This window comes from Hemiscyllium ocellatum, chromosome 14 (assembly GCF_020745735.1).
Source record: "Hemiscyllium ocellatum isolate sHemOce1 chromosome 14, sHemOce1.pat.X.cur, whole genome shotgun sequence".
Classification (NCBI taxonomy): Eukaryota; Metazoa; Chordata; class Chondrichthyes; order Orectolobiformes; family Hemiscylliidae; genus Hemiscyllium; species Hemiscyllium ocellatum.
The window spans coordinates 6,324,568-7,358,426 of NC_083414.1; the positions used below are offsets into that span (position 1 = coordinate 6,324,568).

Genomic DNA, 1,033,859 nt, shown 5'->3' on the forward strand with positions numbered 1-1,033,859 from the left:
ATCAGGTGGTTGTGATGAAGGAGCAGTCACTCCAAAAGCTAGTGCTTCCAATTAAACCTGTTAGACTATAACCTGGTGTTGTGTGATTTTTAACTTTGTACACCCCAGTCTAACACCGGCATTTCCAAATCAGGTTAAATTAAAAAAAATTGGGAGAAAATACGTGATACATTTGTCCCCTTTGAGATCCAGAGCATAATTGCCTGATTCCCACAGTTAACTGGTGCGTTCTGTGAAACCTTATCAAAGCTGTAATAATCTCCTTGTACATCATGTTAACTGCACCAGCCTTATCAACAATCTATGTGGCTTCCTTAAAAAAAACACAACCAAGTTAGTCAGATATGATCATCTCATAACAAATCCATGATGCTTACCCTTCAGAAATCTCAATCTGTGCTTTTATAAATGGCAAGTTATCCTACCTCTCAGAACTGATTTTACTAATTTGCTCACTCCTGAAGTTGGACTGACTAACCTGTAATTATTCAGTGTATCCCTCGCTCAATTTTTAAACGAAGCTATGACCTCAGCAGTGTTCCGATTCTTCAGCTCCGCTTTTTAATTCACTGAGGATTGGAAAATGATTGTCTCACATTTATGATACATTTAATTGTGTTTGCATTACATCAGTCCCTGTGCAGCCCTGAATATATCTGTAGCATGGGAATGATACCTAACTACAGGATGTACCGTGGATCAATATCCGTGCTGCAGCATGTGGTGGATTCTGCTGACACCATTGCCCCTCATCCTAAAACATCCTTATACATTCCCCGGTCTCTGTGTCCAAAGGTAATTATGGGAATGAAGTGGTCAGCAATATCTAGGGCAAGAAGGTGCGCAGCAAGCAGAGAGCCAATGAATTAGGATGGCCAGGGATCTGGGAACCAGCAGGATGCTAATCTTACTAATATTCCTTCCCTCCCTAATATTGTTACCTTTACTGGTCAGTGCTTTGAGTATAAGAGTTGGGATTTCATGTCGTGTTTGTACAGAACATTGGTTAGGCCACTTTTGGAATACTGTCAATTCTGGTCTCACTGTTAAATGAAAGATGTTGTTAAACTTACGAGGATGTTGCCAAGGTTGGAGGGTTTAAGCAAGAGGGAGAGGCTGAATAGGCTGGGTCTGTTTTAGCTGGAGCATCGCTGGTTGAGAGAGTGACCTCATAGAGGTTTATAAAATCGTGAGGGGCATGGATAGGGTGAATAGCCAGGTTAGGGGAGTCAAAACCAGAAGGCATAGGGTTAAGCTGAGAGGGGAAAGATATAAAAGTGACCTACGAAGCAACTTTTTCACGCCGAGGGTGGTACGTGTATGGAATGAGCTGCCAGAGGAAATGATGGAGGCTGGTACAATTACAACACTTAAAAGTGTTCTGACTGGGTACATGAATAGGAAGGGTTTGGAGGGATATGGACCAAATTTTGCCAAATGGGATTAGATCACTTTTGGAGATCTGGTTGGCACGGTTGAGTTGGACTGAAGGGTTTGTTTCTCTGCTTTACGTCATGTGACTCTGTTTACTATTTCACACTTAACATAAATATCTGTGCTGTTCCCTTCTGTTTGAAGACAATCACAAAGTACTTTATGAACCATACCAACATCATTTATACCTATATTTGTAACCTTTTCAGGCCTGCTTTAGTGTTGGTTTCCTTTAGTTATCCTCCATTGCTTAGTGTATTGATAAAACATCCTGGGGATCATCTTAATTTTGCTCGCAAACATCCTTTCATGAATTCTCTTCTTAATTTCTTTTTTATTTCACTCCTCCACTTTCTATATTCCTTTTGGTTTTCTGTAGTAGAGTTCTCAATGTGAGATATAGACTCTGCTTTATTTTGCCCTGGAATTTTACTAACAGCCAGGGTGCTCAAGATTTACGGATCCCACTCATTTTCTTTTTGGGAATATGTTTACCTTGAATCTCTGGAATCTCCCTTTCAATGTTTCTGCTTTGACCATAAGCAGTGCAGACCAAAAGCATGGTGAGAGCAAAAGCATGCAGGTACAGCAGGTAGTGAAGAAGGCTAATAGCCCACTGGCCTTCATAACAAGAGGGATTGAGTATAGAAGCAAAGAGATTCTTCGGCAGCTGTGCAGGGCCCTGGTGAGACCACACCTGGAGTAGTGTCTCCAAATTTGAGAAAAGACATTCTGGCTATTGAGGGAGTGCAGCGTAGGTTCACAAGGTCAATTCCTGGAATGGCGGGATTACCTTACACTGAAAGACTGGAGCGACTGGGCTTGTATACCCTTGAGCTTAGAAGACTGAAAGGGGATCTGTTTGAGACATATAACATTATTAAAGGATTGGACACTCTGGGAGGCAGGAAACATGTTTCCGCTGATGGGTGAGTGCCGAACCAGGGGACACAGCTTAAAAATATGGGGTAGACCATTTAGGACAGAGATGAGGAGAAACTTCTTCACCCAAAGAGTGGTGGCTGTGTGGAATGCTCTGCCCAGAGGGCAGTGGAGGCCCAGTCTCTGGATTCATTTAAGGAAGAGTTGGATAGAGCTCTCAAGGATTGTGGAATCAAGAGTTATGGAAATAAGGCAGGAACAGGATACTGATTGAGGATGATCAGCCATGATCATATTGAATGATAGTGCAGGCTCGAAGGGCAGAATGGCCTACTCCTGCACCTATTGTCTATTACCTATTGCCTATTGACACTGATTTATCTTTGAGTAGTTGTTTCCTGTCCACTTCAGAGTCTAGATTAGAGTGGTGTTGGAAAAGCACAGCAGGTCAGGCAGCATCCGAGGAGCAGGAAAATCAACGTTTCGGGCAAAAGCCTTTCATCGGGAATGAGGCAGGGAGCCTCTGAGGTGGAGAGATAAATGGGAGGGAGAGTGGGGCTGGGGAGAACATAGCCAAGAGTACAATAGGTGGATGGAGGTAGGGATGAAGGTGATAGGTTGGAAAAGAGCTTCAGGGCAGAGGAGATGACCTGGGGGTTGCAGTGAGAGAGAGAGACTGACTGCGATTCTTGTAGAGAGCGGAGGAGAACTTCTTCAAGGTAGGCATCCTTGCAAGAGGATTCGCAGTAAGATTAAAATCAACTAGGCGAAAGTGAGGACTGCAGATGCTGGAAACCAGAGTCTAGAGTCTGGTTTCCAGCATCTGCAGTCCTCACTTTCGCCTAGTTGATTTTAACCTTACTGCGAATCCTCTTGCAAGGATGCCTACCTTGAAGAAGTTCTCCTCCGCTCTCTACAAGAATCTCAGTCAGTCTCTCTCTCACTGCAACCCCCAGGTCGTCTCCTCTGCCCTGAAGCTCTTCTCTGACCTATCAACTACATCCCCACCTCCATCCACCTATTGTACTCTTGGCTATCTTCTCTCCAGCCTCACCCCCTTCCCTTTATCTCTGCACCCCAGAGGCTCCCTGCCTCATTCCTGATGAAGGACTTTTGCCTGAAACATCGATTTTCCTGCTTCTCGGATGCTGCCTGACCTGCTGTGCTTTTCCAGCAACATACTTGCTGACTCTGATCTCCAGCAACTGCAGTCCTCACTTTTGCCTTGCCCTGTCCACTTCAACTGAGTCACTCCTCTGGTTCCCAAAATTGGCTTATCCTAATTTAGAATTCTGACTCCTATTCCGAATTTGTCCTTTTGGATAATCACATTAAAAATAAGTGATTAAGATTGCTACTGTCAAAATGCTCTCCCACTGCCATTCCTTGCATCTGCCCAGCTTCACCTCCTAAAACTAAGTCAAAACCGCACCCCCCCCCCTTTGTTGGACATATTGACAGGGTGCTGTAGTTCTGAAGGAGCTTCCTTTGGGATGACACATTAAATAGGGCCACTATCTGACCTAAAACCAGAAACCTGCTGGAAACCATCTACATCAATGGAGCTGAGGTGGCAAGGGTCGAGAGCGTCAAGTTTCTAGGAGTAACAATAACCGACAACCTGTCCTGGATTCCCATGTAGATGTGACGGTCAAGAAGGCACAACACCTCTTCTTCCTCAGGCGGCTAAGGAAATTCAGCATGTCCATAAGATCCCTCACCAACTTTTACAGATGCACCGTAGAAATATCTGAATGCCTAACAGTCTTGTACAACAATTGCTCTGCCCAGGAGCTTAAGAAACTACAGAAAGTTGTGTGCATAGCCCAGACCATCAAGGGAAACAATCTCCCTTATACTTCTCATTGCCATGGAAGGGCTGCCAACATCATCAAACATCCCTCCCACTCCAGTCATGCTCTCCTCCAACCTCTTCTGTCAGGCAGAAAATACAGAAATTTGAAAACACACACACACACACACACACACAAACCACCACCACCACCACCCAAGAACAACCTTTTCCCTGCTATTATTAGATTGCTGAATGAATCTCTCTAACATCAAATAACATTGATCTAGCTTTGTACTCCTCCTGTGCAGTCGTAACCTCTATCTAAGCACCCTATGATCTGAATGTCCTTGTTTGCGAGGAGCTACCTATTATGCTTGCAAAGCAAAACTTTCCAGTGTCCTTAGGTATATGTGACTGCAAAAAAAGTCAAATCAAATCAAATCAAAACTGAGCAGGTCTGATGGCATCTGTGGAGAGAGAAAAACACCGTTAACACTTTGAGTCTGATATGACTCTTCTTCAGTTGAAAATGTGTTGCTGGTTAAAGCACAGCAGGTTAGGCAGCATCCAAGGAACAGGAAATTCGATGTTTCGGGCCAGAGCCCTTCTTCAGCACTGGTGACTGTAAAAGAGACCATTGCACCATTTGAAGAAAAGCAGGGATTTGCTCTTCAGTGCCAGTTAATCAATCAGCATCATTTGGGAGTGCTCGCTGTGTGTAGTTTGCTGCATTTCCAACATTACAACTGTTTCAGAAAGACTTCATCGTGAAGCACTTTGAAATGACACAAGGGTCATGAAAGATGCAAAATAAAAATAAGTCTTTGCTTCTTTGAATCTTTACTCGTCCCCTTGACATCCAATTGTTTGTTTTGATGGGATTACGTTTGTCTTTGAATCATTACATTCAATACAAGGTTGTTTCTGTGTTGCTTGAAAATATACATAAAAGAGAATGACATGATTTCTGACTTATTTCGATGTTTCACATTACTCTGATGTATTGTGGGTGTGAAGCATCTCAATTACAGTATTGCTGTTCTTTTTCTTTTGTGTTGGATCCGTGGGAGGTAGCATTACCTCTGAGTCACTCTGAGATTGAGTTCAAGTTCGCCCACCCTAGGAACCTGATCACAACTAGACGGTGATTCCCACTGTGATTCTGAGGCATTGCTGCATTGTTGGAGGTAATGTTCTGTGAATGTGATACTAAGTGAAGTATGGACACTTTCTCTAGTATTCTTGTTCAGAGACAAAAGAAATTGCAGATTCTGGAATCCAAGATAGATAGGCAGGAAGCTGAAAGAACACAGCAAGTCAGGCAGCATCAGGAGGTGGAGAAATCGACGTTTCAGGTGTAACCCTCCTTCAGAACCTTCAGAAGAAAGGTTACAGCCGAAACGTCAATTTCTCCATTTTGTGATGCTGCCTGGCTTGCTGTGTTCTCCCAGCCTTCTAGGTAAAAACAAGGACTGCAGATGCTGGAAATCAGAGTTTAGATTAGAGTGGTGCTGGAAAAGCACAGCAAGTCAAGCAGCATCCGAAGAGCAGGAAAATTGACGTTTCAGGCAAAAGTCCCTCATCAGGAATAAAGCCTTTGCCTGAAATGTCGATTTTACTGCTCCTCAGATGTTGCCTGAACTGCTGTACTCTTCCAGCACCACTAGTCCAGAATCTGGTTTCCAGCATCTGCAGTCATTGTTTTTACCTCGTTAATTTTAACCCTACTGCGAATCCTCTTGCAAGGATGCCTGCCTTGAAGAAGTTTTCCTCCTCTCTCTATAAGAATCTCAGTGAGTCTCTCTCTCTCTCTCTCTCTCTCTCCCACTGCAACCCCCAAGTCATCTCCTCTGCCCTGAAGCTCTTCAACCATGTCCTCTCCCAGTCTCCTGCCCTGTCCACTTCTCTAGCATTCTGGCCAACATTTATCTGTCAATTAGCATCACTGAAAAAAATAGATTAGATTACTTACAGTGTGGAAACAGGCCCTTTGGCCCAACAAGTCCACACCAACCCACAACCCACCCAGACTCATTCCCCTACATTTACTCCTTCACCTGACACTACGGTGTAATTTAGCATGGCCCATTCACCTAACTGCACATTTTTGGACTGTGGGAGGAAACCCACACAGGCATGGGGAGAATGTGCAAACTCCACACAGAGAGTCGCCTGAGGCAGGAATTGAACCTGGGTCTCTGGCACTGTGAGGCAGCAGTGCTGACCACCATGCCGCCCACCAAATCAACATTATCTGTTAACATGTCATAGAATCAATACCATGCAGGAGGCAGGCCATTTAGCCCATCGGGTTCATGCTGATCCTCTGAAGAGCACCCCACCCATTGTGCAAATTCCACACAGATGGTCACGCAAGGCTGGAATTGAACCTGGTTCCTTGAGGCAGCAGTACTAACCACTGAGCCACTGTGCCACCCTTTGAAGGACCTTCCTGGGTGCAATTTGGCTGCAGCATTTCCTCCAATGCAATGGTGATGCAATACCTGTGAAATGTCTGTGGGATATTCTGAGATCATGAGCAAAGCGTGAAATCTTCGTAAATGTTCTGTTTTACCAACTGCAATGATTCCTTCATGGGGCATTGGTGTGACTGGCAAGGTGAGCGTTAGTTATCCATCTTTAACTGCCCTTGAACTGAGTGTGATTTCGGAGGATAGTTAAGATTAAACCTCATTGTTGGAGGTCTCACATTGACAAACACTACACACTCACAGATTATCAAGTAAACAGGTAGCTACCCGTGTAAAGGTTATGTATGTTCATTTCTTTCTTGTGGACTGAAGTGGAATTTTACTAAAATTATTTAGAAACGAGGGATTGCTGGTGCATTTCTTTTAAGGCAGGTAACCTGAGTCATTGAAGCCGCTGCTTATGCAGATGTTGATTCAAGTAGAATTGAAGAAGTTAGTTCTGTACCAATAGAGATTTGCTTCTGGATTCTACACATTGCCTCTGAGGACATAGCAAAAGGAATCATGGAACAGACAGTGTGTGTCAAAGTAGGTAATTCGTGTAATTGTAAACAATCACACAACACCAGGTTATAATCCAACTGCTCCTTCATCAGTGGTTGTGCAGTATAAGGTCGTAAGACACAGAATCTGTAGCAAAAATGTACAGTGTGGTGTAACTGAAATTATATATTGCAAAAGATTTGGATTGTTTGTTAAGTCTCTCATCTTTTAGAATGAACATGTTGGTTTCAGTTCTTTCATATGTAAATTGCAGAACTTTTTAAAAGTTACATTCTCACTTTGTACACCCCAATCCAACACCTGCATCTCCAAATCATGTAATTGTTGTTGAGGTTGGAGGACAATGTTTTCCTGTCTAGTTGTTTATATATTGCAAAATGACTTACGCTAATAATTAGATTAGATTAGATTAGATTACTTACAGTGTGGAAACAAGCCCTTCGGCCCAACAAGTCCACACCGACCTGCCGAAGCGCAACCCACCCATACCTCTACATTTACCCCTTACCTAACACTACGGGCAATTTAGCATGGCCAATTCACCTGACCCGCACATCTTTGGATTGTGGGAGGAAACCGGAGCACCCGGAGGAAACCCACGCAGACACGGGGAGAACGTGCAAACTCCACACAGTCAGTCGCCTGAGTCGAGAATTGAACCCGGGTCTCAGGCACTGTGAGACAGCAGTGCTAACCACTGTGCCACCGTGCTGCCCACTGATATGCTAGCTCCTGACAGTTTGGACTCTGGTATTCATTACGACCCCTTGCAAAAATGCCATACCGTATTCCCAATTCCTCCGCCTCCGCCGTAACTGCTGCCAGGAGGACCACTTTCACCATAGAACACATCAGATGGCCTCCTTCTTTAGAGACCGCAATTTCCCTTCCCACGTGGTTAAAGATGCCCTCCAACGCATCTTGTTCACATCCCGCACCTCCGCCCTCAGACCCCACCCCTCCAACCGTAACAAGGACAGAACGCCCCTGGTGCTCACCTTCCACCCTACCAACCTCCGCATAAACCAAATCATCCGCCGACATTTCCGCCACCTCCAAAAAGACCCCACCACCAGGGATATATTTCCCTCCCCACCCCTTCTGCCTTCCGCAAAGACTATTCCCTCCGTGACTACCTGGTCAGGTCCACATCCCCCTACAACCCACCCTCCCATCCTGGCACTTTCCCCTGCCACTGCAGGAACTGTAAAACCTGCGCCCACACCTCCTCCCTCACTTCTATCCAAGGCCCTAAAGGAGCCTTCCACATCCATCAAAGGTTTACCTGCACATCCACTAATATCATTTATTGTATCCGTTGCTCCTAATGCGGTCTCCTCTACATTGGGGAAACCGGACGCCTCCTAGCAGAGCGCTTTGGGGAACATCTCTCGGACACCCGCACCAATCAACCACATCGCCCCGTGGCCCAACGTTTCAACTCCCCCTCCCACTCTGCCGAGGATATGGAGGTCCTGGGCCTCCTTCACCGCCGCTCCCTCACCACCAGGCGCCTGGAGGAAGAACGCCTCATCTTCTGCCTCGGAACACTTCAACCCCAGGGCATCAATGTGGACTTCAACAGTTTCCTCATTTCCCCTTCCCCCACCTCACCCTAGTTCCAAACTTCCAGCTCAGCACTGTCCCCATGACTTGTCCAGACTTGTCCGACCTGCCTAGCTCCTTTTCCACCTATCCACTTCACCCTCTCCTCCCTGACCTATCACCTTCATCCCCTCCCCCATTCACCCATTGTACTCTATGCTACTTTCTCCCCACCCCCACCCTCCTCTAGTTTATCTCTCCGCGCTTCAGGCTCTCTACCTTTATTCCTGATGAAGGGCTTTTGCCCAAAACGACGATTTCGCTGCACTTTGGATGCTGCCTGAACTGCTGTGCTCTTCCAGCACCACTGATCCAGAATATTCATTAAGGTTGGTTGCTGTGAAACATTGTTCAAAATGGGTTGTGTAATGCAAAGCATGATACTTGTGAGTGAGGAGTCAGAGTCAATAGTTTGGGTGTTGTTGAAAATATCAAAACATCTGTTATTGCCCAGAATATGACATTGGCATTCAGTTCAGTGCATTAATGTAAATGTGAGCTTACAGCAATTATGTTTTAGTGCACAATGACATATCCAACTGACAGCTTTAATAACTTTATTTTTTTCTGAAGTAAACAGTGAAAAATATTTTTTATGCTTGTCTTCTTGCTCTCTTCTATTCTTTTTAGTATTTTCACTCTTTAAAAATCCATTTACTGTTTTCCCTTTATCTATTCAATCAGTCAGATTTTCCAAAGTTCAAATGTTCCAGCACAGCTGCACTTTTATAAGTATTGAATTCTAAGTATTTTCTAGAACTGATATTGGGCTAGAGTTACTGACATATAGTTGTGCGATTTGTCCTTTTTTGCCTTTGTAACATCATTACAAATGATATTTGTAATGGGAAACAAAATATTTGTTTTGTACTTTATAAATCTTTCTGGAAGACTTGCCACAAATCTGCTAACTTGTTTTCTAAACTTTATTTCCATTTAATTTTTGTCAGGTGCTTTTGTATCTTACTGAACTCTTCCCTTGATCAGCACTTTGCCAGTCCTGCTCCTTATTTTAAACTAATTACCTTGGAAATTAACTTTATTAGTTATTTACCAGATTTATGTAATTTAATTTCTGAAAGTAATGCTTCTTTCCTCAATGGATGAGAAATATAGATTGTGCTTTGAAAAACAATTCCCATTTTGACGACAATATTGGGATTGTTAAAGTAGCCAAATATTATAAGGTTCCCACATATCTGCCGAATGTTCAGAAATATATTTACCTGTCTTAATTTGTACAGATTCCCTTCATTGTTCTTAACTCTTTCCAGGTAGAATCTGTCAATCCAATGCACTGGAGCATACTCTAGCAGCTTAATAGAATCTACTATACAAACTGTATATATGGAGTCAGCTATTACGAGGGGGCATAGCTTTTTTTTTAAAGATATTTTTATTAGAAATTTAATATTTTGACAGATTTACAAAAATAAACAGAACTTTCAAGCACAAACATTAATATAAAAATAGATCTTAAATATATAATCATCAAAATTCAAAGGAATGATACTAAAGAAGAAAGAAAAACAATGAAACTCAGTTAACTACTAATCTAATCCACAATTATCCAGAGTGTATAGTTGAGTCACTTACATCCTTCAAACAAGAGAAAATGTTCTCTAATACACTCATAACAGTATAATAAAAAGGAAACTATTTCCAAACAATAAGAACAAAAAAAAAACATGTTTGAATGGAGATCCTCCCCCTTGTTCTCAGGGGGCCTTACTTCCTTTCTAAAGGTCCACCATATCCTCTCCCAAACAGTGTCCCACCCTTGACCCGGGCGCTCCTTAATAGGATTTAGATATAATACCGAGCTAGAGTTAACAGTGAGCGCCCCACCCCCACCCCTCCCCACCCATACCTGAGTATATCTGATAGCATCAATGCCACGTACAAACACACATAACTATAAAATTACAACTCCAACAAATTACAGTTAAGTATAATAACATAGCAATGGAAGACAACCCTGCTCCCAGAAGCAAAAGTAAAGTAGAGTAAAGTATCCATTTCTCCCCACGGAGTGTGGGAGAGGCAAGCCAACATAAATTGTCTCTTACGATTTATTTAAACGAGTCTAAAAGTTCCTTAGCCTCTTCTGGTGATCTAAAATTATACTCGGATCCTTCGTGGTTAAAGCATAACGTCGCTGGGTAGCGTAAGGTGTATTGAATATTTAAGTTCCTTAGACATTTCTTCACCTCATCAAATGCCTTCCTCCTTCGTGCCAAAGCCGGGGAGAAGTCCTGAAATAACATAATCTTGGATCCTTCATGAATCATAGCTTTAGGATCCTTTCCAAGCTTTCTGGAGGCATCCAGGAGTATCTGCCTCTCCCTATAACTCTGCAGCCGGAACAGGACCAGGCGTGGGCGCTGGTTTGGGCCAGATCCGCGTACTGCGACCCGGTAGGCCCACTCCACCCTTACCCGGTCAGTTTCAGCCCCCAGGTTTAAAAGCTGGGGCAGCCATTGCTCCAGAAATACTGCTAACTGTCCCTTCTCTTCTTGTTCAGGGAGGCCCAGAAGACGGATATTCTTTCTCCGATTTCTATTATCCAGGTCATCCATGTAGATTTCAAAGGCCCGGACTCTCTGCTCCAGAGCTGGCACCTGTTCTGCAGCTGTTTGTGCTGCAGCCTCGGAGGTCGTGGCCTTTAGCTCCGCCCCCTCCACTCGGCCCTGTAATTCCTCGAGAGCCTGGCTGTGCTTTTGTAACTTTTCTTCGAATGCATTCCATCTCTGTCTGGATTCTGCGATGAAATTGACGAGTGTCGTTTCCAGCCTGGCAATCATCTCTTCAAGGCCTGTTTTTACATCAGCTGCAGCCGGAGGAGGAGAGGAGGGTGGGGGAGGGGTCTTTGTTTTCTGAGAGCTGCGGGGTCCCTTTGGTTTACTCATTATCCACTTAATATTAAACTGCTTAAATATAATAGTAAGCAGCTAATTAAGGTTAGAAAATTTTTTTGGGTGGTTTGGTAAGTGTGGTGGGGGTGAGTAACTCACTTTACCCAGGTTTTGGGAAGAGCACTGTAAACTCAGACTTGCTGAGTCGCCGCCATCTTGGATCTCCCCGGGGGGCATAGCTTTAAATTAAGGGGTGGTAGGTATAGGACAGATGTTAGGGGTAGATTCTTTACTCAGCAAATGCCCTGCCAGTAACAGTGGTGGACTCTCCATTTTTATGGACATTTAAACGGGCATTGGATAGACATATGGAGGATAGTGGGCTAGTGTAGGTTAGGTGGGCTTGGATCGGCGCAACATCGAGGGCCAAAGGGCCTGTACTGCGCTGTATTTTTCTATGTTCTATATTCTATGTTCTGTACGTCCCTGTTGAGCTGTCCTTAATTTAAGTTCCCAGTCTAATCTAACCTTAAGCCAGAAATATGTCCCCTTGGCTCAGTTGGTCACATTTACTTCTAAGTAAGGAGGGTGTGGGTTCAAGTCTAATTCTGACATTTGAACACAAAAATCAAACCTGGTATTCAGTTCATTCCTGAAAGGGACACTGCACTGTCAAAAGGTGCTTGTCTTTTGAATGACACATTAAACTGAAAGCCTGTGTGTCCACTCAGGTGAGCGTAAATTACCGTTGAAAATGTGTTGCTGGTTAAAGCACAGCAGGTTAAGCAGCATCCAAGGAACAGGAAATTCGACGTTTCGGGCATAAGCCCTTCATCAGGAATGAGGAAAATGCGTCCAGCAGGCTAAGATAAAAGGTAGGGAGGAGGGACTTAGGGGAGGGGCGATGGAGATGTGATAGGTGGTGCCGGAGTGGGGTGGGGGCGGAGAGGTTAGGAAGAAGATTGTAGGTTAGGAGGGCGGTGCTGAGTTGAGGGAACCGACTGAGACAAGGTGGGGGGAGGGGAAATGAGGAAACTGGAGAAATCTGAGTTCATCCCTTGTGGTTGGAGGTGCCGGAGTGGGGTGGGGGCGGAGAGGTGCCGGAGTGGGGTGGGGGCGGAGAGGTGCCGGAGTGGGGTGGGGGCGGAGAGGTTGCCGGAGTGGGGTGGGGGTGGAGAGGTTGCTGGAGTGGGGTGGGGGCGGAGAGGTTGCTGGAGTGGGGTGGGGGTGTAAATTACCCCTTGGCATCCCATCTTCACATTAGGAATACCCTCTATTGTGTTGTATAGCACTACCATCATGCTAAATGCAACAGACTTCAAACAGGTCTAGCAACTCAAGACTGGCATTCATGGGGCGCTGTGAGCCATCGATAGCAGAATTGTACTCCAGCACAATCTGTAACCTCATGGCCTGACACATCCGCTGCTCAAATATTACTATCAAGCCAGGGATCAATGGACAGTGCAGGAAAGCATGCCAGTAGCAGCACCAAGAACACCTAAAAATGAGGTGTCAACCTAGTGAAGCCACCAAACAGGACTACTTGTGTGCCAAGTAGCATAAGCAGCAAGTGATATTCTGGATTAATGGTGCTGGAAGAGCACAGCAGTTCAGGCAGCATCCAAAGTGCAGTGAAATCGACGTTGATTTTGCCCGAAATGTTGATTTTGCTGCTCCTCGGATGCTGCCTGAACTGCTGTGCTCTTCCAGCACCACTAATCTAGAATCTGGTTTCCAGCATCTGCAGTCATTGTTTTTACCTAAGTGATATTCAGAGCTATGTGATCCCACATCTAACAGATCAGACCTAAGTTCTGCAGTTCTGCCACACCCAGTCATGGATGGTGGTGGACATTTAAGCAACTTAGCGGAGGCGGAGACTGCACATATATTTCAATCATCAATGATTGAAGAGCCCAATACTTCATGGCAAAAGATAAAGCTGTAACATTCTCCACAATCTTCAGCCAGAGGTGCCAATTGGACCATCCATCTGGGCCTCCTGCATCACAGATACTAGTCTTCAGCTAATTCGAGTCAGTGTATGTGATATCAAGAAACAGTTGGGGGTACTAGAGATAGGGAAGATTATTGGCCCTGACAATATTCTGGCAATAATATTGAAAATGTGTGTGCTCCAGAACTTGCCGCTCCCCTAGCCAAGCTGTTCCAGTGCAGTTACAACACTGGCATCTACCTGACAATGTGGAAAATTGCCCAGATATGTCCTCGATACAAAAAGCAGGACAAATCCAACCCAGCCAATTACTGTCCCATCATACTGCTCCCAATCGTCAATAAAGTAATGGGAGGTGTCATCAACAGTGCAAACAAGCAGCAATTGCTCAGCAATAACCTGCTCAGAGACACTCAGTTTGGGTTCAACCAAGGTCACTCAACTCCTGACCTCATTACAACCTTGGTTCAAAAATGGACAAAAGAACTGAATTCCAGAGGTGAGGTCAGAGCGACAGCCCTTGACATTTGACTGGATGCAGCATGAAAGAGCCATAGCAAAACTGGAATCAATGGTTATCAGGGGAAAACTCTGCACTGGTTGGACTCAAGCCCAACACATTGGGTGGAACAGTGGCTCAGTGGTTAGCATTGTTACCTCACAATGCCAAAGACCTAGGTTTGATTCCAGTGTTGGGCAACTGTCTGTGTGGAGTTTGTACGTTCTCGCCGTGTCTGTGTGGGTTTCCTCCGGGTGCTCCGGTGTTCTCCCACATTGCAAAGATTGTGCAGGTTAGGGTGGATTTTCCATAGTGCTCAGGGATGTGTCCGTTAGGTGCATTATTCAAGGAAATGGGTCTGGGGTGGCTTACTCTTCAGAGGGTCAGTTTGGACTTGTTGGGCCAAATAGCCTTTATCCACACTGTGGGGATTCTGTAATTCTAAGTAGCTGATTGGTTTATGGAGTAGAGTCACAGACAGCTCAGACACAGCCCCTTCAGTCTAAATAGTCCATGCCAACCAAGTTTCCCAAATTAAACTAATCCCATTTGCCTGCATTTTTCCTACATCCCTCTAAGCCTTTCCTATTCATGTACCTATCTAAATGTTATTTAAATATTATAACTGTACTACAGACCCCTCTGTGTGAAAAGGTTGCCCCTCAGGTCTCTTTTATATCTTTCCCCTCTTGCCTTAAACCTATGTCCTCTCGTTTTAGACCCCCTTCCTACCTTGAAAATACCTTAGCTATTCACCTTATCTATACCCCACATGATTTATAAACCTCTCTAAGGTCACCTTTAAGAATCTTATGCTCCACTGAAAAAAAAAGACCCAGCCTATCCTTTATGACTCAAAACCTCCAACCCTAAACATCCTGGTAAATCTTTTCTGAATCCTCTCCAGTTTAAAAGGTGACCACTATTCTCTCTTCATTTTTCTCAGGGTACAGTGTCAGCTTTCAAAACTGGACGTAAATGCATCAGCACACCGACTGGAAAGCAAGGATCCTTGAAGCTACATGGTCACACAGCTGACCAGTTAGTGATGACAAAACTGAACCACTTGGGGCTGTGAACAAGATATAAACAAGCCTTCAGACCTCATCAGTTCAGGAGATCTCTCTGCCCTCTGTAAGCCTGAATTCCGCAATTATTGTAATCCAAGACTTTGCTGATGATTCCCTTTCCTGAACAACATTAGTGAACCTGATGGTTTTGAACAGCAATCACTGATGGTTGCCATCAGTTAAACTAACTTTTAATTTCAGATTTTATTCATTGAATTCACATCCCACCACCAGTTTCAGAACCTGAACCTCCTGAGAATTAGCCTGAGTTTCTGGATTACTCATCTGGTGACCTACCACTTGTCTGCCATCACCCCCTAAATAAGCGAGGGAGGGGAAAAGGTGTGAGGGAAGAGGACATAAGAGAGGGGGAGAGGGACTGAGGGAGGGAGGCAAGGGGGGAAATGAAAGAGAGGATGAGTGAGACAGTGGGGAAATGAGGGAGTCAGAAGGTGAAGGAGATAAACAGTGAGGAAGAGAGAAAGAGAGTGGGAGGGTGAAGGAAAGACACAGAGTGTTGGGGAAGTGAAGGAGAGCAAGAGACAAAAGGGCTGGGATGGGAAGGAGAGGGATAGGAGTTAGGACAGTAAGGATGAGAGATAGAGAGAGTGGGTACTGTAGTGACAATCAGACAAAGGAGTTTGAATGATAAAGGAGAAGGTGGTGAAGGAGCGAAGCAGTGTGAAGGAACGTCTGGAACAGTCACAGTGAGATGTGATAGAAAGAGTGAGAGGAAGACAGACGGAGGGAGAGAGTGGACTCAAGTGAGAAAGAGAATGAGGGAGGTAGGATGAGGATGTGCGGATTTGAGGGAGTGTTTGAGTATGTGTGAACACTGACACTGAGTGAGACAGATCTTCAGCCACTGTCCCATAAAACCTATCCAGGAAGCAGCTTTAGAAAGTGGAGGAAACCCTGGTTAAAACACATTTGCATGAGTTTTTTTATTTGATTTATTTTATTTGATTAAGTACAGTGAAAAGTTTTCTTTTGCAAGTGTTACAGGTAGATCATAGCAAACGAGGACATACACATCATAGGGTGCTTAGACAGAATGTGGCACACAAGGGTCATACTGCACAGGAGGCTCATGAAGCAAGATCAACATTATTTGAATTTGAGAGGTCCATTCATTGGTCTATGAACAGCGGAGAACAAGCTGTTCTTGAATCTGTTGGTGCGTGCATTCAAGCTTCTGTACCTTCTGCCTGACAGAAGAGATTGGAAAAGAGCATTACTGGGATGGGAGGGGTCTTCGATGATGTTGGCAATGAGATGTGTAAATGGAGTCCGTGGATGGGAGGTTGGTTTCCATGAAGGTCTGGGCTGTGCACACCATCTTTTGTAGTTTCTAACAGTCCTGGGCAGAGCGGTTGCTTACCAAGACATTATGTATGTAGCTAGAATGCTTTCTGTGGTGTATCTGTAAAAATTGATGAAGGTCCTGATGGACATGTGAATTTCCTTAGCCTCCTGAGAAAGAAGAGGTGTTGTTCTGCCTTCTTGGCCATCGCATCTGTGTGGGAGATCCCGGACAGATTGTTATCGTCACTCCAGGAACTTGAGGCTGTCGACCCTCTCACCTCAGTTCCAATGATGTAGAATTCTGCTGAGACCAGCTCAGAATCTGTCTCAAAGGTTAACGCAAGGTCAGTGTTACTTCAACCCAATTCAGTTGGCTCAGTGGTTAGCACTGCTGCCTCACAGCACCAGGAACCTGGGTTCTGATTCCACCCTGGGTGACTGTCTGTGTGGAGTTTACATTCTCCCTGAATCTGCATGTGTTTCCTCCACGTGTTCCAGTTTCCTCCCACAGTCCAAAAATGTGCAATTTAGGTGAAGTGACCATGCTAAATTGCCTATAGTACTCAGGGATATGTAGGTTAGGTGCATTAGTCAGGGGTAAGTATAGGATAGGAGAATGGGTCTGGGTGGGATACTGTTCAGAGGGTTGGTGTGGACTTGTTGGGCCAAATGGCCGGTTTCCACATCTAGGGATTCTTTAAACTTTTTCCAGGACAGTGTGGTGTACAGCTGGACTCAATGGGAAAAGGGGCAGCAATGTGGCTCAGTGGTTAGCACTGCTGCCTCACAGCACCAGGTTCAATTCCAGCCTTGGGCAACTGTCTGTGTGGAGTTTACACGTTCTCCCTGTGTCTGCATGGTGCTCTGGTTTTCTCCCACAGTCCAAAGATGTTCTTGTCAGGTGAATTGGCCATGCTAAATTGCCCATAGTGTTAGGTGTATTAATCAGAGGGAATGGGTCTGGGTGGGTTACTCTTCGGAGGGTCAGTATGGACCTGTTAGGCCCAAGGGCCTGTTTCTGCACTGTAGGAGAATCTAATCTAATTTAATTCCTCAGGGCCCTCCTCTTGTATTATGATTAGGACTGGAGCTGAGTCTGTCTGTTTATTCCTCTAAAAGTAAAGTCACCATAGTCCTAATCTCTCACTATTAGAGGGACAACTGGTGGTGGTTTTATTTGAGAGTCACCCTGCCTCAGGTGAGGGAAGAGGTTGAGAAGGAGAGTCCTTCATGGTAACCTCAGCCAGTGCAGGAATTGAACTCATGCTATTGGCATCAATCTGGATCGCAAACTCAGCAGAGGGTGGTGGTGGGTCCACTACTTTTCATCATTTATATAAATGATTTGGATGCGAGCATAAGAGGTACAGTTAATAAGTTTGCAGATGACACCAAAATTGGAGGTGTAGTGGACAGCGAAGAAGGTTACCTCAAATTACAACAGGCTCTTGATCAGATGGGCCAGTGGGCTGAGAAGTGACAGATGGAGTTTAATTTAGATAAATGTGAGGTGCTGCATTTTGGGAAAGCAAATCTTAGCAGGACTTATACACTTAATGGTAAGGATCTGGGGCATTTTGCTGAACAAAGAGACCTGGGATTGCAGGTTCATAGCTCCTTGAAAGTGGAGTCACCGGTAGATAGGATAGTGAAGAAGGCGTTTGGAATGCTTTCTTTTATTGATCAGAGTACTGAGTACAGGAGTTGGGAGGTTGTGTTATGGCTGTACAAGACATTGGTTAGGCCACTTTTGGAATATTGCGTGCAATTCTGGTCTCCCTCCTATCGGAAAGATGTTGTGAAACTTGAAAGGGTTCAGAAAGGATTTACAAGGATGTTGTTAGGTTTGGAGGATTTGAGCAATAGGGAGAGGTTAAATAGGCCGGGGCTGTTTTCCCTGGAGCGTCAGAGGCTGAGGGTAACCTTATAGAGGTTTATAAAATCATGAGAGGCATGGATAGGATAAATGGACAAAGTCTCTTCCCTGGGATTGAGGAGTCCAGAACTAGAGGACATAGGTTTAGAGTGAGTGGGGAAAGATGTATAAGAGACCTGAGGGGTGACCTTTTCACGCAGAGGGTGATGTGTGTATGGAATGAGCTGCCAGAGGAAGTGGTGGAGACTAGTCCAATTGCAACATTTAAAAGGCATCTGGATGGGTGTATGAATAGGAAGGGTTTGGAGGGATATGGGTTGGTTGCTGGTAGGTGGGACTAGATTGGGTTGGGATATCTGGACGAGTTGGACTGAAGGGTCTGTTTCCATGCTGTACATTTGTATGACTCTACAACCAACCCCTTGATTGGTTTACTTAATGAAAGAGCAAAAAGAATGGCTTCATTAGTAGAAAAAAGAAAACAAAGAACTGGATGCTGGAAATCAACAATAAAATGAGAAATTGCTGGAAAAACTCAGCAGTTTGGCAGCATCTGTAGATAAAAACCAGAGTTTAACATTTTTGGTCCTTCCTCGGAACCCTTGGCTTCATCAGTAGGTTCTGTTCTCATAATGGTCATTTTTATTCATTATTCTTTTATTTAAACATATACATTATATAAATTAAATTTGCATATAAATGTATTGCTTTGCAGTTTGTTTAAAATTCACATTTAATGTTGTAACAAACTTAACCTTTTTGAAACTTCTTCTGAGTAACATAGAACATAGAACATAGAAAAATACAGCGCAGTACAGGCCCTTCGGCCCTCAATGTTGCGCCGACCGAATCCTACCTAACCTACACTAGCCCAATAACTTCCAAATGCCTATCCAATGCCCGCTTAAATGACCATAAAGAGGGAGAGTTCACCACTGCTACTGGCAGGGCATTCCATGAACTCACAACCCGCTGTGTAAAGAATCTACCCCTAACATCTGTCCTATACCTTCCACCCCTTAATTTAAAGCTGTGTCCCCTTGTAACAGCTGACTCCATTAGCGGTAAAAGGTTCTCAGTCCTTATCCTATCTAAACCCCTAATCATCTTGTACACCTCTATCAAATCTCCCCTAAACCTTCTTTTCTCCAATGAGAACAGCCCCAAGCGCCTCAGTCTTTCCTCATACGATTTTCCTACCAATACAGGCAACATCCTGGTAAACCTCCTCTGCACTCGTTCCAATGCCTCCACATCCTTCCTATAGTATGGCGACCAAAACTGCACACAATACTCCAGATGAGGCCGCACCAGAGTCTTATACAACTGCAACATGACCTCAGGACTCCGGAACTCAATTCCTCTGCCAATAAAGCCCAGTACACCATATTCCTTCCTCACAGCACTATTTACCTGGGTGGCAACTTTCAGAGATCTGTGTACATGGACACCAAGATCCCTCTGCTCATCCACACTACCAAGTAGCCTACCATTAGCCCAGTAATCCATCTTCTTGTTACTCCTACCAAAGTGAATGACTTCACACTTAGCTACATTGAATTCCATTTGCCACCTTTCTGCCCAGCTTTGCAACTTGTCTATATCCCGCTGTAACCTGCCACATCCTTCCTCACTATCCACAACTCCACCGACTTTTGTGTCATCCGCAAACTTACTCACCCAGCTTTCAAGCCCCTCCTCTAGATCATTTATAAAGATAACAAAAAGCAATGGTCCCAAAACAGATCCTTGAGGTACACCGCTAGTAACTGCACTCCAAGATGAACCTATACCATCAACTACTACCCTCTGTCTCCTTCCAGCCAGCCAATTTCTAATCCAAACCTCTAATGCACCCTCAATGCCATACCTCCGTAGTTTTTGCATTAGCCTACCATGGGGTACCTTATCGAACGCCTTACTAAAATCCATATACACAACATCTACTGCTTTACCCTCGTCCACCTCCTTAGTCACCTGCTCAAAGAACTCAATAAGGTTTGTGAGGCACGATCTGTCCTTCACAAAACCATGCTGACTATCCTTGATCACGTTATTCCTATCCAGATGTTCATAAATCTTATCCCTTACAATTCTCTCTAAGACTTTGCCCACCACAGAAGTCAGACTCACTGGCCTATAGTTATTCGGGCTATCCCTACTCCCCTTCTTGAACAAGGGGACCACATTCGCCATCCTCCAGTCTTCTGGTACTATTCCCGTTGACAATGACAACATAAAAATCCAGGCCAATGGCTCTGCTATCTCCTCCCTAGCTTCCCAAAGGATCCTAGGATAAATGCCATCAGGCCCAGGAGACTTATCTATTTTCATCCTTTCCAGTATTCCCAAAACTTCTTCCCTACATACTTCAATGCCATCCATCCACAGCAAAGTTAAAAAGTGGCCTGCTCCCTGTGAGAAAATTAGGCAAGCCTAATGTATTTTTTTAAAAAACATGAAGAGAAAAAAGAGAAATCTCCTCATCTCAGTCCCAAGACAGGAAACTTGCTATCTTTATATTGTGTCCTCTAGCTCTGGTCTCCCCACAAGTCGAACACCCCTCCCTCCTCCACCCCACATCCACCATACAAAATCCTCTGAGGATCAAATATGTTTCAGTCAAGGTTGTGTCTCAACATTTAAACTCCCATGGGATCCCACACACAATAACCAAAATATCGACCAGATAAACTGTGAACAGATCTTCTCAGATACTGTTCCACCTCAGACAGTGAGAAAAGGAGTATATTTGAGATGGCACGGTGAATCAGTAGTTAAAATGGCTGCCTCACAGTGCCTTGGACATGGGTTCAATTCCATTTTCTGGTGACTCTGTGGAGTTTGCACATTCTCCCCAAGTCTGCGTGGGTTTGCTTTGGGTGTCCTAGTTGCCTCCTACAATCCAAAGATGTGCAGGTTAGGTGAATTGCCCAGGAATGTGCAGTCTAGGTGTATTAGCTGTGGAAAAATGGAGGGTTACAGGGATAGGATAGGGGGTTGGAGCTAGGTCTGGGTGGGATGCTGTTTTGGTTTAACGGGTGGCCCGGTGGTGCAGTGGTTAGCACTGCTGTCTCACAGCGCCAGAGACCTGGGTTCAATTCCCACCTCAGACAACTGTCTGTGTGGAGTTTGCACATTCTCCCTGTGTCTGGGTGCTCCAGTTTCCTCCCACAGTCCAAAGATGTGGAGGTCAGGTGAATTGGTCATGCTAAATTGCCCATAGTATTAAATGCATTAGTTAGGGGAATGGATCTGGGTGGGTTGCTCTTTGGAGGGTCGGTGTGGATTTGTTGGGCCAAAGGACCTGTTTCCACACTGCAGGAATCTAATCAGAGAAGGCTTGATTGACCAAATGGCCTGCTTCTACACTGTAGGGATTCAATGATTATTGCAATGAAATGAGGTAAATATTCGTAGATCACCAATGTTAGCCTAAGTGTGGATTTTAGCTTACAGTAAAAATTTACCAAAGGAAAAAGTTATTTTGCAGCTCTGCCTTAGCTTCCTGATGCTCTAACTCCTGATATTTACCCAAGCCTTTGGATTTCTACCATGTAAAGGGTTTATATACTGTGAAACCTGGCATTCACATTATGTCTGAACCCAATTTACAAAAGCCTTGGATTTAATGACTATGAAGTTCTTGGGTTTAAAACATTTTGTGTTAAACCCTGTTAGGTGCACAACCGTTCAGTGTGCTGTACGTTTCTTGGCTTTATATCATGTCAGAGGTAAAAACAATGACTGCAGATGCTGGAAACCAGATTCTGGATCAATGGTGCTGGAAGAGCACAGCAGTTCAGGCAGTATCCAAAGTGCAGCAAAATCGACGTTTCGGGCAAAAGCCCTGGGCTTTTCGATTTCGCTGCACTTTGGACGCTGCCTGAACTGCTGTGCTCTTCCAGCACCACTGATCCAGAATTTATATCATGTCAACTGACTGCTTATTGAGTTGCTGATTGTGATATCACCATCATTCATAATGATCAATATTCATCGAGCAGAGCGTAGATTGGATGGTGTAGGCTCCGAGGCAGTAACACATTTCCGGCTGACCATGATGAATGGGGACATTGGCAGTAGAAGCTTGATCAGTTTATCAATGTCATTGCATTCTTACAATTGATGGCTGCCCTGAAACTGATTTTATCAAAGGAGCAGATTGTGGGAAGTATTTCCTTTCCCCTGAGAACCATGTTGGATGCCAGTGGAAAGTGATTTCCTGTGATTCGATTGCAAAATTTTACATGAGGCAATATTAATGAGGTGCAATGACATTATTTATTGATTAGGATGATGAAAGGGCTAGTGTGCCCTGTGTGCTTCAGGAGTGTGTTATCAGTTTTTAGCACCTTAACACTTTGAGATGAATAGAGTGGGATGCAATTGTTCATGGTGGACGGTGATTATTCACCTGCTGGGTGCTTTCAGGACCATGTGCAAGAGTCCATTCATCATGGGTTAGGATAGGTGACAACTGTTTCTAAGCCATTAAGTTCATCAAACCCAATGGGCATGCTCTAGCGGGGAGACAGCACGGCAACCCAGAGCAAGAGCCAGTATTACAACAGCATTGTCCATAACAAAGCTGACCCAAAGTACTTTATGTCCAATGAAAAATCACATAACACCAGGTTATAGTCCAACAGATTTAATTGGAAGCACTAGCTTTTGGAGCTCTGCTCCTTCATTAGGTGATTGTGGAGTACACAGTTGTAAGACATAGAATTTATAGCAAAAGTTTACAGTGCGAAGTAACTGAAAGTATCAAAAACTGCATGAATCCATGTAAGATTCTGTTAATTCATTTTTTAGATTAGAATCAGTCTCAACATTATGGCACAGACAGCAGCACACAGATGTGCTAATACCCAATACATTATCTGGGCTGACACCAATTGTTCAAGTTCACTTGAGAACGTAAGTTTTTAAAAAAGTTTTGCGATTTATATATGAAAGAAGTGAAACTAACATGGTCATTCTAACAGATGAGAGACTTAACCAACAATCAAGGTATTTTTCAGTGTATAACTTCAGTTACATCACACTGTAAACTTTAGCTATAAATTCTGTTTTACAGTCGTGTACTCCACAACCACCTGATGAAGCAGCAATGCTCCGAAAGCTACTGCTTCCAATTAAACCTGTGGGACTATAACTGGTCATAGAGATGTACACCATGGAAGCAGACCCTTCGGTCCAACCTGTCCATGCTGACCAGATAGCCCAACTCAATCTAGTCCCACCTGCCAGAACCCAGCCCATATCCCTCCAAACCCTTCCTATTCAGAAACTCATCCAAATGCCTCTTAAATGTTGCAATTGTACCAGCCTCCACCACATCCTCTGACAGCTCATTCCATACACGTACCACCCTCTGCGTGAAAAAGTTGCCCCTGAGGTTCCTTTTATATCTTTCCCCTCTCACCCTAAACCTATGCCCTCTCGTTCTGGACTTCCCAACCCCAGGGAAAAGACTTTGTCTATTTATCCTATCCATGCCCCTCATAATTTTGTAAACCTCTATAAGGTCACCCCTCAGCCTCCGCCGTTCCAGGGAAAACAGCCCCAGCCTGTTCAGCCTCTCCCTGTAGCTCAGATCCTCCAATTCTGGCAACATCCTTGCAAATCTTTTCTGAACCCTTTCAAGTTTCACAACATCCTTCTGTTAGGAAGGAGATCAGAATTGCACGTAATATTCCAAAAGTGGCCTAACCAATGTCCTGTACAGCCACAACATGACCTCCCAACTCCTGTACTCAATACTCTGACCAATAAAGGAAAGCATACCAAACGCCTTCTTCACTATCCTATCTACCTGCGACTCCACTTTCAAGGAGCTGTGAACCTGCACTCCAAGGTCTCTTTGTTCAGCAACACACTCCCTAGGACCTTACCATTAAGTGTATAAGTCCTGCTAAGATTTGCTTTCCCAAAAGGAAGCACCTCGCATTTATCTGAATTAAACTCCATCTGCCAGTTCTCAGCCCATTGGCCCATCTGGTCCAGATCCTGTTGTAACCTGAGGTAACCCTCTTTGATGTCCACTACACATCCAATTTTGCAAACTTACTAACTGTACCTCTTATGCTTGCATCCAAATCATTTAGGTAAATGACAAAACGTAGAGGGCCCAGCACCGATCCTTGTGGCACTCCACTGGTCATAAGCCTTCAGTCTGAAAAACAACCCTGCACCACCTTTCTGTCTTCTACCTTTGAGCCAGTTCTGTATCCAAATGGCTAGTTCTCCCTGTATTCCATGAGATCTAACCTTGTTAATCAGTCTCCCATGGGGAACCTTGTCAAACGCCTTACTGAAGTCCATATAGATCACATCTACTGCTCTGCCCTCATCAATCTTCTTTGTTACTTCTTCAAAAAACTCAATCAAGTTTGTGGTGTAATGTGATTTTAACTTTGTACATCCCAGTCCATCGGCATCTCCAAATCATGATCGCCAAATCATAGCAGCAGTGTATACTCTCTACAGGATGAACTGCAGAAACTCACCAACAATCCTCAGTCAGCACCTTCCAAACCCATGTCCACTTCTATCTAGAAGGATAAGGGCAGCAGATACATTGGAACACCACCCCCTGTAAGTTCTCCTCCAAGCCACTCACCATCCTGACTTGGAAATATATCGTTGTTTCTTCACTGTCGCTGGGTCAAAATCCTGGAATTCCTTTCCTAACAGCATTTAGGTGTTTCTACATCAAATGAACTGCAGCCATTCAGGCAGTTAGCTCAGTAGCACCTTGTCAAGGGGCAACGAGGGATGAGCCATAAATACCAGCCAAGTTTGCAACATTCAAGTCCCACGAATGAATAAAAATAACAGATATGAACCATGGCACTGCAGTGGTTCAAGAAGATTCCTGCTCTAATGCAATTAGAGGTGGGTCACAAATACCAGCCTAACTATTGACCTCCCTACCCAAAGATGATCAGAGCTTTGACCTCACTAAAATATGAGTCCTGAGAGATTTGACAGGGTGGGTGCTGAAAGTATGTTTCCCTTTGTAAGGGAGAACAGAGAGATGCAGTTTAAAGGTAAGCATTTCCTGTCTAAGGCAGAAGAGAAAGTCTTTCTCTTCAAGGATCTTGAGCCTTTAGGGCTCTCTCTCCCAGACTGTGGTAAAATCAGGGTCATTGTATATTGTTCAGGCAGTGGTAGATGGATTCTTGACTAACAATTTTGGTCCACTTACCTGAAGAGGGATGTAGTTATACTGGAGGCAGTTCAATAGATTGTTTCCAGAGGTGAGAGTTTTGTCTTTTGATTGAGCAGTTCAGGCCTATATACTCTGGAGTTTAGAAGATTGAGAGGAGATCCAATTGAGATTTATAAGATGCTAAAGGGAATTGACAAAGTAGACATAGAGAGATGTTTACTCATGTGGGGCAATTAGAATGAGAGGCCATAGTTTCAGGATAAGGGCTGGTGAATTTAAAACAGAAATTAAGAGAAACCTATTCTCTCTAAACATCATGCATCTGTGGAATTCACTATCCGAGAATGTGGTGGATACTGGGACATTGAGCACATTTAAGGAGAGGGGACTCCAAAACTAGAGGGCATAGGTTTAAGGTGAGAGGGGAAAGATATAAAGGGACCTAAGGAGCAACATTTTCATACAGACGGTGGTGTGTGTATGGAATAAGCTGCCAGAGGAAGTGGCGGAGGCTGGTACAATTACAACATTTAAAAGGCATCTGGATGAATAAGAAGGGTTTAGAGGGATATGGGCCAAATGCTGGCAAATGAGACTAGATTAATGTGGATGAGTAGGACCGAAGGGTCTATTTCCGTGCTGTAATACTCTATGACCTTATGAAATAGATTTTTAATTAGTAATGGGTGGGAATGTTAGAGGGAGCAATCAGGGAAGTGGAGTTGAGGCCAAAATGAGATCAGCCATGATCATATCAAATGGTGGAGTAGGTTCAAGTGGCCGAACTGTCTATTCCTGCCCTTACGTGGCAGGAAAGTGGAATAAAGCCCACAATCAGAATAGTCATGACCTTACTGAACAGCACAGCAGACTCAAAGTGCCTACTCTCACTTCTAACCCATATGCCTGTGTGAAAGATTTTGAGGCTGCAATTAATGCTGTAACTGCTGAGTGGACAGTCCAATAAATCTTTGAGATTTATCTTTGTTCTGAGCATTAACATCATCCACACAATTTTCTTTTGTCCCTCCTACAATGAGTTGCCGAAAACAAATCCTATATAAGGACAAGGAAAGTATTCTTGCAGTTATAATCATCTCTGTGTCACATCGGAAGCTGCCCTTAGTTACTTTTCTCTTGCATAACCTCCGCAAGATTCATTTTCAGTGTATGAAACTGTAAGGGCATATATTTAAACTATGATAAATTTACTTTTTTTTGTTGTATCCATATTATCTGTATAAGAATCAGTTGTGAATTGTAACATTTAGGGAACAGACAGTTTGAAGGGGTAACTAAGTTTAATAGTTGTGTTGCTAAACTCAATGCTGCAGAGCAATAATGGTAGAGCTTAGATTAGATTCCCTACAGTGTGGAAACAGGCCCTTCAGCCCAACAAGTCCACACTGACCCTCTGAAGATTAACCCATCTAGGCCCATTTCCCTCTGACTAATGCACCTAACACTATGGGCAAATTAGCATGGCCAACTCACCTAACCTGCACATCTTTGGACTGTGGGAGGAAACCGGAGCATCTGGAGAAAACCCACATAGACGCGGGAAGAATGTGCAAACTCCACACAGACAGTCACCCAAGGTATAGAATCGGACCTGGGTCCCTGGTGCTGTGAGGTAGCAGTGCTAACCATTGAGCCACCGTCCCACCCCATTTTGTTTTACCTGCTTGACCGTTAGTCTGCTGCTAAATAGCAACAACTGAATTGTCAGTTAGAAAGATTCCCAAACTTCCTGGTAATTCAGTTGCTTTTACATTGGCTTCTTCTGTGTTTCTTGCTAATCCCTGTGCCAAAAGGTATGAGAGTAAGCAGACGAAGAAATCTCCTATGCTTATTTCCCTCTGAAGGCCACTGGTGGACAAAACATTCTTTTAAAGGAGCAACATATACAGAACAACCTCAATTATCCAAATATCAATTTTGGATTATCCGAACAAGATCTCAAGGTCCCATAAAAACGCTATCCATTATCCGAACAAACTGTTATCCAAACTGTCTGTTATCCGAACAAAATACTCCCCACCTGTCTCGTTCAGATGATTGAAGTTGTTCTGTATATAAATCACATCAGACAGTCCAATGTTATTTTGAGCCTTTTGTACAATTAACATCTTTAAAGTACTCTTCTGCAAAATATAAAGTTGAGAGAAGATTAAAAGCAAAAGCTTACGAGCATCATAGATCAATTAGATTCTTCTGTCAAATGAGACAAGTGGTGTCCCAAGTGTATTACTTCTGCTAAACTTTTTTTATGAACTTGTTGTAAGGTTTCCAATAGGTCATTTCGGGAGTCACCAAAGTTCAAACGTGACATTCAGCTGTGGTCAGAAACAGTAAGGCATTCCGTGTGCGAGACAGATAAAAACATGACTCCATGTTAAGTATTGCTGTTGTTTAGCTGGGCAGCTGAGAAAGCAGCTAAACCACACAGTGGTTTGTGTACTTTGGGCTGATGGAAATGTCCCAAAAGTATTTGGATAGCTCTGTGTAACTCTAGGAGCCAGTTGTGCAGCTGAAGTAGAGTGTACAAAACAGGACAGCACTGGATAAGTGAAGTTAGTTGTATGGGGAAAGCTGGAGTGTCTGAATGCAGTCTCTAGTATCCAGGAACAATCCAGAACAAAGGGTAGAATTTTGGAATGTGAGCAATCGCTGAGGCATTTCATGATAGTCTGGCATTTCTGGGAGTTTCAAGGCCAGATCATCAAATATTAGAGTTATAGAGATGTAGAGCACAGAAACAGACTCTTCAGTCCAACTGCTCCGTGCCGACCAGATATCCTAAATTAATCTAGTCCCATTTTCCAGTATTTGGCCCATATCCCTCTAAATCTTTCCTATTCATATACCCATCTAGATGTCTTTTAAATGTAATTGCAATTGTACCAGCCTCCACCACTTCTTCATACACGCATCACCCTCTGTGTGAAAAAGTTACCCCTTAGGTCCCTTTTCAATCTTTTCCCTCACATCTTAAACCTAAGCCCCCTAGTTTTGGACTCCCTCACCCTGGGGAAAACATCTTGTCTATTCACCCTATCCATGCCCCCATGATTTTAAAAATCTCTATAAGGTCACTCCCTAACCTCTGACATCCTAGGGGAAACAGCCCAAGCCTATTCAGCCTCTTCCTATAGCTCAAACACTCCAACCCTGACAACATCCTTGTAAACCTTTTCTGAACCTTTCAAGTTTCACAACATTCTTCCAATTGCAGGGAGACCAGAACTGAACACAGTATTCCAAAAGTGGCTTAACCAATGTCCTGTATGGTGTTACGAAACGGAGTAAACCCTCCTGCTTAATTTAAAGCCAGCAACACAGAAAAGATTTATCCCATGCAGTAATCTGTAAAGATTTGAGTGGCCAGGAACTATTCAAAGTAGAAATTAACAATTTTTTTCGTCAAGTATAACAAAGAATAACTAACTAACAACAATGTACAACTCCTTCCTCTAGCCTATTTTTTACCTTCCCTTCTATAATACTAGTCCAATAAAACTCCCAATTAAGATTTACAAAACGACATTTCTTATCTCAAAACCACACAGCTTTCAATTTTTCTTCTTCTTCGGAATTTCTGTGTCACAGATTACTGATTGAAAAGGTACTTTTTAAGAGAGCTATTTTTCAAGCAGTCAGTTACATGCTGGGGCTTGGCAGTTCTCTTCCCACCTGTTCAATTTTCCCTGGTCTTGTACGTCCAAAGCATCAGATAATGTCATTGTCAATTTAAGATTGTCAATATACTCAATTCAAATGGGCGGCACAGTGGCACATTGGGTGGCACGGTGGCACAATGGTTAGCACTGCTGCTTCACAGCGTCAAGACCTGGGTTCAATTCCCGCCTCAGGCAACTGTCTGTGTGGAGTTTGCATATTCTCCCCGTGTCTGCGTGGGTTTCCTCCGGGTGCTTCGGTTTCCTCCCACAGTCCAAAAATGTGCAGGTCAGGTGAATTGGCCATGCTAAATTGCCCGTAGTGTTAGGTGAAGGGGGAAATGGGTTTGGGTGAGTTGCTCTTCAGAGGGTCGGTGTGGACTTGTTGGGCCGAAGGGCCTGTTTCCGCACTGTAAGTAATCTAATCTACTCAAACTGGATTGGAGTATAATTTAACTGATTGGCTGAATTCAAATTTGTTTTTGTCTCCAGGCAATGAGGTAACTGAATTGTTCAACCAAGTGTTACATTAATACCTTATTGAGAATATTTGGTGCTGTGTCCGGAAGTCCTGCTGCTTTTAACTCTCTTGAAGTCCACCCACATCTTCATAACACCTCCCCACTGAAGAAAAAATGAACCATCATAATGAAAAGATGGCTTCATTTTTTTTCTATTTTTAAACACATTACCCTGACATACATATAACTTTAATATAAGTTCATCTTAACTTCTTCATTAAACTAAACTTAAATAAAAACAAATCTCATCTAAACTCTATCAGTTAAATCCGCGATAACACATCTGTGATTACATTCTTCCGACCCACAACATGTATGAATTTTAAATTAAAAGTCTGTAACATAAGATTCCAACAAAATAGTCTCATATTCTTATCATGAAAACGTTCTGTGGTCAGCGTACACAACCATCTCCCACACATTGTTTGTGAATACACATTAAAATATTGTAAGGCCAGTACCAAACTCAATTATTCCTTTTTGATCGTGGAGTATTTCCTTTGGTAGATGTTGATCTTTTTCGAATAGTAACCAATGGCAGTTCAATCCCATCTTCATCCTCCTGTAGGAGTACAGCTCCAACTCCTATGTCACTAGCATCGATGGTGACTTTAAAAGGTTTTGAAAAGTTTGGTGGAATTAAAACTGGTTTGGTGGTTAATATTGATTTCAAATGGTCGAATGCCTCCTGGCATTGTTCTGTTCACCGAACCTTTGTGTTCTTCTTCAGCAAATCGGGTAACGGTGACACTACACCGCTGAGGTTTGGAACAAACCTCCGATAAAATCTGCTGAGTCCTAAGAATCGAAGCACCTCTTTCTTCGAGGTTGGTCATGGAAATTCCTCAATGGCCTTCGTCTTTGTGTTCCATGGGGTCAACCTTCCATGACCGATGTTATGTCCCAAGAACGTCACCTCTGCTTTCACAGATTCCGTTTTATTTAAGTTTATCGCCAGTTTTGCTTCTCATAGTCATTCAAAGAGCTCTGCCAACTGTACCATGTGATCTTTCTAGGACTTACTAAAGATCACTACATCATCCAAATAGGCTGCACAGTTTGTTAACCCAGCCACAACTCTGTTCACGAGTCTTTGGAATGTGGCAGGTGCGTTCTTTATTCCAATGGGCGTCACTTTAAACTAATATAACCCATTTGGGGTTATAAACGCAGAAATTTCTTTCGCTGTCTCTGATAAAAGGTACCTGCCACTAACCATGCATTAAGTCCAACTTGGTGATGTAACTGGCTTGTCTGATTTTCTTGATACAGTCCTCCAATCTAGGAATTGGGTATGAGTCCGATTTATAACTGTGTTGACCTTGCGATAATCCACGCAGAATCATTGAGTCCCATCCGGTTTGGGAACTAAGATGATCGGCAATCTCCACTCGCTTTGGCTTGGTTCAATGATATCCTTGCTGAGCATGGCCTCCATCTCTTTCTGGACCTGTCTGGCTTTGAAAATAATAAGCTGATAGGGGTGTTGTTTTATCGGAGCAGTATTCCCTACGTCTGGAGTCATAGTCTTAGAGATGGACAGCATGGAAACAGACCCATCGGTCCAACCCGTCCATGCCAACCAAATATCCCAACCCAATCTAGTCCCACCTACCAGCACCCGGCCCATATCCCTCCAAACCCTTCCTATTCATATACCCATCCAAATGCCTCTTAAATGTTGCGATTGTACCAGCCTCCACCACATCCTCTGGCAGCTCATTACATACATATACCATCCTCTGCGTGAAAAAATTGCCCCTTAGGACTCTTTTATAACTTTCCTCTCTCACCCTAAACTTATGCCCTCTAGTTCTGGACTCCCCAACCCCAGGGAAAAGGTTTTGTCTATTTATCCTATCCATGCCCCTCATAATTTTGTAAACCTCTATTAGGTCACCCCTCAGCCTCTAACGCTCCAGGGAAAACAGCCCCAGCCTGTTCAGCCTCTCCCAGTAGCTCAGATCCTCCAATCCTGGCAACATCCTTGTAAATCTTTTCTGAACCCTTTCAAGTTTCACAACTACTTCATGTACAATAGCATTAGTCCTCCCCATCTGATTCTTACATATAAAGAACAAAGAAAATTTACAGCCCAGGAACAGGCCCTTCAGCCCTCCAAATGTACTGTCTAAACCTGTTGCCCATTTCCTAAGCATCTATATCCCTCTGCTCCCCACCTACTCATGCATCTGTCCAGACACACCTTAAATGAATCTACTGTGCCTGCTTTGATTAGATTAGATTACTTACAGTGTGGAAACAGGCACTTCGGCCCAACAAGTCCACACCGACCCGCCGAAGCGCAACCCACCCATACCCCTACATTTACCCCTTACCTAACACTACGGGCAATTTAGCATGGCCAATTCACCTGACCCGCACATCTTTGGACTGTGGGAGGAAACCGGAGCACCCGGAGGAAACCCACGCAGACACGGGGAGAACGTGCAAACTCCACACAGTCAGTCGCCTGAGTCAGGAATCAAACCCAGGTCTCAGGCGCTGTGAGGCAGCAGTGCTAACCACTGTGCCACCATGCCGCCCACCGTGCTGTACCACCTCTGCTGGCAACGCGCTCCAGACACCCACCAGCTTCTATGTAAAGTTCTTGCCACGTGTATCCCCCTTAAACTTTTCACCTCTCACCTTGAAAGCGTGACCTCTCGTTACTGAATCCTTCACCCTGGGAAAAACCTTGTCTTTATTTGTCTATATCCTTCATGATTTTGTAAACCTCAAGCAGGTCCCCCCCTCAATCTCCTTTTTTCTAATGAAAACAGTCTTAACCTACTCAACCTCTCTTCATAGCTAGCACCTTCCATACCAGGCAACATCCTCATGAACCCTCTCTGCACCCTCTCCAAAGAGTCCACATCCTTTTGATAATTTGGCGACCAGAACCGTATATAGTATTCCAAATGCTGCCATACCAATGTCTTGTACAATTTTGACATGACCTGCCAGCTCTTACACTCAATACCCTGTCCAATGAAGGCAAGCATACCGTATTCCTTCTTGACCATTCTATCCACCTCTGGAGCATCCTTCAGGGTACAATGGACCTGAACTCCCAGATCTCTCTGCTCATCAACTTTTCCCAAGGCTCTTCCGTTTACTGTATAATTCGCTCGAGAATTAGACTTCTTAAAATGCATAACCTCACATTTCCTGGATTGAACTCCATCTGCCACTTCTCTGCCCAACTCTCCAATCTATCTTTATTCTCCTGTATTCTCTGACAGTCCCTTATGCTTTCTGCTACTCCACCAATCTTCATGTCATCAGCAAACTTACTGATCAGACCAACAGTGCCCTCTTCCAGATCATTTATGTATATTACAAACAACAATGGCCCCAGCACTGACCCCTGTAGAACACCACTGGTCACCTTTCTCCATTTTGAGAAACTCCGTTCAACTATGCTCCTGAGACAGGTACCTTCTAACCTATCCCACTCCTAAAGGACTTCTTCACTTTTTAATCTATTTTGAGGCACCTCAAAATCCACATCATCTGGATTTGATTCCTCACTCTACAGGGCAGTAACTTACACCTGGTTCTCCAGTTTTTTTCTCTCTAGTATAATATGGTTTCAAAATGTTCACATGACATACCTTTTTCTTTCTATCTGGCATCTTTACTAAATAGTTCACCTATCTCAGCTTTTTCTCAATTTGATAGGGACCACTAAACCTGGCTTTGAATGGATCTATTACTGGTAACAGTACTAGCACATTATCCCTTTGGGAAAACATCCGAGTCTCAGAGCTTTTATCTGCCACCTGCTTCATTCTATACTGTGCCCTCTTTAGGTGCTGTTTAGCTCACTCACCTACTCAATTTAATCCCTCCCTTACCTTTGATACATAATTAAGTGTGAGATCTCCGACTTTGGTCCTGTCAATTTTTTCTTTAATTAATTTCAAAGGGCTTCTCACTTTATGACCGAATATTAACTCAAAGGGAGTAAACTGAGTAGATTCATTTGGGACATCACTAATGGCAAATAATATGAATGGGATACCTTTATCCCAATCAGTTGGGTAATCCTGACAGGATGCTCTCAGCATGGTCTTCAAGGTCTGATGCCACCTTTCTAAAGCTCCCTGGGATTCAGGATGATACGCACTGGATTTAAAGTGCTGTATACCTAAGCTATCCATAACTTCTTTAAACAGCCTGGCAGTAATATTTGACCCTTGGTCCGACTGAATCTTTCTGGGTAGCCCGTACTTTGCGAAGAAAGTTACTAACTCTTCTACTACCTTTTTTGCCTTGGTACTCCGTAACAGAATTGCCTCCGGAAATCTGGTAGACGCATCCATTATGGTTAGCAAGTACTAGTTCCCAATTTTAGTTCTCGGGGGGAGGGGACCTACACAATCAATTACAACACACGTGAAAAGTTCTTCAAATGTGGGAATTGGCAACAAAGGAGCTAGTTTTATTACTGCCTGTGGCTGATCTACTATTTGGCATATAAGACACGTTCAGCAAAAGTTAATCACATCCTTGTACATTCCAGGCCAACAAAAATGTTTTTGTACCTTAGCCTGTGCCTTTTGTACCCCTAGGTAACCTCCTACAGGTAGTTCATGTGTTACCTGTAACACGTCCTGTCTGTATGCTACCGGTAACACAATCTGCTACATTTCGGCCCATTTCTCCTCTGCACTAACCTGCTGTTGTCTACATTTCCATCTTAGGATTCTATCTTTCACATAATAACCCTCAGCAATATTCTCTGCCTCCTTTTCAGAGTACGCATCCACATATATATCATTCATCGTCTTGACTTGCTATTGCAAGTCTCTTAGCCTTTCAGGTCTAAACACTTCTGTCTGACCCTCTGCCTGTTCAGGTGTTTCCTACACCATCACATCAAACAGGGTATCTGCTAACTGAACCTCAACTCCTCCATCTTTCTCTTTACTTTTCACTTCTTGCAGTGACTTATGTCAGTGAGATCTGGTTACCACACAGTCTGGGAAAATACCAGGATATTTCTGCTTTAACTCCTCAGTTTCTTGGTCTTCCTCAGGCTTCTCCACAACAAGGAGTGTCCCTCCCACCTTGGATAAATCATTCTCAAGAACAAACTGAATTCCTGGAACTGACGCTCTGTCAATCACTCCCACTGTAACTTCCCCAGTGTTAAGGTGGCACTCCAACCTGATCTTACAGAGGGGGACGCTAAATTTCTGTCTATCTGTCCCACAAATTACCGCACTCTCAGTTAACTCTCAGAAAGAGTGCATATTTGCTCATCCCTTACTATCAGCGAGTGGTTAGATCCTGTATCTCTCAAAATTATAACTTCTTGTCCTTCTCCCCCTGTTCTTTATGAGTAAACTTTACCCACAGAGGCAAATTATTTGTGGAGATCAGGTACTAACCCCATACCCAGCCCCTGTCTAGGCTGTGCACTCTCCTGCAGCTCCTCAGCTCTTCTTGGGGTTTCCTTTACTACCTTCACTGCCACTGGCTTAGCTTCTTTTACCACATCTTTTCCCATAGTGCCTTTCTTTAACGGTCAGTACTGCGACATTATGTGCCCCAACTTCTGGCAGTGAAAACACTTTTTCCGAATGCCCTTCTGAAACCACCGACACTGTAATTTTCTATGTCCCACTTGATTACAGTGAAAACATCCGAGGCCTTTCACCTCCTGTCCACCCTCGTGGGCTTCTTTTTTATCCTGTGGTAACTTATTACCAGTGCTCTTTACTCTTGGTTTTTTCGTGTAGGATCTTCCCTTCTCCCAACTTCTATCCCTCACAGGATGAAATTCTAGCCGGAAGCTTGTCTTATGCACCAACATGTACTCATCTGCTAATTCTGCTGCCCTTCTTACTTCCTAAACTTTCTGTTCCTCCATGTGAATTCTTACCATCTCTGAGTTTTTCAACTCCTCCACCAGAATAATTTCTCTTAGAGCCTCAAATGTCCTATCTATTTTCAAAGCAAGCACCCATCAATCAAAATGACTATGTTTAATTCTTTCAAACTCAACAGAACTCTGTCCTGGTTGCTTCTTTGTGTTTCTGAACTGCAGTCAATATGCTTCTGGTACCAATTCATAAGCACTTAAAATAGCTGGTTTAACCTCTTCATAATCTCTTGACACCTCATCTGACAGTGCGACAAATACCTCACTAGCTCTGCCTTCTAATTTAGTCTGAATTAGCATTACCCATAACTCCTCAGATGACTCCATCCACCTAACCAATTTTTCAAATGAAATAAAGAAGGTTTCAACATTTTTCTCATCAAAATGTGGCAGAGTTTTGACATATTTATATATAACACTACCTTCTCTTTTAATTTCTATCCTGTTGACTTTGCTGACTAAGTCACAACTTCTCAAGTTCAAATTCTTTCTTTCTTTCTTTCTCTTCTCTCTTTCTCTTTGCTCAGCCAAGAAGCTTCTCTCTCTCTTTTTCCTCCCTCTCTCTTTGTGTATCTTCTAACTCCATTTTCCTCAATTTTAATTTAAGCTTTTTACCTGTATTATACTGGTTTGTTTCTTGGACACACCTAAATGTTTGAGTAACTCCTTTACAATTTCAGCTTTACTTTTGTCCTTGGTTAGACCCAAACCTAACTTATTTGCTAATTCTAAAAGTATGACCTTTGCTTTCCTTCTAAACTTTCTTGGCAAATTTGAGAAACATCTTCAAATCCCAGAACCTCTTTAGCAATTTTAAGAGCCATTTCTCTCACTTTTAATTTAATCAACCACGAGTCACCGAAACTAAACAAATTATCTCACCTGTGTTTTATTTAAAGATCTAGGACACTAACCTGCAAGTGTTTAAATCTGCTGGTATTTTTGATATCCCCAGATCTATTCAAATTTGTCTAAACCAAATCAAATCATGGACCCAAGCCCCCAAACTGTTACGAAACAGGGTAAACCCTCCTGCTTAATTTAAAACCAGCAACACAAAAAGATTTATTCCATGTAGTAATCATTTTCAGCTCTGATCTCCAGCATCTGCAGACCTCACTTTTTACTCCATGTAGTAATCTGTAAACATTCGAGTTGCCAAGAACTACTTAAAGAAAAATTAACAACTTTATTTCTTCAAGTATACAGAGAATAATTAACTAACAACTATGTACAACTCCTTATTCTAGCCTATCTTTTACCTTACCTTCTATAATACTAGTCCAATAAAACTCCCAATTAAGATTTACAAAACAATACTTCTTATCTCAAAACCAGGCAGCTTTCGGTTCTTCTATTTGGATCTTCCTGTGTCTTCTTCTTCACAGGTTACTGATTGAAAAGGTACCTTTTACAAGAGCTATTTTTCAAGCAGTCTGTTACATGATAGGGCTTCTCAGTTCTCCTCCCAACTGTTCAATTTTCCCTGATCTTATACCCCCAAAGCATCAGATTATGTCATTGGTTTTTAAGATTGTCAATATACTCAATTTAAGCTGAATTGATATTTTTGTGGGTATAATTTAAACTGATTAGCCAAATTCAAATTTGTTTTTGTCTCCAGACAATGAACTAATCGAGTTGTTCGACCAAGTGTTACCTTATTGAGAACACTTGGTACTGCGTCTAGTAGCTCTGCTGCTTAAAGTACACTGATATCTTTATAACAACAACCACAACATGGCCTTCCAGCTCCTGTACTTTGCACTGACCAATAAAGGAAAGCATACCAAACACCTTCTTCACTATCCTGTCTACCTACTATTCCACTTTCAAGGAATTAGGATACAAATGCTACAGGATAGAAAGGGAGGCAAGAGAGGAGAGGGAGTAGCGTTTTTGAAAAGGGATAGTATTACAACTGTACTGAGAGAGGATATTCCTGGAAATACATCCAGGGAGGTTATTTGGGTGGAAAGCAGAAATATGAAAGGGATGATCACCTTATTGGGATTGTATTCTGTACCCTCTAATAGTCAGAGGGAAATTGAGAAACAAACTTGTAAGGAGATCTCAGCTATCTGTAATTATTATTTGTAAGAATAATAGGGTAGTTATGGTAGGGGATTTTAACTTTCCAAACATAGACTGGGACTGCCATAGTGTTAAGGGTTTAGATGGAGGGGAATTTCTTAAGAGTGTACAAGAAAATTTTCTGATTCAGTATGTGGATGTACTGACTAGAAAAGGTGCAAAACTTGACCTACTCTTGGGAAATAAGGCAGGACAGGTGACTGAGGTGTCAGTGGGGGAGCACTTTGGGGCCAGCGACCATAATTCTGTTTGTTTTAAAATAGTGATGGAAAAGGATAGACCAGATCAAAAAATTGAAGTTCTAAATTGGAGAAAGGCCAATTTTGACGGTATTAGGCAAGAACTTTCAAAAGCTGATTGGAGGCAGATGTTCGCAGGTAAAGGAATGGCTGGAAAATGGGAAGCCTTCAGAAATGAGATAACGAGAATCCAAAGAAAGTATATTCCTGTTAGGGTGAAAGGTTGGTAGGTATGCTGGATGAGGGTTTGGTTAAGGAAAATAAGGAAGCATATGTCAGGTATAGACAGGAGAGATCGAGTGAATCCTTAGAAGAGTATAAAGGCAGTAGGAGTATATTTAAGAGGGAAATCAGGAGGGCAAAAAGGGGACATGAGATAGATTTGGAAAATAGGGCTAAGGAGAATCCAAAGGGTTTTTACAAATACATTAAGGACAAAAGGGTAACTAGGGAGAGAATAGGGCCCGTCAAAGATCAGCAAGGCGACCTTTGTCTGGAGCTGCAGAAAATGGGGGAGATACTGAATGAGTACTTGCATCAGTATTTACTGTGGAAAAGGATATGGAAGATATAGACTATAGGGAAATGGATGATGACACCTTGGAAAATGTCCATATTACAGAGGAGAAGTGCTGGATGTCTTAAAATGCATAAAGGTGGATAAATCCCCAGGACCTGATCAGGTGTATCCTAGAACTCTGTGGGAAGCTAGGGAAGTGATTGCTGGGCCCCTTGCTGAGATATTTTTATCATCGATAGCCACAGGTGAGGTGCTGGGAGACTGGAAGTTCGCTAATGTTTAAGAAAGATGGTAAGGAAAAGCTAGGGAACTGTAGAGCCATGAGCCTGACATCAATGGTAGGTAAATTGTTGGAAGGGATTCTGAGAGACAGGATTCACATCTATTTGGAAAGGCAAGGACTGATTAGGATCAGTCAACATGGCTTTGTGCATGGAAAATCATGTCTCACTAACTTGATTGTGTTTTTTGAAGAACTGACAAAGAGGATTGTCAGTTGAAGACAAGGATGAAGGCAGAGCCATGGATGTGATCTATGTGCTCTTCAGTAAGGCATTCGACATGGTTCTTCACGTAGACTGGGTTAATAAGGTTAGATCACATGGAATACAGGGAGAACTAGCCATTTGGGGATACATAACTGGCTCAAAGATAGGAGGTGGGGGTGATGGTAGAGAAGTACTTTTCAGACTGGAGGCCTGTGAACAGTGGAGTGCCACAAGGGTCAATGCTAGGCCCACTGCTTTTTGTCATTTATATAAATGATTTGGATGTGAACAAAGGAGAAAAAGTTGGTAAGTTTGTAGATGACACCAAAACTGGTGGTGTCGTAGACAGCCAAAAAGGTCACTTCAGAATACAACGGGATCTTGATCAGCTGGGCTGAGGAATTAGGTAAATGTGAGGTGCTACATTTGGGAAATGCAAATCAGGGCAGGGCTTATATACTTAATGGAAGGTCCTGGGGAACGTTGCCAACAACTAACTTCACTGAGCCAATGCTGCCCGAGATGTTGGAGTGCAGGTTCATAGAGTCATAGAGATGTACAGCACGGAAACAGACGCTTCGATCCAACCCATCCATGCCAACAGATATCCCAACCCAATCTAGTCCCATCTGCCAGCACCCGGCCCATATCCCTTCAAACCCTTCCTGTTCATATACCCCTCCAAATGCCTTTTAAATGTTGCAATTGTACCAGCCTCCACCACATCCTCTGGCAGCTCATTCCACACCCTGTGTGAAAAAGTTGCCCCTTAGGTATCTTTTATATCTTTCCCCTCTCACCTTAAACCTATGCCCTCTAGTTCTGGACTTCCTGACCCCAGGGAAAAGACTTTGCCTATTTATCCTGTCCATGTCTCTCATAATTTTGTAAACGTCTATAAAGTCACCCCTCCGCCTCAGACACTTGGGGAAAAACAGCCTCAGTCTGTTCAGCCTCTCCCTATAGCTCAAATCCTCCAACCCTGGCAACATCCTACCAACCTTCGCATTAACTGCATCATCCGCCGACATTTCCGCCACCTCCAAACAGACCCCACCACCAGAGATACATTTCCCTCCCCACCCCTTTCCACCTTCTGCAAAGACCATTCCCTCCGTGACCACCTGGTCAGGTCCACGCCCCCCCAACAACCCACCCTCCCATCCTGGCACCTTCCCCTGCCACTGCAGGAATTGCAAAGCCTGCACCCACACCTCCTCTCTCACTTCCATCCAAGGCCCCAAACAAGCCTTCCACATCCATCAAAGTTTTACCTGCACATCCACCAATATCATTTATTGTATCCGTTGCTCCCGATGCGGTCTCCTCTACATTGGGGAGACCGGACGCCGCCTCACAGAGCGCTTTAGGGAACATCTCCAGGACACCCGCACCAATCAACTCCACCACCCTGTGGCCCAACATTTCAACTCCACCTTCCACTCTGCCAAGGACATGCAGGTCCTGGGCCTCCTCCACCATCGTTCCATCACCACCCAACGCCTGAAAGAAGAATGCCTCATCTTCCGCCTCAGAACACTTCAACCCCAGGGCATCAATGTGGACTTCACCAGTTTCCTCATTCCCCTCACCCCACCTTACCCCAGTTCCAACCTTCCACCATCCCCATGACCTGTCCTACCTGCCTATCTTCCTTTCCGCCTATCCGCTCCACCCTCCTCTCTGACCTATCACCTTCATTCCCACCCCCATTCACCCATTGTACTCTTTGCTACCTTCCCCCACCCTCCTCCCTGACCTATTACCTCCATCCCCACCTCCATTCATCTATTGTACTCTATGCTATTTTCTCCCCCACCCCCTAATTTATCTCTCCACCTTGCAGGCATCCTGCCTCTATTCCTGATGAAGGGCTTTTGCCCGAAATGTTGATTTTCCTGCTCCTCGGATGCTGCCTGACCTGCTGTGCTTTTCCAGCAGCACTCTAATCCAGACTTGGGTTTCCAGCATCTGCAATCCTTGTTTTTACCTTACCATTAAGTGTATAAGTCCTGCTAAGATTTGCTTTCCCAAAATGTAGCACCTCACATTTATCTAAATTAAACTCCATCTGTCACTTTTCAGCCCACTGGCCCATCTGGTCAAGATCCTGTTGTAATCTGAGGTGACCCTCTTCGCTATCCACTCCACCTCCAATTTTGGTGTCATCTGCAAACTTATTAACTGTACCTCTTATGCTCGCATCCAAATCATTTATATAAATGACAAAAAGTAGGAGGACCCAGCACCGATCCTTGTGGCACTCCACTGGTCACAGGCCTCCAGTCTGAAAAACAACCCTCCACCACCACCCTCTGTCTTCTACCTTTGAGCCAGTTGTGTATCCAAGTGGCTAGTTCGCCCTGTATTCCGTGAGATCTAACCTTGCTAATCAGTCTCCCATGGGGAACCTTGTCGAACACCTTACTGCAGTCCATATAGATCACATCTACCGCTCTGCCCTCATCAATCTTCTTTGTTATGACTTCAAAAAACTCAATAAAGTTTGTGAGACATGATTTCCCACGCACAAAGCCATGTCGACTATCCCTAATCAGTCCTTGCCTTTTCAAATACATGTCCCTCCAACAACATGCCCACCACCGATATCAGGCTCACTGGTCTATAGTTACCTGGCTTGTCCTTACCCCCCTTTTTAAACAGTGGTATATGGACACTTTTCATTATGTCACTATATATTTCCCCAAGTTTTGTAACTTCGATAGACCTTCTCCACAGTAAACACTAATACTCGTTTGGTATTTTTTTTTGTTCATTTGTGGGACTTGGGTGTCGTTGGCTGGCCAGCCTTGATAGCCCATCCCTAGTTGCCCTTGTGAAGATGGTGGTGAGCTGCCCTCTTGAACTGCTGCACTTGCTGTGGATTGACCACAATGCTGGTAGGGAGGGAATTGCAGGATTTTGACCCAACGACTGTGAAGGAACGGCGGTATATTTCCAAATCAGGATGGTTTGTGGCTTGGAGGGAAACTTGCAGATGGTGGTGTTCCCAAGTACCTGTTGCCCTTGTCCTTCTAGGTGGAAATGGTCATGGGTTTGGAAGGTGTTGTCTAAGGATCTTTGGTGAATTTCTCCCCCATTTCCTGCGACTCCACACATAGGCAGCCTTGCTGATCTTTAAGGGACCCTATTGTCTCCCTAACTACTCTTTTGTACATAATGTATTTGTAGAGTCCCTTGAGATTTGTCGACCCATTGTGTCACTATTGTCCGGTGGTGGGGAGGGCAGAGTTTACTGAGAAATACAAGGGATCTGTCTTGAGTGCATTTGCAGTGTTCTGTCAGCTGTTGAACCAGTTTGTCTGTTGCCTACATTTGCCTCTGGTTAATTCTGGATGTTCTAATGTTACATTGAAAAGTTGAATTTTATTTGAAACCATAGAACTTTGTGGCTTTATTCTTTTAGTAAGTATTTGGGATCTTATATTTTTGTTATTCCTTCACGGAATCCAAATCCTAAAACCACCTTCCAAGCAACACAGAGGGTGTTGCTATACCTGAAGGGCTTCATGAAGGTACCACCTTCATCAAGATTAATCAGGGATGGACAATAAATGCTGTTCCAACCAGTGACACCCACATCTCATATATGAATAATGAAAAAAATTGTTTACTTAAAACATTTACCAGTCCCTAGCCAGATTGCGGCATAAGTTCTTACAAGGTCATAACTAACTTTATGACTCTAATACCATTGCATAGAGTCATACACCATGGAAACACCCCTTCGTTCTAACTTATCCATGCCGACCAAGTTTGCCAAACTAGTCTCACTTTGCTGAGGTTGACCCATATCCCTCTAAACCCTTCCTAAAAAGTGTACCTCCCCAAATGTCTTTTAAATGTTGTAACTGTAACAGCATCTACCACTTCCTTTGGTAGTTTATTCCACGTACAAACCAGCCTCTGTGTGAAAATGTTGCCTCTCAGGTCCCTTTTAAATATTTCTCCTCTCACCTTAAAAATTGAACTCCATCTCCCACTCTTCGCCCCATTGGGTCAATTGATCAAGATCCCTTTATAATCTTAGATAACCTTCTTCACTGTCCACTACAACGCCAATTTTGGTGTCATCCACAAATTTACTAACCATTCCCTCTAAATTCTCATCCGAATTGTTTATATAAAAGATGAACAACAGTGGACCCAGCACTGATCCGTGCAGAACACCACTGGTCGCAGGTCCCCACTCGGAAAAACAATCCTCCACCACCACCCTCTGTCTCCTGCCATCAAGTCAACTTTGTGTCCAATTGGCAATCTCTCCCTAAATCCCCGATTATCAAACTTTATAAATGAATCTACCACATAGAACCTTGTCAAAGGTTTTACTAAAGTCCATGTAGACAATAACTACCATCCTGCCCTCATCAATCTTTTCGGTTCCATCCTCAAAAAACCCATATTAGTTGAGAGCAGAGTAGGATTATTGCAGGTTGTTGTTTCACTGGGATAAATTTCTTTTGATAATGTTTTTTTTTAATATAAAAACATAAGCCCTAGATGCAAGATTGGGCAATTTAGCTCCTTGAGCAGTTAATACAATCTTGGCCTCAACTTCATTTTCCTTCCTGTTATGGAAAACATTACTAATTAAAAATCTATCTCCTCCTTAAATTTACTCATTGTCCCAGTATCCATTGTACTCTGGGGTAATGAGATTCCACAGATTCACAATCCTTTGAGAGAAGTAATTCCTCCTTATCTCTGTTATAAATCTGCTACCCCTTATCCTAAAGCTATGGCATCTCAATCTACAGCCCCACATGAGGAAACTTCCTCTTTATATCTATTTTGTCAATCCCCGTTTTTATGGGTCGCGGAGTCACTAGGTGGTCCTGCATTTATTGCCATTCCCAGTTGTCCTTGAGGTGGTGGTGGTGAATTGCTTTCTGGAACCACTGCAGCCCGTGTGCGAGAATATTGCTTCCATCTCTCGATTACTAATCAAGCAAACATTGCACCACCACTTCCTTTACAATGTATTTCAAATGATCCACAGCAGAGCAACTCACTGTCCACTCTGCAAGCCTGACCAAACATTAGTTACAAAATCTATTTGTGACATCTAGTAAATGGCACCACTCTGATCTCAGTTTGGCACAAAGTTTAATTTGTTTGAAATGGTCAGCTCCAACAGGACCATCACTTGACAATAAAAGATCAAGGTTTATCTAGTTCACTCTCAGGCATCTGTGTGGTCACATAATACAACTATAATGGATTTGTTGACTAATCACATTCACCTGTCTATGGTCCCGATTTCAACTCTGGGAAAATGGATGGGATTTGAATGGGTTAAAATCAGGCCCAATTCATCTACCACAAAGCCAGATATGGTACAAGGGCTATTGCAGAGATGCAGAGCTTTGGAGAATTGTTGACCATGTCTGTTCTGAACATTAATTTTGATAACCGGCCAAGTCCATGTTGCTAGTGAGTTTCCACCAGCCAAAATTATTCATTCTCGGTCCAGAACAATCCAATAAATATGAGTGACATAAACACAGCAAAGTGACTGGAATATGGTCCAAAAGATTGATTCATTGATAACCGGTCCAACAAACCTTGATATAGACTTCAGACCCATGAAGATAATTGCTCTGCATTCTCTATAGAATACTCTGATTACAATTACTTCTCTTAAGATACAGCAAACATGCACCATTTCATAAGTCAACATCCATTTAGCAAGCAATAGGACTGTTCATAGTGGTATCTGATTAATGGTTATATGTAGTTGCTCAATAAGACCATAAGACAAAGGAGCAGAGGAGGCCATTCAGCCCATCAAGTCCATTCGATGAGATCATGGCTGATCTGATAACTCTCAGCATTACTTTCCTGCCTTTTCCCTTGATTCCCTCACTGATAAAAATTTTTTTAGCTCAGCCTCGAATATAATTAACAACCCACCCTCGACAGCCATTTGTGGTCAAGAATTCTACAACTTTAGTACCCCAAAGCGAAGAAATTCCTTCTAATCTCTGTCTTCAACGTGTGACCCTGCATTCTGAGATTACCCCGACTGGTCCTCGACTCTCCCATTGTTCTGCATCTACCCTGTCAAGTCCCCTGAGAACCTTGTCGGTTTCAATAAGGTCACCTTTCATTCTTCTGAACTCCAGTGAATACAGGCCCAATTGACTCAGCCTCTCCTCATAAGATAGTCTTGGTATCAGCATTGTGAAGCTTCTTTGGACTGCCTAAGAAGAAAGGCCTGAAACTGTCCACAGTATTCCAGTTGTAATCAGACCAGTGTCTTGTGTAGTTTTAACAAAACTTCCCTACTTTTATACTCCTTTCTTTTTGAAATAAAGACCAACTTTCCATTTGCTTTCCCAATTACCTGCTGAACATGGATGCTAGTTTTTGTGATTCAGGATGAGGTCTCCCTTGGTCTCTATTTCAGTTTCTCTCTGGACAGGATAATACTGTTACTGTTAAATCATTCATTGGATGTGGGTGTCTCAAGAGAAGGCCACCACTTATTGATCATCGCTAATTTCCTTTAAACTGAATGACCTCCTAGGTCACGTCAAAAGACAATTAAGAGTTTGCTGTGGGTCAGGAGTCACATGTAGTTGAGAGTGTGTTGCTGGAAAAGCACAACAGGTCAGACAGCATCCAAGGAGCAGGAAAATTGATGTTTTGGGCAAAAGCCCTTTATCAGAAGGCAATAGACATGTAGGCAAGACTGAGTAAGGCCTCATTCCTGACAAAGGGCTTTTGACTGAAACGTTGATTTTTGGGCTTCTTGGATGTTGCCTGACCTGCTGTGCTTTTCCAGCACCACTCTAATCTTGACTCTAATCTCCAGCATCTGCAGTACCCACTTCTGCCTCAGTAAGGACAGCAGATTTCCTTTCCTTTAGCTGCAACCAAGTGGGTTTCTACAAGCACTCTCAAATTTTTTCTTTCTTTATTAACTTGTGGGACATTGACATTAGCTGGGCCAGAATTTGTTGAGAAGATTATAGTGAAAATGGGTGTCATTGCTGACACTAGCCTTTAACTCTAGATTTTTATTAAAATCTTTTAATAATTATTTAAAAAGAGCCATCCAAGAGCAGACATGTGATGAAATTGCCTCAAATCCTCTCTGAAATGGAATATTTGGCCTTGGCTCTGAATTTATCCCACTGTGAAGCGTATTGCTGGAAGATGATGCATTTTGTTAAATCTTTCATCCTCATGAAGCTATTTGATAAGTTCGATATTAAGGATTATTGCTCAAGGTGTAAGAGGTAATATACTAGTGTAGACAGAAGACTGGCTGGTTGGCAGAAAACAGACTGTATGCAGAAATGGGTCTTTTTCAAACTGACAGGATGTGACAAATGGAGTAGCACAGGGTCCCATGCTGAGGCCACAACCTTATACAATTTACATTAATGACTTTGATGAGTGAAAACTTGGTAGTTAAATCCACAAATGAGAGACGTGCAGGAAAACATGTTGTGAAAAAGACCTAAGGAAGTTGCAGACAGATATAGACAGGTTGAGTGAGGAGGTAAAAATGGAAGTAATATGTGGGAAAATGTGAAGTTGTTCTCTTTGGCATGCAGAATAAGGAAGAATAAAACATAAATGGAGGCCAAAATTAAAGCAAATTACTGCGGATGCTGAAATCTGAAACCAAAAGAGAAAATGCTGGAAAATCTCAGCAGGTCTGACAGCATCTGTAAGGAGAGAAAAGAGCTGACATTTCGAGTCTAACTGACCCTTCGTCAAAGCAAAAAAAAAGGGAGAAATAGGGAGTATTTATACTAAACTGAGAGAAGGTGAGTCATGGCTCCAGAAGCAAAGGTAGCAATAAAGAGGTGATTAATGACAGTGCAGAGAGAGATTATAGGGAGGTTAGGAGCTGTGAATGACCAAGACTGAAGCCAGTGCTATGTGACAAAATAGGCAGGGGAAGGGTGAAGCAGAGGCAAAATGGGAAACAGGGTAGAAGGGTAGCAAAGGGGGAAAGAGGAGAGAAAAAAGGTGATGAGAGAGTGGAGAGTGAGAGAAAAAGAGACAATCAAGAAATAAGAGGTACAGAACAGTGACAGAAATATTAAAAAATAAATAAAATAAATAAAATAAAATTATGGAGCAAAATGAAAACAGAGGGATCGAGATGGGAAAATCACCTGAAGTTGTTGAATTCAGTGTTGAGACCGGCAGGCTGTAACGTGCCTAGTCGGAAGATGAGATGCTGTTCCTCCAGTTTGCGTTGAGCTTCACTGGAACATTGCAGCAGGTCAAGGACAGACATGTGGCCATGGGAGCAGGATTGGGTGTTGAAGTGGCAAGCCACGGGAAGGTCCAGGACCTGATTGTGTACAAACCGAAGGTGCTCAGCAAAGCGATCACCCAGTCGGCGTTTTGTCCCTCCAATATCGAGGAGACCACATTGGGAGCAACGAATGCAATAGACCAAATTGAAAGAGGTACAAGTGAAACGCTGTTTAATCTGAAATGAGTGTTTGGGGCCTTGGATGGTGAGCATGGAAGAGGTAAAGGGGCAGGTGTTGCACCTTCTGCGATTTAATGGGAAGGTGCCGTGTGTGATGGGAGAGGTGTTAGGTGTGATGGGAAGGTGTCGTGTGTGATGGGAGAGGTGTTAGGTGTGATGGGAAGGTGTCGTGTGTGATGGGAGAGGTGTTAGGTGTGATGGGAAGGTGCCGTGTGTGATGGGAGAGGTGTGAGGTGTGATGGGAAGGTGCCACGTGTGATGGGAGAGGTGTTAGGTGTGATGGGAAGGTGCCGTGTGTGATGGGAGAGGTGTGAGGTGTGATGGGAAGGTGCCGTGTGTGATGGGAGAGGTGTTAGGTGTGATGGAGGAGGGGATTAGGTTGATCCAGAGGGAACGATCTCTGCGGAATGCAGACAGGGGGAGGGAAGGGAAGATGTGTTCTCTCTGCTTCACCCTTCCCCCCCATCCCTCACATATTTTGTCACATAGCACTGGCTTCAGCCTTGGTCATTCACAGCTCCTAATCTCCCTATAATCTCTCTATGCACTGTCATTATCACCCCTCTATTGCTACCTTTGCTTTTGGAGCCATGACTCAGCCTAGTATAAATACCTCTCCCTTCTTTTAGCTTTGACAAAGGGTCAGTTAGACTCGAAACGTCAGCTCTTTTCTCTCCTCTCAGATGCTGCCAGACCTGCTGAGATTTTCCAGCAGTTTCTCTTTTGGTTTCAGATTCCAGCATCCGCAGTAAGTTGCTTTTATATGGAAAGGATGTTTCCCTTGTGGGCTCTATTTTTAAAAATTGGCATCACCCTGTTAGGACAGAGATGGTGAGATTTGCTTTTCTGTCAGAGATTTGAGTGATTTTGGAACCTTCTGCCTCAGAATGCAGTGAGGCAGATAACTGAATATTTGTAAGGCAGAAGTGGATAGATTCCTGTTAGGTCGGGGGATGAAGGGTTACTGGTTGATAGATGTGAACGCGGAATTTGTAACACAAACAGACCAGCCATGAAGGTATTGAATGACACAGCAGGCTTAGGGGGCCAAGTGATCTCCACCTGCTCCTGTTTTGTATATTGCACTCATCAGGACAATTTGCAAGAAATACCAAAGTAGAGGGTGAACAAAATAAAAACTGAAAGAATTGCAGATGCTGGAAATCAGAAATGAAAACAGAAATTTCTGGAAAAGCTCAGCAGGTCTAACAGCAGCTGTGGAGAGAAATCACATTTAACCACATTCATACTGTATGAGAGGACAGTGCTAATTGGTTAGTAAGTGGACTTTGATAGATACAGGCATTGCCATGGAGTATGCACCAGTTAATGTTGCTGACAGTTAACAGCTAAGTTTTGTTTAAATTTTAAACCAGACAGATTAACTCTGATTGTTCAGGGCATTGCCTGGAGAAATGGACCAGGGAATGGCTGTCACCCATTGTCACCACATTCCACTTGCTATCCAATTAGCACTCTCCTCTTATAAATACAAATATTGTTTTCCATTCATTTTAGGATTGTCCTGATGAATGCAAGATGAAAAGCTTTAACAGAACATGTCTTTTCTCAGCAGCATTCAAGTTCTACATAACAAATGAACAAGAACGATTTGTCCAAATTTGGGATGAAAAAGTGAGCTGGTGCATGAAGCCCATGTCCAATCATTCTAATGTGCCTTGCACTCCAACTCCATCCATCATACCATTTTAGTTAAAAGCTAAATCAGACAGATTGAGAATTCCAATGACCTAAGACAGCTACTTACATCATAAAAGCTGAAGTTTAATGGACTTTAGAAACTATGGCTTTTTTTAAAAGACCACTACTGCTTACTGTGTATACTTTTCATGTGTATTCTATCACATCATTGCTACAAGTCTTATGGTTAGGTGACCTCTGTTAAAAGGCAATTAAGGAGGGACATTGAATCATCTCACACTGCCTTCCAAATAAGCTGCTACTATGACAGCACACCTTTCTTGTTGTTCCTCTGCAGTGAATGTTGTGTTTTGCCAAGGATGAGGATAGAGGGAGTTGGAAGATTTTGCATTCTCAGATGCACTGTAAACTACAAACTCTTTCACTCCACCAAGCAGCAGAATAAACCTCTCCGAACACTTGCTAAAAATGACCAAAATGTCCCAATTGCCATGTCAATGGTAATCCATTCACTTTGAGAGATTACAATGACAAAACCCAGGCCTATATATTTTAACCTCAACATTAATAAAGTGTCCTCAGCCCTAACGCTGATTCACCAATGTTAGCTGTCCCAGCCATCCCTGTAGACTCTTAATGAACCTGTGCTAAATGCCGCCAGTGATTCTGCACTGTGCTCTAGGAAAGAACTATCTATATGTTATGCTTAGGAGCTCTAAGTACATTCAATGGATTGGACACAAATGTGGGGCACGAAAGGGAATAAATGATGTCTGTGAAATACTCTGCTATTCCCATGTATAAAGTGATCAGTCACTTTCATTTTCAGATGGTTCCACTCAAGATATGCACTGAACAAATTCCACTGGCTCACTATTAGTGCTTTCTTTTTGTTGAACCATGGACTCATGGTGTGATAGAGCGAAGGAATATTGTAGGATTAGAATGCAGCATTAGGTCAGTCCTTATGAAGCAATGATGCCTCTGTGCAAAGTACAGGGGTCCATCAAAAAAAATATATCCTCTATGCTAATTCAGAAATGGTGAAGGCTCCTAAAGGTGGGTGTCTTCTTCAAGACTGTCCGGCTCATCTTTTGACCCTTTGGTGATAAGTGTGCTCCAGCCTCCGGAACATTCTACTGCATCGCCATTCACACTGGGCTTCTTCTCCTGCATCTCTGAAGTGCTGTCTATGGTTATGTCCAAAGTTGGGTTGTCGTGGCAACCATTCTCAACAAAATGGAGTTCCTCGCCATGAGACTGAGGGGAGATGAAATTAAATAACTGAGTAAAAATAATAACTGAGTAATTCAGAACTAATATTAAAATAATTCTAAATGTTAGTCCAGAACATGAGTATTGCTGCAAAATGACAGATCGACAAACAGGTGACAACCAGTCGCTGGTCCATTTCTTGGGGCAATGCCCTGACCAATCAGACTTAATCTGCCTGGTTTAAATGTAAATAATGCTTGGCAGTTAACTGTCCATCAGCATTAGTACGTGCATTCTACACACAATCCCTTGAATAATCAGAGATCACTGGCAAACCAATCAGCACTCTCGTCTCATAAAACATTTGTTTTCTCTGTGAATAGGCATTCTTGCAAACTGTCCTGATGATTGCAAGATGGAAAGCTTAAGTAAAAGTGTGTAATTTTTCCAGCAATACTCATATGCATATTTTATGTTTTTGATTCTGTTCTCTCCTAATCTTTACACCTCCTCAATTCCTGAAGCTTTGGGTAAGAGTTCTGTTTGGACTGGCTAGCTTCTAGCATTTCAATTCATATGGCCACGCTTTACCAGTGAATCAAAAGGTAGGACAGAGTTCCATTTGTTATTCTATGTTAAAGCCACTATATTAATATAAGTAGCTGTGTTGGAAATGCACTTTCAGACTTTTTTCAGGATTTCCTGTCACTGATTTCTTAACATTTTGCAATGTTGTTAGCGCCTCTTACTATTCCGTAGCCAATCCTGCAATTCAGGCCTCCCACCACAGCAGTGCTGTGGGGTCAAACGTTTTCCATCAGTTAAATAAATTCTAATAAATAAATAACATTTCTTTCGATGACCTGACAGCAAAACTAAGGGAGAGATGCTAATTTATAGAAGGAACCATCTCAACAGTTTGGAAAGCGAGGGGTAGGGTCATGTGCCATATTGTAGGACAAGGCCAAAGCTATAAAACAAGTGAGAGGGTAGGTTAAACAGACTGACATACAACAAAGAGCTGCAGATGCTGGAGATGTGAAACAAACAGAAATTGCTGGTGAAAATCAGCAGATCTCGCATCATCTCTGTGAAAAAAAGCAGAGTTAAAGTTTTGACTCCAGTGACTCTTCAAAAATCTGACTGATTAAGTGAAAAAAAATCTTGTCTTTTCACAATGTCTTTCAACAACTTAAAGTCTCTTCCCCAAACAAGAGAGGGTCAAATTTCCCCTAACCTTTCCTTACAACCTTGGCTCATGACATCTGTACCCATGAGGTTCCGGCAAATCACTAACCATGTTCTTTAACTTTGGAAGCCTTCGTTGCCAGCAGATGTAGACGAGGCCTGAAACGATGATCACTGCGCAGATTGAGCCAATGATAACGAGCACAACAAAGAGTTTCCCATAATCTCCACGGGGATGGCTGGGTCTCCCTTGGCAACCTGTAGCAGATGTGACATTGTGGATCCCAATCTGCAAATGAAACCACAATTAGGAACATAGGAGCAGAACTAACAGGCCATTCAGCACCTTGAGCCTGTTCCACCGTCACAGAGAATTACATAGAATGGCCATTTGACTGAACTGGTGCATATGCACCTACAGAGGCCACATCTCATTCCTTCTCTATTCCTATCAATCTAATCCTTTTGTCTCTTTCACCTTTATTTGTTTACCAAGATGTACTACTTTACCTATGCTACAGGTGGTAGCTAGGGAGACAATGGTCTGGTGATACTATCATTAGACTATTAATCCAGAGACTCAGGTAATATTCAGGGGACAAGGGTTTGAAGCCCACCATAGCAAATGGTGAATTAAGCATCCAATATTGACTGCAAAATTATTATCGCAAAATTCTTTCTGGTTCACTTCAGGAAAGGACACTCCCATCCTTACTTGTTGTGGCCTACATGTGACTCCAGACCCACAGTGATGTGGTTGACTCTTAACTACTCTCTGGGCAATTAGGAATGGGCAATAAATGCTGGGCCCAGCCAGCAACACACATACCCCATGAATGAATTTTAAAAATTAGAATAACACAGTAGTTATATTCCTGAAAATTGGAAATACATTATTCCCATATTCCCATGAATCACAACAAGTTGGTTTGTAGGTGCAGCAGGTAATTAAAAAGGCAAATGGAATATTGTCCTTCGTTGCTAGAAGGATGGGGTTTAAAAGCAGGGAGGTTATGCTGCAGCTGTATAGGGTGCTGGTGAGGCCTCACCTGGAGTATTCCTTGGAGTTTGGTCTCCTTACCTGAGAAAGGATGTACTGGCACTAAAGGGGGTGCAGTGGAGGTTCACTAGGTTGATTCTAGAGTGGAGAGGGTTGGCTTATGGGGAGAGATTAAGTAGACTGGGACTATACTCATTGGAAATTAGAAGAATGAGCAGGGACCTTATAAAATTATGAAGGGAGTAGATAAGATAGAAGCAGGGAGATTTTTTCCACTGGTGGGTGAAACTAGAACTAGAGGACAACTAGTTTCAAAATAAGGGGGAGCAGATTTAGGACTGAGTTTAGGAAGAACTTTTTCACCCAAAGGCTTGTGATTCTGTGGAATTCACTGCCCAGTAAAACAGTTGATACTCCCTCACAAAGGTTTTTTAAGTCAAAGATATATTTTTGAACAATAAAGGGATTAGGGGATATGGTGAGCATGTGGGTAAGTGGAACCGAGCCCATGCGAAGATCAGCCATGATTATATTGAATGGCGGAGCAGCCCCGAGGCGCCAGAGGGTCTATTCCTGCTCCTAGTTCTTACGTTCATTTGGAAATCCATGTAAACAATGTTCACGTTATGTGCTCAGAGGTAATCGAAGTCGAGTTTAATTTTTTAAAAAAAGAGTGACTCTTCCTTCTGCTGTACATCTCTCATGATAAGAGTGAATAATCCCACCTCCATTCTCACTCCATGGGGATGGAACTGATCATTGCTATTAGTGCACAATCCACAATCTTTTCTTGGATATTTGAAATAAGGATCATGTCCACTTCCTGCGAGGTTTGCCACCCCAACATGAAACTGCATGTGATGTGGAGAAAATCATGAGTTCCCCAACATAGCTGAATGGTTTGGAACAGCGAGTAGAGAGATTTAAAGAAGCAACACCGGTCCTGTGAGGTAGGAACAAGCATCAGTCATCCACTATAGCCAGCATTGCTAATGTCAGTGATCAATAATAATTGTGTTATTGAGCTAATGGGTAGTAAATGCAATCAGTGTTTGTGGTGAAACTGCATTAATCAAAGACTCTGCAGCAGAGAGTTCCATATTCTAACCACGTTCTGGAGTTGAAGAAACGTCCCTCTGGAAAAAGATAAAAAAGCCTCACCTCTTTCAGGTTTTCCTTCACCTCTCCCAGCATCATGAGCACCTCCTTTGCTGGTATTGTGCCTGGATTACAAAAATAAGAATGCATTGTTTAGGACTTGAATATTAAATAGAATTTTACAACACAGAAACAGGCCATTCAGCCCAACAGGCACAGACAGGTGATTACAGCCAACTTAAGCCTTGTATTTGCCTTCCTTTTACAGCATCAGTATATTCTTCCTTTCTTCCTCATATTCAGTTCTTGTCTCCCTGCTGTAGGAAAGATGTTGTGAAACTTGAAAGGGTGCAGAAAAGATTGACAAGGACGTTGCCAGGGTTGGAGGATTTGAGCTATAGGGAGAGGCTGAATAGGCTGGGGAATTTTTCCGTGCAGTATCAGAGACTGAGGGGTGACCTTATAGAGGTTTATAAAATCATGAGGGGCATGGATAGGGTGAATAGGCAAGATCTTTTCCCCAGGGCAGAGTTGTCCAAAACTAAAGTGCACAGGTTTCAGAGAGAAGTGGAATGAGTTAAAAGGGATGTAAGGGCCAATGTTTTCATGTAGAAGATGGTGTGTGTATGGAATGAGCTGCCAGAGGAAGTGGAGGAAGCTAGTACAGTCAGAACATTTAAAAGGCAAGTGGATGGGTACATGAATAGGAAGGGTTTAGAGGGATATGGGCCAACACTAGCAAATGGCTCGAGGTTAATTTAGGTTATCTGGTCGGCATGGATGAGTTTGTTTCTGTGCTGTACATCTCTATGATTCTGTGTTTATCCAGCTTCCTCTTAAAGGTATCTATATTCTATTTGCTTCAACTTCTCCATTCAACGTCCATTTTTGCCAATCTTAGTCAGCACGTTCCTTTGTTGGATTTATAGTGACCAATTTATATGTAATACCCACTGGTTTTTACTCTATCACAAGTAAAGTTATTATGGAGGTCCTGCCTTCTCACCCTCTACCCCCACCTGAAGTATGGTAACTCCATGGGTTAAACTCCCCATAGGTCATCTCTGTCTAATGAGAGAGCAGCCCTATGATTGTCTGGAACTATGGTGATTATACCTCAACCCAAAGTGAAATCTCTGCCTCTGCACTGATGCTATCAAATCACTTCATCAAATAAAGACCTCTATCAGGTCATCCCTCAGCCTCCTCTTTTTTGAGAGAAAGGTGTAGCTACCCAAACAACCTTTTCTGATAGTTACTTCCTGTTAGTTACATCACTTCTTGATATGGGTCAAATGCTGGCAAATGGGACTGGGTCAGATTGGGATGTCTGGTCAGCGTGGATGAGTTAGATTAAAGGGTCTGTTTCCGTTCTACATGACTCTATCACTCTATGTCTCTGTGTCAGCCTTGTAGATCGTTTTAGCAGTTACTCAAGTGTCTGTATATCTTTTCTGGAAGAGATAATCATGTGCGGTTCACTAAGTGGAGACATGGTCTGTTGAATAAAACACCAGGCCTGATAAGCCGAATTTGGAAGATTTAAAATACCCCCAGCCCCTGAGATATAAATAATTGTCTCTGGGTGGAGTTAGTCATTTCTAAGTCTGTCTGAAGTAGTTGTTCAGTTTGTTGTTTGTTAGTTCTACAGTCTACATCCACGTAGCGTAGACCCAGATACTATTTCATAAAAGAGAATATCTCTTATGTAGTGTTTATGCAGTTAACTAGTTTTAAGTGAATATAAGCTGTTAACCTATTATTATGTAATAAACTACTTCTTGTTAGTTGTGTCTTCTGCCAGAGACTTATTCATGCTTAATCCTTCCCCACTTAATATGAGTAAGCCTCATAGACCAGTCTTATAGGAAAGCTTGATGGCAGTAAATCTACCTAAACAAGATCCTGTATAACCAAGTGCTATCTCTAATAATATGACTGACAGAGAGAACATTGTGGGCGGCACGGTGGTTAGCACTGCTGCCTCACAGCGCCTGAGACCCGGGTTCAATTCTCGCCTCAGGCGACTGTGTGGAGTTTGCACGTTCTCCCCGTGTCTGCGTGGGTTTACTCCGGGTGCTCCGGTTTCCTCCCACAGTCCAAAGATGTGCGGGTCAGGTGAATTGGCCATGCTAAATTGCCCGTAGTATTAGGTAAGGGGTAAATGTAGGGGTATGGGTGGGTTGCGCTTCGGTGGGTCGGTGTGGACTTGTTGGGCCGAAGGGCCTGTTTCCACACTGAAAGTAATCTAATCTAATAGAACTCATACAGTGTGGAAGCAGGCCTTTCAGCCCACCTAGTCCACACCAATCCTCCAAACAGCATCCTACCCCAACCCCGTAACCCTGTTACCATGGCCAATCCACCTTACCCACACATTTTTGGGCGGTGGGGGGAAACAGGAACACCCGGAGGAAACCCGCACAGACATGGACAGAACGTGCAGACAATTACCCGAGGGTGGAATCGAACCCATGGTGCTGAGAGGCAGCGGAGCTAACCACTGAGCTACCCCAAACATTTTGTACTTTCTCCATCTTCACTGTGAGGGGTGAAGGGGGTCAGTTTTAATCAATCACAGGGAGTGTGAGGAAGGCGTTTAGACTGTATGCTTGGAACCAGTTGCCTCTCCCAGAGACACAGACAGTCAGTCATATATCAGTTGGGCCTGTTGACTGGGGAAAGAGTTTCTGACAGGTTCAGTCGGTTGCTGACCAGCCTACAAATCCTTCCAAGTGTTTCCCAAACAGGAAAATGGTGAGATGTATTTCATGGTCCCTCTTCTGGTGGCCTGGAGGTGGGAAGGACATTTAATTAGGCAGGAAACAGCAACATAGCCGAACCCTGCCATTCTCACACCTCCAACATGAATTGTCTGGGATAGGAAAGCCTATGGCCATTCAGTTCAAGGACAATTAAGAATGGATGACAAATGCTGGCTTCACCAGTGCTACCCATTTCCTACTTTATTTCTTGGGATGTGGGCGTCGCTGGCAAGGCCATCTCTCATTGGTTGAACTGGCCTTAGTTGGCCAGGTCAGCAGGCATTTAAGAGTCAACCACATTGTTGTGGGCCTGGAGTCACATGTAGGCCAGACTGGGTAGGGATGGCAGATTTCCCTCCTGAAAAGGAAATAACGATGATTGGCTGGGGGTCTCCCAGAAAAATGAGAAAGGTTGGGAACCTCGTGGTTCCCGCAGTAAGGGGATTCCAGAAACAGGGATAGAAGGGAGTTCTCCTTAGAAGATGGAAGGCTAAGAGGAGACTTAATGGAGAAACTCAAAATGGTGAAGAACTTAAATATGAAGAAAACAGAGACTGTTCCCATTGGCTGAATGGACAATACCTGGAAGGTGCAGATTGACAAAAGAATCAGAGGTGATGCCCTTATAAGCGCTAAGTGGTTAGAATTGAGAATGAGAACGTAGTGGACACAGATTCAACAGTTGCATGCAATAAGGGAGTTTGATGAATACTTGAAAGGGTTAAAATTTCAGGTATTATGGGGAAAGGGTCAGACAGTTGGTCTAACTGAACTGCTGCTAAAAGGGTTGGCGCTGATTCTGTGGACCTGAGCTGCACTATTCTGCAATTTTACTGCTCCATCCATAGATGGTGTTCACTGCGTCACTGGACAATCACCTCGATCGCTGGCCAGCATCATCAGGAGGTGCTTCTCGTCCTCACTGGGTTTGCTCAGCGATATCAGCCACGAGTCAGCAGGGGAACTCAGTTTCCTGGAGAACGACTGTGCCACCAGCTTCAGCAGCTTTAATCCTTCCCGAGTCCGAAACACTTCCTGAAACACACAGCTTTCTTTACACAACAGAGAAAATCACTTTAGGTCAGACAACCCCTTGTACAGAGGGGTCCAATGATCAGGTGGATTTATGTAGCGCCTTTAACATGGAAAGCATGCAAACAGGCATCACAACCAGGACAAAGTGGATGCCAACATTAAAAAAAGGTAGACTTGTATTTATATTGCATTTTTCACAACGGTTGGATGTCTCGAATCACTTTACACTTTTCACATTGTGTAGTTACAGCTGTAACATCAGAAATGCAGCAGCAAGCTCCCACAAACAGAAACATGATAATAAGCAGAAAACAAACATCACAACAACCGATGGGGTGATAGATGTGAACAACAGGACATCAGTTGGCAAATCCCCTGCCTTCTTTAATATTGTATCATGCCATCTTTTATACCTACCACATTGGCAGATGGAACATCAGCTGAACGCCTTATCCAAAGAGGCAACATGGACAGTGTATGCCTCAGTGTTGCACTGGAGTACCTACCTTGATATCGGTGTTGAAATTTTAGAAAGAGAGACAGAACCTCAAGCCTCAGGGACAAGGATGGAATCAGCTGAGCCACAGGAGAAAGATTTGGATGACACACCAAAACTCCTGGTGAAGGAAGTGAACCTTAAACAAGGGGGATGAAGCTGGAGAAATGGAGCGGCTTTGGGAATTCATGCGCTAGGTTTAGAAACTTGAAGGAGTCGCCAATGGAGGGAGATAAGTGCAAGAGGGTGGAGAAATCAGAAGGACATAGGACATGGTTGACCAGAGAAGATTCCAATGATGGGGTGCTGAGAGGCCATACAGGGATTTAAACGCAAGGAATTTTACATGGGGGGTGCTTGAGAATGAGCTGATAAGGGTAAAGGCACTATAGTCTTGCCAGATCATCAGCTGCCCTGTCAGAGAGAGAAAGACAACCAGTGGTGGCTTAACCTGAGGTTGACCATGCCTCAGGTGAGGGGAGAGGTTGAGAAGGAGAGTCTTATTTTTATTTATTCACTTAGAGTCATTGAGATGTACAGCACAGAAACAGATCATTCAGTCCAACCTGTCCATGCTGACCAGATATTCTAAATTAATCTAGTCCCATATCCCTCTAAAACCTTATCATCCAGATGCCTTTTAAATGTTGTTATTGTACCAGCCTCCACCACCTCATTCCATGCACCACCCTCTGTGTGGAAGAGTTGCCCCAGTCCCTTGTGGGTGTGGGCATCACTGGCTTGCTCCATTAATTGCCCGTCCCTAGGTGCACTTGAGCTGCCTTCTTGAACTGCTGCAGGTTGATCCCCAATGCCATTGGGAGGGAATTTCAGGAATTTGATACAATGACATGGTAACCTCAGCTGTTGCGGGAATTGAACCCATGCAGCCAGTATCACTCTGTATCACAAACCAGCCATTCAGCCAATTGAGCTAACTAATGCCCTTAAATGCAGAGGTAGTATACAATAGAAAGACGGGGGAGGGTATTGATATGGGATGTTAAAAAATTTCATAAGTGTCCAATTTTGATTGACAATATTTTATTCCATTTAAAGCTCTCTATCAGGATTTCCCAAGGTATGGGTCAGGACTCCAAGTTGGGTCGTGTGTTGACATTTTGGGGGTTGTGGCCTCTGAGGAAGGAATGGTCACAATGGAACTCTGATCAAGTTATAGTTCTACAGGAGCTGTCTCACCTCCTCCATGCCACAGCTCTCAAACCTCACTGAGGAATTATTCTCATTCCCTGAAATGGAACCCACAGTGGGAAAAGATTTGGGAAGCACTTCTGGTTTCAATGGAAATTGTCGCTGTTTCCCCAGGTTACAATACTAATATTGACCTGCAGGTGGTGCTGCACATCAACATGGCTGCCTGTGACAACAGCACCCCCATGAGTGATTAATGGGACTGCAATTCATTGTAACAAGAACAACTTATATTTATATGGCACCTTTTTTAACATAGTGAACTATCCCAAGAGAGTATATAAGAGCTACATAAAAATAACACGCTAAGGAGATATCAGGTGACCAAAAGTTAAGACAAGTCCAACAGATTTTTGGGTGATCTCAAGTTTTTAGATTACATTGGATTCCCTACAGTGTGGAAACAGGCCCTTCGGCCCAACCAGTCCACACCGACCCTCCGAAGAGTAACCCACCCAGACCTATTTCCCTCTGACTAACGCACCTAACACTATGCGCAATTTAGCATGGCCGATTCAGCTGACCTGCACATCTTTGGACTGGATGAGAGGGAAGAACATGAGACACCAACTATTGGAATGATGATGGCTGGAATTAAAGGAACAAATGAGAATTTGACCAGCAGATGAGCTAAGGTAAGGGAGAAGACGGGTAATGTCACCAGGATGGAAACAATAGTTTTACTGATGGTTTCAATATGTGGTCAAAAGCTTATCTCAGAGTAAAATACAACATCCAGATTGTGAACAGAATGGTTTGACCTCAGACTGTTGCCACAGAGAGATATCGAATTGGTAGCTATGGACCAGTGTTTGGCACAGGTGCCAAAGCAATGGCTTCAGTCTTCGTAACATTTCCGTGGGAGCACTTTCTGCTTATCCAGAGCAATAGGAGCCAAGAGAGGTGGCAGTGAGGTGGCATTGACTTGTGTAGGAACTAGGCCACTTGTGGCACAGTGGGGTGTCCCTACCTTTGGGTCAGGAGGTCTGGACTGAAGTCCTACATGCTCCAGAGGTGTGGCATAGCACATCATAGAACATAGAACATTACAGCGCAGTACAGGCCCTTCAGCCCTCGACCTGTGAAACCAATCTGAAGCCAATCTAACCTACACTATTCCATTATCATCCATAAGTTTATCCAATGACCATTTAAATGCCCTTAAAGGTGATGAGTCTACTACTGTTGCAGGCAGTGCATTCCACACCCCTTCTACTCTCTGAGTAAAGAACCTACCTCTGACATCTGTCCTATATCTATCACCAATACCGAACAACCTAGATGGCCTCCTTCTTCAAAGACCGCAATTTCCCCTCAGACGTGGTTGACGATGCTCTCCACCACATCTCCTCCACTTCCCGCCCCTCCGCCCTTCCAATTGCCACCAGGACAGAACCCCACTGGTCCTCACCTACTAGCCCACCAACCTCCAGATACGTTGTATCATCCTTCATCATTTCTGCCACCTCCAAACAGACCCCACCACCAAGGATATATTTCCCTCCCCTCCCCTATCAGCGTTCCAGAAAGGCCACTCCCTCCGTGACTCCCTCGTCAGGTCCACACCCCCCACCAACCCAACTTCCACTCCAGGCACCTTCCCCTGCAACCGCAAGAAATGCAAAACTTGCACCCACACCTCCCCCCTCACTTCCCTCCAAGGCCCCAAGGGATCCTTCCATATCCGTCACAAATTCATCTGCACCTCCACACACATCATTTACTGCATCCGCTGCACCCGATGTGGTCTCCTCTACATTGGGGAGACAGGCCGCCTACTTGTGGAACGTTTCAGAGAACACCTCTGGGACACCCGTACCAACCAACCCAACCGCCCCGTGGCTGAACACTTTAGCTCCCCCTTCCACTCCGCCAAGGACATGCAGGTCCTTGGCCTCCTCCATTGCCAGACCATGGCAACATGATGCCTGGAGGAAGAGCGCCTCATCTTCCGGTTAGGAACCCTCCAACCACTACGGATGAATGCAGATTTCTCCAGCTTTCTCATTTCCCCACCCCCCACCTTATCTCAGTCCCAACCCTTGGACTCAGCACCGCCTTCTTGACCTGCAATCTTCTTCCCGACCTCTCCGCCCCCACCCCCTCTCCAGCCTATTACCCTCACCTTAATCTCCTTCCACCTATCACATTCCCAATGCGTCTCCCCCAAATCCCTCTTCCCTACCTTTTATCTTAGCCTGCTTGGCTCACCCTCCTCATTCCTGAAGAAGGGCTTATGCCCGAAACATCGATTATCTCCTGCTCCTTGGATGCTGCCTGACCTGCTGCACATTTCCAGCAACACATTTTTCAGCTCTGATCTCCAGCATCTGCAGTCCTCACTTTCTCCTATATCTATCACGCCTCAATTTAAAGCTATGTCCCCACATCCTAGCCATCACCATCCGAGGAAAAGACTCTCACTGTCCACCCTATCTAATCCTCTCATCATCTTGTATGTCTATTAAGTTACCTCTCAACCTTCTTCTCTCCAATGAAAACAGCCTCGAGTCCCTCAGCTTTTCTTAATAAGACTTTCCTGCCATACCAGGAAACATCCTAGTAAATCTCCTCTGAACCCTTTCCAAAGATTCCACATCCTTCCTATAATGCGGCGGCCAGAACTGTATACAATACTCCGAGTGCGGCCACACCAGAGTTTTGTACAGCTGTAACATGACTTTATTGCTCCAAAATTCAATCCCTCTACCAATAAAACCTAAAATACCGTATGCCTAACAACTCTATCAACCTGGCTTGCAACTTTCAGGGATCTATGCACATGGACACCGAGATCTCTCTGTTCATCTACACTACCAAGAATCTTACCATTCACCCAGTACTCTGCATTCCTGTTACTCCTTCCAAAGTGAATCACCTTACACTTTTCTACATTAAACTCCATTTGCCACCTCTCAGCCCAGCTCTGCAGCTTATCTATGTCTCTCTGTAACCTGGAACATTGTTCAGCACTATTCACAACTCCACCAACCGTAGTGTCGTCCGCAAATTTGCTAACCCTTCTACGCCCTCATCCAGATCATTTATAAAAATGACAAACAACAGTGGCCCCAAAACTGATCCTTGCGGTACCCCACTAGTAACTCAACTCCAGCATGAACATTTCTCATCAACCACCATCCTCTGTCTTCTTACAGCTAGCCAATTTCTGATCCAAACCACTAAAGCACCCTCATTTCCATGCTTCTGTATTTTCTGCAATAGCCTACTGTGGGGAATCTTATCAAATGGCTTTACTGTAATCCATAGACACCACATCAACCGCTTTACCCTCATCTACCTGTTCGGTCAACTTCTCAAAGGACTCAGAAAGGTTTATGAGGCACGACCTACCCTTCACAAAACCGTATTGACTATCCCTAATGAAATAATTCCTTTTTAGACGATTATAAATCCTATCTCTTATTATCCTTTCCAACACTTTACCCATAACCAAAGTAAGGCTCACTGGTCTATAACTACCAGGATTGTCTCTACTCCCCTTCTTGAACAAAGGGACATTTGCTATCCTCCAGTCTTTTGGCACTATTCCTGTAGACAATGATGACATAAAGGTCAAAGCCAAAGACCCTGCAATCTCCTCCCTGGCTTTCCAGAGAATCCTAGGATAAATGCCATCTGGCCCAGGGAACTTATCTATTTTCACACATTCCAGAATTGCTAACACCTCCTCCTTGTGAACCTCAATCCCATCTAGTCTAATAACCTGTATCTCAGTATTTTCAACAACATTATCTTTTTCCAGTGTGAATACTGACAAAAAATATTCATTTAGCGCCTCTCCCATCTCTTCGGACTCCATGCACAACTTCACACTGGCCTTGACTGGCCCTAACCTTACCCTAGTCATTCTTTTATTCCTGTCATACCTATAGAAAGCTTTAGGTTTTTCCTCAATCCTACCTGCCAAAGACTTCTCATGTGCTCCCCAGGCTCTTCTTAACTCTTTCTTTAGGTCCTTCCTGGCTAACTTTTAACTCTCACGTGCCCTAACTGAGCCTTCACCGCCCATCTTCACATAAACTTTCTTCTTTCTATTGAGATTCAACTTCTTTGTTAAACCACTGTTCCCTCGCTCAACCACTTCCTCCCTGCCTGACAGGTACATACGTATCAAGGACCCGCAGTAGCTGTTCTTTGAACAAGCTCCACATTTCAATTGTGCCCATCCCCTGCAGTTTCCTTCCCTATCCTATGCATCCTATATCTTGCCTAATCACAACATAATTGCCTTTCCCTCAGCAATAACTCTTGCCCTGTGGTATATATCCATCCCTTTCCATCGCTAAAGTAAACATAACTGAATTGTGGTCACTATCAAAGTGCTCACCTACCTCCAAATCTATATTTGCCCTGGTTCATTACCCAGTACCAAATCCAATGTAGCTTTGCCTCTTGTTGGCCTATCTACATACTGTGTCAGGAAATCCTCCTGTACACATTGGACTAAAACTGAACATCTAAAGTACCTGGGCTATAGAGTATCCAGTTAATATTTGGTAAGTTAAAGTCCCCCACAACAATTACCGTGTTACTCCTGTTCCTATCCAGAATCATCTTTGCAATCCTTTTCTCTATACCTCTGGAACTTTTTTGGAGGTCTATAGAGAACTTCCAACAGGTGACTTCTTTCCTATTTCTAACTTCAGCCAATAATACCTCAGTAGATTTGCCCTCAAACATCCTTTCTGCCACTGTAATACTATCCTTGACTAACAATGCCACACCACCCCCTTTTTAACCACCTTCCCTGTTCTTACTGAAACATCTAAATCCCGGAGCCTGCAACAACCATTCCTGTCCCTGCTCTATCCATGCCTCCGAAATGGCCACAACATCGAAGTCCCAGGTACCAACCCGTGCTGCAAGTTATTCTGGATGCTCCTGGTGTTGAAGTAGACATATTTCAAACCACCTTCCTGATTGCTGGTACACTACTGCGACCTTGAAACCTTACTGATGACCTCACTACTCTCAATGTCTTGCACACTGGAGCGACAATTCAGGTTCCCATCTCCCTGCTGAATTAATTTAAACCCTCCCAAAGAGCATTAACAAATTTTCCCTCCCAGGATATTGGTACCCCTCTGGTTCAGGTGTAGACCATCCCTTTTGTAGAAGTCTCACCTTCTACAGAAGAGCTCAAATTGAGCTCCAAATATCCAGGTATCTGAATCCCTCTTTTCTGCACCAACCCTGTAGTCACATGTTCAACTGATCTCTCTCCTTATTCCTCACCTTACTAGCATATGGCACGGGTAACAAACCAGAGAAAACAACTCTATGTTCTAGCTCTAAGCTTCCACCCTAGCTCCTTGAATTTCAGACTTAAATCTCCATCTCTCTTCCTACCAATGTTGTGGGTGCCTGTGTGGACCACGACTTGGGGCTGCTCCCCCTTCCCCTTAAGAATCCCAAAACCACAATCTGAGACATCATGGACCCAGGCACCTGGGAGACAACACACCAACCACGAGTCTCTCTCGTTCCACAGAACCTCCTATCTGACCCCCTAACAATGGAGTCCCCAAAGACTAATGCTCTACTCCTCTCCCCTCTTCCCTTCTGAGCAATAGGAACAGACTCGATGACAGAGGCTTGTAAGCCAAGATTCACTCCTGATAAGTACCCCCCCCCAACAGTATCCCCTTGTTATTGAGGGGAACGGCACCAGGGGATCCTGCACTGTCTGCCTGCTCCCTTTCCATCCCCTGACAGTAACCCATCTACCATTCTCCTGTACTTGAGGTGTGACTGCCTCCCTGCAACTCCTCTCAATTACCCCCTTAGCCTCCTGAATGATTGGAAGTTCATCCAGCACCAGTTCCAATTCCCTAATGCGGTTTCCAAGGAGCTGGAGTTGGAGGCAGTTCCCACAGATGCAGTCAGCAGGGACACGAGCAGTGACCCTTACCTCCCACATTCTACAGGAGGAGCATTCAACTGCCCTAACGTTCATTCCCACTGTTATGAATTCCCAATGAGACCATTGGAAAAAATAACTAGTACTGGCGCACAGAACCATTTGTTTGGTTAGAGGAGGAGGAGGACGAGTGGGAGACAGTGCCTGAGTAGTGTTTCGGGTAAATCAACTGGCCAAATATATTACCCCACTTACTCAGCCATCCCGTGTCCACTCTTGTTCAGCATGTGTTCCACCTATTCATGAGGTAAGTTGTTAACGGATTAATTTACCTTCCTGGCAGCCCCCGGGTCCTCGCTCTCACTCCTCCCAGTGCTGCTGAAAATGCAGGCCGCTGACTCTTGAGGTAATCCCTTTTGTATGATCTGCCTGTACTGCTTGCAAAACAAAACTTTTCACTGTACTCAGGTACACGTGAACAGGTTGAATAAAAATATTTAAATGTAGAAGCTAATGTTGGTGCTGTTTGATGGTATCACCGAGAGGCAGCCCCTAGATGAGAAGCTGGTGGGGGCCAATACAATGATCAGAGTAATGACTCTACATTGTTCAAGGAATTCAAGGCATCTATACAGAAATCTCAGCACTACATACACAGACGATGAAATGGGAACACTGCTTCAGGCTGCTGAGAAACACGGGCCTATGAATGAGCCATCAGTATGTCCACTGGTTACCGTAGCAACCATGGAGCCAGTCATCAGGCAACTTTCCATCAACCACTTTCAAAAATCTCCCCGAGCCCTTTGCTTTGACCGTGTTGTCTTTCGCAGGGTCAATGTTCATCCTTCAAAAGCACCGCAAAAATAAACTTTTCACAGCCATATGTCATCCCCAAGTGCTTCCACTGCCAATCAGGTCAGGCCTGTTTTATCTTCAGATTACTGTCACAGGGCAAACTCCCACAATGTCAATGAGGTGATGATGAGATGGTCAGTTTTAATGTTGTGAAACTGATTTGATTTGCTTTATTGTTGTCCCATGTACCTGAGTAAGTGAAAAGTTGTATTTGCGAGCAGTGCAAGCAGATCATAACATACAAGGACATACAGATCATAGGGTCCTTAGAGCGAGGTATACAAGGTTATGGCTACAAGGGAGTGCACAAAGCAAGATCAGCATTAACCTTGAAATTAGAGGTCCATTCAGCAGTCTAATAACAGTAGGGAAGCAGCTGTTCTAGAAACAAAAACAGAAGTTGCCAGAAAAGCTCAGCAGGTCTGGTAGTATCTATGCAGAGAAGCTGTTCTTCAACCTGTTAGTGCATGTGTTCAATCTTAAGACCATAAAACCATAAGACATAGGAGTGGAAGTAAGGCCATTCGGCCCATCGAGTCCACTCCACCATTCAATCACGCCTGATGGGCATTTCAACTCCACTTACCCGCATTCTCCCCGTAGCCCTTAATTCCTCGAGACATCAAGAATCTATCAGTCTCTGCCTTGAAGACATTTAGCGTCCCGGCCTCCACTGCACTCTGCGGCAATGAATTCCACAGGCCCACCACTCCCTGGCTGAAGAAATGTCTCCACATTTCTGTTCTGAATTGACCCCCTCTAATTTTAAGGCTGTGTCCAAGGGTCCTAGCCACCTCGCCTAACAGAAAAAATTTCCTAGCGTCCACCCTTTCCAAGCCATGTTTACAAATGTCTAACAAGTTTACAAAAGAAACAAACGCGACATGAGACAAGATTTATTCCTGTAGCCAGTTTTGATCTCAAATGCATTTGCCAATAGTGTCAACAAGTCAGAGATCTACAGTACAGAAAAGGGCCTTTTGGACTATCCAACTGCACTGGTCAAAAGTGAACACCTGCCTACTGTGATCCCATCTCCCAACCTTTAGCCTTGTATGCGTTAGCATCACAAATGCACATCAGAATACTTATAATGAGAGTTTCTGCCTTTACCATCCTTCCAGGCAGCATGATGGAAACCGTTTCAATCAAAGTATTTGAAAAGGAATTAAGATGGTTATTGGGAAAGGATCAGTGCACAGGGAGAAGGCAGGAAAATGGCACGAAATGAACTGCTCATTCTGATAGGGTTGCAGACATGATGGGCTGAATGGCCTCCTTCTGCACTGTAACAATTCTGTGATTCTGAATCGAGGGAGGGAGATTGACCAGGATTCTGTTGGAAACTGCACTCCCATTTTATCCACCTGAGACAGGAGACAGGCACCCTCCTCCTAAAGCTGGCACCTCTGACAGAGAAAGTTCAAAGGAGATGTGAGGAGTAAGTTTTTTTTACACAGAGTGTGGTCGGAGTCTGGGGGATGCTGCCGGGGTGATGGTGGAAACAGATACAATAGGGGTGTTTAAGGGACTGTGGTATTAGATAATCACATGAATATGCATGGAATGGAGGGGTATGGACCAAGGGCAGGCAAATGGGATTAGATTAATTTGGTGTCACATTCAGCACAACAGCATGCTGTACAGTCCTATGTTCTACCACTACCCCAGCACCATCTCCTCCCCACATGTTCAATACTCACACATTCAGTGTTTTCAGTCATGTTCAGGATAACGTAATTCCTTCCAGCTAATTTGCTCCAGTCTCTGCAAGTAACCTGTTGAAGACAAGTGCAAGAAATAGGTCAGTCACAGCAGAGCCAGACGTGGACAATATGCAACGGCTCGTATTACCAGAGTGGCACAGCTTTAAAACTATTGCACACTGCGGCCAAAGCAGGTTGAGATACAGCTTTAAGAAACCTTTCAGAAACAATCGAGGTCATACCAGGAGCGACGCTCATCTGGAAGGCGGGTGACCATTTGTGAAGTGAAAATAGAAACTGCTACATTATTCAGCAGATCAGGCAACAGCTGAGAGCACATAAACAGAATAAGGGGAAGCAATAGCCCAATAATATAATTGCTAGATTCTTAATTCTGATTCTGAGTGAAGACATTTCTCCTTATCTCAGTCACAGAGTGGCTCAGTGGTTAGCACTGCTGCCTCACAGTATCTGGGACCCTGGTTCAATCCCAGCCTTGGGCAACTGTCCGTATGAAGTCTCTTTTTGTATCTATCTTTGGGTGCTCGGATTTCCTCCCACAGTCCAAAGATATGCAGGTTAAATGGATTGGCTATGGTAAATGCAGGGTTACAGGAATAGGGGGTGGGCCCGGGTGGGATGCTCTTGGAGGGGGTCAGTGTGTACTCCATGGGCTGGATGGCCTGCTTCCACACTTCTATGGAATGGTCTACCCCATATCCCGAGACTGTGGCTCATGGTTCTGAACTCCATGGTTTTAGGAAACATCCTTCCTGCATTTCTCCTGTTAGAATTTTATAGTGAGACCTCCCCCACACCCCCCAACCCTCACTTATTCTAATCTCCAGTGAATATAGTCCTAACTGATTCAGTCTGTCGTCTGCCAATCCTGTCATCTCAGGAATCAGTCTGATAAACCTTTGTTGTACTTCCTTTATAGCCAAAACATCCTTCCTCAAATAAGGAGACCAAAACTACACACTATACCACTACAGTCTAGATTGTACAGAGAACAGCCAGGGAATTCCTAGAGGCATGGCATTCATCCACAAACTCCATCAACAAACACATCGACCTGGACCCAATATACCAACCACAACAGCGGACAGCTGAAACTGACACCCAGAAGCGGTACGGACAGACCACTATAAATACCGGAAGAAACGTCAAAGAAGCGCTTCGCAGGAGGCTCCAGAGCACTGATGATGTCTCCTAGCCAGGGGACGAAACGTTTGCAACAAAAACTTCCAGCTCGGCGAACAGAACCACAACAACAGTCTAGAAGCATAAGGGCAACAGATACATGTGAACACCACCTCCTGCAGGTTCCCCTGACTTGAAAATACATCACCATTCCTTCACTGTCACCCAGACAAAATCCTGGAACTCCCTCCCTAAAGGCATTGAGGTATCCTGCATACAATGCGGGTATACAAGAAGGCAGCTCACCACCACCTCCTCATGGGGGGGCGATTAAGTATGGGTGACAAATACTGGGCTACCAACAATGTCTACATCCCATGAACAAACGAAGGCATGTGAGATGCAAGAGTTTAAATTTATTGCGCCCAGTGATATACCTGAAAAGTGTGTAGGTTGATGGTGGCAGGGTACAGCTGTAGGAGTGGGACTGATGACTGATTTGAAAAGGCAAGCACACGGAGCTAGGAGCTGAATGGCCTCCTTCTGCTGCTTCAACCCAGTGGCCAGGCAGCTACGAGTGGACTGCCAGCCAACAGCAGGAGAACAGCCGGGCACCAAATTAACTACCCCATCAACACAGCAGAGCTGACGATGGTAACCATGACAACAGTCTCGGCCTACATTTCCCTGGAGGACGTACTGCAGGTGGGATCTGAATGAGGGTATGATTAAAATAAACCCAAGTAATTAAATAACGGGTCAGCAGTATACAAGCAGACCTCATCGTGACAGGAATAAATAAAATAATACCAGCCTGTCCCTGACAAGTCAAGCTTAGAAAACTGTCCATCTCCGATAGGCGTTATTCCCAGCTGTGATCTGTGTGTAGCAGCTGATTTTGAATCATTGTGACAGCCTGCAAGATAGTGGGGGAAAAGATATCTACAGAACCCAACGCTGATAGATCAGAAGGATATTCATCATGGTCTAACTATACGGGTGGCACAGTGGTTAGCACTGCTGCCTCACAGCGCCTGAGAGCCGGGTTCAATTCCCGACTCAGGTGACTGACTGTGTGGAGTTTGCACGTTCTCCCCGTGTCTGCTTGGGTTTCCTCCGGGTGCTCCGGTTTCCTCCCACAGTCCAAAGATGTGCGGGTCAGGTGAATTGGCCATGCTAAATTGCCCGTAGTGTTAAGTAAAGGGTAAGTGTAGGGGTATGGGTGGGTTGCGCTTCGGCGGGTCGGTGTGGACTTGTTGGGCCGAAGGGCCTGTTTCCACACTGTAAGTCTAATCTAATCTAATCTATACGTAGATTTATCAGGAAATGAAGGCCCTGTTCATTTTTTTAAAAATTCATTCACAGGATGTGGGTGCCATTGGCTAGGCCAGAATTTATTGCCCACACGTATTGCCCAGGGGGGCAATTAAGAATTAAACCACATTGCTGTGGGTCTGGACTCACATGTAGGCCAGACCACATAAGGATGACAGTTTCCTTCCCTAAAGGATGTTAGTGAACCAGATGGATTCCCCCAACAATCGACAATGGATTCATGGTCATCATTAGACTCCTAATTTCAGATTTTCTTTTGAATTCAAATCCCACCATCTGCTGTAGCAGGATTCAAACCCGAATCCCCAGAACATTATCTGCGTCTCTGGATTAACAGTGTTGAAAATTGTCGCGCTGGAAAAGTACAGCAAGTCAGGAAACATCCGAGGAGCAGATGAATCAAACTTTCACGCATTCCTGATGGAGGGGTTATGCCCGAAATGACGATTCCCCTGCTCCTCGGATGCTGCCTGACCTGCTGCGCTTTTCCAGTGGCACAATTTTTGACTCTGATCTCTAGCATCTGCAATCCTCACTTTCTCTGGATTAACAATCCAGCGATAATGCCATAAGGCTATCGCCTCTCCATAACACAACTCAGATGGAGATAAGGGGTAGTGTTGCCTCCAGGATTGTCCAGAGAATTTTATTTTTAAATCATTTACAAGCTTCAGCCAGCATTTACTGTCGATCAAGGTTTGTGCGAAGATTTGTAGCTCGGGTGCTCGTTGTTGTGGTTCTGTTCGCCGAGCTGGAAGTTTTTGTTGCAAACGTTTCATCCCCTGGCTAGGAGACATCATCAGTGCTCTGGAGCCTCCTGCGAAGCGCTTCTTTGATGTTTCTTCCGGTATTTATAGTGGTCTGTCCTTGCCGCTTCCGAGTGTCAGTTTCAGCTGTCCGCTGTAGTGGTTGGTATATTGGGTCCAGGTCGATGTGTTTGTTGATGGCATTCCTCCACAAACTCCATCAACAAACACATCGACCTGGACCCAATATACCAACCACTACAGCGGACAGCTGAAACTGACACTCGGAAGCGGCAAGGACAGACCACTATAAATACCGGAAGAAACATCAAAGAAGCGCTTCGCAGGAGGCTCCAGAGCACTGATGATGTCTCCTAGCCAGGGGACGAAACGTTTGCAACAAAAACTTCCAGCTCGGCGAACAGAACCACAACAATTTACTGTCGATCTCTAATGGCCCATGAGACAGTTAAAAGCTGCTCACAGACCAGCCCAGGTGAGGATACCTGATGCCTTTCGGGAACCAGAATAGGTTTTAGTAACAATCAACTATAGGTACATGGTCACCACCATCCCAGTTTTTACACTGAATTTGCAACGGTGGGATCCAAACTCATGCTCCCAGAGTATTAGACTGGAATTGGAAGTTTACTAAACCAGTGACAATACCTTTACACCATCAATCTCACAATGCAAAAACCCAAAATTACAATCTGGGGAAGAATGCCTGAAAATAATGATTCATTCTTTATAAAACCTGTGTAGTAATAACTGCAGGTTTGGATGGAAAGGCTGTTCAGCTGATCATCCTTAGATCAGAGACAGTTGATGGAAATTTACTAGGAACAGCTGTACAGTTGGTGCACATCCATTATACAGAGTGGCTGGGGCTATTCTAGATGTGAAGATGTGAACTTGAAGCAGGTAGGCCATTCGACCTGACAACTTGTGGGTGGCACGGTGGCACAGCGGTTAGCACTGCTGCCTCACAGCGCCAGAGACCCGGGTTCAATTCCCGCCTCAGGCAACTGACTGTCTGGAGTTTGCACGTTCTCCCCGTGTCTGCGTGGGTTTCCTCCGGGTGCTCCGGTTTCCTCCCACAGTCCAAAGATGTGCGGGTCAGGTGAATTGGCCATGCTAAATTGCCCGTAGTGTTAGGTAAGAGGTAAATGTAGGGGTATGGGTGGGTTGCGCTTTGGCGGTCGGTATGGACTTGTTGGGCCGAAGGGCCTGTTTCCACACTGTAAGTCTAATCTAAACTCTGTAGGTTTAAAGCAGTAACTTTTGAAAGAGAATCAATTTGGTAGGTCCTCGAAAGTAAAGACAATTATAGAGCTGTGGAGAAAGGTTACATAGTAAATGGAGTTTCATGCAGAAAAGTGTGAGGTGATTCATCTTGGAAGGAGTAACAGGAATACAGAGTAGTGGGCTAATGGTAAGATTCTTGGTCATGTGGATGAGTAGAGATCTTGGTGTCCATGTACATAGATCCCTGAAAGTTGCATCCTAGGTTATTAAGAAGGCGTACAGTCTGTTAGCTTTCATTGGTAGAGGAATTGCATTTCGGAGCCACGAGATCATGCTGCAGCTGTACAAAACTCTGGTGTACACACTTGGAGTATTGCATACAGTTCTGGTTACTGCATTATAGGACGGACTTGGAAAGGGTGCAGAGAAGATTTACCAGGATCTTGCCTGGTATGGAGAGAAGGTCTTATGAAGAAAAGCTGAGGGATTGAGGCTGTTTTTGTTAAGAGGTGACTTAATAGAAACATACAAGATCATCAGAGATTAGATAGGGTGGACAGTGACAACTTTCTTTGTTGGATAGTGATGGCTAGCACGAGGGAAATAGGTTTAAATTGAGGGGTGATAGATATAGGACAGATGTCAGAGGTAGTTTCTTTACTCAGAGTAGTAGGGGCGTGCCTATGTTAAGGGCCTTTAAATGGTCATTGGATAAACATACAGATGAGAATGGAATAGTGTAGGTTAGATGGGCTTTAGATTGGTTTCACAGGTCGGCGCAACATCGAGGGCCAACTACAGTCAGTAACTACAGTCTGTTGCAATATAATGCAATAGTTCCATTCCCATGTGACATTGTCTAGTAAGCAGATTGTGTAATAGCAGCACCATTTAAACCAATGGAACCAGAATCAGCATATAGTCAATCCAGGTAAGGGAAGTTTGCATTCGACAAATTATGGTTTAAATTCTTCAATCTTGAAGAAACACATGTTATAGCAGAACAGACTGTAATCTCTTCCAAAAAGCTAGTACATGCACTATGGGCCAAACAGCCTCTCACTGTGCTATAATATTTACAGTCCTCACCTGTTTGGGGCCCAGAGGTTCCTCCCTGGCTGTGGTGGGTCTGGTACCAATGGCATCCTTGGGAGCGGACCCTGGCTCCGCTGATGGACCTTCTAGCCCAGGCGGATGCTCAGGGTCCATCCCGATGGAACCTGCCCCCTCCCAGTCAGTGACTGTGGCAACCGATCCGCTGAGCGCCGTGCTGCTGGGTGGGTGCGGGGGTGATGGCAGCAAGGGGTAGGAGGTAGCAACAGTTGTGGGAAAGTCCGAGGCAGCAGTTGGCAGGTCTGGTGCGCTCGTTGCAGATGTCAGAGCCTCAGTGCTGTCCCGTCGATCAGCGGGATCAGATTCCGTCGTCGTGGTGCTGTCATCTGGGGAGTCCCCATCAGGGCTGTCTGCTGCCAGGCTGGGTCTAGTGAACAGGGCACCAGTTGGTGAGCTGGAGGTCACTGCCTGCTCCCCAGTCTGGCCTGATGGTCTGGACCTGGTGCTTGGAGATACCCAGGCCTGTGCTAAGGAAACAAATGCACCGATTTCACCCGATTCAATAGTTTCAGCGATGGGCAGAGGGTCAGGTGTACTGGAGTCTGAAACGAGAGGTTAGCCAACAAATGCATTAATTCACATTGAACAGAAGGCCAGTCAGCCCATCTTGCTTATGCCAGCTAGTTGAAAGAGCTATCCAATTTGTTCCACAGTCCAAGATTTTAGTCATTACCCTGCAATTTTCTCCTCCGCTTATTGAAATGGAGGGTAGCTAAAGTAATCCCACCTTTTAAAAGAGGAGGGAGAGAAAAAAACGGGGAATGTGTGGGTTAGGTGGATTAACTGTGGAAAATGCAGGGTTACAGGGATAGCGTATGGGGGTCAGGGTGGGATGCTCTTTGGAGGGTTGGAGTGGACTCATGGGCCAAATGGCCTGCTTGCACACTGTAGGGATTCTATGATTCTAAGTTTCTTTGTTAGTCCAGAAGGTATTCAGTATTGCATTAACACAGAAGAAAAGAACATTTATGGCACGTAAGGAGGCCGTTTGGTCTATCATGTCTGGTAAAGATAAAGCCACTTGTTTGGGACCCAGAGGTTCCTCCCTGGCTGTGGTGGGTCTGGTACTAATGGCATCCTTGGGAGCAGACCCTGGCTCCGCTGATGGACCTTCTAGCTCTGGGACAAAGTATTTGTCCCAGAGGGTTACTCCTTCGTTAGAGGGAGAGAGAGAGAAGACTACTGGTGGTTTAACCTGAGGGTCACCAGACCTCAGGTGAGGGGCAAGATTGAGAAAGAGGGCCCTTTACAGTAACCACAGCCAGTATGGAGATCGAATCCATGGTGTTGGCATTACAACATATGACAAACCAGTCATCCAACCAACTGAGCTAACTGACCCCCACATCTGTGCTAGCCAAGCAAAAACAAAAGCAGCCTGATTACAACTCCCAGCTTTTGGTCAAACATAAGTATGGCATTTTTTAATATTTCAAATTTGTGATGAACACTTTAGCCCTTCCCACCATTTCAAGCATTAAACTCTAAATTTTCACTATCTTGAAAACGTTCTTCAACGTTCCTCTAAATTCTCCTTTGATTATTTAAAATCTGTGCACGTTAGTTACTGACCTCTCTGCTGTGTGTGTCATTGATCTCCTTATCCATTCTACCCTTCCAGAAAATTGTGGCATTTAACAGCATTTACATAAGACATAGGAGCAGAGAAAGGCCATTCAGCCCATCAAGTCCGCTCCACCTGCATTGATATCATGGCTGATCTGATAATCCTCAGAAGCTGCACAGTGGCCCAGCAGTCAGCACTGCTGCCTCTCAGCGCCAGGGACCTGGGTTTGATTCCAGCCTCGGGCGACCGTCTGTGTGCACATTCTCCCCGTGTCTGCGTGGGTTTCCTCTGGGCGCTCCAGTTTTCTCCCACAGTCCAATGGTGTGCAGTTTAGGTGGATTGGCCATGATAAATTGCCCGTCATGTCCAGAGATATGTAGGTTAGGCGGAATTAACCATGGGAAATGTAGGGTTACAGGGATTGGGCCTGGGTGGATTGCTCTTCAGAGGATTGGTGTTGACCCAAGAGCCGAATGGCCTGCTCCTACACTGTAGGGATTCTATGATTCCACTTTCCTGACTCTGGCCCATAACTCTTGATTCTCTGACTGATTACACACTGAGCAATAAACGTCTACACTGAGCTTTAGTATAGTGAAACATTTTAATACACTCTACAGAAGCACTAATTTGAAGTAATTTCTACGATCCACTCAATCTGACCTGAACCAGCTAGATCAATCCTGTAGAACATAGAACATTACAGCGCAGTACAGGCCCTTCGGCCCTCGATGTTGCGCCGCCCTGTTATACTAATCTGAAGCCCATCCCATCTACACTATTCCATGTACGTCCATATGCCTGTCCAATGACAACTTAAATGCACTTAATCTTGGCGAACCTACTACCATTGCAGGCAAAGCATTCCATACTCTTACTACTCTCTGAGTAAAGAAACTACCTCTGACATCTGTCTTATACCAACCTCCCCTCACTTTAAAGTTGTGTCCCCTCATGTTTGCCGTCCCCATACTTGGAAAAAGGCTCTCACTGTCCACCCTATCTAACCCTCTGATTATCTTGTATGTCTCTATTAAGTCACCTCTCAACCTTCTTCTCTCTAACGAGAACAGCCTCAAGGCCCTCAGCCTTTCTTCGTAAGACATTCAAGAACAGTAAGTGACTCATCTTCTGATTTCCCATTGCCTGTCTACAAACCACAAATCAGAGGTCAGACAGAATACAACAACATTCAGGATGCTTGATACTATTCAGGAACTGAAGCAGCCTCCTTGATTGGCATTCCATTCACCACCTTCAAATATTTACTCCTATCACTAACGCACATTAGCAGCAGAGTCTACCATTGCACTGCAACAACTCACCAAGGTTCTTGTGACAGCACCTTCTAAACCCACAACTCATCCACCTAGAAGGACAAAGGCAGCAGATACAAGGGAACGATCACCCCCACAAATTCCCCAACAAGCCACTCACCATCCTGACTTGGAAATCTATCACCATTCCTTCTCTGACACTGGGGTCAAAATTCCAGAATTCATTCCCTAACCCAGCACTGTGGGTGGCCGAACACCACACAGACTGTAGCGGTTCAGAAAGGCTGTTTACCATCATCATTCATAAGAGCAACTTGGGATGGGCAGTAAATGCTGGCCCAAATACAGATGCCCACATTTGCAAGAACAAAGAAAAGTCACCAAAAAAGTATTTGCAGGGCACTTTCTGAGGATTGAGGGCAGAGTCCTTGTGCATTTTTTTTAAGATTGTGGAAACAGGCCCTTCGGCCCAACAAGTCCACACCGACCCGCAAAGCGCAACCCACCCAGACCCATTCCCCTACATTTACCCCTAGCACTACGGGCAATTTAGCATGGCTAATTCACCTAGCTGCACATTTTTGGACTGTGGGAGGAAACTGGAGCACCCGAAGGAAACCCACGCAGACACAGGGAGAATGTGCAAACTCCACACGGAGAGTCGCCTGAGGCAGGAATTGAACCCGGGTCTCTGGTGCTCTGAGGCAGCAGTGCTAACCAGTATGCCACCATGCCGCCCATATTTATGGCTGAGATGGATAGATTCTTGATCAGTCGGAGAATCGAGGATGAAGGGGAAAGGGCAGGAAAGTGGGTGTGAGGAATGTTGGATCAGCCTCAGAGTCATAGAGTCACAGAGTCATACAGCACAGAAACAGACCCATCGGTCCAACTCGTCCATGCCAACCAGATATCATTACCTAATCTAGTCCACTTGCCAGCACCTGGCTCATATCCTTCCAAACTCTTCTTATTCATATACCCATCCAGATGCCTTTTGAATGTTGCAATTGTATCAGCCTCCACCATTTCCTCTGGCAGCTCATTCCAGATTTATACCAACTTCTGCTTGAAGAAGTTGCCCTTTAGGTCCCTTTTATATCCTTCCCCTCTCACACTAAACCTATGCCCCTATAGTTCTGGACACCCCCCACCGCAGGGAAAAGACTTTGCCTATTTATCCTATCCATGCCCCTCATAATTTTATAAACCTCTATAACATCACCCCCTCAGCCTCCGACACTCCAGGGAAAACAGCCCCAGCCTGTTCAGCTGAAAATGTGTTGCTGGTTAAAGCACAGCAGGTCAGGCAGCATCCAAGGAATAGGAAATTCGACGTTTCGGGCATAAGCCCTTCATCAGGAATGAGGAGAGGGTGCCAGGCAGGCTAAGATAAAAGGTAGGGAGGAGGGACTTGGGGGAGGGGCGATGGAGATGTGATAGGTGGAAGGAGGTTTCTGTGCAGAGGAGATGACCTGGGGGGTGCAGTGAGAGAGAGACTCACTGAAATCCTTGTAGAGGGAGGAAGAGAGTTTCTTCAAGGAAGGCATCCTTGCGATAGGGATTTGCCTGGCACCCTCTCCTCATTCCTGATGAAGGGCTCATGCCCGAAACGTCGAATTTCCTATTCCTTGGATGCTGCCTAACCTGCTGTGCTTTAACCAGCAACACATTTTCAACTGTGATCTCCAGCATCTGCAGACATCACTTTTTACCCTGCCTGTTCAGCCTCTCCCTATAGCTCAAATCCTCCAACCCTGGCAACATCTTTGTAAATCTTTTCTGAACCCTTTCAAGTTTCAAAATATCCTTTTGATAGGAAGGAGACCAGAATGGACGAGTTGGACTGATGGGTCTATAGAACATAGAACATAGAACAATACAGCACGGAACAGGCCCTTCGGCCCACGATGTTGTGCCGAACATCTATCCTAGATTGAGCACCCATCCATGTACCTATCCAATTGCTGCTTAAAGGTCGTCTGTTTCTGTGCTGTATGACTCTGTGACTCTATGACTCTGAGGCTGATCCAACATTCCTCACACCCACTTTCCTGCCCTTTCCCCTTTCCCCTTGATTCTCCGACTGATCAAGAATCTATCCATCTCAGCCATAAATATGGGCAGTACGGTGGCACACTGGGTGGCATAGTGGCACAGAATTGAATGCAATATTGCAAGAGTAGCCTAACCAAAGTCCTGTACAGCCGCAAAATGACCTCCCAACTCCTATACTCAATGCTCTGACCAATAAAGGAAAGAATACTAAATGCCTTCTTCACTATCCTATCTACCTGAGACTCCACTTTCAAGGAGCTATGAACCTGCACTCCAAGGTCTCTTTGTTCAGCAACATTCCCTAGGACCTTATCATTAAGCGTATAAGTCCTGCTAAGACTGCTTTCCCAAAATGCAGCACCCCGCATTTATCTAAATTAAACTCCATCTGTCACTCCTCAGCCCGTTGGCCAATCTGATCAAGATCCCATTGTAATCTGAGGTAACCTTCTTCACTGTCCACTACACCTCCAATTTTGGTGTCATCCGCAAACTTACTAACTATACCTCCTATGTTCACATCCAAATTGTTTATATAAATGACAAAAAGTAGTGAACCCAGCACCGATCCTTGTGGCACTCCACTGGTCACAGGCCTCCAGTCTGAAAAACAACCCTCCAACACCACCCTCTGACTTCTACCTTTGAGCCAGTTGTGTATCGAAATGGCTAGTTCTCCCTGTATTCCATGAGATCTAACCTTGCTCACCAGTCTCCCATCGGGAACTTTATCGAACACTGTACTGAAGTCCATATAGATCACATCTACTGCTCTGCCCTCATCAATCTTCTTTGTTACTTCTTCAAAAAACTCAATCAAGTCTGTGAGACATGATTTCCCACGCACAAAGCCATGCTGACTATCCCTAATCAATCCTTGCCTTTCCAAATACACGTACATCCTGTCCTTCAGGATTCCCTCCAACAACTTACCACCAACGTCAGGCTCACCGGTTGATAACCTGGCTTGTCCTTACTATCTTTCTTAAGTAGTGGCACCACGTTTGCCAACCTCCAGTCTTCCGGCACCTCACCTGTGACTATCGATGATACAAATATCTCAGCAAGGGCCCATCAATCACTTCGCTAGCTTCCCACAGAGTTCTAGGATACACCTGATCAAGTCCTGGGGATTTCTCCACTTTTATGTGTTTCAAGACATCCAGCACTTGCTCTTTGAAAACATGGACATTTTTCAAGATGTCACCATCTATTTCCCCACATTGTATATATTCCATGTTCTTCTCCACAGTAAACACTGATGCAAAATACTTGTTTAGTATCTCCCCCATCTCCTGCGGCTCCACACAAAGGCCGCCTTGCTGATCTTTGAGGGGCACCCTCCGCTCCCTAGTTACCCTTTTGGCCTTAATGAATTTGTAAAAACCCTTTGGAGTATCCTTAACCCTATTTGCCAAAGCTATCTCATGTCCCCTGCTTGCCCTCCTGATTTCCCTCTTAAGTATAATTCTAAGGATCCACTTGATCTATCCTGTCTATACCTGACATATGCTTCCTTCTTTTTCTGAATCAAACCCTCAATTTCTCTTGTCATCCAGCACTTCCTACACTTACCAGCCTTTCCTTCACCCTGACAGGAATATACTGTCTCTGGACTCTTGTTATCTCATTTCTGAAGGCTTCCCATTTTCCAGCCGTCCTTTTACCTGGGAACATTTGCCCCCAGTCAGCTTTTGAAAGTTCTTGCCTAATACTGTCAAAATTAGCCTTCCTCCAATTTAGAACTTCAACTGTTAGATCTGGTTTATTCTTTTCCATTAAACTAATAGAATTATGTTCGCTGGCCCGAAAGTGCTCACTCACTGACACCTCAGTCACCTGTCCTGCCTCATTTCCCAAGAGTAGGTCAAGTTTTGCATCTTCTCTAGTAGGTACATCTATGTACTGAATCAGAAAACTTTCTTGTACACTCTTAAAAAATTCCTCTCCATCTAAACCCATAACACTATGACCGTCCCAGTCTATGTTTGGAAAGTTAAAATTTCTGACCATAACCACTCTATTATTCTTTCAGATAACTGAAATCTCCTTACAAATTTGTTTCTCAATTTCTCGCTGACTATTTGGGGGGGGGGGGGGGGGGCTCTATAATACAATCCCAATAAGATGACCATCCCTTTCTTATTTCTCAGTTCCACCCAAATAACTTCCCTGGATGTATGTATTTCCAGGAATATCCTCTCTGCATACATCTGTAATGCTATACCCCTCCTCTCTTGCCTCCCTTTCTGTCCTTACTGTAGCATTTTGTATCCTGGAACATTAAGCTGCCATCCCTGAGCCTCGTTTCTGTAATTGCTATAATATCCCAGTCCCATGTTCCTAACCATGGTCTCTTGCATTATAATAAATGCAGTTTAATTTATCAGTCCTACCTTGTTCTCTGCTTTGTTCTTGCCTGTCCTGATTGTTTGACTTACTTCTTTTCTCAACTGTACCAGTTTCAGATTGATCTCTTTCCACACTATCTCCCTGGGTGCCAAACCCCACTGCCCGCTCGCACCCCCACCCCCCCCCATTCTTTTACATCCACCCGAGCAGCCCTACCAAATCTCCTTGCCAGTATGTTAGTCCCCTTCCGATTCAGGTCTGATTCAGCATACTTGTTGGAAGTGGGGATAGCCACAGAAGACTCCTGTATTACCTGCCTACCTTTCTTGGAGTTAACCCATCTACCTGACTGTATCTGTGGCATTTCTCCCTTCCAAGAACTGCCATCCATCACACCCCCAGCTCTTGCAAATTCTCTATTGCCTTTGTCACTCTAATCGATCCATTCAATCTGACAGGATTCACAACCAACGACATTTATTGCAGATATATTCCACAGTAACCTGTAAACCCTCTTGAAACTACCACATCCAACTCCCATATCACTCTACTATAGGCCATTTTTCTTCTTCCAATCTACAGATCCAAAAAATAACACCGTCTTATTGCTTGACAAAACACTGCTCCAGGCTAACTTAATACTTATGGCTTATATTTTTAAAATTTAATTAAGAGACAGATCCCAATAAAAACATATAATCAAGAAAGAACCCACTCTACTCACTATTGTAAATTTACAGCAAGACTTGACTTAAAATTATTTACTTATCTGTTTCTATGCTGTGATCCTCTAAGATTAGTTGTGAATTTCACTGTTTGTGAATTTTTCCCAGACACATTCCAATGTCCTGCGATACATGAATTCAAACAGCAAAGGCAGTAACTGTGCAGATTTGCTGCTGTGTCAGTTAGCAGTGTAGGTTTCTTTCTCTCTCCCCCTTACAGACCATGTTCTCACTGCCTTTGTCTGTCTTTCTCCCTTTTAAAAGGTACCATTGTTCTGACAATTTTTTCTCCAAAGTTCCAAAACAGCGTATGAAACAATAATTGCTGTTCCTGGAATTCGAGGAAATCACCTCCAACACCTAAAATACCTCAAAAAGGAGCAGCTGTTACAGCTACAATTTTTTCCCATCCTCCATCTTGGATTACCCAGAATCCTTGATCCAAATGAATGGAGGAGCAGGCTCAGAGGCCCAAATGGCCTAGTCCTATTTGTATTCCTTATAGTCTTATAGCTATAGCAACCAAGTCCTTAAGCTCCAATTGGTCACACAGAGGTCCCAGTGTATAAATGTAGGTCAATTGTTCTTCGTTGTGACTGGGCAGTTCAATGCTTTTCTTTGTTTACAGCATCTGCTTGTTGCACTAAAGATGGGGATTGAGTAAGGATTAGATGCCAGTAGGCCTTATTTTCCTAAGAAGCTTATCTAAGTATCACACAATGAGAAACCAGAATAATGCGATGGGGTTGTTTTCGATAGAGACAATTTCTCAGAACAATTCAATCGAGATACTCGGGAGGCCCCGAAGCAAGCAAAACTGAAATAGTGCTTTTGCGTACACGAAGGCAGTCACAAGGTGCAGAGTCCTGAAGGACAAATCCACCCCCCAGCCTTTGCATAGGAGCTAGGGCTCTGCATATTGCCCTGTCCACCATCTACAAGACACGCGTCAGGCGTGTGATAAAATCTTCCCCATTTGCCTGGGGCTGAGTGCAGCTCCAACAACACTCAAGAGGCTTGACAAATTCCAAGCAATGAACATCTCCAACATTTCAGAGTCTAACCACCTCTTGTTGACATCCAATGGCAACAACAGTACTGAATGCCCTCTGTCAACATCCTGGAGGCAGGCTTACCATTCATCAAAAGCTGAACTGGACTAGCCATACAAAAAGAGTGGATACGAGAACAGGCCAGAAACTAGGAATCCTGCGGCGAGTAACTCACCTCCTGACTCCCCAAAGCTTGTACACCAACTACAAGGCACAAGTCAGGAGTTGATGGAATATTCCCCACTTGCCTGGATGGGTGCAGCCCCATCCAAACTCAGGAGAGTCGGTACCATTCAGATCCGAAACATCGATTTTCCTGCTCCTCAGATGCTGCCTGACCTGCTGTGCTTTTCCAGCACCACTCTAATGTAGACTCTGGTTTCCAGCACCTGCAGTCCTTATTTTTACCATTCAGAATTAAGTGATTGAGTGACACTTTCCCCACCACCCCCCCCCCCCCAACACTCAATAACTTGTACTTAGAGTAACTCATGAAAGCTTCTTAGCAACTTCCAAACCAATGACCATTTCTAACTAGAAGGGGAGGGGCAGCAAATGCATGGGAACACCACCCCCTCTAAGCAACTCATGTGTCAGCATTCCTACAGTGTCCTTGGGTCAAAATCCTAGAATTCCCTTCCTAAGGCCATTGTGAGCTACCTACAGCACAAGGACTGCAGTGGTTCATGATGGCAGCACACCACCACCTTCTCAAGGGGCAATTAGGGATAGACAATAAATACTGACCCAGCCAGCAACACCCATTTCCAAAGGAGCAAATATCAGATTTGGATGTTGTTTCATTCACCAAACTATTCTCCTGGTGAACGTGAATGCCAAGCAGGTAAGAGCCATGACACCTGCACACTCTGTAACATAGACCTTTACAGGAAATCTCACCTGAGGAAAGCTTTGGCTCTTCATGGACTCCACCATTCCAGGCAGGTGAGCTGCTAAATTCTTCATGGAAGCCTTCCCCTGCTGGTGATATTTCGGCCACTGATCCGCCCACCCTGCCATCCTTGGTCCACAACGCAACTGTTTCCACATCCGCTGACGTGAGGTCCAAAAAATAAGACATGGTGGTGAGCTCCTTCCCTGGAGCAGCCATGAGTAGGCCAGTGACTGCCTCTCCAGCCATTGCAAACACAGAGCTTAACGTACCTACACAAAAAACTGAGGAGAAGATCCAACAAAATTAGCAGCTGTTTGAGGAAAAAAATACAACCCCATGCAGCCTACAATGTCCTTCTACAGACCAATATGCTACTTCCTTTACAATCTCCCCGAATCAATCCATCAACCCTCGTGTGGAACCATTCCCTTTTGCACCTGTCTGTCTTCCTCCATCCATAACTGATAGCTCACAGAGATTAACCAAACAATCTTTATCTTAGAGGGTTTTTAGATTAGATTACTTACAGTGTGGAAACAGGTCCTTCGGCCCAACAAGTCCACACCGACCCGCCGAAGCGCAACCCACCCATACCCCTACATTAACCCCTTACCTAACACTACGGGCAATTTAGCATGGCCAATTCACCTGACCCGCACATCTTTGGACTGTGGGAGGAAACCGGAGCACCCGGAGGAAACCCACGCAGACACGGGGAGAACGTGCAAACTCCACACAGTCAGTCGCCTGAGTCGGGAATTGAACCCAGGTCTCAGGCGCTGTGAGGCAGCAGTGCTAACCACCGTGCCACCGTGCCGCCCACAAATCTTTGTGAATCTTTGGAACTGTCTTCCTGGAAAGGTGGTGGAAGTAGAGTCTTTGAATATTTTTAAGGTGGAGGTAAATAAATTCTTCTTAATGGGTGACAGATTATTAAGAGTAGAATAAAGGATCAGCACAACATCAAGGGCCAAAGGGCTGTATTGTTCTATATTCTATATGTGCAATAGGAGTGTAGATCTGAGGTTGCAATCAGCCATGGGAAGGGATAGATAGGGAAAAGCTGTTACCACTCACTAAAAAAAGAAAAATGAGAGGGCATGGATTTAAAGTGATATGCAAATGAGCCAAGGTTGATGTAAGTAAAAACACTTTATTATGCAGAGCGTAGCTTGGGTCTGGAATGTACCGCCTGGAAACGTGGGGGCAGGTTCAACTGAGCTATTCAAGAGGGGAATTGGATCATTATCTGGATAGATATGACGTGTCAATAAAGCTAATTCAATTCAATTCAATAAAGGGGTGTGAGGAGAAGACAGGAGATTGGCCCACCCAAAACATTGACCCTCCTGCTCTTCTGATGCTACTTTACCTGCCCTGCTTTTTCCAGTCCACATTTTATCGACACTGGGTAATAGAACATGATGGGCCAAAGGGTCTCCTTCTGTGCCATAACAATTCTGTCACCTCCTTTCCCTCTTCTGTAGCTAATGTACGGCATTGATATCTACAGATGAAAAGGTTCCAATCTTGTGTTGTGTTGGTGGCTGCAGCTGTTTGAAAAGGAGGGAGCTATAATTGGCCTGACAACTCATGTCTATGGAAGTGGAGTGTGTCAGGTCTGGGGGAGTTATTGGGCATTGCAACTCTTTGCACGTTCTGCTGAAAAACCAGGCTTGGGTGGTAATCAGGAGGGGGGCCTACGTGGGCTCAAGTGTGACAGCATCCAACAGGAATGCTGGGGGAGTGTGCTTGTTATTTTCTTGAGATGGATTCCAAGGGGGAGATGTCAAGTCTGGCTCGTGCACTTGGGAAAACCATCTCAGTGCCACCCGGTGTCACACACCGAACACTAAGGCATAACCTGGTTGTTTCAGACTCGGAACCGAACATCGAGAGGATTCTCAGACTGATTAATTCCAGACTGATTCCTGAGATGGCAGGACTGACCAGTGCAGACAGACTGGATCAATTAGTACCGTAACCAGTGAGGTTTTGAAGAATGGAGGGGAGAGTCTCACAGAAACCTAGAAAATTCTAACAGGGTGAGACAGGGTAAACACAGGAAGGATGATTGGGGAGTTCAGAAGCAAACTTCACAATTTAAGGATATGGGGAAGCGATGGCCTAATAGTATTATTGCTGGAGCATTATCCCAGAAACACAGAGTAATGTTCTGGGGACACAGGTTCAAATCCTACCATGGTAGGTGGTGGAACTTGAGTTCAACAAACATCTGGAAGTAAGTGTCTAATAATGACCATTTGCCGATTATCAGGAAAAACCCATCTGGTTCACTAATCCCCTTCGGGTAAGGAAATCTGCCGTCGTCACCTGGTCTGGACTACATGGGACTCCACGGCAATCAAAGAACTCCTACAGTATGGAAGCAGACCATTCAGCTCATCAGGTCCACGCCAACCCTCCAAAGAGAATACCATCCACCTACCCGTGTATTTCCAAAGTTAATCCACCTAACCTGCACATCTTTTGATTATGGGAGGAAACCGGAGCACCCAGAGGAAACCCACACAGGCACAGGAGAACATGCTAACTCCACAAGTGCAGTCACCTGAGGCAATCCAACACCGGAACCTCCACATCACGGTTTTTAGATTAGATAAAATACTTTAGATTACTTACTGTGTGGAAATAGGCCCTCCGGCCCAACAAGTCCATACCGACCCGCCGAACAGCAACGCACCCAGACCCATTCCCCTACATTTACCCCTTTACCTAACACTACGGGCAATTTAGCATGGCCAATTCACCTGACCTGCACATTTTTGGACTTTGGGAGGAAACCAGAGCACCCGGAAGAAACCCACACAGACACGGGGAGAATGTGCAAACTCCACACAAACAGTTGCCTGAGGCAGGAATTGGACCGGGGTCTCTGGCGCTGTGAGGCAGCAGTGCTAACCACTGTGCCACCGTGCCACCCACATTTCACACAGAATCTCACACCTCGCCCTGAACAGAACAGACTGGGCCTCAAACTAACTTCTCATCTGAAAGGTGGTGCCTCTGACAGGGCAGCACTCCCTCAGCCGGGTGTGTCGGGTGTGATTTCTGCGCTCAGGTCTTTGGGAGGTGAAATCCACACTTTCTGACTCGGAGGTAAGAGTGCCACCCTCTGGACTGACAGCAAACTGTCAAGAGAAGAATCTGATCCTATCTAAGAGGCATTGACGGGTGGTGGAGCTGTAGCGTGTGGGCAGATCGTCATAATGTGGGCAAGCTGAAAGGTCAACACAGTTTGACAGCCTCTTTTGTTTTGCCAGCACATGAGTGTGGGTGGTGAGCATCACCCAGAAAGACAGAGCACAAGGTTTAATGTTAACAAGCAACTCCTCTGCAAAGCAGCTGCTGGGAGGACACTTCACTCTATTTCCTCAAATTAGTCCTCATGTGACCAACGTTAATCAACAAAGACAGAGCTTGAAAAAAACTGACAACCTGGAAGATTGAGAATGTTAAACAAAAAGACTACATATGTCTTTCTGCCTGCACTTTGATCTGCCTCAGCAATTAAAGGCACATTCCCACACAGCTCAGAGTTAATTCAAGGCACGGTACCACACAGGTCAGGGTTAATTAAAGGGACAGTTCCACACAGCCCGGGGTTAATTAAAAGGAACTGTACCACACAGCTCAGAATTAATTAAAGGCACAGTCCCACACAGCTCAAGGTTAATGAAACGGACAGTACCACATCTCATGGTTAATTAAAAGGTCAGTACCAAATGGTTCAGGGTTACTTAAAGGGACAATACTGCACAGCTCAGGGTTAATTAAAGGGACTGTCCCACACAGCTCAGGGTTAATTAAAGGGACCATAACACACAGCTCAGGGTTAATTAAAGAGACTGTCCCACACAATTCAGGGTTAATTAAAGGAACTGTCCCACACAGGCCAGTTTTAAAGTGACTCTACCACACAACTAGGGTGAATTAAACAGACCATCCCACACAGTTCAGGGTTAATTAAAGGGACAATTCCACACAGCTCAGGATTAATTAAATGGACAGTCCCACACAACTCAGGGTTAATGAAAAGGACAGTTCCACACAGCTCAGGGTTAATTCAAGGCACGGTACCACACAGGTCAGGGTTAATTAAAGGGACAGTTCCACACAGCCCGGGGTTAATTAAAAGGAACTGTACCACACAGCTCAGGGTTAATTAAAGGGACTGTGCCACACAGCTCAGAGTTAATTAAAGGGACAGTTCCACAGAGCTCAGGGTTAATTAAAGGGACAGTTCCACACAGCTCAGGGTTAATTAAAAGGAACTGTACCACACAGCTCAGAATTAATTAAAGGCACAGTCGCACACAGCTCAGGGTTAATTAAAGGCACAGTCGCACATAGCTCAGGGTTAATTAAAAGGACAATACCACACAGCGTAGGGTTAATTAAAAGGACTGTGCCAAACAGCACAGGGTGAATTAAAAGGAACTGTACCACACAGCTCAGGATTAATTAAAAGGATTGTGCCAAACAGCGTAGGGTTAATTAAAAGGAACTGTACCACACAGCTCAGGGTTAATTAAAGGGACAGTTCCACACAGCTCAGGGTTAATTAAAGGGACTGTGCCACACAGCTTACAGGATAGCGCCACCATGTTCATAGGATAATTAAAGGGTCAGCATATAGTTCGGAGAGTAATTAAAGAGCCAGCACCAACTCCACCTTCTCAAGGGCAACTGGCGATGGACATTTATCGCTGGCCAGCAGCGATAGTTACATCCCATGTGTGGATTAAAAAACACTGCTCCCAACTAAAAAAGGGACAGCGCTACAGTGTTTACAGTTAATTAAAGGGACAGTGGCACACTGCGAACAGGATAATTACAGGGGCAACACCTCAAGTGTTATTCAGCACTAGCACCATTAAGTCAAAAAGACAATCTGGCTATCACGCAGATGTGTGACCCATACAGGTATGATGCTCGGTATGTAAGCTGTATGTCACAAAGACTAGTAGAAAGTATCAACAGCTTGTTGATTTGGCTGGTCACAACAAGCAAAGTTCTCACTGTATCCAACTACACATACAAAATACACAATACTAGAATCTGACATCTGATGTGATCCCTTGACTGGATAGCATTTGCAAAATAGTCCTGAGTGTGTGAAGAATTGCACTGCCAACCTTAGAATCTTACCACATGGAAACAGACCATTCAGATCCAACCAGTCCATGCCAACCAGCTTTCCAAACTAACCCAGTCCCATCTGCGTGCATCTGACCTATATCTTTCCAAATCCTTCCTATTTATGTGTCTATCCAAATGTCTTTTAAATGTTGTTAGAATTGTCAGGTGGATTCTCAGTGTGATGCACTTGCACGTACTAAAAGCTACTTATTTTTATTGGAATAGAGGAACATTGGAACAAGAGTAAGGCATTTATTCCATTGAGCTAGCTCCATAACATTTTACACCATTGGTGATGAGAAACCTCCCAACCTCCACTTTAAAACTGAGCTTCCCTAACACATAGGATTCTGTTCTTTACAGACAGAAGGAACATGTACACACACTGAGCCTGTTTCACATGTACACACACTGCACCTGTTTCACACGTACACACACTGCGCCTGTTTCACACGTACACACACTGCGCCTGTTTCACACGTACACACACTGCGCCTGTTTCACACGTACACACACTGCGCCTGTTTCACACGTACACACACTGCGTCTGTTTCAACTCAACAAAATGGCTGGAAGCCATTCACTGGTTCATTTCTCAGACAAATCAGAGTCAACCTGCCTGGTTCAAAATATCAACAGAGCTTGGCAGTTAATTGTCAGTCATTGCTAACTGGTGTATTCTCTATAGCCACACTTCCACAAATCAATGTCTACTTCCAGTCAATCAGTGTTCTCCACCTATACAGTATAAATGTTGCTTGCCCTTTACTTTGATAATCCTTGCAAGCTATCCTGATGAGAGCAAGACAAATAGCTTTGACAAAATGTGCCTTTTTCAATGTATTAGTTCACTCAACAGGAATGTTCAGAGCAACATTTACTGCCTCACTGTAATCGCTCTTGAAGGTAGTGGTGACCTGCCAGAAGCTACAATCCAGGTGATGTCCGTACACCCATGGCAAAGGGGGGGGGGGGGGGGGGGTACATCCAGGATTTGGGCCCAGCAACACTGAAGGATCATTTATACATTCCCAAATCAGGATAGTGTGTGGATTGAAAGGGATCTTGCAGGCAGTGATGTTCCCATGGATCTGCTGCCCTTGCCCTTCTGGGTAGAAATGGTGGAGAATTTGGAAGGTGCTGTTGAAAGGGACTCAGCAAATTTACCACAGTGGTAGGGTTCAGACACAAACTGGTCCAAACTCCGAGTTTCCACAAAGTAGTGCTCAGGAGAATCCCACCCAAAGCAGGATGGTTGGGAGGGTTGGCAAATCATTTGGATATCAAACAATGCTAATGGTATGAGCATCTGACGAAGAGTTCTTGGCTCACACTAAAAGAAGGACTGAGCTACGAAGACAGTGATCAAAAGAAGCGAAGAAGAATTATAGGGGAATTAAAAGAAATTGTGCATTTTTCTGTTCACTTTTTACTTGAGCAGGATAGTGAGAAAAAGGGGGTATAAGCAGCAAATGTAACTTTCAGGATTACTGACAGCAAGGGTTGGCAGCTGCTATGATCAGAGAGGAGGAAGGGGAAGGAAATACAGGCAACAATGAGGATCAATTCAAGAGAAAACTGGTTCACATTCTCAAGCGGAGAGGAACAAAGCTGTCTGAGCCACTGTTTATAATAGATGACATGGGTCAGGTCCCATCAGCTGCCTCTTTGCTAGACCTCCTGAGAGTCTAAACTGGAACTGTTGCCCTGGGTATTAAATTAAGCAGCTTGTTGTATTTGTCTGCTGGTCATGGACTGGTTTTGTGCTGGCTAGGAATTTCATTCACATTAAACCAATTAAGAATGCACTTTCTGATATTGTCCAAGGACAATTGCCAGTTACACGGCACTCTGGATTTGATCCTCTGTTCAAGAAGGCCAGCATCATTTATTTTTTTCCAACTACAGAGGAGGCCCTCTTGGTGATGGCCTGGATCTATGGTCAGAAAGTCGTCTTGGGGTCAGATAGAGAGCCAAAGTCTGATTCAACGGTGGTCAGAGGGGGTGTGGGGGTCGCAGGTGGGGATTGGCTAGCTCAGTCGGCTGGATGGCTGGTTTGCAATGCAGTGCAACACTAACAGCACAGGTTCAATCCTGAACTGGCTAAAGTTACCATAAAGGTAACAAGTGGGTGCAAGGGAACACTCTTTCACAGTGATGCCCCAATGCCCATAAGCATTCTAAACCTGAGATGGAGGAAGGGTTCAGCGAGGAGGTGAGGCGTTTGAGCTGGGCACCATCATGGCTGCACAGCTGGTTTGAGATGCAGAGAGACGCCAACAGCAAGGGCTCAACTCCCACCACGGCTAAAGGTGGCCATGAAGGATCTGTCATTCACAACTTACCTCACACGCTCAGGTTAAAACCACCACCAGTCATCCCTCTCTCTCTCTAAGCATAGAACTGCCTATGGAGCTCTGGAACTAAAGAGCCACATTCATTTCTCACTGTCACCATGGAGTTGACATTTTGACTTTGGGATAGACACATTTTTAACAATAAAATTGCTAATATTTAATCCAATAAATCGGTTAAAGAAAAGAAACAAATGATCTATTTGTTCACAGAAGCTTGCTACATGCGAAAGAGCTGCTGTGATACTCAGACAAAAACAGTGACGGTAAGTTGTTTTGGGCCATGTACCACCCTCTGCGTGAAAAAGTTGCCCTTAGGCCCCTTTTAAATCTTTTCCCTCACACCTTAAACCTATCCCCTCTAGTTTTGGACTCCCCTACCCTGAGAAAAAGGCCTTAGCTATTCACCCTTTCCATGCCCCTCATGATTTTATAAACCTCTATAAGGTCACCCCTCAACCTCCGATGCTCCAGGGAAAACAACCCCAGCCTATTCAGCCTCTCCCTATAGCTCAAACCCTCCAGTCCTGGCAACATCCTTGTAAAGCATTTCTGAACCCTTTCAAGTTTCACAACATCTTTCCTTATAGCAGGGAGACCAGAACAAATGCAGTATTCATAAAGTGGCCTAATTAATATCCTGTACAGCTGCCCTGTTCCAAGTTCTAACTGAATTCCAAAAATACTCATGATATATTTTGGCACTTACCTAATACCACAAAAAGGGTTAACTTCATACAAGTCTATTCTTTAGGAGCTAAGAACCACAGAATAAGGTAGCATGTAAGAAAGCCATTTTGCCCATCAAGGTAAAAGCAATCTGAAAAGCAATCTACTTAGCCTGCTCTGTCCCTAAATCCCAGCAATTATTTCCCCTTCGGATGCTGATCCAATTCCCTTTTGCAGACTCCTATTAAATCTGTGTTCTCTTCTCAGCACAATCCAAATACTAACCACTCACTGCACAACAAAAGCTTCCACCAAATAGGTTCAAACTGTATCTCTGGTCACTGATCTTTTAACCATTGGAAACCATTTCTGCTTCTTTATTCTGTTCAAATCTTGCATGACTTCTTGAGCACAAATTGAAACAGGCTTATCAGAGTGTTGGCATTCAGTTATAGAGTCACTGTGGTACCAAAGTAGGCCATTCAGCCCATCTAGTCCATGTTGACTCTCTGGAAAATGATCCAATCAATCACATTCCACCCTTCTGTCCATGTGGCACTGTAAGTTTATTCTTGTGAAGTGTTCATCCAAACCCCTGCACAGACAATGAGTTCCAGGTCATTACCACTTACTATGTAAAAATGTTCTTCCTTACCACTTACTCCCAACCACCCATTGTATCTTCAACCCAACTCTGAGGCCTGTTATGGGCTGGAAAGATCAAAGGCCCTGGTCCTTGTACCACTCAGTTGTTTTTCTTTGACCACATCATCAAAAGCTTTCATAATTGGTCACACTTTGATCAAATTTCTCCAGCTTCTCTGACCTTGCCTTGTCTGGGATTATGGTGAGATCATACCTACAACAGCTCCACCAGTGAGCGGCTGAAACCCTCATTCTTGCTTTTCTTTACTTTGGACTTAATTCTCCTCCACTCTCTTGGTCAGTCATCCACTCTCAGTAAACTAAGTCCTAACTTGGACCAAAATTCCATGCACCAATCAACTTTTTAAAAAATTCACTCATAGGATGTGGGTATTGCTGGCTGATCAACATTTATCGCCGGTCCCTAGTTGCCCTTGAGGTGAGCTGCAGTCCATGTGTTGTAGGTAGACCGAATGCCCTTAGGTAAGGAATTCCAGGATTTTGACTCAACAAGAGTGAAGGAACAACGATATATTTCCAAGTCAGGGTGGTGAGTGGCTTGGAGGAGATTTTGTAGGTTGTTACCATGTATCTGTTGCATGTATCTGTTTGGAAGGTGCAGTCACCTTCAGTGAATTTCTGCAGTGCATCTTGTAGATGGTACACACTGCTGTGACTGAGTGTCAGTGGTGGAGGGACTGGATAGTTGTGGAGGTGATACCAGACAACTGGCTGCTTTGTCCTGGATGGTGTCAAGCTTTTGGAGTGTTGTTGGAGCTGCACCTGAAGGGCGTGTGCCTGAACGGTCGATTTTCCTGCTCCTCAGATGCTGCCTGACCTGCTGTGCTTTTCCAGTACCACACTCTTGACTCTGATCTCCAGCATCTGTGGTCCTCACTTTCTCCTGCATCCATCCAGGCAAGTAAGGAGTATCCCATCACACTCTTAATTTGTGCCTAGGGGTGTCAGGAGATGTCACTGCACATTCCTAGCCTCTGACCTACTCTTGTAGCCACTCTGTTTATGTTACAAGTCTAGTTGAGTTTCTGGTGAATGGTAACCCCCACGATGTTGATAGTGGGGGGTTCAGTGATGGAATGTCAGGGGGCAGTGTTAAGACCAACACCTTGATTTTAAAAAAAAACTCCTCCTTGTTTTCAAATCCTTCTCAGGCCCTCTCTACCTGTGTCATTACCTCTTGCCTCCGCACCCTTTTCAGTTTCTGGCTGCAGGTGCATCTCTGATTTCAATCCCTTTAACATTAATAGCTGTGCTTTCTGCTACCCTAACCTCTGGAATTCCTTACCTCAAGTTCATTGCTTCCTAACCTCTTCCTATTTCTGAGTCCTAACCCTTTAGCCTAATGTTTGGGTCACTTACCCTAATGCTCTCCAAATGTTTCTATGAAACATTTTGATACATCTTATTACTTAAATGGTGCTATATAAATACAAACTGTTAAAGAAGAGAGAACAATCAAAGCTTCAGTAGTCCATCCAAGTAACTAAAGTCCCTCATCCCTGATTTAATTTAGCTACAATAGACGTAGATTTATAATTGGACAGTGATGTGGTCAGAATAGACAGAGCCTAAAATGGATGGTAGGAGAAATTGAGGACTATAGACATTGGAAAGTCAGAGTGGAAAAGTGTGGCGATGGAAAAGTACTGCAGGTCAGGCAGCATCCGAGGAGCAGGAGAGTCGATATTTTGGGTGCTGACTGACCTGCTGTGCTTTTCCAGCACCACACATTTCAACTCTGAAGTAGATGGTGTAATGTGATAACAACAAAGCTTCCTTTGATACATTTAGTGTCTCCCATCATTTTAAAAGGTACACACAATGTCCTGTTATCACACAAAGCCTATGCTTGCTCACCAAGTGCCATTCCCCTGCCTTCTCCCTGTAACCCCAACATGCTCTTTGTTTTCACTGAATACACCAATTTACTTTTCAAAGCCTCAGTTGAATCTGCCTCTGTCACACTCTCAGGCTGCGTATTTCAGATCCTGACCACTTGCTGAGTCAATTAGTTTCTCAGATCTCCATTGCTTCTTAATTCTGTGCCCTTTGGCTCTTCCATCAAAGGGAACAGCTTCTTGCTATCTGCTCTGTCTAGACCCATCATTGTACTGAACATCTCAATCAAATCTCCTCTTCAGCTGGTCTTCTCAGAGGGAAATAGTCCCCAGTGTCCTCAATCTATCCACAGAACTGAAATTCCTTGAATCGCAGAGTTGTTATGAAATAGGAGGCCGCCATTTGGCCCATTATGTATGCAACAGTTCTCTGAGCCTTTATATTTACTGCTAATCTCTGCCTTTTCCCTGCATTTTCATATTGTGAAGGAAAATCAAAACTAAAACAGAGATAAGAGCTGAAAATGTGTTGCTGGTTAAAGCACAGCAGGTTAGGCAGCATCCAAGGAACAGGAAATTCGACGTTTCGGGCCAGAGCCCTTCATCAGAAAGATTCGTAGCCTGAAGGGCAGTGAGAGCTGATGAAGGGCTCTGGCCCGAAACATCGAATTTCCTGTTCCTTGGATGCTGCCTAACCTGCTGTGCTTTAACCAGCAACACATTTTCAGCTCTGATCTCCAGCATCTGCAGACCTCACTTTTTACTAAAACAGAGATAAATCAGGCAAATGGGACTACAATAATGTAGGATATCTGGTCAACATGGATGAGTTGAATTGAATTGAATTGAATTTATTGTCACGTGTACCGAGGCACAGTGAAAAGCTTTGTCTTGCGAGTAATACAGGCAGCTCACAGAGTTAAGTAGCATAGATAAGTAAATAATAGGGAAAATCAAAAACACAGGTACAGGCGATTGTTAAGTGTTTGAGAGTCCATTCAGGATTCTAACAGCAGTAAAGTTGGACCGAAGGGTCTGTTTCTGTGCTGTAGCTGTCTAGGAATCATTAGTATTGGTACCTGGCTATCCTTGTTTGTCAGGCTTTGATGTAAATTCCAGGGACAACACTCACTGCCCTTCAGGCTATGAATCTTTCAGCAACCCACGTCATCAGAGCTTATTACTTCAGAGGTTTAGTTTAAAATTAATTCACAGGATGTGGATGTGGCTCGGCCAGCATTTATTGCCCGTCCCTGAATGCCCAGAGGGCAATTAACTGCCAAACACAGTCACCTTCTGCTGCCATTAACCAAGTGATTGATAACTCTGAGAGAAGGGAATGGTCCACCAGGTTTGTGAAAGGTAAAGGCATAAAAGGAATGAGGTGAATTAGCTTGTGTTGCCAACAATGTAGATTTTGTTCTATTTGTTCAAGAGATATCACTGGCTATAACAGCATTTCCTGCCCAGAGTGCAGTTAACAGCCAATCACATTGCTGCGGGTCTGGACTCACATGTAGGCCAGCAGTTTCCTTTGCTAAAGGACATGAGTGAATCAGGTAAACTGTCAGACAATCAACAATTTAGTCATCATTAGATTAACAGTGAAATGATAATACCTCCCCCTTCATCCCTCCAAGCTCCCAGATAAATGAGTTTGACACACATTGCGACATCGAACATGTTTTCTGACACCTCCGCCTCTGGGCTCACTTTTTCAATCAAGAATCTCGCCCACCCACTGAGGACCCCTTCTCCCACCTCCAGCACACCCTATCCACCTGGACAGCCCGTGCTGGTCTGTAACCCGCCCTTGACTTCTTCTTTTCGAACTGCTGCTGTGAGATAGACCTCCTCAACCTGTCCACCCCTCCCCCCCAACCCACTTCAACCTCCCTTCCTCATAAAGCGCAGTGCTCCACTCCCTCTGCTCCAACCCCAAGTTGGAGACAAGGTGGGGTGGGGGCACTGCTAGTTTGGCACACCGACCTTTAACCACTGAAGCCAGGCACGAACTCGCAGACACCTCCTCCTACTGCCCCCTCGTTCACGACCTCACCTCCCATCACCAAACCATCATCTCCCAGACCATCTACAACCTCATCACCTCTGGTGATCTCCCACCCATAGCCTCCAACCTCATTGTCCGTGAACCCCACACCACCCGATTCTACCTCCTTCCTAAGATTCACAAACCTGACTGCCCCAGTTGACCCAATGTCTCAGTCTGCTCCTGCCCCACCGAACCTATCTCTGCGTACCTTTACGCCATTCTGTCCCCTTAGTCCAGGAACTCCCCACCTAGGTCTGGGACAACACTCACATCCGTCACCATGTCCAAGTCTCTCGTTTCCCCAGCCCCCAGCTTATCTTCACCATGGATATCCAGTTGGTGTGCACATCCATCTGCCACGACGAAGGTCTCCAAGCCCTCCGTTTCTTCCTCTCACACCAATCAGTACCCTTCCACTGACACCCTCATCCGCCTGGCTGAACTGGTCCTCACCCTCAACAATGTCTGCTTCCAATCCTCCCACTTCCTCCAAACCAAAGGGGTAGCCATGCGCACCCACATGGGATCCAGCTATGCCTGCCACTTCGTTGGGTACATGGAATAGTCCATCTTCCGTAGCTACACCACCACCATCCCCCACCTTTTTCTCTGCTACATTGATGACTATATCAGTGTTATCTCATGCTCCCACGAGAAGGCTGAACAGTTCATCAACTTCACGAACACCTTTCACCCTGACCTCAAATTCACCTGAACCATCTCAGACACCTCCCTCCCCTTCCTGGACCTCTCTATCTCCATCTCCAATGACTGACTAACCATCTACTACAAACCCACAGACTCCCATAGCTACCTGGACTACACCTCCTCCCATCCTGCCTCCTGTAAAAATGCCATCCCTTATTCCCAATTCCTCTGCCTCCACCGCAAATGTTCCTAGGATGACCAATTCCAATTTAGAAAATTCCAGGTGGCCTCCTTCTTCAAAGACCACAATTTCTCCTTGCTCGTGGTCAACGATGCCCTCCAGCATATCTTCTTCACTTCGTGCATCTCCGCCTGTGAACCACACCCCTCCAACAACAAGGACAGATCCCCCTGGTCTTCACCTTCCACCCCATCAACCTCCGTATACATCGCACCATCCTCTGCCACTTCCGCCAACTATAAACAGACCCCACCACGAGGGACAGATTTCCCTCCCTACCGTATCAGCATTCCGGAGAGACCATTCTCTTTCAGACCCACACTCTCCCCACCTCCCCCCCCCCACCCCCCCACCCCCCCACCCCCACCTACCCCTCCCCACCACCACCAGCTCTCACCCCTCTCCCGGCACCTTCCCCTGCCACCACAGCAAGTGCAAAATCTGCTCCCACACCACCCCTCTCACACCCGTCCAAGGCCCCAAAGGATCCTTCCACATCCAACAGAAATTTACCTATACCTCCACCAATGTCATCTCCTCCCTGATAATATCACTAGTCTATCACCTCCCCTCTTGCCAGTATTGGGAATGGTCAGTATTTTTATTGAATTCATTTCCATCACCTAACTTGGTGGGATTCATCCCAGGTCTTTGGACCATTAGCTGGATTAATAGTCTAGTAGTAATACCATGAAGTTATTGCCTCCTGACCCTTGTAGGTGGATGGAACACCCAAGAGAGATAAGCAGGGGTTCAAGGTCCTTGGGAAAGAACAGTGGTACAATACACCTTGACAGCAACACAGCAGATATATCTTCCTCTTTGTCTGTGATGTGATTGCTGGACAATCAACAACAGCATCATCAAGTGAAACATGAGAAAGACCAAGATCATCATCTTCAGGCAACTTGCTACTGAGACCCTCCTCAATCTGGGATCAATTCCATCAATGCTTCTGAAAACATCCTCTGGCCTCCAGAAACCTTGGCTCAACAAAACTTCCATTCCCAAATAATTTTCTACACTATATCACATGCGTCCAGCCGCTCTGAACCACACTGTCCTATTCCCCACCTCTTCCAATTGCTCCACAGTCTCCACTTTCCCTCATGCTGAGACCTCCTCCAGTCCTACAAGCACTCTCCCAACACCCTAGTCCCTATTCCTCTGATCCCAGCCTCCCATGTATATCCTCCCAGTATAATTGGTAGTGGTGCCTTCAGCCAAGTGGATCCTACTATTGAAAAAAAACTAGCCACCAGGATATGTGAACATCGACTAGCCACAAAACGACATGACCCACTTTCACAAGTAGCCTTACAAATGGACAAGGAAGGACACCACTTCGACTGGGACAATACATCCATCCTAGGACAAGCTAAACAAAGACACGCACGAGAATTCCTAAAAGCACGGCATTCCAACCGGAACTCTATCAACAAACATATTGACTTGGAACCCATTTACCACCCCTTGAGAAAAAGTACAGGAAATGACATCACCACATGAAATGATGTCACCACAGGAAACCAACTCAAGGAAACTCAAACATATAAATAGAAAGCGGGCTACACCACCAGTGCTTCATTCGGAGGCTCACTGAAGATGGTGACGAGAAATCTGAAAACGAACCTTGCAGCTCAGCGAGCAAACCTACATCCAGAACTTCAACCTGAGCTACAAATCTTCTCAAAACTTTCTGGATCCTACTCTTTTAAGTCCCCTCCTCAGAATCACAGAATGGTCACTGCATAGAAGGGGGACCATCACTGAATGAGCAATTCACTCGTGCATTTCCCTGCCTTACCCTGTGAACCTGCACATTCTTCCTTTTTCACACAGCACGGTCATTCCTTTTGGAATGTCTTGACTGAAGCTGTTTTCTCTTTGATCTCAGGTAATATACTCCAGACCCTAACCACTCGCACCTATCATGTTGCCTTTGTTTCTTTTGCCAATCACTTTAACTCTGTGTCCTTCAGTGGCAACATTTTCTCCACATCTATTCTGTCCAAACCCTTCTTAATCCTATCTCCCTCCACCTTTTGCCAGCCCTTTGATCCCTCAATAAACTCCATCGATTTGAGCAAGTGGGCAGCACGGTGGCACAGTGGTTGAGGGCAGAAGGGTGGCACAGTGGTTGAGGGCAGAAGGGTGGCACAGTGGTTGTGAGCGGCATGGTGGCACTGCTGCCTCATAGCGCCAGAAACCCGGGTTCAATTCCCGCCTCAGGCAACTCTCTGTGTGGAGTTTGCACATTCTCCCCGTGTCTGCGCGGGTTTCCTCTGGCTGCTCCGGTTTCCTCCCACAATCCAAAATAAAAAGTGCAGGTTAGGAGAATTGGCAAGGCTAAATTGCCCATAGTGTTAGGTGAAGGGGTAAATGTAGGGGAATGGGTCTGGGTGGGTTGCACTTCGGCGGGTCGGTGTGGACTTGTTGGACCAAAGGGCCTGTTTCCACACTAAGTAATCTAAAAAAAATCTAAAAGAAAAAGTGGTGGTCACTCCTTCTCGATCTTCCTTTCTCGGTCATGAGTCCATTCTCCTCACGCCTTATTGCATCAAAGAAATTATACATAAATATGAGTATTAACCAGAAAAACACATTCTGTCAAACCTTTTCATCTTGCTCTAAGCAGCACAATTTGCAAGAATACCAACGTAAGGGGAAAGCAACATTTATATCATATGAGGGGAAAATGCTGCTTGGTGACCAAGTGGACTCTGATTGGTAGAAGTGTTTCCATGGAGATCAGAGGAGAGAGTGTGGTGCTGGAAAAGCACAGCAGGTCAGGCAGCATCCGAGGAGCAGGAGAATCGACATTTCGGGCATAAACCCTTCATCAGGAATACAAAACGTCGATTCTCCTGCTCCTCAGATGTTGCCTGAACTGCTGCGCTTTTCCAGTGCCACCCTCTCAACTCTGATCTCCAGCATTTGCAGTCCTCACTTTCTCCTGCCATGGAGATCTCACTGGTTAATGATAGCTGACAGTTAACTGCAGGGCTTTATTTAAAATTTTAAACTAGGGCATATTCACTGACTGGTGAAGGTGTTGCCCTGAGAAATGAACCAATGAACAGTGATCACTTATTCTGAGCTGAAACTGAGTGTGTTCATCTTGCTGTCTGCAAGGATTGGGGCTCTGAGGAATCTGGGGAAGAGAATTCTAAAGAAGCTAACAGTACACAGTGAAGAAATTCGGACTAAACTCTGTCTTAAATGGGAAATCTTTTTTAAAAAATGACTCTTCTTGCCTCTGAATACCCTCACAGAAGAAGACATCCCATCAGCATTTAGCCCCCTCACAGTCTTATACATTTCAATAAGATCTCAACTCCAAAGAAACAAGTCCAACTTGCCAACCTTTCTTGATGAGACAAACCCTCCAATGCAAGATCAGCCAAGTGAACCTTCTGTAAACTGCTACTAATGAAGTCCATCACTCCTTAAAAAAGTAAAGCAAAATTGTACCCACCAGTGGGCGGTCATTTAGCTCTGTTGGGTTGATGGCTGGTTTGAAATTTGGAATAATGCCAACAGTGCAGGTTTGATTCCTGCACTTGCTGAGGTCTCCACCAAGGACTCTAAACCTTGCATGAGCCATGCTGTCCCTCAGATTAAACCATTGCCAGTTGTTGCTCCCCTCTTGAGAGCAGCCCTACAAACGCCTTTACTTTTACCCACACTATTGGAGGTGTGATCTCACAGAAGGTCCTATCCAGCTGGATCAAGACTTTGCTATTTTCAGTCATACCACAAGGTTTGTTATAGCTCAGACCTGGTTATACAGCAAGGCAAAAGTGAGGACTGGAAACCAGAGTTTAGATCAGAGTGGTGCTGGAAAAGCACAGCAGGGCCGGCAACATCCGAGGAGCAGGAAAATCGATGTTTCGGGCAAAAGCCCTTCATCAGAAATAAGACAAAGGGTCAGTTAGACTCGAAACGTCAGCTCTTTTCTCTCCTTACAGATGCTGCCAGACCTGCTGAGATTTTCCAGCATTTTCTCTTCTGATTAATGAATTATTAGATTCCCTACAGTATGGAAATAGACCCTTCGGCCCAACAAGTCCACACTAACCCTCCAAAGAGTAACCCACCCAGACCCATTTCCCACATTTACCCCTGACTAATGTACCTAACACTATGGGCAATTTAGCATGGCCAATTCACCTGACCTGCACATCTTTGGACTGTGGGAGGAAACCGGAGCACCCGGAGGAATCCCACACAGACACAGGGAGAATGTGCAAACTCCACACAGACAGTCGCCCAACGCTGGAACCTGAGCCACCAGCCATTCATTATCCCAGACAGCATCTGCTGCACACAAGAAAACTAATAGCATATTGTCCAGGTACATTCAGGCAGGAGATAAATTCCAGGATTCCGGAAGTCCCCATCCCTGGCAGTATTCACCTCTCCAAGGCCTTCCTGAAGTTTGGTGCTCAGTGTTGGGCTCAATACTCCATCTGAGGCCTAACCAGTGTTTCAAAAGGGTTAAGGATAAATTATTCAGTTCTGTTCTCTACTCCTTAATGAATAAAATCCTTGGATCGGAGCAGATTTTTTTTAAACAGTGTCCTCAATTTGTACAGATCCTCCAAAAGTATGTGCACGCACAGCGCAACGTCTCTCTGTTCCTGCAACTCTGTCAAAATTATACCAGTTATCTTCGTTACAAAGCTAACTCTTGAATGCGCTGCCAGAGAAGATGGTGGAAGCAGACATTAGTAGCAACATTCAACAAGCAACTGGACGAACACGTGAATAGGAAGGAAATAGAGGGATATATAACTGTAAGTGAAGACAGTGTTAGTATGTAAGGGCAAAATGTGTTGGTGCAGACTTGCAGGACCGAAGGACCTGCGCCTGTGTTGTATTGTTCCTTGCCCTTCACATTTCTCTGAACTAAATGTCATCTGGCAAGATTGAGCTATAAATATCCCACATTTTTTCTTTTAATAATTACATTTGTTGCATCTACCTGAAAGGGTGGAGTCTGATATTTTTTCCAAACTTATTTAGCTATACTTGGGAATGTCAGGTTGGATTATTGGTTCAAATCCGGGGGAGAGGAATTTTTTTTAAAAATTCTATCCTGGGGGTTTTTCTGGTGAGTCCAGCATTTGTTGCACCTTACTAATCACCCTTCAATTAAGTGGCTTGTTGGCCATTTCAGAGATTAGTTAAGAATCACGCACATTGCTGTAAATCTGGAGTCACATGCAGTCCCGGAAGGAAGTGCAAGTTTCCTTCCCTAAAGGACATAAGTGAACCAGATAGCTTTTTCCCAAATGACAACAATTTCATTACTGTTAGCTAGCTTTCAATTCCAGGACAGCTGGAATTGAAAGCTAGCCATCAAAAGCTGGGTGGCACGGTGGCTCAGTGGTTAGTCCTGCTGCCTCACAGCGCCAGGGACCCGGGTTTGATTCCAATAGACAATAGGTGCAGGAGTAGGCCATTCTGCCCTTTGAGCCTGCACCACCATTCAATATGATCATGGCTGATCATCCTTAATCAGTATCCTGTTCCTGCCTTATCTCCATAACCCTTGATTACACTATTCTTGAGAGCTCTGTCCAACTCTTTCTTAAATGAATCCAGAGACTGGGCCTCCACTGCCCTCTGTGGCAGAGCATTCAACACAGCCACCACTCTCTGGGTGAAGAAGTTTCTCCTCATCTCTGTCCTAAATGGTCTACCCCGTATTTTTAAGCTGTGACCTCTGGTTCGGCACTCACCCATCAGCGGAAACATGTTTCCTGTTTCCAGAGTGTCTAATCCTTTAATAATCGTATATGTCTCAATCAGATCCCCTCTCAGTCTTCGAAACTCAAGGGTATTACAAGCCCAGTCGCTCCAGTCTTGCAGTGTAAGGTACTCCCTCCATTCCAGGAATTGATCTCGTGAACCTACGCTGCACTCCCTCAATAGCCAGAATGTCTTTCCTCAAATTTGGAGGCCAGAACTGCACACAATACTCCAAGTGTGCTCTCACCAGGGCTCTGTACAGCTGCAGAAGAACCTCTTTGCTTCTATACTCAATTCCTCTTGTTATGAAGGCCAGCATGCTATTAGCCTTCTTCACTACCTGCTGTAACTGCATGCTTGCCTTCATTGACTGGTGTACAAGAACACCCAGATCTCTCTGTACTGCCCCTTTACCTAAATTAATTCCATTTAGGTAGTAATCTGCCTTCCTGTTCTTGCCACCAAAGTGGATAACCATACATTTATTCACATTAAACTGCATCTGACCACTCACCTAACTTGTCCAGGTCACCCTGTAATCTCCTAACATCCTCATCACATTTCAGCCTGCCACCCAGCTTAGTATCATCAGCAAATTTGCTAATGTTATTACTAATACCATCTTCTATATCATTAACATATATTGTAAAAAGCTGCGGTCCCAGTACTGATCCCTGCGGTACCCCACCTGCCATTCCGAAATGGAGCCGTTTATCACTAGTCTTTGTTTCCTGTCAGCCAACCAACTTTCAATCCAAATTAGTACTTTGTCCCCAATACCATGTGCCCTAATTTTGCTCACTAACCTATGTGGGACTTTATCAAAAGCTTTCTGAAAGTCCAGGTACACTACATCTACTAGATCACCCTCGTCCATCTTCAGAGTTACATCCTCAAAAAATTCCAGAAGATTAGTCAAGCATGATTTCCCCTTCATAAATCTATGCTGACTGTGACCTATCCTGTTACTGCTATCCAGATGTGTCGTAATTTCATCCTTTATAATAGACTCCAGCATCTTTCCCACCACTGAGGTCAGACTAACTGGTGACAGACTGTGTGGGACTTGCACATTCTCCCCGTGTCTGTGTGTGTTTCCTCTGGGTGCTCCAGTTTCCTTTCACAATTCAAAGATGGTGAATTGGCCATTGGGAAATTCCCAAAGTGTTCAGGGATGTGTAGGTTAGGTGCATGAGTCAGGGGAAATGTAGAGTAACGGGTCTGGGTGGTATACTCTACAGAGGGTCAGTGTGGACATGTTGGGTCGAATGGCCTGTTTCCACACTGTAGGGATTCTATGATAACTTTGATTTTTTTAACTCAAATTCCACAAGCTGCCCTGATGGGATTTGAACCCATGACCACATGGCATTAGGTTGGGTCTCCGGCATTACTAGTCCAGTGATTCGTGGATGTATCCATAGGGCAACTTGTTGGGTATGGTGCTAATTGGAGCCATAGGATAAACTAGTCTGCATAATGTGGGACAAAAACAGAAAATGCTAGAAACACTCAGCAAGTCAGGCGTCATCTGTGGGCAGAAGCAGAGATAATGGGCACAATATTCTATAGGTTACAGCAATGTGGGCGATGGAGAAATGTGTGGCAGAATCATGTGAGAAGCCTGGCAAGCTCCATCTCAGCATCAGGAGCATTGCACCAACTTTTGTGCTTTTCACAAACATTCAAGCTAATGAGCGTCTTGTTAGGCATTGGTGAGTTGCTAATTCAGGGGGATTATTGCTCATTAAACACCTTGTTAATGGGTCAACTCACCTCATCAATATTCTGCTTCCTATCTGAGTAAATGTCACAAACAAGCTGAACATCAAGAATTCCCAAAATTGAAGTCAGAGCGGTTACCTGGCAATGTCAGCTCACCACTTGTTCCAGAGGACCTCTATGTTGGACACCAGGCACCAACATCTCAGCGCACACCCCACACCCACCAACAGTGGGATTCAAGATGTGTCAGCTTCTAAGAATCCTCATTGTCCATCTCCCATCCACTTACAGGATGCTATGGCCCTTCAATGCTGACCCTCGGAATGCCCCGGTAACTCTCAGAGTAACACTGCAGCAAGCACACAGTGTGTACAGGGACACACACCCAGCTCAGGACTGTACCTCCAAGATCTTCACTCACTCTGTGATCACAGCACCCCTGCTTTTCTCTGCCTTTCTTTGTATGCTTGGCTTCCTGAGATACCAGACTCAGATGACTTCTGTCTCACTGAGTGTTTTTTTTAGCACTGACACAAAGGCAGGAAGTTTGTCAGTGATGCCAGCGATGCCTCAGTCAAGGAGGGAAAGCCTTGCCTCCTGGCACAGTGAAGCGAAAGTGGGTACTGCAGATGCTAGAGATTATAGTCAAGATTAGAGTGGTGCTAGAAAAGCACAGCAGGTCAGGCAGTATCCTAGGAGCAGGAAAATCGACTTTTCGGACATAGGCCCTACATCGTGAGCCTTTCCTGATGAAAGGCTCCTGCCCAAAACGTCAATTTTCCTGCTCCTCGGATGCTGCCTGACCTGCTGTGCTTTTCCAGCACCACTCCTGGCACAGTGAGTCAAGGACAGCCTCTGACCCTAGTCCAGGGGTTTGGACAAATTCAGTCAGTCACTCGGGGTGGGCGGAGTCAGGATCCTCTCCACCTCCGGGGTGAGGAGCTGAATAACAAACTGACCAGCACCTAGCTTGACTCTTTATTCCTGAAAGAGGGGGTGCTGTTTTCCTCCTGGAATGGGAGACAGGCGGGTACTGAAAGTGGGTGGCACAACTGTCACTGTTGGTGCAGGAGGGGAGGTGTCCCTGAGTGAGTGGGCATCGTAGAGGGCACATGGGGTCAGTGAATGTGACTGAGGGAAGAAATTGCAGGCAATAATCAGAGTGATAGAGGAGGAGCCTTGGCGGGAGGTGAGTAGAGCAGCAGAAAGAGAGAGAAAATGGGGCATTTCATTGTAGAGGAGAGAAGGACATTGACCTTTCTCCTACTGTGCTGGGCGTCCTCCAGACGGCACTGACCTGGTTGGAAACCTCAGACCAGCCTGCACCTGGTATCAAGACCTCCACTGTTGGCCCTAGGATTGAAGAGGTCCTGCCTCTGCCCAACTCTATCCAGGTCCCTGCCCACAAAGCAGAGCATCAACTTCCCCTTATCTGCCATGTCCATGTCAAATATCAAGAACCGTGTGGGACAGCTCTGCACTCACACGGGGGTTTCCGAGCTACACAACACATGAGCATGAGCACAAGGGACACTGGATAATACTGGGATATCCCAGCAACAACAAGTTATTATGGCACAGTGGCTCAGTGGTTAGCACTGCTATCTCACAGTGCCCGGGACCCAGGTTTGATTCCACCCTCAGGAGTTTGCAGATTCTCCCTGAGTCTGCATGGGTTTCCTCCGGGTGCTCCAGTTTCCTCCCACAATCCAAAGATGTGCAGTTAGGTGAACTGGCCATGCTAAATTGCCCACAGTGTTCAGTGATGTGTAGGCTAGGTGCATTAGTCAGGGGTAAACATAGGGCAATGGGTCTGGGTGGGTTACTGTTTGGGCTTATTGAACTGAAGGGCCTATTTCAACACTGTAGGGATTCTGTGACAGGAACAGCACCTGGTGGGATAGTTATTTAATTAGATGATTAATTAATTACCTCGCAGAGAGAGAAAGAAATCCTCCAAAAAGCTCAATTCAACTCGTCCTAAAGCACTGTAAGATTTAGCCCAAAACTTCAGGTTAACAACTTTCTATGGGACTAAAGGTGCCATACTGTTAATGTCGCTGGTCTAGGCATGTTGAGGCCTAGACAAATGGTTCAAAACCCAGTGCAGCTGGTTAAACTACATCCAAAGAGTATAATCTGCAGGACTGTGCGAGGTGTTGTATTTTCACATAAAATGGCCAACTGAGGCCTTTGCCCGTCAGGCCGAGGTAAAAAAATCCCACTCTACCATTGAGTCAGGACACTGGCCAATCAACATCACAACAGATGGGCCCTCCTGTGTCACAGTGGTAGTGTCCCTAATCCTAGACTGGAGGCCTAGGTTCAAGTCCCATCTAGTCCAAAGGTTTGCAATAACATCTCTGAACTGGTCAATTAGAAAAATAGATTAAATTTTAAAAATTCCAACATTACAAGAAGGAAAAAAGAGAGTTTAAAACAAATGATCAAACTGGCTATCTGTTTATAACTAGGTGTGCACAAAACGCTTCTCACTTCTCTATGTGTAAATAGTGACAGCAATTCAAATGTACTTCATCGCTGGAAAGCACTTTGAGATTCCCAATGGTTGCAAAAAGGTGCTGTATAAATGCAAGTGTTCCTTCTTCTCCCCAAAGTCTGGCGTGGTTATTGCAGGATGTTTCAGAGGTGTAAGTGAGGGCTGCAGATGCTAGCGATCAGAGCTAAAAATGTGTTGCTGGAAAAGAGAAGGAGAATCGACGTTTCGGGCATGAGCCCTTCTTCAGGGATGAGGAAAGTGTGTCCAGCAGGCTAAGATAAAAGGTAGGGAGGAGGGACTTGGGGGAGGGGCGTTGGAAATGCGATTGGTGGAAGGAGGTCAAGGTGAGGTTGATAGGAAGAGCTTCTGGGCAGAAGAGATGACCTGGGGTGTGCAGTGAGAGAGGGACTCACTGAAATCCTTGTAGAGGGAGGAAGAGAGCTTCTTCAAGGAAGGCATCCTTGCAAGAGGATTCGCAGTAGGTTAAAATCTTCAAGGAGAAAGTGAGGACTGCAGATGCTGGAGTATCAGAGCTGAAAATGTATTGCTGGAAAAGCGCAGCAGGTCAGGCAGCATCTAAAGAGCAGGAGAATCGACGTTTCAGGCATGAGCTTGCTGGACACACTTTCCTCATTCCTGAAGAAGGGCTCATGCCCGAAACATCGATTCTCCTGCTCTTTGGATGCTGCCTGACCTGCTGCGCTTTTCCAGCAACACATTTTCAGCTCGGTTTCCGAGGTGTTTCCTCTCCCCATGTGTTTGGAAGGTGCACTCTCTTTCATCGGGGAGAGAGCTCACTATTTAACCAGGAGATGTGGCGATCAACTCCATGAGGGGGCTTTTCGTTAATCTACTGGGGTCATGGCTGTGGCTCACAACAGCAGGGCAGGCCGGAGAGTTCCCCACTTGAGATACCAGGGAAACACACCCTAAAGCTTAGCAAGTAAGATTCTTTTTTTTCTCTCTTTTTTAAAGTGGACGAATCTTTATTCAATTTCCACCACCAGGAAGATAGGAAAACACCCGGGTGGCCAGTGACAAGCAGTGCCCTTTACATCAAAGGGCAATGCTGTGTGATCAGACAGTGAAGGGGAGGGCAGGGACTAAATCAAAATAGAGTTGGAAGTAAGATTCTTCATGCTGTGTTCACCCCCTAATACTCATTACGGATCAATAGGTTCAGACAAATGTGGCGCAAATAAACTGACCCCCCCAATAGATATTAATTATCTCCATTGTAACTTTATTTAACCTCCTGGTTCAGATTTCTCTGTAAAAGGGACCGAAGCTGTGTCTGAGTGGGTCAGTCTCCTGCCCCTGGATCTGAGCGCCCTCTCCTTGCTATTTGTGAAGGTAATCATCTGGAGGTCAGCCCTGAGGGCACACATTGATGTCTTGTGGTAGGCCCTGTCATGTAGAAAGATCTCAGCTCACTGCTTCGAGGAGGAAAGCCTTTCCCCAAATCCCTCCAAAGCTAGGCCAATAATTTATCCCCCCTCCAGCATTATGTAGGGTCAGTGCTTCCGTCCGGACAACAGGGACTGCACCTCTCGAGAACACAGGTTATAAATCAGTTTGGGGTCTCCTGAACCAGCATTGTATACGTCTTTCCATTCATAAATCAGCGAATCAAGTCCAGGCCACATCACCTCCTGGTTTTGGGAGCAGGTACATCACTTAGGATTGGATATTCGGGCAATAATATCACACAGACACAGGAACAATTCTTTGTCCCAGACCTGCAAACTTTTTCTCTCTTTTAAAAGCCCCCCACCCCGGTAAAAGGAAGACAGAGACACAGAGAAAATGCAATATTTTCACTTACCAAGTGCACAAAGGAGAGATTGTCTCAGGCTCATGGTTGGGATGCAGAGAGCGACACAGAGAGTGTGATTTGTTTCTTCTCTCCCACCCTCCTTCCTCTGCCTTCCCCTTCCTGCGGTGGAATAGAAGGTTTCTTGATGAGGTTCCTTTATCCTTTCGGGATAAATCGCAGCCCTCCCCTCGCCCTTACTGCGCTCGCCTGAGACAGACACAACGATTGCAGCTAGGCTGTCTGAGCAGGTCCATCACAGGCAACAGAAAAATCGCAGCCTTTTGCAGACACGATCAATGAAACTTACGTGTAATTAATTTCACAAAATGCAGCTCTTTCCTTACCCAGCCCCCGTCTTTCCCCTTCCCCCCGTTCACTGCTGAAATATATATTTTTACAAAACTATTGCAAATAAGTTGCCCTGTTCTGTGCTCCCCTCCGCGGTGAGTTTGCAAGCTCCTATCAAATTGCTCTTCTCAGGGAGACAGACTGAAAAGCTGAATAATTTCACTGATTATTGCGCAGTGTCTGTTATCCAGGTCGAATTCTTCCCTCTTCTGGGTCCTACCTTCCGTCTGCGACATCCACAGAGATGCATGACACTGCCTCATACAGAAGCGAGCAATGAATGAAAGAAATAAAAACAGTGTTGGAGAAACTCAGCCGATCTGGCAGAAAGCAAAGTTAATGTTTCGACCTTGATATGGCTCTTCTTCAGAATTCAACAACTTTCCAAAGTTAACACATTGGTGCCTGATTGTTCCAACTCACTCTCTCTCTCCCTCCCTCTCTCTCTGTCTCCTCCAAGCCCTCCTCACTCACACTCTCCACCCAGCCCTCACTCTCCAATCTCCTCCCCAACTCTCACTTTATCCGCCTTTCTTACCCCCACATTCTCTCCTCCTCCACCCTGTGTGGAGTTTGCACATTCTCTGCGTGACTTTCCTCCGGGTGCTCCGGTTTCCTCCCACAGTCCAAAGTTGTGCAGGTCAGGGTGAATTGGCCATGCTAAATTGCCCATAGTGTTAGGTGCATTAGTTAGAGAGAAATGGGTCGGTGTGGACTTGTTGGGCCGAAGGGCCTGTTTCCACACTGTAGGGAACCTAATCTCATCTCACTCTCTCCATAACCCCCACTGCCTCTCCCCACCCACAACCGCCCACTGTCATCCCTTCAACCCTGCTCTCTTTCTCCTCCAACCCCTCTTTCACACCCCACACTCTCTCCTCATTTACACACACTCTCCTCCACCGTCTCGCTCCCTCCCTTTCACCCCCTCACTCTCGCCCATCCTTCACACCCCACTTGCCCTCCTCAATCACCTCCCACCCTACTATTTGGTTTCCATTTAGAAAGTCCCAAATGTCCCAAAGTTAAAACCTTCCCCGTTTCTAAATTACTGCTTCAACAAGCAGAAAACTGGAATATACACAGAATGAGGCCATTCAACCCCTCCTGCTCATGCTGGTTCATTTAAAAGGCTCTCCAATGTGCTGTTTCTTAAAATATACTTTTCAGCATCTCCCTTTTCTCTGGCTTTGTACAAAGAGATATTTTAGAACTCTGCACTCTGGCTTCTGAGCTCCTCACAGCCTTCAGCAACATTTTCTCTTGATGTATTCTCTCAACAGTTCAAACACTTCTATTCAATCTCACTTTAGCCCTTACTGCCAGTGATGGAGAAAAAGACAAGTATTTTCATCTCTTCCTTTCCCGTAATCATGAAATATTAATTCCAAACTCTGACTGGTGTCCATCAGTGACCGATAGGACTCATCCCTTGGGACTGATGTGTTGTGTATCTTTCCCCATCAGCTGAGGCACAGTGGGTAGCACAGTGAGTGTTTGAATTAGGAGCTTGTAGGTTCAAACTCACTCTGCAGTCTTGACCACATCATTGAGACTCACTCCCATGCTGTTCTGGAGGAGTGCTGTACCGTTTTAAAGGATATCTTCTGTAGTGCGAGCACCGCCATCCCCTTTTCTGCTTAGGCAGATATTTTTAAAAATCACACATGATTTCAAACATGAGTAGAGACGTTCTCCCCAGTGATCTAGCCAATCATCTAAATCAGACAGTCAGCTCATTAACTCAGTGCTGATTGTGAGAGCTTGCTGTGCTCAAATTGGCTGCAGTCTTTCCGATAACTGTACTTTGAAAAATTGTGAAGCACCTTTGGACATCCTGAGGTCGTAAATGCCATCTGCAAATGTGTTGCTGGTCAAAGCACAGCAGGCCAGGCAGCATCTCAGGAACAGAGAATTCGACGTTTCGAGCATGAGCCCTTCATCAGGAATGATGTTTTGGTCAAAAGATATTAGTTTATAAAGGTGGTGTGCATGGGAAAGTGTCTACAGTCTAATCTCTCTCACAATCCTTTCTCATCTCTCCCTGCTTTGAGGAAACCACCAGGCTCAGTTCTCCTCTCTCGATCCTCCTTCTCTGTAAATATAACATCCTACACATTCCCTCCTCTCTCACTGCACTGACTCATCCCACCACCTCCTGCTCTAACTCACACTTTCCCAGAGCTCGTTTAAAACTAAGATATTCCGTAAATATATCAGACACCCCTTTTCTAAAACCCCAGGCTTGGTGCCAACTAATCTTTAAACCCTTCCTGAAGAAGGGCGCATGCCCGAAACGTCGATTCTCCTGCTCCTTGGATGCTGCCTGACCTGCTGCGCTTTTCCAGCAACACATTTTCAGCTCTGATCTCCAGCATCTGCAGTCCTCACTTTCTTCTAGAAGATTTATACCCTGGATATCCCACCCAGAGTAGCAGAATATTCTGCTCTCAACATTGCGTTGTTTTGTGTAGGGGCTGCAGTACTGAAGGAGTGCCACGCTGTCAGAGATTTTTTTTTGCATTCAGCATTAAACCAAGGTCCTATTTGCTCCCTCCAATGCAACATGGGACTAATCTGAAAAAAAAATGGGATGTGAAAACAAGTGCCAGGGTCCTGAGTTCAATTCCAGCCTCAGGTGACTGTCTGTGTGGATTTTCTTTGGGTGCTCTGATTTCCTCCCATAGTCAAAAGATGTGTTGGTTAGGTGGATTGGTGCTAGATTGCTTGTGGTGTCCAGGGAAGTGTACGCTAGGTGGATTAGCCTGGGAAAGGCAGGGATAGTGGGTGGGATTCCCTTTAGAGGGTTGGTGTGGACTCAATGGGCTGCTTCCACACTGTTAGAGTCTTCATTGAAGAGAAGACCAATATTTAACGTTTCTTGAACTAGTTCTATCATGGAGACCAAGGCTGACTGTACCAATCTGTGGCTGGTCTTACTTCATTTTACCAAGACCACTGAGTAAATCATCAGTCACAATTAGATTACTTACAGTGTGGAAACAGGCCATTCAGCCCAACAAGTCCACACTGACCCGCCGAAGCACACCCACCCATACCCATTCCCCTACACCTAACACTACGGCCAATTTAGCATGGTCAATTCACCTAATCTGCACATTTCTGGACTGTGGGAGGAAACCGGAGCACCTGGAGGAAACCCACGCAGACATGGGGAGAATGTGCAAACTTCACACAGTCAATCGCCTGAGGCAGGAATTGAACCCAGGTCTCTGGCGCTGTGAGGCAGCAGTGCTAACCACTGTGCCACCCACAATCTGAGTGATTGCAAGAACTAAAAGTAATGGTGTGGGGGTGGAATGCACTGTCTGCAACAGTAGTAGACACACCAACTTTAAGGGCATGTAAATGGTCATTGGATAGGCATATGGACAAGAATGGAATAGTGTTGGTTAAATGAGCTTCAGATTGGTTTCACAGGTCGGTGCAACATCGAGGACCGAAGGGCCTGTACTGCGCAATAATGTTTTATGTCTACGTCTAACAACATAGTAGAGGTCATTCAATCTCTTGAGTCTGTTATGAAAGGTTTGGATAATTCTTTCCTGTGATGTCCATTACAATGAGTGCATCTCCTGTTTATGCAGTATAATGAGGGCCCAATTATTCCTTTCACTTGGAAAAACATACCAACATTGGTGGTCACTGGCCAGATAATCTGTATTTAGCTGAACTCATGAAAGGATAGCCATCATTAGGACACCAAGAAAAATCCCCCCGTTCTTCAAAAAGCTGCGTGATCTGTTATATCCATATTCAAAATATGACATGCCTCAGGAGTGTCAGCCTAGGTTTTACTCACAACTCTCAAGAGTGGTACAATGGATGCATGACCTTCTGCTACAGAGGGAGGACAGCTCGCCCCAACTGAGGCAGAAACCAGTGCCTATTCAATATAGGTACGAATGGGCCTGAGCTGGGTGTTGCAGTGTGGGCACATCAATCCTTTGATCTGCCAAGTTCATGGAAAAACAAATGTCCAACACTTTGATACTCTCCTGGGCAGTTGGACCTCTTGGAAGAATCAATTGGCAGACTCAGCCAGGATCAAGGTCTTGGCAGAGGCTTTGAGCTCCAACAAAGAGTTCCATTGAAGGAGCCTATTGCTGGCTAGCAGCCTGCAATGCAGGAATTCTCCCCACTGACGTGTGTGTGCACACACACACATACACACTCATATGCTTTGACTGAAATGCTAGCAAACATAGAGCCACCCTTGTTTTAGGCCAACCTTGACATAATTTGTGAGACTCTTAAGCCTTAACAATGTCACTTCTTGCTGATTGCAATTTACATTCTCAAGCTTCACTGTGCAAAGCACAGATTTCTCACATGTCCTGTGGAATTTACATCAACCCTCCATTCACTGGCCCATAGCCCTTTGCCAAGCCTCCCAATAAACAGTTTTGGCTGCTTTATAAGCTAAAGATTGATGGAATGTTTCGGGTGGAATGGACTGCCAGGATGGTCAGTCCAGTGTGGAATAAATAAAAGGCATCAACAGGAGGACATTTACCTTCTAACTTGTAAAAACTGTGATTCACATCTCAAATATCTGGGGTTGTTCAGGGGTAATTTGTCCCTCACTTTTTTTTTCTCAGGTTGAAAGAAGAAGAGAAAGGGTCTTTGCAGAAAGTCAATGTCTGGTGGATTGGCCAGCTGGCTGGTGGTCAGCCCTGGCTCATTGTGTACAGTATGATGTGATGCCTGGGTGCCACTCACTGGTGGCTTGAGGTTTGGGCAGTGCGCTGCCACCAGTTCTCCTTCCCCTGCCAGTCTAAGGGCTGTCAGTGGTGGAGAATGGACCACAGATAAGTTTTAGCAGGGAAGGCCTTGTCTTTCTTAATAAGGTGTAGTTTGTTACATTTTGTTAACTATATACAATTGATATTAACTCTTTGGGACATTAACTCTAAAGAAGTAGAGAAGACGTGTGTCTACACCAGGAGACGGTGTCAGATTCCAACTGAGTCTCAACCCAGAGCCTCTGTAACATTATTGTGGAGTTCAGCAAAGCTCAACCATTAACTCTTTCAGAGCCATTATCTGATTCAATAAATGAGATCCATTGTCATCTCTGAGTCAGAGGATTATGGGATTTAGATCACAGACTTGAATATAAAAATCCACACTGACTTTGGTGTCAGTACTGAGGAGTGCTGCACAGTTGGAGGCACAGCTTTTAGATGGACATTAACCCTAAGACTAAAAGACAAGGAGACCTTGGAGAGCAGGTTCATAGCTCCTTGAAAGTGGAGTCACAGGTAGATAGGATAGTGAAGAAGGCATTTGATATGCTTTCCTTTATTGGACAGAGCATTGAGTATGGGAGTTGGGAGGTCATGTAGCAGCTCTAAAGGACATTGGTTAGGCTACTTTTGGAATATTGTGTGCAATTCTGGTCTCCCTCCTATAGGAAGGATGTTGTGAACTTGAACGGGTTCAGAAAAGATCTACAAGGATGTGGCCAGGGTTGGAGGGTTTGAACTATAGGGAGAAAATTCACAAACCAGGAACCCCCCTCAGACCCATAGTCTCACTACCTGGAACACCAAGTTACAGATTAGCCAGGGAGCTACACCAAAGACTGAAACACTTAGTAGAAGACTCACACCACTCCATCCACTCCACCCAAGAATTTCTGAAGACCATCTAAGACACTGAGATAGAAGAGGATGAAATAATGGTCTCCTTTGATGTAACAGCCCTGTTTACATCAATCAACATTAACCTGGCCAAGGAAACACTGACTACACTATTAGAAGACCCAAAGACACATATTCCAAACACCACTAACTTCATCAGCAAGGCAATATCGTCAAGCTACTGAACCTATGCCTTACCACACACTTCACCTTCAACAAGAAAACCTACAGTCAAACCAACGGAATACCCATAAGATCTCCAATATCAGGGTTCTTAGCAGAGAAAGTAATGCAGAAACTCGAACAAACAGCTCTGCGAGGCATCCAACCCAAGCTTTGAGTCCACTACGTGGATGACACCTTTGTCATCACTAAACAAAATAAATTAGAGGAAACCTTCAAGACCATCAATAATACTCTTACTGGCATGGAATTCACTAAAGAGGAGGAAAACAACAACAAACTGCCATTCTTAGATGTCACAGTAGAGTGAACAGCCAATGGGGAACTTCAAATCAGCATCTACAGGAAAACAACGTGTACGGACTAAATATTGAACTGCAGAAGCAATCACCCCAACACCCACAAACAAAGCTACATCAGAGCATTATTTCAACAAGCCAACACACACTGCAGCACAGAGGGGCTATGCAGAGCAGAGGAAAATCACCTATACCGTGTATTCAAAAAGGATTGGTACTCAATGAATACAGTCCACCAATTTCTCAGCAACAAACCCAGCAAACTCAGCAACAAGCAGACAAAACACGTCCAGAAACGCTATCCACTCTCCCCTACATCAAAGACATCTCAGAAATGACTGCCAGACCACTCAGACCCCTTGGCATCATGGTAGCCCACAAATCCACCAAAACACTAAAACAGCAGCTAATGACCTTGAAAGACCCTATGTAGACAACAAGCAAAACTAATGTCATTTACAAAATATCATGCAAGAACTGTAACAAACACTACATTGGACAAACAGGCAGAAAACTCGCCACCAGGATACATGAACACTAACTACCCACAAAACGACAGAACCCTCTCTTATTTCGACTGGGACAACACATCCATCCTAGGACAAGCCAAACAGAGACACGCACAAAAATTCCTAGAAGCATGGCATTCCAGCTGGAAGTCTAACAATAAACACATCGAGTTAGACCCCATCTACCACCTCTGAGAAAAAGAACAGGAAATGACATAACCAACCAAAAGAAACCTAAACATATATATATATATTTATATATATATATAGAAAGCAGGAATCATGTACAGTGCTTCACCTGGATGCCCACTGAAGATGTTACCTAGTAGAGTGAGGAAATGTCTGGGAATTAACCTTCCAGGTCAGCAAGCAAACCTACACCCAGAACCTCAGCCTGAGCTACAAATCTTCTCAAAACTTGCTATAGGGAGAAGCTGAATAGGCTGGGGCTGTGTTTCCTGGAGCGTTGGAGGCTGAGGGGTGACCTTATACAGGTTTATAAAATTATGAGGGGCATGGATAGGATGACTAGACAAGGTTTTTTCTCTGGGGTGTGGGAGTCAGAACTAGAGGGCATAGGTTTAGGGTGTGAGGGGAAAGATATAAAAGGGACCTAAGGGGGAACCTTTTCATGCAGAGGGGTGGTGAGTGTATGGAATGAGCTGCCAGAGGAAGTGGTGGAGGCTGGTAAAATTACATTTAAAAGGCACCTGGATGCGTACATGAATAGGAGGCATTTAGAGTTATATGGATCAAGTACTGGCAAATGGGACTAGATTAGGTTGGTATGGACGAGTTGGACCAAAGGGTCTGTTTCCGTGCTGCGCATCTCTTTGACATAGGAGCAGAAGTCTGATTTTCAGCCCATCGAGTCTACTCCACCATTCAACAAAATCATGACTGACCTGATCATTTTTAACTCCATTTTCTTGCCTTTTCCCCACAACCCTTGATTCCTTGACTGATTGAAAATGTCTCTCTCAGTCTTAAATATTCTAATGACCCTGGTTTGACAGCCCTCTAATGCTTGCCTATCCTCTCAAACAGGCATAATTGATCTGGTGATACTATTCTAAGAAAGGTGTCCAGCTCAATGTTAAAAGAGATATAAGATCCTGAAGTTATTTAACACAGTATGTGCTGGAAGGATATTTCCTCTTACAAAGACACCAGGGACACTGTTTGAACAAAGAAAGTCTCTTTTAAAATGGAGATGAGATTTTGTTTCTCTCAGATAGTTGTCTTCTCCTCCCAGAAAGTCTTCTCTCATTTTTATTCTCACTTCTGAAGGTAATGAAACAATTCATACCTACATCAAGATATGGTCAACCATCAGGGTTTGGGCTGATTAGTGGCAAGAAAGAAAGAGAAATAACAAGTATTGGGCAAAGATTATCTCCAATGAGACAGCCTGAAAGAACCTCACCATGACATTGCCATTGTGAGATTCTCCAGCATTAACATCCATGGCGTCACTCTTGTTGAGAAACTCCACCAGTCATCTTCACACAGCGGCAACAGGAGATGATTAGAGGTTCGTTATTTTCACTCATCTACCATGTGTGTAATGCAAATTGGGAGTATGATGGAATTCTCTCCATTTACCAGGATGAATGGAGTTCCAATAACATTGGGCAGACTTGACACCACCCAGGACAAAGCAGTCTGCTTGCTTGGCACCCAGCTACAACCATAAACATCCACACCCTCAATAAACAGTGCACAGTGGTGAATGCACGATCAATAGAGAATGCAAAATCAAGAAGAGAAAAAAAGCCAGAATTGGAGGAAAGCAGAGTGTCTGTAGGCCTGGTGGAAGTAACAAAGATAAATAATGGAGAAAAATAGGATGTTATCCACTACAGACCATTCACTAACTCAGACTAGAGCATTCTCAAAGCCTCATAGTTACGTTTGTTTTAAGAAAGAAATTAGCTACTGTTTTTATAAGAGTGTTGTTGTGCAGCAGCTTTGTTCACCTACATTTTTGATTATGAGCTTAACTTCCCCTGAGGCACCGGACACTAAAAACTTTCAACAGTTGACGGATTTAGTTAAGGAATATTAAAGACTGGGTGCATTGTCCATAATGGGCTTTGCTTGTAAATGTTTAATTGGTCACAAGGTTAATTACTGGTTGCTGACAGTGGTTAAAAAAGGAAAAAAACAGAAAAAAAGTCATAGTGATGGAAAAGTCGCTCAGTTGCCTGTGATAGCACTTGAAGGTATAGAACAAAGAACAAAGAAAGTTTACAGCCCAGGAACAGGCCCTTCGGCCCTCCAAGCCTGAGCCAATCCAAATGTACTGTTAAACCTGTCGGTCAATTCCTAAGCATTTGTACCCCTCTGCTCCCCACCTACTCATGCATAAAATGAATGGTGGTCAGGACATGAGGGGTGGACAGAAATGGTGCTGCATTTCCCAAGTGTTGTTGGATTTTAAGATGCAGAACTGGGCTGAGAAGTGGCAAATGGAGTTTAATGTGGAAAACTGTGAGGTAGTTCACTTCAGAAGAAGTAACAGGAATGCAGAATACTACGCTCATGGTAAAATTCTTGGCAGTGAAGACAAACAGATAGATCTTGGTGTCTTGGTGCATAAATCCCTGAAAATTGCCACCAGGTTGATAGGGTTGTTAAGAAGGCAGATGGTGTATTGTAGTTTATTGGTAGGGGGATTGAGTTTTAGAGGAGAAAGTGAGGACTGCAAATGCTGGAGATCAGATCTGAAAATGTGTTGCTGGAAAAGCGCAGGTCAGGCAGCATCCAAGGAGCAGGAGAATCGACGTTTCGGGCATGAGCCCTTCTTCAGGAAAGGCTCCTGAAGAAGGGCTCATGCCCGAAACATCGATTCTCCTGCTCCTTGGATCTTGCCTGACCTGCTGCGTTTTTCCAGCAGCATTGAGTTTTGGAGCCAAGAGGTCATGCTTCAGCTGTGTAAGACATTGGTAAAGCCATACTTGGAGTACTGTGTACAGTTCTGCTCATTGCATTATAAAATGTGGAAGCTTTGGAAAGGGTTTAGAGGAGATTTACTAGAATGTGGCCTGGTATGGAAGGAAGGTCTTACGAGAAAAGGCTGAGGAAACTGAGGCTGTTTTTTGGAGAAGGTTGAGATGTGACTTAATCGAGATGTATAAGATAATCAGAGGGTTAGATAGGGTAGACAGTGAGAGCCTTTTTCCTCGGATGATAAGGCTAACATGAGGGGCATAGCTTTAAATTAAGGGGTGATAGATTTAGGATAGATATAAGGGGTCATTTCCACATTCAGAATAATGTGGAACAGCCCACCTGCAACAGTAGTAGACTCACCGACATTAAGAGCATGGACAACTATCTGGATAATAATGGAACAGTGTAGGTTAGATGGGCATCAGATTAATTTCACAGGTTGGCACAACATCAAGGGCTGAAGGGCCTGAACTGTGCTGTAACATTCTATGTTCATTCATTCAGCAAAAAATTCAATCACACTTCTGATTTGTATTGTTGGCTGTTCAGGGGGCCTTACGCAAGTCAATACACAGCCTTTGATCCTGCCTTGCAGCCATACGATGTATTCAGTCTACTCTGTCATTCAGTGAGATCGCAGTCAATCTGATAATCCTCAATTCTCTTTTCCTTCCCATAACCCTGTATTCTGTTACAGATCAAAAGTTGGTCAGTCTTGGGTATACTTAACAATCCAACCTCAACAGCCCTCTGTGGTACTGAATTTTAGATTTATTGCTATTGAAAGAAATTCCTCATTTGTTTTAAATGGGCTACCTTTCACTCAGATTATACTTGCTTCTGCAAGGGGAGAAAAAAAACCCTCACTACATCTACCATGTTCAGTCTCCCTAAGAATCTGATGTTTCAACATGGTGACTTTCTGATTCTTCTAACTCCAATGAATACAAGCCCAATCCCTCATCAGAAAATCCCTCCATTCCCAACGTCAACCTAGTGAACCTTCTCTGGACTACCTTCAATAAATCTTTTCTTGAACATGTGGACCAATATTATTTACCGTAGTCAAGACATGATGCAACTAATTCCTTGAACAGTTTTAACAAAACATCCCTATTATGATAGCCATTTCTTTTAATGTAAACACCAACATTCCATTTGCCTTCATCACTACTTGCTGAACTCATATTTTCAGATCAGTTGGTTCAGAGATGTTATTACACATCTCTGGAGCAGATGGAACTTTAAACTAGGGTCTCCTGGCTCAGAGATAGGGCCTCAACAGTGCACCACAGGAGTCCTCCTGAATGTATATGCGAGATTTTCCCTCCCACTGTATATGTGGATATCTGGTCAACAGCAACTCCAGGCAGTTGATGGACAATTCAGCAATGGTAACTCAGCATGAGCATGCCTTATAATTAATGATCACAGCAGTATCCTACACCATTACTACCATCAGTTACTATAAGCTTAGTGAATTTAGCTGCATAAAGTCATTCACCACCAGGGACAGCAAATGCTGACGGCACATCAAACCCAGCTCCTCCGCAACTGAGAAATGCCAGAACCTGTTATTTTTCCCTGCAGTATTTCTGGAGAAACTGACAAGAAAGAATCTGTATGAAATACTGGATGACAGCAGCATTTTTAACTTTTGTACAATAATGATGGACACCCAGTTAAGCTCACAAGTTTATTTTTTGAAACCAAAATAGATTTTTGGCTAGTGTCAGGGCCAGCACAGGGTTATGGAATTTAGCTTCTCTTTCAAGAAACAAAAGTAGTTAATTATTCACCAGATTACATTGGGCCAAGCACAATGCTAATTGCACAGACTACTTTATGTATCAGGCTCTCACACTCCAATTAATTGGAGCAGAAAATCAATAACAGTGCAGAAAAGGCACATAGCCAATATAGCCGAAGGTTAAAGTTGTGGGTTCAGGTTTACTTGCACTGACTACAGTTTTACCTTGCTGATCTCATTGCAATGATGCAGCTTGAAATACTATCAACAACAGCACTATCTCAAGAAGCACCACTGACCATCAACCAACTTGCATTTATATAATGCCTTTACTTCGTAAATCTGAACACAGGTTTCACAGGAGCATCTCAAAGCGAACAAATAAAGAGAGTGTTTTGGGAGGGAATTGCAGCATTTAGGAAACCAAACGCTCAGTTGCAGCAATAGAGCCTTTAAAAGGAATGTTCCACCCTTGCGTGACCATCTGCGTGGAGTTTACACTTTCTCCCCATGCCTGCATGGGTTTCCTCCCCTTTTTTTGTCATGGTTTGAAATGAAACAAGATTTTGGAAACATCTTTATTGATCATTGCAGAAACACAAGTTGGAGAATGTACACCTAGTTTTACTTATACACAGAAAACAGCACAGTTGGGGCCAGTAATTATGCGAAATATAATAGCTTCAGAAAGGAAGTGTGACAATTTCATTACAAAAAGATACTACTTCATTATAAAAATGCACAAGTTCTATACAAACATTAATTGGTAAAGTTGACAGCCAAGTGGAGAAACAAAATCCGATGCAGACAATCAAAATGCAACTGGATCAGAAAGTGCTCAAGTACTGCAAGTCTTTCATGAGTCTCCAAGACTTCAGCTTAATTCATCCAAATCCAAGTATGCACTTCAACATTGCAATCATCTAAAAATGCTCATCCATGCCAGGGACATGATGTCAGTTTTTGTATTAAGCCAGCCTCCACATAGATTTCTTCTCTTCTCTTGTTTAAAACTAATTAGAATTGCTGTACAATTAATTTCCTTCGCACGTCGTGAGTGAATTTGTTAATTTTGAAGAGATCACTTTCATAGAATGAAGTCATGTTGTGAATATTGATTTGCCGAGCCTATGAAAAGAAGCAGAACCTTAAACACAAATAAATCAGTGCAAAACAGAAACCTCTCAATAGTTTTATTAAACAAAAAAAAAAGTGACTAAAGAATAGAATTCGATAAAGTTTATCACGAGCAAATGCGTACACCACAAAATTTTACATCAAGTGATAACTGGATCTTGGAACAAGAAGAAATAATTTAGGCTACCGTTTTAAAGGTTCCATATACTGTTATTGTTGTCTTGCCCACAATTGTACCAGCTAACCTCTCACTGCATTTACGCCTGCCAGTTAGGCTTTCACAGAGAGGCGGGGACAGAACAACTAAAAAACAAATGTCCTGAAGAGGCACAAAATCTTGGAATCCAGTGTAACCAAAATATAACTGGCTTCATTCATTAAAATTACACCTGCCAGAAATTGCTCTATTTTCAGTTCCTTAAAATGCTCAGAATCTCTACAGTGTGGATGCAGGCCAGTTGGCCCATTGAGTCCACATCAACCCTAAAAAGAGCACTCCACCCTATCCTTACAACCCTGCATTTCGTATGGCTAATCCACATAGCCTGCACATCCCTGGACACTATGGACAATTTGGCATGTCCAATCTATCTAACCTGCACCTCTTTGGACTGTGGTAGGAAACCAGAGCACTTTTCAGCCTTTCCTCACAAGACAGACAGTCCATATGTGGTATCAGCCTAATGAACCATCTATGGACTGTCTCCAATGCCAATGGGAATACAGCAGGGAGAATTTCCCTCCATTCCCCAAAACTGGCGTGCAATTTTAAAATCTGCCTTCTTAGATGCCCAGGGAGATGATATGGTTTCTGAGTGAGGTGGTGACACATACCACAATTGTGTTGGGTAAGCTGATGGACCAGAGAGTTTTCTTTCCTGTCCATTATTATTATTATCTTAAATAACAATATTTAAGATAATAAATATTTAAATTTGGTTCTAAAACCCAAAGGAAAAGGACAGAATCTAATTATTTTAAGTAGAACAGCATTCTGTTCTACGTCAAAGCCCAAAAGTCCAGAAACTGGTCCCACACAATCTTATCCCTTGTGTACATAGTTGAGAGCACAGGTGCATACAACTGTTCCTTTAACCTCCCTTGTTCAGACCATTGCAACTTTTCAGATGACATACTCACACTATGATTTGGTTTCACAGGTACAGTGACATTAGTCACACTTTCCTTTAATCGGTCCCAAGGTTTGCATGCCTTTTCAGTGCTCACAAGTTACTTGCCGATAGGGGATATATCCAATTGTGCATCCACTTACTACTATAGAATACTAAGATACCAGAGTTAATTTTATCCCCCTTTCCTCCTTACTCAAGGACAGTCAATTCTAATTGCTGCCTTTCCCAAATTACCAAGTGAAACTGGAGCTTCTTTGTTTGAAATACACAGGGCACAGCATGCATCTACAGAACAACGGGAGAGTTAGGGGAGACGGTGGGGTGTTCTGTGGACAGTTTCAAATCCTACCATATAGCTGGTGGTATTTAAATACTTTTAGTTTGGAATTGAAAGCTAGTCTCAGTAATGGTGACTACGACAACAATGGTTAATTATTATAGAAACCCAAAAGTGGTTCACTAATGTCCGTTGGGAACTGAAATGTCATCCTTACCTGGCGTAGCCTTCGTGCGACTCTGACCCACAGAAGTACAGTCAACTCACAACTGCCCTCTAAATGGTCTGAACAAGCCATTCAGTTCAGTAAATGGGCAACAAATGCTGGCCTTGCCAGCAACACCTATATCCCGTGAAAGAATGCAGAAAAAATTGCTGCTCTGCATTGTTTATTTTCAGTAAATTAGAACAGATCTTAAAAGTGATCTTGAAGTGCTCAGTTGCAATAAAATTGACCAGAGAACACAGATTTCACCATTAACCAGAACTACCAAATATATTTTTTCATTACCTTTTCCACCAAATCTTTTTCTGGGATTTCAATGGTGTCCTGTTGTGCCCCATATCTATTACGTTGGTAGGTAGCCTGTTCCGCCACTAACTGCTTCAGAACGAAGAGCAGGAGCTCATTATTGTCTCGCTTGAATGTCAAGTACCTTGAAAATGTCTGAGGGGTGTGGGTGAAGAAAAAGCAAGAAAACATAATTGCAGTGGTTAGAAATAATTGTTTTTCTCTAACAGATCCCATGAGTTTAGTTTTTAAAAACCAAAATGAAATTTGAACAACAGGAAAGCCTTTTGTTTCAGCATCCATTTTAATCCTGCCCAACATAACAGAATTCCCTAATAGATCCTCATGTGTAATGAATTTGGATAGTTAGAATCCAGCTTTTATAGTGTGTAGACCCAACAATGCAAACAAATATCCCCAGTGAGATACCATTAATTACAGGATCAGTGAATCATAGTTGCATAAGTACTGCCTACTGTTACTTAGGCAGATGGGTTCAGCAGAAAATAGACATTTGTCTATTTAATTTATTTAAAAAAATCAAAACTGGAAGCATTAACCAAAAGAAATATTTCTCTAGGGGAACAGGAAACTCATGAGCCAGCTGATGCCAAATGAAATGTCTGCAACTGCAGGAAAAACTTTAAAATCAAACTAGACTACCACTGGCACACTCAATTTAACATTGCAGTGTGGCACAATTGTGCAACAATGGCATAGAGGCATAGATTAAATCACGTGTTACAGACTAGGGCAGACTCCCTCAAAACATTATAAGAAGGTATTCTCGATCCTAACTTTTTCTTATTTTAAAGGCAGATGTGGGGTAGGTATTCTCGGTGTGATGCAACTGGTCAAACCACTCGGCTTTTAGCAAAACAGTATTTATTTAAACACTATGGTTGAAACACAAACAAAAGAAAATGGAATTTTGAATGACTTAACTATTTGGAAACTCAACTGACTTGACATAGCAACTTAACTAAGGAGCTGCTCTAATTCCCATAACATCTCATTGGCAAAAACACCCCTTGGCAAAAGGTAAATTCTAACCCAGGTTCTTACAGCAGGAGAGATTTCAGAGACAGAAACCAGTCAAGAATCATTTGAAGCATAGAATCTTTTTCACTGTAGCAACTTCTGCGACTGCTATTAGAAGCTTCTCTGCTACAACTAAAAGAACTAGAAAAAACTTAAACTGGGAGAACTGGATGTTTAAGAAGGAAATTGAAGGGAAAGTTAGAACAAGGGAAGTCAAGACAGACAACTGTATCAATGAAGCAGAAAACTCAAAAAGGGACCATGCTGTAAGGTTGAGTGAAATAGGAGTTGATGGGAAGGGTGAGGGCAGTAACAAATTAAAAATACTATATATGAATGCACGAAACATTAGAAATAAGATGGATGAACTTGAGGCTCTTTTGGAAATTGACAGATACAATATTGTGGGGGTAACCGAGACGTGGCTTCAAGTGGACAGGGCCTGGGAAATGAATATTCAAGGCTACACGTGCCATTGTAAGGACAGACTGACAGGCAGAGGAGGTGGGGTGGCCATGTTGGTAAGGGATGATATTCAGTCCCTTGCACAGGCGGGACTTAGAATCAGGGGATGTAGAGGCAGTGTGGATAGAACTGAAAAAATTCTAAGGATAAAAAGACCCTCTTGGGAGTTATCTACAGGCCCCCAAACAGTAGTCCGAATGTCGGATGTAAGTTGAATCAGGAGCTGAAATTGGCCGGTCGCAAAGATGTTACTACAGTTGTTATGGGGAATTTCAACATGAAGGTAAATTGGGAGAATCAGGATGGTATTGGACCTCAAGAAAGAGACTTTGTGGAGTGCTTCTGAGATGGATTCTTAGAACGGCTGGTGCTGGAGCCTACCAGGGAGAAGGCAATTCTGGATCTGGTATAGTGCAACTAACCAGAATTGATCAGGGACCTCGAAGTGAAGGAGCCATTGGGAAGTAGTAACCATAATACAATAAAGCTTCAATCTGCAATTTGAGAGGGAGAGGGTACAATCGGTAGTGACAATATTTCAGCTGAATAAAGGGAACTATGGAGCTATGAGGGAGGAGCTGTCCAAAGTTCAATGGTGCAATACCTTAGCAGGGATGACAGTGGAGGAACAATGGCAGATATTTCTGGGTAGAATGCAGAAGATGCAGGATCAGTTCATTCCAAAAAAGGAAGAAAGATCCTAGGAGGAGGCATGGGTGGCCGTGGCTGAGGGAAGTTAAGAAACATATAAAGTTAAAAGGGAAAAAGTATAACATAGCAAAGCTAAGTGGGAAAATGGAGGACTGGGTAGCTTTTAAAGAACAACAGAGGATTACTAAGAAGGAAATATGCAGAGAAAAAAAATGAGGTATGAAGGTAAACTGGCCAAAAATATAAAAGAGAATAGTAAAAGTTTTTTTAGGTATGTGAAAGGCAAAAAAAAGGTTAAGACTAAAATTGGGCCCTTGAAGACAGAAACAGGGGAATGTATTACGGGGATGGCAGAAGAATTGAATTGGTACTTCAGATCTGTGTTCACTGGGGAAGACACAAGCAATCTCCCTGAGGTAACAGTGGCTGAAGGACCTGAACTGAAGGGAATTTATATTTATCAGGAATTGGTGTTAGAGAGACCATTAGGTCTGAAGGTTGATAAGTCCCCGGTGCCTGATGGTCTACATCCCAGGGTACTGAAGGTGGCAAGAACAGGAAAGTAGATTGTACCTAATGGCTCAAGAAATCGTGAATGCGTTGGTGATTATTTTCCAGAGTTTGATAGATTCGGGATTGGTTCCTGTGGATTGGAGGGTGGTTAATGTTGTACCACTTTTTAAGAAAGGTGAGAGACAGAAAGCAGGAAATTATAGACCAGTTAGTCTGACCTCAGTGGTAGGAAAAATGCTGGAGTCTATTATAAAGGATGAAATTACGACACATCCGGATAGTAGTAACAGGATAGGTCAGAGTCAGCATGGATTTAGGAAGGGGAAATCATGCTTGACTAATCTTGTGGAATTTTTTGAGGATGTAACTCTGAAGATGGATGAGGGAGATTCAGTAGATGTAGTGTACCTGGACTTTCAGAAAGCTTTTGATAAAGTCCCACATAGGAGGTTAGTGAGCAAAATTAGAGTGCATGGTATTGGGGGCAAAGTACTAATTTGGATTGAAAGTTGGTTGGCTGACAGGAAACAAAGAGTAGTGATAAACGGCTCCATTTCGGAATGGCAGGCAGTGACCAGTGGGGTACCGCAGGGATCAGTGCTTTTTACAATATATATTAATAATATAGATGATGATATTAGTAATAACATTAGCAAATTTGCTGATGATACTAAGCTGGGTGGCAGGGTGAAATGTGAGGAGGATGTTAGGAGATTACAGGGTGACCTGGACAGTTCGGTGAGTGGTCAGATGCATGGCAGATGCAGTTTAATGTGGATAACTATACGGTTATCCACTTTGGTGGCAAGAACAGGAAAGTAGATTGTACCTAATGGAATCAATTTAGGTAAAGGGGCAGTACAAAGAGATCTGGGCGCTCTTGTACACCAGTCAATGAAGGTAAGCACGCAGGTACAGCAGGTCGTGAAGAAGACTAATAGCATGCTGGCCTTCATAACAAGAAGGATTGAGTATAGAGGCAAAGAGGTTCTTCTGCAGCTGTACAGGGCCCTGGTGAGACCACACCTGGAGTACTGTGCGCAGTTTGAGGAAAGACATTCTGGCTATTTTTTTAATAGACAAAAAAAAACAAAACTCTCAAGCACAAATATTGATATACAATTAAATCTTAAATAAATAATAACCAAAATTTAACAAAAGAAAAATACCGAGAAAGAAAAAAACTCAACTAACCAGAGTGTATAATTAAATCTCTTACATTATTCAATTAAGACAAAGAGAAAAAAAAACAACGGATAACACAGAAATTGGGCAGTGAGATACATGCTCGGAATGTGTTAACATCAAATGTAACAAAACCCGTATTCATGCGGGATTCCTCTCCCAAGGGGCCCCGGACCAACCAGGTGCGTAATCTCAATTAAATAAAAGCCCTTGTTAGGATAGCCGAAATATCTGTATTTATATAATTCAAGAAGGGCTGCCATATTTTATGAAATAATTTGGTCTTTCAGTGCACCATATTTGTAAGGAAGGGGAATACATTCCATAATTAGTCTGTGCCAATTTGAAAGTCCAGGGGGGGCCCTCAACCACCCGATTTACCAAAATATTTTTCCTTGCACAGAAAGAGAGAATAGAAAATAATATCTTCCTGTGCGTATCCAGGGAGGGAAAGTTTGAAAAGCCCAAAAGGAGAGATACAGGTTCCACTTTAATTTCTGTTCCTAAAATTTCTGTCAGGGTACTTGCTACTTTAGTCCAGTATCTATGGATCTTATGACAGGTCCATAGGCTATGTACAAGAGGGACACATTGGAGATGCTCCTGCCTTAAATTTTGCTAATCGATCCGGTGCTATATGGGCCCTATGAAGTATCTTCAGCTGGGTAGCCTGAGTTCTGTTACAGTTGGTGATTCTTCTGGCGTTTTCCCCAATCTCATTCCATGTTTCTATCGGGATTTCTTGTCCCAATTCCTGATTCCATGTTTTAAGCAGATTGTCCCTATCGCCCGATACTTCATCATGTAGTAAATGATAAATAGTACTGACGGAAGAAAGCCCCAATGGGCGTAGTACTCTACATTCTCTATCCCCGGTTGAAATCCCCATGCTCCCATTATTGGCGCATAGGGGGATGTTTTATGTGAGTTGCACTCATTTTGCTGCATTATATTCCAAGCTTTAATTGTGTTTAGTATTATAGGGCTTTTACAGTGATCCGTAATGATTTTCCTCTTGCCTGAAAATAAAAGGTTAATAAGTGGGCATTTTACTTGAGAAGCCTCGATATCCAGCCAGATTGATTGTGGATCAGACAAGACCTGATCAGCTATGTAACTTAATAGAGAACTTAACTGATATTTCCTAAAATCTGGGAAGTCCAATCCTCCCCTTGCCTGTGGAAACTGTAGCTTCTTCAGCTTAATGAGGGGCCGTCTATGATTCCAGATAAAGGAACCCAACCAGCCACATAATTTATGTAGTGTCAGCCTCGGCAGCATCACCAGAAGCATTCACATAGGGTATAGAAGACTGGGAAGGACATTCATTTTAATTAGTGCTATTCTACCCAGCCAAGAAATCCGAAGGTCTCCCCATTGCTGGAGGTCGTGCCATATCCTTTCCAGTAAATGCACAAAGTTAGCTTTGTAATAACTGACCAAATACTGGGATAATAAAAATGCCTAAATATAAGAAACCCTTCAGGGACCACCGAAAGGGAAAGTGGGATGCGTCCCATAAGTAGGGTATCATAGCAAGGCCACCCATTGGCATAGCCTCTGATTTTGAGAAATTAATTTTATAGCCTGAGAATGCGCTAAATGTATTAATAACTTGGATTGAGTGAGGTACAGACCAGAGGATTACTGAGGAATAGAAGAACATCATCTGCATAAAGGGTAATTTTATGTTTACCTGTACCAATCCTCGGGGCCGTTATATTAGGATCAGCCCGTATAGCTTCTGCTAGTGGTTGAATTATTAGCGTAAATAACAATGGCGAGAGAGGACATCCCTGACGGCAGCCCCTATCAACACTGAAGCTATCTGAACCTAATCCATTGGTAACCACAGATGCTTTGGGATTACTATACAATGTTGAGACCCATTTGGGAAACACCTTTCCAATGCCAAACCTTTCCAATGGGTAAAACAAGTGTGACCATTCAACCCTATCGAATGCCTTTTCCATGTCTAAAGAGACTACTACTCCTGGTATCTTTCCCTGATGGCAGGCTTGAATCATATTCAAAATCCTTCTAATATTATTGGATGATCTATGGCCCTTAATAAAGCCCGTCTGATCCTCCTTTATGATATGTGGCAATACCCTTTCTAGTCTCAATGCTAACGTTTTAGAAAGGATTTTAAAATCTACATTTAGTAAGGATATTGGTTTGTATGACACACAATCTTCTGGATCCTTTCCTTTTTTAAGGGTAAGAGAGATATTTGCCTCTTTCAACGAAGGCGGGAGACAGCCCTGACTGTATGTGTAGTTATACATGTCCATAAGTGGACCAGATCGAAAAATTCCTTAGCCTTTTCCAACGATCCAAAGTTATATACGGATCCTTCATGGTTGAAGCGCAGCGTCGCTGTGTAGCGTAAAGAGTACTGAATATTTAAGTCCCTTAAACACTTCTTTGCCTCATCGAATGCCTTCCTCTTTCAGACCAGAGCTGGGGAAAAGTCCTGATCTTGGAGCCTTTATAGATCATGGCTTGGAAATCTTTTCCAAGATTTCTAGAGATTTCTAAGAGTATCTGCCTCTCCTTATAGCTCTGCAGTCAGATCAGGACCGGGCGGGGGCGCTGGTCCGAGCCAGATCCGCGTATTGCAACCCAGTAGGCCCATTCCACCCTGACCTGTCCTGATCCAGCCTCCAGATTTAAAAGTTGTGGAAGCCACCGTTTGAGGAACGCTGTAAGCTGGCCTTCCTCTTCCCCTTCGGGAAGGCCCAGCAAACAAATATTTTTTCGACGATCTCAATTCTCGAGGTAGTCAATGTGATTTTCTAAGGTCTGGACTGGTTGTTCGAGTCCGGACCCGATCCACAGCCGATTACGCTGTAATTTTGGAGGTCGCGGCCTTTAGCTCCGCCCCCTGACTCGGCGCTCGATTTCCTTAATGTCTCGGTCATGCTTTTGCAGCGCAGCCGAGAGTGAGTCCTATCGGCTTCGGGACTCTTCAATAAAAGCGTCGATCTTCGCATCCAGTTTGGAGATGATTTCCACGAGGCTCGTCACCGTAGATAAGTCCCCCTGGGGCGTCTGCGGACGCCTCTGCTGCAGCTGGAGAGGGTGGGGGAGGGGCTCCTGGTTGCTCAGAGCTGCGGACTCCCTTACTTTTAGTCATTTTTACTGAAGATTAGATTGTTTAAATTTTATACTAAGCAGCTAATTAAATTAAACAGCTATTTTAAATGTTTTGGTGAGTGTGGTGGGGGTGGGTGACCCACTTTGCCCAAGTCCTGGGAGGACCACTGTAGACTCAGACTTGCTGGGTCGCCACCATCTTGGATCCCCAACATTCTTGCTATTGAGGGAGTTCAGCGTAGGTTCACGAGGTCAATTCCTGGAATGGCAGGACTACCTTACGCTGAAAGACTGGAGTGACTGGGCTTGTATACCCTTGAGTTTAGAAGACTGAGAGAGGATCTGATTGAGACATAAGATTATTAAAGGATTAGACACTCTGGAGGCAGAAAACATGTTTCCGCTGATGGGTGAGTGCCGAACCAGAGGACACAGCTTAGAATTTGTGTTGGACTAGGACTCATAACAGCACACAAACCAACAGCCACTCTCAGACAACAACTCACCAAAACGAAGGACCTGATACCCTGCATGAGCAAAACCAATGTAGTGTACAAAATCCCACGCAAGGACTGCACAAAACAATATATAGGACTAACAGGAAGACAGCTAACGATCCGCATCCATGAACACCAACTAGCCACGAAATGACACGACCAACTATCCTTAGTAGCCACACACGCAGATGACAAGCAACATGAATTCGACTGGGACAACACTACTATTATAGGACAAGCCAAACAGAAAACAGCCAGGGTATTCCTAGATTCTGGATCAGTGGTGCTGGAAGAGCACAGCAGTTCAGGCAGCATCCAACGAGCTGCTCGTTGGATGCTGCCTGAACTGCTGTGCTCTGCCAGCACCACTGATCCAGAATCTGGTTTCCAGCATCTGCAGTCATTGTTTTTACCTAGGGAATTCCTAGAGGCATGGCACTCATCCACAGATTCAATCAATAAGCACATCGACCTTGACCCAATATACTGGCCACTGCGATGGACAGCTGGAACTGACAACTGGAAGCGGCAGATTCAAACCACTACAAATGCCAGAGGAAAGATCACAGAAGCGCTTCACAGAAGGCTCCCTAGCACTGAGGATGTCACCTAGACAGGGGATGAAATGTCTACAACACAAATTCCCAACTCGGCAAACACAACCACAACAACGAGCACCAGAGCTACAAATCTTCTCACAAACTTTGAACACAGCTCAAAAATACGGGGTAGACCATTTAGGACAGAGATGAGGAGAAACTTCTTCATGAAGAGAGTGGTGGCTGTGTGGAATGCTCTGCCCTAGAGGGCAGTGGAGGTCCAGTCTCTGGATTCATTTAAGAAAAAGTTGGACAGAGCTCTCGAGGATAGTGGAATCAAGGGTTATGGAGATAAGGCAGGAACAGGATACTGATTAAGGATGATCAGCCATGATCACATTGAATGGTGGTGTAGGCTCAAAGGGCAGAATGGCCTACTCCTGCACCTATTGTCATAACTGGCCATTCTCCCCCGCCATTGTAAACTAGACTTTTTCCCAGACATTTTGGTATCTCTGCCTTTATGACCACACTGAAGAAAAAAACACCCAAGGATAAAATAACATTGTTAAAAGGGCAGCAGTGTCACATGTATATTTGAAAGTGTGTATACTGGGAGACTCCAGAGGATCCACAAGGTCTGCACTCTAAACATGCAAAATTAGGTAAGAATTCGTCACTTATAATCATAGGCCTACCAACCCTATTTAAGACAAAGACACAAGATGTAAGAGCAGAAGTAGGTCATTCAGTTTCAGCCTGTTCTGTTGTTCAATGAGATCATGGCTGATCTGGTAATCCTCAACACCACTTTCCTGCCTTTTTGCTATTATACTTTTGTTTTGTGCAGTACACAAAGAAACATTTATGCCACACTATTCCTTCATGTATCTGATATGATCTTAAACTTTCTGGAGTAATCATGTCCAGGATTCCTTGTCAGAGGATTGAAAAGAACAGGGTTAAAATTTCCAGTCAGCCTTACAGAGCTGGGAGCATTCTTTTATTTACACCCCGGTACTGAAGAAAGATCAGGATAGTTTGACTTGACATAATCAGATTACAAATAACAAAGGGGAAAAGAGTAATCCATATCCATGTATTTTATTGGTAAGGAAATCTAATCACTAGTAAAATGAAGCATTTTCAATTAGTGCTGAAAAATACAGCCATTTTCCATTTTACCACACAACAGTAGGAGTAACAAAAAAGCAGTGAAACAACTCTCCCACAGGCTCACCTTCCTCATGCTCCTCATTACACTGAACTTCTGTGTGTCAATAAAGCTTTCCAGCATGACCCGAATGGCCATGTTGACATCATCCTCCATCACATAATCTCGGAGGTGGATGCGAGCGTGTGCCTCAGCCATACGAATCATGGATTCAATGTGTCGCACTGTGATAGGAATACTGCCAGTAGCCTGTAGGAGAGAGAAAGGGTATTTTCTGTAAACCTGTATGGAACTGGCCACATTAAGAGAATGCTTAAACCTCAGTACAGATTTTGTAATTGGAAAGGCGGAGTTCAGTCTCCAACTTATTGTACATTTATCAAGTGGCAGTGTAGTGCTCATGTCGCAGACTAATAATCCAGGGGCCTAGGCTGGAGGTATGGATTTGAATCTCACCACGGCAGATGGTCAAAATTAGAGGTCGATTTAAAAAAAAATCTGGTATTTAAAGCTGGTCTAATGGCAATCACCTAATCATGTTCAATTGATGTAAAAAGCCCTTCGGGTTTTTACACGGCCTTTTGGGAAGGAAATCTGCCATCCTGATCTGGTCTAGCCATGTGAGCCCAGACTCACAGCAATGCAGTTGTCCCTTAACTGTCTTCTGAAAGGCCTAGCAAGCCACTCAATTTGTATCACATCAGTTTCAGCAATGAAAATGGTATTGACAAACAACACAGCTCTGCTTCTCCGACTTACCAATATCTGGAGGTTTGTACCAAGATTGGGAGATCTGCCCCATAGACTCGGAAAGCAGAAGGCTGACTTAGTCATATTCATGGAATTATGCCTTACAGACAATGTCTCAAACCAACACCATCATAAACCCTTTCCAACCAACAGATCTACTGAAAGGGATGGTGTAATGATACACAGTTGGGAGTAACCATCATTGACTCTGAACCCCACCACAAAGTCTCACATTAATCTAAAGCATCAGATTAAACATGGGAGGGAGTCCTCTTGCTGACTAATATCTTGCATCCCTCTTCATCTGAGGAACAACAGGTCCGACACATTGAATATAACTTGTAGCAAGCTTGGAAGGTAGCAAAGGCATTGAATGTACTTTGGGTGAAGGATTTCTGTGCCCAACACCAAAAGTAGCTCAGTAGCAACTCTACTGACCGAGTCCTAAAGGGCACAGATGCTATACTTAGTCTGCAGCAAGCGATAAGGGAACCAACAAGAGGGAAAAATTGATATGACCTCATCCTCACCAAGTTAGCTGCTCTTGTTGCATTTTGAACTTCTCTACCCTAGGGAAAACATCATTGCTATTCACCCTATCTATGCCGCTCAGCGTTTTATAAACTTCTATAAGGTTACCCCATAACCTCTCGTGCTCCAGTGAAAAAATTCCCAGCCAATCTGCCTTTCCCTATAACTCAAACCTTCCAGCCCTGGCAACATCCTGGTGAATCTTTTCTTAACTCTCTGCAATTTAGTAATATCTTTCCTATCGCAGGGCAATCAGAACTATACACAGTACTTCAAAAGTGGCCTGACTAAGGTCCTGTACAACCTCAACATGATGTCTCATTTACAGTTCCTCATTCCGCCCATAGGACTCGAGAGTGCTTGCCTCCTCATTACATCCTCCCTCAGCACAGATGTGATTGTTTCCAATCAGTAATGCTATTCCACCCTCTCTGCAGTTTGTTCCAGCCTCCTTGTAAACCTTATAACCTGCTGGGTTTAGTCTCTGGCCCTGACCATCCCACAGCCATGTTTCCATAATGGCTACTAGATCACAGTTTCTAATTTGAAACGGTGCCTGCAGTTTATTTACTTCGTTCCTTAGACTCAGCGTATTTGTATAAAGAACTCTAATTTTGGCTGAACTGTCTAAATCTTACCTTCAGCATCTTTTATTATTTCTCCCTCCTGGCTTACTCTTGATATAGAAGCAGGACATTCAGCCCATTGACTCCACACCACCCCTCTGAACAACATCCCACCCAGAACCACCCTCCTACCATATCCCTGCATTTCCCACAGCTAATTCATCTAGCCTACACATCCCTAGATACTATGGGCAATTTAGCATGACTAATCCAAATAAAATGCACATCCTTGGACTGTGAGAGAAAACCAGAGCACCCAGAGGATATCCACACAGACAATGGGAGATTGTACAAACTCCACGCAGATAGTCGCCTCAGAGTGGATTCAAACCCAGGTCCCTGACATTGTGAGGCTAACCAGTGCTAAACCAGTGAGCCGCCTTAATACACTCAATACACTTTTTAAAAGTCCCGCCTTGTTCATTAAACTTGCCCAGCTTGCACACTCCAGAAGACTCTACCTTCTCCTTACATCCTGACCTGCTGCACTGAATCTCACCCCTCATACAAGTTCTCCACTCAGCCTCTGATCCAAAGAAAATCTTCATGTATCTAACCTTGCTTCATAATTGATGTTTTCCAATCCAATCAACATCCTCAAACACCTTCATGGTATTCTCTAGTCTAATTACCCTTTCCTATACTGACAGTACTGTATCCAGTCCATGTAGTTGGATTACTTTATAGATTTCCAGTGTAATGTCCCCATTCTTATATCTCAGCAAATAAGTGTCCCACGTGACTTCTCAACTGTCTTTTCTTCCTGTCCAGTCACCTTCAGGAATCTGTGGACATTTCTCCAAATGTCAGGTTCCTACCATTTATTGTACGTTTCTTTGCCTTGTTACACATAAAAACAGAAATTGCTGGAAAAGCTCAGCAGGTCTGCAGCATCTACGAAGAGAAATCAGAGTTAACGTTTCAGGTCCAGTCACCCTCCCACAGAACTTGACTTGTTAGTTTAGTTGACTTTCCTCAAAAGCATTATATCACTTTTCATTACACTGAATTCTATTTGCCTCACTTTTCCATCCACCTGACCTGTCCATTGTTCTATTTAGTCCAAAGTTTTCTTCTCATCTACCACATAATTTATTTATCATCTGCAAGCTTCCTAATATTGCTTCTATGTTTACATCTAGACCATTGATATATACTACAAATAGCAAGACACCTTTTATAGAAACCTGCAGAACCATGCAAATGTATTTACGTCAGTGATGACAATTATTTTTTGCTTCCTGTCTTCAATTTTAACTTCAGATTCAACTTGCCCCGTGCCTTGGACCCCACAGGCTTTTACTTTCATGACAAGTCGGCAATGTGGGATCTTGTCTAAAGCCTTGCTACGAGAAAGTGAGGACTGCAGATGCTGGAGACCAGAGCTAAAAAATGTGTTGCTGGAAAAGCGCAGCAGGTCAGGCGGCATCAAAGGAGCAGGAGAATCGACGTTGCGGGCTGAATCCTGAAGGGCTTATGCCCGAAACGTCGATTCTCCTGCTCCTTTGATGCTGCCTGACCTGCTGCGCTTTTCCAGCAACACATTTTTCAGCTAAAGCCTTGCTACAGCAAACAGACTCCCTGCCCTAACTGAGTCCTATTTGTTACCTCGCCAACAGCATTTGTTTAGCAGCTATTATGAAGAATATTTGAGGAGTTTTGAAGTGAAATCATTATTTATCTAGAATACTAAACTGCCATAGTTGCACCCAGAGGGCTGCTCTTAGAAACAAATATCTGGTGGTGGTTTAATCTAAGGAATGGAAGAGGGTGAAAACGATCTCAACTGGAGCAGGAATGAAACCACACTATTGGCATCATTCTGCATTGCAAACTAGTCATTCAGCCAACCAAGCTAACCAACTCGATTTAAATAAATTACAAACAGTTAACCGTGGATTACCAAGAGAAAGCGATGTTCAATAAATCTTAAGGGAGTTCTATGTGTGAGGGTTACAGATATAAGTGCACAATCTCAAAGAATCCAATGTTAATGCACAGGTGAACCATATGGAATTAGGAGGGTATCAACTTAGATATAAAACTGAAGAGTTGTCATTCAGATTTTAAAGTAGGTGGCAGTTCACTACTTTGTTCAATGTGTACACTAAATTATACACACTAATATTTACACAGCACAGAAACAGGCCGGAGAGGTACTTGCTGGCATTTGTGGTTCACACAGTGTGCTCCCAGTGTACTTCATTCAAAACCATTACCACATTCAATTCTGTTCTCCTTATCTACTTCTTTTAATGCCTCTACGCGCTTTACCTTAACAACTCTACAATGTAACAGGCTCTATGTGCTTAATATCAGACAGCGTTTTGCTTATTTCAAACTGACTGAAAATAATTTCTTGCTCGTTGAACAGTTTTTGAGATTCTTGATGCTCTGATATAGTATCTTGAAACACAGCAACATCAGGAGGTGGATTTCCTATTTATGCATTGAGTGGCTAGAAATTGGATTGCACTGCTCAGGTGTGTGGTGGAGACAGTTCAAATGCAGCTTTGAAAGAGAATGGAATCATAATCTGATGAGAGAGGATTTTCAAAAATCCAAGTGGACTAGGATGGAGTTACTTTTACAGAGGACTACCATGGACACGAAAATCTGAAGGGTCACCACCTGAACTGGAACCATTCTAAGATGTAAAACTAGAAATTGAAAGAAAAAGGTATTACATTTTATTAACATATTCAGAAATTTTTAAAACAATGTTTGAAATGTTAATTTCATTGTTACTGAGTTTTCAAAAACAAAGTCACACATGTGAATGGTGAAGCAAAGAAAATTGCTCTATAATAACAATTCTCTATAGTCCCAGTTCCTCTTCAGAATTATTAAGAGGAAGCAATGGTACAGGGGCTCAGAATACAGGACCCTGATATCTTGAAGACGTAAAATCAATAACACGGACAGACAGCGCGAAAAAGGGTGTCTAAATTTGCGGATATACAAACAGCAGGAAAGAGAAGAAAGAAAGCAGCACATTGACTCTGTTCAGATAGTTATTGAGACGATAAAGGAACTATGAGGAAATCTTCAAACAAGCACAAGTGAGGGTCAGAGTGGAAAACGAATAGCTTTCTTACCATCGACTCTTTACGGAGGTCACTGTACATCTTGGCCACTTTGTCCTGGTCCATCTGGTTCAATTTGGGATGAACCTTCTCTTTGCCATAGATTATGTATTTTTTCAGCAGTTCCTGTGGAATGGGATCCACCCCATATGTGTTTGGCAAGTAAGCTTCTTCTGCATCTCCATTCATACAGTCTTTATTGCTTGGGTGGTTTTTGATATGACTGGCCACAACAAAGCGAGCCAGTAATTCATCCTATACAAGACAAGATGGTGAAAATCTACAGCTGTCATTCGGTGATATGTAGCATTAAAAAATTCTCAAAATAATCGGGAATAAGGAAGGATGGCAGTGTCCCAGTAGTACAAGGCACTAGGTTTTCAATTGGTTGAAAATTTACAACACGGGAAGCCATTCAGACCATTCTTGTATCTGATAAAATTTATCCAGCCGAATCCAATTGTTAGCTCTCGGTCTGCAGCTCTCTGAATAAGAGCACCATGAGTGCATATTGCAAATGAAAAATAAAGTTCTGAGGGTTTCTCCCTCATCACCCTCAATGGGGCGGCACATTGGCTCAGTGGTTAGCACTGTTGCCTCACAGTGGCAGGGACCCAGGTTCGATTCCTGCTTTGGGTGACTGTCCACATTCTCCCCATGTCTGTGTAGGTTGCCTCCAGGTGCTCTGGTTTCCTCTCACAAGATGTGCAGGTTAGGTGAATTGGCTATGCTAAATTGCCCATAGCGCTCAGGGATATATAGGTTAGGTACATGAGTCAGGGGTAAATGTAGGGGAATGGGTCTGGGTGGGATGCTCTTCAGAGGGTTGGTGTGGTGTGGACTTGTTGGGCCAAATGGCCTGTTTTCACACAGTAGGAATCCTAATTCTAAAATCCTTTAAGAAAGTGAAACCCAGGTTCCCATCATCAATCACCTGGGTGAAGAAATTCTCAAATTCCTTCTTGCCTTTCTACCAATAACTTAATTTAAAACCCATGGAATGTTGGCCTTATTTCAAGTAGGTTGGACACCTTACTGAAACTGTATAAAGTACTGGTGAGACCACATCTGGAGTACTGAGAGCAATTTTGGTTCCATTATTTAAATAAAGAGGAGTAGTGATTTTACTGCTCCTTGGATGCTGCCTGAACTGCTGTGCTTTTCCAGCACCACTAATCCAGTTATCTCAGTAATGGGCATAGCCAATTTATTTGGCTCTAAGTAGGTGGTGTAATATGACATTTATATCAAAAATACTATGCGAATGAGGAGCAATTTTAAATCATACCTGAACAGGGTCAATGGTGTCTCTAACAACACAAAGAATGTCAAATCTGGACACAATAGGCTCTGATAGATCCACATTTTCCGCAAAGGTCAAAGAAGGATCATACCGGCCACCTGAACAGAGCAAAGGTACATTAAAAACTTTAAACATAGTCTCTCAGATGATCCTGAAAAAGTTATTTCACTATTCATCGATAATACCATAACATGCAACGGCAAAATAATGATTCAGCCCATCAAATCTACTCCACCATTTAATGAGATCATGGCTAATCTGACAATCCTCAACTCCACTTTCCTACCTGATCCCCATAGCCTCAGATTCCCCAACTGATTAAAAAATTGTCTATCTCAGCATGGAATATATTTAATAACTCAGCCCTGTCAAATGATCTCATCACATACCAAATATGGTAAAGATCGGCTTGGAACATTTCTGCCCATTCCAACACAGGATCTAAAGCAATAATACAAGAATGTTAGATTCTGTGTGTCAATGTTCCCAATACTGAAAGCCTGTAGCTTGCTTTAATTTTTCAAGTAAACTATAAAAATAATTCAATGGCATTCAGAAGTTAAGCTTTACCTTCACATTCAGGTCCTGGCCAAGATTTTTTCCTACCCTCCCACCCACAAAAATGTAGATCATTCATCATGTAGACTCTTGCCTTGCAGAATTAGAGTGCATGAAATTCATGACAGCAATGGATTTTCCTAAATTTGACATTTGATAAGGTGCTACAGAAATTTCAAGACTCTTTGTATATACAATAACTAGACAAAACCTTGTACTGGACAAGAGAGGGACTTTGCTCCAACTGAAACAGTTAAAATGCACTTTAAAAGAATCATGATTTCTCCAGTCTTTTTACCTTTTAAGATACAATAGACCAGCTGTATTTTTCCAGTAAAAAATGAGGTCTACAGATGCTGGAGATCACAGCTGAAAATGTGTTGCTGGTTAAAGCACAGCAGGTTAGGCAGCATCCAAGGAATAGGAAATTCGACATTTCGGGCATAAGCTCTTCATCAGGAATGAGGAGCGTGTGCCAAGCAGGCTAAGATAAAAGGTAGGGAGGAGGGACTTAGGGGAGGGGCGATGGACATGCGATAGGTGGAAGGAGGTCAAGGTGAGGGTGATAGGCCGGAGTGGGGTGGGGGCGGAGAGGTCAGGAAGAAGATTGCAGGTTAGGAGGGCGGTGCTGAGTTGAGGGAACCGACTGAGACAAGGTGGGGGGAGGGGAAATGAGGAAACTGGAGAAATCTGAGTTCATTCCTTGTGGTTGGAGGGTTCCCAGGCGGAAGATGAGGCGCTCCTCCTCCAGCCGTCGTGTTGTTATGTTCTGCCGGTGGAGGAGTCCAAGGACCTGCATGTCCTCGGTGGAGTGGGAGGGAGAGTTAAAGTGTTGAGCCACGGGGTGGTTGGGTTGGTTGGTCCGGGCGTCCCTGAGGTGTTCTCTGAAGCGTTCCGCAAGTAAGTGGCCCGTCTCCCCAATATAGAGGAGGCCACATCGGGTGCAGCGGATGCAATAGATGATGTGTGTGGAGGTACAGGTGAACTTGTGGCGGATATGGAAGGATCCCTTGGGGCCTTGGAGGGAAGTGAGGGAGGAGGTGTGGGCGCAAGTTTTACATTTCCTGCGGTTGCAGGGGAAGGTGCCGGGAGTGGAGGTTGGGTTGGTGGGGGGTGTGGACCTGACGAGGGAGTCACGAAGGGAGTGGTCTTTGTGGAACGCTGATAGGGGAGGGGAGGGAAATATATCCCTGGTGGTGGGGTCCGTTTGGAGGTGGCGGAAATGACGGTAGATGATACGTTGTATACGGAGGTTGGTGGGGTAGTAGGTGAGAACCAGTGGGGTTCTGTCTTGGTGGCGGTTGGAGGAGCGGGGCTCAAGGGCGGAGGAGCGGGAAGTGGAGGAGATGCGGTGGAGGGCATCGTCGATCACGTCTGGGGGGAATCTGCGGTCCTTGAAGAAGGAGGCCATCTGGGCTGTGCGGTGTTGGAACTGGTCCTCCTGGGAGCAGATGCGGCGGAGACGAAGGAATTGGGAATATGGGATGGAGTTTTTACAGGGGGCGGGGTGGGAAGAGGTGTAAATGAGGAGAGTGTGCCAAGCAGGCTAAGATAAAAGGTAGGGAATGAGGAGAGTGTGCCAAGCATACTCTCGATGACAACATCGATGACTGTATCGGCGCTGCCTCGTGCTCCCACGAGGAGGTTGAACAGTTCATCAACTTTACTAACACCTTCCATCCCGACCTCAAATTCACCTGGACTGTCTCAGACTCCTCCCTCCCCTTCCTAGACCTTTCCATTTCTATCTCAGGCGACCGACTCAACACAGACATCTACTATAAACCGACTGACTCCCACAGCTATCTGGACTACACCTCCTCCCACCCTGCCCCCTGTAAAAACTCCATCCCATATTCCCAATTCCTTCGTCTCCGCCGCATCTGCTCCCAGGAGGACCAGTTCCAACACCGCACAGCCCAGATGGCCTCCTTCTTCAAGGACCGCAGATTCCCCCCAGACGTGATCGACGATGCCCTCCACCGCATCTCCTCCACTTCCCGCTCCTCCGCCCTTGAGCCCCGCTCCTCCAACCGCCACCAAGACAGAACCCCACTGGTTCTCACCTACCACCCCACCAACCTCCGTATACAACGTATCATCCGCCGTCATTTCCGCCACCTCCAAACGGACCCCACCACCAGGGATATATTTCCCTCCCCTCCCCTATCAGCGTTCCGCAAAGACCACTCCCTTCGTGACTCCCTCGTCAGGTCCACACCCCCCACCAACCCAACCTCCACTCCCTGCACCTTCCCCTGCAACCGCAGGAAATGTAAAACTTGCGCCCACACCTCCTCCCTCACTTCCCTCCAAGGCCCCAAGGGATCCTTCCATATCCACCATAAGTTCATCTGTACCTCCACACACATCATCTATTGCATCCGCTGCACCCGATGTGGCCTCCTCTACATTGGGGAGACGGGCCACTTACTTGCGGAACGCTTCAGAGAACACCTCAGGGACGCCCGGACCAACCAACCCAACCACCCCGTGGCTCAACACTTTAACTCTCCCTCCCACTCCACCGAGGACATGCAGGTCCTTGGACTCCTCCACCGGCAGAACATAACAACACGACGGCTGGAGGAGGAGCGCCTCATCTTCCGCCTGGGAACCCTCCAACCACAAGGAATGAACTCAGATTTCTCCAGTTTCCTCATTTCCCCTCCCCCCACCTTGTCTCAGTCGGTTCCCTCAACTCAGCACCGCCCTCCTAACCTGCAATCTTCTTCCTGACCTCTCCGCCCCCACCCCACTCCGGCCTATCACCCTCACCTTGACCTCCTTCCACCTATCGCATCTCCATCGCCCCTCCCCCAAGTCCCTCCTCCCTACCTTTTATCTTAGCCTGCTTGGCACACGCTCCTCATTCCTGATGAAGGGCTTATGCCCGAAACGTCGAATTTCCTATTCCTTGGATGCTGCCTAACCTGCTGTGCTTTAACCAGCAACACATTTTCAGCTGTATTTTTCCAGTGTCTATTTTTAATTCAGAATTTTGAAATTTGAGATTTCCTTTTTATTAACTTGGAATATAAATAAAAAGCTAAACAAATCCATCCATTTTCAACACTTAAATCAGTAAATTTTGCTAAGCATCTCATTTGTTGACGCTCAATGCCAAACATCTTTTTTTAAAAAGGTCCCTAAACAATAGCAGCTCACTCAAAGACTTGCAGAGATTATATTGTAAGCATCAATTGAATGTTCATAAACATTCTACGAGCAAAGTTTGTGCGAAGATTTGTAGCTCGGGTGCTTGTTGTAGTGGTTCTGTTCGCCGAGCTGGAAGTTTTTGTTGCAAACGTTTCGTCCCCTGGCTAGGAGACATCATCAGTGCTCTGAAGCCTCATGCGAAGCGCTTCTTTGATGTTTCTTCCGGTATTTATAGTGGTCTGTCCTTGCCGCTTCCGGGTGTCAGTTTCAGCTGTCCGATGTAGTGGTTGGTACATTGGGTCCAGGTCGATGTGTTTGTTGATGGAGTTTGTGGATGAATGCCATGCCTCTAGGAATTCCCTGGTTGTTCTCTGTCTGGCTTGCCCTATGATAGTAGTGTTTTCCCAGACGAATTCATGTTGCTTGTTGTCTGAGTGTGTGGCTACTAGGGGTAGCTGGTCGTGTCGTTTCGTGGCTAGTTGGTGTTCATGTATGCGGATTGTTAGCTGTCTTCCTGTTTGTCCTATACAGTGTTTTGTGCAGTCCTTGCATGGTATTTTATATACTACATTAGTTTTGCTCATGTTGGGTATTGGCTCCTTTGTTCTAGTAAGTTGTTGTCTGAGCGTGGCTGTTGGTTTGTGTGCCGTTATGAGTCCTAAGGGTCGCAGTAGTCTGGCTGTCAGTTCTGAAACGCTCCTGATGTATGGAAGTGTGGCTAGTCCTTTGGGTTGTGGCATGTCCTCGTTCCGTGGTCCATCTCTTAGGCATCTGTTGATAAAGTTGCGCGGGTATCCGTTTTTGGTGAATATCTTGTATAGGTGTTCCTCTTCCTCTTTTCGCAGTTCTGGTGTACTGCAGTGTGTTGTAGCTCTTTTGAATAGTGTCCTGATGCAGCTTCGTTTGTGTGTGTTGGGGTGGTTACTTTCATAGTTTAGGACTTGGTGTGTTGTTTTCCTGTGTACCCTTGTGGTGAATTCTCCGTTCGGTGTTCTCTGTACTATCACGTCTAGGAATGGGAGTTGGCTGTCCTTTTCTACTTCTCTCGTGAATCGAATTCCTGTGAGTGTGGCGTTGATGATCCAGTGTGTTTTTTCTATTTCCGTGTTTTTGATGATTACGAACGTATCATCGACATATTTGACCCAGAGTTTGGGTTGAATTTGTGGTAGGGCTGTTTGTTCTAACCTTTGCATAACTGCCTCTGCTATGAGTCCCGAGATTGGTGATCCCATGGGTGTTCCGTTGATTTGTTCGTATATCTGATTGTTGAATGTAAAGTGTGTAGTGAGGCACAAGTCCAGTAGTTTAAGTATGCCGTCTTTGTTGATAGGTTCCGCCTCCTGTTTTCTGTTCTGTATGTCCAGTAGGTTGGCTATTGTTTCTCTGGCTAGGGTTTTGTCAATCGAAGTGAACAGTGCCGTCACGTCGAATGAGATCATGGTTTCTTCTTTGTCTAGGTGTGTATTCCTGATGGCGTCCAAGAATTCCTGTGTTGATTGTATGGAGTGTTTGGATCCGCTGACCAGGTGTTTCAGTTTCTGTTGTAGTTCTTTGGCCAGTTTGTATGCTGGTGTCCCTGGTAGTGATACTATGGGTCTGAGTCGGATGTCTGGAAGCGGCAAGGACAGACCACTATAAATACCGGAAGAAACATCAAAGAAGCGCTTCGCAGGAGGCTCCAGAGCACTGATGATGTCTCCTAGCCAGGGGACGAAACGTTTGCAACAAAAACTTCCAGCTCGGCAAACAGAACCACTACATTCTACGAGCAGCAATATAAATGACAAGATACCATGCAAGAACTGAAAAAAAACACATCGGACAGACAAGTAGGTAACACGAACACCAACTGGCCACCAAAAGTCATGACCTACTATCACTAGTTTCCCTACACACAGACAAAGAAGGACATCACTTTGACTGGGACTACACACACATCCTAGCACAGGCAAAACAAAGACACACACACACACACACACACACACACACACACACACACACACACACACACACACACACACACACACACACGTTCTTAGAGGCATGGCAGTCGAACCAGAACTCCATCAATAAACACCAACTTAGATCCTATCTAACTTCCCTTGAAAAGAAAACCTGAAATGACATCACCCACTTAAGAAACCAAGACCTATAAATAAAGAGGTGGGACATACCTGCAGTGCTTCACCAGAGACTCTCACTGATTATGTTACCTAGTGTGCTGACAAAACGTCTCAAAACAAACTTTCAAGCTCAGCAAGCTAACTTACAGACATATCATCAACCTGAGCTACAAATCTTCTCAAAAGTCGATCAATAACCAAAATTTGAGTTATCTAATAAAGGAGAAATGGTTGCTAAATCACGAGGCATACTTCCTACTCTATAATGAATAATACAAAGAAACCTAACCCCAAGCAAACATGGTCTTGATCTTCATTTCTAAGATGTTGAACCAAGAACACCTTAGCCTTTCAGCACGGTGTAAGACTTGAATTTGAATTCAAGACCACAGACTTGCATTTCGTGATAACTCTACCCAACTCGGACTGCTGGAAAAGCAGGCTTCAGGCAATAACTGAACCTGCAGAACACTGCCTTAAATAAAGTTTTTATTTTGAGTAGTATTACAGAATATCCTATAGTACTTCACAGCCAATTCAGCACTTTTAAGTGTCGTCACAACCAAAATGTAGAAAATACTGAAGAAAATTTAGCAACAGCTAACTCACAAAAACAGCAGAGAGAGATAAATGCCCAGGCATTTTCATATAAAAATGATTGTGAGATGAATATCATCTTGGATTAAGAGTAGTCTTTCCCTGCTCCTCTTTGAAGTCGTGTTTTGGGAATCACTTGCGTTTAAGGGCATGCAGACCAAGCGGTGGTTTACGGATTCATCTCAGAGGCATCACAGTGCTCTGTCAGTACTACATCGAGTGTGTCAGCCTAAAATCGATGTTTAAGTTTGAAGATTGGGACTTCTCAGTCTTCACACTTAAGAAGACACAACTACTACCCACAAAATAAATTCAATACTATAGATGAGATATTGGTAAAATTTCATCAATTAAAGTCAGTGGATTATCTGTCATTTCAATTGCAAAGGTAGATTTAGCTTCACTATATCTGGGGCTAATGAGTACACTATTCCTCGAGGAGACCAGAACCATTGGTAATTGATTTTGTTTTATTTTCAATCTGTACAAGTCAGTTGTAATTAATTCGAATAAGGGGGATTTGTTTTTGCTGAATGCTTTCCAAAAACTGGAAATATAGAGGCACTTATTAGATCAAACACATCCTTCTACTTCAACTAGCATCATTCTCATAGACACTTATCACAAAAATGGAGTTGCTGACTAATCAGTCATCAATCCTTCAACAAGTTAGCATTGGCTGCAGACAAGGTACAATGAAAACCTCAGGCCAACAAAAGTCTTTTCATGCTCAAGTGCTCTCTGATATACTGAGCAAGCCACTCAGTTATATTAAAAGGTGTGCAAATGTTGCATGGACAGTAAAGTGCCCAAGGATATCCTGTGTTTGTGAAATATGCTACAAGGATAAAAGTTCTTGTGCACTGCATATCTCAATGTTTTTGTAGCTTTTCCTCCAAGTCTCACTGATCAACAATACATTCTGATCAGTGCAACCTGAAGCCAGTTTGGGTCCTAGATTCTACAATACTTTGGAAGTGTTGATTGATTTATTTTTACCTATGGGATTGGCAGCAGCAATTATTGTGCATCTGGCCTGCAGAGAAGTCACAATACCAGCCTTAGAGATGGAAATGCTCTGCTGTTCCATAGCCTCATGAATACTGGTCCTGTCTTGTTCATTCATCTGAAAGTTAAAAAGCAGTGTCATTACACATGTTTATTCTTCCATCAGCACCACCAAAATAATTTCTTATTATTATAATTCCTGCTTGTGAGATTTCGCGGAGTAAATTGACAGCCATGCCTGTTATGTTATTACATTTCAAGATTACTTAAAAGCCCGTAAAACACTGGGAAGGTCAGGAGTCATGAAAGACACCATATAAATGCAATCTATTGTTTTAGTAAATTTTTAAATAGTGTCTACAGGAAGCTGGTTTGATTCTCAGTCTGTACAATGTGATGTGGCTGTGGGAGAATAATACGGAGAAAGTGCGGACTGCAGATGCTGGAGATCAGAGTCAGAAAGTGTGATGCTGGAAAAGCACAGGCAGTCAGGCTCCATTTGAGGAGCAGGAGAGTTGTCGTATCGATCATAAGCTCTTCATCAGGAATGGATCAGCTGAGACTTTATTCCCTCGAGTATAGCAAGTTGAAGGGTGATCTTGTAGAGGTTTATAAAATCATGAGGGGCATATACAAGGTGAACAGCAAAAGGTCTTTTCCCTAGGATAGGGGAGTTACAAACTGGGAAGCATTTCTTTTAAGGTGAGAGGAGCAAGATTTCAAAGGAAGTGGAGGGGCACTTTTCATGCAGAGTTTGGTGTGTGTATGGAACAAGCTGTCAGAGAAAGTGATTGAGTCATGTACAATTACAACATTGAAAACACATATCGACAGGTACACATATAGGAAAGGTTTAGAGGGATATGGGCCAAACAGAGGCAAGTAGGACTAATTCAGTTTATGCAAGCTGGTTGGCATGAATAGGTTGGGCTGAAGGACCTATTTCCATGCTTTATGACTCCATTCTCTGTGCAAGGAGAGAGATGGGTGAAGGGAAGGAGTAGCTACAGTTCCAAGTATAGGTGCCTCTTTCTTGATTTTTCTTCATTCTATCACGTGATGTGGATATTGCTGGCAGGGTCAACATTTATTACCCATCCTTAGTTTCTCAAAAAAGTCAGGAGTCAGTTGAATTGCTCAAAGTCGAGAGTCACATGTAGGCCAGACCAGTAAGGCAGATTTCCTTCCCTAAAGGACAGTGACCAAATGTTTCTCCGTGCAAAATAAAATGGCAATGCATTGCTAGCACTGTTGCCATCAAGGAAGCTATTTTTAATTACAGAATTTTATTGAATTCAAATTCCATCAAGATGGGATTCAAACCCATGACTCCAGAACATTTATCTGGGGCTCTAGATTCCTAGTTGAAAATGTGTTGCTGGTTAAAGCACAGCAGGTCAGGCAGCATCCAAGGAATAGGAAATTCGACGTTTCGGGCATAAGCCCTCTAGATTCCTAGTCCAGTTACCACAACACCTCTGCCTTCAATTACTTCCTAGGTGTATTTCTCCCCCTTCAATTCTCAGGAAAGGTATTTATGGACAACACCTTGTCACCTTTTAAGAAGGTAACATTTTGTCTGAAACAAGTTCTGATGCAACAGAGTGTGTTGCTACAAAACTCGGAAAGCAATGCGTGGAATCACAGAATTCCTACAGTGTGGAAGCAGTCCATTTAGCCATCGAGTTCACATTGAATCTCTGAAGAGCATCCTTCACACCCTATCTCTCTAACCTTGCATTTCCCATGGCAAATCCACCTGGCCGGCACAACCAGGGGCAATTCAGCATGGGCAATTCATCCAACCTACACATTTTTGGACTGTGGGAGGAAATCAGAGGAAACCCATGCAGACACAGGGAGAATGTGCAAATTCCACACACTCGTCCAAGCGTAGAATAGAACCAGTGTCCCAGGTGCTGTGGGACAGTAGTGCTAACCACTGAACCACGATGCAGTACAGTTGAGTCAACTAAACTGACGTCAGACTGGATCTACAGGCTGCTTGCGCTCGGATCATGTTTTCCTCCCAGATAAGATTTAGTGAACCAATTAGCTTTATGTAACAAGCTGGTAGCTTTACTTTCTTGGCCTTTTCATTTCAGATGTGTTTTCAACCAGAATTCAAATTATCAGTTTATGATGGTGTCATTATTATGGTCCAATAACAAGCACTAAGTTATGAACTTGGGCAAGTAACAAATGAAGATCAGGTTAAGTTCAGGAGTGGATTACTACTTCAAAACCTAAAAGAAAACTGCAAAAATGGTAACTGGGAGCTCAACATCACACTTGGCAAAAAACCTACCCTTTACAAGTGGCGGCACAGTGGCTAGCACTGCTGCCTAACAGCGCCTGAGACCCGGGTTCAATTCCTGACTCAGGCGACAGACTGTGTGGAGTTTGCACGTTCTCCCAGTGTCTGTGTGGGTTTCCTCCGGGTGCTCCGGTTTCCTCCCACAGTCCAAAGATGTGCGGGTCAGGTGAATTGGCCATGCTAAATTGCCCATAGTGTTAGGTAAGGGGTAAATGGAGGGGTATGGGTGGGTTGTGCTTCGGCGGGTCGGTGTGGACTTGTTGGGCCGAAGGGCCTGTTTCCACACTGTAAGTAATCTAATCTAATCAAAAAAGTGGAAAGGAGCATGATGGTGGCACAGGCTGAAAAAGGAGAAACTAAAATATTTCAAATGCAGTTTTCTTACCTTGTCAAACTCATCTATTAGACAGACACCCCTATCTGCTAACACCAGAGCACCAGCCTCCAGAGTCCACTCCCTGCTTACTGGGTTCCTCTGCACATAGGCAGTTAGACCAACGGCAGAAGCACCTTGACCAGTGGTGAAAACTGCTCGACTGGAGACCTTCTCAGCATACTTCAGGAACTGCGATTTGGCTGTGCCTGGGTCACCGCATAAGAGAACATTGATGTCTCCACGGACTTTGTGCTTCCCACCTGAAAAACCAAACAACCAGGAAGAAAACTATTGCTTAAAATCCATAAGAATTAAGTAGAAATAAGGGAAAATCGAAGACCTTCATAATGTTAACTCGGTTCTTTTGGTTGTTGTGATGATATCATGTGTTGACTACATCAATCCTCAATTTAGCAATTCACTTGAATCTAAGTGTTGACTGGAGTTACAAATGTTTACCTTTACAGAGACTTTTCAGTGATTTTTTTTCTAGATAGAGAGAGAGAGAGAGAGAGAAAGAAAGAAAAAGAGAGAGAAAGAAAGAAAGAAAGAGAGAGGAGAGAGAGAGAGCTGTAGCATTTTTTGCAGGCTTTTGCAGATCTCTTGCACGTTGTTTTCTCTCCTCTCAGTTGTGGCAAACAATCACTTAACCAATCTGAAAGCTGTTGCTACACAGTTTCTTTTTATTCAACTCAAAAGACATCTGGTGTCAGCTACTCTACTAAAAGTATCAAATCCAGTTTCTTCTGTGTTACATTTTATTTTTAAAAATTCTCTGCAGCACAACAGCCCTTCTACTCATATTTCAAATGAAATGTATGTAGTTCTGATGATGAACGTGCATACAAAAATAATGCCACAGAACTTTTAAGGGAAGAAAAAAGGATGAAAAAGCATGGTTAATGATAAAAATTACATATCACACAGAAGGGGGTTAAAAATGCAGATTATGCAGTGTATCAAACCATAGTAATTAGGTGACACTACAGTTGTGTTTTAGAAGATTGGAGAATTAAGCAAAACCTTAAAATAATGTTTTACAAAAAACACTGAAGAGTTTAAAAAATACAATCACAATCTGGCTGATGAAGGCATGGGCAATGCGAAGAGGTACGGCTTATTTCTCAAGACATAATCCTACCTGGGTTTTTCGGTTCACCTCCAAACAGTGCCAATGCAAGACCCCTTTTTATGTCCTCATGACCATATATAGAAGGTGCAATGCTAGCAAATATCTAGGAGTGAGGTGAAACAGATGTTACAATCTACTCGCCCAATCATCAAATCAGTTATAACAGAATGTTTAGACAGTTCAATCCTCTCAAATACAATCAGAGTCTTTCTGGTAGACTCCAGTGGTGTAAAAACATTGTACACTCCATCAATATTGATGGGACAAGAATCCACTTCACACAGTGCATACAAAAGAAATAAAAACAAAATCAACTTTGAATTTTTTTCATAAACTTGACATGTGTGAATTATTTCAAAGGCATTCCATGAGTACTGCTGCTCGATCACAAATGTAACAATCTCATGATTATGTTGAACTGTCACAATCATCGTCTTTTTATGCATCATGCAAATGCTGCTGCAGCCCAATTTGCTTAGTTGCTAGATTGACAAATTTAATTTTACATACAGGACAAGGCATTTCAGTTGGGGCGAGAAAGGTGGAATGGAACTATTTTGCGACTCCTGTGGATGGTCATCATGTCTCAGGTGAGGCCGGAGGGTGAGTAGAGTCTTTCAGGGTAACACCAACTGGTATAGGAATTGAACATGCTGTTGGCATCACACTGGAAAACAAAACAGTCATCCAACTCCTCCAATCTCCATCCCATCAAATATATTCAAATGTCCTGGGCACCTGTCTAAGAGAGATGTTTGTTCCTTGAACATGCCCAGTTTGGCATAAACAGAACATTTTTTTCATGGGTCCCAGGGAAGGATAATTAATACCTCTTAGGAAACAACTGTTTTTGACTTGCATTGACTTTGACTCCTGGACACAATGCTCAAAGAATATAAACATATGGAATGTATGTGTATACACAAACAGATATGCACAAAGGAAGAGATTTACTTTGGGCTTTTCTATTTTGCACCCATGAGTCAACTTTAATTGCTTCTTAAGCTTCACTGTCTCAAGATACGCACCCTCTCTCCAATACGTTCATCTTTAGAAAGACCAACGATTGCCTTAATATCTTCATCTGTAAGCTCACCAACTGCCACTTTATTGTCCTTTTTTGTGATGTGATTTGCCATGATCACTGTAGCAAAGACTGGGAATCCATTGGCAGTATTCAGTGAACCATCATAGTTATTATGATATATGCCAGTAAGTTCCTGCAATAACAAACAAGACAAGAATACAAATCAATAACCCATTAGGTGGCAGCAAATAAAAACACAAAATTATACTGTTTTAGAACGGTCAAACTAAATATTTAACAAATCTAAAGTGTATTTGGAGATATCCAGACGGGGCAAGAGTTGACGTTATCAGTCCTTGTCTTTCCAAACAGCTTTCCAGGGGGCTACTCCTATGTACCCAATTCCATCCTTGCTAAAAAAAACCTTTACTCTTCCCCCACCACCAACCACACCATCCCCATCAACAAATAGGGTTTCATCCCCCGACTCAAAAAAAATATATTTCACAGCGAACACTCCAATTGGCTAATGCATCTATTGACGCTTTACTGAATTTCAGCACAGTACTGTTGATTATTCCATGTAGTTCTTTCATTTTTGTGCACATCCACAAAACTACTAACAATACTAACCAGGCCTAGATCAGTTCAACTGCTGATCTGACAGTTTAGATAAAGTTATTTGGCAGTGAACACAGCTACACCAGGATCTCAGTTTACCTAAAATGAACTTGGAAAACCCTTGTATAAAATGAATGCTACAAAGTTGGCAAAAAAGCAGAAGATACTTTACACAGTCAGAAAATGCGCAATGCAACTGATGTACAAAGCAGCGTGGACTGTTGAAGAAAAGTCCCATATACATTCAGTCACAACTTACAATTTCATCACCCGGTTTACAGCTGTCCACCAGATCTGCAAGAAGGATTGCATCTTTTGAGCGAGGTAGCCTTCCGGCTGCAACCTTGCCTGGACTTTCCTGAATGGTGATCCTTTGGTAATTCTGGTACACGGTCTGAAGGGAAAGAATAGATTGATCCATAAACAGGACACTGCCACAAGATTTCTTTTGCACTAAGCATTCACATTTAAAATAGAAGAGCATATATGGTTTAGAAGTCAAACCAAACAATAGTAATTAGCATTTCAATCCCTTGAAGCCATCCTGTGACAAATAAATATTTTTATGGTCTTTCACCGTAATTTTATCATGATCAGTGAACTGACTTTATTCGCGTTTTGATATAAATAATTGCTGCTTACATGAGCCACATACATGTGGATTTTAAAGGTTTAAGAGTCAAAACAATTGTTAATTGCAGAAGTTAAATGACTGTTTCTCAGACATTGCCAAGATAAGGATGTTGCCAGGGTAGGAGAATTTGACCTTTGGGGAGAGGCTGAATAGGCCAGGGCTATTTTCCCTGGAGTGTCAAAGGCTGAGGGGTGACCTTATAGAAGTTTATAAAATCATGAAGGACATGGACGGAGTGAATAGCCAAGATCTTTTCCCCAAGATAGCGGAGTCCAAAATTAGTGAGCATAGGTTCAAGGAGAGAGGGGAAAGGGGAAATGATTTAAAAGGGACCTAAAGGGCAATGGCTTCACATGGTGGTGGTGCGTGTATGGAATGAGTTGCCAAAGGAAGCAGTGGAGGTTGGCACTGAAAGACTGGAGCGATTGTGCCTGTATACCCTTGAGTGTAGAAGACTGAGAGGGTATCTGATTGAGACATATATGATTATTAAAGGATTGGACACTGTGGAGGCAGGAAACATGTTTCCGCTGATGGGTAAGTGCCTAACCAGAGGACATAGCTTAAAAATATGGGGTAGACCATTTAGGACAGAGATGAGGAGAAACTTCTTCACCCAGAGAGTGGTGGCTGTGTGGAATGCTCTGCCACAGAGGGCAGTGGAGGCCCAGTCTCTGGATTCATCTGCACCTATTGTCTATTGAAGAGAATGGTGTTGAATTTACAATACAAAAGCAAACGGTGTGTTTAGAATTTAAATAAGCCTCCTCCCATTGCATTTCATCTCATGTTATCCAAATAACCTGTTGCTTTCACCCTTTGTTTAACATCAAACAATCTATTGAGCCAAAGGTTATTAACATGAAATGTTATCTTTTTCTTTTATGTTGAACCTGCTGAGTGTTTCTAGTATTTTCTGTTTTTGTTTAATTTTATTAAACGTTCCGCTGACAATGCAGACTCACGAGAAGTGGCCCACAATGAGTAGTCGAGGTGACAAGCATGCATGTGTCTAAGGGACAACAAGATAAACACGAGGTGGGGTGTGTGTGTGGAATGAATAGATACTTTTGGGATGGGGGTAGGAGAAGATGGACCTGATGAGCTTCTCAAAAGCTGAGTCACAGAGCTGTACACATGGAAACAGACCCTTCCGTCCAACTTGTCCATGCTGACCAACTATATTAAAGTAATGCCATTTGCCAGCATTTGGTCCATATCCGCTTAAATTTTTGTATTTAAAAACCCATCCAGATATTTTAAATGTTGAGCCTGCACCACATCATTCAATAAGATCATGACTGATCATCCTTAATCAATATCCTGTTCCTGCCTTATCTCCATTACCCTTGATTCCACAATCCTCGAGAGCTCTATCCAACTCTTTCTTAAATGAATCCAGAGACTGAGCCTAGGGCAGAGCATTCCACACAGCCACCACTCTCTGGGTGAAGACGTTTCTCCTCATCTCTGTCCTAAATGGTCTACCCAGTATTTTTAAGCTGTGTCCACTGGTTAGGCACTCACCCATCAGCGGAAACATGTTTCCTGCCTCCACAGGGTCCTTCCTTTAATAATCTTATATGTTTCAATCAGATCCCCTCTCAGTCTTCTAAACTCAAGGGTATTACAAGCCCAGTTGCTCCAGTCTTTCAGTGTAAGGTAATCCCGCCATTCCAGGAATTGACCTCGTGAACCTACGCTGCACTCCCTCAATAGCCAGAATGTCTTTCCTCAAATTTGGAGACCAGAACTGCACATAGTACTCCAGGTGTGGTCTCAACAGGGCCCTGTACAGCTGCAGAAGAATTTCTTTGCTTCTATACTCAATCCCTCTTGTTATGAAGGCCAGCATGCTATTAGCCTTCTTCACTACCTGCTGTACCTGCATGCTTACCTTCATTGACTGGTGTACAAGAACTGAAAATGCGTTGCTGGTTAAAGCATAGCAGGTTAGGCAGCATCCAAGGAACAGGAAATTCGACGTTTCGGGCCAGAGCCCTTCATCAGGAATGAGGAGAGGGAATTGACTGAGACAAGGTGGGGGGAGGGGAAATGAGGAAACTGGAGAAATCTGAGTTCATCCCTTGTGGCTGGAGGGTTCCCAGGCGGAAGATGAGCCGCTCTTCCTCCATCCCTTGAACTCAGCACCGCCCTCCTAACCTCCAATCCTCTTCCTGACCTCTCCGCCCCCACCCCACTCCGGCCTATCACCCTCACCTTGACCTCCTTCCACCTATCACATCTCCATCGCCTCTCCCCCAAGTCCCTCCTCCCTACCTTTTATCTTAGCCTGTCTGGCACCCTCTCCTCATTCCTGATCAAGGGCTCTGGCCCGAAACGTCAAATTTCCTGTTCCTTGGATGCTGCCTAACCTGCTGTGCTTTAACCAGCAACACATTTTCAGCTCTGATCTCCAGCATCTGCAGACCTCACTTTTTACTCGAAGATTTTAACCTACTACGAATCCTCTTGCAAGGATGCCTTCCTTGAAGAAGCTGTCTTCCTCCCTCTACAAGGATTTCAGTGAGCCTCTCTCTCACTGCACCCCCCAGGTCATCTCCTCTGCACAGAAGCTCTTCAGCCACGTTCTCAAACAGACTCGTTACCACAGCCACATCTCCTTCCTCAGCACCTGCCTACGGAACCGATTGATCCCACACGGACTCCGGACTACATTCCAACCAACAAAATTTGGACCCAACCAGGACAATCTGTACCTACAACAAATCCGAAGCCTCCAGCAACAGACCTCCTTCCGGATCCTCCGCTCCACCCTTGCAGCCATGCGTCGCTACCTACATTCCCTGCAGTCAGCCCTACCCCAGCTCAGGACAACACTCTCACAGACCTGCAAAGGACCTCTACTGTTCTCAACACTTTAACTCTCCCTCCCACTCCACCGAAGACATGCAGGTCCTTGGACTCCTCCATCGCCAGAACATAACAACACGACAGTTGGAGGAAGAGCGCCTCATCTTCCGCCTGGGAACCCTCCAGCCACAAGGGATGAACTCAGATTTTTCCAGTTTCCTCATTTCCCCTCCCCCCACCTTGTCTCAGTCGATTCCCTTGAACTCAGCACCGCCCTCCTAACCTCCAATCCTCTTCCTGACCTCTCCGCCCCCACCCCACTCCGGCCTATCACCCTCACCTTGACCTCCTTCCACCTATCACATCTTCATCGGCCCTCCCCCAAGTCCCTCCTCCCTACCTTTTATCTTAGCCTGTCTGGCACCCTCTCCTCATTCCTGATGAAGGGCTCTGGCCCGAAACGTCAAATTTCCTGTTCCTTGGATGCTGCCTAACCTGCTGTGCTTTAACCAGCAACACATTTTCAGCTCTGATCTCCAGCATCTGCAGACCTCACTTTTTACTGGTGTACAAGAACACCCAGTTCTCTCTGTACTGCCCCTTTACCTAATTTGATTCCATTTAGGTAGTAATCTGCCTTCCTGTTCTTGCCATCAAAGTGGATAATCATACATTTATCCACATTAAACTGCAACTGCCATACATCTGACAACTCACCTAACTTGTCCAGGTCACCCTGTAATCTCCTAACATCCTCAACACATTTCACCCGGGCACCCAGCTTAGTATCATCAGCAAATTTGCTAATGTTATTGCTAATACCATCTTCTATTATCATTAACATATATTGTAAAAAGCTGCAGTCCCAGTACTGATCCCTGCGGTACCCCACTTTAAAAGCACTTCATTTTAAAAGCAAATTTTACCCCACTTAATTTTAAAAGCAAATAGTGGTACAGGATAACATCATACCAGCTGTGCATGCTACCCGGTAGAGTAAATTACAAGAGACACTGTATGCAGTACAAGTCTGAATTTTCCAAAGAACCACATCTACATACTTCCTCCATGTTGATTTCAAATGGCCCTGCAGATTGACACTCAGGACAAGAGCCTGGCTTCACTTCCTGGTTCTGGGATTGGAAGAATGGACCCAGGATGAAGTTGCACTTGTTACAGTTGTACTTGATCATGCTAAGCTGCGGCAGGACTCCTGTAGAACTGGTAACCACGCCACTTGTCCTGATCAGCTGATTCAAATGAAGTTGCCTGTAATAAAAAGAATGAAGTACACCTCTGAACGTGTTGCTTAAAAAAAAAGGCTACATTAAAAAAAATCAAGTTAGGGGCTCGTGTAGGACAGTGGACTTTGGAGTCAGGGGCCTGGATTAAAGTACCTCCTCCTGCAGTAATAACATCTTTGAACATTAGGTTCGTGTTCATTAGAAAAATACCTAAGAAGAGTTAAATGGGATTTTGAAAGTAGTAGGACATTTTGGCAAGGCTGTCTCAAAACAAAAACACTAAATGACCGAGCACAATAGATTTATGCTAAACTTCCAAATAATTGGTTAGTCCTCAGTTAGAGTGCTTAACAGAAACAACATAACCTTCTCTTTAGCAATCCTAGGTTAAACAAAGAGATACTGTCATAGGTTTTCAAGGTTATGAAGACATTTAACAGTGTAGTTAGTGAGACACTGTTTCCACTGGCAGACAAGTCACATATTTAAGGTAACTGGCTAAAGAACCAAGTCATGATTAGAGAGTTTTAATTCAACAAATTACAATCTGCTTAAAGATTGTGGACACAAATTTAGTGGTAACTTTTGAAATAAAAATGGAGCGGAGTTGTTGTCCTTCGAGGAAAGATTGGAGTTAAACTCTCTGAAGTTCAGAAGAATGATATGTTATCTTAGTGAAACTCGAAGATTCTGAGATGGCTTCGCAGAGAAGATATGGAGAGGATACTTTCCTGATTTGGAGGGTCTAGAACTAGGGGTCATAGTTTTAGGCCAATGTGGAAACCACTTTTGATTGAGATGAGGAGACTCTTCAGATAGTATCACGGTCATACAGCATGGAAACAGACCCTCCAGTCCTACCAGTCCATGCCGACCATAATCCCAACTAATCTACTCCTGCCTGTGCTCAGCCCAGATCCCTCAAAATATTTCTTATTCATGTACTTACCTAAATGCCCTTACGGGCGGCACGGTGGCTCAGGGGTGAGCACTGCTGCCTCACGGAGCCAGGGACCCAGGTTCAATTCCAACCTCAGGTGATTGCCTGTGTGGAGTTTGCACATTCTCCCCATGTCTGCGTGGGTTTCCTCCCACAGCCCAAAGATGCGCAGTTCAGGTGTCCTGACCATGCTAAATTGTTCATAGTGTTAGATGCATTAGTTAGAGGGAAATCGGTCGGGGTGGGTTATTTTTGGAGGGTCGGTGTGGACCGGTTGGGCCGAAGGGCCTGCTTATACACTGTAGGGAATCTAATCTCATCTAAACCTTGTAATTACACCCGTATCCACCACTTCTTCTGAAAGTTCATTCCACCAATGAAACAATGTAAAAAAAACTGCCCCAATGTTCTTTTTAAATCTTTTTCCTCGCACCTTAAAAAAAATTGCCCCCAATCTTGAAAAACCCTCACCCTAGGGAAAAAGACACCTGCCATTCACCTTATCTAAACACCTCATGATAATATAAACTTCTGTACGGTCACATCCCAACCTCCTAGGCTCCAGTCAAAAACATCCTCCTAGGCTGGGATGTTTAATTATTTCCAGAATTCTCCAATCCAAGGAGCTGCGGTTGCTGAATCATTAAATACATTGAGGGCAGAAATTGATAGACTTCTGGACTCCAAGAGCTGTGGAACCAGAAGGGAAGTGGAGTCACGTATCAACCACAGACTGATTATGATTAAAAGGTACAGCCAGGTTCGAAGTGTCAATGGATCACCACACCTTTTTGTTGCAGGGCTTTGGGGAAAGAACTGCATTAGAGGGATTAATTTGATAGCTCAATCAGAAATGTTTCTAGAGCCAGCATCCCTACAAATCTAGAACCACCTTCAATCTAGATGAGACCAATGCAGGAGGAGGTCACTTGTTCCGTTGAACCTGCTCGACCATTCAACTAAATCATAGCTTATATTTACCTCAACATTACTTTCCCCACACCTGCCCCATAATCCTTGATATCATTAGTATCCAGAAACTACTGATTGTGTTCTTAAACAGACTTGAAGATTAAGCTTCCATAGGGTAAAGAATGCCAAAGATTCACAATTAGAAGTGAAGAACTTTCTTTTTCTCTTTTTAAACAATCTACTCCATATTCTGAAAGAGCATACCTGCTGGTGCTAAACTCATCAGCTAGGGGAAACATCCTATTTTCACCAGGGCTCACGGACGTCCCTCTGTCAGCTATCAAGGGACTGTGACAACACATATTAACTGAAATAAGTTGTGGACCTAGTCAAGCATGGAGTGAGGTGGCGAGAAAAAAGAATTGACAGGAAGGAGATGAAAGAAATATCAAAATGATGCTGAATGATGTTGCGATAAAAAAATCATACTTTTCTTACTTAAAACTGAAAATACACTGATGAATTCTAAATCAAATGACTAAAGTACACATCCTTGATTGAAACAAGTGCATCTTAAGTCTTGTAACGAACCCAAATGGAATCAGATAAATAAATAAAGTTCCTTAGAATATGAGAAATTTGAGTTGAAGTTTTACATCAATATATAAAAAAATCAAAATATGTACGTAAAAGACTACAACTCCTGCTCTTCTGACTCCCCACTTATTGAAAGTGGAGGTCACCACCAAAAATACAGCACATAATAAATCTGATGGGGTGAGGTTTAACTTTGACATGCGGCAACATTATACTTGACCTCGCAGAGCTTGACATTGACAGTCATACTGAAACTTTTGTTTTTGGAACAATATAGCATGTGAGGAGACCACTTGACTCATCATTTGTGTACCTGCTTTTAGAAAAAGTCACAAAATTCAGTATCTACTGCTGCATCAATCCAGGGAACTGTGGTTGCTAAGTCATTAAATATTTAAACAACATAATAAAAAACAAATTCAAAACACGAAATAAACAAGATCTTTAAAGAACAATAGTGCAAATTTACTGCAAAGTAATACCTGAGTGATCGGAGCTCCTCAACAAGAGGCAGGCTGGAAATTCTGATGTGAATCTCCTTCGCAATCCGATCATACTTTGGGTACATGGAGAGGACCACCTCTTTGGCTGCTTCGTCAAATATCTTCAACATTTCTGCTGGGGCCTCAGGCAGAAAGTAGGCCAATACGTGCTCCCTAGCAGCCAAGTCTTCATAATTAACCACCAGACTCTCTCTGTTCTCTGCAAGTACACAGCCATATTATGACTAGAATCACAGAATCTCTATAGTGCAGAAAGAGGCAGTTAGCCCACAGAATCTGCAACGATCTTCAGTAAAGCATCCCAGCCCTCCTCCATCCCTGGAACACCGCATGGGGTTTTTACCATTCACATCCCTGGACTGTGGGAAGAAGCCTAGGCTGATGGAGAATGTGCAAACTCACAATCACCCAAGGCTGGAATCGAACCCAGGTCCCTGTGATGTAGGAGTGCTAAAGATAGCATAAGCTGAAGATCTGTCACACATTGGGATTGTCGTTTTAGAACGCCATTATATACTCTGCTCCAAAACTTGACATTTTGTTAACATTGAGAACTTGGTTCTATGATGCACAACTTTAAGTTTGTGTTGTGTTTCTACATAGTGTATTTCATAAAGGGTGCAAACTGCGATAAATTATATCTACTTAAGTAGAGTCTCTATTCCATGTGTGATTCTTAGATACATGTCCAAATGGACCAAAACCTGATAATATCCAGGTTTGGGCTGACAAGTGGTAAGTAACATTCATGCCAGACAAGAGTCAGGCAATGGCTATCATTAGCAAGAGAGAATCTAATCCTGCCCCATTGACATCCAATCAATTATCCATTCAGAATTTGCAGTTAGGGGAAGATAGTTACATAATACAAACAGCATACGTTCCCCTGATGTGGACAGTTAATTCTATTGTTCAATTTTGGTTTCATGAGCATTGCTCCAGGTGCTTCAAAGCTTTGACAGATTTGATCTAGACTGGTTCATGTAAATGCTAATGTTCCTGTCCCACCAATGCTTCTACTAACCTTTGCACATGTCACTAATTTTCTCCTTAAAAACATTGTGCCCATGCTCATTGACATGGGTCCTCAGGAAATTCTTGAAACGGTGGTAGATTTCCAGCCTGGGCGCTGCCATGGAGACCCATTCCCTGACAGAGTGACCTTTCATATCTTCTAGATTCTCAATACTTTCAATCATCTGCACCAGAAGGAATAGCAGCAGAAAGAAAAAGTGAAACATATTAAAAAATTGGCTACATATGTACAATATGAGCAAAATATTGCTGATGCCGGAAATCTGAAATAAAGACAGAATGCTGGAAAAACGCAGCTGATCTCACAGTCAGTGTAGAGAGGACGCATTTAACGGAACAGCGTAAGAACAGACTCTTTGAACTACTGTGTGTGGCAAACATGATGCCAATCTAAACTAATCCTATTTGCATTCACATGATCTGTATCCACTATTCCCTGCCTTTTCACGTGTCCATTCAATGCCTTCCTAAACTTTGCTATTGTATCTGCTTCCATCATTTTCTCTGGCTGCATGTTTCAAGCACCTATCACTGTTTGCATAAAAGCATGTGTCATACATCCCCCGTTAAATAGTCCCTCCACTTCTTAAAACTATGCACCAGTCAAGATCAGAAACTGCCACATGTCCCACTGCAACTATATAACTGGTAGCTCCAAATGACAATCAATTTTCCTTCCTGCAGTGTGTACATACACCAGTGCACTGCAGCATTGTAGAGATGGCACAAAACCAAGCACTGAGTTATAAGAAAGCAATAAACCTAACACAAACTTGCTAGCTTCCCTGGTGCTGAGACTTGCAAATCAATTTCTGCTTTCTGCTGTGGAGTCTGCGAAACATCAGTGACTCATACTACCACTGGATTTTAACAATACATTCTTAGTCGATTAATCTTACTTGTCTTAGCAGGGTTAATGTAATTCATCAAAATACTCAGTTGCTTGGGTCATAGTTTAAAACTAAATCTGCTTTTCTTTTTCCTATCCTAGGAGATTACACAGTGGGTAAAGGTGTGCAGGTAATATGATGAAAGAAACACCAAATCAGAAGGAGTAGATCCTTCCTACTTTGTCATTTTCCTATAATAGAACAGCATCAAACTCACCTCCTCATCATCCTCAGCTGCCCCATCTGCTGCTCGCTCTGCAAGCCGGCGCTTTCTTGCTGGCCGTTCTTCATCCTCATCATCACTCTCTGAAACAAGAGAGGTATATCTACTATATGTTTCCCCAGGCCATATCTCCCTTTCACGTGCAATTTTTGACAGATCTCTGTGCTTGAAAATTTATTGGAGCTCTCCAGAACCACATTTACCCTAGACCAAATAAGGATCTTCCATGTGGTAATGATTTTACCACTGCTGGTTAAATCCAAAGAAATTAAATATTGAAATTAAACTGATACTCTAGTGCAATATTCCACCATCAGTCGTGTCATCTCTCAGATAGATGTTAATCTAAGGTCCCTTCTGCCCTCTCAATCAATAGCAGTATGCAAAAAAAGAATGGAGTAGTTCTTCTGCTCATTTTGTGGTTATTCTCATACTGCTGTTTATAGGAACGTGCTGTGCACAAATTGTTTTTCACATTTCCCTACATTGTAACAGCAACTACATGTTGAAAATATTTCAGTGGCTGTGAAGTGCTTTGAGGCAAGTCAAGATTCTGAGAGAGATGAAGTAAATACAAATTCTCACTTTCATAAACCTATTACACATTAACAGCACCATTGTTATACCAAAAAATTCCAAACCAGAAGTTCTGGTTCTGCAAAAACTCAAGCTTGCATATCAAGAACTTCCCATTTTGCAGAGGGGTAAGGCTACCCGCCGCAGAATCGACCAATGATGTTCCTCATGATTTTGCCATCATCACTGGCCCTTAAATATCTTAGGCAGTAAACTTTAGTTGACAAAATTATGTTGTTATGTGGCATTTTGTTAAGTGCGTTTTGAAAGGAAACATACACTGCATCAACAGCATTACCCTCAATAACCCCGTAACTTTGTCAAAACACTCAGATACGTCAGTTAAATGTATAACTTATCACGTGTGCTGGCTTTCTTTAATTAATCCACATTAGCCAAAATGACTTAATTCTGTTCAAATTATTGTTCTGAGATGGTCTTCTCCTCCTTGAACCTGGTGAGTGATGAATAGTTTCTGAAAGCTGTAAAGTGCCATTAAATGCCTTTTTCTGGTTGGTAAGCACAGCCTAATGGACTACTTCTAGGCCTAAGTATGTAAAAATAACATTTCTGCAAGGGTTTTGTTTTTTGGGGAAAGAAGTCCAGCCATTTCATCAACCGCACTAAATCCTCGAGAGTGAAAAATAGAAGAACAAAAATACAATGAGAACAAGTAGATAGACTTGAAGAATTAACCAGTTGCCGTCAATCTCACCTAACAGTTGTTTTATGCACAATTCAGAGGACTGGCACTCACCATACAGGAGATCTATTCTCATACGGCCTTGGCGTAAACCCTCAGCATGGTCTCTCCTTCGCATTTCCCTCTCAGCTTCTGCTCGTTGGCTAGCAGTCATCTCCTCCAGGTCCTCCTCATCATCTATACCTTCCCGCTCATAGACATCTAGTTCCGGAATGGCAAGGTAGTCTCTGAAAATGGGAATGCACAGTATAGTATTCAGTCATCAATATGGGGAAATAAAACACGCAAAAGAAGACATTGCTTGTAAAGGTAGGCAGTTTTTGAAGGCAGAAGAGAAAGAGAAAAATGAATTCAACATGGGCTTTTCACTTCTGCAATCTGGTTTCAAAGACAAGTTAAAAATCTGGACAAAAAATTGATTAAAAACATGCTTCAACATCACTGGCTGCACATAAAATGATGTGTAACATTAGCCAGATTAAATGCAAGACCTTTGCTCAAAACTGACTGTAGCAAAGTAGGAGACACATGTGGGCCTTTGAGAAATCCTCAATGGTACAAGTAAGCAATGAGCCCCCAAGTTTTAAGACCTAACACCATGTTATAACCCTATTTTAGGTGAAGTTTCCAGTTCTCTTAACACTGATAATTTCTTAACCAGATTCAATTAGACAGATTTTGTATGTCCACTTTCCTTTAAAAGACAGACTTAAAAAGAAACCTTCACTGTATGCTTTTGAGAGACTAACATTTTCAGCTGCCAACAACATATGGAGTGCTTAGTCACTGTTGTTGATGCATGACAACAAATAACAATTTTCCACAATTACACTGAGGCATGAAACACAAATTTGTTCTCTTTCTCATCAAATCAATTGACAGCCACAGCTGAACAAAGTTGCTTCACATTTCTAAATCCACAATCAGAGCAGGGTTCAAGTGATGTCGTCATTTTGAAGCTACAACTCTTTCCGATAAATTTTTCCTGATGGACACTTATATTTGCTGGCAACCCATCTTCTAGAAATACGGAACAAAAGCCAGGTGGAAGAGTATTTGTCATGCTGTGATCATTACTGACCGTTCCAGATCATCTCCCATCAGATCCTCTCCATCCTCTTCCTCCTCTGCCAGCACATCAGTACCCAGCAATCCTTCTGACTCATCTTCAAAAGGGGGGAGGTCTCTTCCTGGGCTGGACGTTAAAGCATCTCCACGCCGAGGGGTTCGATTGGGGCTAGTTGCCATGGTGAATGACTCAGAAGAATCCTAAATTGGAGATGGTAAGGGAGGAAAAAGAGGAGACAAAATAGGAAAATCATAAAACTCAGAGCACTTAATTTTCTAATAATTTATCCACTAGGCTATGTAAAGTATCTCGGTTGGAGAGGCAGTTAGAGGCAATGAGGAATTTACAAGAGCAAGGGGATGTGATGGATAGCAGTTATAGAAAGAGGGGAAAATCTCAGGTACAGTCACATAGATGGGTTAACTCCAGGAAAGGTAAGAGAGGTAGGCAGGTATCTTCTGTGGCTATCCCCGTTTCAAACAAGTATGCTGTTTTGGAAAAAGTAGAGAGTGATGGACACTCAGGGGTACATAGCACGAACAGCGAAGTTTCTGGTATTGAGACTGGCTCTAATGTAATAAAAGGTATGCTGGGTTCCAAACGATCGATTGTATTAGGAGACTCTCTAGTTCGAGATACAGACAGACGTTCGAGGCCAGCAGCAAAAAATCAGAATGGTGTGTTGCTTCCCTGGTGCCAGGATCAAGGATGTCTCAGTGAGGGTGCATCATGTTCTCAAGGGAGAGACAGAGCAGCAGGTCATTGTACATATTGGAACCAACGACATAGTAATATCAGGATTATTCCTGGTGCTAGGAGCTGGTGAGGGCAGGGATAGGAGGATAGAGCAGATGAATGTATGGCTGAGGAGCTGGTGTACCGCAGAAGGATCATTGGAATCTCTTTTCAGATAGAAGTGACATGTACAAGAAGGACCGATTGCACCTAAATTGGAAGGGGACTAATATACTGGCAGGGAAATTTGCTGGAGCTGCTTGGGAGGATTTAAAACAATCCGAGACTGGTACAGTTGAGAACAAAGGCGAGTCAAACAGTCAGGGACAAAGCAGAGAACAAGGTCGGACTGATAAATTAACCTGCACTTATTTCAATGCAAGAGGCCTAACAGGGAAGGCTGATGAACTCAGGGCATGGTTAAGAACAAGGGACTGGATAGCACAGCAATTACAGAAACATGGCTCAGGGATGGACAGGACTGGCAGCTTAATGTTCCAGGATACAAATGCTAGAGGAAGGCCAGTAAGGGAGACAAGAGAGAAGGGGGAATGGCTTTTTTTGATAAGGGATAGCATTACAGCTGTACTTAGGGAGGATATTCCCAGAAATATATCCAGGAAAGTTATCTGCGTGGAACTGAGAAATAAGAAAGGTATGATCACCTTATTTGGATTGTATTATAGACCCAATAGTCAGAGGGAAATTGAGAAACAAATTTAGAAGGAGATCTCAGTTATCTGCAAGAATAATTGGATGGTTATGGTAGGGGATTTTGACTTTCCAAACATAGACTGGGATGCCATTGTTATAAGGGTCTAGATGGAGAGGAATGTATAAAGTGTGTACAAGAAAATTTTCTGATCCAGTATGTGGTTGTACCTACTAGAGAAGGTACAAAACCTGACCTACTCTTGGGAAATAAGGCAGGACAGGTTCTGAGGTGCCAGATGGGGAGCACTTAGGGGCCAGAGACGGAATTCTGTTAAAGTTTTAAAATAATGATGGAAAATGATAGACCAGATCTAAAAGTTGAAGCTCTGAATTGGAGGAAAGGCAATTTTGACAAGAACTTTCAAAAGCTGATTGGGGACAGATGTTCCCAGGTGAAGGGATGACTGGAAAATGGGAAGCTTTCGGAAATGAGACGAGTCCAGAGAAAGTACATTTCATTTAGGATGAAAGGAAAGGCTGGTAGGTATAGGGAATGCTGGACGACTAAAGAAGTTGAGGGTTTGGTTAAGAGAAAGAAGGGAGCCTATGTAAGGTGTAGACAGAATAGATCGAATGTATCCTAAGTAGAGTATAAAGACAGTAGGAGAGTACTGAAGAGGGAAATCAGGAGGGCAAAAAGGGGACATGAGATAGCTTTGGCAAATAGAGTTAAGGAGAATCCAAAGGGATTTTACAAATACGAGGGAGAGAATAGGGCCCCACAAAGATCTACAAGGTGGCCTTTGTGTGGAGCCACAAAAGATGGGGCAGATACTAACCGAGCATTTTGCATCAGTATTTACTGTGGAAAAGGATATGGAAGACATACAATGATGGGATATAGATGGTGACATATTGAAAAATGTCCATATTACAGAGGAGGAAGTGCTGAATGTCTTCAAACACATAAAAGTGAATAAATCCCCAGGGCCTAATCAGGTGTGCCCTATAACTCTGTGGGAAGCTAGGGGGTGAAGTGATTGCTGGGTCTCTTACTAAGATATTTGGATCATCATTAGTCACAGGTGGAGGTGCGCAAGATGGGAGGTTGGGTAACCTGGTGCCACTGTTTAAGAAAGGTGGTAAGGACAAGCCGGGGAACGAGAGACCAGCGAGCCTGACATCTGTGGTGGGCAGGTTGTTGGAGGGAATCCTGAGGGACAGGATGTACATGTATTTGGAAAGGCATGGACTGATGAGGAATAGTCAACATGGCTTTGTGCATGGGAAATCATATCTCACAAACTTGATTGAGTTTTTTGAAGAAGTAACAAAGAGGATTGATGAGGGTAAAGCGGTAGATGTGATCTATATTGACTTCAGTGAGGCATTTGACAAGGTTCCCCATGGGAGACTGGTAAGCAAGGTCAGATCTCATGGAAGAAGAAGGGCTTATGCCCGAAATGTTGATTCTCCTGCTCCCTGGATGCTGCCTGACCTTTCCCAGCAACACATTTTTCAGCCTAGATCTCATGGAATACAGGGAGAACTCGCCATTTGGATACAGAACTGGCTCAAAGCTATAACACAGACTATTGTGGTTGAGGGTTGTTTTTTAGACTGGAGGCCTGTGACCAATGGAGTGCCACAAGGATCGGTGTCCTGTGAAAATAAAGGACAAGGATGGCAAGATTTGGGAATCTTGGATGACAAGAGAAATTGAAAGCTCAGTCAAAGACCAAAAAAAAGGCATATGTAAGGTTTAAGAAACTGAAGACAGACACAGCCCAACAAGAATATATACAGCAGAAAATAAATCAAAGAAGAAATTAGGAGGGCTAAAAGGTGCCTCTGGCAAACAGGATGAAGGAAAATCTCAAGATGTTTTACACACATATATCAGGAGCAAGAGGGTAGGTAGGGAAAGGGTGGGTCCACTTAAGGATAAAGAGAAAATTTACATGTGGAGTCAGAAGTAGGTGAAGTCCTTAATGAATTGATACTCACAAAGGACACGAACATTGTGAATGTTGAGTCTCAGGAGGGATATGTTGATATGCTGGGGCAAATCAATATTAAAAGGGAATTGGAGTTGGGTGCTTTAAAAAAAAACATTTAAGGTCGACAAGTCCTCAGGACCTGAATGCTGAGGAAGGCAGGTAAAGAAATTACTAGAGTCTTGTACAAAATCTCTATCCTCTACAGTCACAGGAAAGTTCCCAGAGGACTGGAGAACAGCCAGTATTTGTCCTTTGCTTACAAGGGCAACAGGGATAATCTGGAAAATTACAGACTAATCAGCCTTATGTCAGTGATAGGGAAATCATGGAAGAAAATTCTTAGGGATAGGATTTACTCAAATTTGGAAAAAATATGGATTGACGAGCGAGCAATAGGCAACATGGGTTGAGCAGTGAAGTTTGTGTCTTAAAAACTTAATTGACTTTGTTGAGGAATGGATGAAGTTGATCCTACGTTAGCAAGGTCCTTGACAAAGTCCTTCGTGTTAAGTTGACAAAATGTGTAGTCACACAGGATCCATGGTGGACTGATAAGACAGATACAGTAAACATAGGAGGAAGAGGCCATTCGGAACATCGAGTCTGTACTGACACTCGAAGAATGTCTCACACAGACCCTTATCTCCACATTTACCACAACTAATCCACCTAGCCTGCAATCTCTAGTCACTACAGACAATTAAGCGTGGCTAATCCAACTAAACTGAACATCTCTGGATTGGGGGGGGGGGGGGGGGGGGGGGGGGGGGGGGGGGGGGAAGAGTGCCGGAGCAGTTGGCAGAATCTGCGCAGACACTAGCAGAATATGCAAACTCTACACATTAGTACCCAAACCTGGGTCCCCAATGCTCTATAGTAACAGCGCTAATCACCTTGCCACTCTAGTTTTTTCTGACTGAAGATCCGAACAGTGGTCAGATCCATGGAGATCACTGCTGGGACTCATGTTTTTGTAATACGTATATATAAGGAGTATATCATGAGTCAGATTACTACATTTCCAGATGACAAAGATGAATCGGTGAACTGCGGTACTGAGGAGGATTGCAAAAGGATACAGCAGATATAGACTGGTTGGAGACTTGGGCTGAGAAATGACAGATGGATTTAATCCTAACAAATAAGAGGGATGCAGTTTGGAAGGTCTAATATAGGAAGGAAGTATACAGTAAATGACAGAACCCTTGGAAGCATTAACATACAGAGGGATTTAGACGTACAGGTCCAGTTCCCTGAAAGTGGCAACACTAGTGGATAGAATGGTAAAGGAGGAGTATGGCATGCCTGCGTACATTGGATGGGCATAGATGATCAAAACTGGCAAGTCATGTTGCAGCAATATAGAACTTTCGTTGGGCCACATTTTGAACTTTTGTATAGTGCTAGTCATTGCATTACAAGAAGGATGTAAAGGTTTTTGGAGAGTACAGAAGTAGTTGCCTATTTTCAGTAGTATTAGCTAAGAAGAGAGATTAGACAAGCTTGATTTGTTTTCACCTGAACCTCAAAGGATGACAGGTAACCTTAAAATTATGAAAGGCATGGATAGAATTGACAGTCATTTTCCCCAGGGTAAAAATGGTCAATTACTCGGGGATGTGTATTTAAGGTAAAAATTTTAAGTCAAATGGAGATGTAAAAGGCAAGAAGTAGGAAGTGCCTGAAGAATGCTGCCAGAGGTGGTGATGGAGGCAGATACAGGAACAAAGTTTAAGAGGCATCTTGACAAATATATAAGAACAAGCAGGGAAGAGGGATATGGACTGTGCAGAGGTAAAAGTTTATTAAGTTTAGAACGGCATCATGCATCAGCATAGCCTTGGTCAACTGGGGAAGGGGGCTGATCCTATGCTGTACAGTTCTCTCTGTTCTAGAAGGACTGGGCAGATGATAAGTTGAGTCTCCCCTCCCCTGACCAAGAGCTACTACAGTAACTGACTCGAAAAGGCATTGTTTTTCATTTAGTGTCACTGGCTCAAAATCCTGGAATTCCCTGGCATTGCAGGCGTACCTACACCACATGGACATGCAGCAGCTCACCACAACTGCCTTCATAAAAGGCAACCAGGGATGGCAATAAACGCTGGCCCAGCCATCGAAGCTCACAATAAGTTCCGTGAAAAAGGGTGGCTCAAAGTGAATAAATAATCTGCTTTGAGTTTGGCAGAGTTCTGGTCACACTTTATTGTGATACTGAAAATTTGACAATGAGCAAGACCACTGGAACTCAGTTAACACAGGGGTAGGGGTGGGGATGGAAAAATAATAAAATTAGAAATTGCTCTAAAAACTCAACAGGCCTGGCAACATCTGTGGAGAGAAAGCAAAACTAACATTTCCGATCCAGTGATCCTCCTTCAGAACTTTTTAGGGATATTGTTACAGCAATTCCTGGCTTTGTTTCTGAATGCCAGCACCTGCAACTCTTTTGATTTTTAAAATGACTGAATAACAACTGCTTTCCTCTAAGATGAATTACAATATTCATAGCTGGCATTTAAATTGCTTGAATGTTCTGTCCTGGGCTCAGTGACAAGGTGAACAGCTGCATGCCTCACAGCACTGCAGCAACAAGGCAGAATGGGGTCTAAGTCACAATTTGAGCAAGTAGGTGACCGCAGGACCAGGCTCCCCATCTTCCATAGTATCATACAGTACAGAAGCAAACCCATAGCCCATTGAGGCTGTACCAACAAAAACTGCTCAACCTACACTATCCCATTTTCCAGCACTAGGCCCATAGATCGTGGTCCACGTTGGCACCAACGATATAGGTAGGAAGAGGGGTGAGGATGTCAGGCAGGCTTTCAGGGAGCTAGGTTGGAAGCTCAGAGTTAGAACAAACAGAGTTGTTGTCTCTGGTTTGTTACCCGTGCCACGTGATAGAGAGTCGAGGAACAGGGAGAGAGAGCAGTTAAACGCGTGGCTACAGGGATGGTGCAGGAGGGAGGGATTCCGGTTTCTGGACAACTGGGGTTCTTTCTGGGGAAGGTGGGACCTCTATAAAAAGGATGGTCTACACCTGAACCTGAGGGGCACCAGTATCCTTGAGGGGAGGTTTGCTAGTGCTCTTTGGGAGGGTTTAAACTAACTCCGCCGGGGCATGGGAACCTGGACTGTAGCTTTAGGGTACAGGACCTTGAGTGTAGGGAGGTTATAAACAAGGCAGCAATCTCGAAGGAGGGTGCCTGTAAACAGAAGGGTGGCTTGAAGTGTGTATACTTCAATGCCAGAAGTATAAGAAATAAGGTAGGTGAACTTGCAGCGTGGGTTGGTACCTGGGACTTCGATGTTGTGGCCATTACAGAGACGTGGGTAGAACAGGGGCAAGAATGGCTGTTGCAGGTTCCAGGGTTTAAATGTTTTAGTAGGGTCAGACATGGGGGTAAAAGAGGGGGAGGTGTGGCATTACTTGTCAAGGATAGTATTACAGCGGTGGAAAGGAGGATGGAGGAAGACTTGCCATCTGAGGTAGTTTGGGCTGAGGTTAGAAATAGGAAAGGTGAGGTCACCCTGTTAGGTGTTTTCTACAGGCCTCCTAATAGTCCGAGAGAAGTAGAGGATAGTATTGCGAGGATGATTCAGGAGAAGAGTGAAAGTAGCAGGGTGGTTGTTATGGGGGACTTTAACTTCCCAGATATTGACTGGGAAAGCTATAGCTCGAGGTCGTTAGATGGGTTGGTGTTTGTCCAATGTGTGCAGGAGGGTTTCCTGACACAATATGTAGACAGGCCAACAAGAGGTGAGGCTATACTGGATTTGGTTCTAGGTAATGAACCAGGCCAGGTGTTAGACTTGGAGGTAGGTGAGCACTTCGGGGACAGTGACCACAACTCGGTGACTTTTACTTTAGTGATGGAGAGGGATAAGTGTGCACTGCAGGGCAAGAGTTATAGCTGGGGGCAGGGAAATTATGATGCGGTGAGACATGACTTAGGATGTGTGGATTGGAAAAACAGGCTTCGAGAGAAGAATACTAATGATATGTGGAGATTGTTCAAGAAACAGCTACTGAGTGTCCTTGATAAGTATGTACCAGTCAGGCATGGAGTTAAGGGTCTTGTGAGGGAGCCGTGGTTTAATAAGGAATTGGAATCCCTTGTGAAAGGGAAGAAGGCGGCATATGTAAAGATGAGGCGTGAAGTTTCAGTTGGGGCGATTGAGAGTTATAAGGTAGCCAGGAAGGATCTAAAGAGAGAGCTAAGAGCAGCGAGAAGGGGACATGAAAAGTCCTTAGCTGGTAGGATTAGGGAAAATCCAAAGGCTTTCTATAGGTATGTCAGGAATAAAAGGATGACTAGGGTAGGTATCGGTCCAGTCAAGGATAGTAGTGGGAAGTTGTGCGTGGAGGCGGAGGAGATTGGAGAGACACTAAATCAATACTTTTCGTCAGTATTCACTCAGGAACAGGACACTGTTGCTGGTGTGAATATTGAGTCACAAGTGATTAGAATGGATGGCATTGAAGTATGTAGGGAAGAGGTTTTGGGAATACTGGAAAGGATGAAAATAGATAAGTCTCCTGGGCCTGATGGCATTTATCCTAGGATCCTCTGGGAAGCTAGGGAGGAGATAGCAGAGCCATTGGCCTGGATTTTTATGTTGTCATTGTCAACGGGAATAGTACCAGAAGACTGGAGGATAGCGAATGTGGTCCCCTTGTTCAAGAAGGGGAGTAGGGATAGCCCGAGTAACTATAGGCCAGTGAGTCTGACTTCTGTGGTGGGCAAAGTCTTAGAGAGAATTGTAAGGGATAAGATTTATGAACATCTGGATAGGAATAACGTGATCAAGGATAGTCAGCATGGTTTTGTGAAGGGCAGGTCGTGCCTCACAAACCTTATTGAGTTCTTTGAGCAGGTGACTAAGGAGGTGGACAAGGGTAAAGCAGTAGATGTTGTGTATATGGATTTTAGTAAGGCGTTCGATAAGGTACCCCATGGTAGGCTAATGCAAAAACTACGGAGGTATGGCATTGAGGGTGCATTAGAGGTTTGGATTAGAAATTGGCTGGCTGGAAGGAGACAGAGGGTAGTAGTTGATGGTATAGGTTCATCTTGGAGTGCAGTTACTAGCGGTGTACCTCAAGGATCTGTTTTGGGACCATTGCTTTTTGTTATCTTTATAAATGATCTAGAGGAGGGGCTTGAAAGCTGGGTGAGTAAGTTTGCGGATGACACAAAAGTCGGTGGAATTGTGGATAGTGAGGAAGGATGCGGCAGGTTACAGCGGGATATAGACAAGTTGCAAAGCTGGGCAGAAAGGTGGCAAATGGAATTCAATGTAGCTAAGTGTGAAGTCATTCACTTTGGTAGGAGTAACAAGAAGATGGATTACTGGGCTAATGGTAGGCTACTTGGTAGTGTGGATGAGCAGAGGGATCTTGGTGTCCATGCACACAGATCTCTGAAAGTTGCCACCCAGGTAAATAGTGCTGTGAGGAAGGCATATGGTGTACTGGGCTTTATTGGCAGAAGAATTGAGTTCCGGAGTCCTGAGGTCATGTTGCAGTTGTATAAGACTCTGATGCGGCCTCATCTGGAGTATTGTGTGCAGTTTTGGTCGCCATACTATAGGAAGGATGTGGAGGCATTGGAACGAGTGCAGAGGAGGTTTACCAGGATGTTGCCTGGTATGGTAGGAAAATCGTATGAGGCAAGACTGAGGCACTTGGGGCTGTTCTCATTGGAGAAAAGAAGGTTTAGGGGAGATTTGATAGAGGTGTACAAGATGATTAGGGGTTTAGATAGGGTAGACACTGAGAACCTTTTACCGCTAATGGAGTCAGCTGTTACAAGGGGACACAGCTTTAAATTAAGGGGTGGAAGGTATAGGACAGATGTTAGGGGTAGATTCTTTACACAGCGGGTTGTGCGTTCATGGAATGCCCTGCCAGTAGCAGTGGTGAACTCTCCCTCTTTATGGTCATTTAAGCGGGCATTGGATAGGCATTTGGAAGTTATTGGGCTAGTGTAGGTTAGGTAGGATTCGGTCGGCGCAACATCGAGGGCCGAAGGGCCTGTACTGCGCTGTATTTTTCTATGTTCTATGTTCTTTGAATGTTATGGAATTACAAATGCTCACCCAAGTACTTTCTAAAAGATTGAGAGATTTCCCACCTCAACTACCCTCCCTGGCAGTGCATACCAGACCCATGAGGATTTGGGTTCATGTCACACTACAGGTGACCCCATTGCACTATATACACACACACTCTCTCCTACTGACACACCCACATTCACATAGACCATCTCTCATACACTCACACATACACTCTCACAGACTTATACCCCTTTACATTCACACACTCTCCCAGACACTCAAACAACTCTCTCCCCACCCCCCCCCTCCACACCCAGACAAGTTTGCAGGTGAATTTGTATTCGCAGAATTACATTTTACTTTGTTCAAAAACCACATGAATCCATGTAAGATTCTGTAAATCAGTTCAGAATAGAATCAGTCTGAATATTTGGGCACAGACAGCCTCACACAGGGTACCTTACACCTTCAAAGCATTATCTGGGCCAACATACCACCTACTGTTAAAGTTCACTTGAGAATGTAACTTTTTAAAAAAGTTTTGCAGTTTACATATGAAAGAAACATGGTCATTCAAAATATGAGAGACTTAAACAATCCATGTCTTTTTCAACATATAATTTCAGGTATATCACACCATAAACTTTTGCTATAAATTCTGTGTCTTATACTCCATAACCACCTGATGAAGGAGCTGTGCTTCCTAGTGCTTCCAATTAAACCTATTGGACTATAACCTGGTGTTGTATGATTTTTAACTTTGTACACCCTGCTCTTGTTCTTGAAGTCTTGACTAATAAAGTGCCCCATGCGCTTTCTGAACTACCCGACCTACCGGCCCTGCTACCTTCGGGCATTTGTGGACCTTGCCTGATCTGGCCTACATGTAACTCCAGACCCACAGCAACCGGGCTGACTCTTAACAACCCTCTGGGCAATAAATGTTAGCCTGGCCAGCGACACCCCATCCTGTACATGAACTGAAAACAAAATAACCTCTCAGCATCCCTGAGCCTCCTAATGTCCTGCCATGTATCACCATCGGGTCGGGATATGAGGAACAGGCACAGACCCTCACCAGCCCCCTTTTCCAGTCAGGAATTTATCGGCCGTGTTCCTGTCTGTAACCCCATCCTCACAGAACCATGCTCCCCTCTGGAAACACCACACACATACACTACACTTCTCTCTCTCTCCCTCCTTCACTCCATCTTTTTTTTCTCTCTCTCTCCTTCACTCCATTTTTTTTTCTCTCTCTCTCCTTCACTCCATCCTGCTCTTTCTGTCTCTCTCTCCCCCTTTCATTGTCTTTTTTTTCTCTCTCTATCACTCACCGCCATTGTGATCTCGCTCCAGCTCCTCACCGACAAATGGACTAAACCCCTTTCGCGCCAAAACCACCCACCTGACCCCGATTCGCGCCAAAACAGTCGTGGGTGACGTCACCGCGCTCCTCGCACGTCCATCCGCGCTACGTCATCGCGTTGTGATGTCAGACGTCGCCGGCGGTAACGGATTATGGAGCGATTGAAGATGGGCCGTATGTATGGTGACCTAAACGTCGTGCTTCGCGGCCTGGAGCTTGTAGGGGATAGCGGTTATTAATTGTTTCCCGATAAAGCGCTGCTCATTCTCCCGTTGGAAACAGACGCTGAGTCCGCGAATGGATGGGAAGATGACATCCCGCCCCTTGGTTCTGTGATTGGAAGTTAGCGGTGACAGTTAGAACCCGCCCCCTCTCCGATTGGTCACTCTACACGTCAATCAGCCCCACTTTAAGGGACTGTCTCCAAATGGCAGAGTAGACGAGAAGAAGTACTGGGTTGGGATAATACATTGGATGAGGGCTTCATTGTTAGGCTAATATACCAGAGACCCAAGTAATGTTTTGGGCACCTCAGTCCAGATCTTGCCATGCATGATGGTGCAACTTAGAGTCATAGAGATGTACAGCACGGAAACAGACCCTTTAGTCAACTCGTCCGTGCTGACCAGATATCCTAAATTAATCCAGTCCCATTTGCCAGCACCTGGCCTATATCCCTGTAAATCTTTCCTATTTATATACCCATTCAGATGCCTTTCAAATGCTGTAACTTTAGTAGCCTCCACCACTTCCTCTAGCAAGTTAGAATTGCAAATGCTGGAGATTAGAGTCGAAAATGTGGTGCTGGAAAAACAGAGCAAGTCAGGCAGCATCCGAGGAGCAGGAAAATCGATGTTTTGGACAAAACCCCATTTCCTCTGGCAGCTCATCCCACACACACGTCACCCTTTGTTTGAAGAAGTTGCTCCTTAGGTTCCTTTTAAGTCTTCCCCCTCAAACCTATGCCCCCTAGTTCTGGACTCTGCCAAACCAGGGGGAAAACCTTGTCTATTTACACTATCCATGCCCCTCATGATTTTATAAACCTCTATAAGCTCAGCCCCAACCTATTCAGCTTGTCCCTACAGCTCAAATCCTCCAACCCTGGCAACATCCTTGTAAATCTTTTCTGAGCCCTTTTACGTTTCACAATATCCTTCCATAAGGAGGGAGACCAGAATTGCACACAATATTCTTGAATTCAGTTTTAAAGAATTTGGAATTAAGATTTTATGGATGACCATTGCCTATTGCTGAGAGAACCCATCTGGTCCACTAATGTCCTTGAGAGAAGATCATCAGATACAGGAGGCCCCTAGACTCTGCTCACCATTTCATCAGAACTAATATGTTTCTCAACCCCATTTTCCTTCCTTGTCTCTGTAAGTCTTGATCTCCTTCCTAATCAAGAACTGATCGACATTTGTCTTAAAAGCACTCAATGACCTGGCCTCCACAGCCCTGTGAGAATCAGTTCCTTAGATTCACCACCCTCTGGCTGAAGAAATTCCTCCTTTTATGCAAGCCTCATTATTCTATAAGTTTAAATGAGATTCCACCCCCCCACCCAGCTCAACCACTCCTCATTTGGCAAGTCCTTCATCCTGGGATCATTCTGTAAACCTCCTCTGGACCCCCTCCAATGCCAGCACATCCTTCCTTTAATACTGGCCCCAAATTCCTCATAATGTGGTTTCACGAGGGTCTGATACAGCCTCAGCAGTACATCTCTGCAGTTGTATTCCAGCCCACTTCAAATGAACAGAACCATTGTACTTGACTTCCTAATTGCCAACTTAACTTGCGTGTTAACCTTTAGAGAATCATACAGCATGTAAACAGACCCTTTGGCCCAATTCATTTGTGCCAACCAGATTTCCTAAACTGAACTGATTTTCCTTCATTTGACCCGTATTGCATTCGACCTTTCCTTTCCATGTACCTGTCAAATATCTTTGAAATGTTATATTTGTATTCACGTCTACCACTTCCTCTTGCAGCTCATTCCATATACGCACCACCCTCTGTGTAAAAAAGCTGCCTGTCAGCCCCCTTTTAAATCTTTCCCCTGTCACTTTTTGCCCACTGGTTCTGGATTCCCCTACTCTTGGGAAAAGTCCTTGGCTTTTCCACTAATCTATGTTCCTTGTAATTTTATAAATCTCTATAAGGTCACCCCTCAGTCTCCTATGCTCTAAGGAAAAAGGACCCAGCCTATCCAGCTTCTGGTTATAACTGAAACCTTCAAGCCTTGGTAAATCGTTTTTGCACCCAGATTAATAACATCTTACCTATAGCAGGGTGACCAGAATTGTATGCAGTACTCCAATTTCAGTGGTCTTATCAATGTCTTGCACAGCCAATGACGTGACATCCTAATCTCAATACTCAATGTTGTGACTGATGAAGCCAATTGCCAACTTCACTACCCTGTCTACCTCTAGGTCTCTGTGATCAACAACACTCCCCAGGGTGCAACCATTAACTGTGTAAGTCCTGCCCTGGTTTGTCTTACCAAAATGCAACACCTTCCATTTCTCTGCATTAAACTCTATCTGCCATTTTTCGGCCCATAGGCCCAATTAGAGTTATAGAGTCACACAGCAAGGAAACACACTCATCGGTACAACCAGTCCATGCTGACCGTGTTCCCAAACTAAACTAGTCCCACCTGCCTGCTCCTGGCCCATATTCCTCCGAACCTTTCCTATTCATGACTTTATCCAAATTCTTTTAAACGTTGTAACTGTATCTTCATCCACCACTTTCTCTGCCAGTTCAGTCCATACACACAAACCACTGTCTGTGTAAAAAAATTTGACCCTCATGTCCTTTTTAAATCTTTCTCCTCTCACCTTAAAAATATTCTCCTTAGTTTTGAACTGCACCACCCAAGGGAAAAGACCTGTGACATTCACTTTATGTATGGCCCTCATGTTTTTATAAACTTCAATATGGTTACTCCTCAACTTCCAATGCTCCAGTGAAAAAAGGCCCAACCTTTCCAGTTTATTTTTATAGCTGAAACATTCCATTTGAGGCAACATCCTCGTAAATCTTTTCTGAACTGTCTCCAGTTTAATGATATCCTTTCTATAACAGGGCAACCAGAACTCCAGATGAGGACTCACCATCGTCCTGGACAACCTCAACATGACATCCCAACTCCTATTATCTGAGGACTGAGCAATGAAAGCAAGCATGCTAAAAGCCTTCTCAACCATCCTGTCTACCTTTGATGTAAATTTCAAAGAATTATGTACCTGAATCCCTAAGTCTCTTTGTTTGACAACACTATCCAACGGTCCTTGTTTGTATTTCCAAAATGCAATACCTCACATTTATCCAAATTAAACTCCATCTGCCACTGCTCAGCCCATTGACCCCATTGATCAAGATCTTTTTGTAACCTGAGATAACCTTCTTCACTGTTCACTCTACCACCAAAATTGGTGTCATCCACAAACTCACGAACCATTCCTCCTATATTCCCATCCAAATCATTTATATAAATGAAAAACAACAGTGGACCCAGCACCGATTCCAATAGAACACTGCTGGTCAGGTCTCCGATCTGAACAACTACTTCCTGTCTCCTACCATTAAGCTGATTTTGTATCCAATTGGCTTGCTCAACCTGGGTCCCATATGATCTAACCCTACTAACCAAGTCTACACGTAGAACCCTGTTGAAGGTATTGCTCGAGTCCATGTTGACAATGTCTATCGTTCTGCCTTCATCTACCACGCTGCCTTCATCTATCATCTTGGTCAACTCTTAAAAAAACTCAATCAAGTTTATGGGACACAATTTCCTTTGAACAAAGCCATCCCTAATCAGTCCTTGCCTTTCCAAGTGAATATGGACATTGTCTCTCAGAATCCCCTCCAACAACTTACCCACCACTGACATCAAGCTCACTGGCTTTTCTTTGCAGCCTTTCTGAAATAATGGTGTAATGTTAGCAATTCCTGTGTTCCGGAATCTCACCCGTGGCTGTCAAATGAGCCCTGCAATCTTTTCCCTAGCTTCCCACGATGTTCTGGATCAGGTCTTAGGGATTTCGTTAGAAAGGATTCTCAAGTCTCTTTATGCTTCAGATATTGGAACCTTGTTTAGAAAATAATCTGCATCTCTATTCTTCCTATTAAAGTGCATAACCTGATACTTTCCCACACTGTATTTCATCTGCCACTTCTTTGCTTACTTGCCTAACATGTCCAAGTCCTTCTGCAGCCTCCCCACTTCCTCATCATTACATGTCTTTTGTATTATCTGCAAACTTAGCAACAATGGCCTCAGTTCCTTCATCCAGATGTTAATGTATAGTTGTGTTCCCAACACGCACTTGTGGAACTCTACTAGCCACCAGCTGTTAACTTGAAAAAGATCCCTCTATCCCTACTCTATGATTTCTGCCAGTCAGTCAATCAGGAAGAAAACTATCATCTTTACATATGACTCCTGACCCACAGGTTGACTTGTTCTCTGAGGGATAGGGATGGGCAGTAAATGCTGGCCTAGCCAGTGATGCCCACATCCCTTGAATGAATAAAATGAAAGTTCCCAGCCAGGTTCAATGCAAACTAGAGGAACAACATCTTATGGGGTCATACAGTAAGGAAACAGACCCTTTGGTCCAACCAGTCCATGCGAAACATAATCCTAAACTAAATTAGTCCCAGCTGCCTGCTCTTGACCCATATTCCTCCAAACCATTCCTATTCATGTACTTACTTAAGTGTCTTTTAAATGTTGTAACTGTTCCTGCATCCACCACTTCTTCAGGAAGTTCATTCCAAACATAAACTACCCTCTGTGTAAAAAATTTGCCCCTCCTGTCTTTTTTAATTATGTCTCCTGTCACCTTAAAAATATGGCGCCTAGTCTTGAAATCCTTCATCCCAGAGTAAAGACACCTACCGTTAACCCTACCTTTATATACCCCTCATGATTTTATAAACCTCTGTAAGGTCACCTCTCAACCTCTTACACTCCAGTGAACAAAGTCCCAGCTTATCCAGCCTTTCTTTACTATTATCTTCCACTTGGAGACTGTACAGTCTTTGGGAGAGCATGAACTCCTCTTTTCGTGTCTATCATCCACCCATGTACAGCCCAGGTTCTGTCATCACAAGGGTTGTTTTCAGTACAACTAATCCATTTTCACCTTCTTATAGTCCTCATTATCAACTATCTAGCTCTTATCTGTGGAGAGAAAACAGTTAATCTTCTTCAGAATTCTTCATAATTCTTCAGAAACACACAGAAACAGAAATTGCTGGAGAAAATCAGATCTGGCAACATCTGTGAAGAGATCCTAAATAATAGTAGGCTGTTCGACCCCTCAAATGGTTCCTGCCATTCAATAGGATCATGACTGATGTGACATTCCTAACATACATGTTCCTGCCTTTTCCCCATAATTCTTGATTCCATTATCAGATTCTATCTATCTCGGCCTTAAATGTAGTAAAGGAATCTGCCCCACAATTTTCTGTGGCAAAGAGTTCAGAAGACTCAATCCTCTGAGAAAAGAAATTACTCGTATATCAGTCTTAAATTGGTGCCCTTTATTATCTGAGATTATGCCTCTGATCTTAGACTCTCCAATGAGGAGAAGCATCCTCCCAGCATTTACCCTGTCAAGCCCCTTAATAATATCTATCAATGATATTACTTCTCGTTCTTTGAAACTTCAATGAGTAGAGTTCCAAACCATCCACCTTTACTTATAAGATAATCCTTCTGTATCTGTCTTCAGAATCAGATTGGCTTACTAGACTCGAAATATTAATTCTTGTTTTCACAGGTATTGCCAGACCTGATGAATTCTTCAGCAATTTCTATTTATGTTTGTTTCAGATCTCCAGCATTTACAGTTCTTTGTTTTATTTTCTCTTCTCTCCCTTGGCTTACGATCAACCATCCCTTCATCTGCCTATGCTTTCTCTCTGTTGGCTCCCTCTCTATCTATGTGCTCACTCATTTCCTTCCAATCACCACACCTCACCATCATCAGCATAATTACCACCCTTTCCTAGCTACTACCAATTCTGAAGAAGGGTCACAGGATTCAAAACTTTAACTCTGTTTCCTCTTCACACTTGTGACCCTCAAAGAGAAAAAATGTCCCTCTGAAGTAGAAAACTCCTGTATTTCTAGTCTCTCCTACGAGGGGAAACTTCATCTTAACATTCACCTTTTGAAGTACCCTAAGGATCCAGTATGCTTCAATAAGTCACTCCTCATGCTTTTGAATACTAATGAATACTGGTCAAGCCTGATCAATCTTTCTTTATGAAAGAACTACCTCACCCCAAAAATCAGACAAGGGAACCTTCTCTAATCTGCTTCAAATGCAGTTTATGTCCTTTCTTAAATTAGGAAACAATACTGTCAATATGGCCTCACCAATTTTATCTTCCTTGTCACTTACTGTAACTGCATTATTAATGATTTGAGATTCATGTATCAGAATGCCCAGATTCCAGATTTTGGAAGGGTTTTTGCCATGAGTCTTAGTGGGTTTTACAAATCTTACCAAATTTGTCTCATTAATTACCCACCTTCCCCCGGCATCCCCCTTATCTGATTATAATCCCAACTTGCCGCATGCCATTCCTCAAACAACTTGCTACTGCCATGATACTGGAATTGACTGGCATCCTTGGTGGCTGCGCCACCTTTAAGAGGCCATTGGGCACATGGAGAAGTGCTGTCAATCCAGAGCTGTCCTGCATCATTCCTGATAGGAGGAAATTGGCATCTCACTACATTTGGACCTCACCTAGAGGTCCTGTAGGATGGCACAGCGCAGAGTGGGACTTCCTCTGACCAGGACCAGCAGTCGTGATCATGACAGCAGACTATTCCAGCCAAGTCTGAGGTTGCCAACTGCGTCAGAACAGACTGGAGGAATGCCCAGCAATGTAGGAAAAAGGCCAATGTCCTTCTCCACTCTGCTACATAAATTCCAGTATCTCTTTGATATCTCAAACTCACTTTATCTCTCCTACCAACCTCAACCTCTGACAACCTCTAAATAAAAACCGAAGGAATTGCTGTTGCTGTAAATCAGAAACAAAAATAGAAGTTGCTCGAAAAGCTCAGCAGGTCTGGCAGCATTTGTGAAGAGGAATCAAAGTTAAAGTTCCGGGTCTAGTGACCCTTCCCCAGAGCTGTGGTTCAGTTCTGCCAGACCTGCTGAGCTTTTCCAGCAACTTCTGTTTTTGTCCCTGACACCACTAGCCTTGTATGCCCTTTCTGCTGTCTGCTGACTAAATCGAGTCACCTCCCAGCCTGCTCTGACAATATCATTTTCATCTCTCTAATATTGCCTCTCTCTTATTCTGCAAGGAAAATAGCCCACACTGGGGAAGAAAGAGTCAGACAAGTCTGACCTCCCCAAGGAGGGACCGGAATGGTATCGATGGCTTCCCTTGACTTACTGTGCAGTCACCTCCCTGACCAAAGGTTATCTTCCTTGGTTTGAGTGAGGACCACGAACCAACTGGGCTTTGTGTTTGCATTAAATGGAATGGCGATGCAGCAGTATTGTGAGCCTGGTGTTTCTGGCTAAGGAAGCAAAGCACAAAAAGGCAAGACAATGCAAAACAGGGATGCTGTGACCATCCAATAGACTCAGAATGAGTGAGTGCAATGCGGGCAAGTGAACAGGTTGGAGTTGCAATCTGATCCAGTCCATAAGCTAGGTGCGCCCCTGACCGTAGTGTCCCTGATGCAGCATTACAGTGATAGTTACTGGTGCAGCACAAAGGTACAGAAGTGACTTATAAGTGACTCAGAGATGTGCCATGAGGAATCTTAGAGGCAGACATATATCAGATGCCAATCTTTGAATATCGGTATATGTTGCCAAAGCCCATGGAGCGTTGTCTGAGATGTCAGTACCCAGTGTTCAACATGAGGTCCTTTGGAGCAATCCGTTCCGACTTCTCTATTGGGATTTCTCAATGCCTGGCCTGTTTGGTATGATAGAAAGCTGAATGTTAATGAGTTGAGTTGAGGTGTGAATGAGGCAATAAACAATGAATCAGCAACTTGATGCTGCCGAGTAGGAAATTCCCTTCATCCCTCAGCAAATTCATTAAAGATGTAGTGAGTGGCTTCTGGTGTCATGATAGGCATCGCTAGAACTCTCTGCATTCTGGTACAAACCTCATGGTAGCCCATGTCGCTCAGGCCCTCAAATGATTTTGCCCAAAAATTTCCTTTTGAAAAACTGCAACTGTTATTTTGTGAATGTTCAGGTAATTTCTAATCCACCTTTTCAGAGATGTTAGAAGACCATAAGACATAGGAGTGGAAGTAAGGCTATTCGGCCCATCGAGTCCACTCCGCCATTTAATCATGGCTGATGGGTATTTCAACTCCACTTACCAGCATTCTCCCCGTAGCCCTTAATTCCTAGTGACATCAAGAATTTATCAATCTCGGCCTTGAAGCCATTTAGCGTCCCGGCCTCCACTGCACTCCGCGGCAATGAATTCCACAGGCTTTCCACTCTCTGGCTGAAGAAATGTCTCCACATTTCTGTTCTGAATTTACCCCCTCTAATTCCAAGGTTGTGCCCACGGGTCCTAGTCTCCTCGCCTAACGGAAACAATTTCTTAGCGTCCACCCTTTCCAAGCCATGTATTATCTTGTAAGTTTCTATTAGATCTACCCTTAACCTTCTAAACTCCAATGAATACAATCCCAGGATCCTCATCCGTTCCTCGTATGTTAGACCTGCCATTCCAGGGATCATCCGTGTGACTCTCTGCTGGACATGCTCCAGTGCCAGTATGTCCCTCCTGAGGTGTGCGATCCAAAGCTGGACACAGTACTCCAAATGGGGCCTTACCAGAGCTTTATAAAGGCTCAGTAGCACTTTGCTGCTTTTATATTCCAGCCTTATGACACACCTCTGGAACAGGTGGGACTTGAACCCGGGCTTCCTGGCTCATAGATAGCGATAGATTCATGTGCCACATGAACCCTTTATTGTAAACCTTTTAAAAAATGTAACCTATTTTCCTAATCAACCTGTTCAGAGATGTTATGACACACCTCTGGAGTGGGTGGGACTTGAAACTAGGTCTCTTGGTCTAGGGGTAGGGACATTGTGCCACAAGAACCCGTTTTTATAAATGTTAACACATAGAAGCAATGAGCAATTAATGGATAATTAATTTATGGTTATTGGTAAGAAAACGAAAATAATCAGAAAAGGTTTTCTTTAAACACAGTAAGTGATTTGAAATGCACTGCTTGAGAGGGTGAGAGAGGCAGATTTAATTGTGCCTTTCAATTTCAATTTCTGGAATTCTCTGTGAATGTCAGTCAATTAGTATATTTAAGGTTGTGAGTGACAGGTTTTTGGATACAGACAGAATCAAAGTAGATGAGGACAGGATGGCAAAGTGGAGTATGGGGAGAGATCAGCCATAACCTTAATGAATGGTGGATGATGAGTTAATAAGTTCAATCAGTGGAAGATTAAAAACTGATCAGGTGAGAGGCGTAGCAGGGTTTGACTCAAAGGAGACAAATCAAAATAAACAGTGTAATGGAAAATTTTGATGAAATTGTTTGATGTATATCTGGATTCAATTTCTTTGTAAATTCTAGATTGTATACCTAAAAACAAAAAACTGTAGAAACAAAAACAGAAACTGCAGGAGAATCTTATCAGATCAGGCAACATCAGCCTTCCACATCCATCAAAGTTTCACCTGCACTTCCACCAATGTCATTTATTGGATCCGTTGCTCCCGATGTGATCTCCTCTGCATTGGGGAGACTGGACACCTTCTCGCAGAGCGCTTTAGAGAACATCTGCGGGAAACTCGCACCAACCAACCCCACCGCCCCATGGCTGAACATTTCAACACCCCCTCCTACTCTGCCGAGGACATGCAGGTCCTGGGCCTTTTCCATTGCCATTCCCTCACCACCCGACGCCTGGAGGAAGAACGTCTTATCTTCCGCCTTAGAATCCTTCAACCCCAGAGCATCGATATAGACTTCACCATTTCCCCTCCCCCCCACCTTACCCTAGTTCCAACCTTCCAGCTCAGCACTGCCCTCATGACCTGTCCCACCTGTCAATCTCCCTTCCCACCTATCCGCTCCACTCTCCTCTCCGACCTATCACCTTTACCCGGACCTCTGTCCACATATAGCACTCTCAGCTACCTTCTCCACAGCCCCACCCCCCCTCCTATTTATCTCTCAATCCCCGAAGGCTCCCAACCTCAGTCCTGACGAAGGGCTCTGGCCTGAAACGACAATTTTCCTGCTCCTTGTGTGCTGCCAGATTTTTCTCCTGATTTAAAGCATCCACAGTTCTTTTGATTTTTAATGTTTTGAGTCCAGTGAGTTTTCTTCAGAACTGACAGTAGCTAGGAAAAGTTGGTATTTATGCTGATGATGGGGTGAGAGGGAAAGGATTGAGTGGATAGGTGGAGATAGAGCCCACAGAAAGAGAAAGTTAGAGCAACAAAGGGATGGTTGATATTAATCCAGGGAAGAAGACAGGCTGGTAATTGGGACAGTAAGTATATAAAAAATGAGTTGACTGTGCTGAAATCAGCCTGTGTCATGACAGAACCTGGTGGAAGTGGGTAATGGCCATGAAAGAAAGTTTTAAGGTTTAAAATATTAAACTCGCTATTGAGTCCTGAAAGCTACATAGTTCCCATTTGGAAGATGAGATGCTACTTTTCCAGCTTGCACTGAGCAATGCTATCACCTATATGTGAATAATATGTACTTTTTAAAATTGCTGCATTATTTTATGAGCTATTTTATTGTTTAATAACAGTTGGTGTTGCTGTTCAACGATGTTGTTGGATAATTAAAATGTTATTTGTTCCTTTTAAGTTTTTATGGAGATTGAAAAACATATTACAGACTTTAGTACCTATTTGATGTAGAGAAGAACGCAAGAATGTGTATTTTTTAAAACCCTAGTTTTAAAATAGACATAACAATTTATGAAATATTTTGGAATGTAGATTCCATAGGCTTCAAGAGAAGATTTGGTATCTAGTTTGTATTGAAGTTGCCCTACATTAAGACAACCTAAATAACATAAATCAAAAGAATATTTTGTTAGCTACATGCAGAAATCTGGCAGGAAAGTGGTTATTACTTGATTGAATAGCAAGGTAGTTTTGAATGGCTGGCTGACCTGCTCTTAATACTGTATAAAAGTGCAATGATTATTAAACTCCACTGAATCTGCCACTTACTTACAGTTGAGTAAATGAATGAAAATGTAAAATTATACCTGTACCACAATTTCACTTTCTTAACTCAGTAGCAACTTGAACTAGATTACAAAGTCTTGTAGATTTCCTTACAGTGGAACATTTGTGAATTTTATAAAAGGAAGATAGAAAAACAGGAAAGACTAAACTACATACCCATGAAAATGGTGAGAGCTACACAATGAGATTATAAAGGGAGACATTGTGAACAAACACTGAATCACTGACAAGTGAAGGATAACATGCTTGTGATTGGAGGTGAAGTTAATTTAATAGAAAGCCTTACAAAGTTGATTGTTACCCATAAATTACTTGCAGATATTTTCTAATCAACTTGTTAGAGATGATTTTGCATACCTTTGGAGCAAGTAGGACTTCAACCTGGGCCTCCCAATCCAGAGATAGGCACACTACCATGAGACCTCTACAAATTATGTGCATAAAATCACTTCTGATTGTTTACAGTAGTGTGGTCACCAAGTGCAATTGATGGGAATATTACCCAATCACCTCCATCGAGGCTGGGACTTCTATGTCTGTCTATTGTTTGCTGCCAGAATTGCTACAAGTTTTGAAATGTCCCCAGCTTCTTGCCTGACACACACTGGTGTCAACGAATACTTTGAAGTTGCAATAGACTTCACAAACCCAACTAATTCTTTGATGAGGATGAACACTAAGACCAGCTCTCTTTATCGATTAGAACGTGTGGCTTGTGTGCCTATCTTCTCCAGCAGGATAATATCTATTACAGTATAACAATTACATCACCCTTCATCCTTAACAGAAGCAATTGAGAAATACCCTATATTATCCCAACATCTGATAATCTGTAGTTGGACAATGTTTAGCTTCAAAGACAGACAGCTCTTGATTCTTAAACACTATTCCATGGCAGCCAGTAATATAGCAGTTTATTTCAGGGGTACAGAGACATGAACAGATGTTGTGAATATTTGGAATCCTAGAATCAACAAGGCTGAAGCTATTGCTGTGTAGTGGTGGTGTCCCTGGATCAGAAAGTCCAGGTTCAAGTTTCACCTACCTCAGGTGAAACTGTATGAAAAGGATGATTAAAAACATCCAATCTCGTGGGCTGGGCTATTGTGGCGCAATTCTAATATCTCCCCCTCCACAAGTCAGCCTGTGTTCAAGTCCCACCTGATCCAGTTGTGTCATAATATATCTGAATAGGTTGAGTAAAAAAAAATCCTGAGGGCTGCAGATAATCATTGACATATTCTCGTCTGAGGTGAAAATTAGAAATAAGATAGAAAGTCAGTCATATTCTTACAGAGACTGTGTGGCCTATTCTAGTTCATTTTTAAAAATGCTCTTTTAAATTAAAGGCATGAGGTGCTAAATATGTTATATCTCCAGTCTGAGAAAGATGAGCAAGATAACATTAAGAATCCCTGATGAACATTTATATGATAGTATGCTATGTTTTCCCTTTGGAATACTTCACATACCTGAGAGAAGTTGGTCATGGTAGTAATGACACTGGATGAGTAATCCAGAGATCTGGCTAATTCTCTGAGGACACCCTGACAGCTAGTAGAATTAAAATTCAATTCATAAATCTGTAAGAGAAAGCTGGTCTTTTACAAACATATGAAATAGGAACAAAAGTAGACCATTTGGTCCCTCGAACCTGCTCTGCCATTCAGTCAGATAATGGCTGATCCATTTATGTTTTGAATTACACATTCACCATCAACCCCCAATAACCTTTGATTCCATTATCTAACAAGAATCTGTCCAACTCCATCCTAAAATATTCAATGATCCCACCTCCATCGTCTTCTGAGATAAGGGGGTTCCAAAGTTGCATAACCTTCCAAGAGAAAAATAAACTCCTGAAAGAGGGACCCCCAATTTTGGGACTGTAGCCTCTTGCTCTGGACAACAAGAGGAAACATCCTTTCCACTGTCACCTTGTCAAGACCATTCTGGATCTTATGCACTTCAATCAAGTCAACTCCTGTCAGTTTTCTAAACTCCAATGGAAACGAATCTATCCATTCTATCATCATGACACAACTCTTTCCAGGACATCAATCTAGTAAACTTCCTCTGAAATAACTCCAACATGTTTTATATGTTTCCTTAAATAAGGAGACCAAAACTGGACACTATACTTGGTCTCCGCAATGTCCTGTATATGAGTCTTACTTCTTTGTTCAATTGCTCTTTTAGTAAAGATTGGCATCCTATTAGCATTCTTGATTATGTAGCATACTTGCATGCTAATCTTTTGTGATTCATGTCCTGGAAGATCTAAATCCTTTTGCATTTCATAATTCCTGTTCTCCATGTCAGCCATGCTGGCCACGAGTCTATTGCCCACTTTGTAAAATCCCATCTGTTTCAGTAATTGTATTTGTGAATAAAACCTGCCTGAACTTTACTTGATTTGGCCTCTTTGTGACTCCAGACCCACAGCTGACTCTTAATTGCCCTCTGACATGGTCCAACAAGTCATTTAGTTCAAGGGCAATTAGGGATGGGCAATAAATGTGGGTGTTTATCATCCCGTTAAAAAAAAATGCAGTTTTGAACATTAGGGATGTCAAACAAAATGGAGAAGATAAAAAAACTTTTAAATTCCCCATATTTGAATATGTCGATTGCTAAAAAAGTTGACAGGTGCTGTTATTGTCCTCACTGTTACAAATTAAATGGTTTCATTATCAGGCGTAAACAGTATAGGTAGAAAACTACAAGAAAATCAATGTTAATTTTGATGATTTGAACTTATAAATATGACAACAATGCATTCTATTGCCAAAGTGTGAGCTCATGGTTATATCCACATTACTTCCCTTTCCAAACTGCTCTTTTTAAAGTATATTTTTATTTACACTGTCCATGAGTCACCCAAATTTATTCAAATTCAGTTACAAGCCACTCTTCAAAACATTGACTAAATGGTGATGTTTAACCCTTAGACTGCTGACATTCTTATGCATATATTTATCTTAAAAAAAACAGGTCATCTGCTCTTTTTATCTGTGTCTAATGCTCCACATGCGCCTCTTTCCACCCCTTTACTTCCTGTTCATTTTTCTTCGATGGAGGTTAAGATGTCTTTTGCATGAGGTGTTAAATTTATATTCCAGGACCTGTCTGGCCTCTCACGAGTGGGCACATGATGTTTCTTTGAAGAAGAACAGGGGTATTCTCCCTGGGCCACGAGATCCAACATCACATAACTAGTTGTAATTTCGTGGAGTTTGCTGTGCTCAGTTGGTTGCTGGTTTTACTATGACTTGTCAAGGTATAATTTAATTTACTGCCAAGCTGTTCAGATACTTTGACATAGTAAAAAGTGCTTTATGTACATTTCATTAATATTGAAGGATAAAAGCACCATAGTTTAAGTCTAAGATCACCAGGGTTGAAGAGAGTCGTTCATGGTAACAAGATAGTGCAGGGATTGAACCCACATTATTGGTGTTAAACTGCATTACAGATCAGTCAACCAATAAATTGAGCGAACGATCCCGTTTGTTTTTAACATACATTTATTTAGAAAGGAATAAAATCAAAGCCATGTGTGAATGGGAGGCAGCGGGGCAAATGAAACTAAGTCGCTCATCGAAAGAACTAATATTAGCAATGATGGGCCGAACGACTTCCTTTTGTGTTGAATAATTCACCGAGTCATTTTAGTTTATTGCATTGACCGTTTCGTCGGCAATATAGCTGTGCATTTTGGAGACAGTGCCAAAAGTTTGGTCTGGGGAGGGAAGGAAGGGCCCGTCCAGCAGGAAACTGCTCCTGTGCTGAGTCTGTGTGAAAGGAGCCTGCAGTCAGGTGATTTGCTGACCCCGTCCGAATCCATAAAGCTCCCGAGCGAGAAAGAGACAGGCAGGCAAGAGATATGTTCGGCTTGAGGCGTGCAAGCGAGCTGCTAAACCCATTTTAATACCCTCTGGAAAACGTTGCGATCTGTAAGTAGTGATTAGTCTCATGTACGTTGCTTTATATTGAAATGGATACATTGTTTAGTCGCTACAGTGTGTCTGTTACATTGTATCTATTCTGACTGGGATTCCCCTTTCCCGTGGACAGATCATGTTAAGTGGATCCTATTTTAACAGTGATAAGTGAATGTTTTTCCTCTCCCCTTAAGTTCTGGAAGCTTTTTTGTTTTTGAAAGGAAGTACCGACATTTAGGTTGAGAAAGGGGACTTTGGCCTAGACGCTAAATTGAAAGCAAAACAGAAACGAGCGCATCAAATCCAGCAGCTCTCGAAGAAGATTAATGTTCGACAACAAAGCAGGGGGAGGGATGCACTTTGTGTTTAATCTTGCCTTAAAATAAACGCCGACTGATCAAGGTGAGTAATGTGAGATTGTGCGGTGCAGTCCGATATTACTGATAACTTTGTGACCATTAAGAACTGACGTGTGGGGAAATCGCTTTGGGTTCCAGTGTAGTCTGGATAGTATTTAGTGGTAGGTTAATGGGGTCAAAATCACAAGGTTTGGTTTTGGTGATCTGAGCACGGATTTGTGCTTTAAGTAATACCTCGTGTATTTAAAGGTTTGCTCTTGGAGATTCAAAAATTACATGTGTATGTGTTTTTTTAAATTTTCCAAATACATTTGTCTATTTAATCACTGGTGTTTTGAGGTAGAAACCTTCAGCTCGTTTAAAGTGAAACCGCAGAGGTAATGGATAATCTTGATCTCAATGATTTAAATATTCAATGATTAGGTTAGGACATGGATGAGTTGGACTGAAAAAAAGACTAGAGTAAGATTAGGGCCAGTCAAGGACAGTAGTGGGAAGTTTTGCGTGGAATCAGAGGAGATAGGGGAAGTGCTAAATTAAGATTCACACTGGAAAAAGACAATTTTGTCGAGGAGAATTCTGAGAAACAGGCTACCAGACTAGATGGGATTGAGGTTCACAAGGAGGAGGTGTTACAAATTCTGGAATATGTGAAAATAACTAAGTCCCCTGGGCTGGATGGGATTTAGGGTAAAAAATGAGGTCTGCAGATGCTGGAGATCACAGTTGAAAATGTGTTGCTGGTTAAAGCACAGCAGGTCAGGCAGCATCCAAGGAATAGGAAATTCGACGTTTCGGGCATAAGCCCTTCAACAGGAATTATCCTAGGTTTCTCTGGGAAGGTAGGGAGGAGATTGCTGAGCCTTTGGCTTTGGTGGTCGTTGTTATCTACAAGAATAGTACCAGAAGACTGGAGGATAGCAAATGTTCTCTTAAACAAGAAGGGGAGTAGCGACAACCCTGGTAATTATGGATCAGTGAGCCTTACTTCCGTTGTGGGCAAAGTTTTGGAAAAGATTATAAGAGATTGGATTTATAATCATCACCAAAAGGAATAAGTTGATTAGGGATAGTCAATGTGGTTTTGTGAAGGGTAGGTTGTGCCTCCCAAATGTTAGTCAATTCTTTGAGAAGGTGACCAAACAGGTGGATGAGGGTAAAGCAGTTGATGTGTATATGAATTTCAGTAAGGTGCTTGGTAGGCTATTGCACAAAATATGGAGGCATGGGATTGAGGCTGATTTAGCTGTTTGGATCAGAAATTGGCTAGCTGAAAGAAGACAAGGGTGGTGGTTGATGGGAAATTTTCATCCTGGAATTCATGTACTCTATACTGCAAGGATCTGTTTTGGATCCACTGCTGATTTTGTCATTTTTATAAATGGCCTGGATGAGGATCTAGAGGAATGGGTTTGTAAATTTGTAAATAACAGTAAGGTTGGTACAGTTGTGGATACTGCTGAAGGATGTTGTAGGTTACAGAGGGACTTGGATAAGCTGCAGAGCTGGGCTAAGAGGTGGCAAATGGAGTTTAATGCAGAAAAGTGTGAGGTGATTGACTTTGGAAGGAGTAACAGGAATGCAGAGTACTGGATGAGTGGTATGCTTCTTGGTAGTGTAGATGAGCAGAGAAATCTGTGTCCCTGAAAGTTGCCACCCACGTTGATGGGGTTGTTAAGAAGACATATGGTGTGTTAGCTTTTTTTAATAAAGGGATCGAGTTTCGGAACCATGAGGTCATGCTGCAGCTGTACAAAACTCTGGTGTGGCTGCACCTGGAGTATTGCTTGCAGTTCTGGTCACCGCATTTATACGATGGATGTAGAAGCTTTGGAAAGGGTTCAGAGGAGATTTACTGGGATGTTGCCTAGTATGGAAGGAAGGTCTTATGAGGAAAAGGTGAGGGACTTGAGGCTGTTTTTGTTAGAGGAATGTTGAGAGGTGAGTTAATCGAGACATATCAGATAATCAGAGGGTTAGATCGGGTTGATGGTTAAGGCCTTTTTGTTAATGGTGATGGCTAGCATGAGGGGGCATAGCTTCAAATTGAGGGATGATAGATATAGGACAGATGTCAGAGGTAATTCCTTTACTCAGTATTAGGGGTGTGGAATGCATTGAGTGCAACAGTTGTAGGCTTGCCAACTTTACGGACATTTAAATGGTTATTGGACAGGCATATGGATGAGAATGTAATAGTGTAGATTAGATGGGTTTCAGATTGGTTTCACAGGACAATGCAACATTGAGGGCCGAAGGGCCTGTACTGCGCTGTCATGTTCTGTGCTTTATATTCTATGTGATATTTTACTTCTAGGAGATAGCAAATGTGTGTAGCTTTGAGAGCTGAAATAGTGAAGATTGGTCTAGAGGCAAAAAAGATCAGAGAGGACAGGGACTAAGAAAGTCAGGTGAAGTTTGAAGGTCAGCGCTTGATTGAGATTTTCAAGCATTTGTTAGGATTTGAACTTTGGTATGCTCTCGGAGGAAGAGAAGACTCCAGAGGGAGAGAGCTGGCAAAGCAGTGATATTCCCTGTTTTAGTTCAGGCAGAGAAGGCAGTGGAGACCTAACCAGATGAGTGAGCTTTGGTAAACAGTTTGGAGTTGCTGCACGAGCCAAGTGGCTAATTGGATAGTTCATCCAAAGATTAGAGTGGTGCTGGAAAAGCACAGCAGTTCAGGCAGCACCAGCTCTTTCAAAGACCACACACATGCACTATGTGCTGAATTTTGTCATGTACGTCTATAGAGTTTGCGTTGAGACAGAATTTCCATTTCTGATCACAGCCTAATGACTCCTGGCTGGTATGCAAGAATATACTGACACGGTGTGGGTGTAATGAAGCATAGCTGTGATAATATCCATGAGTGCTAGGTGACACTCATTTTGTTGCCACCCTATTGTACGTGGCCATTCATGAAGTGATTCTGAGAAGAGTACCATAGAATTGGTGCTTGGTTCAGAAGGAAGTAGCCATCAGGGAGTGTTTCTTTGTATGGCGAGTTAAGTCAAATATTTTTTTTTGTCTATCTTCTATAGTTTGCATCTCAGTGCCTGCTAGAAGCTGGAAACTCTTTTATTTCATGGATGGTTATATCACCATCATTACCTGATACCCACAGACCAGTGACTGTTCGCTTTAATGGAATGTGATGCTGTTCACTGTGGCCCAAGGTGTTTTGGGCAACTTTGGTTCTTCATTATCGGTGGCCACATTCTTACCTGGGCCCTAAGCTCTAGGGTTCCTTCCCTACACCTCTCCCCTCTGTCTACCGTGCTTTTGTTATTTTGGCCACATTACCTAATATTTCCTTCTGTCTGTTCCTTCTCCCTAAATGATCCTGTAAAGCATCTTGAGATGTATTATTACATTAAAATGCTGCATAAATATAAATTCAATTTTTAAAAATATTCTTCATGGGATGTGAGCATCACTGGCTGGGCCAACCTTTATTGTTCATCCCTAATTATCCAGTGGGTGGTTGAGTGAATGGAGTCACATGTAGGCCATTCAATGTAAGAATGTTAGTGAACCAGATGACCGTTCAGCAATGATTGGTCACCATTAGGTGAGCCTTTTATTCCAGATTATTTTCAAATGTTGTCATCTACCATTGTGGGATATAAACCTATGTTTCTGAGACATTGGCTTGGGGTTTTGGATTACTAATCTGTTAACTGATATTACCATTACACCATCATCTCCCCTTGAGTTTTCACTATCACCAATTTGTAGTTTAAAATTGGTTTTTTCCTGATTATAGCTGTTCAATGCTTGTGAGGAAGACCAAAGTTAGGGACCACAGGGGAATCCGAACACCCAAATTTACTCAGTCGGTGATTAGCATATGGAACTTGTTGCCATTAGATCTAATGAGGTGCTCAGTGTAAATTTCAGCGACAACTTCATAAACTCAGGTGGGAGAAAGGAATAAGAGGAGCATTCCGGTAGGGTTGCATGAAAAAGAGGGAGGTGATTCATGTGGAGCATAAACATGGGCAGGGTCAATTTTGTTGAATTATGTTGTTCTGTGCTGTATGTTTTATGTACAAGGCCAGCATTTGCTGTTTAGCCAAGTTGTCCTTGGGTGGAGGTCAGTCTTCTCCTTGACTGCTAAAGTCATAGGACAGTACAGCACAATACAGGCCCTTTGGCCAATAACGTTGTTGTGCTGAGCATTTATCTTAATCTAAGATCAACCTAACATACACGTCCCTCATGCCCATGTGCTTGTCCAGCAGTTGCTTAAATGTTCCCAGCGTCTTTGACTCCGCTACCACAGCTGGCGGTGCATTCCACACCCACCACACTCTCTGCAAAAAGAACCTACTTCTGACATCTCTCCTATATCTTCCTGCAATCACCTTAAAATTATGACCCCTTGTGACAGCTACTTCTGCCCTGGGGACATGTGTCTGGCCATCTAATCTATCTATGCCTAACATATGAAGAACAGCTGAGGATCCTGGGATTATATTCATTAGAGTTTAGAAGGTTGAGGGGAGATCTGATAGAAACTTACAAGATAATTCATGGTTGATAAAGGGTGGATGCTGGGAAATTGTTTCCGTGAGGTGGGGATACTAGGACTCGTGGGCACAGCCTTAGAATTAGAAGGGGTTCAATGTAGAACGGAACTGAGGAGTCACTTCTTCAGCCAGAGAGTGGTGGGCCTGTGGAATTCATTGCCATGGAGTGCAGTGAAGGCTGGGATGTTAAATGAATTCAAGGCAGAGATTGATAAATTCTTAATCTTGCAAGCAATTAAGTGATATGGGGAGAGTGCAGGTAAATGGCATTGAAATGCCCATCAGCCATGATTGAATTTCCTATCTCCAATGGTCTTATGCTTCTCATTATCTTGTACACTTCTATCAGGTACCTCTCTTCTCCTCTCCAGTTGAAAAGCCCAAGCTCACTCAAACTCTCTTCATAAGACGAGCTCTCCAATCCATGCAGCATCCTGGCAAATCTCCTCTGTACCCTCTCTGAGGTATCTACATCCTTCCTATAATGAGGCGACCAGAACTGGACACAATATTCCAAGTGTGGTCTAACCAGGGCTTTATAGAGCTGCAGCAAAACCTCACGACTCTTAAACTCAATCCCCCATTAATGAAGGCCAAAACACCATACACCTTCTTGCCACCCAAATTGATAATGTTGTTAAGTTTGAGGGATCTATGTATGTGGACCCTAAGATCCTGCTGTTCCTCCACACTGCCAAGAATCCTGTATTCAACATTCAAATTTGACCTTCCAAAATCAATCACTTTGCATTTATCCAGGTTTAACTCAATGTGCCACTTGTCAGCCCAGCTCTGCATCCAGTCAATGTCTTAATGTAGCCTGCAACAGGGCTTGACATTACCCACAATTTTTGTCATTGGCAAACTTACTAACCCACCTTCCACTTCTTTCAATCCAAATCATTTATAAAAACTCTAAAGAGCAGAGGCCCAAGAACAGATCCCTGCAGGGCACCACTAGTCACTGATATCCAGGTCGAATACTTTCCATCCAGTACTGCTCGCTGTTGTCTTTCGACCAGCCAATTCTGTATCCAGACAGCCAAATTTTCCTGTATCCCATACCTCCAAACTTTCTGAATGACCCTACCTTGGGCAACCTTATCAAATGCCTTACTGAAATCCATTAACACCCCATCCACTGTGCGACCTTTGTCAACTTGTCTCATCGCATCCTCAAAGCACTCAACAAGGCTTGTGACGCATGACCAGCCATTCACAAAGCCATGCTGACTAACTTTAATCAAACTGTTTTTCCAAATAGTCATAAATCCTGTCTCTCCGAATCCTTTCCAGTATCTTGCTTACCACAGATGTAAGACTGACTGAGTGGTCTGTAATTTCCAGGGATTTCCTTATTCCCTTTCTTGAACAGAGAAACAATATTTGCCTCTCCCTAATCATCTGGCACTACTCTCATGGAGAGTGAGGATGCAAAGATCATTGCCAGAGGTGCAGCAATCTCATTCCTTGCTTCCCATAGCAACCTTGGATACTAGTTGTTTGTAGAAATTAGATGCGACCAAATGGCTTGAAGCCACTTCAAACACATGGGTTTGTGACTGCATCACGTATATGCCCAGACCAGGTAAAGAGAGAGAGATTCTGTTTTTGATTGTAGAAGCAAAGACTCTATCCCAAAAGTTGAATTTTTTTTGAATGCATGTGGAAACAAATAAACAATCTGCTAATCTCTGTAAAGTAGATTGACCTTCAAACTTGAGTGTTGGGCATTCTTTGGCAGGAAGTCATGAGGGCAAAAGGGGGATATGAGATAAACTTAGCAGAAATGTTTAAGGATAAGTTAGAGATTCTACAAGTACATTAAGAGCAACTAGAGTGAGAATAGGGCCCCTTAAAGATCAATGAGGTCACCTATGTGTTGTACCTTAGGAGATTTTGCTTCAGTTTGTGGAGGAAGAAATGGAGGATAAAGAATTCTGAAGTAAATACTAATGTTTTTTGTAAACAGTTCACATTACAGAAGTAATAGTGCTGGAGGTCTTAGAAAACATAAATGTGTATATATCCGGGTCTGATCGAGTTATCTCAGGATGTCTTTCACGCTGGGGAAAAAAAATTGCAGGACCTCTAGCAGAGATATTTATATCATTTATAACCACGGGTGAGGTGCTGGAGGACTGAAGGCTAATGTTGTGCCTTAATTAGGCTGTAAGGAGAAGCCTAGAAACTATAGACCTCGGAGTCTGGCATCAGTGGTGGATAAGTTGCTGGAGGTGGTTCTGAAAGATAGGATTTATTTGCGTTGGGGAGGCAAGGGCTAGTTAAGGATTGTCAGCATGGCTGTGTGTGAGAGAAATCGTGTCTCATAAACCTGTCTGAGGTTTTTGAGGAGGTAACCAAAAAGATTGAGGGCAGAATGATAGACATTGACGTTAGTAAAGCCTTTGATAAAGCATGGTAGACTAATTAGTAAAGTTAGATCACGTGGGCTTAAGGGAGAGTTTGTCAACTTGGTACAAAATTGGTTTGATGTTAGGAGACAGAGGCTGGCGATGGAGGGTTGTTTTTAGGAGGCTTGTGACCAGCAGTGTTCTACAGAGATTAGTACTGGATCCTCTTCTGTTTGACACTTTGTGTTAACGATTTCGATGAGAATTATTAAATTGGAGAGGGTTCCGAAATGATTTACCAGAATGTTGCCTCAAATGGAAGGTTTGAGTTATAAAGATAGCCTAGGACTTTTACGCTGGAGTGTAGGAGGTTGAGAGGTGACCTTTTATCGAGGTTTATAAAATCTTGAGGGGCGTAGACAGGATGAATAGCAAGGATCTTTTCTCTTGGTTGGGGGAGTTCAAAACTAGGGGGCCATATCTTTTAAGGTGAGAGGAGAAGGATTTTAAAAAGTATACGAGAGGCAACTTTTTTTATACAGTGGTTTGTGTGTGGAATGAACTGCCAGAGGAAGTGATGGATGTAGGTACAGTTACAACATTTAGAAGACATTTGGAATTTGGATAAGTTAATGAACAGGAAAGGTTTGGAGGGATATGGGCCAAATGCAGGCAAGTGGGACTAGTTTGGCTTGGGAATGTGGTCATCATGGACTAGTAGGACTAAAGGATCTGCTTCCATGCGGTGGGACTCTGCAACATTGATAGGCCCTATTCTTGTTTGAGAATACGGAAGCAACCATTAACTTCCAAATATTACTGGATCATCCATCTCTGCCTTCTGTACTGGTCCTCAACATTATAAATACCACTCTTCAGCCAATTTGATTCGCATGGTATCAAGAAAAAGTTGGAGACACTTTGATGCTGCAAAGGCCCTGACAAGATACCAAAAACAGCACTGAAGATTTGTGCTATAGAACTTGCCGCTCCACTAGCCAAGTTCTTCCAGTATAGCTACAACACTGGCATCTATCTGACAATGTGGAAAATTGCCTAGTTATGTCCCATGCATAAAAAGCAGGACAAATCCAACCCTGTCACTTACTGCCTCAGTTTACTTTCGATCATCAGTAAAGTGAGGAAGGTTATCATCAATAGTGATATCAAGCAGCACCTGCTCAGCAATAACCTGTTCAGTGCTGCCCAGCTTGGGTTCCACCAGGGCCACTCAGCTCCTAATCACATTTAAACCAAGGCTGTAATGAGGACAAAGGAGCTGAATTCCAGAGGGAAGGTGAGAGTGACAGCCTTTTACATCAAGCCTGCATTCGACTGAGTGTGGCATCATGGAGCTTGAGCAAAACTGGAATCGATGGGCAAATACTCTGCTTGTTAGAATCATACATAGCACATTGATCGTGTTTGTTGGAGGTCAGCCATCTCAGCTCCAGGACAACTCTGCAGGAGTTCCTCAGCTTAGTGTCCTGGACCCAACCGTCTACAACTGCTGCTTCAATGATCTTCCTCCATCATAAGGTCAGATGTGGGGATGTTTTACTGATGATTGTATAATGTTCAGCACCATTTGTGACTCCTCAGAAACTGAAGTCTGTGTTCAAATGCAACAAGATCTGGACATTATTCAGGCTTGGGCAAGTGGCAAGCAATGTTCGCACCACACGTGCCAGACTCTGACTGTCCCTAATCAGAGATGATCTAACCATCACCCCATAAGATTCAATGGCTTTACCATCACTGAGTCCCCCATGATTAATATTCTGTGGGTTACCATTAACCAGAAATTCGACTGGACTCACCACATGAACACTGGCTAGAAGAGCGGTCAAAGGCTAGGAATATGCAGCAAGTAACTCCCCAAAGACTAACATCTGCAAGGCATACATCAGGTGTATGATGAAATACTCCCCACTGGCCTGGGTGGATGTTGTTCCAACAACACTCCAGAAGTTCCACCATCCAGGACAAAGCAACCCCCTCGATTGGCACCACACCGACAAACATCTATTCCCTCTACCATTGATGCACAGTAACAGCACTGGTGCAAGATGCACTACAGAAATTCATCCGAAATCATCAGACTGCACCTTCCAAACCCACGACCACTTCCATCTAGAAGGGCAAGGGCAGCAGATATATGGGCATACCACCACCTTCAAGTTCCTCTCCAAAATACTCACCGTCCTGACTTGGAAATATATTGCCTTTCCTTCATTTGGGTCAAAATCCTTGAATTCCCTCCCTCAGGGCACTGTGGGTCAACCCACTGCAGGTGGGCTGCAGCAATTTGAGAAGACAGTGCTGCAGCACCTTCTCAAGGGCAGCTAGAGACTGATGATAATAAGTATTTTTGAAGTATCCTTGCAGTTGTAATCTTGGAAATTGCAACACCCTCTATCTGTGCACAAATCAATAATGATCTGTTTTAATTTTAGAAGTGATTTTTGGTTTGCAGGCTTTATGGTGATAAAGTCACTATGGATAGATATCTCCCCTGTTCCTACTCCAATAGTGCTGTAGGATCATTTGTCTCATCTTGAGAGATAGACAGGCCCTTGGTTCAAAATCTCCTGCAAAAGGATGGTTCTATTCTAATGCAGCAATTTTTTTGATCCAGAATCCTGAGAGATACCATCATTACCTCTACATTACAACCATGACTAAACTGCATAGTAGGTTGTGACTGCACATCACTTTGGGATGTTTTTGAAAGGTTGTGTACAAATAGAAGTTCATTCTTTTTTAAAATTTTGTAAATCTGTGTGGTGGGGCCCTATAGCACATTATTTACTTTTTTCCATGGGCACATCAGTCAGTGGAATGGTTAAGTATGGAGCAAGTGTCTTTGAAGACTAGCTAATGAGTGGAGTGGTGTGCTGAGTGAGTCTGTTGCTATTTACCTTGTCAATATGTGTTGAAGCTGTGCTGAAATAACTGTTGTGGGATGATACACCTGACCTGCATTAAAACTCCAAATCCCCTTCAACAGTCCTTTTAATGTTTACTGTATCAATGACGGTTTAGAATATCATGAGCTTTTCTTTGCAGTAGATTAATGGGACCTGAACCATAAGATGAGGGACCTATTTCTGAAATATTGCATTGCAAATTTTAGCATTTGATGCTGAGATTTCAGTAGATAATGGTGTAGGTGCTTGAAGCTGAATTAATCAGCTATCAGTAAAACCATCCAGCAGATTTTCAACCAAGTTCAATATCCTGGATTAAAACCACTACCACAGGCTTATGATTACTTCCATTTCACCATTGACCATGCTGCATCATATTTCCTGGCTTGTCATGGGTCTGATTTATATGAACTAAATCTGGAATAACATTCAATGAATGTGTATGTTTTATTTTCATCTGTGCAAGTTTGATATCTAAGCTTTTTATTACAAATTTATTATGGCCACTTTCATGATGAAAATTGCTAATGTTAAATGATTGCACCGTAATTCTGTTCTCCAACCAATAATGATGCTGTACCACGCCAGCTTTATTTCTGAGCTTCTCTAAAGAAGCATCTGTAATTCCAACAATTTCTTGGTCAAATTGCTGTAAATCTTGAAGTTTTCTTTTTGTCTTGTGCTCGTCAGAACAAATGCAAGAATGTCAAGTTTCAAATGATTGCAACAATTTATGATGTAGGACAAAAGAGGCATGATTGACCAGGTGATTCTAGCTGAGGCATTGCCTTAGGAAAAGCCATGGGGAACTATAGACTTGCCTCTGAATAATTCAAGAAGACACAAGACCAAAACACACTGCTTTTGCTTTTAAACCTGGGTCCTTGCACATAAGCGTACCTTGTGTCTAACAAGGGTAAATGACTTAGAATTCTAATGAACGCTACCTTTTTTCTTCCCGAGATGCAAGTTTTTTTTGATGAACTAAATATATATTTGTTTAAAAAGATGCATTGTGCAACTTTGAAACAACTGAATTACGTCTCTATATCCCGAGGCGATTTACTGAATGACTTTAGCCTCTCCGATGAAGATGATGCTAAAGTTTCATTGTGTCACAAATGACTGCCTTTATTTAAGAGCTTGCATGGCATGTTGTGGAAAGCAATCATTCTGAAAGTTGTTGTGTAGAGCTTTGTGAAACCTCCAGCAATCTCCTGATTTGTACAGTCTTGGGAAACGATGGAACAATGTCATAACTTAGGAATGTAGCCTGTACTTAATTGGTTCCATGCAATAAGTTTTATATCTTTAAGACTAGAGCCTCTTGTTTAGACTGGGATACTAGGCTAGCTTATGGATAAGTAGGAAATGAGTGGCTGACATTTAAGGGGATATTTCAAGAGTACTCTGAATAAGTACATTCCTACTATAAGATATAATTGAAAGGGAAAGACCCACCATCTATAGTTATCTAGAGGTTAAGGAAAATCCATGTAATTGTGTGTGTGAGTGAGTGGAAGGTCATGTGATTGATCCAAACACTTAAAAGGAGGGAGGAGTTAAGAGTATGAGGAGAAGCTTGCTAGAAATGTAAAAATCAGATAGTAAGAGTTTCTCCAAATATCTGAAAGCTGGGCAGAAGCTAGCTTGCAGTTTCTGGAATGATACCCCAAGCATATCCTTAACCTATATGAGTTCAAGTGCTGGAGTGGGTCTCAAGCCCACATTGACTTAGAGGCAAAAGCATTTTCAACTGAGCCAAGCTGCCATAAAGATGTTTTTATGAAGCTGATTTTGGTTTAACATTTGGCAATACATTTTACCATAGAAGTTGCAAGGCATGAAAATCTATGGTCCACTTCACCTTCTGCCAGCCTTGTGGTTGCATCATACAAAGGTTGACAAACTATAGCAATCATACTAGAACATAGAACATAGAAAAATACAGCGCAATACAGGCCCTTCGGCCCTCGATGTTGCGCCGACCGAAGCCTACCTAACCTACACTAGCCCAATAACCTCCGTATACTCTAGCAACAAATCTAATACAGACCTAAACACAATGAGGAAAATTTCCCAGTGCTGGATAACTTTGGGACTTGGGTGTAAAGTCACCTTTTTCTTCCTCCTAAATGTGCTGAACTTTTTGTATGTTCTAACTTCTCATAGTGTTGACTTCTCCTTTTAATCATTCTCTTCTATTAGTGATCTTTGAGAAGATTTGTAGCTCCGGTTGATAAGTCTGTAAGTTAGCTCGCTGAACTTGAAGGTTTGTTTTCAAACGTTTTGTCACCACACTAGGTAACTTAATCACTGAGAGTCTCTGGTGCAGCACTGGTGGTATGTCTCAACTCTTTATTCATAGGTCTTGGTTTCTTAAGGTGGGTGATATCATTTTTCCAAAGACAGATAGGATCTAAGCTGATGTATTTATTGATGGAGTCTGGTTGGAATGCCATGTCTCCAAGAATTCTTGTGTGTCTTTGTTTCGCCTCTCCTAGGATGTGTTTATTGTCCCAGTCAAAGTGATGTACTCCTTTTGTCTGTATGTAGGGAAACTAGTGATAGTGGGTCATGTCATTTGGTGGTCAGTTGGTGTTCGTGTATCCTGGTGGCATGTTTCCTAGTAACTTGTCCAATTGTAGTTTTTTTAAACAGTTCCTGCATGGTATCTTGTAAATGGTATTAGTTTTGCTGGTGGTATCTAATGGATCCTTTAGGTTCCTTAGTCGCTATTTAAGTGTGTTGCTAGATTTGTGGCATGCCAAGGTGTCTTAAGTATTCTGGAAGTAATTTCTGTTATGTCTTTGTTAAGATAATGTAGCAATAACTTTTGGTTGCATTGTCTGCTTGTTTGGGTTTGTTTCTGAGGAATCGACGGATTGTGTTTATTGGGTGCCCATTTTTCTTGAAAATGTAAAGATATTTTTCTTCAAAGAAATATCAAAAATGTCTTCCAGACTACTCAGACCCCTCTGCATCATGGTAGCCCACGAACCTACCAACACCTTTTAAACAGCAACTAAGGAACCTAAAGGATCCATTAGATATCACCACCAAAGCTAAAGTCATTTACACGATACCATGCAAGAACTGTAAAAATCACCACATTGCAGGAAACTTGCCACCAGGATACATGACCACCAACTGGCCACCAAAAGACTCCCTCTCTCTAGTTTCATACATTACAGACAAAGAAAGACACCACTTTAACTGGGACAGCACACGCATCCACGGACAGGTGAAACAAGGACACACATGAGAATTCTTAGTGGAGTGGCATTCTAACCAGAACTCCGTCAATAAGCACATCGATTTAGATCTTATCTGCCTTCTCTTGAAGGAAAAAAACATAGAACCGGAAATGACATCGCCCACCTTAAGAAACCAAGCCCTATAAATAGAGAGGCGGGACATGCCACCAGTGTTTCACCAGAGACTCTCACTGATGATGTTACCTAGTATGGTGAAACATTGAAAACAAACCTTTAAGCTCAGCGAACTGAGTTACAGACTTATTCTTTGTTCAAATTATAAAGAATAACAATCATCATCACCAATGCACAATTATGTGATTTCATGTTTCGATGTACATACTGCACTCCAAAATACTTTAGCAGAATAGTAGCACTCTAGTTGTCTGTTGCATTCCTGATGACTGCTGTCTTCATTGCTATAGGTAACTAGAATGAACTCCCTTTCCCACTCAACCAGTGAATGCCTATTGCCATGTTGTTCAGTGCATTGTATGCTCACAAAGCTTAGGAGATTATGTAATGTGTGCTCTTTTTATCTTAAATACTTGCTGAGAGCATTGTCATAGGCTGGATGCATATCCCAGGATCCACCAGGCTTTAATATCACTTTACTCCTCATGCCACCTCCCCTATCCCAACTCTCGCCACTGAGACCAGGTCTAAATTTGCCATTGATTGTTGCTCTGGACTGGTACACGTTGCACACTGTAAATTGCATTCTGATGTGCATAGTTCACCGACTTCACGAAGTGCCTTGACCATCAAGGCCAAACATTTGAGTTGGAGGAATGAATTCAAAGAAGGCCAAGACCTGTGATTTGTGTGTATATGTATGTGTTCCTATGTTTCAATTTTGTTTTCACAGGGGTCCTTGAACTGTGTGAAAAATTATGGACTCTTTCAATTTGAAATCCTGTTGAAGGGAACAGTCAAGTAGTATTTACGGTCACCAGCCAATCACTTAACTGTTTACCAACGTGAACTGTTGGTCATGCCACTATGATGTGTTTACATCCAGTGATTTCATCACAAGGTAGAACAGCAAGAGGAGTCCAGTAAAACATGTTCTTGATGCTTTTTTTTGAAAAGGAAAAAGATTTCCATTTACAGTGCTCCAAAACACATTGTTCTGTGCTTTAAGTAATGAGTGTAGCTGGCAAGGCCGAACCATCTTCAACTGCTTCATTAATTACCTTCTCTCCACCATAAGGTTAGAAGTCTGGATGTTTGCTGATTGCACCATCTTCAGCATCATTTGTGATTTCTCAGGCACTGAGGCAGTCAATGTTCAAATGCTGCAAGATCTGGACAATATCCAGACTCAGACTGACAAGTGGCAAGTAGCATTTTGCCACAAACATGACCATCTTACCACTGCCTCTTGACATTCAGCGGTGTTACTATCACTAAATCCCCCACTGTCAACATCCTGGGGGTTACCATTTGACCAGAAACTCAATTGGGACTTAGCAATTAACCATGGCTACAAGAGGAGGTGAGAGGCTGGGCATACTGTGATGAGTAACTCGCCATCTAACTCCCTAAAGCCTGTCCACCATTTACAACGCACAAGTCAGGAGTGTGATGGAATGTTCTCCACTTGCCTGGATGAATGCAGTTCCAAAAACATTTGAAGCTTGACACCGTCCAGGACAAATCAGCATGCTTGTTTGGCATCACATCCACAAGCATTCACTCCCTCCTGCACTGATGATCAGTACCAGCAGTGTGTACCATATGCAAAATGCACAGCAAGAATTTCACCAAAGAAGTTTAGACAGCATCTTCCAAACCCATAACCATTTATGTCTGAAAGGCTAAGGGTAGTAGATGCATGGAGACACCACCACCTGCAAGTTCATTTTTCAAAGTGTTGTTAATTTTGCGTCAGCAAACTTGACAAATAATTTGAAAGAGAAGACCCCACAAACAACAAATATCTAATTTGGTGGTGGTGTTGTTTGCTGCATGTTGTTTCAGACAGAGGAAATCTGTGAATTTTGCCCTAGGATTTTTTTTTTGCATTTGACAATGAATGGAGCTTTGGTTTAGGATAGTGCTTTCAACAATGCAGCATGTTTTCAATATGATCTTAACATTAGGGGTCTGGAGTGAGGCTTAAGCTCACTTGATGCAATTTGTATTCAATCGAGGGTGCAATAAAGCTTATTACACTTGTTATTGATGCAACTTACAAATGCTATATTATCCTGTGATAACTGTGTGTGTGCTGGATGGAATCCTAATTTGCTTCTCAGTTGGAACTGGTGTAGAGGTTTTCTTTTTGATTGTATCCAGGAACCAGCCAATCCACGTTTGTCCATGTAGGTGTTTGTGCTTCACACAAACCTTGTCCCTACATCATATATACCCAGCAGTGTACCTTTTTCTGTTCTTCCTCATTTGTTTCTCTAACTTCCCTTAATTATGTCAGCGTGATTCACCATAATTATTTTTTGTGCTTGCAAGTTCCACATTACATCAGCCACTGTCTGGGTGCAGGTCTCTCCTGTATTCAATATAGGATTTATTCGTGACCACATTCACAAGCGTGTGCGCGCGCACACACACACCTTGATTAGATTTCTCTTCTTTCTCTCTCCCCCACCCCACCTTCATCTCCAGCTTCTCTGTTTCACTTAGAATCATAAAGATGTACAGCATGGAGACAGACCCTTTGGTCCAACCTGTCCATGCCGACCAGTCATAAATACTATTTTAAGTGAACGTATGCCTGCATTATAATTCGGTGCTCTCTTTCCACCTGATTTCTTTTTTGGAATGGGGTGAGGTGTGAGTGATAGGTAGAAAATGAATTTATTGCCATGCTCTCAGTTCCTCCATTCCTACCTCTCTATAAAATTGGTTTCCTGCCCATAACTGTCTTGGAGTTGCCATGAGGGTCTGAATGCCTTGGCTAACTCCAGTCAAATCTGTGTGCTTACAAGGGTTGGCTTCCCCCTTCCTTAATGCGTATTGTTATTTTCTTTTTTTTTAGCTATAAAGTTTTGATGGAACCATTGGAAAATATGACAAAGGTCGCATTAGCAATGTCTACCTAAGAAAGAAAGTAAATTCTTGTCCCTAAATAGCATCCACTTGTTGCTTAACAATATCTGAAAAGTACTGTTCAGACTTTAAGAAGATCAGTATGTAGATAAGCAGAGAAACCCTTTTTGCGTGCACAGAGATGAGATGAATATCCATTTAGTGGTTGAGGGAAGAATGTTGGACAGAGTTTTATTTTTTGGAACAAGCAAATCAGGCTCGAACATCTTGTCTGCAGGGCAACAATGCTACATTGCAGTGACAGCCTGGATTATACACTTGAATCAGGGACTGTGATTTTAACCCACAACCTTCTGACTCTTGGGTAACTGAGCAGCCACCAAAGCAAACTGTTGGCTAGACTGTCAATTTGGTTGCACATACATGATCTATAAGCTGCTTGGTGTGTTTCGATCTCCAAGTTATAACTTTGGAATTCTACCACCTGTCTATGTCTTCTATCAATAACTATATCAAACCATTGTCAATAATATTCAGGGACATTGAATGATGCCAGGTCTGTAAAGGGTATAATTATTAGAGGTCACATAAGCTTAGCTTCTATATCCCTGAGTGTAGTGGATTGAAGAGTGATCAGATTGTGGTGTTTAATGTTTTAATAAGATTCAAAAAAATTAATATTGTGAAATAATTCTCTCTGGAAAATCAAGAAGAGGAAACACACAATTTAAACTTAGAATTGGGTTATTTAGAAGTAAAATCAGAGACCCTTTTTGAAGCTCCTCCAAAAGACAAGACATCCTGGAGAGTTGATTGGATATGTTCAAAACATGATACTGTTTGTTATGTAATGGTATCGAGGAATATCCATCAAGTATGATTAAATGGAGTTTAAATGCATGGTTTTATTGAATAGTAAAATAGGCTTAGGGATGAATCATCCACTCCTATTCTGATATGTGAAATGCTTTTGAGGCTTTTCAACATCCTGCGCTTAGTACGTTGAGCCTATAAATCTAAAAGGGTAAAAAAATTGTATATCTGGATATGAGTGATCAGCAAATGCGTTAACCCCAAAAGATCACTGTTTGCCTTTTGCTGAATTTGCTATGTTCCATGCTCTGCTGCCAAGGTGTCACAGCAGTCTGGTCTTCATTTGCAGCTGACGGCCAATGGTGACCTAGAGATGGGCCCAGCATATCATGATGAAATTTAATTGAGTATTTGGCATGGATTCAGTTTTAAATTTGAAGAGAGTCAACTATACTTCTGTTTGCCTAACTCTGTGTATGGATTGAAACCAGATCCTGCATCAGACTCTACATGACGTTAACATTTTAGTATTTAAGTTGTTTTGCCAGTGTTTCGAATTTTTCACTTTTTTGCTTTGTCATCTTATCTTTTGTTCTCTTTGGTCATTCTCTCAGTTGTTTGTTCTTGCGTTTGCTCGTGCTCTCTTTCCATTACGCAAATAATCCACTCCATCTGCACTTTCCTACCAATATAATCAAAGACCTCTCCCACCCAGGTTATACTCTCTTCTCCTCTCTTCCATCAGGCAGACTGTACAAAAATTTGGAAACACATGTCAACAGATTTAAGAACAGCTTCTTCCCTGCTGTTATCAGACTTTTGAACAGACCGCGTGTATATTAGAGTTGATCTTTCTGTGCACCTTCTCTGTACCTGTAACACTTTTTAAAAAATTCTGCATTCTGTTTTATCACCCTCAGTACTTCTGATTTGCCTGGATAGCACCCAAAACAATGTTTTTCACCCTATCTCATACATGTGACTCTCTAAAGTCAGATCAAATCAAAAAGCTGCTAACTCTGAATACAAACAATTCTACAAAAACTAGGGACAGCAATAGGAGTTTTCATTGACATAGCCAATCTAGGAAAACATCCTGAGTTACTTCCTTGGAGAATCTCTGACAACATTTGAATTGTGAGCCACATTTTAAAAATAAAAGGTATTTAGGTGACCGAAACCTTGGGCAAGGAGGTAGGTGGTGATGGGAATGTGGAAGTCTGGTAGGTAATGAAAGGAAATGATCAGACTATTGATCTTGGTCTTTTTCAGAATCCAGGCATAGATAATTCCCAAATCTTTTCTCATTTTCCCAAAGTGAGTACTGAAAAAGTTTATCTCTACCCTGAGTCAACTCTGCACAGTTCAGGTAGTGAAGGCAAATCTCTCCTGAACTATTTAAGTTGACATGATTGATGTGATAATATAGTACAACAGGAATCTATTCAGTGGCTTATCAGGTCTGCTTCAGCTCTTTCAAAGTGCAGTATGTTCATCAGTTAGTCTTTTGTCCATATCCATGCAATATTTTCATTCTAATATATTTAAAATTCCACTGACTATTGAACCATCATTGGACAAATTCCTTCCAAATCTTAGCCACTTGTATAAAAATGTTTTCAGCTACTGGAAACCATTTCTCTTTATTCACAGCATCTAAACACTTATGTCAAATCTTCCTTTAGCTTTCTCTAGTCTTTCCATGTAATTATAATTCCTCATCTGTAGAACTATTCTTCCAAATCCTGAGTCATAAAGATGTACAGCACAGAAACTGACCCTGCAGTCCGACTCGTCCATGCCGACCAGATATCCCACCCCAATCTAGTCCCACCTGTGTCTCAACATCCAAATCATTTATATAAATGATGAAAAGTAGTGGACCCAGTACCAATCCTTGTGGCACTCCACTGGTCGCAGGCCTTCAGTTTGAATAACAACTTTTCACCACTACCCTCTGTCTTGTACCTTTTTGAGCTAGTTCTGTATCCAAATGGCTAATTCTCCCTGAATTCCATGACCACCTTGCTCACCAGTGTCCCAGTGAACCTTGTCGAACGCCTTTCTGAAGTCCATATAGATCGCGTCATGCTCTGCCTTCATCAATCCTCTTTGCAATTTCTTCAAAAACTCAGTCAAGTTTGTGAGACGTGATTTCCCACGCACAAAGCCATGTTGACTAGCAAGATGCCCGAAACGTCGATTCTCCTGCTCCTCGGATGCTGCCTGACCTACTGTGTTTTTTCCAGCACCACATTTTTCATATCTCTAATCAGTCCTTGCCTTTCCAAATACATGTACATCCTGTCCCTCAGGATTCCCTCCAGCAACTTGCCCACCACCGAGATCAGGCTCACTGGTCTATAGTTACCTGGCTTGTCCTGACCACTCTTCTTAAACAGTGGCACCACGTTAGCCAACCTCCAATGTTTCAGCACCTCCTCTTTGAATATGGAGACAGACATATCTCAGTAAGGGGCCAAGCAATCACTTCCCTAGCTTCCCACAGAGTTCTAGGGTATACCTGATGAGGTCCTGGGGATTTATCCACATTTTGTATTTCAGACATCTAGCACTTCCTCCTCTGTGATATAGACATTTTCAAGATGTCCCCATTCTATTTCCCTATAGTCTATATCTTCCATGTCCTTTTCCACAGTAAATGCTGATGCATAATATTCGTTTAGTATCTGCCTCCTCTCTTGTGGCTCCACACAAAGGTGGCCTTGCTGATCTTTGTGGGGCCCTATTCTCTCCCTAGTTACCCTTTTGTCCATTGATGTATTTGTGAAAACCCTTTGGATTCTCTTTAACTCCATTTGCCAACTTGACCCTGCCCTCCGGACCCATCCGTCACTGCGCCCTCTGAACTATCACCTTCTCCCTCACCTTCATCCACCCATTGCTTTCCCAGCTACCTCCCCCATCCCCACTCCCTTCCCAATTATCTCTCAGCCCCGACCCACTAGCCTCATTCCTGATGAAGGGCTTATGTCCAAAACATCAATTCTTCTGCTTCTCGGATGCTGCCTGATCAGCTGTGCTTTCCCAGCACTGCACTCTTGACTCTGATCTCCAGCATCTGCACTCCTCATCTTCGCCTATTATTCTTACAGATAACTGCAATCTCCTCATAAATTTATTTCTCAATTTCCCTTTGACTATTAGGGGGTCTATAATATAATCCAATAAGGTTGATCATCCCTTTCTTATTTCTCAGTTCAACCCACATAACTTTCCCAGAATTATTTCTGGGAATATCCTCCCTCAGCACAGCTGTAATGCTATCCCTTATCAAAAACGCCACTCCCTCTCCTCTCTTGCCTCCCTTTCTAGCCTTCCTGGAGCATTTGTACCCTGAAACTTTAAGCTGCCAGTCTTGTCCATCCCTGAGCCATGTTTCTGTAACTGCTATGATATCCCAGTCCCATGTTCCTAATCATGCCTTGAGTTCATCTGCCTTCCCTGTTAGGCCCCTTGCATTGAAATAAATGCAATTTAATTTATTACCTTGTCCCTGTCTGTCCTGACTTTGTTTGTTTGACTGGCTACTATTGTCAACTGTACCAGTCATAGAGATGTACAGCATGGAAGCAGACCCTTCGGTCCAACCTGTCCATGCCAATCTAGTCCCACCTGCCAGCACCCGGCCCATATCCCTCCCAACCCTTCCTATTCATATACCCATCCAAATGCCTCTTAAATGTTGCAATTGTACCAGCCTCCACCATTTCCTCTGGCAGCTCATTCCATACACATACCACCCTCCTGCGTGAAAAAGTTGCCCCTTAGGTCTCATTTATATCTTTCCCCTCTCACCCTAAACCTATGCCCCTCATAATTTTGTAAACCTCAATAAGGTCATCCCTCAGCCTCTCCCTGTAGCTCAGATCCTCCAACCCTGGCGACATCCTTGTAATTCTTTTCTGAACCCTTTCAAGTTTCACAACATCTTTCCAATAGGAAGGAGATCAGAATTGCATGCGATTGATCTCATTCCTCACTATCTCCCTGGTTTCCCCCCCCCCCCCCCCCCCCGCAACTCCACCTTATTAGGTTAAATCTTCCTAAGCAGCTCTAGCAAGTCCCCCTGCCAGTATATTAGTCCCCTTTTTAATTCAGTTGCAATCCATCCTTTTAGTACAGGTCACTTCTACCCGAAATGAGATTCCAATAATGTGAATCCTTCTGCCATACACCAGCTCCTCAGCAATGCATTCATATGCTCTATCCTCCTATTCCTGCCGTCACTAGCTCGCAGCACTGGGAGCAATCCAGATATTACTACTCTTGAGGATCTCCTTTTTATAAATTCCTGCCTAACTCTCTATTCTCCCTTCGGAATCTCATCCTTTTCCCTTCCTATGTTGTTGGGTCCAAAGTGTGCAATGACCTGCTGGACCCTTGAGAATATTCTGTACCCTCTGAGACATCCTTGATTCTGGCACCTGGTAGGTAACATCCCTTTCTGATTTTTTTTTTGCTGCTGGCCACAAATGTCTGTTTGTGTGCTTCAGACTCGAGTGCCCTGACACAATCAATGTCTTGGAACCTGATGTGACCTCGTTGCATTAGAGCTAGTCTCAATACCAGAAACATGGCTGTTCATGCTACATACCCCTGAAAGTCCATCACCTCCTATGTTTTCCAAAACAGCATACTTATTTGAAAATGGGGATAGCCACAGAGGACCCCTGCACTAGCTGCCTACCTCTCTTACCTTTCCTGGAGATAACCCATCAATGTGACTGTATCTGCGGTTTTCTCCCTTCCTATAACTGCTATCCATCACATCCCCTTGCTCTTGTAAATTCCTCATTGCCTCTAACTGCCTCTCCAACTGATCCATTCGATCTGATAGGATTCACAACCAATGGTATCTATTACAGATATAATCCTCAGTAATCTGTAAACTCTCCCTAAATTCCCACATCTAATGAGAGCATCTCACTCTCTACTAAGGGCCATTTTTTGTTTCTTTCAATGTACAGACCCAGAAAAGAGCACTGTCTTATTCCTCTGCAAAACACTGCTCCAGGTTAACTTAATACTTATGGCTTATACTTTTAAGTTTAATCAATAGACCTATCTCAATTAAACATATAATCAAGAAAGAACCCACTCTACTCACTACTGTATGGCTTCACTTAAGACTATTTACTTATGTGCTGTGACCTCCCAAACAACAGGTTCGTCCAAGATTAGTTGTGAATTTCACTGTTAATTTTTCCCAGATGCACTGCAGTGCCTAGCAATACATGTATTCAAACAGCAAAGGCTGTAACTGCACAGGTTCGGTGTTGTTCTCTCTCTCTCTCTCTCTGTCTCGCACTGACCTCACCATGTGCTGCCTTTCTCTGTTCCTCTCCCTTTTTTAAAGAGCTGCTTGAAGTTTCTGAAATGTTCTTGGAATTGAACCTACTACACCACCTCTAGCTGCACGAATTTAATTGTTCATTTAGCTTTAGCATAGTTTCCTGACTTCTGTCGTTTATGCTTCTGTGTGTAAAGCCAACGTTGCTTCTTTAACTGCTCTGTTAGCTCATTTGGCCACTCTCTCAAATTTATGCACCAAAACCCCCAGATTTGTTTTTTAACAATGATGTTTAGTTTATCTTCTTTCTCCTACCAAAATGAATACTCTTTTTTTTTCTATATTGAATTTCAACTGCCCAATATCTGATCATTTCACCAGCCTATCTCTGTCTGCTTAAAGTCTATTATCATTTTCCTTGTTATACTGAAAGCATTTTGCATTATTCCCTACACTGTGAAAAGAATTATTTTCTCTAAAGGTAGACTTTGGCTAGGATAACTGGCTAACTGTTAATCTTTGTCAAACCAATTTGTTTTTGGACAGGAATGAGTCAAGATGACATATGTTTCATCCGTGGTACGATTTGTGGATTACAGTAATTCAAGCACCACGCTGCATGAGAATTCAACTGTGCCCATAGGCACCAGCACCACAGCTCCAATGCCATGGTGGACCTCCACAGCAACTGCTGGCACAGCAACCAATGTTACCCAACCAAACCAATGCCTCGTTGTGCTGTATGAGGATATTGGTAGATCACGGTAAAGTATTTTTATTTATCTACCAGTCTTCCCTTTTATATCTTGACTGGAGTGTTGCAAGTGGTTGAAGCTTGTGTGGAAATGTCAAGGATGGGGACTGGAGTGAGAATAACTGGGAAGCTCTTGCCTCCTGTGCTGTTAAGAAATATGGGGTTAGGGTGAGAAAATGGACTTTAATATTGAATATCCCAGAGAAGAGTAGACTCTGAGCCACATAATGTATTCCTGTACCCTTTTAAGTTCTTATTGTTTTGGCTAGCAAGTTAGTCATGGGGAAATTTCACCAGGTTTCCTCTTGATAAGCACTATGCAGTGACCCTTAGGTTTCATGCATATGGTTACCATCTAGTTACAGGAGTGGGACGGACTCTGCTATGGAAGGATCCATATGTATAGTTTATTAAATTAAGCTTTTTAAATACACAACTCTTAATTTGCCTAGAACCTTGTTTGAGCACAGGACTTTACCAAATCTTTAAAGCTGCTGAATTACTTCTGAAGTTTTGTTTTAATCATTCATGGGATAAGGGCTAGATCAGCATTTATTGCTCTTGTGGTTCTAGAGTCACATGTAGGCTCCCTAACGAACATCTGTGAACAAGGTTAGTTTTTCTGACAATCAATAATGGATTCACAATCATTATTAGAGTCTTAGTACCATATTTTGTTTTTGTGTATTCAGTTCAAGTTCCACTATCTGCCATGGTGGGAATTGGACCTGGATGTCTGGTTTAACAGTCCAGATGGTATGCCACTAGGCCATCGCCTCCCCTCTTTACTGCTGTTATTTGTGAAACATGGCATCCAAGTTTTAGTTCTGCAAAACAAGCTTCCACAAACAAATTATGACCACAATAGCATTTTTTTTCTCTCGTGCTGTTGGTTAATGGCTAAATTCTGTTGAAACACAAAGGGGAACTTCTCTGCTTTTCACATCTCACTCCTCTCTCACTCCTCTCTCACTCCCATTACTGTACATTTATCCCTGACTACTGCGTCGAGCATACACCTCCCTGAACACAGTGGGCAATTTAGCATGGCCAAATCACTTGCCCTGCACATCTTTGGACTGTGGGAGGAAACCCACACAGACAAGGGGAGAATATCTGTGGAATTTGCATAGTCACCTGAGGCTAGAATCGAATCCAGGTCCCTGGCACTGTGAAGCAGCAGTGCTACCACTGGGCCACCTGTGCAGCCCTATGAAATGGTTATAGCATGGGAGGAGTTCATTTGGCCTGATGTCTGTGCTGTTCCTCTGAAGGAGCAATTCACCTGGTATCACTGAACCACAGAGTGCAGAAGAGGACCTTTTGACCCATCAAGTTTGCAAAAACGAATGTGGATCTGCACTAATCCCACTTTCCAGCACTAGACCCACAGCCTTGAATATTATGATGTTTCAAAGTTTAAAAGGCTGAGGTTTCCTGACTTGACTACCTTCCCAAGCAACATATTGCAGATTTCCATCACAAGTTTAAAAAAAAACTTTTCCCCTCATTCCCTCCAAACCTCCTGCCTTGCACTTTAAAATTATAACCCCATTCTAAGGAGAACAGCTGCTCTACCAATCTGTCATGGCTGATAAAGGCAAGTATCCTGTGTCCTTTCTAACTCCCCTATTTACCTGTCCCACCATCTTCTGGGATCTACAGACAATCACTTCCAAGATTGCCATGTTCCTCTGACCTTCCTAGTGCCTGTCATTCATTTGAGTATGTCCTTGCCTTGTTATTTCAAAGTGCACCACCTTACACTTAACAGGATTAATTTTCATCCACCATTCGTCTGTCCGTCTGACCAATCCATCTACATCGTCCTGTAACCTAAGAACTGCTTCCTTGCTGTCAACCAACTGGCCAAGCATCACGGCATCCACAACCATACTTATCATATTCCCCACCCACACTCTCCCCTTATTCTACATCTACATTCTACATATCTATCTCACACAAGAATGGAATCAACTCCTGTGATATACCATTCGATGCCAGCCTGCACCCCACAAAGAGCCTCTACTACCACTTGTGTCTCGTACGTTTAAACTGATTTTGACTTCAATTTCACAAGTTACCCTGAATCTCATTGCCCTTCATTTTCCAAGTGATCCTGCAAATGTTTCCCACTAGATAAAGATTCAAATCCTTATGAAGGCCTCAATTCACCCTGTTTCACTTTCTCAGGGAGTTCAGTTGAGATTTGCTATGTGACAAAAATATTTTCCTCGTGCCATCACTGTTTTATTGCCATGTACCTAAAATTTGGTACCCTCTGGTTCTCAATGCTTCTAGCAATAGGCATAATTTCTTCCTTTTTACTCTGTTCACATCCCTCTTGATTTTGAATACTTCTAGCAAATCTCTCCATCACCTCTTCGAAAGTGAAATAGTTCCAAGTTCTCCCTTTTTTCTTTTACATTCATTGCTCAGTCCTTGGAGTACAGGAGTTGGGAAGGCATGTTGAAGTTGTCTAGGACCATGGTGAGGGCTCTTACCAGGATGTTGTTGGGTATGGAAGGTTTGAGTTATGTAGAGAGGCTGGATAGGCTAAGAATTTTTTCACTGGAGTGTAAGAGGTAGAGAGATGACCTTTCGTAGAAGTTCATAATATCATGAGTACAGATAGAGTTAATGGTAGGTGTCTTTCTCCTTGGATAAATGATTTCAAGACTAGGGATCACCTTTTTAAGGTGAGAGGAGAGAGATTAAAAAAAAAGACATGAACAAATTTTTTACACCAGGTGGTTCATGTGTGGAATTAATTTCCTGAGGAAGTGGTGGATGTGGGCAAAATTACAACGTGAAGTACATGATTAGGAAATGTTTGGAGAGATTTGGGCCAGGAGCAGGCAGGTGGGGCTAGAATAGTTTGGGATTCAGTTTGACATGGACTAGTTGGACTGAAGGGTTGGTTTCCGTGATGTATGACTCTAACAGGAGCTCCTGATCTCTTGTACCCTGTTGCTATTCCCATGAATCTGCTTTATGTCCTCTCTCATACCTTCACAATCTTCCTTAAATGTGTTGCCCAGAATTGGGGGCAATACTCTAGTTTAGTCTCAATGTTTGATAAAGATTTGCTATAACTTTATTGCTTTTGTACTGTCTTTGCCCCATCAATAAAATCTTCAATCCTGTATCATTATTTACTGTTCCTCAACTTGTTCAGCCATCTTAATGATTAATGGAAATATATATTTTATTTTATACATACATGTGCCAATTCAGGTCCCTCTGCTCTTCTTCTCTGTTTAGAATTATATTATTTTTGATATTATCTGTCCCTTTTCTTCCTGACAGAATGAATCACTTCATACGTTTCCGCACTCCAATTTGCCTTTCATTTGTCCATCCCTTCTATAAGTAACTTGGCAGTTTTTTTAAATCCCCAGTTCTGTTTTCTAAACTTTTTTTCTGCTACTGAGGTTAAATTGATTGATCTGTGGTTGCTAGACTAAGCTTTGTCATTTTTTTTGCATGAGAGTGTAACATTTCAATTCTCCAGTCCTCTGGCACCATTCCTGAGTTTAAGGGTTTCAGTATTGTCTTTGGTATTAATTTCTGGTTCCCAAAACTCTGCCAATTTAGGGTTTTGTTTTTACTGGTAAGAAAACTTAATGTGGATCAGCTTGGATCATGGTATGAGTTGGAAAAAGGGCAAAGACTTGATGCTTTGTGTTGTCGAATTAGGAAGACAAACTAGTAAAGTTAAATCTGCTTTCACTTAACATGGAAATGTAGACATTAGCAAAAATCTGTCACGGACTTTCCTGAACAGCATCACTAAAATTTCGAGAGAATTTTCTTTTGTGAGTCTTTCTGTCCATCCCTTTATTTGAGGAATTGACTATGTGTTAATTAGTTGGGTGATGGGAGGGCGAGAATTGTTTTGGGGAACTTCTTCACCCAGAGAGTTAATCTGTGGAATTCCTTGCCTAGTGAAGTAGTTGATGCTATCTCAGTAATCTCTTTTAAAGCTCAGATAGATGCTTTCTTGAAAAATAAAGGAATTAAGGATATGGTGAAAACATGATGCAGCTGAGTCCATGAAAAGATCAGCCATGATCTTATTGAATGGCAGAGCAGGCTCAAAGGGCTGGATGATTTACTCCTGCTCCTAGTTCTTATGTTCTTATGGGAGTAGGATTGGAAGATCAAAGCCTAAAGAACTACTTGATGAGTTTGCTCACTCATCAAGCCAGCCCATGGAACTGAGTGGTCAAACATTATTAAAATGCTGTCAATAATGACTTTAATTCGTAATCCGCTATATGGAAAGTTGTCTTCTACCAGAAACCGACACCAATCCATAAGTCAAATTTATTGGTATACTATCAGTGTTGTTTGGGCATGTGAAAATCCAACAACGATGGATGTTATTACCTTGAATCTCTTTCTCTGAGCGAATAAGAAGACTGGTTTTTGAGTGCATTGTTCCGAGCAGGATGCAGATCATTCAATTAGTTCGTGGAAGTTAGCTTCCCCAACTCCTACCAGAAATGCTTAGGCAGCACTTATCAATCCAAGCAAGATTTGTTTTCACTGTATAATGTCATGGTTTTAGTTACATGTTGTCATGAGCTGGGTCTGTAATTCATTATGTAGGGACTGTTGAAATTGTTATGGCTGAGTGAGACTATTTTATAATTGTTGTGTACAGTCAATTATAATGGTTGATCATCCAATGTAATATTTTTCTGTATTTAACAAAGAAAGCTAGGCTTCAAAATTTAACAGGGCGAAAGTGAGGACTGCAGATGCTGGAAATCAGAGTCAAGATTGGAGTGGTGCTGGAAAAGCATAGCAGATCAGGCAGCATCTGAGGAGCAGGAAAGCCCTTCCTGATGAAGGGCTTTTGCCCAAAACATCGCTTTTTTTTTCCCCTGCTCCTCAGATGCTGCCTGACCTGCTGTGCTTTTCCAGCACCACTCTTAATTTTTTTTTTTGAAAATTTACAGCCCAGGAACAGGTCCTTTTGGCCCTCCAATCCTGAACCGATTCAAATGTACTGTCTAAACCTGTGGGTCAATTCCTAAGCATCTGTACCTCTCTGCTCCCCACCTATCATGCATCTGTCCAGATGCATTTAAATGAATCTACTGTGCCTGCCTCTACCATCTCTGCTGGCAATGCGTTCCAAATGCCCACCACCCTCTGTGTGAAGTACTTGCCGCGTGTATCCCCCTTAAACTTTCCACCTCTCACCTTGAAAGCGTGACCTCTCATTATGGAATCCTTCACCCTGGGAAAAAGCTTGTCTCCACCCACCCTGTCTGTATACTTCATGATTTTGTAAACCTCAATCAGGTCCCCCCCCTCAATCTCCTTTTCTCGAATGAAAACAATCCTAACCTACTCAACCTCTCTTCATAGCTAGCACCTTCCATACCAGGCAACATCCTTGTAAACCTTCACTGCATCCTCTAAAACGTCCACATCCTTTCGGTAATGTGGCGACCAGAACTGTGTACAGTATTCTAAATGTGGCTGAACCAATGTCTTGTACAATTTTAACATGACCTGCCAGCTCTTATACTCAATACCCTGTCCGATGAAGGCAAGTATACTATATGCCGCCTTGACCACACTGTCCACCTATGCAGCAGCAGTTTCAGGGTACAACGGACCTGCACTCCCAGATCTCTCTGCTCATCAACTTTTCCGAAGGCTCTTCTATTCAAAGTTTCCTTATTCTCCGACTTTGGAAGTTAATGCCTGTGTTATGCTTTTATTTCCTTTTTTTCTTGTGAATGTTGACAATTGTTATTTTATTGAGTAGTTAAACTTGGTAAAGAATAGCTAGTGACCATTCAATATTTATTGCCCATCCCATTCTAATTACACTTGAGTGGACTCCAAGATGTTGGGGAAAAAGGATTGAGGAAATAAAGGGTTGTAGGTTACAGAGCATCAAAGGGAGTACTTCATGGAGTGCATCCTGAGTGTAATATACCTAAAGAACACATTGGTGTAGCTAATACCATTTTATTTTTGAAGCTTTTATGCTAGACTGTGCATGTGCTCCCTAGAAATATAAAAACTAAGGGCAAGAGTAAGTAAGCTATTTGACCCTGCATACCTGCTCCATCATTCATTCTGATTGTGGTTGATCATCCAAATCCATAACCTGTTCCTACTTTTTCTTCCATTTCCTGAGGTCTTCAGTGCTATATCCAACTCTTTGAAATAATACAATTTGTTGGCCTTGACTATTTTCAATGATAGGGAATTTCATGTGTTCAGCTCTGTGTCTCTTTCTGTTCTGTGCCTGTGTGAGCAAGCTTGATCTCACAGGTGCTGCATGGGTTTTATTATGGATATTCAATTATTGGATGTTTTCAAATTAGTATGCAAAAGTCGGTGCCTTTCTCAGGGAATCAGGGATATGCTGAAAGGTGTAGCTGGGGTAATTAACTGACTGAGATCTGACTTGAATGATCTTCTCCTGCTCCTATTTCTTCTGTTCTCAAGTTTTTATTAATCAAACATCTGAATTCAGGTTCAAAAACCAGGAAAGACATGAAAGATAGGTTTTTAGGTTGCTCGCTATTGTGATGCCCTTCCAGATTAAGGTGGTACACTCTGGTGAAATAGGGTGCGCTGCATTTACTCTTAAGGCTAGAAAGCAGCATCGTAAGAGAAAAGGGCACCGATGATTCGACAGAGCGAATATGAACAAAGAACTTCGGGCTGTTGCATTTTAATTTATATATTGTTTGACTGGTGCTGATAGGGCTGTTTCCCCTTGAACTAGGGACGGTATAGGCTTGGATTAGATTAGGCTCAGGATAAGGGATGGTGTTCAGAGTAGAGGTGGAGAACCATTCTTAACTCAAAGCACTGTGAATCTTTGGAATTCTGTACCCCAGGGACTGAAATGCTCATTTCTTAATTATATATTTGATAGATTTTGTGAACTCCAAGTGAAACAAGAGATGTTGGTTAGGGACATACAGGTAGATTTGATGTAAAAGTTGCCTTATTGAATAGCAAGGATACCACATAGCATGTTGTTATATACACCATAATTTTTGAAAATTTGTACATAAGAAAATGCATGAACGAACCAGTCATAGAATCATACCGGGCAGAAGAGGCTCATTAGCCCATTGAGTCATTAAAGTTCACACACTCCCTACTTGGAGAAAGTGAGGACTGCAAATGCTGGAGATTAGAGTCAAGGATGTGGTGCTGGAAAAGCATAGCCTTTCATCAGGAAAGGCTTATGCTCAAAACATCGATTCTCCTGCTCCTCGGATACTGCCTGACCTGTGCTTTTCCAGCACCATATTCTCTCAATTCCTCCATACTTGGAATTGCTTCTGCTTGGAGTATCGAGGATGTTGATAAAGGGTGTTTGAGGCCATTTGTGTAAATTTGAATGCCATGCCTTCTCATCTGAGACTCTTTTGATCTTTAGGATTGTGTCCTGTGCCCTGGCAACATGTTCCTCGCTGGACTGATCTGAGTGGTGGTGCCAGCTGGAATGCCAATACATTCATCTCAGTGACCAACCATTTAATAAACAAGCCTTTGTGAATGCCTGATGAGCTATTTGAAATGCTCCTTTTCCAAACTCAGTTTCCTTTTAATGAATACTAGAATTGACGTGTGATATAACAGCTGAATAGACTCATGGAGAGACCAATCTCTCTGCACCTTCTCTCAGGTTGTTTCCACTTCTTCCAGAGTCTAAGACTAGAGGGCATATTCTCAGAATAAGATGCACATTTAAGGCAGATGAGGAGGATTTTTTTTGAGGTTTGGAATTCTTTACCATCGTGTTGTCAAAGCTGAGTCATTAAGTATATTCAAGGCTCAGACAGATAGTTTAGTCAGTAAGGGTATCGAGGGCTAAAGAGAAGAAAGAAGGAGTTGAGGATTTTTGATTCACCATGATTTCATTGTCAGAGTCATACAGCACAGAAACAGACCTGTTGGGTGAACTTGTCTATGCTGACCAAGTTTCCCAAGCTAAACCAGTCCCATTTGCCTGCATTTGGCCTATATCCCTCTAACCACATTTCCTATTCCAGTACCGGTCTAAATGTCTTTTCTAAATGTTGGAATGGTACCTGCATCTACTGCTTCTTCTGGCAGTTCATTCCAACATGTGAGTCACCCTCTGAAAACGTTGCTCCTCGGGTCCTTTTTCACATCTTTTCTCTCCCACCTTTAAATGTATGGCCTCTAGTTTTGAACTCCCTGACCCTAAGGAATAGAACTTTGCCATTCACCTTATCTGTGTCCCTCATGATTTTATAAACCTCTGTTAGATCACCCCTCAATCTCCCAAGCTCCAGTGAAATAAATCCTAGCCTATCCAACCTCTTTATAACTCATACTCTCCAGTTCTAGCAACATCCTTGTAAATCTCTTCTAAACGTCTCCAGTTTAATAATATCCTTGCTACAGTAGGGCAATCTAAACTCTACACAGTACTCCAAAAGTGGCCTGACTAGCATCTTGTACAATCTCAACATGTCTCAACTCCTATTCTGAGCATAGAAGGCAAGCATGTTAAATGCTGCCTTAACACTCTTGTCTACCTGTCAATCTCATTGACTGGTGAAGCAGACTGGCCTATTTCTCTATCTTATGGATCGCGTGGAGCTCATGACTCATGCTGCTGTCTGTTGTCTTTATGGCTCACTTATTAGAAACCGAATCTAGAAACTTAGCCATTATTAACCTGGGGAAAACCAGTTTGTTTTCTGGTGAATATACATTTGTTTTCTCGATTTTTAACTCTTCACCCTGTCTACGTTTCTTTTCGAGTGCACATTCCTCTTGCTACCTCACCACGTTTCCCACTGACACTAATTTATGGTGTTGTGTGATTCTATAGTTGTTAGCACCTCCCTACCAAATGTCATATGAGAGTTCAAATAGTCAGTTTCACCAGCTGTTCAATCTCACACAGCATCCTATTCCTGCTTCCTGCCTTTTCATTAAGACTCTCTTGACTTTGAGTGTGGTGCATAATAATTAGCAGTGAATCCTAAACTGAACCAATCTGCTCTGTGTCTGTGTGCATATGTTAAGAATCAGTTTTCCTAACTGAAGGGTACTGATGTGCACATGTACCAGGTAACTGCTATAGTGTTGAAGGACATCTTTTTGGTTGAAATATAGGGTCTCAGTTTTATCTGCCATCTAGGGTGAATGTAAACAACTTGCACATTTCAAAGTTCAGATGAGTCCTCTTCCATTTGGGTAAGGTTACCATAGTCTCAAAGAATGATAATGCTGCTTAGTCAGTAGAAAGGGGTGAGCTAGCTCAGTTGGCTGGAAGGCTGGTTTATGATGCAGCTCAATGCCAACACTGAGGTCAGTTCTTGCACTGACTGAGACTATCATGAAGGACTCTCCTCAACCTTGCGCTTGCCTGATAAGTGTTGACTCTCTGGTTAAACTCGCCACCATTTTTCTGTAATGAGAGAGCTGACCTATGGTACTCTGAGGCCGTGGCAACTTTTTTTATTTATCCTCAATCAATATCTTTTTTAATAAAAGCTTATATACCACATATCTGATTGCTGTTTGTGGGAGCTGCTTGTGTTGCAAATTTGGTTCCTGTATTTCATACATTATGTGAGCTTTGTCACTGAACATATATTCTGATGATCATAAAGCACTGTGATATCCTGAGGTTGTGATAGACACTATGTAAATGCTAGATTTTTCTTTAATATGGTGGAATTTGGCACTGATAAATTACTGGAACCAGCACAGAAGATGTGTGCCAGACCTCTGAAAGAGCATCTTTGCTACTTCTGGTCCCAACAATCTCTTAAACCTTCTCTTCAAATAATTATCCAATTCCCTTTTAAAAGTCCTGAATTGATCTGACTCCTGCTCAGTGCATTCCAAAACCACTCCTGTTTTTTGTAAATCTGTTCTTCATATACCATTTTATTATTTTGCTATTCACCTTAAATCTGCTCTCGCGCGCTCTCTCTCGCTCTCGCGCTCTCTCTCTCGCTCTCCCCCTCGCTCCCTGGTTCTCAACACTTTAGTTTTTTAAATTTTATCTCATTTGTCCAGAACCTCTTCCATTTTGATTGTCTTTCAAATCTCCTCTCAACTTTCTCCTAAGAAGACCATGTCCAGCTGCTTTTTGGCAACTTTTTAATGCCTTTTAAATTTATCCTAAAGTGTGTGTGGGACAGAATTGGGCACAGTACTCCAGTTGAGGTGAAAAACTGTTTTATTTTTCTGCATTTGCCTACATCTGTAAAGGTCCGTATCCTGTATATATTTTCAATCACACTCTGAACATGAGTTGTACACGTATATCCCTATGTCTCTCTGCTCTAGCAATCTCTTATGGAATTGTACTTTTATTTTGTCTTTCTTCATCCTTCATGGCAATTAAATTTAATCTGCCACATGTCTTTTCAGTTCACCAACCTGTCTGGCCTCTTAAACTCTGTCACTACTGTCCTTTGTAAATGGCAATACTTCCAAATTTGGTGTCATTTTAAAAAGGTGAAATTGTGCCCAAGTATATCAAGAAATCAAACAAATCTGCTGTCCTAGTGGCAGCCCCAGGGGAACCCCGCTGTATACTTTGAGAAATAACCCTTCACCAATATTGTATTTCCCCTCCAGTCAACTTGGTCTCCATGCTGCCTCTGATGCTGTTACTCCATCGACTTTTAATTTGTTGACAAGCCTGTTATGTCGCACTTTCTCAACTGCTTTTTGGAAGTCTATGTATATTACATCAACTGTGTCACCCTCATCAACCTTATTTGTTAAGCTTCACTAAAAGAAGTTTGTGTGTTGGCAGGATATAGTAAGAGGATGCTTCTTCATGGGAATATAGTATTCAGCCCCTCAAAGCCATTCTGCTACTTGATCAGATAATAACAGTCTGCAATACATTTAGTTTGGTCAAAATTTAGTCAAAGTATAAAGATGCTGGGTCACTCTTTTTCTCTTGCTTTCACTTTTTTCTGCTCCCTTTATATCTTGCTCTGTTTATCTTTCTTTTCCTTGCATAATTTTTTTTTCTTCTCCTATACACCCACTCCTTTTTTTTTCTCTTAAAATCTATCTGAGATCAATGTCTCCTTATGTGGCTCAGTGTCACATTTTGTGTTAATGTTCCTGTGCTGTACCTTGCGGTTGGTATGTAAATAGAACATGAATGTTGCAGTGCAGTACAGGCCCTTGGCCCTCAATGTTGTCAACCTGTGAAATCAATCTGAAGCCCATCTAACCTACAACATTCTCATCCATATGTCTGTCCAATGACCACGTAAATGCCCATAAAGTTGGCGTGTCAACTACTGTTGCAGGCAGTGCGTTCCATACCCCTATTAGTCTCTGAGTACACGACTTCTGATATCTGTCCTATGTCTATCACCCCTCTGTTTAAAGCTAGAACATAGAACAATACAGCACAGAACAGGCCCTTCGGCCCACAATGTTGCGCCGAACATCTATTCTAGATTAAGCACCCATCCATGTACCTATCCAATTGCCGCTTAAAGGTCGCCAATGATTCTGACTCTACCACTCCCACGGGCAGCGCATTCCATGCCCCCACCACTCTCTGGGTAAAGAACCCACCCCTGACATCTCCCCTTTTCCTTCCACCCTTCACCTTAAATTTATGTCCCCTTGTAACAGTCTGTTGTACCCGGGGAAAAGGTTTCTGACTGTCTACTCTATCTATTCCTCTGATCATCTTATAAACCTCTATCAAGTCACCCCTCATCCTTCGCCGTTCCAACGAGAAAAGGCCGAGAACTCTCAACCTATCCTCGTACGACCTATTCTCCATTCCAGGCAACATCCTGGTAAATCTTCTCTGCACCCTCTCCAAAGCTTCCACATCTTTCCTGAAGTGAGGCGACCAGAACTGCACACAGTACTCCAAATGTGGCCTAACCAAAGTCCTGTACAGCTGCAACATCACTTCACGACTCTTGAATTCAATCCCTCTGCTAATGAACGCTAATACACCATAGGCCTTCTTACAAGCTCTATCCACCTGAGTGGCAACTTTCAAAGATCTATGTACATAGACCCCAAGATCCCTCTGTTCCTCCACCTGACTAAGAACCCTACCGTTAACCCTGTATTCCGCATTCTTATTTGTTCTTCCAAAATGGACAACCTCCCACTTGGCAGGGTTGAACTCCATCTGGCACTCCTCAGCCCAGCTCTGCATCATATCTAAGTCCCTTTGCAGCCGACAACAGCCCTCCTCACTGTCCACAACTCCACCAATCTTCGTATCATCTGCAAATTTACTGACCCACCCTTCGACTCCCTCATCCAAGTCATTAATAAAAATTACAAACAGCAGAGGACCCAGAACTGATCCCTGCAGAACTCCACTTGTAACTGGGCTCCAGGCTGAATATTTACCATCTACCACCACTCTCTGACTTCGACCGGTTAGCCAGTTTTCTATCCAATTGGCCAAATTTCCCTCTATCCCATGCCCCCTGACTTTCCGCATAAGCCTACCATGGGGAACCTTATCAAATGCCTTACTAAAATCCATGTACACTACATCCACTGCTCTACCCTCATCCACATGCTTGGTCACCTCCTCAAAGAATTCAATAAGACTTGTAAGGCAAGACCTACCCTTCACAAATCCGTGCTGGCTGTCCCTAATCAAGCAGTGTCTTTCCAGATACTCATAAATCCTATCACTCAGTATCCCTCGTGTTAGGAATCTCACTGTCCACTCGATCTAACCCTCTGATTATCTGATATATCTCAATTAAGTCGTCTCTCAACCTTCTCTCTAACGAAAATAGCCTCAAGTACCTCAGCTTTTCCTTGAAGATCCCTCCCTCCATACCAGGCAACATCCTCGTAATTCTCCTCTGAACCCTTTTCAAAGCTTCCACATCTTTTCTATAATGCGGTGACCAGAACTGTATGTAATACTCCAAGTGTGGCCATACCAGAGTTTTGTACATCTGCAGCATGACCTCATAGCTCTGAAACCCAATCCCTCTACCAGTAAAAACTAACACACTGTATGCCTTCTTAACAACCCTATTAACCCTGGGTGGCAACTTTCAAGGATAAGTATATGTAACAAATATAAATTGTTGTTGCAAAATTGTGTGCCTGCCAACCTTTCCTATCATTTCTAACGCACTTTTAATTGCCTCATTTCCTCACAGAGTGCGATTCTGGGATGTCTTCCTCCTAATCCCCAATGTGCTTTTCTTCACATTCTTGCTCTGGAAACTTCCATCGGCAAGAGCAAAAATTCGGGCTACATCGAGTCCCATCTTCACTACATTCTACATACTGGTAAGTCTTCTACAACGCAACAGCAATTTGGTGTGAAAACGCAGAATGTCTGCAAGATATCCGAGCAATCTAATGTAACTGGAAAGTCTTGAGCTGCTGCACAATGACTCTCAGATCATCTCACCTTGAATCATCTCGTCCTCCGATACATCACCTCATTCCCCACATCTATCCACTGGACTGACAGTATTGATACTCCAAATCTGGCCCACTGTGCATCCCCCATTTATTTGACCCTCCATTCTGGAGTAAAAAATGAGGTCTGCAGATGCTGGAGATCACAGCTGAAAATGTGTTGCTGGCCTTCCTGATGAAGGGCTTATGCTCGAAACGTCGAATTCCTTATTCCTGAGATGCTGCCTAACCTGCTGTGCTTTAACGAGCAACACATTTTCACCTCCATTCTGGAGATCTACTTTGTGAGTTAACACATGCATGTAGGCTGACGTGTGCAGTACTGTGGATGGGCTGCACTGTCATGTTTACCATTTCTTTGTGATGAGACATACCTCACTATATACTCTGAGCAGATGTAAAAGATAGCAGGGTTCAATTTCAACAAAGGACAGGGGAGTTCTGCTGGTATCTTGGTCAACAGTTATTCCTCAATCATTACATGACAATACCACAGCTTTAAGAGGTATATTTTGTCCTGGATTTTTATTTTGTGAAGTGGTTGAGACAGAGATGCCGAGTGGTACGTCCAAACCAAGGGAAGAAAAGAACCGGAAATGACATCACCAACCTTAAGAAACCAAGACCTATAAACAGAGGTGGGACATACCACCAGCACTTCACCAGAGACTCTCGCTGATGACGTTACCTAGTATGGTGATGAAATGTCTGAAAACAAACCTTCAAGCTCATTGAGCTAACTTACATACTTAGAATTACAGTATTTAAAAGGCATCTGGATGGTTGCACGAACTGAGGGTTTAGAGGAAATGGGTTGAAATGTGGTGCTGGAAAAGCATAGCAGGTCAGGCAGCATTTCGAGAATCAACATTTCGAGCAGAAGCCATTCTTCAGGAATGTAGGAGGGGGAGGGGTAAAGGGGGCTGAGAGAGGAATAGGAGGGTCTCATCTTAATCCTGATGAAGGGCTCCTCGGATGCTGCGTGACTTGATGTGCTTTTTCAGCCCCACAATTTTTGATTCTGATCTCCAGCATCTGTAGTTCTCACTTTCTCCTCCGAGGGATATGGGTCAAGCACTTGCAAATGGGACTAGATTAATTTAGGATATCTGGTCGGCATGGACGAATTGGACTGAAGGGTCTATTTCCATGCTGTACATCTGTGACTCTAAATTGACTACCCATCTCTACATTACAATAGTGACGGCACTTAAATTTTCGTTTTATAGCTTGTACTTTAGGTCATTCACAGAATCGCAGAATTTTTACACCACACGGAGACCATTCAGTCTATCGTAATCTGTGCCATTATCCAAATGTGCAGTTCACTTGGTACCATACACCTGTCTTCTCCCTGTAACCTTGCACACAGTTTCCCCTTGCCACTAACCATCTCATTCTCTTTTGAAGGAACATGTAACCTGACATACTGGCAGTACTAGACACTTTGATGCAAGAAAAGATTTTTACTTCTTTCACCTTTTTGCTTTAAATCTGTGCCCTGTCGTTTTTCAATATTTTCACAAATGGGAACATTTTTCTCCCAATTTACTCTGTCTTTGGAAACCTCTGTGTGATCTCCCTGCAATCTTCACCTCGAAGAAAAGCTTTCCGGCATGTCCAACTTGCTAAAGTTCTGCATGCCTGGAACCATTTTTATAAACCTCTTCTGACTCCACCCAGTGTTGGGATGTCAAATTGTGGCTGTACAGGATGTTGAAGGGGCCTTTTGAAGTACTGTGTACAATTCTGGTCACCCTGCTGTAGGAAGAATATTATTAAACTGGAAAGGATGCAGAAAAGACTTACAAGGATGTTTCTGGAGGGCTTGATTGTAAGGAGAGTCTGCAGGCTAGGATTTTTGTTTCCCCTGGAGTGTCGGAGGCTGACCTTTTATAGAAGTTTATAAAATCGTGGGCACAGATGGGGTGATGTAGCAAACATCTTTTACCATGAACAGGGGAATCCAAAACTAGAGGGCATAGGTTTAAGGTGAGAGGGGAAAGGGACCTGAGGGGCAACCTTCTCTCTCTCGTGGTTCATAGATGTAACAGCCTGCCAGAGGAAATGGTAGATGTAGGTGCAGTACAGTTACAGCATTCCAAAAACATTGAGGCCGGTCCATGAATATGAAAGATTTAGAGGGATATTGGCCAAATGCAGGTAAATGGGGGCTAGCTTAGTTTGGGAAACCTGGTTAGCATGGATGAGTTGGACCAAATGGTCTGTTTCTGTGCAGTATGGTTCTATGACTCTATCCTCTAAAGTGTAAACCTCAGTTTACTATCTTGTCAAGAGTCTAGAACTCAACTCTTATCTCCTCATTGGTCTTAAAAGGACTATGTATTCACTCAGTCTGTTGTGACAGTTTGCAACCTCTTTCCCAGAGGGCATTGGATGCTCAATCATTGTTTATATTAAATCCTGATTGCAGCACTGCCTCAATACTGCACTCTGAGCATCAGCCTGGAAAATGAGCTCAAGATTAGGATGATGTTTACACTCTCTCAGCTTCTGAGGTGAGAGTCCTATTCAATGAGACATGCTTCACATTGTTAAAGATTTGAACTGGCTGTTCTGAAACTCTGAGTTGTCTGAAATCGGTTATTCAAACTGTTAATTATAATGCAGCATATGGCGCAGGTCAAGAAAGAAATGGGAATGATCTAGTTTCTCACAACCTCCTCTACTGAGTTACAAAAGCACACCACTGTGGATACTGGAAATAAAAACTGGAAGCAAGCCTGGTAGCATGTGTAAAGACAGAAAGAGTTGATGATTCAGGTCAATAATGTTTCATCAAACTTTCACTTCGCTTTCTAATTTAACAAGGGTTGTTCAAGAGCTAACGATGATGGACATTGGAAATCTGAAATTAGAGCAAAAGATGGAAAACCCCAGAAGGTCAGGATGCACCTTTGGAGAGGAACAGAATAATGGTTTGGATCAATCAACTGAAGAACTAAAAATCAAAAACCGATTGCTAGGAAAACTTAGCAAGTCTGGCAGTGTCTTTGGAGAGAAAGCAGAACTGAAGAAATAAGCTAGTTTCTTTTCATTTATCCTTCTTTTCTGTGTGTTTATTTCCTGGCTGTTCTTGGTTAACTTGACATTGGCTTTGAAGAGGTTGGGCTGTTGCTTTGTGCTGCCTGGCTCTACCATACTTGCTAGTTTTGACATGTGCCTGTCCGATCTCGAAGGCTGGTGATCAGTGAGTTCAACATAGTTGTCAATGGCAGTCGAACCCTGCAGAACTACAGATGCTGGAAATCTTGAAATTTAAACAGAAACTTTGGGAAACACTCAAAAAGTCATCAACATCTATGGAGATAGAAACAAGACTTAACATTTCAGATTTTCCTTTTTCAGCAGAACCAGAAGAAATGAGAGATTGGACAGTTTAGAGACAAAGAGCAAAGTGGAGAGCATTTCAAGAGTGTAATGGAATGCTCTCCCCTTGTCTACATGAGTCAAACAACACTTAACAGCTTGACTGTTTCCAGGACAAACAGGACATTCACCAGAATGTTGCCTGCATTGAAGCATTTCAGCCGGACAAGTTAAACTTCATCAGGATGAAGGGCTCTGGCCTGAAACGTTGATTTTCCTGCTTCTCGGATGCTGCCTGACCTGCTGTACTTTTTCTAGCAGCACGCTCAACTTCAACACACCATCCTGTTCCATGGCGAACATCTCTGTCTCAGTGTGGAAGTTGGAAGAACAGCACCTAGTGTTCTGCTGGAGGTCCCTGTAGCGAATTCAATAACTTTAGAGCTTGAGCTTTCCCATAGAGTCGTAGTGATGTACAGCATGGAAACAGACCTTTCGGTCAACGCGTCCATGCCGACCAGCTATCCCAACCCAATCTAGCCCCACTTCCAGCATCTGGCCCAATTCCTCCCAACCCTCCCTATTCTTATACCCATCCTTTCCCCAAACCCACACACCAGGCCTTGTAATCTCACAGTCTGCTATTACACAACCCATTCTTGGCCATTAACAGCCATTCACCCTCCTAGCCAGATTGTTATCTAATCCTTTGCCTGTCCAAGTGTCCTTGTCTCTCTTTGGGCTGTATCCCCACCCCATCATCTGCATATAAACAGACATTTTACTAGCTACTAACAGTTCTGAGGAAAGGTCACTCGACCCCAAACATTAACTCTGATCTCTCTCCACAGATTCTGCCAGACATGCTGAGATTTTCCAACCGTTTTTGTTTGTCTTTGGAACTAGTGTATTTTAACATAATTAGAAGGCAGGAGATTAAAGTCTGTGGCCACTTAACCAAATGAAATTCAACTTGTATATGTTAGGCATTTTGTGGCATATATGAGGGGCATGGATAGGGTGAATAGACAAGGTCTTTTCCCTGGGGTGGGGGGAGTTCAGAACTAGACGGCATAGGTTTAAGGTGAGAGGGAAACATTTAAAAGGGACCTAAGGGGCAACTTTTCACACACAGGGTGGTGCGTGTATGGAATGAGGTGCCAGAAGAAGGGGTGGAGGCTGGTACAATTACAACATTTGAAAAGGCATCTAGATAGGTACATGCATGGGAAGGGTTTAGAGGGATGTGGGCCAAGTGCTGGCAAATGGGACTAGATTAGGTTAAGGATTTGTCATCCGCATGGACAAGTAGGTCCAAAGGATCTGTTTCCGTGCTTACTTCTCGATGACTCCATAAGTCACCCTTTATTGACACAAGGAGAATCCTTGACATTATCCAACTCCCTCCGAGCCAGTTCCCAGAGTGAACGGGATGTCTGACACTTCTGTTCCTATCTGTTACCCTGGCCTGTTAAGAGTCCAATCGGCAAACTCCTATGAGGTCCATCTGGCTGACTTCCTTATCAGTACAACTGGGACACATTGTATATAAGATGTTGTTTTATTCAAATGTGGGAGGTGGAGGCTCGACATTTCTGCCCTGTGGGTGTGACTGCAGGGGCACTCTCTTGATTTGGCTTTTCAACCAGGACCAGTTGTGTGTGTTTAAGAGTAACGACCTCTCGATTGCTTCCTGAGCAAGCGCCTACAGCTTTGTGTTGGGGCAGTGTGGCAGAAATGAGGGATTTAAAAAAAGGGATAACCACCTTCAGAGACTGAAAGGGCAAATCCTCAACCAGTGAATAAAATGTTGAGGATTGATATGTCCGCATTCTCCTGTCCTCCTCGGTGTTAAAAGGAACCAGAAGGGAACTGAGAGAAAACCTCTCATTAATGCCTGCAATCTGGACTGGTGCCAGAACTGTGCTTCACTAATGACTTTTTGTTCCTTCCCACCAGTAATATTTGTGTCTTGTCTCTTTGGGTGTCTGTTTGTAGGTAAATGGGATTCTTTTTAAAAGGGAGAGTTTAAATTACAGAGTTGTAAGTTAGCAATTTGTTTGTTTTTAATAGGTGATTAATAACAATCTGTTTGCAATAAATGGCTGTTTCTTCACTTAAAGTGCAGAAACCTGGTGAATGTTTTATTTTAACCTGGGCCTGGTGGCTAGGTAAATTAGGGTGGTTTAATTAAACCTTTTCACATTTGTGATGGCTCTGGCAGCTGGGGTTTGACTTTGAGCATGCTGCCTCAATGAATTTTGATAAAACCACAATTCAATAATAATCAGTAAGTCTGCATTTCGATAAGTACTGGACAGGACACTTGGAGGAGCATCCTCCAAAATGGTAGAAAAACTATTGCCTCTGAATATGAAGGTTATGGATTCAAGGGGAATTGAGTATAGCAGTAAAGATGCTGCAGCTGCCTGAGAGTTTTGGTGAGATCTCTTTTTTTTGTGTTGTATACTGTTGTGGTCCACTTAAATAAGATAACAGGTTTACTTGCCACAAGGAGTGAAACAGAAGTTCACAAACTAATGCCTGGGATTTTAAGATTGCTTTGTGTAGAGGGGTCATGGAGACTTGTCTGTCTGTGTACCGTCAATTTTTGAAAATTTGAGGGGTAGCTGCTGTGTTGTATTTTATGCAATTCCTAGAGGGTGTGACAAGGTGGGTGTAGATGAGCTGTTCCCCCTGGCTGATGAGTCTTATGTCAAATGGCATAATTTCAGTGTAAGGGCTAGGCCATTTAAATGCTCAGCTGAGAGAGAATTTCTTCATTGAGTGGGTGAATTTCTGGAATTCCCTAACCCAGAGTTGCGGGTGCTCAGTTATTAAGCAGGTTTGTGATAGAAATCAGTAGATTTCAGTAGAATAATTGTAACGTCAAGGGTGTATGACTATTCCTGTTTGTCATGATTTGGAAATGCCGATGTTGGACTGGGGTGTACAAAGTTTAAAAATCTCACACCACCAGGTTATAGTCCAACAGGTTTAATTGGAAGCACTAGCTTTCGGAGCGCCGCTCCTTCATCAGGTGGTTGTGGACCTGATGAGGGAGCGGTGTTCCGAAAGCTAGTGCTTCCAATTAAACCTGTTGGACTATAACCTGGTGGTGTGATTTTTAACTCCCGTTTGTGTATTTCTATATTGAAGGTCCACTCATGCCAAATTTAATTTTAAAAATTTAAACGTTTATTGCCAATGTTTTACTGAAAGTGCACTGAGATTGTTTTGCCAACAATTAGCTCTTCTCTGTAATGGCAACCAAACCTGCTGCCAAAGAATTGGCTAACTGCTTTATGAAACAACTCTGAGCATGCAAATGAGTTCATTTGAGGAGTCTGCCTGCTAACTCTATAGGGCATAGCTGGAAGTTTCTATTTATTGTCTTCAATTTAATTTTACAAAGAGCGAAATATTTCCCACTTAGAGCATAGAGCTATGCAGCATGGAAACAGACCCTTCAGTCCAACTCGTCCATGCTGACCAGATATCCTAATCTAATCCCATTTGCCAACACTTAGCCCATATCCATCTAAACCCTTCCTAATCCTATACCCATCCAGCCTTTTAAATGTTGTAGGGAGTTTAGAGAATGTTGTAATTGGACCAGCTTCCACCACTTCCTCTGGCAGCTCATTCCATACACATGCCACCCTCTGCTTGAAAAACGTTGCCCTTTATGTCTCTTTTTAAATTTTTTTTTCCTCTTCTCTCCCTAAACCTATGCCCTCTAGTTCTGTATTCCCCCACCCTAGGGAAAATCTGGAAGTAAGAAGTTCACTTAAGTGCAAGAAATGCATGGTCCATCCTGTGGGGAAAGAAAAACTCCCCAGCATTAGAGCTATGTGTGGTATGTGTGTGTGTAAAAGTATTTGTATCTATTACAACATCTTACTGCCTTGCAGAATATAATGCAACAACTTTAGAAAGGCATCTTCAGCAGGACCTTCCAAATCCACTATCTCCACCTGGAATGCCAAGTGCTGCAAATATATAAAAATGTATTTGGCCATTCTTTGGTCGTGTCTGGGTCAAATTAGTTCCCTCCCTTTTTGAACCGAAAGCACATTTGTTTCAAAGGGTGGTGAACTTTGAAGTATCATCATCATCGTCGTCGTCGTCGTCGTCGTCGTCGTCGTCATCATGGATGTGGCAGCTGTTTTGCACAATATAGGATTTAACAATGATGAGGATAATAACCAGTGAACCTATTGAGTGGAGTGCTAGTGGATAAAGTAGTGAAGAGCAAGCTTGCTGCCTTCAGAGAAATGTTGGATTTTTTTTTTGTATGGTCCACCTGGACAAGCAGGCAGTCTTGGTTTCATGTCTTTTATGACACTTCCACTGCAGTACTGCTGGTGGTATCTGCTGAAATTGTTGGCTTGTGTGGTTAAGGGGAGCTTTTGATTTGTTGCAGGGGAGAGGTTCTGTCTGCCATTGGTGACTAGCCAGGTTCTAGAACTGGAAAATGACCATCACCTCAAAGATCCACTGTCACATAAACTGATTTGGTTTGCAGGTTAGATTACTAACTAACTCCCTCATCGTAAGATGACAAAATGTTTGTCACTGTAAAAGCCTGAAATTTTCATGAGAGCTTTTATAGCTTCAGGGAAACATGTTCGTGGAGACTGTGTGTATCTTTTTCACCCTTAACATCTTTTCCAGATTCTTCTCTCCCTCATTTTCTTAGGCATGATCTCTATTGATGGCTCAGTGGTGGAGACATTGAGATGTGGAAGGTCCAAAAGCATACATGTTGCTTGTGATAAAGTACTGACCCTTATTTTGACTTATGGTGAACTTTAGTTTTGGAGTACTCCATTTATGTGCCTTGGTTTCATATCCCTTTAATTGCTTTGACTGGGGAAAACATGATAATCTGTGTGAAAGTTTTTTCCAACCTTAGCAGTTTTTTGCTTTGGAGTGTTGAGGGGGAAAAGAATTCTAGCTTTCCACTGTCCTTAGTGTGAAGAAATGCTTCCTAAAATCACCCTCCACTCCTCAAATTTTCAGGTTCTGCCTCTTTTGTCTTTGACTTTCCCACCAGAGAAACTGTTTCTATTGATCATAGGAATGTTTTGTAGTCATCTTAAACTCTGTGCCTTAGGTGACCTCTTAACTTTGTGTTCTTGAGGAAATATATGTCTAGTCCATAAAAAGTGGACCCAGAAGGAGATATCACATCACATGCAAATGTATGGGAGTGCTGTCACCTGCATGTCCCCTCCAAGCTACTCATCATCCTGATTTAGAAATCTATTACTCTTTGTTTAGTGTCATTGGCCCAAAATCCTTATCTAACAGCAAGTGTGCCCTCACAAGGTAGATCACAGCAGTTCAACAAGATGGACAACCACCATCTTTCGAAGATATTTAGGGATGGACAACAGTATTGGCTGAGCTAGCAACATCCACATCCTGTGAAGAAATGCCTTTTCCAAAAAGCTTATCCTGATGATTTTTCTTTTGCAGGTGTTTGTCGTTGCAACAGTGGGCATCACACGTGCTATTGTTTCCATGACAGTCAGTGCATCCACAGTAGCTATAGTAACAGACAAGGTAAGTTCGGGATAATGCACAACCTGCCCCCCCCCCCAACCTGTTCGCCCTTAGATTTATATGTCACAGAATCCTCATTGCTGTTATCTAGGGTCTGTAGCCATCAGTATAAACAGACCAGATGCTTTCTTATACAACATTTTGCATTCAGTTTGGTGTATCTCACTGTTGTCAGAAAATTGAGATTTATTCTTTAATCTAGAAAGAAGCGTACTCGAAGAAAAGAGAAGGAACTTCCTTGATTTAAATCCATTTTCTTTCAGTCCAGCATTCAGAAGATTTTGAGCCTTTCTTTCCCCTCCAGTATTTCTTGTCTTATTTTCCTGAGAACATTGGTGACCCCATCAGGGTACAGTCCCAGCAGTAGCACTTTGCCTTGGCACTAGCCCTAAAATATCCTTTTACTTTCGGGTGTGACAAGCAGAGCTGTTTGGCTGCCTGAACCTGAAAGGCCTCACATTGGAGCTCAGTCCTGTTTCTCACTTCCCCCATCCACAGATTTACACTTCCATGAAGGCATCATTTGGATGGCACTAGGAACAGAAACCCCGGTAAAAGGGACTTAGTGTGAGGTAGGATTTGGGTAGTAGAGCTTTGAATGATTTTATGGAGTATGGGAGGCTGGGCCAGAAAAGCCTTAAAAAAGTATACGTACAACGTAAAAGGGTGACAAAGGTGTGACTGGTTTCAGCAGCAGATAAACTGAGGTAGAGTTGGCTCTGTCCCCGCAATGGAAGTAGGCAGTTTTAGTGATAGAGTGAAAAAATGTCAGAAACTTGGCTCCAATTTGCTCAGACAATGACCAGGAAAAGGGACAGAAATGATGGCCAAGGAACAAGTTTGTTGTGATTCTGGAAGTCCACAATTGAAATTTCTTTTGCTTGGCTAATCCGCCATACTGCAGATCTGTGCCAAGCCCTAAAATCTGTCCTATTTAATTCCTGAAAACCCTCTTTGCCTGAAGTCCTGAGTTGCAGGTTCAACTGCTTTCCTCACCTCTGATAATTCTGTGAGAGTTTCGATAAATGAGACCTGGAAACAATGGCATGTCCACAGCTTGGCCCAGTATTTGAAATGAGTAGTAAAATGTTCTGAGCATTTCGTCCAATTGTGATTGATAGATTTGCTATTTCTTTTTTAGATTCTTTGGGAGATCTCACGATTTTTTCTGTTGGCGACTGAGCTGAGTGTAATAATATTAGGTTTGGCTTTTGGTAAGTTGTTGAGTTCTGTCAATTTGATGACTTTGGCTCTCAGTTGAGCAAGCTTTTGATCTTGAGGTTCCTGCCCTTGTTTTTGAAACCCTTGATGGTTTTACACCTCCCTACTTCTGTCAAGTCTTCCAACCCTAAATCCATCTGCTATCTTAGTGAGTTTGAGAAGATTTGTAGCTCAGGTTGAGTTCTGGATGTAGGTTTACTCGTTGAGCTGGAAGGTTCATTTTCAGACGTTTCGTCACTGTACTAGGTGATTGAAAAGTCTGAAAATGAACCCTGCAGCTCAGTGTGCAAACCTAAATCCATCTGATATCTCTGTGGTCTTCTAATTCTGAATTTCATGGAAGCCTGATTTTATTCGCTCTACCATTGTTGGCTCCAACTGCCTGGACACAAACTGTGGAAGTCCCTCCCTGAACATCCCTGTCCCTCTACCTCTCAATTGTCCTTAAGACATTCCTTGAAACCTATCTCTTTGACCAAGCTTTTGGTCATCTGCATTCATGAATCCTAGGGTAGATCAGTGTCAAAGTTATCTTGGCAATGCTCCTGTGAAGCATTCTACTATGTTAAAGGTGCGGTAGAAATGATAGCTCCTACTAGTGTAATTAGAAAATAGTACTTTTATATTCACTACATGAAAATCAACTGATTATAATGTACCTTTTTTGTTTTCTCGTTCTTCTGGACATAGGACACCTCGAAAGTAAATCAAGCATCAAGCGTGTCTTGACCATAACTACAGTACTTGCTCTGGCCTACTCGATTACACAGGTCTGTCTGAAAGTTCTAATGCTTTGTTTTCGCATTTCTCTTTTCCAGCTCAGCTGGTGCACCCTTATCTCAGAGGCAAGACATTGTGGGTCCAAGCTGCAGAGACAGGTGTACAAAATCCAAGTTGACATTCCTGATGATACAAATCTGAGGGAGAGTTGCTGTGCTGTATGAGTTGACAGCTTTTGATTCAGTATCATTCGATATTAGATAAAACAAGCCTGCTCCCTCCAGTTGACTAAAAACGTCCCAACGATAAAACCAAGAGCTGTGAAGTTCTGAAATAAAACCAGAAATTGCTGGAGAAACTTAGTAGGACTGACAGCATCTGGCAGGAAAATAAAGTTAACGTTTTGAGTCCAGAAGGGTCACTGGTTTTGAAGCATTAACTATGTGCTTTCTCTCTAGAGATGCTGTCAGACCTGCTGAGTTTCTCCAGCAATTTTTGTTTTTTTTTAATTAAAGCTGCCAATGTCAAATTGAAGATGAGCTGGGGAACTCTGGTAGGTATTTATCCCTTAACCAGTGTTACTTTAGAACAAAAAAAAATGATCTGAGCACTATCACATGGCTTTTCTTTTGGAATTTTGTGGTATGCAGGTTGATTGGTGTGTTTCCTACATTACAACAGTGATCACACACAAAGTATTTAATGGCATCTGGATGTCCTGAGATTGTGAAAGACACTATATAAATGAACATTATTTATTTTTATGGAAGAGAAATGTTATCGTAATTGGGGATAGTGTAGTTAGTGGCATAGACACTTCTCTGTGACCATGATCAAGAGTCCTGAAGGTTGTGTTGCCTTTCTGGTGCTCTGGTACGGGATATCTCATCTGGGCTGCAGAGGAATTTGGAGTGGGAGGGTAAAGATCCAGTAGTCGTGATCCACATATGTACCAATGACATAGATAAAACTAGGGCAGAGGTTATTCTAAGGGAATATTAACAACTAGCAAAATTTAAAAAAACAGAACCAAAATGGCGATAATCTCTGGATTACTACCTGAGCCATGAGCTAAGTGGCACAAGTTCAAATAAGACTAAGCAGGTAAATGCATTGCTCAAAGATTGATGTGGGAGAAATGGGTTTGAATTTATGGGTCATTGGCACCAGTACTGTGAAAGAAGGGACCTGTTCTGATGAGATGGTCTTCATCTGAACCATACTGGGGCTAGAGTCCTCGCAAAGCTGTATACATGGCTTGAAACTGCATTTGGGTGGGGGGTGGAGGAGAGGGGGAGAGAGAGAGAGCGAGAGAGAGGAGTGCTCAGTTATAGGGGACATTACAAAACTCAAAGTTATGGCTGTGCAGGACATTGGTTTAAGCAATATTATCTGCAATTCTGGTCTCTCTCTTATTGGATGTTGTGAAACTTGAAAGAGTTCAGAAAAGATTTACAAGGATGTTGCCAGGGGTGGGAGGAATTGAGCTATAGGTAGAGGGTGAATAGGCTGGGTTTGCTTTCCCTGGAGCAAAGGAGGCTGAGGGGTGACCTTTATAAAGGTTTATAAAATCATGAGGGGAATGGATAGGGTGGTTAGACAAGGTCTTTTCCATGGGTTGGGGGGGAGTCCAGAACTAGAGGGCACAGGTTTGGGGTGAGAGGAGAAGGATTGGAAAGGGACCTAAAGGGCAACTTTTTCAGAGTATGGAGTGTGTATGGAATGAGCTGCCAGAGGAAGTGGTAAAGACCAGTACAATTAGAGCATTTAAAAGGCATCAGGATGGGTATATAAATATGAATGGTTTACATGGATATGGGCCGAGTGCTGGCAAATAGGACTAGATTAGGTTAGGATATCTGGTCGGCATGGACAAGTTGGACTGAAGGATCTGTTTCAGTGCTGTACGCCTCATTGATTCTGACTCTGACTCTAAAGGAGAAAGTGAGAATGTAGAACTCCAGATAGGTTATTAAAATCTCCAGCACAGACCCAAATAGGACAGAGTGTATGGAAACTGATAGCAATCAAACTTGAAGCATACTGGACACATGAATGGCAATGAGAAGATGGACGGTTAATACAGGACTGACTGGTTTCTATCTGAATGCATGCAGTATAAGGAATAAGGTAAATGAGCTTGTGGCACAGATCAAAATTGGCAGGTATGATGTGGTGGGCATCACGGAGATCTAGCTGCAAGGTGATAATGATTGGGAGCTGAATGTTCAAGGACATACATCCTATCAAAAAGATGGGTGGAGGGGTTGAGGTTGCCTTGTTAGTAAGAAATGAAATTAAATCAACAGTAAGAAATGAAATAGGGTCAGATGGTATAGAATGTGTGTGGGTAGAATTGAGGAACTGCAAATTTAAAAAAAAAAGATTTGGAGTTCTGTAAAGGGCTCCAAATGTGCAACATACACCAGGAGATAGAAAAGGCAAAGTTATGGTGGCCATGGGGGATTTCAATGTGCAGTTTGACTGGGAAAATCAGGTTGGTGGTGGCTTGCAAGAAAAGGAATTTGTGGAATGCTTACAAGATGTATTTTTTTGGTGCAGCTTGTGGTGGAGCCCACAAGGGATCAGACAATACTGGATTTAGTGTTGTGCAGTAAGGCAGACTTGATCAGGGAGCTAAAGTGAAGGAACCTGTAGGAGACAGTGATCATAATGTGATTTGAATTTACTGTGCGATATGAGAGGGAGAGGATAGAATCAGATGTGACTGTATTACAGCTGAATAAAGGCAACTCCAGAGGCATGAGGGAGGAGCTGATTAGAATTGACTGAGAGAGGAGCCTAGCAGGAAACAGTAGAACAGAATGACAGGAGTTTCTGGGAGTAATTCAGGAGACACAGCAGAGACACAAGAAGAACCATTCCAAAGGGAGGATGAGACAACCATGGCTGACTAGGGAAGTCGGGCTCAACATAAAAGCGAAAGAGAAAGCATGTAATGTGGTGAAGGGCAGTGGGACAGCAGAGGATTGGGAAACTCAAAGACCAATGGAGGGCAACAAAAAAAGAAATCAGGAAGGAGAAGATGTAACTATGAGGATAAGCTAGCCAGGAATGTAAAGGAAGACTGTAAGAGTTTCTTTTGATATATAAAGAGATGCAAAGGGCAAAAGAGATGCAAAGGTGGACATTAGGCTGTTAGAAAATGACATTGGAGCATTGTAGTGGGGATCAAGGAAATAGCTGAGGAACTGAATAATTACTTTGCATCAGCCTTCTTGGCAAAGGACATGAGTAATATCCCAAAAATTCAAGAGAGTGAGGGGGCAAACCTGAGTATGTTGGCTATCATCAAGGAGAAGATGGATAAATTATCTGGACCAGATGGACTACACAGAGTTCCAAGGGAGAAAACCGAAGAGATAGTGGAGACATTATTGGTGAACTTTCAGGAATCGCACAAATCGGGGAGAGTCCCAGAGGACTGGAAAATCATGAATGTTGCATCCCTTTTTTAAAATGGGAGCAAGGTGAAATATGGAAAATTATAAACCAATTGTGTGTAAGATCCTGGAATCCATTGTGAAAGATGAGATTTCTGAATGTTTGGAAGCATACAGTAAAATAGGTCAAAGTCAGCATGGTTTCATCAAGGAGCAGTCATGCCTGACAAATCTGCTTGAATTCTTTGAAGTAATGAGCAGGTTAGACCAAGGAGAACCAATGAATGTTATCTACCGGGACGTCAAGAAGGCCTCTGACAAGGTGCTGCACAGGAGGTTGCTGAGTAAGATAAGGGCCCATGATGGCAGCCTGACAGAAGCTTAGCTTGGATAGAAATCAGAGAATGGGGACAAAATGGTCCTTCCCTTAGATGGCAGCCGGTGACCAGTGGTGTTCCACAAAGGTCAGTGTTGGGACCGCAACTTTTCACTTTATACATGAACAATCTGGTGAAGGAACTGAAGACATTATGACTAAGTTTGCAGACAATACAAAGATAGGTAGAGGGACTGGTAGCATTGAAGAGGCAGAGAGGCTGCAGAAGGATTTGGACAGGTTAGGAGAGTGAGCAAAGAAGTGGCAGATGGAGTATAACCTGGGAAAGTATGAGGTCATGTACTTTGGTAGGAAGAATAGAGGCATGGACTATTTTCTAAATGGGGAACAGTTTCAGAATTCTGAAGTGCAAAGAGACTTGGAAGAAGAATCCATTTTGAGAAAATGAATCCTACATTTGGGATGTAGAATCTTGCTTCTTTGATCAACTTTAAATAGCTGAGAATCTGTTCCTTCAAATTGCAACGTAATCAGATAATGATAATGTTGGTGTGCCTACACATTGCCTTTCATACTTTCCCTCAGTACATGATATGTAGGAGGTGTGGTTAGTAAGTTTGTGGATGACATCAAAATTGATGGTATAGTGGACAGTAAAGAAGGTTGTCTAAGATTGCGCAGAGATCTTGGATCAATTGGATGCATGAGCTGAAGAGTGGCAGATGGAGTTTAATTTGGATAAATGTGAGGTATTGCATTTTGGTAAAACAAACAGGGGCAAGACTCATCCAATTAAAAGAAGGGCCTTGGGTAGTTTTGCAGGACAAAGTCTTGGAATTCAGGTTCATAATTATCGAAGCTTGCATCATATGTAGACAGGGTGGTTAAGAAGGCATTTAGCACGTTTCCCTTCGTTGCTCAGACCTTTTGAGTATAGGAGTTGGGATGTCATGCTGAGGTTGTACAGGATGTTGGTGAGGCCTTATCTGGAGTACTCTACAGTTCTGGCCACCCTGTTACTGGAAGAATATTATTAAATTGGCGGGGTTCAGAAAATATTTGTCAGGATGCCGCCAGGAATGGAGGGTTTGAGTTATAAAAATGGGCTGGATAGGATGGGACTTCAGTAGCGTGTAGGACGTTGAGGGGTGACCTTCTGGAGGTTTATAATATCATGAGGGGCATGGATAAGATTAATAAGTGTCTTTTCCCTCTGGATGGGGTGAGGGGGAGGTGGAGTTCAAAACTAAGTGGCATATTTTTAAGGTGAAAGGAGAAAAAATTTTAAAAAGGACCTGAGGGGCAACTTCTTTACGTAGAGAGTGGGCGTTTGTGTGTGGAACGAACTACCAGAGGAAGTGGTGGATGCAGGTACAGTTTTGACATTTAAAAGACATTTGGATAAAGAGAGTTTTGGGGGATATGGGCCAAATGTCGCCAAGTGAGACTAATTAATTTTTAGGAACATGGCCAGCATGGACCAAAGGGTCTATTTCCACACTGTATGAATGTATGACTACATGCATGTTGCACCTACATATTTTGTGTGGGTTTATGATCTAGATTGTGAAGCCTCTATTGGTAATATTTGTGAAATCTGAGGCTGCGTAAGAATCTTTTCCACTCTGTTTTGCTGTTGAGATACTTTTAAAAATCAAAGTATTTGACCAAATTTTGAGCACTTGTTCTAATCTCCTTTATGGAGATTGGTGTCAAATTTTGTTCCAAAATTGTCCTGTAACTGTGAAGTTTTGGGGCATTTTATTTTACTTACTGTACAAATGCAAATTGCAGTCATTCTTTGTGGCACCACACTCCCTCCCTCAGCCCACGGAATGTTTTTATTGTGGAACACGACAAACCAAGGGCAAATATTCTGGATTGTCGCAAGATAAAGCATGGCATAAGTTACCTTTTTTCACTCTGCTTCCAGTGGATAAGTAAAAAGAATTAGTGATTTTTGATGTCATGCCTTTCATAACTTCAAGATAACGTTGAGTACTTACAGCGAACAAAATACTTCTGTAACGTTATCATTGTTGGAAACACTACAGCCAGTTTCGAGCCACAGACTGCCATGTTATACTGACCAGATAATCTGTTTTTTGTGATGTTTTTAAAGAGCCAAAAACAAGTTAGGACATCAGAGAGAACCCTTCTGTCATACTGACCATGGGATCAGAAGACCATAATACGTAACAGAAGTAGGCCATTTGGCCCATTTGAATCCGCTCTGCTATTCTTTTGAGATTGTGGCCGAACTGTTAATTCTCAACTCTACCTTCCTATCTTAACCACAACCCTTGATTCCCTTACTGATTAAAAGTCTGTCCATCGCAGTCTTGAATAAATTTTATGACCCCAGCCTCTGTGGTAAGAAATTTCACAGATCCATCACAGAGAAGAAGCTCCATATCTTCTCTGTATCCAACTTGCTTGCATCCAACTGAGGGGAAGGATGGGAACTTGCTGTAATGTCCTAAATAAATGACAAGACCTCCAACAGTGCAGCACACCTGCAGTACTTCATTGCAAGTGTCAGCTTAGATTTTGGGCTCAAGGCTCTCATATTCTGAGGCAAGACTGATATCAGAGAGATGAGGCTAACTTATTTTGTCTATTTGTATAGTGACTGTCACAGACTGTGTAGATTAGGTTAGATTACCTACAGTATGGAAACAGGCCCTCCGGCCCAACAAGTCCATGCCGACCCTCCGAAGAGCAACCCACACAGACCCATTCCCCTACGTTTATCCCTTCACCTAATACTACGGGCAATTTAGCATGGCCAATCCACCTAACCTGCACATCTTCGGACTGTGGGAGGAAACCGGAGCACCCGGAGGAATCCCACACAGACACGGGGAGAATGTGCAAACTCCACGCAGGCAGTTGCCCGAGGCTGGAATCAAACCTGGGACTCTGATGCTGTGCCGTGAGGCAGCAGTGCTAACCACTGTGCCGCTCAAGATGTCCCCAGAGAGTTTCGAGTCCTATGAAGAGCATTTAAAGTATTTTTTAAAAAGAGAACCCAAAGAACTGCAGATGCTAGAAATCGGAAACAAAAAAACAAATTGCTAGAACAACTCAGCAGGTCTGGCAGATGTGTGGAGAGAAAAAAAAAATTCAGTGACCCTTCAGAAGCTCTCTTATCTCTCCACAGATGTTGCCAGACCTCCTGAGTTCTTTCCGCAATTTCTGGTTTTTTATTTGGTTTTGAAGTATATTCCCTGTTGCCGAGCAGCTTAAGTGTACAGCAAGATTCCAGAATCGCCGAATGTGATGAAACTTGCTGGATGAGGGATATGCATTGGCTGGGACACCTGCACGCATTTCCTTCTTTCAGGTTTCATGTTTGATGCAGAGATTCTATTGTAGTTTCCTCACTACCCACCCCCAAAATCTCCCACACCTCTTCCCACCTGTCGGAGGCTCAGAGGTGCTTCATGTTAGATTGTCAAATGTGGGTCTGGCATCCTGTGAAGTCACAAATCCTAACCCCCTCCAACCAGTGCTTTAACTTTGAGGTATTTTGATCTTGGGTGTGATTTCTAACAGTGCCTTTTCCACAACTTAATCAAATTTATTTTAATATTGTCAATGCAATGTGTCAGTCAGGAGCAGGATGATGTGACGAGGAAGAAATCTCCTTTGGCTTGTCTGATTGGCACTTCCAATGTTTCCTTTTTCCAGGGAACCTTGGAGATCTTGTATCCTGATGAACACCTGTCTCCCGAGGACTTCAATGTTTATGGACATGGGGGCCGCCATTTCTGGCTTGCCAGTTCTTGTTTCTTCTTTCTGGTAAGCAATGCTGAAGTACCTCGTGTTTAGTATTTGCTTCAAGGCATGTGTTCCCATGAAAAGGTTCAAGATGATGATTTCGTCTCCCATCCCATACATTGCTATGACCACTTTGTTAACGCATCGAAACCTTGCAACATTTCCAACTTTATTCAAACTAACCATTATTTTGTTCCTGTCCTAGATTGGTGAGTGCAACGTTCACATACTGTATCTGTGTCTGCTCTAGTCATACCTGTAGAGTTGAAACCTTGATAGTTTCTTCCCTAACCTCTTCAAGCCCAGCTACTCGACTTTCCTCCATTCTTTGTTTTCCTTCCCACTGTTCTTCATGTATGTCTGGTCTTCCTCCTTTCTGACTCACTTACCTCATTCCTCCCTGTCAACCTGTGCACACTTGTCACCACTAAGATCTGTGAAGCAGTGACCTTTCCTGACCCACCCTTCCTTCCTAAAATGTTTCACTCTTTCCTAAGATTTATTCACCACCATCACCACCACCAAATATTCCACTATCTTGTTGTCCCTACTAACTCCTCATCGTTTGTCCCACATAACAGTTGTGTAGCAAATTTCACACCTACTCCTCCTCTTTGAAAACAATAGATCTGTCACTTAACTAATAATTCCCAGTTCCAGTCTTTGACACACTCCTGTACAACATCGCCCCCAAAATAATCTTCTGTCCTGCATTGAAACTTATACTTGTGTGCATGCTTCTGTTCAATATGTTTATGTAAAAAGTATTGAATACAATTTAAGCAAATACACAACAAAAGTAAACTTTCTACAAATGTTGCCAAGTCTTACATTGTTTTACTTCCATTCCTTTTATTCTTACACACTTCAGTCACTATGGAAGAAGTTTAGAAGCAATCTACAGGAATGGTTCCAGGGTTGAGAAACTTCATAAGTCATAGAGATGTACAACATGGAAACAGACCCTTCGGTCCAACCCGTCCATGCTGACCAGCTATCCCAACCCAATCTAGTCCCACCTGCCAGCACCCGGCCCATATTCCTCCAAACCCTTCCTATTCATATACCCATCCAAATGCCCCTTAAATGTTGCAATTATACCAGCCTCCACTTCCACTGGCAGCTCATTCCACACACGCACCACCCTCTGTGTGAAAAAGTTGCCCCGTAGGTCTCTTTTAAATCATTCAGAATTGGGACTGTTCTTCATAGAACCGCAAAAATGTCTACAATGTGGAAGCAGCTCATTCTGCTCATTGAGTCCACACCAACTTTTTGAAGAGTATCCCACCAGGAATTATCTCCCTTACCCTAGCCTTGAATTTCCTATGGCTAGTCCCCATGACCTACACACCCCTGGAGACTATGGGACAATCTACCTAACCTGTACATCTTCAGACTGTGTGCGGAAATCAGAGTACCTGGAGGAAACCCACACGTATATGGGAAAAATGTGCAAATTCAATACAGCCACCCGAGGGGGGATTGAACCCGGGTCCTTGGTGTGAGAGGCAGCAGTGGTAACCACTGAGCCACCATGCCACATCCCTCTCCTCTCCTTGGAGCAAAGAATGCTGAGAGGAAACTTTTATTGAGGTTTTCAAAGTTGTGAGCAACAAGAACAAGAATGAGTGGGCATAGACTGACTCCCACAGCTACCTGGACTACACCTCCTCCCACCCTGCCCCCTGTAAAAACGCCATCCCATATTCCCAATTCCTTCGTTTCCGCTGCATCTGCTCCCAGGAGGACCAGTTCCAATACCGTACAGCCCAGATGGCCTCCTTCTTCAAAGATCGCAAATTCCCCCCAGACGTGATCGACGATGCCCTCCACCGCATCTCCTCCACTTCCCGCTCCTCCGCCCTTGAGCCCTGCCCCCCCAACCGCCACCAGGACAGAACCCCACTGGTTCTCACCAACCACCCCACCAACTTCCGTATACAGCGTATCATCCGCCGTCATTTCCGCCACCTCCAAATGGACCCCACCACCAGGGATATATTTCCCTTCCCTCCCCTCCCCTATCAGCGTTCCGCAAAGACCACTCCCTTCGTGACTCCCTCGGCAGGTCCACACTCCCCACCAACCCAACCTCCACTCCCGGCTCCTTCCCCTGCAACCGCAGGAAATGTAAAACTTGCGCCCACACCTTCTCCCTTACCTCTCCCACTCCAGCCTATCACCCTCACCTTGACCTCCTTCCACCTATCACATCTCCACCGCCCCTCCCCCAAGTCCCTCCTCCCTACCTTTTATCTTAGCCTGCTGGACGCATTTTCCTCATTCCTGATGAAGGGCTTTTGCCCGAAACGTCGAATTTCCTGTTCCTTGGATGCTGCCTGACCTGCTGCGCTTTAACCAGCAACACATTTTCAGCTCTGATCTCCAGCATCTGCAGACCTCACTTTTTACTCTATAATCGCATTCATTTCATTTTGTACATAATTTCAGTCTACCATTTAAACTTTTAGTTTTACAATAACATTAGTCCAGATCTTCCAATAGGAAGCTAGTGCTTGGGACCATGTGGAAGACCTGCTGCAACTCCGATGTCCCTGCTGTAGCTAACTCCTTGGGATGATGGTATCTGGAACCCTCCAAAAATGTCTCCGACTCTGAAAGAGAGAGTAAGATATTTCAAGCGGTTCTGGCATTCTTCGTTACCCAGGAAGAGTTAGAGGAAAGAAAGCTGACACCAATGTCTGTAACTATTAAAGTGCACCCTGCCCCCTTCCAATCTCCCAGGTCTGACTGTCGCCCTCCATCAGTTCCATCTTAACAACCTGCCACCTACTTTATCCCCTCGTTAATATAATATTTGTAAAAATGTAATTGCCACTGCTGTCTAGTGTAATCCTTATCGTTTTATTTTTGCTGCTGTCTGAGGTGCTCACTGGTCTTCTGGTGCTGTGTGTGGTAAGGGAGATTGGAGGGTGGTGGTGGGTGAAGGTTTCACCTATGTTGATGCCTAGATAGCAGCTTGTGATGATAGCAGCATCCTATCGCAGTCAGACTAGAGGCTGACTGCTAAGAGCAGAAAGGTGAGTGGACCGATCTGCTCTGATGGATTTGGAAGTTCTGGACTATTATTTATTTACAACTAAAATACACCACCCAGTGGTGCATTCTGTGTAATGCATTAATAAAAGTCTTCAATTTTCTGTTTGTAGCTCCCTAACAGAGATACTAGCTATAATATATATTCTTGTATTTTATCTGCATTTCATTTTCATTCATTGTTGAGAATCTCCAAAAGACCTACAAGGAGTTTAGCTTTTTCAAAACCGTCTTTTTCATCCTGATATTTGACATGTAACCACTTAACCTTAACTTTGTCTCATCGGTTTATTGGAAGGAGGTCAGTGGCATTTGTGTGTTTTGAGGCAGTACTGACTTGCTACATTCCGAATGTAGCTATTCCTGCTCTTGCCCCTTTCCTTCAGCTTTGTAAATTGTTTTTCTTCTTTCTTTGATCCAATTGTTGAAAGCCATAACTGCGATCAGCCCCCACCATGCTATCAAGCAGTGCATTCTGGATCTTAACCATCACTGCATGACAAACCTTTTTACTCTTCTCCACATCAGCAAACTGTGCAGTGCCCTTAAAAAGGTGTTATCTGCTTCTCGATACTTTTGTTAATGTGATGAGCTTCTCTGTGTCCTATGTTTGTTAGGATCTTTTAAATTAAAAAAAATCCAATCAGAAGTCATGTGACACCAGTTTATACTCCAATAGATTTATTTAAAATGGCAAGCTTTCGGAATGCTGCTCCTTTGTCAGGACTTCACCCGATAAAGGAGCACGTGTCTGAAAGCTTGTGATTTTTAAATGAACCTATTGGGACTATAACCTGGTGTCATGTAGGGGTTTAGGGTGAGGGGGGAAAGATATAAAAGGGATCTAAGGGACAACTTTTTTACGCAGAGGGTGGTGCATGTATGGAATGAGCTGCCAGAGGCAGTGATGGCGGCTGGTGCAATTACAACATTTAAAAGCATCTAGATGGGTATATGAATAGGAAGGGTTTAGAGGGATATGGGCCAAGTGCCAGCAAATGGGACTAGATTAGATTGTGATATCTGGTCAGCATGAACTAGTTGAACCAAAGGGTCTGTTTCTGTGCTGTACATTGCTATGACTTCTGACTTTGTCCACCCCAGTCCAACAATGGAATCTCCACATCATTTCTCCCTTTTTTTAAAAAAAACCCTGACCCCTTTTGACTTTAAATCAGTGCATAGCTGAGAAGTTTTTTTTTTCAGTATAAGGAGTGGTCATCTGGAGAAATTAGCAAACTTTCTGCTTCCCTTCAAACAGAGAGGGCTATGATTTGATAGGAGTGTCCAACTCAAATGTTTTGATTGAATATGTAGGGAGAACGTGCTTTCACTGGCAGGTGGGTCAGTAGCCAGAGGAACAGATCTCATGTAAATTGCAAAGTGTACCAGAGGAGATTTGTTTTTTTTAACCCAGTAAATTATAATCTGGAATGTTCTGCCTGGAAGGGTAGTGGGGCAGATTCTGTACTAACTTTCAAACTTTTATTTTTGTGTCAAAAACATTCCACTTTACCCATTTGTCTTGCAGACTCCTACGGTACACTCTGATCTGGCTTGAACACTGCTTGAGTAGATCCCACTAGACCCCATTTGAATTTCATGAGCATCTGTGCAATATTAATCCCCCTTCCCTACTCTCCGGCTCCTTCTGTCCAGGAATGTTAAAAAGAACAAATTAGACACCAGAAATATTTTGGCAAAGAATTCATGATTTTCATAAGTTGTGCAAAATTGATGTGTATCTTGACTGTGCTGTTTTTTTAACTATCAGTACAGCTCCTGCTGCTAGACAGCAATGGAAAGACTGCTGTTCATGCATTGATGTGAGCCTTAAGTCACGGGTTAGTGCTCACTTCATCCAGAGGCATGTGCTACTAGCAGCAGTAGGTCCATGGGACACTTGCCATATTTGCATTGGGCAGTTTGATCGGTGCCACAGTCTACTCCTTGCTCTGTTCAGTACTCTATTTCCTTTCTAGTCACTGATCTGTTCAGAGAATGGTAAACAGCAATGGAACAGGGGGTTGAGCTGGAACGAAGTAGTAAGGGGTTAAAGTGCTGGAGTTGGGGCTGAATGAATATTGTGGTTACAGACTTCTAATTAAATTGATTTAAACAGCTTTGAAAATAAGCCCTTTCAATTGCTTCTTTTGTTTGGCAAACAGTTATCTGCAGGCAGCGTGCCTGAGTGGGTGGTATGTCTCCCTGCAGTTTCCACGTGGTCTTTTAATGTCTTTTTCACTGGGTAAGGGTGTTGCTGACAAGACCATCTCCAATTGTGTTTGGGAAGATGGTGAGTAGTGTTGAATTGCTGTAGTCTGTGGGGTGTATGGACACCAATAGACAGGGAAGGAACACCAGAACTTTGACCCAGTGACTTTAAAGAACCAACAATTGCTGTTTCATGTCAAGATGTTGTGTAGTTTGCAGGGGAGCTTGGTTCCTTGCTGTCCTTTTCCAGGGTGATGGGAGTCCTGCTGCTGTTTTTGGTCTCTCAAAAAAGGCAATCTTCTCTTTTTTTTTGAGGCTTCTTGCTTTGTGCCTTTTTGGGTCTGGTCTTGACTTATTCAATTATCATAAAATCCCTACAGTGTGTAGTCAGGCCATTCAGCCCATCAAGTCCAAACCAACCCTTTAAAGAACATCCCACCCAGACCCACACCCCTCAAAAAATCCCTGAATGTCCCTTGGTTAACCCACCTAATTTTCATATCCCTGAACACTATGTCCACCTCACATGGACATCTTTGATCTGCGAGAGGAAACTGGTGCACTCTGAGGAAAGCCACACACAGGGAGAATGTGCAAAATCCACACACAGTCACCCAAGGCTGGAATACAAAAAGGGTCCCTGGTGGCTGTGAGGCAGCAGTGCTAACACTGAGCCACCATGGATCTGTCAATCCTTTTTTATAAAGTTAATTTAAAGAGGCTTTGAAATGCATGGTGATATAATGACTATTGTCCAGAAACCCCAGACTCGCTGAATTGGGGAAAGTTGCTCCATTGTATTCAAGCCTGCTCTGCAAATGCCATCACCATTCAATGCCTGCCGTTCACTGCAATTCAAGAACTTTGTGCTGTGTCCAAAAGCGAGAACAAATAGAAGTTGACAGGGCTGCTCCATTCTCTCCGTTCAAATAGGATGCATTCACAGGCATCATTGAGCACCCTGCACCCTCTCAGAAAAGCAAATTTAGGACTAAGGCTCTCAACTTTTCCTTAAGATAAGGGAGGAAAGGTCCATTTGTGCCTGCAGTGTCACAGGTTCAAAGTCCTGAAATTCCCTTCCTGTGGACTGCAGCTGTTCAAGCAAGTGACTCATCATTACCTTCTCCTGGGTACTAGGGATGTACCCAGGAGAAGGCTCTAAATGCTGGTTTCACCGTTGACATAAACATCCTGAGAATTACCTTTTTAATAGATTTTGTTAAATTGATATCCACTGCATGATTTCTGTACACTTCAAAAGGTTTGTATCTTTCACTTTCGTTGCTTTATGTCAGCAGAGTCCAACTGTGCCCTTGGTTGTGTTTTGTATAAGTGGGGCTGGGTTAATGGATAGTGTGTTTTTGATGCAGTAATCTTACTTATCCTGTTTCTGACCTTAATTTGTTTCAGCACTGTCATTGTTTAAGACTGTAATGTAGGTTTAAATTCTTTTTTTCAGAGGACAGATATTCCCCCATCTGAAACTGTTGACTGTATCTTTCACCGGATCCTATTTGCTCATCAGCACTCTCTCACATGCAGACACACAGACACAGTCCTGCATTGCTGAATTTTTAATTTGCAGGTTTTTCATTTCTGTATCCTTATCTGGCCTTGTGCCCTCCCCATCTCTGTAACCTCCTTCAGTTTGGAAACAGCAATTTGGATTGTAAACTTGGCTGCTAGACTTCAATTAATTCTGAAGTTGGCTGTGGCTGAGCTCCCTGCACCTGTAGCTGGGAGATTTGTTGTGAGTGTTGATGCATTGAAAGTGACTTGAGTTTGTTGCTCATCTGCTGCCCTCTGCTTGCTAATCTGCCACTCACTGCTGCCTGTTCCCTGTGAAAGAGCTGTGACTTACAGCACACAGTCCGGCAGAGATGAAAAAGAGCTGGAGGAAAACTAAGTGCAGTCTGGGCCTAATGCTCTCCATATTCTGAATTCTCACCGAGCCTTGTGTACTCTTCACTCCTCTGCTCGCTGACCTCCATTGGCTCCAGCGTACTAGTGCCTCAAATTTACAAACTCCTATTTCGCCTCCACTATCCACCCATCTTTGCAACCTCTTCCAGCCCTGCAACCTTTGCTCCAATTCTGTACTCTTGATCACCCTGATTTTTAAAAATTTGCTTGTGGGATGTGGGCATCTTTGGCCAGGCCATCACTTATTGCCCAGAGAGCAGTTAAGAAACAAACCTATTGCTATGGGTCTGGAGTCACATGTAAGCTAGACCAGGTAAGGATGACAGATTTTCCTCCCTAAAGGACATTAGCGAACAGATGGGTTGTTCCAACAATCAACAATGGATTCGTGGTTGTCATTAGACTCTTAATACCAGATTCTTTATTGAATTCAAATTCCACCATCTGCCATGGTGGGATTTGAATTTGAGTCCCCAGAACATGAGTTGAGTTTCTAGATTAATAGGCCTAGTGGTATGATCACTAGACATTGCCACCTACAATTGGCAGTATTCAGTCACCTCTGCTCTGGAATTCCATCAGTAAACCCCTCTCTCATTCTGGGCCGTTTTAAGTTGTACTTTTAAAACCTCTGATCAAACTTTTGGCCATCTGTTTGATCTCTCCAATTTCCAAATAATGTTGATCTTTGTGTGCCTCCTGTACAACCCTAACTTTGCATGCCTTGCTCTGTCTAAGCACCCTGTGATCTGTATGTCCTTGTTTGCTATGATCTGCATGTACTGCTGGCAAAACAAATCCTTTCACTGTGCTTAGGTACATGTGACGACCCATAAATCAAATCTGATCTCCTCTTCTGAATGTGTCACAATTTCTTGATTGTAAATGTGATGCATAAGAATGCCATATTAAAGGGGCTAGCTAATCGCAGTTGGTTGTTGAATCATCATTCTCAAATGAGCCCATCTAGCAGAATTTGTGATGTGACACTAACAAAGTCTCTCTTAAAATTCTGCCTGGCTTTGTTTCATTATTTAGTCAAGGAAGATGACAGTTGCAGGTGAGGTCAGTATTTTATTTGCTCATCCCTCATTGCCCTTGAGCCTTGAACCATTACAGTCCACAGGTGCACCCTCACTGGTCCTTTTTCTTTAGCAGTTTGGTATAAATGAGTGATTTCAGAGGGCAGTTAAGAGTCAAACACAGTGCTGAGTGTCTGCAATCACATGTTGGCCAAAACGGATAAGGAGAGCAGATTTCCTTCCCTAAAGGACATTAGTGAACCAGAGGATTTCTTTATTAAGAATTACAATCTGGTGATTTTCATGGTCCCTATTTACTGAGAATAGCACTTTTTCGAGATTTATTCATAATTGAATTGAAATTTCTTCCCAACTGCAATGATGGAATTTATTGGGAGTTGGGGGAGGCAATGGGTGACATTGCTGTAATGCCACTGCAGTTATAGTCTCATAGAGATGTACAACATGGAAACGGACCCTTCGGTCCAACCCGCCCATGCCGACCAGATATCCCAACCCAATCTAGTCCCACCTTTTTTCTAGATTAGGGTGGTGCTGGAAAAGCACAGCAGTTCAGGCAGGAAAATCGATATTTCAGGCAAAAGCCCTTCGTCAGGAATAGAGGTATTCCTGAAGAACTGCTTTTGCCTGAAACGTCGATTTTCCTGCTCCTCGGATGCGGCCTGAACTGCTGTGCTTTTCCAGCAACACTCTAATCTAGAATCTGGTTTCCAGCATCTGCCGTTTTTTTTTTTACCTAATCTAGTTCCTTCTAATAGAAGGAAGCACTCGGCCCAGATCCCTCCAAACCTTTCCTATTCACATACCCATCCAAATGCCTCTCAAATGTTGCAACTGTACCAGCCTCCACCACTTCCTCTGGCAGCTCATTCCATACATGTACCACCCTCTGTGAAAAAGTTGCCCCTTAGGTCTCTTTTCTATCTTTTCCCTCTCATCCTAAACCTATGCCCTCTAGTTCTGGACTTGCGGACCCCAGGGAAAAGACTTTGTCTACATACCTTATCCATGCCCCTCATAATTTTGTAAACCTCTATAAGGTCATCCCTCAGCCTCCAATGCTCAAGGGAAAACAGCCCCAGTCTGTTCTGCTTCTCCCTTTAGCTCAAATCCTCCAACCCTGGCAACATCCTTTGTAGATCTTTTCTGAACCCTTTCAAGTTTCACAACATCTTTCCGATGGGAAGGAGATCAGAATTGCGTGCAATGATCGGGTTCAATTCCCACTCCAGCTATGGAATTTAAACTAAATGAATTAAAGCTTTAATTGAAAGCTTGTCTTGGTGATGGTGACCAATGAAACCATCACTGTCATTGTTTAAAAATCCATCTGGTTCACTAATGTCCTTTTTTTAGGGGAGAAAATCTGTCATCCTTATCTGGTCTTGCTTACATATGACTCCAGATCCATAATAATTGGTTAACTCTTGACTGTCCTCTGAAATGGCTTAGCAAGTCACTCAGTTCAAATGCTTATCTTGTCAGAGACCCCTACATTTCGGAAGAATACAGGAAAAATAAAGTCATATCTCTACAGTCCTCTGGATCACTCGACACTATCACTGTGCTACCATCTCCCTAAACGTTTAAGAAATGCTCCGCTGTGGGATCAAAATGGGAAGGGAGGAAATAACAGTCAAATTGTTTGCTCTAGTTTCTGTTTATTCACCTCAAATATTTATGTGGATGTTGGGTGATAGCCTCACAGTTGAACATTTAATGCTGAGGTTGGATTACCAGTGACCAAAGGTACAAGGAAGCCCCTATGCAACTCGCAAGGAGAGAAAATTTAGAGATGGTTTTGGTGTGTATGGATGAAGTATGAAATTGTAATCCCTTTCTATATACATTGTTGTGTACTATAACAGTAGTTTAGATTAATGTCTACATTTTGCATTTTTCATTTAAAAGCCTTCTCATGTTGTTGTTCTATTTTTTTCTCCAGGTTTATTCAATGATTGTTGTTCTCCCAAAGACCCCTTTACGAGAGCGAATATCTCTGCCATGTGAGTCATTTCATGCTCTCTTCTATTTCACCAACTGGTATTCTGGTCATTTAATGTGGCTCTCTTCAAATGTGTACTCCCTGAAGTTGGGAGCTCTGCTGATGGGTTTGGGTCTAACCAGGGCCTGCAAGACCCTTCCCCCCACCACGCTTTTGTGTTGCAGAGTGATGCCATTAACACAACTGAGATCAGTGTGAAAACCCAGACTATTTGACCTTGCCCCTTGACTTTGTGCCATTGTGGCCCTCGGGATAAATTCCTCACCAAGCGCCCCTCTGCAATGAGAGAGTAGGTTTTGGTTCCCTGAGACTACGGCAACTTTTCACTTTCACTCTCACGGGTCTCTCTGAACTCAACTATCTGAGTCAGGAATGTCCTCAGATTCTGGCTGTTCTTCATTTTCTCAGACTCCCCACTCTCTCTAAACGGGTGATTAGATTAAAATTGGTCACTGCTACCCTGCTTCATTCACATGGGGAAATCCAGGAGAGTATGAAGAGGAAGAGATCCCGGAGTCTCCCCTATTGTTGTTTTTACCTTTTTGCTTTTGGGGCAGCATGGTGGTTCAGTGGTTGGTACTGCCTTATAGGGACCCAGATTAATTCCAGTCTTGGGTGACTGTGCAAACACCACACAGACATTCTCCTTGAGTCTGCGTGGGTTTCCATTGGGTGCTCTTGATTCCTCTCTCAAAGTAAAGATATGTAGGTTAGGTGGATTGGCCATGCAAAATTGCCCATGGTGTCCAGGGATGGACAGGCTAGTTGGAGTAATGATAAGACAGAGAAGATTGAGAACCCATGTCTCTGTGCACATGGGCAATCGTTCTCTCTCCCTTCAGGGCCGGGAATAAAGATGGAGGAGGTAAAACTAATCTGTCTCTGAGCATTTTGCTTCAAGTTAGGGGGGAATGGGCCGACAGGATAGTGAAGAAGGCATTTGGTATGTTTTCTTTTATTGGACAGAGCATTGAGTAAAGGAGTTGGGAGATAATGTCTTGTACAGCTGCAACTTTGGTGAGGCCACTTCTCGGATATTGTGTGCAATTCTGGTTTCCCTCCTTTCAGAAGGATGTTGTGAAATTTAAAAGGATTCAGAAAATATTTACAAGGATGTTGCCAGGGGTTGGAGGTTTTGAGCTACAGGGAGAGGTTGAATAGGCTGGAGCTGTTTTCCCTCTAGTGTCAGAGGCTGAGGGGTGACCTTATAGGGGTTCATAAAAACATGAGGGGCATGGATAGGCTGAATAGACGAGGTCTTTTCCCTGGAGTGGGGGAGTATGGAACTATAGACATAGGTGAGAGGGGAAAGATATAAAAGAGACCTAATGGGCAACTTTTTACTCAGAGGATGGTGTGTTTATGGAATGAGCTGCCAGAGGAAGTGGTGGAGGCTGGTACAATTACAACATTTAAAAGACATCTGGATGGGTATATGAGTAGGAAGGGTTTAGAGGGGTGTGGGCCAAGTGCTGGCAGGTGGGACGAAATTAGGTTAGGATATCTGGTCAGCGTGGTAGAGTTGGACCGATTGGGTCTGTTTCTGTGCTCTGTATCTCTATGACTATTACTGTGACTAAATATGAATTTATGGAGACAGGGTGGAAGACTGTGTTTTGGATGCGATGCTCATCAGAGTGTTGGTGCACACCTGATGATCCAAGTCCCAATAGTGATTCTATGATTATGTGCCTGGGAACTAAATCTTTCCTGAATCCATGGCTTCAATTATTTTCTGTTATGTGCCCCCAGGAAACAGCAATAACGAAAGAGCTTGCGTTTCTTTTGCAACTTCAGGATGTCCCAAGAGTCACTTTGCAGCCAGAGGAGTATTTTTGAAGCAAAGTTCCGATTATAATGTAGGGGACTGCAGCAGCCAATTTGTGCACAGTAAAATCCCACAAAGGGCAGGGTGACCCATTAATTATATGCCAGGCAATTCACCCTCCAGTAGAAGGAAGCTTTTAGAGATGTTATTGTGGGAGCAGTCACTTGGACAAGTGTGGATTAACAAGGAGATACCAGTGGTTTTTCAAAGACAAATCACCTTTAAATATTGTTGTTCTAATTTTTTTTGACGAGGAACAGAAATGATTGAGGCTAGTTTGGTTGATGTGGTGTATAAGGACTCTTAAAAAGGCATTGGAAAAGATGTCATATAATTGATTTGCCAACAAAGTTGAAGCCGATGGTAAAGGAACTGCCACATGGATAAGAAATCTGCTACTTAACAAAATGATAGTGAGAAGTTATCTTTCAGATTGGATGAAGTTATGTAGTGAGGATTGCCAGGGGTTTGTGGTAGAACCATGACAACTCTTGATACATATTAGTGGTCTAGACTTGTTTGTGGAGCACTTTTGTGCCAGTTGTAAAACTTTTTGAAAGTGCGAAAATGATGGATTTCAAAAGGACATTGACAGGCTGGTCGAAGACATAAGTGAAATTTACCCAGAGAAGCATGAAACAATGCACTTTGGTTGTGCATTGTTTAGAAGCTTGTGTAGAAGCTGTATAAAACAAAAGGATACAATATTAGAGGATGCAGAGAGACCTGCACATAAATAATTGAAGGTGGTAAGACAGGTTTAGAATGTGACTAATGAAGTCGACAGGATCCTGGACTTTGATTTTGCACTCTGTATATTTTTGTAGTTTGCTTTTTCAATCCTGGAATATTACTTCAAAATCTATGCTCTGTACTTCATGAAGGATGTGAAAACTTTAGAGAGGATGAAGAAAGATTCACAGGAATGGATCCAGGGATGGAGTCTTTATTTACATGGATAGATAGATTGCAGAAATGTAATTGTTTCATGTTAACTGCTTTAGTTCGCACGTATAAGTTAATGTGACAGTGAATATACACTTTAAAATATGGCCTCGAGTCTTTGTGGAGTGTGCCAGAGCCATTCACAAAGTGAAACCAGATGTTTTCATGTCCCTGTCCTTGAGAGTACCAGAGGGGCTCCCACTATGACAGAAACTTTCAAAGTAGGAGTGGACTGACCTGGTATAAACTCCAGAACTGTGACTGACCCATCTAGTCATGTGCGTTAGCTGCAGATCGGGCACCAGGTCAGGGTCAGTGTGAAAAGCTACTAACTCATTCTGTCCTAGAGTCTGCAAGAGATAAAAGCCAGTCTCCACCATCCAGGACACTGATGTGAGCGAAAGGAAAACCGAGAGAGAAATAATCAAAAAGGAGACATTACAAAAATTGTGAAAAATTTAGGTTTTTATTTGGTAAAACTATTGGTGAAGGGATTTTTGTTTTGTAAGATAAAGGTATTTAATAAGATTGGGGTAGAGGGTTGGTTGCAGACTGGAAGTCATGTGATCTGACTTGCAAGAATGTGTCCAAGAATATGTTTGTTGGCCAGCCCAGGGTCAGGTCAGATCCTGAGTAGAAATGAAGACCATGTTCTCACAAATGTAGTGCTCAGGTGAACCTGCTTTCTTTTGCACTTATTTCTAAAAAGAATCTGGCTTTGTCATGACTTGTTTTATTTTCCAAACCCTTACAGCCAAGAAAAGCTTTTACATCTATGCTGCGATCCTGTCATTGTTGAACTTGATCCAAGGGGTTGGCAGTGCACTTCTGTGTGCTAATGTTGCAGTGGGATTATGGTAGGTGTGAGTTAATATTACATCATGAGAGCTATCTACGAAGCACACTACAGCTTGTCTTCCACGTGTTCGAGGCTTGACTGGAAAGTCATGAACCTGGGTTCATAGTCTTTGGGTTTAGACTGAAATTAAGAAATGTCTTCACTTGACCATGTTCTGAATCTTTGCAATTCTTTATAAGGTTGCAAGGAATGGGAACAGGAGTAGACCGCTTGTCCCCAAAGCTGCTGCCAACGCCATTCATGTGATCATGGCTGATCTTCAACCTCAGCTCCCCATATTACTTAATTCCAAGGGATCAAAAGTCTAGTTGTCGAGTGTCAACAACAAATAAACATCTCTAACTTTCTGAATAGACTATTCCAAAGACTCTGATCCCTTTGAGTGAAGAAATCTCTACTGTGTTCAAATGATCAACCACTCATTCTGATGCTGTGCCCTGTGTTTGTTTTTTAAACTCCCCAGCCTTGAGAACCACCTTCTCCAGTGTCTCCCTTATTAAAGAGCCTTGTATGTTTCGATGAGGTCATTCTTCTAAACTCCAGAGCATGTAGATCCGGTTTACCCGGCCTCTCCTCTACCTCAGACAGCTGGGCATGCTCTGTCATTAAATATATTCAAAGCTGTGGGAGATGGTTTTAGACATTAAGGAACATTTACATTTAGGGCAGAAAATTGGAGTTGAGGTCACAAACACGGAAATTTAAAAGCAGGAGTAGACCATTTAGCTCTTGAGCCCTTCAGTAAGGTCATGGCTAATTTGTTTGTGGCTTCAACTCCACATTACGAGCAATAAGGCGGGAAGTTTCATTCTGTATAAAAATGTATATTATGCATTCCTGTAGAAACCTGTATGGATTAGACTAGTCAGGAAGCCTGTTACAGGATGGTGATGGTATGGGTGAATTAAAATGGTAAGGGGCTTAGGAGATTGCTCCAAATTGAATAGAAAGACAAAGAAGTACTTGGATTTATCTGACAATGAGGTAATAGTGCTCTGAACTATTCTTTCCAAATCCAGCATGAAATGTTACACCACAATTATCTGTTCTGCCTCACTAGCTCATGGTGGTGTTGATGGGTCTCGCAAACTTTGTACTATTCTTCTTCAAACACCATATCATCTCCTTCAATTCCTTCTCTCTATTGTGTTTGTCATGCTTCCCCTTAAATTCCTGTGTCAGTTAGTCTCTGGAGTGAGTTGTAAATTCTAAATTGCTCTCTGGGCACAAGTACCATTCCTGTTGGAATTAGTAGTGACTGTCTCATACTAATAGTTCTTGCTCTAGTCTCCCCACGAATGGCAACATCATCTTCACATCTAACCTATCTGACTTTATACGTTTCCTTTCTCTATAGCAATCTGTTTACAATTTCTTGATGGTTGTAACCTCTCAGTCCTGCTATCATTTTTTGTAAATGCTTTTTGTTGTTTTTCCAGAAGCTATCTGCCCTTTCTATAATATGGGAACTAGAATGATGAATAGTCCACCCAGGCATTTCTATTTTTGTTTCAGATTCTGAGCATTGGTCGGGTTTTTTTTTGTGTAGTAGCCTAACCAAAGTTCAATACAGATTTAATGTGACTTCTCCACGTGATCTGTAATACTGTGTTAAGATGCTGTTGGTTGTAACTTGTGTATAATACACTTCATTTTTCTCCTTTTATAGCTGTGTGGATGTCACTACGTTCCTTTATTTCAGTCTGTTTGCTCCACTGATGTATGTTACATTCCTGAAGGGTTTCTTTGGGTAAGTTACCAATATTTTGTAACTCTACCTCAGTCAGCACCATGTATTTTTCAAAACAAAATGACTTGGTTTCTATTTTGTGAGCCAACAATTGAAAGGGGGAGAAAAGCGATAAGATTTACAATGACGTGGCACCTTTCACAGCGTCCAGATTTCTGTATCTTTGGAGCACTGCACCCAGCTTAGAGGCTCAGTGCAAGATGATTACTGTTTGCCATTGCTCATTGCAGTATTGATGTCTGGTTCGTGAAGTTGCTGCAGCGTATACATCTTGGAGACCCACAGCTAGCTAGAAAAGTAGAGGGAATGCTGCTTGAGTCATCCTAAAACATCTTTATAGCCAATAAATTACTTTTTGAAGCACAGTCACTGTTGTAATGTAGGAAATGGGGCAGCCAATTTGCACAGCAAAATCCCACAAACTGCAATGAGATCATGATCAGGTAAATATTTAAATTTTTATAAGGGATAAATATTGGTCGGGATGGTCTTTAAAATATTACTGTGGAAGTTCTTTTCATTTATTCATGGGATATGTGCACTGCAAGCAAGGCTATTATTTATTGTCCATTCCTTGAAGGTGGTAGGGGAGTTGTTTTCTTGAACTGCTACAGACCCTGTGTCGTAGGTAGACCCATAATGCTGTTGGGGAGAAAATTCCAGGATTTTGACCCAGCGGCACTGAAGGAACAGTGATATTTTTTCAAGGCAGGATGGTGAGTGGCTTTGGGAGGAATTTGATGGTGATGGTGTTTCTATGCATTTGCTGCCCTTATTCTCTAGGTTGTAGAAGTTATAGGTTTGGAACTGTCCTGTTGAAAAGGTTTTGGTGAATCTCTGTTTAAGTCTTATTTCTACTTGAGATAGCAACTGTGTCAGTGCAGCGCGCACTCAGTACTGCAGCATTGGTCTACAGCTGTATATTTGAGTATTTGGAGTGAGAATTCAATCCATATCAAGAAAGTGCTCCTCGCTGATCCATAGCTAACCGAGCTTCCCCAAGAATTGCATTGATCATAAATAGTCTTTTTTGAATCCTCCTTTTGAATTCTTTCATGGACAAGAATTTTGTTCAAGGTTGTGACACTGCTGTCATGTAAGGAAATTGCTTTTCGTTTGGAGGCTTTGACATCCTGTTCACATTTTCCCATCCCTGCAGGTCTGAGCCCAAGATTCTCTTTTCCTACAAGTCGCAGATTGACGAGCCGGAAGACACCGATGTGCACCTGCCCCAGACCCACACTGTGGCCAAGAAGGAGGCGTTGGAGCCTTGCCCCTACTCTAATACACAGATTGACAGCTCAGCTGCTTACCTCGATGATCTGACTGTTGGTAGCATCAACAGTTTTGACAGTGACCGGTGGAAAATTATGAATGCTTGAGAAAGTGGTGGTGGTGGATCGGTGGAATTTAGCGGTAAACCTGCCCCATCTCTCTTTGCGCTGCCTCATCCAATGTCTTGAGATTTCAGTATTGGAATATTCTGATTGAGATTTTATAAATCCTCCAGTTTTCGTTACTTGCCAACCTGTGGACATAAGAGCCCTGAACCTCCCACACTTTCTTTTGGGGGTTTTAAAAACCTTTGTCTTCATGCCAGCATACCGAACCAACCCAAGCCCTCCCCTCCATCCAAATCTCAAGGGAGGGGTGTAAAGCTTCCACACTTCTGCTCTGAGCCACAGTGGTTGTGTTACTTTGTCTTTTAAACATTCTTCCTAAATGTAGAAGCTGTAGGCTAATTTCTTTTCCACCTCTTTCCTTTCAAATTATTTTGGAACAACCGAATTAGAAATAGATTAAAAGAACGCAAAGTGTGAAGCTGTGGCCTGTCCAGTTTACTCCCTATCCATTGCCCCACTGCCTTTTCTCATTGAAGTTGTTAATTCTTTAGGGTGTTCACAGAGAGGGGTAGAGGAGAAGACATCTGTCTGCCTCAGTATTAATTAAGATGGTTCCCTTCACTGTGAATGGCTGCTGCTTGGTGATGGTATGATGGTTGGGGAATTTCACAGCCTTTAGATGACTCTGGCTCTGCTAGGCTCTCTGACCTTTAACTGCCTGTCGATATTGAGGACTCCAACCTCCGGGTGCTGTTTATTGAAGGATCAAGAGAGTTTAATAAAAAAAAATTTATTTTTAAAATGTTTTGATCGTTTGACTTTCTGGACTTTAAAATTACTACAGTTGTCAAATTGATTTTCTTTGAGTCTGAAATGATTACTGAATGTTTGTTTGTTTTCAATTGCCACTTTGGCAACACAGTGGCTCAGTGGTTAGCACTACTGCCCAACAGCATCAAGGTCCCAGGTTCAATTCCACCCCGGGTAACTGTCTGTGCAGAGTTTTCACATTCACCCCGTGTCTGCATGGGTTTCCTCCCACAGTCCAAAGATGTGAAAGTTAGATGGATTAGCTGTGCTAAATTGTCCAGGTGTCCAGGGGTTTGCAGGTTAGGTGAGTTAGCCATGGGAAATACAGGGAAGGGGTAGGTCTGAGTGGGATGCCCTTTTGAGGGGTGGTGTGAACTTGATGGGCTGAATGGCCTGCTTCCACACTAGGGATTCTATGATTCACTTTGACTGAGGAATAACCTAATTAGGTGCAAACAAACTCTGTTGACTTGGTCTGGAATGGAGGTCAAAATAACAGTGATGAGTGACTGTCAGATAGAATTATTAACGAAAATTGAAAAAGGATTGTTTAAATCAAAAACTAGCCTCTTAAATATAGGGAACCAGGAAGATATGAGGGGCATGTTGGTGTGATACATGGGAAACTATGTGCAGTAAATGTAGATTCCTTTCAAGTTCAAAAACCCAATGGAAAGCTGATCCAAGAGAAATATAATGTAATACAATATTTGAGGAGGCTTTTAAAGTTATAAATATTGTGTGTGTGTGTAAAAGCTACATCAAAAGAAAGATGAGTCCATAATGGCAGAAACAGGGGAAATTTTCCTGGGCAATAAGTGTACTACGCCAAACCACCTTCAGCTGCTTCAGCCATGATCTTTCCCACATGAGGTTAGGAGTGGGCACGTTCAGCAATGATTGCTAATCGAGTCATAAGAGTTGTACAGCACGTCCATGCCAACCAGCTATCCTAACCTAATCTAGTCCCATTTGCCAGCATTTGGTCCATATCCTTCTAAACCATTCCTATTCATGTACCCATCCAGATGCCTGTTATATGTTGTAATTGTACCAGCCTCCTCCACTTCCTCTGGCAATTCATTCCATAAAGACACCACGCTCTGTGAAAACATTTAGGTCTTTATATATCTTTTATATCTTTCCCCTCTCACCCTAAACCTATGCCTCTAGTTCAGAACTCCCCTACCCCAGGGAAAAGACATTGTCTATTTATTATATCCATGCCCCTCATGATTTTACAAACCTCTATCAGGTCACTCCTTAGCCTCTGACACTGCAGGGAAAACAGCCCCAGCCTATTTAATCTCTCCCTACAGTTCAAATCCTTCAACACTGGCAACATCCTTTTAAATCTTTCCTGAACCTTTTCAAGTTTTACAACATCCTTCTGAAAGAATGGAGACCAGAATTGCATGTAATATTTCAACAGTGGCCTAACCAATGATAGCATCTGAGTTATTGTGCAATATTTACTAAGGCAGTCCATACTCAAATGCAGCAAGACATGGACCAATATCCAGACTTAGACTGAAAAGTGGCAAGTAACATTCGTGCCACACAAATGCAAAGCAAGGGCCATCTCCAATAAGTCTAACTCTCATCCCTTTACATTCAATGGTGTTACCATCACTGAATCCCCCACTATCAACATCCTTGAAGTTACCATTCACCAGAAGCTAAATTGGACTAGCCATGTAAAATACAGTGGTTACAAGAGCAGGTCTGAGGCTAGGAATCCTGTCATTAGTAACTCACCCTCGACTCGCCCAGAGCCAGTCCACCATCTAGAAGGCACAAGTCAGGAGAGAGATGGAATATTGCTCACTTGCATGGATGCGACTTCAACAACACTCAAGAAGTACGTTACCTTCCAGAACAAAGCAGCCTACTTGATTGACACCATATCCATAAACATCCACTCCCTCCTGCATAGATGCTCAGTTGCAGCAGTGTGTGCTATCTATGTGATGCACTATTCAGAGTGAGGCTCCTTGGACAGCTTTTTCCAAACCTACAATCACTTATCTAGGGGGTCAGGGCAGTGGATACATGGGGGACCCCAATACAGCAAGTATTCTTCCAAACCACTTACCCTGACTGGGAAATATATCGCTGTCCCATAAGTGTTGCTGGGTCAAACTGTGGAATCCCTTCCCTCCAAGACATTGTGGGTCCACTTACACCATGTGGACTGTAGCAGTTGAAGGAGGCAACTCCTCACTACTTTAACCAAAATGCTAGCCTAGACAGTGGTTACATCCTGGAATGGTATGCACATCCAGAAATACATCAGAAACGAGAAGAGTCAAATCTGCTCTGCCATTTTATAAACCCAAGTTGATTGTATTGTGGCTTACCCTAGATAACATTTGACAAAAATTTATGCCTACCCTAAAAATGTTTAAATGATTCTGCCTCTTTGTGGCAGAGTCCCAAAGACTCGACCACCAGAGGAGAGAAAAAAAAATGCCCTTGTCTGTTTAAAAGTTGACAATTTTTAAACTGTCTCTGCAGTTCTAGTCTCTCTCACAAAGAGAAATTTCCTTTCCGTATCCACCCTGTCCAGTCCCCTCTGGTTGCCACTTATCAATCGAGTTACTTCTGAATCCTGATGGATGTGGACCTAACCTTTCCTCACTAGGTAACCTCCCATTCCAGGAATTAGTTGAAATAAATCTATCCAAATTGCTCCTTAAGGATATCAATGCTTTATTAAGTAAGGAGACCATAACTATACAAAATATTCCAGATTTGTTCTTTCCGGAGCCCTGTGCAACTGCAGCAAAACAGCCCAATTTCCATATGCCATTTTCTCTTGTAGTAAACAAAAACATTCCATTGCCTTCCTAATCATTTGTTGTACCTGTATACTAAGTTTGTGATCGTGGACTGGGTCACCCAGATTCTCTGTTTGTCTATCCATGTATTTTGTTAAAAAAATACAGTGAAAACTATTGTACAGTGTAACTACTCTCTCATGCCATTGTAAAACACATAGAATACAAAGGCAGAAGAATAACAAGTGTTCACCTCTATACTTCCTCTTTTTAGTGCTCTGGCATGGGCCTGGTGGCCAGTCACAAGTCCCATTCGCTGCGCCATACCCTCTCCCCTATGATTTCTTGCTGGACCTCGCCATTGCAGCCGCCATCAATGTCTCGAGGCACCACACCAGCCCAAACTGGACTCCACCGCTGCCATGATTCTGTTTCACAGCTACCTTGCCAGCTGCTGCTGGGTCTTGTACTGGGCCCAACCTCAGGGCTACCAAGCCAGCTGCTGCTGGGTCTTGTACTGGGCCCAACCTCACCTCCGCTTCAGTGAATCTGCACTGGATGCAAATGCTGCTGGGAGCCCAAACTTGCCTTTGCTGCAGCAGGCCTGAGTTGGTGCTTAGACTGCCTCAGATACAGAAATGCTGGGCCCACTCACTACTGCCAGTACTTCGCTGTGACTGAGCTCTTCAACAAGTAGTGAGTAAAAGAAGGAAAGAGAAAAGAGGACAAAATGAAATGGAAGTGGATGGAGTAGACGAGTCCCAGGTTCAGGAGCACTACTCCATCGCCGTTTACACCTCGGATCTCACTGTACCTCTGAGTTCTGCAATCTCAGACCTATAAAACAATATACTGTTTTTCCATTGAAAATAAGAAATGGGCCCAGCTCAAAACTTAGTGTGGTGCAGGATTTAGCATCTGAACACAAAGCAGGAAGCAGTTGGCTACTGCGTCTGTTGGAGAAATCTGGGGGAGGAAACCCACAGTAGGTGCTACTGCCAAGCAAAAGGAAAAGGCTGTTTTTTTTAAGATTAACCACTGAGCAGAATGCTGGTGCAGACAAATTACCATTTGTAAAGGTTGGAGTCATATCTGGCCCAAAAGATGATGGTTGTGGTAATTGGAGGTCAATCATTTCTTAGCATGGCATTACCACTGGAGTTCCTCAGGTCCTTGGATCCTTGGTCCAACCATCTTCAGCTGCTTCATTACTGACTTTCCCTCCATTATAAGGTCAGAAATAGAAATGCTTATTGTGCAATCATCAATGCTCGTAACACTCACAACTCCAGTCCTGGGTCTGCTTCAATGTTTCAATGAAACTCAATGCAAGTTGGAGAACTCAATATTGTGTTCCACAACCTCAGAACATAACCTCCATTGTTCTCCCATTCTTTCCTCCTCCCCTAGCTCTGTGTCGAGTTGACTTTGCCCTTCACAAAGTGCTCTTCAATTTCTCCTTTTCACGCCCAATGTCTACATTCATATTAATTTCTATCCCTTTTTCTCCACAAAATTCCCTTTGTCTTTTACTCTGAGGAGGTTCATCAGACTGGTCTCAGGAATGAAAAGCTTAGCTTATGAGGACTGGTTGAGGACTCTGGGTTTATACTTCATGGAGTTTAGAAGGACTGGGGGGGTGGGGGAGGGATCTAATTGAAACTTGCACAATACTGATTGGCCTGGAAAATGTTTCCATTGGTAGGAGAGACTAGGACCTGAGGCATAGCCTGAGTGTAAAGATTTGACTTTTTAGAATAGAGATAAGGAGAAACTTCTTTAGCCAGAGAGTGGTGAATCTATGGAATTCACTGCCACAGAAGGCTCTGGAGGCCAGATCATTGAGTATATTTAAGATGGAGATAGATAATTTCTCAATTGTCAAGGGGATCAAGGGTTACAAGAAGATAGTGAGAGACTGGGGTTGAGAAAGCTACCAGGCATGATTGAATGGCAGAGCATGTTTCAAAATAAACCTGTTGGACCATAACCTATTGTGACTACCCCAGTCCAACACTGGTTACTCCAAATCACAGTTTAATGACTTGTTTAGCTTGCATCTACCCACTCCCCTCAACTCGATTAGAAAACCCAGCCCCACTCAGTTCTGGGGAAGAGTCATGTTTAGATGCTGCTGAGGGGCCTGTTAGCCTTGCAGCGCCTCCTGTGGTCAGAGATGGGAGAGGTACAGCAGCGCCTCCTGTGGCTGGAGGTGGGAGAGGTACAGCAATACACATAGCTAAAACTACAACTCGGACAAAGTGAGGACTGCAGATGTTGGAGATCAGAGTGGAGATTGTGATGCTAGAAAAGCACAGCTGGTCAGGCAGCATCTGAGGAGCAGGGGAATCGACACATCCGACTAAACCCCTTTGTCATGAATGAGGCTTGTGGGCCAAGGGGGCTGAGAGATAAATGGGAGGGGGATGAGTGGACCGGGGGGGGAGGAAGAGAGAGGAGATGGAAGATAGTTGATACTGTGATAGGTGGATGAAAATGAAAGTGATAGGTCAAAGTGGAGGGTGGAATGGGTAGATGGGAAGGAAGGTGGACAGGTAGGACAGGTCAAGAGGGTGGTGCTGAGTTGGAAGGTTGGATATGGGATAAGGTGGGGGGGGGAGGGGAGATGAGGAAACTGGGAAAGGTGCCATGGGGTTGGAGGGTCACAAGTCAGAAGATGAGGCATTCTTCCTCCAAGCGTTGGGTGGTCAGCTTTGGCAATGGAGGAGGCCCGGGACCTGCATGTATTTGGGGGAGAATGCTTCAGAGACCATCTCTGGGACAACTGCATGAAGCAACCCCACTGCCCCGTGCCTGAACACTTTAACTCCCCCTCCCACTTCCCCAAGGCCATGTAAATCCTGGGTCGCTTCCATTGCCAAACCCTTACTACGTGCTGCCTGGAGGCACAACGCCTCATCTTCCACCTTCAGACACTCCAACCAATGGGCAGCTTGGTAGCTCACAGTGCCAGGGACCCAGGTTCGATTCCAGCCTTGGGTGACTGTGTGGAGTTGCACATTCTCCCCATGTCTGAGTGCATGTGCTACGGTTTCCTCCCATAGTCCAAAGATGTGCAGCTTCGGTGAATTGGCCGTGCTAAATTGCCCCCAGTGTTAGGTGCATTAGTTGAAGGGAAATGGGATTGGGTGGGTTACTCTTTGGAGGGTCAGTGTGGACCTTTGGGCTGAAGGGTCTGTTTCCACACTGTAAATAATCTAATCTAACCATAGGGCATCAACATGGATTTCACCAGTTTCCTCATTTCCTCCCCCCCAACCTTCCAAATCAGTACCACCCTCTTGAACTGTCCTCCTTTCCCGTCTATCTGCTCCACCCTCCTCTTCGACCTATCACATTTCCCAGCTTCCACCCCCCCCCATTTTATCTCTCAGCCCACAAGCCTCATGCGTGATGCAGGGCTTCAGCAGGAAATGTCGACTCTCCTGCTCCTTGGATGCTGCCTGACCCACTGCTCTCCTTCAGCAACACACTCGACTCTAAAACTACAACTCCCGGCGTGCCCCGCGATTGCGCATGCGCTCTAGTCGGTTGTTGGCGGCGGCCCCGCCCGACGAACAGCAAGATCCGCTATGATTGGTTTAGCGCCGCCGTGATGTCAGGCCCCGCCTACTGGTCCAATCGCGTGGGAGGTTATTGGGGCTGGCGCTCGGTCTTCAATGAACGTTTAACCGTTAGCTCGAGCTGCGAGAGTCCGTCGATGGGGGCCAGCGGCAGCACCAGGCGTGTGTCCTTCGGTAAAGACGATCAGGAGCGAGTGACAGTTTTACAGGGAATGAGGGTGAGTGAGGGCGGTGGGGTGGTGAATGGGGAAGGATGATGGATGGTAGTAGGTAGAGGATGGAGTGATGATGGATGGGAGGGTTGTGGGGATGGGGAGGAATAATGGATGTGAGGGATGGAGGGATAATGGATGGAAAGAGCAAGGATGGATGGAGTGATGATGGATGGGAGGGTAGTGGGAGGAAGGGTGGGATGATGGAGGGATAACGGATGGAAAGAGCAAGGATGGATGGAGTGATGATGGATGGGAGGGTAGTGGGAGGAGGGGTGGGATGATGGAGGGATAACGGATGGAAAGAGTAAGCGAGGATGGGGTGAGGATGGATGGGAGGGTAGTGGGAGGGAGGTGTGGGATGATGGAGGGATAATGGATGGAAAGAGTAAGCGAGGATGGGGTGAGGATGGATGGGAGGGTAGTGGGAGGAGGGGTGGGATGATGGGGTGGGATAAAGTGGAATATGGATGGGAGGGATTAGCGAGAGGGAAACTGCTTGGAAAGAGGTGGAGAAGATGGTGTGATGATGGATGGGGTGAAGGAGTGGATGAGATGGGTGGCAGTAGGGGAAGGGGAGGAATGATGGATGGAAAGGCATTGGGGAGGTGTGTGGGATGACAGATGGGAGTGCATGGGGAGGGTTGAGGGATTATGGATGGAGGTAGGTAGAGGATGGCCTGATGAACATGGAAGGGTAGTGGGGGAAGGGGAGGGATAATGGATTAGGGAGGAGGGACGGATGATGAATGGGAGAGAGTGGGGAGGGTGGTAGGATAATGGATGGAAGGCGGTAGAGAGGATGGAGTGATGATGGGTGGAGTGACCAGAGTTGAAGGGATGATAGGTGGCAGTAGGAGAAGGGGAGTGATGATGGGAGGATAGCGGGTGGGCAGCAAGAGGGGTGATGGATGGGTTAGTGTGGGATGATGCATGGGAGAGAGTGGGGAGGATAGAGTGATGGATGGGAGGGTTTATGGATGCATGGGATTAGGGAAGAGGGAGGAAAAATGGATGGAAACAGGCAGAGAGGATGGAGTAATGATGGTTGGAGTGAAGGTGTAGATGTGATGATGGATGGGTGGCAGGAGCGGAAGGGGAAGAATGATGGATGGAGAGGGGTGGGGAGGAGGGAGGACTGATCGATGGGAAAAAGAGGGATGTTGGATTCAAGAGAGTGGGGAGGGGGGAGGCATTATGGATAGGAGGAGAGTGGAATGATGCTGAATGGAAGGGTTGTGGGGTTAAGGGTGAGATTATGGATGGGGTAAGGTGGGAGGTGGATGGGAGACACTGGAGGAGGGAGAGATAATGGAAGGAATAGAGAGGATAAAGTGATGATGGATGGGTTGAAGGAGTGGAGGGGATAATGGATTGATTGGGGAAGAGGAAGGATGATGGATATGAAGAGGGTGGAGAGGAGGTTGTAGGGAAAGGGAGTGAAAATGGATGTGAAGGGCTGGTGCTGAGATGGGAATGATGGCTGGATAGACGTGAGGAGGAAGGTGGTGTGATAAGTGGGAGGATGCTTGGGAGGGGGTATGAAGAGAGGGATGATGGATGGGCTGTGATGGATAGGAGGAAAGGGAGAGGGTGGGATAGTAGATAAGAGGGGGTGAGGAAGAGATAGGGATGGGATGGTTGGGTGGGTGTGAGGAGAAAGGTGGAATGGTAAATGGAAGGATAGTGCAGAGGAGGATGGGGGTGGTATGGATTTGGGGTGATGGTTGTGTGGGGATGGGTAGAAGGGAGGGATGATTGGGAGAGGGTAAGGATGGTGGTTTTGGAGTGTGGCAGGTTGATGGATGGGAGAAAGCTGGTGTCATGGGAAGGGATGATGGATGGGATTGGGGTCATGCAAGAAATGAGATGAGGAGAGATGAGTGAAGGCAGGTAGGGGGTTGTAGATGTGGAGGGGGAATTGGGGATGTGGGTGAAATGAAGGAAGGATGCATGCAGTGCAAGATGAGATGGATGTGGAAATAGGAAAGGTGTAGGGGAGAGAATCATGCAGGGAATGAGGGGAGATGGGAGGCCAGGGGATTGAGTGGTGGTTGAAAGAGGGTAGGCGTGATGGAGGCAAAGTGATTATGAGAGGTGAATGGGGGTAGAGATGGGGTGGGGGGAGCTGACCAGAAACTAAAGGGTTGGGAGAAGTTATGACTCGTACACCGCCCTATCAAGTGGGGAGTGCTCTGGTTGTTATTAGATCTGAATCTTATTTGGTATATTAGGAGAATTTAACCTAACTCAATTTCTTGTGTGTGTTGTGATTCACCACTTTCCCTGACTCTCAAAAAAAAGTCTTGCTTATAACAACAAGGGTAAACACAGGGCTTCCATTCCTCTCCTTTGTTTTTATTTGATTTATTGTTGTCAAGTACACCAAGATAGAGTGAAAAATCTTGTTTTGCGTGCTGTACAGGCAGATCATACAAGGTGCATCAGGGTAGCAGCACAGAATGCGTAAAACAGCGTTACAGGTGCAGAGAGATCAATTTCAATCTTTCCTTGGATAATTAGTGGCCAGAGTTGTCTTTTGGTACTTTCTCATTTCAAGTTGACCTGTTCTCTTGACTGGTCAATTTTCTTAACACCCTACTATTTAAATGTAGCAAACTCTCTCTGTCTTTTTTCCACTACCTCCACAGCCTCCTCAATCTGGGCTCCTAGTAGACATTGGAAATCTGATCTGATTTGGAATTGAAAAGGAAAGTCAACTTTTTTTCTTGGTCAGTAACCAGCAGTAAGAGCTGGGGAAACTAATGAGGCTAAAGATAGATAAGTCCTCTGACCTGGTGGGATACATCTATTCATCAATGGAACCAAGGTGGTGATGGTCGAGAGCGTCAAGTTCCAAGGAGTGACAATCACGAACAATCTATCTTATACCACCCACATTGATGTGATTGTCAAGAAGGCACAACAACACCTGTTCTCCCTCAGGAGGCTAAGGAAATTCAGCATGTCCATAAGGACCCTCACCAACTTTTAAAGATTTATCTCAGAGAGCATTCTATCTGGATGCATCGAGGCTTAGTATGGCAATTGCTTTGCTCAGGATCACAGGAAGTTAGAGTTGTGAACACAGCCCAGTCATGACGCAACCAACCTCCGATCTACTGACTCGATTTATATTTCTTGTTGCCGCAGAAAGGCAGCCAACATCAACAAAGACTTCTTAGCTGTATTGTCCTCCAATGTCTTCCACCAGACAGAAGATACAACTGCTTAAACACACGTAGCAACAGATTCAAGAACAGCTACTTTCCTGCTGTTATTAGACTTCTGGATGGACCTGTCAAATTTCAAATCGAACGTTGACTTTACTTTTTTGTGCACCTTCTTTGTAGCTGTAACTTTGTATTCCTTGCTTTGTTCAATCGCCCTGTGATCTTTGTATGTTATGATCTGCTTGTACTGCATGCTAAACAAACCTTTTCACTGTAGTTCGGTACATGTGACAATAATAAATCAAATATTAAGGGAAGTAGGTACAGGGATAGTGGATGCACTGGTCGTAATCATTTGGAAACAGAACAAATTTAAAGGTTTGGTATCTGAATGCACAAAACATTTGGAATAAAATTAATGAGTTAATGTCAGATCAGTCATGACCTATTGAATGACAAAGCAAGCTCAAGAAACTGAACTGCCTACCCCTGGTCCTATTGCTTATGATCAGGAGGGTGAGAATGCCTTGGATGGGAATATACACCTGCTGGCTTTGTCCTTCTGTGATGAGGAGGTCATGTCTTGTTTTTGAGGGGGGGTTGGCAGGTTCCTGCAGTGCATTGTGGCTTTCTTCACTACCACCAAGGCAATATACAGACCCAATAGTTAAATAAAGAACCAAAAGAACTGTGCCGGAAATCAAAAACAAAAACAGAAATTGTTGGAAAAATTCAACTGAGGAATCTCCAACACTGGGAAGATCATCACCCAAATCCTTGCTTAGGCATCTTCTCTTCTCCTCAGAGGAAACCCTTTTGGAAAGCCTGTGTGGCTTTGACCCAGCTCTAAAACTATGGGCATGATTTTCAATGCTTGGCAACTCCAAGAGAAATACCAGAAACAACACCAGCAACTCTAAATGGCAACCTGAGCAAGGCTTTTGACTCAGTCAGTTGGGAAGTGCAATGTAAGATCCTGTCAAAGGCTAGCTGTCTCATGAAACTCATCAACATCCTCTGCTCCATGACGCAATGTTGGTGACGGTCCTCACTGATAATATTCAGATTCCTCTGGGGTCAAATAGGGATGTGTCATTCCTCCACCGTTTGCTCTACCTTCATTACCCCTAACAGTGGTAATGTAATAGCATGGATAGAGGATTGCTTTCTGTTAGTTAACCAAAGAGGAGGGATAAATGGGTGTTTTTCTGGTTGGTGATCAGAGGCTAGTGCTGTGCCTCAGGAATCAGTGTTGAATGTGCAATTGATTACAATTCACATAAATGATTTGGAGTTGGGGACCAAGTGTAGTGAGTCATATTTCTCAGATGACAGTAGGATGAATGGTTGTGCAAAGTGTGCACAGGATACTGTAAGTTTGCGGGGATGGAGAATTATGGACCGATTAACTTTACGACTGTAGTGGGGAAAATGCTTGAGTCTATTAATGAAGAAATTGAAAGGCATCTAGATAGAAATTGTGATTAAAAAAAACTTTGCAAGAACTGTAACAAACACTACATTGGACAAACAGGTAGAAAACTAGCTACGAGGGTACATGAACATCAACTAGCCACAAAAAGACATGACCCACTCTCACTCGTATCTTTACATATAGATGAGAAAGGACACCACTTCGACTGGGACAACGCATCCATCCTCTGACAAGCCAAACGGAGACATCCACGAGAATTCCTAGAAGCATGGCATTCCAACCAGAACTCTATCAACAAACACGTTGATTTGGATCCCATTTACTACCTCCTGAGAAAAATAACAGAAAATGACATCACCACAGGAAATGACATCACCACAGGAAATGACATCACCAAGCCAAGGAATCCCAATCACATAAATAGAAAGTGTGCCATACCACCAGTGCTTCATCCAGAAGCTCACTGATGATGTTACCTAGTATGGTGACGAAACGTATTAAAACGAACCTTCCAGCTCAACAAGCAAACGTACATCCAAAAGTTGTCAGGTTAGGCAGATGCAGCATCGGTTGATGAAAGGCAGGTCATGGTTGACTAATCTTTTGGAATTCTATGAAGACATTACAAACACAGTAGACAAAGGGAAGCTAGTAGATGTGGTGTATCTAGATTTCCAAAAGGCATTTAACAAGGTGTTGCTTAAAAGGCTGCAGCATAAGATAAAGATGCACAGCATTAGGGGTAAAAGTATTAGTGTGGATAGAAGATTGGTTAACCAACAAGAAGCAAAGAGTGGAAACAAATGAGCCCTATTCTGGTTGGCAATCGGGGACTCGTGGTGTGCCTAAGGAATTAGTGTTGGGACCGCAATTATTCACAATTAGCATAAGTGATTTTGAGTTGGGGACCATGTGTAGCGTCAAAGTTTGTGGGTGATACTAGGATGAATGATAGAGTGAAGTGGGGGGAGGACTCTGAAACTTTGCAAAGGGACATGGATAATTTGAGTGGGCAAATGTCTGGCAGATGGAATACAACGTTAATAAATGTGAAGTCATTCATTTTCATAGGAATTACATTAAAAAGGACTATTACTTGAATGGTAAGAAATTGGAGTACACAGCTGTGCAGATGACCTGAGTGTCCTTCTGCATGAATCATAGGTTGGTTTGCAGGTACAACAAGTAATTAAGAAGGCAAATGGTATATTCATTGCTAAAGAGGTTAAGTTTATAAACAGAGAGGTTATGTTGCTGCTGTACAGGGTGCTGGTGAGGCCACACCTGGCATACTGTGTGCAGTTTTGGTCATCTTGATTTGAGAAAGGATGTACTGGCACTGGAGGGAGTGCAGATGGAGGTTCAAGAGGTTGATTCTGGAGTTGAGGGTTTTGGCTGATGAGAGACAGAGTAGACTGGGATTATGTCCATTGGAATTTAGAAGAATGAGGTGAGAAATTATAGAAACATATAAAATTATGAAGGGAATAGGTAAAACAGAAGTAGAGAGAATGTTTCTACTGGTGGGTGAAACTAGGACAAGAGGGCATAGCCTCAAAATTAGGAGGAGCAGATTTATGACTGAATTGAGGATGAAGTTCTTCACCCAGAAGGGAGTGAATCTGTGGAATTCCCTGCTCAGTGAAGTGTTTGAGACTTCCTCAGTAAATGTTTTTAAAACTGAGGTTTTTTGAATGGTAAAGGAATTAAGGGTTATGGTGAGAGGGCTGGTAAGTGGAGCTGAGTCCATGAAAAGATCAGTCATGATCTTATTGAATGGCAGAGCAGGCACGAAGGGTCAGATGGCCTACTCTTGCTCTTGGGTCTTACTTTCTTATGATATAGATAGGTTAAGTGAACGGTCAAGGATCTGGCAGATGGAGTACAATGTTGGTAAATATAGGTCATCTATTTTGATCAGTAATAGCAGCAAATCGACTATTATTTGAATGGTGAAACATTGCATAATGCTGCAGTGCAGAGGGACCTGGGTGCCCGTGTGCATGGATCTCAAAAAGTTGGTTTGCTGGTGCAGCAGATAATTAAAAAGACAAATGGTATATTGTCCTTCATTGCTAGAGGGATGGAATTTAAAACTGGGAGGTTCTGCTGCAGCTGTTTAGGATGCTGGTGAGGCCTCACCTGGAGTAATGTGTACAGTTTTGGTTTCCTTACTTCAGAAAGGATATATTGGCACTAGAGAGGGTGCAGAGGAGATTTACCAGGCTGATTCCAGAGTTGAGAGTGTTGGCTTCGGAGGAGAGACTGAATAGACTAGGACTACACTCATTGGAAATAAGAAAATTGGGGAGGAGAATCTTATAGAAACATCAAAAATTATGAAGATAATAGATAATATAGAAGCAGGGAGGTTGTTTCCACTGGTGGGTCAAACTAGAACTAGGGGCCATAGTCCTAAATCTGCTGCCCCTTATTTTGAGGCTGAGTTGAGTAGGAACCTCTTCACTCAAAGATTTGTGAATCTGTCGAATTCCCTGCCCAGTGAAGCAATTGAGGCTACCTCACTGAATATCTTTAAGGCAAAGATGGAGTTTAGAACAATAAAGGAATTAGGAGTTAAGATAAATGGACAGGTGAGTGGAGCTGAGTCCACAGAAAGGTTTTGTTGAATGACTGAGCAGGCTTGAAGGCCAAATGGAGAAAGTGAGGTCTGCAGATGCTGGAGATCAGAGCTGAAAATGTGTTGCTGGAAAAGCGCAGCAGGTCAGGCAGCATCCAAGGAACAGGAAATTTGACGTTTCAGGCATAAGCCCTTCATCAGGCCTTTTGAAGGCCAAATGGCCTACTCCTGCTCCTATTTCCTGTGTTCTTCATCTTTTCAAGACTGGCTTCCTAGTCGTGTGGACATTATCGAAAACTTTTTATCTCAAGCAATTTAAATTCAAGAAGAAAGTGACACTGACCTTGCATGTGGAAACTCAGTCTGCGGATGACAATATCATTTCTGCTCTCTTAAAGAGAATCTTCTACCAACACTTAATGCCTTTGTAGAAGCTACTGAAATATTGGTGTCAGCTTTAATTTTCTGAAGACTGAATTCCTTTACCAACCTGCCCCAAGTTTAGTTCTACTACATCCATCCATTAAGATCAATGAAGGAATCCTCCCAAATGTGGAGCATTTTCCCCTACCTGGGAAGCTACCTCTCTTCGAAGGCTGACATTGATGTGGAGATTCAGCATTGCCTTTGAATGTCTAAGGATGAGACAATTCGATGACCGTGACAACAGTGCTCATACCAGGATCCTTGTGGATAAGGCAGTCATCCTTCTGACTCTCCTGCATGGCTGTGAAATTTGGACTACATATAGACACCGACGCAGGGCCCTTGCAAAGTACCGTCGATGCTGTTTGAGATGGATTCTCTGCATCAGCGGGAGGACAGGTATACTAACATCAGTGTCCTTCTAGCAGCTAACAGCAGCAGCAGCATCAAGGCCACAATCATTCAAAACCAATTCAGCTGGGCCGGACACCTGTTTAAGGTGCCTGAGTTCTGATGGTCAAAGCAACTCTTCAGCTGTTCAAGGAAGGCACTTGAACAAGAGGAGAACAAAGCAAGTGTTTCTAAGACTCTGTGATGGCTTCCCTCAAGAAATGCATCATAGACATTAATGCACAGGATCCCCTCATTCAGAAGAGACTGACTTGGAGGAAACTCCTGTATGAAGGAATGCCATTCTTTGAGAATACCCGTTGGCAAGAGGAAATACGGAAATGGAATTGGAGAAAAGCATGCCATTGGCCTCGAGGGAAAAGACTAACTTCTCCTCCTGCAAACACCTGCCAATTTTGTGTTTGGAATTGCAGTCCTAGGATTGGGCTTATTCAACACCCAACCTTCAAATCCCATGACCAGTGATATGGAATATCATAGGTGAATAGTCATACTTGTTAGTGAGTGATTGCCAGTGGTGGTGATAATATATAGTTTGCAGCCAGTGTGTCAGTGGTGGAATAGGATGCTGATTTCAATCTTGTATCTGTTGACAAGAATATCCAGTTGTATGCTCACTAACGTGGCACTATTTTGGCACCTAAGGAAATATATGCCGTGTTTTTAAAAGACCCAACAGCTCAATATGTGAGTTTTTTTGTGATAATTTCCCTCTGCAGCTCCTGCCTATCCAGTGGCACTCGTTTAGTGCATGAAAGTTCAGGGCAGCTGTGATCCCTGCCCCATTTCTCCGATGTCAATGAAATCAATTTGCTCAGTATCACATTTTACAATTCAACAGGAGAGTGCTCTTGGAGTGCTGTGGTAGTGTTCCTACCTCTGAGCCAGGAGGCCCAGATCCCATCAAGTCCCATCTGCTCCAGCGGTGTGTATGAAGAGGTTGATTATAAAATGTCTACAGTTTGACAGGCTACTCTCTAGCATCAGTTGTCACCTGCAGAAGAGCAAATAAGGGTTCATGCTGAAGATGAGAACTCTTGGAAGGTGTTCTCCAACGGTACTGAATTAACTTTGTAGGTCGGATGAGCAAAGAGTTGTATATCCTACGTGATGGTGTTTTAGAATAATGAATGAGAAATTCAATTTAAAAAACCAACAGAATGTTTTAATACTTTCACAATTACTCTCATCTGATTATCCTATGTGAAGTTAATACTATTTAAACTCATTGTTTTCGACAGTTGACTGGGAAAATTTACACTCCACTGCTAGAAGTGAAAATTGAACTGATTTGTGCAGAGTTTTATTTTAGGATCTCAAGTTGAAAACTACAAAATTTAGATATGAATAAATGTCATTGTCTGCTGATTGTGTCTGTAATTGTTTTAAATTTTCCTTTCTCCCTTTTATCCTTGACTTGTTCCATCATGACTATGCTGACATTATAAAGCTCTCTTTCTGTGGTGGTTGCTGTCAAGTTCACGTGGATATTATTGGTGATCTGATGCAGCTCATGTCTCTGATCAAATTAATTGGAACCCTGGATAGCAATTAAGAAGGAGAGCATACCTATGTTTTTATTATCAGGAAGAGCTCTTACACATAACTGAACATTCGTTTTCCTAACACTAATCACCGATGGTATTTTTCGTCAGTTAACCACCACCGTGTTTTCATTATCTGTGTTTTCCAGTTGATTAATTTACACATAAAGCCCAGGTAATTTTCACCTCAAAGGTGAGAGAGGGGCAGGGAGTGGAGACAAAAGCTCTATCCACTGTGGTCCTTATATCTCTAAAGACATCAGGACTATTGCTGGACACCCATCACAAAAGTAGCCACAGAAGAGGGCTGGACAGATGGCAGCTATTATCCCCTCTACTGCCCACTGTCTGGACATTAGCCTTGCCAAGTTGGCCATGAACAGGAGAAGTCCTCCAATTTGCCCACAGCACTCTGCACCCGATGCCCAAAGATCAGTAGCATGTGTCGAGAATTTTTTTTATAAACCTGGAGAAATTTGCAGCACCCGCCTTCTGATTTTTTTTTCCACATCTCCCAACTCTACTGGTGACCCATGAACATTCAAGACGGAGTCATAGAGATGTACGGAAACAGACCCTTCCACGCCGACCAGATATCCCCAATCCAAGCTAGTCCCACCTGCCAGCACCTGGCCCATACCCCTCCAATCCCTTCCTATTCATATACCCATCTAGATGCCTTCTAAATGTTACAATTGCACTAGCCTCCACCACTTCCTCTGGCAGCTCATTCCATACACGTACCACTCTCTGACTGAAAAAGTTACCTCTTAGGTCTCTCATATCTTTCCCCTCTCACTCTAAACCTATGCCCTCTAGTTCTGGACTCCCCCACCCCAGAGAAAAGACTTTGTCTATTTATCCTATCCATGCCTCTCATGATTTTATAAAGTTTTATAAGGTCACCCCTCAGCCTCTGACGCTCCAGGGAAAACAGCCCTAACCTATTCAACATCTCCCTATAGCTCAAATCCTCCAACCCTGGCAACATCCTTGTAAATCTTTTCTGCACTCTTTCAAGTTTCACATCTTTCCGTTAGGAAGGAGACCAGAATTGAACGCAATATTCCAGTAGTGGCCTAACCAATGTCTTGCACAGCTGCAACATGCCCTCCCAACTCCTGTACTCAATACTCTGGCCAATAAAGAAAAGCATACCAAACCTTCTTCACTATCCTATCTACCTGGAACTCCACTTTCAAGGAGCTATGAACCTGCATTCCAAGCAGGTTCAGCAACACTCCCTAGGACCTTACCATTAAATTTGCTTTCCCAAAATGTACTTCACATTTATCTAAATTAAACTCCACATGCCACTTAGTCTATTGGCCCATCTGATCAAGGTCCCGTTGTAATCTGAGGTAACCTTCTTCGCTGTCCACTGCACCTCCAATTGTAGTGACAACAGCAAGCCTACTAACTATATTTCTTACGCTCACATCCAAATTATTTTCATAAATTATGAAAAATAGTGGACCCAGCACCTTGTGGCACTCCACTGGTCACAGACCTCCAGTCTGAAAAACAACCCTCCACCACCACCCTCTGTCTTCTACCTTTGAGCCAGTTCTGTATCCAAATGGCGAGTTCTCCCTGTAATTCATGAGATCTAACCTTGCTCTCAGTCTCCCATGGGGAACCTTATCGAACGCCTTACTGAAGTCCATCTAGATCACATCTGCCGCTCTGCCTTCATCAATCCTCTTTGTTACTTCTTCAGAAAACTCGGTCAAGTTTGTGAGACATGATTTCCCATGCACAAAGCCATTTGACTATCCCTAATCAGTCCTTACCTTTCCAAATGCACGTATATCTTGTCCCTCAGGATTCCCTCCAACAACTTGCCCACCACTGACATCAGGCTCACCGGTCTACAGTTCCCTGGCTTAGGCTTACCACCTTTCTTAAACAGTGGCATCACGTTAGCCAACCTCCAGTCTTCCGGCACCTCCCCGTGACAATCGATGATACAAATATCTTAGCAAGGGGCCTAGCAATCACTTAACTAGCTTCCCACAGAGTTTTAGGGTACACCTGATCAGGTCCTGGGGATTTATCCACTTTTATGCGTTTCAAGACATCCAGCACTTCCTCCTCTGTAATATGGACATTTTCAAGATATCACCATCTATTTCTGTACATTCTATATCTTCCATATCCTTTTCTACAGTACAACCTGGTGCAACATTCTCGTTTAGTATCTCACTCATCTCCTACGGCTCCACACAAAGGCAGCCTTGCTATCTTTGAGGGGTCCAATTCTCTCTCTAGTTACCATTTTGTCCTTGATGTACTTGTAAAAACCCTTTGGATTCTCCTTAATTCTGTTTGTCAAAGTAATCTCCTGTTCCCTTTTTGCCCTCCTGATTTCCCTCTTAAGCATACTCTTACTGCCTTTATACTCTTCCAAGGATTCACTCGATCTATCTTGTCTATACTTGACATATGCTTCCTTCTTTTTCTTAACCAAACCCTCAATTTCTTTAGTCATCCAGCATTCTCTATACCTACCAGCCTTTCCTTTCAACCTAACAGGAATATACTGTCTCTGGCTTCCCATTTTCTAGCCGTCCCTTTACCTGCAAACATCTGTGTCCAATCAGCTTTTGAAAGTTCTTGTCTAATACCGTCAAAATTGGCCTTCCTCCAATTAGAACTTCAACTTTTAGATCTGGTCTATCCTTTTCCATCACTATTTTAAAACTAATAGAATTATGGTCGTTGGCCCCAAAATGTTTCCCCCACTGACACCTCAGTCACCTGCCGTGCCTTACTTCCCAAGAGTTGGTCAAGTTTTGCACCTGCTCTAGTAGTTACATCTATGTACTGAATCAGAAAATTTTCTTGTACACACGTAACAAATTCCTCTCTATCTAAACCCTTAACACTATGGCAGTCCCAGTCTATGTTTGGAAAGTTAAAATCCCCTACCATAACCACCCTATTAATCTTACAGATAACTGAGATCTCCTTACAAATTTGTTTCTCAATTTCCTCTGACTATTTGGGGGTCTATAACACAATCCCAATGAGGTGATCATCCCTTTCTTATTTTTCAGTTCAACCCAAATAACTTCCCTGGATGTATTTCTGGGAATATCCTCCCTCAGTACAGCTGTAATGCTATCCCTTATCAAAAATGCCACTCCCCCTCCTCTCTTGCCTCCCTTTCTGTCCTTCCTTTAGCATTTGTATCCTGGAACATTAAGTTGTCAGTCCTGTCCATTCCTGAGCCACGTTTCTGTAATTGCTATGATATCCCAGTCCCATGTTCCTAACCATGCCTTGAGTTCATCTGCCTTCCCTGTCAGGCCTCTTGTATTGAAATAAGTGCAGTTTAATTTATCAGTCCTACCTTGTTCTCTGCTTTGTCCCTGCCTGCCCTGACTGTTTGACTCACCTGTGTTCTCAACTGTACCAGTCTCAGATTGATCTCTTTTTTCACTATCTCCCTGGGTCCCACCCACTCCTCACCCCTCAACCCTCACCACCCCCCCCCCCCCAACTTACTAGCTTAAATCCTCCCGAGCAACTCTCACTAGTCTCCCTGCCAGTATATTAGTCCCCTTCCAATTTATGTGCAATCCGTCCTTTTACAGGTCACTTCCACCCCAAAACAGCTTCCAATGATTCAAAAAGTGAATCCTTCTCCTGTACACCAGCGTCTTAGCCATGCGTTCAACTGCTCTATCCTCCTATTCCTCCCCACACTAGCTCGTAGCACTGGGAATAATCCAGATATTACTACTCTCGAGGACCTCCTTTATAAATTCCTGCCTAACTCTCTGTAATCTCCCTTCAGAATCTCAACTTTTTCCCTTCCTATGTTGTTGGTTCCAGTGTTTACAATGACCTTCTGCTGGCCCCTCTCCCTCTTGAGAACATTCTGCACCCTCTGAGACATCCTTGATCCTGGCACCAGGGAAACAACACACCATTCTGATTTTTTGCTGCTGGCCACAGAAACATCTGTCTGTACCTCAGACTAGAGAGTCCCCTTACACAATCGATCGCTTGGAACCCGACTTACCTCTCATTACATTAGAGCCAGTCTCAATACCAGAAACTTGGCAGTTTGAGTTACATTCCCCTGAGAATCCATCACCCTCTACATTTTCCAAAACAGCATCCTTGTTTGAAATGGGGAAAGCCACAGAAGACTCCTGCACTAGCTGCCTACCTCTTACCTTTCCTGGAGTTAACCCATCAATGTGACTGTACCTGCGCGTTTCCCCCCTTCCTATAACTGCCATCCATCACATTCCCTTGCTCTTGTAAATTCCTCATTGCCTCTAACCGTCTTTCCAACCGATCCATTTGATCTGATAGGATTCGCAACTAACAGCATTTATTGCAGATATAATCCTCAGTAACCCATAAACTCTCCCTAAACTCCCACATCTGACAAGAAGAGCATATCTCTCTACTAAGAGCCATTTTTGCTTCTTTCAGTCTACAGACCCAGAAAATAATACTGTCTTATTCTTCTGCAAAACATTGCTTTATATTTGAAGTTTTATCAAGAGAAATAACTCAATAAAACATATAATCAAGAAAGAACCCACTCTACTCACTGCAAACTTACTTTAAGGCCGCGCTTAAAATCCACGGATCTGCTTCTGTGCTGTGACCGCTCCCAGACAGGTTCCTCTAAGATCAGTTGTGAAGTTCACTGTTTTTTAATTTTCTCAGACGCACTGCGATGTCCAGCGATACATGAATTCAACAGCAAAGGCAGTAACTGCTAACTCTGTCAGTTAGCAATGTGCGTCTCTCTCTCTCTCTCCTGCACTGACCTCACCATGTGCTTCCTTTGTCTGTTCTTTTCCATTTTAAAAGTGCGGTTGTTTTGATTTCTTTTTCCTCCAAAGTTCCAAAACAATGCAACAGCTTATAAAACAGTAATAGCTTCTTCTGGAATTTGAGGAAATCACCTTCAACACCTAAAATACCTCAAAAAAGCAGCACCTGTTACAGCCAGAAATTTTTCCCGTCGTCTATCTTGGATTACCCAGAATCAAAAACTTTCACAACTTTCAGTCACTATAAACATTGGAGTCCTTTATGAAGTATCATTGCTGTTGTGGTGCAGGAAACACAGTGGCCAATTTGCAGACAAGATTCCACAAACAATGATGGGCTGAAGGGACTTTTCTCCGTGCTGTAGATCTCCATGATTCTATTAAGGGGCAGCATTTATGCAAGAGTTGGGGAAGGGTGGTGGAATGATGGGGGAGAAAGGCTGCTGATAGTTCAGATTAAGTGATTGGATTATGAGAATGGTAGAACAATGGTGTATCTAACTGCCAAACTGGAAAGAACAGATAGTCCCACTTGAGTGGGGGAAGGGAAGTGAGGACATGGTGAAAGAGAATGCAACAAGTAAAGCTAACTGACAGGGAGGAAAGGGGAGTGAGTTCACAATCTGAAGGTGTTGAACTCAATATTAAGACCAGAAGGTTGTAAAGTACTGAGTCTGAAGATGAGATGTTTTCCCTCCAGTTTGTGTTGTGATTCACGGAAGCACTGCAGGATGCTGAGGACAGACAAGTAGGCATGCAAGCAGAATGCTGTGTTAAAATGACGAGCTATGGGAAGGTCGGGTTCATGCTTGAGCACGGACTGGAGGTGCTCTGCAAATTGGTCACCCAGTCTGTGTTTAGTTTTACCAGCGTAGAGTAGGCCACTTTGGATGCAGTTTATGCATTAGACCAGAGTGGAGGAGGTACAGATGAAATGCTGCTTCACCTGGAAAGACTGTTTAGGCCCTTGGATGGTGAGCAGGGGATGAATGAAGGGGTCGGCGTTGCACCCTCAGATTGTGAATTCACTCCTATTTCTTCCCTTTCTGTTAGCTTTGCATGCTGTCTCTCCCCTCCTTCCACTCCAGTGGGATTATCTATTCTTTACAGTTTGGCAGTTAATCACACCAGTGTTCTGCCATTCTCACATCCTGATCGCTTAATCTGCACTATTAGCTGCATTTTTCCCCCAGCACTCCACTCCCTCACTATTGCATAAATGCTGCCCCCACCACACTTCATGTTTGAAGAAGAGTCATCTAGACTCAAAGTGTTAGCTTGATTTTTCTCTATGGATGCTACTCCAGCATTTTTTGTTTTGTACAAATTCCAGCATCTACAATAATTTACTCCTACTCTGTTTTGTCCACTTTGTACTGGACTAGCATTTGCACTCATGGCTGACAGAAAAAGAAAGGACACTTCGGTGACATTCCTGAGGGCTGCCGATGCCTGTGCTGCTGCTGCTGCTGCTGCTGCTGTTCTGTGTTAGCAAAGTACTGCTACATTGCCAGAAATGCCAACTTGCAACTGCAGTGTTCACTGGAGGCCTGACCTGAAAGCTCTGATGTATCTGCTTAATGGCATCTTGTGAAAATGAGCAGTGAGTTATTCCTGCCTGAAACGTCTTCCTGAACCATCACAATCACCATCAAAACAGATCACCTGGCATTCAGCTCATGGCTATTTGTAAGATGTTGTTTTGTGCATATTGGCTTGAGAGTAATATGATGTCTCTTTTGCTTTGAGACTCTTGGAAGACACATTTATTGGAAGCAATAAAAGTGCACCTGCCACTTACTTTCTATAGCCAATAACAAATGAAGTCATTGTTAGTGTCTTCACTGGGAGCCTCATTGCTGAATTAACATGAACCAGTGATGGAACCTGTATTCTTATAGGTCGAGAATGGCACAGATATGCAAAATATGCACTCACTCACTGAACTATTCGGAATAGGCACTGATTTTAATTTTGCAAAGTTGCTAATTTTTGACTCTCAGCCATACTGGTTCTATTCCTGTTGCAATAACATTAGTAATGATTATGGTGAAGGCTCCTTATAAAGAATGTCACTGCCTAACAAAACACATTTCTTTGCAGCTATCTGACAACCTTGTCTCAAGGATGAAGGATCTGTCCCAATCAACGTCAAAACCATCAAACTCCATCCCTGGAGGTATGTGAAAGATTGACATTAGGATTTCAACAAGAGCTGATGATATTGAAGTGAAACATTCATATTCTTTCTAAGAGTTAGTATGAATGCTATGTAGCTTCTTTGGAAAATTGGAAGACTCTCATGCATGCTTTGGGCGGGTGGAGACAAAGAGATTATAGTAGATGCAGAACAGTATGATTATGAACCAATATCTTGACACTGGCATTCCTCCACTCCTTTAACACCATCACCACCACCACCAACGATGCTCTGTTAATTGATTACTGAGTTCAAAAGTGTCATTTCTATTCATGGTATTTTGCATTACGGAAAATAACTACTGTTTGCCTCAAAGATTCCAGAGTATTTGGTTAAAATATGCTTTGAAAAATAAGGAAGAAAGGTTTCATTCATCTGCCATGACCTTAGGATGTTGCAAAACTCTTTGATGTCACTTTCTGAGATATACTTATTATAGGAAATACTGTAGTCAATTTATGCATGACAAAGCCCCAAAAACAGCAATTGGTACTGACCAAATCATTTACCTTGAGTAAGATGCAGGAACATAAATAGGCTATTCGATCCATTGAGTCTATTCTGCCAATAAAGGCATGGCTGACATAATCTTCAACTCCACTTTCCTGCCTCATTCTCATATCCTTTGACTTTGCTGATTAAAAATCTCTCTGTCTCAACTTTGAATATATTTTAATGATCCTGCCTTGACAGTCCTCTGTGGTAAACAAGTCCACAGATTCAGGAGACATTGAGAGAATAAATTCCTCCTCATCTCAGTTTTAAATGTGTGAATCCTTATTCTGAGATCTTTCCCCCGGTCCTACACTTTCCCACAAAGGGACACAATCTTGCTGCATCTTCCTGTCAAGCCCCTTAAGAATTCTCTGTGTTTCAATAAGGTTGCCCCTCATTTTTCTAAATGCCAACGTCCAGAGGCCCAAGCTACTCAACCTCTCCTCATAGGAAAATCCCTCTCTACCCGCGAACTATCCAGGGTACCAGATGAACTCCCCTGTTTTTTTGACTAGTCTGGAGAACAAATAGAGCTTCACGTAATTTGAATGGAAGGACCTCTGATACTGCTGCAGTCCCTTGGTCCTGTACTGGAATGTCAACCTAACTTCTGTGGTCAAGTATCTGGAATGGGACTTGAACCGACAGTCTTCTGACTCAGAGATTGCAGAGCCATAATTGACCTTTTATGAAAAGGCACTATGTGAATGTTAAGTTTTTAACACATACGGTAATAATTGCAACAATATTAGAAGTATCAAGGTCAGCAATTGTGGGCCAGATGATAGAGAAATCAAAGGATAAAGCAAACGGGAAGCACTAACATAGATTGCTAGCTGCACATTATTACTTTTTTGAATAGAACATTCTGGGTAAAGGAAAGTAAAGCTTTCTGTGAGCAGGAAATGAAATGTTTCTCAGGCTCCCAAATTACATCTACAATCTTTTTATATCCTACATTATGAGTAAACCCATCAGATACCAAACTGAATAGATTCCTTGCAATTTCTGCAATATTGTGACATGAAACATTTTTTCATACAGGAAGTTGTTGTGATATAGAATACATTATCTGAATTTGAAGCCAGTAACTGGAAGTACTTGAAGGAGTTACAGGGCTGTGGGGGCAGAACAGGGCTGTAGAATTATTTAGCTAGGTCTACCAAAGATCTAGCACAAATGGTCTTGCCTGCACTAAATTATTTTATGACGTCCTCCTTTCACCTGGATCATTAGAGAGTGAGTACGACAGAGCACCAGTTTTTTTTAATACAGTTTGTCTCATCTATCACAGATAATTACAGTGCAGAAGAAAGTCATTTGGCCCTGTTGTGATTGTAATAAGGTTAGCCAGGTGGATCTCCTAGACAATAAGTTCCCTGATTGGAGCTGTTAATCTGGTCCAATAAGAGAATCCTATCTGACAGATAAGAACAGGAGTGTCCTGCCTGCCCCTTTTTCGCGGTTACGTTAGGGCCCGGGTGTCCTTGGAGAAGGAGCACGCGGTGTCCACCAACACCCTGGAGTTGTTCAGGGAGAGGTGGGCGCCGCAGGGAGTAGAGTGCATCATTTCCCCCTCCAACTCTATTTTGATTTAGTCCCTGCCCTCCTCTTCACTGTTTGTTCACACAGCATTGCCCTTTGATGTGACGGGCACTGCTTGTCACAGGCCACTCGGGTGTTTTCCTACTTTTCCTGGTGGTGGAAATTGAATAAAGATTTGTACACCTTGTCTCTAGCAGAAGAAAAAAGAACAGGAGTGTCCTGCCTGCCCCTTTTTCGCGGTTACGTTAGGGCCTGGGTGTACTTGGAGAAGGAGCACGCGGTGTCCACCAACATCCTGGAGTGGTCCAAGGAGAGGTGGGCGCCGCAGGGAGTGGAGTGCATCATTTCCCCCTCCAACTCTATTTTGATTTAGTCCCTGCCTTCCCCTTCACTGTTTGATCACACAGCATTGCCTTTTGATGTGACGGGCACTGCTTGTCACAGGCCACTCGGGTGTGGAAATTGAATAAAGATTTGTGCACTTTTTGTCTCTCACTGTGTCTCATACCTGCACACACACACCATGGTGCCGGGGAAAAAAATAAGCACTAAAAAAAAGAAAAAAACGGAAAAAAAAAGAACGGGAGTGTCAGACATCTTGTTCGCTCTTGAGAGCTGGCTCTGAGGGAGTTGGCTCAGTGTCAAGGACTCTCCACATGTAAGTAAAGGGTGAAGTGGTATTGGGATACCAACCTCTGTGGAGTTATTTCAGTGGTGACGAGAAAAGCCTGCTCCTGGAGAAATTCACTCACCACAGTTGACTTTGAGTGGGGTAAGCATTTCTGGCATCCTGTTGTCATTTGAGAAGCTTGACTCATTTGATCCTGCCAGTCAATACTGTGTCCAGTATGTGTGACGAATATATTTTATTTGGGCAAATAACATTGTGGGCAGATGAAAAGCAATGAATAATTCTCCTGACAGCTTGGGATCTACAGATTTTTCTGTTATCAGGAGCCCAATATTTCCTAAAGCATTAGATACAAAAACCTTTCAAGAGTTGATGGATTTAGTTAAGGAATACTACAACCCCAAACCACCTCTAATTCTGAAGCTCTGTTGGTTTCCCTTGACAATTTGAGAACCAGGGAAAATCCATATTGGGATGTTTGATGAGGTTATGACAACTGGCAGAGGCATGTGATTTTGGTTTACTTTTTCATGAGATGCTGAGAGACCATTTGGTATGTGGGATTAATGATGTAACCATACAAAAGTGCCTACAAGCTGAAGTCCAACTGGACTTCAAACAGGCATTACAACTGGCTTTGTCATTGGAAAATACAGCAAGTGGAGCATATGAGTAGCAGGGTATTCTGATAGAAGTGGACACCCTTATCAGACTGACTGAGCTTGCGAAATACCACTTGAGTGAAGGCAATTGCATATCCTCACTCAGGACATATCCTGAATAAAGAGACTCTAGGTCAGCCTACAGCAAAACCCCAAACAAAGGCAAACCTTGGCCAAATACTTAACATTTTCTTCAGGATCTGGGCTGGTAAGCCATTGTCATTACAGTTGGTATGTGGATTCGAGACATCAAAAGAGTCCCACTAGACGTAAGTTGAGTAAGAGAACTCATAGGCCGATATTCAGGAGAGTGCACGCCTTGGAAAGTCCACCTATATCTGGCTTGGAAAAATTACATTTCCTAGCAATATCCAAATCAGAACCAATCAAAATAAAAGCCTGGTGAAATGGTCACCTGGTTCTCATGGAGTTCAATACTGGCACAGCCATTTCAGTAGTTGTTGAATCAGTCTTTAACAAAATTCACTCTGGATTCTAACCCTTATGTTTGTGCAAGACCTCCACTGAACTGAGAAAGACTGGGAACCTTTACAGATTAAGTGTACAACTTCAGTCCCAGTTTCTTAGAAGATGCAGCTGGTTTAGTTACCACTGACTATAGTAAAAGGCTTGGGCCCAACCCTGATGGGGCAAAATTGATTGAGAAAGATTGACCTAGATTGACAATTAGAAAATGGCTGCCTGAGTGAAGTCCTAATTAAATACCCAGACGTTTTTCAAGAAGGTTTGAGGACTATCAAAGGATTTAAGGTTACCTTTCCTGTTGACCAGGGAAACAACTTTACAAATCTGTGAGCCCCCTCACCCAGTGCCATTTGCCTTATGGGCAAAAGTAGAGGCGGAAACTAAATGGCTGTAAAGTGACGGAATTGCCGAACCGGTCCAGTGTGAGGAATGGGCAGCACTGGTTGTACCGATTGTGAAACCCATTGGGTCAGTTGGCCTTTGTGGGAATTTAAGCAAATGGTAAACTGCTTTTTGCAGCTGTCCAGAACGAAGTTGGACAAGCAATTAAAGATTCCCAGAAATATGCTACAGTCAATACCCATAAGGGTTTGTACCAATGTACAAGATTGCCATTTGGGGTGTCATCAGCCTGTGCAATATTTCAGCTGACGATGGTGAACATTTTACAAGATCTATCTCAGGCTGCCATTCATTTAGATTGTATCATATGCCATCCATCATGGGGGATTGGGGGGGTGGGGTGGTAGTTTGGGGGTGGGGGAGAGGGTGAAACGGCATCAGCAATGCCAATACTAAGCAAGAGAGACAATTTATTTCAAGGGATGTAGTTTGGTATAATGGCCCTTCATGGGTAAGAGGCATTATCGTTGTGGGGTCAGGTCCAGTGACATATAAAGTTTAGGTAGGTGCGGCAGTCCTGAACAAGCTTGTGGACCATATGAAAGCTGCAAACAGTCAAATGGTGCGGGAGCAAAACGTGCCAGACTCCTTTACTGCATTTCCAACTGTTCAGGAACCTGTGGGTCCTCTCTTACTGTCAAATGTTGAAGATTCCTTGGAACTTGAGTTGGTCATGGTGGACATTGTTGCCTTGACACCTTTGTTGCCTGAAGAGGATAATGAATGTTTGCTGAGACACTCCAGGCACAAGAGGCGAGCTACACGCTGCCCATATCAGAGGCAGAATTGGCAGAACTTAACCTGGGGCGAAAACACCCCCACAGGAACTACCAGAAAAGGGACTAGTCTATGGCCTTGGACTCAGTGGGATAGGAATCTAGTGATTGTCATGAGGTGAGCCAGGTGGATCTTCTGGAGTATGAGTTCCCTGATTGGGGTTGTTAATCTGGCCCAATCAGGGATCCCTGACTGACAGATATAAACAGAAATTTGAGGCGCGCCTCCGAGGTGAGGGTGGGTGTGTTGCATGCGCGTGCGGTGTCTACTTCAAAAGTGCCTGTACACATCTGCTGGGGTTCACTGGAGCTTTCCCGGTCACTTTCCCAGAAGTTGGTGCAAAGCAGTAGTCCATTTCTAGAGAATGCAAAGCAAAGTTGTCAGGAAAGGAAGAGATTATCCACAGCCGCGCCAAAAGAAGTGAGGCAAACGTCAAGAACGAAAATCCGCCTTTTTAACATGGTACAGATTTGGATAAAAGGAGGTGGGAATGGTTTTCCGAATGAATTTTTCTCCTGTACGAGTAAACACGTATTACACTAGCAGCAATTCCTAAGCAGAGAGAAGTCTCAATGCCTTTGCTTCGCTCTCACTCAGCCTGGAACATTCACGTCGCTCGAATACCTATGGAAGTCGAAATAGTGTGTAATGTTTGGAAAGGTATCTTCAGCCTGTTTGCACATTAAATAATGCTGAAGTTAAAAAAAAACAAACAGAAGGGGCAGAGGTTCTGCTCACTTTGAGAGCTGGCTGTGAGGGAGCTGGTTCAGTGTCAATGACTCTCCACGTGTATATAAAGGATGTTGTGATGATGGGATACTGGCTTCTGTGGAGTTATTTCAGGCCCATCATGTCTGCACTGACTCTGAGTATTTTATCTTAGTGCCAGTCTCTTGCCTGTTCTCCATAGCCCTGCACATTGTTTCTTTTTAAATAATTATCCTCATGAATGCCTCATTCAACTCTGTCTCCATACTTCCAAGCAGTGCATTCCAAGTCCTAACAACCTGCTGTATGAAAATAGTTTTCTTTATCATCTCACATTTGTAAGGTTTGGAAATAGTTAAATTTAAAACACAGTCTTGCACAGTTTTAAATTGGAGGCTTGAGGACAAATTGCCTATGGGATCTGGCCAAATTTATTCCTCAGCAGACAGAGGCATTGTTCTTGGTACTGAATAAATTGTATTTGATCAAGCACTATCTGGAACTTGGAAACCAGACATCACAGTCCTCTCTTGCTCATGAACATTCAATGTAATAATTTGCAAAATTGTGACTTTTTAATTAGGAATCATTAACAAGTTTGAATTCAATGTAGTTTGGAGTGGTTCAATACTAGGGAATTCTAAATAGACTTCAGTTTTGGCAGGGAACCTGAACTTTGTGGATTGAACTGGGATTTGTCAAGGCTATGTTCAGTTTCTCATTTGGAAGATCTACAGGGGCAAATTATAAGCTCTGCTGAGAAATCTTGTTGGTATTTGATACCTTGAGCAATATATTCTAAAAATGAGATTAACACTTTCTGACCCAATTCCAATTTTATTGTCTTTATGGACTATGTTTATTTAGTAAATAGTTAAAACAATTTGGATAACTGAAACCATTGTTTTAACCTTTTCATGAGCTAAATAGTCTTGCCACTGAATACGTTGTCTTCCTGTCCCTTCCAGTCCTGTTATTCCTCTCCCTTGTTCCTCCTCTCCCACGTTCCTCCTCTCCCATGGCATTGCCAAAGGTTGAACACTCCACATCTATTTTGACCGAGAGATGAACTCCAGACTCCATTGGCAGTATTTAATCCAGGTAACAGACGTCTTGACTGCCGGGTGAAGAGTCAGCAGAAGCCCAGTCATCTCCTTTGGTCAAGGCATGCTGCACTCAATTCCAGTCTAGCCAGTTGCATGTCCTTCCTGGGACCTTTGACCCTACAGACTGTAGAAATATTTTAGGGCTTATTGAATGATGAGTCCATCTCCCCTGCTGGTTGAATATCCACTTAGAGGCCTCAACTGGCAGCAGGGTGAGAGGGCTATTTATGAGCTGCACTTAACTGGGGGAGAGGCAAGAAGGTGATCAACATGGTCCCATCTGATTAACTACCCCCTGGTATCCAAATGTTTTTTGGGAGGCCAAGAAATTGCATCTTATTTATTTCATTACACCTCAGTAGCATTTCTGTTCCTGCCTCAGTTCAATTCCTCCAAAATCTTCCTACAGACATTACTCTCCAGATCCTTGTCTAGACAACTATCCTCTACCAACTATAACTCATCTATCCAGTACTAAGTCTGGCTCACTTCATACTTGTTGACCTATGAACTTGCCTGATCTCCCAACAACTTAATTTTAAAATTTGCATCTGCGGGTTGAAAACCCTTCATAGCCTTTAGATTAGATTAGATTACTTACAGTGTGGAAACAGGCCCTTCGGCCCAACAAGTCCACACCAACCCGCCGAAGCGCAACCCACTCATACCCCTACATTTACCCCTTACCTAACACTACGGGCAATTTAGCATGGCCAATTCACCTGACCCACACATCTTTGGACTGTGGGAGGAAACCAGAGCACCCGGAGGAAACCCACGCAGACACGGGGAGAACGTGCAAACTCCACACAGTCAGTCACCTTAGCCCTCCTTATCTCTGTAACCTCATCCAGCTTTATAACCTTTCAAAACTATCTGTGTTCATCCAGGTATTTCTTTGTGTAGCTCACACTCCAGATGCCCCCTTATGTCTTCACCTAGCTTTACTGTAAACTTTGGCATTTGTTTCATAAATTTCTTTACCTCATCTTCACTTAAATCTCTCATTTGAAAACTCCTTAAAACCAGTTATTTCATCAAGCTTTGAACAACATTATAATAATAAATGACAGCAAGCTAAAGATTAGTATTGGTTTATACTTTTATATGGGATGTTTTACAGTATTAAAGATGCTACATAAATATATTTTTGAGGAAGTTAGATATGGTTCGGTCTAGTCTTGTAGTTTGTAAAAAGGCTAGCTCTGGGATGCTTGGGGAAGCTACTTCAACTCTTCTTGGTCCACAAGCTCTTCTGTAAATGCACTTAACTCCTGGATCTGCTCCTTCTCACTCCCTTTTTAAATTTCAGGATTCTTGAGCCCTGGGATACCTGGAATGTTAAAAGTAAAATTTCCCTACATTTTAATGTTATTACAGTGGGAAGGAAGGGAAAAGTGAGATTAACAGGGGAGCATTTCTTGAAACAGACTACAGTAGTGTTGTACCTGGAATGTGTGTTTTCTACCTGAAATTATGAAACTGGCCCAAGGCAACAGTTTCCCGAGTACAGAATGGTTCCTGAGTTGCATTGGAACTGTTATTACTGTTTGCAAACTAGGAACATTATAACTCTGATCATTTACTGGTTTTCCACATTCATAGGGCCTGATTTCCAAGGGGGTGATAACATGACACTGAAGCATTCTGGAACTGAAGAGGAGATGTACAAGAGGTAAGACATGCTTGCTCAAGCAATCTTTTTTAAAATAGTCCCCTGCCAAAACTTTTCCGATATAATTTTTATGTCAGAAAAGTACTATCCTGTTGTGTTGTTTGTGGACCTTATGGTAGCTTTTCTAATAATAATTCTGTAGTTTCATTTCCAAAATTTATACTCTCGCAGTCCTCTTCAGCCATTTGTCCCTTAGTCCATCTTAATAAAAGATGTTATCTATTATTTATGTAATGATTGCTTGTGGCAACTTGGTATGCATGAATGGCTTCTTATTTATGGCATTGGAAAATGACAGCACATAAAAAAGACCAAGTAGTTATTTGACTGAGATGATTTGCAACAATTAAGGCTTTGGAAATAAAAATTTCTGTTATTTGTGTGATCTCTGTATTTTTGTTAAGAAAATGTAACAAAGATAGTAATATAATTGTCAAATAATTTAACTCACTAAAGAAAATAGTGCAGTGAATGGATTCATTTATTTACTTATTCACTGGGTGTAGCATGTTATCATCTAGTATATTCTGAAAGATTGACTGAGACCTATTGGTATGAAGGGACAGATGTTGGATATATTAATTAAAATTAATTGAGTTTGAATTGGTTGTATAATATGGTGTGCTAGTAATCAGTGGGTGTGAGTTTTACGGAGTGTGGCTAACAGAAATAAAGCTCTAACGCAAAAATGTGGACTTGAATTTTCTTTAAATACAGTTATCTTTTGGAGTATAACATAGCAATGCCACAATTAATATCTGATTGCCTTCGAGATACAGCTGAATGTGCCACAAAATCCAATCAATGTTAATGGCCTGATCACCAGGGCGGAAAGCCTAGGTTCAATTTCACCTGCCCCAAGGTGTGTCAAAATGGGTCTAAACAGGTTGATTCAAAATCCTCCCAACAAAATGATTTTCAGTTAAGAGCTGGCCATGTTTTCCAAGTATCTCTTGTCAAGATGAAGAAGAAGGCTTATGTTAGGATAAAATGTGAAGGCTCAGTTAGGCAGTTGAGAGTTACAAGGTAGCCAGGAAAGACCGAAAGAGAGAGGTACAACAAGCAAGTAGGGGACATGAGAAGTTGCTGGCGAATAGGATCAGGGGAAACCCTAAAGCTTTCTATAGGTATATAAGGGATAAAAGAATGATTAGAGTACGATTAGGGCTAATTAAGGACAGCAGTGGGAAGTTGTGTGTGGAGTCAGAGGAGATAGGGTAAGCACTAAATGAATATTTTTATTCAATATTCGTACTGGAAAAAGACAACGTTGTCACGGAGAATTCTGAGAAACAGGCTACTAGACTAGATGGGATTGAGGTTGACAAGGAGGACGTCTGGAAATCTGGAAAGTGTGAAAATAGATAAATCCCTTGGGCCAGATGGGATTTATTCTAGGAATCCAGGGAGGAGATTGCTGAGCCTTTGGCTTTAATCTTTATGTCATCGTTGACTACAGGAATAGTACCAGAAGACTGGAGGTCAGCACATGTTGTTCCTTTGTTCAAGGAGAGTAGAGACAACCCTAGAAATTATAGAGCAGTGAGCCTTACTTCGGTTGTGTGTAAAGTATTGGAAAAGGTTATGAGAGATTGGATTTATAATCATCTTGAAAGGAATATGTTGATTAGGGATAGTCAACATACTTTTGTGAAGGGTAGGTTGTGTTTCACAAACCTGATTGAGTTCTTTGAGAAAGTGGCTAAAAAGGTGGATGAGGGTAAAGCTGTTGATGTGGTGCATATGGATTTCAATGAGGTGTTTGATAAGGTTCCCCATAGTAGGCTACTGCACAAAATATGGAACCATGGGATTGAGGGTGATTTAGTGGTTTGGATCAGAAATTGGCTAGCTGAAAGAAGACAGAGTAGTGCTTGATGGGAAATGTTCATTCTGGAGTTCACTTACTAGTGGTGTACTGCAAGGATCTCTTTTAGGTCCACTGCTGATGGTCATTTTTATAAATGACCTGGATGAGGGCATAGAAGGATGGGTTAGTAAATTTGCGGATGACACTAAGTTGTGTCAGTTGTGGATAGTGCCAAAGGATGTTGTAGGTTTCAGAGGGACATAGATAAGCTGCAGAGCTGGGCTGAGAGGTGGAAAATGGAGTTTAATGCAGAAAAGTGTGAGGTGATTCACTTTGGAAGGAGTAACTTGAATGCAGAGTATTGAATGCAAATGGTATGATTCTTGGTAGTGTAGATGAGCAGAGAGATCTCAGTGTCCGTGTACATAGATCCCTGAAAGTTGCCACCCAGGTTGAGAGGGTTGTTTAGAAGGCATATTAATAGAAGGATTGCGTTTCGGAGCCATGAGGTCATGCTGCAGCTGTACAAAGTTCTAGTGTGGCCGTGCTTATATTGAGTGCAGTTCTGATCACCGCATTATAGGACGATGTGGAAGCTTTGGTAAGTGTTCAGAGGAGATTTACTAGCATGTTGCCTGGTATGGAGGGGAGGTCTTACGAGGATAGGTTGAGGGACTTGAGGCTGTTTTTGTTAGAAGGAGATTGAGAGGTGACTGAATTGAAACATACAAGATAATCATAGAGTTAAATTGGATTGACAGTGAGAACCTTTTTCTTGGGATGGTGATGGCTAGCCTGAGGGGGCATGGCTTCAAAATGAGGGGTGATAGATATAGGGCTGACGTCAGAGGTAGTTTCTTTACTCAGGGAGTAGTAGGGGCGTGGAATGCACTGCCTGCAGCACTTGAAGACTTGCCAACTTTACGGGCATTTAAATGGTCACTGGATAGCCATATGGACGAGAATGGGATAGTGTAGGTTCGATGGGCTTCAAATTGGTTTCACTGAGCAGCGCAACACAGAGGGCCAAGGGCCTGTACTGCGCTGTAATGTTCTGTGTTGTATGTTCTATTTGTTAAGCTAAAACAAAAGGACACATGAGGTAAAGATGTCCTTCCTTAGCTTAGAATCATAGAATTCCTACAGTGTAGAAAAAAGCCATTCAACCCAACAAATCTACATCGACCCTCTGAAGAGTAACCCACCCAGACCTATTCCCCTACTACTCTACATTCTTGATAAAGGTTTTATACCTGAAACAATGATTCTCCTGCTCCTTGGATGCTGCCTGACTGGTTGTGCTTTCCCAGCACCACCCTCTTCGATTCTACATTTCCCCCTAACTAATGCACCTAATGTACACATCCCTGAACACTGTGGGCAATGTTAGCATGACCAATCTTTCGATTCTGGGACGAAACCGTGTTAAGTTCCTTTCTCTTGAGATTCTTACACACTTGATGCAATTGCAAAACGCTAACATCTATGAACAACAATCAAATTTTATGAAACGAATACAGTACAAGCTGTGGAGAAACTATGTTTGGATCAATGTCAACTGGACCTCGAGCTTATCAGTCCAGTGAAATAATCACGACGTTATAGTATCCTGAAATGAAGTTAACCTAAACCCTAAAATTAATCTTTGGAACACTTGGAAAATTTTCATTGGCGAGAGTGTTGTTGACACTTGTCTGGAATCATGAGCCACAACCCTGGGATGACATGATGGCTCAGTGGTTAACCCTGCTGTCTCTCAGCACCAGGCACCTGGATTCAATTCCACTCTGAGGCAACTATCTGTGTGGAGTTTGCACATTCTCCTGGTGTCTGTGTGGGTTTCATTCAGGTGCTTCTATTTCCTCTCGCAGTCACAAAGATATACAAGTTAGGTAGATTGACCATGCTAAACTGTTTATAGTGTCTAGGGATGTGCAGGCCAGGTGGATTACCGACGGGAAATATGGGGACACAGGGATAGTGGAGGGGTGGTTATCAGTGGAGTACCGGTATTGACTCGATGGGCTGAATGGCCTGCTTCTGCACTGTCGAGATTCTATTCTATCATTTGATTATCTGGCACTTTCAGCCTTTATTCAAAAATAATGCTTTCAAGGTGAGTTAGAGGTTGTAGAGAAAGTTTTAGAAGGAGTGTTAAAAGCACAAGTAGACATACTCATCTTGTGAATCATTGAGGGAGAAAGAATTAATTGGTCTGGTTGTTACTGAGAGCAAAATTTGACACACACATCCTGTTGGGAAAAGCATTACTGAGGGCTAGTCAATGAATAAGGTCATGCTAAATTTGCAATTTTCCTTTGAGATGCTGCAGGCTGTTGTAAAATGTTGCCACAACACTATGGATGCTGCTCATCCATGGCTAAGGCTGAGGTTTGAACAGTGTGTAGGAGCTTTATGCGGTACCTCAGTGCATTACATCCCAGCAGCTCTCATTTCTAATATGTTGTGCCTGAAATGGAAACCAATACATTTCTGCACATTAGAGTCCTCTAATGTCAAAAACTATAACAAGACTGTCATTCTTTGGAATTTGCAGCTAATGCTAAAGATGGGGGAGGGTGTTTTATTGCTTTGCGCTGAGTTTGCTAATGCACCAAGAGCTAGGATGACACCAGATGACCAGCAGTCATGGCAAGTCCAAGCAGCAACACGTGAGACTAAGCATGTGTACATAGGTTTGTCCATAATAGTAAGATATCACTTTGTCTGTTAAATAAACCTGTTTGAGATTTTCGAGCAAATTAAACCTGAGCTACTACTTCATAGAGTCATTGAGGTGTACAGCATGGAAACAGACCCTTCAGTCCAACCCGTCCATGCCGACCAGATATCCCAACCCAATCTGGTCCTACCTGGCCCATATCCCTTCAAACCCTTCCTATTCATATACCCATCCAAATACCTCTTATATGTTGCAATTGTACCAGCCTCCACCACATCCTCTGGCAGCTCATTCCATACACATACCACCCTCTGAGTGAAAACATTGCCCCTGAGGTCTATTTTATATCTTTCCCCTCTCACCCTAAACCTATGCCTTCTAGTTCTGGACTCCCCAACCCCAGGGAAAAGACTTTGCCTATTTGCCCTATCCATGCCCTCTCATGATTTTATAAATCTCTATAAGGTCACCCCTCAGCCTCCGATGCTTGAGGGAAAACAGTCCCAGCCTGTTCAGCCTCTCCCTATAGCTCAAATCCTCCAGCCCTGGCAACATCCTTGTCAATCTTTTCTGAACCCTTTCAAGTTTCACAACATCTTTCCGATAGGAAGGAGACCAGAATTACACGCAATATTCCAAAAGTGGCCTAAGCAATGTCCTGTACAGCCGCAACATGACCTCCCAACTCCTGTACTCAATACTCTTGACCAATGAAACAAGGAACTGCAAAGGTTGAAAGTCTGAAGTAAAAATAGAAATTGCTAGAGAAACCAAACAGTTCTGTTGGCATGAAGAAGGGCCACTGAACTTTGTTGGATGTGAACTCTGGCAGCAACTGTGAGAGAAGACAGACCTGCTGAGTTGCTCTAGCAATTTGTTTTTACTAATCCATTATGAGAGTGGTAATAATGTGCTAAGAAACACAACAAGAATATATCAGAGGGTGCAATTTGGCTATTTGCAACATGTGGTCCTATCAAGGCTGTTAATATTTCCACAGCATTTTACACTGGAAAGTGAATATGGCTGAAGTATTACAGTTTATGCAATATAGTGAAAACGTGTAAGTTAATTGCACAATAGTTGCACATGAACTACCTATTACATTAGCATTTACATTCTTTTGAGACTGTGAAGGGAGGATGGAACAGAGGTACTAGGGAACTGGAATATAAGGATTGGTGTTTTGTGTGTTAGAACGTAAATAAAAGTTTATTTGCATTCCTGAGAGAGAGAGAGAGAGACAAAAGCCACTCATGGATTAAGCAGAGACAAAAATGCAGCTGATTTAGAACAGGGAAAGCTTTAGAGAGCAGCGTCCGCAGTGCAGGCCAGCACCCTGACATCCAGAATTCGGGTTAAGTTAAATCCACATGGACTCAGCAACATAGGTTTTTATCCAAAGTGTTAGAACAAACCAGGAAGGCAATTTGAACCATGATGTAGCTACTATATTGTGATCCTGACGACTGCTAACTTGGAGATTTCAAGCTTGCAAAGATCCTTTTGAGTCAATCTTTTTTAATCTTTGATTGTTGGCATGTGTACAGTTGAGGTACTGCAATTTACTTTGGCACTTCTGAATTGGAGAGCGTCAGTCAGGAGCGTCAGCAAGGGTTCCCACTCCTGATTGTTGTCATCATGAGATTGCTGTTATGAATTGCCCCTGTTACTCCGGGAGAAAGGTATATCTATTTGGTCTGTGAGGATGGGAACAGGCTTGTTCAGACTGTTTATTAGAATTTGATAGCATACCAACAATTGTTGCCAAATATTATATGAACAGTGGATGCTTGGTAAAAGAACAACAGGTCCTTCCAAAAGAAACTGAAAGGGTGTGTGGAGAGACGAGACAGAATTCTATTTTTAACACTTTTTTAAAAAATAAAAAACTTTAGAATCTAGTAATGAGACCTACGAGTGACTGCCTGAGTTTAGTTGTATGTAATTATTTAATTTCACTGCTGAGTGCCCATGACTTTGATTTTTTCAACACTCCCTGTTTGTTTCTACGTTCTGCTTTCTCCCCTTGAGGGCTGCAACAATTGCTCATGAGAAGAAACAAAGTAAAAATTCTGTTCCTGTGCATGCTTTTGTTTTAATGTATTTGTTATTCCTTAATGCATACCTCAAAGCAATTTAATTTCCAAGTCTCATTGTTGTAATAATGTGCAAAGAACAAAGGTTTTGCCAGAGAAGTAGGATCCAAGCACTTTATTCCCTCCAAGGAGATACAACTCTGTTCTTCTCATGCACATTCTATTACTATTCTAACCTCCAGAAACAAAGAAGGAATCTGCGAGTCAGGACATCTGAAATGAAAATACAAAAGGCTAGAAATACACAACAGGTTTGTTAGCATCTGAAAGAGCAATTTATGTTTTATGAATTTTATAAATATCAAGTTAAGGGTCATTTGGACAACCCCACCCTGAACTTCAAATTGGTCTTCTCTTTCAAGTGCTGGCTTAATTTGTTTTGTTCATTTCAACATTTTATGTTTATAATTTTTTAGGATGTAAACCTGGTATTGCTAAGTTGGGTGATATACTGTTCTGTAACAATGAGAATAGTATACCCTGCACCACATGAAATGTATTTTGCTGCAACTTTCAATCTGTGGTTATGATGACTGCTGTCTGGAACTTAAGCTCACTGTTTACCTAGCTGAAAACATGTATACACCAGAACAGAATTTAACCTCTTCATTAATTTTGAAGATCTCATCAAATGAAACCTCAAACAAATGAAAATTCCAGTTTAGAAAGCACGTGTTAATGGTTTAAATAGTTTTAACTATTAAGCTATGTTCAATCAAGTTTCCCTCTTTTAAACCTTTTTCAGGGCTTCCATGTATTCCTCACCATGTGTGAAGAACAGAAATGGGCTTGGATCAAAGCTTTGTCCAAAGAAAGGATTGTGCTTCTTGTTTTTGTCTTTGCTACAGCCCCTGTTCACTTCGTAAGATTTCCCTGGTCTGTATCAAATCCCTAAGCTTTTCCCTGCTCAGGCAGTTGTAAACTATGTTGTAAGACCTGAAAGAGTTAACTGACATGATGAGCAAAATTTTGTCCACCAGGATATAAAGGACTGTTTAACAGGGCTCTTGTGATGCAGAGGTAGTGTCCCTATCTCTGAACCAAGAGATCTGGATTCAAGTTCCATCTGTTCTAGAGGTATTCCAGAATAACATCTCTGAACAGGTCGAATAAAATATTCGTATGTTTACAGAGAAGTGAACTGGTTTCCAAGCTTTTGTTCTAAGTTTCAACAGCAAACTTATATACTTGGTATTATATACTTAGTCTTAAGTTTAGCCTGTTGTGTCACAGGAGACAATCATGTATCTTAAATATAATGTGAATAGCTATTAAGTAAAATGAAATAAACCCTATTTACTGTTCATAAATTGAGCCAATGTCCTGTATATAATGTTGCGTGGACATCCTTCCCCAAACAGTGTAGGTAGCTTAATCTAATAACAACAAGAAGTGTTGGTGGTGGTGGTGGTGAATATACCCAAGGCATCTCAGATGATTTCAGTCGGATGCAATATTAGAATAAATTAGTTTAAAGATTAGCAATATTTTTATATGGCTTAATTTTGTGTGTACTTGAAAGAGCTTCAGATTGGAAACACAGATCTATAGGAAAATTCAGGAAACAGTCTGCAGCCCGAGCCTAAAACATGGGGTTAATGTTTCGGGTCAGTGACATTTAATCAGAAATAGTAAATCTTTCGCCGATACTGCCTCGCCTGAATGTTGCAGCATTTTCCAATATGCAATGCATTTGCTTTTTATATTTATGAAATGGAAGTAACTGTCTTTTTGGTAAGTAGGCTTTTTAATATTACGAATTGTAGCATTGATCTCCCAAACAGGCTTACTTTGAACTGATTGAGCATTTTTTGATTTTGTTGTCTCTCCCGAAGTTGCCAAAAATGAGGAAAATCAGGCAGATGCACTTTGGAAATAATAGGACAGAGAACTTTGTTGATAATATTAGATGTAGCTTTTCAGTTATTAACAAAAGCACCTTGCATTTAAATTGACCCGGTGATGTAGAAGAACTTCGCAATTTGCTCCACTGACCACTGGGACACAAGTGGAGGTATTGGGGCACATGACCAAAAGAATGCTGAAGAGGTGAGTGGTAAAAGACAAGAAAGGTGGAAAGGTTTTGTGGAAGGAATTCCAAAGTTTAAGACCTACATAACTGAAGGCATGGCCACTAGTGGTAGATAAGTGAAAATCCTGGAGTTGGAGGACATTTATTTTGAATTACCATTTACCATTTGTCTTCATTTTAGCACCTGTCCAGGCAATATGTTGTATTATGGGTAAATTGCCTCAATACCTCCACTTGTGTGGTATCAATGTCAAGTAAATGCTATCTTTTATGTATGAACTTAGTTTCTGACTGTCAGCAGGTTATTTGTCTGGGTGTGCCATTTGATCAATTGCAGGCAAACATGGGACTCTTCTGGCATATAAGACTGATGCTATGTAGCATATTGATGAACTGAATCATTGAGAGAGTTACTGATAGACTGGGGTTTAATCAATTCCAAATTGAGCTATCTGATGAACTCTACTTTGGAAGCAAAGGTAATAAGAAAGATCCATCCAAAAGAAAGAAAGGATTCTGCTGATAAGAGTTCTGCTGATAAGAGTTGTGTCTGGCATGCCAACTTCTACCTTTGCAGAATCTGAGTGCCAACTCTAAAACTTTTATCTCCCTCTGGACCAGTTGTCCCAATGCCAAACATTAAGCAGTTGCTTCTAGGACTGTCACTGGCCTCATCTCCTGCAGTGATCTACCCACCATTAGCTTCTTCACCTCATAGTCCCCCAACCCTGAACAGCTTGCTTCTATAGCAGTTCTGAGGAAGTGTCATACTGGACTCTGTTTCTCTGTCCACAGATTGTGCCAAACCTACTGTGTTTCTCCAACACTTTCAGTTTTAAGTCAGTAAGATCTATTGTTGGCTTGCCTAATTTGAATGCCTCTTGCTGTCTGGTTGCGCTGTAGGATGATGGGAAAAAATATTTTTGGCTTTAAGAACTGTGAGGGAGAAGGGATTTGAAGCAAATAAAGTCAAAGAGGAACTGCAGTTCACCACCTTGAACTCCATCTCATTGCTGCAGGTATGAAAAAGAGGCACTGGTGAAAGAAGAGATGTCCAAGCTTGCTCCACAAGAACAAGCGGTTGCCAATGCTGACCTCAAAGAGCAAGTGATCTCAACTGAGGAGCAAAAGAACATCAAACAGCTTGTAAGTCAGTTATGGGGAAATTACAATTTGAAGGACTTGGTTAATAATATCAATTATGCCTTTCCAGTTTTTCCATGCTATTTTTCTCCATGACATGGCCTGAGGCTGTACACTGGTGCTCAGCCGTGACACCTTAACAGAGAGTGATGAAGCATTTGTCAGGCATCTTACCACTGGCTGAACAATTTGGAAATACAGTCATTCTGTGCTGCTGTGTACACCTCTCAGTTGCCAGATTATTGCGAAAATGTTGATGAGAGATGAATACCAGCACCCAGGGACTCTGGTTTGTGGAGTGTCTTATTAGAAAAAAATGACGGACTGTCTAATTCCCAGACTGGATTAAGTTACCTTAATCAGATGCTGGAGATCAGAGTTGAAAGTGTGGTGCTGGAAAAACACAGCAGGTCAGGCAGCATCCGAGGAGCAGGAGAATCAATGTTTCAGGCATAATCTCTTCATCAGCCTTATTCCTGATAAAGGGCTTTTTCTTGAAACTCTCCTGATCCTTGGATGCTGCCTGACCTGCTGTGCATTTTCAGCACCACACTCTCGACTAAGTTATCTTAATCTGTTAAGGGTAGCAACTGGACCATTGTGAATAGCCTCAATATGCAAGATGTTATGAAATTAACTGGATCATTGCCTTCATTGGTGTCCATTAACCTGGGCTGCAAAGTCTGTCTGTGGACATCAGGTAAAACGAGGCTTGCTTGCAGTTTTGGTTCAGTACCCTTCCTACACTCATAATGTGGGCTTACAGATGAACAGTGGATGCTTGAATAAGGAATAAGGGACTACTGTATTTGTACCTCAATAAGAGTCCATGCTTTCCTGGCCCTTTCATCAAAAATCTATGTGTTAATTAGGGTCAGTAGGAACTGTAGTATTGATCAAATGGTGCAATGTTTTCAGTTTCTAGATGGCTTGAAAACTGTGGTTATTGGAACTCTGATACTTATGCAAAGAACAAGGAACAATACAACACAGGAAATGCTGTTCAGCCCTCCAAGCCTGCACCGATCCATATCCTTTATCTAAACCTGTCACCTATTTTCTAAGGATCTATATCCCTCTGCTCCCTGCCCATTCATGTATCTGTCTAGATACATCTTAAATGATGCCATCGTTCACGCCCCTACCACCTCTGCTGGCAGCGCATTCCAGGCACCCACCACCCTCTGCGTGAAGAACTTTCCACATATATCTCCCCTAAATGTTTCTTCTTTCACGTTGAACTTGTGACCCCTACTAATTGAGTCCTCCACTCTGGGGAAAAAGCTTCTTCCTATCCACCCTGTCCACACCTCTTACGGTTTTGTAGGCCGCAATCAGGTATCTCCTCAACCTCCTTCTTTCCAATTAAAATAATCTTAATCTACTCAACCTCTCCTTCTAGCTAGCACTCTCTCGACCAGGCAACATCCTGGTGAACCTCCTTTGCACCCTTTCTAAAGCATCCACATCCTTTTAGTAATGCCGTGATCAGAACTGTACATAGTATTCCAAAAGTGGCCGAACCAAAGTCTTTTATACAACTGTAAGATGACCTGCCAACTCTTGTATTTAATATCACCCCGCGCTGGCCTATTACCTGCCCTCGACCTCTTAATTTCCAACTGCCACCGGGACCTGTCTACCCCCCTTCCCCACTCTAACTTCTCACCCTCACAGCGCACAGCCCTCCAATCCCTCTGCTCCAATCCCAACCTCACCATTAAGCCAGCGGATAAAGGGGGTGCAGTGGTAGTCTGGCGCACTGACCTTTACACCGCTGAAGCTAAACGCCAACTCGTGGACACCTCTTCCTACTGCCTCCTAGACCATGACCCCACCCCCCCATCACCAAACCATCATCTCCCAGACCATACAGAACCTCATCACCTCAGGAGATCTCCCACCCACAGCTTCCAACCTCATAGTCCGGGAACCCCGCACTGTCCGGTTCTACCTCCTTCCCAAGATCCACAAGCCTGACCACCCTGGCCGACCCATTGTCTCAGCATGCTCCTGCCCCACTGAACTCATCTCTTGTCCTCAACACTGTCCTATCCCCCCTCATCCAGGAACTCCCCACATATATTCGAGACACCACCCACGCCCTCCACCTCCTCCAAGACTTCTGTTTCCCCGGCCCACAACGCCTCATCTTCACCATGGATATCCAATCCCTCTACACCTCCATCCGCCATGACCAGGGCCTTCACGCCCTCCATTTTTTCCTCTCCAGACTTCCCCAACAGTACCCTTCCACCGACACTCTCATTCGTTTGGCCAAACTGGTCCTTACCCTTAACAATTTCTCCTTTGAACCCTCCCACTTCCTCCAGACCAAAGGGGTAGCCATGGGCACACGTATGGGCCCCAGCTATGCTTGTCTCTTTGTTGGCTACGTACAACAGTTGATCTTCCGTAATTACACTGGCACCATTCCCCACCTCTTCCTCCGCTATGCTGATGACTGCATTGGCGCCACCTCGTGCTCCCGCGAGGAGGTTTAGCAATTCATCAACTTCACCAACACATTCCACCCTGACCTCAAATTTACCTGGACCATCTCTGACACCTCCCTCCCCTTCCTGGACCTCTCCATCTCCATTAATGATGACCGACTTTACACGGACATTTTTTACAAACCCACTGACTCCCACAGCTACCTGGATTACACCTCTTCCCACCCTATCTCTTGCAAAAATGCCATCCCGTATTCCCAATTCCTCAGCCTCCGCCGTATCTGCTCCCAGGAGGACCAGTTCCACCATAGAACACACCAGATGGCCTCCTTCTTTAGAGACCACAATTTCCCTTCCCACGTGGTTAAAGATGCCCTCCAGCGCATCTCGTCCACATCCCGCACCTCTGCCCTCAGACCTCACCCCTCCAACCGTAACAAGGACAGAACGCCACTGGTGCTCACCTTCCACCCTACCAACCTTCGCATAAACCAAATCATCCGCTGACATTTCTGGTACCTCCAAAAAGACCCCACCACCAGGGATATATTTCCCTCCCCACCCCTTTCCGCCTTCCGCAAAGACTGTTCCCTCCGTGACTACCTGGTCAGGTCCACGCCCCCCCTACGACCCACCCTCCCATCCTGGCACTTTCCCCTGCCACCGCAGGAACTGTAAAACCTGTGTTCATACCTCCTTCCTCACCTCTATCCAAGGCCCTAAAGGAGCTTTCCACATCCATCAAAGTTTTACCTGCACATCTACTAATATCATTTATTGTATCCGTTGCTACCGATGCGGTCTCCTCTGCATTGGGGAGATAGGCGCCTCCTAGCAGAGCGCTTTAGGAAGAATCTCCGAGATACCCGCACCAATCAACCACACAGCCCCGTGGCCCAACATTTCAACTCCCCCTCCCACTCTGCCGAGGACATGGAGGTCCTGGGCCTCCTTCACCGCCGGTCCCTCACCACCAGACGCCTGGAGGAAGAACGCCTCATCTTCCGCCTCAGAACACTTCAACCCCAGGGCGTCAATGTGGACTTCAACAGCTTCCTCATTTCCCCTTCCCCCACCTCATCCTAGTTTCAAACTTTCAGTTCCCCCCATGGCTTGTCCGGACTTGTCCAACCGGCGTATCTTCTTTTCCACCTATCCACTCCATCCCCTCCTCCCTGACCTATCACCTTCATCCCTTCCCCCACTCACCCATTGTACTCTATGCTACTTTCTCCCCACCCCCACCCTCCTCTAGCTTATCTCTCCATGCTTCCAGCTCACTGCCTTTATTCCTGATGAAGGGCTTTTGCCCGAAACGTCGATTTCGCTGCTCGTTGGATGCTGCCTGAACTGCTATGCTCTTCCAGCACCACTGATCCAGAATCTGGTTTCCAGCATCTGCAGTCATTGTTTTTACCTACTTAATACCCTGTCTGATGAAGGGAAACATGCCATATCTGTTCTTGACCACTCTACTTACCTGCATTGCCACCTTCAGGGAACAATGGACCTGAGTACCCAGATCTCTCTGTACATCAATTTCCCCAGAGCTTTTCCATTTACTGTATAATTCGCTCTAGAATTGCATCTTCCAAAATGCATCACCTCGCATTTGTTTGGATTGAACTCCATCTGCCATTTTGCTGCCCAACTCTCCAATCTATCTATAATTTGCTGTATTATGCCACAGGTAATTAGAGCCAATTAAGATTTCAACAGTGACTTTCTTCTCAGCTCTTAACAACATTGTTCTATTTTAGGTCACATTATTGTGGCTTGGTTGCTTATAATTGAACTCTTACCCAGTTATTCCCTTGCCTAATACTGTCTCTTGTGGTTCGTCTGTGTGGTTCCTTGTTGTTGTAACTGAATTCAGTGAAGATGGAAGCAAAAGTTAAATGTCTGTACTTTAAGTATGAAAGTTCAATACTGTTGCCTTTGGGATTATATTTGTATTGCAAAACAAAATGTCTTGTTTGTGAAATTCGGTACACAAATTTCTCTGTATTTAATGTTTTTTGATCACGCTATTCCCTTGTAACTCTACTTTTATTGAAGTCAAAATCACAAAGGACATCAGAACTTCAATATAAGTCATGGGAAGGTGATCACAAAGACTTGCTGATCTGCAGGTGGTTAAAAATTATTCTCAAATAAGCCTTGCATTGTCTGCAAATTTTCAAATCAATTTGTCCTGAGGTGATATTTTGCACCTCTAGAGCAGGTAGGATTTAAATTTGCAACTCCTGGCTCGGAGGTAGGGATGTTATCTCCCAGCCTTAAGAGCCCAGTTATTTTGCATTGTCTATGTTTTCTGATCCTTGCTTTCTGCTCTTATATGTTGAATTTTACATGCATGCTTGCCTTCATACTGATGTGCTGTGACATGATATGCGGATGATATTCCATGACATATTTATGATGATACTATGGCTTTAAGAGATGTATTTTGTCCTTTTTTTTGGAAAGTGGTTTTGTGACAGAGGTGCTGAGTTGTCTCTTCCAAGCCAATAAAATAAACAGTTTGTGAGGCTTTGGGTTCCTTTTAAAGTTAGAACAATAGAAGCAGTATGAATGGGTGGAGTTAGGCTCCTACACAAACAGGGTTCATTTGTTGGAGGTTTGAAGTTGGCCGTGGAAGCTAGTATACGTCCTTGTTGGCCACAGCAAAAAGCTGGAGTTTTCTCTTTCTGCAAGAATTTTCTGTTGGTGCTCCTTTCTCTTAGACTGGAGAAACATCACATGTGGGACTATCTATTTTGCTGAATTTGCCTTTGCCAAGGTTGTGCTAATGGGATATTACTATATTGGAACATTTACTGTTTAGTAATTAAATAGTCATTCTGTTATGTTTTCTAATTGAGTTAAATTTATACCTATTATTCTTTCTTTTGTTTGTATTTTAACTGCGTGTAAGAATAAAATGTTTTTTGCTTAAAGCTGAGTAGCATGATCAATTAAATTACATCTGAAATACAGCACCTTACACTTGCCTTTAAATAAGATAAAACTTAGGATCTAGGCTATTTCCTTGATGTATTTGAAAGGGGTTTCGTCTGGTCCATAGCATGCTGTGATAAATGTGGGTCATGTCATGTTGAAGAATTGAATAAACTTTCATTACAGCACTTGATATCAACATATTTACATTACAATCACAGATACTTGTGTGTCTGAGTCAAGCAAAGCAATTCAAATATACAGTGGCAGGCTTCTCTCAGTGTGTCATGCTGCAAGAGAACAGAGTTCAGTAGTTCATCCAGAAAAAGAGAGCCCAGAAATTCGCGAGGCTTCTTCAATGGCAACTTCCAAGCCTGTGGTCATGAACATCAGGAAAGGAAGTTTTCAACCCATGTTTGCCACACAGAGGCAAGAGGCTGGCTAGGGAAAGGGTAGCTGCACTCAAGGACAAAGGAGAGAATTTCTATCTGGACAGAAGGTGAAGTCACATGGGATCTGTAGTGAGCTGGTAAGATTGATACAGAACTGGCTTAGTGAAAGAAGACAGAGAGCAGTGATGGAAAGGTGTTATTTCTGACTGGAGATCTCTGATGGTGTTCCAATGAACATAAATGATTTTGAGAAGAATGTAGATAATTTGTTTAGTAAGTTTACTGACACAACGATTGTGGGAGCTATGGATAGTGAGGAGGATTGCCAGAAGATATTGCAGGAATTAGATAGGCTGGGAACTTGGGTGGAGAAATGACAGATTAAATCTATGTCATGCATTTTGAAAGGTCTAATGCAGGACGGAAGTACAGAAAATGGTAGAAACCATTGAAGCATTACCATAGAGAGAGAGATCGAAACTGATCCAAAGTTTCCTGAAAGTGGCAACACAAGTGGATAAGGTGGTCAACAAGGTATATGTTATTGTTGCCTTCATTGGTTGAGGCATGAGGCATTGGTAAGTCATGTTGCAGCTGTATAGAACTTTGATTAGGCCACATTTTGAATATTGTGTGCAGTTCCAATTGAAAATGCGTTGCTGGTTAAAGCACAGCAGGTCAGGCAGCATCCAAGGAATAGGAAATTCGATGTTTCGGGCATAAGCCCTTCATCAGGAATGAAGAGAGGGTGGCAGGCAGGTTAAGATAAAAGGTAGGGAGGAGGGACTTGGGGGTCATCTCATTCCCAGGTCATCTCCTCTGCACAGAAACTCTATCTCCAGCATCTGCAGACCTCATTTTTTACCCGAAGATTTTAACCTTCTGCGAATCCTCTGGCAACGATGCCTTCCTTGAAGAAGCTCTCTTCCTCCCTCTACAAGGATTTCAGTGAGTCTCTCTCTCACTGCACCCCCCAGGTCATCTCCTCTGCACAGAAACTCTCCCCAAGTCCCTCCTCCCTACCTTTTATCTTAACCTGCCTGCCACCCTCTCCTCATTCCTGATGAAGGGCTTATGCCCGAAACGTCAAATTTCCTATTCCTTGGATGCTGCCTGACCTGCTGTGCTTTAACCAGCAATGCATTTTCAACTGTGATCTCCAGCATCTGCAGACCTCATTTTTAACCTGCAGTTCCAATTGCCAGACTATCAGAAGGATGTGGAGGCTTTGGAGAAGGTGCAGAAACAGTTTACCAGGACTTTGCCTGGTTTGGAGGCCATTAGTGATGTGGAGAGATTGGACAAACTTGGTTTGTTTTCATTTGAATGGTGGAGACTGAGAAAAGTTTGCTTGATGGAAGTTTACAAAGTTCCGACAGAAATGGATAGAATGGATAGTTGGAATCTTTTTTTCTCAAGGTAGAAATGTTAATAAATCATATTACAGGTTTAATCTAAGAGGGGTAAGGTTTAAAAAAGATGAGAGGGGCAAGAGTTTTACACAGAAAGTGGTAAGTGCCTGGAATGTGCTGCCAGAGGAGGTGGTAGAACCAGATACAATAAAATGTTCAAGAGGCATCTTGACAGATACATGAATAAGCAGGGAACAGAGAGATATAGACCTCATAGAGACAAAGGGCTTTTAGTTTAGTAAGGTGTCGTGTATTGGCAGTCTTGGTGGGCCAAAAGGCCTATTCCTGCACTGTGCTGTTCTGTTCTGTGAAGTTCTCGGGATTAATGCCATTTTGTGTAGTAGTCTGATACTATGCATACATGGAGATTTGTCATTTGCACATGCAGGACCAGATATTTGTTATGAGAAGAAACTGTACATTTGTAGTAAAGCATTTGAAATAACTGTCAAACTGGCCTGCCTGCCTGTCTATCTGGATGTATTTTCACATTTGGATGGATTTTACAATGAATATTTTTGAAAGTTTTTTCCTTTGTACTATTTATCTATCTCGGATTCAAGGCACAAATGGATAAATTTCTTGTCAAAAGAGGGATTTTTCTGCTAATTCAGTCGATGAAACATCTGAACCTAAAGGAAAAAAGAGCATGAACTGTTCAGTGATAGTATAATGAGAGCATGAGAGCTATCTGGCCTTTGGATTTTCATGGACAGGAAGTACGACTTGCCCCTTATCTCATTTGCAGAGAGAAGTTGGCAAACACTGTGGTGGTACCATGTAAGTTAAGACGCCATTTACAGTTGAAACATCATGTCTTCCAAACAAGCATATTTAGTACTTCAAAAGATTGAGAAGACAAAATATCAAGCTGAACCAATGTCTGATGGAGTATGTATGGGTATCAGATTACACTGCAGAGTTAAGTACCTTGACAAAATTCTACTCTCTGATTTTACAGTTAAATGGCGAATTGATGACATGACTGTTGATATTGAAGAGGTGCTGCAAAAGAAGTTAGTCATTACTGGGAAGTTTTGTAGGAACTTTTTTGAAGCTACCAAACAGGACTACTTGCATGCCAAACAGCACAGATAGCAAGTTGGAGGCAGAGCTACACAACCCCACGACTAACAAATCAGATCTAAGCTGTCCAGTCCAACCACATCCAGTCGTGAGTGGTGGTGAGCAATTAAACTACTCACTGGAGGAGGAAGCTGCACAGATATCCCCATCCTCAATAATGAGGGAACCCGACACATCAGTGCAAAAGATAAGGCTGAAGCATTCAAAACAATCTTGTGCCAGAAGGGCCAAGTGGATGATTCATCTCAGCCACCTCCAGTAGTCCCCCAGCATTACAGATACCAATCTTCAGTCAATTCAATTCAGTCCACTTGATATCAAGAAATGGCTGAAAGCACTGGATGCTGCGAAAGCAGTGGGCCTGACAACATTTTGGCAATAGTACTGAAGACTTGTGTTCTGGAACTTGCACTTCCCTGGTTGAGCTTTTCCAGTACTGTTACAACACTGACATCTAATCGACAATGTGGAATACTGCCCAGATATGTCCTGTATACAAAGAATGACAAATCCACCTGTCCAGACACAGCCCTATCAGTCTGCTCTCGGTCATGAGTGATGTGATGGAAGGTGTCATATCAACAATACCATCAAACAGCACCTGCTCAGCAATAACCTGCTAAGAGATTCTCGCTTAACATCAAAGACGCATTTGACTTGAATGTGATGTCAACTGGAAAACTGGAATTACTGGGAATAAAACTCCTGCTGGTTGGAGTCATACCTGACCCAAAGAAAAAGATGATTGTGGATTTTGGAAGTCAGTCATCTAAGCTCAGTGATTTCTCTGCAGGAGTTCCTGAGGGTAGCAGCTCAGCCCAACCATCTTCAGCTGCTTCAACAGTGATTTTCCCTCTAGAAATGGGATGAACACCGTTTACAGCTCCTTAGATACTGAAGCAGTCCATGTTCAAATGCAATAAGATCTGGTATATATCCAGGCTTTGATCTTTCTTGTGTCCCATGAACACCATCAGATTGCTCGCTGACTGTCCACAAGATGAATGAGATCTGTTGGCCACACTTGAAGTTTTGCATGCTGACTCTTGTTTTCCAAACTGCTTGCTGTCCCTATTCATATGGTGCTCCCAGAGATGACCGGTTAGCTAGGTCCTATTGTAGAATGAAAGCAGACAGTGTGCTGCTGCTTTGAAACGGATTGTGATCCGACCTTGATTCCTATTTCCAGAAATGTTCAAATTTGGAAGGATTCAGCTCATGTAGTATAATATGAGGCAGGTGGAGGGATAAGAAAAATTGTAGTAAGTTGCCTCTCATAAAAATATTATCAGGGTCTCGCAAGAAGGGAGCAATGCTCTAAGAGAGTTCTCAAAGCTTTTTAAAATTGTCCTTCTGGCTGTCACTATTTCCTGATTCACCTTGTCTTCTCTCTCTTAATTTTTCAACTTTGAAGTTTTGCATGATGGACTTGGGATTTATACTGATATTCTTATCCATTTAGTAACCTTGAGGTGTTGCTCTCCCTTCCCATAGTGGAGTAGATTATGGCATGAAATGGAAAACAGGGAATGGAAATATAAGAAGAGTGGGTTAGAAGCCACATCAAATGAACACCGATTACTGTACCAGCAATCGGAATTAGCTTTATATGTGTGGCATCTCGATTAATTGGAACTGCTCTTATCTTGGATTAGATTTGAGTGCGACTCCAGGACGTAATTACTTAATCTAGACAGACATTAAACTGAGTGCTGCATTTTCTGAGATGCAATCAATTGGATGAGTTACAAGTTCCTGACTGCATCTTCTAGTCATTCAGATAGTTCTGAATGTTCCCTTGGCACAAATAGTTCTTCTGATTTACTCTTTTTTTCAACTGATAAGATAAATCATCAGTTATCAATTTTTTTTTAGTGGAATGTAGAGTTGCAAATGGATGCTTTGTTTCCTTACGTAATGCGAAAATTGCATTCCAAAAAATTAATCCATCCTGTTGGTAAAGGAGGGACCATATGAATGCAATTTTTCTTTTTAAAGGTACATTGTGTGTAACACAGTCTGCTTAATAAATGCCTCCTGTGCTGCAAAGTTCTCTGGTTGAAGCACAGTCTTCTGATAGAGTTTTGGAAATGATTTCATGCATGTGGAATTTTCATAACATGATGTACCCATTCTCTGTTGTGGGCAGAAATTTTCATGAAGTGATGTACCCGTTTTAACTGTAAAAAGGAATCCAGCAGAATACATCTTCATTCTGTTCTTGCATTCTGGCAGGGTAATGAAGTGCTAGTAGTTACAAGTTTTCAATAAAGGTGAAAATGATTTGAATTGATGAATGATGGAAAAATCAAGAATATTATGTATATTGTTATTTATGAATGCCATTCATGGCCTAAGGATATCAAAAAGTGCTTTACAGCAATGGAGAAATTTCAAAATGGAATCACTGCTGTATTGGGAACTTAGCAGCCAACTTACACTCAGCACGCTCTCACAACCCAATCATCTGTTTTGACTAAAAGGGTGTGTTGTTTTCTTCTTACAGTATATTTGCACCAAATGAATTTGACACAATTGACCAGCTGGTAACCCTGCTTTGTGTATAGTAAGCTTGTGAACTTCATTTCGAGATTTTACGTTTGCTGGTCTATGTTGTCAGTGAACCTTTCTTCCCTTCTTTATGAGACCCTTTGCAGTTGTGTGGTTTATTGTTCATTGAATATTAATGTGGTTTACATGTAGATTGCTGCTTACATTTCTAATAATCAAGACTGCACTCAGACTATAGATACGATTTTCCAATTCAAAGCAATTTGAATTTAATGTGAGTAAAACTGAAGGAGTATTCCAAGATAAAGCTTTGTCAAATGTGTTTCCTTAACCAAGCCTTAGAAGTTATAACTACATTCCCACTTTATACTTTTTGATTTATCATTATTGCATGTACTTAGGTGCAGTGAAAAGTTTTGTTTTGCATGCTGTACAGGCAGATCAAACCATACAAAATGTAGGGTAATAGAACAGAGCAAGGAAGAAAATGTTACGGCTGCAGAGAAGATGCACACAGAGCGAGATCACATTTAAATTTAATATTTGAGAGATCCATTCAGAAGTCTAATAATAGCGGGGAAGAAGCTGTTCTTGAAACGTTGGTATGTGTGTTTAAACTTTTGTATCTTCTGCCTGATAGAAGAAGTTGGAAGACATTATAACCGGGGTGGGTAGGAGGGGTCTTTGATGATGTTGGCTCCCTTTCTGCAATAATGAGAAATGTAGATAGTGTCAATAGATGGAAGGTTGGCTCATATGATGTATTGGTCTGTGATCACAACTCTCTGAAGTTTCTTATGGTCTTGGGCAGAGCAGTTGCTGTACCAAACCATGATGTGTCCAGATAGAATGCTTTCTGTGATGCATCAGTAAAAATTGGTCAGAGTCTTGTGATTGGGGCAATCTCCTGCAGATTGAAAGCTATAACTTGTTTGCTGTTGGCTTCAGTAGACCTCTTCATATTCTGTTTATTTCACAATGTAGCAACAGTGAATGGCTGAACCTTATAATACATTGCTGTTGGGTATTTTCAAGGTCTGTGGGAGCAAACGCCATTGCATGAGAAGTTTAGGTCAATGTATAATTATCATTGGTCAGTTGATAAATATGGTCATTTTTATATATTAACTGCTTAATTAAATATTGCTCAGTAAGTGCACTTTATACTGATTATTTTGAAAGTTGCACATGTGGACGACCTTCTGCCTGTTTTGTGTGGATTTCATAATACAAAGGTTTTGCTGGTCAGACTTGGTTTTCTCTGTTTAAGTGTTTGTCTCCCCATTGCATAACTCCTGGGTGAAATTGCTGATGATTATGTTGCAGTGGCTGCCAGCCATCCCTTAACTTGTTCTTCTGATGTTTGCAATCTGTTTGTCCATGGAAACTGACATGGCCAAGCTAGGTCTCTTCTTCTGATATCCACACACTCAAAACTATGCAGCAGGACTTGCTCCTGGATAGTAACCAAAAGCAGGGAGTCTAGTTGATGTTTCGTCTGAAATCAGTTAACTGAAAGATATTCTTGTGAGATTATTAGATGAGCTGTTTGAAAGTCCCTTCCAAATCTGTACTGTGCTAAAGCTGTACTGTGACAAGAGATTGAAGACAAATTAAACAATTGATAGAATCTAACCTGAAGGGAAAATCTTCAGCTTCTTGGTATTAATGTGATGAAGGGAATCTTCCTGCCCTGAATACTGGCCAGTTATATAAAACAAACTTATGCTGTTACTGGAGGCACCTCTTTAATGTTATCAGTTGCTGATTTGTCACCATTTGTCCTCTGCTTCCTTGTCCAGTCCATCTAAGCTGTATTGATAGAACTATATCCAGTGGAATTTAATCAAAGGTTTAATTCAAATCGGTTATCTGCAAAAGCCAATTGGGCTTGGTGTATATCCATCCGTGTTGAAAAGTGTGACATTGGAAAAGCACAGCAGGTCAGGCATCATCCGAGGAGCAGGAGAATTGACGTTTCGGATATAAGCCCTCCATCAAGAATATTTGGGGGGGGGGTGGCATTTGAGGGAATGGGGCTGAGAGATAAATAGGATGGAGGGGTGGGGCTGGGGTGAGAGGTAGCTGGGAAGACAATAGATAGTTGCAGTGGAGGTGATGCTGATAGGTCAGAGTGGAGGGTGGAGTGGATAGGTGGGAAGGAAGATGGACAGGTGGAACAGTTCTAGAGGGCGGTGCCAATTTGGAGGATTGGATATGGCATGAGGTGAGGCAGAGGAGATGAGGAAACTGGTGAAATCAACGTTGATGCTGAATGGTTGGAGGCTCCCAAGGCGAACAATGAGGCGTTCTTCCTCCAGGCGTCGGGTGCTAGGATTTGGTGGTGGAAGATGCCCAGGAATTGCATGTTCTTGACGGAGTGGTAGGAGGAGTTGAAGTGGTTGGCCACAGGGTGCTGGTGTTGTTTGCACATGTCTCAGAGATGTTCCCTGAAACATTCCGCGAGTTGGCATCCTGTCTTCCCAATGTAGAGCAGATCACGTTGAGAGCAATGGACAGAATAGATTAGGTGTTTGGATGTGCTGGAAAATCTCTGCTAGATGTGGAAGGATCATGGGGGTCTTGGATGGAGGTGAGGGGAGAGGTGTGGGCGCAGGTTTTGCAGGTCCATGCTCCCCACCAAACTACCTCCCGGCACCTACCCTTGCTGCTGCAAGAGATGCAAAACCTGCACCCACACCTCCTCACTCACATCTGCCAAGGCCCCTCAAGATCCTTCCACATGCGGCAGAGATTTTCCTGCACATCCAAACACCTCTGTTCCTCTCAATGTGGTCATCTGTACTTTGAGGAGACAGGACGTTTCAGAGAACATCTCTGGAACGCAGCCACCTACCAACCCCACCACCCTGTGGCCAACCACTTCAATTCCCCCTCCCATTCCGCCAAGAACATGCAGGTCCTAGGCCTCCACCACCAAATCCAAGCCACCTGAAGCCTGGAGGAAGAACACATCAACTTCTGCCTTGGGACCGTCCAACCACACGGCATCAATGTCGATTTCACCAGTTTCCTTGCCTCCCCTCCCCCCACCTCACCCCAGATCGAACCCTCTAACTTGGAACCGCCCTCTTGAGCTGTCCCACATATCCATTTTCCTTCCCACCTATCAGCTCCATCTTCCCCTCTAACTTATCACCATCACCCCACCCTTAGCTGCATCTACTTATCACCTTCCCAGCTACCTCACACCCCACCATCACCCTCCTATTTCTCTCTCAGCCCCCGTTCACCCCCCCCCACCCCAACATTGTTCATGATGGGCTTATGCCCGAAACATTGAGTCTCCTGCTCCTTGGATGCTTCCTGACCTGCTGTGCTTTTCCAGCGCCACATGTTTTAACTCTGATCTTCAGCATCTGCAATCCTCACTTTCTCCTGGTCGTATATCCACCTCTGGTGTTCTGCCTGTTTTGCCCACTACTCAAATGAAATTGTGAGCGCCAGTAATTCAAAGAGCAATTGATTCACAAACCAGCAGTTAAAACTGTAAGGACAAGGAGAATTGATTGATCTATACGTGAGAGTCCCTTACTTTCATGAACTGAACAAATAGGTTATGTCACTTAAGCGGTTGCACTTTTTAATATTGTGCAATACTATGCTTCTTTTGATGCCTCCGTTTGGATTATTCACAGCATTGTTACCAGTATCATAATCCATTTGTGGCTTCTCAGATTTGTAAGGAGGAATCATAGAAACCCTATATTGTGGAAACAGGCCATTTGGCCCATTGAGTTCACACTGATCCTCCAAAGTGCATCCCATCCAGACTCAACCCCTACCCTATTCCTGTAACTCTGCAATTTCCAAGGCCAATCATAGGAACCATAGGAGCAGACATTAGGCCATTCATCCCATCAAGTCTACTCTGCAATTCAATCATGACTGATAGGTTTTCCAACTCTATTCTTTCCACTTTCTCCTCAAAATCTTTGATCCCCTTCGTAATCAAGAGCTTGGCTATCTCTGCCTTAAATATACTCAATGGCCTAGCCTCCACAGTCCTCTGTGGAAATGAATTGTACAGATTCACCACACTTTGGCTAAAGAAGTTTCTCCTTATCTCTGTTCTAAAGGTTTTTACCTTTACTCTAAGGCTGTATCCTTGAGTTGCCATCTCTCCTGCCAATGGAAACATCTTCTCAATGTCCACTCTGTCCAGACTGTTCAGCATTCTTAAGTGTTAATCAGACCCACCTCCCAAATCCTTCTAAATTCCATCGAATATAGTCCCCAAGTCCTCAAACATGCCTCATTGTTAAGCCTTTCACTCCTGGGATCATTCTCATGAAAGTCCTCTGGACCCGCTCAAGGGCCAATACATCCTGAGGTATGGGGCCCAAAATACTTTAAATGTGGTCTGACCAGAGCCTTTTAGAACCTCAGAAGTACATCCCTACTTTTATATTTTAGTGCTCTCGAGATGACTGATAACACTGTATTGCCTTCCTAATTACTGACTCAACCTGCAAGTTTACCTTAAGAGAATCTTAGACTAGGACTCCAAAGTTCCTTTGTACTCCAGATTTCTAAATTGTTTTCCTCATTTACAAAATAATCCATGCCTCTATTCTTCCTACCAAAGCACATGACCTCATACTTTCCTACATTGTAATTTTATCTGCGACTTCTTAGCCCACTCTCCTAACCTGTCTAAATCTTGCTGTAGCCTCCCTGCCTCCTCAATGTTACCTGCCCTTCTACCTATCTTTGTTTCATCTGCAAACTTAGCCAGAATGCCCTCAGTTCCTTCATCCAGATCATTAACGTATAAAGTGAAAAGTTGTGGTCTCAACACTAATCCCCTGTGGAACACCGCTAGTTACTGGCTTCCATCCTGAGAAGGAGCCTTTTATCCCTATTCTCTGCCTTCTGCCAGACAGCCAATCTTCTATCCATGCTAGTACCTTGCCTCTAACACCATGGGCCGTTATCTTACTCAGCAGCCTCATGTGTGGCAACTTATGAAAGATTTTCTGGAAGTTCAGATTGAAAACATCCATTAGCTCTCCTTTGTCTAACTTGCTTGTTACCTCCTCAAAGAATTCTAACAGATTTGTTAGGCATGTCCTCCCCTTGATGAAATCATGCTGATTTTGCCTTATTTTACTATGCGCATCCAAGAATTCAGAAATCTCATCCTTCATAATGGACTCCAAAACCTTACCGATGACTGAGGTCAGGCTAATAAGCCCATCTTTTGCCTCACTCCCTTCTTAAGGAGGGCGGTTGCATTAGTAATTTTCCAATCCTCTGGGACCCTCCCTGATACTAGAAAGATCACTACTAAAGGCTCTACCATCTCTTCAGCTATCTTCTTCAAAACTGTAGGGTATAGACCGTCTGGTCCAGGTGATATATCCATGTTCAGACCTGTCAGTTTTTCTAGCACCTTTTACTTGGTGATAGCTACCATACTCATTTCTACCCCCCAACTCCTGAATTTTTGGGATATTACTCATGTCTTCCACTTTGAAGACTTACTCAAAGTACTCTTTCAGTTCCTCAGCCATTTCTTTGCTCCCCATCACCAGTTCTCTAGCATCATTTTCCAGCGGCCCAATGTCCATTTCTGCCTCTTTTTTTGCCCTTTATATATCTAAAGAAGCACTTGCAATCTTCCCCAACATTACTGTCTAACGTACCCTCATATTTAATCTTCTCTCTCCTACATAGAACCCCTATAATGTGGAAACAGGCCATTTGGCCCACAATGACCCTCTGAAGAGTAATCCACTCAGACCCGTTACCTTATCCTGTTACTCTACATTTCCCAGACTAATGCACCTAACCTACACATTCCTGAATACTTTGAGCAATTTAGCATGGTCAGTTCACCTAAACTGCACATCTTTGGATCTTACTTTATTGTCGTCTGTTGCTCTTCAAAGGCTTCCCAATCCTTTGGCTTCCCACTGCTCTAGGCCACATTATATCCTTTCTCTTTTGATTTTATGCTATCCCTGACTTCCCTGGTCAGCCATGGTTGCCTCATCCTCCCTTTAGTATGGTTCTTCTTCCTTGGGATGAATTTTTGCTGTGTCTCCCAAATTACTCCCAGAAACTCCACCTAACCTGCACATCCTGGCCACTATGAGCAATTTAGCATGGCCAATCCACCTAGTCTGCACATCTTTGGACTGTGGGAGGAAACTAGAGCACTCAGAGGAACCTCGTGCAAACACTGGAGAATGTGCAAGCTCCACACAGACAGTTACTCGAGGGTGGAATTGAACCTGGGTTCCTGGGATAACGACTGAGCCACTGTGCTGCCCTTAAACATGTAATGTCTTTACTCGAACCTTTTCATAGTTGAAGGGCATGCGATTTCTAGGCCACTAATGATGTTTTTCGAGAATAAGAATATCACAAACGCTTGAAAAAGAAAGTGGATGCTGTGCATAAATAAGATTTTAAGAGGGATTGAAAGCTTTGTTAAAAGAATAGGATTTAAGCAAGATGTCAGAGGAGGACAAATCCAAGGTTGAGAATATTTTGTAGCAGGCTTTGTCGAAAGAAGTTCCTTATGCAGTGTTAGGGGAATATTGCCAGGGAGGTCAAAATCCATTAAATGGATAGCTCAGCAGGGTGGAAAAGGGGCTGAGGTGGCATTGGAGAAAGTTAGTGAAAAAAAAGCTCTGAAGGGATTTAAAATCAGGATAAGAGCTTCAAGTTAGATGCAATGGCAAACTGGGAGTTTGTTGATCAGCAAGCAATGAGGTGAAAGGTAAGTGGAACTTAAATGGGAATAGGATACAGAGAGTACTGTTTTTGAATCAGCTTAAGTATTCTCTCTCATTGGAGAGAAGAAGGTTAACTTAATCAAACCACATAAGATAATCAGAGGGTTAGATAGGATGAACAGTGAGAGCTGTTTTGCTCGGATGCTGAAAGCTATTACGGGGGACATAGCTTTAAACTGAGGAATGATAGACTTAGGACACATAACAGGGTAGTTTCTTTACTCAGAGAGTAGTAGGGGCATGAAACAGCCTGCCTGCAACAGTAGTAGACTCACATTACAGGCATTTACATGTGCAATGAACGTACATATGGATTATAATGGAATTGTGTAGGTTAGATGGGCATCAGATTAATTTCACAGGTTGGCGAAACATTGAGAGCCGAAGGGCCTGTACTGCGCTGTAATGTCATATGTTCTGTTTGAAAGGTGGTTGATGAAGATCGGGATACAAGCCATTAAAGCATTAAGGATGGTTGAATCTGGAGATGGCAGAGACAGGAATGAGAATTTTGGCAGCAGAGCAGATTATTTAAGAGACAGTAGATAGAACACCAAGTTTATGCGCAGTCTGCTTCAGTCTGAGGCCGCGGTTGGTGGAAAGATGGAATCAATGGCAAAGGCACTCAGTTTGTGACGGATTTCAAAGACCATTGTCTTCCCAATGGCTACTATATTTTGCTGAAACCCTGCTGACAGCACAAATCTTAACAGTAAACCTGTGATCATTCCATATTTCACATGGTTAGCTTTTTTTGAACAATTAATGTAACTGACATTGCAAACTCAGAGAATAGTTACAGCATAGAAAGAGGCCATTTGGCCTGTCTCATTTGCACTGACATTCTTCAAGAGCAAGTTAGCTCATCAAACTCACTCAGTCTTTCCCTGCGACTTTGAAATTTTTAGCTTTATGTTCTAATGCAGTTCTCTTCTGAAGGTCATTATTGACTTTGGCTTGACCATATCCTAAGGCTGTGCTTTCTGAATCTGAATCTGTTGGCATTGGTTCTTTTGCCATTCACCTTTGAGTTTTTTTTTTATCTGGTTCTTACTCCTCTGCCAAGGAAAATGGTTGTTTCCTGTCTGCTCTTTCTTGACCTGTCATGATTTTAAACACTTCTATCAGGTCTCTCCTTGACCTTCTCTCAAATGGATAACAACCACAGGTTCTCTAATCTTTCCACATTGCTGAAGTCCTGTATGCCTGGAACCATTCTTGTAAATCTTCTCTGCATTTTCCGTCTCAATCCTTCACATCCTTCCTCAAGTGTTATCGAAAGCAATACAATATGCCTTCGAGGTTTGGCTAGTATTTTATAAAAGTTCTCCATCACTTTCTTTTATTCTCTTGGGAACATTGACTACTGTACCAGGGACACACTCACTGTTGACTGTGAAATATGGAGATACTTCCTATGGGCTGCTGTGTACTATCTAAGTAGCTTGGCAGTAGGTGCCAGTACTGAAAGCCACAACCCACATTGACCCATGGAAGGTTTATGTTTGGCATTTCTGGCAGACCCTGTTTCGAGGATCAACTCCTACAGCCACTGGTAAAGATGTGCCTGGATGTAGATATCCCATCAGAAATGGATTATTTGCCACATGTCCAATCTTCTTTCATACTTGAAGATACGTTGATGGTCATTTTTTACTCTGAAGTTTTAGGTCAGTATGGAACAAGATGTACCAAACAGAAATACAGAAACTCAAAACTTAATTTAATTGTTTAAAAAAAGGAATCTCTAGCCTGTTCAAGCTTTTAAGTTTTATGCAATTCTTTGGGCATATCAAAATCCTGTTAAAACTGGTGACTTCCGCTCATGTGTTATGCAGATACTCGTGCAGCAAAATACCAATTTATTCTATTTGTTGGTTAGCTAGCTCTAATTTATTTATCCTGGCTTCTAGTAATTTTTTATAAATTTCTGGTTCCATAGCTCTTACTGATTGATATCTGGATGTTTACAGGGAAAAATAAGGTAAAATAATGTTGAGGGTTTACATGGATTGCAGAAGCAAGTGATGTTTTACACTATGTGGCATTCTGTGGCTGACTGGCAGAACATATGTTGCTGTCTTATCTCCACCCTAACACATGCTGAACGTTAAATGGAAATTCATTGGTGGCGACGTGTGTGAGGAATCTGAATTACCTCGGACAGCTGCAGCCCAGAAATAATCTATTACAGAGGACACATTGGAGTTTAACTGTTGCTTATTTTGTGTCGCTGACTTCTTTGTTGAATGGCAATCTTAGCTCATTTCCTTTCCGAACAAGCAATGAGAGGCTGTCGTTGTAGTCATTTCTCCCTATCTCCACCCCCACTCCCACCCCTCTGACTTCCCACATCCCCGAACAATAATTTTTCCTCCACCAATCATGGAGGTGTCAGATTGTATTGAGATATAATGTCACAGTATCTTGAGTTGAAGTCCACTCAGTTGGAAAGCTACTTGTCTAAATTGGGTAATGTAACCAAGGCCAGTTTTGTTCTCAACTGACAAATATGCATAGCATTCGCTAGCAGAATTCCTAGCTAATTATCCTCCCAACTCCCCTCACAAATCTGAAGAACATAGAGATTGTATAATGTCATTGGTTTCCTGGTTAAGATCATGCTGATTTTGAATTCAAGATCTTCTGGTTTGTATTCATCTTGTTCTCATTGTATATCTGCACAAGATTATGCATCTTCCATGTAATGATAATATCATTATGTTACAGGACAAATAGTACAGAGACCTAGGTTAATAATCCAGTCGACCTGAGTTCATATCATACCATAGCAGTTTGAAAAATTGCCTTCAATTTTTAAATATCTGTAGTTTAAAATGTAGCTCATTCACTAATGTCCTTTCAGGCTTAATCCACATGTGATTCTAATTTCACATCAGTGTGAATGACATTTAATTATCCTTACTGAATGAAAAGAATAGTATAGAGACATGGGAGAAAAATATGAACTTAATGAACACTTAAAAAAGAAATGAATGCTAAAATGAAAATAAAAAATCTGGCAGTGTGAAATACAAACAGAAAGTGCTGAAAAACTCAGCAGGCATGGCAGCATCTGTAGAAAAAAAGACAGTTAATGTTTTGAGTGCAGTGACCCTTTGTCAGAATCGACAAAGCTGGGAAAGAGTGATATTTATATTGATGGTAGGATGAGATAGGATATCATCTAAGGAGGGTTTCTGAACTCGAAATGTTCATTCTGTTCTCTCTCCACAGATACAGCCAGGCCTGCTGAGATCCACAACATTTCTGCTTTTGTTTAAGCCAGGAATCAGTTGTGGTTCTTCGAAAATTGTAGGCAGGCATGCCCGAAATAGCACAAGGCATATTTAAAAATGAGGTGTCAACCTGCTGAGGCTCAACACAGTGTCTACAGCATATTGTGCGTCTACAGCATAAGCAGCAAGTGATAGACAGAACTAAGTGAGTCCACGACCAACATCAGGGCTAAGCTCTGCAGTCCTGCTACGTCAGTTGTAAATGCTGTTTAACAATTAAACAACTCACTGGAGATAGAAGCTCCATTAATACCTTCTCATTAATGATGGGGAGCCCAGTTTATTGACTTAAAAGGCTGAAGCATTTTCAACAATCTTCAGCCAGAGGTATTGAGTGAATGTTTCATCCCTGCCTCCCCCCAGCATCACAGATGCCAACTTACTGCAAATTCAATTGACTACACATGACATCAAGATATGGCTGGAGGTACCAGACACTGCAAATGTTATGTGTCCTGACAACATTATGGCACTAGTACTGAAGTGTGCTTCAGAACTTGATGCATCTCTAGCCATTTTCCTGGACAGCTAAAATGTTGGCATCTACCTGGCAATATGGAAAATTGCCCAAGCATGTCCTGTACACAAAATGCAGGAGAAATCCACCCAGCCAATTTCAACCCCATCTGTCTACTGTCAATCTTCAGCAAACTGATAGAAGGCCGACATCAGGTACAATGCTGTCAGTGTTAGCAATATGCAGTTCATTGAGGGTTCATTTGGCTAGAGCCTTTCAGCTTTAAACCTCATTTTAGGCTTAGTTTAAACATGGACAAAGCAGCTAAACTCTAGAGGTGAGGTAAAAGCGATTGCCCATTTGATTGAGTGTGGTAACAAGGAACATTAGCCCTCGAAGTCAATGAAATCGGGCACGCTCTCTACTGGTTGGAGTTTTACCTATTGAAAAGAAAGATAATTGTGATTGTTGGAGGTCAGTCATTTGTGACATCCAGGACTTCTCTGCAGGCGTTCCACAAGGAATCTTTAAATTAGCCTGCTCAGATATGTTATAATGTACATATGGAGCCGTGAGACTTGAACCCAGGCCAGAGGCAGAGACACTATTGTTGCACCACAAAAGCCAGTTCCTCAATTTTTTTTAATACAGTCCCTCAAGTATTCTGGACACAACTATCTTCACCTACTTCATGAACAACTTTCTTTCAGTCAGAAGACATTCAGTGATGTTTATGCCATGTTCTACACCATTCATGACTCATTGAACCATAGAAAACAGATGCACAGATAGGCCATCCTGCACCACCATTCAATATGATCATGGCTGATCACACAATTTCAATATCCTACTCCAGCTCCCTCTTGAATATACCAAACAAAGTAGCTGTCTGTGGGAGAGAATTCCACAGGCCCTCAGATACTGAAGCAGTCTATCTTCAAATGCAGCAAGACATGAACCATGTCCAAACTAATCCTGACAAGTGGCAAGTTACATTGACACCATGTAACTGCATGGCAGTGGCCATATGCAATAAGAGGACATTCAGTGATGCAATAAGCGAGAATCTAACCATTGCCTCTTGATAGTTAATGGCTTTACCATCTTCGGATCCCCCACTATCAATATCCTGGGATATTACCAGGATCTAATTGGACTAGCCATATAAATACAGTGGCTACAAGAGCAGATTAGAGGCAATGAGTAGCTCACTTCCAGCTCCCCAAATCCTGTCCACAATCTACAGGATTCAAGTCAAGAAAACCTCTCACTTACCTGGGTGAGTGCAGTTCCAACAGCAGTTGAGAAGCTTGACATCATCCAGGAATGAGCAGCTTATTAGATTGGCAGCTTATTTGCAAACATTCCCTCCCTCCACCACCGATGTTCAGTAACACCAGTATGTACCATCTACAAGGTGCATTGCAGAAATTTGCCAGAACTCCTTCGATAGCATTTTCCAAAGCTATAATCACTACCATTGGGAAGAACAAGTGCAGCAAACAGATGAAAACACTCCCATCTGCAGGTTCTCCTCTAAACAACTCATTATCCACACTTGGAAATATATTACCATTCCTTCAGTGTTGCTGTGTCAAATTCCTGAAACTGTTTAGATTAGGTTACTTACAGTGTGGAAACAGGCCCTTCGGCCCAACAAGTCCACACCGACCCGCCGAAGCGCAACCCACCTATACCCCTTACCTAACACTATGGGCAATTTAGCATGGCCAATTCACCTGACCCGCACATCTTTGGACTGTGGGAGGAAACCGGAGCACCCGGAGGAAACCCAAGCAGACACGGGGAGAACGTGCAAACTCCACACAGTCAGTCGCCTGAGGTGGGAATTGAACCCAGGTCCCTGGCGCTGTGAGGCAGCAGTGCTAACCACTGTGCCACCGTGCCGCCCGTGTTTCCCTAATGGTGTTGAGTATACTCACCAAATAAATTACTGCAGTTCAAGAAAGGAGCTCAGCAACACCTTCTCAATGACAACATGAGATGGACACGAATGATGCCCACAGTGACAGAATCCTGTGAATGAATTTTTAAAAAAATTTAATTATTATTCTGTCGTGTAATGTATGCTTGGGTAGTTCTACATTGCCTTGGACTGGTTATCGATATATGTGGTTTTTTAAAGAATTAGTACTGTACCGCATGAGGTGATTCCTTTACCTGTCAGGCTACTGGGGAGCTTGAACGGATGTTTATTGTTTAGTTTTATTTTGGTCTTTCCTTTTAGGGTGTTTTGGGATTGGCAGTTAGAGCTCTGTCTTTTCAGTAATTTGCAAGTATTTCCATCAAAATATAGTAATAGTCCCTTGTGAAGCAAGTAATGTTCCCATTTAAAATTGTTTTTCTTAGAGACTTGGCATTCAGAAATAATTTTTGTTTGTATTCCCAATTTCATTATTTCTTAATTTTATTGCCAGCCTGAGGGTCTCAAATACAACTGACATTTAATGATGGAATGACTTATTTTAGGATTAATGGTCACTTATTATTTGACCTCTGTGACTGAATTAAAGTGGGAAGAAAATGAAAGTGATCTACAGCTCTCCCTCACCAGAGGTTTAGATTTAAGCTATGCTCAAAGCTTGGTTGTTAAATGTTCTGCGTGATGTGATATCAAACTGTATAACTTCAGATGATTACAGGTTTGATTCCAGGTCTGTGTTCAGATAACCGTGCTCAGTCCAAATAGCATTCAGGGTTCAACAAATATCTGCCATGTCTGGAGGCTGGCTGGGAAAGAGAGAAGTTGCATTTATATTGTACCTTTCATGACCTCAGTGTGTCCCAAGGCACTTCACAGTCAATCAAATACTTTTTGAAGTACAATCACTTGTGTAATGTAGGAAATTGTGGCTGCCATTTTGTAGACTGCAAGCTCTCAAAAAGCTTTGCAATAAATAACCAAAGGCTTGGCATCAGGAGCAAAATTAATTTAGTGACCTGTGTCTGACTCCTGTCCAGTGACTCCTGCAAAAAATCTGATGAAAAATAAAGGAGAACTGGATTGGGCTTTGTGATTGAACTGTAGCTTGGGTCAGGTTGGCTTACTCGTTCTGTTGCTTGTGGGACTTTGTCAGACACTATTGGTGCTGTGTCCACCTTCATCAGAGGCATTCAACTTGTGTCTTTAAAGCTATGTGCATTTCTGAAGAACTGACATGGATGCTTCCAAAACCCAGACTGTACGTTCATCTTTGTGTCTGCACCTTTTCCATTTGCTGCTGTGACCTATTTAAATGCTGAATGGGATGAAGGTTTGGGAAGGGCCATTCTTAATACTCTTGAATCATCAGTAGATAAATTCTAAGTCCAAATGCCAAGATCTCTTAGTTTTAGTAACTTGAAGTATCTGCATGTTCTTGGAAACAGGGATTTCAATTTGAGCCTCAGTGGTAAACATCTTCAGCTAGCGTCCACTTGTTTGACATAAATAGTAATTCGTTTTAAGTGCAAAAATCCAGTCTGTGCTTTCTGTCAGTCTGAGTCTAAAAGGAGAGATAAATTGTGGAATTTTGTGTGCTTTTATAAAATCTTTAACTTTTTGATGACTTTGGGAATAGCAAGAGTTGACTTCCAGCGAGCTGTCCCAGTGAAGCAAGACATGCCCTCAATCATTTCAGAAGGCATCACATTGCTGAAAGTCTGGAGTCCCGCGAAGGTTAGCCTGGGTAAGGAATAGCAGGTTTTCTTCCCTGGAATCGGAGATTTTTGTAACCATTTACAGTTGTCATGGTTACCAGTACTAAAATTAGCTTTATGTTCCAGGTTTATTAATTCAGTTTAAATTCCACCCACTAATATGTTGGAGTTTGAATCTGTGTCCCCAGAGCGTTGACTTTGATCTATAGGCTACCAGTGTAGTGAAGTTATCACTGCTTTTCATCACTCCAAACTGATGTGTTATATAGGACTTATAGTACAAAAATAGGCCCAACTTGAGTATATCGATATTTATACTCCAGAAGAAGCTCTTCCAAGCTTACTTAATCTAAACCTGTCGACATATCCTTCTATTTCTTCTTCTTCTATAATTTCCTTAAATGCATGTATGCTATTCATCGACCTCATGTGATAGAGTCAAAATAATTCATTTAATTCACAAGCACTCTGTGAGATATTCTCAAGGGCTACCTTTCTGATTTTAGGGTGTCCTTTTTGTTTTCAGGAGTTCCGTTTTCGTTATCACAAAATCCTTGATTAGGTGTTGCAGTCAAACGGTAACACTGTCAAATTGCCTTAGGTAGCCACAAGGTTGAATTCATAGAATGTTCATGGTCAATTCATGAAGAGAATTCAGAACAGTTTTTTGCAGCAACATATTGTGGACCAAACCAGAAATAAAGCTTTTTTGGATCTGGTAATGTGTAATGACCCATGTTTAATAAGTGATTACTTAGTTAAAGAGCCCCTTAAAACCAATGAGCATGGTAGAATTTGATATTATGTCTGAGAGAGAGAAACTTAGGTCAGAAGCAACTCTACTAAAGTTAAGTAGTTAATTACAAATGGAAGAAGACCAAGTTTTCTGGGGTGGACTGGGAAAGAAGTTAAAAAGCAAAAACAGTTGAGGAACAACGGCGAACATTTAAGAAAATCGTTCAATGGCTCACAACAAAGATATATTCCAGTGAGAGAGAAATATTCTAGGAAAGGGATAAGCCAACATGGTTAATTAATGAGGTTACGTCAAATTGAAAGCATACAGTGTGGCGAAGATTAGTGGTAAATCGGAAGATTGGGAAAGTTTTAAAGACCAACAAAAACTGACCAAAAAAATGCGAGAAGTCAAACTTTGAGGATAAACCAACAAATAATATCAAGATGAGCAGCAAGAGAGCTTCTTTAAATGTATATATAAAAAAAGAGAGAGGCCACTGTTCTATGTTCTCTGTTTAGATTAGATTAGATTAGATTACTTACAGTGTGGAAACAGGTCCTTCGGCCCAACAAGTCCACACCGACCCGCCGAAGTGCAATCCACCCATACCCCTAACCTAACACTACGGGCAATTTAGCATTGCCAATTCACCTGACCCGCACATCTTTGGACTGTGGGAGGAAACCGGAGCACCCGGAGGAAACCCAAGCAGACATGGGGAGAATGTGCAAACTCCACACAGTCAGTTGCCTGAGGTTGGGTTGGTGAGGGGTGTGGACCTGACGAGGGAGTCGCGGAGAGAGTGGTCTTTCCTGAATGCTGATAGGGGTGGAGAGGGAAATATATCCCTGGTGGTGGAGTCTGTCTGGCGGTGGTGGAAATGATAGAGGATGCTACGATGTATCCGGAGATTGGTGGGGTGATAGGTAAGGACCAGTGGGGTTCTGTCCTGGTGGTGATTGGAGGGGCGGGGTTCAAGGGCGGAGGTGTGGGAAGTGGAGGAGATGTGGTGGAGAACGTATTCGACCACGTCGGAGGGGAAATTGCAGTCTTTGAAGAAGAAGGCCATTCGAGTTGTTCGGTAGTGGAATTGGTCCTCCTGGGAATAGATGTGGCGGAGGAATTGGGAATATGGGATGGCGTTTTTACAGGGGACAGGGTGGGAGGAGGTGTAATCTAGGTAGCTGTGGGAGTCGGTCGGTTTGTAGTAAATGTCTGTGTTGAGTCGGTCGCCTGAGATAGGAATGGAGAGGTCTAAGAATCTGAAAAAAAATGCTTTTCATTTGAAGTCATTGTAATTTTACTTGTTTCACTTATTTTACTTAATTTCACATGCATTGCTCATTTTCACAACTCAGCAATTTGGATTACCTGAAGTTTACAGAGTAGGTAGGGAGGATAAAGATGGCAGATTGAACAGGAATGTATGTAAGTAGTAGGTAAACAAAAAATGAGACCAATGTGGAAAAGAAAGCCATTTAAAGAGTAAAGCTGATGATGTAATAGGGAACCAGGAGTTGGATAAATAAAGAACAGTGGATGCTGGAAATCTGAAACAGGAGCAGATCTGACATCATCTGAATAAGTTCTGAAGTGTTACTGAACTCCAAATGTTAATTCTGATTTCTTTCTACACATGTTGCTAGATCTGCTGAGTTTCAGAAACAATTTCTGTTGGAATTGAATAAATACTTTTCTTGGTCTTCATGCAGAAGACACTATTTAGTATTTTTAAAATACTAAAGTGTAAATAAGGGAGAGGAAAAATGCAGTAGCCATTGTTACAGGAAAAGTGCTAGGGAAACTCACGGGGCAAAAGACAGATATGTCACTGATAGATATATTAAAAGAAGTAATGACAGAGATAATGGTAATAATCTTCCAAGACTCCTTAGATTTTGGTAAAAACCTGGAAGATTGGAAACTGCCAATGTAACACCTTTATTTGAAGAGGAAAGGACACAAAGAAAAGGTAACGGTAGGCATGTTAGCTTAACATCTGTTATTAGGAAAAGGTTAGAATCTATTAGAAAGTGTGTAATAACAGAGCATTTAGATATACATGGTTAAATCATCACACCACACCAGGTTATAGTCCAACAGTTTTATTTAGAAGCACTAGCTTTTGGAGTGCTGCTCCTTCATCAGGTGGTTGAGGAGATTTAGAAATTTAAAAATACATGAGCAGAGTCAGTATAGTTTCATGAAGAGGAAATCATCCCTGACAAATTTATTAGAATTCTTTGAGAAGGTAATAGGCAGGCAAGATTAAGGGGAAGCAGAGGATGTAAGGCATTTGATAAGTCGCCACATCCTAGACTACTTCATAAGAGCAGAACCCATGGTGTTGGGGCTAGTGCATTAGTAGGGATAGAAGATTGGCCAACTAACAGAGCATTGGGATAAGAGGGGCATTTTCAGGATAGCAACCTGAAACTATTGAAGTGCCGCACAAATCATTGCTGGGGCCACAATTATTCACAATATGAATAACTCACTTGAATGAGGGAAACAAATGTACTATCACTTAGTAGATAACACATCAAATAGTTGGGAAGCTAAATGGTGAGGATGCCACAAAGAGTTTAGAGATTTAGATTGTGAGTGGGTAACAATAATTATATGCAGGGAAATGTAAGGTTATGCACTTTGGCAGGCAGAATTGAGTAGCTGAATATTAATTAAATGCCGAAAGACTGTGGAAAGCTGCAGCACAGATCGATTTGTGACTCCTTGTGACATCACGAAAAATCACGAAAAGCTGGCATCCAAGTCGAGCATATAGTGGGGAAGGCAAATGTAATGTGGTCTTAATTTCAAAGTAAATTGAGTATAAAAATAGGGAAGTCTTGCTAAACCTAGAAAAATAATTAGTATTAGACAACACCTAGAATATTGTGAACAATTTGATTCTCATATCTAAGGAAAGATATGCAGTAAAGGCATTGGAGGCAATCTAGAGAAGGTTCAGCAGATTGATCCCAGGAATAGAAGGTTTTTTTTTGAGGAGACATTGAGTAAGTTGTACTTATACTCATTAGATTTGAGAAGAATGTGAGGAAATCTTATTGAAACATAAAAGATTCTTGGGGGTGTTGACAGGGTAGAGATTGTTTCCCCTTGTGGAAGAGTCCTTGACCAGAGGTGTCATTTCAGGATAGAATTATTTTACTGCAGAGGGCTGTAGATCGAGTCACAGAGATGTACAGCACAGAAACTGACCCTTCAGTCCAACTCGTCCATGCCGACCAGATATCCCAACCCAATCTAGTCCCACCTGCCAGCACCTGGCCCATTTCCCTCCAAACCCTTCCTATGGCTGATGAGTGTATTCAAGGTCGGAATAGACTTTTGTACTCAGTCAGAGAATCAAAGCTTTTGGAGAAAAGGCAGGAAAGTGGAATTGAAGGCTATGAGCTAAGCCATGGTCTCAGTGAATGGTGTTGTTTGAATGACATAGTTCTGCTCCTATATCTTATAGTCCATGTCCCTTATTAATAGGTGGAACTAAATGTAGCAGCTGTTGGAACTCCCTGTTCCCTGAATGTTACAGCACTCCGATTTCTGCCTCAGTCGAAATGGATACAGCAATAAATACGCGACATTTGTTAAATTCATACCTTAGGTAAAGATTAGTACTGGCATGCCAAGAATAATACTTTGTATGATTAAGTAAAATATAATTTGTAAATAGACTCCTGAAAACGTTTGTAAAATTTGTATGGAGAAATCTGATGACATCTGTGTGAATAATTTGCAGATCATCTTAGCTGTTTGTATTGTGTCCTATATGCAGGAGGTATTTAAGTTTCGATTGCTTCTCCTTTTATAGAATTTTCTCCTGTGTGCCTTCTTCTCTTAGCACATTCACAGTATGTGGGCTTTTCTGGCTGAGCATCATTTATTGCCTTGAGGAGATTTAAGAGTTAATTACATTGTTGTGGGAATGGAGTTACATGTAGGTCAGGTCAGGAAAGGACAACTGTCTTCTTCCCTAAAGGAATTAGTGAACCAGATGGGTCTTTTCAATAGCTGGCAATGGTTTCATGGCCATTATTAGACTCTGAATTGCTGGGTGATTTTGTTGAATTCAAATTTCACCATCTGCCATGGCAAGTGACTCTAGGTCCCCAAAACATATTTGTAATTCTGTTTGTTATCATTAATCCCTTTCTTACATCTTACCAATTTTTTTTTCTCACTGATATGGTTTTCTGTTTTAATCCCTAACGCAGAGCTTCCCAAATGTTTTCCCACTGTGGTTCGATTACGGGTATTGCTGAGAGTTGAGGGAAGTTATGTTATTTTGAAAGTTCTGAACTTTGCAATTCTTCCATTGCGACCGTTCACTTCCCTCCCCACCCTGCCATTGGCCACCTACTTCCTGATCCTAGAAATCACTTTTTTTTGCCTGAACAAGTGCAGTGCAGTGAATATCACTGGAACAATCAGCAGAATGGAGGCCTACAGCAGCAGCTCTCTGGATATTAAGACTTTTGACACAGAGCACATTGGGGAGCTATAGTTCTGTAAAAGTGGCCTATTACAAAAGTTTTCTTAGGCTGCTTCACTGCTGCCATTATGGCATCAAATCTTGCAACCCCAAGATGATGGTCTGCAAACCCATTGGGATTATGAGTTAGTTTGGGAATCCCTGCCTAACTCCAGGAATGATTCCAGAGTCTCTAAAGCCTCTATGCATAAATTAAAGACAAGATTCCTCTGATTGTCTCTTGGTAGTAACATGTGTAGTACTCTAATGTAATGAAACATCCTAAGATGCTTCATAGGAGAATTGTTATACTGAGCCACAGGAGGAGATATTAGACCAAAAGCTTTGTCAAAGAGAGAGGTTTTAAGAAACTTCAAAGAGGGAAGTAAGGGAACTTGGTGTAGAGAAGGTATTCCAGATCATAGGGCAAAGGCAGCTGAAGGCATATACACCTTCAGGTGGAACAATTAAAATCGGGTGCACAAGAATAGCAGCCATTAGAGGAATGCAAATATTTCATAGGATTGTGGGCTTTAGGGAACTTACAAATAGGAAGGGGCAGTCATTTAGTAATAAAATCTTTTATACATGGAATGGAGAGAAACAGGGCATTGAATAAAGAATTCAGAACATGAAGTGTTTGAGTTCTGATTCTCTCCACAAATGCTGCCTGACCTGCTGAACTTATCCAGCAATTTCTATTTTTTTTTCAGAACATGAAGCACTTGTTTACTTTGTTCACAGATTTGGGGTCGCTGGCTGGCCCAGCATTTATTGCTGATCCTTAATTGTTGAGAGGGCAGTTAGGAGTCAGCCACATTGCTGTGGGCCTGGATTCAGGTGAGCCTGAGCAGTTAAGAATGGCAGATTCCCTTCTCTAAAGGATATTAATGCACAAGATGAGTTTTTACAACAATCAGCTGTGACTATAAAGTTATCATTTGGCTAGCTTTTTCTAGATTTTTATTGAATTCACATGTTAGGTCTGTCATTGCTAGATTCAACCCCATGACTCCAAAACATTAACCAGAAGTTCTGGATTGCATGTCCATTGACATATTACCACTGTGCCATCACCTCACTGAAAGGACAAATGTAGTGGGCATTAGATGTACCTGAATCCGATCTAATCGGAACAATGTGAATGCATTTGAGAGAATGAAAGAGAGAGATTTGGAAGAATGCTACCAGTGATGAAAGTCATTAAGTTAGATTAGTGAAATTATTTCTACTTAAACAATCATCCAATGTGCAAGGGTTTTGGGAAAATGCGGGTGCTAAGTCACAGTGCTCATTTAGAGAGTTGGAGCAAATAAGATGGGCTGAATGGCTTGTTTCTGCACTGCATCACCTCTATGAATCTTTGATGATATCCAGCTTATTTGAAATAAACTGTTGGGATCGGGGGCGGGTGGTGGTGGTGGGGGGTTAATGTCATTGGTTTAGTAATTCAGAACCCCAGGTTAATGATTTGGGGGATATGGGTCTGAATCTCACCATGGCAGATGGTGAAATTTGAATTCACTGTAATTTTAGAATGATAGCTAATCTAACGGTGACTATGTAATTGCTGTCAGTTGTCATAATAACCCATCTGGTTCACCAGTGATCTTTAAATTTGAAATCTGTTGCTCTTATTCGGTGTGCCCAATATTGATTCTAGACCCACAGCAGTGGTTGACTCTTAATTGCTATCAGGTCAATTAGAGATATGTAATAAATTCGCTGGCCCAACCAATAATGCCTTCATTACATGAATTAATTTTTAAACTAAGTATTATGATTTAATTTCCTTTGGTTTGTAGCTCTTGTAGATAAATGGCATGAATTATGGAATGCTGCCCCACAAATGTTGATAGAATTTCCATACAATAAAAATGAAATTTGTTTTATTTTGCCACATGAACCATGAAAATTATTCCTAACTTTGGCAAATGTTACTGAGAGTCCTGTAGATGGCACTGCAGTCATTTAAGTGAATCCTTTAGATTCCCAATGTGTAACTCGACTTTGTCTTAATGACTTTGATTGGTATTTTCTTCTATATATGTCTCACCAAAATTTGGTATATATTTACAACTATGTACATAAATAATTCAGTTGTAAAAAGAACAAAAAAAAGTGTAAAACAAAATATAAATGAGAAATCTACTGAACTGATTTTTTTTTCCCCAGGTCCTTGTTGGCAGGTTCTCAATAATATGTCTATCCTCATTTATAAAATTATATTTTAAGCCTATTTGGGCAATGCTGGATGATTGTCCTCCTGGACTATTTGAAAGAAATGTTAGAATTTCAAATGGTTTTGAATATTCAAAGAAAAAAAATCCTTTTAAGATGTCCTTTTATGTACTGTCCTTCCATCTCCCTTTATAACAGCTTTATTTATAAAGAAATATTGGTATTGAGCAGAGTGTAGAAATGGGATGTATTAAGTGGAATTACATTGAAATTGCAGCACAGAAACAGGCCATTTGAGCCACTAAGCCTGTGCTACCTTTACACACAAAGCTTCCTACACCCCTTTTCATTTCACTGTATTACCATGTACTTCTATTCCTTTCTCACTCTTGCATACTTATCTAGCCTCCTGTACTTGATCCATTTTGTTTGCCACAATTCGTCCCAGCACTATTGAGTTACACATTCGAAGTACTCTCAGAGTAAAGAATTTTCTGTTGAAGTACCTATAATTTATTAGTGATCACCATCACTGGTTTTGGTCCCCAGCAAGTAAAAATAATTGGGTGGAATCTTACTGAGGTAATCAGTGTCTCGGTTGCTACCTCTCATAATGAAGGTATGTTGCACCTTGTGTGGATCAGACTGTTAATATGCAAATAGGCCTTTGGCAAACCCTCCCCCGAATAGGGGATCTGGGAACGGGAAGGGGGTCAGAGTGCAGAGAACTCACAGCACCTCTTTGCCCTGACCGCTGGGAGCTACTGGTCAATCAGTACTCTTTTGTATTGAGTCGTGCCTTTGGACAGGTGGCGGCTGCTGTCACTACTATACACAACTGAGTCTTCAAACTGAGGAAGGTCCTGAGCACAGGGGAATGGTGTGGGGAAGTGGGGTGGACGGAAGTTGGAGAAGGTTCGAGAGGTTGGGTGTTTTCCACTGGACTCTCCTGCAACCCTAGCTTTTCTTGATGGCACATTCCTTGAATAGGAACTGAGTGCCTTTGAATAAGGGTTCTTCAGCCAACCTTATGAACCTGCAAGTGAACACTCTGGAGTTTTCACATACTTCTGAGAAGGCAAGTTCCTTGTTCGCTATTATAGTTAATATCCATATCGACAAGATCAAGCCCTTTAGTGGGCGTTAGTTGCCTAACTGCCTACTTAGGATTTCAATTTGGTGGCAGGACAGAAGCTTAATAAAGGGCTTTCTGTCTCCCCTTCACTGTTTGATCACTCAGCATTGCCCTCTGAGAAGGGCACTGCTTGTCACTGGCCACTTGGTGTTTCCCTTTTTCCTGGTGGTGGAAATTGAATAAAGATTTGTACACCTGTTGTCTTTCACGGTGTCTCAAATCTGCACACACAATATAAGTGCTGGGGAAAATATAAGCACTGAAAAAAATAAATAAAGGGGTTTCTCAGTGCTGAGTTAATCAGGGTGGATATGGAAACATGGCTGGGTTCCAAATGGCCACTCTCCTTCCCAGTTAAATGTCCTCTGTCACCAAACCTTCCACATCAGAGGGCATAAAACTCTGCCAATTATCTTTTATACTTACTGTTTCAAATCCTTATCTTTTATACTTACCATTTCAAAAATAAATAAATAACTCTACCAGGAGATCCTTAGTCTTCTCTTTTCTAACTGTCTTTTAGAATTCCTGATCAACTACCCTCTTACCTTTTGAGGAGAAAAATAAAACGCACTGTAAATTCTCTGGTCTGGAATGCTTGGGATCAAGTCAATTCTGAATTTTGAAATTTTCTTGATTATAGAGTGGTGTTGAAATGTCTAACCACAAGTGTGAGCACTCAAAAAGAGCCATAGATATAATTTATTTTTGAAGCTTCAGATAGTAATGAAACATTACAAGAAAGTCATAAAATTGTTTCACTTGTCGAAATACTGTAACTTCCATGTTTATGCTTCCAAGTACTGAACTAAAATGGTGCCACAAGTTGTTTGGATCTGCACAAAGACTTCAGACCACCGGCAACTCTAAACAAATTCTGTCTGGATTGGAGGGCTACAGAGTAACCCTTTATTAGGCTATCAGAATGCCTCAGAACAGTGCAGTGTATTACTTTTTGAGGACCAAGTATATGGCACCTGTTTAATGCCAGCAATGTTCTGCAAATAGCCAGAGAATGACTTCAGGAGAAAGTGAGGACTGCAGATGCTGGAGATCAGAGCTGAAAAATGAGTTGCTGAAAAAGCACAGCAGGTCAGGCAGCATCAAAGGAGCAGGAGAATCGACGTTTCGGGCATAAACTCTTCTTCAGGAATGAGGAGGGTGTACCAAGCAGGCTAAGATAAAAGGTAGGGAGGAGGGACTTGCGGGAGGGGCATTGGGAATGCGATAGGTGGAAGGAGGTTAAGGTGAGGGTGATAGGCCGGAGAGGGGGTAGGGGGCGGAGAGGTCGGGAAGAAGATTGCAGGTCAAGAAGGCGGTGCTGAGTCCGAGGGTTGGGACTGAGAAAAGGTGGGGAGCTTCCTCATTTCCCCTCCCCCACCTTTTCAGTGATTTGGTGGTAGGAAAGTTGTTTGGTTGTGTGCAGTAGCGCCTCTGAATATGATAAAGCAGACCCAGCTTCAGCGAGAGAGTTGGACACTGCAGCAGTCACAGTACTTTATTTCCCCTTCCTGCTTTCCCTACCCCAGCCTCTCACTTTTGATGGTTCACGTTGTCCATAATGGGTTTTGCGTGTAAACCTCTAATTCAGGTGATTGCTGGTGGTGGTTAATAGTTAAAAATATAAAAATATCACGGTGATTTGGTGGTGGTAAAATCATATGGTTGTGTGTGATAACATTTCTGAATATAGGGCCGAAGGGCCTGTTTCCACACTGTAAGTAATCTAACATAAAAAAAGGAAATAAAAAGCAGAGTCAAGGATTGATCTGCAGAACTGGGTCTGCAAAATTAAATGTTCCGGTCTGGAACTAGCCTATGTACACCACAGGTGGTTCCTCTATTTTGGTGTTCAACAATAAATTATGTTCCTTTCTTTTCAGTTTCCTGAGTTATTACAGCAATATGTAATGACCCCAGGAGGCAAATACCATTTGAATATTAGCACCTGGCGTTGCTTTAAGGAGAAAAAGACGACTCCTCAGAGCTTTTCCACCTCCCTTAGTCTCAGTGTGGAAGTATGGTGGAGTATACTGCCTGGATGACGGCAGCTTCGACAAGACATAAAGAGCTCAGTACAATCCAAGACCAAGCAGGCCACTGGATTGGCACCGTATCTAGCCCTTAAGGCATTCATTCTCTGCACCATTGATGTATCATGGATGGAGTATGTGTTCATTGCAGAATGCATTCTGACAGCATCTTCCAAACCTGCAACATTCACCACAAGTAACAGTCAAATGCTACATAATTACTTGCAAGTTCCCCTCCAAGGTGCATACCATCTTCATTTGGAAATATGTTGCAAGAAAAAAAGTCGTCTCCACTGATTAGAAGATCAGTAACCAGAAGTCTCTGGTTTAGGTTAATTGGCAAAAGAACCATCAGAAGATGAAAGGTTCTTTTCAATGCAGCAAGGTGTTATGATCTGACATGCTTTCATGAAAGGGTGGAAGCATATTGAATAGTAACTCTCAAATGGAAAACTGGATACGTTCTTGAAAAAGAGAAATTTACAGGGCTTTGGAGAAAGAGTAAGGGAGCAGGACCAATTAAGCTTTTTTTCAAAGAGCAGGCACAATGACCAAACAGCCATGGTCTGTGCTGCTTGATTCTAAACAAACTGGTAGCTGTGAACACCTTGCTTGATTGTTTAGTTAATGAGATGTTGATTCAAGGTAACTGGTTAGCTGGGCAGCTTTTTTTTGCATGCTAGCTGTGTTGCTGCCCAAGGCAAACATGTTAAAACATGTAGAAATCAAAGAAGCTACAGAACAACACTAAGGTTCTGTAGCTAACGACAAATAATAAAATTATAAAATCGTTGCTGTTAACAAGGTTGTATTGATTGATTTTTTAAAAAAAAAACAAAAATGTGCTAGAATTCAATACTGCCAGCGGCACTTCTTCTCCGAGAACGATGGCTTGGTCAACTGTGCATACCAGAGATCGTGTCTGAAGTTAGTATGTGAGATAAATTTTTAATTAAGGTTGAGGGAAGGAGGATTTTTTTTATTACGCTGTAGAGAAAGACACTGCTAGAAATTTGTCAGTGTTTGGAAATGCACAACAGATCAGTCAGTATCTGAAATTGAAAATATACATTCCTTCTTCAGTAGGAGCTATCATCAGTTTGCTAACTTTGAAAATTTTTTGGGTCTTTTTTATGTTTGCATGCACGACATTTCACATTATCTAGCTTTGTACTGTAAAGACTATATCCGTTTATTTTTCTGTATTTTTGGTTGTGAACTGAAATGGAAAATGACTGTTTTAAAAACCAAGAACTGTTAAAAGTACTGCTGAACTTTTAAAGGTATGTTGCCTTACATTCAATCCCAGTGTTGCTTTGTGCTACTGTTGGTTCAAGCATTGGAGAAAGGACTGCACATTTGGCCGGAACCAGGAAGTGTGCACAAAGGGAGATTTGGCTGGCAATAAGAAGCTGATTGGTCTGTGGAGTGGTGATCAGTTGTCAGTACCAAAGTCTTTCTTTGTGCCAACAACTATGGATTATCTCCCAAGTAACTGAACAACCTGTGGATGTGAATATTTGGGGCAGTAGTCATTGGACCTCCAGAAAGGAAAGTGCTGTTTTTCTCCCTGCAGTAAAAAAAACACTTTAGGCTTAAAGAAAGCCAATTTATTTCCCCCAACATTTTGCTGTAAACTGTAGCTTTTAATTAATCAGTCCGAGCTTTAAGTGCCTCCTGCAAGGAAGTGAAAGTACCCTAAGAAGGAAGATTCAAAAGTGGCAAGTCCTGACAAGCCAAAATAAAATGAGCTCAGTGAACCCAGTGGACAGCGACTAGTGTTTCCCTCCTCCCATAACAGCCATTTTGTTTTATGTCTGCCTGTGTATGTGTGTTAGGGGATGCGTAAGGAGGTTAGGGTTATATGTCAATGGTTCATGAATGTTTACCTTGTCATAGATAGTCATTCATGTTAAGTACAGAAATCTGGTCCATGCTTTCTGTCAACCTGGGTCTAAAATGACAGGTTAATTGGGGAATTTTATGTAGTTTTACAAAATCTTTAAATCTTTAAACTCTAAAAATTATAAAATTGAACTCACTAAACATTAAAGTCAGTGAGATTATTGTGTCACCTGAGCATTTACACTAATTTCTGTCCCCACGAAACCAGGTAGCCAGGACAGAACAAGTCACATCCCAGGCCCATCCAATCATGGGTTTGTCCAGTGCTGGCTGCTCTAATTCAGAGGATGAGAAACACATTGGACCAGAGCTGACCTATGGAGTTACTTCTAAGATAAAAACAATGGGAAAAAAAACCTTATTTTTCCAGCAATATAACTGGAACTCTTAAATGCTAATAGTGTTGATAGTTTTCTTTTTATTATGTTGAATTCTCAGCAGCATTTGAGAGATCTAATTCTGTCATGGTTTTCTGTTTTCTGTTTTCTGGATTCTGTTAATCAGCAATTCTGTTAATCAGCAACACTTATTCCCATGCTGGATAATGTGAAATTTACTGTGGTTGTTTATTCTCATATCTCCTTCTTTGGTTAGTTTTTATTACTGCTTTGCAAAATGCCTTGAGATGTTTCACAATGTTAAAAGTGCTGTATAAATGCAAGTTGCTGAAGTGTGTCAGTATCAAGGAATGATTGTATATAAGATTCTAAGAGGGCTGGATGGGAAAGCTGCTGAGAGGATATTTCCTGTTGTGGAGGAATCTAGAACTCGGGCACAATTTCGTGGGCGGCACGGTGGCACAGTGGTTAGCACTGCTGCCTCACAGCGCCTGAAGACCCGGGTTCAATTCCCGACTCAGGCGACTGACTGTGTGGAGTTTGCACGTTCTCCCCGTGTCTGCGTGGGTTTCCTCCGGGTGCTCCGGTTTCCTCCCACAGTCCAAAGATGTGCGGGTCAGGTGAATTGGCCATGCTAAAATTGCCCGTAGTGTTAGGTAAGGGGTAATGTAGGGGTATGGGTGGGTTTCGCTTCGGCGGGTCGGTGTGGACTTGTTGGGCCGAAGGGCCTGTTTCCACACTGTAAGTCTAATCTAAGTCTAATCTAAATCTAAATTTCAAAATAAGTGATCTCCCATTTAAGATGGAGATGAGGAATTTTCTTCTCCCAAGTTTCATTAATGCTTGTATTCAAACACACAGTGGAGACCGTGTCATTGAATGCATTCAAGTGTTAGATTTTTAATTGACAGTGGAATCAACAGTTGTGGAACTAAGGTCACAACCAAATCTCTGTGATCTTATTGAATAGTTGTACAGACATTTCCAAGGCAGATCACTTCCAAATTAGTCATAGCCTGGTAAGATACAGAGTGGGGCTCTCTTAACAATATTGCCCTCCATGGACTCATGGCAGTGTGAGTGACATTATCCTTCCTGTACCAGATTTTTCTGCATGACAGTGTCCAGTAGGGACAGGACAGAGACTGCCCAATTTATTTCACACACAGTCAACTGTTGCAGCTAGTACTGAGGCAGGCTGTTTATCTTGATAAGACCATAAGATTATTACCCCATTTGGCCCACTGAGTCTACTGTGCCATTCCATTGTGTTTGATATGTTTCTTAATTCCATTGTCCTGCATTCTGCCCATAAACTTTGATCCCCTTACTAATTAAAAACCTATTTATCTTTCAATCTGAACAAGATTTAAACCTGAATCGCTACAAGTTGAAATCATCTAATGTGTTTCTATTTCTTTTAAAAAAAAAGCATTGTGATCCCACTGAATTGTGGAGGCAGGCTATTATCAAGTATAAACATTACATACCAGAAATTCGTGTAAAAACTGCAAACAATTTGTTCAGAGCTTTAATTATTATTGGTGTTCTATTATGCAACAGGAAAATAATAAATGTGCCAAGTGTGGAGGCAGTTTAAAACACTTAAAATTTGTAATTTTCTTATACAAATGGAGATGTTTGAGTGCAAAGTGAGTTGCATGGTGTTACTTCTGGTTGAAGTACTCCCTGATGTCTAATTTTAAAAAAACGCAAAACTTTCCTTGATAATTAAAAAAAGTCCCTTGCCTGCAGGCTACTGTTGTTCCTTGGTTGCAGGTCCATTCATTTTAATAGTGTTTGGGACTTTGCACTACTCTGGGAACCAAAGTGAATATATCTATAAAGCATGAAGGATTGATTTTTTTTCTGAGATCAAGGTTACTAAATTTGCTGTTCAGTGGGATGAAGCTACCACTCTTTGATATTGTGTTGAGAATAATGATGAGACTATTAGCACTTCCTGTTTTTAAGAAGTAACTTACACAGCAACTCTTGGAATCTGTACATGACAGTTAAATGTGGAAATGAAGAAATGGCTGTTGGAGTTGCCTATCTCCCTCCAGCATATGCTGCATGGATACTGTGGCAGTGACTCAGCATCCATACCCATGCAAGGGTATGATTCTTTCTCACTGAAAAGGGTGACACAGTACCTCAATGGTTAGCACAGCTGCCTCACAGCGCCAAGGACCTGGATTCAATTCCATCCTTGGGTGACTGTCTGTGTGGAGTTTGCACATTCTCCCTGTGTTTATGTGGGTTTCCTCTGGGTTCTATGGTTTCCTCCCACCGCCCAAAGATGTGCAGGTTGGTGGATTGGCCAAGCTAAGTTGCCCCATAGTGTCCAGGGATATGTAGGTTAGGTTAGTCATGGGACAAGAAGGGCTACAGGATAGGGTAGGGGGTGGGTGTGGGTGGACTTGATGGGCCAAATGGCCTGCTTCCACGTTGCTGGGATTTCTATGAAACATCAGAAAAGGTTATGACTATGCATTCGGTCTACATGATTTTTAAATCGTATGGAAAGTCACAAAACAATCTTCCTGGTTCTAAAATTCTAATTTTATCATGTGGAGTTTCATACCTTCAGAGCTACATTAGTGTTTGTGATCTGAAAAAAAATCTTTTTGCCTCATTTATCACATTTTGCCTCTTAATCACATTTTTCTTTGGTTCCTTTCATTTTACTTTATGTTTATGTTTATGATTCTGTAATGAATTGAATCTAGTTTATGTTCCCAGTTTAGACTCTGTATGTCTCAGTGAGACCTGATTGATGGAAAAGCCTCAGCTTTCCTGTAGATGCCATTGGGCTCCAAGCCACTGCACAGAAAACTGTGGTCAGCTGTAAGAGTGGTCAATATTGCAGCCTGCTCTTTTGCTGCTAGCCTCAAATTTGGGCCATAGTCTTTTCTGTACCTGTCTATTCTTAACTTCTGTTGGTTCCCTTCTCATCAAGCTTTCAAAGGTCTCACTTATCTTTCCTAGTAGCGCAAACATCTGACGCCAGGTGCTGGTGAAATGTCATCTTCTCATCTTCGAACCAGAACAAGACAATACATTGAAAGTGTAGTCTGTGTCAGAGTTAGAAATGCAGGCAACTTTAGGACTCAAACAGAAGATATTTTCTAATCAAGTTGCTCAGAGATATTCTAAAATATCTCTAAAAATGGTGGGCCTTGAATCTGGGCCCCCTGGCTCAGAGATAGCAACATAACTACTGCATCGCATAACCCATGAGGGTGAAACAGGAGGTATATTTAATCTGTGTTATGTGGCTGGGTTATGACACACTTTGGAGCAGGTAGGACTTGAACTCGGGTCTCCTGGTCAAAGGTAGGGACACTACCATTGTATCACAAGAACCCCAAGGCTCAAACAGAACTGGAGATGATTGGGAGCAACTATGTAGCACCACAAGTACTGTTGGACAGTTCTTGTTACTTGTTCATTCCATGAGTGAAGCTGGTTTGGGAAAAAGAGCCCCTTGCTGCCTGAAGTACTTGAACTGACATACAGAAAGAACAATCTGACCAAATGCTATTGGATATTTTGGGACAACGCACAGTACTGAACATTTTTACACATTTTAAATTTAAATTAAAATGGTGCCGTAAAATGGCAAATCCCATGTATTTACCTTGAACTTGCGCAGAACTTCATTGGATTGTTAAGTTTTCATTATTTCAGGGATTATTGTGTTTTTTAAAAAAAAGCCCCTCATCAAAGGCTCTATGGCACAGTACATCTGAACAGGTTGATTAAAAATATTTTTCAAAAGCTGAGTTTTTGAGGGCGCTCATGGTACAGTAGTAGTGTCCCTATTTCTGAGCTGGAAGAACTGGGTTCAACTCCCAATTGTTCCACATGCGTGTAATAACATTTCAGAAATTTGGTCATAGAAGTCTACATAAGTGTAATAACACAACAGATTGACAAAAACCTGAATTCTTTCTCCAACTCACTTATAATTTTTCCCCCTCCCTTTCTCCCTTCACTTTTGTTGTTGCACTACCCCTGGTGGGCAGTGCTTGTTAATAAGGCGAAAGTGAGTACTGCAGATGCTGGAGATTAGAGTCAAGATTAGAGTAGTGCTGGAAAGGCACAACAGGTTAAGTAGCATCCAAGGAGCTGAAAATTTGATGTTTCAGGCAAAAGCTCTTCATCAGAGTGCTTGTTAATAGTTAATTCTGTAGTTTTAATTGGGTGATTTGGTAATGAGTTAACAAAAAAAGCTGTGTTCTAGAGGATCTTTCAAAAAATAGACACAGATGCACGTGCAGGGACATACTTTAAATGCTAATGCAACATGGGATGTGGGAGTCACTGGCTGGCCATTTATTGTCCATTCCTAATTGCTTTGAACTGAGTAGTTTGCTGTGCCATTTCAGAATCAGCCACACTGGTGTAGGTCAGGAATCATGTGGGCCAGACCAGGTAAAGATGGCAGATTTCCTTCCCTAAAAGACATTGGTGAAGCAGATGGATACGATGACAATGGACAGCGGTTACCTCGTCATCATTCGGATACCTTTTTTAAAAAAATGTTTTCAATCAACTCGGTCAGAAATGTTTTGGCACATCTCTGGAGCAGGGAAGATTTAAACCCAGGCCTCCTGGCATACAGGTAGAGACACTACCTCTGTGTCACACAAGGACTTAGATTACATTTTTCATACCAGATTTCTATTGATTTCAAATCTTACGATTTGTCATAGTGAGTCATGAACCCATACCCCAGAACGTTAATTTTGGACCCTGGATTACTAGCCAAATAAAATTACCACTGTATCATCCTTCCTATATTTTACTTTCTATCATGAAAGGGTCCAGATTTCTGTCCTTCCTCTTTAAGCATCATAGTGATAAAGCACAGATCTTGCCTGCATTCGAGAGGAACGCTACATGTCTGTCAGCAATATTCACAAAATGTTGCATTTTCAGAATTAACCTAGCTGCACAATTATTCACATTGGAGAGGGCAAGTTAGTTGGTTGATGCAGGGCAGTCCCTAAGAGTCTGCTGCCTTGTAATAAACTGCAGCTACTGCAAAAACATTAATTGCCTTTTCCAGAACTCTGCCTCACTTTACTGACACCTTCCCTGGATACAAGTGACTTAAAAGCAGCCTTATACTCTGCTGTGGGTTAGAGCACAGCTTCCACATCTCCAAAGATACAGTGAGTTTGAAAAAATGATATTTTAAACTTACATCCTAGAATTTATTTTTGTTAAGGTGTGAAATGTGTGTTACCATTTTTGTGGTGTTCTGCCTGCCAGCCAGTGACACCCACATCCCACAAGTGAATAATAAAAGTACGAAAATCTCACAAATATAGAACATCTAGCAACTAGAGTAGTTGGATCAAGTTATTCTGGAAATGAAAGATTATTGTTTCTTCATTGTCATCAGAGAGAGGGAAGCATTCTGTCTCCCTTCTCAGTTGAAGTTATTTGTAGTAAATTCATTTGTGTGTGTGATGCACTTTCCAATCTTACTAGAGTTTGAAAGAAAGGGAATATTTTTTATTCTGCCATCTCACATCATTGACGTACCTCTAAATGTTTCGTGTGCGATAATTGCCTTTCTTTTAATTTTCAGAGTGAGAACCTTTAGCTTAGCTTCAGCATTCAAAGTGTCCTGGTTAATGAAGACTAGAAGATGGTCTCCAAGTACTAGTTTGATATTTGGTGTAATATTCTTATCTGTACAGAGGGTTCACTGATCCAGAGGTAGTATTCACGGTTCTGAGTCAAAAGGTTTGGGCTCAGATTCAGCAAACAGGAACAGTTGTGTCATCTCTGAACATTGTATTGCCAACTGCAAGTGTTCTTGTGAGGCATCCACACTGATAGGTGTGGATGCCTCACACTGAAAGGATAGGTGGAACTTCTTAGTTTTATAGTTGCAGACTACCTTGGAGAAGGTATTTCAAATAATAAAAAACCAGAAGGAAACCAACTCAGCTACTGTTCAGAATCTTGTGTGAAACTTGGGCTAGGACCTGCCTTCAAGCTGGAGATAAGAGTGAAGCTATATCAGAAATTATGGTCAACATGCTATTCTGGCAATGTCTGATAATGAATAATTAGTTAATTTGTTTTGTGGTAGTTTTGGTTGGGGAAATAACTTTGGCCAGAACAATTTTCTGTTCACCTTTATATTACACCTTCATATAATAACATAGCAGCTAAACCACTAGATGAAACAAAGTATTGCACTGATGATGCATCCATGCTACTGAACAGGAATGGCAATAGATAACAGCTCAAAAAGCTTCTCAAAAAATTTGATCATAATCAAAGACCAATTCAGAACCAGATTAAACCTCTATTTCCATCAATTTGAATTCATGTAATTCAGGCAGAAGCCTACAGAATCGTTGACTAAGTGAGTAGATACACAGAAAACGATTCATTGTGTCCTTCTTCAGGTGCCGTTAGCAAACAGAATTGAGTTGGAGATCTCATCCAACACCACAGAAACTTTCTAAAAAGACTTGCTGCACAAGCCAAAAACTCATAGTCTCAAAGAACTGAAGGATGGATGCAAGTATGTAGCAATTCTTACAGGTTAATGAATCTCACAGGTCATAAGTATAAACTGTACCATTGACGCAATCACTCGAACAGCCAAACGTGGCAAATTTTAGAAGGTGTGGCTTTCTACATGCTCTAATGATTATCAGTGAATCTAAAGGTAATGAGGATGTTAAGGGTATTGAAGTTTCCATCAGCCATGATAGTATTAAATGGCACAGAAGTTTGACAGACTAAATGGCTTACTCCTATTCCAAAGTTCCCATGTTGCATGTTCCAAGGAAATATTCAAATTTCAATCAACTTTCCAAGGCATGTGGCAGAAAGGGCCATTGGCTGATGCAGCAACAAAAAGCTGTGCACTGACACAAACAGACCATGCACAAATGAATACCTTCAAGCTGCAGTAAAGACCATCTGGTATTCTGACATACATCTACATGAAGTGATCGACAAACCAGAATCTGTTGATGTGTATGATCTGACTAAGAGTCGTGAACACCTGTTTCACACTGTCAATCTCATGGAAAACATCAGTGTCATCACACTGACCAAAGTGTTTGCAAAAATTCAAATTACCTGTCCTCAGAAAATGGTGATTATTTGTTATTGACTAAGAATGACACAGAGACATGTGCTGATATGCTGACCCTGCAAATTGTAAAAAAAAGTACGCAGATATGGGAAGTCACTAAAAGCCTACAAAGTAAAACTTTCAGCATATGTTGGTTCACTAATTCCATTTGCAATCTCAGTTACGTAGGAGTACAAGCACAATCTACCTATAGGTTGCGATGTTCTACGTTGTAAACACTGCTGGTCCAGCAGTTACCAATATATTGGCATGTCATGATTTCACACTAGTCACAATCCATTTAATCACTCAATCATCAGAGACAAACAGAAATGGTGACATTGTTCAAGAAACCTTTGCAGAACTGAATGAGAAAGAAGAATAGAATACTCTGCTTCCTTCTTAATTTGCAGAGCTAAAATCTTAGCTATCTGCTGTGGAGAAGAAAATGAAAGTTCATGCGGAAAAGCCCAGGATAAATTTAGTTTTGAGAATACCACTCTGAGATGAGAAAGTCTTCAGGGGATGCTTCTGCTCAGCTCAGAAAGATGACTGAAGGGAAAGAAAGAAAGAAAGCAATGGTGACTACAGGTTCTATATCATCAGTTCAATGAAAAGAAAACTGGTTTGCAGGAAGACTAGGATTTTAGAGTAGGATTTGAAAGAGGTATACTAGACCAACAAAAGGCTAAAATTTTGATAGCATTAGAAGAATTCTGAGTGTGAATTCATAAGTTTCAAAATGAATTAGAAATTCTTGATGCACAACACAAACACGGAGATTTGAACCACCAGAAATAGCTTGAGAAATTGGCCATGTTGAAGTGTAGGTTGGCTGTATTGCATCAGCAAAAACCAAATTTTGGAACTGCAACTACAGTGCATGAAGTAAAAACTTAACATGAACAGAAATCACAGACAGTGTCACTGACTGTGGAAATCAACATCATCACCATACAAAGTCATCATTATGAGATATGGACCTATCAGCATATTACTATATGTTATAGAAACTTTGGCTCACTTGTCCTTGGAAATAGTTAGACTTTGTTTGGAAAGGAGAGTGTTGTATGCGTTTAAGAGAATTCGCAATTAAGGACTCCGTATGATGTATGCAAACAATGTTGCAATCTGCCTGGCAAGTTAGTCTATATGAGTTCAAAAGCTGCAAGCTCACAATTGAATTCATCGTTGTATTATCTATTTGATTAGGTGTTTTAAATAAACTATCCCAGCGAGTTAATCAATTTCTGACAATCAGTTGACTGTTATTATTAATATGACATTTCAAAACCAAAGCTTAAATTCACACCCTTAAATTAGAAGGGTTAGCAATTTTGTTTAGGTCAGGTTGATGCCATATTTATTGTATAATGAAGGTAAGGAATGTTTGAAGTGATTACTCTGATATTACTCAGCGGATTGTTTAGCTAATAGCAAGCAATTATTTGTCATTTTGGGTTGACAAGCTATTGTAAATGGAATGCCACGTGGGTCAGTGCTGAGGCCTCAATTATTTACAAATCATATTTAATATAGATAAGCCCAGATCTTATCCTGTGGTGAAGCAAGTTTGTGGGGCCAAATAGCCTACTCCTGATCCAGATTTATTTATTCACACTAAAAATGGTGAAAATGCACAACTCACTACTGCAGGGGCAATTGAGATTAAAAGCACAGATATGTTCATTGGGAGCTGGTGAAGTACAAAGGAGAAAGGGATGGAAAGTATGCTAGCTTGGCTGAGGGTTGGAGGCATTTTACATAGAGTGTAAACGTGGGCACTGACCTTTTTAGTTGAATGGCCTGTATCTATGCATAAAATTGAATGTAATAATTTTACAAGAACAGATGCAAGAGAAGCAGAAAAGAAGATTTTCAGACCTTCAAGGTATTGTAGTCAGAAAATTGTTTTTCAAAATGTATGTGGAAGAAAGGTTGATAAAACTATGAGTGAAACCTTGATGAGGGCATTGGCTAGAATGTTGGGAAAATTGCTTGAGATCAATAGTAATTAGATTCTCAATGTCAAAAACAAAAACTCCCTTCTTCAACCAACTCCTGAACAGTGAGATGAGAATCTCACTAGTAAGTGGTGTAAGGCCTTTTGGCAACTGTTAGCATATATTATTATCTCATTCTTAGTTAATCTCGTCTTGAATAAATGTAGTTTTCAGTTCTCCCAAGCGTTGAGTAGAAGCTAGATGGAAACTGTGCCCAACTTGAGTATGTTAGCTCACTTCTTGCTCCTCTAGACTTCCACATTGGACAGCAGTCACTGACATCTTAGAGAACACTCCGCTGGCAGTGACTAGTGGCACACACCCAGCCACAGAAGTTGGCATTGAGCACATATCAGCCTCACAATTGATTTGTCGACTAACGATGAGGTTCTGATGTTTGGATTGGTTTAAGGGAGCCTTGCTATATTCTCCGGACAGAGTGTGCTATGTAATCCTTGCATTCGAGCAGGCAACGAGAAGATGTGATAGACTTTGAAGAACTGGAAATTGACAGTAGTATTCTGAGGAGGGATATGAGGACATTGAACAGGACAAACATCAGCATCAAGTGCAACATACTTAACAGACTTAATTAACATCCATTCCAGCAGATGAGAGCTGGGTGCTGTGATCATTCATTAATTTTAAAGTTGTTGTTGGTTGAAAGGTAAGCAGGCCCCATTTGTTCCAAGAGGCAAATACAGCTTCATTTTCTTGTACTCTTCTGCTGTTCCTGAATAAATGTGAATGTCTTCACTCATCTGAAAGCTTACCAATAAGTAATAACTCACATTGAACAACATGGAGAGGTTGGGCTGCACTGGGCATTGAGGAAAAGAGTAGAATTCCCATAGACTGGCTTCTAAGTTGTGCTGACAGTAAAGATGGTCTAGCCATGTAGCATTTTTGGAAATAACAATCGAATTATGAATATGCACAGTGTCAGCTGTGCCACCTAGATGCCTGGGAAGGATTTCTTTTTTCAGATCTCCTCCTTTTACATGCTTAGTGAAGTGCCACTCTTACCTGGCAGCATGTGGTGTGTGATTGGGCTTTAAAGAAAGTGTCGGCACCAGGTATCCTGGGAGGGCCCGACAGTGGCGAGTACTTCTGCCTATGGTGAGTGGGAAAATACAATGAGTAGGGTGCTTAGCTAATGAGGCAGTTCCAGAAAATTGTGTTAGAAATCTCGCTAGGGCTCATAGAAAGAAGTCCTCCATGAAGCACAACACAGCGGATTTCTAGTAAAATTCAGCCCCATTTTGCATGCCTGTGTTTCAACAACTTTTATGATATTGCCTCAGTTCAATTTTAAGGCGCTGATCACTTTTCACAAGTTTGCCACAGTATGGTACTGTTTATACAGCTGAATAAAACCACAGAATGCATGTCTGAAGTAACTGGTATGCTTATTGGATTCTTCCATGATAGACTCACAGAAATGACTGAATGGATTGAGACCATTTTCTTGCTTTGGATGTGCCAGTGCCAAGTGGAGCTTTCAGTTGGTTTAGCTCAGTTGGCTGGATGGTTGGTTTGTGAAGCAGTGTGATGCCAACAGCATGGGTTCAATTCCCACACTGACTGAGGTTACCATGAAGGATTCTCCTTCTCAACCTCTCCCCTTGTCTGAGGTATGTTGGCCCTCACGTTAAATCACTCCCAGTCATCTCTCTCTAATGAGACAGCAACCCTATCGTCTAGTATGACTGTGGCAATTTGACTTGACTTTGTTAATATTCTGAATAAGACCATGTTTCCTGGATCTGTTTGAAAAGTGTGAACCTGCACATTTTTGAAATAATTATATTTGTGGTGCAGATGTAGTTTGAGCAGTGAAAGCTTCTCTCTTTCATTTCTGTCTTTTGTTCCTCTTTCAGCGCTGAGTTGAGCTAACTCAGCAGAGATGGAGCATCAAACTTGGGACCACTCTGACCTGCATTGCTGAATGTAAACTCCATGGGAATACCCATTTCAAACATTTATTAGGGCTACTTTAAAATGATTATCAATCGGTGCACTGCTGTTTTATTTCTGCTTTTACTAAATGACTGATTGTGTTTCAGCTCAGACCAAAAATAAAATGTGATCCTCTGAAACTTGAAGAGGAATCCTGCAGGCAAGCTGGCAGGCAGAGATTGCCTGATACAATAGCAGCTCCTTGCATTGCTGTCATTCACAACAGCTTACAGAAGCTTGAAAGGTGGACAGTGTTTAGAGGAAGGGGAATTGAAGAGAAGGCACATTAAAGAGAACAGGATTTGTTGTGTCCTAGAAGAAGATGGTATAGCAAAGGGGTTCCAAAGGACATGGTGCACACACATGGGGTACAGTGACTTAAGAAAAGTACTCATTATAATCTCAGAGATAGTTTATGACATTTTAGACTAGATCAGTTCTCTTTGGATATAAATCTCATATTTTTCACATGCATGTGCAGCAAAACCTATTGCACAGAATTTATAGAAACAGGGTATTTGGTACAACTCTGTGCCTATCTCAGAGCCATTTGCTATCAACTGTCTCTGTTGCCATAGATTTGGACTCATTTTAACTATACTTCTTCACAAGCCTCCTCCCACCTTATTTTATCACATTCTATTAGAATATTCTTTTTCCCCCCTGATATCATATTTTGGTTTCCCCTTAGCCCAACTGTGCTGTGGTAGCAAGTTCCACATACTAACTGCACACTGGGTGAGGACTTCTTCTGAATACTTATTGGATTTATTCATGAGTGTCATATTTATGAGCCTGAATTTTGGACTTTGCTGCAAATGAAAACATCTCTATCCATTAAAGCTTTTCATAATTTTAAAGATCTCCACTAGATTACTCCTCACCTTTACTTAGAAACTGCACGGAGCAGAAAAATCATACTACCGAGAAATCGAGCATTTGAATTCCAAATGCCTAAAAACATTTCTTTAAATTTGAGTTCTCCTTTCTTCCATATTCCTGCCCTCCTCGGGGGGTGGGTGGGGGGGAGCTCTAAACTTATTGCTTCTTTTCCCATCCTGGAGGTGCACTTGGAAAATTTAGTCTAGACTGTGCAGGCATTGAGGAGCAATTAGTTGTGGCAAACTTCTCTGACTTTTTTTAAAAATGCTGAAAATATGAAAATGCCCAAAAGATTCCACTGTTGCAGTCAGAAAAAAAAACAGGTGAATATCTCAGTATGGACTGTTCAGAGTTCTCAGGAATTGCCTGTGAACAGAAGACCTGCTGTGTATTTTCTGCTGCTCCAGATTCCACTGTTTGCATTTTGTTCAAAATTGTCCTGATTCCCCAGCTGAGCAGAGAAGCTGGCTAACAGTTATCACTGACCACAGACCCAGAAGAATAGGCTACTTCAGCATCTACCATGGGTCAAACTTGTTGAGTACATATCAGTTAAATTGGAGCCACCTGATGTAAAAAGTTTAGGCTCTCATCAATGTAGATGTGAATAATCACAGACATAACAAGAGTGCACATTACCAGCAGAAGAAGTTTGGTTGACATTCAGTCGTGTAGTTTGTACACTGAAGCTGCAATTACCCTGTAAATCCAAAATAAACTTCCCTGGAATTTACTGTAATAAGTTGGTGCTTGGGAGTGTGAAAGTCATTTTATTCTGCTCAGTATGGAGTTATTAGCATCCACTTTCTGCAAAAATTGACTGGACTCAGACAAGACTTTCTAATAATTGCAAGGAGGAAAAAAGCCAATTTAGCAGAGTTTAGATTTTATCTCTAACAGTGCAGACTAAAAATGTGATTTTTTAAATGATTTTATTCTGGATTTACTTCTTATGGTTAGTGCTATTGAATTTTATGTAGTGCAGTTTTGATTTTTTTGGGAAATTTGCAGTTTTAAAAATAATTCTTTTAGATGTGGAGTGATAAAGAAAAATGTTTGCTCTATTGAGTGTCAGAAACAGTTACTATTCAAGAACTAGGCTAAGCAGCGATCTCCGGAGACAGAGTTGCTACACAATTTTAATCTGGAGGAGAAAGTGAGGACTGCAGTCGCTGGAGATCAGAGCTCAGCATGTGGTGCTGCAAAAGCAAGTCGGGCAGCATTCGAGGAGCAGGAGAATCGATGTTTTGGGCATAAGCCCTTCATCAGGAATGAGGCTTGTAGGTCGGGGCTGAGAGATAAATGGGACGAGGTGGAGATGTTCTCTGAAACGATCCGTAAGAAGGCACGGTGGCACAGTGGTTAGCACTGCTGCCTCACAAGGTCAGAGACCTGGGTTCAATTCCTACCTCAGGCAATTGTCTGTGTGGAGTTTGCACATTCTCCCCATGTCTGCGTGGGTTTCCTCCGGGTGCTCCGGTTTCCTTCCATACTCCAAAAATGTGCAGGTTAGGTGAATTGGCCATGTTAAATTGCCCATAGTGTTAGGTGAAGGGGTAAATGTAGGGGAATAAGTCTGGGTGGGCTCCTCTTCGGAGGATCGGTGTGGACTTGTTGGGCCAAAGGGCTTGTTTTCACATTGTAAATAATCTAATCTTAACCAGGCATCCTGTCTCCCTGATGTGGAGGAGACCACATCAGGTGCAGTGGATGTAGTAGATGACATTGGGAGAGGTGCAGATAAATTTCTGACGAATGTGGAAGGATCCCATGGGGCCTTGGACAGAGGTGAGGGGAGTGGTGTGGGCACATTTCTTGCAGAGAAAGATGCCAGGAGTGGGGTGTGGGCTGGTGGGAGGGTGTGGACCTGATGAGTGAGTCGTTGAGGGAATGGTCTTTTCAGAACGCTGATAGGGTGGGGAGGGAAATATATCTCTGGTGGTGGGGCCCGTTTGGAGATGGTGCAAGTTGTGGAGGATGATGCGTTGTATGTAGATGTTGGTGGGTGGAAGGTGAGGACCAGGGGGGTTCTGTCTATGTTGTGTTGTGAGGGGCGGGGTTCAAGGGTGGTGGTGCATGAAGTGGAGGAAATGCACTAGAGGGCATCGTCAACCGTGTGGGAGGAGAAGTTGCGATCGTGGAAGAAGCAGGCCATCTGGGACTTTCTGAGGTGGAATTGGTCATCCTGTTAACAGATGTGGCAGAAGCGGAGGAATTGGGAATAAGGGATCGTGTTTTTACAGGAGGTAGGGTGGCAGGAGGTGTAGTTTAGGTGTGAAAGTCAGTGGGCTTGTAGTGCATGTCTGTGGTTAGTTGGTCGCCAGAGACGGTGATGGGGGGGTCCAGGAAGTGGAGGCATATTGCCGAGATGGTCCAGGGGAATTTGAGGTTGGGATGGAAGGCATTGGTAAAGTTGATGAACTGTTCAACCTCCTCATGGGAGCACGAGGTGGTGCCAACACAGTCATCGATGTCGCTGAGGAACAGGTGGAGGGTGGTGCCGGTGTAACTGCAGAAGATGGACTGTTTCACATATTCGACAAACAGACAGGCATAGCTGGGTCCCATGTGGGTGCCCACAGCAACCCCTTTGGTTTGGAGGATATGGGAGGATTGGAAGGAGAAGTTGTTGAGGGTGAGGAACAGTTCAGCCAGGCGGATTTAAATAGAGTCATAGAGTCATCGAGATGTACAGCATGGAAACAGACTCTTCGGTCCAACCTGTCCATGCCAACCAGATATCCTAACCCAATCTAGTCCCACCTGCCAGCACCTGGCCTATATTCCTCCAAACCATTCCTATTCATATACCCATCCAAATGCCTCTTAAATGTTGCAATTGTACCAGCCTCCACCATATCCTCTGGCAGCTCATTCCATACACATACCACTCTCTGTGTGAAAAGGTTGCCCCTTAGATCTCTTTTATATCTTTCCCCTCTCACCCTAAACCTATACCCTCTAGTTCTGGACTCCCCGACCCCAGGGAAAAGACTTTGTCTATTTATCCTATCCATGCCACTCATAATTTTGTAAACCTCTATGAGGTCACCCTTCAGCCTCTGACACTCCAGGGAAAACAGTCCCAGCCTGTTCAGCCTCTCCCTGTAGTTCAAATTCTCCAACCCGGGCAACATCCTTGTAAATCTTTTCTGAACCCTTTCAAGTGTCACAACATCTTTCCGATAGGAAGGAGACAGAATTGCACGCAATATTCTAACAGTGGCCTAACCAATGTCCTGTACAGCCGCAACATGACCTCCCAACTCCTGTACTCAATACTCTGACCAATAAAGGAAAGCATACCAAACACCTTCTTCACTATCCTATCTACCTGTGACTCCACTTTCTTGGAGCTATGAACCTGCACTCCAAGGTCTCTTTGTTCAGCAACACTCCCTAGGACCTTACCATTAAGTGTATAGGTCCTGCTAAGATTTGCTTTCCCAAAATGCAGCACCTCACATTTATCTGAATTAAACTCCATCTGCCACTTCTCAGCCCATTGGCCGATCTGGTCCAGAACCTGTTGTAATCTGAGGTAACCCTCTTCGCTGTCCACTACATCTCCAATTTTGGTGTCATCTGCAAACTTACTAACTGTATCTCTTATGCTCGCATCCAAATCATTTATATAAATGACAAAATGAAGAGGACCAAGCACCGATCCTTGTGGCACTCGACTGGTCACAGGCCTCCAGTCTGAAAAACAACCTTCCACCATCACCCTCTGTCTTCTACCTTTGAGCCAGCTCTGTATCCAAATGGCTAGTTCTCCCTGTATTCCATGAGATCTAACCTTGCTCATCAGTCTCCCATGGGGAATGCCTTACTGAAGTCCACATAGATCACACCTACTGCTCTGCCCTCATCAATCTTCTTTATTACTTCTTCAAAAAACCCAATCATGTTTGTGAGACATGATTTCCTACGCACAAAGCCATGTTGACTACCCTTAATCAGTCCTTGCCTTTCCAAATACATGTACATCCTGTCCCTCAGGATTCCCTCCAACAACTTGCCCTCCACTGAGGTCAGGCTCACCGGTCTATAGTTCCCTGGCTTGTCTTTACTGCCCTTCTTAAACAGTGACACCACATTTGCCAACCTCCAGTCTTCTGGCACCTCACCTGTGACTATTGATGATACAAATATCTCAGTAAGAGGCCCAGCAATCACTTCTCTAGTTTCCCACAGAGTTCTCGGGTACACCTGATCAGGTCCTGGGGATTTATCCACCTTCAACCGTTTGAAGACATCCAGCACTTCCTCCTCTGTAATCTGGACGTTTTGCAAGATGTCACCATCTATTTCGCTACAGTGTATATCTTCCATATCCTTTTCCACAGTAAATACTGATGCAAAATATTCATTTAGTATCTCACCCATTTTCTGTGGCTCCATACAAAGGCTGCCTTGCTGATCTTTGAAGGGCCCTATTCTCTCCCTAGTTACCCTTTTGTCAATCCTTATGAATGAGCTATCGGAAGACCCTGATTCATCCCAAGGCTCTTGAATCAGCTCTTGAACTCGTAAGGACAATGGTGGAGTCAGTCCAATTGATTGTCCTTAGTTTGAAGAGAGGAGAGCAGCTTGAAGTTTTATTGTCAAATTTTAAAACATTGGCTTGGTGTTTCCTCATCTGTACTCCACTTTACTTGTATTCCTGTAACGTTATGGTCTCTCACACCCTTGTCATTGACCTCTCAACTAGGATTCTCAGTTCAAAAAGAAATTAGCCTCTCTTCATTTTAATTTTCTCTGTTATATTCTTGAAGAGATGCACGCAAAGACCTTTTACTATTCTGTTATTTGATTCTGAAAATCTCTTTGAGATTCTGATAAACTTTTTCAAATGCTTGAGTGGTATACACACATGCATACACACACAATTAGATAGTAGATCTTTAATTTCATTTTGGTAAAGTTGATGAACTGGCATATTGGAGTTATTTGAGAAATATTTTGGGAAAGAGCCATTCTTTGTTTTGATCAGTGTTTATTTCCATTTCTCAATGATACTTGTCAACCTTCCCCAATATTTATTTCAGGAATATTCTTCCCATTCTTTCCCCATACCACACAGTGATTCATGATGATGAACATGGGCAAATGACCTGGATCAGCAGATAACAAGCTGGAGGATAATGGTAAAGGTTGCAATCTTCTGTCAAGCTGGATTGGTCCTTGTGCTGAAACAGAGGACCAAGCTTTAGAAAGTAGACATCTTTGGAAAGGAGCGATATCAGAAAAAACATTTTTATTAGAAGATGACATTACAGTACAGTGTAAGAAAATCTTGAGTGAAATAGTCTTTTAGCCCTTTTTTTTAAGCAAGGAAAATGGAATATAAAAGAATAGAGTTTTGCTCCAGTTGTTCAGGATGCAGGTAAGACTATATCTGGTTGATTGCATGCTGTATTAGTTTTTTATTTAAGAAAGTATATAAATATGTCCAGCTGAAAAGATTCACTCAACTGATACCTGGGATAGAGGCGTTTATCTTATGATGAAGGTTGAACAGGCTAGCCTGTATCCATTGAAGTTCAGATGATTAAGAGAGCACCTTATTGAGACTTAGAGGATTCTGAGAGGACTTTGCAGGTTCAATGCTGAAAGGATGCTTCTCTTTGTGGGGTGATCTAGAACAAGAGAAAAAATAAAGGATTAACACTTAAGATAGAAATTAGGATTTTTATCTCAGAAGGTCATGAATCTTTGGAATTATCTTCCGTAGAGAGGAGCAGATGAGGGTCTTGAAATCATACAGTAAAGGAAAGTCTTCTGAGTCTGTACTGCCAAAAATTCATTACAGGGGGTCCCCAATTTACAAATGTCCTGCTAATGAATGCTTGTATTTACCCATGCAGGATTTTAAAAATCTGACCCATGAACATTTCCTACTATATATTATCTTCATTGTGCTCCAAATTGCATAAAAGTCGACTTGGAATTGGACTCAGGAATTGAAGCTGTTTGCAATTCATAACTGCCTGTACATCTACCCTAGCCCCACTTTCCAACAAAGTACATTACCTACACTAGTTCTACTCTCCCACAATAGACCCATAGCCTTAAAAGTTATGCCATTTCAAGTGGTCATCCCTGTACTTTTTAAAGGTTGTCAGGTTTCCCACCTCAATTTTCCTCTCAGGCAGTGCATTCCAGACCTCCACCAACCTCTGGGGGAAAATAATTTCCACAAATCCCAGCTAAAACTCTTGCCTTTCACTGTAAAATTGTGTCCCCTTGTTATTGACCCTTTAACTAAGGGGAATAACTGCTTTCTGTCCACCCGTGCATACCTCTCATAATCTTATACAGCTCGGACAGCTCTCCGCCTCAACTTTCTCTGCTGTGAAGAAAACACCCTAAGCTTATCCAGCCTTTCTTCATAGCCACAGTGCCTTATCATTGAATATTTTTAAGATAGAGGCAGATGGATTCTGGAGTAACAAGGGAGTCAGTGGTTGTTAGCGGATGAGCAGAAGTGTGGAGTTGGCCACAATTAGATAACCATGATCACTACTGAATGGCAGAGCAAGCTCAAAGGGCTAAATGACTTCTCTTGCTCCTAAGTTTTGTATTTGTATCAAGACCAGCCCATTGAAAGTCTATTTGTGAAGTAGACTCCCTCTACTTCATTCCTAACACCACTTTTAAAAATAAGACGATTAAAAAAAAGTCTTTCATGGGACTACGTCCGGATTAGTTGCGTATCCCCGACTGACAGCAGTGAAGAGTGAACAATATTTCTGTGGATCTGGAGTCACATATAGGCCAGACAAGAAAAGGTTGGGAGATTTCATTCCCTAAAGGACATTAGTGAAACTACACAAGTCTTTACAACAGTCACTGATAGTCTAGTGGTCACCATTATTGAAAATAGGTGTCAATTCCACATTTCTTTGATTAAATTCCACCAGCTGCTAAGTTTGGTGACAGTGACCACAATTGCCTCACATTTACCATAGCCTTGGAGAGGGAAAGGAGCAGTTACCAAGGGAAGATATTTAATGGGGAAAAGAAAATTATGACACTATCAGACAGGATTTGGGACGTACAGACTGGGAGTAATTGTTCCAGAGAAAGGGCACAGTAGACATGTGGAGACTATTTAAGGAGCAGTTGTTGTGAGTGATGCCACTCACAACAAATTTGTTCTTGAGACTGGTAAGAAGGGGTAAAATTAAGGAGCCTTGGATGATGAGAACAGAGGAGCTTTTTGTCAAAAGGAAGAAGGCAGCTTACGTAAGGTGGAGGAAACAAGGATCTAGCATGGCTTTAGAGGATTACAGACTTGCTAGAAAGGAGCTCAGAAATGGATTGAGGAGAGCCAGGATAGGCCATGAAAAAGGCTTGGCAAGAAGGATTAGGGAGAACCCAAAGGCATTTTACTCATACGTGAGGAATAAGAGAATGACCAGGGAGAAGGTAGGGCTGATCAGGGAAAGCGGAGGTAACTTGTGCACGGAGTCTGAGCAAATAAGAGAAGCCCTAAATGAGTTTTTTGCTTTAGTTTTCACTAAGGAAAGGGACCTTGTTGTGAATGAGAACTCTGAGGAGGTAGATTACAAGCTTGAACAGATCAAGGTTAATGAAGTTGATGTGCTGGAAATTTTGGCAAACATTAAGATTGTTAAGTCACCAGGGCCAGACCAGATTTATCCTAGGCTGCTCCAGGAAGTGAGAAAGGAGGTTGCTAAGCCGCTGGCGAAGATCTTTGCCTCCTCACTCCCCACGGGATTCATACTTGGGGATTGGAAGGAGGCGAATGTTGTTCCTCTTTTCAAGAAGGGTAATAGGGAAATCCCTGGCAATTACAGACCAGTCAGTCTTAAGTCTGTGGTCAGCAAAGGTTTGGAAAGAATTCTGAGGGATAGGATTTTTGGTTATTTGGAAAAGCACAGCGTGATTAAAGGCAGTCAGCATGGCTTTGTGAAGGCAGGTCATGCCTCACAAATCTTATTGAGTTCTTTGAGGAGGTGACAAGACAGGTTGACGAAGGTTGAGCAGTTGATGTGATGTACATAGACTTCAGCAAGGCATTTGATAAGGTTCCCCATGGTAGGCTCATTCATAAAATCAGGAAGAATGAGATACAGGGAGATTTGGTTGGCTGACAGAAGGCAGAGAGTTGTTGTAGATGGAAAGTATTCTGCCTGGAGGTCAGTGGTGAGTGGGGTCCTGTTCTTGGGCCTCTGCTCTTGTAGTTTTAATAAATGACTTGGATGAGGAGGTTGAGGGGTGGGTTAGTAAATTTGCAGATGAAGACACAAAGGTTGGAGGTGCTGTTGATAGTATCGAGGGCTATTGCAGGCTGCAGTGTGACATAGACAGGATGAGAAATGGCAGATGGAGTTCAACGTGGATAAATGCGAAGTGATGCATTTTGAAAGGTCGAACTCGAATGCTGAATATAGGATTAAAAACAAGATTCTTGGCAGTGTGGAGGAACAGAGGGATCATGGTGTTCAAGTGCACAGATCCCTCAAAGTTGCCAACCAAGTGGTTGGGTTGTTAAGAAAGCATATGGTGTTTTGACTTTCATGAACAACGGGATTGAGTTTAAGAGCCATGAGGCTTTGCTGCAGCTCTACAAGTCCCTGGTGAGACCACACTTGGAATATTGTGTCCAGTTCTGGTCGCCCTACTATAGGAAAGGTACAGAGGCTTTGGAGAGGGTGCAAAGGATGCTGCCTGGACTCGAAGGGCTTGTCTTATGAAGAGAGGTTGACTAAGCTCGGACTTTTCTCTCTGAAGAGGAGAAGGAAGAGAGGTGACCGGATCGAGGTGTACAAGATAATGAGAGGCATGGATAGAATCAATAGCCAGAGACTTTTCCCCAGGGCGGGATTGACTGGCACGAGGGGTTATAGTTTTAAGATAGTAAGAGAAAGGTATAGAGGGGACGTCAGGTTCTTCACACAGAGTGTTATAGATCCAGCCTCAATAGCCCTCTGCAGTAAAAAAAAGTCCACATCTTCACTACCGACTGAGAGAAAACATTCCTCATCTCTGTCCTAACTGGGCGACCCCTTACTCTGAGACTCTGTCCCAGCGTCACCTGCAAGGAGAAATGTTTTGCAGAGAGCTGCTGGAGACATGAAGGATCAAATGGCTCTTTCTATGCAATAACAATTCTGTGATACTTTTGCGTAATTTATTATTTTGAAGACATGTATCATGTCTTCCTTCAGGTGGTAGAGTTGTCAGCAAAGGCCATTGATGTAAACAGGAAATGGCTTTAAGAAGGAACAAGACATGTTTTTAGGGAGGGAGAAAATTATAGGGTTGCTAGATTCATAGCAGGAATTGAGTCAATGGAGCTAAACCATCCTTTTCTATTTCTAAATGCTTGTGATCTATACTTTCCCCTCTCAATATTGCACTGCAGTATTGGGACGGTTTCAAAAAATAATTGCTTAAATAGAAGAGAAAATTGATTTACATTAATGTTTTAAAACCTTACTTCTACCTTCTGAATGTCAAATTAAGATGAATGTTACAAAAACTACGTTTTCCAATCAAAATCCCAATATGTTTATAGATGCATTGTTTACTAATTTTCCTTCTTTTAAATTACAATTACCAAATCCGTTAGGGTTTATAGAAATCAACTTGTAATTTAATGCATGATTTAATAACCATTTCTATCTTCTGAAAATCAAAAACAATCTGTATTGATGTTTGTTTGAAGCAGTTATCTAAATGAAGTGTTTCTAATAAATAAATATTTGAGGCTAGCAATTTTGTACATGTCCAGGTTTGCTTTTTTAAAGATAAGTAACTCACCGAGTATCCATTTTAAAAAATAATTATAATCAACATCCCATTGTTCTATTTGCTTCACTTCTAATCTTCTAAATTTTTTTGAACAGCAAGTATTAGTCGTCTAGAATATAGAGTGAATAAATTGTCAAGTTTGACAATATCAGAGTTCTGAATATCAATAATTTTTCAGTTGTAAAAGGAACATCATTTTCATCAACTGAATCTGTTCATTTTTTCCACCTATAATTTTCTTCTTTCCTTTGTTTCATAGATTTACATGAACACATTTCTGTGTTGTAAATTCTATGTTGATATTTATGCTCTGTGCGAGTCAATAACCACTAGACACCATCTTGTCAGCAAAATCTTCTATTTCTTTTTCTCTCATGAGGATCTTTTAAAATCAATCTATGCCATCTACCACAACCACTCTTTGTAATAGTGAGTTTCTCATCCTACAGTTTTGGAATTTCTCCTATTTTCTTATTTCATTTATTCATGACTCTCTTAAATTTAGAGTCATGGATTTGAACAGCAGACTTTTTTCTGATGCCTGCCCTATCAGACCTCTTCAAATTCTTACGGCTTTAATGTCAGTGTCATTCCTCTGCCTTCTCTTTCTGAAATAAGAATAAACTGTTCTGTAGGTGCTGGCCGTTCATGAAACCTAGACAGTAAACAGTAACAAAAACAGAAATTGCTGGAAAAGCTCAGCAGATCTGGCAGCTTCTCTGGAGAGAAATCAGAGTTATTGTTTTGTGTTGAGTGACCCTTACTCAGTGAGAAAGTAATGGCTTTTCTGATACTGTGTGTTTAATTGAATCCCTTTTACTCTTGCTGTGTACCTGTGAGAGTGTATCCTTTCCAAGAAGTCTACACTTTAGTAATCAGGGCAATGAGACTCAACTTATTTTCTTCACCTCCAGGATTAAGACTGACTTTTGCACCTCTACCATCAACATAGTAGAGACAAGCACAGCCAGCATAACCATATGTAGCTTCCTTCTATTCCACTTAAATATTCAAAGTTTCATCTTGGTTCTATTATTTCGTTTACATTCCCTCAGTGAAAAAGTAATCAGTCATTCATGATTGAGCCTGGGAACTTTTCATTCATAATCTGAGTTTGTACAGAGTCTGGGGCATTGAGGTGTAATGAATTGCAGGAAGGTTTACAAACTAGTGTCACAGAACTACTTGTAATCTTTTTATTTAAAACATCTTGACTTTCACTGTATAGAGGGCTGAAATGTTAAGGGTAGGTTTAATATTGTAGCGCTTCTTAGCTATTGAGTAGATCAGCAAAGAAATGGTGAAATTGTTTCTATTCCCATGGAGTGTTTTTCTCGTTGTTTTATCAGTTGGAAGCATTAGTAATTGCAGCATAGTTAAACATAGATCAAGTCAAAAGCTTTAAATGAGCCTTCCTTTTGCTGCTGTTCTGATTACCATCGACTCCCTTCACTTACAGCAACCAGAGATGCTCCACTTGGCTTCAATCCAAGAGTTGCTATCTTGGCTCCTGAAAATCTCTTTGGATGAAGCAATGGACCAAAAAAACTATGCTGAGAGTTAATTGGAAGGCAGTTGGATGTTCCAAAAATAGTTGTAGCTTACCAGAATTATTCTTTGGGGTATTTCACTCCTCTGCTGCTGATGATACAACCCAGTCACCATGTAAATTACTGGTAAGTGATAGCTGCTTTGGGACTGAATAGGACAAGATTAACCCTGACTTCTTTTGTCTTTATCACTTACATATGAACTTTGTCCAGGCTGTTGAGCTGGAAGGTTGTATCTTTTTGGTCACTGTAATGCAGTGCCAAATAATTTAGTAGGGCTTTCCTTGTTGGCAGGACAGGTGTGGTATTGTTTATCCATGTGTAAGGATCCACTTGACTGTTAATCTGAAGATCAAGGCTAATAACTGAGAGAGTACTACTTGAATTCAATTTTTAAAAATCTAGAAATACATGTTCTTAATAAAAATGCCTATCATGCTATTTTTCCTTCGGAAAAACCCAACTGACAATGTTTGTCAAAAGAGCTCGAGGTGAATTTGAAAAATAGCCTTTCAAAGCTACAAGTGTTTAGGATATACTTAGTGAGAGTATGGTGGTGGCAGATTCACTTATGGAAAGAGAACTGAATAATTTTATGGAGAAGGGAATGAAAGGTGCAGTGAAACTGGCTAAATTGCTTTGACAGAGGGCCACAACAGATATGATAAGCTGAATGTCCTCCTTTATCCTGCAACTATTTTATGAGTCATTTGTTATTTTAATTGTTGCAACTATACAAGACATTGGTGAGACTGCACCTGGAGTATTGTGCACAGTTTTGGTCCCCTTATTTGAGGAAATATGTAGATGCATTGGAGGCAATTCAAAGGAGGTCCACTAGATTGATCACAGAGATGAGGGATTTGTCATATGAAGAGAGATTAAATAGTTCAGGCCAATAATCTCTGGAATTACAAAGAATGGGGGGTGATCAAATTGAGATATTCAAGATAATAAAAGATGTGGATAAAATAAATGGGGAGCAGATCCTTCCTCTTGTGGGGCATTCTAAAGGTGAGAGGTTATAGTCTTAGGATAAGGGGAAACAAATTTAAAACAGAGTTGAGGAGAAACTATTTCTCCCAAAGGGTTGTGAATCTGTGGAATTCCCTACCCCAAAGTGTGGTGGATGCTGGGATAGTGAGTAAATTTAAAGAGGAGTTAGACAGATGTTTAATTGATAATGGGTTGAAGGGATATGGAGAGAAGGCAGGAAAATGGGGTGAGGAGCATATCAGCCATGATCGAATGGTGGGGTAGACTCGATGAGCCAAATGGCCTAATTCTGCTCCTATATCTTATGATTGTCAGTAACACACTAATGTCCTTTAGAAAAAGATATTTCCCATCCCAAACAAGCTTGATATGCAACTCCATTATCATAACCACATGTTTTGACACTTAACAAAATTTAACTCTTTCCAGTGGTTTGGAAAACCACTTAACTGTATCAAACAGCTTACCAGTGTTGAAGGAGAGCCTTCACTGTACATACTGCAATGATACAAGAGTGTGACTAGCACCACCTTCTCAGCACCATACAGGCCAACTTTGCCAATCATGCTCACATCTTCAGAACTTTATTTATAAGTAAATGGTAATGAGGTGGAAGAGCTCAACATTTGCCTACAAAATGGTGCACTCAATTTGTGGACATATGGCTGGGCTTAGAGATAGAAATTTAAGACTGCTGCGGTGGTAGTTAAGCTGGGGATAAAGTAAGTAAAATGTCACTTGACATTTGACCTGTTGTATGCTTAACCCAGGAGCTCTGACCACCCAACCAGCTTCCTGATTCACAGTAAGGGTACAACATCCTTGGTCTGTGTACAGGCTCATCTGATCACACCCTCCTTTACCATCATAGATATAAAATGTGCAAGCAGCATAAACAAAAGGCAATTACAGAACATTAGCGAAAGGTTAAAGACCTACCAAGCAAAGTTGCACATGCATACAGATCTGATTATTTCTGCTGTTAAATGGAGTAGACTGTGTGATTTTAGGAAGGTCAATGAATATTATTTATCTTGAGCAATTTTCTAAATATAAATGTATAGTTAACGATAAAGAAAATCAGCATTTTTTAGGGTGGTGAGGAAAAGTGAGTGATGCTGTTTGGAAAACAGTTCTCTTAAAGGAATAGACATCATGCAGAATGGAGTCAAGCTATTTTCTTGATTTTGGTTAACAAATTTAGAATTTTGGGAAATAATGAGGTAGATTAGTTCATTTGGTTGGATGGCTGGCGTGTGATGCAGAAAAATGCCAACAGCATGGGCTTAATTCCTGCAATAGCTGAGATTACCACGAAGAACTCCCCTTGCCTTAGGTGTGGTGACCGTCAGATTAAATAATCATCAGTCATCTCTGTCTAATGAGTGAACAGCCTTATGGTCTGGTAAGACTATACCTTGTACTTTCACTGAATGTTACAGCACATTACAGTATCAGGCCATTTAACATAATCCTTCAATTCCTTCCTTCTTTGTGTGTTTATCCACTTTTTTCCTTAAATACACTATGTTGTTTTCTGTAGGCAGTCCACGTGATGGCAAGTTCCACATTGTCACTGTTTTCACATAAAAACGTTGTTCCTGAACTCTTAGCCTACCTGATACACCATGGCACTACCTGTCATGTGCTCAACTGGTATTTTTTTTCTGAGTTGGTAAGATGAGAGTTTGAGTTCAGCACCCAGATTTACATATAGTTAAGTTGTCACAGCAGTGCCATATTGAGGGTTGCATTGGAATGTAGTCCTTTGACTGATATAGTGGTTTGCTTAGATGTTAAAGACAGTGAATATCACAAAGGAGAACAGCACCTGATCTGACCACTATTCTTTTCTCAATAAGCACTACCACAAAACAGACTAATTATTCATTATTTGTGGGACATTTCTGGTCCACTTTTCTACCACATAAGGGTGGCACAGTGGTTAGCACTGCTGCCTCACAGCGCCAGAGACCTGGGTTCAGTTCCCGCCTCAGGCAACTGCTGCCTGGAGTTTGCACATTCTCCCCGTGTCTGAGTGGGTTTCCTCCGGGTGCTCTGGTTTCCTCCCACAGTCCAAAGGTTTGCGGGTTCGGTGAAATGGCCATGCTAAATTGCCCGTAGTGTTAGGTGAAGAGGTAAATGTAGGGGAACAGCTCTGGGTGGGTTCTCTTCGGAGGGTTGGTGTGGACGTGTTGGGCTGAAGGGCCTGTTTCCACACTGTAAGTAATCTAATCTAATCTGTTTGTTTGTCTTGAGGGCACATCCCTTTCCAAAGTCTCACGTGAAGTTCTGGAGATTAGCTAAACGGTCCCTGTTATTTTCCTTGCAGCGTATATTTAGTGCCCTTTCTCTGAGTGAGTTTCAAATGAAGCTGTGAAGTCCCATTTATTATTTATAAAGGAAGGCATCTACACCCATCAGAAGCAAGTACCTTTGTTAGATGGCTATCTAGTACTCAAGAGGAGCCATTCTCCACTTGTCAAGGCTGAGCTCAAACTTTCTGACTCAGAACTGTGAATACTACCCTGAGCCAATGATGGAATGGATACAAGAACACCAGAGGATGTTACCCCATTTTCCTGCAACTTCTAGTTGAGGTCATTTTCTAGTTTGCACCTGCAGAGACTGTCTGAAGCAGCTTTAAATTCTTCACTTTCTGATTCAGGAATTGAGAAATGATAAATACTACATTCAGGGCAATGCTTACTCCTCTTTATCACCTTAAAGCTGAGGTTCCTCTTATATACATATGTGTGCATATTAGTGAGACATCAGCCTGTGTCATGACCTCCTGCCTGTCATGATGCCAAGTGCTGCCTTCAGAGTATTGATATTGCACAGGCTTTCAGAAATTACATTTTCAAAAAGGGAATGTCAGTAAAAACAAGGTTAGTTAAAATGCAGAAAATGCAATAAATATAATTTTTCAGTGAATAGATTGTTTTCAGTAGGATTTATTATTTAAAATGAAGTAGCATGTATTATGTTAACATGATTGGTTATTAAATTACTAACTCTATCTAGTTGCTTATCCTGGATAGTTTCCATTATCTTTGACTCTTCCCTTGCATTAATTATGCCAAATTAATTAGAATTAGTATCTTCTGACAACTTTATTTTGATTAAAATACTTAATTAATTAAAACTGTGATTGGAATATTTTTCTATCCCTTTCATAATACTAATTGGGTTTTCTCATCCTATTTTTGAATGGATTGTTCCTTCATTGTGTACAATCATTGCTTGGTAGTTCGGATAAAACTTTAAAACTATATTTCAGCCATTGTTCTGGCTTTAATTCTCCTTATCTTTCAAACCTTGTGCATGCACAGCAAAAGGCAGATTATAGTTCAAAGAGAGAGGAGCTGTAGCATGCAGGACTATAATTCAGCACAGGAAATACTGTGAGTAATTTATAACAATGTCATGAAGGCTCATTGTTTAGTATATGGATGTGTCAGCACATGCTAATCCGTGGGGAGTTGTTGATGATTTATTCAATGTTTTGGGTGTCAGAAATATCTGTGTGTAAGATTGTAAGGTACTCACTTTTCGTCCACACCTATGATTTTCAATACTGACGAGTCCTACTGTCACACATTTATAAAGGAAATCCATCTGTGTCTTCTTTGAGAAATATTGCTCTCCCTATGCCTGTCTGCTACTCCACTCCTTTCGCCTTTCTCTTCCCTTCATACTTTTGGTGCAATTACAATAACAACTTGGATTTATAGTGCACTTTTACAATGAAACTATCAGACATGTACCATAAGCCCATTTGTAGCTATTTAGTCAGGCTTCTGAGCGCAATATTAGGCAGGGAGGAGAATAAAATATCTGGAAGATCCATAGTCTTCATCATCCATATACCAGTGTGTAATCTCAAACTTCCTCATCACCAGTTTGCAAATGTTCCCTGATTCTCGCCCTCTCTCCAGAAGTACAACATTGCAAGGCCACTTCCTAATGAAAAATCTGCTGTATTATAGCATCTCATTAAGTTAAAAACAATATAATTAGATAGCCTTTAGAGCCTACTGTGTCATTTGTAACTGATCCATGTTTCAACTTCACTCACCTGCCTGATCATCTATTAAAGAAAATTTTGATTCAAGTACGGGGAAGGCAGAAACATTGATGGAAACAGTCCATGATGGGCACTTGCTGCTGTCATTTTCTTAGAGTTCAGATATCATAAAAGCCATGTTAACTGCAAGATCATAGTCCCTTCCTTGTTTATGGGACCATTTCGAAGTAAATTAAGTCCATCTGAACTATTTCTGGAAATTCTGTATCAGTTTTTTAAAATGCAAATTGAATTAATTACTAGTTTAATTTGCTGATAGCAGATTTGTATCTGTATCAGAAAGTCCAATGTTACTTATAAATGTAGGTTAATATTATATTGTAATGTTGGGAAGATGCCTCATTGTTAGAGGTATGATCCTTAGGACGAGATGCTAAATCTAGGCAGAACCTGCTTTCCAGGATCTTGGGGTCGTATTTAATGAAATGCAGACAGTACTTCCAATATCCAATATTTGTTTTTTGTGAACATATTTTACTAAACATTTGTTTTTCTTGTACCAATAAACATCTTGATTGGTTGTTTGCTTCATTAGTCAGAAGTCACACAACACCACATTATAGTCCAACAGTTTATTTGAAATCCTGACACTTCACTTAATGAAGGAACAGTGCTCTGAAAGCTTGTGATCTCAAATAAACCTGTTGAACTATAACCTGGTGTTGTGTGACTTATGGCTTTGTCCACCCCAGTCCAACACCAGCACCTTCATATCATTGCTTCATCAGGACTCAGGAATTCTTGCTATGTTTAAAATGACCAAAATAACAACAGTGACTGACAGTATTGTTATCAATGAGTCAGTAGATGTTCTGAGTTTGCTTGTAGGGTGCATTATAAATGCTTTACTGTCTTTCCTTTTACATCACCTACTATTTAGTATGTACTTACAGGTAGTTTTGGGATAACGCACATTTTGGAAGTGCGATTTGACTATAACGTTGCTGAACAATTAGGATACGGTATTTTTGAAGACACTTACCTCCGTTGGCGATGGTGTGATTACAGTCGGAATCGGTTCGTACGCTTCGTTTTATATATGCTCCAGTGTCTGTACTGTTCTGCGCATACGCCGGTATTTGCGCTTGCACGACGTTGGTGTAGGTCTTCATGCCACTCTGTACATGCTCAATGCCACGCCAAAGTCACTGCACCTGTGCCAATGTCAGCTGCCAACAGAGCTTTCTGAGAGAGGTACTGTAGACAGAGCAGTTTTCTTACATTTTTTAAATGTACTGTATTAAATTTACTTTTGTTTCATTAATAAATTGATTCCAACCTTCATTCAGGCTGTGCCACTCTTTGCATTAGACTTTTGGGTGATTTTTGAGTGATCATGAGCAATATTCTTTGCTGGTCTGCCCCTAACCCCACTTTTCTCATTGGCCCCATTATTTCTATTAAGCAATTTTCTTTAAATGAGGTTTTGCTGGAATGCAACCACATCATTATTGGAGAACTACCTGTACTCTAATTAATATTTTTGTTTTTTATTTCGCCGGTATCTCTCAAACCCTTTAAATCATAATGGACACAAACATCTTTGTTTGCAATCTGTGTTTGATGTTTTCCATTTAGAGGTCATTACAAGACACCAGTATTTCAGAATTGTCCACCAACTTTCTCAATTTCTCAGTGTTTTTCGCACTTTGCACATTTGAAGGTTATTACTCAATGTTGATTTTAGGTATTATTCTCATGAGAGATTAAGTAATAGTATCTTTGTAGTCCTGTTGTCAAACCAAGTAAGTATCAAATCGCCCTTCTACCTTGACATTCTGGAGCCAGAATCCTGAATTGAGAAATATTATCTGTGCAGAGCAGTACACTGCTGATTTGAAGGAAGTTTTAATTTATTTATTTTGGGTTCAAGTAATATTAATTTTGCCAGCTGGTCTGCTTCAGTGACTTCACTGAGAGAAATGCCGCAGTATGGCTCCAATGAAACAATGGGACTACTTTCAATCAGCTAAATAAGCTCAAGAAGCTGTGTTGCAAGCTTACAATGCAGATTGCCGTGCCAGTTTACTGAAGCTCCTTGGTTCTTGCACTTATCCGAAACATTGCTTACTGCTGTTTAATAACCTTTGAGAAGCACTCTAGAATCCCGCTCCAAGGGTCTCCACACTGGGGGAACCATTGATCCACTTAATCCATTAGCTTTCCTTTCCTTTTAACATGCCAACTTTCATTGAGTGGATGGCGCTCTTGTTATAGAGTCAGATTGTTGTGGTTCAAACGTACTTGAGAAAAATGATTGTCGGCATCAGTTAAACACATTACAGTTTCACAAGACCTTCAGTTCTCTTGAGGACTAATCCATCCCGTTTTATTTCACTGATATGTCCCAGTGTCAAGGCACTTGTTTTCGGACTCCAAGCATTTGATAATGTAATCTAGCATGATGCTAGAATCACTTCTGAGAGCACAGTGCCCTGTTGCATCCACTGCCTTTCACATGAAGTGTTTGCCAAAGGGACTGTTGCCTTCTCAGTGGGAATAAAAAACTTGCTGGCACTACTTCAGAAAAGGCAAGGGAGATCTCCCTGGTGTCATGGACGATATTTAATTCTCAATCAATATCACTAAAAGAACAAATTATCTGGGTAAGTATCTGTTTGCACCAATCCTACACTAATCCTGCTTTCCAGCACTTTTTCTGTAATCTTGAATATACTTTTTAAAGTTAAAAATCACACAACACCAGGTTATAGCCCAGCAGGTTTATTTGGAAGCACTAGCTTTCAGAGCACATCTCCTATACCATGTGGTTGTGGAGATTATTGACCATAAAACACAGAACTTATAACAAAAAATTATAGTGTCATGCAACTAAAATGATATACTAAACAAACCTAGACTGTTGTTAAGTTTTTCATCTTTTAGAATGGGTTGCAGGTTTCGGTTCATTACTATGTAAATCCCAGAACTTCTTTTAAGTCACCTTCTTAAGATAACTTAAGGTTTTATAAAAAAGGTGACATCTCAGCTCAGACAATACATTAAAGGTATGAGGTTAGTCTGTCTGTATCCCAGTCTTAAGTCAGACTGGTTCTATTTCCAAAGCAGAATTGACAAAATATTACATGGATTGACTGCCTGCTTTGACTGCCTGCAGATTGTGCATTTTTTGAGCAAACTAGAATGTATCTGCAAATACAAGTTCACCCCATTGACTTATATGTGTGCGTGTGCATGAGAGTGAGAGTGTGTGCACATGAATGTGCACGTGTGAGTGTGAGCTCATGTGAGAATGTGTTTGTGTGTGTGAAAGCTTGGTAAAATGTGCATGTGGGTGTGATGGAGTACAAGCCTGTGAAAGGGTGTGTACATAGGTGTGAATGTGGGAGTGTATGTGTGTGCATGAGAGAGAATGTGTGTATGAGAGAGGGTCTGTGTAACTGTGTGTGTGTGTGTGTGTGTGTGTGTGTGTGTGTGTGTGTGTGTGTGTGTGTGTGTGAGAGAGAGAGAGAGAGTGTGAGAGTGTGTGTGTGTGTGTGTGTGTGTGTGTGTGTGTGAGAGAGAGAGTGAGAGAGAGAGTGAGAGTATAATGCAGTTGGGTCACTTGAAGTGAACCCAAGGTCCCGGTTGAGGCCATCCTCATGGGTACTGAACTTGGCGATCAGCCTCTCTTCGGCCACTTTGCATTGTTGCCTATCCTGAAGTCCACCTTGAAGGATGGCCCCCCAAGATCTGAGGCTGAATGTCCCTGACTGCTGAATTTTTCCTCCACTAGGAGGGAACACACCTGTCTGGTAATTGTTGCACGGTGTCCATTCATCTGTTGTCTGCTTGGTCTCACCAGTGTACCATGCCTTGGGGCATCCTTGCCTGCAGCATATGAGATAGACAATGTTGGCCAAGTCATATGAGTGTACACTGTCATGTACATGGTAGGTAGTGTCCCCACAGGTAATGGCAGTAGTTGACATGACAGAGTTGTAAGATGCTGTGTCAATGTTGTCCTAAAGGCAGGGAAGTTTGCTGTGAACAATCGCCTGTTTAAGGTTTGGCAGTTGTTTAAACGTGAGAACTGGAGGCGTAGGGAAGGTATTGGTGAGATGCTCATCTTCATCGATAACATATTGCAGGCTGCAAAGAACAAAATGTAGTTTTTTGGCTACAGGGAAGTACTGGAAAACAAAGGTACCCTATCAATTGCAAAACGTGTCTGTCTCTTGAGGAGGTCATTATGATTTCTTGCTGTGGCTTGTCAGAACTGGCGATCGATGAGTTGAGCATCGTGCCCTGTTCTTATGAAGGCATTCTTGAGCACCTTCAGGTATCTGTGTATGTGTAGGGCTTGCCTATCGGGGATAGCTGTTTTAATATATTTAGGGCGGAAGCTAGAGAAGTGCAGCATTGTGAGGTTATCCGTGGGTTTGCAATAGGCGTCCATCCTTGATAGAGATGCATGTGTCTAAAAAGAGACAGATACTAAAGAGTAGTTCATGGCATGTCTGATGGTGGGATGAAATGAAAGTCGTTGATATCATTGTAGTTCTGTCGCCTTGTCTGCTTGACAGTGTTGCAAAACTGTTGCATACAGTACTGGTGTATCTTGAGTACAAGCTGAGAATGTCGTCTCTATCTTGATTTCAAGGTTATGGTGCCTGCTGTAGAGTTGATGCACGAGATGATTGAGGAGCTTGCGAGAGGTGTGGTGGCAAAGTCTCTCAGCATAGTCTATGTTGTGGGTTGACTTGAGTGGGTTCATGATCCGTAATCCTTTTGGGATCTTTCTTGCTATCTTGATGTATGTGTACTTATGCACGATATATCTTCTCTGAGATCCACTCCACTTTAAGCCAGCAGTTAGTGGTGTCGATGGTAGCCATGATGTGGAGGAGCTCTCTCTTTTATGAATGGGGTGAATTTGTATTTGCAGAATTATATTTGCAGATGCATTCTATTTTGCTTAAAAATGCACAACTTGCACGCAGTCAATCCATGTAATATTTTGTAAATTCCACTTTGGAAATAGAACCAGTCTGACTCAAGATTGGTATACAGACAGACTAACCTCACACCTTTAATGAATTGTCTGAGCTGAGATGTCACTTTTTGTTAATAAACCTTAAGTTATCTTGAGAAGGTCATAGAGAGTCAGAGAGATATACAGCATTGAAACAGTCCCTTCAGTCCAACTCGTCTATGCCGACCAGATATTCGACCTGATCTAGTCCCTTTTGCCAGCACTTAGCCCATATCCCTCTAAACCCTTCCTATTCATATACCCATCCAGAAGCTTCTTAAATGCTACAATTGTACCAGCCTCTGCTGGCAGCTCATTCCATATATGCACCATCCTTTGTGTGAAAAAATTGCCCATTAGACCCCTTTTATATCTTTCACCTCTCACTATAAATCTATGCCCTTGAGTTCTGGACTCCCCCACCCCAGGCGAAAAGACTTTGTCTCTTTATCCTATCCATGCCCCTCATGATTTTATAAACCTCTGTAAGGTCACCCCTCAGCCTCTGACGCTCCAGGGAAAACAGCCCCAGCCTATTCAGTGTCTGCCTATAGCTCAAATCCTCCAATGCTGGCAACATCCTTGTAAATCTTCTTTGAATCCTTTAAAGTTTCACAACATCCAATAGGAAGGAGACCAGAATTGCATGCAATAACCCAAAAGTGGCCTAACCAATGCCCTGTACAGCCACAACATGACCTTCCAACTCCTATACTCAATACTCTGATCAATAAAAGAAAGCATAGCAAACACCTTCTTCACATCCTATCTATCTGCATCTCTACTTTAAAGGAACAATGATCTACACTCCAAAATCACTTTGTTCAGCAACCCTCCACAGGACCTTACCATTAAGTGTATAAGTCCTGCTATGATTTTTCCAAAATGCAGCACCTTGCATTTATCTGAATTAAACTCGATCTGCCAATTCTCAGTCTATTGGCCAATCTGATCTAGATCCCGTTGTACTCTGAGGTAACCTTTTTCACTGTCCACTACACCTCCAATTTTGGTGTCATCTGCAAACTTACTAACAATACATTCTGTGTTCACATCCAAATCATTTGTGTAAATGACGAAAAAGTAGTGGACCCAGCACTGATCCTTGTGGCACTCCGCTGGTCACAGGCCTCCAGTCTGAAAAGCAATCCTCCGCCAACACCCTTTGTCTTCTACCTTTGAGCCAGTTCAGTATCCAAAAGGCTGGTTCTCCCTGAATTCCATGAGATCTAACCTTGCTAACCAGCCTACCATGGGGAACCTTGTCAAGCGCCCTACTGAAGTCCACATAGATCAGGTCCACCGCACTGCCCTCATCAATCCTCTTCGTTACTTCTTCAAAAAACTCAATCAAGTTTGTGAGACATGATTTCTCACGCACAAAGCCATGCTGACTATCCCTAATCATTCCTTGCCTTTCCAAATACATGTACATCCTGCCCCTCAGGATTCTCTCCAACAACTTGCCCACCACCGATGTCAGGTTCACTGGTCTATAGTTCCCTGGCTTGTCCTTACCACCTTTCTTAAATAGTGATACCACGTTAGCCAACCTTCAGTCTTCCAGAACCTCACCTGTGACTATCGATGATACAAATATTTCAGCAAGGGGCCAGCAATAATTTCTTTTAGCTTCCCACAGAGTTCTAGTGTACACCCGATCAGGTCCTGGGGATTTATCCACTTTTATGCATTTCAAGACATCCAGCCCTTGCTCCTCTGCAACATGGGCATTTTTCAAGGTCTCACCATTTATTTCCCTACATTCTATATCTTCCTTGTTCTTCTCCACAGTAAATACTGATGCAAAATACTCATTTAGTAACTCCCCATCTCCTGCGGTTCCACATGTAGGCTGCCTTGCTGATCTTTGAGGGGGCCCTATTCTCTCCCTAGTTACCCTTTTGTCCTTAACGTACTTATCAAAACCATTTGGAGTATCCTTAATCCCATTTGCCAAAGCTGTCTCATGTCCCCTTTCTGTCCTTCTGACTTCCCTCTTAAGTATACTCCTACTGCCTTTACACTCTTCTAAGGATGTCCTCGATCTCTTGTCTATATTTGACATATGCTTCCTTCTTTTTCTTAACCAAGCCTCAAATTCTCTAGTCAGCTCGCATTCCCTACACTTACCAGTCTTTCCTTTCACCCGCACAGGAATGTGCTGTGTCTGGACTCTCGTTACCTCATTTTTTGAAGGCTTCCCATTTTCCAGCTGTCCCTTTACCTGTGAGCATCTGCTCTCAATCAGCCTTTGAAAGTTCTTGCCTAATACCATCAAAATTAGCCTTCCTCCAATTTCGAACTTCAACTTTTAGATCTGGTCTATCCTTTGCCATCACTATTTTTGAACTCATAGAATTATGGTCGCTGGCCCAAAGTGCTACCCCACTGACACCTCAGTCACCTGCTCTGCCTTATTTCCCAAGAGTAGGTCATGTTTTGCACTTTCCCAGTAGGTACATTCACATACTGAATCAGAATTTTTTTTGTATACACTTAACAAATTCCTCTCCATCTAAACCATTGACACTATATGGCAGTCCCAGTCTATGTTTGGAAAGTTAAAATCCTCTCCCATAACAGCCCTATTATTCTTAGAGATAACTAAAATCTCCATACAAATTTGTTTCTCAATTTTCTGATAACTATTAAGGGGTTCTATAATACAGCTGCAGCATGAATGCATGGCTCCGAAACTTAATCCCTCTGCCAATAAAAGCTAATACATTGTATGCCTTCTTAACAATCCTATCAACCTGGGTGGGAACTTTCAGGGATCTATGTACATGGACACCAAGGTATCTCTGCTCATCTACTCTACCAAGAATCTTACCATTAGCCCAGTACTCTTTGTTCCTGTTACTCCTTCCAAAGTGAATCACCTCACACTTTTCCACATTAAACTCTATTTGCCACCTCTTAAATCAGCTCTGCAGCTTATCTATTTCCCCTGTAACGTACAACATCCTTCGGCACTATCTACAACTTGATCGACCTTAGTGTCACCACAAATTTATTAACCTATCCTTCTACACCCTCATCCAGGTCATTTATAAAAATGACAAACAGCAGTGGCCCCAAAACCGATCCTTGCAGTTCATGACTAGGAACTGAACTCCAGGATGAACATATCCTATCAAGCACCACCCTCTGTCTTCTTTCAACAAGCCAATTTCTGATCCAAACTGCTAAGTCATCCTCAATCCCATGTCTCCGTATTTGGTGCAGTAGCCTGCCCCGGGGGAAACCTTATCAAACGCCTTACTGAAATCCATAGGCACTACATCAACCACTTTACCTTCATCCACCTGTTTGGTCTCCTCCTGAAATAACTCGATAAAGTTTGTGAGGCACGACCTACCCTTCACAAAACCTTGTTGATTATCCCTAATCGATCTATCCTTGTCTAGATGATTATAAATCCTATCACTTACATTCTTTTCCAACACTTTACCCACAACTGAAGTAAGGCTCACTGGTCTATAATTACCAGGGTTGTCTTTACTCCTCTTCTTAAACAAGGGGACAAAAAATAAATAAACAGTTTGAGTTATGACTAAAAGTAGAAGAGAGGGAAAAAGAGAGAGCAGCAGAAGAGAGCGAAAAAGAGAGAGCTTTTAAACTTCAAAAACTGACAATTACAAAGGAAAGTCAGCTTAAAAGGCTGGAGATAAAGGCTGAAGGTAGGCTTAGTGAGGAAGAAAATTAAGATGAGCAAGCCCCTGGTAATCAGAAGTCTAGTGAGAAACTGTTTAAGTATGTTCAAGCATTGCCTAAATTTGATGAGAAGGATGTGCAACGGAAAATGTGTTGCTGGTTAAAGCACAGAAGGCCAGGCAGCATCCAAGGAACAGGAAACTCGACGCTCTGGGCATAAGCCCTTCATTTTCCTGTTCCTTGGATGCTGCCTGGCCTGCTGTGCTTTAACCAGCAACACATTTTCAGCTGTGATCTCCAGCATCTGCAGACCTCACTTTTTTACGAGAAGGATGTGCAAGCCTTATTCATCTCATTTGAAAAGGTGGCTAAATAAATGTGGTGGCCAGTGGCAATATGGGGTTTGTGGATCTATAGGAAACTTAGAGGTAAGGTTAGTGAGGTATTTGCATCACTATCAGAGGAGGTATCTGGGGAGTATGAGGTGGTGAAAAAAGCCATTTTAAATGCATATGAGCTTGTACCGGAAGCCTATAGACAATGTTTCAGGAATCTAAGGATGGACCCAGGTCAAACCTACATTGAGTTTAAAAGTAATTTCGATAGGTGGATAAGCGCTTTAAAAATCAAGCAAACCTTTGATACCCTTAAAGAGGTAATTATTTTGGAGGAATTCGAAAATTCACTGCCTGAAGTATACAAACTCATATGGAAGAGCAGAGAGTTAAAAAAGCAAGGTTAGCAGCTGAAGTGGCTGATGATTATGAGCTAGTCCATAGAACGTGGTTTGGCTTCCAGGATCAATTTCAATCCATGAGGGATAGAAATTGGGGCAAAGAGAAATCCTCACGTGGAAAGGGAAAAGTAGATCTTTGGATAACTTAACGCAGGGTAAAAAAGCATCCCTTGAGGGGGACAAAGAAGTTAAAAAGCCCCGGTATTTTCATTGTATTGAAGTGGGCCACATGAAATCACAGCGTTGGTGGGCTAGGAGAAAGCCAGGTGTAGGAAAATCCGACAAACCTGGAAGTTTTGCTGGACTAGTAACAAAAAGCACAAGGGAAGTTAGACAACTGCCTCAGAGTGTACAAGATGATCAGAGGTTGATTAAGGAAGAAGTGCCAGATCTGCTTAAAAAATATACACGCAAGAGTAAACTTTATTCACATAGGCCAGGAGTAGCAGGTAACGAGGTTACAGTATTAAGGGACACAAGATCTTTTCAGTCTGTAATGCTGAAGGATGAGGAAATGTGTATTTCTGAGGGACTATTGCCAGAAAAGCCACTGGTAACAGGAAATCATGGTGAGACAAAAAGCGCTCTGTTATGTAAAGTGAGGCTAGAGAGTCCAGAGAAGAGTGGAGAATTTGTGGTAGGAGTACTACACAAACTCTCTGCTTCAGGAATATAACTTGTCCTTGCAAATTATATTGCTGATTCACTGGTAGGTGTGCTGCCTACTCTAGTTGAAAAGCCAGTGGAAACTCAGGCAACTGAAGAAACAAAGCAGCTGAAAAATTACACCATGTTCTTCGTGACCTACAACACATTATCAATGAGGATGAGCACCTCACCAAGACCTTTCCCACACTTCCACTACTTGCCTTTAAGCAACCGCCAAACCTCAAACAGTTCGTTGTTCGTAGCAAGCTGCCCGGCTCTCAGGACAACTCCATACAACCCTGTCACGGTAGGCGCTGCAAGACGTGTCAGAGTGTGGACATAGATACCACCATTACACGTGGCGACACTCCCACCATGTACGTGGCAGGTACTCATGTGACTTAGCCAAAGTTGTCTATCTTATACGTTGCAGGCAAGGATACCCAGAGGCATGGTACATTGGGGAAACTGAGCAAAGGCTACGACAATGGATGAATGGGCACCGCACAACAATCAACAGACAGGAGGGTTCCCTCCCAGTTGGGGAACACTTCAGTGGTCCAGGACATTCGATCTCGGACCTTCGGGTAACCATCCTCCAAGGCGAACTTCGGGACAGGCAGCAGCGAAAAGTGGCTGAGCAGAGGCTGATAGCTAAGTTACCCATAGGGAGGGCCTCAACTGGGACCTTGGGTTCATGTCACATTACAGGTGATCACCATTGCACTATACACATACACAGATACTCCTACACACACACACATTCTCACACACACACAGGCACTCCTATACACATATACACACGGACACACATATACACAGACACATACACAGACATCCGCACACACCCTTAAAGACACACACACTCCCACACTCACACATGCATCCCTTCACCTACTTAAGACACTCTGCACTCACTACACACACACACACTTTCTCACACTCACAACCCCCAACCCAGAAGGCACACACACAGACAAAGACCCACATGCACGCATATATTTTGGGTGAATTTGTACTTGCAGGGTTACATTGTACTTTGCTCAAAAAGTGCATGCATTCATGTAGAACTCCGTTATCTCACTTTTTAGATTAGAATCAATCTAAACATCATAGCATAGACAGAGAACACAGGGGGCTAACACCTTCAACATATTGTCTAGCTATCACCATTGTTAACAGTTAACCTGAGAATGCAACTTTTTAAAAAAAGGTTTTGTGATTTACACATGAAAGAAGTGAAACTATCACGGTATTCCACAAGAAAATCAAAATGACCTGAAAGAGTTATTACTATCACATGGGGAGATATGCAGAAATAAACCTGGAACTGCATGATGTAGAGATAGGAGATGCTGTTCCGATGAAGCAACATCCTTATAGGCATGACCCTCTAAAGTTGGCACAGGTTCAGAAGGAGCTAGAGCACATGCTCCAAGATGGCATAATTGAAATGAGTCACAGTGACTGGAGTTCATTCATGGTGCCAAAGCCAGATGGTACTCAACGGCTATGTGTGGACTATTGCAAAATCAACACTGTTACAAAGACTGATGCATTTGCAATTCCACGGTTGGAGGACTGTGTCGAAAAAGTGGGACAAGCAACTTACATTTCTAAGTTAGACTTGCTCAGAGGCTACTGGCAAGTAACTATATCAGAGAGAGCAAAGGCAATTTCAGCTTTTGTAAAGCCAAATGGACCATATCAGTTCAAAATCATGCCACTTGGGATGAAAAACGCTCCAGCCAAATTTCAGAGATTAAGGTCATTGTAAGGTTTTCAAATTGTTTGTTTACATTGCCGACCTGGTGATGTTTTGTCACTTATGGAAGGAACAGTTACAGTGTTTATCGGACTTGTTCGATCGACTTCAGAAGGCAAGCTTGTTGGTAAATCTAGCTATAAGTGAATTTGCCAAAACCCAAGTCACCTTCCTGGTCCATGTTATTGGACATGGATAAATGGCACCACGGGATGCGAAAACGGAAGTATTTGGGGAATTTCCCACACTGTCAACAAAAAAGTGGACTTTATTGAAAGTGTGTGTCGAACTTTAGCAGTGTGGCTGCTCCACTCACCGAATTGTGAATAAAGGTCAAGAAGTTTCAGTGGACAGTAGATTGTCAAAAGGCATTTGACAGCCTGAAGACTGTGTTAACCACTGCCCCCATATTAACCAAACCGGATTGCATGAAGCCTTTCAAAGTGGCTATCGATGTCATTGATGTGGGTGTCTGTGCAGTGTTCCTGCAGGAGGATGGTGAGGGGATAGAAAACCCATTGGGTATTTTCCAGGAAGTTGAATGTTCATCAACAGAAATTTTCAGCGGTGGAGAAAGAGACTTTAAGTTTGGTGTTGGCATTACAATATTTCAGTGTTTATATTACTAGCAATGCATCTAAGACAATTGTATACATTGATCATAACCCATTTTCATTGGTGGAAAACTTTAAGGACAAAAATGCCAGACTGTTTAGATGGAGCTTGTTGTTGTAACCATTTAATTTGACAGTTGTGCAGGTGGCAGATCACGAAAACATGATTGCCGATGTGTTACTGAAACTTGAATGAGATACGGAGGCGTTGAGTGACAGGTGTGCCAAGGCCTGAATTCGCGTATGATTGTGCATGTTTGCATGGCTATATTTAGTATTGTGTATATGTGTGTTGTGGACTACTAACCAATTTGTTTTTAAAGGGTTTTAAAAATGAAGCCATCTTTTGATATTGATGGGTTTTTTTTTTAAAAGTGGGAGGTGTCACAAAGCTGGTCCCTTATTTCTAAAAGCTGTTCTTTTTCTCAAGGACACTGTGCCCTTAGTTTTTTTCAGAGGGGTCGTAAACAGCTCCTGCTTCTGATTAGACTGATTTGATACAGAGATTAAAGGGTATTGAGAGGCCTTTTGTCTATATGTGAACAGATGAGGTTTCAGGCCATAGTGGTCATGTTTTAGAAGTGACCTGTATAATGAAAGAAGAGTGGTCAGCTCTGGAGGCAAAAGTTAAGTTTGAGAAGTTCAGTCCAGAACTCGTTAGGAGTTCAGCTGTGAGTTGTGTGGAAACAGGTTAAGAAACTCGCTCTCTTCTTCTGCTCTTATAACTTCAACCTGTAAGCATTTCTTCCATTTTTACTGTTTTTTAAGGGGGTTTGCTTATTGGGACTATTGCGTATATTCAGAACAGCATAATTAAGTCTAGTTTGGATAGACTGGGTTCTGTCTGGTTCTTTATTCTGTTCTTTGTGTTTTATTGTGTAAATTTTTGTCTGTTTTAAAACCCGGTAGTCAACCTAACTAATTTACTCCGGATAATTTTCACTTTATACTTACCGAACCAAATTGCAAAGTTATGGTCTGGGCTTCCTGCTTAAGAATGTTTTGAGTGGTCTGGCCTAGTCCATAACAGTAATCTCAGAATGACGAGGTGCCAATTTAAAACTGAGAGGAATTTCTTCTCTCAGATGGATATGAGTCTTTGAAAGTATTTGCCCCAGAGAGCAGTGCGGACAGAATTCTTGTGTATATTTAAAGCTGAGATTGAATGGACAGGTGGGTTGGCAAAAACCTGGTAGTTGGAGTACAATATGGATAAAACATGAAGTATTACAGAAGAGGTGATTATTACTTAAATTGAGAAAGACTGCAGAACAGAGTGATTAGGATGTCCTCATCTCTGAATCACAAAAAGCTTGTGTCCAAATTCACTGGATAATAAGGAGGGCAAATGGAATGTTAATCTTCATTTCAAATGCATAAAAATAGGAGGCTTTGCTCAAACAAAAGAAAGCACAAGTCAGATCACGCTGGAGTTCTGTGAAACATTTTGCGTCCCTTATCTGAGGAAAGGTATACTGACAGGGACATTGGGTTAACATCAGGTATGGAGGAACTCTCCTACAAGGAGAAGTTGAATAGGTTGATCCTGTCCTGATTGGATATTAGAAGAATGAGAGTCAACCTTATTGAAACATAACATAGTTTTTAAGGGACTTGACAGAGAAGATATGTAAATGTTTGGTTCCCGGCGTGGCAGAGTCTAGCACCAGAGTCATAGAGATGTACAGCATGGAAACAGATCCTTCTGCCCAACTCGTCCATGCCGACCGGTTATCCTAATCTAGTTCCATATATCAGCACCTGGCCCATATCTCTCTAAACCCTTCCTATCCATATACCCATTCAGATGCTTTTTAAATATTGTAACTGTATTGCCTCCACCACTTCCTCTGGCAGTTCATTCCATACATGCACCACCCTCTGTGTGAAAAAGTTGCCCCTTTGCTCCCTTTTATATCTCTCCCCTCTCACCCTAAACCTATGCCCTCTAGTTCTGGACTGCCCCACCCGAGGGAAAAGACTTTGTCTACCTTATCCATGCCCCTCATGATTTTATAAACCTCTATAAGGTCACCCCACAGCCTCTGCGCTCCATGGAAAATAGCCCCAGCCTATTCAGCCTCTCCCTCCAACTTAAATCTTCCAACCCTGGCAACATCCTTGTAAATCTTTTCACAACATCCTTATGATAGGAAGGAGACCAGAATTGCACGCAGTATTCCAAAAGTGGCCTAATCAATGACCTGAACAGTCGAAACATGACTTCCCAACTCCAATAGTCAATTCTCTGATCAATAAAGGAAAGCATACAAAATGCCTCCTTCACTATCCTAACTACCTGCGACTCTACTTTCAAGGAACCTGCATTCCTTATCTGAGATTAAGTAGTCTCACTGTTAAGATAAGAAGGAATTTCTTCTCTTAGACCGTTTTTCTTTGCAGAATTCCCTACGATAGCATGGGGCAGCACAGTGACGCAGTGGTTATCACTGCTGCCTCACAGCACCAGGGTCCCAGGTTCAATTCCAGCCTCAGGCGACCGTATGGAGTTTGCACATTATCTCCGTGTCTGCGTGGGTTTCCTCCAGGTGCTCCGGTTTCCTCCCACAGTCACAAAGATGTGCAGGTTAGGTGAATTGGCCATGTTAAATTGCCCATAGTGTTAGGTGCATTAGTCAGAGGGAGGTGGGTCAGGTTGGGTTGCTGTTCGGAGGGTCGGTGTGGACTTGTTGGGCGAAAGGCCTGTTTCCACACTGTAGGGGATATAATCTAATCTACAGAGGAATTCTTTACTAGCTGTTGAGGCTAGATCATGCCCACTTGATTGGCACAATATTCACAAATATCCACTCTCTGCATCTTTGGCATTCAATAGCAGAGTGTGTACAATGCATTCCAGAACGTCACCAAAGATCCATAATCAGCACCTTTCAGACCCATGACTACATCTGTCTCGAAGGACAAGCAGCAGATAAATGGGAATACCACCGGTACCTGCAAGTTCCCTCCAAGCCACACACCATCCTGACTTGGAAATACTTCACAGTTGCTGGGTCAAAGGTCTGGAATTTCCTCCCTAAGGGCATTGTGAGTCAATCTATAACATGCAGTCTGCAGTAGTTTAAGAAAGCAGCTCACCATCACACTCTGAAGGGAAACTAGGGAGAGGCAATAAAATGCTGGCCAGGCAGCGATGCCCACATCCAAGGAGTAAACAAGAAAACATTAAGGTTGCGACAGACTGATTTGTAATCATTAACAGAACAGAATCAAGAGTTGTGGGAATAAGGCACGATAGTGGGGTTGAGGATTATGAGACCAGCCATGATCCAACTGAGCGGCAAAGTAGACTTCTAGATGAAGTAGTAGTTTACCTGCACTTAACTCAGTCCAGTCTACTGTTCTGAAGAAGGGTCACTGGGCCTGAAACATTAACTCTGATTTCTGTCCACAAATGTTGCCAGGCCTGCTAAATTTTTCCAGCAATTTCTGTTTTTGTTTCTGATTTCCCGCATCCGCGGTTCTTACAGTTTTTTGTTTAGTGTTTATCTTGTTGCCACATCTCTTCCAGGTACGCCCATCTTCAAGTGCTCTACTATATTTGCTGCTCATAATGTGGTTTCCTCTACATTGGTTGAAGAAACATGGACCGGGTAATTACTTTGCAGAGCACCAATGTCTGTAAAATTACTCTGTTTGCTCATACCTGTCACACAGGAAGATGGTTGTGGTTGTTGCAGGTCAGTCATCCCAGCTCCAGGACATTTCTGCGGGGGTTCCTCAGAGTCGTGTCCTAGGCTCAACCATCTTCAGCTTCTTCTTCATTGATCTTCCATCCATCAGAAGATCAAAAGAGGGGATATTTGCTAATAATTGCAAATGTTCAGCACCATTCGTGACTCCTCAGACACTGAAGCCTACCATGCTCAAATGCAGCAAGATCTGGACAATATCCAGGTTTGAATTGACAAGTGCCCCAAACAAGTGCCAGGCAATGACCATCTCCAATAAGAGATATCTAACCACTGTTCCTTGACATTCTGTGGTGTTGCTATATCTGAAACCTCCACTTTCAAATCCTTAAATATACCATTGATCAGAAACTCAGCTGGACTTGCCACATAAACTGGGTGGCTGTAAGAGCAGCTCCGAGGTTAGGAATACTGCGATGGGTAACTCACCTCCTGATTCCCCCAAGCCTGTTCACAATCTCCAAGTCTTAAGTCAGGAGTGTAATGGAATACTGCCCACTTTCGTGGATAAGTGCAGTTCCAACAACACTCGAAACATGACGTATCCAGGACAAAGCAGACCACCTGATTGGTACTACATCCGCAAGTAGCAGCAGTGTGTTCTTTCTACAAGATGCACTGCAGAAATTCACCAAAGATCCTTAGACAGCAAACCTACGACCACTTCCGTTGAGAAGGAGAAGCACAGCAGATATACGGGAACAGCACCACCTACAAGTTCCCCTCCAAGCCACTCACCATCCTGATTTGGAAATTTGTTGACATTCCTTTACTGTTGCTGGTCCAAATCCTGGAATTCCCTTCCAACTGCATTGTAGTTCAACCCACAGAAGGTGGACTGCAGCAGTTCAGGAATGTAGCTCAACCACTACCTTCTCAAGGGCAACTAGGAACAGGCAATAAATGCTGGCCTGGCCAGCAATGCCCACATCTCACAAATTAAAAAGTGCATTCTCTAGATGTAGGAATCATACTACTGGATTGGAAAATTGCATGTCAGTCTGGTTTTTAAGAGTGATGGAAGAAGAAAGTAGGGAAATACAGAGCCGTTAGCCTAATGTCATAATGGGGTAACCTTATTGGCAAGAATAGGATATCGGAACACCTTGAAAACTTTCAATTAACCAGGGAGAGCCACATGGACTCATAACAGGTAGGTCATGCTTGACAAACCTCATTGTATTTTTTTTAAGAAGTGGCTTAAGATAGTGGACAGAGGAATGTTTATGGATGTTGTTTATGTGGACTTCCAGAACATAAGATAGAAGTACACACAACTAAGAGCAAATTTCTAACATGGCTGGGAAATCGGTTGAGTGGCAGGTGGCAGAAAGTCGGGATAATGAGTCAGACTTCAAATTAGCAGGATGTGAGCAGTGGTTTCCCACAAGGATCTGTGTTAGGGCTACAGTTATTCATCATTTATTAATGACTTAGATAATGGCATAGAAAGCCTTATATCCAAATTTGATAATGAAACAAAGTGGCACTGTAGACACTAGAGATGACAGCATAAAATTACAAAAGGATATTGACAGATGAAGTGAATGGGCAAAACCATGGCAGATGATGTTCGATGTAAACAAGTGTGAGGTTATCCGTTTTGGAGAGAAAGAATAAAACAAGGTACTTTGCAGATAATATTAAATTAAAGACACTGGATATCTAAAGACACTTAAGAGTTCTGGTGCATTGGTCTTTAAAATACCATGAACAAGTGCAGAAAATAATGAAGAAGGCTAGTAGAGTGCTGGCCTTCATATCGAGAGGACTGGAGTACAAGGATGCAGAAGTTATGCTGCAGTTATACAAGACCTTGATTAGGCCCTATTTGGAGTACTGTGAGCAGATCTGGGTTGCACACCCTAGGAAGGGTAGATTGGCCTTAGTGGGAGTACAATGTAGCTTTACAAGAATTTCAGGAATTTAGTTATGAGAAGAGGTTATACAAATTAGGCCTGCTTTCTCTACAGTTTAGAAGATTAAGGGGTGTCCTGATCAAAGTCTTAAGATATGAACAGAAAAAGACAGGGTAGATAATGATAAACGATTTCCACTGGTTGGAGATTGTAGTACAAGGGGCCATAGTCCGAGAATTAGGACCAGAGAGTCCAGGAGAGATGTTAGGCAACACTTCTATATACAAAGGGTGGGAGATGTTTGGAACTCTCTTTCACAAATGGCAATGGATGCCAGATCAGTTGTTAGCTTTAAATCTGAGGTAGATGATTTTTTGTGGAGCATAAGTGTTAAGGGATATGGGCCAAAGGTAGGTCTATGGAGTTAGGCCACAGATCAGTCATGACTTTGTTGAATGGTGGAAAACTGGTGGGGGAGCTGAATGGCCTACTCCTGTTCCTATGTTCCTAGAGTTTAATATTTCAAGTCTGATATCTCTTAACTCCAAAGTTAAGAATTTAATTCAAAATTAAAGCTTAGGTGGGGGTGAGGTTGGTGCCTGGGGAGAGGAGGGGACTGGAAAAGTTATGAAGTTTAATGCTGTGGAAAAGGCTGGGGTGTAACAAGTGGACCAAAAAGGAAAGAAAGGGAAAAGTGTCATGGAACAAAAGGCAAAGCGAGAGGTAATAGTTGTTGAGTAGGTGTTAACAATATGTGTTAATAGCAAGGTATATGTCAGCTCTGCAGAAAGCAAACTATGCAAACAAGACATTGACATGGGTGGGGTAATCAGAACTGAGGACAAAATTCATAATCTAAAGTTGCCGAACTCAGTTTAAGTGCAAAAGACTGTAAAATTTGCACCTGTTCTTCCAGCTTGTGTTGGCATTTCTTCGATCTACGTTTCTTTTTTCTTGTATTATAATGCTTTGTATACCTGGTTGCCACAGTAGGATATCATTTGAACCACATTATATACTTTTCTCATGGCAGCACGGAGGCACAGTGTTTGGCAGCTCAGTTCCATAGTGCAGTTGGAATTTGGGCACATGCAGTCATTTGGCACTCTGCTATGCTGCTGAGGAACAGCATTGAGAAGGTACTGCATATTTTATCTGTGAGAGAGAAATTTCAGGGATAAAATTATCAATGGTTTGCTTATTTGCCAATGGCCAACTCAAATGGTTTGGGGGAGGCATGGTGAGAGGTCAGAACCTTCATTATCTTTGGTGTACGTGAAGAAACACGAATCCAGAAAAGACCAAACAATATAAAGGCACTGTTCACAAGGCTGTATAAGTTGACAATTTGTAATGGGTGAAGATGGGACAGTTTGCATATGTGAATATTATAAAATTAATTAATTTCTCTTGCACCTTGCATGACTTCAGGATGTCCCAAAGCACTTCTCAGCCAATCAAGTGTAGGCATAGATACAATTTGGGGAATGTGGTGGTGAATTTGAATGCAGCCAGGCTCCATAAACAGCAGTGAAATATTGACCAAATAATTTACCAAAGCATCAAGGGTAATGGGGCAGACAGTGTCTCAATTTAACAGTACATCTGAACAACGCTTCTGATAGGACAGCATCCTCTTTGTACTGCAGTGAGGTTTCAACTTAGGTTATATATCGAAGCCTCTGGAATGGGACTTGAACTCACAAATTTCTGACTCAGCTGAGAATGCTACCCACTGAGTTGCTGTTGATATATGTAGATCTGTTGTTGCTTGTAATAATGTTGTAATGTTTCAATAAATCTTTAACATCAGTCTATCCTCTAGTGTTCAAGCCTGTTTGTATTCAAAGCTCTGTTGAAAGTCTCAACATGTGTGCCGTGCTTCCACTCTCTTAATTAATTCCTTTTGATTCAGCCACATTAGGGAGATTTAAACAATCCTTGGATAAACATATAGATGATGATGGGGTAGTGTAGGGGGACAAACTGAGAGTAGTTCACGGGTCGGCACAACATCAAGGGCCTTAAGGGCCTGTTCTGCGCTGTACTGTTCAATGTTCTATTCTACCTTTTGCTCCAGTTGTGATGTGCTTCCTGTTTTCTCTGTGCTTTACATTACGATCATTTTCCCTCTTGATGGGAAGATGAGACTTAGGGGAGGCAGAAGGTGGATTGATCTCTACCTTCTCTTTTCAGTCTAACTTGTTTTATACATTTGGCATAGACTCTTGAGAAGGGGTTTTCAAAGGATGGGAGAAGGACAATGGAACATAAAGCCACACATTCAGAGAGCTAAAGATAAGAAGGTTGGGTGACTGAGGAGCACTCATTTATTTTATTTTTTAGTTGTCTTTTAGGAAATTTTCATTGAGCTAACAGACATTGTTTTAGCAATCTGTCAACAAAATTATATATGTCCAATAAGGAGCGAAGCCAATCATGTTCATGTAATTAACAGTAAACAATTGCATCTGCAGAATTATATAAACCGGAAAGTATTGGGAGTATTCGGTAAATGTCTGAAAGATAAAGCAAGATTGGGATTTTGGATGACATCGCTCTTCAGACCTGCATCATTGGTGATGGCTTAACCAGAAAAAAACCATCGGGACGGTACTTCAGTATATAAGAATGTTATATTGCCGCTAAATATACTTTTAACTTTCAAAAATGAATGGTTCAGAATGCTTTGTTCTGAAACAAGCACCATTACGGTTGTGCTCATTACCATAGTCAGAGGCAGAGGAAAGCCTGAAGCTGCTGAAGTCAACATTCAGATCAAGGGATTCTGAGTGCTAAGGAGAATCGTGAGATGCAGTAAATTCTTAGTCCAAAATTGCTTTGATTCAATTTTGACTGAAGTTTGAGCTGAACTTGACTGGAACAAAGGAAAGGTTAGGAGTAAGAGTTGGAAAAGGAGGAATTTGAAGTGACAAAATTTAAGCTGCTGAACAAACCAATCATCCAGTCTATCTTTCATCTGAATATAGAGGAAACTGCCCCATCCACCATGAATACGATACACAGGATGGTGAATGGAATAAATCAGTGTTTCAAAAATCTCATCATAAATGTGACTTTTAAACTAAAATATTGATTAACCTGCTTTGCAATTCTGGAATTTTCTGTTTTTATTTCAGATGTTCAGAATGCATATCCCTTGTCTAATAACATCACTATGCCTGAAATGTACAAATAAAGTGCTAATTAGATTTTCAGTGCTGTGTATAGCTGAAGGTGGCAGTTTTCTGTGCTGATATCATTGTGCATAATTCCCAAGTTGAAATTCAGAAGCTCTGATTGCTCGCTGCTTGATTTAAGTTGGACAGTGAATTGCTTTAAGAACCATTGTTTCATCTTGGGGTCTTGGCTTTGAGTCTACTAGATTGATAAAAGCCTCCTTTGTCTGATGTCTCCCAAAGACTTACTTAAAGTCAGCCTTAATGTAGTTTCTAGTGGACTTGGACCTACAAACACAAGGCACTTCTGCACAGCGTAACTGAAGTATAAATTTTTGGAATAGTGTGTATACTGAGGTCGGGCCTTGATAGAGAGAGGATACCTCCTTTGAGCTTCGAGTGAAATCTGAGATGGGAATATTTGCGGCGTTGCAGTGGAAGCTTTAAGATATTTTCCTAATCAACCTCTGGAGGAACTGGGACCTGAGTCATGCCTTATGGCCACAAAGGCCTCAGCAGAAGCCTTAAGCTACATTTGAACTGCTTGGAAACAACTGAGACTATTTGCTAGGATAGAAGAAGATTTTCATTTATCCAAACCCTGTTGTACCTATCTGGAAATGCTTAATAGTGCAAGGCACAGGAAGTTTTGCACTCCATTTTAATGCTGCATTGATTGCTGTTCCTTCAGTGTCTAGGCCTAGTGCTCCAGATTTCCTCCATAAGCCTCGTGGCTCCTCTACCTCTCTTGTCTTCTATGTTGTTCCTTAAAACCTAATACTTTGATCACCTATGTAATTCTGTGAGTTGGTTCAAATTTTGTGTAGTTTAATGAGGAGAAATGTGAACTGATACATGGGGAAACTAGGAAAGGTAATGTAGAACAAAGGAGTTCTGAGGAAGGGTCACTAGACCTGAAACGTAAACTCTGATTTCTCTCTACTGATGCTGCCTGACCTGCTGAGCTTCTTCAACAATTTCTGCTTACAGTATCTGCAGTTCTTTTGCTTTCTATAAAATAAAGGATCTAGTTTCAAAGCGGGTGCAGGAAGAAAGGGACTTGAGGCTATACATGTGGTTCAGGGTAGCAGAGTAGTTTGAGAAAAAAAATCCTGACAGCGTGGAAGGAGGCTATTCACCCCATCAAGTCCACACCAACCCTCCAAACAGCATCCATCCCATTCCTGCATTTTTCATGGCTAATCCAGCTAACCTGCACATCCCTGGAGACTGTGAGAAATTTAACATGGCAAATCCATCTAACTTGCATCTTTGGACTATGGAAGGGAACCAGAGCACCCTGATGAAACACAGAAGAAGAATGTACCAACTCCACACAGACACTCGCCTGAGGGTGGAATCGAACCCGGATCCCTGGCACTGTGAGGCAGTAATGCTAACTACTGAACCGCTGTGCTGCCCTCAGGTGCACAGCATTTAAAAGCTATCAAGTTAAGGTTTATCCTGAACTGAAGAATTGGGCTCAATTTTGGACACCTTTCTTTCAGAAGGATCTAAAGGCTGCTGAAAAGGTTCATAGGGTTAATTCTATGGAAAAGGGACTTCGCTCATGAGGATGGATCAAAGAAGCCGGATATGTTCTCCTCTGAGAAGTGAAGGCTGAAAAGTGAATGGACGAATCAAAATTATGAGAGGTTTCGATATAGATAAAGAGAAATTTGTCTCATTAGCAGAGGAATCGAGAACCTGAAGACACCTTTTTAAGGTGATTGGTAAAAGCATGAAGTGTTGTGATCTGAAATGAACTGCCTGGGAATGTGGTGGAGACATGGGAATAGTTGGTACAGACATTGGATGACAAATTGGAAGGTCCCCATCTTTTACCATTACAACTACAACATTAATTCATAAAATGTTTTTGGAAAAATAGACAGTAGCTATTCTCCTGTTCCTGTTTCTCATTTAATACAGGAACCCACCTGGGATACGGAAAGCTTGTGAAATTTGTTCTATAATGGTCAGATGGTTGAGGCGTATCATGTTTTGTGGAGCAAAGCTTTTGTATGTCTTTAGCTGACGCTGCATTACCAGGCAAGGCAATTTAGTGAAATGAAAAATTTTAAGTGAAAATGCGATCTTAGGGATGTAATTACAGATGTTTTTAGGAAGGTGCTTTAACATTTTCTGAAGTTTATAGTATATTAAAATTCAGGAATAATAGCTATGTGCAGTATTGGTTATGTGAACAAGGTCAGATGAACATGTATTTCTGTATTGAGCACAGCAAAAGGCCCTCTGTGATCACCCAAATTTTTCAAAATGTTATTGGATCAAGAAGGTCGAATGCACACTTCAATGACAAAAGTAATTAGGTCCCTCCGTGAGATCTTCAAATCCCAAAGCACTCTCCAAGGCTACAGAAAGGTTTTTACGACCAGTACTGTTTTGTAGATCAAGGATGTGCCTTACTGTGAAAACTTCAATAAAAGGTAAAAAGAGATGTCATTAAAATTACTACAGACTTTCCTTTTTTATCCCCTCCCCTTCCCCAATGCCTGCCTCTGTCCTTGCTTAAAATCTGTCATATCTCTGATGTTAATTAGACTTGACAGTGAGTCATAGAGTCATAGAGATATTCAGCATGGAAACAGACCCTTCGGTCCAACCCGTCCATGCCGACCAGATATCCCAACCCAATCTAGTCCCACCTGCCAGCACTCGGCCCATATCCCTCCAAACCCTTCCTATTCATATGCCCAACCAAATGCCTCAATGGTTTTAGTTATTTTTCTGTCTTCTTACATAATGCCTGATTGGCAGTAGTCCCAGTATTTTGTGTTTTCCTTGTTTGGGAAGATTTGTTGTGGATGTACTTTGCCTAATATGTGTTCTGCATTTTCTGTCTTCTTCTCTCTCCTTGTTAAGGGTTTGTTAGTGTAGTTGGGAACTTGGTCTCATGAGTATCCACTGTATGTATCTACCCCTTCTAAAGAATATCATGCACACATAAGCCAATACAGAGAAAGTTGGCAAGTTGGTGTATAGCTGGAAGTATTCTAAGTTGTCTCTTCCCATTCACCCATTACCCTGAGCCTGGTACTGCCTCCAGTCAAGCAACATGTATTTCAGTTTTGAAATTCTCACTGTTAATTTCAAGTGGGCGGCACGGTGGCACAGTGGTTAGCACTGCTGCCTCACAGCGCCTGTAGACCCGGGTTCAATTCCCGACTCAGGCGACTGACTGTGTGGAGTTTGCACGTTCTCCCCGTGTCTGCGTGGGTTTCCTCCGGGTGCTCCGGTTTCCTCCCACAGTCCAAAGATGTGCGGGTTAGGTGAATTGGCCAAGCTAAATTGCCCGTAGTGTTAGGTAAATGTAGGGGTATGGGTGGGTTGCGCTTCGGCGGGTCGGTGTGGACTTGTTGGGCCGAAGGGCCTGTTTCCACACTGTAAGTCTAATCAAAGATTCTCACTAATCTCTCTATGACCTCCCTATCTCTGTTTCTTCCTGAAATCATATGAGTCTCTGAGATCCAATTTATCACTATTCATTCATAAACCTTTGGTCTAACTTGTCCAAGCTGACCAGATATCTTAAATCAATCTATCAGCTGTGCCTTGAGCTATCAAGTGATTCAACTCTATACTTTCATTCCTAAACCTCCACATCTTTTTTTTCTCTTTCTCTCATTTTACAAGTTGGTCCAGAAGTCAACTTTTTGAACAAGCCTTTTGTCATGCGTCTGAATATTGCATTATGTGGATAGAAGTCACATTTTGGTGGATAATACTCCTGTGAGTACATTGGGAAGTTTTCCCACATTAGATAACATTTAAAATAGGGGCAGGAGTAGGCCATTCAGCCCTCCAGCTTACTATGTCAACGTGAGCTGAGGCAGAAGGTTGTCCAGCTGCTTCTGCCTTCCTCCTATTTTGTGGAGCAAGAACTGACATATGCTTTCCGGGAGCAATCTTTTTTTTGTTTTCTTCCCTTCCCCTATGTCAATTAGATCACTTTTAGTTCCCCTGCACTCAGTCTGGCCAAGATCTACGGATTCCACTCAGGCAGGAGTTGAAATTTGAGACCTTTCTGATTCACATGGTTTAGTTCCACACAGGGAAATGAATTTACCAGTGAACCATTGGAATGTATAAATAGTTGTTTATTTTCACTCACACTGAGACTGTGGCTGTGCAGGTAGTAATTCTGATTCTTTGCTTACTGCACTCCCATTGTTTGTCGTGGAGAGTGCATTAAAAAGACGGTTTGCTGTCTCTTCAAATTCATTAATTTTCTGGGATCTACACTTCATTTACTGTACCCCAAATTGTATTTAAGTTTCAGAAGAATACTGTATGTGACTAATGCACATTTGATTTGGAATTGTTTATTTCTGAGCAGCTCTCATTTCATGCCTCACCGAACTGAATGTGATATTAGTGTAAAATTTTAGCGCAAGCTGCCTCATCATCAGTAGAAATTCACCCAATGAAGCATGAAGCTGTAAAACTTTATGTGAAAAGAATGACAACATGACTGGTGTGCAAATTAAGATAAACTCCTATATCTGAAAAATATACAGGTGTATATTATGTGAAAATCTTGCAGTTTGCTTTATAATTTATCAATCCAATTGTAATACCAGCCTTGAGGCAGTGGGTAGCACCCTTACTCCCCACTGGAAGGTTGTAGGTTCAAGTCCCACTCCACTTTGTGACCCAGCAAAATTAGAATGCAAATCACAAATGCTTTAAGTTTCTCTTTTCCAGTCAGTGCTGAACTTAATGCTGGCCATTGAGCCACATGTGAAATTTAAATCAATCATACCACCAACTTGCACATGTCTCAATCTGTTAAAACTTAAAGACTTGGTATTGCCATTTAGAGTTTGTCTACAGCTTCTAATAAATCTCCAGCCTTGTGCAATTTAAATAGGTCATCCAGCAAATGTGGCCTCTAAGTAGAAGTAGAATTGAGTTGTTGGCATCTTTAGAGAGGTGAGAATAGCTCAATAGCTGCAGTTTTCCATAAAACTACCCCAGTAAGCCAGAAAGAGTCAAGGTGGGTAGCTGGCTGCTCAGCATTTAACTCTTCATTACTTATGTGGAGGGCATCCTAACTTTAACTATCTTGAGTGGCTGATTGACAATGTCCAAGCCCGAAATGGATATTGAAAGCTGCTATTGACCTACCATGCTAGGACCTTCTGAGCTCTTTCCTTCGATTTGATTGAGGCTGCTGGCAACCACGACAAGCTTCCTGTCTTTGTGTCTGCACAAAATGGCATGGCAAGGCGGGAGTGATATCAACTTGGTAGCTCTGGCTAAGGGGGCATATTGACCAAAGGCAAAGCAATGCAAGATAGGGATGCTATGAACATCCGGACAGACTCAGAGCCTCATGACAGCGAGCTGAGAGCCCAGAGATGAAGTCAGTGAACTGAATGCAGTCCCTGAGTGCACAGTTTCCTTGCAGCAGCATTACAGTGATAGTTGCTGGTGCAACATTGAAATGCAAAAGCATCCTGTAAGTAGATTGGACACATACCACGTGGGTTATTAGAGGCTGATACATATCAGTTGCCAATGTCTGTGAATGAGGGTATGTGTAGCCTATGCATGTGGAGCATATCCTGAGATGTTGACACCTGGTGTCTGGCATGGAGGTCCGTTGGAGCAAACAATAACCTGAAGTCACCCAGGTACTCGTTCTGCTTCTGCATGAAGAATAGGGAAAATGCAATCTTTCCAATTACTATCCTACATGTCGACTGTTAGTTGTCAGCAAACTAATGAAAGGGATCATCAACAGTGCCATCAAGCAGCACTTGCTTAGTAATAACTTGCTCACTCATGCTCCATTTGGGTTCCACAAGGACCACTTGGCTTCTAATCTCATTACAACTTTGATTCAAACATGAACTGAAGAGCTGAACTCCAGACGTGAGCTGAGTTTAGAGTGATTGCCCTTGACATCAAGGCAGTTTTTCACTAATATTGGCATTAAAGAGCTCTAGGAGAAAGTGAGGACTGCAGATGCTGGAGATCAGAGCTGAAAATGTGTTGCAGGAAAAGCGCAGCAGGTCAGGCAGCATCAAAGGAGAAGGAGAATCAATGTTTCGGGCATGAGCCCTTCTTCAGGAATCATTCTCCTTGGATGCTGCCTGACCTGCTGCGCTTTTCCAGCAACACATTTTCAGCATTAAAGAGCTCTAGCAAAGTTGGAGTCAGTGGGAATCAGTGTGGTGGGGGGAGAGCTTTCCGTTGGTTGGAGTGTACTGAGCACAAAAGTAGATGGTTGGTGGGTGTTGGAGGTCAGTCAGCTGTGTACAAGGATCTCACTGCAGGATTGTATTCATGAAATTCTCTGTGAGAGGCAGAAGACCAGATGAAAACCTGGCTATTTTTGTTTATTCAGCATGTAATACCCATCCCTAATTGCTCAGAGAGCAGTTAAGAGTTGACCACATTGTTGTGATTTTGGAGTCACATGTTGGCAAGGACTAGGTAAGGATGACATGTTTTCTTCCCCAAGGATGTTAGTGAACCAGATAGGTTTTTCGACAATCATCAGCGGTTACATGGTTGCCATGAGGCCAGCTCTTTATTTTATTTTTGAATTTAAATTTCACCATCTGCCATGGCAGGATTCAAACTCATGTCCCCAGAACATTGACATAGGGTTCTGGATTTCTAGTGTAGAGACATTACTATTACTCAAGCCTTGAGGAAGTCAAAAGTGGTCCCAGATATTACCTTGGCAGCTGATTTATATGGCAAATCTTACAACTAAACTGGATCCTGTTCACATGTGTTATCTGGGGAGTCAGCGAGGAGTAGGAAGCAATATCATTTAACTCTTCACAGGCTGAAGCCAATAATTAACTGCTGACCTGGCTGGATCAGGCTGAGATGGACAGATTCTTGATCAGAGTGGAAGTCAAGGGTTGGGGAAAAGGGCAGGAAAGTGGATGTGAGGATTGTCGGATCAGTCAAAATTCTGTTGAATGGTGGAGCAGGCTTGAGGGGCTGAATGGCCTACCCCTGTTCCTATCTCTTATGGCCTTATGTATCTCAAACCTTATGATCAGCCAGGAAATTTAACCCAAAGAAATAAGGTGAATTGATGCTCACAGAACAAGATAAACTGCCTCACCTCCAACTGAGTTCTATCTTTAAATAATTTACAAGTCAATTCTAATGTAAAGAACAGAGACATAATTTGTTTTACCTATCTGGGGAACAAAGAAGTGTTAAACTGAGAAGGTATCTTGAGAGCCTTCTCCTCACCTTTTCCTATAATTCAATATCTCTCACCAGATGTGGAGACCAAAATTGGGTACAACACCTAATCAAGTTCATGTACAAGGACAAAATATTGTAATTTCTTTTCTTGTGATCTACCCTGTTAATATTGCCTTGAGCCATGTTTGCTTTAGCTATAGGTTATAATTTCATTGATATTAGTCACAAATTATTTTTAAAAGTTTTCTAAAATACTAAATTGCACCTTGCTTCTCAATAGAAAAAGGTCACAATAAAAGTTAAATCGATCTTACTGTTATAAAGATTTTTAGACTTTTATTGTTTACTGTTATTGCATGTCTCTCTGTCACAATTTTCCATTTCGACCCAGTAGTTAGTAAGATTGAAAAATAAGGGTTAAAACAAGGATTTGGCTTTTTGCAGCAATCAGTGAACATGCTAAAGGACAGGTTTTACTCATTGTAGATTATATAAATGATGTTATGTCTCTTCACTTACCCAATGCTTTCAAATCCAATCTAATTGTTAGACTATGAAGACAGTGCCACTCCAGAAGTTTAAATGGATAATATTCAGGGAGAAATATAAAGGTTTAACCCTGGTTGTTGGGGGAGGGGGGTTTAGTGTGAGAGTGGGTTTGTTTGGGAAGGGAGGAGAAGAGAAGGGCAGTCACTGTAATGGTGCTTGCGCTGAGCTGCTGTTTAAATGTCATCGATTTGATTGTAACTTTGCTCAGGGGCATAAGCCTGAATAAAATGAGGTTTTAGGTAAACTGGCGAATAAAATGTAGAATTTCAGAGAGCATGAATTTCTTCAGCCCTTGGAGACCTGCTGCAGCATATTTTAACCGAAATGAGTGGATTGGAATACAGCAAGGAACTGTTCTGTTTGTCCATATTCATCTTCCAAAGCAATTTTCAGGATTAGAAATTTGCATAAAACCACATCTGTGAAGGTTATTTGGTGGAATTTTTATCTTGTTAACAGCAATGGGAATTTATAATCAGAGATTCTAATATCTGTTACAAAGACAAAATCTGCTTCTATTCACCATTTGCCTTGTCTGTCTTGTGATCAACCTTACTGGTTCTCTGTCCAGTTGAGCTTTGTCCTTTGGACTAGGATCCTCAGTTTTGTACAAAATTAAAATTTCTCTTTTAATTTTTGCTATGTAGTGGTTCATATCCACTCTGGGCAGATAATCAAATCTCTGACAAATCCCCATTCTAAACTAGGATAGAATATTATGCATTACCATTCTGATGAAGGGTCACCGGACCTGAAATGTTAACTCTGATTTTTCTTCACAGATGCTGCCAGACCTGCTGAGTTTCTCCTGCCATTTCTGCTTTTGATCAAATCTCTGAACTGTTTCTGCACTTTTCTTATTGTTGGTCAAGTGAACAATTATTTGTGGATTTTGTACACAAACCTATAGCATCAATGATATTCAACATTGATAAATCTATAGCTTCTTTCAAAGGAAAGGATTAGTAGGTAGCTGGATGGAAAAATAAAATTCTTGCATGAAGGTGAGAACGTACGCAGAACCATTTAACAGATATTGATATAGAAATAACAGATACATAGAACCTGCTATATTCTCAGTGGACACTTGATCTCATAAGAGACTGATGAAGGAACATTATTCAGCTCACCACTAAGAGAGAACCCACAGCCTTGCAGTGAAGCAACTTAGTTTCTTGAGTGTTTCCATGAAATCCTGTAGGTACTTCAGCAGAAGTTAGTTTGGCTGTTGAGTTGGGAAGAGATGATTATTTCAGGAATTATTGGCCTTTGAGTATTAAGAACCACTTGATTTAAATCCCAAATTCATCTTTTCACTCAAATCCAGACTGCTTTAGCTTTATGTCACTTTATGACTTCCACTGTGGTACTAGTTTTATTTCTTCCATACCTTTAACTACTCTACTAGCAGATCTTTGGTGGTGATACTCACAAGAGGATATACTATTTTATATATCATATAATGTGCACCAAAATTAATATCTTGCTGATTTACTTTTAATCTCACTTGTACCTTTAAGGCTAGAAGCTGCCCTTAAAAATTGCATGTTTCGTGAACTCTATGTAAAATCAGTCATTTCTCTATATTTTGGCAAGGTTGATGTTCAAGATGCCTGTACAGGAGGAATACAAATTCTCAGAGAGCAGTAACTCTGGAGGAGGTTCCATCTCATTACTCAGTGTTGTTAGGAATCAGTATTAAGATTTAAATACAGAAATTCTTTGCCAGGCAAACACGTGAATTCCAGTTATGAACAACCTGTCTCAGGCTTTATTGTGCCTTCATTACAAAGGAGGTGGCTGAATGTTGATTCCAGTGACTACAGTTTGTAGGCAAATGTTTGACTTTTAAGTATAATTTTTGATAGAATGGGGGCATGCTTGAAATTTATTTGCAGTTTTAGTCTTGCGCAAGTATATCTTAATTTGAATTACTAGGAGACAATGGGGTAGTGGTAATGTCACTGGATAAGTAATACAGAATCGCAGGCTAACATTCTGGGGACATGCATGTGAATTCCACCGTGGCAGATGGTGAAATTTGCATTCAATAAAATCTGGAATTAAAAGCTAGCCTGATCAACTGTGTCAGTTCTTGTTAAAAACCCATCTGGTTGGTTAATAGTCTATAGGGAAGGAAATCTTCCATCATTACCTGGACTGAGTGTGTGCCTCTAAATGTCAGAGCAATGTGGTTGACTCTTAACTGCCCTCTGAAATGGCTGAACAAGCCACTCAGTAATATTATTCAGCTATAAAGTCTAAACCAAGGAATGAAACTGGGTTGATCACCAAACATTGACTTGGAAATGGAAACAATGTCGCACAACCTTGCTGATCATTAGTTCAAAATGGACAAAAGAGTTGAGATGAGAGTGACTGTGATATGAGACCAAGTCTGCATTTGACTGAATATTGCATCAAGGACCCCCAGCAAAGCCAGAGTAAATTGGAATCTGGAGAAAACTCCCCGTTGGATGGAGTCGTACCTGGCACAAAAGAAGGTAGTTGTGATTGTTGGAGGTCAGGTATCTCTGCAAGAGTTCCACAGATGGTGTCTCAGGTCCAACTACCCTCAATTGTTTCAGCAATGATCTCCTGTCCTTCATAAAGTCAAACTGGGGATTGACCATGTTCTGCACCATTCATGACTCTTCAGATAATGAACCAGTTCATGCCTAAATGCAACAAGGCCTGAACAATATATAGGCTTGTGCTGACAAGTGGCAAATAGCATTTGCGCTAAACAAGTGCTTGGCAATGATCATATCCATCAAGACAAAATCTAATCTTCACCCCTTGATAAACAATGGCTCAATACTCCACTATCAACATTCTGGGGTTACTGAATACGGAACCGGAAAAGACATAACTACAGTAGCTGCAAGAGCAGGTCAGAGACTAGGAATCCTGCAATAAATAAGTCGCCTCCTAACTCCCTAAATCCTGTCTATCACCGACAAGGCACAAGTCAGGAGTGTGATGGAATACTCCCCTCTTGCCTGGATGAGTGCAGCTCCAGTGACTCTTAAGAGACTTGATACTATTCAGGACAAGGCAGCCCATTTGATTGGCACCACATCTGCAAACATTCACTCCTTTCACCTCTGATGCTCCAGCAATATTGACTTGTCAGTTACTGAAGTAGTCTATTTCTAAATGCAACAAATCTTGCAACAAGATTTAGACAACATCCAGGTTTGGGCTGACAAATGGCAAGGAGAAAGTGAGGACTTCAGATGCTGGAGATCAGAGCTGAAAAATGTATTGCTGGAAAAGCGCAGCAGGTCAGGCTGCTTGGCACACCTTCCTCATTCCTGAAGAAGGGCTTATGCCCGAAACGTCGATTCTCTTGACAAATGGCAAGTAACGGTTGCGCCACACAAGTGTGAGGTAATGACCATTTTGAACAAAGAAAATTTAACAAGAGCCTCTTGACATTCAATGGCATTACCATGGCTGAGCAGACCACTAGCAGCATTCTGCGATTACTGCTGGCCAGAAACGAAACTGTACTAGCCACAAAATAGTGTAACTACAAAAGCAGGTCAGGGACTAGTAATCTTGCAGTGAGTAATCTGCCAGCCACATGTCCGCGTGAGTGAAGTTCCAACAACACTCAAGAAGCTTCACACCATCCAGAGTAGTTCAGTCCACTGGTTTGGCACCTCTTCCACCAGCATCAGGATCCACTCTCTTCAACATTGATGCATACTGGCAACAGCCTGTGTCATTTGTAGTAAATCACAAAGGCTTCTCTGACAGCGTGTTCCAAACCTGTGACCAAGAAAAATCAGGGCAGCAACGATATGGGAAAACCTCCACCTGTAACTTATTTTCTAAGACAAGCAGTGATGTGTTTCACTGTTTCTTCATTGTCACTGGGACACAATCCTGGAAGTCCCTCTGTAAGCAGTATTGGTTTCCAACATCTGCAGTATTTTGCTTTCTTGTCTAATGTGAGTTTTGCATTGGAGCATTGATAAGGTCAAATTCCCTCAATTGTTTGTGCCACCTCTTGGATATTGCTACCAAAACTCTTTGCTATACGTTTAGATAACTGACATCATGAGAAAGCTTTGCTCGAATATTTACTGGAATAATGCCCTAGCATGGATTCACTCTCAGAATTTAGATATGCAGTTGCTGTCAGATAGTGCACTCAATAAAGAGGCTTTGAGTCCTGCCTCCCACTGCGTCATCCACCAACTTGCTCAATGCATTCAGAAGACCTTCCCAATGGGCATTTGTATTACTGATCCACATAAAGGTAGAAGAGGATTAGCAGAGACAAGCAATTGTTAGAGTAAGGCACCTTGCAGACTACAGCAGTTCACTTAAACTTACAGCTTTGTGTGGCAGTGCAATTTGTTTTATCATAGGATTTTATGCACTAGTTCGAGCTCAACAGGAATGTCAAAATAAGGTCTGAATTGAGAAATGTTGCTATAATTCATATTTGTGCCAATTAATATATTTGGGGTTAATAGAGGTGCTCTACTCCCTTAGCCCGCCCTTCCTCTAAAGTCTGCAGACTTTATAAATGTAAGTTTGGCCTTATCTAACCTGTCGTTGATCTATTTTAAATATGTATGGCTTTGTCTAGTGTCTCCTTCGACCTTGGTGGTATTGTGTGCTGTGGCCTTGGGAAGAAACACTTTTTTTTTAGAAAATGCAAAACATTAAACATTAAGGCCAATTTCTTTGAATTAACTTATTCAACAGGATTTCCACAGCAGACAAGCAGAGGCAAGGGCAACGTCTTAAGTAAGAGTACAAAGATAGTCTGAGCAATGGTGCTGACATATACTTGGAAGTTCAAACTGTTGTCTAATGGAAGACTAAGGTTGTAAGCTGTGTGGTTCTGCCTTAGATGGATTCCAGGGAGATGAATGGAGTCAGTGGCAAGGGGGAATGGAATTTGTGAAGGAGCCAGAGACGGTATCTTGCATCTTTCCTGCACTTTTTAAAAATGTATTCAGCCAGGGGATGTGGGCATTGCTGGCTGGCCAGCATTCATTTCCTGTCCCTAGTTGCCCCTTGAGAAGGTGGGGGTGAGCTGCCTTCTTGAACCGTTGCAGTCCACCTGCTGTGGGTCGATTCACATGCCATTAAGAAGGGAATGCCAGGATGTTGACCCAACGACAGTGAAGGAACGGCAATTAACTTCCAAGTCAGGATGGTGTGGGGCTTGGAGGGGAACCTGAAGGTGGGGATGCTCTCATATATGCGCTGCCCTTGTCCTTCTCGATGGAAGTAGTCCTGGGTTTGGAAAGTGCTGTCTGAGGATCTTTTGTGAATTTCTGCAGTGCATCTTGTGAATAGCACGCACTGTTGCTACTGAGCATTGGTTGTGGAGGGAGTGGATGCTTGTAAATAAGGTGCCAATCAGGCAGGCTGCTTTGTCCTGGATGGTGTCAAGCTTTTTGAGTGTTGATGGAACTGCATTCATCCAGGCAAGCGGGAGTATTCCATCACATTCCTGACTTGTGCCTTATAGATGGTGGACAGGCTTTGAGGAGTCAGGAGATGAGTTACCCGTCACAGTATCCCTAGCCTCTTAACTGCTTTTGTCGCCACTGCATTTATGTGGTAAGACCAGGATATTGATAGTGTGGGATTCAGTGATGGTAACACCATTGAATGTCAAAGGGCGGTGGTTAGGTTGTCTCTTGTTAGTGATGGTCATAGAGTGGCATTTGTGTGGCACAAATGTTACTTGCCACTTGTCTGGATGTTGTCCAGCTCTTGATCCATTTGGACTCGATTGCTTCAGTGTCATGAACATTGTATAATCATCAGCGAATGTACCCACTTCTGACTTTATGATGGAAAGAAGGACATTGGTGAAGCAGCTGGAGATGGCTGGGCATAGGACGTTAGGAACTCCTGCAGAGATGTCCTGGAGCTGAGATGATTGAACTCCGAAACATTAACCATTTTCCTGTGTGTCACTTATGACTTTAACCACCAGAGAGTTTGACACCCATTGATTCCAGGTTTGTTAGGGTTCCTTGATGCTACACTCGGTCAAATGCAGCCTTGATATCAAGGACTGCCACTCATGTCTGGAATTCAGTTCTTTGTCCATGTTTGAACCAAGGCTGTAATGAAATCAGGAGCTGAATGGTCCTGACGGAACCCAAACTGGGCATCACTGAGCAGGTTATTGCTGTTGATGACACCCTCCATCCTTTTATTGTTGATGATCGAGAGTAACTGATGGTGCAGTAATTGGCTGAATTGAATTTGTCCTGCTTTTTACATACAATACTTGGGCAATTTTCCACATTGTTGTTAGGTGCCAGTGTTGTAACAGCTTGACTAGGGGAGCAGTGAATTCTGGAGCACAAATCTTCTGTACAATTGCCAGAATGTTGTCAGGGCCCACAGCCTTTGCCTCCAAACATTTCTTATATCAATCGAAGTGGCTGGAGGTAAAAACAATGACTGCAGATGCTGGAAACCAGATTCTGGATTAGTGGTGCTGGAAGAGCACAGCAGTTCAGGCAGCATCCAAGGTGCAGCGAAATCGATGTTTCGGGCAAAAGCCCTTCATCAGGAATAAAGGCAGAGAGCCTGAAGCGTGGAGAGATAAGCTAGAGGAGGGTGGGGGTGGGGAGAAAGTAGCATAGAGTACAATAGATGAGTGGGGGAGGGGATGAAGGTGATAGGTCAGGGAGGAGAGGGTGGAGTGGATAGGTGAAAAAGGAGATAGGCAGGTAGGACAAGTCTGGACAAGTCATGGGGACAGTGCTGAGCTGGAAGTTTGGAACTAGGGTGAGGTGGGGGAAGGGGAAATGAGGAAACTGTTGAAGTCCACATTGAAGCCCTAGGGTTGAAGTGTTCCGAGGCGGAAGATGAGGTGTTCTTCTTCCAGGCGACTGGTGATGATGGAGCGGCGGTGAAGGAGGCCCAGGACCTCCATGTCCTCGGCAGAGTGGGAGGGGGAGTTGAAATGTTGGGCCACGGGGCAGTGTGGTTGATTGGTGCGGGTGTCCCGGAGATGTTCCCTAAAGCGCTCTGCTAGGAGGCGCCCAGTCTCCCCAATGTAGAGGAGACTGCATCGGGAGCAACGGATATTGCCTGAACTGCTGTGCTCTTCCAGTACCATTAATCCAGAATCTGGTTTCCAGCATCTGCAGTCATTGTTTTTACCTCGTTGATTTTAACCCTACTGCGAATCCTCTTGCAAGGATGCCTGCCTTGAAGAAGTTTTCCTCCTCTCTCTACAAGAATCTCAGGGAGTCCCTCTCCTACTGCAACTCCCAGGTCATTTCCTCTGCCCTGAAGCTCTTCAACCATGTCGTGAAACAAACTTGCTACTACAGCCACATTTGCTTCCTCAGTGCCTGCCTCCGTAACCAACTCATCCCACACGGACTCCGGAACACCTTTAAACCAGCAGAGTTCAGACCCGAACAGGACAAACAGTACAGACTACAGATTGAAAAACACCAGCAATGGTTCTCCTTCAAGATCCTCCGCTCCACGTTTGCAGCAATGTGCCGGCACCTAACCTCTCTGCAGTCAGCCCTGCCTCAGCTGAGAGCCACACTCTCTCAGAATTGCAAAGGACCCACTCTGTATTAGATCCTCAGGAGAATTCATACTCTCAACAAACAGTATTTCAATTCCATCTCAAACATCAAAAACTGTAAGTACAACAAACTTTAATCTACCCACCTTCATAACCAGCGCTCCTCAAACATTCCAGAAGATTCCCCCGACCTCTGAAACTACATGGACTCCATTAGCCATGCAGCTGCCACACCCACATAATTGATGATGTCACTTCCGCCCCATCATGGCCACCCCCACAACCACTTCCACCCCCTCACAATTCCTCATGCATCACACGTGACATCACTTCTGCCCCTCACATCATCGCTGATGTCACACGCTCAGTGACTTCCGCCACCCCTACTGCCGTGTCTGCCACCACTTCCGCCCCCACCAACGCCATTCACCTGCATTCTGCTGACACAACCCCCCACAGACCCCACTGTCACTATTACCACCCCCCAGAACCCCGAGCGGAACACTACCCCTGCTCATGACTCCACCCCCATTCCCACCACCATCATACCAACTCCAGGTACAGGTTCCGCCCCCACTCCCAGCTCCACTCCGAGCTCCACACCCACAACAGATCCCAGCTCACAGCCCTGCTGAGTTTTCACCATCCCTCCAGACCTTCCCCTCACTGAGAATGAACGATCGGTCCTCAGCAAAGGACTCACCTTCATCCCCCTCCGTCTACGAATCAATGAATTTAATACACGTCGTGACATCGAACAATTCTTCCATCGCCTCCGCCTCTGAGCTTACTTTCACAATCAGGATTCCCGCCCACCTTCTGAGGACCCCTTTGCCCACCTCCAACACACTGCATCCACCGGGACACCCCACGCTAGCCTATTATCTGCCCTCGTCCTCTTCATTTCCAACTGCCGCCAGGACATTAACTGCCTCAACCTATCTACCCCCCTCCCCCACTCCAACCTCTCACCCTCACAACGCATAGCCCTCCAATCCCTCTGCTCCAATCCCAACCTCACCATCAAGCCAGCGGATAAAAGGGCGCAGTAGTCTGGCGCACTGACCTCTACACTGCTGAAGCCAAACGCCAACTTGAGGACACCTCTTCCTACCGCCCCCTCGACCATGACCCCACCTCCCATCCCCAAACCATCATCTCCCAGACCATATAGAACCTCATCACCTCAGGAGATCTTCCACCCACAGCTTCCAGCCTCATAGACCGGGAACCCCACACTGCCCGGTTGTACCTCCTTCCCAAGATCCACAACCTAACCACCCTGGCTGACCCATTGTCTCAGCATGCTCCTGCCCCACTGAACTCATCTCTACCTACCTCGACACTGTCCTATCCCTCCAGTCCAGGAACTCCCCACATATGTTCGAGACACCACCCACGCCCTCCACCTCCTCCAAGACTTCTGTTTCCCCGGCCCACAATGCCTCATCTTCACCATGGATATCCAATCCCTCTACACCTCCATCCACCATGACCAGGGCCTCCAAGCCCTCCGTTTTTTTCCTCTCCAGACATCCCCAACAGTACCCTTCCACCGACACTCTCATTTGTTTGGCCGAACTGGTCCTCACCCTTAACAATTTCTCCTTCGAATCCTCCCACTTCCTCCAGACATAAGGGGTAGCTATGGGCACCCGTATGGGCCCCAGCTATGCCCGTCTCTTTGTCGGCTACGTAGAACAGTTGATCCTCCGTAATTACACTGGCACCACTCCCCACCTCTTCCACCGCTACATTGATGACTGCATTGGTGCCACCTCGTGCTCCCGCGAGGAGGTTGAGCAATTCATCAACTTCACCAACACATTCCACCCTGACCTCAAATTTACCTGGACCAGCTCTGACACCTCCCTCCCCTTCCTGGACCTCTCCATCTCCATTAATGACGACCGACTTGACACTGACATTTTTTACAAACCCACCGACTCCCACAGCTACCTGGATTACACTTCTTCCCACCCTACCTCTTGCAAAAATGCCATCCCGTATTCCCAATTCCTCTGCCTCTGCCGTATCTGCTCCCAGGAGGACCAGTTCCACCACAGAAGATACAAGATGGCCTCCTTCTTTAGAGACCACAATTTCCCTTCCCACGTGGTTAAAGACGCCCTCCAATGCATCTCATCCACATCCCGTACCTCCGCCCTCAGACCCCACCCCTCCAACCGTAACAAGGACAGAACGCCCCTGGTGCTCGCCTTCCACCCTGCCAACCTTCACATAAACCAAATCATCTGCAGACATTTCCGCCACCTCCAAAAAGACCCCACCACCAGGGATATATTTCCCTCCCACCCCTTTCTGCTTTCCGCAAAGACCGTTCCCTGCTTGACTACCTGGTCAGGTCCACGCCCCCCTACAACCCACCCTCCCATCCTGACACTTTCCCCTGCCACCGCAGGAACTGTAAAACCTGTGCCCTCACCTCCTCCCGCACCTCTATCCAAGGCCCTAAAGGAGCCTTCCACATCCATCAAAGTTTTAACTGCACATTCACTAATATAATTTATTGTATCCGTTGCTCCTGATGTGGTCTCCTCTACATTGGGGAGACTGGGCGCCTCCTAGCAGAGCGCTTCAGGGAACATCTCCGGGACACCTGCACCAATCAACCACACTGCCCCGTGGCCCAACATTTCACCTCCCCCTCCCCCACTCTGCCGAGGACATGGAGGTCCTGGGCCTCCTTCACCGCCACTCCATCACCACCAGACGCCTGGAGGAAGAACGCCTCATCTTCTGCCTCGGAACACTTCAACCCTAGGGCATCAATGTGGACTTCAACAATTTCCTCATTTCCCCTTCCCCCACCTCACCCTAGTTCCAAACTTCCAGCTCAGCACTGTCCCCCTGACTTGTCCGGACTTGTCCTTCCTGCTTATCCCCTTTTCCACCTATCCACTCCTCCCTCTCCTCCCTTACCTATCACCTTCATCCCCTCTCCCCCACTCACCTATTGTACTCTATGCTACTTTCTCCCCATTCCCACCCTCCTCTTGCTTATCTGTCCACGCTTCAGGCTCTCTGCCCTTATTCCTGATGAAGGGCTTTTGCCTGAATTGGCTGGAATCTGGCCTGACATCCAGGACATCAAACAGGTTTACCATTTTGGATACTGTTTAGCAAAGGCAGCAGGGGCCAGGTTCATGGCACCATGGCTGGCTCTGCTGTTCATAAGAGCAGGAAAGAGTGGAAGGGTGATAGTCAGAAGGAATTCACTTGTAAGGGGAGTAGTTAGGTGGTTCTGTGGTCGAAAACGAGACTCCAGAATGGTATGTTGCCTCCCAGGTGCATGGTAAGGGATGTCTAAGATCGGTTGCAGAACTTTCTCAAGTGGAAGAGTGAACAACCTGTTGTCGTGGTGCATATAGGCACTTGTGATTTAGCTAAAAACAAAATGAGGTCCAACAAGCAGAATTTAAGGAGTTACGAGCCAAGTTAAAAAGTAGGACCTTAGAGGTAGAAATATCAGGATTGCTACCAGTGCCATATGCTAGTCAGAGTAGAAATGAAAGAATAGGCAGGATAAATGTGTGGCTTGAAAGGTGGTGGATGTTGGTACCGGTTCTGAGGGAGGTGGGGCTATTACAAACTGGATGGCCTACACCTGCGCCCGACTAGAAACAATGTTCTTGAGGGTGCTTTTGCTAATGCTGTTGGGAATGGTTTAAACTAAAGTGGTGAGGAATGGGAGCCAAATGAGGAGGTTAGTGGACAATAAAGAGGTAGTAACTAAAGCCTGTAAGGAATTAGATAATGAAGTCAGCGTGACTAAGAGGAATAGTAGGCAGGGAGCAGATGATGACTGCAAAGGGACTGGTGGTCTGAGGTGCAATTGTTTTAATGCAAGAAGTGGTAAGGCAGATGAACTTAGGGCTTGGATTAGTACCTGGGAGCATGATATTATTGCTATTACTGAGACTTGGTTGAGGGAAGGGCATAATTGGCAAGTAAATATCCCAGGATATCGATGTTTCAGGAGGGATAGAGAGGGAGGTAAAAGGGGTGGAGGAGTTGCATTACTGGTCAAAGATGAAGGAGGGCACTATGGAGGACTCAAGCAGTGAGGCAATATAGGCAGAGCTCAGAAATAGGAAGGGTGCAGTAAAAATATTGGGGCAGTATCATAGGCCACCCAACAGCGAGTGTGAGATAGAGGTACAAATATGTAAACTAATTATGGAAAGATGTAGGAGCAACAGGTTGGTGGTGATAGGAGATTTTAATTTTCCCAACATTGACTGGGATTCACTTAGTGTTAAAGGTCTAGATCTAGAATTTGTAAGAACATCCAGGAGGTTGTTTTAGAGCGGTATGTCAATAGGCAACTCAGGGAGGGGCCATACTGGACCATTTTTTGGGACTGAGCCTGGCCAGGTGGTTGAAGTTTCAGTAGTGGATTACTTTAGGAATAGTGATCACAATTCAGTAAGTTTTAGAATACTCATGGACAAAGATGAGAGTGGTCCTAAAGGAAGAATGCTAAATTTGGGAAAGGCCAACTATACCAATATTTGGCAGGAGCCTGGAAATGTAGATTGGGAGCAGCTGTTTGAAGGAAAATCCACATTTGATATATGAGAGGCTTTTAAAGAGAGATTAATTAGAGTTCAGGAGAGATAAGTTCCTGTGAAAATGAGGGATAGAAATGGCAAGATTAGGGAACCGTGGATGACAGGTGAAATAGTGAGATTAACTAAGAGGGAAAAGGAAGCATACATAAGGTTTAGGCGACTGAAGACAGATGTAGCTTTGGAAGAATATTGGGAATGTAGGACCAATTTGAAACAAGGAAGTAAGAGGGCTAAAAGGGGTCATGAAATATCTTTAGCAAACAGGTTTAAGGAAAATCCCTAACCTTTTATTTGTATATAAGGAACAACAGGAAAACTAGAGAAAAGACTGGTCCACCCTAGGACAAAGGAGGAAAGCTATGGGTGGAGTCAGAGAAATTGGTGAGATTCTTAATGAGCACTTTGCATTGGTATTCACTGAGGAGAGGGACATGATGGATGTTGAGGTTAGGGATAGATGTTTGATTACTCTAGGTCAAGTGGGCATAAGGAGAGAGGAAGTATTGGCTATTCTAAAAGGCATTAAGGTAGACAAGGGCCCAGGTCCAGATGGGATCTATCCCAGAATACTGAGGGAAGTGAGAGAGGGAATAGCTGGGGCCTTAACAGATATCTTTGCAGCATCCTTGAACACAGGTGAGGTCCCGCAAGATTGGAAAATTGCCCTTGTCCCCTTGTTTGAAAAGAGTGGCAGGGATAATCCAGGTAATTATAGACCGGTGAGCCTGACGTCCGTGGTAGGGAAGCTGCTGGAGAAGCTACTGAGGGATAGGATTTATTCCCATTTGGAAGAAAATGGGCTTAACAGTGATAGGAAACATAGTTTTGTGCAGAGAAGATCATGTCTTGCCAACTTAATAGAATTCTTTGTGGAAGTGACAAAGTTGATTGATGAGGGAAGGGCTGTAGATGTCATATACATGAACTTTAGTAAGATGTTTGATAAGGTTCCCCATGATAAGCTGATGGAGAAGGTGAAATTGCATGGGGTCCAGAGTGTACGAGCTAGATGGATAGAGAACCGATTGGGTAGCAGGAGACAGGTAGTTTCTCAAAATGGAGACCTGTGACCAATGGTGTTCCACAGGGATCTGTACAAGACCAGTGTTGTTTGTGATATACATAAATGATCTGGAGGAGGGTATAGGCGATCTGATTAGCAAGTTTGCAGATGACACTAAGATTGGTGGAGTAGTAGATAGTGAAGGGGACTGGCAGAGAATACAGCAGAATATACATTAGATTAGAGAATTGTGCAAAGAAATGGCAGATGGAGTTCAGTTCGGGCAAATGCGAGGTGATGCATTTTGGAAGATCTAATTCAAGAACAAACTATAAAGTAAATGGAAAAGGCCTGGGGAAAATTAATGTACAGAGAGATTTGGGATTCAGGTCCATTGTTTCCTGATGGTGGCAATGGAGGTCAATAGAGTGGTCAAGAAAGCATAGGGCATGGTTTCCTCCATTGACCAGGGTATTGAGTACAAGAGTTGGCAGGTCATGTTACAGTTGTATAAGACTTTAGTTTGACCACATTTGGAATACTCTGTACAATTCTGGTCGCCACGTTACCAAAAGGACGTCGATGCTTTGGAGAAGGTGGAGAGGAGGTTCATGAGGATGTTGCCTGGTAAGGAGGGCACTAGCTAAGAAAAGGAGGTTGAGTAAATTAGGATTATTTTTATTAGAAAGACGAAGGTTGAGGGGGGACCTGATTGAGGTCTACAAAATAATGAGAGGTATAGACAGGGTGGATAAGAAGAAGTTTTTTCCCACAGTGGGGGACTCAATTACTTGGGGTCACAAGTTCAAAATGATAGGGGAAAAGTTTAGGGGAGGTATGTGTAGAAAATTCTTTACATAGAGGGTGGTGGGTGCCTGGAAAGTGTTGCCAGTGGAGGTGGTAGAAGCAGGCACGATAGCATCATTTAAGATGTATTTAGACAGTTGCATGAATGGGCAGGGAGCATAGAGATACAGATCCTTAGAAAATTGGCGACAGATTTAGGTAGAGGATCTGGATCGACGTAGGCTTGGAGGGCTGGAGGGCCAGTTCCTGTGCTTGAATTTTCTTTGTTCTTTGTTCACTGTCTATCCAATGTCTGATCTATTGCACTGATGTGCTGGGCTCTTCCATTATTGAGGATGTGGATACTTGTGGAGCCTCCTCGTCCAGTAAATTGTCTAATTGTCCACCACTATGCACGACTGAATGTAATAGAACTGCAGAGCTGAGATCTGATCCGTTGGTTGTAGGATCGCTAAGCTCTGTCTATCACTTGCTGTTTATACTAATGGCATGCAAGTAGTCTTATTTAACTGGTTGACACCTCATATCAACCTATGCCTTTTTCTGCTCCTGGCATGGCCTCCTGCGCTCTCCATTGAACCAGGGTTGATCCCCTGGCTGGATGGTGATGGTTGAATGGGGGATATGCCGGGCCATGAGGTTACAGATTGTGCTGGAATACAGTTCTGTGCTGTTGATGTCCCACAGTCCCTCATGGATGCCCAGTTTCAAGTTGATAGATCTGTTTGAAGTCTGTCCCATTTAGCACTGTGATAGTGCCACACAATGTGATGGAGGCTATTCTCAATGTGAGGGTGTGACGCCGTCTCCACAAGGACTGTGTGGTGGTCACTCTTATTGATACTGTCATGGACAGATCCATCTGTAGCTGGCAGATTGGTCAGGATGAGGTCAAGTATGTTTTTCCCTCTTGTTGGTTCCTTCACCACTTGCCACAGACCTGGTCAAGCAGCTATCTATTCTACTCATCCACTACTGCAGTAGAAAAACATTCTAACAATTAGAAATAGTGGTGATTTGAAGGAGGTGATGTTGAATTAGAGCTAAGTAGCATTAGCAATTATACTAAAAATGATTTGGCTGAGAATTTAGGATGTATGATTAGTAAGCTTGTAGATAACACCAAAATTAGTGGTATAGTGCACAGTAAACAAGATCATTTGGGAATGCGGCAAGATCTTGATCAACTGGGCCAGTGAGCTGAGGAATGGCAGATGGAGTTTAATTTAAATAAATGTAAGGTATTGCATTTTGGTAAAACAGACCAGGACTTACACAGTCAATGGTAGGGCCCTGGGCCATGTTATAGACTAAAGAGATCTAGGGGTACAGGTTCATAGCTTCTTGAAGTGGAGTCATAGGCAGATAAGGTGGTGAAGAAGGCTTTTGGCATGCTAGCTTTCGATGATCAGAGCATTGGTATTGGAGATGGGATGCTGTATTGCCACTGTACAAGATATTGGTGAGGCCACATTTGAAGTACTTTGTGCATTTCTGGTTGCCCTACTTTTGAAAGGATATTATTAAACTAGAAAGAGTGCAGAAAAGATTTGCTAGGATGCTACATGGACTGGAAGATTTGTGTTATAAGGAGAGGTTGGATAGGCTGGGGCTTTTTTCCCTGGAGTATAGGCAACAGGAGTGATATAGAGCTACATAAAATCAAGAGAGGCGTAGATAAGGTAAATAGCTTTTCTCTATGATAGGAGAGTCTAAAACTATAGGTTTAAGGTGAGAGGCAAGAGGTACAAAAGGGTCCAGGGGGCAATTTTTTTCCTCACAGAGGGTGGTGAGTGTCTGGAACAGGCTGCTAGAAGTGGTCATGGAAGCGAACACAATTTTGTCATTTAAAAAAACATTTAACCAGGAACATATGGGATAGATTTGGAGGGATATGGCCCAGATGCAAGCAAATGGGACTAACTTAATTTGTGAAGACTGGCTGGCATGGGCAAGTTGGGCCGAAGGGTCTATTTTTCATGACGTAGACCTCTATAACTAAGACTCTAAAACAACTTCCCAAAAGACAAATGAAATTTATTTTATCACTTGGCATTTAGTTGTATTTTCAAATTAATTTTTCATTACTAACTCAAATAACTTGCTTTTATTTTGAATATATTTGATTATTTCATTATTGAATCTTTTGGATTAGTCAGGCAATAAGTTATATGTTGTTATCATGCTGGTTCTATGATCAACCCAAAACAGCAGACTGCTGCAGAAACAAAATCAGAAATTACTGGAAAAACCCAGCAGGTCTGGCAGCATCTGTGGAGAGAAAGCAGAGTCAGTTCTGAGGAAGAGTCACTGGACCAGAAACATTAACTCTGCTTTCTCTCCAAGCTGCTTCCAGACCTGCTGAGCTTTTCCAGCAATTTCTGATGTTGTTTCTGAATTTCAGCATATGCATTTCTTTGGTTTTTATATTTTGACTCATGCAGTGTGGTGAGATTGAGTGGCCCAAATGTACTGGTTACTCCTTTGCACTCTGAGCTACCATATTTTGAAAAATTGTTTGTGTCTTTGGCAGTCAGTTGTCTCAGTAATGCTAATCTTGGTTAGAGTATGGCTCCATGTTTTCTTCTTTGTACCTTCATCAAACTATCTATCAGTGGGAGTTATTATGGCTCAGTCCTTGCCTCATACCTGCACTTTGAAGGTGTAATTTGATGATCATGAAAAGTAAAGTGCTTTGCTCATGATATTTGTCTTTTTTCCAGTCAAGGCCATTTGTAATACCTTCTGTTGTTGACTTGGGTAGAATTGCTGAGCGAAGCAAAGGTTGATGGGAGCTTGAACTTGGGGTCTTTGTGGAGTGTTTACTCAGTAACACAACAATCAGAACCCTCCCACTAAGCTGTTAGTTGATTTCAGCGTACAATTAAACTGCCGCAACTACTCTGATGTGCCACTTGAGTGATCCAAAGTTCAGTTGCTGAAGTTTGTTTAGAGTGACAGTTTTGATAAAGGGAATCATGTAGCATAGCTAATGGAAGCTTTCTAATGAAACATTAGGCAATGATGGGAGTGCCATTGCTTATTTTTATTGCAGCTTTTTAGCAGATCAGGAACCATCGAGGCACAAGTCACAACTGAGTGTTAAAATGGATCCTAGTGTGATAATCACACATCTTCTCACTCATTAATGCCATCAGATTATAGGTCCATGTTCTGCATGTTTTTGATATTTTTCAATTTACTTTCAGCCGATGACAAGTGGTTTGCAGCAGTGATACTGACACAGAACAACAAAATGATATAAAGCAGAGTTTTGTAGTGGGAGGAATTGTAATTCTTCACAGTCAGTTGTCATTTTTATTTCTTGTACTTATGGCCACCCAATTTAAGCCTAAAGTACTGTGGAAGACTGGTAGTCATTGTCTGCTGTGGTGCAAGCTGTCAGTGGAATGCACATTTTTGCAGCCCACTCTCATTAGGTGAAGGCTTTTTGCATGCTTCATGAGTTAGTGAATAATTTGGGTTGAAACTAGGGTAAAGTTCAGAAATTACTCAAACTGTTTCGAGATAATTTAGTAGTGAATCGTTAGCGGAGTGTAATATTAATATGCATATTGTAAAGACAACAATCTCTCCATTAATGTCAGCAAAACGAAGAAGCTGGTCATTGCCTTCAGGAAGTGGAGAGGAGGGCATGCCCCTGTCTGCACCAGTGGTGTTGAGGTAGAATTGGCCAATTGATATGGATCAGGCCAAACCTCCTCAAAATATTTTAAGAAGGTAGCCTAGATCCTACCTTTTTCTTATTTTAAAGGCAGATGTGACATGGGTGTTCCAGGTATGTTGTAACTGGTCAAACCACTCAGCTTTAAGCAAAACAGAATTTATTTAAACTCTACAGTTGAAACATGATCAAAGGAAAGTGGAATTTAGAGTAGCTTAACTATTGGAAAACATAGTCATCCCGATACAGCATCTTAGCTAACTGTTACAATACAGTAACATCCCATAAACACACCCCCTTTGCAAAAAGGTCAATTCAAACACAGATTCTTAGAGGCAAGAGGGAACAACATCTGGATAGAGACTTTGTAGAAAGTCCGAGGAATCCTTTACTGAAGCTTATAACACTTCTGCACTCACACATATTATGACTGCTTCAATTAAAAAAAATTAGAGAAAAACTGAACAGGGAGAACTGGCCATTTCCCTTCCATTCCTATACTCTTTTCCACCTCTGCCTTTATGACCTATCTTCAAAAAAAACCAAGGACAAGATAACCTTTTTAAAGTGACAGCATTGCCAAATGATCACCAACAATTTGTCCTGGTCCACCCACATCGACATGATGGTCAAGAGAGCACGACAATGCCTCTACTTCCTCAGAAGGCAAAGGAAACTTGGCATGTCCCAAAGACATTTAGAAAACAACCTATGTGGATGCATCACACCATGCTATGGCAACTGCTCTTCCCAAGACTGCAAGAAACTAGAGAGAGTTGTGGTTACAGCCAGTCTATCACACAAACCATCCATTGACTCCATCTATATTTCCCACTTTGGGGGAAATTGCTAGAAAAACTCACCAGGGAAAGCAACCAACATAATCAAAGATCCCTCCTACACCTGTAATACTCTCTTCCACCCTCTTCCATTGGACAGCAGATATAAATACTCGAATATCTGTATGAACAGGTTCAAATCAGCTTCTTTTCCGCTGCATCCAGACTTTTGAATGAACCTCTCAAATGTTAATTTTGATTCTCTGTTCCTTCTCTACTGTTGTAACACTGTATTCTGTACTCTGTTCTCCTACCCTGATGCACTTTATATGGTAAGATCTGCCTGTACAGCACACAAATCCTTTCACTGTATCTCAGTATACATGACAACAATAAATCAAACTCAAATTCAAACTTAATTTGGGATTCAGTGGCATCAGGGTAATATGCTGGTTTAAATTCCACCCTGCATCTGGTGGAATATAAATTAAATGAATATATTTGGAATTTAAGCTATATCCTAATGATGACCATGACTACAGTCATTGATTATTATAAAAAAAACACCAGATTCACTCTAACCTTTTCTAATTCTGATGTAAGGTCATCAACCTGAATTCTGTTGCTGGACTGATACTGTCAGATCTGTTGAGTTTTCCCAGCAATTTTTGTCTTTACTTCATTTTGTTTTCCCTGGGCTTGAAATAGGGTAATGTATTATGCAAAATTTATTCTAACTTTATATATCACATTTTTCAGACCAGCCAACTGGAAAAGAAGGAAGCAGATCTTCAGAGACTTGAAGCCTTTTATAAAGAACAGTTGGACCTTATAGAACAGAAGGTCAGGAAAAAAATATTAATTTATGATTAGCTGAATTCCTGCATTGAAATCGATGGTTATAATTGGTTGCCTCTGTTAAAGAGAACCTGTGCGTCAGCGGTATTAGCATAAGAGTGTGTAATAGAACAAGACTATCATTGATTCCTTGTATGAACAATGTGTAGAATGCTCTTGAACAGGAAATCAATAGGAATTCTTGTAATGTTTTCTGTATACAGTAGTTTTCATTTTAATAGCATTATAATAATATGCAGTGACCAGCACGCTCAGGGCAACCAGATGTGAGCACAGAATTTCCTGGGCAAATGTTAAATTTTAAGTTCTTGTGTTTTTCTGAGAGTTTTTGTTTAAAACATGCCGGTTGTATCTTTTGACATTAGTTGGCTGGATGGCCAGTTTGCAGTGCAGAGTGACACAGAAATAAGGCATTTTTAAAAATCTCTCATTGGGTCTTTGGACCTATGTTCCTGAAAAGCCGGTGAAAGCAGAGTTGTTGAATATTTTTAAGGCAAACTTGGATAGATTTATCTTAAGCAAGGAGCTAAAAAGTTATTAGGGATAGGCAGGATATGAGGTTGCAGTCAGGTCAGAAGTGACCTGTACAAGAAGGACCTAAATTGAAGAGAGATTTGCTAGAGCTGCTTGGGAGGATTTAAACTAGTAAGATCGGGAGGGGATGGGACCCAGGGAGATAGTGAGGAAAGAGATCAATCTGAGCCTGGTACAGTTGACTCAAATTGTCAGGTCAGACAGGGACAAAGCAGAGAATAAGGTAGGACTGATAAATTAAACTGCACTTATTTCAATGCAAGAGGCCTAACAGGGAAGGCAAATGAACACAGGGCACGTTTAGGAACATGGGACTGGGATATCATATCAATTACAGAAACATGGCTCAGGGATGGGCAGGACTGGCAACTTCCGAGGAGCAGTAAAATCGACGTTTCAGGCAAAAGCCTGAATGAAGGGCTTTTGCCTGAAACGTCAATCTTACTGCTCCTCAGATGCTGCCTGAACTGCTGTGCACTTCCAGCACCACTAATCCAGAATCTGGTTTCCAGCATCTGCAGTCATTGTTTTTACCTAGGACTGGCAACTTAATGTTCCAGGACACAAATGCTACAAGAAGGACAGAGAGGGAGCCAAGAAAGGAGGGGGACTGGAGTTTTTGATAAAAGATAGAATTACAGCTGTAGTGAGGAAGGATATTCATGGAAATACATCCAGGGAAGTTATTTGGGTTGAACTGAAAAATAAGAAAGGGATTTGTAAGGATATCTCAGTTATCTGTAAGAATAATAGGGTGGTTATGGTAGGGGATTTTAATTTTCCACATATAGACTGGGAGTGCCATAATGTTAAGGGTTTAGATGGGGAGGAATTTGTTAAGTTTGTACAAGAAAATTTTCTGATTCAGCATGTGGATGCACCTACTAGAGAAGGTGCAAAACTTGACCTACTCTTGGGAAATAAGGCACGGCAGATGACTGAGGTGTCGTTGGGGGAGCACTTTAGGGCCAGTGACCATAATTCTATTAGTTTTAAAATAGTGATGGAGAAAGATAGACCAGATCTAAAAGCTGAAGTTCTAAATTGGAGGAAGGCAAATTTTGACGGTATTAGGCAAGAACTTTCAAAAGTTTAGATCAGAGTGGTGCTGGAAAAACACATCAGGTCAGGAAGCATCGATGAGCAGGAAAATCAAACCTTTCCTGATGAAGGGCTTTTGCCCAAAAAGTCGATTTTCCTGCTCCTTGGATGCTGCCTGACCTGCTGTGCATTTCCAGCACCACTCTGATCTAAATTCTGGTTTCCAACATCTGCAGTTCTCACTTTTGCTTAAGGACTTTCAAAAGCTGATTGGACACAGTTGTTCGAAATAAAAGGATGGCTGCAAAATGGGAGGCCTTCAGAAAAGAGATAACGAGAGTCCAGAGACAGTATATTCCTGTTAGGGTGAAAGGAAAGGCTGGTAGGTATAGAGAATGCTGGATGATGAAAGAAATTGAGGGTTTGGTCAAGAAACAGAAGGAAGCATGTATCAGGTATAGACAGGATAGATCGAGTGAATTGTTAGAAGAGTATAAAGGCAGTAGGAGTATACTTAAGAGGGAAATCAGGAGGGCAAAAAGGGAACATGAGATAGCTTTGGCAAATAGGGTTAAGGAGAATCCAAAGGATTTTTACAAATACATTAAGGACAAAAGGGTAACTGGGGAGAGAATAGGGCCTCTCAAAGATCAGCAAGGCGGTCGTTGTGTGGAGCTGCAGAAAATGGGGGAGATATTAAATAAGTATTTTGCATCAGTATTTCCGGTGGGAAAGGACATGGAAGATATAGAATGTAGGGAAATAGATGGTGACATCTCGAAAAATGTCTATATTACAGAGGAGCAAGTGCTGGATGTCTTGAAACACATAAAAGTTGACAAATCTCCAGGACCTGATCAGGTGTACCCTAGAACTCTGTGGGAAGCTAAGGAAGTGATTGCTGGGCCTCTTGCTGAGATATTTGTATCATCGATTGTCACAGAGGAGGTGCCAGAAGACTAGAGGTTGGCAAATGTGGTGCCACTGCTTAAGAAGGGTGGTAAGGACAAACCAGGGAACTATAGACCAGTGAGCGTGACATCGGTGGTGGGCAAATGGTTGGGGAGGGAATCCTGAGGGACAGGATGTACGTGTATTTGGAAAGGCAAGGACTGATTAGGGATAGTCAACATGACTTTGTGCATGGGAAATCATGTGTCACAAACTTGATTGAGCTTTTTGAAGAAATTACAAAGAGGATTGATGAGGGCAAATGGTAGATGTAATCTATATGGACTTCAGTAAGGCGTTCGACAAGGTTCCCCATGGGAGACTGATTAGCAAGGTTAGATCTCATTGAATACAAGAGAACTAGCCATTTGGATACAGAACTGGCTCAAAGGTGGAAGACCTTTGGTGGTGGGGGAGGGTTGTTTTTCAGACTGGAGGCCTATGACCAGTGGAGTGCCACAAGGTGCTGGGTCCACTACTTTTCATCATTTATTTAAATGATTTGAGATGTGAGCATGAGAGATATAGTTAGTAAGTTTGCAGATGACACCAAAATTGGAGATGTAGTGGAAAGTGAAGAAGATTAACTCAGAATAAAACAGGATCTTGATCAGATGGGCCAATGGGCTGAGAAGTGGCAGATGGAGTTTAATTTAGATAAATGTGAAGTGCTGCATTTTGGGAAAGCAAATCTTAGCAGGACTTATACACTTAATGGTAAGGTCGTAGGGAGTGTCGCTGAACAAAGAGACCTTGGAGTGCAGATTCATAGCTCCTTGAAAGTGGAGTTGCAGGTAGATAGGATAGTGAAGAAGGCGTTTGGTATGCTTTCCTTTATTGATCAGAATATTGAGTACAGGAATTGGGAGGCCATGTTGCGGCTGTGCAGGACATTGGTTCGGCCACTTTTGGAATATTGCGTGCAATTCTGGTCTCCTTTATATCGGAAAGATGTTGTGAAACTTGAAAGGTTCAGTAAAGATTTACAAGGATGTTACTGGGGTTGGAGGATTTGAGCTATAGGGAGAGGCTGAACAGGCTGAGGCTATTTTCCCTGGACTGTCGGATACTGAGGGGTGACCTTATGGAGGTTTATAAATCATGAGCGGCATGGATGGAGTGAATAGTCAAGTTCTTTTTCCGAGGTAGGTAAATCCAAAACTAGAGGGAATAGGTTTAAGGTAGGAGGGGAAACATTTAAAAGGGACCTAAGGGGCAACTTTTTTACACGGAGGGTGGTGTGTGTAAGGAATGAGCTGCCAGAGGAAGTCGTGGAGGCTGGTACAATAACAACATTTAAAAGGTATCTGGATGGTTATATGAATACGAAGGGTTTAAAGGGCTATGGGCCATTTGCTGGAAAATGGGACTAGATTAATTTGGATATCTGGTCACTACGGATGAGTTGGACCGAAGGATCTATTTCTGTGCTGTAAGACTCTATGACTATAGTGTGAGCATCTTTGTTTCACAACAAAAACATATTCAACAAGCAGAAACCTGGGTAGACAACCAAACATGATTGAAAAATATGTTGCTGGAAAAGTGCAGCAGGTCAGGCAGCATCCAAGGAGCAGGAGAATCGACATTTTGGGCATAAGCCCTTCTTCAGGAATGCCTCAAGAAGGGCTTATGCCCGGAACCTCGATTCTCCTGTTCCTTGGATGCTGCCTGACCTGCTGTGCTTTTCCAGCAACATATTTTTCAGCTCTGATCTCCAGCATCTGCAGTCCTCACTTTCTCCCAACCAAACGTGATTGGCAGACTACAGAAAGTAATCTGTTTGTCACCTAATTTGTTTGTCTCTCTTTCCTGCATTTTGGTTAATTAGTTACTTGTCTAATTGAATTACTGCTTAATCAATAGATCATCCAAGCCTTTCTCTCACAAAAACTCACATTGTTGCTTTTTGAATTGTTTTGAACCATTTGCTTCAGTGACCTTGTAGAATTTAATCCAAAATACTCTTTTCTTTTCTCTATGAGAATTCTTTTTGATTTCCATTTCACTGATAGTTTATTGTTTTTAACCTTTTTTAAATGCACTGCCATAGTACATAGACCATAGACCTGGTTTTATATTTTAATGTGTAGAGCTGAGGATTATTGAGCTCTACCTCTGTAAAACAATTATTTAAACTTCAGTTCTGCTGTTCAAATGAAGTATTTATAGAGAGCTAATGATTTAATTGCATCAGCTTCATGTTCAGAAAATGAGAACTTCAACAATTAATGAGTTAATGCTAGTAACTTGCATTTTTAAATGGCTCTTCTAATGTAGCTAAGGCTTCACAAGTAGTTTTGCAGGAACATTATCCAACAGTATTTGACACTAGATCTCATAAGCTATTGAGAGAGGTGACGAAAGCATTTTAAAGGAGTCCGTAGAGGTGGAGATGTTTCGGGAGGGAACTAGAGAGCTTAATGCTAAGGTGGCCAAACTTGTGACAAATTCAGATTAAAGTTATAATTAGACTGAAACAAATGCTGCTACTTGTGTTTTCATACAGTGCCATGTATAAGCTGAACTTGCTACCTGTTCTGGATGTTAGAATTATGCTCATAGAAGGCGACCCATTAATTGCTCATCTTCTGTTTCTCAATGCCTGTCCACCATTGCTAAGACACCAATCAGAAGTGTGATGGAATACTATCCACTTGCCATAATGAGTGTATCTCTAACAATGCTATCTAGGACAAAGCCTAATTGATCAGCATCCAATGTATTTTCTTAAACACTCATTCTCTTCACCAACAATGCATAGTGTCAGCAATGTACACTATTTACAAGATGCACTGCTTCATCTTACCCAAGCAACTTTGACAGCACCTTCCAAACTATAACATCTCGAAGACAGCAGTTGCACAGAACTACCAGAACCTGTAAGTTTACCTGCAATTCACATTGGACGAACTTAGACCTATAATGCTGTTCCTCCACCGTTGCTGGATCAAAATGTCAGAACTCCCCTCCTCACAACACTGGATCTACCACACCTCATGGACTGTTGAAGTTAGATGTTCGTCAGCACTTCAAGGGCAATTAGGGATGGACAACAAATACTGCCGCAACTGTTAACACCTATATTCCAGAAGCATTAAATAAAACAAGTAGGTAAAAACATTGCACAGAATAAGTACTGGGTTATGCAAATCACTGCAGTGCAGCTAAACTTGTGGATCAATTTGTTTCTTGTGGGCTGTGTGAGAGGAACTAACAATCATCGAAAGCTGTTAGGGGTCATTAAGTAGAATTGTGCTTGGTCTATATTGGCCTTGGTTGGACATTAGTCTACAGTACAAAAATGCTACTCCTAATTGGGCACTAAATCAACTGTTTCACACAAGCTACCAAAATAGATGGTGTGACTGTACGCTTGTGAAGTTAGCAGTGAAGACGTGTGGATGGATTAGAGGAATCTAAGATGCTTTAATGTTATGAAAGAGCAGTTAAAGGTACGCCTGCAATTCTCCTCTTGTCTGCTGCATTATAAAATGTAAAACTATTGGTTGTTGTTCTTGAAGTACAGAGCTGCTTCTTTTGAAGATACTCTACTGAAATTACAGCAGATTTGACAGCTTCAGTTCTGCTTCTTGCCTAATGGAGAACAGCAGCAGGCAGTGAATGTAAACAGGGGAGAATCAATGAAAAGGGTTTAGTACCACAATGCCCAGAATCAGAAGTGCATCACTTGCATCAAATCAATGCTGTGGCTAACCTACAAACCCTTAAAATTGTAAAGTAGAAACATAACCTTTTCCTTAAAATTATTCCCTTACATTTTTGGGCAGCTGAAAATGTAAGGGAATACATGGGTCCTAGTCTCCTTGCCTAATGGAAACAACTTCCCAGCGTCCACTCTTTCTAAGCCATGCGTTATCTTGTAAGTTTCTATTAGAGCTCCCCTCAACCTTCTAAAATCTAATGAATATCCGTGTCAGTGTCTGCTGGGCAAGCTCCAGTGGCAGTATGTTTTTAATGAAGTGTGGGGCACAAAACTGGACACAGTATTCTAAATAGGGCCTAGCTAGAGCTTTATAAAGTCGCAGAAGCATCTCACTACTTTTATATTCCAGCCCTCTTGAGGTAAATGACAACATTACATTTGCTTTCTTAATTACAGACTCAACTTGCATGTTTACCTTTAGAGAATCCTGGACTAGCATTCCCAGATCCATTTGTACTCTGGCTTTATGAATTTTCTCACCATTTAGAAAATAGTCCATGCCTATATTCTTTTTTCCAAAGTGCAAGACCTTGCACTTGCTCGCATTGAATTTCATCAGCCATTTTCTGGACCACTCTCCTAAACTGTCTAAATCTTTCTGCAGCCACCTCTTCAGTACTACCTGCCTGTCCACCTGACTTCATATCATTGGCGAACTTCACCAGAATACCCCCAGTCCCTTCATCCAGATCATTTATATATAAAGTGAACAGCTGCGGCCCCATCACTGAATTCTGCTGGACACCACTTGTCACTAGCTGCCATTCTGAAAAAGAACCTTTTATCCCAACTGTCTGCCTTGTGTCAGACAGCCAATTCTCAATCCATGCCAGTAGCTCACCATGAACAGCATGGGCCCTCACCTTACTCAGCAGCCTCCCGTGAGGCACCTAATCAAAGGCTTTTTGGATCGATAGGTAGATAACATCCACAGGGTTTCCCTGGTCTAATCTACTTGTTACCTCTTCTAAGAATTCTAACAGGTTTGTCAGGCATGATCTCCTCTTACTAAATCCATGCTGACTTGTTCTAATCCTACCCTGCACTTCCAAGAATTTAGAAACCTCATCCTTAATGATGAATTCTAGAATTTTACCAGCAACCGAGGTTAGGCTAATTGGCCTATGATTTTCCATCTTTTGTCTTGATCCTTTCTTGAACAATTGGGTTACAACAGTGATTTTCCAGTCATCTGGGATTTTCCCTGACTCCAGTGACTTTTGAAAGATCACAACTAACGCCTCCACTACTTCCTTAGCCACCTCCCTCAGAACTTGAGGATGTAGCCCATTGGGGCCAGGAGATTAATCAACTTTTAGACCTTTTAGCTTTTCTAGCACTTCCTCTTTTGTAATGGCTACCATACTCAACTCTGCCCCCGGTACATCTTGCGCCCTGGTCCTGACCACTGTGAGGAGCTCTGTACATAACTCCCATTATGGTTTTTTTGCCTTTGTGGTACCTCAACTCCACCTATACTGACTCCACATCATCTAACCCCAATGTCATTCAGTGCCGTAGACTTAATTCCATTTTTAATTAACAACGCAACCCCACCCCCTCTGCCTACCTCTTTGTCTTTTCCATAAGCTGTAAATCCTTGGATGTTTAACTGCCAGTCCTGAACCCCCTGCAATCACATCTCTGTGATGCCTGCCACTTCAGTACTGCAGTGAGGGAGCGTTCACCGATGGAGGTGTTATTTGTCAAATGACTCGTTAAAACGAGGTCCCCTTTGTCATCTGAGTTCAAAATTAAACATTTTGAAGAGAAAGGATTTTTTTCTCCAGTGTCCTGGTAGATATTGCTCCTGAACCAACTGCATCAAAACAAAAGATCTGATCATTGTTGCATTGCTGTATGTGGGAACTTGCTGTACATTAGTGGCTCCCATCTTTCTTTTGCTTTCAAAAAGCACTTATAGTCCTTTCCTAGGGCACATTGTTAGTAGTAAGGGCATAATGGCAGACCCACAAAAACCAAGAATCATTAGTGAATTCCTAGTTCCTTTGGGAAAGTGGTGCGAGTGTTCATGTTGCTGGACTAGTAATCCAGAACTCCGAGCTAATGTTCTAGGGATGTGGATTTGAATCCCATGAAATTTGAATTCAGTAAAATTGTGGAATTAAGAAACCTAGCCTATTGTCGATTGCTGTAAAAACTCGTCTGGCTCACAAATGTCTTTTAGGAAAGGAAATCTGCAAATCTTACGTATCTGCTACACGCAACTTCAGACCTACAGCAATGTGACTGATGTTTAACTGACTTTTGGATAATTAGGAATGGGCAATAAATGCTAACCTAGCCGGTGATGCCGTGAATTAATAAATGAACAATGCAACTGACTACTTAACATGCTTTGGAGATAACTGTAGATTCGTTCCTGGAGAGATTCTCAGTTGAATAGAAGAGGAGTTAGAACCATCTAACCACTGTTATAGAAGAATTAAAAGTTTCCAAACAGCAGTCCTAATAGACCTACTGTATTGCTGTGTATTGACATCACCAGAAGTGTTATTCTACAAAGAAGTTTTGAACACAATTTCCCATTCTATCCAAAGAAAACTACTTCCAGGGCTAGAAGTCCATGATTATCAGGGAGTTCAAGTCAAAGAAAAGTCGTAGGCAAAACAATTACATCACTGTAGGAACTATCATCCCAGGAACCTTACTCAACATGGTGGAAGGAGAAACGGTTTAGATATAAGATCAAGATGAAGAAATAGTAATTGTCCAGAGAGATGATAATCAACAGAGATCTTATTTAGTATATATTTTTATATATACTATATATATGCAATGGTAATTTCACTGGGTTAGAAATACAGAACCCCACGCAAAAAAAGTCCAGAATTAAATTAAGTCCTAATGTGGACAGTGCAACAACTGTCAATCGTCATAAAGTCCCAGCTGGTTCATGAATGCCCTTCAGGGAAGGAAATCTGCTGGTCTGGCCTCCTTGTAACTCCAGACCCACAGCAATTTGGTTGACTTCTAACTGCCCTCTGGAATAGTCTAGCCACTCAGTACAAGGGCAATTCAGGTGGTATATCAAGCGATGCTCACATCCCATGAATGAATAAAAAAAGGCATATATTTGGATAAACTGGATGTTGAATCAGGAATTCAGAAAAAGAACTGAATACTAAAAATCTCAATGTAATTGGGGAAGTTACAAAACTTCCTGACAAGTTTAATTTTTGATGTCAGAATCTTGGGTTCGAAGGAGTTGCACGTAAAATGAAATGGATTGGGTAAAAAGATGACCAGGCTTAGGTGTAGAAGTTGTACAAGAGTTTGAAAGAGTTAATGTCTGGGACAGTAAAACCCTCTACTCTGACAATCACGAGAGAGAGAGAGAGAGAGAGAGAGACACAACTTGGGCGGGGACGTGGGGGTGGGGGAGAGAGAAATTCAGAGAGAAGCCGCGTACCTTCAGTAGAGTCAGTCATTCTTCTGTAAAGTCCATAGAGTTTCTTAATATACTACGTACTAGTTATTGTTCAACCCTGTTGAAAACCTCTTAATCTCTCCTAGCGAAGCAAACTAATCACAGCAATTGCCGGGTATGTGAAGAGATGAAATTTTTGATTGGGTAGAGATTAGTTTGAGGCAACCATTTAATTCTGGCAAGTTGTGTTTTTAAGGAGCAACTATTGCAGATAAGCTTCTCAGTATCTACAGTCATGAACGTCCATCCACCTTGGTCTGAGAACTTAATTGCAAACCTTTATCCCACTGACAAGAGTCTGATCTTCGATTCTCACCCAATTAAATTCCCTTGCCCACCTTTCTTCTCACTTCCTTCAGTGTACTAAAGGATTCTGCTTATCATCTTAGAATCTCAAGCAGTGAAATGTATGTCCCGTTTGCTAAGTTGTATGCTTCTTTTCCTGACATAAGTACAACCATGTAACAGCAATGACTTGCGGCCAAACTTCCTATGAACTTTTACACCTTAAATTTTAAACGAAATTAGAAAGCAATTTAGACCTTTTCTTTGTGCATATGGTAACTGGGCATCAGAGTGTAACAGCGCTCCCTGTAGTTTTCTTAACATTGTTTAATTTTGCCTATTTGATAAGTGCATTTTTATTATGCTGCAGAACGTTTCCCCTAAGGCTATACTGTGACCTCCTGTGAAAATATTGATAATAACTTTGGATTCAACATAAAGAACTATGCAGTAGATAATAAAATATAAATGTCTAAAGAGCCCCATTTAGCTGTCCTATCTTGGCTTTGAACAGAAGAACAGAAACTTGAAAAGCTATTTTTAAAAAAGCTATGGTTGTACTGGCATATGATTTTAGAAGCTTTTCAGCTCATCACTTTTTGAAAGAAAGCATCTCAGCAGCTGGTGCAGAAATCGCTGTTTGAATGTGCTATACTTTCTCTAATTTGCAGTTGAAGTTATGTGGAGACCTTGACATTTTGAGCGCATGAATCAGGCTTTACAGCATTAAATTTAATCTTTTCCATAATAACGAGAAGCTCTCAGGAAGAGGCCCAATAGGTCATTCTTTCATATGGTGGCTTTAAGCTTTTTGTGTGCTGTTGAAATACTTTAATCTTATAGAGTAATAACAAGGACCTTCAGTGTTTTTTGTCATTGTGGCAGACTGTCTTCATTCTCTGTTTTCCTTAGTTAGAGCACTGTTAAATTCCAGCTATTCCAAAGGCAGACATTTGCCTGTTTGCCACTCTCTCATTATTCCTCCATGGCCTCATTTACTTTACCTTTGCAACCTCCTATTTCTAGTACAAAATCTCTGCTTTTCTGAGTTGTTATGTGCCACCTTCCTTCCACTGTTACTTGTGGAATTCTCAGCTATTATAATTCTGAGTCTGAGAATTTGCTTTTTTCCTTGTAGCACTGAGGGAGTGCTACATTGTCAGAAATGCCATAAGACATTGGGCCATCTTGATATTTTTGATCGTTTAAAATGAGTGGGAAGCCCATTTTATATCTGTCCTGATTTTTATGTGAATTTATATCAAATGTAAAGTTATTTTAAAAAGTGCAACAGAAATTTGTTTCTATTTTTTAGGACAATTGATAGAATGATGAATGTTACTTTCTGTAAGGAAGCCCTTTTTCTGTTATCTCTATGATACACCTCTATGCCAGGAAACATATAAGAAGCAAGATTTTTAGTGGACCCAATCAAAGGTTGTGGAGAAAAGACAAGAAAGTGAAGTTGAGGATTATCAGATCAGCCATGATCTAATTGAATAGTAGAAAGAGTTAGTGGGCTGAATGGCCTACTTCTGTGCCCATGCCTTAATGTATTAAAAGGTTTGACAAGATGGAAATTTCCAAATGTTAATTTTTCTTCCTATATATCCATAACTGCAAGTGTAATAAAGAAGTTTTGTGGAAAGAAGTTTGTGATTGTTGTGTAGCAAGTGTTATTGGTCAAAGTCTTCAAGTTCCTTACCCATTCATTGATTGGTCTGATTTCTGCACTTCCTAAAGAGGAAAAGGTCCATATATTTATTTAGGCTATGCCTAGCCTCTACCCATTTCAGAATGGAGATAGAGAAATTTAGAAATGGCAAATGGAACCTGGATCCATGTTTGCTGTCACAATTCCTTGCATTGGTAATTTTCACCACAGGATAAAGATGCAGGTAATAAACTATGCCCAACACTTCTGATCTGGCTGGCCCTGGTACCTCATATGCATACCCCCCCCTCAAAGTTGGTGTCTCATGTGTATACCCTCCCTGCAACCTCACCTCAATGTTTTTATGCAGTTATGGTTCAAAGTCCATTAAAGAAGTTATGAACTGTAGTCTGTATTTATGAAACTTTTGAAAAATAAATTTAGAAGTTCTAATCGATGTACACTCCGTGGCCCTTCCATGCCTTTCATGCCCACTTAGCCAGAATGCACTCTATATGGAACCAAGGCACAATAGCAAGTCTTGGAATGCTGAGGGGAAAAGCTCCCATTCAGAAATCTACTTTGAATAAATTGTTTGAATAAAAATGTTAACCGCATGAAACCATTGATAGTATCAGTAACAGAAGCTTTCCATCACTTCTGATTTTTTAATTTTGTTCCAATAAACGTACAACATCAATAAAACAGTGTAAACATACAGATATGTAACTTTACAGATGTGTAACTTTACAGATATGTAAATCAATCAAAACAAACCTTCCTCTCAAAACTGAACCCCTGCATGATATTCCATTTGAGCATCTTGGAGCTCAGAGAAACACATAATCTAGGAACTTTATCAACTGGGATAGATGGCCAAATAGTATTTGAACTCATGTTTACTTTGCTGCCCCATGAATCCTTTCTTTCAAGAAGGCCACTTTTTATTTCTTCTGGAGATGCTGACTCTTTTTTGATGCATGGTTCCATGGAAGTCATCTGCTTTCTGGTGCTTTACCAGAGTACTATTTCCTCCATATCTGAGGTTCCATCGAGAATTGTTGAGCTATTTGACTATGTAGGGCAGAGAAACAAGTCCTGACCTTATTAATTGTTCCACATCCTCTTACAAATGCATGGTGAGCTGAAATAAGATACCTGGAAGAAGATATTCTCTTCCTCTTGAACACTAAATTTAAATGTAGCTGTTGGAGCAGATATCTTTTAGGTATGCCTCAAAGAAGAGGAATTTCTCAGTTCTCCAAGTTGTCCTTGATTTTTATCTAGTGTTTCACGTTTTCTTGGTGATCTCAAGTTTCTTGGTTAAGCTGTACAAAATATCAAAATAGGACATGTTTAAAGGATTAGATAATATAGTGGTGTAACCAAATAACATTGTACTAGCAACTCAGACCTTAAATCTCACGAGAGCATATTGTGAAATTGAATTCAATATGTGAATGCATGGACTGACATCAGGAAAGAAAAACATTTGAAAATTGCTGTTTGGCATCAAACCCAACTGGTTTACGAAAGAGACTGTATCACTGCTACTCGCCTGGTTGACCCTTGACTTCAGTGCAAATCCTCAATTATTGGGAATAAATATTACAGAAGTCGGGATTGGGCTTTAAATGTCCATGTCCATGTCATGGGCGGCACGGTGGCACAGTGGTTAGCACTGCTGCCTCACAGCGCCTGTAGACCCGGGTTCAATTCCCGACTCAGGCGACTGACTGTGTGGAGTTTGCATGTTCTCCCCGTGTCTGCGTGGGTTTCCTCCGGGTGCTCCGGTTTCCTCCCACAGTCCAAAGATGTGCGGGTCAGGTGAATTGGCCAAGCTAAATTGCCCGTAGTGTTAGGTAAGGGGTAATGTAGGGGTATGGGTGGGTTACGCTTCGGTGGGTCGGTGTGGACTTGTTGGGCCGAAGGGCCTGTTTCCACACTGTAAATCTAATCTAATCTAATCTAAAAAAACCTTTTAAAGTCAACTGACAACTCCTTGCAAAAATCCATTCTCTGACTTAGTGCTATTTCAGGCAGTGCCACACTATTTGGGGCAGAGGCAGCAGCAGATTGCATTCATTCTTAATATAACCTTTCACAGATTAAAAAGGAAGAAATCTTTGCATTTAATACACTTCTTCCCGCAGTCATGTTCTTAAATTACTTTATGCTGCCCATTCTGCCCACAGTACAAGGTAATTAATACCACTTAACAATTTATGATGGGTTTGTAAAAATGCAAACCCAACTAAATGAGTAGGTGGGAGATGAGTTATTCATCCAGTTACTGAATTAAGATATTTAATAACACGGCAGGAAATTCAACTAATATCATCTCAGTTCTGTCCAGAAAGAGGTTAATCCTAATGAAGCATGACAGCTATCATTATGTCTGAATTAGATTAGATTGCATTGGAATATTGAATTTCTGCTTTCATGTTTCACAGTCAGTTACTTGAATTAATAATGGTATTGTTAACATGGGCTTGCTTCTTGTTTGCTGAAAATGAAGTGTTAATAATCAAGCCTGGGTTTAAGCAGAATCTCCATGCTCTGACGGCTTATCAATGATTAGCTGAACTGTTTAGCAAGAACCCCCCTTCAGTGAGTGACACTGAAACTTTTCAGTTGGAAAGTTGTGTGTTCAAACTCCCCTTCACAGCCTGAAGTACATAATTCTTGTTGATGCTTCTGTGTGGAATTGAGAGTGTGCTGCATTGTCAGAGGTGCTTTCTTTTAGTCACAGTAAGTCACAGTGTTGGTCTTTTTACAAGGTTACTATGCCCTTGAGTGGGGTAATTGGCCCAGGCCCCAACTAGCCTGGGTTTGAAAGTTTTATTGGGGCTCTTTTAGTTTACCTATAACAGATAATGCCTCCGGCCTAAGGCTTTTAGGTCTTAAAAAAAGTATAATCAAAGGGGAGTGGTCAGCTAGCTGTGTGGCTAGCCTTTGTTTAGATTAGAATTTTTGATTCAGTTCAGCAGCAGTGTGTGTGAAGAAAGGTTGCTGGGGCAGATCCACCCGGGTACTCTCTCTCTCTCTAACTTCAAGCCTGTAAGCCCTTGTTTGTTTCATTTTTACTCTTTGTGCTAAGGGGTATGTATGTTGGGACTGTTGCAAGTATTTTTGGATCAGCATCATTTAGTTGGGATAACCTGTCGGGTTTTGAATAGGATAAGTTATCCGGTATTCTATTTTCTGTTCTTTGTGTTTGATTCTGTAATTTTGTAAATAAATTCTGTTTGTTTAAAACATGGCAATCAAATCAGCTAATTCACTCCAGGTATATCCGCTATACACTTTCCTAAACAAATGCAAAGTCACAGTCTGGGCTACCCACTTAAAAACGTTTTGGGTGTTTGGGCCTGGTCCATAACAGACTGGAGGCTCTTTGCGGGATTTAAACAATGAGTGGTGTTAGTGTCTTTATTCCAGTTGTTGATTTGGTTGGTTTAAACTGCGTTGGGATAGCAATGGCTCTTTCAGTCACCAAGAGTTTTCTGAGGATGTAAGAAGTGAGCTTAGGGGTTTTACAAAAGGTAGTTAAGGCCAAGTTGTGGTAATTAGCAGACAAACAAGAGTTGGAGCTTCCTCCTAATGTGAGGAAAGATGAGATGATTACAGCAATAGCTGAGCACTTAAATTTGCTGGAGGCACCACTGGGCTGCACAGTGGCACAGTAGTTAGCACTATTGCCTCAGTGCCAGAGACCTGGGTTCAATTCTCACCTAGGGCAACTCTCTGTGTGGAATTTGCACATTCTCCCCATGTCTGCGTGGGTTTCCTCCCACAGTCCAAAGATGTGCAGGTTAGGAATTGGCCATGCTAAATTGCCCAAAGTGTTAGGTGAAGGGGTAAATGTAGGGGAATGGGTCTGGGTTGGTTGCTGTTCGGAGGGTTGGTGTGGACCTGTTGGGCTGAAGGGCCTGTTTCCACACTGTAAGTAAGTAACCTAATCAGGATCTACAGGGATGGCAAAACTTTAGTTGCAAATGAAGCAGCTTGAGTTAGAGGTGAGAGATAAAGAAAGGGCAGCAGAAATGAAACAGTATGAATTATGATTAAAAGCAGGAGAGAAAGAAAATGAGAGAGAATTTGAACTTCAGAAAATGACACTTAGAAATGAATGTCAGCTTAAAAGGATGGAGATGAAGACTGAAGATAAGTGGGTCACATGAAATCACAGTGTTGGTGGGTTAGGGAAAAAAACAGATGTAGGAAAACAGGACAAGTCTGGGAGTTTTGTTGAATTGGTAATAGAAAACACAAAGGGAGCTAGAAAACTGCATCAGAGTGTGCAAGCTGATCAGAGTTGGTTAAGGAGGAAGTGCCAGATCTACTTAAAAAATATACTTGCAGGAGTAAAGTTTATTCACATAGGCTAGGAGTAGCAGGTAAAGAGGTAACAATATTAAGGGACACAGGATCTTCTCAGTCTTAATGCTGAAGGATGAGGAGCTATGTACTCCTGAAGGACTATTGCCAGAAAGGGTACGAACCACACCGGATTGCATGAAGCCTTTCAAGGTGGCTATTGATGCAAGTGATGTGGGTGTCAGTGCTGTGCTCCTGCAGGAAGATGATGAGAGGATAGTAAGACCCATCTGGTACTTCTCCAGGAAATTGAGCGTTCACCAGCAGAAATATTGGGCATATGAGAAAGAGACTTTGAGCTTGGTGTTAGCATTACAATATTTCAGTATTTATGTTCCCAGCTATGTATCTGAGACAGTCATATACACAGATCATAACCCATTGAAATTTGTGGAGAAATTAAAGGACAAAAATGCCAGACACTATGGATGGAGCCTGTTGTTGCAACCATTTAATTTGAAAATTGTGCATGTGGCAGGTCGAGAAAATGTGATTGCTGGTGCATTATCGACACTTGAAGGAGAGATGGAGGCGTTCAGTGGTGGGAGAACCACACACTGAATCAGAAAGTAGTTGTGTACGTTTTCATGCTTATAGTCAGTGAATATATATGTGTGTTTTAGGGTACTATCCATTATTTTTTGGGGCTTTGAAAAATTAAGCCACCTTTGGATATTGATGGTTAATTTTTTTTTGAAGGAGGGAGGTGCCACAGTGTTGTTCTTTTTACAAGGTTGCTATGCCCTTGAGTTGTTTCCAGAATAAGGGTAAAGGACCAGGCTCCAACTAGGCTGAGTTTGAAAGGTTTATTGGGACCCATTTTGTTTACCCATAACAGAAAATGCCTCTGGCCTAAGTCTTTCATGTCTTAAAAAAAACAGGTATAATCAAAGGGGAATGGCCAGCTAGCTGTGTGGATAACCTTTGTTTAGGTTAGAATTTTTGATTCAGTTCAGCAGCAGTGTGTGTGAAGAAAGGTTGCTGGGGCAGGTCCACCCGGGTACTCTCTCTCTAAATTCAAGCCCGTAAGCCCTTGTTTATTTCATTTTTACTCTTTGTGCTAAGGGGTGTGTATGTTGGGACTGTTGCAAGTATTTTTGGAACAGCATCATTAAGTTGGGATAGCCTGTCGGGTTTTGAATAGGATAAGTTATCCGGTATTCTATTTTCTGTAAATTCATTCTGTAATTTTGTAAATAAATTCTGTTTGTTTAAAACATGGCAGTCAAATCAGCTAATTCACTCCAGGAATATCCAAACAAAGAGTAAAGTTACAATAGGGCTACCTGCTTAAAAATGTTTGAGCCTTAAAAAGGGTTGGGCCTAATCCATAACAAGTATTAAACTGAGACCCCATTATGTGAATGCGAAATATTCCTTGACACTGTATGAAAAAGAACAGTGGAGTTATCCCATGTCCTGGTCAACATTTATCCCATCAACAGCATCAGTGAAATCAGTTATCTGTCATTTATTTTGTTGCTTCTTGGGATTGTGCTCTGTACAAATGGCTGTCTGATTTCTAATGAGACAATCGTAACACAGAAACAAAGGAAATCAGAGGAGTCATTGAAGCCTGCTCTGTTATTCAGTATGATCATGATTGATCATCTAATTCAATACCTTGTCCCTGATTTCACTCTATACCGTTTAAAGGTAAAGTCACTATAGTCCTATTGGACATAGGGCTGCTCTCTCATTAGAGAGACATGACTGGTGGTGGTTCAATCTGAGGGTCATCATGCCTCAGGTGAGGGGAGAGATTGAGAAGCACAGTCCTTCATGGTAACCTCAGCCAGTGAGGGGATTTAACACATGTTGTTGGTATCACTGCATCAGAAACCAGCTTGCAACCAACTGAGCTAACTGACCCTCATCCTTTTAGCCTTAAGAGCTATATCTGATTCCTTCTTGAAGATCTTCAATGTTTTGGCCTCAACTACTTGGGAGAAAATTCAATAGGCTGTGAAGGAATTTCTCTTAGTCTCAGTCCTAAATAGCCTATCCGGTATATTTAAATTGTGACTACTGGTTCTGGACTCCTGGTTATCGGAAAAATCCTTCCTGTGTTTACGCTGTCTAGTTCTGCGAGAATTTTGTAGATTTCTAAGAGACCTTCCCTCATTCTTGTAAACTTCAAATAATATGGTTCGTATCAATACAGCTACCATTCATATGTATTTCTGTCATCCTAGGAATCATTCTGATAAACCTTTGTTGCACTCTGTTTAGCTAGAACATCCTTCCTCAGATAAGCAGTTTAGAAGTTGTTCATTGGTTATGAACTATTTGGGAATTGAGGTTTTGAAAGATGCTATACAAGTGCACATCTGTTCTTCTTTGGCTATAATGATAGATCTAGATCTGATTCTCAGAACCACTTGACTTTGATGGGCTGTACCAAAGGGAAGCTACATTTGACCTTGGCTCCTCTGAGTTAGCGAGAGACTATCCTGTTAGGCTTTCAGTATTGTCAACAATCCAGTAGCTGAAAAATGTTTGTAGTCATTGGGTGGACACTGTATCATCATAGTTATGCTGCATCTTGTGGTCAGATATTTGCTGACATTTGCAGGTTAAGCTCACAAGTGAAGAAGTTGGCTGGACCACTTGGTTGAAAACCTCCAAAATATTGCGGTATCTATTGGAGTGGTGGTTGTGAGGAAAGTGTCCCAACATAGAGATCTATTGGAACAATTCACAAAGAAGAGGGAGTTTTCCTTGTTTCCTGGTACCGGACTTCCATCAGTCAATACCACCAAAACAGTTGGGCTGGACAACCTGCACTTCTCTTCCCTTCATCTTGCCTTCTCAGAAGACCATTCGGAGAAATCCTTCATGTCTTGTTTCCTGAGCAAGGTGTGTTAGTAAAGATCTCAGAGACATCTGCTTATGTTTGGTGACATTTGCCTTGATTTGATTTGGTTTGATTTGTTATTGTCACATGTACTGAGATATGGTGAAAAGTATTGTTTGACTTGCTGATCAGACAAATCATACCTTGCATAAGTACATCAGGGTAAAAGAACAGAGTGCAGAATAAAGTGTTACATCTGTAGAGAAACTGCAGGTAAAGACCAACTCTAATATATAAGAGGTCCGTTCGGAAGTCTGATAACAGTTTGGAGAAGGCGTTCTTAAATCTGTTGGTTTGTGTTTTCACACTTTTGTATCTTCTGCCAAATGGAAAACAGTGGAAGAGTTTGGAAAGGGTCTTTGATTATTTTGGCTACTTTTCCGAGGTAGTGGGAAGTATAGACGGAGTCAATGGATGGAAGGCTGGTTTTCATGATGGACAGGGCTGCATTCACAACTCTCTGTAATTTCTTTTGTGCCATAAGTTGCAGTATCAAGCCAGACTGGATTCTCCCTATGGTGCTTCTATAAAGTTGGTTAGAGCCATACAAAAACAGACCTTTCGGTCCAACATGTCTGCGCCGAATAGATATCCCAAACTGATCTAGTCGCATTTGCCAGCATTTGGCCCATACCCCTCTAAACCTTGCCCATTCATTTACCCATCCAGATGCCTTTTAAATTTTGTAATTGTACCTGCCTCCACCACCTTCTCTGGCAGCTCATTCCCTAAATGAACCACCCTCTGTATGAAAACGTTGCCCCTTTGGTCCCTCGTAAATCTTGCTGCTCTCACCTTAACTCTATATCCTGTATAAGATCACCCCTAAGTCTCTGGTGCTCCAGGGGAAAAAGTCCCCAGCCTATTCAGCTTCTCTGATAGTTCATAGAACATAGAACAAAGAACATAGAAAAATACAGCGCAGTACAGGCCCTTCGGCCCTCGATGTTGCGCCGACCGAAGCCTACCTAACCTACACTAGCCCAATAACCTCCATATGCTTATCCAATGCCCGCTTAAATGACCATAAAGAGGGAGAGTCCACCACTGTTACTGGCAGGGCATTCCATGAACTCACAACCCGCTGAGTAAAGAATCTACCCCTAACATCTGTCCTATACCTACCACCCCTTAATTTAAAGCTGTGTCCCCTAGTAACAGCTGACTCCATTAGCGGAAAAAGGTTCTCACTGTCAACCCTATCTAAACGCCTAATCAATTGTACACCTCTATCAAATCTCCCCTAAACCTTCTTTTCTCCAATGAGAACAGCCCCAAGTGTCTCAGCCTTTCCTCATACGATCTTCCTACCATGCCAGGCAACATCCTGGTAAACCTCCTCTGCACCCGTTCCAATGCCTCCATATCCTTCCTATAGTATGGCGACCAAAACTGCACACAATACTCCAGATGAGGCCGCACCAGAGTCTTATACAAATGCAACATGACCTCAGGACTCCGGAACTCAATTCCTCTACCAATAAAGCCCAGTACACCATATGCCTTCTTCATAGCACTCTGACTCCTCCCTCCCCTTCCTAGATGTCTCAGACTCCTCCCTCCCCTTCCTAGACCTTTCCATTTCTATCTCGGGCGACCGACTCAACACAGACATCTACTATAAACCGACTGACTCCCACAGCTACCTGGACTACACTTCCTCCCACCCTGCCCCCTGTAAAAACGCCATCCCATATTCCCGATTCCTTCGTCTCCGCCGCATCTGCTCCCAGGAGGACCAGTTCCAATACCGTACAGCCCAAATGGCCTCCTTCTTCAAGGACCGCAGATTCCCCCCTGACGTGATCGACGATGCCCTCCACCGCATCTCCTCCACTTCCCGCTCCTCTGCCCTTGAGCCCGCCCCTCCAAATGCCACCAAGACAGAACCTCACTGGTTCTCACCTACCACCCCACCAACCTCCGTATACAGCGTATCATCCGCCGTCATTTCCGCCACCTCCAAACGGACCCCACCACCAGGGATATATTTCCCTCCCCTCCCCTATCAGCGTTCCACAAAGACCACTCCCTTCGTGACTCCCTCGTCAGGTCCACACCCCCCACCAACCCACCTCCACTCCCGGCACCTACCCCTGCAACTGCAGGAAATGTAAAACTTGCGCCCACACTCCTCCCTTACTTCTCTCCAAGGCCCCAAGGGATCCTTCCATATCCGCCACAAATTCACCTGCACCTCCACACACATCGTCTATTGCATCCGCTGCACCCGATGTGGCCTCCTCTATATTGGGGGGAGACGGGCCGCCTACTTGCGGAACACTTCAGGGAACACCTCTGGGACGCCCGGACCAACCAACCCAACCACCCCGTGGCTCAACACTTTAACGCCCCCTCCCACTCCACCAAGGACATGCAGGTCCTTGGACTCCTCCATCGGCAGAACATAACAACATGACGGTTGGAGGAAGAGCGCCTCATCTTCCGCCTGGGAACCCTCCAACCACAAGGGATGATCTTAGATTTCTCCAGTTTCCTCATTTCCCCTCCCCCCACCTTGTCTCAGTCGATTTCCTCGAACTCAGCAACGCCCTCCTAACCTGCAATCTTCTTCCTGACCTCTCCGCCCCCAACCCACTCCAGCCTATCACCCTCACCTTGACCTCCTTCCACCTATCACATCTCCATCGCCCTTCCCCCAAGTCCCTCCTCCCTACCTTTTATCTTAGCCTGCCTGGCACACTCTCCTCATTCCTGATGAAGGGCTCTGGCCCGAAACGTCGAATTTCCTGTTCCTTGGATGTTGCCTGACCTGCTGTGCTTTAACCAGCAACACATTTTCTACTCAGCACCATCCTCATGACCTGTCCTACCTGCCAATCTCCCTTCCCACCTATCCGCTCCAACCTCCCCTCTGACCTATCACCTTCATCCCCACCTCCATCCACCCATTGTACTCTTTGCTACATTCTCCCCATCTCCACCTCCCTCCCATTTATCTCTCCACCCCGGAGGCTCCCTGCCTTCATTCCTGATAAAGGGCTTTTGCCGGAAACGTCGAATTCACTGTTCCTTGGATGCTGCCTGACCTGCTGTGCTTTAACCAGCATCACATTTTCAGCTCAACACTCTCCAGGACTCTACCATTAACTGTGTAAGTCCCATGGTGAAAGTGAGGGCTGCAGATGTTGGAGATTAGAATGGAGAGTGTGGTGCTGGAAAAGCACAGCAGGTCAGGCAGCATCCGAGGAGCAGGTAAATCGACGTTTTGGGCAAAAACCCTTCATCAGGAAGTCCTGCCCTGATTTGTCTCACCAAAATGCAAAGCCTCAAGTTTATCTAAATTAAATTTCATCTGACATTCTTTGGCCCATTGGCTCATCTGACCAAGGTCCCATACTTTGAGATAACCTTCTTCACCATCCACTACATGGCCAATTTTGGTGTCATTTGCAAACTGGCAAACATATGAACTATAAGTCAGAGCAGACATAGTGAATTTCCTTTGCCTTCTGAGAAAGTAGAGACTTTGGCATGCTTTCTTGACTGTAGCATCAATGGGAATGGACCAGGATAGTTCATTTGTGAAATTTACTCCTGGGAACTGGAGGCTTTCGACCCTCTCCACCTCAGCACATTGACACAGACAAGGGTGTGTCCTCCACTCCACTTCCCAGTCGATGCCTAGCTCCTTCGTTTTGCTGACATTGAAGGAAAGCAGTGACCATATATATCGGCAAGGAGGCTAAACCCAAGACTACAATTGTAGAGTCGCCCACCCGTCCACCTCCTCTAGCCTAGTTAATGAGGTAAGGTTCATTCTAAACTTCCTCTATTGAATATAAGTTTGCTATTGATTTTATAGCAACTTGAACTAAGCTTCCTACTTTAGCACTGAGTGCGTGTTCAGATAAGTCGGGTATGGATGCTAGGGCAGTTGCTTGCTCCACCTGCAGAATGTGGCAGGTGGGAGACATGGCACACGTCTCCATTGGCTAAATCTGTGGGAAGTGCACCCAACTCCAGCTCCTTGAAAACCATGTTAGGGCATTGGAGCTGGAGCTGGATGAACTACGGATTATTTGGGAGGCTGAGGGGGTAATTGAGAGGAGTTACCAGGAGTTGGTCACTCCTAAGGCTCAGGACAAGGATAAATGGGTTACAGTTAGGGGGAGAAAAGGGGACAGTCAGCAGTGCAGAGATCCCCTGTGGACATTCCCCTCAGCAATAAGTATACCGTTTTGGATACTGCTGGGGGGATGACCTACCAGAGGAAAGCCATAGCAGTCAGTTCTCTGGCACTGAACCTGACACTGTGGCAAAGAAGGGAAGGGGGCAAATAGTAAAGTACTCGTGGTCGGGGACTGGATAGTTAGGGGACTCGATTTTGTGGTCAGGATTGGGATTCCCGGAAGGTATGTTGCCTCCCTGGTGCCAGGGTCCAGGACATCTCCGATCGGGTGTATAAGGTTTTAAAAGGGGAGGGCGCACAGCTAGAAATCGTGTTATATATTGGCACTAATGATGTAGCCAGGAAAAGGATCGAAGATATAAAAAGTGATTTCAGGGAGTTAGGATGGAAGTTGCAAAGCAGGACAAACAGAGTAGTGTTCTCCAGTTTACTACCGGTGCCACGAGATAGCGACGTGAGGAACAGAGAGCAGGCGCAGCTTAATACGTGGCTGCGCAGCTGGTGTAGGAGGGAGGGCTTCAGATATGTAGATAATTGGGATGCCTTCTGGGGAAGGTGGGACCTGTATAAGGATGGGTTGCATCTGAACTGGAAGGGGACCAATGTCCTGGGTGGAAGGTTTGCTCAAGTAATTCGAGAGGATTTAAACTAGTATGGCAGGGGGGTGGGAACCTGAGCTGTATACTGGAGGTGAGGGTTGATGCAGATGAGGCAATAGCAAGAGGTAGACCATCTAGTGGGAAGGATTTTCCTGGGAAGGAACCAAGGGATCAGTTGAAGTGTGTTTGCTTTAACGCAAGGAGTATCAGGAATAAAAGTGATGAACTTAGAGCATGGATCAGTACCTGGTGCTATGATGTTGTGGCCATAACAGAGACATGGGTTTCTCACGGGCAGGAATGGTTGCTGGATGTTCCAGGGTTTAGAGCATTTAAAAAGAATAGGGAGGGGGGAAAAGAGGAGGGGTGTAGCACTACTAATCAGAGAGGGCATCACAGCTACAGAAGCTTCCATTGTCGAGGAAGATCTGCCTACCGAGTCAGTATGGGTGGAAATTAGGAACAGCAAGGGAGCAGTCACCTCGTTAGGGGTTTACTACAGGCCCTCCAGTATCAGCAGGGAGATGGAAGAAAGCATAGGTCGGCAGATTTTGGAAAAGTGTGGACGTAGTAGGGTTGTTGTAATGGGTGACTTTAACTTTCCCATTATTGATTGGAACCTCCTTCAAGCAGAAGATTTGAAAAGAGCTGTTTTTGTAAGGTGTGTTCAGAAGGGTTTTCTAACTCAGTAGATGACAGGCTGATGAGGGGAGAGGCCATTCTAGACTTAGTGCTCGGAAACGAGCCAGGGCAGGTTTCAGATCTTGTGGTGGGAGAGCATTTTGGTGATAGTGACCACAACTGCCTCACATTCTACATAGCTATGGAGAAGGAGAGGATGAGGCAAAATGGGAGGATATTTAATTGGGGAAGAGGAAACTATGATGCGATTAGACATGAGTTAGGAAGCATGGATTGGGAGCAATTGTTCCATGGTAAAGGCACTGTAGACATGTGGAGACTGTTTAAGGAACAGTTATTGCAAGTGATGAATAAATATGTCCCTCTGAGACAGGCAAGAAGTGGTAAGATAAAGGAACCTTGGATACGAGAGTGGTGGAGCTTGTCGTCAAAAGGAAAAAGGTAGCTTACATAAAGTGGAGGAAGCTAGGGTCAAGCTCAGCTCTAGAGGATTACAGGCAAGCAAGGAAGGAGCTCAAAAATGGTCTGAGGAGAGCCAGGAGGGGGCACGAGAAAGGCTTGGCAGAACGGATTAGGGAGAACACAAAGGCATTTTACACTTATGTGAGGAATAAGAGAATGGTCAAAGAAATAGTAGGGCTGATCAGGGATAGCATAGGGAATTTGTGTGTGGAATCTGAGGAGGTACGGGAAGCCCTAAATGAGTTCTTTGCTTCTGTCTTTACGAAAGAAATGAACTTTGTAGTGAATGAAACCTTTGAAGAGCAGGTGTGCATGTTGAAATGGATAGAGATAGAGGAAACTGATGTGCTGACAATTTTGTCAAACATTAAGATTGACAAGTAGCCAGGCCCGGACCAGATTTGTCCTCGGCAGCTTTGGGAAACGAGAAATGCAATTGCTTCACCACTTGCGAAGGTTTTTTCATCCTCGCTCTCCACTGGAGTCGTACTTGAGGACTGGAGAGAGGCAAATGTAATTCCTCTCTTCAAGGAAGGAAATAGGGAAAGCCCTGGCAATTACAGACTAGTCAGTCTCACGTCTGTCGTCTGCAAGGTGTTAGAAAGGATTCTGAGGGATAGGATTTATGACCATCTGGAAGAGCATGGCTTGATTAAATGCAGTCAACACGGCTTTGTGAGGGGCAGGTCATGCCTCACAAACCTTATCGAGTTCTTTGAGGATGTGACTAGAAAAGTTGATGAGGGTGGAGCTGTGGATGTGGTGTCTATGGACTTCAGCAAGGCATTTGATAAGGTTCCCCATGGTAGGCTCATTCAGAAGGAGAGGAGGAATGGGATTCAGGGGAACATAGCTGTCTGGATACAGAATTGGTTGGCCAACAAAAGACAGCGAGTGGTAGTAGAAGGAAAATATTCTGCCTGGAAGTCTGTGGTGAGTGGTGTTCCACAGGGCTCTGTCCTTGGGCCTCTATTGTTTGTAATGTTTATTAATGACTTGGATGTGGGGATTGAAGGATGGGTCAGCAAGTTTGCAGATGACACAAAGGTTGGAGGTGTTGTTGACAGTACAGAGGGCTGTTGTAGGCTGCAGCAGGATATTGACAGGATGCAGAGATGGGCTGAGAGGTGGCAGATGGAGTTCAACCTGGATAAATGCAAGGTGATGCATTTTGGAAGGTCGAATTTGAAAGCTGAGTACAGGATTAAGCATTGGATTCTTGGCAGTGTGGAGGAACAGAGGGATCTTGGTGTGCAGGTACATAGATCCCTTAAAGTGGACAGGGTTGTTAAGAAAGCATATGGTGTTTTGGCTTTCATTAACAGGGGGATTGAGTTTAAGAGTCATGAGATCTTGTTGCAGCTCTATAAAACTTTGGTTAGACTGCACTTGGAATACTGCATCCAGTTCTAGTCGTCCTATTATAAGAAAGATGTGGATGCTTTGGAGAGGGTTCAGAATGCTGCCTGGACTGGAGGGCTTATCTTATGAGGAGAGGTTGACTGAGCTTGGACTTTTTTCATTGGAGAAAAGGAGGAGAAGTGGGGATCTAATTGAGGTATACAAGATAATGAGAGGCATAAATAGAGTCGATAGCCAGAGACTATTTTCCAGGGCAGAAATGATTAACATGAGGGGTCATAGTTTTAAGCTGGTTGGAGGAAAGTATAGAGGGGATGTCAGAGGCGGGTTCTTTAAACAGAGAGTTGTGAGAGCATGGAATACGTTGCCAGCAGCAGTTGTAGAGGCAGGGTCATTGGGGACATTTAAGAGACTCCTGGACATGCATATGGTCACAGAAATTTGAGGGTGCATACATGAGGATCAGTGGTTGGCACAACATCGTGGGCTGAAGGGCCTGTTCTGTGCTGTACTGTAAAAAAAATTGTTGTCTTTACACCATGATACGAAGCTGGCTGTCTCTTTCCTGTACTCTGTCTCAACACTGTTTCAGTTCAGACCCGCAACGGTGGTGCCATCAGCAATTTTGTAAATGGAGTTAGAGCTGAATTGCCAGAATGTCAGATTGACAGCATTCTGAAGATTCAACACTTTCTTTATGCCTTCAAAAACTATGACTTATTTAACAGATGAATACTGTTTTCTCCAAAGTGAATCTGTGTGAAGAGAAATCAGTATTTTTTTCTTTTTAAATCCAGTATTAATGAGTGTGCATTCTTTGCATGTGTTTTGGATATTTAGAGAGGTAAGCACTGATATTTTCATGTTACAAACTAAGTGTGTTAAATAGTTTTACAGCGTCATTGAATAACTTTTCTTTACTAATAAATGAATAATTTTGTGCTTAGTTGATGGATCTTATAAAGAAAGTATATCAGAAACTGGGTAAAACAATCAAATTTATATTGTGACCTCTGAAGACTGAGTCTAGAGAGAGAGAGAGAGAGTGACACTGTATTCCCCTATCTCAGTTACAACAAATGCAATGATGATATCATACTTGCATGGTCTGAATGATGTTGTCCTGTTCAGTTATCAAAGGCCATTCAGCCTTGATGTCCACACGAACCATCTAAACAGCATCCCACCCAAACCCAAACCCTGTAAACCTGCATTTCCCATGGCCAATCCACCTAATTTGCACATTCTGGGATACTATGGGCAATTTAGCATGGCTACTTCATCTAGCCTGCTCTTCCCTGCACACTACAGGACAATTCACCTAATCTGCACATCTTTGGACCGTGGGAGAAACCAGGGCACTTGGAGGAAACCAACGCAGACACAGGGAGAATGTGCAAACTCCATACTGACAGTCACCCAAGTCTGGAATTGAACCAGGGTCCCTTGCTCTGTGAGGCAGCGATGTTAACCACTGCACCAATGTACAGTGTATTAGAGCTATGTAAGCTAGCAGCTATAAGTTGGAAAAGCCTTATGAATCAGAATTGGATTTATTACATAGTGATTACACACAGCATAGAAACTGATCATTTGACGAGCAGTTCTATGCCAGTTTTAAATTCCACATAATTCCCTGAGTACGCTTCTTTCACCAATATATCATCTATTCCAGTCTCTCTCTTGCTTTTCTAGTTTCACCTTTAACATATCTGTGCTATTTGGCTCATTTATTCCTTGTAGTGGCAAGTACCAAATTAATGGCTCATATTTATGACCTCACATTTAGCAATTAAACCAGTATGTGCGCTCCATTTTCTTTATATTTGTTTTCTTCTTGCTTCCTTTAATTATTTCTTAAGAATATCCAGGGAGCATACAGACCAGGAAAATTTGTTGACTGGATTGCCAGTGGACAGTGAAGTGAAATCTGTGTGTATATCCATTTGTTGTACTGACAAAGCTAGCAATCTATGATTGGTATCATTTATGGAAGAGGTGGCAACATTAATTCTTCCCAGCGATAACAGAGCGGCCTCTTGCAAGTTTTTTGATAGATCCGTTCAGAATCAGTGAAGAGGAGCTCAAAGGTTACAGGCAGTTGGGAAAGTCAGTGAGACAGAGTCAGAAACAGACTCCATGTTCAGAGTGCTTCAGTTAGCTGTCCTGCTGAGAAGGCAATTGAACTACTCAGAGGAATGTGTAGAGCACTTGGGTGGCTCTGTGCTGTTAGAACACAAACATTTCTAGGAATTTAATATATGAAGATTGGAGTCAGGACTCAGAATTCCTGGAAAGCTGAGAAAGTGGCTGTGTTCAATGTTGCTTAGAGTTGGGGGTATTGAAAAGCTCTCAAGTTAAATTTGCTTAATGTAACTGAGGAAGATCAGAGCTTGGACAGAAATCCAGGGCCAGGATTGGCTCATTATAGTTGGCTGTCATTGAAGAGCTGGAGTTCTGTTTGTGAATGAGTATTGGAGTACAGACCCAGGAATGGAATGTCATTGATCAGAACAGAAATAATTGCAGGACAGTCTATGATGTAGTGGTGCTTGGAGGGGCTTTCAAAGCCAGATTGGCAAAATGAACAATTGTAATCCGTTGTGAGATTCCATGAGATTATTCTGAGGATGGGTTATTCGACCTGAAATGTTAACTTAGATTTCTCCCTACACATGCTGCCAGACCTGCTGAGCTTTTCCAGCAATTTAAATTTTTGCCTGTGGATCATCCACTCCAACATTATTATCTGGGGGAATTGTGGAATCTGTTGGGTCTGTTTTGATTTAGTGTTTGATTTGAGCTGTTGGGAGTGATTCAATCATTAACTAATGTTAATTTTGAGCATTAGAATATAAATTATTCATGCATTGTAGATTTCATTACTGTTCCAATGTTGGAGAGTAAAGTTTAATGTCATTTGCTTAAAACTGTGAAATCTTATGGCTTACGTCATTGGAGTCTACAGCACAGAAAATGCCCATCAAATCTGATGGTTAATTTAACTAAGTACCGGACCTCTTAACTAGTCTATTTAGTCATAGAGATGTACAGCACGGAAACAAACCCTTCGGTCCAACTTGTCCATGCCGACCAGATATCCCAACCTAATCTAGTCCAACCTGCCAGCACTTGGCCCATATCCATCCAAACCCTTCCTATTTATATACCCATCCAGATGCCTTTTAAATGTTGCAATTGTACCAGCCTCCACCACTTCCTCTGGCAGCTCATTCCATGCATGCACCACCCTCTGCATGAAAAAGTTGCCCCTTAGGTCCCTTTTATATCTTTCCCCTCTCACTCTAAACTCATGCCCTCTATTTCTGGACTCCCCCACCCCAGGGAAAAGACTTTGTCTATTTAACCTATCCATATCCCTCATGTTTTTTGAGAAATAAAAGTTATAGGCCTCTAGCTAGATCACAGCATGCCATCTGGTCTGGGATTATCATAATGGCCAAAGGCAGGAATGTCATATTTCTGACCTGCAGATAGATTACAGGATTGCTGATGGCTGATGTATATGAACATAAAAATATTACATTTTTTTAAATAATGTCTGTTTTGACTAAAAGGACTTGAGTGGCTGCATATATGGTTTAACAGTAAATGATTTGAGTGTGATTTATAGGAAAAATGCAATTATCCTGGGCCTCAGGGAGGGTTGTGCTTCCTCTTGTCCCCACAGTCCTCTGAGATATGTGCATTCCTTATAATTCTTTTGTGTGTCCCTGATTTTAATCATTCCTTCATTGGTGGCCAAGTTGCCTACATCTTTGTGCTCCCTACATCTCTCTGCCTCTCTGCCTTCCATCTTGTTTATCGTGCTCAAACAAAGGCCCCTAATCCCCAAATGTTTCACTCCCTTCTTTTAAAGTTCAGCTGAGCACTTTAGGTATCAGTTGGAAGCCAATGTTTCTTTAGGACTCCACACAACATTAAATCCCAGGTATTTCTGTGCTATAAAACTCTAATACCAGTGGTCTGGTCTCTGATATTGTAGTGTGCTGGTGTTTGTAGAATTGTTGTATACTTACACAATTCTCAATTTAAAATGCCTTAAATTGAGAAGATCAGTAGGATTTTTCAGGTTTGGAAGCGTCCTGTAGAGTCAAAGGTTTCACATTAGCGCACAGCCAGCTCCCTGTTTAATTTAAAAAGCATAAATGTGCAATTCACAGTGGTGTCTTGGTAATCCAACAGTATTAATACAAAGCAAGTTCTACAACATTTAATGAGAGGTGACTATGGTTAAAGTTTTTATATTATTATGTATAAAGTAATCAAGCTACAAGATTTCTTTAGTAAATTCATTTAACTTTATCACTCCTTCTTAAGTGACTTGTTTTCTTTGGTTTTGTTCAGGTTATTTCTTTCTAAAGTGCCTGCAATCATGAATAAATAATAAGCTGCAACAATCCAACTCAGAACAGTAGGGTTGATCTTATGAATATTAAAAGAGCTCGAGAGATTGATCCAACATCAATTATCTGTTGCTCACCTAATAGCGCAGGTAACATTCATGCATCAACCACCTCATCATCTCCCAAACTGCATGAAATCTTAATATATGAAAGATGCTAATGTTATTTTCAGATATTCTGGCCCCTTCCCAATTCCATGCAGCAAATGTGCTGATGGGAGCCTACTAAGAACTTATGGAGAGTTTGGATAACTTCATCAGTTGACCTTCATTAAGGTTATCAGATGAGCTTGACTTGCTTAATGATTGGATCTTCAGAAGTTTGGTTGAAATGTTTGAGATGATTTCTTATTGTGAAAGAGGTTTTGTATTTTCCTTTCTTGTAGAAGTTATTTCTTTTTGTGTTTATTGCATTCATCACTGCCAGCTGCTGGAATGTGCTTGAGAAGGATGAAGTTTTGTTTCACCAGTTACCTATTTTAAATAACCTTCACTTTCCTCATGTGAAAAAGAGAGAGAGTCTTCTGTTGAAAACACATTATCGCTTCTCAGTGACTTTTTGTTCCTGCAATTGTAGACTTGTCCGTAGAATATGGAGATTGTTATGTGGTCAGCTGGGTGCACCACATAGAATATGTGAACCCCAATTGAGGCTGTTAATCTGGTCCAAACAGGCTCTGGTTGACAGATAAAAAAATGTGTCAACTCTGACGAGGCTGTGGCAGAGTCAAGGATTCTCCATGTGTAAATAAAGGGTGACATGTGACGGGATACCAGCTTCTGTGGGGTATTCCAGTGTGATGAGAGTAAAACATATTCCTGAAGATGTTCCTCATTGCAACTGTCATCTTTGAGTTGGGGTAAGCATTTCTGACATTATGCCATTATCTGCGAACCTTGACTCATTCGTCTTTGCAATCGAAGGTTGGGCCCGGTATGTGGAAAGAATGCGTTATTTTCTTCCGGGCAAACGACATTGGGGCAGATGAAAAGCAACAAGTAATTTCCTGACAACTTGTGAATCTACTAAATCTAAGCTGGTTAAAAACAAGGGCAATTTATTACTTTCCCTGAGGCACCAGATACTAAAACATTTAAAAAGTTGACAGATTTAGTTAAGGAATATTATGACCCCAAGCCTCCTCCAACTCTGAGATGCTAAGATTTTTACTTGGCAATACGAGAACCAAGGCAATCCGTTTTGGAAGTTTTAACATGACTGGCAGAGGCATGTGACTTTGGTTTAACCCTTAATGAGATGCTGAGAGACTGCTCTCTATGTAGATTAATGATGTAAAGATGCAAAAGCACCTGCTACCTGAAGCCCAACTAGACTACAACTGGCTTTATCACTGGAAAATGTGGTAAGTGGAGCATATGAGTTGCAGGGTATTCTGATGGAAGTGAACACCCTTACCAGGCCGACTGAGCTTGGGAAACACCGCTTGAGTGAATTGAAGGGAATTACATAGCCTCACTCGGGGCATATCCTGAACAGAGGGACTCTAGGACAGCTGACAGCAAAACCCCAAAACAAAACCAAATCTCAACCAAACTGTTAAAATTTTCTGGCAAACCATTGGAGTTCTGTCGGTATGTGGACTTGAGACAGCAAAGGAGTCTCACTAGACCGAAATTGAATAAGAAAACTCAGGAGAGTATCCAGGAGGGGACACATCCTGCAAAGTCCATCTACGTTTGGTTTGGAACAGTTAAATTGCTCAGCAACATCTAAATCAGAACCAATCAAAATAAATGTCTAGTCAAATGGTCATCTGGTTCTTATGGAAGTCTAATGTCGATGCAGCTGTTTTCACAATCGTACTACCAGTCTTTAACAAAATTCATTCTGGACTTCACCCCTTATGTTTGCACAAGACCGCAGCTAGACTGAAAACCTATATCAAGGATCCTTTATGGATTAAGGGTTCAACTTTGATTCCAATCTCTTATGAGAAGCAGCTGATTCAGTTACCACTGATTGTAGTATAATGCTAAGGCCCAAGCTTGATGGAGTGAAATTGGTTGAGAGAGATTCTCCTTGATTGACACAACATTTTTGATTAGAAAATGGTTGCCTCAATGAAGTCCTAATTAAATCCTGAAGGTCTTTCAGAAAGATCCAGGCAGTATCAAAGGGGCTAAGGCCACCTTTCATGTTGATCAGGAAACAATTCCACATTTCTGCAAGGCTCCCCAGTGCCATTTGCCTATTGGCAAGAGAAAAGGCAGAAATCAGAAGGTTGGAAAGCAAAGGAATTATCAAACCAGGGAGGTTTGCGGAATGGGCAGCATTGGTTGTACTGATTTTGAAGCCTGATGGGTCGGTTTGTCTTTGTGGGGATTTTAAACTTTTTGCGGCTGGATAAATCCACAATCCATCGCACAGAGGATTTTATACATAAAGCTAATGGGGGGGGCTGTTCTTTACGAAGTTGGAGATGAGCCATGAGTACTTGCGAAAGCAGTAAAATGAGCCTTCCCAGAAGTATTCTACAATTAATACCCATAAGGGTTTGTCCAATGTACGAGACTGTCTCTTGGGGTGTTGTCAACCTGTGCAGTTTTTCAGCAACGATGGAGAACATTTTGCACGGTTTACCCCAGGTCGCCATTAATCGAGATGATATACTGACAACAAGGAAGACCAATAAGGAGCACTTAGTCCTTAGACGTTTCTCCCAGGCTGCATTGCATCTTAGAAGGGAAAATATGTGTTCCAGGCATACCAAATGACCGATTTGGGCTACAGAGTTGACAAGACCAGATTACATCAATTGGAAGATAAAGTGAAGGTGATCAAAGCATCTCTGGCTCCCATGTCTGTAACGGAGCTTAGGTGTTTTCTTAGGCTGGTGAACTATTATGGAAAGTTCAGAGATAACCTGGCCTCCATCCTGGCATCTTTGCAGCAACTCCGAGAAAGGTCAGCATTGGAAACGATTGTATAGTCAAGCCGTAACTTCCAGGGAAGTGAAGAAACAGCTGTCATTCTCTCAGGTGTAGGCACACTATGTTCCCACATGAGATCTGGTATAACCATGTAATACCTCACTGTGTGGTATTGGGGTAGTATTAGCTGATAAGTGGCCATTGGAGGCTAAAGCCAGGACAACCAGAACATTGACGAATGCAGAGTGTGAATATGCCCAGATAGCAATGTTTGGCAATCATAGTTGGAATCAGGAAATTCCACCAATACCTCAGTGGATGCAAAATTTGTAATAATAATGGAACACAAGCTTCGACTAGCTCTACTTAAAGAGGGCAAGGCAGTGCTGCCCATAGCTTCAGGCCAAATTCAGTGGTGGACTGTAATACTAAGTGCATATATTTACAAGTTGGAACACTGTCTGGGAGGCTAAGTAACAAATGTGGATACATTGAACTACCTCCCACTTGAGGTATTAGTAATGCAACTGGAAGAGTCTGCAGTGATTTTAAATTGTTTGGACACACTTCCAGTCACAGCTGAAGATGTCGGACTTTGAATGCAGAAAGGTCTACTTCTGGCAAAACTGAAACAGCTGGTGGTGATTAAGGAAAGCAAACGGCCATCATAACCAGGATTGACATTTTTTTTGGACCTGGAGAGATCAGATCACAGTAGACCATAGCATACCATTATGGGAAGTGAGAGTGATTGTCCCAGATACTGGCTGAACTCCACTGGGGTTTCCAAAATGAAGATGATGGTAAGAAGCTATGTCTGGTGGCCAGGATTAGATGCAGATATAGCTGCATTAGTGGGGGAGTGCCAAGAAAGATAAAAATTACCAGCAGCAGCTCCCCCACATTAATAGGAATGGCTGTGTAAACTCTGGACTCAGTTTCAATCGACTATGCAGATCCTTTCATGGGCTCAATATTCTTCGTCATTGTAAATGGATGTGCATAAAGTTTATTCCTCAAACACGGGAACGACGATAGAAGAATTGCTTGCATCTTTTGCAATATAAAGACTCTGAGAAGTGTAGGCTGCAGATAACAGATCATCGTTTACCAGCAGGGAATTTGTCTATAAAGACAGCTCTATACCATTTATCATCCAATGACCTGGCAGAAAGAGCAGTAACTTTGAAGGCAGGCTTAACAAAACAACCTACAGCTCTACTAGACATCAAACTGTCCTGATTCCTATTTGGTAATAGGATTGCCTCTCATGCAACTACAGGGATAGGTCCTGCAGAGTTGCTAATGGGGAGAAGACGCTGCACCAGGTCAAATCTGATCTTCCTGGATTTGGTTGCAGGGGAGAATGAACAGCATCAGGAATGAAAGTGCTGGGCACCGGACTCTACCAAACGAGAGAGACAGTTCACTGCAGGGGACAAAATTTGGTGTAGGAACCATGGAATTGGCCTGCATGGGCAGAGGCTTGATTGCCGCAAAGTCAGGGCCAGTGAGGTATAAAGTCAAATAGGAACAAGCACATGGATCATATTAAAGCCACAAACTTGCAAACAATGTGAGAGCAAAACATGCCATGATTCTTGGAACAGTTGGGAAAGCTGTCAGAGCCTGTGGGTTCTCATTCTCCATCAAGCCTTGAAGAGACCTCTGAATCTGAGATGGACACAGCGGATTTTGCTGCATTGATGCCTTTGCCGCCTGAAGAAGACAGTAAATTTCTCTGGGTGCAAGAAGTGAGCTTCTGTGCACCACGCCCTGGCTATATCTGATGCAGAGTCAGAGGGACCTGATCTGTGCTAAACTGCCCCAGGGTGCACTCCAAGGAAAAGAACCTGCCTATGTTCTTGGACTTAGAATGGGAGGGATGTAGTGAATGCATGCAGTCAGCTTGGTGGACCTCATGGAATAGGAGTTATCTGATTGGGACTGTTAATCTGCCCCAATCAGTAGCCCCTGCCTGAAAGATAAAAAGGGGAGTGACAGAGTTGGGAGGTCATGTTGCAGCTGTATAGGTCATTGGTTCAGCCACTGTTGGAATATTGCGTGCAATTCTGGTCTCCTTCCTATTGGAAAAATGTTGTGAAACTTGAAAGGGTTCAGAAAAGATTTACAAGGATGTTGCCAGGGTTGGAGAATTTAAGCAATAGGGAGAGGCTGAATAGACTGGGGCTATTTTCCCTGGAACATCGGAGGCTGAGGGGTGACCTTATAGAGGTTTATAAAATCATGAGGGACATGGATAGGATAAATAGGCAAAGTCTTTTCCCTGGGGTCGGGGAGTCCAGAACTAGAGGGCTTAGGTTTAGGGTGAGAGGGGAAAGATATAAAAGAGACCTAAGGGGCAACTTTTTCATGCAGAGGGTGTCTGGAGTGAGCTGCCAGAGGATGTGGTGGGGGCTAGTACAATTGCAACATTTAAAAGTCATCTGGAATATATGAATAGGAAGGGTTTGGAGGGATATGGGCCGGGTGCTAGCAGGTGGGACTAGATTGGGTTGTGATATCTGGTCGGCATGGACGGGTTGGACCGAAGGGTCTGTTTCCATGCTGTACTTCTCTATGACTCTGAGAGCTGTCTGTGAGGGAGCTGGAGCAGTGTCACGGACTTTTCATGTGTAAATGAAGGGAGACTTGGTGATGGAATACTGGCTTCTGGAATTATTTCATACAAACTATTGTAAAGTGGCTGTGTTAAGCAACATGTTGGAATGCTGAACTGATGAGAGAAAGGATGTTTATTGTCTTAAAATCTAAGAATTTTCAACATGGAAAAAAGACATTTTTCCTCACTATGGCTGTGATAGTGTTGGCATCCCATCTGCTCTCATCCTGACATAGTTTCTTTAGTGTTCGTGGGTCAAAATCCTGGAACTGCCTTCTTCACAGCTCTGTGAGGATACCTTAATCAAAAAGTGTAATGTAACACATCAAGAAGCCAGCTCACCATCTCTTTACTAGGGATACTAGGGATGGCAATAAATGCTAATCCAGCCAATCATAACCATATTCCATGAGTGAATTTAAAAAAAATGTTCTTCCTCTTTCTTCTTTTCATTTAATCATCATCAGATTTTGACATCGAAGACTTCCATTTCTCTTGCATCTTTAGCGCAACATCCTAAGACATTTTATGTGCGTGTTCAACAGACAAAAATTGTGAATTTATCAGAAAGGGAGATTGGGGGAATCAAAAAGGGAGGTTTTGAGTCATAGAATCATGCATAGAACATAGAACAATACAGCACAGAAAAGGCCTTTTGGCCCTTGATGTTGTGCCGACCTGTGAACTAATCTAAGCCCATCTCCCTACACTATCCCATTATCATCCAAGTGCTTACCCAAGGATTGTTTAAATCTCCCTAATGTGGCTCCCTTTCTGATAAATTCACATTGGCAGGCAGGGCATTCCATGCCCTTAACACTCTGAGTAAAGAACCTGCCTCTGACTGTCTTAAATCTGTCACCGCTGAAAATGTGTTGCTGGTCAAAGCACAGCAGGCCAGGCAGCATCTCAGGAATAGAGAATTCGACGTTTCGAGCATAAGCCCTTCATCAGGAAACTTTCCTGATGAAGGGCTTATGCTCGAAACGTCGAATTCTCTATTCCTGAGATGCTGCCTGGCCTGCTGTGCTTTGACCAGCAACACATTTTCAGCAGTGATCTCCAGCATCTGCAGACCTCATTTTTAACTTAAATCTGTCACCCCTCAATTTGTAGTTATGCCCTCTCATACAAGCTGATGTCATCATCCTATGAAAAAGACTTTCACTGTTTACCCTATCTAATCTTCTGATCATCTTGTATGTCTCTATCAAATTCCCTCTTAGCCTTCTTCTTTCCAGTGAGAATAGATCCAAGTATCTCAGCCTTTCCTCATAAGACCCTCCCTCCAGACAAGGCAACATCCTGGTAAATCTCCTCTGTACCTTTTCCAATCCTTCCACATCCTTCCTGTAATAGGGCGACCAACACTGCACACAATATTCCAAGTGTGGCCGCACTAGCATCTTGTATAGTTGCAGCATGACATTACAGCTTCGGAATCAATCCCTCTACCAATAAAACCTAGCACACCATATGTCTTCTTAATAGCAATATCAACCTGGGTGGCAACTTTCAGGGATCTATGTACATGGACTCCAAAATCCCTCTTGTCCATGTCGACCATGTTTCGCAAACTAAACTAGTTCCTGCGTTTGGCCCATATCCCTCTAAACTTTTCTTATTCATCTAACTGTCCAAATATCTTTAAAATGTTGTATATGTACCTGTATCTATCACTTGCTCTGGCAGTTCATTCCATATATGAACAACTCTGTGTGGAAAATATTGCTCTTCAGAACCTATTTAAATTCTTCTTCTCTCACCTTAAAAATATGCCCTTTAATTTTTAGCTCCCCCATTCTATGGGAACGACCTTTGCTATTCACCTTCTCTAAGACCCTTATGATTATATAAACCTCTATAAGGTCACCCCTCAACCTCCTAAATGCCAGTGAAAAAAACGTCCCAGCCTCTCCTCATAGCTCAAACTCTCCATTCATGATAACATTTCTGGTGCATCTTTTCTGAACCCTCTCCAATTTAATATCTTTCCTGTAGCAGGGTAAGCAGAATTGTACACAGTACTCCAAAGTGGCCACACCAATGTCCTATACAATCATAATATGATGTCCCAATTCCTATACTCAGTGATCTGAGCAATGAAAGTAAGGATGGTAAATGCTTTATTAACTACCATTTCTACCTGTGACACAACTTTCAAAAAACTATGTACCTGAACCCTTTGATCTATCTGTTCAACAATACTGCCCAGGGCTCTACCTTTAACTAACTAAGTTCTGCCATTGTTCGCTTTACTAAAATGTAATATATTGCATTTACTTGAATTAAACCCCATTTGCCACTACTCAGCTTATTGGCACAATTGATTAAGATGTCTTTATAATTGTAGATAATCTTTTTCACTGTCGATTATACCATCAATTTTGGCGTTATCTGCAATCCTACTCACCATTCCTCCATAATTTGCAACCAAATTGTTCATATAAATGATAAACTAGCTAGAGATCAGGCAAGTTGGTGGTGAAATCTGGTTTCAAATACAGCTACAGATTTTATTAATTCATTATGGATATTCAAAAGGATAAATAGGGTGGTCACTAGGACTGAAAATGTGTTGCTGGAAAAGCGCAGCAGGTCAGGCAGCATCCAAGGAACAGGAGATTTGACATTTCGGGCATAAGCCCTTCTTCAGGAACCCGCGAGATATTGAACAATTCTTCCGCCGCCTTCGCCTCCGTGCCTACTTTCACAACCAAGACTCCCGCCCACCCTCTGACGACCCCTTCTCCCGCCTCCAACAAACCCCATCCACCTGGACACCCCGTGCTGGCCTCCTACCCGCCCTCGACCTCTTTATAGCCAACTGCCGCCGTGACATCAACCGACTCAACCTGTCCACCCCTCTCACCCACTCCAACCTCTCACCCTCAGAACGTGCAGCCCTCCACTCCCTCCGCTCCAATCCCAACCTCACCATCAAACCCGCAGACAAGGGAGGCGCGGTGGTAGTTTGGCGCACTGACCTGTACACCGCTGAAGCCAAACGCCAGCTCGCGGACGCCTCCTCTTATCGCCCCCTTGACCACGACCCCACCTCCCACCACCAAACCATCATCTCCCAGACCATCCAGGACCTCATCACCTCAGGGGATCTCCCATCCACCGCCTCCAACCTCATAGTCCCACAACCCCGCACTGCCCGTTTCTACCTCCTGCCCAAAATCCACAAACCTGCCTGCCCCGGCCGACCCATTGTCTCAGCCTGCTCCTGCCCCACCGAACTCATCTCCCAATACCTCGACACGGTCCTGTCCCCTTTAGTCCAAGAACTCCCCACCTACGTTCGGGACACCACCCACGCCCTCCACCTCCTCCAGGATTTTCGCTTCCCCGGTCCCCAACGCCTTATTTTCACTATGGACATCCAGTCCCTGTACACCTCCATCCCCCATCACGAAGGACTCAAAGCCCTCCGCTTCTTCCTTTCCCGCCGCACCAACCAGTACCCTTCCACTGACACCCTCCTTCGACTGACTGAACTGGTCCTCACCCTGAATAACTTCTCTTTTCAATCCTCCCACTTCCTCCAAACTAAAGGAGTTGCCATGGGCACCCGCATGGGCCCCAGCTATGCCTGTCTCTTCGTAGGATATGTGGAACAGTCCATCTTCCGCAACTACACTGGCACCACCCCCCACCTTTTCCTCCGCTACATCGATGATTGTATCGGCGCTGCCTCGTGCTCCCACGAGGAGGTTGAACAGTTCATCAACTTTACTAACACCTTCCATCCCGACCTGAAATTCACCTGGACTGTCTCAGACTCCTCCCTCCCCTTCCTAGACCTTTCCATTTCTATCTCGGGCGACCGACCAACACAGACATCTATTATAAACCGACAGACTCCCACAGCTACCTGGACTACACCTCCTCCCACCCTGCCCCCTGTTAAAAACGCCATCCCATATTCCCAATTCCTTCGTCTCCGCCGCATCTGCTCCCAGGAGGATCAATTCCAACACCGCACAGCCCAGATGGCCTCCTTCTTCAAGGACCGCAGATTCCCCCCAGACGTGATCGACGATGCCCTCCACCGCATCTCCTCCACTTCCCGCTCCTCCGCCCTTGAGCCCCGCTCCTCCAACCGCCACCAAGACAGAACCCCACTGGTTCTCACCTACCACCCCACCAACCTGCGCATACAACGTATCATCCGCCGCCATTTCCGCCACCTCCAAACGGACCCCACCACCAAGGATATATTTCCCTCCCCTCCCCTATCAGCGTTCCGCAAGGACCACTCCCTTCGTGACTCCCTCGTCAGATCCACAACCCCCACCAACCCAACCTCCACCCCCGGCACCTTCCCCTGCAACCGCAGGAAATGTAAAACTTGCGCCCACACCTCCACACTCACTTCCCTCCAAGGCCCCAAGGGATCCTTCCATATCCGCCACAAGTTCACCTGTACCTCCACACACATCATCTATTGCATCCGCTGCACCCGATGTGGCCTCCTCTATATTGGTGAGACAGGCCGCTTACTTGCGGAACGCTTCAGAGAACACCTCCGGGCCGCCCGAACCAACCAAGCCAATCACCCCGTGGCTCAACACTTTAACTCCCCCTCCCACTCCACCGAGGACATGCAGGTCCTTGGACTCCTCCACCGGCAGAACACAACTACACGACGGCTGGAGGAGGAGCGCCTCATCTTCCGCCTGGGAACCCTCCAACCACAAGGTATGAATTCAGATTTCTCCAGTTTCCTCATTTCCCCTCCCCCCACCTTGTCTCAGTCGGTTCCCTCAACTCAGCACCGCCCTCCTAACCTGCAATCCTCTTCCTGACCTCTCCGCCCCCACCCCACTCCGGCCTATCACCCTCACCTTGACCTCCTTCCACCTATCCCACCTCCATCGCCCCTCCCCCTAGTCCCTCCTCCCTACCTTTTATCTTAGCCTGCTTGGCTCTCTCTCTCTTATTCCTGATGAAGGGCTTATGCTCGAAACGTTGAATTCTCTATTCCTGAGATGCTGCCTGGCCTGCTGTGCTTTGACCAGCAACACATTTGCAGCTGTGATCTCCAGCATCTGCAGACCTCATTTTTTACTGCACAGTTCCTGTCAGCCAGAGGGAAATTGGCAGCTTCTTTGTCAAAGGCATTCTGGAGATCCTAATGGATGGGGAATGCATGTGTTTGTTACCCGTTAACTGTGCTCTGACATTGATGTTCGAAGAGGGAGGGCCAGAGGAGGGAGCAGTAAGCTGAAGTTGTCAAGTTACTGCTCAGACTTCCATGTTGGGAATTGCCCTCATCGAGTTTCTATCCAATGTGTGTGAGAGTGAGAAACCAAATATCAATGAGGTGAGATGGCATAATAATAAGGACATTAATGAATACAAATCAGCCTCTCGCTGCTCACCAGGTGAGAATCTTGCTTCAGCACACAACACTTGGTTGGAAATTAGGATGTTTTTCTCTTCACGCCAGAAATCTGTTTACTGCCAATCTCACATGGTTCATCCAACATTCTTGCTGTTGCCCATGTCATTCAAGGGCCAAAAAGATTCTGCCTAGGATGGTGACTATGAAATTGTTCTAAAAATGCTTGTGTGACAAGCCATAAGCATTACAAAATATACCATGAAACTCTAATCCTGTATTGCTTCCTTCCTGAAATTTTGTTGCCTCATTTCCTAAGGACAGTATCTTTTGCAAGTGTTTGGCCCTGGAGGCACCAGTACCCCTTCTTCCATATTGGGGTGTAAGATAGTGTTTTTGTCAGGACTTTTCCAGAGGGATGGGATCTTGCCCGATGCCTGAACCTCTCTTTACCTGATATCTAAATACTTGCCTGCAGGATAATTCCAATTATGTTAACTCCCTCTTCAGTTCTGGTTTACAGTAGCAAACTCAGTTCAGATGGGAATTTCACCTTGGAATTTCTTGATTTCACGTGACTTGGTTCATTTAAGCCAGGCAATTAATTAACACAAACTTTACATGATAGATCCACTATGTCTCTGTTATCACTTAGTAAGGACTGTGAAAATCTGTGCACTACAGATGTGTCATTAGTCTAGTCCATCAGGCAAAGACCATTCCTGTCTGATCTTCTGCAAATCTGTAAGCACTTCAGGCAACAAAGCTTGAAGGAGGGCATTCAATAAAGTTTTAGACATGGTTTCTGTGATTTATGTATTTGGAAGTGGCCCAAGTAGATGGCAGTGTTACCTATTAAGTGCATCTCACAAGGATATAGCTAATCAGGCTGAGGTATCTTCAGTTACGTTTGACAGATCACAACCAGCTGGTCACATTCTTGGCAAGCATGCTTGGATTGTCGATAAGATTTTGATTGTCACAAAAGCAGTAAAGCTGAAGAAAGAAGTCAAGAAATATTTGATTCTATACCCAGCAGCTCAATTGTTGTTAAGATGGAATAACTGGCTGATTTAGATACTGGTTATGAGATGCATGAAGTGCAGGCACTCTGTTCTTGTTTTGCACTATTCATTGTTAAGCGAGTGCTATTATATAGAATGTATAATAACCTTTTAAATATATGACTCATTAAATGCTGGTCTTATTTGACAAATTGATAATCATCTAAGACGATAAAGGGAAACAAAGACAAATTTGCATTTAAATAGCACCTTTTCTGGCCTCGAGATAAAGAAAGTGCTATGACAGCCAATGAGGCACTAAGTTTAATCACTGACATAATCCAGTGAATGTGGTAGCTAATTTATTCACAGCACTGCAGTATTTTTGAAATGTAATGTAGGAAATCTGGCAGTCAATTTGCGCACAGCAAGGTCCCACAAACAGCAGTGTCATAATGGTGAGGTAATCTGTTTTGAGTGAATGCCAATGGAGCTATAAATATTGAACCGGATGCTGTTATCAAATGGTGCAGCCACCTATTAAACTGCCATGGCAGAAAAATATCAGCAAATTTTTCCATGTTTTGTAAAGATTTGGAGCATTTTTTTATAGGAAGTTTCTTAATATCAGTGACCTTGGTAACCATGAGTGGAACATGCCAGTGTTGTTTTGGGGTGTCATTGAGTTTCCAAGTACCTCTATTTCTTCATATTCTTTCAAGGAATGTGAATATTAGATATGTTGCCCATATCTAATTCTCTTAAACTGAGTGGTTTATTAGCTAATTTCAAACAGAAATTGAGAATTAATCACATTGCTATGGATTTGAAGTCACATGTCCATCAGATCAGGTATGAAAGACAGATTTCCTTCACTGAAGGACATCAGTGAACCTGATGGGTTTTTACAACGATCAGTTGTAATTTCATGGTCATCATTATTGAGATTCACATTGTATTCTAGATTTAGCAATTGAATTTTAATTTGCTCAGCAGCCATGGTGGGATTTGAATCCATGTCAGAACTACTGGTACAATAATATTACCACTACACCTCCATCTCTCCAATATACTGCAAATTTTTGCTATAAATTCTGTGTTACGATCGAGCCTGATGACAGAGCGTTGCTCCGAAAGTTAGTGTGTTTCCAATTAAACCTGTTGGACTATAACCTGGTGTTGTGTGATTTTTAACTTTGTACACCCCAGTCCAACACCGGCATCTCCAAATCATGACTACTAGAGAGATTATTGGGAGACTAGGAGCTATGAATGACCAAGGCTGAAGCCACTGCTATGTGACAAAATATGTGGGGGATGGGGGGGAGGGATGAAGCAGAGGCAAAATGGGAAACCGGGGAGAAGGGTAGCAAAGGGGGAAGGGGAGAGGAAAAAGGTGATGAGAGAGTGGGGAGCGAGGGAAGGAGAGACAGTCAATAGACAATAGGTGCAGGAGTAGGCCATTCTGCCCTTCGAGCCTGCACCATCATTCATTATGATCATGGCTGATCATCCTCAATCAATCCTCAAGAAATAAGAGGTACAGAACAGTGAAAAAAAATTTTAAAAATAAATAAAATAAATGAAATAGAATTACGTAGCAGAATAAAAACAGAGAGGTCGAGATGGAATAATCATCTGAAGTTGTTGAATTAAGTGTTGAGACAGGCAGGCTGTAACGTGCCTAGTCGGAAGATGAGATGCTGTTCCTCCAGTTTGCGTTGAGCTTCACTGGAACACTGCAACAGGTCAAGGACAGACATGTGGGTATGGGAGCAGGATCGGGTGTTGAAGTGGCAAGCCACGGGAAGGTCCAGGACCTGATTGTGTACAGACCGAAGGTGCTCAGCAAAGCGATCACCCAGTCTATTTCGGTGCGGCTTAATTCAAGATGGAGGGCGGGAAAAATTTCTGACTGTAAGAGCTGCACCTTTCTTTGAGGTATTTTAGGTGTTGGAGGTGATTTCCTTGAATTCCAGGAGCAGCAATTATTGTTTTATATGCTGTTGCATGGTTTTGGAACTTTGGAAAAAAAAGTCAAAACAACAGCAGTTTAAAAGGGAGAAAAGCAGACAAAGGAAGCACATGGTGAGGACAGTGCAGGAGAGAGAGAGAAAGAGAGAGAGAGAGAGAGAGAGAGAGAGAGAGAGAGAGAACCTGCACAGTTACCGCCTTTGCTGTTTGAATTCGTGTGTCGCTGGACATCGGAGTGCATCTGGGAAAATTAACAAACAGTGAAATTTACAACTAATCTTGGAGGAACTGTTGGACGAAATTCACAGCACAGAATCAGATAAGTTAATTGTTGTTTTAAATCTGTCCAAGAGAAAGGCTGCAGTGGTGAGTACAGTGGGTTCTTTCTTGATTATATGTCCTTGGAGATAAATCTTTTAATTAAACTTAAAATATAAGCCATAGCTATTAACTTAACCTGGAGCAGTGTTTGTAGAGGAATAAGACAATTTTATTTTCTGGGTCTGTAGATTGTGATGGAGCAAAAATGGCCTTTGCAGTGATATGTACTTCTTGTCAGATGTGGGAGTTTAAAGAGAGTTTAAGGGTTACTGCGGATTATATCTGCCATAAATGCTGTTGGATGCGAATCTTATCAGATCGAGTGGATCGGTTGGAGAGACAGATAGAAGCAATGAGGAATTTGCAACAGCAACAGTATGTGATGGATGGCAGTTATAGTAAGGGGGAAAAGTCTCAGATACAGTCACATAGATGGATTAACTCCAGAAACGGTGAGAGAGGTCGGCACCTCGTGCAGGAGTCTTTTGTGGATATACCTATTTCAAACAGATATGCTGTTTTGGAAAATGTAGGGGGTGATGGATTCCAGGGGAATGTAGCACGAACAGCCAAGTTTCTGGTATTGAGACTGGCTCTAATGCATTTGTGTTGCAGACGTTTCGTCCCCTGTCCTCACTAGAGAGGAAGAAAAGAACAACCAACTCCCATTCCTAGACCTGATGGTACAGAGAACACCGAACGGAGAATTCACCACAAAGGTATACAGGAAAGCCACACACACAGACCAAGTCCTGAACTACGAAAGCAACCACCCCAACGCACACAAAATAAGTTGCATCAAGACACTGTTCAAAAGGGCCACAACACACTGCAGCACACCAGAACTGCAAAAAGAGGAAGAAGAACACCTATACAATGTATTCGCCAAAAACGGATACCCCCGCAATTTCATCAACAGATACCTAAGGGAAAGACAATGGAATGAGGACATGCCACAACCCAAAGGTCTAGCCACACTGCCATACATCAAGAGCATCTCTTAACTGACAGCCAGACTACTGCAACCACTAGGACTCATAACAGCACACAAACCAACAGTCACTCTCAGACAACAACTAACCAGGACAAAGGACTCGATACCCAGCATGAGCAAAACCAACGTAGTATACAAAATCCCATGCAAGGGCTGCACAAAACACTACATAGGAAGACAGCTAACAATCCATATCCATGAACAACAACTAGCCACGAAACGACACGACCAGCTACCCTTAGCAGCCACACACGCGGATGACCAGCAACATGAATTCGACTGGGACAACACTACTATTATAGGACAAGCCAAACAGAGAACAGCCAGGGAATTCCTAGGTGCATGGCACTCATCCACAGATTTAATCAATAAGCACATCGACCTGGACCCAATATACCGACCACAGCAGTGGACAGCTGGAACTGACAACCGGAAGCGGCAGAGAAAAACCACTATAAATGCCGGAGGAAATATCACAAGAGCACTTCACAGGAGGCTCCCAAGCACTGAGGATGTCACCTAGACAGGGGACGAAACATCTGCAACACAAATTCCCAGCTCAGAACAGAACCACAACAACGAGCACCCGAGCTACAAATCTTCTCACAAACTTTGGCTCTAATGCAACGAGGGGTACGTCGGCTTCCAAGAGATCAATTGTGTTAGGGGATTATGTAGTCAGAGGTACAGACAGACGTTCCTGTGGCCAGCAGAGAAAAAGCAGAATGGTGTGTTGTTTTCCTGGTGCCAGGATCAAGAGTGTCTCAGAGAGGGTGCAGAATGTTCTCACGAGAGAGGGGGGCCAGCAGGAGGTCATTGTCCACATTGGGACCAACGACATTGGAAGGGAAAAGGTTGAGACTCTGAAGAGAGCTTACAGAGTTAGGCAGAAATTTAAAAAGGAGGTCCTCAAGGATAGGAATATCTGGATTGTTCCCAGTGCTACGAGCTAGTGAGGGCAGGAATAGGAGGAGAGAGCAGATGAATGCATGGCTGAGGAGCTGGTGTATGGGAGAAGGATTCACATTTTTAGATCATTGGAATCTCTTTGGGGTAGAAGTGACCTGTACGAGAAGGACAGATTATACCTAAATTGGAAGGGGACTAATATACTGGCAGGGAAATTTGCTCGAACTGCTTGGGAGGATTTAAACTAGTAAGGTGAGGAGTTGGGACCCAGGGAGATAGTGAGGAAAGAGATCAATCTGAGATGGGTACAGCTGAGAACAGAAGTGAGTCAAACAGTCAGGGCAGGCAGGGACAAGGTAGGGCTAATAAATTAAACTGCATTTATTTCAATGCAAGGGGCCTATCAGGGAAGGCAGATGAACTCAGGGCATGGTTAGGAACATGGGACTGGGATATCATAGCAATTACGGAAACATGGCTCAGGGATGGGCAGGACTGGCAGGATCCTGTTCCAGGATACAAATGCTACAGGAAGGATAGAAAGGGAGGCAAGAGAGGAGGGGGAGTGGCATTTTTGATAAGGGATAGCTTTACAGCTGTGCTGAGGGAGGATATTCCCGAAAATATATCCAGGGAAGTTATTTGGGTGGAACTGAGAAATAAGAAAGGGATGATCACCTTATTGGGATTGTATTATAGATCCCCTAGTAGTCAGAGGGAAATTGAGAAACAAACTTGTAAGGATTCCTCAGCTATCTGTAAAGAATAATAGGGTAGTTATGGTAGAGGATTTTAACTTTCCAAACATAGACTGGGACTGCCTTAGTGTTAAAGGTTTAGATGGAGAGGAATTTCTTAAGTGTGTACAAGACAATTTTATGATTCAGTATGTGGATGTACCTACTAGAGAAGGTGCAAAACTTGGTCTACTCTTGGGAAATAAGGCAGGGCAGGTGACTGAGGTGTCAGTGGGGGAGCACTTTGGGGCCAGCGACCATAATTCTATTAGTTTTAAAATAGTGATGGTAAAGGATAGACCAGATCTAAAAGTTGAAGTTCTAAATTGGAGAAAGGCCAATTTTGACAGTATTAGGCAAGGACTTTCGAAAGCTGATTGGAGGCAGATGTTTGCAGGTAAAGGGACGGCTGGAAAATGGGAAGCCTTCAGAAATGAGATAACATGAATCCAGAGAAAGTATATTCCTGTTAGGGTGAAAGGGAAGCCTGGTAGGTATAGGGAATGCTGGATGACCAAAGACATTGAGGGTTTGATTAAGAAAAAGAAGTAAGCATATGTCAGGTACGGACAGGATAGATCGAGTGAATCCTTAGAAGAGTATAAAGAAATTATGAGTATACTTAAGAGGGAAATCAGGAGGGCAAAACGGGGACATGAGATAGCTTTGGCAAATAGAATTAAGGAGAATCAAAAGGGTTTTTACAAATATATTAAGGACAAAAGGGTAACTAGGGAGAGAATAGGGCCCGTCAAAGATCAGCAAGGTGGCCTTTGTGTGGAGCCACAGAAAATGGGGGAGATACTAATGAATATTTTGCATCAGTATTTACTGTGGAAAAGGATATGGAAGATATAGACTGTAGGAAAATAGATGGTGACATCTTGCAAAATGTCCAGATTACAGAGGAGGAAATGCTGGATGTCTTGAAACTGTTAAAAGTGGATAAATCCCCATGACCTGAGCAGGTGTACCCGAGAACTCTGTGGGAAGCTAGAGAAGTGATTGCTGGGCCTCTTGCTGAGATATTCGTATCATCGATTGTCACAGGTCTGGTGCCAGAAGACTAGAGGTTGGCAAACGTGGAGCCACTGTTTAAGAAGGGCGGTAAAGACAAGCCAGGGAACTATAGACCAATGACCTCAGTGGTGGGTAAGTTGTTGGAGGGAAACCTAAGGGACAGGATATACATGTATTTGGAAAGGCAAGGACTCATTTGGGATAGTCAACATGGCTTTGTGCATAGGAAATCATGTCTCACAAGCTTGATTGAGTTTTTTGAAGAAGTAACAAAGAAGATTGATGAGGGCAGAGCAGTAGATGTGATCTATATGGACTTCAGTAAGGCGTTCGACAAGTTTCCACATGGGAGACTGATTAGCAAGGTTCAATCTCATGGAATACAGGAAGAACTAGCCATTTGGATACAGAACTGGCTCAAAGGTAGAAGACAGACAGTGGTGGTGGGGGTTGTTTTTCAGACTGGAGGCCTGTGACCAGTGGAGCGCCACAAGGATCGGTGCTGGGCCTTCTATTTTTTTGTCAAATACATAAATGATTTGGATGCGAGCATAAGAGATACAGTTAGTAAGTTTGTAGATGACACCAAAATTGGAGGTGTAGTGGACAGCGAAGAGGGTTACCTCAGATTACAACAAGATCTGGACCAGACATGCCAATGGGCTGAGAAGTGGCAGATGGAGTTTAATTCAGATAACTGCGAGGTGCTGCATTTTGGGAAAGCAAATCTTAGCAGGACTTATACACTTAATGTCCTAGGAAATGTCGCTGAACAAAGAGACCTTGGAGTGTACGTTCATAGCTCCTTGAAAGTGGAGTCACAGGTAGATAGGATAGTGAAGAAATTGTTTGGTATGCTTTCCTTTATTGGTCAGAGTATTGAATACAGGAGTTGGGAGGTCATGTTGCGGCTGTACAGAACATTGGTTAGGTCACTGTTGGAATATTGCGTGCAAGTCTGGTCTCCTTCCTATCGGAAAGATGTTGTGAAACTTGAAAGGGTTCAGAAAGGTTTTGCAAGGATGTTGCCAGGGTTGAGGATCTGAGCTACAGGGAGAGGCTGAACGGGCTGTGGCTGTTTTCCCTGTAGCGTCAGAGGCTGAGGTGTGCCCTTATAGAGGTTTACAAAATTATGAGGGCCATGGATAGGATAAATAGACAATGTCTTTTCCCTGTGGTCGGGGAGTCCAGAACTTGAGGGCATAGGTTTAGGGTGAGAGGGGAAAGATATAAAAGAGACCTCATGGGCAACTTTTTCATGCAGAGGGTGATACATGTATGGAATGAGCTGCCAGAGGATGTGGTGGATACTGGTACAATTGCAACATTTAAGAGGAATTTGGATGGGTATTTGAATAGGAAGGGTTTAGAGGGATATGGGCCGGGTGCTGGCTGGTGGGACTAGATTGGATTGGGATATCTGTCGGCATGGATGGGTTGGACCGAAGGGTCTGTTTCCATGCTCTACATCTCTATGACTCTATGCTCTCGTCCTGACCTTGAAAAATTCATAAACTTCACTTCCAGTTCCATCCCTCCATCACCTTCACCTGGTCCATCTCCAGCACTTGCCTTCCTTTCCTTGACCTTTCTGCCTCCATTTCTGGCAATAGTCTATCCACTAATATCCATTACAAACCCACTGACTCCCACAGCTATCTGGACTACAACTCTTCTCACCTTATGTCCTGTAAGGACTCTATCCCTTTCTTCTAGCTCCTTCGCCTCCGGTGCATTTGTTCCGATCAGGCCACTTTCCAAAATGGTACTCTTAATATGTGCTCCTTCTTCTACAACCATGGCTTCCCACCTACAGTTGTTGACAGGGCTGTCGACAGCATGCGGTCCATCTCCCGCGCCATGATTCTCACCCCTTCCCTCCCCTCCCAGAACAAGAATAGGGTCCCTCTTGTTGTCACCTTTCACCCCACCAGCCATCACATGCAAAGAATAATCTTCTGCCATTTTCACCAACTCCAACATGACGCCACCACTAAACACATCTTCCCTTCCCTCCCCAGTCTGCATTCCGCAGAGATTGTTCCCTCCAGGACAATCTAGTCCACTCCTCCATTACACCTAACATCTCTCCAATCACACACGACACCTTCCCATCACACCTAAGACCTCTCCCATCACACATGACACCTTCCCATCATACCTAACACCTCTCCCATCACACACGACACCTTCCCATCACACCTAAGACCTCTCCCATCACACATGGCACCTTCCCATCACACCTAACACCTCTCCTATCACACACGGCACCTTCCCATCACACCTAAGACCTCTCGCATCACACACGGCACCTTTCCATCACACCTTACGCCTCTCCCATCACACACGGCACCTTCCCCTCACACCTAACACCTCTCCCATCACACAGCACCTTCCCATCACACCTAACACCTCTCCCATCACACACAGCACCTTCCCATCACACCTAACACCTCTCCCATCTCATACGGCACCTTCCCATCACACCTAACACCTCTCCCATCACACAGCACCTTCTCATCACACCTAACACCTCTCCCATCACACACGGCACCTTCCCATCACACCTAACACCTCTCCCACCACACACGGCACCTTTCCATCACACCTAACTCCTCTCCCATCACACACGGCACCTTCCCATCACACCTAATACCTCTCCCATCACACGTGGCACCTTCCCATCACACCTAACACCTCTCCCATCACACCTAACACCTTCCCATCACACCTAACACCTCTCCCATCACTCACGGCACCTTTCCATCACACCTAACACCTCTCCCATCTCATACGGCACCTTTCCATCACACCTAACACCTCTCCCATCACACAGCACCTTCCCATCACACCTAACACCTCTCCCGCCACACACAGCACCTTCCCATCACACCGAACACCTCTCCCATCACACACGGCACCTTCCCATCACAGGTAACACCTCTCCCATCACACACGGCACCTTCCCATCACACCTAACCCTTCTCCCATCACACACAGCATCTTCCCATCACACCTAACACCTCTCCCATCACACGTGGCACCTTCCCATCACACCTAACACCTCTCCCATCACACACAGCACCTTCCCATCACATCTAACACCTCTCCCATCACACACGGCACCTTCCCATCACACCTAACACCTCTCCCATCACACACAGCACCTTCCCATCACATCTAACACCTCTCCCATCATACACGGCACCTTCCCATCACACCTAACCCCTCTCCCATCACACACGGCACCTTCCCATGCAATCGCAGAAGGTGCAACACCTGCCCCTTTACCTCTTCCATGCTCACCATCCAAGGCCCCAAACACTCATTTCAGATTAAACAACCTTTCACTTGTACCTCTTTCAATTTGGTCTATTGCATTCGTTGCTCCCAATGTGGTCTCCTCGATATCGGAGGGACAAAATGCCAACTGGGTGATCGCTTTGCTGAGCACCTTCGGTCTGTACACAATCAGGTCCCGGACCTTCCCGTGGCTTGCCACTTCAACACCCAATCCTGCTCCCATGCCCACATGTCTGCCCTTGGCCTGCTGCAATGTTCCAGTGAAGCTCAACGCAAACTGGAGGAACAGCATCTCATCTTCCGACTAGGCACGTTACAGCCTGCCGGTCTCAACACTGAATTCAACAACTTCAGGTGATTATCCCATCTCGATCCCTCTGTTTTCATTTTGCTCCATAATTTTATTTCATTTATTTTATTTTTAAAATATTTCTGTCATTCTTCTGTACGTCTTATTTCTTGATTGTCTCTCCTTCTCTCACTCCCCACTCTCTCATCACCTTTTTTCTCTCCTCTTTCCCCCTTTACTACCCTTCTACCCTGTTTCCCATTTTGCCTCTGCTTCACCCTTCCCCTGCCTATTTTGTCACATAGCACTGGCTTCAGCCTTGTCATTCACAGCTCCTAATCTCCCTATAATCTCTCTCTGCACTGTCATTAATCACCTCTTTATTGCTACCTTTGTTTCTGGAGCCATGACTCACCTTCTCTCAGCCTAGTATAAATACTCCCTATTTCTCCCTTTTTTTTGCTTTGACAAAGGGTCAGTTAGACTCGAAACGTCAGCTGTTTTCTCTCCTTACAGATGCTGTCAGACCTGCTGAGATTTTCCAGCATTTTCTCTTTTGGTAAGAAGAAACTGAAACAGTATTCAAGATGTGGTCTCACCAATGCCCATACTACTGAAGCATTACAGTCTTACATTTATGTTCGATATCTTTTCTAATAAAAGATAGTATTCTATTAGCCTTCTTGATTACATACTTCCCCTTTAAGACTCATGCACTAGAACACTCAGATCCCTCTGCATCTCAGTGGTCTGCAGTCATTCTCCATTTAAGTACTACTCTGTTTTTTTGTTCTTCCTACCGAAGTGAACAACTTCACATTTCTCCACATTATACTCCATCTTCTAGATTTTTACCTACTGACCTAACCTTTCTATCCATCTTCAACTTACAGCATTTTTATGACACACTTTCCTACTTGTCTTTAATTCACCCACAAATTTAACTACCATACCTTTGCTCCCTCACCTAAGTCATTAATATAAGTTGTAAATATCTGAGGAACCAGCACAGATCCATTTGGGATCCCACTCATCACACTATGCCAATGTGAAAATGACTCGGCTATGATTTAATTGAATGGCAGTACATACCCAAGGAGCAGTGTGACTTACTCCAGCTCCTGACTTCTATCATCATAGAATCATACAACCAAACAATACAAAAGAGACCCTTCAGCCCATTGAGTCTGCAGCAACAAAAACTACTCTAATTCAACATTCCAGCGCTTGGGCCAAGACTTGTGTCATATGACATTTCAAGTGCTCACCCAAGTACTTTTTAAAGGTTGTGTGTTTTCCCGTCTCAACTACCATACCAGGCAGTGCATTCCAGATTCCCACCAAACTCTGGGTGAAGTTCCTTTTCCTTACTTCCCCTTTTAACTTCCTGCCTTTTACATTAAAATTATACCCCATGTTATTGACCGTTCAACTGAGGGAATCTGCTTTCTCTCCACCCTTTCTATGACACTCATAATCTTACATTCAGAAACAATGTACTCCACTCTTACAAAGTACAGCCTTAGATATATCTTATTGATGGTTTGGATATCTTTACACCAGCTGTATTGTCTGACCCACACATTCCCATCAGATAACGCTTTTCACAATTATGTTAATCTTTCCTCAAGACGTCATTTCATTCAGCTTTTAGCGTGGCTTCGTACTTTACTTTTCAGAGTAATTCAGTCCCGTTTAGTATCAAACAACTTGTTATTTGAATCTATTGTCCCTTCAATACTCAATGATGTTGCTTTATTTCCAGTCTGTGCTTCCATAGAGATGCTGTCTGTGTCTCAGCCCAGATGATTTTGTACAAATATTCATCTTGACAGTGCATCACAGCTGAGCCACAGTACAGTGCTCCAAACTCAACTTTGAAAATTAAACTTTCTTTTTGGCTCTGGAATAAATTAATAAATACAGTCCTGTTCATTTTGAAATGATGCTGCAACTTTGTGGGGAATAAATTAAGTCAGTTTCTGTTCTAATTAGCTTGCTTGCACATACTCGGCTCTGGGAGATTTATGTGTCTAGCTTCACTTTCTTCTCCCTGCTTCCTTTTATGCTACCTTCTGTGCGTGATACTTTTTAAAATATTTATTTGTGGAATGTAGACAAGCCTAGCATTGGGCTAATTACATTTGAGAACATACTAATTAGTCAATGTAAATTGTGTGTAGGACATGCTGCCTCACAGCGCCAGGAACCCAGATTCAGTCGAGAGTGTGGTGCTGGAAAAGCACAGCAGGTCAGGCAGCATGAGAAGCAGGAAAAACAATGTTTCACGCAAAAGCCCTTCATCGGACTGAGGCTGGGAGCTCGGGGCATGGAGAGATAAATTGGAGGGGGTAGAGGGCATGGGTGGTGTCCCGAACATATGTGGTGAAATGCTATCCCTTATTCCCAATTCCTCCGCCTCCGCCACATCTGCTCTCAGGATGACCAGTTCCACCATGGAACACGCCAGATGGCCTCCTTCTTTATGACTGTAATTTTCCTCTCACACATGGTTGATGATGCCCTCCAGCGGATATCATTCATTTCCCATACCTCCGCCCTCGAACTCCACATACATTCAGGACACCCATGCACTCCACCACCTCCAAGGCTTTTGTTTCCCTGGCCCCTAATGCTTCATCTTTACCATGGACATCCAGTCCTCCTGCACCTCCATCCGCCATGACCAGAGTCTCCAAGCCCTCTATTTTTCTTCTTCTGACGTCCCCACTAGTACCCTTTCACTGGCACTCCAATTTGTTTGGCTGAACTGGTCCTCATCCTCAATAATTTCTCCTTCCAATCCTCCCACTTCCTCCGGACAAAAGGGGTAGCCATGGGCACCCACATGGGCCCCAGCTATGCCTGTCTCTTTGTCAGCTATGTGGAACAGTCCATCTTCTGCAGTTACACCGGCACCACTCCCCTCCCTTTCCTCTGCGACATTGATGACTGCATCGATGCCACCTCAAGCTCCCACGAGGAGGTTGAACAGTTCATCAACTTCACCAACACATTCCACCCTGACCTTAAATTCACCTGGACCATCTCAGACACCTCCCTCCTCTTACTGGACCTCTCCATCTCCATCAACAGTGACCAACTCAACACTGACATTTTCTACATATCCACTGACTCCCACAGCTACCTGGATTACACCTTCTCCCACCCGGCCTCCTGTAAAAATGCTATCCCTTATTCCCAATTCCTCCGACTCTGCCGCATCTGCTCCCACAGGACCAGTTCTGGCACTAAACACACCAGATGGCCTCCTTCTTTAATGACCGCAATTTCCCCTCCCACGTGGTTGATGATCCCTCCAGCGCATCTCATTCACTTGCTGCACATCCACCCTCGAACCACACCCCTCCAACCGCAGCAAGGAGAGAGGCCCGCTGGTCCTCACCTTCCACCCCCCTTAATCTCCGTATACATTGCATCATCCTCTGCCTTTTCCGACACCTACAAACGGACTCCATGACCAGATGTATATTTCCCTCCCCACCCTTATCCGCTTTCCGTAAAGACTGTTCCCTCCGCGACTACATAGTCAGGTCCACGTCCTCCGAACATCCCACCATCCCCTCCCAGTACCTTCCCCTGCCACCACAGGAATTGCAAAACCTGCACCCACACCTCCTCCCTCACCTCCATCCAAGGCCCCAAAGGAACCTTCCCCATCTATCAAAGTTTCACCTGCATCCATATCATTTACACTATCCATTGCTCCTGATGCGGTCTCCTCTACATTGGGGAGACAGGACACCGACTCGTAGAGTGCTTCAGAGAACATCTCTGGGACACTTGCACCAACCAACCCCACCACCCAGTGGCCGAACACTTCAATTCTTCCTCCCACTCAGTCAAGGAAGTGCATGTCCTGGGGCCTCCTCCATCACCACTCCCTAACCACCCGATGCCTGGAGGAAGCACGTCTCATCTTCCGCCTTGGGACTCTCCAACCCCGTGGCATCAATGTGGATTTCACCAGTTTCCTCATTTCCCTCCACCTTACCCCAGTTCTAACCTTCCAGCTCAGCACAGCCCTCATGACCTTTCCCACCTGTCCATCTTCCTTCCCACTATCTGCTCCACCCTCCCCTCTGACCTATTACCTTTACCCCCACCTTCATCCACCTATTCCACTCTCAGCTACCTCCCACCACTCCCTGCCCCAGCCCCACCCTCCTCTGATTCATCTCTTCACCCCTGAGGCTCTCAGCTTCCTTCCTGATGCAGGGCTCCAGCCCGAAATGTTGATTTTTCTGCTCCTCAGATGCTGCCTGACCCGTTGTGCTTTTCCAGCACCACATTCTTGACTTTAATCTCCAGCAGCTGCAGTCCTCACTTTTGTCTACCTGGATTCAGTTCAAGCCTTGGGCACATGTCTGAGTTGGTTTCCTCCAGTTTTCTCTCACAGTCAAAAATGAGCAGGTTAGGTGAATTGACCATGGGAAATGCAGGTTTACAGGGATAGGAAAGGTGGAATGGGTCTGGATAGGATGCTCATCGAGGGTCAGTGTGGGCTCAGTGGGTCAAATGACCTGATTCCACACAGTAGGAATTCTATGATTCTATGATCCACAGTACTGTTATGTACAAACTCCTAGTTGTTTGATCCAATGATGACGAAGGAATGACAATACAGTTCCAGGTCAGAGTGATGTGTAATTTGGAGGGGGGTATCTCGCAGGTTATGGTGTTCTCACATACTGATGCCATTGTTCTTCTATTTGGTACAGGCCATGGGTTTGCTGCTAAGTAAGCCTTGGTGAGTTCCGGCAATTCATCATGTAGATGAAAATGAAAAATGTTTAAGAAAATAGTTCACGACTCACAGGAAAGGTGGAGCTGGTACAATTGCACCATTTAAAAGGCATCTGGATGGGTATATGAATAAGAATGGTTTAGAGGGATATGGGCCAAATGCTGGCAAATGGGACTAGATTGAGTTAGTGTATTTGGTCAGCATAGACAATTTGGACCGAAGGGTCTGTTTTCGTGCTGTGTAGTTCTATGATTCTATGTATATCCTGGTGAGGAACAAAAAAATCAAATAAGGGGATGAACCAACTGTGGTTATCTCAGGAAGTAAAGGATAGTACTAAATTGAAAATAAAAACAACATACAATGCGGCAAATGTTAATGGTAAGCCAGAAGATTGGGGAAATTTTAAAAACTAACAAAAAAAGACCAAAATGAAGTTAGAAAATAAGCTATGAGGATAAACAAGCAATTATCATTTGCAATGGACAGTAAGAGCTTCCTTAAATGTATAAAGAGGAAGAGAGAAGCAAAATTAAACATAGGCACCTTAGAGAATGAGGCTGGGAAATAATGTTAGGGAACCAGTAAACAGCAGAGGAATTGAATAAATACTTTGCACGGTAAAAGACACAAATAGCATTTGGAAAAAGCTAAATAATCAAGGGACAAAAAGCAATGGAGAGAGGAAGTTATTCCAATGACTATCCGTGTAGAAACGTACCAATGAGACTAAACGCTGATAAACCCTTGGATCTGATGGGTTGCGTTCTAGGCCATTAAAGGGGGTGGCTACTCAGACAGTAGATGCACTAATAGTAATGGTCCAAGAATCGTTCAAGTTGGGGAAAGTCCAAGAGGATCTGGAAACTTCTGATGTAATGCCCTTATAGTGAAGAAGGTGTTTGGTATGCTTTCCTTTATTGGTCAGAGTATTGAGCACAGGAGTTGGGAGGTCATGTTGCAGCTGTACAGGACATTTGTTAGGCCACTGTTGGAATATTGCGTGCAATTCTGGTCTCCTTCCTCTTGGAAAGATGGTGTAAAACTTGAAAAGGTTTAGAAAACATTTACAGCGATGTTGCCAGAGTTGGAGGAGTTGGGCTATAGGGAGAGGCTGAACAGGCTGTGGCTGTTCTCCCTGGAATGTCAGAGGCTGAGGTTTGCCCTTTTAGAGGTTTACAAAATTATAAGGGGCGTTGAAAGGGTAAATAGACAAAGTGATTTCCCTGGGGTCGGGGGAACTAGAGGGCATAAGTTTAGGGTGAGCGGGAAAGATATAATAGAGACTTAAGGGGCAAATGTTTCACACAGAGGGTGGTTTGGGTATGGAATGAGCTGCCAGAGGAAGTGGTGGATGCTGGTTCAATTGCAACATTTAAGAGGCATTTGGATGGTTATATAAATAGGAAGGGTTTGGAGGGATATGGGCCAGGTGCTGGCAGGTGGGACTAGATTGGGTTGGGATATCTGGTTAGCATGGACGGGTTGGACTGAAGGATCTGTTTCCGTGCTGTGCATCTCTATCACTCTATGACTCTATAACTTACTATATCCAGTTAGCTTAGTATCTGGATAAAAGCAAATTACTGGGGATGCTGGAATCTGAAACCAAAAGAGAAAATGCTGGAAAATCTCAGCATCTGTAGGGAGAGAAAAGAGCTGACGTTTCGAGTCTAACTGAAGTTGTTAATTTTATTTTATTTATTTTTAAATAGTTTTTTCACAATTCTGTACCTCTTATTTCTTGATTGTCTCTCTTTCTCTCGCTCCCCACCTTTTTCCTCTCCTCTTCTCCCTTTGCTCACCTTCTCCTCTGTTTTCCATTTTGTCTGTGCTTCACCTCTCCCCCCACCCCCTACATATTTTATCACATAGCACTGGCTTCAGCCTTGGTCATTCACAGCACCTAGTCTCCCTATAATCTCTCGATACACTATCATTATCACCTCTTTGTTGCTTCCTTTGCTTCTGGACCTTCTCTCAGCCTCATATAAATACCTCCCTATTTCTCCCCTTTTTTTTAGCTTTGACAGAGGGTCAGTTCGACTCAAAACATCAGCTGTTTTCTCTCCTTACAGTTGCTGCCAGATCTGTTGAGATTTTCCAGCATTTTCTCTTTTAGCTTTGTATCTGTTATTGGGAAAATGTTAAGAGTTAGTGTCATTACAAAGGATGTATTAACAAAACATTTAGAAATAACATTACATAATCGAATAGCGTCAGCATGGCTTCATGAAGGGGGAATCATGGCTAACATATTTGTTAGAATTCTTTGAGGAGATAGCAAGCAAGATAGATAAAGGGCAACTAGCAGACATGATATATTTGGTTTTCTAAAAGGTGTTTGGTAAGATACCACACATTAGGCTAATTAACAAGAACCCTAGCTTTTGGGGGTAGTATATAAGCATGAATGAAGGATTGGCTAACCAATCAAAGATAGAGAATTGAGGTGAGGGGAGCACTTGAGGATGCAGTTGGTAACTAGTGGAAAGCCATAGGGATTTCAATGCTGAAGCCACAATTATATACAATCCGTATTAAAGACTTGGATGAGGAAAGTGATTGTATTATAATCAAGTTGTGGATTTCAGAAACATAGATGGGAATACTGGTGGTGAGAATGAAAGAAAGAGTATACCGAGGGATATAAACTGATTACATGACTGGGCAAAACCTTGACAGATGGAATATAATGTGGGAAGAAGTGAAGTTATGCACTTTGGCAGGAATAATAGAGACTAATGAAGCTGCAGAAAGCTGCAGCACGGAGGGACTTGTGGGTCACTGTGTGTGAATCATAGAAAGCTAGCATCCAAGTTCAATAGGTAATACAAAAGCAATGAACTGTTGGCCTATATTTCAAAGAGAGTAACGTACAAAAATAGGAAAGTTTTGCAAAAGCTGTACTAGGCATTAATCGGTTCACATCTGCAGCAGAGAGTGGCGGGAGCTGGGCGGAAGTGAAGTCGGAGCGCAGAGCTGGTCGGGAAGGTAAGTGATTGTTATTCGAGTGGAGAATGAACCCAAGACACAACATGTGTAGTGTCTCCCACCCTCCCTCCTCCTCTAACGTAAAAAAAAGGACTCAGTCAGCTGAACAGGTAAGCTACTTAGTGTTCTTGTTTTGGAAACTAAGTGTAGAGTTATGGCAGCGCAGGCAGTGGAATGTTCCTCCTGCAGGATGTTTGAGGTAGGGGGTGGCCACCGATGCTCCTACCGACTTCACCTGCAGAAAGTGCAGCCAGCTCCAGCTCCTCACAGACCGCGTTAGGGAACTGGAGCTGGAGTTGGATGAACTGAGAATTATTCGAGAGGCTGAGAGGGTGATAGATAGAAGCTACAGGGATATAGTTACACCAGAGAACAGAGGTAGCTGGGTAACAGTTAGAGGTGGGAAGGGGAGGAAGCAGGCAGTGCAGGGATCCCCTGTGGTTGTTCCTCTCAACAATAAGTATACCGCTTTGGATACTGTTGGGGGGGAACGGCCTAGCAGGGGTAAGCTGCAGTGACCGGGTCTCTGGCACGAGGTCCGGCTCTGGGGCTCAGAAAGGAAAGGGGGAGAGGAGGAGAACGCTAGTCATAGGAGACTCTATAGTTAGAGGGACAGACAGGCGGTTCTGTGGACATGGGCGAGACTCTCGGTTGGTTTGTTGCCTCCTGGGTGCCAGGGTCCGAGACATCTTGGACTGTGTCTTCAGAATCCTTAAGGGGGAGGGTGTGCAGCCAGAAGTCGTGGTGCACACTGGCACCAACGACATAGGTAGGAAGAGGAGCTCAGGGAGTTAGGCTGGAAGCTAAAAGCTAGGACGGACAGAGTCATCATCTCTGGGTTGTTGCCTGTGCCACGTGACAGTGAGGCAAGGAATAGGGAGAGAGTGCAGTTGAACATGTGGCTGCAAGGATGGTGTAGGAGGGAGGGCTTCAAGTATTTGGACAATTGGACTGCATTCTGGGGAAGGTGGGACCTGTACAAGCAGGACGGGTTGCACCTGAACCAGAAGGGCACCAATATCCTGGGAGGTAGGTTTGCTAGCACTCTTCGGGGGGGTTAAATTAATTTGGCAGGGGAATGGGATCCGGACTTGTAGTCCAGCAAGGAGGTTAGCTGATTTTTAGGATGTCCAAGAATGTAGGGAGGCTGTGGAGAAGGTAGCACTTACAGGGAATACTTGCAGACACAGAGATGGGTTCAAGTGTGTATACTTCAACGCAAGGAGTATCAGAAATAAGCTGGGTGAACTTAAGGCGTGGATCAGTACTTGGGACTACGATGTTGAGGCCATCACGGAAACGTGGATAGAAGAGGCACAGGAATGGTTGTAGGAGATTCCTGGTTACAGATGTTTCAGTAAGATTAGGGAGGGTGGTGAAAATGGAGGGGGTGTGGCGTTGCTAATTAGAAATGGTATAATGGCTGCAGAGAGGCAGTTCGAGGGGGATATGCCTTTGGAGGTAGCATGGGCTGAAGTCAGAAACTGGAAAGAAACAGTCACCTTGTTGGGTGTTTACTATAGGCCCCCCAATAGCAGCAGAGATGTGGAGAAACAGATTGGGAAACAGATTTTGGAAAGATGCAGAAGCCACAGGGTCGTAGTCATGGGCGATTTCAACTTCCCAAATATTGATTGGAAGCTCTTTAGATCAAGTAGATTGGACGGGGCGGTGTTTGTGCAGTGTGTCCAGGAAGCTTTTCTAACTCAGGATGTAGATTGTCCGACCAGAGGGGAGGCCATATTGGATTTGGTACTTGGTAATGAACCGGGACAAGTGATGGGCTTGTTAGTGGGTGAGCAATTTGGTGATGGTGACCACAATTCTGTGACTTTCACCTTGGTTATGGAGAGAGATAGGTGTGTGCAACGGGAAGGTTTTACAATTGGGGGAAGGGTAAATATGATGCTGCAAGACAGGATCTGAGGAGCATAAGTTGGGAGCATAGGCTATCAGGGAAGGATGTTGTTCAAATGTGGAACTTTTTCAAGGAACAGATACAACGTGTCCTTGATATGTATGTACCTGTCAGGCAGGAAAGAGATGGTCGTGTGAGGGAACCTTGGTTGACGAGGGAGGTTGATTGTCTTGTAAAGAGGAAGAAGGAGGTTTACATAAGGTTGTGGAAACAAGGTTCAGACAGAGCATTGGAGGGATACAGGATTGCCAGGAGGGAGCTGAAGAAAGGGATTAGGAGAGCAAAGAGGGGGCATGAAAATCATTGGCGGGTAGGATCAAGGATAACCCCAAGGCCTTTTATGTGTACGTGAGAAACATGAGAATGACGAGAATGAGAGTAGGTTCGATCAAGGACAGTAGTGGGAGACTGTGTATTGAGTCGGAAGAGATAGGAGAGGTCTTGAATGAGTACTTTTCTTCAGTATTTACAAATGAGAGGGACCGTATTGTTGAAGAGGAGAGTATGAAACGGACTGGTAAGCTAGAGGAGATACTTGTTAGGAAGGAAGATCTGTTGGGCATTTTGAAAAAACTTGAGGATAGGCAAGTCCCCCAGGCCTGACGGGATATATCCTAGGATTATGTGGGAAGCAAGAGAGGAAATTGCAGAACCGTTGGCAATGATCTTTTCGTCTTTACTGTCAACGGGGGACTGGAGAGTGGCGAATGTTGTGCCCCTGTTTAAAAAAAGGGAATAGGGATAACCCCAGGAATTACAGGCCAGTTAGTCTTACTTCGGTGGTAGGCAAAGTAATGGAAAGGGTACTGAGGGATAGGATTTATGAGTATCTGGAAAGACACTGCTTGATTAGGGACAGCCAGCACGGATTTGTGAGGGGTAGGTCTTGCCTTATAAGACTTATTGAATTCTTTGAGGAGGTGACCAAGCATGTGGATGAGAGTAGAGCAGTGGATGTAGTGTACATGGATTTTAGTAAGGCATTTGATAATGTTCCCCATGGTTGGCTTATGCGGAAAGTCAGGAAGCATGGGATAGTGGGAAATTTGGCCAGTTGGATCGAGAACTGACTAACCGGTCGAAGTCAGAGAGTGGTGGTAGATGGTAAATATTCAGCCTGGAGCCCAGTTACAAGTGGAGTTCCGCAGGGATCTCTGCTGTTTGTAATTTTTATTAATGACTTGGAAGAGGGATTCGAAGGGTGGGTCAGTAAATTTGCAGACGATACGAAGATTGGTGGAGTTGTGGATAGTGAGGAGGGCTGTTGTTGGCTGCAAAGGGACTTAGATATGATGCAGAGCTGGGCTGAGGAATGGCAGATGGAGTTCAACCCTGTCAAGTGTGAGGTTGTCCATTTTGGAAGGATAAATAAAAATGCGGAATACAGGGTTAACGGTAGGGTTCTTAGTAAGGTGGGGGAGCAGAGGGATCTTGGGGTCTATGTTCATAGCTCTTTGAAAGTTGCCACTCAGGCAGATAGAGCTTGTAAGAAGGCCTATGGTGTTTTAGCGTTCATTAGCAGAGGGATTGAATTCAAGAGTCGTGAGGTGATGTTGCAGCTGTACAGGACCTTGGTAAGGCCACATTTGGAGTACTGTGTGCAGTTCTGATCGCCTCACTATAGGAAAGATGTGGAAGCTTTGGAGAGGGTGCAGAGGAGATTTACCAGGATGTTGCCTGGAATGGAGAACAGGTCGTACGAGGATAGGTTGAGAGTGCTAGGCCTTTTCTCATTGGAACCGCGAAGGATGAGGGGTGACTTGATAGAGGTTTATAAGATGATCAGAGAAATAGATAGAGTATATAGTGAGAAACTTTTTCCCTGGGTATAAAAGAGTGTTACAAGGGGACATAAATTTAGGGTGAAGGGTGGAAGGTATAGGGGGGATGTCATGGGTAGGTTCTTTACCCAGAGAGTGGTGGGGGTATGGAATGTGCTGCCTGTGGGAGTGGCAGAGTCAGAATCATTGGTGACCTTTGAGCGGCAATTGGATAGGTACATGGATAGGTGCTTAAGCTAGGACAAATGTTTGGCACAACATCGTGGGCCGAAGGGCCTGTTCTGTGCTGTATTGTTCTATGTTCTATGTTCTATCTGGAATATGTAAACAGATTGATATTGGTGACAGTCCAGAGAAGTTTCATTTAGTTAATTCAAAGCTTGGAAGGGGTTTCTTAGGAGAAGAGATTGAGCAGCAAAAGAATTTACAAGGATGTCACCAACATTTGAGAGGGCCAAATTATTAAGAAAGACAGCGTAGCTTGGATTATTTTCCTCGGAAAAGAGAAAACGAAAAGGAAACCTGATATCTTTAGCATTTGGTCTGTACACATTGAAGTTTTGAAGAAAAAGAGGAGACCTTATTGAAGGATAGAAAACTTTTAGTGCTTGACATGGTAGAAGATGTTTCCTCACGTGGGGGAGTCTAGACCAGAAGGCATAATGTCACAACACAGGGTCAGCTATTTAGATTAGATTACTTACAGTGTGGAAACAGGCCCTTCGGCCCAGTAAGTCCACACCGACCCGCCGAAGCACAGCCCACCCATTCCCCTACATTTACCCCTTTACCTAGCACTACGGGCAATTTAGCATGGCCAATTCACCTGACCTGCACATCTTTGGACTGTGGGAGGAAACCGGAGCACCCGGAGGAAACCCACGCAGACACGGGGAGAATGTGCAAACTCCACACAGTCAGTCACCTGAGTCAGGAATTGAACCTGGGTCTCAGGCGCTGTGAGGCAGCAGTGCTAACCGCTGTGCCACCGTGCTGCCCAGGCAGTGATGAGAAGGAATTACTCTGAGTCTAATGAGTTTGTCGAATTCTTGACCACAGAGTCTGTCAAGTCTAGAGCTTTGACTATATTCAAGGCTAAGATTGATTATTTTCTTATCACTAAGGGAATTATTATCAATGGGGATAAGGCAGGAAAATGGAATTGAGGATTATCAGCTTAGTCATGATCTTGTTAAATGGTGGAGCCAATTCAGTTGGCTGAATGGCCTACTTCTGCTGTTATGCCTTCCAGTCTTATGGTTCCTATAGTCTTAGTATGTTTATAGTTTTTGTTTCCTTATTGGATCAAGGAATTCAGTGAGTAAAATAGATTTCATAAGTAGATCAGATGTATTATATTAGATAAACTAAAACCTTGAATTTATATAATCCCTTTCTTGATATGAGGAGGATGTCCCAATGTGCTTATAAAAAATGAAGTACCTTTGAAGTGTAGTCATTGTTGTAATGTAGGAATCATAACAGATTGTGTATGGCAAGACCCCACAAAGCGCAATATGATTTTCAACAGATTATCTCGTGTTCATCATGTCGACTTAGGAACCCTGAAGATATTTCTTTATTCTTCCTTAATATACCATGGTATCTTTTATGTCCATCCGTGGCATTTGAAAGATGGCACTTCTGACATGGTAGAATTCCCCTAGTACTAACCCAGATCTTTGTACTCAAGTCCTGGAGTGGGATCCATAGCCTTGCAACTCAGAGATGAGAGCACTACCCACTGAGCCATGTCACTTGCGCAATTAGTGAGAGCCATTGTGACTTCGATTTCAGGCAGGCTTTCTTTACCTTGTGTTTTGAACTTTTCCTTTCTTATTGAGGACTAGGTTAAAAGACTCTACATGTAACCCTTTGTTTCGGCCATATATCCATCTTGTGTGAATGCTGTGTAGGTTGTAAAGTGAAGGAGACAGTGAGGTCTGCAGATGCTGGAGATCAGAGTTGAGAGTGTGTTACTGGAAAAGCACAACAGGTCAGGCAGCATCCGAGGAGCAGGAAAATTGATGTTTCAGACTGGAGCCCCTCATTAGGAATGTAAAGTGAAGGTCACATGTGGAGTAAAGGATTTTTCTTTGCTGTAAGAATATCCCCTGAACATGTGTGAAACAAGCTATACCATAATGATGTCAGAACATGATGAAACTGGAGCCTGAATGTATAGAGTCATGTTCAACACAACCTTTTAATGTTCACTCTCCTGAGTGCAGACCTGATTTTAATACAATAACTACACTTCAATGGAGTTGTTCTTTTGCAGCCGAGTGGTCATAATTGATGATAATCTTTATTCACTGCAGAATCCAAGATTAAAACAACTAGTTCCAAATTATTCTCCCACATAAACTGGTATAATATTGCTCTGGTTAACAGCAGCAATGACAGAAGATGCAGGCATTCTTGTGTTCCTTGCAGCTAATTAGCAGGGACTACATGGCAAACAATGCAAGTTCCTTCTTTATTTATGAATCTTATGAATCTCAGAACATCCTGGTTTCAAAGCTAAGACTTGCCCTCCAGATCAGCAACAGTAGAAAAACATGAAATACATGAGTGAAGCACTGATCCTGGAATTGCACCTCGCTACTTGAAACTGGAGCAACACAGATTTTTAAAGAACGGATTTTACAAAGTCCAGGTTTGAGATTTAGGAATTAAATGTAGCCAAGCTGAAATATTTAAAAATTAAATTGCAGTGAAACAATAAATCGCTTCTTCCCTCCTCACAGTGACTGTAGCAGCTGTCTTGCTGAGTTTGAGATTACCTTGTCCCTTTTAGACAGCACAGCAAGCACTTTTAATCTGATTTGGTTACATCACAGGGCACCAGAATAATGAAGTCTCCCGACTTCTGGATACGCTGCATAAAATATGAAACAAGCAAATTGCAGGTCTTAAGTACCCTGAAATATTGTAGTTTAAACAATGCAGTTTTAGTTTCCATTTAAATACCAATATTTACAAGCCTGGCAGATCTCAAACTAACCAATTAAATGTAATAATCCTTAAATAATTGGAATTAATGGTTTGATGGTGGTAAGAAGGCGAAATCGTGTTTAAATTTCTCTTTTATTGTCCTTCTGATAGGCAGGACAAGAAAATGACAATTATGTGCGGACATGCTTGGAAGAAAAAAGTCATTATAGACATGAGTAAACCAAGCAGAAATAGGTAACTTGAAAAAAGGTCAGGGAACGAATGTGACTGCAGACAGGATGATGATATTTTGGGCCCCATAATAATGTATTCAATAAAAATCAGATGTCAATTACAAAGATGTTTTCAAACTCAAATTATATACCAGTTTATCTCTTGTCCATGCTCATACATAAAAGATGAAAACAATATTTCCCATTTTCAATTCCTGACCCATCGTTATCTTAGTTCCTCTCCACTTTCTTCGATTTCTCAGTTTTATCATCTGACACCTCTTGTTTCTGCCTTATACTCTTGACAGCTGTTCCCAGTGCAATGTGAAAGCTTCTACATCTCTCATTGAACCTGCTACCCCTGTTCTACAGTTCTCTGTACCCATTTTCCAAACATCGCTTTTATTCAATCTGATTTCCCTCTTTCGTTTTCTGTCTCAATGCTTGCTTGCTTTTTGTTTCTTCACCAACCTCTGCTACTCTTTTAATATGTTGATTATAAAATTCTCATTTTTGCATTTAATTTGCAACATGGTCTTGTCCTTTAGTTTCTCCATAGCCTGCTTCAGTTCCACTGGCACCTTCCCTATTTCCCCATACTTAAACTCAGCCCACTTATGCAACTCCTCTGTTTGTACAATCTTTGAGCACATCACTTCAGTTATGGATTAGAATTTCATTCTGAAATTTCTGCACCCCTGTCCTTATTATATAGCTTTTGGTCATCTTTCCTAACCTCTTGTTTTACTTGTAACATTATTATCTTTTCCTAAAGCAGCTATATAAATACAAGTAATTCGAGAAGATTCTACAGTTAACCCAGAATAAAAGAGGGCACTGTCTGCACACTTTGGATGAAAGGAATATTTCGAAGTGGGAGGGGTAGGGGTGGTCACAACAATCAGGTTACAACAATTACCAGTTCCCCTGCTCACCTGACTTAATCATGGATTGGAATACTGATGATGAATTTACAAACAATAGTGATCTCCTGATGAATTTTCAATTTATAAGAGGGAACTGTGGCTATTTAGTGGCTGCTACTCTCTGACACCCTGTCATTTCAAAATTCAGTCCCACTTCAGAGGAAAGAGACTGGGGAATTGTTGTACATCTTAATATGCAGGAAAGAAAGGTAAAGAAGCAAAGGGAAGTTTTAAAAAGATTAAAATCTTTACTGTTCAACCTAGTCTCACAGTTTACGAAAATTCTTTTCTTCCTTTACAAATCCATCCATGGCTTTGCTCCTCTATATCCTTGTGATCTCCTCCAGCCCTGCTACCCTTCCAAGCTAAATGTATCCTCTGATTCTGCCGGGTTGCATATTTCCAATTATAATTGCTTCACCACTGCTGGCCATACCTCCAGTTGCTTAGGCTCCATACTCTGATGTTCCTTCTCTAAACCTTTCTGCCTCTTTATCTCCCATGGGGTGGCATGGTAGCTCAGTGGTTCACACTGCTACCTCATAGCACCAGGGACCTGGATTCAATTCCAGCCTCAGGAGGACACATTCTCCCTGTGTCTGTTTCCTCCCACATTCAAAAGATTCCGCATTCAAAATTAAATTGCCCCATGATGTTTCGGATGTGCAGGCTAAGTTGGTTAGCCATGAGGGATACAGGGTGGGTCTGGGAAGGATGCTTTTTGGAGGATCAGTGCAGACTTGATGGGCTGAATTGCCTGCCTCAATGCTGTAGGGATTCTATGATTCCTCTTCTAAGACTATCCTGAATTTACATTTTGGACACGCTTTTGGTCATCTGAACTAATACTTCCTTTATGTGACTTAGTGTGCTTTTTTGTGTAAAATATGCCAATAAATTGCAGTGAAATGTTGTCGTAGAAGGGTGTTACATAAATGTGTGTTGTTGAACTAGATTTTGAGATTTACAACTTTCACTATCTTGGATTTTTACCTCGATAAGGTCTTTGCTTTCTAAGGTTGACAGTCATTGTTCTTCACCTTATTTTGTTAATGCAGATTTGGGCACTTCTCTTGATTAGTTATCCAATTCGTCAGATCCAAATTAGGTGTTCACTTGTAAACTAAATTGTTCAATTGATGAGATAGGTTATTTGACTTGTTAGGTGACAGAGTAAGCACCCTATTTTGGGTAGTTTTTTTGCGAAAGAAAATTATTCATTTCTACATGAGGCTTTCGTAAAGCCAGCTGTGTAAAATAAGACATTCACAGTGACCTCTATGCTCTGCTCTTAACACACAGTGTGGGAATTACCTACTGCAAACTATATAGCTCATTAACGTTGAAGTTGTTAAATTAATCCAGGAGGAGTTATTTGTTGTTGCATATGCCGTTCAAGCCACCCTGAGATTGATCCCCCTCTTTCTGCTGTGCGCTGTTTGCAAAGGTCCCTTAGGAATAGCTTCAGGTTGGTGAGCATATGTTGAAAATGATTTCGCACTTCTAAATTGTTGAATTTAAACCAGCCTTTTGTTATTAATCAAATCTCTTACTTCCAGTAATGTCAATCTATCTCCTTTTTTGTGACTTAATTTTTTGAAGGATTAATAATTTGCTCAATGTGCTGCATACAAAAATAACTGCAGACTTGATCCCACACTGGTATTGCAGTTATTGAAGAAAATGCACAAAACTTAAAGTCAATTTTTTGTACTTCTGTACTTGAGTACACTTGATAATAAAACCTAATTTGAATTCATTCCAAGTCCTCACCTCCCAAACCTCCCTTTAACATATGCTTTTAGTCCTTCTGTAGATTTGGTACCTCTACATGGTGCATTGTTTCTGGCAATGTAGTGAAGTTTTCTACTCCTGGAATGCTACAGTTGAGGACAGGAATCTGGGCCCATTTAAGAAGCAGGGAATGTGTAGCAGTTTTTTGGAAAGAGGAGGACTCTTGCTCATGGTAAGAGCCTATGCATGGAGTCTTGAAATATGAGCAAATTATTTGATTGCAGCTACCACATGGTTCTGGCTGACAGGAAACTCCCCAGTTCTCACAGCATGTCTAGGCATGTCAGAAGATTTGGTTTGGTTGCATTATGACGACTGTGAGGAAAACTGATACTGAGCCAGGGAAAAATAAGGATGTGTGACAAAACTTGTGCCAAACATTGGTTTTAAAGATCATCTTAAACAGGAGGAAATGCAAGTGGAGTGGTTTAAGAGGCAAATTCAAGAGAGTGAGGCAGATAAAAGTGCTGCAGTCATTTGTGAAATAAAGAGGAGGGATGCATTAAAGCTCAGAAATAGTGGAATGAAGAGTTTCTTGCAGGCTGTGAAACTGCCAAAGCATGATGAATGATAAAAATCTAAAATTGGAAACATTACTTGGACTAGGTGTGGTTGTAGGCCAGTGGGCCAGGAGTGATAGATAAATGTGTGGCACTGGATTTTAGGAGTTCATATGGAGATCTGACAGAGTTGACTCATTGGGAAGAATGTAAATGGCTCGGGTTGCTTTCCTGTCCAGTTTTCACAGTTTTCCATTGTTATATGGAGAGAGAGAGTAGTTTTTATTTGTCATTTCTACCATATACACTGATACAGTAAAAACGAAACAGCGTTCCTTTCGTACAGAGGGTGCGACATGTACAGCACAACTACCCAATCACACATAGCATAAAGTGCATAGGAAGTGCAAAACATGCAAGTTAGAGTGTAACAGAAGAATGAAGGATAATAGACATTTTTCTAGAAGCAGTATGAAACAATTTCAGATTGGAGAGAGTCCGATTACACTCTGTTAAGGAGCCTGATGGCTTGGGGGAAGAAAATGTTGTATGGTTTGGCCATGAGAAACCGTATGCTCCAGTATGGTAGGAGGGAGAAGATTTCAATGAGAGGTGTGTGAGGTCTTCCACAATGCTCTCAGATGCAGCGTGTGGTGTAAATGTCTGTAACGGTGGGAAGAGAGGCCCTGATGATCTTCTCAGCTGTCCTTACTATCCATTGTAGGGTATTACGATCCGAGACGGTGCAGTTCCCAAACCAGGCAGTGATGCAACAGCTCAGGGTACTCTCAATGAAACTCTCTGTGGTATGTGGTGAGGATAGGGGAGGAGGTGAAAGGTAGGATTTCCTCAGCCTGTACAGAAAGTAGAGACTGCTGGGCTTTCTTGGCTATAGAACTGGTGTTGAGGATCCAGGTGAGATTCTCCACAAGGTGTACACCAAGAAATCTGATGACCTTCATGATCTCCATGGGGAAGTTGTCGATGTCCAATGGAGAGTGTCAGTTTAATGCCAACCCACAACACCATGACCACGATCTGTCATTTATAGCATTAGAGTATGCTGTAGGTGACCTCTTGGAATCTCAACATTCTGCCTTAACACAAGGTCTATGTAGAAACACATAATATGATCAAGCAGAGTTGGCATGACTTCATCAAGGCTGAAAATGTGTTGCTGGTTAAAGCACAGCAGGTTAGGCAGCATCTCAGGAATAGGGAATTCGACGTTTCGAGCATAAGCCCTTCATCAGGAATGAGAGAGAGTAGCCAAGCAGGCTAAGATAAAAGGTAGGGAGGAGGGACTTGGGGGAAGGGCGATGGAGGTGGGATGGGTGGAAGGAGGTCAAGATGAGTTTGGCGCACTGACCTTTATACCGCTGAGGCCAAACGCCAGCTCGCGGACGCCTCCTCTTATCGCCCCCTTGACCACGACCCCACCTCCCACCACCAAACCATCATCTCCCAGACCATTCATGACCTCATCACCTCAGGGGATCTCCCATCCACCGCCTCCAACCTCATAGTCCCACAACCCCGCACCGCCCGTTTCTACCTCCTGCCCAAAATCCACAAACCTGCCTGCCCCGGCCGACCCATTGTCTCAGCCTGCTCCTGCCCCACCGAACTCATCTCCCAATACCTCGACACGGTCCTGTCCCCTTTAGTCCAAGAACTCCCCACCTACGTTCGGGACACCACCCACGCCCTCCAACTCCTCCAGGATTTTCGCTTCCCCGGTCCCCAACGCCTTATTTTCACTATGGACATCTAGTCCCTGTACACCTCCATCCCCCATCACGAAGGACTCAAAGCCCCCCGCTTCTTCCTTTCCCGCCGCACCAACCAGTACCCTTCCACTGACACCCTCCTTCGACTGACTGAACTGGTCCTCACCGTGAATAACTTCTCTATTCAATCCTCCCACTTCCTCCAAACTAAAGGAGTTGCCATGGGCACCCGCATGGGCCCCAGCTATGCCTGCCTCTTAGTAGGATATGTGGAACAGTCCACCTTCCGCAACTACACTGGCACCACCCCCCACCTTTTCCTCCGCTACATCGATGACTGTATCGGCGCTGCCTCGTGCTCCCACGAGGAGGTTGAACAGTTCATCAACTTTACTAACACCTTCCATCCCGACCTGAAATTCACCTGGACTGTCTCAGACTCCTCCCTCCCCTTCCTAGACCTTTCCATCTCTATCTCGGGCGACCGACTCAACACAGACATCTACTATAAACCGACTGACTCCCACAACTACCTGGACTACACCTCCTCCCACCCTGCCCCCTGCAAAAACTCCATCCCATATTCCCAATTCCTTCGTCTCCGCCGCATCTGCTCCCAGGAGGACCAGTTCCAACACCGCACAGCCCAGATGGCCTCCTTCTTCAAGGACCGCAGATTCCCCCCAGACGTGATCGACGATGCCCTCCACCGCATCTCCTCCACTTCCCGCTCCTCCGCCCTTGAGCCCCGCTCCTCCAACCGCCACCAAGACAGAACCCCACTGGTTCTCACCTACCACCCCATCAACCTCCGCATACAACGTATCATCCGCCGTCATTTCCGCCACCTCCAAACGGACCCCACCACCAAGGATATATTTCCCTCCCCTCCCCTATCAGCGTTCCGCAAGGACCACTCCCTTCGTGACTCCCTCGTCAGATCCACAACCCCCACCAACCCAACCTCCACCCCCGGCACCTTCCCCTGCAACCGCAGGAAATGTAAAACTTGCGCCCACACCTCCACACTCACTTCCCTCCAAGGCCCCAAGGGATCCTTCCATATCAGCCACAAGTTCACCTGTACCTCCACACACATCATCTCTTGCATCCGCTGCACCCGATGTGGCCTCCTCTATATTGGGGAGACAGGCCGCTTACTTGCGGAACGCTTCAGAGAACACCTCTGGGCCGCCCGGACCAACCAACCCAACCACCCCGTGGCTCAACACTTTAACTCTCCCTCCCACTCCACCGAGGACATGCAGGTCCTTGGACTCCTCCACCGGCAGAACATAACAACACGACGGCTGGAGGAGGAGCGCCTCATCTTCCACCTGGGAACCCTCCAACCACAAGGTATGAATTCAGATTTCTCCAGTTTCCTCATTTGCCCTCCCCCCACCTTGTCTCAGTCGGTTCCCTCAACTCAGCACCGCCCTCCTAACCTGCAATCTCCTTACTGACCTCTCCGCCCCCACCCCACTCCGGCCTATCACCCTCACCTTGACCTCCTTCCACCTATCCCACCTCCATCGCCCCTCCCCCAAGTCCCTCCTCCCTACCTTTTATCTTAGCCGGCTTGGCTACTCTCTCTCATTCCTGATGAAGGGCTTATGCTCGAAACGTCGAATTCCCTATTCCTGAGATGCTGCCTAACCTGCTGTGCTTTAACCAGCAACACATTTTCAGCTATGACTTCATCAAGGGTAAAAAAATGCATGACAAACTTATTGGAATTCTTTGAGGAGGTAATAGTTAGGATAGAAAAAGGAGAAACAGTGATTGTAATATATTTGGATTTTTAGAAGGTGTTTGGTGAGGTGACACATTAGGTTATTTAGTAAGAGTTAGAGCCCATATTGTTGGAGATAGTATATTAGCATTGATAGGTGACTGGTTAACCTTGTTGAAATATAGAACATTCTTAGGAGATATAACAGGTTGTATCCCTTTGTGGAAGTGCTTTTGATACCTAAAAGGTAAAAGAGATGCAACAGAGGGCATTAGTACGCTGAAAGTGAAGCTGAAGAAGGAACAAAGAAATGGCAGAAGAACTGGACATGTACTTTGAATGAGTTTGCACAGTAAAGACATCAGAAATATACCAGAATTTGAAGTCATTCAGGGGGCAGAGGTTAGTGATGTGGCCATCGCTAAGGAGAAGGTGCTGGGGAAGCTGGAAGATCTGATGGTGGATAAATCACCATCACCTCCTCTCACTTATCCCTCCACACTTCAGGCTCACTGCCTGTATTCCTGATGAAGGGCTTTTGCCCGAAACATTGATTTTACTGCTCCTAGGATGCTCCCTGAACTGCTGTGCTCTTCCAGCACCACTAATCCAGAATCTGGTTTCCAGCATCTGCAGTCATTGTTTTTACCTGGTGGATAAATCACCCTGATAAGGTGATCTACAACTCAGAGTTCTGAAGGAGGTAGCTGAGGAGATTGTGGAAGCATTGGTGGTGATCTTTTAGGAATCACTGGAGTCAGGGAGGGTCCCAGAGATCTGGAAAATGGCTAACATAACACCACTGTTTAAGAAGGGAGGGAGACATAAGACAGAAAACCACAGGCCAATCAGCATGACCTTGGTCTTTGGTAAGACTTTAGAGCCCATTATTAAGGATGAGATTGTGGTATGCTTGGAAGTGCATTATAAAATAAGGTAGAATCAAGGGAATATCTACCTGACAAATCTGTTAGAATTCTTTGAGGAGTTAACAAGCAAGTTTGACAAAAGAGAGCCAGTGAACATGATTTATTTGAATTTCTAGAAGGCCTTTGAAGGCAAATAAAATAAGAGCCCACGGTGTTAGGGACAAGGTACTGGCATGATTAGAGGTTTGGCTGACTGGCAGAAAGCAGAGAGTGGGGATAAAGGGGTCTTTTTCAGATTGGCAGCCAGTGCCTAGTGGAGTTCCTCAGGGGTCAGTGTTGTGGCATCTACAAAGGAACCTCGATTATCCGAATATCGTATTATCCCAAGAAGATCTCAAGGTTCCGATACAAACATTACATCAAAGACGTGTTCCCAATCCTGAACACATCTTTTGTTTACAGTGATTTGCAGGCTTACTGAAATGCTGCAGAGAACAGTCCTCGACATTGATGGGAGCCCAGGCACCATCTCCAAATGACTGACCTCCTGCCCTCTCACAGGGAGACAATGTTGGATGGGGTTGGGGCGGGATGCAGGAGCCGGACGAGGTTGGGGCAGACGGGGGGGGGGTGGGGGGAGCTTGTTTTGGATGGGGTTGGGTGCCGGGCGAGTTTGGAGGTGGACGGTGGTCGAGGTGTTGGAAGGGCGGGGAGTGGGGCTGGACACGGTTGTGGGTGGGTGGGGGTGTGGGGCTGGACAGGTTTGGGGAGTGGACGGGGGATGGGGTTGGGGGCAGGGCTGGATGAGTTTGGGGATCGGGCAGGGGGTGGTTTTGGGCACGTGCTGTGGGGCAAGGCTGGATGGGGTTGGATGGGATCGAGGGGCTGTCAGGGGTTGGGTTTGAACTGGGTTGGAGGGCGTGCAGGGGGTGGGATGGGAGCAGTGTTGGACGGGGTTGGGGGGCGGATGGGGGGGTGGAATGAGTGGGGGAGATGGGTGGGGTGGCGGGGCTTTATGTGCGGTCTGCTGCTGCCTCATCTCCTGAACAGGGAACAAACCTAACAGAAAACTCCAAGCCCCAGAGGTAAGGCATTGAATCAATTAACCAAATAATCAATCATCTGAAAGGAATAGTGTCCACCCATCTCGTTTGGATAATTGAGGTTCCTCTGTAATCATGTTTTACGTTAATGATCTGGATGAAGGAATTGAGGGCATGCAGGTTTTGTTGGCAGTGAGGAAGCAAATGCAGTGTTAGCATTCATTTCATGAGGGCAAGAATACAAGCGCAGAGATGAACTGTTGAAGCCAAATAGTGCTCTGGTCAGACTGCATTGGAATATTTTGACCCTATATCTCAGGAAGGATGTCCTGGCCTTGGAGGATGTCCAGAGGAGGTTTACACGAATTATCCTGTGGATGAAGGGCTTGCCATATGAGGAGTGGTTGAGGACTCTGGGTCTGTACTCGATGAAGTTTAGAAGGATGGGGAGACTGCCTAACTGAAACTTAGACAATACTGAGAGCTCTGGATAGAGTGGACGTGGAGAAGATGTTTGCAGTAGTAGGAGAGATTAGGACCTGCGGGCACAGATTCAGGGTGAAGGGGTGATCCTTTAGAACTGAGTTGAGGCGGAATTTCTTTCGTCTGATGATGGTTAATTGGTGAATTCATTGCTGCAGAGGATTGTGGAGGCCAAGTCATTGAAAGTATTTAAGACAGAGATGGATAGGTTCTTGTAGGAGAAAGTGAGGACTGCAGATGCTGGAGTACCAGAGTTGAAAAATGTGGTGCTGGAAAAACCTAGCAGGCCAGGCAGCATCCGAGGAGCAGGAGAATCGACGTTTCGGGCATAAGCCCTTCTTCAGGAATGAGGCTGGTGTGCCAAGCGGGCTGAGATAAAAGGGAGGGGGGAGGGAATTTGGGGGAGGGGCACTGGGAATACAACAGGTGGAAGGAGATGAGGGTGAGGATGATAGGCCTGAGAGGGGGTGGGGGCGGAGAGGTCGGGAAGAAGATTGCAGGTCAAGAAGGCAGTGCTGAATCCAGGGGTTGGGACTGAGATAAGGTGGGGGGAGGGGAAATGAGGAAGCTGGAGAAATCTACATTCATCCCGTGTGGTTGGAGGGTTCCTAGGCGGAAGATGAGGTGCTCTTCCTCCAGGCGTTGTGTGGCCAGGGTCTGGAGTTGTGTCTGGAGGAGGACAAGGACCTGCATGTCATTGGTGGAGTGGAAGGGGGAGCTAAAGTGTTCAGCCACGGGGTGGTTGGGTTGGTTGGTGCGGGTGTCCCAGAGGTGTTCCCTGAAACGTTCCGCAAGTAGGCGGCCTGTCTCCCCAATGTAGAGGAGATCACATCGGGTACAGCGGATACAGTAAATGATGTGTGTGCAGGTGCAGGTGAATTTGCGAAGGATATAGAAGGATCCATTGGGGCCTTGGAGGGAGGTGAGGGGGGAGGTGTGGGTGCACGTTTTGCACTTCTTGCGGTTGCAGGGGAAGATGCAGGAGTGGAGGTTGGGTTGGTGGAGCTTGTGGACCTGACAAGGGAGTCACGGAGGGAGTGGTCTCTCCTGAATGCTGACAGGGGTGGAGAGGGAAATATATCCCTGGTGGTAGGGTATGTCTGGAGGTGGCAGAAATGATGGAGGATCATACAATGTATCCGGAGGTTGGTGGGGTGGAAGGTGAGGACCAGTGGAGTTCTGTCCTGGTGGCGATTGGGGGGGCGGGGTTCAAGGGCGGAGGTGCGGGAAGAGGAGGAGATGCGGTGGAGAGCGTCATTGACCACGTCGGAGGGGAAATTGCGGTCTTTGAAGAAGGAGGCCATCTGAGTTGTTCGGTAGTGGAATTGGTCCTCCTGGGAGTAGATGCGGTGGAGGAATTGGGAATATGGATGGTGTTTTTACAGGGGGCAGGGTGGGAGGAGGTGTAATTTAGGTAGCAGTGGGCGTCGGTTGGTTTGTATTAAATGTCTGTGTTGAGTCGGTCGCCCGAGATAGAAATGGAAAGGTCTAGGAAGGGGAGGGAGGAGTCTGAGACGGTCCAGGTAAATTTGAGGTCGGGGGTGGAAGGTGTTAGTAAAGTGGATGAACTGTTCAACCTCCTCGTGGGAGCATGGGGTAGCGCCAGTACAATCATTGATGTAGCGGAGGAAAAGGTGGGGGGTGGTGTCAGTGTAGCTGCAGAAGATGAACTGTTCCACATATCCGACGAAGAGGTAGGAATAGTTGGGGCCCATGTGGATGCCCATGGCTACTCCTTAGGTTTGGAGGAAGTGGGAGGATTGGAAGGAGAAGTTGTTAAGAGTGAGGACCAGTTCAGTCAGTCGAAGGAGGGTGTCAGTGGAAGGGTACTGGTTGGGTCGGCGGGAGAGGAAGAAGCGGAGGGCTCGGAGGCCTTCGTGAGGGGGATGGAAGTATATAGGGACTGGATGTCCATCGTGAAGATAATGCGTTGGGGGCCGGGAAGCGAAAATCCTGGAGGAGGTGGAGGGCATGGGTGGTGTCCCGAACGTAGGTGGGGAGTTCTTGGACTAAGGGGGACAGGAGAGTGTCGAGGTATGTGGAGATGAGTTCGGTGGGGCAGGAGCAGGCTGAGACATGGGTCGGCCGGGGCAGTCGGGTTTGTGGATTTTGGGTAGGAGGTAGAAACGGGTGGTGCGGGGTTGTGGGACTATGAGGTTGGAGGCGGTGGATGGGAGATCTCCTGAGGTGATGAGGTTATGGATGGTCTGGGAGATGATGGTTTGGTGGTGTGAGGTGGGGTCATGGTCACGGGGGCAGTAGGAGGTGTCCGTGAGTTATCACCCTCCGTCATTTCAGCCACCTCCAGACAGACTCCACCACCAGGGATATATTTCCCTCTCCACCCCTATCAGCATTCAGAGAGACCACTCCCTTTGCAACTCCCTTGTCAGGTCCACAGCCTCCACCAACCCAACCTCCACTCCTGACACCTTCCCCTGCAACCACAAGAAGTGCAAAACGTGCGCCCACACCTCTCCCCTCACCTCCCTCCAAGGCCCCAATGGATCCTTCTATATCTTTCGCAAATTCACCTGCACCTCCACACACATCATTTACTGTATCCGCTGCACCCGATGTGGTCTCCTCTACATTGGGGAGACAGGCCGCCTACTTGCGGAACGTTTCAGGGAACACCTCTGGGACACCCGCACCAACCAACCCAACCGCTCCGTGGCTGAACACTTTAGCTCCCCCTCCCACTCCGCCAATGACATACAGGTCCTTGTCCTCCTCCATCGCCAGACCCTGGCCACACGACGCCTGGAGGAAGAGCGCCTCATCTTCCACCAGGAACCCACCAACCACACTGGATGAATGTAGATTTCTCCAGCTTCCTCATTTCCCCTCCCCCCACCTTATCTCAGTCCCAACCCTCGGATTCAGCACCGCCCTCTTGACCTGCAATCTTCTTCCCGACCTCTCCGCCCCCACCGCCTCTCCGGCCTATCACCCTCACCCTCACCTCCTTCCACCTATCATAATCCCAGCGCCCCTCCCCCAAATTCCCTCCCCCCTCCCTTTTATCTCAGCCCGCTTGGCACACCAGCCTCATTCCTGAAGAAGGGCTTATGCCCGAAGCGTTGATTCTCCTGCTCCTCAGATGCTGCATGGATAGATTCTTGACTGGTAAGGAGATCAAGGTGGAGGAGAAATCAGGAGAATAAGGTTGAGAAATGTATCAGCCTTGATCAAATGATGGAGCAGACTTGATGGGCCCAATGACCTTATTTTGCTGCTATTTATATGGTTTTATGGACAGTCTCGGAACAGAGAGCGTATTCTCAAAGAAAAGGTTAACACATCTAGAACAGGGATGAGGAGGGATTTCTTCGAACGTTGTGAATCTGTAGAATTCTTTACCACAGAGGGCTATTGAGACTGGGTCAGTAAGTATATTCAAGGCTGAATGGACAGATTTGTGTTTAATGAGGGGATCAAGAGTTATGGGGAAAAGGAAAGCCAGGGATTATCAGATCAGTTATGATCTCAATGAATGGTGGAGAGACTCGATGGGCTGAATTGCCGACTTCGGCTCCTAAGTCTTATGGTCGTGTGCTGATTATTTTGGCTCAGTGGAACAAATGTCAGCTTGATTTATCCACTAGTACATGCTGAGTGTAAATATGCTCCAGTCTCTGAATTGCCAACTGAGTAGGCCCTGAGGTTGCTGTTTGCAAGCATTCTTCCTATTTAAATATTCGCAACCTAGTGCCAGAATGCTGAATCTTTCTCATCAGCAACTAAGTTTCCTTATTTTCTTACTGCTGCATTTTTAAAAAATACATTTATCCCTCTCTCTCCCTCCCACTCTCTATCTCTCTTGCTTTGTCTTACACACGTAAACACACCGAGATACATTATTTGATCTCGACATAGGGTCATGGCTATTTTTTTCCCAATCTTACAGCATGTAACAACCTTTACAATGTACATAATTTATTGATCTGAATACAAAAACAAAATATTACAGATGCTGCAAATCTTAAATGGTAAGTAAAAATGCTGAAATACTCATGTATGCCAAATTCTGTAGAGAGACAGAGTTAATGCTTGAGGTTATGCTTGGATGGCATTTAGGATTTCTTTAGTATCAATCATGGGTTCAAATTTAATAACTTCCTCACCAACCTTCCAACAGCTTCTTAAAATTTTTAAACCAAATGGTAACTTGGTGACTTAAGTTTATCCAGTCAACTGACTTTTAAACAATTATTTTTGGGATTTGAGAGTATTGGAAAAGCCATCATGTATTACCCATTCTCATATGCCCTAAGAAAGACGTTGGTGAATTTGGAGCAAAGACGCCTACTGCTTGGAAGGGAGTTCCGGATTTTTGATCATATTTGATCTCTTGTTCTAGATGATGTCAACATCTCTATGACTATGACTCTATGACTATAAACATCTTGAGTGTTTTTTGAATTGCACTCATCCAGGCACATGGGAGTATTCCACCACACTCCTGACTTGTGCCTTGATGATTTTGCACAGGCTTTATGGAGCCAGAGGATAAGATACTAATCATAGACTTTCCAGCCTCTGACCAATTATCACAGTGTATTATTGGTCCTGTTAAATTTCTGGCTAGTAATAGCCCCCAGGATTTTAATGATGATGCTATTAAATGTCAAAAGTAAGATGTTTTGTTCATCCATGCCACATGGCCATTGCTGACTCGGCTAGCATTTATTGCTCATTCCTAATTCCCATGAAAGGGGGATGGTGAGCTACTTTCTTGAAGGGCTGTAGTCCATGGGGAGTATGTATGTCCACAGTGCTATTAAGAAGAACATTCCAGGAATTTGATCCAGCAACAGTGAAGGAATTACAATATAGTTCCTAGTCAAAGTGGTATGTGACTTGGAGGGGAACTTGCAAATGGTTATGCTGCTCAGCACCATACATCTCTTGTTTAAGATTATTGTTGCCTGGCATTTTATAATGTGAATGTTTCTTGTCACATATCAGCCCAAGCTGGAATATTGTCCAGGTCTTGAAGAATAGGAGCATAAATGTTTCAGTATCTGGAGTCTCTACAACGGTATTGAACATTGTACAGTCATCAGCAAACATGTCCAATTCAGACCTTATAATAAAGAGAAGGCCAATTATGTCTCAGCTGAAGATAGTTGGAATCTTGAGCACAACCTTGAGGAACTCTTGCAGTAATGTCCTGGGACTGAGGTGATTGATCTCCAATAACCGCAGGCATCTTTCTTTGTGTGAGGTATGAAACCATCAGCAGAGAGGTTTTCTCCTGAATCCCAAAGCCACACTTCGTCAAGTGATATCTTGATATCATGTCAAGAGCAATAACTCTCACCTCACTTTTGAAATTCGTTTCTTCTGCCTACATGTGGATCAAGTCTATAATGATGTATTACTGTAGAGACATTCAGATTGGTAAAGGTAAAAAGGTCAGGTCAGTTCTCAGACAGTGGAGAGCTCCTCTTAGCTGTAGCATCATTAGAGGGTGTTACTGTTGATTTCAGTGTCCTTGGTCTAGGAAAATGAATGCCCACCCAGGATGCCTATTGTTAATCTCCATTAAACAGCCCATGCTTTTTTACTCTGTGGTAATGGTGGAATTGCTTTCAATTGGGATCCACAATATCCATTTTAATAACATTGAGAAACATGTCTCCATTTGTGATAATACTGAATGCAGACATTCAGAAAGTTGGGATTCTTTATAGCAAAGATATTGAGAGGGAGGTTTTGTAGATTAAATTAAGGGAGTTTAATGCCTATTCTATTGTATTTTAGGGAAGGAAATCTGCTGTCCTCACCTGGTCTAACCATCTTGTGATTCAAGGCCAACAGCTATGTAATTGTTAACTGCCCTCTGGGCAGTGAGTGATCGGCAGTGAATGCTGGTCTGACTAGCTAGTGAAAGAATCTTTCCACTGTCAGTCACCTGAGCCCAAGGAAAGCTAAGAGGTTGTGTTTCGAGTGAAGGTTATGATCTGGAATTCCCTGTCTAAAAGATTGATGAAAATGGATTCAGTTGTAAGTTTGGACATAGAATTGGGTATATATTTGAGAAGGGAGTATTTACAGAGCAGTGGGGAAACTGCAGGAGAGTTTCACTGATTGGATAGCTCTTTCAAAGAGGCAAAGATAGGATGGGCTGAATGGCTTCTTTCTATGGAGGGAGAGGAGTGCGTATGATTCCCCGGTTAGTGGAAGCAAATAAGAGTTGATAGGTTCAGGGAAAGGGATGGAGAAAGAGACTAAAATGTACATAATCTTTCCAGTTCTTCAAGAAATGCAAACATTTGGTATTAGGGCTGAGATAAGAATAAATGGGTGTTGACTAGCTCAATTGATTCAATGGCTATGTTGCAATGCAAGGTGACGCCAACAAGACAGATTTATTTCCCGCACTTGGTGAGGTTAGCATGAAAGTCTTGTCTTCTCAACCTACCTGTCACTTTCGGTGTGGTGACCCTCAGGTTAAACTCACTACCACTCATCTCTCTCTGCCTCTAATGAGAGTCCAGTGGTCGTCAGGGACTATGGCTACAACTTCTACTTTATCAGAATAAATGGTTGATTTGTGCTATTTCTAGTGAAGACTAAAAATATAAGTTTTGCACGTTTTGTCTTACACCCTGCTGTTTATTGTGTGTCAGTGCAATACAAGTACCACAACACTTGTCTAGACCACCTGCGTCGTGCCTTGAAACGGAAGTATGTTTATACCTCATCAACTCCTAAATTATGCATGAATTGCTATTGTTTTCATACATACTTAATGGGTCTGGATTTACTTTCCAGCTGTCTGCATTTATTTTTGCAGCATAATTTTTTTTTAATGAGTGTTTTGTTTTATTGATTAATCCCTGTGAAAGGTCAAGGCAGAAGAGACCACCAGGGCTTATAATGGTAGGGGAGAAGATATAGTAAATCTGGAAATGGCAATGAGGTCAAGGTGTTCAATGTTTTATTTCAGTTTCTGTGCCATTCAGTTTCTTATGAAAGTTTGGAAACTCCTTCAGATAGTCAAAGGCTTTTCAATTCTCTTAAACACAGATATGAGGGTGAAAGAGATCTATGGGTTTAAGTTTAAGACTTGAGACTGAGCTTGTCAGATGAAAGTATTAAAACAATGTCGAACTATTCATGAAAACATTAGCAGAACATTTGCAACATTAATATCTTTATTACAACAATATTCCTTGAAATCCAAAATTTAATTATTCTTTCACCAGAGACTAACAAATCAAAGGTTTCGCTCTAGAAAGAAACCTACATTAAGCTGTCCATGTGTGAAAATAACTCTGGGCATATAAATGTTGGTTTAATCAAGAGTCCAGCCTAGCAACCTGTTATAGTTCTAGAATATGAAAGTCTAGTTGGGAACTGTTTTCTTCTGTGTTGAAAAAGTGGATTTATATCTGATGGGTTCAAAAAATATCAGAGTGTGTTAAAGAAGTCATTTTGAAAATTGTGCCCAGTTGAGGCCATACAAGATCTACACTGCTTGTGTGAGGACAATATTGACCAATCAGTGTTTTTTGTTGTATTTGGTTTAGGGGCAATGTGCATCAAGCAATTGATACATCTCAAGGGGTCTTGGTTTCTGGGAATTGAGGAAGGACTTGCTTTTAAGTGAACATACTGGTTAGTATCTCCAGGCACAGGGTGAATGTTACTGGTTCTGATGGAATACCCAATATGCATTTTGTCATTAAACTGAATCTCATTGAAACTTTCAAAATTCAACAGGGTAGATGCAGGAAGAATGTTTCTCCTGGGAGGGGAGTGGGCACATTCCTTCAAAACAGCCATTCCATAGGATCACTCATGCCAATTGGCATGCCAGTGCCATTGCAGCATTGGCTTTTGGTTTTGGAAGTCGCTGCCTTGTAAGGACTTAGAGGTCTGTACAGAAAAAAGAAAATTCCTGGGAAACTAATGAGATGGAGGAGAAAGTGGTGTGTTGGTTCTTGATTTCAGCACTATTGGGAGGGATGGATTAGGAGCAACACTAGAAAGCCACTCAGAGGAGTACTGACCTTAATAGTGTTGAGATAATGGAGACAAAAAATGTAAGTAACCAAGAGATAGAGTTGGGGCTATTTAAATTGGATTAAATTGCTTCAATTGATTTAAATAAAATTAAGCTTAATTAAATCAATTTAATTAAATGGGGTGACTGAAACTATCCTAGCTGCTACTTAGTATAATTTAAAATGGAATAGCTGCAGGTTCTGGGGTGTACAGATCCTCGTAAAGCGCAATATCATATCATTTGAAGTACAGAGTACACTTTAGTTGGCTCGAATATGGCCTATGTTGAAACTTAACCTGTGAGGTCACAGAGTGTGAAATGAGTCTCAGAATGATTACATCTTTACTATAACAACTGAACATTGTTTATATACACTGAAGTGTGTATTCAGTTGATCGAATTCTGATGTGACACAGAAACCTGAGTGTTACATAACTGGCAGCTGTTGTTTGGTGGTAGGACTGTCGCTCCTGAACCAATAATTGCAGGTTCAAGATGCAATCCAGAGGCTCATACACATAATCAAGGCTGATTTAATCTAGTCCTAAAAATGCAATATTAAACTCAAATGGCTGTAAAAGATCCCACAATATCACTCTGAGCTGGGGAGTTCTTCACCGTGTTCTGGGCAACATGTATCCCTTTTGTAATGTAATAGAGGTCATCCTTTTCGTAAGACAATAGTTTGACTGTGATGGTCACTTCTGTAAAACATTGCCTGGTGTGGCTCAGGTACCTTACTCTAGTATGACAGTACCTACTGCATTTGCCACAGAGGAAGACAGTGGTCTGAAAGTAAGTTGCAGCATTCCCTGGGCCCTCTTTTCTCTGGCCATCGTCTTGGCCAGCTGAGCTTTCCATTTCTGCTTGCCTTTTCCAATACCCTTCCAAACAGTCTGTCTCCAGAAATCTCAGCAGTCAGTGACTGTCTTCCACTTGAGAGTGCCAATATTCACCATATCTTAAAAGTGTTCTTGTGGCAGCTGTGGATGTCCAGGAGGTTGTCACCCAGCAGCCAGTTCATCAGACAGTAGGTGGAGCTTAGAAGAATGAGAGGAGACCTCACTGAACATACAAGTATGTTAGGGAACTTGACAACATAGATGCAGAGAGGTTGTTTCCCCTTTTTCGAGATTATAGGATCAGAGGTAGTAATCTCAGAGTAGGGATACTCCCATTTAAGTCAGAGATGAGGAGGATTTTCTTTCTCTCATATCTTTGTTTCTGTGTAGTTATTTAAATGCAGAGGGTTGTCGAGGCTGGATCATTATGTATATTCAAAACTGAGACAGAGAGATTTATAATCAAATGGAATCAAGGGTTACAGGGTAAGGAGGAAAATAGAGTTGTGAATGATGAGATCAGCCATACTTTTAATGAATGGCGGAACAAACTTGATGGCTCAAATAACCAACTCCCGCTCCTACATTGTATCGTTTATTGCCTGAGGACTTTCACCCATTGAGATGACATCTCACCTCCTTAAAAAAAACGAGCAGTTCAAACTTTAGTATACAAATAAGAGTAAAGAGTTTTTTTACAAACATTATGCAGCTTTGGCTGTTTACTATGTCGAGTTATAATTCTTTTAAATACTTGACTCATCCAGTTACATAAGCACCACTAAACAATAGCCAGCTTTCATTGTTCTTCCAATGTGTGAAGCCATGCAGTAAATTACATTCATTCAATTAACTGACTGAAGATGAAGAATTACAACCAAGCGTAATTGCAATTTCAGTTTTCAAGATACCCATATCTTGCCTTTGTGAAAACTTTTAATTATTCACTCTAAGTTGTGAAACTTGGGAACTGTTGTGCTTAAAATAAGCAATAAAGTAACATTTGTATCCTTTTTACCCATTTTCTGTGTCCCACCTCCATTTTTGATTCATTAGATGGAGTTTTGTAAATCTGTAAGTGCTGTGCTACTTCTCCATAAGGAAAACTAGTAAAACTGGTGAATGAGACATACTGATCAGACTCATCTTGTATTCTTTAAAATGGAGGACCAGTATGTTTACTGGCTTTTCCTCTGCTGTGTTTAGGTATCAGTTCATAAAGCCACTTAGCCATCGTGGAGTCTATTCAACTGAATTCGGTTCTATTCTGTGCTCATGCACCATCAATATCTGCTGTTTCTCCCAGATATCATGATTTAGCAATCTAAAGTTGAATTTTCTACACATGCACTTCCCTCAAACCATAGGTCATTGTGTCTGTGAATATAGATGTAGACCACATATGATGACGTAATAGACCCGAGCTTAAATGGAGAACATTGAATGACTTTTCTCCATAAAACCATAACACTTCAAGTGATTGATCTTGAATTTACAAACAAGATTTGTTAATGTTTATCTCGTGCTTCCCAGCGCTTACCCACTGAGACCCCATTTCATGGCGTAAAAACTGTCCTGATCTTTCTAGTGAGTTGTGGGAGGGTGAAGAGAAGGCCTGTTAAAGCAAGGGAAGGTTGGGTGGCCATTGCTGCCTTGAAGCCCATGACACTAAGTTTCAACTGGGTCCCAATGCTCACTTTGGGAAACCCTAATGTAATTATTCTCCGCTCACTGTACATTGCTGAGGATATAGTTATTTGTAACATATATCCTGTATATGCCATATTTTGCTGGAGAAATTACACAGATTTTACTAAGAGATTATTACATTTGATTTTCTTGTTAAAAATACATTGTAAAACTTTTTAAAAAATAAACTGTTTTCTGATGGCTTTGAGTTCATTAATCCTCCCCTGCCCTGCCTCCAGTTCATTAGCTCCTGTGGTGCTGTCAGTACTCACTCCCCTGCATTTCATTTCTTCTTGGGCATTACCCCAAAAAGGAGGAGAAAGTGAGGACTGCAGATGCTGGAGATCAGAGCTGAAAAATGTGTTGCTGAAAAAGCGCAGCAAGTTAGGCAGCATCCAAGGAGCAGGAGAATCGACGTTTCAGGCATAAGCCCTTCTTCAGGAAGAGCTTATGCCCGAAACGTCGATTCTTCTGCTCCTTGGTTGCTGCCTGACCTGCTGCGCTTTTCCAGCAACACATTTTTCAGCTCATTACCCCCAAAACAACATCAATACCCATTGCTGCAGGTTATACGTTTGTGAGTTGGAGCTAGGGTTGGAAAACGTGTATTTCCATGAAATGAAACATTTCTCTTGTACTTGTTGAAGGGAACAGTTTAAAATTTTATATTGCATTCAATGTGTGGTTATCTCTAATTCCCACAATTTACTTTGGGTTTTGATCTTTCTCGCTTTGACCAATTCAAAACAAAAAGTTTGTGCTGGTCGCACGATTTTTAAAGTCTGAACATTCACGAGGTGGATCATTTTAAAATCTGAGAGGAGTACTCTCTCAAACAGAATCACTTGTACTTCAATACATTGACATGTCAGTATCTATAAACATGTCCATGTTGTCACTAAGATTAATGTATAGTGAGGGGGGGGGGGGGGGGGGGGATTAATGAACGTTGTAAGGATTGCAGGAGATTTGTGCCAGTGATACTTCTGACAGAGATGAAGCTAGTGTGCCAGACGGAAGCTTGCAGGATTAACCTAAGCAGTCCTACCTAATGCTTTGTAACATCCAGCACAAGTAATTATGAACGGCTGATATCAGTACACAGCAGAGGCGCTCAATCACACGACTGCTTAGGGAAAAAAGAAACTGGAAAACATGGGCATCAAAAATCAGTCACCCAAAGGACTTAGAATGCTGATAGACCAGTGACTGTTTTCACAAAAAAGTGACTGTCAGGAATGCTAATTTTAGAGAAAAAAATCATCCCAGGTAATGTGTTATTGTCTTTCTTCAATAGTAGCTCACTCTGTCAATACTTCTATCTACTACTGACCAGAAACATGCAGCTTCAGTGTTATAGTAATATTGAGTATTCTAGATTGATATTTCTTTTTGCAGCACCAGAAGAGTATGCAAAGAGAAAAGAGTTAAAGAATCACTGTGTCCAGTCTCTGCTGTGTGTCAGCCGACAATTTCTAAGACTTTACTGAATGTATGGATATGGGGATGTGCTGGTATTCGATGCCAAATTGGCCACGACACCAAAAACAAATCCCTTGCTTTTCTTTGAAAAAATGTTCTGGGAAGCTTTACCTTAGTGAATAGCTGGCAGCATTTTTTTTTAATGTCATTTGTAAGAAGGCACATCTCACAATCCAGCATTCCTTCACTGCATGCCATTGCAATGTCAGCGCACATTTTTGTGATCAAATCCTTGCACTCTAGATGATGAATTTGTGGAGAGTTCTTGTGACTGTTTCTTGGAGCATGTTGGAGCTGTGTAGGAGTTTGGCTAGGCCACAGCTGTGTGCATTTCTGGTCAGCACACGATTGGAAGGATATGATAAGCTTGGGTTGTTCTCTTTGGAGCAGAGAAGGTTGAAGGGCAACTTGATGTACTGCAACTTGATAATGAGGGGCTTCAGGAAGCAGTGGTTCCCCCCTTGGTCAAAGGGTCAATAAGAAAGGTCGGGGGGGGGGGGTGGTGGGGGAGGCAGGAGGCTTAGAGAGGATTTGAGGAAAAGCATTTTTGTCCAGAGGGTGATACGGGTTTGGGATGCACTGTCTGGGAGGGTAGTTGAGCCGGGAAACCTCACAACCTTTAAAAGATACTTGGATGTCATAACATTCAAGGCTATGGTCCAAGTACTGGAAATTGGGACTAGTGTAGATTTAGTGTATTTTTGGTGGCACAGACCCTATGGGCTAAAGGGCTTCTTTTGTCCTGTATGATTCTATGATTCAGTGTGCTGTGAAATTAACTAGTGATAAATCTATCTTGGCTGTAATATTGCTAAACCTGTAAAGTTAATTTATATAGTTTCATCATAGTAAAAGATCATACAGTTGTAGAGTCATGCAGCACAGAAACGGACCCTTCAGTCCAGCTCTTCTGTGCTGACCAATTTTCCCAAACCAAACTAGTCCCACTTGCCTGTGTTATGCCCATATCCCTCTCAAGCTTTCCTATTCATGTACCTATCGAAATGTTATAATTGTACCTGCATCTACCACTTCCTCTGGCAGGTCATTCCACATCCCTTGTGTGAAAATGTTGTCCTTCAGATTCCTTTTAAATCTTTCTCCACTCACCTTAAAAATATGCCCCCTACCTTTTACCTTCCTCACCCTAGAGAAAAGACCCTTCCTATGGAAAAAAAAAAGTCATAACAACAGCAGTTTAAAAGGGAGAAGAGCAGACAAAGGAAGCACATGGTGAGGACAGTGCAGGAGAGAGAGAGAGAGAGAGAGAGAGAACCTGCACAGTTACCGCCTTTGCTGTTTGAATTCGTGTGTCGCTGGACATCGGAGTGCCTCTGGGAAAATTAACAAACAGTGAAATTCACAACTAATCTTGGAGGAACTGTTGGGCGAAGTTCACAGCACAGAATCAGTTAAGTTAATTGTTGTTTTAAGTCTGTCCAAGAGAAAGGCTGCAGTAGTGAGTTTAGTGGATTCTTTCTTGATTATATGTTTTTGGAGATAATTCTCTTGCTTAAACTTAAAATATACGCCATAGCTATTAACTTAACCTGGGGCAGTGTTTGTAGAGGAATAAGACGGTGTTATTTCCTGGGTCTGTAGATTGTGAAGGAGCAAAAATGGCTTTTGCAGTCAGATGTGGAAGTTTAAGGAGAGTTTAAGGGTTACTGTGGATTATATCTGCCATTAATGCTGTTGGATGCGAATCTTATCAGATCGAGTGGATAGGTTGGAGAGACAGATAGAAGCGATGAGGAATTTGCAACGGCAACACTATGTGATGGATGGCAGTTATAGGAAGAGGGGAAAGTCTCAGATACAGTCACATAGATGGGTTAATTCCAGGAAGGGTGAGAGAGGTCGGCACCTAGGGCAGGAGTCTTTTGTGGATATACCCATTTCAAACAGGTATGCTGTTTTGGAAAATGTAGAGGTTGCTGGATTCTCAGGGGAACGTAGCACGGACAGCCAAGTTTCTGGTATTGAGACTGGCTCTAATGCAACAAGGGGTGCGTCAGCTTCTAAGAGATCAATTGTATGAGGGGATTCTGTAGTCAGAGGTACAGACAGACATTTCTGTGGCCAGCAGAGAAAAAGCAGAATGGTGTGTTGTTTTCCTGATGCCAGGATCAAGAATGTCTCAGAGAGGGTGCAGAATGTTCTCACGAGGGAGGGGGGCCAGCAGGAGGTCATTGTCCACATTGGGACCAACGACATTGGAAGGGAAAAGGTTGAGACTCTGAAGAGAGATTACAGAGAGTTAGGCAGAAATTTAAAAAGAAGGTCCTCAAGGGTAGGAATATCTGGATTGTTCCCAGTGCTACGAGCTAGTGAGGGCAGGAATAGGAGGAGAGAGCAGATGAATGCATGGCTGAGGAGCTGGTGTATGGGAGAAGGATTCACATTTTTAGATCATTGGAATCTCTTTTGGGGTAGAAGTGACCTGTACGAGAAAGACGGATTACACCTAAATTGGAAGGGGGCTAATATACTGGCAGGGAAATTTGCTCGAACTGCTTGGGAGGATTTAAACTAGTAAGGTGAGGAGTTGGGACCCAGGGAGATAGTGAGGAAAGAGATCAATCTGAGATGGGTACTGCTGAGAACAGAAGTGAGTCAAACAGTCAGGGCAGGCAGGGACAAGGTAGCGCTAATAAATTAAACTGCATATATTTCAATGAAAGGGGCCTATCAGGGAAGGCAGATGAACTCAGGGCATGGTTGGGAACATGGGATTGGAATATCATAGCAATTACGGAAACATGGCTCAGAGATGGGCAGTGCCCGAAACGTCAAATCTCCTGTTCCTTGGATGCTGCCTGATCTTCTGTGCTTTTCCAGCAACACATTTTCAGTTCTGATCTCCAGCATCTGCAGACCTCACTTTCTCCTCAGAGATGGGCAGGACTGGCAACTTAATGTTCCAGGATACAAATGCTACAGGAATGATAGAGAGGGAGGCAAGAGAGGAGGGGGAGTGGCATTTTTGATAAGGGATAGCATTAAAGCTATGCTGAGGGAGGATACTCCCGGAAATACATCAGGGAGGTTATTTGGGTGGAACTGAGAAATAAGAAAGGGATGATCACCTTATTGGGATTGTATTATAGACCCCCTAGTAGTCACAGGGAAATTGAGAAATAAACTTGTAAGGAGATCTCAGCTATCTGTAAGAATAATAGGGTAGTTATGGTAGAGGATTTTAACTTTCCAAACATTGACTGGGACTGCATAGTTTTAAAGGTTTTCTGGGAGAGGAATTTCGTAAGTGTGGACAAGACAATTTTCTGATTCAGTATGTGGATGTACCTACTAGAAAAGGTGCAAAACTTGGCGTACTCTTGGGAAATAAGGGAGGGCAGGTGACTGAGGTGTCAGTGGGGGAGCACTTTGGGGCCAGTGACCATAATTCTATCTGTTCTAAAATAGTGATAGTAAAGGATAGACCAGATCTAAAATTTTAAGTTCTAAATTGGAGAAAGGCCAATTTTGACAGTATTAGGCAAGAACCTTCGAAAGCTGATTGGAGGCAGATGTTTGCAGGTAAAGGGAAAATGGGAAGCCTTCAGAAATGAGATAACAAGAATCCAGAGGAAGGATATTCCTGTCAGGATGAAAGGGAAGCCTGGTAGGTATAGGGAATGCTGGATGACCAAAGAAATTGAGGGTTTGATTAAGAAAAAAAAGGAAGCATATGTCAGGTATAGACAGAATAGATCGAGTGAATCCTTAGAAGAGTATAAAGAAAGTAGGAGTATACTTAGAGGGAAATCAGAAGTGGCAGATGGAGTTTAATTCAGATAAATGCGAGGTGCTGCATTTTGTGAAAGCAAATCTTAGCAGGACTTATACACTTGATGGTATGGTCCTAGGGAGTGATGCTGAACAAAGAGACTTTGGAGTGCAGGTTCATAGCTCCTTGAAAGTGGAGTTACAGGTAGATAGGATAGTGAAGAAGGCGTTTGGTATGCTTTCCTTTATTGGTCAGAGTATTGAGTACAAGAGTTGGGAGGTCATTTTGTGGTTGTATAGGACATTGGTTAGGCTACTGTTGGAATATTGCATGCAATTCTGGTCTCCTTCCTATTGGAAAGATGTTGTGAAACTTGAAAGGGTTCAGAAAAGATTTACAAGGATATTGCCAGGGTTGGAGGATCTGAGCTACAGGGAGAGGGTGAACAGGCTGGGGCTGTTTTCCCTGGAGCGTCAAAGGCTGAGGGTGGCCTTATGAGGTTTACAAAATTATGAGGGCATGGATAAGGTAAATAGGCAAAGTCTTTTCCCTGGAGTCGGGGAGTCCAGAACTAGAGGGCATAGGTTTAGGGTGAGAAGGAAAAGATAGAAAAGAGACCTAAGGGGCAACCTTTTCACGCAGAGGGTGGTATGTGTATAGAATGAGCTGCCAGAGGATGTGGTGGAGGCTGGTTCAATTGCAACATTTAAGAGGCATTTGGATGGGTATTTGAATAGGAAGGATTTAGAGGGAGATAGGCCGGGTGCTGGCAGGTGGGACTAGATTGGGTTGGGATATCTGGTCGGCATGGACGGGTTGGACCGAAGGGTCTGTTTCCATGCTGTACATCTCTATGACTCTATGTCCTTTATGATTTTATAAATCTCTCTAAGGTCATCACTCAACTTCCTATGCTCCAGTGAAAAGAGATCCCAGCCCTATCCAGCCTATCCTTATAACTTAAGCCTCCAGTCACTGCAACAACCTGTTAAATCTTTATCTGGGAAATAGTATCAATAATGCCTTTCAATTCCATGTTAGGCTTTTTAAAAAAATTTATGCCTTCATGGGATGTGGGTGTCATTTGTTAGGTCAGCATTTATTGCCCATGCTTAATTTGAGGAGTTAGTTTAGCTCTGTTGGCTGGATGGTTGGTTTGTGAAGCAGTTTGATGCCAATTGCATGGGTTCAATTTCATCAATGGCTGAGATTACCATGAAGGACTCTCCTCCTCAACCTCTCCCCTCATCTGAGGAGTGATGGCCTTTGAGTGAGGCGGCACAGTGGCTGAGTGGTAAGCACTGCTGCCTTTCAGCACCAGGGACCTGGGTTCAATTCCATCTTGGGCAACTTTCTATGTGGAGTTTACACATTCTGTTTGTGTCTGCATGGTTTTCTCTGGGTGCTCTGGTTTCTCCCACAGTCTAAAGATTACAGGTTAAATGGATTGGCCATGTTAAATTGCCCATGGTATCCAGGCATGTGTCAGCTAGGTGGGTTAGCCATCGGAAATGCAGGGATAGGGTGGGTCTGGGTGGGATGCTCTTTGGGAGGTTGGTATGGACTCATTAGACCAAATGCCCTGCTTCCACCCTGTAGGGATTCGATTATTCTACTTGTCTGGAGGGCAGTTCAGAGTCACTTACATTTCTGTGGATCTGGAGTCACATATAGGCCAGACTAGGTAAAATACATTAGTGACCAAGTAGCAATAGATTTATGATCATCATCAAAATCTTATTTCCAGATTTATATTGAATTTGAATTCCATCATCTGCTCTAGTGGGATTGGATCCAGGTCCCCAGAACATTACCCGAGTCTCTGGATTAATAGTCTAACAATAATAGCAGTAGGCCATTACCTATCCTTTAGTTGATATTCAAAGTGACATACTCCAAACGCACATAAAAATTTTGAACTTAAACATCAGTCTGAGAGGAGAACTGACTAAGGTTAATTAAGGGAACAGGCTACAATCTTTGGCCAGTGTGAAACAATTCAAAATGTCCAACAAAGTACATTCCATTGAGAAATAAAAATGCAACAAAAAGACCCATTCATGGCTCATTGAAAGTTAAATGTCATAGTAGTTTAAAAGAAGAGGTTTATAACATTGTGAAACAAACTACAAGTCTGACTATTTGAGAGTGTTTTAGAGACCAGCAAAGGGCTACCAAAAAGTAGAATATGAAAGTAAATTATCCAGAAATACAAAACATGTTTGAAGTGCTTTTTCAAAACAACAGGGTTGAGAAGTTGGTGAGTATCAAGTTCCTTCGAGTGATGCTAAATAACAATCTGTCCTGAAGTTCCCACGTAGATGTAATGATCAAGGAGGCTCAACAATGCTTCTTCTTCCTCAGGCGGTTCAGAAAATTTGACATGTCTATAAGGACCCTCACCTCCCTCCCCACCCCAAAAATTCTATAGCTGCACCATTGAAAGCACACTGTCCAGGTGTATAATGGTCTGGTATGGCAACTGCTCTGCCAGGACCATAAGAAACTACAAAAGCTGGTATGCAGATCCCAGACCATCGCAGAAGCCAACTTTTCATCCATGGATTCCATTTACACAGCTCGCTGCTGCAGAAAGGCTGCTAATATCATCAAAAACCCATTGCATCCTAGTCATCATCTTGTACAACCTCTTCTGTCAGGCAGAAAATACAGAAGCTTGAGCGCATGCACCAACGGGTGCAGGAACAACTTCTTCTCTACTGTCATTCAACTGCTGAATGGACTTTCTAGTCTCAGACAATGCTGATCTCGCTGAGAGCACACCCTGCGCAATGTAACCTTTACGTTTCTGTCTAAATCTTTTTGAACTGTGCATCCTTGCTTACTTTGATCTGCCTGTATTGCTCGTAAACAAAGCTTTTCACTGTACTTCAGTACACGTGACAATAAATCAGTCAATTAATCAATACAGAAAGGAAGATAATAGCTAAAGAGAAACCGAAAGAACTGCAGATGCTGTAAATCAGAAACAAGACAGAAATTGCTGAAAAAACTCAGTTGTCTGACAGTATCTGGAGAGAAATCAGAGTTAATATTCCAGTTGAGTGACTCTTCATCAGAACGCAGTTGACTTCATTTCCCCAGAACTTTAACCTGGAGTTCCGAATTACTACTTAAGTGGCATTACTACTAAGCCCATCCCTCCCCCCAGGTGATTTCATTGAAATTTTGAAGATTCTGAAGGGACTTGACAGGGTAGATGCTGAGAGAATGTTTCCGCTGGCCGGGGAACCTAAGATGTCAGAGTACAGCCTGACATTTAGCATTGAGATGAAAAATTCCTTCACTCAAAGGGTTGTGAAACGTTAGAATTCTCTGCTCCAATGGAGTTGTGAATGCTCCAACATTGAATACACTTAAGGCTACAATAGACAACATTTTGGTCTCTTGTAGAATCAAACAGTGGGAGAAGTTGGTGGAAAAGTGGAGTTGAAGCCCCATCTCTGCCCACTTGAATAGCAGAGCAAACTCAGTGGGCCATATGATGTCTAACACTCCTGTTTCTTGTGACTTGGTGCAACTGATTGACTGAACTACAAAAGTCTCAGTCATGGTTTCCAGGATCAGGAGGGGTGGGCTTACTTTTAACATTCCTGCCAGTGGGTAGGACCACTTGCTTCATGAGTCTGAAGACCCATATTTGATAAAGATATTGGCTATGTTTCCTTTTTCTGCGGGTGTCTCAACAATAAACCTTGCCTAGGGAATGTGACAACCTTCTGAGTGAAAGGCAAGTTTGCTACCCAATGAGCCATGACTGACACCATAGTTAATGGAGCAAATGGGAGTGATGCCTACCTCTGTTCTCACCTCGATTTCCTTCAGAATGCGTGGACACCACAGCCAAACAAATGAAGTTTAATATTAGTCCTGCTTGTTCTAAGACTTTTCAGTTACATTTTGTTCCTCTTTGAAAAGAAAATGCTTAAAATAATCAGTATTTCAGGCTTTACCAGTATTCCATTTGAAACAATAATATTTTTTTAAAAATTGAAAAACATTCATGCTGCCAGGGTATAAAAACACTTCAGTAACTTTAGTTCCATCTGTGTTTGCTGAAAAGTAATCTTAAAAAGACAGCTGCTGCTGAATCTCTCACATCTGCTTCAGATTATCAGGTGTTCTACTTAATTCTTGCCTTCTTGCGCCCCTTGCTGGGCAATTTTTTTTCCCTCTGCTTGAGATCTTGACTTTTGCTGCAGGGTGGTTTACAAAGGAGCAGCAATGTATTGCTGCAAATCTACAGGGCCTTAGTGAGATCACACCTGGTATATCGCGTACAATTTTGATGTCTTGTCTAGTTAAGGATGTTCTTGCTATAGAGGGAGTGCATCAAAGGTTTACCAAACTCATTCCTGGGATGAAAATGTGTTGCTGGAAAAGCACAGCAGGTCAGGCAGCATCCAAGGAACAGGAGATTCGACGTTTCGGGCATAAGCCCTTCTTCAGGAAGGGCTGAAGAAGGGCTTATGCCCGAAACGTCAAATCTCCTGTTCCTTGGATGCTGCCTGACCTGCTGCGCTTTTCCAGCAACACATTTTCAGCTCTGATCTCCAGCATCTGCAGACCTCACTTTCTCCTCATTCCTGGGATAGCAGCAATTGACATATGAGAATCAGTCAAGATTATATTCACTAGAGTTCAGAAGAATAAGAGGCGATCTCATTGAAAACTATAAAATACTAACAGGACTAGACAGGTTAGAGGCGGGAATGATGTCCCGATGATGGTGTAGTTCAGCACCAGGGCGCACAATATAAGGATAAAGGATAAACCTTTTGGGCTGAATTGGAGAGAAATGTCTTCACCCAGAGAGTGGAACTCACTACCTCAGAAATAAGTCGAGTCCAAAACATTGTATGATTTTGAAAAGGAATTGGATTTAGCACTTGGGGATTAAAGGGATCAAAGGTATGGCGAAAACCAGGGTATTGAGTTGGATGATTAGCCATGATCGTAAAGAATGGTGGAGTAGGCCTGAAAGGCCGAATGGCCTATTTATGTTCTTATTTTCAAAATACTAACATCCCTCTTTGGTCATTCTTTGTGGGAAATCTCATACTTTGAGCAAAACTAAACCTGTTCCTTCCTCTGTATGCTTGCATATTCCAACGGGCAACAGAGGAAAGTAAATTGATTAGAATTGGTTGGATTGTTGGATTAGTTGGAAGGTATTAGAACCCTTATTTGCTTGGGCTTTTTCTCTTCTTATCTAAACATTAGGATGGATATTGCAGCTAATTATTGCTGAAACCTAAGGCTGCCCAGACTAGAAATCAAGCTGGGACTTTCTTGCATTAATGGTTCTGCACTACAACTTGAAGGCAGTTGGGAGGGATCAACATCAGTAAGTGCAACATTTATACAGTGATTTATTATTAACTCCCATACGGGAGATTATGACCTCATGCATGTTGGAGGAGCAATGTTTACCATGAGAACCTTTTTCCACGTATGGAGTCAGATATTACGAGGGGGCATAGCTTTAAATTAAGGGGTGGTAGGTATAGGACAGATGTTAGGGGTAGATTCTTTACTCAGCGAGTCGTGAGTTCATGGAATGCCCTGCCAGTAACAGTGGTGGACTCTCCCTCTTTATGGGCATTTAAACTGGCATTGGATAGGCATATGGAGGAAAGTGGGCTAGTATAGGTTAGGTGGGCTTGGATCGGCGCAACATCGAGGGCTGAAGGGCCTGTACTGCGCTGTTTTTTTCTATGTTCTATGTTCTACATGTTGCCTGAACATTGCCTTACTAATTTTGCATGACAGAAACAGTTGGAAATACTTAGCAGGTCATGCAGCATCTGTGAGAGAAACAGAATGAACTCGTCATTTCAGTGATATCTTGTAAGGACTCAGTGTTTTTCTTTTGAAATTAGGAGCAGGAGTAGGCACTTTGGCCCTATAAGTCTGCTCCACCTTTGTACTTTTCCACAACCATATATGTGCACATGAGAGGCAGCAGACTCCACTTGACAATGTAGTTTAATTCCTACAATGTGGGAGTAAAATTCAATTGACTACAGATGATTTTGATCTCTAAGCCTGCCCATAGCGGTATGCCGTGTGAAATTAGTACTTTTTAACAAAAACAAAAAGTTAGTAAATATTTTTATCTTTCTTTGAAAACATGTTACAGTGGAACCATATTGGTAAGCAAGTACACTGCTTTGATTTTTCCTTTCTCCCTGAGTTCTGCTTAATTTATATTGAGCACTACTTCATTGCCCATTCAAAAACTAGTAATGCCACAACTATTATTGATTGCTTGTTGTTATCTGATTATCACTAGCTTCTGATGCATTCTTTGACATTTGTGTTAACATTGAACTCAGTAAGTTGTGGGTTCATGCTGATAATGCTGCACTCAGAGTTCCTAATCTTAACTGTATCCCTTGCAATGTGGAGAACTGGTGAATAACTTATTCAGAGCTGCTCTTACATTCCTGAATCTGGCTTAGTTCACAGCACTCTCTGTTATAAGGTTATAGGTTCAAATCTTATTCTAGGTTTTGAGCACAAAAAAAATCAAAATGTGGACCAGATCCCAATGTGGTTCTAAGGAAGCTCAACACTGTCTAAGATGGCATCCTTCAAATAACGCATTAAACTGAGGCCCCACCTGCTTAGTCAGGTGGAATGTGAAAGTTCAATGTTGAGCTGTTTAGACATGATGTGGAGGTACTGGTGTTGGACTGGGGTGGATAACGTCAGAAGTCACACGACACCATGTTATAGTCCAACAGGTTTATTAGAAATCACAAGCTTTCAGAGCGCTGCTCCTTTGTCAAGTGAAGTCCTGACGAAGGAGCAGCACTCCGAAAGCTTTTGATTTCTAATAAACCTGTTCAACCATAACCTGGTGTCATGAGACTTCTGGCACTGTTTAGAAGAAGAGCTTAGGATTTATGTGTGGTGACACAGGCAACATTTATCCCTCAATCAATAAACAGATTATTTGGCCATTATCATAATTTTGTGTGAGAGAATCTGCTGTGCACATATTTGCTGCTATGTTTTATACATTATGATGGTAACTACACTTCAGAAAGTATCTCATTGGCTGTAAAATGCTTTATGATATTAGTGGTCATTAAAAGCATGACAGAAACACAATTCTTTCACTTTGTCATGAGAAGCAATATTTTTCTAATTAAAAACGCAAATGAAAGATAATACAAGACAACATCTAGAACTAAAGAAATGTCCAGAATGAGAAAAAGTCAATTCATTAAATACATTTCACTTAGATTCATAGTTATTTGCAGCTGAGAAGGATGTTGTTTGATCCATCAAATTTAAACTGGTTCTCAAATGCATAATCCAGCCAGTCTCACACCTCTCCTTGGTCCCTGAGCCCTTCAGCTTTATTTCCTCCAAGTGGCCATTCAATTTTCTTTTGAAATTATTGTTTCCACAGTCACCACCCTGGAGGACAGCGAGATCTAGGGCATAACTCGCTGCTGCATAAAAAAAGTCCTGACATTCTCCTGCTTCTCTTGCCCGAAATCATAAATCTGTGCTCCCTCATCATTATATGATGAGCTAATGGGAAAAGATTTTCCAAATAAAACACACCCCATCCCTGGAACCATTTAAACAATTTCCTCTGCAGCCTCTCGAGGACCTTCCCATCTTTCCTTAAGTAGGGTGAGTAGAACTGAGCTCAGTGACCTAATTGAGGCCCAACCATCACTGCAACTGGTGAATAACTTACTTAGAGCTGCTTTTGCATTCCTGAATCTGGCTTAGTTCACACTTGTTTTGCAAAAGTGGAAGCATGTTTCACTTGAGCGGCAAAAAAAGAAAATTGCCCCTTTGCTTAATTAACTTAAACTGTGTTTTCTATGCAATTTTCTCACACACTGGTTTTCCTATATTTGCTAATTATTTTCTCAATAATGTGTAGACCTTCTAAAGTAATTAGGGAAAACTTTGCTGGCCATGTACTCCTTTGCTGTCCCGATAGACCTAACGAAAGATAATGATAGCAGGGTAGGGTTTCAATGTCTGTCTAAATATCAATGCATGTGTTACTTATTCATGATCAGAAACTTGCTACAACATAGATACCCTCAGTGTCACCCAACACTGTCTGTGTGACTACATGATTTCATAGAATGTCCAAGTGCCCAGCAAATACTGAATACTCCTCTGGAATTCTAGCTGCCATGGCAGCACCATATCTCCCTCTCACATGCTTTCTTTCACACACGCTCTCACACACACTCTCTCTCTCTCTCTCACACACACCTCAATCCTGATGAAGTACAAAGAACAATACAGCACAGGAGCAGGTCCTTTTGTTCATGAAACCTGCATGACACCTTTCTCAACTAAAAAACCTTTTGACTCTATGTGCCCCTATCCCTCCATTTCTTTCTCTCCTGCATTAGACCTTCCAAAATGTATGACATCGCATTTTTCCGGATTAAATTCCATCTGCCATTTCTCCGCCCAAGTCTCCAGTCTGTTTATTTCCTGCTGTATCCTCTGGCATTCGTCTTCAGTATCAACAGCTTCCCCAAATTTTGTATCATCCCTTTTCTAAGCTCTATCCTCAAGACATTTACCCATGTTGCAGTATAGTTATTCATATGTAAGACTCGGCAGAGAATGTTGGCAGGACATGTTGGCTTCAGGGCCGTACTCAATTCGATTTGAACATAGCAGGCACTGATAGAGATCAGGAAAGATTCTCTGGCTGATTCCTTAGTCTGACCAAGCTCAGACTAAGTGTAGAAGCTGATGTGTAGTCCAGCATGAGTTTGAATAATTCAGCATCAACTGGAGAATCTTGTACTCTTCATTTTTAATTTTAGCATTCATGTGTATTTTTATATTTTATATGTTCTCCGCTCACTATCACACCTAACGAATGATTTAAAATATTTATCTATCTTTGAGCAGTTAAGTATTCTCTGATAGCTATTTTAAATTTGTGTCTCATCATCATCTATTCCAGCCTCCCTGACTTTGGCGCAAATTCCCACATTTACTGTAACCAGCCTGCCCATTTTGTTAGTAATTGCTGTACATTGCTGAAACCTCACTCCCTCTTTTGTTGCTTTTGTTCAGTCTCTGGAAGTCAAATTTCTTTGATTTCTCCTGGAACAATATCTCTCACAGTAGAAAGCAGTCTTGTTATTTTTTTCCACTTTAACCTTTTCAGTGCATTTTTTTTTGTTTCTCGATTTAATATCAAAAATCGAGCAGCGTTCAGGTTCGAGCATTGCCAAGTTGTGGTAAAAAAAAACCTTTAATACTGTTATCCCAGCAATTTTTTAAAATACTTTGCTATGTCGTCTTAGCATTTTAAGTAATGTCAGCTATTACCTTCCTAATCTTTTCTTAGGTTCCTTGTATTAAGTTAGTATAATTTATTGCCTACTAATATACATTTTTTTAACTTGTGTGCAGCATTTTATATCTACCAGTGTTACATTTCTAGTTGTTACTTCAGTCGTACGAACTGCAAACTATTCAGCAGACTTTTATCTGCAGCTTTTGGCTTTGCCTATCACGAGTTTTAGGATATTAGCGAATTTGACAGGCATGCATTTAATTGTAATTAACATGTAATTCTGCCTAGTGTTTCAGACCTTTATGTATTTTAGAAATTACGTCACCTTACAGTCAAAACCAAGTCCCAGTGTGATATTACCAAGTCCTCAATTTTTAAAAAATCAGCTTCTTATCCAATCCCATGTTTTTATTTGAATTGTGGCAGCTTGTAGGTTAATCAGAAATATTTTAAGTTAAAAATTTGTCAAACACTTTCTGGAGGCTCAAATAAATAATATAATTTTGTAATCCTTTATTTCCCCATAATAATCATGTTAGTTTATCAGGTCAGATTTATTGTAGCCTTTGTTTTATGTTTAGTAAACCTCAGAAAGTGTGTTATGCCTATGCTGGGAGATGAGGTTAGGTGGTAAACCAGGCCCCTGTCGAGCTGTTCATGTGTATGTAGGAGATCCCATGGCACTATTTTGAAGAACAGAATGGAAGTTATCACCACTGGCTAATATCTGTTTCTGAATCAACATCAAGAAAAAAAAACTATCTGACCATTATCACGTTATTAACATTCTTTATAATATGAATGTGGTTATAAGCAGAAATGTGAGAAGGTGGGGGAAAAGTGGGATGAGGGAGAATGAATAAATTTAATGTTAGTTAAAATTTCAAACAAAGGCATTTTGAAACTGACTAATTATTTACCTGTGCTTTGCTGCCTTGATGAAACAAATTCAAAATGCTGACACCTGCGACAAACAGAGAGAGAGAGAGAGAGAGATGTCAGAAGAGAATTACGTGAAAGGCAGCAGGCAGCAGTCAAAGAAGGAATGTGTCTTACTTTATTTGAGTGTTATTTTATTATTAAAAGCATCATGATGGCAATCATCTAACCTTCAGCTATCATTGGGTGCATAGTGAAGTGACACAGTGTCACATGAAAATTGCATTGAACCTAAGCATGAATGTTAAAAAAAAAGCAGGATAAAATGTATGCAAATTAATGTAACATCAAAACAAGTAACTTTAAAGTCAATATTAGTAGCAAGAAGAAAGGGAATTCTTTGCTGGCTCTTGGTGAACTCTATCTCCTAAAAGGCAGATCTAAGCAGGAACAAAACATCACACTTAAAAGAAAATTAGGTAATCTCTTGATTCAGAGTCAGACAACAGTCTGCAACCTTCCCTTGGCTGAAGTCCAAATAGAAGCTTAAAATCTCCCTTCCTCTTCCCCTCTTTTCTTTCCCACCATCTTCCTTCCTCCCCTCCCCTCTCTCTCTCACCTGCCCTTTTGGCCTATACATTTTATACCCCTGAATAGCTGAGACTAAGGGCTGGAGTTTTAACCTAAGCTTCCTTTGCCCCTTTCCCTTCAATATTACCACATTCCCTCTCCCCATCTCCCCATCTCATTTTTTTCTGTTTCGTCTCTCCAATTTGCTGGTCAGAAGTCCACAGTCAAGGGGCCGTGCATCTTGATGTATAGCACCATGCTACGAGAGACTCTCATTGGCACCGTGTGCCAGCAGTTTAAATGGCAAATGCACTGCATGCAGCAAACAGGCAGTCACATCTCAGTCTTAGGGGAGTAGTCCTCACAGAAGTCCATGTAGCCACCTGTTAGTCAATGCGTCTTAGAACAGCAAGTCAAGGGCAACCTCCGATACAATTCCAGGGATTGGCCACAATCAGTCAACCAGTCAGGGGTCCATGTCTCTGCAGTCTGGGGAGTGGATCACGGTCAGTCTTGTGGCTTCAGAGCATACACACCGTGGTCAGGAGATGCCAGAGGTCTGAGTACTCCTCATCTGGGGCTGCTGGGTGGGGTTACCCAATAGGGTGGACAACATCAATCTGTTGGGTCCACTCACGGAAAGCGAGGTGGGTGATGAAGGAGGTGAAGAATGTGGTGTTGGAAAAGCACAGCCAGTCAGGCAGCATTCAAGGAGCAGGAGAATGGACGTTTGGCCCCTGGGACGTTTGGCCCCTGCTTTGAGAAGTCTCTGGAACCTATTTGTGGAAATTGGGGGATGCCAGCTGGGCGGAAGATGTAGTGACAATCATGAAGAGGGCAATTGTATTATAAGGAGGGAATAGGATAAAGAAAGAATGGGAAGGGGGTAATGCGGAAGGGAGTTGTCCACAGTCAGGAGCACTCTGACTTCAAGTTAGGTGGTTGGTGGTGTACAATCATTACTGCAACAATATGGTTATATATCTGGAGCTGGGGGAGAAAGTTGGGTAAATACAGATTCTTATATATGTGTAGGTTGGGAAGCTGGGGAAATCCATGGCATTCATGGAAAAGGAATCTGGATGCTTGGGGAGTTGGGGGCTCATTGACATTTAGAGGTGCTCACCATTGCCTTTCATCATGCTGGAAATCAAAAGTATGTGAGAAGAAAATGACTTCGATCACACCTGGAATGAATGGGTTAGTTGTCTCAGTCTGTGAGGGAGGGTTTGCAAGATCCACTGGTGAGGCTCTTTAGAGAGCAGGAACATTACAGATAAACCCATGCGCTGTACAGACACAGATCTGTGAAGTCTCTAACATCTAGTGATCATAATGCATAAGCTCCCTTTTTGCTGGACACCTTGCTGACCACACTTCACTGACCACTTCATTCATAGCCACACTTTCGCACAGAGCAGCCAGGGAAGGAATATGGATATTCAATCAAGAAGGGTGATGGTGCCAGCAGAACCAATCAATCTATTTACAACTGTTCATCTTGCTTCCACATGGTGCAGCAGGGTCTCAACACAATTCATGGAACGTCCTGTGTGGAAACAGAGTTAGGCATCGTGCTGATACAGTTACTTTCACAGCTACACAGAGACTCAAATGAGCAGATGTGGTGCAAAAGTTTTAATTTACTCAAATATGTTACTTAATAAACAGTGCACTCTCACCTATTTTTCGCTTTCTTTCCATACAACAATGTCTTAGTATTGTCCCAGGTTCTACAGCTCGGGGTAGAGGGAGCCTGTGCAGCAGTGGAGCTCTCTGGCCTTGGAGGTTTGGTCAGGCACGGTGTCGAGAGGGGTCTGCGAGTTTGTCTTTTGATGGATTCTAATGCTTCTTGCTAGAGGTAGACAAAGATCCCCCTTCTTTGTTTGAACTTCCATGGGTTGGAGTGGGGGCAGGCAGGGTGGAGATGGAGGGCAGCTGGGCAGCTTCTGGCTCCACCCTATCTCGTTGTGAGGACTGGGCACTTGAAATGCATACCAGGCTCCATGTCCACCTGTCCCCATGCCTTCAGTCTTGGATCAGTGGCTAGGCTATTATAATGTTGGTGTGCGCACATCCCTAGCAGACCCTGAGGTTGCTTAACCTGACTCTCCATTGGTAGCCACCAACCTGACCATGGCTTTCATAGCACAGAGGCGGCAGGAGTATTGAGACTTAGCAGCTGGGTGATCGCTTTTGGGTGGTCCCAAAAATAAACAGTACTCATGCTGCCTCTGTGCAGTGAAGGCTGTTGCCTCCCATACATCTACCAGCTGCTGCTTTTCCTCTCCCTGCACATGGCTGAAGTCCTTGATTGCTGAAACGACAAGGTCCTGGGATAGAGCAGCTGACTGATCTTCAACAGTCGCCCAATGCCATCAGCCCGGGTATTTTATCCTTGGCCAGCTGGAAGATGTCCCAATAAGATTTGGTTTATGCGGAGGTTGGTAGGGTGGAAGGTGAGTACCAGGGGCATTCTGTCCTTGTTATGTTGGAGATGCGTTGGAGGGCATCTTTAACCACGTGGGAAGGGAAATTGTGGCCTCTGAAGAAGGAGGCCATTTGGTGTGTTCTGTGGTGGAACTGGTCATTCTGGGAGCAGATTCGGTGGAGTCAGAGAAATTGGGAATACGGGATGGCATTTTTGCAGGAGGCAGGGTGGGAAGAGGTATAATCCAGGTAGCTGTGGGAGTCAGTAGATTTGTAAAAAATGTCGGTGTCAAGTCGGTCAGAGTGGAATGTGTTGGTGAATTCCTGGGAGCAGATACAGCAACACATTCACCAACACATTCCACCCTGACCTTAAATTTACCTGGTCCATCTCTGACACCTCCCTCCCCTTCCTGGACCTCTCCATCTCCATTAATGACGACCGACTTGACACTGACATTTTTTACAAACCCACTGACTCCCCCCCAGCTACCTGGATTACACCTCTTCCCACCATACCTCCTGCAAAAATGCCATCCCGTATTCATAAATTCCTCCGCTCCGCCATATCTGCTCCCAGGGTTCCAGTTCCACCACAGAATCTGTGCCCTCACCTCCTCCCTCACCTCCATCCAAGGCCCCAAAGGAGCCTTCCACATCCATCAAAGTTTTACCTGCACATCCACTAATATCATTTACTGTATCCGTTGCTCCTGATGCGATCTCCTCTACATTGGGGAGATTGGATGCCTTCAAGCAGAGCGCTTTAGGAACACCTCTGGGACACCTGCACCAATCAACCACACCGCCCTGTGGCCCAACATTTCAACTCCCCTTCCCTCTCTGCGAGGACATGGAGGTCCTGGGTCTCCTTCACCGCTCTCTCACCACCAGACGCCTGGAGGAAGAATGCCTCATCTTCCGCCTCAGAACACTTCAACCCCAGGGCATCAATGTGGACTTCAACAGTTTCCTCATTTCCCCTTCCCCCACCTCACCGCAGTTCCAAACTTCCAGCTCAGCACTGTCCCCATGACTTGTCCTACCTGCCTATCTTCCTTTCCACCTTTCCATTCCACCCTCCTCCCTGACCTATCACCTTCGTCCCCACCCCTATTCACCTATTGTACTCTATGCTACTTTCTCCCCACCCTCCACTCGTTTATCTCTCCACCCTCCAGGCACTCTACTGTATTCCAGATGAAGGGCTTTTGCCCGAAACGTCGATTTTTCTGCTCTTCGGATGCTGCCTGAACTGCTGTGCTTTTCCAGCACCACTCTAATCCAGAACCTGGTACCTGCAAGAGACAAGGGAGAGAAGATATCATGGGTGGTGATTAGAACTGTGCAATAAATGGATGCGTGCATAAGAGGTAGTTAGTATGTTTGCAGACAACACCAAAATTGAAGGTGTAGTGGACAGCGAAGAGAGTTACCTCAGATTACAACAGAATCTTGACCAGATGGGCCAATGGGCTGAGATGGAGTTTAATTCAGATAAATGCGAGGTGCTGCATTTTGGGAAAGCAATTCTTAACAGGACTTATACACTTAATGGTAAGGTCCTAGGGAGTGTTGCTGAACAAAGAGACCTTGGAGTGCAGGTTCATAGCTCCTTGCAAGTGGAATTGCAGGTAGATAGGATAGTGAAGAAGGCGTTTGGTATACTTTCCTTTATTGGTCAGAGTATTGAGTACAGGATTTGGGAGGTCATGTTGCGGCTGTACAGGACATTGGTTAGGCCAGTGTTGGAATATTGCGTGCAATTCTGGTCTCCTTCCTATTGGAAAGATGTTGTGAAACTTGAAAGGGTTCAGAAAGGATTTACAAGGATGTTGCCAGGGTTGGAGGATTTGAGCTTATAGGGAGAGGGTGAACAGGCTGGGGCTGTTTTCCCTGTAGTGTCGGAGGCTGAGGGGTCACCCTATAGAGGTTTACAAAATTATGAGGGGCATTGATAGGGTAAATAGGCAAAGTCTTTTCCCTGGGGTGGGAGAGTCCAGAACTAGAGGGCATAGGTTTAGGGTGAGAGGGGAAAAATGTAAAAGAGACCTAAGGGGCAACGTTTTCACACAGAGGGTGATATGTGTATGGAATGAGCTGCCAGAGGACGTAGTGGAGGCTGGTACAATTGCAATATTTAAGAGGCATTTGGATGGGTATATGAATAGGAAGGGTTTGGAGGGATATGGGCCAGGTGCTGGCAGGTGGGACTAGATTGGGTTGGGATGTCTGGATGGATTGGACTGAAGGGTCTGTTTCCATGCTGTACATCTCTGTGACTCTCTGACTCTGACAGTGGGGCTAATGAGTTCTGGTCTTCTTCTCCAAGGGACATTAGTTTCTCTTCATAGTGTGAGGAATCTAATATTGGACATCCTCCATCTATTGAGGCCTATCTTCAGGACTGAGAGAAGGGGTGGGATTGAGTGAGGTGAAAGTATGTGACACTGGTGTCAGTGGGAGAATGGTGGTGAGGTGTGCTGGCTGAATGAGTAGGTAGTGCAGAGGCCATGCAGTGTTAGTGCAGTTGGAGGAGTGGTTAAAGAGAATAAGTGAATGATGGAAGATGTTGCAATAGCAGTTAAAATAGCAGCACAGGCCTTGGTAGGAGATATGTGCAGTGGCAGAGCTGGAGAGAGTAGCAGATTGAAGAGTGTGATAATTAACTGGCAGAAAGTCATTGACCTTCTTGTAGAACTGCTGGCCGTTCCACTGGATCGTGGAGATCCACTGACTCAGTTGGCAACCTTGAGCCAGACTAACAGGGTGTGGTGCTGTGCCCTTCTCTACTGGTCTTCTGGGCAAAGAAGGACCTTTGCACCACCTGTCTACCAGGACCTTTAGGTCCCTGTTGGAGACCTGAGGTGCAATTTCCCCTACTCCAACATCTTCTGAATAAATATCCATCACTGATCAAGACAGTTTCGGAATGTTAGTGCTTGCCTAGACTCTCAGATTCCTTCAAAATAAGGCACAGCAGTCAGGGCTGCTGGTCTTTTGACAGGCATCCAGAGAGTGGCAAGTTCTTCTGAGAATGGCACCTATTTGGATGGGGTTGGGGCAACTGCAACGCTTTAGGGGTAAGGGAAACAGTCATTGAGGCAAGGTGGTAAAATATGACGAGAAATTTAATTACGTTCTGCAGTGAGAAACCCTCCAAAAAACTGGATAAAAGTCAAGTTTAGGCAAAAAAAGTAAGTTTCAGCGCGTATAAAATAGGAGCATGAGTAGGTTATTCAGCCCATTGAGCCTGCTCTGCTGGTCAAAATGACCATGGCTGATCCTCAACCTCACTGCCATTTATTGCTCCCTCTCACCATACCCCTTGAGACCTTTCGCCTCTGGATTCCTCTTTTTCAGTATACTCACTGACTTGGCTTCCATAGCCATTTGTGGTAGAGAATTCCACAGCGTCGCCACCCTCTGCATGAAGAAATTTCTCATCTCAGTCCAAATCGGCCTACTGCTTATCCAAAGATTGTGATCTCTTGTTCTGGAGCTCCTCTTGCCAGAGGAGGCATCATCCCTTCAACCAGTGTGTCCTGTCCTGTCAGAATTTTATGTTTCTGTGAGATTGCTAACTAATTCTGATCTGTTACCACTCTCAAAGTACATCCAGCTCCTTTGTAGGTTAACTTTTGAAAAATGATTATCTTTGAATTTGAATTGAGGAGGACTGCTGAATTGAGAGATGGTCTGATGAATACACATGGGAGATTTTCTTAACGTTTTCAGGATATGAATAATTTGGATTCAGATAATATTTTTCTGTGGGTTGCATGCTTTTGCATACTAGGGAACTCCAGAAAGCTTCGACAAAACAGGAAACTTAGATAACAGGTTTTCAGTGAGAGGTGCATCATCAAAGGAAGTTGTTTTTCTTGGCATCTGGAGTCATGTTCATCTTCAAATGTTAAAATTAGGTCACATTGGAAAATATTTTGGAAAGTAATGTTCTAAATCTACTGCCAGTTTCCTGACTTCTGATTCTGAAGCTAATGGCCCTGTAGCTTACTTCCTATTGGAAATCACCCTGCTCTCGGTGGAGCAGAAAACCATTAGCATGGTTTAAAAAGCACATTAATGCCGAAGTTAAAAATGCCAGAGATGCTGGAATTCTGAAACTAAAAAAAATGCTGTGAATATTCAAGTCAGGAAAAATCTGCAGAGTTAACCGTTCAAGTTCATTGCATGTTCTGATGTAACATCATTGACCTGAAATGTTAATTCAGTTACACATGCTGCTTCATCTGATTTTATTTAAGAAGAGAAAGGCAACTTCCTAATAGGAATGGGAAACTGAGCTATTAGCTCCAGGAACCCAGTAGAGAAACTGATGTCAGGTTAAACTAGATGAGCGAATGTCCTCTCCTTCCAGAAGTGTAATCACGTTGCTATCAGGGTATTTGCATGTTGAAATTGCTGAGTCCCAACATATTAGGAATCTGAATTGATAATAATTGAACATGATGAGCTTTTTAATTCCATTCAGACAGTGCCACCTTTGCTCCTCAGACGGACTGTAGAACGGCATCATTTTAAACAAGCCTTATATTTTTCAGGTGTGTTGTTATGAACTTAGAATCCTTACAGTGCATTTGGACAATTGAGTCTGCATTGACCCTCTGAACAGCATCCCACCCAGGTCCATCCCACCCCTATAATTCACATGTTCCATGGCTAATCCACCTAACCCATACATCCTTGAACACCGTGGGACATTTAGCATGGCCAACCCACGTAACCTGCACAGCTTTGGAGGAAACCAGAGCGCACAGCCAAAACCACTCAGACACGGGGAGAACCTCCACACAGACAGTCACCCAAGGGTGGAGTAAAACCAGGTCCCTGGTGCTGAGAAGCAGAAGTGCTAGGCACCGTGCCACCATGTCACCTTGATGATAGTCAATGACCACAAATAATCTCACACAAACACACACACACATATTCTACCTGATAGCAATAGCTCCCTGGCTACGAAAATCACTCGTGCAGATCCAGCTTCTGTCACATTGTGTAGCGTTTGTTTTATGATTTATTCAACAAACAAAAATACATATAAGTGACCCAAAGCAAATAGTTGCCTCTGCTAAATTCACCATCCTTCTGGCTATCCTTTTCAAATGCTAATGTATTGACGAGAGCTGACCTAGAAATTCATGTACTGGATCTGTACATACGGAGGCAGGCTGCGCAGTTTTATTAATGAGCCTTCATTGTAGGAGCTTCACTAATGACATCTTGTACTGGGAATCTTGGTGGTTCATTTGTCGAATCAGCAGAATGTATTATTAGCTTGTATCCCCATTAAAGTTTGCTGCGTGGTTAAGGTTTAGGCTGCGTTTTTAGTGGAAGTGGTGAAGTATATTCAGCAGCAGATTAAGTCTAGGGAACAAATACGTCAGCTATTCTATTCTGCAACATAAGCTTCCCTCCCTTTTAAGTACAGCAAGAGAGTGTCTCTGCAAGTTAAGTTCTTTTTCCCAGGAAGGGTTGGTTGCTATTGAGCCAGTTCTGGTACATTAATAAACAACCTTTGGCTTCAGTTTTCTACATTCTGCATTTAGAATCATCATTACAAATCACCCAGAAAATTGCTATTGTATTGTTCCTGTTGTGCATCTCACCTATCAATTCAGTACCTCTTCCCTCTTGAAAACAATGACTGAATAAGAATTTAATAAAATCCAGAGTGACTCAAAACCATCCACAGCCATCCATCCCACGCCATCTACTGCCTATTTATGAGTGTCCAACCATGAACTTCCTTCCCACATTCTGGAGAACACTTTCACGGAATGTTAAATTTCTCCTTCTATTTATCCTGGATAAACCAAGCTGGTAGGTACTGTGATCAGGGAAGGAGCTGCTTTCTCCTCAGCACAGAGTTGCTGTAGCTCTTTGAGGCAGCCAGCTCTTGCTCTCGCTGAGATCACTTAATACTACAATGACCCATAATTAAACCTGGAACTTTGCCCCAGATCTGGATAACTTGCTACTTCTCACTGTCCTTCTTCAGAACTCCTCCTCTTCAACCATACTGTCTTACATGTTGCTTAATTTCTACCACTTCTGGGAGGTCCATTGAGATTTGCAAAGTACTGAATAGATGTGTAATCGTTGACAAAAGTAAAATACTGGCAGGCACCACAAATCTGAAATAGAAACATAAAATGTTGGCAGAACTCAGCAGATCAAAGAACATCTTTGAAGAAAGAAACAATGATTGTTGAACCAGGGACTTTCATGTTCCTTATGGCTTATTTCCACATTTGTTAGCGAATTTGCCAAAAGCAGCAGTCAGGAGAACTATTCTCCATGGCTTCCCTGGAAACTGGATATTAGTAATGCCAAGAGTTAGTCTGTGCTTCTGCAAGACATTCATTTGAAAAGCCTAAACTTATAAGAACTACAATTCTACCCAACTAAGAGTTGCTAATAAAAAATGTTATGAGAGTTAATTTGATCTGAAGACCATTTTTCAAAGTGCATGGTTGGCATTCAGTAATACTCTGTGCAGTTATAATAAACCTAGTTATAAATTGTTAATGCAGATTTGTCTTTTTCAGAATTCAGCATTATATTGGATGATAAATGCACAAGTGTTCTTCTAATTTCAGAAACCTGCACAATTGCTAAGTCTAGCAACAGATTTAATCTTCTTAAAACTGTACCACAAAATAAAAGCATCTTAGCCCAAAGCTGTTGGAACTCATTACAGTATACAAACTGTAACAGTGCTGGAATTATGTGTGGCTCTCTCCCTACAGTACTTTGTTCCTGGTCTCTCCAGGGATTTACTTAGTGGGGTGGAAAATATGAAAATTGTCTGTAAAGAAATGTACAGGTTGTAAGGTTTGTTGTACTGCCTGACAACTATTCATAATTTACTTGTCAAAAATAGATTAGATTAGAGGAAGTTTGCAACTTATTTCCTATGTTCTCTTCTGCAGAGTTACAGAAAGCATGGGAATGTACGTAACAGCCTGCTGTTGGTTTGGCATTTTGTAGAGATGAATATAATGGATTGAGCAAACAAATGTAGGAGCAAAAATTGACTCCTCAGGCTTGCTCCACCATTCATAAGATTGTGGCAGATCTCTTTGGGTTTCAAAATCCACCTTCCCCTCTAACTCCAATAACTTTTCATTTCCCTGCCAACAAGGATCTATCCGCCGCTGCCTCAATAATATTTAATGGCCCCACCTCACCTCCTTTGGAGGCACAGAGTTCCAAAGTTGCACAATCCTCCGAGAGAGAAAAGAATTCTAGTCCCTGACCAAAAAGAATGATCCACTGTTTGAAAAACAGTGCCCCCCAGATCCCCCACGAGAGGAAAATGCCTTTCCTCATCCACCTTATCACAAACATTCAGGATGTTATATAATTGAATTATGTCACTTGTCAGTTTCTAAACCCTTTTCTCATCAAGCAATCTGCTCATTCCAGGTATCAATCTAGTAAACCTCCACACCTGACCGTGCCTTACAACTTGAGGGTTTCTTAGTTCACCGAATGGATCACTTGGCATCCTTAGGCAAGGCCAGGGGTGGTGGGGCTCTGCCTCCTAACCAACACTTCCTGGTGCTCAGAGGTGGCAGCCTAAGTAAGTTACTGCTCCCCAGACCTGGAATATCTTATAATAAAGAGCTGTCCCTATGCCTACTGTGCAAGTTTATCTCTTCTATCTTGACAGCGGTCTGCATCCTACCCCATGCAGACGTGAAAAGTGCAATTGACAAAATACACATTCCTGCAGCCTTGAACTTGAATACCCCAGGGCCTTGTTCAGTGTAGTCACTGACTTCAACCTGGCCAACTTCAAGAATGAGCTATGAAAATACTATCAAAATGTCTCCTGTCCCAGCAGAGGTCCGAGCATCCTTGACCATTGCTATATAACCATCAAAGAGGACTACTGTTTCATCCCACGTCTGCATTTTGGAAAATTAGATCACAATGCTGTGCTCTTCTCCTGTCTTGCAAACAGAAATTGAAGTGTGAGGTCGCAGTATAGAGTGCAGTGTTGGTTTGAAGCAAAGAAAGGGCTGCTTAGAGTTAGTGGACTGGTCCGTATTCAAGAACTCAATGGCCAACCTCACTAAGCGTGCCACTTATGTTTACAATGTCATTTGTCACTCCAACTCCATTTACAAGTTTGCTGATGACACCACCAGTGTGGGTCAGATCTCAAATAATGCCCAGATAGAATACAGGGAAGAGATTGAGCGCTGGCAGCATGGTGTAAAGACAACAATCTCTCCATCGGTATCAGCAAAACAAAGGTGCTGGCCATTGACTTAGGGAAGCCAAGTGGAGGGCCTGCTCCTGTTATTACCAATGGTGATGAGGTGGAGATGGTTGAGAATGTCAAGTTCCTGGCAGTGATGATCACTAACAATCTGTCCTCATCCACTCACATTGACACGATGGTCAAGAAAGTGTGACAGCATTTCTCAGGAAGCTGAAAAATTTGGCATATCCTTAAAGACTGTTACCTATTTTTATTGTTGCACCATCAAAAGCATCCTATCTGAATGCTTTTCAGTGTGATATGGCAACTGCTATTCCCAAGACTGCAAGAAACTTTAGAGAGTTGCGAACACAGCCAGTCTATCGTGCAAACCAGCCTTCCATCTATTGACTTTATCTTTGCTTCCTGCTGCCTCAGGAAGGCAACCAACACAATTAACAATCCCTCCCACCTCAGTTATACCCTGTACACCCTCTTCCATGGGGCAGAAGATAGAAAAGTTTCAATGCTCTTGCAAACAATTTCAACAACAGCTTCTTATTCACTGTTATCAGACTTTTGTGCAGACCTGTCAAATGTTAATGTTGATCTCATGTTGGCTCAGTAGTTAGCACTGCTGCCTAACAGCGCCAGGGACCTGGGATTGACTCCAGCCTTGGGCAACTGTCTGTGTGGAGTTTGCACATTCTCCCGGTGATTGCATGGGTTTCCTCCGGGTGCTCTGGTTTCCTCCCACAGTCCAAAAATGTGCAGGTTAGGTGAATTGGCCAAGCTAAATTGCCCCATAGTGTTCAGGGATGTGTAAGTTAGGTGCATCAGACAGGGGTAAATAGAGAGTTATAGGGTAAGGGAATGAGTCTGTGTGGGTTACTCGTCAGAGAGTCGATATGGACTTGTTGGGCCAAATGCTCTGTTTTCACACTATAGAGATTCTATGAACTCTGCACTTTCTCTAACACTGAATTCTTCACTCAGTTCTGCTACCCTGCTGTACTTTGTATAGTGCAATATGTCTGTATAGCATATAAAGCAACACTTTTTCACTGTATCTCAGTACATGTGACAACAATGAATTGTACAATCCCTGCAGTGTGAAAGCGAACCATGCAGCTCATTGAGTCCACACTCACCCTCCAAAGACCTTCCCGGCCAGATTCACCCCATCTCTGTAACTCTGCATTTCCCATAGCTAAACCCACACCTAGCCTGCACATAAATGGACAGTGTGAGCAATTTAGGGATCAGAGTGGTGCTGGAAAAGCACAGCAGGTCAGGCAGCATCTGAGGACCAGGAAAATCGACATTTCGGGCAAAAGCCCTTCATCAGGAATGTCCTGTATGACCAATTTAGTATAGCCAATTCACATAGTCTGCTCTTCTTTTGACAATGGCAGGAAACCAGAGCACTCGAGGGAAACCCATACAGACATGGGGAGAATGTGCAAACTCCACACAGTCATCCGAGGTTGGAATTGAACCTGGGTCCCTGGCAGTGTGAGGTAGCCACCACGTCACCCCGAGCACCCTTGAATAAGGAGACCAGACTGCATATAGTATTTGTGATGTGGTCACACCAATGCTCTGTATAACTGAAATTCAACATCGTTTTTATGTTTGAGTTCTATTGTAATCGAAGGTAGCATCAAATTAGCCTTCTTAACTATGTGCTGTTCCTGTATGCAAACCTTTTGTATCTCATGCACTAGACTTCCTAAGTCACTCTGCACCATTGATTTCCACAGTTGTCTCTTGTTTACGTAATACTCTGCTTTTTCATTCTTCCTAATGTTTGTTCTCATTTAAAAGTTAGGAAAAGTTTGATTTTTCCAATCCAATTTCTGACAAACTATATAGATTGACTTCTCCTTGTTGTGTATTAAGTCAGTCTCCTTGTTGTGTTTTAATAATTGTCTCTATTCAATTCCAAAATCATGAAAGGAATCAGTGTAATTAACTCTTGTACCAGTCTGCACACAAAAACATAACAAATTTCCCCAACAGTCTGCAATGTTGGAGTAACCAGCCACACTCCTTTGACTGGAGTGTCATCAGTGCAAGGGAGAAGTGGGTGGATTGTGTGCCATGTGTCCAATCCTGCTTTGTGCCCTCACTGAACTTGAAGGATCCAGTGACTATGACCAGTTCCTTTATTTTAAAATAAAGTTAACACTAGGTGGAGCACTTCACTACAATCCTCCAGTTTTGGTTCAGGGGGAGGGAAAGATAGTGAGAAAGAACATTTGGCACCTGCTAACAACTTGCATCACACCTCCATTTTGGCAGTGAGATTACAGGCCAGCATATTTTTTAAAAAACTGCTCGAACATTAAGACTCTTCCAGCTGGGGAGTATAGACAGTGAAAAGCAGGATGAAACGCAGGGGAAACAAACTAATAAATTTGGCACTTGATTGGCATCATTGCAACTTCAGTAAAAGCTAAGTACTTACGGTTTAAATGAACAATTGAAAATAAATTAGAGCTACATTTTCTGACTTGGACTGTTTCTCAAATCTATGGTGCTTCTGAAAGTGCTGGGTCATATTGGATTACTATTTGCAGTTGCACCAAAAGACACATTGCCTCATTCAGTTAGCCATTCTTCACAAGTTTGAGTCATGAATGTGTTGCATGTGTTATTTGATCATCTGGAGCTTCACAGCTGAACATAGTTCTGACCTCTCCCGTGCACAAATCATTCATTCGATCAAGGATTGGAACTCTGGTTTATTCTTTTTATCCATTTGTTGCCCAAGGGTGCTGTAACCTGCTGTCGTGATTCCTCTGCTGTGCTGGCTAACGATCATCAGACTTAATACAGGCCATGAATGAAACCTGACCCCTTCTGATCTGTAAAGCACTGTGCCACTCTGAACAATGCATAAAGCCAGGAAGCGACTAGAGTTATAAATCACACCCCTATATTTAAACATTGAAGAAAACTGCAGCCTTTCTTGGTGTCCTCATCAGCGGTGTGTTATACATACACTGTATACACCAAGATATCATTTGGAAGTTAGGTAATGTTGGAATTTCTATGGGAAGATATATTTAGACATTGTTTGGTCCTAATCTGCATGAATAACCAGGCTCTTGTATCTGTTTCTTAGTTCCTCAAGTTTATAGACGACACTAAAGCTAGAGCAATTTTATATTGAGAAATGCAGTTAATGGTTTCATGAAGGATTTAGATTGTAGATTCATGCCTAAAAGAAAGCCACTTGGCCCATTGTGCTATTGTCTAATGTGTCTATCCCTTTGCTTATGTCCTCGTAATCTTTCAAATTTTTTACTTTCAATCATTTAATTAACATTATTTTAAAATTTGATTTTCAAACCTCATATCATTTCTGGTTCCTTTGTAATTTGCATAAATCGTCTGACTTCTAGATATCATCTCCTCTGACAACTTTCTACTGATTTATTTTTTGAAACCTTTTATAATTTTGAACATTTCTGCTAAATATCCCTTAACCTTCTCTGCTGTGAAGATAAAACATGAATTAGAGTCATAGAGATGTATAGCAGGGAAACAGACACTTTGGTCCAACTCAGCCATGCCGACCAGATATCCCAACCTAATCTAGTCCCATTTGGCAACATTTGGTCCATATTCCTCCAAACCTTTCCTATTCATATATCCATTAGATGCCTTTTAAAAGCTATATTGTACCAGCCTCCACCACATCCTCTGGCAGCTCATTCCATATACGCATCACCCTCTGCGTGAAAAAGTTGTCCCTTAGGTCTCTTTTATATCTTCCCCCTCTCACGCCAAACCTGTCATGATTTTATAAACTTCTATAAGGTCACCCCTTAGCCTCTGATGCTCCAGGGAAAACAGTCCCAACCTATTCAGCCTCTCCTTGTAGCTCAAACCCTCCAACCTGGCAACATCCTTATAAATCTTTTCTGAACCCTTTCACATTTCATAACATCCCTCTCTTAGGAAGGAGACCAAAATTGCACACAATATTCCAAAAGTGGCCGAACCATGTCCTGGACAGCCGCATCATGACTTCCCAACCACTGTACTCAATATTCTAACCAATAAAAGAAAGCATATCAAACACCTTCTTCACTATCCTGTCTACCTGCGACTCTACTTGCAAGGAACTATGAACCTGCATCTAAGGTCCCTTTGTTCAGCAACATTCCCCAGGACATTAAGTGTGTAAGTCTTGCTCTGATTTGCTTTTCCAAAATGCAGCACCTCGCATTTTTCTAATCTAAACTCCATCTGCCACTTCTCATCTCATTTGCCCATCTGATCAAGATCCCATTGTACTCTGAGGTAACCTTCTTTGCTGTCCATGACACCTCCAATTGTGTAATCTGCCAACTTACTAACTATACCTCCTATGCTCACATCCAAATTATTGTAGCAAGTTTTGAGAAGATTTGTAGCTCAGGTTGAGGTTTTGGATGTAGTTTTGCTCGCTGAGCTTGAAGGTTCATTTCTAGATGATTCGTCACCCTTCTAGGTAACATCTTCAGTGGGCCTCAGGTGAAGCACTGCTGAAAATTCCTGCTTTCTATTTATTTATATGTTTAAGTTTTCTTTGGTTTGGTGATATCATTTCCTGTGGTGAAGTCACTTGCTGTTCCTTTTCTCAGGGGGTGGTAGATGGGGTCAAACTCGATGCATTTATTGATAGAGTTCCAGTTGGAATGCCATACTTCTAGGAATTCTCATGCGTGTCCTTGTTTGACTTGTCCTAGGATGCATGTGTTGCCCCAGTCGAAGTGGTGTCCTTCCTCATCTGTATGTAAGGATACTAGTGATACAGGGTCATGTCTTTTTGTGGCTAGTTGGTGGTCATGTATCCTGGTGGCTAGTTTTCTCCTATTTTTCCAATGTAGTGTTTGTTACAGTCCTTGCACGGTATTTTTGTAAATGACATTAGTTTTGCTTGTTGTAACAAACACTACATTGGACAAACAGGCAGAAAACTAGCCACTAGGATACATGAACACCAACTAGCCACAAAAAGACATGACCCCCCTCTCACTAGTATCCTTACATACGGATGAGGAAGGACACCACTTTGACTGAGACAGCACATCCATCCTAAGACAAACCAAACAAAGACATGCACGAGAATTCCTAGGAGCATGGCATTCCAACCGGAACCTTATCAACAAACACATCAAGTTAGACCCCATCTACCACCCCCTGAGAAAAGGAACAGGAAATGACTTCACCACAGGAAAAAACATCACCACAGGAAATGACATCATTAACCCAAAGAAAACCCAAACATATAAATAGAAAGCAGGAAGGTTCAGCAGTGCTTCACCTGAAGCCCACTGAAGATGTTACCCAGTACGGTGATGAAATGTTTGGAAATGAACCTTCAAGCTCAGTGAGCAAACCCACATCTAAATCATATAAATGACGAAAAGTAGTGGATCCAGCACCGATCCTTGCAGCACACCATTATTCACAGGCCTCCAGTCTAAAAAGAAACCCTCTACCACCACCTTCTGTCTTCTACCTTTGAGCCAGTTATGTATCCAAATGGATAGTTCTCCCAGTATCCCATGAGACTTAGCCTTGCTAACCAGTCTCCCATGAGGAATTTTGTTAAACGCCTTACTGAAGTCCCTATAGATCACGTCTACCACTCTGCTGTCATCAATCCTCTTTGTTATTTCTTCAAAAAACTCAAGTTCGTTAGACATGATTTCCTACGCACAAAGACATGCTGACTGTCCTTAATCAGTCCTTGCCTTTCCAAATACATGTAAATCCTGTCTCTCAGGATTCCCTCCAACAACTTGCCCACCAACAATTTGCAAATTTGTTTTGAAAACCATCTAGAAGTGCTAAGTTTTTTATTAGAAAATCCCTACAGTTAGGAAGCAGGCTATTTGGCCTATCAGGTCCACACCGGTCCTTAGAAGAGCATCCCATTCAGAGCACCCATCTCTATTTCCATGGTCAATCCACCTAACCAGCATGTCTTTTGATTATAGGAGGACACCCACACAGACACAGAGAATGTGCAGATTCCACACAGACAGTTGCCTGAGGGTGCAATTGACCCCAGGTCCCTGGCACTGTAAGGCAGCTGTGCTAACCACTGTGCCATCCAGTAAGATCCCCCTGTTTTATTGCCCACACAACAGGATGATTATGCAGCCTGAACAATGGATTACAAGCCTCCAGTGCTATCCTTGGCCTTTATGATATACTTATTCAGTTCTTGTCATAACGTTAAAAAAAATAAAGTACCATCTTTGGAAAGGATATAATGAAAGACAAGAAGAATGATTTGATGTAAAGGGCCTGAGCTACAAGAAAAGATTACAGAACTTGAAGCTCTGCTGAGAAAGTAGTTAATAGGCAGAAATTATATATGAAATATTAAATACTTTAGATAAGTTAAAACCAGAATATTACTAAAACGTCAAGCCAGTAGGATCAGAGGATATCAATTCAATTTGTGAAAATTAAATTTCAAATGATTATAGTAGGAGGATTTTATTTTTACTGGATGGATAATAAATGTTTGTATCTCATTAGAATATAGTACAAATGAGCATTTAAGTTAGCATAGGAGTCAGCCACTTGGTTGCTTCAACTTATGCTGCTTTTCAGTAAGATCTGATTAGATTGCTGCACATTCCTGTCTACCCTTGCTAACCTTTAACCCCCTTGCTTATCAAGAATTAATCTGTCTCTGCCTTAGAGCTTCAAAGACTTTGTCTCCACTGTTTTTTGAAGAGAGGTCCAAAGCCTTGCCGTTTCTTGTGAAAACAATTCTCCTCATCTCTATCTTAATTGGATGACCCCTTTGAAAGAGTGATCCTTAATTCTTGGATGTCCTACAGGAAGAAACATCCTCTCCCTGTTAAGATTTCTCAGAATGTTACATGTTTCAATCAAGTTGCCCTTTACTTCAGTGTTTACAAGTCTAGCCTCTCCAATCTTTCCTCATAAGACAACCTGTACATTCTAAGTAATAGCCTACTGAACCTTCTCTGAGCTGTTTTCAACACATTTACATCCTTACTGAAATGAGATCAGTGTGGTACGTAATATCCCATATATCATCTCATCAACGCCCTCCATAAGTAAGCAATAACATTCAATTAGATTTCCTAATTACTTGCTGTACCCTTATATTATTATCGTGTGATTGAAGAATTAAGACATTCAGATTCCTCTGTATTTATGAAGGTGGCACAGTGGCTCACAGTGCCAGGGACTTGAGTTCACTTCCAGCCTTGGGCAACTGTCTGAGTGGAGTTTGCACATTTTCCCTGTAACTGTGTGGGTGCTCTGGTTTCCTTACACAATCCAAAAGATGTGCAGGTCAGGTGAATTGGCCGAGCTAGGTGCATTAGTCAGGGGTAAATGTAGGGAAATTAGTCTGGGTGGGTTACTCTTCGGAGGGTCGGTGTGGACTTGTTGGGCCAAAGGGCCTGTTTCCACACTGTAGGGAATCTAATCTAATCTAAATTGTGTGCAGGCTACGTGAAATATGGAGAATCCAAAGCGTTCTTACAAATACATTAAGGACAAAAAGGTGACGAGGGAGAGAATAGGGCCCCTCAAAGATCAGCAAAGCAGCCTTTGTGTGGAGCCACAGAAAATGGGGGAGATACTAAATGAGTACTTTGCATCGGTATTTACTGTGGAAAAGGATACGGACAATGTAAACTGTAGGGAAATAGATGGTGACACCTTGCAAAATGTCCAGATTACTGAGGAGGCAGTGCTGGATGTCTTGGAACGCATAACTCCCCAGGACCTGGTCAGCTGTACCCTAGAACTCTGGGAAGCTAGAGAAGTGATTACTGGGCCACTTGCTGAGATATTTGTATCATCGATAGTCAGAGGTGCGGTGCCGGAAGACTGGAGGTTGGCTAACGTGGTGCCACTGTTTAAGAAGGTTGGTAAGGACAAGCCAGGGAACTACAGACTAGTGAGCCTGACTTCGGTGGTGGGAAAGCTGTTGGAGGGAATCCTGAGGGACAGAGTGTACATGTATTTGGAAAGGCAAAGACTGATTAGGGATAGCCAGTGTGGCTTTGTGTATGGGAAATCATGTCACACAAGCTTGATTGAGTTTTTTGAAGAAGTAACAAAGAGGATTGATGATGGCAGAGCGGTAGATGTGATTTATATGGACTTCAGTAAGGCATTTGACAAGGTTCCCATGGGAGACTGATTAGCAAGGTTAGATCTCACGGAATACAGGGAGAACTAGCCATTTGGATACAGAACTGGCACAAAGGTAGAAGACAGAGGGTGGTGGTGGAGGTTTGTTTTTTAGACTGGAGGCCTGTGACCAGTTTGGAGTGCCACAAGGATCGGTGCTGGGCCCTCTACTTTCTGTCATTTACATAAATGATTTGGATGTGAGCATAAGAGGTACAGTTAGTAAGTTTGCAGATGACACCAAAATTGGAGGTGTAGTGGACAGCGAAGACGGTTACCTCAGATTACAACAGGATCTTGACCCGATGGGGCAATGGGCTGAGAAGTGGCAGATGGAGTTTAATTCAGATAAATGCGAGGTGCTGCATTTTGGGAAAGCATATGTTAGCAGGACTTGTACACTTAATGGTAAGGTCCAAGGGAGTGTTGCTGAACAAAGAGACTATGGAGTACAGGTTCATAGCTCCTTGAAAGTGGAGTCGCAGATAGATAGGATAGTGAAGAAGGTGTTTGGTGTGCTTTCCTTTATTGGTCATAATACTGAGTACAGGAGTTGGGAGGTCATGTTGCAGCTGTACAGGACATTGGTTAGGCCACTGTTGGAATATTGCATGCAATTCTGGTCTCCTTCCTATCGGAAAGATGTTGTGAAACTTGAAAGGGTTCAGAAAAGATTTACAAGGATGTTGCCAGGGTTGGAGGATCTGAGCTATAGGGAAAGGTTGAATAGACTAGAGTTGTTTTCCTTGGAGTGTCGGAGGCTGAGGGTGACCTTATAGAGGTTTACAAAATTATGAGGGGCATGGATAGGGTAAATCGGCAAAGTCTTTTCCCTGGGGTTGGGGAGTCCAAAACTAGAGGGCATAGGTTTAGGGTGAGAGGGGAAAGATATAAGAGAGACCTAAGGGGCAATGTTTTCACACAGAGGGTGGTACGTGTTTGGAATGAGCTGCCAGAGAAAGTGGTGGAGGCTGGTACAATTGCCACATTTAAGAGGCATTTGGATGGGTATGTGAATAAGAAGGGTTTGGAGGGATATGGGCCATGTGCTGGCAGGTGGGACTAGATTGGGTTGAGATATCTGGTCGGTATGGACAAGTTGGACCGAAGGGTCTGTTTCTGTGCTGTTCATTTCTGTGACTCCATGACTCTATTATCCATAGGAAATGCAGGCCGTATTGATCTCATTTTACCTCTTCTGAGTAAAGATTGGAGAGATATAAACACTGAAGTTTAGAAGAGTAAAGGACAACTTGAATGAAGTGTTCAGAAAAGATTTACAAGGATGTTGCCAGGGTTGGAGGATTTGAGCTATAGGAAGAGGTCGAACAGGCTGGGGCTGTTTTCCCTGAAGCGTCAGAAGCTGAGGGGTGACCTTATAGAGGTTTATAAAATCATGAGGGGCATGGATAGGGTAAGTGGACAAGGTCTTTTCCCTGGTTTGGGGGAGCCCAGAACTAGAGGGCATAGGTTAAGGGTGAGAGGGGAAAGATTTCGAAGGGACCGAAGGAGCAACGTTTTCACATAAAGGGTGGTGCATGTATGGAATGAGTGGTGGAGGCTGGTACAATTGCAGCATTCAAAAGGCATCTAGATGGCTATATGAATAGGAAAGGTTTGGAGGGATATAGCCCAAATGCTGGCAAATGGGACTAGATTAATTTAGGATATCTGATCAGCTTGGGTGAGTTGGACCGAAAGGTCTGTTTCCGTGCTGTACATCTCTATGACTTTATGACGCTATGGCTACTGGGATACAGTGGGTTTGGGTGGGATGCTCTTCAAAGGGACTCGATATTCCAAATGGCCTGCTTTCACACTATAGGGACTCTATGATGATTTCAGAGCCCTGCAATTTTCATCATTTCTTTTCCATTGTTCCTGCCAGTTTTGCAATTCCCACATTATGCTCCATTTTCCAGATTATTGCCCACCCACACTGCATCACCTTTAGTTCCATTGAGTGAAATAAAACTAAAAGCTGTGGCTGCTAGAGATCTGAAACAAAAGAGAAATTGCTGGTAAAACTCAGCAGGGCTGGCCGCATCTGTGAAAAGAAAGCACATCTGATATTTCGAGTCTCGTGACACTTCATCAGAACTCAATCAGTATACTACATCAGTATGCACTTTAATAACAGAAAACAAAAAATGCAGGAGGTCAGCCAGCATCTATGGAGAGAAAGCAAGCTAACATTTCGATGATTCTTCATCAGAACTAAAGTAAAGTGTGGAGGGGGTAGCATTTGTGTAATAGTTGAGGGGGGAGGGAAGTTGGAGTACTGGGGAAAAAGAATGTTGATATTTTAAATTAAGTGATCGGAATGTGAGGAGGGAAGAGTAATTATGTATCTAATTACCAAACTGGAGAGAACAGACACTTGCACTGAGGTGGGGGAAGGGAAGAGAGAGTGAGAGAGAATGTAATGAGCAAAGTAAAAGAAAAGGAAGGAATGGGTTCACACTTTGAAGGTGTTGAACGCACTATTGAGCCCATAAGATTGTAAAATGCCTAGTTTGACAATGAGATGTTGCTCATCCAGTTTGCGCTATGATTCACTGGATCATTGCAGCTTGCTAACAAAAGGCTGTGTTAATGTTACTGACTATGGGAAAGTCGGGGTTATGGTTGCGCACAGACTGGAGGTGTTCTGCAAAACTGCCACCTAGTCTGCATTTGGTCTGTCTAATGTAGAGTTGTCTGAGATGATGGAGAATGATCCTTTGAATGGAGGCTGGTAGGGTGAAAAGGTAGAACAAGGTGGACCTGATCACACTGTCATGAGTGATGGGAAGGGGCAAGGGCAGGAGCAGTTAAGGGTCCTGTCAACCACAGTGAGCGGGAATCCATGCTTATGGAAGAAGCAAGCTATGTCAGCAGTGCTGTTTTCAAAGGTGATATTCATCCAAACAGATATGTCTAAGCCGAAGAACTGCAAGAGTGGGATGGAATCCTTGCAGGATATGGTGTGGGAAGAGCTGTGTATTGGATGTTGGTGCACAGTTTATTTCCCAGAATTGAGACGGGGAGGTCAAGGAAAGGAAGGGAATTGCCAGAAATAGACGATGTGAAAGTTACAGAGGGGTAGGAATTGGAGGCAAAGTTAACACAATTTTCAAGGTCCAGGTGGGAGCATGAATTGGCACCCAAACAGTTATTGATGTACTGATAAAACAGTTGTGTGAGGGGGCCAATGTAGGACTGGAACAAGGATTGTTCCACACATCCCATAAACAGGCAGGAATAAGTGGAACCCATGCGAATGTCCATAGCCACTCCTTTGACTTGGCAGAAGTGAAATTAATTCAAGGAGAAATTGTTCAGTGAGAGAACAAGTTCAACCGAACAGAGGAGAGTGGTGGTGGATTGTTCAGGCCTCTGGTCGAGGAAGAAGCCAAGGACTATCATTCCTTCCTGGTGGGGAATGGAGGTATAGAGGGATTGGACATCCAGTATACTTTGGAGTGCCTGGCTAGACCAGTGCCATTCTGAAGGAATTGCATTTTGGAGATGCTGTCCTTCAGATCTGATGCTAAACCTGTCTTCATGCCCGTTGGTTTCCACACAATTTTAAGATTGATCAATGTTATTTGAAGAAGAGCAATGTATGCACCCAGTATCCTGACTAATATTCTGCTTTCAGTTAGTAGCAAAACCAAATTAACTCTTCATCTTTGCTGTTCCAAGGAATCGATGGTTCCGAATGTGCTGCTCTGCTAAAACATATTGAATATAATAAGGAGTTATATAAATGAAATTATCATCATTAAAAATAGTTGCATGCTCTTCTGAGAGGTTTTGGATAATACAAGAACAATCTTAATGAGAAGCATAACCTTTCTCATCTTGATTATTGTGACACCTTTAAATGTTGGTTTCCATGGATGTTCAAGGGAAGAAGAGCTAATGAACACACCATTATTTTTTTCCCCTTTTCTTTCACAGCAGTTCTTTAAATGCTTAATATCACATTATATTTCTACAGATGAGAAACTCTGTGAGAATCTACTGGCACCAATTTACTTCTGTAAAATTGCATTATTATTTTCCCACTGGCCTCTTTGAACTTTTCGTTTTCATTTATATTTTCAAAATCAACTACCAGTCTCGATTTAGAAGTAAGATCGCATGTTGCTAAGTTACTGCAATATAATGTAAATACAACAGCAGAAGGGAAATTGTAACTCAAAAAGGGAACTGTGTACTTTTATGTCTGATATGGATGTCAATTTAGACAAGACCAAGTTAAGGGCTGAAATTCAAAGTGCTGAGTGCCACCAGGATTTAAAAGTGTAGACGGGAAGGCGAGATAGATAAACAGTTTAGGGGACATCAAGTTTGATGTTAAAACCTTGTGGATTGCAGGAAGGGAAGAGAACTGTGGATGTAGAAGCAATTGGGGCTGTCCCATTGACTTCAGTGTCCATGGATAAGGAGAAGGAAAACCAAATAACAACGGAAAGAACTACAGATGCTAAAATCAGAAACAAAACCAGAAATTGCTGGAAAAGCTTAGCAGATCTGGCAGCATCTATGGAGAGATACCAGAGTTAATATTACGGGTCCAGCGATCCTTCCTCAGGACTTCAGATAAAGAGAGGTGGAGGAACCCATTAGACTGGATTTCCAGGGATTGTGGCACAAGGCGCAGCTAAAGGTGATGCAGTAATAAGTGGGGAGATGTAGGACACCAGATTCAGAAGAATGTAGAGTTTCCAAAAACAGGAACAATGAAACAAACACAAGACAGCATTCAGTGACCGACAATTCATAATCCAGCCAGAGTGTAGGGCTGGAGGATGACCCAGGTTACTGGGGAGAGATCTGATGTAATAATGTTGTTTGTTTGGGAGGTTGAGTAACTCCATCGTTTGTAGCAGTTGACATTATGTGATTGCCATTACATCTGTGATGGACTTATTGGAATAATCAAACTCTATTTTCCATCACTGTTAGGGGCTATTCTATGCAGACCTCCTTCTCTATTTGCCCCATACTTTAAACAGCACGACCTTTCAATTAAAAAAAATTGCTTTCACTGTGATGATTAAACTTATGACAGCATGACTTCTGCAGTGTGCAATGTCTTGATCAGCCTTGACATTTATCTGTGCTAAGATCACATTGTGAAAGCAATACCACTCAAACCAGTATTAGCAGTTTCTAAATAAACAATGCATTTCTGCGGTTTAAATAGCGTTACCTAAGTAACCTCAAGTAATGTTAAAGCTTATGCCTTATTTTCATTTTTAAAAAAGTGTACGCCAGGTTTTGGAACCCTTAGAGGATTCTTTCCTTGGGTGATGAAGTGCTTATCCCAGATTCAACGATGGCCACTTCATCATCTGACAAAGGAAGCTTCTCAGAAGCTTGAGAGTTCTGTACTATTCACTAAGGATCAGGTTATGATTTATCGATGGTCCGATAATCAGCTTTTAAAAAAGGAACCAGTGGTGGTGTTGATTATCACAATGTTGGGAAAAAAAAAGCCCGATTGCCCTGTTATTTTTAGCTACAAGTTCCTTTGTCCAGAGCGTGAGGGCTTTAAATTAACCCACAGAACATGCTTTCAAAGAGTATTGTGTTTGAACAGAAGGTTTGCAGATATTCTCCTGAAGTGTTTCCCTGAGAAAAGCTAATTTCAAATCCTGTGTCTGGAATGTAATTCTACTTAAAGTTAAATGCCCAGCAGGTAGCAGCTGCCACCTCACAAAGACCACTATTTCTTTTCTGGTAGTATCTGTGGAGGGTCCTATCCTCGGAACTGAGGAAAGGTCAATGAACCTAAAATCTTAACTCTGATTTCTGTCCACTGATGCTGCCAGACCTGCTGAGCATTTCCAGCAATTTCTATTTTTGTGCAGGAGGTGCTCATTGGAGTAAACTTCAGAAGGACTACAGAGAAGGGGCATTTGGATTCTTTGTCGCATTTTGCCATTGTAAAGTATCCCTCCTGCCCACCACTCTTTGAAGGAATTTTGTTCATTCCACAACTCTTGTTTCTGTTACCTGATTCATGCCATTCTGGGCACAGAACACTTGTGAGGAAATGCTTTCTGATGTCAGACCTGAATGTGCCTTTAATGATTTGTGTCTGTGCCCCATTCCCTGCTGTCGTAGTTCACTGGATTAAAAGAGACATTTCCACTTAACTCGTAAAACAATATAGCTCAGAAAAAGGCAGTTTGGTCCAATGTACCTGTTCTTTCACTTAGTCTTGGCCACTAGCATATTCTGAACAATCACCGCTCATTGCCTTCAGTGGAGCAAAGGGAGGGAAAGAGCATTGAATAGGAACCCGTAATTCAACAACCTCAGAACAGCAAAAAGCTGTTCAAAAGTCTACATTCAAGATAAAAAGTCTCAACTTTTCATAATCTTTCCTCACTATTAGTTAGATTCAATGTGTGTATGAGTTCCCATAGTCTTAACAGAGCATAGGGCTGCTCTCTCATTAGAGAAAGAGATGATTGGTGATGATTCAACCTGAGGGCTGCCATACCTCAGGGTAGAAGAGAGGTTGAGAAGTTGGATACAATACTGTATATTTGACACACTTTCACAGTTAAAATGTTAGGAAAAGTGCTTCTTGAATCTTAAGTTTAAAATCCCATTATTAATTTATTAATTCATGTTTTATGATGGCTCAAAGTTTTCTGCTAGTGTGCCGTTTGATATTGAAAGTCTAGGCTTTTCAAAACTCACTTTATATCTTTGTGAGCCTCATTTGTTAATATCTTTCACAGCCTATGTCTGTTAAAGAATGTGTCAGTTAAATATTGATTTGACTGTATTTCAAGTGAAACATGATGCAGTTGTTGCCTGATGATACAATAAACCAAAGAATAACTAGTGCATTAACTTTCTTACAGCATGTTGACTACTACCAACTTGCATCAGCACAATTCAATGAAGCTGCAGCAATAGCAGAAGTTCGTGTCAAGTAAGTGCCCTGAATATGGACTGTTTGAACAACCCAAATATTGTACTGAATTAGTGGAAGAGTATCTGGGATTGCTGATTTTGTTAGGGACTAGCGAGTGGGCAGCTGACTGCACATGGAATACGCCACACAGCTGCAATCAGATGCTGGGATTACTTGGTATGACTTGACTGTTTTAATCTTTAGGGTGCACGACATCTTCATAAATTGCTGCAATTTCACACACCTTAGTATCCTGCAGTTCACTCTGGAATGCATTTAGGAATCAAACATTATGGTCTGGGTCTATAGCTGCATTTAGATCCTCAATGAGTAAAGATGGCAGGTTTCACCTCCTAAAATCAATTTCACAGCTTCAGGGTCAAATTTAAGTGTATCAGGTTTTTGTGTTTCCGTATTTTAAAACCTGAATTAAAATTCTCAAACTGCCATGATTGTACATCAACTCATTATCTGTAATGTGGAGGTCCCGGTGTTGAACTGGGGTAGGCAAAATTAAAAATCACATGACAGCAAATTATGGTCCAACAGGTTTATTTGAAAGTACAAGCTTTTGGAGTGTTTGACGAAGGGGCAGTGCTCCAAAAGCTTGTGATTTCAAATAAACCTGTTGGACCATAACCTGGTATCATGTGATTTTTAACTTCATATCATCTGATCATTATTCCAAGCCTCTGAATTACTAGTCCCAAAACATGACAACTACAATAATACCATTTGGGTATGTTAGCTAAAAAAAAAATTGATTTTGACCATGTCCAATGATTTAGTGGAGAAAAGCTTACCAAAACTTGATTTGGAGTCATACAAACTGGGAATGTCTGAGACTATTCTCAAAGTCAGTATTAAAATCTGATTGAAGCTGGATCAGGAGTAGATTTTTGCAAAGGCAGGGAGTGTCTTTGGGCTAGGAGAGGAACATAAATGTACCATTGTTCAGTTCATTGTTCATTAATTCCTGTTAGAAAGGCAACGTGTCAGGACATTGGATGAAGAAGAGTGCTTGGTGTTTGGAAGTGATGCACCAAAGATGTGGAAGCACTCGTTTTTGAATGCACATACAAAAAGCAGCAAAGTTCCAGAGGATAAATACAGTTGACACTCTGGTCCATACAAGGAAAGGGGGAACAATTTGACTGTTGAACTCGAAGTATTTGGGAAAAATCCTTACCCAGAGACTGATTAGAATGTGAATCTTGACACCTGGAATGTTTAAGATGACTGACATTCTAAAAATTCTCCCGTTGGATTTAAGCACTACTGGTGAGACCAGTATTTGTTAGTCATTCCTAAATGTCCTTGACAAGATGGTGACTAGCCAATGTCCATAAGACCATAAGACATAGGAGTGGAAGTAAGGCCATTTGGCCCATCGAGTCCACTCCGCCATTCAATCATGGCTGATGGGCATTTCAACTCCACTTACCCGCATTCTCCCCGTAGCCCTTAATTCCTTGTGGCATCAAGAATTTATCAATCTCTGCCTTGAAGACATTTAGCGTCCTGGCCTCCACTGCAGTCTGTGGCAATGAATTCCACAGGCCCACCACTCTCTGGCTGAAGAAATGTCTCCGCATTTCTGTTCTGAATTGACCCCCTCTAATTCTAAGGCTGTGTCCATGCGTCCCAGTCTCCTCGCCTAATGGAAACAATTTCCTAGTGTCCACCCTTTCTAAGCCATGTATTATCTTGTAAGTTTCTATTAAATCTCCCCTTAATCTTCTAAACTCCAATGAATACAATCCTGAGAGCCTCAGCCGTTCCTCGTATGTTAGACCAAACATTCCAGGGATCATCCGTGTGAATCTCCGCTGGACACGTTCCAGTGCCAGTATGTCCTTCCTGAGGTGTGGGGACCAAAACTGGACACAGTATTCCAAATAGGGCCTAACCACAGCTTTATAAAGTCTCAGTAGCACAACGGTGCTTTTATATTCCAACCCCTCTTGAGATAAATGACAACATTGCATTCGCTTTCTTAATCACGGACTCAACCTGCATGTTTACCTTTAGAGAATCCTCACCTAGCACTCCCAGATCCCTTTGTACTTTGGCTTTACGAATTTTCTCACCGTTTAGAAAGTAGCCTATGCTTTTATTCTTTTTTCCAAAGTGCAAGACCTCGCATTTGCTCACAGTGAATTCCATCTGCCATTTCCTGGACCACTCTCCCAAACTGTCTAGATTCTTCTGCAGCCTCCCCACTTCCTCAGTACTACCTGCCTGTCCACTTAACTTCGTATCATCAGCAAACTTCACTAGAATGCCCCCAGTCCCTTCATCCAGATCATTAATAGATAATGTGAACAGCTGCGGCCCCAACACTGAACTCTGCAGGACACTGCTTGTCACCGGCTGCCATTCTGAAAAAGAACCTTTTATCCCAACTCTCTGCCTTCTGTCAGACAGCCAATCCTCAATCCATACTAGTAGCTCACCTCGAACACCATGGGCCCTCACCTTGCTCAGCAGCCTCCCATGTGGCACCTTATCAAAGGCCTTTTGGAAGTCTAGATAGACCATATCCACTGGGTTTCCCTGGTCTAACCTACTTGTCACCTCTTCGAAGAATTCCGACAGGCTTGTCAGACATGACCTACCCTAACTAAATCCATGTTGACTTGTTCTAATCAGACTCTGCTCTTCCAAGAATTTAGAAACCTCATCCTTAATGATGGATTCTAGAATTTTACCAACAACTGAGGTTAGGCTAATTGGCCTATAATTTTCCATCTCTTGTCTTGATCCTTTCTTGAACAAGGGAGTAACAACAGTGATCTTCCAATCATCCGGGATTTTCCCTGACTCAGTGACTTTTGAAAGATCTCAACCAATGCCTCCGCTATTTCCTCAGCCACCTCTCTCAGAACTCTAGGATGTATCCCATCGGGGCCAGGAGATTTATCAATTTTAAGACCTTTTAGCTTTTCTAGCACTTTCTCTTTTGTAATGGCAACCATACTCAACTCAGCCCCCGACTCCCTTTAATTGTTGGGATATTACTCATGTCTTCCACTGTGAAGACTGACGCAAAGTACTTGTTAAGTTCTCCTGTTATTTCCTTATCTCCCATCACTAGGCTTCCAGCATCAGTTTGAAATGGCCCAATGTCTACTTTAGCCTGTTGTTTGTTTCTTATGCATTGAAAGAAACTTTTACTATCATTTCAAATATTACTGGCTAGCTTACCTTCGTATTTGATCCTTTCCTTCCTTATTTCTCTCTTTGTTATCCTCTGTTTGTTTTTGTAGCCTTCCCAATCTTCTGATTTCCCACTGCTCTTGGCCACTTTAAAGGATCTCTCTTTATCTTTAATACATTTCCTGACTTCCTTTGTCAGCCATGGCTGTCCAATCCCTCCCTGGATAATCTTTCTTTTCTTGGGGATGAACCTCTGTACAGTGTCCTCAATTATACCCACAAGCACCTGCCATTTTTGCTCTACTGTCTTCCCCGCAAGGCTCTGCTTCCAGTCTATTTTTGTCAGTTCCTCTCTCATGCCCTCAAAATGACCTTTATTTAACTGTAACACCATTACATCCGATTTTGCCTTCTCTCTTTCAAACTGCAGAGTGAACTCTACCATATTATGATCGCTGCTTCCCAAGGGTTCCTTTACTTTAAGATTAGATTAGATTAGACTTACAGTGTGGAAACAGGCCCTTCGGCCCAACAAGTCCACACCGACCCGCCGAAGTGCAACCCACCCATACCCCTACATTTACCCCTTACCTAACACTATGGACAATTTAGCTTGGCCAATTCACCTGACCCGCACATCTTTGGACTGTGGGAGGAAACCGGAGCACCCGGAGGAAACCCACGCAGACACGGGGAGAACGTGCAAACTCCACACAGTCAGTCGCCTGAGTCGGGAAATGAACCCGGGTCTACAGGCGCTGTGAGGCAGCAGTGCCAACCACTGTGCCACCGTGCCGCCCATCATCTTTTATAAAGTCTGGTTCATTACATAGCGAGTAAAAAGTGAGGTCTGCAGATGCTGGAGATCAGAGCTGAAAATGTGTTGCTGGTTAAAGCACAGCAGGTCAGGCAGCATCCAATGAACAGGAAATTCAACGTTTCGGGCCGGAGCCCTTCATCAGGTCCAGAATAGCCTGCTCCCTTATGGGCTCTATGACAAGCTGTTCCAAAAAGCCATCCTGTAAGCATTTCATGAATTCCCTTTCTTTGGATCCACTAGCAACATTATTTACCCAGTCCACCTGCATATTGAAGTCTCCCATGATCACTGTGACCTTGCCTTTCTGACATGCCTTCTCTATTTCCCGGTACATGTTGCGCCCCTGGTCCTGACCACTGTTAGGAGGTCTGTACACAACTCCCATTATGTTTTTTTTTGCCTTTGTGGTTCCTCAATTCCGCCCACACAGACTCCACATCTCCGACACAATGTCATTCAGTGCCATAGATTTAATTTTGTTCTTAACGAACAATGCAACCCCACCCCCTCTGCCCACCTCCCTGTCTTTTCGATAAGTTGAAAATCCTTGGAGGTTTAACTGCCAATCCTGACCCCCCGTAACCACGTCTCTGTGATGCCTACCACATCATAATCATTCACTATGATCTGTGCCATTAGTTCATCTGCTTTGTTACGAATGCTAAGAGCATTCAGGTAAAGTGACTTAATGCTAACTTTATCATTAGAGATATTGGAAGTCATAAGATGTCCTAAGTTATCCTTCCTTTTTGCTGCATTCCCAGTTTGCCTTGAGTTTAAATCCGCCTGCACATATGCTATCCTGTTGCTTATCATTCCATTTAACTCCACACTCCCTGTCGCCTATACTTTCCCTTCCCCCCAACTCAGAAGTTTAAAGTCCTACTGACCACCCCATTTATCCTCTTTGCTAGAACATTGGTACCTGATCAGTTCAGGTGGAGACCGTCCCAACGGTACAGATCCCCCCGTTCCAAAAGTGGAATCCCTCTTTCCCACACCAATCCCTTAACCACGTGTTTACTTCCCTAATTTTCTTATCCCTATGCCAATTGGCACATGGCTCAGGCGGTAATCCGGAGATTATGACCCTTGAGGACCTGGGCTTCAATTTCCTTCCTAGTGCTTCATAATCCCCAAACAGGTCCTCCACCCTAGTTTTGCCTATGTTGTTAGTACCAACGTGGACGACAACAACTGGATCCTCCCCCTCCCACTCCAATATCCTTTCAAGCCGGTCGGAGATGTCCCACACCCTGACACCGGGCAGGTAACACACCATACGAGACTCCCGATCCGGCTTGCAAAGGATACTATCTGTCCCCCTAATTATAGAATCCCCTATAACCACTACTTGTCTTTTGCTCTCCCTCTTGAATGGCCTTCTGCACCATGATGCCGTGGTCAGCTGGCTCATCCTGTCCAGAGCCCTTTTCCTCATCCGTACAGGGAGCAAGAATCTCATACCTGTTGGACAAGGTCAAGGGCTGAGGCTCCTGCACTCCTGAACTCAGGTTCCTCCTAATGTCAGACTAATGTATGGACATCCACTGTGTTAGGAAAGGAATTTCAGATTTTCGACCCAGCTGCAGTGAAGGAATGGTGATTTTGTTCCAAGTGTTGCAATATTGTGGTGGTACCATTACTAGGAATTTAACTGGACTAGCCATTTAAATGCTGTAGCTATAAAAGCAGGCATTCTGACAGAAGGGTAGCAAGCCAAGCCAAATCAGATTCGCTAACATTGGAAATTATAACACAGTGAAATTAAAATACTTGGTGACCCTCAAAATTGCCCAATTGTTTCTAACCAGAATTTATGAACAACTGATATCAGACTCCAATTTTAAAGCTTAAACAAAAATGAATAATTTATTACTAACACTGCAACCTTAGCAGAGCTGAATTAAACAATAAGATAATCTAATTAATGTCCACGATTTAAACCCAATCTTCTTTGGTCGTAACTCCTGCTCAAACACACAAAGTTAAAGAATAAATTGAAAGGAAGTAAAAGAGTTGTATCTGACCTGTTCAGTTAAGGAGTTTTGAATGCCAGTTGTTAAACCTTCATGCAATCCTTGGTTAATGAGTGGATCATCAACACGTGGTGCTGTATATATTGTTTGAATTCTGAATCGACCAGTGCAAACAACTTCCATGGGCTGCTGGAGACTTTTACTCATGTCTTCCAGACTGGGGTTCTTTTCTCAGAGCTTCCAACAATTTTATAACTAGTTGATAATGAGAGGGTCACCAAAACTCCATTCAGCAGATACATTGCCTCCTGCCCAAAATCTAGTCCAAGCTGTTTTAGTCTTTAGTCTCTCTTTGTGTTTTTTTCAACATTCCCTTTGTTTGACTGGGTAGCACTCTGTCCCGTTGAGTGACCCTTTTGAACATGCAGTCAGCTGCCACTTTTTGTGCATAATACATCTCAGGTGCCAAAATGTCTGCAGCTTGCAGAGAACAATAATTAACCTGCAATTACCTTTCCAGGCAAGTTGCTATCAACAAATTTGTATAGTTGTTCTTTCCCTTTTTTTAAGGTAAGCTGCTGCTCAAAAGTCCAAAATTCAACGCTTAACTTCAGCTCATAGTTCCAAACCGAAAATGAGAAAAATAAAGACAAACAGTGATGGTCCCAATATAAGTCAGTGGCTGGGAATCCTGTAGCAAGTAACTCACCTCATGACTCCCAAACTCTGTCCACCATCTGCAAGGCACAAGTCAGTATGTCAGTATTGTGACAAGATGCTCCCCATAGCTTGGATGAGCGCAGCTCCAAAAACACTCAACAAGCTCATTTTCACTGCATACTGCAGCATTGTAGGTGGTGGATAGGCTTCAAGGAATCAGGAGGTTAGTTATTTGCTGCAGGACTCTCAAACTCTGACCAGGTTGTATGGCTCTAGTGTTTTTATGGCAGTAAATTCAGTTTCAGATCAATGGTAACCCCTAGGGTATTGATGGTGGGAGACTCAGTAGTGATAATGTTAAAGGTCAAGGGGAGAAAAGAATAGAAGAACATTTTGAAGGGGTTAGATAAAGAGGGTTGTGTGGAACATAAAGCTCAGCACACAGCAGTTAGGGCAAATGGATTGTTTATATGCTGTAACAACTTAAAACTCTAGCTTGAAATGAAATGTTCAAACAATTATGTTAGTCAGCTGCCTGTAGCAGCTGGGTATTAATATGATGGTATTCAACCATGTGAATCAGACCAAAACACTTTAAACTTTTTTTTAAAACAGCATTGGGTTAGTTTAATTTTAAATAGATGCTGTGAAGGCAGGGCCACCTTTGTACTTTCCTTTCTTGTGTGCATGCCTGTGTTCAATAAAACTTTATTCTTGTGTTGTGGTCCATAAATGGAGCATATGTGAAGCAGATGGGATTTTAAAACATTCATATTTGTCAAATCCTGATAAAACAAAAAAAACAGCTTTTTATATAACCTCCACAGATCCAATTTCAGTGGAAAGAATTTTATTCAATAAATCTCACAGGATGGCCAATTATAGGTGAGGTAGCCTACTGCTATTCCTCATGTTTGAAGTCCTGTCTCTTCAACTACCCTTCTCTAATATGTCTGCTAGCTAAACTGCCTCTTTAGATCAGAGTCAGGGTGCCTGATGTTTAACTTTCAGCTCTTGTTCACTATTCCCTTTTTGTTCAGTTTAGTTAAAGTACCCTGTCATTTTCCTTGTTCCACTTCTGGTGAACTCTCCACATTGCAAATACCATTTTCTGCCTTTCAGAAGGGCGTACACTGCGATCTTTCCTGCTTCCATTTTCATCCACTAATTCCTGCTTTGTGTTCTAGTCCCCACCTCTCCCTATTTTCTTCAAACACTTTCCAGAGGTGGTGATGTGACTGTATTTCTGTTGTGTTGGGAGGAAGCGAATGCGGCCGGAATTTAGAAAGAAAAGGTTTACTCTGCTTGCACAATTGTGAAAGTTTGTAGATTGTTTTTTCAGAGATTGGGAATTAATGTCAGTCAGGACTTCCACTGTGGAAAAATGACTTAGAACTTTGAAACAGAAACGGAGCATTGGAGAAGCTCAGCAGATCTGGCAGCATCTAGGGAGAGAGAAACAGAGTTCATATTTCAGTCTGATGTATCTTTTCTTCAGCACTGAAAAGGACTGGAAAGTAATGGTTTCTTTGCTGTTAACAGAGGAGGAGGAGGAGGAGTGAGTGGAACAAATCCTCTTGCTTCTTCTGCTCCCCTGACAACTGTATAAAATATACCATTTTTCAGCTGTTTTCAGTCTTGAAGGAGAGCCATATAGGGCTCGAATCATTAACTGTTTCTCTCTCCACAAACAATGCCAGATTTGCTGTGTTTCTCCAACAATTCCTGTTTTTTATTTCAGATTTCCAGCATCCTCAGTATTTTGCTTTTATTATAACTTGGTGAACTACAGAATAATACACATAGAATCTGGCCCATCAGACCTCTGATAGTTTTTTTAATGGAATTATCCAAAAGGTACTATGCTCCTGCTCTGTCCCTACAGCTTCAAAATACGTTTTCCATCAAATCTATGACTCTTAAGACTCTAAGTATTCATTCAGCTGGAAGTTACTGTTAAATGAAGTATACATTTTCTGGTTACCAATTCTTTCCCTGGAAACAATACCATTCCTTTATTCTAACAAAACAGTTAATAATTTTAAATGCTCTGTCTTTTCTGCTTTAAGCAGGACAGGATTAGATTCTTCAGTTTCTCCTGGAATGCCATAATGATCAGTGCCGGATCCATTACTTTTCATCATTTATGTCATTGATTTGGATGTGAACATAGGAGGTCCAGTTAGTAAGTTTGAGATGACACCGAAATTGGAGGTTTAGTGGACAGTGAAGAAGGTTACCTCAAATTACAACAGAGTCTTGAGCAGATGGGCCAATGGGCTGAGGAGTGGCAGATGGAGTTTAATTTAGATAAATGCGAGGTGTTGCATTTGGGAAAGCATATTTTAGCAGGATTTTTACATTTAATGAATGGTAAGGTCCTGGAGAGTGTTACTGAACAAAGAAACCTTGGAATAAAGGTTCATAGCTCCTTGAAAGTGGAGTCGCAGGTAGCTAGGATAGTGAAGAAAGCCTTTGGTATGCTTTCCTTTATTGGTCAGGGTATTGAGTACAGGAGTTGAGAGGTCATGTTACGGCTGTGCAAGACGTTGGTTGGGCCACTTTTGGAGTATTATGTGCAATTCTGGTCTCCTTCCTCTTGGAAGGGTGTTGTGAAACTTGAAAGGGTTCAGAAAAGATTTACAAGGATGTTGCCAGGATTAGAGGATTTGAGCTACAGGGAGAGGTTGAATAGACTGGGGCAATTTTCCCTGGAACGTTGGAGGCTGAGGGGTGACCTTATAGAGGTTTATAAAATCATGAGGGACATGGAGAGGGTAAATAGACAAGGTCTTTTCCCTGGGGTGGGGGAGTCCAGAGGGCATAGCTTTAGGGTGAGAGGGGAAAGATATAAAAGAGACCTAAGGGGCAATGTTTTCACACAGAGGGTGGTACGTGTATGGAATGAGCTGCCAGAGGAAGTGGTGGAGGCTGGTACAATTGCAACATTTAAAAGGCATCTGGATGTGTATATAAATAGGAAGGGTTTGGAGGGATATGGTCTGGGTGCTGGCATGTATGGCTAGATTAGGTTTAGATATTTGATCGGCATGGACAGGTTGGACTGAAGGGTCTGTTTCCGTGCTGTGCATCTCTATGACTCTGACCCAATGTCTGAATTCCTTCATCCTTGCCATTATTTGATTACATTTTCTCTGTAGCCTCTCAAATACCTTACCATTTTTCTTAAAATATTGTATCTAGAATTGAACACTGTGTTCCAACATAACCAGTGTAATTCTGTACTCGCCATAATGTTACACAATCTTTTGTTCTTTGCAGCCAATATTGCTTTATTCAGTGGAAATGTAACACCCTGTCTTGTGAGCAACAACCATGTAAAGTTAGAATAATGGTATAATTGCACAGCTTAAAGTAAAGGCAGCGTAATGGCTTGAATGCAGAACATAAAATAAAAACGGTGTAATGACATGAATGCACAGCATAAAGTAAAGACAGGGTAATGACATGAATGAGCTGAAAATGTGTTGCTGGAAAAGCGCAGCAGGTAAGGCAGCATCCAAGGAGCAGGGGAATCGACGTTTCGGGCATGAGCCCTTCTTCAGGAATCTGCCCGAAATGTTGATTCTCCTCCTTGGATGCTGCCTGACCTGCTGCACTTTTCCAGCAATACATTTTCAGCTCTGATCTCCAGCATCTGCGGTCCTCACTTTCTACTAATGATATGAATGCTCAGTATAAAAGCAGAGTGATGGTACGAATGCACAGCATAAAGGCAAAGTCATGGTACGAATGTGCAGTATAAAGGCAGAGTGATGGCTTAAAGGAAAAACATAAAAGCAGAGTAATGGTGCAAATGGACAGCAAACAGTAAAGGCAATGTAATGGTGCAAGTGTGCAAAATATCTGTTAGCATCACTGAAGAGACAACTTGATGTTTCAGTTATATTTTTTTTTGCCAAGAATAGAAATTCAAAAATAACCGAGCAATTTTACTCATTATTCTTCTGTTTAATTGCCTTTTTCACACAAGGCCTAATGAATGTTTTAAATTTAAACAGTGCTGACATTGACTGGAGGACAGGAAACATGAAATACTTTTATAAACACTATGTTTCTAAATTACTTGCGATTTTATGACCATAAGAAACATGTTTCAAAAGAACAAAAAATTTGTGTTTATATAACATCTATCATGATCTCAGGAGGTCTTAAAACATTTACATCCAATGCTGTATTTTTTAAAATTCAGTCGTTGTTGAATGTAGAAATGTGGAGCCAGTTGACAAATAGCAAGCTCCCCCTAACAGCAATGAAACAATGAACAAAGAATCTGTTTTACAGTGATATTGATTGAAGAATAAATATTGCCCAGAACAACAAGGAGCACTGGTGTTGGATGTTTTCATTTTCTTAAGAGGGCAGATGGGGAGCCAGGGTTAAATGTCTGATCTGAAGGATGGCATCTTTACTATTGCAGTAGGCCCTCAGTATTTTCACTTGAACAGTTAGCCTGGATTATGTGCTCAAACTATGTTAATGCAATATCTATGTATTAGACAGAGCCAGCTGTAAGTTGTGAAACAAGTTTATGATAACTCAGTCTAGTTCCCAGTGGGCTTCAAACTATTGCACACTTCTACACAATATTCAATATAAATTGTCTGGTTTGGGATACTTCTACAAATGGAAGAGCATTTTTTGGAATTGGGAATTTTGACAGTGCTGTATCTATCTGTGCTAGGTAGATGCTGTGACTAGTCGAAATACACAGCTTTTCAAGGAGTTGGATAATGGAAAAAAGTATATCCTTTTAAATGTTTTTCACTATCCCAAAGTCTGCTGTTTTCACACCTCTTTCACCGATGTAAGGGTAAGATGAATTTGACAGTCAGTGTTGCTCTCTATAACAGCTTGCTGTACCTTACCAGCTGTAACTGCACCTCCTGACAAGTATTCTTCCAATTGATATCCACCACATTTCATGTACTCCCCCCACATAAAGAAGGAAATTCCATTCTCAGAGACTTGCCTGCTTTTCTTTTGTTTGCTCCTTGTATTGTTTTAGCTTCTCTGAATCAGTTCCCCTCCCTCCCCTTCATTGTTTTATCTACATGATTAATGGCAGACAGCTTTAAAGCTTGTTTAATAAGCAAGAAGACATTTTTAGTAACAGCTGGTGCCTTACTACAGACCACCCCCTGCAGGTTCCAAGAGAGGTTTAGCCGATTGCTCAAATTGTTCCAGTCACTTTAAAAAAGGAAATGGTAACATTAGCCCTTGGCATGGCATACTCTGTCCGTGACTCTGTTTTGTCCCACACCTTTACATTTGCTGCTTTCTTCATTTCACAGAGGAAACGGTTTATTAAGAAAAAAGAATAATGTCTGTTTGACAAGTAGGTCTGAATTATTCAAAGTCAAGCATCTCCCTCTGTTCTGTTTGGTCTTCTCGTCTATCTGCCAAACTAGTGCTGAAGCAGCAACTAGGATCAGTATCAGCTGATACACCAATCTTTTCCCAGCAATAAGTCTCTCTTCTGCCACAGAAGAACGTGAGAAAGGTCAAAGATAAAGCAAGGACAGTTGGCTACATTCAGGTACTGGTATTGGCTGCCATGCCGTAAAGGAGGTACTCCAAAGATTTTCTGCTCCTTGTTTGAGTGGGGTAAATAGGGACATGTAGATGACAGGAGGATTAGTAACTAGAACATACAGATTTAATTCACAAAAGAACTGGAGGGGAGACAAATAAACCTTATTTCTGTCACAGAATTTGAGTTGCTGTGTTCTGGAATACACCACTTCAAATAGTGGTGGAAGCAGATAGTCATACTTTCAAAACAGAATTAGATAAATACTCGAAGGGAAACAATTATAGGGATTTAGAGAAAAATCATGGATGTTGGACTAACTGGATCATTCTATCAAAGAGCCATCACAGATCCACTGGACCAAATGGCCTCCTGTACTTTTAATTCTAGTTCTTTATTTGCGGCCAGCTATTTATCACTGTTTCAGCCTCTGTTTAATGGTGAAAATGCAAGGTACTATAGTAAGGGCATGACATTCCCTCTCTATTTTGACCTATAGTGCTACAGTTCTGGACTAGTGTTAATTAAAATGACACATTTAGTGTTCATGCCCTTTGAATTTGAAGCACCACATCTAGGAACAGCCAGGAACAGTCAAGGGCAGATGGCTGACCAGGTCTAAATTTGAAAGTGTTTCAGGCATCAGCCAAGAACAGAAGCAGAATAGGACAGAAAGTCAAGATCCTGAATTATAAAGCCACTTACTGTCTCTAGTTATGTGATGGACGTTCTGATTCATTCTGACATGCATGATTCAAAGGCCTTGAATTTGAGGCAGCCCAGTTACTTATTTTGCGGTGCACTTTGTTTAGAATATCATTTTGAGTCCAGTGAGGTGCGCAGATAATTGGCTTGCTGAGTTGGTCTGTTGCCAGGCACCTTCTTTATGACATGGAAGTATTGTCAGTCAGAAGACAACTGAGCAAGCTTTGGTGAGGCAAGATACCCAATGACATGACTTGCCAACCCAGTGCCTCAGTTCCAGCATCCTATGTGCAAGGGCAGCCAGAATGTTAAATTTATTTTTTTCTTCTCTAAGTCACCAATGACTATTAAAGTGTAGTTTATAAAAAGAAACATTACATCTTGGAGGATGATATTGGCTTTGTGGTGTTGTCTTCATTTTCTGAACTGCAGTGGGGCATATATGATTGTCCAGATTTTATACTCAGAAAATCTTAAGCTAATTTTATTTTCTCCTTGCATGAATAGTAGAAGTTTTTATTACTTTAAATCAACCCTAGCATTTTTTACTTCCTAAATAAAATGATTTTTCAGTCACTTAAAGTTTCTGTGACTCTGTTTTTGCTCATGAACTGAAATAACTCATTAGAGGTTGTATCCCGTCACTCCTCAAAAGTGCAGACAATACAGACCCAGCAAGCCTTCCGACCACACGAAGGCAGCCTGCCCCTACCCACCTTCCGGTTCTCGGTCCACCCCGTGCCCCTCCCAATTCTCGGTCATCCTGACACACCTTTTGACTACCTCTGGGGCAGCCTGCCGGGGTGACAGTGCTGAGGACGGCTACCCGCCTTCTGGCTCTCGGTCTGCCCCTACGCACCATTGGGGCCTCTGACCAGTGGGCTATCCTAGCACACCTTTCGACCACCTCTAGGGCAGCCCGTCCCCTTCCCTGGGATGACAGCGTGTAGGATAGCCCACAAACTTTCTGGATCTCAGCCCACCCTTACACGCTTCTGACTCTCGGCCTCTCTGACACCTTTCGACTACCTCTAGGACAGCCCGTCCCGATTACCCCTTATCGGGACGACAGCGCTCAGAACAGCCTACCCACCATCTGGCTCTCGGGGTGACTGGCATCAGGGTGGCCTACCCACCCTCTGGCTTTCAGGACACCCTACCAACCTTCAGGTTCACAGGATGGCTTACCCACCCTCTGGATGTCAGGGTGTCAGCTTTCAGGACGACGCATGAGCCTCCCAGCTCACAACAATGCCTGCCAGACCCAGGGACACACAAGACAGTGCAGGTGATAGATCCAGGAAACACCACAGTACAGTTAGTTACCACAAAAAAAAACAGAGTCCTTTCTGGTACACAGTCCAAATCTATGCATAGAGTCTTCAAGATATAGAATCCATTGCCAGGAAGAGTCCACTCCAGTATACAATGTACGTGGTCAGAAATAGAGTCCGCTCCAAACTGCAGAGTCCGTTACTAAAAACAGAGTCTGCAACCAAGGGCAGAGTCCACTCCTGAAGGCAGCAAATGCACTCCCCACAGCAAACAGGTGTTCAGTCTCCATGGAGTCCTGGCCCACTCACAGGAACAGTACATTGTACAGGTGCAGTTAACTCACAGCAGTTTGGTCCACTCTTGAGGGAAAGGTGTTCTCCCAAACTCCAGGATACAGCAACTGCTCACCTCCCAGCACACACACAGGTGTTCAATCTTCAGAGGCCCAGTCCCAGGGCTAGGCTTCCCCACAGGAACAGCTCCACTGGTAAAATGTATGTCTTCCACAAAGGCTCAGTCAAAACACCAATAAAAAGTGAAAACACATACAAAAAGCAAAAACTAGAGTCCAAGGGCTGAAAATGTGTTGCTGGTTAAAGCACAGCAGGTTAGGCAGCATCCAAGGAACAGGAAATTCGACGTTTCGGGCATAAGCCCTTCATCAGGAATGAGGAGAGTGTGCCAGGCAGGCTAAGATAAAAGGTAGGGAGGAAGGACTTGGGGGAGGGGCGATGGAGATGTGATAGGTGGAAGGAGGTCAAGGTGAGGGTGATAGGCCGGAGTGGGGTGGGTTTAATTTCTGATATGGCTAGGAAGAACTGTTTGTTTAGTGTGTGGATTCTTCTGTAGATGAAGACCTCACTTTGCAGGTCTGTGAGAGTGTTGTCTTGAGCTGGGGTAGGGCTGACTGCAGGGAATGTAGGTAGCGACGCATGGCTGCAAGGGTGGAGCGGAGGATCCGGAGGGAGGTCTGATGCTGGAGGCTTCGGATTTATTGTAGGTACAGGTTGTCCTGGTTGGGTCCAAATTTTGTTGGCTGGAATGTAGTTCGGAGTCCGTGTGGGATCAGTCGGTTCCGTAGGCAGGTGCTGAGGAAGGAGATGTGGCTGTGGTAACGAGTCTGTTTGAGAACGTGGCTGAAGAGCTTCTGTGCAGAGGAGATGACCTGGGGGGTGCAGTGAGAGAGAGACTCACTGAAATCCTTGTAGAGGGAGGAAGAGAGCTTCTTCAAGGAAGGCATCCTTGCAAGAGGATTCGCAGTAGGTTAAAATCTTCGGGTAAAAAATGAGGTCTGCAGATGCTGGAGATCACAGCTGAAAATGTTTTGCTGGTTAAAGCACAGCAGGTTAGGCAGCATCCAAGGAACAGGAAATTCGACGTTTCGGGCATAAGCCCTTCATCAGGAATGAGGAGAGTGTGCTAGGCAGGTTGTCCAAGGGCTAAGCCCTAGCATAAAATTAACATTGTCCTTTTCTCAAAGGAATAAAAAGAGAAAAGAGTAACACACAGGCTGTAACCAGCCAGCGAAACAACAATCCGCTAATGAGAACTGGGTTACACCTGAAGCACATTATGTGCACCAGGAGTTTAACAATCAGTCCTCACTAAGAGAAATGCCAATTAACAAACTGGCTAAATAATTCAGCCAGTTCAGTAATCAGGTTTCTCTCCCTCCAGAAAAGAGAAGCAGAAACTAACAGTAACATGCTGACTGTAACATCAGCCAGCACAGAGTCTGTCCTCTAAATTGGGAAGACCGCTGAATCTCCTGTTTTTTTTTTAAAATATCTATATTTTTATTTAGTATTTGGTAAGTTTTACAGATACGGTCTTCAAATGGGTTCGCAGTTCCATTCAGGCTGCTGGGTCAAAGAGTTCTCATTTAGAAGTTCAGGTCTGTGGACGTTGCTCAGATCACTTTTACTCTTTCGGCTTATTGACTTTGACATTTACATCTGCTGCTTTCTTGGCCTCTGCTTGGTACTGGGGTTTCAAAGCAGCTCTCACAGCTTGTGCACAGATTCGAGAGTACTGGATGTAACTCAGGCCCGCCTGCCTCCAGAACGCCACCATCTTGCCCAGATTCCGGTCTCCGCTTCAGACAAGATGGCGCCTGTTAGCCAGGGCTCCCTGATTGGACCAGATTAACAGCCACAATCAGGGAACTCATATTCTATGAGGTCCACCTGGCTGACCTCATTACTATCATTGCTTCCCTCCCTTTCTAAGTCGAGGAACATAGGATTATTCTTTTTCTTGTAGCCGTTCCTGGCTGTTTATGCACTGGGATGGTTTCTCTGGCTCAAGCTTGGATAAGGGTGGTGTGTACCAGACAATAGCCTGCATCTTGCACCTGAAGTGTGTCAGAAGAAGCTCATCCTCTTCTTCAGGCAGTAAAGGTGGCCCGGCTGCAAATTCCACTATGTCTATCTCAGACTCCACTGTTTCTTTGACACCAGATAGATGGGGAGAGCCCACAGATTCTGACAGTCTTTCCAGCGGTTCTGAGGGGCCAGGTATGTTTTGCTCCTGCCCTGTTTGCAAGTTTGCAGCTTTCATGTGGTCCACATGATTGTTTAGAACCACATCACCCATCAAATTTTATAAATCATGGCATGTCCCAAATAACGGCATAAACCTATCTCTTGTCACCACTGAAATAACTCCACAGAGGCCGGTATACTGTGATGCTTTATTTACTTGTACTCCCTGAACACCAGTCTGGTTAACATCCCCAATCAGGGAACTCGTATTCTATGACCTCATTACATGGAACCTAGGTCTCATTGAACATTTTCCTCTCTAAATTTACAGCCATTTAAATAATGCTCTGCATTCCTATTTCTGCTACCGAAGTGGATAAGTTCACATTTATCCACATTATATTGGATCTGTCATGCTTTGTTCACTCACCCAGCCTGACCAAATCACACTGCAACATCTCTGCATCCTCTTCACTGCTCAGCCTTTCTCCCAGTTTTGTCTCATATGCAAATTCTTAAATTTACATTTAATTCCATCATCTAAATCATGAACATGTATTATGAATAGCTCAGGTCATAGTGAGATCCCTGCAGTACCCTGCAGTTGTCTGCCATTCTGAAAATTACCCATTTATTCCTACTCTTTATTCCTGTCTGCTAACTAATTTTCTCTCCATATCATTACACTACCCCCAATCTGTGTTTTAATTATACACATAAATCTCTTTTGTGGGACTTTGTCAAAAGCCTTCTGAAAGTCCAAATGCACCACATCCACTTGCTCCCCCAATCAAATCTACGGTTTGCATCCTTGAAGAATTTCAGTAGGTTTGTCAAGTCTGATTTCCCTTTTGTAAATCCATGCTGACTGAGTCTGATTCTAAAACTGTTTTCTATGTCCTCTGCTACAAGATCTTTTCTCATGGACTCTAATCTCTTCCCTATGACACATGTCAGACTCACTGGTCTATAATACTCTGTTTTCTCTCTATCTCCCTTTTTAAATAGTGGGGTTGCATTAGCTACTCTCCAATCTGTAGGAAGTGTTCCAGAGCCTGAAGAATCTTGGAAGATGATCACTCTTGCTTCCACAATTTCTGAGGCCACTTCCTTAAGTACACTGGGATGTAAATTATTAGTGTGGCAGGAAGTGAAGACTGCAGATGCTAGAGATCAGAGTGTGGTGCTGGAAAAGCACAGCTGGTCAGGCATCATCTGAGGAGCAGGAAAATTGATGTTTTGGGCATAAGCCCTTCATCAGGAATGTGATCCTGATGAATTCTTGATGAAGGGCTTATGCCTAAAACGTCGATTCTCCTGCTTCTCAGATGCTACCTGACCTACTGTGCCTTTCCAGCAGCACACTCTCAACAGTAAATTATTAGACCATGGGAATTTAACAATCTTTAATCCCATCAATTTCTCCAACACAATTTCTCTACTATTACACATTTGCTTCAGTTCTTCCCTCTCACTAAATCCTGAATTCCTTGTCCTTTCTGGTACGCCATTGGAGAATCCTCCTTCCTTTGTGAAGATAGAAGTGACGTATGAATTTTGTTCATTGGCCATTTCTTTGTTCCCCATTATAAGTTCCACTGTTTCTGACTGTAAAGAACTTGCGCTATCTTTCACCAATCTTTTTCTCTTTACGTACCTGTAGAAACTTTCATAGTCAGTTCTTATGTTCCCCGTAAGCTTAGTTTCATGTGCTATTTTCTCCTTCTTAATCAGTCCTTTGGTGTTCCTTTGATGGCTTCAAAATGTTCCCAATCCTCAGATCTATTGTTTAATTATTGCCAATTTGTTTGCCTCTGCTTTGCATCTAATACTATCTCTAACTTCCCAGGTAAGCCATGGTTTGGTCACTGTTCTCTTTGCATTCTTGCGCTAGCATCTCCAATCTGTTCCATCATTCAGTGGCTGATCTGTGGCCTCACAACATATGCTTGCCTTTGGCTCATATACCTTAACACCATTGCTGAACAAAAAGAAATCTATCGCATAGATAAAATTGACAACTAATCCAGCGTCCACTGTATTTTGTGGAAGAGAGTTCCAATCTTCATTAGTGAGATCCAGCGAGGACTCAGTGACGAGAGTGTTGGTGGAGGTGAGATGATGCCGAAGAGTGGTGACTTCCACTTCAGCCACAGCAGTGTGGCAAAGGGAACTTGGGCCTGGTCACCAGGCCCATGCCATGTTGGCACATTTAATAAGAAGGACTGTAAAGTTGGTCACTTTTTTATTTCTTCATTTTTCTGCCTTTATAGTCTATGTTTTGATTTATTTTCCTGTGTTTTAAGTTAGCGCAAGAGAATGCCGACACGATTCAACATTTTTCACTGTATTTTGTAACAAAATACACATGACAATAAATAAATCAAATCTTTGCATGATAGTCTATGATGATGACACAACTAATCAGGGCAGAAGACGCAGTACGAAATATTTATCAGCTATCGTTTATGGATTGCCGTTTTCAGTGTTAGCACCAGTTACCACGCGGTGGTACTGACTGCCCGTGGTGGTTACACTTGCTGGATGTCATCACCTAGTGTTTCCCACGTATGAGTTTTGATATTTACGGTCCTCGTGTCAGGCCTGAACCTCTGAGCGCCGACATATTCTATTATTGACAATTGCCACTGTTGCAAAATCGTTGAATCCAGCACCAACCTGTCCGTCATGGAGAGGCCATACACCCCAATCAGATAAAGCTCAACCCGGATCAAATCAATAAAAGAGGGTCTTTGTAATTTTGCTCTCAGCATGTCCACAACTTTGATGAGGCCTTGTATCCTGTGGGTCTTGAACAGTGCAGTAACTGAATATGTTTCTCATGATGCACAAATAGAAAGTACTGAATATTTGGGGAGGCCTAGGAAGGTGATGGCCTCGTGGTATTATCGCTAGGTTATTCATCCAGAAACTCAGCTAATGTTTTGGGAACCTGGATTCAAATCCCACTATGGCAGACGGTGAAATTTGAATTCGATTTTTAATGAATCTACTGGTGACCATGAACCCATTGTCGATTGTGGTTCACTAATTTGGTTCACTAATGACTTCAGGGAAGGAAATCTGCCATCCTCACCTGGCCTGGCCTACCCGTGACTCCAGAGCCACAACAATGTGGTTGAATCAAGTGCCCTCTGAAAAGGCCTAGCAAGCCACTCAGTTGTACCAATCATCACAAAGTCAAAGAAATGAAACTGGATGGATTGCCTGGCATTGATCTAGGTACTGGAAAAGACAACAGCAGAAATAGCCCTATCAGTGCTGCAAAGTCCTCCTCATTAACATCTGGCTGCTAGTGCCAAAATTGGGAGAGCTGTCTCGCAGACTAATCAAGCAACAGCCTGACATAGTCATACTCACAGAATCATCCCTTACAGACAATATCTCAGATACCACCATCACCATCCCTGGATATGTCCTGTCTCACCGGCAGGACAGACCCAGCAGAGGTAATGGCATAGTAGTATAAATTGGGTGGGATTTGCCCTGGGAGTCTTCAACATTGACTCTGGATCCAATTAAGTCTTATGGCTTCAGGTTAAACATGGACCAGGAAACCTCTTGCTGATTACCACGCACTGTCCTCCCTCAGCTGATAAATCAGTACACCTCTATGTTAAAAAAACACTTGGAGAAAGCATTGAAGAAGGCAAGGACTAACGTACTCTGAGTGTGAGCTTTCAGTATCCACCACCAAGAGTGGCTCAGCACCAGCACTAATGACTGAGTTGGTTGGGTCCTAAAGGGCATAGGTGCTAGACAAGGTCTGCGGCAGGAGGTGACGAAACCAACAAGAGGGAAAAACATACTTGACCTCAGCCTTCCTGATGAAGGGCTTATGCCCGAAACATCGAATTTCCTGTTCCTTGGATGCTGCCTGACCTGCTGCGCTTTTCCAGCAACACATTTTCAGCTCTGATCTCCAGCATCTGCAAACCTCACTTTCTCCTTGACCTCATCCTTACCAATCTGCTCCTGTAGGTGCATCTGTCCATAGCAGTATCAGTAAGAGCGACCACCACACAGTCCTTGTGGTGACAAAGTCATGCTTTTGAGAATAACCTCCATTGTGTTGTGTGGCATTATCAACGGGCTAAATGGAACAGACTTCAAACAGATCGAGCAACTCAAGACTGGGCATCCATGAGGTACTGCGGGCCATCAACAGCAGCAAAATTGTACTCCAGCACAATCTGTAACTTCATGGCTTGGTATGTTCCCCCACTGAACTATTACCAGTGTTAACCCGGGTTCAATGGACAGTACAGAGGGTACACCAAAATCAGTAACAGGCGTACCTGAAAATGAGATATCAACCTGGTGAAGATAGAAAACAGGACTACATGCATGTCAAACAGCACAAGTAGCAATTGATAGACAGAGCTAAGGGATCCCACAACTAATAGATCAGATCTAAGCTCTGCAGACCTGCCATATCCAGTCATGAGTGGTGGTGGACAACTCACTGGAGGAGGAGACTCCACAAAGATCTTCATCCTTATTGATGGAAGAGGCCAGCACATCAGTGCAAAATACAAGACTGAAGCATTCGCAACAATTTTCAACCAGAAGTGCCGAGTGGATGATCCATCTCGGCCTCCTCCACTGGTCCCCAACATCAGAGATACCAGTCTTCAGCCAATTCAATTCACTTCATAGTTAAAGACACTGGGTACTGCAAATGTTACATGCCCTGACAACATTCCGGCAACAGTACTGAAGACTTATGCTCCAGAACTTGCCACTCCCCGAGCCAAGCTGATCCAGTACAGTTAAAGGTTGTTGGCATCTACTTGACAGTGTGGAAAATTGCCTAGGTATGTCCTCTCCACTAAAAACAAAATAAATACAAGTCAGCTAATTACCTCCCCATCAGTCTACTGTCGATCATCAGTAAAGTGATGGAAGGTGTCATCAACAGAGCTATCAAGCAGCACCTGCTTAGCAATAACCTGCTCATTGACGCCCAGTTTGGGTTCTGCCAAGTCCACTCTGCTTCTAACCTCAGTAGAGCCTGGGTCCAAAATGGACTAAAGAGCTGAATTCCAGAAGTGAGCGAGAGTGACAGCCCTTGATATCAAGGCTGCATTCGACCAAGTGTGGCATTAAGGAACCTTGGCAAAATTGGAATCTTTGGGTATTGTGGGCAAATTCTCCAGTCATACCTAACACATTGGAAGACGGTTGTGATTGTTGCAGGTCAGTTACCTCAGTTCCAGGACATCACTGCAGGAGATCCTTAGGGTAGTGTCCTTGGCCCATCCATCTTCAGCAACTTCATCAGTGATCTTCCCTCCATCGTGAGGTCAGAAATGGGGATGTTCCCTGATGATGACACAATTTGCAACTCCTTAGATACTGAAGCAGTCCGTATTCAAATGCAACAAGATCTGGACAATATCCATGGTAAACTAATAGAGAAAGTGACCCCATGGTAAATTAATAGAGAAAGTGAAGTCACATGGTTGCAGAGTGTTCTAGCTAGGTGGATAAAAAACTGATAGAGCAATAGGAGACAGAGAAATACTGGTTGAAGGGAGTTTCTTGAAATGGAGAAAGGTGACCAGTGAGTTCAGTGCTGAGGCCACTGTTGTTTGTAATATACATAAATGATCTGGAAGAGGGCACTGTAGGTCTGACCAGCAAGTTTACAAATGACACGAAGATTGGTAGAGTAGCAGAAAGCTTAGGGGACTGTCAAAGAATACAGAAGAATATAGATAGACTGGAGAGTTGGGCGGAAAAGTGGCAGATGGAGTTCAGTCCAGGCAAATGTGAGGTGATGCACTTTGGGAAGTCTAATTCTAGAGCAAATTATACAGTAAACAGAAGAGCCTTGGGAAAGGTTGATGAGCAGAGAGATCTAGGAGTTCAGGTCTACTGTACCCTGAAGTTTTCTGCACAGGTGGATAGAGTGGTCAAGAAGGTATATGGTATGCTTGCCTTCATCAGATGGGGTATTGAGTATAAGGGCTGGCAGGTCATGTTAAAATTGTACACGAAGTTGGTTCGGCCGCATTTAGAATACTGTGTACAGTTCTGGTCACCAATTACCAAAAGGATGTGGATGCTCTGGAGAGGGTGCAGAAAAGATTTACGAAGATGTTGCCTGGTGTGGAAGGTGCTGGCTATGAAGAGAAGTTGCGTAGGTTAGGTTTGTTTTCATTTGAAAAAAGGAGGTTGAGAGGGGAACTTGATTGAGGTCTACAAAGTCAGAGAGTCATAGAGATATACAGCATGGAAACAGACCCTTCGGTCTAACCTGTCCATGCCGACCAGTTATCCCAACCCAATCTAGTCCTAGCTACCAGCACCCGGCCCATATCCCTCCAAACCTTTCTATTCATATACTCATTCAATTGCCTCTTAAATGTTGCAATTGGACCAGCCTCCACCACTTCCTCGGGCAGCTCATTCCATACACGTACCACCCCCTGCGTGAAAACATTGCCCCTTAGGTCTCTTTTATATCTTTCTTCCCTCACCCTAAACCTATGCCCTCTAGTTCTGGACTCCCTGAGCCCAGGGAAAAGACTTTGCCTATTTACCCTATCCATGCCCCTCATAATTTTGTAAACCTCTACAAGATCACCCCTCAGCCTCCAACACACCAGGGAAAATAGCCCCAGCCTGTTCAGCCTCTCCCTGTAGCTCAAACCTTCCAGCCCTGGCAATATCCTTGTAAATCTTTTCTGAACCCTTTCAAGTTTCACAACATCTTTCCGTTAGGAAGGAGACCAGAATTGCATGCAATAACCAAAAGTGGCCTAACCAATGTGCTGTACAGCCACAACATGACCTCCCAGCTCCTGTACTCAATATTATGACCAATAAAGGAAAGCATATCAAATGCCTTCATCACTATCCTATCTACCTGCGATTCCACTTTCAAGGAGCTATGAACCTGTACTCTTTGTTCAGCAACACTCTCCAGGACTTTACCATTAAATGTATAAGTCCTGCTAAGAATTGCTTTCCCAAAATGCAGCACCTCGCACTTACCTGAATTAAACTCCATCTGCCACTTCTCAGCCCATTGACCCATCTGGTCAAAATCCTGTTGTAATCTGAGGTAACCCTCTTCGCTGTCCACTACACCTCCAATTTTGGTGTCATCAGCAAACTTACTAACTGTACCTCTTATGCTCACATCCAATCATTTCTGTAACTTGAAAGGTATAGACAGGGTGGATAGAGATAAGCTTTTTCCCAGGGTGAGGAATTCCATAACGAGAGGCCATGTGTTCAAGGTGAGAGGTGAAAAGTTTAAGGGGGATACACATAACAAGTACTTTACACAGGGTGGTAGGTGCCTGGAACGCTTTGCCAGCAGAGATGGTAGAGGTAGGCACATTAGATTCATTTGAGGTACGTCTGGACAGATGCGTAAGTAGATGGGAGTCTGAGGGATATAGATGTTTAAGAATTGGGCAACAGTTTTAGACAGTAGATTTGGATCGGCTCAGGTTTGGAGGGCTGAAGGGCCTGTTCCCGTGCTGTAAATTTTATTTGTTCTTTGTTTTTTTTAATCCAGGCTTGGGTTGACAAGTGGTTGCGCCCACACCTTCCCCCTCACCTCCATCCAAGAACCCAAAGGATCCTTCCACATTCAGCAGAGATTTTCCTGCACATCCAAATACCTCTCCATTGAGGAGATAGGACATCAACACGCGGAACCTTTCAGGGAATATCTCTGGAACACACACACACACACACACACCAAACCACCCCACTGCCCTCTGGCTGACCACTTCAACTCCCCCTCCCACTCCACAAGGACATGCCAAATCCAAGCCACCCGGCGACTAGAGGAAGATCACCTCATCTCCTGCTTTGGGACTCTTCAAACACATGGCATCAACATTGACTTCACTTGTTTCCAAATCCCCCCTCCCCCCACCACATCCCAGATCCAACTCCCCATCTTGACACTGCCCTCCTGACCTGCTCTCCCCATCTAACATCCTTCCCATCTATCTACTCCACTTTCCCCACCAACCTATCACAATCACCCCCCCCATCTGCGTCTATCACCTTTCCAGATACCTTCGCCCCACCATCATACTCTTATTTATCTCTGAGCCCCTTGCCACACCTCCCCCCATCACATTCTTGATGAGGGGCTTTTGCCCAAAACATTCACTCGGCTGCTGCTTGACCTGCTGTGCTTTTCCACTCTGATATCCAGCATCTGTAGTCTGCACTTTCTCCTGACAAGTGGCAGGTAACAGTCGCATCACACAAATGCCAGGCAATGAGCATCACCAATAAAAGATAATGTAACCACTGCCCATTAACATTCAGTGGTGTTACCATCACTGAATCCCCCACTATCAACATCCTGGGTGTTATCATTGATCAGAAACTCAACTGGACTCATCACATTGTAAGAACAAGTAAGAGGCTAGGGATACTGTGGCGAGTAACTCACCTCCTGACCCCTCAAAGCCTGTCCACCATCTACAAGGCGCAAGTCAGGAGTATGATGGAATACTTCCCAATCACCTGGATGAGTGCAGCTCCAACATGCTCAAGCAGGTTGACATCGTCCAGGAAAAAGCAGCCCGCATGAACGGCACCACATCTACAAACATTCACTCTTTCCACCATTTATACTCAGTAGCTGCAGTGTGTACTATTTACAATATGCGCTACAGAAATTCACTAAAGATTCTGAGACAGCACCTTCCACCTGACAACCACATCCATCAAGAAGGACAAGAGCAGCAGATACATGAGAACACCACCACTTTCAGGTTCCCCTCCAAATCACTACCATCCTGATTTGGAAATATATCACCATTCCTTCACTGTCACAAATCCTGGTACTCCCTCCATAAAGGTATTGTGGTTCAACACACAGCAGATGGACTGCAGCAGTTCAAGAAGGCAGCTCTTCACCACTTTCTGAAGGAGCAACTAGGAACGAACAATAAATGCTGGCCAACCAGTGACGCCCACATCCCACAAAAATGAATTTAAAAAAAATGAATCCAGCTTCTTGTATCATTGTAATATAGGCCAGTAAAGACATGATGAACTAGTTGGCCTGCTTTTGTTGCTGTTAGGTTTTGTTATTCTAAAACTCAATGCTTTCATAGTTGAAATTAGATATTCCGTTGCCAGTCGTGCCTATATCCTCAGATTTAAAATAAAAATACATTCTAAAGAAGCAAGTCTCCATGCAAGTCAGATTTGATTTCAGATCAATATTATGAAGTTGTTACTGTGGTTTGAATTGATAGCACCGGAACTACTGCATTTATGCTGATGCAATTGCTGGAAAGCTGCATTTGCAATTTCATATTCCTGCCCAAAGGACATTCAGTAATTTGGGGGACAGGCCACACAAGCCAGCCATGTGACAACTGCAATGCTTGATGGAGACCTGGACTCATGCACAGCCACAATATATTGACAGAACTACAGGCAGCCAGGAAGTATATTTACTGAACTTTTTTTCACATAGCGGTTCATATTGCAAAGAACAGCATCATACGCTGTGATCCACCTGCTCATTTCAGAAAGTCAACTAACTTTAGGAAAAAAAGTAAAGAAAACTTTTAATGTGATGAGAGATAGGGGTTATGGCTCTTAGTTGCTGGAAAACCTGGCTTTGAAAAGATTATGGTGGTCTGTGTGCCAGTCCTTTCTTAGCAACTCTTTTTGGACTTGATTTCTGTAATCACAGGTGTGTGTTCATAAGGGAAAACAAAAGCAAAAGCACTACGTTATCCTCCTGGTATTTTGGAGACTAGAATTGTACAAAGTACTTTGAATGACCTACTCCTGATCCTGATGCTTGTGTTCTTCTGTGTATTCCAAGTATAGTTCAACCAATGTTATACACAAATTTAACAAGGTTTTAGCGCTTTTCAACTTTATCCCTTGAAAAATCAATCCCAGAGCCTTTTTTTTGGGATTTTCCTGTGCAGCTGCTTTGAGTGATTTGTATATCTGTCCCGTTATATGTAATCTTCTGCTCCTTTTGTCCATTTAGATATTAATTTTTCTCACGAGTGTGTGGCCTCCTTATCCTTTATACCAAAAAAAGGACAACCTTGCATTTATCTACGCTAAAGTCTAGTTGAAAGTTGCATGTCCATGCTGCAAGTTATTAATGTCTTTCTGTATTTTGTCAGTGCCTGAGGTGGTGGTTTGTACCTTCAACATGCAGCAATGAAACCAGTTAAAGCTGGGGCCAGCACAGCAATATAAATGGGGTGTTAATTAGCACGTACGTTAGCATACTCAAAACTGCGAGGTCTCCAGTCTGGTGGATTCAGATGCGATCTCAGTTTAATAATTGTCCTAATTATTATTTCAGTCAGCTCCAGCTGTTAAAACTAAATTGTATTTAAGATTGTGTGAAATAACATGAAGTATTTATAGGGATTGCATCAGTTGAAGACAGTGTACTGCTGGCAACATTGAATGAGCTGCAATGTAACCCCATGTAGGACAGTCTGGCAATCAGCTTTCCATTGTTCAGTGCAAGTTCCATACTTGGAATGTCAGCATTGACATAGGCCATTTGACCCAACAACCCTGTGCTGGCTTTTATGCTCCATATCAGCCTTTATCTAACCCAAATACTATACTTGTCTATTCCTTTCACTCACCTGCGCATGCTGATCACCTTAAATTGAGCTATGCTATTTACCTTATCTGTGCCACATACTAGCAAATTCCACAATCTCACTACTTTCTGGGGAAAGAGCTCCACCTTCAACACCATAATTCTAAACAAACTCATCTCCAATCTCCAGAACCGAGGTCTTTGTTGCCCCCTCTGTAACTGGACACTCAACATGATAACCAACACACCACTATCAGTAAGGTAGACAACAACACCTCCTCCACGATAACTGTCAGCACTAGTGCACCACAAAACTGTGTATTAGCCCCTTACAATATTCCTTACACGCATGACTGCATCGCCAAATTCTGCACCAGTTCCATTTACAGGTTTGCTAACGACACCAACATTCTAGGTCAGATCTCAAACAATGATGAGACAGAGTACAGGAAGGAGATAGAGAGTTTAGCAGCACGGTGCAAAGACAACAAAATCTCTCCATCAGCATAAGCAAAACAAAAGAACTGGTCATTGACCTCAGAAAGCAGAGTGGAAGGCATGCTCCTGTCTGCATCATTGGTGCTTAGGTGGAGCTGGTCGAGAGCATCAAGTTCCTGGGAATGGCAATCACCAATAATCTGTCTTGACGCAACCACATTGACACAGCAATCAAGAAAGCATGAGGCTATGGCTATGTCCATAAAGACTCTTAGAAACCTTTACAGATGCAGCACAGAAAGCGTCCAATCTGGCTGTATTGCATCATGGTATGGCAACTGCTCTACCCAAGACCGCAAGAAACTACAGAGCGTTGTGGACAAAGCCCAGCCCATTACGTGAACTAGCCTTCCATCCATTGACTTCATCAATACTTCCCGCTGCCTCGGGAAGGCAACCAACATCATCAAAGACCCCTTCCACCCCAGTTATACTCTCTTCCACCCTGTGAGGCAGAAGATATAAAAGTTTGAATACACATACAAACGAATTCAGCAACAGCTTCTTCCCTGCAGTTATCAGATTTTTGACTGAACCTCTCAAATGTTCTTGTTGCATTCTCTGCACCTTCTCGGTAGCTGTAACACTGTATCCTGCACTCTTTTCTGTTACCCTGATGCACTTGTATAGTACGATCTGCCTGGATAACACATAAGGCAACACTTTTCACTCGACCTCGGTACATGTGACAGTAGTAAATCAAATCAAATCAAAAAAATTGCTTACTAACTCCCTCCTGGATTTATCAATAACTGTCTTATAATTGTGACCCCAAGTTGATCTTTGCCACAAATGGAAACATCTCGATTTCTACCTTACCAAACTTTTCCATTGTTTTATGGATCACTGTTAGCTCATCACACAGCTCAAAAGCCCTCCTGTTCTATTTTTCCTGAACGCTGTAATATTTCAATTTTTTTTATAGAACACCTAGATTGTGTACAACTGAGTGCAGGACCTTTCTTTTCACTGTGCAGAAGTACAATACAACAGGGAAGTAAAAAGCAGTGATTCCAAAACATTTTGCTAATTGACAGATAACTAAACATGAAGCCTTGACATGCTCACAGTTAAGCAAAAGACAAACATGCCAGTCCTATCACTGTGGCAAATGAAATGCCGTTTATTTCATGGCTTCAGTGATGCTGTAGCTTAGGGGATAAGAGAAATCCCACCAGGCTTTTGTGCAGATGTTTGCTGTACTCTGAATATTGTCGCTTGGTTAAATTTAGAGTAGGCATTTGGAGGATTAAATGTTGTTCCATTGTTGAATTTTGTAAATTAGTTTATTTGCAATGTGGAAGGAGGAATCTATCATAAAAAAGAAATTGCTCTGCATTTGGATTTATAGAGGAAGAAATTAAAACTGGGGCGAACTGTTCCAGGAAGTCAGCGTTCTTGAAATTCCATTGAAAGCCATGTGCCAGCAGGAATGTCTTTTTCTCTTTTTGCAAATCCTGTAAGCAGATTTTCTTTACATTGGAAAGAGGTTCTTGCCGACACATGAAGCAGCCTCTGATCATATTTGGAAAAATTACAGTTTCTCATGATTGTGTCAAACTCTTATTTTCACTTCAGTATTCAGTTCTTAAATCTAATGTCATAATCTCACTGTTGTCCAATGTTGAAAAATGGGCTGTTGAAATTACAACACGAGTGATAACATGCTTGGCTTTCAGTCAGATTGCGAATGTGCTGAACTTTCTATTCCACAATTTTTTGTGGTGTAAACATTAACCCCTCCGTTGATTTTGGTTGCCCATTGGTTTTGCTTTCTCAAATTCAAGGTGCTGTCTTAGAGAAGAAACTGACTGAAACTTCCTTGATGTTGTTCGCAGTGCCAAGAGACTCATTTACATGCAGAAGAGGTTTTTGCCACAGTCCAGGCGAGGTCATGGTGGCTCAGCAGGAACAGTTCCAAACAAGCTCCTGGAAAGCTTGATTTTCTTGAAGTAAACACAAGAAGTATTGTAGTGTCGACAAATCCATGAAGCATCAGGACAGGTTAAAAGGCTAGTTAAGGACATTTATAAGACACTTCCCTTCAACAGTCATGGATAGATGATAAGAACAGGAAGGTTATACTGGAGCTGTACAAACTTTTGGTTAGTCCACAGCTGGAGAACTGTGTGCAGTTCTGGCCGTTTCACCATGGGAAGAATGTGTTTGCAGTAGAGGGGATGCAGAGGAGATTTACCAGGATGTTGCCTGGAATGGAGCAGTTTAAGTATGAAAGAGCAGAGAAGGCTGACCAGGGATCTGACTGAGCTGAATAAGATTGTCAGGGGCTTGGACAAGGTGGATGGAAAACAGCTGTTCCCTTAAGACCACAGGATCCATGAAGAAAAGGAACAGGTGTAGGCCATTCAGCCCTTCAATCCTGTTCCACCATTCAATAGGATCCTGGCTGATCTGACATTACTCACATCCATTTTCTTGCATTTTCCCCATAACCCTTGATTCCCCCACTAATCAACAATTTCATCCTTAAATATACACAAGGACTCTGCTCTCTGTGGCAAGGACCTCTAAAGACTCATAACTGAATGAGAGAAGAAATTCCTCCTCACCTCAGTCTTAAAGTGGCGCCCCTTAATTCTGAGACTATGGCTCCAGTCCTAGACTCTCCCATAATATAAGGGTGTATAAGGTTCTAAAAGGGGAGGGCGAACGGCCAGAAATCGTGTCACATATTGGCACTAATGATGTAGCCAGGAAAAGGATCGAGGATATAAAAAGTGATTTCAGGGAGTTAGGATGGAAGCTGCAAAGCAGGACGAACAGAGTAGTGTTCTCTAGTTTACTACCGGTGCCATGAGATAGTGAGGCGAGGAACAGGGAGCGGGCACAGCTTAACATGTGGCTGCGCAGCTGGTGTAGGAGGGAGGGCTTCAGCTATGTAGATAATTGGGATGCCTTCTGGAGAAGGTGGGACCTGTACAAGAAGAACGGGTTGCATCTGAACTGGAAGGAGACCAATGTCCTGGGTGGAAGGTTTGCTCGAGTAATTCGAGAGGATTTAAACTAGTATGGCAGGGGGGTGGAAACCTGAGCTGTATACCGGAGGTGAGGGTTGATGCAGATGAGGCAATAACAAGAGTTAGACCAGCTAGTGGGAAGGATTTTCCTGGGAAGGAACTAAGGGATCCGTTAAAGTGTGTTTGCTTTAATGCAAGGAGTATGAGAAATAAAAGTGATGAACTTAGAGCATGGATCAGTACCTGGTGCTATGATGTTGTGGCCATAACAGAGACATGGGTTGCTCAGGGGCAGGAATGGTTGCTGGATGTTCCAGGGTTTAGAGCATTTAAAAAGAATAGTGAGGGGGGGAAAAGATGAGGGGATGTAGCACTCCTAATCCGAGAAGGTATCACAGCTACAGAAGCTTCCATTGTCGAAGAAGATCTGCCTACCAAGTCAGTATGGGTGGAAGTTAGGAACAGCAAGGGAGCAGTCACCTCGTTAGGGGTTTACTACAGGCCCCCCAGTAGCAGCAGGGAGATGGAAGAAAGCATAGGTCGGCAGATTTTGGAAAAGTGTGGACGAAGTAGGGTTGTTGTAATGGGTGACTTTAACTTTCCCAATATTGATTGGAACCTCCTTCAAGCAGAAGATTTGAAAAGAGCTGTTTGTGTAAGGGGTGTTCAGGAGGGTTTCCTAACTCAGTATGTTGACAGGCCGACAAGGGGAGAGGCCATTCTAGACTTGGTGCTCGGAAATGAGCCAGGGCAGGTTTCAGATCTTGTGGTGAGAGAGCATTTTGGTGATAGTGACCACAACTGCCTCACATTCTACATAGCTATGGAGAAGGAGAGGATTAGGCAAAATGCGAGGATATTTAATTGGGGAAGAGGAAACTATGATGCGATTAGACATGAGTTGGAAGCATGGATTTGGAGCAATTGTTCCATGGTAAAGGCACTGTAGACATGTGGAGACTGTTTAAGGAACAGTTGTTGCAAGTGATGAATAAATATGTCCCTCTGAGACAGGCAAGAAGGGGTAAGATAAAGGAACCTTGGATGATGAGAGCGATGGAGCATCTCGTCAAAAGGAAAAAGATAGCTTACATAAGGTGGAGGTAGCTAGGGTCAAGCTCAGCTCTAGAGGATTACAGGCAGGCGAAGAAGGAGCTCAAAAATGGTCTGAGGAGAGCCAGGAGGGGGCACGAGAAAGGCTTGGCAGAACGGATTAGGGAGAACACAAAGGCATTTTACACTTATGTGAGGAATAAGAGAATGGTCAAAGAAAGAATAGGGCCGATCAGGGATAGCATAGGGAATTTATGTGTGGAATCTGAGGAGGTAGGGGAAGCCCTAAATGAGTTTCTTGCTTCTGTCTTTACGAAAGAAACAAATTTTATAGTGAATGAAACCTTTGAAGAGCAGGTGTGCATGCTGGAATGGATAGAGATATAGGAAGCTGATGTGCTGAAAATGTTGTCAAACATTAAGATTGACAAGTCGCCAGACCCGGACCAGATTTGTCCTCGGCTCCTTTGGGAAACAAGAAATGTAATTGCTTCGCCACTTGCGAAGATCTTTTCATCCTCGCTCTCCACTGGAGTCGTACCTGAGGACTGGAGAGAGGCAAATGTAATTCCTCTCTTCAAGAAAGAAAATAGGGAAATCCCTGGCAATTACAGACCAGTCAGTCTCACATCTGTCGTCTGCAAGGTGTTAGAAAGGATTTTGAGGGATAGGATTTATAACCATCTGGAAGAGCATGGCTTGATTAAATGCAGTTAACACGGCTTTGCGAGGGGCAGGTCATGCCTCACAAACCTTATCGAGTTCTTTGAGGATGTGACTAGAAAAGTTGATGAGGGTGGAGCTGTGGATGTGGTGTATATGGACTTCAGCAAGGCATTTGATAAGGTTCCCCATGGTAGGCTCATTCAGAAGGTCAGGAGAAATGGGATACAGGGGACCTTAGCTGTCTTGATACAGAATTGGCTGGCCAACAGAGTGGTAGTAGAAGGAAAATCTTCTACCTGGAAGTCTGTGGTGAGTGGTGTTCCACAGGGCTCTATTCTTGGGCCTCTATTGTTTGTAATTTTTATCAATGACTTGGATGAGGGGATTGAAGGATGGGTCAGCAAGTTTGCAGACGACACAAAGGTTGGAGGTGTCGTTGACAGTATGGCTGTTGTAGGCTGCAGCGGGATATTGACAGAATGCAGAGATGGGCTGAGATGTGGCAGATGGAGTTCAACCTGGATAAATGCGAGGTGATGCATTTTGGAAGGTCGAATTTGAAAGCTGAGTACAGGATTAAGGATAGGATTCTTAGCAGTGTGGAGGAATAAAGGGATCTTGGTGTGCAGATACATAGATCCCTTAAAATGGCCACCCAAGTGGACATGTTTGTTAAGAAAGCATATGGTGTTTTGGCTTTCATTAACAGGGGGATTGAGTTTAAGAGTCGTGTGATCTTGTTGCAGCTCTATAAAACTTTTGTTAGACCGCACTTGGAACACTGCGTCCAGTTCTAGTTGCCCTATTATAAGAAAGATGTGGATGCTTTGGAGAGGGTTCAGAGGAGGATTACCAGGATGCTGCCTGGACTGGAGGGCTTATCTTATGAAGAGAGGTTGACTGAGCTCGGACTTTTTTCATTGGAGAAAAGGAGGAGGAGAGGGGACCTAATTGAGGTATACAAGATAATGAGAGGCATAGATAGAGTCGATATCCAGAGACTATTTCCCAGGGCAGAAATGACTAACATACGAGGGGTCATACTTTTAGGCTGGTTAGAGGAAAGTATAGAGGTGATGTCAGAGGCGGGTTCTTTACACAGAGAGTTGTGAGAGCATGTAATGCGTTGCCAGCAGCAGTTGTGGAAGTAAGGTCATTGGGGACATTTAAGAGACTCCTGGACATGCATATGGTCACAGAAATTTGAGGGTGCATACATGAGGATCAGTGGTCGGCACAACATTGTGGGCTGAAGGGCCTGTTCTGTGCTGTACTGTTCCATGTTCTAATATTGTCTCACTATTTATGCTGTCAAGCCACTAAAGAATCCTATTTCATTGAAATCACTTCTCATTCTTCAAAAATCCAGTGAGTAGACCTCTTTAGCTTTTGCTCATAAAACAAACCCTCCGTATCAGGGATCAACTTAGTGAACCTTCTCTGAACTGCCTCCAATGAAATAATATCTTTCCTATACAAATGGACCAAACTGCTCAGAGTGCTTCAGACCTGGTGTCACCAGTAAATTTCAGTAAGACTTACCTACTTTTATAGTCCAACCCCCCCTGAAATAAGACCCAATATTCCATTAGCCTTCCTGATTACCTGCTGTGCCTGTGCTTCATGTGCAAGTACCTCAAAGTCCCATTACATTGCAGCTTTGTGCAGTTTTTCTCCATTTAAATAATCCTGTTCTTCTGTTCTCCCTTTCAAAATGAAGATCAACACATTTTTCCATGTTATACTCCATTTGCAAACCTTGTGCCCAACTACTTAACATATCAGACTCTCTGTAAGCTGTTTGTATTGAGTCATAGAGATGTACAGCACGGAAACAGACCCTTCGGTCCAACTCATCCATGCCAACCAGATATCTCAACCTTATCTAGTCCCACCTGCCAGCACCCGGCTCATATCCCTCCAAACCCTTCCTATCCATATACCCATCCAGATGTCTTTTAAATGTTGCAATTGTTCCAGCCTCCACCACTTCCTCTGGCAGCTCATTCCACACATGTACCACCCTCTGCGTGAAAAAATTGGCCTCAGGTCTCTTTTATATTTCCCCTCTCACCCTAAACCTATGCCCCTCTAGTTCTGGACTCTTCCACCCCAAATTAAAGACTTTGTCTATTTATCCTATCCATGCCCCTCATGATTTTATAAACCTCTGTAAGGTCATCTGTAAGCCTCTGATGCTCCAGGGAAAACTGCCCTAGCCTATTCAACCTCTCACTAATGCTCAAATTCTCCAACCCTGACAACATCCTTGTTAATCATTTTTGAACCCTTTCAAGTTTCACAACATCTTTCCAATATTCCAAAAGTGGCCTAACCAATGTTCTGTACAGCTGCAACATGACCTCCCAACTCCTGTAGTCAATATTCTGACCAATAAAGGAAAGCATACCAAACACCTTTTTCACTATCTTATCTACCTGCGACTCTACCTTTAAGGAACAATGAACCTGCACTCCAAGATCTCTTTGTTCAGTAACACTCCCTCAGACCTCACCATTACATGAATAAGTCCTGCTCTGATTTGCTTTCCCAAAATGCAGCACCTCATATTTATCTAAATTAAACTCCATCTGCCATTCCTCAGCCCCTTAGCCCATCTGGTCAAGATCCTGTTGTAACCTGAGGTAACGCTCTTTGCTGTACACTACACCCCCAATTTTGGTGTCATCTACAAACTTAATATTACTCTTATGCTCACATCCAAATCATAAATGATGAAAAGTAGTGTACCCAGCACTGATCCTTATGACACTCCACTGACACAGGCCTCCAGTCCCAATCTACCTTTCCACCTATTTTGGTGTCATCTGCAAATTTGAGTCCAGTACATTCACTTCCTTCCTCCAAGCCATTAATATATATTGTAAACAATTGCACTCCTAACACTGATCCCTGTGGAATACCACTGGTCATAAGCTGCCAACCTGGAAAAAAACCCCTGAACCTCGCTTGCTGTTTCCTGTAATTCTCTATTCATGTCATTATAATACCTCCAATACTGTGAGCTCTTATCTTATGAGTTAATCTTTTGTGAGGTACCTTGTTGAACGCCCCTGGAAGTCCAACACATCTGCTGATTCCCCTCTATCTGGTCTGGTTGAGACTTCCTGTAAAACTGTAATAAATTAGTCTGAGCCAATTTTTCTATCATGAAGTCATAGAATCCTTACAGTATGAAAAGAGACTATTTGGCTCATTGAGCCTGCATCAACCCTCCGAAGAGCATCCTACCCAGACCCAGCTCCCTATCCCATCCCCATAAACCCACATTTACCATAGCCAATCCACCTAGCCTACACATACCTGGACATTACGGACTCGACTGTGGGTGGAAACAGGAGCACATGGCAGAAACCCACGTAGACATGAGGAGAAGGTACAAAGCAGATTGTCACCTAAAACTGGAATCAAAGCTGGTCCCTGGTGCTGAGAGGCAGCAATGCTAACCACTGAACCACTGTGCCTCATATTGATGCTACTTGATAAGATTATGATTTTCCAAACATTCCGTTATTGCCTTCTCATAATTTCTAAGGGGCTTATGTTCACATTAACCTCTCTCCTTTTATATACTTATCAGTTTTTATATTCTTCGCTAGTTTGCCCTTGTAGTTTATTTTCTCTGTGTTTGTTATTTTTTTAGTTCACCTTGACTGGATTATGAATTACTTGAAGAGGAATAACAATTGGGCATAAGTTTAAGGTGAAATCAGGAGGTTTAGAGGGGATTTGAGGAAAAAGCTTTTTACCCAGAGGGTAGGGGTCTAGAATACACTGCCTGGCTTGTTAGCTGAGGTGGAAACCTCACAATCTTTAAAAAAGTATTTGAATGAGCACTTGAAATGTGATCTCATTCAATGAGGTAAGTACTAGAAAGTGGGACTAGTGTAGATTTGGAGTAGTTTTTTGCCAGTGCAGACTCAATATACTGGAGGTCTCTTCCACACTGCGTGATTCTAAGTGCTCTACATATACCTGGGATTACAGGCATTCATGTCAGTCATGGATGAATGGGGTCACACTCTTTTTTCTGAGTCAGTGTTGTGGTTCCATATCCCATGCCAGAGACTTCTGGTAATCCAAGGTAATACATACATATTGGGGAAGTGCTGCTATGTTAGACATATCAATGAGATATTTAGTATCTGCACTGTTAAGATGAATATTAAAGATTTATCGTACTAATGTGAAGTTCTTTCTATTTTCCAAGTCGTTTTTTTATCCCTCAGCCAACATCACCAAAACATATTAACAGATTGTGTTTTTGAGGCCTTGTTTTCTGCAAATTGACTGAAGTGTTTCCTATGTTACAACAATGGATACATTTTTTAAAAATATCTCATCGGCTGTAAAGTGATTTGGGGCATGCTGAGACCTTGAAAGGCGGCAATTATTTGTAAATTCTTTTGTTGATAAAGCAAAAGAGTAACATCTTGGATTCAATCTCTTCAATAATCCTGGGAAAGGAGTACAAGAGTATATTTTATAAGTCTGGCCAAGAAGATAGAGGAAGCAAATAAGATCCGAACAGAAGCAAAATACCACAGTTGCTGGTAAAAACAATGACTGCTGATGCTGGAAACCAGAGTCTAGATTAGAGTGGTGCTGGAAAACCACAGCAGTTCAGGCAGCATCCGAGGAGCAGGAAAATTGACGTTTCGGGCAAAAGCCCTTCATCAGGAATACAGGCAGAGTGCCTGAAGGGTGGAGAGATAAATGAGAGGAGGGTGGGGGTGGGGAGAAAGTAGCATAGAGTACAGTAGGTGAGTGGGGGAGGGGATGAAGGTGGAAAAGAAGATAGGCGGGTAGGACAAGTCATGGGGACAGTGCTGAGCTGGAAGGTTGGAACTGGGGTGAGGTGGGGGAAGGGGAAGTGAGGAAACTCTTGAAGTCCAGATTGATGCCCTGGGGTTAAAGTTTTCAGAGGTGGAAGATGAGGCGTTTTTCCTCCAGGCATCTGGTGGTGAGGGAGCAGCGGTGAAGGAGGCTCAGGACCTCCATGTCCTCGGCAGAGTGGGAGGGGGAGTTGAAATGTTGGGCCACAGGGCGGTGTGGTTGATTGGTGCGGGTGTCCCAGAGATGTTCCCTAAAGCACTCTGCTAGGAGGCGTCCAGTCTCCCCAATGTAGAGGAGACCGCATCGGGAACAACGGATACAATAAATGATATTGGTGGATGTGCAGGTAAAACTTTGATGGATGTGGAAGGCGCCTTTAGGGCCTTGGATGGAGGTGAGGGAGGAGGTGTGGGCGCAGGTTTTGCAATTCCTGCAGTGGCAGGGGAAGGTGCCAGGATGGGAGGGTGGGTTGTAGGGGGGCGTGGACCTGACCAGGTAGTCACAGAGGGAACGGTCTTTGCAGAAGGCGGAAAGGGGTGGGGAGGGAAATATATCCCTGGTGGTGGGGTCCGTTTGGAGGTGATGGGAATGTCTGTGGATGATTTGGTTTATGTGAAGGTTGGGTGTAAGGTGAGCACCAGGGGTGTTCTGTCCTTGTTACGGATGGAGGGGTGGGGTCTGAGGGCGGAGGTGCGGGATGTGAACGAGATGCATTGGAGGGTATCTTTAACCACATGGGAAGGGAAATTGCGGTCTCTAAAGAAGGAGGCCAATTGTGGTGGAACCGGTCCTCCTGGGAACAGATATGGCGGAGGCAGAGGAATTGGGATAATGGGACGGCATTTTTGCAGGAGGTAGGGTGGGAAGAGGTGTAATCCAGGTAGCTGTGGGAGTCGGTGGGTTTGTAAAAAATGTCAGTGTTAATGGAGATGGAGAGGTCCAGGAAGGGGAGGGAGGTGTCAGAGATGGTCCAGGTAAATTTAAGGTCAGGGTGGAATGTGTTGGTGAAGTTAATGAATTGCCCAACCTCCTCTTGGGAGCACGAGGTGGCGCCAATGCAGTCATCAATGTAGCAGAGGAAGAGGTGGGGAGTGGTGCCGGTGTAATTACGGAAGATGGACTGTTCTATGTAGCCAACAAAGAGACAGGCATAGCTGGGGCCCATACGGGTGCCCATGGCTACTCATAGATGCTGGTAGTCTGAGATAAAGGCAGAAAATACTGGAAATACTCTGCAGTTCAGATAGCACCTTTGTGTAAAGAGATGTAGTTTACACTTCAGATCAACATCTAACTGTTTGTATCTGGTGCTGAGGTAAACCTTTCATATTGGTAAGGAACACAATGAACCATGTATTTCTGCATCCCTCTTGATTACCTTTAGGGCTGTGTTCACCCAGCCGAGCAATTAGGTTGTCACCTCTCGCCATACATATTCTAGGAGGTGTCATCAATTGATCTCCTATCTTTAACATTCCCTCCCTGAGACTCCTGTAATAAGTGCATGATCATTATAGCATCCTGAATTCCCAAGGCTCTATGATATGTTCCTAGTGTCCCACGAATTAAGCAGTGTCTGAAAGAAAACAGCCTCCCAGCTCATCGTGAGACTAAAATTCCAAGCTGGCCACAGGGTTTAATTCCATATTAAAGGATGGATCCTGCCTCCCTTCCCTGCTCAGAAGAGATGGCTGTCTCATTAAATCTCCCAGCTATTCCATTCATTTACTCAGGATATGTCCTCATCATAATCTGGTGTGTACACCTGAAATGGCACACACAAAATAATTTAGATAAATAAAATCTAACCTTTTACAGGGATGCAAGAAACTTGCTGTATGCGGAAGATTTGGTTTCTCTAAAATGCATAAGAAGTCCTATGAAACTAGTTTCAAAGCAGACGTTAGCACCTTCACATATTATATTAATGGAACAATTTATAATCCTGCTTGTTTAACAGCCAAGCAGAAACAGGCCCTACCCCCTTGCAGTAATTAAGTCACAAGTGAATCATGGAGTTCCAAAGTCATAAATATTATATGCCATCTAACCAGAACACACAATAATGAGAGACTGAGCTAATTCTGATCTTATCCATTACTGAGATCAGCTGCTTCGTATCCCATTGCTCCCTACTCTGTATGCAGAAGGTAGAGGCAGACAAGGAAGGTCATTTGGTCCATTCCAATTCTTCCATTCAGAAAGAGCCTGCAGTTCCCCATCGCAGCATCCTGCCATTTGGTAAATGGTTCTGAGGTTTCAGCCTGCTGCATTGTTCCAGGTTGATGAAGCATGTGTTGATGCACTCTTTAGTTTAAGATGAACTTTCAGATGTCAGATTTGCTGTTCATCAGTTTAACTGTGTGCTTCCTTATTCTCTTGTCACCCTTTACTTCAAAGTAATATTTCAGGTTTACTTTAGTACGTTGTTTGCCCTAGATTCCTCTGTAAAACCTTGCCTTTCAATCCAAGTAATTTTTGTCTGCTTTCACAACTACTTTATGTCTGATGCAAGATTCAAAGTCTAATTTTGAATGGTGACTTGTGAAAATGAATCACTAGTAACTGCAGCTGAAGGAGCATTATAAATCTCACCAGCAAAGGACAGTTGAAATGATAGAAGTCTGCTGTAAGAGAGGGAGAAATTTAGCCCATTGTGTTGATCTTGGCCTTTGCCAGAGCAGGTGCTTAGGTTGCATCATTAGGAACAAGCCAATTGACCCAACCAGTCAAAATAGTGTTTATGCTCCACTTACTCCTCAGCTCATCATTCTTTATTTAGCATTGTCAGTATCACCCTATTTTCCTTTCTTCCTCATGTGCCTATCTAGCTTTCTGTTATTAGTCATTTCCTGTAGTAATGACTTCCACATTGTCATCACTCTCAGGGCAAAGGAGTTTTTTTCTGAATTCTCCATTGGATTGCTTGGTGACTATTCTATATTGATGGTCTCTAGTTTTGCTCATCCCTTCAAGTGAAAACACTCTATCAAACCTTTTCATAATTTTAAAGATCCCTTACAAGTCACTCCTCAGCATTCAGTTCTTCAAGAGAGAAGGACCCTAGCTTGTTCAAAAATAAAGATAAAACGCTGGAGAAACTCAACAGTTTTTGTTCCTTGTGGAAAAAGAAACGGTATTACATTTTGAGTCCAACAAGAACCGTTTTCTTATTCTGTTTTGAGGAGTCATTAACTCTGTTTATCTCTCTACAGATGATGGCAGGCCTCATGGGTTTCTCCAGCACTTATTGTTCTTATTGCAGATTTACTGCAACCCCAGTGTTCTGCAGTTGTCATGTTAGATATGACCTTGCATTTTTTTTTTATCATTCATGGGATGTAAGTGTCACTGAGAGGACCAGCATTTATTGTGCATTCCTAATTACCTAGAGGGCAGCTAAGAATCAAACATATCATATGTAGCCCAGTCCAGGTATGAACGGCAGATATCCTTTCCTAAAAATTATTACTGAACCAGATAGTCAGCTCATGTTTATGACAGTCAACAGCGATTGCATGATCCACATTAGGTTATCTTCATAATTCCACTTTCTTTTTATTGCATTCAAATTTCACTATTTGCTGTGGTAGAATTTAAACCCATGTCCCCAGAACATTAGCTTGCAATTCTGGATCACTAGTCCAGAATTCATTACCCTATGAATTTAATACATCATACTTGTGAATTCAAACCAAATTCCCACTGGCCCATTTCTCCCTTCCCTATATAAGATTACAAGATGCAGGAGAAGAGGTAAGCCATTCAGCCCATCAAGTCTACTCTGATATTCAATGAGATTATGGCTGATCTGATAATCCTCAATTTCACTTTCCTGCCTTTTTTACCCTTGATTTCCTTACTGATTAAAAATCTGTCTATCTCAGCCTCAAATATACTTAACAACTCAGCCTTGACAGCTCTTTGTGGTAAACAATTCTACAGATTCACCAGCCTGTGAGAGAAAAAAAAATCCTTCTCATCTCTGTCCTAGTTGAATGACCACTTATTGTGAGATTGTTCCTTCTGGTCCTAAACTCTCCATATCATCTGGGCGGCATGGTGGCTCAGTGTTCACACTGCTGCCTCACAGTGCCAGGGTCCCAGGTTCAATTCCAGCTTTGGACGACTGTCTGTGTGGAGTTTGCATATTCTTCCCGTATCTGCGTGGGTTTCCTCTGGGCGCTCCAGTTTCCACCCACATTCCAAAGATGTGCAGGTCAGGTGAATTTGCCATGCTAAATTGTCCATAGTTGGTAGGTGCATTAGTCATGGGGGGTGGGTTATTCTTCGAGTGTTGGTGTGGACTTGTTGGGCCAAAGGGCCTGTTTCCACACTGTAGGGAATCTAATCTCTGTCAAGCTCCTTAAGAATCTTTACTTTAAAAAAATATCCGTTCATCCTTTTAAGCTCTAATGAGTACAGGCCCAACCTACTCAAGTTTCATAAGACAATCTCTCTATATGCAGGAGCAACCTAGTGAATAAAAACTGAAAGAACTGCGGATAGAGCCAGAGAGATGCACAGCATGGAAACAGACCTTTCGGTCCAAACCGTCCATGCTGACCAGATATCTCAACCCAATCTAGTCCCACCTGCCAGCACCCGGCCCATATCCTTCCAAACCTTCCTACTCACATACCCATCCAAATGCCTCTTAAATGTTGCAATTGTACCAGCCTCCACCACTTCCGCTGGCAGCTCATTCCATACACGTACCACCCTCTGTGTGAAAGGGTTGCCCCTTAGGTCTCTTTTATATCTTTCCCCTCTCACCCTAAACCTATGTCGTCTAGTTCTGGACTTGCCGACCCCAGGGAAAAGACTTTGTCTATTTACCCTATCCATGCCCCTCATAATTTTGTAAACCTCTATAAGATTACCCCTCAGTCTCCAATGTTCCAGGGAAAACAGCCCCAGCCTATTCAGCCTCTCCCTATAGCTTAAATCCTCCAACCCTGGCAACACCCTTGTAAATCTTTTCTGAACCCTTTCAAGTTTCACAACACCTTTCTGATAGGAAGGAGACCAGAATTGCACGCAATATTCCAACAGTGGCCTAACCAATGTCCCGTACAGCCGCAACATGACCTCCCAACTCCTGTACTCAATACTCTGATTAATAAAGGAAAGCATACCAAATGCCTTTTTCACTATCCTATCTACCTGTGATTCCACTTTCAAGGAGCTTTGAACCTGCACTCCAAGGTCTCTTTGTTCAGCAACACTCCCTAGGACCTTACCATTAAGTGTATAAGTCCTGCTAAGATTTGCTTTCCCAAAATGCAGCACCTCGCATTTTTCTGAATTAAACTCCATTTGCCCATTGGCCCATCTGGGCTAGATCCTGTTGTAATCTGAGGTAATCCTCTTTGCTGTCCACTACACCTCCAATTTTGGTGTCATCTGCAAACTTACTAACTGTGCCTTTTATGCTCGCATCCAAATCATTTATGTTTTGGATATTGTAAATCAGAATCAAAAACAGTTCTGAGGAACAATCACCAGATCCAAAGTATTAACATTGATATTGCTTCACAGATGCTGCCGGACTTGCTGAACTTTTCCAGCAACTTTTATTTTTGTTTCAACCTAGTGAACCTTCTCTGGACTTTCTGCAATTCCGTATATATTTCCTTTAATAAGGGGACCAAAATTATTCACTGTATTCCAGTTTAGCAAAACTTCTGTATTTTCATACTCCAAACTCTTTAAAATAAAAACCAACATTTCTTTTGTATTCCCTATTTCCAACTTACCTTAGATGCTAGCCTTTTGTAATGCATGCACGAGGGCTTCCAAATCCCTCTGTGTTGCAGTTTTCTGCAGTATTTCACCATTTAAATAATATTAAAATTTTATATTCTTCTTCCCAAAGTGCAGAACATCTCATTTTATTCTGTCTGCCAAGTTATTGCTCACTCATCTAACCTGTCTTTTTCCCTCTGCAGACTCTTTGTGTCATCCTCACCGCTTGCCTTCCCACCTATATTTGTGTCAGCTACAAACTTGGCTGTAATGCACTCACTTCCCTCATCCAAGTCATTAATATGTATTGTAAATAATTGTGTCCCCAGATGATCCCTATGGTGCACCATTACTTACAGTTTGCTATTCTGAAAATGCCACCTTTATCCCATCTCTCTGTACTCTATTAGTTAGCCAATCCTCCATCTATGCTAGTCAACTACCTCCAAGGGGTCTCACCTTATTAAGTCGCCTATTGTGCGGTACTTTATCAACCATCTTTTGGAAATTCAAATATATTGCATCCACTGCTTCCATTTATTTATTCATTGTTACCTCCTCAATGAATTACATTGAATTTATTAGGCATAATTCCCCTTTATGAAGCCATGCTGTCATAGTGTCTCTGTATCCATTATAATGGACTCTAACATTTTCCCCAAAACAGACGTTAAGCTAACGGAATTGATGGTTATCTGTTTTTAGTCTCCTTGTTTTCTTTAATGAAGGTGTTACATTGGTAGTTTTCTACTTCTCTGGCACTTTTCCAAAATCTAAGGATATTTGGAAGATTACTACCAATGTATCCACCATTTCAGCAACTACTTTCTTTAATATCCTAGGATGCATGGCATTAGGTCTAGGGGACTGATTGGTCTTTAATCCCATTAATTTCCCTACGCCTTTTGCTCTGGTGATAGTTATGACATTTATGTTTTTTCCCTTTACCTCCTTATACATTTAGTATTTTTGGATTGCTACTAATGTCTTCTACTGTGAAGACTGTTGCAAAGTATTTAGTCAACTCTTTTGCCATTTCTTGTTCCCCTTTATTTTTTTCCCAATCTCATTCCCTCACTGACCTATGTTCATTTTGGCTTCTCCCTTCCTTTTTATATATTTATAGAAGCTCTTGCTGTTAATCTTGATATTTCTTGCAAGTTTACCCTCAAAGTTTTTTTTCACTTAGTTTACCACTAATTTATACTACAATGTAAGTTTGTTTTCTTTAAATTTGATGCTATCCTTAACTTAATTGGTTAATCAGAGTTGGCTTATCCCCTTCCTAAAATCCTTCTTTCTCACTGGGATATAGGTTTGTTGTATACTATGACCTGTTGACATTGTCCCTCGACTGTCTTTGCTGCTAAATCCCTTCTCAGTCCACTCCAGCTAGCTCTGACCATATTCCTTTGTAATTACCCTTATATAAGTTATGTAAGTTAGCCTGCTGAGCTGGAAGGTTTGTTTTCAGATGTTTTGTCACCATGACTAGGCAACATCATCAGTGAGAGTCTTCGGTGAAGTACTGGCGGTATGTCCCACCTCTCTATTTATAGGTCTTGGTTTCTTAGGGTGGGTGGTGTCATTTCTAGTTCTTTATTTCAAGGGAAGATAGATGGGATCTAAGTCAATGTGTTTATTGATGGAGCGCTTCACTGGAGGCTCTCACTGATGATGTTATCTAGTCATGGTGACAAAACATCTAAAAACAAACCTTACAGCTCAGTGAGCTAAATTACACCCTTATCACCAAAATTGTTAACCCTTATGTAATCTTAGCACAGTTGTTTTCAATGCAGGTTTCACCCTCTCAAACTGAATGTTAAATACTATTATGTTGTGGTCACTGTTTTATTGGGAATCATTTACTCTGAAGGCCATTTTGTGAAACTGCCTCATTACACAGCATCAGATCTAAAATAATCTGATCCCTCGTTGGATCCACAACACATTGTTCTTGGAAACTGTCCTGAATACATTTTATGAATTGTTCCTTGTGGCTGTCTTCCAATCTACATGAAGACTCAAGTCAGCCATGATTTACATACTGCTTTTTGTTGTACATCCTCAATCTCTCTCTTATTCTCAGCTAGCATACAGCTAATGTCAGAGGTCCTATGAAGTACAAGTTGTTCTGCTATAATGCATGTTTCGTCAACATGAATTTGCTGTAACGGGATTGACAAATTGGGGGCGCTGTTTCTGAAACATGATCTTTTAAAACTTGTGCTGTGTGTAACATGATTACATTGCCAACACTAAACGCTGTTTCTAAAGTGCGATTTTTCTATAATACGGTATTGCACAGGAACGCAACAATCGCTTTATAGAAGAACTGACTAAACTCCTATCAGTGTCTTATTCCTCTTGATAACTCTTACCTCTGCCTATATGGATTTTATATCATCTGATCCAAGATCATTTCTTGCAATTGTATTTCTTCCCTCCCAAACTGACAAAGCTACCCCATCACCTTTCCTTTGAAAAGTCACATGCCCCAAATATTTAGTTCCCAGCTTTGATCATCTTGTAACTATGCCTGCGTCATAGCTATAAGATCGTAACTATTAACCACTATTTGTGCTGTTAGTTCTTTTATGTGCATTCACATAAAGAACCATTAATGTTGTCTTTTTACCATTTGTTCCCCATTTGGTCCCACTTGCTGCTGTTTTTCTACGTACACGCTATCCTTTCCTGTCTTATTTTGGGTACTTTTATACAAATAGCTACCTTTGCTGCCATGTTCTTTGCTTTCCAACCTGATATTTCCCCTCTCCCAAACTCTCCCTCCCTCTAATTAGTTTGAAACCCTCTCTTCAGCTCTAGTTATATCTCAGCACCTTCAAATCTCAGTCATCCACCTTTTCATTGTACATTTTTCTCTTCAGATAATAATTCAATTTCCTTTAAGAATCACATTTGCATTGCCCCCCCCACCCGCTCCATGTTCTTAAGCAGTGCTTACCAGATTTTAACTACTCACTGTATTAGAATTTTTTTTTCATGCTACCATTGGTTTGTTGACTAATCATCTTAAATCAGTGTCCTCTGGTTTTCCCTCCTGCCACTAATGCATACAGTTTCTCTCTATCTACACGTCCAGACCTTTCCTAATTTTGTACATCTTCTGTGTTGCAACCATTTTATGATCCTATCTGCTGTTGGTTGAAAATATTGATGCAGTTTTTCCTAAAAAGTGCACTGGTTTCTGCCTCAGCCACTCCCTGTGGTAAAGCATTCAACGCTCCAATAACCCTCAGCTTAATGAAATTTCTCTTAATCTCTGTCTTCACTCTCGGGGATAATTTTAAATTGATGAACCCTCCAGAGGAACGAGTCTTCCCAATTCCCTCTCAGAACCATATTTATTTGATACTGCTAGTTTCATTATATTTTTAAAAATCCCTGAAATTCTGATGTTAAAATGAAGCCAAATGCAGAGTTCAACATTTTATGTCAATACCATTCCTATATGAGATATAAAATAATAATTTGACATATACATCCAAACTTCCTTCACCTCATTTCCCAGGCAGCTAAACGAGCAAAGATTATCAGTTTGCAAAACCGAAAGGATGTAGGTCTTGGATTTTGATCCCTGCATGATGCCAAGGAGCTGGTTGCAGGTGGGCTGGAAATAAGGATGTCACAGTTATTGTGAGTGAACCTGAGCAATTGCAGCTGATATAGTTCATGCATTGATGTCTAGTTGAGATCAAAGTCATTTTGCTCCCCCCACCCCCACTGTTGAATAGTCTGAACTTCACTTCAGGCTGATACATGTGTAGTGATCATAAGAAAGCCAGAGAGAACCTGTAGCGATAGAACTGTACCCATCATATTCAGTCATAGGCTAAAAAAAAGGTCAGAAGGCAGATATTAGGCATGGGAAGGCCGTGTGAGGGAAGAAAGTGCTGTGTTATGAAGTCTTGTTCTTCAAATTCACAGTTTCAGAACTCTTCTCCTCCAAGATTGTCCTGATGCCATCAGTGACCAGGTACATTTGCTTTTCCTTCCATCTCTGAGTGATTCACTTTATTTAATGAAGAGCCTACCTGGACCATGCGAAATAGTTTGCGAACACATTAAAGTTGACAAACCTTTGGGAGCAATGGGTGGACAAGTTGAGAATACTGTTTAAAATGCATACAGGATTCACATGATTGTTAACTTTACAAATGGAGCCATTGAGAATCAAAATAAATAAGTTATGCCAAACCTTAATAAGAGCACAAGCCATAGGAACAGAAGTAAGCCATTTAATAACCCTCAATTCCACTTTCCTGCCTTTTCCCCATGACCTTTTTTTCCCTTACTGATTAAAAATCTGTCTGTCTCAGCCTTGAATAAACTTGATAACCGAGTCTCAGAAGCTCTTTGTGTGAAAGAATTCCATAGATGCACTATCCTCTGATGGAAGAAATTCCTTCTCATCTCAGTCTTAGATGTGCAACCCCTTATTCTGAGATTGTGCCCTCTGGTCCTGGACTTTTCTACAAGGCAAAATAACCTGTCTGCATCTACCCTGTGAAATCCAATAAAAATCTTAAATTACTGGTCAGGCTTCATTTGGAGTATTGCATTCAATTCTAGGTATCAATTTTAGGATGGATATCAATATTTTACAAAGGTTGTGAATGAGATTTACTAGCATGCTTTCAGGGAAGTGGGAATTCAGTTACTTAGAGAGATGAGACTAGCTCGGCTTGTTCAGTCAGAGTGGAGAAGGTTAAGGGAAGAGAGGTATTCAGAACCACAAAGGCAAAGCAGTTTCCAGCAACAAAATCATATTCAGATTTAAAATACTTGGCAAAAGATCCAAAGGGGAGATGAGAAGCACTTGCTCCTCTGTGCAAGTATTACAATCCAGGGACATGCCAATTGAAAGTGGTGGTGGATACAGGGTCAGTGATATGTTTTTGGAGAAATTGAATATATATTTTGATGTGGAAGCATTTGCAGAGCCTAGAGGCAGGAGTAGAGGAGTGGGACTAAAGAGTTGATCTTTCAAAGAGCCAGCATGGCACAATGTGTCAAATACCCTCCTTCTGTGCTGTATCATTTGTGATTCTTTGATTTTACTTCCCCTTAAGGTAAACTTATCAGGACTTTTCGGGAGGCTGCCAGAATCGAATTGTGGGAACAGTAATCCATTATGTCAGGTCACGCGACCTGCTGACCCTGAGGTGAAATAGCAGAGCAAACAAATTGATAGAAGCCGGGGATTTGTATTCATGAATGCTCACCGTCCATCAAGGGAAAGAATGGGGAGGCATTTGTGATAAAGTACAAATGGTAAATGGGCAAGAGACTGAATTACTGCACAACCAAATGGAGAAAAAGATTGATCTGTATTTTATTAGTTGAACCAGGGTGCTTGTGGCTTGATTGAAATTTTGGGTGACTTTGGCATGTATATCTGGTTACAGACTGTAGATCATGAATATATCTGTGATATGTTAAAAAAATCAACATGCAGTTGCTTGCATGTCTTTTTAAAAGCAGTGATTGTTTTTGAGTTTGGGTTGACAGTTGTGAACAAAGCCCATTCTCTCTGGTTTACTGCTTCAGTATTGTAACAAATGCCTCCCATGCTTTGCTTTGACCCTCACTCATTGTTCATGAATATTAATCAGCTGATTTAATCTATTTGTTTCCCAGTTTTGCTTCTCCTCAAGGTTCATCCGGCCGTGTGACCTGACTTCAGCTCTATTTATATTTAAGGACAGCTCTGCATAGAGGCATTGCTGAGAACGAGATTTGGTTTTCATGGTGCACATCCCCCCCGATTTATATTAGGTGGTGGACACAGCAACATTGGAATAGTGGACACACTTTTACTTTCACAGCTTGGGTGTTTCATTTTGAAGGTACCTTTATTTTTAAGTCAGGGCAGAGCAGTGCATATAACATTCCACTGGCTCAAGCTTCCAGATTCATTGATTCATTTGTTTTATGCATTCATGGGATGTGCACATCAGTGACAAGACCAGCGTTTATTTTTAATCCCTAATTGCCCATCCCAGTTGCTGTTGTACCAACTATGGGATTTCTAGTTGCTGAGATGCTTTCTTTTGAACAGTTTGAACATGTCAGTTTTGGCACAGTGAGGAGCAGTATTCACTCTGAATCCGAAGTATCTGGGTTCAAATCTTGTTCCCAAGGACTGAGCTCCCAAATTAAGGCTGAAATTCTCTGTAGTTTTGAGGGAGTGCTGCATTGTCAGAGTTGTAGTCTTTCCATTAAGATAACCTGAGACCCTATCTGTTTTCTAAGCTAAAAATAAAAGATCCTGTAACTATTTTGTTGAGGAGCAAGAGAGATGTGTCTGTTGTCCTGATCAATGTTCATCTTTTAATCAACAGCAGGAGAGTAGGTAACCAGATCATTATCACATTGCTATTTTGTGCATATTGATTGCTATTGACTACAATTTAAAACCACTTCATTTGTTGTAAACCACTTTAAAACATACTGAGGATGCAAAAGGTGCCACACAAATGCATTTTTTCTCGTTTACATAGTGTAAGGTCAGGAAGTATTTTAATCCTCTTTCAAATATTTCTCCGTTCCCAAGAATGCCTGGTATTTGCTGCCTTATGCCCAGGCACTCACACTCCAGCAAATGCTACAGTGGATCTGTCTGTATCTTCTGCTGCATCACGAGGGTCTCCCTGATTCACATTCCCAGATCCTTGGAACATATTATTCAACATAGAGAAACTACAAGCGCATTCCCAGGGCCCTTATCAGTTTTGCAATCTACCACAAATTAACAATTGAGCGTAACCCGTCAATTCATTTGACAGCAAGGGTTGTTTTTTTCACAATTTACAATAAGTATGCAAGTACTTGTTCCTGAGATTGAATATGTTGGAACTCTATATGCCAGCTTGAAGTTGTAATGTTTTAAAATAGTTGTACAAATGAGAGTAAAAATTGTCCGTGTAAGAAATTTTATAGAAAAGAATATGTGAATAGTTAAAAAGAAAATACTGTGATTTTATTTATATATGGATGAGATAGAGTAGATACAAATAGATTGTTTCTGGTGGCTCAAGGACTTAGAATGAGGAGATGTACGTATAATATCAATTGTTTAAAAGATTTGGGACAGGAAAAAATAAATTGGTCCCAGTTGAGAGATTCCAATTAATTTGTGTTCCTTTATTGTTGGCTTTCTGTTATTAGCATTTTCAGAACCTTACTCAAAGAGCTTCACAAAGTTTTTGTAATGTAGTCACTTTTAGCAGATTCTTCACAGGTGAACATCATAAGAAGTTTGTTTCTGTGATAATTAGCCATGGTTTGTTGTGAATGAAGTGGCCAATTCTCTATCTGCAGACCCCAATATGGTTTGGAAATATGAACTCCTGGCTTTATTATAGGCAGATTCCTTCCATTTCCTTAGCCTTTCTTCATCAGCTTTGAGTCTGTTTCATTCAAACTTATGGGTTGCCTTCTTGTATGTGACTACACCTGATGAAAGAACAGCGCTCTGAAAGCTTGTGATATTAAATAAACCTGTTGGACTAACCTGGTGTTGTGTGACTTCTGACTTTGTCTTTCTAAGTCCAACACTGGCACCTCCACACCACAAATATTGGGCAGCTGAAGCAGTTGTTCTAACCTACGTGACAAACCCTATTCCCTAGCCACTGACTCCATTCCTTTCCCAGACTGTTTGACACCAAAATGAGTTTCTAGCAGCCTAACTGTGTCATCACAAAGATTGCTCATTTCCAACCCTACATTGCTATCAGACTGTATCTTTGGATCAGCTCATCTGCTGCTGAAGCCTGTATTCATGTCTTTGTTACTTCTATGCTTGCACATTCCAACACAGTCCAGACCAGCATCATCCATTAATCCCAGTTTGTCCAAAATTCTCCCACATGTATCCAAATGCACACTATTTTGTTCACCCATCAGCTCATTGGCCACGGCTAGTCGATGATTGGATTTAAAAATTTTTATCCTTGCTTCCAAATTCATTCATGGCCTTCTGTAACCTTCTATTTCTGTAACCTTCTCCCACAATCTTCCGAGATGTGACACAAAGGGTGTCAGTGCCCAGAATGCGCTGCCAGAGGAGGTGTTGGAAGTAGACACAGTAGCAACATTCAGGAAGCACCTGGAAAAATACATGAATAGGAAGAGGGATATGGATCCTGTAAGTGATGATAGTTTTAGTTTGGAAGAGCAAACTGTGTTGGCGCAGGCTTGGAGGTCCAAAGGGTCCGTTCCTGTGCTGTTTTGTTCTTTGTGTATGTTGTGTTCATCTAGTTCAGGCTTCTTGTGTATCCACAAATATAATACTCCACCATTGACAATTCCCCTTCTCTTTCCCTTTAAGACCATCGCAAACTAAACTTATACTTACTTTATCCTAATATCCCCGTGTAGTTTGGTGTCAAATTTTATTCATTCATGCTCCAGTGAAGCATAGTAGAATGTGTTATTATACTAAGGGTGTTATATAAATGCAGATTGTTATTTTAGAGGTGTTACTTTAAGGAATGGTGTCAGGAACAATACCTGTTGTGGGAATATTTATGTCCAGTTGTGAGGGCAAGCTGGGCTTTAATTCCTCATCTAAAAGCTAAAAGCTGAACTTTTGATGCTATTGTGGATAATGTCAGATGAATCTTCATGTGATGGTTTTCAACTGCTGGTTCGCTGATGAAACCTTTTTCTAGAAAGCCAAAGGTAATTTATTTCAAACATGATCCAACAAGACACTTCAGCGCTGAATACTCAGGTGACTACGCTTTTCTCTTTGTGTGCATTTAAAAAATACAATCTAAGAGCTGAACAGTTGTTAGCTTCTGATGCTGCTGAGGTAATCAAAAAATGGAAATGTTATTTTCTCTTGTGTGTTAGTTCCCTGCTCCTGCAGAAATGTGATATGTAAGCAGGGATTATGAAGAAATGACATCTTAAGATGTGAAGGGGGAAGACTGACTGGTTGGTCCCCAGCAGCTTGCATTAATTTAAACATATTTGAAGATGAGAACATTTATTGGTACCTTGTAGCTGAGCGAATATGGCTCTGCATTGTAGATCTACAGATGACGTCCAACTCTATATTAGCATCACCTCTCTCGACCCTTCCACTGCCACTGTGTTGTTGAAATGCTTGTCTGCCAATTTTCCTCCACTTATGTATTAGAAAGAATCAATTCATTGTCTTAGGTCACTGCCACAAATTCCCTTTGCCAATCCTTAGTTCAAGCCACTCTCCCCACCAACCCCCAGGTACCTTCCCCTGCATCGTAAAAGATGCAAAACCTGCTGACACACCACTCCCTTCACCTCCATCCAGGGCCCCAAACTGTCCTTTCAGGTGAGACATAGGTTCACTTGTCTCTCCTCCAACCTAGTTTACTGTATCCGATGCTCCCAATGTGTTTTTCTCCACACCGGGGAGACCAAACATAAACTGAGGGCATGTTTCGCAGACCATCTCAGCTAGGCCCACAGGGGCCAACATGTCCTCCCAGGCACCACCCATTTTAATTCTCCTTTCCCACTCCCTTTCCGACATGACCATCCTTGGCCTCCTCCATTGCCACAGCAAATCAGACCCCAAATTGGGGGAACAACACCTCATCTTCTACCTGGGCAGCCTACATCCCGGAGGACTCAATACTGAGTTCGCCCATTTTCAATATCTTCCAATCCGATCCCCCCGACTCCCTTCCCAGCCCCTCCTCCTCCCTTCCATTCCCCTGACTAACCCTTTCTTCCAGCCACCAACTGGAGTCATTCCTCCCATCGACCAACAGGTCATACCCTCTACCGATGTTCACCTATTCCCACCTTAAGTCCCCACCCCCATATCTGCAGCTCCCCTTACATCTACCCCTAGTCCTGAAGAAGGGTTAAACCCGAATCGTTGACTTCTCCACCTCCTGATGCTGCCTGGCTTGCCCTTTTCTTCAGCCTCCTGCATGTCCATTTTGGATTCTGACATCTGCAGTTTTTTTTTGTCTCTTGCCACAAATTCCCTAGTCCTTGCTGATTACTGATTCCAAACCCCTCTCCTCAAAACATCTGTCTCAGACCAAAGCAGATTGTTAGCATTCCACATGACAGTTTAGATTCTCACCTCATCTCAAAGGCCACATACTTCTACCTCCATGATAAGCACCCATTTTTACAGCCCACCTGCTGCTATCATTTACTTTTACTCGCTTCTTTAGACTGGAATATTCTCATATTCCCCTGGCTGTGTTCCAAATTCTAAAGGTCTAAGCCTATCCAAGACACTACTGCTCTTATTCTAACTTATACTTATGTAACCATTAACCCACTGTTCACTGACCTGTATTAGATTAGATACTTACAATGTGGAAACAGGCCCTTTTGCCCAACAAGTCCACACCGACCCGCCAAAGTGCAACCCATCCAGACCCATTCCCCTACATTTATCCCTTCACCTAACACTAGGCAATTTAGCATGGCCAATTCACCTAACCCACACATTTTTGGACTGTGGGAGGAAACCGGAGCACCCGAAGGAAACCCACGCAGACACAGGGAGAATGTGCAAACTCCACACAGTCAGTCGCCTGAGTTGGGAATTGAACCCAGGTCTCTGGCGCTGTGAAGCAGCAGTGCTAACCACTGTGCCACCGTGTCGCCCTATTGATCCAGCATGGCTTGGTTTCCAATTTTCCATTGTTGTGTACAAATTCCTCCATAACCTACTTTTCTATACCTTTGAGTATGGGAGCTTGGACATCTTGTTGAGGTTGTACAGGACATTGGTGAGGCCTCTTCTGGAATATTGTGTCCACTTCTGGCTGGTCAGCTATGGGAAGGATGTGGGGTCAGCTCGAGAGGGGTCAGCTCGAGAGGGGTCAGAAGAGGTTTACCAGGATGTTGTCATGTGTGGAAGGTTTGAGCTCTCAAGAAAGGCTGGATAGGCTGGGACCTTTTTCACTGGAGCATAGAGGTTGAGAGGCGACCTTATAGAAGTTAACAAAATAATTAAGGGTATAGATAGAGTTAATGGAAGTTGTCTTTTCCCTAGGATAGGGGATTTCAAGACAAGAAGGCACATTTTTAAGGTGAGAGGAAAGATTTTGAAAAGACACAAGGGAGAATTCCTTTTATATAGAATGTGGTTCACATGTGAAATGAAATTTGTCAGAACATAGAAGCATACAACCATAGAAAATAGGTGCAAGAGTAGGCCATTCAGCCCTTCGAGCCTATACCACCATTCAATATGATCATGGCTGGTCATGCAATTTCAGTATCCCATTCCCACCCACTCCCAATCCACCTTGATCCCTTTAGCCATAAGGGCCACACGTAGCTCCCTTTTGAATATATCTAATGAACTCACCCCAACAGCTTTCTGTGGGAGGGAATTCCATAGGTTCACAACTCTCTGAATGAAGAAATCCTTCCTCATCTCAGTCCTGAATGGCTTACTCCTTATTTTTAAATTAAGGAAGTGATGGATGTGAGTTCAATGACAACATTTGGATAAGTACATTAACAGGAAAGGTTTGGATCAGGCAGGTGGGACTATTTATTTATTATGTTTACTATGCTCAGCGTGGACTGGTTGGACCGGAGGGTCTGTTTCCACACTGTTTGATTCTGTGACTCTAACGACCTAACCCTACAACTTGTATACTTTCAGCTCTAGCCTCTTGTTCAAGAGCATTCCATTTTTTCCATTTTCTTTGCCATTTCATTGGTGGCTATATTTTCAACTCTGGATTTCTCTAACTAATCCTGCGCATCGTTCCTCCTTTTACATAATCTTTAAAACATATCTCCTTGACCAACCTTTTGGCTCCCTTTTCCTGATGTCTGCATCCTCAGCTCAGTATCATTTATCATCTAGCAATGTTTCTGTGAAGCACCTTGGGACTTTGTGTTGTATACACACACGTTGATATTACTTCGCTTCAAAGCTTATCTATCACACAGCACATTTCTTGGCTACAGGAAGGAGGAATTGCAGGTGAGGCAAGGTCCATCAGTGTGCAGTGAGAGAACTGAAGAAAGAGGGGAAATATCAGAATACTGTACATCACTAAAGATAAGAATGTGAGCTATTCTGAAAAGGCTGATGTATAAAACTAGGAGCCTTTCAGATAGATGGGAGGACATCTGACTCTGATCCAGCTTGCTGTGCTCGTTTAGGCAGTTGAATTGCCCAGCAAGCTGCAAGTTGTCAGCTCCAGTGGATTCTGTTTTTCTACCTCTCCCTGTCGACCAGTCAGCTAACTCAAGCTCAGATAAATCGCTGTCTAAATCATCAATCAACGGAATTGTTGTTTTGGCACTATTGTACTGTCGCTAACGTTTGCAAATAATTTTGCAGGCGTTATAGCTCCTATTCAATGACGGTATCAGCTGATTTTGAAAAACAAATATGTCAAATTGAAGATGGTCTCAAAACTAATTGCTGTATTCAGCTCAAGAATTCAGCAGTCTTTGTTCGAATTGCAAAGTTGCTTGGAATAGCAAATTGCTGAAAAAAAAGCTTTTTTAAAATGCTGAATAAAAAATCATTGCTTTCATTATTAACTTTATCATTTAGGAGAGAAGGGCAGAGTAGTTCAAAGTATATGGAACATGGTTCAATAGTATGCAATAGAAATTTTGGAACTGCACTTGGAACTTGTAAAAGATAAAGGAGTTGCCATTTTGGAGTGAGGCACTTTATTCTAAATCTCTTCCTCTTCTGGTGCCAGTTCCACTCCTAGCTTCAGTTTTCTGTTCAGCATTACCCCAGACAGTGAATGCCTACCAGCTGTTCAACTACATGTGCCTTCACATAAAGTAGATCACATCCCGCTTTCACCTGGACGTCGCCAATGAGCAAACAGGAGAAAGAACATAAGTTGATTTTTCCTTTCCATCGTTGTACTGATTGTACTGATCAATCCTCCCCAAAATTTGCCAATTGGACTAACTGATCCATGTCAGATACCATAGCACTTGTCATTCACTCATCCCTAGAATATCTTGACACCAAGAACAGCTACGTAAGAATCCTACTCATTGACTACAGTTCAGCCTTCAACACGTGGGGCGGCATGGTGGCTCAGTGATTAATGCTGCTGCCTCACAGTGCCAGGGACCCAGGTTCAGTTCCCACCTCAGACAACTATCTGTGTGGAGTTTGCATATCCTCCCTGTCCAAAGATGTATAGGTTAGGTGAATTGGCCATGCTAAATTGCCCATAGTGTTAGGTGGATTAGTCAAGGGTAAATGTAGGGGAATGGGTCTGGGTGGGTTGCTCTTTGGACGGTCGGTGTGGACTTGTTGGGCCAAAGGGCCTGTTTCCACACTGTAGGTAATCTAATCTAATCTATTATCCCCTCGAGACTGATTACTAAACTTGGTGATCTTGGACTAAGCCCCACTCTCTGCAACTGGATCCTCAGTTTCCTGACCCACAGGTCACAGTCCGTGAAGGCTGGGGACAATATTTCATCCTCACTAGCACTCAACACTGGAGCCCAGCGGTACTCAGCCCTCTACTATACTCACTGTATACTCATGGCTGCGTCGCCAAATACCAGACTCACGCCATTTACAAGTTTGCTGATGACACTACCATAGTCGGTCGAGTCTCAGATGGCGATGAAACAGACTACAGACGGTGGGTGGAAGACTGGAAAACTGATGCACTGAGAACAACCTAGGTCTAAATGCTGGCAAAACCAAGGAACTCATTATTGACTTTCAGCAGGAATTTAGTCATGCCCCCCTACACATTAACAGCACAGAGATGGAACAAGTGGAGAGTGTCAAGCTCCTGGGAGTAGTCATCAACAACAAGCTTTCTTGGACAATTCATGTGGATGCTCTGGTTACAAAAGCCCAACAAAGTCTCTTCTTCCTCAGGCAGCTGAGAAAATTTGGCATGACGGCGAATATCCTTGCCAACTTTTATCGGTGTGCCATCGAGAGTATTCTGTCTGGATGTATCACTACCAGGTAAGGCAACTGTACCTTTCAAGATCGGAGACGGTTACAGAGAGTGGTGAACTTGGCCTAGACAGTCACAAAGGCCAACCTCCCATCTGTAGAATCCATCTACCAGGCCCGCTGTCAAAGAAAGGCTGCCAGCATTCTCAAACATCCATCCCACCCTGGCAATGTTTTTCTACAACCTCTACCATTGAGGAGAAGGTACAGAAGCCTGAACACACGCAACATCCGGTTTCGAAACAGTTTCTACCCTGCTGCTGTTAGAATACTGAATGGACTCACAAACTCTTAGCATTTGCCTGTACCTGTGTTTTTGTTTTGCTACTGTTTCTCTATTATTATCTATGCTATTTAACTATGTGATTTGGCTGTACTGCTCGCAGGGTAAGGCTTTTCACTGTGCCTCGGTATATGTGACAATAAATTCAATTCAAATCACGGATTGAGGATGGGACAAAGATGGACCCTGGAGTCTTTTTGTGGCCTTGGTGGATCAGAGACATTGATTGTACTGGAGTGAGAGGGAAGAGCTTTCACGTAAAGTCAAATATCAAACTAAATAATAACATTCGAAATAGGAGCAAGATTGGGCCATATAATCCCTATAGCCTGTTCCACCATTGATTAAAAACATGGCTGATCCTCAACCTCAAATCCATTTTCCTGCCCTATCCCCATGTCCCTTGATGCCCCTGGGGTCAAAACATCTATATAGCTCTGTCAGAAACCCATGGTGTCTGTGAGAAGAGAAAATAAAACAATCCAAACTTACCAAAGATCCCAGTGAGAGAACCTATGGCCAAGATCCCATTTTGTAATTAAACAATCAAGCCAGAATCAACATAAATTAAACATGAATTAACAGGCACAATTACAGTCAACGTAGGGTATAAATTACACATGAAATAGAAGAAATAACACAATAGACCTCATGAATTTACTGTTCAGCCTACTTAGCATGCATACTGATTTCTGCCACAAAGTCCTTCAAAACATTGAACTTCATTGGGCAGAATTTTGATTTCCTTTTGTTTGAGAATTTAATTTCCAATCCTCAGTCAACAGCAGTGCTCAACTGACCTGAGTTTCCTGAACATGGTCTTTGCCAACATGCCGCCAACCTACAAAACCTCCTCAACTCTCCTCCACGTGTTCCCAATGAAAGGAATTCACTAATTTTATTCTCCAGTAACAGAAAGAGCTGCAACTGTGTAATTGCCAAACCTCAGCTCTTGGATTAGCTTCTGTCTTCTTCAGCATACCTGTTGTGCACCACTGAGACTTTTGTGTTCAAATGACTGTGTGTGTCTTTATCTAGTTTCAACTAATGTCAGATTCCCCACAATTGTGAAGTTTCTGTTTCTGCTTCAGTTAGGGCTATTTAAAAAATACAAGATTTGAAACCATGTGTTTTACCGTACTCAATAACTGTGCATCCATCAGCATGGACGAAATCATACAGTCATACGGCACAGAACCAGACCCTTTGGTCCAACTTGTCCGTGCTAATCAGACATACCAATCTGAGCAAATCCCATTTGCCAGCATTTGGCCCATATCCCTTTAAACACTTCTGATTCATCCATGTGTCTATTAAATATTGTCATTGTAGCTGCCTCACCACTTCCTTTGGCAGATCGTTCCATATATGCACCATCCTCTGTGTGAAGAGGTTATCTTTCAGGTAGTGTTTAAATCTTTCCCCTCTCATCTTAAACCTATGCCCTTTAGTTTTGAACTCCCCCAATCTTGGAATAATGCTTTGACTATTCACTCTATCTAAGCCCCTCATGATTTAATAAACCTCTATAAGTTACCTCTCAGCCTTCGATGCTACATGGAAAAAAAGCCCCAGCCTATTCAGCCTCTCCCAAAAGGTCCAATTTGTAAAGAAAGTCTTAAAGGAAGAGAAGTCAAACTGTTTAGGGAGGAAATTCTAGAGTCAGGATGGTTAAGAAGGCATTTAGCAGATTTGCCTTCATTGCTCAGACCTTTGAGTAGAGGAGTTGGGATGTCATGTTGGGGTTGTACAGTACATTGGTGAGGTCTCTTCTGGAGTATTGTGTCTAGTTCTGATTGCCCTGCACTGGAAGGATATTATTAACTTTGAGAAGGTTCAGTAAGGATTTACCAGGATGTTGCAGGAAATGGAGGGTTTGAGTTATAAAAATAGGCTGGATAGAATCACTGCATTGTGGAAACAAGCCCTTCGACCCAATGAGCTCACACTGACCTTCCAAACATCATCCCACATACCTGTCCCCCTACCCCTGCATTTCCCATGGCTAATGTACCTACCCTACACGTTCTTGAACACTATGGATAATTTAGCATGGCCAATCCACCTAACGTGCACAGCTTTGGACTGTGGGAGGAAACCAGAGCACCCAGAGGAAACCAACGCAAACACGGGGAGAATATGCAGACGCCAGACAGATACTTGCCCAAGGGTGGGATTGAACCTAGATCCCTGGTGTTGTGAGGCAGCAGTGCTAATCACTGAGCCACTATGCCACCCTTTTTTCACTGAAGCGGAGGAAGTTGTGGAATTATAAAACAGAGCTTTGTAAAATCATGAGGAGCATAAATAAAGTGAATAGCAAAGCGCTTTTCCCCCAGGTAGGTGAGTTCAAAACTAGGGGGCATATTTTTAAGGTGAGCGGAGAAAGTTTCAAAAAGGACATGAGGGACAGCTTTTTTACACAGAGTGTGGTTCATGTGTGGAATGAACTGCTAGAGAAAGTGGTGGATGCAGACACACTTACAACATTTAAAAGATATTTGGCTAAGTACATGGACAGGAAAAGTTTGAGGGAATGTGGGCCAGGAGTAGGCAGGTGGGACTACTTTAGTTTGAGATTATGTTCAGCATGGACCGGTTGGACCAAAGTGTCTGTTTCTGCGATGTATAACTCTGACCTAGTTGCTGTGTTATATTGTTGAAGCGTTTAAGATGATTGTAGGAATTAATAGCTCAAACATTGGAGAGCAATCCTTTGCTCCAATATCAGAATCCAGAACAAAGTGGGCATAAAATTATAGTCAGGCCTTTCGGAGTGATATCAGAAAGTAGTTCTTTATGTAAAGGGTAATGGAAATCTGGAATTCTTTCCCCAGAAAGCTTTTGAGGCTGAGATCAGTTGAAAATTTCAAAACAGTATTTGATGGATTTTTATTAGGCAAGAGTATTAAGGGATGTAAAACTAGTGTGAGTATATAGAGTTAAAGTATCTAATTGAATGGCAAAATATACTTCAGGGATTGAACAACACTTTCTGTTCCAATGTTACAAACTGTAGAAAATCAGTGGGATATTTCACCTTGGCAATCCATATTCCTTTTTTTCATTCCGCTTAAATTTGTCCTACATCATCTTAATAAGAATAGAGTTCTTGTATCTTTAAGCTAGTCTTCGATCTCCAGGGAAGTACCAGTGCATTGCCAAGTAGTACACTCAGGGCTGATAGCGATGAACTGTTCTGGCAGCAGAAGAGAAACATTCATCAAAAGTGGTAACTGAAGAGGACAGAGACATCCCATTCCTATCATGTAAAATAAACAAGAGTAGTACCTGACAGAGGCGCAAGGTCACCTTGTTCTGTTGAAATTCACACATCAAAGCCAGAGGGGCAGCAGCAGTGCAACTGTCTGATACAGACCCCATACCGAAAATTACTTAATAAACTTATGCCTAATATTTTTATTAAAGTCTTCAACTTCAATTTTCCTCAAATATGGAACAGCTATGGAATGTAATTTTCTGCTTGTGCCTCTGTTATTAAGCTCCCCACTATCTTCACACTCTCTGATGAATGGAGAGTTTATTTTAAATTAAAACAGAGTTCCTTATCTGCAGAGAAGAAAATTTGGATACCACTTTCAATTTTGCTGTATAATTAGATCAAGGAGCTCCTCTCTCTCTCTCTCTTTCTCTCTCTCTCTTTCTCGTCAGAGCTGTAAAAATTAAAATCAGATGCAAAAGCATGTTCCAAACATCTTTGTGAATAGCAGACCTTGTCCCACAAAATGAGCCACCCACAAATAGTGTCTGTGTCATTGACATATTTGTCCATCAAAGATATCTCTTTTCTCTTTCAGAAAAAAGGATAATTTTATGTTTTGTAAAAGGCTTTGTGGAATTGGATTGCAATACTGAGGTTAAAAATGAATGCTGCTATATACAACCAAGTGTGAAGTCATGTTATTGCTTTCAGGGCTAGCTGTACCTTAGGGGATTACATTTCTATTTTGTATTGTTCGGTTAAAGTTTTGTTATTCATAGTTCAATCAGTTGTGTGGAGCGCTGCCGCTCGCTTTATTTAGTGTATTAGTATCAACAACCTATAGGAAAATCACACTTAAGCCACAACTCTCTTTCTCATGTGAAGCTCTTAATTCTTCATCTCTTGCTGCAAGCATCACTAGTGATGGACTTGTAACCACCTCAGTGATGTGCAGCTCAAGGTGCTTTTTTTCCAAATACGACCCAATTTTAAACAGAATCTTTGTGGCGTTGCCTGTTTTTTCGCAATTCAAGAAACGAGAGAACTTGATAGTACTGCCTTTGATACCCTCAGGACACCCCACAGTGATTAACAGCTAACAAGGTACTTTTGTAGAGGTGGATTATGAAATGCAATGACCAGTTTTTGTACAATCCCACCTCCAGCAATGAGTTAAATAAACAGATAACCAGTTGCCGTGATGGCTGTTTGAGGAATAATTCTTGTCTAGAGCAATGAGATTACTCTCTCAAGACTATTTCCTCCACATTTTAATGACAGCCAACAGTATATGCGCAAGTCTATGAAGTAGGATTTGGAATCATGATTTTCTGGCTCAAGTAAGCATGTGGCCATTGAACCAAGGCTGAAACCTTGCTTAATGTTAAGTGCACAAAGTGCGAATATTTCAATGGCCCATCATTACACATCACTGAATTCAAGTGGCAACCCTTTTGACTTTTTCCCGATTGTTAATCTGTAGAGAGTTTGATATGGAGGTGGACTGGATTGGACAAGGTCAAAAATCACACGCCATCAGGTTATAGTTCAACAGCTCCAAAAGCTTGTGTTTTCAAATAAGCCTATTGGACTATAACCTGATGTCATGTGATTTTTGACCTTGTGAAGACTGAGCACTGTCCACGTCCTGATGCTGTTTGTCAGAAAGGAGTCTCAATATCAAGTGTCAGCCAGTAGGGGACATTGCAGTCACGTCCAAATGGACATGAGCACTTTCCGGCAAAGGATAACTCTTCTGAATCCATGTTAAGTTTCTTCCCTCCTGGTCCAGAGGTGTGGAGCAGGATCTGAGCTGACAACTGATGAGAATTGATGATCAAGCAATCACAGCAGATTGTACTTCCTGTCCTCTCTGACTCAGCCACTCATTGATTGAATTCACTGGGATATCACGTCAGCTTAGTGTTTGTTGTAAAGCCATGCGATGAATCCAACTTCATCTAAAGAGTATTTATCATTCTCATCACTCGGGATGCTTTCTAAAACTCGGTTTGTTCTGAAAAAACTGAGAGCAATGTATTTGAGCAATACAACTATTCAAATCTGTGATTTTGAGCAAAGTGTTTTCATAGAATCTTTACAGTGTTGGAGCAGGCCATTTGGCCCTTTGAGTTCACACCGACCTTCCATAGAACATTCCACCCAGACCTACCCCCTCTATCCTATTCCTGCAACCCTGCATTTTCCATGGCTAATCCACCTACCCTGCACATCTTGGGATTGTGGGAGGAGACCAGAGCACCCAAAGGAAACCCATACAGACACAGGAACAATGTGTAAATTCCACACACACACAATCGCCTGAGGGTGGAATCAAACCCAGGTCCCTGGCACTGTCAGGCACCGTAGTATTTGCTTTTAGATAATTTCTGGTTCTACAGACTATTAAAGGGGCAGAAATGGTTTGTATGAGGATGATGTATTCCTTCTGTCAGATATGGGAAATCAGGTAGAATTTAAGTGTCCTGAAGACTATGCCTACAGGAAATGTATTTGGTTGTGAATTCTATAGACCCCATAGATTGGTTGATGCAGCAGTTAGAGTAAGGGGGTGTGATGGATGGCAGTTTCAGGAAGGTTGAAAAGCCACAAATACACTCAGGTAGATGGTTGACTGCTGGGACTGGTAGGAGACGTAGCCCGGTAGTGCAGGAATCTCCTGTGACTATGCCCATCTTAAAAGATAATGCTGTATTGGATACTTTGGGAAATGAGGGGGAATGGCTTCTCATAGGAATATAGCACTGATAGCCAGGCTTCAGGTACCATGACAGGCTGTACATTAATGAGAGGTACATCAGTGATCAGGGACTCTCTAAGCTTGGACACAGACAGATGTTTCTGTGGCCGTCAGTGAGACATCAGCATGGTGTGTTGCCTCCCTGGTGAAACAAGGATGTCTCTGAGAGGGTGCAGAATATTCTGAAAGGGGAGAGTGACCAGCAAATGGGCGTTGTGCACGTTGGTACCAACTACATAGGTAGGGAAAGGGATGATTTTCTGCAGAGCAAATATAGGAAACTATATAGATAAAAAGTAGGTCCTCAAGGGAGTAATATCTAGGCCAGTACCAGTTTTTCATGTTAGTGGGTGTAGGAATAGGAAGAGCAGATGAATGCATGGCTGAGGAGCCCATGCAGGGGGCAACGATTTCCATTTTTGGACTGTTGGGATCTCTTCAGTGGTAGAAATGACCAATTTAGGAGGGATGGGTTCCATCTGAATTGGAAGGGACTAATATCCTTGTGGGAAGATTTGCTATTGCTATTCAGGAGCTTTAAACTGTAACTGGGTGGGGGGGGGATCCAAAGTGATAGAAAAAGAAAAGGCTGAGGCTGATACAATAGATAGTCAAATAGTCAAGACAGACAAGAGCTTATCAGGGAATGAGATAAAACTGATAAATTAAACTACACTTACTTCAATGCCAGAGGACTGACAGGTAAGGCAAATGAACTTAGGACATGATTGGGAACATGGGACTGGGATATCATAGCTGTTACAGAAACATGGATGAGGGATGGACAAGACTGGCAGCTTAATGTTCCAGGGTTTTGATGCTTTAGGAAGGACAGAAAGAGAAGCAAGAGAGTAGGTGGGGTGGCATTTTTGAGTCAAGATAATATTACAGCTGTACTTAGGGAGGATATTCCTTGAAGATCATCCAGTGAAATTATATTAGTGGGACTCAGAAACAAACAAGGGATAATCACCTTGTTGGGATTAAATTATAGCCCCCCCCAAAAAAAAACAGCCAGCAGGAAATTGAGAAGCAAATATGTAAGGAGAGCTCAGATATCTGTAAAAATGATACGGTTATATTGGTAGGGGATTTTAATTTCCCAAACATAGACAGGGACTGTCATAGTATTAAAGGCTTGGATGGGGAGGAATTTGTTAAGTGTACAAGAAAACTTTTTTATTCAATGTGTAGATGAACCTACTAGAGAAGGAGCAAAGGAAATAAAGCAGGGTAAGTGATTGATGTGTCAGTGGGGGAACACTTTGGGGCAAGTGATCATAATTCTATTAGTTTTAAAATAGTTCTGGAAAAGTATAGAACTGATCTAAAAGTTCAAGTTCTAAATTGGAGTGAGGCCAATTTTGATGGTTTTAAACAGGAACTTTCAAAAGTTTATTTTGGGGGAAGCTATTTGTGGGGAAAAGAATGGTTGGGAAGTGGGAGGCTTTTAAAAATGAAATAATGAGAATTCAGAGACTGTATGTTACTGTTGGTGTGGATGGTAGGTATAGAAAATGCTAGATCACTAGAGAAGTTGAATCTCTGGTCAAGAAAAAGAATGAGGTATATATCAGGTATAGCCAGCTGGGATTGAGTGAATTCCGAGAGGAATATAAGGGCATTAGGCTTATACGTAGAGGGATATCAGGTGGGCAAAAAATGTTGCATGAGAAAGCTTTGGCAAATAGAGTTAAGGAGAGTCCAAAGAGATTCTAGAGATTGATAAATTCTTAATCTCGCAAGGAATTAAGGGATATGGGGAGTGCGGGTAAGTGGCATTGAAATGCCCATCAGCCATGTTTGAATGGCAGAGTGGACTCTATGGGCTGAGTGGCCTTACTTCCAATCCTATGTCTTATGGTCTTATAAGGAGATTAAGGGCAAAAGAGTAACAAGGAAGAGAATAGGGCCTCTTTTAGATCAATGTGGCCATCATTATGGAGCCATAGGATATGGGTGAGATGCTAACAAGTATTTTGTGTCATAATTTATTGTGAAGAAGGGCATGGAAGCTAGGGAATTTGGGAAAATAAATAGTGATGTCTTGAAAATATTAGAGAAGAGGAGGCCCTGGACACAAGTAGATAAATCCCCAGGACCTGGTCAGGTGGTTCCCTGAACTTGGCAGGAATCCAGAGAAGAGATTGCTAGGCCCCTTGCTGAGGTATTTGTGTCATCGACATCCATGCGTGAGATGCTGGAATACTGGAGGTTGGCTAATGTGGTGCCATTGTTTAAGAAAGGCTGCAGGAAAAAGCCAGGGAACTATAGCCTAGTGAGCCTTAAGTCAGTGGTGGTTAAGTTGTTAGCGGGTATTCTGAGGGACAGGATTAATATACATTTGGAAAGGCAAGGACTGATTAGGAATAGTCAACATGACTTTCTGTGTGGGAATTATGTTTACTAACTTGATTGAAGAGGTAACAAAGAAGATTGATGAAGGCAGAGTGGTAGATAATGCCAATATGGACTTCAGTAACGTGTCTGACAATGTTCCCCATGGTAGATACGTTAGTAAGGTTAGATCAGATGGGATCCAAGGACAGCTTGACAATTTGGTACAAAATTGGTTTGAAGATATGGGACAGAAGGTGGTGGTAGAGGGTTGCTTTTCAGACTGTGACCAGAGGGTGCCACAACGATCAATGCTGTGTCCACTGCATTTTGTCATTTGTATAAATGATTTAGATATGAATATAGGAGGTATGGCTACTAAGCTTGCAAGTGACACCAAAATAGATAGTGCATTGGACAGTGAAGAAGATTATCTCAAAGTCACCGGGACATTGATCAGATGAGCCAATGAGCTAAGGAGTGGCAGATGGAATTTAATTGAGATAGATGTGAGGTGTTGCATTTTGCTGAGGCAAATCAGGGCAGGACTTATACAGTTAATGGTGGAGCCCTGGGGATTATTGCCAAACAAAGAGATCTTGGGTGCAGGGGTATAGTTCCTTGAAAGTCGAGTCTCAAGTAGATAGGTTGGTGAAGAAGGTGTTTGGCGCACTTGCCTTCGTTGGTTGGGATATTGAGTATAGGAGTTGCGTTGTCTTGTTCGGCTGTATAGGGCATTGGTTAGGCCACTTTTAGAATACTGCGTACAATTCTAATCACCCATCTTTAAGAAAGATGCTGTTAAACTTGAGAAGGTGCAGAAGACATTTACAAAGATGTGGCCGGGATTGGAGAATTTGAGCTATGAGAAGAGGCTGAATAGGCTGGGGCTATTTTGCCTGGTCTGTCAGAGACTGAGGGGTGACCTTAAATAGGTTTATGAAATTATGAGGGGTCTGGATAAAGTGAGTAGTCAGGGTATTTTTCCAAGGGTAGGGGAGTCCACAACTAGAGGGTAAAGGTTTAAGGTGAAAGATTTAAAAAGGACAAAAGGGGTAACTTTTTCATGCAGAGAGTGTTGCTATATGGAACAAACTGCCACGGGAGGTGGTTGAGGCTGGTATAATTACAACATTCAAAAGGCAACTGGATAAGAAGGATTTAAAGGAATAATGGCCAATAGGAGTAGGTCAGTTTGGGATGTCTTATCAGCACGGACACGTTGAACCATGGGATCTGTTTCTGTGCTGTATGACTCCATATCTACTGATGTCCTTTAGCTTCTGTTCTTGACTTGTAATAAAGTCCTTCTTTCAACAGTTGAATTCTGATGACACGATTGGGAAATGCTACCTCAGAGGAGTTACTGAGCCTGACAGTGTGAGGGAACTGATTTATGACTGCAACTCAAATGTTAATTTGGCTTCTTCATGTTCAGGCTCATGTAACATCGAAAAGATATTTATGCAGCCGAAAGAGTGCAGATCAACATGACTCATCTCCAATCTAGAGGCGATGAGCTGTAAGGGAAGATTACATTCTGGAAGGAAGATGCTTAATGGACAAGCTGATCAAAGTATATCATTCTGAATGGTATAGGAAAGGTTAACCCAACTAATTATTTCAAGGTACGAAAATGCATTAAGACCAGATGAGATAAAACTGGATGTAGTTAATAGTTATAGAAATCAAAAAGTGATCAGTGATTGAATTAATGTACATGGCAGCATAATGGAAGCTAAATAATTACAGAATTCAAAACACAATTGCATATTTTGTAGGGGAGGTGAGGCTACTAAAGGAATAGGATTTGATAACCGTAGCCTGTTATAAACCAAAATTTTTAATAACCTGACCGGTATTTCTGCCAGCTACCCTTCCTGAGGGTGTTAAATTTTGTTGGTGCCTAGTTCAATGAGTTCTGGTCATCCTCCAGTACATTAATTGCATGGCTACTTGATGGTGTAGGGCTCACAGCTGATCTCAATCCTATCCTCTCCTGTACACCATATACTTTACAGTAGAGTGTGACTGAGAGAGCTTGTGGGACTTTTCCCTCATTCAACCCAGTAAAAGCCAAAAGAACTGCGGATGCTGTAAATCAGAGATGCAAGTAGAAATTGCAGTAGCTCTGGCAGCATCTGTGCAGAGAAATAAAATTTAATGTTTCAGGTCATTACACATTAACAGCACAGAGGTGGAATGAGTGGAGAGTGTCAAGCTCCTGGGAGTGGTCATTCACAACAAGCTTTCTTGGACTGTTCATGTGGACACACTGGTTACAAATGCCCAACAATGTGTCTTCCTCAGGCAGCTGCGAAAATTTGGCATGACAATGAATATCCTTGCCAACTTTTATAGGTGCACCATTGAGAGCATTCTGTCTGGATGTATCACTACCTGGGATGGCAACTGTACCATTTAAGATCGGTTACAGAGAGTGGGGAACTCGGCCCAGACAGTCACAAAGGCCAACATCCCATCTATAGAATCCATCTACCAGGCCCGCTGTCAAGGAAAGGCCGCCAGTATTCTCAAAGATCCATCCCACCCTGGCAATGTTTTTCTACAACCTCTATCATTGGGGAGAAGGTACAGAAATCTGAACACATGCACTAGCCAGTTCTGAAACAGTTTCTACCCTACTGTTAGAATACTGAATGGACTCACAAACTCTTACCATTCGCCTGTACCTGTGTTTTTATTTTTGCCGCTATTTACCTATTATTTACTTATCTGTGCTACTTAACTCTGTGATCTGCCTGTATTGCTCGTAAGACAAAGCTTTTTGCTGTGTCTCGGTACACGTGACAACAAATTCAATTCAGTTCAAGACCTGAAACGTTAAGTCTGATTTCTCTCCACAGATGCTGCCAGACCTACTGAGCTTTTAAAAAGAATTCTATTTTTCTTTCCTCTTGCTTACTCAGGTCCCTTGTAGTATCTCATTGTGGTCAGACTTGGCAAATTCAGTACAGACTATGATTCCAACTAGGAGCTCTCTGTTCTTATCCTTAACCTGTCCACCCTGAACCAAGCTAGGATTCCCATTACCCTCAAGTTCCACCTCACCAACGTCCATATTCACAGATCAGCCTCTGCTGCTTCTACCACTACCAAACAAAATTTTGTTCCCCTCTCCCTTCAGTATTTCAAAGTGATTGCTCCCTGTGGGACAGCTGAATCTGCTGCTCAAATCACCCCCAACGCAAGCCTCAATATCCATGCAAGTGTTGGAGGTGCCTTTTTATCTCCTCTCCCTTCACCATCTGAGACAGGGCACTTCTTTTTCACTGAAGGCATTCTTGAGGATTTCTCAAAAGCCACATTTTGATTTTCACAGTTTACATTTTGGGTTTTCAGAGCCTACCTTTTCGAAACTTACATTACAGAAGAGGCCCTTTGGCCTGTTTAAATACCACTAACTCCTTTATTAGATGATGTCACAAAATAACTTTTGTTCATCACATGATTACTCTGCTGTTTTTATTTGTATTGAGGATGGGATATTTAAACTCTCATAAGCAGAATTAGAAAATTTGTCAATGTCCTCTTGCTAAAATAAAGCATTGTTAATGTACAATACCAAATAAACTGCAGCAGTTTAAGAATCACCACCACCTTCTCAAGGCCAGCTAGAACGGGAATAAGCATCCCATGAATGAATTTTAAAAATTAAAATTTCTCATGCACATCTTATTTTTTCACCTCATCTCCTCAAGGCACTGACCCTTGCTCAACTATGGCTTTTTGCATGCAGACCACCCTTTTAGTGTCTTACTTACATAGCAAGTTTCCACCTGTTAAACTCAGGCAGTGAGCATTAGCAAGCTATTCAATCACAAGTCCTCATTCCTGATGAAGGACTCCGGCCCGAAATGCCGATTCTCCTGCTCCTCGGATGCTGCCTGACCTGCTGTGCTTTTCCAGCAACATACTCTTAACTCTGATCTCCAGCATCTGCAGACCTCACTGTTTCCTATTCAACTACAAGAGATATCACAGCCTGATCTGTCCTTGTCTGACTTAATGCACATTTTTCAAAAAGAATCGGTGGAGAGTTATGCAGTGCAGGAGCTTTGTAACCAATTCTTTTCTCTTTACTAAACCTTGAACGTGAATCACTGAAGGTAACGACAGTCGCCTTGACGATATTTCGGTGAGCTCTGCTAAAGCGTCTCTGAATTGGAATTAAAACAGTAGATTCTAGATAAGTAAGATTCCCTACTGTGCAAGAAGATACACGTGCTGATGGTTTTGGGAACCTCGCACAACATGTAAATACCACTGCTCAGTTAACTATCTTATGCAGCTGCAATGTTGTCTAACCTTGATGTGGAATGCTTGCACTGCTGTGCATAAATGCTGGCACTGCAGTATTGTTATGAGTTAGATGAAGTGAGTGTACCCATTAGGACAATTCCATAAAGGGAGCCAGTGTTAATTTAAAACGAGCATGATATTGCATCTGTGTGGGGCCTGATCAATTATGGCGAGTTGATAACATCTCACTTTTGGGTTAGAGGATTGAGGGTTTAGGTCCCACTCGAAGGACATAAGAACAAAGTCTACAATAATATTTCAGTTTATTACTGAGATACTTGGAAGAAGTGTTTATCTAAGGTCCCCACTGTCCTCTCAAATGGTCAGAAAAGATCCTGTGGAATGCTTCAAGGTCATGAAAGGTGCAATTTAAATGCTAGTATTTCTTTTATTTTGGAACACGGTAGATTTAGCTGTAAGGTGGGAAGTATTTCATCTGTCCTGTCCTATTACTGCAATGGTTAGGTCCTCCTTTTGAAGAGGGTGATTTAAACAGATATTTCCTGAGGTCAATTGGAGGGTAACCACTACAGAGTTTCTATAGATTGCCAGCAGCCTATAAATCCCCAGTCCGTTCCCTTGGGGACAGCTAGCTTATTAGATTCAGAGGAAACAGCATTAAAGGACAAGCTTTCTTTGCTTCAGTATTTTTGGCACTTTGAAGTATAAAGTGTTCATGTGCAATGAACGGACTGAGCTTCATTCTTGAACCATTGCAGTCCATTTGGTATAGGTAGACCCAAGATGTGGTTAAGGAGGGAGTGGGAGGGAATATGTGTAGACATGATGCCAATTGATTGGCTGCTTTATCCTGGATTGTATTAGTCCAGGATGGTTTTTGGAGCTGCACTTATCCATGCAATTGGGCAGTATTCCATCACATTGCTGACTCGTGTCTTGTGAATGGTTGTTAAGTTTTGGAGAGATAGAAGATGAGTTGCTCACTGCAGGACTCCCGAGCCTCTGATCTGCTCTTATTAGATTAGATAAGATTACTTACAGTGTAGAAACAGGCCCTTCGGCCCAACAAGTCTACACCGACCCGCCGAAGCGCAACCCACCCATACCCCTACATCTGCCCCTACCTAACACTATGGGCAATTTAGCATGGCCAATTTACCTGACCTGCATGTCTTTGGACTGTGGGAGGAAACCGGAGCACCCGGAGGAAATCCACGCAGACACGGGGAGAATGTGCAAACTCCACACAGTCAGTCGCCTGAGGCGGGAAATGAACCCGGATCTCTGGCGCTGTGAGGCAGCAGTGCTAACCACTGTGCCGCCGTGCCCCCCAAACCACAATATGTATTTGTCTAGCCCAGTTCAGTTTCTGGTCAATTGTAACCTCTGTGGTGTTGTTAGTGGGGATTTCAGTGATTCTAATGTCATTAAATGAGGATGGTTTGATTTATCCTTGATGGAGATGGTTGCTTGTAAGATGTATATTTTACTTGCCGCTTGCAATTCCATAGTACTTTTCATGACCTCAGGTTATCTCAGGGGGATTTACAACCAATGACTTCTTTCAGAAGTGAAATCACTATTATTATGGAGAAAAGACAGCACCCAATTTATTCACGGGAAACTCCCACAAATTACACTATGCAAATTACTAGATTATTCTATAGAATCCCTACAGTGTGGGAGCAGGCCATTCAGCCCATCTGCCCCTCTGAATACCATCCCAGCTGAACCCAGCCCCTTGCCCTATCCCTATAACTCTGCATTTCCTATGACTAACCCATCTATCATACACATCCCTGGACACTGTGGACAATTTAGCATGGCCAGTCTACTTAACCTGCACCTCTCTGGACTGTCTCTGCAAACTCCCCCACAGCCAGTTGCCTGAGGGTGGAATCAAATCCGGGTCTCTGGTGCTGTGAGACAGCAGTGCTAACCACTGAAATTTGATTTAGTGCTGTTGGTTGACAGGTAAATACAGGGCACCAGATTTTCTTCAAAATAGTTTCATGGAACCTTTTAACTCTCAGCTGAGAGAACAGACAACACATTGGTTTAGTACCTCTCTCAAAATACACCTTTGACAACGTGACATTCAGTCATTGTATCACCGAAGTGACAATCTGGTTCTTGAGTACAAGGCTTGGAGTGGGATGAAACTACTGCCCTCTGACTGAGAAGCAAGACGCTACCCATTCAACAGCACATTAAAGAAAGATGACATAATTAAATATTTCAGTTAATCAAAGAAATCATGTATTTTGACATTTACATAAATGAGTTTCTCACTGAAAAAATGGCCCAACTTTGACATAAATTAAACATAAAATTATATCTATTGTTAATGAAACAAAAACATTTCCCCAAACACACAGTACACACAAATGTGTGTGCTAGGGCATGTCTAATTTATTCCATTTGTGAGGGATTCCTTCACAAGTCAAGTCACGACCTTGTCATTCATGAGTTATCCAGTCTCCCAGCTGAAATACAGGAGGCATTCCTTCCTTGCTATAGTCAGTGCTACTGGCCTTCAGTGACTGCATAAATCAAATTCCATTTTTATTACGTGCGATCCTCTCCAGTGTTTTGACATTCTGGAATCTGTCCTGTTTTATTGTAGGAATGCCAATCTTGCAGCTCTGACCAGGGTTTATAATTTAGATGTGTTTGTGGCATTGACAAGTGAACAGTCTGATTATATCAATTCTGGAAAAAGCACGAATCTCTAGATTGCAATGCTTTCATATCTACAACGAACACCTAAAACTACTTTATATGTTCATTGTGGTGAGATTTGTCAAATCTGGCTACTATGTTCTCTGCGCTACACTACTGGTCACACTTAAAAAGTGCTTCTTGGGCTGGGAAGCACTTTTAAACATTCAAAAGTTGCTTAATAAAGGCAGGTCTTTTAAAAAATGTATATAGTTTTATATATTATGTATGAGATATAAATAATGTTACCCTCAAACATTTTCCCATATGCCTGAAGAGGCTGACTTCTACTTGGATGTAATTCCATCAGTGCCGACAGCCTTCCCATACACAGTTGACGTCTTTGAAGTTGAACCGGGGATGCCTGACTGTCTGTGGGAGTACCACAATCAACCTCTACTCTTACCTGTTGTCAGTATTATGACTTGAGCTCTCTTTTTCAAGGCTACCTGGTTCTGCCACCAGATTTTATTTTATACATTCATTGGATGAGGGCATCTCTAGCTAGGCTAGCATATATTGCCCATCCCAAATTGCCCAGAGAGCAGTTAAGAGTCAACCACATTGCTGTGGGTCTGGAGTTACATGTAGGCCAGACCAAATAAGGAAAGCAGTTTCCTTCCCTACAGGATATTAGTAAATCAGTTGGATTTTCCCGATAGTCGACAAAAAAAATCACAGTCGTCATTAGACTGTTAATTCCAACTTTTTTATATAATGGAATTCAAATTCCAGCATTACAGGATTCGAACCCAGGTACTCAGAACATCAGCTGGATCTCTGGATTAACAGTCCAATGATAAAACCACTAGGCCATCATCTCCTCCAAGAGGCATATAGGAGCAGAATAACCATTTAAAGCCTCCAGTCTGTTCCACCATTTAATGAGATCCTGGCTAATCTGTGACCTAACTCCATATGGACATTTGTGCCATATACTTTAATATAATTGTTTCACAAAAATCTGCCAGTCTCAGACTTAAAATTATCCAGCGCTGTTTGTAGAAGAGAGTTACAACTTTTTATCGACCTTTGTGTGTAAGAGTTCTTCTTAATTTCACTCCTGAAGGATCAGGCTCAAAAGCTCCAGCAGATGTTCTGACTCAGTGATTCTGTTGATAATATCAAGCTGCGTAGAACTGGTCTTATGCCTCTATAGTGGTGTGTGCAGTTCTGGTCTCCTTACCTGAGGAAGGACATTTTGCCTATGGAGGGAGTGCAAAGAAGGTTTACTAGATTGATGGCGTGATTGATGTATGTAGAGAGACTGGATCAGTTAGAACTATATTCACTCGAGTTTAGAAGTATGAGGCGAGATCTCACAATAAATCTATAAAATCCTAACAAGGCTAAACAAGCTAAATGCAGGAAGGATATTCTCGATGACCAGGGAGGCCAGACTAGGGGCAAGAGTATAAGGATAGAGAGTAGGCATTTAGGACTAGTTGAAAAATTTCTTCACCCAGAGAATGATGAGTCTGTGGAATTCTTGATTACAGAAAGCAGTTGAGGCCAAAGCATTGAATGTTTTCAAGGAGTTAGTTACAATTCTTAGGATTAAAGGCACCAAAGAGAATGAGAAGAAAGCAGGAACAGGGGGCTGATATAGATGACCAGCCATGATAATACTGGATGGTGGAGTAGGCTGTAAGGTCTGAATGGCCTATGACTGTTTCTTTTTCTATGTTGCTATCACAACTTTGGAGATGTACTCACGATGTCGAATGGCCCTATTTGATTTGAGAGATGGCTGGAGATGACATGTTATTAGCCGTTTGGGCGACATGGGGGAATTCTGCCATTTAGAGCAAGTTCTTTATAGTGAAGACCACACATTGCTTACATTGTTCCTCTGAATTCTGCTTCTTTTGGATGAATGCATATTGTTTTTCATTTTGTGATTCACTCTCAATGAAACTGGTCTCTTAAAGGGAGACTATATCAGTGTTCAGGAGACAGTGAGGTCTGTAGATGCTGGAGATTAGGGTTCAGAGTGTGTTGCTGGAAAAGCACAGCAGGTCAGGCAGCATCCGAGGAGCAGGAAAATTGATGTTTCAGGCCAGAGCCCTTCATCAGGAATGAGGCTGGAAGCCTCGGGGGTGGAGATATAAATGGGAACGGGGTGGGGCTGGGGAGAAGGTAGCTGAGAGTGCAATAGGTGGATGGAGGTGGGGGGCAAAGGTGATAGGTTGGAGAGGAGGGTGGAGTTCATAGGTGGGTGGGAAGATTGACAGGTGGGACAGGTGCATCTGGAAGGTTTGAACTGGGGTAAAGTGTGAGCAGGGAAAATGAGGAAACTGGTGAAGTCCACATTGATGCCCTGGGGTTGGAAGGTCTCAAGGCGGAAGGTAAGGCGTTCTTCCTCCAGGCGTCGAGCGGGGAGGAGTGGCTATCGAGGAGGCCGACGACTTGCATGTCCTTGGCAGAGTGTGAGGGGGACTTAAAATGTTCGGTTACGGGGTGGTGTGGGTGTCCCGCAGATGTTGTCTAAAGCGCTTTGCAAGAAAGTGTCCAGTCTCCCCAATGTAGAGGAGACCGCGTCGGGAGCAATGGATACAATAAATGACATGTGTGGAAGTGCAGGTGAAATGCTGATAGATGTGGAAGGCTCTGTTGGGGCCTTTATCAGAGGTAAGGGGGGAGGTGTGGCCACAGATTTGCAATTCCTGTGGTGACAGAGGAAGGTGCCAGGAGGGGAGGGTGGCTTGTTAGGAGGCATGGACCTGACCAGGTAGTCACAGAGGGAACAGTGTTTGTGGAAAGCGGATGGGGTGGGGAGGGTAGTATATCCCTGGTGGTGATAATGTAGGTGGTGGAAATGTCGGCGGATGACGCGATTTACGCGGATGGTTTTTTAGATTCCTTACAGTGTGGAAACAGGCCCTTCATCCCAACTAGTCCACACTGACACTCTGAAGAGTAACCCACCCAGACCCATTCCCCATACTTACCCCTGACTAATGCACCTAACTCTATGGACAATTTAGCATGGCCAATTCACCTAACCTGCACATTATTGGACTGTGGGAGGAAACTGGAGCACCTGGAGGAAACCCACACAGACGCAGGGAGAATGTGCAAATCCCACACAGACAGTTGCCCAAGACTGGAATCGAACCTGGGTCCCTGGCACTGTGAGGCAGCAGTGCTAACCACTGTGCCACCATGCCATTCTCTTGGTGGGGTGGAAGGTGAGGACCAGGGGGGTTCTGTTCTTGTTGCAGTTGGAGGGGTGGGATGTGGATGAGATGTGTTGGAGGGCATCTTCAACCACGTGGGAGGGGAAAGTTCGGTCTTTAAAGAAGGAGGCCATCTGGTGTGTTCTGTGGTGGAACTGGTCCTTCTGGGAGCAGATATGGCGGATGTGGAGGAATTGGGAATAAGGGATAGCATTTTTGCAGGAGGTAGGGTGGGAGGAGGTGTAATCCAGGTAGCTGTGGGAGTCGGTGGCTTTGTAAAAAATGTCAGCGTTGAGTTGGTCCTCGTGGATGGTTATTGAGAGGTCTAGTAAGGGGAGGGAAGTGTCTGAGATGGTCCAGGTGAATTTAAGGTCGGGGTGGAACACATTGGGTGAAGTTGATGAACTGTTTGACCTCCTCGTGGGAGCATGAGGTGGCACCGATGCAGTCATCAATGTACCAGAGGAAGAGGTGGGGAGTGGTGCTGGAGTAACTATGAAAGATGGACTGTTCTACGTAGCCAACAAAGAGATAGGCATAGCTGGGGTCCATGCGGGTACCCATGATTACCCCTTTCATCTGGAGGAAGTGGGAGGATTGGAAGGAGAAATTATTGAGGGTGGGGGGGGGTGCGGGGGCAGATAGGACAGTATCGAGGTAGGTGGAGATGAGTTCAGTGGGGCAGGAGCAGGCTGAAACGATAGGTCGGATGGGGTAGTCAGGCTTGTGGATCTTGGGTAAGAGGTAGAATCAGGCGGTGTGGCGGTTCCCGAACTATGAGGTTGGAAGTTGTGGGTGGGAGATCCTCTGAGATGATGAGGTTGTGTATGGTCTGGGAAATGATGGTTTGGTGATGGGGGATGGTAGGAGGAGGTGTCATCAAGTTGGCACCTGGCTTCAGTGGTGTAGAGGTTAATGTGCCAAACTACCATGCACACCCTTTGTCTGCTGGTTTGATGGTGAAGTTGGGGTTGGAGCAGAGGGAGTGGAGGGCTGCGTGTTGTGAGGGTGGGAGGTTGGAGTGGTTGAGGGGTCAAGTTGAGGTGGCTGATGTCACGGCGGCAGTTTGAAATGAAGAGGTCAAGGGCAGGAGGAGCAAGCCAGCATGGGGTGTCCAGGTGGATTGGGTGTGTTGGAGGTGGGAGAAGGAGTTTCTTGGTTGTAAAAGTGGGCACAGAGGCGGAGGCAGCGGAAGAAACAGAAGATTGACAGGTGGGACAGGTCATGAGGGCGGTGCTGAGACTCCTGCCCCAGAGAACCTATCTCCACCTAATTCGATACTGTCATATCCCCCCGGACCAGGAACTCCCCACATATATTCAGGACATTACCCACTCCCTCCACCTCCTTCAAAACCTCCGTTTCCCCGGCCCCCAATGCCTCATTGTCACCGTGGACATCCTGTCCCTCTGTACGTCTATCCACCCCCATGCATCACATCCACATCCCGCACCTCCGCCCTCGAACCCCACCCCTCCAACTGCAAAAGGACAGAACCCCCCGGTCCTCACCCTCCACCCCACCAACCTCCACAAAAATCATATCATCCACCACCATTTCTGTCACCTAAAAATGGACCCCACCACCAGGGATATATTTCCCTCCCCATTATATCAGCTTTCCGCAAACATTGCTCCCTCCGTGACTACCTGGTCAGGTCCATGCCCCCTAACAACCCACCCTCCCCTCCCGGCACCTTCCCCTGCCACCGCAGAAATTGCAAAATCTGTGTCCACACCTCCTCCCTCACCTCCGATGAAGGCCCCAAAGGAGCCTCCCACATCTGTTAAAGTCTTCCTGCTCCTTCGATGCTACCTGTCCTGCTGTGCTTTTCCAGCAACACACTGTCAACTATATCTGTATTCAGCCTGTCAAGACTATTGTTGACCACAGCTATCTTAGATTCGCTGTCAGCCAGCCGCGTAATAACTTCCAACCTCTTCTGTCAGCCAGAAGATACAAAAGCTTAATCACACGTGCCAACAGATTCAAGAACAGCTTCTTCCCCGAATGGACCTTTCAAATTTTAAATTTAAGTGTTGATCTCACTCTGCGTACACCTTTTCTGCAGCCATAACATTGTATTCCTAACTCTGTTCTACTCCCTAATGCACTTTGCATGATATTCATATAGCCATCCAGATGCTCTTTAAATGTTATAATTGTACCAGCCTCCACCTCCTCCTTTGGCAGTTTGTTCCATACGTGTACCACCCTTTGCATGAAAATGTTGCCCCTCAGGTCCCTTTGAAATCTTTCCCCTCTTACCTTAAACCTATGCACTCCAATTTTGGACTCCCTTACCCTATGAAAATGACCTTGTCTATTCTCCTTATGATTTTATAATCTCCTTTAAGGTCACCCCTCAGCCTCCAATGCTCCATGAAAAAAAATGCATGATATGATCTGCCTGTACTGCACGCAAAACAAAACTTTTCACTGTACCCAGGGACATGTGACAATTAATCAAACCAACTCTGTTGTGCATGATCCTGATGGTATTCGTATGGCACTTTAGTAATGTCCCTACCTTTGAGCCAGGGACCTGGGTGCCAAGTCCCAGTTGCTCCAGAGGTGTAGAATAATATTAATGAACTGGTTGATTAGAAAATGCCTACATGATCCCAACTGACCAAAAGAAAGCTGCTTTTTTTTTGGTTTGTTTAATTTGTCTGTTCAGCAGAAATTCTCAGCTTTGATAATGTTTTAAGATAGAATGAATATGGCAGGTCACCAGTTCATTTGCCGGTACATGGTGAGTTGGCAGATGGCTGAATGAGACATGTTCCACTACTAGAGGCAATCTGTAGCACTTTTCCCGTACACCAATCCAGTGGGACCACCCAGCTACTTAACATCAATGCAGCATTATTGACCCCTATTAAAACTGCACTCAGTGGAAATCATTGGGGGTAGGGTGTTAATACCCTTCTCAGATTGGTGTCCTACCGAACATAAAGGAAGGTCATAGAGATGTACAACATGGAAACAGACCCTTCAGTCCAACCCGTCCATGCCGATCAGATATTCCAACCCAATCTAGTCCCACCTGCCAGCACCTGGCCCATATCCCTCCAAACCCTTCCTATTCACATACCCATCCAAATACCTCTTAAATGTTGCAATTGTACCAGCCTCCACCACATCCTCTGGCAGCTCATTCCATACACGTACCACCCTCTGTGTGAAAAAGTTGCACCTTAGGTTTTTTTTATATCTTTCCCCTCTCACTCTAAACCTATGCCCTCTAGTTCTGGACTTGCCGACCCCAGGGAAAAGACTTTGTCTATTTATCCTATCCATGCTCCTCATAATTTTATAAACCTCTATGAGGTCACCCCCCAGCCTCCGCGCTCCAGGGAAAACAGCCCCAGCCTTTTCAGCCTCTCCCTGTAGCTCAGATCCTCCAACCCTGACAACATCCTTGTAAATCTTTTCTGAACCCTTTCAAGTTTCACAACGTCTTTCCAGTAGGAAGGAGACCAGAATTGCATGCAATATTCCAACAGTGGCCTAACCAAAGGAGCAGCTTTTTCAGCCAGAAATTTTTCCCGCCCTTCATCTTGGATTGCCCAGAGTGATTGTGATTGTTGGAAGTCAATCATCATGATACTGCAGGAGTTCCTGCAGCTAGTGTCCTCAACTTAATAGAGTCATAGGGTTATATAGCATGGAAGCAGACCTTTCAGTCCAACTTATCCTTACCAACCAGACAAACTGATTTAGGTCCATTTGCCAGCATTTGGCTCATATCCCTCTAAACCCTTCCTATTCATATACCTATCCAGATGCCACCTTCTCTGACAGCTTATTCCACACATGTACCACCCTTTGCATGAAAATGTTGCCCCGCAGGTCCCTTTTAAATCTTTCCCCTCTTATCTTAACCCATGCCCTCCAGTTTTGGACTCACCTACCCTGTGAAAAAGACCTTGTCTATTCACCTTATCCATGTCCCTCATGATTTTATAATCTCTTTCAGGTCGCCCCTCAGCCTCCAACCCTCCACGGAAAAAAAATCCCCAGCCTATTCAGCCTTTCCCTCTAGCTCAAGTCCTCCAATCCCGGCAACATACTTGTAAACCTTTTCTGCATCTTTTCAAGTTTAACAACATTTTCCTATAGCAGGGGGACCAGAATTGTATGCAATATTCTTAAAGTGACCTCACCAATATCCTGTGCAGCTGTAACATGATGTCCCAACTCCTATACTCAATGCACTGGTTGACTCTTAACTCACTTTCCCTCTGGATTTTTTGCCAATGATTTTAAAACAAATTCTTTGTAGTTATTGTATTGAGCTGAAAATGTGTTGCTGGTTAAAGCACAGCAGGTTAGGCAGCATCCAAGGAACAGAAAATTCGACGTTTCGGGCCAGAGCCCTTCATCAAGAATCATTCCTGATGAAGGGCTCTGGCCCAAAACGTCGAATTTCCTGTTCCTTGGATGCTGCCTAACCTGCTGTGCTTTAACCAGCAACACATTTTCAGCTCTGATCTCCAGCATCTGCAGACCTCACTTTTTACTCGAAGAGTTATTGTATTGAGGTCACCCAGGTGGACCTCAGAATATGAGTTCCCTGATTGGAGCTGTTAACCTGGGTCCAATCAGGGAGCCCTAGCTGACTGATATAAACAGGAGTGTTAGAGGCTCTGTTCACTCTGGGAGCTAGCTCTGAGAAACTTGGATCAGTGTCAAGGACTTTTCACGTGTAAATAAAGGGTGACCTGGTGAGGAGCTACTGGCCTCTGTGGAATTGTTCAGTCTTCAAATTTGGCCAGCCACTGGAGGAAACTTTTTTTTTCTGTTTACTTTATTAAAATTCCCATCACCCTTTAGCTTCGCTGTTCCAAAGAGAATAGTCAACATCCCTTCTTTACTAATGTACATCATTCTTGGTAACACCCTAACAAGCCCCTTCTGTAACCTTTCTAAAACTATTACATGTTTCCTAAAAAGTACTATGCAGATCTATCCACAATATTCCAACTGAGCTCAACTTTATCATGTTTATGACTGCTGAACAAGTTCAAGGATACTCCCATTCAGGTTGAACTTTACTCTTCACTGTAATGTTGAAATGTTTGCTAAGGTCCTTCTCATGCACGTTAAAATCATCTTTGGTGTATTTTGCCCCAGTGAGAATAAAGATTAACTTCATCAGCTTCATGACCTTCTCTTCAACATATGGTCAGAAATAGGAATGTTCACTTATGACTGCACAATCTTCAGCACAACTCCTCAGGTATTGAACAGTCCGTGCCCGTGTGCAAAAAAGACCTGGACAACATGAGGCTTCGGCTGATAAATGGCAAGTAACATTCACGCTAAATGCCAGGCAATGCAAATTTCCAACAAGCAAGAATCTAACCATTTCCCCTTGATATTCACTGGTGTTACCATTTGCAAGCTGCATTGCAGTAAGTCAACCAAGCCTCTTCAACAGCACCTTCCAAACCAGCAAACTCTAATACTAGGAAGGATAAAAGTAGCAGATATATAGGAATATATCCCCTCCTTCTGACTTGGATTTATGTAATGCCATTCCTTCACTGTCTGCATCAAAATCCTGGAACTTCCTTCCCATCAGAATTGGCGGTGTCCCTGTACCCCCAAGGACTGCAAAGGTTCAAGAAGGCAGCTCATCATTCATTGCTCGGGCAATTAGGGATGGGCAATAAATGCAGGCCTAGCCACATCAATGAACAAATAAAAATAAATCTCTTAGGTGCAAATGTAGATTAATTTAGTTGTGCTTTTGTTCTGTCTCAATTACCTTTGAGATGACTGGTTCATTTCGCTGGGAAATGTTTCTCTATGAACTCTGCATAAAATTTGGAAATGATTGACATTCAAAAACACAAAGAATTCTGTCAGTGAGGATTGAGTGCTTACTGAGCCAGTGACTGACATCAGCTTTATTTCTACTACATATTATCTACAGATTGGAGACAAATTATTCACTGTAGTGGGCTTTATGCAGAGTTAAGAGTTGATGAGGAAACAAATACTTTGTTTCAAAGGTTTTTTTTAAGCATGTCGACAAATATGCAGTGTGAGCTGATATTGGGTTCAAGAATATAGATAGACAGAGAAGAAATATTTGTGGAAACATCAAATTTCAGAGTGAGGGTTTGTTTAGACCTGAAAAAGAAGGACTCACCTGTATCTCTGAAGTGGTTGAAGAAATGGTATTTCTTCCATTTCTTCCATTGAAGACTAAGATGAGAGCTCTTTTTGCAGTTAATTACAGAGGTGAATTTTGCATAGACTCTGACGGGGGTTTCAGAAATGTCCAAGGTAATTTATTTATCCAATATTTAAGAGTAAAATTTCAGAAGAAGAATAGGGTCTCATTTTCCTCTGTTCCTCTGACAAATTACAGGAGGAATAGATAATTACTCCTGTGCTGGCCCTACCTCAGAGCCAGGGCGCCCAGGTTAAAGTCCCATTTGTTCCAGAGGTGTGTGATAATATCTCTGAACAGGTCGCTTCAAAAATATCTAATAAGGAAAGTTTTTACAGCACTGTTGGGAATATTCATACGTATGATGGGCTGAATGGCAGTCTTCTATATCTAATCAAATTGTTTTGTAGCTTCCTATTCCCCAAAGTAGATTTTCATCAGCAAATCCAGAATATGGGAGAACTAGCAGCCAATCATGATGAATCTATAATAATGATCTTTTAAATCCTAACTAAGTTAGTAGTTAATTGAATGTAAATCTGCCAAAATGAACTAATTTATCAGAGGACTACAGGATTTTGGTCGCAAATCTCAGTTTACTCTTGAGGTACCTTGTTTCTGAATGCATCAGCCTTACTTTCTGAAATGTCAGCCTGCTTTGACTGTTATTTGGTGTCTTCCCAGAGAGGAATTGCACACAGTATTGAGTTAGATCAAAAAGTATTGATGAGCTGGAACTTCACAAAATCAGCATTTGTAGAAGAAAAGGCAAAATACTACTTAAAACATGACCTGATGCTAATATCAGCTGTGATAATGATAGCACATTTGCCTTTGAATCAGCAAGTTATAGGTTCAGGTCCTACTCCAGCAACTTGGACATCCCAATACCCTCATGTTGGAGATGCTGGTGTGTGGACAGAACATTAAACCAAGACTTCATCTGAATTCTCCTGGTGGATGTAAAAGCTCCCAGACACTATTGTGAGTGTCCTACTAGCCCTCTGTAAACATCACATACACAAATGATATGGCCCCATACTATGAGAGCTTGCTATGTACCAGTTGAATGTCATGTTTCCTACATTAGTACAGTGTACCTCATTGCCTGTAAAATGCTTTCAAACATCTGATCTCATATCAGTTTAAATGCAAGGTCTGACAATGTAGAAACGATGGTCCCTGTAAGAATGAACCAGCAGATACCACAGAGGCAATAGGGAGCAGCTGATGCTCATTGGAGCATATGTTCTCATCCAGGAATCTGAGAGGGCTTTGTGGTGCCGTGCTAGTGTTCCTACCTCTGAACCAAGAGGCCTGAGTTCAGGACTCACCTGCTCCAGTGGTGTGTGATAATGTCTCTGATAGGGGAAAAAAAAATCCCTGGCTGTTATTTCTTAGTGTTGCACTAAGAAATAATGCTTTATAATTGGTTTTAATTTGTAACACAGATAATTTGGTCATGATTTGGTGGTAGTGAAAAACATCCAGATCTGTGTAGATTAGATTACTTACAGTGTGGAAACAGGCCCTTCGCCCCAACAAGTCCACACCGACCCGCCGAAGCACACCCAACCCATACCCCTACATTTACCCCTTACCTAACACTACGGGCAATTTAGCACGGCCAATTCACCTGACCCGCACATCTTTGGACTGTGGGAGGAAACCGGAGCACACCCACGCAGACAACGTGCAAACTCCACACAGTCAATCACCTGAGGTGGGAATTGAACCCGGGTCTCTGGCGCTGTGAGGCAGCAGTGCTAACCACTGTGCCACCGTGCCACCCCGTGTAATAGATCCTGAAAAAGGAAAGGGCTGGTCTTCCCCAGTCAGGGAAGTTAATTCTCAGCCAGAGAGACTGTCTCTGTTTTCCTATTTTGGCAAATGTGCAGCTATCAGTGTAACAAGTACCCTTCCCAACAGGGTCACCAGCAAAATATTTGCCTGCCTTTTTGTTCTTATTACATTTTGAGTGACCTGTTGTGCAATCCTCCTACTTTCTAGTGCTCTGAGAATGCAGCAATGAAGCAGTGCTATCCCTTCCCTCTACCCTCACCATCAAGAGGCTGCAATTGCTATCAAACCTGTGGAGCAATCCTGGTTCAATGAGCACTGCAAGAGGCCATGCCAGGCATAGTGCCAGGTGTACCTAAGAACTCAATACCAATCTGGTGAAGCCGCAGCTGCTGAAGCAATATCAATCCCACAAACAACAGATCAGATCAAAGCTCTGCATTACAGATGCCTAACTTCAGCCAATTCAACACCATCAGTGATATTTAGAAATTGCTGAGCACACTGTATACAGCAAAAGCCATGGGTCCAAAAAACATCATGGCTATAACAATGAAGATTTGTGCTTCAGAACTAGCCACACTCTTAGCCAATCTATTGCAGCTACAATACTTGCATCTATCCAAAAAATGGTACAATACCTAGGGATGTCCTGCCCTCAAAAATCAAGATAAATTGAATGTTGCCATTTACTGTGCCTGTCTACTTTCAACTTTTGACAAAATAATGGAATATGTCATTGACACTGTCATCAAACAGCATCAATACCTTGCTCACCAGTGCTCAGTTTGGGATCCAGACTTACAACAGCCTTGGTCTAAATGTGAACAAAACAGCTGACTTCCAGAGGTGAGGTGAAAATGGCTGCCCTTGTCCTCAATGTGGCATTTGGCATCAAGAAGCCCCAGCAAAACTGAAGTTGATTAGAATCAGGAGGAAAACTCTGAACTGGCTGGAATGGTACTGAGCATACAGGAACATGGTTGTAGGTGTTGGAAGCTGATTGTCTTAACCCCAGGACATTGCTGCAGGAATTCCTCAGATCGTATCCTAGGTACAACCATCTTCAGCTGCATCTTCAATGATCTTTTTCTCACAGAATGTCAAAATTGGGGATGTGCCCTGAGAATTACACAGAGATGTGGTTCACAGAGATAACACAGAAAGGAGATGTGCAACTCCTGAAATAATGAAAGGTGTCGTGATACTAAGCAGGAATATCTGCGCAGCATTCAGGCTTGGGCTGATAGGTTTCTAGTAATGTTTGTGCCATACGTTGTCAGCAATGACTGTCTCCAGCATAATACAATCTGACCACCTCCCATTGACATTCAGTTGTAGCACCGTTGCTGGATCCCCTGTTATCAATATCCGGAGGTTTACCATTGATCAGAAACCTGCCTGGATGAAACCCACAAACACTGTGGCAAAGCAGCCAGTCAGTGGCTGGGTATTCTATACCATGTAACTTGCCTCCTGACTCCCCGAAGTTTTCCCATATTCCTGATGAAGAGCTTATGCTTGAAATGTTGACTCTCCTGCTCCTCAGATGCTGCCTGACCGGCTGTGGGGTTTTCCAGAGCCACACTTGTTGGCACTATATACAATGCAAAATTCAGGAGTTTAATGGATTACTAAAACAGAATGTTGCAGATGAAAATCTGAAATAAAAACAGAAAAGGCTGAATATCCAAACCAAGTGAGGCAGCTTGTGTGAGCATGAACTGAGTTAATAATTCAGGTTATGATAACCCATCATTTGTGATGGAATACTCCCTCACATCTGGTGAGTGCAGCTTTAACAACGCTCAAGAAGTTAGGGAACATGCGGAACAGAGAAGCTCAATTGATTAGCACTCAATCCACCAACTCAAGCATTCCCACCCTCCATCATTGATGCATAGTGGCAGTAGTATATACTATTTACAAAATGCAATGAATCATCATGGCATAACTCCTTCAGTAGGAGAAAGTGAGGTCTGCAGATGCTGGAGATCAGAGCTGAAAATGTGTTGCTGGAAAAGCGCAGCAGGTCAGGCAGCATCCAAGGAACAGGAAATTCGACGTTTCGGGCATAAGCCCTTCATCAGGAATGAGGAAAGTGATGAAGGGCTCATGCCCGAAACGTCGAATTTCCTGTTCCTTGGATGCTGCCTGACCTGCTGCGCTTTTCCAGCAACACATTTTCAGCTCATAACTCCTTCAGTAGTACTTTTCTAAACTTGTGACCTCTACCACCTGGAAGGACAAGGGTAACAGATGCATGGAAACGTCACTAACTTAAAGCCGCACACCACCTGACGTAGAAATATGTCACCATTCCTTCTCTGCGCCTGGGTCAACATCCTAGACATCCCTACCTGACAGCACTACAGATGCTTTGCCACATAGACTGCAGTAGTTGAAGGAAGTGACTTAGTATCACCTTCTCAAGGATTATTAGGGATGAACTGTGCCAGTGAAACCTCTGTTCTATGAATAAATGAAAAAAGATTACCATGTCATATTGTGGTCCTGACTGTCTGTCCAAGGTTTCACGACACAACTTTAAAAAAGCACATAATTTCCCTCACCCCACACTCCCTTGCTTCCCCCTTTCTCTCCCCACTCCTATTGTCTTGTCCAATAATCCCCTGACATTTTATGGCTAATATGTTTGCTTACAATACATCTCATTCGCTGCAATCCACAAAAAAAAATTCACTGACTAAAGCATTTTTTGAGTTGTTTCAATGATAAATGAAAGCATTTTTTGAAACATCTTTTTGAAGTTTCCACTCCATATGCTAATTCACTCTGCAGTGTGAATTTTAATTGCTATAAGAAAGGGTTGTACCCAGGTGCAACTTAGATGTGTTTCCAGGCACAAACATCATCAATTCCAGCAAAGGAGAAAATCTGCCTCTTACAGTCAGATCCACTAAACACAAGCCTGACAATTGAATTCTGATTAACTGATAACTAGTTTGCCCAGAAATTTTATGCTTGGGTCAGGATTTATGTTACACTGCAGCCAGAAATAGACTGGTTGCAAATCTTGGTGGCACAGCCCATTTAATCATTCATCCCAGCAAGTGAAGGTAACTGAAAATAACCTAAAAGACATATCTCTTTAGCTGTTTACTGCTGTGTACGGAGTTTCAGCACCAAAAGCTGTGAACAACCTAGTTATTACTTCTACTTCTCCACAGTAGCTGCGCTGCCTTAAAAAAGTCCTAAGTTATAAAAAGACCAATCTGAAATTATCTGTGTTAGCAGCTCTCTTGCAGTATTGCTCACAGACTAAAGACAAGGTTGATTGAATCTCTGGTGATGCGAGTGTAGGATCTGAATTGTTGATGGCAGGCAGGTTTGGCTCAAGCTGGAGAAACTAATTTACGATAACTATAGGTGAAGGCACGTTTGGATGAAGATGAGTCTATACGTCCAATTGGAAACAGAAGGTGGATCTGCGTGGAGACTGGAGTTGGGTTTGCATTGAGGTGTAGACAGTGGGCATATCTGAGTTGAGTTGGGTGGTGAGGTTTCATTGAGTGACCCTATTATCCTACATTTGCCCCTGACTAATGCACCTAACCTACACATACCTGAGCACTATGGGCCATTTAGCCTCGCCAATTCACATAACCTGCACATCTTTGGACTGTGGGAGGAAATTGGGGCACCCAGAAGAAACCAACACAGACACGGGGAGAATGTGCAAACTTCACACAGACAGTTGCCCGAGGCTGGAATCAAACCGGGGTCCCAGGTGTCCTGAGCAACAGTGTTAACTAATGATCCATTGTGCTGCCCCATTTTGACACAGGCGGAAATGTCATTAAAGGGTTTTCCAGTTTATTTCATTAATGTTGATTAAAGCAGATGGCACATGAAGGATATAGCAGAATGGACAAAATAATGTGCAGCATCAGTCAAAAATAAAATGAGCACAGGTTGAGAAAGGGACCTTTAAATAATAGTGGACTCATCACATTTAAGTAATATTTTCAAGATGTTGCTGGCAATTAAAACTGCAAACAAAATTGACATCTATGCTAAATTGAAGTAATGGAGTAAAGGTACATTGAAGTTATGTAAATGTTGGTCAGATTCTGCTCAGAGTCCTGTGAACACTTCTATATATTGTTAGAGCAGTAATACCATAATATCATAGAAATCTAAAGCACTAAAGAAGGCTTTTTGGCCTGTTGTGCCTGTGTTTAGCCTCACACCTTTGCTTTTTGTGTATTGCCTGTAGGTTCTTCATCCTTATGTCCCTGTCTAGTTTCCTTTGAGAATTATTTATGGAATTGGCCACTATTGCCTTTTCATGTTGAGTAAAAAATGAGGTCTGCAGATGCTGGAGATCACAGCTGCAAATGTGTTGCTGGTCAAAGCACAGCAGGCCAGGCAGCATCTCAGGAATAGAGAATTCGACGTTTCGAGCATAAGCCCTTCATCAGGAATAAGAGAGAGAGGTCCCTCTCTTATTCCTGATGAAGGGCTTATGCTCGAAACGTCGAATTCTCTATTCCTGAGATGCTGCCTGGCCTGCTGTGCTTTGACCAGCAACACATTTGCAGCTTTTCATGTTGAGTGTCCCGAATCCCAACAGCTGTTTGTTTAAACATTCTCCTCACCTCTCCTCTAATCTTTAGCCAGTGTTTTTAAATCTTTGACCTCCAGTTATTGACTCACAACAATTATACAAAAATTAGGAGAGTAGAAAAAGTGAACCAATTAGAACAAAACTAAAAACTGAACTTGAATAATGTAATGACTACAATGGCAGACCAGGGCCAAGAAATTTTCTGAAATATTCGAAGTACAGTTGTCATTAGAAATGCTGTCCTCTCAAGCAATGCATATTTCTTTTTGGCTGCAATAAGTTGTTTGTATAGTAAATGATCTGCTTGCCAGGATGGAATATTGTCCATCTTCAGGTATCCATTGTCAGCATTAATACAGGAAACCTCCCTGTACGATGTACAATGTGGAAGTGCATAGCGCCACACCACTGCCCTCTCCAATTTCACCACCCCTCACTGCAGCACAACACTACAGTTTCTGACTTCAGTTTAGCAAGATTGCTAACACAGAGGCAGTTTTTTTTGCTGAAAGTCCAACTTCATTTCACAGAGGATACGCACAGTCCAGCAGACAAAGGACATTCCCATATTATCTGGCTGCATGGATTTATGCACAGGGCACCTGCCACTGTGCTAACGTACCATATCGCCTCAAAACAAAATCCGTAATCCTTCACAACCTTCATGAGCCTGGCCTTGTATATGTGGTTACCTCAGAATGGTAAGGGTTCGGCGAGGTATTTTATGTGCATATCGACCATAGCTGAAGAGCCAAGGGTGATTCTGTGAATACATCCAGCAATTGCCCAGCTGAAATGTAAAGCTGGGAGTAAACTTAATTGCTTTAAGGTGAGACATCCCCCCTGTCTCTGGAGGGGCTGCCACCTTAAGCAGCCAGCCAAACTGATAGACCATTACCTCTGTGATATTAGAAGTATCAGTGGGAAGCAGTCACTACTGCTAGGACTACAGTGAGTCCCACCACTCCAAGGAGCCAAGGTAAGTCCAGGGTCAGAGATCTTGGGGTTGGGGATGTGGGCTGAGATCAAGGCACCAGGGGAAAGGGTTAAACAGAGGATTGATACTTTGGTAGGGGATGCTGGAGGTGCTACTGATAGACCCCAGGGTCCTGCAAAAGAAGTTCTAACTCTTGGTCTGTCCTCAGCTCATACAGCTAAAGGCTATCAGTGTTATGGTGAGGGCCTCCATTTGACTGGTAAAATATGGACTGTGGTAGACTAAGACCTGTAAGTGCTATTACTTAGCTACCTAAAGGTCTCAACATGCCGAAAGGGTGGGCAGGCCACCCAATACCCCCTATGACCTATGTAAAACGTCAGATAGGCACGGTGGCTCAGTGGTTAACACTGCTGCCTCATAGCACCAGAGACCTGGGTATGAATCCACCCTCGGGCAACTCTCTTTGCAGAGTTTGAATAGGTTTCTACCTGGTGCTCTGGTTTTCTCCCACATTCTATCTTGTTCAAAAAGTACACAATCTGTAGGCAGTCAACATTTTTTATAATGTATATGACATTTTATAAATTCCACTTTGGAAATAGAACCAGTGTGACTCAAGATTAGAATAAACACAGACTCTAACCTCACACCTTTAATGCATTGTCTGAGCTGTGATGTCATTTATTTTTATCAAAAACCTCAAGTTTCCTCAGGAATGTGACTTGAAAGGAGTTCTGAGATTTACATATTAATGAATGGAAACCTGCAACCCATTCTAAAAGATGAAAGACTTAAGAGCAATCTAGATTTGTTTAATATCTCGCATCAGTGTATGACATAATGATATTTTACTATAAATGCTGTGTCCTATGATCCTACTCCATTCATTACCTGATGAAAGAGCAGCTCTCTGAAAACTTGTACTTACATGTAAACCTGTTGGACGATTACCTGGTGTCGTGTGCTTTTTAACTTTGTACACCCTAGTCCAACATCGACAACTTCACATCATGTGTGGAGTTTGCGTATTCCCCCTGTGTCTGTATGGGTTTCCTCCAGGTGCTCTGGTTGCCTCCCGCAGTCCAAAGGTATACAGGTTAGGTGGGTTAGCCATGGGAAATACAGGTCACAGGGTTGACGTAGGAGGTGGGATGCTCTTCGGAAGGTCAGTGTGGACTCAATGTGCTGAATGGCCTGCTTCTATGAAAGTCTATGAAATCCAAGGCTGAGGGCGAGCGAGATGCCCACTGCTTAATTATATGACCCCTACCTTCAAACTCACCAGTGGCTGGGTGTAAAATCCATGCAGTTATTTCAGTATTAGTTCTTTCCATGGCATATTTGCCATATCAGTCAGTAGGGCAGGACTGACTGATAAAATCATGATGCTCATAGGGAAGAGAAAGTGAGGACTGCAGATGCTGGAGATCAGAGCTGAAAATGTGTTGCTGGAAAAGCACAGCAGGTCAGGCAACATGCAAAGAGCAGGAGAATCGACGTTTCGGGCATGAGCCCTTCTGCAGGAATGTCAATTCTCCTGCTCCTTGGATGCTGCCTGACCTGCTGCGCTTTTCCAGCAGCACATTTTCAGCTCATAGGGAAGACACTTATATAAAAACTTCATGAGTCAGTCTAACTAAGTACTATGGTAGAAACCCTGGTTGGATGTTGGGGGAAGTAGTGAATTTGCGATGAGGGTAATTCTGAAGTATTACACTGCTCAACCAATATACAACATAGATCACAAAATGAGTTATGGCAATATTGCACAGTTTTTAAAACTTGTTCACCGGATGTGAGTGTCTTTGCAAGGCTGGCATTAATTGCCCATTCTTAAATGCCCAGGGGGCTGTTCAGAGTCAACTACATTGCTGTGAGTCTAGAGTCACATGTAGCCCAGACCAGGTAACGGTGACAGATTTCCCTCCTTAAAGGGCATTAGTGAACCAGATGGTTTTTTTTTTAATGACAATCAGTGGTAGTTACATGGTCACCATTAGACTGGATTTTTTTTTAATGTCCTAATTTTTAATTGAATTCAAATTTCACCATCTGCCAAAATATGATTCAAACCCAGTGACATTACCACTACGCCACTGCCTCCACACATGGATGCTGGTAGTTCCTGTGGCATTATTTCAGATCATCGGGTGTAGGACATGCTTCATTCTGAAACTCTAAAGAGGTTCAACAGGCAGGTTGTTGCTCACCTGTGCCATTTTTGTCATTGGAATAGCGAAGATGGAGCGATAAATTTTCATCTTTGTTGAGACAAGGGATGTTAATGTTCATTCAAATTCAGCACCTATGAGCATAAAAGCTGTCTTTATTCAAAGTAGGGTTCCCAGTTTGAACCAAATTGAGACAGTCTCAGTCACGGTGAATGATTGTGGGCATTTCGGGACTGATTGCTGCCTTCCCTTTCCTTTGCCTTTCCTCTGCTCTCTTGAAGGCACTTACTGATATTGAATTACTGTCCCACAAATGCTCATCATGCATCCTCTAAGTTGAGATGGATTAGGGGAGGAGACTGCTCAATACAGAGGTTGAATCAAGTCCCACTCACAAAACATACAGTGAGGAGTCATTTTACTGTGGCCAGGCATGAGAAATCTAGAATTATAGAATTCTACAAGAAAGAAGAAATCATTTTGCAAATTGTTCCTGCCTGACTCTGTGAAAGAACTATTTACTTAGTCTCATTTCCTTGCATTCTTCAGAATTTCTTTTCTTGAAATATTTATCCACTTCACTTCTAAAGGCTAATGGATACTCTACTTTCAGCATTGTTTCTAGCAGGACATTCCTCTATCCTAACAGCCTACTTCATAAAATAAATCTTTCCAGGCTTTCCCTTTCTCGTTATGTGGTCAGTTTCAATTTATTCCCACCAGTTACCAACCCATTTGAGGGAAATTGTGTTTTTAACCAAGTTACCTTCCCAGGACTCTTGTTACTTAGCTTTTTTTTCATTTGCTACATCAATCTGATTTCTCTGAGGCCAGTTCGAACAGCTAAACTGCTGCTCTATCTGACATTACCTCAGAACAAACCCAAAATTAACATGAAAGCTGGCCTTGTATCAGTTATGGCTCAGTGAGTAGCACCCTTGTTCCTCAGAAAGCTGTGGTCAAGCTACATCTGAGAGAAACCCATAATCTACATTGCCACTCCAATGCAATACCAGAGCGATAGTGCCATTTTATGACTAATATATTAAGCAGAGGTTCCATCTGACCTTTCAGGTATAATGTAAATAATCAATTTTGAAGAGCAATGGCATTCTCCCAGTGACCAATATTTATCCCTCAATGAACACCTAGATGAGACAGCCTGATCCTTTGTCTAATTGTTGTTTCTGGGAGCTTTTAAAAAAAAATTAATGGAGTGTGAGCATCACTGACAGGGCCAGCATTTATTGCCCATTCCCAATTGCCCTTGAGAATGTGCTGGTGGGCTGCCTTGCCATGCACATTCTTAGATAATACATCCTCACGACAGTGCTACACTTTAAAACTAATTCAGATTATAAAGCTTTTTTTTTGGCATGTCCTGAGATTGTGACAAGCACTGTATCTAATTCTTTGAATAGACCATTCAAATATTTACTTGATGAACTAGACCATGGTGGGAACTGGATTTATATTTTTCTCCCTGAGCTTACTTTAGATTTTCTCCTTGTTCACTACTCAAATATGCCTGATGCTGCTCACTGAACACCTGAAGAAAATGCAGAGGGTAACCAGTTCCCCAGCCTCTTTGTGGATGGTATTCCATAACTGGCTGACACAAGGTGATTTGACTGTTCTTCCCTGTTCTAAGGTTTGAATAAATGATTGTACTGGATTGAGAGCTCGTGGCCTTGTGAATCAGGAATGCAAGCCCACATCCTATGGCACAACAAATTGAAACCCAGCATATGTAGTGAATTTTTTAAAAAATCCCTTACATGAATAAATCTTTTTAAAGCACTTTTGGACATATATTGAAAATATGTTTATTTTTAATGTTCAGAGACTTTCATTTTTCCTTTATGTCTTTGGTCGGCAGGTCAAGAAACTATGAGCCTCTCTGTGCAAATCTGCAATCCCAAATCCTTAATTGTTACCAAGAAAATCCACAGCTGACTTTAAAGTGCTCTGGCTTCGCCAAGGAATACCGCCATTGCATCAGAGAGGCACAAAAGGTATGGTTTGAAGGTTAACCTTTTGACATGTAAGAGCACTTTCACAATAGAAGAACCCAGTGGTGTTATTTGTTTCCTCTGTAAAGCAAAAAAAATTCACAGTTATTACAGCACAAAAGGAAGCCACTTGGCCCATTGAACCCAAGCCAATTCCCTGCAATTTAGTGAAAAAATTAAATCTTCATTGGTTTGTGGACCCCTGATAATGTGGGTCAGTCAATTTCACATCAGATTGGCCTGTTATTGCAAGCAGATAAATAGGGGGTGCGGCTAGTGTCACAGGAAGTCTTCCAGTTCCAGCTGTTTATATGGTTTAGATTTTTGGTCCCTTTCCTACCATTGGAGCATGATAGCAAGCACCAAATCTAAAAAAGGGAATGCATCACATCGAGGTCATCCTGCTGAGTTGTGAATGATTCTGACCAAGTTAACATTTTTTCAGTTGAACAATATTGTACATGTAGGGTCAGCAGTGAGGGAAGGTGATGGCCTAGTAGTAAATTACTAAATCAGAAACCCGAGTAGTAATACTCTGAAACCTGGGTTTAATCCTGCCATGGTAGATGGTGGAATTTGATTTCAATAAATATTTGGAGTTCATTAGGAGTCTAATGGTGACGATGAAACTATTCTGGATGTAGGTTTCACTGAGCTGGAAGGTTCGTTTTCAGACATTTTGCCACCATACTAGGTAACATCTTCAGCAACCCTCCGAATGAAGCACTGGTGGTGTAGCCCGCTTTCTATTTATATGTTTGGGGTTCCTTAGGTTGGTGATGTCATTTCGTGTGGTGATGTCATTTCCTATGGTGATGTCATTCCCTGTTCTTTTTCTCAGGGGGTGGTAAATGAGATCCAAGTCAATGTGTTTGTTGATAGAGTTCTGGTTGAAATGCCATGCTTCTAGGAATTCTTGTGTGTGTCTCTGTTTGGCTTGTCCTAGGATGAATGTGTTGTTCCAGTCAAAGTGGTATCCTTACTCATCAGAATGTAATATTATGAGTGAGAGTGGGTCATGTCTTTTTGTGGCTAGTTGATGTTCATGTATCCTGGTGGCTAGTTTTCTGCCTGTTTGTCCAATGTAGTGTTTATTACAGTTCTTGCAAGGTATTTTGTAAATGACAGTAGTGTGCTTGTTGTATGTATTGTGTCTGTCAAGTTCATTAGCTGCTGTTTTAGCGTGTTGGTGGGTTTGTGGGCTACCATGATGCCAAGGGGTGGCACAGTGACACAGTGGTTAGCACTGCTGCCTCACAACGCCAGAGACCCGGGTTCAATTCCCGCCTCAGGCGACTGACCTGTGTGGAGTTTGCACATTCTCCCCGTGTCTGCGTGGGTTTCCTCCAGGTGCTCCCGCTTCCTCCCACAGTCCAAAGATGTGCAGGTCAGGTGAATTGGCCATGCTAAATTGCCCGTAGTGTTAGGTAAGGGGTAAATGTAGGGGAATGGGTGGGTTGCGCTTCGGCGGGGCGGTGTGGACTTGTTGGCCCGAAGGCACTGCTTCCATACTGTAAGTAATCTAATCTAAAAAACAAGGTGTCTGAGTAGTCTGGCAATCATTTCCAAGATGTCTTTGATGTAGGGGAGAGAAGCTAGAATTTCTGGCATCCCCACAGGAAATGATCTCCCCACAGGTAATGACATCACTAACCCAAGGAAACCCTAAACATATAAATAGAAAGCTGGCTACGTTACCAGTGTTCATCCAGAGGCTCACTGAAAATGAACCTTCCAGCTCAGTGAGCAAACCTACATCCAGAACCTCAACCTGAGCTACAAATCTTCTCAAAACTCACTCACATTAAACTATTGTCAATTGTTGGAAAATCCATCTGATATCCTTTAGGGAAGGAAACTGCCATCCTTACCCGGTCTGGTCTACGTGTGACTCCAGACACGCAGTAATGTAGCTGACGCTTAACTGCCCTCTGGTTAATTAGGGATGGTTAGCAAATGCTGACCCGGCTAATGACGCCCACATCCCATGAATGAATAAAAATAAATGTTCGGCACATAATTGTGCATACAATGCTTTGTAAGATGACACTCACACATTTTGATAAGATATGACTTGAATGGGTAATTGAGTCTCTCAAGTCATAAAAATCACAAAAGGATAACATGCATTTTCTTTGTACATTGAAGGAAAGTGGGCTTTGCTGGCTAGGCTTGCATTTATTATCCATTCCTAACTGCTCTTGCTAAGTTGATGGTGAACTGCTTTCATGAGCTGCCACAGTCCAATTGCTGTATGAATACCCATAATAGAGTGGGAGTTCCAGGAGTTTGATCCAGCAGCACTGATGGGCAGGCAATATATTACCAAGTCAGGATGGTGTGTGGCTTGGAGGGGAGCTTTCAGGTAGTGATGTGTCCATGTATTTGCCGTCCTAGTCCTTCCAGATGGATAGGATCTATTTACATTGGGAAGAAAATTATCAATGAAAGGCAGCATGGTTTTGTGCAGAGAAGGTCATATCTTGCCAACTTAATAGAATTCTTTGAGGAAGTAATGAAAGTTGATTGATGAGGGAAGGGCTGGTAGATGTCATGATCATGGACTTCAGTAAGGCATTTGATCAGGTTTCCCATGGTAGGCTGATGAAGAAAATGAAGTAGCATGGGATCTGGGGTGTACTAGCTAGGTAAATAACTGACTAGGCAATAGGAGACGGAGAGTGGTAGTGGAAGGGAGTTGCTCAGAATGGAGAACCGTGACCAGTGGTGTTCCACAGAGATCTGTGCTAGGACCACTATTGTTTGTGATATAAATAAATGATTTGGAGGAAGTATAGATAACTTGATTAGGAAGTTTGCAAATGGCATTAAGACTGCATACAGTTCTGGTTGCCACATTCCCAAAAGGATGTGGGTGCTTTGGAGAGGGTGCAGAGGAGGTTCGCCAGGATGTTGCCTGGTATGGAGGGTGCTAGCTATGAGGAGAGTTTGAGTCGATTAGGATTATTTTCTTTGGAAAAAAGGAGGTTGAGGTAGGACCTGATTGAGGCCTACAAAATCGTGAGAGGTGTAGACAGGGTGGATAACAATAACCTTTTTCCCAGAGTGGAGGACTCAACTACTAGGGTTCAAAGTGAGAGGAGAAAAGTTCAGGGGAGACATACATGGAAAGTTCTTCACACAGAGTCTGGTGGGTGCCTGGAATGGTAGAGGTGGGAATGATAGCATCATTTAACATGTATCTAGACAGATACATGAATGGGCAGGGAACAAAGGGATACTGATCCTTAGAAAATAGGCAGCAGACTTAGATAGAGGAAATGGATCGGTGCAAGCTTGGAGGACCAAATGGCCTGTTCCTGTGCTGTATTGTTTTTTATTCGTTGTTCTTTGTTTGGTGGAGTAACAGATAGTGAAAGAGACTATCAAAAAATGCAGCAGAATATAGATAGATTGGAGAGTGGGGCAGATGGAATTCAGTCTGGGCAAATGCTAGGTGATGCATTTTGGAAGATCCAATTCAAGAGCGAATCATACTGTAAATGGAAAAGCCCTGGGAAAATTGACGTACAGAAAGATCTGGGTGTTCAGGTCCATTGTACCCTGAAGGTGGCAACGCAGGTCAGTAGAGTGGTCAAGAAGGCAAACGGCATGCTTTCCTTCATTGGACGGGATATTGAGTACAACAGTTGGCAGGTCATGTTACCCTTGTATAGGACTTTGGTTCGGCCACAATTGGAATACTGTATACATTTCTGGTCGCCACATTACCAAAAGGATGTGGATGCTTTGGAGAGGATGTAGAGGAGGCGCACCAGGATGTTGCCTGGTATGGATGGTGCTAGGAATGAAGAGAGGTTGAATAGATTAGGATTATTTTTATTAGAAAGAAGGAGGTTGAGGGAGCACCTGATTGAAGTTAACAAAATCATGAGAGGTATAGACAGGGTGGATAGCAATAAGCTTTTTCCCCAGAGCGAAGGATTCAATTGCTAGTGGTCACAAGTTCAAAGTGAGAGGGGAAAAGTTTAAGGAAGATATGCGTGGAAAGTCCTTTATGGAGTGGGTGGGTGCCTGGAACACGTTGCCAGCGGAGGTGGTAGAGGCAGGTACAAAAGTGTCATTTAAGATGTATGTAAACAGATACATGAATGGGCAGGGAGCAAAGGGATCCAGATCCTTGGAAGATAGGTGACAGGTTTAGATAGAGGATCTGGATTGGCGCAGGGTTGGAGTGCCAAAGAGCCTGTTTCTGTGCTGTAATTTTCTTTATTCTTTGTTCTAATGGTAATGGACATGGGTTTGATAGTTGCAGTCCAAGGAACCTTGGTTAATTTCTGCAATGCATTTTGTAGCTGGTACATACTGCTGCTAATTGACATTGGTGGTGCAGGGAATGAATGTTTGGATACATGGTGCCAATCAAGTGTACTGCTTTGTCCTGGATCATACCAAGCTTCATGATGCTGTTTGAGCTGCCCTCATCCAGGCAAGTGGGGAGAATCCCATCACAGTCCTGACTTATGCTTTGTGGATGGTAATCAGGCTTTCAAGAGTCAGAAGGTGAGTTACCCACTGCAGGTCTCATAGCCTCTGGCCTGCTGTCATAGCCACAATATTTATATGCCAATTCCAGTTCAGTTTTTGGTCAATGGTAATTCCCAGGATGTTGATTGTGGGGCATTTAATAATGACAGTACTATTGAATGCGAATTAGATTCTTTTTTGTTGGAGCTGGCCATTGCCTGGCTCTTGTGTGGCTCAATAGTTGCTTGTTCCTTATCAGACCCAACCTGAATATTGTTCAGGTCTTGTTGCATTTGGATGTAGAACTACATCAGAAGAAGAGTCATTGGACTCAAAATGTTAACTCTATTTCTCTCTGCGCAAATGTCGTCAGACCTGCTAAATTCCTTCAGCACTTTTTGTCTTTATATAGGATTAATTTCATGATTGTTTGAGTAATTTAAAAGAGTATTCAAACTGTTTGCTTATGTCGTTTATTTTACTCCTGAAAAAATGTTTCAAAGTGGTTTCAGTTCCTGGTTTGCTGCCTTTGAAAATTTTTGGTTGCTCTGACTGATTACATTTCTGTCTTCTGATATGGGATTCCTCATTAAACAATGCTGCCATCAACCACATGTTGAGAGAGTTACATTTCTTGCTAGATTGCTAAAAACAGATCACTCAGTGCAGCTTTCTTTGAGGCCAACAGTAATCATCATTGCTTTAACCACTGACTGAAGATTATGGGTCATAGTTTTTAAACAGTGATTGCAGAGTCATGTCTGGAACCAAACAGAGGTATTGAGTGGAGAAATGGACTGACCCGATGGGCCGTAATGACTCTGTCACTCTCTCTGTTAATAAGTGCCCATCAGGGGTTATTGTTACAGTGTTGTTCCTCATTGATTTCATTGGATTGGGAGCACTAGCATTTTACCAACTCAACAATTTTAGGATATGGATTTGTGGCTATTTCAGTGCTTAAATTGTGTTTTGGGTTACAGTATAATTTGTGATGTTCTCTGTTTTATTGCCTTATTACACAATTGGGATGAGCCAATTTTAAAAACTAATACAGGCACAGCTATAAAGCCTAGTTAAGTGCAAACCTGCAAGTTGATTATTGACATCAGTCGGCGTTTTCTGGGCCAGTTTCTAATTAAGATCTATGGGAATTTGCTTTCAGTTGCTGTCTGATTCCCTTGACTTCACATCAGCAGTTCTGCCGTGAAGCGGTGAGAATTTCTGAGATAGAATAAACCCCTTGAAAGCATTCAGATTTTGGAGATTAACTTTAACCGCATCGTTGTTATTTTTAGGCTATTGCTGGATTGTACTTTCTAGATTTTGCACATTGATGTCTGCCTCCATTATGTTCTGTTCCCCTTCCTCACCCACTTACCATTCTCCCTGTGCAGTCCCCATGAGAATTAATTAACGCATCTGCTGTCAAGCTAGTACATGAGGGTCTTCTTTCTTGGCCCTTCCTAAAGCCCCTCCCCTGCCACCTTCACCACATTTCTCTCGATCTGGATTAATAAAGCTTTCCCTTGCTACTTGAAATGTTTCTGAGCAAGGTTTTCCCTAGACCACTGCTGAACTGGGATTTCTCAATCTTGTATTATTGACTGGAAGTGTGTCTTGATAGTCAATTCTTAAGAAAATAGGAGTTGACAGTCTGGTAGTATTATGACCAGACAGTTAATCCAGAGACCCAGGTAATGTTCTGGGGACCTGGGTTTGAATCTGCCATAGCAGATGGTGTAATTTGAGTTCAATAAAAATCTGGAATTAAGAGTCTAATGATGGGCATAAATTCATTGCTGATGGTCGGAAAAACTCATCTGGTTCACTAATGTTGTTTAGGGAAGGAAACTGTTGTCCTTACCTGGTCTGGCCTATATATGACTCCAGACCAACAGCTATATGATTTACTCTTCACTGTTCTCTAGGTGATTACGGATAGCCACTAAATGATAGCTGAGCTAGAATTTTAAAAGAGTACAGCATGGAAGTATCAGCCTCAGTTATGGACCCGTTCTCAGATTCTTGAATTCAGTCTTCTGACCCCAAGCCACAGCTAATATCCAGCTAACAGCTGTAGGAAATAAGTAGGTGCCATGAACTACACAATGAGTATGGGTGCAATTTGGCCTTTAATGCAGCGTCAGCTGAGTTGAGAGAAAGCAAGACTTGTACTAAGGATAGTTTCACTGAGGCAGGAGAGCAGCTGATGCCTCACAGTGTACAAAACAGGTGATAAATTATACTTCATTGTGTGCTACAAGGCCATTACACACTGATGAGGTTTAGATTACATCAATCTGTAAGAGTAGAATTTAGACAAGTACTCAAACCCCCAAGAGAGCTTTATAGAGCCTCAAATGTTCCTGGTTTGGATAATTCATCTAGTTTATGCTTAACCTTTTCTTGTGTTGACTCTTGGAGTTTTGCCTTCAAATGTCTTTCCCATTCCATCTATTTATGTGTGGTTCCATTGTGCACTGAGAGGCAGTACTGTTTTACTCCATGCATCCATGCATCACATACCACTAATGTCAACAAGGATGAATGCAGCAGCTCAGCTTCTGACCAGTGAGTGAAATCCAGGCTTTAGCAATTCTATGGCATTTATGAATATTAAGTTAAGAACATAAGTGCTTTTTAAAACTGAAAATGCTCGTAGACCTAAAGCCTGGTCCCTTGTCTCAAGTAATGACCATGATGTGGAGATGCTTGTGTTGGACTGGAGTGGATGAGGTCAGAAGTCACACGACACCAATGGGTTTATTTGAAATCACAAGCTTTCAGACAAGCAGCGATCCGAAAGCTTGTGATTTCAAATAAAGCTATTGGACTACAACTGGTGTTGTATAACTCCTGATCAAATAATAACCCACTCACTTCCCTCCTTCCTAAATCAACTTCATTTTTTTCAAGAAGCTTATCTAATTGTGCCTTGAGCTGATAATGCAATCCTTGCCAATCTTTTTCTTTTCCAAGCATTCTACAGCTCTGTTTTGCCTTGGATTCTGTTTTAGCTTATTTTCCACTTCCACTTTGTCAATTTTGAAGTCATGATGTTTGAGCCCTTTGCTGCAGCAAGCAATATGACTGGGTGGGCTTTGACACTTTCCTTCAAAGGTTTGATACAGGTATATAAACACTGACTCCCCTTCAAGACATCCCCCAACTGGCCTTTATTATGTGCAAAGATCTTAAACTGAGTGGGTGTCCAAGCCTGGTTTAAAATATCCACCCATGTGAACTTGCAAGTCACTAGATACTAAAGTGCAAAGGAAAAATGGATTATTTTTCTCTTCCCCCTTCTTGGCTCAATTCAATGAGTCAGTTCATTCAAGTGGTCCTGTGCCTCCACTGATAAAATATTTAAGCTCTTTTGTGACCACCTATTCAAAACAACCTTTTAGTGACATGTATTGGTGCTGATGAAAACCCAGCAACCTTTAATGTAGAGAACAACATACACAGAGCCTAAAGAGGCTTATGGCATCGCCTCAGTTAGCAGCTGTGCAACCCTTAGGCCCTCTTTCATTGTCTGTCCCAGGACCAGTTTGTTTGTTATCCTGAGATAATGCTTGCGAAGTATCCTTCCTTATGAAGGAGGGAACAATTCATATATTTACTTTAACTCCTACTTAACAGTTGATTTTTTAAGGGAGAAGAGGGAAGTTCAGAGAGAATAGTGTTAATGCAAAGTATTTCTACATCTGGACATTTTCAAACTAAATCATAATTATATACTTTGCTTTACTTTTGTATTTGTACTGCTGTGCAGATTTAATTTTTTAGGTCTTGCTATTGAAGCACCTCTGATGTAGATTGCTGATGAACCCTGTTACCATCTCTAAACACGATTTGTTTTCAAATGAGGACAAGCAGCAGTTTTCAGCAAGAAATACGGGATGTCACCAGCTGAATTCTGTTTCTTATTCGATTGGTAACAACCCATCTTGGCTCAGGTACCTTTAGCTTATCCTGATGAAGGGCTTTTGCCCCAAACGTCAACTCTCCTGCTCCTCTGATGCTGCCTGACCTGCTGTGCTTTTCCAGTGCCACACTCTCGGCCCTTTAGCTCATCAGTCAGGGCTCTACAAACTCTGCTGATTTAGATGAAAGATGCTCCAGGACAGGCAGGGGTTTTTTTCTGTCTGTACATTGCACATCTATGGATGTTGATAGACTCTTGTGGTACAGTGGTAATGTCCCTACCGTTAAACCAAGTGACCTGGGTTCAAGTCTTAGCTGTTCCAGAGGCGTATTATAACATCTCTGAACAGGATAATTATAAAAATAGGTTAAATGGAGGAAAAAGAAACAGAAGTCAATGTTATAAAGTATCCTGTGGTTGTTGATGGTCTATTGTGGTGCCACGATTGTGTTCCTATCTCTGAGCCAGGAGAACTGAGTTCCCATCCTACTTGCTTCATAGGTGTGTCATAACATCATGAAGAGGTTGATTAGAAAATACCTATGGATATCGAAGAGGACTGAACTAGGTTATGGGGGCTTTTTCCTGGCATTGAATAGTTGAATCACCGATGCTTACAGATCCATATGACAGTAAATCAGCCTCTTTCAGAAAGGAGGCAAGCAAACGTAGGTGGCAAAATGCAAGAATAATAGATTAAGAGGAGCAAAGCTCCAACAATTGCTGTAACTCTGGGGCTTGATCTATTCAGAGCAAACCTCTCATTCATTTTGTTGTAGCTGCAGTAAACCGTGAAAAATCCAAACACTCATATAAAATGACCAGTTAAATAAGATTCCCATTATGTCTTCCTATTCTTGTGAGCTGCAGCCAAGACTAAGCTGCTGTCCTCCACAGACTCTGCCCATTGACCAGATAGAACTTTATTTTTTGCCATCCCAAAGGCATGTCAAAGATCCCATCGGGATGCTATCTTACTCATCCCTGCATCCTGAGAAAAAAACCTCCATTTCCAACGGTTTGTGGGCCCAAAGCAGCCCTTAGTTCGCAGAGTCTGTGGTTCTGCCCACAATTCTTCGTGAATTGTGAGCTCTCTCCCTTCCCGTTTCTCTCTTTCTGGTGGATTCATGACTTCCTCCTGCTTCACTTGACATTATTTGACCTGCTGAGCTGAACTTTCTTCAAAGTTGTAAATTTTATATCGAAATGTTTTTAACAATCATTGCAGCAGAAGGCAAAATATCTGTTGATTTCAGTGAGTTTATGCTGAAGGGTTGGACTCCGACCTGCAGTGTTATTATATGGGCAGCACAAACTTGTTCTGGCAGCTGTCACTTTGTTATTATGCGGTGACCTGGCACAACAGAATTCTACATCTGTGCATGCACAGTAGTGTTGATAATAAATACAGCCATTCGTCTTTGAAATGATCTTGCATGGTATTCTTGTCTGTACTGACTGCTGTTGAGGTCTATCTGTTTTGCTGACTGTTTGATTCTTGGTTTTTATTGCTTGTTTTTCGGAGAATTCTGGGGCATTATCTACTGCTGGCTCCCTGATCCTTAATTATCTGTTGAAAGACTTCTGCCTGTGGTCAGGGTCATCAACACCTCCACATTTTTACCTAAGATTCTGAAAAATCTTGCTTTTATTTTGTCTTCAGTTTTTTTTTCCTTCATGCATATGTCTAAGCAGAGTGGAACCCTGGCTGGTGTCTCCTGCTCCCTAACTCAGGGAATTTAGACAGCCTAATGCAATAGAGACTATAAATGGTTTCTGTAATCTGCTGGTCCATACAGGTCAGTTCCAGAATGTATATCCTTATGCAGTTGAAAAGAAGGAAGATATAAATGCAGAGCATTCGGGAAATATTGGTATTCAAAGGAGTCTGATTGCTCTTGAACACAAATAATAGTAAGGCGACGTGCAGGTATAGCAAACAATGAGGAAACTAAAATGGTATTTTGACCTTTATTAAAAAATGTATCAAAGATTGTGAACTGCTGGAATTCTTTACCCTAGAGGGTTATTGCAGGGTATTTATTATACATATTCACATCAGAGATCAACAGATTTTTTGAATACAAAAGAAATAGTGCAGGAGGGCGTATCCTTATGATCACATTCATTTGATTTGATTTGCTTTGATTTATTGTTGTCACACGAACCTAAGTACAGTGAAAAGTTTTGTTTTGCGAGTGATACAGGCAGATCATAACAAACGAGGACAAACAGAGCATAGGGTGCTTAGATAGAGTGAGGTGTGTAGGTTACAGCTGCAGAGGATACGCACAAAACAAGTTCAACATTAGATTTGAAATTCAAAGTTTGTGAGAAGATTTGTAGCTCGGGTGCTCGTTGTTGTGGTTCTGTTCACCGAGCTGGGAGTTTTTCTTGTAAACGTTTCGTCCCCTTTCTAGGTGACATCTTCAGTGCTTGGGAGCCTCCTGTGAAGCGCTTCTGTGCTGATTCCAACGGCATTTATACTGGTTTGAATCTGCCGCTTCCGGTTGTCAGTAGCTGTCCGCTGCAGTGGCCGGTATATAGGGTCTAGGTTGATGTGTCTGTTGATCGAATTCGTGGATGAGTGCCATGCCTCTAGGAATTCTCTGGCTGTTCTCTGTTTGGCCTGTCCTATAATAGTGGTGTTGTCCCAATCGAATTCATGTTGTTTGTCATCTGAGTGTATGGCTACTAGGGATAGCTGGTCGTGTCGTTTCGTGGCCAGTTGGTGTTCATTGATGCGGGTTGTAAGCTGTCTTCCTGTTTTCAAAGTTTGTGCGAAGATTTGTAGCTCGGGTGCTTGTTGTAGTGGTTCTGTTCGCCGAGCTGGAAGTTTTTGTTGCAAACGTTTCGTCCCCTGGCTAGGAGACATCATCATCCTGTTTGTCCTATGTAGTGTTTTGTGCAGTCCTTGCATGGGATTTTGTGAACCACGTTGGTTTTGCTCATGCTAGGTATCGGGTCCTTTGTCCTGGTGAATTGTTGTTTGAGAGTGGATGTTGGTTTGTGTGCTGTTATGAGTCCTAGTGGTCCAGCAGTCTGGCTGTCAGTTCAGAAATGCTCCTGACGTATGGGAGTGTGGCCAGTCCTTTGGGTTGTGGCATGTCCTCATTTCGTTGTCTTTCCCTGAGGCATCTGTCCTATCTGGCAATCTTCATTTCTACCTATCTGCTCCACCCGCCCCTCTGACCTTTATCCCTGCCTCCATCCACCTATTGCACTCTTAGCTACCTTCTTCCCAACCCCACCCCCCTCCCAGGAAGTTGCCACGCTACGTAGAGAGACAGCTGCAGGAGGCTGGGATGTTGCCACTCTGGGAGGCTGTTGTGCCAGGCCAAGAAGTTGCCACTCCACGCCAGTAGACCCCTACAGAAGGAGGCCACTGTGCCAGGCTGGGAGGTCACCACACCGTATCAAGAAGTCGCTGCACCAAGTTGGGACGCTGCTACAGGAGGCCACTGCACCAGGCTGGGAATTATCACCAGAGGCTAGGAAACATCACTTGATGGAGGCTGGGGACCATCACCCAAGGAACAGGAAATTCGACATTTCGGGCAAAAGCCCTTCATCAGGAATGAGGAAAGTGTGTCCAGCAGGCTAAGATAAAAGGTAGGGAGGAGGGACTTGGGGGAGGGGCGATGGAGATGTGATAGGTGGAAGGAGGTCAAGGTGAGGGTGATAGGCTGGAGTGGGGTGGGGGCGGAGAGGTCAGGAAGAAAATTGCAGGTTAGGAGGGCGGTGCTGAGTTCGAGGGAATCGACTGAGACAAGGTGGGGGGAGGGGAAATGAGGAAACTGGAGAAATCTGAGTTCATCCCTTGTGGTTGGAGGGTTCCCAGGCGGAAGATGAGGCGCTCTTCCTCCAACCGTCGTGTTGTTATGTTCTGGCGATGGAGGAGTCCAAGGACCTGCATGTCCTTGGTGGAGTGGGAGGGATAGTTAAAGTGTTGAGCCACGGGGTGGTTGGGTTGGTTGGTCCGGGCATCCCAGAGGTGTTCCCTGAAGCGTTCTGCAAGTAGGCGGCCCGTCTTCCCAGTATAGAGGAGGCCACATCGGGTGCAGCGGATGCAATAGATGATGTGTGTGGAGGTGCAGGTGAATTTGTGGCGGATATGGAAGGATCCTTTGGGGCCTTGGAGAGAAGTAAGGGAGGAGATGTGGGCGCAAATTTTGCATTTCCTGCGGTTGCAGGGGAAGGTGCCGGGAGTGGAGGTTCACTCCCGGCACACCAACCCAACCTCCACTCCCGGAGACTGGGAGTTGATCTGGAGGCCAGATGTTGATGCCGGAGGCTGGGAGTTGGCATTCGCTGGAGGCCGGAAATTATTTGCTGGAAGCTGGGAGTTGTTGCTGGAGGATAGAGGTCGTTGCTCACCGAAGGTCAGGGATTGTTGCTGGAGGCTTGGGAATTGTCACCACAGGCTGGTGTTGAAGAGGAAAAAAGGAGAATAAGAAAGAAAGCATTATGAGGAGGAAAAGAGAAAAAAAAGAAAGAAGAACAGGTGGAGCAAAGAAGCTCTGCGTGGGGTGTCCTCCTTTGCCACCACCTAGTGTAGTACCAGGGTGGGAGGGGTCTTTGTTGATGATTGCAACCTTTCCATGGCAACCAGAAGTATAGAAGGAGGGGAGGTTGGCTTGCATGACGGTCTGTGCCGTAAACATAATTTTCTGTAGTGTTTTACGGTCCCGGACAGAGCAGTTGCTGTACCAGATAAAATGCTTTCTGTGGTGCATCTGTAGAAGTTGGTGAGGGTAGTTATGGAAATGCCAAATTTTCTAGGCTGCCTGCTTGACCGTTGCATTGATGTGGGTGATCCAGGACAGATTGTTGGTTATTGTCACTCCTAAGAACCTGATGCTGTTGACTGTCTCCACCTCACCTCCATTGATGTAGGTGAAGTCAGTAATCAGTTCTCAATCCTGGGAAGGACCAGACCGACCCAATCTGACTCACTCACCTTAGGGAGCAGCAGATTCGCACCACTGACTCCCGAGACCAACCAGAAGCAAGGAATCTACCGCCGTGACCTGTCCCCAAGGAGGCCAGACCAGCCCAGCCCTGAACTCTGACCTCGTGGTGACTTGCCCCTGAGAAGGCCTGGTCTGACCCAGCCTGACTGACACACCTTCTGGAGGAGCAGACCTGAGACAGGCAAGAAAACCTACCAGAAACTGTGGAAGATGTGCTGGTTTTCAGGTGAGATGACACTACACGGTGAATGATGGAACAGGCTCAAAGAGCTGGATAGGCTATTGCTGCTCCTAGTTTTTATGTTATTATGATCTTTCTCAGCCTCAGGAGATCCCTCCGCTCTTCAAAGCCATTGAAGCATTTTTAAAATGTTAAGTATGAAATGTAGCAGCCGGTTTACATGTAGCATGGTTACACAAATAGCAATAAAGTAATAGTCAGCTGTAGTAATGTTGATTAAGATATAATCATTGTTCAGGACACCCCAGAGAAAGTCTGCTGCCTGTTTTCACAATAGCACCATGGGCCTTATGCATCTCTGCTGGCAACAGTAGATAGTTTCTTGTTCTATCATCTGATCCATAAGGCAGTGTTTCTGTCAGTGCTGCAGTCCCTGCCCTGGAGATTTTTTTCTCAGGTCTCTGGAATGGCTTTTGAATCAACAATATTACCGTTGAGCCACGTCTAACACCTGGTTGCAATGTGACAATTCCAAAAGTCTGTGAATTCAAACTAATGACATAAACCTGGTGCAGTGCTGAACACCTACATTCTGCGCTGGAACAACAGACAGAGGGTGTGTTAATCTGTCTGAGAAGTTTACATTCTTGCAAAATATGCACACTCAGACATTCATTGCAACCACTCTAACCAAGGAAGTATGTGACACCTACTAATTTTGTGTCTTAAAATTTAAGCATTGCAGTAAGAATCTGACCATCCTAAAGCCAGTAGTAAATGGCATAAAGCTTTGCTGGTTCTTTCAGCTTTGTAAAGATAAAAGGAGAAAAATGATCTTGGGAATGCACAGGTCTATTAACAAATATGTTTGTGCATTCATTGTTGTATTATAGTCAGTGTTTGCCAGAGATCAATTGAAAACTGATTGCCAACAAAATACAATGTTTCTCAAGCAAGAGGAAAGCTGAATATTACTATGCAGACCATGAATATCTAACTGTACATAAAGGTTCCACCCTTATCGATTACCAATCCTGCAGAAAATACAATGAGAAAGTGTAATATCAAGATATGTGAATGCCTTGCTATTCTCCAATAAAGAAGATAGCGATGTTTAGGTCAGAAAGATCCAAAGCCATTGAAGCATTGTAAGTGAATGTCCTTCAAGCTTTTTTGGCTATCCTCTGTACAGTTTTTTTTTGTCAGTGTTCAATTATATCTGTCAATCTGCTGTGTAATTTTTGCCTTGTGTCATTACATTGTGCTGCTACCCATAAGTAAACTGCTTATCAAATGGCTCCAGCACCTTGCTTCTGATTTGGCTCAGTGACTGCACAATAAAACTTCACCAGCTTGATTTAACCACTGGCATGCTTCAACTACCAAGAGAGAGCTGAAGATTTGAGTGTTATTAGGTTGCTTTTTTAAAAAGAATATCTTCATATCCTCACCATGATTTATTCCAGACTGGATAACTGAAATTCCGTGTAAGGACAGTAAAATAGTGGGAATGTCACTCTACTAGTAATCGAGTGGCCCAGACTAATGACTTGTAATATCCGAGGAGCAGGAGAGTCCAAGTTTTGAGCTTATGCTGGCTTTTCCACCACCACACTTTTTGACTCTGATCTCCATCATCTGCAGTCCTTACTTTCCCCTAATGCGCTGTAATATGACAGCTGGTGATATTTCAATTGATTGAAAAAAACCCAAATTCAAAGGTAGTATCAGTAATGGAGACCATGACAACCATCATCGATAGTTGTACAAACCCGCCTGGTTCACTAATGTCCTTAAGGGAAAGACATTTGCTGTCTTTACCCTCCAAACCCACAGCCATGTGGTTGACTCTTAGCTGCTGTCTGAGACGGCCCTATCAGGAAACTCAGTTCAAAGGTAATCATGGTTGGGTGACAAATGCTGACCTTGCCAGTGTTATCCACGTCCCATGAGAAAGAATAAAGATTAAAAGAGAAAATGTCAGAAGTATACAGCAGGCTGACAGCATCTCCAGACAGAGAAACAAAGTTAATGAGATGAGTCTTATTAGCCTTTTGGAATAGACTGGGAGGGGAAAAGGCTAGCAAAACAGCCCATAAGGATGTCATTGGTGTGCTTGGCATCATCCCACTACAAGTATCACTTTGTCATTGGAAATAAAGGTGACAAGTGAGCTACTCATCCCATTCGAGCCAATGAGGTGGCAAATTAAGTGCCACATTCCACCTCCATAAACATATTTCCAGCAGCCCAAGTGCATTTCACTACATGGAGAGATCACCCAATGAAAGATGGCAGACTCCAGGAAAACAGGTTGGGGCAGTGAGGTACTCCTATGTCGGGTCTCTTTGTACCAGAGGGGAGGCCCTGGCAAATGTGACCCTCCCTTGTGCCAGTGACATTTCTTGTCCCAGCCCCTGTATACTCTCTATGTCTGGGCCCTGCTTCTTAGGCCCAGTCAACCCACAATGTCACTTATCTGTCTTCGAGGTCATCAGCCATCAGTGACCTCTGTTATATAGCTGCAGTCCCAGAAATAGCCAGTGACAGCGATGGCACTGATGAGCTACCATCCTTTTGATTGGCAGTGGGCCTCCAACCTTATTAGGCCCTGTGATAGCAGTCCTTTAATTGGTTGTCGCCTTCAAAATGCGGTCATGGGTCACATTGCCTGCTAAAACAGGACCTGGTAGCAGGACCTCTAGAGTTCCGTCCAGCATTTCAGCTCAGTGAACAAAATGATGCTTTTTTGTATTGCAATAAAAGATAATCAATCTGAAACAATGGCTTCTTGATCCTCTGAAAGTGAGAGAGAAGATAATAGACACAAAGTCCTCAATTCACTAAGGCAGCTATTGAGCAGGCCATCAGACATCTGAACATGGTACCGAATCCTGGACCAGTTAGACGGTGCCTCCTGCAAGACTTGCGATCATCGTGGTGATTTGCTGCATGATGCATAACACAGTCTTTCACCTTGAAGAGGTGCCGTTCTGGAACGACACAGCATAGAGAGAGCAGCTGTACATGAAAGAGAAGATGGAGGGGGATGATGCAGAACTCTGAGATACCCTGGCTGTAAAGAGAAGAAGCTGGACCCCTGGATTTGTCAGGATGCCAACATCAGGGGTCACCTGATTTAGGCTAATTTTGACTGAACACCCATAGCCAGCAACAATGCTATATTCACTCTGCTTCTTCAAGCAATTCCCTTGAAGGTGTGGTGTCTAATGTGTGAGCCCTCACTGCATGACTCTCTGCCCACTTTCCACTTCATTCCTGTTTTCCTGTCCCATCATCAATAAAAGAACAGTCATACATTTAGCTTCATGTGGACAATATTTACATGGTGTTTAGAAAGAAAAACAGTTTTAGGCTGGAAGACATGCCACTGACCACCCCCTCAAAGATTTGCCAAATGTGGTGGCTCATGTACTTGGCCACTTCTACATGGTGTCCCCCTTTGGGGTTTTGGGGAGGGGAAAGCAGCCTGCTCACTTGTTTCTGCCTGTGGTTGAGATTAACTTGATAATTGTCCTCATTCTGCAGATTGCCCACAGGGGAACCTCCGAAGGCCACTGCTACCATCATTCGGCCCAGCTATCTGGATGCTCCCTCTCAGGGAACCTAGGAAACCAATAATAATCCTAATGTCCTCTTCAGTGACCATCTCACCCCAAGGTTGGTGCTCTAGATGGAAGCACCTTCCACCACTTGCATATATCCCTGCATCATTATTGCCACTGACTGGTTACAGAGTGTGGAATAGATCCTCTGAACAGCTGTGCGTAATGCCTGCATACATTCTACTACCTAGAGCTTACTTCTTTCAACAAAACACCTAATGCACTCAAAAGTCCTCGCAAGCTGGCTGAGTGTCTCCATTCTTAGCCAATGGCTGTGCAGTGCCTCAAGGGGCTCTGACATTTGGGAATATATTTGCTTCTGCTGCTGTTCTGGATCGAGGTCATACTCCAGTGACTCCCAAAGCCTTGGTGGGGCTGGGTTTTCTCCACCCTCCGAGGATACTGCTCAGGCTTTCTCTGGCACCAGTGCCTTGTTGGACACCTATTGACTGTCAGTTGGCTGCCGAACCTGTCTTCAGGCCAAATAAAGGGCTGTCACATCAGGGCATGTGACCCATCCCACACAAGCATAACCCGCTTATAAAAGGTGGATTCGAGACTTGGAATCATTTTCTGCCTCCAGAAGGATGAATTCATGGTGCGGTAAATATTGTGGAGAAAAGCCTTGGAGTATAGGCCGACTTAAATGAACAGACCAGATGGGCAGATGATGGCAAATAGAATTTAACCTAGAAAAGTGAGAGTTTATGCATTTTGGGAGGACTAACAAGGCAAGGGGGTACATATTAAATACAGGACCCTAGAATGTACAGAGGATCAGAGGGACGCTTGTTGTGCATATCCAAGACTTTGGATAGGAAAGCTGGGAGATACGATGGAGCTGTATATAATAGCTAGGCCTCAGTTGGAGAACTGTGTGCAGTTCTGGTCACTACACTACAAGGAGGATGTGATTGTACTAGAGAGGGTGCAGAGGAGATCTGCCAAGATGTTACCTGGCCTAGAGTGATTCAGCTATGAAGAGAGACTATATTGGCTGGGGTTGTTTTCCTGAGAACAGAAAAAGGCTAAGGAGGGACTTGATTAAAGTGAACAAGGTTCTTATTGGCATCAAGAAGGTAGATGGGAGAAAAATGTACCAAGAGTAGAGGGTACAGTAACCAGGGACATAGATTGGGTAAAGGACAAGAGATTTAGAGAGGATGTATAGAAGAATGTTTTGACGTGGGGATGGTGGGTATCTGGAACCTACTGTTTAAAAGAGATCATCACAATATTTATTAAGTATTTTGATGAACACCTAAAACGTCAGAACATTCAAGACTATGTGCCAAGTGCTGAAAAATGGGACTCAAATATATAGGTACTTGATGACTGGCACAGAGACAATAACTAAAAGGGCCTGTTTCCATGCTGTGCAACTCTCTGATTCTAAGGAAAAACCAGCTTGTTGACTCTTTCTCTTCGTAGATGCTGCCTGACCATCTGAGTATTTCTCGCACCAAGCTATTTTTACATACTCCATTTCCAACATCCAGTTTTTGAAATACTGTATAGTTTGATCCAATCTTGATAACTAAACTATCACACAATTAATGTTTATGTTTTAACTTTGTTCTTCCTTTCTACCTTGTTCTTAAGATTCTGTACCTAGGTTCTTGTAGGTGGTGACATTATACACGTTTCGCTGTACTCCTGTATTTTTGTAGAGTGGTGCTGGAAAAGCACAGCAGGTCAGGCAGCATCCGAGGAGCAGGAGAATCGACATTTCGGACAAAAGCCCTTCATCAGGAAGACTTTGGCCTGAAAGGTTGATTTTCCTGCTTCTCTGGTGCTGCCTGACCTGCCGTGCTTTTACAGTACCACTCTAACCTTGACTCTGCTTCAGCGTCTGCAGTACCCACTTTCGCCCTCCTGTATTTTTGTACTTGGGTACACGTGACAATAAAATCAAATGAAAATCATCATAATCTGGATCAGTCTCGATGACAAAATCACTTTTCCTCCTGATTGTTACACAATGATAATTGTTGAAATTTGTGCCTGTTAGTGCAAGAATGAACATGTACTTTTAATGTGCATCTGAGCGTCATCCCATAACAGCACCCAGTCTGGCTGCGGCATCCTGTGTGGTTGATCAGATTTTTCAACTTCCACATGATGAATGCCTACCTACACAAAGTTATAGGTCTCTGTTTATGCAATTAATGCTTACAAACCACACAGTAGATTTGTTTTCTAGACTAGAATAAATCATGGTCAGCGTGGCTGCAGTCAGTCGGTTAGCCTGTGAAGCCTGGAGCAGGGGTCTCATTTCAGCGAGGAGTGGCTGCCTGGTGGCATGATGTGGGCTGAGAAGCCTGGAGCAGGACCCAGGCAACAGTATGGTGTGAGACAAAAACAAACTGAGGGGCTGGAATCCAAGGCAATGTGGTGTGAGCTGCTGTACAGCAGAGAAGGAAAAGTTGGACTCTGTTTAAGTTTTTTTAAATTACTTTATTCTGAGTTAATTTGAATAGTGCCCGTGTACAGCGACAGTGCACACTTTTCACTGTATCTTATATTGACTACATGTGACAATAAATTATTCAGTATTTCAATTCAATAATTGAGAATGGAAGGGGAGGTTTGAGAAAAAAATAGTTAAAGCAAATGTGGTAAGCCATTATGTTGGTCATATTTCAAAATGCTACACATAAAGCTGTTGCCAAGCAGAAACAGAAAACAGAACCAAAACATTTAGCAGGATTTTCCCTGTGGGCTTCTGAACCCTGCCATCAAGCTCAGCTATATACATGAAGGCATGGAATATAGTAAATATGGTTCCGAGTTACAGGCCAAGATTGCTGTGTAGAAATATGATGTCCTGATGCAGGAGCAGTGCTCCAAAAGCTAGTGCTTCAGAATAAATCTGTTGGACTATAAGCTGGAGTTGTGTGATTTTTTTAAAAGATATTTTTATTAGAAATTTAATATTTTGACAGATTTACAAAAATAAACAGAACTTTCAAGCACAAACATTAATATAAAAATAGATCTTAAATATATAATCATCAAAATTCAAAGGAATGATACTAAAGAAGAAAGAAAAACAATGAAATTCAGTTAACTACTAATCTAATCCACAATTATCCAGAGTGTATAGTTGAGTCACTTACATCCTTCAAACAAGAGAAAATGTTCTCTAATACACTCATAACAGTATAATAAAAAGGAAACTATTTCCAAACAATAAGAACAAAAAAAAAACATGTTTGAATGGAGATCCTCCCCCTTGTTCTCAGGGGGCCTTACTTCCTTTCTAAAGGTCCACCATATCCTCTCCCAAACAGTGTCCCACCCTTGACCCGGGCGCTCCTTAATAGGATTTAGATATAATACCGAGCTAGAGTTAACAGTGAGCGCCCCACCCCCACCCCTCCCCACCCACACCTGAGTATATCTGATAGCATCAATGCCACGTACAAACACACATAACTATAAAATTACAACTCCAACAGATTACAGTTAAGTATAATAACATAAAATAGCAAGGAAAGACAACCCTGCTCCCAGAAGCAAAAGTAAAGTAAAGTATCCACTTCTCCCCACGGAGTGTGGAAGAGGCAAGCCAACATAAATTGTCTCTTACGATTTATTTAAACGAGTCTAAAAGTTCCTTAGCCTCTTCTGGTGATCTAAAATTATACTCGGATCCTTCGTGGGTAAAACATAACGTCGCTGGGTAGCGTAAGGTGTATTGAATATTTAAGTTCCTTAGACATTTCTTCACCTCATCAAACGCCTTCCTCCTTCGTGCCAAAGCCGGGGAGAAGTCCTGAAATAACATAATCTTGGATCCTTCATGAATCATAGCTTTAGGATCCTTTCCAAGCTTTCTGGAGGCATCCAGGAGTATCTGCCTCTCCCTATAACTCTGCAGCCGGAACAGGACCGGGCGTTTGGGCCAGATCCGCGTACTGCGACCCGGTAGGCCCACTCCACCCTTACCCGGTCAGTTTCAGCCCCCAGGTTTAAAAGCTGGGGCAGCCATCGCTCCAGAAATACTGCTAACTGTCCCTTCTCTTGTTCAGGGAGGCCCAGAAGACGGATATTCTTTCTCCGATTTCTATTATCCAGGTCATCCATGTAGATTTCAAAGGCCCGGACTCTCTGCTCCAGAGCTGGCACCTGTTCTGCAGCTGTTTGTGCTGCAGCCTCGGAGGTCATGGCCTTTAGCTCCGCCCCCTTCACTCGGCCCTGTAATTCCTCGAGAGCCTGGCTGTGTTTCTGCAGCTTTTCTTCGAATGCATTCCATCTCTGTCTGGATTCTGCAATGAAATTGACGAGTGTCGTTTCCAGCCTGGCAATCATCTCTTCAAGGCCTGTTTTTACATCAGCTGCAGCCGGAGGAGGAGAGGAGGGTGGGGGAGGGGTCTTTGTTTTCTGAGAGCTGCGGGATCCCTTTGGTTTACTCATTATCCACTTAATATTAAACTGCTTAAATATAATAGTAAGCAGCTAATTAAGGTTAGAAAATTTTTTTGGGTGGTTTGGTAAGTGTGGTGGGGGTGAGTAACTCACTTTACCCAGGTTTTGGGAAGAGCACTGTAAACTCAGACTTGCTGAGTCGCCGCCATCTTGGATCTCCTTGTGTGATTTTTAACTTTGTACACACCAGTCCAACACCGGCACCTCCAAATCATTACAAATATGATATTATGTCTAGAACAGAAACCTGGTTCAATAAAGATCAGGACTGGGTGCTAAATATTCCTGGATTAAGTGTTTACAAAAGAAAGAAAATGGGGAGCGATGTTGATTTTGATGAAGGAGAGCATTGCAGTACAGGAGAAAGGCCTCGCCTGACAAGTAAAGGGACAGAAACTATTTGACTAGACCTAAAGAACAAAAAAAGGTGTAATTTCATTGTTTCGTGCAGTCTGTAGAATTGAGAAACAGAGGAACAAGGTCAGGAATGAGAAATCACATCTGAAGTGAGATACAGCCCTGTTTGGAGGCAGCATGGGAATTTGGTGGAGGGGGGAAGAGGTGTTTTTTGCATACTTTTTTTGTTCATGTTTGTAAGATTTTTTTAACAGGATAAATTGAAACCCGGGATCAGAGGCCCAGCATAAAATAGAGTGACAATACAGGAAAATGGTATGTTCATTGGTTGGTAATCACCCCTGATTTGACCCTCCATTATAGATTACTTTCAGATTGAAGGTAAACAGGGGGAAATACTTTCAGATTACAAACTAAAAGACCAGTAGGAATTGTTTTTACAAATCAAATTAAGAACTAAGCAAATAAACTCAAGATACAGGGCCAAGCGATGTGTTGTACAGCCATGATTGCTTTTATTGGTCAGAGCATTGAATCTAGGAGTTGGGTTATTAAGTTGCATCTGTCGATATTGCTGAAGCCACTTTTAGAATATGTGTACAAATCTGGCTGTCCTGCTATATAAAGAGTGTTGTTAAACTAGAAAGGGTACAGAAAAGCATTGCAAAGGTGTTGCTTGGATGTGAGGGTTTGAGTTATACGGAAAGGGTGGATAGGCTGAGACCTTTCTTCCTGGAGCATCGGAGGCTGAGGGATAACCTTATAGAGGTTTATAAAATCATGAGGGGCATAGATAAGGTGAATAGCCAAGGTCTTTTTCCAAGGGTAGGGGAGTTCAAAACTCGAGGGCAAAACTTTAAGGTGAGAGGAGATTTCAAAGGGACCTGAGCATCAACTCTTTTACAAAGAGGGTGGTGCATGTATGGAACAAGCTGCCAGAGGAAGTGGTGGAGGTGGGTGCAATTCCACAGTTAAAAGACATTTGGTCAGGTGCATGAAAATGAAGGGTTTAAAGGGATACCGGCCAAACACAGGTAAGTGGGACTAGTCCAGTTTATGACTTTCATGGTCATTTTAAAAGATGACAGACTTCACAAACAATCCAGGTCTTTTTCAATATATAATTTCATTTGCATCACATTGTAAAATTTTGCTATAAATTCTGTGTCTTACAATCTTAATCTCCACAACCACCTGATGAAGGAGCAGTGCCCCAAAAGCTAGTGTTTCCAAATGAACCTGTTGGACTATAACCTGGTGTTGTGTGATTTTTAACTTTGTACACCCCAGTCCAACACCGGCACCTCCAAGTCATTCTCAAAAGCAGTTAGTTAAAGGCAAATTCTGGCTTTTCCAGTGACGTTGACTTCCCAGGAATGAATTAAAAACAGACTTCCAATTTCTAACAAGACTCTGCTCTAAGAATTTACATGTATCACAAAGCTCCCATTTCCAGTAGATGCCCAATCAAAAGATTGCAACATTTGAAGAGCTGGGAGTGGGGAAGAGAGTACTGAGCCCACCACTTTAGCCATTATTTCCCATTCTTAGTGGTTTCTAATAGGGGAAAGGAGTTAAAATTCCTCTCTTGATGTTTGTTGTGATCACTGAAACTGAAAGCAGACCTGTCACATCAAAAGGTGTTGACTAACTGAATTAAATCCACTGATGTGGTGTTGATTAAGATCTTAATCCTCCACATAGGGAGACCTTTCATGTCATTCTCCTGAAACACAATATTAAATTGAGCCTGTCTAAGTGGATATGAAATTCCACTAATATCAAGATAAACATTATTATGGGATTCATTGGTCAGGAGGTTAGAAGAGATTGTTTCTCATCAGTTCATTTTATAAAGAGCATTGTGCTTCAGCGTTTAGTGGAGAGAGTTTAAATTGCACTCAGGTATTGAGGGCTGCAGTTTATCTTGTGTTTAGCGAGTAGCTTTTAAAATAACATTTTAACAGAAAAGCTGTTTTCAAAATCCATTACTAATCTCTTATAAATTTAAAAACTTCTGCCAGCCAATCCTTTTTTGTAGTATTCCCATAGCTTTAGCCTTTCTTTTTGCAACTGTCAAACAATGCAGTTTCTGTCATAGAATATGAACAAATATTTAAGCATAAAAATGTCAAATTGCACTGGTCCATTAGTTAAGGTGGTTTTGTTGGACTGTCAGCAAGGAGACTCAAGAACAAATTGGCAAATTAGATTTTCTTTCTGAATAAAGTTTTAACATTTATAGTATGTCACCTACCCTCTGTGTCTGATGGGCACCAGCACAACTTGCTTGATATTGATAAAAAAAAGGGATGCAAATGACTTCAGCGATAGAAGCAAAAATTTATCCTTCCTCCCATGGCATGTGCATTTGAGTGTAGACCTGTAATGCAAGTTTGGCAGGCTCCAGACTTTGATTCCAGTCTGTGCTGGGTTGCTGATTCAGCTGAGGCAGGTGTAGAGATGACACAGATCACATCCACCCTCCGAGGTAAGGGCTGGGGCAAGACCAGCCACGATATACTTCTCCCTGATTACTGCACAATACCCTGCATATATATATATATATATATATATATAAACATTCAGAGCAAGTAGGATAACACGGTTGACTAGCATGTTGACATTTGTTATTCAAATGATGGGATGATAGTGACATTGTAGTGACATGTCACTAAACTGGCAGAATTTAAATTAAGTAAGTTAATAATTTTTGTAAAAAGTCTGGAATTGAAAACTAATCTCAGTAATGTGACCATAGAGGTAACTGCCATTGATTATGAGGGGCATGGGTAGGGTAAATAGATAAAGTCTTTTCTCTGGGATTGGGGAGTCCCGAACTAGAGGGCATAGGTTTAGGGTGAGAGGGGAAATAGAGACCTACGGGGGAGTTTTTTTTCGCACAGAGGGTGGTTCGTGTATGGAATGAGCTGCCAGAGGAAGTGGTGGATGCTGGTACAGTTGCAAATTTTAAAAGGCATTTGGATGGGTATATGAATGGGAAGGGTTTGGAGGGATATGGGCCGGGTGCTGGCAGATGGGACTAGATTGGGTTGGGATATCTAGTTGGCATGGACGGGTTGGACAGAAGGGTCTGTTTCCATGCTGTACATCTCTATGACTCTATGATTGTGGTAAAACCCAATCTGGCTTACTCATGTCCTTCAGGGAAGGAAACCTGCCAACCTTACCTGATCAGATCTATATGTGACTCCAGATCCACAATAAAGTGTTTGACTCTCAGCTGCTCGCAGTTTAATGGACAATTAGGGATGGACAACAAATGCAGATGTTGCCAGCCCTGCCCCAGCTCATGAGAGAATAAAAAAAACTGGGTTAAATGTTGCAAAAACAGCTAGTGTGGAACCAGTGTATTGTAGAAGAATGGAGAAATCTGCATGGGGAAAGTGGAGTATTTTGGCATTGTTTGGAGTGGTTTGGTGTTTACTTGCAGATAACACATGTCAGGTAGGAAAGGTGAACTAATTTTCACAATGAAAATATATTGTCACATAACATATGAAACATGAGGAATGGTCACGGCAACTTACTCCTATTTGATTTTTGTTCTTGAAGTAGAGTTGTGCATGTGAGGCATTCCTTTGAGAACCACATACTTTGATAATGAATGGCAGAACCAGGGTGTGTTGCAGCATTTTTACCTCAGTGAACAAAATTTACGTTACACATTCCCGTAAAAAGGATAAGTCAGCATGCATTCCAGTGATAGAACATACTTATAATGTCTGATGCTGCCACCTGTTCCATGGTTGTTAATCATGTGAATACACAAAACTTACAAGTCCAGCAAGGGAGCGTGATGCATCATTTAATGTCAAGAAAGGTTACCATACATCATATTGATGCAAGAAGGTCTGGTGTATCACTGAAATATTTTGGTGCTTCTTAAGGAACATTTTGTCATAATTGTAGCTGGTGCAACTTTTTCATTTAATCTTAGCAGTGTTGTTTGTTGTCAGACTCTGGGAAGCTAGAAGATTAGTACAATTTCTTTACTGTGAAAATATAATTTTCAGAGATTTCTTGACACTAAAGGATCTGTGATTGTTCGGAAAATTCCTTATCCAAGCACTATACTGGTAAAGAGCAACCTAACATCTTTAATACTGGAAGTATTTGTAATAGGTGCTGCCTAGTTGCTGGGTTCTTTCTTTTGCACTTGTAATTTGTGTAAATACCTTGGAATTATTATAGCACATCTATGCAGTAAGTTGGAGAACAAATGCCTTTAAGATTAGAGTAACTCTTTCATCGACCTCCAAAGGAGTAAGTTAGATGCTTTCAAATTATATCATGTGTTATGTGGAAGAAAAAATAATGTAGAACAAAGTATAGAGTTGTGCAAAAACTTTAAGATAATATAACAAAACCCAAACTCGCAAAATGCAGTGATATGTGGAGCACTTCTAAGCACCTTGGGATGTTTTGCTATGCTAAAGGTGCTGTGTAAATGCAAGTAGTTATCACAAAGGTTGAGGTGATCTGTTGTATAGGGTGATGGGGACAAATATTCTGGGATAATGATAAACAAAATTAGTTGGGATGGTGGGAGGATCTTAGATTTCCTTAAAAAGCTAAACTAGATTGGCTAAGTAGCCTTCATTATCTGGATTTACTTCCATGATATTCTGTATTCAGTTCTTAAATTCATACTGTCAGTATCTCCGAAACACTTATCTTTATCTTTGTTTTGTCTTCCAAAGCTTATAAATAATATCTAATAGCTAATAGAGTGACATGGTGTTGAGTGGTTAGCACTGCTGCATCACAGTGCTAGAAACCCAGGTCCAATTCCAGCCTCAGGTGACTCTCTGTGTGGGGCTTGCACATCCTCCCCATATCTGTGTGGGTTTCCTCTGCGTGCTGCGGTTTCCTCCCGCAGTCCAAGGATATGCAGGTTAGGTGGATTGATCATGCTAAATTGTCGATTGTGCCTCGGGATATGCAGGCCTTGTGGGTTAGCCATGGGAAGTCCAGGGGTGGAATGGGTTGCACTTCAGAGTGTTGTTGTGGACTTGATGGGCCAGATGGCCTGCTTCCACACTGTCGAGATTCTAAGTATCTCAGTGTTTTTTTAGATTAGACTTACAGTGTGGAAACAGGCCCTTCAGCCCAACAAGTCCACACCGACCCGCCGAAGCGCAACACACCCATACCCCTACATTTACCCCTTACCTAACACTACGGGCAATTTAGCTTGGCCAATTCACCTGACCCGCACATCTTTGTGACTGTGGGAGGAAACCGGAGCACCCGGAGGAAACCCACGCAGACACGGGGAGAACGTGCAAACTCCACACAGTCAGTCGCCTGAGTCGGGAATTGAACCCGGGTCTACAGGCGGTGTGAGGCAGCAGTGCTAACCACTGTGCCACCGTGCCGCCCATAGTTCTTAAATGGCTTTCAGTTTATGGAGATGAATTACTGCTGGTATTTTCACAATGTCTGCCAAAACCTTGGTGGGATGTCCACATAGGCTTGAGGTGATTTGCCCTTTTTGCAGTCACTGTAGATTAGATTAGATTAGATTCCATACAGTATGGAAACAGGCCTTTCAGCCCAACAAGTCCACACTGACCCTCTGAAGAGTAATCCACCAGACCCATTCCCCTACCGTATATTTACCCCTAACTGATGCATCTAACACTATGGGCAATTTAGCATGGTTAATTCACCTGACCTGCACATCTTTGGACTGTGGGAAGAAACCCATGCAGACATGGGGGGAATGTCTGGGGCAAACTTCACACAGGCAGTTGTCCAAGGTGAGAATTGAACCTGGATCCCTGTGAGGCTGCAGTGCTAACTACTGAGCCACTGTGCTGCCTCTAAAGGTAGATACTAATAGCTTTTAAAATAATATTTGAAATCCAGTGACAAACTGAAAGGATCACAAGATTTCAAGCTTTAAAACTTTTACTGTAATAAACAAACTAAAAGCAATTGTTTTTGATTTATAGCATCTGCAGTTCTTTCGCTTTTTATAAACTAAAATCAATGTTGCCTAAACCCTAAAATGAAAGGAAAATACTGCAGATACTAGAAATTTCAATAAAATCAAATCAAAGTGCTGGAGAAACTCAGCAAGTTTGACAAAATCATGGAAAAAGAAGCAGAATAAACATTTCAAGTCCAAAAATAGTCATGTTAGACTTGAGACATTAGCTGAATGGCTTTCGCCCAAAACGTTGATTCTCCTGCTCCTTGGATGCTGCCTGACCTGCTGTGCTTTTCCAGCACTGGACTCTTGACTCTAATCTCCAGCATCTGCAGTACTTACTTTTGCCTCTCTATTGATGTGGTCAGACCTGCTTAATTTCTCCAATTTTGTTTCTATTGTTTAAACCCTATTCAGTAGACAACTTGTAATTTAAATGACAGAACAGATTCTCCATTTAATATTTGAAACAAAAGATCCCTCTCCATGGTTATATTTTACTCTGTTTCCAGTGAAAGACTGGCTGACTGTATCTCTCTCCTCTCTCTCATATCTTTCTCTTGACTCACTCTTACTCACTCTTTTGTTCTGTCCATCTATCTGTCTTGTTCTCTCACTTCAGCTCTCTCTCATTCCCATTTTCTCTCTCACTTGCACTTTCGCTCTTTCTCCCACTCTCTCTCAGATTCTTGCACTGACCTGTCGCTGAGCTTCAGGAATATTTTAACAAAACCCCTGTAACCTGATAAGAGGACAGCTTGCTATTGTCTCTTCCACTCTCAAGACCCAGTCCCATGGCATATGACATTGCTGGACATTGTATTTCTTTACTTTTCTGACTTTTCTAAGAATTTGTTCTTAAGAATCTGTACCTGAGTAACTTGTACCTAAGATGACACCCTAACGAGGTGACTTGTAAACCTTTCACTGTCCTCATTTGAGTACATGTGGCAATAAAGCTAATTCAATTCAATTCAGTCCATCTGCTGCGGGTTGACCCACAATGCCCAGAGGGAGGGAATTGCAGGATATTGACCCAGCGACAGTGAAGGAACAGCAATATATTTTCCAAGTCAGGATAGTGAATGGCTTGGAGGGGAATTTGCAGTGGGTGGTGTTCCCATGTACCTGCTGCCCTGGTCTTTCAAGGTGGAAGTAGTTGTGTTTTGGGAAGCGCTGTCTAAGGATCTTTGGTGAATGTTGTGGTTCTGTTCGCCGAGCTAGAAGTTTTTGTTGCAAACGTTTCGTCCCCTGGCTAGGCGACATCATCAGTGCTTTGGAGCCTCCTGCGAAGCGCTTCTTTGATGTTTCTTCCGGTATTTATAGTGGTCTGTCCTTGCCGCTTCCGGGTGTCAGTTTCAGCTGTCCGCTGTAGTGGTTGGTATATTGGGTCCAGGTCGATGTGTTTGTTGATGGAGTTTGTGGATGAATGCCATGCCTCTAGGAATTCCCTGGCTGTTTTCTGTCTGGCTTGCCCTATGATAGTAGTGTTGTCCCAGTCGAATTCATGTTGTTTGTTGTCTGCGTGTGTGGCTACTAGGGATAGCTGGTCGTGTCGTTTCGTGGCTAGTTGATGTTCATGTATGTGGATTGTTAGCTGTCTTCCTGTTTGTCCTATATAGTGTTTTGTGCAGTCCTTGCATGGTATTTTGTATACTACATTAGTTTTGCTCATGTTGGGTATCGGGTCCTTCGTTCTAGTAAGTTTTTGTCTGAGCGTGGCTGTTGGTTTGTATGCCGTTATGAGTCCTAAGGGTCGCAGTAGTCTGGCTGTCAGTTCTGATGTATGGTAGTGTGGCTAGTCCTTTTGGTTGTGGCATGTCCTCGTTCCGTGGTCTTTCTCTTAGGCATCTGTTGATAAAGTTGTGCGGGTATCCGTTTTTGGCGAATACCTTGTATAGGTGATCCTCTTCTTCTTTTTGCAGTTCTGGTGTACTGCAGTGTGTTGTGGCCCTTTTGAATAGTGTCCTGATGCAGCTTCGTTTGTGTGTGTTGGGGTGGTTACTTTCATAGTTTAGGACTTGGTCTATGTGTGTTGCTTTCCTGTATACCCTTGTGGTGAATTCTCTGTTCGGTGTCCTCTGTACCATCACGTCTAGGAATGGGAGTTGGCTGTCCTTTTCTTCTTCTCTCGTGAATCGGATTCCTGTGAGTGTGGCGTTGATGATCCGGTGTGGTTTTTCTATTTCCGTGTTTTTGATGATTACAAACGTGTCATCGACATATCTGACCCAGAGTTTGGGTTGAATTTGTGGTAGGACTGTTTGTTCTAACTTTTGCATAACTGCCTCTGCTATGAGTCCTGAGATTGGTGATCCCATGGGTGTTCCGTTGATTTGTTCGTATATCTGGTTGTTGAATGTAAAGTGTGTAGTGAGGCACAAGTCCAGTAGTTTAAGTATGCCGTCTTTGTTGGTACCGCGTCCTGTTTTCTGTTCTGTATGTCATCAACGCCAACACACACAAACGAAGCTGCATCAGGACACTATTCAAAAGGGCCACAACACACTGCAGTACACCAGAACTGCAAAAAGAAGAAGAGGATCACCTATACAAGGTATTCGCCAAAAACGGATTCCCGCGCAACTTCATCAACAGATGCCTAAGAGAAAGACCACGGAACGAGGACATGCCACAACCAAAAGGACTAGCCACACTACCATACATCAGGAGCGTTTCAGAACTGACAGCCAGACTACTGCGACCCTTAGGACTCATAACGGCTCACAAACCAACAGCCACGCTCAGACAACAACTTACTAGAACGAAGGACCCGATACCCAACATGAGCAAAACTAATGTAGTATACAAAATACCATGCAACAACTGCACAAAACACTATATAGGACAAACAGGAAGACAGCTAACAATCCGCATACATGAACATCAACTAGCCACGAAACGACACGACCAGCTATCCTTAGTAGCCACACACACAGACAACAAACAACATGAATTCGACTGGGACAACGCTACTATCATAGGGCAAGCCAGACAGAAAACAGCCAGGGAATTCCTAGAGGCATGGCATTCATCCACAAACTCCATCAACAAACACATCGACCTGGACCCAATATACCAACCACTACAGCGGACAGCTGAAACTGACACCCGGAAGCGGCAAGGACAGACCACTGTAAATACCGGAAGAAACATCAAAGAAGCGCTTCGCAGGAGGCTCCAAAGCACTGATGATGTCGCCTAGCCAGGGGACGAAACGTTTGCAACAAAAACTTCCAGCTCAGCGAACAGAACCACAACAACGAGCACCCGAGTTACAAATCTTCGCACAAACTTTGATCTTTGATGAATTTCTGCAGTGCATCTTGTAGATAGTACACACTGCTGCTACTGTCAGTGGTGGAGGGAGTGAATGTTCATGAATGTATTGCCAGTCAAGCAGGATGCTTTGGCCAGGATGATGACAAGTTTCTTGAGTGTTGCTGGAGCTGCACCTAGGCAAGTGGGGTGTATTCCATCACACTCCTGACTTGTGCCTTGTAGGTGGTGGATACGCTTTAGGGAGTGAGCAGGTGATGTATTTGCCAGAGGATGCCAAGCCTCTAACCTCTCTCATCACCATTTCATTTATAGGATTGATCCAGTTCAATTTCTGGTCAATGATAACTCTTAGGATTTTGATGTTGGGGAATCAATTATTTAATGTCATTGGGATGTCAAACAATGATAATTAGATTCTTTCCTCTTGGAAATATCATTGCCTGGCATTTTTGTGGCATGAATGTTACTTGTCACTTCTCAGCCTTATATTGTCCAGAATTTGCTGCATTTGAACATGGACAAAGTGAGGACTGCAGATGCTGGAGATCAGAGCTGAAAAATGTGTTGCTGGAAAAGCGCAGCAGGTCAGGCAGCATCCAAGGAGAATCATGAATGGTGCTGAACATTGTGCAATCACCAACAAACATTCCTACTTCTGACCTTATGATGGAGGGAAGGTCATTGATAAAGCAGCTGAAGATTGTTAGGCCTAGGACACTACTCTAAGGAACTCCTGCAGAGTTGTCTTGGACAGATGACTGACCTCCAGAACCATTTTCTTTGGTGCCAGGTAGGACTCCAGTTAGCAAAGGTTCCCATTGTTTCCAGTTTTGCTCGGGCTTCCTGATGGCTCTTGGTCAAGGGCTATCACTCTCACTCACCTCTGGAATTCATCTTTTTTGTCCATGTTTGAAGCAAGGTTGTAGTGAGGCCAGGAGCTGAATGGCCCTGGCGGAACCCAAACTGGGTGTCAATGAGCAGGTTATTGCTAAGTAGGTGCTACTTGATGGCATGATTGATGCCATCACTTTCCTGATGATTGAGAATAGATTGATAGAGCAGTAATTGCCCAGGTTGGATTTGTACTTCTTTTTATGTGCAGGACATAGCTAGGCAATTTTCCACATTGTGGAATTAAACACCAGTGTTGTCACTGTACTGGAAGAGTTGAAAAATATGGTGCTGGAAAAACACTGCAGGCCAAGCAGCATCCGAGGAGCAGGAGAATCGACGTTTCAGGCATAAAGGGCTTATGCCCGAAACATCAATTCTCCTGCTCCTCGGATGCTGCCTGGCCTGCTGTGTTTTTCCAGCACCATATTTTTCAACTCTGGTACTCCAGCATCTGCAGTCCTCACTTTCTCCTAACTGTACTGGAAGAGCTTGGCTAAGGGAATGGCAAGTTCTGGAGCACAAGCCTTCAGTACTATTGCCTGGACATTGTCATAGACTTTGAAGTATCCAGTGCCTCCAACCATTTCTTGATATCACTGGTGTGAATTGAATTTACTGAAGACTAGTATCTGTGATGCTGGGGACCACTGGAGGTGGCCATGATGGATCATCCATTCAGCACTATTGACTGAAGATTGCTGTGAATGCTTCAGCCTTATCTTTTGAACTGGTATGTTGGGCTTTTCCATCATTGACGATGGGAATATTTGTGGAGTGTCTTCCTCCAGTGAATTCATTAATTGTGCACCACCATTCACGACTGGATATGACAGGACTGCAGAGCTTCAGTCAAATCTCTTGGCTGTGGGCTTGCTTAACCCTATCACTTGCTGTTTGGCATGCAAGTGGTCCTGTTTGATGGCTTCACTACTGATACCAGCTCATATCACGAGCTAGAGAGAAGGCTAAGGATTTGTTGGGAATTATCTCATTTTAATTGCTTCTTCCATTATTATGCAGGGCTGGTTAACAGCACCCTACCCAAACATAGAGATATATAATCCTGCATTTTCAGGCCCCCTGTCTTCCAATCAGATTGAGAGCTGATGATCATCATGATACAGTTGTAATGACGATGGATTCACAACCAGAGACTAAAGCCTAACACTATGGGAGGAGAGGGCACAAATCAAATCCTAATGTCACAACAGGGGTAATTTAAATTCAAATACTCCAGGAATTTTTAGGAAGTGTCAGTCATCATGGTCATGAAATTATCACAGATTACTTGATCTAACGACGCTGTAGGAACAGTTGGTTCTAAGTCCGCATGATGTGTATGGCTTGAAGGGGGCTTATCGTTGGTGATGTTCTGATTTCATTAGTCATGAATCACATGGCTCTTCTCTCTAGGTAGGAATGCTAATTAGTTATTCGTCAGATACCCAACTTCCATTCTCCCTTAATATCTAATAAACTGTTAGCATGACTGGTAGCATGACTATTTACAAAACTGGCATTCCTAACACCTGACTTTCAGGCTTGGGACGACCAATCCACTGACAGTTATCACAAGTGCCCTGACCGTTGCCCACAGGTATGAATATCCCATACCTTCATTCCAGTAAACTGGCCCTCACTGTCCCGATATAATCATAGAACTGTATAACCCAGAAACACATCCTAAAGTCCAACTTGTCCATGCCAATCAGGTATCCTCAATTAATCTAGTGTCATTTGCTAACATTTGGCCCATATCCCTCTAACCCTTCCTGTTCATATCCCCATCCAGATGCTTTTTAAATGTTGTAATTGTACCAGCCTCCACCACTTCCTCTGTCAGCTCATTCCAAACACGCACCACCCTCTGTGTGAAAAAGTTGCCCCTTAGGTCCCTATGAAATCTTCTACCACTCATCTTAAACCGATGGCATTTAGTTTTGTTCTCCCCTAGCCTGGGAAAAAGACTATTTATCCTATCCATGTCCCTCATGATTTCTTATAAACTTCTAAAAGTCACCCTCAGCCTCTGATGCTCCAGGGAAAATAGCCCCAGTCTGTTCAGCCTCTTCCTATAGCTCAAACCTTCCAACCCTGGCAACATTAATACAAATCTTTTCTGAACCTTTTCAAGTTTAACAACATTTTTCCTATCGGAAGGAGACCAAACTTGAATGCAGTATTCCAAAAGTGGCCTAACCAATGCCTTGTACAACTGCAAAATGATGTCCCAACTCCTATACTCAATGCACTGACCAATAAATGCAAGCATACCAAACTCCTTTTTACTACCTTGTCTATCGAGGACTCTACCTTCAAGGATCTACTAACCTGTACTCTAAGGTCTCTTTGTTTGGCAACATTCCCCAGGACGCTATCATTAAATGTATAAGTCCTGTCCTGATTTGCCTTTCCAAAATGCAACCAAGTCTTCCTGGCTTGTTGTTCAGCAGGATTTGGAGCACATCATGAGATCCCCCTTCTCAGCTCCATTTTATCTGAAGTTAAATGGGCTGTCCCAAAAGATAACAAACTTAAAACTTTGGAACATCCCTAAACATCGGACCTCAATAAAAGCAGAAAATATTGCCACAACAGGTGAAATTCCATAGAACAAGAGCAAGGACTGGACATTAGCTAACCCTGTACAAAATAGTTCAGGACATTGACTGTCCTTACATAAGCTGTTGTCCAACACAAAGTATCGCCTGACCATTTTGAAATCATTGGATTGGTTCAGCCAGCACCAATAAACTATTTTATTTGTATCAAACAAAAAGTTGGTTACATTAGTTAGTTCTGATTATGTCATTACTTGGAAATTCCTACCACTGTTAGATGTTGCTGCATGGGCATATTTGCCTTATCCTTGATAAATGTTCCTCTCAAATTGTTACATGGTCCTTACTGTCTATCTTTGTTGGCAGAAACTCCAATGCAAGAGGAAAGAGATAAAGTACTATGGAATGTTAAACTTGCTGTGACTCTGTCTTCATGATTGTAGGCTTTGAATCTTCAGTTGGCTTAAGGATCTATTTTTAACCTGCTCATAAAAGCAACAGAGGTTACTTGTTTGTGAAAGCTGCGTAAATAGATGTCATTCTTAAAATATCGAGCTCTCGGTTCTTCTGTCAGTGTTTTGAGGATTGTATTTTCTGATTTCATCCATCTTTTAAGTGAAAACCACAAAGCTGTAGCCTTGCATAAATCTTCAAACTCCTCGAATGTTCAGTGACACTTAGTTTATTTGGCAGGTGGACAGATTGTATTGAAATCTCATTCGTAGTGTCTTTGTACAATGGTTTGAGTTTCATTTTACCAAAGAAATTGCTATTTCTTCAGTTCAATCACACATACAATTGAAGTGCAGCATTAGTTCCGCTGTTTGGCTGTTTTAAAAAAATCAATTTGTGTTTTGTGGAAACTGCTCGTCTCTCATGGTGCGCATAAACTTAGGTAATCCTAGTTTTCGTTCTGAAATAAAACAAAAGTACTGGAAACACTCAGGAGGTCAGGCAATATCTGGCGAGAAAGAAATAGAGATAATGCTGAGCATTGTTTCTTCTTTTTGTTTTTCCATCCAGCACCCTGGTGTTCTGTGCAAGACTGATGATTTAGTCACAGGTATTTACTTAGTTTTGACATCACAATGGAAGGGAAAACCATGCATTTGATGAATAAATGCAAAATATTTTGCAATTGCACCTTTTCTCATGAATTTTTGGTCACAGTGGTCAGGTGACAAATGGGGCAGTGCCCCTAAAGCTTGTGATTTCAAATAAACTTGTTGGACTCTAACCTGGTTTCATGTGATTTTTGACCTTGTCCACAGCAGCACTTCCAAACAATGATTTTTTTTCTTTTACTTTAGCAAAAGATCTAAGGATGCACCAAGGAGGGAGGAGGTGGCCTTTAATAAGACTTGGAACAAAGATATACCCTAATCTCCTAACAATAACATTGATTTTACATCCCAAGACAATTTTCATACAGTTAAATTTCACACCAAACCACAAAAGTTGATATTAGAACAGATTATCAAAAAATGGATCAAAGAAAGCTTTTAAGGAGTGTGCTAGAAGAGGGAGAGTAATATTGAAAGGTTTAGACAGGAAATTTTAGGGCTTGGGATCAAAGCTGAAGACATGGTACTCTGTGTTGCAGCAATTAAAGTTGGATGTTCCAGAGCTCAGAATTTGATGAACTCTGGTATCTTGGAGCATTGTGTGACTTGAAAGGATTAGAAAAAGAAGTAGAGACCCAACCACAGGAGGATTTGTAAACAAGGATTTTTATTTTGTTAAATTCCCAGCACCAAAAATGTCTTGAGTGGCCTTAATCCTAGCAGCATTTTATTCTTTCATTTATTGGTCAATTGTTAATCGTGGAGCAATTGAGGGCAACTTTCTTCAAAGAAGTAATAAATTCCTGCAGAGATAGGTAATCTGTCTTGATAAAACAATAACTTGGAAAGAAATTCACTGTCAAATATACAAAGTGTTTGCAACAGGAATTTAACGTCAAGCAGAGAAAGGAAAAAAACTTACTGTGGGGCTGGTATTCTGAGACACCTCGGTTAATTGATAATGACTTTTGAGCTCACAACAATGATGCAGTCAATTTAAGATCAAGGAGAGCAGTCAAGACCATTGGAAAGTCGATAAAATTGTTGAATCTAGTCAGTAAGGCCAAAAAGAACATTGCAAAAGCATTACTTGCGATTTATCCAGTCTGCTTATTTTACCCTTTCAAATATTAATCTGAGGCAGTGAAATCAATGAAGCGCTTAATTTATACACCAGAGAAATGTTGGTGCATTAGTTGTTGTCACAGTGATAGAGTCAATTCTGTCAAACCCTAGCTCGACCCCTTCGATGCTTTGATAAGCAGCTTCTTTTGACCTCGCTCTCCTCCCCAAGGAATATAATATTGGACAAAGGCGATGTTACTGATGAGGATTGAAGCATTGGTTAAAAGGAAAAGTACAAGAATAGATATGTCGAATGGCTTATTTCCTGCTAACTCCAAGGAATTGAATATATGATCTGGGCTATCAGTTCAATACAATATAACATTGTCAGTGATGTGGCTTTTCAGGTACAGTGTAAAACGAATCACGATTGTGCCATTTGGCTAGCAGAAAAGATTACATATCTCGTTTTTGAAAAACATCATGAATTTGTTTTGAAGTTATAGCCAACATTCATCCCTCAATTGACACACTGAAACCAAGTTATCTGGTCATACATCCTATATAACCAATTGTGGGGCTTTGCTGTGTGTAAGTTAGCTTCTGTGTTTATTGTGTATCTACACTTTATGAGTAAGTCATTAACAGTAAAGCATGTTTCAAGTTCATGATGATTTGAAAAGCAAGGTATTGCAGCCTACTCAAACATGATATAAATACATTATTATAATTTTCACAAGTCATAAATCTTTGCTGCCCATTCTGGTGGTGACTGATGCCCTAAACCAGCTGGTTGGATTGGAAGACAATTACCTTGTAAGGGGAATAGGCAGCTGGTAATATGTTGCTGTGCTGTAATACAATTGAGCATGTTCAGTGACCACAAGAAGACTAAAGGGAAAACCTGAGTGCTTCATTAATATCTCTGCATCCCCAGCCAGTGATCTCACTATGAAACCAGGTGGAAGGCTAAGGTCTGCCCTATTAGGGTGCTGCTGAGGTTACAAAGAGAGAACAAAAGTACCCGAGGAAGTGGAGGTCCGCTGATAGCAAGCTTGGCTTTTTAAAAATTCAATGGATTAAAAGGTCAAGGGAAGTGTGTAGGATTTGCAGATCAGTTAGTTGTCTTCTTTAAGGCAAAAAAATCTAAACCTGAGCAGCAGGATCAGCTGGAGTGTCATCTGGAATGCACTGGTTGAGCTATAAGAGTAACAGCTGTAGATGGCACCAAGCCAGGATACAGCTGATGCTGTACCCCCAGCTGGTTCCAACTCTCAGGTTTAAGTTCCTATCTTAAAGGCACAACCAACCAACAGGGTGTTGATAGCAAGTTTATATATAATTATTTCTGTTGTAACCACAGCATATTTTAGCAGCAATTAGTTGTTATGTTAGTTATGCTCAGGCTGTTCGTTCTTACCTGTTGACTTTCCTGTCTTTATTGGGTAAATTTCCTCTGATGAATCACTAGCTTTTTCTACCACAAGCAGACTGCTCATTAGCCTGAAGATTGTTTATTGATGGGGTGCAGACAAAGAGTGAGGTTGCTAAGATAATCTTCCTGAGCCATTATGTTCAGTCCAGCCGATAAATAAGAGTTATTTCACATTATTCCATGACATCTTGAATTGATCACTGTACTGCATTGTGGACAAAACAATTCCATTTTTTTTGTGGCATGTGTACTGATGAAGGTGTTCTCTGTTTGGACTGTAAAGAAACACGCCTTATTCCTACTTTCTGTCACACAATTCAAAAGCCACTTCAGAAGTCGAAGGATATTGGTAGGATAAGTATATATATTAAGTTTGAATTGAATAGTCAAACCATCATCTTCCTTTCCTGCTCCTCTGATTAAAAACAATTGTGTTGACTTTTGGAAAGCAATTCAGTTAGGCCTACTTCACTGCTCTTTCCACATAATCCTTGCACTTTGTTCTGCGTAAAACATTTATCTTTTTTATGTAAGATTGAAGGTAGATCTGCATGCATCAACCCATTAGACTGCAGCATATACTAAAACCTAACTACCGGTACTCATCGAGTAAAACATTTTCCTCACACTACCTCTGATTCTTTACACTGTTCCCTAAATCTAAATTATTTACCCTTCAATCATCGGAAATAGTTTCTCTTTATTTCCTCTATCTAACCCTTGCATGATATGAAACAACATTATCAATCTCATGGCTTTCAAAAACGTATCAATTAGGAGCAAACGTAGACCACTCAACCCCTTAAGCCTATTCCACTAATCAGTGACGCCATGGCTTATCTAATTATTTCACATTCCCACTTACCTACAGTAACCTTTTACCTGCTCCTAGCTTATCAAAAATATGTCTACCTCTCCTTATAAAATTGTCAAAGTCTCTGGCAGAATCTTTGCAGGCACTGAAAATCGTGAGCCATGGCAAGAAAGTTGGGAAAAATGGGTGAGATGGCCAGTGAGGAGCTTCGAGAGTAAAATATCCCATTTTCCCACCATTAGCTGTTCTGTAGTCTCCAGTCAGAACTAATGAACACACAGACTTGTCGTTGCATGTTTCTTGACAGGGAATTTTACTCTGTCACTGTGTACCCTGCACAGATTCGAACTACTCTGAACAAGCTTACAAGCCTGGCTGAGGACCAACCAATGTCATGTTGCTCCACCCTTAAAGGGATATTATCCCAATATAACATACACCAACATAATGGATAACTGTGTTAAACAGTGAGACAAGATTCTTGCTAGTGAGTGGCAAGTGCCTATTTGCATATGCTAACATGTATTAAAATCTCACCTCATTCTACTGGATAGAAACTAGATGGCAGCAATTCCTGGTTTGAAAGTCAGAGCAGTTTTGTGGTGACTCCAGCTCATTGCTCACTCTTCTGGCCTTCCATCAGTCACCAACAATTCAGGGACCTCTCCAGATAAGAGGTCCATATTCACCTACCACCATCTATCAAGGCCTCCAGGTGGTCATTGACAAATCAGGGTGCTTGTTTCACTTTGTCCAACATATCTAGGACAATTGACAGGAACCGTGCAGGGCTGCTGCAGACTACCAGCACTTGACTGGACAAGCATATCTAGACTTTAAAGGTGGCATGGCCACTGGGAGTCCTGAGAGATTCCAGCAGTGGTTAGTTCCTCTTCCTATGGAGGCTGGCAGAATACCAGAATACAACGAGTGGGTTGCCACTGTAGAGTAATGAATGGGTAATAAGACAAGATTGGGAAGATAGCATGAGAAAGCTCACAAAGGTTTGTAAAGACAAATCCTCCATGAATCTTGTCAAAATTATACTGTGTTGATTTCTGGCAAGTTTCAGCCCTCTGTTTCAATAATTTTTTGAGGAAGAAAGTTCATAAAACTCTTCATCCTCTGTGAAAAAATATTACTTCAAATCTCTGGCATAAATGGGAAACCTCTTATATTTAATCCTAGTTATTGAATTTCCCACAATCTTTGCACATGCATCCTGTCAAGATCTTTTGTGTTTCAATAAAGTCATCTGTTACTAAACTTTAACTTGTCCAACCTTTCCTCAAAAGATAACCCTTCTATTCCATGTTTTAGCCTAATACCTTGTTTGTACCACTTCCAATGCATTTACATCCTTCTTTAAATAAGGAGAATATAGAGGAGAATACTGCACATATTGGTCTGGTATGTTCTCACAATGCCCTGTGTTGCTGAAGCTGCCCCTGAATATATAGTCTATTCATATAACAGTAACTCCTCAGCTCTGGAACTCTTCTCATAAACTACATAATCTGCCCTCTCCAAAGATTTTACATCTTTTCTGATGTTGAGCCTGGAATTGCATGAAGTACTCCAAGCAGAACTGAAAAAGGCACCACTAACACTTAAGTCAATTCAAAAAATGTTTAAAAATTCCAAATATAAAATATCTTCACACCAATCACCTGACCCATGTTTTATTTTTGTTCTATTCACGCCTTTGTGTTCAGACGTCTGTCGAAATTATAGAAGTAGCTAATTTTGAACATTTGAATCCCTTGATTGCCTTGTAACATCTTCTAAATCAACTATTTATTTTTCCCACAGGAGCAGTTTAGATTCCTAACTTTATAATTATTTTAAAACAACGATAAAGGAAACCAAGAGTTCAGATGCACAGCTTTCTAATCACCAGAGCGTTTGGAAAATTGTGGAACAATATTGGAAAGGTTCTGTAGATTTCTCCTCATTTTTAATGAAAAAAAAATGTAATTGGCAAATATTGTGAATGATTTGCGTTTGTTTTAAGTGAATAATTTTAAAATTTGTCCACCCTTTATCAGTTTACAATCAGCCTGGTGCGAATTTATGTGCGTGTGCGTCTGCATAAGTATTTTACTGTCACTCTCCCACAAATGTCTGACTAAACTGGAAGAGTTCTGCAAGAATAAAGTTTGGGGCATCCTCAATGGAATCTGCTTGTTTTTTGGAAAGAAATGAGGTCTGCAGATGCTGGAGATCACAGTTGAAAATGTGTTGCTGGTTAAAGCACAGCAGGTTAGGCAGCATCCAAGGAATAGGAAATTCGACGTTTCGGGCATAAGCGATTCCTGATGAAGGGCTTATGCCCGAAACGTCGAATTTCCTATTCCTTGGATGCTGCCTAACCTGCTGTGCTTTAACCAGCAACACATTTTCAATTGTTTTTTTGGAAATCCTACTCAGGCAAACAGTAGGAAGTCTTTTGTAATGATGAAAAATGCACATTGCCATGTAAGTAAGAGATGGGTCACAGGCTTTGGCCTAGCCTATGTTGCCCACATCTCATGAAATAATTTTAAAAGCTGCATGCATTGCATAGTGATGGTGTTAAGGTCTGTTCTGTGTGGAGTAGAGCAAGCTTTACTCTGGAAGTAAAGCAAAATGTTTCACTTGCCAATACTGACACTTCCCACCCTGATGAATGTAAAATTCACTGAAGATAATCAAGCTTGGTTGGCAGAATTACGGACTATACCAAACCTCTTCTTTGTCCCTCACCTCACAACCCACAATTATATTTTCTTCACCAGGGAATTTGATGGTGTTTGACAATTGTAAAGGAATAGTTGGTGCATAACAAATTGCGGATATTCACAATAATTGTCAATTCTGGCTTATTGGTGGCACTCTAACAGTGTAGATTCAAGCTCCAGCCTAGGTCTTGAGGACATAAAACAGGCTGAAACTTCAGTGTAGGACCAAGGAGTCCAATATGTTCAAGGGGCCATGTTTCAGGTGAGATTAATACAAAGCCTCTTTTGTCTGTTCACCTAGATATAAAAGATTCTAATTGGACAATTCAGAGCAGAGGAGAGAATTTCTGCACATTTCCTTGCCTACATAAGCCACCAAAATAGATTGTGTGGTCATTTATCGCATCACTGTTTGTGAGGCTCTGTTGTGTATAATTGATTGCTGCGTTTGTTTACAGTGACTGCACTTCATTGGTTTTTGGATGAGCTGACTACGTGAAAGATGTTATATAAATACAAATCCTTTATTCTTCCTCTCCATACCACCTGTTGGAAGCGATGTGCGCTGTTTTCCACTCATAAGAAAGAGTAACTGACTGAATTTCAAGAATCCAAGGTGACTTGAGTGTTGGGAGCATGTGTAAAAGTGGAGCCAGAGAAATGGATTGTGGGAGGCTATTATTATATGCTTTTGATGGATCTGCTAGGCTATGCCAGTGCTGACCCTGTAATGATATCCTTGTGTCCTTTGATAAATTGCAGTCCTCAACCAGTAAGTTTTACAATGTTGCCATGGGATAAAAACAACAGTCTTCATCATAATGTTATTGAAGGTGACCCTTCCAGCACCCTTGCCTCCGCCACCCTTCTCGCCCCCCCAACCCAATACAGCCATACATGTTCACTTCCTAAGAGCTGCCATTGACTTAGAAAATGACCTAGGACTGAAGTGTTTTCCCTTCTATTTTGGAGACACAAGACTCTTGCTGGCATGGGCTTTCATATTTCCTGATTGCCTTCTCTGACTTTGACTTTGTTTGCATGAGCCTGGATGCTGAGCAGTTTTACAATGAAGGAGGGCATCATTGCTGAGACCACAAATGTCACTTGGTACCCCTTAATATGTGACAACATTAAGGAGCTGTCACCTCGCTGATTTTTTTTTTCTTCTTTCCTGCTCAGTGCTGGGGCCTTTGTGTTTCCCCAATTTGCCTGGTTAAGATCAACAAGTTCACTTTAGGAATAAGGGTAGGCCATTGAGCCATTTGAGCCTATTCACTGTTTAGTCAGAAGTGGTGGAGCCTGGTACAATTACAATATTTAAGAGAGAGTTGGATCGGCATATGAATAGGAAGGGTTTGGAGGGATATGGGCCGGGTGCTGTCAGGTGGGACTAGATTGGATTGGGTATCTGGTTGGCATGGATGGCTTGGACCGAAGGGTCTGTTTCCATGCTGTACATCTCTATGACTCTATATCTGATCTGTATTTTAATGCTATCCAGCTGCCTTGGTTTTGTAACCCTAAATCAAAAAACCTATCCAGTTCAGATATGATTCTTTTTCTTCATTGAGATTGCACGTTTGAACAAAGGGTCAGTTAGCCCAGTTGACCAAACGGCTGGTTTGTGATGCAGAATGACACCAACTATGTGGGTTCATTCCCCACACCAGCTGTGGTTTCCACGATGGTTCTGCCTTCTCAACCTTACCATTTGCCTGTTGCACAGTGACCCTCAGGTTAAACTCACTACCTGTCATCTCTCTTGAATGACAGAGTGACACTATGGTCCTCTGGAACTATGAAGACTTTACCTTACTTTCCTCGAGTTAAACAGAAAACTCGAATAAAATTGTTACTTTCAGGCTGAGTTATTCAATGATTTATAGGATCATAAAGCAGGTGATTGTATAATGTCATCAATAGTAGGCCAGAAAGCATCTGTGAAAAAGAAACAGTTAGTTCCTTCAGTTTGTTGAACAATACTCAGATCTGGGTAATGCTAGAGACAACAGGTTTTATGTGAGTTTCTGTTTTTCTCTCTCTCTCTCTCTCTCTCTCTCTCTCTCTCCCTCTCTCTCACTCTGTCTCTGCAAATGTTTCGTAACCTGCTGAAATTTTCCACTAGTTTTGGTTTTGATTCAGTTTTCATTGACTCCACTATTTTTCGTTTGATGATACAGTTGACATTCTATCCCTATAGAAAAGCAAATAGTGGCTAAAACACATGGCTGATTGGCCAATATCAGCTGACGCATTATCATCCATAACAAGTTCCGACATCGCGGTCTGTGTGTCTTGTGCAGTGTAATTTACAGTTTGATTATTACTGAAATTTTTGTTTGCACTCAGATGATTCGCAAAATGTCCTGATGAGTGCAAGAAAAGAAGGTTTGATGAAGAGTTTTTTCAAGCAGTAACCAAGTTCTCTACTCTCAAATGACTGTTCATTAACAATTTTTACATACTCAAACAGCATAAGTTCTCAGCATCAGAATGGCACAGGTAGGAGTTATAAAATGATGCAAGCGTTGCATATCTTGGTCAAGTGTCATGAAATGAATCATGCTTTATTAGAAAGTAAGCAGATTAAATTCTCCGATCACTGTTCCAGGGGAAGAGGAGGATGCAAATGCATATTGCAAGGTTCTGTCGAGTACATGACATTTTATTTCCACCCATTAACTCCTTTTTATGGTTGGATGACTCGCAGTAGAAGAAAGCCCTGTGAGACTACATACCTGCAGTATAAGCATTGAATGAACTATTGATTCCTACATTTCCCTTAAACCTGGATCAGAAGGCATCATCCAAGCTAATGAATTTCATCTCTTCTCCAAGCTGGGATCTAAGGTAGCTTGCTGCCTTTTGTAGAAAAAAGATGTATTGTTGGCTCAACTTTAATCTGCAGCTCCTAGCCTATATTATGCCAGGTCTACCAATTGTCCTGTTTATCCTGCAGAGCTCATTTCACATTTCTCCTTTGGTTTCTCCATGAAATGGATTAAATGCTGCCTTATCTACCCAGTAACAATATTAGTAAATTGTAGTCGTCTCTCTTAGTGAGAGATATCTCCTTTTTATCTCGTTCATTCTCAGGTCCTGTCACATTGGGACAATTCTGACATCACCAGTTTCCCAGTGTCATTTAGTGTCATTCCTTTCTGCTTGACTTGGCTTATTTGTCAACCTGTTTTCAAGCTTTACTCAATTTTTGCCACCTTCATTTTGTCTGTGCCATGACAGTACGGGGGGAACCCAGTGGTGAAATTGATTTTGCAAATCAGGCTGCTGGTAAATTGACATCTTCACACTGTGTCCAATTCTCTTTCCTTCATAGACTTCAAATAAGGCAGTGACTGCTACTGATGTCACCCCCACATTGCCAATCCTTAAAATAAAATATACATATTCTACCCTTCCTTTCCTTAAATCAACCTTTCTTGCAGTACTTCTCCCTGGGTCCAGATGCCATCTTGAATCTCCATGTTTGATTCTCGACAGTGAATGACAGCAGGCCATTTGACCATGTGAGGCATCACATCTGGCCTCAATCTTTACATCTGTTAAAATGCAGGCACTTACTGTTCGGAGCAGAATTCTCTGATCAGTAGTGAGGATTTACTGCTATTAGAATGCTTACTGCACTGTGAAGCTGTCAAAGTAAAAGTTGACTGTTCAACCCCATGCTTCCTGTAAAAGTGCACAAACTTTGGACAGTGATGAAGCAACCCTGTCAGAACACCTGCCAGTCAAGCCAATGTCCACTTAAAGCTTTTCAGATAATGTGACCAACTACCATATGAAGTTATCTGTTTTCATCAGTTGAAGCAAAGATGTGGAGATGCCGATATTGGACGAGGTCAAAAAACTCACACAACACCGGGTTATAGTCCAACAGGTTTATTTGAAAACATAGGCTTTCGGAACCTCACTCCTCCTTCTGGTGCTAGTGAGCAGTGAGGCTTCAACAGCTTGTGTTTTCAAATAAACCTGTTGGACTATAACCTGGTGTCATGTGATTTTTTTTGATCTTCATCAGTGAAGGCAAATTAACTTATTCAGGGAAATGGGCATTGCTGGCTAGGTCAGCATTTATTGCCCATCCCTAATAGCCCAGACAGCAGTCAAAAGTCAACCACATTGCTGTTGGTCTGGCCTGGATAAGGATAAGAGATTTATTTCTCTAAAAGACATTAATGAACCACATGGGATTTTATGACAATACTCTGTGTCATACTCTGATTGCAGGTGGTACTTTGACTAAGTGGTTAGCACTGCTGCCTCCCAGGGCTAGGGACCTAGGTTCAATACCACCCATAGGCAATTGTCTGTGCGGAGTTTGCACATTCTCCCCATGTCTGCGGGGGTTTCGTCTGAGTGCTCTGGTTTCCGTTTGAGTCGCGTGCTCTTCAGAGAGTTGTTATAAGTCACGTGGCCTGCTTTTACACTGTTGGGATTCTGTTACGTGACAGAGTCAGGCTCGAATGCAGCCATCTTTAACCCTCACATTGCCTTTTATTTGCATTTGTTCTTCATAGTTGCAGAAATATTACTTGTAAATGTAATAATATGATACCGTATAATCTAAGGAAGTGTCACTGGATTGTCTGTTTAGACGAGAGGATGAGGAATTTTCCTCTGTCAGAGGATAGTGCAGCTAGAGAATTCTTTACTGCAGAGGGCTGATGAGGCTGGATCATCAACTATATTCAAGGCTGAGAGAGACAAATTTTTAATTTCTAAGCGAATCGAGGATTATAGGGGAGAGGCAGGAAAGTGGAATTGAAGATTATCAGATTATAGAGTCATAGAGATGTACGACACAGAAACAGATCCTTTGGTCCAACTCATCCATGCCAATCAGATATCCCAACCTAATCTAGTCCCATTTGCCAGCACTTGGCCTGTATCCCTCTAAACCCCTCCTGCTTGTATACCCATCCAGATGCCTTTTAAATGTTGCAATTGTACCAGCCTCCACCACTTCCACTGGCACCCATACATGCACCACCCTCTGCGTGAGAAAGTTGCCCTTTAGGTCCCTTTTATATCTTTCCCCTCTCACCCTAAACCTATGCCCTCTAGTTCTGGACTCCCCCACCACAGGGAAAAAGATTTTGCCTATTTATCCTATCCATGCCCCACATGATTTTATGAACCTCTATGAGGTCACCTGTCAGCCTTTGACGCTCCAGAGAAAACAACCCCAGCCTATTCAGCCTCTCCCTATAGCTCAAATCCTCCAAACTTGGCAACATTCTTGAAAATCTTTTCTGAACCCTTCCAAGTTTCACAACACCTTCCAATAGGAAGGAGACTAGAATTGCATGCAATATTCCAAAAGTGGCCTAACCAACGTCCTGTACAGCTGCAACATTACCTTCCAACTCCTATACTCAATGCTCTGACCAATAAAGGAAAACATGCCAAATGCCTTCTTCACCTCATTCCTGATGAAAGGCTTATGCCCATAACGTTGATTCTCCTGCTCCTCAGATGCTGCCTGACCTGCTGTGTTTTTCCAGCACTACACACTCTTGACTTTGATCTCCAGCATCTGCAGTCCTCACTTTCTCCTCGCCTGCTTCACTATCTTATCTACCTGCGACTCTAATTTCAAGGAGCTATGAACCTGCACTCTGAGGTCTCTTTGTTCAGCAACACTCCCTAGGACCTTACCGTTAAGTGTACAAGTCCTGCTCTGATTTGCTTTCCCAAAATGAAGCACCTCACATTTATTTGAATTAAACTCCATCTGCCAATCCTCAGCTCATTTGCTCATTTGCCCATTTGATCAAGATCCTGTTGTAATCAGAATTAACCCTCTTCACTGTCCACTACACCTCCAATTTTGGTGTCATCTGTAACGTTACTAACTATACCTCTTATGCATTTAAATAAACGATGAAAAGTAGTGGACCCAGCACTGATCCTTGTGACACTCCACTGGACACAGGCCTCCAGTCTGAAAAATAACCCTCCACCACCACCCTCTGTCTTCTACCTTTGAGCCAGTTCTGTATCCAAATGGCTAGTTCTCCCTGTATTCCATGAGATCTAACCTTGATAACCTGTCTCCCATGGGTCATGATTTAATTGAATGGCAGAGAATACCTGATGGGCTGAAAGGCTGCTTCTGCTCCCGACACCTTTTGGTCTTGAAGTATTAACTCTGTTTCTGTCTTCACAGATGATGCTAGACCTGTTAAGTTTCTCCAGTATTTTCTGTTTTTATTGCATAAATATATATCACTGCTGAACATAATTAACTTTGAATTAAGTCATATATATATAGATGAAATAAAGGAAACTACATTTTAAATAAAACAATTTTATCCTGTGCTAAACCTGACAGGGGTTAGCTGAATTGACTTTGGTACTTTATTGTGAAGCTTTACCATCAGGTTTGTAATTAAAGAAAACATTGTTGTTGAATTCCACTATTTGTTTTCTTCCATTGGAACTGATCTTTTATCTTTCAGCAAAGAAGAGTTCACTTGGTCCATGATGCTGGTGCTGGCTCTGTGACGGCACTCTTAAATACATCATCACCATAACCTTCCCTCTTCCACTCACCTGCTATGAAAGAAACAGTCTTCATCTTCACCCAGTTCTGTTTCCATTGATCGTGAATCTGTTAGATTCCTGAAAGTGGAAGCAGTGTCTTCTGATCCAAGGTATCAAAGCCATTCATAATTAAATCCCACCTTAATCTTCTCTGCTGCAAGACCAGTTACTCTTGTCCCTTCACCTAACAGAAATTCCTCCTCCCTGGTACCATTCTGATAAATCTCCTCTGCACTCCTTCTAAGGCTTAAAATGTTGTGCCCAGAATTCCACACACAGTGCTTCAGTTGAGGCCAGACTTGTGTTTTACAAAAGTTTAACTTCTTTACTTTTGCGATCTGCTCGATTCATATAGAGTGCATACAATTATTGCAAGGGAAATGGTATATTTGAGTAAGGAAATTTTACTGTAACTGTAAAAGTGTTGTTGAGACCAAATCTGGACTACAGTGTACAAGTTTAGTCTCCTTAATGGAAAAAAAATTCAGAGAGAATCACTCAGCTCATTCCTGGATAAAGGGCTTATCTCATAAAGAAAAGGTTGAATGGATTGAGAGTCAGAGTTCACATGAATTAGGGGCAATCTTTTTGAAACATGCAATTTCTGAGCGGATTTGACAAGGATCTGAGAGAATGTTTTCTCTTATGGGAGAGACTAGAACTAGGGAACACAGTTTAAGAATGAAGCCTTGCTTTAAAGACAGAAATGAAGAGTTTTTTTTCTCTCAGGGTGTCATTAGTGTGTGGAATTCTCTTCTTCATAAAAACATTGAATTTATTCAAAGCAGAGTTAGATAAATTTTTGCTACACAAGGGAGTTGAGGATTATGGTGTCAACATTCGCTGGGGTAGCATGCTGGAAATCACACCCTGATGTTCTTAGAGTCATCACAAAAGTAAAAGACTTTATAGAAGTATATATAATTCCCCAATTTGCCAGTCTTTTACAACAGGTTCATAGGAAGCACAGGCCAGGATCAGCATTTAAGAAGAATGACTATTGAGTACAAATAAATAGACTCTAACTACAGGTAAACTATTATGCATATAACTCTGTGAATAAAAACTTGAACACAATAATAAAGTTGCCATGCACACACACACATGCAGGTGCAAAAGATATGAGTGTTATGGCTGGAAGGAAATATTGAGAAGCCAGTTCAATGTTCCCAGGCCGCAGAGTTCACTGAGATGATCCTTTTGGCTTATCAGGCCTGCTACTCCTTGATCTTCTCCAAGTACTTTCCTTTGCTTGTCGGAGGCAGAGGACAACTGGTTCACAATTTACAACTTAATTTTACAACTTACAATGACCAATGAGGCTTGCGGGAGTTTTTACTGCTGAGAAAAGGGACAGCTCCTTCTCTCTTGGAGATCCGATCACTTCTCTTGAACAAGCTGTTCAGCTGCCTGGGTGTCAATTGCATAGTTGTTGGCAGGCAAATGGCCTTTGTCAGTGACCATTCCACAGACCAATCAGCTGCTTGTTGCCGGCTGAAACACCATTTGCTCACGCCTCTTGGCTCCAACTTGTCGATGTTTCCGTCACACAGCGCAGGTACATTGACTTATATACTGCTGGTAATATAGTTAAGCACCACTGAGTGCTTTGTAAAAGGAATATATTGGGCACAAATCAAATATTAAAATAGTTCAGTGATAGTTTTGACTGGCACAGATGCAATGAGGTCAAAAAGCTTCTTTCAGAGCTATGGGTCTCAATGAGTCCATGACTCTAATTTGAATGAGTTTAGAGATGGTGACTGAATGAAACATTGCAGAAGCATGTTATGAGGAGATTTTAGAAGATGAACAGAAGCATACAAAGAAGAAAAGAGTAATAGTGGAGCCAGAGTCAGTGGACAGAACTCCAGAGACCAGATAGAGCTTGTGCCATTGATGGTAAAATGGCAATGCACTGATGTATGGGGTCAAACTCAAGACAGTAGAAATGTAACATTTGGAGGAAATCACAGAAGTAATTGTGGATTGAGTCACAACAGGATTTAGAAATGAGGGCAGGGAATTTGAAATCATTCAAAATTGACAAAGACAAAATGTGTCGATCTTTCAGACTTTCACATATAGCAGTATGCAACAATTCAAATTATGGCTGCACAGGCAGTACCTGTCTGTGCTCGCTCAGCACAGACAGGTACTGAACCTGGAGGTTCTCACCCAGAACACGTTGTGTTGTCCAGGGTGCCTTTGTTTACCATCTCATGTGTTTGTGATCTATATTCATTGAAGATCAAGTGCCTGTTGTGTAGAATGGTCTCTCTTGACACTGTATACCCTTTCACAATATAAGCCGTATTCCAGTGAAACCATTCGATATATTTTCAATTTCAACATTAATCAAATATTAAACATTCATAAGGTAGTACTAGAGGCAGAAAATTCTATTCTTCTGCTTATAAAACAATATAATAATGTTTCCTATTTAGCTGGATAAAATGCCTGTGATCATGTTCCCACTCAGTTCAGAGCCTACATGAGGTACTTATTTTCTATTTTGCTCAGATTCATGTTGTTTGGGATTATGTTTAGGGCTTCAATCCAATGTTGTGGTATTAGCTAAACTTTATTATCATTGTTATGGTATGGTATGATATTGAAATAACAGGCGACGGATACATTGTTGACTGAAGAAAATAGATTTAATAGGTTCTGTTCTGTCTGGAACAGTACAAATATTATGTTTGGTTGGTGCCGAGTAAACAATTCAAAGGAGCAAAATTTAGCATTATCAGCCTTTCTTCAGTAATGGAACACCAAATAGGATCCCCTATCCTACAGCACTAATTTGCATTTATTTATCATGTTCAATGCTGTAAAATCCCCAAATAGTATTGCCCTGGGAGTGTTACTGAACAAAGAGACCAAAGGGTGTAGGTGGATAGTTCCTTGCAAGTGGAGTCGCAGGTAGACAGGATGGTGAAGAGGGCATTTGGCATGCTTGCATTCATTGGACAGGGCATAGAGTAGAGGAGTTGAAATGTCATGTTGCTGCTGTACAGGACTTTGGTGAGCTTACTTGTGAAATACTGCGTGCAATTCTAGAAAGGATTCTATAGGAAGGAAGCTATGAAAGTTGAGAGAGCGCAGAAAAGAGTTACAAAGGTCTTGCCTATACTGGATGGCTTGAGCTTTAGGGAGAGGCTGAATAGGCTGGGCCTTTCTCCCTGAAGTGTCGGAGGCCGAGGGATGACCTTATAGCAGTTTATAAAATCATGAGGTGCATGGATTGGTGAATAGTCAAAGTCTTTTTCCCAGGGAGTCAAACATAGATGGCATAGTTTAAGGTGAGGGGGGAAAGATTTCAAAAGGACCTGCGGGGTAACTTTTTCATGCAGAGGATGGTGTGGGTATGGAACAAACTGCCAGAGGAAATGGTGGAGATTGGTACAGTTACAACATTTAAAAGGCATCTGAATGGTTATATGAATAAAAGGGCTTAAGAGGGATATGGGCCAAATGCTGGCAAGTGGGTCTGGGTCACATTGGGGTATTTAGTTGGTGCAGACATGTTGGACCAAAGCATCTGTAACCGTTCTGCATGACTCTGAGTCTATGAATGCTGTCAAACAGAAGTGGTGCCAAACCACAACGAATTCATCAGACGGATGACCAAAATCTGTTATTTTTTATTTATTCCCAGGGTACATGTTAGGGATGGCAGTGCAGAGAGGGCAATGTTCCTCTTGCAACATGTATGAGGTGAGGGAAGCCATCAGCGTCCCTGCTGAGTACACTTGCAAGAAGTGCAACCATCTCCAGCTCCTCCAAACCCGTGTTAGGGAACTGGAGCTGGAGTTGGATGAACTGCGGATCATTCGGGAGGCAGAGGAGGTCATAGATCGGAGCTATAGGCAAGTAGTTACTCCGAAAGTTCAAGATAGATGGGTGACAGTGAGGGGGAGTGGGAGGAGGAAGCCAGTGCAGGGACCCCCTGCGGTCATTCCCCTCAAGAACAAGTATACCGTTTTGGATACTTGTGGGGGGGATGACTTACCAGGGGCAAGCAACGAGGTTCAGGCCTCTGGCACGGAGCCTGGCCCCGTTGCTCAGAAGGGAAGGGTGGAGAAAGGTAGAGCGATTGTTCTTGGGGACTCGATAGTGAGGGGTACAGACAGACGGTTTTGTGGGGGCGACAGGGACTCACGTTTGGTATGTTGCCTCCCAGGTGCAAGGGTACGTGATGTCGCTGATCGTGTTTTCCGGGTCCTTAAGGGGGAGGGGGAGCAGCCCCAGATCGTGGTCCACGTTGGCACCAACGATATAGGTAGGAAGAAGGGTGAGGATGTAAGGCAGGCTTTCAGGGAGCTAGGTTGGAAGCTCAGAGTTAGAACAAACAGAGTTGTAGTCTCTGGTTTGTTACCCGTGCCACGTGATAGAGAGTCGAGGAACAGGGAGAGAGAGCAGTTAAATGCGTGGCTACAGGGATGGTGCAGGAGGGAGGGATTCCGGTTTCTGGATAACTGGGGTCCTTTCTGGGGAAGGTGGGACCTCTATAAAAAGGATGGTCTACACTTGAACCTGAGGGGCACCAGTATCCTTGGGGGGAGGTTTGCTAGTGCTCTTTGGGAGGGTTTAAACTAACTCCGCGGGGGCATGGGAACCAGGACTGTAGCTTTAGGGTACAGGACCTTGAGTGTAGGGAGGTTAGGAATAATGCAGCGATCTCTAAGGAGGGTGACTGTAACCAGAAAGGTGGATTGAAGTGTGTATACTTCAATGCCAGAAGTATAAGGAATAAGGTAGGTGAACTTGCAGCGTGGGTTGGTACCTGGGACTTCGATGTTGTGGCCATTACAGAGACGTGGGTAGAACAGGGACAAGAATGGCTGTTGCACGTTCCAGGGTTCAAATGTTTTAGTAGGATCAGACATGGGGGTAAAAAAGGGGGAGGCGTGGCATTACTTGTCAAAGACAGTATCACAGCAGTGGAATGGACGATGGAAGAGGACTTGCCATCTGAGGTAGTTTGGGCTGAGGTTAGAAATAGGAAAGGTGAGGTCACCCTGTTAGGTGTTTTCTACAGGCCTCCTAATAGTCCTAGAGAAGTAGAGGATAATATTGCGAGGATGATTCAGGAAAAGAGTGAAGGTAGCAGGGTGGTTGTTATGGGGGACTTTAACTTCCCAGATATTGACTGGGAGAGCTATAGCTCGAGTTCATTAGATGGGTCGGTGTTTGTACAATGTGTGCAGGAGGGTTTCCTGACACAATATGTCGACAGGCCAACAAGAGGGGAGGCTATATTGGATTTGGTTCTAGGTAATGAACCAGGCCAGGTGTTGGACTTGGAGGTAGGTGAGCACTTCGGGGACAGTGACCACAACTCGGTGACTTTTACTTTAGTGATGGAGAGGGATAATCGTGTGCCGCAGGGCAAGAGCTATAGCTGGGGGCAGGGAAATTATGATGCAGTGAGGCATGACTTAGGATGTGTGGATTGGAAAAACAGGCTTCAAGAGAAGAACACTAATGAGATGTGGGGAGTGTTCAAGGAGCAGCTACTGCGTGTCCTCGATAGGTATGTACCAGTCAGGCATGGTGTAAAGGGCCTTGTGAGGCAGCCGTGGTTTAGTAAGGAATTGGAGTCCCTTGTGAAAGGGAAGAAGGCGGCATATGTAAAGATGAGGCGTGAAGGTTCAGTAGGGGCGATTGAGAGTTATAAGGTAGCCAGGAAGGAGCTAAAGAGGGAGTTAAGAAAAGCGAGAAGGGGACATGAAAAGTCTTTAGCTGGTAGGATTAGGGAAAACCCAAAGGCTTTCTATAGGTATGTCAAGAATAAAAGGATGACGAGGGTAGGTATCGGTCCAGTCAAGGATAGTAGTGGGAAGTTGTGTGTGGAGGCGGAGGAGATTGGAGAGACATTAAATCAGTACTTTTCATCAGTATTCACTCAGGAACAGGACACTGTTGCTGATGTGAATATGGAATCACAAATAATTAGAATGGATGCCCTGGAAATATGCAGGGAAGAGGTTTTGGGAATATTGGAAAGGATGAATATAGATAAGTCTCCTGGGCCTGATGGCATTTACCCCAGGATCCTATGGGAAGCTAGGGAGGAGATAGCAGAGCCATTGGCCTGGATTTTTATGTCATCGTTGTCAACAGGAATAGTACCAGAGGACTGGAGGATAGCGAATGTGGTCCCATTGTTCAAGAAAGGGAGTAGGGATAGCCCTAGCAACTATAGGCCAGTGAGTCTGACTTCAGTGGTGGGCAAAGTCTTAGAGAGAATGGTAAGGGATAAGATTTATGAACATCTGGGTAGGAATAACGTGATCAGGGATAGCCAGCATGGTTTTGTGAAGGGCAGGTCGTGCCTCACAAACCTTATTGAGTTCTTTGAGAAGGTGACCAAGGAAGTGGATGAGGGTAAAGCAGTAGATGTTGTGTATATGGATTTTAGTAAGGCGTTCGATAAGGTTCCCCATGGTAGGCTAATGCTAAAACTTCGGAGGTATGGCATTGAGGATACATTAGAGGTTTGGATTAGGAATTGGCTGGCTGGAAGGAGACAGAGGGTAGTAGTTGATGGATTATGTTCATCTTGGAGCGCAGTTACTAGCGGTGTACCACAAGGATCTGTTTTGGGACCATTGCTTTTTGTTATCTTTATAAATGATCTAGAGGAAGGACTTGAAAGCTGGGTAAGCAAGTTTGCGGATGACACAAAAGTCGGTGGAGTTGTGGATAGTGAGGAAGGAAGTGGTAGGTTACAGCGGGATATAGATAAGTTGCAGAGCTGGGCGGAAATGTGGCAAATGGAATTCAATGTAGCTAAGTGCGAAGTCGTTCACTTTGGTAGGAATAACAAGATGATGGATTACTGGGCTAATGGTAGGCTACTTGGTAGTGTGGATGAGCAGAGGGATCTTGGTGTCCATGTACACAGATCTCTGAAAATTGCCACCCAGGTAAATAGTGCTGTGAGGAAGGCATATGGTGTACTGGGCTTTATTGGCAGAGGAATTGAGTTCCGGAGTCCTGAGGTCATGTTGCAGTTGTATAAGACTCTGGTGCGGCCTCATCTGGAGTATTGTGTGCAGTTTTGGTCGCCATACTATAGGAAGGATGTGGAAGCTTTAGAACGAGTGCAGAGGAGGTTTACCAGGATGTTGCCTGGAATGGTAGGAAAATCTTATGAGGAAAGGCTGAGGCACTTGGGGCTGTTCTCATTGGAGAAGAGAAGGTTTAGGGGAGATCTGATAGAAGTGTATAAGATGATTAGGGGTTTAGATAGGGTAGATACTAAGAACCTTTTACCGCTAATGGAGTCAGGTGTTACTAGGGGACATAGCTTTAAATTAAGGGGTGGTAGGTATAGGACAGATGTTAGGGGTAGATTCTTCACACAGCGGGTTGTGAGTTCATGGAATGCCCTGCCCGTATCAGTGGTGAACTCTCCTTCTTTATGGTCATTTAAGCGGGCATTGGATAGGCATTTGGAAGTTATTGGGCTAGTATAGGTTAGGTAGGATTCGGTCGGCGCAACATCGAGGGCCGAAGGGCCTGTACTGCGCTGTATCCTTCTATGTTCTATGTTCTATGTTCTATGTACATCATTGGCAATGCCAGATCAATTATCCATAAGAAGGCTTATGTTAGGATAAGATGTGCAGTCTCAGTGAGGGTGCTTGAGAGTTACAAGCAAGCCAGGAAAGACCTAAAGAGAGAACTAAAAAGAGCAAGGAGGGGACATGAGGAGTCATGGGCGGATAGAATCAAGGAAAACCCTAAGGCCTTCTATAGGTATATCAAGAATAAAAGAATGACTAGAGTAAGATTAGAGCCAATCAAAGACCGTAGTGGGAAGTTGTGCATGAAGTCTGGGGAGAAAGCAGAAGTGCGAAATGAATATATTTGGTTGGTATTCACACTGGAAAAAGACAGTGTTATCCAGCTAGGCAAAAACAAGGACTGCAGATGCTGGAAACCAGAGTTCTAGAAAACTGGAACTGGAAAAGCACAGCAGGTCAGGCAGCATCCGAGGAGCAGGAAGATCGACATTTCGGGCAAAAGCCCTTCATCAAGAATAGAGACAGGGTGTAGAGGCAGAGTGCCTGCAGAGTGGAGAATGGACTAGACAGGATTGAGGTTCATAAGGAGGAGCTGTTAGCAATTCTGGAATGTGTGAAAATAGATAAGTCCCCTAGGCCGGAGGGATCTATTCTAGGATTCTCTGGGAAGCCAGGAAGGAATTGCTGCCTTTGGCTTTGATCTTTATGTCATCATTGTCTATAGGAATAGTGCCAGAAGACTGGAGAATAGCAAATGTTGTTCCCTCGATCAAAAGGGAATAGAGACAACCCTGGTAATTCAATGTAGTGTTTGTTACAGTTCTTGCAAGGTATTTTGTAAATGACATTAGTTTGCTTGTTGTATGTATTGGGTCTGTCAAGTTCATTAGCTGCTGTTTTAGTGAGTTGGTGGGTTTGTGGGCTACCATGATGCCAAAGGGCAGCACAGTGGTTAGCACTGCTGCCTCACAGCGCCAGAGACCCGGGTTCAATTCCCGCCTCAGGCGACTGACTGTGTGGAGTTTGCACATTCCCCCAGTGTCTGCGTGGGTTTCCTCTGGGTGCTCCGGTTTCCTCCCACAGTCCAAAAATATGCAGGTTAGGTGGATTGGCCATGCTAAATTGCCGTAGTGTTAGATGAAGGGGTAAATATAGGGGAATGGGTCTGGGTCTGGGTGGGTTGAGCTTTGGCGGGTTGGTGTGGACTTGTTGGGCCAAAGGGCCTGTTTCCACACTGTAAGTAATCTAATCTATAGACCTGTGAGTCTTACTTTGGTTGTGAGTAAAGTGTTGGAAAAGATTATAAGAGATAGGATTTATAATCATCTAGAAAGGAATAAATTGATTAGAGATAGTCAACAAGGTTTTGTGAAGGATATGTTGTGCCTCACAAACTTTATTGAGTTTGTGGAGAAGGTGACCAAACAATAGATGATGGTAAACCGGTTGATGTGGTGTATATGTATTTCGGTAAGGCGTTTGGTAAGTTTCCCCATAATAGGCTATTGCGCAAAATACAGAGACATGGGATTGAGGATGATTTAGCGGTTTGGACCAGTAATTACCTTGCTGAAAGAAGACAGAGGGTGGTGGTTGATGGGAAATATTCATCCTGGAGTTCAGTTACTAGTCATGAACCGCAAGGATCTGACTGGATCCACTGCTGTTTGTCATTTTTATAAATTATCTGCATGAGGGCATAGAAAGATGGGTTGGTAAATTTGCAGATGACACTGAGGTCGGTGGAGGTGTGGATAGTCCTGAAGGATGTTGCAGGTTATAGAGGGACATAGATGAGCTGCAGAGCTGCTGAGAGGTGGCAAATGCAGTTTAATGTGGAAACATGTGAGGTGATGCAATTTGTTAGGAGCTACAGAAATAAAGAGTACTGGGCTAATGTTGAGATTCTTGGTAGTGTAAATGAGCAGAGAGATCTCGGTGTCCATGTACATAGATCTCTGAAAGTTGCCACCCAGGTTGATAGGGTTGTTAAAAAGGTATACAGTCCATTAGCTTTTATTGGCAGAGGGATTGAGTTTCAGAGCAACGAGGTCATGCTGTAGCTGTACAGAACTCTAGTGCAGCTGCACTTGGAGTATTGTATACAGTTCTGGTCACCGCAATACAAGAAGAATGTGGAAGCTTTGAAATGGGTTTAGAGGCGATTTATTTGGATGTTGCCTGGTTTGGAAGGAAAGTCTTGTGAGGAAAAGCTGAGGGACTTGAGACTGTTTTCATTAGAGAGAAGTAGGTTGAGGGTGACTTAATTGAGACATATCAGATAATCAGAGGGTTAGATAGAGTGGACAATGAGAGCCTTTTTCCTCAGATGGTGATGGCTAACACAAAGAGGCATATCTTTAAATTGAGAGGTGTTGGATATAGGACAGATGTCAGAGGTAGTTTCTTTACTCAGACAGTAGTTGAGGTGTGGAAAGCCCTGACTGCAACTGTGGTAGACTCGCCAACTTTAAGGGCATTTAAATGGTCATTGGATAAACATATGGATGAAAATGGAATAGTGTAGGGTAGATAGGCTTCAGATTGGTTCCTCAAGTCAGCCCAACATCAAGGGCCAAAGGGCCTGTATTCTGCTGTAATGTTCTCTGTTCATCCTAAGTTGCATTTGAGTGGTGCAGCCATGTTGTTGCGAGGCAAGAAGTTGCAGATCTTTTGTTGAACAGTATTAGATAAACAGATGTCATTTTCCCAACTGTTCACATGTGGCTGATACCCTCGTCCTACTGGATTTTTTTTTTAGATTGCCTATGATTAGAGGTCATGTGGTTGTGCTGACCAAGAAGCTTTGTTGGTGAGTTGTTTGAACACATCTTGTAAACCACAAACACTGAAGCCATGCTAGAAATTACCTATGGTGGGAGTAAATGTTTAAGTAAGCACAAAATACTGGCTTGAGATCTGAAATAAAATCAGAATGTTTTGGAGAAACTCAGCAAGTTTCGCACCCTCCTGCAGAGAGAAACTGAATTAGCATTTAGAGTCCAGGTGGTGAAAGTGACGACAGCAGATGCTGGAGATCAGAGTCGAGAGTGTGGTACTGGAAAAACATGGCAGATCAGGCAGCACCCGGGGAGCTGGAGAATCAACATTTCGAGCATAAGCCCATCATCAGGAATGAGGCTTGTGGGTCGGGGTTGAGATATAAGTGGGAGGATGGGGTGGGGTTGAAGGGAGGTAGCTGGGAAGGTGATAGGTGAATAAAGGTGAGGGAGAAGGTGATAGGTCAGAGGAGGCGGAGATGGATGGGTCCAGAGGGCAGTGCCGAGTTGGAGGCTTGGGACTAGGTTAATGTGGGAGAAGGGGAAATGAGGAAGCTGTTCAAATCCACACTTCTCCCTTGTGGTTGCAGGATCCCAAGGCAGAATATGAGGCATTCCTCCTCCAGGCGTCAGGTGGTAACGTTTTGACGGTGGAGGAGGCCCAGGACCTGCATATTCTTGACGAATTGGGAGGGGGCATTGAAATGTTTAGCCACAGAGCAGATATTCTCGGAAATGATCCGCAAGAAGGTCCTGTCTCCATTTAGAGTCCAGTAAGGCTCTTCTTTGGAACATATTTACGATGGTCAGTGAGGTCTAATCAAAGCTTTCTCCTGATGGTGTTGAGCTTCCTGAGTGTCATTGGAGCAGTACTCACCCATGAGGTTGGAAGTAATCCATTGTACTCCAGAATTTTGACTCTGAGATGGTGGAATCAGGATATAATTTACCCACATCAGAATACTCAAAACTTTGACCTGTTATTGTAACAAAAGTATTTCAATGGCCAGTTCAATTAAATAGAACGTTATACTATCTTGTGAAAGGAATTGAATACAAAAGTAGGGAGGTTATACTTCAGTTATACAAAGCACTGACAAGACAGCATCTGGAGTATGGCCTACAATATTGATCTCCTTATTTAGTGAAGGATGTAAATGCATTGGAATTGGTTCAGATAAGGTTTACTAGACTAATATCTGGAATGAGTACATTGATTTATGAGAAAAGGTTGCACCCATTTCCTTATATCTGCTGGGGTCTAGAAGAATAAGAGGTAACTTGACTGAAACTTAATGATTCCTGAGGAGTCTTGACAGGGTATGTGTAGACAGAGTGTTTCTTCTTACGGCAGAGTCAAGAACTAGGGGTCACTGTTTAAAACTCAGCTGTCATCCATTTAAAACAGGTTGTGAGACTTTAGACTCTGATCCTGAAGAAGCAGTGGAAGCAGCCTTTGAATATTTTTTAAACTTTCCAATCTGCACTCCTCCAATACTGTCTTCTTTGAAAACCGCAATTTTGATCATCCTACCAATGGCAGCTGTGTCTTCAGTTGTCTAGATTTCAACATCTAGCATTCCCTCCCTAACTGGAGCCTTGCTATCTTTCTCCATATCTTTGAGATATTCCTTGAGATCTCAAGTTCACCATCTGGGATTTGGACCCATGTCCCCAGAGCATAGCATCAGTATCTAGATTACTAGCCTAAGACATTTCGACAATGCTGCTACCTCCCTTAACTTTAACCTACCATATGCCATCAAAATCTGAAAACATGACATAACACGTACGATCGAGATAATTAAGATATGAATATATCTCATGCCACCGGCTTACGAGGTCTAGGTTTAAATCCCACCTCCCACAGAACTGTGTCAGAACAGGTTGTTTAATTTTCATGACATCCAATTCTGAGCTGATTTCGCATAGTGCTGCGTGAAAGTACATTGTGGCTCATTTGGCATCTTCTGATCTCTCAGGTCAAAAAGAGCCAAGCACATTCCCTCAAACTTCATCTTCACAATTGGTCAAGAAATTTGGTCGTTAGGACTGCAAGCAATCATGTTGCAGCTGCCATGTCCTTGTGCACTGCCCCTGCTAGAACAGGGTGAGAGACACTCCCGGCAACTATTTCATTCTAAGGCCACATACCTACTTTCTTGAGCTAATTTACCTGAGGTTGGGTTGGCAACTGTCCCTTGGAAATGTTGCTGTCAGGCCAAAGGGCAATCCACCAATAGTAAATGTTTGTAATGGTATGGGTGACAAGGAGCTGAAGCTACACAGCAAATCAGAATCACGGAGCCCATACTAGTTGGGGCTTTGGTCAGATGCAAAACTAATCACTTTGATGGCAAAACTTGGAATTTCATGGCGAAGGATGCCAGAATAAAGCATCCCTTTACTAAGGTTGTGTGTTTTCAATTACTGTTTTCTCATGAAAATGAAAAGACAATGGCAGAGGTCAACCCAGCATTTCTTCTTGCAATCCTACGACTGTGACGGAGGTACCGTAGAAGACTGCAGATACATCAGAATCAGCTGCCAGGCAGCCTGCAACTTGAAAAGTAGCAGGGTCAAGAGTCACCATGTTAACGGAGAGCTCTAGTGCATCGCAGAATTTACAGGCTCAGATGCAAGTATCTGCAAGTGAGTGAGAGCTAGTGTCAAGAGCAACTTAGGATGTCCCAAGATAACATGTCACGCCTATGTCAGCCACTGAACAAGTAGCTGCAGTCACATGGATTGGGTGTTGTCCCATCCTGCCCTAAAGACCTTTTGGGGAATTTCACAATCTTCAACTCATAACTGCCTCACTTCAGGATATCACTGAAGCTTTCTTCACTAAAACTGTCTCTTTATCCTTAGGCAAGGGGTGTCAGGCAGCAAGAGACATGTTAATTTTCAGCCATCACAGGGTTGCCTTAAGTTTAGGATGCACTTAAATGCACCCACAAAACAATCAGAATGTCCCTATAATGAACCAGCAGTCTTTGTGAACAGAAAAGAATTCCACTCCATCAATGTTCAACTTATTTGTGATCAGAGCAGCCAGATAATGCAAGAGTGCACTAGATATCCAGAGATGCTATGATTTGTACATCCTGGGTCACTCTCAGGTGCCAATCTCTTGTCAAAAGCACTTCACCTGTACAAGGACAATTGCTATGCAACAAGGAATATTCCATCTGCACATTGTTGATGACACCTGAAAGAAATTCCCAGACTTTTGCCAAGGAAAGATACAACACTGCCCAAACATTGAAGATAGAACACACCATAGGTCTTCTGAAAATCAGTTTCCACTGCATGGTTGGATCATGCAGTGGGAGAAAGTGAGGACTGCAGATGCTGGAGACCAGAGTTGAAAAGTGTGATGCTGGAAAAACACAGCAGGCCAGGCAGCATCCAAGGAGCAGGAGAATGCAGTGCCAAGCAGTATATCTAGACAGTGATGTACTGTAATCTCAGTCATCAAAAGGAGATTAGCTGAGGAGGAAATGCAGGAACAGGAGAAGGAAGATGAGTGGGAGCATTATGGGATAGGCCAGGACAATTGACAAAGAGACAAAAACAGGTGGATGATCCACTGAGCCAGAGAGACCAGAGAATATTTTATAGTGATCTGTTTTCTGAGTGGCTGAACTGGGTTGAGCATTTTGAGTCACAGGACTCAAAATATTAACTCTGTTTCTCTGCAGGTGCTGCCAGACCTGCTGAGTTTCTTCAGCAATTTCTGTTTTTGTTGGTTTCAGATCTCCTGCATTCCCAGTCCTTTGTTTTATTTTTGAGTATTTTTCTGTTCCTGTTAATATTTCATTTTTTTCTGTTGGCTGTCAGCCTTCTACTACTGTATGCCACATTCCTCAAGGATTGAGTTGGTTTTCAATTTGATTTATCAATGCAATAAAATGTTGACATTTCCTTTCAACTGTGATTCTGATCTCTTCACCTCTGTGAAAGCTAAAGCACATGCAGAAACCTTGCCCTGTGTTGATATCAGCACTACAGTCATGTTGATACAGTGAGTACTTGCATGACCAACCACTCTTGATGGTTGTGGTAATACAGTCCCACATCAAAGATGTAGGAGTTGCTTTAGAAAATTCATTCCTTGATGAATGCTCCTGAGTGTCTTGTGTCCTGACACTGCTCCTTATACAGCTTACATCCTCACTGTCCCCGCAGTACTGCAGAATGCAGTGAGCCTGCACTGTACCTTTGCAATTACTGAATATCTGGATTGACAGTGTTTCACCTACTATGGCTTATAAAGTTTGAATCTGTTCCTTCTATTTGGCTGCATTGTGATGATAATTTGTTATGTGATTTGGCTGTTGCCTGCCTCCACCTTTAAATGTCCTCGTGTGGGTTTGAGAACACCAGACATGTGACAGACCTTTCCCTCTGGGAGCATATAGATACATGACAGCTTCCATCATTGACCCCATCCCGCCTCTTGCACTGGGCCTGATGCTAGGTGCCATGGATACATGCAGAAGAGAAAAGAAAGAATTAGTCGATGCACTTACAGAATGGGTGATGTGGACAAATGTTTTTGTCTTCCAGAAGAGTAGACCACAATGTTGCTTATTGGGTTTCTGGCCCATTTCTTTCGCTCCATCACCACAGGAATGATCTCAGTTTTCCATTGTCAGCTCTGTTAATCTTTCCTCAAAGGGGCTGAGGATCCTAATGTTTCACATCCTTCAGCGGGTCTTGGCCATCTCTGCACATTTGTCATAAAATGAGTGTAGGAGCACTTAGTGAGCATTCCTAACCATGTACGGTGATGTAACATCCCCAGTAAGTGAATAGAAAATGCAGTGCCAAGGAAAGATTCATAATTGGAGGTACTTTCTTTTAAATTTCCTAGACATAGTGTTGCAGTCGAGGTCTGCATTTATTGCCCATTGTTAATTGCTCAGAGATCAGTGAAGAGTCAATCAAGTGCACCAGAGAGGTAGCAGAGGAGATTCACTGGGATGTTATCTGGCTTGGAGTATTTCAGCAGTGCAGAGGCTAGATAAACTTGGGTTGTGTTCTTTAGAGCAGAGAATGGTGAGGGGAACCAGATTGATGTGTTTCAGATTATGAAGGGCATGGATAGATTGGATAGGAAGCAGTTGTTCCCTTAGTTAAAGGGTCAGTAATGAGGATGCATAATGATAAGGTGAAGGACAGGAGGTTGAAAGAGGATTTAAAGAAATGTTTCACCCAGAGAGTAGTGGGAATCTGGAAAGCACTGCTTGGGCGATTAATTGTGGCAAGAAACCTCACCGCTTTTGAAAAGTACATGGATTTGCACTTGAAATGTCATAACATTCAAGGCTATGAGCCAAGTACTTGAAAGTGGTATTAGTACAGAAAAGGTATTAGACTTAAGCCCACCACCTACTAACTCAGAGGCAAGAATACAACCCACTGACCATTAGTTGACACCAATGGGAAAGCTGGATAGATAGTCCTGGCATACAATTATACAAAACTCTGGCCAAAAACTTATGGCAGTTCATATAATTGAAGAATAGCTACAGCACAGAAGGTGTCTTTTGGACCTATTGGGTCCACACCAACTCTCTGCAAGAGCAATTCGCCTAGTTCCACTCCCTTGCCAGTTCCCCATAGCCCCGCTAATATTTTCTCTTCAGATAATTATCTAATTCCCTTTTGAAGGCCTGAACTGAATTTGCCTCCAACGTCCACTCCAGATCCTAACTACTTGCTATACGAAAAATATTTTTCATCTTGTTGCCTTTGTTTCTTTTGCTAATCACCTTAAATCAATATCTTCTTGTTCCCAAAACCTCTGACAAGAGGAACAAGTTATCCCAGTCTACCCTTTGCAGATTCCTCATGATTTCAAATACAAGAGGAAGAATACACAAATCATGAAGAAAGATGATCGATATGATCTAAGAGTAGTGTTTACTCTGTTAACTGTGCACAGATTGTGGTTTTTGGATGCTTCCTATGAAAAGGTAGATGCAGCAAATTATCTCTGTGAGATATTGACTTTGTCCTCAGGTCGTAGCTTCAGAAAAAAGTCCACAGTCACTGGAACCACTGACCTGCACATGTTAGCTAGAAATGTTCAATTATTTTAAATAGTGAATATTCTTTTAATGTTTTATAACCAAAATAGTTCCTTTCTTAACAGCATTTTAATCATTTGGCTTGGATGTGATGGCACATAATTTATCACAGTGACCCAAGTGACTAATTAAATAAAATGTATACAAATTATTGAGGGATAGTGGAGTAGGATTGTAGCAGAATCTTTGAAACTGATAAATTAACATAAATTCCACATCACTGTATACAAGCTAGTTATTGTTATGAAGCAGCAGTATCAGCAGGCAATTTCTTCACAAGACTAGGAGTTTTCATGCTGTTTGTCTTCATGCTAAGAAGTCTTACTGTGATCCTCCTGGGCCATGTAGAAAACACCACATTCACAGTAATTCTTTCCTATAGCATTTACCAGACCTGAGTGTTTCATATCAGAGTAATCCACCGATAAGATTACAGTCATTTCCAAATCTCCAGCTCTGTGAAACTCTAACAAGATAGAACTGAAATGAGCAAAGAGGCATTAATGTGGCAGAAATTAAAACAGAAAATGCTGGAGAAGCTCAGCAGGTCGGCAGCTTCTGTGGACAGAGGGGAAAGAGATATTGTTTCAAGTCCAGTTACTCTTTCTTGGTCTCAAAAGGTGGAGGAGAGCCTGCTGGTTGGGGGGAGTAAAGGGAAACTGCCAGTCGAAGAGGGGTGAGCTGGGAGACTGGGTCTGTTGAGGGGATGGATTGCTGCCGGAGAGAGTGATGGGAATTTGTATGATTTCTACCAAGTCTCGCCCAGGAGTGTACATATAATATTATATAATAATATAATATATAATATGAAACTACACAAACTATGATTTGATATTCGAACTAACCTTAAACTGCTTGCATGTGATGATGCTCTACGTAAATTAAGAACCCTCTCCCAGGAATATCATTGGATTAACCTGCTGTAAATCATGTCACCTTATTATATGTGATTGGCCTTTTCTTGTAATTAAGGCTGTACTTTCTCTTAAAAAAATAAATAATGTGTAATTTTTGGACGTAATTGCACCATTGCTCCACGGAACACAGAAGCTTTTAACCTCCGAGTTGCTGGACAAATCTGTGCCAGGCTGCCTTAATTTATTAAACTGGTAACCTTGCTTTAATCAGACCATACTCCTAGTGATTCTTTTGACCAATCTCAAACCAAGAGGCCTCTTTAGAGGGGTCTAGATCTTCATATATATGTATATATAATAATAGCTCCATAGTTTCACCCCATCCCTTTTCTGCTGCAGAAATTGATGCCTAATCTGCCTATCTCTATGTTTCTTAAGTGAAAAGAGAAACACAGTTTCATTAGGGAGCTCTGCTATTTGGCACCTTATAATGATTTTGCTAATTGCTCATTTTTAAAAATGATCAATCTTTTGTTTGGACATTTAGTTTTCTCAGCAAGTTGTTTGTTTTCTTCATACCTTAACATTTTTTTGGAAATTCTTGTTTAATGTTATATTAAATCATATCTTTCCAGAGTTTATTAGCCTCTTGCCTGAGAAAAAACTTAAAGGTAGCATCTCACATGAAAAGGTTGGACACCCTGTCATATACAAAATATCATAATATTATTTTCTGCTTTTTTATGTTGAAAGAAATCTGTCCAGCACACATGAAATATAGCAAATTAAATCACCGGGTTACTGACAGTGCCATGATTAGAACACTTAAAACATATTATCAGTAAAAGCAATATTTTCCTGGTATCAAACTACCTAAGGTTGATTGCAAGAGAAAGGTCATTTCTTTAACCTTATAATCTGTGAGCTTTCTTTTATAATGCATTTGTTATTGCATTTGTGTTAAATTTATTTGTGTACTATGTGGCATTAAGGCATTTACAGAAGAACCAAGGGAATAGGATCAGGAGTAGGCCATTCATCTCCTCAAACCTGCTCCACCATTCAACTATATCACGGTTGATCTCCTATCTCAACGCCATTTTCCTGCACTATCTCAAATCCCTTGATGTTATTAGTACCTAATCTAGGTATTTTATTTGATTTGCTGATGTTTTTATGTGTTGATGCGCCAAAGGGAAAAGGTGGCAAAGAGAATCTCTTTTATCTCCTCGTGGTATCCTGGTTACTCAGCCTGGAAACAAGGAACCATGAATCCTCAAAGTGGTACCCTCTCCTTCACATGCTGCTCACATGGCTAAACCTGTTCACATGTTACAATTACGGGTCTTGACAATTGTTAACCAAAACCAACAGGTGCAGTGAGATATATAACAACTTATTTGAATAGAGCCAAGGATGCTAGGGTCATGTTGAGGAATAAACTCCAAACAGTGCAATGATTAAGCGAAATATAGAGAGACACCATGACAAAAAATATTCAATACCTCCAACAATTGTACTAAATTATGCTTGAATTAAACATTTTTAACAGAAGGCGTCTGATGTTATTGTACCTGCCTTATCAATACTTGTCTGAACTGACTGTGCAGCAGTAACATTGATAATGAGAAGTTCAGCTCTGTTTTCTGGTCTCACAAAATGGTCCATTAAAATGCATGACAAAGGAATACACCCGGGACTAAAAATGATCCTCAGCCTTATTTCAATTCTTAAGATAAATTAAACTTCATCTGAACCAGAGGGGTACCAATATCCTGGGGGTGGGGGGCGGAATTCGCGAAGGCTATTGGGGTGGGTTTAAACTAATCCAGCAGGGGAATGGGAACCAAAATCGTAGTTCAAGTATAGAAAAGGTTGAGCGTAGGGAGGTCCGAAATCAACTTTCAGGGACGCAAGATGGCACCGGCAAGCAAAAAGTTGGTTTGAAGTGTGTCTACTTCAACGCCAGGAGCATCCAGAATAAGGTGGGTGAACTTGCAGCATGGGTTGGTACCTGGGACTTCGATGTTGTGGCCATTTCGGAGGCATGGATAGAGCAGGGACAGGAATGGTTGTTGCAGGTTCCAGGATTTAGATATTTCTGTAAGAACAAAGAAGATGGTAAAAGTGGGGGGGGGGGCATTGTTGGTCAAGGACAGTATTACAGTTGCAGAAAGAATGTTTGGGGACTCGTCAACTGAGGTAGTATGGGCTGAGGTTAGAAACAGGAAAGGAGCAGTCACCCTGTTGGGGGTTTTCTAGTGGCCTCCGAATAGTTCTAGAGATGTAGAGGAAAAGATAGCAAAGATGACTCTTGATAGGAATGAGAGAGACAGGATAGTTGTCATGGGGGCTTCGACTTTCCAAATATTGACTGGGAACACTATAGTACGATACTATAGATGGCTCAGTTTTTGTCCAGTGTGTGCAGGAGGGCTTCCTGACACAGTATGTAGACAGGCCAACAAGGAGCAAGGCCACATTAGATTTGGTACTGGGTAATGAGCCCAGCCAGGTGTTAGACTTGGAAGTAATTGAATACTTTGGTGATAGCGATCACATTTCTGTTATGTTTACTTAAGTGATAGAAAGGGATAGGTGTATGCCACTGGACAAGAGTTACAGTTGGGGGAAAGGCAATTACGATGTGATTAGGCAAGATTTAGGAAGCATAGGATTCTGGAAGGAAACTGCAGGGGATGGACACATTAGAAATGTGGAGCTTATTCAGTGAAAAGTTCCTGTGTGTCCTAGATAAGTATGTACCTGTCAGGCAGGGAGAAAGCTGTAGAGCACGGGAGCTGTGGTTTACGAAGGAAGTGGAATCTCTGGTTAAGACGAAGAAGAAGGTTTATGTTAGGATGAGATGTGAAGGCTCAGGGCGCTGAGGGTTACAATGTATCCAGGAAAGACCTAAAGAGAGAGCTCAGAAGAGCCAGGAGGAGACATGAGAAGTTGTTGGCGGATAGGATCAGAGTAAACCCTACGGCTTTCTATAGGTATTTAAGGAATAAAAAAATGACGAGAGAAAGATTAGGGCTAATCAAGGATAGTAATGGGAAGTTTTGTATGGTGTCAGAGAAGATAGGGGAAGCACTTAAGCAATATTTTTTGGCATATTCATTCTAGAAAACGACAATGTTGTCGAGGACAATACTGAGATACAGGCTACTAGACTAGGCGGGATTAAGATTCACAAGAACGAGGTATTAGAAATCCTGCAGAGTGTGAAAATAGATAAGTCCCCTGGGCTGGATGGGATTTATCCTAGGATCCTCTGGGAAGCCAGGGAGGAGATTGCCGGCCTTTGGCATTGATCTTTAAATCGTCATTGCCCACATGAATTGTGCCAGAAGACTGGAGGATTATAAATGTGGTTCCCCTGTTCAAGAAGGGGAGTAGAGACAACCCTGGTAATTATAGACCAGTGAGCCTTACTTCAGTTGTTGGTAAAGTGTTGGAAAAGGTTATAAGAGATAGGATTTATAATCATCTAGAAAAGAATAATTTGATTCGGGATAGTCAGCACGGTTTTGTGAAGGGTAGGTTGTGCCTCACAAACCTTATTGAGTTCTTGAGAAGGTGACCAAACAGGTAGGTGAGAGTAAACCAGTTGATATGGTGTATATGGATTTCAGCAAGGCATTTGATAAGGTTCCCCACAGTCGGCTATTGTACAAAATGCGGAGGAATGGGATTGTGGGAGATATAGCAGTTTGGATCAGTAATTGGCTTGCTGAAACAAGACAGAAAGTGGTGATTGATGGGAAATGTTCATCCTGGAGTCCAGTTACTAGTGGTGTACTGCAAGGGTCAGTGATGGGTTCACTGCTGTTCGTCATTTTTATAAACGTCCTGGATGAGAGCATAGAAGGGTGGGTTAGTAAATTTGCAGACGACACAAAGGTCGGTGGAGTTGTGGATAGTGACGAAGGATGCTGTTGGTTACACAGAGACATAGATAAGCTGCAGAGGTGGGCTGAGAGGTGGCAAATGGAGTTTAATGCGGACAAGTGTGAGGTGATTCACTTTGGTCGGAATAACCGGAATACACAGTCCTGGGCTAATGGTAAGATTCTTGGTAGTGTAGATGAGCAGTGAGATCGCGGTGTCCATGTACATAGATCCTTGAAAGTTGCCACCCAGGTTGACAAGAAGGTTTACAGTGTTTTAACTTTTATTAATAGAGGGATCGAGTTCCAGAACCATGAGGTTATGCTACAGCTGTACAAAACCCTGGTGCAGCTGCACTTGGGAGTATTGTGTACAATTCTGGTCACTGCATTATAAGAAGGATTAGATTACTTACATGTGGAAACAGGCCCTTCGGCTCAACAAGTCCACACCAACCCACAACCCACCCAGATCCATTCTCCTATATTTACCCATTCACCTAACACTACGGGCAACTTAGCATGGCCAATTCACCTAACCTGCACATTTTTGGATTGTAGGAGGAAACCAGAGCACACCCACGCAGACACAGGGAGAATGTGCAAACTCCACACAGAGAGTCACCTGAGGCGGGAATTGAACCCAGGTCTCTGGCGCTGTGAAGCAGCAGTGCTAACCACTGTGCCACCGTGTCACCCACTAAGGACGTGGAAGCTTTGGAAAGGGTGAAGAGGAGATTTACGAGGATATTGCCTGGTATGGAGGGAAGGTCTTACGAGGAAAGGCTGAGGAACTTGAGGCTGTTTTCGTTAGAGAGAAGAAGGTTGAGAGGTGACTTAATAGAGGCATATAAGATAATCAGAGGGTTAGATAGGGTGGACAGGGAGAGCCTTTTTCCAAGTATGGTGACGGCGAGCACGAGGGGCATAGCTTTGAATTGAGGGGTGATAGATAGAGAACAGATGTCAGAGGTAGTTTCTTTATTCAGAGAGTGGTAAAGATATGGAATGCTTTCCCTGCAATGGTAGTGGATTCACCAACTTTACATTTAAGTCGTCATTGGACAAGCATATGGACGAACATAGAATGGTGTAGGTTAGATGGGCTTCAGATTGGTGTGACAGATCGGCGCAACATCGAGGGCCGAAGGGCCTGTACTGCGCTGTAATGTTCTATGTTCTATGTTTTCTTTTAGTTCCTCTCTCACTCTGCTCTCCCAAAAGTGCTAACTCATTTTGGGATACTCTTCACTAGGTAGCATTGTCTGTTCAGGTTCATTCATGACATGAACTAAGCAAGTCAGGTTTGGGCAGGCTGTTTCACTTTAGTGGGCATCACAGTTTGCTTAACTATCATCTTACCCAACACGCAAATTCTGAAGCTGAATAACTCAGCTCAGCCTTGCAATCAACTTCCCTTAGATTTCTCCTCCTTCCTCTCCTCATTGAAGAACGTTCATAAAACTCTTTTCATCTACCCTTTCTAATATTTCCTTCTTTGAGTCAGGTTTTGGTTCCTTCTATTTCTGTGCAGAATTTTGAAATATTTTCAGTCATTAAAATTGTCTAAATACACTTCTTGTTCTAAGCTGTGAGACTGTTCTAAATCTGCCTTTCCATTGATGCAGAAGGCCATCATTTGACTATCTTGGCAAATTGGAATTATTTTGATTGTTGATGCCTTATGCCTCTATTTTTTTGAGTTGTATCATGTGTAAAGCTCTGGTCAAGTCCCACTCCAGAGTCTTGAACACATAGTCCACACTGACTCTTCAATACATCTTTGGTGGGTGAAGAAGTGCTAAGCAGCCGGAGATGCTATCTTTGCATGAGACTTTAAACTGAGGGCCCTTCTGCCTTCTTAGAGTGGTCATAAAGATCCCACTACTCTATTGGAAGACCACAGTTTTGGAATAATTACGACATAGAGTATAGAAGAGGTCCTTCAGTCCATCAAGTCTGTACCCAACAAAAACTCTAAATCTACATTAGTCCTGCTTTCCAGAACTTGACCCATTACCTTGAATGTTATGACATTTTACGTGCTTTTTAAAGATTGTGAAGTTTCCAACCTCAACCACCATCCCAGTCAGTGCATTATAGATTCCTACTACCCACTGGGTGCAAGTTTCTTTCCTCATGTCCCCTTTAAACCTCTTGCCTTTCACCTTAACATTATGTCTGCTTTGTATTGACCCTTCTCTGCACCATGTCCATGCCACTCATAATGTTGTACACTGCTATCCCTCTCAGCCTTCTCTGCTTTAAAGAAAACAATGTGATCTTATCCAGTTTCTCTTCATAATTAATCTGCTCCATCCCAGATCACATCCTGATGAATCTCCTGTGCAGTCCCTCCAATGCAATCGCATCCTTCCTATAATGTGGGGGATCAGACCCACACAGTAATCCAGCTATAGCCTAACCAAGGTTCTATACAATTCCAACATAACCTCCCTGCTCTTATAATTTATGCTACAACTGAGAAAGACAAATTGCCTATTAACCTGTTGCTGAAAAGTGTGATGCTGGAAAAGCGCAGCAGGCCAGGCAGCATCTGAGGAGCAGGACAATCAACATTTTGGGCATAAGCCCTTCTTCAGGAATGAGGCTGGTGTGCCAGGTGGGCTGAGATAAACGGTGGGGGGGGCAATTTGGGGGAGGGGCACTGGGAATACGATAGGTAGAAGAAGGTGAGGGTGAGGGTGATAGGCTGGAGAGGAGGTGGAGGCAGAGAGGTCAGGAAGAAGATTGCAGGTCAAGAGGGCGGTGCTGAATCTGGGGATTGGGACTGAGATAAGGTGAGGGGAGGGGAAACCTGTTGTTAGAACATGGGGTAAACCCTTCTGCCAATGTGAACAGAGCCCACAGAAAAGCTCACCTCGCCTTGTAATCTAAAGTATAAGTGATAAAGAACTCCAAAAATTCCTTGATGTAAAGAAAAAGATTTAACAATTTATTCTTTAATGCCGAGAAACATGAGAGCATTAAACAACAACTCCCCCCACCCCGATTAAGTTGACAAAAATAAATCAAGTTTCAAAACCAGCCAGTTGTCGCTGTTCCCTTGGTATCTTTGTCTGTACTTTGCTGGGTCTTTGCTTCAATTTTCTGCTTCACAAATTTTATATGAAAAGGTGCCATTCAGAGGGAGACTCTGCAGGCCTCTTAGCTGGTTCACTTTGCCGGTCTGGCTAACTGTTCAAAATACCTGATTTTTGTATACCCCAAAACATTGGACCGTCTCATTGGTTTAATGTCATCAAAACATTAAAATTCAAATTAGATTGGATTTTGGTATCTTGGGGCATAATTTAAACTGATTGGCCAAATTTGAATTTGTTGGGTACCATGGCAATACAGCTCCAGCTATTTGTTTCACAACCAAATGTTACATTTTAAAATTTTTCAGCACACACTGTGCCTCTCTAGGTCTGTGCCAGCTTTCACTCTCTCTTAAAGGTACAGTACACACCTACACCTTCACAACATTGTCCTGTTGCCTTCAGGGGTATAAGGACAAATACTCTAATAGCCCACTGTTCCTCTGAGCTTCCTAGTGTCCTCCGATTCACTGAGTACACCCTTATCTTGTTACTTTTTCCAAAATGTATCACCTCACACTTATCAGGGTTAAATTCCATCTGCCACTGATTTGCCCATCTGACTAATCTGTCTATATCCTCCTGTAACCTGAGGCCTTCTTTCTCACTGTCAACCAGCCAGCCAACCTTCATGTCATCTGCAAACTTACTTATCGTCCCCTCCATGTTTCCTCCTACATTGTTTATGCACTCACAAATAAGGGACCCAGCACTGATCCCTGTGGTGTGCCATTGTATACCAGCCTCCAATCACACCAAATAGCTTTCTACCACCTATCTCTGTTCTTTAGAGGTAAGCCAAGTTTAGATTCACCTTGCCAGGAAGTGAAGTTTCTCCCAATTCTCTGGTCAGTATTTCACTCTCAATTAACATTCGTAAAATAGATTAACAGTTAATTCATCTGCATGTTGTTTGTGGCACTTTCTTACATTACAGCTGTGACTACGCTTCAAGGTACTTAGTTGCTTAAGGTGCCTCAGGAATCCTGAGATCATGATGGGTGCTGCAGAAATACTCTTAATGTCAGCAGCACCCCACGAGTAACATAACACCTTGTTCTATCAGAATGGTGTGGTGGTAGTGTCCCTACATTTGAGCCAGGAAGACGAGGTTCAAGTCCCACATGCTCCAGGGCTGTGTTCTAACATCCCGGAACTGGCTGATTACAAATATGGGCTCTCTTTTCCACAGGTGGTTCTTTCACCTTGTGCACCATCTTTGCAGTAAAGATCCTAATATTTGAGGGGGTCATTGACAACCTCCAGATTATAAATGGAGATGAATTAAAGTACAGCAGTGCTTACAGTTATTGGAAGCATATGTTTATCCCCCAGCCAGGGTTCCTGTTCGAGATAATCTAATTTACTGCGGCATCAGCTGATGCCTTTGAATACACTCTAACATGGAGATTCAAATGCATCCAAAGCAGGGTACAGAGGGAATGATCACAATGCCTGAATGGACAGGCCTGAATCACATAATTTATTGAGCTTTGATCTTTATTCCCATCAAACGAAAGAGCCGTGAGCACTGAATGAAGGTCCCTTGGTGATTCGTCAAAGAGGAAGGCTTGAAGATGGGGCCACAACTGCCATTTGCCTTTACCCTGTTATGGGAGGAGGAACAGCAGGGATCCTGGAGATCTGAAGTAGAAACAGTTGCTGCTGGACGATCAGATTATGAAAGGAAAAATGTTGATCATCTCAACAGGTTAAAATTTCTCACCTACACCTGACATTTTTAGTTACAGTAGGTACATTATGGCACTGGAATGCACAATGAGGTGATGAGAGTAACAAATTACCGAGGACAAAGCTATAAAACCGTGAAAGAGTTCATGTAATTTTCTGAACCACAAGAGTGAGGCATAGGCAGCTCATTAACATCAACAGTGTAGTCTATTAACACTCCTGTAGCTGTTAGCTATTTTCAAATTGATTGATTTTCTTGTGTCATTTTTAAAAAAATCTCGTCTACTGCTTTCTCCTGTTGAGTCTGAAATCCCCGGCAGTGATGTTTACAGCACGTCAGAAGCAAGCATTACAATAGAAGTACCTGGGAGTGATGGAGTGTCTCATGCCAGGAAGGTCAATGTGACAAAGATGTCATTTGTAATAGTGTGATAGTCTTGATCTTACACATACATCAAAATGTAATGCCTTCTCAATGAAATACCTCCATTAGAATTCATACAGTACTGTGATGCAGCAAAGACGGCAACTTCGAGCTGAGCTCCTCAGGCAAGGGTTTTACCAGCCCCACTACATTCCACCAGTGACTCTATCTCACAGACAGTGTTAGTTTGAACCACAGTCTTTTTATGTGGAAATTCAATGAGATGTCTGACATTCTAAACTCAGGTGTTGGGATTGCACTGCAATTTGGGAAGATTTAGAGTCGTAGAGTCATAGAGATGTACAGCGTGGAGACAGACCCTTCGGTCCAACCCGTCCATTGCGACCAGATATCCCAACCCAATCTAGTCCCACCTGCCAGCACCCAGCCCATATCCCTCTAAACCCTTCCTATTCATATACCCAAATGACTCTTAAATGTTGCACCACATCCTCTGGCAGCTCATTCCATACACGTACCACCCTCTGCGTGAAAACGTTGCCCCTTAGGTCTCTTTTATATCTTTCCCCTCTCACCCTAAATCTATGCCCTCTAGTTCTGGACTCCCCAACCCCAGGGAAAAGACTTTGCCTATTTATCCTATCCATGCCCCTCATAATTTTGTAAACCTCTACAAGGTCACCCCTCAGCCTCTGATGCTCTAGGGAATACAGCCCCAGCCTATTCAGTCTCTCCCTATAGCTCAGATCCTCCAACCCTGGCAACATCCTTGTAAATCTTTTCTGAACCCTTTCAAGTTTCACAACATCTTTCCGATAGGAAGGAGACCAGAATTGCATGCAATATTCCAACAGTGGCCTAACCAATGTCCTGTATAGCCGCAACATGACCTCCCGACTCCTGTTCTCAATACTCTGACCAATAAAGGAAAGCATACCAAACACCTTCTTCACTATCCTATCTACCTGCGACTCCACTTTCAAGGAGCTATGAACCTGCACTCCAAGGTCTCTTTGTTCAGCAACACTCCCGAGGACCTTACCATTAAGTGCATAAGTCCTGTTAAGATTTGCTTTCCCAAAATGCAGCACCTTGCATTTATCTGAATTAAACTCCATCTGCCACTTCTCAGCCCATTGGCCCATCTGGTCCAGATCCTGCTGTAATCTTCACTGTCCACTACACCTCCAATTTTGGTGTCATCTGCAAACTTACTAACTGTACCTCTTATGCTCGCATCCAAATCAATTATGTAAATGACAAAAAGTAGAGGGCCCAGCACCGATCCTTGTGGCACTCCACTGGTCAGAGGCCTCCAGTCTGAAAAACAACCCTGCACCACCACCCTCTGTCTTTTACCTTTGAGCCAGTTCTGTATCTAAATGGCTAGTTCTCCCTTTATTCCATGAGATCTAACCTTGCTAATCAGTCTCCCATGGGGAACCTTGTTGAACGCCTTACTGAAATCCATATAGATCACATCTACTGCTCTGCCCTCATCAATCTTCTTTGTTACTTCATCAAAAAACTCAATCAAGTTTGTAAGACATGATTTCCCATGCACAAAGCCCTGTTGACTATCCAGAAACAGTCCTTGCCTTTCCAAATACATGTGCATCCTGTCCCTCAGGACTCCCTCCAACAACTTGCCACCACTGAGGTCAGGCTCACTGGTCTATAGTTCCCTGGCTTGTCCTTACCACCCTTCTTAAACAGTGGCACCACGTTTGCAAACCTTCAGTCTTCCTGCACCTCACCTGTGACTATCAATGATACAAATATCTCAGCAAGAGGCACAGCAATCACTTCTCTCGCTTCCCACAGAGTTCTCGGGTACACCTGATCAGGGGTGGATCAGGTGTACCCGAGAACTGGGGATTTATCCACCTTTAACCACATTTATCCAGCACTTCTTCCTCTGTAATCTGGACATTTTGCAAGATGTCACCATCTATTTCCCTACAGTTTATATCTTCCATATACTTTTCCACTGATGCAAGATATTCATTTAGTATCTCCCCCCTTTTCTGTGGCTCCACACAAAGGCCGCCTTGCTGATCTTTGAGGAGCCCTATTCTCTCCCTAGTTACCCTTTTGTCCTTAATATATTTGTAAAACCCCTTTGGATTCTCCTTAATTCTATTTGCCAAAGCTATCTCATGTCCCCGTTTTGCCCTCCTGATTTCCCTCTTAAGTATACTCCTACTTTCTTTATGCTCTTCTAAGGATTCACTCAATCTATCCAGTCTGTACCTGACATATGCTTCCTTCTTTTTCTTAACCAAACCCTCAATTTCTTTAGTCATCCAGCATTCCCTATAGCGACCAGCCTTCCCTTTCACCCTGACAGGAATATACTTTCTCTGGATTCTTGTTATCTCATTTCTGAAGGCTTCCCATTTTCCAGCCATCCCTTTAGCTGCGAAAATCTGCCTCCAATCAGCTTTTGAAAGTTCTTGCCTAATACCGTCAAAATTGGCCTTTCTCCAATTTAGAACTTCAACTTTTAGATCTGGTCTATCCTTTTCCATCACTATTTTAAAACTGATAGAATTATGGTCGCTGGCCCCAAAGTGCTCCCCCACTGACACCTCAGTCACCTGCCCTGCCTTATTTCCCAAGAGTACGTCAAGTTTTGCACCTTCTCTAGTGGTTACATCCACATACTGAACCAAAAAATTGTCTTGTACACGTTTAAGAACTCCCTCTCCATCTAAACCTTTAACACTATAGCAGCCCCAGTCGATGTTTGGAAAGTTAAAATCCCCTACCATAACTACCCTATTATTCTTACAGATAGCTGAGATCTCCTTACAAGTTTGTTTCTCAATTTCCCTCTGACTATTGGGGGGTCTATAATACAATCCCAATAAGGTGATCATCCCTTTCTTATATCTCAGTTCCACCCAAATAACTTCCCTGGATGTGTTTCCGGGAATATCTCCCACAGCACAGCTATAATGCTATCCCTTATCAAAAATGCCACTCCCCCTCCTCTCTTGCCTCCCTTTCTATCCTTCCTGTAGCATTTGTATCCTGGAACATTCAGCTGCCAGTCCTGCCCATCCCTGAGCCATGTTTCCGTAATTGCTATGATATCTCAGTCCCATGTTCCTAACCATGCCCTGAGTTCCTCTGTCTTGTTAGGCCCCTTGCATTGAAATAAATGCCGTTTAATGTATTAGTCCTACCTTGTCCCTGCCTGCCCTGACTGTTTGATTCACTTCTGTTCTCAGCTGTACCCGTCTCAGATCGATCTCTTTCCTCACTATCTCCCTGGGTACCACCCCCTCACCTTACTAGTTTAAATCCTCCCAAGCAGTTCTAGCAATTTCCCTGTCAGTATATTAGTCCCCTTCCAATTTAGGTGCAATCCGTCCTTCTTGAATAGGTCACTTCTACCCCAAAAGAGATTCCAATGTTTCAAAAATGTGAATCCTTCTCCCATACTCCGGCTCCTCAGCCATGCATTCATCTTCTCCATCTTCATATTCCTGCCCTCACTAGCTTGTAGCACTGGGAGTAATCCAGATATTACTTCCCTTGAGGACCTCCTTTTTAAATTTCTGCTGAACTCTGTGTAATCTCCCTTCAGAGTCTCAACCTTTTCCCTTCCAATGTTGTTGGTTCCAATGTGGACAATGAGCTCCTGCTGGCCCCTCTCCCCCGTGAGAACATTTTTTTTTTCTTATTCTCTTGATGAAAGCTTTGTGGTCAGGACTAGCATTTATTACAGAACCACAGTTGCTCTGGGAGGGTGGTGATGAGCCATGGAGTGACATTTTTAAAAAAAATAAAATTGTAATGAAAAAATAGATTTTTAAAATTTTATAGCAAACACAAAACAATACAAAGAAAGCACACAAAAACAAGTAAAAAAAACACAGGATATGGACCAGATGGGCCAATGGGCTGAGAGGTGGCAGATGGAGTTTAATTCAGATAAATGCGAGGTGCTGCATTTTGGGAAAGCAAATCTTCGCAGGACTTATGCACTTAATGGTAAGGTCCTAGGGAGTGTTGCTGAACAAAGAGACCTTGGAGTACAGGTTCATAGCTCCTTGAAAATGGAGTTTCAGGGTAGATAGGATAGTGAAGAAGGCGTTTGGTATGCTTTCCTTTATTGGTTAGAGTATTGAGTACAGGAATCGGGAGGCCATGTTGCGGCTATACAGGACATTGGTTAGGCCACTGTTGGAATATTGCGTGCAATTCTGGTCTCCTTCCTATCAGAAAGATGTTGTGAAACTTGAAAGGGTTCAGAAAAGATTTACAAGGATGTTGCCAGGGTTGGAGGATCTGAGCTATAGGGAGAGACTGAACAGGCTGGGGCTGTTTTCCCCAGAGCGTCAGAGTCTGAGGGGTGACTTTATAGAGGTTTACAAAATTATGAGGGGCATGGATAGGATAAATAGGCAGTCTTTTCCCTGGGGTTGGCAAGTCCAAAACTAGAGGGCATAGATTTAGGTGACAGGGGAAAGACAAGTGACCTAATGGGCAACTTTTTCAAGCAGAGGCTGGTATGTGTATGGAATGAGCTGCCAGAGGATGTGATGGAGGCTGGTACAATTGCAACATTTAAGAGGCATTTGGATGGGTATATGAATAGGAAGGGTTTGGAGGGATATGGGCTGGGTGCTGGCAGGTGGGACTAGATTGGGTTGGGATATCTGGTCAGCATGGACGGGTTGGACCGAAGGGTCTGTTTCCATGCTGTACATCTCTATGACTCTATGATCCTCACATACAAATGTATAAATATATATGTAGAAAAATATATAATATAAAAAACTCAACTAACTATTTAAGATTAGATTACTTACAGTGTGGAAACAGGCCCTTTGGCCCAACAAGTTCACACCGACCCTCCCAAGAGCAACCCACCCAGACCCATTCCCCTACGTTTACCACTTCACCTAACACTTTGAGCAATTTAGCATGGCCAATTCACCTGACCTGCACATTTTTAGACTGTGGTAAGAAACCGGAGCACCCGGAGGAAACCCACACAGACACGGGGAGAATGTGCAAGCTCCACACAGATCGTTGCCTAAGATGGGAATTGAACCCTGGTCTCTGGCGCTGTGAGGCAGCAGTGCTAACTACTGTGCCACTGTGACGCCCACTACTTTATTTAACTAAATAAATAATAACCAACAACCAGCTAAAAGATAGTAATAACTCAGCCAAACAAGACACTTATACGTTCACAGTTCCTCCTCCCTGGATATTGGACTTGTAAAACACAATTGCTACGGCTACATAAAAGCCCTTATTAGTGTGGCAGATAACTCTGTGTCCAAGTATTCCAAAAAGGGCTGCCATGTCTTATAAAATTTCTCGGTTTTGTGTGTTTGTGAGAAAATCCAAGGGGATATGCTCCATAACAATCTTCTGCCAATCCAACAGGCCTGGTGGGGGTGGGGGAGAGGGGATGGTTTTCTTATGCAGAAAGTGAAGCAAAATATTCTTTCTTGCGCAGAAAGTGAAGAAATTGAAATTTTTTTTCTTACACACATCTCCAGAGAACACACTTGGCAGGCCCAGAAGAAGAGAAATCATGTTCTACTCCACCATTACACCCAAAATCCTCTCCATTGTACCCCCTACAACACTCCTGCATGTTTCAAGCATACCACAGGACCTTGGGTAAGAGTGCCCATACAGACCTTGCACTTGGAGCGTGTTGAAGACGCCCCTGGTTTAAATTTTGATAAACGGTCCGGAGCCAAGTGGACCCTGTGGAGAATCTTCAACTGTAAAGCATGGGTCCCGTTGCAAATTGATATCTTTCTTGCGTTTTCCCAAATATCTTCCCATGTCTCTGAGGAGACTTCAACACGTAGCTCTTTCTCCTACACAATGCAGAGTCTATCGAACTCATCTGAGGGGACGCTCCCCCCAATTGGTGATATAAAGTGCTGACAGAAAGTGTACTCTTAACACTGAGCATCCTCCTCTCTATGTTGGATTTATAGGGATCAATCAAAAGTGTCGTCTTTTTTTGAATAAAATCCCTAACTTGAAAAAAACGAACAAGGTCCCTGTTAGATAGCTCGTATTTCTGCACTAACTGATCGAAGGACATCATCGCGTCTCCCTCAAATAAATCGCCCATGCATGACACACCTTTAGCAGCCCAACATTTGAATCCTGAATCTATCATCCCCAGTTGAAAACTTGGCATATCCACTATAGGTTTAAGAGAAGATGTTTTGCCAATATTGCTATCCCTCTGTCAAATTGCTCTCCATGCTTTAACAGTATTGATAACTATTGGGTTATGGCAATATTCCCCAACTGTCCTCATTTTGTCTAGAAACAGCAAGCTAGTAAGGGGACACCTTGCCCGGGAGGTTTCAATATCTAACCATATAGAAAGAGGGTCCCCACAGACTCAATCACTCACTCGGATACAAGCAAGCTTAGGTGGGTAGCTTTTAATGTCTGGAAGGTCCACTCTCCCCCAGGCTGTGAGGCAATTTGCAGTTAAGCTCATTCAATGAAGGTCGGCTGACGATGCCAAATAAAGGAGCTGAACCAGCCATTCAGTCTCCTGAATATTTGTTTATTGAAAATAAGGGGGAGCATCTGTACAGGCTACAACAAACCAGCAAGAATATTCATCTTAATAAGCGCTATCCGACCTAACTATGAGATCGGAAGTGCCTCTCATCTTCGAAGGTCTTGTTTGATTTTGTCAAATAATTGAACAAAATTGGCTTTGAAAGCCGATCCAGAACTGGAGTAATGAATGTGCTCAAATATACAAAACCCCTCTCTGACCACTTAAATGGGAATCGATATTCGCCGTGAAGATCTAGCACCTTGGTAAGACCACCCATAGGCATAAACTCTGATTTTGCAAGATTAATCTTGTACCCCGCAAAAGCGCCAAACGCGCGAATGCATTGTACCAGGCAAGGCACCGAAACTGCTGTATTCGACAAACAAAATGAGGATATTGTCCGCGTACAACAAAACCTTATGTAATTTTGATCCCACTTCTGAAGCTGATATATATATATCCTTACGAATGGCCTCCACCAATGTTTCAATCACTAATGTAAAAAGCAGTGGCGCAAGGGAACAGAAAAATGTAAAGATTGCTTGATCGTACCCCATTGGTGATGATCGCAGCGAGAGGGTCACTGTAGAGAACCTTTACCCATCTTATAAAGATTTTGCCCAAGCCAAACCACTCAAGAATGTAGAAGAGGTATGGCAACTCAACTCAGGTAAATGCATTCTCTTCATCTAGAGAAATCACCAATCCCTGTATTGACTGTTGTTGACATGTTTGAGTTACATGAAACAGCCTCCTAACGTTATTGGAGGATCAATGGCCCTTTATGAAGTCCGTCTGGTCCTCTTTAATAATAGAAGGTAACAATCTCCAGCCTTAACGAGAGAATTTTAGAGAGGATTTTAAAGTCCACATTTAAGAGTGAAATGGGCCTGTATGAAGTACAGTCCTCTGGAACTTTCCCTTTTTTAAGAATGAGCGAAATATTGGCCTCTCTCAAAGATGGAGGGAGACAATCATGACTATACGAGTTGTTGAACATGTTGAGCATCGGGTCTGACAATATGTTTATAAATTCCTCATGGAATTAGCTGGGAAGTCCATCAGGACTGGGCACCTTTCCACTCTGAAGCTGCTTCACAGTCTCCTTCACCTCTTGCTCTGATAAGGGGGCATTGAGAAAGGACACTTTTTCAGGGGTTACGCCCAGGAGCTCCAGATTCTTAAAAAAAATTCCGTTTTGACCCGCCCCTCCTCACAACCCTAAGATTGATATAATTCAGAGTAAGATCTCTGGAATGCCACATTAATCTTTTTGGAGTCACATGTTAGGTTCCCAGACCCTTCTATCATCGCGGTAATGGCTTGAGGGGCACTCCTTTTCCTGGTGAGTTATGCTAAGTGTTTGCCTGGCTGTCACCATGCTCATATAACTTTTGCTTTACAAAAATAAGCTCCTTCTTTGCTGTCTGCATGAACACAGAATTCTCCATAGCTTGACCAACGAGGGCCTGTCAAAGCCAGCCTTCTCGGCTGCCTTCAACTGTGCTTCGAGGAGATGTTGCTGCTCACCCTTCTGCTACTTCCTACTGACGGAGTAAGAAATAATTAACCCCGGCATAAGTTTTGGCAATTTTCCAAAGGACGGATGGACTATTAACTGAGCCTGAGTTAATGTCTGGGAACGCCTGAAATTTCCAGGAGAAATACTCCACACACTTATTATCCTTGAGGATAAAGGGATCCATTCACCAGTGCCTCGAACCCACTGTAAAGTCCTTAATCTTAACCAACAGATACACTGGAACGTGATCGGGGATCGTAATATTACCAATTGTACAAGATGCCACCAAGTCCAGGGTTGCCACAGGGGTCAGAAAAAAATCAATCCTGATGTGACATCTGTGTGGATTGGAAAAAAACATAAAATCCCTGCCTGTAGGTTGGAGACGCTTCCAGATGTCCACCAACCCCAACTCTGTACATAGATCCACTAATTGTTTAGTTTGTACAGAGGGTATCGAAGGGCCTTTGGACACACTGTCGACTGTGAGATCCATGAGACAGGTAAAATCTCTGCCTATAATGATATGCTGGGATTCTTGACTGATCGGTTTAGAAAACGCATCTACCAAAAATTTGAGGGAATTGGCGGGCAATAAACATTTAAAACACCATATTCTTCCCCAGTTATCAGGGCTTTGAGAATTACAGTGTCTTTAACACACTCTAGTAACTTAAATGGGAGATTCCTCCTAACCAATATCACCACACCCCTACTTCTGGTATTAAAAGATGAAAAGTAAATCTGATCAAAGCCATTTTACTGTAGTTTCAGTGCTCCCTGTCATCCAAGTGTATCTTCTGTAACATAGCAATATCCACCTTCTGTTTTCTAAGACTCAAAAGTACCTTCTTCCTCTTACTTGATGAGTGACTCCCCTTGATATTCCAGGTACACCATTTAATCAAGTCATTAGCCATAACCTTCTGCAGTAACATTTAAATTCCAGAGAGGAGGAACTTGAAGCACAAATCACTAAGCCTTAGTGTAGCAAGATCCATCAAACATAAAAACTACATAAACTAAAACCACTACGTCTAACAAACCTACAAAGTTCTCAAAGATTATGTACAACAAAAACCAAAAAACAAACCAACATATAAAGCGCCAACGGTGCTGAATAGGGAAACTCACCCCCTACCAAAAGGGCAACTGCCCATCCCAAACTGCCCGTAAGTAGGCATCTAACCATCCCAACCATTTTCCCTTAGCTAGAGCTGCACTGCAAACACAAGCAGAAAACAAAGTAAATACCCCATGGAATAACAATATGAATAAAGAAAAAGATGGTTTTTTTAAGAAAAAAGTCGTGAATACTCCATCCATCCTTTGGCATAACTTAACTTAGAAATTGAAAGTACACATCTCAACCACTGCCCAACAGAATTTAAACCAAATTATTACCAATAAAATAAATAGAAAAAGAAAGCTTCAACCAGACTTCCTCTTTTTCCAAAAAAAAACAAAGACATACTCAAACAACATTACTATTTGTACATACTAAATTGTTCAGATTAGGTTAATTTGTCCACAGATTCTCTTGTCTTCTCCGACATGTCAAAGAGGTGTATGGATCCATCTAAGGCCTCTGAAGCACTGCCGGATACCTCAGAGAGTACTGAGTCCCATGTTCCCACAGTCTTCCCTTGACACTGGACTTTCTTTTCTGGATCACCACCGCTGAGAGGTCCTGGAAGAACATGATCTTAGACCCCTCGAAAATCATGGCCTTTGGATCCTTCTCCTGGATTCTGGAAGCTTCCACAATTCTCTTCTTATCCCTATAATGATGAAACCATACCAGGAGAGGGCGAGGACCCGGACCTAACCTCCACACTGTGACCCAGTGAGCCCTCTCGTTACAGCCTCCAAGTTAAGGAATTTCGGTAACCCGTCCTCAATAAATTCTGCCAGCCACTTACTTTCCTTACCCTCAGGCAGACTGACAATCCAAATATTTTCTCTGCTGGCCCGGTCTCAAGATCATCCACTTGGTCACACAAATAACAGACTTGCTTCTCCAGGGCTTGGATCCTATCCTTGGAGGAACTGGCATCAGCTTCCACTACTGTGACTCTATTTTGAACCTCATCGGTCCTCTTTGCCAGGTTTCCCAGCTGCTGTTCATCCTTCTGCAGCATGATAGAGATCGGGGCCAGCTTCTCCTCTATCTGCTTACCCAACATCTTGCGAGATTTCGTGAGCTCCTTCACAAGGGCCTGGTAGATAATCGAGTCCAAGGATCCTGCAGGGTGGGCCGCGGGCCTGGCCTCAGACGCTCTTCCTCCTTTCTTCGGCACCTCTGGATGGCAAAAACGCAAGTGAGTTAATTTTTCACATAGCCTTTCCAGAGTCCCAGGATATCGCAATGATCCGGGATGGGTGGATTGGAAGTTCGTCCTGCTTGTGCTGTGGTGTGGAGCTCTGCAACGTGATCCTCCTCAATCGCCGCCATCTTGGATGCCCCCACCCCCTGCCACCAGAGCCACATTTAAGCAAAACCAGATAACAATGGTAATTTTTCTTACCAATCAGTAGTAAACCAGTGGAAGTTCTACAACAATCCAACAGTTTCGTTTCCAGATTTTTGAAATTAGTTTTATATTGCTGTGGTGTAATTAGAACTGTCATCACTGCTGATGACCAACCACTTGGGTGAGTGAAAGAGGACAGTAGATATTGCAGATTGCATCTTGTTTGTGCGGCCATGCCCCTCCAGGAATTGACACTTTTCAGAAAGGAAGGGAGTAAAATTTGCAAAACCAAAACCTAGGCCGTTAATTCAATGTTGCCTGAGTTTTGGGTCAGTGCTAAGTGTCGAGGACAACCTTGGACCAAATCCAACCCTCAACTATAATTGTCAGAAATATACATAGTTTATGGGTCAGTGGGACTGCAAATAACACTCATTTCAAACGCTTCTCTTTAGTTAATATCTGTTGCATGGAAAAGTCAGCTTTACACAGCCGAGAGCTTTGCCCTTCACCTTGAATTGAACCAGAAATTACCACCTCGAATCTGCTTGGCTTGGCATGTTTTCTCCGGTGGTTGTGCACCGACTTGACTTGCCATAAATGTGATTTTTTTAAATTTAAAAAATAATTCTTTATGATAAACAAAAAAGAAACTGCCCACAGTTCCACAATAGTTTGTATAGCTGCCAAGTAATTGCCTTGTCGCCTGTGCCAGCATTTCATTTTCCTGGAATGAATGACATTTGCAGGATATAATAACAGAAGATTAAATAAAATTAAAGCAGGCTTTATCTCCTGTATGGATTCTGTAGCTTTTCATTTTGTCTTTTATTGAAGCTTTACTAACCAAGCAGGTAAGAAACATATAAACACTGCAAATGCAGAATCGTATAAACTATCGACATTATCCAAGTGAAGCTTTTTAACTAGATTTCTTTCCCTTGTTTCAAACCCTCTGTTCCTTCCAAATGCACATTGCTATACACCAATGGAAGAATGTAGAGGGCAGGCAGCATGTTTAGTATCCACGCTAGTCAAGTTTCTATTATGAGCGTGGAGATTTTTTTTCCCTCTGGAATTGCTTCCTGTCTCTACTCAAGGCACCAATTTGAATCTGGCTATAATTTCAGGCAGTTTGTAAATTGAGCTGATGACGAGGTATCTCATCTGCAACAATTTGCATTTATATGGCACTTTTAAGAGTAACTGCTACATATTTATATAGCACCTTTAATATAATAAAAGGTCTCAAGGTGCTCCAACAAGAACATTATGAAACAAAGGATGAGGCAGAGCCACGTCAGGAGATGTTTAAGGCAGATGATCTAAAGCTAGGACAAAGAGGTGGATTGTGACAAGTGTCTTAAAGTAGGAGACTGAAGTAGAGGGGTGGAGAGATTTAGGGAGGGAATTCCAGAGCATAGAGCCAAGCCAACTGAAGGCACAGCCAGCAGTGGTGGATCAATTAAAATGGGGATAACCAGGAGGCCAGAGTTAGGAATGTAATAAGGTTTTCCAAGGTGCTTCACAAAACTATCATTTATCAAAGTAAGTTTGTCACTAAAAACAAGGAATGTCTTAAAAGAGGGAGACAGAGAATAAGGCAGAACCATTTAGGAAGGGAATTCTAGAGCCTTAGAACTCAGCTAACAGAAGAATTAGTTGCTAATGGTCGAGTGAAAATTAGTGGTATCCAAGAAGACACATGGCATCAAGATGGCAGTGGAATAGGACGTGCCAGCTGGAGCTCGTCTGCACCATCCAATCCTTTCCTTGTTTTTCTGTTTTTTTCCTGTCTCTGTGTCTTTTTTTCTCTTCTGTCCATTCCACTTCTGCCAGCAGCCCAGAGCAGAGTGGGGGCAGCCAGCAGCTAGTGCGGGGGTGGCTAGTGGCAGCCTGGAGCGGGGGCAGCGGCCCCGAGTGCAGCAATGACAGCGGTCAGTGGCCTGCAGTGAGGTAAGCTCGCAGGACAGCAGCCCTGAGGGGAGCAGGGACAGCAGCCCTGAGGGGAGCAGGGACAGCAGCCTGGAGAGGAGTGGGGACAGCGGCCCCGGAGAGGAGTGGGGACAGCAGCCTGGAGAGGAGTGGGGACAGTGGCCTGGAGAGGAGTGGGGACAGTGGCCTGGAGAGGAGCGGGGACAGCGGCCTGGAGAGGAGTGGGGACAGCGGCCTGGAGAGGAGTGGGGACAGCAGCCTGGAGAGGAGTGGGGACAGCGGCCCCGGAGAGGAGTGGGGACAGCGGCCTGGAGAGGAGTGGGGACAGCGGCCCGGAGAGGAGTGGGGACAGCGGCCCGGAGAGGAGTGGGGACAGCGGCCCGGAGAGGAGTGGGGACAGTGGCCCGGAGAGGAGCAGGGACTGTGGCCTGGAGAGGAGCGGGGACAGCGGCCTGGAGAGGAGCGGGGACAGCGGCCCGGAGAGGAGTGGGGACAGCGGCCCGGAGAGGAGTGGGGACAGCGGCCCCGGAGAGGAGTGGGGACAGTGGCCCCGGAGAGAAGTGGGGACAGCGGCCTGGAGAGGAGTGGGGACAGCGGCCTGGAGAGGAGCGGGGATAGCGGCCTGGAGAGGAGTGGGGACAGCGGCCCGGAGAGGAGTGGGGACAGCGGCCCGGAGAGGAGTGGGGACAGCGGCCCCGGAGAGGAGTGGGGACAGCGGCCCCGGAGAGGAGTGGGGACAGCGGCCTGGAGAGGAGTGGGGACAGCGGCCTGGAGAGGAGCGGGGATAGCGGCCTGGAGAGGAGCGGGGACAGCGGCCTGGAGAGGAGCGGGGACAGCGGCCCCGGAGAGGAGCGGGGATAGCGGCCTGGAGAGGAGTGGGGACAGCGGCCTGGAGAGGAGTGGGGATAGCGGCCCCGGAGAGGAGCGGGGATAGCGGCCTGGAGAGGAGTGGGGACAGCGGCCCTGGAGAGGAGTGGGGACAGCGGCCCCGGAGAGGAGCGGGGATAGCGGCCTGGAGAGGAGTGGGGACAGCGGCCTGGAGAGGAGTGGGGACAGCGGCCTGGAGAGGAGTGGGGAAAGCGGCCCCGGAGAGGAGCGGGGACAGTGGCCTGGAGAGGAGTGGGAACAGTGGCCTGGAGAGGAGTGGGGACAGCGGCCAGGAGAGGAGTGGGGACAGTGGCCTGGAGAGGAGTGGGGACAGCGGCCCCGGAGAGGAGTGGGGACAGTGGCCTGGAGAGGAGTGGGGATAACGGCCTGGAGAGGAGTGGGGACAGCGGCCTGGAGAGGAGTGGGGACAGCGGCCTGGAGAGGAGTGGGGACAGCGGCCCGGAGAGGAGTGGGGACAGCGGCCCGGAGAGGAGTGGGGACAGCGGCACAGAGAGGAGTGGGGACAGCGGCACAGTGAGGAGCGGAGAGTGTGGCCCGGAAAGGAGCGGAGACAGTGGCCCGGAGAGGAGTGGGGACAGCGGCCCCGGAGAGGAGTGGGGACAGTGGCCTGGAGAGGAGCGGGGACAGCGGCCTGAAGAGGAGAGGGGACAGTGGCCGGGGAGGGGATAGCTGCCTGGAGAGGAGCAGGGACAGTGGCCGGGTAGGAGTGGGGACAGCGGCCGGGGAGGAGTGGGGACAGCGGCCCGGAGAGGAGCGGGGTCTGCGGCCTGGAGAGGAGCGGGGACAGTGGCCTGGAGAGGAGAGGGGACAGCGGCTGGGGAGGGGATAGCTGCCTGGAGAGGAGCAGGGATAGCGGCCGGGGAGGAGTGGGGACAGTGGCCCGGAGAGGAACGGAGACAGCGGCTCGTAGAGGGGACAGAGGCCTGGAGAGGAGCAGGGACTGTGGCCTGGAGAGGAGCAGGGACAGCGACCTGGAGAGGAGCAGTGACAGTAGCTGGGGAGGAGCGGGGACAGTGGCCTGCCGCCAGGAGTAGATATGGCTAGCAGCCTGGAGCAAAGTTGACTTCTGGTTGTTAACTGATGGAGCTTGGTCAGACTACATGGAAGCCCTTGCAGAGAAACTGTAACATCTTTTCAGCTTTATTTCTTAGTTTCTTAATTTATACTTACACTATATCTTTCTGTAATGTATTCTCTATTTTTTGTACATCGAGACTTTACATCTAAGATGGCACCGTGTGTTGGCAGAATTGTATATTTTTCACTGTACTACTGTTCCTTTGTAACTTGAGTACAAATGATAATGGATGTAGGTTTGTTCGCTCAGCTGAAAGGTTCATTTCCAGATGTTTTGTTACCTTACTAGGTAACATCTTCAGTGGACCTTACACGAAGCAATGCTGAAAATTCCTCCTTTCTATTTATATGTTTCTTTGGGTTGGTGATGTCATTTCCTGTGGTGATTTCATTTCCTGTGGTGACTTCATTTCCTGTGGTGATGTCACTTCCTGTTCCTTTTCTCAGGGGGTGTTAGACTCCATCTACCACCCCCTGAGAGAAGGAACAGGAAGTGACTTCACCACAGGAAATGAAGTCACCAATCCAAAGAAACCCAAACATATAAATAAAAAGCAGGAATTTTCAGCATTGCTTCGCCTGAGGTCCACTGAAGATGTTACCTAATAAGGAAACAAAACGTCTGGAAATGAACCTTTCAGCTCAGCGAGCAATCCTGCACCCAAAACCTCAACCTGAGCTACAAATCTTCTCAAAATTCGCCAGCACAAGACAATAATCCTAGTTCTAATTCTACATGAAGGCAGAATGGTAGATGTTGTTTGGCAAAGTTCAGCATGATAGACTGGTAAGGTTAGATCACATAGGATCCAGAAATAGTACCCAATCGGATACAAAATTGGCTTGACGGTAGGTGATAGAAGGTGGTGGTTGATGGTCATTGTTCAGACTGAGGTCTGTAACCAGCGGTGTGCCGCAAGAATCAGTGTTGGGTCCACTGTTTTTTGCCATTTGTATAAACAATTTTGATGAGAATACAGGAGGCATGGTTAGTAAGTTTGCAGATGACACCAAAATTGGTGGTCTTGTGAACCATGAAGAAGGTTATGGAGCCTTGAGCAACTGGGCCAATAGACTGAGGAATGGCAGGTGGAATTTAAATTTAGATAAATGCAAGGTGTTTTATTTTGGTAAAATAAACCAGGGGCAGGTCTTATACACTTAATGGTAGGGCCCTGACTAGTGCTGTCGAACAGAAAGTCTAAGGGGTGCAGTTACATATTTGCTCAAAAGTGACTTCACAGCTTGACACGGTGGTGAAGAAGGTATTTTGCATGCTTGCCTTCATCGGTCAGAGCATTGAGTACAAGAGTTGGGATGTCATGTTCCAGTTGTACAAGGCATTAGTAAGGCCTCATTTGGAGTACTGCATGCAGTTTTGGTAGCCTTGCTATACTCAGGACGTTATTAAACTGGAAAGGGTGCAAATAAGATTTACAGGGATGTTACCAAGAATGGAGGGTTTGAGTTACAAGGAGAGACTGGAGAGACTGAGACGCTTTTCCTTGGAATGCAGGAGGCTGAGGGGTGATGTTATTGAGCTTTATAAAATCATGAGGGGCATAGATAAGTAAATGGCCAGGTCTTTTCCCCAGGGTAGGGGAGTCCAAAACTAGAACACATGGGTTTAAGGTGAAACGGAAAAGATTTAAAAGAGACCTGAGGGGCCCATTTTTCACACATGGCGGTGTGTGTATGGAAAGAGTTGCCAGGGGAAGCGGTAGAGGCGAGTACAATTAAAACATTTTAAAGACATGTGGATAGATACATGAATAGGAAAGGTTTAGAGAGGTATGGGCCAAACGAAAGCAAATGGGACTGTTTCAGTTTAGGAAACATGGTCGGCATAGATGATTTGGGCTGAAGGGTCTATTTCCATGCTGTATGACTCTGTAACTCTGTAACTCAAGCCAGAATGGAGGATTGCAGAGACATTGGATGCTTATAAGGTTGTCAGAAGGTGCAGGAAATAGAGAGAGGTAAAAGCATGAAAGGATTTGCCAGAAAAGACTGGGAACCTACACAGGTCAGCAAGCACAGGGACAATGCCCTAGCAAAACTCTATGCAACACATAAATCACATTATGTATAAACAGGAAGCAGGAGTGGCCATTTGGCCCTTTGGGTCTGCTCCACCATTGAATAAGAGGATATGATTATTACTTCAAATCCATATTCTCACCTACCATTCACCCCTGCCTTAACAAGGATCTGTCTCCCTCTGCATTAAAAATATTCAAGGTCATTGCTTCCACCACCTTCTCAGGTAGAATGTTCCATGACTGTCTGAGAGAAAAAAGAGTTTGCATCATCTTTGTTTTAAATTAGCAATAGTGGATTCTTAAATAGTGACTCCTAGCTTTTGACCTGATGTTGTCTTGTCAGTGTTCCATATAACTGAAGCATAACCACCCTATTCAATTCTCCTCACAGTAAAGGGAAGCATTCAGGTAGCTTTCTAACTGTTACTTTTTCTTGCAAAATATTTTTTCCAAAGCCACCACTTCAATTTTTATAACCTTTCCCCCCCTCTGCATATGAAAATGTCATCTATTGGATCTGATCTATGGATGCTTGCTGAGTCTGGGCAGTGTGTGTCTGATTGCGCTTCCCACCTGCAAGGCCTGATACGGGTCAGCAGTGATTGGGACATTTAAGTTTTTTTTGTGAGATGTGAGCATGGCTTGCTCACCAGTATTTATTGCCCGTCCCTGGTTGCCCTTGAGAAAGTGATGATGGGCTGTCTTCTTGAACCACTGCTGCCCATGTGCAGTAGGTAGACCCACAAAGTCCCACAATTCCAGGATTTTGACCCAGTGACACTGAAGGAACAGCAATATATTTCCACGTCAGGATAGTGAGTGGTTTGGAGTGAACTTACAGTTGTTTGTGTTTCCATGTATCTGCTGCTCTTGTCCTTTTAGATGGAAGTGGTTTGGTGTTTGGAAGGTACTGTCAAAGGAACTTTGATGAATTTCTGCAGTGTATCTAGGAAGTAGTACACACTGCTGCTACCGAGTGTCAATAGTTGGAGGAATTGGATGTTTGTGGACTTGGTGCTTATCAAGCGGGCTGCTTTGTCCTGGATGGTACCAAACCTTTTGAGTGTTTTGTGCTGCAGTTATCCAGGCAGTGGGAGTATTCTATCAAACTGCTGATTTGTGCTTTGTCCACATGGTGGGTAGCGTTTAGGGAGTCTTTTACTGACGGAGAGAGCAATCTGTGATAACACATGTTACTCTGGAGGTCACTGGTGTTGCATAATTTAAGACAGTATCAATTGAATGTGGGTCATAAATCAGGCAGCCAATAGATGAGCACCTCAAGTATGAACTCCGATATTCATTCATTGAGTAGGGACATTTTAAAGACTAGGGACTTCCCATTCAAGAAAGAGGTGAGGAGAATTTGTTTTCTCCAAGGTTGCAGTGGAGACAGGTTCATCGCAGGCATTTTAAGGCAAAGTTCACGAGCAAGGGAGACAAAGGCTATTTGAGGGGTAGGCAGGAAAATGGAATTGAGACCTCAATCAGATCAACCATGATTGAATGGCAGAGCGGACTAGAGGGACTGAATGACCTCCTACTGCTCCTGATTTATTATTTACTCGTATATTTGGCCTATCATGCCCTGTGCTGGCTGTGACTCCACTGCAGTTGCTCCTCTGCTGCAAGGTGTGAACAGGAGCATCACTTCAACATTAGCACAGCTTTTTATCAGTCAACATCTCCCACTGAATGAATCTGCAAACTGTGTGACTCCAAGAGTCCTCCTGGACCTGATGGAGACTCTTAGTTCTGTCCCTTTTAACCACTGGCTTACTCAGAGAAGACAGAAAGTTGGGAAACAGAGCATGCTCATAGAATGACACCCTGTAACAAATGGAATGCTGAGGCTAGAATTATCTACAGCATTTGTTAATGACGTGGATGAGGAAAGTGAATCAACCAGTGCTAGATTGCGGATGACACGGAAATAGGTGGGAAAGGCAAATGGTGAGAATGACACAAAGAGTCGACAGAGAGATGGAGACCGATTAGTGAGTGCAAAACTTGTCAGATGAAACATAATGTGGGGAAATGTGAAGTTATGCACTTTGACAGAAAGAATGGAGCTGAATTTTATTTAGATGGAGAATGTTTGCAGAAAGCTGGAAATCCGAGCCCATGAATCCCAAAATGCTAGCACCCAAGTTCAGGAGGTAATAGGAAAGGGAAGTGGTATTTATTGCCTGTCCATAGTTGCCCTTGAGACAGTGGTGGTGAGCTGCCTTCTTGAACCACTGCTGTCTGTGTGCTCTAGGTAGAACCACAATGCCATTATTTCAAAGGGAATGGAGAATAAAAATAGGGAAGTCTTACAAACAGTATACAAGTCACTAGTTAGACCATACCTGTGGAATATCTGTGAATAGTTTTGGACAAGATATATTGTTATTGGCAGTTCCATTTGTTTCACTGAAACTAGCAGGTTTAACCCAGCAGCAGATCATACTCAAATAAAATGCTGCTGAAATTTGGATGATCCATATTTCATAGAATCCGTACAGTGTGGAAGCAGGCCATTCAGCCCATTGAGTCCACACTAACCTTCTTAAGTGCAGCCCACCCAGACTCACCTTCCCCTACCCTATCTGTGTAACTTTGCATTTCCCATGGCTTACCCACCTAGCTTGCACATCCCTGGGCACAATGAGCAATCCACCCTAACCTGCACATCTTTTGACTGGGAAGGAACTGGAGCACCCGGAGGAAACCCACACAGACACAGGGAGAAAATGCAAGTGCCTGACAGACAGTTGCCTGAGGGTGGATTTCAACACAGGTCCCTGGTGCTGTGTGGCTAACCACTGAGCCACCATGACGCCCCATTTGGGGTAGTGCTCATAAAATGTAGGAGAAAAAATAGGCCATTCAGCCCTTCGATTCTGCTCGGTAGTCTGGTCTTAGGGGTCTTGATGCAGAGAGGTTGCTTCCCCTTGTGGGAATGTTTAGATCTGGAGGACGTAACCTCAGAATAAAGTGTTTTTTTAAAATTCACTTTTGAGATGTGGACGTCGCTGGCTGGGCCAATATTTATTGCTTGTTCCTAGTTTCTCTTGAGAAGATGGTGGTGAGCAGCCTTCCTGATCTGCTGCAGTCCATGTACATTAGGTACACCCACAGTGCTGTCAGGGAGGGAATTCAAGGCAGAGATGTGGGGGATTTTCTTTTAGAACATAGAACATAGAACATAGAAGGATACAGCGCAGTACAGGCCCTTCGGCCCTCGATGTTGCGCCGACCGAATCCTACCTAACCTATACTAGCCCAATAACTTCCAAATGCCTATCCAATGCCCGCTTAAATGACCATAAAGAAGGAGAGTTCACCACTGATACGGGCAGGGCATTCCATGAACTCACAACCCGCTGTGTGAAGAATCTACCCCTAACATCTGTCCTATACCTACCACCCCTTAATTTAAAGCTATGTCCCCTAGTAACACCTGACTCCATTAGCGGTAAAAGGTTCTTAGTATCTACCCTATCTAAACCCCTAATCATCTTATACACTTCTATCAGATCTCCCCTAAACCTTCTCTTCTCCAATGAGAACAGCCCCAAGTGCCTCAGCCTTTCCTCATAAGATTTTCCTACCATTCCAGGCAACATCCTGGTAAACCTCCTCTGCACTCGTTCTAAAGCTTCCACATCCTTCCTATAGTATGGCGACCAAAACTGCACACAATACTCCAGATGAGGCCGCACCAGAGTCTTATACAACTGCAACATGACCTCAGGACTCCGGAACTCAATTCCTCTGCCAATAAAGCCCAGTACACCATATGCCTTCCTCACAGCACTATTTACCTGGGTGGCAACTTTCAGAGATCTGTGTACATGGACACCAAGATCCCTCTGCTCATCATTTTCTCAGTGGGTTGTGAAACTGTGGAATTCTTTACCACAGAGGGCTGTCCAGGCTGGGTCACTAGGTATATTCAAGGCTGAGATAAACCAGTTTTCATTAAAGAGAAATGAGAGTCTTGGGGAAAAGGTATTAAAGTGGAGTTGAGGATTATCAGATCAGCCATCATCTCATTGAATAGCAGAGCAGAATCGATGGGTGAATGGCCTACTTCTTCTCCTACAGGTCATTGCCAGTGTTCCAGATATAAATCATCTAACTTTCAGGGAGCCAGCAGGATTTTATTGAGGGTATGGATCTGCCGCTGAGTGAAAGCTCCCAGTTGTGGTGAGAAGCAAATACCTTTGCTCCACTCTGCAGCAGAATGCCTCGGAGAGCCTACAGAAACAGCAGAGTAATAACGTGAGAGTAGGGCACTGAGGTTGCAGTTGCGAAACAAGATCCTTGAACATGATACTGAAGCACAAAAGTAAAAAGTGCCTCAAACTGGTCATAAATGTCACAACTAACACATCCCCATTAGTGAGGTGTCTAGCCTTTGAGATCATCCAGGATTCCCCGCCACTTCAGAGGCAAACTTCAAATAAAGCTCCTGACATCCTGAGAAACAAGGCTTTTCACTTGGAACCTGGCCTGAATTTTATCCCCTTTTGTCATCTCAAGTGGTAAGGATATCCTTTTCCAGCCTCTTTGAACCGGCACTCCCACCGTACTGTTTCTTCATAGTTCATCTAGCAAGAGACGCAAGCCCACACTGAGACAGATAGAGTATCCTGTATTGACATATTATCTGTCCACCTGCCTGACAACTGACAAAGCCCTTCACATTTAGTAACTAGCAGAGTGAAGCAACAGCCACCTCCTCTGCACCTCCCCACCCCCCACCTCCTAGGATTTCAACTCCTTAACCAGGAGTGTTTGACTTGTGCATTTTAAAATAAAGCCAGAAATCTGGAGGACACAAAATGTTAAAAGAGACACTTCGGTTAGTCATTTCAAATCGTGATTCAAGACGTTCCAAATTAAAGCAGGTCCACACAGGATTGCAACCACCCTTCCTGTGGAAAATCCTAGTACTGTTCTCAATTTGGAAGATTTCAGCCAACACAAAAACTTGCCCTCCTGCAATGTGTGTATGTATGTGAGCTGGCCTACATTATCTCAGCCGCAGCTATCACCCACTACTTCTGTGAATCTCTTGAGCTGTCATCAAAATGCCGATGTTCCCCACGTGAAAGAGGTGGAGGGTTGTCCTGCTTCCCACAACATGAAGGAAAATGAATTGAAGATTGGTCTCCCTGCTATTAGAAAGATATTGTGAAACTTAAAAGCGTTCAGAAAAGATCTACAATAGTGATGCCAGAGTTAGAAGGTTTGCACTATAGGGAGAGGCTGAATAGGCTGGAGCTGTTTTCCTGGAGCATCAGAGGCTGAGGTGTGACCTTATAGCAGTTTAGAAAATCATGAGGGATATGGATAAGGTGAATAGCCAAGGTCTTTTCCCTGGGGTAGGGGTGTACAAAACTAGAGGGTATTGGTTTAAGGTGAAAGGGGAAAGAATTAAAAGAGACCTAAGGGGAACTTTTTCATGCAAAGGGTGGTGCATGTATGGAATGAGTTGCCAGAGGAAGTGGTGGATACTGATAAAATTAAAACATTGAAAAGGCATCTGGATGGGTATAAGAATTGGAAGGGTTTACAAGGATACAGGCCAAAAGCTGGCTAGTGGGACGAGATGAATTTAAGATATTTAGTCAGCATGGACGAATTAGGTCGAAGGGTTTGTTTCCATGCACTACATCTCTTTGACCCTATAACACATCGGTTGGATGACAGAATGCAAATTTGAAGCATATAAATACCAGCATTGACCTATTGGACCGAACAATTGTTTGATTTCTCCCCCTTCCTATTTGCTCACAAATGCTTTTTTAAGTTTGTTTTTTTCAAGTGCTTACCCAATATCTGCTTGTGTGGCTCGTACAGATCCAACATTCCCTCCATACTGTGAATTTTTTGCATGGGCATAAATAGGTCATACAGAGGCAGTGGTCTCTTTAAGATGCACACATACACTCTTAAAGGAACCACGGTGGCAAAACCTAAAACTAGAGGGCAGAGGTTTAAGGTGAGAGGAAAGGGATACAAAAGGGTTCAGTGGGGCATCTTTTTCACACAGAGGATGGGGAGTGTCTGGAACGGGTTACCAGAGATTGTGGTGGAGGTGAGTACAACTTTGTCATTTAAGAAACATATAGACGTGTAATTGTATGGGATAGAAATGGAGGGATATGGACCAAACGCAGGCAAATGGGACTAGATTAATTGTGAAAACTGGGCGGCATGGACAAGTCGGGCCGAAGGGACTGTTTCCAAGATGTAAACCTCTAAGACTTTATGCAATGCAAGAAACAGGTCACTAGAAAAGAGATTTTTGAAGGAACATTTAATGGAACTGATATGACATAAAATCAGTGTTTTTTAAAAATTGCCCAAATTCTGATGGTTTGTGCTCAAGCTCAACAGCCAATTCAATTAGTTTTATTTTCGTACAGCTTTGACTTGAGCACAGATGAGAATTTTAAATTAAGGAGCTTGATTCTGGCATGCTCTTTGTCTTGTGTGGTTCCATTCCACATGAAGAATTACACTGGCTCATTAAGGCATCAGGAAACCAGAATTTCTAAGTTAGCAGCAATTTGCTGCACTACCAAACGTCAGTAAGCATTAGATAGTTTTCACTGTGCTCAGATTAGCTTTTGCTGAAGATGACAGCAAATCTTGGCTCATACCATCCGTCATGCACAAAATTAGATTTCTTTAACAAATGCATTTTGAAAGCTTTGATTATATTTGCAAATATGCACATCAAAACAAGTAGTTGCAGGATCTGCTGGCAACATGTGGTGCAGAACGTCAGCCATATATCCTCAATGTCTCTGCATTTTATCTTGTTGTCTGTTTTTTAAATGTTCCCACAGGTTGCTTTCTCATTAGTGAGAGATAAGTTTGACCTGAAGATCATCACACCATTTGTGCCCTTTCCCTGATTGCCCTTGAGACGGGGTTGATGAGCTGCTTTCCTGAACTGCTGCCGTCCATTTAGTGTTCCAACTGCAGTGTTATTAGGAGGAAATTCCAGAAATTTTCTCCAGTGGTAGTGAAGGAACGGTGATATATTTCCATGTCAGGACCATGAAGGGAACATGCAGGCAGTGGTATTCCCATCTATCTGCTGCCCTTGTCCTTCTAGGGGAGGAAACTCCAGACAGGGTCCTTGTCCCATGCATTCTAATTTATTTTCACATCATGATGCCTCTATACACACTGGCCTGGATTTTCAAACATGGCCAAAGAAGGGGAGAGGCAGGGTGCAGAGGGAATGAACACTGTGTCTGAATAGATATATGTGAAAAACCCATAGTATTGAGTTTGAACTTCATTACCAACAAATCAAGGAACATTGGACTTATGAGCATACTTTGGTAACTCATCAGAGAAAAAGACTCAACCATAGGGCCACATCTGCTTCCCTCAGCTTCACATTCAGCTATTTTTTAAAAAACACCCTTGCTGGTTCCAGTGATGCTGTGGTGTCTTTAAGGACCTCCTGTTCGGTAACACACACATCTGATTTTTCTGAATGATTACAGCCACTTCAGTTATCAATATTCAGGACAACCAGTTTTGTTTGGGGGACCTAAAACAGGTGTTGTGCCTTTAACTTGAAGATGCATCGATGTGACATTTCTTTCTTCCACCATTTTGGAGGTTTAGGATGCCATTTGTCACCCCAGGAAGATGTAGTTTCACAAGTGGACTTTCCAGACAAAGAACATTCTTCAAGTGTTGGACATGATTTTGTGTAGGCTGCGAGCCACATGCTCCATTCCAAAGACTTGAGCTTATAAAATATTGGTTTGACACTGATTTGGAATAGTCAGCATGGTTTCGCTTGTGGAGATCATGCTTCACAGATTTGTTGAGTTCTTTGATGAAGTGACGAAGGAACGTTGATGAGGGCAGGGCAGTAGATGTAGTCTATATGGATTTCAGTAAGGCCTTTGGTGAGTTCCACATGGTAGGCTGCTCTGGAAGATTAGATCGCACGGTATCCGGGGGAACTGGCAAATTGGATATACAATTAGCTTGATGTTAGGAAGCAGAGGGTAATGCTGGAAGGATGCTTGTCAAACTAGAGGCCTGTGATGAGTGGAGTGCCTCGGGGTTGGTGCTGGGCTCACTGCTATTTGTTATCTATATCAATGATATGGATAAGAATGTACAAGGCATGATAAGTAAGTTTGCAGATATAACATAGAACAATACAGCACAGAACAGGCCCTTCAGCTCTCGATCTTGCGCCGATCTGTGAACTATTCTCAGCTTGTCCTCCTACACTATCCCATCATCATCCATGTCCTTATCCAAGCTTTGTTTAAATCTCCCTAATGTGGCTGAGATAACTACATTGGCAGGTAGAGCATTCCACGCCCTTACCACTCTCTGAGTAAAGAACCTGCCTCTGACATCTGTCTTTATCTATCACCCCTAATTTGTAGTTATGCCCCCTCGTACAAGCTGACGTCATCATCCTAGGAAAAAGACTTTTACTGTCTACCCTAATTAATTCTCTGATCATCTTATATGTCTCTATCAAATCCCCTCTTAGTCTTCTTCTTTCCAATGAGAACAGACCCAAGACTCTCATAAGACCTTCCCTCCAGACCAGGCAACATCCTGGTAAATTTCCTCTGTATCTTTTCCAATGCTTGCACATCCTTCCCGGAATATGGGGACCAGAACTGTACACAATATTCCAAGTGCGGCCACACGAGCATTTTGGATATTTGCAGCGTGATATTGCGGCTCCAGAACTCAATCCCTCTCCCAATGAAACCTAGCACACTGTATACCTTCTTAACAGCACTATCAACCTGGATGGCAACTTTCAGGGATCTATGTACATGGATTCGAAGATCCCTTTGCACATCCACATGACCAAGAATCTTTCCATTGACCCAGTCCTCTGCCTTCCTGTTATTCTTCCCAAAGTGCATCACCTCACATTTAGCTGCATTGAACTCCATTTGCCACCTCTCAGCCCAATTCTGTAGTTTATTCAAGTCTCCCTGCAACCTGTTACATTCTTCCACACTGTCCACTACTCCACTGACTTTAGAGTCATCTGTAAATTTACTAATCCATCCACATATGCTTGCGTCTAAGTCATTTATAAAAATGACAAACAGCAGTGGTCCCAAAACAGATCCTTGTGGCACAGCACTAGTAACCGGACTCCAGGCTGAATATTTTCCATCAACCACCACTCACTGCCTTCTTTCAGAAAGCCAGTTTCTAATCCAAACTGCTAAATCACCCTCAATCCCATACCTCTGCATTTTCTCCAACAGCCTACCGTGTGGAACCTTATCAAAAGTTTTACTGAAGTCCCTGTATACCATGTCAACTGCCTTACCCTCATCTACATGCTTGGTCACCTTCTCAAAAAACTCAATGAGGTTTGAGAGACATGACCTGCCCTTGAAGAAACCATGTTGACTATCTGAAATCAAATTGTTGCTTGCTAGATGACTATCAATCTTATCTCTTATAATCCTTTCCAAAACCTTTCCTATGAGAGAAGTAAGGCTCACTGGTCTATAATTACCTGGGTCAACTCTACTGCCCTTCTTGAACAAGGGCAAAATGTTTGCAATCCTCCAGTCCTCTGGTACTAAACCTGTACACAATGACAACTCAACTATCAAAGCCAAAGGCTCTGCAATCTCCCCCCTAGTTTCCCAGAGAATCCTCGGATAAATCCCATCGACCCAGGGGACTTGTCTACTTTCACTCCTTCTAGAATTGATAACACCTGTTTGTAACTAACCTCGATCCTTTCTAGTCTAATATCTCGTACCTTATTCTTCTCTACAATATTCTCCTTTTCCTGTGTGAAGACCAATGAGAAATGTTCGTTTAGCACCTCTCTAATCTCCACAGGGTCCACACTCAACTTCCCACTTCTGTCTTTGACTGACCCTATTCCTATCCAAGTCATCCTTTTATTCCTCACACACCTATAGAAAGCTTTAGGGTTCTCCTTTATTGTAAAGACGGCTCATGTCCTCTCTTTGCTTTTCTTAACTCTCTCTTTAAATCCTTCCTAGCTGATCTGTAACTCTCCATCGCCTCATCTGTACCATCTTGCCTCATCAAAACATCTCCTTTTTCTGCTTAACAAGAGATGCAACTTCTGTAGTAAACCACAGTTCCCTTACCTTATCACTTCCTCCCTGCCTGACAGGGGCATACCTATCAAGAACACGCAATATCTGTTCCTTAAACCAGTTCCACATTTCCATTGTCTGCACCTCCTACATTTTGCTACCCCATTCTATGCATCCTAATCCTTGCCTAATCGCATTATAATTGCCCTTGCCCCATTGATAACTCTTGACCGGTGGCATGTACCTATCCCTTTCCATCGCTAAACTAAACCTAACCGAATGATGGTCACTCTCTCCAAAGTGCTCAGCCACATCTAAGTCAAACACCTGGCCTGGTTCATTACCAAGCACCAGATCCAGTGTGGCCTCCCCTCTTGTCAGCCCTTCGACATACTGTGTCAGGAAATCCTCCTGTACATATCATCAAAAACTGATCCATCTAACGTACTAGAGTTATAGCATTTCCAGTCAATGTTGGGGAAGTTAAAGTCCCCCATATGATCACCCTGTTCCTTTCACTCCTACCCAGAATAATTTTGCCAATCCTCTCTTCCACCTCCCTGGAACTCTGCGGAGGCCTATAAAAAACTCCAAGCAGCGTGACCTCCCCTCTCCTGTTTCTAACCTCGGCCCACACTACCTCAGTAGACGAGTCCTCGTCAAAAGTTCTTTCAGCCACCGTTACACTATCCCTGACTAACAAGGCCACGCCTCTCTCTCTTTTACCACCTTGCCTGTACTTAATGAAAGATCTAAACCAAGGAACCTGCAACATCCATTCCTCATCCTGCTCTAACCATGTCTCCGAAATGGCCACAACATCAAAGTACCAGATACTTATCCATGCTGCAAGCTCACCTATCTTATTTCGGATACTTGTGGCGTTGAAGTAGACACAGTTCAAACCAGCTTGCTGTCTGCCAGCACATTTCTGTGACCATGAAATCCTGTCCCTGTCCTCCCTACTCTCATCCTCCCATGCACTGCAACTACACTTCAGGTTCCCATCCCCCTTCTGAGCTAGTTTAAACCCACCCGAATAGCAACAGCAAATCTCCCACCCAGGATACTAGTACTCCTCTGGTTCAAGTGAACACCGTCCTGTTTGTAGACCTTCCCACCTTCCCCAGAATGAACCCCAATTATCCAAGTACCTGAAACCCTCCCTCCTGCACCATCCTTGCAGCCACATATTCAGCTGATATCTCTCCCTATTCCTTGCCTCACTATCATGTGGCACGGGTAATAAACCAGAGATAACAACTCTGTTTGTTCTAGCTCTCAGCTTCCACCCTAGCTCCCTGAAATCCTGCCTTACATCCCTATCCCTCTTTCTACCTATCTCGTCGGTACCTACATGGACCACGACTTGAGGCTGGTCACCCTCTCCCTTCAGGACCCTAAAGATACGATCCAAGACATCACGGACCCTGGCACCTGGGAGGCAACACACAAACCGCGAGTCTTGTTCGTTCCCAACAAACCTTCTATCTGAAACTCTAACTATTGAGTCCACAATGACTAACACTCTCTTCCTTTCCTACCTTCCCTTCTGTGCAACAGGGACAGGCTCTATGCCACGCTGAGCCCCACTGCATACCCCTGGTAAGTCATCCCACTTAACAGTATACATGTTTTTCAGGGGAATGACTACAAGGGATCCCTCCACTGACTGTTTTTTCCCCCTTCTAACAGTCACCCAGCTTTCTTCGCACCTAGGAGTAACTACTTCCCTGTAACTCCTATCTTTCACAGCCACTGCCTCCCGAATGATCCAAAGTTCATCCAGCACTCACTCCAGTTCCCTAACATGGTCCTGGAGGAGCGAGAGTTGGGTGCACTTCCTCCAGACGTACTTGGATGGGACACTAATGGCATCCCTCACCTCAAACATCATGCAGGAGGAATATTGCTCTCCCTGCACTGCTATCCCTGCTAGTCCCCTTATTACAAAGTAAATATGAAGAGACACTTACCTGATGTGTCCCTGGTCTTTAAGGTTAGAGGAGGTGGTTGGTAGGGTCTCGGTTTTAGAAAACACCAACTTATATAGCTGGACAGAAATAAAAAGAAGAAGTCCTTCCTTTTCCAGAAACCTCTACTCTCTGATTTCAAATGTAAAACTGCAAATCAGTGACTCACCGCTCCCGGCAGGCACCTGGTCCAAGCTCCCACCCTTCGAGTTGCTGCTGCTGCTGAAAAACAGCAATCTCTATAACTATGACTATAAAATAATTACACACACACACACACACACACGCACACACGCACACACGCACACAGAGGCACTCCTACTCAAACACGCACACATGCACGCACACGCACGCACACACACGTGCACGCACACGTGCACACAAACGCACGCACACACGCACTCCTACAGACACACACACACACACACACGCACACGCAGAGGCACTCCTACACACACACACGCACACACACGAACACACAGGCACTCCTACGTTCACACGTGCACCCTCTCACAGACAAGGACTCCCTTACACTCTCACACATGCACATATACTCTCTCACAGACACTCAAGCCACCGCGCCCCCCCCCCACACACACACACACACGCACACACACGCACACATACACAAACCCACATACATACATACATATATACATTTGTGAGGTGAATTTGTACTTGCTGAGTTACATTGTACTTTGCTCAAAAACTCTTGAAACCATGTAAAATTCTGTTAATTCATTTTTTAGATTAGAATCAGTCTAAACATTATGGCACAGACATCAGCACACAGTGGCTAACACCTTTAATACATTATCTGGGCTGATACCAATTGTTAAAGTTCATTTGAGAACGTAACTTTTTAAAAAAAGTTTTGCGATTTACTTATGAAAGAAATGAAACAAACATGGTTATTCAAACAGATGAGAGACTTAACAAACAATCCAAGTATTTTTCAATGTATAATTTCAGTTACATCACACTGTAAACTTTTTGCTATAAATTCTGTGTCTTACAATCGTGTACTCCACAACCACTTGATGAAGGAGTAGTGCTCCGAAAGCTAGTGCTTCCAATTAAACCTGTTGGACTATAACCTGGTGTTGTGTGATTTTTAATGTTGGACACTAAAATGGGTGGTATAGTGGACAGTGAGGAGGGTTATCAGAAATTGTAGCAGGGGACCTTGATCAGTTGGGGAAGTGGGCCGAGAAATGGCAAATGGAATATAGATTTAGAACAGTACAGCACAGAACATGCCCTTCAGCCCACGATGTTGTGCCGACCACTGATCCTCATATATGCACCCTCAAATTTCTGTGACCATATGCATGTCCAGGAGTCTCTTAAATGTCCCCAATGACCCTGCCTCCACAACTGCTGCTGGCAACACATTCCATGCTCTCACAACTCTCTGTGCAAAGAACCCGCCTCTGACATCACCTCTATACTTTCCTCCAACCAGCCTAAAACTATGACCCTTCATCTCTGCCCTGGGAAATAGTCTCTGGCTATCGACTCTATCTATGCCTCTCATTATCTTGTACACCTCAGTTAGGTCCCCTCTCCTCCTCCTTTTCTCAAATGAAAAAAGTCTGAGCTCAGTCAACCTCTCCTCATAAGATAAGCCCTCCAGTCCAGGCAGCATCCTGGTAAACCTCCTCTGAACCCTCTCCAAAGCATCCACATCTTTCTTATAATAGGGCGACCAGAACTGGACGCAGTGTTCCAAGTGCGGTCTAACCAAAGTTTTATAGAGATGCAACAAGATCTCACGACTCTTAAACTCAATCCCCCTGTTAATGAAAGCCAAAACACCATATGCTTTCTTAACAACCCTGTCCACTTAGGTGGCCATTTTAAGGGATTTGTGTACTTGCACCCCAAGATCCCTCTGTTCCTCCACACTGCCAAGAATCCTATCCTTAATCCTGTACTCAGCTTTCAAATTTGACCTTCCAAAATGCATCACCTTGCATTTATCCAGATTGAACGCCATCTGCCACCTCTCAGCCCATCTCTGCATCCTGTCAATATCCCGCTGCAGCCTACAACAGCCCTCTATACTGTCACCGACACCTCCAACCTTTGTGTCATCTGCAAACTTGCTGACCCATCCTTCAATCCCCTCATCAAAGTCATTAATAAAAATTACAAACAATAGAGGCCCAAGGACAGAGCCCTGTGGAACACCACTCACCACAGACTTGCAGGTAGAATAGTTTGCTTCTACTACCACTTGCTGTCTTCTATTGGTCAACCAATTCTGTATCCAGACAGCTATGTTCCCCTGAATCCCACTCCTCCTGACCTTCTGAATGAGCCTACCATGGGGAACCTTATCAAATGCCTTGCTGAAGTCCATAGACACCACATCCACAGCTCCACCCTCATCAACTTTTCTAGTCACATCCTCAAAGAACTCGATAAGGTTTGTGAGGCATGACCTGCCCCTCGCAAAGCCGTGTTGACTGCATTTAATCAAGCCATGCTCTTCCAGATGGTCATAAATCCATCCCTCAGAATCCTTTCTAACACCTTGCAGACGACAGACGTGAGACTGACTAGTCTGTAATTGCCGGTGATTTCCCTGTTTCCTTTCTTGAAGAGAGGAATTACATTTGCCTCACTCCAGTCCTCAAGTACGACTCCAGTGGAGAGCGAGGATGAAAAGATCTTCGCAGGTGGTGAAGCAATTGCATTTCTCGTTTCCCAAAGCAGCCGAGGACAAATCTGGTCCGGACCTGGCGACTTGTCAATCTTAATGTTTGACAAAATTTTCAGCACATCAGCTTCCGCTATCTCTATCCATTCCAGCATGCGCACCTGCTCTTCAAAGGTTTCATTCACTACAAAGTTTGTTTATTTTGTAAAGACTGAAGCAAAAAGCTCATTTAGGGCTTCCCCTACCTAAGTCTAGAATGGCCTCTCCCCTCGTCGGCCTGTCAACTTACTGAGTTAGGAAACACTCCTGAACACACCTTACAAAAACAGCTCTATTCAAATTTTCTGCTCGAAGGAGGTTCCAATCAGTATTGGGAAAGTTAAAGTCACCCATTACAACAACCCTACTACGTCCACACTTTTCCAAAATCTGCCGACCTATGCTTTCTTCCATCTCCCTGCTGCTACTGGGGGGCCTGTAGTAAACCCCTAACGAGGTGACTGCTCCCTTGCTGTTCCTAATTTCCACCCAAACTGACTCGGTAGGTAGATCTTCCTCGACAATGGAAGCTTCTGTAGCTGAGATGCCCTCTCTGATTAGTAGTGCTACACCCCCTCCTCTTTTCTCCCCCTCCCTATTCTTTTTAAATGCTCTAAACCCTGGAACATCCAGCAACCATTCCTGCCCCTGAGAAACCCATGTCTCTGTTATGGCCACAACATCATAGCACCAGGTACTGATCCATGCTCTAAGTTCGTCACTTTTATTTCTGATACTCGTTGCGTTAAAGCAAACACACTTTAACTGATCCCTTGGTTCCTTCCCAGGAAAATCCTTCCCACTAGCTGGTCTACTTCTTGCTATTGCCTCATCTGCATCAACCCTCACCTCCGGTATACAGCTCAGGTTCCCACCCCCCTGCCATACTAGTTTAAACCCTCTCGAACTACTCGAGCAATCCTTCCACCCAGGGCATTGGTCCCCTTCCAGTTCAGAAGCAACCCGTCCTTCTTGTACAGGTCCCACCTTCCCCACAAGGCATCCCAATTATCTACATATCTGAAGCCCTCCCTCCTACACCAACTACGCAGCCACGTATTCAGCTGCGCCTGCTCCCTGTTCCTCACCTCGCTATCTCGTGGCACCGGTAGTAAACTAGAGAACACTACTCTGTTTGTCCTGCTTTGCAACTTCCATCCTAACTCCCTGAAATCACTTTTTATATCTTCGATCCTTTTCCTAGCTATATCATTAGTGCCAATATATAACAAGATTTCTGGCTGTTCGCCCTCCCCTTTTAGAACCTTATACACCTGATCGGAGATGTCCCGGACCCTGGCACCAGGGAGGCAACATACCTTCCGGGAATCCCGATCCTGACCACAAAATCTCCTGTCGAGTCCCCTAACTATCCAGTCCCCGACCATGAGTACTTTACTATTTGCCCCCTTCCCTTCTTTGCCACAGTGTCAGGCTCAGTGCCAGAGAACTGACTGCTATGGCATTCCTCTGGTAGGTCATCCCCCCCAGCAGTATCCAAAACGGTATACTTATTGCTGAGGGGAATGTCCACAGGGGATCTCTGCACTGCTGACTGTCCCCTTTCCTCCCCCTAACTGTAACCCATCTATCCTTGTGCTGAGCCTTAGGAGTGACCAACTCCCAGTAACTCCTCTCAATTACCCCCTCAGCCTCCCAAATGATCCGTAGTTCATCCAGCTCCAGCTCCAATTCCCTAATGCGGTTTTCAAGGAGCTGGAGTTGAATGCACTTCCCACAGATGTAGCCAGCGGAGACGTGTGCCATGTCTTCCACCTGCCACATTCTGCAGGAGGAGCAAGCAACTGCCCTCGCATAGATAATTATGAGGTCTTGCATTTTGGAAAGTTAAATTAAGGCAGAAGTTTCATGGAGAATGGTAGGGCCTTATGCAGTGTTGTGGAACAGCGGAACCTTCGAGTTCAGGTGCATGATTCTCTGAAAGTGGAGTCACAGGTAGATAGGGCAGTGAAGAAGACTTTTGGCATACTGGTCTTCAGTCAGGACATTGAGTATAGAAGTTGTAAAGTTATGTTGAAGTTGTACAGGACGTGGGTTAGGCTACACTTGGAGTATTGTGTTCAGTTTTGGTCACCTTGCTATAGGAAGGATGTTATTAAACTGGAAAGAGTGCAGAAGAAATTTACAAGGATGTTGCCAGGACTCAAGGGTCAGAGCTATAGGGAGAGCTTGGACAAGCTAGGGCGTTTTTCTTTAGAGCAGAGGGCACTGTGGGGAAATCTTATAGAAGTGTTTAAGATCATGAGAGGCTTAGATACAGTGAATGCACCCAGTTTTTTTCTCAGGGTTGGGGAATCAAGAACAAGAGGACATCAGTTTTAGGTTAGAGGGGAAAGAATAAAAGGGAGGGGCAACCTTTTCACACAGAGGGCGGAATGCATATGGAATTGGGTGCTGGCAGAAATGGTTGAGACAGGTACCTTAACAACATTTAAAAGGCATTTGGGCAAATACATGGATTGGAAAAGTTTGAAAGGATATGGACCAAGTGTAGGGAAATGGGGTTAGAATTGATGGACATTTTGGTCGGCATGGACCAGTTTGGGCCAAAGGCCCTGTCTCCATGCTGTAGGACTCTATGGCTCTGCAGGTCATTGTGCTATAACACGCGTTTCTTCAACGTGAATTGACTGTGGCATGATTGATAAATTGTGGACATTCTGTGGATCACGCGAACTTTTGATTGAACTGGCCTGGCAATTTTGTATTAGTGATCTTCGACAGCGCAGTTTTCAACAGCGGTTTTCCATCGTGTGATTTTCTATAGCGCAAGACTGCAGAGGAATACAATTGTCGCATTGTAGCAGAACGGCCTTTATTTTGAAGGGCAGTAGATTGAGAATTCTTCTCATGCCAGTGTTTATCCTTCAAACAACTTCACTGAAAGCAATCTGGTCATTATCATGTTGTTGTTTTTGTGGGAGCTTGCTGTGCTCAAATTGGCTGCTATGTTTCTTAGATTACAACAATGACTACACCTCCAAAGTATGTTGTTTGCTGTAAAATCTGTTGAAATGCCCAGAGATTGTGAATGGCACTTTATAGTTAGAAAATGTTTTCGATGATCTGTTCTTTAATCATTGCAAATTGTCCTCTTATAAATGTAAACCATACTTTTGAGATAAGTAAGATTTTACATAGCAAATTATAACTTATATGCCCTCCACTCAACAGCACTACTTGACTGTGATCAAAATTGTAGGTCATACACTTGACATAACACAGTATTTTGACAGTTTTTGCAGTGGAAGGGTGACTTTTATCAAAAGACTAAATGATTAGTTATTTAATTAATAGGAGCCTGCCAGTGTTTACATTAGTTTACCTTAGGTGGACATAAATCAAGTAAAAAATGAGGTCTGCAGATGCTGGAGATCACAGCTGCAAATGTGTTGCTGGTCAAAGCACAGTAGGCCAGGCAGCATCTCAGGAATAGAGAATTCGACGTTTCGAGCATAAGCCCTTCATCAGGAAAGCACCACAGCTTTGGATTGGTGTGTCAGCTTGGTGCATTTTTATGTGGATCCAATTCTCAGTGTATCATGCATTTGTCATTGCCATTCCAATGGTGCCTTTTCTCAGTGTCCCTCAAGGAACTGTCCTCAATGTACAACTTTGGCCTTTCCTCTGTTTAATTGCCCTAATTCTCATTTTTTTTTAGTTGGGCACCTACCTCTGTATGTAATTGGGATCCTTCCTTCATATTTCCATTGGGACGCTGTCATTATTTGATATTTAAGTATCTCTGTGTGCAGGCCTCTTTGCATTTGCAGATGTGCAATTTTGAGGAATAATAACAAGCTCATTTCAGTGTTTGGATAATTAATATTCAGATAAGTAGATCCCACTTGTGTAGCCATATTTGGATTTAATATTGAGAATTGAATTATTTGAATTTGAGTTTAATACATACTGAAACCAAATTAAGGCTGATTGTGTAAACCTGTTTTTAATAAACAGCAAAGCCTACTTAACCACAAACTGGATCCTGGCATAATCTTGACTGCTGCATATACTTCTTGACAAATTAATTCCCCAGTATAGCTCCCCTGGATAGCATTAAAACCGCACAAACCACAAGGAGCTGAGCCTGATTCTCGAGTCTGTGTTAAATTATTCAATCTCACTCAGAACTACATGCAGCTCCTACACTTGGCCCCAAGTTGGCTGGACTGCGGAGACAGCCAAAATTCTTCCTCCTGATCTCCAACCAGCAAATGCTCCTTAATAGCGGTCAGCATTCAGATCAAATTAGGTACAGCCCTGATGTCTAATGCCCGCCAAAATCCCCTGCTAAGTGATGCATATGAGTAATTATACACCAGCATGGGCAAATGCCTTGAGGGGAGAGATTAGAAAGGGGACACTTCATCTGGAGTCATGTACATTATAAAATGTTACATACATACAAACATACAAATTAGCGCCAGCAGCACGCCAGTGATCTGCTCAAGCCTGCTCTGCTATTCAATAAGATCATGAGGTGATCTGTTTACTTGCCATTCTCACCTAGCCTCACTAACCTTTCATTCCCTGGCTCATCAAGAAACAGTCGAAGGTTTTGCTTCTGCTGCCATTTGAAAAAGAGAGTTCCAAAGATTCTCAACTTTCTGTGCAAAAAAATTCTGCCTTTCTCTGTCTCTAAATGGGTGCCTCCAATTTTGAAACTCTTAGTTGTAGATTCTCTCACATGAGGAAACATGGCAGCTAGAGTTCCAGACGAGCATTCAGTGATTGCCAGAGATTTAGACTTTCTGTGGAACCAGCTAAAGGTAACATCGCCATAGTAGCCATCAAATCACAGGCTGCTCTCTCATTAAAGAGAGAACAGGTGGCGGTTTAACCTGAGGGTCATATGACTCAGGCAAAGGACGAGGTTGAGAAGGAGATCCTTCAAGGCACCCTCAGCTGGTATGCAGTTGGCGTCACTCTGTGTCGCAAACCAGCCACCCAGTGTGAAACTCGCAGTCAGTGTTGGGAGACACTGAGGGTATCTATGTTGTAACAAGCTCCTGAACATGAATAAGTAACACCAGTTTTGATCTGTAAACAGACGTTGAAATCCTATCCTGCTATTATTATCTTCAGCTAAGTTTAAAAGCCTTCAGGCCAGTGAATGGAAAACAGCAAGTAGGCATCAGAGTTTCCACTAATTACTTTAGAAGGTCCAGCCACTACTGAGAAAATAATTAGCAAATACAAGAGAGTCAGTATGTAGAAAGTCTGGATGTTTATCCTAACTTCTCCCCAATAAGCCAAATGACCTCATCCTGGGCCATAAATAGCAATAACTCTAGATACAAAATGGGCAAAAAGACTTCAGTATTCACAGAATATTGTGGATCCCTTAAATTAGTTCAGAAGTCACATGACACCAGGTTATAATCCCACGAGTTTACTTGAAATCACAAGCTAACGGTGCGTTGCCCCTTCGTCAGGTGAAGTCTCCACCTGACAAAGGGGCAGCACCTCAAAAACTTGTGGTTCCAAATAAACCTGTAGGACTACAACTTGGTGTTGGGTGACTTCTGATATTGTCACCCCTGTCCAACACTCACACTCACATGTCATGGTCCTTTAATTAGTGGGTGAGGCATGAGAAGAATTGCAGATTTGGGTAGAAACGTAGAAACTGAGAGCACTGGAAGTCAGGATAATGAAGTGATTGAGAACCCCATCTTATCAGAATGATTGGATGGAAATGTAACCCTGTTGGGAAGATGGTACAATTTGCATGCTCAGTGTCAGCTACTCTGTTGGTGGGGAATCGGCCCTGTATCCAGTCAAGTCCTTACATTTGGTGTGTATTCACAGTGTAATTGAGAAATAGGGAAGATTTGCATTTATAAAGCATCCCTTTCACAACCTTAGGCCATCACAAAGTGCTTTACAGTCAACAAAATACTTTGGAATCACGGTCACTGTTGTAATGTATGGAAAAGAAACAACTAATTTATACTCACCTCATCCAAAAAAAAAGCACTTTTGACAGTGCAGCACTTCACTTGAGTGTCTCCCTAGAGTATCACTGTGGAGCAGGACTCAAAGCCACAACCTCTGACTCATAGGCAAGACTGCTACCCGCTGAGCCAGCGCTGTCCTGGTTGACAAGATTATCTGATAAGGGAAGCAAAAATAGGGGTCAGGTGACTAGTGGCTAAGGTGTTTAAAGGTGGATTTCAAAACTGTGCAGAACAGATATTAAGTGGAATGGAAATAAGTGTGGCCATGAAAGCTGCTCTTTTCAGCTGGTTTACAGTTGTCTCTAACAGAAGAGAAGCAGCGATGTTTACCTGGTCTGATCTAGTTGCAACTTTAAGTCTGTTAACCCTGCAAAGTCTTTCTGGCTAACATCTGTGGATTCCCACTCAAGTTGGGGCAGCTGTACCATGGACAAATCAAACACCATATCTATAACATATTTATCTACCAGCATCCTCCATGGAGTACGTTGGGTCTCATCTGCAGGATTTCCATACCAAAAGTTGGTCTGTACTGACATGACTGAACAGGTTGATTTGAAAATATCTAAACTCAGCAATTAGAGCTGATGTGGCACAGTGGTAATGTCCCGACCTCTAAGCCAGGAGCCTAAGGTGTGCAAAGCATCTCTGAACAGGTTTGAATCAAAGCTATCTAAAATTGAGAGGAGAGGGCAATGTATATTCATATTGTGTCCAGAACCCATGTGCTCACAATGTTTCTGATTAAACAAGGATAAGGAAACCCTTGGCTTATTGCTACTTGTTCTTTCAACTGATATGTCCTCCACTTTGAACAAGACAGAAATAGTATTCTTATGAGTGCTGATTACTAAATACCTTTTATGAAGGCAAAACCTTCACAGGTACCTACTATGTTAGATGGGCAAAATTAAGGACAAATCTAGTAGTTCAGAACTGGGCAGTTATGAGGTACTATGGGACAGCAGCAACATGATTGGTAGATTTCAATTGAAAATGTGTTGCTGGTTAAAGCACAGCAGGTCAGGCAGCATCCAAGGAATAGGAAATTCGACGTTTCGGGCATAAGCCCTTCATCAGGAATTTCCTATTCCTTGGATGCTGCCTGACCTGCTGTGCTTTAACCAGCACCACATTTTCAACTGTGATCTCCAGCATCTGCAGACCTCATTTTTTACTGGTAGATTTCAATGTCCACCACCAGGAGTAGCTTAGCTTTTTGTGTACCGCTACTGAGACAGCTACCGAAATCAATCATAGCCAGGCACTGTCACTTTCCGATAGGGAGGCAACAAATGCATGGTCTCCAAACTACCTGTTTCAGACACTGGTCTGCCATAGCATTGCTATGAAATGCACACTGTCTTTTGAAGACAAATTCTTGTCAAAGGGATAGAAAGGATAGGAAAAGGAGTCAGAGTAGAAATATTAGTGGAAACATCTGTACGTGCTATAACAAGACTTGAAGTTGATAAAAAGAAAACAGAGTCCATATGTAGCTCAAAAGATGTGTGTTACAAATCTCCAAGCTGTGGCTAGAAAACCAAGAGGAAATCTACAGTAAGATTACACAGATGAGTAGATACAGCAAAATTGATGATCTGGGAGATTTTTATTTATAACTGAGACAGAGAAAACATAAAGGAGGAAATGCAAATCCTAATATATGTACAAGATTCCTTTCTCAAGTATCAAGAAGATCTAAAAAGTGGAGGCATTGCTATATTTATTTTCCAGGAATGAGATTTAGTCGATAAGTTCAATGAGAGCAAACATTTTAGCAGTGATGACAACAATGTTTAAAATCCATTTTAGAAAAGGGAAAAAAAATCAGTAGGAAAATTAAAATATCAAATATCAAATTGGATTGGCACAGATTTTGAAAAGATTGCAAAGGGGGAGTGAAGCCATTTTTGGAAGGCAGCATAAACTGGATGAAAGCAAATTGGCAGCCCAGTTAACACCCTGAGCAACAGTATTTCAGTTTACAGAATATATACACAATGTTGGCAGAGAATCACGGAGCTGTGGAATTGAACTGCAAGGTTAATGCAGCCCCTACAATTTCTACCTATTTGGTAGGTTTCAAAACATGACTTAACCCTTAACCCTGAGCATACATAATCAAAATTGCACATTCCCTCAAATTAATTATATATTTCTTAAAAATGACTTTTTAGTTTAAAAAATGCAGTCATTTTGTGAACAGTTAAGATCCCACAAAACACAATGAGACAGATCTCTGGTTAATTCTTTTCCTGACTTGTTTTTGAGAGAAGAATGTTGACCAAGATATTGGAAGATGATTTAGGGTCCTGAGTGAATAACTATCTGCGAGCAGATTTGTAGTAGATCTTTGCCAAACCACCGCTTCCCCCCCCCCCCCCACCCCACATTTCCATCAGCCTGTTCAACATCTTTTGAAACCATATCAGTGATTATCACCTTGTTACATTCTTGGAGTGGATTAGATTTGGATCTGTGACCAGGAATACATCGACAATGTAACCTCATACTAAGCTTACACATCAAAGAGGAACACCTCATTACGCAGGGATGCCTGCTGTGGTTTTCGCAGTCATAAGAATCAGTATGCCAAAGAGGATGTCTAAATACTGTATTTATAATTGGAGGAGCATTTTGCTTCTCCTGCAGTATCTCTGATGAGTTGCTATAGGAACTGCCCCGTACATATTGTAAGATGGTTTCTATGGCAACTAGATCAACTTTAAGTGAACTACACAGTTTATAAAGTCACAAACAGAGACAATTTTACTGCATTGATGCGGTGACCCGAGTGCATAGAGAGGTTCACTTAAAGCCATCTTGCTGGTTAATACAGTGGTAAGAACTTCTGAGTCACCAGGGACCTGCTTCTTTCTTTAGTTGTCATCAAATCTATGAATCAAGTGCACCAATTTTTGTCAGCCCTTTTATTTCTGGGGCTCCATTGGCAGCAGCTGGAATCATAAATGGACTTCAGATGTGGCATGCTAGCAGACCAGGTAAACATCAGCAATACTCCCCCAGCAGCTCTCTTGAGGAGTTCTCAAAGTACAATCTTTCTTGATGTACAAAGCTATTGTTCAGTCAGTTGCACCCTCATCTCTGAGTCAGAAGGTGATGGGTTCAAGTTCCTTTCCAGTGGCTTGGGCACAAGATCAAGACTTAAACTGAGGCCCTGTCTGTCCTCACAGGTGAATGTAAAATGAATGAGTTACGAATGAATGAATGATTTATTGTCATATATATCGAGGGCGATATAGAGAGGTGTTCTGTCAACACAATCCAGCGCCATTTTGAGAAAGAAAAGAATAAAAAGAAAGCATTAACATAGAGTTCATCTTCTTTGGTCAGGTCCCAAACACAGCTCCAGGGGTTCAGCAAGGTCCCCATTCCATTCATTCAATGTGTACTGCATTTTACCTTCAGGAACAAGATCCTGACGACATAGTCATAGGGGTCCAGTGGTATTGTGACCTGCTTATGTGGGTAAGGTAGAGAGTGGGTGTCTCCAGATGCAGAGGTCCTCACAATAGTTTTAATTTTCATGAAAGTAAAAATGACCAGAGCTTCTAGGCTGTCCTTGAAAAGGGGGTTTCTCCACTGTGCAGGCTTCCATCATTCTGATGTTACAACAGTGACTAGACTTCAAAGGTAGGGGAGATAGAAACATAGGAAATAGGAACAAGATAGGCCATTCAGTCCATCAGGTCTACTCCACCATTCAACATGACAATAGCTGCTCCTATATGTCAGCATCATACTCAGCTCTCTCAGCATAACTCTTGACATCTTTAGCCTTGAGAGATCTATGATTTATTAAAGATATTCAGTGACTTACCCTCCACAGCCTTCTGTGGTAGAGGATTCTGGTGTGGTGATGTCAGTGGTCTAATAATTCAGACGCCTAGGCTCATGCTCCCTAGAAATGGGTTCAAATCCTGTCATGCCAGCTGGTGACATTTCAGTTCAATTAATAAATCTTGAGTTTAAAACTAATAACAGTGATGGTGACTATGACAACTATTAATGACTGTTGTTAATCACCCATCTAGTTGACATGATATTCCTAAGGAAAGAAAATATACCTACCTTACCTGGTTTGGCCTCCAAGTGACTCCAGACCTACAACAATGTGATTGACTCTTAACAACCCTCTGAAATAGCCCACCAAACCTCTGTGTTCAAGGGAAATTAGAGATGAGACACAAATGCTGGCCTGGTCAGCAATGCTCATATCTTGGAGAATAAATGACCAAATAAAGTTTAGCTCAACTCCTATCAGCAGTTTTCAGGTTGCAAGTCTAAGATCAGAGTTGAAGGGTGAACAACCAGTGCAACGTATCAGAGATAAAACCGTCAGCCTGTGGCTTTTTCAACCCATTCCGAGAAAAATCTTAACAGTGGCATTTCCAAATTACATCCTTTCATAACTACAAGCCCCTATCATTGAGCAGACAATGGCACACATATCAGTTCCAAATGCTTTTGTGAAAAATGTAAGATAGTGCAGTAAGCCTTCTCATTATTCCAGCTCTTTTTCCAGAAGACATGACCTGTTGCTGGGATACATTTGCATGAGCACAGGCAGTAAGTCCAGTGAGAGCCATGAACACAGACAGTCGGTTCAGTGATAGCCATTAGCAGAGGCAGTCGGTTCAGTGATAGCCATGAACACAGACAGTCGGTTCAGTGATAGCCATGAGCACAGGCAGTCGGTTCAGTGATAGCCATAAGCGCAGGCAGTCAGTTCGGTGATAGCCATGGACACAGGCAGCCGGTTCAGTGATAGCCATGAGCAGAGGCAGTCGGTTCAGTGAGAGCCATGAACACAGACAGTCGGTTCAGTGATAGCCATGAGCACAGGCAGTCGGTTCAGTGATAGCCATGAGCACAGGCAGTCAGTTCAGTGATAGCCATGAGCACAGGCAGTCGGTTCAGTGATAGGCATAAGCGCAGGCAGTCAGTTCGGTGATAGCCATGGACACAGGCAGCCGGTTCAGTGATAGCCATGAGCAGAGGCAGTCGGTTCAGTGAGAGCCATGAACACAGACAGTCGGTTCAGTGATAGCCATGAGCACAGGCAGTCGGTTCAGTGATAGCCATGAGCACAGGCAGTCAGTTCGGTGATAGCCATGGACACAAGCAGCCGGTTCAGTGATAGCAATGAGCACAGGCAGTCGGTTCAGTGATAGCCATGAGCACAGGCAGTCGGTTCAGTGATAGCCATGGGCACAGGCAATCGGTTCAGTGATAGCCATGGGCACAGGCAATCGGTTCAGTGATAGCCATGGGCACAGGCAGTCGGTTCAGTGATAGCCATGAGCACAGGCAGTCAGTTCAATGATAGCCATGGGCACAGGCAGTCGGTTCAGTGATAGCCATGAGCACAGGCAGTCGGTTCAGTGATAGCCATGGGCACAGGCAGTCGGTTCGGTGATAGCCATGAGCACAGGCAGTCGGTTCGGTGATAGCCATGGGCACAGGCAGTCGGTTCAGTGATAGCCATGAGCACAGGCAGTCGGTTCGGTGATAGCCATGGGCACAGGCAGTCGGTTCAGTGATAGCCATGAGCACAGGCAGTCGGTTCGGTGATAGCCATGAGCACAGGCAGTCGGTTCAGTGATAGCCATGAGCACAGGCAGTCGGTTCGGTGATAGCCATGGGCACAGGCAGTCGGTTCAGTGATAGCCATGAGCACAGGCAGTCGGTTCGGTGATAGCCATGGGCACAGGCAGTCGGTTCGGTGATAGCCATGAGCACAGGCAGTCGGTTCAGTGATAGCCATGGGCACAGGCAGTCGGTTCAGTGATAGCCATGAGCACAGGCAGTCGGTTCGGTGATAGCCATGAGCACAGGCAGTCGGTTCGGTGATAGCCATGAGCACAGGCAGTCGGTTCAGTGATAGCCATGGGCACAGGCAGTCGGTTCGGTGATAGCCATGAGCACAGGCAGTCGGTTCGGTGATAGCCATGAGCACAGGCAGTCAGTTCAGTGATAGCCATGGGCACAGGCAGTCGGTTCAGTGATAGCCATGAGCACAGGCAGTCGGTTCAGTGATAGCCATGAGCACAGGTAGTCGGTTCAGGGACAGCCTGGCTTTGTGTCCGTCTTCCTCTGTGAGCACAACTATCGGTAAGTCAAAACCTGCTGTGCATTTGAATTTTTCAGCAAGGATTAAAAGTTAATTCTGGATAATATAACTGAATATGTATGGGATAATCCTTGACTGACTGCAGGAGCACAACTGCTGTGCTGGTGGACTACTATTATGAGGACCTGGTCAGAATAAAGAAGGAACTTGAAGGGGACCTGAGGTTCATGTACTTCTACCGATGTGTAGGAATGTGCGTCATATCTATATGTTCAATAAATAGTTGCAGTAATGAAATAAACTTCATTAGGATAACCTAATCCAACCGAGATCATATTGGGTTTGACGGAACCCACAGACACAACATAGTGGCAGTGGTGTGGTGAGCTGAGGTGTGATGACAACAGTGGACCCCTGACTCAGTTCAGTGAGCAGCAGTGACCAGCACTATTTCTAAATGGTGCCAATGAAGAGAAATTAGAATTCAGGGCTTCAAAGCAAAAGGGAAAGTAACCCGCCAGTGACCCAGCACACTTGAAGCGAAGCAGCTGCTGCTGAGTGCTGAAGACAGTGCACACTCAATCACGTGACCGGAAGTGTGGAGTCCTGGCTATTTTCCCTCCCCCAACAACCCTTGCTACTGTTACATTTTATTGCAATTGACCCTAAAGCTTCTTTCTGGAGGAAAAAAAAACCTGTTTTCGATGTTTATCTGTTACTAAAGTATAACAACAATTTTTTTTTATCTAGCCATGGGATGCAGGTGTTACTGGCTGAATCCATTTTATTGCCTGTCTTTAGTTGCATTCTTGAACTGCTGAAGTCCATGTGGTGGTGATGATAGATCCACAGAGCTGTTAGGAATAGAACTTAGAACAGTACAGCGCAGGAACAAGCCCTTCAGCCCACAATGTCTGTGCCAACCATGATGCCATTCTAAATTAATCCCAGCTGCTTCCACATGGTCCCTATCCCTCTGTTAGTTGCCTGTTCAATTGTCTGCCCAAATGCCTCTTAAACTTTGCTCTCACATCTGATTTAACCATGTTCTCCTGGCAGTGCTTTCCAGGCAAGATTAGAGTGGTGCTGGAATAGCACAACAGGTCAGACAGCATCCAAGGAGCAGGAAAATCGACATTTCAAGCAAACGTCCTTCATCAGGAATGAGACTGGGAGACTCAGGGGTGGAGAGATAAATAGGAGAGGGGTGGGGCTGGGGAGCAGGTAGCTGAGAGTGCAAGAGGGGGATGGAGGTGGGGCTAAAAGTGATAGGTCAGAGAGGGGGGTGAAGCAGATAGGTGGGAAGGAAGATTGACAGGTTGGGCAGGTCATGAGGACGGTGTCGAGCTGGAAGGTTGGAACTAGGATAAGGTGGGGGAGGGAAATGAGGAAACTGGTGAAGTCCACATTGATGCCCTGAGGTTGAAGGGTCCTGAGGCGTAAGATGAGGCATTCTCCCTCCGGGTAACAGGTGGCAAGGGAGTGGTGATGGAGAGGCCCAGGACCTGCATGTTCTCGGCAGAGTGAGGAGGGAGTTGAAATGTTCGGTCACGGGGCGGTGGGGTTGATTGTTGTGTGTATCCCGGAGACGTTCTCTGAAGCGCTCTGCAAAAAAAGCGCCCAGTCTTCCCAATATAGAGGAGACCACATTGGGATCAACAGATACAGTAAATGACGTGTGAAAGCGCGAGTGAAACATTGATGGATATGGGAGGCTCCTTTGGCGCCTTGGAAATAGACGAGGGGAGAGGTGTGAGTGCAGGTTTTGCAAGGCGCAGGTTTTGCAATGACTAAAATTGCAATTACTTTTGCAGTAGCATGGGAAGAAGCCAGGAGGGGAGGGTGGGTTGTTGGGGGGCGTGGACCTGACCAGGTAGTCATGGAGGGACATCAGAGAACATCTCCGGGACACCCACACCAATCAACCCCACCGCCACGTGGCCGAACATTTCAACTCCCTCCCCATTCTGCTGAGAACATGCAGGTCCTGGGCGTCTCCGTCACCACTCCCTTGTCACCCGATGCCTGGAGGAAGAAAGCCTCATCTTACGTCTTGGGACCCTTTAACCTCTGGGAATCAATGTGGACTTCACCAGTTTCCTCATTTCCCTACCCCCCCCACCTTACCCCAGTTCCAACCTTCCAGCTCAGCACAGTCCTCATGACCTGTCCAACCTGTCAATTTTCCTTCCCATCTATCCGCACCACCCTCCTCTCCGACCTATCACCTTTACCCTCACCTCCATCCATCTATTGCACACTCAGCTACCTTCTCCCCAGTTCCACCCCACTCCCATTTATTTCTCTACCCCTGTGGCTCCCAGCCTCATTCCTGATGAAGGGCTTTTGCCCGGAACGTCGATTTTCCTGCTCCTCGGATGCTGCCTGACCTGATGTGCTTTTCCATCACCACTCGCATCTTGACTCTAATCTCCAGCATCTGCAGTACCCACTTCTGCCTAGTGCTTTCCAGACACCAGCCATCCTCTGTGTAAAAAATGTGCCTCGCACATCTCCCTTAGACTTTCCCTCTCTCACTTTAAACCTATACCCCCTAGTATTGGACATTTATACCCTGATGTCTGCCCTATCCATGCCTCCCATAAATTTTATATGTTTCGACCAGGTCGCCCCTCAGCCTCTGATGCTCTAGCAAAAATAATCCAAGTTTGTCCAGCCTCTCCTTATAGCTAATAAACTCCAATCCAGGCATCATCCTGATAAACCTCTTTTGCACACTCTCCAAAGCCTCCACATGTTTTCTATAGTGTGATGAACAGACCTGCACACTAAACGCCAACTGTGGCCTCATTAAAGTTTGATACAGTTTTATGACCTGCCACCTTTTCAACTCAGTGCCCCAACTGATGAAGGCAGGCATGTCATATACCTTCTTTATCATCTTATCCACTTGTGTTGCCACTTCCAAGGAACTATGGATTTACATTTCAGATCCCTGGATATATCAATGCTCCTAATGGTCCTGCATTTACTGTATACTTTCCTCTTGCATTTGACTTCCCGAAATGCATCACCTCAGACTCGTCCAAATTAAACTCCATCAGCCATTTCTCCACCCAAATTTCCAACTGATCTATATCCAGCTGTGTCCTATGACAACCTTCCTCACTATCCACAACTCCACCAATTTTATGTAGTCTGTAATCTTACTGATCAGAACACCTACATTTTCATCCAAATAATTTACATACATATATGAGGAGAAAAGAGAGGGCACAGCGCTGATCCTTGTGAAACATCACTGGTCACATATCTCCAGTCAGAAAATCACTTCTTCACAACTATTCTCAGTCTACTATGACCAATATGTATCCAACTTATCGACTCATCGTGAATCCCATATGACTTAATCTTCTGGACCAGCTTACCATGAGTGACCTTGTTGAATGCTTTAGTAAAGTCCACGTGGACAACATCCACTGCCCTATCCTCATCATCACCTTCATCACTATCAAAAAGCTCAATCAGGATTGTGAGGAAAGACCTCCCCCACATAAAGTCATGCTGAATATCCCTAATAATTTCATTTATGTCCAAATGCAATTAAATCCAATCCCTAAAAAATTTCTACAGTAATTTCCCTACCACTGATGCAAGGCTCTCACTAGGGTATAATTTCCTGATTGTCCCTGTTGCCCTTCTGAAACAAAGGAATGACATTGGCTATTTTCCAGTCCTCTGGGACCTCACCTGTGGCTAACCCATCACCTTCTCCTTTTTAACATCAACATGCCCTTGAATATCTCTATATCCCTCTCTCATCTTATCATTACTTCTCCTTCTTGAATACTGATGCAAAGTATTCGTTAAGGTCATCACCACTTCTTCTAGTTCCATGCATAAATTTCTTCCTTTGTACTTGAGTGGACCTGCCCTTTCCCAAGCTAGTTTCCTTCTTCTAATATACACATAAATCCCTTGGAATTCTCCTTAATCCTACTCGCCAAGGATATTTCATGGCACCTTCCAGCCCTGCTAATTCCTTGTTCAACTTCTTTCTTATTGCTTTATATTCCTCAAGAGTCCTGTCTGATCTCAGTTGCCTAAGACTTACATCTGCCTCCTTTTTCTTTTTAGTATCTCTTGTCATCCAGTGTTTTTGAATCTTGCCATCACTTTTCATCCTCACAGAAACACGCTGGTCCTGAACTCTGATCAACTGGCCTTAGATGAAAGACTAAATTTACTATCACACCCAGCTGGCTCAAATCTAATTTCTCCAGTTCCTGCTTGATACTGTTGTATTTAGCCTTCCCCCAATTTAGCACTTTCACCCAAGGGCTAGTCCTATCCTTGTCTATAACTTTCTTAGAACATCACTTAAATGATCACTGTTCCCAAAATGCACCCCCTCTGAAACTTCAATCACCTGACCAGACTCATTCCCCAGTATCAGGTCTAGTATAGACCTTTCCCTATTTGGACTATCTACAAGAAGCCCTCCTGGATGCAATTAACATATTCTGCCGCATCTAAACCACTGACATGAAGGGAGTCCCAGTCAATATTCAGTAAGTTGAAAACACCAACTACATCTTTCCATGATCTGCTACATATCTATTCCTCTATCTCCTGTAGGATATTGGGAGACTTGTAGAAAAACTCCATCTCAATGATTGCACCTTTCTTCTAAGTTCTATCCAAAAGGCCTTGCTGGATAATAGATAATAGATGCAGGAGTAGGCCATTCTGCCCTTCGAGCCAGCACCACCATTCATTATGATCATGGCTGATCATCCTCAATCAGTATCCTGTTCCTGCCTTATCCCCATAACCCTTGATTCCACTATCCTTAAGAGCTGTATCCAACTCTTTCTTGAAAGTATCCAGAGACTTGGCCTCCACAGCCTTCTGGGGCAGAGCATTCCATATACCCACCACTCTCTGGCTGAAGAAGTTTCTCCTCAACACTGTTCTAACTGGCATACCACTTATTTTTAAACTGTGTCCTCTGGTTCGGGCTCACTCATCAGCGGAAACATGTTTCCCGCCTCCAGAGTGTCCAATCCTTTAATAATCTTATACTTCTCAATCAGATCCCCTCTCAGCCTTCTAAACTCAAGGGTATTCAAGCCCAGTCGCTCCAGTCTTTCAGCATAAGATAGTCCCGCCTTTCCGGGAATTGACCTCGTGAATCTACACTGCACTCCCTCAATAGCCAGAATGTCTTTCCTCAAATTTGGAGACCAAAACTGCACACAATATTCCAGGTGCGGTCTCACCAGGGCCCTGTACAGCTACAGAAGGACCACTTTGCTTAGACGGATGAGCCGTCTAAGATTATCTGTCTTAATGATTCTCCTTAATCAGTAATGTAACTCTCTTTTACATCTCTCTTGGAATTCCAGGATTTTAACCCAGCAACTCTAAAAGAACAGCAATATATTTCCAAGTCAGAATGGTGATTGGCTTTGAGGGGACTTGCAGGTGATGTGTTCCCAAATATCTGCTGCCTTGCCTTTCGAGATGGAAGATGGCGTGGGTTTGGAAGGTGCTGTCTGAGGATGGTTGGTGAATTTCTGTAATGTGTTTTGCAGATAGTATACGCTGCTATTACTGAGCGTCGGTGGCAGAGGGAGTGGATAATTGTGGATGTGGTGCCAATCAAGGGGTCTACTTTGTCCTGGATGTTGTCAAGTTTATTGAGTGTTATTAGAGCCACTCATCCAGGCAAGTGGGAAGTGTTCCATCTCACTCCTGCGTTGTGCATTTTAGAAAGTGGACTTGCATTTAAACATAGTGTTTTTAATATTGGAAAATGCCCCAAAGTGTGTTTGCAGAAGCATAATTAAACGGAACAAAGTTCACGGGATCTAGATTAGAGTGGTGCTGGAAAAGCACAGCAGTTCAGGCAGCATCCAGGAAGCAGTAAAATTGATGTTTCGGGCAAAAGCCCTTCATTAGGAGTACAGGCAGAGAGCTTGGCCACCCTTCAGGCTCTCTGCCTGTATTCCTGATGAAGGACTTTAGCTCGAAACGTCGATTTTCCTGCTCCTCGGATGCTGCCTGAACTGCTGTGCTTTTCCAGCACCACTCTAATCTAGACCCTGCTTTCCAGCATCTGCAGTCATTGTTTTTACCTAGAACAAAGTTCGCACAAAACCAAAGAATGAGACATTCGGACAAGTGACCAAGAGTTTGATTAAAGTTGTTGATTTTGACAACTGTTGTATAGGAGAAGGCTGCAAAGCTGAGTCTGTCAAATTAATTTACAAATCAACAACAATCTCATTAAATGGCAGAATAAGGACTGAATGGCTTCCCTGGTTGTTCTTTTGAGAAGAGAGAGTTGGAGATCTTTAGAGGGACAATTCAGGGCCAAGGCAACTGAAGGCACTGGGAGAGCCTTATGTAGCCAGGAATACTGAATTTTCAGAGGATGTTGCAGACATAAGGATCTAAATACTTAGCCTTTTGAACAGGAAGTACATTGTCCTAATACTTCATCCCCTGACCCTTACCCTTTGACTCCGTTCCCCACACAAAGGTCAGGTTGTGCACATGTAGTAATTGATCTTCAAACAAAACGTGTTTGAATATAGCAAAACTCTCTTCACGCTGTGATTCTGCGTTTTCATATGCTATAAGTATGTAATTATTTTCACAACATTGCTTTTGTTTCTGTTTTACCCAATATTTTGGTGTGATGCCATACTGCACATAGTTAATTTCCCAACACAGTAAAGATGTGTTTAAGTAGGACTTTGTTTACAGACATAGTAATTGATATTGTGCGGTGAAGATATTGAAGTTTTAATGCAAGGTAAATACTCTAAGTTATACATAACATGGGAATAGCCAGTTCGAATGTTGTTCTACAATTTTCAGTACTTGTATCTCAAGTTACTGATTTTAGTGGCTAGATGGAGAAGTCTGCTCCCAACCCCCAAAGTCAGCACTGCAATACACTGAACCTTGTGCTGAATACAAGTTGGATTTGGCTGGCTTCACAAGACAAATCAAGCTGAAGTGATATGTTGAATTTATAACTTGAAGAACAAAATAGAACAGCCTATTTTAGTTCATCTGTGCATCTGCTCAAGTTCATTTGGCAGCATTGCTAGAACATATGGAATAGGAACAGGTGTAGGTCAAAGGGCCCTAGTGCTTGCTATACCATTTGATAAAAGTGTATCTCAGCCAACTTCTTGCTCAGTGCCCTGCCACCAGACACAACTGTTAGACCATAAAACCATAAGATAAAGGAGCAGAAATAGGCCTTTTGGTCATTCTTTGCCATTCAAACATGACTGAGATGTTTCTCAACCCCATTCTCCTGCCTTCTCCCCGTAATTTTTGATTCCATTACTAATTCCTGTTCCCGTTAACACTGTGGCACGAGCAGCTTCCAAACTCTCGTTTACTGATAGATCTCAGAGGGCATGACTTCAATTTTGGGAAGACCCAAGAGCACCCACATAGGTGCCAAAAAGGCATCATTTCCTGCAGGCTCTGGCTCTAGAATTGACCAGTTTTCTGATTGTTGGCTGAGATCCCCATCCGCAAAACAGAATCCCATCCAATGGGAGCAACAATTCAGTGCAGTGCTGAGGGAATGCTGCATTGTTGGAGGAGTCATGTTTTGAGTATGACATCAACTGAATTTCTGCAGGAAGCTACTGAAAACAGGGATTTTGGAGTTCTCATCCATGGATCAGAAAGAGCTAACATCCACATTCAGTGAGTAATAGGGAAGGCAAATGTGATGTTGGCCTTATTTCAAAGAGAATAGAGTATAAACGGAAAGAGTTTCTGCTGAAACTACATAAGACATGTTAGACCACAGCTGGAATACTGTGAACAGTTTTGGTCCCCTTATCTAAGGGAATATACAGTGGTATTGAAGGCAGTCCTAAAAAAAGGTTTAATAGGCTGATACCTGGTATGGAGGGACCGCCTTGTGAGGAGAGGTTGAGTGAAATGGGCCTGTGTTCATTGGAGTTTAGAAACATTCGAGACAATCTTATTCTAACATAAAAGATTCATAGAGAGCTTGACAAAGTTGACGTGGAAAGGTTGTTTCCCCTTGTGGGACAGTCGAGGATCTGGAGGGCATAATCACACAATACGATGTTGTACATTTAAGACAAAGATGTGTTGAAAGTTCTTTTCTCAGCGGGTTGTGAATCTGTGGATTTTTTTTTTAACCATAGAGGCTGTTGGAAGCTGGGTCATTAAGTATTTTCAAGTTTGAGATAGTCAGAATTTTAATCAGTACAGATATTGAGGGTTACAGGAAAAAAGGCAAGAAAGTGGAGTTGAGGATCAGCCAGGATCTCAATGCAGACTCAAATGACCTACTCCTCCTTTCTTTTTTTAACCTTATTCAACACTAAATACACACCTATGAGAAAAAGGAATAAAAGACAATGCTGGCAGTTTTAAATGAAGTCAGATAGGAAGATGCTCGTGTGTGCTATAAACATAGCATAAACCAGTTGGACCAAGCGGCCTCAGTTTGAACTGTAAGGTCCCTGTAATTCTTTGTAAAGATCAAGGTGCTGCCTGCTCGATCTAATTCAGATGTTATGACACTGTTGGACAAATAAACAGAAATTGGCTTGGTACCCTGACCAACATCCTACTTCAACCTCAATAAATTGACTGACTACAGGACTAAATCCTCAAATGCAATGCCCTGTTATTCAGTAATATTGTGGTTAATCTGTGCCCCAACCAGCTTGTCCACCCATCCCTTAATGCCTTTTGCTAGCAAACATTTGCTGGTCTTCGATTTAAAATGAACAATTAATTTAGCATCAATCATCGTAGGCAGAATAGAGTTCTAACTTTCACAACCTTTGCGAGAACAAGTGTTTGATTATTTAACTCCAGAAAAGTCCAGTTGTAAGTGATGACCAACCAACTGAAATAGCTCTTTCTATTCCTTAATATCTTTAAAATGTTACCATATCACCCCTCAGCTTTCTAAATTCCCAGGAATATCATCTTTAATTACATATTCACTCCTAATTTAACCCTTCAATCCAGGTTCCCACTCTAATAAATTAATGTTCCACAACTCTTAGGCCAGTGTATCCTTTCTCTAGACAACTTCAATACTTTACATCAATGAGACCATTCTAAGATATATCATAAAGCAGTGTAGAAATACAAATCTTTCTCTTCTATTATCTGATCAGTCCCAAAACATTCCCCCAACACAAGACTGTCCCACTATTTAATTAAATCATAGTTGATCTGTATCTCAACTCCATTTATCTGCCTTATCTCCATATCCCTTGCTATCTTACCTGACAGAAATGTATCAACCCTCATGTATGTGATTTACAATTGATTCCCTACTCTAACAGATTTGCACTGATGTTTGTTCCCTCATGCTTCCTGTCTCTCTTTTCGAATATTCTACATTTTAAAACTCACACTCAATAAGGAGGGGTGGTTCAGAAAGTAAGAAATAAGAGCAGGAATAGGTCACACTGCCCTTCAGACCAGGTCTACCTGACGTTTATGTCATGGCTAAGCTCTGACCTCTACTTTGTTGCTGCATCTTCTACAGGCCAGAAATGTATCGATCTTGACCCTGAGCATAATGTAATACTGAGCATCCACAGCCCATTGGAGTAAACAATTCCAAAGATCTACCAGCCTCCGAGTGAAGGAATTTCTTGTTTCTCTCTTGTACGAATTGATCAATTTACTATCCTATATCTGCCTTCATTTTTAGAATCTCCAGTTAGGAAGTGTCCTCTCTCAATATCTCCCGTGAGGAGAAGTATCTACAGGAAACAAAGCAAAAGAATTTGCATTGATATAGCATCTTATCTTGTCTCTTAAGGTCTCTCAAAGTGCTTCATAAACAATTAATTTCTTTTTCTGTAAACAAATATGGCAACAAAGATAAGCACAGCAAAACTCATAAATATGTAAAAAGAAAGATAATCTTTATCTTTGGAAACCTCAGTTCTGAGTGTGATCTTGGCTAGGTGTGTGGGAGATTGCCCTGCCCTAGCTTGTTGAGCCTCCAACTGGACTTGTGGTACATGTAGTCAGTATCTTGGTTTACATCTCATCTGCACCACCTCACTACTCTATTGGATTTGTTAGCATGCATGGAATCATAGCATGATTACCACATAGAAAGAGGCCATTCAGCCCATCCGGTCCATGACGGTTCTTGGAGCAATTCTGCAACTTTGCACTTACCTACTTTTTCCAAGTTGCCCTGTGAATTTTTATCTTTAGTTGTTTACCCCTTGAAAGTCTCAATTCTCTAAGCTGTCAAATAATACTTCCAGATCTAGTGCACTGTAGATCCTAACAACTTGCTGTTTAAGAACACTTTTGCTCAAGATGCTATTGATTCTTTGCCAATCATTTTAAATAGTGCCTGCTGACCCTTCCCCCAATTGGAAGAGTTCCTCTCTATCTATTCCATGTAGAATGCTTATGATTTTGAATGGCTTTATCAAATCCCCTTTTCAAGGGAGAACGAATCCAGCTTCACCAGTCTATCTTAACTGAAGTCCCTTATCCAAGTAATCATTCTTGTAAATCTTTTCTGTGCCCTGACTAATACTTTTACATCCTTCTTAAATAGTCATGCACAAAATTGGATGGAGTACTGCAGTGAGGCTGAAGCAGAGCTTTATAACGTTGATCATAACCTGCTTCCTTTTGTATCTCCTTCCTGTATTTGTAAAGCCCAGGATCGTTTTTTTTTTCGATTTGATTTCCTACAGTGTGGAAACAGGCCCTTTGGCCCACCCAGTCCACACCGACACTCCAAACAGTAACCCACCCAGACCGACTTCCCTCTGACTAATGCACCTATCGCTATGGCAATTTAGCATCGCCAATTCATCCGGCCTGCATATCTTTGGACAGTGGGAGAAAACCGGAGCACCCGGAGGAAATCCACTGACACGGGGAGAATGTGCAAGTTGCACACAGACAGTTGCCTGAGGCTGGAACCAAACCTGGGACCCTGGTGCTGTGAGGCAGCAGAGCTAACCACTGAGCCACCATGCATCTTTTGGGATTAGGCATCAGAAGTAGTGTAAAGAAAGATTATAGAAATTTGACTGCCCGAGTAATCTATGCTCCTTCAACCCCATGCAAGTCTCCTCCCAATCCGAGTAAAAACTGAAAAAACTGCAGATGCTGTCAATCAGAAACAAAAACAGAAGTTGCTGGAAAAGCACAGCAGGTGTGAAGAGGAGTCAGAGTTAACGTTTCGAGTCCAGTGACCTTTCCACAGAACCTCTTCCCAGTCCATTTGCCTCATCTCAGTCTCAGTTTATTCCTTTTTCTCTCATGTACAATAGATATCTAACATTTCTCTCAAAAACATGAAACTTATTTGCCTCCACCACTTCAGATGGTAGTGAATGACACATGCTGACCACTCTCTGTTTCAAGAAATTTCTCCTTATTTTCAGAATGGGTGTATTAGCAACTATCTTGTATTAATAGTGCTAAGGATAGAAAATTGAGTTTGCGGAGAATGACCCAGGAAGCTGGGATTACTCATTTAGAACACAAACGATTACAGGGAGATTTAACAGTGGTGTTTCAAATTAGGAGAGGCTTTGAATTGCATTACAAGTTGCTGTTTGAGACGAATCAAAGATGATGATGTCCAGAAATCAGGAAATAGCTGTTGGATTTTAAAATCCTGTAAGTTGTTGGAAAAAAAGCTTGAGGAGGTGAGGCTAGCAGAATTTTCTGCTCCTCAGTGTTATAGTGGCAGTAAGTACCTGAAACAGTTAACTGAATCACAAGATAAGCTCCACCCATAAGGATACAAAAGACTGTTCTTGGGAGGAATTAATCAGTGTCTTACAAGTTCTTCATGTGGTGTGTTGCTACCATGTGCAGCATTTGTTGTCCAGCTGTCATTGTCCTTGAACTGAACGATTTATTTGGCCATTTCAGAGGGCATTTAAAAGTCAAGTGCGTTGCTGTGGATCTGAAATTACGACAAGGCCAGACCAATTCAGAATGGGAGATTTCCCTTCCCAAGGAAATGGGATGTGTTGGCCTGATGGTATTACCACAATACTATTAATCCCTAAATTCAGCTAATGTTCTGGGAACACAGGTTCAAATCCCACCATGACAGTTGAATCTACTGATGACCATAAAACCATTGTTGATTGTCAGAAAAACACATCTAGTTCACTAATGCCCTTCAGAGAAGGAAATATGCCATCCTCACCTCATCTGCTCTACATGTGACTCCAAATGTGGTTGACTCTTAACTTTCCTCTGAAATGTACGGGTAAAAAATGAGGTCTGCAGATGCTGGAGATCACAGTTGAACATGTGTTGCTGGTTAAAGCACAGCAGGTCAGGCAGCCTCCAAGGAATAGGAAGTTCGACGTTTCGGGCATAAGCCCTTCATCAGGAATGAGGAGAGGGTGCCAGGCAGGCTAAGATAAAAGGTAGGGAGGAGGGACTTGGGGGAGGGGCGATGAAGATGTGATAGGTGGAAGGAGGTCAAGGTGAGGGTGATAGGCCGGAGTGGGGTGGGGGCGGAGAGGTTAGGAAGAAGATTGCAGGTTAGGAGGGCGGTGCTGAGTTGAGGGAACCGACTGAGACAAGGTGGGGGGAGGGGAAATGAGGAAACAGGAGAAATCCGAGTTCATCCCTTGTGGTTGGAGGGTTCCCAGGCGGAAGATGAGGCGCTCTTCCTCCAACCATCGTGTTGTTATGTTTTGCCGGTGGAGGAGTCCAAGGACCTGCATGTCCTCGGTGGAGTGGGAGGGAGAGTTAAAGTGTTGAGCCACGGGGTGGTTGGGTTGGTTGGTCCGGGCGTCCCTGAGGTGTTCTCTGAAGCGTTCCGCAAGTAGGCGGCCCGTCTCCCCAATGTAGAGGAGGCCACATCGGGTGCAGCGGATGCAATAGATGATGTGTGTGGAGGTACAGGTGAACTTGTGGCGGATATGGAAGGATCCCTTGGGGCCTTGGAGGGAAGTGAGAGAGGAGGTGTGGGCGCAAGTTTTACATTTCCTGCGGTTGCAGGGGAAGGTGCCGGGAGTGGAGGTTGGGTTGGTGGGGGGTGTGGACCTGACGAGGGAGTCACGAAGGGAGTGGTCTTTGTGGAACGCTGATAGGGGAGGGGAGGGAAATATATACCTGGTGGTGGGGTCCGTTTGGAGGTGGCGGAAATGACGGCGGATGATACGTTGTATGCGGAGGTTGGTGGGGTGGTAGGTGAGAACCAGTGGGGTTCTGTCTTGGTGGCGGTTGGAGGAGCGGGGCACAAGGGCGGAGGAGCGGTAAGTGGAGGAGATGCGGTGGAGGGCATCGTCGATCACGTTTGGGGGGAATCAGCGGTCCTTGAAGAAGGAGGCCATCTGGGCTGTGCGGTGTTGGAACTGGTCCTCCTGGGAGCAGATGCGGCGGAGGCGAAGAAATTGGGAATATGGGATGGAGTTTTTACAGGGGGGAGGGTGGGAGGAGGTGTAGTCCAGATAGCTGTGGGAGTCAGTCGGTTTATAGTAGATGTCTGTGTTGAGTCGGTCGCCTGAGATAGAAATGGAAAGGTCTAGGAAGGGGAGGGAGGAGTCTGAGACAGTCTAGGTGAATTTGAGGTCGGGTTGGAAGGTGTTAGTAAAGTTGATGAACTGTTCAACCTCCTCGTGGGAGCACGAGGCAGCGCCGATACAGTCATCGATGTAGTGGAGGAAAAGGTGGGGGGTGGTGCCAGTGTAGTTGCGGAAGATGGACTGTTCCACATATCCTACGAAGAGGCAGGCATAGCTGGGGCCCATGCGGGTGCCCATGGCAACTCCTTTAGTTTGGAGGAAGTGGGAGGATTGAAAAGAGAAGTTATTCAGAGTGAGGACCAGTTCAGTCAGTCGAAGGAGGGTGTCAGTGGAAGGGTACTGGTTGGTGCGGCGGGAAAGGAAGAAGCGGAGGGCTTCCCGTCGCCACAACCATTTCCACCCCTTCGGTTGCCATCGCCGCAGCCACTTCCGCCCCCACTGACATCACTAACCTGCAGGACCACAACGCCTCAGGTTTCTCCGCCCCCACGCCGTCTTTCGTCACTACAAGTAACTCCGCCCCCACGCCGACTTTCGCCACCACACGTAACCCCGCCCCCACGCTTATTTCCGTCACGACGCATGACTCCGCCCCCACGCTTGACCCCGCCCCAACACCGAGCAACGTCACCACGTCTAACTCCGCCCCTACATCGATCTCTGTCCCCGCCCCTAACCCCGCCCCCACCCCCAGCTCCAGTCCCACACCAGGTCCTAGCTCCCAGCCTTGCCGGATCTTCACCATCCCTCCAGACCTCCCCCTCTCTGAGGATGAAAGATCAGTCCTCAGCAGGGGCCTCACCTTCATTCCCCTACGCCCACGAATCAATGAGTTCAACACGCGGCGAGATATTGAACAATTCTTCCACCGCCTTCGCCTCCGTGCCTACTTTCACAACCAAGACTCCTGCACACCCTCTGACGACCCCTTCTCCCGCCTCCAACGCACCCCATCCACCTGGACACCCCGTGCTGGCCTCTTACCTGCCCTTGATCTATTTATAGCCAACTGCCGCCGCGACATTAACCGACTCAACCTGTTCACCCCTCTTACCCACTCCAACCTCTCACCCTCAGAACGTGCAGCCCTTCACTCCCTCCACTCCAATCCAAACCTCACCATCAAACCGGCAGACAAGGGAGGCGCGGTAGTAGTTTGGCGCACCGACCTTTATACCGCTGAGGCCAAACGCCAGCTCGCGGACACCTCCTCTTATCACCCCCTCGACCACGACCCCACCTCCCACCACCAAACCATCATCTCCCAGACCATCCATAACCTCATCACCTCAGGGGATCTCCCATCCACCGCCTCCAACCTCATAGCCCCACAACCTCGCACCGTCCGTTTCTACCTCCTGCCCAAAATCCACAAACCTGAATGCCCCGGTCGACCCATTGTCTCAGCCTGCTCCTGCCCCACCGAACTCATCTCTGCGTACCTTGACACGGTTCTGTCCCCTTTAGTCCAAGAACTCCCCACCTACGTTCGGGACACCACCCACGCCCTCCACCTCCTCCAGGATTTTCGCTTCCCCGGTCCCCAACGCCTTATTTTCACGATGGACATCCAGTCCCTGTACACCTCCATCCCCGATCACGAAGGACTCAAAGCCCTCCGCTTCTTCCTTTCCCGCCGCACCAACCAGTACCCTTCCACTGACACCCTCCTTCGACTGACTGAACTGGTCCTCACCCTGAATAACTTCTCTTTTCAATCCTCCCACTTCCTCCAAACTAAAGGAGTAGCCATGGGCACCCGCATGGGCCCCAGCTATGCCTGTCTCTTCGTAGGATATGTGGAACAGTCCATCTTCCGCAACTACACTGGCACCACCCCCCACCTTTTCCTCCACTACATCGATGACTGTATCGGCGCTGCCTCGTGCTCCCACGAGGAGGTTGAACAGTTCATCAACTTTACTAACACCTTCCATCCTGACCTCAAATTCACCTGGACTGTCTCAGACTCCTCCCTCCCCTTCCTAGACCTTTCCATTTCTATCTCAGGCGACCGACTCAACACAGACATCTACTATAAACCGACTGACTCCCACAGCTATCTGGACTACACCTCCTCCCACCCTCCCCCCCTGTAAAAACTCCATCCCATATTCCCAATTTCTTCGTTTCCCCGCATCTGCTCCCAGGAGGACCAGTTCCAACACCGCACAGCCCAGATGGCCTCTTTCTTCAAGGACCGCAGATTCCCCCCAAACGTGATCGACGATGCCCTCCACCGCATCTCCTCCACTTCCCGCTCCTCCGCCCTTGAGCCCCGCTCCTCCAACTGCCACCAAGACAGAACCCCACTGGTTCTCACCTACCACCCCACCAACCTCCGTATACAACGTATCATCCGCCGTCATTTCCGCCACCTCCAAACGGACCCCACCACCAGGGATATATTTCCCTCCCCTCCCCTATCAGCGTTCCGCAAAGACCACTCCCTTCGTGACTCCCTTGTCAGGTCCACACCCCCCACCAATCCAACCTCCACTCCCGGCACCTTCCCCTGCAACCGCAGGAAATGTAAAACTTGCGCCCACACCTCCTCTCTCACTTCCCTCCAAGGCCCCAAGGGATCCTTCCATATCCGCCACAAGTTCACCTGTACCTCCACACACATCATCTATTGCATCCGCTGCACCCGATGTGGCCTCCTCTACATTGGGGAGACGGGCCACCTACGTGCGGAACGCTTCAGAGAACACCTCAGGGACGCCCGGACCAACCAACCCAACCACCCCGTGGCTCAACACTTTAACTCTCCCTCCCACTCCACCGAGGACATGCAGGTCCTTGGACTCCTCCACCGGCAAAACATAACAACACGACGGTTGGAGGAAGAGCGCCTCATCTTCCGCCTGGGAACCCTCCAACCACAAGGGATGAACTCAGATTTCTCCAGTTTCCTCATTTCCCCTCCCCCCACCTTGTCTCAGTCGGTTCCCTCAACTCAGCACCGCCCTCCTAACCTGCAATCTTCTTCCTAACCTCTCCGCCCCCACCCCACTCCGGCCTATCACCCTCACCTTGACCTCCTTCCACCTATCACATCTCCATCGCCCCTCCCCCAAGTTCCTCCTCCCTACCTTTTATCTTAGCCTGCCTGGCACCCTCTCCTCATTCCTGATGAAGGGCTTATGCCCGAAACGTCGAATTTCCTATTCCTTGGATGCTGCCTGACCTGCTGTGCTTTAACCAGCAACACATGTTCAACTTTCCTCTGAAATGGTCTTGCAGCCATTAAATCGCTACAAAGTCTCCAAGAATTGAAACTGGACAGATCATTTGGCATCGACCTAGGCATGAGACAAGACAATGGCAGAACAGGCCTGTTGACTTTGCAAAGTATTCCTAATTAACATCTGGGGGTTAGTGCCAAAAATGAGAAAGCAGTCAAGCAACAGCCTCACTTAGTCATATTTGTGGAAGCATGCTTGACAGATAATGTGCCAACGCCACCATCACTATCCCTGGATGTGTCTTGTCCCACCAGCAAGGCAGAGGTGGAGACACAGTGGTGTACAGTTGGGAGGGAGTTGTCCTCAGAGTCCTCGACATTGATTCCAGATCCCAGGGAGTCTCATGGCTTCAGGTAAAACATGGGCAAAAAAATCTTTTGCTGATTACCATGTAATATCCTCCCTCCACTGATGAGTTAGTACTTTCCGATGTTGAAAAACACTTGGTGGAAGCCCTGATGGTGGCAAGGACATAAAATGTACTCTGGTTGGAGGATTTCAATGTCCACCACCAAGAGTTGGCTCAGCAGCAGCACTACTGATCGAGTCGATTGGGTCCTAAAGGACAAACCTGCTATAGTGGGTCTGCGGCAGGTCGTGAGGGAACCAGTAAAAAGGAAAAACAGTCTAGACTTTGCCAATCTGCCAGCTATAGATACATTAGTCCATGAAAGTATCAGGAAGAGTGACCACCGCACAGTCCTTGTGGAGACAAAGTCCTGCCTTCACATTGAGTAAACCTTCCATGGTGGCCAAAGGCTTATGTTAGGATAAGACGTGAATGCTCAGTTAGGGTGCTTGAGAGTTACATGTTAGCCAGGAAAGACCTAACGAGAGAACTAAGAAGAGTCAGGAGGGGACATGAGAAATTGTTGGCAGATACGATCAACTCCCCCTCCCACTCCACCGAGGACATGCAGGTCCTTGGACTCCTCCACCGGCAGAACACAACTACACGACGGCTGGAGGAGGAGCGCCTCATCTTCCACCTGGGAACCCTCCAACCACAAGGTATGAATTCAGATTTCTCCAGTTTCCTCATTTGCCCTCCCCCCACCTTGTCTCAGTCGGTTCCCTCAACTCAGCACCGCCCTCCTAACCTGCAATCCTCTTCCTGACCTCTCCGCCCCCACCCCACTCCGGCCTATCACCCTCACCTTGACCTCCTTCCACCTATCCCACCTCCATCGCCCCTCCCCCTAGTCCCTCCTCCCTACCTTTTATCTCAGCCTGCTTGGCTCTCTCTCTCTTATTCCTGATGAAGGGCTTATGCTCGAAACGTCGAATTCTCTATTCCTGAGATGCTGCCTAACCTGCTGTGCTTTGACCAGCAACACATTTGCAGCTGTGATCTCCAGCATCTGCAGACCTCATTTTTTACACGATCAAGGTATCACCATGCTAAATGGGATAGACTTCAAACAGATCTAACAACTCAAGAGTGGGCATCCATGAGGTGCTGTGGGCCATCAACAGAAGCAGAATCGTACTCCAGCACAATCTGGAACCTCATGGTCCATCATATTCCCCATTCAGTCTTTGCTAATAAGCCAGGGACCAACCCTGGTTCAATGAAGAGTGCAGGAGGGTTTGGCAGGAGCAGCACCAGGCTTACCTAACAATGAGGTGTCCTGGTGAAGCTCCTGAACAGGACGACTTGAATCTCAAACAGCATGAGCAGCAAGTGATCGACAGAACTAAGCAATCCCACAAACAATGTATCAGAGCTAAGCTCTGTAGACCTGCCACATCCAGTTGTGAACAGTGGCGGACAATTAAACAACTCAGTGGATCAGGCTCTACAAATATTCCCATCCTCAATGATGGGGGAGCCCAGCACATCCATGCAAAAGATAAGATTGAAGCTTTTGCAGCAATCATCAGCTAGAAGTGCCAAGTGGCTAATCCATCTCGGCCTCTTTCAATAGGCCCCAGCATCACAGATACCAATCTTCAGTCAATTTGATTCACTTAACATGGTATCAAGAAATTGTCAAGAAGAAGAAGAAGGTTTAAGTTAAGATGAGAACATGAAAGCTCAGTTAGGGCGCTTGAGAGTTACAAGTTAGCCAGAAAAGACCTAAAGAGAGTGTGACGAAGAGCCAGGAGGGGACATGAGAAATTGTTGGCAGATAGGGTCAAGGAAAACCCTAAAGCCTTCTATAGGTATATCAGGAATAAAAGAATGACTAGAGAAAGATTAGGGCCAATCAAGGATAGTAGTGGGAAGTTGTGCGTGGAGTCCGAGGGGATAGGAGAAGCACTTAATGAATATTTTTCGTCAGTATTCACACTGGAAAAAGACAATGCTGTTGAGGAGAATACTGAGATAAAGGCTAATAGACTAGATGGGATTGAGGTTCGCAAGGAGGAGTTGTTAGCAATTCAGGAAAGTGTGAAAATAGATAAGTCCCCTGAGCTGAATGAGATTTATCCGAGGATTCTCTGGGAAGTCAGCGAGGAAATTGCTGAGCCTTTGGCTTTGATCTTTAAGTTGTCATGGTCTACAGGAAAAGTGCCAGAAGACTGGAGGATAGCAAATGTTGTTCCCTTGTTCAAGAAATAGAGACAATTCTGGCAATTATAGACCAGTGAGCCTTACTTCAGGTGTCGGTAAAGTGTTGGAAAAGGTTATAAGAGACGGTGAGATCCTTGATAGAGTAGATGAGCAGAGAGATCTCGGTGTCTATGTACATAGGTCCTTGAAAGTTGCCACCCAAGTTGATGGGCTAGTTAAAAAAGCATACAGTGTGTTAGCTTTTATTGGTAGAGGGATTGAGTTTCGGAACCATGAGGTCATGCTGCAGCTGTACAAAACTTGGGTGCAGCCATACTTAGAGTGTTGCGAATTGTTCTCGTCACCGCACTATAGGAAGGATGTGGAAGCTTTGGAAAGGGTTCAGAGGAGATTTAACAGGATGTTGCCTGGTATGGAGGGAAAGTCTTATGAAAAAAGGCTGAAGGACTTGAGGCTCTTTTCATTAGAGAGAAGAGGGTTGAGAAGTGACTTAATTGAGACATATAAGATAATTAGAGGGTTTGGTAGGGTGGACAGTGAAAGCCTATGACCTTAGATGGTGATGGCTAGCACAAAGGGACATAGCTTTAAACTGAGGTGTGATAGATTTAGGACAGATGTCAGATATGGTTTCTTTACTCAGAGAGTGGTAGTGGTGTTGAATGCACTGCCTGCAACAGTAATAGACTCGCCAACGTTTAGGGCATTTAAATGGTCATTAGATAAACATTTGGATGAAAATGGAATAGTGCAGGATAGACGGGCTTCAGATTGGTTCCATAGGTTGGCACAGCATCGAGAGCCGAAAAGCCTGTACTGTGCTGTAATGTTCTATGTTTCGTGTTCTATGATCAAAGGCACTGGATACTGCAAAGGCAATGGGCCCTGACAACATTTCTGCAATCATACTGAAGACTCATGCTCCAGAACCTGCCCACTCAACTAGTTCCAGTGGAGTTACAACACTGGCATTTACTGACAACATGGGAAATTTCTCACGAATGTCTTGTACCCAAAAAGCAGGACAAATCCAACCCAGCCAATTACCGCGCCCGTCCCAATCAGTCTACTGTTGATTATTAATAACATGATGGAAAGTGTCATCAACAGTGCTATCAAGCAGCACCTGCTCAGCAATAACCTGTTCAGCAACACCCAGTTTGAATTTCGCCTGGGCCACTCAGCACCTAACCTCATTACAGCCTTGGTCCAAACATGGACAGAAGTGCTAAATTCCAGAGGTGAGTGAGAGTGACAACCCTTGACTTCAAGGAGTGTGGCATCAAGGAGTCCGAGCAAAACTGAAATCATTGGGGATCAGGATACAAACTGTCTGCTTGTTGGAGTCATACCTGATACATGGGAAGAGGTTGTGGTTGCTGGAGGTCAGTCACCTCAGCTCCAAGACATCTCTGCAGGAGTTCCTCAGGGTAGTGTCCGAGGCTCAGCTGTTTCATCAATGACTTTTGCTCCATCATGGATGAATGCAGCACCGACAACACTCAAGAAGCTTGACACCATCCAGGACAAGGCAGCCCACTTGATTGGCACCACATCCACAAGCATCTACTCCCTCCACAACTGATGTTCAGTAGCAGCTGTATATACTACATGCAAGTTGCACCACAGAAATTCACCAAAGAGCCTCAGGCAACACCTTCCATGGGCCCTGACTACTTCCATCTAGAACAAGGGCAGCAGATACATGGGAACACCACCCTCTGCAAGTTCCCCTCCAAGCCATCCACTATCCTGACTTGGAAATATACCATTGGTCTTTTAGTGTTGCTGGATCATAATCCTGGCATTCCCTCCCTCAGGCCATTGTGGGTCAACCTACCACATGTGGACTGCAGCGGGTCAAGAAGGCAGCTCACTACCATCTTCTCGGGGGCAACTAGGGACAGGACAATAAATGCTGGGCCCAGCCTGCAATGCTGACGTCCCGTGAATGAATTAAATAAAAATTAATGGATGTTTTCATTAGAGAGAAGAAGTTTGAGAGGCAACTTATTTGAGACATGTAAGATAATCAGAGTTAGATTGGGTGGACAATGAGAGCTTTTTTCCTCGGATTCTGATGGCTAGCACGAGGGGGCATAGTTTCAAATTGAGGAGTGATAGATATAGGACATATATCAGTGGTAGTCTCTTTACTCAGAGAGTAGTAGGGGCATGGAATGCACTGCCTGCAGCAGTTATAGACTTGCCAACTTTAAATGATGAAGGGCTCTGGCCCGGAACGTCGAATTTCCTGTTCCTTGGATGCTGCCTAACCTGCTGTGCTTTAACCAGCAACACATTTTCAACTTTAAATGGTCATTGGATCGGCATATGGACGAGAATGGACTAGTGTAGGTTAGAGCGGCGCAATAGTGAAGGCCAAAGGGCCAGTACTGTGCTGTAATGTTGTATGTTTTATAAGTAGGTTTTTACGACAATCGTTTTGTAGTGTCTTAGTGAGATCAGCTTTATAATCCTTTTTTTATCGAAATCAGTGGTGAGTTTACTGTTAAAGCAGATAGCTAAAGTAGTAATGTGCTCTTACTCTTAAGATCAGCCTGATGTCTCACAAGAGAACATCATGTGTCTAGATGAATGCAACTAGCTACCCAGTATTAGCTAAAATGCAATAAACCTAATTATTGTTGATAAGGATTGTATCAGTCTTCTGCCTAAGGCATTGTGTGGGGATCAGACCCTACATGGTACCAACGGCAAGGGGATTGGTGGCAGTGAGTGTACCCGGATATCCCAGATGGTAGCTGTGCCATTATAAGACTGAGAAGGAGGCAACGTAGGAGATTGTTTGCCTCATTTAAACAGGAAGATGAAGGAGAGTTTGTCAATCAGGAAGTTCTGTCATGGAGATGTTTTGTTTGGGTTGTGTGGGGCCAAGAGACATAAGTACAACCTACAGTGAGTATGAAGCTACCTAGACTTACACCGGTGGCACAGTGGTTAGCACTGCTGCCTCACAGCGCCAGGGACCTGGGTTCAATTCCCGCCTCAGGCGACTGACTGTGTGGAGTTTGCACGTTCTCCCCATGTCTGCGTGGGTTTCCTCCAGGTGCTCTGGTTTCCTCCCACAGTCCAAAGATGTGCGGGTCAGGTGAATTGGCCATGCTAAATTGCCCATAGTGTTAGGTAAGGGGTATATGTTGGGGTATGGGTGGGTTGCGCTTCGGCGGGTCGGTGTGGACTTGTTGGGCCGAAGGGCCTGTTTCCACACTGTAAGTAATCTAATCTAAAAAAAAATGTGCCTTGCAGCACAGGAAGTGTGCATAGGGCACAACCAATGTTTATGTGTGCCTGTGTTTGTTCCAGTAAGCATGGAACCCTGCAACATGGAGATAGATTTCATTTCTTTTATTCAATCATTGAACTGCCTGGGCCAGCCCTTATTGTCCATCTATAATTGCCCTGAAGAAGAAAAGGATGGTGAGTGATTTGGAGGGGAACTTGTTGGGGTTGGGGGGGAGGTTGGTGTTCCCATGTATCTGCTGCTCTTGTTCTTCTCACTGATATTGGACATGGATCTGGAAGGTGCTGCCTAAGGATTTTTGATCAATTTCTGCTGTGTATTGTGTAAGTGATACACACTGCTGCCACTGAGCTAGTGGAGGAAGTGAAGGTCATTTTATTGCAGTCTACTTTCCCAAGACACAATGAAGGGAATGAATTTTATCCCAAAAACAAATTAGTAAATGTCAGGTGAGAAGCTAAAATTTTGAAAAATTGAAACCTGACCCCAACCTCCCATTGGATTGACTCGGCTTGTACTCACTGGAATTTAGAAGAATGAGAGGGGATCTCATGGAAACATATAAAATCCTGATTGGACAGGGCAGGCTAAATGCGGGAAGAGTGTTTCCAATGTTGGGGAAGTCCAGAGCTAGGAGTCACAGTCTAAGGTTAAGGAGTGAGCCATTCAGGACTGAGATGAGGAAGAATTTTTCACTCAGAGAGTTGTGAACCTGTGGAATTCTCTCCCTCAGGAAGCTGTTGGAGCCAGTTCATTAGATATATTCAAGAGGGAGCTGGGTGTGGCCCCTTACAGTTAAAAGGATCAAAGGTTATGGAGAGAAAATGGGAGTGGAAAACTGAAAAAGCATGATCAGCCATGATCGCACTGTATATCGGTGCAGGCTCGAAGCACCCAGTTTCTATGTTTCTGTGTTTTTAGTAATTTCAGGTGTCCAGGAGATGGATTTGTGTGGGAAGACTGTTATGTTGTGATGAATGTAGGCTGGCCTCAAACTGTACAATGCTATTCAAACTCATGAGTTCACTTTCGAAAACATGGGAATTAGGTTGGAGGGCAGTAAGACAACAACCACAGCAAAAGCAGATTGTTACTTTAGTACATTCCATCCCAAGATAATGTCAGAGACACGTGTCATTGTACAGCATGTTCTCAGAAGTTTCTCTGTATCATTTTGTGTTATTTTGCTGATTAAATTGTTCCTTATGGATACAAGAAACAGGAAGGAGAAGTGGGGGTGGAGTGGTCTTTCCTCAACTTTTGACAAATCCAACCCAATTCCCTCAGTATCAAGAAATCTATACGTCTCTGTCTTGAATCCACTGAGCATTCACAGCTCCTTGGATTAATGAATTCCAAAGGTCTTCACTCCTTTGAAATTAGAAATTTGTCTTCAGCTTGGCCATTAATTTATTCTGAGACTGATCCCTAGCTCTAGTTTCCCAAACAAAGGGAAACAGCCTTCGAGTATCAAGCCCCTTAAGATTTTCATAAGTTTCAATGAGATCAGTTCTCATTCTTCTGAATTCTAAGGGATATATTCTTAATAAAATCTCTTCTTGTAGGACAACCTTATTTGCATTCTCTCCAAGGTAAATATATCCTACCTCATGTAACAAGACCATATCACACACAACATTTCAGGTGTAGTCTCACAATACCATATATATTTGTCTAAGATTTCTTCACCCTAATCTCTGTGCAATAAAGGCTGACTTTACTTGCGTGACACCCAGGTGTCCTATCTATAATATATGATATTCAGGTACGTCTGGATGTCCTTGGTACGAGGATATAAAAATAGGCATTTTTAATAAACATACAACACAAATTGTGGCCATTTGGCCCATCGGGTGCATGCCACCTCTTTGCAGGGTTATCCAATTCACTCCTTTTCAAACCTGTAAGTTTCTCTATTTCAAGTACTTGACCATTCCCCTTTGAATATATGCTTGGCTTTGAGCTAACTGATGTAAAGAGTTGGATTTTCCCTTACTTTGGGACACGGACATCAGGTCATGTAGTGGGTCCAAGTGGGCCAAGAACAAGAACAGTGGAAGTCTGTCCCATAAATGGCCTCTTCAGCATTCACTGTCTCCTAACAGGAGATTCCTAAGCCAAGGCAAGCATCTTCCCAGCATTCACCTTATCAAAATGCTTAAGAATTGTGTATGTTACAATGAGATCACCTCTCATTCTTCTAAATTCTAGAGAATATAGTCTTACTCAATCTCTCCCTGGTAGGACAGTTTCTCAGTTCAAGGAATCAATTTATTGAATCTTTGTTGCACTCCCTGCAAAGCAGAGGTTTGGGATGGTGGGTGTGCTCCCAAAGTTGAACTCCAGTCAGAGAACCGCCAACTTCAGAACCCAGGTACCTGCACCAGAGAGGTGTGGCAACTACAAAGGCAGGTCCAGGACTGCAAGGTACACACATCGTGGAAGCAGCTTCCCTGCCAAGTGCAGCGAGAAAGGCTTTGAGAGTTGTCAGGGACAGTGACATGGAAGGGAAATCCCTGCATGGGCCAACACGCTAAAAAGTAGCCTTGTTATTAGCTGCCAAAATCCCAGACTACCATCATGCATTGAGCCGATGGCTTTGGTATGTGACAGAAGATTCTCTGATTTCAGTAACATATTGGAGCCCACGGAAAATTGACTTAATTGGGTCAATTACTCTCCATCGAGGGGGCAACTGACCCAAATCCAGCCAACCTTTGGGGAAAGGCCCCAAAGGTGGATGTAAATTGGTAAATGATCCTGAAGTAGCTCCTCACTGTTTATTTGGCATTCCCGCTGCACACCCCACCCCTCTTCACCTCAAACTCCAACCTGTCTAGACCAGGAATTCCAGCCCAATACTTTGGCTCACCAGTTAGCAAAGGCTGACAATAACAAATAGAGTAGACCAGCTGAGTTGCTCTTGCTATCAGCCAGCATGGACACAATGGGCAGAATGGCCTCTGCTAGTATAACCATCCTAAGTTTCCATGATAACGTGGCAAATAACAGTATAGGATTAGAGGAGTAAAGAGGGTAGAGAAGTTAAAAAATAAAACCAAAAGAAAATGACTGAAACAAAAATGGCCTTTAAACAGCATTTGAAAGATGAGTTTACATTCAGCAACCTCAATTCAGTTGTGTAATCTAAAGTCAAACTTTGAAAGTTCAGTTCTTTATCAAAGTAGAAAAATACTGGGAATAGATAAATAGCAGAAGCCTCAATGTTGTAGCAATCAGGTCTCACCCATACGATTGTATTTTTGTGTCAGCTGCAACTCCGTCACTAGTACTGTCAACCTGAGTAACAAGGTTCTGGGTTCATGTCACACTGCAGAGCTTGAACACAAATTCTAAGCTGGCACTGAGGTGCAGTGCTGAGGGAATGCTACAGTGTTGTCTTTTGGGTATGGGGCAATATTGGGTATGTTAAACTGAGGCCCTGTCTGTTTCCACAGCTGAGTTTTAAAAATCCCACTGGACTGTTTCAATGAACACCAGTCCATGTTGGCATTTGTGGTCCACTGGAGGATTCTCATAACCTCTCCTTGCATACTTTTCTAGCAGTTCTACTATTTCTCCTACCATCAGTGTAAAGCTGACTGGTCTGTAATTGCCTGGGCATGTTCTGACCATCTTAATAAATATGGGAATGACATTAGCCATTCACTCGTGTCCCAGCACTGCACTTTTTCTTAATATATGTAGCATCTCTGCCATCGCTTACCGACATTCTTTTAAAATATGCAATCCATTTGGACCCAGGATTTTAGTTTGATTAATTTATCTCATACAATCCCTTTAAAGACTTGAAATGAACTTATCTCATTACTCATTTCATCATTTAATGTGATATTCATCACTTCTACATCGGTTATAGAAGTTATTATTAATAATGTTTCAGGCAATTTTGTGAGCTATTTTCTTTGGTTCTAGAGTTTACTTCACATTATTTTTCCCTGGTATCCTGGACAATATTTAACCCCCAAACCAATATTTAATAATTGATTAACTGGTCGCTATCACATTTCTAATATACTGTGTGCACTGTGGCTCAGTGGTTAACACTGTAGCCTCACAGCACCAGGGTCCCTGGTTCAATCCTAGCCTCGGGTGACTGTCTATGTGGAGTTTGTACATTCTCCTGCTGTCTGCATGGGTTTCCTCTGGATGCTCAGGTTTCCTCCCATAGTCCAAAGATGTGCAGGTCCGGTGAATTGGCCATGTTAAATTGTCTGTAGTGTTATTCCTACATTTATTAAGATGGTCAGAACATGCCTAGGCAATTACAGACCAGTCAGCTTTACACTGATGGTAAGAGAAATAGTAGAATTGCTAGAAAAGTATGCAAGGAGAGGGGAATAGTAGGTTATGAGAATCCCCCAATGGACCACAAATGCCAACATGGACTGAATGGCCTGCTTCTGAGCTGTACATTCTGTATAAAAATCGCCCAAGCATGACATTCGCTGTTTCCATGCTGTAGGGAATCTAATCTAATCAAATTGGCTGTTGCATTTCTTGCATTTCAAGGGGGAGAGTCCTCACAAGAACTTCATTGGTGGCAAAATGTTATGGGACATGCTGATACTTACAACATACCGTAAAAATTTCAACTTTTTTTTTCATTGCATCATGATATGGGAGAGCTTGACTGCCATGTTTCTGACATCACAACAGTGGCTGCAGTACACAATTTGGAAGTTCAGAAGCTGTCAGAATTCCTGAACAGGTCCTGCCTGCCTACTTTTTGAAATTGTTATGGATTGTACAGTTAGCACTTTGTGGTAGTGGAGGGTTGGTGCGACGTGGACGAACTTTGCAGAGAATGGACGCTGCAGTTAACCCATAGACAGTGAGGGGATGTAGGATCTAAGTGGTGAGGATGGGGGATGGGGGGTACAGGGAGGGGCAGTGCAGCATTTCATTTCATCCCATTCCTCATCCCTGGCCATGTATTGGAGGAGCTGCCTGTCCACAGTCGTGACCTGGCATCTGTGGCCTTCTCCAGTTCAAACTCTTACCTGGTCCTCAAGGATATGTCTTTCTGTCTCTTCTCTGTCTCTCTGCAGGTGTCATCTACTCCCACCTTGGAGAGTGAGCTATCAATTTGATTTATAGGCTCATGTACTTTGTTGCAGAATACAGTGAAAGTGTTGTATAGTGTTGCCACTGTCTGGTGCCATCTTAAAACACAGAAAAATAAACCAAAACATTGAATATAAAGGCAGAAAAATAAAGAAATAAAGTTCAACTTTACACTCCTTCTTGTTAAGTGCTCAGCCATGGGTGGGACCTCCAATTGGGCCACTTGTCCTTAATTAGACAGCAAGTCTGTCCACTGCCACTAATTGGCCATATCACCAAAAATCACGTTGGCAACTCTTCCCCATGTAAGCTGAAATTTGGGAAGAAAACATCAGAGAAAAGAATGAGATGAACAATAATACAGAGTGATTAACATAAGGATGGCAATTTTCTGAGATTCAGTAATATTGGAGTGTGAAGAAAAAGAAGTTAAAAAAAAGACCAAAATTAATTCAGAAGCTGGGAGAGAGATACATCAAAGATGGGACCAACACTGAAAAGAATGAGAGAAATTAATCAAGAGAGAGTGGAAAGGTTGCCCGTTAAGTCTCTTCAATCTTTCCCCTCTCACCTTAAAATCGATGTCCTCTAGTTTTAGACTGTCCTACCCCGGGGAAAAGACCTTGGCTATTCACCCTATCCATGTCAGTCATGATTTTATAAACTTCTGAGAGGTCATCCTCAACCTCTGACGCTCCAGGGAAAACAGCCTCAGCCTTTTCAGCCTCTCCGTATAGTTCTCAAAAGATTTGAGAACACATTGTCTGAATATAATTGAGAACTTCTGATGTAATATTAAGAATGAGAGGGGGTAATTCAGAATGTTAACAGAAGTATCAGTAAACAGACAGACAAAGAAATGACCAGAGCGTGATTGGTAGTGGCCACTTTTAAAAGTGTTCTGAGGAAGGGTCACCAGATCTAAAACGTTAACTTTGATTTCTGTGCACAGATGCTGTCAAACCTGTTCAGCTTTTCCTGCAACTTCTGTTTTTGTTTCAAAAAATAAAGACCTGCTGATTTAACATGGATTCAAGTTTTGAAATGGACAACTAAAGCTGTTGGGTGGGGGGGCAAGTGGGCAAAGCAGGGTTCCTGATTGGTGTTGCCTTTGGATAGGTGGGCAGAGTGTATGCAATATCTGCTATAACTAGTTATACCACCCTGTCCAAACCAGAGGCCAGCAACCTGCCTTTTACATTCAAGGTGAGGTAGCTTTGGTCAGTACATAAACTTTGCAACATTTCCCGATCAAAGCTAAAAATGACTCCCTTTTTGTGCAGGGAAGCAGGTTGACTTTCAATGTATCTATTCATGGGACATTCATGTTACTGGTGAGGCTGGCGCTTATTACCCATCCCTGTCTATTAACTAGTTGATGTTTACGGTACACCACAGTATTGTGAAGTTGCGAGTACAGGATTTTGTCACAAAGTTTACATGGTAGATTCCCAGATACCAAAGGCTGTAGTCTACAGCCAGACGAGCATGAGAAACCATACCACACGATGTCCAGAATGTAATTATAAAGGCAAACTGAAAACTAACCTCAGAGCTTGAGGACTCGATCCTAACACATGGGTTAAAAAACAATCTTGAACAGACCCAAATGGAGAGGTCTCTGTCTGTGAGTAATTTTGATGTGTGAGAACAGAGTCAATTATCCTCAGGGCAAGCAAGCTCGACGAAAGGTCAATGCCTCCGTCCATCTGTGTCATACTGACTTCATTAGCAGTACTTGCAATTATCCATTAGACTTTGTCTAATGTCACACATGGTGTGGCACCAACCGAGATTGTAAACCTTTTTACTTTTCGCCAAACACTCATCCATCGCAGCACCAGGAGAATCCATCACAAGATTTTGTCACACCAGTGATGAAATAAGGGACAGTATGTCCGTGCAGGTCAGGGTTATGTGTGGCTTAGAGGTGGTGTTTCCGTGTGCCCACTATACATATCCTTGTAGGTGTTTGATGGTTCAGCTTTAAGGTAAGCAAAAGGATCTTGCCTCTTGTCTCCCCGACATCTCCTCTCTTACCATCCCCTCTCCCCCCACCAACTGTTCCTCATAATTATTTCAATGGATAGCAAGTGTTTTGATTCTGAAACTTATCCAAAATATTAAAATGGAATCTACAAAAGCACATGAGGGAGAGAGGATGAATTAAAGTAGGATGGGAGAGAACTTGTGAGGAGCTTAAAGCTGGCATAGACTGGTTGGGCCAAATGGCCAGTTTCTGCACTGCAATTGAAAACAAATTCTCTGTTAAATAATGGAACTCTGCCAGTGCCAATCACTGAAGTGTAAGGATTGATACTGAGGGTGCAATTTTGTATTCATTGTATTCCACATGTTTGTGTGCCCAATATGCATATGTATGGTCTGTACATCTTTCTCTGCTCAGCCCTCCTGCAGCTAAAGTAGTCACACAAAGATGTTTAGGGCTGCTTCAGAATGGTTTGTGTAATCAAAAATCTCCATCAGATTACAGCTTCATTCTCTGTAAATAGCAACTTGTTTAGATAATGCTGCTTTTATAGCTGAGGGTTTTATCTTAGCAAAGTTGTTTTGCAAAATGTTTCCAGCTCTTCATTTTGTAACTCTGCGATAATTGTGGATCAACCATGACCTTTAATTTCCCATCGCTGGCACGGGAATATTAGACCAGGTGCATTGTGCGACAGAGTGAATACGTGGGGTTCAGTAACCTGCGAAGTCAATGCCTTGTATACATTCTAAACAACATTAACAATAGCCTTAGTTCTACTGTAGTTGCTGCTACAGTTTTTTTTAACTTGAAAATATGATATCTGACATCCCTTTCATCACTTAATAGCCAACATTGGACACATAGTGACCTCTGCTCATCCCTGGCCTTCAGTGCTGCTGCAGTAATGATATAAAGTAATAAACACAGAAGGTCTGTGCAATCCATTACTCAGGCTATGGTGCCAAACCTTAAAGCATAAATGTCATTTTCTGTTAGAAAGGTTGGCAGCAGCATTGCACTATGGGAGGTCTCAGAAAATTTACCAACCTTGAACCCTACATCACAGTCTTGAGTGCATAGTCCAGTTAGGCACTGTTGAAGGAACATTTGTCGCATGAGGTGTTAAAACAAGACACTATCTGTTCTCTCAAGTAGAAATAAAATATTCCAGAAGCTCATGTTCCTTCCAATGTTTCCTGCTGCTCACTTCCAAGGTACATGCACAGCAATGGCTTCCAGAACTGGAAGGCAATTCTTCATACATCCATACCGACCGTGCAGCTTCAAGGGGAAATTGCCCTTTGTGCTATTTTAAGGGAAGTCTGAAATGTTTCCCAGCCAATATTTATCCTTCAACCAATTTCATGAACTCAGATGGTCTGGTTGATATCACATGGCCATTTGCACCAGGTTAACGTGCGGGAAACTAGCCTCACTGCTAATCCCAGGAATATGGTCGGAGATTAATGGCACATCATTAGGCATAGACGGGTGCTTCAGTCCCACACAAAGAATGCTGTGCTAAATGAATACTATACTTCTGTCTTTACCAAATCAAAAGATAGTGACAATGGCGTAGTTGAAAATGTGTGTGTTCAGCAACTGAACATTATAGTGATAGATAAAGAAGAGATACTAAAAGGGGTGGCAGCATTCCAGTGACAGAAGTTGCCACGCCCAGTCGGGATGCTTCCCAGATCATTGAGAGAGTTAAGGGAGCAAATCATGGATCTGTTTTACAGAATTTTTCCAGATCTCCCTGAAGACAGGAATAGTCTCAGTGGACTGAAGGATTGCTAATGTGACATCATTGTTTAAGAAAAGGACAAAGGATAACCCAGGAATCTATCGACTAATCATTTTGACATCAGTAATGGGAATCCTGATGGAGGCCATAATATGGGATAAGGTAAATATACACTTAGAGAAAAATAAATTAATACTAAACAGTCAGCCATTTATTAGGAAGAGTCATATTGCTGGGAATCTGGAGTCACACATAGGCCAGACTGACAAGACTGATGGACTTCTTCCCCGAAAGGATATTAGTCAATTAGATAGCTCTTAAGGTAGTTGATGAGTTTCATGGCCCCATTATTGAGACCAGCTTTGTTCCAGATTTAATAATGAACAAAGAACAAAGAAAATTACAGCACTGGAACAGGTCCTTCGGCCCTCCAAGCCTGCACCGATCCAGATCCTCAATCTAAACCTATTGCCTATTTTCTAAGGATCTGTATCTCTCTGCTCCCTGCCCATTCATGTATCAGTCTAGATACATCTTAAATGGGTGGCACGGTGCCACAGTATGGGCAGCACGGTGGCACAGTGGTTAGCACTGCTGCCTCACAGTGCCAGAGACCCGGGTTCAATTCTCCGCCTCAGGCAACTGTCTGTGTGGAGTTTGTACATTCTCCCCGTGTCTGCGTGGGTTCCTCCGGATGCTCCGATTTCCTCCCACAGTCCAAAAATGTGCAGGTCAGGTGAATTGGCCATGCTAAATTGCCCGTAGTGTTAGATGTAGGGGAATGGGTCTGGGTGGGTTGCTCTTTAGAGGGTCGGTGTGGGCTTGTTGGGCCGAAGGGCCTGTTTCCACACTGTAAGTAATCCAATCTAAGTAATTGATGCTATTGTACAATTCTGGTCTCCTTCCTATCGGAAAGATGTTGTGAAACTTGAAAGGGTTCAGATAAAATTTACAAGGATGTTGCCAGGGTTGGAGGATTTGAGCTGAAGGGAGAGGTTGAATAGTCTAGGGGTGTTTTCCCTGTTCTGTGGAGCTAAGGGGTGACCTTACACAAGTTTACAAAATCATGAGGGGCATGGATAGGATAAATAGACAAAGTCTTTTCCCTGGGCAGGGCGAGTCCAGAACTAGAGAGCATAGGTTTAGGGTGAGAGGGGAAAGATATAAAAGAAACCTAGGGGGCAACTTTTTCATGCGGAGGGTGGTACACATATGGAATGAGCTGCCAGAGGAAGTTGTGGAGACTGGTACAATTGCAACATTTAAAAGGCATCTGAATGGGTCTCACGAATAGGGTTTGGAGGGATATGGGCCAGATGCTGGCAGGTGGGACTAGATTGGGTTGGGATATCTGATCAGCATGGACAAGTTGGACCAAAGGGTTTGTTTCCGTCTTGTACATCTGTATGATTCTATTGTGCCCGCCTCTACCACCTTCACTGACACCCACCACTCTGCATGAAGAAATTTCCACACATACCTCCCTGAGATTTTCCCCTCTCACTTTGAATTTGTGACTCCTAGTAATTCGAGTCCCCCACTGTGGGAAAAAAATGTCTTGCTATCCACTTTGTTTATACCTCTCATGAGTTTGTAGACCTCAATCAGGTCCCCCCTCAACCTCTGTCTTTCTAATGAAAGTAACCCTAATCTAGTCAACCTCTCTTCATAGCTAACACCCTCCATACTAGGCAACATCCTAATGATTCTGGATCAGTGGTGCTGGAAGAGCACAGCAGTTCAGGCAGCATCCAAAGTGCAGTGAAATCGACGTTTCAGGCAAAAGCCCTTCATCAGGAATAAAGGCAGTGAGCCTGAAGCGTGGAGAGATAAACTAGAGGAGGGTGGGGGTGGGGAGAAAGTAGCATAGAGTACAATGGGTGAGTGGGGGAGGGGATGAAGGTGATAGGTCAGGGAGTAGAGGGTGGAGTGGATAGGTGGAAAGGAGCTAGACAGGTAGGACAAGTTTGGAACTAAGGTGAGGTGGGGGAAGGGGAAATAAGGAAACTGTTGAAGTCCACATTGATGCCCTGGGGTTGAAGTGTTCCGAGGCGGAAGATGAGGCGTTCTTCCTCCAGGCGTCTGGTGGTGGGGGAGCGGCGGTGAAGGAGGCCCAGGACCTCCATGTCCTCGGCAGAGTGGGAGGGGGAGTTGAAATGTTGGGCCACAGGGCGGTGTGGTTGATTGGTGCAGGTGCCCCGGAGATGTTCCCTAAAGCGCTCTGCTAGGAGGCGCCCAGTCTGCCCAAAGTAGAGGAGACCGCATCGGGAGCAACGGATACAATAAATGATATTGGTGGATGTGAAGGTAAAACTTTGATGGATGTGGAAGGCTCCTTTAGGGCCTTGGATAGAGGTGAGGGAGAAGGTGTGGGCGCCACTAATCCAGAATCTGGTTTCCAGCATCTGCAGTCATTGTTTTTACCTCGTTGATTATACATTTGGAGTATTGTGTTCAGTTCTGGGCATTTTCTTTAAGGAAGGATGTTAAAGCCCTGGAGAGAGTGAAAAGGACATTCATCTAGAATGTTACCAGAAATGATGGATTTTAGATACAAGGAAAGATTTGAGAAATTGGGTTTGTTCTCCATGGAGCAGAGAAGATTAAGAGGTGACCTTATTGGGGTATTCAAAATTATTAACTGTTTTGATAAGATAAAGAAGGATATTATTAAGTTGATATGTCAGTAACCAGGGGTCATAATTTCAAGACTGTCAGCAAAAGAGCTTGGAGTGGGATGAGGGGATGCTTCTTTACTCAAGAAATTGTTAGGATTTGGAAGGCACTGCTGGGAGAGTGGTGGTGGCAGATTCCATATGAGGTTTCAATAGAGAGCTGGATAAATATTTGAAAGGGACGGCATAGAGTGCTATGGAGAAAGAGCTGGAGAGTGGGATAAACTGCATAGCTCTTTTGGCAGCGGGAACAGACATGATGGGTCGAATGGCCTCCTTCTATATTGTAAAATTCTATGATTCTAGAGATATTTCTGCCTGACATTTAATTGCCACAGGGGTCTCGGCCACCAACTGGATAGCTAACAAGAATTCTGCATCACCTCTTGTAAGGAAGGCCTGCCAAATTAAGTGTTACTCAGGCCCTTAACTCTGCACTGATGGGTCTTCCCCAGAAGTACTGACCCCAGAGGCTGAAGCACTAATTGCCTATTAATTGGCAATGGGGCTGAAGAGCTGTCTACAGACTTAACCACAGTGGAGGTGGGAAGGCCGTAGCATCTCCACCTGCCTCACTTCTGCCTGATTAAATGTCCCCCACCACCTCACCTGGCACCAAGAGAAGAGGGGTTTTTGGTCAATCACACAGAAAGGTATAAAATTCTAATAGGATTGAAAAGGCAAACACAGGAAGGATGTCCCGATGATCAGGAAGTCCAGAACCAGGGGTCACAATCTAAGGATATGGAGTAGGCCATGTAGGACTGAGATGAGGAAAACTTTCTTCACCTGGCAAGTGATGAGCCCATCAAATTCTTCACCATGGAAAGCACTTGGGGCCAAAGCATTGAATATTTTCAAAGAGTTGGATATAGTTCATAGAACTGAAGTGATAATAAGATATTGAGTGATAGTGGGGGCAGGCCATTGAGTTGGATGGTCAGCCATGGGGATGATCATATTGAATGCTGGAGCAGGCTTGAAGGCTGCCTTCACTTCCAATGTTCTGGTTTCTATATATTTGTTCCAAAGTGGAGCAGAAATACTCATACCTTTTATGGATACAGAATATACCATTATATTCTACATGGCTGTGGTTGTGGCCAGTATCACCATTAACTGGAGCATTATGCGTGAATGTGTAAAATTGGAATGTTGATTCTGAACACACATCCAGCCGCAACATGCCAATACTCAAACAAATCCTTGATGTACATATCTTCTACTATTGTAGGGAAACCAGTCATCATGAATGACTTTATAGAATCTCTACAGCATGGAAGCAGGCTATTTAGCCCATCGAGTCCACACTAAACCCCCGAAAGAAATTTACTGGAATGGTTTTAGATGCAAGGAAAAATTGGAAAGATTGTTCTCCTTGGAGCATAGAGGCTTAAGAATTGACCATATTGAGGTGTCCAAAATTATGAACCACTGCCCCTCTCCCCGCATTTCCCATGGCAAAGCCACACATCCCTGGACACTATGGGCAATTTATCATGGCAAAGCCACCTACCTGCACATCTTTAGACAGTGGGAGGAAATCAGAGCACCCGGAGGAAACCCACACAGACACGGGGAGAATGTGCAAATTCCACACAGACAGTTGCCTGAGAGTGGAATTGAATCCAGGTCCCTGGTGCTGTGAGGCAGCAGTGCTAACCATCATGCACCCCCCTCCCTCCATTCCTGGAATTATGTGGAGCAGCTGCCATATAACCTTAGACTTGAATGCCCTCTGTTTACAAATACAGGCACTCATGCATCACTTACAGTGCCTTGAATTTCTGTTCTGCCACAGTCAAAAGGCTGTTTACTCAGAACAAGGGTTTCCACCAACAAGTGGGCAGCACGGTGGCACAGTGGTTAGCATTGCTGCCTCACAGCGCCTGACACCCGGGTTCAATTCCCACCTCAGGCGACAGACTGTGTGGAGTTTGCACGTTCTCCCCGTGTCTGCGTGGGTTTCCTCCGGGTGCTCCGGTTTCCTCCCACAGTCCAATGATGTGCGGATCAGGTGAATTGGCCATGCTAAATTGCCCGTAGTGTTAGGTAAGGGGTAAATGTAGGGGTATGGGTGGGTTGTGCTTCGGCAGGTCGGTGTGAACTTGTTGGGCCAAAGGGCCTGTTTCCACCTGTAAGTAATCTAAGCTGGCTGCAACTGCATGTGCAGAGATGGACCATAGCAGCCAAAGTTTGGTGGTGTTCCCTGTCATTTTCATCTGGAACTCTTACTCACAGCGAGACCATGGATGTTAGGGTACATAGGCTTGGAAGCTCAATTTTCTGAATGAGAATTAGGTAAAACATTGCACAGGTAGACTCACAATAATGCTATATATCGTTAGTTTTTGGATATTGAAATGTGGGAGGTGGTAATGTTAGGCAGCAGTGGCCTCAGGATTTTGGCATGAGTGAGGAAGAAAATGCAGTGGGCCTGGAACGCAGGTAACAGCAGTGTCAGACAGGAGGGTGTTGGATGACCCTCAGGATGTTACGGTGTGCTCTGATTAGGAACAGCAATTTTTCTAATTCCAAGGGGATAATTGTTAATTTCACTGCACTCTGAAAATACACATTTCACAACAGAATGTCTGGCTTGATTGTTTATCCATGCAAAACAGCATTTAATACTCAGTAGCAAATCCCAGCATCCTTAATTTCCAAAATTCTTTCATTGCTTTCATTCCCTTTAGGGGGATTTTATGATAATTTGATAGTTTCATGGTCACCATCGCTGATGACCGAGGTCAGGCTAACTGGCCTGTAGTTCTTGTCTCCTGCCTCTGTCCCCTCTTAAACAGGGGTGTTATATTAACCATTTTCCAGTTTTCTGGGACTCTCCCTGACTGCAGTGGAGAGGGAAAACTGGAAAAGCAGTTTAATGGCCCTAGTCCACGTGATTTGCTGAGATAATCCTTTTGATTGTCAGGACTGGTTCTTTTTAACCTCTTTTCTCTAAATTGATTGATCTCTTCACAGGAGGCACAGGCAGTCGGTTCAATAACTCCAAATTTTTAGCTACTGCTTTTTGCCACAGCTGACAGAAACTGGTGAGGGAACAAGGTTTTGTCATTTTACTAGAGGGAAGATGCACCACCTTCGTTCTGGAGTCACAATGGCTTATACCAGTATTGTTCATACCCACAAGCTGTTCACCTGCCTAAGAGACAATTAGATACTTGTTGTCAGACTGATGGCCTCTGTCTTCTACTAGTGATCATAACTCCACAAACCAATCAGCTACTTGCTACCTGCCCAAATCTCATTTTGCACACACCACCCTGCCCCAATGCCAGTCCATCTGCAGGCAGTCCCCCCCTGACTGTTCAAATAAAGCTGCAGTGTAAACATGACTAACAATGAGGTTCAATAATTTGCTTTCATAACTGCAGTAATTTCTTCTACAATCTTTGGTTTTAAAACAATCCCTTTCCCATTTCACAGCACAATGAAAAATACAAAGAAAATGTTAGTCTTCACATTACCAAGTAAGCATACTGTTCGGGTGCCTAATGGCCTAGTACAGCAACTATTCTGCCCAAGACCGAATGAAACTACCAAAGGTTGTGTGCACAGTCCAGACCATCACTGAAGCCAACATCCCATCCATGGACTCCATTTACATGGCTCATTACCGCAGAAAGGCTGCCAACATCATCAAAGACCCCTCCCACCCTACAACCTCTTCTGTCAGGCAGGAGGTACAGCAGCTTGAACACACACACCAACAAGTTCAGGAACAGCTTCTTCCTGGCCGTTATTAGACTCTGTAACTTCAGGTAAGGTTGATTTTGCATTGGGCACCTCCAGTGCAGTGTAACCTGTGCACCTTGCACCCTTTGATCTCTATGTCCTTGTTTGCTATGATCTGCCTGTATTGCTCACAAAACAAAGCTTTTCACTGACTACATTAAATCAAATCAAGTCAAGCCATTATACCACTATCTCCCCTCAAACTCTGAAATATCCTTCTTAGAGTTCTTCATTTCTCTTTGTCTCTTCTTTAAGCCACTTTGACCAAACCTTTGGTCACCTGGCCTATTATTTCCTTACATGGCTCAGGGTTAAATTTTGTTTGAGAATACTGTAGGTGTCACTCTTGGCTCAGTGATATCACTCTCACTTTTGAATTAGAAAATAATGGGCTTGAACCTCACCCCAGCAGTTTGAGCACATGTTGTATGAGCTATACATGTTGTATACCTCAAGAATGTTTTAAAAATCATACATGAAATATCAAATCGCAAAATTGGAGGGTCGGTGTGAATTCGATGGGCCAAATGGTCTGCTTCCACATTGTAGGGATTGTATAAAAATACTGCTAAAAGGTTTGTACTCTGCCTGAACAAATACCCATATCTAAGGAACAATATATTGGCGTGGGAGAGAGTCCACTATGCTGGTCCCAAGCATGGACAGACTTCCTTATGAGGAGAGGTCGAGTTACTTGGGCTTGTACTCATTAGAGTTTAGAAGCATGAAAGGAAACTTTATTGAAACATATAACATTCTAAGAGGGCTTGATCTGGTAGTTGCAGAGAAGTTGTTTCCCCTTGTGGGGAGTCTATGACTAGAGGGCATAATTGCAGAATAAAGGATTGCCCATTTAAGATAGAGATGAGAGAGATTTCTTCACTCAGAGGGTAGTGAATCTGTGGAATTCTTCACCACAGAGGGCTCTCAAGACTGGATCAATAAGTATAATCAGTGTTGAGATAGATAGAATTTTTAATAACAAAAGTAAGCCATTTGGCCCCTCAAGCCCACTTTGCCATCAATCGGGTTCAGAAAAGATTTCTCAGGATGTTGAGATAAAAGAAAACGGGAAAAACTGGGACTTCTTTGACTGGAGCATAGGAGGCTGAGGGGGTGACTTTTTTGAGGTTTATACAACCATGAGGGGCAAGGATAAGGTAAATGACAAGGGTCTTTTCAGTAGGATGGGAGAGTTCAAAACTAGGGGGCATATTTTTAAAGTGAGAAGAGGAAGATTTAAAAAGGACGTGAGGGGCAACGTTTTTGCACAGTGAGTGGGCCGTATGTGGAATGTGCTGCCAGAGGAAGTGGTAGATGCTGGTACAGTTACAACATTTAAGAGACATTTGGATCAATACATGAGTAGGAAAGGTTTGGAAGGATACGGGCCAATCACAGGCAGGTGGGACGTGTGTAGTTTGGGAACATGGTCAGCATTGACTGGTTGGACCAAAGGGTCTGTTCCTGTGCTGTATGACTCGATGATTCTTATGATCACAGCTGATCTGACATTCCTCACATTCACTTTCTTGCCCTTTTCCTGTAACTCTTGATTCCCTGACTGATCAAGGATCGATCTATCTCAGCCTTAAATATACACAAGGACTCTGCCCCCATTTTGTTGAGGAGTTCCAAAGACTCGTAACCCTCTGAGAGAAGAATTTCCTCCTGGTCTCAGTTCTTATTGAGAATCCTTACAGCTACAGAGCAATTGGATGAAAGGGGTACCTCCACAGGAAGATCTTACATAATCTATCTCATGGAGATAAAGTCCCCACAGCAGCTGCATTATCCCCAACTGCTGCTATCGATCTCCCCATTTCAATACAACAGGGAGCTTGTATTGAATCTTGTTTCAGTCACATTTGGAGTCCTGCGCACAGTTCTGGCCCCCCTGTTGTGAGAGGGATATACAGACATTTTCAGAATTTACAAGATTGATACCTGAACTGAAACTGTGTAACCATCAGGAAATATTGATCATGCTGGGATGCTTTGCTCTTGAATCAATATGGCTAAGGATTGACCTGACAGATTTTTTAAAGTTATGAAAAAAATTTGATAGAGAAGGTGTTTCCACTGGTGAAAAAGTTTAAATTAGGGACTATAAATATAAAATAGTTATTGCACTGGAGTATTCAGTCTAGATTACATTTTCTGGATGGGAACTTAAACCATAAATTTTTGACTCAGAAGTGAGATGGTACTCATTCAGCCATGACTGATGAGCAGTTATAAACAATTGCTGTTTTTCTGACCAGCTCCTGCTGTGTCTGATCCTTTATAATGTCCAAGATGGAGGCAGAGAAGGACACCTGAATCTGACATCATCCACTCTGTCCATTTCTTTTCTTTCATCTCTCTCTTTTCGTGTCCCGGTCTCAGCAGATCTCAAACTCCCAGCCTCAGCGTGATCTGGAACTCCCGGCCACAGTGTGATCTGGAACTCCCGGCCACAGCATGATCTGGAACTCCCAGCCACAGCATGATCTCAAACTCCCAGCCTCAGCGTGATCTGGAACTCCCGGCCTCAGTGTGATCTCAAACTCCCAGCCTCAGTGTGACCTGGAACACCCGGCCACAGCGTGGTCTCGAACTCCCGGCCACAGCATGATCTCAAACTCCTGGCCTCAGCGTGACCTGGAACACCCGGCCACAGCATGATCTGGAACTTCCGGCCTTAGTGTGATTGCAAACTCGCGGCCACAGCGTGATCTGGAACTCCCGGCCTCAGCGTGATCTGGAACTCCTGACCTCAGTGTGATCTGGAACTCACGGCCTCAGCCTGATCTGGAACTCCCGGCCTCAGCGTGATCTGGAACTCCCGGCCTCAGCGTGATCTGGAACTTCCGGCCTTAGTGTGATTGCAAACTCGCGGCCTCAGCGTGATCTGGAACTCCCGGCCTCAGTGTGATCTGGAACTCCCAGCCTCAGCCTGATCTGGAACTCCCGGCCTTAGCGTGGTCTCGAACTCCCAGCCTCAGTGTGATCTCAAACTCCCGGCCTCAGCCTGATCTGGAACTCCCAGCCTCAGCGTGATCTGCAACTCCCAGCCTCAGCGTGATCTGGAACGCCTGGCCTCAGTGTGATCTCAAACTCCCGGCCTCAGTGTGATCTGGAATTCCCAGCCTCAGCGTGATCTGGAACTCCTGGCCTCAGTGTGATCTCAAACTGCCGGCCTCAGTGTGATCTCGAACTGCTGGCCTCAGTGTGATCTCGAACTCCAGGCCTTAGCGTGATCTGGAACTCACAGCCTCAGCGTGATCTGGAACTCCCGACCTCAACATGATCTTGAACTCCCAGCCTCAGCATGGACACAAACTCCCAGCCTCAGCGTGGACTTGAAACCCCGGCCTCAGTGTGGACTTGAACTCCAGGCCTCAGCATGGACTTGAACTCCCAGCCTCAGCGTGGTCTCAAACTCCCGGCCTCAGCCTGATCTCAAAATGCCAGCCTCAGCATGTTCTCGAACTCCCGGCCTTAGCGTGGTCTCGAACCCCTGGCCTCAGCGTGGTCTCAAACTCCCAGCCTCAGCGTGTTCTGGAACTCCCGACCTCAACATGATCTTGAACTCCCAGCATCAGCATGGACTTGAATGCCCAGCCTCAGCACGCACACGAACTCCCATCCTCAGTGTATCTCAACCTCCCGGCCTCAGCGTGTTCTCAAACTCCCAGCCTCAGCGTCATCTCGAACTCCCGGCGTCAGAGTGGTCTAGAACTCCTCGCCTCAGCGTGATCTCAAACCCCCGGCCTCAGTGTGGTCTTGAACTCCCGGCCTCAACGTGATCTCGAACTCCTGACCTCAGCGTGGACATGAGCTCCCAGCCTTAGCGTGGTCTGGAACTCCCGGCCTCAGCGTGGACATGAACTCCCGGCCTCAGTGTGGTCTTGAACTCCCGACCTCAGTGTTGTTTGGAACTCCCGGCCTCAGCGTGGGTCTCGAACTCCCGGCCTCAGCGTGGGTCTCGAACTCCCGGCCTCAGCGTGGGTCTCGAACTCCCGGCCTCAGCGTGGTCTGGAACTCCCGGCCTCAGCGTGGGTCTCGAACTCCCGGCCTCAGCGTGGTCTGGAACTCCCGGCCTCAGCGTGGTCTCGAACTCCCAGCCTCAGCGTGGTCTGGAACTCCCAGCCTCAGCGTGGTCTGGAACTCCCGGCCTCAGCGTGGGTCTTGAACTCCAGGCCTTAGCGTGATCTGGAACTCACAGCCTCAGCGTGATCTGGAACTCCCGACCTCAACATGATCTTGAACTCCCAGCCTCAGCATGGACACAAACTCCCAGCCTCAGCGTGGACTTGAAACCCCGGCCTCAGTGTGGACTTGAACTCCAGGCCTCAGCATGGACTTGAACTCCCAGCCTCAGCGTGGTCTCAAACTCCCGGCCTCAGCCTGATCTCAAAATGCCAGCCTCAGCATGTTCTCGAACTCCCGGCCTTAGCGTGGTCTCGAACCCCTGGCCTCAGCGTGGTCTCAAACTCCCAGCCTCAGCGTGTTCTGGAACTCCCGACCTCAACATGATCTTGAACTCCCAGCATCAGCATGGACTTGAATGCCCAGCCTCAGCACGCACACGAACTCCCATCCTCAGTGTATCTCAACCTCCCGGCCTCAGCGTGTTCTCAAACTCCCAGCCTCAGCGTCATCTCGAACTCCCGGCGTCAGAGTGGTCTAGAACTCCTCGCCTCAGCGTGATCTCAAACCCCCGGCCTCAGTGTGGTCTTGAACTCCCGGCCTCAACGTGATCTCGAACTCCTGACCTCAGCGTGGACATGAGCTCCCAGCCTTAGCGTGGTCTGGAACTCCCGGCCTCAGCGTGGACATGAACTCCCGGCCTCAGTGTGGTCTTGAACTCCCGACCTCAGTGTTGTTTGGAACTCCCGGCCTCAGCGTGGGTCTCGAACTCCCGGCCTCAGCGTGGGTCTCGAACTCCCGGCCTCAGCGTGGGTCTCGAACTCCCGGCCTCAGCGTGGGTCTCGAACTCCCGGCCTCAGCGTGGTCTGGAACTCCCGGCCTCAGCGTGGGTCTCGAACTCCCGGCCTCAGCGTGGTCTGGAACTCCCGGCCTCAGCGTGGTCTCGAACTCCCAGCCTCAGCGTGGTCTGGAACTCCCGGCCTCAGCGTGGTCTGGAACTCCCGGCCTCAGCGTGGGTCTTGAACTCCCAGCCTCAGCGTGGTCTTGAACTCCCGCCCTCAGCGTGGTCTGGAACTCCCAGCCTCAGCCTGGTCTCAAACTCCCAGCCTCAGCGAGGTCTCGAACTCTCGGCTTCAGCGTGGTCTCGAACTCTCGGCCTCAGCGTGGTCTCGAACTCGCGGCCTCAGTGTGGTCTCGAACTCCCAGCCTCAGCTTGATCTCAAACTCCCGGCCTCAGCGTGGACACGACCTCCCGGCCTCAGCATGGACACGAACTCCAAACCTCAGCATGGACTCGAACCCCAGACCTCAGTGTGGACTCGACTGTCAGCCTCAAGTTCAAGCCTGCCATAGTCTGGGTTGGAAGGACTGTTATTCTGAACTTCTGTTTCTTTATTTTTCTAACTTATTGATGGACTGTTTCTTTCTTTATTTTTTCCTTAAGAATTTGTACTTAATTGTTTGCCTTATGAGTTTGTACTTAAGAATCCGTTCCTTGGTACTTTGGTACCTAGCTTGGCGCTAAGTGGTGATTTGTAAAGTTCTCACTCACTCATGTGAACACATGTGACCATAAAGCTAATTCTAAGATTATGTCACCAACAAACTGACCACCTCCCTGGCGTAATTCACACCAATAAGGCTGGCTCCATTATAAACTGCCCTATAATCCATCCAACCAGGGGAATCTAGGGTTTGCTTCTTTTAATTAAAAAAAAAGAATTGCAACACTTTTCTGCTGTTGTTGCTTTTTTATCAAGGGGGATTTAGAGAATTGTGTGGTGCTGTATTCTGCTGTGCATCCTGTATAACGCACCAGTAAATTAATTATAGGTACCCTTAAGCAGAAGACCACCAAGAATTGAGGAACTGTAATGGGTTGCAGTAGCTGGCGAGCGATCCTCTAATTATAAGCTGTGAAGGAGATGGGTTTACAACAGTGAGGCACTGTCATTGCTAGTTCATTTACTCCATTCACTGCCTATGGATACTCAAGGGGGCAATTGCAAGCAATCTTCTTGCCTTTGTGTTGCATTACATCCGCGCACACACGCAGTTACAAGGAGTATTTACAGAATACTAATTAAGGAAAGTGCTGTGTTCCAATCTGATTCCTATTCACATCACAGGACAGATTTATGCGTTCAGAAACCACACTGGAACACTGCTTTGAGCGTTCTGGAGGTTTTCTTGTCGGTGAGCTAGCAAGCTTATACTTTGTGAGGCTTTTTTTTCCTTTTCTCTCAGGCTGTGCTCTCTCTCCGTCAGAACAGAGGAGAATAAAAGATGAGCTGATCGTGTGTTTTAAGTGAATACAAGTTTGCTGCATCTTCTGTCGAGAAGATGCTTTCACTTTCAAGGAAATCCAAAACTAGAAAACCATAATTATAAGATAGCCACAAATAAATATAAAAGAGACATCTTTATCCAGCGTGCAGTGAGAATTTGAGGGGAATCTGGACAATTGTCTGAGGGGGGTGGGGAAGGATTAGAGGGGATATTGCTGTGGTTAGACAAAGTATGGGTAGGGGTGAGTGGGTGAGTCCATGTGAAGCACAGCATGTTTGGACTGACTGACCTGTTTCTGTGCTATAAATTCGATTAAAAGAAAACATAGCAATGATTACCATTCAACACCCTTTGTGTAACTCAGTGAGGATTTATCTCCTCCTAGCGAGGGCCAAAGGGCCTATACTGCGCTGTAATGTTCTGTGTTCTATGGCATCCTCTGATCTCTAAGTGATACAGACATCTTTTGAAGTCTCTTCCCACCACATCGATATTTTTGTACCTCTTCTGTTGAACTCCACTGAACCAAGGAATTAACACAGGAGTGATATAGTTGCGTTGAGGTTATGCAACACTGCAAACTTAATCAGCACTCTCCTCACTTGACTATAGACAATGCATGCAAAATTGAGCTCATTGGCTCAGTTGTTAATGCACTGCACATTGTGGACCTGCACTCTCCAGACCACGGTGTCCTACATGCCCAGAGACAGCAGCTACAATTGACCAAGGCCATTTTGGCCTAAGGACAACGTACATATCAGCCTAGCTTCATGCTCTGCATTAGTATGTGCAATGGACAGCACAGAAACGGGCTCTTTGGCCCAAATGGTCTTTGCAGACTTTATGAGCCTCCTCCTGCATTTCTTTAACCCACTCTATCAGCATGACTTATTCCTATCTCCAAATTTTTGTCTCACACACGCTCATACAGTTGTGAATATGGGATGGGGGTGCGTGGAAGTGATGAAACAATCAGGTATGGGGTGATAGCTCTTGAATAACTCACCAAGATTCTCTGGAGTTATGACACATAGTCAGCATCACCAAGAGGAGGGGGCAAGGTGAAGACCCTATGACGGGTAAGATGGGCAGTCAATGTGGCATGGTGGCTCAGTGATTAGCACTGCTGCCTCACAGTGCCAGAGTCTCGATTCTAGCCTCAGGCGACTGTCTGTGTGGGTTACTCTTTGGAGGGTCGGTATGGACTGGTTGGGCCGAAGGGCCTGTTTCCTCACTGTAGGGAATCTTTAAAAAATAGTCAGTATCACCCAGAGGAGGGGATGGGGTGAGGACTCTGTGACGGGCAGTCAGCATCACCCAGAGGAAGGGGTGGGGTGAGGACCCTGTGACGGGCAGTCAGCATCACCCAGAGGAGGGGGTGGGGTAAGGACCCTGTGACGGGCAGTCAGCATCACCCAGAGGAAGGGGTGGGGTGAGGACCCTGTGACAGGCAGTCAGCATCACCCAGAGGAGGGGGTGGGGTGAGGACTGAGTAAAAAGTGAGGTCTGCAGATGCTGGAGATCAGAGCTGGAAATGTGTTGCTGGTTAAAGCACAGCAGGTTAGGCAGCATCCAAGGAACAGGAAATTCGACGTTTCGGGCCAGAGCCCTTCATCAGGAATGAGGAGAGTGTGCCAGGCAGGCTAAGATAAAAGGTAGGGAGGAGGGACTTGGGGGAGGGGCGATGGAGATGTGATAGGTGGAAGGAGGTCAAGGTGAGGGTGATAGGCCGGAGTGGGGTGGGGGCGGAGAGGTCAGGAAGAAGATTGCAGGTTAGGAGGGCGGTGCTGAGTTGAGGGAACCGACTGAGACAAGGTCGGGGGAGAAATCTGAGTTCATTCCTTGTGGTTGGAGGGTTCCCAGGCGGAAGATGAGGCGCTCTTCCTCCAACCTTCGTGTTGTTATGTTCTGTCGATGGAAGAGTCCAAGGACCTGCATGTCCTCGGTGGAGTGGGAGGGAGAGTTAAAGTGTTGAGCCACGGGGTGGTTGGGTTGGTTGGCCTGGGCGTCCCAGAGGTGTTCGTTGAAGCATTCCGCAAGTAGGCGGCCCGTCTCCCCAATTAGAGGAGGCCACATCGGGTGCAGCGGATGCAATAGATGATGTGTGTGGAGGTGCAGGTGAAAGTTGGCGGATATGGAAGGATCCCTTGGGACCTTGGAGAGAAGTAAGGGAGGAGGTATGGGCGCAAGTTTTACATTTCCTGCGGTTGCAGGGGAAGGTGCCGGGAGTGGAGGTTGGGTTGGTGGGGGGTGTGGACCTGACGAGGGAGTCACGGAGGGAGTGGTCTTTGCGAAACGCTGATATGGGAGGGGAGGGAAATATATCCCTGGTGGTGGGATCCGTTTGGAGGTGGCGGAAATGACGGCGGATGATACGCTGTATACGGAGGTTGGTGGGGTGGTAGGTGAGAACCAGTGGGGTTCTGTCTTGGTGGCGGTTGGAGGAGCGGGGCTCAAGGGCGGAGGAGCGGGAAGTGGAGGAGATGCGGTGGAGGGCATCGTCGATTACGTCTGGGGGGAACCTGCGGTCCTTGAAGAAGGAGGCCATCTGGGCTGTCCGGTATTGGAACTGGTCCTCCTGGGAGCAGATGCGGCGGAGACGAAGGAATTGGGAATATGGGATGGCATTTTTACAGGGGGCAGGGTGGGAGGAGGTGTAGTCCACGTAGCTGTGGGAGTCAGTCGGTTTATAGTAGATGTCTGTGTTGAGTCGGTCGCCCGAGATAGAAATGGAAAGATCTAGGAAGGGGAGGGAGGAGTCTGAGACAGTCCAGGTGAATTTGAGGTCGGGATGGAAGGTGTTGGTAAAGTTGATGAACTGTTCAACCTCCTCGTGGGAGCACGAGGCAGTGCCGGTACAGTCATCGATGTAGCGGAGGAAAAGGTTGGGGGTGGTGCCAGTGTAGTTGCGGAAGATGGACTGTTCCACATATCCTACGAAGAGACAGGCATAGCTGGGGCCCATGCGGGTGCCCATGGCAACTCCTTTAGTTTGGAGGAAGTGGGAGGATTGGAAAGAGAAGTTATTCAGGGTGAGGACCAGTTCAGTCAGTCGAAGGAGGGTGTCAGTGGAAGGGTACTGGTTGGTGCGGCGGGAAAGGAAGAAGCGGAGGGCTTTGAGTCCTTCGTGATGGACTCTGAGACAGGCAGTCAGAAATAGAGCAAAATTCTTTGGAGCTGATGAAGTTAGTTCTTCTGCTACTACAGAGAATCTCCGGTAAGGGTATAATATCTTTTCCATCCTTGAGTTTTAATGTGGTGTATAAATTGGTGGTAAAATTTACATAATATATGAAAGACAATCATAAGTGAATTATACAGTAGGAGAGGCACGAGATTGGGGAGGCTGAAAACAGAGCAAGAGGACAGCAGAGATTTTCAGATTTGAGGCACATAAATAAATCAGTAGTGTGACTGATGTCACCAGGAAACTGCCTGAAGGAGAGCAGGAATTGGAAAGCTGCACAACAAGGGTGAGTATTGAAAATATTCAAGAACAATATCGCAGGGAAAAGGTAGGCTCATTCACTGGGAATGGCAGCCAAGACAGGCCAGGTGACAGGCTTGGTCAGTAAGAGTAGGTGAGTATTTCAACTGTCCAAGAACAAACTAAGGTCAAAATTAGTCTTTAATTTAGCTCTACTCCTTCTGCTTTAAACATTTTTAGGCTAAGGCCCCTGGTATACATTTAATATTCTTTAAATTTGAGGAAATAAATGGAAAGAGAGTAATTTAGGGGTAAGTTATGCCAAGGCAGCTCAGCCCAGTGGAATGCCTTTCCTATGTGATGTGGTAGGACATGGGGTACTTCCAGTATCTAGGGTGACCACGTATGCAAGAAGTTTATCCAGCTGCACAAACTAGAAAATCCATGTCTTGGATCTGGAGGATTGAGTAGATTCACAGTGGAGTATCACTAGGCTGAGATCTTCACAGATAGCGTTCATTATGAGGTGGTGACATCGCCAATAGTGCAGCAGTCCCCTGGGCCCATCTGTTTCTCTGAGAGATTGTCTGATTTGGATTTTCTGGTGGGGGAATGGAATGTAATGACAGCCAAATCCCTAGCACCAGGAGATGCTCAGCTGCACAGGAGAAAAAAGAATGTCAGAGCAATAGTGATACTGGATTGTATGATGGAAGATTCTGTGGACATGGACGTGGCACCAGGATGGTGTGTTGTCTCGTAACACCAGGGTCAAGTATGTCACTGAGCAACTACAGGACATTCTAAAGAGGGAGGGAGAAAAGGAGGAGCTCGTCATTTATTTTGTCACCGACAACATATGTAAGGTGAGTGAGATAGTAAGTTAGGTATAAGTTAGAAAGCAGGACCTGAAAAGGCAGTAATACTCCCAGTGCCACATGCTGGTGGGACCCAACAATAGGAAAATAGACTGAATGAATGCATGGCTGGAGGGGTTGTATGAGAAGGAGGCATTTAGATTCTTGGGGTTTGGGGACTTATTGAGGGGAAGATGGGACCTGTCCATTGCAGCCCGGTAGGACTGAAACCAATATCCTCGCAGGGGCATTCACTAGTCAGACCACACTTAGAGTATTGTGAGCAATTTTGAGACCTCAGGAAGAATGTATTGGCTCGGGAGCGAGTCCAGAGGAGGTTCACAAGAATGATCCCAGGAATGAAAGGCTTAACATGAGGAATGTTTGAGGACTCTGGGTCTATGTTCGATGGAGTTTTGAAGGATGAGGCGGCATCTGATTGAAACTTACAGTGTACTGAATGGCCTGGGTAGAGCGGACGTTGGAAAGATGTTTCCACTGGCAGGAGAGACAAGGACCAGAGTAACGGGAAGACCCCTCAGAACAGAGATTAGGAGAAACTTCAGCCAGAAAGTGATGGAATTCACTGCCACAGAAGGCTGTGGCGGCCAGGTCATTAAGTATATTTAAAACAGAGATAGGGAAATTCTTGCTTGCCAAAGGGATATAAAGTTACGGGGAGAAAGCGGAAAATTTGGTTGAAAAATCTATCAGCCGTGATTGAATGGCTGAGCAGACTCTAAGGGCTGAATGGCCTAATTTCTGCTCCTGTGTCTTATAGTCTTACGGTACTATGAGGGAGGATTTAAACTAGAGGGGTGAGGGATGGAAATATGAGCAGGCAGATTAGACTGAGGACAGCAAAGATGGAAATGTAAGATAGAAAATTAAAGCAGAAGGCAGAGGAAACAAGGGGTGGAAACAAATAGGGATGAAACACAAAATATTTTGCAAAAATGTCAGAAAAACAAATCTGAAGGTAATATATGGAGCATTAAGTTAGTTGAATTAACAGTGCAAAAAGATATAGTCTGATTGTAGTTACAGAAATATGGCTGCAGAACGATCAAGGCTGGGAACTGAATATCCAATGGTATTTAATCTTTAGGAAGGACGGACAAAACTGAAAAGGAGAGTGGGGTAACACTGCTAATGAAACGTGTGTTCGAGTGAGAACAGATTTGGTGTAGGAAATCTAGATGTGGAATCAATCTGATTAAAAAATAACACTGGATAGTAAACGTTAGTGAGAGTTGTCTATATGCCTCCAAACAATAGGTTTGGGGTTAGGTAGAAAACTGGAGATGTGTGCGACAAGGCTACAACAATAATGACATGATTTTAAGACCACATTAATGATAATACTGTAGCACATGAATTCCTGGACTCTAAACAAGATGGTATTTTAGACCAGGACATGGAGTAACCGACATGGGGCAAGCTATCTTGGATTTTATTTTGCAATGATAAGGGGTTAATTAATAATTTTAAGAGAAACATGACCATAACCTGATAGAATTCATCACTGGGATGGAATATGTAGTAGTCCAATCCAAAAACTAGGATCCTAAATCTAAACAGAAGAAATTCTGAAGGCCTGAGGGGTGAGTTGGTTGTGATAGACTGGGTAACTTCATTAAAGGACGTGACAATGGGTGGGCAATGATTAATCTTTAAGGAACAAATGCATGTATTGTAAAAGTTATACATTCCCTTTGGGTGGTAGAATACAACATGAAAAGGATCGAATCACTTAAAGTTTCAAGTCAAAAAGTAGTAAGCCAGAAAACTGTGAGCGGTTTATAACTCAGCAAAGGAGAACTAGTCATACATCACAGAAACAGACCCTTCGATCTAACTCATCCGTGTCAACTAGACATCTCAATCTGACTTAGTCCCATTTGTCAGCATTTGGCCCTTATCCCTCTATATCTTTCCTACTCATTTACCCATTCTGATGTTGTAATTGTGCCCGCCTCCATCACTTCCTCTGGCAGCTTTTTCCATACGCGCAGCACCTGCAGGAAAAATTACCTCAGGTAATTTTTTCCCACTTCTTTGCCACCCTATTGGCAACACCACTTTGAAGAAACTATGCACCTGCACCCCTAGGTCTCTTTGTTCAGCAACACTCTGCAGGGCCTACCATTAACTGTGTAAGTCCTGTCCTGGTTTGCCTTACCAAAATGCAACATCTCACAATTATTATTAAAATAATAAAATCCATCTGCCACCCCTCAGTCCATTGGCTCATCTGATCAAGGTGCCATTGCACGCTGAGATAACTTTCTTTCTCGTCCACAACACCAACTATTTTGGTACTGTCTGCAAACCTATTAACCATACCTCCTGTATTCACACCTGAATCATTTATATAAGTGACAAAAAGCAGCAAACCCAACACTGATCCTTGTTATTACACCAGTGAACACTACCTCTAGTCTGAAAAACAACCCTTCACCACAACCTCTGTCTCCTACCTTCACCAATTTTGTATCCATTGGCTAGCTACCCATGAATCTGATGTGATCTAAACTTATTTACTAGTCTACCATGCGGAACCTTGGCAAATGCTTTGCTGAAGTCCATATAGATAAGATCTACGGCTTTGCCTTCATTGGTTTTCTCTGTCACCTCTTCAAAAACCCAATCAAGTTAATGAGATACAGTTTTCCACATACAAAGCCATCCTGACTATCCCTAACCAGTCCTTGCCTTTTCAAGTGCATGTAAATCTTTTACCCACCACTGACGTAATGCTTACCAATTCCCTTTGTTTTCCTTACAGCCTTTAAAGTCATAGAGTCATAGAGATGTACAGCATGGAAACAGACCCTTCGGTCCAACCCGTCCATGCTGACCAGGTATCCCAACCCAATCTAGTCCCACCTGCCAGCACCTGGCCCATATCCCTCCAAACCCTTCCTATTCATATACCCATCCAGATGCCTCTTAAATGTTGCAATTGTACCAGCCTTCACCACATCCTCTGGCAGCTCATTCCATACACGTACTACCCTCTGCGTGAAAAAGTTGCCCCTTAGGTCTCTTTCATATCTTTCCCCTCTCACCCTAAATCTATGCCCTCTACTTCTGGATTCCACGACCCCAGGGAAAAGACTTTGTCTATTTATCCTATCCATGCCCCTCATAATTTTGTAAACCTCCATAAGGTCACCCCTCAGCCTCCAACGCTCCAGGGAAAACAGCTGCAGCCTGTTCAGCCTCTCCCTGTAGCTCAGGTCCTCCAACCCTGGCAACATCCTTGAAAATCTTTTCTGAGCCCTTTCAAGTTTCACAACATTTTTCTGATAGGAAGGAGACCAGAATTGCATGCAATATTCCAAAAATGGCCTAATCAATGTTGTGTACAGCTGCAACATGGCCTCCCAACTCCTGTACTCAATACTCTGACCAATAAAGGAAAGCATACCAAACGCCTTCTTCACTACCCTATCCACCTGCGGCTCCACTTTCAAGGAGCTATGAACCTGCACTCCAAGGTCTCTTTGTTCAGCAACACTCCCTAGGACCTTACCATTAAGTGTATAAGTCCTGCTAAGATTTGCTTTCAGAAAATGCAGCACCTCGCATTTATCTGAATTAAACTCCATCTGCCACTTCTCAGCCCCTTGGCCCATCTGGTCCAGATCCTGTTGTAATCTGAGGTAACCCTCTTCGCTGTCCACTACACCTCCAATTTTTAAAATTTATTTAATAATGGCACTACATTAGCTAACCTTCAGTCTTCCGGCACCCTCACCCAAGGCTATCAGTAATACCAATATCTCAAAGGAGGGCCCAGCAATCTCTTCCCTAGCCTCCCACAAAGTAAATAAATTGAATATGGGATGAAAAATAGAGTATGAGAGTAAACTTGCAAGAAACATAAAATGAGATAAGTTTTATGTAAGTATGTAAGCTTCTGTAAGTACGTAAAACTAAAAGGGTTACTGAAGACAAATGCAGGCCCACAGGCCACTACAACCTGAAACGGGAGAATTGATAATGGAGAACAAGAAAATGGCAGAGCAATTAAGCCACTACTTTTGTTTTATCTTCACAGAGGATAGCACACTGAACTTCCCAGAAGTGCCAAAGAAACAATTGTCCTTTGGGATGGAGATACTGAAGGAAAGCAGTTTTTATTTTAAATGATGCTGGAGAAATTAATGGGATTAAAAGTTAATATATCAGTAGGCCCTGATGATCTACATCCCAGGGTATTAAAGGAGGTAGCCATGGAAATAGTGGGTGTGTTAGTTGTCATCTTCCAAAATTTAGTTGATTCTGGCATATGTTCTGCAGATTGGAGGTGAAAAGTATAACTCAACAATTAAAAAAGGAGGGAAATAATTTGAAATTACAGACCATTAGTCTAAAATCAATAGCAGGGAAAATTATGCAGTTCATTTTAAAGGATGTAATATTAGGATACATAATAAATATCAGTGGTATTACACAGAGTCAACTGGATTTATTAAAAAGAGAGAGTGTTTGACAAACTTACTGGAGATGCAAGGTTTGTGATTTTTGGAGGATGTAACTGGAGATTTTTGAGGATGTAACTAGTTAAACCATTGGATGTGGTGCATTTGTTTCTTCAGAAAGTTTTTGATCAAGTTCCATATATGAGGTTATTCTGCAAAATCGAACCATATGGTAGTAATATACTGGCATGGACTGAGAATTGGTGAGACGGGACACTGACAGGATGAACGAATGGGCCTGTTTTTGGAGTGGAAGCAGTGACAAGGGGGGATGTGCAGGGATCAGTGCTTTGGCCCCAGCTAGTCATTGTATGAGGGAATTGAGCGTAATATTTCCACATTTGTTGATGAAAGAAAATTTGTAAAAGTGTGGCTGTGACCCCTGAAGGGAATTTAAAGAGACTTCAGGATTGTTTAGACAAATTTAGTGAGTGAGTGAATAATTCAGTTTCATATGATGTAATCAATTTTTGCAGGAAAATAAAAGGCAGATTATTATTTAAATGGTGATAGGTAGGAAGTGTTGCTGATCAAAAGGACTTCTTTGTACTTCTTTGTACACCAGTCATTGAAAGCAAGCATGCAGGTCCAGCAATTAGCTGGAAGATAAATGTTGACCTTCACTGCAAGGGGGTTTGAATGCAAGAGCAAGGGCCTTGGTCCTGATGAAGGACTTCTGCCCAAAATGTTGACTCTCCTGCTCCTTGGATGCTGCCTGGCCTGCTGTGCTTTTGTGCAGTTTTGGTCTCCTTACTTAAGATAAGACGTTTTCCAAAGAGGGAGCACAGCAAAGGTTTACCAGACTGATTCTTGGGATGGCTGGCTTGTTACTTGAGAAGAGATTGGGTCAACCAGGTATTCGTTAGAGTTTAGAAGAATGAGAGGGGATCTCCTTGAAATGTATAAAACTCTGACAGGGCTACATAGACTGAATGCAAGGATGATATTTCCACTAGACGGGAGGGTTCAGAATAAGGGAACATTGTCTCACGCTACGTAGAAGGTCATTTTGGATTGAGATGAGAAGTGTCTATGAAATTTTCTATCACAGAAAGCTAAAAGATGTAAAATCACTGAAGATGTTTAGGAAAGAAATGGCTAGATTTCTGGAAGCTAGGGATGTGGGGCTGAATAGGAGTATGGTGTTGAGATAGACAATCAACCATGATCATGTTGAATGATAGACCAGGCTCTGTGGGCTGAATGGTCTACTCTATTAATTTCCATATTTCTATCTCATTAAAGCATTTATTGCAACGTTGTTTATACTCTTCGAAAGTGAAACAAAGCCACCAAACCACTTGCCTGCTACTGTGAGAAATAAGTTTGATCATAAGAGGAAGTGAGCTTTTGTAGTCGCAGACAATTGTTCAGAAGCAGAGTATTTTTATTCAAACGTTTAAATTCCCAGCATTCGCTGTTAGAAGCGTCTGTGGAATGCTTTTTCTCACATAATGACTTGTTAAACAGACAGTTTGAAAGTCATTAAGAGAAGTTTAGCAAAGATTCAGAACTCTTCACAATTTATTTTCTTCACAAGCGCATTATTGTTTCTGCAAGCTTTCTGCAATACAATACTGCTTCTGTGTAATTACCTTAATTGTGAATAAAATTGTGTGTTAGTTTAACCTGAACATTTGAATCTGACAATATGGTGCCTTACTGCATATTTCTAGTGAATAAGAGAGTACGGTGGGTTACCCAATTGATCTGCAATACTAACAGGTGGCATGGACACTCCATAGATATCACTTGCTGCCCCTCAGCATCAAGGACCTGAGTTCAATTCCACCCTCAGGCGACTGTGTGGAGCTTGCACTGTCCCAGTGTTTGTGTGGGTTTCCTCCAAGTGCTTTGGTTTTCTCTCACAGTCCAAAGATGTGCAAGTTAGGTGAATTGGCCATGCCAAATTGCCCATAGTGTCCAGGGATGTGTAGACTAGGTGGATTAGCCATGGATAATTCAGGGGTAGAGTAGAGAGGGTGGTTCTGGGTTAGATGCTATTTGGAGGGTTGATGTGGACTTGATGGCCTGCTTCCACACCATAGGGATTGTATGATAAAAACCTGTAATAACAAGTCATTACTGGTCTCATGATAAACTGTCCAATTCATGGCAGTATTGAAAGATGGAGATTTCATTTCATGCAAAACAGGTGTGCTGGTAGGAACCGCTTTTTCTGCTATCAATGCAAATTTGAAATGTCAGGAATGTTCCTGAAATATGAATTCCTCTACTGTGCTTTCAGCAACATGAGCATTGTTATGTGGACAGATGAATTGTGAGAATATTACATTGGTACTTCAAACAAAACAAAATGCGTGTCATCTTCCCTTTGCAGATGCTGTTGGTGAATCATGGCTAAAGCGCAAGAAGGCTCTGTTCCGTGCCTGTTCTCATAGAAACAATGTTCTGCTCTTCACAAACATGAAAGGGTTTGTCTATGATTGTGTTTAACAGTAAATATGCATTTGAATGACTTCATCAACCCCTTGATATTAGCTCATTGCAAACGTAACTCAGTGTTCTTTTGAAACTCTGCATAAATCAACCCAAATTATTCCCTTTCTGCTGTATGTACATGTGGAGCATTCCATCATGTCGTACCTTCACCTGAAATCTCATGTTATAATAATTAAATGGTTCTGTATTTATTGTGTTCAGTTGAATAAAGTTTTTGTTTTGGAAAATGCACTCGTTGCTTTCCTTTGTCCAGAACCTGTCAATTTCAGCAAGTATCTCTAATGGGTGCTAACGAACTGCTGGTGATTTCCCCCATCTCCAGTTATGTATTGACGGCATTGAATTGATCAATGCATGGCATTTAGCAGTTCCACCTTGGTGGGGCAGGAATTCCCAGACTCAGAATCTCGATCTGTTTTGAGCAAAGTCAGAAGCCACACGACACCAGGTTGTAGTCCAACAGGTTTATTTGGAATCACAAGCTTTCAGAGCACTGCTCCTTCATCATGTGAAGTTGAGGGAAGCACACAGACCCAGAATTTATAGGCAGATCAATTCTAGGTAATTAAGACTGTTGACAGATAAATACAAATGGTGTGACTGGAGTGTTGACAGGCTGAATTACAAGTCTCTGCAGGTGATCAAAAGTGTCAGACAGTGCGAGTAAAGTGTCAACAGCTGAACAGCAAGTGAAGGGATGACCTATAATCCGATTAATTAGAGCAGAGAGATAATTTTTTAAAAATCAAAAAAGATGGTGCTAGTGATAAATATGTCCTTATCACACCATCTGACACTGTTGATCACTTGGAAAGATCTGTTATTCAGCCTGTCGACACTCCACTCACACCATTTGTACTATTTTTTGAACTCTTAATTACCTAGAGTTATCTTGCAATGATCCGCCTATAAATTCTGTGCCTGTGCGCTTCCCTGCACTGCACAAAGCGGCAGTGCTGTGAAAGCTTGTGATTTCAAATAAACCTGTTGGACTATAACCTGGTGCCGTGTGACTTCTGACTTTGTGCACCCCAGTCCAACACCAGCACCTCCACGTCATGTACTGGGCAAAGCTGACCTCAACCATATCTGAGGTTGAGAAGGCAACAGGTTGGCTTGTGCACTTCTGGGCCTGTCTAGGAGAGGCAAGTACGGCTTCCATTCATTATCCACTGAGTCTGACTGGACAGTGCAAGTTTCAGCAAAATAAGCTGCTGACAATGTTTCTGATTGCAAAGAAGAGGTAATTAGGCGAGGGTAGTTTGTTTTGGGGATGTGAGAGGATTGCTGCTTTTTGATTGCTATCTTTCTAACAGAGGCTGCAGGCCGCTGGTCGTGCAAGATTCCCTTGTGTTTTACACATAAGTTCCAATGTGTTTGGCCCAGGGAATCTCTGCCAACGTTTATGTTTTCATACTCCCTCTGCCTTCATGGGTGTCCCTTTTCTTTCTAAAAACCTTTCTTCATGAGGTGCTACATAAATACAAATATGTTTTTGTGTTACTTTGAATAATAGTTTCATACAATGCAGAAGGAGGCATTTTGATCCATAGCGCTTCTGCTGGATTTTTGAAAGAGCTATCTAATTAGTTACACCACTCTGCTCTTTCCCCATAGTCTTGCAAATTTCTCCATTACAAGTATATATCTTCATGAAAGTTACGACTGAATCTGCTTCCAACAGCCTTCTACATAATGTGTTCCAGATCATAAAGCTGCGAGGCAAAAATTTTCATCTCCCTGGTTCTATTGGCAAGTATCTTAAAACTCTATAGCTTGGGTAGAAATGTAGGTGGAGGAATAACACATTCAGCTCATTGTGCCTGCTTCACTATTCAGTGAGATCATGGCTGATCATCTATTTCAACTCCACTTCCCACACATTCCAGAAAGTTATCGATTTTGATCTTGAACAGACTCAGTGATTGAGCATTCACAGCCCTCTGGGTTAGAAATTTCTAAAGATTTACCAGCATCTGAGTGAAGACATTCCTCCTCAATCTCTTATTCTGAGACTTTCTCCTGGTTCTAGGCTCATCAACCAGAAGAAAATCCTCTCTACATCTCCCTGTCGAGTACTGTAAGAGTTTTGTACGTTTTAATGAGATCACATCTTATCCTTAAAAAGTCTTGAGAATTTAGGCCAGTTTCTTCAGTCTCTCCTCATAATCCCCATCCCAGGGTTTTATTTGGTGACCTTTCCTCAATAGCAAGTATATATTCTTTTAAATATTAATTTGTGGAACATGGCGTCACTGGCTGGTCAGCATTTATTGCCTATCCCTAGTTACTTTTGAGAAGGTGGTGGTGGTGAACTGCCGTTAGGGAGGGAATTCCATTATTTTGACCCAGTGACAATGAAGGAACAGCAATATATTTCCAAGTCTGGATGGTATGTGCCTAGGAGGGCATGGCATTCCCATGTATCTGCTGCGTGGTCCTTCTAGATGATAGTGGTCATATGTTTGGAAGGTGAATATCATTCATTAGATAAGGAAACCAATGCTCCAGGTATAATCTCACTCTGTAGAGTTGAAGCAAGACATCTTTACTCTTGTACTCAAATTCCTTTGCAGTGCAGGCTAATGGATTATTTGCTTTCCTAAAAGCTTGCTGCATCTGCTTGCTAGCTTTGTGTGACTCATGAAAAAGGACATTCAGGTTAGTTTGGGCATCAACACAGCCCAAACTCCCACCATTTACAAAATATTTTGTCTTTTGCCTTTCCTATCTTCCAAAGTGAATAACTTCACATTTATTCACATTGTATTCCCTCTGCCCATTCGCTCAGTCCCATGAAGCCTCCTTGCATCCACTTTCCAAGTTACATTCCCAGTTCTGAGGAAGGGTCACTGGACCCGAAACGTTAACTCTGATTTCTGTCCACAGGTGCTGCCAGATCTGCTGAGTTTTTCCAGCAATTTCTGTTTTTGTTTCTGATTTATAGCATCAGCTGTTCTTTTAGTTTTTGCATTCCCACCTAGTTTTGTATCGTCAACAAATTTAGAAATATTCTATTTGGTCCCCACTTTCTCATCATTTATACAGACTGCAAGCAACTGTGGCTTCGATCTGATGCTTGCCATACCCTGTTAACATTAGCCTGTTGCCCTGAGACTGACCATTTGATTCTTACTGTCTGTTTTCCAATTTACCAACCAATTCTGAATCTAGTATATTAATTCCAACCCTCCATCCTATAATTTTGTTTACTAATCTGCTGTGAGGGACTTATCAGAAACCTTCTGTAAATCCAAATGCGTCATATTCATTGCTTTTCATTTATCTCAGAATTGCAACACGTTTGTCAAACACAATTTCCCTTTCATAAATCCATGTTGACTCTGACCAATCGTATCATTATTTTCCAAGTATCAAGTTATCACATTTTTTTGGAGTAATTTCTAACATTCTCCCTACAACTGACGTAATACTAACAGGTTTGTGCTTCTCCATTTCCTCTCCAGCTCCCTTCTTAAATATTGGAGTTCAATTTTGCTACATTCCAGTCTGCTGGCACCTTCCTTGAATCCACAAAAATTTGAAAGATAACTTCCAATGTATCCAGTATCTCTCAAGCCATACTCTCAGATATAGCTGGTCTGGTCCAGGGAATTTATCAAACTTCAATCCAGTTGATTTACTGAGTACTGACCTTTCATTCATCCAACTTATTTTCAGTGCCTCATTTCCACACAAGTCCTTCTAACCTTTCTTTCCGCTGTGCGGACTCTGAGAGACGCTATTTTCTGTGTTGCAGAGTCTAGTATTGGGAGCATGGTTTAAAATAAAGAGACAAACTTTCCAGGAGTGAAACTTGGAAACGCTTACACACAGCAATAGAAGGTTGGAACTCTCTTCCATAACAGTAGTGATGATTAGCAACATAGATTTAGTTACCTAAGACACAAAGGGAAATGGGGCAAAGAAGCTTTATAAGTATATGTAAGTTGTTGTGTTACTTTGAATCACAGATTCATACAGGACAGGAGGCCATTTGGCCTATCTTGGTTGTGTTTGCTTTTTGACGGAACAACAGAAACGTATGAAATATGAGCATAGACCATTCAGTCCCTCAGACTTGCTTTGCCATTCAGCCAGACCATGAGTGATGTGTTACAAATTCCATATATCCCCTCTACCCCTAGTAAACTATGATTCATGGCCTAACAAGAATCTTATCCAACTTCACCTGAAAAATATTCAATGACCCAGTCTTCACTGCCTTCTGAAACATGGATTGAAAGTCAAACAACCCTCTCTGAGAAAATTTGCTCCTTATCTCTGCCCTAGAAGAGTGAAGGGTAATCCTAAAACAGCGTCCTTCATTCTACACTCACCACGAGAGGAAACATCCACCATATTGTTGAGACCATTCAGGATTTTATGCCTAATCAAGTGAGTCGCGTTTTCTTGTACTGCCCTTTTATGGAGTTAGCTTACATATCAGGCTTGGTCTGATTGAACAGTGGAGCAGGTTTGAAGGGTAGAATGGACTCCTGATATATATTCCTACACAATAGGGCATTCACTTTTCTATCCAGACTGGAGTCAGGTATGTATGTTGCACTGGAGGCATTTCTTTTTTGTCTTTCTTTCCTTCTTAGATTGTAGATTTACTCCTGTCTTTACTCCTGTCTTGCAAGGCTGAGGTTGGTAACTCCATGGAAGAAGGCTGAGTAATCCTAGCAGCTACAAATACTTATACTGCAATTTTGAATTGATTTCCAATGTAAAGGTAAAGACAGCATTATTCTAAAGGACCATAGAGCTGCTTTCTCATTAGAGAGAAGCGATTGGTAGTGGTTTAACCTGAGGATCACCACACCTCGGCTGAGGGGAGAGATTGAGAGGGCAGTACCTTCACTGTAGACTCATCCAGCTTGGAAATTGAACTCATGTTATTGGTATGGATTCTGCATCAAAGACCAGCTATCCAACCAACTGAGCTAACCGACCCACTCAAGCTTAGTTAATAATTTATTTGGAAACGAGTCGTCAGCTGATCTAGGAACTGTCCTACACTCCGCCATTGGGCAGAAGATATAAAAGTTTGAATACAGATATGAATATATTTAAGAGCAGCTTCTTCCCCGCTGTTATCAGAGTTTTGAAAGGACCTCTCAAATGTTAGTGTTGAACCCTTTCTCTGCACTTTCTCTGGGCTATAACATATATTCTGCACTCTGTTCTGCTACCCTAATGTACTTTGTATGGTACTATCTGCCTGTATAGTATTCAAAACAATACTTATTGCTGTATCTCGGTACATGTGTCAACAGTATTCAATCAATCAATCAATCATATGTGAACATACAGGATCTTGTTTTATGTAGGCAAAAGGAATTTGTACATACATTGCATCTTTTTGAAAACATGGAGTCATGAAGACAAACAATCCTTGCTGCATCCCCTGGCAACACCCTGACCAATTAGAATCTACCTGCATGGTCTGATAATTAAGACTGACAATTAATTGCTTTTGTTGCATCTTTATGTCAATGATGGCCCAGTCATTCAGCATCCTCCTTCAGGTGTATAAAATAGAGTGCTTCTATTCATACCTTCTTGTTATGAAGTGCAAGTTGAAAGGTTTCTTGTCTCCTTTTAGCAAGGTTTGAGTTCTGGACTAGTCATTCAAAGATACTGGCTAAATGTTCTAGCAACTTTGCGTGACTAAGGGTAAGAGTGGGCAAAGAGACTGGTGGTCTGAGATACATTTGTTTTAATGGAAGAAATGTAGTAGGTAAGGCAGATAAACTTAGGGCTTGGATTAGTATCTGGGAGTATGATGTTATTGCTATTACTGAGACTTGGTTGAGGGAAGAGCATGATTACCAACTAAATATCCCAGGATATCGATGCTTCAGGTGGGATAGAGAGGGAGGTAAAAGGGATGGAGGAGTTGCACTACTGGTCAGAGAGGATATCACAGTTGTACTGAAAGAGGGCACTATGGAGGACTTGAGCAGTGAGGCAATATAGGCAGAGCTCAGAAATAGGAAGGGTGTGGTAACAATGTTGGGCTATACTGCAGGCCTCCCAACAGTGAGCATGAGATAGAGGCACAAATCTGGAAACAGAATGATGTAAGGGCAATGGGCTGGAGGGTATAGGAGATTTTAATTTTCCCAACATTGACTGGGATTCACTTAGTGGTAGAGGTCTGGATGGAGCAGAATTTGTAAGGAGCATCCAGGAGGGTTTTCTAGAGCAGTATGTAAATAGTCCAACCTGGGAGTAGACCATACTCAACCTGGTGTTTGGGAATGAGTTCGGCCAAGTGGTTGAAGTTTCAGTTGGTGATTACTTTGGGAACAGTGATCAAAATTCCAAAAGTTTTAGAATACTCATGGACAAAGATGAGAGTGGTCCTAAAGGACGAATGCTCAACTGGGGGAAGGCAAACTATACCAAAATTGGGCAGGAGCTGGGGAATATAGATTGGGAGCAGCTGTTTGAAGGTAAATCCACATTTAATATGTGGGAGGCTCTTAAAGAGAGGTTGAGTAGAATTCAGGAGAGACATGTTTCTGTAAAAATGAGGGATAGAAATGGCAAGATTAAGGAACCATGGACGACAGGTGAAATTGTGAGACTAACTAAGAGGAAAATGGAAGCATACATAAGGTTTAGGCGACTGAAGACAGATGAAGCTTTGGAAGAATATCGGGAATGTAGGACCAATCTGAAACAAGGAAGTAAGAGGGCTAAAAGGGGTCATGAAATATCTTTACCAAATAGGGTTAAGGAAAATCCCAAAGCCTTGTATACATATATAAGGAGCAAGAGGGTAACTAGAGAAATGGTTGGCTCACTCAAGGACAAAGGAGCAATGTTATGGGTTGAGTCAGAGAAAATGGGTGAGATTCTTAATGAGCACTTTGCATCGGTATTCACTGAGGAGAGGGACATAAGGCCATAAGACATAGGAGTAGAAGTAAGGCCATTCGGCCCATCGAGTCCACTCCGCCATTCAATCATGGCTGATGGGCATTTTAACTCCACCTACCAGCGTTCTCCCCATAGCCCTTAATTCCTCGAGACAACAAGAATCTATCAATCTCTGCCTTGAAGACATTTAGCGTCCCGACCTCCACTGCACCCTGTGGCAATGAATTCCACAGGCCCACCACTCTCTGGCTGAAGAAATGTCTCCGCATTTCTGTTCTGAATTTGCCCCCTCTAATTCTAAGGCTGTGTCCACGGGTCCTAGTCTCCTCGCCTAATGGAAACAATTTCCTAGCGTCCACCCTTTCCATTATCTTGTGCGTCTCTATTAAGTCTCCCCTTAACCTTCTAAACTCCAATGAATACAATCCCAGGATCCTCAGCCGTTCCTCATATGTTAGACCTACCATTTCAGGGATCATCCGTGTGAATCTCCGCTAGTCACGTTCCAGTGCCAGTATGTCCTTCCTGAGGTGTGGGGACCAAAACTGGACACAGTACTCCAAATGGGGCCTAACCAGAGCTTTATAAAGTCTCAGTAGCACATCGCTGCTTTTATATTCCAACCCTCTTGAGATAAATGACAACATTGCATTCGCTTTCTTAATCACGGACTCAACCTGCATGTTTACCTTTCGAGAATCCTCGACTAGCACTCCCAGATCCCTTTGTACTTTGGCTTTACGAATTTTCTCATCATTTAGAAAGTAGTCTATGCTTTTATTCTTTTTGCCAAAGTGCAAGACCTCGCATTTGCTCACGTTGAATTCCATCAGCCATTTCCTGGACCACTCTCCCAAACTGTCTAGATCCTTCTGTAGCCTCCCCACTTCCTCAGTACTACCTGCCTGTCCACTTAACTTCGTATCATCGGCAAACTTCGCTAGAATGCCCCCAGTCCCTTCATCCAAATCATTAATATATAATGCGAAAAGCTGTGGCCCCAACACTGAACCCTGTGGGACACCGCTCGTCACTGGCTGCCATTCTGAAAAAGAACCTTTTATCCCAACTCTCTGCCTTCTGTCAGACAGCCAATCCTCGATCCATCCCAGTAGCTCACCTCGAACACCATGGGCCCTCACCTTGCTCAGCAGCCTCCCCTGTGGCACCTTATCAAATGCCTTTTGAAAGTCTAGATAGACCACATCCACTGGGTTTCCCTGGTTTAACCTACTTGTCACCTCTTCAAAGAATTCCAACAGGTTTGTCCGACATGACCTCCCCTTATTAAATCCATGTTGACTTGTTCTAATCAGAGCTGAAAATGTGTTGCTGGTTAAAGCACAGCAGGTCAGGCAGCATCCAAGGAACAGGAAATTCGACGTTTCGGGCCAGAGCCCTTCATCAGGAATGAGGAGAGTGTGCCAGGCAGGCTAAGATAAAAGGTAGGGAGGTGACCTGGGGGTGCAGTGAGAGAGAGACTCACTGAAATCCTTGTAGAGGGAGGAAGAGAGCTTCTTCAAGGAAGGCATCCTTGCAAGAGGATTCGCAGTAGGTTAAAATCTTCGAGTAAAAAGTGAGGTTCTCCAGCATCTGCAGACCTCACCTTTTACTTGTTCTAATCAGACTCTGCTCTTCTAAGAATTTAGAAACCTCATCCTTAATGATGGATTCTAGAATTTTACCAACAACCGAGGTTAGGCTAAATGGCCTATAATTTTCCATCTTTTGTCTTGATCCTTTCTTGAACAAGGGGGTTACAACAGCGATCTTCCAATCATCCGGGACCTTCCCTGACTCCAGTGAGTCTTGAAAGATCTCAACCAATGCCTCCGCTATTTCCTCAGCCACCTCTCTCAGAACATGACGGATGTTGAGGTTAGGGATAGATGTTTGATTACTCTCGGTCAAGTCAGCATAAGGAGGGAGGAAATGTTGGGTATCTTAATAGTCATTAAGGTGGACAATGCCCCAGGTATGGATGGGATCTATCTGAGCTGAAAATGTGTTGCTGGTTAAAGCGCAGCAGGTCAGGCAGCATCCAAGGAACAGGAAATTCGACATTTCGGGCATAAGCCCTTCATCAGGAATGAGGAAAGTGTGTCCAGCAGGCTAAGATAAAAGATAGGGAGGAGGGACTTGGGGGAGGGGCGATGGAGATGTGATAGGTATCACATCTATCACATCTCCATCGCCCCTCCCCCAAGTCCCTCCTCCCTACCTTTTATCTTAGCCTGCTGGACACACTTTCCTCATTCCTGATGAAGGGCTTATGCCCGAAACGCCAAATTTCCTGTTCCTTGGATGCTGCCTGACCTGCTGCGCTTTAACCAGCAACACATTTTCAGCTCTGATCTCCAGCATCTGCAGACCTCACTTTTTCCTGGGATCTATCTGAGGTTACTGAGGGAGGTAAGTGAGGAAATAGCTGGGGCCTTAACAGATATGCTGCAACAGTATCCTTGAACACAGGTGAGGTCCCGGAGGACTGGAGAATTGCTAATCTTGTCCCCTGCTTTAAGAAGGGTAGCAGGGATAATCCAGGCAATTATAGACCGGTGAGCCTGACATCAGTGGTAGGGAAGCTGCTGGAGAAAATACTCAGGGACTGGATCTATTCCCATGTGGAAGAAAATGGGCTTATCAGTGATAGGAAATATAGTTTTGTGCAGAGAAGATCATGTCTTACCAACTTAATAGAATTCTTTGAGGAAGTGACAGTTGATTGATGAGGGAAGGGCTATAGATGTCATATACATGGACTTCAATAAAGCATTTGGCTGATAGACAAAGTGAAGTCGCATGGGGACCAGGGTGTACTAGCTACATGGATAGAGAACAGGTTGGGCAGCAGGAGACAGAGAGTAGCAGTGGAAGGGAGTTTGTCAAAATGGAGAACGATGACTAGTGGTGTTCCACAGGGATCCGTGTGGGACCAGGGTTGTTTGTGATATACATAAATGATCTGGAGGAAGGTATGTGGTCTAATTAGCAGGTTTGGAGATGACATTGAAGATTGGCGAAGTAGCAGATAGTGAAGGGGACTGGCAGAGAATACAGCAGAATATAGATAGTTTGGAGAGTTGGGCACAGAAATGACAGATGGAGTTCAATCTGAGCAAATGTGAGGTGATACATTTTGGAAGATCCTATTCAAGAGTGAACTAAACGGGAAATAGAATTGCCCTGGGAAAAATTGATGTACAGAGAGATCTGGATATTCAGGTCCATTATACCCTGAAGGTGGCAACACAGGTCAATAGAGAGGTCAAGAAGGCATATGGCATGCTTTCCTTCATTGGACAGGGTATTGAGTACAAGAGTTGGCAGGTCATGTTACAGTTGTATAAGACTTTGGTTTGGCCACATTTAGGATACTGCGTACAGTTCTGGTCACCACATTACCAAAAGGATGCTTTGGAGTGGGTGCAGAGGAAGTTCATTAGGATGTTGCCTAGTATGGAGGGTGTTAGCTATGAAGAGAGGTTGAGTAGATTAGGGTTACTTTCATTAGAAAGACAGAGGTTGAGGGGGGACCTGATTGAGGTCTACAAACTCATGAGAGGTATAAACAAGGTGGATAGCAAGACGTTTTTTCCCACAGTGGTGGGGGGGGGACTCGAATTACTAGGGGTCACGAGTTCAAAATGAGAGGGAAACATCTCGGGGAGGTATGTGTGGAAATTTCTTCATGCAGAGTGGTGGGTGTCAGTGAAGGTGGTAGAGGCGGGCACAATAGAATCATAGAGATGTACAAGACAGAAACAGACCCTTCGGTCCAACTTGTCTATGCTGATCAGATATCCCAACCCAATCTAGTCCCACCTGCTAGCATCTGGCCCATATCCCTCCAAACCCTATTCATATACCCATCCAGATGCCTTTTAAATGTTGCAATTGTACCAGTCTGCACCACTTCCTCTGCACCATTCCATACACATACCACCCTCCGCATGAAAAAGTTGCCCCTTAGGTTTCTTTTATATCTTTCCCCTCTCACCCTAAACCTATGCCCTCTAGTTCTGGACTTGCCCAGCCCAGGGAAAAGACTTTGTGTATTTATCCTATCCATGCCCCTCATGATTTTGTAAACTTGTGTAAGGTCACCCCGCAGCTCCACGGAACAGGGAAAACACCCCTAGACTATTCAGCCTCTCCCTTCAGCTCAAATCCTCCAACCCTGGCAACATCCTTGTAAATTTCTTCTGAACCCTTTCAAGTTTCACAACATCTTTCCGATAGGAAGGAGACCAGAATTGTACAATAGCGTCATTTACTTAGATTGGACTACTTAAAGTGTGGAAACAGGCCCTTCGGCCCAACAAGCCCACACCGACCCTCTAAAGAGCAACCCACCCAGACCCATTCCCCTACATCTAACACTACGGGCAGTTTAGCATAGCCAATTCACCTGACCTGCACATTTTTGGACTGTGGGAGGAAACCGGAGCACCCGGAGGAAACCCACGCAGACACGGGGAGAATGTGCAAACTCCACACAGACAGTTGCCTGAGGCGGAGAATTGAACCCGGGTCTCTGGCACTGTGAGGCAGCAGTGCTAACCACTGTGCCACCGTGCTGCCCATACTGTGGCACCGTGCCACCCATTTAAGATGTATCTAGACTGATATATGAATGGGCAGGGAGCAGAGAGATACAGATCCTTAATAGGCAATAGGTTTAGATTGAGGATCTGGATCGGTGCAGGCTTGGAGGGCCGAAGGACCTGTTCCAGTGCTGTAATTTTCTTTGTTCTTTGTTCATTAACAAATCTGGAACAAAGCTGGTCTCAATAATGGGGCCATGAAACTCATCAACTACCTTAAGAGCTATCTAATTGACTAATATCCTTTCGGGGAAGAAGTCCATCAGTCTTGTCAGTCTGGCCTATGTGTGACTCCAGACCCCCAGCAATATGACTCTTCCTAATAAATGGCTGAACAAGTCACTCACTCAGTACAAGGGCAATTAGTGAAGGGCAACAAGGCCTTAGGTCCAAATCCTGATACTCCCTCCCTAATAGCACTGCTGGTGCGCTTACACCCCAAGGAACGCAGCAATTCAAGAAAGCAGCTCTCCACCACCTTCTCAACGACAATTAGGGATGAGCAATAAATGCCAGCCCAGCTAGTAATGCCCATATCCCCTTTTTTGTAATGTTGTGAAGTAAACAATTTCAGTTTTGCAAAATCCTTTAAGACCATTGCACTTGAGGAGGAGTCTAGAGGTCAATTAGAATGTAATTGCTTAACGTGGTTTCTGATAATTGCCCACTGATGTAAATATCTGGCTGCAGGTGGTGTGCTGATAATGTCACTGGATGCCTCATACAGAGACACAGGCTAATGCTCCAGTGGAATGGGTTCAAATCCCACTGCAGCAAGCTGATGGAATTTTAATCAAGTGCAGTAGCTGTGTCCATACTGCTGAACCAGAATGTCTGAGGTTCACATCCCACCTGCTCCTGAGGTGTGTCATAATATTTCTGAACCCGTTGATCTAACAAAATAAGTCTCTGACTGATGGCCTTGCAAGGAGGCCAAGTTATCAACAACAATAAACTGCATTTTAATAGTACCTTTGGTCTAGATTAAACACCACAGGGCACTTCACAAAGGTGTAATAAGGGAAAGAAAGTTGCTTTGTCAATGCAGAAGTAGCCAGCAGGGCTGACCAAAGAGGCGAGATATAAGTAGAATTTTACAGGTTGAGAGATAGAATTCTAGAGTGTAGGACATTAACAGCTAAAGACCTGGTTGCTAATGGTGGGGAAATGGAAAAGATGGGTGCGCAGGAGGGCAAAATTGGATGTGTGTTGTAGCAGGCCACAGAACTTTTAAAAAGAAAGATATTGCAGGTGATGAGGGGCCTGGAGAGCAAGGGGCCAGAAAACACAGGCAGCCAAACCCAATTGGGCAGCAAAACAAAACTTTAAATCCCAATGGCAAACACGCACTTACCCTGACGAATGCTCAGTCAAGCTCACCAGAAGTAAATTCTCCCTCTATGGGTGTGGGATGCATCTGTATATAAAAGGTATATAAGCATAAACCTGATGAAATGTGTCCTTCCTTTGCATTGGAATGAGTAGTCCCTGCTTTGTTCATCTTGGGAAACATTATGAAATATCAGAAATTGATTGAGATTGGGTCTGGTGATCCAGGTTATGTGGATTCTCATCGATGATGTTTGGTATGAACAATCTGTTATGCTGCTCACTACGTTGTAAGATCTCTCTGAAATATTGCTCACTACAAGTAGATCCCTGCCACCATTCTCTTTCAGGTAGGGATCTACAGGATCAAAAAGTGTGGTGCTACAAAAGCACAGTAGGTCAAACAGCATCCGAGGAGCAGGAGGGTCAACGTTTCGGGCATAAGTCCTTCATCAGGAATCTACAGGTCCCACGTTCTCTAATGCAGTCCAGAGAAGCCACCTATCAGTCTAACATGAAGAGGTTCTTGTCTGAGAAAGATCTCCTCATTCCATGATAGCAACTAAGTACAAGTTACACAATGTTACAGAGATTGTGCTGAAGATCCAGACGATGATGTCACAAATCACTGGGATAGCTCACTGGAAATTAAGCGACATCACTCTCAGAGTTGTCATCAAAAGATTTCATCAAAGCTTCCAAAGCCCACAATTTACCTGGCTGATGAACCTTGGTTAAAAGAGGACACTCTTTAGCTATGATGAAGAGTCATCCAGACTTGAAATGTTAGCTTGCTCTCACTCCATGGATGCTGCCTGGCCCCACGTGATCGCCAGCATTTGTTTTCAGTAAAATAGGACACTCATTGGGTTTCTGTATTTGACAAGAAAATAGCTGTTTATTGTAAACAAATTGTTTTTGATCAATGACAAAAAAAGGAGCATGGATTGTTAATTCTTTATAACTTAAACACCACCTCTTTTAAGAAAACTGACACATCAAGATAAGTCATAAATAATACAGGTGAAGCACAGTTCTATCACAGTCCAGATTACAGGTGTAGACAGGATCGTTCCCATCAGGTCCCTCTGAAAATCTTTGACTCTTTGAGATGACATGAGATTATGGATGCACAAATTTTCAATCTTCCATTTAGAACATAGAACATAGAACATAGAAAAATACAGCGCAGTACAGGCCCTTCGGCCCTCGATGTTGCGCCGACTGAAGCCTACCTAACCTACACTAGCCCAATAACCTCCATATGCTTATCCAATGCCCGCTTAAATGACCATAAAGAGGGAGAGTCCACCACTATTACTGGCAGGGCATTCCATGAACTCACAACCCGCTGAGTAAAGAATCTACCCCTAACATCTGTCCTATACCTACCACCCCTTAATTTAAAGCTGTGTCCCCTAGTAACAGCTGACTCCATTAGCGGAAAAAGGTTCTCACTGTCAACCCTATCTAAACTCCTACTCATCTTATACACCTCTATCAAATCTCCCCTAAACCTTCTTTTCTCCAATGAGAACAGCCCCAAGTGCCTCAGCCTTTCCTCATACGATCTTCCTACCATGCCAGGCAACATCCTGGTAAACCTCCTCTGCACTCGTTCCAATGCCTCCACATCCTTTCTATAGTATGGCGACCAAAACTGCACACTGGTTAAAGATTCACGTTTCCACTGTCTCTGAAGATTTTTCTCCAATTTTTATTTCAAGAAGGGTCATTGCAAAGAGACTAAATAACTAGAATTTTATTCTCCACTCACAGAAGAGACAGAGAGAAAGATAGACATTTTCTCATTCACAGTCTGGATATTTCTGTCAAATTGCCCAAACACAAAGCTACAACCACTCACCAGGGTCATCGTCAAGAAGTTGTGACACTCAAGAAAACACACTTGCAACTAGTCTGGTTTATAAAAACCACTGGATAAAATTTCCTCGGACACACTCCCATAGAGCTGAGGCATCTAGCTACGTCCCCCACCGCTTGAATAAAGTCTCACAGTAAATACAATTCACAGTGAGTCCAAGATCTCATTTTTTATAAAACTGCAAATCTTCCACAGTCTCTTGATTTCAAGTAATATCTTTTCCAAATCTGAAGTTTGCAGCCCAAAAAATAAAAGTCGTTGTTACAGTACATCTTAAACAATATTTCTAATCAATTCGGATGGTATGTGGCTCAGTGGTTAGCACTGCTGCCTCACAGCGCCAGGGACCCAGGTTTGATTCCACCGTTGGGCGACTGTCTGTGGAGAGCTTGCACTTTGTCCCTGTGTCTGTATGGGTTTCCTCCGGGTGCTCCAGTTTCCTCCCAGAGTCTAAAGATATACCTTTCAGGTGGATTGCCCATAGTAAATGCAGGTTTACAGGGAATTGAATTGAATTGATTGTCACATGTACCGAGGCACAGTGAAAAGCTTTGTCTTGCGAGCGATACAGACAGATCACAGAGTTAAGTAGCATAGATAAGTAAATAATAGGAAAACAGCGGCAAAAACAAAAACACAGGTACAGGCAAATGTTAAGAGTTTGAGAGTTCATTCAGTATTCTAACAGTTTTTGAAACCAACTGGTGCGTGTGTTCAGACTTCTGTACCTTCTCCCCGATGGTAGAGGTTGTAGAAAAGCATTGCCGGGGTCGGATGGATCTTTGAGAATGCTGGCAGCCTTTCCTTGACAGTGGGCCTGGTTGATGGATTCCATTGATGGGAGGTTGGCCTGTGTGACTGTCCAGGCCAAGTCCACCACTCACTGTAACCGTCTGTGATCTTGAATGGTACCATTGCCATACCAGGTAGTGATACATCCAGACAGAATGCTCTCGATGGCACACCTATAAAAGTTGGCAAAAATATTCGCCATCATGCCAAATTTTCTCAGCTGCCTGAGGAAGAAGAGACATTATTGGGCCTTAGTAACCAGTGTGACCACATGAAGAACCAAGAAAGCTTATTGTGGATGACTACTCCCAGGAGCTTGACACTCTCTACGCATTCCACCCATGTGCTGTTAATGTGTAGGGGGGGCATGAGTAACATCCCACCGAAAGTAAATAATGAGTTCCTTGGTTTTGCCGGCATTGAGAGCTAGGTTGTTCTCAGTGCACCATTTTTCCAGATCTTCCACTTCCCAACTGTAGTCTGTTTCATGGGTAGAGGGGTGGGTCTGGGTGGGATGTTCTTCAGAGGGTTGGTGAGGACTTGATGGTCTGAATAGCCTGCTGCCACACTGTAGAGGTTCTGTGATTCTAATCTGTTTAGAGATGCAATGCCACATCTCTGGGACAGGTGGGATGCTCACTCAGGCCTCCTGGCTCAAAGGTAAGGATACCACCATTGCTCCACTAGAGCCCTGAAGCTGATTGTAAGCTGTTTTCCTATCAAGGTCATGTGACATGGTTTTAGTGGGCAGTGCTTAGGGGAGACCACAGTGTTATTCCTTAAACCTTTATACAACAGAAGGGTCACCAAAGTAGTTTGGAGCTGAGGCAAGACAAGGAAGGGTAGGTGTCTGAGGCGAGAGAGGAAAGTGGACTTGGACAGATTGCCTTCCAGGTTCTTTGACCCTCAAAAGTACTTGGGAAGTCATCAAGTCCAGGTACAAACTGTCTCCGCTGGATTCTCACTGAGCTGAGAAAGGCTTAATCTGTGGGAGAAGGTGACCCACAGATGTGATGCCAAGGTGCCAAGCCTGCACTACATAACAGAAAGTTCCATTCCCCTCCTTCCTCAGACAGCAGGTTTTTGCATGCTTTGTATTACATCATAATTACAGCATTGAAACAGGCCGTTTGGACTAATTATGTAGGTGTTTATATCCCCCCACCAACCCTTCTCCATTTCCTCTTACCAGCTAATTCTTTAACTCCTTTCTTGCTCAGGTTCTTAGTTCGTTACCCAAGGTTTTGGTCATCTGTCCATATTACCTTATGAATTTCGATGTCAAGTTTGCTTTATAACCTCCCTGTGAAATGCATTGGGATGTTTTATGACACAAAAGGTGCGATATAGATAAATATTAATGCAAATTGTGATCTAACTTATCCATAAATGCATTAATGTTATTTGCTTCAACTATTTGTAGGAGTCAGTTCCACATTTTCATCATTCTCTGACTAGAGGATTTGTAAATATAAGATAGTGACTAAAAAAATCCAATGAGAAATTCAGAAGTGGTTGAGAAAAATTGCATGGATGCATTAAGGGGAAAGCCAGATAAACACAGAGAGGGAGAAAGGAGTACAGCTGGAAGGTTATACTGATAATGGTTAGATGAAAACGAATGGAAGGAGCTGGTGCAGAGCATGAAACGCCAGCACAGGTCTACTGACTCCAATAACTTGTTCCTCAGTTGCCTGCCATTTATAATTCTGTACAAAGCTACGCATAGATTTAATCAAAATAACTCTCAGCAGAGTTTAAATTCTGTCTCAAACAAAAACAGAAATTGCTGGAAAAGCTTAACAGGTCTGGCACCATCTGTGGACAGAAATCAGAGGTAATGTTTTATTTCTGGGGAAGGGTCTCTGGACCCAAAACATTAACTCTGATTTCTCTCCACAGACCTGCTGAGCTATTCCAGCAATTTCTGCTTTTGTTTCTGATTACAGCATCTCCAGTTCTTTTAGTTTTTATTTAAATTCTGCCTGTCCTTTCGTCACTATTTGCTGTCACTGTAATTAATAAAACTTCATATCTTTGCAGCATTCTCAGTCGAGAGATCACATTAACCTCTGTCCAGTGACATATCATTCAGCACCTGTTATATATTTGTGAGATTTTCAAGGAAGAGAATAGGGCAGCAAAGGTAAGGAATATCACAGTGCAGCTAATTAATGTTAAATAGGGGATATCATGAAACACTTTGCAAAGTGACACCTTATTATCTTGTACATTTGAGACAACTCCACGAGCTTGTCTTTCAACCATGGCGATAGTTGTAAGATAGATGGATTTAAGACCATAAGACATAGGAGTGGAAGTAAGGCCATTTGGCCCATTGAGTCCACTCCGCCATTCAATCATGGCTGATGGGCATTTCAACTCCACTTACCAGCGTTCTCCCCGTAGCCCTTAATTCCTCGAGACAAGAGACGAGATTTCAAGGTATCTGTCATTATTTCCTTGGATTGACCTCAGAATTAAAAAAAAATTGTTATAAACTCACTTTCAACTTTTAGGGAATACAAGCTACAGCTCATATTCTTTACAGAATCATTTGTGCTAGCAGAAGCCATTGGGGTCATCATGTCAATGCTAGCTTTCTGTGAAGCAATCTAGTCTATCCCATTCTGCCATTTCATCCCTGATGCCTTTCCTGCAGGTGCCCATCCAATTTCCTTGTGAAATAATTCATCCTGTTTGCCTCCTCCAGCCTTGTATGAGGTGGGTTCCAAGCTATCGCCACTGTCTGTGCAAAACAAAAGTTATTTCTCTTATCCCACAGCATCTCTTACCCAAAGGTTCCACACCAGCATTTTAAAACAAAATCTGACACTGAAATGGATAAGAAAACGCTGTAGCAAACAAGTCAGTTTTTAAGGAGCATTTTAAGAGAGAGAAAGGTGGAAATGTTTAGGTACGGAATTCTGAGGATTAGGTATGACTGCCAGTGGGGGAGTGATTTACCTAAGAAGCCAGAATTTGAGGAAATCTCCAGGATCTACTTGGATAAGGAGGTGTTGTGGCCATGGAGGATTTGAAGGTGTTCCAAATCATGCCCTCTTGATCTGGAATCACCCATTAGACAAAATATTTTCTCTTGTACCTATTCTATTAAGTAACAGTTATTCTATACAACTCTTAATAGATCAACTCTCAATGGAGTTCATTCAAACTGTCCCCATAATGTATTACTAACCAGGTCTAGGCTTCTGAATCTGCACTGTGCCCATGAGAACCTTTCTATGGTTGAACCTGCCAACTGACTACAGTGCTGAAAATGTGTTGCTGGAAAAGCGCAGCAGGTCAGGCAGCATCCAAGGAGCAGGAGAATCGATGTTTCGGGCATGAGCCCTTCTTCAGGAATGAGGAGAGAGTGCCAAGCAAGCTAAAGTAAAAGGTAGGGAGGAGGGACTTGGGTGGGGGCGTTGGAAGTGCAATAGGTGGAAGGAGGTTAAGGTGAGGGTGATAGGTCGGAGAGAGGGTGGGGGCGGAGAGGTCAGGAAGAAGATTGCAGGTTAGGAAGGTGGTGCTGAGTTCGAGGGTTGGGACTGAGACAAGGTGGTGGGAGGGGAAATGAGGAAACTGGAGAAATCTGAGTTCATCCCTTGTGGTTGGAGGGTTCCTAGGCGGAAGATGAGGCACTCTTCCTCCAACCGTCATGTTGTTATGGTCTGGCAATGGAGGAGTCCAAGGACCTGCATGTCCTTGGTGGAGTGGGAGGGGGAGTTGAAGTGTTGAGCCACGGGGTGGTTGGGTTGGTTGGTCCGGGTGTCCCAGAGGTGTTCTGAGAAACGTTCCGTAAGTAGGCGGCCTGTCTCCCCAATATAGAGGAGGGCACATCGGGTGCAGCGGATGCAGTGAATGATGTGTGTGGAGGTGCAGGTGAATTTGTGGCGGATATAGAAGGATCCCTTAGGGCCTTGGAGGGAACTAAGGGGGGGAGGTGTGGGTGCAAGTTTTGCATTTCTTGCGGTTGCAGGGGAAGGTGCCAGGAGAGGAGGTTGGGTTAGTGGGGGTGTGGACCTGACGAGGGAGTCACGGAGGGAGTGGTCTTTTCGGAATGCTGATAGGGGAGGGGAGGGAAATATATCCGTGGCGGTGGGGTCCGTTTGGAGGTGGCGGAAATGACGACGGATGATATGCTGTATATGGAGGTTGGTGGGGTGGTAGGTGAGGACCAGTGGGGTTCTATCCTGGTGGCAATTGGAGGGGCAGGGCTCAAGGGCAGACGAGTGGGAAGTGGAGGAGATGCGGTGGAGAGCATCGTCGATCATGTCTGGGGGGAAATTGTGGTCTTTGAAGAAGGAGGACATCAGGGTTGTTCGGTATTGGAACTGGTCCTCCTGAGAGCAGATGCGGCGGAGACGAAGGAATTGGGAATATGGGATGGCGTTTTTACAGGGGGCAGGGTGGGAGGAGGTGTAGTCTAGGTAGCTGTGGGAGTCGGTCGGTTTATAGTAAATGTTCGTGTTGATTCGGTGTCCAAGATAGAAATGGAGAGGTCTAGGAAGGGGAGGGAGGAGTCTGAGATGGTCCAGGTAGATTTGAGGTCGGGGGTGGAAGGTGTTGGTAAAGTGGATTAACTGTTCAATCTCCTCGTGGGAGACAGGCCACCTACTTGCGGAACGTTTCTCAGAACACCTCCGGGACACCCAGACCAACCAACCCAACCACCCCGTGGCTCAACACTTCAACTCTCCCTCCCACTCCGCCAAGGACCTGCAGGTCCTTGGACTCCTCCATCGCCAGACCATAGCAGCATGACGGCTGGAGGAAGAGCGCCTCATCTTTTGCCTAGGAACCCTCCAACCACAAGGGATGAACTCAGATTTCTCCAGTTTCCTCATTTCCCCTCCCACCACCTTGTCTCAGTCCCAACCCTCGAACTCAGCACCACCTTCCTAACCTGCAATCTTCTTCCTGACCTCTCCGCTCCCACCTCCACTCCAGCCTATCACCCACACCTTAACCTCCTTCCACTTATCGCACTTCCAACGCCCCTCCCCCAAGTCCCTTATCCCTACCTTTTATCTTAGCTTGCTTGGCACACTCTCCTCATTCCTGAAGAAGGGTTCATGCCCGAAACGTCGATTTTTCTGCTCCTTGGATGCTGCCTGACCTGCTGCGCTTTTCCAGCAACACATTTTCAGCTCTGATCTCCAGCATCTGCAGACCTCACTTTCTCCTAACTGACTACAGTGATCCAGATAGCAGTTGGCCAAGGCTGTGTATCACTGAAGCGATACAATTTCATTTCTCTCAGCCTCCTGGATGAAGGGCTTATGCTCGAAACGTCGAATTCTCTATTCCTGAGATGCTGCCTAACCTGCTGTGCTTTGACCAGCAACACATTTGCAGCTCCTGAGGACCACAGCCCTGTCACCCTTTAGGAACTCGTTTGCCTATAATTATTGATTGATGTACTCGGATAGTATTCCAGGGCTCCTGTTTCTCCTCTGCATCTCCCAGTCTCTCATCATTAAGCACATTTGAGGCTTTCACTCAGTCAAAGTGGACAGCTTCACAGTTACTCATATTGAACTCCAACTTCCTCAGTTTCGCTTTGGTTAGGCAGACATTCAGCCTGATGAGTGATGACTTCTTATTTTAATATTGAATTCAAGAATATGAGAATCTAGACAATAGGAGCAGGGCAGTCCCTACAGCCCTTAAGGCCTGGCCTGCCAAGATTATGACTGATGTTGAGCTTCAAATCCATTTGCTCTGTATATTCCTTGATACCGTGAGAGACTAAACAGCTCTCAAACCTCTTTGGGTAAGGAATTGCAAAGATTCACAGCCTTTGGAGTGAAGAACTATCTCCTAGGTCTGAAATGGATGGCCATATTGCAGAATTGTCACAGCTCTGAAGGAAGCTATTCAGCCCATCGAGTATGCTCTGGCTTTTCACATAAGCAGCTTGCCTAGTACCATTCCCCTGTTGACTTCCCGTAACCCTGCACATTGTTCCTTTTTAAATAAAGTCTAATTCCCTGTTGCAAGCCTTGATTGAACCTGCTTCCACCACACTCTCAGCCAGTGTTGAATGTGCTGCACCTTTCTCCCCTTCAGTAATGTGGAATGATAGATAACATTGTCTTTAAGTCCAGTCACAAACACCATACCCTCTCCATTGATTCCAAACCCCTCACTGGTAATTGTCTCAGTTTCAACCAGACTGTATCCTCAGTACCCTGTTTGATCCAAATTGCATTTCTGTGCCCCATATTCCGTTCAGCACAAAGATCATCTACTTCTACATTCCAAGCATCACAAGTTTCACGTATTCCCTTGTCCAACTCCTACTGAAATCTTCAACCTGTTGTTGTCAACCACAGGATCAATTTAAATATCTTGGCTGACCTCCCATCCTTCATTTTCTTGAAACTTCAACTCAGCTGAAACACATACCAACCTCAGATCCAATCTTTCTCAAAAATCATCCCTTTCCATGCTGACACCAGCTCCAAGTCCGAGCAAATTTCACGTTCTAAACACTGGTCCTGATGTTCAAACTTCCTCATGGCCCTTTCGCTGTGTTTCTGTACCATTGTTTCTATTCAAACAATTATCCAATTCTTTTTCCAAATCCTTGATTGAATCTGCCTCCACCACAGCCTCTCCACCATTTGTGTTAGTTCTCCTTGTTTCACCTCTGCTCCACTTGCCAGTTACCTCAAATTGGTGCCCTCTGTTTCTCGACACTCCTACTATCAGGATAGTTACTCTATCCAAACACTTTATGATTTGGAGGTGCCGGTGTTGGGCTGGGCTTGGACAAAGCTATAAATCACACAACCCCAGGTTATGGTCCAACAGGTTTATTTGGAATCACTAGCTTTCAAAGTGCTGCTTCTTCATCAGGTGGTTGTGTCCTGAAGAAGGGTTACACCCGAAATGTTGACTTCTCCACCTCCTTCCTCAGCACCTGCCTACGGAACCGACTGATCCCACACGGACTCCGAACTACATTCCAACCAACAAAATTTGGACCCAACCAGGACAACCTGTACCTACAACAAATCCGAAGCCTCCAACATCAGACCTCCCTCCGGATCCTCCGCTCCACCCTTGCAGCCATGCGTCGCTACCTACATTCCCTGCAATCAGCCCTACCCCAGCTCAGGACAACACTCTCACAAACCTGCAAAGGACCTCTGCTGTTCTTCATCTACAGAAGAATCCACACACTAAACAAACAGTTCTTCCTAGCCATATCAGAAATTAAAGACAGTAAGTACCGAAAACTTTCATGTACTTACCCCCACACTCGTGGTTCCTCAACTGTTCCAGAATCTTCTATCGGCCTGTCGGACGCCATTACACATGGGGCCGCTACAGCGCCCGCGGCACCAACGGCCGCTGCCAACCATGACGTCACTTCCGCCCCCACCGACCTCGGAGCCTCCGCAATCGCCGCTCAAACAACCGCCCCGGCGATCACCGCACAGACAACCGCTTCCAGGATCGCCAGGAAGATCGCCGACGGACTCGCGACCCCCGCGGCTGCCGGGAATGACTACGGTTCTTTCATCGCCACAACCATTTCCGCCCCTTCGGTTGCCGTCGCCGCAGCCACTTCCGCCCCCACTGACATCACTAACCTGCAGGACCACAACGCCTCAGGTTTCTCCGCCCCCACGCCATCTTTCGTCACTTCACGTAACCCCGCCCTCACGCAAACCTTCGTCACGACGCATAACCCCGCCCCCACGCCAACTTTCGCCACCACACATAACCCCGCCCCCACGCTTATTTCCGTCACAACGCATGACCCTGCCCCCACGCTTGACTCCGCCCCCACACTGAGCAACGTCACCACGTCTAACCCCGCCCCTACATCGATCTCTGTCCCCACCCCCACTCCCAGCTCCAGTCCCACACCAGGTCCTAGCTCCCAGCCTTGCCGGATCTTCACCATCCCTCCAGACCTCCCCCTCTCTGAGGATGAAAGATCAGTCCTCAGCAGAGGCCTCACCTTCATTCCCCTACGTCCTCGAATCAATGAGTTCAACACGCGGCGAGATATTGAACAATTCTTCCACCGCCTTCGCCTCCGTGCCTACTTTCACAACCAAGACTCCCGCCCACCCTCTGACGACCCCTTCTCCCGCCTCCAATGCACCCCACCCACCTGGACACCCTGTGCTGGCCTCTTACCCGCCCTCGATCTATTTATAGCCAACTGCCGCCGCAACATTAACCGACTCAACCTGTCCACCCCTCTCACCCACTCCAACCTCTCGCTCTCAGAACGTGCAGCCCTCCACTCCCTCCGCTCCAATCCCAACCACACCATCAAATCGGCAGACAAGGGAGGCGCGGTAGTAGTTTGGCGCACTGACCTTTATACCGCTGAGGCCAAACGCCAGCTCGCGGACACCTCCTCTTATTGCCCCCTCGACCACGACCCCACCTCCCACCACCAAACCATCATCTCCCAGACCATCCATAACCTCATCACCTCAGGGGATCTCCCATCCACCGCCTCCAACCTCATAGTCCCACAACCCTGCACTGCCCGTTTCTACCTCCTGCCCAAAATCCACAAACCTGAATGCCCCGGCCGACCCATTGTCTCAGCCTGCTCCTGCCCCACCGAACTCATCTCTGCGTACCTTGACACGGTTCTGTCCCCTTTAGTCCAAGAACTCCCCACCTACGTTCGGGACACCACCCACGACCTCGACCTCCTCCATGATTTTCGCTTCCCCGGTCCCCAACGCCTTATTTTCACGTTGGACATCCAGTTCCTGTACACCTCCATCCCCCATCAAGAAGGACTCAAAGCCCTCCGCTTCTTCCTTTCCCGCCGCACCAACCAGTACCCTTCCACTGACACCCTCCTTCGACTGACTGAACTGGTCCTCACCCTGAATAACTTCTCTTTTCAATCCTCCCACTTCCTCCAAACTAAAGGAGTTGCCATGGGCACCCGCATGGGCCCCAGCTATGCCTGTCTCTTCGTAGGATATGTGGAACAGTCCATCTTCCGCAACTACACTGGCACCACCCCCCACCTTTTCCTCCGCTACATCGATGACTATATCGGCGCTGCCTCGTGCTCCCACGAGGAGGTTGAACAGTTCATCAACTTTACCAACACCTTCCATCCCGACCTCAAATTCACCTGGACTGTCTCAGACTCCTCCCTCCCCTTCCTAGACCTTTCCATTTCTATCTCAGGCGACCGACTCAACACAGACATCTACTATAAACCGACTGACTCCCACAGCTACGTGGACTACACCTCCTCCCACCCTGTCCCCTGTAAAAACTCCATCCCATATTCCCAATTCATTCGTCTCCGCCGCATCTGCTCCCAGGAGGACCAGTTCCAACACCGCACAGCCCAGATGGCCTCCTTCTTCAAGGACCGCAGATTCCCCCAAACGTGATCGACGATGCCCTCCACCGCATCTCCTCCACTTCCCGCTCCTCCGCCCTTGAGCCCCGCTCCTCCAATCGCCACCAAGACAGAACCCCACTGGTTCTCACCTACCACCCCACCAACCTCTGTATACAACGCTTCATCCGCCGTCATTTCCGCCACCTCCAAACGGACCCCACCACCAGGGACATATTTCCCTCCCCTCCCCTATCAGCGTTCCGCAAAGACCACTCCCTTCGTGACTCCCTCGTCAGGTCCACACCCCCCACCAACCCAACCTCCACTCCCAGCACCTTCCCCTGCAACCGCAGGAAATGTAAAACTTGCGCCCACACCTCCTCCCTCACATCCCTCCAAGGCCCCAAGGGATCCTTCCATATCCGCCACAAGTTCACCTGTACCTGCACACACATCATCTATTGCATCCGCTGTACCCGATGTGGCCTCCTCTACATTGGGGAGACGGGCCGCTTACTTGCGGAACGCTTCAGAGAACACCTCAGGGACGCCCGGACCAACCAACCCAACCACCCCGTGGCTCAACACTTTAACTCTCCCTCCCACTCCACCGAGGACATGCAGGTCCTTGGACTCCTCCACCGGCAAAACATAACAACACGACGGTTGGAGGAAGAACGCCTCATCTTCCGCCTGGGAACCCTCCAACCACAAGGGATGAACTCGGATTTCTTCAGTTTCCTCATTTCCCCTCCCCCCACCTTGTCTCAGTCGGTTCCCTCAACTCAGCACCGCCCTCCTAACCTGCAATCTTCTTCCTGACCTCTCCGCCCCCACCCCACTCCGGCCTATCACCCTCACCTTGACCTCCTTCCACCTATCACATCTCCATCGCCCCTCCCCCAAGTCCCTCCTCCCTACCTTTTATCTTAGCCTGCTTGGCACACTCTCCTCATTCCTGATGAAGGGCTTATGCCCAAAACGTCGAATTTCCTGTTCCTTGGATGCTGCCTAACCTGCTGTGCTTTAACCAGCAACACATTTTCAACTTCTCCACCTCCTGATGCTGCCTGGCTTGCTGTGTTCTTCCAGCCTCCTGCCTATATACTAACAGTGCTGACAGGCAGGGCAAGTGGAATCCACAGCCGGATCAGTGATCAAACTTCAACACCAATCTGGTCCACACTGGTCGTTTTGGACAACTGGACCTTGCAAGGAATCCAAGATACTGTAGTAATGTACACTTTTGCATTCATACTGTAATTTAGAGCTATGAACAGTGACGGTCTCCCCATCACACAGCTGACCAGGAATCTTTCTCACTCTCACTACCTGCCATTGCACTGTGTTGGAAGGTTTAGAAGTTGAAGCTATATTATGAATCTTTGACTATCATGTCCTGGCGCAGAACTGGAACTGCTGACAGAGAGATAGAGAAACTACTCACTGCACCACAAAAGCTCTTTGAGCTGAGTTACATTTTGAAGAGCATTTCATTCATTTTGTTACAGGAAACTTGCAACACATTGTGAATTAACCTGCACAGAAAATGTACTTGAAACAAACGTGTTTTTCATTTTCCACTGCAAAACCACAAAATGTGCTCACAATGTTAAACCTTGGTGTTGCCTTTTGACCTGTATTGGTTCCACTGTATTTTGTCACTGTGCTGAGCTGTCTGGGGCAAATCAGTTTTATGGCTGTGTTTTGGTAATGAGCCAGAAAAATTACAGCCTCATGACCAGGATTTACCGATAACCCTTCCAACTAAATCATAATAGTACAACAAAAAAAAGTGCTAGGAAATCTAGGGTACATTTTTTCCCTCAGAGTTTATTACTACTATGTTAAATCCACAGCCTTGCTTAATGTACCTGCGTTATAAGACACTGTGGACCCAAGGTCAAAGAATTTGCTAACCGCTTCTAGTGGGATTGTTTATCATGATCTGGCACATGAGACCTTGCCCCCTGCCTACAGTTTCCTGATGCTGATATTCAGAAGAGAACAAGTTAAAGGCGCAAGAGGGGCAATCCATGTGCCTTTAGAATAATGTTGCGTCAGCACTAAAAGTGAAAAACATCCCACATTCTCAATTTCTTTCATCATGTTGTACCTTGGATCAGTCAGCATTCAGTGTATCCCACACACTCCAGGCCAGTCTCCCACACTCTGCTCTCTTGTCATTTGAGCTTACCCCAAACTCTGCAGCCTGTGTCGAAACTCGCACCAACACCCATTCTCTGGTCAGCCGTGTGTTCACTGATCTGGGTTGGCCCCTGGTTTAAAGTTATCATCCTTGTCTACATCACCGCATCCTACCTCTATAATGTCCTAGAGTCCCACAGCCCTTCAAGATATCTACACTCCTCTACTTCCAGCCTCTTGTCCATTCTCAATCGTTATGTCTTAACAATCAGTGGCTGGTCATTCATTTTCTTAGGCCCCAAGTTCTGGGAGTGTCTCCGCAAACCTCTCCTCCTCCATTTCCTCCTTTAAGATACATGTTAAATCCTACCTTTGTCCAAACATTTGGTTCTCATATCTTCTTAAATGACTCAGCGTCATGCTCTATCATAAAGTGTTCCTCTGAAGTGCTTTGACGCATTGCAATTTTTTTCTATAAATGTTGCATTTATTTTAGTGAGGCTCATAGGGCCTGGAGGAGGCATTTGTCCTCCCAAAGCCTGCACAGCTGCTCAGTTAGAACACGACTTATCAATACTCAAACTCCCACTTCCCCACTTTAAGCTCCGTGTTCTGAAACTTTCACTACATCAGAATCTCGCGATTTTTGTATGTGATGTTGTCGTGTCCTACAGCTCCACCTGAGTATTGGCAGGACTGGTAGCGAGAGCTGTTAAAATAGCAAATCTTCGACTTCGACTTAGTTAATAGGGGTGCAAGAGCAACGAAGTTAAAAATCACACAACACCAGGTTATAGTCCAACAGGTTAGTGGGCAGCATGGTGGCACAGTGGTCAGCACTGGTGCCTCACAGCGCCAGAGACCCGGGTTCAATTCCCGCCTCAGGCGACTGACTGTGTAGAGTTTGCATGTTCTCCCCGTGTCTGCGTCGGTTTCCTCCCACAGTCCAAAGATGGGCGGGCCAGGTGAATTGGCCATGCTAAATTGCCCATAGTGTTAGGTAAGGGGTAAATGTAGGGGTTTGGGTGGGTTGCGCTTCGGCGGGTCGGTGTGGACTTGTAGGGCCAAAGGGCCTGTTTCCACACTGTAAGTAATCTAATCTAAAAAATAAGGTTCGGAGCACTGCTCCTTCACCAGGTGGTTGCCTACTTTTTAACTTTGTACAGCCCAGTCCAACACCAGCATCTCCAAATCATGAGCAAGGAAGTTATGCTGAACTCATACAGGACTTTGATTCAACCTTAGTTGGGGTATTGTGAATCGCTCTGGGTGCTACACTTTAGGAAAGATATGAATGCATTGAGAGAAGTTTATGAGAATGGTTCCAGGAATGGGGAGCTTGAGAAAAATGAAGAAAGAGTGGGAAAGTTGGAACAGCTTTTACCTTGGAGAGGTAAAGGCCGAGGGGAGATTTGTTCAAGAGCAGACGGGGGAAACTGTGACTGCAAGAACCAGACGGCACAGATTCAAAGTGTTTTGCAAAAAATTTAATACAAGATAAAACCTTTTCACGTGGCAAATGGTTCGGGTATGGAAGAAAGGCAGAGGCATGTTCAAATGAGTCAGTCATGATGGTATTGGATGAATTTTTAAATAGAAGTTGCTAAAAGGAAATGAGAAGTTGCAACATTTTGTCTTTCCCTCCTCAGAATTGGGAGACAGAAAAATGGACTTGGACAAAGGGACACCATGTGGTCCACATGAGAATAGAGGGCGAATTGACTGGGTCATCATTGGAGATGCAGTGAGAACAGTTAACTATCAATCTTCATTCTCAGACCAGACAGGTGGACTCTGGTTGGTCTCATTTGTGCAAAATGGTGTGTCATTGTTCAAGTCTGTTATTTGCGTCTTAGTTCTGATGTGTACATAACAAAAAGCTTCAACTTGTTGTCTCTTTTAGCAATCATTAAGTTCTGTACTACCAATTTAATTTAAACAGAAACAATGTGCTGGTTAATGAGGGAGCTGTTTGGCACAAAGTCAAAAGGAAAGCTAGCATGGGCATGATAGGCCGAATTGCCCCCGAAATGCATTGTAACAATTCTGTGATTCTGTGAATCTTCCATATTAGTATTATTCCACGTTGCTGACAGCAAGTGGGGAAGGATGTCTTCAGCAGAAGGGAGGCTGGAACAGATTTGGTTTATTACATAGTATTTAGTAACTAGTTACATTACATCTGAGTTACATGATAGTCTCTTGTGAGGCTAGACTTAATAGTAAGTAGTTACTGTTATGTAGTTAGTTGGAATTTTGCACAAAATGCCCTTTAACCCTTTCAGATTGACTTTGCAATAGATTTGGTCTCAAATGATCCAGTGGTGTTTCAACAGTCTTTTGAAGGAGAGAGTTTCAGATTTACAAGAATACTTCCTGAGTTTCCAAAAATTCTCTATGTATAAACCCATCACTTTGTCTCTTAGATCAATTCAATTCAATCACCCCCTCAACCACCATCAGTCAGAAATGCATTACAGAGTGCACTCAGTACCAAAAGAAGGGTTAAATATTGAATCATTGCTTGCACAGTGCAATCTTACATTTTCTATCACATTTTTAATAACTATGTAAATACAACACTGAATATTATTAGCAAATATTTCATGTAATCTCTCACTATCTCACTGCGCAGAGAGGAGTCAAATTCTAACAGTATGTTCTATCAGTACCATCAGTTCTGAGATTGAACGTACAACAATATTAATGAGTACAACACAGCTTGCTGTAAAATGCTTGAATACAGAGCGTCACCATTAAGACTTCTTTCAAAATCAAGTTTCGTGACCAAGAGCCTTTTGGAAAGGAATTTTCTGCATGGTGACCTTATAAAGAGCAGAATTGCCAAACAGGTCTATACAGAAAGATGCACAATTTGACTTTGGATATTAACATACATTGGCTGATTCTAATTCAGCTGCTGATATCTGGCACAATTTCGACTTCAAGAAAATTGAAACTAAGCCAGAATCTCTCTGTCATATTCCCTAGGGAGAGAAAACATCATGATCAGATCCCCTGGGAAGAAGCAAAATCACAATTTTAAGGAGAAAATATCTTCATCACAGTTCCTTGAACAATTGTATAAAATAGTTCCACCAAAGGATTCCTTTTACAGAGGCAGTCACCCTTCATTCACCTAGGCAGAAGTGGGTACTGCAGATGCTGGAGAGCAGAGTCAAGATTAGAGTGGTGCTGGAAAAGCACAGCAGGGCAGGCAGCATCTGAGGAGCAGGAAAGATCGACATTTCGGGCAAAAGCCCGATGAAGGGCTTTTGCCCAAAATGTTGATTTTTCCTGCTCCTCAGATGCTGTCTGACCTGCTGTGCTTTTCCAGCACAACTCAAATCTTGACCCTTCATTCATCTGTTTAGGGATAGAAGGAGACCTTCCACATCTCCAAATTGTTCCAACATACAGCACGGAAACAGACCCTTCGGTCCAACCAGTCCATGCCAACCATAATCCCAAACTAAACTAGTCCCACCTGCCTGCGCTTGGCCAGTATTCCTCCAGGCATTTCTTATTCATGTACATATCTTAATATCTTTTAAACATTGTATTTGTACTCAAATCCACCACTTCCTCTGGAAGTTCATTCCACACAGGACCACTCTCTGTACAAAAACATTGCCTTGCATGTCTTTTTAAAATTTTTCTCCTCTCGCCTTAAAAATGTGCCCCCTATTGTTGAAATCCCCCACCCTAGGGAACAGCCATCTGCCATTCACCTTTTCTATACCCCTCACAATTTTATAAACCTCTGTAAGGTCACCCCTCAACCTCAACCAGTGAAAATAGCCCCTGTCTATCAAATCTCTCCTTATAACTAAACCCCCCCCCCCCCATACCCAGCAACATCCTGTTAAATCTTTTCTGAGCCCTCTCTTGCTTAATAATATCCTTCCTATAACAGGGCAATCAGAATGGAATAGTATTCCAGAAGAAGCCTCACCAATTCTTATACAACCTCAACATAACATCCCAATTCCTACACTCAGAGATCTGATCAATGAAGGCATGACTGTTCTTATTAATTCATGTCAATTTACTGCAATTAATATCATATTTCCTGTTCCCAACAACTTTTTTAGGAGACCAGCAGTTACCAGATTTCTAAGACCTGTTGTGTGCTTCCAGTCATCAGTCCAGAACAGACCAATTTTATACCTAAGATCCCTTCATCTGGATCCTCTCCCCAAGGCAAAATGGTTTTCTCTCTCTACTCCACTAATTCCTTTAATCACATGAGTTAACCCCTTAATCATATATCATTAAAGGAAAGCAAACCTTAGTCTTTGGAATCTTGGCCTAGAAGCTGAACTGGACAAACGTAAATAATGTGGCTACAAGAGCAGGCCAGAAGCTGGGCATTCTGTATCATGTAACTCAACTCCCTACTCCTGAAATGTCCTTCTACAAGGCATAATCAGGAGTGTGATAGAATACTCCCCACTTGCCTGGATGGGTGCAGCTCCAATAACAGTCAAGAAGCTCAACACTATCCAGGACAAAGCAGCCTGCTAGATTGGCACCACATCTACAAACATCCACTCCCTCCACCACCGACGATCAATTGCAGGAATGTGTACTATCTACTAGAAGCACTGTGACAATTCACCATGGCTCCTTTGACAGCACCAAACCTGACAGCCCTATGACCCTGAGAGACAAGGTACGGGGAATCTGGGTGTTCTGATATGTGAATTGTAAAAAATAAAGCCACAGGAAGTGATCAGGAATAACAAGGGGAATGAAACATAAAAAGAAGAGGTAACTTGCTTCTGTTGTGCAGCGCATTGGTGAGAAATTATCTCAAATACTGTGTACATTATAATCTCCTTACTTATTTAATCTCCTTATAATTGCATTTGAAATATTTCAGAGAATATTCGCTTGAGTGATTTATGGGGCTATATTATGGGGAGGGTTTGGCAGGTTGGGACTCTATCCATTGAAGTTGAGAAGAATGAGAGGAGATCTTACTGAAACATTTAAGATCCTAAGTGACTTGACAAGATTGATGCTTGAAGTATTTTTCTCTTTGTAGGAGGAACTGGAACTGCAGACTGTAGTTTATAGATAAAAAGTCTCCCACTGAAAATGGAAATGGAGAGTATTTTTCTTTCAGAGGACCATAGGTCTATGGAACTCTCATCCCAGAGTGTTTTGGTGTTAGGGTCATTGAATATTTTTCTTAAGGCAGAGGGAGAAAGATCTAGACCAGCAAAGGAGTCACAGAGTATCAGGGCTAAACAGGAATGAAAAGTTATGGCATAACCTTATTGAATGATGGAGCAGGCTTCAAGGGGCCGAATGCCCTATTCTGACTCTGAATTTTTCTGATCATCTGTACGCACACGTGTTTCTATATTAATTACAGAAACATGATCTTCTGTGTCAAAACCGTGAAGATTGTGTGTCAGCCATGCCTCAGTGTTCTCACCTTTGAGCTGAAGGACTCAAGTCAAACTCTAGACCCGAGCCTAATGGTCAAAGTTTACACTTCCAGCACAGTGCAGAGGGATTGCTGCATTGTCAGAGGTGCAGCACCAGTAAACTGAGACCTCTGTGTTCTCTCAGGTGGACATGAAAGATCCCATGGTACTGTTTTACAGAAGAGCAGGGGTGGTCCTCTGAGTGTCTTGGTCAACATGTATCCCTCAACCAGCGTCATCTTAATCTGACCATCATTGCTTTGCTCTTTGTGGGAGCTTGCTGTGTGCAAATTGGCCACTTCATCCCTTTCTTAACATCAGTGGCTTAGCTCCAATAGAACTTCAGGGTGACACAGAGGCTCAGTGGTTAGCACTGTTGCTTCACAGCACCAGGAAACCAGTTTCAATTCCACACCCAGGTGACTGTCTGTGTGGAGTTTGCACATTTTTCCCTGTGTTTATGTGGGTTTCTCTGGGTGCTCTGGTTTCCTTCCACTGTCCAAAGATGTGCAGGTTTAGTGGATTGGCAATGCTAAGTTGCCCCGTAGTGTTCAGGAGGTGTGGGTTAAGTGGATTAACAATGAGAAATATAGGGTAGGGGAGTGGATCTGGGAGGGATGTTCTTCAGAGGGCCAGTATGGATTTGATGTGCCGGATAGCCTGCTTCCATGCTGTTTAAAAAAGAAATTACTTATTTGTTGGCAAAGTGCTTTGGAGGTTCACATAAATGTAAATGTAAAACTTTGCATCTTCATCTGACAGCCTGCTGACAAGTTAACCTTCTCCCAAACCTCACTGTGACCTCTCTGTTGCTCCCTGTATCCCTCCAGTCAGGACTTAGCGGTACTGGTGCTCATCTCTAACGTACAGCAGCTGGTTGTACAGTGAATTTGGCAAAGTTCCAGAGTGTGAGCTGCCTCCAGATCACATGAGATACGGTTTGCTGCTTTCTGAGAAATTAAAGAGGTAGAGAAAATACGTGGGAGAGGTGAGAAGAATAGAAAGGGGAAAAACAAGTTGTGGCTGCACATTAAATGAGTTGTTTCGTTGTACACACTGTGGGGAGAAGTGCACGCCTGACTGTTGCAGATGATGAGTCACAATGCAGAACTGTGGCTGTCTACCAGACTGCACGTGTTTCTCTTGTAAAACAATAAGGCAGTGCAGCCCCTCTTACTAACCAATCCCTTGCTGAAATCTGCAACAAACAATATCCTTTCCCTTTTCTCTACACCTTCCTTCGCACTCTGTCACTACTGAATGTAAACCGCAGATGAGGTTCATGTGCCTGAAAGTGTCTCTTGGTATCAGGAGAGTTTCACAAGTACTGGAATACCAGCGGTAACTGTGCTGAAATAAATATAGAGACGCCTTAATGCCATGTGTTTATAGCAAGCCTGTCACACCAGAAAGTGCTTCATGGGAGTAATTATCAAACAAAATGTGAACACCGAGCTATGTAAGAATTTAGGAGGGAATCAGAGAATGGTTACCATAAGACCGTAAGACAAAGAAGCAGAAATTAGGTCATTTGGCCCAACAAGTTAGTTCTGCCATTCAATCATGGCTGATACGTTTCTCAACCCCATTCTCCCACTTGCTCCCTGTAACCTTTGATCCCTTTCTTGCTCAAGAACTTATCTACCTCTGTATTAAATACACTCAATGACCTGCCTTCCACATTCTTCTGTGGCAGTGAATTCCATAGATTCACCACTCTCTGACTGAAGAGATTTCTCCTCATCTTCATTCGAAAGGGTCTTCGCTTTGCACTAAGTCTGTGCCCTTGGGTCCTCATCTCTCCTGCTGGTGAAAACATCTTTCCAATGTCCACTCTCTCCAGCCTTTTCAATATTCTATAAGTTTCAATTAGATCCCCTCTTATCCTTCTAAACTCCATTGAGTACAGACCCAGAGTCCTCAAATATTCCTCATATGTTAAGCCTTTCATTTCTGGGATCAGTTTAATGAATCTACTCTGGACCTGCTCCAGGGCCAATACATCCTTCCTGAGATATGGGGCCCGAAATTGCTCACAATGTTCTAAACGTGGTGTGAACAGAGCCTTATTAAATCTCAGAAGTATATCCCTGCTTTTATGTTCTAGTCCTCTCAAAATAAATGCCAACATTGTATTTGCCTTCGTATTTACCAACTCAACCTGCAAGTTTACCTTAAAAGAATCTTGGATTAGGACTCCCAAATCCCTTTGTACTTCAGATTTCTGAATTTTCTCCCCATTTAGAAATTCATCCATGTCTCTATTCCTCCTACTATGATCTGATACTTTCCCACATTGTATTCCATCTGCCACTTCTTTGCCCACTCCCCTAACCTGCCCCAATCCTTCTGCAGCCTCCCCGGGTTGCAATAATAATACCTATCCCTCCACCTGTCTTTGTATCATCTGCAAACTTAGCCACAACTCCCTCTGTTCCTTCATCTAGATCATTATTGTATAAAGCGAAAAATTGTGGTCCCAACATCGACCCTTGCGGGACACCAATAGTCACTGGCTTCCAACCTGAGAAGGACCCTTTTATCCCCACTCTCTGCTCTCTGCCATACAGTCAATCTTCTATCCATGGTAGTACCTTGCCTCTGACACAATGGGCCCTTATCTTACTCAGCAGCCTTATGTTTGGAACCTTGTCCAAGGCCTTCTTGAAGTCCAAGTAAATAGCATCCATTGGCTCTCCTTGGTCTAACCTGCTGGTTATTTCTTCAAAGAATTCTAGCAGATTTGTCAGGCATGACCTTCCCTTGATGAAACTATGCTGACTTTGTCCTATTCTGCCATGCACTTCCAAGTATTCAGAAATCTCATCCTTCACAATGAACTCCAAAATCTTATTAACAACCGATGGTAGGCTAATCCGGCTGGAATATCCCATCTTTTGCCTCCCTCCCTTCTTAAACAGAGGGGTTACATTAGCAATTTTCCAGTCCTCTCGGACCCTCCCTGACTTCAGTTATTCCTGAAAAATCACCACTAACATCTGCACTATCTCTTCAGCTGAATCTTTCAGAACTCTGCAGTATAGCCCACCTGGGCCAGGTGATTTGTCCGCCTTCAGACCTTTCAGTTTTCCTCGCACCTTCTCCTTGGTGATGGCCACTATACTCACCTCTGCACCCCAACTCTTCCACCGTGAATACTGACAAAAGGTATTTGTTTAGTTCCTCAGCCATTTCTTTGTTCCCCAGTACTATCTCTCCAGCATTATTTTCCAATGGCCCAATGTCTACTTTTTCCTGTCTTTTGCCTTTATATGTCTAAAGAAACTCTTGAAATCCTCTTTTACATTACTGGCTAACTTACCCTCATATTTAATCTTCACCCTCCTTGTTTCTTTTTTAGATATCCCCTGGGAATCAGTTTAGCTCAGTTGGCTGGATTGTTGATTTGTAGAACAGTGTGATACCACTAACGTGGTTATAGCGAGAAGGTTACATGTAGAAGGCCGAAAAATGGGGTGGGAAAATATATCAGCTATGATCAAATGGCAGAGCACACTTGATGGGTCAAATGGCCTAATTTTGCTCCTTTATCTTATGGTCTTGTGGTTGAAGGAAATGTTGCAAATGATGAAATAGAGAAAAGGTTAGGAGAGAAAGAGAAGCTTAGGAAGGCAATTCCAGAGGTTGGGATCCAGGCAGCTGTAGGAACGGCCACCAGTGATGGAGTGAAAAAAGTCAGGGGTAGGTGAGAGACCAGAAATAGGGGAACGTGGAGATCTCGGAGTGTTGTAGGGCTGGAGAAGGTTACAATGAAACAAGATATTGTCACCATGTCTCCTTCTCAAAACTTGAGCACACAATACAGGCTTCCAGGTATCCAATGCATAAGACATTAAATCCTACCTTCCCTCTCAGCTTCCTGGCCAATATTGATCCATTAACCAGCACTTAGTATGTAGATAATCTAGCTAATATCTCACTGATTCTGCAACCTTCCTGTGATGTGGGCATTGCTGGCTGAGCTTTTATTTATTGCCCATCGCAAATTTCCTTCAGATGGTGGCAGTGAGCTGCTCGCAGTCCATGTGCTGTTGGTGGACCCACAACGCCCTCAGGGAGGGACAAAGTTTAAAATCACACAACACCAGGTTATAGTCCAACAGGTTCAATTGGAAGCACTAGCTTTCGGAGCGCTGCTCCTTCATCAGGTGTTTGTGGAGGACACAATTGTAAGACACAGAATTTATAGCAAAAGTTTACAGTGTGATGTAACTGAAATTATACGTTGAAAAATACCTGGATTGTTTGTTAAGTCTCTCATCCATTAAGATAACCATGTTAGTTTCACTTCTTTCATCTGTAAATGTCAAAATGTTTTTTTAAAAGTTACAGTCTCAGGTTAACTTTAACAATTAATGTCAGCCCAGATGACACATTGAAGGTGTTAGCCCCCTGTGTGCTGCTGTCTGTGCCATAATGTTTAGACTGATTCTAATCTAAAAAATGAGGTAACAGAGTCCATGTGAGATTTTGTACCCCTCAATCCAACACCGGCATCTCCAACTCAGGGAGGGAATTCTCGGATTGTGAACCAGCAGGATTGAAGGAACGTCAATACATTTCCAAGTCAGGCTGATGAGTGGCTTGGAGAGGAACTTGCAAATGGTGCTACTTCTTTCTCTATGTTAATTCCATCCTCCTGATGGAAGTGTTTGTGGGTTTGGAAGGTGCTGGCGAAGGAGGCTTTGTAAGTTACGGCAATGCTTCTTGTGCAACTGCTGCTATGGAATATTGGTGGAAGAGGGGGTGAATATTGGAGTTGGTTCATTGTCTGTAAAGAATTTTGACTGCGTTGGTAGTTCAGTGGTAACCATAAGACCATAAGGCATAGAAACAAAAGTAGGCCATTCAACCCATCGAGTCTGCTCTGCCATTCCATGAGATCGTGGTTGATCTGATAATCCTCAAATCCACTTTCCTATCAGTTCTTATCATCCTTGGTTCCCTTACTGATTAAAAATCTGCTTCTCTCAGCCTTGAGTATATCTGATGACACAGCCTCGGTAGAATCCGTGCATGATTAATGGCACAGACATGATGGGCTGAAGGACATCATTCTGTGCTCTAATCAACTGTGACTTTGGAATAACTCAATAGTTCTGAAAAGTGGTATGAAAATGCAAGTTCTTTCTTTATTCCAGTTAATATAAAATGGCAGTTGTGTTGCTATATGGGGGAGGCAATGCCTAGTGGAATTATCACTGGACTGTTAATCCAGAGACCCCGGTAATGTTTTAGAGATTCAGGATCTAATCTCGTCTTGGAAGATGGTGGAATTTGAATTCAATGAATATCTGGAATTAAGACTGTAATGATGACCATTTGCCCGTTGTTGGGAATAACCCACCTAGCTCAGTAATATCCTTTAAGGAAGGAAACTGTCATCCTTACCTGTCTGGTCTACATGTGACCCCCGACCCCCAGTATGGCAGACCCTTAATTGCCCAGAGGGCAGTTAGGGATGGGCAATAAACATTGGTCTAGCCAGCAACACCCACATCCCATGAATGAATTAAAAAGAAGAAGTTTCTTATATAATTAGACTCCAAAGAGGTGTATGGGTGTGTGACAGGCTGAACCGCGTCTGAATAGTGGTCTCTGCAGAACCCCTTGGTTGCAAGGCCTACCTGTCCCTTACATTTTTAATGTTACATTTTCTATTGTTTCTTTCTTTTTGAGGGTGGGGATGAATTTTTGCTTTCATTCTGATGAAAGGCCCTGGTGATCTTCACTCAGATAACTGCAGCCTCTGGGGTTATCTGAGCTGTGCAGCTTTGTGGAACTCCCATCTTGAGTTCAGATCACCTATCTGAGGTTGTGGTTTCCCTTCACCACTTGCTCAATACTGTCTCACTCACTCAGCTACAGGGCAGCAAGATCGAGTCAATCAGAAAATGCCTTATCTCATCATCGGTGGCGTTATGAAACAAAGCTAACCATATCTGCACTTGAAGCCACCCACAGTATAATTCTGATTGCTGATTCATCGTAAAATCATGCTGACTTGTAACCTTGCTGCACTGTACATTGGTAGAAATCAGGGTTTTTCTCTAACCTGCCCCCTCGACCCCCACTGACCCCACCACCAAGCCCCATCTGCCCCAGGTACTGGGTTAAATTGAACATTAAAGACTGCAATCAGTTGATGTTTCTTACTCTCCGAAAGGATAGGGAATAAAGGCAGGCAAGTAGGAATGAAGTTCTAAAGAGACAAATGTTGTAATGCTTTTCATAACTAATGGTGCCTCAAAGTGCTTTGCAGCGAATGAGATGTGGTCACTGTTGCAATGCTGGGAAACACAATGCTCAATTTGCACACAGCAAGCTCCCATGGACAGCAACATGATACTGATCAGATATTGTGATGCTGATTGAGAGGTAAATGTCAGCCAAGACACCAGTGACAACTCCTTTGATCTTCCTTGCAATAGAAGCCACACAGTGTTTTAGACCAGCGAGGCAACACACACTTTGGAATAAGATCTTGATTTCACTTCCATCTGAAAGATAGCAGCTCTGACAGTGTAGGATTCCTTCAGACCTGCCCTGGGGTGGGTCAGCCTTGATGTTCTGCACAAGATCTGGAGGTGGGGTCTGATCCTGAAACCTTGTGACTGAGAGGGAAGAGAATGATACCCACTGAACCATGTCCAGTTGACTCAGGTCACTTCTCATTGATTGACAGCACATCTGGACGCCTGACTGGCCTCATCTTGTTAAATAAGATTTGGGGGTGATACACACACTATTGAGTAGAGAAATGATACAGGTAGTTAAAGGTGGAAGGAATTCACACTGAAAATAATCCTTCATGTGTTTACTGTGCCCCTTTCAAACCCAGCTTATCAATTCCGAAAACTGAGACCAAGGTCGTGTATTACTGGGAGCAAGGACCCCACGTGCTTATTCATTTTGGAGACTTGGACAATATACACCAGGCACCTCAAATTCTGGTACCAGGCACCTGCTAAAGTTGCCCCAGCAGTGCCTTCACAAGATTCTGCAAACCTGGTCAGGCAGCTTAATATCCTCCTAAGGCTACTTTTCCAGCATTGAGGCTCTAATCACTCAAACCCAGCTCTTGCTGGCTGGGACGAGTCACTTGTGTGTCTGACCCTGCACTCCTGAAGCAAACACTCAGCTCAGAACTCTTGCAGAAAGCTGTAATAGGGGCATTTATCATGAAGCACTGCAGCACACCCTGTCTCTAATTCCCCAATTGCTTCTACTGGGACAGAGGGTGAAATTCATAGGAACATGGGAACAGGGATAGGCCAGTCAGCCCCTTGAGCCTGTTCTGCCATTCAATGAGATCATGGCTGATCTTGGCCTAACTCCATTTGGCTGCCTTTGGCCCAGATCCCTTAGTACCTTTGCTTAACAAAAAGTATCCATCTCAGATTTAAAATGAACAACCAGTGTGCATCCATTGCAGTTTGTAAAAGAGAGTTCCAAACCTCTCCCACCCTTTGTCTGTAAAAACGCTTCCTATACATCCTTCCTGAACCTGGCCTTAATTCTCAGACTATGCCCCTAGATCTAGAATCCCCAACCAGTGGAAACACTTTATCTTTCCCTAATCTGTCTTTTTCTGTTAATATCTAGAAGACTTTGATCACATCGATCCTTAACCTTCTAAATCCTAGAGAAACGTGGGCCTAATCTGATATGATGCACAATCACCTTACCTTTGCAAATAAAAGAGTTTCAGGACTGTGAACGTGTCAGCTATTCATTGGGCTGTAGGTTGACAGAGGGAGGTCTCCTGATACAGTGGGTAGTGTCCCTGCCTCTGAGCCAGAAGCTTGAGGTTCAAGTCCCCCTGCAGGCCTTGATGATCAAGGAAAGTGCGTTTCTAACACAGCCGAACAGGATGAAAATCAACTTGTAAATCCTTCCTGTGCTTGCCACCAGCAGCTGGTTAAGAGCAGGAGTGCCTCTTTGTCAGTTATGCCCCACGCAGAGTGGTGTCCCAGTGTTGCAGTTTCAGGCCAATGTGCTGTCACAGGGAATGAACAAACTCCAGAAAGAATGGTGTATTACACCTGCCTTGTGTGTCTCTGGATGTGGGAAGTGTTTCAGCATCGATTGGCAGAGGAGACATCTGTGAACAGAAATAGCTTGATCGTCTCCTCCCTCCCCTTCTGCCTTCATCTCCTCATGTCAGAAAAGCATTTGGATCTTTCACTGCAGCTGCTTTGCTGGCAGTTGGCTCAACATCAACCGGCTTTTATATAGCGCCTTTAATATAACAAAATTTCCCAGGGCACTTTGCAGGAACCCTAGTCATTCTGATCAGACAGACTATTCTGTCACCCTACGATCTCCCTATTACATCTGAGCCCCTTGATTTCTAACCTACTGAGGGAGTGCAGCACTGTCAGAAGTTTCATCCATCACATAGTGGGTTAGACTGAGATCTGGTCCGCTCTCTCAGCCTCTCTTCCCAAAGGGGGCATTCTACCTGGAGTGCCATGGCTGTGATTAGTCAGTGAAATAACATCATTTAAACCTGATAATCTGGGAATGTCAGCAGGTCACTTGAGCCATTGTGGGATCTTGCTGTGTACAAATAAAATTTTTTTTTACGACACAACCAAAGCATTGTTGGACGATGTAAGATTATGAGCACTGCTGTATAAACTAAAGACCTTTCTTTACATGAATAGTCAGAACTCTCATAATACAACACTATCTGGGTGTATTAGCACAGGCCATTGAGTCTCTGCATGGGATGTAAAACAACCAGACTTTGTCTAACAGTGAGAATGCAACTAACAAAACCAAACAGACTGCAAAATCAGCTCAAGAGTAACCCAAACAGAAGATTAAGGACTTACGCTTCAGAACTATTGAAAATGAAAAGCTACCGAATCAGGACAAATTTATATGCATCTGGTGTTATACCAGTGGAGCAAGAGTTGCATTTTTATCTTGTCCACTCTTTGGCTCCTTTGTTTTTCAGAATGTGGATAGAAACTTAAGTTCTTCCAACTTCTGCCCCATCAATCATTGTGACATCTACTTCAGCAATGTGAGGGGAATGGTTGCCAATGAGCCACTGAAGAACATCTCTGTGTTGTTCTTTTTGTGTATGTCTGAGATGCAGGAGGCATGGGCTGTGTGCAGGTCAATGCGTGCATGAGGCCTGTGTAGCTGGATTGCCAGTTACTCTCAGTGCTTCCTCAGTTCAGTTACATTGTGTGCTATTTTCCGGTGCTCTTGCGTGGCACAGTAATTTCAAACTCATATCCCTGTGATGTAGAAGTCACATTGCTTGGGCAATGATAAGCCAATAGAGTCAGCCACAGATTAAGACACTTTGGGCATATGCTTTCACTCCTGGTCTCGGTGGGTTCCTTTTGGAGCTGTTTGGAGGGTGAGAAGAAGGTCTAATAGAGAGAGAGGCCAGGGTTCTCAAAAGTGAAGAAGCTTATTTCAGAGTATTACAGGACCGTGATCAGTTAGGCCGATAGGTCGAGGAGTGGCAGTTAGTGTTTAATTTAGATAAATGTGAGGTGTTGCATTTTGGTAAGGCAAACCAGGGCAGGACTTATACACTTAATCGTAAGGTCTGAGGGTTGCTGAACAGAGACCCAGTGGTGCTGGTGCATAGTTTCTTGAGTGTGGAGTTGCAGATAGACAGGATAGTGAAGAAGGGTTTGGTACACTTGCTGTCATTGGTCAGTGCATTGAGCGTAGGAGTTGGAGGATCATGTTGTAGCTATACAGGATATTGTTTAGGCTACTTTTGGAATACTGTATTCTAGTCTCCCTGCTGTAGGAAAGATGTTGTGAAACTTGAGAGATTGCAGTAAGGATTTACAAAGGTGTTACTGGAGGATTTGAGCTACAGGGAGAGGCTGAATAGGCTGGGGCTGTTTTCCCTGGAGCATCGGAGGCTGAGGGGTAACCTCATAGAGGTTTTTAAAATGAGGGGCATAAATAGGGTAAATAGGCAAGGTCTTTTCCCCAGGGTAGGGGTGTCCAGAAATAGAGGGCATAGATTAAGCTGAGAGTTGAAAAATTTAAAAGGGACCTAAGGGACAATGTTTTCACGCAGAGGATTGTGCGTGTATGGAATGAGCTGCCAGAGGAAGTGGTGGAGGCTGGTACAATTACAACATTTAAAAGGCATCTGGATGGGTACATGAATAGGAAGGGTTTAGAGGGATGTGGGCCAAATGCTGGCAAATGGAACTAGATGGACTTAGGATATCTGGTCAGCATGGATGAGTTGAACTGAAGGGATGGTTTCCTTGCTGCACATCTCTATGACTCTAGTTGGTGTGTCCCCGTAGAGACTGGTTCCTTGCTTGTTTTGATGATTGGTATGTTTGGAGACTCCTTTTTCCAAAAAGAAGGTGAGATATCTGAATGGATAGTATTGTGATGATATGTCTGACTGACCCTCATGATGAAGCCTTATATTTGCACGCCTTGTTGATGGTGTCAGTGAACGATATCACAGTTCTGCACGTCTACCAGGAGGTCCATCTGCTGATGAGCCCAGCCTGCTATCAAAGCTGAATACACTAGCCACCCTGAACTGAAGGAAAAAAAGACCTTGTCATTCTGGTATTTGTGGGAAGTTGCTGTTTGTACGTTGGCTGTGACTTTCCATACACTATGACAGTGACTAGCCTTCAGTGGCTGTAACCCGCTGTGGGATGTACTGAGTTTAGGAAAGATATGTTAGATTAGATTACATACAGTGTGGAAACAGGCCCTTTGGCCCAACAAGTCCACACCAACCCGCCGAAGCGCAACCCACCCATACCCCTACATTTACCCCTTACCTAACACTACGGGCAATTTAGCATGTTTGGACTGTGGGAGGAAACCGGAGCACCCGGAGGAAACCCACGCAGACACGGGGAGAACGTGCAAACTCCACACAGTCAGTCGCCTGAGTCGGGAATTGAACCCAGGTCTCAGGCGCTGTGAGGCAGCAGTGCTAACCACTGTGCCACCGTGCCGCTCACTAGAAGTACATGTCTCCTGTGTCTTGAATGGCGTGGCAGGTGATCAATAACCAGCACACCTGACTAAACAAAAAGGTCTCACCAATCCAAGCTGCAGGCCTTACTTTGAAATGACAAGGCAAATGTCAGGAATGTGATGAAATGCTCCCCACTTGCCTGGATAGGTGCAGCTCCACCAACGCTCAAGAAGCTCCACACCAACTAGATTGATTGGTACCCTATCCACCACAGTAACCATTCACACCCTACACCACTGAAGTTCCATAATAGCAGTGTGTACCATTTACAAGATGCATTGCAGATATTCACCTAGACTCCCTTGACAGCACCTTCCAAACCCATAACCACTGACATCTAGAAGGACAAGGGTTGCAGACACATGGGAGCATAACCTTTCCCCTTCAAGCCACTCACCATCCTGACTTGGAAATATATTGCCGTTCCTTCACTGCTGTTGTCAAAATCCTGGAATTCCCTCCCTCTGGTCATTGTGGGTCAACCTACAGCACATGGACTGCAGCGGTTCAAGAAGGCAGCTCACTCTTGCCTTCTCAAGGGGCAACTAGGGACAGGACAATAAATGCTGACCCAGCCAGTGACATCCATAGTCTGTGAACAATTTTAAGAATGGCAGTGGAGCGCTGTCTTCCTGAGCCTCAGGTCAAAGAGTGAGGCAGATGCTGAACCATGGGATCTGTTCTATGGGTACATGTTGCTCTGATACAGTGTAGGTGTAGTGTACACAAGAACTGGGAGTTAGAATGGACTGGGGTGGAACCACAGCTTGAAATTTGGCTGGAGCTGCCTGTGAGATGGAACTGCAAAGTAGATCTGTGAGGTGGATTTGTCTTTGCCAGCTGGGAGTTCTTGTCACATGACTTGACCCCAGCTGAGCCATTGGTTGACCAACATGTCCATCTTTGTGTCACTTTGTCTTAACAAGCCAATCAGAAAGCAAAGGAATTCACTCATTATCCAACTGAATAATACTTGACTTGCTGTTTTCTTATATTTTTGATGACTTTTTTAAAAGAATGACAAAAAACTCCACAAACTATTTAAATGCTTCAATCTGATTTTTCACCAGAATTTCAATCTCTTGGAGATTGATCTTTAATTCCCAAGGACCACAGGCCCATCCTGGGAAGTAGGTGACTCAAGGGTGACTCTGTCGCCCATCTCGATTAGTTCCAAACTATCCTGAGCAAATCAGGCAGGAAGGTGGTGTCAAACGGAAGGAAATATGTACGATAACGAGACAGTGTAAAGGTTGATATGGCATCAGCAGAGCAGAGAAAGAGAGAGAGAGAGAGTGAAATGTGATGGAGGAGCAGAGAGGAACAGAGTTATATTCGGTATGGAATGTATCATTGTGCAAATGACGAGGATTACTGAGAGCAGAAGGACATGGTTTTTGAATAAAGAATAGAATAGAATTCTTCACCGTTTAGACTTTAAAGAAAATAAAACAAATATAAAAAGAAAAAGAAAGAAAAAGTGCAAAAGTGAAAAGAAGAAAGGAAAAGAGGAAGAAAGCTGACAGGCGCACACAAATCCTGGGTTCAGCTCTGCCACCATCTTGGCTACACAGCTGAGGAGTACCAACTTAAGCCTGAGATGAGGAGAAAGGTCTTCTCTCAGAGGCTTGAGAGTCTTTGGAACTTCTGACCACAGAGAGCTGTGGGGGTAGAGTCCTTGTGTACATTGAAGGCTGAGACAGAGAGATTCTTGATCATTCGGAGAATCAGGGATTATGGGGAAAGGTGAAGACAGTGGATGTCAGATCAGCCATGATCTTATTGAATGACAGAACAGACTAGAGGGGCTGAACAGCCTCCTCCTTTTCCTATTTCCTATGGTCTTAAGAACAGGATACATTACAGACAAGCTAGAGAGGCAGGAAGAATGTTTTCACTAAGTGCCATGAGAACCCAGTGTTGAAAGCTGAATCCCTTTAGTATTCCATACTTAATATTTTCTGTGTTCTTTGAGTATTACAGCTGTAACTCACCTATTACAAATTTAAATAAATCTTTAGAAAATGAAAGCTAAAGGAAGATTAACAAAAATTAAAAGAATCACTGAAGTCACAATGCCTATTGAATTAGCATCAACGATTTATCTGCTGTCTATTATCAATGTTTTGTTCGGGAAAATAAGGAGGTTTTGATCTTTGAAGGAATGCAAGCTAACCTTGCTATAGTGTGGTGACCAGAACTGCACACAGTACTCCAATTTTGGCCTAATGGTCCAGTTTTAGATCTGCAACATAACTCGCCAACTTTTATATTCAATAGCCCAACCATTGAAGGAAAGCATACCTTCTTTACCAGTTTGTGATGCCGCTTTCAGGGAGCTCTGGACTTGTACCTAAAATCCCTCTTTATATCAGTGCAGTGTCCTGCCATTTACTGTACTTACTGTATATTTTCTTCTTGCATTAGACCTTCCAAAATGCATCACCTCACACTTACCTGGATTAAACTCCATCTGTCATTTCGCAACCCAACTTTCTAACCAATTGATATCCTGCGGTATCATTTAATGACTGTCATCACTATCTGCAATTCCACTTTTTGACTAATTGAATAGTGTATGGTATCTAAACTGTGGCTTCTTAAACAACTCAATAACCTTTCTGAAAATTGCTTACGAACAGTCATCTGCCTATATTAGACAACAGTGGTCACTCACCCTTCCCAATATCAACAGTGTAGAATCTCTGAGCTACCTTCTCCCCAGCACCACCCCCCTCCCATTTATCTCTCCATCCCTGAGGCTCCCAGCCTCATTCCTGATGAAGGGCTCCAGCCCGAAACGTCAATTTTCCTGCTCCTCGGATGTTGCCTGACCTGCTGTGCTTTTCCAGCAGCACACTCTCAACAAGTGTAGAATTAATAACCACCCTCCTACCCTATCCCTGTAACCCTGCATTTCCCATTGTAAATCCACTTAGACTGCACATCCCTGGATGCTATGGAGCTATTTAGCATGGCCAATCCACCTAACCTGCGCATCTTTGGACTGTGGGAAGAAACCCACATAGACATGGGAAGAAGGTGCAAACTCCACACAGACAATCACCTGAGAGTGGAATTGAACCCAGATCCCTAGCACTGGGAGGTAACAATGCTAAAACCTTAGCCAATGTACCACTTGCAATCAGAGTATGACAGAGTAAGACCTCTGCCCACGGTTATAAAATCCCATATGATTCACTAATGTCTTTTAGGGAAAGAAATTTGCCGTCCTTATCTGGTCCAGACCAACAGCAATGTGGTTGACTTTTGACTGCTCTCTGGGCTGTTAGGGGTGGGCAGTAAATGCTGACCTAGCCAGCAATGCCCACATCCCGCGTACGACTTCTTGAAAATGACCAAGAGCTGAAATTTGGGATTGGTATTCTTTTGTAGCTGCGGTCCTGCAATCAATAAATCAACAGTCTGTTTTCAGACACTGTGCATTTGCAACAAGAGAAAAACCACCTAGTAAGGTCATGATTGACTCACTTGGTGAAATAAGTTGGTTTCCTTTCAGATAAACATACCTCCCCACACTCTGGTTCTGCGTTTGCTGCTGGAACCTTTGCAGCTCAAATGCACTTGCTTATCAACCACAACCGCTCCTGAAGCTGGGTTCACTTCCGAAATCTGTGCCTTCTACTGCTTTGGCTGAGTAAAGCTGTTTGTTTTCACAAGCTCCATTAAGACCAACGTCTTTTGAGAGGAAACTCATGTTGCAGTTGTATAAGACTCTAGTGTGGCCTATTCTGGAGTATTGTGTGCAGTTTTGGTCGCCATACTATAGGAAGGATATGGAGGCACTGGAACGGGTGCAGAGGAGGTTTACCAGGATGTTGCCTGGCATGGTAGGAAGATCGTATGAGGAAAGGCTGAGGCACTTGGGGCTGTTCTCATTGGAGAAAAGAAGGTTTAGGGGAGATTTGATAGAGGTGTACAAGATGATTAGGGGTTTAGATAGGGTTGACAGTGAGAACCTTTTTCCGCTAATGGAGTCAGCTGTTACTAGGGGACACAGCTTTAAATTAAGGGGAGGTAGGTACAGGACAGATGTTAGGGGTAGATTCTTTACTCAGCGGGTTGTGAGTTCATGGAATGCCCTGCCAGTAGCAGTGGTGGACTCTCCCTCTTTATGGTCATTTAAGCGGGCATTGGATAAGCATATGGAGGTTATTGGGCTAGTGTAGGTTAGGTGGGCTTTGGTTGGCGCAACATCGAGGGCCGAAGGGCCTGTACTGCGCTGTATGTTTCTATGTTCTATGTTCTATGTTCAAGTCCACAGTAGTTAGCCGAAGAATTGATGTGATGTGGTTGGACTGGGGTAAACAAAGTCAGAAGTCACATGACACCGGGTTATAGTCCAGCACGTTTATTTGAAACCACAAGCTTTCAGAGCCCTGCCCCTTTGTCAGGTTGGTAACAACTTCCATCACTGGGTAATAATGCAAGTGACCATCTCAAGCTGCTTACTCAGTTTTCAAAGATGTGCTTGCATCCACCATCATGTCTGATCCAATGATTTTTTCCCCAGCTTACCCATTCAGCAATCAATCACTGTGGCTCAGTGGCTAGCACTGCTGCCTCACAACACCTGGGTTTGATTCCAGCCTCAGATGACTGTTTGTGTGGAGTTTACATGTTCTACCCATGTCTGTGAGGGCCCCCTCCAGGTGCTCAGGTTTCCTCTAACAGTCCAAAGATGCACTGGTTAGGTGATTGGCCATGTTAAATTGCCCGTAGCATCCAGGGTTATGCAGGCTAAGTGGATTAGCTACGATAATTGCAGAGTTATAGGTTAGGGTTGGATCTGGGTGGGATCCTCTTTGGAGGGTTGGTGTGGACTTGATGGGCCAAATGGTCTGCTTCCACACTGCAGAGGTTCTATGAATCTCCGTAAGTATTTGGATAGCTACAGAATGTGGCCTCTGGGCTAGAGACTGTCTCCCTCACACATCTACCTGTGGGGCTTTACAATTTAGAATAAGTTTTTCTTCCTATTGACCATGACTAATCTCTGCTGTTTTCTCCAATGTTCATTGATTTGTAAGGAAGTTCATAACCTGATCGCAAAAATGGGCTTTTTCTGCCCCCATACCTATTTACATAGTTTAGCACAGCTGGTTATTACCTAGCACCAACAACACCTTTCTGGGACTTTGGCTACCTCCCAGCCTGCTAATGTTAAACTCAGGCTCTGCTGCCATTGTCTCCATGTGGATCTACTTTGCATCATCTTCTCAGGAAACCAAAGTAAGGCTTCTTTTGATCTCAGACCACCCAGGCATTAGGCAGAATGGAGAAGATGTCATATGAGCCCTCCCTCCAATTCATCCAACACCAAAGGATATGGAGGTAACACAGGAATGTGGTATTGAGGCAGCTGATCAGCCATGAGTGACAATGGCAGGCAGGGCAGGCTCCAGGGGCTGAATGGCCTCTTCCTACTCCAATGCTCCGTTGGCCATTTAACTCAAATTTAAAGCCACAGTCTCAAAATTGTATTCAATTGTATACAATCTCAAAATGGGATTGTATTCATTGGCGTTTAGAAGATTAAGGGGAGATTTAATAGAAACTTACAAGATAATACATGGCTTGGAAAGGGTGGACGCTAGGAAATTGTTTCCGTTAGGCGAGGAGACTAGGACCCGTGGACACAGCCTTAGAATTAGAGAGGGTCAATTCAGAACAGAAATGCGGAGACATTTCTTCAGCCAGAGAGTGGTGGGCCTGTGGAATTCATTGCCATGGAGTGCAGTGGAGGCCGGGATGCTAAATGGCTTCAAGGCAGAGATTGATAAATTCTTGATATCACAAGGAATTAAGGGCTATGGGGCGAACACTGGTAAGTGGAGTTGAAATGCCCATCAGCCATGATTGAATGGCGGAGTGGACTTGATGGGCTGAATGGCCTTACTTCCACTCCTATGTCTTATAGTCTTATGGTCTTAAAATACATGACATATAATAATGGATATCAAGGGTCTTAATGCATCATTGTTGTAGTGGATTGGTCACTAAAAGTCAGTATTAACAGATAAAAATAGGAGAGGTGAACCAGAGAGTTTCACAGTGTCCGGACTGTACCCCCATCTGGGTCACTAACCCTGGTGTGCACCGTAACGGATTGTGACCTGTACCTGAGTGTGAGCTGTATTTTCGTGTGAACTGTGTCTCTGAGTGTGAACTGGACCTGAGTGTGATCTGTATTTTAGTAAGAACTGTATCTGAGGGTGAACTGTATCTGAGTGTGAGCTATATTTAATGTGCACCATAACTGAGTGTGAACTGTATCTGAGTGTGAACTGTATTTTAGTGTGCACCGTAATTGAGTGTGAACTGTATCTGAGTGTGAACTGTATTTTAGTGTGAACTGTGTCTCTGGGTGTGAACTGTATCTGAGTGTGAGCTATATTTAATGTGCACCATAACTGAGTGTGAACTGTATCTGAGTGTGAACTGTACTTTAGTGTGCACCGTAATTGAGTGTGAACTATATCTGAGTGTGAACTGTATTTTAGTGTGAACTGTGTCTCTGGGTGTGAACTGTACCTGAGTGTGATCTGTATTTTAGTAAGAACTGTATCTGAGGGTGAACTGTATCTGAGTGTGAGCAATATTTAATGTGCACCATAACTGAGTGTGAACTGTATCTGAGTGTGAACTGTATTTTAGTGTGCACCGAAATTGAGTGTGAACTGTATCTGAGTGTGAACTGTATTTTAGTGTAAACTGTGTCTCTGAGTGTGAACTGTATCTGAGTGTAATTTGTATCTGAGTCTGAACTGTATTTTAGTGTGAACTGTATCTGAGTGTGAACTGTAATTTAGTGTGAACTGTTTCTGAGTGTAAACTGTATCTGAGTGTGCACCGTAACTGAGTGTGAAGTGTATCTGAGTGTGAACTGTATTTTAGTGTGAACTGTATTTTAGTATGAACTGTGCCTCTGAGTGTAAACTGGATCTGAGTGTGAACCGTATTTTAATGTGAACTGTGTCTCTGAGTGTGAACTGTACCTGCGAGTAAACTGTATTTTAATGTGAACTGTTTCTCTGAGTGGGAACTGTACCTGAGTGTGAACTGTATTTTAGTGTGCCCCCTAACTGGGTGTGAACTGTATTTTAGTGTGAACTGTATCTGAGTGTGCACCGTAATTGAGTGCGAACTATGTCTGAATGTAAACTGTATTTTAATATGAACTGTGCCTCTGAGTGTGAACTGTATCTGAGTGTAAACTGGATCCGAGTGTGAACTGTATTTTAGTGTGAACTGTGTCTCTCAGTGTGAACTGTTTCTCTGAGTGTGAACTGTATTTTTGTGTGAACTGTATCTGAGTGGGAACTGTATCTGAGTGTGAACTGTATTTTAGTCTGCACCGTAACTGAGTGTGAACTGTATCTGACTGTAAACTGTATTTTAGTGTGAACCGTATCTGAGTGTGAACTGTATCTGAGTGCAAACAGTATCTGAGTGTGAACTGTATTTTAGTGTGAACTGTGTCTGTGAGTGTGAACTGCATCTGAGTGTGAACTGTATTCTAGTGTGAACTGTATTTTAGTGTTAACTGTGTCTGTGAGTGTGAACTGTATCTGAGTGTGAACTGTATTTTAGAGTGTGAACTGTATCGGAGTGTGAACTGTATTTTAGTGTGAACCATATCTGAGTGTAAACTGTATCTGAGTGTGAACCATATCTGAGCGTAAACGGTATTTTAGTGTGAACTAGATCTGAGTGTGAACTGTATTTTAGCATCAACTGTGCCTCTAGGTGTAAACTGTATCTGAGTGTGAACTGTATTTTAATGTGAACAGTATCTGAGTGTAAACTGTATTTTAGTGTCAAGTGTGTCTGAGTGTGAACTGTATCTGAGTGTGAACTGTATTTTAGTGTCAACTGTGTCTTTAAGTGTAAACTGCATCTGAGTGTGAACTGTATTTTAGTGTGAACCGTATCTGAATGTGAACTGTATCTGAGTGTGAACCATATCTGAATGTAAACGGTATTTTAGTGCAAATGTATCTGTGTGTGAACTGAATTTTAGTGTGATCCGTGTCTGTGTGTGAACTTATTTGAGTGTGAACTGTATTTTAGCATGAACTGTATGTGAGTGTGAACTGTATCTGAGTGTGATCTGTATTTTAGTTTGAAGTGTGTCTCTGAGTGTGAACTGTATTTTAGTGTGAAGTGTGTCTCTGAGTGTGAGCTGTATCTGAGCGTGAACTGTTTCTGAGTGTGAATTGTACCTGAGTGTAAACTGAATCTCAGTGTGAACTATATTTTAGTGTGGACTGTGTCTCTGTCTGTGAACTGTGTCTGAGTGTGAACTGTATTTTAGTGTGAACTGTGTCTCTGTCTGTGAACTGTTTCTGAGTGTAAACTGTATTTTAGTGTGAACTGTTTCTCTGAGTGTGAACTGTATCTAAGTGTGATCTGTAATTTAATGTGAACTGTATTTTAGTGTGAACTGTAACTGAGTGTGAACTGTATTTTAGTGTGAACCATATCTGAGTGTGAACTGTATCTGAGTGTGAACCATATCTGAGCGTAAACGGTATTTTAGTGTAAACTATATCTGAGTGTGAACTGTATTTTAGTGTGGACTGTGTCTCTGTCTGTGAACTGTGTCTGAGTGTGAACTGTATCTGAGTGTGAACTGTATTTAAGTGTGAATTGTGAGTCTGAGTGTGAACTGTATCTGAGAGTGAACCATATTTGAGTGTGAAGTGCATTTTAGTGTGAACTGTATCTGCGTGTGAACTGTATTTTAACGTGAAATTGTATTTTAGTGTGAGCTGTGTCTCTGAGTCTGAACTGTATCTGAGTGTAAACTGTATTTTAATGTGAACTGTATCTGAGTGTGAACTGTATTTAAGTGTGAATTGTGAGTCTGAGTGTGAACCGTATCTGAGTGTGAACCATATTTGAGTGTGAAGTGCATTTTAGTGTGAACTGTATCTGCGTGTGAACTGTATTATAACGTGAAATTGTATTTTAGTGTGAGCTGTGTCTCTGAGTCTGAACTGTATCTGAGTGTAAACTGTATTTTAATTTAAGCTGTTTCTCTGAGTGTGAACTGTATTTTAGTGTGAACAGCTTCTGAGTGTGAACTGTACCTGAGTGTGAACCGTGTGTCTGAGTGTAAACTGTATCTGAGTGTAAACTGTATTTTAGTGTGGACTGTATCTGAGTGTAAACTATATCTGAGTGTGAACTGTATCTGAGTTAGAACGGTATCTGAGTGTGATCTGTATTTTAGTGTGAAGTGTGTCTCTGAGTGTGAACTGTATTTTAGTGTGAAGTGTGTCTCTGAGTGTGAGCTGTATCTGAGCGTGAACCATTTCTGAGTGTGAACTGTACCTGAGTGTAAACTGGATCTAAGTGTGAACTATATTTTAGTGTGGACTGTGTCTCTGTCTGTGAACTGTGTCTGAGTGTAAACTGTATTTTAGTGTGAACCGTGTGTCTGAGTGTAAACTGTATCTGAGTGTGAACCATATCTGAGCGTAAACGGTATTTTAGTGTAAACTATATCTGAATGTGAACTGTATTTTAGTGTGAACTGTGTCTCTGTCTGTGAACTGTGTCTGAGTGCAAACTGTATTTTAGTGTGAACTGTTTCTCTGAGTGTGAACTGTATTTTCATGTGAACTGCATCTCAGTGTGATCTGTAATTTAGTGTGAACTGTATTTTAGTGTGAACTGTATCTGAGTGTGAACTGTATTTTAGTGTGAACTGTATTTTAGTGTGAACCATATCTGAGTGTGACCTGTATCTGAGTGTGAACCATATCTGAGCGTAAACGGTATTTTAGTGTAAACTATATCTGAGTGTGAACTGTATTTTGGTGTGAACTGTGTCTCTGTCTGTGAACTGTGTCTGAGTGTAAACTGTATTTTAGTGTGAACTGTTTCTCTGAGTGTGAACTGTATTTTCGTGTGAACTGTATCTAAGTGTGATCTGTAATTTAGTGTGTATTGTATCTGAGTGTGAACTGTATCAGAGTGTGAACTGTATTTTAATGTGAACTGTATCTGAGTGTGAACTGTATTTTAGTGTGAACCATATCTGAGTGTGAACTGTATCTGAGTGTGAACCATATCTGAGCGTAAACGGTATTTTAGTGTGAACTAGATCTGAGTGTGAACTGTACTTTAGCATCAACTGTGTCTCTAAGTGTAAACTGAATCTGAGTGTGAACTGTATTTTAGTGTGAACTGTGTCTCCGTCTGTGAACTGTATCTGAGTGTGAACTGTATTTTAGCATCAACTGTGTCTCTAAGTGTAAACTGTATCTGAGTGTGAACTGTATTTTAGTGTGAACTGTGTCTCTGTCTGTGAACTGTGTCTGAGTGTAAACTGTATTTTAGTGTGAACTGTATCTGAGTGTGAACTGTATTTTAGAGTGTGAACTGTATCGGAGTGTGAACTGTATTTTAGTGTGAACCATATCTGAGTGTAAACTGTATCTGAGTGTGAACCATATCTGAGCGTAAATGGTATTTTAGTGTGAACTAGATCTGAGTGTGAACTGTATTTTAGTATCACCTGTGTCTCTCAGTGTGAACTGTATCTGAGTGTGAACTGTATTTTAATGTGAACTGTATCTGAGTGTAAACTGTATTTTAGTGTCAACTGTGTCTGAGTGTGAACTGTATCTGAGTGTGAGCTGTATTTTAGTGTCAACTGTGTCTTTAAATGTAAACTGTATCTGAGTGTGAACTGTATTTTAGTGTGAACCATATCTGAATGTGAACTGTTTCTGAGTGTGATCCATATCTGAGTGTAAACGGTATTTTAGTGCAAATGTATCTGAGTGTGAACTGAATTTTAGTGTGATCCGTGTCTGTGTGTGAACTTATTTGAGTGTGAACTGTATTTTAGCATGAGCTGTATGTGAGTGTGAACTGTATCTGAGTGTGATCTGTATTTTTATGTCTCTGTCTGTGAACTGTGTCTGAGTGTAAACTGCATTTTAGTGTGAACTGTTTCTCTGAGTGTGAACTGTATTTTCGTGTGAACTGTATCTAAGTGTGATCTGTAATTTAGTGTGTATTGTATCTGAGTGTGAACTGTATCAGAGTGTGAACTGTATTTTAATGTGAACCATATCTGAGCGTAAACGGTATTTTAGTGTGAACTAGATCTGAGTGTGAACTGTATTTTAGCATCAACTGTGTTTCTAAGTGTAAACTGTATCTGAGTATAAACTATATTTTAGTGCGGACTGTATCTGAGTGTGAACTGTATCTGAGTTAGAACTGTATCTGAGTGTGAACTGTATTTTAGTGTGAACCATATCTGAGTGTAAACTGTATCAGAGTGTGAACCATATCTGAGCGTAAATGGTATTTTAGTGTGAACTGTATCTGAGTGTGAACTGTATTTTAGCATCAACTGTGTCTCTAAGTGTAAACTGTATCTGAGTGTGAACTGTATCTGAGTGTGAACCATATCTGAGCGTAAACGGTATTTTAGTGTGAACTAGATCTGAGTGTGAACTGTATTTTAGCATCAACTGTGTCTCTAAGTGTAAACTGTACCTGAGTGTGAACTGTATTTTAATGTGAACTGTATCTGAGTGTGAACTGTATTTTAGTGTCAACTGTGTCTTTAAGTGTAAACTGCATCTGAGTGTGAACTGTATTTTAGTGTGAACCACATCTGAATGTGAACTGTATCTGAGTGTGAACCATATCTGAGTGTAAACGGTATTTTAGTGCAAATGTATCTGAGTGTGAACTGAATTTTAGTGTGATCCGTGTCTGTGTGTGAACTTATTTGAGTATGAACTGTATTTTAGCATGAACTGTATCTGAGTGTGAACTGTATCTGAGTGTGATCTGTATTTTTATGTGAACTGTATTTTAGTGTGAACCATATCTGAGTGTGAACTGTATCTGAGTGTGAACCATATCTGAGCGTAAACGGTATTTTAGTGTAAACTATATCTGAGTGTGAACTGTATTTTGGTGTGAACTGTGTCTCTGTCTGTGAACTGTGTCTGAGTGTAAACTGTATTTTAGTGTGAACTGTTTCTCTGAGTGTGAACTGTATTTTCATGTGAACTGTATCTAAGTGTGATCTGTAATTTAGTGTGTATTGTATCTGAGTGTGAACTGTATCAGAGTGTGAACTGTATTTTAATGTGAACTGTATCTGAGTGTGAACTGTATTTGAGTGTGAACCATATCTGAGTGTGAACTGTATCTGAGTGTGAACCATATCTGAGCGTAAACGGTATTTTAGTGTGAACTAGATCTGAGTGTGAACTGTACTTTAGCATCAACTGTGTCTCTAAGTGTAAACTGAATCTGAGTGTGAACTGTATTTTAATGTGAACTGTGTCTCCGTCTGTGAACTGTATCTGAGTGTGAACTGTATTTTAGCATCAACTGTGTCTCTAAGTGTAAACTGTATCTGAGTGTGAACTGTATTTTAGTGTGAACTGTGTCTCTGCCTGTGAACTGTGTCTGAGTGTAAACTGTATTTTAGTGTGAACTGTTTCTCTGAGTGTGAACTGTATTTTCGTGTGAACTGTATCTAAGTGTGATCTGTAATTTAGTGTGTATTGTATCTGAGTGTGAACTGTATCAGAGTGTGAACTGTATTTTAATGTGAACTGTATCTGAGTGTGAACTGTATTTTAGTGTGAACCATATCTGAGTGTGAACTGTATCTGAGTGTGAACCATATCTGAGTGTAAACGGTATTTTAGTGTGAACTAGATCTGAGTGTGAACTGTACTTTAGCATCAACTGTGTCTCTAAGTGTAAACTGAATCTGAGTGTGAACTGTATTTTAGTGTGAACTGTGTCTCTGTCTATGAACTGTATCTGAGTGTGAACTGTATTTTAGCATCAACTGTGTCTCTAAGTGTAAACTGTATCTGAGTGTGAACTGAATTTTAGTGTGATCCGTGTCTGTGTGTGAACCTATTTGAGTGTGAACTGTATTTTAGCATGAACTGTATGTGAGTGTGAACTGTATCTGAGTGTGATCTGTATTTTTATGTCTCTGTGAACTGTGTCTGAGTGTAAACTGCATTTTAGTGTGAACTGTTTCTCTGAGTGTGAACTGTATTTTAGTGTGAACTGTATTTTCATGTGAACTGTATCTAAGTGTGATCTGTAATTTAGTGTGTATTGTATCTGAGTGTGAACTGTATCAGAGTGTGAACTGTATTTTAATGTGAACCATATCTGAGCGTAAACGGTATTTTAGTGTGAACTAGATCTGAGTGTGAAGTGTACTTTAGCATCAACTGTGTTTCTAAGTGTAAACTGTATCTGAGTGTAAACTATATTTTAGTGTGGACTGTATCTGAGTGTGAACTGTATTTTAGCATCAACTGTGTCTCTAAGTGTAAACTGTATCTGAGTGTGAACTGTATCTGAGTGTGAACCATATCTGAGCGTAAACGGTATTTTAGTGTGAACTAGATCTGAGTGTGAACTGTATTTTAGCATCAACTGTGTCTCTAAGTGTAAACTGTACCTGAGTGTGAACTGTATTTTAATGTGAACTGTATCTGAGTGTAAACTGTATTTTAGTGTCAAGTGTGTCTGAGTGTGAACTGTATCTGAGTGTGAACTGTATTTTAGTGTCAACTGTGTCTTTAAGTGTAAACTGCATCTGAGTGTGAACTGTATTTTAGTGTGAACCATATCTGAATGTGAACTGTATCTGAATGTAAACGGTATTTTAGTGCAAATGTATCTGAGTGTGAACTGAATTTTAGTGTGATCCGTGTCTGTGTGTGAACTGATTTGAGTGTGAACTGTATTTTAGCATGAACTGTATGTGAGTGTGAACTGTATCTGAGTGTGATCTGTATTTTTATGTCTCTGTCTGTGAACGGTGTCTGAGTGTAAACTGTATTTTAGTGTGAACTGTTTCTCTGAGTGTGAACTGTATTTTCGTGTGAACTGTATCTAAGTGTGATCTGTAATTTAGTGTGTATTGTATCTGAGTGTAAACTGTATCAGAGTGTGAACTGTATTTTAATGTGAACTGTATCTGAGTGTGAACCATATCTGAGCGCAAACGGTATTTTAGTGTGAACTAGATCTAAATGTGAACTGTATTTTAGCATCAACTGTGTGTCTAAGTGTAAACTGTATCTGAGTGTGAACTGTATTTTAGTGTGAACCATATCTGGCTATGAACAGTATCTGAGTGTGAACTGTTATTTAGTGTGAGCTGTGTCTCTGAGTGTGAATTGTATATGAGTGTGAACTGTATTTTAATTTGAGCTGTTTCTCTGAGTGTGGACTGTATTTTAGTCTGAACTGTATCTGAGTGTCAATTGTATCTGAGTGTCAACTCTATTTTAGTGTGAACTGTGTCTGAGAGTATTTCCGTGTGAATTGTGTGTCTGAGTGTGAACCGTATTTGAGTGTGAACTGCACTTTAGTGTGAACTGTATCTGAATGTGAACTGTATTTTTATGTGAACTGTATTTGAGTTTGAAGTGTATTTTAGTGTGAACTGTATTTTAGAGTGAACTGTATTTTAGTGTGATCCGTGTCTGTGTGAGAACTGTATTTTAGTGTTAACTGTATGTGAGTGTGAACTGTATTTATATGTGAACTGTATCTGAGTGTGAACCATATCTGAGTGTAAACTGTATTTTAGTGTAACTGTATCTGAGTGTGAAGGGAATTTTAGTGTGATCCATGTCTGTGTGTGAACTGTATTTTAGTGTTAACTGTACGTGAGAGTGAACTGTATTTACTGTGTGAACTGTATCTGATTACATCTGCGTGTGAACTAGATTTTAGTATGAACTGTATTTTAGAGTGCACTGTATCTGAGTGTGAACTGTGTGTGAGTTTGAACTGTATTTATGTGTGAACTGTATCTGATTGTGCACCATATCTGAGTGTTAATTATATCTGGGTGTGAACTATATTTTAGTGTGAACGGTATTTTAGCGTGCACTGTATCTGAGTGTGAACTGTATTTAAGTGTGAATTGTGAGTCTGAGTGAGAACCGTATCTGAGTGTGAACCACATTTGAGTGTGAAGTGCATTTTAGTGTGAACTGTATCTGCGTGTGAACTGTATTTTAACGTGAAATTGTATTTTAGTGTGAGCTGTGTCTCTGAGTCTGAACTGTATCTGAGTGTAAACTGTATTTTAATTTAAGCTGTTTCTCTGAGTGTGAACTGTATTTTAGTGTGAACAGCTTCTGAGTGTGAACTGTACCTGAGTGTGAACCGTGTGAGTGTAAACTGTATCTGAGTGTAAACTATATTTTAGTGTGGACTGTATCTGAGTGTAAACTGTATCTGGTGTGAACTGTATTTTAGTGTGAACAGCTTCTGAGTGTGAACTGTACTTGAGTGTGAACCGTGTGAGTGTAAACTGTATCTGAGTGTAAACTATATTTTAGTGTGGACTGTGTCTGAGTGTAAACTATATCTGAGTGTGAACTGTATCTGAGCTAGAACTGTATCTGAGTGTGTGAACTGTATTTTTGTGTGAACCGTACCTGAGTGTGAACCGTGTGTCTGAGTGTAAACTGTATCTGAGTGTAAACTATATTTTAGTGTGGACTGTGTCTGAGTGTAAACTATATCTGAGTGTGAACTGTATCTGAGCTAGAACTGTATCTGAGTGTGAACTGTATTTTTGTGTGAACCGTACCTGAGTGTGAACCGTGTGTCTGAGTGTAAACTGTATCTGAGTGTAAACTATATTTTAGTGTGGACTGTATCTGAGTGTACACTATATGTGAGTGTGAACTGTATCTGAGTTAGAACTGTATCTGAGTGTGAACTGTATTTTTGTGTGAACTGTATCTGAGTGTGAACTGTATTTTAGGGTGAACTGTGTCTCTAAGCGTAAACTGTATCTGAGTGTGAACTGTATTTTTGTGTGAACTGTATCTGAGTGTGAACTGTCTTTTAGTGTAAGCTGTGTCTCTGAGTGTGAACTGTATTTTAATTTGAGCTGTTTCTCTGAGTGTGATCTGTATTTTAGTGTGAACTGTATCTGAGTGTGAACTGTATCTGCGTGTGAACTGTATTTTAGTGCAAGCTGTGTCTCTGAGTGTGAACTGCATTTTAGTGTGAACTGTTTCTCTGAGTGTGAACTTATTTTCGTGTGAACTGTATCTAAGTGTGATCTGTAATTTAGTGTGTATTGTATCTGAGTGTGAACTGTATCTCAGTGTGATCTGTAATTTAGTGTGAACTGTATTTTAGTGTGAACTGTATCTGAGTGTGAACTGTATTTTAGTGTGAACTGTATTTTAGTGTGAACCATATCTGAGTGTGAACCATATCTGAGCGTAAACGGTATTTTAGTGTAAACTATATCTGAGTGTGAACTGTATTTTGGTGTGAACTGTGTCTCTGTCTGTGAACTGTGTCTGAGTGTAAACTGTATTTTAGTGTGAACTGTTTCTCTGAGTGTGAACTGTATTTTCGTGTGAACTGTAACTAAGTGTGATCTGTAATTTAGTGTGTATTGTATCTGAGTGTGAACTGTATCAGAGTGTGAACTGTATTTTAATGTGAACTGTATCTGAGTGTGAACTGTATTTTAGTGTGAACCATATCTGAGTGTGAACTGTATCTGAGTGTGAACCATATCTGAGCGTAAACGGTATTTTAGTGTGAACCAGATCTGAGTGTGAACTGTACTTTAGCATCAACTGTGTCTCTAAGTGTAAACTGAATCTGAGTGTGAACTGTATTTTAGTGTGAACTGTGTCTCCATCTGTGAACTGTATCTGAGTGTGAACTGTATTTTAGCATCAACTGTGTCTCTAGGTGTAAACTGTATCTGAGTGTGAACTGTATTTTAGTGTGAACTGTGTCTCTGTCTGTGAACTGTGTCTGAGTGTGAACTGTATTTTAGTGTGAACCATATCTGAATGTGAACTGTATCTGAGTGTGAACCATATCTGAGCGTAAACGGTATTTTAGTGTGAACTAGATCTGAGTGTGAACTGTACTTTAGCATCAACTGTGTCTCTAAGTGTAAACTGAATCTGAGTGTGAACTGTATTTTAGTGTGAACTGTGTCTCTGTCTATGAACTGTATCTGAGTGTGAACTGTATTTTAGCATCGACTGTGTCTCTAAGTGTAAACTGTATCTGAGTGTGAACTGTATTTTAGTGTGAACTGTGTCTCTGTCTGTGAACTGTGTCTGAGTGTAAACTGTATTTTAATGTGAACTGTATCTGAGTGTGAACTGCATTTTAGAGTGTGAACTGTATCGGAGTGTGAACTGTATTTTAGTGTGAACCATATCTGAGTGTAAACTGTATCTGTGTGTGAACCATATCTGAGCGTAAATGGTATTTTAGTGTGAACTAGATCTGAGTGTGAACTGTATTTTAGTATCACCTGTGTCTCTCAGTGTGAACTGTATCTGAGTGTGAACTGTATTTTAATGTGAACTGTATCTGAGTGTAAACTGTATTTTAGTGTCAACTGTGTCTGAGTGTGAACTGTATCTGAGTGTGAACTGTATTTTAGTGTCAACTGTGTCTTTAAATGTAAACTGTATCTGAGTGTGAACTGTTTTTTAGTGTGAACCATATCTGAATGTGAACTGTATCTGAGTGTGATCCATATCTGAGTGTAAACGGTATTTTAGTGCAAATGTATCTGAGTGTGAACTGAATTTTAGTGTGATCCGTGTCTGTGTGTGAACTTATTTGAGTGTGAACTGTATTTTAGCATGAGCTGTATGTGAGTGTGAACTGTATCTGAGTGTGATCTGTATTTTTATGTCTCTGTCTGTGAACTGTGTCTGAGTGTAAACTGCATTTTAGTGTGAACTGTTTCTCTGAGTGTGAACTGTATTTTCGTGTGAACTGTATCTAAGTGTGATCTGTAATTTAGTGTGTATTGTATCTGAGTGTGAACTGTATCAGAGTGTGAACTGTATTTTAATGTGAACCATATCTGAGCGTAAACGGTATTTTAGTGTGAACTAGATCTGAGTGTGAAGTGTACTTTAGCATCAACTGTGTTTCTAAGTGTAAACTGTATCTGAGTATAAACTATATTTTAGTGCGGACTGTATCTGAGTGTAAAGTATATCTGAGTGTGAACTGTATCTGAGTTAGAACTGTATCTGAGTGTGAACTGTATTTTAGTGTGAACCATATCTGAGTGTAAACTGTATCAGAGTGTGAACCATATCTGAGCGTAAACAGTATTTTAGTGTGAACTGTATCGGAGTGTGAACTGTATTTTAGTGTGAACCATATCTGAGTGTAAACTGTATCTGAGTGTGAACCATATCTGAGCGTAAACGGTATTTTAGTGTGAACTAGATCTGAGTGTGAACTGTATTTTAGCATCAACTGTGCCTCTAGGTGTAAACGGTATCTGAGTGTGAACTGTATTTTAATGTGAACAGTATCTGAGTGTAAACTGTATTTTAGTGTCAAGTGTGTCTGAGTGTGAACTGTATCTGAGTGTGAACTGTATTTTAGTGTCAACTGTGTCTTTAAGTGTAAACTGTATCTGAGTGTGAACTGTATTTTAGTGTGAACCATATCTGAATGTGAACTGTATCTGAGTGTGAACCATATCTGAATGTAAACGGTATTTTAGTGCAAATGTATCTGAGTGTGAACTGAATTTTAGTGTGATCCGTGTCTGTGTGTGAACTGATTTGAGTGTGAACTGTATTTTAGTGTGAACCATATCTGGCTGTGATCAGTATCTGAGTGTTAACTGTTTTTTAGTGTGAGCTGTGTCTCTGAGTGTGAATTGTATATGAGTGTGAACTGTATTTTAATTTGTGCTGTTTCTCTGAGTGTGGACTGTATTTTAGTCTGAACTGTATCTGAGTGTCAATTGTATCTGAGTGTGAACTGTATCTGAGTGTCAACTCTATTTTAGTGTGAACTGTGTCTGAGAGTATTTCCGTGTGAATTGTGTGTCTGAGTGTGAACCGTATTTGAGTGTGAACTGCACTTTAGTGTGAACTGTATCTGAATGTGAACTGTATTTTTATGTGAACTGTATCTGTGTTTGAAGTGTATTTTAGTGTGAACTGTATTTTAGAGTGAACTGTATTTTAGTGTGATCCGTGTCTGTGTGAGAACTGTATTTTAGTGTTAACTGTATGTGAGTGTGAACTGTATTTATATGTGAACTGTATCTGAGTGTGAACCATATCTGAGTGTAAACTGTATTTTAGTGTAACTGTATCTGAGTGTGAAGGGAATTTTAGTGTGATCCATGTCTGTGTGTGAACTGTATTTTAGTGTTAACTGTACGTGAGAGTGAACTGTATTTACTGTGTGAACTGTATCTGATTACATCTGCGTGTGAACTAGATTTTAGTATGAACTGTATTTTAGAGTGCACTGTATCTGAGTGTGAACTGTGTGTGAGTTTGAACTGTATTTATGTGTGAACTGTATCTGATTGTGCACCATATCTGAGTGTTAATTATATCTGGGTGTGAACTATATTTTAGTGTGAACGGTATTTTAGCGTGCACTGTATCTGAGTGTGAACTGTATTTAAGTGTGAATTGTGAGTCTGAGTGAGAACCGTATCTGAGTGTGAACCATATTTGAGTGTGAAGTGCATTTTAGTGTGAACTGTATCTGCGTGTGAACTGTATTTTAACGTGAAATTGTATTTTAGTGTGAGCTGTGTCTCTGAGTCTGAACTGTATCTGAGTGTAAACTGTATTTTAATTTAAGCTGTTTCTCTGAGTGTGAACTGTATTTTAGTGTGAACAGCTTCTGTGTGTGAACTGTACCTGAGTGTGAACCGTGTGAGTGTAAACTGTATCTGAGTGTAAACTATATTTTAGTGTGGACTGTATCTGAGTGTAAACTATATCTGAGTGTGAACTGTATCTGAGTTAGAACTGTATCTGAGTGTGAACTGTATTTTTGTGTGAACTGTACCTGAGTGTGAACCGTGTGTCTGAGTGTAAACTGTATCTGAGTGTAAACTATATTTTAGTGTGGACTGTATCTGAGTGTAAACTATATCTGAGTGTGAACTGTATCTGAGTTAGAACTGTATCTGAGTGTGAACTGTACTTTTGTGTGAACTGTATCTGAGTGTGAACTGTATTTTAGGGTGAACTGTGTCTCTAAGCGTAAACTGTATCTGAGTGTGAACTGTATTTTTGTGTGAACTGTATCTGAGTGTGAACTGTATTTTAGTGTAAGCTGTGTCTCTGAGTGTGAACTGTATTTTAATTTGAGCTGTTTCTCTGAGTGTGATCTGTATTTTAGTGTGAACTGTATCTGAGTGTGAACTGTATCTGCGTGTGAACTGTATTTTAGTGCAAGCTGTGTCTCTGAGTGTGAACTGCATTTTAGTGTGAACTGTTTCTCTGAGTGTGAACTGTATTTTTGTGTGAACTGTATCTAAGTGTGATCTGTAATTTAGTGTGTATTGTATCTGAGTGTGAACTGTATCAGAGTGTGAACTGTATTTTAATGTGAACCATATCTGAGCGTAAACGGTATTTTAGTGTGAACTAGATCTGAGTGTGAAGTGTACTTTAGCATCAACTGTGTTTCTAAGTGTAAACTGTATCTGAGTGTAAACTATATTTTAGTGCGGACTGTATCTGAGTGTAAAGTATATCTGAGTGTGAACTGTATCTGAGTTAGAACTGTATCTGAGTGTGAACTGTATTTTAGTGTGAACCATATCTGAGTGTAAACTGTATCAGAGTGTGAACCATATCTGAGCGTAAACGGTATTTTAGTGTGAACTAGATCTGAGTGTGAACTGTATTTTAGCATCAACTGTGCCTCTAGGTGTAAACGGTATCTGAGTGTGAACTGTATTTTAATGTGAACAGTATCTGAGTGTAAACTGTATTTTAGTGTCAAGTGTGTCTGAGTGTGAACTGTATCTGAGTGTGAACTGTACGTGAGAGTGAACTGTATTTACTGTGTGAACTGTATCTGATTACATCTGCGTGTGAACTAGATTTTAGTATGAACTGTATTTTAGAGTGCACTGTATCTGAGTGTGAACTGTGTGTGAGTTTGAACTGTATTTATGTGTGAACTGTATCTGATTGTGCACCATATCTGAGTGTTAATTATATCTGGGTGTGAACTATATTTTAGTGTGAACTGTATTTTAGCGTGCACTGTATCTGAGTGTGAACTGTAGTTAAGTGTGAATTGTGAGTCTGTGTGAACCGTATCTGAGTGTGAACCATATTTGAGTGTGAACTGCATTTTAGTGTGAACTGTATCTGAGTTTGAAGTGTATTTTAGTGTGGACTGTATCTGAGTGTAAACTATATCTGAGTGTGAACTGTATCTGAGTGTGAACTGTATTTTTGTGTGAACTGTACCTGAGTGTGAACCGTGTGTCTGAGTGTAAACTGTATCTGAGTGCAAACTATATTTTAGTGTGGACTGTATCTGAGTGTAAACTATATCTGAGTGTGAACTGTATCTGAGTGTGAACTGTATCTGAGTGTGAACTGTATTGTTGTGTGAACTGTATCTGAGTGTGAACTGTATTTTAGGGTGAACTGTGTCTCTAAGCGTAAACTGTATCTGAGTGTGAACTGTATTTTTGTGTGAACTGTATCTGAGTGTGAACTGTATTTTAGTGTAAGCTGTGTCTCTGAGTGTGAACTGTATTTTAATTTGAGCTGTTTCTCTGAGTGTGATCTGTATTTTAGTGTGAACTGTATCTGAGTGTGAACTGTATCTGCGTGTGAACTGTATTTTAGTGCAAGCTGTGTCTCTGAGTGTGAACTGCATTTTAGTGTGAACTGTTTCTCTGAGTGTGAACTGTATTTTAATGTGAACTGTATCTGAGTGTGAACCATATCTGAGCGCAAACGGTATTTTAGTGTGAACTAGATCTAAATGTGAACTGTATTTTAGCATCAACTGTGTGTCTAAGTGTAAACTGTATCTGAGTGTGAACTGTATTTTAGTGTGAACCATATCTGGCTATGAACAGTATCTGAGTGTGAACTGTTTTTTAGTGTGAGCTGTGTCTCTGAGTGTGAATTGTATATGAGTGTGAACTGTATTTTAATTTGAGCTGTTTCTCTGAGTGTGGACTGTACTTTAGTCTGAACTGTATCTGAGTGTCAATTGTATCTGAGTGTGAACTGTATCTGAGTGTCAACTCTATTTTAGTGTGAACTGTGTCTGAGAGTATTTCCGTGTGAATTGTGTGTCTGAGTGTGAACTGCACTTTAATGTGAACTGTATCTGAATGTGAACTGTATTTTTATGTGAACTATAGTTTAGATTAGATTAGATTAGATTAGACTTACAGTGTGGAAACAGGCCCTTCGGCCCAACAAGTCCACACCGACCGCCGAAGCGAAACCCACCCATACCCCTACATTACCCCTTACCTAACACTACGGGCAATTTTAGCATGGCCAATTCACCTGACCCGCACATCTTTGGACTGTGGGAGGAAACCGGAGCACACCGGAGGAAACCCACGCAGACACGGGGAGAACATGCAAACTCCACACAGTCAGTCGCCTGAGTCGGGAATTGAACCCGGGTCTTCAGGCGCTGTGAGGCAGCAGTGCTAACCACTGTGCCACCGTGCCGCCCACAATCTGTATCTGAGTTTGAAGTGTATTTTAGTGTGAACTGTATTTTAGAGTGAACTGTATTTTAGTGCGATCCGTGTCTGTGTGAGAACTGTATTTTAGTGTTAACTGTATGTGAGTGTGAACTGTATTTATATGTGAACTGTATCTGAGTGTGAACCATATCTGAGTGTAAACTGTATTTTAGTGTAACTGTATCTGAGTGTGAAGGGAATTTTAGTGTGATCCATGTCTGTGTGTGAACTGTATTTTAGTGTTAACTGTACGTGAGAGTGAACTGTATTTACTGTGTGAACTGTATCTGATTACATCTGCGTGTGAACTAGATTTTAATATGAACTGTATTTTAGAGTGCACTGTATCTGAGTGTGAACTGTATCTGAGTGTGAACTGTATTTATGTGTGAACTGTATCTGATTGTGCACCATATCTGAGTGTTAATTATATCTGGGTGTGAACTATATTTTAGTGTGAACGGTATTTTAGCGTGCACTGTATCTGAGTGTGAACTGTATTTAAGTGTGAATTGTGAGTCTGAGTGTGAACCATATTTGAGTGTGAAGTGCATTTTAGTGTGAACTGTATCTGCGTGTGAACTGTATTTTAACGTGAAATTGTATTTTAGTGTGAGCTGTGTCTCTGAGTCTGAACTGTATCTGAGTGTAAACTGTATTTTAATTTAAGCTGTTTCTCTGAGTGTGAACTGTATTTTAGTGTGAACAGCTTCTGAGTGTGAACTGTACCTGAGTGTGAACCGTGTGAGTGTAAACTGTATCTGAGTGTAAACTATATTTTAGTGTGGACTGTATCTGAGTGTAAACTATATCTGAGTGTGAACTGTATCTGAGTTAGAACTGTATCTGAGTGTGAACTGTATTTTTGTGTGAACTGTACCTGAGTGTGAACCGTGTGTCTGAGTGTAAACTGTATCTGAGTGTAAACTATATTTTAGTGTGGACTGTATCTGAGTGTAAACTATATCTGAGTGTGAACAGTATCTGAGTGTGAACTGTATCTGAGTGTGAACTGTATTTTTGTGTGAACTGTACCTGAGTGTGAACCGTGTGTCTGAGTGTAAACTGTATCTGAGTGTAAACTATATTTTAGTGTGGACTGTATCTGAGTGTAAACTATATCTGAGTGTGAACTGTATCTGAGTGTGAACTGTATCTGAGTGTGAACTGTATTGTTGTGTGAACTGTATCTGAGTGTGAACTGTATTTTAGGGTGAACTGTGTCTCTAAGCGTAAACTGTATCTGAGTGTGAACTGTATTTTTGTGTGAACTGTATCTGAGTGTGAACTGTATTTTAGTGTAAGCTGTGTCTCTGAGTGTGAACTGTATTTTAATTTGAGCTGTTTCTCTGAGTGTGATCTGTATTTTAGTGTGAACTGTATCTGAGTGTGAACTGTATCTGCGTGTGAACTGTATTTTAGTGCAAGCTGTGTCTCTGAGTGTGAACTGCATTTTAGTGTGAACTGTTTCTCTGAGTGTGAACTGTATTTTTGTGTGAACTGTATCTAAGTGTGATCTGTAATTTAGTGTGTATTGTATCTGAGTGTGAACTGTATCAGAGTGTGAACTGTATTTTAATGTGAACCATATCTGAGCGTAAACGGTATTTTAGTGTGAACTAGATCTGAGTGTGAAGTGTACTTTAGCATCAACTGTGTTTCTAAGTGTAAACTGTATCTGAGTGTAAACTATATTTTAGTGCGGACTGTATCTGAGTGTAAAGTATATCTGAGTGTGAACTGTATCTGAGTTAGAACTGTATCTGAGTGTGAACTGTATTTTAGTGTGAACCATATCTGAGTGTAAACTGTATCAGAGTGTGAACCATATCTGAGCGTAAACGGTATTTTAGTGTGAACTGTATCTGAGTGTGAACTGTATTTTAGCATCAACTGTGTCTCTAAGTGTAAACTGTATCTGAGTGTGAACTGTATCTGAGTGTGAACCATATCTGAGCGTAAATGGTATTTTAGTGTGAACTAGATCTGAGTGTGAACTGTATTTTAGCATCAACTGTGTCTCTAAGTGTAAACTGTACCTGAGTGTGAACTGTATTTTAATGTGAACTGTATCTGAGTGTAAACTGTATTTTAGTGTCAAGTGTGTCTGAGTGTGAACTGTATCTGAGTGTGAACTGTATTTTAGTGTCAACTGTGTCTTTAAGTGTAAACTGCATCTGAGTGTGAACTGTATTTTAGTGTGAACCATATCTGAATGTGAACTGTATCTGAGTGTGAACCATATCTGAATGTAAACGGTATTTTAGTGCAAATGTATCTGAGTGTGAACTAATTTTAGTGTGATCCGTGTCTGTGTGTGAACTGATTTGAGTGTGAACTGTATTTTAGCATGAACTGTATGTGAGTGTGAACTGTATCTGAGTGTGATCTGTATTTTTATGTCTCTGTCTGTGAACGGTGTCTGAGTGTAAACTGTATTTTAGTGTGAACTGTTTCTCTGAGTGTGAACTGTATTTTCGTGTGAACTGTATCTAAGTGTGATCTGTAATTTAGTGTGTATTGTATCTGAGTGTAAACTGTATCAGAGTGTGAACTGTATTTTAATGTGAACTGTATCTGAGTGTGAACCATATCTGAGCGCAAACGGTATTTTAGTGTGAACTAGATCTAAATGTGAACTGTATTTTAGCATCAACTGTGTGTCTAAGTGTAAACTGTGTCTGAGTGTGAACTGTATTTTAGTGTGAACCATATCTGGCTATGAACAGTATCTGAGTGTGAACTGTTTTTTAGTGTGAGCTGTGTCTCTGAGTGTGAATTGTATATGAGTGTGAACTGTATTTTAATTTGAGCTGTTTCTCTGAGTGTGGACTGTACTTTAGTCTGAACTGTATCTGAGTGTCAATTGTATCTGAGTGTGAACTGTATCTGAGTGTCAACTCTATTTTAGTGTGAACTGTGTCTGAGAGTATTTCCGTGTGAATTGTGTGTCTGAGTGTGAACCGTATTTGAGTGTGAACTGCACTTTAGTGTGAACTGTATCTGAATGTGAACTGTATTTTTATGTGAACTGTATCTGAGTTTGAAGTGTATTTTAGTGTGAACTGTATTTTAGAGTGAACTGTATTTTAGTGCGATCCGTGTCTGTGAGAACTGTATTTTAGTGTTAACTGTATGTGAGTTTGAACTGTATTTATATGTGAACTGTATCTGAGTGTGAACCACATCTGAGTGTAAACTGTATTTTAGTGTAACTGTATCTGAGTGTGAAGGGAATTTTAGTGTGATCCATGTCTGTGTGTGAACTGTATTTTAGTGTTAACTGTACGTGAGAGTGAACTGTATTTACTGTGTGAACTGTATCTGATTACATCTGCGTGTGAACTAGATTTTAGTATGAACTGTATTTTAGAGTGCACTGTATCTGAGTGTGAACTGTGTGTGAGTTTGAACTGTATTTATGTGTGAACTGTATCTGATTGTGCACCATATCTGAGTGTTAATTATATCTGGGTGTGAACTATATTTTAGTGTGAACGGTATTTTAGCGTGCACTGTATCTGAGTGTGAACTGTATTTAAGTGTGAATTGTGAGTCTGAGTGAGAACCGTATCTGAGTGTGAACCATATTTGAGTGTGAAGTGCATTTTAGTGTGAACTGTATCTGCGTGTGAACTGTATTTTAACGTGAAATTGTATTTTAGTGTGAGCTGTGTCTCTGAGTCTGAACTGTATCTGAGTGTAAACTGTATTTTAATTTAAGCTGTTTCTCTGAGTGTGAACTGTATTTTAGTGTGAACAGCTTCTGTGTGTGAACTGTACCTGAGTGTGAACCGTGTGAGTGTAAACTGTATCTGAGTGTAAACTATATTTTAGTGTGGACTGTATCTGAGTGTAAACTATATCTGAGTGTGAACTGTATCTGAGTGTGAACTGTATTTTTGTGTGAACTGTACCTGAGTGTGAACCGTGTGTCTGAGTGTAAACTGTATCTGAGTGCAAACTATATTTTAGTGTGGACTGTATCTGAGTGTAAACTATATCTGAGTGTGAACTGTATCTGAGTGTGAACTGTATCTGAGTGTGAACTGTATTGTTGTGTGAACTGTATCTGAGTGTGAACTGTATTTTAGGGTGAACTGTGTCTCTAAGCGTAAACTGTATCTGAGTGTGAACTGTATTTTTGTGTGAACTGTATCTGAGTGTGAACTGTATTTTAGTGTAAGCTGTGTCTCTGAGTGTGAACTGTATTTTAATTTGAGCTGTTTCTCTGAGTGTGATCTGTATTTTAGTGTGAACTGTATCTGAGTGTGAACTGTATCTGCGTGTGAACTGTATTTTAGTGCAAGCTGTGTCTCTGAGTGTGAACTGCATTTTAGTGTGAACTGTTTCTCTGAGTGTGAACTGTATTTTTGTGTGAACTGTATCTAAGTGTGATCTGTAATTTAGTGTGTATTGTATCTGAGTGTGAACTGTATCAGAGTGTGAACTGTATTTTAATGTGAACCATATCTGAGCGTAAACGGTATTTTAGTGTGAACTAGATCTGAGTGTGAAGTGTACTTTAGCATCAACTGTGTTTCTAAGTGTAAACTGTATCTGAGTGTAAACTATATTTTAGTGCGGACTGTATCTGAGTGTAAAGTATATCTGAGTGTGAACTGTATCTGAGTTAGAACTGTATCTGAGTGTGAACTGTATTTTAGTGTGAACCATATCTGAGTGTAAACTGTATCAGAGTGTGAACCATATCTGAGCGTAAACGGTATTTTAGTGTGAACTGTATCTCCGTGTGAACTGTATTTTAGCATCAACTGTGTCTCTAAGTGTAAACTGTATCTGAGTGTGAACTGTATCTGAGTGTGAACCATATCTGAGCGTAAACGGTATTTTAGTGGGAACTAGATCTGAGTGTGAACTGTATTTTAGCATCAACTGTGTCTCTAAGTGTAAACTGTACCTGAGTGTGAACTGTATTTTAATGTGAACTGTATCTGAGTGTAAACTGTATTTTAGTGTCAAGTGTGTCTGAGTGTGAACTGTATCTGAGTGTGAACTGTATTTTAGTGTGAACCATATCTGAATGTGAACTGTATCTGAGTGTGAACCATATCTGAATGTAAACGGTATTTTAGTGCAAATGTATCTGAGTGTGAACTAATTTTAGTGTGATCCGTGTCTGTGTGTGAACTGATTTGAGTGTGAACTGTATTTTAGCATGAACTGTATGTGAGTGTGAACTGTATCTGAGTGTGATCTGTATTTTTATGTCTCTGTCTGTGAACGGTGTCTGAGTGTAAACTGTATTTTAGTGTGAACTGTTTCTCTGAGTGTGAACTGTATTTTCGTGTGAACTGTATCTAAGTGTGATCTGTAATTTAGTGTGTATTGTATCTGAGTGTAAACTGTATCAGAGTGTGAACTGTATTTTAATGTGAACTGTATCTGAGTGTGAACCATATCTGAGCGCAAACGGTATTTTAGTGTGAACTAGATCTAAATGTGAACTGTATTTTAGCATCAACTGTGTGTCTAAGTGTAAACTGTATCTGAGTGTGAACTGTATTTTAGTGTGAACCATATCTGGCTATGAACAGTATCTGAGTGTGAACTGTTTTTTAGTGTGAGCTGTGTCTCTGAGTGTGAATTGTATATGAGTGTGAACTGTATTTTAATTTGAGCTGTTTCTCTGAGTGTGGACTGTACTTTAGTCTGAACTGTATCTGAGTGTCAATTGTATCTGAGTGTGAACTGTATCTGAGTGTCAACTCTATTTTAGTGTGAACTGTGTCTGAGAGTATTTCCGTGTGAATTGTGTGTCTGAGTGTGAACCGTATTTGAGTGTGAACTGCACTTTAGTGTGAACTGTATCTGAATGTGAACTGTATTTTTATGTGAACTGTATCTGAGTTTGAAGTGTATTTTAGTGTGAACTGTATTTTAGAGTGAACTGTATTTTAGTGTGATCCGTGTCTGTGAGAACTGTATTTTAGTGTTAACTGTATGTGAGTGTGAACTGTATTTATATGTGAACTGTATCTGAGTGTGAACCATATCTGAGTGTAAACTGTATTTTAGTGTAACTGTATCTGAGTGTGAAGGGAATTTTAGTGTGATCCATGTCTGTGTGTGAACTGTATTTTAGTGTTAACTGTACGTGAGAGTGAACTGTATTTACTGTGTGAACTGTATCTGATTACATCTGCGTGTGAACTAGATTTTAGTATGAACTGTATTTTAGAGTGCACTGTATCTGAGTGTGAACTGTGTGTGAGTTTGAACTGTATTTATGTGTGAACTGTATCTGATTGTGCACCATATCTGAGTGTTAATTATATCTGGGTGTGAACTATATTTTAGTGTGAACGGTATTTTAGCGTGCACTGTATCTGAGTGTGAATTGTATTTAAGTGTGAATTGTGAGTCTGAGTGAGAACCGTATCTGAGTGTGAACCATATTTGAGTGTGAAGTGCATTTTAGTGTGAACTGTATCTGCGTGTGAACTGTATTTTAACGTGAAATTGTATTTTAGTGTGAGCTGTGTCTCTGAGTCTGAACTGTATCTGAGTGTAAACTGTATTTTAATTTAAGCTGTTTCTCTGAGTGTGAACTGTATTTTAGTGTGAACAGCTTCTGTGTGTGAACTGTACCTGAGTGTGAACCGTGTGAGTGTAAACTGTATCTGAGTGTAAACTATATTTTAGTGTGGACTGTATCTGAGTGTAAACTATATCTGAGTGTGAACTGTATCTGAGTTAGAACTGTATCTGAGTGTGAACTGTATTTTTGTGTGAACTGTACCTGAGTTTGAACCGTGTGTCTGAGTGTAAACTGTATCTGAGTGTAAACTATATTTTAGTGTGGACTGTATCTGAGTGTAAACTATATCTGAGTGTGAACTGTATCTGAGTTAGAACTGTATCTGAGTGTGAACTGTATTTTTGTGTGAACTGTATCTGAGTGTGAACTGTATTTTAGGGTGAACTGTGTCTCTAAGCGTAAACTGTATCTGAGTGTGAACTGTATTTTTGTGTGAACTGTATCTGAGTGTGAACTGTATTTTAGTGTAAGCTGTGTCTCTGAGTGTGAACTGTATTTTAATTTGAGCTGTTTCTCTGAGTGTGATCTGTATTTTAGTGTGAACTGTATCTGAGTGTGAACTGTATCTGCGTGTGAACTGTATTTTAGTGCAAGCTGTGTCTCTGAGTGTGAACTGTATTTTAGTGTGAACTGTATCTGAGTGTAAACTGTATCTGAGTGTGAACTGTATTAGAGTTTGAACTGCATCTGAGTGTGAATTTTACCTGAGTGTAAACTGTATCTGAGTGTGATCAGTATTATAGCTTGAACTGCATCTGAGTGTGAATTTTATCTGAGTGTAAACTGTATTTTGGTGTGAACCGTATCTGAGTGTGAACAGTATTTTAGTGTAAACTGTATCTGAGCGTGAACTGTATTTTAGTTTGAACTGTGTGTCTGAGTGTAAGTGAACCAGTCTAACGTGAAATTGTATTTTAGTGTGAGCTGTGTCTCTGAGTGTGAACTGTATCTGAGTGTGAACTGTATTTTAATTTCAGCTGTTTCTCTGAGTGTGAACTGTATTTTAATGTGAACTGTATCTGAGTGTGAAATGTATTTTAGTGTAAGCAGTGTCTCTGAGTGTGAACTGTATCTGAGTGTGAACTGTATTTTAGTGTCAACTGTGTCTTTAAGTGTAAACTGCATCTGAGTGTGAAGTGTATTTTAGTGTGAACCATGTCTGAGTGTGAACTGTATCTGAGTGTGAACCATATATGAGTCTAAACTGTATTTCAGTGTCACCGTATCTGAGTGTGAACTGAATTTTAGTGTGATCTGTGTCTGTGTGAGAACTGCATTTTAGTGTAAACTGTATGTGAGTTTGAACTGTATTTATGTGTGAACTGTATCTGAGCGTGTACCATATCTGAGTGTTAACTATATCTGAGTGTAACTGTATCTGAGTGTGAACTGTATCTGAGTTAAACCGGATCTGAGTGTAAACTGTATTTTAGTGTGAAGCGTAGCTGAGTGCGAAGCTTATCTGAGTGTAAACCGGATCTGAGTGTGAACTGTATTTTAGTGTGTACTGTATCTGAGTGTGGACTGTATCGGAGTGTGAACTGTAGTTTAGTGTGAACCGTGTGTCTGAGTGTAAACTATATCTGAGTGTGGACTGTATTTTAGTGTGAACTGTTTCTCTGAGTGTGAACTGTATTTTCGTGTGAACCATATCTGAGTGTGAACCATATCTGAGCATAAACGGTATTTTAGTGTGAACTAGATCTGAGTGTGAACTGTATTTAAGCATCAACTGTGTCTCTAAGTGTAAACTGTATCTGAGTGTGAACTGTATTTTAGTGTGAACCCTGTCTCTGTCTGTGAACTGTGTCTCTAAGTGTAAACTGTATTTTAGTGTGAACTGTATCTGAGTGTGAACTGTATTTTAGAGTGTAAACTGTATCGGAGTGTGAACTGTATTTTAGTGTGAACAATATCTGAGTGTAAACTGTATCTGAGTGTGAACCATATCTGAGCGTAAACAGTATTTTAGTGTGAACTAGATCTGAGTGTGAACTGTATTTTAGCATCAACTGTGTCTCTAAGTGTAAACGGTATCTGAGTGTGAACTGTATTTTAGTGTGAAGTGTGTCTCTGAGTGTGAACTGTATCTGAGCGTGAACCATTTCTGAGTGTGAACTGTATCTGAGTGTGAACTGTATTTTAGTGTGAACCGTGTATCTGAGTGTAAACTATATCTGAGTGTGAACTGTATTTTAGTGTGAACTGTGTCTCTGTCTGTGAACTGTGTCTGAGTGTAAACTGTATTTTAGTGTGAACTGATTCTCTGAGTGTGAACTGTATTTTCGTGTGAACTGTATCTAAGTGTGATCTGTAATTTAGTGTGAACTGTATTTTAATGTGAACTGTATCTGAGTGTGAACTGTATTTTAGTGTGTACTGTATCTGAGTGTGAACTGTATCGGAGTGTGAACTGTAGTTTAGTGTGAACCGTGTGTCTGAGTGTAAACTATATCTGAGTGTGAACTGTATTTTAGTGTGAACTGTGTCTCTGTCTGTGAACTGTATATGAGTGTGGACTGTATTTTAGTGTGAACTGTTTCTCTGAGTGTGAACTGTATTTTCGTGTGAACTGTATCTAAGTGTGATCTATAATTTAGTGTGAACTGTATTTTAATGTGAACTGTATCTGAGTATGAACTGTATTTTAGTTTGTACTGTATCTGAGTGTGAACTGTATCGGAGTGTGAACTGTATTTTAGTGTGAACCATATCTGAGTGTGAACCATATCTGAGCATAAACGGTATTTTAGTGTGAACTAGATCTGAGTGTGAACTGTATTTAAGCAACAACTGTGTCTCTAAGTGTAAACTGTATCTGAGTGTGAACTGTAGTTTAGTGTGAACCGTGTGTCTGAGTGTAAACTATATCTGAGTGTGAACTGTATTTTAGTGTGAACTGTTTCTCTGAGTGTGAACTGTATTTTCGTGTGAACTGTATCTAAGTGTGATCTATAATTTAGTGTGAACTGTATTTTAATGTGAACTATATCTGAGTGTGAACTGTATCGGAGTGTGAACTGTATTTTAGTGTGAACCATATCTGAGTGTGAACCACATCCGAGCATAAACGGTATTTTAGTGTGAACTAGATCTGAGTGTGAACTGTATTTAAGCATCAACTGTGTCTCTAAGTGTAAACTGTATCTGAGTGTGAACTGTATTTTAGGGTGAACTGTGTCTCTGTCTGTGAACTGTATCTGAGTGTGAACTGTATTTTAGCATCAACTGTGTCTCAAAGTGTAAACTGTATCTAAGTGTGAACTGTACTTTAGTGTGAACTGTGTCTCTAAGTGTGAACTGTATCTGAGTGTGAACTGTATTTTAGCATCAACTGTGTCTCTAAGTGTAAACTGTATCTGAGTGTGAACTGTATTTTAGTGTGAACTGTGTCTCTGTCTTTGAACTGTGTCTCAAAGTGTAAACTGTATTTTAGTGTGAACTGTATCTGAGTGTGAACTGTATTTTAGAGTGTGAACTGTATCGGAGTGTGAACTGTATTTTAGTGTGAACCATATCTGAGTGTAAACTGTATCTGAGTGTGAACCATATCTGAGCGTAAACGGTATTTTAGTGTGAACTAGATCTGAGTGTGAACTGTATTTTAGCATCAACTGTGTCTCTAAGTGTAAACAGTATCTGAGTGTGAACTGTATTTTAATGTGAACTGTATCTGAGTGTAAACTGTATTTTAGTGTCAAGTGTGTCTGAGTGTGAACTGTATTTTAGTGTCAACTATGTCTTTAAGTGTAAACTGCATCTGAGTGTGAACTGTATTTTAGTGTGAACCATATCTGAATGTGAACTGTATTTGAGTGTGAACTATATCTGAGTGTAAACGGTATTTTAGTGCAAATATATCTGAGTGTGAACTGAATTTTAGTGTGATCCGTGTCTGTGTGTGAACTATTTGAGTGTGAACTGTATTTTAGCATGAACTGCATGTGAGTGTGAACTGTATCTGAGTGTGATCTGTATTTTTATGTGAGCTGCGTCTCTGAGTGTGAACTGTATCTGAATGTGAACTGTATTTTAATTTAAGCTGTTTCTCTGAGTGTGAACTGTTTCTGAGTGTGAACTGTATCTGAGTGTGAACTGCGTGTCTGAGTGAAAACTGTATCTGAGTGTGATCTGTATTTTAGTGTAAACTGTATCTGAGTGTAAACTGTATCTGAATGTGAACTGTATCTGAGTTTGAACTGTATCTGAGTGTGACCTGTATCTGAGCGTGTACCATATCTGAGTGTTAACTATATCTGAGTGTAGCTGTATCTGAGTGTGAACTGTATCTGAGTTAAAGCGGATCTGAGTGTAAACTGTATTTTAGTGTGAACTGTATCTGCGTGTGAACTATATCTGCGTGTGATCTGTATCTGAGTATCAACTCTGTTTTCGTGTGAACTGTATTTTAGTGTGAACCATATCTGTGTGTGAACTGTATTTTCGTGTGAATCGTGTGTCTGAGTGTGAACCATATCTGAATGTGAACTGCATTTTAGGTCTACTGTATCTGAGTGTGAACTGTATCTGAGTGTGATCTGTATTTTTATGTGAACTGTATCTGAGTTTGGGTAAAAAATGAGGTCTGCAGATGCTGGAGATCACAGTTGAAAATGCGTTGCTGGTTAAAGCACAGCAGGTCAGGCAGCATCCAAGGAATAGGAAATTCGACGTTTCGGGCATAAGCCCTTCATCAGGAAATCCTGATGAAGGGCTTATGCCCGAAACGTCGAATTTCCTATTCCTTGGATGCTGCCTGACCTGCTGTGCTTTAACCAGCAACGCATTTTCAGCTGTATCTGAGTTTGAACTGTATTTAATGTGAACCATATCTGAGAGTGAACTGTATTTTCGTGTGAATTGTGTGTCTGAGTGTGAACCGTATCTGAGTGTGAACTGTATTTTTGGTCTACTGTATCTGAGTGTGAACTGTATCTGAGTGTGATCTGTATTTTTATGTGAACTGTATCTGAGTTTGAATTGTATCTTAGTGTGATCCGTGTCTGTGTGAGAACTCTATTTTAGTGTTAACTGTATGTGAGTTTGAACTGTATTTATGTGTGAAGTGTATCTGAGTGTGAACCATATCTGAGTGTAAACTGTATTTTAGTGTAACTGTATCTGAGTGTGAAGGGAATTTTAGTGTGATCCATGTGTGTGAACTGTATTTTAGTGTTAACTGTACGTGAGAGTGAACTGTATTTACTGTGTGAACTGTATCTGATTATATCTGCATGTGAATTAGATTTTAGTGTGAACTGTATTTTAGAGTGCACTGTATCTGAGTGTGAACTGTATGTGAGTTTGAACTGTATTTATGTGTGAACTGTATCTGATTGTGCACCATATCTGAGTGTTAATTATATCTGGGTGTGAACTATATTTTAGTGTGAACTGTATTTTAGCGTGCACTGTATCTGAGTGTGAACTGTAGTTAAGTGTGAATTGTGAGTCTGTGTGAACCGTATCTGAGTGTGAACCATATTTGAGTGTGAACTGCATTTTAGTGTGAACTGTATCTGAGTTTGAAGTGTATTTTAGTGTGAACTGGATCTGAGTGTGAACTGTATCTGTGTGTAAACTGTACTTTAGTGTGAGCTGTGTCTCTGAGTGTGAACTGCATCCGAGTGTGAGCTGTATTTTAATTTGAGCTGTTTCTCTGAGTGTGAATTGTATTTTAGTGTGAACTGTTTCTGAGTGTAAACTGTATCGGAGTGTCAACTCTATTTTAGTGTGAACTGTATCTGAGTGTGAATTGTATTTTAGTGTGAACTATATTTTAGTGTGAACAGTATCTGAGTTTAAACTGGATCTGCGAGTGAACTGTATTTTAATGTGAAATTGTATTTTAGTGTGAGCTGTGTCTTGAGTGAGAACTGTATCTGAGTGTAAACTGTATTTTAATTTAAGCTGTTTTTCTGTGTGTGAACTGTATTTTAGTGTGAACAGTTTCTGAGTGTGAACTGTACCTGAGTGTGAACTGTGTGTCTGAGTGAAAACTGTATCTGAGTGTGAACTGTATCTTCGTGTGAACCGTGTGTTTGAGTGTAAACTGTATCTGAGTGTGAACTGTATCTGAGTTAGAACTGTATCTGAGTGTGAACTGTATTTTAGGGTGAACTGTGTCTCTAAGTGTAAACTGTATCTGAGTGTGAACTGTATTTTTGTGTGAACTATATCTGAGTGTGAACTGTATTTTAGTGTAAGCTGTGTCTCTGAATGTGAACTGTATTTTAATTTGAGCTGTTTCTCTGAGTGTGATCTGTATTTTAGTGTGAACTCTATCTGAGTGTGAACTGTATCTGAGTGTGAACTGTATTATAGTTTGAACTGCATCTAAGTGTGAATTTTATCTGAGTGTAAACTGTTTCTGAGTGTGAACTGTATTATAGTTTGAACTGCATCTGAGTGTGAATTTTATCTGAGTGTAAACTGTATTTTGGTGTGAACCGTATCTGAATGTGAACTGTATTTTAGTGTGAACTGTGTGTCTGAGTGTAAGTGAACCAGTTTAACGTGAAATTGTATTTTAGTGTGAGCTGTGTCTCTGATTGTGAACTGTATCTGAGTGTGAACTGAATTTTAATTTAAGCTGTTTCTCTGAGTGTGAACGGTATTTTAATGTGAACTGTATCTGAGTGCAAACTGTATTTTAGTGTCAACTGTGTCTGAGTGTGAACTGTATCTGAGTGTGAACTGTATTTTTGGTCTACTGTATCTGAGTGTGAACTGTATCTGAGTGTGATCTGTATTTTTATGTGAACTGTATCTGAGTTTGAATTGTATTTTAGTGTGATCCGTGTCTGTGTGAGAACTCTATTTTAGTGTTAACTGTATGTGAGTTTGAACTGTATTTATGTGTGAAGTGTATCTGAGTGTGAACCATATCTGAGTGTAAACTGTATTTTAGTGTAACTGTATCTGAGTGTGAAGGGAATTTTAGTGTGATCCATGTGTGTGAACTGTATTTTAGTGTTAACTGTACGTGAGAGTGAACTGTATTTACTGTGTGAACTGTATCTGATTATATCTGCATGTGAATTAGATTTTAGTGTGAACTGTATTTTAGAGTGCACTGTATCTGTGTGTGAACTGTATTTTCGTGTGAATCGTGTGTCTGAGTGTGAACCATATCTGAATGTGAACTGCATTTTAGGTCTACTGTATCTGAGTGTGAACTGTATCTGAGTGTGATCTGTATTTTTATGTGAACTGTATCTGAGTTTGGGTAAAAAATGAGGTCTGCAGATGCTGGAGATCACAGTTGAAAATGCGTTGCTGGTTAAAGCACAGCAGGTCAGGCAGCATCCAAGGAATAGGAAATTCGACGTTTCGGGCATAAGCCCTTCATCAGGAAATCCTGATGAAGGGCTTATGCCCGAAACGTCGAATTTCCTATTCCTTGGATGCTGCCTGACCTGCTGTGCTTTAACCAGCAACGCATTTTCAGCTGTATCTGAGTTTGAACTGTATTTAATGTGAACCATATCTGAGAGTGAACTGTATTTTCGTGTGAATTGTGTGTCTGAGTGTGAACCGTATCTGAGTGTGAACTGTATTTTTGGTCTACTGTATCTGAGTGTGAACTGTATCTGAGTGTGATCTGTATTTTTATGTGAACTGTATCTGAGTTTGAATTGTATTTTAGTGTGATCCGTGTCTGTGTGAGAACTCTATTTTAGTGTTAACTGTATGTGAGTTTGAACTGTATTTATGTGTGAAGTGTATCTGAGTGTGAACCATATCTGAGTGTAAACTGTATTTTAGTGTAACTGTATCTGAGTGTGAAGGGAATTTTAGTGTGATCCATGTGTGTGAACTGTATTTTAGTGTTAACTGTACGTGAGAGTGAACTGTATTTACTGTGTGAACTGTATCTGATTATATCTGCATGTGAATTAGATTTTAGTGTGAACTGTATTTTAGAGTGCACTGTATCTGAGTGTGAACTGTATGTGAGTTTGAACTGTATTTATGTGTGAACTGTATCTGATTGTGCACCATATCTGAGTGTTAATTATATCTGGGTGTGAACTATATTTTAGTGTGAACTGTATTTTAGCGTGCACTGTATCTGAGTGTGAACTGTAGTTAAGTGTGAATTGTGAGTCTATGTGAACCGTATCTGAGTGTGAACCATATTTGAGTGTGAACTGCATTTTAGTGTGAACTGTATCTGAGTTTGAAGTGTATTTTAGTGTGAACTGGATCTGAGTGTGAACTGTATCTGTGTGTAAACTGTACTTTAGTGTGAGCTGTGTCTCTGAGTGTGAACTGCATCCGAGTGTGAGCTGTATTTTAATTTGAGCTGTTTCTCTGAGTGTGAATTGTATTTTAGTGTGAACTGTTTCTGAGTGTAAACTGTATCGGAGTGTCAACTCTATTTTAGTGTGAACTGTATCTGAGTGTGAATTGTATTTTAGTGTGAACTATATTTTAGTGTGAACAGTATCTGAGTTTAAACTGGATCTGCGAGTGAACTGTATTTTAATGTGAAATTGTATTTTAGTGTGAGCTGTGTCTTGAGTGAGAACTGTATCTGAGTGTAAACTGTATTTTAATTTAAGCTGTTTCTCTGAGTGTGAACGGTATTTTAATGTGAACTGTATCTGAGTGCAAACTGTATTTTAGTGTCAACTGTGTCTGAGTGTGAACTGTATCTGAGTGTGAACTGTATTTTAGTGTGAACTGTATCTAAGGGTGAACTGTATCTGTGTGTGAACTGTACTTTAGTGTGAGCTGTGTCTCTGAGTGTGAACTGCATCCGAGTGGGAGCTGTATTTTAATTTGAGCTGTTTCTCTGAGTGTGAATTGTATTTTAGTGTGAACTGTTTCTGAGTGTGTACTGTATCTGAGTGTGAACTGTGTGTCTGAGTGTAAACTGTATCTGAGTGTCAACTCTATTTTAGTGTGAACTGTATCTGAGTGTGAATTGTATTTTAGTGTGAACTATATTTTAGTGTGAACAGTATCTGAGTTTAAACTGGATCTGCGTGTGAACTCTATTTGAACGTGAAATTGTATTTTAGTGTGAACTGTGTCTCTGAGTGTGAACTGTACCTGAGTGTGAACAGTGTGTCTGAGTGCAAACTGTACCTGAGAGTGAACTGTATTTTAGTGTGAACTGTATCTGAGTGTCAATTGTATCTGAGTGTGAACTGTATCTTCGTGTGAACCGTGTATCTGAGTGTAAAATGTATCTGAGTATAAACTACATTTTAGTGTGAACTGTATCTGAGTGTGAACTGTATTTTAGTGTCAACTGTGTCTTTAAGTGTAAACTATATCTGAGTGTGAACTGTATTTTAGTGTGAACCATGTCTGAGTGTGAACTGTATCAGAGTGTGAACCATATCTGAGAGTGAACTATATTTTCGTGTGAATTGTGTGTCTGAGTGTGAACCGTATCTGAGTGTGAACTGTATTTTTGGTCTACTGTATCTGAGTGTGAACTGTATCTGAGTGTGATCTGTATTTTTATGTGAACTGTATCTGAGTTTGAATTGTATTTTAGTGTGATCCGTGTCTGTGTGAGAACTCTATTTTAGTGTTAACTGTATGTGAGTTTGAACTGTATTTATGTGTGAAGTGTATCTGAGTGTGAACCATATCTGAGTGTAAACTGTATTTTAGTGTAACTGTATCTGAGTGTGAAGGGAATTTTAGTGTGATCCATGTGTGTGAACTGTATTTTAGTGTTAACTGTACGTGAGAGTGAACTGTATTTACTGTGTGAACTGTATCTGATTATATCTGCATGTGAATTAGATTTTAGTGTGAACTGTATTTTAGAGTGCACTGTATCTGAGTGTGAACTGTATGTGAGTTTGAACTGTATTTATGTGTGAACTGTATCTGACTGTGCACCATATCTGAGTGTTAATTATAAATGGGTGTGAACTATATTTTAGTGTGAAATGTATTTTAGCGTGCACTGTATCTGAGTGTGAACTGTAGTTAAGTGTGAATTGTGAGTCTGTGTGAACCGTATCTGAGTGTGAACCATATTTGAGTGTGAACTGCATTTTAGTGTGAACTGTATCTGAGTTTGAAGTGTATTTTAGTGTGAATTGGATCTGAGTGTGAACTGTATCTGTGTGTAAACTGTACTTTAGTGTGAGCTGTGTCTCTGAGTGTGAACTGCATCCGAGTGTGAGCTGTATTTTAATTTGAGCTGTTTCTCTGAGTGTGAATTGTATTTTAGTGTGAACTGTTTCTGAGTGTAAACTGTATCGGAGTGTCAACTCTATTTTAGTGTGAACTGTATCTGAGTGTGAATTGTATTTTAGTGTGAACTATATTTTAGTGTGAACAGTATCTGAGTTTAAACTGGATCTGCGAGTGAACTGTATTTTAATGTGAAATTGTATTTTAGTGTGAGCTGTGTCTTGAGTGAGAACTGTATCTGAGTGTAAACTGTATTTTAATTTAAGCTGTTTTTCTGTGTGTGAACTGTATTTTAGTGTGAACAGTTTCTGAGTGTGAACTGTACCTGAGTGTGAACTGTGTGTCTGAGTGAAAACTGTATCTGAGTGTGAACTGTATCTTCGTGTGAACCGTGTGTTTGAGTGTAAACTGTATCTGAGTGTGAACTGTATCTGAGTTAGAACTGTATCTGAGTGTGAACTGTATTTTAGGGTGAACTGTGTCTCTAAGTGTAAACTGTATCTGAGTGTGAACTGTATTTTTGTGTGAACTATATCTGAGTGTGAACTGTATTTTAGTGTAAGCTGTGTCTCTGAATGTGAACTGTATTTTAATTTGAGCTGTTTCTCTGAGTGTGATCTGTATTTTAGTGTGAACTCTATCTGAGTGTGAACTGTATCTGAGTGTGAACTGTATTATAGTTTGAACTGCATCTAAGTGTGAATTTTATCTGAGTGTAAACTGTTTCTGAGTGTGAACTGTATTATAGTTTGAACTGCATCTGAGTGTGAATTTTATCTGAGTGTAAACTGTATTTTGGTGTGAACCGTATCTGAATGTGAACTGTATTTTAGTGTGAACTGTGTGTCTGAGTGTAAGTGAACCAGTTTAACGTGAAATTGTATTTTAGTGTGAGCTGTGTCTCTGATTGTGAACTGTATCTGAGTGTGAACTGAATTTTAATTTAAGCTGTTTCTCTGAGTGTGAACGGTATTTTAATGTGAACTGTATCTGAGTGCAAACTGTATTTTAGTGTCAACTGTGTCTGAGTGTGAACTGTATCTGAGTGTGAACTGTATTTTTGGTCTACTGTATCTGAGTGTGAACTGTATCTGAGTGTGATCTGTATTTTTATGTGAACTGTATCTGAGTTTGAATTGTATTTTAGTGTGATCCGTGTCTGTGTGAGAACTCTATTTTAGTGTTAACTGTATGTGAGTTTGAACTGTATTTATGTGTGAAGTGTATCTGAGTGTGAACCATATCTGAGTGTAAACTGTATTTTAGTGTAACTGTATCTGAGTGTGAAGGGAATTTTAGTGTGATCCATGTGTGTGAACTGTATTTTAGTGTTAACTGTACGTGAGAGTGAACTGTATTTACTGTGTGAACTGTATCTGATTATATCTGCATGTGAATTAGATTTTAGTGTGAACTGTATTTTAGAGTGCACTGTATCTGTGTGTGAACTGTATTTTCGTGTGAATCGTGTGTCTGAGTGTGAACCATATCTGAATGTGAACTGCATTTTAGGTCTACTGTATCTGAGTGTGAACTGTATCTGAGTGTGATCTGTATTTTTATGTGAACTGTATCTGAGTTTGGGTAAAAAATGAGGTCTGCAGATGCTGGAGATCACAGTTGAAAATGCGTTGCTGGTTAAAGCACAGCAGGTCAGGCAGCATCCAAGGAATAGGAAATTCGACGTTTCGGGCATAAGCCCTTCATCAGGAAATCCTGATGAAGGGCTTATGCCCGAAACGTCGAATTTCCTATTCCTTGGATGCTGCCTGACCTGCTGTGCTTTAACCAGCAACGCATTTTCAGCTGTATCTGAGTTTGAACTGTATTTAATGTGAACCATATCTGAGAGTGAACTGTATTTTCGTGTGAATTGTGTGTCTGAGTGTGAACCGTATCTGAGTGTGAACTGTATTTTTGGTCTACTGTATCTGAGTGTGAACTGTATCTGAGTGTGATCTGTATTTTTATGTGAACTGTATCTGAGTTTGAATTGTATTTTAGTGTGATCCGTGTCTGTGTGAGAACTCTATTTTAGTGTTAACTGTATGTGAGTTTGAACTGTATTTATGTGTGAAGTGTATCTGAGTGTGAACCATATCTGAGTGTAAACTGTATTTTAGTGTAACTGTATCTGAGTGTGAAGGGAATTTTAGTGTGATCCATGTGTGTGAACTGTATTTTAGTGTTAACTGTACATGAGAGTGAACTGTATTTACTGTGTGAACTGTATCTGATTATATCTGCATGTGAATTAGATTTTAGTGTGAACTGTATTTTAGAGTGCACTGTATCTGAGTGTGAACTGTATGTGAGTTTGAACTGTATTTATGTGTGAACTGTATCTGATTGTGCACCATATCTGAGTGTTAATTATATCTGGGTGTGAACTATATTTTAGTGTGAACTGTATTTTAGCGTGCACTGTATCTGAGTGTGAACTGTAGTTAAGTGTGAATTGTGAGTCTATGTGAACCGTATCTGAGTGTGAACCATATTTGAGTGTGAACTGCATTTTAGTGTGAACTGTATCTGAGTTTGAAGTGTATTTTAGTGTGAACTGGATCTGAGTGTGAACTGTATCTGTGTGTAAACTGTACTTTAGTGTGAGCTGTGTCTCTGAGTGTGAACTGCATCCGAGTGTGAGCTGTATTTTAATTTGAGCTGTTTCTCTGAGTGTGAATTGTATTTTAGTGTGAACTGTTTCTGAGTGTAAACTGTATCGGAGTGTCAACTCTATTTTAGTGTGAACTGTATCTGAGTGTGAATTGTATTTTAGTGTGAACTATATTTTAGTGTGAACAGTATCTGAGTTTAAACTGGATCTGCGAGTGAACTGTATTTTAATGTGAAATTGTATTTTAGTGTGAGCTGTGTCTTGAGTGAGAACTGTATCTGAGTGTAAACTGTATTTTAATTTAAGCTGTTTCTCTGAGTGTGAACGGTATTTTAATGTGAACTGTATCTGAGTGCAAACTGTATTTTAGTGTCAACTGTGTCTGAGTGTGAACTGTATCTGAGTGTGAACTGTATTTTAGTGTGAACTGTATCTAAGGGTGAACTGTATCTGTGTGTGAACTGTACTTTAGTGTGAGCTGTGTCTCTGAGTGTGAACTGCATCCGAGTGGGAGCTGTATTTTAATTTGAGCTGTTTCTCTGAGTGTGAATTGTATTTTAGTGTGAACTGTTTCTGAGTGTGTACTGTATCTGAGTGTGAACTGTGTGTCTGAGTGTAAACTGTATCTGAGTGTCAACTCTATTTTAGTGTGAACTGTATCTGAGTGTGAATTGTATTTTAGTGTGAACTATATTTTAGTGTGAACAGTATCTGAGTTTAAACTGGATCTGCGTGTGAACTCTATTTGAACGTGAAATTGTATTTTAGTGTGAACTGTGTCTCTGAGTGTGAACTGTACCTGAGTGTGAACAGTGTGTCTGAGTGCAAACTGTACCTGAGAGTGAACTGTATTTTAGTGTGAACTGTATCTGAGTGTCAATTGTATCTGAGTGTGAACTGTATCTTCGTGTGAACCGTGTATCTGAGTGTAAAATGTATCTGAGTATAAACTACATTTTAGTGTGAACTGTATCTGAGTGTGAACTGTATTTTAGTGTCAACTGTGTCTTTAAGTGTAAACTATATCTGAGTGTGAACTGTATTTTAGTGTGAACCATGTCTGAGTGTGAACTGTATCAGAGTGTGAACCATATCTGAGAGTGAACTATATTTTCGTGTGAATTGTGTGTCTGAGTGTGAACCGTATCTGAGTGTGAACTGTATTTTTGGTCTACTGTATCTGAGTGTGAACTGTATCTGAGTGTGATCTGTATTTTTATGTGAACTGTATCTGAGTTTGAATTGTATTTTAGTGTGATCCGTGTCTGTGTGAGAACTCTATTTTAGTGTTAACTGTATGTGAGTTTGAACTGTATTTATGTGTGAAGTGTATCTGAGTGTGAACCATATCTGAGTGTAAACTGTATTTTAGTGTAACTGTATCTGAGTGTGAAGGGAATTTTAGTGTGATCCATGTGTGTGAACTGTATTTTAGTGTTAACTGTACGTGAGAGTGAACTGTATTTACTGTGTGAACTGTATCTGATTATATCTGCATGTGAATTAGATTTTAGTGTGAACTGTATTTTAGAGTGCACTGTATCTGAGTGTGAACTGTATGTGAGTTTGAACTGTATTTATGTGTGAACTGTATCTGACTGTGCACCATATCTGAGTGTTAATTATAAATGGGTGTGAACTATATTTTAGTGTGAACTGTATTTTAGCGTGCACTGTATCTGAGTGTGAACTGTAGTTAAGTGTGAATTGTGAGTCTGTGTGAACCGTATCTGAGTGTGAACCATATTTGAGTGTGAACTGCATTTTAGTGTGAACTGTATCTGAGTTTGAAGTGTATTTTAGTGTGAATTGGATCTGAGTGTGAACTGTATCTGTGTGTAAACTGTACTTTAGTGTGAGCTGTGTCTCTGAGTGTGAACTGCATCCGAGTGTGAGCTGTATTTTAATTTGAGCTGTTTCTCTGAGTGTGAATTGTATTTTAGTGTGAACTGTTTCTGAGTGTAAACTGTATCGGAGTGTCAACTCTATTTTAGTGTGAACTGTATCTGAGTGTGAATTGTATTTTAGTGTGAACTATATTTTAGTGTGAACAGTATCTGAGTTTAAACTGGATCTGCGAGTGAACTGTATTTTAATGTGAAATTGTATTTTAGTGTGAGCTGTGTCTTGAGTGAGAACTGTATCTGAGTGTAAACTGTATTTTAATTTAAGCTGTTTTTCTGTGTGTGAACTGTATTTTAGTGTGAACAGTTTCTGAGTGTGAACTGTACCTGAGTGTGAACTGTGTGTCTGAGTGAAAACTGTATCTGAGTGTGAACTGTATCTTCGTGTGAACCGTGTGTTTGAGTGTAAACTGTATCTGAGTGTGAACTGTATCTGAGTTAGAACTGTATCTGAGTGTGAACTGTATTTTAGGGTGAACTGTGTCTCTAAGTGTAAACTGTATCTGAGTGTGAACTGTATTTTTGTGTGAACTATATCTGAGTGTGAACTGTATTTTAGTGTAAGCTGTGTCTCTGAGTGTGAACTGTATTTTAATTTGAGCTGTTTCTCTGAGTGTGATCTGTATTTTAGTGTGAACTCTATCTGAGTGTGAACTGTATCTGAGTGTGAACTGTATTATAGTTTGAACTGCATCTAAGTGTGAATTTTATCTGAGTGTAAACTGTATTTTGGTGTGAACCGTATCTGAATGTGAACTGTATTTTAGTGTGAACTGTGTGTCTGAGTGTAAGTGAACCAGTTTAATGTGAAATTGTATTTTAGTGTGAGCTGTGTCTCTGATTGTGAACTGTATCTGAGTGTGAACTGAATTTTAATTTAAGCTGTTTCTCTGAGTGTGAACGGTATTTTAATGTGAACTGTATCTGAGTGCAAACTGTATTTTAGTGTCAACTGTGTCTGAGTGTGAACCGTATCTGAGTGTGAACTGTATTTTTGGTCTACTGTATCTGAGTGTGAACTGTATCTGAGTGTGATCTGTATTTTTATGTGAACTGTATCTGAGTTTGAATTGTATCTTAGTGTGATCCGTGTCTGTGTGAGAACTCTATTTTAGTGTTAACTGTATGTGAGTTTGAACTGTATTTATGTGTGAAGTGTATCTGAGTGTGAACCATATCTGAGTGTAAACTGTATTTTAGTGTAACTGTATCTGAGTGTGAAGGGAATTTTAGTGTGATCCATGTGTGTGAACTGTATTTTAGTGTTAACTGTACGTGAGAGTGAACTGTATTTACTGTGTGAACTGTATCTGATTATATCTGCATGTGAATTAGATTTTAGTGTGAACTGTATTTTAGAGTGCACTGTATCTGAGTGTGAACTGTATGTGAGTTTGAACTGTATTTATGTGTGAACTGTATCTGATTGTGCACCATATCTGAGTGTTAATTATATCTGGGTGTGAACTATATTTTAGTGTGAACTGTATTTTAGCGTGCACTGTATCTGAGTGTGAACTGTAGTTAAGTGTGAATTGTGAGTCTGTGTGAACCGTATCTGAGTGTGAACCATATTTGAGTGTGAACTGCATTTTAGTGTGAACTGTATCTGAGTTTGAAGTGTATTTTAGTGTGAATTGGATCTGAGTGTGAACTGTATCTGTGTGTAAACTGTACTTTAGTGTGAGCTGTGTCTCTGAGTGTGAACTGCATCCGAGTGTGAGCTGTATTTTAATTTGAGCTGTTTCTCTGAGTGTGAATTGTATTTTAGTGTGAACTGTTTCTGAGTGTAAACTGTATCGGAGTGTCAACTCTATTTTAGTGTGAACTGTATCTGAGTGTGAATTGTATTTTAGTGTGAACTATATTTTAGTGTGAACAGTATCTGAGTTTAAACTGGATCTGCGAGTGAACTGTATTTTAATGTGAAATTGTATTTTAGTGTGAGCTGTGTCTTGAGTGAGAACTGTATCTGAGTGTAAACTGTATTTTAATTTAAGCTGTTTTTCTGTGTGTGAACTGTATTTTAGTGTGAACAGTTTCTGAGTGAGAACTGTACCTGAGTGTGAACTGTGTGTCTGAGTGAAAACTGTATCTGAGTGTGAACTGTATCTTCGTGTGAACCGTGTGTTTGAGTGTAAACTGTATCTGAGTGTGAACTGTATCTGAGTTAGAACTGTATCTGAGTGTGAACTGTATTTTAGGGTGAACTGTGTCTCTAAGTGTAAACTGTATCTGAGTGTGAACTGTATTTTTGTGTGAACTATATCTGAGTGTGAACTGTATTTTAGTGTAAGCTGTGTCTCTGAGTGTGAACTGTATTTTAATTTGAGCTGTTTCTCTGAGTGTGATCTGTATTTTAGTGTGAACTCTATCTGAGTGTGAACTGTATTATAGTTTGAACTGCATCTAAGTGTGAATTTTATCTGAGTGTAAACTGTATTTTGGTGTGAACCGTATCTGAATGTGAACTGTATTTTAGTGTGAACTGTGTGTCTGAGTGTAAGTGAACCAGTTTAATGTGAAATTGTATTTTAGTGTGAGCTGTGTCTCTGATTGTGAACTGTATCTGAGTGTGAACTGAATTTTAATTTAAGCTGTTTCTCTGAGTGTGAACGGTATTTTAATGTGAACTGTATCTGAGTGCAAACTGTATTTTAGTGTCAACTGTGTCTGAGTGTGAACTGTATCTGAGTGTGAACTGTATTTTTGGTCTACTGTATCTGAGTGTGAACTGTATCTGAGTGTGATCTGTATTTTTATGTGAACTGTATCTGAGTTTGAATTGTATCTTAGTGTGATCCGTGTCTGTGTGAGAACTCTATTTTAGTGTTAACTGTATGTGAGTTTGAACTGTATTTATGTGTGAAGTGTATCTGAGTGTGAACCATATCTGAGTGTAAACTGTATTTTAGTGTAACTGTATCTGAGTGTGAAGGGAATTTTAGTGTGATCCATGTGTGTGAACTGTATTTTAGTGTTAACTGTACGTGAGAGTGAACTGTATTTACTGTGTGAACTGTATCTGATTATATCTGCATGTGAATTAGATTTTAGTGTGAACTGTATTTTAGAGTGCACTGTATCTGAGTGTGAACTGTATGTGAGTTTGAACTGTATTTATGTGTGAACTGTATCTGATTGTGCACCATATCTGAGTGTTAATTATATCTGGGTGTGAACTATATTTTAGTGTGAACTGTATTTTAGCGTGCACTGTATCTGAGTGTGAACTGTAGTTAAGTGTGAATTGTGAGTCTGTGTGAACCGTATCTGAGTGTGAACCATATTTGAGTGTGAACTGCATTTTAGTGTGAACTGTATCTGAGTTTGAAGTGTATTTTAGTGTGAACTGGATCTGAGTGTGAACTGTATCTGTGTGTAAACTGTACTTTAGTGTGAGCTGTGTCTCTGAGTGTGAACTGCATCCGAGTGTGAGCTGTATTTTAATTTGAGCTGTTTCTCTGAGTGTGAATTGTATTTTAGTGTGAACTGTTTCTGAGTGTAAACTGTATCGGAGTGTCAACTCTATTTTAGTGTGAACTGTATCTGAGTGTGAATTGTATTTTAGTGTGAACTATATTTTAGTGTGAACAGTATCTGAGTTTAAACTGGATCTGCGAGTGAACTGTATTTTAATGTGAAATTGTATTTTAGTGTGAGCTGTGTCTTGAGTGAGAACTGTATCTGAGTGTAAACTGTATTTTAATTTAAGCTGTTTTTCTGTGTGTGAACTGTATTTTAGTGTGAACAGTTTCTGAGTGAGAACTGTACCTGAGTGTGAACTGTGTGTCTGAGTGAAAACTGTATCTGAGTGTGAACTGTATCTTCGTGTGAACCGTGTGTTTGAGTGTAAACTGTATCTGAGTGTGAACTGTATCTGAGTTAGAACTGTATCTGAGTGTGAACTGTATTTTAGGGTGAACTGTGTCTCTAAGTGTAAACTGTATCTGAGTGTGAACTGTATTTTTGTGTGAACTATATCTGAGTGTGAACTGTATTTTAGTGTAAGCTGTGTCTCTGAGTGTGAACTGTATTTTAATTTGAGCTGTTTCTCTGAGTGTGATCTGTATTTTAGTGTGAACTCTATCTGAGTGTGAACTGTATCTGAGTGTGAACTGTATTATAGTTTGAACTGCATCTAAGTGTGAATTTTATCTGAGTGTAAACTGTATTTTGGTGTGAACCGTATCTGAATGTGAACTGTATTTTAGTGTGAACTGTGTGTCTGAGTGTAAGTGAACCAGTTTAATGTGAAATTGTATTTTAGTGTGAGCTGTGTCTCTGATTGTGAACTGTATCTGAGTGTGAACTGAATTTTAATTTAAGCTGTTTCTCTGAGTGTGAACGGTATTTTAATGTGAACTGTATCTGAGTGCAAACTGTATTTTAGTGTCAACTGTGTCTGAGTGTGAACTGTATCTGAGTGTGAACTGTATTTTAGTGTGAACTGTATCTAAGGGTGAACTGTATCTGTGTGTGAACTGTACTTTAGTGTGAGCTGTGTCTCTGTGTGTGAACTGCATCCGAGTGGGAGCTGTATTTTAATTTGAGCTGTTTCTCTGAGTGTGAATTGTATTTTAGTGTGAACTGTTTCTGAGTGTGTACTGTATCTGAGTGTGAACTGTGTGTCTGAGTGTAAACTGTATCTGAGTGTCAACTCTATTTTAGTGTGAACTGTATCTGAGTGTGAATTGTATTTTAGTGTGAACTATATTTTAGTGTGAACAGTATCTGAGTTTAAACTGGATCTGCGTGTGAACTCTATTTGAACGTGAAATTGTATTTTAGTGTGAACTGTGTCTCTGAGTGTGAACTGTACCTGAGTGTGAACAGTGTGTCTGAGTGCAAACTGTACCTGAGAGTGAACTGTATTTTAGTGTGAACTGTATCTGAGTGTCAATTGTATCTGAGTGTGAACTGTATCTTCATGTGAACCGTGTATCTGAGTGTAAAATGTATCTGAGTATAAACTATATTTTAGTGTGAACTGTATCTGAGTGTGAACTGTATTTTAGTGTCAACTGTGTCTTTAAGTGTAAACTATATCTGAGTGTGAACTGTATTTTAGTGTGAACCATGTCTGAGTGTGAACTGTATCAGAGTGTGAACCATATCTGAGTGTGAACTGTATTTCAGTGTCACCGTATCTGGGTGCGAACTGAATTTTAGTGTGATCCATGTCTGTGTGAGAACTGCATTTTAGTGTTAACTGTATGTGAGTTTGAACTGTATTTATGTGTGAACTGTATCTGAGCATGTACCATATCTGAGTGTTAACTATATCTGAGTGTAACTGTATCTGAGTGTGAACTGTATCTGAGTTAAACCGGATGTGAGTGTAAACTGTATTTTAGTGTGAACTGTATCTGCGTGAGAACTATATCTGCGTATGAACTGTATCTGAGTATAGACTCTGTTTTAGTGTGAACTGTATTTTAGTGTGAACTGTGTCTCTGTGTGTGAACAGTATCTGAGTTTAAACTGTGTTTTAGAGTGAACTGTACCTGAGTGTGAACTGTTCCTGAATGTGAACTGGATTTGAGTGTGAACTGTATTTTAGTGTGAACTGTATCTGAGGGTGAATTGTCTCTGAGTGTGAACTACATCTGAGTGTAGGCTGTATTTTTGTGTGAACTGTATCTGAATGTGAACACATTTTAGTGTGAACTGTGTCTCTCAGTGTGAACTGTATCTGAGATTGATCGGTATTTTAGTGTGAACCGTATCTGTGTGTGAACTGTATCATAGTGTAAACTGTATCTGAGTGTGACCTGTACCTAAGTGTGAACTGTATTTGAGTGTGAACTGTATGTTAGCGTGAACTGTATCTGAGTGTGAATTTTATCTGAGTGTAAACTGTATCTGAGTGTGAACTGTATTATAGTTTGAACTTCATCTGAGTGTGAATTTTATCTGAGTGTAAACTGTATTTTGGTGTGAAGCGTATCTGAGTGTGAACAGTATTTTAGTGTGAGCTGTATCTGAGTGTGAACTGTGTCTGAGTTTGAACTGTATTTTAGTGTGAGCTGTGTCTCTGAGTGTGAACTGTATCTGAGTGTGAACTGTATTTTAATTTAAGCTATTTCTCTGAGTGTGAACTGTATTTTAATGTGAACTGTATCTGAGTGTAAACTGTATTTTAGTGTCAACTGTGTCTGAGTGTGAACTGTATCTGAGTGTGAACTGAATTTTAGTGTCAACTGTGTCTTTAAGTGTAAACTGCATCTGAGTGTGACCTGTATTTTAGTGTGAACCATGTCTGAGTGTAAACTGTATTTTTGTGTGAACTGTACCTGAGTGTGAATTGTATTTTATTGTGAACTGTATTTTAGTGTGAACAGTATCTGAGTTTAAACTGGATCTGAGTGTGAACTGTATTTTAATGTGACCTGTATCTGTGTGTAAACTGTATTTTAGTGTGAACCATGTCTGAGTGTGAACTGTATCTGAGTGTGAACCATATCTGAGTCTAAACTGTATTTCAGTGTCTCCGTATCTGAGTGTGAACTGAATTTTAGTGTGATCCGTGTCTGTGTGAGAACTGCATTTTAGTGTTAACTGTATGTGAGTTTGAACTGTATTTATGTGTGAACCGTATCTGAGTGTGTACCATATCTGAGTGTTAACTATGTCAGAGTGTGACTGTATCTGATTGTGAACTGTATCTGAGTTAAACCGGATCTGAGTGTAAACTGTATTTTAGTGAGAACTGTATCTGCTTGTGAACTATATCTGCGTGTGAACTGTGTCTCTGTGTGTGAACAGTATCTGAGTTTTAAACTGTATTTTAGAATGAAGTGTACCTGAGTGTGAACTGTACCTGAATGTGAACTGGATATGAGTGTGAACTGTATTTTATTGTGAACTGTATCTGAGAGTGAACTGTCTGAGTGTGATCTGCATCTAAGTGTAAACTGCATTTTAGTGTGAACCGTATCTGAATGTGAACACATTTTAGCATGAACTGTTCTCTCAGTATGAACTGTATCTGAGTGTGATCTGTATTTTAGTGTGAACCGTATCTGAATGTGAACACATTTAAGGGTGAACTGTGTCTCTCAGTATGAACTGTATCTGAGATTGATCGGTATTTTAGTGTGAACCGTATCTGTGTGTGAACTGTATCAGAGTGTAAACCGGATCTGAGTGTGAACTGTATTTTATTGTGAACTGCGTCTCTGATTGTGAACTGTATCTTAGTATAAACTGTATTTTTTGTGCGAAGCGTATCTGTGAGCGAAGCTTATCTGAGTGTAAACAGGATCTGAGTGTTAACTGTATTTTAGTGTCAACTGTGTCTCTAAGTGTAAACTGTATCTGAGTGTGAACTGTATTTTAGTGTGAACCATATCTGAATGTGAACTGTATCTGAGTGTGAACCATATCTGAGTGTAAATGGTATTTCAGTGTCACCGTATCTGAGTGTGAACTGAATTTTAGTGTGATCCGTGTCTGTGTGTGAACTTATTTGAGTATGAACTGTATTTTAGCATGAACTGTATGTGAGTGTGAACTGTATCTGGGTGTGATCTGCATTTTTATGTGAACTGTATTTGAGTTTGAACTGTATTTTAGTGTGAACTGTATCTGAGTGTGAACTGTATCTGAGTGTGATCTGTATTTTAGTGTGAGCCGTCTCTGAGTGTGAACTGTATCTGAGTGTGAACTGTATTTTAATTTAAGCTGTTTCTCTGAGTGTGAACTGTATTTTAGTGTGAACTGTTTCTGAGTGTGAACTATATCTGAGTGTGAACTACGTGTCTGAGTGAAAACTGTATCTGAGTGTGAACTGTATTTTAGTGTGAACTGTATCTGAGTGTGAACTGTATTTTAATTTGAGCTATTTCTCTGAGTGTGAACTCTATTTTAGTGTGAACTGTATCTGAGTGTGAACTGTATTTTAGTGTAAGCTGTGTCTCTGAGTGTGAACTGTATTTTTGTGTGAACTGCATCTGAGTGTAAACTGTATCTGAGTGTGAACTGTATCTGAGTGTGAACTGTATTATAGTTTGAACTGCATCTGAGTGTGAATTTTATCTGAGTGAAAACTGTATCTGAGTGTAAATTGTATTTTGGTGTGTCGTGTGGCTCGGAGTGTGAACTGTATCTGAGTGTAAACTGTATTTCGGTGTGAACCGTATCTGAGTGTGAACTGGATTTTAGTGTGAACTGAATCTGAGTGCGAATTGTATTTTAGTGTGAACTGTATTTTAGTGTGAACAGTATCTGAGTTTAAACTGGATCTGAGTGTGAACTGTATTTTAATGTGAACTGTCTCTGAGTGTAAACTGTATTTTAGTGTCAACTGTGTCTAAGTGTGAACTGTCTCTGAGTGTAAACTGTATTTTAGTGTCAACTGTGTCTAAGTGTGAACTGTATCTGAGTGTGAACTGTATTTTAGTGTCAACTGTGTCTTTAAGTGTAAACTGCATCTGAGTGTGAACTGTATTTTAGTGTGAACCATGTCTGAGTGTGAACTGTACCTGAGTGTGAACCATATCTGAGTGTGAACTGTATTTCAGTGTCACTGTATCTGAGTGTGAACTGAATTTTAGTGTGATCCATGTCTGTGTGAGAACTGCATTTTAGTGTTAACTGTATGTGAGTTTGAACTGTATTTATGTGTGAACTGTATCTGAGTGTGTACCATATCTGAGTGTTAACTATATCTGAGTGTAACTGTATCTGAGTGTGAACTGTATCTGAATTAAACTGGATCTGAGTGTAAACTGTATTTTAGTGCAAACTGTATCTGCTTGTGAACTATATCTGCGTGTGAACTGTATCTGAGTATAAACTCTATTTTAGTGTGAACTGTATTTTAGTGTGAACTGTGTCTCTGTGTGTGAACAGTATCTGAGTTTAAACTGTATTTTAGAGTGAACTGTACCTGAGTGTGAACTGTACCTGAAAGTGAACTGGATTTGAATGTGAACTGTATCTGAGAGTGAACTGTCTCTGAGTGTGAACTCCATCTGAGTGTAAACTGTATTTTAGTGTGAACCGTATCTGAATGTGAACACATTTTAGTGTGAACTGTGTCTCTCAATGTGAACTGTATCTGAGATTGATCGGTATTTTAATGTGAACCGTATCAATGTGTGAACTGTATCATAGTGTAAACTGCATCTGAGTGTGAACTGTACGAAAGTGTGAACCGTATTTGAGTGTGAACTGTATTTTAGCGTGAACTTTATCTGAGTGTGAACTGTATCCGAGTGTAAACCGGATCTGAGTGTGAACTGTATTTCATTGTGTACTGCGTCTCTGATTGTGAATTGTAACTGAGTGTAAACTGTATTTTAGTGTGAACCATGTGTCTGAGTGTAAACTGTATCTGAGTGTGAACTGTATCCGAGTGTAAACTTGATCTGTGTGTGAACTTTATTTTAGTGTGAACTGCGTCTCTGATTGTGAACTGTATCTGAGTGTAAGCTGTATTTTAGTGTGAAGTGTATCTGAGTGCGAAGCTTATCTGAGTGTAAACAAGATCTGAGTGTTAACTGTATTTTAGTGTCAACTGTGTCTCTAAGTGTAAACTGTATCTGAGTGTGAACTGTATTTTAGTGTGAACCATATCTGAATGTGAACTGTATCGAGTGTGAACCATATCTGAGTGTAAACTGTATTTCAGTGCAAATGTATCTGAGTGTGAACTGAATTTTGGTGTGATCCGTGTCTGTGTGTGAACTGTATTTGAGTGTGAACTGTATTTTAGCATGAACTGTATGTGAGTGTGAACTGTATCTGAGTGTGATCTGTATTTTTATGTGAACTGTATTTGAGTTTGAACTGTATTTTAGTGTGAACTATATCTGAGTGTGAGCTGTATTTTAGTGTGAGCTGTGTCTCTGAATGTGATCTGTATTATAGTTTGAACCATACCTGAGTGAGAGCTGTATCTGAGTGTAAACTATATCTGAGTGTGAATTGTATTTTTATGTGAACTGTGTCTCTGAGTGTGAACTGTATCTGAGTGTGAAGTGTATGTTAGTTTTAACTTTATCTGAGTGTGTTAGTTCACAATAAAATACAGTTCACACTCATATCCAGTTCACATTCAGGTACAGTTCACACTCAGGTACACTTCACTCTAAAATACAGTTTAAACTCAGATACTGTTCACACACAGAGACACAGTTCACACTAAAATACAGTTCACACTAAAATACAGTTCACACTCCCATACAGTTCACATTAAAATACAGTTCACACTAAATTACAGATCACACTTAGATACAGTTCACACGAAAATACAGTTCACACTCAGAGAAACAGTTCACACAAAAATACAGTTTACACTCAGACACAGTTCACAGACAGAGACACAGTTCACACTAAAATATCGTTCACACTCAGATACAGTTTACACTTAGAGACACAGTTGATGCTAAAATACAGTTCACACTCAGATCCTGTTTACACTCAGATAAGCTTCGCACTAAGATACGCTTCGCACAAAAAATACAGTTTACACTCAGATACAGTTCACACTTAGAGACACAGTTGATGCTAAAATACAGCTCACACTCAGATCTAGTTCACACTAAAATACCGTTTACGCTCAGATATGGTTCACACTCAGATACGGTTCACAATAAAATACAGTTCACACTCAAATCCAGTTCACATTCAGGTACAGTTCACACTCAGGTACAGTTCACTCTAAAATACAGTTTAAACTCAGATACTGTTCACACTAAAATACAGTTCACACTAAAATAGAGTTTATACTCAGATACAGTTCACACGCAGATATAGTTCTCACGCAGATACAGTTCACACTAAAATACAGTTTACACTCACATCCGGTTTAACTCAGATACAGTTCACACTCAGATACAGTTACACTCTGACATAGTTAACACTCAGATATGGTACACACTCAGATACAGTTCACACATAAATACAGTTCAAACTCACATACAGTTAACACTAAAATGCAGTTCTCACACAGACATGGATCACTCTAAAATTCAGTTCACACTCAGATGCGGTGACACTGAAATACAGTTCACACTTAGATATGGTTCACACTCAGATACAGTTCACACTCAGACATGGTTCACACTAAAATACAGTTCACACTCAGATGCAGTTTACACTTAAAGACACAGTTGACACTAAAATACAGTTCACACTCAGATACAGTTCACACTCAGAGACACAGCTTACACTAAAATACAGTTCACACAAAAATACAGTTCACACTCCGATACAGTTTACACTTAGAGACACAGTTCACCCAAAAATACAGTTCACACTCAGATACAGTTCACACTCAGATACACGGTTCACACGAAGATACATTTCACACTCAGATACAATTGACACTCAGATACAGTTCACACTAAAGTACAGTTCACTCTCAGATACAGTTTTCACTCAGACACACAGTTCACACTCAGGTACAGTTCACACTCAGAGACACAGTTCACACTAAAATACAATTTCTAATTAAAATATAGTTCACACGCAGATCCAGTTTAAACTCAGATACTGTTCACACTAAAGTATAGTTCACACTAAAATACAATTCACACTCAGATACAGTTCACACTAAAATAGAGTTGACACTCAGATACAGTTTACACTCAGACACGCAGTTCACACTCAGATACAGTACACACTCAGAAACAGTTCACACTAAAATACAATTCACACTCAGAGGAACAGCTCAAATTAAAATACAGCTCCCACTCTGATGCAGTTCACACTCAGAGACAGTTCACTCTCAGATACAGCTCACAATAAAATACAGTTCACACTCATATCCAGTTCACATTCAGGTACAGTTCACACTCAGGTACACTTCACTCTAAAATACAGTTTAAACTCAGATACTGTTCACACACAGAGACACAGTTGACACTAAAATACAGTTCACACTCAGATACAGTTCACACTCAGAGACACAGCTTACACTAAAATACAGTTCACACAAAAATACAGTTCACACTCCGATACAGTTTACACTTAGAGACACAGTTCACCCAAAAATACAGTTCACACTCAGATACACAGTTCACACGAAGATACAGTTCACACTCAGATACAATTGACACTCAGATACAGTTCACACTAAAATACAGTTCACTCTCAGATACAGTTTTCACTCAGACACACAGTTCACACTCAGGTACAGTTCACACTCAGAGACAAGTTCACACTAAAATGCAATTTCACGTTCAAATATAGTTCACACGCAGATCCAGTTTAAACTCAGATACTGTTCACACTAAAATATAGTTCACACTAAAATATAATTCACACTCAGATACAGTTCACACTAAAATAGAGTTGACACTCAGATGCAGTTTACACTCAGACACACAGTTCACACTCAGAAACAGTTCACACTAAAATGCAATTCACACTCAGAGAACCAGCTCAAATTAAAATACAGCTCCCACTCGGATGCAGTTCACACTCAGAGACAGTTCACAGATACAGTTCACAATAAAATACAGTTCACACTCATATCCAGTTCACATTCAGGTACAGTTCACACTCAGGTACACTTCACTCTAAAATACAGTTTAAACTCAGATACTGTTCACACACAGAGACACAGTTCACACTAAAATACAGTTCACACTCAGATACAGTTTACACGCAGATATAGTTCACACGCAGATACAGTTCACACTAAAATACAGTTTACAATCAAATCCGGTTTAACTCAGATACAGTTCACACTCAGATACAGTTACACTCTGACATAGTTAACACTCAGATATGGTACACGCTCAGATACAGTTCACACATAAATACAGTTCAAACTCACATACAGTTAACACTAAAATGCAGTTCTCACACAGACACGGTTCACACTAAAATTCAGTTCACACTCAGATACGGCGACACTGAAATACAGTTCACACTCATATCCAGTTCACATTCCGGTACAGTTCACACTCAGGTACAGTTCACTCTAAATTACAATTTAAACTCAGATACTGTTCACACACAGAGACACAGTTCACACTAAAATAGAGTTTATACTCAGATACAGTTCACACGCAGATATAGTTCACACGCAGATACAGTACACACTAAAATGCAGTTTACACTCAGATCCAGTTTAACTCAGATACAGTTCACACTCAGATACAGTTACACTCAGATATAGTTAACACTCAGATATGGTACACGCTCAGATACAGTTCACACATAAATACAGTTCAAACTCACATACAGTTAACACTAAAATGCAGTTCTCACACAGACATGGATCACACTAAAATTCAGTTCACACTCAGATACGGTGACACTGAAATACATTTCACACTCAGATATGGTTCGCACTCAGATACAGTTCACACTCAGACATGGTTCACACTAAAATACAGTTCACACTCTGATACAGTTTACACTTAGAGACACAGTTGACACTAAAATACAGTTAACACTCAGATCCTGTTTACACTCAGATAAGCTTCGCACTCAGATACGCTTCGCACAAAAAATACAGTTTACACTCAGATACAGTTCACAATCAGAGACGCGGTTCACAATAAAATACAGTTCACACTCAGATCCGGTTTACACTCTGATACAGTTCACACTCAGATACAGTTCACGCTAAAATACAGTTCACACTCAAATACGCTTCACACTTTGGTACAGTTCACACTCAGATACAGTTTACACTATGATACAGTTCACACACAGATACGGTTCACACTAAAATGCCGATCAATCTCAGATACAGTTCATACTGAGAGACACAGTTCACCCTAAAATGTGTTCACATTCAGATACGGTTCACACTGAAATACAGATCTCACTCAGATACAGTTCATACTGAGAGAACAGTTCATGCTAAAATGTGTTCACATTCAGATACGGTTCACACTAAAATGCAGTTTACACTCAGATGCAGTTCACACTCAGAGACAGTTCACTCTCAGGTACAGTTCACAATAAAATACAGTTTAAAACTCAGATACTGTTCACACTAAAATACAGTTCATACTAAAATAGAGTTTATACTCAGATACAGTTCACACGCAGATATAGTTCTCACGCAGATACAGTTCACACTAAAATACAGTTTACACTCAGATCCGGTTTAACTCAGATACAGTTCACACTCAGATACAGTTACACTCTGACATAGTTAACACTCAGATATGGTACACACTCAGATACATTTCACACATAAATACAATTCAAACACACATACAGTTAACACTAAAATGCAGTTCTCACACAGACATGGATCACTCTAAAATTCAGTTCACACTCAGATACGGTGACACTGAAATGCATTTCACACTTAGATATGGTTCACACTCAGATACAGTTCACACTCAGACATGGTTCACACTAAAATACAGTTCACACTCAGATGCAGTTTACACTTAAAGACACAGCTGACACTAAAATACAGTTCACACTCAGATACAGTTCACACTCAGAGACACAGCTTACACTAAAATACAGTTCACACTCAGATACAGTTCACACAAAAATACAGTTCACACTCAGATACAGTTTACACTTAGAGACACAGTTCACCCAAAAATACAGTTCACACTCAGATACAGTTCACACTAAAATATAGTTTACACTCAGATACTGTTTACACTCAGATACACGGTTCACACGAAGATACAGTTCACACTCAGATACAATTGACACTCAGAAACAGTTCACACTAAAATACAGTTCACTCTCAGATACAGTTTTCACTCAGACACACAGTTCACACTCAGGTACAGTTCACACTCAGAGACAAGTTCACACTAAAATGCAATTTCACGTTCAAATATAGTTCACACGCAGATCCAGTTTAAACTCAGATACTGTTCACACTAAAATATAGTTCACACTAAAATACAATTCACACTCAGATACAGTTCACACTAAAATAGAGTTGACACTCAGATACAGTTCACACTCAGACACACAGTTCACACTCAGATACAGTACACACTCAGAAACAGTTCACACTAAAATGCAATTCACACTCAGAGAACCAGCTCAAATTAAAATACAGCTCCCACTCGGATGCAGTTCACACTCAGAGACAGTTCACAGATACAGTTCACCATCAAATACAGTTCACACTCATATCCAGTTCACATTCAGGTACAGTTCACACTCAGGTACACTTCACTCTAAAATACAGTTTAAACTCAGATACTGTTCACACACAGAGACACAGTTCACACTAAAATACAGTTCACATTCAGATACAGTTCACACGCAGATACAGTTCACACTAAAATACAGTTTACAATCAGATCCGGTTTAACTCAGATACAGGTCACACTCAGATACAGTTACACTCTGACATAGTTAACATTCAGATATGGTACACGCTCAGATACAGTTCACACATAAATACAGTTCAAACTCACATACAGTTAACACTAAAATGCAGTTCTCACACAGACACGGATCACACTAAAATTCAGTTCACACTCAGATACGGCGACACTGAAATACAGTTCACACTCATATCCAGTTCACATTCAGGTACAGTTCACACTCAGATACAGTTCACTCTAAAATACAGTTTAAACTCAGATACTGTTCACACACAGAGACACAGTTCACACTAAAATACAGTTCACACTAAAACAGAGTCCATACTCAGATACAGATCACACGCAGATATAGTTCACACTAAAATACAGTTTACACTCAGATCCGGTTTAACTCAGGTACAGTTCACACCAGATACAGTTACACTCTGACATAGTTAACACTCAGATATGGTACACGCTCAGATACAGTTCACACATAAATACAGTTCAAACTCACATACAGTTAACACTAAAATGCAGTTCTCACACAGACACGGATCACACTAAAATTCAAGTCACACTCAGATATGGTGACACTGAAATACAGTTTAGACTCAGATATGGTTCACACTCAGATACAGTTCACACTCAGACATGGTTCACACTAAAATACAGTTTACACTCAGATACAGTTCACATTAAAATACAGTTCACACTCAGATCCAGTAAACTCCGATACTGTTCACACTGAAATATAGTTCACAATAAAATACAATTCACACTCAGATACAGTTCACACTAAAATACAGTTTATGCTCAGATATGGTTCACACTCAGATACAGTTCACACTCAGACATGGTTCACACTAAAATACAGTTCACACTCAGATGCAGTTTACACTGAAAGACACAGTTGACACTAAAATACAGTTCACACTCAGAGACAGTTCACACTCAGAGACACAGCTTACACTAAAATACAGTTCACACTCAGATACAGTTCACACAAAAATACAGTTCACACTCAGATACAGTTTACACTTAGAGACACAGTTCACCCTAAAATACAGTTCACACTCAAATACAGTTCTAACTCAGATACAGTTCACACTCAGATATAGTTTACACTCAGATACAGTCCACACTAAAATATAGTTTACACTCAGATACAGTTTACACTCAGACACACGGTTCACACGAAGATACAGTTCACACTAAGATATAATTGACACTCAGATACAGTTCACACTAAAATACAGTTCAAACTCAGATACAGTTCACACTAAAATACTGTTTACACTCAGATACGCTTCACACCAGAATACAGTTTACACTCAGATAAAATTCACACTCAGATGCAGTTCAAACTATAAAACAGTTCACACTCAGATACAGTTTACACTCAGATAAAATTCACACTCAGATACAGTTCACGCTAAAATACAGTTCACACTCAAATACGGTTCACACTTTGGTACAGTTCACACTCAGATGAGTTTACACTATGATACAGTTCACACACAGATACAGTTCACACTAAAATACCGATCAATCTCAGATGCAGTTCACACTGAGAGACACAGTTCACACTAAAATGTGTTCACATTCAGATACGGTTCACACTAAAATACAGCTTACACTCAGATGTAGTTCACACTCAGAGACATTTCGCTCTCAGGTACAGTTCACGATAAAATACAGTTCACACTCAAATCCAGTTCACATTCAGGTACAGTTCACACTCAGGTACAGTTCACTCTAAAATACAGTTTAAACTCAGATACTGTTCACACTAAAATACAGTTCACACTAAAACAGAGTTTATACTCAGATACGGTTCACACGCAGATATAGTTCACACGCAGATACAGTTCTCACTAAAATACAGTTTACACTCAGATCCGGTTTAACTCAGATACAGTTCACAATCAGATCCAGTTACACTCTGACATAGTTAACACTCAGATATGGTACACACTCAGATACAGTTCACACATAAATACAGTTCAAACTCACATACAGTTAACACTAAAAATGCAGTTCTCACACAGACATGGATCACACTAAAATTCAGTTCACACTCAGATACGGTGACACTGAAATACAATTCACACTCAGATATGGTTCACACTCAGAACAGTTCACACTCAGACATGGTTCACACTAAAATACAGTTCACACTCCGATACAGTTTACACTTAGAGACACAGTTGACACTAAAATACAGTTAACACTCAGATCCTGTTTACACTCAGATAAGCTTCGCACTCAGATACGCTTCGCACAAAAATACAGTTTACACTCAGATACAGTTCACAATCAGAGACGCAGTTCACAATAAAATACAGTTCACACTCAGATCCGGTTTAAACTCTGATACAGTTCACACTCAGATACAGTTCACGCTAAAATACAGTTCCCACTCAAATACGGTTCACACTTTGGTACAGTTCACACTCAGATATAGTTTACACCATGATACAGTTCACACACAGATACGGTTCACACTAAAATACCGATCAATCTCAGATACAGTTCATACTGAGAGACACAGTTCACGCTAAAATGTGTTCGCATTCAGATACGGTTCACGCTAAAATGCAGTTTACACTCAGATGCAGTTCACACTCAGAGACAGTTCACTCTCAGATACAGTTCACAATAAAACACAGTTCACACTCATATCCCGTTCACATTCAGGTACAGTTCACACTCAGGTACAGTTCACTCTAAAATACAGTTTAAAACTCAGATACTGTTCACACACAGAGACACAGTTCACACTAAAATAGAGTTTATACTCAGATACAGTTCACACGCAGATATAGTTCTCACGCAGATACAGTTACACTCAGATATAGTTAACACTCAGATATGGTACACGCTCAGATACAGTTCGCACATACATACAGTTCAAACTCACATACAGTTAACACTAAAATGCAGTTCTCACACAGACACGGATCACACTAAAATTCAAGTCACACTCAGATACGGTGACACTAAAATACAGTTTAGACTCAGATATGGTTCACACTCAGATACAGTTCACACTCAGACATGGTTCACACTAAAATACAGTTTACACTCAGATACAGTTCACATTAACATACAGTTCACACTCAGATCCAGTAAACTCCGATACTGTTCACACTGAAATATAGTTCACAATAAAATACAATTCACACTCAGATATAGTTCACACTAAAATACAGTTTATGCTCAGATATGGTTCACACTCAGATACAGTTCACACTCAGACATGGTTCACACTAAAATACAGTTCACACTCAGATGCAGTTTACACTGAAAGACACAGTTGACACTAAAATACAGTTCACACTCAGAGACAGTTCACACTCAGAGACACAGCTTACACTAAAATACAGTTCACACTCAGATACAGTTCACACAAAAATACAGTTCACACTCAGATACAGTTTACACTTAGAGACACAGTTCACCCTAAAATACAGTTCACACTCAGATACAGTTCTAACTCAGATACAGTTCACACTCAGATATAGTTTACACTCAGATACAGTCCACACTAAAATATAGTTTACACTCAGATACAGTTTACACTCAGACACACGGTTCACACGAAGATACAGTTCACACTAAGATATAATTGACCCTCAGATACAGTTCACACTAAAATACTGTTCAAACTCAAATACAGTTCACACTCAGATACAGTTCACACTAAAATACTGTTCACACTCAGATACGCTTCACACCAAAATACAGTTTACACTCAGATAAAATTCACACTCAGATGCAGTTCAAACTATAATACAGTTCACACTCAGATACAGTTTACACTCAGATAAAATTCACACTCAGATACAGTTCACGCTAAAATACAGTTCACACTCAAATACGGTTCACACTTTGGTACAGTTCACACTCAGATACAGTTTACACTATGATACAGTTCACACACAGATACGGTTCACACTAAAATACCGATCAATCTCCGATACAGTTCACACTGAGAGACACAGTTCACACTAAAATGTGTTCACATTCAGATACGGTTCACACTAAAACACAGCTTACACTCAGATGTAGTTCACACTCAGAGACATTTCACTCTCAGATACAGTTCACGATAAAATACAGTTCACACTCAAATCCAGTTCACATTCAGGTACAGTTCACATTCAGGTACAGTTCACTCTAAAATACAGTTTAAACTCAGATACTGTTCACACTAAAATACAGTTCACACTAAAACAGAGTTTATACTCAGGTACGGTTCACACGCAGATATAGTTCACACGCAGATACAATTCTCACTAAAATACAGTTTACACTCAGATCCGGTTTAACTCAGATACAGTTCACAATCAGATCCAGTTACACTCTGACATAGTTAACACTCAGATATGGTACACGCTCAGATACAGTTCACACATAAATACAGTTCAAACTCACATACAGTTAACACTAAAATGCAGTTCTCACACAGACATGGATCACACTAAAATTCAGTTCACACTCAGATACGGTGACACTGAAATACAGTTCACACTCAGATACAGTTCACACTCAGACATGGTTCACACAAAAATACAGTTCACACTCAGATGCAGTTTACACTGAAAGACACAGTTGACACTAAAATACAGTTCACACTCAGATACAGTTCACACTCAGAGACACAGCTTACACTAAAATACAGTTCACACTCAGATACAGTTCACACAAAAATACAGTTCACACTCAGATACAGTTTTCACTTAGAGACACAGTTCACCCTAAAATACAGTTCACACTCAAATACAGTTCTAACTCAGATACAGTTCACACTCAGATATAGTTTACACTCAGATACAGTCCACACTAAAATATAGTTTACACTCAGATACAGTTTACACTCAGACACACGGTTCACACGAAGATACAGTTCACACTCAGACATGGTTCACACTAAAATACAGTTCACACTCAGATGCAGTTTACACTGAAAGACACAGTTGACACTAAAATACAGTTCACACTCAGATACAGTTCACACTCAGACACAGCTTACACTAAAATACAGTTCACACTCAGATACAGTTCACACAAAAATACAGTTCACACTCAGATACAGTTTACACTTAGAGACACAGTTCACCCTAAAATACAGTTCACACTCAGATACAGTTCTAACTCAGATACAGTTCACACTCAGATATAGTTTACACTCAGATACAGTCCACACTAAAATATAGTTTACACTCAGATACAGTTTGCACTCAGACACACGGTTCACACGAAGATACAGTTCACACTAAGATATAATTGACACTCAGATACAGTTCACACTAAAATACAGTTCAAACTCAAATACAGTTCACACTCAGATACAGTTCACACTAAAATACTGTTCACACTCAGATACGCTTCACACCAAAATACAGTTTACACTCAGATAAAATTCACACTCAGATACAGTTCACGCTAAAATACAGTTCACACTCAAATACGGTTCACACTTTGGTACAGTTCACACTCAGATACAGTTTACACTATGATACAGTTCACACACAGATACGGTTCACACTAAAATACCGATCAATCTCCGATACAGTTCACACTGAGAGACACAGTTCACACTAAAATGTGTTCACATTCAGATACGGTTCACACTAAAACACAGCTTACACTCAGATGTAGTTCACACTCAGAGACATTTCACTCTCAGATACAGTTCATGATAAAATACAGTTCACACTCAAATCCAGTTCACATTCAGGTACAGTTCACATTCAGGTACAGTTCACTCTAAAATACAGTTTAAACTCAGATACTGTTCACACTAAAATACAGTTCACACTAAAACAGAGTTTATACTCAGGTACGGTTCACACGCAGATATAGTTCACACGCAGATACAGTTCTCACTAAAATACAGTTTACACTCAGATCCGGTTTAACTCAGATACAGTTCACAATCAGATCCAGTTACACTCTGACATAGTTAATACTCAGATATGGTACACGCTCAGATACAGTTCACACATAAATACAGTTCAAACTCACATACAGTTAACACTAAAATGCAGTTCTCACACAGACATGGATCACACTAAAATTCAGTTCACACTCAGATACGGTGACACTGAAATACAGTTCACACTCAGATACAGTTCACACTCAGACATGGTTCACACAAAAATATAGTTCACACTCAGATGCAGTTTACACTGAAAGACACAGTTGACACTAAAATACAGTTCACACTCAGATACAGTTCACACTCAGAGACACAGCTTACACTAAAATACAGTTCACACTCAGATACATTTCACACAAAAATACAGTTCACACTCAGATACAGTTTACACTTAGAGACACAGTTCACCCAAAAATACAGTTCACACTCAGATACAGTTCACACTAAAATATAGTTTACACTCAGATACAGTTTACACTCAGATACACGGTTCACACGAAGATACAGTTCACACTCAGATACAATTGACACTCAGATACAGTTCACACTAAAATACAGTTCACACTCAGATACAGTTTACACTTAGAGACACAGTTCACCCAAAAATACAGTTCACACTCAGATACAGTTCACACTAAAATATAGTTGACACTCAGATACAGTTTACACTCAGATACACGGTTCACACGAAGATACAGTTCACACTCAGATACAATTGACACTCAGGTACAGTTCACACTCAGAGACACAGTTCACACTAAAATACAATTTCACGTTAAAATATAGTTCACACGCAGTTCCAGTTTAAACTCAGATACTGTTCACACTAAAATATAGTTCACACTAAAATACAATTCACACTCAGATACAGTTTACACTCAGACACACATTTTAATGTGAACTGTTTCTCTGAGTGTGAACTGTATCTTAGTGTGAACTTCATTTGAGTGTGAAGTGTATTTTAGTATGAACCATATCTGAGTGTGAAGTCTATCTGAGTATAAACTCGATCTGAGTGTGAACTGTATTTAAGTGTGATTCGTGTCTGAATGTTAACACATTTTAGTGTGAACTGTGTCTCTGAGTGTCAACTGCATCTGAGTGTGATCTGTATTTTAATGTGAACCGTATCTGAGTGTGAAGTGTATCTGAGTGTAAACTATATCTGAGTGTGATCTGTATTTTAGTGTGAACCATGTCTGAGTGTGAACTATATCTGATTGTGAACTGTATTATAGTTTGAACTGCATCAGAGTGTGAACTTTATCTGAGTGTAAACTGTTTCTGAGTGTGAATTGTATTTATGTGTGAACTATATCTGAGTGTGTACCATATCTGAGTGTTAAGTATATCTGGGTGTGATCTATATTTTAGTGTGAACTGTGTCTCTGGGTGTGAACTGTATCTGAGTGTGAACTGTATTTTAGCATGAATTATGTGTTTGAGTGTGAACTGTATCTGAGTGTAAACCATATTTGAGCATGAACTGCACTTTAGTGTGAACTGTACCTGAATGTGAACTGTATCTGAGTGTGATCTGTATTTTTATGTGAACTGTATCTGAGGTTGAAGTGTATTTTAGTGTGAACTGTATCTGAGTGTGAACTGCATCCGAGTGTGAGCTGTAATTTAATTTGAGCTGTGTCTCTGAGTATGAACTGTATCTGAGTGTGAACTGTATCATAGTGTAAACTGTATCTGAGTGTGAACTGTACCAAAGTGTGAACCGTATTTGAGTGTGAACTGTATTTTAGCGTGAACTGTATCTGAGAGTGAACTGTATCCGAGTATAAAACGGATCTGAGTGTGAGCTGTATTTTAGTGTGAACTGCGTCTCTGATTGTGAACTGTATCTGAGTATAAATTGTATTTTAATGTGAACTGTTTCTCTGAGTGTGAACTGTATCTTAGTGTGAACTTCATTTGAGTGTGAAGTCTATTTTAGTATGAACCATATCTGAGTGTGAAGTCTATCTGAGTATAAACTCGATCTGAGTGTGAACTGTATTTAAGTGTGATTCGTGTCTGAATGTTAACACATTTTAGTGTGAACTGTGTCTCTGAGTGTCAACTGCATCTGAGTGTGATCTGTATTTTAATGTGAACCGTATCTGAGTGTGAAGTGTATCTGAGTGTAAACTATATCTGAGTGTGATCTGTATTTTAGTGTGAACCATGTCTGAGTGTGAACTATATCTGATTGTGAACTGTATTATAGTTTGAACTGCATCAGAGTGTGAACTTTATCTGAGTGTAAACTGTTTCTGAGTGTGAATTGTATTTATGTGTGAACTATATCTGAGTGTGTACCATATCTGAGTGTTAAGTATATCTGGGTGTGATCTATATTTTAGTGTGAACTGTGTCTCTGGGTGTGAACTGTATCTGAGTGTGAACTGTATTTTAGCATGAATTATGTGTTTGAGTGTGAACTGTATCTGAGTGTAAACCATATTTGAGCATGAACTGCACTTTAGTGTGAACTGTACCTGAATGTGAACTGTATCTGAGTGTGATCTGTATTTTTATGTGAACTGTATCTGAGGTTGAAGTGTATTTTAGTGTGAACTGTATCTGAGTGTGAACTGCATCCGAGTGTGAGCTGTAATTTAATTTGAGCTGTGTCTCTGAGTATGAACTGTATCTGAGTGTGAACTGTATCATAGTGTAAACTGTATCTGAGTGTGAACTGTACCAAAGTGTGAACCGTATTTGAGTGTGAACTGTATTTTAGCGTGAACTGTATCTGAGAGTGAACTGTATCCGAGTATAAAACGGATCTGAGTGTGAGCTGTATTTTAGTGTGAACTGCGTCTCTGATTGTGAACTGTATCTGAGTGTAAATTGTATTTTAATGTGAACTGTTTCTCTGAGTGTGAACTGTATCTTAGTGTGAACTGCATTTGAGTGTGAAGTGTATTTTAGTATGAACCATATCTAAGTGTGAAGTCTATCTGAGTATAAACTCGATCTGAGTGTGAATTGTATTTAAGTGTGATCCGTATCTGAATGTGAACACATTTTAGTGTGTAGTGTGTCTCTGAGTGTCAACTGCATCTGAGTGTGATCTGTATTTTAATGTGAACCGTATCTGAGTGTGAACTGTATCTGAGTGTGATCTGTATTTTAATTTGAGCTGTTTCTCTGAGTGTGGACTATATTTTAGTGTGCACTGTATCTGAGTGTGAACTGTATTTTAGTGTGAGCTGTGTCTCTGAGTGTGAACTGTATCTGAGAGTGATCGGTATTTTAATTTGAGCTGTTTCTCTGAGTGTAGACTGTATTTTAGTGTGAACTGTATCTGAGTGTGAACCATATCTGAGCGTAAGCTGTATTTTAGTGTGAACTGTAGCTGAGTGTGAACTAGATCTGAGTGTGAACTGTATTTTAGCGTCAACTGTGTCTCTAAGTGTAAACTGTATCTGAGTGTGAACTGTATTTTAGTGTGAACCATATCCTGGAGTATTGTGTGCAGTTTTGGTCGCCAAACTATAGGAAGGATGTGGAGGCATTGGAACGAGTGCAGAGGAGGTTTACCAGGATGTTGCCTGGCATGGTAGGAAGATCGTATGAGGAAAAGGCACTTGGGGCTGTTCTCATTGGAGAAAAGAAGGTTTAGGGGAGATTTGATAGAGGTGTACAAGATGATTTGGTGTTTAGATAGGGTTGACAGTGAGAACCTTTTTCCCCTAATGGAGTCAGCTGTTACTAGGGGACACAGCTTTAAATTAAGGGGTGGTAGGCATAGGACAGATGTTAGGGGTAGATTCTTTACTCAGTGGGTTGTGAGTTCATGGAATGCCCTGCCAGTAGCAGTGGTGGACTCTCCCTCTTTATGGTCATTTAAGCGGGCATTGGATAAACATATGGAGGTTATTGGGCTAGTGTAGGTTAGGTAGGCTTCGGTCGGCACAACATCGAGGGCTGAAGGGTCTGTACTGCGCTGTATTTTTCTACGTTCTATGTTCTATATCTGAGTGTGAACTGTATCTAAGTGTGAACTGTATTTTAGTGTGAGCTGTGTCTCCGAGTGTGAACGGTATCTGAGTGTGAACTGTATCTGAGTGTAAACTGTATTTTAATGTGAACTGTTTCTCTGAGTGTGAACTGTATCTTAGTGTGAACTGCATTTGAGTGTGAAGTGTATTTTAGTATGAACCATATCTGAGTGTGAAGTCTATCTGAGTATAAACTCGACCTGAGTGTGAACTGTATTTATGTGTGATCCGTATCTGAATGTGAACACATTTTAGTGTGAAGTGTGTCTCTGAGTGTCAACTGCATCTGAGTGTGATCTGTATTTTAATGTGAACCATATCTGAGTGTGAACTGTATCTGAGTGTGATCTGTATTTTAATTTGAGCTGTTTCTCTGAGTGTGGACTATATTTTAGTGTGCACTGTATCTGAGTGTGAACTGTATTTTAGTGTGAGCTGTGTCTATGAGTGTGAACTGTATCTGAGTGTGATCGGTATTTCAATTTGAGCTGTTTCTCTGAGTGTAGACTGTATTTTAGTGTGAACTGTATCTGAGTGTGAACCATATCTGAGCGTAAGCTGTATTTTAGTGTGAACTGTATCTGAGTGTGAACTAGATCTGAGTGTGAACTGTATTTTAGCGTCAACTGTGTCTCTAAGTGTGAACTGTATCTGAGTGTGAACTGTATTTTAGTGTGAACCATATCCTGGAGTATTGTGTGCAGTTTTGGTCGCCACACTATAGGAAGGATGTGGAGGCACTGGAACGAGTGCAGAGGAGGTTTACCAGGATGTTGCCTGGCATGGTAGGAAGATCGTATGAGGAAAGGCTGAGGCACTTGGGGCTGTTCTCATTGGAGAAAAGAAGGTTTAGGGGAGATTTGATAGAGGTGTACAAGATGATTAGGGGTTTAGATAGGGTTGACAGTGAGAACCTTTTTCCGCTAATGGTGTCAGCTGTTACTAGGGGACACAGCTTTAAATTAAGGGGAGGTAGGTATAGGACAGATGTTAGGGGTAGATTCTTTACTCAGTGGGTTGTGAGTTCATGGAATGCCCTGCCAGTAGCAGTGGTGGACTCTCCCTCTTTATGGTCATTTAAGCGGGCATTGGATAAGCATATGGAGGTTATTGGGCTAGTGTAGGTTAGGTAGGCTTCGGTCGGCACAACATCGAGGGCTGAAGGGTCTGTACTGCGCTGTATTTTTCTATGTTCTATGTTCTATATCTGAGCGTGAACTGTATCTGAGTGTGAACTGTATTTTAGTGTGAGCTGTGTCTGTGAGTGTGAACTGTATTTTAGTGTGAACTTTATCTGAGTGTGAACTGTATTTTAGTGTAAGCTGTGTCTGTGAGTGTGAACTGTATTTGAGTGCGAACTTTATCTGAGTATAAACTGTATCTGAGTGTGAGCTGTATTCTAGTTTGAACTGCATCTAAGTGTGAATTTTATCGGAGTGTAAACTGTATCTGAGTATGAACTGTATTTTAGTGTGAATTGTGTGTCTGAGTGTGAACCATATCTGAGTGTGAACTGTATTTTAGTTCTACTGTATCTGAGTGTGATCTGTATCTGAGTGTGATCTGTATTTTTATGTGAACTGTATCTGAGTGTGAATTGTATTTTAGTGTGAAATGTATTTTAGTGTGAACAGTATCTGAGTTTAAACTGTATCTGAGTGTGAACTGTATTTTAATGTGAACCATATCTGAGTGTGAACTGTATCTGAGTGTGAACTGTACCAGAGTGTGAACCGTATTTGAGTGTGAACTGTATTTTAGTGTGAACTGTATCTGAGTGTGAACTGTATCCGAGTGTAAAACGGATCTGAGTGTGAGCTGTATTTTAGTGTGAACTGCCCCTCTGATTGTGAACTGTATCTGAGTGTGAACTGTATCTGAGTGTGAACTGTATTTTAGTGTAAGCTGTGTCTGTGAGTGTGAACTGTATTTTAGTGTGAACTTTATCTGAGTGTAAACTGTATCTGAGTGTGAACTGTATTCTAGTTTGAACTGCATCTAAGTGTGAATTTTATCGGAGTGTAAACTGTATCTGAGTGTGAATTGTATTATAGTTTGTACTACATCTGAATGAGAACTGTATCTGAGTGTAAACTGTATTTTAGTGTGAACCATATCTGAGTGTGAACTGTATTTGAGAGTGAATTGTGTGTCTGAGTGTGAACCATATCTGAGTATGAACTGTATTTTAGTTCTACTGTATCTGAGTGTGATCTGTATCTGAGTGTGATCTGTATTTTTATGTGAACTGTATCTGAGTGCGAACTGTATCTGAGTGTGAATTGTATTTTAGTGTGAAATGTATTTTAGTGTGAACAGTATCTGAGTTTAAACTGTATCTGAGTGTGAACTGTATTTTAATGTGAACCATATCTGAGTGTGAACTGTATCTGAGTGTGAACTGTACCAGAGTGTGAACCGTATTTGAGTGTGAACTGTATTTTAGCGTGAACAGTATCTGAGTGTGAACTGTATCCGAGTGTAAAACGGATCTGAGTGTGAGCTGTATTTTAGTGTGAACTGCCCCTCTGATTGTGAACTGTATCTGAGTGTAAACTGTATTTTAATGTGAACTGTTTCTCTGAGTGTGAACTGTATCTTAGTGTGAACTGCATTTGAGTGTGAAGTGTATTTTAGTATGAACCATATCTGATTGTGAAGTCTATCTGAGTATCAACTCGATCTGAGTGTGAACTGTATTTAAGTGCGATCCGTATCAACTGAGTGTCAACTGCATCTGAGTGTGATCTGTATTTTAATGTGAACCGTATCTGAGTGTGAACTGTATCTGAGTGTGATCTGTATTTTAATTTGAGCTGTTTCTCTGAGTGTGGACTATATTTTAGTGTGCGCTGTATCTGAATGTGAACTGTATCTGAGTGCGATCTGTATTTTTATGTGATCTGTATCTGAGGTTGAAGTGTATTTTAGTGTGAACTGTATCTGAGTGTGAACTGCATCCGAGTGTGAGCTGTAATTTAATTTGAGCTGTGTCTCTGAGTATGAACTGTATCTGAGTGTGAACTGTATATTAATTTGAGCAGTTTCTCTGAGTGTGAACTGTATCTGAGTGTGAACTGTATTTGAGTGTGAACTGTATCTGAGTTTGAACTGTATTTTAGTAAGAGCAATGTCTCTGAGTGTGAACTGTATCTGAGTGTGAACTGTATCTGAATGTGAACTGTATCTGAGTGTGACCTGCATTTTTATGTGAACTGTATTTGAGGTTGAAGTGTATTTTAGTGTGAACTGTATCTGAGTGTGAACTACATCCGAGTGTGAGCTGTATTTTAATTTGAGCTGTGTCTCTGAGTATGAACTGTATTTGAGTGCGAATTGTATTTTAGTGTGAGCTGTGTCTCTGAGTGTGAACTGTATTTTAGTGTGAACTGTATCTGAGTGCGAATTGTATTTTAGTGTGAGCTGTGTCTCTGAGTGTGAACTGTATCTGAGTGTGATCTGTATTTTCATTTGAGCTGTTTCTCTGAGTGTGGACTATATTTTAGTGTGCACTGTATCTGAGTGTGAACTGTATTTTAGTGTGAGCTGTGTCTCTGAGTGTGAACTGTATCTGAGTGTGACCTGTATTTTAATTTGAGCTGTTTCTCTGAGTGTGGACTATATTTTAGTGTGCACTGTATCTGCGTGTGAACTGTATTTTAGTATGAGCTGTGTCTCTGAGTGTGAACTGTATCTGAGTGTGATCGGTATTTTAATTTGAGCTGTTTCTCTGAGTGTGGACTGTATTTTAGTGTGAACTGTATCTGAGTGTGAACCATATTGAGCGTAAACTGTATTTTAGTGTGAACTGTATCTGAGTGTGAACTAGATCTGAGTGTGAACTGTATTTTAGCGTCAACTGTGTCTCTAAGTGTAAACTGTATCTGAGTGTGAACTGTGTTTTAGTGTGAACCATATCTGAGTGTGAACTGTATCTGAGTGTGAACTGTATTTTAGTGTGAGCTGTGTCTCTGAGTGTGAACTGTATCTGAGTGTGAACTGTATGTTAGTGTGAACTGTATCTGAGTGTGAAATGTATTTTAATTTGAGCTGTTACTCTGAGTGTGAACTGTATTTTAGTGTGAACTGGATCTGAGTGTGAACTGTATCTGAGTGCAAACTGTATTTTAGTGTGAACTGTGTGTTTGAGTGTAAACTGTATCTGAGTGTAAACTCTATTTTAGTGTGAACTGTATCTGAGTGTGAATTGTATTTTAGTGTGAAATGTATTTTAGTGTGAACAGTATCTGAGTTTAAACTGGATCTGAGTGTGAACTGTATTTTAATGTGAACCATATGTGAGTGTGAACTGTATCTGAGTGTCAACTCTATTTTAGTGTGAACTGTATCTGAGTGTGAATTGTATTTTAGTGTGAAATGTATTTTAGTGTGAACAGTATCTGAGTTTAAACTGGTTCTGAGTTTGAACTGTATTTTAATGTGAACTATATGTGAGTGTGAACTGTATCTGAGTGAGAACTGTACCCGAGTGTGAACCGTATTTGAGTGTGAACTGTATTTTAGCGTGAACAGTATCTGAGTGTGAACTGTATTCGAGTGTAAAACGGATCTGAGAGTGAGCTGTATTTTAGTGTGAACTGCCCCTCTGATTGTGAACTGTATCTGAGTGTAAACTGTATTTTAATGTGAACTGTTTCTCTGAGTGTGAACTGTATCTTAGTGTGAACTGCATTTGAGTGTGAAGTGTATTTTAGTATGAACCATATCTGAGTGTGGAGTCTATCTATCAAATCGATCTGAGTGTGAACTGTATTTAAGTGCGATCCGTATCTGAATGTGAACACATTTTAGTGTGAAGTATGTCTCTGAGTGTCAAATGCATCTGAGTGTGATCTGTATTTTAATGTGAACCGTATCTGAGTGTGAACTGTATCTGAGTGTGATCTGTATTTTAATTTGAGCTGTTTCTCTGAGTGTGGACTATATTTTAGTGTGCACTGTATCTGAGTGTGAACTGTATTTTAGTGTGAGCTGTGTCTCTGAGTGTGAACTGTATCTGAGTGTGATCTGTATTTTAATTTGAGCTGTTTCTCTGAGTGTGGACTGTATTTTAGTGTGAACTGTATCTGAGTGTGAACCATATTGAGCGTAAACTGTATTTTAGTGTGAACTGTATCTGAGTGTGAACTAGATCTGAGTGTGAACTGTATTTTAGCGTCAACTGTGTCTCTAAGTGTAAACTGTATCTGAGTGTGAACTGTGTTTTAGTGTGAACCATATCTGAGTGTGAACTGTATCTGAGTGTGAACTGTATTTTAGTGTGAGCTGTGTCTCTGAGTGTGAACTGTATCTGAGTGTGAACTGTATGTTAGTGTGAACTGTATCTGAGTGTGAAATGTATTTTAATTTGAGCTGTTACTCTGAGTGTGAACTGTATTTTAGTGTGAACTGGATCTGAGTGTGAACTGTATCTGAGTGCGAACTGTATTTTAGTGTGAACTGTGTGTTTGAGTGTAAACTGTATCTGAGTGTAAACTCTATTTTAGTGTGAACTGTATCTGAGTGTGAATTGTATTTTAGTGTGAAATGTATTTTAGTGTGAACAGTATCTGAGTTTAAACTGGATCTGAGTGTGAACTGTATTTTAATGTGAACCATATGTGAGTGTGAACTGTATCTGAGTGTCAACTCTATTTTAGTGTGAGCTGTATCTGAGTGTGAATTGTATTTTAGTGTGAAATGTATTTTAGTGTGAACAGTATCTGAGTTTAAACTGGTTCTGAGTGTGAACTGTATTTTAATGTGAACTATATGTGAGTGTGAACTGTATCTGAGTGTGAACTGTACCCGAGTGTGAACCGTATTTGAGTGTGAACTGTATTTTAGCGTGAACAGTATCTGAGTGTGAACTGTATTCGAGTGTAAAACGGATCTGAGAGTGAGCTGTATTTTAGTGTGAACTGCCCCTCTGATTGTGAACTGTATCTGAGTGTAAACTGTATTTTAATGTGAACTGTTTCTCTGAGTGTGAACTGTATCTTAGTGTGAACTGCATTTGAGTGTGAAGTGTATTTTAGTATGAACCATATCTGAGTGTGGAGTCTATCTATCAACTCGATCTGAGTGTGAACTGTATTTAAGTGCGATCCGTATCTGAATGTGAACACATTTTAGTGTGAAGTATGTCTCTGAGTGTCAAATGCATCTGAGTGTGATCTGTATTTTAATGTGAACCGTATCTGAGTGTGAACTGTATCTGAGTGTGATCTGTATTTTAATTTGAGCTGTTTCTCTGAGTGTGGACTATATTTTAGTGTGCACTGTATCTGAGTGTGAACTGTATTTTAGAGTGAGCTGTGTCTCTGAGTGTGAACTGTATCTGAGTGTGATCTGTATTTTAATTTGAGCTGTTTCTCTGAGTGTGGACTGTATTTTAGTGTGAACTGTATCTGAGTGTGAACCATATTGAGCGTAAACTGTATTTTAGTGTGAACTGTATCTGAGTTTGAACTGCATCCAAGTGTGAGCTGTATTTTAATTTGAGCTGTGTCTCTGAGTATGAACTGTATCTGAGTGCGAATTGTATTTTAGTGTGAGCTGTGTCTCTGAGTGTGAACTGTATTTTAGTGTGAACTGTATCTGAGTGCGAATTGTATTTTAGTGTGAGCTGTGTCTCTGAGTGTGAACTGTATCTGAGTGTGATCTGTATTTTCATTTGAGCTGTTTCTCTGAGCGTGGACTGTATTTTAGTGTGCACTGTATCTGAGTGCGAATTTTATTTTAGTGTGAGCTGTGTCTCTGAGTGTGAACTGTATTTTAGTGTGCACTGTATCTGAGTGTGAACTGTATTTTAGTATGAGCTGTGTCCCTGAGTGTGAACTGTATCTGAGTGTGATCGGTATTTTAATTTGAGCTGTTTCTCTGAGTATGGACTGTATTTTAGTGTGAACTGTATCTGAGTGTGAACCATATTGAGCGTAAACTGTATTTTAGTGTGAACTGTATCTGAGTGTGAACTGTGTTTTAGTGTGAACCATATCTGAGTGTGAACTGTATCTGAGTGTGAACTGTATTTTAGTGTGAGCTGTGTCTCTGAGTGTGAACTGTATCTGAGTGTGAACTGTATGTTAGTGTGAACTGTATCTGAGTGTGAAATGTATTTTAATTTGAGCTGTTACTCTGAGTGTGAACTGTATTTTAGTGTGAACTGTATCTGAGTGTGAACTCTATTTTAGTGTGAACTGTGTGTTTGAGTGTAAACTGTATCTGAGTGTCAACTCTATTTTAGTGTGAACTGTATCTGAGTGTGAATTGTATTTTAGTGTGAAATGTATTTTAGTGTGAACAGTAGCTGAGTTTAAACTGGATCTGAGTGTGAACTGTATTTTAATGTGAACCATATCTGAGTGTGAACTGTATCTGAGTGTCAACTCTATTTTAGTGTGAGCTGTATCTGAGTGTGAATTGTATTTTAGTGTGAAATGTATTTTAGTGTGAACAGTATCTGAGTTTAAACTGGATCTGAGTGTGAACTGTATTTTAATGTGAACCATATGTGAGTGTGAACTGTATCTGAGTGTGAACTGTACCTGAGTGTGAACCGTATTTGAGTGTGAACTGTATTTTAGCGTGAACAGTATCTGAGTGTGAACTGTATCCGAGTGTAAAACGGATCGGAGAGTGAGCTGTATTTTAGTGTGAACTGCCCCTCTGATTGTGAACTGTATCTGAGTGTAAACTGTATTTTAATGTGAACTGTTTCTCTGAGTGTGAACTGTATCTTAGTGTGAACTGCATTTGAGTGTGAAGTGTATTTTAGTATGAACCATATCTGAGTGTGAAGTCTATCTATCAACTCGATCTGAGTGTGAACTCTATTTTAGTGTGAACTGTATCTGAGTGCGAATTGTATTTTAGTGTGAGCTGTGTCTCTGAGTGTGAACTGTATCTGAGTGTGATCTGTATTTTCATTTGAGCTGTTTCTCTGAGTGTGGACTATATTTTAGTGTGCACTGTATCTGAGTGCGAATTTTATTTTAGTGTGAGCTGTGTCTCTGAGTGTGAACTGTATCTGAGTGTGATCGGTATTTTAATTTGAGCTGTTCCTCTGAGTGTGGACTGTATTTTAGTGTGCACTGTATCTGAGTGTGAACATGTATGTTAGTGTGAGCTGTGTCTCTGAGTGTGAACTGTATCTGAGTGTGATCGGTATTTTAATTTGAGCTGTTTCTCTGAGTGTGGACTGTATTTTAGTGTGCACTGTATCTGAGTGTAAAATGTATCTGACCGTAAACTGTATTTTAGTGTGAACCATACCTGAGTGTGAACTTTATCTGAGTGTGAACCATACCTGAGCGTAATCTGCATTTTAGTGTGAACTGTATCTGAGTGTGAACTAGATCTGAGTGTGAACTGTATTTTAGTGTCAACTGTGTCTCTAAGTGTAAACTGTATCTGAGTGTGAACTGTATTTTAGTGTGAACCATATCTGAGTGTGAACTGTATCTGAGTGTGAACTGTATCTGAGTGTGAACTGTATTTTAGTGTAATCTGTGTCTCTGAGTGTGAACTGTATTTTAGTGTGAACCATATCTGAGTGTGAACCATATTTGAGTGTGAACAGCACTTTAGTGTGAACTGTATCTGAATGTGAACTGTATCTGAGTGTGATCTGTATTTTTATGTGATCCGTATCTGAGGTTGAAGTGTATTTTAGTGTGAAATGTATCTGAGTGTGAACTGCATCCGAGTGTGAGCTGTAATTTAATTTGAGCTGTGTCTCTGAGTATGAACTGTATCTGAGTGTGAACTGTATATTAATTTGAGCAGTTTCTCTGAGTGTGAACTGTATCTGAGTGTGTACTGTATTTGAGTGTGAACTGTATCTGAGTTTGAACTGTATTTTCCTGTGAACTGTATCTGAGTGTGAACTCTATTTTTGTGTGAATTGTGTGTCTGAGTGTGAACCGCATCTGAATGTGAACCATACTTGAGTGAGAACTGTATTTTAGTTTGAACTGTATCTGAGGGTGAACTGTATTTTAGTGTGAACTCTATTTTAGTGTGAACCATATCTGAGTGTGAACTGTATTATAGTTTGAACTGTATCTGAATGAGAACTGTATCTGAGTGTAAACTGTTTCTGAGTGTGAATTGTATTTATGTGTGAACTGTATCTGAGTGTGTACCATATCTGAGTGTTAAGTATATCTGGGTGTGAACTATATTTTAGTGTGAACGCTGTCTCTAAGTGTGAACTGTATCTGAGTGTGAACTGTACTTTAGTGTGAATTGTGTGTTTGAGTGTGAACCGTATCTGAGTGTAAACCATATTTGACCGTGAACTGCACTTTAGTGTGAACTGTATCTGAATGTGAACTGTATCTGAGTGTGATCTGTATTTTTATGTGAACTGTATCTGAGGTTGAAGTGTATTTTAGTGTGAACTGTATCTGAGTGTGAACTGCATCCGAGTGTGAGCTGTAATTTAATTTGAGCTGTGTCTCTGAGTGTGAACTGTATCTGAGTGTGAACTGTATATTAATTTGAGCTGTTTCTCTGAGTGTGAACTGTATGAGTGTGTACTGTATTTGAGTGTGAACTGTATCTGAGTGTGAACTCTATTTTAGTGTGAATTGTGTGTCTGAGTGTGAACCGCATCTGAATGTGAACCATACTTGAGTGAGAACTGTATTTTAGTTTGAACTGTATTTTAGTGTGAACTGTATTTTAGTGTGAACTCTATTTTTGTGTGAACCATATCTGAGTGTGAACTGTATTATAGTTTGAACTGTATCTGAATGAGAACTGTATCTGAGTGTAAACTGTTTCTGAGTGTGAATTGTATTTATGTGTGAACTGTATCTGAGTGTGTACCATATCTGAGTGTTAAGTATAATCTGGGTGTGAACTATATTTTAGTGTGAACGCTGTCTCTAAGTGTGAACTGTATCTGAGTGTGAACTGTATCTGAGTGTGAATTGTATTTTAGTGTGAAATATATTTTAGTGTGAACAGTATCTGAGTTTAAACTGGATCTGAGTGTGAACTGTATTTTAATGTGAACCATATGTGAGTGTGAACTGTATCTTGAGTGTGAACTGTACCCGAGTGTGAACCGTATTTGAGTGTGAACTGTATTTTAGCGTGAACAGTATCTGAGTGTGAACTGTATTCGAGTGTAAAACGGATCTGAGTGTGAGCTGTATTTTAGTGTGAACTGCCCCTCTGATTGTGAACTGTATCTAAGTGTAAACTGTATTTTAATGTGAACTGTTTCTCTGAGTGTGAACTGTATCTTAGTGTGAACTGCATTTGAGTGTGAAGTGTATTTTAGTATGAACCATATCTGAGTGTGGAGTCTATCTATCAACTCGATCTGAGTGTGAACTGTATTTAAGTGCGATCCGTATCTGAATGTGAACACATTTTAGTGTGAAGTGTGTCTCTGAGTGTCAAATGCATCTGAGTGTGATCTGTATTTTAATGTGAACCGTATCTGAGTGTGAACTGTATCTGAGTGTGATCTGTATTTTAATTTGAGCTGTTTCTCTGAGTGTGGACTATATTTTAGTGTGCACTGTATCTGAGTGTGAACTGTATTTAAGTGTGAGCTGTGTCTCTGAGTGTGAACTGTATCTGAGTGTGATCTGTATTTTAATTTGAGCTGTTTCTCTGAGTGTGGACTGTATTTTAGTGCGAACTGTATCTGAGTGTGAACCATATTGAGCGTAAGCTGTATTTTAGTGTGAACTGTATCTGAGTTTGAACTGCATCCAAGTGTGAGCTGTATTTTAATTTGAGCTGTGTCTCTGAGTATGAACTGTATCTGAGTGCGAATTGTATTTTAGTGTGAGCTGTGTCTCTGAGTGTGAACTGTATCTGAGTGTGATCTGTATTTTCATTTGAGCTGTTTCTCTGAGTGTGGACTGTATTTTAGTGTGCACTGTATCTGAGTGCGAATTTTATTTTAGTGTGAGCTGTGTCTCTGAGTGTGAACTGTATCTGAGTGTGATCTGTATTTTAATTTGAGCTGTTTCTCTGAGTGTGGACTGTATTTTAGTGTGCACTGTATCTGAGTGTAAACTGTATGTTAATGTGAGCTGTGTCTCTGAGTGTGAACTGTATCTGAGTGTGATCTGTATTTTAATTTGAGCTGTTTCTCTGAGTTTGGACTGTATTTTAGTGTGAACTGTATCTGAGTGTGAACTGTATTTTAGTGTGAACTCTGTGTATGAGTTTAATCTTTATCTGAGTGTGAACTGTTTTTTAGTATGATGTGAATCTGAGTGCAAACTGTATTTGAGTGTGAACTGTACCTGAGTTTGAACTGTATTTTAGTGTGAACTGTATTTTAGTGTGACCCGTATCTGAGCGTGAACTATATTTGAATGAAAACTGTATTTTAGTTTGAACTGTATCTGAGTGCGAACTATATCTATGTGTGATCTGAATCTTTATGTGAACTATATCTGAGTTTGAGCTGTATTTTAGTGTGAACTGTATCTGAGTGTGAACTGTATTTGAATTTGAGCTGTTTCTCTGAGTGTGAACCGTATTGTAGTGTGAACTGTATCTGAGTGTGAACTGTATTTTAGTGTGAACCATATCTGAGTGTGAACTGTATCTGAGTGTGAACTGTATTTTAATGTGAGCTGTGTCTCCGAGTGTGAACTGTATCTGAGTGTGATCTGTATTTTAATTTGAGCTGTTGCTCTGAGTGTGGACTGTATTTTAGTATGAACTGTATCTGAGTGTCAATTGTATCTGAGTGTGAACTGTATTTTAGTGTGAACCGTGTGTCTGAGTGTAAACTGTATCTGAGTGCGAACTGTATTTTAGTGTGAACTGTGTGTCTGAGTGTAAACTGTATCTGAGTGTCAACTCTATTTTAGTGTGAACTGTATCTGAGTGTGAACTGTATTTTAGTGTGAATTGTGTGTCCGAGTGTGAACCGTATCTGAGTGTGAACCATATTTAAGTGAGAATTGTATTTTAGCTTGAACTATATCTGAGTGTGAACTGAATCTGAGTGGGATCTGTATTTTTATGTGAACTCTATCTGAGTGTGAACCGTATTTTAGTGTGAACTGTGTGTCTGAGTGTAAACTGTATCTGAGTGTCAACTCTATTTTAGTGTGAACTGTATCTGAGTGTGAACTGTATTTTAGTGTGAATTGTGTGTCCGAGTGTGAACCGTATCTGAGTGTGAACCATATTTAAGTGAGAATTGTATTTTAGCTTGAACTATATCTGAGTGTGAACTGAATCTGAGTGGGATCTGTATTTTTATGTGAACTCTATCTGAGTGTGAACCGTATTTTAGTGTGAACTGTGTGTCTGAGTGTAAACTGTATCTGAGTGTCAACTCTCTTTTAGTGTGAACTATATCTGAGTGTGAACTGTATTTTAGTATGAACAGTATCTGAGTTTAAACTGGATCTGAGTGTGAACTGCATCCGAGTGTGAGCTGTATTTGAATTTGAGCTGTTTCTCTGAGTGTGAACTATGTTTTAGTGTGAAGTGTATCTGAGTTTGAACTGTATTTTAATGTGAATTGTACCTGAGTGTGAACTGTATCTGAGTGTGAACTGTAGTTTAGTGTGAGCTGTTTCTCTGAGTTTGAACTGTATTTTAGTGTGAACTTTATTTTAGTGTGAGCTGCGTGTCTGAGTGTAATCTGTATCTGAGTTTGAACTGTATTTTAGTATGAACTGTATCTGAGTGTTAACTGTATCTGAGTGTGAACTGTATTATAGTTTGAACTGCACCTGAGTGTGAACTTTATCTGAGTGTAAACAGTATCTGAGTGTGACTTGTTTTATAGTTTGAACCGTATCTGAATGAGAACTGTATCTGAGTGTAAACTGTATCTGAGTGTGAATTGTACTTATGTGTGAACTGTATCTGAGTGTCTGCCATATCTGAGTGTTAACTATATCTGGGTGGGAACTAAATTTTAGTGTGAACTGTGTCTCTGAATGTGACCTGTATCGGAGTGTGAACTGTATTTTAGTGTGAACGGTATCTGAATGTGAACCATATTTGAGTGTGAACTTCATTTTAGTGTGAACTGTATCTGAATGTGAACTGTATTTTAGTGTGAACTGCATTTTAGTGTGAACTGTATCTGAGTGTAAACTGTATCTGAGTGTGAACTGTATTTGAATTTGAACTGTTTATCAGAGTGTGAACTGTATCTGAGTGTGAGCTGTTTCTCTGAGTGTGAACTGTATTTGAGTGTGATCTGTATTTTAATTTGAGCAGTTTCTCTGAGTGTGAACAGTATTTTAGTGTGAACTGTATCTGAGTGTAAATTGTATCTGAGTGTGAATTGTACTTATGTGTGAACTGTATCTGAGTGTCTACCATATCTGAGTGTTAACTATATCTGGGTGGGAACTAAATTTTAGTGTGAACTGTGTCTCTGAGTGTGACCTGTATCGGAGTGTGAACTGTATATTAGTGTGAACGGTATCTGAGTGTGAACCATATTTGAGTGTGAACTTCATTTTAGTGTGAACTGTATCTGAATGTGAACTGTATTTTAGTGTGAACTGCATTTTAGTGTGAACTGTATCTGAGTGTAAACTGTATCTGAGTGTGAACTGTATTTGAATTTGAGCTGTTTATCTGAGTGTGAACTGTATTTTAGTGTGAGCTGTTTCTCTGAGTGTGAACTGTATTTGAGTGTGATCTGTATTTTAATTTGAGCTGTTTCTCTGAGTGTGAACAGTATTTTAGTGTGAACTGTATCTGAGTGTAAATTGTGTCTGAGTGTGAATTGTACTTATGTGTGAACTGTATCTGAGTGTCTACCATATCTGAGTGTTAACTATATCTGGGTGGAAACTAAATTTTAGTGTGAACTGTGTCTCTGAGTGTGACCTGTATCGGAGTTTGAACTGTCTTTTAGTGTGAGCTGTTTCTCTGAGTGTGAACTGTATCTGAGTGTGATCTGTATTTTAATTTGAGCTGTTTCTCTGAGTGTGAACCGTATTTTAGTGTGAACTGTATCTGAGTGTAAACTGTATCTGAGTGTGAAATGTTTTTTGTATGAACTGAATCTGAGTGCAAACTGTATTTGAGTGTGAACTGTATCTGAGTTTGAACTGTATTTTAGTGTGAACTGTATTTTAGTGTGAACCATATCTGAGTGTGAACTATATTGGAGTGAAACAGTATTTTAGTTTGAACTGTATCTGAGTGTGAACTGTATCTGAGTGTGAACTGTATTTGAATTTGAGCTGTTTCTCTGAGTGTGAACCGTATTTTAGTGTGAACTGTATTTTAGTGTGAACTGTATCTGAGTGTAAACTGTATCTGAGTGTGAACTGTATTTAAATTTGAGCTGTTTCTCTGAGTGTGAACCGTATTTTAGTGTGAACGGTATCTGTGTGTGAACTGTATTTTAGTGTGAACTGTGTGTCTGAGTGTAAAGTGTATCTGAGTGTCAACTCTATTTTAGTGTGAACTGTATCTGAGTGTGAACTGTATTTTAGTGTGAACTGTATTTTTGTGTAAAGTGTATCTGAGTGTAAACTGGATCTGAGTGTGAATTGCATTTTAGTGTGAATCATATCTGAGTGTGAACTGTACCTGAGTGTGAACCATATCTGAGCGTAAACTGTATTTTAGTGTGAACTGTATCTGAGTGTGAACTAGATCTGAGTGTGAACTGTATTTTAGCATCAACTGTGTCTCTAAGTGTAAACTGTATCTGAGTGTGGACTGTATTTTAATGTGAACCATATCTGAGTGTGAACTGTATCTGAGTGTGAACTGTAGTTTAGTGTGAGCTGTGTCTCCGAGTGTGAACTGTATCTGAGTGTGATCTGTATTTTAATTTGAGCTGTTTCTCTGAGTGTGGACTGTATTTTAGGGTGAACTGTATCTGAGTGTGAACTCTATTTTAGTGTGCGCTGTGTCTGATTGTAGACTTTATTTTAGTGTGAACTGTATCTGAGTGTCAATTGTATCTGAGTGTGAACTGTATTTTAGTGCGAACCATGTGTCTGAGTGTAAACTGTATCTGAGTGTGAGCTATATTTTATTGTGAACTGTGTGTTTGAGTGTAAACTGTATCTGAGTGTGAACTGTATGTGAGTGTGAACTGTATCTGAGTGTGAATTGTATTTTCGTGTGAACTGTCTCTGAGTGTGACCTGTATCTGAGTGTAAACTGTATTTTAATTTGAGCTGTTTCTCGGAGTGTGAACTGTATTTTAGTGTGAACTGTATCTAAGTGTGAACTGTTTCTGAGTGTGAATGATACTTTAGTGTAAACTGTATCTGAGTGTGAACTGTATCTGGGTGTGAACTGTATCTGCGTTTAAACTGTATCTGAGTGTGAACTGTATGTGAGTGTGAACTGTATTTTAGTGTGAACTGTGTTTCTGAGTGTGAACTATATCTGAGTGTGAACTGTATCTGAGTGTGAACTGTATCTGAGTGTGAACTGTATTATAATGTGAACTGTGTCTGAGTGTGAGTCTGCAGCTTTGAGGGGCAGAGTAGCCTGAGAAGAATTTTGTGTTGTTATGTCTAATTGAGAAAGCAGCTGAGCTGGAAGCTGAAAAGTGAGTTTGGTATCGCTGGGCAATCAGACTCCTTAGCAATGACCTCCCAAATTGACTTTGGTTCAGTATCAGCTGCACCACATGTGCACTGTTTATAACTTTGTGGTGAGCAAACCAAAATCTGCACCGGTTTTGGCTTAATACATACCCCGCTCCAGGTATGTTCAGAGACAGACTGGTAGACAGTCAACGCTGTGATTGAGATATGCTCTATCTGCCTTGCAGCAACCCCTTCAATAATGCTAACACTCTTCAGCACTGAGGCTGATGAAGCTGCGAGGAGGCAGCCTTCAGTAACTAACACATCTCTGCAAAGTTGGAAGTGTGTTCCTCAGTGTTTGCAGGTGTCAGCTGCAGCCTGGTGGGTAGCACTCTCATTGTTGGGCCAGTGATCGAGCTCCTCCAGCTGATGCTAATTCCTGTACCTGTGGTCATCTAGTACTCAGGAAGCATCTGGAATTTCCACGTGACACAGGATGTGCATTCAATAGGATTGAGCTGCCCTGCCGTGCTTCTATTTACTAAACCCATAGAAATGAACCTCAGACTGGTCTCTCCTCTGGAGATTAAAGAAGCACTTGCAGCTATTCACCAGTCAGCTCCTCCCCCTACAGCGGTGTTGCTTGAGGTGATAAGCTTCCTCTCTGACGTTTATATCCCATTATCTCTGAGTCGTTTTGTTGCAGATTGTGTTTAGCTTTTAGATTATTGTGCTGCTTTAGCTAACACTGAAACACAAATGGTAATTATTACAAACACTGAACAGTAACAATAACAACGTAATAATAGATAATGCATTTTAACATAATGAAATGCCCCAAGCATTATAAAACAAAACATGATACCAATTCACATATTGGTCAGCAAGGAGGTTCTAAGGTGTTCCTTAAAGTTGTGCACAGTTCTGGTCGCAACACTACCAGAAGGATATGGAGGCTTTGGAGAGGGGACAGAAAATATTTACTAGGATGTTGCCTGGTTTGGACGGTATCAGTTAAGAGGAGAGATTGGACAAACTTGGTTTGTTCTCACTTGAATGTTGGAGGCTGAGGGGCAACCTGATAGAAGTTGAAAAAATTATTAGGGGAGTGTATAGATTGGATAATTGGTGTGTTTTTCTCAGGGTACAAATGTGAATTACTAGGGGACATAAGTTGAAAGTAAAATGGGAAAAGTTTGAAGGAACTGTGAGAGGCAAGTGTTTTTACTCAGAGAGTGGAGTGCACTGCCAGAGGAGGTGGAAGCTAACACAATGGGGGGGGAAAGTGAGGACTGCAGATGCTGGAGATCAGAGCTGAAGATGTGTTGCTGGAAAAGCGCAGCAGGTCAGGCAGCATCCAAGGAACAGGAAATTCGATGTTTCGGGCATAAGCCTGATGAAGGGCTTATGCCCGAAACGTCGACTCTCCTGTTCCTTGAATGCTGCCTGACCTGCTGCGCTTTTCCAGCAACACGTCTTCAGAAGCTAACACAATAGCAATGTTTAAGAAGTATCTTGACAGATTCATGAATAGGTAGGGAATAGAGGGATGCTGATCATGTCGATGCAAAAGGTTTTAAGTTTAGAAAGTTGTCAGGTTTCAGCACAAGCATGATGGGCCAAAGGGCCTGCTTCTGTGTTCCACTCTTCTTTGTTTGTTATTCCTTGTTAAAGGAGGGAAGTGAATTAGAGAGACATAGTGGGGGAATTCCAGAGCTTGAAGCCCAGGCTTTTAAAGGCTCAACCAGCAATGCTTGAGCAATTAAAATGGAGGATGCCACAAGAGGTCAAACTAAGAGGAGCACAGAGATCTCAGAGGATTGTGGAGCTGGAGGAGATGGTAGAGATAGGGAGGGGTGAGACTTTGGAAGGATTGAACTGCTGAATTGGAAACCAACTCTATCGGTCAACGAGTACAGTGAGGAATGTGACTTGCTGCAGGTTAGGAATCAGTCAACAGAGTTTTGGATGAACACAAATTTATGGAGCATTGTGAGGAAGATTCATATTGGACTTGAAATAGTCACTCTGTTACTGTTTCCACAGCTGCTGCCAGGTCTGCTGAATTTCTCCAGCAATTTCTGTTTTTATTTATAGAGAGGAATTGCAAGACAAACCTGGAGCTAAAACAAGGGCAAAGTCAAGAGATGTCATTGAGCTGGAAACAGTTGATCTTAATGCTTGCACTAACCAAAAGGACCTTAAGGTCATAAAACTTAGGACGAGGTGTAGGTCATTCAGCCCACCAAATCTGCTCATGGTTTTTTTTAAGATTAGATTCCCTACAGTGTGAAAACAGGCCCTTCAGCCCAACAGGTCCGCACCGACCCTCCGAAGACAAGCCCACCCAGACCCATTTCCCTCTGGCTAATGCTCCTAACACGATGGGCAATTTAGCACAGCCAATTCACCTGACCTGCACATCTTCGGACTGTGGGAGGAAACTCCACACAGATAGTCACCCAAGGCTGGAATCGAACCTGGGTCCCTGGCGCTGTGAGGCTGCAGTGCTAACCACTGAGCCACTGTGTCACCCAAGTTGATCGGACAATCCTCAACCTCATGAATTCTTTGCTGATTGTTGGAAAAACCATCATGCTCATCAATGCCCTTTAGGGAAGGAAATCTGCCATCTTTATTTGGTCTGGCCTAATGTGACTCCAGACCCACAGCAATGTGGCTGACTCTTAATTGCCCTCTGGGCAATTAGGGATCGACAATAAATATTGGCCTAGACAGTGATGCCCCGTGAATGTATAACAAATCCGCTTTCCTGCCTTTTTCTCCTAAACTTTGATTCCCTTACTGATTAAAAAAAATCTGTTTATTTTAATGTACTGAACAGTCCAACCCCAACAGCTCTCTGAGGTAAAGAATGCCACAGATTCACTGCTCTCTGAGAGAAGAAATTCCTCCTCATCTTTATCTTAAATATACAACATCTCAATTTGAGATGATGGCCCTCTACTCCCAGACTCTCCCAGAAGGGGAAACAACCTTTCCACATCTGATCTGTCTGGTCCCCTAAGCATCTTGCATATTCTCTCATTCTTCTAAATCCCAAAGAGTGCAGGCCCCACCTATCACTGCCTGACTGTCCAGACCAGCTTTGACACATTCCAGGACATAATAGATGATAGTTTCTTGCCCACTGCAGCCACTTAGAATCCCAGTATGTCCACACCGACCCTCCGAAGAGTAAGCCACCCAGACCCACTCCCCTACCCAATTGCTCTATATTTACCCCTGACTAATGCACCTAACCTACACATCCCTGAACAATATGGGCAATTCACTTCGAAAACAGTGTCCACAGTCTGTCTGCTCCTGGGCCAGTTTCAGACGGAATTGTCATGCTCTCTCGAGTCTGTTCATCCAGCCTTGGCTAAAACTGTAAACCTGTTTCCCAAAATAGCTGACCAATAGACAGCAGAGGGTCATGGACATGAAAGCAAAAGTGGCGGACAAAAATAGTGGGCTCCAACCCTGAACAGACAATTGAATTACTCCTGAATTAGAAACAACGCAGAAAGTATGGGGACTTGATTAATCTGTGTCTATGCTTCAGGTTCAACGTAGTGCTGTACAGTCCTGTGCTCATTATGGTTTAGTTATTGATTGGACAGAATCATAGAATCCTACAGCACAGAAAGGGACCATTCAGCTCCTTAAGAACTGACCAGTTTACTCCCACATCCTGCCTTTCTCCCCATAACCCTAAAGGATTATCCTCCTCAAGTATGATTGCCATTTGAAAGTTCAGAGGAAGCTAAAGCCACAATTCTTTTAGCCAGTGTGTTCCATGCCTTAATGGTCCTTACTGCAACTCCTATAAGATCATAAGATTTCTGAAAATACAAATAGAGTTTTAAAAACTGACAGGAGTTATTTAAGTATATAAAAATGTAGAGAGAGGTCAAAGTGAACATGAACCCTTAGAAAATCAATGTAGGAAGGTGATTTTTTGGGAACAAGAAAATGGCAGATGTGTTAAACAGTATTTTGCATCAGTCTTTACATTGGAAGATACTTTGAACATTCCATTAATACTAAAAAATATAGGGCAGGGGAATTAAATACAATCAAGTGTAGTATAAGACATACTTATGGGGCTAAAGTGTGATATGTCCCCAGGCCCAGATGGTTTGTATCTTAAGATTCTAAAAGAGGTAGCTACAGAGATAACGGATGCATTGGTTGTAGTTTCCAAAAAATCATTGAATTCTGAAGAAGTACCACAGATTGAAAAACTGCTGATGTGCCAGCCCTCTTCAAGAAGTGGGGGAGGCAAAAAAGCAGATAATTACAGGCTAATTAGCCCAACGTCTCTTCGTGGAAAACTATTGGAATGAATTATGAAGAATGAAATAGCGAAACATTTGGAAAATCATAATCTAATCAAGCAGATTCATCATGCCTCATGAAAAAGAAATTGTCTGACTAATGTATCAGAGTTTAATGAGGAAACCTCAACCAGAGTGAATAGAGGAGAACCAGTAGATTGTTGTATTTGGACTTCCTCACAAAAGATGAAGTCATAAGATAAGAGCAGAAGTTACTGGGAAACAGGTCTAGGAGCATCTGTGATGAGAAATCGCAGATTAATGTTTCCAGTGTGATGACCCTTCCTCAGAAGAACCAGAGGTCAGGACTGAGATGAGAAGAAATTTTTTTTCTCTCAGTTGATGATGAATCTTTGAAATTCTTTGCCACAGACAGTAGTGGGGGAAGAGTCCTGAGATAGATTCTTGATCAGTTGTGGAATCAAGGGTTACAGGGAAAATACAGAAATTGGATGTGAGGAATGTCAGATCAGCCATGATCCTAGTGAACAGCAGAGCAACCTTGAGGGGCTGAACCGTCTGGTCAAAGGCATTACTTACAGCAAAGAGACTGCAGTGATCCAAGAAGGCAGTTCTCCACCTGCAGTGATCCAAGGTCAACTCGGAACAGACAAAGAAGAAACTCAGCAGATCTGTGGATTAAGAAACAGTGCTCATGTTTTGAGTCTGAAGGAGGCAATAAATGTAATCAGTGATGCTGACATCTCCTGACTGAATGCAGTTTTCAAAAATTTGAGTAGGTGTGGCCCATTCAGCCCCTTGAGCCTGCCTTACTAGTCAATAAAATCATAGCTGAGCTCTGATTGGAGCCTCAGCTTCACTTGCTTGCCTGTCCTCCTATGACTCCCTTATCAATCAAAAATCTGTCTGATGTAGCCTTGTGTTTATTTCAAAGCACAGCCCCCACTGCTCATTGATGAAAAGAATTCAAAAGACTAATGATCCTTTGAATGTTGAAATTTTTCCTCAATGCCATCTTTGATTAGGGGCCCTTATTTTTAAATGATGCCCCTAGTTCTCGATAGCCCTGCATCCTTTCAGCATCTCCCCTGTCAAGTCCCCTCAGAACTTTATAAATTTTTGTCAGCTCACTGCTCATTCTTCTAAACTTTAATAAATGCCAGCCCAACCTATTCAGCCTTTCTTCATAAGATAACTCCTGCATCTCAGGAACAAACCTCATAAACCTTTTCTGAAGTGTTTCTAATCCAAGTCTAACCCTCCTTAAGTAAAGTGACCAAAGTTGTCCAGAAGTAGCCTCACTGAAGCCTGTTCAATTGTACAAAAGACTTCCCAGTTTTTTTTTGTTCTAAATCCTTGCAGTAAAGGCAAGTTTTGCATTTTGCCTTCTGATTTATTTGGCATACCTACGTGTTAATGTTTGTGTTTGCATACAAGGACACTCAGATCCCTCTGTACTGCAGTGCTCTGCAATCTGTTTCCATTACTTTGGAGAGAGTACTGAAAATGTTTACCAGGATATTGCCTAGGACGGGAGATTTTAGCTTCGAAGAAAGTTTAGGTAAACTGGGGTTTGTTTTCGCTGGAACGCAGGAGGATGAGGGGCAACCTGATGGAAGTTTATGAGATTGTGAATGGCATGGATAAAATGGAAAGTATGAGGCTTTTTTCCCAAAGTGGAGGGATAATTACTAGGGGACACAGGCTCAAGGTGCGGCGAGGAAGTTTAAAAGAGATGTCTGAGATACTTTTTTCACATAAAGGATAGGTGCTGCCAGAGGGGGTGGTGGAAGCAGACGCAATAGCAGTATTCAAGAAGCAATGGATGAACACATGAAGAGGACGGGAATGGACAGATACAGATCCTGTAAGTGAAGACAGTTTTAATATGGAAGGGCAAAATGTGTTAGCACAGGCTTGGAGGGCTGAAGGGCCTGTTCCTGCGCTGTAATGTTCTTTGTTCTAATTCACTAACATTCTGTTTCTTTCTATTACTGGAATACTCAAAGTCATCCAGAATGTAACATAAATATGGATCAGGGTTTTAGCCGTGGATGAGCTGAGGCAAAGTCAGAACCAAGTGGTGCTGCAGCATGGAAGCTTAGTGACGGTATAAATATGTGCTCAGAATTTCAACCCAGGAAAAATATGAGAGCAATGTTGTAAACAACCTGGTTCAGGAATAAACAACCAATCAGCATGCTTTTTTCCTACAGTAAAAATTGTTGTGATCATCTGAAATTTGGTATTCTTGCATTGGTCCTGATTCGTGCATGACAGAAAAACCTTTAGCGGCTTGTTTCTTTTTCTAGAAGCTTTCACTCTGCTTACCACAAAGTGGCTGAATAGAAAAACATTCTGAATGACTGAGAGGAAGCAAATAGAATGGGAGGAGACTTTATGGAGTTTAAAGCTCAGCATAATGTTGTTGGGCCGAATGAATTGCTTTGGTGTTGCAACATTCTTTGTAATTCACACCTTTGATCAGATAAAACCCTCATTTAACTGAAATGGTCAGCTGTCGGCAACACTCTTGAACAGATTGCGATTGTGAAGAATTCGCTTTGTAAAGTTTTGACAGAGGTGATAGAACACGACAGATTAGCGATTCATTCTTTAAACATGCTGGCCTTATCAAATTCATGTGCTGCAGCATAATCAGATTGATGCAGTGTTGTTCCTTATCCCTCATTCCATTGTGATGATGTTGTAAAGAGCTGATACCTCCTTCTACTGTTCACAGAGAATGAAAATAGTGTTTGACAGATAGCCTTCCTACTATAATCTGATGGAAAATTAGATAAAACACTAAATGCATGGCTCTGTTAATATCCCAGGAGAACAGACAATGTTCCTGAAGTATGGATCTGCTACATAGCAGCTGCTTCCTGCTCAGATACAAGTTGTTCGCTCTGATTTGAAGTTGTGAAATGAATGGGAGAGATGGCACAGATAGTCTTTTCTGCTGCGATGTCTGCGCTCAGTGCAGTGATGCATTGACATCACTCAGAGCTACAATGCTCTGGCCAATGGCATACACTTGAGGATCAATTTTCTGGCCTCATTGAGGGAACTGATAGACTCAGCCTGGAAGGTTTTGGGATCTGCAATGGATGCATGTCACACCTCAATGGAGGGGATTAAAGAGGCCCGGGATTTTCCAAGCTGGCTTCCAATTTCCTGATGCAATAGGGAACCATCCGGTGGAGGACCCATCTGGTTCACTAAAGTTCTGGAGGGAAAGAAGCCGCCGTCCTTACCTGGCCTGTGACTCCAAACCCACAGTAAAGTGGTTAACTCGTCACTCTGGGTAGCTAGAGATGGGCAATAAATACTGGCGTAGCCGCAGGTGTCTTAATTATGAATAAATAAAAAAATCACACAGTGAGAGAGGGGGGCAGGGGTAGGGAAGCCAATAGATCCTGTCTATATCAAAATGCAACAATGTAGAGGGGGGCAATTAGCTCAATTGGAAGGACAGCAGGTTAATAGGGGAATTAATAAGGCTTGCTGTTTCGAGGCATGGAATAAAATACCAGGGAGGTTATTTTGGACCTGTACAGAACTTTGGATAGGCTGCAGCTGGAATACTGTGTGCAGTGCCAGTCACCACACTAATGTAGGTGACCGTATATTTTTAGCTTGATAGGTTGAAAGGCCTCTTTTGTGCTGATGACACTATGATTTTATGATATGAACCCTAGACATTCTCCATTTTCCTTATAAATTTAAAGTGATGAGCAAACAAAGCAAGAGTGAAATGGGGGAAAACTTTTTCGACACAGCAATACACTGTTTGGAAATGTGCTGGAGGCAGGTTCAATTGGGATATTCAAGAGGATGCTGGAGTGAATCGGTGTGCAAGGATATGATGAAGAGGCAGGAAATTGGCACAAAGTCATATGACCGGCACAGGCATGGTGGTACCAATTGACATTCTTCAACACCGTAAAGATTCTGTGATTTTCCACATCAACCATTTAGAATGCCTCAATTGAACCTGCCGCAATTACATTTCCAGGCAACGTATTCCATACCATAACCACTTACTGCTGTTTTCTGGTTCTCCACTCATCAAATAAAGAGAACAGTTTCTCTCTAATCTGTTAAGTCCTCTCACAATCTTCAAAACAATCATCAAAGTTCCTGTCAAACTTCTCTTCTCAAAGTGAGGAATGAATGAATGGCATTCAGGAGAAGTTTAGACTTGAGAGAGGCTGTGCGTGAGAAAAAAAAGGACCAAATGATCGGTTTCATTTGAACCTAAAGTCAAATTGCTGCAGATAGACAATAGACAATAGGTGCAGGAGAAGGCCATTCAGCCCTTCGAGCCTGCACCGCCATTCAATATGATCATGGCTGATCATTCCTAATCAATATCCTGTTCCTGCCTTATCTCCATAATCCTTGATTCCACTATCTTTGAGAGCTCTATCCAACTCTTTCTTAAATGAATCCAGAGACTGGGTCTTCACTGCTCTCTGGGGCAGAGCATTCCACACAGCCACCAGCTGGGCATGGAGTGAGAAAATGCTGGAAGAATTCAGCGGGTCTGTCAACATTGGTGAGCAGAGAGAAACAGAACTAACGCTTCTCAAGTGCAATGTTAGGATTTGGAATCTTAACACTTCCCTCCATCCACAGCTGTCATCTCTTTCTCCTGTTTTCAAATCTCTTCAAGAAAAGCAACAAGTTGTTTTAATATTTCAAATCCTTTGGTGTGAAGATAAATAGAATTTGAGCAAGAATTGAGTATAGACCAGATGTGGTGCATCTCAACACACCTGAGGGAATGGATGACTATCATCTTGTGTTATAAATGAATGTGGTGCTAGGGAAATGCTGAGGATCCATTTAGATTCACTAAAATCCCAAGAAGCTACCTTTGAGGCAATGAGTAAGTATTCAGCAGACGACAGATGTCACTCAATGTCAGAGAGGCCCTTGGGGAGAGTCAAAAGCGGAAATTGCTGGAAAAACTCAGCAAGTCTGGCAGCGTTGGTGGAGAGACAGTAAATTTAATGTTTTGGGTCAGGTGACCCTTCTTCAGAACTGATTGTAGCTAGGAGAAAGATTGGTATACAGTGTAAAGTGAGGTGAGATTAGATTACTTACAGTGTGGAAACAGGCCCTTCGGCCCAATAAGTCCACACCGACCCGCCGAAGCGCAACCCATTTACCCCTTACCTAACACTATGGGCAATTTAGCATGGCCAATTCACCTGACCCGCACATCTTTGTGATTGTGGGAGGAAACCGGAGGAAACCCACACACACACGGGGAGAACGTGCAAACTCCACACAGTCAGTCGCCTGAGTCGGGAATTGAACCCGGGTCTCAAGTGCTGTGAGGCAGCAGTGCTAATCACCGTGCCGCCCTGTGGTGAGGGGAGGATTAAATGATGGGTGGAGATGGAACCCAGGGAGAGAGAAAAATAGAGAAAGGACTGAGTAAAGGTTAGTCTGGGAGAATGAGTAACTGCTAATGGGGAGCATTAATGGCTGACAATGGGATGGTTGTGGTAGCAGCCCATGTGATGGCAAAACCTGGTGTGTGGGGATTGGGGTAAGGTCATGGGGGAAGGTGCTCAGGCCCTAAAATTTTTGAACTCGATCCTAATGGGTATACGGTGCCCAAGTGGAAAATGAGATGCTGTTCTTCCAGCCTGCGCTGAACTTCGCTGGAGCACTGCAGCAAGCCTGAGACAGAGATGTTGGCCAGGGAATAGGGGGTGTGTTGAAATGGCAGGCAATTGGAAGGTCAGAGTCATTTTTACAACAGAATGTGGATGTTCTGCAAAGCAGTCACATGGTCTGTGCTCCGTTTCCCCAGTGTGGAGGAGGCCACATTGTGAGCAGCGAGCATACATTGAGTAAAGTGCAGGTAAGTCACTGCTTCACCTGGAAGATGAGTCTGGGTCCTGGGATAGTGAGGAATGAGGAGGTTCCGGGGCAGTGCTATTGCATGGGAATGTGCCGATGGCGTGCAGGAGATGTGGACGTGAAGGAGGAGTGGATCAAGGTATCCCGGAGGGAAGTGTCCCTCTCAGGGGAGAGTGCTGCTTCTTCATACAAAGAGTGTGGAACCTCTCTTCCCTCCTATAGCTCTGTGTCATTAAGGATAAGGATTTCCTGATCAGAGGCCATGTTGATGAACATGACTCCTAAACCAATAATCATCCTTTCCTAATCTCACCTCTTGTGTCAATACAAAAAACACATACTGGCCTTACTATTCCATCCATTAGGTTTCAAGAAGGGATTAGATGTAGTCATAGAGTCATAGATTCATAGAGATATGCAGCACAGAAACAGACCCTTCGGTCCAACTCATCCATGCCAACCAAATATCCTAACTTAATCCAGCCCTATTTGCCAGCATTTGGCTGATATCCCTCTAAACCCTTCCTATTCATGTACCCATCCACATTCTTTTTAAATGTTGTAATGGTACCACCCTCCACCACTTCCTCTGGTGGTTTAATCCATAGACACACCACCCTCTGTGTGAAAAAGTTGCTCCTAAGGTCCCTCTTTTTTATTCTCTCTCACCCTAAACCTATGCCTCTAGTTCTGGACTCCCCCACCCCAGGGAAAAGACTTTGTCTATTTTCCCTTTCTATGCCCCTCATGATTTTATAAACCCCTACAAAGTCACTCTTCAGCCTTCCAGGGAAAACAGCCCCAGCCTGTTCAGCCTATAGCTCAAATCCTCCAACCCTGGCAACATCCTTGTAAATCTTTTCTGAATCTTTTGACGTTTCACAACATCTTTCCGATAGGAAGGAGACCAGAATTGCATGCAATATTCCAAAAGTGGCCTAACCAATGTCTTGTACAGCCACAACATGACCTCCCAACTCCTGTACTCAATACTCTGACCAATAAAGGAAAGCATACCTAATGCCTTCTTCACTATCCTATCTACCTGCAATTCCACTTTCAAGGAACTATGAATATACACTCGAAGATCTTTGTTCAGCAACACTCCCTAGGACCTTACCATTAAGTGTATAAGTCTTGCTCTAATTTGCCTTTCCAAAATGCAGCACCTCACATTTATCTAAATTAAAGTCCATTTGCCACTCTTCAGTTCTTTGGCCCATCTGATCAAGATCTTGTTGTGCTCTTGGGTAACCTTCTCCATTGTCCACTACACCTCCAATTTTGGTGTCATCTACAAACTTACTAACTATACCTCGTATGTTCGCATCCAAATCATTTAGATAAATGACAAAAAGCAGTGAACCCAGCACTGATCCTTATGGCATACCACTGATCATAGATCTCCAGTCTGAAAAACAACCCTCCACCACCACCCTCTGTCTTCTACCTTTAAGCCAGTTCTGTATCCAAATGGCTAGTTCTCCCTGTATTCCATGAGATCTAACCTTGCTGACCAGTCTACCGCGAGGAACCTTGACGAATGCCCTACTTACGTCCATTTAGATCATATCTACAGTTCTGCTCTCAAACAGGTTCATGAGACATGATTTCCCACGCACAAAGCCATGTTGACTATCCCTAATCTATCCTTGTCTTTCCAGATACATGTAAATCCTGTCCCTCAGGATTCCCTCCAACAACCTGCCCACCACTGACGTCAGGTTCACTGGTCCATAGTTCCCTGGCTTTTCCTTACCACCTTTCTTAAATAGTGGCACCACGTTACCCAACCTCCCGTCTTCCGGCATCTCACCTGTGACTCGCTGATACAAATATCTTCACAAAGGGCCTAGCAATCACTTCCCAGCTTCCCACAGAATTCTAGGGTACACCTGATCAGGTCCTGGGAATTTATCCAAATTTATCCATTTTTATGCATTTGAAGACATCCAACATCCCTCCTCTGTAACATGGACATTTTTCAAGATGTCACCATCTATTTCCCTACATTCTCTATCTTCATGACCTTCTCCACAGTAAACACTGATGTACAATACTCATTTAGTATCTCCCCCATTTCCTGCGTTTCCATACAAAGGCCGCCTTGCTGATCTTTGAGGGACCCAATTCTCTCCCTAGTTACCCTTTTGTCCTTTGGATTCTCCTTAACCCTATTTGCCAAAGCTATCTCATGTCCCATTTTTGCCCTCCTTATTTCCCTCTTAACTCCTACTGCCTTTATACTCTTCTAAGGATTCACACGATCTATGCTGTCTATACCTGATACATGCTTCCTTCTTTTTCTTAACCAAAATCTCAATTTCTCTCGTCATCCAGAATTTCCTACACTTACCAACCTTGCCTTTCACCCGAACAGGAATATACTGTCTCTGGATTCTCATTATCTCATTTCTGAAGGCTTCCCATTTTCCAGCCATCCTTTTACCTGCAAATATCTGCCTCAATCGGCTTTTGAAAGTTCTTGCCTAATCCATCAAGTCCTCCAATTTAGAACCTCAACTTTTAGATCTGGTCTATCTTTTTCCATCACTATTTTAAAATTAATAGAATTATATGGTCACTGGCCCCAAAGTGCTCCCCCACTGACACTGCAGTCACCTGCCCTGCCTAATTTCCCAAAAGTGGGTCAAGTTTTGCACTTGCCCTAGTGGGTACATCCACATACTGAATTAGAAGATTTTCTTGTACAAACTTAATGAATTCCTCTCCATCTAAACCCTTAACACTATGGCCCTTAGGGCTAAAGGGATCAAATGATAAGAGAGAATGTGGGAACAGGGGACTGAGCTGGAAGATCATCTAAAATTGTAATGGATAGCAGTGCAAACTTGTAGGGTTTAAAGGATCTTAGTTTCTGTTATTGTATCTTGAGAAACCAGGGACTAATTTAGTTTGGGCTAGTGTTATCCTTTATACTGGAAATGTTTGTGGTTGTCAAAGCAGTGTGTTGCCATGGTGATACTGATGAATGTGGCTTTGTAATTTAAGACACCATCTTTCACCGTCCAATCCAATTACAGAAAAAGATCAGCATTTCTATCGCCATGCCCATGACATGGAGCAGTCATTGGGATCTCCATCTGTGATAGTTTGTAAAACCCTCACACAAACCTCAAACAGACAGCTGCCCTGAGTGGCCTTCTCAAGTATTGTTTCAGCTGAACACCCACACAAGTGGAGTACATTCTCCCTTTGACTTGTGCCCTATAGGTGATAGAAGAATCATGGGGAGGTAAGAAGGTGAGACACTTGCCCCAGTGTCCAGACTTAGTAATGTGTCCTGCTGTCTCTTGCCACCACTCTGTAATCCTATGAATTGGAAGTATGAAGTGTTGCGATATCACTTTAAGAGAGAATATGCTCAATAAGCAAGCAACCAGGACGAAGGACATGTGACCAACAGGCATTGTACAGTCCAGCCTGTTTCATGTAGTGGAGTGACTTGTAATTATGCTTCCTTGTGATGAGAGAGTCATAGAGTTGTATAGCACAGAAACTGGTCCTTTGGTCCAATATTTCCTTCATTGCTCAGACCTTTGAGTATAGGAGTTGGGACATCATATTGAGGTTGTACACGGATGCCTCTATGACTCTATTACTTGTCCATACCAACAAGATATCCTAAATTAATCTAGTCCCATTTGCCAGCATTTGGCCCATATCCCTCTGAACTCTTCCTATTCACGTACCCATCCAGCAACCTTTTCAATGTTGCAATTGTACTATCCACCAGCACTTCCTGTGGCACCTCATTCCATACAAGCACCACCTTCGATGTGAAAACTTTATCCGTTAGGTCCCTTTTAAATTCCCCCCTTCCCCTCCTTAAACCTATGCCCTCTAGTTTTGGACATCCCTACCCTGGGGAAAATACCTTTTCTGTTTACCCTATCCATGCCCCTCATAATTTTATAAACCTCTATCAGGTCACCCCTCAGCCTCTGATGCTCCAGGGAAAACAGCCTCAGCCTATTCAGTCTCTCCTTATAGCTCAAACCCTCCAACCTTGGCAACACCCTTTCTGAATACTTTCAAGCTGAACAAAATTTTTCACATAGCACGGAGACCTGAATTAAATGCAGTATTCCATAAATGACCTAATCAATGTCCTGTACAGCCATAACAAGACCTCCCAACTCTGATATAAAATGCACTGACCATCAAAGCTAGCATACTAAACAACTTCTTCACTCTCCTGTCTACCTGTGACTCCTCTTTCAAGGAACTATGAACCTGCACTCTAAGGCCTCATTATATGGCAACACCCCCCAGGGCCCTAGTATTAAATGTTTAAGTCCTGCCCTGGTTTGCCTTACCAAAATGCGGCACCTCACATTTAACTAAATCAAACTGCATCTGCCACTCCTCGGCCCATTAGCCCATCTAATCTAGGTCCTGATGTTCTCTGAAATAACTTTCTTCACTGTCCACTACACCAATTTTGGTGTCATTTGCAAACTTACCAAACAAACCTCTTATGTTCACATCCAAATCATTTTCATAAATGACAAAAAGCAATTAACCCAGCACCTATCCTTGCAGCACACCGCTGGTCACAGGCCTCCCAGTGGGAAAAACAGCCTTTTACCAACACCCTCTGTCTCCTACCTTCAAGCCAATTTTGTATCGAATGGCTAACTCTCCCTGGATTCCACATGATCTAACCCTGCTAACCAGTCTACCATGCGGTACTTGTCAAATGCCTTACTGAACAGTGCATACATTTAGTTTACCCATCCTGATGTGAAATTGTTATGCTGGTGTTCAGAAAACATAGAAACCTGACAGAAAAGACTTAGATCAGGACTGACTGTTAACAGTCTATTTCATTGCAGATGAAAAATGTTCACTTCCGAGAGGGAAAAAATGGAATTATACTTACAAATGAATGTGCTGGTCATACTGGAGAACCGTTCTGATGTCTACAAAACATTTGCAAGGTTTTACTGTGTTTTTTTCCCTCAGCAGCGAGATTGTATTTAAGGAGTGCACTACAGCAAACAGTCTACAGAGTGCAGTTAAATAGAATCCCGACAACCTACTGCAGATACAACAATGTGTCCCAATGAAAGCACGTGGTGATGCTGGGTGGGATGCTGTTCAGAGGGTCAGTGTGGATTTGATGAGTCGAGTGACCTGCTTCCACACTTTAAGGTTTCTGTGACTCTCCAGTTCTGAAGGAGGGTCACAGGACTTGAAATGTTAACTCTGTTTCTCTCTCTACAAATGCTGAGCGACCTCTAGCACTTTCTGGTTTGTTTCAGATTCCCAGCATCCGCAGTTCTCGGCTGTATTCTGATTTTTTTTCAGTAAATTGTAGATGATGTCAATTTACGACTCACGTGGATAAGATCAAAAGCAGCCAGTTATATCAAAGGTGCTTGGTGGGGTGTTATCCCAAACCCTTCCATTTATATCAGGGATAATGTAGTTTTAGGTAACTGTTCCTTAGGCATCTCAAGCCTGACCTGAGGCAGAACTTTCAACAGGTTTCACTCCGCTTCTGTCACAAAAGACAGAATATTGTCCGGCTCTGTGTCGAAAATGCACTGAAACATTCTTGGAAACATTCTGAAATAAATTAGCTGCAACCTCCTGATTGCTGATACCAAAAAAAAAGCCACAAATGGACATTTCTTTGTTTAATTTCTGAGGAGGTTAATAGTTTTGGTTTATTGGATCTTTTTAAGATAATTTTCCTTTCGTTTCAGTCTGGGGGACAGTGATTAGTGAGCTTTTAGTTTAGAAATGAGGGGATTTAAATGCATTAAAAGATGATTTGAAAGGGTCACAGGGAACGGCAAAAAAAAAGTGAAATGAATTATTTTCCATCAGAATAATCATTCTCTGAAGGTATTTGCAAATGATGTTTTGCTTATCCTGTATCTCTCCCCTTCGTGTTTCAGCTTGTAGTTCATGGGCACATCAACCTGACCTTGAAATGTAGTTGCAGAAGGTGAGATACCTAGCTGACACATGTAATACTATACAGCTGTAATTTAGCCCCAGTGATATTGACACTCTCTACCAGTTCAGGCTAAAAGGGGTATGGTAGTGGAGTAGCAATTACTGCACCACTAATAACCCATTATTATTGGGCCTGCCAGTGTGAAGGTTGGAAAAATTTGAACTTAGTGTTTTTTAAAAATATGTCAGTGAAAATGACTGAGTGGAATCATCAAATTGTTGTAAAAATGTGTCTGCTTCCCTTGTGACCCTAAAGGAAAGAGATTTACCACTTTTAACTAGCCTTGACGAATCATGACTTCAGAGTGATTTCATTGCTCTCTGAAGTCATGTTTGGAAGCCAGGCAACCAGGAACAGAAGTATGTCATTCGGCCCACCGAGTCTGTGCTATCATTTGGAGAGATCATGGCTGATGTGACAGCCCTTTACCTCCACCTACTTGCCCTTTGCCCCATAACCCATTAGTATACTCAGTAAGCCAGACCTGAAAAAGAAATCCCCAGATTTTTTTTTATTCATTCACTCACAGGATGTTGCTGGTGAGCATTTATTGCCCATCCATGTTTGTCCAGAGTACAGTTAAAAATCAACCGCGTCAAAGAGATGTACAGCACAGAAACAGAGGCTTCGGTCCAACTCGTCCACGCCAACCAGATATCCTAAATTAATCTAGTCCCTTTTGTCAGGATCTAGAGTCAAGTATAGGCTAGACCAGTTAAGGATGAGATTACCTTCCCCAAAGGACATTAGTGAACCAAAGGGGCTTTTCTAATAATCAACTGCTCAAGATCATATAGTCATAGAGCTGTACAGCAGAGAAACAGATCCTTCAGTCTAACTGGTCCATGCCGACCAGATATCCTATATAAATAGAGTCCATTTGTCAACATTTGGCTCAATCCCTCCAAATCCTTCCTAATTATATACTTACCGAGATGCCTTTTAAATGTTGTAATTGTCCCAGATTCCACTTCCTTTGGCAGCTCGTTCCATACACTCACCACTCTCTGTTTGAAACAAATGGCCCCTTAGGTCCCTTTCAGGTCTACTTCTACCTTACCCATTCCCTTCATAATTTTAAAAAAGAAACATAACATTATAAAGGGAATAGATAAGATAGAAGTAGAAAAGATGTTTCCATTGGCGGGTGAAATTAGGAGAAGAGGGCATAGCCTCAAAATTAGGGGGAGCAGATCGGGAAGGAACTTCTTCACCCAGAGAGTTGTGAATCTATGCAGGATCTCCTGTGACCGTTCCCCTCAATAATAAGGATACCACTTTGGATACTGCTGGAGGGGTTGAAGACCTACTGGGGAAGGCCACAGCAATCAGGTCTCTGGCACTGAGCCTGGCTCTGTGACTCTCTCTGTGAAGGGAAGAGGGAGAATAGGAGAGCGATAATGATTAGAGGGACAGACAGGAGATTCTGTGGTCGCAAACAAGACTCCCTGATGGTGTGTTGCCTCCTGGGTGCCAGGGTCAGGGATGTCTCGGATTACGTCTACAGAATTCTTAAGGGGAACGGTGAGCAGCCAGAGGTTGTGGTACACGTCGGTACTGATGACGTAGCTAGGGAAAGGGAGGAGGAGCTGAAAAGTGAATATAGGGAGACCTAGAAGGCCGGATGAGCAGAGTAATAATCTCAGGATTGCTACCGGTGCCACATGATGGTGAGGTTCGGAACAGAGAGTGGGTGCAGCTGAAGGGCTGGTATAGGAGGGAGGGCTTCAGGTATGTGGATCATTGAGACACCTTCTGGGAAGGTGGGACCTGTACAAGGAGGATGGCTTGCACCTGAACTGGAGGGGCACCAATATCCCGGGCAGAGGATTTAAACTAGTTTGGCAGGGAGATGGGAACCGGAACTACGGATCTGAGGATGGGGTAGCTGGTAAACAGGCAGATACAGCATGCAAAGAGTCTGTGAGGAGGAATAGACAATTGATAGGGCAAAGTTGCAGTCAGTGTGATGGGTTGGAGTGTGTCTATTTTAATGCAAGAAGTGTCAGGAATCAGGGTGATGAACTTAGAACATGGATCAGTACTTGAGTTATGCTGTTGTGGCCATTGCAGATACTTGAATATCACAGGGGCCGGAATGATTGTTGGATGTTCTGGGGTTTACATGTTTCAAAAGGAAATGGTTGGAGGTAAAAGAGGTGGGGACATGGCTGTGCTAAACAGGGATAGTGTAACAAGGTAAAAACAATGACTGCAGATGCTGGAAACCAGATTCTAGATCAGAGGTGCTGGAAGAGCACAGCAGTTCAGGCAGCATCCAAGGAGCAGTAAAATTGATGTTTCAGGCAAAAGCCCTTCATCAGGAATAAAGGCAGAGAGCCTGAAGGGTGGAGAGATAAGTGAAAGGAGGGTGCGGGTGGGGAGAAAGTAGCATAGAGTACAGTAGGTGAGTGGGGGAGGGGATGAAGGTGATAGGTGGGGTGGGGGAGGGTGGAATGGATAGCTGGAAAGGAAGATAGGCAGGTGGGACAAGTACAGAGACCCTTTGCCCAAAACGTCAATTTTACTGCTGCTCAGATGCTGCCTGAGCTGCTGTGCTCTTCCAGTACCATTAATCCAGAATCTGGTTTCCAGCATCTGCAGTCATTGTTTTTACCTCGTTGATTTTAACCCTACTGCAAATCCTCTTGCAAGGATGCCTGCCTTGAAGAAGTTTTCCTCCTCTCTCTACAAGAATCTCAGGGAGTCCCTTTCCCACTGCAACTCCCAGGTCATTTCCTCTGCCCTGAAGCTCTTCAACCATGTTGTGAAACAAACTCGCTACTACAGCCACATTTGCTTCCAAACTTCCAGCTCAGCACTGTCCCCATGACTTGTCCTACCTGCCTATCTTCTTTTCCACCTATCCACTCCACCTTCCTCCTTGACCTATCACCTTCATCCCCTCCCCCACTCACCTATTGTACTCTATGCTACTTTCTCCCCACCCCCACCCTCCTCTCACTTATCTCTCCACCCTTCAGGCTCTCTGCCTGTATTCCTGACGAAGGGCTTTTGCCTGAAACATCAATTTTGCTGCTCCTTGGATGCTGCCTGAACTGCTGTGCTCTTCCAGCACCACTGATCCAGGGATAGTATAACAGCTGCAGAAAGGGAGGTCATCGAGGAGGGTTTGTCTACTGATTCAGTATGGGTGGAAGTCAGAACAGGAAAAGATAAGTCAGTTTTCTATAGACCCGCCAATAGTAACAGAGATGCTGAGGAGCAGACTAGGAAGCAGATTTCGGAAAGATGCAGAAGTAACAGGATTGTTGTCATGGGTGATTTCAACTTCCCTTTTATTGATTAGAACCTCCTTCGTGTAAATAGTCTGGATGGAACAGATTTTGTCAGGTGTGTCCAGGAAGGATTCCTGACTCGATATTTAGATAGATAAAAACAATGACTGCAGATGCTGGAAACCAGATTCTGGATCAGTGGTGCTGGAAGAGCATAGCAGTTCAGGCAGCATCCATAGAGCATCTGCTCCTTGGATGCTGCCTGAACTGCTGTGCTCTTCCAGCACCACTGATCCAGAATCGATATTTAGATCGTCTGATGAGAGGAGAGGCCATATTGGATTTGGTGCTTTCCAACAAACCAGGTCAGGTGTCAGGCCTCTCGGTGGGAGAGCATTTCGTTGATAGTGACAACAGCGCCTGATCTTTACTATAGTCACGGAGAGGGATGTATGGGAAAGTATTTAATTGGGGAAGGGAGAATTACAATGCTATTAGGTAGGAACAGTTGAACATAAATTGGGAACAGATATTCTCAGGGAAATGCATGACAGAAAGGCGGGGGTTGTTTAAGAAGCATGTGCTGTGAGTGCTGGACAGGTTTGTCCCACTGAGGCAAGGAAATGATGGTGAAAGAACCTTGGATGACAAAAGTCAGAGAGTCATAGAGATGTACAGCATGGAAACAGACCCTTCGGTCCAACCTGTCCATGCCGACCAGATATCCCAACCCAATCTAGTCTCACCTGCCAGCACCCAGCCCATATCCCTCCAAACCCTTCCTATTCATATAAACATCCAAATGGCTCTTAAATGTTGCAATTGTACCAGCCTCCACCAAATCCTTATGCAGCTCATTCCATACATGTACCACCCACTGCTTGAAAAAGTTGCCCCTTAGGTCTCTTTCATATCTTTCCCCTCTCACCCTAAACCTTTGCCCTCCAATTCTGGACTTCCCCGACCCCATGGAAAAGACTTTATCGATTTATTCTATCCATGCCCCTCATAATTTTGTAAACCTCTAAAAGGTCACCCCTCAGCCTCCGACGCTCTAGGGAAAACAGCTCCAGCCTGTTCAGCCTCTCCCTGTAGCTCAAATCCTCCAACCCTGGCAACATCCTTGTAAATTTTTTCTGAACCCTTTCAAGTTTCACAACATCTTTCCGATAAGAAGGAGACCAGAATTGCACGCAATATTTCAACAGTGGACTAACCAATGTCCTGTACAGCTGCAACATGACCTCCCAACTCCTGTACTCAATACTCCGACCAATAGAGGAAAGCATACCAAACACTTTCTTCACTATCCTATCTACCTGCGACTTGGAGCTATGAACCTGCACTCCAAGGTCTCTTTGTTCAGCAACACTACCTAGGACCTTACTATTAAGCGTATAAGTCCTGCTAAGATTTGCTTTCCCAAAATGCAGCACCTCGCATTTATCTGAATTAAACTCCATCTGCCACTTCTCAGCCCATTGGCCCATCTGGTCCAGATCCTGTTGTAATCTGAGGTAACCCTCTTCGCTGCCCACTACACCTCCAATTTTGGTGTCATCAACAAACTTACTAACTGCACCTCTTATGCTCGCATCCAAATCATTTATGTAAATGACAAAAAATAGAGGACCCAGCACCGATCCTTGTGGCACTCCACTGGTCACAGGCCTCCTGAAAAACAACCCTCCACCACCACCCTCTGTCTTCTACCTTTGAGCCAGTTCTGTATCTAAATGGCTAGTTGTCCCTGTATTCCATGAGATCTAACCTTGCTAATCAGTCTCCCATGGGGAACCTTATCGAACGCCTTACTAAAGTCCATATAGATCACATTTACTGCTCTGCCTCATTAATCTTCTTTGTTACTTCTTCAATAAACTCAAATTTGTGAGACATGATTTCCCATGCACAAAGCCATGTCGACTATCCCGAATCAGTCCTTGCCTTTCCAAGTACATGTACATCCAGTCCCTCAGGATTCCCTCCAACAACTTGCCCATCACCGAGGTCAGGCTCACCGGTCTGTAAGGTAAAAACAATGACTGCAGATGCTGGAAACCAGATTCTGGATTAGTGGTGCTGGAAGAGCACAGCAGTTCAGGCAGCATCCAAGGAGCAGCCCTGGCTTGTCTTCACTGCCCTTCTTAAACAGTGGCACCACATTTGCCAACCTCCAGTCTTCCGGCACCCCTCCTGTGACTATCGATGATACAAATATCTCAGCAAGAGCCCCAGCAATCACTTCTCTAGCTTCCCACAGAGCTGTCAGGTACACCTGATCAAGTCCTGGGGATTTATCCATCTTTAACCGTTTCAAGACATTCGGAACTTCCTCCTCTGTAACCTGGACATTTTGCAAGATGTCACCATCTATTTACCTACAGTCTATATTTTCCATATCCTTTTCCATAGTAAATACTGATGCAAAATATTCATTCAGTATCTCCCCCATTTTCTGTGGCTCCACATAAAGGCCACCTTGCTGATCTTTGAGGGGCCCTATTCTCTCCCGAGTTACCCTTTTGTCCTTAATATATTTGTAAAAACCCTTTGGATTCTCCTTAATTCTATTTGCCAAAGCTATCGCATGTCCCTGTTTGGCCCTCCTGATTTCCCTCTTAAGTATACTCCTACTTTCTTTCTACTCTTTTAAGGATTCACTCGATCTATCCTGTCTATACCTGACGTATGCTTCCTTCTTTTTCTTAACCAAACCCTGAATTTCTTTAGTCATCCAGCATTCCCTATACCAGCCTTCCCTTTCACCCTGACAGGAATATACTTTCTCTGGATTCTTGTTATCTCATTTCTGAAGGCTTCCCATTTTCCAGCCGTCCCTTTACCTGCGAACATCTGCCTCCAATCAGCTCTCGAATGTCCTTGCCTAATACCATCAAAATTGGCCTTTCTCCAATTTAGAACTTCAACTTTTAGATCTGGTCTATCCTTTTTCATCACTATTTTAAAACGAATAGAATTGTGGCCGCTGGCCCCAAAGTGCTCCCCCACTGACACCTCAGTCACTTGCCCTGCCTTATTTCCCACAAGTAGGTCAAGTTTTGCACCTTCTCTAGTAGGTACATCCACATACTGAATCAGAAAATTGTCTTGTACACACTTAAGAAATTTCTCTCCATCTAAACCTTTAAGACTATGGCAGTCCCAGTTGATGTTTGGAAAGTTAAAATCCCTGACCATAACTACCCTATTATTCTTACAGATAGCTGAGATCTCCTTACAAGCTTGTTTCTCAATTTCCCTCTGACTATTGGGGGGTCTATAATACAATCCTAATAAGGTGATCATCCCTTTCTTATTTCTCAGTTCCACCCAAATAACTTCCCTGGATGTGTTTCCGGGAATATCGCCCTCAGCACAGCTGTAATGCTATCCCTTATCAAAAATGCCACTCCCCCTCCTCTCTTGCCTCTCCTTCTATCCTTCCTGTAGCATTTGTATCCTGGAACATTAAGTTGCCAGTCCTGCCCATCCCTGAGCCATGTTTCCGTAATTGCAATGATATCCCAGTCCCATGTTCCTAACCATGCCCTGAATTCATCTGCCTTCCCTGTTAGGCCCCTTGCATTGAAATAAATGCAGTTTAATTTATTAGTCCTACCTTGGCCCTGCCTGCCCTGACTGTTTGACTCACTTCTGTTCTCAGCTGTACCCGTCTCAGATCGATCTCTTTCCTCACTATCTCCCTGGGTCCCACCGCACCCCCCACCTTACTAGTTTAAAACCTCACAAGCAAATTTCCCTGCCAGTATATTAGTCCCCTTCCAATTTAGGTGCAATCCATCCTTCTTGTACAGGTTACTTTTACCCCAAAAGAGATTCCAATGATCCAAAAATGTGAATCCTTCTACCATGCACCAGCTCCTCAGCCATGCATTCATCTGCTCTAACCTCCTATTCCTGCCCTCACTAGCTCGTAGCACTGAGATGAGGAAAAAGGAAGCTTATTTAAGGTTGAGGAAACAAGGATCAGCTAGGGCTCTAGAGTTACAAGGTAGCCAGGAAGGAACTGAAGAGTGGACTTAGGAGAATTAGGAGGGGACATGAAAAAACCTTGGTTGGTAGGATTAAGGAAAACTCCAAGTGTTCTACCCTTATATGAGGAACCAAAGGATGGCCACAGTGAGGGTAGGGCCGATCAGGGATAGTGGAGGGAACTTGTGCCTGGAGTTGGAGGAAGTTGGGGGAGGGGGGTGTTAGTTAATGAATACTTTGCTTCAGTATTCACTACTAAGAGGGACCTTGATGCTTGTGAAGACAGTGTGAAACAGGCTGATATGCTCAAACAGGTTGATGTTAAGAAGGAGGATATGCTGAAAATTTTGAAAAACATGAGGATAGATAAGTCCCCTGAGCCAGACAGGATATACCCAAGGTTTGTACAGGAAGTGAGGGAAGAGATTGCTGCGTCTTTGGCAATGATCTTGGCATCCCCACTGTCCACTGGAGTAGTACCCGATGATTGGAGAGCGGCAAATGTTATTCCTTTGTTCAAGAAAGGGAATAGGGATAACCCTGTGATTAAGATCAGTCAGTCTTACGTTGGTGGTGGGCAAATTATTGAAAAAGATTCTGAGAGACAGGATTTATAATGATTCGAAAAAAGCATAGTTTGATTAGAGATAGTCAGCATGACTTTGTGAGGGGCAGGTCATGCCTCACAAGCCTTATTGAATTCTTTGAGGATGTGACCAGACACATTGATGAAGGTAGAACGGTGGATGTGGTGTGGATGGATTTTAGCAAGGCGTTTGATAAGGTTTCCCATAGTGGGCTCTTTCAGAAAGTAAGGAGGCATAGGATACAGGAAAATCTGGCTGTCTGGACACAGAAATGGCTGGACCATAGAAAAATGGTCCCTACCCACCCACCCCCCCCACGCACACACCTTCCTGGCAGATACCCTACCCCCCTGGCTACAGACCTTCCTGGCAAATACCCTATCCCCCTGGGTACACCCCCCCCCCCCCCACGGGTACACACCTTCCTGGTGGTAGTAGATGGAAAGTATTCAGCCTGGAGCTTGCTGAGCACAGGTGTTCCACAGGAATCTGTTAGATTAGATTAGATTACTTACAGTGTGGAAACAGGCCCTTCGGCCCAACAAGTCCACACCGACCCGCCGAAGCGCAACCCACCCATACCCCTACATTTACCCCTTACCTAACACTACGGGCAATTTAGCATAGCCAATTCACCTGACCCGCACATCTTTGGACTGTGGGAGGAAACCGGAGCACCCGGAGGAAACCCACGCAGACACGGGGAGAACGTGCAAACTCCACACAGACAGTCACCTGAGTCGGGAATTGAACCCGGGTCTCAGGCGCTGTGAGACAGCAGTGCTAACCACTGTGCCACCGTGCTGCCCACTGGAACCTCTGCTCTTTATGATTTTTATAAACGACTGATGAGGAAGTGGATGGGTTAGTAAAGTTTGCCGATGACACAATGGTTGGTGGAGTGGTGGATAGTGCGGAGGGCTGTTGTAGGTTGCAACGGGACATTGACAGGATGCAGAACTGGGCTGATAAGTGGCAGATGGAATTCAATCTGGAAAAGTGTGAAGTCATTCACTTTGGAAGATCAAATTTGAATGCAGATTACAGGGTTAAAGGCGGCATTCTTGGCAGTGTGGAGGAACAGGAGAATCTTGGTGCCAATGTCCATAGATCCCTCAAAGTTGCCACCTAACTTGATAGGGTTGTTAAGAAGGTTTATGGTGTGTTAGCAGGGGGATTGAGTTTAAGAGCTGTGAGGTTATGCTGCAGCTCTATAAAGCCCTGGTTCTATGTTCTATGGAATTTCCTGCTCAGTGAAGTGATTGAGGCTTCGTCAGTAAATGTTTTTAAAGCTAAGATAGATAATTATTTGAACAATAAAAGAATTAAGGGTTATGGTGAGAGGGCAGGTAAGTGAAGATGAGGCCATGAAAAGATCAGTCTTCTTATTTGAAGGACTAGAATGGCCTACTCCGAGTTCATATGTTCTTTTAAATCTATGAGCTCTCACCCATAGGGATCAAAGTTCAGGCAAGATTCTGAGGGGGTCAAGAGGGTAAATGCTGAAAGATCATTTCCATTGGTCATAGAATCCAAAGCCTGGGGACAATGATTTAAGCTGCAAATGTGTTGCTGGCCAAAGCACAGCAGGCCAGGCAGCATCTCAGGAATAGAGAATTCGACGTTTTGAGCATAAGCCCTTCATCAGGAATAAGAGAGAGAGAGCCAAGCAGGCTAAGATAAAAGGTAGGGAGGAGGGACTAGGGGGAGGGGCGATGGAGGTGGGATAGGTGGAAGGAGGTCAAGGTGAGGGTGATAGGCCGGAGTGGGGTGGGGGCGGAGAGGTCAGGAAGAGGATTGCAGGTTAGGAGGGCGGTGCTGAGTTGAGGGAACCGACTGAGACAAGGTGGGGGGAGGGGAAATGAGGAAACTGGAGAAATCTGAATTCATACCTTGTGGTTGGAGGGTTCCCAGGCGGAAGATGAGGCGCTCCTCCTCCAGCCGTCGTGTAGTTGTGTTCTGCCGGTGGAGGAGTCCAAGGACCTGCATGTCCTCGGTGGAGTGGGAGGAAGAGTTAAAGTGTTGAGCCACGGGGTGATTGGGTTGGTTGGTTCGGGCGGCCCGGAGGTGTTCTCTGAAGCGTTCCGCAAGTAAGCGGCCTGTCTCACCAATATAGAGGAGGCCACATCGGGTGCAGCGGATGCAATAGATGATGTGTGTGGAGGTACAGGTGAACTTGTGGCGGATATGGAAGGATCCCTTGGGGCCTTGGAGGGAAGTGAGTGTGGAGGTGTGGGCGCAAGTTTTACATTTCCTGCGGTTGCAGGGGAAGGTGCCGGGGGTGGAGGTTGGGTTGGTGGGGGGTGTGGATCTGACGAGGGAGTCACGAACGGAGTGGTCCCAATATAGAGGAGGCCACATCGGGTGCAGCGGATGCAATAGATGATCACCAATATAGAGGAGGCCACATCGGGTGCAGCGGATGTGGATCTATTGCATCCGCTGCACCCGATGTGGATCTATTGCATCCGCTGCACCCGATGTGGCCTCCTCTATATTGGTGATCATCTATTGCATCCGCTGCACCCGATGTGGCCTCCTCTATATTGGTGATCATCTATTGCATCCGCTGCACCCGATGTGGCCTCCTCTATATTGGTGAGACAGGCCGCTTACTTGCGGAACGCTTCAGAGAACACCTCCGGGCCGCCCGAACCAACCAACCCAATCACCCCGTGGCTCAACACTTTAACTCTCCCTCCCACTCCACCGAGGACATGCAGGTCCTTGGACTCCTCCACCGGCAGAACACAACTACACGACGGCTGGAGGAGGAGCGCCTCATCTTCCGCCTGGGAACCCTCCAACCACAAGGTATGAATTCAGATTTCTCCAGTTTCCTCATTTCCCCTCCCCCCACCTTGTCTCAGTCGGTTCCCTCAACTCAGCACCGCCCTCCTAACCTGCAATCCTCTTCCTGACCTCTCCGTCCCCACCCCACTCCGGCCTATCACCCTCACCTTGACCTCCTTCCACCTATCCCACCTCCATCGCCCCTCCCCCTAGTCCCTCCTCCCTACCTTTTATCTTAGCCTGCTTGGCTCTCTCTCTCTTATTCCTGATGAAGGGCTTATGCTCAAAACGTCGAATTCTCTATTCCTGAGATGCTGCCTGGCCTGCTGTGCTTTGACCAGCAACACATTTGCAGCTGTGATCTCCAGCATCTGCAGACCTCATTTTTTACTTGACAATGATTTAAGGTTGAGATAAGGAGAAATGTTCCCACTTAGAGACCGGTGAATTTTTGAACCGTGGATGTGGCTGTGGAAGCTCTGTTGTTGCATACAGTTAAGCCTGAGTTGGATTTTGGTGACATGGGGGAATCAAGGGATGTGGAGAATGGCTGGGAAATTCAGAGGACCAGGATTGGACAGGCTGTGTGGCCTTGACTTGCTTGTGTTCATGGGAAAAGATCCAAGGAACAGGCCATTCCTGTAATATTTCATCATCCTCTTATGTGGCCTTTGTCTGGCATACTGTTTGCTGACATATTGTGTACTCCATGTCAGTCACCCTAATCCCTATTTTGCTGATCAAAGCTGTCAGTAGTCGCAGTGTCTACCCAAGTTGTACTTATGCAAGTCCTTCAGAGTTCCATCGTCCCTGGGAAAGTGGCCAGGGACAGGGTCCTGGGAGCCTGGGGGGGTCTTCCAATGAATATCTTCCCTTCCTCACAATGCAGTGGGCAAACGTTTCCAATTGAATTAAAAAGATTAAACTATCTTTCATTTTCAAAGGTGCCTGTGCCCTGTATCAGACAGCTGAGTGTGTACATGTTGTACTTGCTGTGTACCAGGGCAAGAAACACATGGTGGATCGGTTTCACAAATCAATCTTTAACCCTGAGCTGAGTATTTATGTCATGACACTTTTGAGTTTGGACCAGAACAGAGATGAAGTTCCTATTTCAATTCCAGTTGGAATGTTCAGATGTACTGGGTGGGAGTGGAGTGGGGGCGGGCGAGGAGATTGCTAGTGAAGCTTTCCAAAATCAATCATCTCCGTCAAGACTCGCTTGACCGGCAGAACCCAACTGCAAACAGAGAACCACGTTCCAGCTAAGGAAGGAGAAAGGAACAAAGAGTCGAAGACAGATTTGGACAGAGTGTAAAAGGAGAAAGAGTTTTCATTAACGGAAGGGTTGGTAGCCAGAAGGGACTAGCAGCAAAAGAATCAGACAGCAGGAAGGGAGAACACTGCATGTCGTGATATTCTGAAAGGGAAGCAGATTCAATATTAACTTTCTGCAGGAAATTGGATCAAAATTGGAAAAAGTGCCAGGGTGATGCAAGCGAGTAGGATAAAATAAGATTAGTCTAAGCTCCTTTGGAGAGCCAGCGTGAAGATGATGGGCTGAATATCCTTCTTCTGTTCTGTACAACTAGATGAAAAGGAGCAACTAATCCCGAACAAATCTCTTTTCTTTTGGAGCATCCTCTTTCCCCCTAATCAGTTTTATTCAATTTGAAAAGGACCAAATTTCTCCAAAAGGTGATCAGAATTAACATCCTCTCCAGCTACTGTCGCTAACAGCTTATTATAAAATGCAAATGTGACCATTCATGTATTCTTAAATATTTGTTCCAATTTATTAGTTGGAATTTGGCCACATCTGTTAGTGATTTTCTTTATCAAACCCGTCCTGTGCAACATAAGGTTAATTAAGCCAAAGGAAACAATTATTTCTCCACCTCCCTTTTCCCGCACTGTTTGATTTTATTCATATTGCATTCATTCTCGCAGGCTGCAAAGCTAGCTTCCAAGCCCCTCTAATCTTGACGTGTTCAGAAATTCCATTAACATTTCTGAAGGAAGTATTTGAAAGAATAAAATTGAATATTGGTGCAGAGATGATAAGAGAAATTGTCTTGTACGATGAGCAATTTGCCGGCAATTTCTCCACAGTTTTTACATGGGCAATGGTTGTAATCTGCAAGGGAAATGTGAAGCAATTGGGCATGTTTTGCTTTTGTTATTTGAAGCTGGTCTCTTCCTTAGAATATCCACATTCTTTGGGGTATAATATGGCTACAATGATGTGCTGAATATTGTATTTTAACTCAGCCAGAGAGGTGAAGGGTGGGGCTTTTCTCTAATAACAAACACCAATTAGAATGAAATCTTGTCGCAATAATCTAGCAAGACGGAATTTGTTTCATCATCAGCCTTGCCACTGGCATTCCTTCTTCCTTCAGTATGAAAGTATTAGGCAAATCAGTTACCCATTTAACTCACTCTCCCACATAAACAACCAGAACAATAGAGCCACTGTCTTTTTTATATGCTTTCATGGTCTGTGGGCATTTCGGCTATGCCAGTATTTATTGCCCATCCCTAATTGCTTAGAGCCAACCGCAATGGGCGGCACAGTGCCTCAGTGGTTGGCAAGGCTGCCTCCCAGCAACAGGGACCTGGGTTTGATTCCAGCCTCAGGAAACTCTCCATGTGGAGTTTGCACATTCTCTCTGTGTCTGCGAGTGTTTCTTCCGGGTGCTCCGGTTTCCTCTCACAGTCCAAAGACGTGCAGGTTAGGTGGATTGGCCAGGCTGAATTGTCCCATAGTGTCCAGGGATGTGTGGGATTAGTCACAGTGAATGCAGGGTTATGCGAATAGGGTGGTGTGCTAGGTCTGGGTGGAATGCCCTTTAGAGGATTAGTGCAGACTCAATGGGCTGAATGGCCTCTTTCTGCACTATAGAGATTCTATAATTCTATATTGCTTTGGTATGGATGGCAAATGCACTGCCCTAAAGTGTGTCAATGATTTTATTTTCCCCATCGATTCATCATTAGTCTCTTAATTTCTGATTTTTAAAAAAATTGAATTCAAATTCCACCTTCTGGAATATATATATCCTGCAATGACAGGATGTATTTAGGATATGTTTGACATAGATGAGTTGGACTGAGGGATCAGTTTCCACCTGTACAGCTCCCTGACTCAGAAGAAGCAGCCAGGACCTCACTTTAACATCTCATTGGAAACTGGCGAAGATTCAGTGAATGGCCAATGATTTGTATTGGCTGGAGTTCAGAAATGTACTTGAATGAAGAACATGCATGAGAGATTTCAGTTGCGTGCAAGTTTGGGGGAGCTGGGATTGTTCTGTTTAGAGTAGGGATGGTGAAGGAGGGATTTTTCTCAAAATTGTGAGCAGTTTTAGTGGCGAGATGGTCAAAGGATCCTATCGTGTGGTAGAGATGGCAAGGCTGAGGATGCATGTGCTACCAGGAAGAACAATGGAGGCAGATTCAATAGTTAGATTACTTACAGTGTGGAAACAGGCCCTTTGGCCCAACCAGTCCACACCGACCCGCAACCCACCCATACCCCTACATATACCCCTTACCTAACACTACGGGCAATTTAGCATGGCCAATTCACTTGACCCGCACATCTTTGGACTGTGGGGGGAAACCGGAGCACCCAGAGGAAACCCACGCAGACACAGGGAGAATGTGCAAACTCCACACAGTCAGTCGCCTGAGGCGGGAATTGAACCCAGGTCCCTGGTACTGTGAGGCAGCAGTGCTAACCACTGTGCCACCGAGGGTCCAAATAGGAGTGAGATACACTAAAGTAGGTGATGACCAATGGCATTATCCCAGACTATTAATTCAGAGACCCAGATAATCTCCTGGGCATTCAGATTTAAAGCCCACCATGGCAGATGTTGGAATTTGAATTCAATAATAATCTGGAATTAAGAGTCCATGAATCCAGTGTCAAATGCTGGGAAAACCCATCTGGTTCACTGATGTCTTTGTTAAGGGAAGGAAATCTGATATCCTGACTGGCCTATATTTAACTTCAGACCCACAGCAATGCTCCAAAAGAGCTGACCAAGCCATGCAGTTAAAGGGCAATTAGGGATGGGCAATAAATACTGACTTTGGCAATGAAGCCTGTATCATCATCCCTGGAATATCTGGATAACAAGCACACCCATGTCAGACCCCTACCTACTTAGCTCTGCCTTCAATACATAATTCCAACAAAACTCATCTCCAAATTCCGAGCCCTAGGACTCTGCTCCCCACTCTGCAACTGGATCGTCGACTTCCTGATCTACAGACCACAATTAGTGAGGTCAAGTGACAAAACCACCTCCAAAATAATCCTCAACACCAGTGCCCCGCAAGGCTGTGTACTCAACCCCCTACTCCTTATACACTCACAGCTGTTTGGCCAAATTCAGATTTATTTACAAATTTACTGATGATACCACTGTAGTGGGTCAGATCTCAAACAATGACAAGACAGGAAGGAGATAGCTTGGTGGATTGGTGAAAGACAACAATCTCTCCCTCAGTGTCAATTGAAGCAAAGTAGAGGACACGCCCCTGTCTGTACCGATGGTGCTGAAGTGGAGGTGATCGAGAGCTTCAAGTTCCAGGAGTGATGGTCACCAACAAGTTACCCCAGTCTACCCATGCTACGATAGTCAAGAAATTACACCAATGTCTCCACTTCCTCAGAAGATAGCCATGATGTGGAGGAACCGGTGTTGGACTGGAGTGGACAGAGTTAAAAATCACACAACACCTGGCGATAGTCCAACAAATAAACCTGTTGGACTATAACCTGGTGTTGCGTGATTTTTAACTTCCTCAGAAGGAAACTTGACATGTTCACAAAGACTCTTACCAGTTTTATAAATGCACCACAGAAAGCACCCTATCTGATTGCATCACAGCTTGGTATGACACATGCAGTGCCCAAGACCACAATAAATTACAGAGGGTTGTGAACCCATCCCAGTCCATCACACAAACCAGCCTTTCATTTCATTGACTCCATCTATACTTCCTGCTGCCTTGGGAAAGAACCACCATCATCAAAGATCTCTCCCACCCCGGTTATACTCTCTTCCACCCTCTTCCATCATGCAGAAGATACAAACGTTTGAAAACATGTACAAACAGATTTAAGAGCAGCTTCTTCCCCATTGTTATCAGACTTCCTAGAATCCGACCACGGGACCCTCTAAGATCATCCCACCCCACCCTATCCCTGTAACCCTGCATTTCCCATGGCTAACCCTCCCAACCTGCACATCCCTGGACACTGTGGAGCAATTTAGCGTGTACAATCCACCTAACCTGCACATCATTGGGCTGTGGGAGGAAACCAGAGAACCCGGAGGAAACCCACGCAGACAGAGGCTAGAACCAAACCCAAGTCCCATTCTGAGGAAGGGTCTTTGGACGCAAAACATTAACTCTGATTTCTCTTCAAAGATGCTGCCAGACCTGCTGAGCTTTTCCAGCAACTTCTGTTTTTGTTCTAGGTCTCTGGCACTTGTGAGGCGGCAGTGCTAACCACTGAGCCATGATGCCACTCTTATGACTGGACCTTTCATATATCAGAGTTGACTTTTCTCTGTATTAGTAAAACTATATTCCACATTTGATCTGTTAACCCTGATGGGAATTTATATTTGCCAGGAATACTGAAGGGAATTTATATATTTGCCAGGAATTGGTGTTGGAGAGACTGTTAGGTCTGAAGGCTGTTAAGTCCCTGGGGCCTGATGGTCTACATCCCAGGGTACTGAAGGAGGTGGCTCAAGAAATCGTGGATGCATTGGTGATTATTTTCCAGAGTTCGATAGATTCAGGATCAGTTCCTGCAGATTGGAGAGTGGCTAATGTTGTACCACTTTTTAAGAAAGAAGCAAGAGAGAAAGCAGGAAATTATAGACCAGTTAGTCTGACCTCAGTGGTGGGAAAGATGCTGGAGTCAATTATAAAGGATGAAATTACGACACATCTGGACAGCAGTAACAGGATAGGTCACAGTCAGCATGGATTTATGAAGGGGAAATCATGCTTGACTAATCTTCTGGAATTTTTTGAGGATGTAACTCTGAAGATGGACAAGGGAGATCCAGTAGACGTAGTGTACCTGGACTTTCAGAAATCTTTTGATAAGTCCCACATAGGAGGTTAGTGAGCAAAATTAGGGCACATGATATTGGGGGGAAAGTACTGACTTGGACTGAAAATTGGTTGCCTGACAGGAAACAAAGAGTAGTGATAAACAGCTCCATTTCGGAATGGCAGGCAGTGACCAGCGGGGTACCGCAGGGATCAGTGCTGGGACTGCAGCGTTTTACAATACATATTAATGATATAGAAGATGGTATTAATAGTAACATTAGCAAATTTGCTGATGATACAAAGCTGGGTGGCAGGGTGAAATGTGAGGAGGATGTTAGGAGATTACAGGGTGACGGGACATGTTAGGTGAGTGGACAGATGCATGGCAGATGCAGTTTAATGTGGATAAATGTATGGTTATCCACTTTGGTGGCAAGAACAGGAAGGTAGATTACTACCTAAATGGAGTCAAGTTAGGTAAAGGGGCAGTACAAAGAGAACTGGGTGTTCTTGTTCACCAGTCAATGAAGACAAGCATGCAGGTACAGCAGGTAGTGAAGAAAGCTAATAGCATGCTGGCCTTCATAACAGGAGGGATTGAGTATAGAAGCAAAGAGGTTCTTCTGCAGCTGTACAGGGCCCTGGTGAGACCGCACCTGGAATATTGTGTGCAGTCTGGCCTCCAAATTTGAGGAAAGACATTCTGGCTATTGAGAGAGTGCAGCTTAGGTTCACGAGGTCAATTCCTGGAATGGCGGGACTGTCTTATGTTGAAAGATTGGAGCGACTGGGCTTGTATACCCTTGAGTTTAGAAGACTGAGAGGGGATCTGATTGAGACGTATACGATTATCAAAGGATTGGACACTCTGGAGGCAGGAAACATGTTTCCGCTGATGGGTGAGTCCCGAACCAGAGGACACAGCTTAAAAGTAAGGGGTAAGCCATTAGGACAGAGATGAGGAGAAACTTTTTCACCCAGGGAGTGGTGGCTGTGTGGAATGCTCTGCCCCAGAAGGCAGTGGAGGCCCAGTCTCTGGATTCGTTTAAGAAAGAGTTGGATAGAGTTCTCAAGGATAGTGCAATCAAGGGTTATGGAGATAAGGCAGGAACAGGATACTGATTGAGGATGATCAGCCATGATCATAATGAATGATGGTGCAGGCTCGAAGGGCAGAATGGCCTACTCCTGCACCTATTGTCTATTGTCTATTGATGTACTTGTGTAAGTAAGGTATGATTTGTCTGGTTAGAATGCAATACAAAGCCTTTCACTGAATATTGGTATATATGACAATAGTAAATCAAATCAAATCACATCCAGTGAAAGGGGAGGAGAGTGGGATGAATTGGATATCCCTTCAAAGAGCCAGCACAGTTACAATGGGCCAAATGGTGTCATTCATAATGATTGAAGGGGAGAAAAATAATGGAAACTGATGCATTGATATCACATCCTTTGACCCAACCTACAGAAACTGGCTGATATTAAAATCAGTTTAAGAGTGTGACACTCCTCAGCTCCTTGATGAGACACAAAGAAGATGCCTTCAAAAACACACATTATAAAGTCAACACAGAATATAATGCCAGGATGGAATCCTTTCCAAAATAAAATGCAGCCACACAAAGGGAGAAGGTTTCAACATTACATTGAGCTTTGAAATACCTGACATTTTGATGACAACTCTGAGAATCTTTGCAACAAAAGACTTTTGTTGACAGGGTGGTGTAACGGCCCAACGTGTGCGTTTAGAGTTTCCTGCCTGACAGGTTTCCCAGCATTGACTGAACAGTTTAAAGTTATGCTGATACTGTACAGAGTTTCAGGTATAAGTGCTTTTGGATCTCCTGCCAATTTGGAATGTGCTTGCAATGCTGAATGCCACAGATGTTCTGAGAATAATGACCTCTATTCCCAATGCTTAATGTCACCCATTTCCCTCCACCCCCAACCCTTTCCTCATCCCACCACTTGACTTCCTGTGTTAGTGATATCTGTCCACACCTCCCCACAATGATTCACCAAGTCACCAGACTCTCCTGTAGCTGTTTGCATTCTTTTTGATCATCAATCAAATGTCTTCTTTCGAAACCGAATAAACAAATGCATTCCAAAAATATTAAACCAAAACATACCAGTTTTATTTTTGAAAAATGAGCTGACAGCAAGTATTGCACAATGTTCATATCACAGATCCTATGATTCTGAAATGGTTTGTGCTCTCATGTAGCAGGATCTAGGCAACATATTGGTTTAGGGAAACATACAGTTTCCTGATGAAGACCTTATGCTTGAAACGTTGACTCTCCTGCTCCTTGGATGCTGCCTGATCAGCTGTACTTTTCTCGCACCACGCTCTTTGACAACATACAGGTTGAGAGTCTGATCAATGGCAAGCAATATTTATACCACAGAAGTGCCGCCCAGCCCAGGAACTGGGTGGCACGGTGGCACAGTGGTTAGCACTGCAGCCTCACAGTGCCAGAGACCCGGGTTCAATTCTCGACTCAGGCAACTGACTGTGTGGAGTTTGCACGTTCTCCCGGTGTCTGCGTGGGTTTCCTCCGGGTGCTCCGGTTTCCTCCCACAGTCACAAAGTTGAATTGGCCATGCTAAATTGCACCTAGTGTTGGGGTACGGGTGGGTTGCACTTCAGCGGGACGGTGTGGACTTGTTCGGCCGTAGGGCCTGTTTCCACACTGTAACTAATCTAAGTGCCCTTCAATGTCCATCTCCAACAAGGGAGAATCTAACAAATTCATCAACAATTTTCTGTTGCTGAATCCTAACATTGACATCGTGGACCAGTCAGGAGTATGATGGAATATTCTTTAATTTCTTGGGTGAGTACAGCTCCAACAACACTCCATAAAGAAACCAAGAGAAACTTGGCAGGTCTGATAGCATCTGTGAGAGAGAGAAACAGAGTTATCGTATCGAATCTGAATGACACTTTTTCAGAACTGGAAGGATTTGGAAAATGTTTCTTTCATGTTCTTTTGCCAGAGACCAAGGAGGTGCAAGTGCTATAGATGATGTAGATACTCCATGCAAAAGACAAATAGGCTATTAATGGTGTGAACAAGAAAAATGGATGTAAAATGAGAGGAAGTAAAATGTGTGAAAGGAGGAGAATGAGTCCTCTCGACTGACAGCAAAATGAACAAAGCCCAAATAAGACAAGGCTGTTGGTGGGGTGGGGAGGGAGATAATGTAGGATAACACTGAAGAATCTCGATACCATCCAGGACAAAAGACAAAAAAAAAGCAGATGCTGGAATCCAAAGTAGACAAACAGGAGGCTGGAAGAACACAGCAAGCCAGGGGGTGGAGAGGTCAACGTTTCGGGTGTAACCCTTCTTCAGGATTGGGGCATGAGTGTAAGGATAGCTGCAGATAAAGGTGACAAAGCAGCCTGCTTGATTGGCACCATGTTACACAAACATCCCCACCTACTCACCCACCAGTAGCGGCAGTGTATAACATTGACAAAATGCCCGGCATAAATTCACCAAAGCTGCTTTGACCAGCACCTTCCAAACCCATTGTCACTTTGGTCTAGTAGGGCTGCAGATACATGGGAACACCACTCATGGGGTGACACGGTAGCTCAGTGGCTAGCACTACTGCCTTGCAGCGTGAGGGAGGTGCATTCAATCCTACCCTTGATAACTCTCTGTGCAGTGTTTGCACGTTCTCTCTGTGTCTATGGGTTTCCTCCAGGTGCTCCGATTTCCCCGCACAGTCCAAGATATGGGGGTTAGATGGGTTAGCCATGGGCGATATTGGGTTACAGAGAGTGGGTCTGAGAGGGATGATCTTTGGAGGGGTCGGTGTTGCCTCGAAGGACTGAATGGCCTGCTTCCAAACTGTAGGGATTCTATGACCATCTCATCCCCCCATCACAAATTGCTGATGAAATTCAGAGGTTTGGCAACATCTGTTGGAGGAATGCAGAGTTAATGTTTCAAGTCCAGTGACTCTTCATCAGAACTCACCATGCTGACTTGGAAATATATCACTGTTCCTTCACTGTTGCTGGGTCAAGATCCTGGAATTCCTTCCCCAATGGCATTGCGGGCCAACCTACAGCGCATGGACTGCAGTGATTCAAGAAGGCATCTCACCCCCACCTTCTCAAGGTGGGGGTGAGACAATTGATGTTGGTCCAGACAGCAATGTCCACACCCTGGAGAAGAATAAATAAAAATATTAATCTTCAACCCCTGAAAGTGGCAGAACTATCCTGAAAAGCTCTGAACTTCCTTTCCCCCAGCCCCACCTCTCCCCTCCCATTTATCTCTCCACTCTGGAAGCTCCCTGCCTCATTCCTGATGAAGGGTTTTTGCCCAAAACGTTGATTTTCCTGCTCCTTGGATATTTCCTGACCTGCTGTGCTTTTCTAGCTCCACTTTAATCTTGACTCTGATCTCCAGCATCTGCAGTCCTCACTTTCGCTTACCTTCATAACATTAGCACTGCTGCCTCACAGTGCCAAGGACCCAGGTTCAATTCCAGCCTCGGGTGACTATGTGAAGTTTGTACATTCTCCCCATGTCTGCATGGGTTTCCTCTGTGTGCTCTGGTTTCCTCCCACAGTCCAAAGGATTGCAGGTTAGGTGGATTGGCCAAGCTAAATTGCCCATAGTGTCCATGGATATGCATGCTAGGTGAATCAACCATGGGAAATATCAGGATGGGAGGTGGAGGAGAGGGGTGGGGGAGGAGTGGGGGTGCTTAGTCTGAGTGGGATGCTCTTCAGAGAGTCGGTGTGGACTTGTTGGGCTGAATGGCCTGTGTCCACACTGAATCTTTTACATTAGATTGAGGAGAGTGACTAGGTTACCCCCTGGGTCAAGATTGTGTCCTGAGGCAGGCTCCCTGATGTGCCTCACCACATTGTGAGCCTGAATAATAACCTTAAAATTGAGCACATCCAGGGTTGTTCAGTGATAACCACCTTTCAGAAAAAAGCAAAACGGTTGCGTGGCTTGCAACAGGTCACCCAGGATGAGGAACAACAGGACAGCTCCCAATAATGTACCAGTAACAATTTACACTCGCAGAAGCCCTTACAGAATGTCGCTGCACTGATCTCTAAAAAGGATAGAAGGAGATCCAGGAAGAAGAGTAATTGAAGGGAAACATTTTTTTTGTGTGGTTAGCCACTTCTAACAGTCGGTGATGATCCAATGCTTCACAGTTACTGCCAAATTTCTGCAAAGTGAAAGGTTTATGTTTTCTCCTACTCATGCATGCGATGTGCTGATAAGGTTAGTGTTTATTGCCCATCCCAAGCTAGTCTTTGAATCTGATAGTGGTCACGGGTTTCTTGGCTCTTTGGTCCAATTTGGTGAGAAGTAAACGGTTAACTACATTGATGCGGGACCGATCAGTCTCATCGGAGGAGCAGCACTTCTGACAGTGCAGCACTCCCTCAGCACTGCCAAGTATTTACAACCTACGTAAATGACTTAGATGACGGAAGTGAATATATTGTCACAGGTTTGTGGATGACGCAAAAATAGGTGGGAAAGTAAGTAGTGAGTCACAAGAAGATACAAAGCCTACAGACGGATATTGACAGATTAAATGAGTGATCAGAAACTTGGCAGATTGAAAATAATGTGGGAAAATGTGAGGTTATGTACTTTGGTAAGAAGAAGAGCAGCTGAATATTATTTAAATGGAGAAAGACTGCAGAAAGCTACGAAACAGAGGGATTTGGGAGGCCTTGTCTATGAATCACAAAAAGCTAGCATCCAAGTTCAGCTGGTTTTTAGGGGTGGCACAGTGGCTCAGTGGTTAGCACTGCTCCCTCACAACACCAGGGGCTTGGGCTAGATTCCAGCCTCAGGCCACTCTCTGTGTGGAGTTTGCACATTCTCCCCGTGTCCATGTGGGTTTTCTCTCAGAGAGTCCAGGGATGTGCAGGCTGGGTGGGTTAGCCACGGGGAATGCAAGATTACAGGGATGGGGGAGTTGGTCTGGGTGTAATGCTCTTCAGATAGTTGCTCAATGGGCATAATGGCCTGCTTCCACATTCCAGGGATTGTATTCAAATAGAATGTTGCTCTTTATTTCAAAGAGAATAGAGTATGAAAATAAGGAGTCAAAAAGTGTGGTGCTGGAAAAACACATCTGGTCAGGCAACATCCGAGGAATGTGATGACACATTCCTGATGAAGTGGCTCAGTGGTTAGCACTGCTGCCTCACAGCACCAGGGTCCCAGATTCAAACCCAGCCATGGGTGACTGTCTGTGTGGAGTTTGCATACTCTCCCTATGGCTGCGTGGGTTTCCTCCAGGTGCTACAGTTTCCTCCCACAGTCCAAAAATGTGCAGGTCAGGTGAATTGGCCGTGCTAAATTGTCCATAGTGTAAGGTGCATCAGTCAGAGGGAAATGGGTCTGGATGGGTTACTCTTCAGGGGGTCAGTGTGGACTTGTTGGGCCGAAGGGCCTGTTGCACACTGTAGGGAATCTACAATCTAATCTAAAGTGCTTATGCTTGAAACACCAACTGTCCTGCTGCTCGGCTGTTGCCTGACCCTCTGTGCTTTTCCAGCACTACACGGTTTGACACGGATTTCCAGCATCTTCAGTCCTCACTTTCTCTGATAAAAATAGGGAGGTTTTGCTAAAGTCAGACAAGGCACTGGTTAGATCACACCTGGAATATTGTAAACAGTTTGGTCCCCTTAACTAATATATACATGCTTTGGAAACGCTGATGTTGGGTTTGGAGAGATAGAGCAGGATGGGTCATCAGAGATTATATGAATGAGAAGACCTTATTGAAAATAAAACATTCTTAGGAAACTTGAAAGGGTAGACACTGAGAGGTTGCTTCCCCTTGGGAGAGATTATAGGACCAGAGAGCATAGTCTCAGCGTAAGGGATCATCCATTTAAGTCAGAGATGAGGAGGGATTTTTTCCCTCAGAGAGGAGTGAATTTGTGGAGTTCATTAGGACAAAGGGTTGGAGAAAAAAGAATATTAACTATATTCAAGGCTTAGAGAGATTGTTAATGTGGAAGCAAATCGAGGGTTATGGAGAAAAGGCAGGAAGTTGAGGATTCTCAGAGCAACCATGATCTCACTGAATGGCTGAGCAAACTCGATGGGCTGAATGGCCCACTTCTGCTCCTAGCCTTAATGGAGTGGCCGACCCTGGAGTGGTACATGAACCCATATCTTTCTGCCTCAGAGACAAGGCTGTTGCCATTGTGTTGGAACGGTGAACAGTTTTCTAATGATGGTGCAGGATGTGACCTTAGAGGCACCAGACTGCAGTATTCACGTCTTCCAACTGCAGCCTGTTTAAGAAGCAAGATTTTGTCAGCAAAGCTTTAGTGATGTTACCCAGCTTGGATACTGCGGTCCCCTGCTTGGCTTTCACTGTTGTCCTTGTTTAGTGATTCAGCACCTGCTTCTCCATTCCATCTGTTCAGACCCTGGTGCTGTGGCCCTTGTCAGGAGACCTGCTGCTTCCAAATCAGTGCAGGAATCTTTCCAATAAGTCGAGGTCCTGGAGGATTTAGTACAGTTTCACCAAAGGGGTTTTTCCACGTCGTATCTAAAGTGTGGATCGCTCCCCCCCCATCCGATGGTTTTTGAAAGGACTGTCCAGTGTACACTTGACTGAGCAGTTTCAGTCAATGCCATGTGGTGATGTTGGGGTGTGGTGGGGAGAGACACAGGGGAATAGTGGTTACACCAGGAGTCCCTTGATTGATACATGCTGAGTCTTTCCGCATCTCACTCCAGTCTTGACCCTTCGGCCCAACTCGTACATGCCAACCAGGTTTTTCAAGCAAAATTAGTCCCATTTGCCAGCATTTGGCCCATATCCCTCTAAACCTTTTCCACTTCATGTGCCTGTCCAAATGTCTTTTGAATGTTGTGATGGTACCAGCCTCCAACACTTCCTCTGGCAGCTTATTCCATACACGCACCATCATCTGTGTGAAAAAGTTGCCCCTCAGGTTTCTTTTCAACCTTTCTCCTCCCACCTTAAACCTATGCCCTCTAGATCTGTATTCCCCCACCCCAGGGAAAAGATCTTGTCTATTAATCCTATCCATGCCCCTCATGATTTTATAACCTCTATAAGGTCACCCGTCAGCCTCTGATGCTCCAGGGAAAAACCCCCAGCCTCTCCAGCCACTCATTGTAATTCAGACCCTCCCCCCACCCCCCACAATCTCGGTAATGTCCTTGTAAATCTTTTTTGCACCCTTCCCAGTCTAATGGCACCCTTCCTGAGGTGGGGAGACCTAAATTGTATGCAGTACTCAAAAGGAATGAGAACAGAATCATATGTGATTCCCCTCACAGTCAACTAGCTTCATGATACACTCTCAAGTGACATACAAAGGAGAGCATACCTTTGAAATTTGTGTGGCCGTTTCTCCATTACTCTCCCTCCCAGGAGGCAGTGTCCCAAGAGGATGGGGCATTAACTAGAGGAGTTCACGATACCTAACCTACAGTTGCCATCATCTGTGATAGAGGGTATTCCTCTCTCCCTGAGTTGGAAGCCTGTTAAGGTGATACCGCAGTGACATTGACAAATAAATCTCAGAGGAAACACCCAGTGCAGGACTGAGAGGGTGCAGCACTGCCAGAGGAACCACCTCCCAGATGAGAGCCTGAACCGCGATTCCATCTGCCCTTCCGGGTGAATGCAAAAGATTCCATCCTCCTGTCCAAGGAAGAGCCAATGTCCTGTTACCAAAATGTATGGCTCAACCCACATCAGGGGAACAGTCGTTATCTGAATTTTTTTTACATGACAAAAAATCCCTAAAGTGTGAAAGCAGACCATTCAGCCCACGCACACCATCCAAAGAGTGACCCACCAGATCTCTGTAACCCTGCCTCACCTACTAGCCTGCACACTATGGAGAATTTAGCATGGCCAATCCACCAAATCTGTACGTCTTTGGGAGGAAACCCACACATACACAGGGAGAATGTGCAAACTCCACACACATAGTCGCCTGAGGCTGGAGTTGAACGCAGGTTCCATGCCACTGTGAGGCAGCAGTGCTGACCACTGTGCCACCATGCCATCCTTGAAAACCAGATGGGGTTTTGACAAGTATGCACACTATTACTGACACAAGCTTTCAATTCCCATTGAATCACCTTCCAAACCTAATCTATTCAAATACTTTTTTTTTCCAAATTAAGTCAATTTCAACTCTACCAGTAGTAACTGTGTGAGGATTTGAACTTTTGCCCCAAATGCTTTAGATCAGAGTCAAGAGTGTGGTGCTGGAAACTCCACACGTCGATTCTCTTGCTCCTCAGATGCTGCCTGACCTGCTGTGTTTTTTCAGCACCACACTCTTGACTCTGATTTCCAGCATCTGCAGTCCTCACTTTCTCCCGTGAAGAATGTCAGGTCAGTTATGACGCTAGTGAACGGTAGAGCAGGCTCAAGGGACCAAAGGATGGACTCCTGACTTCTTACAATCTGATGTCTTCAGTAATTGGTCATCCTCAATTACTTTTGTAACTCATCAACAGAAGTGGTCAAAGCAAATGAGAAGGGAGCCCACCACTACGTTTTCTTTTTAACTCCTCAGTTTACCCCCAGAATGGCTTTTGATTTTTCGGGAGACTCCAGGATACCCACTTATCCATTCAGGTCTGTAGGTGCTTCCATTATCACAACAAGGGGTTATCCCTTGAATGCCCTCTATGTCAGCTGGTATTGTAACTGTAGTTATGGATAGGGACAGGGTAACGGGCATAAAAACAAGAGATAAGCGGAGGTTGTATTGTGGTAATGTTCTAGGCTAAATGTGCTGGGGATATGGATTCAAATCCAGTCATAGCCTGTGGTGGTATTGGAATTCAACTTTTCAAAAAGTCTGGAATGGGGAAAGATTAGTCTAATAGTGACCATGCAACTATTAAAACCCCTTCTGATTCACTAATGTCATTGAGGAATGCAGCTCATAAACAGACCCTTCGGTCCAACCAGTCCATGCTGACCATAATCCCAAACTAAACTAGTCCTGCTGGTCTTGGGCAATATCCCACCAAATCTGTCCTCTTCATGAAGTTATCCATATGTCTTCTAAACGGTGTAACTCTGTCCACATCCACCACTTCCTCTGGAAGTTCAATCTAAAGGATATGGGAAAATTGCTGGCAAATGGGATGAGATTAATTATGGACATCTGGTCGGCATTTGTGAGTTAGACCGAAGGATCTGTTTTCTGTGACATGAACCAGTCTCTGCTTAAAAAAGTTGCCCCTCATGTGCTTTTCTTCTCTCACCTTAAAAATATGCCCCGTAGTTTTGAAATCTTCTATCTTAAGGAAAAGACACCTGCCATTCACCCTATCTGTATGCCACACGACTTTAAAAACCTCTATAAGGTCACCCTGAACCTCCTATCCTCCAGTTAAAAAAGTCCCAGCCTATCCAGCCTCTCCTTATAACTCAAACCCTTCATCCCTGGCAGCATTCTAGTAAGTCTTTTCTGAACCCTCTCCAGTTTGATAATATCCTTCCGAGAACAGGGTGACCAGAATTAGACACATAACTCCAGAAGAGGTCTCACTTAGGCCCTGTACAACCTCAACATAACTTCTTAACTCCTATCCTCAAAAGTCTGAGCAATGAAGACAAGTGTGCTAAATACATTCTAAACCACCTTGTCTACATCCATCTATTCCACAACACCACAAAGCCTTACTTTTAATTCTATTAGGGAAAGTAATCTGTCATCTTTACAGGTGACTCCAGGCCACGTTGTTGACTCTTAATTGCTCTCTGTGTAATTAGGAATGGACAATTGGCCCAACCTGCAGTGATTTTAACAAGGTCAGCCAGGTGGACCTTGTAGTATACGAGTTCCCTGATTGGGGCTGTTAATCGGGAAGCCTTGGCTAACAGATATAAACAGGAGTCTCAGAGATTCTAACAATCTGGGTGCTGACTCTGATGAGGCTGTGGCAGAGTCAAGTACCTCTCCACATGTAAATAAAGGGTGACTTGGTGATGGGATACCGGCCTCTGTGCAGTTATTACATAGCCAGTGACACCCATAAACCCACAGAATGAATTTGGGGAACAAAACATGGGTTTTCTGTACTGAATTCAATTGAATCCCAATCTAATTCCCTCAAAATGACTGTGGTTCTTTAAATGGAAAATCTGGCCACTGATGTTTTATGGATATTCGAAAAACTTCATTAGGTTTGCAACTCAACCTCCCTTCATGAGACCAGTCAAATCCCAAGAAACAATGAATCAGTCCTGAGAATTTCTGGTAATTGAGCCTGCTTCTGCTCATTCTAGAAAGTTCTTAAAATGAAACTTATTCTTTTGGGAATAATGGGCACATTTTAAAAGCTTTTAAGTAAACATTTAACATCCTTTAAAAAAATTCAGAAACTGCCTGCTATATCCATTATGTAACTTGCTAATGGTTCTGTACAGTTTTTTTAGGAGGTAATCGTACTTATTTAGAGTCAGGTTAATCACAGGCAGTAATTTGATGCTCCGATTAAATAGTTCTTTTTGTGATTAAACCATTTTATTAACTAAACCTGGCCAGGTTACCACTCTTAATTACATCAGGAATAATTTTGAAAGTAAAAGATTTGCCTTTACAATTTACATTCCAAAACGTAGTCAGCTCACATAGACATTGGGCAGATCATGTGTTTGATCCTAAATAATTCAATTTGAGCACAAACTGGAATTTAAAAATAAATCACTTCTTCAAAAGTGCACAATTTTGGTTGCAGTTAGTACCTGGGTGGGTGATTTCTCCTGGTGACAAGGAGATACTTTCTAATTATATTTTTTGTTCAGCCCGTATGTACCTATTGACTCAATTCTTGCAGAATGCAGGAAGGTGTTACCCAGTTCCCAGGCACTCTAGAACAAGAGGACACAGTACCAGAGTGAGGGGTATGCCATTTCAGACTGAGTTGAAGAATTCAGTCACTTGGAGGGCTGTGAATCTTTACTGTTCTCCATTGCAGTGGTTTTCCACTCTATTTGTTTTGTTATTCACATGTGAGCTGTAGGCATACTCTGGCTAGTCCAGCATTTACTGCCCAGAGGGTAGTTAAGAATTCACCATATTACTGTAGTCTGGAGCCATACATAGACCAGACAAGGATGACAGTGTCCTTCGGTAAAGGGAATTAACAAACCAGGTGGTTTTTCCCTGGAACTTTTTTTTAGATTAGATTAGATTCCCTACAGTGTGAAAACAGGTCCTTCAGCCCAACAAGTCCACACCGACCATCCCTCTCTTACTAATGCACCTAGCACTATGGACAATTTAGCATGGCCTATTCACCTGACCTGCACATCTTTGCATTGTGGGCAGAAACCCGCACAAACACGGAGAGAATGTGAAAACTCTACACAGACAGTTGCCCAAGACTGGAATCGAACCTGGGACCCCAGTGCTACGAGGCAGCAGTGCTAACCACTGAGCCACCGTGCCAACCATTTGCTGAGTGGATTAATTGGTCTAGCAATAATACCGTGAGGCCATTGCGTCCCCATATGTTAGAGTATGTTGGAGACTTGGATTAATAGATTTCTACAATAGTAAAAACAATGAAATGACACAGAGGTAGTTCTGCAAAGTGGTGGATCTCAATGAAAAGTTCAAAGGGTTTTGTGATTTTTTGCGACATATTGCTGCTTGCATAATTTCAGCAAGTTTTCTGCTGGTGATGGCATTGCCCTGTTTAAACTCTTTCCACTGGATCAACACTTTAAACAATGACAGACACAAAATATCCATCAGGTGCCACCCAGCAGTTCTCTGACCAGCTCTGCTGTGCTGAACAAAGGCAGAACAGAACACAAAAGATTGAAAAATGAACCTTCACGCTTTAAGACACCCTGTTGGAGCCAAAGACTATCACAGCCCATAATAATCTGTCAGCTTGATGTCGATGACACCCAGACCTCTAATATTTCAAAACTGAACAGTAAGTGGGAAGTGAGTACACAGATCGAACCTCACATTTCAGGATAAAATAATATCTCTCTGGCTGGTTACAAGTATCAGCCATGACTCCAACTCCGACAACATCCTTGTAAATCCATCTGCACCTTTTCAAGTTTAACAACATTTTTCCCATCAGAGGGAGACCAGAATTGAATGCAATATTCCAAAAGTGGCCTAACCAACATCCTGTACAGCTGGAACATGACTTCCCAACTCCTGTACTCAATGCAATGACCAATAAAGGTAAGCAATAAAGGGGTGGTAAGGTGGCTTAGTGGTTAGCACGGCTGCCTCACAGCGCCAGGGACCTGGGTTCAATTCCTGCTTCAGCCGACTGTCTGTGTGGAGTTTGTGCATTCTCCCCGTGTCTGCATGGGTTTCCTCCGGATGCTCCGGTTTCCTCCCACAATCACAAAGATGTGCAGATTAGATGAATTGGCCAATGCTAAATTGTCTGCAGTGTTAGGTGAATTAGTCAGGGGTAGGGGAATGGGTGTGGGTGGGTTACTCTTCAGGGGGTTGTTGGGACGAAGGGCCTATTTCCGTACTGTAGGGAATCTTGCCTTATCTAATCTAATCTAATCTAACCTACCAATCCCTTCTTCACTATCCAGTCCACTGCAACTCCACTTTCAAGGAGTAATGAAGCTGTACCCCAAGGTCTCTTTGTTTGGCAACACTGCCCAGGACTCTATCATTAAGTGTATAAGTCATGTCCTTGTTTGCCTTACCAAAATGCGGCACCTCACATTTATCGAAATTAAACTCTATCTGCCACCCCTCGGTCCATCAGCACATCTGATCAAAGCCCATCATAGAGTCATAAAGCAGTACAGCACGGAAGCAGACTCTTCGGTCCAACTCATCCATGCTGACCAGATATCCTAATCTAATCTAGTCCCATATGCCAGCACTTGGCCCATATCCCTCTAAACCCTTCCTATTCATGTCTCCATCCAAATGCCTTTTAATTGTTGTAATTGTACCAGCCTTCACCACTTCCTCTGGCAGCTTACTCCATACACACACCACTCTCTGTATGAAAATGTTGCCCTTTAGATCCCTTTAAAATTTTTCCCTTGTCACCCTAAACCTATGCCCTCTACATAGAACATGGAACGTTACAGCGCAATACAGGTCCTTCGGCCCTTGATATTGTGCTGACCTGTGAAATTAATCTGATGCCCATCTAACTACACTGTTGCATTATTATCCATATATACGTCCAATGCGTATTTAAATGCCCTTAACGTCAGCATGTCTACTACTGTTGCAGGCAGGCCATTCCACGCTCCTTCTACTCTCTGAGAAAAGAAACGACCTCTAATATCACCCCTCAATTTAAAGCTATGTCCCCTCATGTTAGACTTCACCATCCGAGGAAACAGGCTCTCACTGTCCACCCTATCTAACCCTCTGATTATTTTATGCATCTCGATTATCACCTCTCAATCTTCTTCTGTCCAACAAAAACAGCTTCACTTCCCTCAGCTTTTCCTTGTAAGATCTTCCATCCATACCAGGCAACATCCTAGTAAATCTCCTCTGAACCCTTTCCAAAGCTTTCACATCCTTCGTATATTGCAGTGACCAGAACTGCATGCAGTACTCCAGGTGCGGTCTTACCAGTGTCTTGTACAGCTGTAACATGACCTCGTGGCTCCGAAACTCGATCCCTCTACCAATAAACACCAACACACCATATGCCTTCTTAACAACCCTATCAACCTGGGTGGTAACTTTCGGAGAATTATCCACCTGGACACCGAGATCTCTCTGTTCACCTACACTGCCAAGAATTTTACCATTAGCCCAGTACTCTGCATTCCTGTTACTTCTTCCAAAGTGAACTACCTCACGCTTTTCCACATTAAGTTCCATTTGCCACTTCTCAGCCCAGTTCTGCACCTTATCTATGTCCTTCTGGAATCCACAACATCCCTCAGCACTATCCACAACTCTGCCTACCTTCATGTCATTTGCAAATTTACGAACCCATCCTTCTCCGCCCACCTCCGATCATTTATAAAAATGACAAACAGCAGTGGCCTCAAAATAGATCCTTGCGAAACACTGCTGGCAACTGAGCTCCAGGATGAACATTTCCTGTCAACCACCACCCTCTGTCTTCTTTCAGCTAGCCAATTTCTGAACCAAACCACTAAATCACCTTCAATCCTGAAACTCCATATTTTGTGCAATAGCCTACCATGTGGAACATTATCAAGCGCCTTACTGAAGTCCATGTACACTGCATCAACCTATTTTGTTACCTTCTCAAAAGGTTAGTGAGGCATGACCTACCCTTCACAAAACCGTATTGACTACCCCTATTCAAATTATTCTTTTTCAAATGATTATAAATCGTATCTCTCATAACCTTTTCCAATACCTTACCCACAGCCGAAGTAAGGCTCACTGGCCGACAATTATTGGGGTTATCCCGGCACCCCTTCTTAAACAAGAGAACAACATTGGAGACTGGAGGATACCAAATATTGTTCCCTTGTTCAAGAAGGGGAGTAGAGACAACCCTGGAAATTATAGAACTTTGAGCCTTACTTTGGTTGTGGGTAAAGTGTTAGAAGACGTTATAAGAGATAGGATTTATAATCATCTAGAGAGGAATAGGTTGATTAAGGATAGTCAACGTGGTTTTGTGAAGGGTAGGTCATACCTCACAAATCTTATTGAGATCTTTGAGAAGATGACCAAGCAGGTGGATGAGGGTAAAATGGTTAATGTGGTGTATATTGGTTTCAGTAAGGCATTTGATAAGGCTATTGCGCAAGATACAGAGGCATGGGATTGGGGCGTGATTTAGTGGTTTGGATCAGAAATTGGCTAACTGAAAGAAGACAGAGGGTGGTGGTTGATGAGAAATGTTCGTCTGGAGTTCAGTTACTTGTGCGGTACAGCAAGGGTCTGTTTTGGGTCCACTCTTGTTTGTCATTTATATAAATGACCAGAATGAGGGCATATAAGGATGGGTTAGTAAATTTGCGGATGACACCAAGGTCAGTGGAGTTGTGGACAGTGATGAAGGATGTTGTAGGTTACAGAGAGTCAGAGCTGGGCTGAGAGATGGCAAATGGAGTTTAATCTGAAAAAGTGTGAGGTGATACACTTTGGAAGGAGTAACAGGAATGCAGAGTCTTGGCTAATGGTAAGATTCTTGGTAGTTTAGATGAGCAGAGAGATCTCAGTGTCCAGGTACAGAGATCCTTGAAAATTGCCACCTGGGTTGTTAGGGTTGTTACGAAGGCATGCAGTGTGTTAGCTTTCATTGGTAGAGGGATTGAGTTTCGGAACCATGAGGTCATGCTGCAACTGTACAAAACTCTGGTGTGACCACATTTGGAGTATTACTTACAGTTCTGGTCACCACATTATAGGAGAGATGTGGAAGCTTTGGAAAGGGTTCAGAGGAGATTTACTAGGATGTTGCCTGGTATGGAGGGAAAGTCTTACGAGGAAAGGCTGAGGGTCTTGAGGCTGTTTTCATTGGGGAGAAGAAGGTTGAGAGGCGACTCAATTGAGACATAAGATAATCAGAGGTTTAGATAGTTTGGACAGTGAGAGCCTTTTTCCTTGGATGGCTAGCACGAGGGGACATAGCTTTAAATTGAGGGGTAATAGATATAGGGCAGATGTCAGAGGTAGTTTCTTTACTCAGAGAGTAGTAGGGGTGTGGAACAGTCTGCCTGCAACATTAGTAGACTTGCCAACTTTAAGGGCATTTGAATGGTCATTGGATAGGCATACGGATGAGAGTGGAATCATGTGGACTTCAGATTGGTTCCTCAGATTGGTGCAATATTGAGGGCACAGCCTAGGCAGAGGCTGGGTATGGAGTTAATACCTGATCTTTACGAAGTATTTGCCCCTGGGGTAAAATTTACTCAGAAAGAACAGGGGGAGAAGGACAAGTAGTTATAATTTTGAGAGATACAGGATCTAACCAGATGCTGATAGTAAGGGAGGAGCGAATATGCACTCTTTCTGATATTACGCAAGAGTGTGGTAATTTGTGGGATAGATGGACAGAAATTTAGCGTCCCCCTATGTAAGATCAGGTTGGAGTGCCACCTTAACACTGGGTAAGTTACAGTGGGAGTGATTGACAGAGCGTCAGTTCCAGGAATTCAGTTTGTTCTTGGGAATGATTTATCCAAGGTGGGAGGGACACTCCTTGTTGTGGAGAAGCCTGAGGAAGACCAAGAAACTGAGGAGTTAAAACAGAAATATCCTGGTATTTTCCCAGACTGTGTGGTAACCAGATCCCACTAACATAAGTCACTGCAAGAAGTGAAAAGGAAACAGAAAAATGGAGGAGTTGAGTTCAGTTAGCAGATACCCTGTTTGATGTGATGGTGTAGGAAACACCTGAACAGGCAGAGGGTCAGACAGAAGTGTTTGGTCCCGAAAAGCTAAGAGACTTGCAACAGCAAGTCAAGACAATAAAAGATATATATGTGGATGCGTACTCTGAAAAGGAGGCAGAGAATATTGCTGAGGGTTATTATGTGAAAGATAGAATCCTAAGATGGAAATGTAGACAACAGCAGGTTAGTGCAGAGGAGAAATGGGCCGAAATGTAGCAGATTGTGTTGCCAGTAGCATACAGACAGGAGGTGTTACGGGTAACACATGAACCAGCTGTAGGAAGTCACCTAGGGTTATGAAAGACTCAGGCTAAGATACAAAAACATTTTTGTTGGCCTGGAATGCACAAGGATATGGTTAACCTTTGCCATACGTGTCATACATGCCAAATGGTAGGTCAGCCACAGGCGGTAATAAAACCAGCTCCTTTGTTGCCAATTCCCACATTTGAAGAACCTTTCACGTGGGTTGTAATTGATTGTGTAGGTCCCCTCCTCCCGAGAACTAAAATTGGGAACCAGTACTTGCTAATCATAATAGATGCGTCTACCAGATTTCCAGAGACAATTCCATTACAGAGTATCAAGGCAAAAAGGGTAGTAGTAGAGTTAGTAGCTTTCTTCACAAGGTACGGGCTACCCAGAGAGATTCAGTCGGACCAAGGGTCAGATTTTACTGTCCAGCTGTTTAAGGAAGTTATGGATAGCTTAGGTATACAGCACTTTAAATCCAGTGCGTATCATTTTGAATCCCAGGGAGCTTTAAAAAGGTGGCATCAGACCTTGAAGACCATGTTGAGAGCTTAGTGTCAGGGCTACCCAACTGATTGGGATAAAGGTATCCCATTCGTATTGTTTACCATTAGAGATGCCCCAAACAAATCTACTCAGTTCACTCCCTTTGAGTTAATATTCAGGCATAAAGTGAGAGGCCCTTTGAAATTAATTAGAGAAAAATTGACAGGACCAAAGTCTTAGTGTGTGCATCGGAGGTGAAGGAGAGACTAAATCAAGTAGGTAAGTTAGCTAAAGAGGGCGCAGTATAGAATGAAGCAGGTGGTAGATAAAAGTTCTGAGACTCAGATGTTTTCCTGAGGGTATAATGTGTTAGTACGGTTACCAGTAATAGGAGATCCCTTCAAAGCCAGGTTTAGTGGTCCCTATCAAATTGAGAACAAATTGAGTCAGGTGAACTGTTTAGTAAAGATGCCAGATTTAAAAAAAAGTATGTCATGTGAACATGTTGAAACCGTATTATACTAGAGAGAAAGAGAAAGAACTGGAGAGCCAGGTGTTAGTTACTGCCCCGCAGAGTGAGGAATCAAATCCAGATGATGTGGATTTTGAGTTGCCTCAAAATAGATTAAAAAATGAAGAAGTCCTTTAGGAGTGAGATAGGTTAGTAAGCTACCTGTCTCAGGAGCATAGAACGCAGTTGAAAGATTTGTGCATGAACATATATAAGAATCAGATTGTACATGAAGTAGACGTAGGGAATACTGCTCCAATAAAACAGCACCCGTATCGGCTTAATCTTTTCAAAGCCAGACAGGTCTAGAAGAAGGTTGAGGCCTTGCTCAATGAGAACATCACAGAACCAAGCCAAGTGAGTGGGGTTTGCTGATCGTCTTAGTTCCCAAACCGGACGGGAATCAACGATTTTGTTTGGATTATCGGAAGGTCAACGCCATTACAAAATTGGACTCATGTCCAATTCCTAGATTGGAGGACTGTATTGAGAAAGTTTGATAAGCCAGTTACATCATCAAGTTGGACTTAATGTGTGGTTACTGGCAGGTACCTTTATCAGAGACAGCGAAAGAATTTTCTGCGTTTGTAACCCCAAATGGGTTATATCTATTTAAAGTGATGCCCTTTGGAATGAAGAATGCACCCGCCACATTCCAAAGACTCATGAACAGAGTTGTGGCTGGGTTAACAAACTGTGCAGCCTATTTGGATGATGTAGTGATCTTTAGTAAGTCCTGGAAAGATCACATGGTACAGTTAGCAGAGCTCTTTGAACAACGACAAGAAACAAATCTGGTGATAAACTTAAATAAAATGGAATTCGCGAAAGCAGAGGTGACGTTCTTGGAACATAACATCGGTCATGGAAGGTTGACCCCACGGAACACAAAGACGAAGGCCATCAAGGAATTTCCACGACCAACCTCGAAGAAAGAGGTGCTTCAATTCTTAGGACTCAGCGGATTCTATCAGAAGTTTGTTCCAAACTTCCGTGGTGTAGTGTCACCGTTAACCGATTTGCTGAAGAAGAACACAAAGTTTCGGTGAACAGAACAATGCCAGGAGGCATTCGACCATTTGAAATCAATATTAACCACCGAACCAGTTTTACCTACACCAAACTTTTCAAAACCTTTTAAAGTCACCATCGATGCTAGTGACATAGGAGTTGGAGCTGTACTCCTACAGGAGGATGAAGATGGGATTGAACTGCCAGTCAAAGAAGATCAACATCAACTAGAGGAAATACTCCACAATCGAAAAAGAACTATTGAGTTTGGTACTGGCCTTACAACATTTTAATGTGTATGTCACAAACAATGTGTGAGAGACGGTTGTGTACATGAAGCGCAATCTGCTTACATTCCCAGAATGTTTTAAAAACAAGAATATGGGACTATTTCATTGGAACCTTATGTTACCGACTTTTAATTTAAAAATCATACATGTCATGAGTCATAAGAATGCAATCGCAGATGTGTTATCGCCGATTTAACTGATAGAGTTTAGATGAGATTTGCATTTATTTAATTTTTATATATATATAGGTATATGGGAAGACGTTAAGGTGAACTTAGGTTAAAGTTATCTGGATGTTAGAGTAGTGTGTTTAAAGAATAGAAAGAAAAATTAAGCCATCTTTTCATTACGATGGTTCTTTTTTTTCTTAAGGGGGGATGTGTATGAAGGTGTAGAAGTGTTCTGCACCTTAAAGAGAATGAAAGACTTGGCAAGTACTCTGTGTGCTGGAGAATTTAAAATGTAACATTTGGGTCAGAACAGATAGCACTGGCTGAGTTGCTATGAGACAACAATTTGAATTTGGTCCATTAGTTTAAATTATACCCCCCCCCAAAAAAACACAAACTCTAATCAAGTTTGAATTTAGTATATTGACAATCTTAAAAGCCAATGACACAATCTGATGCTTTGGGAGTATAAGACTGAGGAAAATTGAACAGTTGAGAGGAGAACTGCCAAGCCAATGACATCTGCAGACTGCCCAGAGAATAGCTCTCTTAAAGGTATTTTGTCGATCCGTGACCTGTGAAGCAGAAATCTCTAAGAAGAAGAAAAGAAGATTCGACATCTGTCTGGTTTTTGAAGTCGAATTTTTGGTAAATCTTAATCGGGGGTTTTATCAGACTAGTATTATAGATGGGAAAGTCAAAGGTCGGTAAGTGGAAGGAGTTGTAAATATTGGTCGTTAATTATTCTCTGTTACACTTTAAGAAATAAAAGTTGTTAATTTTTATTTTAAATAGGTCTTGGCCTCTGGAATTTTCACAGATTACTGCATGGGATAAATCTTTTCTGTGTTGCTGGTTTACATTAATCAGGAGCGTTTACCCCATGTTGTAACACTGCACTGTAATGTTCTATGTTTTTATGTTTCTATTCTGATCTGATCTGCCTTTCCAAAAATTCAGCACCTCAAATTTACCTAACTGAAGGTTGAATGAGCTGCTGGAGGAAGTGGTGGAAGGCATCTGGATGGATAGGCAAATAAGAAGAGTTTAGAGGGATATGGAGCAAATATTGGCAAATGGGACCAGATTACTTGAAGTTATCTGTTGGACTGAAGGATCTATTTCTGTGCTGTACAGCTCTATGACCCTATGACTCAGTGATCCTGCATTCCCTCAGCGGAAAGACTTAAGTGTGTCATCCAGGCCAATGTTCTGTGGCCAGGATTGATGAGAGTACTGACTTTCAGGTGATGGCATTATAATGTCAGATAATGTCCTACCTCTCTTCTGAGAGTACATGTCAAGGATTCAAAGGTCTCTATTTGAATAAGAGCAGATCCCCTTTTCTCCTGCAAGTTTCTAGTGTTCTCTGGTACTGCGGGGCAGTGGCCATTCTTGGTAGAGAGTTGGTAGCTTCTATAAAGAATATTTAGAACCATGATACAGCTAAGTCTCTATCAAGAATGGTCACTGCCCTGTTGGGCATTCAGGAGAGATGTTCACTCTTCTTACCCCCCTCAATGCTGAAGAAGATTATAGGACACTGGCTGCTCACCACAATTCAGATTTTAAAGGCATCAAGGGGTATGGAGAGAAAGCGGGAACATGGCGTTGAGTTAGAGAGTCAACCATGATCATGCTGAAGGGCTGAATGGCCTACTCCTGCTCCTGGTTTAGGGAGGGAATTCCACTGGCACTAGGCCAGGTGGGTGAAGCCATGGTGGCCAAAGATGGAGAGATTAAAATTGGGGATGGAGTTGGAGGGTCGTCGGGTTGTGATCCTGGAAGAGGGTGCATAGTAGGTTGGGGCGAGGGAGGAAGGAAATCAGGCACCAAGATGAGAATGCGAAAGCTTTGGCCAGTGAGATCCAAGTTCGACTGGCATCTGAGATAGGATGGGTGGACCTGCTTTCCTTTGGAACATTTGCTGATGGCTGCAAAAAGAGAAAGCTATGTGTGCTGTCACCAATAGGTGTCAGTGTTGAACCCATTGTGTTGATGGGAGAGATAGAACACAGTGTCACCAAAACAACTACAATTGCGTATGAACACTGAAAGTTTTCTTTTAGCTCTTTGGTCCTGGTATTCTTCAAAGAGTCTCTCAGTTGCTGCAGCTACTTTCTGCACTGTGGACCTCCCATAAGCAGCCCAACCGCCATCTCAAAATAATACCCTACACCTGTCCCTTCACTCCAGGCTCTCTCTTTTCCTGAGATGTGACCAAGGAAGAGAGTTGCTCAGCGGTTGAGCCATAGAATTCCCACAGTGTTGGAAGAGGCCATTCAGCCCATTGAGTTTGCATCGACCTTCCGAAGAACATCACACCCAGGCCCAGCTCCCCCAACCCCCACATTTACCCTGACTAATACACACATCTTTGGACCGTGGGAGGGAACCAGAGCACACAGCAGACACAGGGAGAATGTGCAAATTCCACACAGAGAGTAACCCAAGGCTGGAATTGAACTTGGGTCCCTGACTCTGTGAGACAGCAGTGCTAACCACTGGGCCACCCATAAAATGGATGCAATTAAGCTCATAGCTATTAATGCTTTCACCTAATAGGAAGAACTGGTGCAGTAGCATCTCAATAGTTTAAATACCTCAGCTTAGTACTTTGGGCGTGTTAATTTAAATCCCACCATGACAGGTAGTAAAGTTTGAATCAAATAAAATTGTGGATTTTATTGAATAAACAGAATTTAGTATAATAGTGAGCATGACCGCATGAACCCATCATTCACTAATAGCCTTTAGGGAAGAAAATCTGCTGACCTTACCTGGTTTGAGCCTACATGTGACTCCAGACCCAGAGCATGTGATCAGTAAAGTGCTGCCTGGTCACCTAGAGATGGGCACTAAATGCTGACCTCTCTCCAGTGATACCAACATCTTAGGACAAAAAGCTTCCTCTGGGAAGCTAGGGAGGAGATAGCAGAGCCATTGGCCTTGATTTTTATGTCGTCGTTGTCTATAGAAATAGTGCCAGAAGACTGGAGGATAGCGAATATGGTCCCCTTGTTCAAGAAGGGGAGTAGGGATAGCCCTAGTAACTATAGGCCAGTGAGTCTCACTTCTGTTGTGGGCAAAGTCTTAGAGAGAATTGTAAGGGATAGAATTTATGAACATATGGATAGGAATAATGTGATCAAGGATAGTCAGCATGGTTTTGTGAAGGGCAGGTCGTGCCTCACAAACCTTATTGAGTTCTTTGAGAAGGTGACCAAGGAAGTGGACGAGGGTAAAGCAGTAGATGTGGTGTATATGGATTTTAGCAAGGCATTCGATAAGGTACCCCATGGTAGGCTACTGCAAAAATTACGGAGGTATGGCATTGAGGGTGCATTAGAGGTTTGGATTAGGAATTGGCTGGCTGGAAGGAGACAGAGGGTAGTAGTTGATGGTAAAGGTTCATCTTCGAGTGCAGTTACTAGCGGTGTTCCACAAGGATCTGTTTTGGGACCATTGCTGTTTGTCATCTTTATAAATGATCTAGAGGAGGGGCTTGAAAGCTGGGTGAGCAAGTTTGCGGATGATACGAAAGTCGGTGGAGTTGTGGACAGCGAAGAAGGATGTGGCAGGTTACAGCGGGATATAGATAAGTTGCAGAGCTGGGCAGAAAGTTGGCAAATGGAGTTCAATGTAGCTAAGTGTGAAGTCATTCACTTTGGTAGGAGTAACAAGAAGATGGATTACTGGGCTAATGATAGACTACTTGGTAGTGTGGATGAGCAGAGGGATCTTGGTGTCCATGTACACAGATCTCTGAAAGTTGCCACCCAGGTAAATAGTGCTGTGAAGAAGGCATATGGCGTACTGGGCTTTATTGGTAGAGGAATTGAGTTCCAGAGTCCTGAGGTCATGTTGCAGTTGTATAAGACTCTGGTGCGGCCTTATCTGGAGTATTGTGTGCAGTTCTGGTCACCATACTATAGGAAGGATGTGGAGGCACTGGAACGGGTGCAGAGGAGGTTTACCAGGATGTTGCCTGGTATGGTAGGAAGATCGTATGAGGAAAGGCTGAGGCACTTGGGGCTGTTCTCATTGGAGAAAAGAAGGTTTAGGGGAGATTTGATAGAGGTGTATAAGATGATCAGGGGTTTAGATAGGGTCGACAGTGAGAACCTTTTTCCGCATATGGAGTCAACTGTTACGAGGGGACACAGCTTTAAATTAAGGGGAGGTTGGTATAGGACAGATGTTAGGGGTAGATTCTTTACTCAGCGGGTTGTGAGTTCATGGAATGCCCTGCCAGTATCAGTGGTGGACTGTCCCTCTTTATGGTCATTTAAGCGGGCATTGGATAAGCATATGGAGGTTATTGGGCTAGTGTAGGTTAGGTAGGCTTCGGTCGGCGCAACATCGAGGGCCGAAGGGCCTGTACTGCGCTGTATTTTTCTATGTTCTATGTTCTATAAAATAAAAACAGCTTGAGTTGGTTGAGATAGTAACTGGAAAGGGTGGTCACTCTCTTACTAATACCCATCAACTCAGTGGTCACAGAATCATTACAGTATAGAAGAAGTCCATTCAGCCCACCAAGTCAATACTGGCACAGTGTGGATCAATCCGGTTAGTCCCATTCCCAGTTGCTGATTGAAGAACTGGAAGAAACAGGCAGGTCTGAACATATCCAAGAAGGCCAATGATGAAACCCTCAAGGTGATTTAAATGTTTGCCAGCTCCCAAATTGCTCCCAGAAGAATTTCAGCCATTTGTCTTCATCTAGTTTTGTGGCGTGTGTATCCAAGGCCAGAAAGGGCTTCTGGGAGGCCAGGATGGTCAGGAGCAAATGTCCAAATCATGTGAGGAACTTGAGAGCACCAAAACCCCTCGCCTCTCCTCTTACCCCACTCCCCACTCACTGCCCATCGCTGAGCTTCCCTCCCTCTCATCTTTCCCAGCGACCCACTGTCTAGGAGTGTTAAAATGAGTACTTGACTGATTTTTCAAGCTTAATCCATTCTCTGGTTATTGTCACAGTGCTGTTTGAGAGAGCTTGCTCTGTGGCAAATTAGTTGCCCGTGAGTCCTACATTACAGCAGAGACTACAACGGTACGCTATTGTGTTGTAGCGCACTCTGGGACATTCTGAGGTACTGAATGTAAATGCTGGGCCTTCTTTTCAACAGAGAAGGGAACAGCTTCTGACCTCGCATGCCCGAATGTCTGATCTACCTTGCAGTGTGAATCACATCATTATCCTTTGAGAATTGGAAGACTATTTGCAAACCTGCGAATATCGTGACTCAATGCTGATTTCACCTTTCATCTGCACTCAGCAGATTAAAAGGCAGGAGTTTACGCCGACTCGAGTCTGAGTTAAGAAGCCCCCACTCCGGACATTTCAGCACATAATCCTTAGATTTTCAGCGATCCCATCCTTTGAATTGACCCCATTTATCCTCTCAAGTGAGATCCACCTCAAGAATCCCATTCTGTTATTTTGAAGAAACATGGGAGGCATTTTCCCGGTGTCCTGACCAACAGCTATCCTTTAGTTGAAATCACAAGTGCAAACCTCTGGTCATTATCATGTTGCTGGTCATGGAATCCTTCTGTGCACAAATTATGCTTCTCATTTGCTCTGGAACATAAGGCACAGCCAGCAATGATGGTTGTGGGGAGGGGAAATAGAAGCAGGGAGAGTTTATTGTGTCCTTTCAGATTTGGTTAGAAATTAAATAAAAACGCCAATATGCCCCAAAAGGGTCAATGTAGCATGGAAACAGACCCTTCGGTCTACTACATCTATGCCAACCAACAAACACCAAAGTACACTAATCCCATTTCCCTGCACTTGGTCCATAGCCTACAAAGCTCTGACATTTTTAATGCATGTCCAGATGTTTCTTAAATGTTATGGGAGTACCTGTCTCTCCCATACTCTCAGGCTATGTATTCCATATTAATACCACACTGAGTGAAAAACCTGTTTTTTTCAGCCCTCCTAACCCATGTTTTATATAATTGTAATCGGACTTCCTTGCTCCTACATTCTATACTCTGGCTAACGAAGGCAACCATCCCATATGCCTCCTTCCCCACCTTGTCTACCTGTACTAACACCTTCAGGGATCGATACACTAAGATCCCTTTGTTCCTCAGTACTGCCTAGGGACCTACCATTCATTGTGTATATTCCCCCCACCCCCCATTAGAGTTTCCAAAATACATCACATCGCACTTATCAGGATTAAATTCCATCTGCCATTGCTCTGCTCAATTTACCAGCTGATCAACGTCAGACTGTAGCCTTAGGCCATCCTCCTCACTATCAATAACACCACCAATTTTCATGTCATTTGTAAATATTCTATTTATACCTGCTACATTTAAATCAGGTCCATAACAAACAACAAGGGTCCCAGAGCCGATCCCTGTGGTACACTGCTGGTCACAGGCTTCCAATCACAAAAACAACTCTCCACTCTCACTGTTTGCCTCCTATTTGGAAGCCAGTTTTGGATTCAGGTTGGCAACTTCCTTAGGATCCCTTGGCTCTTACCTTTTAGTAAAAAGTGAGGTCTGCAGATGCTGGAGATCAGAGCTGAAAATGTGTTGCTGGTTAAAGCACAGCAGGTTAGGCAGCATCCAAGGAACAGGAAATTCGATGTTTCGGGCCAGAGCCCTTCATCAGGAATTCCTGATGAAGGGCTCTGGCCCGAAACGTCGAATTTCCTATTCCTTGGATGCTGCCTAACCTGCTGTGCTTTAACCAGCAACACATTTTCAGCTCTTACATTTTAGACCAGCCTTCCATGTGAGAATTGTCAAAGGCCTTTATGAAGTCCATGTAAACCACATCAACCTCACTATCCTCACCAAAATACATAGACACCTTTTCAAAAGAATTCAATTGAATAAGTCAGACATATATCCCACAACCAATTCTGTGCTGACTATCCCTGATCCATCTCTGCCTTTATAAATGTTGATTAATCCTGGCCTTCTGAACTTTTTCCAATCATTTCCCTAACCACTGACATCAGACTAACTAATCTGTAATTACCTAGTGTATCCATGCTGCCCTTCTTGAACAAAGAAACCACATTGTATACACACATTCCAATCCTACTGGAAAACCAGGGACACAACAATAAATTGCATTTATATAGCACTCTTAATGTATTACAATGTCTCAAGGTAACTCATAGGAACCTTATGGAGCAAAAGTTGACAATCTCAACTGGAGATGTTGAGACTTGGTCAGAGGTGGGTTTTAAGGAACATTTTGATGGTGGAGAGAGAAGAAGATATGTTTAAGGAGGGAAATTCCAGAGCAGCTGGGTGGATGGCTGCCTGTGGTGGAAAGGTTACATTCAGGAATCCCTCAAGAGGCTGGATTCAGAAGAACACAAAGCTGGAGCAAGTTGGAAAGAAAGGAAGAAGACTGAGGTAATGGAGGGATTTTAGAACAAAGCTGAGAATTGAAAATGGCTTCTTTGTCAGACTTGGACCTATTGTGAGTCAGTAAGTACTGGGACTCTTCGGGGTGTGGGGGGAGGAGGAGAAGGGGGTGGTAGGGAGGGTGTGGGCTGCAAAGTTGATAGAATCTGGCACACTATCCCCACCCCATCAGTGCAACATTCGTTCATTCAAGATTCACTCCCTCAACCACTCACACGCCAGTGGCAGCACAGTGTCAACTATCACCAGGATGCACTGGACTAACTCACCAAAGATCCTCAGACTGCACCTTAGAAACCCATGACCACTTCCATCTAGAAGGACAAGGGCAGCAGATACATGGGAACACCACCCCCTGCAAGTTCCCCTCCATCACTATCCTGACTTGGAAATATATCGCCGTTCCTTCACTGTCACTGGGTCAAAATTCTGGAATTCCCTCCCTAATGGCATTGGGGGTCAACCCACTTCAGGTGGACTGCAGTGGTTCAAGACAGCAGCTCACCCCCACCTTCTCAAGGGGCAGTTAGGGACAGCCAATAAATGCTGGCCCAGTTGGTGATGCCCCACATCCCATGAATTAATTTTAAAAATTGAAACTCCCCCTCAAGTTGTTGATTTTCCAATAAACCTCCAAGTATATGGCAGGTTTCTTTAGCAGGATGGTGAAGGGCAGTGGCACTTTAATGCCTCATAGCTGGTTAGAGTATCTACTTCATCGAGTCAGCTGTAATTCTCTCCTTGGAGCATGTCACACTGAGACAAGCTCTCTGAAACAACACTCACTTATTAAGAATCACTTACCTCATGACGAACACCCAAAAGGATGTGTTAGAAAGTCATTATCAGCTGAGGGTGGTGCATAATGTGTTGGAATTTCAAATTATATTTTGTAGAGCTGCAGAATGGAGATTTGCTCATAATGCGAAAGACTCTACTCCAAAGATTGCTTTCCACTCTTTTAGAGTCATAGAGTCATAGAGATGTACAGCACGGAAACAGACCCTTTGGTCCAACCCGTCCATGCCGACCAGATATCCCAACCCAATCTAGTCCCACCTGCCAGCGCCCAGCCCATATCCCTCCAAACCCTTCCTAGTCATATACCCATCCAGATGCCTTTTAAGTGTTGCAATTGTACCAGCCTTCACCACTTCCTCTGGCAGCTCGTTCCATATACCCACCACCCTCTGTGTGAACAGGTTGCCCCTTAGGTCTCTTTTCTATCTTTCCCCTCTCACCCTAAGCCTATGCCCCCTAGTTCTGGACTCCCCCGACCCCAGGGAAAGTCTGTTAATCTTATCCATGCCCCTCATGATTTTATAAACCTCTATAAGGTCACCCCTTAGCCTCCGATGCTCCAGGGGAAAACAGCCCCAGCCTATTCAACCTCTCCCTTTAGCTCAAACCCTCCAACCCTGGCAACATCCTTGCAAATCTTTTCTGAACCCTTTCAAGTTTCACATCATCTTTCCAACAGGAAGGAGACCAAAATTGCACGCAATATTTCAACAGTGGCCTAACCAGTGTCCTGTACAGCTGCAACATGACCTCCCAACTACTGTACTCAATATTCTGACCAATAAAGGAAAGCATACCAAATGCCTTCTTCACCACCTATCCACCTGTGACTCCACTTTCAAGGAGTTATGAACCTGAACTCTTTGTTCAGCAACACTCCTGAGGACCTTACCATTAAGTGTATACGTCCTGCTAAGATTTGCTTTCTCACACTTTTCTTTTCTACAGTACTCTCCTCAGCCACTGGGACAGATCTGCCCCCGTGAGTGGCTAGATTTCAAGGCTCTGAGGAGTTGCAATGTTAATCCATGTTTGGAAACAAGTTGCTTGTGATGGTCTGATCCTGCGCATAAAATGGAATTTGAATTCAATAAGAAAAATGTTATTGGAATTGAGAATCTACTGATGGCTGTGAAACCATTGCTGATTGTTTGAAAAACCCATCTCGTTCACTAATGTCCTTTCGGGAAGGAGATCTGCCATCCTTACCTGGTCTGGCCTATGTATGACTCCAGGCTCACAGCCATTTGGTTGACTCTAAACTGCCCTCCGAAATGGCTTAGGATGTCACACAGTTTAAGGGTAGATAGGGACGGCCATAAATGCTCACCAGTCAATCTCCCACATAGGAATCATAAAAGATTCTGAAGTTGTGTGCTGCAGTGTTGGAGCTGCTGTCTTGTGGCTAAGACGTCAAACCAAGGCCCCATTCTCCTGATCATTTCCTTTCTGATGTTCTGGTTAACCATTTGGAGGGGATGGTGGTACTGTCACAAGGCCAATGATGTGGAGTTGGAAGTTAATGTACTGGGGACGTAGGTTTAAATCCCACCAGGGTCAAATTTGAATTCCTTAACATCTGTTTTGGCATGGTCTGTTGTCAAAAAACAAAATCACCTGATTTACTTTTGCTCTTTCAGGGGAAGAGATCTACCATCCTCACCTGGTCTGACACAGCATTCCAGAACTAGAGGGCACAGGTTTAAGGTGAGAGGGGAAAGATATAAAAGAGACCTATGGGGTCACTTTTTTATGCAGCGAGGTGCCTGTATGGAATGAGCTGCCTGAGGAAGTGGTGGAGGCTGGTACAGTTCCAGCATTTAAAAGGCATCTGGATAGGAAGGTTTGGAGGGAAATGGGCCAGGTGCTGGTAGGTGGGACTAGATTGGGTTGGGATATCTGGTCGGCATGGACGGGTTGGACCGAAGGATTTGTTACTGTGCTGTACATCTCTATGACTCTATTTCACATCTGAACAAGTGTGAATGCTGGAAATTAGAAACAAGGAGAAGGAAGGCTGTAGCCTAGCGGTATTATCGCTGGACTGTTAATCCAGAGACCCAGGATATGTTCAGGGGACCTGGGTTTGAATCCCACCATGGTAGATGGGGAAATTTGAATTCAAAAGACATCTGGAATTAAGAGTCTAACGATGACCATGGATCCATTGTTGATTGTTGGGGAAAAACCCATCTGGGTCACAGATGTCCTTAAGGGAAGGAAATTGCCATCCTTACCTGGTCTGGCCTACATGTGACTCCAGACCCACAGCAATGTGGTTGACTCTAAACTGCCCTCTGGGCAATAAATGCTGGCCTAACCAGTAACACCCTCAACCCATGAATGAATTTAAAAAAACAGAAATTGCTGGAAAAGCTCAGCAGGTCTGGTAGCATCTTTGGACCGAAAGCAGAGTTAAGGAGACCCTTCCTCAGAACTGATGGTAGTTAGGAAAATGTTAGTTTGTATGTAGAAGATGGAGAGGGGGTAAGGAGAAAGTAACAGGTGTAGATAGAGCCCAAAGAGAGAGAAGAACAGTTGAATAGACAAAGGAGTGGATACTGATCTGGCTGGGAGAATGAATAGCTATTAAGGGAACTGTTAGTGTCTAGTGGGTGGCCTTTAAAAGTGAGACAGCTAGAGTTCATGATCTGTATGTTCCTATGATGGTGTTTTGACAGGAATAAGGAAACAAATAGGGACGACAAGAGATATTGTGGCTTTGACCAGAAGCAAGGAGGTATTTCTCAGGTACAGGCAGCTGGGATCAAGGGAATTCCTGGAGGTATATGGGGAACACATGAGTTTACTGAAGAATGAAATCAGGAGGGTGAAAAAGGTGGCACAAGATAGCCTTGGCTGAGAAGATTAGGGTGAATCCAAAGAGATTCTTTAAGTATGTTAAAGGAAAAAGAATAACAAAAGAGAGAATAGGGCCCCTCAAGGACCACAGTGGACATGTATGGGTAGAACCACAGGGGATGGGCGAGGTCCTCAATGAATATTTCTCCTCTGTGTTTATTATGGAGAAAGACATGAAGACTTGGGAACTTGGGGAAGTTAGTGGTGATGTCTTGGGGACAATCCATATCACGGTAGAGGCGGTGTTGGGTGTGTTAGAATGTATGAAGGTGCAAGAGACTAGAGAACAAATTGCAGGGGCCCTGGCTGATCTTTTTGCATCATTGTTGGCCATGGGTGAGGTCCTGGAAAACTAGGGGTTAGCAAATGTTGTGCCCTTATTCAAGAAGGGCTGCAAAGAAAAGCCTGGGAAATATAGATCAAAAAACGTAACTTCTGCAGTGGCTAAGTTACTTGAGAAGATTCTGAGATAAGATATACATGTATTTGGAAAGACAGGGTTTGATTAGTAGTAGTCAGCATGGCTTTGTGTATGGAAGATCATGCCTTATAAATTTGTTAGAGTTCTTTGATAAAGTGACCAGGAAGGTTGATGAGGGCAGGGCGGTAGACGTAGTCTATTTGGATTTCAGTAAGGCCCTTGTTAAGGTTGCAAATGGTAGGCTGCTGTAGAAGGTTAGATCATATGGAATCCAGGGGAATCAGGCAAATTAGACACACAATTGGCTTGATGGTAGGAAGCAGAGGGTAACACTGGAAGGATGTTTGTTGGACTGGAGGCCTATAACTAGTGGAGTGCCTCAGGGATTGGTGCTGGGCCTGTTGCTCTTTGTTATGTATATCAATGCTTTGGATGAGAATGTACAAGGCATAATTAGTAAACTTGCAGATGACACTAAAATAGGAGGTATTGTGCACAGTGAGGAGGGTTATCAGAAATTGCAGCAGGACCTTGATCAGCTGGGGAAGTGGGCCGAGAAATGGCAAATGGAGTTTAATATAGATAGGTGTGAGGTCTTGCATTTTGGAAAGTCAAATCAGGGTTGGAGTTTCATGGTGAATGGTAGGGCCTTAAGGAGTGTAATGGGACAGGGGAACTTGGAGTTCAGGTGCACGGTTCTCTGGAAATGGAGTCACAGATAGACAGGTCAGTGAAGAAGGCTTTTGGCACACTGGCCTTCAACAGTCAGGGCATTGAATCTAGAAGTTGTGAAGTTATGTTGCAGTTGCACAGGACGTTGGTGAAGCCGCACTTGGAGTATTGTGTTCAGTTTTGGTCACCTTGCTGTAGGAAAGAATATAGAAGAAATTTACCTTAAAAAGGAAAGAATATAGAAGAAATTTACAAGGATGTTGCCTGGACTCAATGGCTGAGTTATAGGGAAAGGTTGGACAAGCTAGGACTTGATTTCTTTCGAGCATAGGAGACTGAGGGAGGATGTTATAGAAGTATATAAGATCATGAGAGGCACGGATAGGGTGAATGCACTCAGACCCTTTCCCAGGGTTGGGGACTCGAGGACTAGAGGGCATCAGTTTAAGGTTAGAGGGGAAAGAATAAAAGGGAACCTGAGGGGCAACGTTTTTATACAGAGGGTGGTATGCATATGGAATGAGCTGCCAGTGGAAGTGGTTGAGGCCGGTACATTAACAACATTTAAAAGACATTTGGACAAATACACCGATAGGAAAGGATTAAAAGGATATGGGCCAAGGGCAGGGAAATGGGGTTAGTGTGGATGGACATTTTAGTCGGCGTGGACCAGTTTGGGCCAAAGGGCGTGTCCCTGTGCTGTAGGACTCTATGGCTCTATAACAATAGGTAGTATGTAATGGCAGACTATATGATCACAAGGCCTGGTGTGTGGGGGTGGTTGCTAAGACATAATAGAGTTCAGCCATAAAATTATTAAACTCGATATTGAGTCCAGAAGGCAGCAGGGTCCCCAAGCGGAAAATGAGGTGTTGTGTCTCCAGTTTGCGCTGAGCTTCACTGGAGCACTGCAGCAAGCCTGAGACAGAGGTGTTGGCCAGGGGACAGGGTGGGGGGTTAAAGTGGCAAGCAACAGGAAGCTCAGGGTTTGTTTTTTTGCAGGCAGAACATAGATGTTCTGCAAAGCAGTCACCCAGTCGACGCTTCGTTTGCCCAGTGTAGAGGTAACCACATTGGGAGAAGCGAATGCAGTTGACTAGGTTATGGGAAATGCAGGTAAAGCACTGTTTCTCTGGAAGGTGTGTTTGGGCCCTTGGATACCGAGGAGGGAGGAGGGAAATGGACAGGTGTTCCACCTTCAGCCGTTGCAGGGGAAGGTGCCTTAGGGCTGTTGGGAGTGAAGGAAGAATGGACTGGGGTGTCCCGGAGGGAACTTTCCCTGGGGATGGCACACGGGGGAGGAGGGCGGAATTTAACGACCCTCTGAAATGGCCATGGCAGATCACTCAGACAGAAGTTAACAAATAAAGGCAAAAAAACTGCAGATGCTGGAAATCTGAGATGTTAGCTTTGCTTCTCTCTCTCTCTCTCCACAGATGCTGCCAGACCTGCTGAGTTTCTGCAGCGTTCTCTCTGTTTGTCATGAGGATAACAAACCCCGGTCTTGCCAGAGACGCCCACATCTCAAACACGAGTAAACATCACAAGAGATAGATCACATAGTCACTGCCACGTTACTGCTTGTGACCTCTTTCTGTGGAAACATCGGGCTGGGTTTTACCCTCCCTGGCAGCGTGAGGAAGGCTGATTAGGAAGTGAGAAACTGACTGCTATTTCACAGAAAAGCTTGAGGCCATGTCCTTACCTCAGCCCCTCCCACACACCCGACCTTGTCATCACATGAAAACCGAAAAAATTGCGGATGTTGGTAAATCAGAAACAAAAACAGAAATTGCTGGAAAAGTTCAGTAGGTCTGGCAGTATCGCTGGAGAGAAACCGCAGTTAATGTTTAGGGTTGAATGACTCTTCCTCAGTACTGTTCTGATTTCTCTCCACAGATGCTGCCAGACCTGCTGAGCTTTTCCAGCAATTTCTATTTTTGCTCGTCATCACATGAGCTGCTACCACCCAGAACTCTGTTGTCAGTCACTAGTAATTCCCATTTATTTGATTTGATATATTTATTGTCAAGTGTACCTTGTTATAAAATACAGTGAGAAGTGTTGCATTGTGTCACCACTCTCCAGCACCATCTTAAAATGCAGCAAAATAAACCAAAACATTGAATATAAAGGCAGAAAAATATTAATTCTCCCAGACTAACTTTTAACCCCTCCTTTGTCTATCCAACTGTTTCTCTCTCTCTTTGGGCTCTATTTCCACCTCTCGTTTATTGTCCAACTCCACACACTCTCCTCCCTCCATCTTCTCCATACATACCAACTTTTTCGTGGCTACCATCAGTTCTGAAGGTGGGTCACTTGATCAGAAACGTTAACTCTGTTTCTCTCTCCACAGATACTACCAGTCATACTGAGTTTCTCCAGCAACTTCTGTTTTTGCTTCTGGCACCACGCCACAGAATGTGGTTGAGGCCAAAGTGTTTTCACAAAGGATTTAGGGCTAATGGGATCAAAGGGCACGGAGAGAGAAAGTGGGAACAGGATACTGAGTTGGATGATCATATTGAATGGTGGAAGGCCTACTACCTGCTCCTACTTTCTATGATTCTATGTTACTCCTCTCCCCACTAACGTGGATGACATGTTGGTTGGGTGTCTGCAGCCCCTTAATGGGAAGGCCAACCCATTATTGCCGTAAAAGGGAGTCTTTCCCACCCAATTAGGCTCCAAATCATCGTATTTACAAACAGAATCAGGCCATTTGGCCTCTTGAGCAACCCCGAAATGTGACTATCCAGTGGGAGAGAGGATAGGCCACATACCACACAACCAAAATTTAAAGGCTCCCACCTCCCCCAGCATCCCACACCCCTCCCCCCACCTCCACCCCCTTCTTCATGTTGGTCCAAAAGCCGTGCAAAAGCAAAGTCTCCCAGCGGCCATGTGAAGCCTCATCTGCGCCAGGCAGCCTGTTCCCATGGCCAGCTTCTCCATCACCATCATGCCACCTCCTCATTCAGATGAATTCAATCCTGTCCTTCTTCCCACGTTGCTGCTGAAAGTGCAGTAGACGTTGGACAATCGGAGTCACTTGATTGCCTCTTTAACGTGTCAAGCAGACATTTATTTTCATTATTTGTTCATGGGACGTGAGCGACACCGACTAATGGCCAGCATTTATTGGCCACCGCCCTAATTGCCTAGAGGATGGTTGAGAATCAACGCTATTGCTGTAGGTCTGGAGTCAATGTGTTGGCCAGACCAGGTAAGGATGGCAGATTCCCTTCCCCAAAACGGCATTAAGCGAACCAGATGAATTTCTTTCCCCTGATTCTGACACTTTACACGTTGCCTTGCCATGTTTTAGGCAAAAATGGGGTAGGGAGGGCTGAGTTGCTCTTGAAAAGGGCTGACAGGGATTGGAGTCAGGAATGGCCTCCTTCCATGCTGTAGTCATTCTATAATTTCTATGGAACTGGCTGGGATCTGAAGGAATGACTAGAAGCAGCCATAGGCACTGGTACCCAGACCCTGCCTGATCCTGTTGTGAGAGGCACTCCCTGGGTCAGTGATGCATGGGATATTGTAACCTAACTTTGGAGACCCCACTTCATGTTTAGAAATTGGACGAATCAATGCCAGTTTCTTCTCCTTCATTTCACAATAAGGAGGCATTTCTTCAGAAGATCAGTGGGAGGAGCCTGGAAAGCACTTACCCAATAGGCTGTGGAACCTGCAAGCCAATGAAAATCTCACAATGAAGACTTTTGCTGGACCAATGGACATGCAACAAATTTGGGCAAATAGAGGATTCACATTGGCCAAAAGCTCAATCATTGGCTCAAGAAGGACTGAAAAGCCTCCTCTGAATGCTAATGGAGAGGACAATGACCATCTTACAGGCTCCGAATTACTTGCAAATATTGGTCACAACTCATTCTTCCAGCATTGAGGCAAAATTGCCACAGTCCCATCGGGCTGTTATCTTGTCACAGAGATGGATGATTGGTGGTAGTTTAACCTGAGGGTCACCACTCCTCAGCTGAAGGGAGAGGTTGAGAAGGAGAGGAGAAAGAGGAGAAAGACATGCAGGTCCTTGGACTCCTCCATTGCCAGACCATAATAACACGACGGTTGAAGGAAGAGGGCCTCATCTTCCGCCTGGGAACTCTCCAGCCACAAGGGATGAACTCAGATTTCTCCAGTTTCCTCATTTCCACTCCCCCCACCTTGTCTCAGTCGAACTCAGCACCGCCCTCCTAACCTGCAATCTTCTTCCTGACCTCTTCCCCCCCCCCCCCCACCCCACTCCGGCTTATCACCCTCAACTTGACCTCCTTCCACCTATCACATCTCCATCGCCCCTCCCCCAAGTCCCTCCTCCCTACCTTTTATCTTAGCCTGCTGGACACACTTTCCTCATTCCTGATGAAGGGCTTATGCCCGAAACGTCGAATTTCCTGTTCCTTGGATGCTGCCTGACCTGCTGCGCTTTTCCAGCAACACATTTTCAGCGGTTGAGAAGGAGAGACTTACTTGATGACCTCAGAGGGTGTGGGAATTGAACCCATGCTGTTGGCGTCACTCTGACATCATAAGCTAGCTTGGCAAAAGTCAGGACTGCAGATGCTGGAGATCAGAGTGGAGAATGTGGAGAATATGAAGATCTGATGAACAGCTCTTGCCCAAACATCGATTTTCCTGCTCCTTGGATGCTGCCTGACCTGCTGTGCTTTTCCGGCACCATCACAAGCTAGCTATCCAGCCAATCGAACTAACTGACCTTAATTCCAGCACTAGCACTGAATCACCTCAGACAAGTAAAATGGCACCTGATAGACCAGGTCTGGCATGATGATGCATTAAGCAAGATTTAGGGATGTGATAATGTTTACCCATGCATGAAGTATCACAACTATGTATTGCACTGGGAAATTCAATTATCAGGTATTTTTAAACATCTGTGCAGTCAGTCTGTTTGATGTGTCATCCCAAAGTGTAGGTAGATCCGCTGGGTAACTTAATCAGCCAGCAAATCGGCTTCAGGCTCTTGTGTAACTTTGGCGATGCTCTAGCAGGGCTAATCAATAGCGTTCTTTTCCCTGACCCGCTAGGCCAGTCTCTCTCACAGGAAAACCCCAACAGGCTGCAGCTCAGTGCTAAAGGCCAGGGTGTTCCTCTCACACGATGGGCAAGAAGGAGAGATACTCAGTTGATCTGGGCCTTGTGGGATACCTGCCCCTTCTTACCATTTCAGGGACTAAGTTCTTGGTGAGAAGGGGCTCAACTCCAATTAAGGCTGTTTAAGAGTGTCAACTTGGCACTTTCCCCAGTTGATGGAGAGAGAGGGGTAAATGATCTCCAATTGCTTTAATCCGGGGCATTTGGAAGCTCAGGAACCAAGCACCAAATAAATCAAACGAAAACCACACCTGCCTTACGCCTCTGACACACTTCTTCCATGACCCTCGTCTTATGACAAGATATAAAATAAACATGTACATTTCCACCAATGGAACATCTGAGGAGTAGGGGGCAGGCAGTCTTTAGGAAACACTGGCCTCTGATTGGCCAGGAGTCTCTGGCGACTAGCAACACCAGCATTGAGACCTGCGGTAGGCTGTGAAACTTGTCCAAGCTTTGCTTTTAGTCATAGTCATAGGGTCATGCAGCAGGGAAACAGAATCTCTGGTCCAACAGAACGTAATCTCTAACTAAATTAGTCCTACTTGCCTGCTTTTAGCCCATATTCCTCCAAACCTTTCCTATTCATGTACCTATCCAAGCATCCTGTCAGCTTGTCAGCTTTGATGTGCCGTTTTGGTGTGCGATGGGTTAAATCCTCTGCTGGGGGTAAGGGTGTGGGTGGGGGTGGGGGCACAGTGTGAGTTACCGCCAAAGAAGCCTGGACCTGTACATCATCCCAAAAATGGAAAAGCACGTCCATCCATTTTTTTATTAGAAACAGCAAGATGAAGGATCATGAACAATGTCAATCCGGACAAAGCAGCCCTCGTGATTAACACTCCATCCAGCACCTTCACATCCACCCTCTTCAACACCAACACTCAGTGGTAGCAGTGATGGGTACCATCAACAAAATGCACTGCAGCAACTTACTCAAGCTCATTATGAACAGCACTTTCCAAACTCACGACCACTTCCATTTGGAAGGACAAGGGCAGCAGATCCTTGGGAACACCACCCACTGCAAGTTCCCCTCCAAGCCACTCACCATCCTGACTTGAACATATATCCCCTTTAGTGTCACTGGGTCAAACTCCTTGAATTCCCTCCCTAAGGGCATTGTGGGTTAATTGGTGGACTGCAGCGGTTCAAGTAGGCAACTCACCCTCACTTTCTCAAGGGCAACTAAGGATGGGAACTAAATGCTGGCCCAGCCAGTGACACCCATATCCCATGAGTGATAAAAAAGATAAATGAAAGCCAAATATTGTTCAGGTATAACATAGCAAATGGAAAAAGAACAATGATTATTTTGCAAGAACAGTTTGTTTCCCCTTGTGGGAGAATCTAGGGCCAGAAGGCATCATCTCAGAATAAGGCATCACACTTTTGAGACAGAGATGAGGAGGGATTTCTTCTCATTCAGTATATTCAAGGCTGAGAAAGATGTTTAATCAGTAAGGGAATCAAGAGTTATGGGGAAAAGGCAGGAAACTGGAGTTGAGGATTATCAGGTCAGTTATAGTCTGAATTATGGAGAGACTTGATGGGCTGAATGGCCTTTTCTGCTCTGATGTCTTATGGTCTATGGTAATTGGAGGGAAATTATGAGCAGGCTACTCAGTGAATGTGAGTGCACAAGGGGCAGATTCAGAGTCACGTAGTCTGTGGTAGTATTCCTACCTCTGAACCAGGAGACCTGTGTTCACATCCCACCTGATCCAAGAAGTGAATAATAACATCTCTGAAAAGGTTGATTCTAAAATGTCTACAAGAGGGAGTTGGTTCAATGGGAGAATTGGGAACTGGATTCAATGTACCTAATGGTGTCGTTATGCACTTGATTTTTCTTCTCTGTTTAAGGCAAGGTAAATCAGGAAGTCTAGATTTAAATGTATGCAGATTGTCCACTTATAGAGTCATAGAGATGGACAGCACAGAAACATTACCTTCGGTCCAACTGGTCCATGCTAACCAGATATCCTAAATTAATCTAGTCTCATTTGCCAGCAGTTGGCCAATATCCCTCTAAATCTTTCCTATTCATATACCCATCCAGATGCCTTTTAAATGTTGTAGTTGTACCAGCCTCCACCACTTCCTCTGGCAGCTCATTCCATACATGTGCCACCCTCTGTGTGAAAAAGTTACACTTTTGTCCCTTTTAAATTTTTCCCCTCTCACCCCAAACCTATGCCCACTAATTCTGGACTCTCCCCACCCCAGGGAAAAGACTTTGTCTATTTACCCTATCCATGCACCTCATGATTTTATAAACCTCTATAAGGTTACCCCTCAGCCTTCTATGCTCCAGGGAAAACAGCCCCAGCCTATTCAGCCTTTCCCCATAGATCAAACCCTCCAATCTTGGCAACATCTTTGTAAATCTTTTCTGAACCCTTTAAAGTTTCACAACATCCTTCTGCTAGGAGGAAGACTAGAATTGTACACAATATTCCAGACTGCTTGCTGAGATGGTAGGACTGATGTATGAAGACAGCCTGGTTCAGTTAGGACTATATTCACTGAGGTTTGGAAGAGGATTGAGGGAGGATCTCGACAGACTCCGACTAGAAGGGTAAGCACAAGAAGGATGTTCCTGATGACATCAGAGTCCAGAATCAAAGGGTCACATACTAAGGGTCAGCCATTTGGGCTGTGACAGGGAGAAATGTCTTCACCTAGAAGCTGGAATTCTCTGCCATGGAAAGTGGTTGAGGCCAAAACATTGATTGTTTTCAAGAAGGATTTAGGTACAGTTCTTAGAGCTAAAGGGGAGAAAGCAGGAACATGATACAAAGTTGGATAGTCAATCATGGCCAAATTGAGTAGCAGAGTAGGCTCGAAGGGCAGAATGGCCTACTCCTAGATATAAATGGTTGACTATAGTTGGAAGACAGAATTCTACTCTGTGTCTCCCAAAAGGAGAGGGAATGTAACCCATTACAGCACAGGCAGCATTGGACAATTGCAGGGATGAGAATCTGGTTACAGTTCTAGGGTAAGTCTTGAGAAAGCAGGTACAGGTAATTCTCTGATAACATGCTGGCTGTATCCCGCTTTAGAAACTGCTCTTAAAGTGTTGGCGATGTAATCGCATTACAGCCAACACATTTTTAAAAAGTTTGCACTTTAGAAACTGTGTCCCCAATCACGTTATAGTGAATTTGTGAATTAGCAAAACACACGTTATAACAGAATGACCTGCAGATTAAATGGAAATTAGTCAAGCTTTTCTAAGTGAGAGAAAGATCAGAACAAGTGAAAAGGTGATTACCTAAAGATTATTCTTGTTGATGATTTCAAACTGGTGGACACTTGAGGGAAATAAACTTTAGAAATTAAAGATATAGGACTCAGGAATGGGGCAAGGAAATGGGACTGACTGGACTATTCTAGAGAGATCCAGCATGGACTCAATGAGCTAAGGGTGTGCTGCTCAGTTGGAGGTGCCAGCTATAAGCTGTGATATTAAACTGGGACATTGTCTGATGTATGTTAAAAAAAAGTCCCACAACTTCATTTTAAAATGGGGCAGTTCTCTCTCTGACCTTCTGGTCAATATTTGCCCCTCAACTGGGGTCACTGAAACAGATGATCAAGTTAGATCACTCATTAAGAAGACTGAAAGAACTGCGGATGCTGTAAATCAGAAACAAAAACAGAAATTGCTGGAATGGCTCAGCAGGTCTGGCAGCACCTGTGGAGAGAAATCAGAGTTCACCTTTCAGGTCCAGTGACCCTTCCTCAGAGAAAATTCGTTGCTATTTATGGGAGTTTGCTCTGCACATAATGGTCGTGGTTTTATATTCCTGGACAAGTGACTACAATTGTGCAATTACAGAGGAACCTTGATTATCCAAACATTGATTATCCGAACAAGATCACAAGGTAGTTCATTGGCTGGCCAGCGTCTTGATACGGAGGGAGCTGAAAGAGAAGGAATTGTGGGCAGACAAAAACGTGGAACAGTCAGATCAGTCACGATCTTATTGAGCGGTGGAGCTGGCTCTGAGGGCCCAGTGGTCTCACTCTGCTCCTAATTCCTGCATCTGTTCATTTTTCTTTTAAGATTAGATTACTTACAGTGTGGAAACAGGCCCTGCAGGCCAACAAGTCCACACTGACCCGCCGAAGCGCAACCCACCCATACCACTAAATCTACCCCTTTACCTAACACTACGGGCAATTTAGCATGGCCAATTCACCTGACCTGCACATCTTTGGACTGTGGGAGGAAACCGGAGCACCCGGAGGAAACCCAAGCAGACACGGGGAGAATATGCAAACTCCACACAGTCAGTTGCCTGAGGCGGGAATTGAACCCGGGTCTCTGGAACTGTGAGGCAGCAGTGCTAACCACTGTGCCGCCCACTATTTAGGGCGGCACGGTGGCACAGTGGTTAGCACTGCTGCCTCACAGCGCCAGGGACCTGGGTTCAATTCCTGCTTCAGGCGACTGACTGTGTGGAGTTTGCACATTCTCCCCGTGTCTGCGTGGGTGTGCTCCGGTTTCCTCCCACAGTCCAAAGATGTGCGGGTCAGGTGAATTGGCCATGCTAAATTGCCCGTAGTGTAAGGTAAGGGGTATGTGTAGGGGTATGGGTGGGTTGCGCTTCGGCGGGTCGGTGTGGACTTGTTGGGCCGAAGGGCCTGTTTCCACACTGTAAGTAATCTAATCTATTTAGTGTCCCTCGGGGTGAGCAAAAGGGAAGACTTACATTTAGATAGTCCCTGTCATGACCAACCGGTGTCTCATTACAGGCACAGAGCTACATTTTAGATTGAGATGTCGACTGTAATGCAGGAGCCGCAGTGATCACAGCAAGCTCCCACAAACAGCGACATGAGAATAGCTGGGTAAATTTCTCCAGAATTGAGAAGGTTGCCTTATGAAGAGCGTAGATTGGGACTGCACTCATTGGAATTTAGAGTAGTGAGGGGGAATCTAATAGAAACATATAAAATTATGAAGGGAATGGATAGGATGGAAGCAGGGAGGTTGATTCCACGGGTGAGTGAAACTAAAACTGGGGGGCATAGTCTCAAAATAAGGGGGAGCAGATTTCGGACTGAGTTGAGGAGGAACTTCTTCACCCAAAAGGTTGTGAATCTGTGGAATTCCCTGCCCAGTGAAACAGTTGAGGTTTCCTCATTAAATGTTCTTAAGGCAATAGTAAAGGAATTAAGGGTTACAGTGAGAGGGAGGGTAAGTGGAGCTGAGTCCATGAAGAGATCACCCATGATCTTATTGAATGGCTACTTATGCTCTTGGTTCATATGTTCTTTTTTAAATTGTTTACAGGTAGCTGCACGATACACATTGGACGCAGCAATGGACTTGCCTGCCCTTCTCCAAAATTGAGAAATGGGTCCTCATACAATAATTTGCAACAATTCTCCAATTAATTTCCATTTGAAAATCTGCACCTTTGACAGTGCAGCACTCTCTCTGTAATGCATTCATCAGTGAGCTATATTGGCTGGGTGGGGTTTGCATTGGGTAAAAGTAGCAAATCCATTTAATCTCATTGGTTACCTGCCCATCAAGTTAAATTCAAAATACCTCCTGAAGAGTCCAATCAAGGCCAGGAGCTTGTTTTTAATTGTTATTTGTCGTGCTTTAATTAGCTTATTATTGCTTTCTGTATTCAGTATCCATCAATTTTCTTTCCAAAACGCTTGACTGGAGGAGGTGGTTCAGGGGTTTACAGAACAAGTGAGTGACTGAGCTGCATTAATACACACATCATTCCTAGTGACAGTTTTACTGGCTTGCCTTAGGGTTAATAACCATATCTCTGCAGAGTTGCATTGAGCTCCCTCTTTACCAACGCATTTAACAACTGCCAGTTTTACTGATTGATGCCAACAGCACTAAATTATTTAATAGAATATTCGAAGAAGGAAAATCAATAGGATAAGACAGCAAAAAAGCATAACAAAATATACGAAGATTCAGCATCAATCTTTAATTCTTTGTATTTTTGTCCACTTCAGTTTTTTCCTTCGCTGTTGCCTCCTCAATAATGGAGAACATTTCACTGGTGACTGCCTATTCTCTGGTACCTTGCCAAACTGACATCCCAGTGAAGGGATTCAACAGTGAACCGCTGTTTCCAATGGCCGGTGGATTGGGGTAGAGGTTGGTGATGATTGACACCACCTTTTGTTGCAAGAATTAATAGTTCTGAAAGGGTTAATGTTGGAGACAACTTTAGGCATGACTCAATCTGAAAATGCCATCCAGGCTTGTGTGGAGATGAGACATTTTATGGAGTGACAATCCATCCTCAGTCTCTCAATAATCTCAGCAACAAAATTGATCTTACTAGTGTAACTTATTGTCAACATGCAATAAACATTTTCTTTAATTCAAGGATATTGCCAGGGTTGGAATGTTTGAGTTATAGGGAGACGATGAGTCGGCTGGGGTGGTTTTCCCTGGAGAGTCAGAGGCTGAGGGGTGACCTTATAGAAGTTTATAAAGTCATGAGGGACATGGAAAGGGCGAATAGCTAAGTTCTTTTCCCCAAGATAGGGGAGTCCAAAACCAGATATCATAGATTTAAGGTGAGAGGGGAAAGATTTAAAAGGGATCTAAGAGGCAACTTTCTCACACAGAGGTTGGTGTGTGTATGGAATGAGTTTCCAGAGGACGTAGAGGAGGCTGGTACAGTTGCAACATTTAAAAGGCATCTGGATGAGTATATGAATAGGAAGGTTTTAGTGGGATACAGACCAAATGCTGGCAAATGGGACTAGATTAATTTAGAATGTCCTGGTCAGCATGGATGAGTTAGGCCGAATGCCGTGCATCTCTATGACTTGGTCTAAAAATAGGGAGGTCTTGCTCGAACTATCCCAGACATTAGTCAGATCACAGTTGGAATTTGGAGAGAAGGATTTCAAAGTTCAGCCAAGCTTGGTTTGCCCCATCCAGGGGTTCACTGGATGGAGATCCCGAGTTGTGCCAGCAAGTTGACCTTTTCTAATGCTGAAGAGCTGACATGAACCATGCTACAGTGACCGGATCCAGGTCTCAGTTGACTGAAACGTTTATCTAGTGGCAAACTACTGCTGTTATTCAAACCCATCTAATTCACTAATTCTACTTTTGGAAAGGAACCTGCTGTCTTCATCTAGTCTGCCTTACATGTGACACCAGACTCACAGAGTTGCCCTTTAACTGGGGATTAGAAATGGGCAATTAATGTTTGCTTAGCCAGGGGTCCCTACATCCCATGAATGAATGAAAGAACAAATGGGTATCAGTGCCCCATCACTGAGACACCTCACTGCCTTCTGGGCAGTTTGGGACAGGCCATAAATACTGGTTAGCCAGGGGCACCCATATCATAGTGCAGAAAAGGACAATTTGGTCCATCAAATCTATACTGACCCCACCCCCCCAAAGAGCATCCTACCCTATCTCCTGAATTAATCCACCTAACCTGCACATTATGAGTCATTTTGCATGGTCAGTCCACCTTACTTGTACATCATTGGACAGTGGGAGGAAACTGGAGAAAACCCATGCAGATACAAGGAGAATGTGCAAACTCCCCACAGACAGTTGCTTGAGGCCGGAATTGAACCCAAGTCCCTAGTGCTGTAAGGTAGCAGTGCTATCTACTAAGCCACCATGCCACCATAGTCTATAGAAATTCGAATTTAAATCCATCCCATGAATGGATTAAATCTTAAATCTAGCCACCTCTGACTTAAAACATTCAAAGATTCTGCATCCATTACTCTTTGATGGGGCGAGTTCCAGATATCCATCACTCTCTGAGTTGAAAGCATTTCTCCTTACATCCCACCATGAAGAGATTTCTATCTATCCACTCTGTCTGTGCCCCTCCTAACTTTGTCCACCTCAATCTTCTTTGTTCTAAAGAAAACAACTGCAACCTGGCCAGCCTCTCCTCATCGCTGAATCACTGTATTCCAGTCAACATCCTGGTGAATCTCCTCTTCTATAAGGTAGGTGACCAGAACTTCACACGTTACTGAGTGGGTGGCAACAGCTTATTGGTAATATTAATCGACAGAGCCCTACAGCAGATAATCGAATTTGGACTCAACTAAAAATCTGGAATTAATAGTCTAATGATGACCATGAAACTATGATAAATTGTTGGAGACATCTGGCTCACTAATGTCCTTCAGGGAAGGAAACTGCCATCCTTATCTGGTCTGGTCTACATGTGACTCCAGACCCACAGCAATGTGGTTGACTCTTAACTGCCCTCTGGGCAATTAGGGATGGGCAGTAAATGCTGGCCTATCCAGTGCCACCCTCATCCCATGAATGAATATTAAATAAAAACTCCAGTTGTGGTGAACTGTACACAACCCCACCATAACCTCCTTGTTCCTATGGGGCTCTTAGACCTTTCAGTATTGCATGATTTACCTCATGTGCTGGATGGAGAAACAGACAAGGAATGTCACAGGTTTAGTGCAATGCCAGCAGATCTCACCCAGTCATAAACTGAGTTGGGGAGAAAGAGAGGTCTGCAGATGCTGGAGATCAGAGCTGAAAATGTGTTGCTGGAAAAGCGCAGCATCCAAGGAACAGGAGATTCGACGTTTCGGGCATAAGCCCTGAAAGAAGGGCTTATGCCTGAAACGTCGAATCTCCTGTTCCTTAACTGAGTTGGGCCTCATTAGCAACCCCTAGACTGCAGACCGAATGCTTATTAAATTGAAGGATGGAGATAGAAGCCGTGTACTTCTCGAACACACCTTTTCCCAAACAGTCCCAAAGCACTGCACAGGCAATGAATGAATTGTGAAGCACGATTGCAGCTCAGTTGGTGGGATGGCTGGTTTGTGATACCGACAGCGTGGGCTTAATTCCTGGACTGGCTGAGATTACCATGAAGGATTCTCCTTAACCTTCCACCTCACCCAGGGTGTAGGAACCCTCAGGTTAAGCTCCTGCCAGTTTTCTCTCTCAGTTGCCCTCTGGCCTGGTAAGACTGTAGCAACTTTACCTTTGGATTAATGGCAATTTGAGTAAGCTGAATGATTAGGTAAACACTGGTGTTGATCTGTTGAGCTGAAAGGCTTGTTTCTGCCCTGTATAGTCTGTGTAATTCTAGGGTGTGTATATTGTTCAGTGCATTGTCCCCCTGTTACCCATCAGAGAGGGAAACAATAGAACCATACAAATCCACCTCAGGCTTAACACTCTGTCTGACAGCTGGCACCTCTAACACTGCAGCACTCTCCCAGTACCACCTGGGAAATGCCAGCTACATTGCCTACTCAAGCCTTGAAGTGGGTCTTGAATTGATGACTTTGCAACAGCAGCCCCACCCACTGAGCTCAGCTGACTCAACACGGCAGGAGAAAGTGAGGACTGCAGATGCTGGAGATCAGAGTCGAAAAGTGTGGCGCTGGAAAAGCACAGCCGGCCAGGAAGCATCTGAGGAGCAGGAGAGTTGAGGCATAAGCCCTTCAACATGGTAGGTGTATGTCTCAAACTGTTCTGGGATTCCAATGACAGCTTAGTAAACTGAGTAACCTTTGCTGTCAAACTGTAGTTGACAGTCAGCACTTTATTTTACTGCCTTGTGAAATGCTCTTAAGTTGATGAAAATGCTAAATATGAGGCCCTAATAGTGCTGTTATATAAATCTTGCCACACAGGTCCCACAGTTGGATGGCACCACTATACGTAAACATTACTGCCATTGTAAATCTGGCAGAGAGCTGATTTTTGCTGGACTGCCTGTTCTGTCACCCACTTTCTACTGGCTCTGGAGTCCATCTAACAGACATGTTCAGGAAATCACACTGAAAATCACAACTCAGTGTGAGTACATAATGTGGCACTGCACTGGGTTCCTCACAGACAATGTATGTCACTGGGCCCTGCGAATACAGTTGTAGAGCGCAGGTGGACAGGGTAGGTGAGAAGGTGTTTAGCACACTTGCCTTCAGTGTTCAGACCCATGTTGTACAGGACTTTGGTGAGTACTGTGTACAGTTCTGGTCCACCCTGCAAGGATATTATTTAATTGGAGTGGGTTCAATAAATAATTACCAGGGTGTTGCCAGAAATGGAAGGTTTGAGCTTTAAAGGTAGGCTGAGACTTTTATTTCACTGAAGAATAGGAGGTTGAGGAATGATCTTATTGAGGTTTATAACATCATGAGGGGCAGAGATAAGGTGGACAGCAAGGGTCTTTTCCCTACGGTAGGCATAACTAGGAGCATACTTTGAAGATGAGAAGAGAAAGATTTAAAAAGGACATAAGGGGCAACATCTTGTAGACAGAGATTAGTTCATATTTGGAATGAGTTGCAGAGGAAGTGATGGATGTGGATATGGTTACAATGTTTAAAAGTCATTTGAGTAAGTTCACGAATAGGAAAGATTTGGACCAAACACAGGCAGGAGGGACTAGTTTAATCTAGGAACATGGTCAGCATGGACTGGCTGGATTAAAGGGTCTGTGTTCAGTGACATTATTACATACCTCTGGAACAGGTGGCTTGAACATAGGCCTTGTGACTCAGAGATAGGGACACCACCACTACAACACTAGAAAAGTCACCATAGTCTCAGAGGAGCCATTCTCTCATTAGAGAGAGAGAGAGAAAGAGAGATGACTGGTGGTGATTTTAACCTGAGAGTCACCATGGTAACCTCAGCCAATACAGGAATTGAACCCACACTGTTGGCATCACTCTACGTTGCAAAGCAGCCAACTGAGCTAACACATGCTTGTTACCATTACACACATACATGGATTGCATTTGTATGTTTGTGTGCCTGTTAGTGCATCTATGTACATGTTAGTGTGGCTTATATGTATCAGTTTGAACATCATAACAGGACATAAGATGAGGAACAGGCCATTCAGCCCCTTGATTCTGCTTTGTCATTCAGTATGAAGATAGCTGATACAGTCGTGGTGTCAACTCCACTTTCCTTCTGCTCCCTCCATCCTCCCATAGCCCCCTTCTTTCCCTTGCCCTTAAAAGGATCAAGCTAACTTTCTGTTATTACAGGGATATGTAATTATAGGGATATGTCTGTGTGAGTCACCCGTGTATTTGTACTTGCACCTTATAATTTGTATGTGCGTGTTTATGTGGTTCTAGTGCATTGGTTTGCTTGTGTGTGTCAATCTCTGTTTCTTTGTCTGTCAGTCTGTATGTGCATTGAGCTCTGTGTGTGTACCTGTCTGTACATTTATGTGTTAATTTATATTAAGTTCATTAGTCTGTTTGTTCTAGGTCAGTCTGAGTGTGTATTAGTCTGTGTTTTTTCTGTATTTTAATGTTTGTGATTGCTGTGCTTGTGTGATCGTGTGTTTGTGGTTACTGTCTATTTACTGGCGTGTTTGTGGGGTGCAGGCATTTTTCTGCGCATGTGCTTGTGAGCTGCATGTGTGTCTGTGTGTATGTGGCTGCAAGTATATCTGTCAGGATATGCATGTTTGTATATGCACATCTGTGAGGATATGTGTGTTTGTGTGTGCATGTCTGTGAGGATGTGCGTGTTTGTGTATACATGTCTGTCAGGATGTGCGTGTTTGTGTGTGTATGTCTGTGAGGAAATGCGTGTTTGTGTGTGCATGTCTGTGAGGATTTGCGTGATTGTGTGCATGTCTGTGGGGATGTGCATGTTCGTGTATGCGCGTCTGTGAGGATATGTGTGTTTGTGTGTGTGCATGTCTGTGAGGATGTGCGTGTTTGTGTATACATGTCTGTGAGGATGTGCGTGTTTGTGTATACATGTCTGTAAGGATGTGCATGATTGTGTGTGCATGTCTGTGAGGATGTGCATTTTCATGTATGCGCATCTGTGAGGATATGTGTGTTTGTGTGTGTGCATGTCTGTGAGGATGTGCATGTTTGTGTGTGCATGTCTGTGAGGATGTGCGTGTTTGGATATACATGTCTGTGAGAATGTGCGTGATTGTGTGTATGCATGTCTGTGAGGATGTGCGTGTTTGTGTATGCGTGTCTGTGAGGATATGTGTGTTTGTGTGTGTGCATGTCTGTGAGGATATGCATGTTTGTGTGTGTGCATGCATGTGAAGATATGCATGCTTGTGTATGCATGTCTGTGAGGATGTGCGTGTTTGTGTGTGCATGTCTGTGAGGATATGCATGTTTGTGTATGTGTGTCTGTGAGGATATGCGTGTTTGTGCGTGTGCATGTCTGTGAGGATATGCATGTTTGTTTATGCGTGTCTGTGAGGATATGCGTGTTTGTGCGTGTGCATGTCTGTGAGGAAATGCATGTTTGTGTATGCGTGTCTGTGAGGAAATGCGTGTTTGTGTGTGTGCATGTCTGTGAGGATATGCATATTTGCGTATGCATGTCTGTGAGGATGTGTATGTTTGTGTGTGCATATCTGTGAGGCTGTGCGTGTTTGTGTGTGCATGTCTGTGAGGATGTGTGTGTTTGTGTGTGCATGTCTGTGAGGATATGTGTGTTTGTGTGCATGTCTGTGAGGATGTGCGTGTTTGTGTGTGCATGTCTGTGAGGATGTGCGTGTTTGTGTGTGTGCATGTCTGTGAGGATATGCGTATTTGTGTGTGCATGTTTGCAGGCAGCAGGGAATCTTTTTTGAGTGCCTTTTTTTTGAGTTGGCCTCGCCTAGGTATGTTGTCAATGTGTTTGTGTCTTGTTAAATGTCTGTGTTTTTGTCTGTCTATTGTGTCTTTTGGGTGTGTGCTTATGTCTGCATTGAGGGAGCATTCAACACAGCTGCTCTGATACTCTATCCTGCCACCTGAGTAACTGTGTTGCAATCCTGTAATGATGTAGCCAGCATTAATTGCACTGGTGGTGTCACCTACAACCTGAGGCATGAAGACTAACCTGTTGTGTTCGGCAAACTAATTGTGTACATTGCCAACTTTCTTCTGATGACAATACCCATCTATGGGTAAACATCCAGAATGTAAAGACATCATTTTTGCTTTTGGCAATTTTTCTCCACTACTTCAGAGACACTGATATGCATAAGGCCATTGCCACTAATTCCATACATGAAAACTGCATTCTCCTATTCAACTATGTAGGCCTCACACATTTACAGCAGACAATCAGCAGCTCAGAAAGCATCTGTCAAGAGAGCACGAATCACAGGGTACAGGACCGTGCCTCAGAACTGGAGGTGATGTAAGGTGAACAGCAAGAGGAGCAAATGGCCTCACAATATAATCGCTGGACAATTAATCCAGCAACCCAGGTTTAGTTCTGCAAGTTCTGGGTTCAAGTCCAACCAAATCAGGTGGTGGAATTTGAATTCAATAAAAATAAAATGAACAATCTAATCATGAACCTGAAACAGTTGTTGATTGTTGGGAAAAGCCAATCTGGTTCACTCATGTCCTTTAGAGAAGGAAAGTATACTCCTTACCTGGTCTGGCCTACATGTGACTCCAGACCCACAGCAATATGGTTTACTCCTAACTGCCCTCTGGGCAATTAGGGATGGGCAATAAATACTGGCTGAGCCAGTGACGCTCACACCCTGTGAATGAATTTAGAAACAAAGCAGCACCAGGAACAAAAAGAGGAGAGGCCAGGAAGTGAAATCTTGGAATGTGGTGCTGCTCCTATTTTCTGAGCCACTTATCCGCCCTCCCACTGACCTTTAACCCCTCCCAACCCCCAGAGATGTAGATATAGATCTTACTGAACGATGGAGCGTGACCAGATATACACTTAGGGGTTTAATCCCCCAGTCCAGCGGCTCAGCAAGGCCGGATGAGTGCCCCAGTCTTACGGCACGTTCTCATGGAGCATTGGACCAATTGCTCTCCACTCGACCTCTTTTAGCTCACCACACCGATGTGCAGTCATCTCATGGGATCTTGCTGTGCCTGAAAGTGGCTGCTGCAGTCACAGTAACAGCATGGCCACTCTTCATAAATGCAAGCAATTCATGGGACGTTCCCGAAGATGTGGATGCAGCTGTCGGAGTCTTCCTCTCAAAGTGGGACGCAGTCCCCTGGCTCCTTTATGTGTATCCAAAACACATTCAATGCCTTTATCTCATTTTCTGTGTGTGGGTGTCAAAGACATCACAACATTTAAGCAAATTTATGGAAAGCACTCCTCTGCTTTTCTATTGTTGTTTGTATGAAACATATCCTTCACTTGCAAAGAAAAGGGATTTTTTTCTCATCTATTTTTTCCTCCTCCTCCTATTTTGCCTAATGCACCTTCGATGCCTCTCCATTAGTCTTCTTCTGACATGGGCACTGCTGACAATGGTCATTGGTACCCAGTCACCCAGAGAAGATGATGGTGGGTCTTTCTGAGTTCTGTTGAATTTTATCTTTCTGATTCACTGACTGCGCAGGCAACCCACTGAGACTTTTAAGCCACTGACCTCTTTATCACTTCTCTTGTCTCGACTCCCCCAGACCTCCTTTTCCAGGTGCATCGACCCAGTGAGCACCAGTGTGCTATTCGCCCACATGGGGATTCACAGCAGCTCCTGGTCCTGACCAGCAGAAGTCACGGGATCACAATCTTGACTATTTTTTCCAGCCAGGGTCAAGAGTACGGAGATTGGTCAAAGTTTGTTCCTCACAAAGTGTTGCAAAGTTTAAAAATCACACAACACCAGGTTGTAGTACAATAAATTTATTTGGAAGCACTAGCTTTCAGAGAGCTGCTCTTTCTTCAGGTGGTTGTGGAGTATAAGATCATAAGACACAGAATTATAGCAACAATTTACAGTGCGATATAATTGGAATTATATATTGAAAAAGACCTGGATTGTTTGTTAATTCTCTCATCTTTTAGAATGAACATGTTGGCTTCAGTTCTTTCATATCTAAATCGCGCAATCTATTTAAAAGTTACATTCTCAAGTGAACTTTAACAAAAGGTGTCATGTAATACATTGAAGATGTGAGGTGCCCTGTGTGAGGTTGTCTGTGCCCCAATCTTCAAACTGATTTTAATCTGACAAAGGTTGCGAAGTGTTGCGGTATGTTTAAGGCAATTGCACAAGGACTAGGTTGTCATATCTTTGTTTCCTTGCATTTCCTAAAAACTTTCCTTTGTGGTTTCTCTGTCAGTGCGTAGCAGAACAAAGTTAAAAATCAACACCAGATTCTAGTCCAACAGATTTATTTGGAAGCAGTCGCTTTTGGAGTGCTGCTCCTTCATCAGGTGATCAGCGCTCCGAAAGCTAGTTCTTCTAAATAACCCTGTTGGACTATAATCTGGTGTTGTGTGATTTTTAATTTTGTATATCCCAGTCCAATGCCAGCACCTCCAAATCATAGCAGAACAAAGTGTGTATTGGTGGGTGGCACACTCATCTTAATGTTTATTTCACACGTTCAGGGGATGTGGGCATCACTGGCTGTTGCCCATCCCTAATTGCCCAGAGGGTAGTTAAGAGTCAACCACATTGCTGTGGGTCTGGAGTCACATGTAGGCCAGACCAGGTAAGGATGGCAGATTTCCTTCTCTAAAAAGTGAACCACCTGGGGATTTTAACAACATATGACAGTGGTTACACAGTTCCCAATAGGGCTGGCTTTTAGTCCCAGACATTTTATAGAACTCACAGTTGTATATCTGACATGGAAAGATTTGATCTCATCTTAGCCTGGTTTTACATCTTACCGATCTAGTGAAAGTACGTCCCCTGACTGAGTGGGCGAAGACTCAGATCCCACATGAGACCTTTGAGTACAGAAGATCATCCTGACACACCAGTGCAATACAGAGGGGGTTCCACACTGTCAGGGGTGCTGTCTCTCAACTGGATGTAAAACATTGGATGTTTAAGAAAGGAGAACGATTGATATTTAATACACGCCTGGATTCCTTAAAGCTCCTTATCTGGTTGTTTCTCTCTTTGCTGTTTGCGTGATCCAGCTGTGCGTGGTTAGACTGCGGTATGCTTCAGAGACATCAGGGAATGTGAAGTGCTTTGTGTGTGGCCTGACACTGTGAAGGGTACACATTTACCTGCCCACTCTCAGGTCAACTGAGGATCCTAAGTGAGAACCTCCCTTGCGGTGGATGGCCCTGACTACCCACTTCCCCAGTTGCTGTTTCCCAGCCTGCAGGGGAAGCGGGCCAATCAGCTGTGACTCCCTTCAACCTCCCCCCTCCCACCCCCACCCCGGGATGGTTACTACTCCTTTGTCCCTTTCCCTTCTTCCCCCCAACACATCACCCCCTGAGATGGTTAATACTTCTTTGGCCTCTTCCATTCCCCATCCCTACTAACCCAGTCACTGTAACCCTAACCATTACACATAGAAGATGGGAGGGTCTGAGAGTTCTGAGGAGAGGCTGAATAGGGCAGGCACTAGGTAACCTGCCCCTCTCTGTGCAATCCCATCCTCAACCTGGGCTGAATCGCCTCTCATTGGACATGATAGCCTAGTGATGATTAATAACCCAACGACCCAGTGAATGTTCTGGAAAATCAGGGCTCAAATCCTGCTGTAGCAGATGGTGGAATTTGTATTCAATAAAAGTCTGGCATTAAGAGTCTAATAATGACCTTGAAACTGTTTCTGATTGTCGGGGGAGGCAGGAGTCCCCACCTGAGAAAGAAATGGCTGGTCCAGCACACAATATGTTGTATGAATGAAGGGGAAACAAAATTTGGCTTCAGGTTTATCGTCATTTTTAGGCAAAAGACTGGGGTGGGGAGTACAGTTTGATGGGAATCCTCAACAGAATATCCTCAATCAGTTTCTCTCGACAGATACTGGTGACAGGCAGGATGACTTCTACAGGTGAATAGTGAACTGGCACTCATTGCTCAGACCATGCAGGTGACAATGAGTGAGATGCAGGAGGACTCAGAGCAGGCAAGAGGGTGAGAACTGAAACTTCCCTCACGGTAACACGCAAAGAATAAAAGAAAATCACTTTTTATTTCATGCAATTCAAAAAAACTGAAGCAAGATGCATTTTTATGAAGGCCAAATGCCAGGGTTTGCTGAGGGTCTGTGTAGCACTGCAGGTTTACTGAGTGTTATTAAAATGATAGATATTTTATTGTCTGCTGTTTGCAGGATGCTGAGCTGCATTGAGCTTTCTGTATCATTGCTGACCGACTGGAATATAGATTTTCATCAGCAATCTTCGTAGGATTACTACCTGATTTTTTTTTCATATGAATTCTGACCAAATCCAGCCTACAAAGGGCATTTAATAAATATTTTGACCCCAAACTCCAGACAGTGACCAGCTCCAATATGCTCTCTTGCTGCAGCTAAATGAGCAGACGGTACACAGCTTTAGTTTAGATCAGAGTGGTACTGGAAAAGCACAGCAGGTCAGGCAGCATCTGAGGGGCAGGAAAATTGACATTTTGGGCAAAAGCCCTTTATCCTAGTGGTGCCTGCAAATTATGCTCCTGTGCTGAGGAAGTCTCTGATAGTTTGAAGAGGGTGTAGGTTCAAGATGGATCTTTATTTTTTAAATCATTCATGGGACGTGGCTCCAGCATTTCTTGCCCTTCCCTTGCTGGCATTGAGAAAGTGGGGGTAAACTGCCTTCTTGAACTGTTGCAGTCCATTGCTGTAAGTCAACCCACAATATCCTTAAGGAGGGAATTTCCATGATTTTGACCCAGCGACACTGAAGGAATGGCGACATATTTCCAAGTCAGGACGGTGTGTGTCTTGGAGAGGAACTTGCAGGGGGTGGTGTTCCCATGTTTCACCTGCCCTTGCCCTTCTCGATGGTTGAAGTTGCAGGCTTGGAAAGTGCTGCTTAAGGAGTCTTGGTGAATTTCTGCAGTGCATTTCATAGATGGTATGCATTACTGCTGCTGAATGTCTGTGGAGGAAGAAGTGAACAGTGAAAGTGGTGGATGTGGTGCCAGCCAAGTGGGCTGCTTTGTCCTGGATGGTGTTGAGCTTCTTGAGTATTGTTAGAGCTGTACCCATCCAGACAAGTGGGGGATATTCCATCATGCTCCTGACTTGTGCCTTGTAGATGGTGGACAGGCTTTGGGGAGTCAGGAGGTGAGTTACTCACTGCAGGATTCCTACCCTCTGATCCACTCTAGTAACCATAGTGTCTGTATGGCTAGTTTCTTGTTGATGGTAACCTCAGGGTACAATGGGGCTTACCAATGACTAGAAAGTGAACTGAACAGAAATGATTGAATCTGTTCACATCACTCATGCAAGAAATGCATTCCCCAGCACAGTAACTCACAGCATAAAGTATTTCTCCTTTTAGATTAGATTAGACTTACAGTGTGGAAACAGGTCCTTCTGCCCAACAAGTCCACACCGACCCGCCGAAGCTCAACTCACCCATACCCCTACATTTACCCCTTACCTAACACTACGGGCAATTTAGCATGGCCAATTCACCTGACCCGCACATCTTTGGACTGTGGGAGGAAACCGGAGCACCCGGAGGAACCCACGCAGACACGGGGAGAATGTGCAAACTCCACACAGTCAGTCACCTGAGGCGGGAATTGAACCCGGGTCTCTGGCGCTGTGAGGCAGCAGTGCTAACCACTGTGCCACCGTGCCGCCCACTCTTGTTTTTTTGCAATTTATCATAAATCCCTGGTTGCTAACCCTTTCACCAGTGGAAACAGTTTATTTACTCAGTCAAAAGGTTTCATAATCTGAGGGATTATTTTTATTATGGGTCTTGGTCATTGAGATGGGTTCATTAATGGAATAGATCTTATTATAACATCTTCTATGGAAGAAGAAAATTATTATGTTGAAAATATAAAATCATAGGAACAAGAGGAGGTCATACATTTCCTCAACCCTGCTTCTCTATTCAATGAGATCCTAACTGACATGTAGTGGGTTGTGTATAGTCAGTGATGAAGGGCTTTTGCCCGAAACATCGATTTTCCTGCTCCTCGGATACTGCCTGACCTGCTGTGCTTTTCCAGCACCACTCTAATCTAGAGTCTGGTTTCCAGCATCTGCAGTCCTCAATTTTGCCTGTATAGTGGGTTGGTTATCTCAGTTGGCTGGATGATTGCTTTGTTACTGCAGCATCATAGAATCCAAAAAAATGTGGAAGCAGGCCATTTGGCCCATCGAGCCCCCCAAAAGGGCATCCCACCCAGATCCACCCCATCCCTGAAACCCTGCATTTCTTATGGCCAATCCACCTAGTCTGCGCATCCCTGGACACTATGGGCAATTCAGCCTGGCCAATCCACCTAACTTCCATATGTTTGGACTATGGGAGGAAACCCACGTAGACATGGGGAGAACATACAAATGCCATACAGACAGTTGCCCAATGGTGGGATTGAACCTGGAACCCTGGCACTGTGAGCCACCTTGCCACCCATGATGCCAGTCGTGTAGGTTCAATGTGTACCACCTGAGGTTACCATGCATGCCCAAACTTCTCTCCTCACCTAAGGTGTGGTGACCTTCAGGTTAAATCACAACAAGTTTTCTCCCTATCTTGCTCTCTTTCTCCAATGACAGAGTAACCATACAGTCCTCTGGGCCTACGATGATTTTATCTTTAACTAACCTGTTCCTAAACCCATGTTAGCTCCATATCCCTGAATAATGGAATCTAATAAAATGGATTTCAATTGAGCATCTCAATTGACATATATCAACCTTTGCTGAAAAATGTGTTGCTGGAAAAGCACAGCAGATCAGGCAGCATCCAAGGAGCAGGAGAATTGACGTTTCGGGCATAAGCCCTTCTTCAGGAATGTCCGAAATGTGTATTCTCCTGCTCCTTGGATGCTGCCTGACCTGCTGCGCTTTTCCAGCAACACATTTTTCAGCTCTGATCTCCAGCATCTGCAGTCCTCACTTTCTCCTATATATCAACCTTTATATTGAAGAGGCGAGGGTGTAAATAGTTGGGGTGGGAGTGTAGGGTGATGGGGAGGTGAGTAGTAGAAGTGTGTATTGGGAAGTTTGGTAATGCAGTGGTGTATAGCCATATATAGCCATGATGTTTATATGGCTAGACCAGTCCAGTTCAATTTCTGGTCATTGATAAATCACAGGGTTTTATTTGTGGAAGTCTTTCACTTTTGACAGGCCCCTGAGGTCCATTTCCCTTCTCACCTTGAACCTCTGCCCTCTAGCTTTGGACTCTCCTGCCCTGGGAAAAAGACCTTGTCTATCCACCCCCCCTATCCATGCCCCTCATGTTTTGATAAACCTCTATAAAGTCACCCCTCAGCCTCCGTCGCTCCAGGGAAAACAGCGCCAGCCTAATCAGCCCCTCCCTATAGTTCAAACCCTCCAACCCTGGCAACATCCTTGCACATCTTTTCTGAACCCTTTCAAGTTTCACAACATCTTTCCTATAACAGGGAGACCAATTTGCTTTGAGATGCTCCCTAAAGAATACCTTAGTGACCCAGTATTTGGAAACTCACCTAAATGTTTCTTCTTGAACTCAATTTGGAGATTCTAATTCGGCTTGGCATCTTTATAGATGACCTGTGCACTCAAGTGTTAATCTGGGCAGCTGGTATACAGTCAGTTCTTCTATAACGCGATGGCTGTGTTCTTGCACAACCCTGCATTATAGAAACTTTTATAAACAGCATTTAAAATGCTGTCTATGTAATCGCGTTACAGCCAACACGTTTTAAAAGTTCAAACTTTAGAAACAACATCCCCAATTTGTCAATCAAGTTACAACGAATTCATGTTGACGAAATATGCATTATAGCAGAATGACCAGTATAATAATATAACTGAAGGGGGAAGATGTTAGTGTAACCAAGATTTAGGTTCAATGTTAAATCCTGAGACATGGTAACAGGCCAAGAACTTAAAAAGAAAGACTGATTAGACTTACAGTGTGGAAACAGGCCCTTCGGCCCAACAAGTCCACACCGACCCGCCGAAGCGCAACCCACCCATACCCCTACATTTACCCCTTACCTAACACTACGGGCAATTTAGCATGGCCAATTCACCTGACCCGCACATCTTTGGACTGTGGGAGGAAACCGGAGCACCCGGAGGAAACCCACGCAGACACGGGGAGAACGTGCAAACTCCACACGGTCAGTCGCCTGAGTCGGGAATTGAACCCGGGTCTACAGGCGCTGTGAGGCAGCAGTGCTAACCACTGTGCCACCGTGCCACCCACAAAAGCTGGGAGATTGTGTGAGGGTGAGGTCTGCAGAAGAAAACAGGTCCCACTGAGATTGTCACAAGATACTAAGCACTGTTCTGCTTCTGATCCTTTTGTACGTCAGGCTGTGGGCGCCTGGGAGACAGCAGGACAGAAGGAGCATGCATGAGCTTTTAAGGGTGAGAGGCTCTACATGTGAGTTGGAGTGTGTGACTGTGAGTTTATGTTTGAGTACATGTATGAACCTGTGAGAAAGTGAATGGATGTTCATGCAGAAGGGATACATGTGAGAGTGTCCGTGTGGTTGAGAGTATGTCTGCCTGTTTGTGTGTTTGCTAAAGTGTATATTACAACTGAGGCTGAAGGAGTACACTATTGCTTGAGTCTGACTACTTCATGGGTGACCATGCTAAATAAATATACCTTTTCCATTTAATAAGATGATCAATGAAATTCTGTATCTATATGAGATTTATAAACAAAGGTAACGATTAACCATGTCTCTTAAAAACACAATTAAACGTTTATTATTTAAAAATCTTACTAAAGGTGCAATAATTGGTTCACATACACAGTCAGTAATGCTTACGTTACTTAAGAATCTGTAACTTGGAACCATTATACTTAAGATGTTGACTTGTACACATTTCACTGGACTTATTTGAGTACATGTGACAATAAAGTTAATTCTAAGTCAAATATAGATATATAAATGCATTTATCGTTAAATAAAACCAAAACATATGTTCAAACTCTCTTCAGGAAAAGAAAAATAAATTTATCTGCAGAGCTTTCTGGATAGCTTATTCTTGCAGACAAAGAGATAGAAAGGAAGACGTTCTGCAGTGTTTTGCTCTGATTTTCCAGCAGATGTGGTCAATTCACTAATCATTCACAATTGCCCATGGAGCATTGCAGACACAGCTTGCTCAGGATGTACAAACTTGAGATTTTTTTTCATTCACTCTTTCAAAAGAACAGACGGTTTTCTTTCAGCT

At 42.9% G+C, this 1,033,859-nt stretch overlaps 5 protein-coding genes and 1 long non-coding RNA gene across 7 annotated transcripts; 3 read left to right on the forward strand and 3 right to left on the reverse strand.

Annotated features, from left to right (window-relative positions):
- Positions 1-49,776: 49,776 nt before the first annotated feature.
- podxl2 (podocalyxin-like 2) lies at positions 49,777-108,527 on the reverse strand. The gene is made up of 8 exons (XM_060835827.1): positions 108,444-108,527; positions 83,010-83,285; positions 73,055-73,620; positions 67,491-67,565; positions 57,181-57,337; positions 53,601-53,662; positions 51,549-51,728; positions 49,777-50,296 (listed from the first exon to the last, which is right to left on the reverse strand). Exons 1-8 carry the CDS (start codon positions 108,475-108,477, stop codon positions 50,090-50,092), a joined length of 1,557 nt encoding a protein of 518 aa, XP_060691810.1. The 5' UTR covers positions 108,478-108,527; the 3' UTR covers positions 49,777-50,089.
- Positions 108,528-120,722: 12,195 nt separating this feature from the next.
- mcm2 (minichromosome maintenance complex component 2) lies at positions 120,723-174,575 on the reverse strand. Its single transcript, XM_060835064.1, has 17 exons — positions 174,510-174,575; positions 163,736-163,923; positions 162,709-162,881; positions 161,370-161,458; positions 160,252-160,426; positions 159,207-159,426; positions 156,093-156,300; positions 151,843-151,977; positions 150,964-151,155; positions 149,945-150,038; positions 148,813-149,063; positions 146,102-146,228; positions 138,648-138,760; positions 137,372-137,614; positions 132,433-132,615; positions 123,203-123,358; positions 120,723-121,272 (listed from the first exon to the last, which is right to left on the reverse strand). Exons 1-17 carry the CDS (start codon positions 174,513-174,515, stop codon positions 121,162-121,164), a joined length of 2,664 nt encoding a protein of 887 aa, XP_060691047.1. The 5' UTR covers positions 174,516-174,575; the 3' UTR covers positions 120,723-121,161.
- Positions 174,576-174,649: 74 nt separating this feature from the next.
- LOC132822055 (uncharacterized) lies at positions 174,650-177,801 on the forward strand. Its single transcript, XR_009645393.1, has 2 exons — positions 174,650-174,715; positions 177,644-177,801. It is a non-coding gene; the product is annotated as an uncharacterized LOC132822055 (long non-coding RNA).
- An 11,113-nt stretch (positions 177,802-188,914) lies between these two features.
- tpra1 (transmembrane protein, adipocyte asscociated 1) lies at positions 188,915-262,665 on the forward strand. Of its 2 annotated transcripts, none has more exons than XM_060835066.1 (11): positions 188,915-189,101; positions 212,883-213,100; positions 226,260-226,392; positions 235,342-235,428; positions 236,570-236,642; positions 237,340-237,419; positions 244,804-244,914; positions 255,079-255,139; positions 258,666-258,768; positions 260,440-260,520; positions 261,680-262,665. In XM_060835066.1, exons 2-11 carry the CDS (start codon positions 212,895-212,897, stop codon positions 261,900-261,902), a joined length of 1,158 nt encoding a protein of 385 aa, XP_060691049.1. In that variant the 5' UTR covers positions 188,915-189,101; positions 212,883-212,894; the 3' UTR covers positions 261,903-262,665. The 2 variants fall into 2 exon arrangements, with proteins under 2 accessions (XP_060691049.1, XP_060691048.1); XM_060835065.1 differs by lacking the exon at positions 188,915-189,101 and adding an exon at positions 189,556-189,777.
- A 6,466-nt stretch (positions 262,666-269,131) lies between these two features.
- LOC132822058 (MICOS complex subunit mic25-like) lies at positions 269,132-813,599 on the forward strand. Its single transcript, XM_060835068.1, has 8 exons — positions 269,132-269,255; positions 285,725-285,800; positions 294,239-294,308; positions 303,952-304,078; positions 418,331-418,414; positions 546,352-546,422; positions 639,768-639,903; positions 813,329-813,599. The coding sequence occupies exons 1-8, from the start codon at positions 269,175-269,177 to the stop codon at positions 813,350-813,352; spliced, it is 669 nt and encodes a 222-aa protein (XP_060691051.1). The 5' UTR covers positions 269,132-269,174; the 3' UTR covers positions 813,353-813,599.
- Positions 562,328-562,665, reverse strand: LOC132822057 (ATP synthase subunit epsilon, mitochondrial-like). The gene has a single exon (XM_060835067.1). It carries the CDS (start codon positions 562,627-562,629, stop codon positions 562,477-562,479), a length of 153 nt encoding a protein of 50 aa, XP_060691050.1. The 5' UTR covers positions 562,630-562,665; the 3' UTR covers positions 562,328-562,476.
- Positions 813,600-1,033,859: the final 220,260 nt, after the last annotated feature.

What these genes read in the sequence shown, in the direction of transcription:
- mcm2 (XM_060835064.1), bottom strand. An exon ending in CAGCTGAGGATGATGAGGAG is followed by an intron (nt 160,427 to 161,369) that starts GTGAGTTTGATG and finishes CTTCTGGTGCAG; the next exon opens with ATGATTGAAAGTATTGAGAA. An exon ending in TTGAAATCAACATGGAGGAA is followed by an intron (nt 151,978 to 156,092) that starts GTATGTAGATGT and finishes CTTTCCCTTCAG; the next exon opens with ACCGTGTACCAGAATTACCA.
- LOC132822057 (XM_060835067.1), bottom strand. Translation starts at nt 562,629, where the DNA reads ATGGTGGCGTTCTGGAGGCAGGCGGGCCTGAGTTACATCCAGTACTCT.
- LOC132822058 (XM_060835068.1), top strand. Translation starts at nt 269,175, where the DNA reads ATGGGGGCCAGCGGCAGCACCAGGCGTGTGTCCTTCGGTAAAGACGAT. An exon ending in AAAAGAACATCAAACAGCTT is followed by an intron (nt 304,079 to 418,330) that starts GTAAGTCAGTTA and finishes CACATTTTTCAG; the next exon opens with ACCAGCCAACTGGAAAAGAA. An exon ending in TGGACCTTATAGAACAGAAG is followed by an intron (nt 418,415 to 546,351) that starts GTCAGGAAAAAA and finishes ACTTTCTTACAG; the next exon opens with CATGTTGACTACTACCAACT.
- tpra1 (XM_060835066.1), top strand. Translation starts at nt 212,895, where the DNA reads ATGACATATGTTTCATCCGTGGTACGATTTGTGGATTACAGTAATTCA. An exon ending in TAGCTATAGTAACAGACAAG is followed by an intron (nt 235,429 to 236,569) that starts GTAAGTTCGGGA and finishes TTTCTTTTTTAG; the next exon opens with ATTCTTTGGGAGATCTCACG. An exon ending in TGGCCTACTCGATTACACAG is followed by an intron (nt 237,420 to 244,803) that starts GTCTGTCTGAAA and finishes TCCTTTTTCCAG; the next exon opens with GGAACCTTGGAGATCTTGTA.
- podxl2 (XM_060835827.1), bottom strand. Translation starts at nt 108,477, where the DNA reads ATGAGCCTGAGACAATCTCTCCTTTGTGCACTTG. An exon ending in ATCTCTCCTTTGTGCACTTG is followed by an intron (nt 83,286 to 108,443) that starts GTAAGTGAAAAT and finishes TCTTCTCCTCAG; the next exon opens with TTTTTTGTGTAGGTACGTTA. An exon ending in TGACTGAAAACACTGAATGT is followed by an intron (nt 57,338 to 67,490) that starts GTGAGTATTGAA and finishes TGTGTGTTTCAG; the next exon opens with GAAGTGTTTCGGACTCGGGA.